At 55.5% G+C, this 1,120,281-nt stretch overlaps 15 protein-coding genes, 9 long non-coding RNA genes and 2 pseudogenes across 121 annotated transcripts in view; 9 read left to right on the top strand and 17 right to left on the bottom strand.

Annotated features, from left to right (window-relative positions):
* LOC123619683 (uncharacterized) overlaps nt 1–7,428 on the top strand; it is a 10,995-nt gene extending 3,567 nt beyond the window's left edge. The window contains exons 2-3 of the long non-coding RNA XR_006728338.2: nt 640–709; nt 4,720–7,428. This is a non-coding gene — a long non-coding RNA (uncharacterized LOC123619683). The remainder of the gene's footprint in view (nt 1–639; nt 710–4,719) is intronic.
* Nucleotides 7,429–8,527: 1,099 nt separating this feature from the next.
* ADIPOR2 (adiponectin receptor 2) lies at nt 8,528–51,331 on the top strand. 7 transcript variants are annotated; one of them, XM_074357587.1, is made up of 8 exons: nt 8,528–8,795; nt 27,528–27,805; nt 38,990–39,109; nt 42,524–42,695; nt 44,951–45,137; nt 45,308–45,495; nt 47,057–47,250; nt 48,761–51,331. In XM_074357587.1, exons 2-8 carry the CDS (start codon nt 27,614–27,616, stop codon nt 48,887–48,889), a joined length of 1,182 nt encoding a protein of 393 aa, XP_074213688.1. In that variant the 5' UTR covers nt 8,528–8,795; nt 27,528–27,613; the 3' UTR covers nt 48,890–51,331. The 7 variants fall into 7 exon arrangements, with proteins under 7 accessions (XP_074213688.1, XP_074213691.1, XP_074213692.1 ...); XM_074357590.1 differs by having other exon boundaries at nt 8,544–8,795; nt 27,528–27,784; XM_074357589.1 differs by lacking the exon at nt 8,528–8,795 and adding an exon at nt 8,989–9,005.
* LOC123619816 (protein SDA1 homolog) lies at nt 8,630–13,093 on the bottom strand (annotated as a pseudogene).
* A 3,498-nt stretch (nt 51,332–54,829) lies between the features above and the next one.
* On the bottom strand, nt 54,830–135,375 carry CACNA2D4 (calcium voltage-gated channel auxiliary subunit alpha2delta 4). The gene is made up of 37 exons (XM_074357604.1): nt 130,964–135,375; nt 127,867–127,948; nt 126,509–126,625; nt 122,108–122,167; nt 121,233–121,395; nt 120,769–120,900; nt 116,777–116,837; nt 116,038–116,188; nt 115,238–115,312; nt 114,877–114,966; nt 114,672–114,785; nt 114,252–114,330; nt 113,141–113,274; nt 112,055–112,117; nt 111,171–111,251; nt 110,470–110,544; nt 107,437–107,523; nt 106,875–106,946; nt 100,562–100,623; nt 99,518–99,585; nt 98,401–98,446; nt 98,224–98,321; nt 98,006–98,099; nt 91,343–91,438; nt 89,791–89,918; nt 86,574–86,654; nt 64,537–64,598; nt 63,661–63,705; nt 63,413–63,475; nt 59,845–59,915; nt 59,433–59,508; nt 59,031–59,083; nt 58,664–58,719; nt 58,356–58,376; nt 57,598–57,715; nt 55,768–56,245; nt 54,830–55,074 (listed from the first exon to the last, which is right to left on the bottom strand). The coding sequence occupies exons 1-37, from the start codon at nt 131,137–131,139 to the stop codon at nt 54,970–54,972; spliced, it is 3,633 nt and encodes a 1,210-aa protein (XP_074213705.1). The 5' UTR covers nt 131,140–135,375; the 3' UTR covers nt 54,830–54,969.
* On the top strand, nt 68,576–83,972 carry LRTM2 (leucine rich repeats and transmembrane domains 2). The gene is made up of 5 exons (XM_074357592.1): nt 68,576–73,523; nt 76,054–76,250; nt 76,655–76,797; nt 78,748–79,338; nt 81,830–83,972. The coding sequence occupies exons 3-5, from the start codon at nt 76,731–76,733 to the stop codon at nt 82,282–82,284; spliced, it is 1,113 nt and encodes a 370-aa protein (XP_074213693.1). The 5' UTR covers nt 68,576–73,523; nt 76,054–76,250; nt 76,655–76,730; the 3' UTR covers nt 82,285–83,972.
* A 13,995-nt stretch (nt 135,376–149,370) lies between the features above and the next one.
* DCP1B (decapping mRNA 1B) lies at nt 149,371–193,329 on the bottom strand. 3 transcript variants are annotated; one of them, XM_074357578.1, is made up of 9 exons: nt 192,997–193,329; nt 189,225–189,265; nt 185,732–185,859; nt 163,381–163,447; nt 161,345–161,480; nt 156,357–156,482; nt 154,091–154,789; nt 152,773–153,021; nt 149,371–150,982 (listed from the first exon to the last, which is right to left on the bottom strand). In XM_074357578.1, exons 1-9 carry the CDS (start codon nt 193,312–193,314, stop codon nt 150,902–150,904), a joined length of 1,845 nt encoding a protein of 614 aa, XP_074213679.1. In that variant the 5' UTR covers nt 193,315–193,329; the 3' UTR covers nt 149,371–150,901. The 3 variants fall into 3 exon arrangements, with proteins under 3 accessions (XP_074213679.1, XP_074213680.1, XP_074213681.1); XM_074357580.1 differs by lacking the exons at nt 149,371–150,982; nt 152,773–153,021 and adding an exon at nt 153,028–153,777; XM_074357579.1 differs by lacking the exons at nt 163,381–163,447; nt 189,225–189,265.
* On the bottom strand, nt 157,577–161,338 carry LOC123619662 (uncharacterized). Its single transcript, XR_006728332.2, has 2 exons — nt 160,177–161,338; nt 157,577–159,632 (listed from the first exon to the last, which is right to left on the bottom strand). It is a non-coding gene; the product is annotated as an uncharacterized LOC123619662 (long non-coding RNA).
* Nucleotides 165,981–601,135, top strand: CACNA1C (calcium voltage-gated channel subunit alpha1 C). Of its 19 annotated transcripts, XM_074357574.1 has the most exons (49): nt 165,981–166,116; nt 277,193–277,514; nt 280,980–281,085; nt 444,132–444,271; nt 447,583–447,722; nt 463,898–464,056; nt 469,883–470,079; nt 479,435–479,538; nt 483,069–483,241; nt 503,631–503,721; nt 507,074–507,100; nt 513,953–514,113; nt 514,980–515,205; nt 524,566–524,773; nt 525,648–525,768; nt 527,025–527,139; nt 527,751–527,871; nt 528,158–528,227; nt 532,598–532,730; nt 535,217–535,346; nt 536,342–536,401; nt 536,530–536,589; nt 540,202–540,308; nt 542,440–542,527; nt 543,000–543,107; nt 543,880–543,932; nt 544,228–544,374; nt 545,640–545,841; nt 547,153–547,311; nt 547,594–547,704; nt 555,784–555,867; nt 556,336–556,419; nt 565,831–565,863; nt 568,317–568,445; nt 569,883–569,948; nt 571,280–571,371; nt 578,546–578,711; nt 579,220–579,347; nt 579,930–580,026; nt 580,967–581,069; nt 585,342–585,443; nt 587,357–587,484; nt 587,752–587,886; nt 589,078–589,430; nt 589,831–589,959; nt 591,742–591,848; nt 592,113–592,216; nt 593,881–594,201; nt 594,942–601,135. In XM_074357574.1, exons 1-49 carry the CDS (start codon nt 165,981–165,983, stop codon nt 595,242–595,244), a joined length of 6,639 nt encoding a protein of 2,212 aa, XP_074213675.1. In that variant the 3' UTR covers nt 595,245–601,135. The 19 variants fall into 19 exon arrangements, with proteins under 19 accessions (XP_074213675.1, XP_074213658.1, XP_074213656.1 ...); XM_074357557.1 differs by lacking the exon at nt 536,530–536,589 and having other exon boundaries at nt 556,336–556,413; XM_074357555.1 differs by lacking the exon at nt 536,530–536,589.
* On the bottom strand, nt 242,631–263,596 carry LOC141575928 (uncharacterized). The gene is made up of 3 exons (XR_012504031.1): nt 259,258–263,596; nt 258,933–259,083; nt 242,631–243,844 (listed from the first exon to the last, which is right to left on the bottom strand). It is a non-coding gene; the product is annotated as an uncharacterized LOC141575928 (long non-coding RNA).
* On the bottom strand, nt 479,563–483,277 carry LOC141575926 (uncharacterized). Of its 2 annotated transcripts, XR_012504029.1 has the most exons (3): nt 483,163–483,277; nt 482,319–482,500; nt 479,563–482,079 (listed from the first exon to the last, which is right to left on the bottom strand). It is a non-coding gene; the product is annotated as an uncharacterized LOC141575926 (long non-coding RNA). The 2 variants fall into 2 exon arrangements; XR_012504028.1 differs by having other exon boundaries at nt 479,563–482,500.
* On the bottom strand, nt 486,182–488,936 carry LOC141575929 (uncharacterized). Its single transcript, XR_012504032.1, has 2 exons — nt 487,070–488,936; nt 486,182–486,814 (listed from the first exon to the last, which is right to left on the bottom strand). It is a non-coding gene; the product is annotated as an uncharacterized LOC141575929 (long non-coding RNA).
* Nucleotides 601,136–602,550: 1,415 nt separating the features above from the next.
* LOC141575924 (uncharacterized) lies at nt 602,551–610,588 on the bottom strand. Of its 11 annotated transcripts, none has more exons than XM_074357595.1 (3): nt 609,963–610,588; nt 609,222–609,422; nt 602,551–608,500 (listed from the first exon to the last, which is right to left on the bottom strand). In XM_074357595.1, exon 3 carries the CDS (start codon nt 603,380–603,382, stop codon nt 602,579–602,581), a length of 804 nt encoding a protein of 267 aa, XP_074213696.1. In that variant the 5' UTR covers nt 603,383–608,500; nt 609,222–609,422; nt 609,963–610,588; the 3' UTR covers nt 602,551–602,578. The 11 variants fall into 11 exon arrangements, with proteins under 11 accessions (XP_074213696.1, XP_074213698.1, XP_074213702.1 ...); XM_074357597.1 differs by lacking the exons at nt 609,222–609,422; nt 609,963–610,588 and having other exon boundaries at nt 602,551–603,418; nt 603,635–603,677; nt 605,275–608,567; XM_074357601.1 differs by lacking the exons at nt 609,222–609,422; nt 609,963–610,588 and having other exon boundaries at nt 602,551–603,418; nt 603,635–603,677; nt 608,130–608,567.
* Nucleotides 608,903–626,334, top strand: IL17RA (interleukin 17 receptor A). Of its 3 annotated transcripts, XM_074357575.1 has the most exons (13): nt 608,903–609,052; nt 616,058–616,082; nt 616,666–616,812; nt 617,504–617,616; nt 618,664–618,790; nt 619,930–619,977; nt 620,202–620,365; nt 620,947–621,030; nt 621,300–621,384; nt 622,159–622,170; nt 622,505–622,606; nt 623,178–623,219; nt 623,779–626,334. In XM_074357575.1, the coding sequence occupies exons 1-13, from the start codon at nt 608,903–608,905 to the stop codon at nt 625,272–625,274; spliced, it is 2,595 nt and encodes an 864-aa protein (XP_074213676.1). In that variant the 3' UTR covers nt 625,275–626,334. The 3 variants fall into 3 exon arrangements, with proteins under 3 accessions (XP_074213676.1, XP_074213678.1, XP_074213677.1); XM_074357577.1 differs by lacking the exon at nt 616,058–616,082 and having other exon boundaries at nt 608,928–609,052; XM_074357576.1 differs by lacking the exons at nt 608,903–609,052; nt 616,058–616,082 and adding an exon at nt 616,085–616,220.
* LOC141575925 (uncharacterized) lies at nt 616,214–628,812 on the bottom strand. 2 transcript variants are annotated; one of them, XR_012504027.1, is made up of 5 exons: nt 628,113–628,812; nt 619,444–619,602; nt 617,518–617,707; nt 616,988–617,058; nt 616,214–616,358 (listed from the first exon to the last, which is right to left on the bottom strand). It is a non-coding gene; the product is annotated as an uncharacterized LOC141575925 (long non-coding RNA). The 2 variants fall into 2 exon arrangements; XR_012504026.1 differs by lacking the exon at nt 628,113–628,812 and having other exon boundaries at nt 619,444–619,853.
* On the bottom strand, nt 622,820–624,041 carry LOC141575927 (uncharacterized). The gene is made up of 2 exons (XR_012504030.1): nt 623,903–624,041; nt 622,820–623,493 (listed from the first exon to the last, which is right to left on the bottom strand). It is a non-coding gene; the product is annotated as an uncharacterized LOC141575927 (long non-coding RNA).
* Nucleotides 628,813–629,723: 911 nt separating the features above from the next.
* On the bottom strand, nt 629,724–641,270 carry LOC123619623 (transmembrane protein 121B). Of its 3 annotated transcripts, none has more exons than XM_074357552.1 (4): nt 636,170–641,270; nt 635,058–636,065; nt 634,839–634,916; nt 629,724–634,433 (listed from the first exon to the last, which is right to left on the bottom strand). In XM_074357552.1, exon 4 carries the CDS (start codon nt 633,946–633,948, stop codon nt 632,422–632,424), a length of 1,527 nt encoding a protein of 508 aa, XP_074213653.1. In that variant the 5' UTR covers nt 633,949–634,433; nt 634,839–634,916; nt 635,058–636,065; nt 636,170–641,270; the 3' UTR covers nt 629,724–632,421. The 3 variants fall into 3 exon arrangements, with proteins under 3 accessions (XP_074213653.1, XP_074213651.1, XP_074213652.1); XM_074357550.1 differs by having other exon boundaries at nt 634,839–636,065; nt 636,170–636,315; nt 637,706–641,270; XM_074357551.1 differs by having other exon boundaries at nt 634,839–636,065; nt 636,170–636,315; nt 638,020–641,270.
* A 1,590-nt stretch (nt 641,271–642,860) lies between these two features.
* Nucleotides 642,861–658,108, bottom strand: HDHD5 (haloacid dehalogenase like hydrolase domain containing 5). 2 transcript variants are annotated; one of them, XM_074357554.1, is made up of 8 exons: nt 657,973–658,108; nt 654,905–655,108; nt 653,941–654,053; nt 652,543–652,636; nt 651,210–651,243; nt 649,542–649,716; nt 647,705–647,893; nt 642,861–646,885 (listed from the first exon to the last, which is right to left on the bottom strand). In XM_074357554.1, exons 1-8 carry the CDS (start codon nt 658,081–658,083, stop codon nt 646,780–646,782), a joined length of 1,026 nt encoding a protein of 341 aa, XP_074213655.1. In that variant the 5' UTR covers nt 658,084–658,108; the 3' UTR covers nt 642,861–646,779. The 2 variants fall into 2 exon arrangements, with proteins under 2 accessions (XP_074213655.1, XP_074213654.1); XM_074357553.1 differs by lacking the exon at nt 642,861–646,885 and adding an exon at nt 646,887–647,614.
* LOC141575922 (uncharacterized) lies at nt 652,206–653,934 on the top strand. Its single transcript, XR_012504023.1, has 3 exons — nt 652,206–652,340; nt 653,319–653,521; nt 653,800–653,934. It is a non-coding gene; the product is annotated as an uncharacterized LOC141575922 (long non-coding RNA).
* A 9,053-nt stretch (nt 658,109–667,161) lies between the features above and the next one.
* On the bottom strand, nt 667,162–708,578 carry ADA2 (adenosine deaminase 2). 7 transcript variants are annotated; one of them, XM_074357547.1, is made up of 11 exons: nt 708,286–708,578; nt 707,939–708,089; nt 685,013–685,363; nt 683,883–684,108; nt 682,558–682,771; nt 673,430–673,557; nt 672,917–673,007; nt 671,716–671,824; nt 671,451–671,608; nt 670,778–670,980; nt 667,162–670,596 (listed from the first exon to the last, which is right to left on the bottom strand). In XM_074357547.1, the coding sequence occupies exons 3-11, from the start codon at nt 685,317–685,319 to the stop codon at nt 670,497–670,499; spliced, it is 1,536 nt and encodes a 511-aa protein (XP_074213648.1). In that variant the 5' UTR covers nt 685,320–685,363; nt 707,939–708,089; nt 708,286–708,578; the 3' UTR covers nt 667,162–670,496. The 7 variants fall into 7 exon arrangements, with proteins under 7 accessions (XP_074213648.1, XP_045380049.2, XP_074213646.1 ...); XM_045524093.2 differs by lacking the exon at nt 708,286–708,578 and having other exon boundaries at nt 707,939–708,160; XM_074357545.1 differs by lacking the exons at nt 707,939–708,089; nt 708,286–708,578 and adding an exon at nt 687,535–693,270.
* Nucleotides 708,579–742,790: 34,212 nt separating this feature from the next.
* Nucleotides 742,791–846,250, top strand: CECR2 (CECR2 histone acetyl-lysine reader). Its single transcript, XM_074357900.1, has 18 exons — nt 742,791–743,025; nt 801,639–801,733; nt 816,916–817,099; nt 818,091–818,227; nt 818,793–818,897; nt 819,736–819,785; nt 820,440–820,609; nt 829,656–829,809; nt 834,719–834,848; nt 835,293–835,330; nt 835,411–835,502; nt 835,847–835,973; nt 836,572–836,912; nt 837,345–837,473; nt 837,618–838,446; nt 840,260–841,583; nt 842,274–842,385; nt 842,860–846,250. The coding sequence occupies exons 1-18, from the start codon at nt 742,900–742,902 to the stop codon at nt 842,863–842,865; spliced, it is 4,149 nt and encodes a 1,382-aa protein (XP_074214001.1). The 5' UTR covers nt 742,791–742,899; the 3' UTR covers nt 842,866–846,250.
* LOC123619836 (U2 spliceosomal RNA) lies at nt 820,988–821,087 on the bottom strand (annotated as a pseudogene).
* A 2,791-nt stretch (nt 846,251–849,041) lies between the features above and the next one.
* Nucleotides 849,042–860,206, top strand: LOC123619617 (uncharacterized). 2 transcript variants are annotated; one of them, XR_006728294.2, is made up of 5 exons: nt 849,042–851,681; nt 852,759–852,826; nt 853,057–853,441; nt 855,008–855,095; nt 858,799–860,206. It is a non-coding gene; the product is annotated as an uncharacterized LOC123619617 (long non-coding RNA). The 2 variants fall into 2 exon arrangements; XR_012504097.1 differs by having other exon boundaries at nt 849,042–852,021.
* Nucleotides 860,171–876,863, bottom strand: ATP6V1E1 (ATPase H+ transporting V1 subunit E1). The gene is made up of 9 exons (XM_074357908.1): nt 876,705–876,863; nt 872,848–872,913; nt 871,057–871,166; nt 870,601–870,667; nt 866,357–866,446; nt 865,720–865,788; nt 863,679–863,773; nt 861,571–861,658; nt 860,171–860,681 (listed from the first exon to the last, which is right to left on the bottom strand). The coding sequence occupies exons 1-9, from the start codon at nt 876,735–876,737 to the stop codon at nt 860,619–860,621; spliced, it is 681 nt and encodes a 226-aa protein (XP_074214009.1). The 5' UTR covers nt 876,738–876,863; the 3' UTR covers nt 860,171–860,618.
* A 5,209-nt stretch (nt 876,864–882,072) lies between these two features.
* BCL2L13 (BCL2 like 13) lies at nt 882,073–926,376 on the top strand. 5 transcript variants are annotated; one of them, XM_074357903.1, is made up of 7 exons: nt 882,073–882,765; nt 891,356–891,525; nt 909,440–909,547; nt 911,119–911,275; nt 914,600–914,669; nt 920,882–921,025; nt 922,051–924,283. In XM_074357903.1, exons 2-7 carry the CDS (start codon nt 891,405–891,407, stop codon nt 922,282–922,284), a joined length of 834 nt encoding a protein of 277 aa, XP_074214004.1. In that variant the 5' UTR covers nt 882,073–882,765; nt 891,356–891,404; the 3' UTR covers nt 922,285–924,283. The 5 variants fall into 5 exon arrangements, with proteins under 5 accessions (XP_074214004.1, XP_074214005.1, XP_074214006.1 ...); XM_074357901.1 differs by lacking the exon at nt 922,051–924,283 and adding an exon at nt 924,506–926,376 and having other exon boundaries at nt 882,088–882,765; XM_074357904.1 differs by lacking the exon at nt 922,051–924,283 and having other exon boundaries at nt 882,074–882,765; nt 915,042–921,018.
* A 3,053-nt stretch (nt 926,377–929,429) lies between these two features.
* BID (BH3 interacting domain death agonist) lies at nt 929,430–952,041 on the bottom strand. Of its 3 annotated transcripts, none has more exons than XM_074357907.1 (6): nt 951,899–952,041; nt 936,622–936,683; nt 933,377–933,578; nt 932,262–932,401; nt 931,274–931,486; nt 929,430–930,429 (listed from the first exon to the last, which is right to left on the bottom strand). In XM_074357907.1, the coding sequence occupies exons 2-6, from the start codon at nt 936,631–936,633 to the stop codon at nt 930,418–930,420; spliced, it is 579 nt and encodes a 192-aa protein (XP_074214008.1). In that variant the 5' UTR covers nt 936,634–936,683; nt 951,899–952,041; the 3' UTR covers nt 929,430–930,417. The 3 variants fall into 3 exon arrangements, with proteins under 3 accessions (XP_074214008.1, XP_074214007.1, XP_045380003.2); XM_074357906.1 differs by lacking the exon at nt 951,899–952,041 and adding an exon at nt 947,978–948,134; XM_045524047.2 differs by lacking the exons at nt 936,622–936,683; nt 951,899–952,041 and having other exon boundaries at nt 933,377–936,597.
* A 1,317-nt stretch (nt 952,042–953,358) lies between these two features.
* MICAL3 (microtubule associated monooxygenase, calponin and LIM domain containing 3) lies at nt 953,359–1,097,812 on the bottom strand. Of its 42 annotated transcripts, XR_012504091.1 has the most exons (41): nt 1,097,464–1,097,791; nt 1,034,979–1,035,312; nt 1,033,285–1,033,492; nt 1,031,480–1,031,596; nt 1,030,981–1,031,082; nt 1,030,321–1,030,476; nt 1,029,258–1,029,358; nt 1,026,904–1,027,161; nt 1,026,434–1,026,549; nt 1,025,339–1,025,465; nt 1,024,242–1,024,338; nt 1,021,962–1,022,109; nt 1,019,919–1,020,115; nt 1,018,422–1,018,534; nt 1,018,273–1,018,335; nt 1,017,683–1,017,856; nt 1,015,984–1,016,067; nt 1,013,194–1,013,292; nt 1,011,421–1,011,477; nt 1,009,270–1,009,377; nt 1,006,906–1,007,013; nt 1,006,226–1,006,412; nt 1,003,047–1,003,135; nt 1,002,316–1,002,403; nt 988,461–988,656; nt 985,085–985,323; nt 982,748–982,882; nt 981,248–981,310; nt 978,335–978,448; nt 977,840–977,914; nt 977,579–977,731; nt 977,355–977,437; nt 974,774–976,460; nt 974,418–974,512; nt 970,625–970,735; nt 969,563–969,656; nt 965,974–966,083; nt 965,425–965,475; nt 956,261–956,360; nt 956,006–956,079; nt 955,866–955,931 (listed from the first exon to the last, which is right to left on the bottom strand). XR_012504091.1 is itself a non-coding variant. In XM_074357863.1 (40 exons), the coding sequence occupies exons 2-40, from the start codon at nt 1,035,240–1,035,242 to the stop codon at nt 955,747–955,749; spliced, it is 6,528 nt and encodes a 2,175-aa protein (XP_074213964.1). In that variant the 5' UTR covers nt 1,035,243–1,035,312; nt 1,097,464–1,097,784; the 3' UTR covers nt 953,359–955,746. The 42 variants fall into 42 exon arrangements, 38 of the variants coding, with proteins under 38 accessions (XP_074213964.1, XP_074213963.1, XP_074213965.1 ...); XM_074357863.1 differs by lacking the exons at nt 965,425–965,475; nt 965,974–966,083 and adding an exon at nt 958,379–958,444 and having other exon boundaries at nt 953,359–955,931; nt 985,085–985,320; nt 1,097,464–1,097,784; XM_074357862.1 differs by lacking the exons at nt 965,425–965,475; nt 965,974–966,083 and adding an exon at nt 958,379–958,444 and having other exon boundaries at nt 953,359–955,931; nt 1,015,984–1,016,064; nt 1,097,464–1,097,784.
* Between the last annotated feature and the right edge of the window lie 22,469 nt (nt 1,097,813–1,120,281).

Raw genomic sequence — 1,120,281 nt, 5'->3', positions numbered from 1 at the left:
AATGTATAGGGAAGGTTGGGGGCTGACCTAGCGACGCGGCTGAGCAAGTGAACGGAAGGGAACACAAGACGTGCCAGCGTGCACCAGCCGACAGCACAAACGGCCTCAGCACCAGTGAGGCCATTTTGTTAGGGAGCTTCTGCTCTCTCAGTCAGATTCCTGCCCATCGTAGGCGCAGCGGAAGTCTTGTGTTTAATGTAGGTGACTCTAAAGACAGGCCTGCATCCGCAAAACCAGCAAACTGACACTTGTTTTCGTTCATTAGTCAATCCTAGAACATGTGAACCTGAAACCCACTTGGGATGGTTTCTTATTGTCGCTGAGTGTTTGTATCAGCATTTCATTTTCTTTAACTCAACTAAACAGGGCCCTTTCGCAAGTGAATGGTGGCAGTGCCGTGCAGCTACAACACACACGTGTAGACACAGACACAGGGGCGGAGACTGCGTTCCAAGCTTTCAGCCATGAATCCAGTAGCGGAAGGTAAAACCCACCAGTTGCAAAGGAGATTGGATGCAAACTGGGCTTCTGGCAGGTGGAACACGCCAGGGTCACCCGTCTGGATGGCTAAGTCCTTCTGTCTGACCCTTTCGTCAAGTTCCAGGTTACTTACTATCCCCCTTTTGTTTTTCCCTTTAGATAAGCCTTATCTTCCTAAAAGGAACATTCTGAAAGATGGCCTGAGATAAGACTTCCAGGAGAAGACCAGGTAGAGTATTTGCATCTCAAAGGCACGGGAGGAGAAACGCACCTCCCCCCAGGAGGACCTGTGGTCCCCAGAGGCCAGAATTGTTTTTAGAAACCTTACAGGATGAATAGGGGAGGGCTCGGCAGTGGTAAAAGAGTTGGTGGGCTTTGAATTGTTTCTGAAGCCACACCCCTGGTCCTGGAAAGACCAGATTTGTGAAACAAGGACAGCTCTTTGTAGTTCCTCACAGAGCTGGGTGGCCGCCTTAATGGTAAAGAAGCGACACACCCCGTTCACTCTGCTGGAGCGTTTCGCGTCCCCTCTTTAGCTTAGGGGAGAAGGCCCCCCCCCCCAAATTACTATCAGGCTCTGAATACCAGCTATAGCCAGTTTAGCCAGACGAGTGCCCCCCCCCCCATTTTGGTAATCCATCCCTGGATTTAAGAAATTCTTGGCCTTGGATCTGAAGACACTCACCTACAGCCTCCGGTGGCCCCATTTCTGAAGGGAACCATTGACTAATGTCCTCAGAGTGGAAAGGAAATTCAGACAGAGGATGAGGAGAATGAGGACTCGAAGGCGGACAACCATCAGTGGTTCCAGGGACCTTCTACGTCATCAGTCGTTCATTCGCCTCTGCAGCACACCCTTCACTGAGGCTGTCTGGGAATTTTGAAGACTTTTGGGCCTTCTGCATACCAATTAAAAAAGGCACAGAAGTATTAAGACGAGGGCGCTCTGAAATTTGAACAATTTAGAAGTATTTCCAAGCCAAAGGATCCATGGGGCTAGCCCTACAAATATTTTCTCCTGCTAGTCTAATTTTAGAGAAAAACTCTTACCACTCTTGTTCAGGGACCCAGGAGACTGACTGACATAGTAAGGACTTACCTTCTGCTGGCTCTCTCTGTGTGCACAAAAATTAGTTTTGGAGTGCCAGAAGACCCCTGCCTTGGCCATGTCAAATGATGTATTATTGACAGTTTACAAAATCCACATCTACAGGTACAGGCAAGTAGTGGGTCATGGGTCACCTGTGACCCCTTACAAGATTAAGAAGGAAGGTTACCTCTTGAGGAGGTCCAGAGACTGCCCTTCAGGCCAACGAGAAAACACACTCATCAAAATGGGCAGGAAAGGCTGAGACACACTGCTGATGCAGGGAAACGGGTGTGGGGCGTGAGGAGGGCCGAGTCCCAGGTCTCGGCTGAGCCCCTGGGACGTGCCCCGCCGGGTGTGGGTCCTTGGCTTCGCACAGGAAAGAATTCAGGTGCGGGCCACCGTTGAGGTAAGGTAGATTTATTTAGAGAGAGACGCGCTGCATAGAGTGTAAGGCAGGAGAAAGGCCAGGAAAGAGGTGTCGGGGCTGGGTGCTCAGGTCAGAGTGAAAGCAGGCGCACACTCCGCAGAGACACACAGAAGAGGGCGGGCGTCTCCGAAGGGGAGGGAGCGAGAAAGGCCTCTAGGCGTGGTGTTGCCAGTTCTTCTGGGCTCAGTAGCGTCACACGCCTACAGGTGGGATCAATCCAACCGCCCTGGGGAAGGGGCTGGGAATCCCAGGGACTGGGCCATGCCCGTTCCTTGGCCTTTTGCAGTCAGCCCTGGGGCTGTCGAGGCGCCTGCGGGCATGTTGTTTATCACGCTGTTACAGTGAGCATATAACAAGCTCAAGGTCTGCTAGAAGTTAAACCTCTCAATCCTCAAGGCCAACTGGGAGTTGAATCTTCCGCCATTTTGGTGTTAAATTGCTGTCCTTCCTTGAGTGGCTGTGCCCTGCCCCCTCCCCTCCTGTCTCACTCACCATGAGCCCCACCCCCGGCACGGTGCCTGCAGTGGTAGCGCACCCCGAATTCTCAGCTTCTCTCTGAGGAACAAAGGGTTGAGCCCGACATTTAGTACCCACCTTTCAAGCCTCCCCTTCAAGGGATGAGGCCCTGAAACACCTAGCCCTGAAAGCGGTAAGGCTTCCACCCACAAGACCCACAAGATTTTGGCAAACACAGAAGCAGTCATTGCCTGGTTCTCCCCCAGGGCCTAGAGCAGAGGAAGCCGGCGTCTCCCAGTCTTTCCCTGAAAGGGGTCCATTTGCACACTTTGAAGCTGCTGCTTACCTGAGGGTAAGGCTTCACATTTACACATTTTTAGATGTAAATTTTGATATCAATCATACGAAATATGAGGAGAAGTAAAAGTGCAGAGTTTTTGTATGTTTGAAGGTAAGTTGTTATCAGCTTAAAACAGCCGGTTATAGAAGTTTTATGTAAGCCACATGGTAACCACAAAACAAAAACGTATAGTAGACACACAAAAGATAAAGAGAAATAACTTATAATGAAAAAGAATATATACGTGTAACTGAATCACTATGCTGTACACTGGAAATCACCACAACATTGTAAATCAACAGTACTTCAATTAATAAACAAGAGAAATAGAAACTAAATCAAAACATACCACCAGAGAAAGTCATCAGATCACAAAGGAGGAGACAGGAGAGGAACAAAGAAATGACAAAACATCTGGAAACAGCACACAACATGGCAAACCCAAACCTTTCTGGGGATATTAAACAACTTGCTGATGAGCAGCCAAGGGGTCAAAGAAGAAATCAGAAATTAAAAAATATCTTGAGACAAATGAAAATGGAAACAAAACATATCAAAACTTACACAGTGCAGCAAAAGCAGTTCCAAGAGGGACGTTTATAGCAATAAACACCTACATTAAGAAAACAGAATTCGAATTAAGCAACCTAGCTTTGCACCTGAGGGAGCTGGAAAAAGAACAAACGAAGCCCAAAGTTAGTAGAAGGAAGAAAATAAGAAAGATCAGCATGAAAATAAATGAAATAAAGACTAAAAGTCAGCAGAAAAGATCAGTGAAACTAAGCACTGGTTTTTTGAAAAGATAAACAAAATAGACAAATTTTAGGTAGACTTTCCAAAAAAAAAAAAAGAGTGGACTCAAAATTATAAATTAAAGGGGAGACATTACTTCTGATTCCACACAAATACAAAGGCTCATGAAACTTCTACGAACAATGACACACCAACTTATTGGACAACCTAGAAGAAGTGGATAAATTCCTAGAAACGTACAGCCTGCCAAGACTGAATCATGAAGAAATACGAAAATCTGAGCATATCAATTATTAGCAAGGAGACTGAATCAGTAATCAAAAGCCTCTCAACAAACTAGATGGTTTCATTGGATCATTCTAACATTTAAAGAAGAATTAATACCGGTCCTTTTTAAACTCTTCTGAAGAAACAGAAGAAGAGGGAACACTTCCAAACTCATTTTACAAAGCCAGCATCACCAAGGACACTGCAGGGGAAAATTATAAGCCAGTATCCAGAATGAACATAGATGCAAAAATCCTCAACAAAATACAAGCAAACAAAATTCAGCTGTACATTAAAAGAGTTATTTATTCCAAGTATGCAAGGATGGTTTAACATTCACAGATTAACCAATGTGATAGACCACATTGACAGAATGAAGGGTAAAAACCGTATGATCATCTCAATAGATGCAGAAGCAGCAACGAACAAAATTCAGCATCCTTTCATGATAAAAACTCAACAAACTTGGTATGGGGGAAATATACTTCAGCCTAATAAAGGCCATAGGAGACTGGGTTCCAGGGGCTCGGGGTGGGGATGTAGGGAGAGAGACGTTCAGCTGTAAGAGGAGTAAGTGTGAGGATCTAATGTGAAACGTGGTGACGATGGTTGATAACATTGGATTGTATAAGTGAAATTTGCTAGGAGAGTAGAACTTAAATGTTCTCACCAAAAAAAAAAAAAAAAAGTTAATACAGAGGTGTGGATATGTTAATTAACTTGATGGGAGGAATTCGTTTATACACAAAACACTGGTGCATCTTATTGCATGTAAACGTCAACGGAGCCTATCTTTATGAACTGCAAAGCTGTTTAGAAAAGACGCTCACACACGTCCAGGTCCACATCGCCCAGGATTAATACACGTTTAGCATTTTGTGATTTGCTTTATCTTTTCTCTTACAGACGGAATGAACATATTACTGATCGAGGTGATGTCTTCTTAGTTCCCAGACCTCCTTTCTACCCCTTCCCACGGGCAGGGTGTTTCCTTTCTGTCCATTTGAAAAATGCATGGACGGGCATCTTCACTTCATTGATGAAGACGCCTGAGCGGGTGAGGGCTAACGCGCGGACCGCAGCTGGACGTGAGTCGGCAGCACAGCCGGGCAGGAAGCTCTCAGGCTCACTCCCCAGAGCCGCGTTACCTCCCCGGCGTCGGAGGAGTTGCCAGTGTAATTTATGCAGTTACAAGAAGGTTGGCCCTACTTTGTCCTGAGTTGTTTGTCCCACAACACGAGACAGATGGGAATTTAGTGTGTTGTGATGTTTCTCTAAGTGTTTAAACTGAACTCCATGGAAACTTTCCAATCCAAGATTAATGTGATTTTTAAAAATCAGTATAGCAATTTGATATCAGTTTCAATGCAGTTAAGCCAGAATACAGACATTTATGTAAGCCCCTCTAATTTTGCTGTAGAGATGACTAGATTAGTTTCAAAGCAGCTAATGCCCATCCAATCCCAATGCTTCAGAGTCCAATTAGCTGGCTGCATTTGACTATCTGTTTTACACTGAAAGGATTCAGATCACACAACCCCAAATATGCCACTTTGGCATCTGGATTATTTTGAGCCGAGGGTACTTGGGAACAGCAGATACAGGAAGGGCTCTCTGTCCTCCTCCTTTCTACCTAAAAGCAGGTCATAATACTTCCCACGGAAAAGGTAACTCCTTGTACCAGGAAGAGAACATTCTTTTTTTTCCCCCTCCCCACTTTACTGAGATATAACTGACATTGAACATTGTATAAATTTAAGTACAACATGATGATTTGGTAGAACATTCTTACCATCAGAGACTGGGAGTTGATCATGTGAAGGAAAAGCCGGGCTGAGCCTACTCCTAAATCTAAGTTAATAAGTATCGGTTTGCTGATTCCCTGCTCATGTTTTTTGCTAGCCAGCTGAATTTTCAGAGAGACATATCTGGGCTTGAAATGTTGGTTTGCTGCCTCCCTGCCTCTACTTTTGTGATAATGATGCTGCTAAAGCTGTTCCATGCCAATTGGCCAAATACCCCCAGCTTGTAATTAACCCTATGAAACCTCAGGCGCACGTCTTGGAGGTGCTCAGAGCTTCGGAGCAGAAGCCCCTCTGAGCCCGCCGGCGTAATACATCTGAGTGCTCCAACCCTCCGAGTGGTGCTTGTTTCTTGACTGGCCTGTCGTTTCCCTAACAATGCCAGCTTAATGCTTAGGCCAGCCACAGAACCTAAGAGGGTAGAAAGAAATTTTTTCTCTCCTACAACATACATATGAGACAAACACAGGGACTGATTTGTTATTTCTTGCTCTTTTTTTCTTGGCTTATCTTTTTTTACAGTTAATCTTCCACTTTGCCCAGATTTTCCCCCTTGGTTCTAATGTTTATATTTCAAAAGCTTATATTGGCAGAGAAAAGAGTTTAGGTTGGTTTTAAGCATTTTGTAATAATGAAGATGTTAATTTCCCTTTGTAATTTTTTTTGAACAGCTGTAGATGGAATAATTTGTCTTTTTTTCATTGTAAAAATAGAAATTGCTCTGATTAGAAAAACAATAAATGGGGGCGGGTATAGCTCAGTGACAGACTGTGTGCTTAGCATACATGAGGTCATGGGTTCAATCCCCAGCACCTCCATTTAAAAAAAAGTCTAATTACCTCTTCCCACAAATAATTAAATAAAAAATAATATTCATCTCAAAAAAGACTATCCAAGGAAAAAATTTAAAAAGAAAGAAAAATAAGAAATGAAATAACTTCTCTTTTCGTTATAGGAGAAGCAACAAAACCAATTGTGACCTAGAGCTTAAATTCACAATGGGGCCTAGAGGACTTTCTTTACTCTTTAGAATTTGAAAGCTGCACCTTTGCTTGCTTGTCGCTGGGGATACCTCTTCAGTTCCCATTGGCTGTTGACGTAACATCACAATGCAGGCTGAGTCTGTCCCCAGAGCAAGTCCAGCATCACCATCTCAGGCACATACTGCAGCATCACTGATGCCTCATTCTGGGATGTCCCCAACTGAGTTATGAAGATTCGTCACCCAGGGATGAGTTTCTTGTCAACAACCAGTGATAATTGTAGAGATGACCACGTAAGACTGGCTGTGCCACAGGCCACTGTTGGTGGTGACTAGTCTGGGGAGTAGTGGTGGACAGGACCCTTTTCTGGGTGCTGCCGGAGAGGAAGTACTCCACCCTCCTGTGGAGAAGTGTGACATCCTCGGAATAGGGAGAACAGAGATTTTAAACCTCCAAGCTGACACTGAGGATGCAGAATTTTACTGAATTGCCCTCCCTTGGTTGTTGGACGGCTAGTCAGAAGACAACATATAAAGGTTAGTAACTGAAGTACAGCTGGGGAGAGAGGCCTGAAAAATCTGCTTTGGAACATTTAATGGTGCCCTTAGGGTAAGAGAGATGGGGGAAGCCATCCATGGATGTGGCACTCAAGGGACTGTCCCTCAGGCCTGGTGTGGTGGCATCGTCTTCATTAGCTGAGAAGGTGTGAGCATTCTGAGGAAGTGATGTGGCTTGTTTCTCCATCGGGAGCACGAGGAACTGGTGGTAGTGATGTGGGAGTGGGTTTAGATGACAGGGAGTGGGAGGTGAAATCTCGGTGGGAAAAAGATTCTTTCACACGTATTTTAGCCCCCAAAGGACTGTTTCAGGGGAAGCGTCCAGGAGTACAGCACTTTGTTTTGTCAAAGCTTTTGTCAACCTTCACTGAAATGTTGCAGAAAAGGTTTGAGATCTTTGAACAGGCTGTGTTTATGTATCCCTGGTGTCTTTACTGGACCTCTTATTCAGCCTGTGGGTCCTGTGCTCATCTTTGCCCTGTGTGACTTGGTGTCCTGGGTCAGGTCGCTGTGCACACACGCTCGTGTTGTTTCTGCCGTGCTGCAGACGTGTGTGGTTGTCTGCCTTGATCTCATCTCTTTCGAGCTTAATTGGGTGGAGTTAGTTCTAAGATACCAGTATTAAGACCATCTTATTCATGCTCTTTCTGATTTTAGTGACCCCCACCCCCTCAGGCACCGGGGATTAAACCCAGGACCTCGTGCCCCCGTGCCCCCCACCCCCAGGTCTTTCGTTATGTGATATGTGACGCTTTCCAGCCTCCTTTTTCCCTCCTGCTGTGGTCCAAGGGAGGGACAAGCCTGGGGCGTAGGCGTCCTCGAAAGCTCGCGGGTTTCCTTTAGTCACTATAACCAGAGTTTGGTCAGTCCCTCTCAGAGCCGAAGGCGAAGACAGCACTTCCCACACCGGCCGACCCGACTTCTCTCTCATACGGTAAGTATGCGATCAAACCCGACCCTGGTTTCTAAGAAGTGAGAGCTCAACTGAACGTCGCAAGAAGAAGATCGCTCGTTCTGGGCAAGTGGACGCAGGATTTATCGCTGAATTCGTTTCTGCTACTCCATTAAACCACTTCAAAAGTCGCCCTGAGTTACACAGAGCAGCGGGCTCACATTCGTTTTGGGGAAGTCGTGGGGCACAGACCACAGGGTCTTAGTGAGGTTTTGGGCAAGAGCGGGGTGACGCTCGGGATTTCCGTCCGAAGACTCCACCCGCGACGCTGAGGCGTGTAAACCGTATCCATAGAGACCGGGAAGCGTCCCCGAGCCGGGAGGCCCCGCCTCTTCCGATGCACCGGTTCCCGCTTCCGGTGTGAGAGAGGCGAAAGGACTTCCGTGTCCCGGGGAGCGGGGCGCCGCCCGCTCGGGGTCCGGACCCACCCGCGGCTCCCAAGTTGCACCAGGCCCGGGAGCGGCGGGCCGGACGCTTCCGGCTTGGGCCAGTGCGGCTGCGCAAGAGGAGCGCGCTCATTGGCTAAAGCCGCCTCGTGCGATTCGCGTCACGGCGGCGGCGGCGCAAGTAGACTCCCGGACGCTGGGTCGCGGCATTGGCGGCGGCGGCGGCAGCGGGCGGCTCCTCCGCTCCCCTCAGCTCCTGACGGCCGCGGTTCCGAGGATCCCGAGACGCGTGGCGAGCTCTGGTGAGGCTCTGGAGTGACGGCGACGTCTTGGGGAGGGAGGGAGGCAGGGAAGGCGGGCGGGCCGGCGGGGGCGGGGGCGGGGGCTGGGGGCTGGGGGCTGAGGGCGGGCGTCCCGGCAGCGCCGCGGGCAGGGAGCGCGCTTGTTCGTCCCCCTCTCGGCCCTCCTGACCCCCGGGCCGGCGCCCACCGCCTGGCTCGCCCGCGGCTCCCGTAAGTCCCGGGTCTCCCGGCTCCAGGTCCCGCCAACCCCGGCTCCCCTCCGGCCCGGCTTCCCCCGGCCCCGCTCCCCTCAGTCCCGGGTCTCCCGGCTCTCCGCAGCGCCCCTCCGCGCTTCTCTCCGGCCGCACTGCGGGGTGGGCTCCGCTCGGGCCCCGGCCCAGCACCTTCGGCGGGGACGCCCCTCTCCGGCCGTTGCCCGCGTCCTGGGCCGGGTTTCTGGGGCCGCGCTGGGCTGCGTGTGTGGGTGTTCGCCTCTGGAGGCTGCTGCTCGCCGGCCTCAGCGGGTCTGGGCTTCTACGGAGAGCCCGCCCTGGGCACGGGTAGGTGCCTTTCCCTCTGGCTGTGGACCTTGTTTACGTCCGCATCTGGGCTTTGACAACTTGTGAGGTCGCTGAGCAGGAGGAGTCAGATGTCCAGCTGCGCTTGTGCTGACTTTGTTGCAGGTTGTAGGCACTTTTTTTTTTTTTTTGGTTAAATTGTCTTTTAATGTCCTTATATTTAGATTCTGAGTTTCTCAGCCTTAGGTTGTTCCCAAGTCTCTCTGCCCAAAAGAGCCCTTCCCCCTTCTCCAGAGAAACCATTGAAAACGCCAAGAAATCTGTCATAACGAACATTTCAAGTCATCTGACCTCTTCCCAGTGAAATGTTAAAAATAATTTCCTCCAACTCAAAAGCTTTATTTTGGGGACGGAGATCAGAAACTTGGTCAGTTTTGAATTTGGAAGTGTCCTCATATGAAAGGCCGCGTGCATGCCTTCTCTCGCCACCTTCTGACCCTAATTCTGTTAGAATTTCATACATTGATTTTTCATTAATTTTACTTCATAGAAATTTCACTTCTAATGCTTAGTTGTCCATAGTTGGTTTCATCTGTTCCCACAGATTTGTCAGAGTGCTGACTGTGATGATCTGAAACTAATATCATTTCATCAGTAGTTGGGACTTAAACATAGTAGCCGGTGGCAGCTACTTGGTGGTGAATTGTTATGAAAGTTGAAGAAATTCCAGATTGGTTTAAATATGAAAGTCATATTTCTTCTGGCTTCTATTTATAATTGCCTACACAGCAGTGTATGCTCCTATCTAGACTTTAGGCTCCTTAAAAGCAAATTTGCTCTTACTGGGGCACTAAAGATGAGAGGAGGATTTCCACAGCCTGTATATAAAGGTTTGTGTTTTTCTGTCCCTATTCTTGCATTATTCATAAATAATAGATTTTTTTCCCTCCATCTATAGTGTCGGTTTAGCTGATGTACTTTCTTTGGTATAAATCACATTTTGTTTTCCAAAAAGAAAACAATTTTGTTTCTTATTTTAGGGGTTGGCAAACTTTATAGCTTCCCGCCCTGCCAGCTGCCTGTTTGTTTGTTTCTTGTAAATTGTTTTTAGTGGGACATGGACACATGCTTTCGTTTGTATATTGTCTGTGGTTGCTTTTGTGGTGAACAGTGGAGTTGAGGAGTTGGGACAGAGACCCCTATGGATTGTAAAGCCTAAAATATTTACTGTCTGGCCTTTAATAGAAAAAGTTTGCAGACTTTACTTTATTAAGAATGATGCAGAGGCAGTATAGAAAATTTAAATGAATTAGCAAAGTATAAAAGAGAAAGTAAAAATTGTCCAGGATGACAGCACCTAGAGGCATTTGTTTTTGTGATTGTCCTAACAGAATCTTAGTGATTGTTATATGTAAATGGAATGATGATATTGCTAAATATTGGTTTGTAATCTGTTAAAAACCCTCAGATTATTTTTATTTGGCTGTTGAATAAATTGTAACTTTTGCATTGAAGATCTCACTAGAAAGGGGCTTGATGAACCAGGTTTTCTTGATTTATCTTACAGTCAGCATTAAAAAAAGATTATAGGAATAATAAATGCTTGGTGGTGGTAGCGGTGATGAGCATTACTTATTGATCGCTTACTACGTCCTAGATAGCTTTCTAGTACTTTACATGTAGTAAAGTCATTTAATACCTGCAGCAGCTCCAGGGTTAACCATACCATTATCCCTAGTTGCACATGAGAAAACTGAGGCACAGAGAGATTAACTGCCCAAGTTTGTCGGCTGGTTAATGGCATGGCTGGGATTTGAATCCATGCAGGATGGTTCCAGGACTTAGGCTCTCAGTGTGCTACAGAGCCTCTTAGAGTGCAGCTCAGTGTGGAAAGTTCTTAGGCTGTCCTGAGGTATATAATGTAAAATTTCTTCCTATGCTCTTCCCAGCCTCACTCTGTAGAAAACCACTGATAATAGTTGGAAATACAGCTTTCTCGCTCTCTTTGCCTGTTTATTTGCAAATGCTTATTTGCAAAATAAATGTTTATTTGCAAATCTGTCTACACATGCAGGTTTTTAAAAAAATTGATAGACTTTATTTTTTACAGCAGTTTTAGATTTGCAGAAATTTGTGGTGTTAGTACAGAAAGTTCCCATATCTAACCCACCCTCCATTTTCCCTTATTAATAATACCTTGCATTACATGGCATATTTGTTACAATTGCTAAACCAATATTGTTACATTGCAAATTAAAATCTATATGTTAGGGCTTTTTTTTTTTTTTTTTTTTTTTTGTCGTTGCAGAGCTTTTAAAGTGGGATCAAACCAGTCATTGTTCAGCAGTGTGCTTTTTTTGGGGTGGTTTTAAAAATACAGTGCTTCTGGACTTTTTAATGCAAATAAACAGTCTTAACTCACTAACATTCAGATTAATGACACAAATTTAGCATTTTTTTTGGAATGGAAGACTTGCTTGGAAGTTTCTTAGTTATTTTTCTTTTTTTTTCATAAGTTTATTTTGTAGCACCAGTGCTTTTCTCTGAAGAACACCTTTTCCCTATAACGGAGGCACTTGCGACAGTGAACCTAGGACCTTGTACCCGCCGAGCATGCCCTCTACCTTCAGCTTCTTGGAGACTTCTTACTGTTCTTCATCAGAAGAGTGGTGCATGTCAACCCACTTACCGACAGCTGCCTCCTCACTACGGCTGTCACTTCCTCACCTGTTTTTTTGTTTTTAATCGTTCTCAGCATTCTCTTCCTCACCTTCCAGAACATCTGTTCCTGGAATGCAGTGTTTGGCATCTAATTCTTCATACCCTTACACCCTTGATTTTATTGAAGCTTCTGTGGTATTACCCTGGAATTCCTCACATCATCCCATTCTTTGTGTTTTACTGGGTGAGGTTTTGAGGAAGTTTTTCAGTCATTGAGCTTTTATCTCTTCCAGAGTATTGCTTCCTACTGTCATGACTTCCCCAGAGTTCTTGTCATAACAAAATGGGTGGCCGTGGTCATGAGCAATGACTAAATGGTCTCTGGGACTGCCAGGTGGTGTGAAATGTGCACAGCGCAGCAGAATGATCTTGTTACTTATTTTTGGTGCTGCTGCGGAAACCTTTGCACCAGGGGCTAGAAGTGAGGGAGAAATAGCTTCATGCATTCCTGCCAGTCTGGAGACAAGGTTCATGAGTACCATCCTTACTTCAGATGTCTCCTTTATAGCTCTTTGGCTGCTATAGTAGTTCTTCTGAAATCTTGGGGCTCATGAATCAAATGGATAGCTGGGAAGTGACACACTTCCGATTTTTTCTGCTTTTGCTTCTGCAGTACTTCCATAGCCTTCGTGTGTTCGGAGCCCCTGCGCCGTGGTGCACTCATCAGCGTTCTGGGTCCCTGAGCCGTTCAGCTTGTTTTCTCTTTCCTTGGAAGAATGTCAGGGCAGCAGCTAGCACTTTGGTGACCTCAGAGAAGCATGCAGTCGTGGTATCATCGACAGCCTTGGCATCAGTTCAGGTGTTTCTTCTACAGTGCTCAGTCATCACTTCCAACGATATCTTGGCTGCAGTTTCCTTGCTATCCCTTAACGTGTGAAGTTCTGCAATACTGTGTTCAGTTTATTCTTGTTTTTTTGTACTTTTATTCTCATCAGTCACAAAATGAGCACATCAAGTCTTAGAAGCTTATATGGCAATGTAAAGGTTCAAAGGAGAGCTCTAGCGGCCTTGATTGAAGAAGCCTCTTCTCAGTGAGATCGAAGCATCTGAAAATGTTATTGGAAGCTTTGCACTCAAGAAGGTGAAACTGTAGGAGAACAGATCTTTCAGTTCTTGAGGAAAGTTATCTAGATGTTCTGGGTGGCCGTGACCAATCTGTGCCGTAGACATCACCAGCTTTGCCAGTTCCTTGCTGGGTTATTTGGTTGCAATTTGAAAATCTCCACATTGGATTTGTGGTGAATGTTCTGCTGTTGTGGAAACTCCTCGGTGTAGGCCAGAGGGTCCACTTAATTTTTTTAATTTTTTTTTAGTGGAGGTACTGGGGATCGAACCCAGGACCTCTTGCATGTCAGGCGTGCACTCTACCACTGAGCTCTTACCCGTGCCCCCTCCCCACCCCGGGTCCACTCTATTCTGTAACTGCTGCGCGCTGCTGGACAGCTAGTGTTTATTTCTGCTGGACATGTTGGGTGCAGCTGGCTCTCAGTGAGCAGTTCTCAGAAGACCCGCACCACTGACACCAGCCAGCCCTTCTCAGGCTGTGGCTTGGAATCTTGCTTCCAGGTATAACCAGAAATAGCACTTGGGAGCGTGGCAGATGGCGCCGTCTTGGCTCATAGTTGTGTGCTGTAAGAATCAGCATTCGTGGGTGGCTTTCCAGGTCAGTACATTTGCATCCACTCTGTTCTTCTAATAGTTTCTTCTTATTTTATCGACTTTGCGCACCGTAATTTAGTGCTATTCCTATTGCTGGATATTAAGATTGCTTAAATTTATTGTATATTGTACATGTGCGTTGTATGTACAGTTGTTGCCCGTTGATGACTCTTTGGGGTAACTTTCTAAGAGTCTAATTAATCACTGGGTGGGAGGAAATGCATGTTTTTCGTTTTGATGTGTGTATATTACCAGACTGCCGTCCAGAAAGGTCACTGCAGTATAAGCTCCCACCAGAAATGTGGAGGTCTAGCTTCTCCATGCCATTGTGAGCTTTTCTTTTTTTTTTCCAATCTTTACCTGATTAACAGTTAAACATTTCTTGCGTTTTTGGATAGCCTTCTTTTGAAGTTGGTTTAGAATTGCTTTTTAGGTAGGACGTAAATTCTATAGTTATTCTTTCTAGTACTTACTCCATTAGATAGAGCCACTCACATATTTAGATTCCCTACCTGGGCCTTGAAGGCAGTGTGATTTTTGCCACCCCTGTGGAAAGAATCCGGGTGACTGCCTAGAAGACTGTCTGTTTCCTGAGGGTAGGGAGTGCACAGCTTTCTTCATGTCTGTAGCAGTTCTGGTGGCGAGCAAATAAATGTTCTTTCTGAAACCTAAGTTGGATTATGTTCTTTCGAACCTACTGCTTAGTGAAGCGCTTTAACTTTGTTAAGAATAACCTTTTCAAAGTCTTTGTGAGATGTAAATTGGAAAAATTGCAGCATGAAATTGTCATCTTGGTGTGTGTTCTCCATGTTATCCTTTATTTCTAAAACGAGACAAATAAGACTGACTTTCTCAGGACCTGTTTGTTAGCAGTGACTAACCTACCCTATTTGCTAAGTGATTTGGTCTTCAGTTCTAGAAGTTAAAAAATGGATTGATTAGGGGATTCGTTTCTGTAGTCCACGGCTTTGAATTTTCTGTTGGAGCATACATACCATGTGTCAGGGGTGTGTGCTGGCGAGGTGCTGCGCTTAGCTGAGTTAGATGTCGGTGTCCAGACTCAAGGAGGCAGGAAGCTACGTTCACGAAGCTGCCAGGATATCTTCAGGCCTGGCGAAAACACCTGTGGGAAAGCACATTTCATGTGTTTTAACAAAAGTTCACAACAAGTATATAAAGTTTTCTTCATATCTGACTTATAATGTCGCATATTCTTAGTGTGCTTCTCTATTTTCCACAACATCCATGTGCTAGAAAACAAAGCATACAAAGTATAATGAGTGTGAAAACACAAAATTAATTGTTGAATTTTGGCCAACTTTGCATTTTCTCATTTTCTTTTGTAGGCATTTTTTGGTTAGTATATTAGGTATACTAATTGTTGTTTTTCACTGGTAGCATATTTACTTTAATCGTATAGGTTCTGAAATTTTAGTTTAGTGCACATGTATGCGTAGTTGTAACTGCCCACTCATTCCTTTGGTCAGGGAAGAGTGGTGGCAGTGCAGACGCCTTGGTGTGGTGGAACAGAAGGGTTATTTTTATTTTCTTGGAATTTATTTATATTTTATTTCATTTCAGAGAGAATTTCTGTAACTTTAAAGATTGAGAAGTATAATTATATATATATAAATATATATAAAAGAAAAACGAGGAAAAGGAGGAAGCATATATTCTGTTCCCAGGTGGCAACATAACTCAATGACTAAGAGTAAAATTTGGATTTGAATTTGCTTGGCAGCAGAGATAAAAATGGGAATATGGTAAAATACGTAATATTGAACTGGACGGAGGAACAAGACCAATTTTCCAGGGATAAATCTTCCCTTGACAAACTTTAAGGAACTGTTTAAATTGGGCATTACATAAAAGCTCCGCTCCCCCCTTTTTTTTTGCTAGAGGCCCAGATTAAAAAAAGGTGAAAATGATACATTAAAGTTTCAAGCCAATATTGGCTGAAATTTCTTATATTTACACCAGAGAATTTCACTTCAAACTTACTATGACCAGTGGCTGTAATGTGCTATTTGTGTCTTTAGTGAAGCCCTGTAGGACAGTGGTAAGGCATGGTCTTTGGAGGTAGACAGATACAGATTTGAATTTAAGTTTCTGTCCCTGATGTGACTTGATTGTGACGACATTGACTTGATCGCCTTTAGTCTGAGTTTCTTCATCCATAAAATGGGACCCCATTTCATAAAGATGCTAGAGGATTAAATGAGATGATGGGTAAAAGGCCAACTACTTAGCCTGGTTCAGAATTGGTTCCAGTAAGTATTAAGCAACAGTTCACCTGCCTTTAATGAGATAGCACCATGGCCAGGAAAAATAGAACCACTTACCTCTGTGCGAGGCAGTGTTGTATGATGGAGAGGGCCTAACCTGGGCGGTTCTGCTTGTCTGTTTTGTAACCTATGTAGTCTTGAACAGTCTCACTCTCAGCCCTCTCATTTGTAAGTGGGGAACACTGTGTAACAGGCAGAGTTAAATGAGAGTGTATATGAAAGCTCACCTCACCTGGCGCCTGATAGCCTCTAAGTTAGCGTCTAAATTTTGTAGTGATAGGCAGTGCTGTGCTTCTGAAGTAGGACTTGAGAAGGCTTTTGGTTGTAGAAGCCAGAATGGTTATGAATTAGTCTGTGTTTAACTTCGCTTTGAGGGAATCACAATTAGGGAATGTTTACTGAAGGAAGACTTTTTAGGAAGTTACTGTTACTTGGTAAGATGATGTTGTGGTTGCTTAGCTTGTACAGACCTGTGCGTTCCCCAGTAGTCTACACTTAGGTACATGAACTTCAACGGTGTCAGTTGTTTTAGCATTTAAGATGAACTTTACTGAAGTATGAGTTACACACAATAAAATATACTCACTTTAAGTACTCGGTTAGATGAGTCTTGACAGTTACATACCCAGATAATCATCACCCAGGTCAAAATGTAGAATTTCTGTCGTCTCCCTCACGCTCCTTTGCAGGTAGTCCACTCACCCCAACCCCCCACATCTGGCCCAAGGAAACCTCTGATCTGCATGGATTAATTTTGCCTCTTAGAATTTTGTGTAAGTGGAATCATATGTATTCTTTAGTGTCTGGCTTCTTTCACTCAGTGTAGTTTTTTTTTTTTAAGGGGGTGATTAGGCTTATTTATTTATTTATAGAGGAGGCACTGGATTTACGCTCTACTCTTTGAGCTGTGCCCCCCCCCCCCCCAACAGCGTTAAGCTTTTGAGATTCAGCTGTGTTGCTGTGTGCCGGTAGTTTGTTCCTTTTTTAATTGCGGGGTGGTATTCATCATAGTATTGCTGCACTGCAGTTTGTTAATTCATTTACCTTGATATTTGGGTTTCCAGTTTTTGGCTATTATGATTAAAACTGCTACGAACATTCATGTACAAGCCTTTTGAACATGATGTTTTTATTTCTCTTGGGTAAATTCTTTTTTTTTTTTTTAATTGAAGTATAGTCAGTTACAATGTGTCAATCTCTGGTGTACAGTATAATGTTCTTGGGTAAATTCTTAGGAGTAGCATAATTTAGTTCTATGGTATATGTTTGGCAGTTTTTTTGTTAAAAATATTTCATAGTATTTTTATCGGGTTATTCTCCCATCAGCAGTGTACTAGGTCTCATGAATACTGAGACCTAGTTGTGTTCTTAAGTACCCATTCTTTCACTGTGAAGTGGTATCTGGTGGTTGTTTTTTAGGAGAGGGCAGTTAAGTTTATATTTTTTTAATGGAGGTACTAGGGACTGAACCCAGGACCTTGTGCATGCTAAGCATGTGCTCTACCCCTGAGCTTTACCCTGACACCCCCTTTACATTTATTTAAAAAATTGTTTTTCCTTTTATTGAGTTGCAAAAGTTCTTTATATTCTGAGTACAAGTACTTTGTCAGGTGTGTGTATTTTGAGTATATTCTTTTATTCTGTGACTTGTCTTTCATTTTTTTAACAGAACCTTTTAAGAGCAGATATTTAAATTTTTTGATGAGCCGATTTTATCACTTTTTTTCTTATGGTTAGTGCTTTTTTGTATCCTATGAACTATTTATTTACTCCAAAGCAGTGAAGATTTGCTGCCGTGTTTTCTTTTGGAAGGCCTGTAGTCTTAGATGTTATACTTAGGTCTATGATTTGTTTCAATTTTATTTTGTGGTACAGCCCCCCCTCTCCCCGTATGGCTATCCAGTTGTTCTAGACTATTCTTTACTCATTGAATTACCTTGGCACCTTTGTTGAAGATAAACTGTCCATGAATGAATGAGAATCTTTTTCTGTACTGTTACATTGATGTCTGTCCGTCCTTACTCTAGTACTAATGCCAGTACTATACTTCCTTGATTACTGTAGCTCTGTTGTAAGTTTTGTTTATTCTAGATCCTTTGCATTTTCATAAATTTTAGTATTGGTGTCAGTTTCCACCGAAAAGCCTGCTGGAATTTTTGACATTATATTGAGTATATAGATCTTTCGGGGAAGAATCGCCACCTTAACAATATTGAGTCTTCCAGTCCAATAAAATGGTATATCTTTATGTTTATTTAGATGTTCTTTAATTTCTTTCAGCAGTGTTTTGTAGTTTTCAGTATAGAAATGTTGGGGGTATTCGTTAGACTTGCTCCTAATTTTAAGGGCTGCAGTAAATGAGGGAATATTTCTGTTTTCTTTTCAGGTGTTGCTAGTATGTAGAATTAAAATTGATTGATTGGATGTTGAGCATGCAGAAATTCTTTAATAAGTAGTCAGATGGAATTTAATTTATTCTCATCTGAATTTCTGGAGGAAAAACCATAGAGAGTAAGAAAAAATTATCTCTGATGGGTTACAAGTTTGGACGACTCTAAATTTGAAGCATAAAAGTACATTTGAATTTAATGGGAAAATGCACAATAATGAATACACAGAGATCTACTGTAGAGATTGTCCAGCAAATGAGACGGGATAGTTGTGTTACTCGAACAGCTGGCTTCACCTCTTGGTAGGTGTTGAGCCAAAAGACGCAGCTAAGCCAAAGATTGAGAGGAGGAGTTGTTAACGTAACTTGCAGCAAGTAAGGAGAACACAGGGCATCTTTTCCAGAGCAGTGTCAACCCCATAGTAAAACTGGGGAATTTTTAAGCTAAGGGTGCCTGCATACTCGTGAAGGGGCTTGGGTTGTCCACAGAGTCCACACTTTAGGTGACTGAAGCCACCAGGGCCAGAGAAGGCCAGCGTCACCATCCCTTAGGTTCCAGTTGATCTGGTGTTTTGAGTGCTTCAGGCTAACCTTTACCTTCCAAAGAGAACTGGGAGAGTCTACAACTGATATGGTATCTTTGCTATTTTTACTTCTCAAGAGATCACTGATTACTGAAACTTGTTCCAGGGCTAGCACTGTAGCCAGACTTAGATCACAAAATGGCTTAGGCTGAAAATGACTTCTCTTCTGTCAAGAAAGCCATGCCTGGTTCTCTTTCTCCTGGGGCCTCCCGCCCTATCTGCTTATTGTTGTAGAAAGACATGTAGAGTTGAGAAGTTTAAAATGTTAAAAATAATGCTAAATATTCAATGTATCTTTTTAGGTAGAAGACAGTGGAAACCACTTGACTAGTATAAATAAAAAGAATCTTGTTTTTATTGAGTGTATTTTGACCTACCAGCATGTCTGTTTTACCTTTGTGTGTGTATCGTCAGATGATTTACCGTTTCCTAGCCAAGCCCGATACCTGTCCCTAAGCACAGATGTCCTCTTTCAGACTGTGCTCTTGGTTTCTGCTCAGCCTGCCCAGAAGTTGATCTGTGTACTCACCGTTTTCTCTCGTGCGGCAATGAGGAGAATTGGACTTGACTGTGTACTTGTGTCATGTTGGCTATGGCGGTCTGAGACAGCAGTGTAATTTTGCTGATGGCATGTGTCAGTTAAAGTAGGATGAAATTGATGTTTGGCTTATTGCCCTTTGCATCATTCTTTGGATTTACGAAAACTAAAGATAAACTAAGAATGTTTATAGCTGTTAATGTGGCAGGTGACTGGAGCTGTTTCAGTTCGGCATGGGAAAGAATACTATTATTGCTGTTAGTCATTGTGTATGGGATGTTAATATGTTTAGGTTTAAACTTTGATTCTTCCTAATGTGGCATTCCTGAGAAAAAGCTATGAATAAAAATATTACAGTTATATTAGAACTACATTTCAGAACAATTTTGAAAATTCAAGGTTAGAATATTACTCTACTTTAAAATTTTTTCTTAACACTTTCAGTACTTCTAAATGTTACGGGGTCGATACATCTAAAAGATGAATCTTGCTTGGCCAAATGCAATACTGGACACTGTTGGTATTTATCAAGTCTTTGCTTCCTAAAGAATAATTTTCTTAAATGTCTCAGCAGTTTTTCTTGCAACCTTTTTCATTATTTGCATATGTGCTTTTGCTACAAATTGTATTCACCTAGCTAGTGTAAGTGGTGAACTTACTTGATTGTCTGCCAAATGGGAGAAGGCTAGAAGTCTCTTTCTTAATAGAGGATAGATGGGGAAAGTGCTCTTAACCAAATGCAGTAAGCAGACCTTAAGTAAGCAGGCAGCATGAGTTGATGAGGTGATAGCATTCTAAATATGGATACAAATACTTAAACATAAGCCCTGCTACTGGAAAATAAGGTAAAATTTTAATTTGAGACGAGTCAACTTGGTGATCATCTGCCTAACCGGTGGTTGTAAGACTTGGGATTTTTTTACTGTCCTAAGTTGATAAGTACTTGAATGGAAAGAAGAGCATTGTTTTCTTGTAGTTGTTCACTTTGGAGTTTTTGAACTGCTTAAAGTCTTTAAAAATTTTCTGAGTCACTTTTTCATTTTCTAGGCTGCCTGAATTTGGAGGAATATTGACTTTTTATCCCTTAAAATACATGCCTTCATTTTAGTGGTTGACCCTGCTTAGGTTATATTGCTCAGGAGATAGGTCCGAGTTTGGTTAAAATTTCACTTAGTTTCTGAAAGTACTAGGGAACTAATTTGACTGTGTAAGCTTTATTATTAGATTTTTGTGTTTATATTAGAAATACATGTTTATATTGATGAGTTCATTGCTGAACTGTGTCATCAGTCCCTAGAAGGGTGCCCAACACAGAAACTGTACATAAATGTTTGTTAAATGAAAAGCTTCGTTTTTTTACCTTATGGTGCTTGAAACTGCCTTTATAGTTTTTTTTTTTGGCAAAAATCAGAAATGTAGTTAATTTATGGACTATAAATAAGTTTTAAGAAATGTTTACTTACTTCAGTATAATAATAGGGTCCTTCTGCTGTACGCCTGCTCTTCAGGGAGTTGATTTGCAGCTCGTGTGGTTTAAATCTGGAGCGTTTGGTGTTGAATGAGAAAGTGTGGGCTTCTCTCAGTCCGCTTTGAGTTTCGGGCTGCCTTGTGACATGCAGCTCTTTGTAACGGTGCTGTGTGAGGGTACGGAGCGACAGCTGAGTGCAGCTGAGCTCCTTCACGTTCTTGAAAACAAGCCTGTTGTTCTCCAGGTGGCCACGTCGCACGTTTGAACTTGGAAACTCAGAGAAACTTCAGCGTCTGCCTCCGACCAGCTCTTTGTTTTCTTTCAACATCTTAGAACTTGACTTTGTACTTTTGGGGACGTGACAAAACAGTCTACTTATATATTTTTTAACTGAAGATTGAAACAATTGTTCTGGTCACATTTATGGTAATTGTCAGGTTTTTGAAAGGTCAAATTTGTTAAGCTATAGTTTACACTTAGTAAAATTTGCCGTTTCTCATGTGTACAGTTCTATGAATTTTGACAAACGTTGCTGAAGGGTTTTAAATGGCTAAAGTGGACTTGATATCCAGTGGAAAGGCCAGCGTAGCAGCTCAGCAGATAGCCCTTCATATCTTTTTATCACTTTGGAAGTCTTTATAGGAAGGTTCAAGTTGGACCTTTTCCACGGACACAGGAAGAACCGGTGTGGTAGGCTCTCCCTGGCTTTCCCCCAATTCTACTTTGCAAGGTAAGATTTGCCTGGTTTCTGTGGGTGGGATAGTTAGAAATTAGAAGAGGTTCCTGGTGATTTTACTTAAAAGTTGCCCTACTTAATGCTAGGAAAGAAAGCAGTGTCAATGATACAGCATGTTGCCTGGCTTTACAACTTCAGAATAATCTTCAAAAACTGTTGTTTGGTTTGAAATGTTCTTTGTGCTAATAGCAGTTAAGATTTTATGAACCTGAAAGCATGATAGTGCCTGTGTTAAAAATCGGTGTTGCTGCTTCTCACTTGTCAACTATGCCATTTTTTAAGGACTGTGTCAGTAACGTATGTTGGGAACTTTTCCCATTTAATCAGTTATTCTTTTCCTAATTATCAGGTTTTTTTGATTGACAGTTTTCTATTCAGATATGTTCTGGGTGGGAAGAATTTCAGTTTTAATCAGTCATTTTATTGCTTTTGGTATGTAGCAAGGCTACATGCTCCTCCCCATTTCTTGACTGTTTCTTAATATTTTCAATATTGTTGTAAAGCAGAGTCCGGTCAGTGTTAACTCCTGGTTTTGTCACTTAAGTGCTGTCATGCAATTATTCAAGAACAGCTTGTTCGTGGTGGCGTAGAAGGTGGTGGCTGAGAGCATTAACGGGGTGTTAGGCAGACTGGATTGATTAGATAGATCAGGCTGCCACTTACCTCAGGCCAGTTATTTATAACCTCTCTGGGTATGTTGTCATTTCCAAAACGGAGGAAATGCTTGCACCCATCTTCCAGGGTTGTTGTAAGGGTTTAAAGAGATAATCTGTGGGAAATGCTCTTTGCAAGAAGTTGACGCTCACTGCATGTTGGCTTTTCGTGTCACCGCCCGTCCCACCCCCCATCCAGCAAGGATTTTTAAAATCCTTCTGTGTATCCTGCAGAAGGATACAAAAATGGATTCCAAAAAAGGGCTCTCTGACCCTGAGGAGTTTTCTGTTCAGGAGGGAAGACAGGCATGTAAACAAGCACGTGGGAAATTCTGACGGGCTCTGTAATAGAAACTAAACAGGTGCTAAAATAGAATTAATAAGCAAGAAGAGTAAAGGGGTTGTGTCAGGAGATGGGGGAAGTCAGGGAACTTGGTGTCTGCCCACGAAATTTCTCTGAAGTGGGGGTGGTAATCCGCTCCTTACTTACGCGGCACGTGTTTCCTGGGTACGCCTGCTGTCCGCCAGTGGCTGCTCCAGGCGCTGGGCGTGCAGGAGTAGAGATGTATACTGCCTCTTCTCTCAGCAGTCTCCAGCCCCATGGGAGAGGACCGTTAGCAAGCAAAGAAATGGAAGTGTCAGAGACGGGCTGTGACCGAGAGGGACAGGTGAGGCGGTCAAGAGTGACTGAGATATGTGGTCAGAGGACGATTCTTTGAGGAGGTGACCTTTACGTTGGGATCGGCACGTGGGGATGGGGCCAGCCTGGGGAAGAGCTGGGCCGTGGGCTCCCCAGGCCTTGGCATCCAGGCTGCGTGGAGCCCTCGGAGCTGCGGCGGTCCTTGTGGCTGAAATGTAGTGGGCGAGGGCCACGTGGCTCAGAAGGAGGCCACAGAGAGGGGCTAAGTCAGTTAGGGTTTCATAAGCCGGGCAAGAGGTTTCCTAGGTGTAAAGGAAAGCCATTGGAGGGCCCCCAGCAAGGGCGTGCCTTTTGGTCAGGACCACTGTGCCTGCTGTGTGAGGGCTGGGTCTGAGGGGAGGGGGGTGGGACACAAGCTCAAGACAGGTGAGAGATGGCGTCACCTTGAACCAGGAAGTGGGAGTGGAGAGAAATAGATGCGGGCTGTTTTGAAGACCCCCGCTCTTCCCCCATCACTGTAAAACTTATTTATTTATTTAGCTTTTTATTGAGGTATAGTCAGTTTACAATGTTGTCTCAATTTCCAGCGTACTGCACAATGCTTCCATTATACATGAACGTACATGTATTCATTTTCATGTTCTTTTTCACCATAGGTTACTACAAGATACTGAGTATAGTTCCCTGTGTTATACAGTATAAACTTGTTTATCTACTTTGTATATTTGCAGTCAGTGTCTGCAAATCTCAAACTCCCACTTTATCCCTTACCTCCCACCTCCACCCTGGCAGCCACAAATCTGTATTCTATGTCTGTGAATCTGTTACTGTTTTATATGTAAGTTCATTTGTCTTTTTTTTTTTCCCCTAGATTCTGCATATGAGTGATACATGGTATTTTTCTCTTTCTGGCTTAATTCACTTAGAATGACCTTCTCCAGGTTCATCCATGTTGCTGCAAATGGCATTATTTTATCATTTTTTATGGCCGAATAATATTCCTTTGTATAAATATACCACAACTTCTTTATCCAGTCATCTGTCGATGGACATTTAGGTTGTTTCCATGTCTTGGCTATTGTACATAGTGCTGCTGTGAACATTGGGGTGCAGGTGTCTTTTTGAATTAAGGTTCCCTCTGGATATATGCCCAGGAGTGGGATTGCAGGGTCATATGGTAAGTCTTTTGAGGAATCTCCGTGATGTTTTCCGCAATGGCTACAACAGACTGCATTCCCACCAACAGTGTAGGAGGGTTCCCTTTTCTCCACACCCTCCCCAGCATTTATCATTTGTGGACTTTTGAATGATGGCCATTCTGACTGGTGTGAGGTGATACCTTATTGTAGTTTTGACTTGCATTTCTCTGATAATTAGTGATACTGAGCATTTTTTCATGTGCCTATCGGTCATTTGTAGTAAAGATTTTTAAGTGTTAATTTTAAGAGGTCCAACCCCTTTCCTTGCCAGTTAGTGTGACAGAAATTTTCCAGCAAGTTTCTCTAAAGACTTAAGCCAGTCAGGGTAACACATCTAGTACTTATTTTTAATAGTGATTTAAAAAGAGAAAAAATAGCTACTACTCAGAAGAAAACCTGGTACCTTTAGTAACCCTGCTGGTCTCATTGTTGAAATAAACTTTACCGTCCTAAAAAATAATCTCATTTCACTGTTAGTAGTTCAGATTTGCATGCACTGTGTTGACGGCACAGTGGAGGCTGAAAGCGGAGGTGACAAGGGGCAGCATAGCCACGCTTCCGTGTAGAACGTCTTGTGCCGCTCGCGGTTCCGGTTCCATCAGGCGAGAGCGTGAACTTGACACCAGGAATGTCAGTAGCGTGCGCCAGCTTGGGACGCGCACCTCAGCGTGGAGTGGCAGGCTGCACTGGGGTCATCTCAGTGCACAGCTTGCAGGTCACCTTGGGGTTGGCTGCTTTCCCTTCAGAGGACAAACCATGCGACATGTTTTGCAGCCTGTCCTCTACTGCTGAGCAATCTAATTATAGAGCTAGAAAGCGCTACCACCAGGCAGAAAGCCGCGCCCCACTCGCTCTGTCCCAGCTAGTACAAAGGGACGTTACTCCACTGGCCCTTAGAATCTGAAGACTCGATATCCTAATTTTTGAACAACCTTAAAGATCCATGGCAGATGGCGAGTCTTTAGAGAACCATGCTGGAAGGAAGATCTCTGTCACATTAACTGGAAAGTGGTTGGCAGTGTAGGAATTTGAAAAACTTACCGTAGTATTGTCTTTCTTTCCTCATCACCACTTCCTGGCCTCCCAGAGATTTTAATTTACAACCTTAGATCTGCTCTGCTTGCTGAAGGTGCAGGGGTCGGGTTGCGTAGGATTTCCGCATCTGCTCGTAGACTGAGTACCCCTCAGCCACTTGTCCTTCCTGCCAGCTGCTTTCTGTTCGTGTTGGGTTCCTCGCCCCGCCCTGCCGCAGCTCTGTGTAATACCACATGGTGGTCATAGAAGCTTGACCAGTGAGAATTTTCTGAGGAAGAGATGAACTCTTCTGATAACACATGATGGTACTCTGGAATACTTTCCATCTCTCACCTCACTCCTTTTTACTGTTAAGAATCTTAGAGCAAATTAAAGCCTAGCTCCACTTTCCCTAATTTTTACTCTTCATAGCAAGACAGTCACTTATCTATGTACAGCTGGACAGTTTATTTTTCCAGCTGCTCTTAGAGGCTAACGGCCTTGGTCACGTTACCTGATCTCTGAGCCTCAGTTTCCACATCTGTCAGATGGGGGGGGTAGAATACCTCAGACGACTAAATATAAGAATTATGTGAGAGAAACTACGTGTAAATTCTTTGTACAGAATTTAGCTTTATATATCTGCAATAAATTTTAGCTCCTTCTTTCTTCCATGAAACACAATGAAGTGGTGGGTGTGAAACAGCTTTGTGAGCTGTAAATAAATAAGTAAATATAAATCACTAGCATTGTTTCCTCTTTCAGAATTGGGTATTGATAGCATAGTTTATGATCTGAGTGCTTGCTTGGGCCCTTATGTGACAGGCACATACCCAGGTTTGCTTATCCTTAAAGATTTGTATTTGTTTTTGTTCTAAAAACTTTAGAGGGCTCTGGAGAAATCCACAGTGAACTAAAATGATTTATGAAACTAACAGTTGGCTAATTCTTACTCTAATTCGAACTCTTGAGCTAATTCTCAGTTTCACGTAGGTATATATATGAACACTCCTTTACCTTTTTTTTTAAATTGAAGTATAGTCAGTTACAATGTGTCACAAAAAGAGAAAGAAAAGTACCGAGTGATACCACTCATGAGGGATCCAAAGACAAAAAAGGAGGAAAGAGAACACTGCTCGTGAACTCATCTGCAAAACAAAGACTTGCCAGCAGAGTGAACAGCCTTGTGGTGGCGGGGGTGGGGGGTAAGTCTGGGAGTTTTGAGATTTGCAGATGTTAACCTTTTGCCGATTTTTAATGGCATCCAGGCCCTCCCACTTTGCCCTGCTCCTTCTCTCCCCCAGTAAGAATTTTGAATCTCATGGGGTTTATGTGCATAGCAAGTCCCCTGGCCTCTTCCTGTTTTAGTCTTTCCCGTTGGATTGGCTGTGATAATCACCTTATTTGGATATGTAACTTAAATCTCTGAAATTTTAAGCTTTTGTACTGTGAGTTAGGAGGTAGAGGGTGAAGGATTTTTATTAATTTAATTATTAAACTCCCAGGAAACTTACTGCAGTCCAATTTAGAGAAATAGCGATGGTTTCTGGAAGTGTTTTTTGCTACTTAACATTTGAATGTCACCTGTCGTATTCATTAAACATTTAGGTGCATCGTGCTTTCTGGGACTCACAGGGGTGTGAAAGGCCTGAGTACTGCCTTCCAGGGCAGTCTAGTTAGAGTTCAAAGCAGGTAAAAAATATTGGCGTTTCAGACATCAAACAACTTAAATCAAAATGTTACCAATAATATATGCCACTTCAGTCAGAGACGTCGTCTTACTTATTTCGTAGAAATATGGTGAATTTTGGTTTCCTCACCTGTGAAGTAGAAATAAAAACAACAGGATGGTTCATTGTGATGATTTAAATGAAACTGGATATGTAAAACCTAGTTGCAATACATATTCGTTCTGCAGTTAGGTATGTTTTTTAATTGAGAAAGTATGGCATATTGTAAAAAAAAACAAACAAACAGGCAGAACAAAATGAAAACTAAGCCTTCTCACTCCAGACCCTAGATTCGTCCCTGTCTGCTTCTGTACCAAGAACACAGTTTTGAGAATCTAAGTAGTTATTCTGTGTACATGTATACTTACTTGCAGTTAAATATTTTTATAACATATGAATGCGCAGATGTTAAACATGTCTTTTGTATTCTGCTTTTTTCATTTAAAAATAGATTCTGGCAGTCCTTCCTGTCAACAAATACAGGGTTTTTAAAAAATACATGATTATTTTATTGTTCTTAATGATTATAGAAAATTCAAGTTTTAATGTATAGTAATACAACCTGTGTCTTCCCCCAGCACTCAGTCAAATATATTAATTCAAAGCTTTCTCTCCTTAGGGTCACCTCACTATCCTAAAAGCCCATCCTCCCAAGAAGCAGGGACAGAAAGAAAGACCTCTTTGTAAGAAAGGCTTGGGTATCCCATGAACGAGACAGCAGAACACCGACTGGGGTACAGCAGGACTCCAGAGCCAGACATAAGGCTCAGGAAGGGGCACCAGCTTGATGGCACCAGCAGCGGTGAGGATGGCGCCCACCACGCAGACCTGGGGCCCGTGGTAGAGGCAGCTGCCCTTTCTTCCTCTCATAAGAAAGTAAGTTCAAGCGGAAGGATGGTAAGTAAAACAAGCTTGTGGGCATGTGGCTGGAGGGAGGATATTGAAAGAAGTGTGGGGACTTTGCTAGAATGAGGCCGGCCTGAAAAGCGGCCTTGAGCACGTTTGTGAGTTTTGTTCAGGACAGTTCGAGGTCTCTTACTCTTAAACCAGCTAGGTGCTAGTCACGCCTCTTCTGCTGCCACTCAAACCTGTGCTTACGCTGTCCTGTCCTGTCTACAACAGGACACGGGCTTTTGTCGCTACCGTATGACCCTTACAACGCTTTAGTGATGGCATTGTCACTTCTATTTTTGGAGAAAATAATTGCTTTCTGGAACTACGGATAGAGTTCATCTCCAGTGCATACCTTGGGAGTCAGTAGAATTGTGGGAAAAGAAGGCAGGTTTTAATCTTTCGCTTCGCACAGAAGAGAGCAGCTTCTCAGTTCCTCAGGCAGCTGCACCTGGAGCGCAGTGTGAGCGTCGTTTTGCCCTGTGCTTCGGAGCCTTGCAGTTAATGTAGCATGTTGTGCTGTGTTTCCAAAGCAGTTTTTCTCAGACTGGTGAGCCCTTTGGTACTTTGTGAGATGTATTTTGGTACTAGAGCAGTGTTAATTAGACAGCAGAGAGGGTAAGGAAATTGAGGCGCATGTAACATACGTTTAAACTATGTTCTTTGATGAAATTGTTTAGTTTTGTGTAGATAGATATGAATACTGCATACATTTCTTACTGAGGCTTGTAGTCAAAAGCATTGAAAGCCTCTACTTCGAACTGCATCTTTACCGTCCTAAGAAATAAGCTCATTGGGTGGGTAGTAGGGGTGTTGGTTTGAACTCCAGAGGGTTGTCTTGTCTTTCCAGGTCTTTAGTAAGAATTTCACAAGAGCACTGTAGAAATAACGGAGTATTGTGGCAGGAGATTTAAGGTTATTTCTTCTTTTATTCTTGGTAACACTCTGTAAGCTAACTTTATACTCTTGGCTAGATGGTGCTACATTGAAAGATGACTTGTGTCCTTGTGTGTACGTGTGTCCCTACTTGCACAGAACAGATTCCTAACTTAGAGGATTAATAAAAGGTTTGCTTACAGTAAGTTTAGTGTGATTTGGCCTTCATACTAGCATCACTGTTTTAAAAGAAGTTTCACAGATACTTGGGGCAAGGACTTCCTTCCACATTAAGGCTTTGCTTTCTTGTTGACCTTTTACAACATTGTGTTCTAGCAGCTGACACGTCCCCCTCCAGGCCGAGCAGCTTGAGTCTCCCTCAGGTGCTCCCAAGGCCAAGGCAGTTGCTCAGCCAGCAAGCACTACCGCTGGGGTTACCTTTTCTCTTCACTGCAGTGAACACACCGTGTGAAATCGCCTGCCCTGAATGTCAGTGTGTCCAGCCCGTCATTGCTGGCTGTGTGCACGTTGCTGTGTCGCAGACCCTCGAACCTTTTCACCTTGACAACCGAAACCCTGTCCCCATTTTCCGCACCTCCCAGCCCTGGGCAGCCACCGTCCTGCTTTCTGCTTCTGTGAGCTGGCAGCTGTAGGTGCCGCACACAGATGGAATCACGCAGTGTTTGTCCTCCTGCGACTGGCTTCTCTCACTGCGCAGTGTCCTCAGGTTGGTTCTGTGTTGTACCAGGTGACAGGACTTCTTTTTGAAGGCTGAATAGTAGTCGACTGATACGTGTATGTCCACCCACGGATGGTTGTCTAGGTTGTTTCCACCTCTTGGCTGTTGTGAATCCTGCTCGAGATTTCTCTTCAGATAACATGCTGTAGTTCTTTGGGATGAATACCCAGAAGTGGGATGACCGGGTCATATGGTAGTTCTACTTTAATTCTTTGAGAAGCTTCCATACTGCTTTCCGTGGCGGCTGCAGCATTTTACATTCCCATCCGCAGCGTGCGAGGGTGCTGACTTCCGCACGTCCTCATCAGCGCCTACACTGTTCGCTCTTTTGATGATGGCTGTCCTGGCAGGTGTGACCCGGGCATTTCACTGCCATTGTGATTTGCATTTCCCTGATGATTAGTAAAGGTTGAGCTTCCCACTCATACACCTGCTGGCCATCTGTGTGGCTTTTGGAGAAATGTCTATTTAAGTCCTTTGCACATTTTTAAGGCTTTTTTTGTGTGTGTGTGTTGAGTTACAGGAGTTTCTATATTTTGGATGTTTACCTCTTATCAGATGCATTTTTAAGGCTTTTTGTGTGTGTGTGTGTTGAGTTACAGGAGTTTATATATTTTGGATGTTTACCCCTTATCGGATGTGTGGTTTGCAGATGTCCTCTCCTGTCCCACAGGCTACCCTGTCACTGTCAGTTGTTTTTGCTGTGCAGGAGCTTTGCAGTGTGACGCAGTCCTACTTGTCCAGTGATATTGGTGTCATTCCAGAATTTTTATTTTTAAGACCTTTTTTAGAGGAGCATTTTTTTAGGTTCCCAAGCAAAGTCGGGAATGTACGAGATTTTGCACATAGGCCCAGTCCTCGCACTTGCCTCGCCTCCCCCACGATCAGCATCCCCACCGCAGTGGTACGTTTGCTGTGACTGAACCTGTATTGGCACATCATGATCAGTCAGAGTGCAGGGTTTACGCTGGGGTTCGCTCTGGGTGCTGCGCATCCTAGGGGTCTGGACGAGTGTATAATCGTGTGTGTCCATCCGTATGGCATCGCTGCTCTAGAAATCGTCTGTGCTCCCCCATCCATGCCCTGTCCCCTCCCTGATTCTTTAGATAGAGTGGTAGAAGGAAGCCTCTCAGGGGAGCATGTTTGAGATGAGTGAGGCCTGAATGATGAGGAACCAGCCACGCAGAGACCTGGGGGAAGAGGAAGCAAGCTGAACGTTCTCTACCTTGTTCACGAGCTGCAGCCACCCTGGCCTCACTTCAGTTCGTTAAGTGGGCTGGGCTGTGTCCAGCTTCAGAGCCTTCATGTGTGGCTCTTTCCCTGGCCTGGGTGTTCTCACATCCATACCTGTGGCTGCTGCTGCTGCTCCTCAGTGCTCAGGTTAAGTATCCCTTCCTCAGAGAAGCCCTTCTCAGGTCTCTGTCTCCACTGTGTCCTGGTGCACTGCTGTCTTTAATCCTGCCTTCATGTTCCCCCACAGTACGTACCTCTCTCTGTGTGTGTGATTAGATGGTTTAGTTCTTATTTTTGCTTGTAGACTGTATGTTCCATGGTGGAAAGAATCTTGCCTTTTGTTTGCCCCATCCTCAGATTCTTGCTCAGTTTTTGATTCTTGGTGGGCGTATAACATATGGTTGTTGAATGAACTTACCAGTAGCCAATTCAGAGCTCTTTGTCAGAATTGTCTCAGGCAGTTTTCATAAATAAAGGTACGGAGAATATAGGGTGTACTATTCTGATGTTCCGGGAAACTTAACTCGTGTGTGTAATCCAGATAGACTCAGTGCGCTGTGTCATTCATCAGAGGGGCAACGATAGCGCACGCTTACTGAGCCCTTGTGCTGTGCGAGGCAGTTTTCTAAGCAGTTTCGTGGGTGCCATCTCATTCCTTCCAGAGTAGCCTTCTGGAGTGGGTATCAGCTGCATCTTTGTTTTACAGGCCAGGACATGGAGACCCCATTGGCTTTATGTGAGTTACATGCTGGGACTTCTGTTGGAGGATCATGCATTTTTTTCCTTCATGGGGGCTGGATTTTCTGTTCATTGGTTTATTGTCAGAAGTGTGATTTGGTCATTCCAATGGTTATTTGCCTTTACTACATTTTAAAAGACTGTGTGCACAGATGGCCACAGCTGTGGAAGGAGACCCCGTGGTGCGTGGTAGTGATCATCCAGTTAGGTGCCTTTGCTCAAGCGGCCCTGTTTAATGGCTGCTTTTATCACTTGTACCATGTTTGCTTGTATCTGGCAAAGCCATTTCTGTCCGGTAGATAATCTCCAAGGAAGCAGTTTGGTAAAAGAAAAAAAGCAGGGTTTTTGGGTTCAGAGAGACTGGATTTGAATCCTTGGTCTCTTCTACATAATTATTTCCCACTGTTTTTGAGTGGGAGGGTCCTTAAAAGAAAAAACAATGACAACCTTGCTGAAGTATGTGCATGTAGAAAAGTGCGTATACTGTAAGTGGGTAGTGGGATAAACTTCTGGACACACCTGTGCCACCAGCACTCCCAGAGGCACCCGCAGTGCTCTCCTCACCCCCCACCCGGCCCAGTCTGCCTGCTCCCCTCCCACACAGGTGGTGTTATCTTGACTTCTAATGGCGTAGATAATTCTGCTTGTTTTTGTGCTTCATTCATTAGAACCATTCAGTATTTACTCTGGTGTCTGGCTTCTCTCACTCAGCATCGTGTTTGTGAAAGTCCATTTGTATTTACTTGGTGTAGCAGTAATTTTTATTGCTCTCTGGTATTCCTTTGACTATACCGCATTTTATTTATTCATTCTGTTGAAGGCGGTCTGGGGTGGTTTCTCGTTTGGGGCTGTAAAGATAGAGTCTCTGAATATTCTGGTGCTTGTCTTCTGCTGAATACAGGTGTGTTTCTGTTAGCTGTGCACCTGGGAGTGGAAAGCCTGGTTCAGGAAGTAGCCCCTTTCCTCCTTTAAATATCACAAGTATTTAACATTCCCCCTTCATGATAGTTGTGTTGTTAATATTAGTTTGAAAAAATAGATGATAGATACTGACTATGAGTTTAGGTCACCTTAAGTGAATGTGTGTCTAAGTCACTACAGCGTTACACACGAGATAATGTCGTTAGGTCGGGAGTCAAAGTATTACCTCGAGCCGTGCAGTTTGCCCTGGCTTCCGTTTCTGAATTCACCATGCTTGCCCTGGGTTTCCACATTAACAAGTGGGAACAGAAGTGCTCCTCCGAAGGTGGTTACGGGGGTGTGATCCCTGCGTGCAGCACTTAGCGCAGTGTGTGGCGTGGGGTTGGCGTGCAGCGAGCAGTAGTTCTGCTGCCGTGACCGTGCTTTGTGCTCACCTGATGTGACTGCAGTAAACCCTGATAAACACATGGGACTCAGCCATCTGTCTCAGCCATCCTTGACTGCAACAGCCTTTTCACAAAGGTGATCTCTAAGTCTGTTATCTAAATACTGACCTCTTTATCGGACCTTTAACTGTCCACATTGAACTGATTTAGCCTGTTTCCTCCCTCACCAGCTTTTCCTTCTGACTTCCTAATTTCTAATAAATAGCACAGACTTTCTTTCAAGTACCCAGACTTGGTTCCTAGAATGTGACAGTGCAAGGAACACCAAGAGTTGTCTAGTAGATGTATGCACGCATTTGTTCTTTCTAGAGATGCTTTTAGTTTCTTTACCACGCGGTGGCACTCTGGGAATAGAGACAAAACATGGTTTCTGCCCTAAAGCGGCTTATTATAGTCTAGAGAAATAATAAGTCAGTGCATTTGTGCTCCGTGCGGTGTGATAGTATGCACAGGGCGGTGTGATAGTATGCACAGGGCACTGTGGGAGCAGCACTGCCTGCAGCTGGGCACCTGGGAGGGAGAACTTGGGTTGCAGGGTTAGCTGAGAGGACCGAAGGGCCTTCCAGGCAAAGGGAACAGCAGATGTGAAGACCCAGAAGTAAGAGCAGCATGGAGGGGGGGCGCAGAGTACAGCTCAGCGTAGAGCGTGTGCTTAGCATCCACGCGCTCCTGTTCAGTCCCCAGCACCTCCATTAAGATAAATAGATAAATAAACGTAATTACTTCCCCCCACGAAGAATAGAGTAGCATGGTTCTTTTAGGAAACAGTAGTAACAGTAGCTGACGTGTGCGGAGTCTCACTGGTGTGCACTGGTGTGGGAGCCACAGGACGTTCGGTGCAGCTGGAGTGATGGGTGAAGGGTGCGAGGAGTCAGAGGTCTGGTAGCCAGGAAGCCCCGACTAGCGGGGCCAAAGATCCAGACCTTCAGAATCCTGGTCGTGTCCGTCCACCATCCAAAATCCTTTTTGAAATGTGTGCTGTTGTATGGTGCTGGGAGTGGCCAGAGCCACTGGGCCTCTGACTCTGAGCCTTGGCTCTTTTCGCTGTCTTGGCTGAAGTTTTTAGTTTGTGTTTTGTTAAGTTTCCACAGACAAAAACACAAAAAAGCCGCTTCAAACCAGGCTACCCCAGTCTTTAGTTTTATGGCTTCGTTTCATATCTGAATTTTCAGGGTATTAAGTTGAAAAAAAGAGAGCAGCCTTCATGGTTGTCCTCCTCTTCCTCTGCTCCAGATTCTTCATAAATGGGGATTAGGAGCCAACTTTTCTTCATTCAGCCCAGGAGTTACTCTCTCGAACTGAACTGCTTTCACCAAACTTACAAGAAAGCCGCCGTATATTAGTTTATCCTAAGAAAGCTAACTCGTAAATAGGCTCCTGTCTGCCGATTACTTCATTTTCTTGAGGAGGTCTGCTTAGGAAATGTAGTTGTGATCAGACAGAGATGCTTTGTAAGAATAAGAAAAAAAGTTGGGTGATTTTAAAGCTCTTTTCCATCAAGCTTTGATGGAGGTGACTAGTCGTCGCAGGCCGAGAGCGCACGTATTTCTAGGCTGGCCAAAATGAACGTTCCTGCAGACCCGACGCTGCACTCACTCTTGGGCAGTCTCAGAGACACACTCAGCGGTGCTCACTCCCTCGGCTGCCGTCTTTTGTGGAACTCTTGATTTCCACTAACCCGTTACGTTGTTAGTGAAGTCAGCTTTCTAATACCCTTACTTCACATTTCAGATTTCTAAACTTAAGGCTGGATTTAACCTGTCAGCTTTCCAAAAAGACCATCAGAATAACCTGTTGATCGGACTAAGCCAAGTGTACTGCTTCCTGCAGTAAGAGTGAGCACCACCCTGCAGAGTCCTGGTGTTTTAGAAAGGAGAGGCTGTGGGTGGCTGTTTGCAGGGTTTGGGGTCTGGCTTTCGGTGGTCTAAGGCAGCCCTTCCAATGCAGAGAGCACGTTGGCCTTGGGCAGTTTGTGCTGTGATAGTTCAGGGCTGGTGAAGCAACTCTTGGTGAGCAAATATTTGTTTGATAAGTGAGCAGGTTTGCCTAATTCAGCAAGTTATTATACCGAGGAGCTGATGGAGCAGTCTCAACTTGAGTGAATTTTTGAGAAGTTCCTAAAGCTGATAATAAAGGTATCTACTGGTTTGTATCCTTACCTTCCTGGGCAAGAGCTTCCTGAGTGTGTGATGAAGTCGCGCTGACGTAGGGGCCCCAGACCTTCGTCCTCGTGTGTGAGTGCGGGCGGGCCCAGTCCTCACTGACTTCCGTGCGGGCCGACCGCCCAGCCCTGGGTAGCCTGCATTCCTTGACTTTTGACTTCTAATTGTGGGTGGTACTGCGAATGTGGATCTCTGTGGCTCTTTGCCTACTGACTTCAGCTAGTGTTGAAGTATGTAATTTGTGTCTTGCGATGGTGCTCTTCAGTGCATCCTAAGTTTTGGCTGAACTGAGCTGGTCTTTTCCTCAAAATGGAATTTTTTTTTCCTTTTTCCTCTTTTATTTCATCTTTACAGGATTCTGCTCCTCATGCAGCCTTTCCTGGGCCCCATGCTCTCTGTCTTAAAACTGAATGTACCTTATTTCTGTTATGGTCATTTATGGGGCTCATTCAGCCCCCTGTTAAGGTGATAAGCTCATGCAAGACAGAGACTGTATTTTACTTACCTTTAAAAAAATCCCTTTTATAAGTATTTGTTAAACTGAAGTGCTCTGTTGAACTGAGTTGGGCTAGAGCAGATAAACGCCCAACAGATTGATGAATTATTTTCATGTTAGACTGATCTTCAAGGCCTTTCATCTTTATCACACTGGTTCTCTTTTTCAGAGGTAAAATATGCTGTGGCATGTACAGCTTCAGGTGTACAGACCCCCTCATGTCTTTAGATCCGAGCTTCTCAACCACTAGTGACACTCCGGCCCATAGTTCTTTGTTGTGAGGAGCTGTCCTTGTAGGATGTTTAACAGCATCTTGGTGCCTTCCTGCCACATGCCAGTAGCATTCCCACCACTTGTCACAAGTCAGAATGAACCCAGATAATATTGCCAGATGTCCGCTGGGAGGGCGTGGGGGTAAAGTTACCCCTAGTTGACACCAAACTGCTTTAGACTTTTAAAGTATTTTCTTAATTTCTTTCTTTCCTTTCTTGCTTCCCTTCTTCAGTCTGACCGTCCCTCTGTTGCCAGATAGTTTCCAAATGCAAATCTGGGAACACGCAGCTTGCTGCACCTTGCGTCCTCTATAAACGCTCAGCTTTGCCTGCAGGACAAAGTCTGAAGCCCCTCAGTATCCGAAGCTGCCTCCATTCCTCGCTCTTGTTTTTTTTTTTTTTTTAAAACATTTTATTGAATGATTTCAACAAACATTGTATTGAGGGGTAATTTAAAGACAGTAAAATAAAATAACTCAAATCATAACTCTGTAGCACAGGGACGTGTGTGTGACGACCGTGCAGGTCAGGATTCGGATTGTCTCTGTCATTCGGAACTTCCCTTCCGCCCCTTCCCGGCAGCGCCCCTCGCTCTACCCACCTCCCCTGGAAGCTCCCTCACACGGAGCTCGGCTCGGGTCTGTGCTCATTGCTGGCCTTGGCGGGAACAGATCTGTGTGACATAGTCTCTTCACAGTCAGTTCCTTTGACTTGGCGTGTTTCTGCTACTCGCTGGTGTGATTTTGTGTAGTTCTTTTTTTTTTTTAGTGAGGAGTAAAGTATTCGATTATGTAAATATCACACTTGTTTACCCAATTTTTTCCTGATAGATACTTGAGTTTTTTCTAGGTTTTGATATTATGAATAAAGCCGCTGTGGACCTCTTGACCTTCTTAAAAATGGATTGTAGCAAAAAGTATAACGTAAAATTTTCCATTCTAACCTCTTCAAACTGCACAATCTGGTGCCGTTAGTTATATTCACAGTGTTGTGCAACCGTTACCGTTATTTCCAGGATTTTTCATCGCCCCAAGAGGAGTTGAGGAATGACTCTTAATTCCCTCCTCCTCAGCCCAGTGCACGGCCACCTCATGTTCACTTTCTGTGCCCGTGGTTTCGGCTGTTCCACGTGTTTCACGGAAGGAGTTGCTGTGTGTGGCCCGTTTCACTGAGCGCGGTGTTCTCGGGCTTATCCACGACTGCACTCTTGTGACTGAGTGACAGCCTGTTGCTGGCTCTGCCACGTCCTGTGTCCTTCCTCTGTCCATCAGCACTTGGACTTGGATTGTGTCCATACTGACCTGGGTTTGCCTCCCATCACATTGACTTTTGCCGCTGCTGTGCTAAGCGCTGTGTTTTTGGATGCATGCTCTTAGCTTCCCCTGTTATGTCTGACTGGTGAATTCGAAACACGTTTTCGGATGGCACCTTTCTGTTAAACCTCCCAGCAGTGCCGGAGTTCACTTTTCTCTTTTCTGTTTGCGTCATCAGACCCTTCCATTCCGTTGACCAGTTCATTGCGGTGGTTCCTTGCTTACGGGTGTGTCCTCTCCACTGGGTTGTGGCACCTGCTCCAGTGTCCCCAGTACCTTGCGCATCGTCATAATAAAGAGCGCCGCTTACTGAGGGCCTTCTGAGTCCTAGGCCCTGAGAGAGTTTCCTGTCCATGATCCTTGATCCTTAAAACAGATCTGCAGTGTAGATTCAGTATCGAGAAAATCATTTTACACACGAGGAGGCTGATGCTCAGAGAGATGGTATTTAAGTTTGTCAAAGATTACAGCCTTTATCAGTAATCAGGTTTTATCTGGCTTCACTCACTCAGTCCATTATGGCAAGCCAGCTTGTTTCCTGTTCTCTGTTTGACATTCAGATGAGACCACACCTCTTAGGTTCTGAACGTACGTTTCCTTTTTGTAAGCATGGATTAGCACTGCTGAGACACAGCTGCCCCCCCTCCCCCGCCCCGCGCCCTGCCATTCATTGCTCTTCCCTGTAGACGTGGGGATGGGGGTGCCTGCCCCGGGAGCACCCTGTCCTCGCTTTCCTTCCCTAGGTCTGCAGGGTCACCAGTGAGGCTGGCTACCTGGCCCTGTCAGCGGTCCTCCACTGACCCAAGGGCACGTAGCCTCGCTCTCCATGCGAACTGGCTGTCAGTAACCACGTCGATGTTTCAGACTGTCTGCAGCTCAGTCAGGTTCACTTAGGATAGTACAGGACACACTCAACTGTGGTTCCCTGTGCTTACGTGTAGTTTTATGGATACTGCTGACGTGATTTATTTGTCTGGGAATCAAGATTGAATCCTTGTTTCTGTTCCTCTGTGTTCTCAGAATCGAGTACATGTTAAACATGCATAAGTATTTGAGCTATTTTATACATATATATGTTTATGTTTAATAATTTAAAATCTAATTTCATGCTGTTTTGTTTTCATATAATTGATGTTTTAATGGAATTTTTATTTTAGTTTTATATTTAATAAGACACGATCCCTTTAAATTTTTGTTTAATCTTTTAAAGCATTAATGAACCCAGACACTTTATAAGTATATAAAATATTGGCCCAGAGCTGTCTTGGGAGCCATGGGGAAGGAGAGACACACACTGAATCTAGTTTAGGAAATGACACACTAAAACGTAAAGTTCTGTAAACATGAAGTAAACAACATCAGTCAGTGGGACGGGAGCTGTGAGCAGCTTGTCAGATGAGCAGCCCAGACCGAGGTCTGAAGGGAGTCGGAGGAGGTGGGCTTGCTGTGGGTGGGGGCACATTCTCTGGTGACAGTGGCTTGGTTGCAGGAAGTGAAACGCTCTTAACTATTACAGCGGTTTGTAGCCCTCCAAAGGGCCGCAGTGCACATAGACAAACACTGCATCTGTTAATTGAAAGTTCACAGGGATGGGGAAGCAGTCTGAAACATGCTTGAGGGGTGGGGGCAAGGAGGGAAGGTGGAACCTTCGTGAAACAAAGGTTGAGAAACGCTGGATTCTTGGAGAGTTCCCCCTCCCAGTAACCTGTCACCTTTATACGTGTAATAGTGTTGTGTGGCCTGTGAATATAACTGAAAACAGAGGTGAGCTGTTGTCACAGTCCATCTGTCTGTCCGAGAAGAATCAGGCAGCCCTCGTTCATTTTCAGCGCTCATGCTTGTCTGATAAACTGACGTTACTTCCTGTGTTGTTACTCGTCTGAGTTCTTGTTTTGACCTTCAGAGAATTTCATTACAGTCCTCAGGGAGAGTGTGTTGTTGGCCTCCATTGGCTCCTGGTCCCGACCCTGATGGTTTCTGTGATTGCCTTGCAGAGCCTGGAGGAGCAGGAGTGCAGAGATGAGGCGTCCCAGGAGGACGAGGGGTTCATGGGCATGTCCCCCCTCCTGCAAGCCCACCACGCAATGGAGAGGATGGAGGAGTTTGTTTGTAAGGTAAGGTGCCCGCCCTGTGCATTCAGCCCTTCCCAGACAGAAACCTTTAAGGAGACCGGGCATACCTTCGCCCTTGGCATGCTCTGGGGAGGGGATAGCGTGTGGCGAAGCGGAGACTGAAGCCCTGTTGCAGGCACAGGATGCAGGCACAGGACATTGTGTGCCTGCAGCAGCCATGATGACGTGCTGACAGGCCTTGCTGACCACTTAGACAAGACACAGTGAAACAAAACTGGGGGAGTCTGATGCCTGGAGGTCCTAACGTGCCATCTGCAGGTCCCTTGAATCTGCTCGACGATGAGAGCGAGGGGCCTTCAGGTAGGGGGTCCCCAGGTCATCAGGCTCCACGCACGTCTAGTGCTCACTGCAGCTGGTGCATTCTCTGATTTGTTAGGACCTCTGCGGGGGTCTGGTAGCTGGAACTGGGGTTGTGTATGGTCAAGGACACTGGTACAGGTCACTTGATTCATCTGAGCTGCAGGAGTCCTGGCAGGTATGATCTAAAGTCAACGTCAGTCAGTCTCTGTGTGTACAGATTCACTTACTAAGTATTTCTGAAGAACTCTTAATCATTTGGAGAAAAATTTTTTGTGACACTTAGCTTTTTTGTGGGTGTTATGACACCAAGACATTTTATGCATGTGGTCTTAGTTCCTGAAAAGTCAATTTAGGTTTTCCTACATTCATGATGGCGCTGGAAGTAACTGAGGCCAGGTGCCTTAGAGTACTGTACTTGGGACCAGAACTCATAAGAGAGTGTTACAATCTGAATACAGGCATCCCTTCTAAGACAAAGAGGTGGGTGGGTGGGGAGGGATCTAAACATTTATGGGTCTGCTTGGGGCCCAGGAAGTTTTAATCAGTGTTTGAAAATTGGTGAAGACAAAGCCAAGCAAAACAGTAGACCCGTTCTGGTAATCACTGTCTCAGGAGAATTAGCAGAGGGATACAAAAGATACAGTTTGTTTTTCAAAAAGCAAGCTTGGTGTTAAATCTCCCAAAGCTGAGTATTTAGTGACTGACCATTAGGGGTTTTTATGTTTATGGACCAGTGGGTCCTGTATCTGATCCGACTGTCTTTTTGTTCTCCCTTCTAAACTAAAACAGAGAATAAAGCAAATAAAACTCTCTAATGTAACAGCTAATGGGAGAATAAATAAGGTATTTGTTTGCTACAGACTGTAATTTACTGAAGAAAAATGAGTGGGTCACAAAAATTATCACGATTCCCATAACCCTCCCTGGGCAGCTTGCGAGCGGAAGAGGCTCCTGGGCCGGCCCGCCCTGGTGCCTGCTCCACCTGACAGCACGGGAGCTTGCTCCTTGGACGGGAAGCAAGTAAACGGACAGTGTAAATGGTGTATCCCGCCACTTGGCTGGTGTGCGTCCCCTTTGGAAAAGCTTTTCTCGCGGACTAGGGGGAGTAAATCACTTAGGCGCTGTCGCTTGCCCAGGTGCGGCCTCGGCCCCTCCCCCAGCCTTCAGCTGCTGCTGTTCCGCCAGCCGTCAGGCCGTGCGTGTGGGGGAGGGGGTGTGCTGTAGGGAGTGGGTTTTTAAATTAAATTCTGTGGTCCAACACAAGCCCAGTGGACCATCGCTAAGGTGTTTGATTTAGGCATTGTCCTTGTCAGGCTTACAAACAGGCACATCTTTGACTGCGCTGTGACCCTGTCCTTCCCCCCGGGAAGGAGAAGACCTGTCCAGGCCTGGCTTGCAGGTTGACCGTGTGGGGGCGGTGTCCGGAGAGGACGCTGCTTGCAGAGTAGTTCTGAAAGCACAGCTCCGCGCTCGGTCTTTAGAGGGGTGGAATGCTTGTTCAGAATAACGGGGAAGACCGCTCCGGCCTTGTATGCGTACGTAACTAGTGAGGAACAGCGTTCTTTTTGACTGTTTTGGCTGTGATAACACAGTAGCGCTTTTCACAGGCTCACGGCAGAGCTGTGTGCATGTTGTGCATTGCTTGAGGGAGTAAAGATTGAGTTCTGTCTTTCCTTCCCTCTTAGAAAAGAAAATTCTCCCAGAGTGCAACAGTAGTGGCATCTTGTAGAGCTCATCTCAGCAGTAACTCAGGTTCAAAGTAGGTTTAAAAATTCAGTGTCTTGGTGTGACTTTTTCTCTCCAGAAAGTCCTGTGGAGGATCTTAAACAGCTGCTGTTGTAAGTGGTAGATCTGTTAGCTGTAGACATGGAAAAGCTACAGTAGTCTTTTGGCATTAATCTGTTTTCTTGTGAGTTAGGAACAAGCAGGGAATGGCCGGCTTAGCACAGGCCTGAGGTTTCAGGTTGGAAAGTGAGAGGGGAGGTGGGGAGGAGAGTGAGTGAGACTTGTAAGAGGGTCACGGGTCACTTCTGTTCTTCAGTTGCTAGTCCTCACTTTGAAGCCCTGCAGAGGGTCCATTCTCTGAAATGTCCATGAGGGAGGCCAAGGGGGAGCAGGGCAGGACAGCAGTGCGGAGCGGAGGCGGGTGCGGCCCAGCGGTGTCTGTCACAGCCGGGGCAGGGACGGTCATTTCCCCGGTGGAGCCTGCAGGCCCACCCGGCTCCTTGGATCTCCCTCCGCTCTCACTCCCAGAAGCAAGTTGCAAGTTTTGGCCTATGCGACCCTTGTGGAGTGTGTCCTGTGGGCAGAGAGACATCGGCAGGAGCAGGGCCAGGAGGCTGGCAGGCTCTCGGGAGGGCTTGCGGACCCCTGGTCCCTGTCCTTCAGAGTCTGGCAGGGAGGGGGCTGAAGGGCAATCTCCCCAGTGTTGGCCGTGAACTCTCAGGGGAGCGGACAGGTGGCTGCTGGGGCCCGCTCACTCCCTGACGGGCTTTGAGCCTCACACCTGCCCGGTGGAGCGATTGAAGTGCTTTTGTCCTCATCTTACCAAATGAGGAAACTGAGGCTTGACATTTGTACTTAATTACAGCTCATGCAACTAGTTAATGGCAGGGATCCAAGATTTTCTGTCTCCTGCGCTGTCTTCTCTATGCATTTGTATTGGCTGTGGCAGGAGGCCGGTCGAGGGGGAGGAGAGCAGGGCACACGAGTGACGCTGTGTCCCTTCCCTGCCCAGGGAACGTGGAGCAGGAGAGCTGCGGTCTGTCGTGGGGGCGAGGGTGGGCATCTGTGTGGGTGGGACTTCGGCTCCCACCCTCCCTCCAGCCAGACTGGAACAAAGCTTGAAATCACTCTTTTGGGTGTTTTCTCTAAGTTTATTTACTCTTTGCTTTTCCTAAGAATACCCCCCACCCCGCCCCAATATTTTTTTCCCTCAATCTGTTTTTTAAAAACTCAGAATATAGGACATGATACCTTTTGAATGTATTTGTCTTTCTAAAAATAAGTCATTTTTCTCATTATGAAGCAATGTGGTAAGAGGCAGCTGTCAGCGTTGCAGCACTGATGAATGCATGTTTGATAATACTCTCCCAGGTCTGGGAAGGGCGATGGCGAGTAATCCCTCACGACGTGCTCCCAGACTGGCTCAAGGACAACGACTTCCTTCTGCACGGACACCGGCCCCCCATGCCTTCCTTCCGGGCCTGCTTCAGGAGCATTTTCCGAATTCACACAGAGACGGGCAACATCTGGACGCATCTCTTAGGTACGTAAGGGCAGTGGTGTGACGTGGCTCACCCTTGCTCTCCCGGCGATGGGTGAGGACAGAACTTATTTTGGATCTGCCGGTTTTGTTTTCTAGATTCTAATGATGTGGTTTCTCTGGTTTACTCTGTGGTCATCCTGGTTTATGCGGTGATTTTAATTATAGCCAAGTTGTATGTTTCTCTACTGGATTTTCAGACATGTCTTTAAAACAGGCCAAGGAAAAGGCACTATACAAAAGGAGTTATCATATTTTAATGAGCATGGAGAGGAAGGTAGTTACTTAACAGAACTAAGCTGGTTTTCTAAAGTCATTACTCAGAATTTTCACAATTAAGTTTGTCATAAAGTAGAAAGTGATCATGACTGCTCATTGAAGAGACAGCACAGTGGGAGAGAGGAGAGTCTTTTCAACAGATGGGGTTGGGGACAACCGAGTCACCACATGCAGAATGAAGTTGGGCCCTAATTTGCACCACGTAGAAAAATTAACTCAAGGTGGACCAGAGACCTAAACACAAGAGCTCAAACTATAGACTCACTAGGAAAGAACACAGGTGTAGATCTCTGTGACCCTAGAGTAGGTGACACTTGGAATTTGCACCCAAGGCACGAGCAGCCAAAGGAAAACTAAATTAACCTCTATCAAAATTAAAACCTTTCGAATGTCAGAGGACGTTAACAAGGAAATAAGAAGATAACTGACAGAATGGGGGAGAATATATTTGCAAATCACTTATCTGGTAAGGGTTAACAAGTAAAGAACTCTTAAAACTAAACAGTAAAAAGACAATTCAGATTTAAAAGTGAGGGAGGCATCGGAATAGACACACAAATGGCCAGTGAGCACGTGAAAAGTCACTCACCATCACGGCTGTTTTAGGAAGGACAGCGAGAGACCACCGAGCGCCCACCAGAATGGCTATTCCGCCGGGGTGTGGGAGGATGAGCGCTCCCACGCGGTGCTGGTGGTTATGAAACGGTGCAGCCCCCACAGGAAATAGTTGGGCAGTTGCTCAGAAAGTTAAACAGTTTAATCCTATGTCTGTACCCAGGAGAACTGCAAACATTTTCACACAAAAATGTGTACATGAATTTTTTCCTAATAATGCTAAAAAGTGGAAACAACCTGAATATCTTACCAGCTGATGGATACATAAAATGTGATATATCCACACAGTGGAGTATTATATGACCATAAAGGGGCGAGCTGCTGGTAACGTGCTACAGCACGGGTCAGCCTTGAAACACGAACCGGAATGGGAGGGCCAGACACAGAGGCCACGCATCGTGTGATCGGCGCACATGGGCACCCCTGTGGGGCAGTCCACAGAGGCAGAGGGTAGACTAGTGGTCATCGGGGGGCGGTGGGAGATGACTGAACAGGGGAAGGCTTCTTTTTGGGCTGATGAAAGTGTTCTGGAGTTAAGTAGTGGTGATGGTTGCACAATCTTGTGAATATACCGCATCGTGTCTGGCCTCCCCCCACTTGACGTAGGGTTCTTATCACACGTTTGATTTCCACTTGTGCTCCTAGTCCCTGCCTGCTGACGGAGTGGGAGGAGGCTGCAGACGGAGGTGAGCTCTATTGCTGACTTTTAGCTCAAGGGCACGTGTTTTACTAAATGGACCAAATGGAGTCACTTAGTCAGTGTTCAGCATCTTAATTTCTGTGCCTGTCTTACGTTAATCAGGCTTCCCCTGAGCAATAAGAACATGACTCTTACTGTGAAGAACACCCAAGAACTGGTTCTGAAGTCGCCCAAATAGGCATTTCACTGTCCTTAACTCTAGGCTCTGCCGGGCCACCTGGCGAAGCCCCGAGAAGCACGGTGCTCCTGGACAGCTGTGGGTGGGGGAGAGCCGTCTTCTTCTGCAGAGAGCCAGCACTCTCTGCCGAAGAAGATGCAGGGCGGGCCTTTGAAACCTGGGCTACAGCACAAGATGCCAAAAGCTGTAGAGATGGAGTTTCCCCTGGGCCTAGAGGCAGAAGTGGGCTTGTTCAGTCTGCTGGGAGGCAGCAGCGCTGTCCGTTTTCTTTCTGGGTTCTGCTCTCAGATACATGCTACTCTGTACACTCGGCCTGAGAGGCTGCGGAGTACGTGGTACCGACAAGGTTTGAAGTAGACCAACGCTTTGGATAAGCTTCAGTTCCCTGGAAGTGCTTCCTCGTTCAGGTGTCGCTGTGGTTGTGAAGGACTGAAAGCATGACCAGTGTGTGACGCCGTCCCCTCTCCCTCCCCGCCCTGCCCCCAGGTTGCGTGCTCTTCCTGTGCCTGGGGGTCTTCTACATGTTCCGCCCAAACATCTCCTTCGTGGCCCCGCTGCAGGAGAAGGTGGTCTTCGGATTATTCTTCTTGGGCGCCATCCTCTGCCTCTCCTTTTCGTGGCTGTTCCACACAGTCTACTGCCACTCAGAAGGGGTCTCGCGGCTCTTCTCTAAGTGAGTACCTGTGACGTCGCTCACCAGCCTGTGGCTGAGCCCGTGGGCCGGGGCCGAACGCCCGGAGCGGCTGGCAGTCCTTGGTGCTGCCTGCCAGGGACTCCGGAGGGGCCCTGTGGTGGGTGGGCAGTCCTTTTAACGTGAAGGGGGGTTTCTTTTTTCTGCCCTAGACTGGATTACTCCGGCATTGCCCTCCTCATCATGGGCAGTTTTGTCCCTTGGCTTTATTACTCTTTCTACTGTAACCCGCAACCTTGCTTCATCTACCTGATCGTCATCTGCGTGCTGGGCATCGCAGCCATCATCGTCTCCCAGTGGGACATGTTCGCCACCCCTCAGTATCGGGGAGTCAGAGCAGGTAAGAGCAGGACCGGGCGTTCTGCTGGACACTCACTCCCCGGCCAGTCTTCATGAAAGGTGCACCGTTTGCCAAGCATCACGCCAGGCACCCGTGATGCAAAAATGAAGTTGGGGTTGGGGGAGGGTATAGCTCAGTGGTTAGAGTGTGTGTTTAGCATGCACAGGGTCCTGGGTTCAATTCCCAGTACCTCCATTAAAAATTAAAAGTAAAACTTAATTACCTCCTGTTTCAACAGTTTAAAAAAAAAAAAATCATCATTCCTGTTGTCAGGGGGCTTTGATGTGGTCGTAGTGCCCCCTCGTCAGCTCACAGCCTTATGGCGGAGGGGCTCTGGGCTGGGGGGCTCATGTTGACTGAGGTTAGGGCCACATGCTGTCCATGTGGCTGCGGCTCCAGAATCTTTGTAAAATGATGAGTCCTTCTCAGCTTGTGTATACTTTTTGTAGTGATCAGTTCTTTTTTTATTGTCATTTTTTGTTCTGTTACGTGTTTTCATGTTAAAGTGTGTGGAGAGAGCTGCAGTCCCACCTGATCGTGTTCCAGAGCGATGGGCACCATGTAGGGTTAAAGAGCCTTTTTATATTTGGGGTGATTAATGCCTGTTCAGAGGCGATCGGTGGAAAGTGAAAAGCCCCAGGGTGCCCTGGCTGGGCCTCCTGGCTGAGTCCTTCCTGACTGAGCACCTGGACTGGGGACTGGCTCCTTGGAGCCAGGGCCGTGTCTTCAGTTTTCTGCCCCAGTGTCAAACCTAGTGTTCGCTGAGGTTGAACAGGAAGTATTAAAAGGACTACTTTTCCTTTCAGCCTTCTTGTTTTAAACCATTTTGTATTAAAACCCAAGCCATGCTTTATCTGCAGTTACCTAGAAGTTAGAATTAACTTCATGTCAGCGACACTGTTGTAGCTCTCCTCTCCCCTTTCTGTGAGCACGTGAGCAGTGGTCAGGGGTGGCTCCCAGTGTCACGGAGCCAGGCTGGGTCCACTGGCCCAAGCGCAGCGCAGTGCAGTCGGTCCCCTGATGCCCGCGCCCAGGTCCCTCTTCGTTGGGATGGACGGGATAGGAGGAGGAGGAGGGAACAAGTGGGGGGCCGTGGGAGGTGGGAAACCCACGCCCAGGCCCCTCTCTGCAGGCCATAGGAACTTCCAGAAGCACTTCCCATCCTCCCACCCCCAGATGTCAGTGGTGTCAAGGGGAGGATTGCATTCGGAGCCCTTTTCCATGTTCGTTGTCGGAGGAAGCAGCACTTAGGGGTGACTGGAGCAGACTCCTAGAGCTGATTCCTAAAGGCTCAGCCACGTGACTCCAGACCCCGCCCCGGTGCAGACCGCTGCCCTGTGAGACAGCCTTTCTCAGCAGGAGGCGCTGTGCGTTTGTCACCAGGTCTCTTAGGGCCTCGCTGTACTGTCTGCAGGGCAGAATCCCAGAGCCGGAACCGTCTTTGTCCTCCCAGACAGGAAGCTGCTGTTGCAGTATACTGAGTTCCCAGGCACTGGTGCGGGGCTGCGGTCCCTCCTCTCTCTTCTGCGTCTTCACTGCGCGCTTCTCTAATGATCCGCAGGAGTGTTTCTGGGCCTGGGCCTGAGTGGAGTCATCCCTACCTTGCACTACGTCATCGCAGAGGGGGCCCTGAAAGCCGCTACCATCGGGCAGATCGGCTGGCTGATGCTCATGGCCGGCCTGTACATCACAGGGGCAGCCCTGTACGCTGCCCGCATCCCCGAGCGCTTCTTTCCTGGCAAGTGTGACATCTGGGTGAGTGTGGTCGGGCGCTTCCTGTGCGTCTGGCCTTCTCTTAGTGGGTCACTGGCAGACTGGAAGGTGAAACCATCGAAAATGTTTAGACTCAACATCACGCGATCTGTATCCCAGCCTCCCTCCTCCTCCTGAGTGTGTCTCCAGCCGCTCAGTGCAGTAGTGACTGACCTCACCAGTGCCTGGCAGTCTGAGGGGGCACCGTGCACGGGTCACCTAAACCGCCGCTCTTGGGGTTTCCCATTCTCGGGCAGATGCAGGGCCCACGTCCCAGCTGGTGGTGGCAGGAGTGGAATTTCAGAGTCTGGGCCCCTGTCCTGTGCTCACACAGCTAGTCCTTCTGTCTGGGCTTCCTCGTGGAGGAGCTGAAGGCAGCAGATTTTTAACACCGAAATTCAGTGATTTATAATGAGAGACTTCTCCCTGTGTTTGGTGGGAGAGCTAGATGGTGGCTCACGGTGAGGCAGGGAGGATAATCCTCAGGACCAGGACACAGACGTCCTGTACCTGCAGACGGCTGGACACGTGCAGTGTGGTTTGCGACGGGGCCTGTCCTGGACTCCGGTCCTCAGAGTTACTGCTGCTTACAGATGAAGCTGATTAGTCTGGCTACTTGAAGTAAAGAGAACACTCAGGCCATCTTTGAAACTGCAGACAGTCCCATTTATCTTCTGAGATTGCCTCATCAATTTTGACATTGATGAGGAGAAATTTCTCTCACACACACCCCCCCCCCCCTTTTTGGGAAAATAAATCCCCTCTGTTCTCCGAGGAAGCCTCTCTTGGGACGTGACTGTGGGTCCCTCTCGTCCACACTCTTAAAGTCAGTCTTGCCCTGAGTGGTTCGGCCACTGTGCTTTGCCATTTGGAGGCTGTAAGGGGAGGGCTGAAGAGCCGTTGGGTGCACTGAGCCCTGGTGCTCAGCAGAACGAGTCGGTTCAGAAGCACCACACACACCCCTGTTAGCCATGTGTGTCGGCCGGCCTCCGACTCGAGGAGGAAGCCGAGGCCCTGCTCTCCTGCTCTCCTGACGGCGTGTCTTGTTTATGGAACGCTGCGCCTTGGAGCGAAGGAAACTAGCTGCCTGATGTCTTGACCCTCCAGCCATCCTGGGGACCCCTCTGCTCCCCCCTAGGAGAGCGGCATGTCTGTGACGTGGATGGTCCTAGTGCTCTGGTCCACGACGGCCGAGAGGAGACACCCTGTGTCTGTCACCCCTGCAGGCATCATGGGTCCTTGGGGTTCCGGGCTGTGGGTTGCGCCAGCCCCGCTCCGCTGGGTCCTCCAGCATCCCGTGTGCACATGCGCATGTCTCAGGCTTCCGGCCACAGCATGGTTTCTGAGGGGACAGCAGTATGGGATATGCCTAACAGATGTTCCATGATCTGTGGGTTCCTCGAGTTTGAGCTCCATCACATCCGCTCGTGCCCCCTGCTCAGCATGAACCGCCTGGAGTCTTCAGCCGACCTTTAGTAATGTCTGTGTCCTCACCCCCCCTTTTTCCCTCCAGTTTCACTCTCATCAGCTGTTTCATATCTTCGTGGTTGCTGGCGCTTTCGTTCACTTCCACGGTGTCTCAAACCTCCAGGAGTTCCGTTTCATGATTGGCGGAGGCTGCAGTGATGAGGACGCACTGTGACACCTGCCAGTGGCCAGGGACTGTGACCCTGAACCAGTGCCGGCGGCGCCTGGAGGTCTCCCTCACCGGCCTTTGGTGCCAGAGCCAGAGGAGCCCCCAACTCAGCTGCCTCGTGGGCTTTGGGACGCCCCAGGGCTCCACGTGGGCCGCGACTGGGAAGAGAAAACAAAAATAAATCCCTCACAGGGTGGAGAAGAGGAGAGATGGCCCAGCCCTGACTTGTTCTTGGGGCCTGCCGCTCCAGGGCGCTGCTGGACCGGGCTCGCTGGCTTTGGAGTCGCAGCCTGCTCTTTGTGGACGGCGTGGCTGGAGGTCCGTTCTCCCCTCCCACCTTCAGACAATGATACAGACCAGTTTCGGTGAACATTTATATTCTGTTAAGGGGTGGGACTGTGATTTTAGACGTTCTTTTGGGGGAACTAAGAAATTAATGTAAATAAGATTTCTAACTTACTGTTTAAATAAAAATTTATATAAATGTCTAAGACATAGGGGTAGGGGAGGGAGGGAGGATTTTTGTATAGAATGTAACATGCAAGTACCACACACTGTTCCCATTTTGCACAAGTGACTGTAAGGTGATCAGGTGACAGCCCCAGAATGTACACCTCGTGCACCAAGGTGCCTTCCGAAGGCCGGCAGGCCTTGGGCCCGGGTTGGGCAGGGCGCGCAGCCCGGCGCTCACGGGGCCGCTCGCCCTGTGAAGGCTGGTGGGCTGTGCTAGGTCCGGGCCCTGGCGCTGGTGTCAGAGAGCCTGGCCTGCTTTCTACTCTGTGGCCCTTTCTGAGGAGCAGAGCCACCTGCTTAGGAAACTCACTCGTGCCGGCAGAGGGTGTTGGGGCCAGCGGAGAAAGGAGTGTGGGGCTGTCGGCATGGGCCCACCTCGTTCCCTCCTGCCATCCTCTTCAACTTTGTGGTGACTTTGCTGGTTGCAGGGGGCGGGCGGGGGCGACGGCTTTCCGTATCTTTGCTGTGGAACCCTAGAACCCTCTCTGCTTCCCTTTGTTCACGTCACTGCCCAACTCCCCTTGTGCCTCCTGGAAATAAAAATGGACCTTTCCTTGGCATCATGGTTCCCGGCAGGGAGCCAGCCACAGGAGGGGTTATGACAGGTCCAGGCGCTTCCCGACTCACTCACGCGGGCAGGAAGAACCTGGGTGACAGCCGGTGCCTCGGCACCCCACCCTTAGAAACGAGCCCAGCACCCACCCGGGAGTCGCCAGCACTCCCAGATCCCTTTTCACCCCTTGACGTTGTGGGAAGTTTTAAGAGGAGATGCTGTTACTGCCTGGGAGTCTGGTAGGACCCGTGAAGGTGCAGGTGCGTCTCTTAGGAGCTGATTGAAGTAAGAAAAAAAGGCTGCTCGAGGTGCAGAGGCATCCTGTTAAGAGGTCAGAGTGGCAGGGTAGGCCCTGGTTCACGGAACTCTGACCGTTCGCAGGTGGACCGCCAGAATCGCCCGATCAGGTCACTCACTCAGCCACGACTCCGGGCGACCAAGCCACAGCCCGGGGTGGTGGGTGCGAGACAGAAGCACTGAGGCCCTGAGTGTGGCGGGCGGCGTCCTCAGATGGCTGTTTGGGGACACGAGAAGGGTCTGATGGTTCGGTGTGGGGTTTTCCTGGGCGGTATTTCTCCTTTCTAGCCCCTTCCAAGTTCCATCAAAAGCTGGGAGCCAGGAAGAAAGAACCCGTTGTAGAACTTGGGAGGAGGTCCAGCATGTTTAGCCCTGAAGACGGTCACCGCCCTGGGTGCTGGGTGGGCCCAGTGAGAGGCTTCGTGGGCGAGCTGGTGCCCTGCCCGGGAGAGAGAACAGTATTACTTCAACCCTTTGCGGGAAACGGTCCAGCAGGACGGTGGCTGCGTGGAAGGACGTTCCGCGGGCGCAGCAGCACACATCAGAAAGAAGCCAGGCTCGCTCTTGAGTCTCAGTCTGGGACACAGGGTACATGACGAGGCCGCCCTCTGACGCCCGTGCCGCTGCCAAGCCAGTCGCCCCACACCCCAGAGCAGGAGCTGACCTGGTTCAACACAGCACAAACCCTTAGAAAAATGGAATTAACCCCGAGACGTAACCAGTGACCGGCTCCCCCGGGGAGTGCACGCACTGTGTGTCTGTGCCGCCTGCCCGCCGTGCCCGCTGAGGACCCCCAGGCCGGCGCCTGGATGCCTTACTCTCAGCAGCTTGCTCTGCAGAGTTAATTTTCTTCCTGGGCCCTCGGCTGGTTAGGACCTCTGCAGCTGCCTCCCTTCACCCTTGAGGAGTGGCCTTTTCAGTATTCCCCCTCCCCCTTTATAAATTGTTAAAGCCACAAAGCACATTTTGGGGATCACTGAAGGTTGGGGTTCCAGGAAGGCGTTTGTGTGACGGTCCCACGCGCCGTGGGCGTTCCCGCCTGCTGTGTTCTCAACTTCTAATAAAAAGACCCCAGTGGAACACGAGCCTGTGTGTGTTTCTGTCCTGCTTCAGCTTTCCTCGCTCCAGCTTTAATGTAGACACTGAAGCTTAAGCGATGCTTGGAAACATCCAGTCTGAGTGTGGAGACCGCTCTGTAAAAGCTCTCCGTGGACGGACTGACAGGGGAAGACCTGGGGAGTTGCTCCCAGAGCGCGCGCTCTGGGCACTGGGCTTGTTTCTATATTGAACCAGCTATCTGAGGCCCCTTGGGGTGGGGGTGGGGGCTCCGGGCTGCCAGGTTGTTGAAAGGTCTCTCGTGTACTCTTAGTTGAAAGTGTGTTCTGACACTTTTGATTGGTAAGATCGTCTAGCAAGGTAGTCTTAACCATTTGTCTACTTTGCGCTTCTGTTTAACCTTCCTGATGAGTTTTAATGGCTGGCAGGAGAACGCATGAAGATGGGCAGTTAAGTCAGTGCTCACGCCCACCTCACCTGCCCCCAGCTTCCTGCTCCCATCGTAACCAGGGTCCCAGGTGTAGAACGGGGAGGGGGGTGCAGCTGTAAGGGGCAGCGCTGAGGGCCACAGAAGTCACAGCTGGCCACACGGGGGCACGTCCAGGCTCCCGCTGCCTCGGGCCCTGCGGCGGGCGCCCCAGGGTTGGACCTGTGCTCCCACTGCTGTTTCCTAGGGGAGGAGACAGCCCGGGAGGTGGGCGCCCTGCGCTGCACTGCATCCTTGAGACAAAGACTCAGATTGGGTGGGCTCTGCGTACTGACTGGAAGGTTGTGGGAGGGGTGTGGACCCTTCCATGTAAGTGAAGAGGAGGCAGCCCCAGCCTTTGCCACAGGTGACCTAGTTTTTGCAGGGAAACTACCGACTTGTAGCTCTCTCATTTTACACACAACTGTGGGCTTTGCGTGTTACCTGGGGATGGGCCCCGGCTCGCCTTCCGTGGTTTCCCTGGTCTCTGCCAGGTGGGTCTCTGTGCCCCCTTCTCACGGGATGTCCTTGGATGTTCAGAGGGAAGCAGACAAGGGCGAGTTTGAACCCGGGCCTGGCTCTGGAATCCCGAGAAGAATTTGTGGTCCCCAGCACGTCCTGCCCAGTCGGAGCGCAGGCCACCCACACCACCGGGTCCTGCCAGCGAGGTGAGGGGAAGGCGAGCCCCTCACTGCCACCCGCCGGCCACCCCCGCTGCTCTGGCCAGGGGACAGTGCCCAGGCCTGCCAGGGGCAGGGGATGCGGGCGAGGGGCACTCGTGACCCAGCCCCCCGCCACCAGAAAACACCCTCAGCCTCCTTCAGGGAGATGCTGTGGCTGGCAGGTCACCTTCCTCAGACCTGCCCAGCCCCCGGCTCTGCTCCCTCCCTCCCTCCCCACCTCTACCCCCTGCCCTCGGAACCACAGCCCCACGTGGACGTCTACCTGACGGTGCTGCTGCTAAAACACCCAGGTGGCCAGGCAGCGGGCTCAGCAGTCCTCTGTCCTGTGCCGGGTGTTCTCGGTCGTCCGAAGGCGACAGCATTTACAGAAGGGGCTTCAGGACTCTGGCCCCCTTGACTCCACTGCGTCTCTGCAGTCAAGGTCACGGCTCTCCCGCTGGGGCCAGGCTGCCACCTGCTGTCTTTCCCCCGAAGTAGGAAGAGGGAGCCGGTCCTGACTCCGAAGGCAAAGCCCAGCACGCCCTGTTCTCCCAGGTGAGAGCAGTTCACCAGAAGCTGCCTCCCTCCCTGGCTCTGAGAGGGAGTCCAGCCTCAGCCCCCTCCCGGCCCCACAGAGATGGGGCAGAGGAGCCGGGAGAGGCTGGGGGCTGCCTCGGCACTTTCCAAGTGGTGGTCCAGTTACGGGGCCATGACAGTTGAGAAGTTGGAGAAGCGCTCCCTGGTTGGGTGGGGGACTGGGCTGCTGTCCCAAGGAGACCAGCAGTCGCCATCTGGACAATGACGCCCCAGAAGCGCGGGGTGGCGTGGGCCCAGCAGCGAGGGGCAGGGCAGCGGCCACAGCCAGGGGGCGGGAGAAAGGCTCCCGGTGCCGGGGGGCCCTGTGACCTCTGCCTGTTGTCTGGCATCCAAACGGGCTCCTCCGTCCCCTCCTCCAGAGGATGGGCGCTGGGACAGACGGCAGTGTGGTCATGCCTGCGGCTTGCAGCTGGGCAGCTGTAGGCTTGCGACATGAGCGTCACCTTCAAACCTCACGATGCTCATCCACCCACCAGGAGCCAGTTTAACGCCACGCTTTGGTCTCCTGGTCTGTGCCACGGGGCTGACAGCGCACCTGCTCCAGGCGGCTTCGCAACGTGCCTGCCGTCTCCACATCACACTGAGCTCCTGCCGGCGTCATCCCGCCCCCTCCACTGGCCCAGTGGGCTCCGGGCCTGCTCTTCTCCCCGAGGCTTGGGTTCAGCTGTGAACGGGGTTCCTCACAGACAGGAAACCAATGAAAGTAACCGTGACCTGGACACGGAAGGCTCGTGACAAAGATCACGACGTGTTCTAAGGAGGTGGGGAGGCCCCCCGAGGCCTTGTGCTGGCCACGCCCCTCGTGGGGCCGGGCTGGACCTCCTCCTGGGAGGTTAGCTCAACGCAGAGCTCAGAGGCCACCGAGCGTTTCTGCAGTTCTGCTTCTCACGTTGCTCTGCCCCGAGGCTGCAGCCTCTCAGGAGCCAGGTCTGCGGGGTCGGGTAGAGGGCGCTGCGGCCGGCCGAGACCCTGGGGGAGGAGTGCCGGGCGCAGCTCCCTTCCCAGTGGCCCCAGGGAAGAGTCAGGTGGTCTCTCCTGCAGACGAACAGCCAGAAGGCACCTCCCCCCAACCCCACCGTGGGGCCTGGGCCTGCAGGGGAGGGGTCTGGAGCCAGGCCTCAGGAGCCCCGAAGGCCTGCCTGCTCCCTCCCGGGGCCTTGCTGCGGGGCTGCAGCTGCTCCCACCGCCTCCCCTGAAACCGCACCCTCTTCCAATCGAACGCAGTCTGCATCTCACCCTACGGGCTTTCTACGATGCAACATTCCCTTAGGTTAGGACTTTGCAAAGATGTTTTTCAATTTTTTTTTTTTAATAGCAACAGTTTGTGGACATCATATGCAACCAGTTTAATACAAAAGACCCTGCCTTTTCTACCTCTCTTTCTCAACACACACACACACACACCCTTTTCTGAGCTGCAGCTAGGAGACTGAGCTGCCCCCACCCCGCACACCTCCCTCTGGGGAAACGGCTTCCAGTGGGCACATTGCTCCCCTCCTGCCCTTTCTGCTGGTGGCTTCACTCTGCTGCTCCTTCTCAGAACCTTTAAGTCCTGGAGTCTACTCAGGTCTACTCTAATGAACCAGATTCATTAGAAACAGCTGCTGCTTCCTTCGGCCAGGCCTGGACTTCTGGAGATTAAGTGCAAAATGGATGCAACTAAACCTTTTTGTTCATGCCAGGCTCCCAAAGAGGAGGTAGGACAAAGGGCAGGATGCCCACCGAGACTTGGGGTGATGGACCAGACACCCTGGAAGGTCTCTGGGAAGTGATGTCCAGTTCTGTCCAGCAATCCCCAGGAGGCAGGGACCATCAGCCCAAGACTGGGATGAGCAATGACCAGCGAGAACCCAACTGCCGAGAGCTGGAGCCCACACCCGCTGACTCTTTAGAATGTCTCTGAAAGGACCACCTTGGCACAACGGGTCAGACCGGGCAGATGTCACCGCAGCAGCCGGGGAGGCAGCAGCCAGGCACACAGAGGCAGCAGGAGCAGGGAGGGCGAGGCCGAGATGTCCGAGGTGCCACCGCAGTCCTGGGCATTCTCCTGCGAACCCGGGACATTCCAGATGAGGTGACCGCCCCAGGCAGGAGGAGGACAGTAGGGAGGGGGTCTCTGGGACACACAGGGGCCAAGACCTGGGAGAGAGGGGCGTTCCCACAGGTGGAGGAAACCCTGCAACCTCAGATCCCTGCTGTCCAGGGGAGCGTAGAGGCCACTCAGCCCCGGAGCTGGGCTCGAGCCTCGTCCGCGGGCCTGCAGCCCTGGAGTGGCTGTGGGGGCTTGTCTTAGCAAGACTTCCGGGAAGCTCTGGACTCAGAGCATCTCGCATGAATGTGAAGTGTGGCAGCTGCGTCCAGCGAGGACGCATCACGGAGGCAGCACCCAGCTACGCGGTGGGTACGTAGGGCTGGCCACCAGCAGGATCACGCGTGTGGCGGTTTCTTCCTTGCTCGGACCCAGGTGCAGTGAGGACAGTGGGGAAGCTGCATGTTAACTCCCCGAGGGCCCGGACCCCGGGGGACGTGGCTCCTCTTATACAAGCACCCTCGGGTCCTGCCGACTCACTGCATGAATGGCACGGAGCCCAACGTGAGTGCACACGGGTGGATGACACCACGGAGTCACCCACGGAGGTGCCCCGGACACCTGCACCCATCCATGTGCAGTCACACTCACGCCTGAAGGGCACAGGCTCAGGGCTGAGGGTCTGGGGGTGGAAGCCACCCCGGCCCCCACCTCTGGATGGAAGGCGTGGCAGGTATCCGGGCGCCGGCGGAGCTTCTGGGAGCGCATCCTCTCACACTTGACAGAGGCGTTATGTGCAGAGTTCACTGTTACGGTGAACACACTTGATGATGGAACCGATTCCGGAGGCTCTGGGGGACCCGGTCTGAAGACCTGACCCCTGGTGGGACCGGCTGCCTCGCTAAGCGGCTTCTGGGCAGGAGGCAGCGCCAGGGCCCAGGCGGATCGGGGAGCAGATGACCACCCTGCTTGGTGGGGAGGGCGGGGAGTTGGTGGCAAGGGAGGCTGGCCCCTCGGCGACATGTCCCACCCCTCTGCCCTCCTGTGCCCCTGTGTCCCCGAGGCTGGGAGGATATATTTGACTTCCGTGGCCTCCTGCAAGACGGGTGGGAAGACGCTGCAGGCGCAGGTGGGGTCCGTCACCAGGAGGAGGAGGTTGCTGCGGGGAATCTGCTGCAGCACGAACGCCCTGCAGCGAAGAGCGGCGGGAGGTGGACACCCTCCGTGCAGCCTGGCACCGGGCTGGCAGGAAGGGCACGTGCGGCGTGGAGCTGGGGGCCAGGTCGGCCCGGGGCAGCCGCTGGGCTTACTTTACCCACAAGCCTTTGCAGCTGCACAGCTGCTCTCCTAGCCGACCGGAGATGAGGAAGCCCCAATATCTGGGACAGGGGACAGTTTTGAGAGTGAAAGGAGTTGCTATTGACACATGCAGGGGCAACAAGCATGAATCAGGAGCCTCCGAGCAAGGCGGCCACCCCCGCTCTGGGCAGGCCCGGGGAGGGCAGGCCCGGGGAGGCGCAGAGCTAGGCTTGGCCACAAGGTGGCACCGCAGGCCTGCATGCTGTCCGGGAGGGAGGGCCGGGTGGGAGCCCGAGCGGTCACACCGCCTGGTGTGCTAGGGGACAGCCACTGCCCAGTATTGCCTACAGGGTGGAGGACTTGGCGCACATGCACACATACAACACGCATGCACGCACACATGCAGAACACGTGTACGCACACGTGTATAGATTTAACCTTCACCACACCGTCTGAGGTGGCTATCACCCCCATTTTGCAGAAGGGAAAACGGAGGCTGGAAGAGGGGGAGCCGCGTGCCTGAGGTCGCACAGCTGGGAAGCAGCGGAACCATGTCTCACCTCCAGCCTGTCTACTCTAAGGTCTTGGCTCTCCTGACACCATTTCTTACCTGCGCTCCCAGCCTCCGAGGCGAGTGTACAAGTGAGACCCGAGTGGTGGGGGAGACACCAGCGCCAGACAGAGCCGGGCTCTGATACCAAAGTCTTAGGTGTTACACCATCAGCTAGTTTGCTTGCCATCTGGGGTCTCTGGGACACCCTGGGGGGTGGCACGCTAGCCCAGGGGACAGCCTGGAGGAGGCCATTTCCTCCGGGTCCAGGACCTCCCAGTGTGGGGCAGCCTGAGGTCAGAGTGGGAGTCCACAGGACAGAGCTTTCAGCCAGGCCTCCTGGCCTCCCTGGCAGAGCAGGGGGACCAGAGTCCTCCCCTGGGAGGTGTCAGGTGTCCTAGCAGCACCTGGAAAAACCTCGGGCCCTCCCATCCCTCTGCAAGGACAGACTTCTGAGGGAGTGACTCTCCTTTCTCAAGTCTGCCTCTGCCTCCGGACCCCTGTTCCCACCCCCCAGACATCACACCGACCCTATCCCCGCTTCCCAGCCTCGGCCTCAGCCTGCAACTCCTCCCTGGGACCAAGGCCCTGGAGCTGGCCCTCCCCATGTGGACCCCCCTCTCCCCACCCCGCCCCGTGTGGACCCCCCTCTCCCCGCCCTCCCCATGCGGACCCCGCCCGCCCCCACTCACTTCTGGCAGGCCCCGCACTCGACGATGCCGTTGGCCTCCTGGATGGCCGTCTGGTGCACGAACACGGGGTAGGCGGTGTCACACGGCTGCAGCACTTCCTGCTTCTTGTGCTTGTGGGCTGTGGGGAGGCGGCAGGGCCGTGCGTTGGGGAGGGCCCCTCGGGCAGTGCAGTCACTATACCTGAGTGAAGCGGCCCGGTCCACAGGCACATGGCTCCCTGGTCAGAGTCAGGAATTGGGGGCGGGGGAGCAGAAACGCTGGGCCGGGCCACAGCCAGGCAGCTGTGGAGCGCGGGAGCCCGTGGGAGGTGGGGGGAGTCCAGGGCGGAGGGGGTCGGTTTCCCCCAGCGTCCCAGCTGCTGGCAGGGAGGACGTTTTTTCAATTTGTGTCAGGTCTTTGGAGGACCCTGGCCTCAGCCTCCAGGTCACGGGGCCTCCGCCTGCTGCCCCTGACTGAGCACCTGGGGGGCACGGTGGGCACCTGAGCTGGAGGCCCACCTTCTCCTGCTCCTTAAGGAGACCTGGGGGCCACGGCCTCTGGACCTCATCACCCTGTCCTCCTCAGGCCTTGAGGGCCCTCACCCAAGGAGAGCAAGGACTGCACTTGTGTGGGACGAGATCTGGGTGAAGTGCCCACCCCCTGGGAACGAGCTTTAAGCTGGGAGGGGCCTTCTGAGTCAGGAGCAAGCTCGCCTCCTGGGATGCACTCCTGGGACAGCTGCCGGCCCACCCCCGGGGCTGCCCCGCCACCCTCCTTACCGTGATGGAAGACGGTCTTGGCTGCCCAGGACCCACGGCCGGGCACGGGGTGGGCGTGATGTCACACGGGGTCAGGATGGCATGGGGTTGTGATGTCACACGGGGTCAGGATGATGTGGGGTGAACAATATCACACAAGATGATGTCACAGGGGCGGACGATGTCACACAAGATGTCAGAGGGCAGACATGCCCCCGATGGCGTGGTGTCAGAGGTGAGGGAAAGGTGATGAGAGAAGGCCGACAGGGTGGATGTGAGCAGTGGGCCCCCCAGATCCCCCATCCCCCCCCCACAGGGTAGGCACTCACCCTCGGCTCCGCTGTCTGCCCGCCGGGAGCCCCAGGCGCTCCACTCCAGCAGGAACCTGTCAGATAAAACGGAGCTCAGAGACCAGCTGGCCGCCCCCCCCCCCCCCGCCCCCTGCACTGGGCACAGAGCAGCTGGAACCCACGCTGCCCGCCCCTCCCTCAGGATACCCCTGTTGCTGCTGGAGGCCCTGGTGAGCAGAGAGGCCCCCCGCATCATCACGTGTAGGGAGGGTGCACCCGCACGCCCAGCCAGTTCCACCCAAGGACCTCGCCCTCCTCCTCCCGGGTCGCAGGGACCTCGGGCAGCTCCCCTCAAAGGGCTCCCTCATAAGCCAGCCCCGCATGAGGTCCCCAGCGGCTCACTCACAGCAGCAGCTCATTCACCAGCCACCTGGCAGCGGTCAGGAGGGCAGAGAGGGGCTGGCAGGGGAGGGGACACAGTGTTAACCCCAGGCCTGGGCTCCCGGGGACCCCTTTCCAGCAGCAGAGGCATCAGATTCCCACTGCGGGGCAGACCACGCCCGTCACCACACTGGGTGATGTCTCTGGGGTTGCTGATACCTGTGGACCAGGGGATGAGGTGGCGAAGCCAGAAAGGGGTCACAGCCTGCTTTCCCTGCCAGAGAAACTGTCCCAAAGCTCCCAAGACCAGGCCCCTGGGGTGGGAGCCGGCCAAGTGCGGACGTGGGGGGAGAGGACAGAGCGAGCCCAGCGTGAGAACAGGGACCGAGGGCTTGTGTTGGTGGGGACGGTCTGGGGCGACACTCACGCTGACCAGGGGCTGGGAGGCGCTGTGGTGGTGACTCGCGGGCCTGCACATGGCCTGGTAGTCATACATGGTCACTCTGAAACCAGACACGGGGCTTGGAGGCCAGACCCGCTCCCCACAGCCTGCCCTCCCCGGGGGACTCTGCACAGGGTCTCGTTCACCCGGCTCTGTGAGGCCATGTGACCAGCAGTCCAGGTGCAGAAATGGCCAAAAAAGAGCAACTCCAGTTTCCCTTTAAGGGGTCACATGACCTCAGCCTCCCTCCCACCCCAGGGAAGTTCCGGGCTGCACTTTTGGAGCCCTTTGGGGCTCACTGTGGGTCTGAGGTCAGGATCCAAGGTTGGCCTGGACCCCTGAGCATCCGATCCTGCCTCTTCTGGGTGTACTCAGCCCGGGGGGGCTGCCCACTTACTGGCTGAACACCCCCATGCCGAGCAGCTGCGTCACAAGGGCGCCGTCCACCTCCCCCAGGAATCTTCCCATCTGCGAGGGCGAGAGCGGGGACCGCGGATGAGGGCCCGGCCCCCAGCGCCAGGCTTCGCCTGGGTTTGGGTCTCCCCCGCAGGCGCCTGGGCTGCGGCCCTCGGGCTCCCTCTCCCGGACGGTTCCTGCCGCTGGCTCTCCGCGCCTTTCAACTCCAAGTTGCTGTGAAATCAATCTCGGTGTTGCCGTCGGAATTTGTGTTTCTTTAAAAGGTACAGAATTCCCTTGAACGCTCCCCGTGAATCGCTGGCGAGAAGGTGAGACTTGATTTGTCGTGTACACCGTGTGTGTGTGTGTGTGCGTGTGTGCGCGTGCGTGCGTGTGTGTGTGTGTGTGTGTGTGCGTGTGCGTGCATGCGCATTACCAGACAGCGAGACCCTGGCGTGCAGACGTCCACCTCCTGACTCCCTGTAGACCACGTAGTGACTGACTAGTTCACGGCGATCGTCTGCATATTTGCTGAAGGACCGTGAGTGGACGGACCAGGGGGAGAGGAGCATCTGAGCCTTCGCCCTGGGAGAGGGCGTCCTTGCAAGCCTGCCCCCCAGCTCCGACCTGACTTCAGGCTTCTTCGCCAACACCCAGCTGTCCAGACACCTGACTCTGGGGAGGCACGAGCTCCTGGACACTGGAGAGGGCCGCCCCTTCTACAGCATGACCTCCAGGACAGACCACGTGGCAGACACTATCTGCCCCCCCACAGCCCATGAGCCCAGGTGGGGAAGGGCAGTCAGACCAGCAGCCGCCGGCAGAGGCCTCGACGTGGTCCCTGACTTCATCACCACCGCCGGGGCACCAGGGAGGGCTTGCAGCACACACGGTGGGCCCACCTCACACCTCTTGGCCTGGGGTGGGGCCCGAGAACTCGCATTTCCATCCAGCCTCCAGATGCTGGTCCCCCGACCACACCTGGAGGCCAGGGATGAAGGGGGAGGAACGGGGTGGGAGGGGCCAGGCCACAGCCCTCGGGTGTGTCTGGGGAGGGGAGTTTGCGATGGGACGAGTCTGGGCAGGTCACAGCAGCCCGGCCTCCTGTCCTCACCCTCTTTGTAAGCCGGTGCCCCTGAGTGGAGGCTGGACCCCGCAACCTGCTTCTAGCAGACAGGACGTGGTTGAAGCAGTGGTGTCACCTGAGAGCCAGTCCCAGGGGACCGTGACCTCACACTGCTCACACCCAGGTGAGGGAGCTGCCACGGGGAAGCCCACAGGGCAGTGAGACCTGGCCGACACCCCCTTGGGCGAGTGGAGGAGGCCCCTTCGCGGCTCAGGCCCCCGACGTCGTGAGACCCCGAGCCCGGCGCCCCATCTCCTTACCACGGAGGCCGTGACATGACGGGTCTTGGGGTTTGAGCACTCCATTTTGGGGTGATTGGTTATGAAGCAGGTAACTGCCGTGGAACGAATGAGTTAAAAGCAGGACGGCTGGACGGCGGCTGCAGTGTCCGTGCCCGGCACCCTCTCCGTCCTGCGCTGGCCTGCAGTCCAGGCCTCACACGAGCATCAAGGGTCTGCCTGACGCAGCCGGCCGCACCCCAGCCGGGCCACCAGCCCCGCCCTACACGCGCCGCGCCGCGCCGGAGTCCACCCCAACAGAAGCTTGGCTTCCCCCCCAGGAGGCCTCTTCCAGGACCTCCCCTCCCCCAGCCACTGATCTTGCATTTCTAGGTTCAAAGCCTGGCTCTCCCACAGCCGTGAGCTTTCCGGTTAATAACCTCAACTCGCAGGGCCTGTTTCTTTCTCTGCTGCAAAGTGGGACCAATAACGTCACCAGAGGTGGTGGGGGGCCCGCGTCTGCTGGGCCTCGAGGTGGGTGGGGAGGGCGCGGCGGGCTGTGCTGCGGGCGAGGGCGACAGGACACGTGGGGGCTCCACCAGGTCCCAGCCTGACTGTGAAAATCAAATGTCATTTCACTCACGCCCTGTTTAACAAAGGATGTGAAACGACTTTTAAAACCACATAAAATGTAACAAGACACCAGTTGAGGAAACCAGGGTGAGTGCGCGAAGCATAAAACGACTTTTTGAAAAACACGTTCCCAGTTACTTTGCTACCAGGAATCAGCCAGCTGCGCCCAGGGACGTCAGGGCTCAGACCACAGACAGGTGTGGTCGGGGGGGCCCAGGGGTTACCCAGGGGCCTGGGCGGGGGTGGGCGCGGCCTGACATTGGGGCGCCTGCCTGGCCCTCCTGGGGCGGCCCCTCCCGGCAGGGTCAGCGCTGGGCCCACGGCCGAGCCGGCTCACCTACTCAACGCCAGTCCTCCAGCCAAGAGTACTTATTTTCAAACGATTGGGGAAAAGAGATTAATATTTCATGACACCCACCCAGAGGAAGCAGGCAAGCCCACCTTGCCTTCACCCCCACTGCCTGGACAGCCCCCGCACGGGCACCGAACCCCGCCCCAGGCCCCCAGCACTGCTGCCCGCTCCCGGCTGCCCTCCCCCGACGCCAGGTTCCCGCCCTGCTGCCCGCCTAGAGCCCCGACCTCAGCCTCAGCCCACACCTGGGTGCCCAGGCCCTTAGTCTGAGGGGAAAACAGAGGCCCAGGCAACCAATCCACGTGTCTGATCCGCGGCAAAGCTCGCCGGGCCACGTGCCTCACGCTCCTGGCTCATCCAAGGAGGCACTTGAGGGTTGAACAGGCTCCTTTTCAAAGCTGTGATTCCGGCTACGTAAACACAGGGCCTGCCTCCGGGCTCCGCAAACACAAAGCTGTGGTTGTACCTTCTCCTTGTGGGCCGGGGAGACGCTGCCTCCCACGGAGGCCTGGGTGCGCGGCCAGGCTGTGCGTTGGGAGCATCTCTGGACCTCTGCTCCCTCGGTTTCCACAAGGGAGTCCAGTCAGGGAGAGCGCACACAGCAGGAAGGCCCGGCCCCCGGCCCCACAGAGGTAGCAGGGGTCAGCGCTGTGGCCTGAGTCCCCGAGTTCACATGCTGGAACCTGCCCCTCCTCTGGGAGGTGATGAGGCCACGGAAGCAGAGTCCAGGCCACAGGACTGGTGCCTCAGTAAAGGGACCAAGGGGCTCCCTGTCCCTTCCGCGACAGGAGGGCCCAGCGGGCCCCCAGCTGCCTGCGCCTGGGTCTCGGCCCACTGGCCTCCAGGACAGTGAGATGCCCATCCCTGTGGTCCACAAGCTGCCTCGGCTCACAGACCTCGTTACAGCGGCCTGAGGACGGGAGGCAAGGGCGGGTCTGCGGTGGGCGGAAGGGGCTCAGGGCTCCAGGGGAGGCCCCCCCCAGGCTGCAGACAGACAACCCAGGCCTCAAGGTGCGGGCTGGTCTCTGCCAGCTGTGGAAGGAGACAAAACAGACCAACGTCCCCTCCGGGCACCTGAGTCTCAAAGCCCGGACTCTGTGGCCACGCGGGGCTGGCTCTGGCTTCAGGAAGAGACTCCGTTTTCGTCAGGCCTCTTACTCTGACTGGCTCTGGGCCGGGGCTGCCTCCAGCCTTCCTCTGACTGTTGAGGCCCTGGGCGACCCACCCCCGTCCCCCTCACCTCCTGGGGCCTCTCCGAGATCAGGATGAAGCCGTTGTTGTCCACGACGAAGCAGTCCAGGTCCTGCAGAGGTGCCCGGGTTGGGGGGTCAAGGCCAGGCCCCACCACAGTGCCCCGTCCACGCCCGGCTGCCCGTCTAGAGGGCGCCCTGTGTGGAGCCCAGCCCGCAGGGAAGGAAGGAGGCTGCCTGTGGGGGACGCGGTGGGGCCCCAGCCCGCTGCCCCGCTTCCTGCCGGGGAGGATCTTACACTGTCCTGGCAGCTCTCCAGGCACGGCCCCTCCGCAGCGCCACACTGGAGGAAGAGAGGGCAGCAGGTTGTGCATCGTTGAGGGGGGCGGGGGGGTTACGCAGTACACCTGTGGTGTGTGCACGGTGTGTGCACAGGGTGTGTGGTGTGACGTGTGGGCACGCAGAGCATGCACCTGTCGTGTGTGGCGTGCATGTGCTCAAGGGCTGTGCGCTGGAGGGTCAGGGCAGAGATGCAGGCAGGACCTTGCTAGTGACCTCAGCCAGAGCACACAGCCCAGCATCCTCCAGGGAAGCCAGGCCTGCAGCCTGGGCGACGGCAGAGGTCGGCCACATGGCTGGAAGCCGAGTGGGGCTCCTGTTCTTGGTCGTCCTGATGACGTGGTGGCTGAACTGAGGTCTGGGCTGGTGTGCCCTCCTCTCCCTCCCGGTCCCCCTACCCGACCACACTCGTGGTGAGACTTAGTGCTGTGGGGAAAGCACGGGGCTGGAGCAGCCGGTGGGGCACAGTGAGGACACCCTGGAGGCCGAGGGCTCTGCAGGAGCAGCAGGAAGGGAGGGGGGAGAGCAGGATGCCCGGGGGGACGATGGTCAAGGCTTGGACTGTGGTGGAGGGACAGGGGCCGCGGGGAGGATGCGCCTTCCTCTGCCCAGCGGGGCTGCGAGGGCAGCAGAGGTGGAGTGAGCGGCAGGCCCGGCCCGGAGCTTTGCCAGGGTCTGGGCAGTGGGAGCCCTGGAGCGAGGATGGCAGGGGCGAGGAGGGAGCCGACCAGGGCCCAGGAGGGGGCGGAAAGCCGGGCAGCTGGAGAAGTGGGTCTGAAGGTGCCAGCCCTCTTCAGGCGGAGATGTTGGGGACCCCGCCCGGCTTCATACGCACCTGCCGCGTGGCCGCCCAGAACGCGCGCTGCAGGAACTCCACCCTCAGCTGGACGCCCACGGCTGCAGGAAGCGGGAGAGGGGAGGGCAAGGCCACGCGCGTGTTTCGGGGAGGGGTTGGTCGTGGAGGGGGAAGAGACGGTGAGAGAAACCGTTAGAGATTCAATCAGAGGCGCATCAGCAGGTGTGTGGGGGGGGAGGCGGCACCGGGCAGCTTGTGAACTGAGGTTCCTGGCGGTGGGGGGGTACCCATGGCTCTGTCTCCAGAAAGTGCCCAGGACAAGATGAGGTCAGCGAGCCCAGCGTCCACTGGGAAGACCGTTCTCCCCTTTCCCGCAGAGACCGGCCTGCTGTTCAAGGTCACATAACCAGACTGTGGGCTGAGGCTGGAATTCAGGGCCGTGGTGGTGGTGGTGGTGGTGGGGCTTCCAAAGTTTCAGGCCTCACACAGCAAACTCTCCTCCCGGTCCCTGCGCGGGGTCCCCACACGGTAAGGAGGCACCTTCCCCGCTGCAGGTGGGGACCAGGTTGACCAGGCTCGCACGGAGGCTCCAGGAAACCGGAGACACCCCCAGCCCTGAGAGCCGCGCTCGGATGCCGCCATGCCTCCCTGGGCCCCAACAGGCTTGGAGAAAGCAAGCCGGAGCTCAGATGCTAAGAAAATCTGGGGCTGAGAACAGAAAGCAAGCCAGGTGACAGTGAAAGCAGCAGAACAAAGAAACAGGGCCGGCTTCCTACCGTCTGGGACAGTAATACCGAAAGGGTGCTGAGAGCCAGGCACCCCAGGTCGGAGAGCCTGCGTCCTGCACACGCAGACCAGCCCCAGTCTCACTGCGCTTCACAGCGAGGAAACCTCGCCCACACCTGGCCCCTAAATACAGAAGCAGCCCCACCCCCTCGTTGTCTCTAACGCACCTGATTCTCCTCTGGGCCTGCCTCCAGCCCCCGAGGCCCCGCGGGGAAGGGGCCGACAGGCCCGGGCCAGGCCCCCATCAGGGCTCTGGTCCCCTCATCTGCGGGACACCCTACGGCCAGCCCGACGCCCCAGCACAATCACTCCGACTTCCCGGGGCGCAGCCTGGGGTCCAGCCGGGCACATGGAATAATCCTAGGGAAATCTGAGGGAAAAAGAGGGAGACCAGGGAAGGGTCAAGGGGCCAGAGCACGGCCCCGGGCTCGCACAGCTGAGAGCGGCCTCGAGGACACCCACACCTGCGAGGCAGACGAGCGAGAGGCTGCCGAGGCGCGAGTGAGAGCGTGCGGGAGACGTCTCCAGAACCACGGGGGCCCTGGTCCTCGGAGTCAGTGTGCACCAGTCGTCTGAAGCTTGTTGAAGACCCGGCCCCAGGGTTTCTCGTTCAGCGGGGCTGGGCCGCCGGGGGCGCTGCGTTCCCGGCCCGGCCGTCAGCACAGGCGTCAGGCGTCCCTGTCTGGCTGGACCTTCGGAGCAGACGGGCGGCTCTGACCTGCCCCGCGCAGCAGCCTTGAGCCCCGTGTTGCTACTGAGTCCTTGAAATGAGGCTGGGCTTGATTTTAAAATTTACTTTTAATTAATCAAGATGTAAATACTGCTGGCCGCCCTCGGACAGCGCAGTCCCGGAGCTGCCCTGAGCTCACGGGTGAGGACGCCTGGCGCCTCCCGGCAGCTCTGGGGCTGGGGCTGGCCGGCCTGGGCTGGCCCCGGGATGCCGGAACCCCTGAGCTCCGGGGGCTTTGCGGCTTCCAGGGTCAGAGGCGGGTGAAAGGAGCGGCAGGAAGGGGACAGGCAGGCCCACTTCTCCCTTCAGGACGATGACAACAGGCCCTGGTGCGGCCTGTGAGGCGTGTGCAGGGGGAGGGGCACCTCCCCTCCCCCACTTCTCTCCAAGGCCGCAGGAGGCCCCTCGGAGCTCCCCTCCCCGTGTGCTTCCTGTGAAGACCACCCTCCAGCGGAACTTACACAGATTTCTCTCATCTGCAGAAAAAGGCTGCACAAAAGAGGAGGAACCGTCTAACAACTGTCGGGGTGGGGGGCCCACAGGGGCTTGGAATGTGCGACTCTCTGGTCACCCTACCCTTGGCCCTCAGCCCAGCTCTCAGGCTCCTTCTAGAGCAGACTCTGCCCTCCACGCACCGGCCCAGCACCACGGCTCCTGGAGTCGGCACTTCTGAGCTGGAAGAAATTCTGATTCTAACCCAAGGAGTCCTGGGGGGGCGGGGTTAACTCTTCCCAGATGAGACAGGTTTGTAAGGTTCTTGGGGAGAAATGGAAACGGCGAGGCCCCAAGCGGATGTTCCCAAGCCAGGCTCCACCTCACTGCGGGGCCACCAGCTGCTCCAGGCAAGGCGGGTCCTTGTGGGACTTAGGCCATCGGACTGACATCCCACCTGGGTCACTTGTAGGCATTTCACACTTCACGTGTTCAGACCTAACTGGGTTTTCCTCCCCAAACCTGACCCTCCAGAGACCCCCTCAACCCGGGGGGGACACATCTTCACCCGTCATCATTTTCCCGCACCCCACCCAAGTTCCGCTGCGACTCTCCACTCCCTCCACCCCCACCGCTACCCCTGGGGCCAAGCCAACACCTCTGTCACTTGCGTTACTGCCACAGACCCACCCCCCACCCCCAAGCGGATCGTTCACCACACAAGAGCGATCTCCCTGAAGATCAAACCGCGTCTCTCCCTCCCGCTGCTCTTAGAACAAGATCTAAACTCCTTTGCAATCTGTCCTCCAAGACCCCACGGGAGGCCTCCCCCCCCCGTCTCTCTGGTTTCTCCCTCAAACACACTGCTGTTCCCACCCCAGGGCCCTTGCACCAGCTGTCCTCGCTCCCTGGAGTGCTCTCCCCTAGAACGTTCCGTGGCGGCTTTCTCATGATCAGATCTCAGCCCAGCCACGGCCTCCCGGAGCGGTGACCGACCTCCCCGGACAGCCAGGTCTCCCCCTGGGCCTCCATCCTCTCCGTCACCTGTCTCCTTGTTTCCTAAGCAGCAAGACTCATTCATTTTATTCTCGTGTAGGGTCTGTCTTGCCCCTTAGAATGGGGGCTTACAGCAGACGGGGCTGAGTTCGGATCCCAGCACCCAGAATGGCACCTAGCATGCAGCAGGGCTCAATAAATACTTTCTGAGCTAAATACATAAATACTTGTGGCTTCCACTGAGTCAGCCACTTGACTGGGAAGCCAGTGCCCCGAGCTTCGGGCTGTGGCCCAAGCGCAGCTCTTCCCCCACGTGGAGGCCTGCCCTCCTGCAGAGGCCGGGCTGGACCGTCGAGCGCTGGCTGTGCTCTGGTGCCCCTGAAGACGCAGGAGGGGACCCCCCCCTAAAAACAATTGATTCAAGTGAGACACAAAGAAGAACTTTCTCCAGCAAGAACAGTTAGACGCTGACAGCACGGAATGGAACAGAGTGGAGGAATGGAACGGGGGAGGCAGGGGAGCACCCGGAATCCTTGCCAATCACTGCGCCTGCCCTCCCCAGTGGCTGTGCCTCGGGGCTTAGATAATTTCAAATCGTTCTGTTCAACGCCTGCCTCCTGCCTCGCAACCCAGATTGTGCTTTTCCACCCCAGACCTCTCCTGGGAGAACCCCAGGGCGCCCCTGGTCCCCATTCCACTGGCTCCGGCACCTCCTGGAAGCCTGCTGTGTGCAGGAGCGAACAACCCTTGGGACTGGGTTTGCAGACAGGACAGAGCTCATGGTGAAGACAGAGTCATGTCAGGCAGGCGAGGCCTTCTGTCCCTCCAGGCTGCTGTCCCCCATGCCCGGGCTTGGTGGGTCCTTGTGTTAGGGCCTGACCTGAGTCCCCAGTGGACCTGACAGGAGGAGAAGCCACCAGACCCCCTCCTCCTGCCCTAGCCTGTCCCCCCTCCCTGGGCCGCCTCCTGCCTTCCCTCTGCCTGCTTCCTGCAAAGCAGCTTTTCTTCAAGGTCTGCTGGGCTGGCAGACAAGCTAACAAAGCGCCCTGATAGGGCCACGGCGGCCGCCGGCTTATCAAGATGCACCTCTGTGCTCACGTCCTGGCTGTCACTGGGCCGCTTCGTCGTCGTCACAGACGGCAAGACAGAACAGCCTGCGCACACAGACGCCCTCCCTCCCTGCGGGGGCTGAGCCCACGGAGTCGGATGCTCTGTCCTCCCCCAGCAATTCTCCTGTGGGCTTTGTCCTCGACACCCAGCCGCAGACTGGGCTGACCTGGGTGGAGGGCTGCGGGGAAGCAGCGGCCCGTCTCTGGGGCACGAGCTGGGGAAGGCAGGCTGCTGCTCAGGGCGCCAGAGACCCCAGCCAGCCTGCCTCCTCCTTACAGGGCAGCCCAGGCTGGAGCCACCAACCGGCTACTGGCCGGTCAGTGAGCAGCCGTCCAGCCTCTGGGCCCGCTCCCCACTCGGCCAAGGGAGGAGGAGTCCCCACTGTGGGGAAGGGTGCGAACCACCCGCAGAAAGCTGCCACACGTCCTCTGTGGTCAGAGCCACAGGGTGGCCGGGGTCAGAGAAGACGCCCCGCTGCGCACTGGCCAGACGCAGCGTGCACAGGCCCCGCCTGCTGGTTGCGCTTTTACGGAGTGGGAGCCCCCCGGGCGAGGAGAGGGCTCCCGGCACAGGGAAGGCACCCTTCCTGCAGCTGGGGGAGAGGCCTTGTGTTTGGCGGCAGGAGGGCTGCGGGTGACCTGGGTGCTGGGCGGGAGGCGGGGAATCACGGGAGGTGGAGACACTCTCCCCCAGGCCCCTGCGGCGCTGCGTGCCTGGCGGAGCAGACGGAAGGAGAAGGCGGGATGCCCCGAGTCAGCGGCGCTTCCCAGCCCACCCCTGGTGCTGACGACAGAGGCAGACCCCTCGGGAAGCAGGCAACGTGGAAGAGGGGCACTGGGGCACCCCCCGCAGACCAGCCCCGAGCCCGCTCCGGGCAGGCGCGAAGAGGTGCCGGCAAGGCCGCCCAGGGCCCAGCTCCGGCGCGCCTCCCCTCGCTTGGTCCCTGGCTTCCTCTCCTTCAGATAAACACTGGCCTCCCCTTGGAATATTGATCTCTCCAGCTCCTTCGTCCTGATTGGCTGGTAAGGAGGCCTCCCCACTCTCCACACCTGTCTCTCCCCTCCGCGGCTACCCATCCAGACAAGAGCGGACAAGCCGGCCCAGGGAGGAGTGGCTGCGTCTGCTCACCCAGGGCCCTCCGCCCACAGGCCCCAGCGCAGACCCTGCGTTCCCCTCCCCAGCAGCCCTGGTCTAGGTCACTGAGGCTCGGTGACCTTTGCGTGACCATGTGACACTGGCTCTGTGCGATGGTGGGGGGCTTCCAGAGAACTGCCAGGCAGATGGGCCCCCAGGGCCCTTCCGGGTACCCTGTCTGGAATAAGTCCCCCTTTGGCGAGGGCAGGGTTCAGCTCTCCCCTGGTACAGAAGGGGTGGCAGACACTCCACCCCATCTCTGAACAGGACTCAGACCCAGTTTCCCAGGGCCTCTGTCCCCACAGGGAAGGGGAGGGAGAGAGCAGAGGAGGGCGGCAGCCAGGGGCAGGGGGAGCTTTCGGAGGTGGGGACGGCAGACACAGGGACCTGGTAAACAACTCCCCCACCCCGAGTTCAGGGGTGCTTCCCCCCAGAAGCAGGAGAGCGGCTCCGGTGTGTGCGCAGCCGTGTGCGCCCGCCTCCCTGTGTGCGCGCCTGTGTGTGTGCCTGTCGCTGTCATCAGGATGTTCCCCCGCTGTCACTCCCCTGCTCTCTGCTCCGCACACGCACTCCCCCTCCCCGCCTTCCCCTCTCTGCGGCTCCCTCGTCCCTCCCTCTCCTCCCCAGTGTGTCATTGACCCAGCAGCCCCGTCCCCTTGGCGGAGGCGGCCGCAGGCGTTCCTCTCGCTGCCGCCGGTACGCTGCGTGCCAGGTCCTGCTCGGGGGGCAGGCGATCAGGGACTCAGTGCCGCCCGCCACGCTCTGCTCACGGCGCTGCCTGCTTTCTCCAGGAGTCCCGGGAGGGGCTCACTGGACGGCGCAGAGCGACTGGATTCTAGGAGCTTGTTTGGATGAAGGTGAGTGCTCTGCGCTCGGCGGGGGGGCGCTGGGAGCGGGGGCTCGGGGACCGGGCCCATCTTCACTGGGTTCTCCACCTGCATGGGCAACTGCTGTTGCTTCCTGCCCGGGGGTGACTGCCAGGGCCGGGGCAGCGCTCAGGACTGGACATCTGGGCAGCCACAGGACACGGCGAACTCTGCTCTCCCGGTGCTGGGGACGGGAGCTGGGATTTTGCCGGGGAAGGGCGGGGGGCGGCAGTGCCAGTGCCAGATGTCGGCCCGGCGGCATAGAAACCGGTCCCTGCAGCAAGGGGAGCACCAGCCAAGAGCCCTGTGCTGCCTGCACGCCCAGCTCGGCACAGACAGCCCCGGACCTCGGGTGCTGCGGACGGGCTGGCCCAGAGGGCCCAGCGGGGGGGGGGTGGCAGGCTGGAGGACTGGCGTCTGAGGCGCGGGCACGGCCCTTGGGGTGCTGACCTCTCTACAGGACACCCTCAGCTTGGGGTAATGGCCTTCAGGAGGCTGTCCTTGGACAGGGGTGCAGAGAAGCCCCCCCCAGCTGGACCCGAGTCCCTCTGGCCGTGATGGAGCCTCTGGGAGGGGCGTGGCTGGGAGCGGACCAGGGCAAGGCGGTGCGCAGCCCTTCCTCCCGCCCTTCCCTGAGGCCCCCGGCCCGCCCAGGCCCGGTGGGGGTGGGGAGCCAGGCCGGGGCTGGGGTCCCCCAGCTGCACACCCCCTCTCCCTACAGAGGGGTCAGGAAGCCTTGGGGCTGGTGCACTCAGCTTAGGGGTGGGTGGTATGCAGCGGCCATGCTGGCTCGGCCCCCCAGGCTGGAGCAGGACACCGCAGGACCCAGGTAGTCTGACCGGGAGTCTGGACCTCCCCGCTCACTCCCAGGGAGCCCTCTGTCCTCTCCCTGAGCTGCGCTGTGCGCTGTCTGGGGTGGGTGGTGGGACGCTGCACCTGGCTGTCAGGGTGCGTTGGGCATCGCCTGGTCTGATTCAGATTGACACCCGGCAGCTTAGGTAACTCCATGGGCTTGGGGGAGGGGGGCAGACGGAGCACGTGGAGATGGCGGGGGAGTCAGCCGGGAGGGAAACCCGCAGCCACGTCCCCCTCCCCACCGGCACAGGCTCCACTCTGCCAAGAGAGGGAGACCAGGGAAGCCAGCCGGGGGTGGCAGAAGGCAGGGGTGGGGGTGGGGGGGAGGTTTCTTGAGCGACAGATCTGGTTCCTTTGGGGTTTGTCTGGAAGCAGCATCTGGGGCCAGGATGAGCGAGCCCTGCCCGCACTTCCAGGCCCCGACGCCGAGAGGCCCGGGGAGGGGTCGCAGGGGTGCCTGGGCCGCCCCGGGGTGGGGAGGGGAGGGAGGAGTTTGGGCCCAGGCCTCTCTGCACCCCTCCTGGGGCCTCCAGGGGCTCTTCCGTCCTGCTTCCCAGGGGTCTGACTGGCATTGGGAGCATCTGACAAGGAAACCAGGCTGCAGGAAGCCAGGGACGAGGATGGGGCATGCGTTTAAAACTGAACCAGGAGGTTTGCCTGCTCCAAGTACAAATACAGAGCTTTAAAAGCCTGCTCTGTGCTGCCTGGGCAGCGTGCTGTGGGGGCGTCGGCGGAGAAGAGATGGGAGGCCAGGGTCGGGCAGCAGGTGGAGGGAGCAGTCAGGACCCACTCCAGCCCCACCTGCCCCCCTGCCCCGTCCCCCGACCCAGGGCTCAGCTGTACCTCTGGGCCCTGCTGGGGTGGAGGGAAGACAGCACCCCTGAAGCCCCAGGCAGTGGCTCCACCCCAGCCCTGCCTCTCACCAGCCGGAGACCTTCCCCTCTCTGCAGAGTGAAGGGGTGCTGGCCTTGTCCTGGGTCAGGGACCCTTGACCAGCAGGAGATTCCAGGGGAGGGTGCACGCAGCTGGCCAGTGCCCTGTCCCAGGAGTCAGGAGCCCTAGGTCAAGGCGCAGGGGACGTTAATGGCTGAGGCTCAGACACCGACTTGGGGTGGGTGGACATGACAGCAGTACCAGAGGATGGACAGGGACAACAAACCCTTGTGGCTTTGCTGCAGGCTTCTGGCTGGAAACTGAGCCAACCCTGCTTGGAGGAGGAGTTGTGGGGGAGAAGCATGGAGAGCTCAGGGCCCCCACCCTAACCTGGGCCTCTGCAGGGCCAGGCCAGGCGCTCAGCAGGAAGCAGCCCCCACCCCCGAGTCTCCAGGGTGCTGCACCCCCACTCGCACTGGCAGGAGCACGTGGGCCCTTCTGCTCCCGCCACTGCCTCCCAAGCCCCTGGCTTCCCTGGTGCTCCCAGCCCACCTCCTCCCCTCAGCACACAAACCCCCTCCCTACACCCTGGGGAGACCCCCGACTGCATCTGTGACATCACTGGAGAGGGTGGTGGCTTGGATGGGGCCTGGCCCTCGGTGGGAGGGACGAGCTGCAGTGAGAAAGTGGACCAGGAAACGCCGGGGGCCTGTGAAGCACTGGACGGACGGATGGATGGACAGTCGGAAGGGTGCAGCCCCCACCCCCCTGCACAGGAGCCTCCACATGTGAGCAGGACCGGGCAGGGTGCGCCTAGAGGCCTGTAAATGCAGCTGAGTTAGTCACCAGGCTGCTCAGGCCCAAGGCTGCACTCTGCCCTCACCTGACATGAGGCAAGTTAGTGAATTTCCCAAGCCTCAGTTTCCCCATCTGCAAAATGATGTTAATAGCACTCGTAACCCAGGAGAGGCCTTAGGGAGACTGAGAACCACAGGCAGACACAGGTGTTCGTGGCTACGGTAACGGTTTCTCCCCAGAGTCTTCTTGCAGGAGGTGATGTGGTCAGCATCCGCCCCTACCCACACCGCCCAGGGCTCCGCCATTCCCTGGCTTAGCCTCTCGGGAGGTGCCAGGGTCTACGGGAGAGAAGTGGCCCAGCCAGGGCTTCTCCAACTTGACTGTGGACATGAACGGCCTGGGACCTTGTAAGAAGCAGAGTCGCATCCAGTCGGCCAGGCCTGGGGGTAGGAACTTCCTAGGTGGGATGGAGCACAGTGCCCACCCGTCTGTCCTGGGGGGCACCCAGCTCCCTTTAGCTCCCCAGCCTCCTGACCCAACTCAGCCCAGCAGTGGAGGCTGGGGACCCGCTGGGTCTGTCCTTCTGTGTCCCTGCCCCCCGGGACCACGATGGGAGTGCCCTCAAGGCTGTGGGGCCTAGAGACTGCAGACCCCCCACCTCAACTCTTTTCTGTCCCCCATTCTCCACCCTCAGTGGGGACTTCCCTCCCAGACAGTGTTAATTTATTCCAGCGCCTGCCAGCAGCTGCTCTCCTGGCCTCCTAATGTAGGTCACCCTTCTCCCAGTGAGGCTCGATGCTTCTGGGGGCAGGAAGGGGTCTTTGGGTCGGAGGTGGGCTGGGAGGCAGAGGGCCCAGGAGCTAGGACGTGCTGGGCCCCGTATCCCCCAAGGGGCACTTCCATGGTGACCAGAGAGCACAGACCTGAGGGGCCTTGTTTTCATCATGTTTCTCCAGAGATCCCAGGGCCACCCCCTCCAGATGATGCCTCTGGGCCTGGCTGGTTTTGTGCAGGTGACATCATTTGAGGCTAGGGATGGGGTGCCAGGACCCGCACTCAAGGCCACCTTCTCCACAGACTGGTGCTCACTCTGGAGGTGACATTGAGGCCAGGGGAAGGTTGGGGGGCAGGAAGGGGAGCCCACCCAGAAGTGGGGAGAGCTCGGGTGGAAAAGGGGCCTGGCAGAGAGGCCTGGGCTGCATGTGCAGCCCCAAGTAGGTCTGAGTGTGGAAAGGGTCCTGGGTCAGGGGTGGCCCCCGAGGGGCTTCTCTAGACCCCACTTCTGGACTGGAGGTGTCCCCGTGCACCGTCTGCTGGGGCCTCTCGGGAACTGCCTGAGTGGCGGCATCTGAGGAGCGCCGGAGGGCTGCCAGCGTGTGTGTGCACGCATGCGCGCACGCGTGTGCATCAGCACGTGCCTGGCTGCACAGCTCCCTGAGGTTAGGGGGGGTGTCTGCACCACGTGCTATGTCGGACGCACACGTGTGTCCCCCCCTGGGGGACACTGCTGGGGGACAGTCACCAGGGAGTGGGTCATGTCCCTGCCCAGTCGTGTGGCCCCGGCAGCTGGTCTCCATCTCTGAGCCTTGGGGGGCTGCAGACTGGCCTGGTGCCGGGTGGGTGCTGTGAGCCCCTGACACGCGGGTCCCTGCTGAAGGGAGGGTTGAGGGCATGGAGAGTGGACACTGTCCTGGGGATGGGGGTCTCTGAAGCTGTGTGTGAGTGCCCCATGATCAGGAGCAGAGACAGACCCAGGTGTGAGGCTGGGCTAGGAGAGAGGCTCCCAGTCACGCTGCCGCCTGCTGCCCCTCCCTGCGGAGGACGGGCACTGCCATCTCCTTGCGTCTCCCTGGGGCTCAAGCCCAGGCTTGGAGCAGTGGCCTAGACTGGCTTCCAAGGTGGCGTCCTGAATTCGGCAACTGCTACTCTTCCCTGATTAGACTGATCTCACGGAGGACAGGGTGTCACGGTCATCACTTGTAGAGACTGACCAGGACACCGAGGCCCAGAGCTTTCACGGCATTTGTGAAGGTTGCACAGGCAGGGGCAGCCGGCAGGGATTCGAGCCCAGAGACCACCCCGACCTGGGTGTCTGAGCCAGGAGGCTGTGGGGGCCTTACCCTGGGGGCAGGTAGAGAAGGCCCCTGGGCTGCTCTGGGCGGCTCCTCCGCCCCTAAAAGCGTGTGGAACTGGGTGCTTCCCTCACCTACCCGCTGTGGCCAGTACAACTCGCTCTGCAGCCCCCGCAAGGCTCTGAGCCTCCCCAAAGGGGCAGGGGTGAAGCCCAGAGCAACAGACAGCCCCTCCCCGGCGCGCCCCCCAGCGGAGCCCCTCCCTACCCGCCCCCACCCTGAGCAGGCGGCCTTGCTTGCACAGCTGAGGGCCCGCAGGGTGGCTGTAGCCCTGGGAGGCAGCAGCAGCTGTAAGCAGGGGCGGGGGGTGGAGGGGGGAGGCAGGAGAGGCCCCTCCATGCCCGACGGAAACCCTGCTGGATGCTGAGAGTCCAGGCTGAGCTCGGAGCCCCCAGCAGCTCCTCCCACCTCCTCAGCATCCGCTCTGCTCTGCCATTGGCTCCTGGGCTCCCAGAATTAAACCGGCTGTGGGAGGGGGAGCAGGGAGGGGGCCGGCTGCAACCAGGAGATGCCAGGGACCAATGTGGCAGCTAAGGAAGGGAGGCTGCTGTGCCCTTAGAAGCAGGAGGGGCCACCATGGCTGCCCCTCCATCCCAGTCTGTCCTTTCCCCACTGGGCCCTGGGCCAGTGGCAGGACAGCCCGCGGTCCCCAGTCCCACCCCTGTGATGGGGCCCTTGGCCATCAGGGGAGGACTTGTGCCACTGGGCTGGGGGGCAGGTCACCTGAGAAGGGGGAGCTCCCCTGTCCCGCAGGGAGAGGAACTGCCTTGTGCACCCCGACCTCCCCAGTCCTGCCCTGCGTCCTCATGCTCTGCTCTGCCCCCCTCCCTCATGCCATGGGCAGACTCTGCAGGAGCCCCTGAGCTGATGCGGTTCACAGACCTGCAGGTGGAAGACGGAGCTCGACTGCTCACCTCCCAGGGAACCGTGGTGGGGACGCAGGGGGCCGCCCGGAGGCCAGAGCGGGACCTGGGCCTCACCTGCCCCCCGACGGCCGCCCCCATGCACGGCCTGGTCTCTGCCTCCTCCTCGGGGGCCATGGTAAGGGAACAGTGGGCTGGGAGCCGGCAGAGACGGCCCTCAACTTCCGCACCTGGGACGTGGGGGAAGACCAGACACACTTAAGAGATGGACCAGGGAGACAAGAAGAGGCAGAGAAAGGCTGGGGGGGACAGTGACTGCACTGCCCAGCCCAGAGCTCAGCACACTGTCCTGCCTGAGGGCTCCTGGGATGCCCGCTTACCTCCGTGCATCCCCAGTCACTGAGGGACACTGCGGGTCCCTGGATTCTCGGCCCCCTCCTCCCCTTCTCCCCCCACCCAGGGAATCATAGCTGAGAAGAACCGGAGAGGGCTGTAAAGAGACACCAGGCCCCCGCCCTGACCCTGAGCTGGACTGGGCCTTGGACGCCTGCTTCTGCTCAGCTGTCTCTCCCTCTCTCCCAGGACTGACCCATCGGTCCGAGGGGCTCCTCTGTCCCCAGAGGTGCGGGGCCTGCGAGCCTGCGAGCCTGCAGCCACCATGCTGGCCCCGGACAGCGGCCCTGAGCGGAGGACCCGGCTCGCCCTGCAGTGGAGGCAGATCTCCTGTGAGTGCGGCGGGTCGGGCAGCGGGGCAAGCGGGGATGATGCTCCCCGTGTCCATGGCCTGGTTCTGGGAAGCAGGGCTCAGCCCCAACGGTCCTGCAGGTGGTACCTGGGGAAGGGGCAGGCCGGGAGCCGGAAGCCCCACGGGCAGCTCTGTGTCCCCAGGTAGGTCTGCTCCTGCCCTGCAGCCCCAGCGTGTCCTGCCCCTCCTGGATCAGTCTCCCCCACTCTGAGACAGAGGGACCGCGTGGGCTCGGGGACGCAGTGCTGGAAGGGACCCCAGGGACCGATCGGGTCCAACCCGTCCCCATGCACATGGGGAGACAGAGGATGTCCACTTCCTGCAAGTCGCCTGGGTGAAGGGAGCCCTGAGACGTCTCACAAAATACAAAGTGGAGGGGCCAGGGTCTGCCTGGGGCCACATGATGAGAGGGAGGGACAGTCCCGAGGGACGTTCCTCCACCTGACCTCTCCCCTCGCCTGGTCGGCCGCCTGAATTATTCACCGTGTGGAGCAGCTGGTCCCCGGCCACCTGGCTCCCCTTTCAACCTGCCCCTAGCATCCCTGAAAGCCTCACAGGACAGTTATGCTTTCTTGTCACTAGAGCGTTTACGCCAACCCACGTTCCTCGGGGGAGGTGAGGGAACAGTGGCCTCTGGTTACCTCAATCCTTTTGAGAGGGAGGCTGAATGGGTTGAATGTTTTTCTGGGGAAAGTGAGGTCTGAAGAATGTTGACTTGTGAATGGCGCAGGGGTCGCAGGGCAGAGGTTGTGCAAGCAGGTTGACCTGGCCCAGACACCTTAGGGGGTAAGAGGGTCAGCGGTCCAGCAGGTGACCCCAGGTGGCCGGAAGGGCCTCCAGTTGGCATCCACAGCCACCCCGTGCTCGTTTCCCCTTGAGAACAAAGGAGCTCAGGTGTCAGCCTTGCGGGGTGCCTCTCAGGTGTCACCAGCCCTCCAGGAAGGGGACACGGTCCTAGCTGTTCCTCCAGGCCCTGCCCTTTGGGAACCAGACACCAGACCCCATGCTGGACAGACCCAGGGCTGTCCCTTCCAGGCACCTGCCCCTCTGGGTGGAGCCAAGTGGCCCGAGATTCCTCTGGGACAGGTGGGCTCCTCCCTCCCCTTCCACAGTGACACCAGGACAGCCACGGGCGCTCTGTGGTCTCTGAGAAGGGGTGGACCACGAGGCGAGCTCCTCTGCGGGGACTGCTGTCTGAGCGCCTCCTCCCTCGCCCACTGCAGCCCCAGGCTTGCTCCTCAGGGGGGTCCCATGGGACAAAACAGACCAGTCCTGCAGGAAGTGGGAACGGGAGCCCAGTCTAAGGGGCATGGTGGGTTCAGAGTGAGAACAGATATGGGGCTTGTCCCCAGCCACGACTCGTGTGGCTTGTGTCTCCGTGTTCTCCACGTGGAAGGGGAGCTGGGCACCTCCTGCACCTCCCCCTCGCCATTTCCACAGCGGTCTCTGGGGTGAGGCGTGGGTGGGGCTCGCCTCCCGCCTCACCCTGAGTTGCTGGTGGGTGGGACTGGGAGGTTGTAAGGTCGGGGTTGTGTGCCCTTTTGGCCAGCCGCACGGCCCTGTCCCATGCCCGGCCATCAGCCCAGGGCAGCTCCAGGTGGGGGAGCAGTGGGGAGGGAAGCAGAGCCATTTTCTCTGGAAAGGACACCACTCCATGGCAGCGACCCCGGGAGCGGAATGTTGGGAGGCTCCTCTGACACCCCCAGACGCTGTCGTGTACATCGGTGGTGGCCGGGGAGATCCGCTGCTCACGTGGCAGAGCCGCAGGGTGGCCAGTTATGTTCCTGCGTGGCCGGGAAGCACTTGTGCGTCGGGTGGCTTGGCTGGAGGAAATGAGCCCAAGGCCGCCATGACGTGCCCCAGCCAGCAGGGGCGGCTGCAGGACACGTGACCCCACGGTGGCTTTCCTCCCCCCACCTGTCCCCTGCAGGGCTCACCTGCTGGGCCGCCCTGTGCGCGGCGGAGGCCCTCCCCGCCTGCCCTTTCTCCTGCACCTGCGACGGCCGCAGCCTGGAGGTGGACTGCAGCGGCCTGGGCCTCACCACAGTGCCCCCAGACGTGCCCGCCGCCACCCGGACCCTCCTGCTCCTGAACAACAGGCTGAGCTCCCTGCCCAGCTGGGCCTTCGCCAACCTGTCCAGCCTGCAGCGTCTGGACCTATCCAACAACTTCCTAGACCAGCTGCCGCGCTCGGTGTTCGGGGACCTGGCAAACCTGACGGAGCTGCAGCTGCGCAACAACAGCATCCGGGCGCTGGACCGGGACCTGCTGCAGCACTCGCCGCGGCTGCGCCACCTCGACCTGTCCATCAACGGCCTGGCCCAGCTGCCCCCCGGCCTCTTCGACGGGCTCCCGGCCCTGCGCTCCCTATCGCTGCGCGCCAACCGCCTGCAGAGCCTGGACCGCCTGACCTTCGAGCCCCTGGCCAGCCTGCAGCTGCTGCAGGTGGGGGACAACCCCTGGGAGTGTGACTGCAACTTGAGGGACTTCAAGCACTGGCTGGAGTGGTTCTCCTACCGAGGTGAGCACGGCCAGCCGGCCCTGCCGGGGAGGGGCGGGAAGATCGCCCCGCCCAGCAGGGGGAGGAGTGGGAGGTCGCCCCGCCCAGCAGGGTCCTGGGGCTGCCAGGACTCAGGGCCGGCTGGGGAAGGTGGCCCTACCTCTCCACCAGCCTCTCCACGGAGCTGGAGCCTCGGGCAAAGGGGCTGGTGATCCTCTCCCTCCTCCTCCCGCTGCCCGCTTCCTTCCCGGCCCCTCCGCTCCCGGCCTCCCTTCTCCTCAGACTCCCTCCAGGTAACTCCATCTCACTGTCGTAGGTCTCATGATGGACCTGAACACACAGTAACCACACAGAAACGAACTTTCCTCCACCTCTGGGCTTCCCTGGCACCGGAGGAGGAGGAATAAGACCACCCGTGCCCTCCTGAATAACGCAGCCCCCTAACATACCCAGTCTCGGGCGGTGGGGGACAGAATTGAAATCCACAGATGAAACCAGATTTTGATGATCTCAATTCCTTCTGCCAAGAAGCACTGTTATCAAAGCTTTTACTGAGAAGCCAAATGCCTGTGGCTTCCATTTCTTTCCCTTCCTCCTTTCATTATCCCGGGAGAGTCCTAAGATGACCCCTGAAATGATTCCGTGAAACGGACAAGGAGGGCAAGGAGTGAGCCCATGGGGCAAAAGAACCACATCTGGGTTGGCCTCGTGGCTCTGCCACTTACTAGCTGTGTAAGTGATCTTGAGAAGTCAATCAACCTCTCTGCGGCTGTGCCCTCATCTGTGAAATGGGGCAAAAAAGAGTATTTCAGAGAATTATCGTGCAGATAAGTTGGTTACGCACGGCAAGTGTCCGGAAAGGTACTCAGCATGAAGTCAGTTCCCGGTAAAACTGACACGCACGCTTGCTTGCGGGCTGTCCTCATGATACCAACCGGGCTTAATTAGACATCATTTGGTGCCCAGCCCCAAGCAGGCATTCCCTGAATATTTGCTGAACGGATGGATCGATGTGAAAAGGACGCGAATGCTCTCAGCAAAGCCCCCAGCTCCTTCAGCTTCACGTGGTTTCCCATCTAATTACTTGCAGGACAGTCTCATGTGTGAGTTAACGGAAAACACCTAACAAACGAGCAAGTGCTGGCAAGCGCTGTAAAGCTCTCGTCTCCGTGGCGAGTGTGCATTTCTGTGAGTGAGGAGACGATGGTGAGTGCAGGTGTAGCTCCCGGGCCACAGCCCCCTCTGCACAGCACCGCCTGGGTGAACCCTCAGAGCAGCTGCCTGAGGGGCCACTCGTCTACGGCCAAGAAGTTAAATGAGTCAGGTAGTTTGCACAAGGCGATGCAGTCGGGAGCCACCGCAGGTTTTGGGAGCAGGAAGGTAAGGGCCCTCCCATCTTGGCGCCCGGCTCCGGCAGGTACAGGGGCCCTACACACACTTCACCGGCATAAGCCGTGCGGCAGGCAGTGGGTGACGCAGTGTCCTGGAGGGCCAGGCCTGTGTGTCATCCGCAGGGGTCACAGGGACTAAGGGGCATGGAGGGGAGTGTACGTTTTAGGAAGTTTTCACTAGCAGAGTTATTTTCAACGCACTCCTCGGTGGGGGGAAGAACAAACCAAAACCAAAACCCAAGGCTGTTTTCCTCAACACCCAGGAAAGATTGATGTCTTTTGTGTGAGGAGCTGCGGCAGCCAGGCTGGGAGCAGCGCAGGCAGTGACAAGTGGCAGGAGCGGTCCCTTCAGCGGGAGGCTGGCGCCTGCTGCTGGAAGAGGCCAGAATTGTGACCTCCAGGGGGTCTGGGCAGCTCTTCTCCCCACCACCTGTGCTCGCTCTGCACCTGCCCCACCAGGTGGTGTCTGGCTTGGCCTGGAGGTGAGCCTGTGCTGTTGGCACTGGCCCCTCCTCCACCCGTGGGGGTCTTCACCTTCCCTCCAAAGAGGCCTCTGCCCTCCAGGTGCTGGGGAGGGGTGTCCGCTGATGGGGCCGGCCCTGCTCTTAAAGAGGCAGCTACTCTCTGTCCTCCGAGGAGGCACCTTAGGCAACCAAAGGTCCTGCGTGGAGGAGCAGAGGCCCTGACCTCTGTCCTCTGTGTGAGCGCGAAGAGCTCAGGGGGTCAGGACACTGTGCTGTCACAGCAGGGTCAGCAGGAATTCGGGGCAAGGAGCACCGGGCACTGCGATCCGGGTAGGGCACCTGGGGCTTTTGACTCTGGGGAACAGGTGAGACAGAACTGTTTGTGCTTCCTTGTAAAGTGGAAACAGGGACACTGTCCACCCTATGCAATGTCCGCACGGGGTAAATGACCTGATGTGCGTCCCTCCTTTCCGCGGCCCTTGCCCTGATAACTGCTAGTCTCCCCTCCCTTCCCCTCCCGTGGACACGACTCCAGGACTGACGGCGCTGTCAACAGAAACTAGCCCTTCTGGGCCCTCCAGTCAGGACCTGGGTCTGGGGGAGGAAGTGCTGGTTCCCGATACCTGGCCAGCCCCCTTTTCTCTCTCCTGGATGCAGGGGGGCGCCTGGACCAGCTGGCCTGCACCCTGCCCAAGGAGCTGCGGGGGAGGGACATGCGCGTGGTCCCCGTGGAGATGTTCGACTACTGCTCCCAGCTGGAGGACCAGAGCAGCTCGGCCGGGCTGGACGTCCCGGGGCCGCCCTGCACCAAGGCCAGCCCAGAGCCTGCCAAGCCCAAGCCGGGCCCTGAGCCCGAGCCAGAGCCCAGCACCGCCTGCCCACAGAAGCAGAGGCCGCGGCCGGTGAGCGTGCGGCGGGCGGTTGGCACAGTGATCATTGCGGGGGTGGTCTGCGGCATCGTCTGCATCATGATGGTAGTGGCCGCCGCCTACGGCTGCATCTACGCCTCCCTCATGGCCAAGTACCACCGGGAGCTCAAGAAGCACCAGCCCCTGATGGGCGACCCGGAGGGCGAGCACGAGGACCAGAAGCAGGTGTCCTCTGTGGCCTGAGCGCCCTGGCAGGAGGGGCCGGGGAGCAGGCCAGCCCTCCCTCCGCCTCCCTCCCTTTCCACTTTCCTCCCAGCCTGCCGGCACACGGGCCACGCCTGTCTCCGTGACCTCCCGAGTCTTTGGGAGCCACCACTGGGCTCACACCCCTCTCTTGGCCACTGAAGCACTGGACCACAGGGCAGAAAGGATGTGTGTGTGAGCAGAGGCTCCTGGACCCAGCGCCCCCATGCCCCTCTGGCCCCGGGTGTGATCACGCCTGGATATGCTCTGACCTGTGGCCCTACCCACCCTGTCTGCATTTAGGGGGTGGGGATGGAGTGGCGTGGAGGTTGGGCCGCTTCTGTAACTCTCTCCTAAGCCGGAAAGACGTTGGGTCCAGCCTCCATCTGCTGGGACTCACGTGCAGTCAGACCAGCCCTGCCATCTGGACCCAGCACTTGGAAACACTCCCTCGCCGAAGCCGTCTGTCCGTGTCCCCGACCACATGGCTCCGGGACCACTGATCACCCTCACACAAACTCAGCTCACCACACGCACAACCACAAGGGGACAGAGGTCTGGGGCCTCGGGGAGCAGAGCCAGGCAGCCCCTGGGTCTCTGTCCAGCCCTCAGACCACACAGCCTCCTGCTGGCTTGTGAATATTCTCCAGCCAACAGGGAGGAGCCCGAACCCACAGCACAAGAATTCCTTTCAAAGCCTCTCAGGAGGCCCCGGGGTGCCGCTGGAGGAGGCTGCCGTCACCATGGTAACCCGCTCACACGTCTCCTGCTGGGATTTCCAGGGACACCGGCCCAGGGGCCTCGAGGCTGCGGTGTATGTGGACAGCAGCCTCCCAAGGGCCCACCACATACCACACCTGTAGCCTGCAGCCCCAGAACCGCCGCTCTGCACTGCTCACCGCCCCCTACTCCAACCCCACATCCCTGAGCCTGTGACCTTGTGCAGGGACTGGGTCGTGCTCTGTGACTGGTGGCACCCTAGCGGAAGCTCACTGCCTGCCGACCTGTCCCAAACAGGCCCCAGGAGCAGGGAAAGGACCTCGAATTCTGCTCAGACGCATCAGTAATTGGGTCCCTTTCTCAGCGCTTTGTCAGCTCAGCCTGGCTTCCCAGAATCCTTCATGACACCTGGACTGGGGCCCAAACCAGAGCATAGGCCGGGGGGCCCACCTGCCCTTTATCTGTAACCCACACTAAAGGGACAGAGATACGTGCTTGCAGGGCTAGGGGGCGGGCGAGCTATGCAGTGGGGGGCGGTCACTAGTATCCTTTCCTAGCTCTGCCCCTTCTGGTGAGTGTGACCTCGAGTGAGCCCTGGGCTCCCTCTGCAGGGGACACCTGCCAGGGACACAAATTTCCCCCTGGCTGACAGAGGGTCGGGGGCATCAGGCTGGTTTCTGGCTCTGGGACGGAGGTCTTGAGGTGGGGGCCGGGGGAGGCCACCAGAACACACGTCTGAGGCAGGACAGGGAGGGGGAGCTGGGCACAGGCTGCCCACCAGGCTGGCCCATAGTCCCCCTTCTTTTGGGGTGCCGGCTGACACCAGATCTGGGTATTGTCTGAAGGGAGCTGGGGAAGGCTGGGCATTGTCAACAGTGGTGTCTCCAGCCTGGGACAGAGATTTTTAAAGGCAAAACTATATTTCTGGCTTGTTGTTTCAGAAGACCAATAAAGACTGTATTTTCCTACGTGCATCCTGCTTTCCTTGGGGGGTGGGCAGTGGGGGCCGAGGGCTGGTTGGGAGGGCTCTGCGGCTGAGCACAGAGCTGGCCGCGGGCAGAGGAGGGAGGTGGGAGGCCCCTTCCTGCTCCCCGCCCCGGGCCAGCGGGGCGTCCTGCAGCAGCGGCGTGGAGGGCTTGCCTTTGCCCAGGACCCTGGCCTGATGGGAGGCCGGCGGGCTCCCCGAGCACAGTGGAGGGGACTAGGTCTCACCTGCCTCAGGGAGGCTGCAGGGGTTGGCAGACGTGCAGGAGGGACCCGCTTAACGCTTTGCACTTTCAAGACGGGCTCTAGGGACAGGCCGACAGCACTCTGGGTTCATAAATATGATCCCTCCTAAGGGGTGCAGAATCAGAATTACGGACCCAAGGTTTGGGGATGGAGGCCAGGAGAGGAGGTGACCGAGAGGGCAAGGCCTCTGGGCTGCTTGTCCACCTGACACCCAAGTGACCCTCCTTGCCAGATCGGCGTCTGGCTGACCCGGTCTGGCTACATGGGTCATGTCTTCAGAGACCAAGACGGAACTCTCTCCTGCCCAGGAGCCCTGCCTTGGGTGACACCCCAGAGAGCCAGGAGCAAACCCCAGGGGGAAGGGGTCCCATTCAGCTCCCCGTTCCTACCCCCATTCCTGGTGGGGTAGCTGGGGAGAGGGTCCTCCCGTGGTCCCGCATGGACAACAGAGCTGGAGATTAGCCACAGCCTGCACGGCCAGGGAACGCGCTCCGGGGTCTAATGCTGGGCTGTGCGCACGCAGGCGGAACTCCGGGGAGAGGGGCCATCAGGCAGCCCCAGACAGCAGCCCCACCGCACAGGGCCTCTGTGCCAGGGAAACACGTGCAGACGGTGGTGGCACCACTGTCATGCTTGGCCACATTCCCCAACCCGGGCCTGGTTGGCACAGAGAACTGGAGGCGGATCCAGATCAAAACAGCAGGTTCCTAGAAAGGTTGTGGAAACTGTTGCTAAATCACCTGCTGAGAGGTTGACCGATCTGTCCTCATTCATCGCTCGCTCGCTGGCCCCGCAGCTGCCCTGCCACCCCTCCTCGGCCCCACCCCTGCACAACACGGATGTGCTCCCAGCCTGCCTGCCACACAGCAAGCTCATGTGCACAACAGGGACGGCCTGCCAGAGCCGCCAGCCCCTCCTCGAGCCGCGGGCCCAGCTGGCCCAGGGTCAGGGAGGCTGAGTCACAGGCCAAGAAGAGGAAATTGCCAGAGGAGACTGGAAAACAATCCAAGCAGAAAGGTGTCCTGCGCCTCATCCCTTTCCTAGCACACTCGCGCCGCCCGGAGCATCAGAGCCATTGTCTGCAGCGAGTTAAAGCGGCAGCACCAGGACACGGTTTCCATGGCAACCCCTCCCGGCTCTAATTCGGGCTGAGTTAAAATGATATCGAATAATTGGAGAGTGCAGGAGAGCGCAGAGGCAGCCTGACCTCGCATGCTCCTCTCCCCTGGCCTCGCAGGTGCACGGTGCTGAGGCGGCCAGTCGTGGAGGGAGCAGGTCGGGGACAGGCTCAACCAGGCCACGGAACGGTCTTTGGGGCCTGGGGTCAACAGGCCAGGGTGAGGACAGAAAGGCGGTGGGTGGCGTGAGCCCCTCCCAAGGGCCCAGCAGTGCAGCCTCTGGACTCTACTGACAAGTGCACGAGGGCGCCAAGCAATACGACCGAGTTACCCACTCCCGCCGTCGCCCCATGGACAGCAGCGCGAGGTGGCAGCCCGCCTGGCCGGCCTGCTCCTCCCAAGTCCTTCACTCAGTCTGGGGGGGAGTTGGGGGTCCTGTCCCCCCACCCCTGCAGCGGCGGTGGCCCCGCACAACACAGGCGCCCGGTCCCAGCACCCACGCTGACTGAGGGTCCGAGGATCTCGCAAGTTCTAAACACGGCAGGGTCAGAGACACGAGGTGGAGGCTGGAGGAGGTGGCTTCCTCACACAGACCTCACAAAGTCGAGGCGGCCTGCGAGGCTCAGTAGGCCCCCTCTTGGCTTTTTTGGCCCAATCGCAACACAGGGCCACGAACTGGGGCCTTCAAAAGAGGCGATCTGAGCTCTAATTCCAGCTTCATCAACTTAGCCGTGGGGCTTTGGGCAAACAACGTTTCTGGGTCTCAGTTTGTCCTCGGTAAAATGGAGCCAAACCAGATCACCCGAAGGCTAGCTGAGCACGTGCACGGAAACGCTGGACCGGCGCCGGGGCTCTGGCTCCGGGGTCTAGTCACCATTCCCAGCCCCCTTCAGTGGGATCCGGGGGCCCAAGGCGATGGAGGCGGAAGCGACGTACAAAGGGTGGGAAGGCAGCCTGGGGAGCAGCCTGGGTCCTGTGTGACCTTGAGCAGATCTCTTAACCTCTCTGGGCTCCGCTTTACGCCATGAACTCCGTTAGAGTTAAGGTTTCACGGTTTTATAACAAAATGGCTTGGAGGACTCTGCCCTCTGGCCCCATGCTTCACCAGGGAAGACACACAGCCAGAGGGCTGTGGCCCCCAGCCCCGCCTGCATCATCTGAGCCTCGTTCTTCACCCAGACTCACAGCTGCCCGGCCTCACGGCCCCAGGGCAGCGCCTACCTGCTGCGATGGCCGTCCTCCCGTCCACCGTCACCGCCACAGCGGTGCTCACCGTCACCACCACAGGCTGGCTCGGGCTCTCTGGGGAAGGAAATGGCCGGGTCACTTTCTCAGCGCCTGTGGGGCTGTGGCTGGGGCGGGCCGAGAGGACCGGTGAGGACCAGGTCAGGACGTTCCTCGAGCCAGTCAGGGGCCGCCTGGGAAACTGTCTGTTGCCCGTGACCTCTGGTCTTTGCCAAGGGCCTCCTGCATGCTGGGGGCCCCCAACTCTCCATGCAGCTCAGAAGCCACCAGGCCGCCTGGACAGTGTCACAGCCAAGTCACTGTGACACTGAGGGTTTGCTCTGCCCAGGGCAGCAAACCTGCCTGCTGCAGCTCGGGAACCCTGCTGGGACCCACCCAGAAGGCTCGTGTGACATCAAGTGGCCCTTTTGAGCAGGGGACAGGCTGCATTCCAGGACGCGGGGCTGGCTGACCCTGGGCTGGCTGACCCTGGGCTGACCTTCATCAGTCACAAGAGTCAAGAGTCAGGGCGACAGTGGCGGCCCCACAGGGAGGCCTGACACCAGGGCTGCGTCCTGCAGTCGGGCTGGCGTCCGAGGCGCCCACGGTCCTGGCAGCCCCCACGCCGCTGTCCCACCGTGCCTTTCCTTGCTGACGGCTGGTCACTGCGCTCCTGGGACGTCGCCCGGCTCCACAAGCCTGCCTGGAATCGCCTTTCCCGCCCCTTCTGAGGGAGTCAGGCCGTGGGGCAGAGTTGAGGCGGCAGTTCAGCTCTGCAATCACACGGCTTCGTGGCTCTGAGAGGTGCCGGCTGGCACGTGCCCTCTGCTGATTAATTGTACAGCCCGGACTAGCTTTTCAAAGCACCCTTGTCTGCGGGTCACGCTCATCACTGAGAACTCCACGGAAGGGGCACGACTTTTCCTGTGCTTTGTCTTCACATCGAACAGACAGGTCACAAGAGCCTCACAGTGTCCGACGTCACGAAACTTAAATCGACCACTCATTTCTCAAACCCAAGGTTTTGGCAAGGTTGCCCGTCACACCTTGCCGTAACCAGGAACCTCCGAGACCGAGAACGACTCTGGTTCTAGGAACTGGCACTATGAAAAGTTGTCCTTGACTCTAGGAGCTTGCCATGATGAAGACCCAGGCACCACAATACACAGAAGCCGGCTTCCCCAGGTGTTTCTGGGAGTGTCCAGGAGGTACTGATGGGGTGGCCCTGTGCTGTCCCCGGCCGCAGGCTGGCTGCTTTCCAGACAGAAAGGCACAGGCTTGGAGGAAACACCGGAGTGAAGGGGTGGGGCCCTAGCCATGCGGTCTCTGGGGACATCGGAGATCTCAGCACGGGGTGACCCGGAGGCCACCGGGTCCAGCGCCTGGGTGGACGAGCGGGCTGCTGGGGGTGGAGGGGCGGGCTGTGGACACGGGGGGACAGGCCTGATGCGCTGGGGCTCGGGGGAGGCTGCTCTGTGCTGGCCGGTTTCTCAGCACCGACTGCAAAAGGCAGCTCCACGTGGGCAGAGGGCCGCAGAGTCAGCCTGGGGAGGGGCCCCTCTGCCTCCTCGGGGCCCCCGTTAAATGAAGCTGTTTTCTCTCTTCAGGGGAGATGGGAGTGTGCAGGGTCCCCTCCTGGGCTCCTCCTTCTCCTCCTCTCCTGCCTCCACGTTCCCACCCACCGGCCGCCTCCTCCCGCCACAAAAAGCTCCCAGGTGCGTCCCTGGGCGGGAGGGAGCCCATCACCACAGAACCTCCCAGGACCCCGTGGGCCCCTCCTGCTCCCAAGGGTCCAGTGAGGGAAGGGGCCTCTTGTGGCCCTCCCTCCTCCCGCCTCAGTCACGTGAGCCCCCCACCAGCAGGGCCAGCCGAGCCGGGGGCCCCGGCCGAGCCTCAGACTCTCCCTGTGTGGGGAGAGGGAAGGACTGTCTTACAGGCTGGCAGGCTGGACGGGTTACTCGTGGGCAACGTGTCATCAAGGAGGCAGTGACACTGTGGGTGGAAGACAGGGAGGGCGGCCTCCAGGGGGCACGTGCTGCCCGTGGCCACTGAGAGGCCGGGGCGGGGCCTCCCCAGCTGTCAGCTGGGGCGTGGTCAGAAGCCCAAGGATGGCTCCAGTGGCGGTGGGGCGGGGGTGTGGGTGGAGGGGCCCTGCATCCCACGTGCACTCAGCCGCCCTCCTTCCGGCCTCTCCCCTCGTGCCCCCACCTCCGCTCCCTTTCCGGCTCAGGACCCCCAGAGGGGACTCTTGGGCCCTCTGTGGGCTGCAGCCGCTGCAAGTGTGAGTCGAGACCATGCGCCCTCTAAGGTCCTTCCCGTCCTAAGCATCTTGCCATCTTCTTGGTGCTCTGGTAAAGCTACCTAACTTTTCTTGTTTCGGCCATTTTTCATAGTGGGGGCTGCAGCTCCGAAAGGCCCTGGCCCGTGGACAGCAGGAATGCGCTGGCTTGGGGCCTTGGCGCCCAACCCAGGCCGCCCTCCTCACCCCCTTCCTGCCCCCACAGCCTGGCAGCCGGGAGGTGCCCCGCTATCAGGGGAGCTGGGGGAGCAGACGGGACTCAGCGCTGCCGCTCCTGGGAGACCCCGAGGGAGGGACCGCTGGGGAAGAGCCGGTAGCGGGCAGCGGACTCGGAGAGCCCAGCGCCCGCGTGGGTGAAGCCGCCCCTCTCAGCCGGCTGCTTTAAGCAGCTCTCAGAGACGCTCAGATGTTCAGAAACAGCGGACTCGGCGGTCAGCTTCCAACACGCTCCTGGGTGGAGCTGGGGTTGGAACCCAGCTCTCCTGACTTCTGGGGCAAGCCTCTTTCCTTAGTTCCAGCTGGATTTTCTTCAACTTTTTTACCTGAAGTGTAGCTGACTTACAGCACTGTGTTGGTTTCTGGTGTGCAGCAGTCATTCAGTTATGCATACGTATGTTCTTCTTCAGATTATTTTTCACTACGGACCCAGCAGGACCTTGTTGATCTATTTCATACAGTGTGTATCTGCTGATCCCAAACTCCTAATTTATCCCTCTGCCCCCATCTCCTTTCGCTGGCCAGAGAGTGAAACTCCCCGCCGGAGTGCAGGGTAAGGTGCGAGCTGAGGTGTGAGGAGGGGAGGCAGGGCCCCAAGGTCTGGACGTTCTGTCTGGTGTCCCCATCCTGTCTCCCATACACGTGCAGCGGGAGGAGGGAGGCCGCATCCCCCGGCCCAGAGCTCAGGGTGCGGATTACCTGGTCCCTCCGCCGAGCGGAGGTTGAAGACCATGCTGCCTGGGGGCTGCTCGGCCGCCTGGCGGTACCACAATGGGAAGTGGTCCAGGGTGAACATGCTGGCCTCGTCCGCGGGAGTCAGGAACCCCCTGCAAGGAGAAAGTTCTGGCACGTCCCCCAGATCCGGGAGCATGGTCTCCTCCTCGTTCTTACAAGGTCATCTAGGCTGGGCCCCGGAGCCCCTCGCCTCTGCCTTGGAGGAGTTGCCAGGAGAAGAGGTCAGCCTGTAAGCTGGTGCTGCCCCCACCACGCGCCCCAGCAATCCCGCCCTTTCCAGAATCTCATGCAGGTGCATCTGAGGGCACGCGGCCACGGGAAGCGGTAGAGCCCGCCTTACAGAGAGCTTTCCATTTTCTGCGAACTCCTCTGCCTGCAGGATTTCTTTCTTTTGGATAAAGCCTAATTTCTGCTTGTCAGGCTAAGCAGCATGTCTGGAGGAGGAGGCTGCACAGTCAGAGAGGGGCACGAATTCCCCCGAAACGCAGGCTCTCGCCTTGAGAGGCAGTGCGGGGTTTCTTTTCTGGAGTGGTTCTACCTTGCTAATTATGGCTCGGGCCCCCTGCGCTCGGCAGCCTGCAGGAGGGAGACGGCCCAGGAGCGGAGTGGGAGGCCGGTTATCAGTGACTGTAAATAACCCGTGGTGGGGGATATCTGCGGGTGGATTCTGGGGAGGCTGGGCTCCCGCGTCTCAGAGGCCGACTTGCCCGGCTGCACTGCCCGGGCTGCTAGCCAGGCCAGGGTCCGGCAGGGGAGCCCCCTGGAGGTGTGCATTCGGGGCGGCTGGGTTCACGACTTGGGGAGGTCTGTCCGAAGCCTTTTGGAGGGGATGCAGGGAACGCGAGACCCTCCCCTCACACTGCTGGGTGTGGTCCACCATCCGACCTCGGCCGCACAAAGACACGAACCTGCGATTTTCTGACTGGGGGAGTTCAAGGGGATGGGGAAGGACTGGGAATGGTGAGCCTGGGGAGGAAAGTTCCTTGTGGCTCAAGACCTCTGGGTGAACCTGCAGTTTCCCATCTGAGTCTCTTGCCGCACTGGTAATGGGCCCTGGAAGGAATGCTTCCTCGGGGAAGGCGGGAGATCCACTTAATTCCTCTTCCTCAAAACCCTCTGCTTCCTAGCAAGTGTGGGTCTGCCCCAGAGTCTCAGAAGATGCTCCGGATGGCGCCGCAGCTGAGTGCTTGGATTTACCAGAAGGGGCAGACAGTGCGTGGGACACAGGGCTGAGGGGCCAAGTCTGCCTGGGAGCCCGGCGGTTCTCCCCCAGGTGTCCGGCCGCCCCACCTCCTTTGCAGAGAGGCAGGCGCTCCGCACCCCACCCCCAGCTTGCTCCCTCCTCCCCTGGGGGACACGTCCAGGATGCGCCCAGGCCCGGGAGCACTTCTCTGCCTCTCCCGGCCTGTGAACCCCAACCCTTCCTCCCCTGCACCCCTAGAGGCCAGGGTCTGTCTGTCCACAAAGCACGGGGATACCCGAGGGACCCCGTCCCCTGGCTCCCAGCGGGACTCACTTGTCGGAGACCTTCTCGGAGCCCACGAACAGGCTGCTTCTGAGGAGGCCGGCCCGCGTGCCCAGGAAGGCCATGTCCACCACGCGCTCGGACTCCCTGCAGGCAGACAGGGCAGGTGGCGTCACCGCGGGTCCGGGGAGGGCACAGGGGGCCGGGAGGACCCGCGGGCCCCCCGTCTCTTCTGCTGTGAGCACCCCTGGGCCTCAGCCCCTCTGCGTTTACTCAGCTCTGGGGGGGTTGGCTCTGGAGGGCAGGAGGAACTGAGGGAGAGGTTTGTCCTGGAAGCAGAGAAGTTGCCCTTCATGAGCAGCACACAGTTCACAGCCTTTCACACACTCGCCTTGTCCCTGAAACGTGAGAGGAGCAGGCCGCCCTCATCGGACTTCACCACTCTGCCAGCGGGAGCCAGGAGCCTGGGGACGCCCCCGCGGAGCACCGTGAGGCCTGCGCCCCACGTGGGGGCCCTCACCTTTTTAAAACTTCAGCTTTACTGAGGTAGAGTCAACACACACCGTGGTAGCTCAAGCGTCCATCGCGGTGGCTTGACTCGCGGGCACGTTGTGAAAGGGGCCTTTCTTTCTTGTGTTTGCTGAGAACACTTATGTTCTGCTCTCACGGGAAGTCCTAACCACACAGCCCAGCGTTCCAACCAGAACCACCATGTTTTACAGCGAGCCCCCGACCCCCTCACCTCACCGCTGAGAGCCTGTGCCCCCTCTAGCACCCCGTCTCTCCCAGCCCCGGCACCCTGTCTCTTCCCGCCCCGGCACCCTGTCTCTCCCAGCCCCGGCACCCCGTCTCTTCCCGCCCCGGCACCCCATCTCTCCCAGCCCCGGCACCCCCTCTCCCCGTCCCGGCACCCCATCTCTTCCCGCCCCAGCACCCCATCTCTCCACCCCGGCACCCCGTCTCTCTCCGCCCCCACCAACCACTTCTCTATTCTGTTTCTATGATTACACTGGTTTTTTTAAGATTCTTCATACAAGTGACATCTGCCGTGCTTGTCTCTACCTGGTTTCTTTCACTTAGCATAGTGCCCTCTGGGTTCATCCATTTAGTTGCACGTGGCAAGATTTCCCCCTTTTTAGGGAGAGGAGGTAGCTCAGTGGTAGTGCCTGCCTAGCAGCACAAGGTCCAGGGTTCAATCCCCAGCGCCTCCACTTGAAAAATAAGTAGGTAAATAAACCTAGTTACCTCTCCCCCTAAAAAAAAAAGACTTCCTTCTTTTTAAAGCCTGGATACCATTCCGTCGGGTACACACACCGCATCCTCCTCGCCCTTCCATCCGTCAGTGCTCCCTTAGGAGGCTCCCTTGTCCTGGTTACAGTGAGTCACGCTGCAGGGCACAGGGACACCCCTTCAAGTGCCTGCCCTCCTTTCCTCTGGATAAACACCCAGAAGCGGACGGCCCGAGGAGCCTACGTGACCGTCAGTTTACACTCCCGCCCCCACGCGCACTTGCTACCGCCTGGCAGGTGCGAGGCGGTCTCTCACTGCGGTTTGGATCCGCGCTTCCCTGACCGCTGCTGCCAAACATCTTTCGTGCCTCTGTTGGCTATTTGTAGGTCTTCTCTGAGAAGAACGTCTACTTGGCTCCTCTGCCCTTTTTAAAAAAAAAAATCAGATCGTTTTGTTAAGGAGTTGTGTGAATCCTTTACATGTCCTGGGTATCAGCCCCCAAGACACAGTGTGCACAGACTTTCTCCCCTTCCGCAGGTGTCTTTTCACCTTGTGCCCTTTGCCGTGCGGAACCTTCATAGCTTGATGTGTCCCACTTGCTCATTTTTGCTTTGGGTGTCAAATCCAACAGATGGTCAACGTCAAGGAGCGAACCACCTTCGTTTTCTTCTAGCAGTTCTGTGTTTCAAGTCTTGCATTCACGTCTTTAATCCACTTTGAGCTGATTTTTGTTTGCGGCGTCAGATAGTGGCCCAGCTTCCCCAACACCATTTCCTGAAGAAACTCTCCTTTCCCCCAGTGTATATTCTTGGCTCCTCTGTTGTAAATTAATTAACCACACACGGGTGGGTTTCATTCTGGACTCTGTTCTGTTCCATTGATCTGTGTGCTTGCTTTTCCAGGAACATACTATTTTGATTATTGCAGCTTTTGGAATATGCTTTGAAATCGAGGCACATTATGCCTACAGCTTTGCTCTTTTTCTCAAGGTTGTTTCGGCTATTCAGGGTCTTCTGTGGTTCCACACGAGCTTTAGAACTGTTTTTTCTATTTCCATGGAAAATGCCACTGGAATTTTGACGGCGACTGCCTGGGACCCGTACGGTGGCGACATTTTAACAATGCTTACTCTTCCAGTCCACGGGCATTCAGCAGGGTTCTAAATGCCTTATAGTTCCCAGCGTATGAATCTCTCGCCTCCTTGGTTAAGCGCACCGCTCAGTGTTCGTCAAGAGGCGCTGCCCGCCCGAGCAGGGCTATTCCTTGGTTTCTTCTTATTTCGTTTACACTTGAGAAAAGCTCCCCCCTTCAATACCCCGTCACCCCGAGGCTCAGTCTGAGCAGGGGACGCGGGGTGAAGAGTCGTGTCTGTTCATTTACCGGTTTGTACAACTGTGAGCTGGTTCCCTGCCGTCTTCCAGTGATGACCAGTAAGCTTTTTTTCCGTATCACCGTGAACCCAGGATTTTAACACGTTTGCTGTGCTTTGATCCAGCGTGGCCGCGACCACTTCTGCTGCTCTGACTGCCCCACGGCGGGCCGGCGAGGGCCTCCTCCAGTGGCACGATCTCACTAGTCCTTAGTGACTCGCCCCTGGGATGAAAGGACGCCCCTGGATCAGTCTTCGCCCCGGACCTGCCCCAGTCCTGCACTCCGGGGGTCACAGGCTCGTTTTAACGAGGGCTTCGTGAAGTGGACATTGGAAGCCCCACCTGGGTCTGGGGTGCCCTGAGGTGGGCCTCTCAGCGATGAGATCTCCCTTCTGCTTCTTTCAGGGAGAATACGTCACGAGTTCACTGATGTTTCCGATCCGTATTTCGCATTAAGTCTAAACTTAACCTCTTTGATTTGTAATTAGAAGCTTTCCATCTCTTCTTGTTGGCTGAAAATCTTGTTCCTGTTGACTTTAACACAAGACTGTTTGCTCTGAACCGTGCAGTCTGAGAATAACCAACCAACAGTTTCCAGCAATGGGCTGACTGAACGCAGGTTTAAGATTTTCTTTGCTTAGGGCTTAGGTTCTGCTTCCAAGTCCTTGAATGAAGTCCCCATGTGTGTGTGGTGACTGCACGGACTTGAGACACACCAGGTTTATTTGTTTCACTTGCTTTCAAAGTTTTACTTTTTATTTTGTTTTTTGATTTGGGGGGGTAATAGGTTTATTTATTTGCCTACGTTTGGAGGGAGCGCTGGGACCGAACCCAGGACCTTGGGCGTGCTAGGCACATGCTCTGCCACTTGACCTATACCCTCCCCACCCCCACCCCCCACTTTAAAATTTTTAGACTTATTTTTAAAATTTTAATTTTCTTTGATAACAATGTAAAGCACTTACACGGTTCCAAAGTCAAACATGCGAAATATGGTGTAGTCAGAAGTCTGTCTGTCTCCATCCTGTTCCTTCACTCTTCCTGAAAGTAGCTTTTCTGTTTGCTGGTTTATTACTTTGTTAAAGATTTGTACACGTACACACGCACATATTGCGTGTAAGTTTATGCACGTGTGTGAAGATACATTTGCATTTCCTCCTTCAGATAAAACCGTGGACTATTACACACACTTCTCTCCGTAGCTGAGCTCTTCCGCAGCAGGAGAGTCAGTCCTCACTTTTCATGGCTACGTGGTATTCCCTTAGGTGCATCTGCCCAGGCTCCTACTGATGGACATTCAGGTTATTCCCAAACTGTTCCTGTTGTAAACGGTGCCGTGCTGATTAGGGCATGTGACGTCTCTGGGATGTGTTCCAGGAGCGGGGCTGCTGCTCGAAGCGGAAATGCATGTGCCACCTTGTTAGGTTGTCAGATGCCCCTCCAGAGGCTGAGAAACGTTTCATATTCCCACCGACTCCCAGTCCACGAAGGGCCAGGCTGCCCGCAGCCTGGTAACGGTGCCCGTCGACCGATGTAGGTGGTGGTCGGTCTAAGTGACAAGGACCACCTCGGTCCAGTTCCGATTTGCAGTCCTCTCACGACGAGCTGGACCAAGCATTCTTCCTGCAGCCCAGGGCCAGCCGCAGGCACCCCATGAAGCAGCGCGTCTCCTGGTCCTTTTCCTGCACGTGATCGGTCCTTTGCCTCTTAGCTTTGAGGCTCTTTGTCCATCACGAATGTGTGATTTAGGGACAGTCGCCCTTTCTTCGTTTATAAGTGGCTGCGTCTTTCCAGTTTGTCATTTCTCTGCTCACCTTGCGCACGCTCACTTTCTGCCACATAAACACTTCACGTTGCTAAGTTTATCAGTCGTCCCCTTAAAGCTTCTGAATCCTGAGTCACCATGGGGAGAGGGCCCCCCACGCCTCGGTTTCAGAGCAGCTGGCTCTTGTTTTCTCCGGGGGCCTACACGGCTTCACTTTTCACACTGAGATCGGACTCGTCTGGACGTCCTCCAGGTGTGCGTACGATGCCATCGCTCCCCTCGTGGCTCGCGGGCCAGCCGGTGCTCGGCATCCACCCCGCCCTCGATGGGCTGACATCACGTGTCCGTGCTACATCCACGGCGCCCAGACGAACTTCTGGGTCTTCCTTCCCATCGCCCTGGCCTGCCCGCCCACTCCCGGGTCGGCAGCACAGCTCACAACCGCAGAGCTTCTGTAACACGGGTCACTCTCTCGGTGGGACCAGCCTTCCTGTCGTCCCAGTGTCTTCCTGGCTGTTCTCGCCTGTTCTTCCAAATGAACTTCATAATCAGTTTCTCTGGATCCAGAAAAACCCTGGTGGCGTTTGCACGGGGACCGCTGTGAATTTACAGGTTACCTCAGGGAGGCGCTCTCTCCGCAGCGCTGGGTCTCCCTGACCGAAAACACCGAGCGTCTCCCGTTTGCTCGAGTCTGCTTCTGTGTTTTTCAGGAGTGTCCCACGAGTCTCCTGCGCACGCGTGGGGCACCTCTCATGCTTCATGCCTAGGTGTGTTGTCACACTTTTTTGTGCTTGCCTAAATATGCCTTCTCACATAATGTCTTACCTTGCTTTGGTTTGTACAGATAAAGGTTATCACCTTGAGGGGAAGGGCAAAGCTCAGCGGTAAAGCATATGCTGAGCATGCACGGGGTCCTGGCTTCCATCCCCGGTGCCTCCGTGAAAAAGTAAAACAAGATTTAATAATAAAACTCCTGGGAGAAAACACAGGCAGTAGGCCCTGTGACCCCAGCCTCAGCGACGTCTCCCTGCGCTTTCTCCAGTCCATGCTTTTCGCTCCTTTTTCAAGTATCTGCTGTCATGTACCCATGGATTCATTTCTGGGCTCTCAGTCAGCTCCATCCACCTCTGTGTCTGCTTTCCTGCCGGGACCGCGCCGTCTCGATTGGCCCCCGGATGAGAACACTTGCTCCTCGATGCTTCCCAACACGAAAGGCATCAGCCATGAAGACAAAGACCGCGCGCCTCCTCGCCACACCTGGCGGCCCGGTGGGCGGGGCGGCACGGGCGTGCGGGCCTGGACGCGGGAACCGGGCCGCCCGGCTCTGACTCCCGCTCGGCACTGACGGGCCGGCTGTCCCTCTCACTCCGCCCTGGTTTCCTCACCTCACGCGGATGATGACAGCAGCTGCGCTGCAGGGCCGCCGTCGGGACGCCCGGCCTAAAGTACACGGAGCACCTGGGGCAGCACCTGGCCCTCTGCATTCTTTTTCGTTCTTTAGTTTTATCTAATTTTGCATCCGTAACACGTTCACATGGTTCAAAATTGTACCCAAAAGTTAGACAGTGAAAAGTGCCCCTCCCTCCGTTTCAGTTACCCATTTTTCTCTAACCAGAAGCAACCAACGAGAACTGTCTCCTACACAGCCTTCCACAGATAGAACACACACGCGCACCCACGCGCGCACACACGAGCCCCCTTCAACAGAGACGGTTGGGCACGCTGCGTTCTCTGTAGGTGCTGGTTCCTATGAAGTTCTGGTGTCTTCACTGGGACAGCAGGCATCAATTTCCCGAGCGTCCAGGAGAGTTCTGCCGTCCTCATCAGTCAGAAGCTGAATCTCATTGCTCAGGAACAAGGTGTATTCTGTGTTCACCTCATTAATATCTTAATCAACACCCTCCCGACGTGCGTGTGCACACACTCACGCACACACACGCATGCCCACATCCCCCACCTCTTCCTCCTACCTTCCCGCCGGACGCCAGAGCACCAGCTGTAGGTGAGCAGAGGAAGAGAGGAAACCCTGAGGGCTAGGATTCGCCGAGGTCAAGCCTGTCCGTCACAGGGCCTCGACCTCACCTGCCGGAAACGGGCCCCCATCTGCTGCACCGCTCTCTCCAGGGCACTTTGGCTAACGGGCTGTCACAGCTGGAGCCACCCAGAGGGGTTCTTGGACCGGCTGCTGCGGTGTGGGGTGGGGAATTTGGACCTGTGCCCAGTGGACACTGTGCCAAGCCCTTGCCTGCTGGGGCCATGAAGGTCGCCGTCACCCCCACATCTTCCCACCCTCATCTCAAGCCAGAGGACGCGGCCCGGCGGTGGGAGGGGCCCCCGGGCGGGACGTACTCAGAGATGTTGAGGGCCAGCGCCGTCCAGTAGGCCTCCATGGGCGCCGTCACCACCGCATCAAACAGCACCTCCTGCAGCAGCTCCTCGTCACCTGGGGCAAGACGCGGAGGCCGGCCGTCCTCCCTGAGCCATCTGAGTTCCACAGACAGGACCCCCCGCCCCCGCCCAGCCCCTGCCCCCGCAAGTCCCGAGCTCAGGCCCGGAGGGAAACTCACACTCCAGGGCCAGGTCCTGCCCGGTCAGGAAGCGGACCACGGCCTCCAGCTGGCTGAGCTTCCGGTGGTCGGGGTCTATATCCGTGACGCAGTAGATCCTGGAACCCGGCGGAGCCCCGTCACTCAGAGCATCACCCCCGGCCACTCCCCGCCCTGTCAGCGCCCTGCCCCGCTCACCAGTCACCCGCCAGGCTCAGGTCCGGGTGGAGCAGGTCGTGCAGTCCTGAAACCAGAGTCCACGCTCGGTCGGTGCTCACCCACTGCTGAGCGATGGGCCCCCGAGCCGTGGTCCTGAGTCAGAGCAGGAGCTCAAGCCACAGGCGGGTGCCTGCTGCTCCTGGAGCGCCTCCCTTCCTGCTGCCCGCATCTGAGGTCCGAGCCCCACCGGCCAGGACCGCCCTCAGCAGAGACTTTGGCCTCACTGGCTTCATTGTACCCACTGACCACAGGGCCACGCGCAGCTGTGTAAGCTCCACGGCCACGTGCTCAGCACATGTTTGTCGACTGCATGAACAAACGCCCTCCCGCGCACCCATCAGGGCTCAAAGATAAGCAGGTGCTCAATTAAGGTTTGACAATTGGAGGAAAGGGGGCTGGGAGTGCCGAGGCCGCGTGGAGGCACCGCACGTGGTGCTGGACACACACAGACTCAGGCAGGTAGCTCAGGGGGCGCCCCTTCCCCGCAGGAAGCCCAGCGAGTCCAGGGCCCATCGCCCCTGGACCATGGGTGGGCCTCACCCGGAGGAGGGAGAGGGAGGCCCCTCTGCCCCTGTGGTGGTGGCGCCCGGGCACACCTGGGAAGGGGAGAAAACGCACAGGAAGGGAGAGGAGGCCCAGGGAGGTCAGCTGCCGGGGCACAGGGAGGGCAGTGCTCCAGCGGCATGGACACGGGGTGTGGGGGGTGAAGGCAGGGCCACGCGGGAGCAGGCCGCCGGGGAGACGGGGCTCCCTCAGATGCATCCAGATGGACTGGGCTGGGCAGTGGAGGTGAGCATTTCCGGGAGAGCACGCACGGGGCAGACCCTGATGCTGAATGCCAGGACAAGGAGGAGGTGTGGGAGGCCACAGAAGGCGCAGTGAGGATTTCCAGAAAGATCCCTCCACGGAAGATGAGAGCAAGGAGGACCAGCTGGCACGTCTCAGCCTCCACTGACCGGCAGGTGCTGCAGGCCCTGGGTACCCGGGGCACACAGACCCCTGGGGGCCGTGTGCTCTGCCCCGGGAGCCTGTCTGACCGGCCCGCCCAGTGTCCCAGGGGAACCCAGTTTCCCCAGCTGCCCACCAGCCGACCCACCTTCTTCCACAGACGTGTTTCCCAGGAGAATGTACTCCCCGTGGCCGCGGGACAGCACCACTCCCAGACTGCGGGCAGAGCAGGGGGCGGCTCTCACCAGCAGCGCCTGCCCGCCGCCGCCGGCCGCTTCCTCCCCGTGCCCAGGGCAGTGCGCCCCGGCCCTCCCGCCTGCTCCCAGGGTCCCTTCCAAGCTGACACAGCACCGCGTCTTGTCATGGGCCTTCTTCCTGAGGAGGAAGCCACAGACCAACCCCCTCCGCTTCCGGCGTAGTCAGATTCGCCCTGGACCTCTCAGGGCCCCAGGGACGGGAAAGCTCTCTCCCTCCGGGAAGAACGTCGCTGCCAACCCCTTGGCTGGATGTGGGCAACACCCAGGGTGCGCTGAGGGCACTGGTGCCTGGGCCCCTCTCCAGGGTCCTGAGTGACCCCCTGCAAGGGCCTGGGGCCAGGAGTTCTACAGCGACCTGCAGGCGCTCCAGTCAGCAGTCAGGGCGGGGAGCTGCCCTTCACTGAGACATGAGGAACTTCAGAGAGAAGGGCCATTTGTCCCCAGTTTGCAAGCTGCTGAAGCTGAGTATTTATAAGTCAGAGGGAACCCGAGAGATCTTCATATTAGGTCTTCCATCTTACAACGCATCGCTTTAAGATCTCTGAGTAAAATGTCATTTCACCCTCCCAATACCGCCAAGAAGCAGCCATTATGACTCCCATTTTACAGATGAGGACCGTAAGGCACAGAGAGGTTAAGTAACTTGCCTAAGGTCACACAGCCTGGAAGTGGTAGAGTTAGGATTCCAACCCAGTTAGTTTAGCTCCAGACCCGGAACATCCAGACCTGGAACAGGCCACACTGAACATCAGGCTACACTGGCAAAGCCGGTGTAGACCTCAAGTTTCCTGAATGCAAACCTGGGTCTTTTTCTGTTACCACAAAATTGCCAACTGCCTATGAGTCAATCCCCAAGGCCTGAAAGTCCCACCTAAGCTGCTGACATTCCCGTCCCATCCTCACCTCCCCCTGAAGGCGCGGCATGGGCCCCTCACCTGAAAGGCGTGTCGCGGATGTCCGTGAAGAAGTAGTCGTGGGTCAGGAAAAGGACTCGCTTCTGAAAGGGACACCAGGAAAGGGTGCCTGCTGGGGAGAGGGTCTCCAACCATCACCTCCCTCCCCATCTGACACCTGGTGCCCCCCCCCCTTACCCACCACCTGCCGCCCACACGCCTCCTCTCGGTGACGCCCCGGCGGAGCCACCTCCCGCCAGCACACGGCAGCCCTTGGGGTTGCCCGACTGAAAGGCCACGTCCCAGACCCACGCTGTCCCATACGGGGCCACCGGCCTCTGACGTGTGACTCAGGAACGGAAGTTTCAAGTTTTAGTTAATGGCAGTTAACGGAGACCGAAATCTAGAGAGTCTGGGTGGCTGATGGCCACAGTGCCGGGCAGCAAGGTGCGGGCCGTGACTGAGGTCCAGGTGGGCCCATGGGAGACTGCCGCTGGAGCGCACACCTGCACAACCCACCTTCCCCTCCCTCGCTCTGGAGCACAGACCCCTGCAGGGCCACCTGCCCGTTACAACGTCTGTTTCCTTTCAAAACTGCCGTGAGTTTTCATGTTTCAGTTGGATTCACACCAGTCAGTTGGAGCACACCAGGGCTGCGCTCAGTGGCCAAGTGCACACGCACAGACAGACCTGGGTCGAGGCCCTGCCGGCCACTTCCAGGCTGCGTGCCCTTGGGTACGTGGCTCCACCATCCTGGGCATCGCAGCTCTTGTCTGCACGTCGGGAGTAACAAGCACATCCCCGCACGGGCTGCTGGTGGGAGGGAGTGTGTTTTTAGCGGGTGGGTGCACACGGGAAGAGCAGGGCTTGCTCTGGGCTCTGGCGTCCTGTGGGCTGTGCTGTCCCCAGACGCGGTGGACGCCTTTGGGAAAGAAAGCCTGGCGTTGCACTTGGCTTGGGAGCTGCCTTATCCCCTTCACTTCTTTTCTGACTTTCCTTCTTCACTTTGGAAAGTGGAGTAAGATGCTAAGCAGGACGCAGGGGGAGGGCCTGGCAAAAAAGGTTTGTTTCTACCGGAAACCAGGTGTGGCCCGAACCAGACAGAACAGTCCCCAACGGGGCTGCACCCCCGAGGTGCCCTCCCGCCCCCTCTGCTTCAGGCAGATCCTCCGTCTCGGCCCTGAGAGCCTCTGGGGGGCGGCCGGGGGCCAGCACGGGCAGGGACGGGCTAGGGGGCCCTGTGCTCCAGGTGGGGCTGGCTTGAGTTTGGAACTGCAGAGCATCTTTGAAATTTTTCTTTCTCTCTCTTTTTTAATTGAAGAAAAAAGCGAAATGCACACATCTAACTGTACCATTCCATCAGTTTGGGTAAGTGTACGGTGATAAATTACACGTGGGTCTGATGGGCGTGTGCAGCTGTGGAGCTGCCCCTCCGCCGCGGAGACGCGGACGATCGCACCCTCCGGACGAGCCCGCTGGCCTCCCGTGGGCGCTCGGTTCTGAACTCGCCCGCAGACGAGGGTGCATGTTCCCACAGCGCGTGCCCCTTTGTTTCTGGATTCTTCCACTGCACGTCACATCTCTGAGACCCGTCCGCGCGGCTGAGCGCGCGAGGAGCTTGTTCCTTTCCACGGCCGGGCAGTAAGCACCCGGGCGGACACGCCGCGGCTTGTGTGCACGCTCCCCGCGGGCAGGCACCTCCCAGTTTGGGGCTTTTATGAATAAACTGCTGTCAACATTCTCCCCGTGGACGTGTGCTTTCATCTCTCTCGGCAAGCACCTGGGACCGGGTCTGCGGGGCCGTGCGGCTAACTGTGTTTGCCTTTACAAGTCACTGCCAATGCCCCCAAGTTATTTTACTTCCAGCAACACGCGTTCCAGTTTCTCCACGTCTGCGCCAGAACTTGGTGTTACCGGTCTTCTCAGCCGCGGCTGGCGGTGGGAAGTGGAGGCTGGCGCAGTTTTCGTCTGCATTTCCCTGGTGACAAAGGCTGCTGGGCGCCGCTTCCTGTGCTTGTAGGTCGCGTCTGTTTCTTCACTTGCGATGCGTCTGCGCAAGCATTTTGCCCGTCTGTCATCGGGCTGTTGGCCTCTTTGCTAATGACTTGCAGACGTTCTTTACAGTCTGGACAGGTCTACGCCCTGCTTGTCCATCTTCTTAATTGTGGCTTTTGATGAGCAGAACTGTTCACTTTTGATGAAGTTCAATTTACCAAATTCTATTTTACATTTAGTGCTTTTGGTGTTTGGTCTAAGAAATCTTGGCGCAACCTCAGGTTGTGAAGATTTTCACCTACATCTTGTAGAAGCCAACAGTTTTAGCTTTCACCTTGGGAGCTATGGTAACTCTGAAATTAATTGTCGTGTATGGTGTGAGATATGGCTTAATGTTCATTTTTTCACTCATTCATTCAGCTGTTCGAGCACCACTTGCTGAAAACACTCTCCTTTCTCCACTGGTTTGCCCGGCTGTCTTTGCTGAAGAGCCCACGGACACGGAGCTTGCTTCCGGCCCCTCTGTTCCCCGCCAGGGACCCATCTGCGCGTCTGTACGTCGGTATCACTCTGCTTGGTCACTGCAGCCTCGCGGTGAGGTTTGAAATCAGGCAGTGTGAATCATCCAAGTTGGTTCTTCTTTTTCAAGATAGTTTTGGCCATTTTAGGTCCTTTGCATATTCATATGAATTTTAGAACCACCTTCTTCTACGTCTAGAAGAAGTCTGCGCAAGTTCTGCTTGGGACAGTGCTGGATCTGTAGATCAATTTGGGGAGAACGGACCGCTTAGAATGTCGATCTTACGACCTATAAACACGGCTGTATCTTTCCATTCAAGTTTCTTCTTTGACGCTCTTTGTGCAGCGTTACGTAGTTTTAGTGCAGAGGTCTTGTATGTCTTTGTTAAATTTACTCCTAAGTATTTTATATTCTTTCATGCTATTGAAATTGGAACTTGAAAATATGTTTATTTCCCAAATGTTTGCTCCTATATATAAAAACACGATTTTTTTTTTTAATGGAGGTACTGGGGATTGAACCCAGGGCCTCGAGCGTGTTAGGCATGTGCTCTACCCCTGAGCTGTGCCCTCCCCCGAAGCTGACCTTTGTAACGCTGACTGTGCGCTCTGTGAACCTGCCACCTTCGCTCATTGGTTCTAGCAGCTGTTTTGCTGATTCTTGAGATTTTTCTATGTAAACAGTCATCTTGCTGTGAATGAGGACAGTCTTGCTTCTTCCTTCCTAATTTTTGTGCCTTGCATCTTGTTTCCTTGCGTTACGGCAAAGGTGGGTCACTGCGAGGTCCAGTGCCGTGGTGAACAGCTGTGATAGAACCAGACCCCCTTACCTTGCCCACAATCTTAGGAGAAAGTGTCGGATGTTTCACCATGAACGTGAGCTTCTTCCTACGTGCCTTCTAGCAGACCCAGGAAGCTCCCTTCTGTTCCCGGTTACGTCTTGTCAAATGCTCTTCCGCATCTGTCGGGACGACCACGTGGCGTTCTGCCTTCATCTGTTCACGTAACGGGATAACTAACCCCACGTGCGGTTGTCCTGTGCCTCTCACCTCCCACACTGCAACCCCCACCATCCAGCGTCAACACTGTTGAAGTACTCAGCTGTCTTTTTGGAAGTTAAAAAAATAAAGTTTTATCTCAACCCACATATTTACCATTTCCAGCGCTGTTCATTTCCTTGTGTTGCTCTGGGTTCCCATCTGTGTCATTTCTCTGCTGCCTGACGAACTTCCTTGAGCATTTCTCGCAGTGACAAGCTCTGCTCTGTTTTACCTTAAACTGTCTTCATTTCGCCTCTTTGGGGAAGGACAGCTTCTCTCTTTATATTTTCCCTCTTTATTTGGGTTGACAAATTTTCTCTTCCGGCATTTGAAAATTATCACGTTCCTGGCTTTGACGAGAACTCAGCCATCGTTCTTATTATCGTTTCCTTCCACTATTGCTTTTGCTTTTTAGAAAGATTGTCCCTTAACTCCAGTTCACAGCAGGTGGACCAGGGTGTGTTTAAGTGCAGGCTTTTTTGTTCATCCTGCTTGGGTTTGCTGAGAAGCTTGCATCTATTGGTTTTTGTTTTTCACTGAATTCTGGACATTTGGGGCATTATTTTTCGAATACGTCCCTCTGTTCCGTCCCTTCTCCTTCCCTCTGGGGCTCCCAGGACGTACGTAGTTAGAACGCTTGATGTTACCCCACAGGCTACGGAGGAGTGATTTTCTTTAAAGCCTTTTCAAAGTTTTCTTCCTGGTCTTCAGATTGGATAATTTCTATTGATCTGACTTCAAATTCACTGTCCTTTTTTCTCCTCCTCCAATCTGCTGTTGGTTCCATCCTGTAAGAATTTCACTTTAGATGTTTTGCTCTTCAATTCTAGAACTTCCTCTTGGTTCTTGCTCTGGTTTTAAACTGAGCCAAATCAGCTAAGCTGGAGCTACATGTTTGTGGATACTCACTTCCCTGCCTGGCTCCACATCAGGGCTGGCCAAACGAGCCGTCTGCATGGGAGCCGCAGGGAGACTGCAGCGGCGTGAGCGCAGCACGCGGGCAGGGCTGCAGCTTGCGCTGGTCAGCTGGCTTCCCTTCTCCGGAGCGGCCAGCAGCCGGAGCCAAGCCTCCCAGCTGCCCAGGGTCTCCTCCTGCAGTGTCTCTGAGACCTGAGCCAGCGGGTGTGCAGGTCGTGGGGCGAGCACTCTCTCCTTCTGCAGGTCCCCCACGTCGCTGTGGGTGGAGGGAGTGGGGGACAGATGTGGGCTCCTGTTCTTCCTCGTGTGTTCCAGCTTGTTCTTGCTTCCCCCACATCTCACCTGGCTTTCCTTCCCAGCTGCTGGTCCTGCCAGCCTGCGACGACGTCCTGCTCACCACCAGAAGCAGAGGCACACGCCTCCAAAGAATTCTTCACCAGCTCCCACCACTTCATTAGGTCTCCCCCCTCGGATTAAAGCTCTTCTCACATCACTTGTGGTTCTACGTCTTTGATCAAACCCTGTTCTCTGCTGAGATCCCCCATCTGTTCATTTATGATGACCATCTTCTCCTTTAATCCCCTGTGCATATTTATCACGTCTACTTTAAAGCCTTTCTTCTACCCAACAGCTAGGTCATCTCTAGGTCATTTAGAAAACTGCTGTTTCTCTTAACTGTGTGTCAAGAAAGGAAACATAATCCTGTTTCAGTTCAGACTGCCTGGCTCTGGTTAGCACCATCGCTTGGTGGCTCCGAGAAGGTGACAGCAGTGGGAGAACACGGACTGGGAGGGAAGGAGGGACGACCAGCCACACCCCTCAAGAGCTGGCTGGGTGAGATCCTGGCCGCACTCGGGTCTGCCCTGGAGCTGCCCTCCGCCCAGTGTGTGGCACTTCCATTACAGCCCGGCAGCTCGGGGCCAGATGAGAGCTTCCCGGGGCAAGTGAGGGGCATTTATCCAATTGGGGTAAAGGCGGAGACGCGTGGAAGAAACCTCTGCTTTTTTGGAGGATGAGAAGGAACAGCTGGGACCAGGGGCCCGACATCACTGAAGCTGTGCACCCGCCTGACGGAGGCCCCTCTTGGCCCAGAGCTTGTGGCAAGCAGGCGGATGCCTCAGAAAGGAGACAGGTCCCACTGAGAACCAGCCTTTCCTTCCCAGGGCCTTCTTGCTTGGCCTCCACGGAGGGCTGTGTCTGTGGAGGAACCTGGGTCTAGTTGTTGCCGACAGATGTCTGTGTTCTCTGTGCCGAGGCAGACGGGCAGCAGGAGGGGGCGGTGGGGGTGACTGTGAGGGAGGAGGTGACATTTGTAAATATTTCAAGGACAATGCAGAGTCAGTGCAGACGCAGTGGAACCTTTCAGAGGAGAGGAAACACTTTTCTAAATGGCGGGCGGGTCTGGGGAGACAGCATGGCGCCAGAGGGCGCACCCATGCCTGGTTATCTGTGGTTCCCGCGGGTGAAAATCAGCTGTAAGGAGCAGCAGTTATTTTCAGCCTCTTCCTATACAACGCGTTTTACAGAAGCTGCTAACAATTTGCAAAGTTAACTCATTTTTCCCCTTTCTACCATAAACCACAAAAGGGTCAAGCAGCAGGGCAGCCTCAGGGAGAAAGGAGAGCTGTCAAGACTGGCGTGTCCGGCTGCCTCGCGCAGCAGCCCTGAGAAACAGGCGTTGGTGAGGACAGCCCCTCTGGCCGGCGTCCCTCTGGGGCTGACACCCGGGAGCTGCGGTCCCCTCTCAGGACCCCCGGGCTCCAGCCAGCACTCAGGTCGCAAGCTCTAATTCAGCCCAGTCCCTCGTCACTACCCCACGCCTCAGCTGACCACAATGCTGCTTCCTGGGACCAGACCCCAGTTCCTTTTGGTGAGCGCCTCACCCCTCTGTCCAGCGGAACCTTCACGTCCATGGAGAGGGACCCCGTTTCCCTGTTGATCATGGCTGTCCTCAGCTGCAGGAGGAAAGACAACGCCGTCAGTCCCTTGTGCACGGGGCGGTGGAGGCCCACGCCCCAGACTGGGGGTGACCCCGGGAACTCTCTCGGTTCTCCTCCAACTCCTCGGAGTAGAGCACTGGGGGGAAGTTGGTTTGATCCTAGCTTCCCTTTAGCGGGAGTTCTGGAATTCGCCAAGATAGTGCTCCCAGGGGGCTGACACAGGAGAGCGCTCCCCTGAGACATCACGTCCTCCTGGCTGAGCTCCTGAGCCGTGAGCGCCTGAAACGTGGCTGGAACTCACACTCCGTGGCTCAGACGTGAGCCCTTTCAGCCTCCAAGGAAGATACTGTCATCCCTTCATACCCGTTGGGAGAACCTCCCGTCAGAGCCCTGCTTCTGCTCTGGGCTTGCAGAGGCTCCGCTGAGGGGTCGGGGGACCTCACAGCCTGTGGCCCCGGGGCCCACCGTCCGGCCCAGCCCCCCACCCCCGCCACCGCCCACTCACCGTCCCGGCCGGGTCCTCCCACTCCACCTCCGAGAGGTCCACACTGTTGTAGTTGGGTTTGGGCTTCAGTTTCTTCCCCTCTCTGTACTGAGGGCGCCGGTCCGGAGAAGAAACACAGGATCAACATGAGACCCCGCCCAGGTCCCAGCCCCTCCCTGAAGCCTGTCGGGGAGGCTCATAAAGCCAGGGAACCTGGGCGGCTCCTCATCGGAGTCTGGGCCCCTTTCCACCCAAGGCAGAGCATCCCGGCTGACATTCGTGACAGAGGGTCTCCTGGCCTGCGAGGGGCTTGTCCCTGGTCTGGACAGCATGACTAGGAAAGAGCTCTTCCTCGTCCAGAGCTGGACCCCGTCTCCCCGTGACTTGCACCCAAGGGTCCTAGTTCTCTCCCGCGAGCCGCACAGACGTCTCCCACCCGGTAACCCTGGAGACTGTCGAAGGAGCCTGTCACTCCTGAGACGTCCCTTCTCCGAGCTACACGTTCCCTGTTCGCAGGGGCCACAGCCTCCTCTGAACACGCTCTGCTCTGTCCACGTCACTCTCAAAAGGGAGTGCCCAGGACAAGTCAATATTTCAGACGGGGTCTGCCCAGTGTGTGACCTGTGTGGCCCTGTCTCGGCCTCCGCTACCTTCCAGGACGGCTCAAACCGAGTTTGCAGCCAATTAAATGCCCTCGACCTTCCCCTTGAAGCCCCGTCACATTCCAGCCCCGCAGCCCCGTGCTCGAGCACCGAGTGCTTGGCAGGCAGCTCCACGCGTCCCTCGTACATTCCGCCCTGCTCGCCTGCGCCCGTTGCTTTAGAGGAAAGCCTTCTGAACACACGATTCCTCGCTTCGGGTATTAGCCCCGGCTTCCAGCCTTCGTGGCATCTGCCTTCTGTTTCCATCTTGCTGACTGAAGTTTGAATGGGACGGAGCCAAGGACAGACAGACTCCGCGGAGCCCAGTGCAGACCTCCCTCCAGCCGGACGCAGAACCGCTACCACCACCCCCTGAAGGTTGTCGCTTCCCGGCCCTGACTTCTCCCTCTCTCTCTCTCTCTGATACTGTCGTCATCTGCTGTTCAGTCTGCAGCTCTTCCCCGGCTTCGTTCAGTGACAGAGTGAAAACGGAAAGAGGACAGTTTGTCCCCCGGGTAACGAGGGGGTAACCAGAGGGTCTCTTTTTCGCAGAACCAGGCCCCACAGTCCCCTTCACTGTGGATCTTGCTTTGGTCAGTCTTCGCTCTTTTCAAGAAAGCGTCACCCAGTGTCTCACCTGCCCGGAGACCTGTAGCACCCCTGCTGCCCGGCACCTGCCCGTCCCTCTCCTCCCACCCCGGCCTGGGCGGCGAGTCCTTCCCGGGCTCATGGCAAGTCCACACTCAGGGCCAACGTCACGGTCCTGCCATCTGGCGCACAGGCCCTGCCGCTGCTGAGTGAGGAGCGACACCCTTTTCACCGCCACTTTCTGACCCTGACGGTGTGGACGGTCATCTTTAGCTCCTCCCACGAAAGCCGCGATTCTGCTCGAACTACTCACACTTGGGCACTGACACAGCCTTCAGGCCAAAGGCCTGGCTTGTGACCATTTTCTGCATTATTACCAGGCAAATCCTCTGCTATGTTTATTTTTAAACTCAACGGTTGTCCTCCTCGACACCTACCATGAACGGACTGCACCTTCCGTGGGAACCTCGCCCTGCTGGCTTTTCCATCCCCGCTGCCATGTGATCGCGTTTCAGAGGTGTTACTCTCTGCTTCGTCTTTGTGATCTGCTTCCTCAGTTAAACTGTAAGTGTCTGTCCCTAGCCTTCTCGGAGCATGGTAGGGTCGGGCCCACAGCGGGACCACAGTGTGAATGGACTGGCTGAAGTCCTCTAACATCGACGTCGGCCCCTTCGTCCTGTGGGTCGGCTCCAGGATCAGCTTTTTTTTTTTAACGGAGGGACCGGAGCTTGAACCCAGGACCTCTTGTATGCTGATAACATGCCCTACGGCTGAGCTAGACCCTCCCTGCTCAGGGTCAGCGTTGCTGCTGTCTCCCTGGTGAGTCCCTTTGCGGGCTCTGGGGCTGCTCCCACAGCACCCTGGCCCAGGCCGGTGCCCCATTAAGGGTTCAGACACTGGCTCAGCAGAGTCTGAACTGGGAAGACGGGGTGGTTTCCAGGCTGCTCTGATCTCTCCACTCCAAACCTCTAGAGTTTGCCTTAAAGAGCTCAGCTGGGGCTTTTGGTCACTCTGTGTCTATCCGACCCAAACAGAAAGGCGTGGTGCCTAGAGCGGTCTCTCCAGTGACACCTGGGCGGGTGAGTGCTGGGGAGTGCCAGAAGAGGTGTCCTGCTAGCTGTCGTCCTGACGCCAACCTCGATTCAGGACAGGAGGGGCAGAGGAAGGGCCAAGATGCCACTAGGACCTCAGCTCCGCACCCTGCTCCCCTAGCCGCCTGAGAGGTGCGGCCGTTGCTGGCGTGGGCAGCGGCCAAGGCCAGGACCAGAGTCCTGGAGGCAGAACTTTAGATGGAAGGATGCAGCCTCCTCTCCTGGCCTCAGTCGCTCAGCTGAACTCAGGTGGAAATGCTCCAAACCCCACGTCGGGATGGAGGGAGCGCGCGCGGGGGGGGGGGGTCTCAGGGACACGTCCCAGGACCACCTCAGGGCAGCCTCAGCCCTGCTCCCCCTCTCAGGAGGCTCCTTCCTGCCGCTCCCAGGGCACCTCAGCACTCACTGCCCTGGGGCGGCCCCTGGGCTTCCGGAGCCACGCAGACTCCAAGAGGGAGCCCGGGGACGACTGAGGTGGTGACGGCAGCGGAAGTGGCCGTCCCACGGGCAAAACTGCACACTCGTTCCTGCTCCCTGGAGGCTGCTTGATACCTTATCTCTCCGGGTGGATCATAAACAATGTGAAAACAGGGACCATGACTCAAATTTTTCCCTCATATTACATTGGGTTCTTGAATGGAGCCAAATGTGTATTCACTGTTTTAACCGTTTTTATAAGCTACCCTCAAATCCCATATACTTAAGATCCCAAGGCAAGTAAGATCGGTACCTACCAGGGGTCGGAGGTCAGGATGCGAGAGGATGTAGCCATTGTTAGTGTTCAGGAAGGCGTATCCGTGCACCCCGAGCTATGGAGACAGAGATGGCGGGGTGTCACACGGCCTCTGTGCTGGGGGGGTCTGGGCCGCGGGCGGGAGGGCGGCAGCCAGGGGGTCTGGGCCGCGGGCGGGAGGGCAGCTGCTCCTCACAGCACCGAGTTTCTCAAGCGAGAACATGATTAAGCCAAGGCGGTGCTTCTCCGCTCAGTCTGAACTCCCCCCAAACTATGGTCTGAGCGACCGTGACAATGCACGTCACCCCTCACTCCTGCCTGCCACGTGCTCTCGGCACTGTGAGCACCTCAAATACCTCATTCTTCCCAAAACGGGGCTGCTGGTGGGAGGAGCAGACTGGGAAACCGAGGCACCAGGACGGGAAAGAACTGCTGAAGGTCCCAGAGCACGTCCTAACTGTGGTGACCCAGGTCCTGGGGGCCCCCACCTCTTTCCGGTGCTCGGTGTTTGTGGGGGAGGGGATGTGGGTGGGGGATGTCTGGGAGCAGGATATCCAGGGGCGGGATGCTGGGGAGCAGGGTGCAGTGGGAGGGTGTTCAGGGGGATGCGGGCCCCGCCCCAGCTGTGGGCTTGGCCGCGCTGCCTGCAGGGAGGCTCCTGAGCCTGCTGGGGCAGCCCCTGGGGGGCCTGGCCAGGCTCACCTTGTACCGGGGGGCCAGCTTCATCAGCTCCCTCAGGGCCACGTCAGAGCCCACCACGCCCAGGAGAATGCCGTGCGATCGCTGGAAGGAAGCCGTCAGCGTCAGGGGCCCTACGGCCCGCGTGCACGGCAGGACGGGGCCCGCGGCCTCTCCAGAGCCCACGAGGGGAGACCACTTGGACCTTGCGTGATCCTTCCTCTGAGTGTTATTACCGGTTTTTAAATTACTTTATTTTATTTTCAGCGGAGGCACCGGGGATTGAACCCAGGGCCTCATGCATGCTCGGGACGTGCCCTACCAGTGAGCCGCACTCTGCCCCCTGCAGTCAGGTTTGAGGCCGAGCTCCTTGGAATGGAAGTCTGGAACCACCCGAAGAGGCCCCAGGAGCCATCTCCACTGCTGGGAGGGTTAATGCCCAGTGTTAGGCTGTGTTATTTAAATGCAGCACAAAGTTGGACGAAGTGTTAATCCTCACAGCAGAGACTGAAGCACTGGGATCCGGGGGCCCCTGACCCGTGGGGGCCCTGAAGCCCGGGGCCTCCGAGGAGCGCTTTCCAGGTGGAGGGTGGAAAACCTGGAACTCCCCCAGCAGAGCCTTTACAAACAGGTTGGAGCCGGCCCAGACTGCTAGACGTCTGGCAGGTGACCCACTGAGCCCAGGGTTCTGGGAACAGAGCAGGGGGACAATCCCAGGCTGGCTGAGCAGAAGCCCTGGGGAGCCTCGGGAAGTGAGGGTCCAGCACCCACCCTCCTGACCAAGGGACTCTGTGGTCGCTACTGGGGCACAGGGCCCGGGATCTGCACTGAACCCTCTGGGGTGTCCTGGCGCCTGTCAGGACCACTGGACTGTAGACACCGCAGCTCCCCGGAAAGCAGCCACTCACAGTTTCGTTCTTCTTGCTGAAGACCGGCACGGCCACGGTGGTGAGGAGGCTCAGGCTCTGCGCCTGCAGGCGCGGGGGAAGGGGGGCGGCTATCAGCAGGGAAGGGCAGAGGGCAGAGGCCACAGGTGGCGCCCACGCCACGATGTCAGCCTCCCCACGGGAGGGAGAGCCCCCAAAGGAGGTTCCCTTCCCTACACAGAGGGAGCCGCGGGGGTGCTGGAGGGGAGAGGGCCAGGCTGACGTCGCCAGGGCGGGTCTCAGAGTCCCCGAGGCCACAGCCCAGCTCCCAAGCAAGCTCACCCAGCCTCCTGTCCCGGCCACGCCAAGGGCGAGGGCACGGCAGGGAAGGGCCGTCCCAGACAGCAGCAGGACACGGCCAGGAGTCACCCGGGCACTGAGCTCTGGTCACCGAGACGTCGGGTTGGACTCCCGGGAAGCTTCCCTCAAAGGTGGGGTGCGCCCCTCCCCTCCGCCACCTGAAGCTTGGAACTCGCTGCTGTGTCCAGGGCTCCACTGGCTGCTTGGACTAGGCCGACCCGAGGGATGGGAGGGACGGCGGAAGGGACCTGGGTCCCTGGTGGCCTGGGAGCTGATCAGCCACCTCTGGGCTTTTATGTGCGGAGAAGCACCCTTCTCTCTCACAGAATCCACCGTTTCCAGGTCTCTCTTAACCCTGGCTGACACAGCATTCTGAAGCGGGGTCTGCGTCTGGGATGAGATCTGAGCAGAGCCAGGCAGGCCCCTGTCCCCCTGCATTGCCTCTGACTGTCTCCCCTCAACGTCTGTTCCCGCGTGAGGCCTACAGGCAGTCTCTTTGAAAACTTGGGCCGGAAGGGAGGACGCCTGGTTACTGGAGTATCTTGAACCCCTGGTCGGTTCCTTCCTTCCCAGGCCTGGGATGGGGGGGACAGTGAGGGAGGTGGGGACCACGGGGAGGAGGAGCAATGAATCTGGAGCAGACAGCTCTGTCCCTGGAGGGCGGCCCTGGGCGGGCGGGCTCCGGGCCGAGCGTCACCCCTCTGTAGCGTCCCCGAGGAGGGCCAGCTCACCCCTCTCCCGACCCCCACTCCGGGGTGCGGGCCCCACCCTGCTGTCCATGTAGGCTTCCGTCCAGGTGACGTCGTGGTGGTGGTTGATGACCATGGGGCGGCTGAGCACGTGCAGGTACTCCATCACGTTCTCCTGGGCGTCGGCCAGTGTGGAGATCTGCGTGTAGTAGCCTGGGGGGGGGGTGCGGGCGCGTGGCTGAGGACTGTGGGCCCCCACTCCCCCACTGCCCCCGCCAGCCTGGGCCCCAGGCACCACTCCCCACGAGGTCACCCTCACCCTGCGGGGACAAGAAGGCCTAGCCCTGCCTGGACTTGGGAGAAACCCAAGGGGCCTTCCCAGCTCCAGAGCCGCCCCAGGAGCAGCACGGACTCCACGGGGGTGCAGCACCTCCCCCCCCGCCAGCTTCCCATAGGGCTGCCTTCCAGGGGCGCTCCCTCCCGCACACAGCTCTGTCTCCCAGGTCTGTCTCCGAGCACCCTGCCCCTCCTTCCTCTGACTCCCGTCCTCAGTTGTGGGGAGGGGCTGTCCCCTCCTTGCTGCAGCTGAGGTGGTATTTAGAAGAGTGAACACCTCACAAGGCTTTAATCCTGTGAATTATTCAGCAGGTGTCTGCTCTCCCCGCCCACAACACACTCACTCCAGCTCCAGAGGATGGGGCGGCTTTCGTTCCCAGAGTGTCTCTTGTCTCAGACCCTTTCAACATGCTGTTCCCTCGGCCTGAACACCCTTCCCTGCCTTCTGCGTCTGACTCACTCCCACCATTTCTTTATGTCTCACCTGAGACCCCCTTCCTTCAGGAAGTCCTCCCTGACACCCCACATCAAGGAGGACTCACCCCTCACCCAGCACCCAGCCTGGTCTGCGCCCCCACCCCCTGCAGCGCATTTCAGACAGTACCGTCGTGACGCCTCACTTGGGAGTCTCCCCTGCTGGACCGTCCTGTCCACATGGATTCCCAGGGCCGGGAGAGTCTGCCCACCCACTGTGAGCTCAACACACTCTGCTTAGATCAAGGGGCCCAAGTCAGCGGTGCCAGGTGGGCATCTCTCAGGCTCCGGGGGCAACTACGTCTGTCTCATGTGTCCCACGGGGCCTGGGCAACACCGTCCCACTTGTGCTCAGGAGATGTGCCAGGGGCCTGCCTCACCTTTGTTGTTGCATGCGATCCACTTCAAGCGGTCAGCAAAACTCACTTCCCTCCCAATCAGATAGGTGAAGACTCGGACCTGGGGATGAGGACGGTGGGCTCAGCCGGAGTCCAGGCCACGAGGGGCCTGACCATCCCTAAGTCTGGAGTCGGGTCTTGGGGTTCTGCGACCTCACCCCCTCCCATCAGAGAGGACCCGGGCCCAGGTGCAGCGGGGCTCACAGCCCGCACTCCCGAACTCCTGTCTCCACCAGACTCTGCGCTCTCTCCTGGCCCCTTGCACGGGGCCCCTGGGGTCACTGTGATGTAGGAGTGTCAGCTTGGACCTCACGGGCAGAGTGCGTGGATGGGGCAGCCCGGCCTCCGGGCAGGAGGAGAGCCCTCCCTCGGCCCCCGCCCCGCCCTCCCCGGGGGAGGAACCTTGCGGTCTGGCCAATTGTATTTCTCGAACACGGGCTCGTAGTCCTCCACGGCCCCGTCGGTGATCAGCATGATGGCCTGGTTGCACAGGCTTCCTTGCCTGGCGTCTTGGAACTGTGCGGGGAACGGGGGGCACAGTGCGGTGACCCGCCCACCTGCACCCGGCCTCCCACCACCGTGCTCCCGGCGCCGTCAGGCGCAGTACCTGCTTCAGGATCTGGAAGGCTTCACTGAGGGCTTGGTCCACGACCCCCACACCTTTGACCATCAGCTCATCCACCAGTTGTTTGAAGTGCTGCCGTGGGCGAGAAGCGAGAGGAGGGCCAGCTGGTCCGCGGGCCAGGGAACCTGCACCTTCGGTCCTGCTTTCAGGGGCTGTTGGAGCCATTCGCCCAGAAGAGCAGGGGTGCAGGACCCATCCCTCCACGAGCCCCTAAGTTCACGGCTGGCCCCCGCCACTCATGGTCTCCAGGGCCCCCAGGTTCGGCTGAGAGGGTGCGTGTGACCGGCTGCGAGGCTTTCTGTGCCCCTGCAAGGAGACGCCCACTGGTGCCGAGCTCACCCACCTCCCGGTTGTCTCGATCCGCCTGGACCAGGATCCCTTTAAAACAAGGCTCGACGTAGTGGATGTAGTCATTGTACTGCAGAGGGCAGAGGGCAGAGCACACGGGGTCAGTGTGGAAGGTCAGGGCCCAGGGACAAAGCTCACAGCTCACAGGGGTCAGGGGTGGGGTCACCTGGCACCTAGGTAACGCTCTTGGGGGGCCCTATGATTTTGGTAATTTTTTGAGCAGAGAGAAGGGAGTAGAGGGCACAGCAGGGCCTTAACTCTAAAAATTCTCCCTCAAATCCTGGCCCTGAGCATTTTCCCAGGTGCTGGCTGAGGGCGTCCATCTCCTGGAGCTCAGAGACCAGATGTCCCTGAACCTGCCTCTCCCGTCCTTTTCCATTTGTCCCTGCACTTTGTCACCTGTCTGGGGCGGGTGGGATAGTCCCGAGGGAGAGTTGCTGTGAAAGCAGGACTGGGGTCTGCTGCCCCCCACCCCCAACGTGTCTGAGTTTGGGGAGGGGGAAGAGAGAGGCGCCTCCAGGGGGCATGGGCATGTGGATGGGGCCGAGCTCGGGATCTGCTCAGACGCACCTTCACCTTCCTCAGAGCCCAGACTCAGCGGACAAACTGACTCAGGAAAGTGGATGTGACACATTCCACATTCCATCATTTCAGAATCTTTGGGGACCCCAGGAAGCCCACCCTAGTGGGGCCCAGCCTCAGAGGAGGGAGAGGCGTCCACGGCACGAAGCATCAGCGGCCGCAAGGACAGGCCCTCCTGGTGCGGGAGGAGGAAGGTCTGTCCAGAGTGTTTACCGCGATGATGTTCACGAAGTCATTCTCCCCCAGAGTGTCCAGGATGGTGGAGACCGTGTGCTTGGCGATGGTCAGCCGCAGCCCCTTCATGCTGCCGCTCGTGTCCATCAGGATCACCATGTCCTTGGGGGAGGTGGCCGCCTGGATGTACCTTCAGCAGGAAGGGAGGGACAGCGGACGGTGGGAGAGCCACCGCCAGACCGCCCTGACCCGGTCCCCCACAACCCCGGTTCCGGCTCCGGCCCTGGGGTGCGCGGAGCGCAGGTTGGGGCCCAGTTTTCTCACGTCCCATGGCCGCTCGGCAGTTCTGAAGCTGATTCGGGGGCAACCGTCGGGACTGTGCCCATCGAGTGGGCGTGTCAGGTGGGGGAAAGGTCAAGTTCTGACCCTTGTCCTCCTTGTTCCGGGCCAGCCCGGGTCCCAGGGGCTGGCTGCAGGGAGCGAGGGGGTCGGTTACAGATCTGCAGGGAGGGGAGGGCTGGCCGAGGGTGACGTGGGGCCAGCTCAGGGTCTGGAAGGAGCTGGGGCGGGAAGACACGGGAGGAGTCCTGAGTGGAGGCAGCGCTGGGGAGGCGGGGGTGGACGGGTGCAGCCAGCCACACCTCTCCTCTTGCGTCGGGTTAATGCTACACACTTCTGGCCCTTGGGTGGGCGCGGGGCAGGGACTGGAGGACAACCAGGCAAAACGCAAAGGCTGTGAAGAGAGGCCGGCACTGGGGGCCCCGCTGGGAGCGCTTACCAGCCGCGATTCCGACAGTCGAAGGCAATGACTCCGTTCTCGTCTGGCGTCCACTTGATGCCTGGGGAAACAGAGGCTGCTCCAGAGGCCCGGCTGGGGGCGAACACCCAGGACGGCCAGGACCCCCAGGGCAGGGCTGGCTGCGGACGAGGCAGTGCGCGTGGGACCGGCAGATCACAGCCCGCACACGGAGGCAGCGGGCAAGGGGGCAGGCCGGTACACGGAGCGGCACTCATCTCCCAGCTGACCTGCCCAGGTCCCGAGCTGGGCTAATTTCACAGGTGGGACCCCACCCCCTACGTGGCTCCTGGCGCTCCTGGGAGGCTAAACTTCACAGCAAGTGTGGAAGAGGAAGCTTCGGGGGTGTGACTCTGATTTAACATCACTGCCGTCTAGCAGCGCGAGGACAGAGTGGGACAGGGACAGGGCTCCGAGTTCCAGCCGCCAGCCTCCAGTCAGGATTGGCGGTCAGTGCCGCGTCCCTCCTGTTGGCTGCGGGGAGAGGTGATCTGGCTACAGGACCGTGGGCTCCTTGAGGTCATGGGCTCCTGGGACCCGCAGGGTCTGATAGCAGCTGGTGCCACACAGACGAGGGAGCCACCCACCCGAGGGCGGTGCTGGAGCAGGCTCTGTCCCAGCCATCTGATCCAAAACGCGCCCCCGGCGACGGTAAGACCCTTGTGATTCACAACAGGGTTTCTAGTTGAAAAGACTCTCAGGCGGGTAACAGTGGGTTCTAAACGAGGAGATTAAAAGCAGGGGGCGAGGCTGTATCATGCTGCGTTTGGCAGCGTCATGGAGGCCTGAAGGCTCTTGGCCTCCTGGTCCATGGCCCTAACTTCAGCTGAGATGCAATCTGAGGTGTGGCTGGTCTTGCAAAGGCAGGAGGGGCTGTCAGGGATTGTGCCCCCAGACAAACAAACAGAGCAGAGTCCCAAGGAGAGGTGGGAGCAGCGCCAGCATGGCAGGAGCTCGAGCAGCGGGGCTGTGACGGGGGCCACTGTCCCACCGCAGCTGGTGTCGGAGGTGGGGGATTTGATCCTTAGAACAGCGCCGAGGAGGAGACGCTGACTGTGAGGTTCCTGGCTCTGGACCAGAACCTGCGCGGGGGCCTTGGTGGTCCTGGGCGGGGTGCCCTCAACGCCAGGCAGGGAGCAGTCAGCCCCCTGGAGGGGACACTCTCCTAAGTCAGGCCCCACAAGCACGTTAGAAACAGGCCCGGCGTGTTTCCCCGGGGCCCGCAGGTGCTGGGAGACAGGACATGAGCATAGCCGTTGTGGAAAAGGACCGAGGGACGGCCTCGAGCACGTGGGCTCGACAGAGCCCCAAAGACAGAGCACCTGAAGCTCGGGCTTCTGATATGGTAACCAAAGAGCCACAGGAGTAAAAGGCGAGCCCTCTGTTCCGCTGATGTGTGTACCTGGTTCCCGAGGACAAAAGCGGGAATACAAATCTGCCCAGAGCAGAACCCCTGCGCTCCCAGGTCCCTGGCACACGGTCCTAGGTTGTTCTTGCAGGAAGCAGACCCCCCAGATGGAGACTGCTAACCGCCAGCACCTGGACCCCTGACTGGCTGAAACCAGAAGGTTGATGGTCCTAGAAATTTCACCCTGATGCCAACTAACCTGAGGACTGAGCCCAGGCTGATCGGGCTCCCTGCGGTCCCCTGCCTCTCACTGCCTTGAAAACGCTTTCCTTCCCTGAAGCCCTCGGGGAGCGGACACCCTCTCAACTCCTCTCCCTTGTGCACAAGCTCCCCTTTCAGCAGAAAGCTCTGCTTGCCTCAGAGCCTGTGGGAGCCGCGTTCATCTCTCCGGTCTTGCTGTCCAAGAATCTGGAGAGGGCCTGCAGGCACGAACAAGCAATGCTTGTGCCAAGTGACAGCCAGCACATCTCACTTGTGGGATAAAGACAGGGGCGCGTCAGACGAGGAGGGAGTGGAAGTCAGGGCCCAGGGTGTGAGCGGGGGCTCGAACGTGCTTTTTTGACTGGGAGGAGGGTAAAAATATCACTTAACTGTAACATCGCCTGTTAAACACGCCTGACAGAACAGCAGGGCTAGTGACTAAGGGACAGACACAGGGGAATACGTTCCAAACCGACAGACGAGAAGAGAAGCAAGGGCGGAGGGGGAGACTTATCGGAAAAGGTTAATCACTAAAAAAGACAAAATAAAAAAAAGGAAAAAGGACATAAAGATACAGGGACAAGTAGAAATTTTAACAATAAGGCAAAGGCACATTCAAATGCGTGAAAAAAGCGCATGGAAACGCACCTGGCGTGCCAAGGGTGGGAAGAGACACGGTCAGTTCAGATAAAAGATTAAAAACTACACACTGTGTTCAACGCATACGGCTAGGACAGTGGGGGAGGGCACAGCTCACGCCGTGGAGCGCACGCCTGGAGTGCACGAGGTCCTGGGTTCAACCCCCAGCACCTCCTCCAAAAAATAAATAAATACGTAAACCTAATTACCCCCCCCCCCAAAAGAGCTATGGCCGGAGCAAAACCACACAGAAGACCGGAAGGGACAGGACGGGAAAAATACGTCAGGCAAACCCCAACAAGAGCACACTGGTGTCACTACGAACATCAGACCGAACAGACAGAGTATAAAACGTCACGAGAGCTACCAAGGGCCAAGCAGGCAGAAAATCTGCAGAAATCTGCAGAGAATCTAAACCATACAACTGACAAACTTGACCTGATGACACGAGCAGAATTTTTCTTCCCACAGTTAAAGCACACACATCCTACGGAAGCACACGTGGAATGTTTACAAACTTGCCGACTCACGAGGCTATTAAACTAAATCCCAGCCAGTGTCATGTAATCCATGCCACATGCACCATGTTCTCCGGCTGCAAAGCAACTGAACTGGAAACTCGTAATTAAAAGGTGAGTACAAGATCCCTATTGTACTTGCAAATTAAGAAAACACACTTTTAAAAAACTCGAAAGATCAAAGAAATCACAGGGGAATTTAAAAGTACTTAGAAGCAAACAATAATGAAAACACTACGATGACACCAAAAAACACAAGCAGTAACAGCTGTGTATCAAAGGACACAGCCAACAGTGTCCCTCGGAAGTTGGGGGGGGTACCCACAACACGCAGAGAGCTCGCACCACGCAATGGCCAACGGCCCAATCCGCAAACGGGCAGGCTGCGTGTCCGCACACAAGCTGAGGGTCCTGGAAGCCCTGAGGTGGCAGGAACCCCCCCAGGGGAAGACGCGGGGGGGGGGTGCGGGAGTCGCCCTCAGGCACTAGAAGGGCTGCTGCTCGGAGGAGGGTGGACTCCTTCACCGAGGCTGGTTGTGGGCTTGGACAGCGAGGCAGGAGGTGCTGCCAGTGCGCCCTGGCGGGGCTCTGTGCCGTACAGAGGGAGGTGTGGCACCTCCAGGACCCGCCTGGCTGCTGTCTCAGAGGGCAGGACGGCTAAGACTTCCCGGCCAGGGTGCTGGAACATGAAGCCAGCTGGCAGTGAGACATGGCTGAATTATTGTAGAAGTGAAACCAGGCAGAACCCTTGGGAACTGCGGGAGGCGCTTTTGTCTTCTGTTTACTGGAGACCAGGGGCCTTCCCCAGGCTCTTAGGTTGGCCGCTGACCTGCGACATCGCCTCCCCTGCTGTTGAACACGTGGGTGAGTTTGCCGCATTTCTCCAGCAAGGATGCGGCCTTCTCAAGCTCCAGAATTGTTTTACCCCCCGTCCATCCTCCACGTCTCACAGGACAAGAGCTCGAGGCAGGGCGCTTCCCGGCTGGTTCCCGGGCGTCTGATGGTTTCTTTGTCCGCTCATCAGCTATTCACTGAAAGTGCTAACTGGCCAGCTGTGAACGGGGTGGAAGTGGGGGCAGAGGCGCTTGTGGACGGGAGGGCCCCCCGCTCTCTGGGTCTGCGCGCCAGGGTCCGGCTGCAGTGGCGCCGTGGCCTTATCCCCAGAGAAGGGGCCCAGAGCACCGTGGGGACGCTCCCAGCGTCCTCACCTGGATAGATCCGGAAGAATCCGGTTGCGCTGCCAAAATACTGCCAGGTCAGCGTCGGGTCTCTCTGGAAGTTCTCCACGAAAACGGGGTTCAAGGCTTCAGACATGTAGATCCCGTTCAAGATCTCGGGGTCTAGAGCGAGAGCGCGTAGAAGGAAGCGTGGGGGAAACGGAATCAGGCTCCGCCTACGTGAGCCAGTCCTCAGCTGCTGACCACACGCACGCGGACACGCGCACCCACGCGCACAGGCACATGTGCACACACGCGCACGCGGACATGTGCATGCACACACACTGCGTGCACGGCCTGCAGGGAGGCCCGCACAGCCTCCCCTCCTCTGCTGGCCCCTCCGCCCCGGCCGAGTTTCCTCCCAAACCAGCTCGTGCGGACTGGACCGGACCGGACCGGACCGGACGTCTCCCACCACTCCTGCCCCTCGCCCCGGTCCGGCGGTCCGGCGGCACCTTTGTTGTACACGTTGGTGGGCAGCTGCACGCTGCTGAGCGACGTGTTCACCATCAGGTTGCTGAAGTGCGCGTTGGACTCGAGGACGAACTCGGCGCCCAGCTCCACGTACGCGCCGCTCGCGTCCTTCTCGTTGATGAGAACGGAATTGTAGTAGTTAAACTGCGGGGGGGAGGACGGGGAGGGGGCGGAGTTGCAGTCAAACTGCGGGGGGGGGGGGGGACGGGAGGGGGCGGAGTTGCAGTCAAACTGCGGGGGGGGGACGGGAGGGGGCGGAGTTGCAGTCAAACTGCGGGGGGGGGGGGGACGGGAGGGGGCGGAGTTGCGGTCAAACTGCGGGGTTAGGGGGCGGGCAGAGGAGCAGATGCGGGGCGTCAGACAGGCTGAGCGCGGCCGCACCACTGGAGGGCTCCCCCAAGCATCTGATTCGGAGCAAACGCACTTCCGATAACTGGGGCCACGGTGGAGTCTCCCGGGTTTTGGTGTAAATTGTCTAGATTACACCAAATTGTCTGCTTCCGTCTCCCGAGTCTGGCGTGTGTTGAGGCGGCCAGATTCCGGGAGGGGCGCCTCACCAGCACCACCCCCTCCTGCAGGTGGACCCCCAGAACATGGGTCCCTGCAGGCAAGGCTTCCCTCCTGCAGAGGCAGCCTGCAGCCTGGCTTCCGGCCGGCCCCCAAATCCCTTCTCAAAGACTCAAGAGTGTTTCACAATCAGACCATTGTAGGTTCATACAGACCTGCGAGGGTTAAAAGAGCACAGGGCCTCCTGCCCCGCTCCTCCCACAACCTGCACTGGGGCGGCCCTGGCCCTCGGGCGGCTGGGACAGTGGCTATGATGCCCTCCCAGAGCTGTGGAGGCCGGAGGACTCACCACCAGAGACTCGTTGAATTCGTGGTTCAGGTCCGCCTCCTCTGCAGCCTCCACCAGATTCTGAGGGATGGGAACGTGAAGGGGAGCGTGACCGGGGGAGCAACGCCAGGGGCCCCCCACAGCCAGGTCCACTCCTAGGGCTGCCCCCGCGGGAACTGGGAACAGACCCTCAGACCAGAACCCACGCCTGCATGTTCACAGCAGCGGGAGTCACAGGAGCTTTTCAAAAGGTAAATGCGTTTACTGGGGGCAGGAAGCCGGTCTGAAAAGGCTACACACTGTGTGATTCCAACTACACGACGTCCTGGGAAAGGCACAACTTGGGGACAACGGCAGAAAGCTCAGTGGGTGCCCAGGGTCTGTGGGGAGGGAGGGGCGGACAGGTGGAAAACGGGATATTTCAGGGCAGTGAAACTCCACTGTACCATCTAGAGCGGCAGACAGGTGTCTCTGTACCTTTGTCCACCCCAGGCTGTGCATCACCGGGAGTGAACCCAGGGTCAGCTGTGCACGCTGGTGGCTAAGATGCGGTTCATCATTTGTACAAAGGTACCGCCTGGCGGGGGGTCGATGGTGAGGGAGGCTGTGTTCGTGGGATCGGGGGTAATGGGAACTCTCCCTGCTCTCCTCACAGTTTAGCTGTAAGCCTAAAACTGCTTTAAAAATAGTCTATTAAAATGTGTGTATGTGTATCTGTAGCGATATTCGAGCTGCATATAGTCAGTAGTCAGAGGTGGAAACAACCCAAATGTCCAACAACAGATAAACAGATAAAATGTGGGCTATCCACACAATGGAATATTATTCAGAAATTAAAAGAAATGAAGCGCTGACAGCTGTGAAAACACAGACGAACCCTGAGAACGTGATGTGAAGTGAGACTCCAGATACAAAAGGTCAAACTGGACGATTCTCTTTACATGAACTCTCCAGAACAGGAGAGTCCGTTGGCAGAAAGAAAGCGGCCTAGTGGTCCCCAGGAGCTGGGGTGTGGGGCTCTCAGTGGGTTCGAGTTTCACGGGGTTTCCGTTTGGGGCGATGAAAAGTGCAGAACCAGACAGGGATGGCAGCCGCACAACGCCGTGAATATACTTAATATCACTGACCTGAACACTTTAAAACGCTTTAAAATGGTAACTTTTCTGTGTATTTACCACAAATTAAAAAAAAAAAAAAAAAGGCCAGAGCGTAAGGGAAGAAAGAAAGTTAATGAAACACGGATGGTGGAAAGGCGCCTCACGCTCACGGGCTGGAAGGATATCGTTGAAATGTCCATCTACCCAGAGTGGCCTCCACATTCAGTGCAGTCCCTACCCAAGCCCCGAGGTCATTCTTTGCAGAAATAGAAAAAACAGTCCTAACATTTACATGGAACCTCAGAAGACCCTGAATAGTCAAAGCATCTCGGGCAAGAAGAACAGAGCTGGAGGCATCACACTCTGTCACTACGCTGCAGTCATCAAAACGGTTGGTCCTGGCACAAAAACAGACACTTAGACGAACGGAACAGAATACGGAGCCCAGAAATGAACCCCTGCATCTACGGCCAACTGACTCTGAGGGTACTAAGTATACACGATGGTGAGAAAATGCCTCTTCAATAAGCGGTGTTGGGGAAACCGGGTCTCCACCTGCCGACGAATGAGAAGAGACCCTCATCTCCCATCACATGAAAATCAGCTTAAAGTGGACTAACGCCTTCAGTGTGGGACCCAAATCCGTGAAATCACGAGAAGAAAACACAGGGGCAAGTCTTCTCGACACTGGTTTCTCGTTTGGGGAACAAAACACACAGGCCCCAACAGCAAAAACAGCAGTGGGTCTGCATCCAACTAAAAAGCATCTGCACAGCGAGGGAGCAACAGAGCGACAAGACAGGCCACAGAACGGGAGAGCATGCCTGCGGACCATGCACCTGGCAAGAGAGTAATATCTAAAAGGTACAGGAAACTCCTACAGCTCAATAGCAGAAACCAAATAATCCAATTTTAAAGTGGTCAAGGGTTGCGAACAGACATTTCTGCGAAGCCATACAAATGACCAACAGGTAGAGGGACAGGTGCTCAGCTTCACAGATCGTCAGGCACATGCAAGTCAGAACCACAGTGAGGCCCACCTCTCACCTGTCAGAACGGGCAAGAGAAGAGATGACAAGCGCTGGCGAGGGTGTGGAGAACAGGGAGCCCCCGGGCACCATTGGTGGGAACGTGAATTGGTGCAGCCACTATGGAAAACAGTCTGGGGGCTCCTCAAAAATTAAGACCAGAACTGCCATATGACCCAGCAATGCCACTCTGGGGTGTACATCCAAAGGACGTTAAACAGGATCTCAAAGAGACACCCGCACCCCATGTTCCTCGACGCGTTACTCACAACAGCTGAGGTGTGGAAACGGCTTAAGTGTTCGCGGACAGTTGACTGAATAAAGAAAATGTGCAAAATGTATGATGGAATATTATTCAGCCTTAAAAAAGGAATTGCTTCTTTGCAACAACCCAGATGAAACTGGAAAACATTATGCAGGTGAAACCAGCCTGATGCAGGAAGACAAATGTTGCAGAACGTCACTCACACGTGGAATCCAGTCAGACCACAGCAACTCACAGGAGGATGGAGGTCGCGGGGGCGGGGGCGGGGTGGGAAGCGGGGAGAGACTGGTCTGGGGAACAGCTTCAGTTACGCAGATGAAGAAATTGTGGAGAACTGACGCACAGCCTGCGACCGAGGTGACAGTGTTGCACGGCGTCCTCGACCTTTGCTAAGGGGTGTGCTCCCCACTCCTCTGGCACAAAAAGAAAGCAAGCCTGGGGGGCGGTGGAAGGAGGGGAAATAGTCACTGTGAGGTGATGGACGCAGAGACTGGCTGGGCTGGGTGCGTATTGCACAATGTACACGAATGTCGGATGATCAGGTTTTACCCCTTAAATACACGCAACTTTTGATTGTCAGTTATACCTCAGTAAACCTGGGGGTGGCGGGACAAAGGAGACCAAGCTCCCCTCTCAGCTTTGTCGGGGGAACCACTCCACCCTCCGGGGCTCTGTTTATCCACCTGTGAACTGGCCTCCCTACCCCACCCCCAACTCTGAGGATATGATGGAGAAGTTCCACTTGGCAAAGATTAGTTTGGCACCGCTTTGTGAGAAATTTCCCCACGGGCCCCCCACAGACAGGCCCGGGGCTATGGGCCGTGGGCCCCAGCAGGGAGCTGGGGTTCATGCTGGGGGAGGGACTGCAGAACAAAGGCCCACTTGGTTGGTTTTCCGCGTTGAGCCCACAGGAAGGACACGGCCCCCCGGGGCCCAGAGCCCTGGCCTCTGGAGGTGTCCCAAGACTGCTTGTGCTCTGGCCCCAGGAGGGCCAGCCCTGAAGGGGTGCGTCCCGGTGCCCCAGTGTCTGCGCTCTGCCCAGAGCGGCAGATGGAAGGGGGCAGGCATCCCCGCTGGGCAGAGCTCTGTGTGGGTCAGCATCCCCCTGCTGTGGGCAACCCTCAGGTATCTCCTCACTGGTTCCTGATGCTAAGAGCCCCTGCCCTAAGCCTGGAGAACAAAGGCTGCAAATTGTAACTGGTGGAAAAGAAAGCCCCAGCACCCATGACACTGGGTTCCTCCCAGACGCCGAGTTTTATTGGGAGAGACAGGCAGGCTCACTGGCCCTCAGTGCTGCCCCGGCCTCCCCTGCACCTCCCCCATCCCTACCCCACCTCCTCTCTTCTGGTTCTCCTGGCCCCCCAAAAGGACAGCGCTGGTCTGGGGTGGCCGGATTCCTGTCTGGGTGGAGACAGGGACCTGCCTCTCCAGCCACACTGTACCTGCTGGCTTACACCAGCCAGGCCCCCCAGGTGTCAGGGCGGGCACCTCATGCCAGGGAATCCCGTCCCTCCCAGGCCACGCCAGGGGGATGTGCAGTGACGAAATCCCCTGGGCTGGGCCACCATCACTGCAGCACCTGGGTGCCTTGAAGGACCAGTCCATGTGGCAGGAGGGGAGGGGGTGTTGAGGAGGAGGGGGAGGGGTGGAGGAGGAGGGAGGGGGGAGGAGGGAGGGGGGAGGAGGGGGGAAGGAGGCCTGCTCTCACCCTGCTGCCTGCCTGCCACCCATCCGCCCGCCACCCACTCAGCGGTGACTCCAGAGTCCTCTTCCACCCGCTCTGCCCCATCCCTGAACCTGAGGTCATGATGCAGAGTCCTTAACACTGTGGGTCACACCTACAGCCCCCGACGTTGCTCCCCAAGGCAGGGCGCACGCTCCAGCCCTCCCCTCTCTCCCCCTGCCCCGGCACCTCTTCTTTACAGGGTCTGTGGCTCAGGGATGACCGGGCAGGGGAGCGTGGTGTGGGGGGAGGGTTCAGGGAGCATGCCCAGGCCTCCGGGGCGAGGACCCCAGCGCACAGCCTGAGCACCTTGACGGCCTCCACCTTCCTGCGGAGCATGGTCTCCATGTCCTCCGAGAACTTCCTCACCAGCTCCAAGCCATCCACCTCCTTGATCTTCAGACTGGGCTCCACGTCCTTGTATTTCTGTTCAGGGGACATGACGCACCTGTCGTCCTGGGACTCGGGCCCTATGCGGGTGCCTCCCTCCCTCCCCACACGACCCCCCAGACAACAGGAGATGCCGCTCGTCAGCTCATCAGATGTCCTCTGGTTCACAGCCTTCAGAGGGCGGGCGCTGAGGCCAGAGATGTCGTGAATTCCACCGAGGTCACACTGCCAACGCCCAGGGCCTGGGGCTCCATGTGCTGCCCCCCACCCCGCCCCCGGGGCCGCTCTCAGGGGCCGTGAAGCTTGAGCTTGTCTCTCCCTGACTCCTGTGGCATCTGTGCCCCTCACATTCTCAGAGGGGCAGGTGTGGACACTTTCCCACCTCGGCTGGGGGGCTGGGGCAGGTGCCCTCTGGGGCCACAGAGGCGCTCTCTCACCACGAGCCCTGAGTGCCATCTGGCCGTGAGTGACCCGGTTCCCAAAACTGTAAGATGCGCCGTGCGTACGGCTTTTACCCGCCAAAGCCACATAATTGTGGCCCCAGCCCCCTCCTGGATCGGAGGGCGCAAAGAAGAAAGTTGGAGCAGGTGTGGGGGGGGCAGGCGGGGCTGGCATGGCCACCACGGCCCCGGGGCCAAGACAGCGGGCACCCAGCCTGGGGAGGGGACCAGCATGGCTAGAAAAGCCTGAGGCTCTCTTCCAGGTGCAGTTAGAACACGGCGCCAGCAGCCGTGCAGGGAATCAGACGGGGAAAAGGGCTCTGGACCCGGAGGGCAGTGAGGGGACAGCAGAGCCATCCTCAGTGCTGGCCTGGGAGCCGTAATGTCAGGGGGCCGGGAGGTGGCTGTAACTGGAGGGAGGACAGGGGATTGTCAGTCTGTGCACAGAGCAGTTCATTAATAAGGGGGCAGAGCCCAGCTTCCGGCCCAGGGGCGAGGCGGGGCCTCGGTGGTTCTCCAGCGCCTGGGGGCTCCCGCTTCCAGTATCAGGCCTGTGTGGGGTCTGCCCCCCCGCCCCGCTCCGCTTTATTCTCCCCCCACCCCCCACAGTCTCTTGCCCTCTAATTGCATCTTGGCGTCGGCTTCCCAGCACCTGAGCTGAGGCTGCTCTCGGTCGCCCCAGGACCGTGCCGCCCCCACCGACGTGCTCTGTGCTGGGCCTCAGTTCCCTGTCTGAAACGGGGACTGGACTGGGCAATCCCCGAGAGCCCCCACAGCAGGCACACGCCGCCCAACAGAGCCCCTGGCCGACGGCCCTACCGCCCCAGAGGCGCTGACCTTCTGCAGCAGAAGAGAGCCCGAGTATTTGGTGACAGTGTCATACAGGTCCGCACCGAAGGCGTCTGCCCACAGCTTCACTCTGCCGGACAGATGGTGGGAGTACACGTGTGCACACATGCACACACACATGCATGTAGGAAGCAAGTGTCTCCCCGCAGAGTGCACCCACTGATGCGCACACACACACACACACACACACACACGCAGACATACAACACAGACACACACATATACACGGACGCCGTGCACACGTGCACACACACAATCTCACACACACTGACGTACACCCAGGAAACACACAAGCAGCTACCGTCCCTCCCAGGCAGGGTGGGACCCAGAGGGCGGGCACAGCTGCAGCAGCTTGACGACCAGTCCCCCCGTGGCCCTGTGCAGGGTCACCGTGGGCCGAGGACTCCCTGCAGGAGCGCGAGGCAAGGGGGCAGAGGGGACGGCTCTGAGCCGCGTCTGCGAGGCCAGGGAGGGCAGGTGGGCAGGTGGGCAGCTGTGCAGAGAGACCCGTCCCCAGAAGTGCGAGACCCCGCCCTCTTGGGGGTGCGCAGGCCCCTGTCTGAACCTCTCCAGATGGAGCAAAAGGAGCTTGACCCCAGCATCCGCTCACCCCTCACCCAGTGATTACGGAAGCCCTACTGTGTGCCAGGACTGAGCAGACTGGAGCCCTGGATTTCGGTGCAGAGGTCTGGAAGAGAATGCTGGGTGGAGTCCCGAAGAGCACAGAGGAGTCAGACTGTAACAGGGAAGAACCAGTCCCACTGCACTGGGTGTTTCTTGTACTTTAACCTTTGTATCTATTTCTTTTGCTACAAGTTAAGAATGCTGCTTATGGCCCGAAATAGACAGGAGGGCCCATTCTCCAGGCTCTGGCCTTGATGAGTGTAACACTTCTCCATTCACATAGAGATCAAGAAGTTGCAGAACAGAGAATGACACTTGTCTTGCTGGAGGTTTATGGGAACGCCATGGCCTGACCTACACGCACAGCTGCAAGAACACAGGGTTCCAACACCAAGACGTTTGCACCAACCAACCACACCCCTCCCCTTTTTTAGTATAAAAGGAGCCTGAGTTCTGACTCTGGGAAGATGGTTCTCTGGGTCACTAGTCCACCATCTTCTCGAACTGCTGGCTTTCCCAATAAAGTTGCTAGTCCTTGCCCCAACACCTCATCTCCCGATTTACTGGCCTGTCATGCGGTGAGCAGTGTGAGCTTGGGCTCGGTGACAAAATGACTTCTGGGTCTCGAGCTTGGGTGGTTGGGCTGATGGTGGTGTTACTGAATAAAATTAAGAATATCAAGACGACCAGAGGAACAGGTTGGGGAGGGTGGAATTTGATGTGTGCAGCTTGGGAGACGTAAGGTGAGGTCCCCGCCACAGGGCTGCCAGGTGCCATTGGGCAGGTTGCAAACTGCCCAGCACTAGAAGGCACCAGTCACATTGCGTCTTGAGAGACACACACGTGAATCTAAAATCTCCCGTGATGTTCGGGAAGAGCTGTCCGTGGCAATGGCGTGTGGGTCTAGCAGGGAGAGGCACCGCTACGTGGGTGGGAGCTGAAATTCTGAGGGCAGGTGGGCCCACAGGGAGGGTGTTTTGCACGAGGTCTGTGAATGGACGGCAAACCCCAGGGACACCAGCCATCCCGGGGCAGACAGAGGGAACGGGGCATCTGGGGAAGACAGGGTTAACGTAGGCGCCACGCAAAGCAGACCGGGGAGAGAATTGCAATTCAGAGTAGGGAGAGGCTGATGCCCAGAACAGGAGTGCCGGGGAGGCACACAGCCAGGGATGTGTGCCAGGTTGGGCCAGGAGCTCTCTGGGGACTCGACGGGAACAGATCTGGAGGGCAGGAGATGCTGGGTAGGCGGTGGAGGCCGAGCGCTGAGAGGGAGGGGAAGGCGTGGGGAGATGCAGGTCTGGGAGGAGGACTGGGAAGGATTCAGCAGGAGGGCTGGTCAGGGGCCCGGCGGGGGCCTGGCTCCAAGGCCGTGGGCACGTGGGCCTCCACCGGGGCCGACGCTCGGGGCCCCTGTGCAGCTGGTCCCCTCTGCGCAGACCTGGCCTCCGGCCATCTTCACGCTCTGGGAGCTCGCCTCCTACTATTAGTTGGCGTGTGCTCGGGTGAAGGTGACTCTCAACACCTCCCTCCATGACAGTTTTCACGCTGGCAGTCGGTGTGGAGGGGAGGCACTGGCCAGGCCAACTCGAGTTCAGTCCAGTGCTGCCATGTACTGGGGCGGCCACCTGACCTCTCTGGGCTGGTTTCCCACCTCACTGTGTGGCTGCGCGGTCACCAGCGCAGCCCCAGCAGCGCCAGGCATGTAAAAAGCAGGGGTGGGACCACTTGATGGAGAGAAGCCACTCAAACCTCGTGCTCGGCACAGCTCCTCACAGACCCCTGGCGTCTGGGGGGCTCAGGGTCCCCCTCCTGTTAAGGCGCAAGGTGACAGAGGCCTGACTCCCCTGCCTGGCTCAGGCGTGCTGAGCAGGGAGCCCCTCTGGCCCAGGGTGCTCTGCCCTGACACAGACCGCAGATTTCCTTAGTGGAACCACCAGAGAGGCACACAGTCATTTAAATTTATACTGAAGTGTGAATGACTGATAGCAGGCAGGAAGTAGGGCTGGGGCCTGGAAGGGGAGCGGAGACACCCCCCAGCGCAGCTCCATCTGCTCCTGGGTGCAGGAGCCGTTGGTCGGTTTAGAACCGTTCTACCCTTTCAGAATCTCAGACAGGAACTTCCTACCAAATTCTTGGGGGAGCCGCAGTGGTCCCTTGGAGCCAGCACAGTTCCCACTCCAGCCGCCTACTCACCCCGCGGGTGCTGGGGCCCATGCCCACCCTGTCCCGGGAGTGTGGCCCATGATTGGTTCTGAGGCCATCAGGTGTCTGGGAGGGGCGGGTGGGGCTCCGAAAGGGCAGAGATTTGGGGAAGAGAAGAGGCTGGTGAAGAAAAGGTCTCACGGCAAGTAAGGGTGAGCGGGCAGGAAAGCCCCAGGGCAGGCTGGGGGCAGGGGAGGCAGAAGACTGGGGCGGGGGAGGAGAGGGGCTCGTGGGCAGGGCTGCCCTTGAAGCTTACGTTTCCAGAGGAATCTGGGCCTGGCCCCGCGTCGGGGGCAGGGACGCGCTGCACAGGAGGAACAGGAGGACCGCTGTCTTCTGCAGGGAGGCCCAGGCCACTGGCCACTGGCGGGAGGACGTCCTGCTGGGGGGCTGGGGGCTGGGGTCCAGGTGGACGCTGGGGGGTTCGGGCATGCTGCCCCAGCTGGGGTCGGGCCGCGGGGAGGAAGGCGCAGCCTCAGTCCAGGAGCTCCGTCCACCCAGACCCTTGGCACGTCCCCAGGCCTTCTGCCTCCCGGGTCCTGGCAAGCCTGGGGTCCTCGGCTTCCAGTGGGTCCTGGCAGCAACACCTGGTGGGGCGGGGCTTTGCTCTCAGCCCTGCAGAGAGGTCGCCCCACCTGAGCAGCAGGCTTCCAGGAGAGGGGCTGATGGGGAAGTTGTGACAAAATGAGCCGGTTAATCCACTGGCCTCTTCTCTAATCCCCGCCTGACGGCAGGAGGAGGGGCAGGCGACCTCAGTGGGATTACCCTGATTTCAGAAGGCAGGGCTGGCTCGCTCCGCTAGGGTCACAGCACACCCCCCTGCTTTAAAGGGGCAGACCTGCCCCTGGAGAGCACCCTTCCAGGCCCAAGTGGAGGACAGCAAAGTGACCCCGGCCCCGGATGCAGGCCCAGTGCCCTGCTTACCATGAGCGGGCACGTACCCTCCCTTAAACCTCAAGAGCGATCCTGGGGACCGAGGTCGTCATCCCAGATTGCATGGGGAGGCTAGGGGATGGGTGGGGCGGGAGGGCTCTGCCCTGGCTCCTGTGTCCAGGCTGCTGCCTTTGGCCAGGTCAGAGGTAACGCCTACACCTGTGGCCCCCACGTCCCCACATCTCACCTGCTCCGGTTCTAGGCTGGAAACCCATTTTCTGGGAAGTTGGTGAGGCTCCAGGAACCCCCCCCACCCCTGCACAGAATGTGTCCCTAATACGCATGAAAGGAAGGCAGTTCCACCAGTGCTGGTTGAGGCCCTGGCCTCTCTCCATTTCAGCTTCTCCTCTAGCTTCCCCCTAGCCAGGCGACGTCGGAGGTGCTGTGGGCATTCGGGGGTCCAGCTAGGAGGAAGTCGAGTGGGCAGACACTGAGTTTGGCCTGTGCAGCCCACAGTCCCTTCCGAGCCCGGTGCAGGACACCTCCTGGGAACGCTGACTCCGCAGCGACGCGGGCCCTGCACCAGGACCCCCAGGAGCAGCATGGCCGTCCCACAGCGCCCCCGCTGGCAGTGTGCAGGAAGAGAGGGCAGAACAACAAAATAACCCATGAACAATCAATAATCATCCTCAGCAAAATATTGGCAAACAGAATCCAGAAACACATAGAAAAGACCAGACACCACGACTCATCCCAGGATGGAAGGATGGTTCAACGTATGCAAATCAACTGACGAGATCCACCACATCCATGAAAGGCAGGACAAAAATCGCATGATCGCCTCGATAAATGCAGAAAAACAATGCATAATCAGAATAGGAAAGAGTTGCATTTAAGCCAAGTTGAGGACCAGCCCGGAAGCCCGCTCCGCACGTTGCCCTGCCATTGTATATCTTGTCAGAATAAAGAACACTAAACAAGCCAGGGAGACATTTCTTCAGGTTGAAAGGGAAAAACAAAGAAGAACAGCTCAGCACACACACCGTGAGTCAGCGTGGCCTCGGCACCTGGGACGGGGTTCTCGTCAAAGGAGGACCGGCGCTGCGTCCTGGGAAGGCAGGCATTTAATCTCTGTTTTTAACACAGACACTCTTTACTTCTGGTACCAACCTTTATTTTTTTTTTTTAATAATTAAAGCAGACGCACAGTGTATGTCTGAGGGGCTGCTTTAGCCAGAGTCGAATCCGGGTTGACTCTTGCATAAGCCAGAATGGCTTCCCTATAACTCAGCAGGTGAACATCGTTATCACCAGCCTGGGGAGGATTCTTCCAAACGTCAGACAAAGCTGCTGGCAGGAGGCGTGGTTCTCGCCTGGCCGGGCCGGACAGCAATCCTGCTAGGAAGCAGCCGATGTTGAATGTCCATAATTATAAACAAGCCACACGCTGTCGTCCCTCCCGACGTGATTGCACAGGACAGAATCTGATCAAAAGTCTCGTGTCTGTGGGGCCAGACTGGTGGCGGTACAACGTGAGGCCACAGTCCACGCCTTCATGTGTCCTGGTGCCTCTGGTTCTGACAGAACCTGCTGGTTCCAGCCAAACAGCCCGCCAGGCTGCCACCGACACAGAAGTGCCTGGAGAAGCAGGTGTTCAGTGACGGAACGCCTGTGCGTGTCCAGCGGGGAGTCCCTGTCGCCGGTCAAGGGTCTGCCCCGTGGCAGAGACCTCTATGGGCCCCTGTGCTCTTCCAGGGGATGCCGGGTTCTGATGAATTCTGCATCTTTTTTGGGATTAAGAATCACACCAAATTTATAAAAGGACCACAGAGGCGTGCTGGTCAATTAATAAACAGAAAGAACGTGTGATTTTTCTAGGTTTTGTGATTCTGAGGGTATTCATCAACTTCTTGAAATTTGTCGTTGGAGTGACTCTTCAGTTCTAAATAAACGTTCGCTTTTATTCTGACCTCTGGACTCGTCCGCATTCTGCCTGTCACGGAAGACCACTCCCACGCCACGGGAGCCCCCGACCCCAGGGCCGGCCCCTCCACGGTCGAGGGCCCGCTCACCGCCGCCGCCGCCAACTCGGATGTGCAGGGCCTGGTTGCAGCCAGAAAGCTCTGTCCACGTCTCACTGCTCATTTCACAGACACGGTGGCGGCCTGGGCGCCCCAGCCTCTCAGACCCGCTTGGGAAGCCCTCAAAGTCCTCGCAGAGAAACACGCTGGTCTCAGGGTGGCGGGTGAGGGCGAGGCACTGCCCCAGCCGCGCAGGGACAGACACCTCACCAGCGGCTCGAAAACGCGTCTCACTAGTACGCGTGGCCACTTGCCAACCCCAGCGCGTCAGCCCTGACCCTGGCAGCACCCTGTGAGCCCCCAGGGATGGTGGGGGGGTGCGGGGCCGCAGGGGAGGCAGAGGGCTTCAGCGCTGACTCCTTCAGAAGAAGGGTCTCGTAGCAGGAGTGAGTGAAGGGAGGGACCAGAGCGAAAGTGCAGGGGATCATCACGCGGGGAGCCCAGGGCTCAGCCCCCAGCGGTCAGCCAGGAAGGCACCTCGCTCACTCCGGGAGGGAGGCAGCTTACGTGCGGCTCTGTTCTTAAGGACCAGGAGGGAGAGTGTTCCAGCTTTCCCTCGGTCAGTCTCTTATTTCAGTCGGGACCTGGGAGAGCGGGTGGGGTGTAGTTTGAGTCCAAAGACCAGCAGGCTGGAGGCCCAGGAGAGCCCCAGTGTTTCAGTTCAAGTCTGAAGGAAGGAAAAGTGATGCCCCAGCTGGAAGGCTGTCTGGCAGGAGTTCCCTCCCACTCAGAGGAGGCATCAGGCTTTGTGCCCCTGAGGCCCTCAACTGATGGGACGAGGCCCACCCACAGAGGAGCGCAATCTGCTGTGCTCAGGTCTGACCATTTAAATCTTAATCTCATCCAGAGACAGAAATGATGTTTGACCAAACATCTGGGCTGTCAGGCCGATACATGGACTTGACCATCACACCCCTCCAGACTCCAGCAGTAACCGCCTCCCTCCCGCGACTGGGAAGCAGGGTACAGCTCAGCTGCTCCTCAGCGCAGGGTTACTGTTTCCTCTACATCCATACTTTCAAAAAGAAACTTTCTGCCACTTATCCTGTTATGAGTGAGCGTCCCACCTACTTCCTGCAGGGCCTCCAACAGCTGGTCTCCCAATTCTGCACCTGCCCCCTTCAGTCTAATCTTAACACAGCAACTGAGGGTCCTTTCACAATGCAAGTCAGACCACGTCACTCTGCTCGGAAACCCCAGTGGCTGGCCGTCTTGCTGAGAGTAAAAGCCAAAGTTTCCAGCCCAGCCCGGGCCCATCACCCCATCACCCCATCACGAGGGGCTCGTCTGCCTCCCTGCCCCCTCCTACCAGCTGCCCTCACTCCCGGGCCCGCAGCACTCCACCTGGGGGCCCGCCCGCCTGCTGTCCCGTCCGTGCTCGGCTTTCCCGCCTGCCAGTGTGGCTGGCTCCCCCATTGATGTCAGGGTCTGTCTGCCGGAAGGCGTGGCACATGTGAACAGACTTGGGAAAAGTTTAATAAAGGGGCTACTTACAGAAGCGTGGGAGGGCCCTGGGGAAACCGCAGGCACTGCAGTCTCTGGGCCAGAAACGGCGGAACCAAGTCCCGGGCCCGAGAGCCTGGACGGAGCGTCTGTCCCGCAGGCACAGGGCCCGGGATGCAACCAGCTGGTGGTGACCCACCCGGAGTCGCTGCAGAAGCCCACACCCTGCTCCCTGTCCTGCCCCCACGGGCTCCTGCTGCTGCTCCCCTGCCCCCCCGCCCCCCCCCCCCCCCGTTAGAGCCACTGAGCTGGAGAGAAGGAACCCCTGCTCCCAGCCCAGCAGCCCACCTCCTGGGCAGGGGAAGATGCACACGCCCCTCGCTCTGCAAAGCTGGGAGACCGCCCACAGGCCCTCTGGCTCTCTGCTCCAGCAACTGGAAGGACTGACAGGTGGAAGGAATCCCGGCTCCAGGCTGAATTCTACAACAAGGTAGAAGGCGGGCTCTGTCCCTGCTGGCTTCTGACGACCTCCCCCACCTGCCCCAGGGCACAGCAAGGAACCGAGGAGGCAACGCAGGGCGGGTCCGCGGGGCAGGTCCTGCAAAAGGTTAGGCGACCCCATCAGGGATGTCACAACGTGCTCTTCAGCAATTGAACCCTTTCTTCCAAAGAAGCTTTTGCAGAAGTCAAAGAAAGCTATTCCAGTGGCCACCCCATCCTCACAGCGTTGTGACAACTCTTTCTCGCCAGCTCGGTCCAGTCCATCAGCAAAACCTGCCTACTCTGCCTTAGGAGAACCTCCAGAACTGCCCGCCCCAAGCTCCCAGCCCATGGCCGCCCCCCACCCCCTTTTCCCCTGGGCAGCGGCTGTGTTCTCCCCACCGCTCACGCCTTCTGTTTGGTGTCCAGGCTCCACCACCAGGCCCGACTTCTGCCTGAAAGTCCAGGCCCACCAGAGCCGGGGGGTGGAGGTAACCGGCTAATCAGAGGCTGGCCAAGCAGGTGGCGCCGCCTAGAGAGGCCCCTTGGGGATCTTCTGGGTCTATAACTACCTCGAAGGCAGCTGCCAGAGGAAGTGTATGTGTGTTTGGGAGGACAGGGCAGTGGGGGATCCTGAGCAGGAAGTGGCAGCAGCCCAGGGGCCCCGGGGTGCTGGGGGCTCGGTAGTAAAGGACTTAACAAGTCTCCTCTCTGCATCCCCCTCAAGCTCACGTTCACGGCCCCGCGAGTGGGCTCGAGTGGCAGCTCGGGGGGGGGGGTGTCTCCGGGAGGAGCTGGGCAGGGGCCAGCATGGGTCCCTGCCCTGCCTGTGCCTGCAGGTGGGACTCCAGGCAGAGGCTCCCCACCGGCCCCAGCTCCTCCACGGGCTGGAGGCCTCGGGCTCGGCTGGGGTGACATCCTGGCAGGCTGCCCTGAGCCCCTGTCCCACTGTGCTGGCCTAGCACCTGAGGAGTCCCAGATCCTCCCGTGAGGGGCCATCCCAGTGACCACGGCCAGGGACAGACCAAGCAGCCCTGAGAACGGGGGCCACTGCGCTGGATTTAACAGGAAGGACCCTTCTGTACTCAGCCTGTGATTACCCTTTCAGGTAGGATAAACGTTTTCCTTGCAGTCTTATTTATATGAGTAATCTGTTTAACAAACTTTACAGACAGTAAGAGCTCGGGCTCTGGGTCTGAATGAGAAGGAAAAGCCGGGCCGGGCCTACTCGTAAATCTCAGCGTAACAAGTGCCGGATCACTGATCTGAGATCTGCTGGGCTGACTCGTAAATCTAAGTTAGTAAGTGTCGGTTTGCTGATTCCCTGCTCGTGTTTTTTGCTAGCCAGCTGGATTTTCAGAGACACATATCTGGCCTTGAAATGTTGGTTTGCTGCCTCCCTGCCTCCACTTTTGTGATAATGATGTTGCTAAAGCTGTTCCATGCCTATTGGCCGAATACCCCCAGCTTGTAATTAACCCTATAAAACCTCATGCGCACGTCTTGGAGGTGCTCAGAGCTTCGGAGCAGAAGCCCCTCTGAGCCCGCCGGCGTAATACACCTGAGTGTTCCAACCCTCCGAGTGGTGCTTGTTTCTTGGCTGGCCTGTCGTTTCCGTAACATGAACTCTAGCACCGTTGCTTCCTTATCCTGCCATCCAGGGCACCCCGCTTTTCCTATCTGTGCAATAGGGACAACACCCTGTGTCAGGCAGGAAGGGATTCAGTGCAAGTGACAGGAAGCCCAGCTGACAAGTGAGGACTTGTCAGCACAGAGCCAGGAGCCCGAGCCGGCGGTCGGTGGTCAGGCTGTGTTTCTCGAGGTGCAGGTGCTCCCTCTCTCCATCCCTCCCTCCTTAGCACGCTGCATTCATCCTCGTGCCTGTTGCCTCATTGGCACAAAACAGCTGCTGCCCTTCCAGACATCACGTCTGAGTTCAAGGCAGGCAAAAGGAGAAGGGCCTTGCCAGACTCTTCTGTTCTTTTTTTTAGCAGGAAGGCCAATGTTTCCCCCAGAATCTCACTGGCGCCTTCTGCTGGCAGACTTAAGCTCTGACCTACCGGCCAGAAGTGAGCCACACAGGCACCAAGAGCTGCAAGGTAGCTGGAGAGATGAGAGCGGGGCAGTCCCACCTGGTCTAACGAGTCACAGCGTGTTGCTCGGGGCTAGGCGTTGTTCCCAAGAAGGAGCAGGAGACTGGGGACTAGTGAGCAGCGTGTCTGCCTCATGCCCTCGAGTAGTGGACAAGATTCTGCACAAGCTCTCAGCACCTTATGCAAAATTTGAATGCGTGGACCTGGCACTCAGAAAAGTCCCTATTATTATTTACATTATTATTTACATGTAAGTTCTCTTCCTGCGCAAGGATTGATGGGTAACCCTTCCTCCCAGGACATCTTCGGGGAGGAGGCAGGCACCTCTTCAGGGGCGAAACCACAGGAGCACCAAGAAGGGCAGGGAGGAGGAGGCCTCCAGCGCGGGGCCCAGGGCCCGGGAGCCTGGGAGTTGGTGCCTGGCCTTAGCGGTCTGGTGCCCTGGAACGAGCCGCACCTGGCTGGGGTCAGAGGACCTGGTCTCCGTCTGCCCCTGCCCTGACACTAGTCACCTGCAGGACCAGGCCTTTGACCTCTTAATTTTGTCACCTCCATACAATAACACATACGATTCTCACACGACAGGGTCACACAGGAGGGTGAAGGGAAAACTCGATGTTGCACTGGATACAAGACATTAGCATCTCTGTGGGAGGAAGCAGGTGCCAACCCCAGAGGCGCAGGGGCCCCCCCCGCGAGGCCTGTGCCAGCGCGCGTCTGCAGCGCCTGTGACAGGAGGCCTGTGCGCTAAACACGTCGAACAGCCTGCCAAGCGGGGCGCAGGTGACGCAGGTGAGAGGACGGGGAGGTGGAGGTCAGAGCCCACATGCGGGGGCCTGGCGCCCCCCCCGTGCCAGGCCAGCAGGCGTTTCCAGGGTCCTCTCTCTGTGTGGATAAGTGCAAACCAAGTCGACCCCCTGGGAAGTCCCCACTGTCCTCCAGAGGTGGCCCCTCACTGGGACCACATTGCCAGAGGGTCCAGTGACCCCGCCTCTCTCAGGGCAGGAAGAGGCTGGGACTATGCAGGGAGGCCAGTCGAGGAGGGAAAGCGGGGTGAACTCTGGTGCCCCGCAGGTCGGAGTGGGTCCCCTAGAAACCCGCTGTCCACTTCACCCAGAGCTGCCCTCCGCAGCCCCAGAAGAGGCGGGGCAGCCCGCAGCCTGCACACACAGCATCCTCCGGGAGCTCCGGGTGCGAGCGAGCAGCTGGCCCGGCCTGAGATGGGACCTGCCACTGCCTCGTCCGCACAGTGGCAGGAGCTGGGATTTAGACTGGTCAGTGCACCCTGGGGAGGCAGCTCTCAACACCCGGCCCTGTCGGTGAGGACCAGCCGCGTTAATGTCAATAGGAGCCAGGTGGGAGCTGGGCCAGAGCAGTGCCCCCAGGCCCCAGCACCTGAGAGCAGGGGCGACAGTGATCAGGAGACAGAGAACCAGCCCCGTGGGGACCCTGGGTCAGGTGGCAGCTTGCTCAGAGGTGTGGCTCAGAGCACCCCTGGACAGCACTCTGGGAAGGCAGAAGGCTTGTCCGGGGCCCCCGTGCAGCTGACATCCAGGGCGATGTCCCCGGGCAGGGCCAGGTCTCCTTCTAGGGCGTCCTTGAAGCCTTTTTAACCTTATCACCACAGTGACAAGGTCAAAATGGACCCACTGACCTCAGGAAGTTCCCTCCGCATCACCCCGCGGGGGATACCCCAGCAGGACTGAGCCTTGTCTCTGGTGAGAAGTGGACTGAGGCATGCACACTGGTGGATGGTGCCCGGCCTCACCGATGGTTGGATGCTCACTCCACTGGCCACTGTCCTCCTGCCGGACGGCCCAGGTCTTGCCCTGGGTGGGCTAGTGTTCCAACCCACAGCACTGGGCCCCTCGGAAGACTGGGGAAGGGGCTCCTGGCTACCTCGGGGGACAAAGCTGCAGGAGGTCAGGCGGGAAACGAGAGATTTCCTGGACTCTCAGTTCCTCCCCGACAGAATGAGGCCGTGGTGCCTGCCTCACGGGGGCCAGGGGTGCGGGATGGAGGCGGTACACCCTTCTCACTGCCAGCACCTGGCAGCGCCAGCCTGCTCGCTCACTCACTCCCATGGCCATCCCACCTCTCCTCGTCCTGCCATGGTCCTCACCCGGCCGTCCGCGGGCCAGCCGCCTGCGAGGGGGAGGGCGGCTGCTGGGAAGAGCCTGCAGTGGCCCGGGCGCACCTGAGCAGGCCCCCCTCCCACCGCCTGCGTCAGCAGCTACTCCAGAGCCGAGACACAGAGGTGGAGGTGAGTGAACAAAAGGCAGCTGCCGGTCCTGGTGGAGCCTCACAGCCAGAGGTCCGTCCCTCTCAGCCTAAGCCGGGTCCTGGATCCCCCGTGAGCAGAGGTGGGAGAATGGAGGCAGGAGGCAGGAGGCAGAGGGCTGGAGGCCGGTGCCCGAGGGGCCTCTGATGCTCACTGGCCTCCATACTGGCTCACAGCCTAGATTTCCCCCACCCCGGGCACCTTCCCTGTGAGCTGTCTCGGAACCCTCCTCCCTCTCCCCAGCTTGCTACCCCTGCCCGCCCCTCCCCTCCCCTCCCCTCCCCGTCCTTCCTCTCCCCTGTCCTCAGCCTCTTCGTGTCTTCCCAGGGCCCAGCACACCTTTCTTGAGCACCCACCAGGCACCAGCTCTGGGCAGGCCAGGGGCTCTGAGCTGCCAGGATATGGTGGTTCCCTGCCCCCGGGGAGGGGGGAGCCCACAGGCTGCCCAAGAGGCAGACACACAAGGAACTTCCGCCCGCAGGGTGGCGTGGGGACTAAGAGCCTGCGCCCCGGCTCTGCCCTGCTGACAGTGTGTGTCCCAGCACCGCGGGCCTCAGGCCCAGGAGCAGGAAGTGGATTCTTCCTGGCCCACATCTTCAGGCAGCTGTCGGAAGAGGGTCCTAAATACGCCAGGGGTGTGGGGGTGGAATGGGTATCAGCTAGTGCTTTGGGCTGAAAGTAACAGAAAACCTCTACTCAGCTGACTTAGATAATGACCATTCAGAGTCCCACAAAGGAAGTCTAGGTGGCTCCAGGGTGATTAAGGCAGCAGCTGAATGACATCACCAAAGATCCGAGCTCCTCCATCTTTTTTTCCCTGGAATCTTCAGTATTTTGGGTTGACCTCAAGTTAGCTCCCCTCATGGTCACAGGGTGGCTGCCATTGTTCCAGGCGCTACACCAGGCCTGGTAAGGCCGTGGATCTCCCAGCTGTGAGGGGCACTCACTGCAGAGATCACCCAGCACCGCGGCCAGGCAGCACCCTGTGCTCATGCCTGCAGGACCTTCAGCCACGAGCCGGTCAAACAGATCACCAGTCCCCTCCTGTCTGGGGCTGGGCCCAGCTCCCCAAAGAACATGGTGGGAGAAAGGGTCCCCAGACCTGAGGATGGCAGTGGTGTGATCTTGGGGGACCGTGGGCCCGCCTGCAGCTAGTGAATGTCCCCGCCAAGGTTTTAGGACGGTCTGGGTACAGCAAGTGATGCTCCGGGTGAAGCCCCCACGCGACGAGGCAGCAGAGTGTCGGCAGGGGGAGGGGAGTGCGTGCCTGCGCCCGCCTGCGCCTCCCCGGCTCCCACGTGGACCCTCCCCAGCCCCCAGGTCTTCACTCAGGTGCTTCTCCCCCAGCGAGACCTTCCTTTGACCCCAACACGAGGCACAGCCCCGGGCGCCTGTGTCCTCCTTCCCACCTTAGTCTCCCTCCGTCATCCACCTGCCCTCCTGCTGGTCATCCACCCGCTCCTCCTCTGCCCACTATCCCAGTGCCTGGCAGACAGTGAGTGCTCAGTCAGTGCTTCCTGAGTAGAAGCAGCCTGGCTGTGGGCCAGAGCCCCCAGGGAGCCTGTGGGAAATGCAGGTTCCCAGGCTGGGCCCCAGACCTGCGGCCCAGGTCTCTGCGGCGGCCTGGGTCTGGGAGCCCCTCCACGGCTGTCCTGCACAGAGGCCGAGACGCTCAGCGGAGAGAAGGGAGAGGGCAGCCCGGGGACCGACGCTCTGCACAGCCACCTGCTTCGAGGACAAAGCTTCCCTGGACCGAGCGCCTTCGGCCCAGCAGCCCCATCCCACGTGACCAGGAGTGACCGCACAGGGAGGGCAGGATGAGCGGCCGTGTGGACACCGGTCACCTGGCGGAGGGTCACGAGCGATTAGAAGCAGCAGATGCGACGTGCAGATGGCGCAGGGTGAACAGTAAAAGCGGCAGCAATAGGAAAACGGGAGATTGATGACGTGACGCCGCTGACGTAAACTGGAAATGCACGCCGAGGGCTTGGCGGAGGCTCCTTAAAACACAGAAAGCCCTGATCGTGAGAAAAAACCAGCAACGGAGACATCGGTAAAGTTAAGGGCATTTGTAACTGTCAGAGCAGACCATTAAAAGGTTGAAGTGGCCACAGCAGAATGAGCGGCACCTCTACCCAGCGGGCGACTCCCGCAGGGACAGAGCGGATGAGACAGATCCCCGCGGACGCGCAGGTGGCCCCACTGAAAGCCGGGCCACAAAGAGCTCACGCACGTCCCCAAGGCCACCGTGAGCGGCCAGGACCTCGCGTGTGGCATCCGGGCTCCACACCCGGCGTTACCTGGGAAATGCAGTTTCACTGGACACTGCGCATCCCGCCAGAGGGGACCCGTTAGAATTGCTGGTGCTCCTGGGGGGGGTGTCAGGGGGCACGGCCCGCAGCCCTTCGGGGGTGCCTGCTTCCCCAAGACCCCTCTGCTCTTGGGTGAAGGCCAAGAGCAGACGTGCACCAAGGGCTGTGTACAGACAAGTTCCTGGCAGCGGGACCAGACCCCCCTCAGAGACCCCTCTGCGGGTCCAGCAGCTCAAACGCTCTCCAGACTGAGGCCACGGATAAAAGGTGAGTGTGGAGAGGGTGCCAGAGGCCAGGTGGAAGAGGCCACCGAGCCCCCACTCATGTGAAATTGGAGAAAGGGGTTTACCAAGACAGGAGTCGGAACCCTGGAAACTCTGGCATTCCAGGGCTGGGAGTTTTGATGGAGAAGGGGCGTGAGACCCTCTGGAGGGCAGGAAATGTTCTGTAGCTTAATGTGGGGTGGGTCGCCCCACACCCCCAGACACGCACGTGTGTGTTTTATAAAATCCACCGACTTTTCCAACCCAGACTCTGCCTGCTCGATGTGTGTGTTACACCTCCACGAAAATGAAGATGAATTCACGCACACCAAACAACACACGCTTCGTGAGAACACACCAACGGGGCACACGTGGGCCCAGAAGAAGGGCTGGGGTCGTGGGTGGGGAAGGGAGTGGACTGGGGTTTGCATACACCATGGAGAACGAGCAATTCAGTTCTGTGCTCTCCCGAGACTGAGGGACAGAGACCGAGAGGAACCGTGGAAATAAAGGAGGCGCCAGACAGCGGAGGCAGAGTCGGGGCCCCGAGCACAGGCTGGAGACGGGTGTGGACTCGGCGGCAGCCCTGCGCCTCCCTCCGGCCACTGCTGGTGGCCAAGCTCGTGACCAGCACCAAGAAGGGAGTCCACGACGGTGACAAAGAGCACAAGACAGAGGCCCCGGCTCTGGGCCGTGGGGCTAGGGCTCCCCACACCCAGGGAGGCGCGCCTGGCGATCTGCACGCGCACGCCCAAGCCAGGGAAGGGGCCACCCGGTTCTCCAGCTGAGAAGCCGCAGCCACCGGTCAGCGGCCCACACCCTGCTGTCTGAGAAGGAACGTTTCTTTGGTGAGTCACTCAGGCCACTGGTGACAACTGCTGGTCTGGGAGGGACCCCTGATTTGTGGAGTTTCAGGAACACAGTGGTTGGGAGGACTGTGCCTCCCAAATTTGCACACTGAAGCCCTCACACCAGGACCTGTGCACGTGACCTGATCTGCGTCTTACTGGAGCAGGGCGGGCCCTAATGCGACACGACAGGTGTCCTTATGGAAGAGAAATGTGGAGACAGCTGCCCACGGCGGGATGCTGTGGGAGGGTGAAGGCAGTGATGGGGCGCTGCTTCTGCAAGCAGACGGCCAGAAAGCACTCCGAGGCAAGTGAGGGGCCTGAAACAGAGCCGTCCTCAAGCTCTCGGGGTAACGAACTCCGCGGGGCGTCTTGGTCTGCCTTGTGGCCTCCAGCCTGAGCGGCAGTCAGTGTCTGCCGTCCAAGCCTGCGGCGCTGTGTCACTGGCCCAGGAAGCCAGGACAGCAGTCCTTTGGGTCCTGCCGCCTCCTCCACGCCCTCCTCCCTGAAGGAGGAGGCAAAGGATGGTCTCCCCCCGTGGGGGGGCGACTTGAGCTGAAGCGCGCGCGACACCCAGGAGAGGACTTTGGCCGGGGTGTGGGGTGACGGTAGGGCACCCCTGGTGGGGGTCAGACCACAGGGGACGCGGCCCCGGGAGGTGCAGGAGATGCCGTCACGGTGGAATTAGCAGAGGTCTGTCAGGAAGGAGGCAGGGGCACTGATGTGTGATGCCAGTGCGTGTGCACGTGTGTGTGCATGTGTATACCCACGTGCACGTGTCCTGAGCAGACTGACGCTAAGGGGAGAGACAGGAGAGGCAGCAGCAGGGAAGCTGATCCTCTGATGACCTCAGACCCCTCCCTTCTCCCTCCCCTCCCAGGCTTGCCGTGAACCTTCCTTAATTAATGCCTGTAAAACGCTTTCCGATGCTGGGAGAAGCAGCAGTTTTATAAATAAACAGACTTCTGAAGGTTGGAGCGCTGAGCCCCTTGGGGGAGAGCTGTGCTGTGCTGGGGAGGGAGGCAGAGGAGCTGTGCGGAGAGGCCGAGGCCGGGGTCCTGGTCCACCGTGAACGAGGTGCCCCGTCCCGGGCTGGTCAGGACTCCAGTCTGGGCCTGTCTGCGCCGTGAAAACAATAAGGTGGATCCTGACCTCATAGGTCCTCCCTCACCCTCCCCTTTGGCTACCAGTGCCCTCGGCCAAGGTCACAGGGAGGTCTCAGGCTCAGCTCCGAAGGCGTTTGGGGGAAGCAGGCAGGGGCCACGTGGCTGGCCTGAGCGCGCGACGGTGAGCTGGCCGTGGGGACAACGGGCTCCCCGAGGGGCGGGAAAGGCACACAGCTTGCTCAGCATCCCTGATTGCGCCAACGCAGAGGCCACGTGGGATGGCAAATCCCCGGGGTCCTTCAGAGAACCCTGCTCGGGGCGTGGAGGCAGAGATAGGGGTGGCCACATCACACCCAGCACCACAGCCACCTTTGGCAGTGACCGTCCCTGGACTTACACCTTAACCTAAAAGGAAGAGCCCCAGAGGAGAGGGGAGCTGGCTGCCGGGGCTGGAAGAGGCCACACTCAGTTCAAACCCTTCGCCTGACAGAGGCACTGTGGCCGTGCCTGCTCCGGTTCCCACGGCAGGGTCACAACACAGCGGGCCCAGGGCCTGCATCCCACGTCAGGGCCTGGCCGGCTCTGGGCAGGGGCGGCCCCAGCAGCCCCGGGCTCAAGGATGCTGGGTCTGGAGCAGCAAAGCCCCCGCGAGGCATTGCTTCTGTCACCAAGTCTGACCGCCGCGCTTGACCACCGGGGACCCTGACGTCCAGAGGCGGCAAAGCGCCCGCAGGAGCCCGGGCTCCTGTGCCCTGCTCGGCCTCCGCAGTGAGCCGCCTCCACCGGCCTGGTTCCTGGCACTCACGGCGGGCGGGGGCGGTCCCCGGCCCCCCGCTGCCCCAGCCTATCAAACCCGGGGAATACCTGTGGGTCCCAGAGTGAAGCGACTGCTGCTTCCCTCAGGAGTGACAGCGGGGCTGGGAAGCACGCAGAGACACGGCCCCTCCGCCCAGCGGCGCGGGAGCCTCCAGGAGAGACCTGGCGGGGGGCCACGCGCTCCCGGGAGGTCGGGATCAGGCCCCGAGGCCGTCCGTCTGGGCCCCGTGCTGCCGCCAGCACCCCCCGCGTGGGGGCGGGGCTCGGGAAGCACGGCTGTGGGGCCCCCCCCCCCAGAGAACAACCTTGCCTCTGAATGGGCTGCCCGACGGGCACAGTCAGGAGGACGTGCACTCAGGCTCCCCGGCCGCGCAGCCCCGCTGGGTGTCAGTGACGTGCCGGGGGGCGGCCCGAGTGCGGAGAGCGGCGTCTGGCACGCGAGGCCCCCCGCTGGTGCTCCTGCTGCTGTCAGCGCCATGGGGATTACTGTTGACTCTGGCCGCACTCCTCCCTGAGCCTGTCAGCAGCCCAGCCACGCCAGAAACCTCCCGCCCCCCCACGTGGGCTGCAGGTGAGCGGCAGCCAAGCCCTGCTGGCTTTGCTTCCTAAGTGTCCAACCTTTCCTAACGTCTCAGCTCCCGCTGCCTTGGGCCAGGCTGCCCAGCCTCCGCGGCCCGCCTCCCCCCGCCCCTCCCCTCGGCCGCAGTGGGGAGTGGGGGCTGAGGGTCCGCCGGTGCCTCCCCGTGTCCGTGCTTTGTCCAGCGTGCCTCCTGCCACCCCCTGCCTCTTCGACACACACGCTCACACCCCCACCGCCCTTCTGCCTCCCTGCCGTCTTTGTTTTGGAGAGAGGTAATTAGGGTCATTCATTTACTTTACTGGAGGTTCTGGGGAGTGAACCGAGGACCTGGTGCATGCCGAGCACACGCTCCACCAATGAGCTACGCCCTCCCCCTCCTCTGCCGCTTTTGATCTGCTGTGACCCCCTGCCACCCCCGCTCTGTCTTACCTTTAAAAACCAGGTCGGGCATCCTCTGGCTGGGAGCCTTCTCGAAGCCCCCGTTTGCTCCGGCTGTGCCATACCATCCCCGCCTCTCCCGGGCCGTCTTACAGTTCATCTCCCCTGAGCTGGGCTGTGAGACCTCGGGCAGGGCCAGGTCTCACTTACCGCGTGTCTCCGCACACGTGTGTCACACAGACTTGGCACATGGTAAACAGCAGCTCATTTCCGAAGGACAGGAGTACATCTGCCCCGGGGACGCGGTGCAGCCTCTGGCGTCTCCCAGTGGAGGGAGGTGGGGGTGGGAGGGGAAGGAAAGCACTGAGGGCGAAGCTTCTCCAGCTCCGGGGCTGAGGTCCCCCAGAGGGGACGGTGGCTCTGGCGGTAATGGACACCGCTCTAGGCCAGGCACGTGGATGGATTTTCAGTGGAGCCACAGCTCCTTCGTCTCTGGGCAGGCTGGGCGGACTAACAGGTACACGGTAGAGGACCAAACAGGGAGCTCGTACCCCTGGGAGTGCTGTGTGCAGAACACGGGAGGGCCAGTTCTGCACAGATTCCCGCAGAGCCCCGGAGGCAACCAGGACCAGCGGAGAGGCCCCACCCCGGCCGCTGGCGTAAGGGTCCAGCAAGAAACGCCGCCTGGAAGCCGGGGCTCCGTCCAGAGACACATCTACGTTCCCACAACAGACTTACAGGACAGGGCTTCTCGGCAGCGCTGGCTGGGTGGAGGAAGGACACAGGAGGCCGGAGGAGGCCCCGGCACTGGTCTCCACCCTGGCCCCCCAGCCCCTCCATGGACAGCGCTGCTCTCACTGTGCTGAGACGCCCAATGGCTGGCCAGCTGCAGGAAGTGAGAAACCTCCCCGGAGAAGCTAGAGCTTCCTCTCACTGGGCTGCGTCCTTCAGACTCTTGGGACACGGCTGGATGGGACGTTGGAGAACACCCAGGCTTCCAGACCCGGGTCTGACCGCCCCCAGCGCCCTGCGCCAGGAAGCTCCACCACCGCTCTGGGGCCTGGTTCTGCGCCCGCCCACCTCGGAGACGCTCCCCCACGCCTTCCCAACTAGACTCTGGCCCATAGCTGTCAGGTCTCCCGCCCTCCCTGCCCACCCAGGACACTCTCTACCTCCCCCTGCTGTGCCCGGCAGGGCTGTGCCGGCCGCTTGGAGCCCCAGTGCCTCCCGGCACCGCCAGCCCCAGGAGAACATGGCCAGCAGCGCTCAGCTCTCAAGCTCCCCCGGCATTTCAGGACCACAGCTGGCAGTTTTATCTGCGCCCTCTTCTCTGGGCTCCGTGCTGCTGCAGAGCGTTACTCGTGGCTCAGTTTGCTGAAGCCCTGCGTAGGTACACGAGGTTGAGTTAAACACACCGCGTGCTTGTAACCGCCCCTCCCCCCAAAACCGGAGGAGGGAGGGGGATGCCGATGGTTTGGAACCTGAAAATTAAGCAAAATGCTGGGGAGACGCACCAGTCTGCAGCCAGGCAACTGCCCACGACGCAGAGTGGCTCTGACCCGCCGCTGCAAACGGCGAGCTTTAAAGGTGGCTCCGTGCTCCACACCTGGGAAGCAGGCCGATCCCTCTGGAAAGAGAGAAGGCACGCGTCCAGGCAGAGCAGGCTCGGCGGAGAGGCAGGTGGCCTCTTTCTGGGTGGGAGTGAGCAGCCCTGTCACCTGCAGCCGGGGCTCCTGGCCCGCTGGACAAACAACAGTCTTCGCAGGTTGGCTCCAGGCCCCTCTCCCACCCTGCGTCCGCGTGACGTCCAGCCGGATCACGCGCAGCCTGGTGTTCAGAGGCCTGGACCTCATGTGGCACCTCCTGTCCCCGGTGCCACAAGCCAGGGACATGGGCCTTTGTGGGGTCAGCTGTTGGCTTCCTCCCTGGCGCTCAGCAGCTGGAACTGCCTTAAGGGGGGGCGGGGGGGGTGTCCTCTGGGAGGAGAAGCTCCTCCCAGAGGAAGAACTCAGAGTCGTGCCTGTCCCGGGCCAGGGTCCCGTGGGCGGTGACCAGCCTGGAGTCTCTGCCTGGGGCCTGCCTCGGGAAAGGGCTGGAAGCAGGCTGGTGGGAGGGTGTCCGTGGGGCACCTGGAGGTTCTTGAAGATGCTGATGAGGGTTTCTCTCCCTCCACAGTCATCTCCAAGCTGGCCTCTGCATGGGGAGACACCCAGGACCGTACATTCCAACAGCAGCTCCTTCTCTGGCTTTGCAACAAGACAGGGTGGTAGCAGCCACACCAGCTGGGCTACATCTCCGTCTGAAGGGCTCAGGGCGCCTCCTCCAGGAGGAAGGGTGAGCGGCACTGACGAAGGGGGGCGGGGAGAAGGGGCCATGCTCCGCTCGGAGGAGCCGGTCCCCTGTGACGCCCAGTTTAACCCCCATGAGGACTCCACGAGGCGCGGGTCACTCTCCTTCTACAAGTGAGGAGACAGCACCTCAGACAAGCTCCCTTGTCCCGGACAGAGGGCAAGTCCGCCTGACCATGGCCGTGTGTCCTGCCCCGCACCAGGCGGGATGGACGGGCGTCACCTCTCCAGGGCTGAAGGCGGTGCCGGGGTAGTGGGCCTGTGGGGACCGTCTCAGGCCTCCTTTCCACCTGGAAATTCAGGCTGCTGCCCAGAATTTGGGTCAGAGGAGGAAAGAGGAGAGTCAGCCTCTATGTGACATCTCACTCTGGTGCCTGAGATGACCCTGTGATGCATTTCCCGGACCCTCCAGAAGGGTCTCTGCACAGGGCAACGTGCACCTGCTCTCCCACGGGGGAGCCAGCACCCCGTCTCCAAGGGCACTTTGAAGGGTGCTGCAGTCTTTGGTCTGAATGAATTGGGCCTGTCACTTTCAAGGTGATTCATTCCAATAAAGGACGGAGGATTTGTTTTCAAAACAGATCACCGTGGTGTTGCCCTAAAAAGGCCCAGTGAAGCCTGCGGTGTGGGTCTGACCACACCGGGCAGGGGGGTGACCCTCCGGCCCCAGTGCACATCTGTCTGTTCACAGCAGGTGCTGCGACTGAGATTTCTTTCTATTTATACAAAACAAGTTAAAAAATAACGTTTCAGAAACGGGCCACTTGCTACCACAAATGTATTAAAAAAATTTTGAATGGAATTCATTTCTCCCCACTCAGGAAGCAACTCTGCACATGTATTAAGGTCAAGAATACACATATATTCTCAAAATACCTCAATTTTAAAGGGTGGCCAGCAGTGGAGGAGGCTGATGTTGCCCGGGGGTGAGCAGTCACCGACCGGGGAGGGCAGGTCCACGTGCGTCTGCCGCGCCCCACTCCTCGTGCCAATGCTCAAACGCTGCGTTTGCGGTCACGAGCGTCACGTGTCTGGAGGGTGTGCTGCCGGGTCTATCACGGGCGGGACCTTGTAGGAGACGTTTTAGGAACAGAGGAAGCCATCCCTTCGGAATCGGGAGGTCACAGCAGGCTCCCGGGCCATGTTGTGGCCGGTGGGCGCCAGGCCCCTTCCCACCCCGCTCTGCTCCTCAGGACAGAAGTGCCCGCGTCAGCTCGGAGCTTCCAGTGCACATCCGGGCTCAGAAGCTGTCAGGAAACCTTCCTCCCCGCCTCGTCCCCGCCCTGCCGGAGAGGACGAAGCTGTCTCCCATGCGGCTTCAGAGGCCTCATTATGGGCCTAGCACGAGCAGGGTGTAGAACTGAAAAGTGTGTCACCAGCGCTCGGCAGGGATGGGTGCCACGGCGACCCCCCGGAGGACAGCTCGGCGAGGGCTCCTCTGCGCGCTCCCAAGATGACGCCTGTCTCCGTGCACGCGGTCAGTCAGCTCCACGGCCTGCGTGTCCCGATCCTCGTGCCTGACTTGCACGGCTTCTCCCCGGAGGCCAAGAACTGGCTTTAAAATCCTCTGTGGCCTTGCTCTCAGCATGCTCTGCTGAAAATGACCAAAAGCTCATTTGGAAGCAGAGGCTGGTTGGGTCCAGAAGACACAGAGGAGCTAGTCTGGCTGGGATGGACGGAGCGTCACCGGGAACACGGGCCGTCTGTGGGCTCCCAGGACATCTACCTCCAGAAACTGGCGGGAAACACCTTTGCAGATAATTTCCCTTCTTTAAGGCCCAGGGAAAACGTGCCGACTGATTCTCACAAATGAAAGGTCTACTCTGTTGGGACATGGCTTCACTTGTTACTCGAGAGGTGGGTGAGGCCAGGGAGGCCGGCGGGGCGTGTCAGTGGTCACGAGGCGACACTGCCACCTGGCGGTTGGCACATTCCGAGTTCCAGGAATAACCGGAGCTGCTGACGAAAGAGCAGACAAGTCCCCAGAGCAGCCCTCCCCACAGGGAGTAACGTGTCTGCACACAGCCCGGCACACGTGAGGGGCGGCAGCCTGAGCCTGGCGTTCGCCGTGTGACACGAGCAAAGGGCTCTCCCCCCACCCCCAATTCTTAGCGCCAGGTGCACCGAAGGATGAAGCTGTTTACAAAAGTCCTTGATGAGAAAAGTCCGAAATGTTTTACTTCATGTAGCATATACTTCAAAAAAAGGCAGAAACATTTTGGGGAACAGCACTTGATGTGAAAGAACCTTGAACTGGTGGACCTTGAGGACGAGTTTAAAACCGCCCCGCTGTCACAGCGTCTTCTTCAAGGCCATCTGCGTCGTGCTGAAGAGATAAGCTTCGTAGATGATATTTAAGAAGCTGTCATCATTCTGGAAAACAAAATCAAAAGAGCCCCTGGGAAGGAGCGCTGGTGGGCAGCACAGAGGCTCCCTGCCCGGGAGCTGGACGGGCATCTCACCCCAAGGTGCTCACCTCCAGCCATCTGGGCTACAGCCGGGGCTGTGGAGGGGCACATGAGAACACAAGGGGGCCGCAGGCCGGCCGCACGCTCGGCTGCCGGTTCTCGGCGGCCAGCGGGCGAAGCAGCAGGTGCTGGCTGCCCGTGGCCCTGGCCTTGGCAAACGGGCAGCTGCTGGACTGGCGGTCTCTGGCCTCTCCTGCCTGACTAGGGGCTGAGGGAATCACGGGTCCAGTCAGAGGTTTTGCTTCTGATGCTAGAGGCATCTCCCTCCCACCCAAACCCTTGAACGCTCGGGCAGTTCGCCCAGGTCTCACGGGGCGTCCCCCACCCGGGGCCGGCGCCGTCCTCACGCAGGGAAAGGGAGCCGGGCTGCCCTGGTCTCCCTCCGCAGTCTCCGTGCAAGGGACGGCGTCCTAAGAGCAGGCAGACACGACAGCAGAGCGCCCCCCGCCCGGGAAGAGGGCATCTAAAGTGTGGCGTGGGGTGGGGGGGCACACGGGCCCAGGGAGAGGGACACACGACCTCTAACCACCAGGGCCAGGGGCTGCTCCCGGCTGTCAGAGTCGTGACTCTGCACGGAGATCTCTGAACAACGCAAGTGGAATGAGCCCGAAACACACGGAACTTTTAATTTACATTTCAGGCTTTTTTGTTTACTGCTCAGAGGCGTTCACAGATGTCCTAAGTCCTCATGAACTTATCATGAATGGCTTCAAAAAAGGTAGAAAAGACCTTCGTATTTATTTATGAAACAGCACGGGGTAGCCACCTGTGGTCGGCCCTCAGCGGCCTGCGCTCTGCTCCCACACTCGGGTGCAGATTGCTGGCCCTGTCCCTTCCTTCTCTCTGAGACACGTTCCCTTTGCAAAGACGGAGACTCCTGTCCTGTTGAGGAGAAAGTGTGCTGGCCGTGCTCTCAGTCACCTGACACTCAAGCGACAAAACCACAAAAACCTTGTTAAAGACTCTCTACCAACCAGACACCAGAAGAGCGAACCAAGGAGAAGCAGAAGCCCCCACTCTTCAAGGCCCTGCGCGGGCCCAGGGTGAGCCCTGCCTGCCCGCTCCATGGGCCCCGCCCGCACGACGTCCTGCCCGCATGCGGCCCCTGCTCTGCCGAGTGTTGGCTGAGGGACGTCAGGCCAGTCACTGCACCTCAGTCTCTTGGTCTCTAAGACAGAAAACCGCAGCAGGCTGCTGTGTAAGGGCTCACACCACCGGCAAAGCGCTGAAGACGGCGCCTGGCTCGGGGACCCGCACAAGCCTCACCCTCGCTCTCAGCTCACGGCGCGGTGGGGCGTGTGGCTGACACCCACCCTGGCCTTATCCTTTGTCACCACCACCGTTCCCTGCGGCCCCAAGGCTTCCTCCTGGGCAACAGTCCAGACGCTGCGGCCTGCTCTCACCTCTGCCCCCCGAGGCCCCACGGAGGATCCGCCTGGGCCTGCAGCACCCAGCACCCTCCCGTGGTGACCTGGTCACACGCTGCAGCCTCCTCTTCTGACAGGTAGCAGCTCGGAGGACTCAGTCAGTCCTCCAGGTGAGAAAACCCTCCCGGAGCTGAGACACTCGGAGCCAGTTTCTGAATCTCCTCCAGAACCGCGCACAGACACCGTGGGGTGCAGGGAGGGCGGCCCAGCAGACACCAGCGAGGGGCGCCTCGCGGGGCGGGGGTGGCCGGGGATGGGGGGCTCCTACCTGGACGAGGTGCAGCAGGGCTTCCTGAAGCTGCAGCTTGGTCAGGGGGCTGCCGGTGACCCCGGGCGGCTCCGAGGGCTGCAGGGGCAGGAGGAGGCCGGTGGGGGTGGCAGCTGGGTCTTGGCTTCTCAGGGGCAAGAGCCCGCTGGCCCTGTCCTGCGGCGGGGCCCAGGCGTGCTGGGTGAACACCATGGGGGACATGAGCAGAGAAGGGGCCGCTGCGGCTGGGACGCGCTGGGGCGAGAGGACCTGCGGGGGAGCCCGGAGATGGCTGGTTACTAAACAGAGACACGGGTGCGGGGGACGTGAAAGGAGCAGCAGAGCGGATGCAGGCGGTCCCGACGCAAACTGCTCGCAGCTGCAGGCGCGGGGCCGCTACCCGGAGGACCGACTCCACTGCCCTCGGTCTCACGTACACGCAGACTCTGCTCTGCACCTATGGTCTTTGTTTTCAAAAAAGGCAAGATTTCTGAGGAACGGCTGAAAGCCACTTGCCAAAACACAGCAGGAGGACCAATGAGGAAATATGTGATAAATAGAGAGAAATTTCTAATTTTAAACCCAATGCATTTGCAACGAATTTGTACCAATCCAAACGGAAAAAAAATCAGACCCGTCCCTAGATGTCCCCATAGGCAGTGGAAAACGGGAACGCGCCGGCTTTCTCCCTGCTCTGAGCTACTGGCGACCAGAGCGCCGCCTTCCTCGGGGGACAGGATACTTCTGAAGATGACAGTATCCCCTCTCGGGCAATCAGCGTGCATGCCATGGGGTCAGAGGGCACACCTCCCTTCTCCTGACTTCAGTCAGCTGCACCACTGAGACCCCCGCTTCCAGGGTCAGTGAAATGCTCCTCTGTTGACCCCAAGCACCCGGGCTGCGGCTTCTGCGGGGGAAGGGCCCCAGCTCCCCAGCTCTTCATGGCCACGTTCCCACGTGCAGCGCAGGCTCGGCAGGTGGGAGTGCTCAGAAGTGGGTACTGGATAATGAACACAGGATAACCAACTGTGGGCGGAAATAACCAGATGAGGTCAGACGTCTGGCAACCCAGAATGATTCAAAGCACCCTAAGTTTCCAAAGTCAAAGATTTGGGTTTCTGTCCACGTCCCTGTCAAGCCTTCAAACCTTATAAGATGAAGACTGAATTCCAGGAACGAAGCAGCTCTGAGTGGAGGGAGGCTCTGGGATTGCCAGGCAAAGACCCCCTGGACGTGCAGGCAGAAGGCGCACACGCGGCTCAGCTGGAGCGCACAGCATGGTGGGCTCTCAGTGCGCCAGGCCGCCCCAGCCCCGCCCCGCGCCCCCCGCAGAGCCTACCTGAAGCAGAGGAGCCTGCGTCTGCGTGCCGGGGGGCCGGTCCCTCCAGGGCTCCAGTGGGGTGGGCGCGCTGGCGCTGGGGGAGGCCACAGGGAACTTGGCGGCTAAGGCAGGGCGGCTGGGCGTGAGCGGAGGCTCCTGTGGCACCGTCTGAAGCCTCCGCAGCAGCTCCTGCGGGGTGGCCTGGCCGGGGCCCGCAGACGGACTGCCAGGCTGCTCCCTCCCGGGCGCCCGGGGCCCTGGCGTCTGCAGCGGGAGGGGATGTGCCAGCGGCGGTGGGACTGCAGGTGCAGGGATGCGGGAGCTGCCTCGCAGCTTCTCCAGCAGGTTCTGTGTCCTGGGAGCGCTGTGCACACCGGAGGAGGGCCCAGGGCTGCGGGGAGAGCCGGGCCGGGCGGGCACCCCAACGGCCCCCCTGTGGTCACAGGGCCGGCGCTCTGGCAGCTCCGACAGCGGGTGGAGGTCGGTGCCCCGGACCAGGAGCTTCTGGATGGCCGGGCAGAGCTGCTCCTCCAGCGAGGGTGAGGGTCTCCTGGCCTCCTCGTGGGACAGGGAGCGGACGGCCCCCGGCCTCACCGGGATCTTCTCCTGCGGCGGCGGGGGGTGCCGTGGAGGCCCCGCAGGCTCGTGACATGGAGCTCTGTCCTGCTTCCCAAAGAGAGCCGACAGAGACAGGTGCTGGGGCTCAAGGTCTGAGGTCTGGAAAAAATAAAGACACACACACAGTCTGGTTCTGCAGGGCAAGGGTGGGGGCAGTGAAGCAGAGCTTACTAGCCGATGATTTCTTCTGTTCACAAAGGGTCAGAGAGGATGAAAACACTTAATGATAAACTTTACAAATTTGAAAGCTTTTTTTTTTTTGAGAACTTTTTAATGCCACACATTTTCACAGCATTCTTCCCCCTTCCACCCACAAGGCAGCTGCTGATTTTAGTAACTGTCAACTGATAGCACAGGCATACGGCCCTTGATGGGCCCGGGGGTCACAGACTGGGGACCACCATGGCACAAAACCACAGACACTAAAGGGCGAAGAATCTCTTCAACAGGGCATCTATCTAACCCTACGAAGTACAAGACGACGCTGAGAATACGGAGAAATAGGAGGATTTCAGAATTCCTGGTAGCTTTTCACAGGATTATAGAAGTTTAGGGCTAGAAAGAAACCTATGCCATTGAGTCTAATTCCATCGTTTCAACTACGTAAGAGAAGCTTTAACGACCCCCATCAGAGAGTGACTCCAGCCTGGTCACCGCCCCGCCCCTTCCCGCCCCGCCCCTTCCCGCCCCCTCCCGCCCCGCCCCTTCCCGCCCCCTCCGCCCCGCCCCTTCCCGCCCCGCCCCCCGCGCCTCTTTCTGCTGCTGTCTATTGTTGGGCTAAGAAAACATGAGCTTCGTTCTCAAGTCAACACATTCTGGTTTCTCTATGAAAACAGAAAATTTCCATGGAATGCAAACTTTAAATCAAAGCTAAAAGATAATTAGAAAAGGCTTATTCTTTAAAAAAATTCAATGTAAGACTTGCATCAGTCTGACCTCCTCTGGTTATTTCCGCCACGTGATCCAGTACCCGCCTCTGAGCACCCCCCACCTCCCATCTTTATGTCTTTTGGCTCCATGTTCATTCTCAAAATTGGTTTAAACCAAGTGCTTCGGAAAAACCTCTAATGAGGAACAACTGTAAGAAACGGAAAGAGCCACCGTGCGCCTGCACTCAGCACTGGGACCAGCAGGTCAGCGAGTCTGCTAAGGCTGCACTGCTCTGAAAAACACACACACACACACACACACACACACACACACACACACACACGGAAGTGCGGTCGTGTTTGCATCCCAGATGCAAACCCAGCGACAAGTCACGGGGTCTACCGGGGGCTGTGATGCCAGTTCTCGGACCAGGGCTCCCACGGGCACACCGGCAGCCCCGGCCCCGGGGCGGGGGTGGGGGGAGGCTCTCCCAGGGCCTGGGAGACCAGCCACCGGCCTCGGAAGGCTATGTCAGCTCTGACGTGATACTTACTAGGTTATTGCTGTTTTAAGATACCTTTTTATCCTCTAAGGAGTTCAAATCCACAAGAGATTAGTACAGAATATGGGAAATGCCAAAAGCGAGAAAAAAAAAAAAAAACCCAACCCCTTTCTAGGAAGAGCAAATGATTAATAATGAAAAAAAATGTCTTCTCTGGGTTGACCCCCAAGCGGCTGAACAGCCCCGGGCCCTCCCCGTGCACCGGGCGCTGGCGGCGGAGAGGGGGCTTGGCACCTGGCTGGGCCGAGGGAGGCGCTGCGGCCGGCTGCCGGGCTTCAGCGGGACGGGCTTGATGAGGCTGGGGCTGTGGCAGACGGCAGGTGAGCTGGTGATCGGCTTGGGCTCGGAGCACGTCTTACACTGAAACGGAGAGAAGAACCTCACTTTGGTGTAAAAGCAGCTTTAATCCTCTTAAAAGAACATACCTCCTTGCTCTTTATTTTACCTAGTTGGTACTTTAAAAAAAATAGGTTTTCGTGTGCAAAGGGAAATCCCGCTGTCGCCTCTGATATGAGCTATACTTGAGTATAAATCAAATTCAAATTTAATTTTTCTTAGTTGCACAATTCAGTGCCCTAAAACATCACCCCCAGTGTCAGTCAGCCTGCAGGACCTCAGGCCCAAAGGCTGCAGGTTCTGCTTGAGAAGCAGCAGTTTAAACTCAGAGAGTGGAACAGTCCTCAGGGACGGACAGTGCTGGAGACGCCCCCGGCCCTGGCTTAACACCGGGGAGCTGCGTCATCCAGGTGACTAGCCCTTTTTGGTCTGTCACTGCACCCGTTCATCCACCACTGAAGACTCACCTCCACGGAGAAACTGCTCAAAACTGAACACCCATGAGCTCAGAAATCTGTAGCTCATTTTCCAGTTGTTTAACTGTCTATGCCTCTCCAGACCCAAATCACCTTTTTTTTTTAGGTCTCTGCATTCATTTCTTTTCTTTTTTTAAAAATGACTTCAAAATTGAAGTATAGTCCATTATAGTGTGTCAGTCTCCGGTGTGCAGCACGATTTCCCAGTCATGCATGTACATGTGTTCACTTTCACATTCTTCTGCATTAAAGATTATCACAAGATATTGAATACAGTTCCTTGTGCTCTACAGAAGAAATCTGTTTTTTAAATCTATTTTTACATATAGTACTTAATATTTGTGAATCTTTTTTTAACTTTTTTTTTTATTGAGTTACAGTTAATATTTGCAAATCTTGAACTCCCAAATTTATCCCTTCCACCCCCTTTCCCCCCGGTAACCATAAGATTGTTTACTACGTCTGTGAGTCTGTTTCTGTTTTGTAGATGAGTTCATTAGTGTCTTTTTTCTTTTAGATTTCATACATAATATCATATGGTATTTTTCTTTCTCCTTCTGGCTTACTCATCTCCAGGTCCATCCATGTTGCTGCAAATGGCATTATTTTATTATTTTTTACGGCTGAGTAGTATTCCACTGTGTGTGTGTGTGTGTGTGTGTGTGTGTGTGTGTGTGTGTGTGTGTGTGTGTGTGTGTGTGTGTGTGTGTAGACACCACAACTTCTTTATCCACTCATCTGTCCATGGACATTTGGGTTGTTTCCATGTCTTGGCTATTGTAAATAGTGCTGCTATGAACACTGGGTGCATGTATCTTTTCAAATTTGAGTTCCCTCTAGATATATGCCCAGGAGTGGGATTGCTGGATCATATGGTAAGTCTATTTTTAGTTTTTTAAGGAATCTCCATACTGTTTTCCATAGCGGCTGCACCAAACTGCATTCCCACCAACAGTGCAGGAGGGGTCCCTTTTCTCCACAGCCTCTCCAGCATTTATCCTTCCTAGACTTTGGAATGATGGCCATTCTGATGGGTGTGAGGTGATACCTCACTGTAGTTTTGATCTGCATTTCTCCGAAAATCAGTGATACTGAGCATTTCTTCATGTGCCTATTGACCATTTGTATGTCTTCACTGCAGAAGTGCTTGTTTAGGTCTTCTGCCCATTTTTGGATTGCGTTTTTTTTTCCAAACAACTTTCAAATACTTGGAAAGACACGCAGAGTTGGAAAGCGCACGTGGACTCTTCACAGAGAAGCTGAGGCACGACCAGCTCTGCCCCGCGCCCCCGCTGCATCACGCGAACACACGTGACGGGGGGAGGTGGTCGGGGGGGCAGTGCCCTGAAAACAGACGTCTCTGGGTGGCAGGGCCACAGGTAGTTTTATTTTCTTTCTTATACTCTTGAATTTTCTCACTGAACATCAAAAGACACTAATTTGTCTAATTTCACAAATTAGTCACAGCTGTATCCAGAAAACAGCTCTTCATTCTTGCTTTAAACCACACACACACAAGAGTCTTCAGTACAAAGCAGCCCCTCTGGAGGCGCAGCTCTGAGCCGGTGGCGCCCCGCTGGCGCCGCTGCTCCGCCGCCCAGGCCTTGGTCCCCGTGGCTCGTCTGCGCCCCAGGGCGCGTCCACCGGAGGCGGGGCAGGTGCCGGCCACCCAGCGGCCCTGCTCCTCCACAGCAGATTCACAGACAGCTGTTTCTTTGGGGGGCAAACATAAAATACTGGCCAGAATGAGGTTTCCCAATTACTTTATTAGCTTCACGTAAGAAGTCGTACCGGGAACGCTATCAACACCACATCCCTCCGGCCCAGAACGCGTCCTCCTCCTGCATTTCGGGGTCTTCGTGAGTTTAAGAAGCTCAGCGCAGGAGAGGGCCTCAGAGGTCAGTGAGTTTAATCCCCATCCAGAGACGCGACGTCTTTCTGTAAGAACAGCCCCAGTGTGCATCGCTCTGGCTCCCGACACTTCCGGTCATAGAAACCTGCTCCTCAGCAAGAGTTCCGAGGAGAAATCACGTTCCCTGGGCCTGGGAACCGCCTCCACGTCCTAACGCGCCTGCGTCGGGAGAGCTGATGGCACACACGTGCGGCAGCTAGAAGGCAGCGGGGCTTCGCGGCACAGACGCCCGCTGGGTGGATCAGAAGTGACGTGTTGAGCAAAGAAAAGGGACGTGAGCCTCCAAAGACTGAGCGTGTGTTGACAGGTGAAGGGGGACAGGGGCCAGCGGGGGAGGTGGAGGGCACCTTCAGGAGGCAGGGCTGTTACTCTGTCTGGGAGGAGCTGCAAACAGTTGTAGGGGCAGTGGCAGCAGAGGGCATGGGGCTGGCAGGACCATCTGAGGCCGCGTTGTGGGGTGCCTGGAGGCCAGGGTTCAGGGACCCGGTAGTGAGAGACCGAGGACGCGGGCCGGGGGAGGTGATGACGCAGGTGCGGCCAGGGGCTGCGGGACGCCACCTGGCCGGTGAAGGCAGAAGAGAGTTTCTTCGGTGTTCAGCTCACAGCCGCAGCCACTCACATTACGCACAGAACACGTGCTGATTTTACAGAATAGCAGGGTGCACACACTGACTCCACTTCCTGCACTGTCGCCTCCAGTCTGTGGGACGGTGATGAACAGAACGAACAGGTTCACGGTGAGGTGGGAGGAGCTGACGCCGCGTGACAGCGGAGGAACAGCGCGTTCTAGAGCAACAGACCGGTGAGTCGGGGAGGGAATAATCAGTCTGAGTGAAGAGACCTGGGAAAACCCCATGTGAAAAGCGGGCTTCAAAGGACGTGCAGACTCTGCAGGGCAAACAAAACGAGGCAAACGCTGCGTGTGGTGGGGACGGCACAAAGTGAGGCCCCCAGCAGGTCCCCGGGGCCGTGTGCACATCCGTGAGCCGGGTTCTGAGCGGGCGGACTGTCACCCGCCCGGGTCCCGGAGCAGAGACCGGGTGGGGGCCCCGGGGAGGGTGAGGGGTCGGGGCGGTGAGCAGGAGGGAGGGATGTGAGGCTGCAGCCAGCGCTGGGGGACCTGCACCTGGGGGTGGGCTGGTCTGAACACTTCGGGGGCTCCGACGTGCAGGAGTGGCCCGAGACGACTGAGGCGTGGGGCAGCTGGAGGGAGGCCCCGTGCCAGCCGCTGCGCCCAGACCTATGCCCCGTGTCCGAGAAGTGGCTGGCCAGGAGGTGCAGCGCCCCCCCAGCCAGAAGATTTTTAAGAAGGTAAAACACCATCAATTACACGGTTTTTGTGCATGTGTGTCTGTGTGGAGAGGAGGGAGGGAGAAGACAGGAAGCAGTGACTGCTCAGTGTCTGCGTGACTCAGCTGCTGGCCGTGCTACGCCGTCTTCACAGCACCCAGGTCCTCGTGGGCAAAAGTGTCGCTTTCCTGTGTCTGGCGTCGCACGGCGGGAAGCCCAGTGAGGTCACCGGGGTATTGTTCCAAAGTTCTGAAGAGCTACACATGACAGAAACCGGACCAGAGCGCGACGGTTCTGGGCGACAGCGTCTACTGGCTGCGGGCAGGAGGCACACAGCCCTTGGCGGGTTAGGCACGCACTGGGGCTCTGAGGGTGACTGGGGGGCGCACGGAAGCCCCCCGCCTCCAGCAGCGCCGGCCGGCTCCCCGCAGAGGCCGGGAGCTGCCGTTTCATTTCTCTCCTCCTGCCCCGCTGCCCCCTCCTGTCACCCTGTCAACGGGCAGTCAGCGCTCAGGACTCAGGTCCAGGCTCAGCCCTGGGGCAGGAGTGTTTCAAGGTGCTGTGTCCTTGGCGTCACGCTGCTGCAGGGTGCACAGTGGTCCAGGGTGGCGGCCCCATTCTTCCCAGGTCAGGTCTCCACCCACCTTCTCACCACTAACATTACTGAGGGCCCTTGCCTGCATCAGCGGCTGCACCGGGGGCCAGGGCTGCCATCCCGTCTACATTTAAAGCTGGCTTCTCTGGTAGAGAAGACAGTCCCTCATCCTGAATCCCTGGATAGTCTGGTTCCTGTGGCCAGGCAGCATGAATGCTTAATTCCTTCCCACTGACCACCAGTTTTCCGAGGAAGGGGCTGGACCTCCTTTCTACTCCTAGTGTCTAAGGACCTCCAAGGACAGCCAATAATTATTCACCATACAATCACTTCTTGGTGATTTTATCTCAAAGAACTTTCTATGGATTTGCGGCCACTGTAAATGGGGTTGTCTAGTACATTTTCTGACAAGAGACTATTTGTGTATAAGAGCTTCTGATTTCTTGGGCTGCCTTTTAATCCACTTAAAAGCAAACAGGCTTGAGCCACTAAAAGCAAGCGGAGATTTTGTTTTCCACACCACTCTGTGTGGTGGGAGGCAGAGTGGAGGCGTCTCCGTGGGCGGAACCCCCGGAGGGACTTCTGCGCGGCTCACCGGCAGGACAGCGCTCACCTTCGTGTACTCGTCTTTGGCTCTGGCCAGCATCCGTACGATGTCCACTTCCTTTTCCTCTCTGGAACTGAGGGTCATTGGTGGGGTTCCTGCTCCAGCTCCGTGGTGGGCTTTCAACTGTTCGTACTGAGTCAGGCTAGAAAAACAGAAGGGAAAGCCACACAAGAAAAGCCAGTTCAACACCACTCATCTTTCAAACCATCCAATTCTCACCCAGGCGTTTCTAGCTTGTTACAGTCACAACAGAGATCAGACTGCTTAGGGACTGAGAGGGAAAATGGGAGTTGAGGTCCTGAGTGCACTGAGCCCACGCACGAGGCCAGAGCGGGGTGGGCTGGCGGGGCTGTCTGCCCGCCCTGCCCCGTTTGGTACAGAAGGTTAACGACATCCTGAGCACAGGTGCGCACATTGTCTCGGCGGCTGTCACACACGCAGGACAGAGCTGGTGCCGTGGGGACGGAGGCCCTGTGGCCTCACAGAGCCGACTCTGCGCTTTTCCACAAAAAGCCTGCCCACTCCGCACTAAGAACATCTGAGAGGGCTCACAAGTTGCTGCGGAGCCCAGTTAAGGGTCCTGGAACACAGAGCCACCTGAGTGGCCAGTCGGGACCCTCCCCCTCATCCCAAGGGCCTGGGAGTCACAGCCAGGTGGGTCCCGGCGGCTTCGAAACACAGCCGCGACGCCCTCCCAGGGGAGGGGCTGATGGCACAGCGGCGGGTGTGTCTGCTGTCCTCCTGGAGGCCTGGGAGGGGGCGGAAGCTGCCGCAGGGACGCTGAGAGAACACTCCTCCTCTGAGCGCCGACTGCAGCCCCGGCCCGTCACCCCGGCCACCAAGCTGATGGTGAAGGGTCTGCAAACCTACCGGGGGCATCCTCCTGACCGAGACAGGCTCGGAATCCATGCAAACCAGGCTTCGAGCCTGCCACCAGCCGCTCTCCCGCCCCCGCTGGGAGGCGCCCACCGCAGGAGGATGCCGCCTGACTCAGCCCCACCGCAGGGTGCAGTCGGTCTCCACGAAACCCTGCTGTTGCTGCCATCGCGGTTCACAGCAACACGTGTGTCCCGGGGACGGGCTGTCGCGGAGGCAAGCACCAGTCTGAACACTCTCGATCACCACCCGCAGCTGGAGCTAGTTACCCAAAGTCAGCTACACAAGCAGGTCCTCAGGAACCAACCTTACTTTGGGACGTGCTCCCGCAGGCCCCACTGGTCACTCTGCCGTCACTCCACTGACCCGGGGTCTAAAGCAGAGCACTGGCCCTTCTGCAGGCGGGCCTGCTCTGCCAAACCCGTGTGGGCAGCAGGCGGACGACGGCTGCAGCAGGCGCAGGGCAGCATTCCGTCCCGAGGCTCCACGCCGCCGCGGGAAGCAGCGGCCTCCCAGGGCTCCAGAGCTGGCCATCCCGGAGACGGTGCTCACGCGGGCCGCGCTCTGGCCACGCCGGGGCCAAGAGGGGCGGGCGGCGCTGTCCAGAGCACAGACGAGGCAAACCACAAGGCATCGCAGGAGTGATGGAAAGAGACTGGCACGTGACAGAGCCTGTCTACTGAGCACCAAGCCAGCGTCGGCGCGGATATTTCCAAAGAAACGGAAAATGAAGGCTGTCCTAAGCCCCGCGGGGCCTGCGACGGGAGGACGCCGTGAGCTCCGGCTAGGCGCACGGTCTGAGGAGCCCCAGGGCAGGGAGGGCGCGGGAGACCCCAGAGAGTCCGGAGCAGCCACCGAACGTCCTCTCCGCTGACAGACTGTAACACGGCTGATTCACAAGTGAGGGTAACGCTGCCCTCTGGGAAGTGCCCACGGCAGACTCCTCACCCCCGCAGGAAGTGAGGTGAGCCATTCACAGGACAAATCTTACCTCGCAGAAACGTAAGAAGGTGTCATTTGTGTTTATTTTTCATTTACTAAGGGACAGCGGACGTGTTCCCGGCCACTGTGAAGAGGGGGGACGTGCTCTGCAGGGTCGCAGTGTGGCACGTGCGCTCCGACACACGGGGCACGGGGCCTGCCCAGTCCCGAGCCGTCGCACTTACTTTTTCATTAGTTCTGCGATCCTTTGGCACTCCTCCGTGTCATAGAACCAAATCCCGCAGATGGACGCTGCAAAGAACGCACCGAACAAGTCATGAGAGTCTTCAAAATCACAAAATGGAAAGAAATTCCCTCTCTGTCTTGAAGGAAATACTTTCTGAATAAATGAAACCAGTCTTTAGAGTTAAAGCTTGAAAACCCAACTCCGGAGTTTTCTAGGCCCACAGAGAAAGAAATCTGTGGAGGCGTTATGTGCGCGCACACGCATGCACGCACGCACGAGAGTACGCTGTCCTGGGAAACGCAGCACCCGAGCACAACGGGCACCTGGCGGGCGCCTCCTGCGTGAGCACACACAGGCTGGGCGTGCACCGGGCTCTAACCCGCGGTCGGAGGCGTTGCTGCCCCCACCCCCGCACACTCACACGCACTTCCACCCGCATCTTCCAGGATCCGGAAACCTGACACACTGATTAGGCCGAGAACCCTCTCCCCCTTCTCCCAGGAAGGTGCCGCCTGAAAGGCTGGCCTTCCCAGCCCCGAGTCAGAGTGGGCTGCGGGAAAGACGCAACTCCGTAATAAATCTCACTTCAGAACGTCTCACAGAGTATTTGCAACTGTTGACAGATTAACTGTGACTTGGCTTAATGACTTAGTAATGAGAGAACGACGTGGCCAAATACAGCTGCCATTAGTTCATTTAGCAATTTTCAAACAAACTGTGTGCGTCAGAGCGTGCCTGTCTGCGTCACTTTTACCGAAAGGCCGAACAGTCCCAGCACACGTGCGCAGGTATCGGGGTGAGGACCTGGGGGCATCAATCACGTAAAAGACAAAGAAACCACACACACACATCTTTAAAATCTATGGACGGGGCCATGAAAGCCAGCAAGACAGATTTTTAAAAGGCAGAAAAAACTTACAGTTTCAAAGTATTTAATTATATGAAATTACTTGGTCATTAAAACAGCTGCGATACTCTGACAGCCTTTTCCCCTGCTCACCGGACCAGTGGCTCCGCATGGCGTTTCTGCTTCTTGTCAGTGAAGACTCAGAGAGCAAAAGGAACAGGAGATGTCGTTTCAGTGCTGTTTCAAGCAGGCGTCTTTGGAAGGGTCCTATACGTCTGAATCACCAACTGCCAAAAGGTGGCCACGGGTGTCACTCTGTGTGATCAGTGCACCAAGAATCTTTATCTTACCTACTTGCGGGGGCCAGTGGGACAAAAGCCCAGCTTTCTCCCGGGGGCACTACTGCGTCCTCTTGGAAGTTCACCCACAGCCTCCTCTTTGAGTCACTGACACTCATGAGAAAACAGCGTCTGAGCTCTGAAGCCTGTGTGCTGAGAGCCTCACTGTCAAAAAGAAATTCCTTCTTTCCAAGATGGCTAAGCAAGCATCTCAGAACTGGGTCAGGGCTGTCCCAGGTCCCTCTTGCTGGTTCCCACGCTGGCTGCCCCCCAGGCGCCCGCCCTGCGTCCTCCCGAGTGAGAGTGGACCCATGGCTGACACTGAGCCACTAAGAGACCTGAATATATTGTGTGTTTTGGAGGCTTTAATCCTCGTTACAAAACCAAAATCTGGCTACACCGAAAACTTCCTTTCCTTGGAGACTGAATTTTCCAAAACTATCCCAGGAGAAAAGTGGCAGCCGGGAAGAAACCACATAATGAAGAAACTCACAGCCCAGCAGCAGGGAAAGCAGCCGCCTGAGCCTCGTCAGCGCAACACGGAAGGAGAAGTACTTTGGGTGCTGTTCTGGGGCACCTGGTGCATTTGTGGCATTTGACACAAGGAGCTAGGTTCTTGCAAGGACAGGGTGCCAGGGTCACCACGGACACGAGGAGGAAGCCCGTGGCACAGACCCCTCGGACGCCGGCGCGGGTGGAGGGAAGGCTGGGTGTGGGGTGGGCGTCCGAGGCACTGAGGGAGTTCCTCAGGGCCTGCCCACTGACCTCTAGAGCAGCATAACCCCCAGACTAAAATGGCTTATTTTGAAGCAGCTCTATTCACCCCAGTTAGTGCGGTTTGTCAAATTTAAATAGCCAGGGGGGGTGAAACACATTTACCAACAGTCCCGGCTACTGAAAGGCAGCACCAAGATAAACCACAGAACTGGCCTAACTTTTTCCTCCTTAAAATAGTTATACAACGTGAGCCACATTCCACAGGGAAGGGGCAGAGAGCTGTGCGTTCCGATGGCAGGTCCTGCTCTTGGGCCCCGTTTCCAGCCCTGACAGACCCATCACTTGTGTACAAGCAGCGGGTGGCGACCTACGAAGACCAGAGCCCGTCTGGGAGGTGATGAGCTGACGGGCTGACAGAAAGCATCACATCTCACTCCCAGTGCCCTGGGAAGCCGCAGGGTGAGGCCAGCCTGTGCCGGCAGCAGGAGCCGCAGGAGGAAGGGAGAAGACCAGGTTGAAAAGAGCCGAAGGAGAAGTGTGGCTCTGGGCTTCTGAAGCTTGAAGCCATCACTGTAACCAACACTTGCGCCTGGGATCCGGGGTGCAGACTCGTGGGGAGCTCGACATCACCGCGGGGACGGTGTCGGGGTCTGAAAAGGCTCCCGGGATAGCAGCCGGGAGCCCAGGGGCCCAGCCATGCTGCGAGCCTTCATCCCGCCTGCCATGCCCGCGTACCGGCCGCTGCCCAGCCGCCCGGCTGCCCCCGAGGCGGCCTCCCCGGGGACCCTGGTGCACGAGGCTCAGCTCAGCTGCTCCTACATCCATCCTGGAGGTAAGAAACCTGAACGCGGAGTGGCGAACAGGGAGAGCAGGTTGAGATTTACGCTAGAGCAGTCTAGTGACGCTAGAACGTGGCTCCCCACGCCAAGAACACAGCTTCTTGGCCGTCTTCTCCATGTCCTGAAATTGCACTTCCCTGGTCATGCCACGCTTTGGAAATTCTCGATCGAAAAAGCAGCCTCTGAGGCCGCAGGCGAGGTCACGCCGTCTGCTGCACGCCTGCCGCTCTGCTGTTGATCCTGCGGGGCGACTAGGGCAGGGGCGACCAAGGCAGCGGCATCGCCATGTTAGATTTCGTGTCTGAATACTGTCGGTCCAACAGACACGCAAGCTGAGGGAGCCGCATAATGCATTTTCTTCTTTGTAAACCTCTCCAGCTGAAAACTCTAAAGCTGATCAAAGTTTAAGAGGCCAGTTGAGAGGCCACAGAGGGACTATCAAATGTCCTTAAACACACATACATGGAAAGCCCTTGATCCTTACAGGCACGGTGCTTGAGTCCATTCTGGAAGTTCCTCGGGATCTACCTCGTCCAGTTTACGTCCCGACCGAATGTTTCTATAAATCTGTTGTTTTATGACATTTATCATTTGTTCCACATTTGACCCCAGATACCTTTCAACTCCAAATCATGAAGGTGGCTTGTGATGTCTTAACAAGGGTTCGGGCTAACACCCGAGCAGCGTCAGAGCACAAGGCGTATGTGCACACGGGTGGTCAGTGGTGACACTCGACTGCACCGGTGAGGCTGAAGTGGGGGGGGGGGTCAGGTGTCTGACTTGGTAACGCCCCTCCCCTGCCCTACTTGCTCTCTCACTCTCTTTAAAAATAATCTCGCCCATTTCTCCTGAAGGAATTGGAAATACATATTTTTCAGTCAGTATGCAGCAAAGAAGGCATTTAAGTTCTCTCTGTGCGCGAGGAAAGCCGTGGAAACCCGGCAGAGGGAACTACACAAACCTCTTCTGGGCACTTAGGGATAAGCCGCAAATTTTAAAACCCCTCAAACCCCATTTCCTTCATGAGTCTTTCTCAGATGAGTGCAATAATAATCCCAGTGGAAGGACCAAGAACGTCGAATCATGTATTTGGTGTAAACACTCGTTTTTTGAGGCTGTGCTCGAACACAGAATTCCTTGGCTGACCGTACCCCTCACCCAGTACAGGCCTTCATGGCTTCGCTCACTGGCGGTGCCCAGCGGCCGGCATCTGGTAGGGAGCCCGCACTCGGCTACTACCCTTCCGAAAGATCACGAGAGTGAAAAAACCGGAAGGCGAGAGCCATGAAATGGTGGAGCTGGAGGTCGGCCCAGCCACGCAGGTCAACGGCCTCGTCCGCCCGTGAAGGTGCCTCACCCGGTTCAGCCCCTCCCCGCCACACACGTGAAACACGTCGAGTGCCAGAACAGTTTTCCTGTTTGACTGATTTGCAGGCTTGGTTGTAAGAGACGGGAATCTGTGTTGTCTAAACTAAGGTTCACGGGAACTCTCAGGAGGACACAAGGAAGGATGGATGGAGGTGGGGGTAGGGAAGGAGGAAGCGGGGAGGAGAGTGTGGAAGCAGGTTCCGGCCTGGCCTGGCCTGGCCTGGCAGGGCGAGGGCAGGGCAAGGGCAGGGCGAAGGCAGGCTCTGGCCCCACAGCCAAAGGGAAGCAGGCTGTGCTTGGCCGCTCTAGGCCGAGTCGGTACTTCCACCCCATTTGGAAAGCTTTGCACTAGAAACGCGTTCCCTCCGTGTGTTCTGTAATGTCTTCAAAGTAACGTTCCCTCATGCACCTTCTGCCTTCGCTTTGCTGGCCAGATACGGACGCAATCTTGTAAAACAAAACCCTCACTGGCCCTGACAGTCCACAGAGCACTGTTATCTCTGGCCCTGGCCTGGCTCTCCTCACATGACAGCTTGGCGGCACCTCACCAATCAGGGGTCCTGTGGTCTCCAAACACTGCAAGGTTCACAGTAGGTGAGAGGCCGTTTCTCTTCTATGGGTGACTAATCCTCACGCACATTTTGGGGGAAACAGTAGAAAAACAAATACTAGGAAGTAAAAACAACCTCCCTTGTTCTAAATAAATTAACTTCATTCCAAAGGTGATGCCACAAACAACAGCCTCTCGGCGGAAGCATCACACTAACTTGGATTTAATTAATACGTGTGTCCAACTATAAGTGAGAATTCATGATCTTCAAAGAAAAAGATGGATTTCTCTTTTACAAAGTTTCCATTTGTAACAAATGCAAGTTGTCATCAGAGCTTCCAAGTCTTCAGAGTCTTCAGCCCCCGAAGTGGGGTCCTGAGGTCTGGCACTGCCCCCGGGTTCACAGGAGGTCATGTGGCATCTTCTCCATTATTTACTAACTTCCTCGTCTTACTCATTTTAGGGGGATGTTCTCTAGGAGATTTAACAGAGTAAATAAACATTAAAAAAATTAGGAAGAAGAAAAAGTCATAGGTAGTAATAATACATCTAAATAGGAAAAACGTGCTCTGTTTTGTTGGCCACTTAACTTCACATTTTCATTTGGTCCATAACCTTGTGGGTTAATCCCCGAATCTCCCTGGCCACAAATAACAAGCGTGGACTCCTGAGGTGTCTTCCCTCTCCACGTCCTCCAGGTGAAGCAGTCTCACCTGTTCCTCTGCTGCCACAGTTTCTGTACATCCCTGGACTGGAAAACACAGCATGTGCCGTGATTAAGTTCACACGACCACTCCCACAAGGGCCCTAAGCCCTGGAGGCGACCTGAGAGCACAAGGCCCAGCACGGCACAGCTGACAGACCCTCGCTGCGCTGAACTAAATCTAAGGCATCGGGGTCTGTCCCACCTTCCAGCAGCGTCACCGCTGCTCTGACCTGATATAACAGCGCAGTCCGCAGGCACGCCGTCCTGCCCACCGCCTGCGCCCGCCCTCCCCGGGGCTCACGGCCCGGGCTCTCCCCGCGTCCTCCCTCACCCTCCTGGCCTCACTCACAGTTACTCTGCTTCAGACGTCTGGGGGTCTTGGGCACACGCTCTGTTGATGGGACCCTGTCACCAGCTCCCCGGGACCGGGTGTCCCACTGGTCCAGCACCACACGGGTGTAGACATGCTGATTTCGTGTGTATTTACTTTGACAACAGTTCTACCAAAGGCCAGCCTCACAGACGACCTGTCAGGCACCGGCAACTCAGAGCTCAGAGAATGCAATCAATCTGCAAAACCACACACATCTCTTCAGAGTGTAACTAACAGTACTTTGATCCAGAACTCGTATTCCATCACGCCTGCTGACAGCACTCTGAGGGTCACACTCACAAGCCCCTCAACTATCTTAAAACAGAAGATTTAGACGCAATGTCAATTTTTCCAGCAACACGTTGAAAATGTGTCATATGAAGTGAATCTCAACGTAGCAAAGTATGTCTTGTCTCACGTAATTGCAGTTTTGTGAGAAATATATGTTTAAAACAATATTTCTACAGGTCAAAAACTTGTTCCATTGAAAAACAGACCTTCTCATATTTTAATCAGATCACTTAATCAAGTGTTTACTAACTATAGAAAGAGCTTCGTTGAAACGCCCTAACTACAAAAACACACGATCACTGAAAAAAGCCTCACAAGCAGAGCCCAGCGCTACTTCCTGACCGAAGGAAAGCGAGTCGCAGTTTCCGCACTTTCTCCGTCTCCACCTGCATCCGCAGTGGTGCGTACAGCAGACACCACTCTCCCCAAACCCCTTCTGCTGTAAGTGGTCGACTCATGGTTCGGTCCTGTGATTAAATAAGAGCCCCAGGGGTGTCTGTAGGAAAACGCTAACACCAGTTCTTGCTCAAGCCTGTTTTCTTTCCCCCAAATCCACGAGAACATGACAACATGGTAACTTTTCCTTCTGTGTGCTAAGTAATAACCCAATAGTCCCAAATGAAACTACTTTCTGAGTGATTTGGGGATGAAATCGAGTGATATAAAAGCAGACTGTAAGAGAACAGACACGAACCCTATGCAGACCCACTGAAGCTTCCACGCACACAGCCCTAGAGATAGCTGGAAGGCGCTCTGCTCTCCGCTCGCCTCAGACAATGTTCTGGAATCCAGTGCTCCTCTGCCAGATGTAGACTTCTCCCGTGTCAGTCTGGGCTCCCAAAACAAAAGGTGCCACACAGTGGCCTCCACGCCACACCCGCAGTCGCAGGGGCCCAGCAGCCGTGCTGAGCAGGGGGTTTTGACTCTAGGGGGCTCCAGGAGTTGGACACACCATCCCTGAGACTGAATGCGAACGCAGTGTACAGATGCAGGCGGTTCTGGAGGCGGGGAGCACAGGCCCCCAGGACAAGGCCGGGCACACGGCCGGGCACAGAGACCGTCGGGGAGGGGGAGGGGGAGGGGGTGCACGCGCAGGCAAGATGTCATCCATCAGATGCTCAAAGGGGGTTGTGACCCTGAAGGTTAAGAGCGGCTATTTGAGGCTATCAGCATACCAGTAAATGTCTCAAACTGGAAAAACACTCAATTATCTGTGGGCAAATAACGCACCTTTCATTTTCTTAGTAATACATTTACACAGGGTTCACTTTTAACCTTTCAAATTGCTTTTGTAATAACTGCCTGAACTGACTCCAAGGTTAAGGAAACAGATGATAAACTTGCAAGGTCCTGGACTCTGCTGGGCTGGCGGGCCTCTGGCCGCTCCCGGTGCAGGGTTCCGGGAGGGGCCCCCCAGCACAGGCGGACCCGAGCGCCCTCGGCCACGCAGCTCCGCCTCGGCTCCTGCGGGCACGGGCTCCATCTGCGTCACGGTGTCGGGAAGAGGGAGGAATTCTGGAAGCCGGGCAGCTCGGTGGCTCTCTCCCAGTCACCCCAAGCAGAACATCCCCAAAGCTGGACAGAAACATCAGGCATGTGCGCACGGAACAGCTAGGGATGAGCATGAGACTCTTGGGAATTACGTTCAGCACACTGCACCCACCCAGTCCTCGTCCACATCCATTCATTTCCTCTGTTTACTGGGAACCGCAGGATACAAGCAGAACACAACACGTGGCCTCTGCCCACAGGGCCTGCAGGTTACTGCTCTCGCCACTGTCTCCCCGTAGTCCAGGTGATCGATAACCAGTCAGTTCGTGGCGGTGTGGCAGGCGAGCAGCGTCTCACAGGATGCATTCTTTAGTGAGCAGCGCTGCTTCCAAGCTGTGACCTGTCCTTGTTTGCAGATGTGACTTCCTCACTGCTGTCATTTACTGTGGGTGTAGACAGGTACTCTTCAACGGGAGTTTGGGAAGAAACTAAAGTGCTCACCTCATAGTATGTGCTAGAAGAGCCATCGAGAAAAGACCTCATTACATTTTAAAATCACACCGTCCACCACGTACCTTGTTCTAGGGCCAGGACTGCAGAACAGGCGCTGAGACTTCTCTCTGCTAGAAAACTGACTTTAAAAAAACTGACTCTTAGGAAAAAAGGTGGAAAGTCTACACCTTTTATTCAGGAAAAGATTAACTTGTACAGGTTTTCATATCTGCAGCAAAAGGACACCCTTCCTCTCTGAAGCACGTGGAGAAAGCAGACGTCCCAAGCCAGACGAGAGGGGCAGGCCCTTCTAGTGATCTGGAAGTGAGACAAGCAAAGCAAACATTTCCATCCCCTCAAACCACTCAGAACTTTCAGCTGAGGTCACGTCACACGGCAGGCTTCGCAATGTCGGTTTACAGCCCTGAAGACGCATTTTAATGACAGTTGTATTTCCCGTCTGAGGAAGCCAAGACACGAACTGGGGAAGAGTTAGCATTAACATCTAATCAACTCAGGAGAGCAGATCAGGGTTGGATGAAAAGTAGTTAACAGATGCCAGGATAAAACCGGGGGGGGGGGGGGGGGGGGGCGGGGAACAAAACTGTACTTAAGTACTGATTTCTTTAAAGTCTCCTTTTATAAGGCTCCATTGTTTCCACTGAGAAGTAATCAATACATTGTTGCTTAAACAATAGATAAAGTATGTTGTATTTACCAGAACATAAAGTGTTCTGTTCAGCGAGTTTTGACAATATGCCCTCACGTCACCAACCAACCAGAACAAGACAGAAAACGCCTCCTTCACCCTCTCCAGTCGACAAGGGCGCCGCCTCCACCACCAGCCCCGGCGACACGGCCCCTTTCTGCCCTCCCCCGCGACATCGTCTTGCCTGTTCGCAGACTTCACACTAACGGGATCAGTCAGCGCACCCCGCTTCTGTGGGTGGCTGCTTTTTCTTGCCATCATGTTTTTGAGATCCGTCCATGTTGCTGAACATACCAGTAGCTCGTTCCTTTTTGTTGCTAAGTAGTGTTTATTCCATGATATGGATCTGCCAAATTTGTTTATCCATTTACTTATTATGGACATTTGGAATGTTACCAACCTTTTAAAATACCACCCTTTTAAAATGTTTAGATCAGCTCTATTTATAATAGCTCCAAGCTGGAAACAACACAAAATACCATCAACAGGTGGGTGGATAATCACCATGGAAAACTGCTCACTAATAAAAAGGAATGAACCACCGACTCAAACTGCTACATGAGCGACTCTCCAGGCTGTCGTGCTAAATGAAAGAAGACCAGACGCGAGCACTTACCGGGCGGTTTCCCCGTTTTAAACTGAGACAGAGCTCACTTACGGTGCTATATATGTTTCCTGTGCACACGTAAGAATCACGGCTCACGACTTCCAAAGCTTACAGTCCGTGTACAGTTGTTACGAAGCACCGGCACCTCCCCGAGCCGTGCGGAGACCCCTGCAGCTGCTCTGTTTTACACGGAGCAGCCTGTGCCTCTTCATCTCCCGCCCGGTACCGCCCCTCCTGCTTCCCTCCCCCCAGTAACCACTGGTTTGCTCTCCGTGAGTTTGCTTCTGTTTTGTTACACTCACTAGTTTATTTTTCAGACTCCACGTGTAAATGATAACATACAGTATGTGTCTCTCTCTGACTAGTTTGCTAAGCGTAGTACCCTCCAGGCCCACCCATGTTGGTGCAAACGGCAAACTTCCGCTCCTTTCTGTGGCTGAGCAGCGTTGCGTTGCGCACCTGCACCACATCTTCCTCACCCAGCCACCTGCCGACGAACACTGAGGTTGCCTCCGCGTCCTGGCTACTGTACACAGCGCTGCCATGAACTCTGGGGGGCACTGTCTTTTCAAATTAGTGTATTCGTTTCCTTTGGATATATACCCAGGAGTGGGACTGCTGGATCACATGGTAGTTCTGTTCTCAGTTTTCTGAGGAACCTCCACACTGTTCCACAGTGGCTGCACCGATTTACATCCTACCAGTACTGTAGGGGCTCCCTTCCCGCTGCATCCCCGCCAGCATTTCCTGTTTGCAGACGTCTGGGTGGTGGCTGTTCTGACTGGTGTGCGGGACACCTCACAGCAGTTCTGACTTGCATTTCTCTGATGATTAAGGACGCTGGGCACCTTTTCACGTGCCTGTCGGTCATCTGCATGACTTTGGAAAAATGTCTATTCAGGTCTTCTCATTTTTTATCTAGTTGCTTGTTTTCTTGATGTTGAACTGTATGAGCCGTTTATATGTTTTGGCTATTAACCCCTTATTGGCCACATCATTTGCAAATATTTTCTTCCATTCAGTAGGTTGTCTTTTTATTGTGCTGATGTGCAAAAGCTTTTAAGTTGAACTAGGTCCCATTTGTTTATTTTTTGTTTTTGTTTCCTTTGCCTTAGGAAACAGATGCTACAATTTATGTCAAAGAGTATTCCCTGGCTTATGTTTTCCTCTAGGAGTTTTGCTGTATCTGGTCTTACATATAAGTCTTTAATTTTGAGTTTATTTTACATATGGTGTTAGAGAATGTTCTAATTTCATTCTTTTACAAGACGCTGTCCAGTTTCCCCAGCACCACTTATTGAGGAGGGTGTCTTTTCTCCATTGTACGTTCTTGCCTCCTTTGTTGCAGATTAATTGACTGTAAGTGTGTGGGGATAGTTCTGGGCTTTCTGTCCTGTTTCACTGATGCCTGAGTCTGTTTTTGTGCCAGGACCACACTGTTCTGCTGACTGGCTTTGTGGTGTAGTCTGAAGTCAGGGAGTGTGATTCCCCCAGCTCCGTTCTTCCTTCTCAAGATTGTTTCAGCTATTTGGGGTCTTCTGTGTTTCCATACAAATTTTAAAATTTTTTGTTCTAGTTCTGTGAAAAATGCCATTGGTAATTTGATAGGGATTGCATTGCCTTGGGTCGTATGGTCATTTTAATAATATTAATTCTTCCCATCCAAGAACACAGTGTATCTTTCTATCTGTTGGCGTCATCTTCAGTGTCTCTCATCATTGTCTTACAGTTTTGGGGTACAGCTCCAACGTGCATAGGAAAGCAATAGGTTTCTGTATATTAATTTTGTACCCTGCAAATTTACCGAATCCACTGATGAGCTTGAGCAGTTTTCTCGGTGGCATCTTTAGGACGTTCTGTGTGTAGCATCATGTCATCTGCAAACAGCGACACTTTGACTTCTTCCTTTCCAGTCTGGATCCCTCTTACTGCTTTTTCTTGTCAGACTGCTGTGGCTAGGGCTTTCAAACTATGTGGGATAAAAATGGAAAGAGTGGACACCCGTGTCTTGCTCCTAATCTTAGGGAAAACGCTTTCAGCCTTCCACTGCTGCGTGCGATGTCAGCTGTGGGCGTGCCACACACAGTCTGCACCATGTCGAGGTGTGTCTCCTCTACACCCACTATCTGGGGAGCTTTTATCATAAACGGATGTTGAATTTTGCCCAAAGCTTTTCCTGCATCTACTGAGATAAACACACAATTTTTATTCTTCAGTTTGTTAGTGTGGCATATCACACTGACTTGTAGATACTAATTTTTGCTATTGTGAATAAAACTACTATGAAGATTTGTGTAAAAGTCTTTGTGTGAACATACGTTCTCACTTCTCTTAAGTAGATACCCACCAGTGGAACCTGCTGGGTCATATGATAATTCTATGTTTATATGTGTAAGAAATTACCAAGCAATTCTCTGAAGCAGCTGTACCACATTTCTCTCCCATCAGTAATGTATGAGAGTTTCAGTTGCTCCACATCCTTGTTAACACTTGGTAATGTCAATCTTTTTAATTTCAGCCATTGTAGTAAATGATGTGGTATTTTCACGCTTGTTTCAATTCACATACCCACCTGACGTCCAACAGACATAAAAAGTGCCCAACACAGTTACGGCAAAGTGTAAATTAAAACCACAACGAGCTCTCTCTTCAGAACTCCCAGAACAGCTCAAATTAAAAGGAGCAACATTATATCACGTGTTGACAAGGATGTGGAACAGTGGATTCTCATACATCACTGGAGGGAGGATGAATGGGCACAACTTCCAGAGGAATCCACAAAGCTAAACAAACCCCTGCAACACATGAGGGGCTGGTATAAACCCTAAACAAGTGAGTCATACACCCCGCTAAAGACACGAGCCAGAATGCTCACGGCAACTTGACTCATGACGGTTCAAGCCCAGAAATGACTCAGATCCCATCAGTGGAGAGTGGATGAGCAGACTACAACATGCTGATGCTGTGGCACACCGCACAGCAACGCAGAGGGGGAGGCGACTACAGGACACGACTCACAAGTGCTCAGGGATCAATGCTGAGCATCTCTTTGTTGGCTGTGCACGTGTCTTCTTTTGTAAAGTGTCTTAAATATTTTGCCAGTTTTTAAGCTGGACCATTTGTCTACCCATGACTGAGTTTAAGCGTTATTTATGTATTCTGGATATAAGTGCTACATCAGGTGCCTATGTGTGTGTGCGCGCGTGTGTACAGTGAACATTTTTCCCAGGCTGTGGCTTGCCTTTTAATTTTCCTAAAGGTAACACGTTTATGTGTATAATAGAGGAAGAGAAGTTTTTAATTTGGCAGAAGTTTACTTTTGATTGGGGTAAAATTGATCATTTTTTCTTTTATGGCATATGCTCACAAGATTCTATTTAAGTCTACTGTTGGTGATACCACCTGCTTTTAATCATTTTTAATAATAGTTCATTTAATAGTTATATTTTAGTTGCTTCTACAAAAAATGAAAAAGAGAAAGGATTTCTTGTTTAAGTCTCAGATAAAGTAACTATAGCAGAAGCCTTACTGTTTAAATCGCACAGCCCTGTTTAGCAGGGCCACTGCACAACAGGGACATGACTTCTTCCCGTGTATCAGAATCAAAGCACCAGCTTTGGAGCAGTGAACGAGCTGCTTAAACATCAAGCGTAGTGGCTTGGTAACGTGTTGAAAGCAGTACTCTGGAAAACGTTCTGCAGAACTTACAGCTTGATAAAGAACATTCACACGGATGAAAATTGATGTCTTCCCACGGTCTGTATCTCTTCCTAGAACTACTGAATTCCTCAAGATGAGGATGTGCGCTATTCTCACAACCTGCAGGTATTTCTAGAACTTTTAGGTAAATGGAAGTAGTATCTACATAAAATTAGCCAGGAGGAGCTGAGTAACTCCTATGTAAGCGGCTAACACTAGCTGGTATTTTGAATTTCTACGCAGGAGCCACCTACACTGAAGGTCTGCTCATTGTCTGTTGGCTAATGCTCCCAAAGAAAGACAACTGAAGGCACGGCTATGCCCGTCTGGGTTAAGCTTTGTTGGCCGCCTTGAATAAAGCTAAGCTTACTGGTTGCCTGATGGAAAACAAGGCACCGCAGACATTAATTGCACACACTTAACGCAAGGCATTAACTAAGCGCTGAAGGGAAGGAGAGGGGACCTTACCTTGAAGGAGCCTGCGCTCTGACAGAGAAACTAGGAAAGCATCACACGTAAGGGAACACAGAAGCACTAGGAAGCGCCTGCTGTGCAGTTCCAGACCAGCATCTAGCACGCTAGCCTGAACATATGTATTTATAAATCTGCCCTTTGTGCCAGGAGAGCAAGCTCTAAGAGGAAAGGGCTGGGTCTTGCTCATCGCTGGGCTCCCCGAACCCAGCACAGTCAGTGTCAACCAGGCAAGCATTCAGCGAACGCTCAGTAAAGCCAACACGGAGAGGGGCGAGCTGCAGCGAGAAACCGCGACTGGACAGAGGGCGGCAAAAGCACTGGGGAGATGTCGAGTCTTGGTTGCTTTTGAAATACGATCAAAATTTACCTGGTAGAGGTTGGTTAGGGTAAGGAAAAGAATTCAAGGGGAAAAAAAAGAAGAAACAAGCATGGAGATAAAAGTTAGAGCGTCCTGGGAAAGCATACACTCGTGTCGGGTCAGAAGGCGGGAAGTGCAGGTGCACCAGGGAATGGCAGACCCGCCGCCCAGCTCAGCTGCGGCCCGGCCACAGCGAGCTGCACACGGGGGAGGTGCGTGGTAGGCATTTAAGGTTCTGAGCAGGACAGCGACAATCAGACTTGTGCTCCAGGAAGCCAAATCTAGCGGCGGGTTTGCATGGAGGGAACAAGCCAGATGCAAATGACATGTGTCAATTTGTTAACATTTTTTATTGTGATAAAATGTAAATAACATGAAAGCTGCCATTTTAACTATTTTTAAGCGTACAGTTCAGTGACATTAAGAATATTCAGAATGTCGCACAACCATCACCGCCATCTGTCTCCAGAACTTTTTCATCTTCCCAAACTGAAACCCCGTCTGCCTTAAACACTCCCCGTTCCGTCCTCCCTCAGCCCCGGTAATCACTATTTTCCTTTCTGTCTATGAATCTGACTGTCCTAGCTTTGGCAGCTTGTATAAGTGCACCATACCACGTCTGTTCTTTCCTGAGTGGATTATTTCACCGAGCATAGTATCTTACAAGTTCATCTGTGTTGCAGCCTGTGTCAGAGTTTCCTTCCTCTTTAAGGCTGAGTAATATTCCAGGGTATGTACACGCCATGCTTTCTTTATCCAGTCATCCGCTGGTGGACATGTGGGTCGTCCCCACCTGTCGGCTCCTGTGAACAATGCTGCTACGAACGTTATTTTGCTAGCACTTTGTTGAGGACTTTTTATATCCACATTCAGGAGGGATATCAGTATTTAACTTCCTTTTTTGTATCATCTTTGCCTTGTCTTGGTATCAAAATGAGTTGGGAAGTATTCGTCCCTCCTCTGCTTTCTGCGTGAGATTGTGTAAAACTGGGATTATTTCTCCCCTGAGTGTCTGGCAGAATTCACTGCGGAGACTCCCTGGGCCTGGAGTTCACTTTGTTAGAAAGCTTCTAACTACAAATGCAGTTTCTTTAACAGACATGGGACTATTTGGGTGACTCACTCTTGGGCACAGCTCAGTGATTTGTGTTCTTCAGGGAACTGGTCCATCTCCTCCAAGCTGTCACCGTGCAGGCGCGGAGGAGCTCAGTGGTCCCCGTCCTTTCAGTGTCTGCACAGGCCCGGCCCTCGTTCCCGGCACTGCTCCCTTGTGCCCTCTCTCCTCCTCCCTCGATCAGTCTGGCCAGGGGTTTATCAGCTTTTCTGCCTCTTTTCAAAGAGCCGGTTTTGTGTTTCACTGATCTTTCTCTGTTGTTTCTGTTTTTCATTTCGTTGACTTCTGACCTTATTCCTTCCCTTCTGCCTGTTTCGGGTTTAATTTGCTCTTCTCTTTCTAGTGTCTTAAGATGGAACCTGAACTCGAGACCTTTCTTTCCTAAAATAAGGATTGGATGCTATAGATTCCCCTCTAAGCCCAGTTTCGGCTGCATCTGACGTGTATTTCCATCTCTATTCTGCCCAAGCGGTCTCTAATTTCCCTCCCTCTTTGACACGTGGGTTATTTAGAAATGTGTCGCTTATTGTCACAATATTTGGGAATGTTCCCGACATCTTTCTGTTACTGATCTCTAGATCAACTCCTCTGTGGTCAGAGAGCATACGTGGTATGATTTCAAGTTCTTTAAAACCCTGAGGTTTGTTTTATGACGCAGGATAGTTTACGCTGGGACTGTTTCGTAAGCCCTTCAGAAGAGCATGTATTCCGCTGCTGTTGCCTGGAATGTTAGATAAATGTCAATTATGCCAAGTTACCCGACGGTGTTGTTCAAGTCTTCCGTATCCTTGCTGTTTTCTATTTATTCCACCAATTACAGGAAAGTGGAGTGCCGAAGTCTCCAGGTGCAATCGCAGATTTTTAATTTCCCTTTTCGGTTTTACCACTTTTTGTGTCACACATGTTGCAGTTCTGCTGTTGGGTGCAAATACACTGGTGACCGTTACGCATTCTGAGCGAACCGATCCTTTTACGACTATGGGACACACCTCTTCACCCCCGGTAACTTCCTTGTTCTGTCGTCCACCTTGTCTGACAGTAACGCTGCCACTCTGGTTTCCTTTTAACTAGCATCTGCACGGCACGCCTCCCAAGTTTTTGCTTTGTTGGAACCTCCTTTCTTGCCTTCTTTCGGATGATCTGGAATTTTTTTATTATTCAATTTTAACTTACCGACTGGTTCTGTCCCTGCAGTTTTTGAAGTGGTTGTCCTGGGAATCACGGTACTACAGGTTTTCCTTTATCACTTCCGGCAAAATGTAAAAGTTTACAGCTCTCCCCCGCCCTTAACGCTAGTTGTCACGCACGTCACACCTGCAAACACTGGACCCCTCCCGACAACGCTGTGACTTCTGCCTTCGAGCGCTGTCTGTATTTTAAAGCATCTGAGGGTAGAAAACGAGTAAGTCTGCTCTATTTGCCTGAGTGTGTGCTATTTCTGTTGCTCCTCCTTCGTCCTGCGGCTCGACCTTGTCTCTGGTGTCACTTTCTTTCAGTCTGAAGAACTTCTTTAAGCGTTTATTTTAGAGCAGCTATGCCGACGAAAAAACACCTTAAATTTTCCTTTATTGTCTTTATTTTACCTTCATTCTTGAGAAGCGTTTTCACTGGAGAGCGAGCACTAGGTTGACAGTTCTTTCAGTTCAGCACTGCCTTCCAGACGCCACGGCTTCTTAAGAGAAATCTGCAGTTGTTCAGAACAGCAGCCTCGCATATGTGAAGTACTCCTTTCCTCTGGTCGCCTTCAAGGGTTTAAGTTTTGTTTTGTTTTAAATCTTCTGCTCCGATGCTTATGGGCATGGTCTTCTTTGGGTTCGCCCTGTTTGGGGTTCACCGAGTTTCTTGAATCCACTTATTTGTGTCTCGCCAAATTTTGAAAGTTTTCAGCCATTAGTTCTTCATTTTCTCCACACCAGTCTTTTTCTCCTTTTATGGGACTCCAGTGACACAAATCCAGACCTTCTGATGCTGCCCCACAGGTTTCTGAGTCCCTGATTTTGTTTTTTTAAATCTTTTCCTGTACGTTCTCAGGTTGGATAATGTCTGCCGATGTCGCTTCGCGTTTCCCGGGTCCGCCTTCCTCTGGCATCTCCACTCTGCTACTGAGGCCATTCCCCGAACACCGCATTATTCAGTTACAGTTTTTCCTTCTTTTAAAAGCTGAAGCATAGTTGACTTGCAGTGTTTCAGACGTACAGCAAAGTGATTCAGCTACAGATCCTTCTTTTCAGATTCTTTACCATTATGGGTTAATACAAGATACTGAATACAATTCCCCGTGCTGTACAGTAGGTCCTTGTTTTCCATCGGTTTTTTTCATATCACTTCTCTGCTGAGGATTTCCATGCTCCCACTCATGTCTGAGTACTCAGCTCCACCTCACAGAGCACAGCAACAGTCACTGTCCGAAAGCCGCTAACAACCCCAGCCCGCAGGGCCTCTCGGGGCGGCCATCTGCTGGCAGACCTTTCCTGAGAGCCGGTCAGAGTTTCCTGGTTCTCTGTGCAGTCAGTCACTTGTACCCTGGACACTCTGACGACGCTGTGAGGGCTGCAGCACGCTGCGCTCTCGCGTTAACTTTCCTGCAGAAGCAGCGTTTCACCCGGACACCGCTGTGGTGTTCGTGCGCTGGTTTTAGCTGACTTAGAAACCCAGCCACCAACAGAATACTGTTTTTATGAGTGTGTTCTGATATGCAATTGTATTTCTAAATTTATACTTTTATCAAAATAAAACTTACCATTTTAAATATCAAGTACAGCCAGGTTTTAAAACAAACAGCAGGACCACCCCCTGGACAGGACAGTCCTCATCACTGCTCCCCACAGCAGCCTCTGTCCACGAGCTCCTTCTGCCCTCCACTCACTTCCCACCCAGCTTTCCCTCTGGCACGTACTTCTCTTTCTCTACACATCACGTATACGCCGCTTCTTGACTTTCAAAAAAATCCACCGAGGAGGGCTCGGCTCTCACGCTCACATTCGCACACACAGGTCTCCCCATCCTTCCAGGGCAGGTCATTTCACGTTCGGTGTCCATCACTGAATTAGGATTGGCAGAGCCACATCAGGTACTATGATCCTATTTCCTTTCTTGAACAACATTAATTCCCAGGAATTAAGAATTGCCTCCTTCTCTCCCCCCTCTCAGTTTTTAATGTTCTTATATCATCACCAAACTCACTTAAAAAGGGCCTGTAATGTCCCAGTGGAGTCAAGCAATCCGCTACTATCAGCTGTAAATCCTTCCTCAGACGTGCTTCCCGAAGCCCCGCACCTTTCGACTGTAATTCCGACAGACTCCTCTTTAGCTGAGTTGCACAGGGGTCACGCTGGGACTGCTCTTCACCACTGCTCTCTGAGGTCCCTCACCTCCAACCTGTGCTGGGACCCCCTTTTCCTGGAAGGCCTGTGTACCAGCTGTAACAGCCCAAGTCATGCTCAGTAGCACATGAGCCCCACACCTCAGTGGCCTACACGGACAAAGGTTTATTTCTCACACACATTACCTGTCTGTCAGGGGTCATCTCTGTGCCACGTCATCTTCATTCCAGGACCCAGGCTGGCGGAGCAGCCTCCGCCTACACACCGTTAGTCATCACAGCAGAAGGAAGAGAGACATGGCCAATCGCGAGCTCGCTCTTCCAGCGTCTGCTCAGAAGTGACACCCATCACTCCCACCCACGTCCACTGGCCAGAGCAATCCACACAACCACACCCGAGTCCAGAGGGTGACTGTGTGCCACCACTGGCGGGGTCAGTGCGGGGGAGGGGCCGAGTCACACGGCCCAGTCCGACGTCAGCAGGGCAGAGACGCCGTCCTCTGCGGGGAGGCAAGGGCAGTAACCGTGAGACCAAAGCTGTCATAGCGTGTCTTCTTCCTTCTGGTTCAGTCCTTCATCTTTTTGTGAACTCTGTCCTCCACCCTTGTGGGTTTATATCTTTTTTTATCTCTTTACTATCATTTAAGTATGTCCCATCTGTCATGTTGAGCCAAAAGTCTACCAACCAATTGCTTTAAAAGGGAAATTCTAGGACAGTGTCTATTTCAAAGACGAGTAATTATCATTCTCATCCAGTGTACCATTTTCCATTGTTTACAGCAGTTTTTCTAGGTCCTACAAATGTCAATAGAGGATTTAAACTGTATTTCTTTATGAATACAAAACTACCCAATAAGGTAAATTCACTTTAAAATTGAGTTTTCTAAGACAGCTTTGATCCTAACTATCTTGATTTTTGCCTTTTCTGATTTGCTCTAAGCTCCAAGCTTGTGTTTGCAATGAAATCAAGCAGCTCAAAAGAATTTCATTTTAATCCTGTAACCACAGACAATAATACAATCAACACAGTGGCCCAGCTCTGAAACGACGGCTGCTGCCTGTAACTTACCCTCAGTGTTACGATACACCTGGGGAAGCACACTGCTAAGATGCATCTCACATACCAAAACCTTATTTAGTTTTGAAATGGCAAACACAGCAAACAGTTGCTAGAGGGTAATACTACACAAGAAACGGTCAGATTCAGCTTTTTGTTACATTAGTTTTTATTTGATATTCCTCTTTCTAATAACGGAGATACAGTAGAGTCTCAACTTAAAAAAGGAAACGTGCAGTTCAAAGGCTGTTTCCATCTCAAAACAGTCATGGACACTCATCAACTGTATAATCCCTTCGACCTCAGGTGTCTCAATTATACAACAAGAATAACAGGGTTTCCAGGAAAAAGGTTTAAGAATTAAATAACCCACGTACAGCCTTGACGGTGCCCGGCAGACAGTAAACGCTCACGGAACAAAAGAATTTCTGTCCTCATTTAACAGCTACCTCATCTACTTCTAAAGCTCGAACAGGTCAAATTCTATGACAACCAGGTTTAAACCCTAAACCCTACAAACCCTTTAATGTAAAGAATTATAAAACCATATGTTTTGTCTTTGGGCAAAATTCAAAGTTACTTATTTATTAAACACCTTTTTTCATTAAATGAAGGAAGTCTGAGGTTCTCACCTCTTTATTTTGCTCTTATAAACCCATCCAGGTCTAGAAAGGGATAGTTATCCCCGTAGGTACTAATTCTAACGCAGTGAATACAAAAACCTCACCACAAGCCTGTGTCCACTCTGCCTCCTGAAATGCCCAAATCTGGCCTAGGACATACTGGCCAAAGTGAAACGCCAGGCCCACACAGAGACCTTCACTCTACAGATCTTAGGGTGCAGGGTCTTAAAAGCCAGTCCTGAGTGAAGCTGGGGCCACTGTCCAAAGGATGACAAATGGATTTACGCAGCATCAGGGAATATGTAAACCGCGTGCAATTACTACATAAAGAATCAGGATTATTTAGAAATATTTGAGAGGTATTTGACACTCTGAAAACACCTGGGGTAAAACCTTCTAGGAACCTGTGATGTCAGAGACTGAAAAGGCTTTTGTAAATACACTCAACTAAGACCAAACGACTGTCTGCAAAGTCAAGCCACGCCAGTCGTCAAAGTGGAAAGAAAGCAAAATAAACTCAGAAAGGTGCAGATCTATTCTTTTCCACTCTTTGCTGCTCAACTGATTTCATTTCTTGCTCATGGAAATCCATCAGAAGCATGCCTCAACCTGCACCTGCACTGAAGAGGGGCGGGGCACAGCTGGTGGAGGGAAAACAGGGGCCTGCAGTCAGGGCGGCGGGTCTCCGCCAGGGCTGCCGCCTCCCTGAGACCCGGCCTCCTCACGTGCAGACCAGCAGGGAGACCGCCCTCCGAGGCTGTGACGGTGAAATGCAGTGAAGTAAAGGGAAGGGCCCGTAACAGCGCCGTCCAACAGAAGCAGACGAGAACCGCAAACAGGAGCCACATGCACAGTTTTAAATCAAAAGTAGAAAAATGCAGGTGAAATTAACTTTAATAATATATTTTATTTAAACCAATATATTCAAAATATTACATTTCACCTGGTAAATTAATAGAAAACTACAGAAACTTTTCACTTTTTTTATACCAAGTCTGTGACAGTCGGTGGGTCTCTGACACTCACAGCCCAGTCCAGCCCAGCCCAGCCCAGCCCAGCCCAGCCGTGCCGCGTGCTCCACGGCCGCACCCGCCGTGCTGCCACCCGGGCCCGCGGCCCGGGCCCCGGCGGGGCAAGCACCGCCTGCAGAGCCGGGCAGACAAAGCCCGAGGGCCTCGGGAAAGTTAGTGTTAAATCAGCCTCACTGAAGAGAGTGTGTCCCACACCACTTGGTGTGACACTTAACAGGCGGCACTGCAGGGAGAATTTTAAACACCCGTACCAGCCAGACTAAGCAATCCAAAGTAAGCGACCAGAAATTATTGTAACCACTAATCACCTATTTTATGCTTATTTTTGTGGTTATTTTGTTTTCCTTAGGATCTGAATTATATATTAATCTGACATAGAATCTAGTAATCTTAAAAACAGAACAAATAACCTGACGTAACAAGCAGCACACAAAAAATCCAAACAACTACGACCTACAAGTGCCCAAACTGCACTTTCCAGCTAAGAAACAGGAACAAACAAAATCTCTCTATGTTACTATATGCTGTGAAATGTGTTTTTCACTTCATAGCAAAGTCATACTATAGTTTCAACAGCTTTCATTTTTTTCTCGTAAAAAATGTAACTGTATTCTCTAAATAGGTGACACCTATCACGACAACCTGGTCACGTGTGAATAGAGTGGCAGGCGTGCACAGCATGAAAATGATGCCACACAGCTACTTCGCAACAGTCCAAGGGGCCGAACCCTTGAACACCACCTGCATCACGCTCATTGCTGAGGCAGCACTGAACGGCACGCAGCAGGCAGGCTCTGTGCCCTGAGCTCTGGGCGGGGGGCGGCACGGAAATGCTCTCGGCCTGGGTCTTTCTGGGAGTCAGCCCGGCACAGGGCCCGGCACCCGCGCCCTCACCCACCGTCTGTGGGCTGCCCGCCCGTCTGACAAGGACCATGCTGCTGCCTGATAGGACTTAAACTCAGTGACCTAGACTCTCTGGATTTGATTTTCCTTTTACTACATATCCACAAGACAGTAGCTGTGAAGACAGGCCGCTCCCTCCAGCCTCTCAGCGCATGCTCAGTCAGAAGGGACACACGGGCCGAAGCGCTGACCCAGGACCTGTGGTACCGCCTGGCTGGAGGCTCGCCCCCTCCAGCCCCCCAGCCCCACTCAGGTGCCGGCACACGGCGGCCGAGTCCCACCAGCACATGCACACCGTCTCTGCACAGACCCCCTAGGGAAGAAGCTAGCCCTCCCAAGGCATGCTTTTCCCAGCTAACCAGTGCCCCCCATGCCACCAGTCACAGACACAAGACAGCGACAGTCACACGCGGTCCCCAGCCGCGCTCAGACAGACTCACATCTGGCGTTTCTGTAGAGGAGGAAGGGGTCCTGGAGCAGGAAATCCAGGTCTTTCGTGATGGGCTCCGTCCTGTTCTCCATGCTCAGCCTGTTCATGATGGTGAAGCCGTGCTTGGGAGAAGCTGACCTAGCACCCGCCAGGGCGGGGACAGAGACAAGCCGTCAGGGCAGAGCGTCTCAGGGCTGCTGCACGCAGCCACCCCGTCCCCATGGCCACCTGTCTCCCAGGCTACGCCAGGGAGTGGGATGTGGGCGTGCGGCCACCACCGATGCTCTGGTAAAACCAAGCCGCACTTCTTTTGCGCGTGTGCACCGCCTGCCCCCTGCCTAGGCCGAAAGCGCCTTTAAGGCAGGGATGGTAACTATTTTGTACAAAATTACTGACAGACACTTTTAAAGACTCCTGACAGTTAATAGAGCGTTCATCACAATTACATAAAGAACTTTTTCATAGAGAATGTTAGTGTTGGTCTGAAATTGAAAGCTGCCCAATTTCTTAGAGAAATGATTTCACTCTGGTCAGTGAACTTGGAGAAGATATAAGTAAAAGTTTACACAACTTAGAGCAAAGAGCAGATATTTAGTTTTCTTCCATATAAAGCAAACAGCTTCACAGATAAACTACTATAAAAGCCTCCATCCATAAAAATGGGACATTTAGTGACTTTCCATTTTTCATTTCATTCAAGAAACTTTCAGTGCCTCCTCTGGCAGGCAGAGAGCCCAGGTTACACAGAAGCGAACGTGCCTAGGTGCGCCTGTCTACCGCCGGGGGCCTCTGCTGACACAGGAGCGCACGTGCTCACAGGCGGGACAAGCCGCAGGACCGTGACTCGGGCTTGGGCTCAGGGTGGCCACCCCACAGAAACGCAGGGCTCCGCAGGAAGGAAAGGGGGTCATGTCTCACTTGTATTTCACCTCTAACCATTTGATGCGATAAAGAAGTAAAATGCAGCTACATTACCACCTGCGGGCTTCTTCTGAGGCCTGCGATTTAAACCCTGACGGCAGGCGATCCTTGCCGACTTTGCTTTACTAAGAAGGCAGGCGGCGGCCATGTAATCAATACCAGAATAACCATGCCAATCATGTCAACTGAAATTCTGGGGGAGAAGGCTGCTTTCTGACGGCTGGCCCTCTGGAAATCACCAGTGGCTTAATCACATTACAGAAAGACAGACACGGGAGGAGACAAAGGAAACATGTAATTTTAAAATGGGATTAGGTGTTTTTACACCGAATCAGAGTCTGATTCTTCCAGGGCTTCATTATCACAACAGGACCGATGGTGGGGTCTCCCTGATGGTGGGGCTGCTCTCCATCTCACAGTGCACAGAGCAGGCTGGGGGACACATGTGCCAGCTCTTCTAAAGCAGCACTGACAAGTCAGAATGCACGCCGGCAGCCCCATTATCTGCACCCAGACCCCCTCCTGACTCCCACAGGCTTCCGCCGTCCCCCACCCAACAAAGGCCTCACACACCAGGCCCGGTACTGGATGGGGGGGCGGGGGGCCTCTTATTCCTACACAGGTAGTTTGGGGAAGCGATTAAGGGACTAGGGAAGGACTTGCTTCTCGGTTTAAAGGTCTGTGTACCCGACAGCTCCAGCAGGGACTCAAGAGTATATTCAGAAGTACTTGAACATGCAAACCTACGTTTGTTTCAGTACAAAAGAGAAGGTACCTGCATACCCTGCTAGTCTTCCGCACTCAGCCCCACTAACCCCTGCAGTAAGTCAGCAACGCGCGGTAATAACACACCTTCTCCCTCACCTCTCAGAAGAGCGACGCTTGTGGGAAGCAAATGAGAAGGCACACCCTGTGCCTGGCTTCCCTCCCACTCACCAGAACCCCAAGAGCAGTGCACACTCCACTGAGGATGCTCTCGGGGTGCATGTCCTGTGCCTCTGGATGTTCTGGAACAGACTGTAAACTACTCATCCGCTGGCTCCGGGGCACTCCCGCCATCTTGTGAGGAAGCCAAGCTCTTCGGGCTGCTCCTGCTCCCCAGCCTCACTCACCCACTGCTTCCCCTCCGCCCACCCGAGGCCCCTCTGTCCCTGCCCCGGGCCCGCAGCGGGTCTCTCTGAGCTGCTCTAGCTCTGCCTGTATCTCTGGGGCCGATTCCTCTCTGCATCCTTGCTGGCCCTAAAACCCAACCTTTACCCCCATCAGCGTCCTCTCCTTCAAAGAACACTTCTCTCCTGGTTCCAAAGACCAAATAAATGCAGATGACTCCACACCCTGTCTCTGTCCCTGCCCAGTCCCAGGGGCCTGGGCGCCTTCATCTCAATGCCCCACAGTCACTCCAAAATCATTATTTCAAACTAAAACTAAAACTTATCCTCAAAGCAGATCCTCAACCTCCTGTCTTTCTGCTCCGCCGGTGATCCTGTCATTCTCAGTTTTCCAGTCCAAAATCTCAGCGCCGCTGCGAATACCACCGTTTCCTCCACCTGCAGTCTTTCCATCAACCCTTCCACCTCCGCTTCTGTCATTCTGCTCCACGTTCTCAGCATCTCTTACCTGCTCCATCTTCCCAGTGTCCTGGTGACGCTAGCACCCTGCCTCTCCCCATACGTCCTGCCACCACGCCACGACCCCCCGACTAGGAGACCTCCCAGACTCCCCACTGCTGAGAAGACAGAGTGCAGAATCCTCAGTCTGCTAGTCCAAGTCACAACACCTCTCCTCCCTCACTGTCAACCTCTAACTCCTATCAACCAGTATAAACCCTGCACCAGAGTCCACACCGTGGCTTGTCTCAGAAGGCGGACAGGGTTGTGTGTGTGCGGGCACCCTTCCTGTCTCCTCAGTGAAGCCGCTGGCCTCGGGAAGGCGAGCACCAGGCCTCTGTATCTTGTCCCTGTAACCCATGGGCGGCGGTGGGCTTTAGCTGTGACACCTCAGATGTATAAAAGGTTTGGCTGTTAAGACAACATACACACTACAGATCTCTGTGCACGTGTGATACTAACAATTTCTGATAAAAATTACCCCCAAACATGAATTTATTAACCCTATCCTGAAACATCTTCTATTAACTATAAATGGAGGCCTCAGACATCTTTCAGTTCACGCTTCTTTAACGAGTCAAGGGGTGGGTGTGACCAATAAAACTCCCTTCCAAATACTGATTAAATAAGCCAGTATTCTTAATAATGTGCTTCAAGATCCTTGCCAATGCACTGTATGCAAACACTTCGTACCATTCATTTGAATTAAAGAATATTTAATACTGATTTTAAAAGAACACAAAGATTTAAGTTCACTTATACTGAAGGTTAAACTGTATTCTGAAATTAGTATTCATCACTATACAGATGACACTATCCAGCACTCCCTTCCTTATGTCTACTGATAACTTCAAACTAAGATCCCATTACTTCACTCCTCCGAAATAAAACTGCGCTTGAAGATGGGTGACACAACAGAGCTAAGACAGTATTTCGAAGACTGTCCATTTCTTTATAAAACTAAAACACTCTTACCTTGTGTAAACAAATAAGGTTCCTTCTACATCAGTCTTTTCCTAGAAAAATAAAAACAAAACAAAGAGCAAAATATGTCTATTCTCTTCAATAGGAAGCATTCACAGGAGAGAACATAAACTTCTCAGAGGACAGGAATTCCGTCCGGCTTCAGTGGGCCCAGTCTCTGTAACGGGAGGGCAACCCTCAGGGGAAGGAAGGAGGAAAGCAGCTTTCCCGCCAGGTGCGGCCCTGCTGAGCAGGCAGCAGGGACCCTCTCCTGTCGCCATTTACAAAGGAAACCATCACTATCTCCCTTTACCAAACACAGGGACAGCAGCACACCTCTGGCTGAACAATAAGAAAGTGAAAACGCCCCGGGGATTTCACTGGAAAGAATCACAGCGACTGTGCCGTCTTTCCCTCCACCCCTGACCTGCAGAAACCACTGGTGTCTGCCCTTCACCCGCCTCTTCATCTCTGGTTTCACTTTCTCCTGTCTATCCTGTCACCCGGAGGGCAGAGGCTCTGCCGGTAACTCTTTGACGACGACACACAGGGCGCAACGATGCCGTCGTTTTCTGACAAATGAATCACCTCCTGCGTGCAGAATATTTAGAGTCAAGTCTGATCTTTGAAATAAAGTTACTAAGCTCAGACTCAAGAAATCTGCCTGAGAGAAACTGGGAAAGGTGTAAGGCTAAAAAGATAAACTATCGCTTCACTGGGAAAGGCTCTTGTCCACCTCTACCAAGGCTGGAGCCCAGGCCCCGATGAAAATGTTCAGATACTAAAAAAAAAAAATCTAAGTACCCATTTGTCTGATTAACTAGTAATCAAATTACTGTAACTCAGGGTTTAAAATGTATTTTTGCTCTTCACATGGTTTAATTTCAGCATTTTATTTAACCTCTTAATATTTTGTTATTTACACATCCATTACCAAAGTTATTCAAAATTTAAGTACTCAGTAATTTTGGTGAAAATACTCTTTTGCAGAAGCAAAAGTGTGACATTAAAATGATAATTCTGAAAAGGCACACAAAACATTGGAAGCCTGCTCCTTCCTTTCTAGGCCCGAGTAATCCATTGTCCTTAAACTGGATTTACTAGTAAGTAAAGTGATCACTTCTACGAAGACAAAGCACTTCCCTGTCTTCCAGCATTTGACCCTGCACTGATCACCCCAGAGATCCAAACCAGGGCGTTCAGAGATCAGCACACAGAAAGGGGGTCGCTTCTGGCCTGTTTCCCTTCTTCCTTAATGAAGCAGGAATAGAAATTACCTTCTCCTTCAGGGGAAAAAAAAAAGACTTTAATGCCCAATTTTAGTTTTGAAAAATCCAGAATCAGAATTGTGAAAGGCATCATGCGTCTCCTGAAATTATCCTCTAACTCAAAATAAGCAATTCTTAGTTTACTATTCCACATCTCAGCTTCTCTACTGAAGAGTTAACCAGCTTACACCAATCAGATCTTTTGATGAAGAATGTACTTTTCATCAAAGGCTCTATGACACCTAGATAAAAAGGGCTTAGGAAATGTAAATTTGTGATTTATTAGGGCTGAAACAGCTCAAACTCACGCATTTTCTCTGTCCCTCCATAGTTACCAAAGGGTAAGCAGGTTTTTTTTTCCGTCTGGGCAAAGCCCAGGTTTGGGGGTCTGGGGAACAGTTAAAGCTAAATTTTATTAGATCCTCCTTAGGCCCTCCAACTAAAGAAGACTTTCATTTTAAAGTAGTAGTTCACAGTTCTGGGGGATTTCAGCTTAAATTTTAAAAGTACAATTCAATGACTTAATATTATACTCTATTATAAAATCTAACAAGTGCTAAAAAACTAAGTAGTTCAAAATTTAAAATAAAGTGGAATGGAAAATAGTGCTAGTTTGCAAATTACTGAGACTTGGCACACTATTTGACACTTCTGAAACAACATAACCTGTATCTGAGTATCCTGTTAAAATAGTGAAAAAGTAAATCTCCATTTACCCTCTAAGTCTGTCTCTCCCGATCACGGATGTAGCACCTGAGTCACCTAAGAAGCATTCAACAAAATCATACGCTTGGGCCTCGTATCCAGAGACTCCCACTCGGTGGGCTGCGCTTTTTAAAACTCCAGATGATCTTGACACACAGAGCTCACACCACTAGCTAGAAACAGCGGGACACTAGTCACTCCAGGGCAGTTCCTCAAGCTCAGCAGTTCTGACATTCGGGCCAGGCGAACCTTGGTGGCGGGGGCCTGTCCCAGGCATCGCAGGACACTAGCAGCAACCCTTTCCTCCACCTCCGGCTGCCCGTAACATGCTCCCTCTCAGAGTGACAACCAAAAATGTTCCCCAGACCCTGCCAATGTCGCCCCCGGGCAAAATCAACTCCAGCTGAGAACTCCTGCACTGGGGGCTGGGAGGGAAGAGTAACGCCAGGGTGAGACCCTTCAGCTGACACACAGGCACTGTGGGGGACTGGGCTTCCCTCTCAGTGGGATGTAGGTCTCATTCCAAAATTCCTACTCCAGTCCTGACATCGTCTTTCTTAATCCTTCCTTAAAACATTTCTTTCTCTGTCCACCCCTGATTCCTCCCTGATGAGGCCATCCTTCATCTATTTCAGTGTAATAAGAATTCCTCTCCTTCGGGTCCCATCGGCTGCATTTCTCCTCTGCCCTCAAGAATGTCCTGGATACTTTTACTAGGTCTATGTTCAACAGCTCCTGACTGGTGGCACATGGAGATGGGGTGGCAATTTGTTTTTCCCGAGCAACTGCTCTGCAGCCAAACTAGGTCTCTCTCTCTCTTTTCTTCGGGCTACCACAGCCTTGAAGATTAGCACTTTGAAAGAATGCCTTTTACTGAGTGAATTATGCGCTGTCTGAAGGCAACAAGTCCAGGAAGCAGGAAGGCTTAACTCCTGTAAACAAGGACCTGCGACCCTGGTGCCTTCTGCTGTGGCTGGAGCGGGAGGGCTTGGCCGGGCGTCTGATAACCTGCAGCTATTCTAACGCGCGTGTCTCGCGGATCCCGTCCAGAGTCTAGAGGGAACAACTGTTTGTTACTCGAGAGCAACGCGCTCCTGGGCGTGGTAACGTCTCAGACTCCCCCAGACTCTCTGGGGTCAAGTGAGCTCAGAGAACCACACACCGCGGCCCCTCGACTCTACTACAGGGTTTCCTCCATGAGTCGGGACTCTAAGCCTTTGGCGTATTTCTGCTGAGCAGCGTAACGGCCACGCGCAGAGGAGCTCTGCACCGTTTTAAGTTCCACCACGGCGTCGCTCCATGTCCCTCAGTCAAAGACCCGGGCGACAAGCTCCCCCGAAACCAGGGAGAGGCGGCCCCCTCGCCCCGTCTTGTTTCGTCGGCCTCCAGTCCCTGCCCCGTTTGGGGAAAACCTCCCGTGAACTTCCTCAGCTGCGGCCTGGGGCCGAAACCGCTCTCCTCCCTCCCGCCGTGGGGGCCGCTGCCCAGCGTCGTCACTGTCGGGAGGGCCCCTGGGTTGGGGGGGGGGGGCGGCATTACTGCCTGCAGGGGGCCCGTGGCCGCATAAGGGCCGGGGGCGGCGGGCTGAGGAGACGCGCGAGCGTGTCCAGCCGGGAAGCCTCCCGGCGGTGCGCGAGCCCGAGCGCCTGGCACCGCCCCCCGGGGCTGAGCTCTCCGCGCTCTGCGGCTTCCGCCAAAGCCGCGGAAGCGCGGCCCGAAGCGGGCGGGCCGGCGTCGCGGGGACTCCGGGGACGCGGGGGAGGGTCCCCGCGCCCCGGCCCGGCCCCGCCCGCACGCTCGCCCGCACGCACCCACTCGTTGGCCCGGTGGCCGAAGGTGTACAGGGCCACCTGGCTGGCCACGTCCACGATGCGGCTGATGTAGGGGTCGTGGCGCCGGAGGGCCGCCAGGCTGATGTCGCGCCCCTTCCCCGCCTGGCCGCCCGCCGCCGCCGCCGCCGCCATCTTCCCGTCGGCCCGCGGGGCGCGGCAGCCCTCTGGGCAGAGCGCAGAGCGCGCAGGCGTCGCTGGTCGATGGCCGCGCCGCGCCCCCGCGATCGTTGCTACGGCAACCGCACGCCGGCGCCCGCGCGGTCCTGCGGCGCCCGGGGCCGCGCGGAGCGCGAGCATCCCGCGGGCCCGAGCATCGCCGGACGCCGGGCGCGCGTAACTGATAACGATAATCACGAACACGCTTCAAGCGTGCGCACCGGACAGGGAGGGACTGCGATTTCCGGAGCGCGGACACCCGGTGGTTCTCAAAGTGCTGCCCTCCACGCCCTGGGGGCTCCGATTCCGTTTCAGGGGGTCTTCCGGGTCAGAACCGTTTTCACGGCAGCCCTAAGACGCACCTGATTCGTGCACCGTGCTGACTTTTGCACGGAAGCTGCAAAAACCAGGTGGGAGGAAGTGCAGGTGTCTTAGCATGCATCCAGGCGAGCACCGCGCTCTACAGGCCAGTGTCACTGGACAGGGTACGTGAAGGCAGAAAAATTACTAATTTTATTACATTTCAACCCTTGGTACACCCTTAAAATTCCGTGTGAAAAATAGGAGGAATGCATAAAGCACGTGTGCTGAATTCTGAGGTGCCCTGTTTGCCTCCAGGAAGACACTTGGGTGCTTGAGATGCAAGCTGAATTAGTGTTTCTATTTCTATTTTCACAGAACACTATTTTTACTTGAAAGAAAGATGGACAAACTGGTTATTCAGACAGGCATTTGACAGACATTTTTTAGAAAACAAATAACATGCACCTGTCACTTCCAGGAAAACAAGGGGTAATTATTGTTGCCAGTGATTGTTCTTGAGCTTTAAATTGAGAATTAGAAGTTTACAAAATGTGTATCCACTGCCGTTAGCCTGACAGCTTCTTAAAGTCTTTCCTCATGAGACTGGGCATTTGGAAAGCCTGCGAGGAGGGATTTGCTGGTTAGACCCTGGGAGAAAGGTGAATGTTTATCACTCTGGTATATGCATAACTGGATGTACATTTTTGTTAAAAATATTTCAATAGAGATTTAACATTTCCTTTATAAAGGAATTTATCTTTGAGTCTTGGAGTCTAGGGGCAAAGTCTACCTTCTGATAATTTCAGAGAGCGTAATACACCCTCGTGGTCTCCCTAGTTCTTGGCCCGATGCCTTGTGCTGAACAGAGATTTGTAAATGCTGATTCTGCTGAGCTCAACCACGAGTTAGCTGAATTTACACATTAAATGTCAGCTTTTTTTTTTTTTTTTTTTTTTTTTTTTTTTAAAGCTCACGATTTAGAGACTACTGAGATCCAGGTTGGTGTAAAAGGGCACACAATATCCAGTCCTGATCTTTCGGAGTTTACCTTCTAAGGAAGGTAGAAAAAAATGGAAAGGTTTGTTTAATTTTCCCTGTTACAAAGAAAAACAAGAAAGAAACTGGGAAACCCCTTGAAGATTAGCCATCACTCTCAGAAAAAGAAGATACATAATAGCTTCAACATTGCAATGTTGTTCCTGTCCTGGCCCTAGAGCTTTGTTCTCTTAAAATTCTCCCCCCACCCCCATTCTTAAAGAGCTAACCTTCTAGGATGAAGACAGACTTCTGCCTGATTTCCACTTGAAGACTCTGTGTTTGTAAAATCAGGCCACCATCATCACTTATCCAAATATACTAAGTTGCAGTCTCTGTATTAGTAAAAGTCCATTTAAAATAGGCAAATGCCTTTAAAATCCACTAAACTCCAACTACCACTGGCTTCCCCAGTGCGGTCATGCTTACACTGGGTTTCCAGAAGCTGCATCATGACACCTTGAACAAATATTGGGGACTTCGCGGTTTCATGATTATTTTATAGTTCTCATTATGAAATAAAATACATGCAAACACTTGGTAGCATAAAGTTGTATACCACTTCGAATTTAAAAGTTATAGTATGATTAAAAAAAATCTGGGTCCAGGATTTTTATACTGTTGCAATGACTAAGATAAAATTCACCACTTAAGGTAATTGTAAGAACACAGGATGTTCACATTGTTTGGAAATAGGGGTATAACTGAAAAATGTTTTGTTTTGTGGCCATGTATGGATGTTGATGTGCAAATATAAACTGACTTTTTTTACGGCATAAAAGTCTGGAAACATAATTACACAGTCTGTTTTGTTAGCAGTCTTTTCTTTTTTTTAAATATATATTTTTTCGTTGAAGTAGAGTCAGTTTACAATGTTGAGTCAATTTCTGGTGCACAGCACAGTGCTTCAGTCATACATGGACATACACATACTCATTTTCATATTCTTTTTCACCATAAGCTACTACAAGATATTCAACATAGTCCCCTGTGCTGTGCAGTACAAACTTGTTGTTTATCTATTTTATATCTAGTAGTTATATTAGTACTCATTTCTTTACTGTGTAAATTCCTTCCAAATTTTGCATTTGTCCAGTAGTAGGATATATTGAAATGGAGGGGAAAGAGGAGCTTCCAGGATGCCCCTAAGAGTTTGTGCCTCCAAAGTGACGTAGGCAGCCTCTGATGCCTTGTTTGTGCTGCCTGTATAAATTGTCCTTCATCCTCAGAGTTTTGTGCCGAGGGGTGACATGGGCGAGGCGCTCGTGCCCTCTGCCTCCCGGGGGGAGGGGACGGCTTGCCGCTGTGCGTTATCAGTTTTCTGCGTGCTTCATTTCTTTTTTAAGCGGCAGAGCCCAGCAGAAAGGGCAGCTCCCTGGAAAGGAAAACTAGTTTAACTTATTTTTATCTGTGTGACCTCACCTGCGACTTGGGGATAATAATATCACCTCTTGTAGGGTACATGAGCTCACGTGAGAAGAGAATGTACCCGGGAAGGCTCTGCGGCATGTAAAGTGTTCTGCAAGTGAGAAGGCTGTTACTGTTATAATTACCAGCATCATCCTTATCATTTCCAACAGACGCCCACTGACTAATTACCTCGTCCACGTTCAAATCATCACAACAGATTTCTGCTTAAGTGACAAGGAACAGGTTAGATCTCAAGGCAGTTCATTCTTTATACATATATTTTGTAATTTATTGAAGTATCGTTAACTTACTATGTTGTGTTAGGTTCAGGTGCACAGAGAGTGATTCAGTTACACACATACATATACACGTACACATCCTTTTTTGGCTTCTTTTCCATTATAGGTTATTACAAGACATTGAATATAGTTCCCTGTGCTGTACAGCAGGTCCTTGTTGTTTATCTATTTTATACATACTAGTGTGTATATGTTAACCCCAAACTCCTAATTTATCCCCCCACCCCTCGGCTTTCCACTTTGGTAGCCATAGTTTGTTTTCTATGTCTATGAGTCTATTTCGGGTTTGTAAATATGTTCACTTGTATTGTTTTTTTAAGATTCCACATATAAGTGATATTATATGATATTTGTCTTTCTCTGTCTGACATACTTGACTCAGTATGACCATCTCCAGGTCCAACAATGTGGCTGCAAATGACATTATTTCATTCTTTTTATGGCTGAGTAGTATTGCATTTTATATATATATATAAAATGTATATATTTATACACACACACTATATATATATATATATATATATACACACACACATCCCACCTCTTCTTTATCCAGTCATCTGTCCTTGGACGTTTAGGTTGCTTCCATGTCTTGGCTGCTGTAACTTGTGCTGCTGTGAACACTGCATTCCCAATATTGTTACTTGATAGAGGATGTGGGCTAAGACACGTTTGTCAGGAGGTCCACAAACAGAGGAAGGAATAATGTAGGAGATGCAGCCCAGTGTTACATGGGTTTGCAAAGGGGTTAAGATTTGAAGCAATCATCAGAGAAACTCTGAGCAGAATGGGAAGGGGCAGATGTGGGGAGGGAAGGGTCTGATGGGCAGGGCTTTGCAGAGCAGGATGTGGCCTGGAGGAAGGGCAGGAATTCCTCAGTCTGGGCCCCGCAGCTCTGGGCTATGCCTCTGCTCACCTGGCTGGGTGAGGGCCTGGGGAGGCCAGAGCTCTTCTCAGTGGCGACAATCCTTGGACACTCTCTCCTCATCGCTCTTTGTCTCTCTCTGCCCATAAAATCCCATAAAATCTCTTCCTTTTATGCTCAACAATAACACCTTTTCAGTTCTGCCCAGAGCATGCTCCGACACGAGGAAGAGCCTTTGATTCCAAACGAAGAGATAACAGGCAGGAGACACAGAGACCGGACTGCGATGTGTATGAGCCCAGCCCCTGGTGACAGCGAGGGCCTGGGACTGGGGTGGTGGGGGAGGGAGTGTCAGCGGCAGAAGACAAGCCTCCGATTCCCGACTGCCCCACGGGAGGGACGAGGACACTGCAGGGCCCGCCTGCCGTGTGTCTGGGAACACAGGCACCTCCGTGTCCTGGGACGGAGGGTGCTATTAATTAATGTGGCCGATTCACCTTGCGGAGTCTTGTCCTGGGGCCGGGAGGACTGCAGGCATTGTCAGTGCAATGCCTGCTGGAATCTGGGGCTGCCTCTCACGTTAGGTAGGCGTGTGGGGTCCTGAGGGAGCCAGCTGGAAGGATGCCTCCCGGCTCCAGGTTTGTGGAGCCGTGTTCGACCACCTCCAGCCACGTCAGGTGCTGCGATCTTTACGAACACGCAGAGCAGCCCAGAAACAGTCCTGAACAGTCTGCTGAATGTGTACTGAAATTAGGTCAAGGCAGCAGCCGGTTAAGGACTTTTAGACCCTATCTCAAAGCTGAGGGCTGAATGCTTTCAGCAGGAAAGAGAAAGGGTTTCCTCCTTTCCCTGGCTGTGTCTCTCTTCTCAGAGGAAGGCGAGCGCTGTCGGGAGGGAGGGCTATTTATCCCTGCTGTCCTTCAGACGACCTCCTGCAGGGCGATCAGATTTTTAATCCCGGTGAAACTGTCCATGATGACTTCCACGGGGCTCAGTGAGAAGCAGTCTGGAAAAGTGTCAGGTTCCCCAGGTGGAAGGCAGTTGAAGAATTTTCTAATTATTTATTATTGTTGCACCCTACTGGGTCGATCTTCACTTTGTGATTGATTTTTCTCTTTCTAAACTGATGTCTGAAGCTGCAGAGGAACATACTGTGTAAAGTCCAAGGTGAGCGGCTTTGGAAGAACACTTAGCTTGGTCAGGAGCCGGGACCCTGGAAAGGGGCCGGAGGCCTGAGGCGGCACAGGACCTGCCGCCGTGGCGCTGAGACTTGAGGGCGTTCCCAGACTCGTCTCGCCGGCCGGTTAGAGCTGGTCTCTGCTGGGCCAGGGCCCAGGGCCCAGGGCCCTCTGCCAGCTTCATCCATGAAGTTTCACTGGGGCACAGCCACACCCGTGGCGTTGTTGGTGGCTGCCTTCACCCTGCGGCAGCGGACGTCAGGGGCTGCGGCAGAACCAGACAGCCTCGAAGCCTGGAATGGTTGCTCTCCGGTCCTTGACAGACCAAGCTGGCTGATCCCTGGCCTGTACTGTCTAACAAATCAGCGCATAACTTGCATCAAGGGCCTCCCGCGTGCTCAGTAGGCACCCGTGTGTGTGCGCCGTAAGCACACGTTAGATTGGAAAGGGCTGCAAAGGATGAAGCCACATTACTGCCATCTGGTCAAGGAGGCAGAGCGGCATCTGTGGAAAATGGTGACGATAAAAGGTAAATGTAGTCAAGGGTTAAATCGCGGACAAGGGAGTGTCAGTGGGCACTCCAGCAGCTGGAGAAACATTCTTAACGCGATAAACTTCCAGGACAGGGGAGAGCTGCGATGCTCCCTCAGGGTCCACGTGGCTGGATCTGACCTGTGTCTCCACTCGCGTTGTTTGTCACCGTCGTTTGTCACCGGGACGCCTGGCCCAGTGCTTAGGGGATCCCTTCACGGCCAGAAATCTTTCTGAGCACCTTAGCTGACTGCTTTTTCTGGGATTTGGGGTTCCTTCAATCTCCCTAAACTACAGAGAATTTACTCTAGTCCCAGTGGTTTAACGTCTTTCTTTTTTGGAGACAAATACCATGTCATGAGCAAGTGCATGAGCTTTGGAGTCAGAGGCCCGGGTCTGTAGCCTCCTCCTCGCGATGGCGCCTCGGGGGCTCCGTTGACACGTCGGCCCTCACTGTCCTCATCTACAGAGTAGGAGCGATGGTCGGGTCGGCCTCTTGGGGGCGTCGTGTGAAGGGCTGAGACTACGAGGCAGGGCCCCGCGGTGATCCGCCAGTGACGCAGCACTTGGCAACAGCAGGGTTTGTATCCTGGTTGGGGGCGCTGTACTCACTTCCAGAGCAAACGCGGTGCTTTATTGTTCATGAAAACACCCCGGGCATGGACAAAGCACGGTAACGCAAGGTGCAGAATTAGCTCACTGATGGTTGTGATTCTTAATTTTCCACGTTATTACCACTGCCAGGCCCCTGACTCATTTCTGTGCTGCCTTGGAATCTCGGGCCCGGGATTCAGGTCCACACTGCAGGAACCACGGTGATCCCAGGGTCTGTACCCGGTCCCCCCAGAGGCCAGGCGGGCGGCGGCGTACAGCCTGCTTACGGAAGGGCCATGCTGCATTCCTGTGACTGTGGGCGAATCGAGCTGAAGGCAGACCAGCCTTCCTCACCCGTCACACGGAGGTGGCAGCACTTAGGCTTGCCGCCCTTGTGAGTGTTGCTGAGCGAGCTCTCTGAAGCACTGAGCTTCGAGGTGACAGTAGAACAGGAGGTTTCAGCCGGGGTCTGGGCGTCCAGAGGCGGTCTGCTTCCTCTGTGGACAAAGCCTGACGGTAGCCTGTTTCCCTGGAGCTAGTTCGAAGGTTAAAGGGCAGGGTGCTGTCTGCACTGCCTGTGGGTAACAAGTGGCCTGTTGGTGCTCCACCTTCGCTGCTGCTGTGAAGACCCGGGAGGCATGACCGTGACCCCGCCCGCCCGCCCACCCGCGGTGCCTCGGGGTGGGTGGCTGCCTCTGGCTCCTCTGGTATTTATACTTTTTTAAAGAACCACAAACACGGAAGTTGGTGTCTGGCTTCGTTCCCTCTTGTTAAGAATTAGAGGGGCCTGTAAGAAAACAGCGGCTATCAGAAAAGCAAACACCTTATTTAACCCAGACAAGCCGCGTTTAGCCTAAGCTGGGGGAGTTTTTGCAATACACGGAGCGGCTCGTGTCCCCTGTCCCTGAGGAGGAACGCGTGGCAAGTACGCTGCATTCGTCAGTCAGGGAGCCTGTAATCGCTTGTTCACTCGATGATCATTCGTTATGCTCTGTAGCCGGACAGGCGCCGACACTGCAGAGAACAAGACGGCCCGCGTGCCCTCTGGGCGTGCAGCCTCCCTGGAAACGGCCCTCCGCTGGGAGTGGAGAGCCCAGGGCGGTGGTCCTCCACCCCGGCCACGGCAGAGCGCTGGGGGCTCTTAAACAGGAACTTGTGCAGGGCTCCCCTAGACAGCTTCCGCCAGGTGAGGGGCTGGGCCGGGGGCTCTCAGGGTGATACTGACTGCAGCCTGGCGGTGACCTTTGTACCAAGAACGAGGCTTCTGGGTTCAAACCTGGCTCACCTTGGCCAGTTTGCTTATCCCGTGTAGACCTCAGTTTCCTTCCCTGTGAAATGAGGTTATTAATGATAGTGACTTTGTAGGATTCTTGCTGAGAACAAAACAGCAACCAAAAAATGCAAGTAAAGCACCTGAAACGTGTCAAGTACTTAATAAAAATAAATGACTGAGATGGTGATTTGTGAACAGCGGAGCGGGACAGGCCTCCGGGCCTCCTGACTTCCGGGCGATGCTCTTCCCAGCGTGGTCATTTGTCAAGGCCCATGGTGACCCATTCAGTGTGAAAGGTGCCTTGTCCTTTCAGATGACACCCGCGGCCTTGGTCCTCATTCCTGAGCTTGAAGGCCTCTCAAACGTCATTCTACTTCAGGGTCTCCTGTGTGGTATCATTCATTCATTCATCTGCACATTCATTTCTTCTTTCATTTGACAAACATCTGTTGGGTGTGTTGACTGAAAAAAAAATGCACAATCTGAAAGTTGAAAATGATGTTTTATTTGGCGGACTTTCTGCGGACTTCAAGCCTGGGAGGCAGCCCCTCAGACGGCTCTGAGGGACGGCTCCAAAGAGGTCAGGGAGGAGCCGGGATATTTTGGGGTTTTTGCAACAAAGACCAGGTGGTTGGAACACCTAAAGATTACCATGAATTAAAGAAAGCCGGGCATCTCAAGTTAAGGAAATTGGTGCTTTTCTTCCCACATGGGAAGCTCCAAGAGTCTGGGCTCATTGAAATCACCCTTCGATGTGCACCTGAGCTCTCCAGGGCCAGCGTCCTTTTCTTCCTTGTCCTGAGTCCCCTCTAGGGGCACCGCTGGGGGTGGCAGCAGAGGCTGGGCTGCCTGTTTGTCTGCGTCCTGAGTTCCCTCCCCTCACTGCCGTGGCCAGGGGGCGGGGGCGGGGGCGGGAGTGGCTGATGACTTGGTGGCCGCAGGGTCCTTTGTTTACTGATAAGGCCGGCGGTAATTTTCATTCACAGGTGTCCATGAGCTGCCAAATACTGTCTAAATATCACCCATAAAACAGAAACTTTAAACACAGACCCCGTCTTCCAGGAGCGTGAAGCTTACGGAGGAGATGCACTGAAACAAGCTATTGTCCCGTGGGTTTATTATGACAATAGGTTTGTGAAAGGAAAATGGCTCTAAGAACCGTTCCTAGTTCTCCAGGCAATCTGGATGACCGAGAAAATTATCACAGTTTTGGTGTTAACTAAGGGGCCAGACGCTGGCTTCACCCCGAGACTCTGGTCGACTTGATACGGGACGTGACCTGGATGCGAGGATTATTCAGGCTCCCCGGTGACTTCAGTCAAAGTGTGGGAGCCGCTGACTTAGACGCTGCCTGCTTGTCGAGGATGGAACTCGGGAAAGACAGACTGGAGCCCGGTGCTGGGGAGGCTGCCTGGACCCGGCTTGGACTTTGGGATTTCGAGTCTGTTCTCCAGGCAAGGGGCTGAGCTGGAGGGTTTTTAAAGGAGAAGCGACATCTGAGTTTCAGAAAATTGTCAGAAAGACAATTCTGGCTGCAGTGTGGAAACTGGGTAGGGCTGGAGACGGAGTAATTGTGAGGGGAGGAGGCGATATGAAGGCCTGGCTGGGGCTGGGACTCTGACGCTTGCGTAGACAGAAACGTGGGGCACGCTGGGGGTAGGAGGGGAAGAGGGGTCGGAGCAGCCGAGATGCTCGGAGACGTAATTACTGCCTTCTTTGCAAACATCTACAGAAGTTGGTTGATACTTACTGGGCTGGCCTTTAAATGAGGGCAGCGCCTTCAAGGCTCTCAAGCATTTGTGGCTTTCAGGATGACACAAGATGAATTAGCACCCTTAGAAAAATAAAAGGCCACAGTTAGATTTTGTAATTACTCGGTCAATTTTGGCAAGGCAGGTTGTGAGACTCCAAGCAGACTTTCAGAGGGAGGGGAGGGCCGGGGCGGTGTGGCTGGCTCCCTGGGTCTGGCGACCTGGATAACTGCCAGGTGTCCACTTAGCACTGGGATGCGAAGATGGGTGCTGTTTTTGTCTTTTTCCCCCTTCTCTGATGCTTCTTGTAATCAAAACATAATTTTACTGCCGTTGGGTGTGTGGGGCTGACACGGCTCTGGTGGCGAGACGATGGAGTCCATCTGCCTGTGGGCCATCCAAGTCGTTGTCCCTCGAGTCCTCCTGCCGACCGTCACTCTCAGCCAAGGGCAGACAGCAGCCAGAGGGATGGCGGAGGCGCACACGCTGGTGGAGGCTCAGCACCACAGGTGAGACAAGCCATCGGTCACCGTTCAAGCTGCCAAGACATTCGCGACTCCACCAAAGTGATGTTCGGAACGCTTTCACGGCCCTTTACAACATGAGCACCATTCTTCGCGCAGCGCCTGCCACTGGCCGGAATCCGCAGACCCCTAGTCTCAACAAGTGACAGAACACCCTCCGAGGGCCGGTGGGCTGCACGCGCTGACGTCCTGCTGACAGTGCCCTCCTGTGACTTGATTTCGGACTGCAGCCCCGGCACCGCTGGCTGGGGCTGGGAGGGGCGGCAGAGGGACCCCGAGGCGCGGGGGCTGCTTCCATCGCACAGATGACGGACGTGAATAACTTCCAAAACAAAGAGCACGGCTGGACGCAGTAGGATAGTCAGGAAGTGGTCAGCTTTTGAGTATTTCTTCCCTTTGTTTTTAACGTCCTCTATGTAATTGTAAGCGGACATAATTCAGCTTTACTGCTGGCTCTGTTTGACAATCGGTTTGCACGATTTCTGAAAGTATAACAGGCTCCTCTGAGAGCTGGCTCCAGCCGGCCCTGCACACCTCTTCTAGGAAAAGGGGAGTGGAGGTGCTGAGGGGCAGTTGGGGTTAAAGCAAGGGGCTGGGAACGATGACCTTCAAGGCTGCGGGCAAACACCTGCCCCCGCGCTCAGGCCGGAGCCCCGCCAGGCGTTGCACAGAGAGCGGTGATGTTGCAGAGTGAATGGGGCCCTTTATCTTAACAAGTGTGACTCAACTAACTTGGGAAGAAAACTCAGTTCAGTTTGACCAACACCTGGCAGGGGCTGATTTGAAACACACGGCGCTCAAACTTACCTGTGAGTAGAACCGCCAGGTAAAATGCCAGGGGAGCCGGCCCTCCCCGCCACGCTGGGGCTCTGCCTAACCTGGCTCTCTGAGGAACATGCAAGCAGCCGCCCCAAGTTCCTAATTTTAAAAAACATTAACCCTCCCTTAACCATCGCGTAAGGGGGGAGTGAGATCTACCCCCTTCTCCTGAGAGGCAGGGTCCCTGACTTCCGCGGATGCTCCTGAAGGGAAAACAGCCAAGGCCAGACTGTGACTCGCTGGGTCGCTGCTGTGGCTCCAGACTGTGTCTGTCTGCAGTGTCCCTGGGCTGGTGCGGAATGGAGGGGTCGGGGGGGTGAGGGAGGGGCAGGGGAGAAGCAGAGGGGAGCTGCTGGGGACGGAGGCAGGACGGGGTGGCCTCTGCGTGAGGGGACACCACTCACCGCTGCTTGACTGCTCTCAGACTGACTTCGTTTTTAGTGCGACGAGGGGCTGCTCTGGTGGGAGCCGTGGAGGGACTGGAATTAGGCCCTGTGGCTGCGGGAGAGACACCGAAACCCCTCGGATCCACAACACCCCGAGGGTGGAAGGGCCCCTGGGGGCCGTCTGCCTACAACACAAGTCGGCGCTTCACCTGCACGAGGTGCAGCCTCCTTGGGTGCCCGGGAAGGTGGGGGACCCGTGAGGCCGTCTCAACAGACGGTGTCTTGGGAAGTTTTTCCTCGTGCGAGACCTGTGTTTGCCCACTGGGATCTGACCTCTCAGGGCCATACCCAAGTCTCTCGCAGGACAGCGCCTCGAGTGAGCGCAGAGAGAGCCACACGCCGCACTCAGAGAAGGATGTCCCCGTATCCCCATATCACCAGATCACCAGCCACCGCTCCGCGCATCTGTGATCTCCCGGCTTCCTGCCAGGCAGCAATAATAATAGCCAACTGGGGACTCACTACCTACCAGGAGCTCCGCGTGCACCACTTCCTGTGTCGTGCTTTCTGGCTCACGGCTGGGGACCTGGGGCCGGGAGCTCGACCCCTTGCTCAGGGTTACCCAGGCTCCGGCCGGAGGCATTGGGGATTTGCATGCAGGTATTGTGGACCCAGAGCCAGAGGACCTAACAAACAGGACGCTCTGCGTGGTGAAGAGGACGCGACAGAGGGTGGGGCCCACGTGGGGCTGGCTTCGAGGACAGCCCCTGCCTGGAAGGCCTCCGAGCCCGGTTTAATGCTCTGCTGCCCCCGTCTTGAAATGCTCAACACATTTTGAGCGGGGAGCCCGTGTGTCCATCTCACACTGAGCCCCGAACTTTAGTAACCCGTTCCGGGTCTGGCGTTGAAAACAAACAACCCAGCTGGCAAACGACCCGTCCGTTTTGTTGGCGCAGGGCGTGCAGTGCGCTGTGCGTCCGACGGTTCGTGTGTTTGGGGGTGACCTGGAGAAGCTGCTCCCCGTCGGTGGCTCCGTCTCTCACCCCCTGGGAAGCCCAGCGGGCATCGGGGCTGAGGTGGGGGCGCCCTTCCTTCCCGGCATCCGCGCTGTGACCCGCGGAGTGCGTGCCGAGGCCTGGCAGGGAGGCTTGTGCGTTTCTGATTTTTGTTCCTCTGCCCCTTTGACACTGTGCTTGCTGTCAGATGAAATTTATGGGCACATGGTAGCGGTTGACAGGGACAACGAGCCTCCGGGAGTCCCCGGAGGGACTTCTTCCACCTGCTGAGCGAGAGCTTCCTCCGGAGCTGCCTCGCTCTCCTCGTCCCAGCCCGCGGCGGATGCAGAGGAGGTGGGCAGATGCAGCTGGATGCGGCCGGATGCGGGGGGGGTGCGGGCCGAGGGCGGGCCCCAGAGCTGCAGCTGGGCTCCGGCCCGTCCCCGGAGGAGCCGGCTGGGAGCGGGCAGGCGTGCTCCCCTGATGCCCGCGTTCGGTCCCTCAGGAAAGCCAGCTGAATGCAGATGCTCCCTTCTGAGTGGACATGGCCCAGCCCAGGGCGCCAGCGACGAAAAAGGCCAAACCACGTGAAGTGACCCAGCTCCCCAGCCCCTCCCGTGACCTTGGCGGCCTGACCTGGCGTTACCCTGCTCGCTGGCCTCCATTTACACTGAGGAGTCTCTCGGAGGGGTGGCAAGGCGTCTTGGAAAGAGGACAGGACTGAGAGGTGGGAAGCTGGCTTTCCAGGGGTTTCCTCTTCCCTGGAGCGGCATCTCCAAGTCCTCACTGCGCGTCCAGCCTGGGGACAGCACAAGGTGTCACGCCGAGGAACAGGCTGGTCTGGAGCTCGAGTCTCCTTCTCTCGGCCCGAAGTGCACAGGCTTTGATCAACGAAGAGGTGTTTTCTGAGGTCTTCACTCCACGGCGAGGCTGCTGCCCGAGTGCATGGAGCCTGCCCAGGCAAGCGGGGGTGCATTGGGAGGAAGTTCCAGAGGGCTGCTTTCCTGACTTCCCACTTAGGGCATGGCCAGAGGTAAATACGCAGTAAGCACTATCCTGTATGTAAAAGTTTGTGTCAGACAGACAGACGGAGTCGCAGACAGAAAACAAACTTGTGGTTACCGGGGGAATGCAGGGGTGGGGGTAAACTGGGAGCTCAGCATTTGTAGCCACCACCACATGTAAAAAGCATAAACAACACACGTGTACTCCTGCTGCACAGCACAGGGGGCTGGATGCAGTACCTCGCAGTGACCTAGAATGAACGGAGGAGAATACGCATGCAGGGCTGAGTCCCACTGCTGTGCAACAGACACTGACACGCTATAAACCAGCCATACCGCAAACAAAAAATGCGTACATAAATAAATGAAAATAAAACTGTGTATGTCAGGCGTTCCACAGCCTGGCTCTGTGGGACTCGCCCTTGGGCGCACTGTAGTCTGTGGGTTCTGTGAATGGCGGCCGAGGCCGACCCCGCATCTGGTAAAGCGGTTACCATGCGGTGGGAGGGGCAGGGTCCCAGCTGGGGGACGCCCTGCTCGGCCTTAGCGGATTTTCCAAACGGAGAGTGGGAATCTGACACGCCTCCCACAGCCCCGAGGGGCCACAGTCCATCCCGAAACCACTTCTGGTTCATGTTGCCTTTGAAGCATTTCTTCATTGAAGTGATATCAGCCAGTTTCAGCGTCCGGTTCTGCAGCCCTAAGGACACTCACCGTGCGGTGTGCCTGTCACTCCTCTCCAGACCCAAGGCACTCTGGCCCCTCCTGGAGGAGACCCTGTGCCCGCAGCAGCCACTCTCCACCCCCGATGCCCCAGCCTCCATCAGCCACCAGCCTGACCTCTTCCGGACTTTTCACACGGCAGACCCCTACGGAGGGAGAACTTCTGTGTCTGGCTTGTTCACTGAGCGCTGTGTCCATCCACACTGCAGCTCAGACCAGCTCTTTGGTTCTTTTCATGATCTTTTTGTTGCCTTTTGGTTAAAGAATCCATCCCTTGCCTCCCCTGGCTCCCTGCCCCCCCCCGAACTGGGGCCAACTGACCGTCACAGAGCTTCCTGCCTCCTTCCCTTCCACACACGGCTCAGGGATAACTGGCTCTGCTGTGGCCCTTTCCTTGCGACACACCCGTCCCCAGCTTCTCGGGACAGGAGACCAAGGGTAGGGGGAGCCCAGCCCAACAGGCCCCTGCTGGTGCCCGGGCCTCAGTGAACGCGGGGCGCTGGGCTGACAGCCACAGCAGGCGAAGGGAGGGGACAGTTCAGCCCCTGGGTGGCCCCGGGTTTTGCACAGGCCCACCTGGTAGTGGAGAGTCTCACCTGCGCCAGCACTGCCTCTGCCCCTGGGTGTCACCCGCCCTTGCTGGCAGGTCTTGGCCACACCCTCACCCGGCAGGTTACGGGGCCGCTGAGTCATATCAGGGCACGACGCTGGGGTGACCTGGTTGTTGACGGGAGAGCTCCTGGTCTGCGAGAATGAACGTCTGAGACGTGGAGGGCAGATTAGGAAAAATGCCATCCTCACACTCATCAGGCCCAGTGAGTCCTGCGTTAAGCTTGGATCTAGTGCTGGGGAGTCTCTGGCTTCCTTCCTCGGAATCAATTTCAGTCAATTTCTCCACATTTCACATCAGTTAAAGGAACATTGTCAAGATAAAATCTCGCCCAACATAGATTAAAAAAATTTCCTTACTCTCACAAACCAAGAGCTCCATAGATTATTTTGCCAAAAACGTATTTTTAGAGCCAAATTTACGGGTTCCGTCTTTATTTGGGCTGTGGTGAGGACAGTGGCGTCTTCCCTCCCTGACGCCACGTGGTTGGTTGTAAGCTCTGGCCCCCCGTGGCTCCCGGGCGTGCCCGGGGGTCTGCGTCTCGGCTACACGCAGGGGCCTGCGTCCTGGTTCCCGCGGTGCGGGTCAGGCTGCGTTGGTGAGGTCATCTGTGCTCATCTTCCCAGGGCGCGGGCCTGGGCTGCGGCGGCAGTGCTGCCTGGACGGGGCGAGGGCCGGGCAGGGCAGGCAGCCAGCGGTCTGACGGGAGCAGGTGTCCAGCACGTTCCACAAGGCCGAAGCTGTGGACAGGCAGTGCTGGACGTCCAGGCACCATGAGCCTGAACGAGCGTAGCCGCGGCAGGACGGGTGAGGCGAGGCACTTTGCACCAGCCGTGAGGTCAGTAGCAGCTGGACCAGCAGCAGAGGACAGCAGGGTGGGGACACTGCCCGGGACTCCAGGTCCCGAGGCGGAGGCAAGCTCTGTGCTGGCCTCTTTGACCTTCCCTGTGGGCCCCTGCGTCAGGCAAGGATCCGCAGGTCTGTGCTCGCTTCTGGAAGGCAAGTGGGTCTCCGAGGTGCATCCCATCCCTCGTTAGGGAGGGACGGAGGCGCAGACCTTTTGGAGGTCACCTAAGGTGAGCTGCTCACAGGGGATCTTGTTCTGCTGTGACACAGGGGTCTAGAGCCCTGCGGCTGACCCGCCCGCGGCCGTTCCGCCCGCGGCCGTCCTTCGTCCTCCCCCACCAGAGAGACCCTCTCTTCACCCTCGGAATTGGACTAGCCAAAGGGTCAGATGCTCCCCCGTCCTGGGGTCCAGCCTGGACTCCGTCCTCCTCACCAGGGTGGTCTTGGTCCAGGAAACCCAGGAGCTGGTGCTGCTCCCGCCCTGAGCCCCTGGCACGCAGGTGGGTTTGGGCTGCACAGAGCGGGGCCGGGCCCCTGGGCGCGGGGCGGGGGCCGTATGCGGAGGGGGCTCAGCACGCAGTCTCCCTGTCTGCTCCCCTGCCTGGTGCCCTGTCAAGCCCTAGAGAAAGTTTCTTTTTTATTCCCACCCTATTTCCTATGGAAGTGAGGTTCAAACGTCGGTCTGCTAGGGCCTCTGCCTCTCCCTCGCCTGCCTCGCCTTCTTCCACAGCCACGGTTCTGGATGCACGGGAACCCACGGGGGAGACAAGACCCCGATGCCGGGCTGTGCGCCCAGCTGGCTGGGTCAGCACCTCTGGGGCGGGTCCCGTGCACCCGCGGTTAAGCTCCCGCCGCGCAGCCCGGGTCAGGACCTCTGCCCTCGCGAAACTCAACGGCAATGGACCAGCCTCAGCAGGTGCCGGCCCCCTGCCCCCCTTCCTGGCTGGGGTTGCAGGAACCCAGGCCCAGGGCAGAGTCAGCTCTGTATCTGAGGCTGCACTCCGGCCGGCTGGGGTCGGACCCTGCCCCGCTCCCGCGTCCCTGTCCAGGGTGAGGAGGGGCAGAGGTTTAACCAAGTAGCAGCTGCCCATCGCGGGGCCTGCTGAGGACGGTTACTGCCTGGTTTCACACAGCCTTTGTGTTGGGATAAACTGGAGCTGGTTTCTCTTCCGTCTCAGTGTCAGTTTCCCCATCAAAGTGCTGCTGACCTGGTGCCCTCTTCTGCCCCCCAGGGCCCCGGGGACCGCGGAGGCGGACCCGTCCCTGCGGCGCACGGATCTCACACCGCCTTGCGTTTTCTCAGAGCACAGGGAGAGCTCAGCGGTTCTTGGGGCCTTTCGTTTCTGTTTCCCTGAAGAGCTTCGAGTCCTGCTCAGCCCTTCCTGGGACGTCCTGAACAATGACAGGCCCGGGGGAGGAGGCTCTCTGCCCATCTTACTGTGAGTGTCACCTTCCATCCTGAAGGCAAACGCTTGCTCCTTCTGCGTGTGCGTGTGCGCGCGCGTGTGTTTGGGGGCCAGAAGGGGGTCGCCCCAAGCTCCCATCTGAGCCCCCCCCGTGCTGCAGGGTTGACATGGATGTGAGTGGGGGGCACTGCCTGCTGGCGTCCGTGTGCCTGGAGACGGAGGACATGCTCTGGGGCACAGCTTGAACACTCTTGTGCCCCCACCCCCCACCCCCGAGTCCTTTCCCAGGTTTAGGTTTTGTCTGAGTGTTGCTGTCGCCGTGACCCTGCCGGCCTAAGGGTCACAGACAGTTCCCAGCAAGAGTACCAACCCGTCACTGGGCATGTTTTGGGGCTCCCCCAGCCCTGGGGCCCAGCCGTGCTTCTGGGGGGCACGCGCTGAGGACGGGCTCTGCTGCCCTGGAAGGGAATTTTAAAGAACGGAGTTGGCATCTTGTTTTCCTTCCTTTACCAACTAAACCTACTGATGCATCTTGACTGTAACGGCAGCCAGAGCTGGGACGGCTGACGTTTCACAACAGGTGACGGGCACCGAAGCCCGCTGGAAACAGCCGTGTCATTAGGGCGGCCGTGCGTGTGGCTGTTCAGATGTGAACCAGACCAGCCTTACGCGTGCTTGCTGTCCACTGGGGCTGCGACATTTTTATGCCGAACGCGTGAAAGGAGACACAGTTCAGCGGTGCTTGTTAGTGGCCTTCCTCGTCCTCTGCATCCTGGACCAAGCATTGGGGTGGTGCTGACAGCCGTGCCGTGTGTTCTCTGTGTCCGTGTCCACGAGATGCTGCTGTGTCTCAGGCTTAGATTTTGAAATCGAGAAAAGGAATGTGGTTTTTCAAATCAGAGGTATTTATAGAACTAGGTTCGGATTTCACAACTGCTAAAGCCCTCGCGCTGGAAATAATAACACGAATCAGGAGAGAGAGAAGCTTCCTCCCCATGAGCTCCCCCACAGTGTTGGCTTCTGGGGGCCGGCTTTGTGAAACACGAGGGGCTTGCCAACCAGACCAAGAGGGCTTGGAGCTGAGGAGGGGTTGCTGGAGGAGAATGCACCGGCAGATGCAGCCGAGGCATCCCTGGGGTGTCCTGCTGGCCTGGAGGGGTGCGTGGGCTCCCCCATCCTTGACTTACTGGGAACCCTGGGGACGGGTGGGGGAACCTCCCCCGCCGCGGAGCCGCATCGCCGCCTCCAGCTGGCCCCTCTTTCTGGCTCCCGACCAGCTGCCACATGATGCCCGTCCCAGTGGTCCTGGGCCCGTTCCCAGGTGCAGCATCCCTGGGGAAGTGCACGGGGGCTCGGGCCCCGCCCCTTCCCCTCCAGACCAGTCTGCTCTCACATCTTCAGAACACAAACTTCTAACTCTGTCTTCTCTCCTAGAAAACGGGCTTCACCCTCATCCTCCCGTGCTGCGTGTCTCCCAGGGTCTCACACTGCCCTTGTGGGGATGGGGACACTGTCTTCAGGGCCCTCAATATGACTCCTACTATAATCCCGAGGGCAAAGGTCTTCTGGGAATCTCACACAAAAACAGATGAGAAAAATGGCACCGAGGCCCAGCGCCTCCTCACAGAGCCACCCCAGCGTCGACTCTCCAGCGTCCCTCTCACCACGGAGATGAGAGGACCGGGCCGCACCACCCGGGACCTACGGCAGAGGCCGCTGCCGCTCAGGCTGGCACCACCTGGGGCTCCGTCAACGGAGGTAGAGCGTCCGAAACGAAGGTGGTGATGTGGCACTGAGCTGGTCACAGCAGCCTGGGCGATGGGCCAGTGCTGGTAGCGCGTCCTGAGAGGAACCCGGGCAGGGAGTGAGCGGGGGTGGCAGAGCGGGGGAAGGTAGCTCGTGTTCTAGTCTGGAGAGGAAGAGACGCAGGGAGCGGGAGGAGGATTTCAAGTGTATTATTTTAATAACGTTTCTTTAATAATGGCAGCATCTCTCCTCGACTACCTGCTGCGTCTCAGACACTGGAAGTTTACCACCTCACCATGGTCCTCCCAACAGCCCCGGCGGGTGGGGGTCCTCACTCCCATTACGCAGATGGCCAAACTGAAGCCTGGAGAGGTTAAGTGACACCCCCAAACTCACACTTAGCAAGTGGCCCAGCGAAGACTCACATCCCAGTCCTTCCAGGTCCACGGCCACACTCCCTCCCGAGTCTCCCCGGGACCTGGGAGAGGGTGCGCATCCGCCGTGTGAAGCCGCAGGACTGGGTTAGAACCACAGGGAGACATCGAGGGAGCAGCCTGACCTCAGCACATCGGAGACCTGGCTCCTGGCCAGGGTCCCGCCCCTCAGCGGCCTCCAGGCCCAGGTGCTGAGGTTGGGAGTGCCATGGGGTTGTTCACTGTGACAGGAGGGGCCACCAGATGCCCCCAGGGAGCTCCCTGTGTCACTGCTTGATGCAGAGTGAACCCCCACACGCAAGCTGAGAGGAGGTCAGCGGAAGCAGTGGGCCCATATCCAATCCCTTCGGAATCACTCCAGGGCGAGCTGCGCCGTCCAGCATGACCACAGCCCGTAGGCCCCGCTCACTCACTCAGCTGGCACCCTCCTGGGTGCCTGCTCTGAGCGGGCCCTGGGCAGACACTGGGAAGTGACCCACAGTCCTGCCCTCAAGGAGTCTGTGGACCTGCAAGGCCGAGCGATGTGTAAACAGGTGGTTTTAATTCTCTGCGTAAGAATTATTAGGGAGACATGGTGCCAGGGGACAGCCAGTCCAGCTTCGTGGAAAGGGGGTGAGAACTGGGAGCTGGATAGGGAAGGGGTGGAGGGGGACAGCATGAGGAAAAGCCCTGGGGGTGCCGATCAGAGGCTCCCCCAGCTGCCCAGTTGGGCCTCTGGGTGCCAGGGCTGCCCGCTGGCACGGGAAGATCTGGGCACCTCTGTGGGGTGGGGACCCCTGGCCCTGGCCCCGCTGGCGGTGTGTCCTCCGCCCAGAGGCTCCTGTCTCCCAGGGCAATGTGTCTGGATGCTCCCAAAACCCCCTCAAGGTCCTGGAAGGGAGCTGGAATCTCACAAGGCTGGAGCCGCTCTGAATGTTCGAAAAGAAACAGGGGACAGTTCTCTCCTCTGAGGGCGGGGCTGCACTTTGTCACTTGCTGCTGTGATTCTGCGTTTCTTGGAGTCCCCTGGTCCTGCTGGCATGGGCTGCAGCGCCCTGGGCTCCCGAGGCAGGGAGGGGCGGGCAGGGGAGGGCGCCCTGGGAAGCAGACACCTCTGCTCCGTGGGGCGCCGTCCCGTCCCACCCCATCCAAGCAGAGCTCCGTGGCCTCCCACTCTCTCAGCAGCCCTGGCGGCTGAGTCCCAGCGGGGGAGGCAGCCCAGACCCGCCTGGGGGCCCCGTGGTGCACCTACATCAGGTGTGATCGCAGAACCCCGAGATGTGGCAGCAGGGGGGGTCGTCCATGGCTGTCCTACCTCCGAGGCAGGACTGTACTTAGAGCATCTCAGACAGATGGCTAGCTGTCCTATTTTAAAAGATCTCCAGGGAGGACGATTTCACAATCCCCGTGGCTGTCTGCTCCAGTATTTAATCATCTTCATTAGCAGCGAGTTCTTCTCGCCGCCTCTGAACCTCTGTGGTTGTGATCGACGCCTCGTTCCTTGAGGGTAGCCGTCCTGGGTCTTCTGCTTGGGGGTGGGGGGTGGGCTGGTCCTACTTGTGCTGCCTTGGGAATCACCGATTTTGTCTCAACACCCTTCTCTGGGGTTTATTTTCCCCATGGGCAAACATGGGGGTTGAGTTAAGGATGGTTCCCAAAGACAACTCCAGCCCTGAAAGCCAGGGCTTCTCAAGTTGAGAGCGCCACCGGGGGAGGGTATAGCTCAGGCCGCAGAGCGCGTGCTTGGCCTGCACGAGGTCCCGAGTTCAAGAATAAACAAGTCAGTAACCTTAACTACCCCCCAAATAAAAAAGTAAAATAAAATACATTTTACAAAGAGTGTAAAAAAAGTGCTGCCCGGGTGTCCCCTGCAGCTCAGTACTCTGTGGGAATGATAATGCTCTGCTGTGTGGCAAGCCTGTCGCTGAGGTCTGCAGAGCTGCCCACAGACCCAGCCCGGGAGGCCCTTCCCCCGGGTGACCCAGGGCGGGGCCTGGGGAGGAGGGGGCAGCTGGGGGGCTGTGGCCACTCAAAGCTGCGCCTTTTGGAGCCGCTGCAGAGAAGGGACAGTCCCGTCTGTGGGTGCTGCCGCCGTTGGAGGGCCCTAGCCCACTGGGCACCCCACCCTTTGCTACGTTTAGGGCGGGCCCCCAGGAAGGGGACTGCCTCAGGCCACTTCCACGCCACTCCTCAGTGACCCGAGGAGGGAGCCTCTCGGTCTGCAGACAGGAGGGTGTGCGGTGAGGACACAGGGTCCCAGGAGCGGAGTCTGCCCGGAGCAGAGACAAAGGCCCCCATAGGAAGCGAGAGGATGCTGGAGACAGAGTTCGCTGCCTCTTCAGTTTTGAAAAAACACTCTCATCTGCTGCCTTTGGAATGCGTGCGTCCCGAGCCAGCGTGCGGGGCCGTGAGTCACCTCCCTCGGGGGGTGGGTTCCCCGCGGCCTCTCCTGGCCCCCCGCCCCGGGCCGCCCAGCTCCACCCCCCGGGCCCGGCCTGGTCTGCGCGCGGCTCCGGCCAGTGCCCAGGCCCCGTCGCGGGACAGGTTACCCTGCCGCTCACTCGATACCCGTGCCTCCTCCAGCTCTCAGGAGCCAGAGAGAAAGCATGCGTGCGTTGTTGGCTAGGCACGCGAGGAATCTTAATCCTCCGCGCACGTGGCTGCGCGCCTGTGGCGCTTCCCTTGCTTTTGTCACTCGGATCATCAGGCATTGCGCGGGGCCTGCTGTCTGCTGACCGGCATTCTTCTTTTATGGAGCTGGTTGTATATGGCTGATTTATAATATTGCGTTAGTTTCTGGTGTGCAGCAAAGTGATCAGTTACATATATATATATACACTTTTTCATGATAGGTTATTATAAGTTATCAAATATAGTTCCCTGTGCTGTAGAGCAGAACCTTGTTGTTAATCTGTTTTAAATACAGCAGTGTATATCTGCTAACCTCAAACTCCTAATTTATCCCTCCCACTTCCTTTCCCGCCATTTGCCATAAGTTTGTTTTCTATGTCTGAGTCTCTTTCTGTTTTGTAAGTTCCTCTGTATCATTCTTTTTAGACTCCACATATAAGTGATATCAAATGATAGTTATCTTTCTCTGTCTGATTTTATTTAATATGATTATCTCTGGGTCCATCCATGTTGCTACAAATGGCATTATTTTGTTCTTTTTTATGGCTGAGTAGTATTCCATTGTATAAATATACCACATCGTTTTTATCCAGTCATCTGTTGATAGACACTTATATTGTTTCCATATCTTGGCTATTGTACATAGTGCTGCTATGAACATTGGGGTGCAGGTGTCTTTTTGAATTAGAGTTCCTTCTGGATACATGCCCAGGAGTGGGATTGCTGGATTATAGGGTAACTCTGTTTTTTTAGTTTTTCGGGGAATCTCCATACTGTTTTTCACAGTGGCTGCACCAAATTACATTCCCACCAGCGGTGTTGGAGGGGTCCCTTTTCTCCACAGCCTCTCCAGCATTTATGGTTTGTGAACTTTTTAATGATGGCCATTCTGACTGGTGTGAGATGATGCCTCATTGTAGTTTTGATTTGCATTTCTCTGATAATTATCAATTTTAAGCATCTTTTCATGTGCCTGTTGGCCATTTGGATGCCTTTTTGGGAGAGACGTCTATTTAGATCTTCTGCCCATTTTTTGATTGGGTTGTTTGCTTTTTTGTTATTAAGTTGTATCAGCTTTTTGTATATTTTGAAAATTAAGCCCTTGTCAGTTGCATCATTTGCAAATATTTTCTCCCAGTCCGTATGTTGTCTTTTCATTTGTTTATGGTTTTTTTTTTTTTTTGCTGTGCAAAAGTGTTTAAGTTTGATTAGGTCCCATTTGTTTATTTTTGCTTTTATTTCTATTGTCTTGGGAGCCTGGCCTAAGATAACTTTGCTACAATTTATGTCAGAGAATGTTTTGCCTATGTTCTCCTCTAGGAGATTTATGGTGTCTTGTACTTAAGTCTTTAAGCCATTCTGAGTTTATTTTTGTGTATGGAGTGAGGGAGTGTTCTAGCTTCATTGATTTGCATGCTGCTGTCCAGCTTTCCCAGCACCACTTGCTGAAGAGACTGTCTTTTCTCCATAGTATATTCTTGCCTCCTTTGTCGAAGATTAATTGACTGTAAGTCTGTGGATTTATTTCTGGGCTCTCTATTCTGTTTCATTGATTGATAGGTCTGTTTTTGTGCCAGGACCACACTGTTTTGATGACTGTAGCTCTGTAGTGCTGTCTGAAGTCTGGGAGGCTTATGCCTCCAGCTTTGCTCTTTTCCTTCAGCATTGCTTTGGCAGTTCTGGGCCTTTTGTGGTTCCACATAAATTCTAGGATTATTTGTTCTAGCTCTGTGAAAAACGTCATGGGTAATTTGATAGAGATCACGTTAAATCTGTAGATTGCTTTGGGCAGTATGGCCATTTTAACAATATGGATTCTTCCAGTCCAAGAGCATGGGAAATCTTTGCATTTTTTTGAATCATCTTCAGTTTCCGTTGTCAGTGTTTGACAGTTCTCCGCTTACAAGTCTTTCACTTCCTTGCTCAGGTGCGTTCCTAAGTATTTTTTGGATGTGATTTCAAGAGGAATTGGTTTTTTACTTTCCTTTGCTGACATTTTATTGTTAGTGTAAAGAAATGCAACACATTTCTGTATGTTAATCTTGTATCCTGCTACCTTGCTGAATTCGTCCATCAGCTCTAGTGACTTTTGTGTGGAGTCTTCAGGGTTTTCCGCACACAGGATCATGTCATCTGCATATGGCAACAGTCTTGCCTCTCCGCTTCCAGTTTGGATCCCTTTCATTTCTTTTTCTTGCCTGATTGCTGCGGCTGGGACTTCCTGTGCTGTGCTGAATAGAAGTGGCGTAAGTGGCAGCCGAGTCTCGCTCCAGATTTCAGCAGAAGGCTTCCAGCTTTTCACCACTGAGTATTCCATTGGCTGTAGGTTTGTTGTAAATAGCTTTTATTATGTTGAGATATGTTTCCTCTACACCCAATGTGGTGAGGGTTTTCTTTCTTAATCATGAATGTGTGTTGAATTTTATCAGATGCTTTTTCTGCATCTATTGAGACGATCATGCAGTTTTTGTCCTTTCTTTAGTTGATATGGTGTATCACATTGATTGATTTGCATATGTTGAATCCTCCTTCTGACCCTAGGATGAATCCAAGTTGATCATGGTGTATGATCTTTTTTATGTGTTGTTGGATTCAGTTTGCTAATATTTTGTTGATAATTTTTTCATCTGTATTCATCAAAGATATCGGCCTGTAATTTTCTTTTTTGGTGGTGTCTTTGTCTGGTTTTGGTATCAGGGTGACGGTGGCTTCATAGAATGAGTTTGGGGGTGTCACCTCCTCTTCAATCTTTTGGAAGAGTTTGAGAAGGATCAGTATAAGTTCTTCTTTGTATGTTTGGTAGAATTCCCCAGTGAAGCCATCTGGTCTTGCAAAAAACTTTTGTTTGCAGGGAGTTTTTTGTTTTTGTTTTTGTTTTTGTTTTTTTTTAATAATAGACCTTCTTTCACTTCTAGTGATGGGTCTGTGGACTGGATGTTTCTAGAAACCTGTCCATTTCTTCTTGGTTGTCCAATTTGTTGGCATCTAATTGTTCACAGTATTGTCTTACGGGTTTTTTTGGTGTATCTGGGTTACCAGTTGTATTTCTCTTCAGTTCTCATTTTGTGTCTTTGGCTCCTCTCGCTTTCCTTCTTGGTGAGCCTCACCAGGGCTTTGTCATTTTTGTTCACCCTTTCAAAAAACCAGCTCTTGGTTTGTATTGATTTTTTTCTATTGTTTTCTTAATCTCTATTTATTTCCTCTCTGACCTTTATGATTCCTTTCTCTGTGCTGACTCTAGGTTTTGCTTGTTCTTCTTTTTCTAATTCTTTTCGGTGGTAGGTTAGGTTGTTTGAGACTCTCCTCATTTTCTGAGGAAGGCCTGTGTTGCTGTGAAGCTCCCTCCTAGGACTGCTTTCGCTGCGTCCCGTAGATTTTGTGTGGTTTTCATTGTCATTTGTCTCAAGGCATTTTAAATTTTCCTCTTTGATTTCATCACTGACCCATTGGTTTTGTAGTAGTATGTTGTTTAGTCTCCAGGCAATCTTTTTTCTCATTTCTCTTTATTCTTGAATTATTATACCAGAGTTAGCTGAGAGTTACAGCATATTAAGGACTCAACTCACTCTTGAAGTTGTTAAAATTGAAGGGTCCTAAGAAGGCTGCACACTGTATGATTCCGATTATATAGCACTCTGGAAAAGGTGAAACTCTGGAGACAGTGAAAAGATCAGTGGTTGACTGGGGGCAAGGTGGAGGGGGAGATGGAACAGAGATTTTTAGGGCAGTAAAAATACTCTGCTATACTATACTGATACTGGAATGATGGATACATGTTATTACACATTTGCCCAAACCCACTGAACGCACAGCCCTGAGATGAGCTCTTAGGTAAACCATGGACTTCGGGTGATTATGATGTGTCAATATAGGTTTATCCTCACTCGAGTGAGGGATGTTAGCAGTGGGGGAGGCTGTGCACCAATGCGGGGGGAGTAGACTGGAAATCTCTGCTGTTTCCTCTCAATTCTACTGTGAACCTAAAACTGTTCCAAAAAGCAAAGTCTTAAAAAAATATATATATATATGGGTGAGGGTATAGCTCCGGGGTAAAGCTCATGCTTAGCATGCACGAGGTCCTGGGTTCAATCCCCAGTCCCTCCATTAAACAAACAAACAAACCTAATTACCTACTGCCCCCTCCACCAAAAAATAAAATAAATTAAATTAAATAAAGCAAAGCAAAAGGAAACAACAAAAACAGTTGCCTTGGGCCTCTGAGGGGAGAGAAATGGCAGAGTGGGTCCCCTGTTGGGGTCTCCGGGGAGGGGCGCTGCCCCTGTTTCTCGCAGGTGGGGGGCGGGGGCTGCTCTCACCGGGCACCAGTCCGGAGCAAAGCTCGCCCCAGGCTCTGGCCGGGCCCCGCCGGGTGTGCTGAGCCCCCTCAGGAAGATTCTGGAGCCCTCCAGAGCCTCCCACTTCCTGAAGTTTGGGGACGGGCGGCATCCGCCTCACCTGGGAGCTTGTAGGAGAAATGCAGGGCCTCAGGCTGCACCCCAGGTCTGTGAATTCAGAGCCTGTGTCTTAACAAGACCCCCAGGAGGTCTGAATGCACGTTCAGGTCTGAGGCGCCTTGGGCCCGCCCCCTGGAGAGCGGGGTCCCCCCAGGGGACTCTGGGGGCGGGCTCTGCGCAGACCGGAGCTGCGGCCCGGCTCGTCTTGGGGAGCACTCGCTGCTTGCAGGTGCTCTTCCCTCTCATCCAAGCGCCCTTCGCCCCTACTGCCTTCCACTCTCATCCCCTGTGCTGTGTGCGCCCCCTGCCCCTGCCCCTGGAAAAATACCCCAGACAGACAGACAGACGACAGTAGCAAGGACTATGCACTTCACAGGCAGGAAAACAGAGACGGGAAGAAAATCATTCCTGTTGCCTTTCAGTGACTTAGAAGCTCACAGTTCTTTCTCACAGGGACCCCACACTCTACAACAGGGCCCTCAGGGGCTCACCGCCTCACCCAAAACTTACATTTCTGTTGGTAGGAGTTGAGCCAGCGTGGCACTCAGATGGAGACCGTCGCTGTCTGGGGGTAGGGGGACTTCCTCAAGCACTCCGCTCACACTGTGCGGGTGAGCACCAACCTGACGCCATGGCGGCTGGCCTTCCTGCAAGGACGCCCCTGATGGCCCGGCAGCCGTCAGTCCTCATCACTGTCACCGACACTGAACTCCCAGCACCACATCACAGAGACTTTTTTCTTATCTGTGTTATTTCGGAACTCCTGGCCACTTAAGACACAAAGTCCAGATTTAAAAATAAGCAATGGATTTTGGAGGGTTTTTGATAAGCCAGAGACACACCAGAGAAGGGCCCCTCTGAGACACGATTCCGGAGCTGTGGCTGGAGATACTCAGGCCCGTGCTCAACAGGCGGCTGGTGCCTTGACGGGTGAGAACTTCAAGTGCCATACATCTTCAAGTGGCCTTTTTCTTTCCAGTTATTGTGGGAACAGTCCTGACCTGCATAGACTTTCCCCTTTTCATTGTTCTAACTGATTTTTCTCTCATTCAGTTACTTCCCCGAGATCCGATCCAACATCACAGCCACTGCCGGACTGTCCCGGTTCCAGGTGTTTTCAGAGGTGAAGTCCCTAAGCGTGAATTTCGTCAATAAGAGCTTGTGAGAGACAGATGCTGGGAAGAAGGCATGGATAACCCAGGTGTTACGGATGGGAAACTGGCAAATGCAAGGATCACGAATGTTTTGTCAGTAAACACAGCTTTCATAGGTCGGAATTTGCAGAAGGCAGATGCAGTGAGTGAAGTCAGCCGCTTGCACATCACATAGGCCTCTCACTAGAGAAAGAAGAGCCAAAACTTTCACGAATGTCCCAGCCCCCCCGAAGAGGGTCTTTTTAGCGAGGCAGCCCAGCGAATACGGACGAGAGGGCAAAGGAAGCGACCCGCCTGTAAAGGCATCTCCCAGGCTAACCCGTCAGAGAGGAGGGCTTCCAGGAGCCAAGGCACCGGCTCAGGTCCCGCCTTTCCTGTACGCTCTTTGGTGAGATGACCGAGGGGTGTAGGGCAGGTCTCCCGGCCCCCAGCTCTCTCATCCGCCAGCCTGCAGCACGCGTGCAGCTGCGCTGTTAGTGATGTGTTCCTTCAGGTTAACCCCTGACCGCCTTCAGGGATCGCAGAATATCATCCATCTGTCAAATGTTTCTCAATGGGAGCCAAACACTGCCCCTGGGATAGGACATGTAAAGGCGAGTGGAACACGGTTCTTGCCTCTGAGATGCTCAGTCTAGTTGAAGAGACAGGAGGCAAACAGATACACAGATACATAGATACAATAAACACCGTAACGAGTGCTCCAACGCGGATAACTACCGGGCTCTCGGGGGGCTGGGTGGGCGTGGGGAGTCTCACCCACCTGGGCAGGTGGCCCCGGGACGTAGCTGGAGCTGAGACATACAGGATGCCAAGGAGGCCAGACAGGGGCCAAGGGTGGGGGCTGGCACCCCGGATGCGGGAAGGAAGAAATGAGGGGTGGTTCTGGATCCCGGGGCCTATGGGCAGGAGAGAGCATCCCTGTGCCAGGGCAGGGGGTACAGGCCTTGGGTTCCCGGGATGCCCTGTAGGTGTCGGATGCGTGTGTGTCGAGGTGCTTCTGGAGATGCAGGGCAGGGCTTATGCCACGAGCAGGAGGAAGGATGGCAGACACCAGCTGGCGGCTCGGCCACGTTGTTGAAGGCATGACAGCACCAGATTTTTCCTTCAAGTCGTCCCCTCTCCACTCACCTTTCTTCCTCCTCAGCGGGGCTCATCCCACGGCCTCGGCCGCGAGACAGTTAGCCAGCAGATTTTTGAGGCTGGACAGTAAAACTCCATCTGTTTTTTTTTTTTTAAACATTCATAATTTGGGCATTTTAAAAACTATTGAAGATGTCCCAAATGAGGTCATTGTGTACAGGAAATGCTTTAGCCCCACGCTGTCCCCACGCAGTCCCCACGCAGGTGACCTTGCTGAGGCTGGGGAAAGGGAGGGGGTTCTGCCCCAGCTGCCAAGGGTCCCTGCTGGCGGGGCCTCAGCTCTACGCAGGGACTTGACAGAAGTGACTTAGTGAGTCCCACTCCTCCCCTGGCAGGGTCTGCTCTCGGGGCTGTGAGGGAGATTTTCCGGCAGAAAGCGTCCACCTGAATAGAATTGTTGAAATTTAGTTGCCTTTCGTGAGAAATTGGGCAGAACTTGGTTATCGAGGTCTGGCGTAGGCTGAGTAACGTCGAGACGAGCGCGTGCTAGGCCTGTAGAGAGGGGTGCTGTTCTCCGTTTCCGAAGAGGGACAACAGAAGAAGAAAAGGGCTGGAATTATGGCCAACGGTGCTTAGGCTGGACCAGGCGTGATTCCCGGGAGCTCCCGTAGGCTGTCAAAGGTGCTGTGAGCCTGCGCCTGCCCGGGGGCAAGGTCCGCTCTCCCCGCCACACCCTTTGCTCCCAATGCCTGATCCTGCGCCCGAGCCCTCCCCTGGGGCTTCCCCACTTGATGGCTGAGGGAACCGACGCCCCAAGGGCTGAACATACGCAGCTGGGGGTGGCAGACACAAGCTTGGAAGCCAGAGTTCATCCCAACACCTAACCCTTGCGGCTTCTGGACAGTAAACCAAAACACGGCAGGTTCGGATCTGCCAGATGAACCCTCCGGGGGGCAGGATGGGGAGCAGTGCTTCTGAGGCTCAGTGCTTCTGAGGCTCTCAAATCACAGGCAGGGAAGTCCCAGCACCGGCTCTGTTCGGCCTTAACCGATAAAAACCATACTTGACAGTTGCGCGGGTCTCTCGTGGAGTAAAACACAAACAATCTCTGCAGTGTTTGCAGTGCCACCCCCGGAGCATCCTCTGCGTCCCCCGGAGTGATGGGACCACCGGCCACTGCATTTCCTTCTCCAAGGATCTCAGGGTGGAAACCTTGAGAAGGGAGGCAAATTGTTCAGGACCCTGTTGGGGATGGAAGACAGGGAGCATGGGAAGCAGGGCTGAACCTCTGCTGCACAGACATGCACTTACAGGGCACGCGCCTGTTGCCAGGAGCCCCCCGGCCCGTTCGGCACAAACGCGGGCTGGGCCGGGCCAGCTGGGGCCTCCGGGGGCCTGGGCTGTGCTGAACCCGGGCCTCTGCACCCCTGTGCTTGAGTTCCCCCACCAAGAGCCTTGAAAAAGCATGTGCCTCCTTGTGCGTTCCCAGTTGACATCCCCAAATTTTCCTGATAAGTTTAAGTGGTTGTAAATGATGCAATTTCTGGTGCTTTGTAGCTCTTGACAGTTTAAAGTAAAATAAAATTGTTGCATCACTCTTTAAAAAGTTTCCAACGACATATAAACCCCGAGCTATCTGAAACCTTCTATTATCCATTCAGAAATAGATAAAAGCTCTTTTTTTTTAAACAAAGATTTTGCATCATTTCTTTTTCTTCTCAGAAACATATTTCCATTCCATTTCCTCCATAAAATTTTATCTTGTACAACATATTTTTATGCTTGAAAGTCTTCCATGGATCACATTATTGCACTGCAACCAGAAGAGACGTACAAACAGAAATTTGAAAGGAGAAAAGTTCCTGCGACTGCAAAGCTTGGTGCTACAGATTTCTTCTGGTTGAACTAGCATCACAAATACTGTTCATGTACAACTGAGCAAAACGTAATTACATTATGAGCTTTCAGAGTAATTATTCATATAAACTTTAAATGGTATTAGAAATCCGTCTCTTAAAGAGATGGATGATTGGAGGGTGTGGGGCCCGATGGGAGGAGGCTTTCTAGACACCAGTGTTTCAAATGCCTCTCTCCTTGGTTCCCTGGAGGGGCTTCCATCACAGGGAAACGGACCATGGGAGGATGGGGAGTGGGGGTGGGTGACAGGTGTGGGAGAAGGATGGCTGAGAAAGGCCAGAAGAGAGAGGACAGTCTCTCCCCAGGTCACCCTCCAGTCGGGTCAAGATCAAGTGCGTGTGGAACTAGACGCTCTGGAAACGGGTTCCGTTAGAAACCACCCCTGCTCCACGCGGGCTGCTCGTACGACAGTGTGCAGACGCCGTAAGCTGCTCCGAACACGTTCTAAGCCCCCGTGAGAAGCTGTTCACCTGTTCTGATTCACCCACACAAGGCTGGTTTGCTTAAGCTACTCAGTACAAACAAAGACGTACATCCACCTCTCCTCTCAGCAGATTTAAAGAAGGAAATGTGTTCTGGGGCATTTCATCTGTAAAATCAGTTGAAATGGATACTGTCATTGATTTATCTAGAACAAATAAAAACAATCATGTGCTACACACATGATAAATGCTCTCGTGATTCCCCCACGACAAGATCCTTATGGCTTCAGCCTTCTCTCTCGTGAATGAGGATCGCTGACGGACTCCACGCTGATGGGTATGGAAGCCAGTTCAACGCCTCAGAACTTGGCAAACCCTCAGTCACAGGCGGGTCACACGCGGAGTTCAGCCTGTGCGTCAGGACAGGCGATGGTGCGTGTTGACAATGACTTCCAGATTCTTGGGGCTCAATTACAAGTTTGTTTCTGGCTCATACCACATGTCCAGGTGGGGTCAAAGGGAGAGGTTCTGCATCACGAAGCCACTCAGGGGTCCAGGCCGGTGGGTCCCTCTGTCTCCCAGCTGCTCCCTCCAGGTGACGTGGCAGGACAGAGACAGGAGCATCACACGGGGCCTCTCCTTGTCTCTACCTGAAAGCGACATGTGTCATTGGTCAGAACCAGCCCAACAGTGTGTCCACGCACAGGCTGAGAAGCGTATGCTCCCATGTGCCCAGAGGAGAAAAAATCACAATATTCTTGGAACTGAATTCCAATAGAAGTTTTTTGGTTTTGTTTTGTCTTCTTTTCAAACAACAGAAATGTATTTTTTCACCCCTCCCGAGGCTAGACGTGCGCATTCAAGGTGCCAGCAGGGCTGTTTCCTCTGCGGCCCCTCTCCTTGGCTTGCAGACCTTCCCTCTGTGTCCTCAGGCGGTCGTCCCTCTGTGACTGTCTCTGTCCTGACTTCCTCTTCTTAGAAGGTCACCAGGCACACTGGTCAGGGTCTACTCTAGTACTTCCTTTTATTGTCTTTGAAACGCCCTGTCTGCAAGTGCAGTCACATTCGGGGGTACTGGGCATGAGGACCTCCATCATACGAACTCTTTACAAGGAGAATTTCTTTCTTTATTTTTTAACGCCTCTGTTGTGGTGTGACTCCTGCACAGTGAACTGCACGTGTTTCAGACGTACACTTGGCTGAACCGTGACAGCTGTGCACACCCATGAAGCCACCGCCGCAGTCAGGACAGCTGGCTCACTGCTCCCCGGGAGGGGCTGCAGTGGATGTTCCTGTAGGTCTCACTTTATGAGCAGCACTCGTCAGTTTGGAAAAAGATGATCGATCACCAAGGTCTGGTGATTAATGGTAAAATAATGAGGTCGTATCATTGCAAACAATGATCATTGAAGTCGGGCTGAACGGAAGGGCAAAAAATTTGACCCTGGTGTGGAGCATGGCAGAACCAGTAAACTCTGAAAGAACGACACTTGTCTTCAAGTATGACCTTGACCTAAGACCTCTCTGGGGACAAAGCTAGTTCTGCAGGGTCATATGGAAAGACAGTTGGGCGTGTTCTGGCACGCTTGAAAACCACCACATTCTTGGTTCCACCAGGCTCCGCTCGGCTGTTGAACGGAAGCCATTTGGCCAGTTAGCGGTGGTCACCACCCCGGCGTCATCTTTTCTGTGGGCCATGCAAGTCCCGGGAGGTGGCTTTGTCTGAGTTGGCACCCAGATGTGTTACGAGGCACTGAACTCACTGCGAGGGTGGTGGTAATGAGGGTAACTCCTCCTCCCCGGGACTTGGAGGATGGCCTTCCAGCAGCTCGGAAGGCCGCGTGACCAGAAGCTCGAGCACCACGTGTGCTTAGGGGAGGGCACCTGGTTTCCTTTCTGAGGACGTAGGTGTTTGGGATTACTCCTCCCCGTGTGGCCTGTGTCAGAACCCTTTAGATTTCACACGAGGAAAGGACTGCTGTGGGCCGACCCAAGGGTGTCCCTGGAGGAGACACTGGAATTACAATCAGAATGGAGCATCATCGTTACAAGGGAATCTTAGGGACTAAATACCCTTTTGTGTTTACTAAGTTGCTCTTGCCCTAAATTATGTCAGGCAAGGGGTCCCCTGACCTACGTCAGCTTAGGAACCAGGCATTGCCCCTCGTCGAGCGTGATTCCTGACATGGTAGGAAGGCAGGTGGGAGGTTGATGCCGCAGACTCCTAAGAGGGACAGATGCACAGTGACCCTCCAGGAAGGAATCTTCCGGAATGTAAACACGCGCTGGGCCATCATCTGTCGCTCACCCGAGGGCAGGCGGGACAAGAACTGGGGCTCAGAGAGATGACAGCACAGGCGGGAAGCGGCTGAAAGATCGACGGGGAGGTGGCGTGAGCAGGAGTTGTGCTACCAGGGGGGCTGTGGGTTGCACAGGAGCGTTGACATCTGACTCCTGTAGGCCGGAGAAAGGGCTTTACTCTCAGGACCACGGTGAACTCAGATGCCTCCGGAAGGGGAAGAGGAGAGGACAGGACATTCGCAAGGCTGGTTAGAGGGGGAATGCTCTGGAGGCCCTACCGAAGGGGGCACCGCCCAGTTCACCTGAGAACACAGCTTCTCTCCAGCCCGCAGCAGTTAGAAGGGGAAGGGGTCAGGCAGGCTGCGAGCAGGGTGGACCCCAGGGTCTCAAGTCAGGTCCAGTCCCAGCCGCTGAGCTGTGTGGTCCAGTTACTTAACCTCCGGGGGTTCAGTTCCTCTAGTTTAAGAACTGGAGTGATGTTTACCCCACAGAGTTGTTGTGAGTGTGAGGCTGAACCCTGGGGGGAGGGGTGCCTCTGCTGGATTTACTCACCACTCACTGATGTCTTAGCACATGCCCGCCATCTCCAGTTCACCAACAAAGCAACCAAGACTCAGGGAGAGAGAGCGGGAGGGAGGTCGCCGAGCTTCCGTAACCGGTGAAGGTTGGACTTGAGATTCAGACGCGGGAGGTGAGTTAAGGCGGGGTGGTGGCTGAGTGGTGGCCCCTCAGACTGTGTGTCCCCACCCTAATCCCCAGCACCTGGGGCTGTGACCACACTCAGTCACCTGAAGGGTCTTGAGAGGAAGATGTCACCTTGCGTTATCCAGGAGCCCTGACAAGTGTCCCTGTGAGACGGGGCAGGAGAGGAGGCGGCGGCCACGGGACTGGAGGGACAGAGTGGGGGGGGATGTGGTCACAAGCCAAGGGGTGTCCGCAGCTACCCGGAGGTGGAAGAGGAATATGGACCCTGGACCTCCCCCGGGGCCCCCAAAGGGACCCCGCCTGATTTTCAACCTTTAGCCTCCAAAACTGAGAGACAAAAGATGTCTGGTGTCTGAGCCCTCCCAGCGCGTGGTCATTTTTGACACCCAGGACACAAACACAGTAGGAACAGCCTTTGCTCTTGGTGGCCTCTGAGCCCCTCAAAATTGGGTGCAGTATTGGGTTGAAGGGGTTCCTTTTGGGGTCAGCAGGTCACCCCTACAAAACCAAAACTGCCTTCCCCAGGGCCTTGGCGAGTAGTTAAGAAAATCATCTCAACCGTTTAGCTCTTTTCTTCCGTTGGCTTCTTTGCAAAGGGCTGCCGGCCATGCGGCCCCGGGGCCTGGCTGGGCAGATGAGGGGCCCGGCTGCTGTGGGACTCAGCCTGAACTGACCGGGGTCTCAGGAGGCAGAGACAGCTACAACTGGGGCTCACGCAGCCCGTCACTGGGGGCAGGGCTGTCGCAGGGGCAGGGCTGTCGCCGGGGGCAGGGCCGTCGCCAGGGGCAGGCCGGCCACCACCTTGCTTCCTGGCTCCGGCAGTCAAGTTGCTGGAAATCACAGGGTGGACCTGTCCCTACCTGTGCTCACCCCTGCAGTCTGAGGAGACGGCAGGATGAAGGCTGAAGTCCCCTTACCCCAGACACCCTGGCCTCCCCTTGGGAGGGAGATGGGGGCTTGCAGGGATCTCGCGTGTCCCGGGGGCTCCAGACAAGCGGGTGCGGAGGAGAGAGCTGAGTGGCACAGGGCAGGGCCGTCCTCGCAGCTCCGCTCTCTGACTTGTGAGCTGGGGTAGTTTTCCCGAGGCCTTTCTCTCCCCATTTCAGTTCCGGGGCTGAAATGTCTCGGGTGGCCCGTGGAACGGCTCCCGGCCTCTGGATTTTCACAGCCTTGGGCTCAGGTCCCAGCTCTGTCACTACTGACCTGGCAAGCTTGGGGAGAAAGCCGACCTCTTAGCTGGCGTTTTACACCCGTGAAGTGTGGTGGGGGCGATCAGGCTTTTTGGCAGGGCTGGAGTGAGGAGAGGGCCTGCAGAGTCCACTCAACTCGTCTTTCTTGTGGGGATGAGGATGGTGACAGCCCGGATGCGTGTTCCGGATGTGTGTTCCACGTGCCTCCCCAGGCTTATCTGATTTAATTCTCACCACCACCCCGCGGAGGGAGGAACCACTGTTGGCTCCACTGTGTGGAAACTGGGCCTTGGGAAGTGAAGTTGGGCGTCTGAGCCCCCGCAGCTTGCAGTGGGGAGAGCCTGCTTCCGGGCCTGGCCTGTCTCCGAAGACCAGGCTCTTAGCTGCAGGTGTTATTAAGTGATGGGCATTAGCATGAGTTTGACAAATATGCGCTCTGTGCTGGGCCCTGACCCCTGACTCAGGAAAACATCTAAGCAGGTGGCTGGGCAGAAGGTGGGACGCGTCCTTAGGTTCCACCCAGACAGCAGCTCACGGTGAGCTTTGGGGGCGGGGCCGGTGGTAGGCCTTTGACCTTGGCCTTGTGACAGGGCGGCTTGTCTGCGGAGGCCGTGCCTTGCTGTCCGGGGATCAGCAGGGCCAGCGTCTGGAGGCATAGTGAGCAGGGTGTGACCCAGGAGCGACCGAGGACACGCGAGACCGAGGACCAGTGGTGTTGCTGCTGTCTCTCCTCTTTAACCTTGACTTGGCGGCCATGCCCTTGACCTCAGACCCAGGCGTGCACTTAGCTCAGGACTCAGAGGAGGAAGAGCTGGGGGAGGGGGTGTCATAGGGCTGTTTTGAGGAGCAAATGACTGTAATAATCTCTTAATGTTATTATTTAACCAATCTTTTCTCTGATTGGATAGATTGTTTCCAAGTTTTTCACTCTTACCAAAGTAGTGCATTCAGTGTGCTCTTAATTGCTTCCAAAGGAAATATTTGTGGTCACATTAAAGAATCTTTTCCAGAGTGAATCATGCACTGAACATACAGTGAGTGTCCCAATACACAAAGTATTATGCTGCGCAGGAAGAAAAACGAACACAGTTCTCTCTCTGCAGACGCTGAGGACGTAGTGGGGAGGCAGGGAGGAAAGGCACACTGACGAGCAGATGTCACACGGGCGGGAGGAGGGCACAGGCAGAGCTACGGGAGGTGGAGGGGACAGCACCTTCACCAGAGTCAAATCATGGCAGGCAAGAGACAGAGAGGCTCCCTCCTCGGCCCCCACCGTCTCCCAAATCCCCAAAGCAGAATTCAGGGTGGTTTCTGTTTGTCGTGCTGAGAACCTGTCACCTGGAAAGGGTGCACCGAGGGCTGAGTTCCAAAGTCAGAAGCCGAGATATGGGTGCCCGTTGCAAGACCAAATATTTAGGAAATACCTTTTTCTGGAAGGGAAAGAACACATTTCACAGCTGAAAAGAGAAGTGAAAAATGGAACTACAGAGGCATGAAGGTAATATTTACTTGCTAGGTATACACAGTGCCTACCTTTAGAAAAGCCTGCCTGTAAACCCTGCACGAGCCCCCAGCACACGTGCACTCCGCTCTCCGGAATCCGAAGCCCAGTGAATTCCCCAAGGCGCTCTCCGCAACTGCTTCACCGTCCTACACGGCTCTACTCTGGCCCTCCCCAAGCCCGCCCTCTCCGCGAGCAGGGTCACGGTGCCGGCCGACTTGTGTGTGGAGTCAGACCCTCCTGCGCTAAGTCCAGGCTCCACCGTTTACCAGTGGATGAGTCTGGACGTGTAAATTAAGTCCCCAAGCATCAGTTTCCACGTCTGTGAAGTGGGGGTGATAATCAACAGTCACACCAGCCCCTCCTTGCAACGAGGATTCCGTGAGACAACACGGTCAGACACCCGCCCCAGCGTGGCCCGCTCAGACACCCGCCCCAGCACGGCCCGCTCAGCGGCGTTAGCCGCTGTTCATCCCGTATACCATGGGTGAAGGGGCGCCAGGCCAGGCGCAGCGTGAGTGTGGACGATCAGGCGCCCAGGGCTCTGGAGCACAGGCCTGTGGTGCACCCGAACGCGAAACGGAGCAGGTATCTGGGTTTGCATCATCCTGATGTTCTCTGTCAGCTTGAAAATCGAGTGCGAGCACACCAAAACGGCACGGAGGCTACGTTTCTCCTGTAACCAACAGCATCTAGACCGCTGCTCACAGCAGAACGAAGATGACGCTTAAGGCTTAATGCCCCTCGCAGGGCTTCTGTGTTTTGGCTGAGACGATGGAGCTGGAGCCGTGAGGTTCTAGACATCAACCGGGGCTGCAGAGGCATTTCGATGCAGTGAGTTGGGGGGCTCCTGAAACCATCTCAGGTGCGTGTTCTTTCATTCATTCTCTCCACTCCTGTTTATTGAGTACCCTCTGCCAGACGTTGTTCTGTACACTTGAGGTACACGGACGAGCAAAAAACGGCCAGCCATCCCTGCCCTCACGGGATTTACATCTCAGTGGGCGGCACAGGCCAGGAACAGTACAATCAATGAGTAAGCAGACTACATGGCACGCTAGGCAGGGGTTAATAACAGGGCAAAAGAAGGGAAGGGAGGCTGAGGGTGGTGGGGGCGCGGCCCGGGCGGGTTCAGGAGTAGCTGCCCCTCGATGCTCCTGGGGGTTGGTTGCAGGACCTCTGCGCACACCAAAATCCTTGGATGCTCAAGTCCCTTTATAAAATGGTGTCACTTTGTTGGCCCCTGTATCTGCCGTTCCGCATCCGCGGATTCAACCAACTGGTGATCCACCTGCGGTTTCACAACTCGCAGTTCCTGAGGGCCGACGGTACCAAGTATGGTGGTCAGGGTGAACCTCACTGAGAAAGTGAGGTTTGAGCAAAGTCTGGAGGAAAGTGAGGGAGTTCACTAGGTGCCTGTCTGAGGGAAGAACGTTGCAGGCAGTGGGGACAGTCAGAGCGAAGGGCTCCAGTGTTGGGGGGGTACTGGAGAGCCTGGGGCCAGCATGGAGCTGGTGTGACTGGAGCAAGCGGGTGAGAGTGGAGAGGACTCAAGGCGAGCTGCACATGCCATTTGCGTGGGTCCCTGGAGGCTGCTCAGAGGCCCCAGCTTTTACTTTGTGAACTGGGGAGCCCTGTGGGGTTGCTGTGACGTTATCCTTCAGGTGGGTCGTCTGACTGTTGTATGGAGATCAATTAAAGGAGCAGAGGGGAGGGGGACCGGGGATACCAGCCTCTGCGGAAACACAGCCGAAGACGCTGCTGCCTCAGGCCTGGGGCAGGGGGCAGGAGGGGAGCTGAGCAGTGGTCACTTCCAGGTTTTTTTCTGGGTTTCCCAAAGGCCCAGCAGTGAACATGAGAGAAAGGAGTCGTGAACGACCCAGGCTTTTGGCCCCACCTGCTGAGATGGGGAGGCTACTGAGGAGCAGGTTTTGCACAGAAAATAAGGAACCTGGCGTTTGGGCCTGGCAGGTGTGAGATGTCCCTGCAAGCCCAGGGTGCAGGCTGATCGCCTGCGCAGCCTGGTGATGAAGAAGGGAGGTCTGCGCTGGAGACACGAATCTGGTGTGGGCAGTTGCCCACTGCCGAGGGGATGGACGGGCTCGCCCAGGGCGTGAGTGCAGGGGCCGGTGCTGGGGGTCTGCGGGCAGGAAGGTGGAGGAGCTGCAAGGGTCCCTGCCAGGGCTCAGGCGGCCCCGCTGTCAGGAGCCCGGGCCTGCAGGGGGTGCCATGGACCTTCATCGGCGGCCCGAGTGATGGGGAGAAAGGCTCGCCGCTCCGGGAAGGAGCGGCGCTCAATAGATTCCCGCCGGAGTGGCAGGAATAATTAAGAGAAGGTAAGGATAGCCTAGCAGCACACGTGCTCGGCTGCCTCCGAGGAATTAAGAAGCCCCGGGTCTATTAATCTGCTCAGACATCTGGGCACCACTGCCTTGCCATGAGGCTCCGCCTCTCGGGCCCTCTCTCTCTGCCCTCGCTCCTGCCCACCCTCGCCTCTCCACGCCACTCGTGCAGCCGCTCTGTTCGTCATGGATCGATCAGACCCAGGCGCGGGGGCACGGCTCGTCCTGCCGTTTTGCTCGGCGGCCCGAGCTGCAGACACTCTAGGTGGGCGGATCGGAGCCCCTCCTGGCATTGCGCGCCCGAGGCCTCGCCGGCCGCCGTGGGGGCCGGGGCGGGGCGCGAGGGGTGTGTCTGGGCGGCATGTGGGCCGAGGCGCGGGCGGCGGGGCGAGTGGGGGCCCAGGCCAGGCCCAAGTCGGCGCCGCGCGCCCGGCTCCGTGCGCCCCGCGCCGTGCGCCCGGCCCCGCGCGCCGCCGCCACATCTGGAAGCGTTCAGCGCGTCCGCCTGGGGCGCGCCGGGCGGGCGGGCGGGCGGGGCGGCGGGCCGCGGGGTGAGCGCCGCGCTCCGCGCTCCTGCCCGCGGCTCCCTCTCGCCGCCTCTGCAGAAACAGCTCCTGCCAGAGCGGCGCGCGGCGCGGCCCGGAGCGGCGGCGCCTTCCTGCCTCCTCGCCCTCGGGACTCGCTGGACCTTTGGGCAGAAAACGCGGAGCAGGGCCGGGGAGGACGCGCCGAGAGCGGGCGGAGACGGTTCGGGCCGGCGGCCGGCGGGCTCCTCCCGTCCTGGGGTCGGTGCTCCCCTCTCCCCCTCCCGCCTCCCGCTCAGCCTCTCCATTTATTTTTTCAAATGCTGTGGCCGCCAGAGGTGCGGTGCTGAATTCTTGGAAGGGGCCCGGATGTGCTGAGGATGCATTACAATTTCTCTGAAGGAGGCAGTAGTGGAAAGGATCAGTTTTGGGTGTTTGATGCCATAATGGGAATCAGGTAATCATCAGAAGGGAGGAAGAGATACTGCAGATCCACGGCTCCCTCGAATTTTGCACGGAAGCCGCCGGCCTCGGAGGAGGGATTAGCGCAGACCCGCCTGGGGGTGTTTGACATTCCTCTTTGTGGCTTCGTCTCCTCCTAAAACAATTCTTGCTCCATGGTCAATGAGAACACGAGGATGTACATCCCAGAGGAAAACCACCAAGGTAAGGCTGGACCCCGCCGCCGCGCCTGCCAGCCTCGCTGGCTCGCCCGCGCGCCCCGCGGCCCCGGCTGTTCCCCGCCGCGCGTCCTTCTCCCCGAGCAGCCGGGAGCCCGCGGGACCCGGGCCGGACCGCGCGGAGCCCAAGCGGAAAATCCCCGCCCCTCCCCCGCCCGCGCCCACGGCCCCCGAGCCGTGCGTCCGGAGAAATGCCAGGCGAGGGGAAAAGTTCCCAAGTGCCTGCTCCGGCCTCGCTTGCTCGCGCTTGCCGGGAGAGCCCAGCGGCCCGGCGGGCCGGGGTCCTCGCCTCGCCCGGGGCGCGGCTGGGAGCGCGCGCGCGCACCCGCACCAGGACAGCCGGCGCCCCTGCTTGGCGCCCCTGCCCGGGCCGTGCGCTCCAGGTGGCGGGTGGGGGCCGGCGTGCCGCCGTGAGTCTGGGCGCCTCTCCTTTCCCGTCTCCCTCTCTCCTTCTCCCCGTGGCCGTCCCCCCATCTCTCTCTCTCTGTGCCCCTCTCCCCCGGCTCGCTACACCCACCCACCTCTCCGCTGCCACTGACCCCCCGCGCGCCCACGCCCCGTGTGTTCCTGTTCGCACCCACATGTGGGCTAGCACCTGAGGATGTCAGCGGTTAGGATTCGGGCGGTGTGTGGGCTCTGCTTTTTCAGGTTTTCAGGCAATAATAAAAGGGTGTGCCGAGCTCACGCAGCTCACAGTGTCGCCCAGTGTTTTCCCAGCACCTCCATCCTTGGCATCAAGTGTCTGCTGCTCCCCCTGCGAGGGGAAAAGGCTTTCCCGCAACTCCCCACTTCCTGGAAACTTTCTCCCTCACCGCCCCCCGCCCCCCCCCCCATGTTAACAAGTTATTATTTTTTGGCACTGCTGGGCAATTACGGTCAGGATGGAGTGTGGAGGGACAGTCCTGCTGGAGTGTGGCTGCCTCCGGCTTGGTCTCTGCCTCCCCCATGGCTTTCTCTGTCTCTGGCGCTTCCTTTTCTCCCTCCAGTTTCCCAGGCCTCCCTGTTTACACTCCTCCTTCCCACCTCTTCCTTCTCAATACCTGTCGCTGTGGGTCCTGCTGCTTCCTGGGCACTGCAGTGCTCCTGGGAGGACCGGCCTGGTGGAGGGGCAGCCCCCTGCCTCTTCTCTCCAGCCTCCTACTTCCTTTGCCCCCATCCCCACCGTTAGCAGACGAGCTCCTACCCTTTAGAGCCAGAGGCCGCCAGGCAGCCTCCCTGCCTGGTCTCCATCCGTCCTGAAACTGATTTCCAGCCTGGGTGGCAGTGAGGGGATTTTGGCCTCTTTTGGAGGAAAGAACTGTGTCAAGGGTCGTGGGTTCTAGAGTGAGTCGGGGCTTTGGAGTCACGGGGGCAGCTTCTGTCTCAGGATTTCTCCACCCTGTGCCCCACCCCTCACCTGCAGTAGTGGATGGATCAGGAGGGAAGCAAGGAGACACAAAAGAAAGGCTGATGTCTGTGAGGAGGGTGGGTCTCTCCCCTCCTGGCTCTTGGCTCAGTCCAGGCAGCCTTGAAGAGGGACCCCCGGGGGCTGCGTCCTCACTGCCACTGATGATGGCCGTGGACGGTGGTCACAATCATTATTCACATGGTGATAATTTTAAACAGTCCACAAGGCCTCTCCATGCAGGACAAACCCTTTTTCACTCCTTCCTTCCCTCCTTTTGCCCCTTTGTCCCCCAGCACCCCCTCCCCACACGTGAACCCAGGGAGCAGACGTTCAGAGTAGGAGCCTTGGTGGGCCCTGGCGAGTCTGTGAGGAAGATGGAGGGAAAGGCGGAGAGTGAGCGTGGCTGGGAGCTCTGCCTGCCTTCCCCGCGGCACGCCAGCAAACGCTATGGCAACCTGAATTCCAGCTCTCTCCCTTCTTTGAGCTGCAGTGATTATATAATTCACGGGAGCAGTTTTGCCTCCTTTCCTGGATGCATTTTTCGGTGAAGGAGCACCAGGATCCCGTCTCCGCCCCCCCCACCCCCCTGTGGGTGTTCTGGGGGCGGGAGGGGAGGAGGGGGATGGAGGTGGGGAAGGGAGGACCTAGAAGAGCGGGAACATGTACCAGGAAGGGGCTGCTGGGCCTCCATAACTAAAGGGGTGAGGAAACCTAGCTGGGGGTCAGGGTTTCAGGGACAGCGGGGCCGAGGAGCCAGTGATCAGCTTGGATGGTGCGGACGAGAGTGGAGAGGGGAAGAAGTTGGCAACGGCGGGGGTTACATTCTTCTCCAGACAGACTCTGAGGCATTCATGCCTCGGCCCTTTCCCCCCAGCTTTTTTGTGGGGCATGTGTGTTTGTGTGTGTGTGTGTGTGTGTGTGTGTAGGGTCAGGGCATGGAGACCGAGGGTTGGCCGGTTGGAGCAGCCCACAGTTTCCCAAGGGCTGGCTCCTGACATCGGGTTCAGGCTGGGAGTGGCTCTCTGGCCTCTCCAGCCTCTCCTCACCTCCAGCACCCTGTCTGCTCTGGTCCCACGCCAGCCTCCCACTTTTCGGGGCTGATTTTCCATTGCAGGCTCCAGCTAGCAAATGAGTTTCTTAATAGTCAACCATTTAACAAATAAAACATCAGAATGTCCCTTATCTGCTGGAGACAAGGCAGAGGGGGAAACGTGTTCCCAGACTGGAAGACACACTGTGCTTTTCTTTTCAAAGCACTACCAGCAATCATCGTAATAAAGTAACACAGTGATGGTCAGTGGTCAGAGGACACGGCTGCGTGCACCTCGCTGGTGCAGGCTGGAGGGAGTGTGACACTGGCCCCTCTTTCTTGGACTCCGCGTGGAGGAGGCCAGAGGAAGAGGGCTCCCGAGGCTCCAGATGCCATTCCTAGCGCTGTTCAGGTACTTTCCAGTGGGTCAGGACACTACACAATAGAATGCATTACAAGAATCAATTATTCATCATTTCCAGGGAGCACATGCTAACAGTATTTAAATGTGCACACACACCCCCAAATAAGGAAAAGCTATTTTAAATAGATTACACAGAGCCCCGTGCCCTTTGGGGACCCGGTGGCAGCAGACAGGAGCCCTGGTGGTGCCCCCGGAGGCCTCTGGACTCCGTCAGTGCCTCGCGCTGGGTGAATGGTTCTCCACAGGTCAATGCTGCGGGCACAGAGCTTTGCGAGGAGGTGGCGAGCCGCTGGTCCCTGGGTCTCGGTGATGACTTGGGACCCTTCCTTCAGTTTTCTCTGTGCCTTAAAGCTGCCCCAGGTGGGTTTTTCTGGGTGTAGGACGAATGTGGAAGGAGACCCAGGAGCAGCCTGGGTGGGGGTCTGAGACCCTGCTGATCTGTTTTCCCACCACCCAGCACTGGCCCTGCTGTCCCCAGGGCCCTGGCCCAGGGTGAGCGCAGCCCCCAGACCAGAGCAGGTGTGGTTCCTACCTCCTCCAGGAGGTGGCACCCCAGGGCCTGGGAGTCAGGACGGGCCCCGGCGGGGAGGGGACAGGGGCTCTGGAGGGCACGTCTTGCTGCTGTGATTCTTCCGTGTGCCTGTCCCAGGGCAGAGGCCCCCACAGACCAGAGCACCCCACGCACACATGCCTGGGGGCCCCGGCCACCTCCAGCCCTCTCTCCAGTAGTGCATCCACCTTGGACTGCCCCCCCCTCACCCCGGCCCTCCGCTGCCCTGCAGTGCGGGCAGCGTCCCGCCCAGCTGCACTTGTGACGGCCGTTCCTCCCTGGCGACCACCACTGGTGACCGGAGGGGCCGGAGGTCCCAGGCCAGGGTGGAGCTGGCCTGAAGCGTGGGGGCTGGAAGCCTGGTCTGTCACGTGGCAGACCTCGTCATCTCAGAGGCGAGAGGACGTGCCCCTAACTTTATTGAGGGGAGAGCACAGAGCAGCTGGGCGCGCATCACAGCCGGTCTCTGCTGACGAGCCTGGCGGGAGACCCAGGTGGGAGGGAGCTGAGGTTTGTTCTGAGTCGCAGTGGTTTCCCAGCTCCTGGTGTTTTCTGTCCTCTCTTTGCTCGGGGCTCTCCGTCGCTGGGATGAGTTCCCGGGGGTCTGAGGACCCTGGCCGCCATGCTGAGGGTGGTGGGGAGCTGCTGCAGGCCCTTCCTGCCGTGTCCAGCTGTCTGTCACACAGAGGTGACCTGTCCACCGGTGGGGCCCCCTGTTCCTCACAGGGACTCTGGAATCAGTGCCCGACATTCAAAATCAGGAGACAATTTTATTTTCCAATCTGGACCAGAGGGAGCTGATAGATTGGGGGAACACCTGGAGATGAACAAGACTCATGGGCGAGAGAGTCACGCTGGTTCAGTCTGTTTCTGGACCCGTCCTCACTGTCGCCTCAGCTGAGGGTGGGCTCTGAGGAGGAGGGCACGGGAATGGCTCTGCCAAGCATCAGGTGCTAAGTGTTCAGTGACATAAGTGCCGAACATCCTGATAATGAAACAGCACTCCAGCCATGGCTGTCATTGTTGAGATAATTCGGTAAACACCTGTTTACAGGAGCCTCGGGGTCAGATACCGTGCAAAGCAAGTTAAAGTGACCGGGTCCCTCTGGGACAACAGAGTGCTCGCAGCGCAGTTCCAAGGCCGGGTGCTGAGACACCCTGCCCCACCCTGCCCCAAGTCCATCGTGGGACAAGCTGAAGGAGGCTGGGGGGGTCCTGAGGCGAGTCTAGGGCTCGGGTCCCAGGGGTGGTGTCGGGGCTCAGAGCCGGACCTGGACCCGGGCAAACACGGCCGCCTGCATACACCCCGCCAGCCCTGGTCCCTCCCCTCCGCCGCCTTCTCTGAGGCAGCTGCTTTGGGCAGGAAGGGGCTGAGGGTGCCAGGAGCCGGGGGACCCTGGGGCCTCTCTGCCTTCTAGGTGTGGGCACCGTGGAGCGGGACCCAGGAAGGCAGAGCTGTGCGGGGGCCGGGCCTCTGGGGGCGGCCGCAGGAGAGCCCAGCTCCCTGGGGGTGTCCGGGGGAGGATCTGGGGCATAGTTACTGCTCGTAGAACTGAACTGATTGAAGTGGGGGTCTGAGGGTCAGAAGCAGCGCAGTTGGGCCTGCAGCTCAGGAGGCGAACACGTTGAACAGGCCTCGCCTCCCAGACCCCCAGGGAGCCAAGGGGACAGTTGATCTGGTTTGAATAGAGGCGACGCAGGGGCTGCGACCAGAACTCCAGACCCACAGGCCCTTCCCCCAGAGCCTGGCCAGCTCTCCGCAACACGGCCGCCTCACGACAGCCCTCTGGTGCTGTACCGCGCGCGTGTGTGTGTGTGACTGTGTGAGTGTGTGAGTGACTGTGTGTGTGTGAGTCTGTGAGTGTGTGTGTGTGACTGTGTGAGTGTGTGTACGAGTGTGAGTGAATGTGCGAGGGGAGGGGGGCGGCCCTCGACCACGCTCTCTGAAGGGCTGTCAAGCAGACAGAGGATAAATGCACGTCTCTTTGGGAGTTCACTTTCTAGGATCAGAACGTTTTGTGGGTGAAGGAACCTCAGGAACAAGCTATTTCTGAGACACTCGATTTGGAGACAGGGTTTGGGGTCTCTCTCACTGGAAAGGCTTAGACATTTCTTAGTCCTCAGAGTCAAAGTTCATACGTGTCCACAAGAAACTCCTACAAAACTCAGATCCCTGGTCCGTCCGCAGACGGACGCACCTCCAAGCCTCTTCATTTGCTGGCTTCCTTGCTGCGCCCTAGGGCGGAGGCCAGGCTGTGCCGTCGGGGTCCCTTGGCAAGGGCTTGGGGCTTGTTCGTGGACTGGCCGGCTTGGCTGCCGGCTGGCCTGGCGAGGGGCACAGGCCGGAACCACAGGGCGGGGTGGGAGCCACAGGGCAGGGTGGGAGCCGCGGCGGGCAGCCCGCTGAGCTGGAGGTCAGGGCCCCTGCTTCCCGGTTGGGGATGCAGTCCTAGGACCCCCGCTCTTCCTGGGAGACATTTAAGTAAGGAGGGGTTAAACTCTGCACGGGAGGGCATCCCCTCGGGCCTGCCTCTGACTCTTCCACCACCCCCAGGGCCGTCGTGGTCTGACGTGAGGCTCCCAGGACCCGGAATGCCTTTGAGGCTGACCTGGTCTCTAGCTTACAGACCGGGAATGAGCCCGACTCACCCTCAGAAGTGTGGCCTCTGAGGTCCCCTGAGGAAGCCACCATCTCAGAGCACGGTGTTGCTGTAATTTCATGAAATAGTCAAGCTCGCGTTTGCCAACAGGGTTTCCTTTCATTCACTCGGCCATGCCTGGTGCTGCCCGCTAGAACCTCGCTGAAAGGAAAAGAGAATAATCCTGTCTCCTGTCCTTTGGAGAAGCGAGCCAAAGCCCAGACAGTAAATGAATGTTCTTCTCTGCTTTGCCTGTGGGCAGGAATGTTGAGAAATGTTGACTTGATTACTCAATTAAGCTCTATTTACTTTGTAACCATTGTGTCATGTTCAGTCATTTATATATATTTTTTCCTTCCAAAATCATCCATGTTGGGCTAAAACCTTGCAAAGATGTCAGTTAGCAAAAGGAGAAGAAAGAGAAAAACACAAGTAAGGAAGGCTGCCCCCAGAAAAGTGACGTGGGCCACACCCTTTGACTCGGGGTCTTTCTCTGAGTCCTGCCGGCGTCAGCTCTGACGGTTTCATCTGTAAGAGGGAGACAGTAGCCCTCAGGCCGTTGGCCTCACTGGGCAGCCTGAGGCTCCGAGCAGGGGGACGGGACGTCACCACGCGTGAGGATGGCAGCTTTCTTAGTGGAGGACAGGATGCCGGAGTTTGGGAAAGTTATGCTCCGAAACAACTTCCAAAGCATCTAGACAGCTTTGTAGGTGGCGGTGGATAGATGGCATTATTCAAAATTGCGGGGATGGGGATGTTAAGTGGAGAGAGACAGAGTGGGTTTGGCTGATACTGAATAATCAGAAGAAGGAAAACCTGTCGGGAGAGGCCTGGTGTTTTGATTTTCCTTGATAAGCGTCGACCACCCCGAGCCGGTGGGATCCCGGGTCGGTGGTACCGTCTGGACCCAGGGGGGCGGGGCTTCCCCAGCCTGGCGGCGGCCCACCTGCCAGGGCCACTGTCCCACAGCCACGGCACCGGGCTCCTGCCTGCCGCCCACGCTCCACGGTTCTGCCTTCCAGCCCGGCCAGGAGTCCTCTGAGGGTCCGAATATTTGAAGATAGGGCCACGGAGAGCAGGAAGGTTACTGCCTGGACAGAAAAACATGTCTTCTCTTTCCAACATGAATTCCCCAAACCTAAACAGCGCTCCTCGGTACAGGACAGACTGCCTGGCAATGAAAACTTTGCTTCAGTGTAAACCTCGGCTTTGGAAAATAAACTCATTTAAAAAATATATATATATAGCAAAAGTGCTGGAGGTTTGTAGATGGAAGGAGCGGTTCCGTACAGAGTCTGGAGACACTTCTCAAAATAGGAGAGGGCTTGAATGTCACATCTTAAGTGACAGGCTAGCCTTTAGCTTCCCAAAGCAAAACTAATCTCGTCCTCAGAAAGGGTGCTGGGAGAGGAGAGGTTCAGTTGGCGCCTTGCTTCCCCCACCCCACCTGCACCCCCGCCTCTGGTCCTGTGATCTGCGGGGCCATCCATGTGCTCAGCTTTAGCTGTAAAAATAATCTGTATTGCGGCGGAGCACCCGCCGTCTGCTGTTTGTGGAACAGGGCAGGTTCAGAGCCGCCACTTACCGAGTGGGACATCACCCACTCGGTGTCGTTCTGTCCTGACACCCCTCCTGGGGGTGGGCATTAATGACATTGTTCACATGAGGAAACGCAGGACCTGAGGTCTTGAGGAACATGGCCAAGGTCACCTGGACGGCACTGGAGAGGGAATTACATGCAGGTCGGTTAGACTTTCCGAGCATGTGTTCTTGGTGACCTCTCTCTGCGTGGGGCCGAGGGAGAGCGACCTCGAGCCAGCCTCGCAGGACCGGCTTGGGTGGCTCTGTGGTGGCTCCACACCCGTCCCTCGCCGTCCGCTTCCCGAGCTGTTTGTTGGTTTGTTCCCGAGGTTCCTGCCTGGGCCTTCTGATCCCAGTGCAGACCTTCAAGGGGGACCTCGATCTGTCCAGCCTTGCCTTGGAGATGACCATGTCGGGGCGTGGCCGGCCCCACCACATTCTTGGAGAGTCTGCCCCGTAACCCCCTCCGGGAGGATGGGCACTCTCAGCCCTGCAAGACTCTGACGCGTCTGGGGACAGCTGAGCCCCTGGACTGCACTTGCTTATCTTTAGGGAACGTCTCTGTGGAGACATTATCCACTTACCGGAAAAGATACCTTGCCATACCTTTCAAGTGCACAGTTTGGTGATTTTCAGTGTGTTTGTGGGGTTGTGCCACCATCACCGCTGTCCGGTGCCTGCACACAGTCATCCCCCCTCACTGGCAGTCCACTGCCCCTCCGGTCCCTGCAGCCACGTCTGACTGTGGATTCTCAGGTGTCATTGACGGTGAGGGTAATTTCGTCGTTGGGCGCACCCGTGTCGTCCCCTGTGGGCCGCACATCCCCTGCATTCAGATCAAGGCTTGTCATGACGATCCACATGACCAGTGGACCACTGGTCACGTGGGCCACATGGTACAGGATGCAGCTTAAAGGAAGCCCATGAGGTCAGTTAGGGACCCGGGTGTTGTTTGGAGGCGAGATCAAGTGCTTTCAGTTACGTGAAAAGTGGTTTTAAGGTTTATTTCCTCTCACCGTCTCCCTGAAGCTAAGTCTGTCAGCCACACCTACGGACAGCTGAAGATGTGAGCTATGACTCTTTTTTAAATTGAAGTATGGTTGATTGGCAGTGTTGTGTTGGTTTCAGGGACGCAGCACAGTGATTCCGTCATGTCTGTGTGTGTATATGTTCTTCTCCATTACAGGTTATTACAAGGTACTGAATGTAGTTCCCTGCGCTCGACAGAAGACCTTGTTTATTTTATCTATAGTAGTTTGTATCTGCTAATCCCAAACTCCTGCTTTACCCCTCCCTCTCCTTTCCCCTTCAGTAACCACAGTTTTTTCCCTACATCTGTGAGTCTATTTCTAGTTTGTAAATAAGTTCATTTGTATCTTTTTTTGATTCCATGTATAAGTGATATCATATGATAATTGTCTTTGTCTGACTTACTTCGCTTTGTATGACAATCTCTAGCTCCATCCATGTTGCTGTAAATGGCATTATTTCATTCTTTTTTATGGCTGAGTAATATTCCACCCCACATATATACCATTGTATGTATATATACCATATCTGCTTTATCTTCTTTAATTATTACCTTTTTAAAAACTTTTATTATAAAATTATGTCATGAAATTTTCCATTTTAACCATTCTTAAGTATACAATTCAGTGGCATTAAGTATATTCACAGTGTTGACCAACCACCACCGCACTATTTCCAGACCTCTTTCTTTACTCCAAACAGAAACTCTGCAACCTCAAAGTAATGACTCCCCATTCCTCCCTCTCCCCAGCTTCCAGTAACACCTAATCTACTTTCCGTCTCTGAGTTTGCCCATTCTAGGTGTTTCATGTGAGTAGAATCATACAGTATTTGTCCTTCTGTGTCTGGCTTGTTTCGCTTTGCACAGTGTTTTCAGGTTTCCTCTGTGTTGTGTCATGGGTGTCAGAACTTCATTCCTTTTCTTTGTTGAATAGTATTCCATTGTGTGAACCAACCACATTCTGCTTATCTGTCCATCGACTGATGGACACGTGGGCTGTTTCCACTTTTCGGCTGCTGGGAATAACTCTCCTGTGGATATTAGCACACGGGTGTCTGTTTGAGCCCTTCTTTCCTGTTCTTTAGGGTGTATTCCTAGGAGTGGAATTGCTGGGTTTTTAGTTGCGTTGGAATCCCGTGTGGATGAGGATATGGTGTTAGGAAAATCCATGGTGGCAGTAATGAGGTCTTCTCTGAGCTCCTGGTGCCTGTAGCTGAATTTTAACTCTAATCAGGTGTTTAACAACCCAGCAGCTGCCGTCTGATGAGCAGTGGCTGACGCAGCCTCCGCTCCCAAGATACTGAAGGTCTCCACCTTCAGTCCTCCAAGTTCAGTCCTCACCTTCCTGCCGACATACTTAGTTTAATCCAACTGCTAGTAAAGCCCCTCTCTTGGGCTCCGCCTTCCCGTCCCCTCCCTGGTCCTGCTCACAGGTGTGTCTGGGCGTCTGTCCAGAGCTGAAACGTTGCCCTGCGTCTCTCCAAGGTCAAGCCTCTGTCACCACGCTGGGCTGCCCAGACCTCCCGGGGATCCAGGCTGCACCTCAGAGGGGATTACAGTGGCTCAGATGTCATGTTTGGTCTGCAGTGGATGAGATCCTGTGACTCTGGTTTTCAGTTATTTAAAAGGCAAACATTTTGACCTGTGTCCAGCTGTCTGAAAGACCAGGAGGTATGGAGCCTTTTTTCAGGATAAATTGACTGTGAAATGCCCTGAAAATGGGGACACTCATGCCAGTTTTGATGAAAACAACCCTAAGCTGGTCCTCCCCTCCCAGAATGGGGACGATGCTCACCCTCACCACGCTGTGAGCATCTGCCTGTGAGGCGGGCTGCTCACAAGGTCTCTGGACTCCAGGAGGCTTTCTGCGTTACAGCCCCTGAGTTATCCCTCCCTTTGGGGAGCGTGCAGTCTAGCAGGGGCTCAGACACACGGACACCCATGATGGTGGCAACAGGCAGAACGCGCCTGATGTTACAAGGAGGGCAGATGAAAGGCTGCAGGTTGAAGAAGGAGGCGATGTGGTCAGGCGAGCAAATGGAGACGGGCTATGGGACGGCGGCGACACAGCTGAACCTTGCCGGCTGGACCGAGGTCGGGGAGGAGGGGGCGCATCCCCAATAGAAATGATGGACTGACAGGCGTGTGCACTGGATTTTAGAGGCTAGTGAGTTGAGTCTGACTAGCGCACAGGTCGCACGGGAGAAGTGGAGACAAGGCAGGAAAGGGGAGCAGGTGTTCGCGTCATGTTCCGTTGTCAGCAGGATGCCGGCGGGAGTGTTTGATTAACGAATGGTGTGACCGCAGCTGCTCTTCCAGAAGGTCAGGGTGGACGGGGGTGCTAAGGCGACAGGTGGGGGCACTTCCGGTGCTGCCGTCACAGTCCAGGCGGGAGAGGGAAGGACTTCTCAACAAAAGCTAGAAGGCAAGGAAGCTCGCTGTCTAGGTGGGCGGGGCTGTCTGGGTGGGGAGGGCTGTCTGGGTGGGCGGGGCTGTCTGGGTGGGGAGGACTGGGTGGGCGGGGCTGTCTGGGTGGGGAGGACTGGATGGGCGGGGCTGTCTGGGTGGGCGGGGCTGTCTGGGTGGGGAGGACTGGGTGGGGAGGACTGTCGGTGGGCGGGGCTGTCTGGGTGGGTGGAGCTGTCTGGGTGGGGAGGACTGTCTGGGTGGGCGGGGCTGTCTGGGCGGGGCTGTCTGGGTGGGCGGGGCTGTCTGGGTGGGGAGGACTGTCTGGGTGGGCGGGGCTGTCTGGGCGGGGCTGTCTGGGTAGGGAGGGCTGTCTGGGTGGGGAGGGCTGTCTGGGTGGGCGGGGCTGTCTGGGTGGGGAGGACTGGGTGGGCGGGGCTGTCTGGGTGGGGAGGACTGGATGGGCGGGGCTGTCTGGGTGGGCGGGGCTGTCTGGGTGGGGAGGACTGTCTGGGTGGGCGGGGCTGTCTGGGCGGGGCTGTCTGGGTGGGCGGGGCTGTCTGGGTGGGGAGGACTGTCTGGGTGGGCGGGGCTGTCTGGGAGGAAGGGTGGGAGGTGGATTTGGAGAGCTGATGGAGGTTACTCAGCATACACACAGAATTAGAGCGCATTTAAGGTGATATTTGAAGCTGTGGAAATGGATGGAATTACTTGGGAGAGAGAACAGAGGGGAGGGGGATGACGTAGGACTGAGGAAGGAGCCTCGTGTTTAAAGGCCAGGAAGCAGGTGAAACAGCAGACAGAGCCGAGGGGTCAGGGAGGTGGAGGAGGGCCTTACTGCTGCGGGGTCCTGGAGGGCCAGGGTCCTCGCTGTCAGCACCATCGGATGGGGTGGTGGGAGGGGAGACGGGGCCTGGGAGCAGCCCCCTGGATTTGACGGCCTGGTTCGTCGGGGACCTCGCGGGACGGTTCAGGTGACTGCTGAGCATGCAGGGTGGACTGCTCTTCCAGCAATTTTGACAGTGAGTGAAAACAGAGGAGATGGATTTGTCGGCAGGGGAGAGACTGGAAATGGAGGGCCCCTATTGATGAAGACCTGGATGAAGGCAGCAGGCTGGGGGTCGGGACAGGAGGGGAAGGGTGACCCCTAGCTGAGGAGTGGGGTTCTGTCCCCGGAAACAGACCTGAGCAGGTGAGCGAGGATGAAGAGCCTTGGGTGGTACTGGGGGGAGGGGCCTGAGGCTGAAAGACCAGATACTGAGGTATTCGGGGCCTCAGGGAGGAGAGGCCCGCCTCTGGTGTTCCCGCCCCATCCCCCACACCCCGACCCCGCGAGCAGAGCTTCCCAGCCTGGGATGTGGGCTCTCTGCAGGACTGGCCAGCCTTCCCAAAGTGTTAAGCCCTGTGATTCTACTGCCTTATAATTATGTCAGAATATCACGTTTCTGAGAACAGAGCATTTTGATTTTTAAAAAATCTTCCCCTCCCTTGTAACCCCACTACAGAAATGTGACCAGTCACTGGGAAGTCTCACGTCTGATCCCATTTGAGCTTTGCCATGCCTGGATTTCTCTGCAATTGAGACAAATATCCTGAATGTTTAATGAAAAGACAGCCACCCTCTTTAAGTGCCGTGGGAACATCCCCTGCTGGTGGCACTGAGTTTACTGCTGGTCCAGGAGGAGTTAAGGACCAGGAGGTGCCCTTCGGCTTGCCCCGGCCCTGTCCTGCGTGCTGGGACTCTGGTTGTGAGGGCAGGTGCATGGGCTGGAAGGCCTTTCCCGGAGGCAGGAGGGGTGGGGTTGCAGAGCCAGGGAGGCTGGGCCCCTGCACTTCCACCCACCTGTCCCTGCTTGCCCGTTGGGTGAAATGCGAAGACAGACCCAGGCCCCAAGTCCGGAGTCTTTTCTCCAGCTGCTGTACCCAACCGCCACCTCTTCCACTTTAGATGGACCTGACTGTTGGGTGGGATAACTCGGGGAGGGCGAGGCCTTTGCCTGGAAGCCACTTTTGTTGCCGTTTTTGGCTGGAGAAACAGCCCAGGTGCTGTCGGCCTGCCCAGAAGTGACGTTCTGTGATGGCCCCCGGGGACTGGCTCCATGACACCTGGGGGTCATGGCCCCATCTGGATGCCTGCCTGCAGAGCTTGGCCTTATTCCCAGGAGCCTGGAGGGCACTTCTGACCTCCACCCCGTATCTTGCCAGGTCTGGCGGTGGGGCGCTCTGGTTCCCACCCCCCAACTCCGGGGAGACCTGGGCAGAGTGTCAGCTGTGTCTCTCCAGACGACGGGGCCCAGGCACGGACCTTTGGAGCTTGACTTGGCTCTGGTAGAGTGGAGGAGGAGGGAGGAAACTCTCCAAGAGAAAATGACCAGAACCAAGTGCCCTTGAGGTGGGGGAAGGGACAGAGCGGGCCTGCATCCCAAGAGACGGACACGGCTCTTCTCGGGAACGGGCACAGACACCCCGGCGTGGAGTCTTGTTCACGCGGACCTGGCCGTGGATGGGCCAGGCCTCGCCTCCTGCGTGGTTACAGTTGCGTCATGGTCCGTTTGAAAGGATAAAATGATCAAATGGCAGAGGACAGAATGGCAGTAAAGGTCTCTGCTCGTGTGTGCAGGCCCAGAAGTAACCGAACAGAAACTCTAAACCAGAGACACTTAGGGAGGGGTTCCTCCAACACTCGGGGCCGAATGCTTACAAATTCCCTGACAAGGCTCTGCCTGTGGTGTGCGCTCGTGTACGGGAGAAGCAGCAGGCAGCAGAGGGAGTGGCGGGCTCCCTGAGACCCCCGGCAGATGGCGGGCCGGCCGGCTGCAGGCGTCCGGGAGCTGGGTGCCCCGTGCGTAGGTGACCTCTGCCTCTTGCTCTGGCATTTTGTTGAATCACTCATCTTCCCCTTGTCTGAGGACCTGTTCTCAGTTCTCCCATCCCCCGATTAAGAATCTCTTTATCCTTTTCAACCCATTTGTCAATAATCACAACTTGAATATCGCAAGAGAATTACTCGAAAGACAGCAGGAGAAACCTGTGTGTACGGTCAGTGCACGGGGAGATGGCGGTGTAGATGCCAGCGCTTAAGAAGCCGGTCTGACCTCAGCTTTCCACCGGAAGGAATGTCCTGGGGGAGGGCAGGGAGTGTGGAACAGCCCTGCTCTGTGATTTTAAAAAAAGCAGTGAAGAGGCTTTTGGTGTTAAAGGCCTGGGGGCGCCCTGCGTCTCCTTAGCCGGTGTACGAGTGATGGGGGGCTCGGACTGGGGTGCTCTGTCTTCCATGCAGTGTGTGTGACTGAGAAGACACACCCCCATCTAGGAAATTTTTTGTGAAGAACGGTTATGGCGTCCTGCATCCCTTCCCTTCCCTCGGGATTTCTTTCCTTAGCACGGGAGCACGTGTTTGTGGTGGGGGGCAGCAGTCTGTGGTGGGGCCCTCCCCGTCCTTCAGCAATTTGAAGATACCCCACTGTTTTCTGGACTTCGTTGGTGCTGGTGAGAAGCCTGCCGTAAGCCCTGATCGTAGCTCTGATTTTTGAAACACACCCACTTCGTCTTCAGTCTCGGGCAGTTTCACAGTGTTGTGTTAATTCCCTGACTTTTAAAGAAAAAAACCTTGCTTGTGTCTTGGTGGGTACTTCAGTCTAAGGATTCATTTCATCGCAAGTTCTAGGAAATCCTCAGTCATTTTCGAATGTTGCTCTTCCCCCAGTCGTGCTGTTTTATTCTTCTGAAACTCTTACTGAAACGTGTATCGATCTTTCTCATTTTTCCCTTTCTCTTAAATGTTCTTTCATAGCCGTTATTTCATTATCACACGTACTCGGAAGGGCTTGTTGTAAACATATCTCTGCCCCACTTGTGAAATAATTCTCCCTGGAGCTGCTCGTTTAGTAAAACTGTACTTCCGAGGGGAGACTCTCAGGACCCAGTGTGACGTGATGAGGCTGGAGGGTCTCCCTCCTTTAACTGTCACCGAAGGGTCGCCAGTCTGTCCTCCGGGATTTGCTTGTTCAGAGTGTTTTAAACTTGCAGGATGTTAGTCCGCGGTTCCTTTGTTTTGAGGTCACAGGTAGAGAGGCTGTGCTGGGTGAGCGTTACAACGTGTACTTGTGCGTTCGGTGTCTGTTAGGTACAGTAGGTGCGTGAGGCACAGACCAGGTGAGTCAGGGTGGCTCGCTGTTCTGTCTTCACTGAGGGACGGACTGCCAGTCAGTCAGTCAGTCAGTCAGTGTGTGGTGAGTGCTTCCGTGCGCTGGCGCCGTGGCAGCCACCTGACAGCAGCACAAACACAGAACGGACACTGAGAGCCGAGTGCCACGTGTCCGCTGGGTCCCGGAGGCCCAGGAAGGAAGCGGCGGCGAGGATGGCCGTCCGCCCTGCCCGGGGCTCCAGGGGGCCTCTGGCCGGGTCACCTGGGCCTGCTCAGCGGCGGCCGCACACTCGCTCGAGGAGGGAGCAGGCTCCCTGGACTCTGGACGTCTCGCTCGGCTTCCCCAGAGCCCCACCGCGCGGACGGCGCGCCGGCCCCGTTGAGGACCTCCTTGAACAGAAGCTGGGCCGGGAGTGGAGCGGCCCGGGGATGGGGGCAAACCGGTGTGAACAAAGACGCGGGCGCCGAGTCGCTGTGTCCGGGTCACTGGGCTCCTCTCTGCCGGCCATCTTCCCCCCGTGCTCCTGCCGGCTGTGGGACCTGCCCAGACTCAGCGCTCCCTCCCTTGTAAGTCGTGCCCAGGACCCCACGGGGTTGGGCAGCGCAGTCCCCACACCAGCTGGCAGTCGTGGGGCAGAGAGGTGAGGGCTGCTGCCCCGGAGGCCGGGAGTCTCGAGGGCGCGGAGGAGGTTCCTTCAGAGATGCGGCGAAGACCTCCCACAGGAGGACCCTCTCGGAGGGAGGCTGGGATCAACTCTTTCCACTTCTGTGTAAATGTAAGTCATTCTGTGTTCTCTCTGACGTCTTTGCTGATCAGCCTTTTGTCTCATTGCAAAGTGAAAGGCTGTGTCTTTCTCTCCAGGAATTCCAGGCATCAGCAAGCAAGTTCAGGAGGAATTAGTAAGACTAAAATCATTGAGCCTGTGGCTTCCCTTTAAATCAGGCAAAGGATGATCCAACCGAAGGTGACAAGTAGGTCTGAGGTCCTGTGTGGCGCCTGCAGGGCTGCAGCCTGAGCGCAGGGCAGAGTGCGGGGATTGGCTGGTGATGTCTGCCCCGGGCTCGGGCTGGAGGGAAGGTGTGCGGCACACCTACTATCTTGGCCACACCTGGGAGAGACAGACAGGTGGTCAGGCCTAGTTAATACGGCCGGCCGATTCAGTCAGTTCTGTCAAACAGAGCCAATTCAGTGAAAAACAATCAGTTGAAGTTTGTGTTTGATATAATGTAGGGAAAAAAGGGGGAAAAAAGTACCCATTTTATAAATTCTGATTTTCACGTTTGTTCAGCTAGGCCACTGAGTCACAGGTGCAAGGTGGGTCACACCTGAGAGCGCGTGGCCTCCGGCCTGACTTTCCTCGTGGGGTCACCAGGAGGTTCTTCGTGTTTTCATTGTACCGTCTTTCTGAATGTTTTCAAAACATTTCACACCTCGTGCCTCGTTTTGTTCTCACTCGATCCCTGGGCAGAGGTGGTCTGACGGGTCGTCCCGAGCGGGCGAGGGGTTGGCCCCGTCCCCAGCCCCTTCCTTTGTTCCGTTGACCTTCTGAGTCTCCTCTGGGTCTGGAGGAGACTTGCATCCAGTCGATTCCCGCTGCTCTGCTCCCTCGGGGGCCGGAGCCTGGGAGGAAGTGCGAGACTCAGGATAGTGTCCACGCAGGCAGGAGAGGCTGCCTGTCCCCAGCAGGCCGCTGTGTGAGACCCCACTGCTTCGAGAAAATATTCGGGGTTATAGGCTGGAAAGTTTTGTCTGGAAGTGAACACAGCGCACAGGCACCCGCACCCTGGAGTCGTCAGCTGGTGTCTGAGTCACCCCTCACCACCTCCCGGCGCCCGCCGGCCTCCTGGTCCACCTACAGTGGTCTGAGCTTGGCCGTATTTGGCTTTCTCGAGCTGGTTGGCTTTGGAAGTGCCTTTCAACCTGCCAACACCCGAGGGGGGACCCAGATCAAGCTGTGTGTTTAAATGGCAGGCGGTGGGGGGAGCTGGCATGGAGACATCCAGGGACACGAGGCCGTGACTTAACATAAATCAGCTCCTGGCTGTGCATTCCTTTGGCTGTAAACAGTTCAGCGTCATGACGGCCGATGTCTTCTCTCCCCACCCCCCCGAGCCCGGGCCTCCGGGCCTCGTTTCTACAGCCAGGGGTCTCTCCCTCGCTCCCTGTGGCTCGCGGCGGAGTGCGTCCCACGCACTGTCGCATGGACTCCTCACCTCCAGCTCGTGACGTAGGAACTCCGCTCACCCCCATTTCACAGGAAAGTAAACGGAGGCTCAGAGGGCTTAAGGCATCGGCCTAAGGCCACACAGCCAGTAGGTGGAGGAGCTGGAGTTCTGAGCCCTTGCTCTGGGAAAGCTGGGCTGTGATCATGTTGTTTCTCTTCTGTTCTGGAGAGTTTGTTGTTGGGCTTTGAGATTCTTCCTGGTAGCTTATGCTTGTGGGTCTGCCCAGACCACCCCCAGCAGGAGGAGACTGTCACCTAAGGCCGTGCGTCAGCGCGAGGGCCTCATCCAGACCTCAGATTCCAGACGGCAGGACCCAGGGTCCGAGGGGCTGGGCTGTGCTCCGCCCAGGTGCCCCGGGGAGCGGGTGCGCGTGGGCCTGCGCCGGGGTCTGCCTGTGCCCTGCAGTGCTGGCGGGCAGGGCGTCCACTCCGGCGTAGACAGAGGTGGGCGTATGTAGAAATAATCTCCAAGGGCTCTGGTCTGTGTTTATCTGCTTGCTCAGAGATGAAAGTCGGGGAGGGGGTCGGTCAGAAACGCTGGGGTTGACGTCCGGTGACGTGGTGGCCCTTTCCCGGGGACACGGGGCGGCCTGCTCTGTAAGCGCCTATTCTGGGGTCTTCCCTTGTTGGGCTGGAAACGTCACTGCCTGCACTGCAGCCAGACGGGACCAGCCTGGATCTGCCTTTCCTGACTTGAAGAAGCACCGCCACCCGGCCGCCTCGCGTCCCCCCCCCCCCCCCCGCCCGCCGCGGACGTGGCCTCCTGCTCCACCGCCTAGTTTAGGGCAGAGCCTCGCAGGCAGCGTTGGGAGGGGCTGTGTTCACTCCTGGATGTTACACGTCCTTCACGTTCCGGCTTTGAACGCGCTCCAGGAGGACATAGTAAGTAAAGGGGTGCACTCAGCTCCCCCTCGGCCGCGCGCCTCACGTGGCTGCAGCTGCTCTGGGGGGCAAGCCGCATGTCTTTCCCCCTCCCTCCCTCCCTCCCTCCAAGTGTGTTTTTCATTCATTAGACAAAACGGTTTTCCGTGGGACGTGGACGGCGCAGTGATTACATCTCTCGCACCAGATACTTTGCCGTCGTAAAATGCTTGGTCTCTGGCTTTTCTTCTCAGTTTGATCCCCATTTATCCTGGAGTCAGACACACCAGTGTTGGGCTGTTGCTGACTTCCATGAGATGACTCAGTTCAAACGAGGCCTGCTTTATGTAACAGGTCTTCTTAAGTGGGCCGCCCGTCGGGAAGGCCTTGGTGCAGGAGGCTGTGTTGGAAGGACGTGGCTTCTGCTCTGCAGTTCTGTCCACTGAGAGGGAAACTGAGACGTGAGGCGTGGACCGTCCACCGTGGAACCCAGCAGCACCGGCCGGGGGTGTGTGTCCCGTGAACCATCTGAAGAGTCACGTTCAGCTGTGAGGCTGAACAACGTTCACCGTAACACCAACACGTTGCCCACTGGAGGGACAAATGACACTTGTGTCTGTACGGTCAGTGGGGAGTCTGATTTGGGTACGGCCGAGCGCTCTCTGTGTGTGGTAGGTTGGTGAGGGGTCCGTGCAGTCTGTATGCATCAAGCAGTAGCTGATTCCCCAGGCAGCGTTCCACGCTGGGGACGTGTCCTGTATGAATGGTACTGGGGTTCAGACTTTGCGCTTGGTTCTAGATGATTCTTCTGTTTCACTTTTTCTCCTCTTGTCTTTTTCAAGAGGACGGAGAGATATTTATGGGCGTTTCAAAGTACACCAGGTTATATATTATAGCTTTTTAATTTTTATTACTTTTTTTAAGAGAAAGGTTAGTGGTTTGGGCTTGGTTGGGCTGAGTTGAGTTTAGAAATAAACGTAGCCATGGTTCATGGAGTATGCAGGGAGTGCTAAGCGTGAGTCAGGAACTTCCCGGGAGTGGTGTAGTTTAAGCCTCAAACTACCCTGTGCCGTGGGTGCGCGTGTTCTGACTGGCCGCGGCGGGAGGAGGTTCGCGGGGCCGGGGCTGCGCGCTCGGCACCAGCTGGAGCCCGCGTGGAGCGCGGCGTCCGAGGGGAGGCCCGGGGCGTGGCCTCCGGCCTGGGCGGTTTGGCCGGGAGCAGGAGGGGAGCCCTGCTGTAAGGCCCAGAGCTTCCGGTTCAGCAAGGGGAGATGAGAGGAACTCTGTCTGCGGTCTGTCCTGGGGCTTCCTCTGCCACCTGTGAGGAGGAGGGACTGCCCTGCAGCACGCACAGGGTGGAGTCTGAGTCTGTGCGGCTTGCTTACTACGGGAACGTTAGGATCAAAACGTGGATGTGAAAACTGTGTGGGACGTTGGTGGCTGAATGGATTAAGAAGCCATGATGTGTACACACTGCTGGGACTAAATTGTCACCCCCAACCCAGGTTCGTGCGTTGAAGCCTTAACCTCCCCGTGGCGACGTCTGGGGGTGGAGCCTGCGGGGGTGGCCGCGGTTAGGTGGGCCGGGGGTGGAGCCCCGTGGTGGGGCCAGTGCCCTCGTAAGAGGAGGCCCAGAGAGCTGGTCCTGTTCTCTCCGCGCTTCTGAGGGCTCAGTGAGGAGGGGGCCGTCTCCAGGCCAGGAGGGGGGCCCTCGCCACGGGCTGGTCACCCTGGTCTTGGGTTTCCAGCCTCCAGAACTGGGGGCAAACGCAGTCCGCTGTTTAAGCCACTCAGGCTGCCGTATCTGGTTATGAGAACCGAGCAGGCTCAGGCCCGAGCGCTGGATGTCACTCAGCCTCAAGAAAGAGGGAAGCCCTGTCGTGAGTTACAACCCGGGTGAGTCTTGAGGGCTTTATGCTGAGTGAAATAAACCAGGCACAAAAGACAAGGACTGTGTGACTCCACTTAAACGAGGGGTCTAACATGGTCAAAGGCTCAGAAACAGAAACCGGCGCGGTGTCTGCCCAGGGCGGCGGGGAGAAGGTAAGAGGGGGTGGGGTTTACTCGGAACAGGATGTCCTGTTCGCAGGATGAGAAAGCCCTGGGCACACGGCAGCGTGCGTGTAGTTAACCGTCCCGAACCGTACCCGTGACGGTGGTTACCATGTACATTGGGTGTGTTGTGTTGTTACCACACACAGAACCAGGTCGCGGATAATCGACACCCACATGGTCCTTCAGAAATAACCACAAACAACTCGGAAGAAACTTCTGCGTCACAGGGCCCTCGACGCTGTCTTAGAACAAGCACTCGTGGCCTCAGCACAGAACACAAGCCTCCCAGCGAGATAAACGCCCGTGAGGAAGGGCCAGCAGAGGCAGGGAGATGGAGGCCTCGTGCCCCAAGAGAGGAAATCACAGGACGGCTGGGGGAGCCCGACAGCAAATCTGTTTACAGCAGTCGAAGAGGTAGAAGAAGAAGGAGATCTGATGGAAGAGCAGGTCTCTGTGAGAAAAGGGCCGGTCTGAGGAGAGGGCCCGGGAGGGCTCGGGGGGCTAAGGGGCAGCCGTCGAAGCAGAGCTCCGTGGAGCGGGCGGCGTGCCAGCACAGACGGCGCGGGAGATGCAACCTCTGCCCGGAAGTTAGGCCCCGGGAAGCGGGCCGAGGTCAGCACTGAGAGGCAAAGGATCGAATGCGTGAAGAGCCGCTGAAAGCCGGGAGACAGAAGGAAAAGGCTCGACGTGTGTCCGAGGGGCTGGGAGACAGCAGGGAACGGTGAGAAGGCGCCATTTTGGAAGACAATGCCGAGAACGTCCTAAAACTGAAGGAAGGTTCTGGCTCCTGGGTTGCAGCCGCGTGGTGAGTGTGCGCTACAGTGATTCGCAGCCCATCCGGGGTGCTCAGTGTGGAAAACTGCTGGGAAGTCGAAGAAGATGAGAAAATCCTGAAAGCGAGCAGTGGGGAAAGACAGATGATCCGCAGACAGCGGACGTCATCTGCGCCACCGTCGCGTTCGGGAGACAGTGAAGTGGTAGCTTCAGAGCGCTCGGTGCTCCCCAGCGAGACTCCTGTGCCAGGCTCGCTAGCATTCGGCAGTCGGGATGAAGAGACGTTTTCCCTGCAGACAAAGACTGAGGGCTCTTACCTCTAAAGTGATTGCGGCTCAGAGAGCCACCAAGACGCACGCTTAATAAAGAAGCATTTGCTGTTTCTTGTCTTTAAAAGAAGACTGAGGTTTAGGACCATTTGAAGACGAGGTGGCTCTAAGCACCGACCAGTATTGCGGTGGAAGATCAGTGACAGGTGGGGCGGGTGCAAAGATCAGGCCTGAACGCCTTCTACGGTGTTGTTATTGTTCAGAGGCATAATGAACTCCCTTTTAAAATCCTTCATAATGCAAAACAGAAAGAGAGATGTGCAGACATTGACTTTGGACACACATCCCGGCGGCTAGAACAACGTTCCGTACACTGAGTTCTTGATCTCGCGGCAGCCGCGGGGGAGCGGTTCCCGGGGGCGGGGATGGCCTCCCATTCTGTGAGGCGAGGAGGAGGGCCGTGTTCACCCTCGGACCCCTATCCCTCTCAAAGGAGCGTCCGGCACTAGGCTGTGGTGGGTGAACGTGCCCTAGCCGACCCTGCCGAGGCCAACAGCTGGCCCACGTCGTGGCATCGGGAAGGCGCCACCTGGATCCTCTTGCCTCGGTCCCCGCCTCCCGCAGGGCCCTGCCCTGGTTGGTTGCCTCCCCGGGCAGGTGACTTGCTGCACTTCCTGTAAACGGGCACCTGTCGGCCCCGTCACAATCTCTGGTCTCCCGGTGGCAGGCGCCCTGCAGGCCTGATGCCCGGGCCGTGTTTTCACCGCGGGCCCCAGGCCAGCAGAGTCCCGGCTCTCCGTCTTGGTTTCTCCAGCCGGGGCGCAGTCTTGCCCCAGCGTCTGCCCGGACGGCGTCCTGGCCCCGTGCTGCCAGGTGTGCAGTGAGGATGGTGGCATTCAGAGCGCCCGCCCCAGCACGCCCGCCCAGCCACCTGCGTGGGATGCCCACCACCAGCCACTGCGCCTGTTCCTGGGCCCGGACCCGCCTGCCCAGCTGCCCCGCCTGCTGCTCTGTGGTCTCGGAGCTCGGGCCTCTTTCCCGGGGAGGTGGCAGCCAGAAAACCAGCCCCCGGGGCCCTGTTCCAGCGACAGGCTCCAGAAGGGTGCCGGGATGCCCTTGTTCTCGGAGTCCTGGTGTCTGCACTCGAGGGGAGAGGCTCCGTCTTCTCAGGTCTGCATGAGCCCCCCCACCGCCTCTGCATGTGAATACCAAGTTAACTGCTTGTCTCTGTGAAGGGAGTTGCTGTTGTGTTTTGCCCCTTAGGTTGGTTCAGTCGTGGGCTTGCTGTTTGGTTCCCCAGATTGCCAGTTGCTTTGAGGCCATGACAGCCCCTCAGCCGCGGCACGCCACCCAGCTTGCTCACGGAAGGACAGGGGCCCTGGGTCATGTTAGGTTAATGTCTGTATAATATGCATTAGGTCCGTCCCTGGTTCCGGCTTCTCACACACTGCATCAACCTTATGAGGGTTTTGTTGTTCTGGTGCGTCTGGGTGGACCTGAGATCCAATCCGTCTCCCTCTCTGAGGGGCCTGCCCTGCCCTGCTCATGGGCCTGGGGGACGGATGGTGCCCTGGTGGCAGACAGCCTCATGCTTGCTGCCGATGGAAGCCAGGGACCCTCCCAGCCCTCTGCTCCCCCCAGGAGGCCCTGGCCGTGGGTTCCGGGGCAGCCGTGGTGCTGAGCCACGTCATGTGATTCTGTGGCTCAGACAGAGTGTCTCGATTTCACCAGGGCGGCGGCGGTGGGGGGGGGCAGGTTACCCTTCCCGAGGGCGCCGGCTGGAGGCAGGCGGGTGCCCCATCTCCTTGCGGGGCGGCCAGCTGGGCCCCTGTTCTCCCTCCCGCATCTCAGAGGCGGCTGTGGGACAGCCCGAGTCCTCAGTTTCTCCAGCTGTAGATTCAGGGCATCAGTCTCCACGTCGTCAGGAGAACTGAGTGAGGTGACAGCACGGGAAACTGTTCTGTAAACCTTAAAGCCCAGCGCGGCTATCGGGCACTGCTACTCTCGGCACTTGGAGAGTGGACGGGGCAGGCAGGGGCCCTTGCTGCCCCGCGTTTCAGTGCCAGGAGCCACGAGAGCTGTCAGTGCGCGCTGACTGACGGTGAGGTGGAGACGCTCTCGGGCCGCCGTGGGGGCCGGGCTGTGTCATAAGCGCGCGCGCTCACCCCGCCCCTCAGCCGGCAGGTGCTTGTCGGGCGCCGAGCGCTGGGCTGCCGGCGAACCGGCCAGCGGCGTCGTGATCGAGGGGGTCCCTCTGGCCCTCCCACAGTGAGAAAAACAAGGTGTATCTTCCGGACACTTAAGTTTATTCCGTGTAAAAGACTGTCCTTTATGCTGAGAAAATACCAGCCCTGCTCTTGGGGAATAAATTACTATATTTTTAATTGAAGTATAGTCAGTTATAACGTGCCGGCGTCCGGTGTTCTACAGCAAAGTGTCCCAGTCACGCATATACGTACATAGATTCTGTTTCATTATAGGCTCCTGCAAGGTATTGAATACAGCTCCCTGTGCTGTGCAGCAGAAATTTGTTTTTTACCTATTTTATACATAGTAGTATTTGCACATCTCGAACTCCCAGTTTATCCGTTCCCACTCCCTTTCCCCCCGATTACCATAAGTTTGTTTACGTCTATCAGTCTGTTTCTGTTTTGTAGATAAGTTCATTAGTGTCTCCTTTTTTTCTTTTCTTCTGTCTTTTCTTTTATGAAATGATGGTGATAGTAGATGGTAGCTGATTTTTGGAAAATGGCTCAGACAGCAAATTTTAAGAAGGCATCACTGGTCCTTGCAGTCCAGAAGCTTAGGAACCACCACCGATCCAGCCCAGCCGCCCGCCCACTGCAGGCATCTCTCTCTCTCTCTCCTGAGCAGGTGGTCATCTAATTTCTACCCTGGTGATTCCAGGAAAGGGGGCCCACGGACTTGCAAAGCAGTCATTCCGGTTTTGAATAGCCTTCATCCTTTGAGATAAAGGTGAAGTTGAAACCTGCCGCCCTGTGACTCGCCCGTGCCCCCGACTCTCCCACCTGGAGCGGACGAGGTGCATTTGCTCTGTTGTTCTGCCGCCTGGATTTCTGCCCGTATTCCTTCCTTCTAAGCATGTTTTCCGAGATTCTGGCCCTACTTTCTTCTCCCAGTTCTCCTGTGGTTTGTCGTCACCCTTCCCCTTCTTCTGGTCACCTGCACTCTGCCGGTGTCCCTCGTGGAGTGTGTTGCCCAGAGGGACACAGGCTTCAGCCGTGGGCTGCCTCGTGCCGAGGGCTCAGCCTGCTGCCCCCTCACGCTGGGCTCCAAGTGCAGATGAAGGAGGAAGGTTGCTTTTCCTTGGCGGCTGTGCTCCCTGCAGACTCACGTTGAGTTACAGCCTGCTCAACCCCGAGGGTCTTCGCCGTATAAACTGCTGATGAGCCAGGCCCCCCGCCCCGCCTTCTGTCGAGGCAGTGACGTTCTCTCATGTAAGCGCCATACTTTATAATAGTCATTCATATTGTATTTCATCCTGTCAGTGTGGACAGGTCTCCAAACAAGTTCCCGTAGTTTCAGTGGATTAAGGTCATTCGAATCCTGGTTCAGCCTTCCGGCTCGCCAGCAATTCCGCCCAGATTCGTGTCAGCAGCACGACTGACAGATTTGTCTTTGTCCATATTTTTAATTCAGTGTTTAAAAATCTAGAGCCAAAGACAGAGCCTGGGGTCACGTCAGTAGAGACCTTCCAAGCTTGAGCACATCTGTGAGTCGGCGCTCCAGACATCTGTGCAGGCAGCGAGCGCCTCTGTGCATCAGCCAGCTACCGAGCCACCCGTGCACCTTCCACACGGGTGACGTGAGTCCTGCTTCTGGCTCCGCCGCTTACCTTTCTTTAGGCCAAGAAAACCCACGCATCGCTGAACCCACCACTGACATGATCGCGACTTTCAGACCTACCTCTCCAGCCCACCTGCTGTCTCAAGTTCACATGTCACTTTGCTGCTGGACGGGCCTAGAGTGTTTCCAGTTTTTCAGAGTCAATTCGTTCTCTCTTGCCCCCCCAAACCTGTGTTCCTTTCTGTGATCACTGCTTCAGCGATGGTGCCGCCACGTTGGCTTCGCCGGGTCCTGGGACCCATCCTCTGCATCTCAGTTTTCTCCTCGCTCCACAGTGAAGTCAGTCGTTGGGTCTCAGGGATCCTCCTTCATGATATTTCATACCCACCCTCAGAGTCTCATCGGTCTCATATGTGCCTGTCAGAGCCTGTGGACTGGATTCTCCAGCCCCTCCTCGTTTGCCCTCCTGTGTCGCCGGGAAGCAGCAGCAGAACCGGTCCATGCCGTTTTACCGCCCTGAGCCCTCTGTGCTGGCTCCCCACTGGCCGCAAACGATGCTGGACGTCCCAGCCCGGCCTTCACTTGCTGCAGCGGCCTGCTCTCCTCCCGCTCCTGCTCCCAGCCCCGCGCTTCAGATGTGCCGCTTGCCGCGGGCTCCCAAAAGCAGTGTATTCATCTGCACTCGGCATGTGCGGCTCCTTGGACCAGGAATGCCTTTTCACGCTTTCTAGTCAATAGGCTCCTTCAAGCATCCCTGCCTGGGGGCCCTTCCCCAGCCGCTCCAGACGCGTTAGGAGCCCCTTTCCAGAGCTGCCCAGACGCTCCGGGCAGGCCCACTAGACACAGCGTCACGTGCTGGAGGGGCTGCTTGTCTGCGCCCACCACCCCCGGGTCGGGGCCCTTCTGGGCAGCGACTGGGTTCTCGTGACGGTTGCAGCTACACCCAGCTCCGGGCCACGTACCTAAAGGTGCTCCGGGCTTCTGAGCAGACGGGGAGGGGTGGCCGGACACGTCGCTCCCTGTTTCACCTGGACCGAGTGGATGTCCACCTCGTGCTTAGCATGCTCTGAGACTCTGTGTCTGTGGCGTCCCTGAGTCACTGGCCTTGTAATCCTATTAAAAAAGTAAAAAGAGTACTCAGACATTGAGTAGGTTTCTCTCCAAATCATCTGCTTTATCCTCCACCCTGGGCCAGTTTGACCCCATTTTTACTGCTTGGTCACGGGTTTCTTTCCCTGAGCCCGTGTTAGTGAGGGAGGCAGCCCCGAATCTCACTGCTGGACACACCAAGTCCTTTTCAGTGTGTCACGATGCAGGCATTCCGTGCCAGGTGGCCTTCCACAAGGGAGTCAGTGACCCAGGCCCCTCTCATCCTGTGCTCTGCCCTCGTGAAGGTTGTCAGAGTCCCCTCTGTTCAGCTGACGTGTGGGAAAGGGAGGACTGCAGATGGGAACACAGAGTGATGATGTGTGGGAGGTTCTCCCGGCCGGGACTGCGCGCAGTGCCCATCACTTCTGTTCACGTTTCATTGGCCAGAACTTAGTCACAAGGCCATGTCCAACTGCCAGGGAGGCTGGCAACTGTGGGCTGGCTGTGACCCAGGAGATGCTGGTGCATTAAGAGTTCCTGCCACACTCTCGGGTCCACTTCTGACCCCGTGTGTCCCAGGCCACACTCCCGAGCCCTGAGTGTCCAGGCCCTTTCTGTGCTCCAAGCCCCTTGCTCTTCTGTCTCCCAGCCCGGGGTTGGCTTCGTGCTCTTTGCCTTCCCTTCTCTAAACCCTCTGGTCCGTCGTGCCCGCCTCCTCTCTGCTTGCCGACTTGGCTGGACTTGACTCCCCGTCTCTGCGGTCTCCTAGCAACCCTCCCTGCCTTGCTCACGTGTCTGGGATGGGACCATCTGATCCTGGTACCTGCCTGCCATCACCATGTGTGCTCCTTGGAGGAGAGCCCGCCTTAGTCCAAGTCCCAACACGACAGAGAGTCCTTTCAAATGCCTAGTGCTTCGAAGTCCTTCCTCTGAGTCCTAGGTATGGATTGAAAGTGTTTTTAGAGATAATTAGAGAATGTGAAGAGAGCCACGAGAGCCGTAAGACAGGTAGGAAATTGGAAAACAGGGCTTCGGTGGTGCTGTGCGTCCGGAAGGAGACGAGCCTGCAGGGAAGGGCCAGTCTTTAGGTGAAAAGGTGAAAAAGTGTTTGAAGGTCATGACGCCAGAGGAGATGTTCGTTTGTTTCTCTGAAGAAGAAGGAAGTGGCTCACGTGTTACTGTGGGAGTTTTAGGTTAGAGCCGAAGGACGAATCCGGGAATTCCAGAGTTTAGGGATGGGGGATGGGTTCCTGAGGGAGGCGGAGTTGCGGGCTTTCCTGGGAAACGCGGGCAGTAGCAGAGCCTGTCTCTCCCAAGGGACCTGCTGGCGCAGGAGGTGGTGGGGCGGCAGCTCAGAATCTTTCCCTCTCTGTTCTGTGATTCTTTAAAAAAAAAAAAAAAAAAAAAAGCGAGCGCTGTGCTTTTGCCTCGCAGCCCTTCCGCGAGACGCTCGTAGTCAGAGCGCCTGCCTCTGGGCGGTGCTCCGCGATGGCTTCCTAAGCCAAAGGGGTCTCGTCTGGCAAGCGTTCGGGGCTGTGATGCCTGAATCCCATTTTCTGTTCTGTTGCGGGCTCAGCTGGGCTCTCCCCCGTCTCTGGGCCGCCTGCCTGTCTGCTGAGTGGAGGTGGGTTTTCAGGGGGTGTGGCCGAGACGGCATTCACGTTTCCAGCACGCCTTAGAAAACGTAAGTGTGTTACACTTCTGGGAGCGGTGTTTCTCTTGGTTCCCTGGTTCTTGCCTCGAGATGCGCAGCTCTTTGCAAACACTGCTTCTTGGAAACAGCTCCTTAAACTCGCGAGCCTCTCCCGGTGAGGCCTGCGGGGTGTCCTCTGCTGGGCTGGGGGGTCGGGGGGTGGGGGGAGGCTGGACACGAGCACCTTCAGGCCAGGGACCTAACGGGAGAGGCCTGAGCGAGGTGGTCGGCAGCCGGGCTGCTCGGTTGGAACTGGGGACCTTGCACGCGTTAGCGCCTCTGCGCCCCAGTCTGCTCACCTGGGAGGTGGGCGTAGTCATGGTGCTTGCTTGCCTGTGCATGGCATTCCTGAACGCCGGCAGAGGTGTGAGACCGGGGTCTGGCCCAGAGTGAACTCTCTGTGGGTATTAACTAGCTTTTTTAAGCAGGAATTTCCGAAGGTGCCCCGTCTGACTTTCTCTTCCGTGACAAGGGCCCGGGGCTGGCGTGGGCTTGCAGACGACGAGAAGCACCCCTGCTACCCTCACGTGGGCCGCAGCTGTGTCAGGGCTGCCGGCGGCGGCCGGGGGGCTGGATTTGGGCCTGCAGCGCTGGTTGAGGTGGTCGCTGCGTGGGGTTGCAGAGTCGGGGCCGCGTCGGCGGACCCCGATGTGTGGGCGGACCCGGGAGCGCGCCCTCGCCGTGCTATCGCGTGAGCCCAGGAGACGCCCCATGCGGGGACGTAGGGTGCCTGGGCCCCTGTACTCACCTCCGGGGGGGCCTGGGGCTCTGATACTCTGCACTTCAGAGTCTGACCGAACTGAAGTCCCCCCTCCCGCTGGCCCTTCTGCCTCCGGTTCTGGGCTCCCGAGCGGTTTAGCGGGCTTAATGCCAGCGGCGGGGGCAGAGAAGTGACGTATGAGCGCGTGGAGAGTAAGAACGTCTTCATCTTGAGAAATGGAAACTCTGCCCCATTAAATGACAGCTCCCCACCCCGGGCCCTGGGAACCGCCCCACTACCTCCCGTGTCCCTGAAGTTGGCGCTCCGGGAGGCGCACAGAAGGGGAATCGTACAGCTGTCGTCTTCCTGTGTCTGGCTTGTTTCGCTCAGCGCGATCCTCGCGGTTCGTCCGTGTTACAGCCTGGGTTTCCTCCCTTTTTAAGGCTGAGTCGTGTCCGCTGTGCGGCTACACTGCGTCCTGCTTGTGCGGTCATGCTCCGGACACTTGGGTGGCCTCCGCGTCTTGGCTGCCGTGAGCGGTGCTGCCCTGAACGTGGGGTGCAAGTGTCTCTTTGAGGCCCTGCTTTCGGTTCTTTCAGGTGCAGACCCAGAGCTGGGACCGCTCGGTCGCGTGATAGTTCCTCTTCTATTTTTTTTGAGGCCTCTCCGTGCCGTTTCCCACAGTGGTTGCGCCGTTTTGCAGTAACACCAGCACGAGGGTTCCAGTTCCTCCACGTCGTCTCCGACGCTCGACGTTTTCTGGGCTTTGACGGTGGCCGTCCTAACGGGTACGAGGTGGTGTCTCGCCGCGGTTTGGCTGGCATTTCTCTGACCACCAGTGAGGCTGAGCAGCTTTCCACGTCTGACTGGCCTCTCATGTGTCTTTTCGGAGAAATATCTACTCAAGTCATTTGTCCGTGTTTTCATCAAACCTGGAGATTTTTGTTTCTGTTCCGCCCACACCCCCGACGCCTGGCGTAGGCCTGCTTCTGCAGAGGTGGCCAGACGGTGCGGCGCAGCAGAGGCGAGGGCACCAGGGGCTCCCCCCACGGAGTCCCAGGTGTCGGGCTGACTCACCTCCGCTGGCCGCGTGACCAAGACTCTCGGCTCGGCCCTCTTCCTGCTTTTAGCCACGATGGTTTTCCAGGAGCGAGGTGCTGTTGCTGCTCTAAGAAGTGACCGTAAATTGAGCAGCTTAAACGTGACTCTGGAGGCCCGAGGTCTGAAATGGGCTCCGTCCCTCCTGGCGTCTGCAGGGGAAGAAGCAGCTTCTTGGCCTTTCCTGTGGCTCGTGGCCCGCCCCCCACGAGCAGAGCCGGCGGTCCTCCCCTCTCCGCTCCCCTCCTGTCTCGTGCGAGGGCCCCCCGTGATGATGACACCCCACCCACCTGACCCATAGGGGTAGCAACGCCCCGTCCCAGGAGCCGCCGCAGGAGTGAACGCCTGCAGGGTGTCCTTTACCCGCTGTGGTCACACATCTGCCGTTTCCGGGGACTAGGAGGTGGACATCCTGGGGGTTGTTACGGGGCCCACCGAGCGGAGCCTCTGCTGTGGGAAGGGCAGTGGTTAGAGCAGGTTCTTCCCTGTGATTTAGCCTGGCTCCGTGGAGACAGCCCACGGGAGCCTGGAGGCTTGGGCTCAAGTTCTGACTTGGGCTCGACCGGGCTGTGGGACCTCTGAGCCCGAGCCCTCACCTCTGAAAGGAGACTTGGGCCGGGGCGCCCGGGCTCCAGCCCTCACCCTGCATTCTCCGTCAGCTCCCGGACAGGTGCAGGAGGACAGGGTGTGTGCCCGTTAGTGAAAGGAGGACCGGATGGCAGGAACCAAGGGCACCAGGTGTGGCTTTATTTATTCTCAGGCTCCATGTAAAGTCTCCTTGAAACAAGCAGGTGAAAATGTCGCACAGCCTGTGAGCCTGACCGGGTCGCACGGAGCTTGGACGGTGATTTCCATCATCCTTCTTTTCCAGTTTAAGCCTGATGAGGTCAAATATTTGTAAGCTGCCAGCGGGATGGAGGCTGTGTCTCCCCGCGGCTGGGGTGTCGTGTGACCCCGTCAGTGAGGTGCCCGGCCTGGGCCGTTGTGTTCAAGGCGGTGGACGAGACACCGAGGGGCAGGATGTTACTAGGGTGAGGGGTTCTCTTCGGGACAGGCGGCCCAGCTGTGCTCTGGAGAGGGTGGGGGGCGGGTAGCCGGGGGGGACCAGGCATGGCCGCGGCTGGGGCAGAGGGTGTAGTGCCTGTCTGTCCCGGCACTGTCATCGCCACCGCAAGGGACAGGTTGACTTTTAGTAAGACGAATCCTATTTAGCCTTATCGTATTGCATCTTAATTCCTTATACTTACTGGTGAGGAAGCTGAGCTCAGAGAGGTTAAGCTGAGTGAAGATCACACAGCTCAGCAGTGGAGAGCTGAGACTCAAGCCGAGATCTGTCTAATTCCAAACTCCCTCTTTCTCTGGGTGCCCCCCGAGAGCCATGGCCCCCGGGAGAGGAGTGTGGGGGTGGCGATGGCGGGGAGGAGCGTCTGGATGGGGTGCAGCCCAAACCACGTGCTCCGGTGGAGGCACCGAGCATCCGAAAGCTGAGCCGTCGGGGTTCACCCCTGGGCCCGTCCCGTGTCACTGCTTTGGTTTCAGGTCCACGTTTGGTTACAGACCCGAGAGCAAGACCCCTGGCTGGGCGAGTGTTACTGGAGAGCGCGTGGGAGGCCGGGAGCAGCTCGGTCTGGCAGCAGGCACCCGGAGGCCGGGCGCTGCGGGGAGCAGGCCTTGCACATCCCGCTTGGAGTGGTGGCCGTGTTGGGGTGCTTTTCAGGTCCCAGCGTTTATTAGCGTTAACGGAGGGTATTTGGGGTGGGGTGGGGGCATGCGCTCCATCCGGAAAGCCCGTTTTTTCTGCCCGCCTGTTCCCAGTGATCAACTCCCACATGCAAGTTCTGGAATCAAGGTTGGAAAAACTGTACAGGGCCTTAGAGATCTTTGGTCGGCTCCCTCGTTTTGGAGACGAGGTGACTGAAGCTCAGAGAGCGGATGCACTTGTCCGGAGTCACACAGCCCCCACTCGGGGAGCAGGATGCATCCACCCCTCCCACCCCCTCCTCGGTCTCCTAGACCAAGAGGAGAGTCGGGGCGGGGAGGGGCTGGTGGGCCGTGAGGGCTGTCTCTCTGCACCAGGTCCGTGTCGGGTGAGCCGGGTGGCCCCCTTCCTTGCCGCAGGCCTGAGGAGGGACCCAGGTCACCTTAACAACAATGTCGACAATGTAAGAATACCACTGAGTGACAGCCAGTCCCTGAAACCCCGAGTACGGCTGGGCCACACCAGGTGCTTATGAAGGTTTTAAAGTCCTTGGCAGCTGCTCAGAGCCCTCAAGCCCCAGACACGCCCCACCCCCACCCCAGCCAGGCTCCTGGGGCTCAAACGTGCTGCAGAGGACGCGGACTCGGGCCCCATGGTGAGCGGCTGCTGACCTGTGTTCTCGCCACGAGACCCTCCCGCTTCCTCTCCGGCCCCGTGATGCCCTCCGTCCCCCGCAGTCTGACCCCACACCCCACCCTCCGCCCTCCCGCTGCCCCTGCGGTCTCCGTAGACCAGTGCCGGAGCCGACTTGTCGCAAAGGTGATCACCCTCCTGGTGACCAGACGGCCACGGTCAGAGGACAGTCGTGTGCATGGGGCAGCGTTGCGGGTTGCAGAGCTCTGCAGACTTTCCATCCCCGTTTCTGCTCCGTGAATGGAGCACCCTTCTGAGATGGAAAGTGGGGCCACGACGACCTCTGCCTCCCCCTTGGCTCTTGAAGACGGACGCCCCCAGCTCCCCTTGCGCTCCCTCCCTCCCGGCCGGGCCAGGGATGCGCTGGAGGCCGGGGAGGGGTCTGGGCAGCACCAGGACCCCACCTGGCGGCAGCCACTCCCCGGTCCCTGCCCCGCACCAGGACTCTCCCTCGCGTCTCCTCTGTCCTCCTCGGGGCCAGGAGAGGTCAGAGGCCACTGACTAGAAGGTGTCAGAAAAACCCAAGCAGAAATAAGAGAAAAGGCAGCTCGGGGCCCAAGAGGGAGGGAAGCCAACGCATGTGGAGGGAGAGAGCCCAGATCTAAGAGCCAGAGGGCCGAGGGCGGGGCGGAGAGGGCAGCCCCAGCCCGGGTCCCACTTGGCATCGTTAGCATTGGAAACTGGACGCCGGGGAGAAGTCGCGTGCCCGCGGCCAGCACGTCGTGTTATACCCGATGGTCCGGGCGAGGGCTGGGCAGGGGGCTGCAGGGACGACTGGTCCCCCCTGCCCTGGAGCTGCTCCAGGCTGCGGTGGGGGTGGGTGGGGGCACAGCTGGACGGGCCGGGGCTCTCCCAGCCGAGGGTCTGGTGCCCGATGTCCCGTGGCGCTTGGAACACCGTGGCCGTATTTGGACGTGCCTGGCTTCACTCAGTTGTGAAGGCATGTTTGTGTGTGTGCACGTGTGATTTATTTGATATTTGAAAACAGTTTATGACCAAGATTCTTTGGGTCCTTCTCTGGGCCCGTGTCACGTGCCGAGGCCGGGAGGAGGCCATGCCCGGGGGCACCTGCATGGGTAGAGGTCTCCCACCCTCCCACCCCTCCCCGAACCGCAGCTCGAGTGGCTCGCACTCCAGAGGCCTCCCTTCCCGCTTTCTTTTCCAGAGGAGGCGGCCTACCGCCCCTGGATTGCTGCCTCCTGGAAGGTTCTTCCAAGATCTTGAAGTCCAACACTCATCCCTCTTTCGCTTTTAAAACAAAATTGAATCAAATTAAAGTTTTTTTTTTAACTTTTTAATATTATGTAGAATTTACACAACACGAGATTTACCCTCTTAAGCTTTTTAAAGTACATAACGTAATGGCGTTGAATATGTTCACATTTTCGTGCCAGCCCCCCCACCAGAACTTTTCATCTTCCCGATGAAAGTCTGTCCCCATTAAACGCTATCTCCCCGTCCCCCCGCCTCCCCAGCCCCTGGTGACACCCGTCTACTTCCGGTCTCTCTGACTGACCCCTGTCGGGCCCTCACGTGAGTGGAGTCGTGTGTCTGGCTATTTCGCCGACACGTCCTCCAGGTTCCGTGTTGAACTGAAGCACATGCCAGAATTTCTTCCCTTTTCGAGACTAACGGTCCACTGGACGTGTAACACTTTGCCAAGTCACTCATTCGTCGAGGGGCCCTGGGTGGCTCTGGGCCATCCTAAGCGATGCGGCCGTGAGCGTGGGCCCCCCTGCTTTCAGTTCTTTTGGACACAGACCCAGAGGTGCAGCTGCTGGATCACACAGTGGCCCTGTGTTTAATGTTTTGAGGGACACTGTGCTGTTCTCCATCACACTTGCACCAACTTACGTTCCCGCCAGCCGCGCACAGGGGTCTGATTTCTCCACGTCCTTGCCAACACTTGTTATTTTCTGGCTTTTGGTAAACGATGAGTGTGCAGTGCTTTCTCTGGATTTGAGGGCTTCCCTTAAGCCATGTTGAGACCCCAATGTCCTGGGAAGACCCTGGGATAAACAACCAGAAGAGGTGGGGGCCGAGGGTCGTGCTCTGCTAGCCCTCCTGCTGCGTGGCCCCGGAGCTGAACCTGCCACGTGGGGCAGCGGGGCACACGCTCCCAGGCTGAGCGCCCGACCGGCGAGCGGAGGGCGTGGGTGTCGGGCTGCACCCCGCCAGCCCTGGTCCTCGGGGCCGGTGGGGAGGAGACCCAGGCACCCAGGGGCTGAGGGGGGTTCGACCAGCGGGGGAGGGGATGGCCCGGGCCACAGGGTCCTGAAGCCGAGCATCACGGCATCTGGTGCCGCCTTCTCACTCTGAAGACGAGGGAGTCAAGAGCGATTTGCCCGCGAGCCCAGGACAAGGGGCGATGGAGCCGGGAGCCCAGCCGTGTCCACTTCCAGTTCTTCCCCAGACTCGGGGGGTCACGGTGGCTTCGTGTCTGTCTGAAGCGCAGTCTGTCTGGGGAGCGGCAGCCTCAGGGCCGCGGGCTCACTTTTCATCGCCGGCCGTCTTCTCGCCTGCCGGCCGTCTGGTTTTGTGAGGATTCACGAGATAAATGGCACTGACTTTTCTAAATGAGAGAAGCACTGTGCTTTATACGAGCGTGCCTGTGGAGTGGCTTGTCTCATTCAGGGCCCACGTGCTGCTTTGTCCCACCGTGGTGACGATCCGCGTCCAGGAGGAGGCCGGAGAGGCTGGCGGGCGTGTGCTGGTGTGTGCGGTGCGTGCAGTGCGTGAACGTACGCGGGGCCCCCGCCCCCCAGCACACCCCACTGGCGATGGGAGAATTTCAGAGCCTTCCACCGACACAGCGCCTTGGGAAATGGAGCCTGGTTTGCAGGAATCTCTGGAATTCTCCGTGTCCTGAATTCTCTGGAGAGAGTCACTCTTCCACACAGCGACAAGCTTAATCTTTGTGTGTGAGACGCCGCGATTTTTAAGAGGTGGTTGCTTAACGAGGAGGTGTGCTTGTGGGGAAAAGATTTCTGTTTTCTGTAAAACAGGCTTCATGCTTTATTTCGCGTCGCAGAAGACGGGGACTTTCCCTTGGGCCCCGAGGAGCGTGGTCCTTATTAGGCAGTTCTTCATATTTGAGTTGCACTTCCACAGGCAGAATCTCACTCATCTCCACGGCTGGCCTGGGAGGGACGCGCTGTCCTCTGTTCTACAGACGAGCAGACCGAGCCCCGGGGAAGCTGTGGCACTCGGTGCTCGGCAGGGAGGCCGGTGCAGTGAATGCGGTCGTAGGGTCGGGGCCCGGGTTCTGATGGCGAGAGCTGTGTGGCTGGAGGAAGCCGCGTGCTCCCCCCGGGCCTGGCTCTGCTCCCACTTCTCCGAAGGGCTGGTGTCCGACGGCGGCACGACTCAGGCCTGGGGTCTCTGGGCAGTGCTGGATCGCTCTGCCGACCGGGTCTGTCGGCTCCTGCTCCCGCTGCCTGGACAGGGTTCCAGAGCTCAGCCGCCGCGTCCCCGGTGGGGCGCAGTCAGACCTTCTCTCTGGGGGATCGGGAGGGCCGTCAGCCGCGAGGGTCTGGGCCTGGGCTCTGGGCCTCAGCGGGGCGGCACCCGCTCTTCCACGGAGTCAGAGCCGTGGTCGTGGGGCTGGGCGCTGGCCCACACGGGACGGAGTCGGGGAGTTACTGCTGGTTCCCGAAGGTGCCCTGCCCCCCTCAGTGGGTGAAGTAGGCGGGCAGGTGGGTGTCCGTGAGGGGAGTGAGCTGTCCTCTGCCCCGCCCTCCCAGGTGGTGAGAAGGAAGGAGGTCACGGCCACTGAATCTGCTAAAAACTCTCCTCCCAAAGCAGCCCCGACTCCGGTGTTCAGTTCTGATGTTTGGAAACCTTGTGTCTCTGTTTTTCCAGCAATAAAATGGGGCCAGAGCAGCAAACCCCTCGGTATCACGGGGCCAGAGTCTAAGTGGTGAACGTGAAGGGGAAACAAGACCGTGGGACAGTTTCATTCTGCGACATCCGCTCATTCATCCACTCAACACGCCTCTCGTGTGCCCGCGTCCCACGCAGGCGTTGTGGGCTGGGGACCGAGTAGTGAGTTGGGTGGACGAGGTGGACGAAGGTGCCTGTTTCTTGGGGCTTCCTTTCCGGTGGGGACAGGCAGCAACCACTGAACGAGGACATAAACACGTTTACCAGTTGGCAGACACACTGATCCGAGTAATCGAATAACATCTTCTCTGTGAACTTCTGCTCAGAAATCTGTGAAGCCTGAACAGAAATTCTGCAGAACTTCCCTGCAGCCGCCATGCTTTGAGCACCTCCTGGGTGACAAGCATGTGCGAGGGTTTCTGAGCCAACAGAGCTGGTTCCTGCCCTCAAGGGGCTCCTGGGTCGTTGGGAGGGTCAGAGAAGGGCTCCGCGTGGGAGTGAGGTCCCGGGCGCTGGTCCACTGAAGGGCAGCGGGAGCTGGTGTTTGGGTCCCGTCGCTGCTGCTCGGGGCCTCTGTGACCCTCCTCCCGCTCTCTGCGCCGCACCTGTCCCCAGACCTCAGCGACCTGGGGGATTTCCCATTTTTCTAGCTGGATCTGACCTCATTCGGGGCCGGGTCTGCCCTTTGGCTACCGTGGCTGCTTGGCAGTGACCCTCAATGATCTAAAGGCTGACTCTCAGTCAACTTGAGCGAGTCCTCCGCTAGGCCCTGCAATTCAGGTTTGCCATCAGCGGGTGGCGACAGGCTCCCCCACCGCCACCCCTGCTGGGAAATCAGCGGAAGAAGACTTTCCTCCCTGTTGCACTTGACTGCTCGGGCTGGAGGGCGCGGAGCCGCGTGCGGGTCTGTGTTTGCTTCCCGGCTGTCCTCCTCCTCCTGCTCTCTGAGGTCAGTGTGACCTTGAGTACCACGAAGGGTCGGCTTTCGGGTGAGGGTCCTCTGCAGAAGGAGGCTGGTCTGCTTCTGTGGGAGTCCCTCCCAGGGTTCCTCCCCATGTTCTCTCCGTGAAGAGCGGGGGACAGGCTGAGTTCGCTGGGTCGCCAGGGTGTGACTGCTGGTCCCCTCGCCATTGGCCTGGGCTTCTGAGGTGCGCCGGGGTCTCTGCTTTGCCCTGCCCCAGAGAGGTGGGATGGAGCGTAGACAGGCGGGCTATTTAAGGCAGTGCCCGACCCCAGAGTTGAGGGGGTGGCAACAGCTGTCCGCAGTCCCTCACCCTGGTCTCTTTGTCTTGGAGATTTGACTTCCATGGCCGTTGACCCGTTCTGAGCGTCTCAGTCTCCCATCAGCTGTGTTTGTAGAGGGTTTGGGATGAGGAGGGCAGAGAGACCGAGGGGACGCTGTTGGCAATGATGCGGAAACAGCTCAGGTAAGAGAGGGGGCTGGTGGACTCTCTGGGTGCTTGGTCTGGGGAGGGGCCTCCATCCAGCTGGGATATCCTGGGGCTCCCGTGGGCCCCCTTGTCTGGGGGGAAATGTCAGCTTCCCCGTCTGCCCACTGGGGAATTAGTGCCCCATTCATTTGTCGAGAGTATTAGCCCTGAAAAGTGACTTTTCGCTTCTGCGTTGTTTGTTGGATCTTAGACTCTCCTGTGCTTTGAAATACGTCTTTCTGCCTGGGGTGGTTATTTCCCGATCAGAAAACCCGCCCACCCAGCAAGTTCTGAAGCAGGCCTCGATTGCTGTTTTCAGTTCCCTCGCAAGTGGGATCCAGCGCTCTCCCCCGTTTCTCACTGCTTCTCCCTCCTCGTCTGGACCTGCCGTTACGGCTCCCTCTGCACATAGACCTGGGCCGTCCGCAGCGGCGGCTCCTGGCCACGTGAGGCTGCTTACGTGTAAACTAACTGAAATTCAATGAGATTTAAAGTGCAGCTCCTCAGTTGGACTGGCTGCACCTCAGGGGCTTAAAAGCTCCTGACTGGTGGCCACCATACTGGACCCCCAGAACTGTTCTTTCCCCACCGTGGCAGGAGTTCCACGGGCTGGTGCGCGGCAGCCCGCCTGGGTCAGTTGGAGTTCAGACCTGCAGCAGACAGTGCTGTGGCCGTTTTAAGAGGAAAGACGCTTAGTATGAGAACTGGGGGCAAGGCCTCCAGGCGTGACCTCAGACCGCACCGGGGAGCGGACCTTTGTGAGCACGGGGACTCTGGTGTCAGCTGAGGCGTCAGGACTTGCTGTGCCGGCAGCTGGCTTCGCGACCACACCACCGTATCCACGGTCCAGGGACCAGGAAGCTGTGGCCAGAGCCTGTCTGTCCCTACAGAGGGAGAATATTGAAATCAGTGCCGCCCCCCCCCCCCCCCCGCCTGACTCAGTGTCAGCCGGGTCTTGAGTTGGCTGAGCCCACGGCCCCACCAGTCTGGGCACAGGGAGGCTGGACGGGGGTGTTCGGCTCCAAGCCCCCCGGGGACAGCAGGGCACGGAGGCGGCGGCCGGTGGCTGCTGAGCCAGTCCACCACCAGTCTGCACAGGGCTAAGCTGGACCCCCACCTCCCCGGGGTGAGCCCCACCGGGCTGGTGGTGGCAGGCCCTCACTATCTCCTGAGACCGAGACAGCGTCTAACCCGTCCGAGCGTTCCCGCCATCTGCCTCACGCACCAGATAGAGAAGATTAATGGCCTCCTGCTTTCTACTCATTTGGCCTTTAATGGGCAGAGAAAGCTCGGTTTCTGTTTCAGGTCGGCTGCTACGCTCTTAAAGGGAACATAGGCGCCTGGTCCCTGCAGCGAGACGAGCGCTTCTGAGAAGATCTCGGGTGGCCCCCGGCCGGAGAGAAAGCCCTTCCTTTGCGCCGCAGGACTGCTGAGCGCAAGGATGCGTGGGACCCGAGGAGGAAGTGCGTGCGTGGTCCTCGCCTTTGCACGTGTGAACTGCTGTTCCTCCACCCCGTAACCAGCGGGGGTGGTGGTGTGTGTACTGAGGCCGGTCCTGGGGAGTGACCCCCTCTGTGCACGGCTGAAGGTGCTGAGGCCAAAGAGGGAGGTCGTGCTGGCGAAGCAGGCCTGCGGCCCCGCACCTCTTCCACACACGTGGCTAACTGGGACCCCTTCCGGTGCCAGGGGTTGGGCTTCTCCAGTCAGAGATAACGGGGGGCAGGGAGATGGGTGGGGAGCCTGCTGGCCGCCAGGGTTTCCCGTCTGACTGGTTAGACAGGAGGTGGGGGTCGGGAGGAGATCTGAGAAGGAATCTGCAGCAGAGAGCAGAGGGAACAGCCTGCCGAGTGCGCGCAAAGGCACTGCGGCAGGTGAAAACAGCATGTCTGAGCGAAACGGGGCCAGGGCGGCAGGCGAGCGTTGGACTGGACTGAGGGAGGAGGCTCAGAGAAGTGGGAGGGCTGGTCCACGCGGGCTCACGGGCTGTGCCAGAGCCTGGACTTCGAAGAGATTTAACTGGGACAGTGACAGGGCCTGGTTCGTGATTCGTATTTCTTAAAGGTCATTCTGGCTGCTGCTGGAGGTTGGGCAAGAGAAGGGAGGCAGGTGCCAGGGGTGCCTGCAGCATCGCAGGCGACAGAGGGGTGGTGGCCTGGACCGGGGTGGTGCCTCGGAGGTGGAAATCGTTGCTCACAGCCTCTTCCCCAGAAGTGCTCCCCCACCATCACGGCCAGGAAGTAAGCAGGGGGGCCTGGAAAAGCACGTCCTTTGGGGCACGGGTGGATGGATTCCAGCGCCGTTTCCCAGGTCATCCTTATCACGACACGCTGTCACGACATTACGTTACAGTAGCAAACATACTGGGTAGGTTCAGGATGTGGCCCTGGACCAGGTGTGGCGATGGAGGTGGTCTAAAGAAAAACTCAGCCGTTCTTGGCTGAACGGCTCCAGGTCCCAGCATCACCCCCTCCCTCGCGGAGGTCCCGGGAGCAGGACCCTTGCAGAGCTGACATGCCTGGGGGCCTGGCCTCGTCCTGGGCCCTTGGAGCAGCAGCAGCAGCCATGTGTGCAGGAGGGGAACCTGCTCTGTCTTCAAGGGGGCTGGGCTGTGTGACAGGTGGCAGTCACTTTGTCCTGCACGAGGAGGAGCCCGGCCGGGAGCACCCACTAGTGTGTGCGCGTGTGGCCGGGCCGCTGAGCCTCTGCCCCGGGGCTGGTCCAGAGACTGGAGCCTCAGTGCGGAGAGTCTAGGGAGGCAGGAGCCAGCGCAGACTTAACTGGTGGCATCTTTTCAGCTGGCAGCCAGGAGACAGAGCTTTGAATCAGCTTTATAATTTGAAAATTGGTCTCTTTGCATCGGGTGGTTATTTCGTGCTAACAGAAGCCATCAGGGACACAGTGCTGCTTTCCTTCCTCCATGGCTCTGCTCCGGATCCACTAATGTGGGGCCTGAGATGGAGATTTTCCAGCCCTGGGATTCTTGGATCACTGCGCCCTCTTGTCATGGGGGGCCTGGGGGCCTGACGGAGCCCCGGGTCTGGGTGGGGAGTCATCCCAGTGGGTGGGGGACAGTGGCTTGAGGAAGGGAGGCTGAGCTGGGCCTCGAGGTGCAGCCTGGGTGAGGCCGGCTGAGGGCCACGCCTGTCTCTCCCATGTGCGCATACGTGTGCGCACATGCGTGCGTGTGCACGTGTACGTTTGTGCACGTGCGTGTGTGTACGTGTGCGTGTGTGCACGTGTGCGTGTGTCTCGAGGCCCTCCGCGGTGTCACGGGGCTGTGGCAGCGCTCGGGTGCCGGGACTGAAATACTGCCGGCTGTTTTCCTGTCCTCTGGCTGGGAGAGGCTGACATTCCACTTCTCCCCACGGGCTTGTTTGTATGTGCTTTCTCCAGATGGTGTGCTCCTGAGAGGTCCTGGGGCTCTGGGAACAGTTCATGGTATAAATGAGGTCACCCCCAGCGCAGAGTCCTCCGAAGTCAGCCCCCCAAGACGAGGCATTCAGACCCCCTCTCGGCTCCGCGGACCCTCGACCGCTTGCCCTTGGAAGCCCTGGTCCTGATGCCTCGGGGCGCCCGGGACCCTCCCACCCTGGCCTTTCCGGGGGGAAGGATGTGTCCGCTTGCCTACTGCTTCCTGCCTTCTTCCCAGACGTTGCCCAAAACCTCTGGCATTGCTTGGTTTGGGGAGGGGCCGGGCTGTGAGAGAGGGGATTAGGACAATGCCCGGGGGGCCGGCGAAGGTGAGAGTTTGAAGACCACGGCGTGCGGGAGGGCAGGAGGTGCTGGGGCCTCGTCGTCAGGAGAGGGTCAAGGTCTGGAGGATCCCACGGGGTGGAGACACGGCTGCTTTTATGTCCATGAGAGGAGAGGAGAAGTGGGTCCTGGAGCTCAGCGGAGGCCAGTCAGCATCGTCGATGCCAAACGGGGGTCAGGAGGAAAGGTTATTCACCGTAGATCCAACGGGAAGGTCAGAGTCGCAGCCCTCGCTGGTGAGCCCGGTGAGACTCGAGCCCGCTGGACCCGGGCAGTCCGGGGCGGCAGATGGAAAGAGATGCGTCCACCCTCCTCCGTCCTGGGGCGGGCGGCGTGGTGGGTGCCGTCCCGGGAAGACCACATCCGACATCCAGGGTGTTCTCGGGGAGGAAGTGCAGCCCCTTCAACCTCAGGCCGTGACCCCCAAGGAGCTGCTTTGCTCGTGGCCACATGTGAGTGCACATGTGTGCGTGTGGCACACATGCGAGGCCCCGGGAGGCGTGGACGCGGAGCCCTGGGAGGCCGCGGGCACCCCGCCCTCTCCCATCACGGACCCCCGCTCTCCCGCGCGGTGGAGATGCGCACGCTGCTCTCCGGCGGCAGGTGCCTTGGTGCGGCAAGTTCACTCCTCCAGCCTTTGCTTCCCGGGTCTCGTGGGAAAGGGGCAGGCCTGGCCTAGCGGGTCTTCCTCGATTTGTGCTTCAGACCCACCCGGTGAGCGCAGAGAGGACGGCGGCAAGCGTGCGAGAGACGAGACTCCTCCTGGGAAGCGCTGGCATCTCCGGGGTCCTGCCGTCCTGGCTGAACCCCTCCCCCCAGGGGCGGGGGTGCGGCACTGCCTGGCAGCTGGGGTGGGGGGGGGCCCGAGGAGGGAGTGATGCTGACGCGGAGTCCGTGCCAGGAGGAGGAGAGACGGTGAACTGAGGAGTGGGGACGGGGCTCTGATGCCACGGGGGCCAGGTGTGAAGGTTCAGGAGGCAGCTGTCAGGGGAAGGAGGGCAGCTGACCAGCTGGTACCAGAGCGGACCTGCGATGCTTACGTGGTGTCGTGGGGGGTACGTGTAGCCGTCATGCCGTTCTCGGCCTCTTGTGCCCCTGGTAGACATCACTAATCCATCACCGTACGCCTCCCTGCTGTGCTCAGGAAAGTCCCAGAACCCTTAGGTACAGCGTTTTGGACAGTCATGCCCATCAGCTGGCCAAAGGCCGGACACTTGCTGTCTGTCACTGGTGTGATTACCGGAAGGACAGAGACTTCGGAATCTGGTGGGAATGACAGCCCAGGGAGGTACAAGCTTTGTAGCGCTGAGCAAGCCTATTGGTTTCCGGGGACAGAAACCCAGTTTAGGTCGGCTTAAGTTTCTTGAGGAACAGAGCCGGAAGGCTCAGGGTAAGGCTGGCATCAGGTGTGGCTGGATGCAGGAGCCCAGTGGTTTTCAGTCTGTCTCTAGGGCAGAGTGGCTCCAGGCTCTGTGGCTAAGCCGGGTCACGTGCTCTGCTCTGAACTGGCCCCCATGCGGGACAGGGTGGCAGTGGGGGTGAGAGGGTCTAGACAGCCAGTCACACTGGGAGCAAAAGTTAGCTTGACGCTCAGACCTAGAGGGATGAGCCCAAGAAGAGAGCTGGGGAGAGGTGGCCGGGGAGGCAGAGTGTTCACCCGCACCCAGTGTGCTGCGGTGGGCGGGGAAGGGGCCGTGTGTCTGGGCCAGCAGCTTGCAGGTGATGTTTGCCTGCTGGTCTGGCTCCGGCCGCTGTCTCGTGGGTGACGGACGTGGCGTCCAGGTGCCGGGCTCTCTGCCCACAGGCTTATTACCCTGTTCTTTTGATTCCGTGGCACCTGGCCAGCCGACAAGTCCAAGGTCACAGTCTGTCCTGGGGCCCCGGCTGAGCCCATCCCTTAGTAAACCCTGTAGGATCTGGAATCCCTGGGGTGAGGCTCCAGCCGACCAGACGGAGGCCAGCCCACCAGGTGCGCGCGGTGTCGTAGGGACAGTCCTGAAGGTGTCAGTTGCCTTCAGACCTGAGATGCACAGACGCTTCTGCAGGATTTCACGGGTTCCTACCCAGGCTTCATTCCTGCCCGTGTCCCTGGCCCCCACCTGGTCACCTCCTGCTGCACACAGCGCCCTTCCCACATCCAAATGCTACGCAGTGAGTCAGCCAAACAGGTGGCTTTACTGCTGTAGACGCCGTGCTGTCTCCTGGTTTCTGCAGGCCAGGAATCCAGGATGGGCTTGCTGGGCGGTTCTGGCTTGGGTTCTGTCATGGGCTTGTGGTCAGTTGGTGACTGGAGCCCCTGGGGGCTGCCTGGGACCCCCCAGCATAGGCTGGCTGGGCTTCCTCACAGCATGGCGGCCTCGGGGCTGGGGCGGCGTTCTCCGACCTAGCCTTGGAGATCATGCCTGCTGTCACCGCTGCTGTGCGTTCTCGCTCACAGCAGTCACCAAGGGCCAGCCCCACTCCAGGAGGAGGGCGTGGAGATCCTGTTTCTCAATGGGATGATGTCAGATGATTTGCTGACGTGATTTAAAACCATCACAGCTCCGAACCCCTCCGTCCACCCAGCGCTCGTTGCCAGATGGGTTTGAAGCACCTGGCGGTGACCTTGCTTTGGCTCAACCCCTTCACCTTGTTTTTCTTTTGTTTTTGGAACTCGGGTGCAGAGATTCGAGTGAATTATACCCTTCGATTCACCGTCTGTCAGCCCTGATTCCTGCAGTGGCTCTCACGCATTCATTCCTCCTTCCTGTCTGTCCCCGTGTCCTGGTCTCGTCGTCCTCTCCTCCTTCCATAGACAGCCATTCTGCTCTCTTCGTATGTGTTCTTATAAATATGTATTTAATTGACACGTATTGCATTGCATCGTCATCTTTTTCTGCGTCCTTTTCTCCTCCCTGCGTTTCCAAGGCCCACACGAGCCGTAACGCGTCCATCTCCGGTCTTGTCCCCCTGACGTGACGCAGTGAGACTGAGGGGAGGGGAGTGACGTGTCCGAGGTCACACGGCTGAGCTGGGACCAGAGCGCGCTCCCTGCATCACACACTCATGTTTCCCTGTGGCCTCCCCGGCTCCTCCCGTAGTTGGAAATAAGATTTGTTTTACATTGTGAGCCTGGGATCCAGCACGTACCGCAGACTCTCCTGTTCTCCCCCCATAACCGCTGTCCCCTGTGCTCTGCCCTGCAGGTCCCAGCTATGGGAGCCCGCGCCCGGCTCATACCAACATGAACGCCAACGCGGCCGCGGGGCTGGCCCCCGAGCACATCCCCACGCCGGGGGCCGCGCTGTCCTGGCAGGCGGCCATCGACGCGGCCCGGCAGGCCAAGCTGATGGGCAGCGCCGGCAACGCCACCATCTCCACGGTCAGCTCCACGCAGCGCAAGCGGCAGCAGTACGGCAAACCCAAGAAGCAGGGCAGCACCACGGCCACCCGCCCGCCCCGCGCGCTGCTCTGCCTGACCCTGAAGAACCCCATCCGGAGGGCCTGCATCAGCATTGTGGAGTGGAAGTATCCTCTGTGCTGGGCGCCGCGGGGTGCCCGTCCCGGGGGCCGTCCGAGTGCGGAGCTCCAGGCCCCGCCCAGGCTCGGAGGGCAGTGCCTCTGGGGTCAGGCCTGGGAATCTGCGTGTGTCACAGGCCCCCCGGGGGGGGGTGCTTTATGCATGATAAGCAGTGTTTGAGAAGACGAGCCTCAGATGTAGTGAGCTTGCCCAGGACCCACTGTGTGCCGGGTTAACGGTGGCCCACACGCGGGCCCTGCCCCTCCTCCTGGGCTGTGACCTCCCAGCCCAGGGTGAAGGAGCCCCACGGAGGTGAGGGTGCTGGTCGGCGCCTGGCCCGTGGGGCAGGGCCTGGGAGCGTGCCGGCGTCACCTGGGAAGTTGTGCCGGCGCTCCGCCCAGGCCTGTGTGAACTCTGCAGCTGGGGTGGAGGACCCCGCCTGGGTTTCAGCACAGACCCACTTTATCTGGGCAGAACCCAGTGAGTGGGGCCTGCAGAGAAAATGGCTTTGAAGGGCTGGGCTCCCACCAGGCAATCATGGCCCTCAAAGATCAGCAGGTGCACCCCCGACTTTCCCCAGATGACATGCACCCACAGGGCCCCGCGGTTGGTGGCGGGCAGGACTAGAACCCTGGACTCAGTGCCCAGTGTTTCCATAGTCACGGTCCACACGTCTCCCAGGGCTCAGGACGGGGTGTTGGGTTTCATTTACGAGTTTCCGTGGAAAGATTTAAAAGTCTTGGGAGCGGATGAAAGGTAAAAGGTGACCCCAGAGAGTTCAGTGAGAAATGTTGGTAAATGCCAGAGCCCCCAGGCCCCAGGTCACGCGAGGAGGCGGCTGTGGAGCTGGCCCGTCTGTCCCGGGGCCAAGGTGTCCGCTTCCCTGATGGCCGGGTGAGAGCCCCGGCCGTGGGTGCCCTGGTCGTCGGGCTGCTGCCGTGGCTGCCCGGCAGAGCCGTGCGTGGGGGCAGCTGGGGCCCTGCGGCCAGGCTCCTCGAGATGGGCAGGAGACCTGGAGGAGCTGCACCGCCCAGGTCACACAGCTGGCGGCCGGCCGAGCAGGATTCAGGTCCAGGAGCCCGAATCTGAATCTGCGCTCCTGCCTCCCGCGATCCGAGAGTGCAGAGGAAAGGTGCCGGGGACGTTCAGAGGATGCTGAATGGGACACTGGGACCCGGGTCTGGGCCTGGACACCCAGCCCAGCAGCCCTGCCGCCTGTGCTCTGAGGGGTCAAGGCTCATCCGAACCGCCAGAGATGCAGTTTCCTCGTCTGTGGTGGGGAGTAACCTCGGTCACCTCCCCAGGATTTAGCAGGAGCTGTGGAGCCCGGGCCGCCGGGCGCACACTCAGAAACCAGACCTCAGGGGCCGTGTCCAGCGAGCACCCGAGACCTCCCGTCCTCTCTTCCCCTGCTGGGGTGGGCGGCTCCCGGGTGAGGAGTCCTGGGCGCTGAGTGAAGGCCAGGTGACCGCATGGCCTGGAAAGAAGGGGGGCAGCAGTGACACCCAGGGCAGCAGGGGAGCAGCGGGGAGCGTGACATGCCGTCCACGGGAGGCCGGACTCAGGCCCTGGACGGGGGAGCCGCCGTGTTAGCAAGGCCGCTACCCCGGTGCCCACGGTGGGCTCAGCCACCTCGTGTACCCCTCGGTGGGCAGGAGAGGAAGTGGACCAGCCTCAGTGGGGCTGGGTGGTGGCCTTCCCAGATTGCTGGGAAGGGTGGTGGGAGGTTAGGAGGTGGCCTGTAGTGCCAGCCCCTCAGTGCTCCCGGGACGCTGTCACAGGCGTGGAGGCAGCTTAAAGAGTGTCGGGTGGTCCAGGGAGACACACCACCTGCAGGGCATCCGGGGTTCTCCCCCAGTTTGCACCTTCTCTTCTAAGCAGGAGCCCCGCACTTTGACATAAGGACGCCCTGAACCGAGGGGGGCGGACTGACCACACAGGAGACACCCTGGGCTGGGCCGTCACCCACTTGGAGGAGACGGGTGATGCTTGAGGTCTGGGGGCGCTGACCTCGGCCTGCTCGAAGGGCAGCAGGGCCTATGGGAAAAGATGAGTCAGAGGCCTGGCTCTGGCCCTGGCCCTGCCGTTGGCCAGCTCGGGACCTGGGAGAGGTGGATTGATTTTCTGTGTCTGTCAAATTGGGGGCTGGGCAGGCCCGCTGCACGCCGTCTTCTTGGCGTCAGGGCACACGCAGGAAGTGCCAGTGTTTGTGAGGCCTGCTGGGTGTGTGGACGCCCAGCTCTACCCTCGGGGCACGCTGGCCAGGAGGCCCTGGGCTAAATATTCCCCTGGCGACACAGGTCCGAGGCGGCCCGTGGCAGAGGAGTGAACAGCGGACTCTGGGCGGGGGTCTGGGTTACGGTCCTGGCTTCAGCACCTGCTGTGGGCACTTGGGAAAGTTTCTCAGGCTCTCTGGGCCTCAGGGGTTTGGACTGGACGCTGTCTAGGGTCTCTTCCTGCCCCAAGACTCATCAGCTTTGTGAGTGCAGGTTCCCTGGAAGACGGAGGGGCCCCTTCTTCCAGGAAAGTCCACCCTCTTTTCTTCCCCCTCCTGTAGGACCCCGACGAGGCTGGAGGCTTGGCCGTGTTGGGGAGGTGGGGGTGGGGGGTGAAGTCCACGAACCGGGCGTTGCCCCTGAGGCTCCCTGCGCTGGCCTTCGGGTGAGGGTGCAGGGCGGGAGGGGTATTGTCCCAGCTGCTCATTTTCATCTTGAGAATGTGTCTGCCCTGATACTCTGATGCAGGAATCCGGGCACGGGGACCTCCCTGAGTGCTGGGGGGTGGACCTGGCTAATCCCTTTGGGCCTGGCACGTCCTCGGGAAAGTCAGGAGGCCCTGGGTCACAGGCCTGGCTCCCCGAGGGCCGGGCCCCCGCAGGCTGAAGAGGCCAGGCGTCTGCAGGGAGAGAGCACAGCCTGCCGTGCTCCTGGGGTCGGGACCCCGGCACCTTCAGGCTCGCTGGAAGCGGTCAGAGAGTCAGGGGGGAGGGAAAAACAGTCTAAGCTTCAGGTTAAAAGATTGAAGGTAGCATCTCCAGACTTCAGTGCGAAGTCTAAAGGTCAAGTCCCTGCCTTGCACCCCGCGGGGCCCGCCTCTCCCACCGTGAGCTCCCCGGAGCCCGGGTGTCGGCAAGCCCTGGCTGGAGACGGCGCCGCTCTTTCAAAGCCACCCTGGAGCCCACGTGAGGGAAAATGAAGTCCAGTGCAATCTAAATAAATACAAGACGGGGAAAAGTTTCAGAAATCTGTGTTTACTCTGGCACGCGACTGGCCTCCACTGCTTTGACATATTAGGAAAAATTTTGGCGGGGCCCCACTAGGAGCACTTAAAAAGGCACATGTTTCTTTTCAGAATACAGGGGCTTGGAATGTATTGTTCAAACAAAATTCCTATGAATCTTTGATTCGTTTTTAAAAATATATCTGTGCGTGTGTGTGTCACTGGCGTGTTAACTTCCTTAACCCCTTCCGCAGGCCATTTGAAATCATTATTTTACTGACGATTTTTGCCAATTGCGTGGCCTTAGCCATCTACATCCCCTTCCCAGAAGACGACTCCAACGCCACCAATTCCAACCTGGTAAGTGCACTGTCGCGAGCGTCTGCCTTTGCATCCAAGTCGGGGGAGGCCGAGCGCGGGTCACGCGGACTCGAGCGAGAGCGTGTCTGGCGCGTGCGGACATCTGCCCGGATGTCAGCTCTGCTGCTCTCTGTTCAGGTCAGCACCTGTCGTCTCTCGGCCTGTGTTCGGAAGGAACGTGGCCATCAGGTGGCAGTGAGCTGGGTGTGCGCCCGGGAGTGTGAGTTCTGGGCGGCACCCTCAAGGGCAGGTGTTTGCGGGATCAACGAGCGTTCTGGGTCATCTGTTGCGTCTGCTTCCGGGGCCTTTGTTCTGCAGGGAGGGGTCGCTTGGGTTATCTGTAGCATCGGTGCTTGATAAAAAATTTCTAGGAAGCTTTTAGGAAAGCGTGTCTCGCAGCCGAGACGTACTGTTTGCTTAGAAAGGTTTTATGTTCTTGGGGCCAGTGGCTTTCCGTCTGGTTGGTTGGGAGGCCAGGGCTGGCAGTTTGGGGCTAGAATGTGTCCATGGAAAACGTGTGGAGAGTGTTTACTTTGGGCTGAGCGTGAAGTCATCACGGAGGCCTCCGCGCCGCCGGGCATGGGGGAAGGAGCGCTGGAACGCGGCTGGGCGCTCCGGGTGCGGGGCCGCCGGCGCGGAGGGAAGCCCTGTCCCCTGCCGTCCGCTGCCAGGACACCACGGCTCTCACGGGAGCCCCACAGAGCGCCTCTCCTGCCGCCAGCACCTTCCTCTAGTAAGCGAGACCGGACCGTCCGATGAGATGGTTCCTGGAGGAGGCGGGCGGAGCTGAGAGCCGCCTGCTGCTTCCCTGGCTTCTCGCGATATCGCGGGGTCATTATCCTGCTCTTCGGCCGCTGCCCTTTTCCCTTGGCTCCACCAGCAGGTCCGTCTGATGCCCATTTGGGCTTCGTGGCCAGGTTCTCACACGAGCTGCAGCTCCACCTTGGACGATGTTTGGGGTGTGGGGTGGCAGCCGCCGCCCATGGGCCACGTGTGGGGTCAGGCCCGGAGCTGGCTCCTGCGCCAAGTGATGACACGGCCACCGGAGTCCACGTGGCCTTCGGAGGCGCAAACGTGTCCCTCAACAGTCAGGAAGCCTTCGCTGTGTCAAGAGAAATACAAGAGGAGTGTGTCACGTGGCCCCTGGGAAGGCCGCCTCTGTTGGTGTCTCTCCTTCCCCGAGCGTCGCCTCCCGCCCCACCCCGTCCTCCCCGAAGAAGCTTCACACTTAATCTGTGGTTTGGAGAAAGAATCCTCGTCTTCTCTGGAAGCCAGAGAAGCTTTGGGTCGACTCTGGGCCCGAGCACAGAGGGGTCTGCTGTCATCTTGGGCCTCAGAGCCCAGGAGGATTAGCAGGGCCTCTGGGGGAGCTGGGCGGGCTGGGGTCTGCGGGGCCCACCCCTCCGGGCTGGAGAGCACGGGGTCCCGGGGTGTCCTCTGGGGTGGGGGTTGCAGAGGGCACAGAGGGGCTCAGCGAGACGCGGCGAGACAGTGGTTTCTCAAGTCGCTCGGCCGAGTGACGCTTGCGCTCTAAAACTGGGCGGTGCTGTTGGTCGCACGGTTTGGACTTCCTTGTGCCGTGTGTTTACAACGGGCGAATCTCACTGTTTGTGAACTGTACCCCAGTGACACTGATTTGAAGAAAAGGGTGACAGCCACATGCCAGCCCACACCTCTCAAGGCTTCCCGGCCTGTCGCTCTGGCCTCCCAGGTGACCGGCGGGGTGGGGCGGGGCAGGGCCGTGGGTGGAGGGAGAGGTGGTCGGAATGGCCAGGGGGTTACAGTAGGAACTGGGGGTGCAGAGAAGAGCGTGGGGGCCTGGAGGGGGTTGCAGTTACTAAGGCAGTGGCTGCCTGTCTCGAGCCGTGGGTTGGGCAGTGACTTTGTCAATTAAGGAAGCGTGCTGGGAAGATGGGGGGTGTCCTCCATCCTAAATATATGCGTGTGCGCACACATACACACAGACACTTCCCAGCTCTGCTGGCTCCGTCCCTGAACTGCCTTTCGGGGATGTGTGCACACACACAGGGTCGTACTTTGAGTCTGATTTTTCTGAGGCAGGGTCTGCCTTCGCCTCCTCGGCCGGCTCCTCTCTGCTCCCCCCTCGGAGCCCCGGCCCCCGTCCGCGGGGTGCGGCAGACACGGGTCTCAGCTGGCAAACTCGGGAGGAGGAGAAACCTGACTTGTTTTTCTTTCTCTAACAGAACATAACGTCTGACCTGAGGCCCCGCCGGGCCCGGTGGTGTCAGCCTCGGCCCGTCCCCTGGGCTTGTGGCTCCGTCTGGGGTCTCCCGGGGTCACCGCGTTACTGGCCCGGGGGGCAGACACCCCTTGGTGTGCTCCACGCCCGCTGGACCCTCCTGGGAGGCCTTGGACTCTGCGCGCGCAGACGGCGTGGTCTCCTGTTCCCCACGTCAGGCTCTCTGGGCCGCTTCTGGGGCCGCGGGGGCGGGACGGGCTGAGGATTCCAGGATGCACCCGGGGTCTCACTCATGTTTGCTTCTCACTGGTGCTCCCGAGTCCGTCTTAGGATCTTTGTTGCGTCGCGGTCGCCCAGCAAACTCCTCTGGGGTCTTCCAGACTCGTCTGTGACCTGACCTTTGCCCTGGACCTCAGAAGCCACCGTCAGACTTCATTTTCTGCACCCTCTGGGCCATGCCTTCCCTGGGGCAGTGAGGGCCCCGACTGGATGGCCACAGTCTCTAGGAAAACCCCCGAAACGAACAGCCAAGCAGAAGCCACGCTGGCTGATGGGGCAGGAGAGCAGGGGCGCCAGCAGCATGGTCAGGACCTGGCCACTCCCCCCCCCCCCACAGCTGTTGTCCGGTGCCCCTTGGAAGACTTCCACGCCTTGGCTTGGGGCGCGGTCGGTTCCTGGTCTGCCCTCGTCTCTCTGACTCCCCTTCCTGCGTCTGCGGATCTGTGACTGGGCTCTGTCCTGCCCGTCTCCTTCTGGTTTTCCGTTCTCTCCCTTGGTGAGCTCAGCCGCTTTCACGATTTTTCATTCCCTTTCTACGTAAATTGTTCCTAGACTTCTGTCCCCAGCTCCAAGCTGGACCGGTATCCTCTGTACCAGCGAGGCCGTTGGGCAGGGCAGTGACTCCCGACCCTTCTTGGTTGTTATAAACGCCTGGAGAGCTTGAACTGCACAGACTCCAGCGTTTTGGAAGCTCTGGTTCAGGTTTGGAGTTCCAGGGCGTGGCCCAGGAGGCTGAGTTTTTAAAATTCCTCCTGCTGGGGGGGCAATGTGGGTCAGTAGGTGCCGTCAGCCAGGAGAAAGACTTGGGGAGAAAGGTCACATTTAAGGGGGAGGGGACGAGGGGGGCAGTTTGGGGTTAAGTGAGGAGCTCCTACAAAATGCAGGCGGATTCGTCCTACGGGGCAGGTGCAGGGCAGGAGCTCGGAGACAGCTGTGTTGGGGAGAGACGGGGTGGGGGGATGGAAAGAACCCCGGGTCTGGCGCCGAGCACCTGCGGCAGGTGCAGCGGGAGAGGTGGGGCAGGTGAGGGGAGGGGCGTGCCCGGCCCCAGGGACGCTTGGCCTGACAGTCGGAGGGAAATCGGGGAGAGCCGTGTCCGAGAAGCTAAGAGAACAGAGTTTAAGCTTAAAGGAGGCACTGGCTGGTGGTTCACACCTGTCTCTCTGGCAGCTCAAGGCCGGACAGTGAGGAGAGCTGAGCGTGGGCTCGGTGTGGGAGGAGGGGACACTGACCACGTCTGCAGCCTTGAGGGCCCTGAAACGGGAGGTGCAGACGGCTGTTTCCTGAGCCTTGACTGAAACTCCCCTCGTCACGTGAACGCGGTCCCCAGGTCATTTACGGGCCCCTGCAATGAAGCTTGAGAACCCCCCTCCCCGCCCCCGCGGCTTGCATAGCTTTTGTTTGAATAAGAAGGGGCCGTGTTTGAGATTTGCAAAGGTTAACCGCTGTATACAAAAACAGATGAAAGGCGGGTTTCTTCTGCACAGCACAGGGAGTTCTACTCAGTGTCTTGTAGCCTTTAAAGGAAAAGAATATGAAGACGAATGTATGTATGTGGACGCATGGCTGGGACGTTGCGCTGTGCACCGGAAACCGAGACATTGTAACTGACTGTCCTTCAATTAAAAAAAAAAAAGAAGAGAAAGGGCGTCTCTGGAGCCCTGCTCTGTGTAGTAGGCGCTGCTGCGCCTTCAGCGGTGGTTCCGCAGCCACGGTGGGTGCGTGAGGGTCAGCTGGGAGTCAGAGCGCAGAGCCCCAGGCCCCGCACATCCCGGTCTGTGCGTGCAGGTGGGCCCGGGAGTCGGTGTGTTCACACCCCCCACCCCCCGACGCCAGGGCTCACTGGATGGTCTCTGAGAAGAGAGACCAGGACCTCCGAGGTCCTGGGAGTGGGTCCCCGCCAGCGCGCCCTCTCCCCACGGCTGTCTTTAGGATCCAGACAGAAAGGGGAGCCGCGTCAACTGCCGACAGGGCCCCTCGTGGGGTCCGAGGACGACCTGTTTGTTCAGCAAAGGCGCTGGCACTCTGGAGGGAGCAGCCCCTCCCAGCCGCAGCCCTGCTCCCCGGCCTGACTCGCCCGTTCACTTTCCTCCCCCGTCCCCGTCCTCTCTTCCCAGGAGGTGGAACGTGTGCCCGGCTGAACCGTTACCGGCCTTTTCCTCATCATTTCAGTCCAAGCCTGTGTGTTTGGTGCTCCGTCTAGCATCCACGGTTGCACCCCAATCTGTCATATTTGTTTCCTTTCCTGGTGCCGGCGGAGCAGACGGAAACGTGAACTGGCCCCTTGACGCGACGTTTCTCTCCGCATCCGTCACAGTCCGGTTACGGGCAGTGCCACCTGCCACCCGCCACCCAGAACGTCCTGTATAATAGCGCTCTGACACCCACCCCCGCCCCAGCAGCCGCTCCCCTGCAGGTAAACCGCTCTGTTTCCACGGAGCAGACTCATTGTGCGTGGAAAACTCCCAGCTCTGCAAACCCAGAGGCCCACGCAGACTTGGCTTGGGCTGAACTGTTAAGAGAATATATTTGGCATCTGACCTTGTGCGGAGAACAGGGCTGTGTACTTTCTGGAGCCAGGGCCAGGCTGTCCCCGGAGGTGGAGGGAGGAGGGGTTACTGTGGGGCTGGGGTCAGGGGAGAGGGCGCTGAGTGCCGGGAAGAACGCCGGGGTGCCCAGTTTCCCATTTATGCTGTGAAATGGGGGTGACAGTGGCCACCTCAGCTGGCCGTGGGGGTGAAGTGAGTTAGGGCCGTGGACCCTCCGGGCAGTGTCCGCACGGTCCAGCGTGTGCTGCCTGGAGAGCTCTCAGCAGAGGCTGGGGGCTGCCTCTGTTTGGTCCCAGAGGTGAGCCGCACCAGTGTTCCTGCGGGAGAGCTTTGTTGGGGAGGAAACCCAGAAGGCCTGCTTCTGGCAGCTGCCCCCACCCTGGGACATGGGCATATCAGCCCCGCATCCCCTTCCTGGTCCCGCCGCACGGGGTGAGGAGCAGAGGGGCCTGGTGGCTGTGGGGCTGCCCCCGCCCCACAGTGACTGTGCCTGGGACAACCCTGTGCCCCTCCTGGTCACAGCTCGGGAGCCAGGCTGCTCCCGAGCTCTGTGAAGGTTCCCCCTTCCCAGGCCACACCTGGCCGGGGACACCCCCACGGCTGAGGGCCCCTCGAGCTCTGAGATGAGTCGGAGAACTGATCTCAGGCAGGCGTCCGAACGCGCCGGACACGCACACTTTGCACAGACCTGGGCTCGCGCAAGACGCTGACTGTGGTGAGGAGAATCCGGTCCGCGCCACGCACGGGCCGCGGGGTGGGAGGCACGGGGCTCAGTCTGCCTTCTGAGAGGAGAGTCAGCCTGATGTAGGGCCAGGGGAAGGGGTTTCGGTGGAGGGTGGGCCCCCCTCCCAGGGTCCAGCTGGGACCTGGGCAAGGGTGTGACCTGAAAGCCGTTCTGGGGCCGGGGCTGCAGGCGCTGACCGGGGAGGAGAGGCCTGGGCTGCGTGGCCCCCGTCCCTCTCTGAACCTTTCTGTTGTGTGTCTGCTGGCGGTGGGGCAGTGACGCCTGCTCAGTCATAGTGAGTCCCTCTGCGGAACGACCACCAGGCGCCAGCGCTTTGCAAACACGGCTTCTAATCTCCACGACAGTAAGTCACCGTATCTCTTTACTTGTTTACTTGAGGGCAGAGAATTTATCCCTCTGGACGGCTGCTCGGCCCCGGTGCCTCCTACAGGGACTGGCGCACGTCAGGCCCTCGATAAATATTTGTTGAGCGAGTGGATGGGGGGGGGATGGACCCCGCCAGATGGCGTCCCCTGAGGTCACAGAAGCACAGTGACTGGTGGCTGAGGGCCGAGCGTCACACGGACCCAGGGCTGTGTGGGGGGTGGAGGCTTCGCCCTGTTCTCCGGAAGTTTCGGGGTCCAGGAGACGCAGTGTGAAGGTGTCTCCGGGGTTAAACACCCCTAACGGCAGTCACTGGTGTTTTAAAGAATCAGCTTGGTTCTCTGGCAGGTGACCTGGGCGCAGCTGAGGCCGCCGAAGGCACCCGGGTCGCGCGCTGCAGGGCTTGGAGCTCTGACTCGGTGACCGTGGCTCACGTGTCGGCTCTGTGTGCGGACGCTGCCCAAGGGCCTGAAGTGTCTCAGTAACCCCGCGAGACCATCCTGTTGCCCTCCCGCTTCACGGGTGAGGACGGTGCCGCTCGGAGAAGGGAGACGCTCTGCCCTTGAAACGCAGACGACGCTGTGCTGTGGGTGCAGGCGTGTGTCCTTCACGTCACGGGACAGCGGCCTCCGGGTGCGGAGGTGTCCAGGGCTCCCTGGGCTGCGTGGGGGCTGTGACCCTCCCACCGCCACCCTCACAGACAGCACGAGGCTTAGAACCGCCCGCCCCCAGGCCCGCTGCCCTCAGGAGAGAGGACGGGGTGTGGGGAGGCCAGTGCGGCAGGGACCGGGCTCTCCGGTGGACGGAGGGTCCCGCACGGAGGCCGCTTCACCCTGCGGGCGCAGCTCTGAGTGCGGGGCGCCCCTCCCTCGAGGTTCCAGAGGAGGAGGCCTGGCCTGCTCTGCACTTGCCCGAGGACAGGGCGAGAGGGACGCGGCTTTGAAGTCTGAGTAGGTGACACCTTTTGCTCTATTTTTATCCATTTGTGTTCATTTTGGGCGAGAAATGTTCCATATATACTTTCACACTCCAGGTAATGGAACCCTTCTCATGTACCAGCTCCTTTTAACCTAAGTATATTTGAGGAAAGTCTTTCTAGAATATAAAATTCGAATCCTTGGATCCTTACAAGAAAATTGGGGGCACAGTCATCCTTTTTCCGGGACTGCACTGTCCTCGGGCATCTCAAGTGTGGGACCTGCTGTGAGGCTGTGACGCCTTTGTGGGGAGGGGAGCGGAGGACGTGTGGTCCCGGAGCTGGGGTCCGGGAGGGCCCGTGTGATGCTCAGGGCCCGCCGCTGCGGGCGTCAGCCGGCTCCGGCCCCGGCCTGCCCGTGGGGCACGCTGCCCGCGCCTGTGGGCCTGGAGCCAGGTCGCAGACCCTTGCAGCCGGTCGTGTGCTGAGTGGGAGCAGTGGGTCTGCACTGAGGAGCTCCCTTAGCGGTGAAGTGCACCGGCCCTAACGGTGGATTTGGGGACGCTGATTTTGGCTTCTCCGAAGCCTTTCTTCCCCTCCTTTCCCTTTGTTCTTACCGGTTTCTGCGTGATTGAAGCTGTCAGATCAGCCGTCCGACTAGCTGTAACAGTAACGTCCACGCTCGCCAGCCGCCCTGCGGCGGCAGCGTTCTGAGAGCGAGGCCGTGCTGACTCACCGGGAGACCCCTGGACTGTTGGAGGCCTTTCATTTCAGGGGGAGGAGAGTGAGGCACAGAGAAGTGAATTAGCTCGGCCAGGCCGCACAGCCCAGGTGTGCCTCCCAGTCCCTGCCTTAGTGCCCCGTGGCCCCCCAAGGCCTGCAAGGGGGGCATTTGCTTCAGTCACTGGGCCTCGCCCTGCGTGTGTGGGACAACCGCGTCGGTCCCTCCACCAGTAACCGCGGGGGCCGTTGTGTGTGTGAGACACTGGTGCCACCTAGAAGGCGTGGGGGCGGGTGCGCGGGGCCGTGATGCTCGAAGCACGGGGGATTCTGACAGTGGCGACGTCCCTGGGCTGGGCTCATTGTCCCGGGTTCCAGCTCCATCAGGACTGGCCTTGTCACCCCACCTCCTAGACTCGAGGCTCCTGGGCTGTGAAACAGGGGTGGTAACCCCGTCTGCAGCGTCGGGCCCAGAGGAGAGGGCGCTGCGGGAAGGCCAGCGGCTGTGAATGGAGCCCAGTTCTCACGGCGACGGTCACCGCTGTCGTCACTGGAGCAGACGCATACGCTGACCCCCTCCTGGCGTGTTCCCCTGTGAACTTTCCCTCGGCCTCCTCTCAAGATAACTTGGGGATGAGAGCACAGGCTGAAATCCAGATTTAGTTCCTGACCTTTCCAGGCCGGATGGGAGCCGTGTGGCTGCAGAGGCGGGTGGGGCGTCGGGCCAACTTACTTCCCGTGGGGGCCCGGCCCGTCCCCTCGCATGGGGGCCCCGGGGCAGCTGGTCCGGTCCTCCTCTCGGTCCCCCTCCCAGCATGGGGGTGGGGCAGGTGCGGTCCTACCACCTGCCTGGCCCGCCTCAAACATACGGGACTGTTGGAAACACAAGCCTGTCTGTCTGCGCTCTGGGCACCCTGTCAGGGCCGGAACCGGCCTGAGTCTCTGAGTCCGTGGAAACAGGGTGTGGCCTGGACAAGGAGGGCGGCTGTCGGGCTTTGCGGCTTCTGCACAGCCTTCCACCGGCCGGACTTCCACTGGGTCAGGCCCTCGCGGGCCCAGGTGCACAGACCGCAGAGCCGCGGGTGCCGGCAGAGGGCCGCGCGTGGACACGGCTCAGAGGACGCGTGTGCCGGGCGGGCTAGCCCCTCTCCCCACCCCCGGGACAGTGAGCAGTGACATGGGCCACGGGGAGGCCGCCAGGTCCGGAGCTGCAGGCGAGGAGGTTGGGAGGAGGGATCCAGGCACAGGCCGCGGGGGGTCGGGGTCTGCTCTGAGTAGGGTGGGGGGCAGTCCCCGCTGATCAGCCCGGGGAGCAGGACATGTCCCAGAGAGTGCTGGAAGGTGAACAGAGGGGGTGACGGTCATCGCTCCCACTCACCGTCCCAGGAGTGGCACCTGCTGGGCCTGGGCAGATCCTGTCGGAGAGGAAAGCCTGGCAGGTGTGGTCACAGCATCGCTTCTCGGGGTCCCGTGAGGACGCCTGGGGGACACGGAGGCCAGGCTCCTCGGGGCCGCAGTCCTGACCGCTCTGCACGCGTGGTCTTGGCGCCGCAGCCCCCCCACCATCACCTGGCAGCTTGTCCACACCCAGGTTCCTGAGGGAGCCGCCTGCCATCCCACGCGGGGCCTGAGTGTCCGTCCCCCCGCAGCGGCCTCTCCGGGCTGACGGCACCGGATCCCGCTTTCCAGAGGGAGGACCCGCGGGCGTGCTCAGCGCACAAGCTAGTTTCAGGGCTCGACGGACGAGGAGGAGGATCCGGAAAAGACCTGTGTCCCCCGTGCTCCCTTTCAGGTTGAGGGACTCTGTCGAGGGGCCTCGTGACGTGGGAGTTCCTGGCTCTTGCGAGCTGTGGGGGAGGTGATGCTTGTCCTGAAGCTCCCTGACTTCTCACCCACCCCACCCAGCGCCCAGCAGGACGTGCTGTCTACGTGGACGGCTGTGTCTTCAGTTTTGAAGCTGCTTGAGGACGTTTGACTATAAATTTGTAACCACTGCGTTTGACCCTTAGGGGCTGGTTCACTGTCTGCCCACATGCAGCTGAGCGGAGCCCCGCAGTCGCCTGTGGCCGGCACGGGGTGGGTGTACAGGGCAAATGCGCCCCTCCACCGGCGTGGAGAAAACGGGGCTGAGACACGGGAAGGGGAGGGGCTGAACGCAGGGCTCCGAGATCCCGACGTGGTTGGTGGAGCCTGGAAGGCAGCAGGTGAATCGTGTGAGCTGGGAAAGTAAATGAGGTTTTCCTCCGAGAAGTGGTTCTCAGGTGAAGCCGGCAGTCGAGAGAGTCTGGGTGAGAAAACAGGAGACATGGTTCCTGCAAAAGGTGCGATTCTGACACAGAGACGTGAGTCCTCAAGGTTCAGCCCAAGAACAATCTTGGAGCGACCTGCGCGCATTTATCAGCAAATCCCCACTGACACCTGCTGCGTGTGGGCCGCAGTGCTCACCGCGGACGCCCTCACGGGGCGTCCTTCTCAGGGGCAGAGGCACCAGCGCCCAGTTCAAAAAGTAATTATTCAATTGTGATTGGCCTCTAAATTACGCACACTTACGTTGGGCGTGACTGCGTTCGTTTTAAATGAGTGTTTCACGTGGGCTACCGAGAAAACCGCGAAGTAGAATCCCGTTGTTGGGGAAGGGAGGCTGTGTCATCCTGTCCCTTAGACTGTGACGAGAAGACGTCCTAGGGTAGATGGTGGAACTCTCGCTCCAGGTGAAGGGCCCCGGGTCGGGAAACTTGAGACTTGCCGAGTTCAAGGAGGGAGGGGAAGGGGTGGGTTGCAACTGCTCGAGGGCAGGCGCACCTGCCGCCAGGAGCAAGGACAGGGTCCCGGAGGCAGACTGGTCGCCTCTCTGCCACGCTGGGCCAGGAGGGCAGCACTGCTCTGGAGAGACTGGTCCGCGGGGAAGCGCGTGCCCGCAGCCACGTCTCTGCGCTCAGAAGCGCGTCCCTCTGCCGGGCCGACGTGCTGCCTCACCTCGCAGGGCGAGCTGAAACTCTGATTGCCGGAGTCGTTTTTGCTCCCCGCGTCTCCAGCCGTTTTTAGTAGAGCTTGTTTATTTTTGTAAAAACAATTTTTATGGTCGTTTTTATCCTTCTGGACTCAAGAGGGTTTTCTGCCTGAATAATGTTTTCTCTTCCTTTTCTCCAGAGTAGGAATCTTGGTCTTGGCCTCTTGGAGCAAAATCATAAAACTCTCTGTTTACTCTGGTGGCCCTTTGCTTATGTTAAAGCTGTTTTATCTCAAACATGTGCGATTCTGTAAGTCAGGTCAGCTTTTCGGAAACCAGTGGATTCCTGAGGTCGGACGTCTCGTGGTCAGGGCACACCTCGTCCTGCACTTGTCAGTCTGCTTCACTCACTTTTTTATCCTCCACTCGTTCGATGACCGTCTGTGGACGCAGCCGCGTGCCAGGCGGCGGGCCGGGGCACCGGGCCACGGGGACGTCGTGGGGAGCGCCGGGTGAGGGTCCACGACTGTAAATGTGGGGCGGGCGTGGGTTTCCCTGCGCTGGTGTTTCCCACCCGAATTCGCCCGAAGGCCCCCCTGGCGCTGCAGAGTCTGGGAGGCTGCGCTGCCTGGAGGAGGCGGTGCAGGCTGGGGCTGGCGGTCTCCCCAGCCTCGCCTCCACCTGTGACTTGGCGCGAGTCACACCGAACTGAACGCTGGGCTTTCCGGGATGGGTGTCAGCTCATCAGAGAGACTGTTTCTGAAAGCTCCCCGAAAATGTGCAGCATTTTTCAGACAGAAAGTACTGTTGCTTTTACGAGGGCCTCCGAATGCCTCCGCGGGCTGGGGCGGCGGGGGAGACACATCGTGACCACCTGAGGCTCCGCCGCTCCGCATCGTGGGCGCGTGGGGACCCGACACGGAGGCTTGGGGTCCCCGCCCTCGGGGGGGGTAGATCTGACTCGGCAGGACGAGGGAATCGTGCCAAGGTTGTGGGGGGGAGGGGCCGCCGAGGATCTCCCCCCTTTCTCGTCGTCGGAACCGGCAGAGTCACCTCCTCGCAATCACCCTTAATAAAATGTTCGCAGAGCAGCGTGCGAGGCAGAGGGCAGGCAGGTCGGCGGGGAGTCAGGGTGTCGCAGGGAAGGATGACAAAGGCGACCAGCTCCTTGCCCTGGCGGAGGATGCAGGAGGGCGGGGGTCAGAGGCTGTTGCCCTGGAGGAAGGGCAGGGTCCAGACAGAAGCAGAACCATCTGGAAAGCCAGTCCCTGGTTCTCCTCGCTGATGGGTTTAATAATCCTGTTTCCTGTGAAACTGGAAGAGATGCTCTCGACGCTGCGTCTGCCTGCTGGTGGGGAGGGCACGTGCCTCCCATCACGTCAGCCTTGTCAGCCTTCCCTCCTTCTCGGGCCTTTGGGTGACTCTCCTGAGGCTCTGCTGAGTCATTCAAGGTTAAGGTCTAGGGACTAATGTGACCCCCGTGGGGCCAGCGTCGGGCACGTGGGAGAGGGCAGCCGGAGTCCACCCAGACCTGGGCAGAGCGCGCGGGCCGACGTGCCCCCTGGGTCGGAGCACACTCACTTCCCTGGAGTCCTGTGTGCTCCGTGCCCTCCCGCTGCAGGCCTGCACAGTTCAGGACCAGGACGGCATCTGTGGAAGCGAACGTGGCTCCCGGAGACAGGGAGGCGACCCCGAGGCACTGAGGTGCCTTTGTTTGGGTTTCAGAAGCTCCAAAGGAACCGAGCCGTTTGGCTGAGTTTCAAGAGATCGGGCGGACCTGGGAGGAAATGGCAGTCAGAGTCGGGGCGCCGTCCAGCCCGGCCCCTCCCAGACAGCTGTATCCCCCTGACGTTCACACGACGCGAGCGTCGTCGACAGCTTCCTCAGACGACCAAATACGGACAGAGCAGATGCTCGGCTTGGCTGGTGTCGGGGATCCACCAATGCTGCGTGCCGTCAGCCCTTCCCGGCGGCCGCCGCTCTGTGCCGTGTTAGCTTCCTTCCACCGACCGGCTGTTGAGAGGAAGCCGGAGGCTGAGGCCGAGGGGGGGCCCGGACGCGCTGAGGGGCCCGGCAGGAGTGGGAGGAGGGGAGGGCGCGCCTCTCCCGGGACAGGGGTTCCGAAACCAAGCCCGCCGGCAGGGGGAGGGGGGGCCCGTGACCTACAAAGCGCGCGGGCCGTCCCCTTCCCAGGCCGTTCTGGGGCCATCTGTGGGCGATCAAACAGGCGGCAGGCTTTGTCCCAGGAGAGCCGTTCCGTGAGACTCGCCCTAACACCTGGGTTTCCGTGGCCTCAGTCCCCGACCCCCCGATTCTCGCTGTCACCGTGCGGGGCCCCTGGAAGGCGGCGTGCCGTCAGCACGTCTGGGAGAGCCGGGCGGCGCCGGGCGGGGCAGAGGTTTGTGCGACTTCTGGGGCTCTTTATTTACTATTACGGTCACACACACATATGTGCTCGTATGAAACCTGTCAGGCCTTTCGATACTTTCTGAAGGAATTGGCACCATAAAGTGTTAAAGAAATCGCAGTCTCTGCAGGGACTTCGGAGTGGAGGTAGAGGCGGGAGACGGCCCAAATGTGTCACGTCGCAGCAAGCCCGCCGTCCACACAGCCCCAGAAACCCCCGGTAAATCTCGTGACAGGCAGCCCTGCCCGCCTGACAGTCTCTTTGGGAGCGTCGGCTCTGCCCTCGTACTCAAACACTGCATTGAAAAGACCTGCACGGCGACACTGACCCACCGATGGGCAAGGCAGCATCGGAGCTTGTCTTCCGGCCCCGCGCGAAGCTTCCACGTGCTAAGCCCGCTGCCCACGTTTGCGTATTTAACCGGGCCGCGTGGCCAGGGCTCTGGTTTCCGGGACGCGTTGCAGTCCAGACGTTCTGACCCACCTCCTCCTTTAATCAGACTGATAACGGTCACCGCGGTTTTAATTCCGGAGCAGGCGTCCTGTGCCAGGAGTTCTTGTCTTTACGGGGACTCTGCGACTCTGGGGTGTTCAGCTCTCGTTTGCGGATGAGGAAGCAGGTTAGAGGCAGGGTGACCCAGCCAGGGCCACACAGCGAGGCCACGGCCTGGGGGAGTGGGGATTTGAACTGTGTTCCTGTGACTCTAAGTGCCCGTTCTTTCCTGCGTGTGAAATGTTTGCCACTGTGTCCACCCCAGATACGTTACCAAAGGGGCCCGAGGGGCGGGGAGAGGGGTCTGGTGTCCGAGACCACAAGAGGGGCTCCCTCCCCGGGGCTGGGGGCTGTACCCTGGGACGTGGGCGTCCTCAGCCCTGAGCGCGACTGGAAGCCCCCTCTGGGCAGGCTGGCGGGTGTCCGCGGGGCTCCCTGCTCGGCATCCCGTCTGGACCAGCCCTGAAACTGGCTCTCGGCCTTTCCAGCGGAGGCTCCGCGTGAGGCTTGGTGTTTCCCGGGGTCATCTGGGAAGATGTGGTCTTGGCGGCCTTGCAGGATGTCATTGGGGCTTGCGTGGCGTGAACTCAGACACTGACGAGTCTGCTGGGCCTGAGAGCCCACGGGTGGCGTTTGAAGGTCTGAGGCTGAGGCAGTCACGGCGGCTCCGACCCATCGTGGGATTGTGTGCTTTGTCCCGAGAGCCCTTGGGAACGCTCGGTAGACGCACGTGTCTGGCCCCCCGCCAGGCCGGTGCGAGGATTCAGGCTCAGGGAGCTTCCCTTCTGGGCCCAAAGCTCGGGGCGCGAGAGGGAGAAAGGGAGGGAGGGAGACGGAGGCCCAGCAAAGCGGCACGGGGCCGCCACCGTCCTCTCCCCGGACCGGCTTCAGAAGCCCGCGCCCCATTCACTGTTCTGATTTGGGAACATGGGGACTGTCCCCACTGACGGTGCCTGGAGAGCGGGAGTCTGGGCAGGTCCCACTGTAGGAATCTTCTAGAAGCAGAGGGCAGGCTGCTGTCTCCTCTGGTTTGCAGCCGCATCTTGATTTCCTGACTCTTTGTGACCGTCCAGCCCACCAGACAGTTTCTTTGGTCAGGGCTGCCCTTGACAAGGAGACAGTGGCCTGAGGTGCAGGGGAGAGGCTGGTGTCCACTGAGGGCCGCAGGGGGGGCCTCCCCACGGGGCCTGTGCGGGCCCCAGAGCAGGGGATGTGGGCCCAGCAGTGCCTCCAGGATCCAGACGAGTTTATGAGTCAAGACAGGACCATCGGCAGGAAGCAGGGAGCAGGACCCAGGTTGCAACAAGTGGCGATGGGATCTCGGGCACGGAGGCCACTTGGCCGGGGCCCAGCAGGGAGGGTGGGCAGCAGAGAGCGGGACGTGGGGACGGAATCTGGGTGGTGAGAGAGAAAGGGGCTGGCACCCCGACATCAGCCGAGGGCTTCCAGTGCTGCCGAGGAGCTGGCGTCCGGTCCCGGTCTGGCTGCCCAGAGTTCAGGGTGGACGCGAGTCAGGGTCTGGCTGGAATGTGACAGTGAAGAGGCAGAGAGGACGGGATCCTGGCCTTGGTCTCCAGGGGAGCCATTGCTTGGAAGATGTGCCCCTGACTGACTGACAACAGGACTCACGGAATGCGCGTTCCCCTCCCCCTGGGGACCTCGCAGAGCGAAGACGGAGCGGAAGACGAGTGCTCTCCCGTGGGGAGGGGGAGCCCGCCCATGTGGCGATGGCCATCCACGTGGTGACGTCCACGTGGGGCTTCCTGGCCACAAAGCAGCCTGATGACGGCCACGCAGCCCCCCTTCTAGAAAGTTAAGTGGATTTAAAACGGGTGGGGCTGATTTTGTCACGTCCGTGAGCCCTGACGCAGAGGGTGTCCGGGGGAACCGTGCGTGGCTGGCGTGCGGTGAGTGATTATTTAAGGTGGTGTTTTAAACACAGCGACACAGACTCAGAATTTCACTGGCAAGTTGGAGTTTTCAGTTTCCTTCTGCGTCCCTGCTTCTCGGCGGGGGGCCTCTCCACCCTCCTGTCTTCCTGATCTCTTAGCAGTGCCTCTCCAATGACATGGGACACACGGTGCTACGTTACCCCAGTGGTGCCCAGGGCCTGAGGCGGCTGGCGCCGTGGTGTCCTGCGTGCTTCCTCGCGTTGGCCTGGCTTTCACGGCTGCGTTCACTGTTGGTCTGCCTTTGACAGCCGTGCAGCGGGCGAGTGACAGTCACCCATCTCACTGGGTCCCCCGAACTCACCTGCTTTGTCGACAGCAGTGCTCTGGGCTTCCACGGGGAGGAAGGGCTGGGGTCTGCCTTCTCGGGAGCAGGCACTCGAGCCCGGGTCCTGCGTAGACGGCTGAATGTACTTGGCGGAACGTGAAGTGTTAACCCTCAGAGAAGCTGACTGGCCCGGGTCCCTCCAGGCCCCACCACCTAGTCTCCCGCACCTCCAGGTCCCCTCGCTCCTGCGTGCCCCTGCCCCCCCAGACGCTGGCCGCAGTCCTTTTAAACTCACGGAGGAAGGAAGGCACTGCCTGCTCCCAGGACGCCCCCGAGGCCCCCTCTCCGACCGGGAGGTTCCACGTAAGGCTTGCAGCCGCCCCCCTGGAGGGTCCCCGGGCTCCCCACTTGGAGTCTTGGGCTCTTCCTGCCCCCTGGGGGCTTAGCCACCTGCCCCAGGGACAGCCCCACTTAGCAAACAACGGCCAGGAGACCCTGCTCCCACCCCAGTTGTGTGGCCGGTGGCCGGCAGGCAGTGAGGTGGGTTCGCAGGAAGGGCAGCTCCGAGGCCCGGGATTCTGGCTGGAGACGGGGCGGGCGATGGGAGAAGGGGGTGCCAGACGGACGTGCCTTGGGTGAAGCAGGCTGCCCCTCCGCAGGCCAGGTGGCCGTGGTGGCTGCTGCTTCCAGCGTCCTGGTGGCCCCTCGCCCAGTCGGGGCAGTGGGGCATTAGAGGGAGGAAGGCCGAGGGAGGACGCCGGGTTCCCAGCCGGGAGCGTGGCTTTGGGTTTCCAGTTACGGCTCTGCCAAGGACGGGGCCCGGGGCAGGGTCATCGAGGGCCCCCCGCGGTTCACACCGTCTCCTCCCTCCCCGCCTAGGCCCAGGGTGTCCCCTCGGGAGTCCGACTCCCTCTGTGCTGTTCCCTCATGGCTCCCCGTGTCACCCTGGCCGCCAAGGAGACAGGATAGTGGGTGGGGTGCTTGTGGCCACTTGCGGTCCAGGTGACAAGGGCCCCGAGCCAGGCGGGGGCCCCAGGCTGCTTCCCGAGCGGCTCTGTGCTCTCCAAGGACCCGTCTTGCCTGCTCGGGAGCAGGTGCCGCCCCTGTTTACAGGTTGTGAGGAGAGGAGGGGACCTGGTGAGCCCCAGGCCGCTGGGGGAGATGCTGCTGCTGTGGACGGGGGTGGGGTGTCTGCTCCAGTCATGACCACGCCCGCGCAGAGACACACACACACACACACACACACAGTCACACCCTGGTGTGTGAACGGCCCGGTTCTGCGTGGAGAACACGGAGCAGGAAGCCATGTGCCATGGTGGCTGTCCCCTGGGCGGGGGGCTGGTGCCCGTGTGGACCACAGGGGTCAGCGTCTGCGTCTCCAGGATCTGAGAGGTCACGTGGCGCGCCTGCCCCCGCAGACGGAGGGCACAAAGGCCAACGAGCCTCGTGACTCAGACGAATCACCTCCCTCCCTTGGCCTTCAGTTCCCTTCCCGAGAAGGAAGACCGCCCCACGGGCTCCCTAAGGGCCCCTCAGGGGCTCTACCAAGTGGGGTTTAATCGCCGTTTTCTCCCCGTTTCTTGGCCTCCTCGGAACTGCCTGGAATGGCTGGCCTGTCTGCTGAGGCGAGTCTGCCCTCGGTCCATTTCCTCGTATTGAGAGTCACCAGAGGAGGACTCGCGGCTCCCGGGGCCTTGGCTGCCCGGGAGAACGTGCTGGGTTGTGAGCAGACACCGCTGCCTCTCGGGGGCATTACCGGTTCCGGTCCGAGTGTCTCATGATGGAAAATAGGCCCTGGGACAAGCGCTGACCCGCCCAGAGCTGGGAGGATGAGCTGGACTCCCTGCCAAGCCGTCTCGAGGCGCTTTCCACCCACTGGGAAAAGTCTGATTATGGTTCAGGCTTCCGAGAGAAATATTTGTGCACCTGAGGACTTTCCCTCTTAAACTTTGAGCAGATCACTGAACTTCTCTTCCCTCGCAGCCCCTCCATCAGCCCTGACAGCTCTTGTGTTTATCAGTAACGTTGCAGAGAGCTTTTCACGGAAGGGTAAAGATGTGGGGCCGAGGCTGCATCCGACAAGACAGAGGAGGCGTGCAGTGCGTTCTGTTCACGGGACGCTAAGCCCTGGCAGAGCCAGACTGCCCTTTAAGGCGGTACGTTCACGCACGGGGCCGCCATCAGGGAAAGTGGGGAAGTGGTGCTGATGGGGGCGGATGGGGTCGTGGCGGTGGCGGGGACACCGGGAGGCGTCTGGGTGCCGGCAGGGGTGTGTCTCTTGATCAGGACGCTAGTTACGTGAGAGTTTGCTTTACAATTATTCATTAATCTGTAAAAATGTGTTTTATTCACTGTTCCAAATATATGTTATATTTTATAAAAATAGAATAAAGTATGGTAATGAGGAAGAAAAGCCCACGGTAGTTTAGAAATTCCGATTGAATGCTCTCTTCCAAAACCACGCGAAAATTATGATAAAGTGATCTTTAAAAAAACGCATCAGCCACAGAGATAAAACGAGTGGAAAAGAAGACAGTAGAAGCCACACGTGTGCGTCCGTGCGCGCGTGTGTCCGAGGGCTGCGTTTCTTTGTTCATTTCGTGTGTTTGAAGTTTTCTCGGAGGCCCCGTTGGGCCTGGGAGTTTGCCTTGGCCCTTGATGACCACGCAGCTGCAGCCGACCGCTTGATGGGGCCGCGCTTCTCCGGGGCTTTGGTAGAGGCCTGCGTGTCCTGCGGGGTCTGCTCGGACCAGCGTCCCGGAGGTTGGTCAGGTGACCAGTGCCCAGTGCCTCCCCCAGGGTTCCCACGGAGACTCGGCACAGCGGACGTGGACGCACGCGCCCTGCTCCTGCCAGGCTCTGGGGGCAGAGGGCGCGCACCTCTTCTAAGGCAGTGTTGATGCCCACTTCACCCCAGAAGCCACGCCCTCCTTGACCGTGGTGCTGGGTCAAGGTTGAGCTGCATCCAGAGTTTGCCAGAGCGGCCCTGCCTCCGTGGTCCCAGCGGCAGCAGGCAGAGGGTCACCGGTGGCTTTGCAGGCTGCAGAGACGGACAGGCAGGAGCCGGCCTTGCCCGTGTGAGACAGTGGGCTCCTGAGCTGAGACGAGGAATGTGAGATGAGAGAACGTGTGGCTCACGACTCCCCAAAGGCGGAACCAGTGGTCAGAGAACTTCGGAAGTGGCGGCGAAAATGGGGCTGAAAAGTGGTGAACTGGTTTCAAGTCTGGTTAAGAAATACTTTGCTCCCTGCTGCCTTCCCCCGTGCCAGCAGCCAGCACTCCCCCCGCTTCAGCAGGAGGCCGGAGGGTTGCGCTCTCCCGCGGACCGGGAGGAGCCTGGCTTGGGCGTGGCTGGGACCCCCAGGGCAGGCTGCCGGCGGGGAGTGCGGGCTGAGACTTCCCGGCTGTGCCCTCGCTGGGCTCGCACAGGCAGGAGATGAGAGCCTCCTCCTGGCGGCCTTCAGGCTGGTGGACCCTGGTCTAGCCCGGAGAAAGGCCTAGACCCTGCGGACCGGTTCAGCTGCGGCCTCTCTGGCCGAGTCTAGCTGGCAAGCCCCACTCGCCACCCGTCAGTTCTCTGTGTCTCACTCTTATATATGATCAGTCAATTAAGAACACCTAAATATTTGAGGAAGTCCCTTAAAATGAAAATAGAAACCAAAGCAAACAAGCAAAGGATGCATATTTAAAACAGAATATGAAAGAAGAAACCTTAAAAAAACCCCAAACCGCCACCACCAACATTCTTTCTGTCTTCGGAGAGATGAGAGATGCTACTTGCCTGAAACAGCAACTGATTTCTATGCAGAAGGAACACTGAAGAAACGAAAAGGGACTCTTAGAAATTAAAAGTGTTGTCGCTGAGGGCTGTGAGTCATTGGAAGACCAAATTAATGAATCTCCAGGAAAGTAGGGTGAAAAAAAAATACCAGAGCTGGAAATTAGGAGAAAAATAAGACAGTGAGACCACCACGCCGAGAAGTCGCGCGTCTGAACGCCGGGCGTCCCAGGAGGAGGCGACACTGGGGGGGGGGGGGACCATCAGGGGGACACTCCAGGGTCTCTCCTGCAACGACAGGGCATTCGTTTGCAGGCTGAAGGGCCACACCAGACAGCACCGCGTGTGAAAGCGTCAGAGAAGCGGGACAGTCGGGCACTCTTGCGCGTTCTGGAGAGCTTTTCCTGCGTGGCGTTGCGTGACTACAATTCATCACAAAGGATCAGGGATCGGCCTGGCTCCTGATGCTCCAACCCGGGAGGCTAGAACTAGCGGCGCAGTGCCCTCGAGATTCTGAAGGGACGCGGTCGCCAGCTGGGAATTTTATACCCAACCAGACTGCCCCTCGGGCACCGAGTGGAACACACGTCGTCAGACGAGTAAGGTCTCAGCAGGAACAACCACAGAAGCAACGAAGGGAACCCCAGACCCAGACCAGGACCAAATGAGCTCCACGCGGAGAGGCACTAACGGGAGCTCTCCATCCCGGGGGGGGGGGGGGCCAAGGGAAACGGGGTTCGGGGAACGCCGGCCCCAGCACAGGAGACAGGCAGAGAGCCCTTGTGAGGGGCCTTTGTGGTCACCACGACGCAGAAGAAGGGGCAGGTCCTGAGGAGGGGGCCGGAGGGGCGTCGCAGAGGCCCGCCCTCGCTGCCCGTGGCGGGAGCCTGCAGCTTGGCAGGAAGCTCCGTAAGTCTATGGCCTAAAAGCGTCGGATTAACGCCTCAAAGAAGCAGCTAAGGAGCTGACACGGTGCTTGCTGCGGGGAGGAGGTGGGGCGGTCAGGACGAGAACTGCAGATTTGTTTGTGTTTCGTTCGTTTGTTTTACAATGAGCCTTTGAGAGCCGTTTGACGCTACGGTGAGTGGACGTAAAGCAGATAAAAATGAAAGCTGGACAAAGGTAATAGCTCGTTGCTGAGGGGGGCCTCCTCCTTCAGAGTCACTTCCCGTAGGACCAGAGTCCTGTGTCCACTTGCTTACTCAACGTGCCTCGTCTCGAGCCTCTGCCACGTGCCGGGCATGGGGAAGTTTCTCTTTTCAGAGCTTGTCCTCTGCGTTGCTCCTGTCTGGGCCTTCTTGCTGGTGGCCTGTCCTGTCCCCTCCGTCCCGTTTTTGGGGGTGTGGCTGTTGCTCTGACGCAGTGTCGCAAGGGCCAGGCGTGCGTCCTTCATGCTCTCTAATGGCGCGTTGTCTGGGGCGATGCGTTTTGCTTTTTCTCCTGAAGGGAAGAAGCAGGTCGCTGGCTGGGCCCAGGCTGGGTCATCCGCTGTGCACAGTGCCTGGCGCGTCGGGGGCCCTCGGCTCTGACGAGCACGGCAGCTCTGGCGTGAGCCCTCCGGCCTCTCCTCCTCCAGGTGGACCGAACCTGACCTGCCCGCCTCCCCAGCTCACCCTGCAGCTCAGGCACAGCAGGGCCGCGACGGCGGGCAGCTGCAGCCCCCGTGACCCCCCAGGACATACACGCCTGCTACCTGGCATCTAATTATTTGAGACTCAATTCTTTGAGTCTTAACGGATATCTGGAATTTCAGGAGCGCACGAAGGCCTCTAGGAGGGAAGATGCTGTGAGCCGCGCTCGTGGTCATTCCCGGCCTGGCGTCTCCAGGCTCTAATGTCTCATAAAGGCGTCGTGATGGCCACAGCGCTTTTTAATATTTCAAACCCCTAATGGAAACTGCCCACTTATTCGCGACCAGGCTCTGAAGAGTCACAGATGAGTCAGGGCTCTGTGCTCTCAGTGGACAGGGCGTGCACACTTGGCACCGCAGCCCGGCTGTTCCAGCTGACCAGGTGCCCTGGCTAGTGGTCCCCTGAGTTCGGGACGGGCAGGAAGTCCGTTGTCAACATGGTGTGTGTGGTCGGCAGAACCTTGGCCCGGGCGTCGCCAGCTGGTGGGGTGTGAAAGGGTCTTTGGGAGAGAGGAGCTGGGGACACTACACATCCCCACTTCCTGGGTTTGGGGCTGAGGGCCGAGGAGGGGCCCGGGGAGGTGAAGGCACTGCTGATTGGCCGCGTTGCGGGCTGAGAGGCCCGCTGAGTGTCACCCTCCCCGCCATCCAGACCCCATCACACTGCCCTGCGCAGCAGAGGTAAAGGCTCCAAGGAGGCGAGCGGGGCCAGAGAGGCTGGGAGCCCCACGACGTGAAAAGTGAGGGAGCCGGTGGCCCACTTCCCGTCTCGTCCCCGTCCTGGCACTTTCTGGGCCCAGCAGGCGCGGGGTGGGGCTGGACACGTGTGTGGAGGGGCGAGGATGCTGTGGACAAACGCAGGCCATGCTTGGGCCCCCGGCTGTTCTGGCCTCTGAGCGCAGCTGCAGACATTCCCCCGGAGACCTCGGGCAGCCTTGCTGGTCGGTTTCCTGGTTGGTGACTCAGGGGGTGGAAATTGCTTGGGGACTTTTGTTTTTGCTTTGTTTTGAAGGAGTGGCTGTCGGAGGCAGGTGCTGGGCAGACACACTCAGACTCTGGGGCCGTAGGGCTCTCTGTTCGCATCAGCATGGCCTGATTTTGTGTCTCCAGCTGGACTGTGAGGTCACTGACCTCACGCATTTACCAGTAAGCCTCAGTTTCTCATCTGTGAAATGGGGCCACTGATGGCTTCCTGCAGGTTTGCTGTGAGTTGCCAGCCCTCCCACCCACCTTTCCTGCTCTGGACTCTCACGGAGAGGACCTTACTTCCAGACTGAGACCTAGGCGAGAGGGTGACCTCTTTCTTCACAGCCCGGCAAGCCGCGGATAAGCCCCTTCCCACCGGGGCCCCCTTGTTTCCTCCCGCTGAGCCCAGACCAGCTGGCTCTGAGGAGCAGACTGAGAGCCCGTCTGTGCGGCCGAGATGAGGGTGCTCACGTGCCCTCCGCAGAGACGCTGGGAGCGTGAGAGAAAGTTGGCGGAAACGGACAAGGAGAGTTCGCGGCGTGGGGGGTGGTCCTCACAAAACAGAAACTGGAAGCAGAGAGCCTGAGCACAGCTGCCCGTCCTGTCGGGAGCCCAGGGAAGGGGTGGGAAGAGGGACGGAAGTGCCCTGCAGTGAGCAGAGGACGGACGGAGGGGACCAGCGGGACAGACGAGGCTGGAGGCCGGCTCACTGCGGGCCGCGCACGGGACCTCGGGGGGTGGGGGGGCGTTGTGCTCAGCAGGGCCGGGCCCCGAGCTGGTGTCCGTGCCAGATGGAACGTCCCTGTCCGGGTGCATCTGTGGGCAGCTTTCCTGAGAACTAGCACGAAGCTCGGCCTCCTCGAGCATCTCCCTTAAAACCAGGAAAACTTCTGTCCCTCACTTGCCCACGTGTCTGGAAGACCCGTGGACGTGTCTCCCTATTAGAAGTCTGACCGCTGACGTGTGCGATGCTTTAAACTTTGCAGAGAATCTCCTCGTGTGACACTTGAGCCTCAGAAGCGCCTGTAGCCGGCTTTGGTCCGAGTGTCCCCAGTGGAGGCGAGCAGCCTGATGCGGGGGGCCACGGCCGGGCGGGCGGGCGGGTCTGCAGAGCCACATCGGGCGCCGTCCGTAATCCGTGACGCCTCTGTGCCCGCGTTCTGGGCCTCTGTGTGGGGCGTCCTGTGCGGCCTCTTCTGTTTCCCAAGGGGGCAGAAAGGTGGCTTTCGGCTTTGGAGAAGGTTCACAGGAAAATGGGGTCAGAATCGGCTGTGAGTCTGGCCCAGGTGCCAGGAGAGGCTGGTGAGTGAGTTTCCCCGCTGAGTCAGGCCGCCCCGCCCCGACTTTGGACCGATGTCGCAACAGCTCTGGCGTCTCCCTGCGTTTCCCTTGACCTCGACGGCATTCCAGTGACGATGACGGCTTGTCGGGGTCATGGCCCTGGTACAGAGCAGGGCTAAGTATGGCTGATGGAAAACATACCTGGGGCCCCCTGCCTGCCAGGCGGGCCCCTCAGGCTCTGGGCCCGGAACCGGCTGGGGTGAAACGATCCTGTCTCTGCGCCCAGCAGACGCCAGGGGCACATCCTCCCTCAGGTTTGTCTGTTCGCCCAGGCCACTCGGTTCCTCCCTCCGTCCAGTGCCGGAGGTCCATCGCCTTCCCTTTGCCAGTCCCTGCAAGACCCTGCTGCCCCCCCCCGTCCCCACTCCAGGAGGCACGTGGCCCTGCCGTCCGTCAGTCACGTCGGTGCCTCATGAAGTCCCCCTACGGGTTTGGATGGCTTCATGCGCAGTCACCCTGACTGCATCCTTTGGGGCCAGACACGGGGTCTGCCTGTCGTCCCTCTGCCTCCGCACACCTGGACGTGGGGGCGCGAGTGCATGCTGGCCAGTCTGTCTGATGAGACGTGATGGAGGGTCATCAGAGGAGTGGAGGTCCGGGGACAAACCCTTCACCCTGGGTGCCATCCTTCCCCGTAGGCGCAGGGGTTGCGCTGATGGTCTCCAGGACCTGTGACAAACGTAAAGTTCTCGGACGAATGATCAGTTCGGCCAGAGAGTCTGCTTGCTGTGGCCACAGGCACGCCCCGTGCTGCAGTCTGCTGAGTGCCTCGGCTGACCCCGGCGTCTGTGACTTGGCCGTGTGTAACATACAGACCAGCACGTCCTATCTCGGAGGGAAGCCCCGGGGACAGCAGGGGATGCTGCGGAGACATGTGGGGTTAGACCCGCCTGGGCTGAAGTCCTAGTTGTGCCACGTACCAGATGTGTGACCTTGAGCAGGTGACCTCGTTAAACACCACTTTTCTCTTCAGAACTAGAGCCGGTAATGCCAGCTTCCCAAGGAGGTCGGCGCGCCCGTGAGACGAGGCAGGTGTGGCCCCTCGCAGTGTTCGGGCACAGGGAACACGGCCGGGGCGATGCACACGGTAACTGGGAAGCAAAGGGTGTGTCTCCTCATCCTTGGGTGAGCGCTTCCTGACCGGTAAACTGCCGGTTGTGTTTCAAGACGCGTCTTTATCATTGTACTAAGCAGTGTGGTGATTTGAGGGGGATCGCTGCAGCCTGAGAAGAGCACCAGCGGCACTGATTACGCACGGCGGCGTTTTAACGGAGCCCCGTCATTTGTGGGACTGGAGAGACTCACGCAGACACGGGTTGGCTCTCTGGAGTCTCAGGTTTCTGGTGAGTGATTCAGAGACTCCTCTTGCTTGCTGCCAGCGCAGATAAGTCAGCTGGGAATCTTTACTTTCAAACCACACTGTGGAAAGTGGAACAAGTTCAATGGTGGGAAACTGCTCGCATGAGACTCTTCATTCTTGAGCGGTTTTCCAAGGGGAGACTCCAGTTCGTCCCTGAGCTGCCAGACGCGACAGACCCCCAAGCGTGTGTTCTTTTCCCGCGGCTCCTCTGGGTTTACGTAACTGAACCTTCTCAGGTATTAAGTTGGAGGGAGGCTCGGTGATCCAAGCAGTGGGGACTGAAAAACAGACTGGGATGCAAATAAAATTTTCTGACGTTCTGCCCTGAGATTCTGGGAAAGGCACGCACAAACCTCGCTTGTCTCAGTCTTACCAACGCAGAATCGGCCCCCGGTGCGTGCAGCCTGGCTTCAGGGAGCATGAGTGAGGAAGTGCTGTCGGATGATCTTTTCCTGTTTAAGTGAAATAACCCACGTTGAGTGTTGCCTTTAAGTCCTGGTGGGTGTGTGTGCCCGGAGCGCGGGTGTCTGGACGGTTCCCAGCGCACGGGGACTCGAGGGGGCAGAGGGAGGAGCTGGGCCAGCGTGCTGCCTTGTCATCGCTGGTTCGTGAGCTAGACTTGGGCTTCCAGAGCCCCCATCTAGATGCATCTCGACAGTTTACGTTTAACTCAGTCTCAGCATTGGCTCTCAGAGCCAGAAAGAATTCCAGAACACAGAGGAGAACCAGAATGCCAAACGTCAGTAACTACTCAGCGAGCAAAGAGGACTCTTGGACTCAGTGCGCCCTGCAGAGGGCACGTGGCTCGTGAGGGCCGACTTCAGAGTGTCTTCTGCCCATTGATCCCGTTAGCACTCCAGCGAGGCCGCAGAGGCCGATTATCTCCGGGGAGCTGTGTTCCATCCGCCCTCAGACCGTGGTCCCGATCCCATTAGGCCCAGCAGACATTCCGTACGGCTGGGATAATGGGCTCTGGGGCCGTGTTTGCCCGTATGGCTCCCTCTCGTCGTCCCCTCTCGGCGGCCTTGACGGGAGCAGAGCGCCGCCTCCATGCTCGCCTTGGGACCGGCTCCCACTCACGCCCCTTTGGAAGGTGAGAGAAACCCGAAGAGGATGGGGGGCGGCCTGTGTGCAGGTCGGGTCGGTCAGCTGACCGGCTCCTCATGGCTCGGGGGTTTATTTCAGATTTCCACGGTGGGCGGACGCGCTGCCTCCTTCCAGCAAGCCTCTTTAAAGTCGAACTGAGACACCTAAGGCGTGTCAGGAATGAGAGGGAAAATTGCTTCTCTTGAAGTCTTTCTTTGTCTAGGACGATGGGCAGAGGAGGCTGCCAGTTGCTAACCTTATGAGAAAAGCCTTCTCAGCGTCATGATCCGTGAAATGGCGGTGACTGGGATCCTGCCTCCCTCGTGGGCTGGGAGAGTTGAACGGGCCAGTGCTGGGCACACGTGCCCACCTGGCATCGTGCGGCGCCCAGCGGGAGTTAACTCAGCGAGACTTGCAGCCCAAGGGAAGGGCCCGTGAGTGCGTTGGGAGCTGACGTCAAGCAGGAGTCAGACCTACCTTGGGAAGCGTGGGGCTCAGGGGGAAGCCCGCCGAGCAGGCTTCAGACGGAGGAGCGTGGGGGGGAGAGCGCATCTCCGCACTTCGGCGTCCACATCCTCCTCGCACAGAAGTGACCTGCACGAGACCCAGCAGGCGGAGGAGGCGCCACGTGGTTTCAAGACTGAACGTGGTGCGAGGGGCCGCCCGTGAGTCAGCGACGTGCGAGCGTCCACCGTTGTTCTCAGCCTCTTTGTCCATTCAGCCCACGCTGGTCCTGCAGCCTGTGCTCTGCGTTGATGTCGCTGATACACATGGTCCACCCCTGCTTCAAGAGAGATGGAGGAGGCAGGCAAGTAACCAGACAACTGGACAGCAAGCTCGTGAGCGATCAGGGCGAATGCGGAGCCCTGGGAAGATCCGATGAGCGAGTTACCGAGCAAGCGGGGAGAGCTTTCAGGCAGTGGTTGCTCTCCCAGCAGAGACGGGGACGGCAGAGCGCTGCGTGTGACGGACCCTGTCTGCTGATGCCGGCCCCTGGTCGTCTCAGGCCTTGTCTGCTTTGACCTCCTGTTCTCTTAAGCAGGGAGCATAGTTTTCTGTGTCTGGTAATCTTTGATTACATTCTGGACATCGTCAGTGATCAGCTGGAGAGCCTGTGGATTCTCTCACGTTCCTCTGAAGCGTGAGTCTGATTGAACTCCGGCCCCAAGCCCCCCGCCCCTGTGGGCAGACGCTGAAGTCTCTGATCTCGTGTCTTCATCTTAGCTGGGTGGCTTGGAATCTGTGCCATGTAACAGCTAGAGATTCATGTCCACAATCGATATTTCAACAACTCCAGGCAGTTCAGTATGGCTGGAAGGGAGTGTGTGAGTGTGTGTGTGTGTGTGTGTGTGTGGTGTTGCCGGGACTGGGAGGACATGCAGCTCAGACAAAGGCAGAGGCCAGATCAAGGGCCGCGTGTGTTACACTAACGAGTTTGAGGTTTATCCCGAAGACTCTGTTGGAGAGCTTTAATCAGAAGAGTAAAAATGAGCAGAATTGTGTCTCAGAAACATTTCTTGGCATCTATGTGAAGGACGAGCCAGAAGGGGTGGGAAGGCACTTAGGAGGCTCAAGGGTAGGACTGAGTTCAGCCTTCTCCTCTGTAAGACGGCGTTGAACTAGCTGATCATGAGCATCTCTCGTAGCTTCTGTGTTCTGCCCTTCCCCCGATGCCCTCGCTGGGCCTGCTGGAGCTGGGAGTCCCTGCGAGGCTGTGTCCTGCAGAGCACGGTGCACAGCCTCTGAGCCCAGGCTTCAGACGATGCCATTGGAAAAAATAAACTTGGGGGTGTTCTGTGGGTTATGAATAGATGAAGGTAAAGGGGGCATCACACGGTGCACCTGAACGTAGCACAGGTGGGAGACAGCCCTGGACGCCCTGGGCCCCCCTCAGATCTCCTGTATCACAACAGGGGTGTGGTTATTCCGTGTGACTTTTGGGGCCTGCGGTTAATCTGGCTTTGGGCTTTTCAGTCCTCAAGGAGAGGAGATGGGTCTAACAGGAACCCGGTGATCCAGACCCACTGCCATAGGGGTACCCACACTGGGAAGGCGGGAAGATATTCAGGGGGTATTGTCCCCTGAGAGCCTCGGGAGATGCTGACGGGCATGTGGGTTTCGTCCTCTCCTGGTTCTGGACCTGGAGGAAAGGGCGACCTCTCTGAGCCTTGGGATGCCCCGCCCCCCGCCCCGGGCTTCCCGGAAGCAAAGAGCCCCTTTGTGTCGGGTTGCGGATGGCATGCTGAAAAGCACCATCTGTCCTTGCTGCGGAGGGCAGGCCGGACTCCAGGGCCACCTTCAGCACGACGCGTTCCACGTGCTCTGCCCCAGTGGGACCGCAGGGTGTTCGGTGCTCAAAGCTGGCCGGGCGCCCCGCCCGTGGTGAGCGAGTCCGCAGGCGGCCGTGCTGGTGCTGGCCTGCAGCTGCGGGCCCAGCCGCCCTCCTCCCGCCGCGGGGGGCGTAGGGCTGCTGAACTGCCTCCCTGCTTTTTACTTTGAGGAATGTCACTGTATGCAGAGGTGCCTTCATGCTGTTGTTCTCTGTGGCTCTGAAATCCCTCTCTGGTCTGCTCCCGGCCTGGAGCGTGTGCGTCCAGCAGCCCGGATGCTTGCAAGACCCCTGAGCCTGGCCCGGGATGTGCGGTGACTCAGATACAGTCTCTGTCCCCAGGGAGGCCCTGCCTCTTAAGTGCCTGCTCGCGGCCCCTCCTGGGGCTGCTGGCTGGGGAGCTGGGCGCACCTCCCCGTGCGTGGTCATCCCTCTTCTGTCGCCTGCGGCCGCTGGGCCGGACCTGGTGACGGTACAGGACGGGTCTGAGGTGCTTGTGGCGGGGGGTGCTCAGGGCAGGTCACGCGTGTGCCGGCTGCCGCCTTGCTGTGTCTGGGTAGCCAGGCTGCGCGCGGACTCCCCGGGTCGCCACGCGCACGTGCTCTTCAGTCTCCACGTCCCTGCCACTGGGCCTGGGTTTCAGAACCTGGTCACGGGGCGGCCACCCTGGGTCGAGGCGCTGCCTCCAGGGTGCCCTGGGCAGGCCCGCTGTGCGGGGGGAGTTGACTGAGGAAGCCCCTGGACGCACATACCACGTTCCGTCTGGGAGCCGTGGACCCAGACGTGGGGGCTGGAGTGAATTTCTGGGGCCGAGCGAGAGCTACAGAGGGGCGTGGGGCAGGAGGGAGGCATCCTCTCTGGGGCCTCGGCAGGTTCTACGCCTGTTTGTTTTCTCACTCTTTTGTCCCCAGGGCTGACCCAGCGTTTGGCACACGGGAGATGCTCAGGAGATGACAATCCCGGGTCCAGCCTTGGCAGGCAGTTAGCCCTGGGACTCTCGGCCCCGATTTAAGCCTGGCCAGGGCTGAGTCACTAAAGGGTTCTTTGCACTTTCGGGCAGTGGAAGTTTTGCTCAGTCTCATCCTTTCTAACGTGGCCTCAGCATGAGCAGGACTCCCGGGAATGGGGTGTCCTTCCTGACACGGGGACGAGCCCTCTCTTCTGATTGACTTGGCGTTGTTTTCGGTCAGACACCTGTATTTAAAGGGAAAATTCCATCTCAGACCAGGGGAGACTGGGGGCTCAGCGTGGCCGCCGGGTAGGGGAGCCGCTCTCCTGGCATGTTGGCCGCGGGGCTGGGTCTCGGCCCGGATGGAGAGAGACCCTCGTGAGCCAGTGGCTTCAGGAGGATCAGAATCATTAGTCAGTGTTCACAGCTGCAGTGAGTCACCCTCTTCAAGACACCATGTTCCAACGTAAGCGTCGGGAGCTGGAGCAGAGATGCCTGGCCCCGGTCCGGGGGTGCTCGGGGCGCCGGGGGCAGAGGGGCGTCGGTTGTGCTCTCCCCCCTCCTGCCTCCAGTGGGCAGGAGCCCTCTGAGGCTGGGCTGGGTTGAACTGGGCGGATTGCACAGGGGCGAGTGGCCAGCAGGAGGGAATTCTAGGCCTGGCCACTGGGCCGGGGCCACCGTGCTCGAAAGCCTGGCTTTCCGGCAGGAGTGGGACTGACGCCTGCTGGAGGCTAGGGTTGGGGGGCCCGTGTGACTCAGGCCACGCGGGGCCCATTCACGGTGGTGGCATCGAGTTGGGGCCGGGTTTCTGAGCACGCCTCCCCCCAGAGTGGCCCCAGACGGGGGAGGTGTGATGCGGGTCTGGTGGCCGGGCCCGGGAAGCATGGCTGGCCAGGCCGAGGCGTCCTGTCACGTGTGGCCAGAGTCTGAGGGTGTGTGACAGGACGCAGCTTCCCCGGGAGCTGGCGGGTTGGCCCCGGAGGCTGGCCCTCGGTCCTCTGCGGCCCCCACTGCAGCCAGCTTGCAAAGGGGATGCTGAGGAGGACGGGGCCCTGGCCGCACAGCCCCAGCTCAGCTCCCGCGGGGCGGCGGGCGGCGGGGCGGCGTCAGGAGGGAGCGCCTGGCGGAGGCGCTCTGTGCAGGGCCCCCCCGACACCCGACCGGGGGGGCGTCACTCAGGGTCTTGGGTCCCTCTGCTGCCCCTCCTCCCGCCCCGTCCATCCTGCGCAGGCGTAATCTGAGCGCTTCTCGGGGGCTGTAAGTGGGAAATAGCACAGAGAAGCCGATGCTCGTGGAGGAGAGCGACCGGTGGGTGGACGACTCGATGAGGGCGGTTATTCCAGACACTGGGATGTGCGGGTGACCAGAGGGAGAGGCCCGGGATGTGGCCGTGCTCACGGGGGAGCGGCAAAGGCCTCCCTGGGGCCCCACATCCGGGCTGCGAGCCCCCTGTTGCAGGTCTGGGCAAAGGTCGTCTTCAGTGTTGGGGACACCGAGAGCCCTGGCCCTGGTGGGGGCCGGCGTGCACATCACATCACCAGGAGCTCCTGGTCCCCAAATTAAGCACTGATGTGCTTGTCCGCTAAATGCCATATGGCTGTGATGAGTCAGGAACGCATTATCTCAGCTTTAAAAATTAATGTTATTAATGAGGATAATGAGATCTCACAGCTTTATGCTTTTCTCCTCAAGGGCTCTAAGTGCAGCCATTAAAATCTGTGTCTACAGCGCCGACCACCTGCGCCTCAGGAAGACACGGAGGTTGGGGAGATGACTTCAGACTGAAGACAAGGCCCAAACCTCCTGTCCGTGTGCCCTGCCCCACGGGGCAGCTCGTGTTTCCTAAGGCAGACGAGGTGACAGAACCAGAGACAGGGTTGCTTCCCTGCTGCAGGCAGGAGAGGGGCACCAGCAGGACTGGAGTTGGGCGGACGCCACACCGCGCCAGGATGGGGGAAACCAGGCAGCCTGGCCGGTGCACCTTGTCTTGGAGGGAGCGTGTGGGGCGGGGCCAGGGCTGGGCAGGGGCCAGCTTGGCCGGAGCCCCCCGGCCCAGAAGTGCAGTGACAGCAGAGTGGATGGGGAGCTGGGCCTGCGGGAAGTACCCAGTTTAGGGGCTGGGATGCCGAGGACCGGGGGCCAGCCTCTGTCTGGGGGGTGAATGGGGGTCCTCACGGGCCCCGCGATGCTGTGGGAGGCCCCAGGCTGTCGGTGGGCAGAGCAGCTCTGAGGGGACTCGTAGGGAAGGGCCGTGAGTCACAGGATCCAAGCGTTGCCAAGGGAACCGCGGAGACCGTTACTCTGTCATTTCTCCGTTCCCTGGGAGGTCCGTCACCGTTAAAGAAAGTCATTACCCTTTTATTCAACAAGTATTAATTAATTGGCTGTCATGTGCTTTTCTTACCCCGGAGAAGCTTATAATTAAGGGACTGTATCATTTATCATCCAAACTAGGGCACATTTGAGAAAGAAGGGGGCCGTGTGAGTCACTATGTGTGGACGGCAGGCCTGGGCAAACCAGGACACACGGTGACCCTGCCGTGGGCCACCACTCCATCCACGGCCAGCTCAGGAGATGCCTCCACCCGTGGGCCCGTCCTCGGGCCCTGCTCCCACACGACTCCCACTCAGCCACTGACGAGCTTTGTGACCTCGGGAGGTGACTTAACCTTGCTGGGCCTCCGTGTCCCGGTCAGCAGAATGGGCCCAACCACAGCTCCCACCTTGCGGGGCGTGGGGAGGGTGGAAGGAGCCGATGCAGATTTATCTAGAACAGGGCCTGACACAGACCAAGTCAGCACCCTGTTCAAACCGCTGGTACCACGGTGAGCCTGGTGACACCCGGGAACGCCCCCAACCCCTCTGCACTCGGTGTCTTCGTCTGGGACACGGGGACAGTGCACCTGCCTTTTATGGGCCTGGAATTCAGCGAACGTGAGCCCCGCCCACCCCTGAGCCGCGGCATCAGACTTCAGAGGAGGAGTTTAGTGCTTCCCACACGAGGTCACGGATTTATGACATATTTAGATGTTGTTCGAGAACATCTCACGGAAGAGACCGAGGAGGTGCCCAAGGGGAGGGGGACAGACGGGCGGGGGGGACGCGGGGGGGACATGGGAAAGGTCCGCAGGGGCCAGGGGGACGGGTGGCCAGGCGGCCCCGCGTCCTCGGGGCGGGGAGAGACTCTCCACGTCTCAGGACTGTCGCCTTCGTCTGCAGACACAAACCAGCAGGCCTCTCTGTAAGCCAGGGCCAGGGCGCTGGGCACGCCGTGGTGGGAAAGCGGCCAGCTCCGCTGCTCCCCAGGCTTGACCTCCGTCCACAGCTCCAGCCAGAAGAGCACAGAACTATTCTGGGTACTTTTTTTTTTTTAAAAAAAAACTTCATTAAGTTCATCTACAAAACAGGAAGTTTATGTATTTTTAAAGAATGGTTTTAAATGAAACCTTGAAACATAATGCAAGTGAACAGCCTTGTGTAGTGAGTTCGCATGTACCCACCTCTCGGCTCCAACAACGTCAGCACTTGCCAGCTTGGTGCTACCGGTTTCCCTCGAGAGTCTTTATCCCTGAGGTGTTTGAAAGCAGACTCCAGTTCACCTGCATGTACGCTGGTGGTCTTCTCTGGCAGACAAGGACTGTTTAAAAGGAAAAACCAACCAGGTGTGTGTACCACCCCAGGCAGCAGAGGCCACAGCCCCCGTGAGTCCTCAATATCATCTGATGTCCTGTTTGTGTTTAAAGTGTTCCTACTGCCCCTTGTGACGAACGCGTTTCTTGGCGGCTGGCCGGCTTGAATCGGGCGCCTGGGGAGGCCCGGACCCCACGCCTGCGTGCGCCCCCAGATCTCTTGGCCACGCGCCCCGCCCATTGTGGACGTCCCTTGTTTGCGGGAGAACTGGGCCGGCCTCGCGTGTCGGCCTGGCGGACGCCGCCTTGCTCGGTCATTCCCCTCCCTGTGCCCTGCTCGCTTTCTGTCGGCCGGGGGCCAGGCCCAGGCCACGCTTGTTCCGGAGGGTCCGGGTGTTCCGGGTGGCCGTGCCCACCCCGTGGGAGGACGCCAGTGCGGCCGAGACAGGAACGGGCTCCGGGGCTGTCAGCCGACCCCTCGCTGCCGAGCCCCCGCCGACCTCTCACCTCGTGACTTTAGCGTCTGACGACGACCTTGTCCAGGCCCGTCACTTCAGCAGAGCCCGTGAAGCACCCGTTTTGGTCCCGCCGGCCCTTCCGCGGCCCGCAGCTGGGAGCCTTCTGTGGAGCACGGCCCGCCGCCGCCCGGTGGCCCGAGGCGCCACGGGGCGGGACGAGCAGGGCAGCTGCTTTCCTTCCGTGGGTCAGTTTTCGGAATAGGGACGCGGTGCCTGGCAGAGGAGGACAGGCCTTTGATTAGCTAATTAAACAGATACGACCACGTCCCCACTAGATGGTGGGCGTTTTTCCTATTCCTGGTGGTTCAGCAGAACACGGAAGTCCCTCTTTCTGGGGAACATACCCTCTCATGGGGGAGCTGGAGGTGAAAGGACCTGTTTCTGTGCTGGGATGGGGGTGGCAGCCAGAAGCAGGACCAGTGCGGTCCTGGGGGGTGGGGACCAGATCTGCAGCTTTAAAGAGGGTCAGGAAGGCTCCTGAGAAGGTGACATTTAAGGTGACTCCGTGAGCCGTCGGCATGCTGGCGGGGAGCATGCCGCTGAGGGGCGTGGTGCCTGCAGTGTGTTGGGAATAATGGCCAGCGGGGCCAGCATGGTCGGCGTGGGTGTGGCCTGGGCCAAGGGAGAGTGAGCAGGAGAGGAGGTCGCTGGTAGGGGTGGGAGGGCAGACAGTGGAGGGCCTTCTGGGCCATTTAAGGACACTGGCTCCTCCCCTTGAGTGAGATGGGCCACCGCTGAAGGACTTTGGGCAGAGATGTGATGTGACCTGACCCACGATGGGAAGGGCAGGACTGAGTTTAGACCCCAGAGTGGAAAGCGTCCCCTGCCTGGTAAGGGGGACCGGGGGGAGCTTTACCTGTCTGAAGGGGGCTGTGTGCATCTGGTTATTAGTCCACCCCCGAGCATCCCTGGGCGTAGTGTCTCCTGGGCCCTCCGAGTGCTTCACGCCCCAAGCCCCAGGGCAGAAAGCTTCCACCCCCAGAGTCCAGACAGAGCAGCTCCATGTCCCTCATCCCGGAGGAGTGGAATTCCACCTGCTATGAAAGTGTGACCCATGGAGAAATGCCGCCCCCAACCCATCTCCTTGTGTCCTTGGTTGTGAGTCTGTTGGAACACCTTCACCATCACTAAAGGGCTGGGGCTGGCTAGGGACATCCAGCAGGGTTTCTGATGAGTCCAGAGCTAAGCCAGCATTTGTAGTGCCGTGGGCCATCCATGTATCCATCCACCCAGCCATCCATCCATCTGTCCATCCATCCGTCCATCCAGTCACCTATTCATCCATCCGTCCGTCCAAACATCCATCCGTGCATCCACACATCCACCCATCCGTCCATCTGTCCATCTGTCCATCCATCCACCCATCCGTCCATCCGTCCATCTGTCCATCCAGTCACCTATTCATCCATCCGTCCACCCATCCGTCCATCCGTCCATCCATCCACCCATCTGTCCAGGGTCACCACTTTAGCCACAGCAAGGTTTGGCTTAACCAAGAGGCGCCTGACAGCTTAGGCTGGGCACCTTTTCCTTTCCACCCAGACTTTCCCAGGCAGCTTGGAGCACACCTTTTCCAGTGGGCTGCCTTCTCGGCATCCAGAGAGCCTTTTTGTGGACGAGCATCTGTCTCTGCCTGTGACTGCACCCATTACAGGCTGCTTATGAGTTTCTGGGTGCTTAGCAACCAGGAGAGGATAAGATGCAGGCAGCCTGCACGCCTATCAAGTAGCTGTTCCTCTCTCATCCTCTCCTCTGGGTTTGTGTCTGCAGTGAAGGCAGGCAGAGAGAGACTCAACCTCAGCTTAAATAGTGACTTTAAAAAAAAGAAAATTAAACTGACCCGAGTTCAAGCAGACCTTGCCTCAAAGAAAGCTTGCGTGCACCCCTTCTCATCATCCCGTGTGGTTAGTTCGGGGCTCCCTGTGACCTCTGAGATCTTTCCCTCGGCCTCTTGTGAAGGGAGATGCACCCGGCGGGTGAGGGGTGGGGGAGGCTGGGCCCCTGCGCATGGCAAGGTTCTCCTCCAGCTGTAGGTTTGCAGGGAAAAAAGGAATGAGGGAAGCAGAGTCTCCAGAGGGACATCATGGCTTAGAAAGAGGCTCCCTGCTTCTTACTAAGAGTGGCCGGCCTTTCAGATGGACGACCGTCCGAGGGGGCTGCTGAAACCCGAGGACGTAGCGGGTGGGAGACGGACCCGCGTCCCAGGCGGCGACTCGGGGAGCCAGGGCTGGTGGGGTGGGAAGGGATGGGGTGCTTCCACGCTTACTGGTCTCCGGGGATCACACACAGTCACTGTTTTTCTTCAAAATGCCTGTGGGAAGGTGTGAGCCTAATAGGGTTGATGCTGGGGGCGTGGGGTCTGCAGACGTCCCAGGTCCCGGAGACTCGATGAGGGTCTGAGTTAGAATGCACGCTGCAGCTGGCTCTGGTGCCAGGGCGCCGGGTCTGGGGGCTGGATGCTCGGGCCTGGGGTTCGGGCTGCTTCCAGGTTGTCACGAAAGGCTGCGAACGTGTCTCAGCTCCTGGAAACGCCCATTGACGCTGGGCTGCGGGCGGACCCCGCAGCTTCCTTCATGACCTGGCTCCCACCAGGGAGGGCTGGCTTGTGCCCGGTTCTCAGAAGGGCCTGGGGGTGTGCTCTGTTCCACATAGATTCCCGGGGTTCTGGGAGGAGACCGAGCACGTGGACACGAGGGGTCTTTTCTGTGGCTGGAACAGCCTAGTGCCCGCGTAATGGGTTAAACAAGCATGAGCGTGGATGTCCGAGGACTTGGAACCCGAAGTCTTTTCCTACAATCTGCCTGTTCTTGCGTCTCCCCGCCGTCCTGCCCCGACCGAGGGGTGCAGTACGGAAGCAAGGGGGTGGTGCGTTACCACGGACCCGCAGAGCACCCGGGCCTGCCGCTGGTTGGTTAGTGAACTGTTGGTTTTGGCCAGATTCTTGACCAAGTGAGTTGTCCGGTGAAGGGGAAAACCACAGACCTCTCAGGCAGTCGGCACCTCAGACCCACAGACCCTCGTAGGTCGGAAGGGCTTCTGAGGTCGTCGCCCCGCTGAGTGCTTGGTTCGGAGCTGGTGCGGGAGCTCTGGGCCGTGGGCTCCCGACGTCGACCCAGGCCCCTCTGGTTTGTGTACTGAATGGTTCTGCGGTGGGTGCGGTGCTGCTGGAATGCTGGCTCCAGCCTGGAATCCACAAACCAGAAGGGCTCCAGAGACAAGGACGGCCAGCGGGAGAGGCGGACGTCGCCGGGGGGGGGGGTCCACAAGGACAGAGCGTCACAATCACGGTCATGACGGGAGTCCCGTAGGGAACGGAGTGCCCTTGCTCCGCACTCTGACGCGAGCCCTCTGTCAGGGGAGCCCTGCCCTTCCTCCTGCGGCTCCTTCGCCCCCAGACCGCCTGCACCCGTGGCGGGCTCCCCTCCTGGGAGGTGCTGCACCTCACCCTCCTCTGCTCTAGTGGAACGTTCGTAGTTTCTCTTCGTCTGATGGGGAAGGGAGAGCCACTCACGCCGGGTCCTCAGGGCCCTCCCTTTCTCTGCCCTGTCGCCTGGGCTCTGAGTTTGGTCGGGGGTCCGCCCTGCCCCACGCAGACCTTCCTTGAGCCTGTGCTCATGTCTGCTGGGATGGGGCATGTCTTCCGTCCCCGTCACCTCCGGGAGATCTGCCACACGTGGAGCACGTGGTAAGGGATGGAGGAGTGGAGCCCACGCTGGGGACAAGGTGTGCCCCAGGGTGTGTGTGCGCGGAGACAGATGCCTTGCCCGGCACACCGGCACACTGGAGGGAGAGCGCCCCTCTCCTGGCAGAGCACGGGGGCGCTGGCGACAAGGCCGGGGCCGGGCAGGGCGCTGGGGCACCCAGGCCCGGAGCCGCATCTGCCAGGAAGGCCAGCAGGCCTGGCACGGAGCCCTCTCCCTTCTCGGGAAGCGAACTGTCCCAGGATGAGTCAGCGGGGGGAGGGGCCGCAGTGAGTCAGCAGGGGGAGGGCTGGGGAGCTTCTCTGCTCGGAGGAGTTTGGGGTCCCGTGGGTTTCCCCTTCTCTGGGCTAGACCTAGGCGCGGGGCGCGTGGCCACAGCGGGCGAGTTCTCGGAGGTGACGTGGCAGCGCTCCCCTGGCCACGTGCTGCATCCTGGGGTGTTTTGCTGAGAGGAAGGCGGTCAGGCGAGCTGAGAGGCTTTGGAGCGGGCGACCTGGGTCTTCCTCTCACGCTTCCCGGCCGTGGGCACCTCCAGAGGGTCGTCTGATCTTGTGCAGCCTGGTTTTACCATTTTCGAGATGGGGGTGGCTGTGTCTAGTGAGGTCGTGTGTTTTTTATTGTAGGAGGATTCACTGAGCACCTACTGTGTGCTGGGTCCCGTGCTGGGCGCCGGGTCACGGGGGTGAAGGGGTCTCGGGGCAGACAGCACGCACTGGCCCGAGCCCTGTGGGTCCCGTAGGCCGGCTCATCGCGGGCACCTCAGTTTCTTCATCTGTACAACGTGGAGCAGAATTAAAGCCATCCTGAGGGGACGCGCGGCAGCCTCCCGGCTCGGGGCTGACGTTTCTGAGCTCATGTGCGTGTCACTCAGAGAACCTCTAAGCACAAACGGAGAGACAGCTCGGAGGGGGCCCAGGGCCTTCCGTGGGGACAGAGTTAAGATCGACAGGTCACCCCAGACTTGTCTGAGACTTAGATTCCCAGACGGAGCCACCCAAACACGTGACGGGGGGGGGGGCAGACTCCAGGGTCTTCCCCACGGAGAACAGCCAGGTATTTTGTTCTTGTGTGACTCACGGCTGCTGGAAAGAGGACCCGATCCCAGGCTGCAGCCGCAGTGCGGAGGGAGGAGCGACCCGGCCGGGGCGACCGTGCTGGGGTTACCGGGGGCCTGGAGACCGACATGCAGGATGTCATTTAATTACAGCTTCTCGCCTCCTCCCACAGTCCACGCAGGGGGTTGGTGTGATTGTCCCCGTGTTACAGGAGAGGACACAGACGCTTAAGTGAAGCGGCGGGCGGTGAGGGCTGCTTGTCCGAGGCCCCTGGTGGACAGCTGTGGGGCCCGGAGGAGACGGGTCCGCGAGGGGGGCAGGCTGAGTGTGGGTTGTTAGTGTTGGATGCTGTGGGTTCAGGAAGGAGCTCTTTAGAGACAGGACATGTTGAGATGCGCGGGTTCTCCGACCCTGGAAGCCGAGGCCGGAGGACTGTCGGGGCGAGGAGGGAGCCGGCCAGGTGACCTGCGAGTTTCTGCCTGCACACGAGTGATGGCGGCACCTGCCTTGAGCCTGAGCAATCGCCCTCCGTCGGCCGCCAGCAGGAGCGGCGATGCCGTGGTGAGCAGACGAGGTGAACGGGTGGAGCACACGCAAGCCGGGGGACATGGTGGGAGTGTGGCCAGCGGGGCGTGTGGCTTTTCTACTTTGGGCCCCATCTGGTTTCGTTTTGTTTTTGATTTTTGAGTGTTTTTGTGGGACAGTGGAGAGGCCGTGGGGAACAGACGTCAGGCCTCTTGGCCCTCCGGGTAAAGTCACCGCTGTCCCTCTGCACCCCATCCCCAGAGAGGACACCGATGTTGGGTCCCTAGGTCTGCATGATACGGCTTGTCTTGTCTCCTCTCCAGTCTCGTTTCTATGGCCGTGGCGTGTAAGGCGTGTTCTCCGGGAAGCGTGGGACTTTCCCAAGTGTCCCGAGCAGATGGTACGTAGTCGGTCACCCGGGGCCCCTTGGGGGAGGGGAGCCTGGGCACCCTGGACGGGCACCCTGCCGGCTCTGCCTCGGGGGTGGGCATGGCGTGGGCAGGCCTGGCCTTCTCCAGCCCCCACTGGCCGCTTTGTGTGGCTCTGGCTTCAGGTGGACCCTGGATTTCTCCCTGGCTCCTAAATGAACGTGGGGCTGGTGCAGAGGTGCCTGGAGGGCTGTGTGTGCGGATGTCGAGTCTGGGGGTCTACCAAGGAGGGGGGGAGCGACCGAATCCACACAGAGAGAGGAAGGCTGGAGGGTCCGGTCCCCGGAAACGAGGGGGCCACTCCCTCACGCGGGGACGTCTTGGCTTCCCGGTTGGGGACTGAGCTGGGCTCTGGCTGTGCTGCCCAAGACGAGGGGGCAGGGCTGGCAACTTCACGAAGAGAGACGCTGACCGTCTGACAGCAAGCTGAGCGGGACCCGGGGGAGAGGACAGCAAGGGGCCCTCAGCCACGGCGACGAGAGGGCACCCAGTCAGGCCGTGGGGGGCGGGGACCATTCCGAGCCGCGCTGACCAGTGCTAATTAAGGAAGGGGGGGAGCACTCGTGGGACGACTGGGGAGCGCGCCTCCAGGTGGGGAATGCGCATCCTTTCCGATCCGTGCTCCCAGAGAGCACAGGGCGTCCGGCGCCACTGCCTTGATCAAGGTCAGAGTCGGAGTCCTCAAGGTCGGCCACCGGCACTTCCCAAGCCCAGGGGAAGCGTCTCCTGGGCCGTGCCCGGCGTTTCTCCGCTGAGGGACTAGCGCTCACCGTTCCTACACTAAAACGAGATTATGTGAAACCTTGAAGATGTGTTTGCAAAGGGGAGGGCTTTCCGTGTGTGGCGCATCAGCATGAAATGGCACTGCCTTGTCCCTGACGCCTAATCAGTGACGTCGTACTTCTGTGCGACGCGCTGTGTTTAAACATCGCCAGTCGATTTCAACAGAGGGTTTCACAACACTGTAGGAAGGGGCGCCGTGAGTCTGCCGCCACCGCGTCGCCGAGGGCGCGTCTCGTCACTCCCAGGTGTGTCGGCTCGGTGGGGCCGAGCGGAGGCGGGAAGGGCTCCCCCACCCCCTGCCACGCTGTGCGGCCTCCGTCCAGGGCTTGGCTGTCCCGAGGCCGTTGTTTTCAATTAATGTTTTGGCAGTGTTGCAGATGTTCGTTGGCCTCCGCTGGGCGCTTCATTCATTCCTTCGTTTATTCATCACACACCTGGGGGAGGCGTCCCTGGGTTTCCTGCCCTCCGGCAGCTGCGCGTCCGTCAGCGTCTAGCCCGCGTCCCACCTTGGGACACCTGAAAAGCCATCCCCTAGAAGGTGGGATGGCTTCCCAAATGAAGGTCCTGTGGGGACACTGGGACGCTTTGTTCCCAACGGCAGACTGACCGGATGTCTTTCTGGTGACAGTGGAACCTGGTAGAGAAGCTTTGAGTTACGGAACCTATGTTCTGACGCTGTCCTGTGAGTGTCCGTCCCTTCGTGGGAGGAGAGACGTGTGTGTCTGAACGCCCCTGGCCACGGCGGGGGTGGTGGCAGGGGCCGTGGCTCCGTGGCTGTGCCCACCAACGTCAGCTGGTCTGGGTGGCTGGTCACCAGGGGAGCTGCTGGTGTCCCAGAGCCTCGGTGGGGCTTCCCAGGCCGCCCTGACCGCACGGCCGGAGGGCAGAGGGCGGGCCAGACCCAGACCTGCCCCCTCCCTGGGCAGCAGGAAGCACCTGGGTTTGGGGCCGAGCCGCTGCCGCCGCCACTCGGGCGGATCTCGGGGGCCCCGTTTCTCCTGCGGAAAAGGTGGGATCAGACGTGCCGAAGGGCATTTCCAGCTCCCCCGTCCTGCAGCTTCAGAGCTCTGCTGTTTCAGAGACAGGGTCCTTTGGAAAACATTATTGTCACAAGAAAAAAAAATTGCTTTCTATCAAAATGCCTTCTGGTCGTGGGCACAGCGAGTGCGGTCGGTGCCGGAGGCAGGGGCCGGCTTCTGTGGGAAGCGTGGGGCGGGGGCCGTGTCCACCCCTCCGCTTTGGTCAGTGCCAGCGGCGCTCCCTGCGCCCGAGGGGAGAGACCTCTGAGGCCACGGGTCCAAGTTCCCAGGGACCTGGGGCAGAGGTTTCGGACTGGGGAGCCCCCACGCCACACCCCCAGGTGTGCCCTCCCCGGTAAGTGTGACTGGCAGAGCGGACCCGGGTGGAGCGGGGCCTTCTCTGGGCGTGCGGCTTCTCGCGGCGTCTGCGTCAGAGGTTGTGCGCTGCCCCGTGGCGGCTCCTGAGACTGGCTTGTGCACGTGCTGCTGGTGGCCCAGAAGCTGGTCCCAGGACGGGGCCCGGAGTCCTCCTGCTGGTCTGGGAAGCTCCTTGCGTGCATCCAGCTTCCTCCCTGTGCTTTGCCAGTTAACCACCTTGTCTGTGGGAATTAATGGGTCCAGGACCCTGTGTCCTTCTCGGGGATAAACTAATAAAGGACAACCTGGTCTTTCCGGCAGGACGCCCTCGGTGTAGCCTGAACAGAGTTCCAGCGGTGAGTTTTGAGGTGTGATTTGAGTTTTCACACAAAAGTAATTTATAGACGGTCTCCAACTTCCAAACCGCTCTTCTGTTCACTGTCAAGCTGGTGTTTCAGAGTCAGAGATCGTAAGTGGCATCGAGGTTCCCGGGCTGGCCTGTGAACCGTGACGCAGCCGACACGCTCCACAGCGGCCGGGAGTCACGAGGGAAAGTAACATCTTTGTGAGTGAGGAATGTGGGACTGTTGTTCCAGACCCCCTCTGGCTTGGACCACTTTTGGAAGGAAGGCCTTCGCAGCTCCAGCCGGGACGCACACACATTCACGGTGAAATGCAAGAGAAGGGGGCCCACGACCCCGGTGAGAGGGCGACGTGGAAGGGGCGGGGGCTGCCGGGGTGGGCAGCGCGGTCCTGGGAGGCAGCCACGGCGGCCGGTTTAGCATCCTGGAGGCCCAGGCTCCCTGCAGACAGCTCTTCCTGGATGTTTCAAACGTCACATGGGCCAACCCGACCAGAGCTGACAGGAGCAAGGTGGGTGGGGTGCGGGGAAGACCCAGGCACCTAGAGGTTCGAGCAGCACAGGACCCATCTGCAGTTGCCTTCTGGTTCACGGTGGATGGCTGGAGCTGCCTGGCAAAGCCTGTCTGGCCCTGTCTGGGTCGGCAGCCCCTGCCCGGCGCACTGTCCCGAGCCGCCTCCCCACCAGGTAGCGGCTGGCCCAATGCATCCTTCCTCCGGGAACCCCTGGCCCGAGGTGGGAGCTGTAGCTGCCGGGACGGGGAGGTGGACGTGTGAGTCCCCACAGGCGGCTGGCTGCTTCTGCTGGCAAGGCAGATTCCACACTCGGGGGGCGTGCGTTCTTCCTCGAGTGGACCCCCACCCGGCCTCCCTGCGTCTGTGTCCACTGAAGCCGCTCACTGACCACTGAAGATGCCCAGTTAAATCCTAAGTTTTGTGAAACTTAAGTTCAAACTGTGCCCCAGGAAATCGGACACAGTCTGTGTTTCCTATTGATTTAAAAAAATTTAAACAACAAGGTCCTACTGGGTAGCACAGGGAACTATAGTCAATGTCTTGTAACCTGTAACAATTTTAATAACATAATGAAAAAGAATACATGTACGCGTAACTGAATCAGCCTGCTGCACACCGGAAGCCAACACAGCATTGTAATCAACTCTACTTCAATTAAAAAAGCCAAAACTCTAAAAAAAATTATTAAATAAAAAAATTCAGACTCTGATATAAAGTAATTCATTATTATGTAATAAAAGCCTACTGTGGATTGTAACTTTTCGGTGACTAACTCAGCTTCACTCACGAGTGCTCGTTGAAACCGCAGCCTACGGTGTGCTCATTGCTACAAGCACTGGAACCGTCTTTCTTCAAAAGCCAGCCATTTGGAATTTTCTCATCCATTTAGACAAGACTCCTCTCTGTCTTCTTCCTCCAGAAACATTCAGATCAGTGAGGTTTTCCTACGTTTAAATCAGGGATTGACCGGCCCAAACTGGAGGATAATTGGTTTTTGAACCAGAAGCTCCAAACTAAAATGCATCTTGTTAATTTCAAAAAAAAAAAAAAAAAAAAAATCTGACATTGTGAGAGCCCTTTAGTAGGACCAGGGCTTCTGTAAATAACCTCCCCAGAATCAGTCCGGTGCAGAAGTGAACCCCATCTTGAAATGCAACATCCGAATCATTTGCAAACCAAGCCACAGGTTCACTGGGAAGGTGCCTGATTTGCATGTTCTCCGGTTTCGTAAATTTGATTCAAATTTATTTCCTCCTAAATGAGCTTTCACTGCCGGAAGGCCCTTGTATGGAAATGACCCTCTGTCACCGTGTGGTTGCCTGCCCCAGCGGGGAGAGGTGGCCTTGGGACTGGAGCCCAGGACAGGGCTCGGGGCTGGGGCAGCCGCCTGCCATTCCTCCGGCCTCTGCCTCCCCCAGGACGCAGCCCCGGGAGGCCCTTGGTTGTGTCCTGGCACAGGACGACCCGCGGATTAGCCATTCACTGCGGCTCCTGAGATGTGCGTGGTGGGGGAGGGGACAGCGCAGAGCTGCCCGATGCCCTGGCATCTCCACGTCCCCAGGTCCTGGGGACTTCATTATAAAACCCAGAAATGGAACCACATTCGAGACAAAGACAAAGACAAATTCCTGCAGTGTCCCTGGTAGAAAACCTCTTCATTTTCTCCCTGTGGCTGTCAGGCTGCACCGGGGAGGCTCAGGAGGGTGGGGATGGGGTGGGAGGGTCAGACGGGGGTCCTGGTTTCGAGGGACAAGGACCCGGAGCGGCAGGGCGCACAGCTGCCCAGGGCCGTCGGAGGTGATGCCCAGAGCGGCACCCTGATTTTGGGTGGTTTGAGTCTTCAGTGAGGGACGCACTGTGTGTGTCGCACTTGCTCTTAGTCCCGCGCTGTGGTCTGCTATCCGAAATCCCTTGTGACCCTCCCTGAAGCCTCTGTCGGTTAGGCACCGGCTGTGTGAACTCATCCCCCGACACTGGTGGCGAGTTTGTCCCTCTCGCCTGGCTCCAGGCTGTCCTGTGTCGTGCCCATGACGTCCTGATGGACTTTGAGGTGTGGTCCTCCTGGTGTCTGTGCTCTGCCATCTTCGGGGTGGCAGGGCCGTCCTCAGAGGGCCCCCCTGGAAGTCACAGGATGGCTGCCGCTGCTCCGGACATCACAGGTGGAGCAGCAGCGTCCAGGGCAGCTCTGCCCTGAGGATCAGGACTGAGTACACCTTTCCCAGAAGCGTCCAGCTAGCACTACCTTGTCTCGTTGGCCGGGAGGCAGTCAGATGTCCCTTTGGCAAGGAGAACCGGGGTGTCCTGACCAGTTTAGATGAATCTGGATTGGATTTGATCCCTGGGAGAGGGGTGCACACCCAGCATGGAAGAGGAGCCTTGCCTCTGGGGCAGCAATTCCAGCATATTAGTCTTCCTGGCGAGGACTCGGAGATTCCTGACCATTTATCTGTATATTTTTTAATCCTTCATCCTGTGCAAAAATATTTGTGTTTTTCCTTCTGAGTTGTGCTGATGAGGGAAATGTAATTTGATGACCTTGGACCCCTGCCCCCCTCATCTGAGCGGACCCAGGCAACACGCAGATGTTGCTTTGGATAAATTGACTTACAGCGTCTTAGGGTTGGAAAGCCTTGGGGCGCAATCTTTCGTTGTGCAAATAGGGAAACTGAGGCTCCAGCTGCCGGGGGGTGGGCAGCGGCCGGCCTGGGACCTTGGAGCTGCTTCAGCTGAAGTTTCATTGTCTCAAGGCTCTCGTTTTGTGTGTTTCCCCTCCTTGCCGGATGCCCGGTCCCCTTCCCTCCAGGCAGTCGATGCTGTTGTGCGCTCTCAAGTTCCCTCTCTGTTAAAACCCGCACAGGAACTAAGGAACCAGGTGGCAGCCATGACAGCCAGCGCGAGTGGTAATGGTTCATCTTTTCCGTCTTCTCTTGGGCCATTTAAAGACGTTTCCAGCTTTATTAACGGGCGTGGGGGTTACTGAGGGAGGGCAGGAGCCCCTGGCTTCTCTCCTGGGTCCTTCAGAATCACACCCTCTGGGAGACGTCTGTTCTGCCCTCTGCCTCCTGGGGGGCCGCCCCCGACCCCTGGCCGTCTCACCAGCTGCCACTCGGAGGAGGAAGGACCCGCTTCGCGGGGAAGCGCCTCCGGCCGACACCGCCTTGACCCGTCCTCCAGTTCGGACGGGTTGTGAGTGGACTCTGAGCTCTTCCGGCTCCTGCCTGAGCAGGCAGAGGGCCGCAGCCCCTCGGAACGCGCCAGGCCCTGCAGGAGACGCGTCCGCCTGACGCGTCCCCGTGTCCCCCACCCCAGGCAGACTTCTTTTCTCTGCAAAGAGAGGCTTTGTTTCTGGAGCGCTACGTGCGTGGTCACGGAAACCTAGCGAGCGGCTGTTTGCAGTCCACGGGTCTTCTGTTTCCTTGGCTGATAGAGTCCTGGCCGTCCTGTTAACGTCCCCTGGAGTGTTTAGGAAGTGACTTGATCTCCACTCTGAGGGCTGTCTGAAGTCGAGCGTGGGTGGTCTTCCCCACAGAGGGACGCGCCTCTGAACTGTTCAGAAAGCCAGCGACGTCGGGGTGGAGAAGGGACAGGCTGGTTGCCAAGAAGACGGAGTCGGTTGTCGCGTCTTCCTGTCCCATTTGTGCCCCCCGGTGCCACAGGACGCAGCGTCACAGCCCCGCCCCCTTCCTCTCCACGCGTCTCTCGCTCGGGTGCTGTTGGTATCTCGGCCAGGACTGCTCCCTGCTGGGGTGGGTCTCCCCCGTTGTGGGGGGCCTAGACACTTGGCTTCCACCCCTCCCAGGTCCCCCCCCAGGCTAGTTACAGCTAGGTGCCCCCCCACTGCAGCTGCCTCTGGGGGACATCCTGCTGCGGCGGAAGCGTCGTCAAACACTGAGCCTGTCCTGGGCTTCCTGCTTTTAGGGCCACTTTCTGAACCTCCTTTGTGCCCACCTGGCCTTGTCAGCAACCAAGGAGGAGAGCAAGGACAAACCCCCACCTCGCCCCCAGCTCCGGCGGCCCCCACCCAGGCACCGGGGAGCATCCTGACGGCAGAGGGATGGCTGAGCAGCGCTCGGGGTGGCCCGGGGGCTGTGGGCCGCAGGGCCCCCACCGCAGGCCGGCCCCTCGCCCATCTCGGGGCCAGGGCCCCTGGCTCTGCTCCCAGGGCACAGGCCACTGTGACATCCACACAGCGCACTTCAAAGGGGCGCGGGGTTGGGGAGGCCCGGATGCTTCTTGGACATCAAACGGCGCTTGCAAAACAACAAGTTGATGAGTTACGAATGACTCAGAACCAGACGGCTAACATGTTGCTCAGAATGCATATTGAAAACCTCTTACGCACAGCCCACCCCCCAGAGCCTCCCTCCCTCCCTCCCCAGGGACGGGGTCTCGGCCTCGTGTGCTGGGGGCTGGGGGAGCCAGCGAGTCTCCCGTCCCCTCCCTCTCTCCAGCCGCCACCCTCCCTCGGAGGCGTTCACTCCCCAGGGCCCTTTGAATGAAAGGTCTGGGTGACACCAGGCGACAGGCTCTGCAGTTGGACTGGGAAATCTGTGCATGTGGAGGCTGGAGTCCCTCCCGCCCCCCCGAGAGGCCGGCCTCACGTGTCCAGTCTGGAGACGGGCTGGCGGGTCTGGGAGGTGGCAGGTCACAGGGACGAGGCCCAGAACCTCCTTTTCCTTCTACTCAGGCCTCATCGAATGTCCCCAGGCCTCATGTTACAACCTTCCGGGCTGCCCCTCACGCTCCCGTCTCTTACAGAACTGGAAGCCGTGTGTAGTTGTGTGTGTGGCTGTCACCCCAAGGGGCGGGAAGCCTGGGATGTCAGGAACCTCTCCTCCTCTCTCCGTGTGAAGCCCCTGGCGCCGCGCCCGGAGCTGCGGGAAGGCAGGCGTTGAGGGGTGGGTAGCGGGTGAGGTGCCCCTCCCTGGTTGGTAATTGGGGGTGGGAGTGGTGCGTGGATGCCTCGGGCTGACCTGGGTTTGGGGGCGTTTAGGGAGGCAGGGGGCTGAGCTGGACAGTCATCATTTCCCACTTAGAACGATGGGAAGTGGGTTAGCATCTCCCACAGGACATGTGTCTTTCAGGCATGGATTTCTGATGTGTGCGTTTCCCTGGGGTCCTGGCCTTCAGGGACCGTCCCGTCTGGCGGGGTGAGGGGACACACGGTGAGACTCGGACGTTCACAAGACGGAAACAGTCCAATGAGGTGTCGGAGGTGCAGTGCGTCCCTGGGGTTAGGAAGAGCAGAAACCCCGGGGGAGGCGAGCCCAGAGCAGTTTCACAGAGGGGGCCGGGCCCCGTGGGGCTTGGGGAGGGTGGGGGTCCTCTCGGAGGCCGGTAGAGCTTCGGGTTTTAGACGTCTCTAGCCGCAGAGACGTGTGGTGCCCAGGCACGTGTTACATGTAAAGCGACGAGCCAAGTGTGAGACGTCAGAGGCTTCCAGTCTCAGAGGAATGACAGACACGCACGGGGACACGTCGCGCACACAGCGCGGTTCAGGCCCGAGAGTTACCAGGTGCTGAGCGGGGAGTAGAGACAGGAGTGGGGGGGGGCGCGTGGACCCGGGGCCGCCCCCGCTCGGCGAGGATGGCTGTGTGAGCTGAGACGCTCGCAAGGAGGACCTTGGCCAGGGCTGCCCGTCTCGTGAGCCGAGACCGTCTGTCTGAATTCGAGGGAGGATCTGGGGGCCTGAGGAAGGGCACTGCCGGGGGGCAGTGGCTGTTCACCATCCAGCAGAGCCGTGTCTTCATGTTTAATCATCGGTTGCACTTTCCGTCCCAGCAGCTGACGCTCGGCCCACGCCGGGACCCCTGGGAGGCTGAGCTAACCCAGCGAAGCCGGAGGCACAGTCATCCACGCCCACCCTCCCCAGCAAAGGCGTCTTGCCCATAACAAATGCTGTTTGTCTCTGAGGCGGTTCTTCCGGGCTTAACCTGAGGTCTGACTGAGGGCCTGGTATCCGACACGGAAACCGCCAAGATCCAGTGCCTTTCCACACACTTGAGCTTCCTAGAGACTCTAATCCAGGTGCCCCGGTCCCCGGGCCTCCCGCATCTGGTGACTGGGCGGTCCGTGCCGAGCAGACATGGGGCTCTCCTGGCTGGGTGTCTGTCCTTACTGGGGGCGAGTCTAAATGTCACCCTGGGCCCCACCATGGTCTTGGTTTTGCTGGACGTGTGTTATTACTGGAATTGCTTTCATAAGAACAATAATCAAACACCTTTAGAAAAATCTGTAAGCATCACTGTGTGTGTCGGTGGTCTGTCTGGTGGTTGTAACAAGAAGAAACTCGCCAGGAGGCCATCATGAGCCTGAAGTGTGATGGACTTCGAGACAGATGGTGCTCCGTGTGTGTGTGCACGGGTGTGAGAGACAGGCTGAGACAGAGATGGGGAGCGAGAGACAGAGAGACACAGAGATGGAGAGAGAGGTGGGCGTGCCTCGGGGCCGCTGTGGGTGTTTGGTGGGTTTCACTGGACCGCGTACACAGGGCCCTATTAGCAGTTGTTTGGCCAAGAATAAGGAATCCCTAATTATATCTTAGAAATACAATTTAAGGAACTGGAGTTTAAAATAACTGTCTTGAGCTTCAGAAAGCTCATCTCTGGAAACCACCTGGGGAAGGACATTTGGATCCTGAGAGGGTCTCATGGGGCCGAGGCAGCCAGATTTTCCTGCGTTTCAGGCAGAGATCTCCTGAAAGACTCTCATGCATTCAAGACCCCTCCAGTCCCCCAGTCCTGTTTGCAACCGAAGTCGGAAGGTTTGCGAGCCGGCCCTTCACGTGCCGGGCGCCCCGCAGCGAGCGCCGGGTGCTGCGAGCGCGGTGTGTGCCGCGTGCCCGGGAGGCGGCGGGGAGGCTGCTGGGCTCGCCTTCTCTCCAGTGGAGGCTTGGATTTTACTTTCAACCCCTTTCTAAAAATGGCAAATGCAAAGTAAGAAAACAAGTTGATCTGTTGCAGGAAGGCGGGCAGGGCGGGAGAGGCATCTAATCTTCTGCTTGGTGTGACTTTATTTTTATCTCTTGCTTCTGCAACAGAACATCTGGGGGCTAGTGCAGAGCTGCCTGTGTTTCCACAGCTTCGGTTGGGTCACGGTGAGGGATCGATGTCACCAGGGCCGGGATGGGGACGTGAACTCTGCGAGGTTGGGAGTTGAGGATGAGGCCAGGTGGAGTGGTGACAGGCAGCAGGGTGTCCGGGGGTGGTGACGGTGGTGCTGACGGCCATTTATGCACCCCCTTCAAGGCCTGCAGGAGCCTCCTTCCCTTTCTCATGAGGAAGCACCTGCTTGGTCACAGTGCCTCCATCCTGATGCCTGGGAACCTGCTCGAGGGTTGGGTGACTCAGGGGCACAGGGGGATTTCAACCCAGTTCCCACAGGGCTGATCCGGGCGTTTGGTGCTGGTGTGTGCCCTCGGAGTCTGTGACGAGGCAGATGTGATGACCATTGGGCTGGTGGCATCTCCAGAAAGTGGGCCCAGGTGTCTGAGTGAGGAATCGTCCCCCTGAGGTGAAAAGGTATCAGAAGACAAAGCAGGAAGTCACTCAGTCACCCACACGCACGTCTTGACCTGCTGCTGGGGACCCGAGCCTCTCCCGGGCCGGTTGAAGCCGGCAGCATCATCCCGCCGAAGTAATTCCTTCTGCTGGCGTCTGCGGCTGGAGCGGGACTGCAGCGCAGGGAAGGAAGAAGGCACACAGACGCAGGGAGGCCAGGCTGGAGCGGATGGAGCAGGACGGCTGTGCGGTGATGGCTGGGGCTGTCCCTTGGGGCTCATTTAGCAGGAAGGAACATGATGCTTTCAGAAGAGCCCTGCTTGCAGGCAGTGTCGGGACTGACTTTTCCCTTTGGTCTGCAGTCAAGGGCCCTGCTGGAGATCCCGGGGTCCAGGTTGGGTGGGCACGCAGGCACGTGGCTCCCACGCAGAGAGTGGTAATCAGGCGGGTCTTCCTGAATCGGGAGCTCGGGGCCCATGTAATCCGGGGTGCCACCCCACTTCCTGGCGCTGGTCGTGTCCGCTGACAACAGCAGCCCTGGCTTGGTTTGGGTGTCCTGGTCCCGGGAACGGTCCGTGCTGCCAACACACGGCCCCTCCAGTGATCTGGGGGGTCTGACTTTGCGTCCGTGACCTTGAACTTCTCCAGAGATGATGCTAAAAGCAGGCTTGAGCCTAAAGAAGGCTCTTGTTGCTGTATTTCTGTAAAACATGAACCTCTGTTGGAACACCGCAGTGGTGTGCATCTCTGGCTCAGTAGGACCCTGGCCGCTCTCCTCTCAGGAGCGTACATGGGTTCACGGGGCTTTGGTCTTGCTCGGAGGCTGGGATTCGGGGGGACCATCAGCCCAGCTCGCTCACCCCCACCCCAGTCTGCTTCTTATCTTCTTCTCTCTGCTGCTGCTGCTTACTTGCACAAGCTCGGGGACCAGGGGAACCGGCATTTGGATTAGTGGCTGGATAATCCAGGACAGCCGAAGAACCAGGAGATAATTTGCATTTTGTTCTGGGTTACTTCTGGGGTAATGGTGAGCAAGATAAGAGCTCTCGTTTCTCGAGGACGAACTTCTTGCGCTGACAGGAAAATTCGCTACTGTTTGCGTGTGCTGAACACACGTTAGCCGTGGTCGGGGGAGATCTCCAGGGTGAGCGTGGCCGTGAGGAGGGAAGCCAGGAGCCAGGTTGCTGCAGCTTCATGCAAAGCACAGATTCCGAGGACCACACACTATCTGAATTAAACAAGTCCGATTCGGAAGAAATCGGGCAGGTCTACATTCGACAAAACCCTGTTACGATTGCTCGTCAGGGAAATTATTGCCCATGAAGTTCTGGGTTTTAATTGACCTGATCTGCTCAAGGCGTGATGCCCCAGTACAACTGATAAACCACTTCTTGAGAACAGAGGCCTGGGCAGGGATAGGGCTTGGCTCTCGGGGTGCAGAGCTTAGAATCTGGAGAGAGCGAGGTTTTGTCCTGGTCAGAGGCTGCTACTGCTGACGTCTTTCCGTTCACCCAGAACGTGCCCTCTGCCGTCTCTGAGTGTGTTCATCGTGTGCAGACGGTGTGTCTGGGGTGGCGTGGATGCTGAGGTTATGGGGTGAGTTAGCTGGATCGCTCCCTTCGTGGGGAGTCGCGGCTGGCGGGGGAGACAGGCGGTTCCCCTGCGGTGCCAGAACCAGCCGGGAAGACCCTCCCCTGCCCCTTGGGGATGTTTACGATTTCCCCACGATTTTCAGTGTTAGGGTACCTTCCTTTTCGGAGCCAGGCCCACGACGGCCCTGCCAGTGTCAGTTGTGAAAGGAGCCATGAGCCACACACGCTGCTCGATCGGGGCTCCTACTCCCACGGATGCCTCTGGGGCTTGGGCCTCGGTGATGTTTTCCAAGAGGAAAGTGGTCCGAGGGAGAGGGTTCTCCCAGAGCCAAGGGGCTGGGAAAATTCTGGCAAATTCCGACGGCCTAGGGTGGCCCCTGCTTCCACGTGCAGTGGAGGTTGGCGCTGGACCGGGCACCTCCCAGAGGGAAGGAGGTGCCCTCAGGCTCTGCGAGGCGGCCGACCGGTGTGGCTTGCTCCCGGCCTCTGGACAGCAGCGTCCCGCCCGGCCCCTCCCCGCGGCCCTCTGCCACCCGTCTGAGCGGCTCGGGGCCGGAGCAGCCGTGGGGGCCGCTGGGGGGGAGGCGGCGAGCTCGCGGCCTGTTACATGCGGACTTGGAGACATAGCGGCTTTATTTTTAGGCCTCGCTGATTCTCACTCTCCTAGTTGGCGGCTCCCTGGCAACGGCTCGTTGTCATGGCAACGCCAATGTTAATGAGTGAGGCTCTCGGGGAGTCTGTTCCACCCGGCGGCCGGGACAGGGGCTCTCCCTGGAGCTGTGGGTCTGTCTGTCCGTCGGTGGGGGCCGCACGCTGGACTCCCTCTCCCAGGCCCCGGGGCCCTGACCGCAGGGACAGGGATGGGGGTGTGTAGTTTCGCTCCATGTTCCTGACTTCTCGGTTTGCAGACAGACGGCCCCTCCTCCCGCCAGGCCCTTAGTCTTCAGGGTCTGCTCCGCCTGATGGACGAGAACCAGGGCCCCCCCGTTCCTGGCCCCCAGGACGCGTGGGATCAGGGCACCTTCCCTGTGGGTGGTCAGCGGGGCTCCGAATCCCGAGTCCTGCTGGGGAGTGGGCCCACGCCAGGGGACATGCCTGGTCAGCTGGGCGGTGGTGCAGGGCGCCCGGCTCCGCTCACAGGCCTGCCTCCCTGGACCCCCTGGTCCTCAGGCTCCTCGCCTGTAAGGGAAGGGCCGTGATCGCAGGGCTGCGGCGCGTCAGGAGTGTGAAGTGACCGCTGGGTGCCCGGCAGCTGCTGCTCTGTCTGGTCATTCTTTACCCTCACACTCACCTTGTGAGACTGACTGCAGAACAGGAACCCGGGGCTTGGAGCCGTGGGGCCTCGCCCCGGCCGCTGGAAGGGGTGGGCAGGCCGGGGCCCTCGAGGGTGCCTCCTCCTCCCCTGGGAGGAGGGGCCCTGTGACCCTGCATCACAGTCACTGTCGCATGTCGCCTCCAGGGAGGGGCGCCTCGCGAGGGTGCACAGTGGTCGGAGCCCTCGTGGCCCCCGCGCCGCCCTGGACTGTTCTCAGGAGCCGGGCCCCGGTGACACCCCGGCGGTCGGGCCAGGTGGACATGGCCCCCCTTCCTCCCGCCAGCTCGCCCAGGGGTCAGCTCCTGAGCAGTCGCTTTGCCTTTTCTTCTTGTGTTTGTAAAAGGTGGCACATTCATGTGGCACGAAAGGACTGTGGTGACACCTTCCCTGCAAGGAGGCCGTGTGACTGACTCTGTTCACTGCTGGTGGGGACACTACGCCTGTCTGTCCTGGGAGTCGCCGGCGAGAGCCAGGGCGTCAGGGTGGAGGAGCGCAGGGCGGACCCGCCCTCTGTCTCCTCCAGGGAGTCCTGGGGCCCTTCCTGGCCCCCCGTCCTGGAGGACTCAGTGATGACGCCCTTGAGACTCAGCGGGCCTGGAGGTGCCTCCCCACCCACCTGCTCCCTCGGGTCGGCTCCTTCCAGGAACGGAGCAGGCTCTCTGTGCGCGGTTAGAAGAGAGGCTGAGACCCAGGAGGTGCGGCTTGGAGCGGGTGTTTCTCGGTTGAGATGTAATCAGCCCAACTACTGGGGTAACTGACCGGTTGTCAAAGCCTTTTTGTTCTTGATGGGAGAAAAGAGAGAAGTTACCCACGGACAGACACCTTGTCAATAAAGGGAAGGCCCCCGTGAGGAGAGTCTAGGGCAATGACTGTCTCCCCTGCAGACGCGTTTCACGGCGTACAGCTTCCTCTGCCTCGGCGCAGAGGCTGGGGCTGGACGTCGGTATCCTTTATAAAACACCCCTGGGCGATTCCAGGGTCCGGCCAGGCTGAGCCGCTGGTTTGAAGACAGAGGCAAACTTGCAGACCCCGGGGCAGAGTTCCCCATGTTCCAGGCCGGGATCAGTGGAAGACGGGTCCTGACGTTAATCCGCAGTAGCACCGGCTGCTGACAAAAATGACAGGAGTTAAGTTTAGGTGTTTAAAAAAAAGCTTTTGTGCACCCGTGTTCACAGCAGCAAAAATGGAAGCAAACAAGCGTCCTGGATGGCGGGCTAACACAGCGTGGCCCGTGCGTGCAAGAGGAGGGGGTTCTGTCACCTGCTCCAACGTGGATGGACCTTGATGTCACGATGCTCTCAGTGAAATAAGCCAGAGACACAGAGACAAACGCGAGAACGTCCAGCCCGTAGACGCAGAGAGCAGAGCGGAGGGCGCCAGGGGCTGGGGGAGGGGGAGCGAGGAGGTGCCGCCCGTGGGGGCGGGGGGTTAGCTCTGGAGAGGCGGTGGCGGGGCTGGCTGCCGGCAGTGCGAGTGCTCGGCGTCTCTGACCTGCGCACCTAGAGGTGGCTGAGACGGCGAATGTGTGTGTGTGCTGCCACAGCGAAAACGTCTAATTTCAGATTAGTAAGGATCATCTATTTTAATATTTGGGAAAAGCGAATTTATAAAGAAGAAAACTTAAAATCGCCACCGTGGATTTAGACGTGTTCTCTGCACGTGTGACGTCTGCTCACACTCACACTCGGACACGGTCTCACTTCACCTACGACCTGGCGCCCGGCTTTCCTTCTGGACTCGGCTGTGGTTTAGCGCTGTTGCTCAGCGGCGCCTTTGTGGGGAGGGGAGTGTTAGCTTGTCAGCGGGGCCGCACGGTGTGGTCGGGTTTGGGGTCAGAGAGACCGGGCTCCAGGTGCTGCTGTGACCCTCAGGGCCTGCGTGACCTGGGACAGCTTCCTCGCTCCGGGTTGTCTCGGGCGTGAAGGGAGCTGCCCTGCCCCACGCGGGCCCTCGGGAAGGGGGCTGCTGCTGCTGCGAGCCGGGTCCCGCCTGCTGGGCCTGCCGGCTGGAGGCACTCCATCCTCGCATTTGAGCCGGGGAGAGGGCTGCCGGACAGCCGGGCCTGCGTGTGGGAGGTCCCCAGGCTGCACCCAGGCCGGGGCCCTGGGGCCCCGTCCTTTCTGGGTCTCATTGCTGCTTCTGCTGTGAGCACAAGGCTTCCGGGTTTGGAGCGAGCTTGGGTATCCAGTGACGGTTACCGAGCACGGGGTTCCCGGCCTGCCAGCTCTCCCACTGCCTTGTCAGGTGAAGAGCAGTGACACACAGGAGCACGCAGGAACATGCAGGGACTCGCAGGGACACGCAGGAACATGCAGGGACTCGCAGGAGCATGCAGGGACACGCCCGAGCATGCAGGGACACGCAGGAGCATGCAGGGACACGCAGGGACACGCAGGAACATGCAGGGACACGCAGACACACGCAGGGACTCGCAGGGACACACGGCAGCATCCGGATGGGAGCCGCCCCTTCCCCTGGCTAGGGCGCCCGCACCGTGGCAGCTCACTCGTCTTTTGCAGGAAGTTGTGTTTCCGACGGTGCAGGACTGCTCGCCAGGGCCTTGGAGAGGCTCTGCAGGACGAGGAGGCAAAGGGGCGAGCTGGCCTCTCCACCCGCAAAGTGCCTGAACTGGGGCAGAGAGGCGGGGGGTTCTCAAGAGCCTGGAGAGAGGCTGTAAGTCCGGCTCGGAGCCCAGCATCGTTAGCCGCCAAGGGGCGGGTCTCCACGGGTCAGTGCTGGGGGAAATTGACTTAGGCGGCCTGTTCCAGATAAAATGCTGTATTTAATTTCACCCTGGGAGACGTTTGATGTCCGGGCTGCAGCGATACGTGAAATACGTTTAGGAAGATCTGTTTTGTTGGAACAATAGGAACGCGAGGGCTGGTCAGGAATCTGGTCATTCCGGCTGAGTTTAATCATGGCAGTGCTGACCGCGGGTGGACCGGCCCGAGTCTGGTGGCCTCCGCGTCGGGGTGGGGTGGCCCGTGTCGCCGGGCTGAGGACTGGGACATGCCTTCCAAGGACACGAGCCCCTGGGCCCGGAGTGTGTCGTGTGCTGTGGGCTTGTGCCGCGAGGGAAGGCCTGCGTCTACACCGTGCTGCACTCAGCGCCTCCGGTGAGCTCGTGTCTGATGATCCGCTTTATAAACCTGCCTGGCGGCGTCTCCTTTCCACAATCACCCTAAGCGCGCTGGATGCCCCCGCAGGCGAGGGCAGCCCCAGGCCTTGGTGGCCGAGCAGACCCCCGGGGCTGGAGCCGCGGAAACGCCCCCTTCCACCCACCGTCCTGCTGCTGCGGCTGGTCCGGGTGTGAGGTCAGGGATGTCCCCCTCCCGCCCTCTTCTCTGCTGGTCCAAGGGCCTCGCCAAAGCAGATGCCCGCAAGCAGGGCTGCCCAGCCCGCTCAGGACCGTCTGCCTGGACGGCTGGCACCCGCGTGTGCACTTGCTGTTCGCTTATTTGAAAAAACAGACCCGGGTGTTTTTGAGGAAGTGCAGCCCTCCTGGCCCCAGCCACGCGGGAGACCCTGGACTTGCCAAAGGCTTAAAAATACGCCCGTCCTGGGCCCGACGCAGGAACGGCCCCACCTGCTGCCGCCGCGGCTGGGTGTGCAGGAGGCCACGAGCGAGCGTTCCCTCCAAAACGCCGGGCCGACCACCATCTCCCTGGCCAGCCCCCCTCCTCTGCTCTGAGAGCCTTTCCTTACTTTGCGGAGACGTCCTGTCCTTCCACCCCCTCCTCCCACCAAGACCAGCTTCCTGGAGACGCGATCCTTGTGACTCTGACCTTGCGTCCAGGTCAGGGTTGCCAAGGACGGTAGCATTTCGAGACTTCGGTGCTCAGCGTGGAGTCTGCGTTGCTAGAGGGGTTTCCCGGATGGCGTGACTCACGCCGTGGGCTCTGTGGTCGGTTTGCAGCCCAGCTCCACCCTGGGTGGACCTTTGGCAGCTTCCCGACCCTTCCCGAGTCTGCAGGACGGCAGTCCTGATGCTGTCCTGGCGAGAGGCTCGCACACGGTCCCGGGACGCACCCGGACGTGCCGGCGTCTGGGGTCACCGCCCGCAGCTGCGTCTCCCTCCCTCCTGAAGACCCCCAGGCCTCTCCGTCTGAGGACCCTGGCCAGAGTGCTGACCAGGCGGGAGAGACCAGAGGTCCTTTTGCCGCCAGGGACCACCGGCACCTGCGAGGAAGTGCCAGACGGTTGGGGTTGACCTGCTGCGTTTCATTGACTCACTTGATTCTAAGACACACATTTCCCCCTAAATTTTAGTTTCTCTAAAATTGGAATGCATTTTACGATAGAGGGTGTGTTGCAAAACAGTTGGCAGCGTTTTTTTCTCTCATGAGCACGTACGATCATGAGTATGTGTGCCGTCTATGGCTTCTTTAATTGGACGGATTACAGCAGGAATTTTTAAAAATCTGAGTTTTAGTCCCATCCACTCAAGTATCAAACAGCTGCCTTGATCTGGTGATTCTTTTTTTCCTTTTTAATTGAAGCAGCTTAGACTTCCCGCGCTGTTAGTTTCGGGTGTGCAGCCGGGTGATCCAGTCGCACGTGTGTGCGTGTTCTTTTTCAGTGTCGGCCTGTTGGTCTGATGATTCCGGATGCGGGTGCTTCTGGGCTCCTGGCTCCGGGTCGTGTGTCCGGTGCCCCAGGAGGCAGGTTGCTGTCTGGGTCTGGGAGCCGCGGAGGGAGGGTTCCTGTGTGTCAGGGTTATGAGTGAACCGGTGTCGGGGACCCTCGGGGCTGCGTTTTGCGTCTGAGCTCAGGAGGCTGCAGCGGCTGGATCTGTCCGACCCCGAGGTGCCTTCCCAGCCCCTTCCGAAGGGAGAGGCCCCCGGGGACACGCTGCTTTCCTAGTTTAATTACGAGGAAACCGCGGTCAGAGGCAAGTGACCTGTCTGGGCTCACAAACACACTTCTGAGGGTTTGTTTTTGATTTTGTGTTTAAAGTCAGAGCAGAGAGTGGAACCATCAGCTCCTGGTTCCCCATTTTGTGAGCAAGGTCAGCGCACCCACCAGTCAGGTGTAAAACTGGGTCCCAGGACCCAGGATGCTCACCAGGCGGGAGCAGCAAGGGTTTTGATTCTGTTCTTTTTGGTAAATTGTGAAAATCTAGCACCGTGCTACTCAAAACGTGGTCCCCAACCAGGAGCCCAGTTACCAGTCCACGGCGAGGTCAAAGCTCATGATGGAATGTAGGGCAACCATAAACACTGCTCGGGTTGCCAGGCTTTTCTTTCTTTCTTTCTTTCTTTCTTTCTTTTTTTTTAAGAAATATTTTGAGATAATTTTAGACTCCCATGAAAGCTGAAAATGGTGCTGAGGGTTCCCAGGCCCTCCACCCAGCTCCCTCTAATTAACATCTCCGATAATCATAACACGATGATTAAAAGTGAGAAGTTCCCGTCGGTACAGTGCCTTCGGTTCTGCAGAGGCTTCATCTGGAGTTCACCAGTTTCCCCACCTACGTGCGTTTTCTGGCCCAGGATCTGATCGGGGATCCCACGTGGCGTTTAGTCATCCCGTCTGCCTGCCCCAGGCTTCCCCGGCGTGGCCTGCCTTGGGCACTTGCAGAGCACGGCCGTTACCTTGACGATGCCGCTTGCCGTGGGTCTGTAGGCCGTCGCTATTAGGCGGAGTCCTGCACCTTCGCTCATTGAATACACACATCGCTTCTGAGTGTCGCAGACGCCACGCACCCCTCGTGACCTATCCTGTCGGGACAAACGTCACCGCGCCTGCTTCCTGGCGCTGTTCGTTTTCATCCCTCAGTGAAGGTGGTGTCTGTTGAGTTTCTTGACTGTAAGGCTGCCATCTCCCCAGTGCTAATTAATAAGTAATCTGGGGGAGGTGTTTCGAGATGATGCAGACATCCTGCTTGTTAAGCTTTTGCTCCCAGCTGAGCACCCACCGGGGGAGACCCCTGCAGCAGCAGCCCTCGCGTGAGCCTCGTGGCATTTCCTCTGGGCCCCTTCCCTCCACGTCTGTTACCGGAGGTCTTCTGCCCCTCCGCCCCCAGTGCATCTTTGTTCAGCGACGAGTCTGTGTCCCTCGCCTGCTCAGCTCATCCTGTGGGCTGTGACCCAGGACCTCTGTGCCTGTCTGTCGTCGCCGTTCATTTGTGGCCGTTGGGGGAGTCTCTCAGGTCGGCTCCTGTGCTCTCCCACATGCCTCCTCCTCCCTCAAGCGTTTTCTTGCTTTCGGGCCGCAAGATGCTCCGGGATCATCTTGAATTTCCCCTGCTCGAGCCCTGAAATGAAACGCCTCTGCACGGGGTCTGGTTCCTTTTCTAGGAGAGAGGTGTTTAAAGCCCAGCGTCCGGGCGCAGGTGCGCGTACTGCTGTCCCCTGGCTCTCTGAGGTCGGTCTTCCCTTCCCGAAGGAGGCAGTGTGTCCGTCCGTGCTGTGTGTGGGTCAACCGGCTCCGTCTCTTGTCTGTAACACGTGGTGACCCTGCCGCTTTGAGCCCGAAGAACCTGTCGCCGTGTCCACGGGACCCGTCTGGTGGTGGCTTAAAATTCTGTTGCACTGTGGCCGTGAGTCCGTGTTACTCTCTCAGTCACCTGTGCCAGGCCTGGCGATGGGCCCGGGTTTGCCCTGGGGGGAGAGCTCTGCTCCCCCGTCAGACCTCGGAGACGGGACTCTTTTTGGTCGTTGCTGATGAGGAGGACTCATCTCAGATTTCTCAGCATTCTGCAGCCTTGCACATTCAGCCTGGGGGAGTTTTGATTTTGATTGTAGATTCAGGGGCTGGTAGCCTGTGAAGAAGCTGTTCCCGGCCCAGGGCCTCTTGGCGCCATTGAGACCTTTGCCCCCAGCCTGGCTCTGACGGGCAGGCGGGGGACTCCTGCAGGCCTCGTGCTGGGGAGCTGGAGGCCTTTTCTCTGGCCTGAAAAGACCTTTGGAGTCTAACTGCTCCCTCAAGCACGTGAAGGGAGGAAGGAGGAGTTTGCTGCAGGCTCAGGGCTCCACGTCCAGGGCGCCCCCTCACCGCGGGGTGGGCGCGGGGTGGGAGCGCCCCTCTCCACGCCGCGCTCGGGCCACAGAGGGATCCCTCAGCAGACGCGCGTTTTCTAGGCTCTGTTGCTGGGCTTCAGCCCGCCGGCATGCCGAGGCGGCCCTGGGTCCCGGTGGCAGCTGGTCGGCAGTGATGGGAGTCAAGCTCCCTGGCACGTGCCCTCCCCGTCCCCGCTCTCCTGTCTCCTGTCCGCCTTTGTTCCCGTGCTTCCCGCTCAGGCCGGTTGCTAGCATTTCCTGGAACTTTCCGAGCATAGGTGGACTGAGTGTCCTGGTCACAGCCCAGAAGCGTGTCCCCGTGACGAGGACTCTGCCCATTGGACAGTCTACCCTCCCGACAAGTCAGTCGTCAGGGAGCGTCTGTGGGGAAGGCGGGAACCCTGGGAAGTCCCGCAGGCGGGTCCCCCTTCCCGCTGGCGCCCTCTGGCACTTCCTGAATATCCGTCTTCCTTGTCACTGGCCACGTGCGAAGTGCGCTCCTGTGGCCGACTTGCTGCCCGTTCCTGGGAGGAGGGAGCCCGTGGGGCTGTGGGCAGCTTGGTGGCGTGCACTTGGGTGAGAAGTGAGGGCGGGGGCGTCACCTGTGTCCGCCTCGAACAGTCCCGAGGGGCCCAGGCACCTGAGAGTGTTGCCACGCGTGCCAGAGCCGGGCGGACGGTCCTCAGCCCCGGGGCCACTCACCGGGCGGTCGTCCAGCCTCGGGCCTGGGAGATGATCCGGGCTGCTGGATCCCAGGGCCTGAATCGGGGTTTCCTTGGTGCTTTTCACAGCAGTGCTCCGTGTGTGTTAACACGGTGAATCCAGTTTAGAGAGGAGCCTCGTGGGCCCCGCCCTGCGCGTGCGCAGAGATCTGCCCTTGAGAATTGTAACCGCGCTGACCTGCTGGCTCAAGTAGTCCAGTGAAAAGTGACGGAGAGCATGGCTTGGTGAGGGGGGCAGGGGGCCCCCTCGCAGGAGGGAGGCTGAGTGACGGGAGGGCCAGAAGGCTGTGGGTGGGGCTCGCTGACAGTCTGACACCTGCGGTGCCTGACGTCCCTGGAAGGTGGCCTCTCGGTGCCCTGCGCCGTGGGCCGCGGTCTGGGTGGGACTGGGGCCGCCTTCCTGTCTCCCGGGCAGGGTCCTGGCAGCGTGGTCCCGATGGTCCCTACGCTGGTTCCCCAGGCGGTGCTTGCCCCTCTCCAGCTGTTCCCGAGGGGGGGGGACACAGAGGAGACGCTGTTCGAGGCCCCAGGCCGTCGTCCTTGCTTCTTCTTTTCCTCCTTTCGCTACTGCTCGGAATTCTGATTCCCCAGAAACCCCTGATTCACTCTGCGCTGGACAAGGGGGCGCTGACCCTGGAGTTGCCCAGCAGGGGAAGTGGCTTGGCCCGGCTCCAGGCCGGTCTGCTCCGTCCTCACCGGCTCGGCAACTGGGCAGGGCACCAACCTGACGCCGCGCACTGCAGGGGCTGCCGAGGGCTGGAGCACCTCGGGCTAATTGTTCTGCCCAGGGCATCGTGGGTTAGGGGTTTTAAATTGCTGGCTTATTTCAAAGGCTTTTTTTTCTGGTAGGGGGTCAGGAGATGGTGCAGTTGCTGGCGGGCCGTCCCCCCACCCACTGCCTGTAGGATGCGCCTGTCTGGTGGGGGGCTATGCTCAGACTGGGACCAGGTGAAGCGTCGGACTCCCGGTTCTGTCTGCGGGGCTCCTTGGGCACCGGGCACGTGGCAGGGCCGTGGCAGGTGGGGCGGGGAGGGGACAGAGGAGGGGTGATTGACAAAGGCGTGTCTCTCAGGCTGAGCGGAGGCCGCTGGGTGCACAGCCGGTGCAGACGCCACCTCCGGCTCCGCTCCACCGTTCTGGTTCACACGCATCCTGACGCCCAGCCGCCTAGACCGTGCACAGTGCTCTCTGCGCGCCGGGCGCTGTCCTGAGAACTTCACGTTTATTTGGTCTTCGGGGCCCTCAGGACCCTTGAGGCAGGCACTGCTGTCACCCTGTCTTCCAGATGAGGACGCCGGGGCACTGCGCGGTGGGCTCAGCTGCTCACGACGTCTGCTTCCGCAGCGAGGGCACGAGTGGCCGCCGGCTCCACTGGGTCCCCCGTCCCGGCCCCGCGGGTTTGCAGAGCAGGATTCAGCGTCGCTAAGGACGTGCCTCTCAAGCTTGAATTTGCGTACGGGTCGCCGGGGACCTCGGTAAACGTGGATTCTGGCCCAGCTGGTCTAGGATGGGGCCTGAGACGCGTCTCCAACACGCTCCCGGATGGCGCGCGGCCGGAGTCTCAGCCAAGCGTCTTGCTCCGGTTCTTGGGCTGAACTCAGCGCTTCTGCGCTAGTTTCCATCCTCATTTTTTTGAGTCCCCTTTGTCTACACTTCTCCCAACCACACCCTGGCAGTCAGTGCACAGGGGTCAGACAGCAAGTCAGATTCCATCACAAAGGCCGTCGCCATGGTAACCGCACCTTCTGATTGGCGAGCGTGCCCGGCCTGAGCGGAGCCTGTCGTTGAAGTGACCCGAGTTGCTCTCCCAGAGATGGGGGGGCGTGGCGCCCTGCCCCCCTGGAGCTGTGCCATCCTCACCCCCGAGGAAGCGGCCTTCCCCTCGCTCTGAAGATGCCAGGCCCTCAGAAGCTGCTCCCTCCCTGGGACCTGGACGCTGGCCCCCGGGGTGTGTCCGCAGCGTCCAGCACCATGAGAACGCTGCAGTGCCTGGGGCTCCTCCTGTGCTTCTGCTTTGAGTTTTGGTGGATAACCACCTCCGAGTCGTGCTGCGTTAACGTGTCCATATTCTGGTTTGTCTGCGTACTGCTGGTCTGGGGCGTGTGGCAGATCCAGTAGGGAGGGGGCTGGCAGACCGGACCCCCCCCCCCCATGGTGGCCTTGGGGGGCCCTGATCCCAGTGTGTGGAATGTTCTGGATCTGGGGCTTATACCATAAGTTAAAGCAGAAAGCTGCTTCCTGTCGCTTGGACCAGTCCCCCTCCTCGCGGCGCCCCCACCCCTCCCCAGGTCGCTCAGGGACGATGGTGTGGGTCCACTTGGTCCTCCTCATCCGGATGACAACACCGGAGAAGGACCCTGCTGCTCCGCGTTGAGACCCAGGAGGTGACGGAATGATGAGCTGGGCTGAGAGCAACCAGACTGGGCCGTGGGGACCTGTGTGGCTCTGGGACTGCTGTTCGGTGGAAGGAGATGTGGGCTCGGGCGCTAGCTGGCCGCGTGACCCCTTGGAAGGCTCCTCCCCGCTTCAGCGGGCTGGTCCACCTCTTTTGAGACACTTCCAACTGGGAAGGGAAGACAGGCCTTCCTGCCTCCCGCAGAGTCTCATTTTCAGGGATGTTGCTCTGCCAAGACGTGACCGGAGGAAGCACCGGGTCCAGACGAGGGTTTCAGCCTCACCTCACTCCTTGTTTTCTGTCTGAGCTGCAGGAAACCCGTGTCAGCAAACAGCACGGTTCTCATGCTGGGCCGAGCTGCAGGAAACAGCACCCCTTGTGCAGCATGAGTGAGCAGGTTTGCCGTCGGTCCAAAGCAAGAGCCACACAGCGTCCCTCCGCCCTCCCAGCCTCTGCGTGGACCCCGTGCCCCGGATCGCGTGACCTGCAGGGGTGGGGCGGCGGTGGGTGTTAACGCTGAAGACGGACCGTTAATAAACGCAGTGCTGACGGCCGCTTCTGTGCACATGGCCGTTTGTGCAGCTCGATGTGGAAGCCCAGCGATTTGCTGCCTCCTTCCAGGGACTCCGTGTTCAGGCTTCACCCTCAAGGGCGACAGAGGCAGATTTGGGGGCGAGGCTCCTGCACGTGGCACGGTCCCCCCAGCGCCACCAGCGAGGGTAGTGAGCCTGAGCGCGTGCGAGCCAGGGAGCATCTCCCGGGAAGAAGCAGCTAGGCAGCCAGCTGGTCTGGATGTGCTCCTAATGCAGAAACACTGGCGTTGGACCACAGACAGACTGGTCCTGAATCAAGGAAGCACCGGAGCCCGGCCACGGACTGCCTCTCCCGCTCCTGCCTCGAGTGGGGTTTGGGGGCTGCAGACCCCGACGTTTCTCACGATCCGCTCTCTGGCTTCAGTGGTGAAGGGTGAAAGGTGTGGGGAGTGGGGAGGAACGGTGGGAATGCCACCCGGGTCACACTGAATGTTACGGGGAAATAGGGAGGGAACCGGTCCGTCTGGCCCCCTCGTGAGTCAGAATCAGCAGGGAGCTCTGATGGGACCTTGGAGGGCAAGGCAACACAGAGCAGGCTTGGGAGGGGCCCAAGAGGGGCTCGGTGCTCGGGAGGTGATCGGGAAGAGGAGGGGCCGGCCTGTCTCAGGGAGGGGAGGGGTCCAGGTTTCTCTGTCCTTCGGGTGGAAGGTCACTGTGCCCACCTTCCTCTTCTCTGAGAAGAGGATAGAAGGCTGGACTTGTAGGCGGTGGCGAAGGGGAGGTGAAGGCAGGAGAAAACCTCGCTGCAGTGGCCGGGATGCGGGAGCTGGAGGCGCAGAGAGGTTGTGAGGCCCTGACCGAGGTCTCGGAGGTGGAGTCTCGTCCTCACGGGCTTAGCCCTGCCCCTTGCTCGGTCTCTTTGCTCAATGGCATGACCACTCTGACCCTCAGTCTCTTCACCTGTGAGCTGGGGGTGCTCGTTCTGGAAGGCTGGTGAGGGGCCTGCGTGATGTGACACGTGGGGGCCACTTAGCTGGTGTCGCCCGTCACAGTGCCCTTCCTCACGTCCTACACGTCACTGCTGCCGCCTCTAGTTCCGCCCCAGCGTCCGGTGGGAAAGCGCTGTGGGGCCGGAGGGGCCGGTGGAGTCTGGTAGAGCCGTGTGGAGGGGCTCCCCCCGAGCGCCCCTCTTGGCCCCACCACCAGGGCTGCCGTGTGGGGATGCGTCTCCAGGGCGACATTGCACACGCATCCCCCGCAGCTCATTTCACCATGAGAGGGCTCTTGGGGGGCCCAGCTGGGCACGGGGGGGATGTGGGCTGGGAGTCAGCATCAGAAGAGGTACCACGGGGCCCGCGGAGGGCCCTGTCCTGTGGTCGCAGGGGCTGTGTCCGCCCAGGGACACTCCCAGCTCCGTGGGCTGCAGCCCCCTCGCTGGGAAGCACCCCCCACCCCGTTCCTGCCTGGCAGGAGGTTTCAGCCTCCTCCCCGTCTCTGACCGGCCCTCTTCTCGGCCGCCAGCCCCCGACTCTGCCCCTGCACACGCTGCCTGACTCCTACTTTAGTGGTGTTGCCGGGGCAGGTTTTCAGAGAGCCTCCCACAATGGTCTTGCCTGGGCCGGCTCCACAGCGGCCGCGTGCCGGCTCCACAGCGGCCGCGTGCCGGCTCCGTTTGCTGAGGCTCAGCGGCCGTGCCCATCTGCTCCTCTGGCCGCAGCCCCGAGCATCTGTGGGGGGCGGTGAGGCCCGAGGATGCCCAGACGGGGCAGGGAGGACCCAGCTGCGCCATGGGCGTGTGAGGGGGCTGGCGAGGGGTCCTCATGACCTCAGGGGATGGGAAGGAAGTGGAAAATGAGACAAGTGAGAATGAAAGTGTTTTGGAAAGTGACTGTGAAGAAAGGAGCCCGTTCCCTGCAAGCCGCTCTGTTGCTGGAGGAACTGAGTCCGTCGGCAGCGAGCGCTGAGCCGTGGATCCGTCGGGAAGTGTTGCTGCCGCTAATTGAGTCATTAGGGCGTCATTGCCCGAAACGCTAACAGCGTGGGGCGCTCTCTCCTGGCTCCGCTGGGTCTGGGGCCTCCAGGAGCGCCGGTCCCTGGACTCAGAGGTGGGCGGGGAGGAAATTTTCTTCTCTGAAGTCCATGCTGTGGAACGACCTTGACAGGCCCCTGCTTGGCCAGCCGACACGTACCTCCTGCCTCAGGACAGGGACGTGGAAGCAGAAAGCAGTCACTTCCCAGGGTCCCCAAGGTGGGGCTGGGGTTCAAGTCAGGTGATCAAGTCCAGATCGTCCATCATCCACGCGGTGTGTCTGTCTCTCCCTGCACATCACCCCCCCCCAGACACACACACAAGCACTCGCGCACACGTGTGCGCTCGCACGCGCACACACGTACACGCACGCACTTGCCCGGGGTGCCTGCTCAGCCTTTCCTCCAGCTCCCTTCCCCCGTCTGCAGGACCACCTCCTCCTTGCCCACATCCTGCCCCCTCCTCCTCTGGGCTGCTGTGTCCTCCTCGGCCCCCTCCGTCAGGGGGCCGCCTCGGCTGCTCTGCCCTTGGCCCCCTCCACCCCAGGTATCACTCTGGTGGCCCTGGTGGCCAGCCCAGCGCCAGGGACACGGTGAGTACTCATGACGCGCGTCAGTGGTAATGCGGCCGCGGCCTCCTCACTCGTGCCACCTGCCCTGTTCCCACCTGCCCTTCTAGCTCTGGGGCGAGTGCCCAAGGCTGGTGAGCAGAGCAGGTGCAGAGAGTTTGGCCAAGAAAGAACCCACGGAGGTCCCGTCCGTGGAGGTGGCCTGCCTCCCTGCGCGTCCCTGAGCCCCTCTCAGGGAGGAGCCTCCGCTCCACACGGAGCCGATCCCCCGGCACGAGTCCTCGTTTGCCCCGTCATCACCTTTTCTGTCTCCTCCTCGGGAGGAGCTGAGAGGGTTGTCATGAGGGGCCCTGAGCTGCGCTGGTGTGTTTCCCCCTTTCTCCACATGCAGAGCCCCCTCGCCTGAGACGTCTTCTTGTCAGCGTGACCTTCTGAGAAAGCTTGGGGGGGGTGCCTGTGAGCGTGCGTGTGTGGACCTGTCTGTGCACGCGTGTGCACGTCTCTGTGTGCGTGGACCTGTCCGTGTGTGTGCACGTGTGCGTGGGCATGCACGCACGCACACACGCACAGCTCGCGAGCGGGCAGGCAGAGCAGCCCGTGGGGGGAGTATGTGTGATCCATCACACAACATGAGAAGCCTGGAGAAGCAGGTCAAAGGCGCGACGGGACCCGCCGTCTGCTTGTGATTCTGAAGGTGGTCCAGTGTCTCGGGAGATTGATGAGCGGGGTTTGCAGCCGCTCTGTGCTTTCTTGGGCTGAGCTGTGTTGGGAGGAGAATCACCAGCCCGCTTGCCTCCCCGGTCCCTGCTCAGCAGCCCTTTGAGGGGGGACCGCCGGCCCTGCCCCCGCCTGCCTGCCCTTGCCGGAGGCGCCTCTCCAGGCCCTTGGCTAGCGGGGCAGAAGCATCTCCGGGGTCCGGGCGGGAGCCCTCCCCGCCCGGCCTATGTGCTGCGCAGCAGGGATTTCCGTCTGGTCCTGCCCCGTGCCTGGGACACGGCAGCGCTCAGTCCAGCGTCACTGGAGGCGTGAGCCTGCGGAGTGTTTCTCCTGGCCCTCAGCCGTCGGCATCTTCACTTCCTCTCCACCCTGAGGCTGTGTCTCCACACTCGGGCCCCGGGCCCCTACTGGTCACCATCTCCACTCGAGAGCCTGGCTCGCTGTGCAGCCTCATTCCGGACCCCAGCTTCTCCCCAGCCCTCCAGCTGCCGGTCCCCTTCCCCCACCCCGACTCCAGCCAGGCTGCTGCTCTGGCCGCCTCCCCGTGTCCCCAGCCCCACTCGGCTCTCGCTACGTCCTGCCTCCCGACCTCCTGGGACCTTCTCTGTGCTCAGGTTGGAGGCTGCAAACCCAAAGGCCTGCAGGAGGTGGCCAGGAGGGGAGCACGGGGAAGTGGGCCAGGTCCGGGTGGGGGGGGGGGTGGCTCACGTCCCGGGGAAGCGTGCTGGTTCCCACCTCCGTGCGAGGCGGCAGTGCAGGGAGAAGGACAGACAGCTGCCGGCACGGACGCTGGGCCTCGAGCAGGGCCGGGGTCTGCGACAAGCTCGTGTCCCTGGAGGGAGCAGCCACGGCCGACCGTCGCTGTGAGGGCTGTCTACCTGCCGTTATAAGCCCTTCTGACCTCTTGACACGAAATTTGGATTTTAGGTGAAATTCATTTCTTCTTAAACATGCTCAAAATTTTTTTATCTTAAAAACGATGTCAGCCAGGTACCACCCACCTGTGGGTCTCGGCCCGCTGGCCCCCGGGTGTGACCCCTGCTCCAGAGCCTCCGGACCCCGTGGCACCGTGGCCATCGGCTCAGGTGGCTGATGATCCCGCTTCTCTGATCGGAAGGTGCCTGGACGGGCGGGGCCCAGCGCACAGACGCCGGTGGGGCTTCGGGAAGGAGCTGCTCAGAAACTGAGCGGAAGGAAGAGGTGATGCCTCCTGAGTGAGAGCCACGGCCGGAAGTGAGGCCGCAGAGCCCGAGGCGGTGGGGGCCCAGCCCCGCGACGCCTCGCCCGGGCCACCCTCGGCCTCACGTGGCGCCCCCCCACCCCCCCGGGACGCTCAGAGGATTATCCGTTAATGCCGGTAAAGCGCTCAGGCCGTAAATGTCAAGTTTAATGTTAATAAACATTAGGATTAGGTTCACTTGCGCAAAAAGCAGCTGTCCTCACAGTGGACTTTGGGGGAAGATGACTTTTACCAACAAAAACAAACAGAGTAAACTGTAAGCCCAGCTTCGTGGCGTCCGAGGCCTGGGTCTGGTCCCGACCCCACGCGTGGGCCGTGAATGCAGTTCCGCTGCGCAGACGGGTGCCTGGCTGTGTCTGTGTGTTTGACGTCTTTGGAAACAGAAGTGTTGAGAGGGAGCGACCGGAAGAGACAGCAGCCCGAGCGTGCAGGCCACGCCGCGCCTGGGGTCAGAGGCCGCTGCTGCCCGGAGTTCTGCAGACAACTGGGTTGCTGGCTCGGTCACCGGTGCTCTGTTCCTGCTGTTTTGTGCACAACACGTCCGGAGCGTCAGGTTTGCTCCAAGTCCGTTCCCACCAAGAAGTTCCTTCGGGGAGGTCGTCTCAGCTCCGTCCCCTAGAGGCTCCCGGGACGTGTGCCCTCGGAAACAGGCGTGCGGGTTTCCACGGACGGGACGGTGCTGTGACCCCCCCGTACAGGCTCCCCCTGGGCCGGAAATTCGCCGGGTGCTCTGCAAGCCTCTCCTCTCCGCGTGAGTCACCTCTTCTCAGCCCGTTTCACAGGTGAGGAGCTGAGGCTCAGAGACGGGTCTGCGTCACGCCTGAGCTCGCGCTCTGCCCGCTGGGCCTCCTCCAGGCCGCGGGGCTGTCGTCTGCTTATTTTTATGTTAATTTTTTTGTCCCATCGCGCCTGATACAGACCCATAGCCCTGCTCTGTGATTCTGGAATCCAACCATCTCTGAAAAATGGAAGTTCAGTTTTTATCCATTTGGCAACAAAACCTGACGGAACTCATGTCGGGGCGCCTGGGCAGGTGCTGGAGGGGGTGGGCTCAGTCACGTTCAACCCGCTCAGAATGGCCCTTCCAGGGTCCCCGGCAGGAGCGTGCAGGCCTGTGGGGTCCTCAGCCTGCCACGGCATTACGTACAGTGAACGCACAGATTGCTCCTCTAGGACCCGGGACGTCTGGATTCTGAAATGCACTTGGCTGTGAGGGCTGAGTTCCTCTGTGAGGCCGCGGGTGAGGCTGGCGGGGCTGTGGCCACGTTGGCGGGAACCTCCCCACGTTTGCTCAGCAGTGAGTGGCCCAAGGAGCCTTGATGAGGCCCTGCCGTGCGCTGGAGAGAGGCCGGGCCAGCGAGGGAAGACCCGATGATGACCATGTCCAGGGCGGGGTGTGGGCGACAGTGAAGGCAGCTGCAGTGTGCAGGGAGGACAAGTGGGGACAGGGATGGGGACGAGCAGGGGCCCCGACTAGGCAAGAGGAGAAAAAGGGGGTGGGTGCCAGCAGGAGGGAAGTCAGGGTTCAGGAGCTGGGACCAGCACGGGGCATCCAGGGCCGGTGAGGGAGGCAGGCAGTGGGGACGATGCTGGGTCGGGGGGGGTCCTGGCCATCCACAGAGGAGTCTGTACCCCGTCGTGCAGGCACTGAGGCCCCGGCAGAATTCTGGGCAGAGAGGATGGGGCTCTGCTGAGGCTTTGGGGATGGCAGCTCCCAGAGTGAACTGGACCTTAAATCCAGGCTTCCCTTGTCCCGTGGGCCAGGTCTCTGTTCTGAAACACGTGGGTGAGAAGGGCTGACAGTCACCAGGGGTCTCTTGAGGTCGGCACTGCTTAGTGCTTAAGCTGCCTGGCCCTGACGACCCTGTGGACAGATGAAAGGTTCCCCCTTTTATAGACGAGGCCCCGAGGGCTTGGCAGGTGGGCTCTGCTGCCTTGGGTCCCTGTGTAGGGGGTGGGGCCCCCCTTATGTGGGGGGCTTGGGGGCCGTCCTGGAGCCCAGCCTGTGCCGCTGCCCTGGCCTCACTCCGTTCTTCCACGAGTCCCAGGAATGACTGTGCCCCTGACACAGCAAACCCCCGGCCCGGGGGCTGTCAGGAGGTGCTCCGTTCTTGCCCCGGAATCGTGGCGGTGGTGGGAGTGGTGACCACGCACGGCATGCAGCCTGGGGTGGGCGAGTCCTGAAGTCTGTGACCCTGCCGCCAGGAAATGCGATTTGATTTCTTCAAGGGTGTGTCCTCCTGGCAGCTTCCCTCCCTGTCCGCCCCCAGGCACCCGCTCATGGTGCCTGTGGGACGCGCCCTGGGTAACTCCCTGATGTAGGACCAAAATTCCCTCAAAATTAGGAAAATCTAGGGCTGTCAGTAAGAAAGGCTGCATCAGTTTCCTTCCTTCTGTCCTGACCCCTAAAAATCTCGGTCTAGTTCTGAGTTTGTCTTTTTGGGTTCTCACCCTGATTATTCCGGAAACAAATGGTACTCTTGTCTTAGAACTGCTGGGTGGTGGGCCGCTTTCCGAGCCCCGGCTTGCGTTCCCTGGAAGCCGGAGCGCCTCGTGGGTCCCCGGGAGGATGCGAGCACCCCTGCAGCCCCGTCCTGCCAGTACCGCAGGCCCTTCTCCCGTGAGTCTGAGGCTCTGTTGTCGCTGGGCTCCGTTCCCTGGTGGGTTCAATTAACTAAACCTGCAGGTGCCACAATCAGGCGTAACCTTTGTTGGGAAACTCGAGGGTGGGGGGAGCACATAGTGCCCCATTGTGGCGGACGGTCCCCAGAGACAGGCCCGTGACCACAGGCCTCGTCCTGCTGGCGGGCACTTTGTCCCCAAGGCTGGGCTCCGGGCTTCCTGGCCGTCCTGGGGCGCAGCCAGCATGGGCTCCGGACTCCTGGGTCCCTCAGTTCCCTGCGGAAGGTGGTGGCACGACTTTGCAAAGGGACAGCAGTCTTTGCTGAGACATTTTAGGTCTTCACGCGCCATCTCGCCCCTCCTCCGGCTCCGAGTTCCTGCCGAGCCTCTTCGTGCTTCTCCCCGTGCTTGTCCGTCACCTTCACATAACCCTTGCGCTGCTGCTGCTCCTCCCCGTCCCCGGGGGCGGGGACGACAACTTGGATTTTAGGAACAAAGCGAAAAACCTCGCGGGAAGGAGGAGGTGCTGTGACCCCAGTGGAAAGTGAGCAGATGGCGGAGGGACTTTGCAGGCCAGTGAAACACACGTCTTTTCTGTTTTCAAAAAATAGTTGTTTCCAAAAAATAGTTGTTTCCAAAATTGAGCTGGGTTATTTATCCGCTCAGGCTTTTTTAACTTAAAAGTTCTCTGCGTGTGTGTGTAAGTGTGTGTGTGTGTGTGTGTGTGTGTGTGTGTGTGTGTTTCTTCTATTGAGGGGGAAGCCAGGCAGAACACAGGTCCATGGGCAGGCTTAGCTTGCACGTTGTGTTAAGTAACGGAACGGCAGGTCTCTGCCCGGCCCAGCGCCTTGGCCCGCTCAGGCTGCGGTAACGAGACACTGTTGGCTGGGGCTTAACCCCGAGACCTGTGTCTCCCATGGTCTGGAGGCTGGACGTCCAAGTTCAAGGAGCCGGTGGCCTTGGTTCCTGGCATGTGGACGCCCCCCCGCCCCATCGCTGTGCACACACGGCCTCTCCTGGCGCGCATGTGTGGAGAGACGGGTGCTGCAGTGTCTCCTCCTTGGCTTTCAAGGTCACTGATCCCACCAGCGGCCCCTCCTGATTCATCTACACCTAGTCACCTCCCACGGCGGCATCTCCGGGGACCGTCGTGTCGGTGCTTTGGGAGGACACACATTCAGGCCATGGCACCTGGCTTCCCCTGCCGGGCTGAGCGACTGTTCACAGCGCAGCTGGTGAGCTGAGCCTCTCCCCGGCCCGACTCCTGACCAGCTAAGGGGGGGAGCACAGGAGCCCGCAGCCACGGCGGGCATGCTGGGCGTCGCCGTGCCGTCCTTCCCGGGGACGTTCCTCCACCGCTGGGCCCAGGCCCCAGGGGCGCGTCCCTCCTCGTGGTGAAGGCGAGGGTCCATCTCCACACAGTTTCAGCTAGCTGACTGCAAGGGAGATGCTAAGCCCATGGTGCCCTAGAAACTGACAGGTGCTGCGTGTTGCTGAGTGACGTCCAGAACCGGCCGGAGGCGAGGCTGGAGGGGGAACAAAGGCCCCTCCTTTCTGGGGGCTGGGCTGGTGCTCACACCTCCAAAGCCTCACTGGGTGTAGACAGACAGACAGCACCACCTCCACCGTCAAGACAGCGGAGAAGAGGACCAAGCGAGGGGCAGAGACAGCCCCCCGGCTGCGGCCTCCTGGGCGACCTGGGTCTGGACCGAGGGGCAGGCTGTCGCAGCCTGAGGGTCGCTGACCCTGCGACCCTGGACGGGTGCCTGCAGCTCTTGACCTCAGCGTCTCCGTCTGTGACAGGAGGCCCCGTGGTACCCGGCACAGGGCTGCCGTGCGCTCGGCCGCAGTGAGCTGGGCTTCTGCTGTCACCCTGGCTGGGCATCTCGCTTCATTCAAGGGTTAATACGCGCCCTGATGAGTGTGCTGGGGGGGGGGGGCGCCCTGATGAGTGTGCTGGGGGGGGGGCGCCAGCAGGGAGGCCAGGTGGGCAGACCGTGGGCCCAGTTTGCCTTTGTTGAATCCTGGCTCTGACCCTCACCAGCTGTTAAGGTGGGGCCAGGCCTGAGACCTGCTGCTGGCCCCACACAGAGATGACCGCCCAGCCTTCTGCAGATTCCTCGGGGACGGGCCACGTCTGTCCCTCTGTCCCCACCCTTCTCTCCTCCTCCCCGAGGCGCTGACGGTGCGTCTCCTGGAGCCTGGTGTCTGCCGAGGGCCCGTCTCATCCGTGTCTGGGGGGTGGAAGATCATCCCTGAGGCTTCTGAAGAGCAGAGGAGAGTCCAGGACAGTTTGCGGCATCACAGGGTCACGGGGGTGAAGAGCGAGGGGAGCATGCTTCCTCTGACCGTCCCTAGCACCGGAGGACAGGCGAGGGTGGGCTGCGAAACCACCCGGCCTCAGCGATGGGGAGGATGCAGCTGGGCCGGGGTGACAGCCCTCACAACGAGAGCAGGCGCCCTAAGTGGTGCCCCCTCCTGGGCGGCACCAGCAGGGAGGTCGAGGCAGCTCGGTGACACGGCCGGACGGTGGGTGTTGGCTCCCGTGGAGCGGCCGCAGCCCCGGAGCTCCCGCCGTGACCTTCCCGTCGCAGGGAGCCCAGCGGCTGGGCCATGTGAATGAACCCACACGACTTCTGGCAGGTGGAACGAGAAGTCGCTTTCCAACCAGAATACTCTGCTTATGTGTCTCTCTTGCACAAATAATCAGAAATGGCTGCCCTGCAGCTCGTCAGAGAACCGAGTCTTCCCAGCCCCTGTGAGGCGGGAACTCTCGGGAGAGCAGGCAGAATCGGAGCTGGGGTGAGAGCAGGGGCCTCCCGCTGGCCCTGGCCCCTTTCTCTGGCCTTCGGTCTCTGCGTCTGTGAAACAGGCTCAGGACACCGCTTGTCCCTGCGACCCCGCGGCGTGAGCATCCGTCCTCCGGTCCGGCCCGCAGCTGCTCAGCACGAAGCACGTGCATCCTTGTGCGGGATGGACGGGGGCGCTTAGCGACGGGAAGTGGCTGGCGGGATGGCCCACGCCACCTCCGTCCCCCTGCTGTGATGTCTGTCGTCGTTTGTGGGGTGTCCGCTGGGGTTCAGAAAGGCCCACTGCTCCCGCCGCAGCCAAGCAGGCGCTGCGGCCCCAGCAATGGTGATCTTTTTCCGCTGGAGCCGGCGGCTCACGGGGATGTGTCATGCGCCGGGAGCCCCTGTGGGGCTGCTCCCAGTGTGTAAACACTCGGGCCGCCTGGAAAAGAAAGTCCAAAAAAGGGCTGGTGTCGTTGGCGTGGCCTCCACGGTCTGGCCACAGTCAAGGGCCTCTCCGAGTCATCGGCGCTGGCTCCGTGCAGAGATGTCTGGGGCTCGGGGTGGGCCGAAGTGGGGAGGGGGGAGGAGGTGGGTGGGAGGTGGGAGGGCAGACGGAGGAGACGGGCGAGAGCCACGGGCGGGCGTGGGCTCCCGTGGGGTTGGTGCCCTGCCCTCCTTGTCCTGCGGATTACGCAGGGTCTCCCCGAGCAGCTCCAGGCCGGCTCCGGCGCTGGCCCGGGCAGCTGCGTGCAGTCTTCTTTCTGAGCCCCTGTTCTTCTCCGTTTGTTTTTTGCTTCCCAAGGCCTCCCGTGTCATCGTGGAGAGGGCGCCCCTGTCGCATCTGTGGGTTCCACTACTCCTACCGCCACGCCCCCATGTACATTTTGGTGACCCACCCAGAGGGGACACTTCTAACGCCTGGTGTCACCACGGGTGGGGGAGGGAGTGTCCCCTGCACCCCTGGAGGGTCTGCTCTGCCCTTGACCCCAGCCCAGGAGAACTGAGCTCTCTGACTTGGGAGTTTGGCTCAGCTCGTCCGGGGACTCTCTTGAATCTAAACGCAAAGCAGGTTCGCCAGGTGCCCGGCTGCCTCTGGCCTGTAGGGAGAGCCCAGAATGGTCCCACTTTCCGGTTGAGCAAGGAGGTTAATCCTGGGCTGTTAGGGGCCCTTTGTAACCACACACCTAGGCCGTGTCCTCCTGTTTAGAATTGGTGTGTAATAAAGCTTTTAGTTGGATTTCAGTCTGTGCCTCCTATGTTTTATTTTTCAATTGGTTCTGAACTTTAAGGGGAAGAAAGGACTGTTACCTTTCGGCGACCACCCAGGGCTGGGGGCTCCGTGATGGCTGATTTGTGCACGTGGAAGGCTCGCGAGCAGCTCCGGGCGCAGAGGAGACAAGGGGACGTCTGCAGACCCTTTCCTCCCCCAGAGCGCTATTTGAATTCACCAGCACCTGCGTCTGTGCCTCCTGCCTTTTGAGGACTTGTGCTGCAGAAAAGTTACCATCTCCCTCTTTCTTCGTCTCTGAAACAAAGACGCTTGCCCGGCCGCAGGGCGCTGAGGAGTCGAAGTGCCGCACGTGCGCACGCGGCGAACGCCAGCTCGCCAGCCTCGGCGGCCTGTGTCCTGCCGGAGCAACTGGTGTCAGAGGTTCCCGCTGACGTCTGACACGCGCCCCTCTTGCTGTGACTGAGGCCACTTTTATCTCGTTGAGAGAAGTTTACAAGCTTAAAAGATAATGGGAAAGTCTCATCCCTGATTCATAGGGAGGGAACCACTGGGGAGGGAAGACTTCAGACCAGCGGGGAGAAGTGAGAGGGCCTGGGCTGGGAAGGCGGGATGGGCTTGGTCGCTTAGATTGTCAAGCCGGCCGCGATGAGCCCTGGGGTGTCGGCCGCTGGCCTCCCCTGGGCAGTCCTGAGTTTGGCCGAGTTATTTAAAGCAAAGATCGAGCTGGTCCAGAGACAGTAGCCAGAGATTCCTGTATGAGCATACGGTTTTCTCTCCCAATTTGGAATGCACACCCGCTCACTTCCTGTGCGTGTCCAGCACAAGGCCAGCGCTGGAACCCAGAGGCAGTGGGGGAGTGGTCCCCGGAGACGGCTCGCCCTTCAGGCTCTTTAAATGAGGGGAGGCAGAGCCTAGCGGGATGCTGTTCCGACGGAGCGACAGCCGAATCAGAGCAGCCGCGACTCTGTGCCCCAGGCCGCTTGGATGCAGAGAGCTTGGCTGCACTCCGGCTGCACGGCCAGCCTGCTGTGTGACCTTGGGCAAGTCAGAGCCCCTCTCTGTTTGCCATCTGCAAATGGGTAAAGACACCCGCTACCTGCTGCTCTCCTGACTACCAAGAGCGCGAGTAAGCTTCGGGAACGCAGCGCTCAGAGTTGTGCCCAGAAACAAAGCAAGCACCCCCAGGTGCGGGGTTTGTGGGGAGCCACCCCAGGGTGTGACGGTGGGACCCCCCGAGGCTGGGTGTGCTCGCTGGCGCCTGCCCATCTGCACCAGCAGAGGGCCAGTCTGGGCTGTCGGGAGGCGCGGGGTGCAGATGGTCCCTGGCAGCGCGAGCCGGACGTGCCAATCCAAGGAGGCCGAGTAGGACTCGGAGCAGATGGGGCTGCGGCGCTGTGGCGGGGGGTCACTTCCCAGTTTGCCCGGGTGTGACAGCGAGCAGTGGCCTTCAGAGGACAGAGGGGTCACCTGGTCCATCCTGTTTCGGGAGGAAGGACAGTGTTTGGGGTTAGTCTGGCAGATGAGTGGCCTGGGGCAGAGCGCACTAGCTCCCCTGTGGGCCCAGCGGCGGCGCGGAGGCCTGGGAGGTACCCTCAGCGGGGGGACCTGGGCGTGGCCTCACCTCACACCGGGGTTTCCTGCCCCTTGTGTGGGAACTGGGGCGGGGGCAGGAGCAGCGTCCTAAATGCAGGTTCCGGGGCCCCACCCCAGAGCTACAGGATCAGAACGTGGGGGTTAAGCCCAGGAAGCCACATTGTCGGGAAGCTTGGTAGTTGGTTCCTGTGCGTTAAAGTTGGAGAGCTGGCCACGCCCCTCGTCGCAGAGAAGAGACCTGCTCGCTCCCCCACCAGCGTCTGCGCGTGAAGTGCGGGCACGCATGGAGCGGTTCTGCCAGGTGCAGCCTCCTGCGTCTCGCTGGGCAGGTGGCCCTCTCCCCACTTCCCGCGTCGTGTGGAAGACGACTTATCCAGGCAAATGGACTCGAGTGTTGATGGGGCTCATTACCTGCCCGACTCCACGCTGTCCGGAGAGGAAACCTAAATGCTTTCATCTCAGCCCCCACGAGCCTGCAGGGTTCTTGGGTTGATGAAACGCAGCAGCGAACCAGCTGGAGGTGAGGAGCAGATGGTGCAGGATCGGGGCCAGGACACAGAGCAGATGAAGGCCGCGCACCCTGCGAGGAGGATGCTGGGGGCGGGGTCGCAGCCCCATTCTTGATTCCGATTTGATGACCAGCGTCGTTGCCTACAAAGCAGCCAAAAACTACCCTGGGAAAATTCAAGAGACGGGGGCGGCGTGTAGGGGAGTCTGTCCAGGTGCCTGGGAGGTGTCACCAGCTTGGGAACCAGAACATTGTCTGTTTAAATAGCAAATGGCCGTCTCTCCCTGAGTCCAGCTCTCCCCCGAGCACAGGAGTCAGGTCCTCCGTCTGTTCCTCTCTTACACGAGCCGTGCTAACAGCTGAACCCTGAAATCACAGTGAGTTTTAAACCATTCACGTCGGTCCCCCCGGGGGCTCGGGTGGCCCTGCTCATTGTTTACCGAGGGGCCAGGGCTTTGCCGCCTTGGTCACGTGTGTCCCCACCTCCCTGAGAGCCAGCACCCAGCGGCCAGCTCGGGGTTCACCAGCCGGGACGCTGATGGTGGCTTTTCAGGGCCAGGCCTGGAAGTGGGGGCTCTCGCCACCACTAACCTCCCACTGGCCAGGGGTTGCCTGTGGCCACCCCGTCTGCAGAGCGTCTGGGAGCACAGGTACCCGGGGGCCTGGGAGGAGGGGCTGGTGTGGTGACTGGACCCCCAGCTCAGTCCCTTCTCCTCCAAAACGCGCCCAGGCTCTCGGGCCATGAGGGTCACCGCTGGTTAAGCCTCTGTCGCCCTCAGACTTCCACACTTGTCAGAACCGCAGAGAGGGCCTCGGAGCCGGGTGTCCTCCACCCTCGCTGTTCCTCTTCCTCCGCTGCATTCAGGCTTCCCCTTAGGCTCAACCGTAAGGGATCTGACCTGCAGAACCGGCATTGCCTTGTGGCCCAGTGGGACCTCATACTCTCGACTCTCTCCTGTGAGACCCCGGGATGGAGATGCCTCCTGGTCCTGGTGGGGACCTCCGAGAATCCGACCAGGGGACGAGAGGGCAGGGCAGGTGCAGCTGGGCTCTTTGCATGAAACCCCATCCCCCGATGAGTCTGGGGTCCCCCACCCCACCTGTGAGTGAGCGCACGCCTCCCCCGTGCCCTGAGCCGTAATGACGACGTCTTCTTTCTGGTCATTTACTAAAAGCTTTCACGTCTGTTATCTCATCTAATGGCTTCGAAGAATCAGTTTGTTCCCGTCTCTCAATTAACGAGATAATGAGAGTTTTATAATAATTTCCTTCGCGTAACTGCCAGGAAGCTTAGGCCGGCGTTTCTGACCGGTCGGGAGAATGCTGCTGTCCTGCTGTCGGCGCGCATGTTTATTTGATATCTTACTTATTGATTTTAGACAGTTGTCATTTTTGCTTCAGGTTTTGTGTTTTTTTAAGATGTGGGATTTAAAAACTCTCAAGTCCTTTTAAAAAAAATGATGTGGATAAAACAAGTTTTGAGGTTTTTAAAAATTAGTATTTTTTTTTGCAGAGAGGGGCAGGTAATTGGGTTTATTAATTAATTAGCTTGTTTAATGGAGGTACTGGGGATGGGACCAGGACCTCGTGCATGCTAAGCACGTGCTCTACCACTGAGCTATGGCCTCCCCCCGAACAAATAATTTTAATTCTATCATGATCATCTTTTGAGGAAGACACCACATCTTCATCTTACGTACTTGGAACTTGAGGTCCCTAGAAATTAAGAGATTTTTCCAAGCCTGTCATGCTGCTCAGCATGGTCCTGGGCCTCGTGTGGGCCCGGGTCCAGCCCCAGCCCATCTCCACTGGTGCAGGCTGCCTCCTCCTGACGGCCAGCCATCACTCTAGTCTCCTCCATCTCAATTCCACGGGATTCATGCTTTTAAGAGACTGAAGTTTTTCCATCTTACTTATTGTTGCAGATGCGTAAGCGCCATCTAATTAAGAGGAAGTCACCGTATTTTGTTTTGTTTTCAAATTCTATTTAGTTTTGTTTCATTGAAACGACTTTTTAAGTCTTCAGAGGAGAGGTAAAGAGGCAAAAAGCCCTTTGAAAAAGTAGATTTGAGAGCTGGATTAATAAAATAATGCCATGAATTCAATGTAAATCAACTTGTGGGTGCTTTTGAATCCCCCAACTCAGTGAGGGTCATGGGGAGACACCAGTGACAGAGCGTGATTACCCACCAGGGCGCCTCCTCCCTACACGTGCTTCACCCGAGCCTGCGGGAAGCCAGGTAGCTCAGTATTTCCTTCTTTGTTTTTTTCTTTTCCATCTGGAAAGAAAAATAAAAATGTCAGGGGCCACGGAGATGCCAGGAAAGGTAGCTTCGAGCAGCTGGTCTCAAGAATGTGGTCTTGAACCAGCAACCTCGAAAATCACACAGGAACCTATTAGAACTTCAGATTCTGGGGCCGTGCCCGAGATGACAGACCAGAGCCCCCAGGTGGGACCCGATCATTTCTGTTCTAACGAGCCCACCAGGTTTTCTGACACGGGCTAGAGCTGTGGCCACTTGGCTTAAAATGACCTCCAAGACCAGCTGGGAGCATGTCTTCATTTGGGGAGTTAAGACGTCTCTGAGCAAATTAAAGACACGATAAGGAAAACTAATACCCTTGTCCTAAACACACACACACACACACACCCCCTCAGGAGCTGCTCCGCGGCACTGGGTGAAGAACCGCGTCCGATCTGGGTGTGTATCTCTATAACTGAGAGCAAGTGCTGTACTCGTTAAACATTTTATCACTAACAATTAGTCAATTTATTTTTTTTTAATTGGTAGGAAAGTCGTAAGTAAAGGCATTAAGATTCAAGTTCTGGCTTTCTCGGGAGTTCTCACTGTCACACTCAGAGAAGCCCCCTCCCGCCGGCATCCCCAGGTCGCACACCGGTGTCTGGAGGGGAGAGGCATCCTCAGAGGCGCTGGCCCACAGCCGCACCTGCCAGAGGGGAGTGGGCGGCCTGCTTTCTGCGAGGTGGTCAGCCCTGCTGCGCTGGGCCTGCCTGCCTGCCTGCGTGGGGCCGGGCCGACCTGGTCTGGCGGGGGAGCGTGGATGGTCCAGCCCTGGGAGGGCAGGGCCGGTCCCAGGATCAGTGCCACGTACTGGCCAAGCGTGTGGACGTGGCTCGGGGGGAGCTGGGCTCCAGGGTGTTTCGACGGCCTGTGTGCTGTGATCCTGGCCGCACCGTCTCCTCCCAGTGTTCCCTTCACCGAGACGGGGCCGTAACCGCACACAGCTCGGGGGGCTGCTCTGAGAACTGGATGCGTTCATGCAGCGGTTCCCAGCGCTTTTGGTCTCAGGACAGGGACTCCAAAGGGTTTTCACGTCTGTGGGTTATGGCTACCAGCGTTTACAGAAATTAAAACCTTATTTGTAAAAAGAAAGCCCACGAGGGATTAACAGAAATAACACCTTTTTAATGGAAAAGCGTTTTCCAAAACAAAAGGAAAGCTTAGTGAGAAGCGTGACATTGCTTTACGTTTTTAAGACGTGTGTTTGGTGTCTGGCCTAACGGCAGTCGGGGAGCTTCCGACTCTGCGGTCACCGTCGCTGTGTCACGCGGTTGCCACGTGGCCTCTGGGAAACGCGTTCTGAGAGCATCAAAGAGGGAAAGTAACAACTTAACGTGATTATGAAAACAGCTTTGAGCTCAAAGACACGTGGGTTCTAGGGTTCCTTCTAGGGTTCCCGGGGACACGCTTTGGGAACCGCTGGGTTAAACCCTCACGACACGCTCCTGGCGGCTGCCCTGCCTGTGGTGAGCACGGAAGGATGAGCTCCGGTTGTGACGCCACTCTGGCGAGGGGACGGCCTCGGAGGCAGTCTGTGCACATGGATGGGCCCTCCAGGCGGTTGTGGGACGGCTCTTCTGGCTGTGGGACGCGGTCTGGGCTGCAGGGCCGGCTGTGGGCTCCGTGGGCATCAGAGACACCCTTCCTCCTGAGAGGCAAAGCCCTTGTGTCCATCAGCTCGCCTGTCTGTCTGTCTTCTTGGTGCCCCGTGGGGCGTCAGCCCTGCTAGGCCCAGGCCTCGGACTGGAGAGGGGTCGGTGTGGGGACAGGCAGCCTCTGTCCTCATCAGGAGGCTCCACGCCACATGGCGGTCAGCTGCCGCCCCAGCCCCTTCTCGTGGCCTTTCTCTGAGTCCAGAGCCGTGGTGCAGGTGGGGGGCTGAGCGGCCGCCAGCTGCTGGGTTGGCACACGGCTTGGAAACCCTTTCCACTGCCCATCTATTAAACACCTGGTGTGTTTTCAGTCCCCAATCTGTTCCTCCCACCAAGGGAAAAGCAGAGGAACGGCGACCCATCCAAGTGCCGGCTGCAGCCTGCGGTTGCAGGAGCACGTGGCTGGCACCTGCGTCTCTAGCACCTGCGGGGCGGGTGCAGACAGAGGATGAGGATGTGGCGGGGGCCGGGGCCGGGGACTGACCTGCACCACCGCCCGACCTCGGAGCAGGCCAGCATCCGTGTTGGTCAGGTCAGAGCAGGTCAGTCTGGTGCTGGAGGAGGCATCACATGTCGGGGTGGGGGGGGCGTCTGAAGTGGGGGACCAGACGTCAGGGGGGTGGGGGAGGGTGGCGGCTGTGGATGGATCTGCGAAGTGGCTTCTGGCTCTGCTTTTGGGGTGTTCTCGGGGCGCCTGCGGGTAGGGGGGCTACGTTCACTCAACAGAGCATTACTGAGCGCTTGGTCCGTGGGAGGCAGCGTTGTAGCTACACCAGTTGTTACGCTGGTGTTACGGGCGCCTCAGGAGGAGCCGTCAGCAGCTTGGACCAGGGTGATGGCGGGGGAGGGAGAGGCTTGCTGGATTGTTGGTGTCCTTCAGAAGCTCAGCCGAAACCACCTGCTGGCACCTGGGCCCCAGGTGTTGGGGACTCGATTTTCTGGGCCTGAGCAGCTGGAGGGCTGGAGAGAGCCCTTACCCGAGTGGGCAGGAGAGGGCCGGGAGCCCGGGCGGGTTCAGATGTGGGTTTGGACGTGTCAGGTTGAGGTGTCCAAGCAGAGGTGTCCGTATGAGGGACAGGTCCGGGCTGGAGCAGGGAGGACGGGACACGACCGAAGATGTGAGGGAGACACAGCAGCGGTGACTCTTTGAGGCCAAGTCCTGCCCGGGATCAGATGAGAAGTGAGTGGGTATCTCAGACCAGCCCCAAACCCTGGGCTTAAACCCCTGCCCGCCCTCGCTGTGCCCTCGTGGGCAGCAGAGGACGGGGCACAGAGCCTTTCTTCCGACAGGGAGTGGGCGGGAGGGTGCAGCCCTGGTGGGACTGGATGGACGTGCGGGCATCTGGTGTCCCCGGAGCTGGGGGCTGCCTGTGCTGGGCCCTGGGGCGGGGGTGCAGGCAGGCTCCTGGGGAGGGTCCGGGCTCCGTGTTTCCTGGACCAGCCCTCGGGCCCTGGGGCTCCCCGGGCCTGTCTTTGAAGCCTGCAGCTACCAGGGAGATGGACCTCGCAGATCCGGGTCCCTGAATAGCCCAGCGGAGCGTCAGAACCGACAGAGCGGGCGTCCAGTCCAGCCCCTCTTCTTACGGACGCGGGAAGCATTACTGAGCTCCAGAGGGTCACGGGACCCTCCCAGCAAAAGCTCCGGCCCAGGGCGAATCACTTAACCCTCGCAGCCGCGAGGCGCCTCCTGAACGCGCTGGCCCGGAGGCGGCCGCGTGCTCCTCCGTCTTCCTGTTCCCGACCGCCCTCCACGCGAACTTGCGCTGCCAGAGCAGTTTGGAGGGTGATAGGCAGCCCGAGGTCACCCAGCCCTTTTGGCAATCCGGCTCCCCCCGTCGGATGACACACGGATTCCTTGGCAGCCAGCGCTTCCCCGAGAAAGAACTTTCTTAAAACCGACCGTGCCTTTTTTGGCTTTGCTCTGCACCAAGGTGTTCTCCGTCTGCCAGAGTCCACCCTGTCCCGTCCCGAGACGTCTTCCCAAACCCACATCCGTCCCACTTGTTCTCGGCAGACCCCTCTGCCCTTCCAGCTGTCTGAGCTGCCTTTTTCTTGACTCCTGCTTAAGCCTCTGGATTTCTTCTTAAAGATCAGCTCCAGGACGCCTGCCTGACAGGCTGAGCTCATCCTCCCCTCGAGTGACCTGGTGGGTTGAGCAACAGTGCTAGGGATTTGGGGACAGTGAGTCTGAGGGTCGGCATCCTTGCTGCCTGCTGGGAGGCCCTTGGTCCTTCTGGATGCGGGCAGAGGGACCCCCATCATCCCCCGGCCTCCGAGACAGACTCATGAAGCCTGCCTTTGCAGGCGAGGCGCTGCGGCCTCCGCCCCGGCCGGCGGCTCAGAGCCTGCGGAGGCTTGTTCTCTTCGTGTGTCCTCCCCGAGCCCACAGGTGTGCGATGTGCATCCCAGCAAGGACCGTGCTGTGCCATGCCCCGCTCAGCTCCCTGCCGCCCGCGGGGACGTGGATGTCAGCAAGGGCCAGGACTCCTGTGTCCCTTCTCGGCAGGGACTCCAACCTGCTGCTTCTGCGGTTGCTCAAGGCACCCCCAGGCGACCACCCTCCCTGCGCTTCCCCCAGCACCCTTTCTCTGCTGGAGATTTCGGAGCTCAGGCCTGCGGGGCAGCGGGTGAGCCTGAAGTGAGGGCCCTGGACCCTCCACTGCGGCCTCTGTCCCATGACACGTCCCCTCTCTGCTCGGCCCCTGTCTCCTACTGAAAAGGAGTGCAGGTGGGCCCCTGGCTTCCTCATGGTCCTCTTGTCTCAGTGGATCTTGAAAAGGTCCTGTGTCATTTATGTCGGGGTCTCCACTCCTCTCCACACAGTAACACCATCAGACACCCCCTGCAGCCCCACAGCTGCTGACAGGAACATCTCGGCCTTGGACTCTGCGGACACGGAGGAGCCGCCCTCCTTCCTGCCGCCCGAGAGCCCGCAAGACACAGGCCCTTAGAGCTTCCTTGGCCGTTCGGGCACAGGCAGGACCGAGCAGGGAGGGGACAGCAGGGCACTGCTGGGGCCGCTCCCGCCACCCCAAAATCTGCTGTGTCCTGTGTCCCTCACAACAGCCCACAGAATCAGTGGTTTAGCACCCTTTTCAGAGATGAGAAACTGAGGCTCAGAGGGAGAACCTGGCGGCTGCAGTTCTGACTTGACAGAGCCCAAGTGAAGGAATAAATTCCCCCACTGCTTCATCTCTGAGGGGACCTGCCTCCCCGCCCGGGAGGAAGGCTTGGAATGCCTCTGCCCGGGGCACTGAGGGAGGGGCCAGGCCGAATTCCTTCCACCGCACATCTGGGAAGGGTGCCCGCCCCTCCTCCCCGAGGTTCTTGGGAAATTCTGGCGTCTGGCCGGCCTCCAGCCTGTTTCTCCGACTGTTCTTTTGTTCTCGGAGCGCCAGCCAAACATCTGACTCCACTCAGGACAGATTGCACGTAGAATGAAGAGTGGGGAAAGCAGAGACTTTTTTCCCCTGTTGTGGTCAAGACTCAGGTCTTCAGGGCTCTGATTCCCTCCCAGAGCCACGGCTTGTGGGGCTTCTGCTCCCACTGGGCAGCGCCTGCCTTATGCAAGAGGTCACTTTGTTTCTGTTTGTCCGTGGATCCTATTTGCTCAGGTGGTTCTGAAAGAGGGAAAGACTGGGGTGGGGGTGGTGACGCCTGGTCCCTCTGAGGAGAGCCCAGCCCTCAGGGCCTGGCGGGAGCGGGCAGGGGCCCAGGGGGCCAGGTCACCAGCAGGATCCAATCCCTGCTGGGGCTGGAACAAAGAGCACTGGGAGCCCACGAGGCCTGGCTCTCCGTGTTTGTTGATTGACTATCCGGGCCCCGGCTCAGCGGCTTTAGTTCAAGAGGATCTCATGGGTTAACTCCTTGGGCTTCGGGCAGTTGTTTCTTTTTAAGAAAGGGAGGTTTGGGGGTGGCAGGCTGGGGGCCGTGGGCAGTGTTGGCAGGGTGGGGACCCAGACTGGTCAGTGGGAGGCCAGGGGCTCCTAGGAGGGAGTGACGGGGCTTGTGGTGTCCACCCCCCTGTGCGGGCCCCTGCGAGGTCTCCTGTAAGCGCCCGGCCTGGTGGGGGGGCCTTGGGGGCCTGGTGCGGGAGTACCTGGGTGTCAAGCTGGAGCCCAGCCAGCCCTCACCGGCCTGGAGGCTGCTCGGCGCTGGGGCGGGTTTCCCAGGGAGATGGGGCTAGAATCACCATCTGCCAAGGATGAGCCAGTTCCAGGAGGGGTGGGGGAGAGGGAGAGCTGGCCCTCCCTGTCCCGGGTCACCTGGTTCTTTCCCTCGGCCAGTGTTCCTTCCCCGAGTGGGCGTGAAGGCCACCACGGCTCTGGGCTCACAGGCCTCGGGGCTCCCTGCTCTGTGCCCGCTGTCCTGTCCTGGCGGGGGCGGGGACGGAATGTCACGGGCAGAGGGTTAAGTACTCGCACTTGGTCAAAACACTGACAGTGACAAGGAGCCCTCATCTGTGCGGGGACTTGGGGGCCGTGGGCAGTGACCTCACGTGCAGAGGACAGTCCGTGGTGGCCGGGAGGGAGTAGGGTCCCGGAGCCAGGCGGAGGAAGAGGTTAGCGCGGATTCGTAGGCTGGCTGACGGAGGTCAGCAGGGCCAGGCCTGCCTGAGCTCTGCTCTCTCTCCACACGCGTGCCCAAGGAGCGGCGCCCCTCTGCTGGTGGAGAGCAAGGTGCCCGCCCAGGGTGGGGGCAGGAGTCAGCGGTCCTGGGGCCTGGGTTCAGGGCCACATGCAGGCCTGCAGGCAGTGGAAACGGGCTGTCATGGGGGCATTCGGTGGTTGTCTGTCGAGGACAGGTTTGGACACAACACAGTGGAGCCCAGGACTCGACTTCCAACCACGGAAGCGCTGTTTTGTCTATAAACCTTCCTCGATTATAAAGAATGGGCATCGCAGTGGGAAATGGAATTCTACACGGATGGTTCCGCTGAAAGGGCCTCATGGAAGGGCGTGTGTCCAGCGGGATAAGGGGACAGCAGGGGTGCTGGGGCGCAAGGGCCAGTGACGGGGGGGGCTGTCACCACCTTCTGATGGGATGAGGTAGTGTTCCCGGAGCCCAGTGGTTGCTGGAGCTGGGGAGGAGGGACCTTGGGCCTAAACTGGCTGCGCAGGGCTATGGCCACCGCCAGGACTGGGGACCACACCAGGTGGGCGTGGACAGAGGGCCCTCGCTTCTCTTTCCTTCCTCATCCACCAGACCGACGGGAAGCTGGAGAGCAGGGGCGCCTGGGAGACACTGTCGAGGGCTCGGCCTCCAGGCACGGACCCGGGAGGGCGGGGGTGTCAGCAAGGAACAAGAGCTTGCTTGTCATGTTGGCCTAGTTTAGCCAACTCTGAGAGGCCCTTCCTGAGGAGGGCACCTGTAAAGAGGTCACCTGCTTTCAGATTATCCCGTCCCCGAGACTGGCCCGCCCAGCTTGCACAAACCATAGCAGAATCAAATACCTCCTTCCTCAGTGAAGGTCAGCTCTCTGAGGGCAGGGACGGGACAGCCCCCGTGTGCAGACCCCGTGCTTTACGGAACACGGTGACGCCCGGAGCCCTCAGCACACTCACCGAGCAGCCTGAGCTCTCCAGTGAGGCCGCAAGCTCCCTCAAGGACGTGGTCCGTCCGTGGTGTGGGACCTGCCCTGCCACCCAGCCAGAGCCGGGTAGTCAGCGGTGTCCTGGCTGAGGGCTGGCTGTGCTGGCCCTCCTGAGGCCACACTGGTCAGACTGCTCCCGGGGGCCAGCCGGTCATCGCCATCCCTGGCCAGGCCCTGGCTGCATGGGGTGCAGGCGAGGTGAAGACGACAGGGGTGGGGCCGGGCGCCGGGCGCCGGGCGCCGGGTGCCAAGCGGCCTGCTTCCCAGAACCCTGAGAACCCGTGGGGACACGGCATCTCACTAGACACTGCTTGGCCTTTGTCACCTGCGACCCTGTGAGGTGGCCAGCTGGAAGGGCCCAGGCAGGCAGTGTGTGGAACCCAGTTGAGGCTTCTGACGCCGATTTGGGTGAAAAGCAAATTTTCCTCTGCTCTCATTTCTCTTCCCGAGTTCTCTCCCTAATGGACAAAACGCCTGTAGTTTGAAGTCCAAGGCGCAGCTCTGGAGCTGGTATGTCCCCTTTTGGCATAAAACAGAAACCCTTGTGAGAGGCCCTCAGAGAGGCCCCCGACCCCCCGCCAGGCCATGACCTTCGGGCCCCGAGCCAGCCTGAGTTCGAGGCCTGGTGGTGCCGCCAGCTGGCTGGGCGTCAGGTGCCCAGCGTGGCTGTGCGGGGGACGCTCTGGGCAGGCGTTCACGGCACAGGCTGGGTCTGGTCGGGCCAGAGGTGGGTGTGTGGCAAGGGGCCTGCTTCCCTGAGCGTCAGCGCCTACATCCCTGTATGCAGGCCCTGCCCTTGGCCCTGGGCAGCACTGCCATTGACCCAAGGGTCCTGTCCAGTGCAAGCAGTGGTTTCACGTGGAGCCTGGCCTCACACGGGCCCGCGCTTGGGTAGGTCGGTGCGGAGGAGGACGTGCTGCTCCATCCCTCACAACAGCAGGCCTGCCTCCCGTCCCCGCGCTTCTGACACCCAGCAGCCGTCTCCCAGGGCCCTGAGGAGCCCGGGGGTCCACCGGGGACCCTCCCAAGCAGTTTCATGAGAACGGCTCCTGTTTGCTTCGTTCATTCAGCTGTGAAGTAGCTGCTGATTCTTCCAAGCCGAGCGTCCCTTCAGGCAACAGGAGGAGGCTTGCTCTGGAAGAGGCTTCGCCTCGTTGAGAGGGTCCCAAGACAGGCCAGCCATCAGAGGCCCCACGTCCTCACCGGGTTGCTGTCAGAGGGTCCACAGGAGCCGTGGGTGATGTCTCGGTTCAGACTTGAGAAGGCTGTGGTCACAGTAAGGATGAACACGGCGATCCTTGCCAGGTGACGGCTGTCACGTGCATGACGCTTTTTCTTTTTCTTTTTAGTGAAGTGTAGTTGATTTGTGAGACTAAATTAGTTTCAGGGTATGGTGCAGTGATTTACCATTTTTATAGGTTAGACTCCGCTTAAAGTTTTTACAAAAGAGCAGGTACAATTCCCTGTGCTGTACGATGTGGCTTGTCCTCGCAGCTCATCTGCTGACACAGAGTCGTTTGTGTTGTAGTCCCTCCCCCTTCCCTGCCCCTGCCGGTAACCTCTAGTTCGTTCTCTGTATCTGTGAGCTGTTTTTGTTTTGTTATATTCATTTGTTTTATTTGTTAGATTCCACATATGAGTGATAAATATGGTATTTGTCTTTCTCTGTCTGACTTACTTCACTTAGTATGATCATCTCTAGATCCATCCATGTTGCTGCAAATGGCATTATTTCATTCTTTTTTATGGCCGAGTAGTATTCCACTGTATAAATAGACCACATCTTCTTTATCCAGTCGTCTGTCAGTGGACATTTAGGTTGCTTCCATGTCTTGGCTGTTGTAAATAGTGCTGCTGTGAACATTGGGGTGCATGTATCTTTCCAAATAAATGTTTCTGTTTTCTTTGGATACATACCCAGGAGTGGAATTGCCGGATCATATGGGAGTTCTATTTTTAGCTTTTGAGGAAACTCTGTACTGTTTTCTGCACCAGCGGCTGCACCAGCTTGCACCCCCCAAGCCGTGCAGGAGGGCTCCCTCGCCTCCACGCCCTCGCCGGCGTTTGTCATTTGTGTTCTTTTTGGTGGTCGCAATTCTGACAGGTGTGAGGTGGTACTTCGCTGCACTTTTGATTTGCGTTTCTCTGTTGATTAGTGATTACACGCGCGGTTTCTAATTCTCACGACTGCATGAGGTAGGCGTTCACATCCCCCTTTCCAAGAGGGGAAACCGAGGCTGTGGATTTCCAGGATGTTTCCACCACCTCACCGGGAGCTGGCGGGGCTGCAGGTTGAGCCCGGTCTGTCGGACCCCAAGGCCGGCACAGAGCGGGGTGTGGCCTGTCCGGAGCAAGAGGATGGGTTTGCTTTCAGGGAGCCCCAGATGGTGAGCTGGCTGGCACAGAGGCCCCCGGCTGGGAAGGGAAGCGGCTCCCTGGCCGCCCGGTGTCAGGCGTGGGACTGATGTCTCTGTCAGAAGGCACCGGTCCCCAGGCAGCCAGGATGCTGGCCGCTCTGCGGCCCCGGCTCGGTTCCTTCAGCCTGCTCGGGCCTCTTGACAGGGAGTGACAGCTGCGATTCAGCTCCTGCACCAGCGGCAGCAGAAACGCGGGTGAAACAAGGAGGAAAAGGCTGTAATTACCTCTTAATGTGTTGCCACATTCCTCTGCTGTCAGAATGGTTTTGTTCTCTGATTTATTTTGATCTGGTGGAAAATTAGCTGCTGTGGTGCTTTCGGAACATAGCCGTGGTCCTGCTAGCCAGCCGTCATCAGCAGTGCGAGCCCAGCAAACCCGATTTTTCTCTGCCCTCCCCAGTTGATATCAGTTTCTGTGTGCTGGGGGCAGGGGACAGGGCGCCTGGGCACCTAACCCTAACCCTGTCTTCGTGCCTGGCTCCTCCCCAGGACCCGAGGCGGCGGTGTCTAGCAGGCCATGCCCTCCTGGAAGGTTCATGCCCCACGACTGTCCCATGGACCGACAGCCCGGACGCTCCCGCCCCAGCTTCCCCCATCCCCCCACCCTCTCCTGCACCCCACCGGCAGCACCCTACCTGCTCCATCCCAGCTCCAAGCCCCTGCATCCCAGTTCCCACCCTTGACCTGCCACTTCCGTCTGTTTTCAGGCGCCTGCGCCCACTCACGGGGCTCTTATCCACGAAACGAGAGAACCCTGCCTGATGTCCCTCTGCCCGCAGAACCACCAGCCCTCCGCACTGCCCATGGGAAGCTGGCCATCTCAGTCCCTCTGCCCAGCGGCCCTTCTCTCCGGTCAGGCCGGGAGGGGAAAGGAGCCACCGTGTTGCCATGGAAGCTTGGGTGGGGGAGAGGGAGCCGGCACTGCAGACGCTGAGACGGTGGGGGAGCCGGCCCCTTGGACAGTGAGGTGCTCAGACCCTCCCTGTGCTGGGCTCACGGGCAGGCCCTCTCAGGAGAGAGTTGCCATCATGGACACTCCAGAAATAAGCGCATGGAGCCAGAAGGGATCTCTGAGGTCCTTGAGCCCAGCGACTTCCTCATTCAGCGAGAAAGCTGAGGCCCTGGGCCATGGGAGGCAGGGTCTGAGCAGACGCAGCTGGTGGGTAGTAGGTCTGGGACGGGAGCCCGGGTCTGTGTTGTTTTCCTTCCAAAAGGGGGGCTGGCTGGTGCGTGATGGGAGCAGAGGTTGCCCGTGTGCCGGGACACCTGGCTGCCTCCAGGCCTCCGGCAAGGCCGCCGCCCGTCCTCGCCACACTGCACCGCCCGGGCTGGACCCCAGAAGCTCTGTCCCTGCAGGGAAGTGTCTGCTCGTGGCTTGGGCCCGTTCTGCAGGGGGGCTGCTCTCCTAGCCCTGCACTTCGACGGCTCTTCACGTGCTTCAGACGCTGGTTCTTCACCAGACACGCGCTTTGCAAATGCCCTGTCCTGCTCCGCGGCTTGTCTCCGCTCTCACTGAGTCAGAAGTCAGCCTCCGCCTGCGCGTGGGCCTGTTTCTGGTGCCCTCTCCTGTCCTGTGGGCCCGCTGGTCTGTCTGCACACCGAGAGCACGCCGTTTTGGTCGCTGCAGCTCGACACTGTCTTGCAATCAGGGGTGGCAGCCGCCCCTGCAGCTCTGTTCTTCTTTCATCAGAGTTGTTCGGGCCGTCCCAGGTCTTCTGCGTTTCTGCGTGAATTTTAGAATCAGCTTGCCAGCTTCCACCAAGAACGGTCTCAGCTTCGTGTATTTTGAAGCTCTGTAAAAGGTGCATAAAATCAACCGTACTTCATTTAAAACCTTTTTTAAAGCTGCGTGGACGTTAGTGGGGCCATGAGCTCTGGAAGGACCGGTCCCCGTCGTTAGGAAAAGCCTCCTTTTTTCCCGGTGCTTGTTTTCGTGCTGAGCTCTGCTCGGCCTGCCGTTGACACGGCTGCTCCGGCTCCTCTGGACCCGTGTCGGTGTTGTGTCTCCTCCAGCTTTCCACCTTTGACCCGCGTGTGTCTTTATGTTTAAGACGGTCTTCTTGTAAGCAGCAGGTAGCTGGGTCTTGCTCTCAAGCCCAGCCTGACGGGCCCCGGCTTCTGGTCGGGGTGAGGACGTCGTGCGCGTCGAAGGCGATCGTGGACGTGTGGTCGGGCTTGAGTCGGTCATCTCGCCCCTGCTTCCTGTTAATCCGTATGTTCGTTGTTTCTTCTTTTCCTGCCTCCTTTTGGGAAAATAATACTCATTTTTAAGAGCTTTTTTCTTTGTTGCGGGGGAGGTAATTAGGTTTGTTTGTTTGTTTTTTAACAGAGGGACTGGGGATGGAACCCAGGACCTCGTGCACGCCAAGCGCGTGCTCCACGCTGCGCTGCACCCTCCCCCGACTCTGGCAGCTTTGCTGTTTCCTCTCTCTCACGGGCTTTGAGCGATTGGCTATGGGATGCCTTGGTGTGAAAGCTTCTTTCCATATTTCTCATGCTTACTATTCATTGAGCTTCTTGAACTGTGGGTTTGTATTTTAAACATTAAATCTGGTGAAGTTTTAGCTGTTCACCCTGTACGTTTCTGTGTCTCCGCGCTCCCTGCTCCTGTGGGGACTCTGTTGTTTGTTAAATTATTTGAAGTTCTCCTTGCACTTCACGTTTCATTTCATTTTTAAAATCTGTCTTTCATTTTGGGTCGTTTCTATTACTAGGTCTTCAAGTTTACTCTTTTTTTTTTTTTTTTTTGCCACATAAAATCTGACGTTAATTCTACCCAGTGTGTTTTTTAAATCACACGTTGTAGTTTTCATCTCTGTGACTCCTGGGGTCTTTTAAACGTCTTTCATGTCTTTGCTAAACTTTCTGGCCACATGCAGGACAGTTGTGATGGCAGCAGCAACGTCCCTGCCGCTAACTCTGACGCGCCTGCAGCTCTGACGCGCCTGTAGCTCTGACGTGTCTGTAGCTCTGACGCGCCTGTAGCTCCGGGTCGGTCTGGACTGACTCTCCCCCTCGCTGTGGGTTGCATTTTCCTGCTTTCGTGTCTTGGCTGCCAGGATTGCAGATTTTATCTTGGGTCATTTTGACTTCTTACAAGCTCAACTCATTCAAAATGGTCGGAAGACGTTCCTGAGCTCTGCTCGGGACTCAGCTCAGCTCCGGGAGGCGGCAGGCCTTTCCGTCCTGCGTGTGCGCTGCCAGCGCTCTGACCCCGAGCGGCGGGGCCTTTTTGCCTCTAGAACGCGTTGGGTGGAGCCAGTGCGGCCCTTAGTCTGGGGACAAGGCCCCCTGCGACCGAGGCAGACCCTTCGCGTCCGCTGCCAGTGCGCGGTGAGGCACGAGCTCCTCGAGCCTGGTTCCTGGGAGACGTCGTTCTGTGAGCGCTGGGCCCCGCTCCCTTTAACCCTCCTGGTGGCTCGTGGCAGAAGGGCCCTCAGGTGACCCTCAGTGACGCCTGCCTCTGCTTGGTCATGCCTTGTGTAGCCCCCTCCCCTCGAGTGTGAGCAGGACCTGGGGCTTGTGTCTAACCAGTGACACATGACAGAGTAACGGGATGTGACCGGGCTGTGTCACATGGGAGGGTGATGGGTCGCCAGTGCGTGTTCGGGCTGCACGCGTCTCCTCTGCACCAGCTGGAGCTCGAAGGCGCCCTGGGGGCCGGGGAAGCAGGCGGCCCCCCGGGGGGTCCTGGCTGGCCCGGCAGCCTCCGGAGCCCAGGCTGCGGGCTGGACGAGTCCTGCCTCCAGTCAGAACGGGCCCGGAGCAGGTGCTTCTCCAGGTGGTGCTCCGCCCAGGCCGACACCTCACGTGCAGCCCGTGAGAGCAGACGGGGCCCAGCCACGCCGGGCCTGGGCTCCTGACCCGCGGACGCCGTCCGGGAGTGCGCGTGGGCTGTTTTAACCACTGAGTTTGTGCTGCTTTGTTTCCCAGGAACCGCAGACCAACATGCCCTCCCTCGGCCTCAGGTGGCTCCCTCACACACGTGCGCCCCTCGCCCCGGGGCCCCTCTGCCGGGCCCTGGTGTCCTGGGACTCTCGGCCCCGGCTCCTCAGGCTCTCATGGCTCCACCCGGGTGCCCTTGGGTGCATGGTGGCCTGAGACCTCGGACAAGACAGCAGGTGGGCAGTGCTGGAGCCCACGGGCTGGGACCCCCCGTCTCAGGGCTCGAAAACTGTTATTTCACCCATTTTTTCCCTATGATGCTTTCGGTTTGGGTTGTTAACGGCAAGGGGCTAAGTCTGGTCCCCGTTAACCCATCTTGGCCAGAAGCAGAAGTCTCCGGTCCCAGGAACTTTGTCAAATTCGTGTAATCATATAACCACAATCACCATCAAGACGAAAGTGTTCCCTCGTGCCCAGAAGCATCCTCTGCAGTTGCTCCTCCCTCCCTGCTCCTGGTAACCGCCGCTCCGGTTTCCACCCCCATAGCTTTGCTTTTTCCAGAATATGATATAAATGATCGCTCAGTACGTAGCCTTTTGAGTCCGGCTTCTTTCAGTGCAGCACGACGCTGCCACTGGGCATCCGTGTGACTTCACGGACCCCATCCCTTCATACTCCTGAGAAGCGCCCTGTGTGGACGCACTGCCGTCCTTTCAGTGAATTGGGAGTAATCAGTCCACAGACCCACAGACCCACAGACGTCAGGGGGGAAGCTCAGAGCCGAGGTCTTTCTGCTTCCCTTCCTTCTTCCCTTCCCCCCTTCTCGCCCACCCCCTCCTCCCTCCCACCCACCCCTCTCCTCCCTCCTGCCCACCCCTCTCTTCCCTCCCTTCCTCCCGCCTTCCTTTCGAAGAACATAGGTAGCTTAACGTAATCATTTGACGATTGTTATTTGAAAACCAACCCAGAGCTCTGCAGCCTGTCCTCCGCTGGCTGAGACGTCACCGTCTAAGCAGACCACTCCTGAGATTGTGGAGGGAGGAGACCCAAGGTGGCGCTTCTGGAACGGCTGGACTTTGCATGGCATCGCTCTTTGGAGGTTGGGTTGGGATGCGTCCAGTTTCTCCTGCCTCCTCCTCCTCCTCCTTTCCCGCCCCCAAAGGAAGGACCATCCTGTGAGCCAAAAGGTACCAGCTGGCCTGGATGCGCCCTGCCTTGCAGAGCTCAGTGGCTGGATTTCGTCCCCAACAAGAAAGCTCAGGGATCCTGTGTGCGGAGCGAGGCGGGACGGGCACCGCAGAGGAAACAGTGTCCAGTAAACACCTGGGGGGACTCAGGTGCCCATGGAGGCCCTGGGGCAGCGACTTCAGGAGGAGGTCACCACGACTGCTGCTCCCCATGGCTGCGCAGGTGCTCAGGAGGACGAGAAACACGTGTGCGGCGTGCCTGTGCGCAGTGTCAGCCGGCCGTGTCCCCCGAGGAGCGGTCAGGAGCAGGGGACCTGCAGCCCGGCCAGGGCGCGTCTCCAGGGAGGTGCAGCTTCTGGGTGTGGCCACCTCCTCGGAGACCCTTTCTCGTGCTCGGCCTTAGAGCACGTGTTAATTAGCAATGTTTTCAGCTTCCAGTAACAGGACACTTAGGAAGTCTGGTCCAGCAGCTCAGGGTGCCACTGAGGACCCAGACTCTTTGTCACTTTTGCATCCTCTTCCCCAGCCTGCTTGTGCTCACTCACTTTTTCATTCTTGTGGATGGCTGATGCCGACCCTGGCATCATACTCACATTCAAGGCAGGGGGACGAGGCAGGCATGGTGGCAGCAACTCTGTCCCTTTAAGAGGAAAGAGACTTTCCCAGCAGCCCCTAGGATAACACTTCCTGAATTTAATATGCCAAAGTGTCACTGAGGATCTTAAGACAGATCTGAGTACTGTAGGTCTGGGGTGGAGCCTGGAATTCTGCATTTGGACCGAGCTCCCAGGGTGTGTCCGTGCATCTGGAAACTGTTGAGTGGCCAGGATTCGGTCAGCTGGTTACAGCTGCACGGGAGGCAGACGAGGTGGCTTCCTGGTGGGAGGGGACGGAGGAGAAGAGGGGCGGCGAGGGTCTGCGTAGCAAACTGTCAGCTAAGGCTCTGCTGGAAATGCAGGCGGGGGGACTTCGGGTGTCACAAGGTTGACCTGGGACGGTGAGAGCGATCACCTCCGCAGGCCTGCACACAACGTCCGTGGCTGCCCACGGGGACGGTCCGTGTGCGTGCGGGGCTGAGTGCGCCCGCTGGAGCGGGTCCCTCCGGCACGCCACAGGCAGCCAGCAGCGTCACCAGGGCACCTCTCACTAGTGTCCCTCCAGCTTCGTGCGGGCTCAGCTTGCCCCCTGAACCGGCGGGGGGTCCTGTTAAAGTGCGGTTTCTGATTCAGTTCCTCAGGAGGGGGGCCCAGGAGGCTGCCTTCCCCCAGATCCTCTTCCTTTTAGTTGACCTCTTTCTTACTCAGCTGTAGTTGGTTTACAGCATTCTGTTAGTTTCAGGGGCACAGCTTCAGATTCTTTCCTGAAGAAGCAGAGCTCTTACGATAAACTGCAGGTTGTCGCAGGGCCCCGAGCACGGCTCCCTGAGCTGTGCAGTCGGACCTTGTCTGTCTGTTTTGTTTATTGTTGTTTGTGTCTGTTCCTCCCACGCTCCTAACTTACCCGCCCTCCCCACTTCCCCTTTGGTGACCACACGGGTGTTTTCTATGCCTGTGAGTCTCCTTCCATTTCGTAAACGTTTGTTTGTATCATATTTTAGATTCCACAAGTGAGTGGTGTCATGTGAGATTTTTCTTTCTCTCTCTGACCTACTTCACTTAGTGTGATCATCTCTAGGCCCATCCCCGTTGCTGTAAATGGCGTTGTTTCGTTCTGTTTCATGGCTGAGTAGTGTTCCACTGCATAAATACACCACAGCTTCTTTATCCGGTCATCTGCCGATGGACACTTAGGTTTTTTCCATGTCTTGGCTGCTCTAAATGGTGCTGCCGTGAACATCAGGATGTGCGTAACTTTTCGAATTAGTTTCCTCCATTACGTGCCCAGGAGTGGGACTGCTGGGTCACAGGGTGGCTCTGGTTCAGTGTTCAGGGAGCCCCCCGCACTGCTTTCCACGGTGGCTGCCCCAGTTTACACTCCCACCAGCAGTGCAGGCAGGCCCCCTTTGCTGCTGCTTAAACAAGCTTCCAGGTGGCCCCACTTGAAGGAGAGGGTTCAGGACACGCAGAGTCAAGGCCATCTTCCTGACTCACCAGCGGTCACTTGACGGCCCAGGCGGGCAGGCAGCAGGTCAGGACACGGGCAGATCCTGGTTACAGGCCCGGGGAGGGGTCTGGGCATGGTCTCCGGTGCGCGGACAGCAGGCCTCACCACAGGCTCCCCATCCCGCCGGCCAGAAACAAAAGTGAGCAGCGAACCCGGGTGAGAGGGAGACCAGCCAAGCAGACCTTTCAACAGCCCTTAACTCTCTTGGCTGCAGCTACGGAGCAGGCCCCCATTGCCCGCCTCGCCCTGCCCTCAGCCCCGGGCCCGCCAGGCCGCAGCACGAGGGGCCAGGCCCCGCACGGAGTCGGGCCAGGCGGGAGGAGCCTACTCTCAGGGACCAGTCTGTGCTGGGGGGCGGGGAGCTGAGTTCTTCAGAGCAGGGCTGGGAATTTTTTTTTAAGTAGCGGGAACCAAGTTACTGGAATTTCTTCTGAATATAAAGCCAAACAAAAAGTTTCTTGAGGTTTCAGTTACACAAGAGGCGGCTGCCAAGACGGAATGCATAAGAGCTCCGGAAAGGGGGTGCCGGGGCGAGGGGACAGCTGCCACGGGATAGCTCCCCGCCACGCACGGCGCCCACTCCTGCGCCCTCAGCTTTTTAGGGGAAGAACTGCCTGTACCCGTCTTCCTCCCGGGATCAAAAGGGAAAAAAAAACGGCGCAGGGTTGGGGAGGGATTTGTGAAAGCGTGTGTCCCCCGTAGGACACGTCCACATGTAAGTGATTATCGCATCCGTGATTTACCGTAACTCGGGCCTCGGTCTCCGTGGGGTCTTGCTTTGTTCGGGTTCCGACTGATGGGCCCCCGGACCAGACGGATGTCCTGGCCCCGGGCCACTCTGTCCATCACCCTTGCTCCCTGTGAGGCTGCAGCCAACGCCTGCTACCCCAGGGGCCAGGATGAGTAACTTCGGCTGGTGATATTCCAACTTCGTTTTTCTCAGTGCCTCCAGGCCCCTCCCCACCACCTTCCTGGGAGTCACCCGGCGGCCTGGCCCGGGGGTTCCCTCTCCTTCCTCTGCCGCCCTCCCTGCGGTGAGAGAGGCCTGGGCAGGACGGCCTGCGGGTGGAGCTGGGGCCACTGAGGGCAGGCAGCAGCGTCTCAGACCGTGTCCCCGCCCTAGAAACGCCGCGTTTACCTAACAGGAGCTCCCTGCCTCGGACCAAGGGGTTGGAAGGCTCACAAGAGCCGACAGAACCCGGGGCTCTGACCTCTGCGTCCAGCGTCGTCAGACCGATAGTTCCAAGTGGGCGCTGGTGACAGCGTTTACACCACGGAAATCGGCAGATGCTGCAAACCAGGGCTCCTGTGTCGCGCTCCCCAAAGAGCACGTGGTCAGACTGGCTCAGGAAGGTGTGGCCGAGACGGGGGGACCCCGTTCCTTCCCCAGCCTGTGCTGGCCCCTTGAGCAGCTCTTGGAGCCCAGGAGCCCAGTTCTCTGGAACCCTCTCCGGATTCGTCCTGACCCCAGGGAGTTGACCCAGCTCTTCTACAGAGGACTCTGCTCTGCAGCGGAGCTGGCGTCACTCCAGGCGAAGCTGCAGCGAGATTACTTCCGCGCTCCGAGCCCCCTCCGTGCCCTTCCACTGCTCCCCGTTACCCAGACCCTGCCTTTGTCTGGCGTTTTTCCTGCTCTTTGTTCACAGCCTGCTGCCATCGTGCTTGTGCGGAGAGAGATTGCGGCCTGCCTGCCCAGGGCCTGTTCTGCGGGCACGGAGGGGGCTTTTATCAGGGATCAAAGTCAAAAGCCCAAGGAGAACCGCGCAGATGGTGGCGTTCCCTGCTGCCCACCGGAGGTGGGCAAGCACTTTCTAAAGTGCGCAGCCAGCTATTCAGGCTTGGTGACGCTTTCATTCATCGCCTTTTAGGGTTGGAAGTCCCCTTCGAGGTCCTCAGTCCAGCTGTCATTTCACAGGTGAGGGAGGTGAGGCCCAGAGAGGCTGCCGAGGGCTCCAGCGAGAGTTAGGCTCTCCTGGCCCCTTTGCGCCTTTTCCCGCCTGGCGCGTGGGACCCGGGGGAGCCGCTGGAGGCACTAAAATGGGCGGAGTTACCACTGCTGAGTGCCTGCCATTCGCACCCGGCCATTTCTGTCTTTACCTGTCCTTTTTCTTTGCAAAGAACCTTGAACCTGACTTTCCACTTAGAGCTAATGTCAAAACTCACTGGGAACAGGTTTGGTTGTTCACGTGACAAGGAATCAGGAAACCAGAACTTGCCCTCCCGGGATCTTCTTTAGTAAAGGAACTCGGGGAAAGCTAGGGGGCTGGAATTCCTAGGATGCAGTCTCTGGGGTGGAGCAGGCAAAGGAGAGTGTGCCCCAGCGGTGCCGGCTCTCTGGGGCCAGTGTCTGCCGCACGCGTCCCCGGGATCGGCCGTCGGCTCCAGGGAAGGACTTGGCGGGAAGGGGCCTGGTGACCCGGGCCCGGCGGCTCTGCTGCAGCCTGGCCTCGGGGCTCCTCTGGCCGGTGGATGAGCAGGCCGTGGGGTTCCTTCAGCGGCTCCCGTGGAGCGGACATGGGTGATGAGCGGGGCGCTGTGGTCACAGCAGTGTGGACAGTGCAGTCCCTGCCCCGATGGCCCGCTGGCTGCTGGGGGCGAGCGGAGAAGTGATAATGGTGCAGCTTGGGCCCAGGACGCTCTTCCCCGGGGGGCGGGGTTGGAGGCGGGGAATCCCTCTCACAACGTTGCTTTTATCGCCGAGTGGCGCTCTCCCAGGACAAGGGACTTCTTCCCTGTCCCAGGAAGCGTCTCGGGTGCTGATGTTGTGAGGGGTCACTGGTATCAGCCCCCGTGGACTCTTAAGCAGATTTTTATTCTAGTTTTTGAGAGAGAAAACCCAGAGTCCGCAGGTGGGGGCTCGTGTAAGAAGCGAGGATGTTGTGGGCCTGGGCTGGCCAGCTGGCCTCGAGCACCCCTGGGTGGTGGGTGTCCCGGGGCCCAGAGGTGCCTGCCCCCAGTGGCAGAGGGTCTGTGGGCCACACGGGGTGGACACGAGCGGCTCCTTGGGGAGGCGGGGTCAGCTGGATCAGGGCCCTGAAGTGTCCTTCTGCGCCTGCGCGGTCTGGACGTGACCTTGTCCTGTGGTTCTGCGTGGAGGAGCCTTTGGGTGTGGCCGTGTGCGTCTTTAATAATTCTCTTCTGCGGCCGCACGTCAGACTCTCCTGGAGGACCTGTGGAAACACCGACCCCCGGGCCACCCCGAGGTTCGGTGGCTGTGGGACGGGCTGCGGTTGGGCATTTCAGACAAGCCCCCAGGTGCTGCTGGTCTGGGACCACCTTCGGCGGGAGAGCCACGGTGTGGATGACCCAGCACAGCTCCGCCTCTGCTGGCAACCAGTGTCAGGGCCCCGCGGGCTGCCCGGCTGACTCTGCGGTGCGGCCCCGGCTGCGGGCTGCTTCACGTCCTGGGACTGCTCCATGACTGGTCAGCCCGCGCCAGGCTCCACGCTGAGGTGAGGGCCCCCGAGGGCCGCTGACCCCCCTGGGCTGTCAGAGGGAGCGCGGCCCCACCCAGGACACGGTGGCTGTCCTTGTCCTTCGGGGAAGTGAGGCGGGCCTCGTCCCCCGCCGGCCCCTCGAGCGAGAGCGGGCAGGGAACCGCGGGTGGCCCTGCCTCTGCCCCAGCCTCCTTCCCTCTCCAGCCAGCTTCTCCCGCAGGTTCGGTCATTTCTTTCCGCTTTCATGATGACGCTCTGCTTACCTCGCTCTGGAGGTTTGAGGCTCCTGTGCAGCTCTGTCCCCAGGCAGTTCAGGAACCAGTCACTCGGCTGGCCCTGGCGGCCCGGAAGCCCGGGAACCTGGCCGGCTGCTCTGGGGCAGGCTGGTTGCACCCAGCTCCGTCCCCGTCACACGTGTCTGCAGCTCTGTCCTCCTCGGGCCAGCCCGTCCTTGCCGGGCTGTGGTCCCCGACGGGCTGTGTTCACCGAGGCCTCAGGGTGGGCTTTCTGCCCCGTTTGGGTGCTGGGCTGAGCGCCCGCCCTCTGTTCTGTGTGCTGTGTCCTGGGTGGGCCTGAGCCCCCTGGCCTGGCCTGCGGGGCCACTCACTGCCCCGCTACGGTTCTGGGGTGCCGCCTCCCGGGCAGGGCCGTCGCTGCCAGCAGCCGAAGGCAGCACCCGTGTGCAGTGTGACCCGCGACCTGAGGACGACGACGTAACGTCGAGTCGAATTTCATCCCAAGTCTGTTCTGCTACTCAGCCCGCCCCCGAGGACGCGGAGCGCCACACTCCGGCTGCCAGGCAGGTGCAAAGGGCTCCTTCCTGCAAAGCAGACGGAGGGGAAGGACTGGGGCCTCACCGAAATCAGATGCCTTTGATTAAATATGCGCCAAGTGCCTCCCAGCTGGGGGCTGTGCCTCGGGTGGTGAGTGGAGCGGCAGGAGCCAGGGCCTCGGAGGAGGGTGGACTCCTCTCAGGCCGTGCTCGGGGTGCAGCGGTGTTGGGTGGCAGGTGGGCTCTGGAGTGGAGGAAGTGGGTGTCAGGAGAGCCCAGGGGTGTGGCTGTCAGGCACTGGGCCCAACGGCACCCTGTTTCCTGGAGCTCGGGGGGAAGGGCCAGGGGAGGGAATCCACCATCTGCAGAGGCCGCCCCCACCCCACCCAGGACACAGGCCCTGTTAGAGCACTTTCCTGTGGAAATCTCCAGAAAAATGGAGAAGAGGCGCAGAGTCCACAAGATGTGTGCTGGCTGCGCGGGCTCTGGTGTGTTCAGGTGTCAGCTCTGCACGGTGGAAGGTCATTCAGGCCATGGCGCTGACTGTCCGCAGGGAGCCGGGGCGGGGGTGCCGCAGGGGCAGAGAGACGGCGGCCCCGGAGATCCCTGTCCCGCCCGAGGGCTCGGACGTAAGCAGGACGTCACGGTACACGTGTCGGGGCCGCGCGGGCACCGCTCCGAGGGGCTCGTGTGTGCGAACCCGACAGCCAGGTCTGAAGTCTCTTTTGAGGGTCCTCGGTGATCAAACCCAGATACTCTATTGCTGTTTTTTCCCTTGGTTACAAAAGAGCGGCCTCCTTGCTTTGCTGCTTCCACACTCACACCTGCTCAGCTGCTGAGACGAGGTTTGTGTCAAGCCCCACAGAGCCCGGGTGCTGCGTTCTGAGGCTCACCTGGCCCACGCCTCCCACTTGGAGCGTGGGGATGCTGGAGCCAGAGAAGTTAGGGACGTTGTCCACAGCGATGCCGCTGGCCAGCAATAAAGCCTGGAGGGCGGCCTGCCCTCCCGACTCCTGACTCAGTTCCGCTCTGACTTGCCTCACTGTCACCTCTGCAAAGGTGAAGCCGCCACCGGGGCTGCTCTGGGGCTCTGACGCCAGCTGCTCTCACTCGGAAGAGGCGGCGTTTCAGCTGGAGCCGCGGAGCTGCCGTCTGCGGGTGGGTCAGTGTGGACAGGTGGGGCGTCAGCGTCAGCAGGGGGCTTCTGGTGGCTCCTGACCTCTCGGGGTTGGGCACCAGGAGGGGATGACGCTGAGACGCTGCCCTCGGCCCTGCCCCCGCCCTGGCTCATCGAGGCAAAGGCACGTCCCCGAGAGGGTGGTGCCGGCCCCCCAGGGCGGCAGCCCCGTGAGAGAGGGGCTGGAGGGTGTGCGTCGGAGGAGGAGAAGGCGCTGGTGGAGCAGGAGGACGCGCCCTCTGGGGGGAAGGAAACGCTCCGTGTCCAGGAACTTCCTTTCCCAGCTGTAGCTCTGGGCACGGAGGCCAGAGGCAGGGCGGGAGGGCTGTAGGGAGCCACGCTTCACTGTACCTTCCACGGCAGGTGACCGGAGGAGCTCGGCCGGGGCTTCATCATGGGCCGCTCTGGGGGCCGCTGCACCCGGGACCCCTCCTGCGGGCCCAGGGCTAGCCTGCTCTGTGCGGTGGAGGGTGACAGGTGACCTGTGTGCACGGAGGGAGTCAACTTTGTCTGGAGAAGACGTGCATTTCACGGGATTGACTGTGGGGGAGGGGGGGCATTCTGGGGCTGAAGTTTCCTGCGTCATCGGTGCTGGTACAGGTGTTTGGGGCCCGGGGACACACCAGCACCTCATCTCATCCTTGGCTTTCTCAGACGGGTCGTCGGAGTCACTAGCCTGCTGGGGAGAGGTACTGGTGGTCTTCAGCCTGGGTTTTGGAGTTCTGAGCCAGGATTTAAACCCTCAGTTCTACCAGCTGCTGACCACGTGGGCAGGTCACTTACACGCGCCGGTCCTGGGTCCTCTGCAGCGTGGGGTGGTAACGCGCACGGCCTAGGCTCATCGCAGGGGCCGACAGTGTCTAACACGCCTAGCAGTGCGTCTGGCTCGCAGGAAGCCCTTGAATGTAACCTTCATTAAAGTGAAACCATAAGAGGTCCTTCCTCCGAAGCTAAAAAAAAAAGTTACTGGAAATGGAGCAGACTCTTGCTGAGGGGCTCAAAATCCAGAAACCCCAGCCGAAGCGATCAAAGTGGAACCCGGGCGGGCGTCTGTCTGAGGGCTCTGCTCACCCACCCACGGCCCGGCCCGGAGCCGGGGGCGGAGGGCCCCCTGCACCGCCTCGCGGAGTCCCTGCAAACGACCGGCTCTCTCCCTGGATCTGGCTCCTTGGAGACCAGGACACCGGGGGAGGGCAGGACAGGAAGGGAGGGCGGCCAGCAGTTTTGCACTGTTTTGCTTGCTTCCAGTTGGGGTGTTTGTAAATAAGAGTCTGGAGATTCCGTTTGGCCTTGTGTTCGGCATAAACACAGTTCTATTAAAACTTGTCACAGCCCCATCCTGCCGCGGAGAAGGCAGGCTTTGGCAGTGACAGAGCTGGAGGCGACTCGGAGAGGCGGCCTCTGGAACGGTTGCTCTGGGCAGCACAGCCCGGTCCCCGAAGAGTCCCTGTCCGTCCCTTCCGGGAAGCAAGAGGAGAAGTGGCCACCAGCGCACTGAGGCCGGTCTGCCTGCCGTCAGCGTCACCGCTGCTTGCTGTGCGGGGCGGCGGCGGGCCCGCAGGGAGACCTCCTCCAGATGCCCTCGGTGAGACAGAGGGAGGGGTCCCGCTCGGGCAGCCCTGCACACCTTGCTCTGAGGTCGGCCTGGAAAGCGTTTCTCCAGCCGCGAAGACAAGGAAGGGCTGTCTCCCTTCTCGCTGCTCAGCGGGTTGAGTGAACGGCCTGGGTCCGGGAGGCGTGAGCCTCACTGTCAGTAAGCCCTGCAGGAGGGCGTCTCTGGGCTGGGACGTAAGGGGTGGCACTGTTGGCACCCAGAGTGCCAGGCCTCCTGCTGGCTCCTGGGCAGGACTGACCTCATCCTCAGAAGACGATGGATCGGGAGTGAGACCGGCTGGTGCTGGGTCAGTGGAGGGCAGGGGTCCCAGGAGACGGGCCCACCCTCTTCTGGGACGTCAGAGAAGGGAGACGTGGTCAGATGTGGTCAGACTTCGAGATGCTGTCTGGGATGATGGGTCACGGCGTACGTTTCTGTGTCCTCCCCCGTGTGGAGATCGCTGCTGCAGGTGCTCTGAGCTCTTTGGAGCACGGCGAGGTCGGGGACCCCTCTCGCCCCTGGGTGCCCCCAGCCCACGTCACATGGCCCAGGGTCAAGAGCACTGTTTCAGGAACCTCCAAGCTCTTCCCAGTGGCGTGACCTCAACCATGTTGTGAACCTCCCTGCACCTCACGTATCCAGTCACTAAATGGGCCACCTTTATCCACTGGGGGTGATGGTGCCAAGGCAGGCCGGCTGGAGGGAGGGGCCTGGAGGCTGTGGGATGTGTGGAGGAGGGGACGGGCCAGGGCGGGAACAGCACACCTGGACAAAGCTGCCTTCTCTGCCTGGCCCGGGGGGGCCCTGGCCTCAGCCAGATCTCTGCCCCAAACGGCCGACCGGGGGACGGGCCACGGGGACGTGTGATGGGCTCTGGGGCCCTCCCGCCCCCTCCCGCCCCCTCCCGCCCCCTCCCGCCCCCTCCCGCCTTACGAGTTCTCCAGTCTTATAAAAACGCTTTTAATGATCAGACTTTATGCCTTATGTCAGGAGTGCTGCAGCTTGATCCCCTTCCTGGGGGGTCACAAAGATGAGCATTTTCGAGGTTCAGAGACGTCTGGAAGTAAAGCGCCTCTCGATCCCCGAACCTGTGAACTTCTGGGACACTCACGTCCCCGGCTGATCAGCTTTGGGAAAAGCAGACAGGAAGGTCCTGCCAGGCAGGGCCCAAGGGAGCCATAGAGATGCCGCCTGCCCTTTGTTCTTCCACGGGAGCCGCACGAGGCCCGCGTGCACAGGGCTCCCCAGCCTGGCCACGGCAGAGGTGGAGCCCAGGCCCTGCTCCTGGCTCGGCCCCCCTTGGGTGCCGACCAGCCAGAAGGAAGGGTGAGAGGGGACCGGGCAGGGCTTGCGACTGAATGAGCTGTCAGTGTGGTCCGAGGCTGTTTTGAAGACTTTTAAGGGTCAGTAATTCTACAGGAGTGTAATCCAACCGATTTATTAGGAAAAAATTTGTAAACTTTTGGGTCACTTACAAGGAGCCGTGTGTGGGTTTCTGGAAAGGACACTGCTTTTGAGGCTGGATGGTTTTCGTGACCAGCAAGTGTTGTCTGGCCACCTCTGCTACTTGGTGAGCCCTGCTCAGCGGATTCCTACCCGCGGCCTCCGAGGCCTCTGGCCGGGGGCCTCTCCCACGACTGGGAAGTGAGCACGGAGGGGCCCGGCCTGCGTCTGGGTGGGGGAGGCAGAGGCCACGTCCACCTCCCGCAGGGGCAGGACGGGCCTGCAGGAGGTTGCCCGTTCCGGGAAGCCCGAGGGCGTCTCTGCTCTGCTGGGCGGGGCTCCCTGGTCTGTGGCCAGTCCCCCGATGGTCCCCAGCGAGCTGAGCAGGGGTGCAGGCGAGGAGGGTCACTCACCTTCCTGCACATGTGTGCCCCTTTTTTGGGGAGGTGTTCAGCCCATCGGCTGTTCACCAGAAAGTGCACAGACCTATTTTTAGTGCTTTGAACATGTTGACTCTTACATAAGACCCACTCAGTGTGTAAACCGCTCAGTAAACACTCCCTCGTGAGGAGAACGTGTTTGGTCTGCTTTGCGCCTGCCCTTGGCATCCCGATTCAGGCCCGGGAGCCGGCTTGCGGTCTTCAGCCGAGCGCTCCAGCTGGACCCGTGGCCCCTCCACGGGGAGGGGTCACCCGGAGCCTCGTGGACGCAGAACCCACGTCACAGAGCGAGATGCAAGAGGCCGCGCCCGCCGGAGCCGGGGGGCCACGTGCGGGACGTGGCTGGGCCCCTTCCTTCCCCTGACCCCGCCCGCCCCACCTAGGCCCGACGGCAGGCCGCGGGGGCTGCAGTGTGAGTGAGGGCCCTGCTCCCACCCACCAGTGTCCGACAGACCGAGAACCTGAGTCTTCAACACAGACATGCCCCTCCCCTCTGGAGGCCAGAAGCCCGAGGTCAGGGTGTCAGTGGGTTGGCTTCTCGAGGCCTCTCCTCGGCGTTAGACGCCATCTCCCCCGTGCCCAGACTTCCTCGTCTCGTGAGGACACCCGTCAGACTGGGTGAGGCTCCCCGAGTGACCTCATTTCAACTTCGCTTCCCTGTGAAGCCTCACCTGAAACACAGACCCGAGGGTGCAGGGGGTTTGGACTCCATCCTGTGAGGTCTGGGGCGCCCGCTCAGCAGTGACAGAGGCCGTCGGTGGGTGCGTCTGAGTGGCCGGGCCGCGTGCGGCTGTGCAGAGGGCCAGCCTTTGTCAGGTCCCATTGCAGCCCGGGGGCCCACGAGTGTGTGGACGGCCGCTGGGGACGGGGAGCCATCCTTGGGCTGACCCTGCCGCCTCCCCGGCGGGGGGTGTCCTTCCCCAGAAGAGCCCTGGCGTGGTCCGGGTAGGAGGCTCAGCCTCCCCCACCTGCCGGGAGCGGGCGGGGAGGAGGTGGCGTCTGTCACTGGTGCTGTCAGAGCTCTGGGAGTTCGGGCGAGGACAGACGGGGTGTCTGCAGGGCCTGACTCTGGGACGGGGCGTGTCAGAGGGCGCGTTCTGGCGAGGTACCGTCAGTCCAGATCGTGTGCATACGTGCGTGTGTGTACATGTGTACGCGTGTGTGTGCATGTGTGTCTCTGTTCCGGGGGAAGGCGCCTGGCTTCTCTGATCACATGAAATCACCTGGTGACAGGCTGTCCCTGAGCTGTCACTGCCCCTGCCCTGAGCAGGGCCACGAAGCTGGAAGAGTGAGTGCGCGTCCACCCCCAGAACGGTGGGGAGGCAGATTGTCACAGGCCCCCAGGCGTGTCCAGACCTGGGGACAAGCCCTCTCTGCAAGGCACAGGTGCCCTTTGCCTCCAAACACTGAGCTGGTGAGGTTCGCAGGCGTCAACAATGGGGTCTAGGAGAGGAGGCATGGGGCAGGCGGACCATGTGTGGTGGGAAGGCGTCCAGGGGCTTTCAACTTGGAGAGTTTTAACCCTGAACACGACGTCACGTTCTTGCCGGGCTGAACGTGGCTCTGAGGAGCTGATGGCAGCTGCTGCGTGTGTTTTTGGGCGACACTGTTCGGCCTGGGCGTCAGCCTCTCCCTGGCCGCTCAGGACCGCCTTGGGGCCCCTGGAGTCTCCTCACAGTTAGCTCACAGGGCGGAGGTGCAGGGCCTGGAGCTGGGGCTCTCAGGTGTTCCTGCGCGGCACAGCTAGGCCAGGCACGTTCTCACACCCATGGAGCCGTCAGTCTGGACGCATGAGGACCCTCCTGGGAACAGGCTCTGGACAGCGGTCCTCTCTGCGTGGCTGACCCTGGGATACCCCGGCCCAGATTCTCCACACGCTGGGGGTATCCATCCCTGTGGCTTAAACCCACGCATGTAACTAGCTGGCCGTCCGTCCTCTCCAAAGACCAGCACAAGCGCCCGAGGTCGCGGACCCTGAAAAGCCGGGACAGGAAGAGAGGCCCCCAGAGCCCAGAGGTGATGCTGGGGGTGGAGGGGGCTTGCGTGGAGGGGAGACCCCTGAGACCCCTGGAGTCCCCAGGGAGGACAGCCCGGGGTGGAGGCCAGGAATCTGCATTTTTAACCAGCACGCCCCCTCCCCACCGTGTGGTTTTGATGCAGTCATCTCGGACGCCACTGGTGAGATGCTGACGCACGCAGTAATGAACCAAAACTGCTTAATTACAGGAACCGTCCCAACGCCCACACGCTGGGCAGGGAAGCGAGGAACTCGGGTCACAACCGCCCGTGTGGGTGAGCGGGGCTGCGTGGGGCGCGTGTGACCGGCGATGTCCCCTTGCTGGTCTGAAAGCCCTTTTAGGTCCACTGTGCCGGTGGCGTTGTGAGCACCCCGCCTGGTGACCTGCACAGATGTGCCCCTGCCTTCTGGCGACTCATAGTCCGGGGAGGAGGGGACACCTGCACATCTCACTGCTGGGTCCCAGAGCCACGGGGCGGCCACGTCCAGCTGCAGGTCCGCAGGACCACAGGGCCCACTTCCCCTCCCTCCTGTCCCCACAGCCGGGAGCGTGGCCACACCGGCCCCCTCCCTCCGGGCCAGAGAGACGAGACTAGAATTCCAGAAGTGTCTCCAACAAAGCCGGCTCGGTTTTGGACGGGCGGGGGTGGAGTGACACTGACAGATGACAGGGCTTATGTGAGTGTTGATTTGTTTAGAGAAACACAGAAAGCCCCACAGCATGACTGACTCCTTGGGAAATTTGACTTCCAAAGGAGCAAACGGAAAGCAGTTTTCCTAACCCCGCCCTCCCGTCTTAGGTCTGAGGAGGGAGACAGTGACTGGAAGTGGGCAGCCCTGCCCGCAGGCCAGATGGCCAAGGAAATCTCCGCAGGGCAGGCAGGGCCTGCTACCCCCGGCCCTTTCTGTCCCTGGGTTCCGGCCCTCGTGCTTGAGGGGCCGTGCGTTCTGCATACTTCCTGCTACCAGCTCGTGGTGTCCTGTCAGGGACAGCGTCAGGAGAGCCAGCCGTGGCCCCCAGACGCCCTCCTTCATGCAGAGGGGTTTTCTGGGAGCCCTGGAAGGGGCGCAGTGGGAGGAGGACACGAGCAGGAGGAGGAGGACCCCGGTTTTGACAAAGCCAGGCCGGCGTCTGCAACAGCATGGAATAATTTCTAGAAACGTGATCCTGGTCGTGGGGCCGCATCCGCCTCCCCCCCCCCCCAGCTCCCCGGCTCCTGTCCCAGGCTTCCTCTCTGCAGGGGGTGCCGCTCCCCCTCCGCTCAGAGCGCATAGGACGTCACCCGGCTCCGGAGCCCGCCCGGGCCTTCTCTTAGGCCAGCAGCTTGGGGGGAAGCCAGTGCCACCTCATCTGTCTCCCAAAGCACAGCGAACCTTCCCAAACAGCAGACTCTGTCTCTTTTAGCAAATGGCTTCCAGATGCTGGAGGCACGGCAGTGGAATTTTATTGCCCCCAAACTGTGGTTCTGGGCCACATACTTCTGACCTGAAGGTAATTTGGAATGTAAACATTGCAAGGCGTGTTACTGGAATTAATTAAAGCCACCCTCGACTCTCCAAGGCCTGCAAGCCTGCAGTGAACTGTTTACACTGAGCCAGCGGATTGTGTCCTTGAACCCTTGAAGATTACTGTCCTCTGTTCCCTTCGGGAAAAGGTGGAACCAGACCCAGGCTGCCCCATTTCCCCAGGGGGGGTGGTCAGCCCCGGAGGGAGAAGAGGCCTCGCACGACGTCGCCTCTGCCCCAGCAAACAGAAGCCAGCTGCGCATGGGCAGCAGAGCCGGGCGTCCTGTGTCCACCTGGGACCCCCGACCCGGAGCCCACGACAGGCGTGACCTCCCACCTGGTGTGTCAGCGTCAGACGCTGGCTCCATGAGGAGCTCAAGGGTGCGCCCGCCGGGGTTGGGGGGCAGCCGTGTCCACGGCGGGCCTGCAGGGGAAGCCGCGCCATCTAGTCCGTGGCTGATCAAACTAGGATCAGCTTTGGGGAAGAATTTTTCAACTTCGTGATGACACCAAAAAGTAGGATGAACGTTCTGGAGACGAATCGTGGTGACGGTCACGTGACAACGTGAGTGCACCTAAGGCTGCTGACTCTTCACTTAAAAATGGTTAGAATGGTAACCTTTATGTCTGTGAGTGTTTTACCCCCGACTGAAAAGCAGGATGCCCAGGCTGCAAGGGCTCTTTGGGACCGTGTGAGCCCTGCGAGTCCTCGGCTGGTCCTCACCCACGACGTGACGCAGGCATCCGGGCGGCTCCACCCAGGCCGGCGTGTGTCTGGCGCGTGTGGGGAGCACCAGGGAGCCCTCCCCCCCGACCTCGTCTTCAGAGCCGGGACGCCTGGCGGGGAGCATATGTGCCTGCTTTGGTTGTCACTGGGGCCATTGGAAGGGGCTCTGGCGGTCACCTGGCTGCCCACTGCTGCAGGAGGAAAGAGACTTCGCCTTCCACGTGGGGGCGGGGCAGGTGTGCGGGGCGGGCTGCCCACCAGCTCTCCTTCGTCCAACTCTAATTGTTGGAAATTCCTCCTGATATTAAGGGGAGAACCCCTGTGCCCTGTGCTCTGACCCCATTCCGGCCTCTCCAGCCACACAGAGTAAAGGGCCCGCTCCTCTTGCCATCGCTCTGAGATTTTGGAAGCGATGTTTCTGTTCCTGCCTGAACCTCCTCCGAGCCGCCTCACTCCCCTCAGCCGCTCTGCATGGGACAGGACCGTCCCGTCCTGGGCGTCCTCCTGGGCTCACAGTGCTGCTTCCGAGCGACACCCAGAAGTTTGGTCTGGTCAGACAGGGCACCGGGATCTTACTGTCCACTCTGTTCTGTGTCCGACGACGTAGCCCAGTGTCACGTTTTGACCGTCCTGTCATGTTCTTGCCTTAAAAAGGCTTACGGTCACCAAAATCCTGCAGGTGTTTAGAGCAAGTGCTCCCCAGTCTTGGAGTTGGGTGACTCCGTCTACCTAAGCCCAGAAACGTGCCCTCAGCCATGCTGTAAATCATTATGTGGAACCAGCCCCCTGACACAGCCCGATTCGCCCACCAGCTCCCTGGCCCAGCTCTGGCCGCCTCGGTGCCACCGCCCCATCGTGCTCCCCGCATCCCCCCCCTCCGGAGCTGCAGTGGCCGCGCCATCCACCCACCATCCGGTTGAGGCCTGGCAAGGGTGTGAGAGGGGAGGAAACCTACTTACCAAGCAACGAGCATGTGCTGGGCATTATTCCGCATGTGGACACGGCTGATGAGCAAGTGAATGAATGAATGAATGAATGACTGACTCTCTGTAAGACAAGCAGACAGGCCTTTGCTGCTTCCACAGAACAGAGCCCCGAGACCGTGCTTAGACTGTCAAGTTAGGGATTCGTGGCTTTGGGCCGAAGTCTCAGTGTCCCCTGACCCTGGGTGCCCATTCCCATCAACAGAAAGATCGGGTCACAGCTCTTTGCACACAGACTCACTTGGCCTCCGGGAGCCGGTGCCCTGGGCCACTGCTCTCTCTGAGCCGCGCCCGGTCCCCCACACGAGGCCCCCGCAGCCTGCCGCGGGGACTCCGACACACACTTCCGAGCTGGGGGTGGCCACGCGGCGTGACCTGGAGTGGGCGGTCCCGGTGTTTCAGGCCCCGCAAGCCGGCATGTGGCCGTGTCCACCAACCTCAGCCCACCCAGCCAGCAGCCTGGTCTGGGCCCCAGGGTTTCGGTCTGGTTTCCTCAAGGGGCCCCAGTGATGTACGTCCTGTGACCTGGGGCTCTGCGCCCACAGGCCTGGAGCCTCCCACCTGTCAGAAGTCCCTGGGAATTAAAAACACCCGTAGAACAAGCAGCTGCAGTGCATCCTGTCGGGAGCCACCTCCTTCCCTGGAGCCAGCCTCCAGGGCAGCTTCCTGTGGGTCACCCACTCTGGGCTGAGCTTTCTCCGTGTGGGCAGCCTGTCCCGCAGCACAATGCCCCACGCTGGCTCCCCCCCCCCGTCCCCTGAGAGCAGGCCCCACGGTCCTTCCGTCCCCGAGATGTGTGTCCGTGCTCACGGCACGCGGGAGGGGGGTCCCGGGTCAGAGACCGGCTGCGTCACGGGCATGGGGCCTCCTGCCTCTGGGCGCGTCCTCCGGCGCCAGGGTCTTGCCCGCAGCCCAGAGTGAGGACACCTGCTCACCCTCCTGCCAGGGCATCGTGGGGTCGAAGGAGGCCGTGCAGGTGAAAACCGCCATCAGTCCTAGAGCACGGATCCAGAGTGAAGTGAGCTGTAGCAACTTCAACCCCAGAAGAGAGCACGGTGGTGCTGCAGGTGCCTTTCCCCAGAAAAGCACAGCTGAAACGAAATCAAGGCTGGTCTGGTCCCGGGGCCATTCACGTGCAAAGAGTGTGCGAGCAGTGGAAAGAGCTGTAGGCTTTTGACACGGAGAGACCTCAGAAGCCTCGAAAGGAAGCATGAGGCCATTCCAGAAAGCCCCAAGCATCCTCTCTGTTTCTCTCTGACAATTCGCCCAACTATTTTAAGCCACATTGGTTCTCAAGGGAGAAACCACCGTCAAAGCTGGGAGGGAGAAGTTCCATTTCCCCGCCGCTGCTGTGAAAAGTCCCCCGTGCCAATTTAAAGGTCTAGAATTTCCTAATAAAACAACCAGACGTGTCGGGCGTCGTCACCCCGGCCCCGCCCACCTGTCTTTCTGTCTGTGGTGTCCGTCCACACGGACCACGGATTTCCAGACGACGCAGGGTGCCCTTAGTAAACCGGAGGCCGTCTGAATGTGCACGGCTACGCCCATTTGATTTTTGCACTGCAGATGGGGCAGGAGTGTTTCAAGGAGCCGTGTTTGTCCCTGTCGTGTTCTGGGGCCCAGATACGTGATTCCTATTTTAGCAGCTCTGTGATATTGCGACTCTGGGATTTCAACCCCTTGTGAGTCGGAGGGCCTGGCTGCCTGGGGATGCGTGACTCAGACGGGCAGGAGTGGCCTGGTCACCAGGAGGTGGGGCTTACGGGGCGCTCTTGTGCTGAGTGAAAAACGGGAATGAAAGCATCATGTTTAGCTGGAAACCTGCTGCCCTCCGAAGGTGCTCATCCCACACCCGGGGGGAGTCGGGCTGGTCCCTGGGCCCCTCCCTCCCACCGTGCGCGGTCCTGGCCACATCGGCCTCGGAGCTAACAGCACGGCCTCCCCCGCCACAGGCAGACGTTGGGGGAGGAAGGAGCGGGCGGAGGGCAGGTAGAGGTTCCAGGGAGATTTTTCCCCGTTAAGAGGGAAAAACTGGAAAGAAAATTTCCTCTGAAAGACAGGAAGCGTGGTCTGTTCTCGATCAGACCAGAAGTGCCGTGGAATTCACTTATCCTCCACCAGCCACCCGTCCGTCCATCCACCTGTCTATCCGTCTGATGACGCGAGCTCCCAGTATACACGGCACACTGAGGGCCCTTTGCTGGACACGGGTGGAGGGCACAGGGGAAGGTGGTCCCGCCGCGAGGTCCCTTCCACAGCGGAGGTCGCGATTCCTGCCGTCGGAGCCGTGGTGCTAGACCGGTCTCCGGCGAGGTCTGCTCGTGGGGCACGTCCCGGGGTGAACAAGCCCAGAGGAAGCCCTTGGTTCCGGCCACGGGAGCACCCTTCCTTCCCGCTTTCCCAGACCCCGCCCTCCTGGCGCCAAGTGCCCGCGGGCCTCTGGGTGTGGGCCCGAGGGTCCCAGGGATGGGAGGCCCCGGCCCCACCGAGCGAGGGTGCTTCTCCTGGACGCTGGGACGGTTGTGCGCTGTTTGGATTTCCCAGTGTTCCGTGAAAGCGCCTGAATCTCTTGCCCAAATAACAACGTCCTGCTCGGAGCTTGGTGAAGCGTCTGGAGCACAGTGTCCAGCTGAGCAGAGCTAAGCTGCGACAAACGCTCTGGGCCTTTGATCGTCATGGCCAACACTCGCGCAGGGCTCTGCGGCGCCACGGGCTCCTCCCGGGCAGGGCCACGTGCGGTGCTCCCACAGAAAACGCTGCGGAGGCCGGTGGGGCCCTCTGGCCCCTCTGAAAGCCTCCGTGGCCGCGCCCTCCTCTCACCCATCTGCTCCGGGCCTCGGACTCAGCCTCTGCCCTGCCCCACCGGCTGCCGCCCCGTCCATCTTTTCCAGACTCTCCTGCGTGGGCCGTTCGCTGCTTCATCACTCCCCCAGGATGCAGGCCAGCTCTCAGGACTGGACTCCCCTCTGGGCACGGCCTGGTCCTCCCCCCGCCCCTCCCCGCCCGCCACCCGCTGCAGCCTCTGCGGACAGGCTGACCTTCCCCAGGCGCTCACCAGGCCGGACCAGGCTTGGCCGCAGGTCAGGTGGGAGAGCAGCAGCTCTGTTGTTTTTTCTGCTGCAGCCTCGTCTGTGTCTGTCAAGGGGCTCGTTAACCAGCGGTGACCCTTCTGAGTCAGTAGGTCAGAGAACCTGAGCGAAGTGGGCATCGCCACAGGGTCAGGAGCAGATGCGGCCGCAGGATGGGGGGCGAGGGGCTGCCTGAAACGGGTGTCAAGGGGGAGCGGGGCGTCTGTTCAAGGCCGGGGGCCCTGAGCCATCAGCAGGACCCCCTGTGTTGCACAGGAAGTCCTGGAGCCCAAGTTCCTTCAAAGCAGAGACACCCCTAAACTAGAGGCATCCTCATCTCAAACCAGAGACGCCCCCACCCCACATGGGCCACGGCTGCCCTCCAGTCAGTCTGCTGTGACCACAAACGGTCTGTGAGTCCCTGGAAGCTGGGTGAGGCCGGAGGGACGAGGAAGTGGAGCTGGAGTGGCTCTGGGGCAGAGCGGCCGGAGCGGGTGGAGGGGCTGGAGGGCAGTGAGTGGTGTGATGTCGGGGGGCAGGAGGCTGGACGCCAAGGGGGCCCTGGAGGTGGAAGGGGGCGTCCAGGGCCACAGAAGTGAGAGGGCCCCTCCTCCACACGCCTTCCTCCACCGGATCCTCCCCTTCCCCCAGCACCCCCAGACGAGCTCTCAGCCGACCGCCCAGCTGGGTTTAACTCGTCTCATGGTGAGTTACAATGTGTTTTATAGGGAAAATGCTGTCCTCTGTTTTCCAGGTTTCAGTAATAGCCTTTGTTTTGACTTCAGGAATAATTTGTAAATTATAATTACGCAAGTTATGCGTCATAATAGTAGAAAAGTTAAAGGACTGATTTAAAAAGTAGAAAAAACTCCTTCCGAATCCCAGACCTGGGACCCCAGGGTCTTTGACGTGTTGTCCTTCCAGCTTCAACCAAGCAAGTGCAGAAACATGACTTTACAGGAAGGACCCTGCTCCCCACCGCGCTACGTACCCTGGTTCTCCCTGCGCCGCACACCGTGGCCGTCCTGTGGCCTTGAGCATGAGCCCGCAGCATCATTTCAATGCTCCCCTAGCTTGAGTTACGTGGAGGTTCCGTGGTGCGCGCAGTCAGTTCCCCATCTGGGGTTCGCCGATGCTGACCTCACCGCCGTCCCGGCACGCCTTCGTCGTGCGTGTCGCGGTACCGGGCGTGTGCAACACAGAGCTTTGTTCTGTGCACGTCTGCGTCCGCGCATGCTTCTCCCCGTGATGAATTCCAGGTGGGATTCATGGGTAAAGGTGACGCTTCTTGTATACGTTGCCAAGGGACTTTCACGAAAACGTGTCCAAATCTAGGTTCTCAGCAGCAGAGGTAAGAGCTCCTGGCTCCTCAGACGGATGCCAGTGGGCCAAGCATTGCCTTTACTAACCCGAAAGGAAACGACAAACACAAGATGCCTCTGGGAAAGGTTTTCTGAACCAACCCTCACTCTTTGAAAGTGCAACCCAGCAGCCACTCGTGAAGCCTCTAACAGGACAGGGCGGGACCCAGCCGGGGCCCTTGCTTCCACCTGTCAGACAGGGAAATTCTGGGGCAACAGAGGAAACTGGATGGTTGTAGAAACGCAGTGAGATGGGGTAGGTCTGATCCATGTCTGAGATGTCCTTGAAAGCACAGATCGTAGGAAACGTTCAGCAGTTTAATTCACGCTGCGGGGCCCTTGTTTCCGGACCTACTTGGGACTTTAATGACGCGTCAGCAGGAAGGGGTGTGAAGGGGGGTGGGCACGAGGCTCCGTCAAGGGCCCCACGAGCCCGGCTGTGCCGCCCCGGGCCTGCGAGACTCTGGGAAGGGGTCTGTGCCGTCCGCCCACCCCCCGGAGTCACTGGGAGGCTCAGTAACACGCCCCGGGCTCCACACAAGACGTCATTTCTCTCTGCCCTTCCACTTTATCGTCTGTTCAAATGAGGCCTTGAGTGATCTGATCTCTAAAAACCCTTTTAGATCTGATTTCCTTAGGACCTCAAATCGGTGCGCGCGAGGTCCTGCCCCTTCACGCACGGATCTTGAGTGGCTGTCAGACTGGCGGGAGCTGGTGCCTTTGCTGGCTTCGGGTTTGCACAGGCGGCCTCGAGCCCTAGCCCGCGGGGCCTAACCCCGCACGGCCTGGCCCCGGAGCCGACGTCACGTGCACTGCAGCGGGTGTCTGTGGCTGCCCTCTTGCCTTCCCAGGCTTTGCCGTCCGGTTCAGAGGATGCGTTTGCTCTCCTTTGGCCGCTCCCCTCCCACCGCCTCCGCTCGCGCACACCTGCGGGCCAGACCGCAGCCAGGCACCGCCGGTTGGTTGGCAGGGGCCGCTTCACTGGAACCGGCTGCGATGCCCTGGCGCGTTGGCTTATTTCAGCCCGTGTGCGCAGCCGCGGGCCCCGTGCAGCCCGCAGCTGCGTGTGCCTCTCTCCGGAGTCAGCCCCGCGCTGCTCTGACTTTTCCCACCCGACCTGGTGGGTCAGAGCGACGGGGGTGATGGGGTCCCGGCCACTTGTTGGGAAGCCAGCACAGAACAGACTTCTTCCAAGTGCTCAAGACGCTCGACGCGTCGTGCGGTGTTATCTCTGGAAGCGTCTTCCCTGTAGGCCGCCCAGCAGGCGACTCCGGCAGACCCCCAGATGCCTGGTCGCTCAGCCACGGTCCCGGCTCTGCGTCCCCCTCCGGGCACGCACTGGTGCTTTTCCTTTTCCTGGCCTGTCACCTGTCACAAGGGGGTTAAGTCAGCCACTGGCGTGTCTGGGCCCCTCTTCTGTTTCCAGCTGTTTGTAGTTCGCCCGTCCGCTGCTTCCTTCGTCCGTCAGTGCTGAGTGGAGGGGTGCCAGCCAGTCGCTGTGAACAGACTCCCTCTGAGCTCACGGATGTGGCTGCGGCCCCGTGCCAGGCGCACAGTGGGGCTGGGATCACCTTTGGGAGCCTCTGGGCCGGGGCAGACTTGCCCGGAAGAGGCGCGTGGCTGCCTTCTTCAGCGGGACCCAGGGAGTGTAACTTAATCTCCTCCTGAGGCCCCAGAGCTGCCGCCTGGAGCGTCGTGCGTGAGGTGTCGCCTCTTGTATCGGGACCTACTGGGTTCTTGGCGTGAAGGAAGCTCGGAGGCTGTCTCTGCGGCTCTCGTGCTTGGTTTGTTTGGTCGGTTGCCTTCCTGGCAGTGGAAGCGTGGGGTGTTCGCTTCCTCTTCTGGGACGTGTGTCTCTGTGGTGCCAGGTGTCTTACGTCGACTTGGCGTTTCTCGTGTCATTATTTTGTTTGGTCCTCGTGTCGGTGCTGCAGGTTAGACAGGATCTTCTCCCACCTGCTGATTGAAAGAGAGGAAGAAAAACCCTGACGCTTTTAAGACTTAAGTCAAAGGCTGCGTGGGTGGAGGGGGCGGGGGCTGTCGGCCCAGCTCTCCCAGCGCCGGCTCCTGGCTCCCGGTAAGGGCTGGCGTGGCTCGGCCGTGCGGGCCTGCGTGAGGGCCCGTGGCCCCACCCTCCCCAGGCCTGGGGCAGCTCACGCCGCCGGGTCCTGGAGGATATGCTGTCACTGCCCCAGGGCTCCTCACAATGGGTTTGCTATTTCTGTCGTTTGTGACCCCAGGGGAGGGGCTGACACGTGTAGGGTGGTGGCTGAGCCCAGAGGCCCCAGCTGGCTGCCCCGAACGCCCTGCCCGTCCAGAGCCTGCCGCCGGCCTCGCCCCTTTGTCTTGGGACTCATGTCGGGAAACTGGCGAGTGGCCGCTTCCTCCCAGATACACCCTTTTTGGTGGCTCCTGAGGAGTTCCTCCTTGCTGCCCCGCCCTGAGCCAGCCAGAGACCCCCCCCACTTCACTTCTGCCGTTGAGGTGGGGAGTTGAGAGCCGGTGACCAGCCCGGGGTTTGAACCCGGCTCTGGAGTCTGCCGTGGCCACTGCGCACCCCGCCTTTCCCGTGGAAGTAGGGAAGGTGGAGCAGGGAGAACCGGACTGAGTTCCGCAAACGGGAGGATGCGGAGGAGGAAGTCCCCGCCTGGCGGCTGGTTGTTTCAGGGAACTGACCAGCCCAAGTGCCCAGATGGCTTGTTGGGTGGCTGGACATGCCCTTAAATGGGGACACACTCCCTGCAGACTCGGCTGCTGGACAGTGAGCGTCCCTGTCTTCAACCCTCCTCCTGTGTCCGCCGGGCTCTGCCCCTCCCCAGGCCCCCACCCAGCCGCGCTCCCCAGCCCTCAGCCTCCCGGTCCCTGGACACCGCCCGGCGCCCCTCCCTCCTTCCCTCCCTCCCTCCACAGTCGTCTCCTGGACGGCACCTGCAGAGCCTGCCAAAGATGGCGAGTCTCCTTCAAGTACCCAACTCCTGCACACTCAGGCCACGGGCTGCCCGGCCCGGCCCTCCGCTGCTCCTGCGGGCCTTTCTGGCCGCAGCTGCTAAAGGAACTCCAGGTCATCTGGTTCAAGGTTTCTCCGTGGCCCTCCTGACATTTTCACTGTGAGGCATGCGGCCGCTTGTCTGCTTCAACCCCTAGATGCCAGTAGCAGCCCCTCCCCCAGTGTGACAACCAAAGTGTCTCCAGACATGGCCCGTCATCCCCAGGGCTCTGGAGCACAGACTCACCCGTGGCTGAGAGTCTCTGCTGAGAAGCGGCCCCACCTCAGCCCCTGACACCCCTGATTCCTCCCCGTCCCTCTGCGTCCTGGGTCCTGAGTCCTGTGTCCTGGGTCCCGGGCCAGCACAGACAACCGGGTCCTCGTGGCCACGTCCGGGCCCCCAGGTGGTGTGGTTGGTGTGTGGGGCTGAGGGCTCACTCCCGGGCCTGGCCCTGCCTCCTCTGTTCCTTCCCTCCTCAGGGGTGGCTCGAGTGGCCAGGTGAGCAGCTGCTTTGTGGACTGAGTGAATATGATGTTGGGGGGCCAGGCTGGGGGGACCGGCCGATCCTGCTGCCTTGAGCCCCGCTCACCTTTGCTGAGAGCCGTCTGCGGTGACCGGCTCCTGTGCTGGTGCAGGATGGGGCACACTGGAGCTGGCCCCCAAGAGCACACGCTTCCTTGTAGGACCTGCAGTCCTGTGTTCCCTCGGAGGGTCCCTTTCCTGTCCCCAAACCCCAGCACACCACCCACCCCGCCTTTCCCACACTCCCAGGCCCAGAAGTCATCCAGCAGGGCAGCTGGGGCAGGAAGAGGCCTCCCCTCCCCAGGAAGGCTCGAGGACGGAGCGGCTTCCCTCCAGCCCCACCGGGCACCCGGTCCCCAGAGCCCGCCTGTGCGGCGCGGCCTCACCCGCAGCGTGTTGGCCGAAACGTCTGACTTTCACCCCGAAGGCAGCACGGCCTCCCAGTGAGAAGGTGGCCAGCGTGGAGAGCCCTCAGGTTAGACGCCCACCCGACACCCAGAGCCCCCTCCCGAGGCGCGCCCCCCGAGCGTGCGGCTGTCACCCTCTTGTCCTGCTCCCCCGCTCAGCTGCGAGGCCCCGGCTGCCTGGGGCCGTCAGGAGGCCTGTGTGGTGAGAACTCACTTGGCGAGCCCTCAGGGAACGCAGCTCCCCTGTAATTAGATTCTTAAGTTAAAAGAGGTCTTCATCAATCACAGGGAGACGGCCGCCTGCATCTGAGGCGCGTGGGCTGCGGGAGGGCTGGTGAAAGGGGAGCTGACGACTTTGCAGGGCTTGGGGACTCCCCGGCCTGCTGTGCCCACACCTTTGCCACCAGGAGCCCCCTTCCCTGTCCTGGGGGCACTTGTTACCCCAAAGGCCACCCAGCAGGCACCAGGCTGTCCGTTGGGGGGCGGGTTCCGTGGACACTTGAGCGATGGGGAAAGAGAACTCACGCGGGACCAGCCCCGGCCTGGCCTCGTTGTGATGGGGGGGGGGGGCTCTGACCCTCGGTGTAGCCCGTCGGTGAAGCTGGGCAACCACGTCCACACTGCCCGTCTCTGGGCAGCGGCCAGGGTCAGGTAAGGCTGTGACACGAGTGTCTTCAACACGTGAAGGGACTGAGGGCTCGTTCGGGGGGGGAGGGGGCGGAGCACTTGCTACGTACGAGGCAGTCAGGTGCCGAGGGTCCTACTGAGGTGGGCGGCGGGGAGAGCGAGGACCAGATCCTGCGGCCGGGACGCCGAGAGCTCAGGTCCCAGAGAAGATGGTAGCTGAGCCCTGGCAGGTGGGCGGGACCTCGGAGGGGCGTGGACGGTGGGCTCCTCAGCCTGAGTCAGCCTGGGCAGTGGCCCTGGTGTCTGGGGTGCCTCGGGGCAGGTGGGGGCCTGGGCCTCATTGGCTCTGGCCCTGCACCCACTCCTTGTCCAGGGACGTGTCTGCACCGCCGCCTTGATTACCCTCCCGGAAGTGGTCCTCACACTCGGTACCAGGCCCCGGAGCCCTGGGAATGGCCAGACTCCCCAGAGAACCAGGTGGAGATGGCCTGCTTTGAACACAGCAAAGCCCAAAGGGTCCCAGGGAGGAGGCGTCCGACCATCAGCAGCCCCCGGGGCGGCAGTCAGGGAGCACACGCGATACGGCCTGGAGGAAGTGGAGCGGGGTCTGCAGGCGGGGAGATGAAGCGGGTTTGGGGCCAGGACGACAGACCCGCCGGGGGTGACGATCAGCCCCACGTGGCCAGAGCAGAGCCGCGTGGAGGGAAGAAGGGAGCGGGGCCAGGGCGTTGGGGCCATGACCCCCGGACCTGAAGTGGGGTCACGGCGTCTCGGTGTCACAATGCAGGGTGTGGGGGGAAAGGACATATTGAACAATGCTGGTCGTGTCCTCGAGTGGTCAGTCTGCCTGTGTTCACAGGATCAGAGGAAGGAGACATGGGACCGCTGCAGGGCTCGGGAGCCGGTGAAGACGGTGGATTTGGGAGCTGCTTCTGAAACGTGGCCGTGGAGGGGGGAGGGGCTGTCAGGAAGGAATGGATGGAGCCTGTTTCCCAGAAGCTCCCGAATGGCGGAGCCCCCTTCCCGTCAGCTCTGTGTGGTTAAACCCCCGGACACCGCCCCGCATACCCCCAGGGCCGCAGCCCTGGCATCGCCGTTCCCCTCGCAGCCCTGGCATCGCCGTTCCCCTCGCCGAGGGCCTCCGAAGCCAGCACATCAGGGCCTGAAGAGCAGAACCTTCGTGCCTCCTGAGGCGTCTCGGGGAGGCTCTCCAGCCACCTGCCTGGGGTTTGATAATCCTTCTCCTCAAGAGCGGGCAAAGCCGCCAGCCAGGGACCTAGCGTGCCACGTGGTCCTCACCGCGCCGCCGGTGGGAGGGGCGTTCTGTTTCAAAGGGACTGAGAATCTAGCCAGAGCCTGGCAATTGTGCCCTGGGCCGCGCTTCTCCTGTGGCTGGGGCGGTGAGAAGTGTGTCCTGGGCGGACGAGACCAGGGCTGGGGCCCACTCCCTCCCCGCCCGGCGGGGACACAGGCGGAATGTCCTTCGGCACAGGACAGCCCACGTCGGAGGAGCGCCAGCCGTGTGGACCACACCGGGGCCAGGAAACCCTGTGCTCTCCGCGTCTGCCCCGCGCCTGCGGGTGAGGCCCTGAAGGCAGACCCACCCCAGCCTGACTTCTCCATGCTAGGAAATGTGGCCAGGGGAGAGTGTCGTCCCCGCCCTGCGTCCCCGCCTGGGAAGGACGTGCCCACGACCCTCGTGCCCCAGGCCCACAGCCTGGCTGCACCTGTCCGTGGGAGTGACGCGTCCCTGCTCTGGGCAGGGCTGGGATGGGGCACTCCTGTGCCTCCGGGAAACGGGCTGTGTCCTCCATGCAGCTTCAGCATCCCTGCCCGGCAGAGCCCCGAGGGACCACGTCCCGGCCCAGGGCCCCACGGCCAGAGTGGCTGCTTCCTGTCCCTCCTCTTCTCAGAGACACAGTGTCCACCCATCCTGCCGTCCTCCTCGTGGGGTCTTGGGAACACGAGACCGTTGGCCTGGGTGTTTTTGAACCACCTTGGAATGTGGTCTCTCACTGACCAGACGCAGAATCAGACACGGTGGGATCGGAGTGTCCCTCTCGTCAGCACTAGCTGGTCCGTTCCATCCGCCGTGACCTGCCGCTCCTCTCGTCTCCCTGGTTTCTGGCAGATCCAAAATGACAGGAGGAGCCCCTGGCTTGGCAGCAGCTGGCATTTCTGTCCCCTGTGAGGGCAGACGGGGGCGTGGAACTGCCCAGAAAGCCGTGGCGGCGTGGCGGCCACGTGGGAGGCAGACACAGCCCTCGTCTCCCCTCGGCCGCCTGAAGGACGGGCCTGATGTGGGGCGTTCAGGCCGGTTCTTTTGTCTCCGAGGGGCCCTTTCCTCCCTGAGTGGCGTCTCTCAGGCCCCAGGTGTCGTCACTAATCAGGGAACCGAGAAGCGAGCGAGCAGGTGAGCTGTGGGGCCCCGCTGGGGTCTGAGCCGCAGGGAGAGGGGTCGGCGTGTTTGGTGCTGGTGTTCTCCCTAACAAGGAAACACGACTCAACACCCCGCACTTCCCCGTGGACGTCACCACAGCCGCGTCTGAACTGCCCCAGCCAGCGCGCGTCACGGGAGAGGTTACGGGTGCAGGCCCCCCGGGGCCGCCGCTCTCCCAGGGGCCTGGGGCCCGCCCCGTGGGCCCTCCTCCCTCCTCCGTCCTCGGGCTCGGGCTCGCCCTCCGTGTGGCTGGTGCGGAGACACCAACGGCCGCGCTCAGCCACCGTTTCTTGGCAGGTGGTTACATCATGTCTTTCAAGTCTCATTACAGCCCCTTCCGTCCGTGGGACCCAGAGCTGGAGGCTGAGTGGCGCAGACTTGCTCAGGGACGCGGCTGAGGAGGGGGTGGGGCCGGGATCAGCTGTGGCCCCCCCCCCGACTCAGGGCCCCTAGTCCTGGGAATGAACAACTGACAAGCGCCAGTTTATCTGAAAGACCAAAATAGCACCTAAGAAAGGACTCAGAGAGAGAGAGAGATGTGCCAAATTTGGAGCTCCTTTCTGGAAGCTGCGCCGTCGGGCCGACCGCGGGCGGCGGTGGGCGGCAGGGGAGGGGGGGTGTGTGAGCGGCCCCTCAGCCTCCTGGCGGTGCTGTGCGGTCACCTCCGGGAACTGCTGGGAGCCCGGTGCCCACTTTCCAGCCTCCTCGGCGAAGCCCCACGGGCCCTCCTGGCTGGTGGAGCCCTGGCTGCCCAGCCCCTGCAGCTGCAGACAGTCTCCTCCCTCCTCTGCCGCCCTCTCCTCCCTGGGCTGCCGTCGGCCCTCTTCCTGCCCTCAGAGAAGCAGGTCAGCCCTGACGTCTGTCCCCTTCGTCCCCACACAGGTGACCTTTCTTAAGGGACTGTATCCCTTAAAGGTCTCCAAAGGGACTCCGTGTTGGTGATGGACAGTGTCACCGTGACGCAGGTCATGGAGACCACCCGCCGCCCGCACCCCTCCCTCCGCCTGCCGGGGTTCCCGCCCTGGTCTCTACTGGGAAGCTCGGTGGTCCGTCCCGGCGCGCTGGTGGGTCCCATCAAGTGGACCCCAGCCCCGAGCACTCGCCTTGCTTCCTTAGCAAGCACCCAGAAACTTCTGGGATGGCGTATTCCTTGCAGGTCCTTCCTGAGACTTTCCTGAGCAGCCTGCCCTCTTTCTGGGTTTCTGTGAGGCTGCGGGGAGGTTTCTTAAATTAATCCTGTCAAAATAGCCTTCGTATTCTTTTGAGCAGGGATTTTTTTTTTTTTCAGTCTCACAAGACACAAACTGTTCAAGGGGAGAACTGGGAACAAAGACACGTGGGGAGGACAGGAGAGGCTTGGAGACATTTGGAGGAAGACGTGAAAATGGCTGATGTGCTGGGAGAGGACGGCGGGTGACAGGGGTCCCCTGGGAGGGGAGCGGCTGGCAGGTGGCCCAGTACAGGTGTCACATCCGTGGAGGGTGAGGGTCTGGAGGCTGGAGATTAGCTGGCTCCCAGTTTGCAGCAGAGAAGGAAAGACGCTTGAGGTGGGCAGAGGGGTGGTGACCTTAGAAGTGGGTCACGGGAGCCCCCACCAGGGTCTCCCTGTGCGAGACGGCGCTGGGTGTGAAGGAGGCTTGTCTGTGAGCCAGCTGACACCGTCCCCTCACTGTCCCCACATCAGTGCTAGACCGCAGCACCTGCACCCCCGGCACGTTTCCTGGGTGTGCCCAGGTCTCCTGGTTTGGCACGTATGAACAGAGCCCCCCGGAGGGTCTCCTGCTTGGCTCACCAAGGACCGAGGGCCGGTACCCAGAGAAGCAGACGACACTGCCCCAAACTCCCTGTGTCCTCCCACCAGTGTGCACGGCTCTGCCACCACCCACCAGGCTTTCTGGGCGCCCGTCCAGCGTCCTGCCGGCTCCCGGCCCATGTGGACCAGCCGTGCTCAGGCTCTTGCCCCAGGGGGCCACGTCTGTCCTCAACGTCTCAGGGCAGTGACCGCATCCTGGGCAGCAGCCTTGGGGAGTGTTCAGCGCCGGCAGCCCCTCGAAACCCCGCTGCTGGTCTGGGGGCCGGAGTGGACAGAGCCTGGGAGTCGGGAGCCGGGGCCCCTGCCGCCCGCCCTGGGGTTCCTCCTCCTCCTCCCCTCACGTCTCTGCTCCCCAAGCTGCGGAGCTGGAGCTGCCCTGCCCTCCGTCCTGCCTCTGCTGGCCGCCTGAGGAATTGCAGGGCCGGGGAGACAATTTCATGGAGGAGCGTCTTACATTCCGTGATGCTTGACTTTGTGTCACCTGTCTCGGGGGTGGGACGGGCAGGAGTTTACACGGATGCGCCGGTCTCCGGTAACCCTGCCGCTCGCCACGGGGACCACAGACAGGCTTTCTTCCACTTGGTGGCAGCGTACTGACTACGGAGCCTGGGCTTTGGTCTTGGATTAAACGTGGAGCCTGGAACCACGGCGCGCTGTTCGCGGGGAGAGTGGGAATGTTGAGGGAGGGGCCATTGTTTCGTGGCCTTATGTGCTTTATCCCTGCGGAGTTCCAGACTGTAGTGGTGTTGGGAAGGAAGGAAGGAAGGAAGGAAGGAAGGAAGCAGGGAGGGAGAGAAGGAAGGAAGGAGTGGGGGAGGGAGAGAAGGCAGGTGGGCAGGCGGGCAGGTGGGCTCCAATGGAAATTACTAACTTTGCTTCTGAGCTGTGGGAGACCGTCCACACCCTGACACTTAAAAAATAATCATGGAATTGTATATGAAAACTTTCAAGTTGTCTCCCTGGCACCTGGCCTAGCCTTCCGCCTTAGTATCTGAACCCTGATCTCTATCTGGTCACGTTGCCACATAGGCTAACAAGACTAGAATTTTCCATGTCCTGTAAGGTTTAGTGACAATTTCCAGCCAATAAGAGAGAAAACTTGTGTGCTGTAATTTAATGAAGCTCCATAAGAGGATGGACGAGCCTTTTTTCTCCCTTCCTTCCTCCTTCATGTTTCCTGGAATGCAGCTGTAATGGCTGGAGTTCTGGCAGCCACGTTAGGCCATGCTTTGGAAGCCAGACCTTGAGGACGGGGAACCTGAGTCTCAGTGACCGTGCAGCTGCTGTCCCAGCCCACCCGCCTTTAGGCAGCTTTATCTGAGCGAAAAAATAAAGCCATAATCATTGTGGAGTTTATGCAGCTGAACCAAATCCTCATAGTCACACGTGAGTTCCAGGTGAGCTGGCTCAGATGGTCAGAACGAAGGTCAAAGGCCACGGGAAGCCCAAATAACGATGCCACTGCTGAATTGTCGGCGCAGTGGACCTCCAACCTAGCAGCACCGGGAGGGGCACAGATGGGTGTGACTCCAGCTCTGCCTCTGACCAGCTGGGCCCTGGACCAGGTCATCCTCCGGGGTCCCCGTGTCCTCACGTGTCAGTCAGAGTGACAATCTCCACCTCACAGACTGCTCTTAAGTATCGGATGTCCTACCTAGGAGGTGTCTGGTCGATGCCAAGCCCAGTCTGGGTGTTTAAAAGTGCTGTGTGTGTGTGCATGTCTGCCTGGCCCCGGCGCTGTGCTGGCTCTGGGGGAGGGGGAGGGGGATTGAGGGCAGGACGCCCTGCTGTCGCTCGAGGGCTGGGTGGGGGGTCTTAGTGTCAGAGCCAGGCCCAAAAGCAGAGCATGTGCCATGGTGCGAGCTCGGGGCGTCTCGTGTGCATCAGACATGGAAGGGGCACCCCCCACCCCATCCTTTGGACCCGACATTTGTCCCTGGCCCACGGACGTCCTTTCCCCTCCTTGGAGCCGTCCCCCCACTCCAGCCGTTCCTTGCCATCTTGCTGGGTTTACTTCAAGGTTGCCCCATTCAGGGCTTACTGTAGTCTCCTCCTGGGTGGGGGGGGGGGTTCCATCCTCCCCGAGGGGACCGTTACCTTCCTGAAGGCAGAGACCAGGTCTCATCGTGCTGTCACGTGGAGTGTGCAGTGGGTACGTGGCACTGTTATTGAGAAAGTGGACTTTTACAGGTTAAGCATGTTTGTTCCCACAAGACCCAGGGTGGGGCCTGTGCCCCTCTCTCTCCTGCCGCTGCAGGCGGGGTAGTGAGGCCGGGGGGGCGGGGGCGAGCGGGGCAAGTGGGCGAGGGGGCCCCCGGCGCACGTCACCGGCCCAGGCGGGCTGGGGGGCCTCCCCCTCCCTCCCCAGGTGTGAACCGGTTGGTGAGAGACGGTTTCTCACCCCCAGGGAACCTGCATAAAAGAAGTTCCTTCATGAAAACCCTCCCAGGGCTGCAAGAGGCTGTTAGTGGGAGGCGACACTGGCCTAGGGGAGCCGGTAGCAGGCAGCCGAGACGAGCTGGCTCCTTCCATCAGGAGTGAGATCTTGAAACCCCGCATGTTTGCACCTCGGCTCCCAGGGGGGCCGCCCCGGCCCCCCGCCCCTGGGCCGACTTGCGGCCCTGTGTGTCCCCGGGGGTTCCTGTGGGGCCGGGCGACAAGCACCTCGGAGGGCGTCCAGCTCTCCTGGAAATCCGCCCGGGCTGCTCCGACGATGCACGGGGAAGGTCGGGGAAAACCTGGAACGATCCTTTGCCCGCTGCATCATTTCTACATTCCTGGCTTTGTAAACCCCATGTTATTTTGAGCTGGTTCGCTGACACCACAGCCCAACCCGCAGAGCTTACCAGCCGGTGCTCACGGGGCCATCAGAGCTGTCGCGGGAGACGTCACCCCAGCTCCTCCCCCTTCTGGTGAGCTCGCCCCCGGGCGCCCGGCGTCCGGTCCTCTCCCCACTGCCCGCCCTGCTTCCCAGCCTGTCAGTCCGCCTTCCTTCTGGACACGACCGCTGGGTGGGGACGGCGTGATGTGGGAGCAAGCAGTTGTGGATTGTACCCTGGGGACTGTTTCAGCCCCGGGTCCTCATCCTCCTCGGTGAGGGAAGAGGCAGCAGTGGGGGTCGTGCGGATAAAGAGGGTCTGTATGTCTCTGTGAGCTGCTGCGGGCGCGGGCAGGGATGCTCAACAAGCAGTCAGGCCCACCCCGGCTCAGTGCCTGGCCACCATGGGACCCGGGGCTTTAAGAGCTGGGGTGGCAGAGAGGGTGGACAAGTCCTGGCCTCCTCCAAGGGCAGCCCTGGCCCTCAGCCCGCCGTGCCAGCCCCGGCCCCAGGGCCCCTGCTTCTGGGGGGCGTGCTCAGACCTCAGGCAGAGGTGAGATCAGAGTGAAGGTGGGTGGCTGCGCCCTTCAGCCCTTTTTCTTCCATAAGCAGTGGCTCTGAAGGTCTCTAGGTGAAGGCGTATACGGATAATGACAGGAGATACGTGCACAACAATGCAGGGAGGGCATTTAGTGCAGACGGGAAGCACAGTGTTTGCGGGGCTCTGAGCGTTGGTGGGCGACTCGAGCCTGGGCAGAGGGGGTGGGGGGAGCGGCTGGAGCGACTGTGGGCGTCAGCCAGCCCCGTTACCATGGGAACCCGGACGCCTGAGCGTGGGCCCCCCCCCAGCCCCTGCGCAGACTTCGCCAGGAGCCAGAGGAAGGAGTGTGAGCTGTGTGTGCAAACGCCCTGTGGTCGGGCAGGTAAACCGAGGTGTGAGTAACAAGTTCTTAGTACAGCTGGTAAAGTAGGCGGGGAGGCAGAGTCATCTCGCTTCTGCCAGAAGTGTCGTCCAGTTAAAAAGCAGAGCGCTCAAGACGCCCCGCGTGGACCAGCGGGGGTCCAGCTCTCAGAAAGGAGGGGCCCGGGCTGGACCGGCTCTGAGCACAGAGGAGGAGCTGCTGGGGTGGGGACGTCCCGGCCCAGAGTGGCCGGTCGCCTCGGGCTCCTGCTCACGCCACGTGGCCACCGACGTCTGGAGAGGGTGTCCCAGGAAGTGCCGAGAAGACACCGTCTTGTGGCTCCACGAGTCTGTGAAAGGGGAGCTGGTTCAAGACCAGGCCCTGCAGAAGGGCAGAGGCGGAGACCCGCGGGGGCCCTGCGGGGGCCAGGCCGGGGGGAGAGGGGCTCGGTCCCCAGCGGTGAGGCCGGCCTCGGGCCTGAGCACCGGCAAGGCCGTTACAGGGGAGACGGACAGACCCCCGCCCGGGACCTGCCTGTCTTAAGGGGTCAGAGTCCGACCCGGCCAGCTCAGCCCGCAGAGGTGGGTGTTTTCTTAGAGCTTCTGACGTGATCTCAGTGAGGTGACGGAGCAGGTCCGGGGACCAGAAGAGCAGGCGTTTTGTTTTCGCGAGTCCAGAGGCTCTCCAGGTGCGAGCTTCGTGCCTCTCCTGGGCGGACTGGGCGAGCAGATTCCCGGGAAGACGGCTCGTCTGTGCTTTAGGAGGAAACCGATACGTCAGATTAACTGGGTTTTCTTTTCTGTGTGGGGTTGCTCGGCTTAGCGCAGAGGGATTCTTAAGAGTGTGTTGGGCTCAACGAGGCCTTTAGGACCATCTATCATGACTTCTTTGGAGAAAAATAGAAATAGGTTTGTACCGGATTGTCTGGCTCTGGTCAGAGAATGTGGGTTAATAGATGGACGTCAGTCTGGGGAGAGGTCTCCGGTTTGGGGCCAGGGAGCTCACGCCTGGTCCCCACGCCTACACTGAAACTGCAAAAAGCTCACATCAAATTTGCTGAAGACGGACCGTTGGGAGAGAGGACTGCTGCCGTGAATCGAAAAAAAAAATATTTACGAGATCCACACTGACGTCTTACTCAACGTGCTGGAGACCAACATGCTTGCTGCTTCCTCAGAATTTCCAAATACCCATGTGTGCGATTTAACTTGGCAAAGACACTGCACTTTACAGAGCAGTAAGGGGCCTTCATCAGCGGACAAGGGGGGCTGTCACCACAGGGGCGGGCGGACTGAGAGGCACGTTGCTGGCCTGCACCCCGGCACGTGTGCCGGCCGACGGCCCCCGGGGAACTGGATGCTAAGTAAGGTGTAGTTCAGGTGGAAGGCGTTATAAAGACGGGAAGAAACGCACGGCCTCAGAAAGTAAGCCGTTCCTGTCTTCCTCCTGAGACGAGTCAACTAATCCTCAATGTTTCAGGTGCCTGAAATGAATCGAAATCAAGGGCTCTGGGATGGTGCAAAATGGACCAACGGTGAGCGTGAAACCATTTAAAATCGAGCACGCGCTCCCGGACCGAGACCCGCAGAGCGTCCCAGCCCCGCGCCCTGCTGATGGCCGGGCGGTCGGCCCTCACTTAGCGTTTCCGAGCCGCGCTGAACAAGCGGGCTGTCGGTAAAGATCAAGTAGGAGGTAGAGGGAAAAAGCTTGGTGTGGCTCCTGGCACAGAGCAGATGCCCGATAAACTATAGCTCTTATCAACCCCACTGATATTGTTAATGAAAATAACTGTTAACTGTGGTTACAAAATAGAAATTAGAATTTATCTTTATTTATTTGGAGAAATAATTGTATGATAAGAAACTGCAGCTATGATCTAAGACTGAGTGAGTAAGGGCCAGGAGACGGCGGGTCCTAGGAGAAAGCAGGAGTTACACGTATTTAAATACGTTACGTGTGCTCGTCTTGACGAGGGGCCCGTGAGGAGGGTTTTGTTCTTAAATTATAGACGTTCTGTGGGATGTGTGTGTAACAAACACAAAGGGTGAAAATCAAGCTTTCTACCTTCAGAACACCAAGAGGCTAAAATAAAGTCTATGAAACAAAAAATAAGAAAATAAACATGCACAAAACATCCAGAAACAAAATACAAAGGCGAAAGTAAGGGTCAGACACATCGACGGTGGTGAAGTCTGCGAGTGCGTTAGATGCTCTTATTACTAACAGTCTAAGACTCTCGGATTTAAGGTAAAACGTAAAACCCAGTCATGTTCTGCACAAGGGACACAGTAAAAGCAAAGTGAGGCAGGAAAGCTGGCATGAAATTAATGCTAATTAACTTAGGGACAGTGTCAGAGCGGACTTGATAAATATGTCAGGGAGCCAATGCTCTGAAACAAAAAGCTAGGTGGCCTCTGGAACGGATGGAGGTAAAAAAAGAGAAAATAAAGTGAATAATGAAACATGGCGTATACAACGGAGACTTCAAGGTTGAGAGTATAAGCACTCAGGAATTTGAAAATCTCAATGGCAACTTTCTGGGAAAATATGAATGTCAACTTTGGGTGATTTGTTCCAAAAAGCCAAAAAAAAAAAAAGATTAAAGTTAAAAATTCATTTTAAAATTTATTTAGCAAATGTAACAGTGTCCTGACAATGATGTCTCACACACAGAGAGACAAATTTACAACCATCTGACAAATACACTCAGATGAAAAACAGTTAAACACCATGGACTCACAATTCGGTGGGATCTAGCCAGTGAACTCAAGGACTGTTGGATGTTGGGAAACTTATTACTATAATGTGTCACATCAGTAAATCACCTGAGGAATAATGCAGCGTGTGATAAAATCCAATGTCCACCTCAAATAGAGCTCAGCACACGCTGACAATGGGATGACGTCTAAGGCGATGAAGAGCCCCTGTCTCAGGCCAGCAGCAAACGTCCAGTGGTGAAGCCCTGGGGCGTTTAAAGTCAAGAGCAAGGAAGGGCGTGTGGTTCTCACCGGGAAGAGTCAGCGGCTGCACCAAGGCAGGAAACGCAAAGGAAGACCGAATTGTCGGTGTTTGCAAACAACATGATTATGGTCCTAGAAAATCGAACTGAAAACGGTTAGGACCAATAGGACTACTCCGGAAAGTGGCTGGATGTGACATAAATATTTTTTTAACATCAATGGCTTGCTTTCTTATATGTCAAAAGTTAAATACAGGAGACTACACGACACAATCAAGTTTAACTCAAGGACGTGGAGGGACAGTTGGAATAAATGGAAACATGTCACATTTCTCTAGGAAAGACTGATCATGAAGACGCCAGACCTTCCCAAGTTAGTTCATTACTTTAAATAATTCTGTCAACAGCCGGGGTGGGGGTTTGCGGGGGGGGGGGGAAGGAGGGTACTTGGAAAATAATGATAGAGTTTATCCGGAAGGATAAACAGGCAGAATTTACCAGGAGAAGTGTCTGAAGAACTCCGGTGAGGCAAGGCTCCTCTCCTGGCTGAGACGACGTCTCACTGCAGTTAAACAGAAAACCATGGGCAGAGAAACCCATGGACGGAGCACGGAACGAAACATCTGGGAAACAGATTCTAGGACTGCCACTTGCTGGTGTACAGGAGGAAATGTTTGAAAAGCAGTGTGTCCGGATGACTCGTGTGCAGTCGGGCCGGCAGAAGCCGGGGCCCGCAAGCAGCGCGCCCGCTCAGCGGCGGAGGGGGTCCCGCCTCGCCCGGTCGTGTCCCCGACGCGCATCTCTGACACCCTGCGCCGGGAAACAAGACCTGTTTCCATCCACTAAATTAGCTTAAGGTCCCCTGTAACTCTCGTCGGTGAGAAGAACTTTAAAATGTTTCTCCAAAGAGATGAAAGTAGGGTGTGCCTTACTCAGGTGCAAATATGTCTCCTGAGAACCTGCTATGTGGCCAAGGAAGCGGCAGAGTCAGCGGAAGGCGGGTGAGGTCAAGGGGCTACGCGCTGGGGAGAAGAACAACTCGGCGTACCTCCCTCATGCGTTTAGACAGACAAATTACGGGTGGAGCGGGGTCGCACGCAGAGTCACAACCATCCATGACAATTGGGGGGAGAATGCCTGACTGCTCTCACCGTCGAGAGGACTTTTTAAACATAAAAGTAATGGGATAAAAGACAAAGGGAAAGAGTAAGAGATTTGACTCATAAAAATGTAAGACTGTTACATGCGGGAAAATGACAGAAAACTGAAGAAGACAAACACAAACTGGGAAAGCGTTTATTTTTAAAAAAAAAAAAAAAAAAAAGCAAGAAAACAGTGTGTCTGTTGCATAAGGGAGATCTTTAAAAATCAGCGAGAGAAACACTCCCGCCCCCGGTAGAAAACTGGGCAAAGGCACGAACCAGTTTATTCACAAACGTAAACTACACTGCGGTCCATCCGTGTGTTTGAAAAACCAGCCTCACTGGTAAAAGAGAAACGCAGGGCAGAGCAAGGCAGTGTTCTTCCACGTATGATGTTGACAAAGATTTACTTAAAAAATAACGTCGCAGAAGTTCTGGTGAAGTGGGCTCTCGTGTACTAGAAATAGGAAAATGTATAGCCTTTCTGGAAACAGTTTAATAGTGTGTTTCAAGGGCTTCTGAAATGTCCTTACATTTTTACCGATAGTTTCCTTCTCGGATTCTAGGCTAAAAAATAACCACGCGAAGGTTTTCATTTGGGTGCAGTAATGTGCGCTGAAGCGTTATGTGCGGCAGCAAAAAGAAGAAGAAAACAACCTAACATCAAAGGGGAATGTTTAAGCCAGTGGCGTTGTAATCACATGACGCGCTAATAAAAACTGTGCTTTTAAAGCACACGAGTCAAAGTGCTCGTTTTTACATTAATGGTGGGATATAAAACACATGGACAGCGTAGTAACAGAGTTTAACAGGAAAATGTAACTGCGTAACATCGCGTTTTCTATACGGCGTGAAAATAAATTCAGTCTAGTCTGAATAAAAGTACTGGACCAAAACTGATGAGACAAATTTATTATTAAAAACATAAGCGTCTGTGCTCAGGCTCAGGAGGTGGCCCTGGCAGGGGATGGACTTAACTGCCGCGCTTTTTAGAACAGACAGAGCGTCGGCCGCCCGTGGGCTGGGCTGCGTGCTGTCAGGAGCCGCCCCAGGTCGCCGGGCTGGCGTCTGTGGCGTCCGGGGGACGTGCTTGGTGAGGTCAGGGCCCGTCTTGGCCTCCCTCCACGCCGCCAGGGCCAAGGGGGCTCCTCATCTCACCCTGGCCGCCTGCGCGGAGGTGGGGACCGCCTGTTAGAGAAGCACCTGTGGCGGAACCCGGACGTCCCACCTCAACTGCAGGGCGGGCGGCTGTCACGGGAAGCGAGGGCAGGCCCCTCCCGAGGGGCTCAGACGGCACAGCGGGTCCCGGGCGGCGTGGAACCGGCTGAGAGCACGTGAGGTGCGGGCCTGACGGTCGACCGTGCTAACAACAGGCGCCTCTGGGAAGCGGGGAGCCCGCCGGCCCCTCGAGGGGTGACCGGCCGCGGAGGTGGGGCCGAACTCAGCCCTGGGGCATCAGAAGGCCCGTCCTGCTGTGAGTCCGCGGCTCCATCAGTGACCGACCGCAGGTCCCCTGAAGCCCAGGCTGAGCCAGAGGCTTGTGAGGGAAGTCAGGCCACTGGGGCTCCTATTCAGAAGGTCCGGGCGGGGCCTGAGGACCTGCTTGTCCGACAAGCCACAGGTGCTGCTGACGCTGCTCGTTCTGGATGTGCCGTGAGACCTGCTGGGTCCCCGACCACGGGTCTGGAGGCCTTGCTGCGCCTGGCGTGGCACCGTGAAGGCCAGCGCCGACGAGCGAGCGGCCTGTGGGAGGGAGAAGGCCCAGGGCGGACTCCCCCGCCTCCAGCGCGGCTGCGGTGTTGAGTTCGCAGAACTGAGTTGTGCTGCCGGGCGGCCTGCCGGCAGGACCGCACCATCACTGGGCCCGAGAGCTCGGAGCGGGTCCCTGAGTGTCTGGGGAAGCAGGGGCCGTGGTTTTCTTCTGTCCGTTTCCAGCTGCTGTCACTTGGTGTTGGGGAAGGGGGTCACTGTCAGAAGTTCATGAGGGACGCGCAGTGTTGGTCTCAGGCCCCAGAACGGCCCGCAGTGAGCTTTTCTGGGTTTTGCTTTGCTGGTTGGCTGGTGGTTCCCGTCGCCCCAGAAGGAGGCCTTCCTCCGGGAACACCTGGCTGTGATCACAGCAGACGGTGTGTGATGTAGAAAACCCAGGTGGCCCCCAGGTTTGGTGGTGTCCCCAGTGTCTCTGGGTAATTCTCAGGAAGACGCCCACCTTCTGTGCTCGTCTCAGTCCAAGGGGAGCCTCGTTTACTCACGTTTGTCGCCAACTGGTTTAGGAAGGACCGCCTGCCCCACCCGGTCCCCACCGGGGAAGTGCCGGCCGCCCTTCCCCATCTCTGTGTGCCGGACACACTCTGGGGTCGGTTGCCATGGCACTGGGAGAATTCCAGTTCCTACAGCAACATCGGGTTGATCTGTCACCTTCCACCACAGGCAGATCCCGGGCGGTGGCTTATGCGATCGCAGGGTAATCTGGGAGAGGCAGGCACACGCAGTCCTGAAAAATGGTCCGTCTCCCTGCCACCCACCCAGCTGCCCTCCTTCCCCCACGTCACCAAAATAAAGTAAAAATAAAAATAATTGCACACACTTTCTTTAACCTAAAAAATGCACCAACTCACTACTTCGATTTTTCATCAGATTAAGGTGTATTTGGAGGATAACTCCTATTTCCCCCCTTCTGAGCCCAGCCCCTCCATTGGCAGGCCATCCTTCTAGGCCTGTCCAGTGGGCCTGGCAGCTCTGAGCAGGTCCCCGAGGACGGTGTCACGATGGTGCCGCTCGGCCCCACCTTGCTGCCCTTCGGGGCTGGGCTTAGGGTGGGAATCCAGCGGCGAGTGGCTTTCCCAGTGCTGCCCGCCCCCCAGCGCAGGTCCCCACCTCCACCGTCTGTCCTCCCCTCCTCTGTCCCTCCAGTGTGGGCCCCCGGCCCATGACTGAGCAGCCAGAGAGCACGGGGGGCGGGTGGTAGCCATGGCTGCAGGGTGGCACCTGGCACTAGGTGACAAATAAACCACCCATCAAATCTGCCTCGCCGCCTCCAACCACGCTGCCGTGATGGCAAGCCGGGTGAGGGCGCTCCTTCCATCTCCAAGTCACGCTGCCGGTCAAAGCCAGGCTCGGAGCACCAGGTGGTTCCACGTCGAGTCTGTGGCAGGAGAGCCTCGCGTCTGGCACTGTGGTTTGGGAATCAGATGGTGTCAACGGTCAGGGGCTTTCAGTGACCGTCTACGCTTCTTCTGTGCAAAAATGGAGACAAGATTATTATCCTGTTGTTCAGATGGAGAAACTGAGAGAGGAAACGTGGTTCCTCCAAGGTCACCAGCTGAGGAAGGCTGGGTCCCAGGCTCGCCTGCCATACCTGCCCTTCCTTCCGGCCGCAGATATACCGAGCGGGCTGGGTCCATGGAGGGACTGGGCCAGTGACGGCAGGCTGACCCCCGGGTGCGGGCCCGGCCTGGGTCTGCTGGCCGCCAGCTCCCGTGGGACCTGCAGCAAGGCCCCCGCGAGCAGAGTGAGGCTGAGCTTCCTCGCTGCACGGTGAGGGCTTGGCTGGGAGTTCAAAGGCCACATTCACTGGTGCCGTTCCGTGGCTCAGGAAGCTCTTCCTCAGTGATCAGATGTTTTCTTCTCAAGGTATTTCCAGCTTCCGATTTACGGTCAGCATCAGTGGTCACCTGTGGTTGTCGAGGCCCTGGTGTCTCTGCACATGGCACTGCCGGCGGATGCTTGCGGTTGCTGCTGCTCCGTTGTCGCTGCCGTTACTCAGCCGAGTCCTTGTCTGGGTGCTTTGTTAGCGGCTTGAGCTGGGCCGGGGCCTGGTCGGTGCCCAGCCTGGAGAGCCCACCAGTAACTGCCTGGCTGGTGCACATCCGCACGGGAGGTGGTGCTGCGGCCACACAGATTGGGAGGTTTATGAAACGTTACTCCAACCCAGAGAGTGTCGGAGAAGAACCAAACCAGCAGCAGGAGGTGAGAAAGCCTGGGGTCGGTGGGCCAGGCCGGCCCCGCGCCGAGCAGGGGCCCAGCATGGACGGGCGTCGATGCAGGGTCGCGGAGCAGCTGAGCCCGAGGCCGCGTGCCCAGGAGTCCCAGCCTTGTGGGGAGCTGGGCCCCTTCCAGATCTCACTGGTCAGGAGCCCAGGCCGGAGCCCGGCTCTGGTCAGGCCACTGAACTCTGGCCTCAGCATGAGGACAGACCCCCTCCTTCCCAGACTTGCTGCCAAGTCCTTACAAGATGCGCCTGAGCTTGGGAACGGGGAGGTGAGCAGGGCAGGGTGGGGGTGGGGGGTCCTACCCACACGTGTATCCCCCACACCTACTAGCTTCTCAACCAGAAATGGTGGTTGGATAGAGGCCAAATGGAGCCAGGAGTGTTCTGGGACCTGCGGAGAGCACTTCCCTGACCAGCCGGGGCTGTCCCGCCGTCCACCTGGGGGAGACGTCTGCAGGGCTAGGCCGCCCCGAACGTTGGGGCGAGGATCCGGGGCTCACTGGCATTCTGCTGCTCTGGGCTAAGCGATTTCGGGACAGTGTGTCCCAGGCACGTGGTCCTGCAGAGCACCCCGGCCTCCCGCCGGCTGGGCAGAGGGGGCACCCTGGCGTCGGCACAGGCGTGGGCTCCCCCGGCCTGGGGAGCCGGGCGACAGCGGTCACAGGGACTGCGATCAGCCTCTTCCGCGGGGCCCACCTGCTGCCGCTGTCACACTCTGTCTGTGCCGCGGCCTCCGCGCAGGCGTCTTGGCAGCCCCAGGGTAGCAATTAGGGGAGGGGCAGCTCCCCAGCTGGTGTGATGTTCGAGGAGGGGCCTGGGGAGAAGGGGGGGCTGAGGCCCAGCCAACAAAAGGAGGAACCAGTCAGCACTGAACCCCAGCACGAGCTGGGGAGGGTCGTGCCCCCCCATGTCTGTGAGTCCACTTCATGCTGCCGACGCGGGAGGACTCTCAGCGGAGCCACTGAGATACGATGTGACCGCGCCCCGGGCTCCGGGAGCCAGGCCCAGGCCTTCCAGGGCTCAAGTGTGAGCCTGGGCCCCGGTGTGCGCGCTGCCACGGCCGGACCTGCGCACAGCCTCCGGATGGGCTCCGCGAGCAACCGGCCTGGCGCCCTCTGCCCCCGCTCCGCGGGCCCCGGCTCAGGGGGGCTAGGGGTTTTTGTCATTTGCCACGAGTATCGGTCACACTGCCATCCTGGTTGTGGGGAGACAGCCAGGAAATGCTAAAAAAAAACACGGCCAGCGTTGCTGGGCCCTGAGCACAGGCTGTGGTCCTGGTCTCACGGAACTGCCGCGAGACAGGCTGTTACCCCAGGTCACAGCTGAGCAGGGGGGAGTCCACACACGTCCCGGCCGACCCGGGCTCTCACGGCTCCTGTGCCAGAGGGAGGAGGCAGACGAGTGTGTCTGTCTCCTGCCTCTCCGCACGGCCCTGCAGGGCCAGGCCCGCAGGCAGAGCAGAGCCTCACGTCTCTCCTGGGGGGTGGGGAGCCGGGGAGAGGGCTCCTCGTCCTGAGGCCCCCAGACGAGGTCCCGACCTCAGGGGCTGAGGCGCTGGACCTGCCGAGGCGTCGGAGCCCGAGCCGAGACGCGGGTGTGCCGGGGCCGTCCTCAGCAGGGCTGAGCTGCACCCTCTGTGCGGCCAGGGCCCGGCCATCACCTGCCCCTGCTGGGACTTGAGCTCCTTCCAGCCTCAGTGATGACGGTAGGAATAACAGGTCTCCATCACAAGTGGGTTCGTGAGTCCGTGGAATGTGTGAAGCAGCGGGTCTGTGACGGACTCGAGAGGGAAAACACGCCAGGAAAGTAGAAAGAAGCTCGCGTGGAGGGCTCTGGGTGTCCCGGGGGCCCGGCCCGGGGTGGGGGTGCCCAGTGGACTGGGCACAGGCCGGGGAGATTCCAGCAAGTGCCTTTTGTTGCCATCCTGCCCTGCTGCTTGTAAATAATGTTGGTGGCGAAAACCCCTCCCCACGGGGCAGGACCCCTCCCACCCCTCCCCTCCCCGCCCCCGCTGCGAGAGCCCCAGAGGCTGCGTGTGGGTTATCGCATCTCGTCTGTTGGGCCCGTTTCTTCTCCAGCCCACGGGCCCCCGCAGTCAGTTCCGTGTCTCTTGTTGGTCAACCCCGCGTTTACTGCACGAATGTAGTTTCTCGTGGCTGCATTTTTCATCAACGACCTCTCGCGTGGTAGGAAACCACAGGAGGCCAAGTGAGGAAAATGCTGTTTTCCTCTTGGTTATTTACATAAAAATGTCACGGGAATATTCCTGTTTGTTTTGGGGTTTTGCAAAGTGCCTTTTTTAACCGAGACCCACATCCAGGGCCTCTCTTGGCAGTGTGCCTCTAAGCGGGTCTGAGGCCGGGACGGCCTGGCAGGGGTGCGCGGTGCCGCAGGGCTGCCCGCACTGTTCCGTCCTCCGGGGCCTGACTGGTGGATTACTGTGCGTTCTCCGCGTGCGCTGCCGTGCGGTGCAGTCTGCCCGTGCGGCGGTGCCGAGAGGCTGTCCTGGGCTAGTCATCCAAGCCTCTGTTTAGCGCCTGCAGCCTTTGGAGAAATCTCGGGGGGCTGTTCCCGGCCCTTTTTCGGTTTTCTCGTCCACATCTTCACATAAGCGGCAAAGGCTTCTGACCTTGAGAACTGCCCCAGCGCAGGGGCCAGGGCTGAGGCGCTGGCCAAGGGGAGGGGGTGGGAGGGTCTTGGCCAGAACAGCTCTTCCTCTGCCGGCCTCCCAGGGATGCGAGGTTGTGCGGGGCCTGGAGGTTGTCCGGCCGTCCCTCAGGTTCCGGGTGAGAAGGGCAAACCGGAAGGTGACCGCTCTCCCCGGTCACCTGAGGAGCCGCCCGGAGGGGAGGCTGGGCTCGGCCCACCGTGGAGCTTTCCCGGCCTTGTCCCCGACACCCCCACCCAGCGGTGCCCCGGTCAGTTCCAGCCCGTGCTCAGCCCTCCCCCCAGGTGCCACTTTCCTGTCGGAGCTGTCGGGTGAACCGCGTGCCGTCTCTGCTCTGCCGAGCGTCTGTGTGGCCGCCTGCCTTGTGCAGGACAGGCTGTCACACTTGCTGTCACCCTTGGACGTGGCTGTTGAAGCCCCCGTCTCTTCACAGGCACCAGGCAGGCAGAGCGGGGAGGGAACAGCCCTGCGTGGACCACGGTCTTGTGATTCAAACCTAGTTTCCAGGAGGTGGGAACATGGATGGGTGGGGCCATCACTAACTTGTCCTCTGTCTGCTTCTCCTTTGCCGAGCCCCCTCTGGGAGCCGTCTGCCTCCTCTGGTCCTCGGGCCACGAAGTAGGTGGGAGGGAACCCCAGTGTTCCCCTCCCCTAGCTCCCGGAGAACACGCGCAACCATCGGGCCGTTTCCACCACGTCCTCCTGTCCCCACAAGGCGCCGGGGCATCCGCTTCTGCGCCCCACCCATCCAGCTGCGACCTGGCGCCCGGAGCGGGGGTCTGTCTCCGGGGAGAGGCTGTTTCCAGCCACAGCCTCACTGGCAGACTCTGCAGCACCAAGGGAAGATGCGGCCCCGTTTCTTCCCAAGGAAAGCCCTCCCTGCAGAGGGACTTGCCCATGCGGGGGGCACGGAGGCTCGTTCTGGGCTGGGAGCTGGCGCGAAACCAAGATAGAATTCAAGCCTGATGGTACCAATTAAGTTGCCCGCGCCCGAGCTTCTGCGCTCATTATCTGTGTGGGGATAAAGTCTTAAATAACAGGGCTGCCTCTTTGGGAGCGCTGCTCGCTCAGGGGGAGGAAGGCAATGTCCCCATTACAGCAGAAAGATGGATGGTGTTGTGTGCCCGTCCGCGTCCCCCAAGGACACCAGGGAGGTCCAGAGCCAGGCCTGGACGTCTGGGGCAGTTCCCAGTGACTTGACCACCTGCCTCCCTAGGCCTGCGAGAGCGTCTCAGGCCCTCAGCCTGGCGGCCTGCGGCTGTGGGACGGCCCCTCTCCTCTGTGGCCTCAGTCTTGTCGTCTGTGACGGGGCGGGGGGTGGGGCTTAGATCAAAGTTTGTTAAAACCAGGACAGGCTGCAAAGGGCCTCTAAGCTCCTGAAACCATCTGCAGAATGTGGATGAGCTTCTGGGCGTTTCTCAGGGAGTCGAGCCCACTGCTTGCCTCTGATTCTCAAAGGGGTCCCTGGACCAAAGGGTGAGGCCGCAGGGGAGACGCTCCCCCAGCACCCATCCTGCTCCTCCGGTGGACGATTTCAGAGCTGCCGGCCGAGTGCATCAGGCTGTGGGACGGATGGTGGACACTTGGCTCAAATGTCCTGTAAACTAACTGCTTTAAAGCAATGACCTCCTGCCTCCCAGGAATGGTCCCCGTTGTATGGCCCTGGTGTCCCCACCTTGCCTGCCGTGACTCTGGGAAGCTGGCTCCCTCCCTCCCCAGGCTGTCTCGTCCGAGGCACTCGTGGCCCTGGGCCAGCCCTGAAGGCCACTCCCGCCTCTGCTGTTCAGAGCTGAGCCCGGCCCCCAGGCTGCTGCCTCTGACTCCCTCCCACCAGGGTCTGCATCCTGCAGCTCCCACTGCACGTTCCGCTCGGATCGGCTGATCTGCAGGGCGGTCAACAGTCTGCCTCGCTTGAAATTCCACTAATAAATTAGTAAAAATGAGGTTGGCTATTGAGAATGCTTGAGAAAATCTCCCAGAGTACCGGGGGTGTCCTGGGGGAGAACGGAAGCAGCCTTACTTGAGCCTGGGAGCATCTGGGAAGACTCTGGGAGACGCATTCCCAGGGCTGCCCGGGACCCGAGGGCCCTCTCCACGTGAGCTCTGCTCCAGCCGAGGGCCGCCGGGCTCTGTGTCTGCTGTTTTCCCAGCCCCACCCCCAAATCATCAGCTCCTACCTGGAGATGGCGTTCCAGAGGGCCCGTGGACTTGGACGGGAAGTAATTGGATCTTTATTTTCACAGGCTTCTTACTGAGAGGTGCCCCGTTATTCCTTTGTGGACGCCGGCAACGAACCACAACAGTTTGGCAGTTTCTGTGACTTGTCCACCATTTAAAACCACGGGCACTTCCTGCCCCACGAGGGTGGCCGCAGGTGTCTCGGAAGGGTGGTTTTCCCTCGTCACCGCTTCCGAACCCTGGTGGTCCACTGGGCTTTGTTACTTACACACAAACCACACAAACCAAGAATCACGTGTGTTTTCATCTTTCAAGTGTGACTTCTAACTGCTGTTGAAAACTGTACTTCAACATAATTGGTTTTCTTTGCAAGCCTTTCTTTCCACTTAAAAATGTTCCTCTGAGAAGGGGTCCGGGGCACAAGGAAGCCTACAAACCGCTGCTCTAAGGAGAGAACCCGCACCAGCGCGGTGCTGCTTGCAGTGGTCCACGTTCCGTGTGCGTGTCGGGTCCGGGGCCGGGGACGGCGTGTGCGCGACACATTCCCTGCATGGAAGGGTCCGCAGCCGGCAAACCCCAGGGTGACCTCCCTGCACGCTCTCTCATGTCCTCATTAAACAAGGAAACCACCCGCGAGTGTTGAAAAGGAACCTGCCTCGCTGGGCAGTGGCTCAGCGCAGAGCTCAGCAAACGTGCTCACTTAGCCCCTTGGGCCGTTCCGCGGGCCCCCGGGAGGCAGGGAAGCCAAGCCCTTGGTCTCAGTCCCTTGGGTCAGGGCTCGCCGCAGAAGTGGGAGGGGGCAGCGTTGCCAGCGGTCAGATGGTGAAGCCCAGAGTCCACTAGAACGGTGTCCCTCTGGGCACGAGTCCCAGCACCATCGCCCACTAGCTCTGACCCGGGCAGGTGGCTTAACTTCCTGCACCCCAGCCTCTCATCTGTAAGATGCACCCGGCGTGTCAGTGGCGAGTGAGCATCGCCTTTACATCCCACAGGCCCCCTGCACCCTCGGAGGGCCCGGAGAGAGGGTGGACGGGGAGCTGGGGCACCGAAGTGGGCAGCCTGGTGGCCACAGTAAACCTCCACCGAATGTCCCCGTCCTTCGGGACCCGGTGGCTCCTGCGCGATGCAGGGCAGGCCACGTGGCGGAAAGGCACCCTCTCTCCTCTGTTTCTACGTGCTGGTGTCTCCTGTCTGGGGGAGGGAGGGGTCAGCTGTGGTCTGGAGTAAACCCACACAGCTATAAACAGGAGGCCTGCATTCCCAGATGGAGGAAGGGGGTCGGGGGCCAGCAGGGTGAGCAGGGGGCGGTCGCCACCTCGTCTGTCGTGACAGTGTGAGTAGCAGGAACCATCAGCCCCAGAGAGGACTTCGCATCAGAGCCCGGGCAGGGGCCGGAGCCTTTTCCCAGGCCTTCCTGGGCAGAGCTCGACACTCAAACCACGTCACAACAGAAGGCACCAAAAATACCGCTGACTGCCCTTTGCCCCGAGGCCCCCAGAGGCCAGGACAGAGCCCAGCGCAGAGCAGCCGAGGGCGGGAGGCGGGAGGCAGTGGCCCATCCGTCCATCTCCTTCACTTCTCCTCCAGGAGTCTGACTCGCACTTCACCTCTGGCTCCCCCGCCAGGTGCTGGTGAGCACGAAATCACAGGCCCCTCGAGGTCCTGGGAGCTCACGGCTGCCCCCACCCGGGGCCCCAGCCACCGGACGAGGGTCTCTCGCACTTTGACACCTGCGGGCCCACCTTCTCGCCTCTCCTGACCACCGCCACCACCTGCCCCTCCTTCCTCCCGCCTGCGGCCCGTCTGCTGTCTTGGGACGGGAACCGCGGGTCTCTGTCTTTCTGCAAGGTTCTTCCTGGTCTCGAGGACGGGAGTTAAGCCTTCTTCCTAGTCTCTCCTCCGAGCCGCACAAGCGCACCTCTCACCTACCTCGGGACGTTGTGTCGGACTCAGAACTGGGCGTGGGGCCGTGAGCGGCCCAGCTGCACGGGGCGGGGGTGGGGGACAGGCTCCTCGTCCCCGGCCTCCTCCTCCTGCTGGGTCAGGGCCTGAGCTGTTTTCCTTTTCCTGGAGACCGGCCGGCCCTTTCCCTCATCTGAGCAGCAAGGGACGGGGAAGGGGGCTGAGGGAAAGAAGCAGCCAGGCCGGCCGACCCTGGGCTTCCTTCTCCTGCAGACCCCGGCCCCACCTCGCGTCTCCCAGGGGCCTGCTCTGCAGGGCCAAGAGGAGGGGGCTTCGTTCTCCGAGCCGTGCAGTGACACAGGCCACGTCTGGGGCTGCGAGGATGCACTCGTGCTGAAAATCCTGGCTCCTCGGTGGGTTTACTGAAGACAGGGCTGTAGGTCAGGGAGCAAGTGTGGAACTGACAGGACCTTGGGCCCAGGGGTCATCCTTGGGAAACGACTCGCCCCAAAGGAAGGGGACCCGTGAAAGTCCCTTCAGAAGGAACAGTTAGCAGGTGGGGGAGCCGAGGGGTCTGTCCAGGAAGCCGGGGGACAGGGACACCCTGGGGCACCACGGTGACCGAAGGGAGGCCGCTGGGTCTCAGGACCGGATGGCCGTTTGGGAAGGTGACCGAGCAGGAGCCAGGCTCGAGGGGCCGGGCGGTGGGGAGAGGAATGCTGCCCACTCCTTGAAGACATCGGAGTGGAGGCGAAGGAGGATGTCTGAGGTGTGAGGGGGAGCTGGTTTAGGGCAGAGCATCTCTCTCCAGGCCAGCGGAGGCCTGAGGAAGGCTCCCTCACAGTGAATTCCTGAGGGACAGCTGCGCATGCTGGGCTCTTCAGGACAAGGCAGGCCGACCTCCGCCCCGAGGACCTGCGCTAGCCGGCACCTTGGCCGCTAGCCAGATGTGGCCGTTTACATGAAAATCGATTAAAATTAAATAAAAATTCAGTTCTTCAATCCCACGAGCCACGTGGCTCGGGCCGCCACACTGGACGGCGTGGCCAGGGCGCGTCCCCGTCACCACGGGGCTGCTCCGGGCATCACCGCGCGGATCACCTCTTAGTCTGGCTCTTAGAATTTCACATGCTCCCAGTGTCCTCTGGCTCCAAACCCGATTCTGAAGTGAAGAGAGCCAGATACGCTTTCCGCGGATCTGCTGAAGAATTCTCACCGTTCTCGAGTCGACATCACCCCCAAACACAGACCTAGAATGAATTGTTCCGCAACGGTAAACGAGAAACAATGTAAGTAAGTGGCTATTCTGGGGAACCGTCTATTTACAGTCTCTTCATAGTTACCGTCAAACTATTTTCATCGGATAATTAGCCTTTGTTCACGCACAGGGTCTTCATTCTTCTCCAGTTCCGTGCTCGTTAGAAGGACTTGGCAACACAGCCTCTTCCCTCCAGGAAGCCGCGGGCCCTGCTGGCCGCCCACCTGTCTGGGCCCCTCCGAGCAGACCTCGTCGGCTGCGGGGAAGAGAAGGCACGTGATTTGCCGGCTGCTTGGGCGAATCCGCCGGGTGGTGGCGGATTTCTGGGAAAGCCCTGTGTCGGGGCACAGGGCACAGAGGGTGGCTCTAGGTCCTGAGGGTGCGCCTGTGTAAAGCAGTCTCTCCGCTGTCAGATGTGCGGAGGATGCGGACTTGGGCTGCGGGGGAGTTGCGACGCCCAGGTGGGAGGTGGCCGTCACCTGGGGGAGGGGAGTGCGGTCTGACTGCCCGGAGCCTGGGTGCCCAGCCCGTGGTCCGCCCCTGGCTTTGGACTTCAGTGTGGACGGCCCTGCTCAGATAAGGGGAGGAGCTGGCGTGGGACGGGCGCCTGCACGTGTGTTGTGTGCGGCCTTGCCGTCGAGTCCGCGCCCTGGTCGAATGGAGCGCTTCTGGGGAGGAGGGCGTCTCAGGGTCTGGGCTGCGCCACCTGTGTGTGTCCCAGGGACGCGCGTCCGCTCTCGAGCTCCTGAGGTGGGAGCAGCCGGCAGAGGGGACGGGAGGCGTGTGGGAGCACTTGCAGTCGGCTGCTCCTGAGTGTCTCCCTAGCAGAGCCGTTCCGGCTCCCTTTCCGGTCTCAGGACACGAGGTCTCCCCGAGAAGAGGGCTCTTCTCTCTGCCTGGGGTCGGGGGGCAGAAAGGCAGTCCAGTGGGACCGGTGGCTCGGGGCCAGCCCGATGGGGTCAGTGGCCTGGGGGCTGTGCTGAGCTTTGACCTCTGACCCAGCTGAGCAGCGGCCGGCTGCCCGGGCTGTGGTCCTCCACGACCCGGCTGAGACCTCGGGCCCTGAGAGCGGGTGAGTGGTTGTCACCAGGCCTTGCCCTGTCACCACCTATTAAATTTTCTGGGGACCGCAGAGCAGCCTCCTGTGGCCAAGAGCTCTGGCGTGAAGCGAGGCCTCTCCCGCTATTTGCTGTCTCGTTTGGTGGTTTTCCAGAGGCCTGGGTCCAAGCTTGGCTGGGCCTCACTGCTTGGAAGCACGTGAATGCTTAATAAAACCAAACGGCCGACAGATCCCAAACCCAGGAGTCTGGTCACGTGCAGGCTGGAGGCCCTTCCGTGCCATGCGCCCTTCTCTCTGGGGCCATCCAGCCTGTTCGCTGTTCTCAGCTGTTTAGGGTTTGCTCACCTCATTCTTGTCTGATGAAAACTTCAGACGCTGCCCAGAGCCGAGCACCCAGGCGCATGCACACGGTGTTCTGCTCCAGCCGCCTCCGAAGAGGGATCCCGCGGAGACGCCCGGCTGCCTGTCCACTGGCAGGGACACGGGCTGCCCCTTCCCTGGTGAGGTTCGACTTAGCAGAGCGACAGGCCTGTTTCCGTCTCTTCACATAAAGGCGTCGCACTGAATGAGCTTTTCCAAACCACCTGCCCCGTGTCTGGATGGGTGTTCCCCCGCTTTGAGCAGCCGAGGTGCTTTGCTGTAAACCGTGGGCCCGGGAGGAAGGCCGTGGCCTGGCCCAGGGGGCAAGCGTGGGGACCTGACTGTGTACCTCGGCGGAGGCCGGCCATGCCCCCCCGTCCCCATCCTGGGAGGCCGGCAGGGCGGGAAGTGCCCTCAGCTCACCGGCCACCGCCTGTCTGGGTGACGTCCCGCTGCGGCAGCCTCCTCCAGCCAGCAGAGGCTCACGAGTGTTTTGGCCGGCTGTCTGACTACTACTGACATGTTCTGAGGCACCTGTGAGTCGGTGACCATGCGGCCAGCCATCCTCGGCCCAGCTCCTAGGGCCTATTTTGGAAACGCGATCTGATGGTGCAGGTCCCTTTCAGAAGCCTCGTGGACTCCCAGGCCGGAGGAGCGGCCTGTGCTCCGAGCCCAGCACATGGGCACTCCCGTGGCCCTGCCCACCCAGGGCGCCCGGCAGCCATTCTGAACCCCGTTTCTCAGGCGTCCCCCCAAGCTTGGCACACTGTGCTCTGCCTGGAGCGCCCAGCACCACTGTCCTGGAAGGCAACTCAAATGTCACCCTTAGTGGCGCCTCCCCTGACCAGTCCCCATGTGGGAAGCTCCGTCCACAAGAACCCGCCGACCAGTGCTCCCCACCTGTGTGCCTGCCCCCCAGACAGAGCGTCCCCAGCCGGGCTCACGTCCCGTCTCTCACTGTTGCTTACTGAAGGGCTGGGAAAGCAGACCGGCTAGCTGGCCCTGGCTCGGTGCACCTCCCCCACGGGCTGGCGCCCTGGGCTGGTCTAACCCCTACTGTCCCAAACCTCTAGTCTTCTGAGGCCACCTGGCCACTGCCTCACGGGGACTCCTGGGGCGGGTGGGGTGGGCCCCACAGCCTGGCCCCAGACACCGCGCAGGGGCCGGCTGGCCAGCTGGGTGCCCACATCGCCGGTGCGTGTGGCTTGGACTCTTCTGCCCTTCCGGGGTGTCGGCCTCCTCGTGGGGCCTTGGGGTGGGGGTGGGCTCCGCCTCCCCGGGCCAGGGCCAGGCTGAACGGGCAGGCTCTCGGGGCACTGGGTCTGCGGGATGGGATGCCCAGCCCCGCGGCCCAGCTGTAAGGCAAGTCCCCTGGGTATGGGCCTCCGAGCTCTTTTCCTGTTTATCCAAAGCTTCACGATCAAGGTTGGAAGAGTGGGTTTTTGAAGAAAAAGCTAAAGTTGCCTTTTTATGCTCGTGCTCCATCAGCCACCCAGCCGCGCTCCCCCAGATCTTTATTTGGCATTTTTCGTACGGAGCCCCCTGGTAGCACTGACTCAGACGAGACAAACAGCCCTCCTGGCTAGCTGCAGATTCAAGGCCCAACAGCAGGCTCACCAAGGAGGACGGACCTGCACTTTCAAGGGGCCGGACGTAGCACGCGGGGGACTCGCGTTATGGACACGCTCGCGGTAACACACGTTCTCATGGCTACGGCCTCATCGGGTCGCCTGACAACCTACGAGGCGAGTAGGTAGGGCAGGGGTCCCCTCCAGGAACGGGGGACTGAGGTGGTGGCGTGAGGAAGGTTCCAGAGCCGGCCCACGGGGAGCGCCAGGGCTCTGCCCCGATCCTGCCTGGGCGGACGTGCGCTGCGGTGGTGAAGGACGGACAGGACGGACCCCGAGCCTGAGCGCGAGTCCCGGCTCCTGCTGCTTTCGCTTGGCTCCCCTGCCGACCTACTCACCCTCCTGCGCCTCCCCTTCCCACCGTTAAACACGTGTAATAAATGGCACTTACAGGATGACTGTGAGGATCGACTTAAGATCCGCAAGGCAAGCGCTGACAGTGTGTCTGCCACACGGAGAGCGCCGAGCCTCTGCCTAATAAAACCGCAAACCCGGCTGTGCGTCAGGGGCTTCTGTACCACGGCCTCCCTTTCTGCAAATTTCTGAATGTCTCCGTGATACAGAGGAAGGGAACGGGTGTCACCTGGTTTTCTGTTAATTAAAGGAGGCCCAGACGTGGCGTGAGCCTCCTGACAGCGGCTGGAAACCCTGGCCCAGAGCGTCGTGGCCGTGGTCCAGGCGTGAGCACTGCGCGTCCAGCCTCCGGGCAGAGCGGGAGCGTGAGCTGGTCACAGCGTCTCGGTAACCAGGTGGCAGTGCCAGCCCCAGGTGCTGGAACGTCCTGCTTGAGGAAACCGTGATTTCCGCCTGGAGCTGGGTCATCAGCCAGGCAGCACCTCACCTTCCTGACAGTCTCTCTCACTGGCTGGCAGCGCTCCAGGCCTCTCCTCTCTTTCCTGGCTCCTTGAGGATGCTCGTGAGGGGAGGGGAGGGTGCGTGCACGCAGCAGGGCTGGAAGGGAGCCCCGGCCCAAGGGCGCAGTTTGGAGCCCCGCCCTGCGCTCACTCCCTGGGGCCAGAGCCAGGTGGGGCGCTCCGCAGACAGGAGCCAACCAGCTGGAGGAGGCGGCGGGAGGTCGCCTGCGGGCCACGTGGATGCAGAAAACAGAGGCCCTGGTGTCCCAGGACTCACTCTGCCACGTCCTGCTGTGTGACCTTCAGCAGGGCACCGAGCCGTGCCGAGTCTCAGTGGCCCATCTGGGAAATGGGGATGCTGACACGGGCTCTGACTTCCTCGCACGTGGACTCCATTTATAAATCACACAGCACTGCACTGATGTTGCTGGGGACTGGAGGCGACCAGGTGCGCCCTGGCCGTGACGGTCCAGCCAGCCTTGGGGGTCCCGGTTTCGGGGGTCCTCCTGGGCCCGGTCTTGGGGCAACAGCGGGGCCCTGCAGCTCCCGCACTGTCAGCAGAACATTGCTCCCTTCAGGGTTTACTCTTTTTTTTTAATTGAAGTAGAGCTGGTTTACAGTGTCGTGTTAGTGTCGCGTCCAGCAGTGATTCAGTCAGACGTCTGTTGTTTGTTCTTTCTCCTTATAGGCTGTTGCAAGCTATTGAGTGTAGCTCCCTGTGCTGCACAGCGGGACCTTGTCGTTCACTTGTTTTATACACAGTAGCGCGTGTCTGCTAATCCCGGGCTCCCGTTTCATCCCTCCCGCTTCCTTCCCCTCCCCCTTCCCTCCCCCTCTCTTCCCCCTCCCGTAACCGCAAGTTTGTTTTCTGTGTCTGAGACTGTTTCTGCTTCTCAAGTAAGTTCATTTGTATCGCTTTTTTAGATTCCACGTGTGAGTGATAGAGGACTTACTGAGTCATGATTTGCACCGTTATCAGTTACAGTACGTAGTGAATGACGAGTGCACTAGGGTCTTCTCCTGCCCGCTTGACCTCTGCTAGGAGCGGGATTGTTCTGTTGTCTATGAGGGTGAGAGCTGAGAGGGCAGGCATGCGGTCTGGGAGCCGGGGAGTGGAGAGGCCTCGTCGGGGCCGGGGAGAGGACCTCGGGTGTTTAGGTGGCAGCACGCGCACGGCGCACGGACAGGGTGTGGGGCCGCTGTGATAGGAGATATGCTAGTTTTCTCAAAATTCTCAAGGTCAACCTGTGTTTTATGCCCTTAACCCTTTCTGACCGGGGTCGCAGCCCCCAAATCAAGCAGAAGCTGACCCAATTCAGCCGAAGATCCGTCTGGTGTTATGGACCCGGGTCCTGCCCGCAGCTGCCCAGCTGCGTGGGTTTCTGGTTCCTTATCTGTCAGGGGCAGGGGCTGCAGGTGGGGGTGTTCCCGAGGGCCCGGCCCCAGGGGGTGGGGGTCGGGGAACCCGGCACCGCGTGGCAGACAGCCCCGCGAGGCCGCAGCAGCCGCTCCCGGCGCTCTCCTCTCTTGTCCTTTTTTTCCCGTTTAATTAATTTAAACTTTTTTGATTAAATGACAGCTTTCATCACTCCTGGCAGCTGCAGAGAGACAAGATAATTTATAGCTGCGCTGACACTGTGTGATTAGGACTCGTACGGGAATAACAGACGAGCGGGGACTCTGAGCAGCCCGCCCCCCCACCTGCCGGCGAGCCCCGGGCGAGTGTCCTCTGTGTCACTGGGGGAGGCGTGGAGCCTGCAGCGCCTTCCCTGCCACCGACCCGTAAACCACAGCCCTGCCCGGACGTCCTGGGGGCTTCCTCAGAGCTGCCTGTCGCTCCTCGGGCAAACGCTTAATTCCTTAGAGGTCCTCCGGGCAGAACTGCCTCGCCGGTCACGGGGGCATCCCTGGACTTGGTCCAGCCAGTGGGCCGGTCCTTTCCTGGCCGTGAGCGGGTCCCTGTCCCCTTCCGGAGGCCATGTTAACACTGCCGCTGTCTGTGGGCCTCGCCAGAGAGGGCAGAGACCCTCCTCCCAGGCCCCCAGCAAAACCGTCATCGCAGCGCCGCAGGGAAGACGGGCGTCTGTCCGCCGCCCTCAAAACTGCCGGGGCCTAAGCCCCTCAGGCCACACCTGTTACCTCTCCCTCGTGTCCACCAGAGGGGTTCGCGGGCGGAGCTGAAATCTCTTTCGGGTGAAGTGAGTTTCCCTTGGCCTGCCCCCTCGGCCTGGCGCCCCAGGTGTTCCTCTCCTTCGCGTGGAGGACACTTGCCTAGGCCAGGGGGCCGCAGCGGGCCTTCTGCAGGCAGGGCCGCTCTGTGGGTTTACAACTAGCATTCACGGGCAAGATTAAATCAGGGACGTGCAACCACGTGCAGCCCTGAGCGATCAGGTGCTGAGCCGGGCAGCGAGACGCCCTCCGCTTGCAGTGCGGGGCCTCCCCACGTGGCTGGGGGCGAAGGGCACACTCCCCTCCGGACGGAGAGGGACCCCAGGTTCCAGAAGATGACGTGGGCAGACCACAGTAAGATAAACGAGGTACCTCACCTGCTGGCTGATTGCCTGTTAGGGGGGAAGAAACGAAGCAGCTGAGGTTCCCAGTGAAGGATCCCACGTTTGTGGCTGGTTTTTGGTGGCTGTTCTTTGCAAAGAATTGAACTTGTAAGAGATGGAGAGGAACCGAGAAACGTCGCGCTTTGGGATCTCGGGGAGGCGTGCGTGCCGGCCGCGCTCCCGGGGCCCCTCGGTCGCCTGGCGCAGTTCCTCGCAGCAGCAGGTGTCCCGAAGACACACAGTGAAGGGCTGGGGAGCACCCCCGCCTCCCCGTGCCCCCCTGACAGCCACTGCTGCTGGTCTGGACTCCCTGGAGGGGCGTCCACGCCCGGAGGGTGGTCAGGGGAGAGACGTGGACACCTTCTGCTGATCCGAGGCACCTCATGCGTTTAGGGTTTTTAAATAATTATGAATTCATAGGAGCTTTCCGAGGTAGAGGTCGCTGTGCCCCAGGGTGACATCTGGCACCATGATAGGGCAGCGTCAAACCCGGGACCTGGCTCGGTATGCGGGCTGTCCCTTGTGTGGATCTGGGCACAGTCAGGACGCAGGGCTGCCCGTCACCACGAAGGTCTCCGTCCTGCTGCCCCCCGAGTCACGCCACCCTCCCCCACCCATTTCTGTCAGTTTGTCGTTTGAGGCTGTTGTGTGAATGACTACGCTAGTGTCACGTTATGTGCACATGGTTGGCCCGTCTGCCAGGACTCGGGCGTGCTCGGCAGGCGCTCTGCCGCTGAGCGGTGGCCCCCCGCCCCCGGCACTGCCTTCCACCAGTTCTGACGGGCTGCGGCTCCTTTACCGCCGCCCCTCCCCGCCTGCGGTGTGGTGGCCGTGGGCACTCCCCCCAAGTGCAGAAGCCCGTTTGTGCTGTAACGTTGGTTCTAACCATCAAATGTAATTTGGAAACCCCCGGGGAGGACGGACATCTGCAGGATTGGCCCGTGCTTTTTCTCCTCCTGCTCCTTCCTGCTGACGATCTGCGGTTCCTTTCTTTTAAAAAAGTTTCCTTCCTTTCTGTTCAGAGAACCTGCTTTCGCTGTTGGGGAGGCAGGTCTGCTGGCAACACATCCTCTTAGTCTCTCTTCGTCTGTGAAAATGCACGGATTTCCCCTTCTCGCACGAAGGGTCTTGCTGCTGGTGTGGAATCCGGGCGGGCAGCTCCCTTCATTTAGGGCTCGAAAATGCAGTTTCCTGCCGGCTGCCGCCCGTGGTCTCTGACGAGAACCGTCCACCTGGACGGCCTGCTGCTCGTTTCTCTCCCTGCTGCTGAGGGGTTGCTTTGGCTTTGGCCTTCGGGAGGCGGACTGGGATGCATCTTGGAGTGGGTTTATCCTTTTCTGGACTCGCTCAGCTTCTTGAGTCTGTCAGTTTATATCTGTTGCCAAGTTTGGGGAACTCTCACTGTTACTTTTTTGAACACGGCTCCAGTCCCACCCTCCTTCTCTCCTCCTTCTGGACCTGACGACGTGGACGTGGGACCTGTGGCCGTGGCCCCGCGGGTCTGAGACGCTCCTCACGTCTGCTGTCCGTCTGTTGTTCACGCTGGGTGGTTTCTGTTCTGTCTTCAACTTCACTGATTGTTTCCTCTGTTGCTTCCATCCTGCTATTGAGCCCATCCATTAAGCTTTAAAATTTCTTTCCAAAATGGCCACGGGGTCCACGGGGAGAGCAGCTTCCTCAGCAAGGAGCCCTCTCCTTCCCCCACGACCCAGCACAGCCCCCACCCAACTCTCGGAGCGCCTCCCACCGCGGGGACGGCAACCCCATCGGGGAAAGTGAGCGGACAATGAAGACTCTGTCCCGCCCGCTGGCAGGTAGACACGCCCTGCATGCAGGTCCGACGGGGCCCCGGAGTGCGGCTGGGGTGTCTGGGGGTGGCCTTGGCCCACCCCCCCACCAACACCAACCTTACAGGGAGCCACGAACCCAAGCAGACACCTGCTACTGATGCTTTCAAGCCCACCCAACCCCACCCCCCTCCTGGGACCACCCCCCAGCCCCTACAGCCAGCTCTGCAGGGGGACAGGCTCCATGCACAGTGTGAGCTCGGGTCCTGGACAGGGTGCACCTGGGCAGCGGAGCAGCCGGCCCAGGTAACGTCCCAGCACCGCCACCGCCCACCCAGCCTACTGCAGTCCAGAGAAACACTGGGCACCAGCCAGGCCATCTCCGGGGCCTGGACCAGAGGAGAGAGGAAGTGCTGGCCGCTCCCACACAGCCCCCATCAGGGCCTGGCGCCGTGGGGACAGACGGACGTTGTGGAGTGAGTGCGACGAGGCAGCACTGAGAGAGGACTGAGGAACACGCAAATCTGACAAATTGGAATGTAGGTGCAGCTTCTGCGATAAGCTAAGGGGCCGGGAGAAAGGGACACTCGCATCGTCAGTCAGCGCTGGGGCCTGCCCGGCACTCCTTTGGGGAACCAGTGAGTGAGTGAGTGAATGAACACGACCTGATAGACTGTGGCCAAGTCCCGGCTCTCCTTCCGCCCGCCCTCCCGCACCCTTCCCCTCTGCTGCGTGACCTGCCGTGTGAGCGCACTGCCCTGTCCGAGGAGGCACCTGAGACGGAAATGTGGACTCACGGGCGAGGACGTGCGTCAGCCCGGCTCTGATAGATGCTCCCCCCTGCCGTCCCAGAGCCCGCGGCGTCGAAACCACTCACGGCAGGACCGCTCAGCTGCTGGGCCTGGGCTTCGATGCCGCCCTGGCCAAATCCAGCCCTGTCCAGCTGTCTCTCTCCCGTCCCACTGCCACAGGCTCCTGAACCAGCGTGCGGTGGCACCCGCCCCCGAGCAGGGCTCCTTCCTTCCTCTGCCCGAGCCGCGTCCCACCCGTCCCGCCTTGCTGTGAGTGTGTGATTTCCTCTCGCGCTAAATGTGAGCCCCTGAGGAGGAGAGACCGATGGACATTAAGTCACCCGCCTGCCCCGCTTCCAGGGCCCTGCCCTGCGTGAGGACCGTGCAGTGGGGCCTGGAGATCAGTCAGGACAGGTCGCTCGACTCCTCTGGGCCTCGGTTTCCTCATCTGCGGGGGGAACACCCGTCACCGTGGGACGGGAGCACGTGGATTTCCGGGGTCCACGCGTGGCAGGTGCTCCACCCCCTTTCTGTCCTCACCTCACCAGCTCCATCACGTCAGCATTTCCTTGAGAAGGACTAGCACGGCGCCCAGGTCCTTGATGATTCAGCACTCGGACTGGGCGTTTTACTGAGATGATCAGAGACTCAGGCACATGTAAACTCGGGGGGAGACACGGGCTTCCCGTGGCGACGATTTGGGTCCCTGTGCTGGGGTCATGTGGGGAGCCCCATGGCCACCGGGGAGGGAGGACCCTCACAGGGTCCTTTAAAGTCACTACAAAGTATTGGCTGTGTTCCCCGTGCTGTACAATGTATCCTTGTAACTTCTTTTATACGAATAGTTTGTACCTCTTAACCCCTGCCCCCATCTCACCCCTCCCTCTCCCCACTGGTAACCACTAGCTTGTTCGCTGTATCTGTGAGTCTGTCTCTTTTTTGTTATATTTACTAGTTTTATTTTTAGATCCCACATATAAGTGATAACATTCACGTTCCTCTGTCTGACTTAGCATAATACCCTCCAGGTGCATCCACGTTATTGCAGGTGGCAAATTTTCATAATTTTTCATGGCTGAGTAGTATTCCATTGTGTATGTATTCAACATCTTCTGTATCCATTCACCTTCCAATGGGCACTTAGGTTGCTTCCATGTCTTTCCATGTACAAACAGAACATTGGGGTGCACGTACCTTCTTGAATGAGTGTTTTCATTTTTTTCAGATTTATACCCAGGAGTGGAATTGTTGGGTCATATGATAGTTCTATTTTCAGTTTTTTGAGGAACTTCCATACTGTGTTCCACAGGGGCTGCATCAATTTACGTTCCCACCAACAGTGTAGGAGGGTTCCCTTTTCTCCACAGCCTCATCAGACTTTCTGACGATGGCCATTCTGACCGCTGTGAAGTGACACCTCGTTGTGGTTTTGATCTGCATTTCTCTAATAATTTGCAGTATTGATCATCTTCTCATGTGCCTGTTGGCCGTCCTTTTGTCTCCTTTGGAAAAATGTCTGTTTAGGTCTTCTGCCTATTTTTTTATTGGGTTGTTTGTGGGGTTTTAATACTGAGTTTTATGAGCTGTCTGTATATTTTGGATATTAGCCCCTTGTCAGTCACATCGTTTACAAGTATTTTCTCCCCTTCTGTAGACTGTCTTTTCATTTTGTTGATGGTTTCCTTTGCTGTGCAAAGGTTTTTAAGTTTGATTAGGTCCCATTTATTTTTGCCTTTATTTTTTTGCCTTGGGGAGACTGATTTAAGAAAACATTGCTACAGTTTATGTCTGAGAATGTTTTGCCTGTGTTCTCTACCAGGAGTTTTATGGTGTTGTTATTTTTAGGCCTTTAAGCCATTTTGAGTTTATTTTTGTGTATGGTGTTGGAGAACGTTCTCATTTCAGCCTTTCACAGGCAGCCGTCCAGTTTTCCCAGCACCACTTATTGAAGAGCCTGTCTTTTCTCCATCGTGTGTTCTTGCCTCCCTTGTCGTAGATTAATTGACTGTCAGTGTGTGGGTTTATTTCTGGACGTTCTATACTGTTCCATTGATCCATGTGTCTGTTTTTATGCCAGTGCCGTGCTGTTCTGACGGCTGTAGCTCTGTAGTGTCGTCTGAAGTCAGAGAGCACGATTCCTCCAGCTCTGTTCTTCTTTGTCTCAAGATTATTTTGACTATTCAGGGCCTTTGGTGTTTTCATATATATTTAAAAAAATTTTTGGTCTAGTTCTGTGAAAAATGACATTGGTGTTTTGATAAGGATTGCATTGAATCTGTAGACTGGGTAGTGTGGTCATTCTAACAATATTGATGCTTCCAGTCCAAGAACATGGTATATCTTTCCATCTGTTTGGGGCATCTTCAGTTTCTTTCACTGGCGTCTTATGGTTTTCTGAATACAAACCTTTTACCTCCTTAGGTAGGTTTATTCTTAGGTATATTATTCTTTTTGATCCTGTTTTAAGTGGGATTGTTTCCTTAATTTTTCTTTAGTTAGTGTATAGAAATACAACAGACTTCTGTATACTAACCCTGTATCCTGGACCTTTCCTGAACTCACTGATGAGCGCTAGTAGTTTTTGGTGGCATCTCGAGGATTTTCTGTGTATAGCATCGTGTCGTCTGCAAACAGGTGTTTGCTTTACTTCCTCCTCTCCAGTTTGGATTCTTTCTACTTCTTTTCTTGCCTTATTGCTGTGTCTAGGACTGCAATACTACTTTGCATAAGAGTAGTGAGATTCAGCATCCTTGCATCGTTCCTGATCTTAGAAGAAATACTGTCAGCTCTTCGCTGTTCTGTGGGATGTCAGCTGTGTGTTTATCGTATACGTAGTATGATGAGGTATGTTCCCTCTCTACCCACTTTGTGGAGAGTTTTGTTTTTATTATAAATGGATGTTGAATTTTGTGAAAAGCTTTTTCTGCATCTATTGAGATGATCGTGTGGTTTTTATGCCTCAGTTTGTTACTGTGGTGTATCACCTTGATTGATTTGTGGCTATTGGCCCATCCTTGCACTCCTGGGATAGATCCCTCTTGACGGGGGTTTATGATTCTTTGAATGTAGTGTTTGGTTCAGTTTGCTAACATTTTGTGGGTGCTCTTTGTGTCAGTGATATTGGCCTGTAATTCTTTCTCTGTGATGTCTTTGTCTGGTTTTGGCCTCCTAGAATGATTTTGGAAGCGTTCCTTCCTCTACAATTTTTTGGAATAGTTTCAGAAGCATAGGTGTTAACTCTTCTCTAAATGTTTGGTGGAATTCACCTGTGAAGCCATCTGGTCCTGCATTTTTGTTTCCTGGGAGTTTTTTTGAAGGACTGACTCAACTTCATTTCTGGCCATTGGCCTATTCATGTTTTCTGTTTCTTCCTGGTTCGGTCTTGGGACGCTGTACGTTGTTAGGAACTTGTCCGTGTCTTCTAGATTGTCCGTTTTATTGGTGTGTAATTATTAATCTCTTACGATCTTTTGTATTTCTGTGGTGTTGATTGTAACTTCGTTTTCTTTTCTGATTTTATTGGTTTGGGCCCTCTCTCTTTTTTTTCCTGATGAGTCTGGCTAACCTGGGGGCAGGTCTGTGAATTTTGTTTATCTTTTCAAAGAACCAGCTCTTAATTTCATTGATCTTTTCTACAGTTTTTTAAAAATTCTCTATTTCATTTATTTCTGCTTTATTTTGTTCCTTCTACTAACTTTGGATTTTGTTCTTCTTTTTCTAGTTCCTTTAGGTGTGAGATTTGGTTGTGTATCTGAGATTTTTCTTGTTTCTTGAGGTAGGCTTGCCTCACCATAAACTTCATAATGAGAAAATATAAAGGCAAAGAATAGAAAATAAGGTTTTCTCTCCATGGAGCCTCATGACTCCCTCCCCTCTCTCCGCGCTGGTCTCCGATGGCCCCTGGCGCTCTGTAACTGTCCACCCCTCATCGTGGCCGTGCTGAGACTTGGTGAACTGAGTAAGCAGAATACCTTCTCTGTTTCTCTACTTGGGGAAATCCATCAACAATTAGGCTGATTTTTCAGCTTTGCCATCTAGACACAGAAAATGCTCATAAATCGCCCCAAACAGAAATCAGATGTAGCCCATTTAACTACCAGCAAGGAAACAAGGTGACTCCTCCTCCGTCAGAGGCCCACGCGCATTTGGAATCGGCTTATTAAACTCCCACAGGAGTTTGATGTCGACGGTGAGGAGAAAGAGGGGAGGGGCAGGGGGTTCACAGACCTGGTGCTTCCGGTGGGAGGTGCTGGGCTGGTCCCACCAGGGGTCTGCAGGGAGAGTCACGGGGGAGCAGAAATAACCCAGTGTTGGTGTCACCCCTGCAGACAAGTCTGTGACCCAAAGGTGGGCCTCGTCCTTTCTCACCGAAAGAGTCTCTCTCCTTCCCCCAAGGCCCTCCCCCACCATCCTGCAGGAGGACCGCGCCAGGCCGTCCTCGGGTCAGTGTACCTGCAGGGAGCAGGGGCGTGGGGGGGTGCTCTGGGAGGCGGCCATAGTTCCTAGTTCACCTGAGATAATCCCAGCTTACACCTGTGTCTCCAGTAATTACTAGCAGTGCCCTCTTCACTCGCAAAACCTCCCTTGTTTGGATGAGAAACCGTATGGTCGCCCTGCGCGTCCACAGGGAGAGCCAGGGTTTTAAGTCAGCACTGATAGCTAGACAGTCATTGCCTGGAGTGCTGTGTCGAGAAGGATTCTGAGGTCATGTTGTGGGGTCGGCCAGGGACTTCACGGTGATGGCTGAGTGGCACCTGCCAGCGGGCCGGGAGGGGCGGGCGGCCCTCCCTGTGTGACGCAGCGCGCACCGGACGAGGGTCAGCAGGTGGGGTTTCACGCCCGGCGCTGCGTCATCCTGGGGGCCGCTGCTGTCTGACTCCGAGCCACGTCAGCCCCGAGGTCTCCTGCAGCCTCCTGAGTGTCTAGCCTTGTGTCGAGTGGGACACTGCGTGACGCTGACCCCCGAGGTCCCTTCCGCCCCTAGGATCGCGTGGCCCTGAGGTGATTTTATGAGCTGGTTCTCTGCCCTGAAGGGAAGCTACGCTTTGGGTGATCCAGTCGGCCTTTCCCCAGCAGTCGACGGTCTGCAGAGCGCGTTCACATCTGTGCGCGCACGCACACGACGCAGGCTGTGCTCACCCTCCTCGTTCTCTGGGCGGAAACGCCTCACGCCGACGAAGGCGCAGAGTCTGCGTGGTCTGGGCGAGCGATCCTCTCCCTCGTCCGTGGGGATGGGTGCTGTGACCACGTCCGGGCGCCGGTGTGACGTCGGAAGGACGTAACCCACACAAGGCGCTGGGGGTGGTGGTCAGGGTTTGGAGCACCCTGGGTAAAATCGGTCAGCGGAAGAGGTGGTGGCCAGGGTGGGGTGGTGGTCACCAGCTCGTGAACGCGCCTCCTCCCAGGCGCTGTGACCCAGGTGTGTCTGTGGCCCCGCCCGCGCTGTCCTGCCCGCCATGGGCTCTGTGCCCCCTCACAGGCAGCACACGTGATGCTTGGATGAAGGGCGTGTCTGAGGAGATGGCTGCCCGTCTGGCACTGGGAGGACGGGAGCTACACTGCCCCCTCAGCCCCAGAGCCTCCGGCAAAGGGGGCGCGGCCGTCCTCATGGGCTCGTGGGGGTTGGGTGAGGGGACCCCGCCCGCCCGCGCTCCCCCTTCCATGGACGTTGGCCCTTCCCTGTAACAGGCGCCCTCCGCGGGCCTCAGAGGTCAGAACACCCCCTCTACCCCAGGCACCGTCTTTGGCATCAGGGTCACCGTCAGTGTCGCAGGTGGATGCCCACAGCCTGTGTCTTTCCACTTTCAGTGGGTCTGCACACAAGTCAAGCAGTTTGCAAGAAACAGTCAATTAGCTGAATTCTGTGTGACTCTGTGAACGCAGCCACCGAATCTGAGAGGGGTGGTGGGGACAGGGTGGGGGGGACGCAGGCTGGAGGGCCCGAGGGGGGCCTAAGGAAAGGGGGGGAGGGGGGAGACGCAGGACAGGCTGTTTTCACCCTCGTGAGACAGATTCTCTTCTTCTTTCTTGGATATTTGGCGTCTTGGCTAAAAATATGTCAAGGGACTGGAGTCTTGGGGACAGGGAGATGGGGGGAAAGTGGCCCTTCGCAGGCAGCTGGGGCAGAGGTGGAGCTGGGGCCACGTGCAGTGGGCGTGAGTCCTGTGCTGAGCGGAGACACAGACCTGGGCCTGTGGGTGGAGCCGGAGCCCCAGCCCTGGGAGACCCGGGTGCTCCCACGGCGGAGAGGCTCCCCTTCCCCCTCCTGCAGAAGGAGAAAGGGCATCCCCGTGCAAGGGGTCTCCCAGCACCCCTGCAAGGAAACGGGCAGGATGACAGGGCCCTGAGGGAGGAGTGGGCACCAGGGGCCCCACGGGGTGCTCAGCGCGGGCCCCGCTGCTCCGGGACCCCTCCCGCCTCCTTGTCTGGTGGCCCCGAGAAGCCTCAGGTCTGCTTGGGGTCACCTCCTGCGGGCTGCAGGGGGGGCTGTGAAGGAGGGCTCCCCTGAGCAGGATCCAGGCCCCAACTTCTATCCCAGGTCGGCTGCCTCTAACTCCTTGGGAGACTGGGCTGGGGGTTCCCTCGTTTTCCTGATCCGTGAAGCAGGAGATGACTTGGTCAGATCGCTCCCAGCCCTGGTGCCTGGTCCTTCTTAGGGGTGCGTGGAGCCCGACAGGGCTGTCGGCCAGGGGCTCCTGTGTCCCTGGCTACCCACCACCAGGAGCCCCCCTGCACCCTCTGGCCGTGGCCAGACGACCGGCTGGAGGCGGGGGAGGCGTGCATGGGGCAGGGAGGGGGCCGAGCAGCCACCACCAGCAGCCCCCGGGGCCAGGCCGGCGTAGCGCTGGCGAGGAGGGAGATGGCTGTGCACAGACAGAAACAAACGCCGGCCGCCCATCCGCTGGCTGGAACCCACGGGGCTGTAGAAGGCGGTGCTGGACGCAGCGTGTAAGACGGCTGAAACCTGCTGTTCAGCAAAATAAAGGCGGCTCCAGGATAATGGGCACAGTGTGAAGACAGCTCTGGACGAGCAGGACAAGGACTGGCCGCAGTCCCAGGGGGCAGGGCACCTGCCTTCCACGTTCCTCATTTCACACCAGGGTTTTCTTAAATTTCTGAGTGAGATTTGTTATCTCTGCGATTAGAAAGTAAGATGATCAAGATATAAGAAAGGGGCCCGGCCGAGGGGACGGCAGGGGCAGTGGGGTGTGAGCTGTGAGCGGGCGGAGGACCCAAGAGAGGACAGAGTGGTGGGTGGGGGCAGAGGGGCACCAGGGGAGCGGCAGACCTTGACTTCGCCTCCGCCGTTAACCTTGACAGCCGAATCATTGCCGGCTCCCAGCCTGGGCTGGACTGCCCCGCTGGCACAACGCTCAGCTCTCTGTCCGTGTCATCCTGCCCCTCCTCCACCGCTGTTCTGTCCGCTGTGAAGACTTGGCAAAGGCTGAAAGCACAGGAAGCCGGGATTAGCCGAGGCCAGCGCGGGGCGGAGGAGGTCGCGGGAACGCGGAGGGAACGCTGCCAGGGGCGCGTTCAAGCCCCGGAGGCCTGGGAATCGAGGGGCCGTTGGCCAGAGGGGAGTTCTACCCGCTTCCAGCTGGATGTGCCTCTCTCGGGCTCGTGTTCTAGAAAGCGTTTGTTGTGGGGGCGGGAAGATGAGGTCAGGCCCAAGGAGTCGCCGGGGGACCCAGGACACGGCTCAGGGCTGGGGGCCAGGGCGCCGGGGAGAGTGGACCCGCGTGGCTATTTTCAGAAACTTGTTGAATTTTGAGTCTTGCCAATCAGTGAGCCTTGGAGACACAGCCTGTGAAGTTAGTGGGTCAGAAGCTGAGTCTAAATATAACAAACCTATAAAACGTGCCACGAGGCCGCAGATGAAAGTCCCAGGTGAACAGCCAGACGGCTGCCTGGGTGGCTGCCAGGAAGGGCAGGAGGGCCTGGAGATGCACCACAGCCCCGCGCTGGGATGGGGAGGCCCTGGCCCGCAGGAAGTAAGAACACAGAGGCCGGACGGAAGCGCCAGGCAGGGAGGGCGTGTTGGGAGGAGACCGGTGCGGAGGCGGGAAGGGAAGATGCAGGCAGGGGGGCCGGAACCTGATGAGCTGGGAGGGGGGAGTCCCCGTGAGCTCCTGGGGGAGGGCGTGGAGGGGAAGAGATTCCGGAAAGTGCCTTGCCCAGAAATGTCTTCATCCTCTGAGGGTCATAGGAGCACACAGTGGGAGAGATACGCCGGGTCTGCAGCCCAGGCTCCCGACGCTGGGTGCTGTGGGGCTGCCCCTGCCTCCCTGCTGGCCTCTCGTGGGGCTGTCCTGCCACCACATCCGCCCCCTGGCATTTGTCTCTGTGCCCGGCGCCATCCCAGGAGCCCCGCACAGAGCGAGGCGGGCTGCCCTCCGATGGGTCTGGGCTGGTCTCTGCAGACCTCGCCTGAGACGGTCATCTGAGGTCAGCGCCTCCTGCCTGGCCCAGAGCAGACTGGAGACTTTGTCCGGCGTTTGTCCCCGTGGGCAGGGGCGCCTGCTGTCCCGGCTGGGGCTGGGCGAGACCATGCTTGGTTTTAACGCTCAGTTTAGCGTGAGGGTTAAAATGGCCCCGCTCTGGTTCAAGGTCAGCTTCCCCCTAACTTGTACCCACTCCCAAAGCAGCTCGGGGAAACCTGGAGCTGCGGGTAGCACCATATTTACTTTAATGCTTAACTAGTTCCTCAACAGATGAGAAACAGACCCAGGGAGGTGATAAAAGAAATGTTCACGTTGAGATGTAGGAAGTCGTCCTGGCTTACACACGCGTTCACCTGAATTTGACGCTAAATAATGAAACAGCCTGTCTGTGGCCCGTCAAACACACATGTACGTCTGCTTTAATTATTAAATAAAGGGCACACTGACCGGAAGTAAAGAGCGTCCTTGTTAAAAATAAAGACGAAGCGCCCTCTGCCCGGGGTGCCCGCGCGGGTCCTCCCAACGACGATGCTCCCCTCCCAGGCGCCGGGGCTGCACCGGCGCGCCCTGCACGTGCCGGGCTGCTCTTTTTTTTTTCTGGGACATTGAAGAACTGTCTCCCTGATTGTTACTGTTTCTTTGTTCTGACAAGATATAAAGTGACTTTTCCAAAGACATGGAGCCGCTTGGTGTCAGAATCAGGATCATTACCATCGGAAATCATGGAGTCTGACGTGTAGACACTCCCAGTGCGGCTGGAGGGCAGGACAGGGAGGCGTGGAAGGGGAAGTGGGGGAGGCAGCCTGCGCCCCCGGGGCGAGGCCGCCCACAGTGCTGGGAGACGCCCTGGTCCCGGGAACGGGGGCTGTCCCTGCTGAATCTCCTGATGTTTCAGACTTGGGGGTGACCGTGGCCCAGGCGCCAGTGGTGGCCCCGAGAGATGAGCAGGGAGAGGGAAGGGAGGGGGTGACCAGGAAGGAAGTGTGAGGCAGAAGCATCAGGAGAAAGGGGAAGTGGTGGGACGAGGCAGGAGCCGTCGGAGGGCGGGCCCTCGCCCCAGCCCTAGGTCTGGAGTGGGGGCAGGGTCCTCCAGGAGCCCCGGCGTCCACCGCCCCCACCCGCAGGCGTGAGCGTCTGCATCTGGGCACATCTAGGCCGACGTTCGAGCCTTGTCCTCTCCTCTGTGTCTCTCATACCCCGTCCACCCTTCCCAACCTCAGCACAGAAGGGAGGACCGGGAGCCAGTCTGTCCCAGGTTGGCTTCCAGAGTCGCCCAGTTCCCGAGATCACAGAAATGGCGGGTCCCTGCTGAACACTGGTGCATCCCCAGGACTCAGGCACGAGGTGTTCGTGAGGACTGTGACTCCACAGGGCCGGGGCACCCGGACATCACCAGGCATCAGTGGGCAGCCTCCAGCTGACATGCCGGTCCCCATCCTTCAAGGTTTCTATGGCAACATGCGAGCTGAGAAAGGATGACCAAGCCGCTTCACTTGTTTACGTTTTTTTGTTTGTTTCTTGCTTTTGAAGAGGGAGTTGGAATTACTTCTGTAAGGGCCCCCACGCCTCTCCTGCCAGGGTCAACACAGTGCATTTCGCAAGAGCGGTGCCCCACTCACACTCACGCGCAGTCACGCTCACACACGCTCACAGGCTCACCTGCCGCGTAGAGGACTGTGTCCCAGACTTTCTGACCACAGGCACCTGCCCCTTCCCTGGATTCTTGTCTACACCCTCCCCCCTGGCTCCCTGGACCCTCTTGGCACCATCTCAGACCCTTAAACCGTGAGGCCAGGGGAGTCTGACCCGCTGTGTCTTAGGGGATAAGTGGGGCCGGGGAGAAATGTCTGCGGCACCTGGGGAGACGGAGCGAAGCGCACGGGCCTTGGACGTCGGGTCAGCAAGTCTGGCTCCCGTCCTGGGCGTGCCCCTCGCTGGCCTCCGTTTCTCACCAGAACCCGGTGAGAGGCGGGCAGGGGGCTCAGCACGGGGACAGTGTGGGAGAAAGCGCTCGTGGGAGGGAGCGGTGACTCAGCACCGAGTAGGTTTGCTCCGACTGAGCTGGTGAGTCTGTCCTGCCAAGTGTGGGCGCCTGGGACACGGCGACATCCCACGGCAGAGCCCCTCCTCGGAGGCAGAGCAGGGAGGAGGCCGGCCCCCGCCCCGTCCCAGTGCCCACCTCCATCCTGGAAACACGGGGTCCCTGCTGACCTGACCCCGTCTTTGGACAGAGAGTTTTGTTTTCTCAAAAAGAGCGTCATCTCTCACGTCGGGGACAGTGCCCGTGAGCAGCTGCCCCTGACTCAGTGGCTCTGAGAGACTTTTTGCTCTCTGCTTCTCAGCGGCTGTGGCTTCGGGGTTTGTGACTCAGTCTGTGGCCCTTTCCATCTCGGCCCCCTCTCAGCACTGTCTCCCGTGCCGTTCCCCGGTGGCTCAGGCGTCGTGCGCTCCCTCCTGAGAAGGTGCAGAGAAATGCTCGCTGATTAGTAAGGTGTTCTCAGAAGTGTGTAGCTTCTCCGCCACCCGAAGTTCTGCATTTTAAGAAGACACTTAAAGACCAAAACCCCCGTAGCGCCCTGTGGATGGGAGCTCTCGCGCGGAAGGGACTGTGGGGTCTGGGATGTGGCCCCGGGGCTCCCCCCGTGGCCCCCGGCTCCGACCACGGGGAGGCCGCCTTCTCCTCCACCGACCGGGAGACCTGCCGGCTCGGAACTTCCCAGACCCCCGGTCTCACGCCCGTTTCCCGCCCTCTCTGCCTTTGCTTCCCAGGAGCGAGTGGAGTACCTCTTCCTCATCGTTTTCACTGTGGAGGCGCTGTTAAAAGTCATTGCCTACGGACTCCTCTTCCACCCGAACGCTTACCTGCGCAACGGCTGGAATCTCCTCGACTTCATCATCGTGGTTGTCGGGTAAGGACCCCTCCCCTCCCCACCGTCAGCCAACGCCTGCCCGTCCGTCCGGATCTGCGTCTCCTCTGACTTGGTCACGGCAGCCCTGGGCTCCAGGCCAGACGAGGGCATCTATTAAAAATCACGTTGAATCCAGACATTCTCCAGAAGGACAAGGACTGTTACCTAAGAACACCCCTGCCGCCGCTCCTACCTGCATGGCCATGCCCACACACGCACACGTGCACACAGGCGCACGTGCACACATACCGACGTGCACACAGGCACACATGGGAACACACACACACACACACACACGCACATGAATCCGGGGCTTCTAGTGGAGCCTGGGAGCCGAGGAGATGCCTCTGCCTTAGGACTGATTGGTCCCCAGCCTCCTCTGGCCCGACAGCTCCTCGGGCAGCTCCCTGGCCCTGTGGCCGAGTGGGCTGGCTGGGCTGGAGGTGAGCCTGGACACCCACCACACCTCCGCAGGGCCTGTGTTCCGTGGCCTCCAGACACCAGGCTGCTCAGGACAGGGGGTGACAGGAAAACAGGGCAAGGAGGGGCCGGGGGTCTGGGGCCAAACACACTACCCCAAACATGCTTCTCCACTGCAGCGTGAGGTGCGGTAAAGTCAGCGTAGGCTCAAAAAAAAGGGCACAGAGGAATCCTGAGGCAGCCTTGGAAGCGATGTCCTCCTCATCAGGGTGTCAAGGAAGGCTCTCTGGGAGGTGTTTGTGCCGAGCGGGCCTGGCTCGCCACACCGTGTGAGACGCGCTTTGCTAGGTGCAGCCGCCCAGGTTCCGGTGCCGCGTCGTCTGCCGAGGGCGGGCGTCTTCCTGGCGGGACCCCGGCTGCTCCGAGCCCACCTGCCCTTCACTCCAGCGAAGTCCCCGCAGTCTCCGAGGCCCAGGTCAACGTGGCACTAGGCTCATCCCGGGAGCAGATTTCCAGGGGCCCCTCCCGGCCGCCGCCGCGTGGCCAGAAGCGAGCAGGGAGCGCCTCCGGCACGTGGACCAGGACGCTCCACGGGGCCCTTTCTGATAGTTTTCTTGGTTCCCGCAGATGGTCGAGGATGCCAGCTCTGCCCTGCACGGTCCCTGCACCTTCTCCCGCCCCCATCCCCGAAGCCTTGCACACGCCCACCGCTCCCTGCAGCTCCCCGCAGCCCACCCCCGTTCTGGCTCAGTAGACCTTTTCTGTGAGAGGCCACACACCATTCTCAGCCTGGTGAGTCAGGCAGTCTTGGTCCCAACTTCTCAAGTCCACGGAGGAAGCCTCGGGATGTAAGCAGTGTCACCAAATCCCCGTCAGACGTGCCCCAGAGCAGGTGGCCTGGGGCTGCCCTAAGACCGCGGCACCATCCTGGTGCTGCCTTCTCCCCCGGCTCTCCCCGAGGGTCCCACGGGCCTTACGGGGTTCTCTCTCCCCACTAAGCGGTCAGGGGAGGCGCCCCAGGTCCTCTTACTCTGTGTCAGACCAGCGTCCCTCCCCCCAGATCTTCCCGCCCTGGCGTCTGTGTCTTCAGACGCTCCACCCGCTGCTCCCCCGTCGCAGCCCTTGGTCACTCCTCCTCCGCCCCGCATGTCCCACCATCAGCCTCCTGCAGCCGCGTGCGTCCTCGGTGTCTCCTTCCCTGGGATGCTGACTCCGTCCTGTCTCAGCTGCCCACTCCCAGGGGCACGGCCAGGACCCCGCCAGGACTGTTCACCACACCCCGCCACCTCAGCCGGGCCTCCTACCCTCTGGACGGCACCGCCCGTCTTTCCAGCCCCCTCTGCCCCGGCCCCCGGCAGTCTGCTCCTCCTGCACCTCGTCCCGCTCCCCCAGCCCACGTGGACGCTGTGCCGCCCTTTTCACCTCTCTTGCCTCTGCCTCCAGCTGCCCTCATCCCCACTGGTTTCCTTGCTCACGTGGACAAGCACCTGCCCTAGTCTGGGCCGCCCAGCTGGACATCCGTCTGGTACCTGAGCTGGGCCACTGGAGGAGGTGGAGGAACTCACGGGGCTGGTGGCTGCACTTGCCCTCATGACCACCTCCTCCAGCGGCCGGGGTGACGCCGGCAGCCCCACTGCACGTCCCAGCCTCTTCTGTGCCTCTTACAGACCTTTGCTGACCCGTCAGGCTCCCAGGACCCCCTCCCCTTTCACAGCTCAGCTGACGCCTCGCTCCCTGTTTCACTGAGAAGACAGGTGCAGAGGACATTCCGTCTGCACCCACGACCGCGTCTGTGCCCAGGCCACGCGCCTTCCTCCCTGAACCCATCACCCGTCCCGCCGCCCGGGCGCCTGTCTCCCGGCGGGCATCGGGCCTTCTGCCCCCTGGGGGCCTGGCCCTTCCGGGAGCTGTCCCCTCGCTTCTGTGCCGCCCGCTGTCTCTGTCAGACGGTCGCATTTAAAGTCCAGCAGGCAGAGCTCAGCTCCGCGCCCTCTTCCGGGAACCACCTGTTTCTTCTACTGCCTTTTGAGCGAAATTCCTCGGGAGGGCTTGTTTCTGCAGGACCCTCCCCTGCAGCCACGGTGGCCGCTGGGCTCTGAACTGAGATGTGCTGTAGGTGCGGGTGTCAAAGACTTGGTGCAAAGCAGGGAGTGGCAAATAGCTCGCTAAAAATTCTGTATTACAGCTGAAGCGGTAATATTTTGGTTACGTTGGATTAAATAAAAGCTGTGATCACGGTTCATTCCACCTGCTCCATTTCCACCTTTCCAGTGAGGCTTCTGGAAGATTTAAGTTGCACAGGTGGCCGCGTCTGTGGCTTGCGCTGTTTCTGTTGGGCGGGGCCGTCTCACACTGTCCTCCGTCCTCTCTTGAATGCAAGTCTGTTAGACTTCTGTCCCCGCCCCCGTCACTTCTCCAAAGCAGGTGTCGCCAGGGTCCCCGAGGTCCTCAGGTTTCTAAGCCCGGCGGTCAGTTTCCCGTCCCTTTAGCTCCAAGTCGGTGTTTCTGGGACCATTGTTTGTGATCCAAGCAGGGGGAGCTCGTTAGGAGAGAGGAGAGGGAACGTGGTTCCTGGTCACACGAGGGGGGGGCCCGGATGCTGTGGGGGAGGGTACCGGAAAGAGGGCCCTGGCAGCAGCCCCCACCTGCCTCACTCTGCCCAGGCCGTCAGCTCCCACCGAGGGGTGCCCGCGGCCTCGCTCAGACCCTCCAGGCAGGGGGGCCCACCCTGAGGGACAGTCATCTTAGGAGGGTCTCGGACCCTGCCACACACCCAGACTGGGTCCTGGCTGGTGCACCTGCAAACTCTGCCACCCCCAGCGTCCCCCACAGACCTCAGCCCCGTCGGGCAAGCAGGAAGCTGACTCTCCTCTCCGCTTCCTCTCCTCCAGGCTCTTCTCTGCCATCTTAGAGCAAGCCACCAAAGCGGACGGGGCGAACGCACTCGGAGGGAAGGGGGCTGGATTCGACGTGAAGGCGCTGAGGGCGTTCCGCGTGCTGCGGCCCCTGCGGCTGGTGTCCGGCGTCCCAAGTGAGTAGGAGCGCTCCTGTCGCGTGTGACCCCATCCCCAACCCCGCTCTCCTGCGTCACTCGGGAACCTGATTTCACGTCGGCTCCTTAGCCGTGAAGGACCGGCTCTGCTGTGAGCCTGTGCACCGCAGCCCCCGGGCTGTCCTCACCGGGCCCTCCGCAGGCGCACGGCCGGAGGGAGGCAGCGGTGCAGGGAACGCAGCCCGGGGCCCTCTGGGCAGCCCCAGGCCCTGGGCAGGGGTTTAGGTGCGTCTGCAGCAGAAGAGCCGTGAGCTGATCCCCGAGGCTCGCAGGGTACGCGAGCCAGCGGGGTTTTCTGTCTGTATCTTTCCCGAGAGCAGCCAGAAGAGCGTCAGTGGAGGTCCAGAAGGTTCTCTCTGCCACCCCCCAGCCCTCTCCTCCTCTCGGGTCACGTGGGGCAGCTCCGGGCAGAAGCCCTATTTTTGGACTGGCCGCCTGTCAGCGTGACGACTGGTTTTGTCTGAGGGTGGAGGGCGCTGGGCCCTGAGCAGGGCAGGAGGGCGCGGGAAAGACTGTCTGTCTCTTGAGGCTGGAGGCAGCTCTGCGTTCCGGGCTTAATGGGGTCCCACGTGTCCCCTCGCTCCCGAGCCTGCGGGGAGGGAGCACCCGCCTGCATGTGGTTCTCGTGGCGGAGGGCGGAGCCCACAAAGGAGGCGCACGGCTAAACCGCACACCCGTGTCTTGGGCTGTTGCTCAGTGTGGCTCGTACCCCAGCTGCCCCCATCCCAGCGGCCAAGGGCTGTCATCGTCCCAAAGAGGCTGCGCAGGTAGCCGCAGAGAAGGTGGGGGCCCAGCACACTCTGCCCCGAAGCAGGAACGGTTGCGGGCATGAGGGGCAGAGACACGCTTTTCTCGCCTATGTACAGGTATATTTCTCTTGCTGAGGCAGTCGGTTTACAGCGCGGTGTCGGCTTCTGGGGTGCAGCACAGTGCCTCCGCCACACAGGAACACACACGTACCCGTTTTCACGTGCTTTTTAGCCATAAGTTACTGCAAGACGTTGACTGTAGCTCCCTGTGCTGCGCGGTGTGAGTGTGTTTTTCCGTTATGCAGGTACTCGCATCTGCACATCTCGAGGTCCTTAAGCAGAGAGGAGGAGGTGGGTGGCCGGAGTGACGGGGGCTCCACGCAGAAGGGAGCGCCCATCAGCAGAGCTGCGCTGTGGAGGCCACGGGCCCTCCACCCAGAGGGTGGAGCCGTGACGCTGCCCGCCCCTCAGGTGCAAGGCCCTGCCAGCCCCTGCCCCGAATTCAGGGAGATGTTTTGTCAGTAAGGGCGGTGGACGTGGGGCCGTGGGGCCGGGCGGGTAGCTAACACACAGCTCCCGGCGTGTCTCGTTTCCTCTGGGTCCTGGTAAAAAGGAGGTGGCTCTTGTGGAGCTTAAGCACAGGCTGGTCAGCCTTCCTCACTGGAGTAGTGTCTGCGCGCCTTTTTAAATAGCGAAGCGTGGAGACCCAGGGGCTCAGCGCCCTGTGCCAGCTTGGCTGGTCTCACCGAGGACGGCATCACCGTCTCCTACACCGCGAGCCCGGACAGGGGCCCCCTCCCCTCCGTGGTCATAGCATTTGGTCCTCCCTTAGATTTCAGCCAAACTCCCCAGGGCATCTCCCCTGTCCGCCACCTCCAGTCCCTGCCTTCTCCCTTCCCCCCACAGCTGAGCGGAAACCTCCAGCCCAGAGCACCAGCGGCCTCCACGCTGCTGAGTCCAGCGGTCCGTCGGGGCCGCGTCATCTGACTCCCTGCAGCCTTAGATCCAGCGGGAGGGGGTCCCCTGTCTTGGCGCCACTGTCCTCACCAGGCTTGGCGACCCTGTCCTGGCTTAGCTCTGCCCTCACTTCGCTGGGCCCCGGGCTCTCATCCTCTGACCAGTGGGAGGACCACAGTCCTTGGGCCTTGTCTGCCCACCCTGGGCCCCATCTCCTGGCTCTAAGTGCCGTCTGTGTGTCCTCTGACAGCCGCACACTGTGCGCCACCGGCTCAGACCTCCTCAGACTGCAGGCTGGCGCACCTCGCTGCCCATCGCGCCTCTCCTCGGCGCGTCCCCGCCCCTAACAGAGCTCCCCAAATCCACAGAGTCCTTCCCGTCTGGAAAAGGTCACCCTCATCCTTCCAGTTACTCAGACCCAAACTCTTCAACCTGTTTCTCCGCTCTGCTTTCTGTCCCTCCGAAAACCCCATCAGCTGTACCTTCAGACTCCACCCCGCCCCCGGCCCCGCCATGTGAGCCCCAGCCCTGCGCCATCTCTCACCCGGTCCCCACTGTGGCCCCTCCTGGGACTCGGCTCTCCCTCCTCCCTTGTCACGGCCTGGTCTCAACACAGCAGCCAGCACGGTCCTTCTACAACCCACGTCCCTGTTCTGAACCCCCCCCCCCCGCCCAGGCCTCCCCAGCCCACCGAGAGACAAAGACCCTTCCGTCTCCACGCGCCTTCTTGCACGTTTCCGAAGGGGCTTGTTCCTCTGTCTTCTCGCCCCCCTGCACGCCTCCTGTGGACACGGCCCCGCGTCCTGCCCCCTCCACGCGCCCTGGCTGGACCTCCCGCTGCAGGGCTCTGGCCCGCTGTGCTCCTGTTCTTGGAGGAGTGGCTCCTTGACTGTAAAATTCCTGTTGCAAAACTTACTGCCACTCCTGGGTGCCCAGCGGAGCCCCCGTCACCCTGAGAGACAGCTTCTCCCCAGGAGGGGCTCCCTCCAAGGGTTAGTGGCTGTGAAATCGGCCGCCCTGACTGGAAGCACTGCCAGTGAATCAGACCCACTGGGGGCAGGTGAGAGGCGCTAGAGGCAACTTCCCTGAGTGCTTTCATACTCGGCTGCTTCTCGCGGGGTCCCCTGAGGGAGCTGGGCCACCGTGGATTTGCATCCCCGCTCCTGGTCCCTAACAGTGTCCCGTGCCCGCGGCGGGGGCTGGAGGGGAGGAGGGCTCGGCACCGGAGAGGCCACTCACCGTTCCCGAGCTGACGAGCGCCAGGCTGCCTGGAGCTGATACGTGCAGATCAAGTAACCCAGCCCTGAAATGTACAGATTTTGGAAACCGGGTCCCAGAGAAGATCCCTGGTCGAGCAGGGCTCCCTCCCCACCCCCTGCCTTTTCTGCTGCTGGGACCTCCCCTTCCTCCTGCTTAATGTGGCTTAACCCCCTTCGGGGTGCAGGTGGGGCGGGCGTGCCAGCTGGAGGTGACGGACGACTTGGCCCACAGCCCACCTCCACCCTGGGCAGCCTGGCGACCCCGGGCAGCCGGCCCCGCTCCGGACCTCCGTTCGCCTGGAACCCGGAGGGCCGGAGTGTGGGGCCCGCGAGCCGCCTCCTTCTCCGTCCCAGCCGGTGCCTTCCTGCCTCCCCTCCACCCTTCCCCTCCCCTGTCCCCTTGGACTTGGTCCTCTGAGTCCCCTCACCTTCTCCCCTGCTTCCCCTGCCTTTTCTTTCCTTTTGTCCCAGAGGGGTCTTGGAGTCTCAATTCCAGACGGGCAGGTGTGCTGCCCCAGAGCCGTCGGAGGTGGGCTCAGACCCTTTTCTGGGAAGGGGGCACACCCCCTGCAGGCTGTGTCCTTGGAGGAGACACAGCCTTCCAGCAGGTGCCCTCCTGGTTCCTAAGATCCGGGCTGGGCGATACTTCACATGTGGGTTCATTTATATTGTGGTGGTCCCTGGACCCTGGCCACAGGGGCTGAAGAGAAATGAGGGTCTCATGGTGGGGTGGGAGGCACTCAGGGTCGCAGTGGGGGCACCAGGGATCTGAGTCTAGCTGGCAGTGTGACCTGTCATTTAACCTCTGACCCTCGGTTTTCTCGTCTGGGAAATGGGAGGGTGGAACTGTATCAGCCCTAAAGTTTTCTGCACAGCATCATTTTGGGCTTCGACGACAGAGAACAGCAGGGAGCTGGGAGCTCCATCTGCCATCACTGATCCAGATGGAGTCAATGACTGGGCGTGACCCCGGGCGGACCCCTCACGCTCGCAGCTCCCAGTACAACCGCCATCAGTCCAGAGCGGGCAGAATGCGTCATCTGGTTCAGACAACAGCGCTTCCCAAGCACCGACCTCGTGCCCGGGACGTGGCAGGTGGCGTAGCTCACACCAGGACAAAGGGCTCTTAGAAACTCAGGAGGCTTATCTCGAGTGCCTGCTCCTTCCTGGGGATCCCAAGCCTGCAGTTACAGCCAGCAGCAAGGTGACTGCCAGCTAGTTTAAAATAATGGTAACAATAAAGGCCACTTAGGCTTACGAGTGACCCACGATCTATAAACGCTGGAAAGAAAAATGAGGGAGAGGAAATGAAGATACAGTGCGGTCAGTGTCCCATGAAGTGATCGAACACAGAACACGAGCCCCAGCTATCTGTCACTCTTGATCCGTTCCCTCTCGCTGGTTAGTGACGGTGGTTGAGGACGCAAGCGGTGACGTCCCATCACCCAGCTCAGAGTCGCTGAGCTGCCAGGTGAGCTTAGTGCCCTGGCTTCCTGGTCTGTAAAGTGGGGGTTAAACCTGTACCTTCCGCACGGCACCGTTGTGAGGATGGAATGTTGCAGAAAAATGTGTTACAGCTCAGTTGTGAGAGCAACCTGGATCCCGGCGAGAGACCAAGCAGCACTCAGAGTTGGAGAACGCAGGTTTATTACGCCAGCAGGCTCAGAGGAGTTAACACTCCAAGCTCTGGACCCCGTCTGTAGGTTTACACAGGCCTTTATAGGCTGCCAGTTTTACACTCTGCAACATCATATGCAAATAAAGTCCAACAGAAGTTGACCAACCAGGAACAAACTTTGTAGAAATAGACCAATCAGGAGTGAGAGAAATAACCAATCAGGAGTGAGGGGAATGGACCAATCAGGAGTGAGAGAAATAAGCAATCAGAAGTGAGCTGCATGCAAATAAATTACTACAAACGGACCAATCAGAAGTTAGAGAAGTGAACCAATCAGAAATGAGAGTAATAACCAATCAGGAGTGAAGGAAATAACCAATCAGGAGTGAGCTCAGGGAACCAATAGAATTTTAGGGGTAAGTAAGCCCTTTCAGAGGCAAAAAGTGAGATAGAGCCTCTGGGCCAGGGAACCGGGTGGTGCTGGCAGGAGAGTAGTGGCCCTGCCTGGGGGCCCTGCCGGTCTTTTTATGGGGCTTCCCGCCTCATAAGTACGTAAGAGCACTTAGAATTGTGCTCGGCGTGTGAGACGCACTCAGCAGATTTTGGCTTCTGGTGTTTCTCCGAGCCCGGCTCCCCATCCGCCTGCCTCCAAGTCAGGCTGACTAGAGCAAGGGGGACTCTCACACTTGATTTCTTAAATCCGCTTTATTGAAGCACAGTTGATATTCAGTGAAACTCACGTATTTCAAGTGCACAGTCACAGGTGTGAGCCTTACGAGAGCACAGTTTTCCTTCACACCACCTTCCGTCCCGTGTGGTCTTCACACATCTTCTACGTAGACAGGTGTTGTAAACCCCACTCTGTGTTAATATTTTCTGCTTTAAACAGTCAGCTGTCTTTTAAATTACGAGAAAAAGTACAACATAGGCTTTTTTGCCGCTCGCTGACGTAAGTGAGCCGTTCGTGGGACTGTCAGGTCCTTTGTGTAGATCCAGGTTTCCTTCTGGTGTCATCTCCCATCACCTGAAAGACATCCCTAGCATTTCTTTTTCTTTTTTTAATTTAAACAAGTCTGGATTCAAATCTCTTTATTTTCTAATGGAGGTCCTGGGGATTGAACCCAGGACCTTGTGCGTGCCAAGCATGGGCTCTGCCCCTGAGCTGTGCCCTCCCACCTGCCACCAGCGTTCCTGTAACACAGGTCTGCTGTGATGAACTCGCTCAGCTTTCATTTGTATGATAATGTCTGTGTCCGTCCTCTTCCTGAAGAACATGTGTGGATGTGAAACTCTTGATTGGCAGTTCTTGCTCTCAGAGAGGCGTCCCACTTCTCCCGGCCCCACTGTCTCTGGGAGAGGTCTCCAGTCTTCTCATCGCAGTTCCCTGTGCGTCTGCTTCCTTTTCCTTGCCTGTTTCTAGACGTTCTCTCTGTCTTTGGTTTTCAGTGCTTGGCCGCGGTCGGCCTCACTGTGTATCTGTCCTGCTGAGAGTATGCCGAGCTGTTCTGGTCCATTCACAGACTGGCGGTTGTCCTCAGGTGTGGGGAGTTTGGGGCCATCATTTCTTCAAGTGTTTTTTTCTACTCCAGTCTCACTCTTCTCCGTCTGAGGCCCCAGTTGCCCTAATGTTCGGCCACTTGCTGTTATCTCATTGGTCCCTGAAGCTTTGTTCAGTTTTCTGGGGTCTTTCTTCCTCTGTGTCTATAGACTGAATAACTTCTATCCATTATTTTTTCAGTTCATTATTTTTTTCCTCTGCCGTCTCCTTCTTCATTAAGCCTGTTCAGTGAATTTTTTATTTCAGTTACTTTTCAGTCCTAGAATCTCCACTTGGCTCCTTTTTATAGCTTCCATTTATCTGTGGTGTTCCCTATCTGTTCTTTCTCTAAGACTATATACACCTTTTATTCTTTAAATATATCTTCCTCTAATTCTTTTTAAACATTCTCTTTTTTTTTTTTTGGCACTTGAAGGTGGTTGATTCTTTAAAATTGAACTAGCGTTGTTAGTTCCTGGTTTACAGCAGAGTGATTCATACATACAACATATGTTCTTTTTCATTATAGGCCATTACAAGGTATTGAATATAGCTCCCTGTGCTGTGCAGTAAGACCTTACTGTTTATCCATTCTGTACATAGTGGTTTGTGTCTGTTTAAACATCCTTTAAGCCATTTAAAGCCCTTGTCTGCTGAGTCCAACATTTGAGCAATCTTGTCAGTCCCCTCTGACTGTTTTTTCCTTGACTGTGTATCACGTTTCCCCGTGTCTTTATGTGTCTCGTGGTTTTGTTCCGGACACTGAAATCGTGAGTGGTCGGCATAGAGGCCATCCCCTTCCTGAGAGAGCCGACCCTTCGGCGGGCGGTTCAGCTGGGCTGCCCGCCGGGAACCTGCGTTTCAGTTCCCGCGGAGATTGTGGCCCTGTGCTGCTCTGTGTCCCCTTTCGGGAAATTATTGCCTCTTTTTTGTCCAGTTTTTTAATGTTTACGGTGAAAGGGCTCATCTGGTACCACTTTCTCCAAAGTGGCTGGAAATGGAAGCATGTTTGACTTTTAGATCACAAAATGAAGGACTGGTATGTTGGCGGATACAGGCTATGTAAGTTATACGTGGTATTTTTCTGGTGTGATATAAAAAGTGCTGTATTATGTGATAAAAATGATGCACTGGCCCCCTGGTCACACGTTTGCTGAGGACTTGCCGTGCATCGGGGGGACAGCAGCAGCTGGAGGAAGGAAAGGTACTTTCTGAGGATATTTGGAAAATAACAACCCAGCACCTCGTAGAGCCAGGTGGGCTGCCTCCTCCGCTGTCCTCACTGTGAAGATGGCCTGACTGCCAAGGTCACACCGCTGTGAGTGGAGGAGAGGAAACAGCCTGGTGTTTTTTCTAGTAAATCTGAAATCTCTTAAAAAAACTAATCATAATGTTTGGAGATCTTTCCCTCTAGAAAAAATTTGATCATTAGTAGGAATCTGAGCCAGAGGGGGAAATAAGTGAGTCTGGGGTCCTGGATCCTAGGACCATGCCTAGAAAGCTGAGCTCACGGTGCAGCGTCACCGTAAGTTGTTCAGCGATAAACACGCTTGGTTCTCTGTTAAATTCTACCTGAAGAACAGCCAGGAAGAGACGCGGTGAGTTGCCTGGTGTAATGGTGTTTGTTGGAAAAAGAATGACAGAGGCAGGCCCTGCAGGGCCATCTGAGGACGTCACCCAACCCAGTAACTCAGGGTGAGTGCATCTCATCGGCCACCAACCTCTCGGAGACACGTTTCGATGCTCCTAAAAGCAGCACCTTCTCCCTGCATCTGAGAGGAGGGACACTCAGCAGAGGCTGGAACCAAGCCATAGCTCCCTCCTGTCTAGTCTTATCATCAGCCTGTCGCTGCGCACGGCCAGTCCCCGGGAACTTCACCCTGAGAAGCCCTCTGCAGGGTCCGGCACCGAGAGAACTGACTGGCAGAGATTTCCCAGCCCTTCAGAGTGTGTCCACAAATTCAAAGACCCAGGCGGCCGGCTCTGGGGCGGGGAGTAGGGAAACTCTGACGAGGGGACTTCCCCAGGGACCGTCTTCCTCGGGAGGGGCAGTCACTATCACTTTCTGAGATGGCAGAGGAGGTCGTTTGGATCAGATCTCCTGCTGAGAACAAGGGATCACTGGGCAAAATACTCTAAACCTTCTCTTTTCAAAAACCTGGGGACGACGCGTGACAAGAACAGACAGGAGCCCTCTGCAGAAGGGTGTCGTCAAAGTTCTCCTGTTATTCTGAAAAACAGTTTTGCAAAAACAAGGCCTAACTCACATTACAAAATACCCAGGTGCCCAGAGAGACAAGGTGACATGAGTGACGTGGAGCGGAAACTGTCGACAGCAGAGACAGGCCCACGAGGGACGCAGATCCTGGAGGGACCAGATGCAGACGTGAAAGTAACCGTGTTTACTGTCTTCACAGGGCTCAGGCACAAGGCTGATCATCTTCCAGAGAACCAGCAGATAAGGGAAAAGAAACAAATGTAGATTTTAGAAACGTTGACTGCAATAGCAAATGTGAAGGGTGCAGGGACTTGACTTGCAGAAGATGTGACACAGCTGTAAGCAGAGTTTTCTAATTTTTTTATTGAAGTATAGTCGGTTTAGAATGTTATGTTTGTTTCTGGTGTGCAGCATAGTGGTTCAGTTACACATACATTTATATCTATTCTTTTTCATATTCTTTTTCATTATAGGTTATTGCAAGATATTGAATATAGCTCCCTGTGCTGTACAATAGGACTTTTTTGTTTGTCTGTTTTATGTGTGACAGTTTGTATCAGCAAATCTGGAACTCCCAATTTATCCCTTCCCTCCCGGTTTTCCCCCTGGTAACCGTAAGTTTGTTTTCTATGTCTGTCAGTCTGCTTCTGTTTTGTAAGTAAGTTCATTCATGTCATTTTTTAGATTCCACACGTAAGTAATATCATATGGTACTTTTCTCTTTCTGGCTTACTTCACTTAGTATGATCATCTCCAGGTCCATCCATGTTGCTGCAAATGTCATTGTTTCATTCTTTTTATGGCTGCATAGTATTCCATTGTATATACACACCACATCTTCTTTATCTAGTCATCTGTCAATGGACATTGAGGTTGTTTCCATGTCTTGGCTATTGTAAACAGTGCTGCTATGAACACTGGGGTATGTGTGTCTTTTCATGTGGGTCATATGGTAAGTCTATTTTCAGTTTTTTAAGGAATCTCCGTACTTTTTTCCACAGTGGCTGCACCAATTTACATTCCCACCAGCAGTGTAGGAGGGTCCCCTTATCCCCCCAGCCTCTCCTGCATTTATCGTTTGTGGACCTTTTAATGATGGCCATTCTGGCTGCTGTGAGGTGACACCTCAGTGTAGTTTTGATTTGCATTTCTCTGATAATTAGTGATGTTGAGCATTTCTTCGTGTGCCTGTCGGTCATTTGTGTGTCTCCATTGGAGAACTGCTCGTTTAGGTCTTCTGCCCGTTTTTTTATTGGATTGTCTGTTTTTCGTTGTTGAGCTGTGTGAGCCGTGTGAACAGAACGGTTGAACTGCAGAGAGGTCTGGGAAATGTGGAGAATCAAGCACAGAGAGTCAAAATAATGGAAAACGCAGAAGGAGCATAAGCGATTGGGGAATAAATGCCGAATTATATGAAATGGTTTTTTCTACATCTGCTGATAGACGTGGGGCTTGTTTACTGATGTGGTGGATCCCATTTTGGCTTGTTGTTGAAGTCCACCACCCTTGTTATCGCCACGGGGGGGGGGGGCGGGTCCTACCCGGAGAGGCCGTGAGTGGGGCTTCTGTGGGGCTGATGTGATAGTTAACGACAAAATACACATTGTTACATCTTTCTTTTTTACACTTCTCTGTATGCATGTTATTTCACAATTTTTTCCCAGAAATGTTTAAAACAGGTGAAAAAGCTTAGGCCCAGACATCTACGTCATTGGTAGGTCCTGTTTTTCCTGTGGCTGAAAGAGATGCTTTGTCGCCAGCGGGGAGGGAGCGTCTATGGACAGGGGTGAGGAGCCACGATCCAGGCGCTTCTCATGGATTAGAGCTGCCACGAGAGATGTGCTCTGGGGGAGACTGTGAGGCTCCCCCGGGGGCCAGCAGGGAAGAGGCTGTGATCGACACCGACGTGCGCCGTGGCGCTGGGTCAGAGAGTCACACTGCACGTTGGCCATTTCTGCCCGGACAGTGGCTGAGGGCGGAGGGTTTAGAGTCTGATTGGCCAGGGTCTTAACTCCAGCCCTAGGCGTGTCATCTTGGATGGGCCCTGGGTCTCAGCCGAGCCTCAGTTGACTCCTCTCTATCAGGACAGCTGGAGAAGTGAATGCAGTGACGGGTGTCGTGCAGCCAGCGGGTGCAGGGTCCCCAGCAAATGGGGGCCGACGTTTTCATTGTCATTGTTCACGTTGATCATCTTGTCTCCATTTTGCCATATTTATGTTCTTCTAATGTCAGAGTTTCTTTTATTTTATTTTTGCTTTTACTGAAGTATAGTCAGCCACAGTGTGTCAACCCCTGGTGCACAGCACAACATCCCAGCTGTGCACAGAGACGCATATTAGCTTTCATGTTCTTTGAGAGTTTCTTTTATGTTTTCCTCTGAGCTTCTTTTTCCAGCTCATGTTACTAATACAAAAAATGAGCTCACCATGAAGGCTGATGTTTTAATTGCTCTTTTAGTTTGTAATTTCTGAGCCAGTGGAGGATCCACCACCCGCCTCCCAGGCCAGAACTCTCCCTTAGTGCTTGCCAAAGCACTTGTGGGATGCAGAAATTTATCAATATGAGGAAGTTAAATTAAAGTTAAATGAAAACCTCTAATGAATAGGGACATTTTAATAAGAGCATGCGAAAAATAATAGAGCCTGCGACTGTAGGAAGCTGTCCAGGCAAGAGTTCTTCCTCCCTCCATCAGGCACCCTTGACCCTGCGTGTGACAAGTGTACTCCTTAACCTGAGACAGAGCTACTGCCTTCCTCCTAGTTCTAAACCTGTATTCTTTTGAAAGCCATTAACTCTGCGAGACCATTAAAGTGTCCATTGCTTCATTAGCCAAATGAAGCCACAAAACGTGATACATGAAACTCATCACGCCTTCAATTTCTAGCCAGTCCAAACCTGCTCCTGTAGATCAGAAGTGAGCATAGGCCAGTTGTCTCAAACCGGTGTTTATGATGATGATGGAGACGACGGTGATGATGGTGGTGGTGATGATGGTGGTGATGGTGGTGATGATGGTGGTGATGGTGGTGATGATGGTGGTGATGGTAGTGATGATGGTGGTGATGGTGATGATGGTGGTGGTGATGATGGTGATGATGGTGGTGATGGTGATGATGGTGATGATGATGGTGGTGATGATGATGGTGGTGATGGTGGTGATGATGGTGGTGATGATGGTGATGATGATGGTGGTGATGGTGGTGATGATGGTGGTGATGGTGGTGATGATGGTCCTGCTATTTGTAACCTGTTTTCATTCTTTCTGCAAATACATTTTGAGTGCCTACTGTGTTCAGCTCATGCAGAAGGGTTTGGAGTCTTCTGTTTATTGTGGAACCACTGCAGGTTTGTGAGCAGGGCCTTCTTGGGGTGAGTGAGTCATGGGCCACCAATCCAGGTGGAGACAGTAAGGACCACGGTGGCTGCAGTGGGAAGAGCAGGGATGACAGATGCTATGGATAAAGAATTGTCTGCATTTGGTGAAGAAGTAGGCCAGGTGACTGCCAAGTCTGGGGCCTTCTGGGGACTGGTTTTAGGAAGGAGATGATAAGTTCAGTTTGGATTTCTTGAGTGTGAGGAGATGGTAGGCCAGCCCAGTAGAAGTACCTCGTAGGTTTATGGGTTAACATGACCTGAACTCAAAAGAGAGGGCAAAGAAAGTGTAGTTGCAAGTTTGGACTCACCCAGTGAGGTGACTGTTGAGCCTTTAGGAGCTTGGGAAGTGAATTAATTTCCTGAGAGAGAGCGTTTAGAGAGAGCCACATGGAGTGTGAAAGACAAACTGGAAAAGGGGAAGAAGGAGCTCTGCCCCCGACTTGGCGCATGAGTCCTCTCCTCTGGGAACCACTGTCGTGCTCCCAAGGCCAAGGCAGCCTCTCCCTCCTGTGCTTCCATGGCTCTTTGGCCACAGTTCATAGAACCATTACCACCCGCTTCTGCAGTAGCTGTCTCCACATCTGCCTGTCTGTCGAGCGAAAAGCCCCTCTTGGGCAAGGACTGCATCTTTTTGTCGTCGCAGTAGTCCCCAGACTGACAGAGGTGCAGACGAGGCCCACCATAGCTTAGTGGCAGAGGAGCAAACTTTTAAAAGGGGGCTGAGTGTGGGATAGTTGTTGGCTCAAGCAAGAACCCTTTTGCCAAATCATCATTCAGCAAGCAGGCGTCTTTATTAGGTTCTTGCTGTCTGCCTGGCATCGTGCTGAAAAAGATGCTGTGTTGCAAAAGCAAATGGTTTGGGGATTTTTTCCCTCTATTAGTGCACATATATTGTTCAGAACTGATGTGACAGTTCTTATTTCATTTTATCGAAGCGCAGCTCATCGTAGGTGAGCCTGGTGCTCGTGTGCCCACAGGCACCTGACAGCAGCCACCTCCCCTGCGACCTGCTCATTCACCCTGGCCTGGCCTGTCTCAGGAGGGCGCTCGAGGGGAGACATGTTGCTGCGCTTTCCAAACTGGAACTGGAGCGGGGGAGCTGTTTCAGGGACAGTTCCGAGGAGTTGCTGCTGGGGCCCGGGCCCTGAGAGCCAGTTATGCACGCTGGGCCCCAGAGAGGGGCTCTGGCCCGGCACCTTCAGACCCCAGCCTGGGCTGGCTGTGAGGGTGGCAGGTAGAAGCTCTCCTGGACCAGCCTCCGGAACAGCTGGGCCCCCCGGAAGCAGGGATGGCCTGGCAGGTGCTGTGAACATGTGTCTCCACTTCACAGAAACAGATCGTGGGGGCTGAGCACCACGGTCCAGGGCGCACGGAAAGCATTTAGCACAGTCCTGCGGCCCAGGAACTGGAGCTGGGCCACCTGGCGCCGAATCCCCTGCTGCCACTCACCAGCCGTGAAGCCACAGGCAGGCCACTTAACCTCTCCAGAACCCGCTCTTCTCCTCCGTAAATACAGTTAATGACAGCTCCCACTGCAGCAGGCTGTGCCCGGGGAAACGGGGTGAGTCACTGACCCCCCTTAGTCCTCACAACGCGTTGATGGGGGCTGGGGACTGGGGGCCCTGGTTAGTGCTGCACCTGTGGGCTGAGTCCCTCTGAGGCACCTCCCCCGAGAGCTTGTTCAGCCGATGCTTGAATACCTCTGAAGACAGGGCGCCTACTGCCTGCCGAGCACCCGCTCCACGCAGGTCTGCTTCTTGGGCGGGTCCTGTTTGTGTTGAACCCGGATCTGCCTGGACACTTCCTGGTTGGTCCTGGCCCCACAAGGGGGGGATCACGTTCCGACCTGTGCTTTGGGGAGAGCATTCCAGCCACAGTGTGAAGACCGGCAGGACTCATGGCGGGAGACCTGCTGACCAACCAGGGACCAAAATGTCCAAAATACACCCCAAAAGGCTAACAGCGGTTCTCTCTGCGTGGTGGGGTGATGGAAAGTTCTTCCTGCTCCCTGGCGTCTAATTCCTCTGTAGTAAGTATTTCCCTTTTCCTCCACGATGCGTGTGTGTTATCAATACAGTAAAAGTTGTTCATACTTGTCTAGAATACTTCAAAGTCGAGCTGGCAGGACCTGGTGAGGAGTAGGAGGGAGGAGCCTGGAGAACCAGGGTTGGGTCCTGGCACTCCGGTGGGAGGTGCGGCTGCCGGACAGGGATGGAGGGAACGGAGCATCGCCTGGGAATTCTGACAGCTCCCCGATTGGTGGAAGGAGCCACAGGCGGCCTCGACCTCCTCTGGGCCTCTCTGCAGCCCCGCTGGTCATCTCTGCCTGGCCTGCAGGCCCTGGGCACTCACCTGTCCGTGTGCAGACCTGCCGCACTGAGACCACGAGCTGACTTTGTGCTGACTTCATGTCGGCGCATGCTCAGCATCGAGCGAGGCCTCAGGGATAAAATGGCCAGAAGAGCCCACAGTCTGTTTCCACAAGATGCAGCCGGACATGAGATGGATATACACATTTCAAACCCACTAATGCGTATGTAATTCCAAACTGAGACTCAAGCTCCAAAGGAGGGGAAGTGGTTCCAAGAAGACATGTAAGGAAGACTTCTCTGGTCTGGGAACATGCGGAAGGCTGCCCAGCAGAGAGATGCTGGGGCTGACAGAGGAAGTAGGGAATTATGGAAAAGCATTCCAGGCTGAGGGAATAGCACACACAATGGCCCTGTGGTGGGAAGAAGGATGGCATATTTGAGTCTAAAAGAAACGCTGGGTTTGGAAGTGGGCAGGAGGGGGTGGTGTGGACGCTACGACGGCCTTATAGGGCAGGAGGAAACCACCCCCCCGCCCCACTCTCCCTGAGAGTGTCCCTCTGGCTGCAGCACAGAGGGAGTTACGCATCCTGTCCTCCCCACCTCCACCCCAGTCCAGGTGAGGCTGTGGCACTGAGGCCTGAGAGTGTAGACCCTCCTGTCTGGGCACCTGGGCTCCCTGTCCCCTCCTGTGAGCAGCCCCCAGCAGACACCCCCAAAAGTTGCTTTGCAGCTCAGTTGTCACCCTCCCCGTGGCTCCACACACTTGAGCACAGTGTGTGTACAACTTGCTAGTTAATGGAGTCGTTTGAATCTGAAAGCATCTTACAATAATGGGAGGCTGCAAAGCGCTCTCATTAACTCACAGGTAAGGTTATTCTAGCCTTTCTCTTGGCCTGATAGCTGGGGAGAATTCCCCTAACGGGACTGTGGACACCGACCGCGCCTCTGATCACAGAGCCCCGGGGTCTGGGGAGGGGGTGCCCAGCCTTCCCTCATCCGGTGCAGGGGGTGGGGGGTGAGCACCCGGTGGAGCGCCTGGGGCAGGGGGAGGTGGAAGGGTGTCCGCAGCTGGTGGGTGAGTCAGAGACACTAAAAGTGCCCACGGCGTGGGATTCGGAGCTGGGTGTCCTGACAAACATGGGTCAGAGTGGCCTGCAGGACATCAGCCTGCCTGGGTGTGAGGAGGGGGCCAGCCCTTCCCCACTTCTCTCCTGGGACGTGGGGACAGTGCACCCCTGTTGGCTGAAGGCTTTCTGGGGACCGGGGTGATCTGGGGGGGCTTGCGGGTAACCACCTCTCCACCATTTGCAAATGAATACATGCAACATCTCCTTTAAACGAGGAACATCCTGGTGTGTTATTTACGGTCCAGCCTATAAAAGTCTGGGGTCCTTCTCCCCATAAACAACAGAATAACCTGCAGACCTCCAGGGTGTGCTGACAAACCTGCTGCTAAAGGACGGGTTGGATTTACTCTGTTTTTCCTGAGGGGATCTGCGTACTTAAAAAAATTTACTGTGGTAACACAGGCAAACCAGACGTCCCCGGTTTAACCGTTCTTAAGGGCACAGTTCCGTGCGATAAGCCAGCACCACGGCCGTCCATCTCCTGTTTCATCTCCCCAGCCAAGTGCCCCTCAGACACGAGAGCCTCCCGTGGGGTGTGTGAATGGGGGCTGTCGCCAGGCAGGTGCTCACCCAGAGGTGTCCAGCAGTGAGTCAGTTTCAGTAAAGCCAGCCCCACCCTCTGGGTCCCTCGAAACTAGGCTGCCCGTGTTTTCTAGCAGACAGCCAGCCTCGGGCTCCAAAGACCCCTCTCTGGGTGACCGGGGAGCCCCCCCCCACCCCAGTCTGCGTGGCTCCTGCGGCTCCAGGAGGAGGCTGGGTGGCCTCAGACGTGGGGCGTTAGGAGTTGGAGAGCCCGTGCCTCCCCTTGGAAGCACAGCAGCTGCCAGTCCTGCTGGGACGCGACCCCGAGGGATCCTGGCGGCAGCCAACCCGGGTTTCGATCCCCCGTGTGTCCCTCTGGCTCGGCAGCCCGGAGCCTCCGTTCTCTCCCTGGAGCTGGGGCGCGAGACACCCGGCCGCGGCGGTGTGGGGGCGGCGGCTCACCCGGCTGTGTCGCCGCAGGCCTGCAGGTGGTCCTGAACTCCATCATCAAAGCCATGGTGCCCCTGCTGCACATCGCGCTGCTGGTGCTGTTCGTCATCATCATCTACGCCATCATCGGCCTGGAGCTCTTCATGGGAAAGATGCACAAGACCTGCTACAGCGAGGAGGGCGCCGCAGGTGAGGGCGGGGCCGGGCGGCCCGGGGGGCGGGGCCGGGCGCCGCAGGTGAGGGCGGGGCCGGGCGGCTGCTTCCTCTCCCGGCTCTGATCCTTGTTCTCACGGAGCTGCGTCCCTGTTAACACAGCTGCTCGCAGGCCCCTCCAGCCCTGCTAAGCGCCGCCAGGCGCACGACGTCACTTAGCCGACTTTGAGTGTGTTAGGAACCAGAACTGCCCTGTTGGCTGTGCCTCTGTCCCCTTGTCCCCCGAGGGGCTGGTCGTCAAGTATCCTCTCAGGAGGAGGCACTTCCCCAGCCGGTGGGCTCTCCCACCAGCACCGTGGCTGCGTCTCCTTCCTGGGGCTGATCCTGGCCCCCGAGCCCCGTCCCAAGGCCCCACTCCCCGTCAGGCAGGACGGCCAGCAGCAGAGTCCTTTTCCTCAGGGAGGTTTGCTCTCTCTCCCGACTCCCGCAGCCCTGTCCTCCCCGAAACACCCCGCTCTGTGTTAAATCAGTGCATTTAACAAGCCACGCTGGTCACTGTCCCCCCCCCCACCCCCCGGCTAGGACCAGGGTTTGGACTTGTGGGGTGGGCCGTGCACCGTGGTCCCAGTTACTAAAATCTCAGCGTGACCACTAAAGAGTTAAGCACATTGACAAGGCTTTTAAACAGACATGTAAGGCAGGTTTACTCAAAACTGGTTGTAAAGATGCCCCTGGAGGGGTTGGCACCGTTACAGCTCTGTGACTTTTTTCCAGACAGCAAGGTCTTTCATCTTAGTTTTTGGCGTCTTGGTGAGAAAGGGGAGCATCCGCCCTGAGCGCTGTCGGGACACCTCACCCCCCGGTGTCCGCTGCCTCCCACCCCCACTCAGCCCAGGCCTTAAGTGGAAGCTGAGCCCTGCTGCCCTGGTGGGTGGGAGTTACACAGGAAGGATTATTCATACTCAGAAAACAAAGGGGGTCCCCTGACTTGTGTGACCTCGTTTGACTGGGCAGATTGGCTGGGATCTGTGACCACGGCCGCAGTCAAAACAAAAAAAATCACAGAGTATAAACCTGTAGTCACAGACTCGCACCGTTGTGTGTGCTTTTTGATGGAGGGTCTGTTTGGGAGGAGACTGTTTCTTCACTGCAGAGAGAATCTCCAAACTTCTTGAGTCATAATTATATGAAATAAACTGTTTTAAAAAAAAAAAAGCTCCTTAAAATGGAAGGAGTTAGGTCGTGCCTTGAGCTAAAGTTCTGAGATTCCCAGCCTTGCTTAGAGAAATACCCAGTACCCCAGTTGGCAACATTCTCCCCTTTAGTGCAAGTCCTCCTTTGGTTCGTCTCAAACTGTAGCTGCTCTGAACCAACAACTTTATGCTAATGTGTGCTTTGTTAGAGCTCCTTCCAAGACTTGCTAAGAACCACCTGTAGTGTGTCTGCAGCTCACACTGTTGTACTGAAATGAATGCTCAGCTGCCGGTTTGACCCAGGCTCCTCGGGCGGGCGGTCACAGGGTGTGGAGTCACAAGGCACCGTCAGCTCAGTGATGTGGTGCTGTGGCTCTGACTGGGGCACCCCGAGTGGGGAGGGGGCGACGGTGGGTTCTGCGCTGAGCAGCCGTCCCCCTCGCTGAGCTGGGAGAACCGCTCCCACACTGCCCGTGGTTTCCATCCCCCAACGGAGAAACGGCAGAAGTGGGTTTTCAGTGGGTGGTAGGACCCTCTGAGGGTCGGTGCCTGGCAGCCTCAACCAGCAAGAGAAAGAAGGGCATGACGCACAGGGACTGGGACCCTCGGAGAAAAGGCTGCCACAGGTCTCAGACACCTTCAGTGGCCTCCCTGCTCTCAGGGAACCGACCAGAGCTGGCCTCGCCAACTGGAGTGGGGACCTCACTGTTGTCCATCCCTGAAGATAGACGTGACCAGGAAATGTACCTGAGTCGCCACCTGCTTCCCCCTCAAGAAAAATAGCCAGATTGCTTATGTGGTGGGTTTAACCTCCCTGCCCAGTTTGGAAGAGAAGTTGGCCCCAGTCATGGAAATAACTGTCAGCCCAAGAGCCAGGGAGGCCAAGGACAAACACCGGGAGACACGTTCCCGAGAGAGGAGCCCCGCCAGCCCGGCCAGGAAGGTGACTCGCGCTGTGTGTGTGGAGCCGGCGTCCCCGCTGGGCAGGGGGCCGAGGACACTGGCTGCAGAAGCCCTTCAGCCCAGTGCCCTGCCCTTGGGAGGGAGCTCGCTCACCTCCTCCTGCCGGACCCGCGTCTGAGGCCAGTCCCGGAGCCTCTCCGTCCCTCCCCGCCCAACACGATTCTGCCCACGTGGACACCAGCGCTGAGGCAGATGGAGTGTCTGGGATCCGGGCGCACTCGGGGCCGCAGGGAAGAGACCGGGAACCTGCCGTCTTTGAAACTGGTCCCCTCGTGTTTGGGGGACTTTTGTACCATGTTTGGGACGGGTGGAGTTACTTGTTTGTTTCTTTGTTTCAATTTTAGACTTTAGATTGAATTACCACATTTTCTGCAAACTTAAATTATGCAAAAGTTGTGCGCTCTCGTCTTGACTTTTTCATGGAATCTACATCAGATTATTCTTACACCTTGAGATTAGGTTGTGTTCCTGTAGATCTTAGAATACGCTGGATTTGGACCCATGTTTCCTTTAAAAGCCACGCAAGAAAGCTGGGCCGCTAGGCTGCCCCCACCCCGGTCCCCTGCAGACGTCCGAAGAGGCAGTTTCCCCCAATCCCCGAGGCATCTGCAAGGCGCCTGCCTTGTTCCTCAACAGATACATCGCCATATGCCAGTGCTTTTTGTTTCTGGTTGTCCATCTGTTGGGTGGTGCTCCAAGCCAGGTCACTCTGAATAGCTCTCTCAAGCACAATGGTTACCCCTGAGACTGGCAAAGAATTGACTGGCAGAAACCCAGGAGTGAAGTCACTCTCATTCTGTCCAGGCCTTCAAGTTGGGGCCTAAAAAAGAAACTGATTTTTGTCTGCGGTGGTTCCTCCTTGGAAGCCCCGGATGGAGGCTCCCAGGCTTCCTGTTAGCGGCACTGCCGAAGCCGCTCCTAATCTCTGTCTCCGTGTTTTAGCACAAACTTAATTTGGACTTTCCAGGATGACGCTGCTTCTCTTCACTGTTTTGAGTCGGGGAGCCCACACCCCTTGGGTCCCCCTCCCACGTGGGGCCCCCACTCTCCCCCTGGAACGCACAGCCCTGCAGGAGAAGCCATCGCGAGCAGGCTCCTCCCCCCCTCACCGAGCGCGCGTCGCCAGGACCCGCTGCCCTGCGTGCTCACGTCTCCCAGTGTCGCTGCAGTGCTTTTTATAGGCTCCTATTTTAACCAGATCATTATTGCTTAATTGTTCTCAAATCTTTTTTTTTAATTATTGTTCAAGACAGACGGAAAACCCCGGAGGGGCCCCAAGCCTTCAGACCGTCTTTCTGAATCTCATCCTTTCTCATGTGTTAATGAGGTGGTGTCGCCCAGGGGCCATTTTCTTTCCCGTGCGTGTTAGTAACTCCCCCAGATGTGCTGCCCTCTCTTGAGGCCACTCAGGGCTCACTTGGGCCTCCTTCAGCTTTCCCTTGGGAACCGAGCACGCGGGGGAAGCTGTCAGATTAGCGGCCGTCAGCGGCGTCTTCCTCGCACCAGCAGCACAGAGGAGGGAAGAGCCGCAGGCTCCCCTCTCTTTTGTCACCTTCTCTGTGCCCACCTGCCACCGCGGCTCCGTCGAGTGCCTGGACACCACGCTCTGGAGAGCCGCCGCTCTGCCGGCGAGCACCCGCGGAATTTAGGATGTCTGGTTCCGGGTTTCCAGTCCGTCTACTCTCCACTTTTAGGTGCTTCGTGCCCACTTCCTTATGCAGCCCATAGGTTTGAGACGCACTTTTTAGTTTCCAGACTTTTCCAGTCTCTTGTTGTGTAAACTCACCTCCAAATCCCCAGAGATTTCAAAATTCCAAAAGTCACAAGAAACTGCGCCTGAGTTCAGCGACATGAAAGGCCCCCCCGGGGCAGACCCGGGAGTAGGGGGTAGGGGACGCTGTCGTCCCGGCGTTGGTTCAGGGACCAGGGACCCGCTCGGTCATCACACAGACTCACAGCTGGAAGCACCAGCCCCGGACGAGCCAGGACGCCATGCCGTTCACAGTGGCCCCAGCAGAGGCAGGCCCTCTGTCCCTCAGCGGGCGAACGAGCGGACAGACAGACTGCGGGGCTGGGGTGGGAGCAGGGCTGATGCAGACAGACCTGGGAGTCTGGGGCTACGTGGGCATTTTCGGTGGGTTGCAGTGATGGCCTGCGACTCTGTACATTTACTGAGAAGAGCTGAGCCGTCTGTGTTCTCTGATGAACTGTAAGGCCTGTAACTTCTATTTCTACAAAGAGAGAGGGGAAAAGCGGGCCTGTTTCTTCAACCACATGGCTCGAGTCCACGCCCCCAGCGTGACGTCTAAGTTAAGGATCAGTGTTTCTCCGCTGCCTTCCTTTTGGGAGGGGATGGTTTCAACTCAAAGCCACAAATCAAGAAACAGCCACCAAGCAATCGCCTCCCGGCAGAGGTGGCCCCCAGGAACCTTGAGGGGTCTGAGACCAGAGAGGACCCGGAGCCTGGAGTCTCTGAAGAAGGATGACCAGCAGGTTCTCTCTCAGGGACGCACGTTCGCTGTTGCTGGATGGAGACCATTGTCTGCTGTTCGAACCAAGGTTTATTCTGTTTATTACCGTTTCCTTCTGCAAACGCGAGATGTCCTTAGTTTCGCAAACTTCTGCGAATTGCACGCTGTTACCTCCCGCTGCTGGGACCGAGATTCTCTCGGTACTTCACCAGGATGGACATTCTTAGCTCAGCCAAGTTTTAGTTCAATCTACGCACAATCTCCATGCAAGAAGGTCTTACCTCGTGCGTCTCCTAGTGGCTCTCCCGCATGGGGGAACCAGCCACGGTGGATGTGGTGCTGCTTCCTGAAGAAGCCGAGAGTTCTGCGTCCCTGGGGGCCTCCTCCCTGTCACCCGCTGCCCCCTGTCTCCTCTCCCGAAAGGCACTAATGCTGGAGAGCAGAGGGCACGTGAAGGGGTCCCCACGACACGCACAAATGGCTGCAGTGGGGGTGTCTGTGCTCGGGGGCCGGGACGGAGACGGCGGGGCTCTCCCTCCGGCAGAACTTATCTTCCATCCTTCATCTGAGGGGGCGTCCACTCTAAGGTCACTTGCGTCCTGGTAAAGCATCATGTAATGGGTAAGGGACCCACGTGGAGTCAGAAAGTGTCACAGGGTGATTTCTGGCTGATTCTGTGGAAGACTCTCCCAGCCGACCCTCCCTCTGAACGCTGGCAACCAGAAGAAAGGAGACCAGGACTCACTTCCAGACTCCGGGGTGTTTTGTACTCAGAGTGGTTGCAACGTCGTGATTTTTTTGTTGGCCGTTGGCCGGGCAGCAGCCCTCCTGTCCCTGAAATCAGTGACCGAGGTTGCAATACAGCTTTACAACAAGTAGTTGTTACTACTTTTTTTTTTTTTTGGTGGGGCAGGTAATTAGCTTTACCTACTTGTTTATTCCTAGAGGAGGTGCTGGGGATTGAACCAGGACCTCGTGCAGGCTAAGCATGCGCTCCACCACTTGAGCTGTGCCCTCCCCCTACAACGATCAGTTGAAAGCACTGACCTCCGAAGTCCGTGGCGGCCTAAAATGCGTCCCTGGTGCCTCGTGTTTGGGGGCGTGAGTGGAAGTCTGCTCCGTGTTGCTGTCACGGTGGCCGTTTGCCGTCCCCCCGGCTCACCCACCACTTTCCTCTCTAACATCTCTTGTTTCTCCCTCCCCTCCGCTCCTTCTCTTTCCCCCGGCCACTCGAGATGTCCCGGCAGAAGACGACCCCTCCCCCTGCGCCCTGGAGACGGGCCACGGGCGCCAGTGCCAGAATGGCACGGTGTGCAAGCCAGGGTGGGACGGGCCCAAGCACGGCATCACCAACTTTGACAACTTCGCCTTCGCCATGCTCACCGTGTTCCAGTGCATCACCATGGAGGGCTGGACCGACGTGCTGTACTGGGTACGTGGCGGGCCGGCAGGGCCGGAGCCCGGGGCTCGCACTCTCCCCCACCCCCACCCTCTCCTCCACCCGCCCCCTGGAGGCGTGCTCCCATGCATACCTGGATGGAGTGGCTTTGACTTCTTCCAGGTCTTGCCCGAGAAACCACGCATGAGACTTTCACCTAGTGAGTCTCCGCCCACCAGCCCAAGACAAGCGACACCAGGGGTCTCCCCCAGCCCCTTTGGGGGCTCCTTCCCTTCTCTGTGTGTCCTGCCTCTGTCCCCAAAAGAGGCACTGTCCCCAGGAGGCACAGTTACCCCCTTCTGGGGCCAAGGAGGAAACTCTAAGAGGAAGCCCTTTGTGCTGGCGCGGGCAGCGTCCTGGCGTGTGCTGTTGTGTTTTTACGTCTCACGACAACCTTCCCTGAATTACAGCAGAGCAGCCCGTCCGACGAGCGCACGTGATCGTTCCCACTGCTGACAAACCACCCTGCTGGCTGTGAGATGCTCATTTAGAAATGCGGCTTCTCGAGGGTCAGCCGGTCAGCCGTCCGTCTCCTCTCACCTTAAAGGTGCCCCTTTCTGCCCCAGCAGCCAGCACGGCTTTGCCAACTCTCACGTTGCTGAAGTGCCAGCTTTTCGGACAGCCTGTCCCATAAGCAAACAGGCCATATTTGATCTGTCTCCGTCTGGCAGAGTCAAGTTCATTATTTGTGGGACCTCCAGAAAAATGCCATTCTTTGCAGTGTCTCCCACGTCAGTGCAAGGAGTGACTTGCCAGAGCCCAGCGCTGTTCCCAGCATTTGGGTGGAAAATGCTCGTTGCCAGGCTTGAAAATACCATCGCACCCAGAGTTCTGCAGATAGTCAAATTGACTTGGCCATCCCCAAAACCACCCAAGAGCCCACTCGGGGAGGGGGGGGTGGATGCCTTCCCAGGAGCGCAGCTGCCAGACCGGGAGGAGTTAGCGCCAGGAGAGGTGCGGCCCCCTCCTCGACCAGGAGGCGGAGTTCTGGAACCTCGCAGAGACGCTCTGTGAATTCAGAGCATTGCAGCTTCTAAGTTGTTTTTCAACGATTCCAAAGCCCTCTTCTCCCAATTTTGGGGTTAGAGTCATCAGGCTGAGACCCAGCACTGCCGTGAAGTGTGTACCTCTCTGCGAGGGACCAGCTGAGACTTGCCAGGGGGCCTGGGACCCAGCAAACAGGATGGCACGTTCCTTGCTTGCAGGGGTGCCCAGGTCTCGAGGATTCAGACATAACAACGTACAGTTCAGACGAAAACCTGGGTCTGGGGGAGCCAGCTACACTAGACTGAACCGTGGCCTCACAGTGGCCATGTTGTGACCCTTGCAAAGGGGACAGAGGTCTGACCACCCCTCCCTCAGACGAGATGCAGCGACAGGCTCACACGCAGGAAGAACTTGGTTCTGAATAATCTGAGCCCAAAGCGGAGGAGCTTCCTCTGTCTGGGCAGGCTGAATTCCCTTTTGCAAAGCAGGTCAAATCCCAAAGTGGCCCTAACTGGTCCTTCTTCCTTGGCACCTCCTGCAGCCCGGCGGCTCCTGCCTCTGGGCCCCAGCACACTGATTGCGGGGAACGGGGCTCAGGAGCCTCAAGCCTGTGCCTTGAGTTGCTATGGAAATGCCTCCCATGGCGTTAAATGGAGGGCAGGGTGGCGGTGGGTGGGGGGGTGGGGCTGGGGGGGATACGTATAATTTACTTTGCTGACAGCCCGAAGTATTTTTGTGCAACTCCCCCCCCTCTCCCCCCAGCAGCCAGAGGTGACCCAGGAGGCTGTCGTGATGACAGCCAGAGAGGGGGTGAGAGGGGCCCACATGGCAACCACCAATTTCCAGCAGCTGCGCTTGCCTCCCGCTCCCGCCCCCTGGGGCTGGGGATGTGGGGGGGTGCCGGGCTGGGGGTGGGGCAGAGGAGGGGCGGTGAGGGGCCGGCCCCAGGCCCACGGCCGCCTCGCTCTGACTTACCCAACATCTTTTGAAACAACTGTGCTGTGTGTGCATGTGTGTGCACATGTGTGTGCGTGCGTGTGTGTGTGCACACACACGCACACACACACATAGGGAACTGAAACAGGACCTCTCGTGAGCATCCCCGAGGGAAGCACCTCTCAGCCCAAAGCGCCTGCTTTCGGCCCAGGTCTCTGCTTGTCACTGTCCTGCGGCCACCTCTCCCTCTGCCTTCCTCCCTCTTTGGGACTCCTCCTCCTCGCCGCTCTGCCTGCATCTCCAAGCACACAGACTCTCACAACTCAGTGTGCTTTGGCATGACACCCACAGCCTGCCAGACAGGGAGAGGGCACCCTCCCCGCCCCGCCGTGGCCCCAGGAGCGCGCAGTCAGGCCCCGCACCTGCATCTTAAGGCCCCAGGAGACGGGCTCCGACAGCCCTGGAGTCTCACCGACTGAACCCATGTGGTGCTCTGGCTGGGCCCCGGCTGGGAGGCGGTTCTGCGGAAGGCGGGGTCTTCCCTTCGGGACTGCGTTTCCCTCCAGTCCAGGACGCAAGTCCGGAGGACGTGGGGAGGGCGGCTGCAATTTCGGGTGTAGCAGTGACTGGACACCGGAAGCTGGTCAGGTGCTCCTGGGGAGCGAAGAGGCCACTAAAGTCCCAGAGGAGCGGCTGTCGCCCAGTGAGGGGTGGGGGTGGTCACCCGGAGCGAGGGGTGGGCTCCGGCCTCCTCCTGGGGCGGCATCTCCTAACCTCCTACCTCTGGTTTTCATCCCACGTTTGTGATGTTGAAGAGATAGTGGATGAAGGGCACAGTCAGGCCTGGTCAGTAATCCTCGGACGTCTCCTCGGCTGGTAAAGCCACACGTTGGGACCGGCCTGAACCAGCACCCCCTTACCTCGCACCCCGCTCGTTCCAGGGGCCTGTGGACGACAGAGAAGGCGTGGGACGGGGCACTCGGAAACCAAGCCAGAGCTCGGGCTTGAGGGAGTGACTTCCTTGGGAAGTGGCTTCTTAAGCCAAAGCCTCTCCATTTACCGTCAGAGTGACCACACCCCTTAAAAGTAACAGGAGAGTGATCGTGTATAAGTGTCGGCTCCTGGGGAGCAGCAAGGCGCCGGGGAGGGGAGGCCCTTCGCAGCACCCCCGCAGTTTCCACATCTCCTTTCGGGCGTGTTGTGACCCAGTGCCGCGTGGTTCTGGGCTGCTCTCTCGTGTGCTGTGGGCTGTGCTCCTGAACCAGGACAATTGTAGGTCCTCAGACACCGTCTGGAGCTGGAGTCGCCTTGAAATCTGAGCAGTCCTCCCTCCGCGGTCACACCATCCATGCATCAGGGCTCAGCGCTGACTTCGTGCCCAGCCTGGGGATGGCCCTGCTCCCGGGGACGGAGCCGCGTGGCCCAGAACTGGGGTTGGGACCCCTGGCGAGGCCTGGGAAGGGGCTGCAGCCAGTGTGGGTGCCGTGCGGAAACCCAGGCATCCAGCTCCTCAAAATCTCAGTCCCTGGACAGCTGTCCATCCGGAGGCTGCTGTCCACCTCTGCCCACGGTGCCCTCTGATCCAAGCCCCGAGGTCGCTGGGCCCCCTCTGGCCCATGTCCCAGACTCACCTCCTCCACCGACACCCCGGCCCCTCCTTCCTGAGAAAACCTTTCATTTTCCCCCACTGGTTTCTCCATGAGCAGTCCTGATTTTTTAAAATTAGGAATTCAGCTTAAAAATAAGATCAGAAAGAATATTAATGAGTGTATAGAGGAGAGATGTGTCTATGGTGTTTCTGCTTCAGTTTGGGTTTAGCTGGAGGCCTTGGGAACGAAAGTGTAAGGTTTTAACTTTGCACAAGTCAGCTGTCAGCTCCACACACACACATGAGGACATGCTGGGAGACCTTCCTCCCAGACACAAGTACATGTACAGGTACGCACACACAGACACCCACACAGGTACACCCACACAGGTACACACACAGACGTACACACACGGACACACACACACAGGTACACACACAGACACACACAGGTACACACACAGACACACACACAGGTACGCACACGCACAGGCACACTCAGGTACACAAACGCGGGCACATGCACAACACACCATCTGTGGTCTCTGGTCTTGGCACTGCTGAAATCCCCCTTGTTAATGACGAAGGTCCTTTACATGCAAGCAGGTGGAATTCAGGCATTTTACCCTGTTTTCTGCCACTGCATTTCCACCTCATTTCACCACAAATACGGAAAATGAGCCTCTGAAGGCATCAGGCAAGCAGAGGTGGGGGAACTGAGTTCTGCTGATGGCCTGAGAGCCATTCGAAGCGCAGAGCTGAGGGAAGTCCTCCAGTAGCCCAGAAGCCGCGTCCTGGGCTCCCTGACGGGTGTCGGGGGCAGGCATGTTGGGCTCCCAGCTCCCTGTGGCCCTTAACCTTGACTCTGCCGCCCCAGGGAGAGGGGCACCCACTCAGCGCCCTGCCGCGTTGAGCAGAGAACCGGTTACCTACACGGCAAACTGGTGGTTTATAAACACGTTGAGAAGGAGAATTCATATCTATCAAAGCTATTGTCTGTTTACTTACGAGGCTTTGTTCCATTCCCTTCACTGGCGTTAGACGAGTCCTAATTACTCGATTATCAACTTAACAAACATTCAGTGAGCACTGACGGTGCCCCCAGGTGTGTGCTCGAGGGCCTGGGTCTGATTGGATAGATGGGGACACGCCGGGGAGCGTGGCTCACACGTGCACACACACGCACATGCACACGGCCGAGCTCAGTGAGCGCAGGGAGAGCTTCCCAGAGGAGGCGGGGTTTCGCTGGCCTTGAGCCGGTCAAGGAGCAGGCGAGAAGGAAAAGCAGCTTTGTAACACTTTGGGAGACTGGAGAGAACCGTGCTTTGGGGTCTCGACAGACAGGAACAGCCCGGCCGCCCCTGGGTCCTCACCAAGAGTCCGCGAGGCCCACCCTGGATAACCGGCATCCGCAGGCCTCCACCCCACTCCCCACGTCCGTGCAGGATCCCCGCTGAGTTTCTAGGAGGGAGGTTTTAAGTCGATGGAGGAGCTGGTTTTGTTGGCCTCCTTCGCGGCCGGCCTGCTGGCATCCCCGCCACGGTCTGGGCTTTCCTGGTCAGTCGGCAGGGCCGGGGCAGAAGGGGGTCGGGTAGGACCTACTCTCCGGCTCGCTGCTCCCCAGTGACCTCTGGGGGGACCGTGTCCCACAGGCAAGGTGACAAAGGCCATCGCCCGGGGCCCCGGCTTTTGGGGCAGAGCAGACCCCACCCTCTGACGACAAGGCTCTGGGCTCACACCTCCTGCCTCTGAGGGCAGGTGACAGCCTCCCGGCGCCCAGCCCGGGCTGCCCAGACTTCGGGGGCCGCCGGGGCTGCGCCTTAGCGGAAACTTGGCGGAGAAGGTGCTGAATGTGGAGGCTCCCAGGGGCCTGCCCGCTGGGACAGACGGAGGCCCTGAGGAAACAGGGCTTCTCCTGTTAGGGGAGGCGTGTGTGTCGAGGCTGAGGGTTTGAGGCGGTGGCTCCCCTCCAGAAATTGGACGTGGGCTTCAGAAGGTCTTCCGTGCTTCGCCTTCAGTGCTCCCTGAGCTCCGGGCGCGGGTCCTGGGAAGAGCTGGGTATGGGTTCCAGCAAATGCTCTGTCTCCCTGCTGGTCTCGGCCCAGGGGCCCCGTGGCTGCCAGTGGCGGACGCCAGGTGCCCCTCTGCGCGCCTCCCCTAGGAGGGACCTGCGGACCTTCCGGCGTCCGCGCTTCAAGAGGACCTGTCCTTTCTTCACCTCTAAATAAGGAGGCCAGCAATCTGGGTCATTTTTTAAAATACGGCTTTATTTATCCTTGTCTTCTAAGTGGCCCCGTCCCCGCCGACTGAAGTCATCCGTCTCACTGCCTTGGGCGCTGACCTACTTCCCGGCCACCGGGCGGAGGCTGGCTGCCCAGTCGGCCCCAAAGCAGGTGGAAGAGGCAACAGTGAGAGAGAAGCAGAGGCCGGAGCCAGGCAGGCCGAGAATCTCCTCTGGCTGCTGGGCACAGCTCGGGGGGCTGTGGAGGGGCCCCAGGACTCCCGTGGAAGCCCCCTCCCCATACCTGCCACCCCACCCTGACCCTCTGAGAGGGCCAGCCTGCAGCCGAGGCAGAGACCAGAGAGTAGGACGGGGCCTGTGAGGCCGTGCGTCTCCTGGGCGGGACCTTGGCTCTTCATGGGCTGTCTGGGGGGCCCGAGGTTCTACAGGAGTTGTGGGGTCACCCTGAGGCCGTCTGTGGGTCTGAGATCTGCAGCTCCAGCCATCTGAGGTCCCGGTGATGCTGCGTGTGGCCCAGAGAAAAGGACACTCAAACTGCACAGGGGCCCCAGGAAGCCTCCGAGGCGTGTGGGCGCCTGAGTCATCAGAGGTGTGTGGCCCAGAGGACTATGTTTTCTGTGAGCTTAAATGTTCACAAAATGTAGGGCACAAGGAGTAGTCCGGAGAGACCTCCCTCAAGGAGGCTGCTGTGGCACCAGCCCTCCCTCCCCGTCCCCGTCCGCCCAGCTCTGGGGGCAGTTCCACAAGGTGGCCCATGGCCAGCTGGCCGTGGCTTCCACAGGAAGGTGGGGTCTGCACCTGGGGAGGAGCCAGGACCTGCCCGGGACAGACCCCTCTGTGCTGCTCACGCCCACTCGCAAGCAGGGAAGTGCTTCCCAGTGGGGTGGAGCGGCTGCGTGACGGGGACACGGCCTGGTGCCCACGGTGCTGTGTGCCTTGCCCATCTCTGCCGAGCAAGGATCCAGCCTCACCAGCTCTTCCCGAAGGGCCCACCTCCCAGCAGAGGAGGAGGGAGCACTGCCCACCATCACAGGCAAGACTGAACCTTGGAGAGGAAACCGCGAGGACTGTGGATTGGATGCCACAGAAGCAGCCACGGGTGCCCTCCTCCTGCCTGGGCTGCTCCCCCCACGGCTGTCACGGCGGCAGGACAGTGTCCTGTACGCAGCAGGCACTTGTGAACCTGGTTGAACAGACGCAGACCCCATGTGATGGCTACTGAGAATAAAGGATCGGGTCACGTCCCGTCATAACCCGTGACACATGCCTGGCTCCCCGGCCCTCAGCACCGTCACCCCACGGCCCCTGGGTCCTGAGCCTTGTGTTCCCCTCCTGGGAGTGAGCGCATCTCTGGACACCTTGCACAGTGGTTTCCTTCACAGACTTGGCTCAGACGATGACCTTCTGATGAAGGAGGCACCCAGCTTGGACCCCCTCTTGGCCGCTGCTGTGCTGGGTGTCCAGTGCTCAGCCTCCGGGAGACCCTGGCCCAGAGGAGGATGGCCACACGCCACCGGCTCTGCTTCCAGCGATCGCCAGTTCCTGGAGCCCCTCCCGCCTCAGGACCCCTTGGCCTCCAGCGGCCTTGCTGCCCGGCCCCCTCTCCCCTCAGTGGCCCCTGATGCCAGGTCTACCCGGGCCCGCCCAGCCTTGCCCCCGCTGGCCCCGCAGCCTCACACTGCGGCCTTGCTCTGTGCCTGTGACCGTGAGCACCCGAAGCCCCACAGCTGCACCCCCACCTGGCATCTGCTCGCCTGTCCCCTGACTGGCAAGGGCTTCCCGTGTGCCGCGAGGCGCCCAGCACCTGTGAAGTCCGCCGTCCACACGGCAGACATCCCTGAGGCCCACCTGTACGAGGTGCTGCTCGAAGCACGTAGGGGCACGGGGCACGCCACACGGCCATTTCCCGGCAGCTTGCCCCCCAGCCCGGGAGACAAACGGTGCACAGTGGTGAGTGGACCACAGTGAGAAGGTGCCCAGAGCCGAGTGAAAACAGGGCGGGCCACATGGCCCCAGGAATGCGCCACAGCCTCGCCGTGAATTGGGTTGAATTGTGACCCGGAAAGTGGGCGCGTCAGGGACCCTTCTGTTCCCACTGCCTCCACTCAGACCAGCGACCCCAAGGCCAGGGCACAGGCAGGTGTCTGTACTGCGGCCACCTTGGGTAGATCCTGCCAACCAAGTTCTCGTAGCCCCAGATAAACACACATAGATTTGGAAAGGTCGTGCTGGGATGTGACGCCTCACCCTGTCGGCACTTCTCAAAGGAGACTCCAGCTGTCCCGCCGACCTGGGGCTGCAGCCCGTGTCCCAGCGCGCCTGACCCTCCTCAGGCACCTGTCAGGCCGGCTACTCCAGCGCACCTGGCATCACCTGGGGCGGCTGGGAGTCCACGCGACTCTGCTGCGGGTCCTCGGCCGGCGTGCGGTGCCCAGAGGTGTACAGGGAATCACAGCCTCCGTCACGTCGTTGCTTCTGAGCCTGGGGCCGCAGAGAGGATGACGAGAAGCAGGGGTCCCCGACCTCAGCTCACGTCAGACTCGCCGAGGGGCTTGTGAGAACTCGGGGTGAGGGTGTGCCGGTCCGGACTGGTCCCGGGCTCCCACTGAGGCTGACGTTGCTGTTCTGGGACCACACCTCAGGACCGCCGACGCGGACCATTCAGGAAGCTCGAGCACTTAGCCAGTGCGACATCTGTTTGGAAACTCAGGGGCACGAGACCTTCCACGGCGCCTCTGCGATCTGATGGGCTGTAGGGCAGGGACCGTCCCCCAGACACATGAACCCAAGCGCCCGTCCTCCCGGCCGTGGCCTGCGGTGCCGTGAGGCAGCTCGGTCCCCCCTCGAGGAAGTCTCCTTCCCACGCACACGTCCCCGGAGGTTCTGAGCCCCCAGCTTGTCCGTGAGAGCTGAGGCCGGGGTCCTGGGCACGGTGGGAGACCTAACGGCCACATGAACCCAAATGAGCAAACCACCTCTTGAGGTGACCCAGCTTCTTAGACACGTGACTAGAAAGCATTGGAGAAAAATTCCGCCCCACAAAACAGCGATAGTGAGGGCCTAGAGACTCCCCCCCACCCCCCCGAGGCAGGGCCCGCACGGTGCTCACGGCCCAGACGGGTCCCGAGCGCTGAGCTGGGCGAGCGGGGCAGCGGCCCTCCCAGCCTCACGCCCCCCGCTTGCCTCCCTGCCTCCTCGCTTCCGCCCTCCGCTTTTCTCTCTCCTAACTGTCCTTCGTCTTTCCAGATGCAGGACGCTATGGGCTACGAGTTACCCTGGGTGTATTTTGTCAGTCTGGTCATCTTCGGATCCTTTTTCGTTCTAAATCTGGTTCTTGGTGTGTTGAGCGGGTAAGCTGCCGGTTTCTGTGTCCTCTCTACGACGCAGCTGAGCAAGGCCCCAGGCCCTCTGTATCCGTCACCAGGCCCAGGAAGAACGCCAAAGGCTTCCACTCGGCCGCCGATTCCGAGCCTTGGCTGGGCAGGCCTCTTGGCCGCTGACTGACCGAGAGGACCCCGGTCCCGCCCGGGGCCGGGGGGCGCGGGGCCGTGCTCGGCTGCTCGCTGGGCTGCACTAACTGTGGTTCGTTCTTCTAGGTCAATGATGCCGTGGGAAGGGACTGGCCCTGGATCTATTTTGTTACACTAATCATCATAGGGTCATTTTTTGTACTTAACTTGGTTCTCGGTGTCCTTAGCGGGTAAGCAGGACCAAGGAAAAGGTCTTGAATTTTCCATTTATTTTATTTACTCTGTCTGCTCCTCTGGCTTCGTTCTTTTCTGACTCTGATGAACCTGGGACTCGGGTCCCCCTCGGGAGCCTCGAAGGGATGTCCTTGGCCTGGCTGGGCGGAGGGCAGACGTACGAGGGTGAGCCCACTGGTATGGGCTGCGGCGGGAGGTACCCAGGCCCACCTGCCTCCAGCCAGCCCTGCCCGCCCCAGCAGTCCAGGTGGGCAGGGCACTTCTCCTGGGCCCCCAGCAGCCGGGCCTCTTGGGCGGGAAGGGCTTGGCCACAGGATTGGAGATTTGGCCTGGGTGCTTTCCACCCGAGCAGCAGCCTGGCAGCTGGGCACCTGCCCGGGCTCTCCGGCCGCAGTCCCCGCAGGCTAGCAGTGACGACTCAGTCCCCCTCACCCTGTGTCCCCTGGGCCAGGGCATGACGAGCTTGAGCTGCAATGCAAAGAAACAGAACAGACTGAAATTCGATTTCTCTTTGGCTCTGGTCAGACTGAGCAGTCCCTGTCTTTCTCTGAAAGACGTTTACAGCCGTGGATCACTGGAGAACAGAGTATGCTTCCCTGTAACTTTGTCCCAGTGTAAGGCCCACCTAATTCCGGCCTTCACTCAGGTGAAGCTGAAAAGTGGCCGAGGCAGCATGTGACCGGGGCACCGAGCAGCCCTGGGTGGCCACCTCCGGATCCCCCAGCAGCCACGCCAGGGCCATCACCTGAAGGCTCCTGGTGACATTCGGCCACCTCGCCACGTGGGGGAGGGCAGCTGCTTCGAGGCTTTCCTGCACGTCCGGGGACGTGAGTGTCGGGGAGTCGGGCAGAGGAGGGAAGCGCCTCTTGAGCGCTCTCCCACCTCTGGCTGCAGCCACCGCCTCACAGAGGGGTCGGGATCAGTCTTAGATGTGGGAGAGGGCAGACCCCACCTCCAACCCTACCCCTTCCCACGGGCGGTGGTGAGAGGTCCCATCACACCGGACCTTTGCCACGTGCTCCTCTGTCTGGGTGAAAACGACACACAGGACCACAGACGCCCTGGTCAGCTGCCTGGAGGGTGGGAGGGTTTTCAGTCTGTGTCCAACACAAGAAAATGCCCTGTGTTCATGGTGAACCATCAGGAAAAGCACTGAGAAATCGACCCCATCACCCCACTCGAGGCAGAAGTTTGGAGGTTCCAGCTCTGTGCTTGCTGGATGCCCAGTGTTCTTACACGTTCGTCACCTGTCTGAGCAAACACGGGTCATAAATAGCACGACCTCTAGGTGGCTGTGATGGAGAGAGGCCACTTACGTCCAACACTTGGCCCACAGTGACGCTGTCATACAGGGGCGATGGTTCACCTGGGGGCTGTCAGAACGGATTCACTGAGTAGAATCGACACACGTGACAACCACAGCCCTCTCCTCTCAGAGGGGAGGGAGGGAGCCCAGAGGTGCCCAGCGGCCTGTGCAGTGTCCCCTCTGCTGGGCAGTGTCAGGACCAGGCACGGCCCAGCTCCCCTCTTCTTGACGCTGCCCAGTGGACGTACGTTGAATGATTTTGAACTGGGACAAACCCAGAGCTCTGAACCTTGAAGAGGTGTGTTTCCACATTCCTCCCCCGAGATCAGGAGCAAATCTGACACTACGTCCAGGTCACCCTTCCCTACTGCAGGCTGATCCCGGCTCGGGAGAAGCCATTTTATAACAAGAACTTGAACTCTCTGCAAAGTCGTCCAGAAGAGCCACAGTGAGCCCTCAGCTGTGTGGTCGCCCTGCAGCCCAAACCCGCTCATGGGAAGGAGCAGGGTCTGCAAATGTGCGTTGGCAGGAAGATGGTCGGGGGGCCTGGAGCTGCAGTGAGGGGTGATTTGCGGGGTGCTGTCTCCGGAGGGCAAGCCCACGGCCCCGGGAGGAGTGGCGGGCACAAGGGCAGGGGCCTCTCTGCACGCCCGCTGGTGCCTGACTGCAGAAGGAGGCAAGGCTTCCATCCACATCGTCAGCTGTCAGTCTGACTCATCCCTGGGAAGGAAAAGAGGGTCCTGCCAGTTGGCAGGAAGCCCAAGAAAGAGCAAGTTCAATCTGATTAGAACTGGATTAAATCAAAATGAAGAAGAAAATTGTATCCCAACGGGAGCGTCGTGAAGGCAGCCGTTGAAGGAACGTGTCCCCACCTCCCAGGGAAATGGACCCTGGACCACTGCCAGCCCTACCCCCCCCCCACCAAAAGGGGTGATGGTGAGACCCGTGCCCGCCGCAGCGAGCACAGACCCTGGATGGCGGGCGCGGGGCCTTGCTGTCCTGCGGCTTCTCGGTGTGTCCTCCTTCCCAAGGCGCCCGTCCCGTGGAGCCTTTGCCTCCTACAGGAGGTCCCTTCAGGGCGGACTGTGCAGCCTCCCGCCGCGAACGAGGCCTTAACTGCTAGGGAAGGAGTCGTGTCTCAGCGAGTGGCCACGGTGCCCAGTGCACCTCACACGCCCCCGAGGGCCCATTTCCCGGGGCTGCACGTCACAGGCAAACGGCTCCTATGCACCTGTTTTGGAAGAAAAGGCACAGACTTGCTTCGAGAGTGAGAGCCAGGCTCTGTGATTCCCCGCGGGGCTGCCAGCCCCTCCTCGCTCAGAAAGTGAATTCAAAGTCAGAGAGGAAATAAGGACGGAGTCAGAGAAAATAGGAACTAGCCACTCCCAGAAACCGTTCACTGGGCCCCGCTTCCCGCAAGTCCCAGGCCAATTCCAGTTTCCACTCGTTACCACTTTAAACTGAACGCACCATTTAACTCCTGTATCATCTGGATTTTGTGTGTTTTTCCATCCTGGTTAGTTTCCTTTTTTAACCGGAAGGGCAGCCCCAGGACATTTTCTTGTGTTTGGAACCTCTTGCTTCCCTGCACGTGGGGAAGCACTTTCTGTGGGTTAGAAGCCCGTCCAGGCATGCTCCGGGCAGGACGATCCCTGGGAACGAGACCCGGGTTGAGGAGAGGGGACCTCCTGGGTCTTCGTCGGCGGTGTGCTGGGAAACACTTAACCACTGGCCCTTTGGGGGGGAAAAGCCCTGATTTGTAGCAGCTGATCCCCACTATGCGGTCCTGAGCCGCCACGGAGGCGTCGGGGCTGCGCAGAGCCGTGCGGGGTGCGGGCCGCCGCCCAGCGCCAGCCGCAGGCCCCCGTCGCCCCGAGTCCCGTGAGGGCTGCCAGCCGCCGCCCGCTACTGGGGGACGGGAAGGCATGTTCCGTAGCTGGTGGGGGGCTCGCCTGCTGCTGGCAGAAGGCGTTTCCGGGTCGTTGGAGGACATTTGTCACGAGAGGCAGAGCCTGCGATCATGACCCCGAAGAAGGGGAACTGGACTTGGTCCACCCTGGACTCCTGTCCCGAGTCAAGAAGGTCCCCTTGGGTGGCTTCCCCCAGATCAGACCTGGGACGGGCAGAGCGCGGTCGTGCAAAGTGGGGGCCGGTGGGTGGGCTTCCCGTGCGAAGCCATTAACCCCTGTTCCCTCTTCTCCCCGTCCGCCCTCTCGCCAGAGAGTTTTCCAAAGAGAGGGAGAAGGCCAAGGCCCGGGGCGACTTCCAGAAGCTGCGGGAGAAGCAGCAGCTGGAGGAGGACCTGAAGGGCTACCTGGACTGGATCACGCAGGCGGAGGACATAGAGCCCGAGAACGAGGACGAGGGCCTGGACGAGGAGAGACCCCGCAACAGTGAGCAGGGCCTCCGCCGGGGGCGGGACGGGGGCGGGGCCGGATGAGGAGAGAGCCCCCCCCCCGCAACTGAGAGCAGTGCCTCCGCCGGGGGCGGGGCAGGGGCGAGGGCGGGGGCGGGGGACTGAGGCCGGGGGCGGGGCCGGGGCTGGGGCTGAGGCCGGGGGCGGGGCCGGGGCTGGCGCTGAGGCCGGGGGCGGGGCCGGGGGCTGGGGGCTGGGCAAGGAGAGCCGCGGGCGAGGGCCCCATCCTGGGTCCCGCCCCCGGCAGCACCTGTCCCGCGGGTGACCGTCCTCCCCATGATTGAAGCCAGTCACGCGAGTGAGGCGGAGGCTCTGGGCCTAAGACAGCAGGGGCTTTGCCAAGATGGGTCTTCGCCTGTCACTTGGACGTCCTCTTCCCGAGCAGGGGCGGGCGTCCTGCTCCGGGCTCCTCCGGAGGGCACAGCCTCCACCTGGAGCCCCTGGAAAGCGGGGTCCGGCCCCTTCCAGGCACCCCACGCTCTCACGGGGAAGACAGCCAGGGGTTTCTCTTGAGGAGGTTACAGTCGAAGGTCCGGGGACATGCTAAGGGGAGGGCTGGGGGCCGAGAGGAGCCAGACAGGACCTAGACATGCTATAGACATGTAGGCATGTTTTAGACATGTAGGCATGTTGCAGGCATGTTACAGACATCGGGTTATTCACGCTGAGCCCAGCCCCTCCCGCTGGGGCTTCCTGGGCTGGTGGTTGGAAAGGTTTTGCTGGGATGGTAGTGAGTGTGGTCGGCGCTGCCCACTCACAAGTGTGGGGATGGTGGTGGATCGTGCAGACTGGGGCTCCTGTTTGGAAGCCTGGCAGTTCTCAGAGGTGGGCCCTGGACCAGCACACCGGCCTCCCCTGGGAACCTGGGCTCCTCTTCAGAGCTGAGGACTGAGGGGGGCCCAGGGCCCTGTGCGCCGCAAGCCCCAGGTGCCGGGGGTGCAGGGTGACCGTGAGAGCCCGTGGGGTGGCTCTCACTGCTCTGTCTCCTCCGACCTCCCTCTCTGTGACTCTGACCACCCTGTCCTCCTCCTGCGGGGTCCTCCCCTTGCGTGGTGCACATTTGAATGGGGTGTCTCTGGGCAAGGAACCGAACAGGTTAAATAGCCAAGACACTTGCTGTGTGAGGTCAGGCTGGAAGGGCAGGAAGCCAGAGACGCTCTGGGGTGAGCTCAAGCCACTGCGGCCCAGAGGCTGACAGGAAGATGGGTGTCCAGTGATGTGTCCTCACGGAGGCCGGGAGGGCCAAGGGACGTGTGCACACACGTGTGTCCTGACCCGTGCATGTGAACGTGAGGTCTCCCCTCTCGGCACCCGTCACGCCCCACGTGCGCACGGTGCCCCGTCGGTCTCCGGGTGTCCCTGCTCATGAGTTTCCCAGCCCTGCCCGGGGCTGGGGAGGAGCAGGTGGAGGGGAGGGAAGAAGATGTCAGTGCTAACAGAGGGCAGTGTCTCCGTCCCTCTCAGACTCGGACTGAGTACCTCCACCGGCGAATCCCTTTCGGGTAACTGCTTAGGGCGCAGATACAAAATAAGACACATGACCGGGGACTGGCTACCATGCGGTTTAATAGCCTAAGGTGGGAGTCACACTCTGCTGAGGAGTGTTGCAGGTGGGAAGAGGGGCCTCTGACGGAGGCAGCGCCCCGAGGGCCTCCCTGGGAAGTGCTCTTACGCTGCTGAAGGGCGGTGGGCGGCTGGTGGCGGCGCTGAGAGGTGTGTAAACCAGCGAGCTGGCCCGGGAGCCGCGGGGGCACTGCTCTGACGCCCAGGAGCTGGCATTTCGGCCCTGGCCTGCACCCTGGTCAGGGCAGGGCCCCAGCCCACAGCTGATGGGCTGAGCGTGTTTCTTACGTATCAGTAGAAACATGCGTGTCCGCTGGCCGTGAGCATATGGTGGCTGTCCACAGAGACACAGCTGCTCGGCTGTACCCCGAGGACAGGCATGCTGCCTCCCTGCCCCGCCCAGAGGGAGGGCTCTTTGCCGCTGGACATATCACCTGGACTAGGCCCTCTACCCCCGCTTCTGGTCCAGCTTCAGGAAGCCCATAATGAGCCACCTGCCCTAATGGACCGAGTCTCAGCCTGGATGTCCCTAAGCCCAAATATGGATGAGATCTGGCCAGAGGCCTCCATTCCTCCCCGTGTCCTCTTTCCTTGTGGCTGGAGGCGCCTGGGGCGGGCTGTTTGTCCTCAGCCAGCCTGGTCCTCGGAGGACGGAGTGCAGCCTGCCTCGCCCACTGGGGAGATGATGTGGGACAGTTCTGGGGGCGGGAGGCAGGGGTTGAGTGTCTAAAGAAGCCAGAGAGAGTAAACTACAACCAGGCGGAGAGCCGAGTGTGCCGCTTGGGAGCGGGGCCGGGAGGCAAGTGCAGGGGCAGGGTCTGCGGGGAGGCCGGTCAGAGGCAGGGTTGACGTGATTAGATTCTTAGGGAACTGCAGCCCACTGGGTGTGCGGGAAAGGCAAGCCCATGGCTCAGAAACTACGTTGTTATCTTCAGAATCTCATAGTTTGCCCTCAAATACAAGGGGGAAATGCTGCTGGAAATTGTGTGTGTTTCCATCAAAGTAGCGTCTTCATCTTTGAAGTTGCTGAGAGACTGCAGCACAGGGTATCTGCCAGTTCTCTCCAGCTCCAAGACTAAGCAGCCTTTTAGGGAAAAGGGGGTTACCACTCTTCACCGTGGCTCTGGCAACGTCTGCCTGTGCCCCAGGCAGGACCCCAGGTGGCCCATGGTGCGCCTCATAAATGCCTGCGGTGTCGGGCGTTGGTGAGACAGGTGGCTCCACTCGGAAACAGCTCAGTGACACCCCATTAGGCGGGAGCCGAGCGCACCTGCGGGGACCCAGGAAAAGGCGACACCACTGCAGCCGTGGGAAGAGCAGGGTGGGAAGGTGGCAGGCAGGAAGGGCATTGAGGTGAGGTGGCCAGTGCATTATATAAAAATACATATAAATACATTCCAGTTCATTCATCCACCCATCCATCCGCCCATCCACCACCAAGGTCTGCTCCCCAGGCGCGTTCCTGGCCCTGGGAGCCAGCAGTGAACAGTCATCAGAAACCCCTCCTCACAGAACGGGAACCTCTTCTTTCTCCTCAAGGTCAAAGTGTGCGGGCCGAGTGTCTGTGCACATGGGAATCGCTCTCTCGTCGTGAAGACCATTCAGAGGCAGCCCAGCCCCTAAGGCACACGTTTGTGCGGATGGGCGTGGAAAAGACAGACAGGCGGGGAACTGAGACTCCACAGAGAGAGCAGATTAAATGTTTACCCGGCGTGTTCAGCTCTGTTCTTGGGAGCCACTTCTGAGTCGTCCTGCACCAGCAGAGCCGGCGGCAGCTCCCCGCCCTGCAGAGGCTGGGAGAGCGAGTTACGAGGGGCCCGTGGGCTTGAGAGCGCGATCTGACCATCACTGATCTGCACCGTGGGGGGGGGGGGGGCGTGCGTCGCCATCTGAGCTTTTTCACATTTTCACCCGTGCAGTTTTCCCCGGGCTTGCTCGCGGTCGCCGCTGCGCACATCGGGGTCCTGAGACAGAGTCCCGCCGGCATCTGCTCAGGAGGCGTGAGGACGCTAGCGAGCCTTGCTCCCCGACCCCCTTCCTGCGTTGCCCTCCAGGCGTCGTGTGTGAGAGGCCATCCCAACCCCGGCCCGTGGTCACGGCACCCGCCTCTCCTGCCCCCCACCCCACCCCACCCCACCCCCGTCACCTCCAGCTGGTCCTGATCCAGCCCTAAACCGTCAGGGCTGGAAAATCGCGGAGAGATCAGGGGAGGAAGCCGGCCCCAGGGTGGGAAACAGCTCACCTGGGCCAGTGATCCGAGCGGTCGGGGCTCAGGCCCACCTCCAGGTGAGTGGCCCGGCCGCTGCGCCTGGCTGTGCAGTGAGGCTGCTTCACGGATTCTCTGGCGCTGGTGGGACGTCCACCCCTGGGCAGGTCCCGTGGACCCGTACCGTGCGCAGTACCTCACTCGGGCCGGAATCGGGTCCGAAAGAGAACCCAGCTGGTGTCTCCCCGCAGGCAGTACGCCTGCCTCTGGAGCGCAGTCCGACCGCTCTGCCATCCGGCGTCTCGAGTTTGTGGGCACCTTTGTCCCAGCCTGGGGACAGCGGGGGCTCACTAAGGGGTGGACGTGTAAGGGGACATTCAGTCAGCTGCCAGGTCTTATCCGTGGTCTCCTGGAAAGTCCACGCGCGGATTTGATTTTAACCTAATGCTTTGCAGACGGACACACCTGGGAGAGTCGCTCAGCAGAGGGGTTGGGGGGACATGAGTCACCCTGAACTTCCCTCCAATCCACTTCCTCTGATAACCAGTGCTCAGCCCCCAGACGGAGCCGCCCACGCCCAGCTGCCCCGCCCCTCCCCCCACGTTCACACTGGGAGGTAAAAGCCCTTGTCACAGGTTCCCTGTTGGGGAGAGAGTCACAGCTCCGGTCTCTGTCCTGCTTGCTGCTGTGGGCAGCGTCTGCGGCGGCAGAGGGGCGGTCCTGGCTGTGCCCGCACAGTCGGGCGCATGGCGTGGGGGCTGTGGATAGAGCATGGAAACTGATCGCTGGCCTCACACGGTCTGGGGGAGACCTTCTGAGTGACACGCGGGCCAGACTGTCCTGCTCGTCTGAGAGACACCTGTGCGTCCGTTCAGCGCACGGGGGCACCCAGCATACCAGGAGGGGCCAACGGTCTGCGTCCCGAGGTGGCTGAGGGCCAGTTAGGGAGACGGGTGCACAAGGACCAGGTCCCAGTCGTGGACGGAGGGTCTGAGCAAGGGCCTAGAGAAAAGCAGAGAACAGAGAACACAGTTCCTTAGGGTGTAGACGTCCTGCCTGGGCGGCCTGCCTGTAGGACCTGCCTGGGGTGGCCGTGTTGGCCAGGTGGGCTGACTGTTGTAATGAGGACGTCTCAGCGCTCGGCAAGGTGAGGAGGCTCCTTGCTCCCGGCTTTCTGTGGGCCGGGTGTTGGCAGGAGGGGGTTCCCTCCCCCAGGGCCTCAGAGGTCCCTGCATCTGGGCAGCCAAGGAGGGATGGGGAGGGCGCAGGGGGCCCGCGGGAGGGCGGGAGGCCGGGCAGGGATTATGGACCTCGCCCGTCCGCCTGCCACTGGCCAGATCTCTTGTCCCAGAGCTCCGGGGGTGGGGACACAGTCTAAGTGCCAAGGGGGGGGACACACCCCGCGTCTCTGTCGCCCAGACTGGCAGCAGCTCTTGAGGCCACAGGAAGAGAGAGGACCTTGATGCTGAGAAGCTGCAGGTGTGAAGTTAGAACAAGCAAGGGGGGTGGGCGGGGAGAAGGGACTGCAGATTAGGGTGCAGGGAAGAGGCCGAGGGTCAGGCCAGCAGGGGAGGCTGAGACCTGGTCCCAAACGGCCTCAAATGTGGACTGTATCCTGTGGGTTCAGAGGAGCCACCGAAGAGATCCGAGCAGAGGGCCAGGTTCATGTCGGAAGGTCACGGGGCTCTCTCTCTGGACGGTTAGTTGAGGAAGGGGGTGGGGGTGCTGGAAGCAGAGAGACCAGGGGCTCGGGGGCTGCCACGGCCTGAAGGGGGAGGCACAGGGGAGCAGATGGGAAGACAGCCCTGCCCTGAGGCCGGCGTCCACAAAAAGGGCCTAGGGGGTGAGCAGCCTGCGCGGTTCCAGACCTTGGGTTGCGCAGAGCCTGCCCCCAAGTGGCTCCCCCTGGAGCTCGGCAGTGGGAGCCCTCTGCCCCCGCTGCCTCCCCTCCGGGGCCAAAAACTCCGACAAGCCATCCCTTTACCCTAAAAGGTGCACGTGTAGAATCCCGGCGGCTCCTCCTCATTCAGTCCCCGCCCTTATGATCCGGTGGTTGATGAGAGAGAAGAGCTGAGAAAACCCCAAACGCAGGCTGCACAGCCTGTCCCTCGGGGCCCCTGCGCCAGATGGATGCCCTTGCGCCTCTGCGGTGGCAGCTCTGTTCCCGGAGGAGGCTCCCCCTCCCGCAGAGGAGGGAAGAGTCCGTCCTCTTAAACAAGCATCGTACCTGCCGTGAGCCCCGGACTGGTCATCACTATGGCCGCTTTGCGTCTGGGCCTCATGGTCAGAGGGCAGGACTGGGGCTGCGTCAGCAGCAGCAGATGGGGCTCCCGAGGGCAGGAGGCCAGTGACAGTGTTAGGCTGGACAGAGGCGAGAGAAGAGGGGCCAGGAGAGGGGAGGCCGCCGCATTGGGGCCGCTCCTGTCCTAGCCGGGCCGTGGCCCTGTGCGGGCTCTGCGTTCCTTCCATAGCTGAGCGCATGGCTCCATCGAATCCTGCCACCCCGGGGTCACTGAGCGCCTCCCAGCCTGTGTGCAGAACCCTGCGGCCCAGCCTGCCGCCCTCCCTGAGCGCTGGGGGGCTGACTGCGTGGGCTGTCTCCTGTAAGAAGGGCAAGGGCAGGCTTTCTTCCTGTTCTCGGGCGTGTGCATCCCCTTCCTCCTAGAAATCCGCGCGGCTTCCGTACTGTCTCAGGACGAATCACAGAATGTGCTCAGAGACAGCACGGCCCAAACCCGGCAGGCCCTCCCAGGGCAGGACAAGCAGTTTTGTCCACTTCCAAACACCTGACTTCAAGCCTATGCTTGGACTTCGCAGAAAAGGCCGTAAACTTCCCTCCTGCCGCCCCCTCGTTTGGATCCATGCAAGGGGTGGCGTCAGCACACCCCTCCCCACAGGAGAGGACGAGCAAGAAAACCGTGTTCGCACCGAAGACTCTGCTCAGAACTCAGTCCCTGCTGGGCAGCCTCCCACGAGGGCCGTCAGGGATGAAGGAGGCAGAGCCCAGGACAAAGGAGGAAGCTCTTTACTCTTAAAAATGTACATTTTTGCTGTTCAGACTTAATTCACATTAGTTCCTCAGACTGACCGAAATTACCCCCGGCAAAGAGACCTGCAGGGAAATTCACCAGACGGGGCTTTGATGAAGACATTTAAAGGTGTATCCTTTCCAAAAATATACATTTGATTGTTTTTTTTGGTGGGGGGAGGTAACTAGGTTTACTCATTTATTTATTTTTAGAGGAGGTACTGGGGATTGAACCCAGGACCTTGTGCATGCTAAGCGTGTGCTGTACCCCTGAGCTACACCTCCCCCTGCATTTGAATTTCGGTAAGGTTCTTCAGTGCTAGGTGGTTTTTTTTTTTCTTACAAAAAGTAAGGATATTAAGGTATTTTCACACATTTGGACGGAGAACTCTTTGATGTTCCCTAAATTCACATTCTAAAAGGGATCTGCCACCCGTGACGCTGGTTTTGACTAACACCCCCTAAGTCCTATTCAGAGGGCTTCAGAGCTCACCTCGTGCAGGAGCACAGCGCGCCCCAAGATCAGAGGGCCAGGGAAAACAAAAACGCAGGCCAGAGGCTGTTCAAGAGAGATCAGAAGTGCCCTGGAGCCTGTCTGTGCCTCTGTCTGGGACTGAGGTAAAGGCCACAGCTTGCCGAAGAGGCTGGAAGCCCTGATCACGTGCTGGACGGCTGTCTGCAAGGGAGGAGCCTGTTTACCTTCCCAATTCCAGGCTTCAGATCTGCCCGTCCAACAGCAATATCTCATTTCAGCGACTCATGAGACATGGCCATAGTGCCCAACGTCAGGCCAGTTACTATGTCAAAAAAATTCTCTGAAAATAACACCGTGTACACACACACATGCACATACTGCGCACTCACACATACTGTGCTCACACGCAGCCCGCCATGCACACGCACCCACACCGTACACACGGGCAAGGAGACACTGAGCCCCGCCGTGCACACGCACCCACACCACGCACACAGGCAAGGAGACACTGAGGGCGCCTTTCTTGGCAGGGACGCTAGGAGCTGGAGCCTTGCTGCTTCCATCAGTGGGTCCAGCTCTGACTAGAAGCCTGGCCTGACGTCTGCCCTGCCCGGCAGAGGCAGAGCAAAGGCCAGTGCTGTCACCTGGGGGGAGAGCCTCTTCTTAGTGAGAGAAGCAAGGCCAGCGCTGGAGGGTCCCGGCCCGCCCGGCCCATGGCTCCCTGCGCCGTTCTGCGTCGCAGGGGAGCTGACGGACAGCTGCTGGCCAGTGGGAGAGGACCCGGGATCCCGCCAAGGGGACCCCAAGCCCCAGCAGGGATTGGAGAGCTTCTTCTGGAGCCTCTTAGGCGGTGTAAAGTCACTCCCACCCAGTATCATTTCCACAGCCCCTCAAAGGACTGACTGTTAATTCCCAGGTCTTGCCTGGGCTGGGAGGGGTTGCGCTCACGGCAGCAGGCGCTGGAGGGAGCCCGTCCTCCCTGCCGACAGGAGGCCGACAGCTCGTGGGAGCCCACCGGCCGCAGGCTGCTTGACCTCCAGGCCCTGCTCGCTGACCGGCCGGCGATTTGCCTGTCTCCTCGTCTGTAAAGGGAGGGGTTGTCGGACAGACAGTGGCAAAGACCCCTTCCTCTCTGTGCTTTGTTTCTAGAGTCCGAGATTGACCTGCGTTCGCTTTAGCCCTGGGAGTCTAGACCAAACCAGGCTCCTTCCCGCCCGTCGGGCCCCAGAGGCGTTAAGTTGATTCTAGAACCCTGCTGTCCCCAGACTCCTGGAATCCACACTGGGTCCTCTGCAGGATTCCCTGAGCCCTGGAAGCCAGCTGGTTCCTCCAAAGACCCTCCTGGCACCTACGTCCACTCTGCACCCACCCCCAGGAAGCTTGGCTCCACCATCTGCCTTAGAACCGCTGCTGCTCTGAGACCCCCTCAGGCCCCTCCCCGTGTCCCCCTCTCCCTGCTCCCCACCCGCCTCCTCTCCTCACACCCTCCTGTTTGCTCCCAGAATACCGACTCCACGCCTGCACGGTGCTACTTCTGTCCCTGATCCGTGGTATCTATTTATTTATCCATCTTCCCCAGCTGCTGGGCTGTACCCTGGGGAGGGAGGGGTTTGTATTCCACCACTCTCACAGGGCCTGGCAGAGAGGCAGTCAATGAACACTGGTTGGAAAGAGGGTAGAAATTAAGGGAGAAAAGTGGGGTCTCGGCCGGAAGTCGGGAATCCTGCCATTGGGAAGAGATGACCTGGCCCTGCCGCGTCCCAGTGTCAGGCTGAAACCAGGGAGGGCCAGCTCTGTGCCCGCAGAGGGTGCCCAGCGAGTCAGACACACACAGCAATTTTTCATCTTCCGTTTCTTGTCTGTCGACGTTTCTGTCTGGCTTCAGAGAGAGATCAGACTGTTCCTCGGTGTTTTTCTTCACGTGCTCACCCCGCCTCCCCTTTCTCCTTCAAGTCCACCCAGAGAAGCGTCGGAAATATCCTTGTTTCATTTCTCTCTCAGTGAGGCCGGCTAACAGCTGATCATGGCAGTCGGGACGGGGTTAAGAGAGTCTCCAGAAGGTGTTCCCAGCTGTTCCTTTAGGGCTGGAAAGCTGAATCCATTTAAGGCTTGAGAAGGTCAACCCCCTTCAAGGGGCGGGGGCTTGATTTCGTCCACTGTGTGGTCTTTGGCATAAGGCTCACTTCCCCCACGGGCAGAGATGGAGATTTATGGAGTAAATGTTATCGCAAGCTGAGACTTAACGAGGTTGCCTCTGTATCTCGCGGGTAGAGTGGAAAGCAACCATTTTGGTAATAAATAGGGAACAGCATCTACTTTGTAAATTCCTCTTTCCGTTGCTGAGTTTAATCAGATCAGTGAGACTGAAGGGACTTGCTGGTGACCAAGCCCTTCCTCCGGCCAGGAAGCCTCGCCCCTGGTGGAGGTGGCCTGTCGCTCTGGCACCGGTAGGGATGGCATTTCTGATTAGACTAACCCGATTGTCGAGTATTATAACCAAGCTGGAACGGAGGCCCCTCAGACCCCTCTACGAGTGCTGCTGGCTCGTAGATGCAAAAATTCTTTCTAAACAAGTGACAGACACCTGTGGCGGCGCCATCCTTACAGGGCCCCCGCCCACGTGAGCGCACCCTGACCGGGTCCGCGGTGCACGGCCACGGTGCACGGCCACGGTGCCCGGTGTGGGCTCCAGGCGGCAGAGGCAGGGTGAGAGGCCCGAACACAGGCATGCCCTTGCTCCGGTTTAGGGTCAGAAGGGAGCGTTAGAGGGGCACCGAAGGCCGGTTGGAGCTGCCCGTCCCCAGCTGCGCTTAGATCTCCCTTCTGTGGAGAGCCGCAGCTGAAGGCTTCCCCAGGCGTCTTCTCATGGCTGTCGAGCTCTCCCAGGGCCCGGGCCCTGTCAGGGTGGGTTACTGTGAGCGCGCAGTAGGCACTTCAGGAGTATTCATGAACGGGCTGACAACCGAGATGAAGCCCTTGGAACTGATGGTCCCCTAGGGACCGTGGTGACCGCGGCGTCCTTGGGGACCGGCCCAAGGACACATACCTCTTCAGTCAGAGCTCAGACTCCGGTGACCTTTCAGATGGAAAGCACGTGACCCGGAGGCCTCTCTTGGGCCTGTGTTTGCTTCCTCGTCCCCAGTAAAAGCGAGCAGTGTCCAGGCGTCCCCACGCAGAGAGCGAGCGCTGGCCCACTCACTAAGCCCCTCTTCTCGCCCGTTACCTTTAATCCTCACACAGCCTTCCAGGGTTAGCATTGTTCTCTCTCTTTTTTTAGATGAGAAAGATGAGGTCCAGATAATATCCCCAAGACCAGACAGCCAACAGGGGGCTTCGCCGGGCCCCACGCCTGGCCCGTCCGGCCACGAAAGACCCCCTCTTCTGTCAGGCAGGGAGGACGTGCCCTGACATTCCTGGTGGTAGGAAGAGGGAGTGGAGGGGAAGGGGACCCTGGCAGGGAAGTCTGGAGACGCACGCAGAGACCGCGCACAAATCCGTCCCCTCTGGGCCTCAGTTCCCTGAACTGTTTAAGTGGTGCTCAGACCACCCGGCTTTCTGTAGCCCCCCGAGCACCTGACCGCCCGGAGCCCCGGAGCCCTGCCGCCCCGTCTTTTTCCTTGAGTCCTGTGCTCCAGAGTGATGGGGGCCTGGGCCAGGGAGGGAAGCGGCTCTCTGCCTCTCGGCTGGGCAGCGGGGGGCCGAAGGGAGAAAGTTTCCTCTCCGTGAGAGCTCTGGGCGGCCTCTCCCAGCATGGCCTGCTCTCTCCCGGAGCCAGCACCCTGATAACGTCGTCATCTCTGCCTTCAAAGCATGAGCCATAGCAGCTCCGTGCAGGAAGCCGCCCCAGAGGCTCTCCCCTCCCCTCGCGTACCCCCCCCCACTCCAGTGCGCACCCTCTGCCGCCTCCCTCCCCCCACGCTCCTTCCTCACCGCCCAGACTGCGACTGTGACTCTGCGCTGGGTCCTTCTGACAGGATGCTCGCTCTCCTACGGTGCTGTTGGAATGAATCTTCCTGCTTCCGCAGACCAAGTGGACGCCGTGTCTTCACACCTTTTTAGGGAACCATCAGAGAAGAATTTCTCCTACAACGCAAGCCGCAGAAGGAATGGAGCTGCCTGAATTTGCCCACGGTCCTGCCACGGTACAGCCCCACGTGCACCTGCTCCGGGTGCAGACCACACCGCCAGCACGCCCCTTCCTTGGTGAAAAGCCTGCTTCATGTCCCACCTCCCACGCCCAGGACTCCAGCCTGAAACCAGAAGCTCCTTTTGGGTTTCCTGGGCCACTGAGCCCTCAGCATGGGCCTCACAGGACCCAGGACTCAGACAGGAACAGTGACCAGGGCAGCGCTGGGCCCCAGGCAGCAAGGCCCAGCTGACCCCAAGGCCGGCCTCCCTTTGAGGTCATTTCTGAGCGTGGGTGTCCGCGTCCTGCCGGCGCCTCCGGGCCTCTGGCTTGTTGACCACCGTGGTCCCTGTTCTCCAGGTTTCAAAGCATTTCTCTCTCCTAAAGGAGGAGCAGTCAGCCTCACGTCTCCTGAGAGGCTACAGGAGAGTTCTAAGAGTCCGGAGAAGAGGGAGGACACATCAGGGGGCGATGCCTTTGATTCTGGTTCAGTCCTGAGAGGAAGGACCGAGGGCAGGGCTGCTCAGTGGACGGAGAGACAGCAGCCGGCATTCAGTCCCCCTGCTCTCCCTGTGAGCATGGTCTGGGGTCGGTTCTCCTCTGCTCGGTCACCCGCCGCAGGCCTTCCCCGAGCCAGCCCATGACGAGGAAGGGCCTTGAGAAGGCCGGCTCTGGGGAGACTGTGAGTGGACGAGGCAGGCTGCCCGGCCCGCCAAGGATGTGCACACGCCCCTCTCCTAGGCGAGGCCAGCGGGTGTGTGGGGGGCACCTCCTGTCCCTCACCCCAGCGGAAGGTGCAAGTCTGCTCCCAACCCTGCAGGCTCCCGCTGTTTCCCTGGGAGTCGGACAGCACCACAGATGGCACCCTGCCTTCTGAAGCTTCGGTGGACAGGACCGGACAGGACCGGACAGGACCGGACAGGGGAGCGGAGTGCGCGGCAGGCCTGGCAGCCGGGCGGGGAGAGCCTCACTCTCCATCCCTCCAGAGCCACAGTGCGGGCCCTGGTCTTCCCCCGGCCCTGCTCCCTCAAGGGCAGCTGCCTCGCCTGCAGGTGGCGTGCACACTGGGCCCGGCCAACTCCCTGGCTGGTTGTGCGGATTCAGGAGGTCGGTCCGTGTGGCGCACACAGAAAAGCACCGTGTGAACTGGACGCCGAGCTGCGGGTCTGGAGGAAGAGCTCCACGAAGGCCAGACTGGAGGGCAGGGGTCCTGGGGAGGCCGGGCTCCCAGCAGGGCCGACCTCACAGCACCCGGCAGGCCCTGCACCAGGCGGGCCTCCATGGAACGCATGAGGCCAGACTGGCCACGCGGGCCGTCCTAGAGGCCAGGGCTGACCCAAGGGCACGGGAGGGAAATGGGCACAGAGGCTCCAGAAAGAGTGAGACCAGATTGCAGGCCAGGGGCGCCTGGGGGACAGGCTGACGGGCGGGGCAGCCGTGAGGATGAGACACAACAGGGTGCTGAGGGAACAGGGCCCCAGGGCCCCTCCCCCATGGACAATCAGGAAAGGAATCTTTGGAATCAGCTCTCTGATCCCACACGTGCTTGAAGGCCTCCAGCAATGAGCACCCTTGTCTCCGAGGGCAGCCAGGCCGGCCTGGGGAGGTTCCTTACGTGAGGGCAGAATCTTCGCCCTCCACCCCTCCTCCTCCTCTGGGGCCTGTTCCTTGCAGGACGACCTCGGTAGGCAGCACCCTCCTCCCGTGTTTGAAGATGATGACAAGATCCCCTGACCCACCTCTTCTGAATGAATCCTCCCCAGCGTCTTCCTAGAATGTGGGCTCGGCCCTTGCCCACCCCAGACCTCGACTGCGGGCCGCCCCCGTGAACGTGGTCCTGTCGGAGCTGGCCCACGCAGGACGGGGCACGGCCTCCTGGCCTTTGCCCAGAGCAGGGGCTCTGGAGCAACCCTGCGGTGCTGCTGGACTGTCTCGACGGAAGACGTGAGACAGGAGACCAGGGTGCACATCCTGACCGGGGCCCCGAGTCCTGGACGTCCAGCGGGCAGAGCCAGGAGAGTGATCAGTGTTGATGGACTTGGCGCAGAATTGGGCAGACAGATCGACGTTCTGACAGCTGCCCATGAACACGCTCGTGAAATTATGGGGCAGAAGAGGCCCCGTGCAGTGGGGAGCTGAAGTGACTCACTGCCCATAAACGCTGTGAGTGGAGGCAGCCTGGAAATTTAAGGCAGCAATTTCCTTCCTGCTGGAGGGGGGCGAGGCTGATAGCCTGGGGAAGGGGTACAGCTCCTGCTCAAGACGCCCCTCCATGGGCCCCGCGTCCTCCAGGGTGTGCTGAGCCCCTGCAGGGCCTCCTTGGGGAAGTCTGGCCAGGGTCAGAATTGTCCTGAGCAACAAAAAATGGTGAAGGGGAGACGGGGCCCAAAAAGAGAGGAAGTGAGTGTGAATCGTGAGCTCTGTCGGCCGCTGTGCACAGCACAGGCCTGGCACGGGTGTGATGCACCCACCAGAGGGAGGGAGCCCTGGGCCTGTGCTCAGCTAGGACCATCAAGGGTGGGCTTTTGGCCTCTCGGTGATGGGGGTGAAGGACGGGTCAGGAAAGGAGGCAGAACTGGCTGGTGGGTAGGGGGCCAGACCTCCACCACTGACTAGCTGTGTGACCCTGAGCAAGTCACTGACCCTCTCTGGGCCATATGTTCTCCACTGTAAAAGAAAGGTCTGGCCCATCCCTTTTAGCCCTGCAATGTGGGGGAAACTGAGCCACAGAGGAGGAAGGGTCACACCTCCCAGGTCACATAGCTCCAACGCAGCAGAGTCGGGACGCACACTCAGGCCACCTGGCTCCAGAGCCCAGGCTTCTGGTCCCCTGCTCCACGTCCCCCGGGCAGGGTGCTAAAATCCGTGGCCTCTCCCAGGACCCCACCTGCACTGTCTGCCCTCCACTCCTCTCTGGAATCCCAGCACGTCCGCAGGAGCCTGGCCTCTCTCCTGATCAGGAAAGGACTTCATGGGTTCATCGATTCACACGAGGGTAGACCCAGCATGACACCTGCTCAGGTTCACATCCCACCTCGTGTTAGCTGCTCGTTTTTGGTAAGCAGCTTCGTTCTCTGAGCCTCAGTTTCCTGATCTGTAAACTGGAAACATAACAGGGATTATCATCTCTCGTGGGGTGGTTTGGAGGCTTCAGTCAGATCACACGTGCAAGCTGTGTGGACGAGTAGCTGGCCTGTGGCGAGGGGTGGAAAGCCGAGCCGTGGTCGTCGCTGTGCAGATAGACACGACTGCCTTCTGCGTCCCGGGAGGATTTGCACTCTGGCAGGGAGCCAAGCCCTGAGAGGAGGGGGTGACCAGTAGACATGGCGGGCCTGGATCGGAGGCACTGGGGACACAGCCATTCCCTGTCCCTCTTGTGCCACACCGCACGGCTGACCCTCTGCTAAACCTGGCCTTGGGATCTAGACTAATGTGTCCCCAACCTAAAGTAGCATCATGCCTGAAACGACTGGGTTTCCAAAGGAATCCTGCCCAGAATGGCCACCGTCACCCACGTCTAGAAGATCTCGTCTCACCCCTGAGGTCGCAGTGAGCGGTTTCCCTCAGGGTGTCCAGCCCCTCCCGTGTGACCGTGGTCCCTGCAAATACCCCGTGCTGCCCCGTCAGCCTTGGGATGGTGGGGTGGGTGGGAGAGGACGGGGGACGGACGTGTGCCCGAGTGCAGACCTTTGTCCGGTGCACCGGCCCGGACTCCCCCATGCCCCCACCCCTGGCGTCCCCGAGGTGGCCCAATGCGGTGGTGCCGTCACAATGGAGAGAGCTCTGCTCGGGCGTGGGGTGTTCACGGCTGCTGGACCGCGGCGTCTGGGCTTCGTCTTGGAGTTGCGTCTGCACCGGGGCAGGCGCCCCTGCCCCCCCCCCCCCGGTTACAGCGGTGATGGTTATGTCCGCGACGCGTTGAGCTTCTGCTGGGCCTTTTTAATGAGGCCGCTTTGTTGGGCTTCTTAACATTCAATCCTGTTTTATATTTACTTTCCGATGGTTTACGATCAACCGGGCCTTGATGGCTTCTGCGGAGGCAGCCCTGCTGGGCCGGGGCGGCTCTGGGGGCCGCGCGACCTTCCGACCCAGGTGGGCCCCGGCCCCCGGCCCTGCCCTCCCGCCACCTCCCCTCGTTTGTCTGTGTCTGCTTTTCCTCCCCTGCTCACCCCCTTCCTTCCCTAGAGGAGACCTTCAGCGCATCCTGTGGTTCCATTTATCCACGAAAGGGACGGAGAACACGGCCCCCAAATCACCGTGTGGCTGGCGAGGGTTTGGGGCTATTTCATGGCAAGGCCGAGGCCGGACGGGCGCTTCCCAACTCGGGGTGCCAGGGAGACCTCTGAGCCCGAGGTGGGTGAGGACGTGGAGAGACCCCACCCACCCACCAGCCTCAGGCCCACGTGGCCACGGGCTGCCCCTCCCAACTGAGGAGGAGTCAGGAACCACCTTCTGGGTTATGTTCTCTGCGGGAGAAAATGAAATCGGAGGAAATGTGACCTAGTTCCTCCGAAGAGGGTCTCCCGGAGCAGGCCGGTCCCACCCAGCGTGTTTGATCCTACGCCCACCAGTGCGGGCAGGACCTCAGCCTGCAGGCCGTCCAGGCAAAGCCACGCGGGTTGCCTGGCGTCATCGGGAAAACCCAGGACTCCGGGCTGCTCCAGGCCAGCTGTCTCTGCCTCGACAAGCTCTCACCTGGGGCGGCTAACTTCAGCTTGGGGGACGGCCTCTCCCCATCCGCCGGACAAGGCTGTGTACTTTGCTCGCCCCCGAGAGGTGCGTGGATCGGGGTCCTGACAGCAAACCAAGACTCGAGAACTGGGCAGATTAAGGAGAGGCTCAGAAAGATGCAGACACGAGGGTGACAGCCCCAAACACGGCTGTGGTGGCTCCGTTCTGCTGGCATCTCCCACAGGCCGGCCGCGGGAAGCCCTGGGCAGTTTGCAAAGGTCAGCCTCCCGGAGCCCCGGGCACAGCAGAGAGGCGCAGAGGGCATCTGAAGGACGAAGCCCCAGACGCCGAGCACAGCGGAGCAGCCCTGAGCTCCACGAAGACATCAAGTGTCTTAATCCAGCGCCGCTCAGCCCAGAACGGGGCGCAGAGAATTCTCGTGTAGAGTCTCTCGCCTTGAGAAGGTTACAGTTAGCATTAAAACCCGGTGCTTGCTAATTGACAGCAAACTAGAAGAAAAGCAGGTTGAAATTGGTCGGCAATATTGGCCAGTATGTATGGCTGTTTCCGTTTTACAGTTTTACAAATGCGAGTTTGTTTAATCCGTATCAGAAGCCCTTGAAATAAATACCATCATCTTCTCTTTGGGGGACGAGGAAACCCAAGCTCAGAAAGGCTAAGTAACTTCCCCGGAGGTGCACAGCTCGAGGGGTGGAAACACAGCTCGCATCTGGGTCTTAAGGAAAATTCTCGTGGGTCCCAGTGTTACGGGGACTCAGAAGAGGGACGCAGCCCCAGCGTCCGCAGTGGGTGGATGGCGTGTCAGTCAGCAAGGGCAGTGCGACCAAGTCCCCCCCGGCCGGGCGGCTGGAGGCTGCAAGTCCGAGATCGAGGTGTCTGCAGGGCTGGTTCCCCCCGAGGCCGTGAGGCCAGGACAGCTCCAGGCCCCTCTCTTCGGCATGAAGATGGCCGTCTCCCCTCGTGTCTCCTGACCGTGCTCCCTCTGTGTCTGAGTCCACACTTCTTCCTCCGAGAGGGACGCCATCGGAAGGCATTAGGGCCCGCCCTGTGACCTCATCCTAATGTAATTACCTCTTTATAAAGACCCCACCTCCAGGCACAGCCACACTGCAGGGTACCGGGGGTCAGGATTTCAGCCTGTGAACTTTCTTTTTTCACTTTCATTGAACTGTAATTGGTTGGCAGCATTGTGTTCGCCTCAGGTGTGCAGCTTAGCGAGGCAGTGCTTCTACAGGCTGCACGCCCCTGGAAGTGGCCACACGGTAACGGCCGGCTCCCTGCGCCGTGCGGTGTCCTGGGTGCCTGTCTGATTACCCACGGTGGTTTGTTGTCTCTTGATGAATTCTGAGGGCGCGCGTGCAGCCCTCAGAGGTGGAGTGGAGCCGGCTGTGGGCGTGGGGGCCCCGGGTTAGAGTCGGCGAGCCCTTTGCTTGTGAACGTTCCTGATTAGTACTTTCAGGAGGGGACCTCAAACTACACCACTCACGTGAAAACGGTGACACAGCGGGCGTCCGGCCGAGTTAACGGCAGCATAACGTCTCCAGGTCCATCCAAGAGCTGGCGGAGGCAAGGACAGCGGGGTCCCGCCACGGGGCCGACCCAGGACCACCCGCTGGGCCCCAGGGGAGTCGGGCTGGGGGAGAAATGGCCCGCAGCTGCCCGGGAGGTCCGGCCTGATGCCCCAGCCCTCTCCGACAAGAGGAGGTGAGAGACTGACCTCGCTGCTGGGCCCTCCGACCCGCTCACTAGGCTGCCAGCTCAGCTCTCATTAACCTCCGGAGAGGCCGGCCGTTCCTACTGACGGCCTCAGGGGGCCCACAGAGCCCCGCCCAGGACAACAGTGAAGCCGTCCCACCCAGCAGGCCCATCCACCTCCCCCAGTTTCGTCCCTCGCTCCCTCACATGCCCACTCACGGACGCACAGAAAGGTCTGAGGCAGAGGGCAGGGCCGTACCTTCAGTGACAGAGGGTCCCCAGGTGTGGAGCAAACCCTCAGAGGGCTTGCCAGCCCCGACGCTCTGGGGTCGCCAGGCTCCGTGACCGCTCGGACCCTCCGCACCCCGCAGCATGGTTCATGCGATTTCCAGTTTGATTATCTCGTGGTGGAAGTGGTTCCTCCAGCCACCCAGGCCCCACACGACTGTTCTCAAAGCCAAGCAGGGACGGCATCGGCTCCTGCAACATGACCACCACGCACCTCCCTGAAGACACAGAAGTCCAGTCCTACTAGGCCCCAAGCAAGCGCATCGCCACCAGAGTAGACATTCTGGGGAGAGAAGATGTTAATCCAAGGGGGTGATCGTTCTCGGCAAGATAGAGTCAACGTTGCTCGTCACAGCCAACAGTGACATTTCTAAAGATGTAATTATGTTTCCAGCTGTTAATTACTCTCTCACAGAAATCTCATTTTCTTTTGGAATCTGCTCAGCAGAAGCCTGGGTCAGGACAGCCCAGAGACCCACGTTTGAGCCCCGACACCTGGTGGCGAAGGTGGTAAGTCAGACAGCCAGCCTCCTCTCAGCATCCTTCCAGGACGGACCACGTCGCTCTGCACACGCTCTGCACTCGCGGCCCCGCCTGCAGGGGAGCAGACGGCCCGCTTCCCTCCTCGGGGCAGGAGGGGTTGTCTTTAGCGGAAAGGTGCCCTCGGGCCCCGGGTCCTCTGCCCTGTTTCCGCCTCAGTTTCCAAACCATCCATCATCTGAGTGTCTGGTGGGGGAGTCAGGCTGGCCGCCTCCCCCAGAACGGGGTCCAGCTTTAGTAATCCCACCCGGGGCCGACCTGGACTCTCAGTCTCCAAGAGGACTCCAAGGCGACCTCTGGCCTCTGGGTCCCAAGCCCGGGGAGCAGTCGTGACCCTTGCGCTCCAGCCCCAGCCCCGAGTCCCTTTGTCGCCCGGGCACCTGGATCTGACTTCCCTGTCCTGTGACCAGAGGGGACCGGGTGGGGCTGGGCGCGAAGCTTCCTTGAAGTGATGTCTGGATTTGCTTTTACCCAACTTCGTGGGAGAGGAGTCGCGGTGGACACATGAGTCAGACGTGTGCCAAGCCGTGGGCTTTCCAGTGTCCCCTCGCCTCTGAGTGAGGCTCCCCACCTGCCTGTCCTGACGTCATCCAAAAGGGAAAAAGCCGGGGAAAACCCACGTCCGGCAACGCGGCCGTTACCCACGTAACCAGCCCCTTCCGGACGGCGGCGGCCCTGGGGGGGGCTTGTCACTGGTGCCACGTCCCTGGACGCCACACCTCACTAGTTGCAGGTTCTGAGGGCTGAGGGCCCCTGACCTTGCTTCAAGCAGAGCTGACCCAGGACCGAGGCTGCGACGGCCGTTCTAAGGAACAAGGCTGCGAAATAAGGAAGTTGCGTCGAATTGAATAAGGGTCATAGAGGTGAAAAGAAGAGGAAAGGTTCTTTGGGGCCAAACTTTTATTTGGAGTAAAAAATAATCATGAAAGAAGTGGCTTCTTCTGAGCCACCAAACTGGGTTCCAAGTGAGAAAACGGCTGCCGCTCTGGGAGCTCAGCCCTGCGCCGCTGTCGGGGCTCAGGTGGGGTTGGGTCCCGCGTTGGCCCCTTGAGGTCCCCCCGGGACGCGGACGGGGCGCTCTTGCCGACTGTCTTCAGGCCACGCTTGAACGAAGTTTGGCGTCTCCCCCACATCTGCGCCTCCGCCCTGTGTCTGCGGAGCCGGCTCGCGTCCCGGACGCGATGCTCCCTTCAGGAGGTAGCTGACCCCGGACCCGGCGTGCGGGACTCGCGAGTCAGGACCAGGGCCGGTCCTCCCGGTCCACCTCGTAGCTCACACCCGTGGCAGAGTGCCCTTTCTGCAGACAGGCTGGACTCTAAGGGTGGGGAGGACGCCCCTGAGGACTGGTGGGTGGAAAGAAATAAGAAAAGTAAAATGTTTTCATGAAACCTCGTTTTTATGGCGAGGAATGGGCACAAATGGAAGGGCGTGCGCAGCTTCTGCGAGGGCGTGGCATCGAGGGCAGGGTGGGGGTCAGTGGTGCCCAGGGTCTCCCCTGAGTGAACGATTGTACCACCTAGTGTCCCCCCACAGTCCCTCTGAGAGCGTCCCTGGAAGCAGAAGTCACCCCCGACAAGCAGCAGGCGGCCAGCCCAGGACATCAGACCCCGGCCGGGCGCTGCCAGGGCCTCACGCCCCGCGGCACCCCGCCTGCCCCCTCCCGGCTGCGCAGACTGGGCGGTGGCTCACAGACTAACCCTTCTCTCCCTTTCCCCGCCACACCCCGCCCGGCGTCCTTCGACTGACCCTGCAGTGAGCATGCCCACCAGTGAGACCGAGTCGGTCAACACCGAAAACGTGGCTGGAGGCGACATCGAGGGAGAAAACTGCGGGGCCCGACTGGCGTGAGTAGGACCGGGGCTGGGCCCTTGCTGGGGCGGGTAGGGGTCAGAGCCCGCAGCCCACCAACCAGTGCCTGTGCGGGGAGGGCGCCTGGGGGCTGTGGCCCTGGGCTGGGGGCGGCTCTGTTGTCCTGCACTCCCGGGGCCGTCAGAAACAGAGCGTCCGGGAGGGTGAGGTGGGCGTGGGTGTGGGACTCTGAGGGCCCTTTCTCCCCAGCCCTCACCCCCTCTCGCCAGAGGCAGCTTTGTCGGGGTCCCCAGGTGCTTCCCATTCTGATAAACGTACCTGGAAGACACGCCGACAGGCAAGAAGCTAACTGGGAGCCGGTAAAGGGGCCTCCCCCGCAGCTCTGGGTGGTCCAGCCGCTGAAGGGAGGCGCAGGCGTCTGGAGTGCAGACCCGAGCTGATAAACCCCTCCTGCGCGGCCTGGGGTGCACCGCCTCCTCCCACACGTCCCCTCCCTGGCGGGGAGCCCGGCCCCGGCCGCCTGGGCTGCCCTGAGCCCAGGACTGGGCTGGGGGTGCGAGGAACAGCTCACAGGAATCATCAGTCACCCGTCTTGGTCTTAAAAGTGAACGGTGCCGTCCCGAGGGACTGCCTCCCACCAGGAAGTGAAGGGAAAGGATGTGACCGCTGGTCTCATTCCTGGTGTCTCAGAAGGCAGAGGCCACAGACTGAAGGCGTGCAGGTGGGGGTCACGCTGACCTTGAGCCCGAGGCCCCTGCAGCGTTCAGGCCCCTCTGTGGGAGGTGGGGGCCGCTCACCTGGTCCCCAGAGGGCTGTGCGTGGAGCTAGCCCCGAGCAAGCTGAGTCCAAATGGCTCCATCTGTGGAAGGGCAGCGGAGTTCGCCTCTTCCCCCTGAAATAACCCACTTCTGGGTGAACCCAGCCCTTTGGGCGAGGTCAGCTGCGGGCTGTCTAAGCAGGAGCGGAGGAGACGGGAGGGAGCAGGCCGCGTTCCCAGCACACGGCCGCCGTCACTCAGCCGACACCGGGAGTCTGCACGGCTCGGAAGCAATTATTGTCAAAGTGCTGTTAAAATACGGTGCTAATTACATTTTTAAGCAGCAGCTTGAGCTTTTTCCAAGTCTTCTCCCCTTTTGGAAGCACACAAACCAGCGCGTGAGACGCTGGATGTGCGTCCCTGGGGGCCACGCTCGGGAAGGCGGGTGGCATGGCTTCTGGAAGGTTCGTCTCGGAGGCCGAGAGCACCTGCAGTTGAACGTACGCCGGGGCCCAGCGCGGGGCTGTGCGCATGGTCTTCTGCGAGTTACCCGCTTTCTCCACCTCCGTGTGCGTCGAGAACTCCTGTGCAACACGGGGCGAGGTTATGCCTCCTGGACAACAAGTGGGGAGCGAGGACTCCGATGGGTCTCAGACCAGGAGGAAGCACCAGCCCCGCGGCCGAGGCGCAGGGTGAGGGTGCAGCTACGGTGCCACATGCTCCCAGCTCTCGAGGCCACCCCGTGGGGCGACCAGCTCTCCAGACCCTGAGCCGGGCTCACGTCGCGGGAGGTGAAGGCTGCGGAGACCGGGTCTCCCGTCTCCACCAGGTGGGCCCTGCGCTGACCCCTCCTGCACGGGGAGTGCCAGGCCCCGGGCGGAGACTCCGACCTCGGTCTCCAAGGGCTGGGTCGTCTGGCTCCAGACACAGGCCCCGCGAGCAGCGCCCCTTCCTACGTGACGGCATCAGTAACACGGTGCTTAAAGGCAGTGAGTGCTTCCGGCCCAGCGAGGGTGAAGTGCACTGCCAGGCTGAGACGAGCTACCACGGCGAAGCTCAGGCCCCAGTGTGGCGCCGGGGCAGCGCACTGGGGCACGCAGCTACGGACGGGGCAGGCTCGCTCCATCCCCTCCTGTTCAGAGCATCCCAGAGTGCCCAGGGAGGACGTGTAGCCAGTGACCTTGCCCAGCAGGGACCTCATTCCAAACAGGAGCCCTGGTCCACCCATGCCCGCGTTTCAGACGAGGACACTCAGACCTTGGAGGCCCCACGCGGGACTTTTGAAGAACCCACTTTTGCTCAGGACCCACTTGATCTGAGAGGGAGCCTTGCAGGAGGGGTCTGCATCGAAGGCCCCGGAGAGGACCGCTGAGAATCTCTGGGAGAAGTCGGGGGCCGGGCCAGCCCTGTATCGGAGCCGCCGGGCTGAAAGCCACACCGTCCACTGTGGCTTGTGTCCCACAGTGAGGAGAATCTGCTGCCCAGCAAGCAGGGGGCAGCCCCGCTGGCCCCACTCAGCCTGGCCCGGCTGGAGGAGGGAGCCCCCGCCTGCACCACCCAGGAGCAGCTGGAGCATGTTTGTTTCCCGTGAAACTGTGGCTCCGAGTGAAAACGTTGCCCGCGGCCCCAGGTCTCCCCCGACACGCCACGTTAGCGTGAAACTAAACCCTGCAGCCCTCGCGGGCGTCTTCGGGTGGGAAAGGTTATTAGCTGGCGGTTCAGAGCAGGGACATTCTCCGTGCCCCAGAGACACAATCATCTCATGCACGATGGCTCTGCCACCTGGCGCACCTTCTGGTTCAATTTCTTTTAATAAAAAACAGGCAAGGGTGGTTCCTCGCGTTGCAGCAGAGCCGACTGTGCTGAGCTGGGACAGCCCGTCTCTGTCCCCTCTTCATTGCTGCCTGGCGCCTGGGGCTCCCATCCAGGCCCCGCCACCCCACCACAGCCGGCCGGCGCTCCCTCCCCAGACACCAGGGCCCTCCTGACACGCGCCCTGCACGCGCTGCTCCCAGCCCACCCCCACCCAGCCTCCCAGGCCTCAGGGCCTCCTCGGAGGGTCCACCTTTCAGTGGGCCCCCACCAGGACCCTGAGCCAGCCACCAGCACACCTGCCGGTGCTTCTGCCCACAAGTCCCAGGTTCCCAGGGCCGCGCGTGCCTGCCAGCGCCCGGGGTGTGTGCTGGCCCGGGCCGCGGTGGCTCCAGCCCCTCCCCAGCTCATGCTGGCGCTGGCCGGGCTCCTGTCCAGACAGTGCTGGGGTCTCTGCCAGGTGGTCCTGCCCACGTTTCCAGCTGGCGAGGCCCCGCGGCTGCAGGGGGGGCCTTCCTGTGCTTGGGGAACTGCTCTTGACATGCTGCCCAGCCGTCACTGATCGTCCGAGGACGCGGCGCCCCTCTCTAGGGACCAGGTCTCCACATAGAACATGCTAGGTCTGAAGGCTTGTCGGCTGGGCCGGCCTCGTCCCCACGCCCACACACAAACACGCTGGGAGGTGCCGACGAGCGGGGTTCTCTCTCCAAAGTGCAGGTCACGCCCCGTCCACCCAGCCCCCACGTGGCGCCCCGGGAACGTCTGAGACACGGAGGGAGATGTGTGTTGTTTGGTGACGTGTCCTTTTTCCCTTTCAGCCACCGGATCTCCAAGTCCAAGTTCAGGTGAGTGAGATGCACGCCGCCCTCCCTTCCTGCCGCCACCGGCTCCACATCCAGCCCAGGGCTCGGGGTCCCGACCAGGCGGGGGGCCGAGCGAGGGGTCCTTCGGAGGCGCTGCTTCTGTTCCTCACGGCTGTCAGAAAGCGGCTCGGGGATCAGACCAGGCGAATTGTTGAGTCTCTGAGCGTCAAGACGTGAGCAGCCCCGGGCCTCAGAGGCTGTGGGACGTCATGTGTGTCCCTCCCTTACAAGGTGACGTCCAGTGTGGGCACTGGCTGCTCTCGGCCACTCCACGTTTGTGGAGCATGTGAGGTGGGGGCACGTGGGGTCTGACACCGCTGCTCTGGAACCTTCTGGGGACCCAGCTCTCCCGCCCCGTCTGCCCTGCCAGCCCCGCCGCCCACACTTCCCGTGGTTCCAACCAGACGGACTCCCCGCAGCCCCGGGACGTGCCCTGGTCTCTCGCACTTTGAGGCATTGCATGGGCCCTTCTCTGCCTCCATCCCTGGGTCCCCACGCCTCCCTCTGGAGAACTCAGGCTCCTGTCAAGGACCTGAGATGTTACCGCATCTCAGCACCTTCTGCCAGTCCCCGTCCGTCCCCGCCTGGCTTGTACCTCTGTCGCCGTCCTCGCCGGGCGTCCCTGTGTCTCCGCTGGGCTCTGTGTGCCTCGAGGGACAGCTTGCAGGGAGCCCAGCTCAGTGCCCGGCCAGGGACAGGCTGTCCGCCCGCGTGCGTGGGATGGATGAGTGCGGAGTGGGCTGTGAACGGACGCCCACAGAGCCCGCGTGTGCCCAGGAATGGTGGCTGTTTCTGCTTCGTGGCTGATCTTGCTTCCCCAGCCTCACTTCCTGCACAGCAGGAGCGTAAATAACACTGATTTTAGTCCAGCTGATCCTCTCCAGGGCGGGGGTGCAGGGCTGGGACTTCAAGACCCTGAAAGTACACGGAGCTCAGTGAGGACTGGCCCTGGGGTCCCCGCGTCCTCTGCTTGCACCTCTGATCGGGGGCCTGAGAGGGGCCTTCCAGTCGGGGCTCTGCCAGCAGAGTCCTGGGCCCCTCTGTTTGCCTCTGATCTTGAAATGGTCACCTCTGGTCCCTGGCCCCCGGCTCTCTGAGGGCACGGACACCCAGTCCTCCACGGATGGGCCCAGGGACCCAGGAGCCCGCCTGCCCACCTGCCACCCATCACTTCTGCACTAGCCTGAGTAAGCTCTTGGCCGAAGGCTGGTGTCCCCCAGGGTCGCAGACCCCGTGCTACTCCCAGGAGAGGCAACACCCCCGCCCCCGCTGTCCAGGCATTTCCGAAGCTTGGCTCCCGGCCTGGGAGTAAATGAGGACACTGGTGTCCGTCTTTCTCCTCTCCTGCTGTCACCTCTGCCCCCGTGTTCCACTGGGACTGGAAGATGCGGGTTCCCCCTTCCTCTTCCTCTCCCTTCCTCTCCAGCCGAGAAAGCCTGGGGTGGAGTCTCCCCGGCCTAGCTGTCGTTATGGGGGGAGGGCCCGAGAAACAGCCGTCCCTCTCACTGCCCTGTCTCTGGCGTCTGGAGAAGTGGCGGGTACCCAGTAGGGGCCTAATAAATACTCAGTGAACGGAGGACTGGACGATCGTCCTGCCCCCGGGAGACAGCAGGCCAAACACGGCCTCAGACGAAGTTTCCGCCTTACAGCCAAAGCCAAGAAAGCACGTCGCGCCGCCGACAGTTCCAGAGCCCCCACCCCCACCCAGTGAGAGAGTCAAGGGGGGTAAAACTACCTTGAGAACGCCCCCAAAGCATCCTGCTCGTCCCGCGACCGTGAGTGCGGCGTGAAGGAACATGCGGGCGAGTGAGCCGGCGCTCGGAGGTCAGGGGGGCCGCCGTGGGCTCATGCGGCGTCCGCAGTGTGGGATGGCCCGGGAGACCGGGGTGTCGTGTGTCCTGTGCTCTAGGCTGTAAACTGTGCTCGTGAAGAGGAGGGGGCGGGGGTTCCCCAGGCCCGGGACTCCGCTGTGCCCCGCCCACGTGTACCAGATCGGCCTCTGGGAAGGGCGTCCTCCGCTGTGGCTCCTTCTCGGGACACAGAAGTGTGGAGGGCGGGCCCTGTGCTCGTCCCCAAAGGCTAGTGCTGCTCGGCGGGCACTGTCAGTAAACCCGTTTCCAGAGGAGGATGCTGGGCTGCGAGCGGTCTGGGGCCACGTGGCCCACGCGCGGCCGCGGAGCCGTGTGTCTGGGGTGTGGAGTAGAAACAAAACTGGCCACATGCACTCTTCTTAAAACTTTCTAGCAGCCACGTTCAAAACGTAAAAAGGAACAGGTGAAATTAATCTTAATATATCTTGTTTAACCCAACGAGTCTAAACATTTTAACATATATGGTTAATATTTAAAAAATGAACGAGACAGTCTATGCTCATTTTTTGACTGAGTCTTTGCAAGGCAGTGTGCATTTTACACTGACTGCACGTCTCAGCTTGGACTGGCCGCATCCCAGTGCTCCATAGCCCCGTGTGGCCGGTGGCTCCTGTGCTGGACAGTGTGACCGTAGAGGGTCAGATGGCAGCCACCTTGTCCACACCCCGTGGTTCACTGACGGTGTCTGTTTAGGGAGAATCAAAGGCTGGGATGGATTGGAAATGCCATCAAAATGATCAAGGTCGACCCTGGGCACTCTCACCCCTCTGCCTGTCTGATGATGGAACAGGAGAAAACCCAGTAACACGGGGGAAAGGGAGGGAGAAGTTTTGCAGCTCATAAGTCCCCTTGTAAGGGGGAGGGTGTAGCTCAGGGGCAGAGCACACGCTTGGCGCCCACGAGGTCCTGGGTTCAGTCCCCAGCACCTCCTCTGAAAATGAATAGATACATAAGCCTAATTACCTCCCCTGCCAAAAAAAAAAAAAAGTATCCTTGTAAACAGTGAAGAACCTGTTTTACTCCCACAAATAATCTAACATGGGAGTTGGAGAAAACACAAACTGAAATAGTAGTTGAAATGATAGAATCTGAGCTTCAAACTGGCCTGTTCCGTTGGCAAGACTGAACGCTGCAAAGTCACAGGGCTTTTAAAAGAAGTATTAGAAGAGAGGTTTCAGGGAAACTTGGGCCATCAACGGGCTTAGTGTGCGGGTGTCCCCCTGGTCAGCCAAGCCTCCGTTTTGAGGAATTAGAGACAGCAAGGAATTTCGCAGCATTTGGGGCTCAGAAAAGGCTCTGAACAGCCACGGAGCAAGCGGTCCTGCCGTCTTCTGCAGCTTGAAGGGACTGGTCAGACAGGCGTCGGGGTTCGGACCTGGACTCTGCGGAGTTCCAGTGTGAGCCCACGGGGGTCTGCAGCTGGGAGGCCTGCCCTCAGTAAGGCACACACCCAGATTTGCCCCAGCCTCTAACACCCCATTTGTTAAGTTACTTTTGCATAAAACAATTCAGTGTGATGGTTTCCAGGTTGCTTACTCTCAGCCTTGTGAGAGGGGAGACAGGCAGCTGCTCTAACGGCTGGAGGAGCCCGGCGGCCACCCTGCCGTGCTGTCCGCTGTTCCAGCGGCGCGTCAGGGGTCCGGGGCCAGGCAGGCTCTCTCAGGCACTGCGCTCGCCTCACCCGACCCCATCCCTGGCCACTGGCCGGCTGGGGCTCCTGAGCCTCGTCCGCAGCCGGGAGTGAGTGGGTCTGTGTAGGGCCTGTCTCTGGTGCCCTCCCAGCTCGCCCGCCCAGTGTCCCCTCTGTGTGCTGCGGGTGACGGATCCCTCACAAAGGGTGGGACGCAGCCCCTCTCCCTCAGGACCTTGTGAGCTCAGTGGTGAGGCAAGAGCCCTGCAACAGGGATGCTGACACAGGAAGCGGGATGTCCCTTCCTCGGGGAGCCGTGCTGGCTAGGAGCCCTGCCCTGCGCCCCGAGGCACGTCCACTAAGCCTGCTGGCGCTAAGCACCCCCCGGAACTCCCTCCAGTGTCCGTATCACCCTTGTGAGTGTCACACAAACAGAGACTCAGTGGTACCTGGCCCCTGGTAGACCCTTAATACATATTTCTTGAACGTGTAGCTAAGGTAGTGATGCAGACAGTGAGTGTGCCGAGACGGAGGCGGCTGGAACAGTGCAGCATGGGGAAGCTGGCCTCCAGCTGAGCCCGAGGCCCTAAAGGACCTGGGCGGGGAGGTCCTGATGGCGGGGACAGTCGTGTTGGTGGACAGGTGGCAGGAGCAGGCCCAGTGCGGGGAAGAGGCCAGGTGCACCTGGGGTGAGGGAGCAGGGCGCTCCCGGGGCAGCGCAGGGGACATGTCCCGCCCTCCCTCCTCGCCCAGGGCCACGTCCGGGAAGCTCTGTTTCCAGAGTGAGTGGGTCCCCGGCGAGTGCGGAGGGAGCATGAACATCAAGCAGAGTTCCCTCCCTGTTTTATCATTTAACTTCTGTATCTTCCGTAAACACACAAGTAAACGTACACGTTCTAAGAAACCATCACAGTCGTCGTGCGGTAGGAAGTGTTGCTGGGGAGCCGGCTGTCAAGCGAGGCTGCGTTGTAAAGGGCAGGAGGTGTGTAGTTACCTCTGAATACTTTCTCCGGGTTGTAATTACTCCACACCCACCCCAGCCCGAGTCCACATGGCTCCCCGGGGCGGCTGGTTTCCGGGCTGCTGTCCTGTCTGCCACGGCCGCCCTGCGGGGGGCCCAGCCATGCAGACCCCCGGCCAGGCCTGAGCCCCGAGCCCCCACACCCAGTGTCCCCAGGCTCGGGGGAAGCAGAGTAGGATCGGGCTCTGGGTCCCAAAGGGAGCTGGAGTCAGTGCCTCCGAACCACGGAAGAAGGCAACCTCGGCCCCTTTGGGCTGAGTCACAGTTACCAGCAATTTCTGTAAAGGACGGTCTCTAGTGAAAACACATTCCTCGCAACTACAATGTAAGCTATTTAAGACCAGATGTAAGTTTGTCCTGAAAATTCATTTTTCTGCGGGAAAAAAGTCTTCCCAAATGTCTCTACGTCATCACTAACCGCCGTCGCCCGGGCGAGGGCAGGTTCCCAGACCCGAGGCCCAGCCCCTCCGGAGGCTGCCCACACGGACGGCCCTGGCCCTGGTCCCGCTCCCCCACCCCCGTCCTCACTCTCGCACCCGGTGGTGTGTCTGGAGGACGGGGCCCCCACAGTGCGTTTGGAAACCATAATTTTCTGACCCCAAGGCGTTTCTTCCCTGTGCAGTGGATTTCCCCCAGGTGGCAGCAAGGGTCCCCTGCAAGGTTCGGGGCTCTCTGGGGGTGCCTCCCCGCTGCACCAACAACGGGGGGGTCAGGTTGACCCGCTGGTCCCTTCTTCCCTCCCGCAGCTCCGGGGAGGACCTGGATGTGCTCCTCAGCTCCTCATCCCAGGACAGGCGTCAGCAAAGTTGTGGCAGCTCGATTTCCCACGGGCCGTAGGGAGGGAATAAAGCCAAGCCCTCCTGAAGGCCGTCGGGGCGGGTGGAGGACGCGCAAGGCCAGGGTCTGCAGCCCCGGAACCTGGAGCGGCATGCGCGCGTGGAGGCAGGCACGCGGGACTGTGCCGTCGTCTCCCCTCCCACCTCCTGTCCCCAAGCCGTGGTTCTGTCCCTGGCAGCCCAGTGGGGGTCCCTAAGGCCCAACCTATGAGGACTCAGGGCATCTCCCAGGCCAAGCCCCCCACCCTGCGCAGGGCGCCCTCTCGGCCCCAGCACCGCCCCCCTTTCCAGTCTACACCCCTGTCTGTCAAGGGGGCCCCTCCCAGCCGGGACCCTTGGCGGCCCCGCCACACCTTCCTCCCTCACTCTGCACTCGCGGTCGGGGTCAAGGCCTGCTGATGCTGCCTCCAAAATCGGGGTCAGTATGTGTCCTCTCTGTCACTAAAGCCGTGCCTTTGTCACCTTCTCCCCGACGGCTGACCGAACGTTCCCCGTACGGTCCCTGCCTGGACGCTGACAAAGCGGCTGTTTCTGTTGGTGGTTTGGCTTTCTAGAACCAGGTACCCTCCTGAGTGCCCAGCGGGGCCCTGGTGTCTCCCTGGCACCCTGTCCTTCCCTCATCCTTCCCCCCTTGCACCGCGTTGGTCAGAGGACAAGCCACAGACCCCTCCGTCGCAGAGTTGTAGAATACAGGTGCTCCTTGGGACCGTCCAGCTTAACGCTGGGCGCCCTCAGGGACACTGGAAAGCCGCCGGGGGGTGTGGCTGAGCACCGAGGGCATTTCCCGGGTTTTAGGCGTGGCCCGACCCCCAGAGAGTCAGATTTAACTGGTTTGGGTCAGGGCCTGAGTACTGGTGGGTGTTTTGTTATTTTTTTAACGTCTCCCCAGGAAATTCTCTGCACAGCCAGGCTGGACAATCACTCAGGGAAGCCTCTAACCCAGAGCAGCTGGAGGAGGGTGCGGGCCGGGCTGGGAGCCCCCCTGGGCTCGGCCCCAGGCTGGGGCCTGTCCAGGTGCCCAACCCCCAGGGCCCTCCGTTTCCTCCTCAAAGTCAGGACAACCCCGGCTTTGCAGAGCTCTTTAGAGAATCAGGGAGAAGGCCTGAGAGGTGCCTTCACACACGGCCGCTGTCCCTCGTCCTGACGTCGCAGCCACACTGTGATGCTCCTGACACGCGCAGCGCTCCCTCAAGGGAGGCCGTCCTTGTGAAACGCAGATACCTCCCTTCAGCTCTAGGCCAGACTCCGACGAGGCTGGGGGCTGGTCCCAGATGAGAGGGCCAAGGTCCCGGCGGAGCAGGGACACCCCGCGTCCACACAGCCGAGCGGTGAGCTGGCGACCCTGGTGAAGGCTCATCTGCCCACCACAGGCTGCGTGGGGAGCCTGTGATGCAGGCTCAGGGGAGAGAGGCAGCCAGTGCGGTGCGTTCCGGGCTGGGGGCCTGAATCTCACGCTGCCTCCCTGCCCCTCTCCAGCCGCTACTGGCGCCGATGGAACCGGTTCTGCAGGAGGAAGTGCCGTGCGGCCGTGAAGTCGAGCATCTTCTACTGGCTGGTCATCTTCCTGGTGTTCCTCAACACGCTCACCATCGCCTCCGAGCACTACAACCAGCCCCACTGGCTCACGGAGGTCCAAGGTGAGGGGCAGCCCCGGCCGGCCCCAGTCCCAGGGCCGGAGACACCAAGGGCCTGGCAGCTCTCGAGCTGCTAAAACACACGCTCGCTGTAGACAGACGGGGTCCCCTGGCCGGGCCCACACCATCTGCCTGCCCCGACGGTCACTGCTGGGTCCCGGGACACGGACATGTGCTGCAGCGTTTGGCCCCATGAGATCCGTGGCTGCAAGCTGCCCCGATGGGACGTTCAGTCCCTGCGGCCGGGGCACAGTCTCTGGTGTGCTTGGCCGAACTTGGACCGGGGTGGGGGGCGAGCACGAGGGCAGGGAGTGGGTGGCGGGGCCGACACGTGCTCGGGAGGAAGCGAGGTGTCATTACCCAGGAGCTGGGGAGGGGCATCTCCCAAGCCCCCCAGCCCCCACCCTCCCCTCAGTCCCCTACCTTTCCCAGTTTTAGTTTCATGCAGTAAAAAGGCTAAACTTTGTATTCCATCTTAAAAACAAAAAAGGCACCAGGAAGTCCTGGACAGTGGTCGGTCCCACCACCCTTCCCTGGGCCCCAGAAGGGATCCCACTGGTCAGAGCCTTGGCTCGGACGGCCACGGCCCGGATGTGGAGGTGTCTCCCAGAACCTGGGCAGACTCAGGCCCTGGCTCCCTCCCACTCTGGGCTGATCAGTTTGGGCAGACGGCTCAGCCCTCAGACCTCTCTTCTCTGCAAAACGGGGGCCACGCCAGCCAGCTGGCAGAGCCACTGTGAGGAGTGGGCTGAGGTGGGGGCCGGGGGACGCTGCCACACGCCCTCTCCCGCCAGCTCTGCAGGAGGGAAGCGTGTGGCAGCAAGCCCGACCCTCACGGCACCCCCTGCCCTCGCGTGCGGTCCCCACAGACACAGCCAATAAGGCCCTGCTGGCCCTCTTCACGGCCGAGATGCTGCTCAAGATGTACAGCCTGGGGCTGCAGGCCTACTTCGTGTCGCTCTTCAACCGCTTCGACTGCTTCATCGTGTGCGGCGGCATCCTGGAGACCATCCTGGTGGAGACCAAGGTCATGTCCCCGCTGGGCATCTCCGTGCTGAGATGCGTCCGCCTCCTGCGCATATTTAAGATCACGAGGTACGTGGGCCACTTGGCGGGGCGGGTGGGGGGGTCTGTCCTGGGCTCCCGCGTGCCTCGAGGCGGCCCACGCAGGCAGCCCCAGGCGTGAGCGGCCTTGGGGTTTGCTCCTGGTGTGAAGGAAGCCCAGGCGTGGCCGCCTCTGTCCTCTGCTTCGCCAGCCCCTCTCCCACAAGGTCACAGGTGGCTTCCGGAGGCCAAGCCCCCACATTTGAGTTCACCGCAGGAGAAGGGAGGGGACGGGGCAAGGGGCTGTCAGCTCTTCCAGGCACTCCTGGAAGTTCAGCAGTGACTCCTCTCTCCGGCCGCCCGGCTGCTAGAGACAGAACCGTGACAAACGCAGGCACGATTCCTCGACGGTGCCCTCCACCCGCCCCCGTCCCCCCAAGGCCACGGTCTCCCCGAGTCTCCCGGGCACACGGCGATCCTCAGGACGAGGACTGGCGGGGCGGGGAGCGGACACACCCTCCAGGACCGGCACCTCTGACTGCTGCGCCCCGCTCTGGGCGGTGAAGTCGGTGTGCTGTGTCACAGTCGTCATTCCTCAGCAGCTTTGTTGAGATGCAGTTCACACATTCTATAACCCACTCTTTTAAAAAGCGCAATTCAGTGACTTTTTTCACATATTCACGGGTTGCAGCCATCACCGCGATCTAGTTTTAGAACATTTCCATCCCCCACAGGAGACACCCCCCCCCCCGTGCAGCCGCTGGCCCCCCGCAGGCCCGCCCACCCTGGACAGTCCCGTCAGCGGAGGCGCGCCCTCTGCCGTGTCTCGGGACTGATTCCTCTCGCCTGGCATGCTGGTTTCACGTTCCCCCCACGTCCTGCGCGGATCAGCACCACATCCCTTTTTGTGGCCGAGCCGTGTTCCATTATACGGGTCTGGACAGTGTCTTGTTTACTCATCCGTCCGCTGGTGGGCGCTGGGTGGACTTCTGCCTTCGGCTCCCGTGAGCGACGCCGCCAGGAGGCGTCTGTGCTCAGGGTTTGTGGGGACGTGTGTTTCCACGTCTCTCTGATACCTGCCTCGGAGCAGGTTTCTAGGTCTTTCGAGATTTCTAGAGTTAGGATTCTGAGGAAGCGTCACCGCTTTCCAAAGAGACCAGACCGTTTTGCATCCCCTCGGGTGATGCCGGAGCCTTCCAGTTTCTCCACGTTCTCAGTTCTAATGGAAGAGTGACATAGACCAGAAAGCACCAGAGCGCCTCACCTGAACGTAGGCAGTAGAAGCCTTTGAGACGTGCGTCTGAGTCGCAGGACAATGTGTGTCTCTCCCTGTGGCGTGTGGTCATCTTGGGGGGACACGGCAGAAACACCTGGGGGAGGGGTTCAAACTGTGCCCCGGAGGACCAGCCTCCTCGCCTGAGTCTCAGAGTGGGGACTGGGCCCCTCGGTGGTCCCTGAGTGGGGAAGGGGGTGGGCTGGTGTCGTCCGTCCCCGGCCCTGGAGTTCACCGTCCTGCTCAGGGTGCTGTCAGCTTGACTGGGGGCTTCGGGGTGCAGGGGACCCGGCTGTTCCTGTCCTCCTCCCAGCTCCCCCAGCACACCCTGCCCCAACACACGCCTGTTCCCAGGGTGTGGTCAAGGGTCAGGCGAGAAAAGGCGTTTGGAGAGTCCAGTTCAGCTCCAGGCCGGGGGACCCTCGGCCGCGGAGCGTCTGCGGTGACTGAGTGTAACTGCTGTCATCACCAGGAGACGGAAGAGGCTGGGAGGCGCTCACAGTCGACACGCACTCCCTCAGCCTGTATTTGCTCGTCTGCCGCGTGCACACTGCCGTTTGCCACGTGCAAACAGGCTGCATGGAGCAGCCTGAACCCCGGAGAAGCGGACGGTCTGGCGGGGGAGACGGAGTCCCTTCATGGGAGACAATTAAAGGAAACTCTAAGAGAGAATGAAATGAGCTGGCGACATGGGCAGGGGGACACCTGTGGTGGGAAACTGGGGACCGGAGAGCTTCCCTGGGGAAGGCTTAATGTCAGCAGGCAGACTCAAAGGACACGCAGGATTTAAACCCCCAGTTTGACACTCTGGGGTGACAACTCCTCCCCCAGAGAAGAGCTCTTCCTGGGTGTCCTGGGCATCTTGACCCACGGAAAACCCTCCGCCCACAATAAAAGTCGGAGAAGGAGGAGCGTGAGCTCCGCGCCAGGGCGTGACCCCAGCACCGCCTCGCCCGCTCCGTTGGCCCTGCGGTGACCTGCAGGAGAGGTGAGGACGGCGTGATGCCACCACCACTCCCACTTGCAGAGGAGCGAACTGTGGCTGAGAGAGTTAAGTCGCTCGCCTGGGGTCGCAAGACTGCTCGGGGGTAACGCTGCGCTTGCGAGGTTCCCTGCCCCTCACCGTGACCGGGACGGCAGGGCGGGCAGCTGGACCTCAAGGCAGGACGCGGGGTTTTTACTGATTCTCGTCATCAGAGGATTCAGCAGCCCCACTCTCTCCTCCTGGAGTCCTGCAAAATTTAATTTAGAGTTTCTAGTGCCTCTTAAGTCGTCCTCAAAAGCCCCTGTGTTTGGGGCTTTGTTTTTGTTTCTTAAATTCTTACAGAAAAGAATTCTTGCTCCTGGACACTGTCATCACATCTTGAAGAGGTTTAACACTCATTCTGTTTTTCATCAACAATTTGTCTATTTCTACCCTGAAACTACTGCCAAGAAGCCGTTTTTAAATCTGTCTTTGTCGGAGAGCTTCCCACAGCCCCTCCGCGAGAAGGGTTAGTGGTCTTTCCAGAGCTCTACAAAGCCTATAAACAGAATAATTTCATTATCTAATTGGAAGTTACTTTGGCAAAGGCCGTCTTCCTGTTTTCCAGTCTCTGTCCGAACCCTCTGGGGGCTTTTGGAAAAGAACAGAGACTGGCGGTGGGGGGATCCGTGCCCCCTCCGAACCTGGTCTCCAGTACATTCCAGTGACCAAGAAAGTGCCTAAAATAGGCTGGGAACGGCCGCGGTGGTCCCCTGAGACGGGCCGTCTGCTCCTGGCCCTTCCGTCAGAGGAGTCTGTCCCTCCTTCTCGTAAAACCTCTCGGAGAGAACGGTGCGACGTCCGGCTGCTGCTGGTTTCGCCGTGCTTCCTGGACCAGCGACTGTGATTCTCGAACCCCGATGAACCCCTTGCAGCGTGCGTTGGGGACCCACACCCTCGAGATTTCCCCGGACACCGCCGGGGAGCTCCGTCCGAGCTGGTGGCCCAATGGCCTCCCTTGGAGAAACTCGGGCCTAATTTTTGCTCTGCCCTTGGCCCACTGTCTTGTCTAAAACCACGAACGTTCACATAAAAGTAGAAACTTCGATTCTTTCATTTTCTCTCTCCTCCGTCCTGGAGCCCCCACCACGTGAAGACTGGACTTCTGGTGGCTCTTGCCTGAGAAAACTCATGCGGATAAAGAGCTGATAGGAACCCAGCAAGGTTCAGAACTAATTTTCGTTTTATGAGTTCCTGCACGCCTGGGACACCTGAAGAGCGGTCCCGTCAACGCCAGACAGAGACCGAGGACACTGGACACGGGGCCTCCTGCAGCCCGGCCGCCCTCCCCTCGCTCGGGCCTGGGATGGAAGAGCCGAGGCGCACCGGCCCAGATCAGTGGTCTCAGCTGTGGCCTCACGGCACTTCCGCGCACCCAGACCCGCTGAACGCTGCGTGGCGGGTAATTGCCAAGAGCTAAAATACCAGAATTGACAAATGGTTTCTTTTTAAAAAACTAAATGCAAGGAAATGCATTGTCGTTGTCATGACGCCCTCACGCCGGGTCCCAGTGCTCTGTGACAGGCAGGAGCCGGCGGGCAGAAGTCTGCGGTGTATGAGGACAATGAGCCTTCTTACGGTTTCTGGCATTTTATCAAAATCTGAGCATATGGGGGGAGCACAGTGTATATGAGGATCACCCGTCCTGTGGGTCTCATTTTTTAAAAAAAGACTGGGAGCCCCGCACCAGACGGTGCGGGTTGATGGCTGAGCGCTCACAGGGCTGTGGGCGGGGGTCGCAGGGCAGGAAGGCTGGGAGCCTCACGAGAACGCAGGGGCGCGTGCGGCCACAGCTTTGTCCTCTGTGGGTAGGTGGCCCCGGGCCTTGCAGCCGTGGTGAACGGGCCCCTCCTCATGCTCTGAGGCTCGTGGGCCCTCGTGTTGTCTGGTCTCGGTGCCTGGTGTGCCCTCGGTCAGCCGCCCTGACGCGCACTCCGTGGGGAGCGGAAGTCCCATTCTCACAGGGCTGGCTTGCGAGCGCGCCGAGTCCCTGCGGCCCTGCTGCGTCCCCTCTTAAACCTTCCGTCCTTCTCTTTCTCCAGCACTCCTCCGCCGCGGCTCCCTCCCCAGGCCCTGAGGTGGGGGCCCCCAACTCTGCACAGACCGACCCCTGGTGAGCGTGAGCACCTGGGCCCCACACCCCGAGGCCCCGGCCTTTTGCAAGCCCTGCAGACTCTGAACGTCTGTCTCCCTGCTAGAGTCTGGGGCGAGCCTCAGAGCCACCCCCGCCTGCCACCCCCACCCTCTCAGGGCCCCAGGGAGGCTCCGAGCTCACTTGGGGATGTTATTAACAAGGTCCCCGTGGCTCAGACCCCAGAGCCGGCAGGCCGGCTGTGGGTCAGGAGGCTGCCTGTTCTCGGGGATTAGGAAGACAGGTGGGGACCACCTCGTGCTCCCCGACACAACCACCGGCCGACTAGGGGGCTCTGAGCAGCCATGTCACCCCAAAGCTCAGGGACATGCCTCCCAAGTGCCCAGGCCAAGGCCAGGCCGCCTGCCAGCGCGACTGGGTCGTGTCCCGTGCGGGTTCTGTTTCCCGTGTGACTGAGGCCTCTGAGCAGACTGGGAAGACCGGCCCTTGGATTTGTTATCTGGCGGGGTTTGACTCTAGAGTAGGAAACGTGAAGTGTGGGTCCCGGCCCTAGAATGGAGCCGGGACTAAGCTGGCAGGTCCCCGGACCCTGACTCCAGAGTCCGCAGCCCAGCTAATGGCCAGTGCGGCCTCCCGGCGTCCCTCCAGGCTCTGCTGAATCCGACAGGACCGGGGCCTGACTTTACTGAACTGGTCCTCAGGCTCCCACCCAAGAGAGGCTGGCCTCCCCCATGAGTGAACTGCCTGCTTCCCCAGGTCACCTCACCTGACCCGAGGCGCCCACCTCTTCCGCCCTTGGCCCCGCCACAGACTCCCCGCACGACGTCTGCTGTGAGGTAGTCCAGCACGGTAACAGATCAGCTCCCCCAGGCCGGGCGGGCTTCTTCCTGCTCCGCAGGCAGCACCGTTGGGACAGGTATAAATTTAGTGATGACCTCTCTGGAGCTGAGAGGCGGTGGGACGGAGCATTTGCAAAGCGCCCCAGAGCTGTGGGTGCCGGTACTTTGAAGATCTTTTATTTATAGCAGGCTCAGGGCTCTGCTCTGTACCCAGAGCGCAGAGGGCGGCCCTGAGCTCTTAGAAGCAAAAGTTCACAAGATGAAAGTTCTGGTTCACGCAAGGCCGGGGCCTTTTCCACACTCAGGAGAAGGCGGAGAGCCCGAGGCGGACAGAGCAGGGAGCAGGATGCAGATAAAGGTCCCTGAGCAACGGTGGTACCTGGACCCCGAGGCGGAGCGGAGGGGGCCATAGTGAGGCCGGAGAGTTTAGGGAACAAAGAACTGGGCAGGGAAAGCCGCCGCGCGCACCGGCCACAGGAGGAGGGGCCGCGGGGTGGGGGACACTTGGGCGAGAGGGGGCCGGAGACGTGGAGAACTGACCGAGGCCTTGACCCGGCACGACCGGCGGGGGAGGGCCGTCTCAGAGCCGGCTGTGCTTGGGGGCTGAGACCCGCGACGCTGGAGGACTCGTCTGTGTCCTGGGACGCACGCGGGCGTCCCTGCGAGGAGGGGGGCTCAGTGCTCCTCGGTTTCTCTACGAGGTCGGAGACACTAACTCCTTTGTTCTGCTGGTGCTCGCTTCTCTTCAAAGCGCTTGCTTTCTTGGTGAGTGAGTGTGTGTTTCAGTTTGAGTCATTTAGGACAAAAGCCTCTGCTGACGGTGACTCTGCCGTTAACCCCTGCAGCTCACCCCCGGCTGAGCTTTCTAAAAGGAGAGAGGTTCTGGGACACGGGGCTTCGTCCGACACGAGGCCAAGCCGTCAGGACTCAGACTGGCGTCAGGGAGGAGAGTCTGAGGGTGCGCAGGAACACCGGCCGCTTTGTTTAAACGGTTCTTCCCGTCACCCTGCCCGGAGGCTGCACCTGGCACCTCCAACCCCCCCGGACCAGTGCCGATGAGGCCCCCGGACCCGGGCCGCCTCCTCTGGGCCCCTCCGTGTCTTTGCCTCAGCATCCCAGCACCATCCCCACCCGGCCCTTCAGGGAGAACATACAGCCCCCCACCCAGGTGCACGTGAGGGATGGACCGTCCAGCGAGCTGGGTCCCTTCTGACGCCAGGCCACTGGCACCAGCTCTGCTCTGTTAGCCCAGCTCCGCAGGGACGAAGCGCGCATGGCAGGCCAGCAGCGGGGACCTCCACGTCGTCCTGCTGGACGAGCAGCAGCAGGAGGCTGAGCTGAGCGCACACAGCGCCACGACTGTGGCTTCCATTTGTCCGAAGCGCAGCTGGTCTGGGGGCAGCACCTCCTCAGCCCAGGTGCGTCCGTGGCCGGCGGGCTGGGGTCAGGCTGCTGGCTGGCGCCCACCCTCACTCCTGGTTCTGAGCCCAGGGCGGACGCACGCGCACACGGCTCTTCTGGAGGCCCTGCCCGGGCGTCTCACAGGCACGGCAGCCCTGCCTTCTGTGGGGTAAACTGACGAGTCGTAGATGTTTTTCCCTTTTCCCTTTTTTAAAACTGAGGCATACGTGGTCCTTGAACGACTCGGGTTTGAACTGCGCGGCCCCACTTCCCTGCAGACTCTTCCACACTGGAGACTACACGGTCCGCGGTCAGCTGGATTTGCAGACACACAACCTCAGATTAGAGGGGCCGACTGTCGAGTTACACTCGGGTTTTCAAACACCGGAGGTGGGGTGTGGGCGCCTAACCCCCAAGTTGTTCAAGGGCCAACTGCCTCTGACGTGTGACATTACGTTAGTTTCAGAGGAACAGCACGCTGATTCCATGTTCCTGTTTGTTATGGAGTGGTCGCCGCAGTCAGCAGTTAGCATCCGTCACATCACGCAGTTACGGTGCTTTTCCAGTGAGGAGAGCTTTGTAAGATCGGTTCCCCTAACAGCTCCCGTGCGCGTTGCAGTCGTGTCGGCCGTGGTCGCCGTGCTGGGCTTCGCATTTCATAACTATGGGCTTGAACCTTTGACCCCTCACCCAGTTGGCCCACCCCCAGCCCCGTCCGCACACACTGCGGGAGCCACCAGTGTGTAATCCTGGGACGTAACGGTTTGCACGTAGTCTGGCGATGGAGGGTCGGGAACCTCAGACCCTGCCCCCCAGACCCAGGGAAGCCACAGGGTTAGAAATGATGTCGGCGGGTGAGGGGCGAACAAGACCCATTCCTCACCTTTGGGCGGGCGGGTTGGACTCAGGCCAGTGTGCGCGCCCCCGGCCTGCTCCGCACACACACAGGAGTCTGTGTCACCCCGTCCCCCTCCCCTTGCCTCCTTGCCCCAGTAAGCACCAGAGCGTCACACTTAAGTAACTTTCGTTCCTTCATCCAACGAGACACTCCCAGTCACCTCCTTCAGGAGGGGTGATCAGAGCAGACCAGCAGTGCTCCCTGAACCCCCGTCCCGGCGTGATGAGCACATAAAAAGCAGGCTGGGGACAGCGTGGCGGCCAGGACACTGTGGCGAGGGGACCTTGAGTGAGGCCTGAGGGGACGAAGAGGGGAGCCCAGCAGACAGCAGAGCTGGGCCGGCCAGCAGTGGGGACACAGGGGGACAGTGAGGAGGCCGGCTGGAGCCACGTGACTGAGAGTCATCGGGGGGGGCCAGCCCCCAGGGTCTGCGGGACCTTGGACGGGGCCGTTGGAGGGGGTGACTCCACTTCCCAGGGCCTCGTCCTGCGGGGCTGAGGAGACAGACACAGAGAGGTCAGGTGCCCCCGCCGTATGACACCAGGAAGTTCGCGGCGTCGTGTGTCCTGTTACTAGTGACTCCAAGTGTAGGAACGTGGCCAAGGGGCGTCTGCCAGAGTCCCCCACTGTTAGGGCTCCCTTCCCTCTGTGATTACTGAGGAGTCCGTGCAAAGGTATCGGGGTTCTGTGGGCACCCTGCTCCCCAGCACCTTTCACCCGGGGTGGTCTGGACCTGAATTACTTACTGCTGCAAAGTGGCGCTTGCCTAGGTCCAGCGCTCATTCATTCGCTCCCTGGTTCGCTCATTCCTGTTGCCCATCTGACACCCTCCATAAAGCACACCCCTCTCTCCTCTTTTTCAGTGTCAGTGGATTACGTTTTTCTCAGTGTGTTAAAGTTCGTGACTATGGCTAAATGCCATCCCATCGTAGATATGTGCACCACGTTTTCTTTATCCACTTATCCGTCCACGGACGGTCAGGTTGCTCCCACGTCTCGGTGATTATGAATAAAGCCACAGTGGGCACGTCCTCTGGGCGTCTTCTCCGAAGTGGAATTGCTGGGTCTCGTGGCGGCTCGATTTGCAGTTTTCTGGGAACCTCCATCCTGGTTTCCACGGTGGCTGCCCCAGTTTGCGTCCCCAGCAGCCGTGCGCGGACTCGCTCCTCCCCACGTCCTCGCCCACACCTGCTGCCCTTTGCCTTTTCTGTGATGGCCGTTCTGACAGGTGTGAGGGGAAGTCTCGCTGTGGTTTTGATTTGCGGCCCCCTGGTGAGCGAGGATGTTGAGCGCTTTACACGTACCTGTTGCCATTTGTGTGTTTTGTTTGGAGAAGAGTCTGTTTAGGTCTTCAGCCTGTTTTAACGGCTTATTTGGGCCGTCTTCTGTGTGTGTTTTGCTGTTGGCTTACAGGACATCAGCCCTTCGCAGCTGCGGGGTTTGCACACTTCCCCGCACTTCGTAGGCTGTCTTTTCACTGTGTTGACAGCTTCCTTTCTTCAGGCTGACGCGGTACCACTGTTTTTTCATTTCGTTGCTGGCGGGCTCTTTAAAGACTGTCATCCCATGGAATCCTCCCAGTAACGTCACAAAGCCTGTGTCACTGCTGTCTCTTTTTTCAGATGGGGGGTGTTCAGAAGGAAGGGAGGTTTAGCGACTCGCCCAAAGGCAGGTGCAGGCGGGGTCGGAACTCAGGCTCCTGACCCCGGGCTCCTCTCTCCTCATTCCCGGTCCTGGGACCCCAGGTTAACTCACACTCGCGTTGGGAGCTTGCCAGCCCAGCTCGCACCACCGCACCGCCCCCAGGGCAGGGGGCAGCAGGAGGGGGTGGCGGCTGCGTCCAGGAGGGGGAGGCGTGCACGCTGACCGCCCACTGGCCCCCAGGTACTGGAACTCCCTGAGCAACCTGGTGGCGTCCCTGCTGAACTCGGTGCGCTCCATCGCCTCCCTGCTGCTGCTGCTCTTCCTCTTCATCATCATCTTCTCCCTCCTGGGGATGCAGCTCTTCGGAGGGAAGTTCAACTTCGACGAGATGCAGACCCGCAGGAGCACGTTCGACAACTTTCCGCAGTCCCTGCTCACCGTGTTTCAGGTACGGCGCCCCTCTGCCGGGGCTGTGGCTGGAGCGAGGGCAGGCGGCAGGGGAGGGGCAGGGAGCGGGGACTGCCACTCCCCCGGGCAGCCAGAGCCAGGCCAGGGCAGCCGTGAGGCTCCAAGCCCAGGAGGGTCTGTGGCTCGCCTTCCCCTAACCCCCGCGGAATTCCGCTGTCAGGTGGGCCACCAGGAAAAAGACCCAATTAAGCGGTTTAAGAACTCTTTCTTGGCTGTGGAACCCTGTATTCAAATACATTTTACATGAAAGCTCAAAACACAAGCAGAAGACAGCGGCCCGCTCTTGCTGGGGAGGGGAGGGTGGCAGGGGTCTCCCCTCCCCATCACGCTGGCCCCTAGGAAACACAACCGCCACAGACTTGCGACTTTGTAGGCATTTTGGCTTCAGGCCAAGCTAAAGTAGCACTCAACTTTAAAAGCAGATTGATTTACAGAGTAAAAGGAATAATATGTGGATGTTGCCAAAACCTTAAAGGTGGTGCCCAGACTCCCCGGGCTCAGGGAGCTCTGCGGGCCGGCGTCCCCTCGGGGAGCACACTCGCCCTGATGCCTTAGCCCGAGGGTCAGCCAACAGCGGCCGTCATGCGTGTATCTGGGCGGTGGGAGCATGTTGCCCAGGAGCCCTTTTAGCCACTCAGATAATTACGCTGGGGCCGCCCACGCTGGCCAAGGAGAGGGTCGGACCTGGAGCCCACGGCCCAGAGCCCCGGCGGGGAGAGCCGGGGGCAGGAGGGGAGAGGGAGGCCCGCGCCGCCGTGAGGCCGCGGGGCGGGCGGGCAGGCAGGCAGGCAGGGCAGGAGCTCCGGGTCTGCTGCTGGTCTAACGTGTGTCCCTTGCGGGGCTGTGTCATTCAGATCCTGACCGGGGAGGACTGGAACTCGGTGATGCATGATGGCATCATGGCTTATGGCGGCCCCTCTTTTCCAGGGATGCTAGTCTGTATTTACTTCATCATCCTCTTCATCTGTGGGAACTGTATCCTTTGCTCCTGCCCCCGCCCCGCCCCTCACCTGCCCTTCGATGCCAGGGCGCCCAGCAGGGCTGACCGCGGGGCCGCAGGGAGAGGCAGGCTGGCAGCACGAGCCGGCCAGACCTCCTGAGCCATGCGGGCGGCTCTGGGTGGGGGCCCGGCGCCTGGGCCTGGGGCTGCGGATACAAGTGTATCCCCAGCCGACGCCAAGCGAGCAGCGCCCCCTGGTGTTGTGCTGGGCAGCCACTCGCTGGGACTCGGACGTCAGGCCCCCGCTGCCCTGGCCCAGTGCCCCTGTAGAGGGAGGATGGGGTCTCGGCCCCTAAAGTGACCTTCACTTCTCGCCCTGCTCTCTGGCCAGTGTCCCTGCACTCTGAAGCCACTCTGCTGGACGTTGGTCACAGGCAGGATTGGACAGGCCACGGGCAGGTTTCTGGTCCCAGGCCGCAGGCGCCCTTCTCCCCACCCTACCCCCTGAGGCTGCGTGCAGGGCCGTCTAAAGTAAGATCCCAGAAGCCTGGACACGGGTGCCAGTGAGCGGCCTCAGGCCAGCCCAAGGCTGTCCACCTCGGTGTCCAGGAAGCAGGGTGCAGATAGCAGTGCCTCCGACCTGACGGGTCAGGTGAGGCTTAACCGGGCAGCCCACGCCAAGCCCGGCCCTTGTGGGCCAAGGGGGAGGCGTCCGGGAGCCTCCTGGGACAAGACTCTGGCCTCCCGGTGGGAAATGGTGCCACCCGGGGCCTGGGAGGAGGGGGCGCCTGACAAGCGTTCACCTCTCAGCTGGACCGTCTCTGGCTTGGTTCTCTGACCCACAGTGGGTCCCTCAAGACTGGGGCAGGCGGAGAGGAAACGGGTTGGGGCTGGCTGGGCCCCTGAGGGTCTCTGTCTGAGGGGCTCACAGCAGGAGTGCGCAGGGCCCGCAGCCACCCCCTCAGCAGGTGCAGCCCCCCGCCCTCAGCTGGGTCCGTGGGAGGCAGTGCTGCTTATGGTGTCAGCCACGGCCAGCCGTGTCTGCAGGAGGCAGTAACAAAAGCCAGCAATTAAATGGCGAGGCCTGGCTGCCTGCCTCCCTCTTCGGCTCCAGCCTGCGCTCAAGCCCAAGGAACACTGGGGATGCTAGTGAAGTGGGGGGGAGGGGAAGGGGGGCTCCAAGCCCCTCGGGGGGGAGCCCCACCCTTGCACGTCTGCACCCTCCTGCCCCCTGTGCCCGCAGAAAACCCCAAGGCCAAGGGTCATTTTCTTTAAGAATGGACACAAACAGATATCCTACTGAATGTGTTCTTGGCCATTGCTGTGGACAACCTGGCAGATGCTGAGAGCCTCACCTCTGCCCAGAAGGAGGAGGAAGAAGAGAAGGAGAGAAAGAAGCTGGCCAGGTAACCCTCCAAGTCTCCCCGGGCCTGGGCCTGGTTCTGGAATGCCGCTCCCATGGGTGCTGAGGAGAGGCCGTCACTCCTGGAAGGGGGCTGCACGGGGGCTCCCTGGAGCAAGCGGGGCCTCTCCCCGTCCCCAGGCGTTGCTCTAAGGGGGGGCCATTGTGAATCACAGTCTCTGGGAAGGTGCTGTGTTTCCCCACCTGTCCGGGAAGTTGGGGACTCTGTTCTGAGAAGACAGGCCATGACCTGTGGTGGGAGTAAAGGATGGAGGGGGAAGCAGCCACTCAGAGGAGAAACAGTTCCAGCGGAAAGAGTGGGTCCTTCTCACTGCTCTGTTCCTCGTCCCCGGGGTGGAGAATACAAGCCAGGGCCCCACACTGTCTCCATCACTGTCCTGGGCCACGCACCTGCTGGGCACTGAGCAGAGTTCCCCAGGAACCTTCTGGCGAGGCCAGAGCCAGGCGAGGCCCAGTGGCGTTTGTGACTGAGCTGCATGGGCCCTGCAAGGCAGGTGGACACAGGCCCAGGCAGCCGGCCCCCAGCAGACCCCAGGGTGGGTCCCCGGCCCTCCAGCCAACACCCCTTTCTGTTCTCTCCTGCTGACGGGCCAGGACTGCCAGCCCAGAGAAGAAACAAGAGATGGTGGAGAAGCCAGCAGTGGAGGAGACCAAGGAGGAAAAAATTGAGCTGAAATCCATCACAGCCGCCGGAGAGTCCCCGCCGGCCACCAAGGTGAGGGCGCCTCCAGGGTCTGGGCCGCTGCCGCGCCGTGGGGATGGGGGAGGGGGCTCGGTGGGTGCAGCGGGGAGGGCGGACGGCAGAGCCGGGGGCGTGGGGAGGAGGAGGCGGCCAGCCTCCTGTGGGCTCCTGAGGGCCGAGTGCAGAGCAACGCAGGCGTGCTTCTGTGTTGGCAGCCCGGCCGGGACGGGAGGGGCTGAGGGGCCTCGCAGCCCCTCTGAGGCCCTAAAACCGTGGGCCCTGCCTAACTGGGCTCTGCTTCTCTCCCTTGACCACCTAGATCAACATGGATGACCTCCAGCCCAACGAAAGTGAGGACAAGGCTTCCTACCCCCGCCCGGAAGCGACAGGTAGCAGCCCCACTGCCCCGCCTGGAGAGGGTCGGGGGGTGGGGGGGACCCGCTCTCAAGCCGCGCGCTGTCTCCAGGCGCCCCGCCTCTGTGCGCACTGCCCGCTGCCATCAGGGGCAGAACTCTCCTGGGTTCCTCGTAATAATAGCAGGAGACTGAGTAAACCGTGTCTGAGCAGCGCCTTTGAGGCTTCGGGATCTGGGTCGCTTAGACGTGAAGGTGTTACCACAGCCCGTGCTGGAAAAGCACCATTCGGTTGCAGAACTTACTCGTGGAACGTACGCTGCGGCATCCTGCTCACTTGCGGTCGTGGTAAACCCCGACTCTGTCCTGCCCGCACCAGGAGGTGCTCTGAGCACACGCACGGCCGTCAGCACCGACGTCCCCTCGGGCCCTGCTCCGTGGGATGCTCTGAGGCCTCTCACGTAGAAAGAGCTCTTCCCGACTCAGTGTCCGGTCCGCCATCTGACCCGTGACTCGGCCGGCAGGTCTCCTGGAGAGGGTTTCATGTCAGCAGCCTGTCGGCCTCCCTCAGGCTTGCTTCCCCAAGTAGGAAACCCGCACCCTGTGTGAGCCCTGGTCTGCCTTCGCTTTCCCTAGAATTGCAGGTGTTGTCACCGGCTTCGAGCTCGAAGTCACCCCCCACCGTCAAGGCCCTGCTGGTCTTGCCGACCCCCCTCGGTGCAGGCTGGGCTGCGCTGGTCATAACCTCGTCGGGCAGTTGGAACCTTCCGTACTCACGCCCAAGCCTGACCCTCTCGCCCGCCCAGTTCCCTCTGCGGGGGAGGGGATAGGGCTTCCTGGGGCTCAGAGGGGCGGACGGAGGGAAGACCGGGAGGGTGTCCGTGTGCCAGGCAGAAAGCCCTTCTGGGCGGAAACTACTGCAGTTTCCAGGACACACCGGAAGCATCGACCAAAGGCAGCGGGATGGTCTGTCTCGATCCCGAATGAACAGACCTCACAGTGACGTTTTCAGGTCGCGGGGGAAAGCTGAATACGGACTGGGATCCAACCAATTTCAAGTTTCTGCTAATCGTGTTAGGACGATACTGTTATTATCGTAGTTCTGCTTTATAAACGCTGACACGTTCACAGCTGGAGTCTAAGATGTTTAGAAGTCGCTCTAAAATGTTCCAGCAACGAAGAATGGAGGCAGAGACAGTAACGTGAAACGAGATGGGCAAGTTGTCAGTGGGTGTTGAGGCTGGTATAGAAGTTCTCGTCAAGTCTCTCTCCTCGTGTGTGTCTTTAAAGTTTAAACAGGAAGACAGCAAGAGAGGGACTGAGCAATGTGGAGGGACCACCGGAGGTTCTCAGCCCGCGTCCGACCTCCCTTGTGAAAGACATGCTCTGGCTGCTGCGTGGGGCGGGCAGATTAGAACCAGGACGGAGAGGACCGTCATGCAGCTGGCCAGGCGGGGCGATGGCAGTGTGGGCGGGGGGCCCGCTGAGACGCGGAGGGGCCGCCTGCGAGCATCCAGAGGCCGGGCCAGCCGTACGGAGACGTGGGAGAGGGATGGGGGTGGCCTGAACAAGAAGACACCCAGTGCAGGAAGTGCGTCCCCGGCCTGGCTCTGGGTGTTGGCCTTTTAGGGCCGCTAGACTTGGGCCACACGGAGAGCTGGACTCTCCTTGAGGGCGAGGCTGTGGCTTCATAGGCCCTAGCTGTCAGAGCAGCCTGAGCAGAGCCCCAGCAGTGAGAACGGGCACCCAGTGGGGAGGGGCAGGGCCACAAGGGCCGAGGGTGGGCACCGAGCCACGCCACGGTCTCCGCTGAGTCTGCAACCGCCATCTGGACGTGGCAGGACCCGGCTCACTGCGCTTCTCAAAGCTCCAGGAACGGCGTTGACAAGACAAAGAGCCCCATGAGCCTCCGCTGGCACCTGGGCATCCGCACGGTCAGCTGCCCCCCTGGAAGGAGCTCTGCCTGACTCCCCGAACCCGCACCTCGGTCCTCACACCTGGTGCCTGCGAAGCATCACTCGCTGTCCACCTTCTGTCCCTTTAAAAGTTTGGGTTCGTCCTTCAGAGGTAGTTTCCACTTACACGCGGTGCTGGAAACCCGACTGCTGTGTGCTGGACGGACGCTGACCCCCTCTCCCTGAGAACCAAGCCAGCCCAGCCCTCCTGGCCGCGCGGCGGGACCAGCGCATGCACGATTCATCCAGAGACATTCAGACCAGCACGAAGCTGCCGGTGTGTTCTTCTGTAAACACAGATGATGGAAATAGCGTTCAATGACCTGTCCTCAAATGTTCACGAGTAAGAAAGTGTTAGGTCATTTACAGCAAACTGGAAAGGAGGACAAAGGTCCAGGCGGGGACCTGAGCCCCTCCAGCCCGATTCTGCGAGTCAGCGCCGTGATTTCGCCCACTCTGGTCCTACCGGCTTTGCTTTAATAGGAGGCCTCTCCAGGGCTGGTTAGCAAGCTTCAGCCCTTGGCCTGGACGCAGCCCTCACTGCGTGCCACTCTTCGGCTGAATATTAATTGCCTCGCCGGTCAGCTCCCCTCGAGGGAGGGGATCCGTGCCTGTGGTCTGCCAGTCCTCCAAAAGGCCCCGGGTCCCTAGACACCTCCTGCTGGATAAAGAGCTGCTCTCTGCGCCAGACGGGTTTTCGTAGTAGCCAGGAGAGGGGCGCCCAGAGGCAGGGCCAGTCCGCAAGGTGGGCTTCCCAGAGCCACCTCCCAGCCAGCTCGGTCTCCGCCTGAGCTCCTGTGGGGCCCCTTCCTGTGAAGTGAGCGTCGCTGTGGAGGGGGAGTCATCACCAGGAGGTCAGCTCCCATGTGCCCAGCGTGGTTTCTGTCTGCAGGGCTCTCAGCACATGAAGAGCTGGAACAGGTACACGTAAGGCCAGGCATCTGAGCTGCTTTGTCCCAAAGGCCAGGTGAAGGCGGAAGGCCGGCGGGGTTCACGGGAAGGCGGCTTCTAGGCGCAGGGACTCAGGAGAGCCGGGGGAAGGTGCTGTCTTGGGGAGTGCCCGCGGCTCTGGGGAGACCTTCCTGGCAGGGAGAGGGCGGAGCCAGGGCCGCCTTAACCATCCTGCGGTGGGGGCGGGGCCTGAACAACAGGAATCTGTCCTCTCACTGTTCTGGAGCCTGGAAGCCAGACATCAGGGTGTTGGCAGGACCAGGCTCCCACCAACGGCTCGGGAGTCACCCCTCGCACTGCCGTCAATGCAGCCCTTGGGGCCCCAGCTGTCACTGCCCCCCACCCGTCTCTGCCTCCCCTTCTGCCCCGTGTGAGTCTCCTTGTAAGGTCAACAGGCCTTGAAACTAGGGCCCCCCACCCCAGTCCAGGATGACAGCATCACAGGTCACATCTGCGAAGACACTGTTTCCAAAATAAGGTCACGCTCTGCAGATCCACGTGCACGTGAACTTGGGGGGGACGCTATCCACCCATGTCAGTGGGCGTTCAGAGAGTACTTGGGCAAAGTGGAAAGCCTGTGGGGGATTAACAGGCAGAGACCCGACTGAGGGAGAAGCTAAGCCCAGCTACAGGCTAGGAGCACCTCGCGTGGTCGGAGACAGACGGCACCATCCTGAGGAACGTACGTGCCGTGACCCCATCTTACAGGCAGGGAGACTGAGGCTCAGAGGGACTAAATCAAATGCCCGTGGCCAGAAAGAAACAGAGCCGAGATGGGATCCAGGCGTTGGCTGGGGAGTCCATGCTCTTAACTTCCATCGCCTTCTAAACATTCTAGCAGAACAGGATATTCGGGGCACAAGCCGTTTGCCTGTGGTTCACGTTCGGTGTGGCCACCAGCCCAGGGAGCAAGGTGCTTCTGTGACTGGTGTCAGGGCCTAGACCTTCGGACGAAGAGCCTGTGACAGCAGCATTACTGTCCCCGCAGCACAGTGTTCTTTCGTGTTTTCAGGACTAGGGAGAGCGTCGATTTTAAGCTCCTGGAATCTTCAAGGCTGGGGTTGCTTGTCAGGAGCAGGTCAAGCAAGCCATGCCCCTTCCCCTGCCTGCAGCCTAGACGGACGAGGACACCTGGCAATGTCCCAGTCTCACGTGGCCACCTTGTCTAGTGCCTGACGCTGGGGTCACCAGCCATCCCAGTTCATGGGGGGCCGAGGGGTTTCCTGGAGTGTGGGAATTTCAGTTTAAAACCAGGCCAGGCTGGGCAAACCAGGATGAGGTGTCCCCTAGCTCACAGCCTGCCTCGTGTCTGCCAGGGGAGTCAGCCTCCAGCAGACATGAGCCCCCGCCAGGCCCGCGGGGAGAGAGCTGGGGTCCTGCTGGGCCCTCTTCATCCCCCGAGACACAGAAGCTATCTGATTCCTGTCCGTCGGAAGGTGTCTGCAAGTAGGCAGCACGGTGGTAAAAGTAAGTGTCGAGAACGGGGCTTTCTTCTTGCAGGAGAGGAGGACGAGGAGGAGCCGGAGATGCCGGTGGGCCCGCGCCCGCGCCCTCTCTCTGAGCTGCACCTGAAGGAGAAGGCCGTGCCCATGCCAGAAGCCAGCGCTTTCTTCATCTTCAGCGCCAACAACAGGTGAGTAGCCGGCGGGGCAAGCCCGGCGCCCTCCAGCCCGTGGGTGGGTCCCCCCCCCTTGTGTAAACAGATGCTGATTTAGGGGAAAGGCCTGGGTTCTGAATCAGAGGACCTGTGTTTGTCTTTCTTCTCCATCGTTTGAAATGTGTGGACTCTGTCCCTGGCCTGTTGGTGGTTACATTTGATGTAACAAAACCTGAGGTTAAACAAAATCGTCATCCTTCTCCTGCAAAATGGAAGGAGTTAAAATAGCCAGGTGAATTTAGCTCCTCCCAGCCTCCCGCCCTGCGTGTTGCGGTGGGCGAACACTTTAGCCCTGGCCTTTGCTTCTGACCCAGGGTTAGCGTGATCGGCATCATTATGCAGGCAGGTGTGTTTGGATTTGCATGCCACTTGCCTTTCTGTTGGTTCACCATTTTTCATGTGTCTCAGTCCATCCTTCTGTCCTGGGTTCCACCCCCAGCACCTCCACTAAACAAACACACACATAAATTTCTAGAATCTAATTACCTCCCCGGACAAAAAACAAAACAAAACAGAAAGAAGTTCCTTTGTGGTAAATTCACTCGGCCTCTGTCGACCTGTCACTGTTTCCATTTCCTGTTCTTGAAAGACAGGCTTGCTGTGCGTGTGCTTTCGGGCTGACAGGCTTGGCCCTCAGCGCGCTGGGGGTCTTACCCCACGGTGACGTCGCGGTTCCTGCTGTCACTCCTTACGAGGCACCTGCCCCTTGTCTCTAGGAGCTTTCACCATCGCCCGCGGGCCCCGGTGCCGGGCACGTTTACTGCCGCGAGTCTGGACGTAGACTTCTTTCCATTATTCTGCTTAGAGTATGGCAGGCTTCCTGAGCCTGTGGATTTATACTTTTGTCACGTTTGAGCGACATTACAGGTTAGATTAACAACCACGAGTTCTCAGAACGCTGCAGCTGCCGTGCCTGTACGTGCTGCCTGGTCGTCTTCCCCGCCGCCTGGCGCCCTGCCCGCCAAGCAGACGTGGGTTGGACCCCGTTCTGTGCCCCCACCTCACACACTCGCGTCTCCGAGCCTTCCACCTCCTAGTCCCTCTGTCGGAAGTCTGGGCATTTCTCCAGGTCTGTCTTCCGGTTTCTCAGTTCTCTCTTCAGCTCCATCTATGTTGCTGTGTGAACCAGTTTTTAGATCAACTTACATGTTTTCATTTCAGACAGTTCCATCTGTTGCTTGGTTTTCCCAGCTCTGTCTGCCACGTCTGAGTTTCTGGCTGTCCGTCACCTTCGTGAGCAAGTCCCTCGTTCCATTAACTGTCTCAAGCACAGCTGTCCTGTGGTTTGATACTTCCAGTGTCTGCCGTCTTGGGGGGGTCTCAGTCACTTGTTTGTAGTGTCTTCTGCTTTCCCATCTCAGTGGCTTATCTTCTTGGGTGTTCAGTGATTTTGGTTGTGACCTCAGCACGTCATCATAATGGGCGAGTTCCCGTGATGGGGAGCTTTCTTCCCGACGCTCCTTGAGGGATCCGGCTCAGCCCGGCAGTCCTGGGCGCCTCTGATTCGAAGTGCCGTTTCCTGGCGGCAGTGCTGCCCCTGGCCTCTGTCCTCAGGCACCTCTGATGTCCGGCTGCCTGTCACGCGGGCACCAGCTCGGTGGATTGGCTTGTTAGCTGCTTTGTTTGTTTCTTTGAAGGGGAATCAGTGTAGACCTTCCCCAACTCTGATGGTGGAACCAGGATTGTCTTAAAGAGAAAATTCCTTTCCAGGATTTGGTGCTTCTGCATCAGTAAGGTCCCTCAGAGCGTTTAGTCACCCACATGCCGGGGGCAGGGGTCTGAAGGCCTGGGCTCAAGCCCCGACCCCGCCTCTGCCAACACACACAGACACGCACAGACACGCACAGACACACACACACACACACTCTGCAGCCTGTGTGTCTGGGCCAGTCTCTCCTTCCTGGTTCCAGCGGTTTTGTCTGTAAAGGAAGATGGTAACCACACCCGCCTCCCTTTCTACTATCAAGAAGAGACCGTATGTGAGATGCCCCTGGCATTCCAGGGTCTACCCGTGAGTGCCCAGGGGTCAGCTGTGTCGCTCTTTGTAACTGTGCTGAGGTGTGGGGTTGGATTTCTGCTACAGGCAAACCTCCTTGGAGTCTGGGTCTAACCAGCCCGGCGGCCTCCACGTCTCTGGGCGGCCCTGTCATTGCCTGTACTTAGAATGCGAGGTAGATCGTACAAAGCGATCACCTTCCGTGATGGGGCAGGGAGGTCCCGAGGCGAAAGCCAGCCGAGGAGGTCACGGCCGTATCTGAAGGTGCAGAGACTCCCAGGGTGCCGGGCGCGCACTGCCTGTGGGGCCGTAGGGCCACGAAGCCGGGCCGGTGGGCGCTCAGCGGGCAGCTGTGTCTGCGGCTGTGCGTTGGTGGCCCTGCCGCAGGGCTGCCCCATGGAGAAGGAGAGGGGCTCGCAGCCAGAGCCGCCCGCCCCTCCGCCGGTGACCAGCCCCTCGCCCGCAGGTTCCGCCTTCGGTGCCACCGCGTCGTCAACGACTCCGTCTTCACCAACCTGATCCTCTTCTTCATCCTGCTCAGCAGCGTCTCCCTGGCCGCCGAGGACCCGGTGCGGCACACCTCCTTCAGGAACCACGTACGCTCCCCAGCCTGCGCCCCTCGGCCCCAAACCTGAGCCCTCAGCTCTGGGGGTGGCAGGCCCCCCCCGCTCAGCCCAGAGACCATGCCAGACGTCTAAGGGACGAGGGCGTGGACAGAAACCCTTCTCAGGACCACTAGCAAGTGTGAGAGTGGAGCCAGGGCCCGAGGCCGGGAGGTCAGGACCTCCTCCGCCCGGGGCTCCGCGTCCCCAGAACTCAGAGGTTTACGCCTCGCCCCGTCACTGGGAGAGCACGGGCGGATGAGACCGACTTCACACGGGAGAGCTCAGTGACCCTCCGCGAAGTAAAAACTCAGTTTGGAGACCCAGCCCTGGCTCCGGTGACCTATGTCAAAGGCCAAAATAAGTTCTGTATCGCAAAATCTCGAAACTGTGTCACTCCCGACAAGGGGGGTGTGAGGTGAGGAGCCCCCAGACCCCTGCCCAGCCAGCAGATGGTCCTGCAAACTGCCCGGCCAGGGCTTTCCTGCTGAGAAAGGCGCTGGCCTACGCTGATCCACCACCTGAGACAGAGCAGAGCAGGAACCCTGGAGCCCGGCCCAGCCCGGGGCGCCCCCTCCCTGCCTGAAGGCCCCACCACCAGTGTAGGTCCCACCCACGCCAGCGGCTGGCTGAGTCACCCCAGTGTGAGTTAAGCACTTTGCATCTTCACACACACACAAGAAAAGAAAAAAAGCAAGCCCCACCCTGTCGTGTTGACAAGCACCCAGGGATCTGATCTGGGTCTGTAAGTAAACTGAGTTAAGGAGCAAGGCTGCCGACCAGACCAGACCCAGGGCCAGCCAAGTAGGCCCGAGAGCTCTCCTGACAGGTCTGGGGGCCTCAGCATGCAGCCTTTGTAGCCGCCTCTGGCCCTGACCCCGCTCCCACCCCGACCTGGCTCCACGGGGAAAGTGCCCACCTGCCCTCCCTCCCACCGTCCTGCTCCCCCCAGCCCCGCCCAGCCCCACCCGTCTCTCTTTGTTTTACAGATTCTGTTTTATTTTGACATTGTTTTCACTACCATTTTCACCATTGAAATTGCTCTGAAGGTAAAGCCTGCCGGCCCTCCTGTGCTGCCGGCCCCTCTCTCTCCTGTGGCTGGTCCCTCTGTCGCTAACACACACGCCTCTGCTGCGTCTGGTCACCGTGCTCTAACCCGGTTCTGCTTTTCTTTCAGATCCTAGGCAATGCAGACTATGTCTTCACTAGTATCTTTACGTTAGAAATTATCCTCAAGGTAACGCACTTAGCGAAGCACTCTGCCTCCTCTCGCTTCTCTGGTTTCTTTCACTTGCGTTTTTACTCTCAGACCTGGAATGGGAAGAATTGGTGCCCCTCACGCTCTGTCCTGCGCTTTGCTCGGGCTCAGAAGCCAGAAGCTCCTCCCCCCGCCGCATCCCACCCCGTCCCAGATCCTGCTCTCGGCCGGGGCGGTGTGGACCCTGATGCCCGCCTGGCACCAGGCACCAAGCGCCCCCCACCTCCCCCACCTCTTCTGGGAACTGACTGACCCCGCTAGGCCCCCTGCCCTCCTCCTGCCAGAGGAAGTGCCACACAAGCCCCAGAAGTGGGGAAGCTCAGGGGCACGAAAGGACCACCCGCCCGTCCCCAGGGGATGCCCGTCATCCACACCTTCTGGGCGCGCGGGCCGGACTGGGCGGGTGTGACAGTGACCATGGGCCTAACGCCAGCCTCCCAGCCGAGGGCTTTGGAAGGACCACTGAGCCTCTGAGCCCTGGGTTACCTGCCGAAGGCTAAGCTGCCACGCGCTGGCCTGGCGCAGAGGGGGAGGCAGGCCCTCAAGCCCCCAGGCCCGCCCGCCTGCCACCCACTTAGGGTGTGGGCAGCCCGGCTGCAGACCTGCTCTGGCCCCGTCACCCCAGCACAGCAGACCCCCTCTGAGCAGCTTGGGGATGAGGGGGCCTTTCCTCAGCCTGGCTGTGTTATTTCTGCTATTTCTGTGAAGATACAATATCTCACTTTGATTTACTCTGTTATGATTTCTAAGTTCCCCAGTCCACCCTCAGGTTGGGAGAGTGTGGGACCACTGTCCCCTTTCAGAGCCTGGGGGGGGCCGCAGGCTCTGCTGCAGGTGCCCCCCCCCCCCGCCCATGTCCGCGTCCCGTCCCCCTGCTGGTGCACAGCCAGACCTTCCTCTCGGGGGCCTGAGCCATGCCCAGCCCTGCAGGCGAGGACAGCCTGTCATGGCCAGATACAGCCTGAGTGGACACGTCTGTGTGTCCATTTTTTCCTTTGTCCAGACCCCCTGGTTCCAGCAAACCAGGCGTGAACCAAGAGTAAACCGGGAGGGTTTCTCAGCTTTCTCCCCGACTCCGGGCGGGTGGGTCTGACCCCCCGACTCACTCCCGGGGCTGCGTGGACACCCTTTCCTGACCTCAGACGCAGGGAGCTCACTCACCCAAAACCCCGCCCGGCTCTCAGACTCCCCAGAGCTCCGAGTGTCTCCACAAGTCCCGCCCTGGCGAGACCTTCGGGCCCGCCCTCCCTCCCTCGTCACCTGCTTTGCTGACTGTGCTTCTAAGGAGAGCCCAGCCCCGGGGGCCCCTGCACCTCCTCCCTCCAGGTCCCAACTCCTGCCATGGCGGGTGACCACTGTCCAGGGGGCGCTTGGGGGCAGGGACAGCCAAGAGACCTGGGCATGTTTTGCTGTCAGAGGAAAGGCTTGTGGGGCCACGGCGGTTGTCCTGAACGGTGCCAGAGGCTGTGTCCCATGGAGGTCGGAGCAGTGGGGCCAGGACCCAGGAGTAGAAATTACAGAAGATAAGACACATTTAGTGAGCAGAAGTGCTGCCTGGAGAGATGGTGGCTGGATGGAGGGGATTCCTGCCCTGCCCACTCCTTCTCCCTCCCAGTGAGGCTTTCCCCGGGCAAAGGTTAGAACTTTAGGAGCAGGATGAGGGGTGGCAACCAGCAGACAGGGTGCGGGGGGCACTGCACTGGGTCCGAGCCCAGCCTCTGCTGACGGCCTGGATGCCACAGGTAACTTTCCAATAAATGCCCCGTCTTCCTGGGGTCCACTTGCCGTCTGTCCTATAGCCAGTCTTCCTCTGGCCCTGCCTGGGCAGGCGCCCCTACACACACACACACGCAACACGCACAGACACACACACACACACTCAGGACTGTTGACCCCTAAGTCAGGGCAGAGGGCCTCTCTGAGCCCCTCTGAGCCGATGTCCCAGGACACTTTCCCTCTGCGGACGGCCCTGCTGGAGATCAGTGTCCTCACCGTGCCCACGCGAGCCGCGTTGAGGCACCAGGCCCAGCGCTCCTCCAAGTCTGAGCGCTGGGTGGCGGGCAGGCTCCAGCCTTCAGGTTAACGCGAACCGTGGGGCCACCCAGGTCCGCTCACTGAGACATAGGGCAGCGGCCCTCCAGATGGCAGGCCTTCGGAAGAGCTCTCCAACGCTGTTCCCCGTGGCCCTTTATATAATCCACCCACTTCTGGAAACTGTTGCAGGACACAGGTGCCCGAGCCCCCGGGACCCCTCCTGCAGGAGCTAAGTGGGCAGAATTAGGTTGCAAAAGCTATTTTTGCCGGTTTCCCCCTGTGTTTGCTTTTGAATCGCTGTGCGGACAAGCTGCCCCAGGCATGCTCTGATTCCAAAGAGATAAACTGGGCCCCAGGTGGCCAGGAAGCCGCTCTCAGCTGTTGACTCCGAATTTTCCCCTTGGCTGTTGCTTCCCAGCCTGTGGCCTTCCATCCCTTCCCCTGGAAACCCACTGGCCCTCGGTTCACGCCAGCGAGACCAGAAAGGTGTCCGTGCGGCATCCACAGCAGCTCTAGGCCAAGCCCTGAGGGGCTGGTGACAGCAAGTCCAGGACAGTCAGCCCCCACCCCGGCGAGGTCCCCTCTTGGTCTCCAGGGGGCTTTCTCGCGGTTCCCACGTCCGCAGGGAAGAGGACGCTGCTTCATATGTAGAGCACGCGGCACCCCAGGCTCACGCCCAAGCCCCCGGCCACGCACAGCTCTCCGCAGTGAAGCCCGCCTTGTGTGGGGCTCGCCCTGGGCAGGGTGTTGTCCACAGGGCCTCACAGCGGGCGCTCGCCGCCCTCCCGGGGAGAAGCTGTCAGGACCCCGTTCCTCAGATAAGTCGCAGGAAGCTGGCTCACTTGCTCTAGGCACACAAACAAAACCCGGTGGGGTGGGATTCGGACTCAGGCAGCCTGGCTCAGAGCTGTGCCCTCCCGTGGCGCCCACGGCCCCTCTGGACACACAGCTCTGGGTGCTTGGCCGTGCGCGGGGCTGGGACATGGACAGGCGCTAACTGCCAGGCTTTTTGGAGGAGCTTCTCACTGGGCAGCAGCGTAGCCGACTGTCCGAGTTTGCCCGGGGCTGGCGGGCTGCCTGGGGCTTTCAGTGCTAAACCAGGAGAGTCCTAGGGAACCAGCTGGCTGGTCCCCGCACTGGTCACGCCCCTCCTTCCCCCAGACGCCCGGTCCTAGGTGGGCCTGGAGCGGGGAGGGAATCTGGAAAGGAGGTGGGGACATGAGCTTCCGGGGACACCTGGTTGAGACAGCGTCAGTAAAGTGCCTCTCGGGCTGGAGCCACGGACGTGTGACCAGGGACGGTGGGAAATCAGGGGACGGGGGGCCTTGAGAGGGCTGCAGGTACAGGACGGAGGAGTCTGGCAGCTGTGAGGAGGACAGTCTTTGGCAGAGCCTTCTCCTGGCACTGCGTCCCCCTCCTCTGGCCTGCCTGCCCCCAGCCCTCCACCACCTCCCTGCTCTTCACCCAGGCCCTGGTGGGGGTGCTGCGGGAGGGAGGGCGGGGCGAGGGCCCCAGGGACGGGGGCTGCTCACGCTGCGCCTCCCTGTGCCTCCCCAGATGACCGCCTACGGGGCCTTCCTGCACAAGGGCTCCTTCTGCCGGAACTACTTCAACATCCTTGACCTGCTGGTGGTCAGCGTGTCCCTCATCTCCTTCGGCATCCAGTGAGTGGGGCTCCTAGGCCCACGAGGGGGCGTGAACTAGGAGCAGGTGTCAGAGGAGGCGGCCGGGGGCCTGGGGGGCCTGCCTGCACAGTGGCAGGGTGACTGAGTACAACGGATGGGGCCTCCCCGGGGGCTTTGACTTCCGGTGTCCATGTCCTCCGTGGTGTGACGCTTGGCAGGGGTCTGACAGTGTCTCAGTCCTGCCGGGGTACGGTGGGAGCAGCGTCTCCTCCGGCTCCGCGTGCCCAGGGCCCTGGCTGCCCTCAGCTCCGAGGGCCTGTCATGGGCCTGGCCAGCCTGGGCTCCACCCGCCGCCTGCCCCCGTCCCGTCTCCAGCCCCAGCACCTGCTGGGAGAGGGAAGGAGAGGGAATCGCTGGTTCTCAGTCGGCTGCACCGGGGACCTCCTGAGCAGCTTTGAAAAAAGGCCATTGGCCGGGATCCCTGCCCCAGAGTTGTGACGCAGCTGGTCTGGGCGCAGCAGGGTCTTAGGGTCCTGAGGGCTCTCTGGGTGATGCCACCCACAGCCAAGGCTGTCAGCTTGCTCAGGCTCAAAAGGGTCTGAAAGCTAGTTTCTTCCGAATTCCAGCAGCTGCTAACGTGAACCCTCCACTTTAATGTGAAACGACTTTCTGTGCACTGTCTTCTCTGACCCGCACGGAACCACCAGGCTGGCAGGGCCGGCACTGTTAACCCCCGTTTAGTCCCAGACAGGAAAACTGGGACTTGGCCCCGGTCACACAGGGCTCCATCCCAAGGCTGCTTCCAGTGTCGGCCTGGAAGGAGCAGAGAGGGGACGTTAGGAGTGAGACCCTTTCCTGTGATCACCGATTGCTTGACCCCAAACTCCTCCTGGGAGCCTGCAGTCTGGATTCTAAGCCCAGCATTGCCACCCCATCACTTTTCCTTTATGCTTTATTTTTTACTGAAGTTGCTTTGCAATGTTGCGTTAGTTGCTGGTATGCAGCAGAGAGATTCAGTTTTATAGGCAAAAGGCAGGGGAGGGATAAATTAAGCATTTGGGATTAGCAGATACAAACTATTACATAAAAGACAGGTAAACAACAAGGTCCTTCTGCACAGCACAGGGAGCTGTATTCACTGTCTTGTAATGCCCTGTAATGAAAGAGAATGTGAAAAACACACTAAACCTCTCCTAACCTGAACCAAGGACCCCCTCAGCCTGACCTTTGCCTCCCTCCCACTGTCCCTGAGATGCTGGGAGGGACCCGAAGGCCCCGCGTCCTTTGCAATAAGAGAGCCACAAACCAGAGGAATCGGGACCTCCCCCCGGCCCCTCGCGCGCACATCACGCTGACCTCGGGAGGAGTGAAGTCCGCTCTTGCTGACGCCCCTCGTGTTTTAGGGCCCAAGGAAGGGAAGGGCCCTCTGCAGGCTTGAGAGGACGTCTCTGTCAGATGGCTAGGGGGTGGGTGCAGCCTCCTTGCCCCTGGACGCCGGCAGTGGCCAGTGCTCCCTGCAGGGCGGGCGGAGCCCCGGCACCAGCCTGTGGGCCTGTCCTGTTGGAGGCACTGCTGCCGGTGTGGGTGTGCAGAGTGGGTGTGACGCGTGCATGTGATGGGCAGCTGCCTGGGACTATGTGGAGGTGAGCACCCCAGACCTTCCCCGCCTGGAGCCCCGCCATTTCTGTAGTGTTGCTTCAAGTCCACGATGAGAAAGCCACCCGGATTCAGTTCACAACACACTGCTCGACCGGTCGTGTGCGTCTTCTCAGTTAATCCTGCCACCAACCTCATGGGGTGATAACTGTCCCATTTTACAGATGTGGACATTAGGGCTCAGCAAGGCAGGACATGCGTCCTCAGCAGCCGGCTCGCCTCCCCCAGATCTCCTGGGCGCTACACGTGCCCTCGAGGGGCACGTCAAACTGCTAGCACACGTGGGAAACGCCTTTCACGTGATTTGCTCACCAGCAAGGAAGTCCCGGGGCCCCAGCCGGCTCCAGGTTCCGACGGGCGGGAGGTGGGAGTTGAAAATGGTCCCAGGGCTGCAAAGTCCAGAGCAGATGTCCCGTTTCCCCAGTCTGCCTGGGTTCCTGCCAGGACCCCTCACCACTCCCTCGCTCACTGCACCGGACGCAGGAGAGGCTCACACTGCCCGCCCTCTCCCCAGGTCCAGCGCCATCAATGTGGTGAAGATCCTGCGGGTCCTCAGGGTGCTCAGGCCCCTCCGGGCCATCAACAGGGCCAAGGGGCTGAAGGTGAGCTGGGCGGGCGGGGCCCACCTGACGGGCAAGCGGTGAACGCGGCCGGGGCTGCGGGCCAGTGGGAGCTGCCTGAGCAAGGGGTGGGTGGGAGGCGGAAATGGCCGGGACCCTCCTGCCTGCACCGTGGCCCCACGTCAGGTCCTGGCTCCGTGATGCACGGACCACCGGCAGAGGCAGCCGCCCACAGTCACAGCAAAGCCTCTGCCAGAGGGGACCCACACACACCCCAGGCCCCACGTGGTGACGAGGCTCCTGCACTCCTGCCCCCGGGACACGGGGAGTTGGCAGGCTTTTGTCCCTGTGGTCACCTAGAGCCCAGAGGGCCGTGGGTTCCCACGGGCTCCCTCGCCCTGTGGCCCTGGGAAGGCGCGTGGCCTCTGAGGGACTCCCCCGCTGGGGCAGAGAGGCTCGTGGCCAAGGGGCTCAGCCCGGCGAGGCCCCCTGAACCGCGGCTGTCCGCCCTCAGCACGTGGTGCAGTGCGTGTTCGTGGCCATCCGCACCATCGGGAACATCGTGATCGTCACCACGCTGCTCCAGTTCATGTTCGCCTGCATCGGGGTCCAGCTCTTCAAGGTAGGGCTCACCTCCCACCTGAGGCCCTTCCCTCCCGGAGCATCCCCGGAGCCGGATGCAGAGGGGACGCAGAGGGGACAGTGTGTGGCCTGTACCACGGCCGCCTCCCGGCCCCCAGACCAGAGGAGGACTGGTTCCCGGACCAAAACCAGTTCTGACCAGAGAACTAGTTCCCAGACCAGAGTCCTGGTTCTCAGACAGGAGGAGGCCCAGCGTGGAGGCAGCAGCCTCTGGTCCACGGAGACCCCGGCCCTCCCTGCTAGTGAGAAAGGGAGAGGGGTTCTCCTCCCCCAGAACCCCCGGGTCAGTCACCTGCCCAAACCCCCACCCCCCGCCCCGCGGCTCCCGGTGACCAGCAGCACCGAGTTGACTGCCCACCACGCTCAGAGCCTGGTCTGCCCCGGTCCCGCCCCGCTCCCGCCCCGCTCCTTTCCTTCTGCCCTCTCTCCTCCATTTGGAGCACCACCCCAACCCCCACCACATAAACCTGCCCTGATTTCTCCCCCAAATTCAGCCCCAAGCCCTGCCGCTCCCTCTCCCTCCGCAGCCTTTTCTGGGGGCCCAGCCTCCGGGGTATTGAGCCCCCGCGGCCCCAGGGGTGTTTCTGACTGGCTGCATTGTGGGTCCTGACTCCCCACCTGGGCGCTGCTCTCCCTTCACTTTTGTCCCGAGACCCCAGCACAGAGCCGGGCTGCAGGGACGATCACTGAGCAGTCCTGACCGGCGCCTTGATCGCAGAGCATCTCCGTCACTTTGTGCCTCCTCCTTCCAGGGCAAGCTCTACACCTGTTCCGACAGCTCCAAGCAGACGGAGGCGGAGTGCAGGTGAGAGCGGCTGGGGACAGCCAGCGCGGACGTGGGACTCTGGGCGGTTGGTGGCTCGGCCTGAGGGGAGGGCTGGACAGCACTGGCGGCTGGACTTCACCCGTGGGTTACGTGGTCCCACTGATGGAACACGTGAGGTCATGCCTGGACGTGCTGCTCTGACACTCCTCCCGGTGGCCAGCACTGTGGGCTGAAGCTTAGCCAGTCCCACCCCACCCCCAAGCCAGGAGTCACATTTGGGTCAGACGGGGGGCAGACAGGAGACCCCAGACTCATCCCTGCCTCCCTCTCTCAGGGGGAACTACATCACGTACAAGGACGGGGAGGTTGACCACCCCATCGTCCAGCCCCGCAGCTGGGAGAACAGCAAGTTTGACTTCGACAACGTTCTGGCCGCCATGATGGCCCTGTTCACCGTCTCCACCTTTGAGGGGTGGCCAGAGTGAGTATGCAGGTCACGGCCACGGCGCTGGCCTCCCCGCGTCCCCTCAGCGGTACTGACGCCCCACCGTCCTTCCCAGGAAACGCACTTCTCTGTGCCCCCCCAGGCAGTGTGTGGGCAGGTCACCACTGAAACACAACTTCTTTTTCTGAAAAATGTTAACTTTTTGGAACTTCAGCCAAAAAGGAGCTCATTTTAGCTCCTCTTCCCAACTGAGGGTCAGCTGCCGTGATGGGGCATCTGGCATCACCCTTGTGGCATCCGGCAGTGGGGGTGAGGGCTTCTCCAGGTGTGGGCCCCTGGGTCACCACAGGACTCAAGGCCGCTGCTCCCAGCGTGCACTGAGGGGGTCAGGGTGCTGTTGGACGCTGCCCCGTGTCCTCAGAGGAAGCCTAGTCTGTGTTTACGGTGGTGGGAAGTCCGAGAGGGAAGGAAGCCTGGGTCCAAGTTGCAGCAGAGGCAGTGCCGGCAGGCCTGGACCAGCCCGGGTGGCCTTTCCACTGCGTCACCTCCACCTGGCTTGTCCATCTGGGCTCCCGATGTCTCTGTACAGACACCTGCTTGCCCCACACCCCCACGTCTCCCAGTGACACAATTGTCTCAAAGTCAGAAAATCCCAGGCATTCCTAAGCCAACGATGGCATGTGGCTCCTGGGCGGGAGGCACGGTTATTGAGGGGTGAAATGCCGAGAGCACCCGGAGAACAGCCAGACGCCGTGCAGAGCAGCAGGCGGTGGGGAGGGGGGGGTCCGTCCACTGGAGAAGCCAGCACCACGGGCACGTGGCCCAGGCCCAGGTGCAGGGTGCACGCGAGCCCCCGCCTGTAAACCAAGCCCTTGGGGATGAACTGAGTGAGCCTGGGCCGTTTTCACCAAGTGTTTGTATCCAAATTGATATTTGCTCTCAGATTTATTTCACATTCACGTAACATCCTCTGAGTCTGCAGATTTGCGGAGCTGTTTCAATATTTGCCAAAATTTCCAGTATTTGAAACCAGTGCCGAAATGACTCGTGTTGCATTTAGATGGTTCTTGACGGTTTCCAAACACCCTCGTAGACGTTACACCAACTGCCCTGCCAGGTGGGGAAGTCCGGGATTACCGTCTCCGTCTTACAGATGGGGAGTCTGAGGCTCAGAGAGGTGGAGTGGTTTGCCTGGGCCACACAGGCAGTAAGTGGCAGAGCTGGGACTTGACCCAGGTCTCCTGGCCCTCAGCTCAGAGCTGTTCTCAGCCCCCCGCCCTCCGCGGGCCTGTCTCCCCCAGGCTGCTGTACCGCTCCATCGACTCCCACACGGAGGACAAGGGCCCCATCTACAACTACCGCGTGGAGATCTCCGTCTTCTTCATCATCTACATCATCATCATCGCCTTCTTCATGATGAACATATTCGTGGGCTTCGTCATCGTCACCTTCCAGGAGCAGGGGGAGCAGGAGTACAAGAACTGCGAGCTGGACAAGAACCAGGTAGCCCCCCCCCCCGGGGGGGGGGTCGAGGGGCCGAGGGCAGAGCTGCGGCCGGGCCCCCGAGAGAGAGGATGGGGCTCCGTCTCCCGGAGACGCCGGGGCAGAGGGACTGCAGCCCCGCCGGCCCCAGTGCCGCAGACGCCACCGTGCTAGTCCGACAGGCACTTAAGGAGGCTCCCGAATCCCGAGTCGCACGTGGAAGCCCGCGAGCCAGGACAGGCCTGGGCGGGCGGGCACCTCTGATGAGAGGAAGGAAACCAGACTGAGGCTGGGAGGTTCTGGAGGTTTTGGGGGAGGGGGAGAACACTTTGGAAACCACTGTTCGTGTCTTAAATGAGACACAGAGGCCTGTGCACGAGGTGGGGCAGGAAAGGCTTCAGGAGGAAGCCAGCAGTGGGCCGAGTTCTGCTCGGGGAGCGAGGACCGAGGTGTAGGGCCTGAGGCCTGCAGATGCCAGGACCAGACCCCTCACCAGGCTCCCGCCCGCCGAGGTCCGTGGGAAACACATCCCGCCCTGGGGGGACCAAGCTCTGCTTAGGGAGGAGCGGACCCCTCGTGGGCTTTGTGTCAGCCCCTTGGGTTAGGCCCACCCTCCTGGCCACTGTGTGGACTGTGGACTGTAAGGAAGGCAGGGAGGAAGGAGGCCAGTTAAGAAGAGTAGACGAGAGGCAGTTAGACCCCGATCCACTACCAGGTTGATGGGAGTGGAAACGGAGTGGGCAGGAGGAGGTAGAGTCGGTCGGGCTTAGAGACCAGATGCAGAGGCCGAGTGCAAGGCAGGGGCTGGAGCGACGCCAGCTCCCGGTCTGGGAATCTGGGCCCCACAGGAGAAAGGATGTGGGATGGGCTTAGCGCAGATCCCCCCCCCCCAACCGAGAGCTCTGTCTCCTCATCTGTGGGCGCTGGTGAGTGGGGGAAGGCCGGCTTAGGACAGAGAGGAAAGCTGAGGACAGAGGTGCCCCTGGAAGTAATCCGTGAGAAGGCCGACCAGCAGTCAGTCAGCAAGCAGCTGTCAAATGCCGCCGTGAGTCCTCGGCGCAGCGGGCATCACCAAGTCAGAGAAAAAGAGACACAGACCCCTTGACTGCGTCTTGAGAGGGAGGCTGACTGGAGACAGCCTCTCCTCGGTCACGGGGTGACAGAAAAGCCAAATAAAGCCCACGCAACATCTCAGCCCTGTAGGGGAGCTGAAGCCGTAGGTGACTCCTCCGACCCGCAGAGACCCCCGCACGTGCAGCTCCTCCTACGTGCACCTCCCATCCCCGCCCCCTCCCCCCACCGCCCAGGCCCCTAACCCCCCTTTCTCCCCAGCGGCAGTGCGTGGAGTACGCCCTGAAGGCCCGGCCCCTGCGGAGGTACATCCCCAAGAACCAGCACCAGTACAAGGTGTGGTACGTGGTCAACTCCACCTACTTCGAGTACCTGATGTTCGTCCTCATCCTGCTCAACACCATCTGCCTGGCCATGCAGGTCAGTCCCGGAGGGAGGCGGAGGGCAGAGGCGCACCTGCGGGGCCGGACCGTCTCAGGGAGGCTGGGAGACCCCGTGAAGCTGTCCCCTGAGCAGAGCGGGAGAGCGGCCCTCCGCTCGCCTACAATTTCGGGGACAGTCGAGGGACGGCAGGCGGGTTCCCTGTGTCCACCTGACCGCCCGGGGGTGTGGACAGCCTCCAGGCCTGGTTGGAGGCCGGTCTGTGGGAGGGGGGCGAGGAGCAGGGCGGCCCTGCCCACCTCTCTGTCCCCCCTCCCCCAGCACTACGGGCAGAGCTGCCTGTTCAAAATCGCCATGAACGTCCTGAACATGCTCTTCACCGGCCTCTTCACAGTGGAGATGCTTCTCAAGCTCATCGCCTTCAAGCCCAAGGTAGGCCCGGGTCCGGCCCCAGGCTGCCGCACAGCCGGTCAGGGGAGGTGGGGCCGCAGGGCGGGGGCATCTTCCCGGGCGACAGACGTCCAGATCCTCGCCCTGTGGGAGGTGAACCAGGCCGACTCCTTGAAGTCGAATCTCAGCCCGTGGTCCGGACCACGGCTGGTACACAGGGAACAGTTCCCGCCTGAGCAAAGCCGCCTCCCAGGGAGGTTCAGTGCCCCCCCCCCACTCTCACCCTGTCCTTGTCCTGGCCCCGCACACCGTCTAGAAGGAACTGGAAACCAAACCTCTCAGGCCCGGTCCCCAGACCCCCCAGGCCGCACAGACTAGTGGTCTTGCTGTAAAAGCTCAGCCAGGGTGCATCTGCTCCAGGCTGGGTGTTCCTGCCTCTGGAGGCCTCCGGGCCGCCCTCAGGGCCCATCGTGGCCCCCTCGCACCTTCCAGTGCAGGGCAGACCCGCAGGCATCTGTCTGCACGCGTCTGTTTGCTCCTTGTCAGCAGTTCTAGGAAGAGTTTGGGAGAAGGTGAGAGCCGCTGGCTGAGTGAGGCCGGGAGGCAGCTGATTCCCGGTCACTTGGATTATCTGTGCCCCCAACCCCGGCCATGCTTCCCGATGACGGGGGAGGAACCGGTGTGAGCAGCACTGTCCGTCTTGGCCCCTGAAGATGGGCGGGAGCCACGGCCCCCGCTGGGAACTGGGCAGCTGCCCTGAGGGAGGGTCACACGGCGCTGCGGCCGCTGCAGCTTCAAGGCGACGAGGAGGAAGGCTCTGGTTCCAGGAGGGTGAGCTCTCCCTGCCGACGCGGGTTCTTCCCCGGGGCCGCACAGTCAGCAGGTCCCTGACAGCAAGGGTCCCTGACCATCCGTTCCGCTCCCTCCGGATGGTGATGCCCTGACCAGCTGGGGCAGGACGAGGCTCCGTGGCGGCTGCAGCCCTGCTCACTGAAGAGATCCTCTCCGTCCTCCTCGAGCTCACGTTCAACCCACACGTCTCAGAACACGGGGCACTGCCCGCTCACTGCAGGCAGCCCGCAGACGCCGTGGAGCCCTGTGCTGGCCTCCGCGTCTCAGGGAAGAGGGAGCAGAGCTCAGCGCAGTCACGTATCGTGTTAGCCACGCCGTCTTTCAGAGGCAGAGCCGGGGGCGGCATCCAGGGCATCGGGCGCTGTGGTCGCTGCATTTGCCGCCCCACCAGGCTGTCGGCAGGCGTCTCTCCACCGAGTGTTCTGTTTGGCTTTCCAGAAAGAGGGAAGCAGCCTTCGAGGGACTCAAAGCCAAGACAGGCCGAATCACAGCGCAGAGTCTTCCTCTCACGTCAAGATCCTGGCTCGTCTTCAGAGACTGAGACGCCTAATGCGCGTCATCGGGTGACAGTGGCTGTGGATTCCGACCGCCTCCAGGGCAGCAAACACACCCTTTCTCACGTCGCCTTCCAAGCCTGGTCCCGTTTAGGGGCAGGGAAGACTTCCAAATGTCCCTGGCCACCTTCCGTGGGGCCCTGCAGTCCTGTTCTGCCCATGGCAGCGTGGCCGGCCAGGCGGGGGAGGCGGGGCCGTCGCTGGGCTGGGCTCCAGTCTCAGACGTCCGCCTGCAGGAGGGAACCAGCATCGTTGTCACTCAGCCTCGTGAGACACATGGTTCAGATCCCTCTGCAGTTGACGCCGCTGTGTCTCTGGTGATGCCTGGTGCAGCCTGCAAGGCCCTGCAGGGGCTTCTGGAGTCAGGCCTCCTGAGCACAGGAGCTGCACTAGGCGAACGGCAAAGCTGCCTTACGAAGCGAAAGGGAGTGACACCTGCTGGGGCCTCCACCTGGAAAGCACCCCCAAAACCCTGCAGACCCGGGAACCCTGACACCCTGCACGGTGCCCCGACTTCTCCATCCCTAGCTTCCTATTGCAAGAAGACGGGGTAAAACAGAGACTTTTCCTGGAGAAGCAAGCAAGCCGCCCTGGGGCCACGTACCTTTCACACCTGCCGCCTGCGGGGCCTGTGGCGTGAAGAGAAGGGAAATGGACCTTTTCTGGGAATACCCTGAAGTGCGGAAGTCACTGGCCTGGCTGCCTAAGGACGGTGACCAGTAGGGAGAGAGCCGTGTTCCGGGATCCTCATTAAGGACGAGACTCCAGGAAAGGCATCCCCAAAACCTCTGGGTGGAACACCACACCGGAAACCGCCTGGAGCTCTGGTGGGAGAATCCAGCTGATCTGTCCTCAAATGGCAGCTCCTCACGGTGGCCTGCGGTGCGGAACGGCGTCTGCGTGTCACCACCCGCCGGGGTCCTGCTCTGCACCCCTCCGGTCCCCGGCGGGTTGGTGCATTTGTGCTGGGGGTGTGTTTGCACCTGCAGGCGTGCTGAGCGAGGACAGGCAGGCAGTGAGGACACAGAAGGCTGACACTGCCCCTAAGCAGGGACTGAGGTTGCCCCTGCGTGGCCTCCTCCATCCCTCGGTCTCCGTGGTTGGGTGGTCAGTCAGTCAGTTTGTGGTTCTTTCGTTGGCTTCGTAGGGATTGACGTTCACTGGGTCTTTTCGTTCCCGCTTTCCTCGCCGTGGGATAGGTTTACTCCAGCAAATCCCTGCCCTGAATCCAACCGCCCTGCGTTTCCCCAGCCCGGGTCCCCCCCGGTGTCCTGGCCCTGCCCTCCTAACTGCCAGGGGCGGTGGCCCCTGCCACCTGCCCCAGACAGAGGACTTCACACTGCCAGCTGATGGTGAGCAGAAGTTCTGCCAACACCATGTCTTCCCTGTTTGGGGCGCTTTTTGGAGCCCCTGTTATCTTTAGGAAAGAGGGCACGTAGCCTTGGCTGCTTCCGAGCGAGCAGAGAGGCCGAAAGGCAGTGAGGTGGGCAGGACGGCCGCCACTGACAGAGGACCAGCTGCCCCTCCCTCGGCCTGACGTCCGAGGAGTCCACCACAGCCCCCGGCACCGCACTGGGCCGGGAGCGAGGGATGAGCCTGGTGTCAGATGCCACCAGGTCATCAGAGGCATCAGGCCGGCCCTGCTCAGGCTTCGCCCCAGGAGGGGCAGCCCCGCTGGTCAGCACTGGGCTGGGGGCTGGGCCAGGCCCGTGGGCTCTGCGCCTTGGAGGTCTGAGCTGAGCGCCGGCCTCAGACCTGCCGAGCACCAGGGCACGTCGCTCTTGTTTCCAGCTCTGTTTGTCCAGCGCAGGGCCCCCTGGCCCCCAGCCCCCAGAGCAAAGTCTTCTCTGCAGTCCCAGGGACGGTTTTCTCTCTTGAGAAGGACTCTTGGCCCTGACACGGGTGGGGATTGCTGGAGGGCACGGTCAGGCAGAAGGAGTCGTCACAGCTGACTTCTTCCCACGGGGCTGGTGGCAAAGGGACAGACGAGGGCTGGGTGGGTGGAGGGGGAGCTGGGTGAGGAGGTGGGGGTATGGGAGCCTCCCGGGAGAGCACAGTCTCCAGCCAAGAAACCCTGCAGCTGATTGCTCCGCCCGCCCCATCAGCTCTTCCAGAACCTTCTTTCCTTGCTGATCCAGCATCTGGCTTCCCTCTGGCAAACCGCCCTCCTCACACGACCACATCCTCCAGCCACCCTGGGGCACTGACCGCCTCCCTCCAGCTTCACCTGCAGAGTCTCTCGGAGGCCCCCTGCCCTCCCTTCTCCCCACCTCCCGACTCCCGCCCTGCGTGTGGTCCCTCCTCTCTGCTCTCCACCTTCAGGGGCTTTTCCCACCCAGCCCTGCCCACCTGTTCCTCCCCGCGTCTCTGAAGTTCCTCTCCGTCTCCCCTCCCTCCCCGCCCTCTGTCTCCTTCCAGCAGCTCCGCGTCCAGTCTCAGCCAGTCCCCCACGTCCCTCCCGGGGGCCCATGTGTCCCTGGAAGGAAACATCTTGGGGCAGAGACCCCGACAAAGTCAGAGTCGGCCTCTCTCCCGGGGGCCAGGAAAAACTTCCGGATCAGCTCCCCGTGCCCCTTTGCTTCCTCTACTGGATCCGTCAGGGGCAGATCAGGAAGACGGGCGGGAGGGACAGGGAAGAAAGCAAGTGATGGCAGCAGAGTGACTGCCGCCTCCAAAGGCCTGAGAACAGGCAGCCCAGCCCTGGGCGCCGGCGTCCGTGGACCCTTCTCCACACCTTCCTGTTTTGAAGCTTACGTTGCCTCTGAGAAGACCTGGGAGACCTCGCTCAGGGCAGCGAAGGGGCTGAGGGTCCCGAATTCAGGCGCCAGGGTGGGTGCCTGGAGCCTCCCCTCTGCAGTCCTGCTCTTGGGCCCTCCAGGCAGCCCGCTGCTCCCTTCCCAGCCCTCCGCCCGAGGAAGAGGGACCTGGGTCTCCCCCGGGAGGGGGTGGCTTCCAAGAACCTGGCAGTTAACTGTCAGGGTGAACCTGAGTTTGGCAAGATCGAGGCAGGAACACTTGCTCGAAACGAAGCCGGATTTCCTTCAAGAGCCTGAGGACAGCAGCAGTCCCCCCACCAGTACTCAGGATGAGACAGGGTTCTGGAGCCGTGACCTCCCGCCCTCCTCGTTCCACACACACGGGCTGTGCCTTCCCCAGAACTGCGCCTCTGGACCTGCTTCCCCAGGAGAGGGGCAGATCGGCTCTAGGCAACCGTGCGTCGCTGGGGCTCCCTGGCACCTTCCTGCGGATCCAGGCACTGCACCTGTGTCGCCCCGTTTAATTCTCACCGCTACCCCCTGTTCTGGGTGGGGAAACTGAGGCACAGAGAAGGGGGTTACTTGCCCAAGGTTACTCAGCCATTAAGTGCCAGAGGTAGGACTTGAACCCAGACACCCTGCCTCTGGGGATCACGGCCTCAACCACTGCACCACCCCCTCCAGCTTGCAATAGCTCCAGGGATGGAGCGAATCAGGGCTCAGATAATCCACAAGGGAGGAAAGGCCAAAATCCCCGTGCATGTGAGATGCACCCCACGACGCCCGGGCAGCGTCTGTCCTTCCCGACAACGATGTGCTGAGGCCGGTACCAGCTTGGCCCACATCTTCTCTGCCACGGCGGCCAGTGAGCCGAGGGGCCGCGTCCTTGGGAGACGGGATTATTCCCAAGGAGGGAGCAGCTCCCACCAGCCCACATGGACGCACACGAGACCTCCGGAGGCTGGCATCCGCGCATCCTGCGGGGTTAAGGATGGCGAGGGAAAGGCCTCCAGCCCCGAAACTCCGTCCCCCCGGCTGGTCAGCCCTGCCTGGCTCTGAGGAGCTGGACACTGAGAGGTTTGGTTTGCCACTTCGGAGAGAGCCTCGAGATCCCTTTCCCTGACCTGGCTCCTCCCCTCCCATCTGGGAAAGAAGGAGAGACAGGTATAGCCTGGCTCCAGGTCAGACTGATTTCTTAAGAGGAAAAGTGTATGATTTTTCCCTGCTGTCCTTCCTCCATCACACCCCTCGAAACCAGTATCACCAGTGGGTTCCAGCACACGAGGAGATGGGCAGAGACAGGTGTGTGTGTGTGTGTGAGAGAGAGAGAGAGAGAGAGAGAGAGAGAGAGGGGACACTGGGCTCTCGCACTCCAGAGAGTGTAGGAAACATCTTCCTCCCAGGCCCCGTCCACTTGGGGACCCGACAACCTGTGACCTACGTGGAGGATGTCAGCTTTTTCTGGGAGAGGGTGTGGACCGGGCGGGAGGAAGGGACTTGGGGAGGTCATGGTCCAGCTGGGAGGATGGGCGGACTCATGGGACAGAGGGGCAGGAAGGGGGTGGACCGGTCAGGGGGAGCTGCCTCTTAAAGGGACCCTGTCAGCCCCGCCCTGTTTGGCCACGTGTAAACCTCCTCTGGCCCGGCCCATGGAGGCCCTGGCCCTGGGCCCGCAGGCCGCGTCCCACTGTCAGGGAGCTCCGCCAGACGCCTCCAGCAGCACAGCCTGCGTGGGGCACGGTGAGGCCTGGGCCTCGTCCCAGCTGCAGGGCCAGCCAGCCCGACAGAGGCCGGCCCTGGAGGGTGGGGAGGCGGCGGTCCCAGAGGAGCTGGCTGTCCTGTTTCTCGAGCACAGAGGAGCCCGAGGGCAGGGGACCAGTAAAGCAGGGTGGGGCTGCAAGCGTCCCTCGAGGTCCGGCTCCTCCCTGGGCTCGCCGGCTGGCTAACCTCTGTGTCTGTCCTGCCCCTTCCTCCCTGCCTCCCCCCCAGCCACGTCGCAGACCGAGGCCAACTCAACATTTATTTCAGGGTTCTGGTGGGCGAACAAAGTCCAACGCCGCCTCCTCCCTGGAGCACCGAGACCATCCGTCCTCTCTCTCCCAACCCTAGACCCAAATAACGTTCCATTACCGCGTTTTCTAGGCTATGCTGAGCGCTCCTGGACTCCACTCCGGCTCCTGTTTCTCTCCTTTCTCTTCCTTGGCCCACGGCCTTCCCTTCCGAAATAGCTCTACCCACAAAGGCGGCATTCCTACGGCGAGGCAGCCCCCCAGGGTTCTCCACACCCTGGCTTTAAAACACACGCATGTTGTAGTTCATTTGAGGTCTTCACTCTCTGCCCCCATCCCACCCTCAGAATTGGCACCCCGTGTGCCCTGTGGTGCGGAGGGAGGACCTCGGAGGGGGCCAGATGTTTCCCGCTCTCAGCCCGTGACCTGACTGGGAGAGTGGGCTCCCTCAGCCGCAAAGGCTCTGGGATGTTCAGAGAAGCACTCTGGAAGCCAGCAGGAAGCCGTGATTTCAAGTGACCCTCACCTCAGCCCCACCCTGGCCAACCTCTGCTCCCCTGTCTGGCTACCCGGAGTCTCCATGGTGGGGTTTCTCCTTTCTCTTGGCAGAAATTCCTGGGAGCTGAGTCCCTGTCCCTGTGACCTGGCCTCCCACACTAGGCTACAGCCCCAGGACCATGTCTCGTGACCCCTCTGAGGGGGCCAGGCTGGGAGACCTGGGGGCACACGGGCTCCCGAGAGCCAGAAATTAAAAGGCAGGGCTGGGGAGAGACCCTGAGTGCTTTGTCACCCCCCCGCCAACCTCAGAATTCCTCCTCCTGGGAGCCCAGCCCTGTCTTGCCCGCTCTGCAGAATATTCCTCGAAAAGCCGAAGGGGCAGATGTCCTTTCTTAAAGAAGACAAATGCTCCGGGGCTGGGCCCTCGCCGGCCACCCACAGGGAGTGTGGAGGCCTGGCTCCTGGGGCCCCTGCACCAAGTGTGTGTCCGTGTGGTCACAGCGTGGGGCTCTCTGACCCCTGCACATGGTCCACACCCAGGAACCCCCCCTCCTCCGCAGGGAGTCCACCCGCCCAGGACTCCGGGAACCCTCGTGGGAATGGGACAATTGGTCAACCAGTTGTCCAAGCACTTCAGACAGCCTTCCAAAATACTCATCTGTTCCCTTCCCCAAATAGGGTGTAAAATAAACCAAGTCTGCGTGGGCAGGATAAAGGGGTGGAATCAGAACCCTGGTGCCAGGATCCCTCCTCCACACCCTTCCTGGGGTGCCTGTCGCCGAGACCCCCACCCAGCCCGCAGGAAGGCTGTGAGAACTCATTCTCTTGGGTGGCATTTCAGCAGGCCCCTGAGTCAGCGTGGTGGTGCGGGGGGAGGACCTGGGGGAGGGGCTTCCGAGACACTGTCTAGGGTCACCTCCCACGCAACCAGGCCTTAGGACTGGCCTGACCTCTGCCTCCTTTCCGTCAGGAAAGCCCTTGCCGGAAGCATGGGGCACACCCGGGGCTGGGTGCCCGTCCAGGCGCAGGCGTGGCCCTGACGCCCTCTGCATCGAGCCCGCCTGGTCGTAGACACTGTGCTAATGACCCGGCCCCGAGTTATTGCAGGCGTAGCGTAGCGTGAGTCACCCCTGAGCGCAGGGGCCTGGCCACCCTCCGAGACCACCCCTCTAAGCGCCACGCCCTGTGTTCCCTCCCTCCCTCCTGACGGAGATGCTGGAGGACACGGTGGTCCAGCCCTGTGAAGCAGGAAGGGCCACTCGCAGGAGGGCGGTGAGGGGGATGGGTTTGGAGGGAGGGTCCGGATGGCAGGGCCGGGTTGGACGTCTCCCCTCCCGCTTGGAGCTCCAGCGGCCGCGGTGGCGCCTGACGGCGGTTCTTTGGTGCCGAGCTCTGTTCCTGTCCCTCTAACGCTGCTTTTCAATCCCCGCCCTGCCACCCCTCCCTGTGCAGGGTTACTTTAGTGACCCCTGGAATGTCTTTGACTTCCTCATCGTAATTGGCAGCGTAATTGACGTCATTCTCAGTGAGACGAATGTGAGTATGACTCTGCCCAGGACCCTCCTCTCCACCTCCTCTGTGACCCCCTCTCTTTCCTCCTTTGGTTTATGTTTTGGTTTCCTGTTTTACCCCCTCCAGTCATGCTTCCTCTCGAACCTGCGCCGTCCTAGGGAAAAGTGAGCCCCCCCGTCCCCGGTCTGCCCGCCGCGGGGCCGGGCCAGGGTGTGGCCGGGGCCCCCTCCTCCAGGGCGCCCGCCCGCGGCCCCCACTAACCCAGCTTTTGTCAGGCCTCCGCCAGCGCCAGGTGCCCAGGTCTGTGCCTCCAGAGCTGTGAGTGGTAAGAAGGAGTCCAGTACGCCCACATAACCTCTTTCTTTTCTCATTTTTTTCTCTCCTCTCCTTTCTTCCATGCTTTTTTTTTTTTCATCTCCCTCCTCCTCTTGTTTTGTTTCTCTCCGTTGTCGGTCCTCCTCCGCTCCCCACCCCGGCTCCTCGCCCATGCAGCACTATTTCTGTGATGCATGGAACACATTTGACGCCTTGATTGTTGTGGGTAGCATTGTTGATATAGCGATCACCGAGGTAAACGTAAGTACCGGCGTCCCCCGCGACGCCGTGCCTGCTCCGCCGCTCGCTGCCCCCGCTTCCTCCGCCCCCCTCCCAGCTCCTGACCTCCACCGAGTTACTCTTGTTTGTTTACATTGGTTTAAAGAAGTTATTTTCTTGTTGCTTTATTTTGAATTTTTTTATGTAATGTTTTTACCTTTTGGAACGAGCTAGGACCCTCTCCTTTTGAGTTCTGACTGCTGAACCCTTTTCTCTCCCCCTTTACGATCTGCCTGGCATGACTCACCCTGTATAGGAGGACGCAGCCCTGGGACCCTGGAGGAAGACGCTGGAGGGGCATTTACAGCTCCTGGGCAGACGCTGGGGCGGGGGCCCAGCCCTTCTCACCACCTCCATCCCCAGCAGGAGGCCTCACACGCAGCGCAGGGTCGGAGCAGGCCCACGCGCTCAGCCCGGGTACTGATGCCGCCGAAAGGGCCGCTGCCGCCCGGCCCCTCCTCCGAGGAGGCCCCAGAGCGGGTGGTGGGGTGGCCCCCCAAGGGCCTTTCCAGGCTGTCCCCACTCCCACCTGTACCTGCCCAGAGAAGCGGCCTCGCCCCTGCCTGGCCCTCCTGTCCCCAGCCCTCTCCACACTGCCCCGGCTCCTGGTCTCAGGCAGAGCCCCATACCCACTCCGAGGCCTCCTGCACTGGCCCGGGAGCTGCCTCCTCCTATACAGCCCCTCCCAGCCCTGCACTCGACTCTGTTACCTGGCATGTTAACCCTTCTCTCTTTACCTGTAGGCAAACCCTCTCGCGGTTGGTCCTTAACATGTGTTGTTGAGTTTTTTGCCGCCATTTTTCTTGGTTAAGAGACTTGGTGATGTTTGCACACTCTGATGCACTGAACCATTGAATAACAGATCTGAGGCGTTGGTTCACAGCTGCCCCGACCCCTGCCATCTCCCCAGCGTCCTCACCCACCCCTCCCCCTTCACCTGTATTTTGCTGTCGATTAGTTGAACTGACGGTATTTTCTCCCTTGATTCCCCTGATCAGAAGCCCCGTCTGCTCCCCTCCAGCAGACGGACACTGGGAGGAGGCTCCCCGTCCCAGCTCACCCTGTAGCTCAGATCCGATTGCCCCCTGCCTCCAGGTGGTCTCTGTCTTGTGGGGTGTGTGTGTATTTGTGTGTGTGTGTGTGTGTGTGTGTGTGTGTACACTCTCCCTTGACATCTCAGTAAATCATCAGAGCGCAAAAAAAAACAAGCTTCGGCCTCGTGCTCCATGTCTCCCTGCCCTCACCCTACTCCGCCCCCTGCTGTGTGGCTGCACGAGCCCCAGGCTGTTTCCCAGGCACTGTCAGGCCCCTGAGCTACACGCACGTATCCTTCCGGCCTGAGGAGCACCCGCGAGAGAGGCAGGGTCGGGCAGGGGTGAGCCCCACGTCCAGGGGGAGCGCAGCGAGGGTCCCCAAGAGCATCAACGCCAGAGAGATGATGGCAGGGAGGTGGAGGAGGGTGACGGCAGCTGCTCCCCAGGGCGGGGGACCTCTCAGTCGGGGGGCCTTCGGGGCTCTCACTGTCGGCCAGGCCCGTGCCATCACTCAACCTGCTGTTTACTTGCAAACTGTCTTTAAAGAAGAACCAAGACAAGGAAACAATTTCTAGAGGATGAAGTTTCTACCCCAGAACGTGGCTGTTGGTAGGGGCGGGGTGCAGGACAAGAGAAGCCCGGGGACTCGTCTCGCAGACTTGTCTCGCCGTTTGTACAGCGGCTTCTGTTCAGCTCGCCTGGGCTGAATCTGGCTCATGTGGCCCCTAATTACCCTGTGAGTTGCACAGACCAGAATTCTCAACCCGTTTGCCGAAGCCGCAGGTGAGGCTGGGGTGGCAGTGCCTCTCCCCGCCTCCCAGCTGGACCCCAGGCCCCCTGGTGTGGTCCAGCCCCCCCTGGGCCGCTGTCCAGCCTCTTCTGTCCCCGATGCTGTCTTACTGACACGTCTCCCGTGTCCCCCTCCCGTGGCTCCCACCGGCCAGGATTTGTTCAGCCCTCGCATTCGGCAGTTTGTATTTTAAATAACCGCAGGAGGCTTCTTAATTTTCTAAACAAAAAGCTACCAGCCCCCTGACGGTTTGAAGCCCCTCCAGCTCCCCCCACCCTCCCTCGCCCACGCCGGGATGCTCTTCAGTGTCCAGACTAAGGAGCTGGAGCAGAGTCGCGCCGACGGGCTGTGTGTGAGAACACGGGGACAGTGAGTGTGACAGAGCGCAGAGGACGTGCCCTGAGACCGCCTCTCAGCTCCGCTGGCCCTCCCTCCCTCCCACACAGGCAACGGCTTCTGGGCGGAGGGGACACACGTGTCGCCACCCAAGGCAGGAGAGGAGGACAGGCTGGACAGGCCTGTGGACGTGCTCGAGGCCTGCTGCCCTCCTCGGTCTGGGGAGCGTGGAGGGCGACAGCGCCGGGGGCCTCTGTTCACAAACCCCATGCCAGCTGTAAAGCACCCGAGCAAAGGGCGTTCCTTCCAAACCCCTGCTGACGACAGTGGAGCAGCTGGTCTCCAGCCAGTCACACCGCCTTACCGCTGACGCCCGCAGACGGCCCAGCCCTCGTCCGGGGTGCACCTGGACTCTTAGCCGACGGATCCAACCAGATTGAAGCAGGCCCGCTGACCACTGCCCGGAACTCAGGCTCTACGGGCCTGCCCACAAGAGTGGACGTGGCCCTGCGCCCGAGGGCAGCCAGATGGTGCGGACAAGTTGTGTGAGCAGCGATGCTTCAGCTGAGGCAGGACCCTCCGCCGTGCGGCTCTGACTTCAGGCCGCCCGCAACGTGGGGGTCTGGACGCTCCCTGGCGCAAGGACAAGGTCAGGCCCAGGGCGCTCCCAGGCCTCCCCGCGCTCTCCAGTCCTACTGTCGTTGCAAGGCCTCCTCTCGCAAGCAGCCGCGCTGTCCCGGCCTCAGAGGGAGCCGCGAGGCCTTTCCCTCACCTCTGATGCTGTCACACCTGCCGAATGCGCCTGCCCTGCAAACGTTTGCCACCTTCAAACGCCTCTCCCCTGAAACGCCTCCCTCGCTCCCGCCTTTGCCAGGCTCTGGTGCCCCCCAGGAAGTGGACTCCCCAGGGGTTCCCGGAACATTGTGTGTTCCTCCAGCGCAGTCAGACCCCCGCTCTGTGAGCCGGGCACTGGGACCCATCATGGAGGGGACAAGCCCATCCCGGAGCGCCAGCTGGCAAACTCAGGCAGGGGGACAGCCTGACAGGAGCACAGACAACAGGGAGGTCCTGCCGCCCGGGAGGAGCCGCTGAGCGCTTCGGGGAAAACGCCGTCAAGTAGGGGGTGTCGGAGCAGCTGGGAGCAGAGCCGGCGGGTGCTGAGCATCTGTGAAGGTGACTTTGAACAAAGCAGAGGCGTGGAGGAAGGGAGGCGTTGCCCTGGAAGACACCCCGGGAGGAGCTCTGGGGGGACGAACAGGGCAGAGGGGAGATGGGGGACCAGGGAGGGCACCCGATTTGGGCCTTAACCTGAGCAGGAAGGGGAGACACCGGCCTTTTCAGAAGAGGTGCCCCGTGACCAGGGGACCACTTTGCCGTCCACTTGAGTCAAGGGCGGAAGCCGGGACACCACGTGGAAGGGGAACATAGTCCTCCGGGTGGGAGGGCGGGCGCTGCTGCAGAAGTGGTGGAAACGGTCAGGTTCCCAGCCTGAAGTGACAGGAGGCCTGACAGCGCCTCCCGACAGACTGGACGTGGGCTCGCGAGAAGGGTGCCCGGGGTGCCGTGCGGTTAGGCCGAGAGGCAGGAGGACGGAGTTGGTGTCAGCTGGGGGGGGGGGGGGCACGTTTGTGTGAGGAGGTCCGGGCGCAGGTGGGCGCGTCTACCTGACTGTCCGGGGGGGACGTCTGAGGTCGGGGGAACCCTGGTTGGGCAGCTGGGCCCTCCCTTGTTCCCAGCTGAGCGAGATGCCGGGGAGGTTTGCAGAGGGCATCTGAGCCGAGGGACCTCGGACGTCCCCTGAGTCGTGGGGGAGGTGGGAGCACTGGTCTCAGCGGGCTCAGACCCGCCAGCAAGGCCCCAGAAAGCGTTCGCTCTTCCCCGAGAGCCGTCTGCTTTTGTTTGTCCGTTCCCTTGAGTCTCTGTCTTGCTGTCTCCTTTTCTCCGTCCTTCAGGCTCACTTGTCCCCCCGTCTCCCCCCGTGTGGAGTGATTCTCTGATGCTGTTAGCACGCCTGACGAGCTGATTCCATTCATTTATTCTTCACGAGTTTCTTTGTTTGTTATTTGTTTGAATGACTGTCCTTCCCAAGGAAGATTGTCCCAAGGAACCACCCTGGCGATTTTGTTATCCATCCTGGTAATCCGTCCTGTTGGGTGCGAGCTTCTGGCAGGTCACAGCACCCGGGGGCCACCGAGCTACAGGGGAATCACGTAGTGACTCCTGAGATGGAAGCCGGGCTGCCCACGTCTCAGCTCAGCCACAGGCACGGAGAGAGCCCCCCCTGCTCGGCACCTGCCCTCCCGACCCCTTCCAGGGACCTTCTGAAGGGACGTTTCACCGGGGTGCCTGTGACCACAAAGGTTCTCCTTCCTGGCTAGAGCCTCCTTCCGCTTCTGGCTTGAGTTTTGCTTTGGAAGCACAGGTGCATGCCGGGGCTTCCAACACGGGGGCCTGGGGAGGGGCTGCACTCCCACCTTCCAGCTTCGCACCTTTGGGGTGACCTCGCCTGGCCCTCGGCCCTTTTCTGCCCCATCTCCCCCCTCCTCACCCCCACCTTCCTCGTCCAGCTCTCCCCCCCACCCCCATGTTCCTCGTCCAGCTCCCCCCTCCTCACCCCCACCTTCCTCGTCCAGCTCTCCCCCTCCCCCTCCTCACCCCCTCCTTCCTCGTCCAGCTCTCCCCCTCCCCCTCCTCACCCCCACCTTCCTCGTCCAGCTCTCCCCCCTCCTCACCCCCACCTTCCTCGTCCAGCTCCCCCCTCCTCACCCCCACCTTCCTCGTCCAGCTCTCCCCCTCCCCCTCCTCACCCCCACCTTCCTCGTCCAGCTCTCCCCCCTCCTCACCCCCACCTTCCTCGTCCAGCTCTCCCCCCTCCTCACCCCCACCTTCCTCGTCCAGCTCTCCCCCCTCCTCACCCCCACCTTCCTCGTCCAGCTCTCCCCCCTCCTCACCCCCACCTTCCTCGTCCAGCTCCCCCCTCCTCACCCCCCCTTCCTCGTCCAGCTCTCCCCCCTCCTCACCCCCACCTTCCTCTCCAGCCCTCCTCCTGCACAGACTCAGGCCCCCCTCCCCGTTCATACCAGGCCAACATGGTCAGTGAAGAAGTTTGCACTTGACCCCCCCCCCAACTTGCCCCGGAATCTGAAGGCCAGGGGCCCCGCCCTCTGAGCGAATGGATCCCAGTTGACTGTGCTTATTGCAACCTTGCGTCTCTCGCGCGAGGAAGCGCTTCCTGCGACCTTAAAACCCACGCCATTTAAAGCAGATTTTACTTTGGGCTCCTTAAAGCCCCTTTCCCACAGCCACCCCTGGGGTGCTGAGATGTGGCATCTCCCAGCCCCTGCGCAGCCACAGGACCGCACTCCTGTCCCCGGGGCACCCGTTTCTCCTGCTGGGAAGGAGAGCTAAGAGGAAAAGTGCACATGCTGGCTGCCGGCCGTGCTGCCAGGCGTCTCTGGACGCCGCCGACTCGGCCATTCCCAGCTCTCCACGGGCACCTGCCGGTGCTTACCCTCCACCCCAGGTCCGCCGGGGTCTCCCCACGGTACCAGGACGTGCTCACCGCTGGACTCGCCATCCTGTCTTGCAGATCAAATTGAGATGAGCTTAGAGACAGTCAAAGCAGAGAAGCAGAGCTTGGGTGGGGGGTAGTCCGGGGGGGCGTCGGCTGGACTCAGATCTTCAGGTGATTTGGAATGGAATTTAAATCAGATCCACTCCCTAGGTTCTGGACAAGATTTTTCTTTTAAAAAAAAAAGGGAAGTTTCTGTAGGAGGGCAGCCAAGACTCACTCCCGTGATGTTGATCTTGACTCGTGGTTCAGAGGGAGACGGAGTTTCAGCGTCCTGACGTTGCCGCCACTGTCTCAGGGCAGCCGTGGGGCCGGGCGCCCTAGTCTGTGGAGCTGTGCACCACTCGGCCTTCCCTGGAGGGAGTCGGGGACATCTGCTCCACAAAGCCAGCGCGTCTAGGAGGCACAGCAGTGGCTTATGTTGCTCCAGAATTCTCTCTGACCTCCTGACCACGGGAGAAGGTCCTGGAAGACAACTCGCTGGGGTATTCCAGCCTCGACGTCCACCTCTCGAGGGCTACCTGGCCCTCCATCCCCAGTGGTCCTAGCCTCCTGGCTACACAAGAAGGACGAGGAGGAGGAGGGGGAAGAAGAGGAGGAGGAGGAAGAGGGAGAAGCGAAGGAGGACGTAGGCCCTTCTTCACGTGGTGAGGAGCTGCTTTCCAACAACTTCAGTTCTCCAGAGAGACCCCGTCGTGTTAACCGCTGGGAAATCCCACCGGTTCTCACATCTGTCCTCCTGGGAAGACCCACTCCATCTTGGAGGACCCTCTCTCCGGCTGCCGGTGTCCCCTCCTCCACGAGGTCTGGGGAGGGGACCCCAGTGAAGAGGAGCCGTGAGTAAGTTCTGGAAGCAAAGCCTCTATCCACTGAGGGGAGGCTTCTCCTCAGGTCCTGAGCTGGGTTCAGGGAGGCAGTTCTGCAGACAACGTCCGCTGGCTGCCCGGAGCCGCGCTGGTCTTCGCCGGTTGTACCGCAGGGTGCGCTGCGGCCGTGCGCCCAGTGCGGGAGGAGGGCCGTCCCCGCAGCTGCCCATGGCCTGTCAGCCGGAGCCACCAGCGTGGACTCTGAAAACGCTCCCCGCTGCCTCTCAGAGGCAGAGCAGCCTCGTTCCGTTTCTACCAACTGCATGGACAAATTAGCTGTCTGCACATCCTCAACCCCTCAAAGTGACCAGATCCTTAGAAAACAAGGGTGAAAGGGTTGGCAGCACAGAATGGGCTCCACGCTCACCGTATCGGACACGGCGCTGGATCTACCTCCACCGAGCGCCACGATGGGGGCACGGCAACGTCCCTCGCTCGCTGCGGGGGGTGCGGGAGGGTGCCCGCGTGCACAGGGGTCCTTACGCCCCTTCCTCCCCAGGAAGACGGCAGGTGAGAAACCGTAAGCTGCTCGGGGGCCCTGGGAGCAGGTCCGAGAAAGGGTCGGAGGTGGACGGCACGTGAATTCCCCAGGCTCCCGACTGAGCCTGGATTTGGCTCCAAAAGTAGAACTGACTAATGCTCAGGGGTTCCTCAAACCCCGGTTCTGGGGGTCCCAGAACCGTCTCTGGGCCAAAGGTGCAGCTGCCCTGTCTCCCTCCTAGCTCAGGGGACGCCAAGCAGCAGGCAAGGACGCCAACGACGGACGGCCACCCAGGGTACCTGGGGGTGTCAGCAGACGGGGTTCTCCGAGGGCAGGGCTGTGGGGCGGGCCTCTTCACGTTGGCCCACTTAGAAATCACTCCGGGTTGCTGTCTGGCTTTTTCTGGTGCTGAGTTACTTCGGGGACCGTGGATCTTCTAAGTGTAGCTCCTCACGTAAGAACAGATTCCTGCAAGAGGCTGACAGGCAGCCCTGCACGGGCACCCTCTGAAGAGGGGGCTTAAGGCCCAAGAAGAAAACCAACCCAGGAGTGTCCAGATTCTCCCAAAGTGAGGCTCTCTGGAGAGCCACTGAGCCCTGGGCTGGGGGACACCACACAGGAACCCCAGAGGCCCCCATCCTCCCTCCCACCACGGCCTGCAGGGCGCCTCCTGACTCCCTGTCCAACTGAGACATTTAAAAATCCCAAAGGAAGGCTTCTGAGTGTTTAAGAAGTAAAATAAAATAAGCAGTTTTCATTGTTTAATGGCCGGGGGTTAATTTAGCTAGGCCAGATGACCCAAGTGGGTCCTCTAATCACCTCTATCCTGGTCTCATTCAGGATGGGGTTGATCCAGAAGACCTTGGAGCATGTGCCCAGGGCTCATGGCAGTAATGGCAGCGTTGATGGTTTCCAGGGTGGATCTAAGAGGGGTGAGGGACCAAGCCCTTGGGGCCCGCTGCCCTGCGCCCCAGCACCAAAGCTGGTGTAGACGCACCTCTGGCCACCCTCATGCCCCTCCCGGCTGATGTCCCAGAAACCTGGAGCTCCTCACGTGTCTGCACGGGGCACAAGCACTCTCCCAGCCTGGAACTTCCTCCGTGTGCATGCGTGCGTGTGTGTGTGTCTCCGTGTTCTATCTCGGCCTGCTAGCCAAACCCCAGAGACCCCACACCCTCCAGGCACGAGGGTCCACCTGGCAGCTGGTGACCCCCAGGAGGCAGAGACAGATCTAGAACGTATTCCATAAGTGGCCAGAGAGGTGTCCCGACCCTCCCCTTGCCTCACCCTGCATCTCCACCATTCCCAAGAGAGGACACCTGCAACCTGCTGCGGGAAAACAGAGGAAGTTGCTGAGAAATCTGTTACCAAAGGTGTATTTTCAGTCTGCTGGCAAATGTCTACTGTGCACATTTCCGTCCTTCAAAAACCCCATGACCTGTTCTCCTTGTTTGTTCCTTAAACACAGAAACACAAGAGCAACCCTCTGAGAGTGGAGGGGAGAGTGAAGTCCTGACCTAGAACGAGTTAGCACTCGGGGCCGGGGCCATCCGGGGCCGAGCTCTGTGCGGGGCCAGCGGGCAGGGCCGCTTCCCGGGCACAGGCTCGGGGCTGCAGGGCGTCCCCCTGCACCCGGCTCCTCGACGCCTGCCCCCAAGCCACCCAGCACTCAGGTCCGTGAGAACAGCTTCTCCGGGTGTTAATCATAACATCCTAAATTGTGTGCAGGTCTTTCAAATTTCAAAAACAGTCCACACTTGCTATCTCGTGCTGTGGCTGGAGCTCTCCCCACTGTGGGCTGGGAGCCCAGCAGGCCTGGCTCCCCCGGGCCTCAGCGTGGGGACTGGACCCACCCTCAGGTGGCCTGAGGACCACCTCTGTGGCTCGTCCTCGGTGGTAACTAAACCACTGTCTTCCCCTGAATGTGTCAGAGGGGGCCACTGCCAAAAAGACCAGCCCTGGGCGGAGGCCAGGCCCCTCTCCCTGAGCTGGCAAGGCTGGGCCAGTGCAGGCCATGCCGCCCCCCAGGGGCTATCTCAGGACACGCGGCTGGTTAAAAACCAACAAAACCTCCGTCCTCAGGGTTCAGAAGCCCTCATTTGTCATGGCTGTGAGGTAGTTAGTCCGTGGCCAGAGGTGGTCCCGGTAGGAGAAGGCCCCGAAGCCCTGCGGGTGGGAGGCCCGCTGTGCGCAGCCCCTGCCGCCTGCTCCGCCTCTCCCGCCACCATGTTGCTCCTGTGTTTCCCAGACCTCGGGGGCCGGGCGTCTTCGTCGGAGACTCATTACAGCTTATCTCTGTCTGCCTTTCTTTAAAGCCAGCTGAACATACCCAATGTTCTCCCTTTATGGTAAGACCGGGCTCCAAACCACGCTCTCGGCTTGTGACCGCCTCTGACACCCCACTCGCACCCGACCCAGCCCAGCTCCCCGTGCATGCCGCCCCGGGTCCGCCTGTGCCTTGCCTGCCTGGTCTGTGAGCTGTCGGTGCTGGTGTGACTCTTCCGTCCCTGAGCTTTCCTGTGGGGGGCGATTCACTGTGACTTTGACTGTCTGGTGAGCCGCGGGAGAGAACCGGACCGAGGGCCCCTTCCTGTTAAACGTCCTGAGGGTGCCGTCTCCAGCCTCAATCTGAGTGGGGTTTGCACAGGGCACCCCAGGCGCCTTGGTGAGGCCTCAGGGAAAGGAGGGGCTGGGAGGGCAGTGCCCCCCATCACCAGGCGTCTGTGGCTGCTGGCCAGCCTTGAGCTTGAGTTCACGGCCCCAGTAAGAGGTTCGGCTGGGTTCCCTACTGACAGTTGGCTTTCCCATCACTCGGCAGGGCTACCTGTGAGGTGCTTTAGAAGTAGGCCACAACCGCTTCCCTGCAGCAGGTTGTGTGGCCGGTGGCCACGCCTGCCACCAGAGTCCGGGACTCGCCCGCTCTGGCTAAGGTGATGGAGTGGCGACCACTGTGACTTGGCGGCCTCCTTGGAGCAGCCTTTCGAAACGGCTGCCACTACGCATTTCAGAAGTGGGCCACGTGCGGGTTTTCAGAAGGACCAGAGAGTGGGTGAAGTCCCTGCGCCCCGGAAGTCCGGGGGGCGGTGGGTGGCGCTTCCTGAGGAAGCCCACCCTGGGCTGTGCTGCCCCCGCCCTGGTCACTGATCACTGGAGCTTTAGCAGCTGCAGCAGCCGGGACGGCCCTGAACCCAGGCCGGAGCTCAGACTGCAAGCTCAGTCTTTGCTTTTTATGTCAGAGGCAGGTGCCCCTGCGGCACCAGCTTCCCAGCGCTGGATGCGCAGCTGAGCTTCCGTGTGAGCTGTTTCTTCTTTCTTCCCCCTTCCCAAGCTCGGTGGAACCGACAGCCTAGTTACAAAGCCCGAGCACCCCCACCCACTCTGCACCCTCCTCTGGGGGAGCACAGCCTCCTTCTAAGGAGAGAAAACAGAATTTCAAGTAGGTACACAGGCGACAGAAGCACAGAGATGAAGGGCATCAAAGACTTCCAGACACACAGGCAGGTCGACCGGGCGGGGGTACTGCTGTGGGCTCCCTCCCCGGCCCCCGCGGCTCCTCAGCCTGGTTTCTGTGGCCCCCCCAGGGCGGAGCCAGAGGTGCTGGCTGTGGGCTCCCGGTTCTGATCAGGAGAGTGGAGAGGCTGCTGGAGCCCTGGACACCGGTTGGAACCAAGGCCGTGGGATTTTCGTGGGTGTTGTCGGGGTGGATCTGACCTGGTTAGAAATCCAGCGAGGGGAACAGGGAACTGAGGACCGAGAGACGCTCCCTTGCGGGGGCTGCGGCAGGACAGTAACAGGAAGCCCAGAGGTCCGTTCTCTCCCGGGGCCCGTGGGGCTGGGGTGCTGCGCCAGCGCTGGGGAACCGGCCTGCCCCGGGGGCCCCACCCGCCGCTCTCTGGCCGGTGTGGGCAGGAGGGTCGGGGGTCCATCTGTGCTGACTGTCCTCAGATCTGGAGGCAGAGGGCGGTGGGGCCGCCTGTCCTGCCCCCGAGCCCTGCCCGGGTGCACGCCAGCCCCTGGCTCCCCCAGGCCCAGCAGCCCCAGCCCCGTGCCTCCTCTGCTGGCCCTGGCCTCGAGTGCACCCCTCTTGGCCCCCCCCGGCCTCCCTTCAGGACCCCACTGGGGAGACCACCTGCCCTGAGCAGGACCCTCGATCCTGTCACACCGAGACCGGACTTGTCACCCTGCCTGTGCCCCCACCCCTCCCAGGTCTTGCAGCCTGAGGCTCCGGAGCAGAGGGGGAGGTGCGGGGAGCAGCCTGAGGACAGCAGGGACTGTGGCCCAGGCACTGTCCACACCGAGCGTCACCCCAGACCCACCCCAGCCACGGGGGCCTGTGGGAGGTGGGGGGAGGTGACACAGAATCCCAGTGGCTACGGGGCAAGACCCCTCCGTGGGCAGCCTACCCTGCCCACCAGGACCCCCGGTGCCATCACTCCTCAGGGATGGAGGCCAAGCCGGCCCAGCCCCCTCGCAGGGAGCCAGTCCCACTCAGGATGCAGGACCCTCAGCCAAGCCGGGCAGGAAGAAGGCAGGGGGGCTCCGGGGCGGCGCTCAGCCTAGATTTCAAAGCCTAGGGGATTCCTTAGGGAATCTTCTGCTTCCCCACCCAGGGGGTAAGACTAGGAGGGTGGGGATGGGGCTCAGGGCCTGGGCACAGCCGGGCTCTGCCTGGGGCTGGACCACCGCAGGCGGCCCAGGGAGTGGGAGTGCCAGTGACCCGCCAGGCCACGTGGCTGGGCAGGCCCTCCCTGTGGGCCCCTCTGCTGTGTTAACTGCCACCTCCTGTTGCCAACGGCTCCAGAACGCGGAGGAGAACTCCCGCATCTCCATCACCTTCTTCCGCCTCTTCCGGGTCATGCGCCTGGTCAAACTGCTGAGCCGCGGGGAGGGCATCCGGACCCTGCTGTGGACCTTCATCAAGTCCTTTCAGGTAGCACCCGCCCCCCCCCACCCGGGAGAGGGCCCCGCACGCTCCCAGAGCCAAGGGGAGGTGGAACCGGTTCTGCCTTCTCTCTCTTCTGTGTTTTCTCCAAGAATTTCCCTCGCCAAGGGGCTTTGTGGTGGGAGAGGCCTGAGAGTGGGCGGAGGCCCTCTGCCCAGGAGCACTGCGTGAGGGTCTGCCCATGGCTTTAGCCAGACCCCCTGGCCTCGGGGAGAGGCGGTCCCCAATGTGGGCGCGGGCTGCCAACTGCAGGATTAATTCTCTCCACCCGGCAGTCGTTTCCTTCTGTAGAAGAGGAATGACGCTGCCCAGCATCTCTAGGGAGTGTTATGTAAGCTGGAGTTAAAAGAGGCAGGCCGCTGGGTCATGGGAATTTCCTGAGGGCAGTGGTGCGCGGACCCTGGCCCGAGGCTGCTGCTCAGGGACAAGGATGGGTCCTGATCCAAGCAGGTTGCAGGCAGAGGAAGGGGCTCTGCCGGGAGGGCTCATGTGCTCCCGGCAGCCCCCCAGGGCAGCCCCCAGCCTCTGCCCTCTTCGCAGCACCCCACCAGCCGGCCAGGCCAGGGGTCTTCCCAGTAACGGGCTCCCTCCCCACCTGCTGGTCCCTGGGGATCTGAGGAGTCTGATGGGGGTGGGCCCGGGTCCCACAGCCGGGGGCAACTGTACAGACCCCGTGTACTCACCCACCCCCGACATTCTCTGGGCTCAGAAGGGGCCCGGAACGCCCACCAGGCAGGGTGCACGCCCGGTCCCGTGGCGCCACCTAGTGGTGTGCGGGCTGGGTGCACAGCCTCTGTGAGCCCGTGAGGCCTCCCCCAGGCCGATTGGCTGAGTGAATAAAACACCTGAGACCAGCAGCGGGCAGGGCACTGCCCGGAGCGTTTAGTGAGCCGTAAACCCTGAAACGCAACAAACCCCCTGAAGTCATCACTCTTCTTCCCATTTTCCAGGTGAGGCGACCGGGGCTCAGAGAGGTTAGGCACGTGCCCAAGCTCCCACAGCAAGGAAGTGGCAGAAACGGGACTGAGCCCAGGGTCTCGCTGTCATTACATTTCCCTTTGTAACGCCTTTATCACACCCGGTAGGACAGCTTAAAGCTGTGTGAGGGGAGGGAAAGCCTGGTGTGTGTCCCCCGAGCCCCCAGCCCAGCCACACGAGGACAGGTGTGCGGCGGGAGTGACGTATTGAGGAATGTGACCCCACACCCGCTTTCCTGGGCCCATCCCACTGCTTCTCAGGTGCTTGAAACCCAGGTGAGGCGAGGGGTCAGCGCCAGGGCTCAGCGTTCGCCCTGGTGCCCAGGTCGCCTGTGGGGCTCCCGGAAAGGCCCCCAGCCAGGCAGCAGCCGTGGCTGGGGGACGCGATCTGGGGTGGGGGTGTGGCCAGCCCGCCCCGCCCGGCCCCACGGTGTCTGTGCTCTTCCAGGCCCTGCCCTACGTGGCCCTCCTGATCGTGATGCTCTTCTTCATCTACGCCGTCATCGGGATGCAGGTAGGACCCGCCGCGCCCCCGCTCCTCCTCCTTCCTCCTCCCAGGCCCAGCCCACACCCTCCTCCCCGCACCTCCACGAGCTCCTTCTGGCTCCAGAAGGTCGCAGGAGTCGGAGCGTCCCCTGTGGACCCTGCCGAGGCCAAGCTCAGAGGCCTTCCCCCTTCACCCTGGCCTGGGTTCTGCTGTGGATGGGGCAGGACTCCCCCAAGTCACACGAAGGGCCTGAGGAGGGCCAGGCCCCTGTCAGGAGACAGCGGGAAGCGCGTGTCAGACGGCACCTCCTTCCCAGGTCTGACGGCCCGAGACCCACCGGGCCAGCGGCATTCAGGAGACCTAAAGATGGGGGGGGGGGGCGGGGGCAGCCCTCCCAGTCGAACGGGCCCCCTGCACCTGGCCCTGCCCCACACCTAGAGTCTGCAGCCGGCCCTGGCCGGCGGGGCTCAGCGCAGCGCCCCGCCCGGGGGAGGCTCCTGCCCGCGGCAGCAGCGCCTCAGCTGCACTTCCTCCGCTTGCTGGTCACAGGACCCCAAGGTTCACAGGGTTCACCCTTTCCAGATGAGAGAGCAGCCTGGCCCCCGACCAAGGGTGGCCATTCCTGAGATAATCGTAGCTTTAAACGGCCAGAAAAAAGACAAAAGGAGGCCTCTGAGGTCAAGGGCGACTTGAGCTTCCGCGTCCCCCCCCAACCCCGACTCCACGGACGGAACTTGGGAGAGTGCTTGGGTGCACAGAGCTGAACGCCTCCAGCGGAGCCTGGAGCTAACACGCAGGGCTGGGCCCTGAAAGCTCCGGAGTGGGGCCCGGCTTTCTCACCACAGAAAGGGGGTCACCATGGTGACTGTGGGGTGGCGACTGGGTGACACCCCCATCTCGGGGACGAGACCACAGTGCACATCGAGTCACCACCGCGCTGCGCACTTTAAATACGTGCAGTTATCCTTGTTAATTAGTCCTCAATAAAGCTTTTTGAAAAAGAAGACAAGAAAAATGTTCTCAAGAATCTGCAATCAAAAACAAAAAGAAAAAAGAAAGAAAGAAAAAAGAAAGAGGAAGGCCAGCAAGGCCTCTGTCCTCGCAGAAGCAGAGCTGAGGTCTTGGCTCTCAGCCCCGCTCCCGGGGGGTAAAGGGCACTCAATTGCTGCTGCCTGTCCAGTGTGGAGGCCGGGGTTCGGGGCTGGACAGGGGTCAGGCGCCTCCCCTGTGAGGCCCTCCAGGTGGAGCTTGTGGGCCAGCCTGTCTGGGGTCAGCTGTGAGCCCCGAAGAGCCCTTGGAACGCCAGGTGGGACAGGACCCCTCCGTCCACACTCACCGAGCCCGTCCTCTCCCCCTAGGTGTTTGGGAAAATCGCCCTGAACGACACGACGGAGATCAACCGGAACAACAACTTCCAGACCTTCCCCCAGGCCGTGCTGCTGCTCTTCAGGTGGGTCTGCACAGCAGGTGCGTGGGGGGCAGGTGCGCGGGGACAGGTGCACAGGGCACCTGTGGGGGGGCGGGGCAGGGTGACACGGTGGCCGCCCTCACTGCTGTTACCACGACTGGACGGGCGCACCCGCCGGTGACATGGGACATCAGTAGGGGATGAGAAGTCACACTCTGAAGCGCCCTGGTTGGAGGCCGAGCCAGTCCAGAGCCGGGCCCGCAGCGCCCTCGCTCTGTGACCTTGAGTGACCTTGAGCAAGACTCAGCTTCCTCCTGCAAGCTGCTTGGGCTCCAGAGTCGGTGTGCTGGCCGTCTCGGGGGTCCGGTCACCCACACTCAGTGCCCCTCGTCTGGGCCAGCACGAGCCCCCCCTCCTGGGGAGCCACCCCGCAGGTCCGGCTGCCCCCAAGGGAGCAAATCAATGCTGTAGCTGCATCTCCCCCTCGTCTGGGCCCCAGTCACCCCTGCTCATCGCAGCCTGGGACGCTGGGCCCCGTCTGGGGTTCCTCCACTCCTGGACCACATCACTTCTCGAGTCCATTCTCGCACGTGAGTTCCACAGCCTGTGATGCCGGCAGAGGCAGTGAGCCCTGGCCCCTCCATGGGGGCCTTTCCAGAAGGCCCGGGGGCCGTCTCTGTCAGCTCACCCCCTTCACCGTGTCCTGCAGAGTCCTGTCCCCACATCCACGCCCAAGTGTCGCTGTTTCTCAAATGTGTTAAATCGCTCTTGAATGTCAGCCTGACGGCGCGCCTCCCTCAGACCACGGCCGTGAGAACACAGGGGCTGCTGTGAGCCCCCGCTCAGCAACAGCACTTAAGCCTGAGCTGCACTTAGATATGGGATTGGACACAGTTACGCACCCGAGCTCCGGGTCTCCCCCTCCTTTCCAAGGAGACAGACTGACAGGGGACAGTCCATGAACGAATGAGGAAGGACAAAACCCCAAAGCGTGCTGCCGGCGAGCCAGCCACGCGAGGAGGCCCTAAGTGAAAGCGGGCGGGTGGGGTCCAGCAGGAAAAGGCCCGAGTCGGGGAAACACATGCCCACCCAGGGTGCCGGCCGCGGAGGGCGCGGTCCCCGGGGCTCCCCCGAGCTCAGGACCCGCGGGACGAGGCGCCAGGGGCCTGGGGCCACGACCGGGCTGCTTGCTCGGGGGACTGCATTTGGAGAGCATTTGCCGACGACGCCCACAGGCTGAGAGCGGAGCCCTGGCGTCGCAGCCCAGGGCTTTGGGTCTGAGAGGCAGAGCAGGGCCCCGGGGAGCCCGCTCTCCGAGAGAGGCGACCCCTCGGCCGCACGACTTGGCTTTCTCGCCTGGTCCCCAGAGAGGCTCCTGCAACGAGACCTCGATCCACAGAGATGTGGGCCGGGCTCTGCACCTCCCCAGAGTGTCGCGGAACAACCTGCGTCAAGGAAGAAAGACCCGCAGCTACCGGTGAGCGAACACGCGGGCGCGCAGAGAATACGGAGGCCCCAGGTATCTGGAGATAAATGCAGCTTGTGTCTTTAGAGGAATTTCAGAGCATGAGACGTCTGTCAGCCTGAAAAGGAGCAGGAGGAGAAGAGGTCGTTGTGAACGAGAGCAAGTCAGAGAGGGCGCTGGCAGACACACTGCTGAGACGGTTTAGAGTGGACGCAGCTGAAGAGGGGATTCACGATCTGCAAGGCCGAGGCAGGGGCTGTGTCCTTACACGGCAAAAGAGACAAAGGTTGAAAATATGAGACTTGACACGTGGATGGAGGTCAGAGCCAGGAAGCCCCATCTTCATGACACAAACTCAGACAGAACGAGCCAGAGGCGTGGAAAGAAGGGACCACAGACCAGGGAAAGGGCAAGTGAAGACAGGAGCCTTCGGACAGGAGGGCCTGCGAGGGCGGGCAGGCGCAGCGGAAAGGGGCCTCCACCAGACCCGCGGCGAGGCTGCAGAAAACCAAGAGTAAGGCAGAAATCCCGAAGGCTTCCCAAGAGGGCGAAGCGAACCGCTTGCCAGGGACCAGGTGCCGCTGGGCCGCGGGCCACCGTCCCGGGCGTGCTGGGAGGCGGGTAGCGGACTCGGTGTTAGGAGGAGAGTGGGCTTTGGGACCCAGCCTCCTGGGATGCAGCCCGATCAGCATCCAAGTAACAAAATGTAGGCCTTTCCAGAGCGTGAGGAGGCTTTCCGCGTGAACCATCTCTGACAAGATTACACGGGGACGTTCTTCCACAGAAAAGAAAATCACTCGAAGCAGCAGTGAGCAGAGTAACGCCGAGTAGAGCAATGCTGAGGTTTACGGTTACGACGTGTCATGGTGCTTGAGTCACCGTTCTAAGTACCTCACGGCTGAAGCTACAGACTGCTTAGAGAGGAGGAAGTAAAGGAAATTCAGAGCCAAAACTAACTTGCGTTTTAAAATTTACTAAAAGTAAACTAATAGATGGAAGAAGAATGACAAAATAACCCTAAAGCAAGAAGGAATGCACTTATTAAAATAAAAGCAGAAGGTAATAAAATATGAAACAAAAATATTTATCAATAAACCTGAAAACAGATGGTTTGAAAAGACCAATAAATAGACAAACTTTCATCAAATCCAATTTAAAAAAGAAAGACGCAGCATCAGGAGTAAGAAAAAGCAACGTAACCGCAGATGTGGGGGTGATTTTAGAACGAAGAGAACATCACCAGCTTAGGCCGACATATCCGAGAACCTAGACGAAGAAGATGCTTTCGTGCAAGAAAGTACAAATTCAGTATAAATTGTAAGAATTGTCTCAAGAAGAAGTTTTTTGGTTAACCGCAACAGAAACTGATACGGTCGTCAAAGGTTAGTCCTCCAGTGGGCCCAGGAGCCAGCATTTTCACGTGTGATTTCCACCAAAACGTCAGCGTTCCTGTGTCACACAACCTTCCGGGAGCGGAAACGGGTAGAAACCTCCCCCGTCCTCCTGTGAGACAACGTAAGGCGAAAAGCAACAAGAAAGGGGAAGACTCAAGAAGGGTCAAAATGCAAGTGTGTGGACAGAAGTCTTGCTGTTTACCGACAACTCTGGCTGATGCAAGTGGAAAACCCAAGGACGTCAACTCCAGAACCTTGTAGCAATTAACAGGATGGGCACAGGGATGATGAACAGTCACGCTCCTTCCTGAGAATGTGCAAGTCTGCTCGCTGTGCTGCAACAAACACCGCAGACGGGGTGGTAAACAGCAGGCTTTTCTTCCTCGAACTTCTGGAGGCTGGAAGTCTGAAAGTCAAGGTCAAGGTTCTGGGCGATCCTGTTCCTGGGGAGAGCCCTCTTCCGGGCCCCGCTGGGTCCTCGCAGGGTGGAGAGGGGCGAGCGCTAGTCTCTCCTCCTGCTCTTATAAGGACACTAATCTCCTCACGCGGGCCCCTGCCTCATGACCTGGCCTAAACCGAAGCGCCTGCCAGCACCGTCACGCTGAAGTCTAGGGCTTCAGCATAGAAATTCTGAGGACACGGACACTGGGTCCGAAACAGGTGACAGCCGGCCCGTCCCTGTGACAGAGGAGCTCATACGCGCTCACTTCTCCTAGTCTACGTGACACCGCAAGTTGTATCCAATGCAGTGAGATGAGAAAATCAAATCAAAGGGCAAGAACTGAAGAAGGAACAAAATTGATTGCCCAAAAAACCGACTGTCAAACTCAGTGACAAAGAAAAAAGCAAACAACCCCATTTAAAAGTAGGCAAAGAAAATAAACAAACAAACAAACAAAAACAGCGTAAATACAGGACAGAAATAGACTCATAGACAGAGAATACAGACTTGTGGTTGCCAGGGGGTTGGAGGGTGGGAAGGGATAGACTGGGATTTCAAAATTGTAGAATAGATAAACAAGATTACACTGTATAGCACAGGGAAATATACACAAAATGTTATGATAACTCACAGAGAAAAAAATGTGACAATGAGTGTGTATATATCCATGAATGACTGAAAAATTGTGCTGAACACTGGAATTTGACACAAAATTGTAAAATGATTATAAATCAATAAAAAATGTTAAAAAAAAATAAAGTGGGCAAAGGACTCAAATAGACATTTCTCCAGAGATGGCGTGCACCCATGAACAGATGTTCAGCATCGCTCATCGTTAGGCAAATGCAAATCCAAACCGCAACGAGATGCCACTCCACACCCACCGGGACGGCGACCATCAGAGGAGGACAAGGGCCGGTGACAACGTGCAGAAACTGGAATCTTTGTGCGTTTTGGTGAGAATGTGAAACGGTAACAGCCACTGCGGGAAGCAGTACGACTGTTCCTCAGAAATTTAACAACAGAACTAACGTACGATCCAGCAATTCCACTTCGGGGTCTGTACCTAAAAGAGCCGAAAACAAGAACTCAAAGAGACATTTGTACGCCGTGCTCACGGGAACGTTATTCACAGGAGCTTAAGCACGGAAGCATTGTGTCCATCGACAGATGAGTGGATAAGCAAGATGCGGTCTGTACACGCAGCGGAATATTATTCAGCCTCAGGAGAAGGCGGTTCTGACACCTGCTACGACACGGAGGAAGCCTGAGAACACTGTGCCCGGTGAAGCAAGTCCGTCACACAAGGACAAGTGTTCTGCGTGATCCCACTTGCGTGCGCTACTTAGAACAGTCGCAGGTGCAGGCGCGGGAGTAGGAGGCGGCCGCCGGCGCCTGGGGGGCTGGAGGACAGGGAGTTGCTGCGTAACCGGCGTGGGGCTTCTGCGTCACACGGCGAGGAGAGTCAGGGAGGTGCATGGTTGTCTCACTGAGCTGCACACTGAAGATGGTTAAGGTGGTCAGTTCTATGCTATGTGTCTTTTACCGCAATAAAAAAAAGAAAATACGTAAATAAAACATCTTTTCAAAAATTGATTGCCCACGTAGACTCTAGGAGAGAAACCTCAGAACAGAGAGTTCAGCACATCTGTCTGTAAAGTCAGCGGTTTCTCTCCACGTCTGCTGCAAATGGAAAAATACAACTTTGTAAAAGTACCATTTATAACAGTGACATTTTATTTGTTTATTTTAAAGAAGGTATCTAGAAATAATCTAATGACAGATGGATATGGAGGAACTATAAGCTTTTATTAAAAGACATTTTAAAAGGCCCAAGTAAATGGAGAGCAGACTCAAAGATGCCACGTTCCCCGAGTTCACCTGTGTTTGGACGCAGTTCCAGTCAGATGCTCAGTGGTTTGCGGGGCTTGATGAGCTGATTCTGATGTGTCTGTGGACTCAAAGAGCAGCAGAGCTGGGCGGGCTCACTCTCTGTGGGATCACGACGTCCGTCAACCTGGAGTTACTGAGACAACGTGGGGAGGGGGTATATAGCTCAGTGGTGGAGCATGTGCACAGCATGAGAAAGGTCCTGGGTTCAGTCCCCAGCGCCTCCGTGTAAATAAATAAATAAATAAATCGAATCACCCCCCCCCAAAAAAAGAATTTAATTAAAAAAAAGAAGCCACTTAAAAAAAAGGAAAAGGCAACGTGGAACCCCAGAGCCACAGTGACAAACCGATAGAGGAGAGTGAACAGACTTGCACAAGACCCACACGTCCACGGAAACATGACCCACGTCAGGAGGGTTATTTCACATCTGCAGGCACAGGTGGACTGTTCAGTAAATTGTATTAAGAAAGTTGGTGATCTAGACAGAAAAACATAAAGCATTTTTCTTCCTCATATCGAGTGCAAAAATAAACTCCAGGTTAATGGGTTCTTATGAAATCATTATGGAAAACAAAATTTTAGATCTTTTAGAACATATAGGAGAAGCGTTTTTTATAACCTAGAATAGGGCTGGATTTTTTTTTAGACAAGCCGCAAAAAGCACAAAACAGAGGGAAAATTCTCATTTGATCACATTGAAATTTAAACTTAGATTCATCACAAGACACCATAAATAAAACTGGGAACAAGCCGCAGACTGGAAGACTTTCCTTGCAATGCACATAGCTGACGGAGGACCAATATAAAGAACGTACGGAAGAACCCTTCAAATGAGCTAGACAGACAGCCCGTGGGCAGACAGGCGATTCAGCAGCAGATGAAGTAACATTTCTTGGCCTATTCATCGTTTTAAAACCAAATTAGAAATTGACACAACGTTGTAAACTGACTATACTTCAGTTAAAAAGTATACACCAGAAAAAGGAGGTGGGTAGGGCGTAGCTCAATGATGGAGTGCGTGCCTAGCGTGTACGAGGCCCTGGGTTCAGTCCCGGCACCTCCACCAAAAGTAGTAAGTAGATAAACCTAATTACCTACCCCCCAAAAAAAAACCAAATTAAAACAGCAATGAAATATCATTTCACACGCATCCCATGAGCAACATTTTTTACTAATACCAAGAGCCGACAAGTCTAAACTCAAAAACAGAAAAGAAAAGTGGTTGCCGGGGGCCGGTGGGGGAGGGGGGAGCAGACAGGGAGAGGCTGGCGTCGGGGCGCGAGCTCCCAGCCGTAAGATGAGCGAGGTCTGAGGCCTCAGGTTTGACGGGGTGACTGCAGTTACAACACTGATCGTGTGACAGCAGACTTGAAAGTCCTCGCGCGCACACAGAGATAGCTGTGTCCGGTGGTGGATGTGCTAAGCAGCCAGGTGGGAGGATGTGCACGTACATCAAACCATCACGGCTACGCTCTGAACAGCTTAGTTTTACTTGTCAATTATGCCTCAGTCGTGCTGAGAAAAGGCTTGGCAGTTCTGTGGAGCTCTGACGCCAGGAGCAGACCCTCGGAGAATAAGCAAGGCCCGGCAGTGAGGCCACGCCCACCGGCCCCTGGCAACTCCACCTCCAGGCAGGCACGGACCCGGCCCCCGTGGTGACTGCAGGCTTCTCTGCAACAGCAAGACGGAAAAGCAAAGACGAGCCTCAGCAGGGCAGTGGGGGCTTTATCCAGAGAGCACCTGCTCTCCGGGGTTAAGAGGAATGAACTAGCGATACATCCAAACGGCTGACTCTCAGAACGTAACATGGTTGTGAAAAGAGGGACTTGGCAACAAGGTGCAGTTTGTTACTTTCGCATAAAGCCTTGAACGTTCCAAACAACACTGTAAGTTTCCATGTTCGGTGGGTGTATGAGCGTTCGCTCTTCCGGGGGCTGACAGACCCCAGGCTCAACCTGGTGGCTCCCGGGGCTGGGGGGCCGGGGCCGTGGGCGGCGGCTCCAGGGCGTGCTCTCTCGCCAGGTGCGCCACGGGTGAGGCCTGGCAGGACATCATGCTGGCCTGCATGCCTGGGAAGAAGTGCGCCCCCGAGTCGGAGCCAGGCAACAGCACGGAGGGGGAGACGCCCTGCGGCAGCAGCTTCGCCGTCTTCTATTTCATCAGCTTCTACATGCTGTGTGCCTTCCTGGTGAGCAGGCGGCCGCCCGGGGGCCAGCGTGCGGCCCGAGCCACCCCGTGGCTCCAGCTCAGGGCCGCCCGCGGAGAGGCCGGCTCGGAAAGGCTGAGTCGGTGGGGCTGTTGGCCACCCTCAGAGACAGGCAGCAAGGGGGCCAGAGGGCGCTCAGCCGGCATCTTTCTTGTCTCCCCTTGGCTGTTGTCCTGCTGGCTTCGTCCCCAAGGAGCGTTTCTGGAACCTTGATGGGGAGCGAGGGAAAGGTGGAGGGTCGTCCCCTGTCCCCAGCAGCTCCACCCAGCCCCTGGGTGTGAGGGAAGCTGTCCCGCCCCCCGGTGGGGTTCACCCCGCACAGCCCTGGGGGAGCTGGGTCAAGTCCACATCCAAGAGACCCATGTTCCAGGGGCTGGTGATCGACACGGTGCCTCATGGCTGGCCTTTAGGAACGCTGGCTTCTGCCCTGCGTGGCACCACTGGCCACGTGGGCAGGCAGGCAACTCTGGCTGCTCTCCGTTCCCTGCAGATCATCAACCTCTTTGTGGCCGTCATCATGGACAACTTTGACTACCTGACCCGGGACTGGTCCATCCTGGGTCCCCACCACTTGGACGAGTTTAAGAGAATCTGGGCGGAGTACGACCCTGAAGCCAAGTAAGTCCCCAGGGGGAAAGGCCAAAGCCGCGAGGGGACAGTGCGACCACACCTGCAGGAGAGGCGGATCAGCACGGGGGGCCACTGCCGGCACTGGGCTGCGCAGGACACCAGGGTCAGGATCGAGGGTCGAAGGCCAGCAGTCGGAGGCGTTTGGTGAAGAACGTCCCTGCTATTCAGTTGAGCAGAAGGACAGGTCTCAGTGTTAGGACAGCGAGTTAAGTGCTCGCCGTAGCACTTCCGGGGCCGGGCCGACCTTGACTCCACCCCTGCAGCAGGCCCATCTATCCATCAAGCACGTCTGGGCGACACTCGGGAAGTGCCTTTCGGTCAGTGATTAGTTGACGGAAGTGGCAGTAAATATCGAGAATTCCATCATCCTCCCCGAGCACAGCACGATGGCAGCCTGAAAGTCTAACCTCATGAGTGCTGGATCGGGCGTCTAACCTGGCGCCAGTCTGCTCGGCCGGGTGCAGGGGGGGAGCCCGTCCTGCAGGGTCCCCACCCCAGGTGCGTGAGTCCCGGGCTGCTGGCCGAGACCCTCGCCCTCGCTGATCGTTCCTCCGCTCCCGCCTCTTCCAGGGGCCGCATCAAACACCTGGATGTGGTGACGCTGCTGCGGCGCATCCAGCCCCCGCTGGGTTTCGGGAAGCTGTGCCCTCACCGCGTGGCCTGCAAAGTAAGGGACAGCTGGGACCGCGGGAGAGAGGCCAGGTGGGAGGCGAGATGCCCATTTGTCTGCGACCTCGGGCACAATGCTGACCCTTTAAGGGGATGAGGACAGATTTTATGGGCTAAAGAAAGGAGCCTGTGCCAGAGGGAAGCTCCTTCCAGCAGCGAGTCCCCAGGCGCTGGACGAGGACAGGGGGGAGACCCTGCTGCCACGGGGCCAGGTCAGGGTCCACTCCAGGCTGCACCCCGTGCATCTGGAGGACCCTCGTCTGGGATGGACAGGTTTGGGCTCCCTCCCGGGATTAGAGGCCCGTTAGAGGGTCACACGCTGGCTTCAGGGGTCTGTGGACGCTAGAATTGTGCACAGAAGCACCACTTGTCCAGGGAGAGGATCAGGTGTTCACCACATTTCCAGTGAGTCACGACCCAGAGGAGGTTGCGTCCTGGCCCCTCCTGAGAGCAGGCTTCGTGCTGCTGTCATCACGGTGACCCCAGTGCCGAGCCCCCGCCCGAGCTTGTGGGTGGTGGGACGGGAGGGAGGAGGCGGTGCAGCGTCGAGAGCTCTGATCGGTTTGGGGCAGAGGCGTGTTTTCTCGATACACAGGAGACAGGCGCCCCCGCGTCTCCCGCAAGCCTCCTCCCATCACCGCCTCTCTTACGGGGGTTGCTGAGCCCTGGGCACCGGTGCCTGGGAGCCCCTGAGCCCCCGTGTGCCACGGCAGGCACTCGGGTGGGGACGAGGCCAGGGGACTTAGCACTCTTCGGTGGAAGCAAGGGTCTGCTGAGGACAAAGCCCACTCGCCCCTACTCTGTGTGGAGGGCTTTGCACACAGCTCAGGGACAGGCACACGCATTTCGAGGCCCCTCGCAGCATCCGCCTGCGGGCGTCCTGTGGGTCCTCTGAGGACTGACCGCTGTGACGAGCAGCTCCGCCTCCTCCTCTGCAGCGCCTGGTCTCCATGAACATGCCTCTCAACAGCGACGGGACGGTCATGTTCAACGCCACGCTGTTCGCCCTGGTCCGGACAGCCCTGAGGATCAAAACGGAAGGTAAGGGTCGTCGCGGGCCCTGGGGGAGCCACTCGGGGGTCCCACAGACCCACCAGAGCCGGGCTCCATGGCCTGCAAGGTGCTCGGGACCTGCCCACCCCGCGTGATGTCCCAGCAGCAGCCCAGCAACTCCCTCCCCTCCGGGACGTCAGCAAAGCTGGCCTGGTCCTGTCTGCTCTGCTCTGGAACGGCCTCCTTGTCTCTCGCTTATTTATCGCAGACCCCAGAAATGATCCTGGGTGCTGTCTGGAGGTGCTCGGGTGTGTCAGGAGATGAGTGTCACCTGCCGTGGGCCGAGCCCATCCCAGGGGGTGTTACTGGGTCCAAGTGGGGTCAAATGTTCAGCTCGCTTTACAAGTTAAAGTGAAGGGGTCCCAGTGCCCGTGGTGGAGGTGGGTACAGACCGCGTGCTGGCCACACCGGCTCCAGTGCTCCGCCAGCCGACAGGTGGGCCAAGCGCTCCCCGGTGTCGCCGGGAGGGAGGGACGGTCTTCCCGTCCGCCCGGCAGAGCCTGGCTGTGAAGACCCGCCGTCCTCCTGACTGGTCAGTACTTCCGAGCTGCTCTGGAAAGGCTGTGAATGTCCCTGAGGCGACGCCGCCGCACCCCAAGATCTTTCAGCCCCTCCAGAGTCTGCAGGTTCGAGCTTGTTCAAGGCACCGAGTCCCAAGCACCAGCCCCATCTCAGAACCCGCATCGCAAACCCGCCGCGTGGGTGGTTCACGTGGGAGCAACGCTGGAGACCCAGCGGCACAGGAACTCGAGAAGACAGACGGGGCAGACCGCAGGTCCCCTCACCCTTCCGACGTTTCCACCTCGGAGTCGCAGGCCGCCCCCAACAGGAGCCCTGGTGGGGAGCCAGGGCCTTGACCCTGACAACACATGTGGCCATCACTGACTCTCTCTCTGCCTCCGTTTCTTCATTTGTAAAACAAGACAGGTGGTGACACGTGGAAATGCAGCTCCGTGGCTAACCCAGACAGGTGCCTCCTCTCAGCTAAATCCTTCCACGAAGCGATAGAAACACCTGGAGTGAAGGAGCAGACTCACAGGGCCGCAAGACACGTGTCAGAATAACGAGCTCACCTTAAAGCATCATAAACAGTCCAAGCTTGGCAGCTGAAGAACGTGCTCTCGGCAGCCGCACTGTGAGTCAGTCCACACGGGTGTGACCAGGCCCGTCGCCGGCCGCGCGAGAACTGAGCACACGCTCACCGTGCGCGTGGGCGCGACTGGAAGGAAACCTAGAAGGCCGTTCGCTGACGTGTCAACCTCGACTGTCGCTGAGCAGTGGGATCAGCAGTGACTTCCACCTTCTTCCTTTAACTGCGTTACTTTCCAGCTTTTCCACGATGGCTTTGGTTACAGTTCTGTCCAGGGAGAAAGGCTTTCCTGGAAGGAAAGGTCTGCAGTTCTTCAGGCTCGATGTAAAGCAAAGGTGTAAGTCCTCATCCTGGAGTGACGGGGAGCCGTGGTGCCTGGCGCTGGAACCCAGACCCATCAAGACACACTGTCCACGAGAGCCCAGCCCCAGCTGAGTCCCCACCAGGGAGCCAGACGCTCGCAGCCTGTCCCAGGGAAGCGTGGGTTCCCGAGACCAGGGAGGAGCCAGCCAGGCAGGAAGTCAGGCCAAGAATCAAAGAGAATCTCAAACACAGATGTTTGTCCGCTGATGAGCACCATCCCCGTAGCTCCCGATCCTGCACTGTTCACTCAAAGCCCTGCTGGGCGGGCAGGTCTCATACGCGGTATTTTCCTACCGTGAGATAAAATTTAAAAGTGAAAAAGGACCAGCTCGCAAAGGGCCCACGGTGCCAGCTCAGGGCAAACCTCCGTCGGAGACCGCGCCCCCCACCCCAACCCCACCTGCAAAGGTGCTAAACCCTTCAGTCCAGGAGGCAAAGGCAAGTCCTGGAGGTAACTAGAAGGAACGAGAGGGAGCGTCTGGATCCGGGAGGACGAGCCTCACGCAGCCCGAGGCTGGAGGACTCGGTGAGAACCCGGGCTCGCCCTGCGGCCAGCCCCAGCCCGCCAACCTGCAGATGCAGAAGGCAGAGGCTCTAAGACACGAAGCTGCTGTGAAGCAACCGTTACGACGTCCCACAGTCACACAGGCCGTCCTGAGAAGAGTTTAAGGCTGCAGGAAGGTGTGCCGGGTCCTTCTGGGAGCTGGACCACAGCCAGGTCTGCCGTGCAAGCCATCACAGACTGGGCGGCTTACAACGACAGGGTGTACTCTCTCACGGGTCAGGCCAGACGTCCAAGACCACGGTGTCGGCAGTCGGGGGTGGGTCCCCGGAGTCTCCGAGGGAGCGTCTGTCCCGGCCCCTCCTTGGCCTGTGGCTGGGTCCCTGCAGGCTCTGCCTCCATCTTCACACGGCCGCCTTCCCCGAGTGTCCCCTCTGCTGATAAGGACACAGCCCCCTGGACTTAGTGCCCACCTGTATTGAGTATGACCTGGTCTTCAGTAACCACATCTGCCAAGATCCTGTTTCCAGCTCAGGTCCCATCTAAGGTTCCATGTGGCCGTGCACTGGGGTGCGCCATTAGCCAGCTGGAGGAGACGAGTGTATCTGAGCCTCACTGCTCGTGTCCGACCACTCACGACCTCCCCCTGGAAGGCTGCCCCCGTGGCTGCGATGCCCAGGATTGCCTCCCGGCCCAGGAGCTGTGGGTCCCACGTTCCCTCTCCCTGCTGCCTCCTCTGGGGCCTTCCTCCCTACCAGCCTCTCCGGTGTGGCCACAGGGTGGATTTCAACCCGGCGGTCCAACCGCAGAGCTGTGCACGGAGCCACCTCCCCTGCGTACCAGCCACAGTCCCCTGTGGTGCTGTCCCGCTGCCCGGTCCCCAGTGACCCCACCAGCCATCGGCTCAAGTCTGAGGGTCTGGAGTCCGGCCATGGGTGGCCCCGGGCCAACAGGCCAAAATCAGCCGCTGACCACGGCGTGTCCTGTCCCGGGCGCGGGGAGCGTTCCGCCGCCTGCTCGCTCAGGCTGTTGGCAGACTCGCCCCCGGGCTGCGGGCCTGGCCCTCAGCCAGGGCCCCCCCAGCCCCAGAGGCGGCCTCTCTGCTCGGACCGCGGCCCCCACCCCCGGCTCCCAGCCGAGAGCCCTCTGTCCTTGTATCTTTCAGCCCCTTCCTGTTAACGTTTTTTCGTTTGTTGTTTTGTGTCATTTTTTTTTACTGAGGCGTGACTGAGGTTTCGCGTTAGTTTCACGTGAACAACGTAACGATTCCATATGTGCACACGTTGTGAAGCGGTGCCAGTAGGTCCAGTTAACGTCTGTCCTCTCACAGTTACAAGCTCTTTCTTGAGATGAGAACTTTTAAGATCCACTCTCAGGTGGGTGGGGTATAGCTGAGGGGCAGAGGGTGTGCTTAGCAGACACAAGGTCCTGGGTTCAATCCCCAGTAGCCCCATTTAAATAAATAATTTTTTTAAAGATCCGCTCTGTTAGCAGCTTTCAGATGAGGCAGTACAGCCCTGTTCACCGTGGTCACCATACTGCACGTCCCTTCCCCGGGACGTGTCTGTTTTGTGGCTGGGAGTTTGCACCTGAGAGTGCTCTACTTTTGAAGAGCTGTCGGGACTGTCTCAGGCCCACCTGGATAATCTCCCATCTTCAGGGTGTGTGTGTCAGACGGCATGACGTGATCGCGGGGGAGCCCGCCGTGTGCACGGTCCTGGGACTCTGCAGGCCGGTGGGAGAGCTTGGGGCAGCTTAGATCCCACCTGCCACGCCCTCTCTCAGCCATCCTTTTCCAGGGCTGTAAGGCCAGGATCCCAGAGGCTGCATGGAGAGAAATCTAATGAAGTCTTTTGCCAGCAGAGAAAGCAGACTCACAGAAGCCTGTCTTCTGGGTCCCCCTTCTACCCTGAGATTTGCCGCCTCCTCCCAGCAGGAGACTCAGCAAAGGGCTTTGACCCAGAGGTCCCCCGAGCATGGACGCTCTGCATGGGTCTGTGAGGGGACCACGCTTCCTCCAGTCACCCAGGGGAGCTCCTGTGCCCTCCTGCCCAGCTCAGCCCGGCCCACAGCCCCGGCCCCAGGTGCTCCCTCGAGGAGGAGCAGTTAGCGGGGTGCCGGCCCCCAGCCCAGCCAAGCAGCCGCGGGGAGGAAGGGGAGACTCTGCTGAGGGGACGGAGGAGGATGTGGGGCCCCGGGAAGGGAGAGATGAGACCGCAGGGCCGGGGAACTGGGGCAGGGTCCTCCGGCTGGTGCAGGTGCCCTTGGGCTGCTGGCCGGTCAGCCTCGCCTTCCGTCCCCGCAGGGAACCTGGAGCAGGCCAACGAGGAGCTGCGGGCCATCATCAAGAAGATCTGGAAGCGGACGAGCATGAAGCTGCTGGACCAGGTGGTGCCGCCCGCAGGAGGTGAGTGCTGGCCGGGTGGGAGGGGGCCCAAGCCCGCGGCCACAGAGGGCGCCGGGCCAGGCCCCTGGGTGCTTGGAGGGCCTCCGGGACAGCCAAGGAAGCGCAGCAAGGTAGAGGTTTCCCCACAGCCTGCTGGGCCGGTCGCCGTGGGGCTGGGGGCCCTGCCCGGAGGAAGGCTCCCTGGGCCCCCGCTTGGTTGCAATTCCTGTTGTTCCTCCCAGAGCATTGTTTCTCAGACCTTCGAACGGTTCTGCGTGTGTCATCACCAAAATATGAGTATAACACTTCCACACTCACATACAATATCTTAACATCAAATGCTTTTCAATAAATAAATGCTCGGGCACAGCTCTGCTGGAAGTCCTAGTTAACCGACCGAGCGCTCGCCTGTGATGAGCGGCTTGTGCTTAAAGGAAACAAGGCGGTGCAAGGTTCCGCGCCTGTCGTTTGGAAGTAAGGGCTAAGGAAGTGTATTCACACAAGTACATACACACGTGCACGTGCACACACGGGGGAGAGTGCAGACTGACGCGGGCCGGGCGCCATGGGTGACCACATGCAAGGCAGGGCCGTCGGGGATACAGCTTTCTGGAATGTGAACCCTTCTTGGTCAAGTTGAGGCAAAACAAAGCAGCCTTCCGTCCACTTACACAGCAGTTATATTCCCGGAAACGCCGGAATATCATAACCGCGTGGCTCCCGTGTAGAGAAGTTCTGCCCTCAGCCCGGATGACTGCAGCAGGCAGCTCCCCGCACGGACGTCTGGCGCGACGGGCAGGGTGCAAAGCTAGTGCTTGCTGTGCTTTGCGGGACAACCCCCAGAGCCCGGTGACAATCTGTGACAACTGAGAAAGTCCCAGACAGTCCCAAAACACGCCTCAACAGGTGGCACCAGCCCTGTTGAGACCGACTCCCGGAAGGGGGGCAGGACCGGCCTGGCGCTTCACACACGTTAGGTCACTTCAGCCTCATCCCGCGTCTGTGACCTTGGCCGTGGGAGCTGACCCCAGGCCCACGGCGAGTGCCCCGCAGGTGCAGGACCACACCCAGGTCCGAGGGACACCAGGACCCGACCGCACGTCCCCGCAGCTCCCCCTCCCTGACTCCGGCAGACAGGGGCTCGAGTGCCCCCTCCACGTGGGGCTGGGGCCCCTGCCAGGTGGGAGGCGGCGGGCAGCTGTGGGTTTGGCTGTTCTTACTCGGAGCAGGAGAACCGGCCCAAGCCTCCAGACCCAACCCTGCAGCCTTCTCCCGGGCCCGCCACCCTGTCCTCCAGCGAGAGCCAGGAGAGGGAGCAGGAGACTGCCCGTGGGGCGGGAGTGCTCCTCTGGGAGACTCGCCAGCTCCTCCTCCACCTGGTTCACTCCAGACAGGAGCTAGTTTGTCTCATGGAAGGTGGGGCCAACCCGGCCACAGGCTAAGAACACCTGAGCTGAGACAGGGGCCCGAACCCTTCCACTGACCCCTCCCACCAGCCTTTGAAGCAGAACTGCCTGCCCTGAGGGGGCTGGTCAATTTATGGGGGGGCCCTGAAGCTTCGGAGTCAAATAAGAGTTAGCTAACCATGTCAGTTAAGTGAAAAAAGCAAGGTGGGAAGTAATTTTGACAATATGCCACTTTTTCTGTGAAAAGAGGGGGGATGAGAATACATTTGCTTATTTGCAGGAAGTATGTGCATAAAGAACCTCTGGGGAAATGCTCAGGAAGCCAGTGGGAACGGTTATCCGTTCCAAGCGGTCACCGGGCAGACGGGGGCTTTCCACTGCGCGTGCGCCCTGCTGTGTAATTTTGTCTTTTTGCACCACGCGCGTGGAGTGCCTCTTCCAAGAGAGTAAATGTAGAAAACTTCGGAAAGTGTGGCTGCTGAGGGAGGCTGAGCGGGGCCGGCTGACCCTCCTCTCTGCCCATCTCAGACGACGAGGTCACGGTCGGCAAGTTTTACGCCACCTTCCTGATCCAGGAGTACTTCCGGAAGTTTAAGAAGCGCAAAGAGCAGGGCCTCGTGGGCAAGCCCTGCCAGAGGAGCGCCCTGTCCCTGCAGGTGAGGGGGGGCCCGGCCACCTCCCTCCGGCCTCTGCCAGCAGGGGGCTGCAGGCCACGTCCCTTTCTGGGAGCCCCGCACCTCCCCGAAGGTGGACGCCTGGGGGGGGGGGCCTGCTCCTCCCCCGCCCGCCCCACGCTCGCTCCCGGCCGTGTCCCGCAGCCTCACAGGCCCCAGCGCCCCTCCCATCGAGCCTCCACCCCCCCCACCCTGGGAGGGCCTTGGAAGGTGGGGCGCCAGGCCCTCACGCGTCCCCCTGGGTTCCAGGCTGGCCTGCGCACCCTGCATGACCTGGGGCCCGAGATCCGCAGGGCCATCTCCGGGGACCTGACGGCCGAGGAGGAGCTGGACAAAGCCATGAAGGAGGCGGTGTCCGCAGCCTCGGAGGACGACATTTTCAGGGTAGGTCTTCATTCTCCACAAAGCTAGGTGCGGCCAAGAGAATCCGGGAGGAGCCCCAAGTCTACAGCAGAATCCTCGCCGTCCCCACGCAGCCCTCTCCCTTCCAGACCCCGTCCAGGCTCTTCTCAGGCTGGGGCTCCCAGGACCTGAGCTCCCAGAGCGTCCCTGGCCCTCGGAGGAGAGAGGAGCCAGTTCCCTGAGGAAAGGTTTTCCCAGGAGACCCTTCCAGGCAGAGGTTGCACAGTGGCGGTCCCCAGGCCACATCTAACCCACAGACCTATTTTGTTTGCCAACATTTGAAAATCTGGCTCCTTCAAATAAAAATCTAGACTTCTGGCTTCTCTTGAAAAAATCAGAAGGTCTGCAAGGTTGGGCAGCAGAGGCCGGAACCCAGTGGCGACCTTGAGACCGAGCAGGAGGTCTCCAGGCCCCCGGAGCACCCCCCCCACCCTGTTCTTACTGGTGGGGCCAGTCTTACCGGTGGACACTGGACGTGACTCCTGAGATACGGGGGCTCCCACACCCAGCTCTCTTCACGAGCCCCCAAGGCTTCTGTAGCGAGTGAGAAGCTGCCGACTGCGACTGGGCCAGGGCCCCACTCACCCCGTCCCCACAGTCACCACCCTCACCCCTGTCACTGGGAAGTGGCCTCGAGGGTGCGGCACCATGCCAAAGTGACCCCGCGAGACCCCGCGGGCCAGCCCTGCAAAGGCTTGCTTGCCCGGGACGGGAGGGGACGTGGGGGAAACACTGGTTCCCGACTTGGGAGCTCTAAGACCCTCCCAGGGGCAGGAGGCCGTAGCCTGACCCGCACGGTCGCTGCGTTCTGACACTCAGAACCGTCTGGCCGGCACAGCTTCCAGCTCACTGAGCCAGTCGGGTTCCATTTTTTAAGTCTCCTTAGAACCTTCTGGCCCCTTTCCCCACCTCCCAGCTCTCACTGTGCCTCGAGGCTGCAGTGAAGGGCCGCTGTTCCAAACGCGTGCTGGAAACTCCGTCCCAGGGTTCGGGGTCTGACAGAAACATCCGGGGCAGCGGCCTCCCTGCCTGACCAGTCCCCCCGCACCCCGGCCCCCAGCCCTTTCAGGGCATCGTGCGGGCCCCTCCCTCTCGGGCTTCCAGGCCAGGGGGCACAGAGGCCCGTTTGCAGCCCGGCGCCCTCCTCCACCCTCCCCTGCCGTCTCGCTGCAGAGGGCCGGAGGCCTGTTCGGCAACCACGTCGGCTACTACCCCAGCGACAGCCGGAGCGCCTTCCCGCAGACCTTCACCACGCAGCGGCCCCTGCACATCAGCAAGGCGGGCAGCAGCCAGGCCGACCCCGAGTCGCCCTCCCATGAGAAGCTAGTGGACTCCACCTTCACACCCAGCAGCTACTCATCCACGGGCTCCAACGCCAACATCAACAATGCCAACAACACGGCCCTGGGCCGCTGCCCCCGCCCCGCCGGCGACCCGGGGGCTGTCAGCACGCTGGAGGGCTGCGGGACCCCCTTGTCCCCCGCCGTCCGGCTGCAGGAGGCCGCGTGGAGGCACAGCTCCAAGAGGTAGGCAGAGGGAGCCCAGGGCCTCACGCACTCCGGCCGGGAGGGGTGGGGAGGAGATCTGGCCCCAGATCCCAGCAGGAGGGCAGCTGGGTCCTTCAAGACCATCTCATCTGCTCCCTCCTTTGTCACAAACTCTGAGTCAGGCAGGGCGGATGGCTTTCCAGTTTTACTGGTGGGGACGCTGAGGCCTGGGTGCCTAAGTGACTTACACCAGAGGGTAACGGAACCCAGGTCAGAACCAGGGGTCCTGACCCGGAGGCCCTGTCCCACGTGGACACCTAACCCTAACCCTGGGCTCTGCAGCTCCGTCAGGGGCTGTGTCTCTGGTGCTCCACTTGCCGGGGGGGAGGGCGGGGGGGGCTGGCGGTCTCTGACTTTGTCCCCACCCTGGACACTCCAGGTGCCCCTCCCGGGAGAGTCCGATAGCCATGATGTGCCCAGAGGAGGCCTCTCGGGGCGAGGCCCGTGACATGCAGACGCGTGAGGACGCGGAGTTCGGCAGCGAGCCCAGCCTGATCCCCACCGAGATGTGAGCTCTGCCCGCCCGGGTGCCGCATAGGGGAGCGTCTGGGGGTGCGGGCGAGTCCCCCGATTCCCATTCCGGGCGTGGTATGGAGGAGGAGGGGGCATATCAGAGGAGCGGCTGCGAAGGCAGGAAGCCCCCTGACCCTTGTACCCACAGTCCCCGTTAGCTTCCTCACAATGTGATGCTTTCGGGAGAACTTCTAAACGTCATTTCCTTCAGTCTTGTGATCACGGCCAACTTCATAAATATAGTTCATGGTGAGACTCGGTCCCCACCTGCACAGAGCGACAGTTTAATGTTAGTGAACCGGCTGGAACAAAGCGCCCAGCAGAGGGCGCTGTTGGCAGCAGTGGCTGCAACTTCCGTCCGAGCCAGAATCTTCTTCGGGAAAGGGCTTTACTCAGCAGAGGCTGTGACATTGCTTGGTCGGTTGCAGTCAGCACTTTTAGAAGGAAGCAGAGAAAGGAGGGAAAGGGACGACAGCGTGTCCAGTGGTGTTTTGTGCCCCGCCGACGGAGCAGCCAGCACGTGCCTGCACGTACCGAGGCCCGTGCAGTGTATCGACGGCTGGGGCTGCGCTCTCAAGCTTGGAGCTGTGTTAGCTTTCCTGAGAGAAGCCCTTTGTCACAGAGAGGACCAGCCCCTTCGGCCTCTGGTTCTTAGAGGATGCCGCAGGCCCGAGAGGTCAGGAGAAGCGCAGGCCCCCGTCCTGGGCTCTGGCTGCGTGCTCAGTGCTTCCCGGGCCTCTGCTGGATGGTGGATGAACCAGCCCGGCAGCGGGGGGGAGTTACTCCCTAGGAAGCGAGGAGGATCTCAGAGGAGTTCCCTAAGTAACTGCTCAGTGATGCAAACAAGAGGGTCACAGGCCACAGAAGGTCATGGTCACAGTGACACAGTGGCACCCGCACAAGGTCAGACAGAAGCTGGGCGTGATCTGAATCAGACGAAAATACAATAGGGAGAGCAACCAAGCTGAAAACGGGAGGAAGGCTGTGGGTTTCGTTCAAACCGTCCCCGCGCATCTGGGGGTCAGCGCGCCAGGCCCAGGCCCTGCCGCCAAATACGCGGGGTCACACCAGCACAGTCAGCGGCCTCACCTGCAGCACGAAGGGCTGGGCACGCCAGCGGGCTGCTCCACTCGGAGGGTGGAGTCAGTGCAGTGGCCGCAGCTGCTTCTTGCTGAGACAGAGCAGCCGGGGCAGAGCGGAGGCCAGGGAGCGCGGCCAACGCAGTCCCGGAAATTGTGTGCAGGCAGCCTGGGGCCACAAGACACCACTTCTCGCTGAGTCCCTTCAGAAAGGTAGAGCGGCTGACAGACTAGATGCCCCCAGGCCCCTCACCAATGACCGTGGTTTGCTGCTGGGAACCGCGTGTGCGCTCCAGTGGCCAAGGTGGGCAGCCTGGGAGAAGTGAGGGGTGGGCACTGTTTGGGCCCCCGCTGGAGCGGCCGTGGTGACAATATCTGCACGTGCAGACGGAGGGCCTGGGCCACTCGGGCAGGAAGCTCATGGGCCCAGAATTATTTTCCAGCTTTCTCAGCAGCGGGGACCTGCGTTGTCCCCACTGCCTGGACTCAGAAACGCAAGAGCACACACAGCACACAGGCTGTGGGAAACACCTGCGCAGGCCGAGTGTCCGGGGAGGCTGCCCTGCTGCCCCCACCTTCCTGAAAGCCAGGGCGGGGTTCCCTCCCCTGCGGAAGAAGACTGCTTTTGGGGGCAGCGGCTGCCCTGTGGGGTGCAGCCTCGGCCTCCAGGGATGAGTCCCCAGCGCTCTCTGTTCCAGGCTCTCCTATCAGAATGACGAGAGCCGACAGCTGACACCCCCCGAGGAGGACAGGAGGGACGTCCGGCTATCTCCAAAGAGAGGCTTCCTGCGCTCCGCCTCCCTAGGTAAGCACTACGCTGCGCTCCTCAGATGCGGCCACCAGTGGTCACCTCCCCCCAGGTGCCCGGCCAGGCCCACAGGGGTGAGGGTGCAGGGCAGGGGAGGGGGTTGGGGAAAGGGGCGTGGGACAGAGAGGAGGGTGAGGAGAAGGGGCTGAGGGGCGGGGCGAAGGAGGGCACAGGTGAAGCGTGTGTCCTTGCCCCTCCCTGGGTGTGGCCGTGGTGGCCGTGCCCTCCCCTGCTGCGCTGACCCCATCGCTGGCTTTGCAGGTCGAAGGGCCTCCTTCCACCTGGAGTGTCTGAAGCGGCAGAGGAATCACTGGGGAGACGTCTCTCAGAAGACGGTCCTGCCCTTGCACCTGGTTCACCAGCAGGTACCCACACTTTGGGACGGCCGCTGGCCACCACCTGGCAGGCTAGACCACCCCCATGAGCACCCGCAAGTCCCCGAGATGCCCGTCAGCCAGCCTTTCCTGTCTCAGACCCCTGCTGCGGCCCCACCCCTGGCCCTAGGAGTGCCCAGGTGAGGGGCTCTTCCCACGCAGAAGAGCCTGAGCAAGGGCTGTGCTCCCGCGGCTGGAGGCCAGGGGTCCTGGGGAGCAGGACCCCTCCGAGGCTGGAAGGACCAGCAGCTCAGGATCAGCCCAAGCTGTCTCCTTCCAGGGGCTGGATGTTCCCTCCCCGACACCGGCTACTCTGCAGGCAGATGGGGTTGTCCCTAGACATGCAGGACAACCGGACAAAAATCCACCCACTGAGATGCAGAAATGACCAGAGGGTCCTCCAGCAATCTGGCCGGGGCGGGAGGAGGCCGGGAGAGCAGGTCTGGGCGGTCCAGCAGCTGAGCCGTCCTGCGGCCTGGCTGACGCACCTGAGATGGCGAAATCCAAGACTCTGGCTTCAAGTGTATTCTGGTGCCTCAGACCCGCCAGGAACTTGGAACAACTGAACCACTGTCTGAGGCCGACCTCTCACAATTAGGCAAATTAGAGTCTCCACGAGACTTTCCCAAACTTTTCCCTCCTTTATTACACATCTCTTACCATTGGCCTTTCCTTTAAATGACCTTTTTTATCCCCAAAGGCATTCAGTGCCAATCAAAGCTTATAAACAGCTTACCGGCATGATGTTACGGCAGCTCACGCCAGCACGCTGTTTGCTCCGCCTGCAGCCCCGCCTGCATGCGCCTGGGCTCCCCAGGGCTCTCTGGGGCGTCGAGCATGTCCCCGGGCCCCTGGTTGGGGACCCACAGCAGCAGTGGGCGGGGGAGGCGGGCAGGCTGGGGGTCCCGCGTGTGCTCTTCTGAGAGATTTCTAGAAGTTGGCTTCACCCAGCTCCTCCTGTCATGCTGGGAGGAAGACGCTCCCCTCCGTGTCCGCCTTCCATCCGGCCCTTGTGCTTCCCCCTCCCCGCACAGCCACGCCCCCTCCTTCTGCCTCTTGGGCTGGGTGTCCCCACCTCCCAGTGTCACCCCCGTGGACACGTCCCATCAGAGCAGTCCTCAGGTCGGGCGGAGGACGCGAGCACATGAACAGTTTAATCACAACACAGCAAACCAGTGAGGTTTGAGCAGGAGTTTGGAGGCGGGCCGAGCGAGACAGTCCCGACCGGTGCCGTGAGAACGGAAACCCGGAGCGGTGGGCCTGTCCGGCTCTTTGCAATACACAGAATACTTCCCAGACCTTAGTTCACGTGACCCTCACGTCGACCCCGGGAGGGAGGTGGACAGAGGGCAGTGTTCTGGTTTCATGGCGACGCAGGCGTGACTTTCTCCAGTCTAACCAAAAGCGGGAGAATCCGCACTGACGGGGATGAGGCCAGGTGAGCTGGAGGCTGCTGGGCCCCAGCTTTCTGAACGTAGGGGAGGAAGATCACCGCAGACGGAGACGATCCCAAAGTCCACCTGAGGGGTAGAGACTTGCCCTGGGTCTCGATGGGGGCGCGATGGTGGGTGAGCGCCAGGCGCAGGGACCCGCTGGGGCGGCAGACTCCGGGAAGGCCAAGGCCTGCCCCCTGACCGGCGCTCCTCTGTCCACAGGCATTGGCAGTGGCGGGCCTGAGCCCCCTCCTCCAGAGAAGCCATCCCCCCAGCACCCTCCCCCTGCCGTGCACAACACCCCCTGCCACGCCGGGCGCCCGCGGCCGGCCCCAGCAGCCCGTGCCCACCCTGCAGCTGGAGGGGGCCGAGGCCGTGGAGAAGCTCGACAGCAGCTTCCCGTCCATCCACTGCAGCCACCGGCCGGGGGAGCCCACGCCAGGTGCCCCCCGGAGAGCCCGGCCTGTGTCCCTGATGGTGCCCAGCCCAGCGGTGGCCCGGGGCCGCCAGCTCCACGGCAGCGCCAGCAGCTTGGTGGAAGCGGTGAGTGACTTGGAGCCTTGCGGGGACCTGCAGGCAGAGCTGAGAGGGGCTCTGGTTCTCTCCCAAGCAGATGGGCTATCAGGTCTCTCGGCTAGAAAGGCCCCTGTCCAGGTCTCGGATCCCCATGAGCGCCCAGCACGCTGCGTGGGGGGACACCTGGCGTTCAGGCTCACACTGCTGAGGGGAGTCGGGCATTGAGGAGCCTGGGGACCTGTGCAAGGTGGGGGACCATGAGGACAAGAGGGGTGAGGGGGTGTGCATGGGGAGCGGGCCAGGCTCACCCCCTGCCTCCCCGAGGCTATTGCTAGAGCAGCTACCCGGACGGGGAGCCACTTCGGGGCCCTGCAGGCCCTTCTGAGTGGGCCCAGCAGGTGCCCGGGTGCTCTGCATGCCTCCTCCGGGGCCCTCAGCCCCAGCAGGCTGCCAGTGGCCGGGTCGAGGGAGGAGAATGAAGGTGTCCTGGAAGGAGTAACCAGAGGCTCTGGGCACCGGGGAGGGAGCACCAGGGTGGGCTCACCAACCTTGGGAGCCAGGCATTCCCAAGTTGATGACCGTGTCCCCCCTGGGGGTCTGTCCTCTGACCACACAGCCCAGTGCCCTGGGGGGGCTCTACCCCACTCCACACCTTCCTGGCCCTCGAGCGTGCACACACACGTGTGCGCACACTCTCTTCCTGACGTCACCAGAAGAGCTGAGCTCAGCAGTAACGTCCTCCTCGCTTCCTCCCCGCCCGGCCCCAGGTCTTGATCTCGGAAGGACTGGGAAAGTTTGCTCAGGACCCCAAGTTCCTGGAGGCCACCACGCAAGAGCTGGCAGACGCCTGCGACATGACGATAGAGGAGATGGAGAGTGCGGCCGACAACATTCTCAGCGGGGGCGCCGGGCAGAGCCCCAACGGCACCCTGCTTCCTTTTGCAAACTGCAGGGACCCGGGGCCGGACAGAGCGGGGGGCACGGAGGATGCGGCCTGGGCGCCCAGCCCCGAGCCCCCTGAGAGCGAGGAGGAGCTCCTGGACCATGGGGCCTTGGTCAGCAGCCTGTAGCAGCCGGGCGGGACGTGCCGGGGTTTTTTATTTGTTTCAATGTTCCTAATGGGTTCGTTTCAGAAGTGCCTCACTGTCCTCGTGACCTGGAGTAAACCGGAACAGCGTCTTCATTCATTGCGTGGGGACAAGACCGGGTGGGGTGGCGTGGAGAGAAACGGCCGCAGTCTGTGTCCACGTTGGGGCAGCCCTGGGGGAGGAGGCGCGAGAACCAGGGAGGGGACCCCAGCTGCCTGCCCTCCCCATGGCCGCCCCGGCTCGCCGGCCGGCCCTTACCCAAAGGACCCAGGCTAAACGGGTGTCTTTCAACTTTGCTTGTAAAAAATCATTTTGCACATATTCTGTATGAGCCTCACTGTCTCCGTAGAGCCAGGGCCCTGTGGATTCGCAGAAGGAAGCCAGGCCCTAGCCCCAGCCCAAGGGAGGAGGGAGCAGCAGGGGGCGGGGTGAGGGGGTGGCATGAGCGTCACACCAAGGCTACCCGCGGCCGGACCCCCCTCCGGCCCGGCCACGGCCACGGCCACGTGTGCGCCCGGCGGGTAGTGGGCGAGACCGAGTGGTGCTGAGCTGCCAGCCCGCGCTCTTTTGGTTTGGGATTTGACGTTTTCCTCAACAGCATGTTTCATTTGGGGGCTTTTGTTTTGTTTTTTTCTTTTGTTCTCCCAGTGGGCGGGGAGGAAGAGGAGCATTTTCCAAGCTTTGCAGCCCCCCACCTTATTGTTTTCACTCTTGCAAATGGAAATTGGGTTTGGTTTTGTTGTGCTACTTAATAAGATCATGGGTTCCTTTTCTACGGAGGAGTCTACTGAGCCGCCGTGAAGAGTTTTACCAGCCACTGTGTACGCCCACTAATGTGTTATAGTTTCTGTAGGTAGTGACAAGATGTTTTCGGTTTGGTTTCATAAGTTAAAGGTAGCCAGCAATGCACTCGGTACTGTTGTGCACAGATGTGCGTCATAGCGGGTGCCCGAGAGGGGAAGCACGAGCGGGGGCCTCCGGAGAGCGCGTGATGTGTGCGCGGGGGTCGTCGGTGTGTGGCCGGGGTCTTCTCTGCACCTGCCAGTCAGCCCGCCGCTCCCACTTCTGGGCTTAACTGTGGGGAGATTTGAATCTGGGGCCATGAAAGCAAAAACAAACACTGTCTCTGCTTCTGAAACGGGATTCAGTAACTCTCTGCATTTTCTGTCCCACAAGATATGCAAAAACAATGCAATAATATTCATTTTCAAAATACAATTGTGAGTTGTGTTGGCATTACAACTGTATTTAAAAAACACACGGAAGTGTGAGGGAGAACCTCAGAGGCGCTTTGCTTCGGTTTGTCCGTGCGACGCTCACCGCGTTGGTGGTGTTTCTGCTGGAGAGAGGTTACACTTGAATTCAGGTCAGTCTCGGTATTTTACAAATATTTTTTTAAAACTGAATTGCAATTGTGCCAAGCGAATATAATGAGTTGAACTAAGTTTGTTTTTGAATTCACTCCTTGTATATTTGCTGCATGTAAGTAAACCATTTTGTATTTGGAGTGTGACAAGCTTTACCTTTGACCTCTGAAATGCTTTTCTGTGTGTGGTTGGGGTCAGAAAACAGCTCTTCTTTTCATCTGTGTGATGAGTGCAGCCCCCCGCCCCCCAGGGCAGGTCCCGATGCCAAGTCAGCGTCCACACGCGGGTGGACCTCACTGTTTTGCATATCTTGTGTTCGCTTCCGTTTCCCTGGGTTTTCCCAAAACTGGGTGATCGTGTGTCTGCATCTTGCTTTGAGAGACCAGGACACTTCTTATCCCAACCTTACTCCGTCTGCTCTGCCCCCGTTCTCTGATCTGGGGTCTGGAATTCCTCCAGGAACAGCCCCTCCCCGGGAGGGGCCGTGAAGCGCCCCAACCAGTCTCTCTGTCACCGGGCTGGTGTCCGCGTCCCCCACGAGAGAGGCAGCCGACCTTGCCATCTACCCCACGGAACAGGCGTTCCTCAGGGAAGCGTTCCCTGGCCAGGAGAGTGGACTGTCGGAGGGCAGGGCGCACTCTGCCACACCCGGACCGCAGGGGCTGGAGCCCGACAGCAGTAAAATCCTGTCCATCCAAAGCCAGGTCCATCTCACTCACTGCTCTACCTGGGCTCCCCCTGGAGCAGGACTTCCTCCAGCTGACTGTCGTGGAGTGGAGGCCACAGGGGGCCAGGACCAGTGCGGAGAGTCAGGAGCGCGCAGTAACCATGGGGCCAGAGGCGTTGCGGGGCATCTCTGCCTGTCTGCATCCACCTGGACATCACCTGGGGTGCTGCTTCCTTCAGACAGATTTCAACAGCGATGGCTGACAAGGGACGGATGTGGGGGAAACCACACGCAACCGTCCACCCACAGCGTCCTTCGCAGTCCCAGGGCTCTCAGCCCTTCCAGGCACGCGCTCACAGGAGCAGCTCGGAAATGATGCAGGGCATGTCCCCTCCGCGGTGGAGATGAGCGTCACTCTGAAGCCCCTGTGCTCTCGCCCCGGGTGGCTTACAGTCTGGAAACTCCCGGTCCCCCGACTTCCTAGGCTCCTTCTCCATGCCATCGAGGTCTCCTAGAAATTAAGTTCCAGTGTCGTCCGTCCTCCGTCCAGTGTCCCAAATGTCTACCACTGGCCATGGCGATGTTTGATGGGATGGGGTGGGGGCCCTCGGGTCGATCCCTGGGTCCCGCTGTGCCTTTGGCCCCGGATAGGAATTTGGAATCTTAACTGACCTCACACACCCACCACAAGCTCAGCCTCCTTGAGCTGCCTTCTGCTTCCCCTTGGACTTTTCATCCGTGTCACCGAATCTCACCAGCCAGCTACTTCCAGGGCTCTGCCGTGGGCGTCCCCTCGCCTGCTTGCCCTTGGCCGTCCGCCGGCTCCCCGTCCTGCGCCTGCAGGACCCGGGTCCGCAAGGCGAGGGCTGGTGGGCTGCTGGGAAGGGGCGCGGCTCAGACGGGAGCGCCGTTGGGGAGGGCTCTTCCCGAACCTGAGCTCACGACCGGCGTGGTCGGGGTGGACGTGTGACACCTGCCACCCTCTTCCACAGTGTGGCGCTGCCTCTCCATCCAAAACAGAACTTTCCTGTGGCCTTCACAGCAGAATCGACAGGCCTTGTGAAAACCCGGAGTGACAGGAGAAGCTAAGACAGCTCAGGCCCCAGAGCCCAGGCCCCAGGTCAGGTCGGCCTGGTTTGCGTTCGGCCCGTCTGGTGGCCTCTCTCGTTTCCACCTTGGTCGTAACAGATGCTCACTGTCTCCTTCCCACCCGCCCCTAGGAGGTTCTGTCTGGTCTTAGGGTGGAAGGGAAGGCTTTCTCTCCACGTCGTGGCTTCATTCATGAACGTTCTCTGCTTTGCTTCCGAAGCTCTTCCTTCTAGTCTCTTCCCGCATCTCCCAAGTCGGACTGTGAGCCCAGGGGTCTTTCTCACCAGGTCTTTGCCCTCCTCCGTGCCCCCGCTTCCGAGTCCCCAGGGCTGGGCTGGAGTGGAGCGGCCCCCGCGTTCCCTGCCAGAACATCTGGTCCCTCGGCCGAGGGAGCCGCAGCCAAGCACACCCACCGGGGCTGAGAAAGGAGGGCACCGGAAAGGCAGGAGTCCGGAGGTCGTCGAGGGGGCCAGGTGGTTCTCCAGGGGCCAGCAGGTGCCCACCCCCACCCCCAAAGGCCAGGAGTGATAGCGAGGACTCAGACCGGGCCCAGGGAAGAGGCGGGGTGGTCAGGGCTCCAAGGGTTGCTACGGAGGGTGAGGACATCCCACCTTGGATGGAGGCCTGGAACAGCGGACAGGCCACTGAGAGTCAGAAACAGTTCAGCAAAGTCGCCAAGGAAAGGGCCATCTTGTATCGACCCTCGGAGACCCTGGTTGGTCAAAAACTTGCTGCCAGAGTCCAAGCCAGTGCCGTTTTTGTACAGATGTGACTGTGTTCTGGGGAAGAGTCGGCACAGAACCGGAGGGGAATGGGGTTCCGGGAGGGCACGTTCTGACTCCCTGTTTTGGTTCCGTGTTCCGGAAGGAAGGGTCGGGTTCAACCCCCTACCGTGGCCAGGACAGTGGAGAGGCTGTGGCCTCAAGGATGTGCTTTGGAAGAAGAGAAAAATAAAACGGGTCTCGCTTTGTTTTCCCAGCCAGACCATCCCATTTGTCTGGGTGTGGGCTGTCTGCCACCCTGTCCCCCTCTGCCGACGTCCCTTCTGCATGTTCGCCGCCTCCCACCCGGAACGCCAAGGCCCAAGGGGGACGAAGGGAGGGCAAGGCTGTCCGGATGGAGCCTCCCCACCTTTCCCAGCGGCCCCCTCCTCCCCGGTCCAGTGAGACGGGTCCTGGGAGCAGATTCCTATAGTTTCTTGGTGGATGCATTTCTGGGGTTAACTTTATTTATTTATGTATTTATTTTTGTTTCAAAGCAAGGAAACATTGCTTTGTGGGGCCAGATTCCAAACTGGTGAATGGGTTTCTGCCAGGTTTCCACATTGTACACGCACACACACACACTCAGGCTCCCACCCTTAAGAGGCAGGTGCTGGCACTCCGGCTGAGCGAGACACAAAGGGCTTTGTCCTCCTCTCAGGAGGCTGCGCACTGAGCAGAGAGGAACTTCTCTGGGTGGAAACGTGCGTCTGGACCTATGAGTACTGTGAACTGAGCATCATGTGTCGACAACGAGAAACTACGGCCACACCTAAAGTCCGTTCTCCTGATGTGGCTTTAGGACACTTGGTCACAGCAGATGGTGGGGAAGCCCCACGGGCTCCCCGCAGCTTTAAGGAAGCCTCCTCATGGTGTCTGAAGGGGAGGCAGGGCCGCAGCGGGTGTCCCGTCAGCCTGAGTCGCGCAGAGTCCATGAATTCCCTTTCTCCACGCACCTGGGGGAGACCAGACAGAGGAGAGCCTACGTGTTACGTGAGCCGAGTCACAGCCCCCTCCAGGTGTCACAGGGGTCTCCCCTTTGAGGGGCGTCCGGGAACCCCGGTTTCCAGAATCAGTCATCTTGGGAACGTGGCACGACATTTAATCCCCAGGAATCAGTTACAGCCAGTTTGTCCCCTGCGATTACACTGCGTCAGAAACTGGCCAGAGCAGCTCTGGGAGGAGACACGGAGGGGGCCCGGGGGCTGTGGGCCGGGAAGAGGACGGGTCACTGGGCGCCAAGCCCCCTCCCCTCAGACTTCCCAACACAGGAAAACTACACAGAGGCTTGAAAAGGGAAAAGCAACACTTGAGACTCGGGGGCAGACGGTTTATGGCGGCCTCCTTCAGAGAGGCAGGCTCCCACCGCCCCACCACATGCACCCCTCCCCGACGTGTCGCCTCACACCCCCGGCGCTGGTCTCTGGAGCCTCATGGGAACGAGGTTCCCCCCAGGGAGGAAGGTCCTGGAGGCCCAAAGTTCTCAGCGACGGGAGCCGCTGAGACCCCCCACCATGGAAAAACACACACGTTCACCAAGAATCAGGTGGCAGGTCCTGGTGGTGACCATCCCTCATGCTCGCACATCCCTGCTTCATCCTCGCACCCAGGGCTGCCCAGTGGACAGGCCCTGCCCACCCTCCCCTCTGCAGCGCCCGCCTTCACCCCACCCGACTGAGTCATGCCCCTTCCAGGAGACACCCAAGGGCCCGTCACCCCCATGCCCCCGCGCCTTCCCTCGGGGCCCCCGGCCTCACTGTTGTAAATACTGTTGTACAGTTTGTAATCAGCAAACAGCCCGTTGACGGCCTGGCCTGCGACCCTCCCCTGGAGAAGGGCCGGGGGTGGAGGAGAGTGGCAGGCCGTCTCTGTGTGAGACGCTGTGTATATTCCTGTAAGATTGCATTTTTACCTAAGGAATGATGTTATTTAAAAAACAAACAAAAAACCCAAAAAACAAGAATTGCAAATAAATTTCTTAACAACGTCTATGTTGCTGCAGTGGCATTTCTCTCTCGCCTTCTCTTGTCCTGTTCCCTAGAGGTCACAAAAACATACTTGACCCCGTGGGCCGGTCTCAGCCTCGGGAGGGGAGGAAGGCACGGGAGTCGCGGGGAAATACGGAAGCTGCCTCCAGCTCGCAGTAGCCGGAAGGGCACGAAATTGGTTTTGAACGAATGAAGAAAAAGGGAGGGGGCAGGAAGGAGAGAGAAGCAGGGCTGGGGGTGGGAGGAGTAGGATCACATTTAGTAAAAATTAAAAGTAGCTCTTCCCAGAAGTAACGTGTCAGCGGGACACAGTGATGGCATCATCCCATGGAAGACGGGGTCCATTTGGGGAATTATGGGTCATGGCTGCCCTTCCTCCTCCTTTGCTGAGGACGCACCCCACCCCACCTCCCCACTGCCCCGACCTGGACCCTGAGCTCTGCAGTCCAGGCTCGAAGGAGAAGAAAACAGGGGAAGGGCTTGCCCAGCTCCCGGAGTGGGAACAGGGTAGGTGCTGCCCCAGGACCTGCCCCTGAAAGTCCCTGCCATGCTCCTCCCCCGTAGCCCCTCCCTTCAAAGCCCGCGAGGGAGAATCTTCTACATAAAAAGACACGATCATGGGAGTGACATCTGATCTGTTAGAATCAAGTCATGGTTCCTGCCAGCACTCAAAAGCGAGGGTTACTCAAAGGCATGGACACGGGTTGGGGGGTGGGGACAGAAATCACTGAGGGCCACGCTGGGGTCTGTCTGCACAGTCAGCTTCGGGACCAAGGGGAAACAGGACCACGTTCACCTGAGTGGTTTGGAAGCATCACGCTGGCTTGGGCAGGTCAGGTGGGGCCCCAGCTCTGCCCTCTGCCCCACGTCTCACACCGAGGCCCGGAGGGAGCCCAGGCCTCAGGCACAGGATGAGGGAGCAGCCTGACTCTCTGGGTAACGTCTGGATCCCCAGCTCTGCCCCTCCCCAAGGGTCTGGTCAAGCTTCCATGGGTGGGCAGACAGCAGACCTGGGCAAGGGGAGCCCCGGGCTGGGCTTGGACATCTCTGGGATGCAGCGTGGCTCTGTGCACAGTGAGCCTCAACCCCACCCTCCAACTCCTCCTCCCCAGGGGCTCCCCTAGACTGGGTCGGTCCTTGCTGGGCCATACATGCAAGCATGGAGAAGCTCCCCTGCCCGTCCGGCCAGGAGTGGTCCCGTGGAGAACTGTCTGCTCTGGGTTTACAGCCCAAACTGGGGAGGCCAGAGCGCGAGCTGCCCAACCTCCTCTGAACCTTCACAGCTCTCAGCCCCTCCTGACTGGAAGACATAGGAAGGATGAGGTGGGACGCTCAGTGTCACAGGCCTCCGGGGAGGGGCTCGGCCACATCACCACATGCGTCCCTCCAGCCCAGAGTCAGACAAGCAAGCCTGGCTGTGGCCAGAGAAAGTGAGAACAAGGGTTTATTCTGTGAAGGAGGAAGGCGGGGACTGGCAGACAGAGTTCAGGGACCTGAGCTGCCCACCGTCAGTTAGGCCAATACTTGGCACTCGGAGGCCCTTCAGCAGGTAGTGGTGGACGCTGTACATGAAGAAGCCAGAGCAGAAGAGGATGATCATGAAGGACAGGGTGACCAGGGTGTAGATGGACATCCGCTTCTCGATGGAGCCGCGGACCAGGCAGAAGTAGGGCCCCGGGCAGCTGCCAGTGCTGCAGCGGATGGTGGCCTGGCTCACCAGGGGCAGGTGGCGGTAGTGGAGGAGGAACAGGAACACGCCCTGGGAGCCGACCTGCAGGAGGAAGTGCAGGAGATACAGCAGCAGGAGCGCCTTCTCCTGGTGGAAGTTGGGGGCTGCCTTCTTGGGGGAGGGCACCTGCTCCTGGACCCCCACCATGGAGCCCTCCTCCACGTCCGCCGCCTCCGACTCCACCAGCTTGGCCTTGATCTGCTTGTGCCGGACCTGAGCCATGAAGAATTCCATGAGGAAGAAGAAGGCCAGGAAGAGGAAGAAGAAGAAGTACCAGAGGCCCACCACGGGGCTGCTGAAGCTGCTCTCGAAGCACTCGATCAGGCAGGGGTAGGTGATGCTGCCGTGGCACCAGAAGTCCTGGTGGAGGTCGGCCCAGGGCATGCGGACCACGTACACCACCACTCCGTACACCGCGATGAAGCCGAACCACAGCTGCCGCCCAACGTAGTAGCTGGACTTGTCGCCGGCCACCGAGTGCAGCACCGGGATCAGCCCAGCCACCGCCGCCGCGGCCATCTCCTCAGACGCTCAGGGACGGGGGTGCGGACCGGCCTGGGGAAGGGAAGACAAGAGGAGCTCAGTCAGAACATGAGAGCCGAGCTGGACTCCCCAGCACATCTGAGGACACTGCTCGAGTCGGACTGCCGTCAGCAGTGGGCTTCACATCCTGACCACAAGTGTCCGCTCCCCCGGCCGGGGTCCCTCCTCTCTCCACATTTCAGCCCAGGACGACCGCTGTCCCCCTCAGGACACACCCCACTGTTACACCGTTACATTTGTGTCTGTCATCTCTCCGACTGGTCATCAGCGTCTGGGGGTTAGGAATCAAACTGGTCACGTTTGTGACGCCCACGCCACCCGGAACAGGCCTATAGACTTGACAAATGCACAGGTAAAGAGCCAATTCAACAGTTCTGGGAGCGTCTGGCTGTGCTGGAAGCCCCACAGCAGGCTCTGACTTGGCGTCTCTGCCAGGAAATGTCCTACAACTGGGTGGCGAAGCAGAGCATTTTCTTTTCTTTCTCGCATGCGACCTTGCTCCGCTCACAGCTTTTCTGAGGGCACCTGTCTCCATATTTTACCTATCATAATAACAAAAGGCCTGACCACCTCTCAGCCGCCGACCCGCGGCGGGCCTGTATATGTGCTGGAGCTTCGTAACAGAAAAGTAAACCTTTTCAAATCTTTATCAGCTTAATCTTGGCAGTTGTCAGGGCTTGGCCTCTTGCCTGTGTTATAAATGACAGTGACCACTTAATTTAACTTGAGATTTAGAGCATTTAATGAATGTTTTGGGTGCTTTTTCTTTGTGGTAAAATACACATAACACAAACTTCACTCTGACCATATTTAAGTGGCATTAAGTGCATTCACATGATTGTGCAGCCATCACCACCATCCATCTTCAACCTTTCGCACCTTCCCTAACGGAAACTCTGTCCCCATTATCCCTCACTCCCCACCCCCTCCCCCAGCCCCCGGCAAGCGCTGTTCTACTTTCTGTCTCTGTGAATTTGACTCCTCTAAGAACATGCGGTATCTGTCCTTCTGTGTCTGGCTTATTTCACTGAGCACAGTGTCCTCAAGGTTCACCCACGTTGTAGCCTATGTCAGAATTTCCTTCTTTTTTAAAGACTGAATAATCTTCCACTGTGTGTGTAGCTCACGTTGAGTTTATCCGTCCACCTGTCCATGGACACTTGTTTTGTTTTCCGCTTTGGGCCCCGTGAGTAACGCCGCCGGGACCAAGGGTGTGCAGCTATGTCTGGGCCGGAGCGATCGCCCCTCGTGAGCATAGACCCGGACGCGGGAGTGCTGGGTCACTGGTAATTCTACGTCCGGTCTTTTGCGGATCCACCACACTGTTTTCCACGGCAGCGGCACCATTTCCCAGTCCCACCAACAGGGAACAAGGATGCCAATTTCCCCACATCCTCTCCCACCCTTGTGATTTTCTGAGTTTTTAAAAATGCTTTGGGTTTTTATAGAAAAAAATGGTCACAGAGTGCTGGTAAGTCTCTTTAAAAGGTATCTGGGACTTGGCCGTATTTCTAAATCGCCCCTAGGTATCAAGTCACGTGTGAGCAGTCCACACGCAGGAGTCAGAGCGGGTCCGAGGGGGCCGGTGGAGGCCGGTCCGTGTGTCCAGCACTCGGGGGGCACCCGGCACGCGGCTGTGCGCCGACGGTCCTGCACTCGCCGGCCCCCCGATGCTCGGAGCAACCTCAAGAGATGAAGTCTCAACTTCCAGGTAAGAACACTGAGATTGGAGACTTCGAGTCCCACCTGCCACCTGCCACGCGGCCAAGCACAGGGGGGCGCCAGGGTGGGAAAGCGGGACCGTCACCCTGGCAGCCCGGCCTCGGGACGGCGAGGAAATGGGGACCCCACGCGCGCCCCGCGCTCACCTGCGGCTCCCGCGGGGGGTGGAACAGTTGGGGTTCGGGCCCGCAGCTCCCTGCTCCTCTTCCTTCGGGGACAGCGCTGCGGCCCGGCTGAGCGGTGACCGGGAGGCCGGGTCCTCGCGTCTGCGGCGGGCCTCTCCGGGGTGGACCCACCGCGCCCCCGCGTCTGCGCCGCCCTCTGAAGCCCCACTCGGCCTCCCTCCACGCCCTCCAGCCCCTCGGGAACCCACCTTCCTCCCCAACCGCTGTCCGAGGACCCGCCCCGCCAGCCGCCCCATTGGCCAGGCCGCCTGTCTGTCTGGGCCGTCTCTGCCAATCGCCACGCTCGGAAAAGCAGGTGGAGGGGGGGCCTCCGCGCCAGGACTCCGTGGTTCAGAGGGGAGGCTGTGTGCGGGCCAGGAGCCTCTGGAGGCTGAGCAGGCCCCGCTGGCCTTCTGTCGCCATCTGACGTTTCCCTCTGTCTCTCTGGATCCAGACGCCCCAGTGGTCTGAATCTGGAACAGGCTTCCATTTCGGCAGGTTCTACCAGGAGAGTCCAGTGCCCACCCACTCTCTTCAACCTCCAACCCCCTCTCCTACACGCTCGTCTCATTTAAACTGAACCCTGGAACCGCTGGCCAGGAAACTCGTCATTCTCCCGAGTCCAAATCTCCAGCCCAGGGCCTGCCCCATCGGTCAGCCCTTTTGTCCCCGCACCCTCCGGCCACAGCCCTTCCCACCAGCCTCCTGCCGCCCTCCCAGCCCCAGCACGCTCTGCTCTTCCCACGGCCCAGGTCCTTGCAAGCCCTGCTGTCCACCCATGCTGTCTCCGCTGCTCACCTCTGGTCCCCTGTCCCCCCCACCCCCCAGCAGGGGAGTCAGAATCTGCTTCTGTGCTGGAGCGGTGACCTGCCTGCTTTCACCGAGCCATGAAAATGACCCGCCCGCGGCCTCCTTCCGCCGGGGTCCCAGAGCTGCTCGCTCACTTGAGGCAATGCCATTAAACTCAGTTCATTGTGTACTTATTTTTCTGTCCTGATACTTTCCATTTTAATTTTATTTTCATGGTTTGATACCATAGGTCATATTGTAAGGTACCATAAGTTCTTTGGAGCTAAAATGTACAAATACGCAAGAAAAGGACACCTGGATCAATCTGTTCAAGTCAAAGAGCGATTTCCAAGGAATGATTATGTAAATTCTGGTTTGAAAAATGGAGAAAATAGAAGGCAGACACTCAGCTCTAAACCCTCAGAGTCTGGCCTGACGTGGATCTCAATCAACGCTTGTCAAACATGCGAATAAGAAACACAATGCTAAGAACATGCTCGACACACACAACATCGCTCCACTGCGCACGCTGCTGGAGGTGCTGGGAAGGGCTGCGGGAAGAGCTCGGGACGGTGAAGGGTAGATGTTACCACAGGAAGGGAAGCTGGAGGCAGAATTAATTACTACAGCTGCACACTTAGTGTTTAATTCAGTAGACGATGTACCTTTGGTTATCCACTGCTGCAGACCAAACCGTTTCAAAACTTAGTGACACAAAACAGCAATGACATTTATTTCCAGGGACTCTGTGCATCAGAAGTCTGGGCAGGATGCGCCAGGTACCAGGTCTGAGCACGTCCACCGGAACCTTGATGTCACACGTCCTTTCCACACCTTGTTTTCTGGCTCCAAACTGAAAAAGGAAAAAGGAAAAGGAAGGGGAGAGGGAGGAGGGGGTTGAGGAAGGACGGAGGGGCCACAGCCAGGACCTCCCTCACGGTTCTCACTCTGGTGCTGCTGGGACACCTTTGGGCAGATTCCTGTGCTCCGGGAACTGAGCACCAGGTCAGCCCTGACCTTGGGTGACTCCAAGTGCCAGAGTAACGGCCTTCAACCAGGTCGGTGAAGATGGTCTGTCTGGCTCACAGCCAGTGAACAGCCACGTGACCAGCCTGGAATCAAGGCTGAGCAGAGGAGGAAGAGAGGCCACAAGGGCCGTGAGACCCAGGGGAGGAGGTTCTGGGACTGAAGGAAGTTCTTGACCCAAGAGGCCAAGAACGGGGGTGGTGACAGTGACTCGGAGCAGAGAGAACTTTGTCGTCTTCCTCAAACCTGATATTCAGAAATGCAAATCCAAACCACAGTGATGGATCGCCCCACACCTGTCAGAATAGCCATCATCAAAATGACAGATAACAAGCATTGTAGAGGGTGTGAAGAAAAGGGAGCCCTCATGAACTGTTGGTGGGAATGTAAATTGGCGCAGCCTCTGTGGAAAGCAGCATGGAGGTTCCTCAAAAAATTAAAAATAGAGTTACCATACGATCCAGCAATCCCACTCCTGGGTGTTTACCCCAAGAAAATGAAAACACTAATTCAAAAAGACACATGCACCCCAGTGTTCACAGCAGCACTATTTACAATAGCCAAGACATGGAAGCAACCTAAGTGTCCATCAACAGATGACTGGATAAAGACAATGTGGTATATTTATACAATGGAATACTACTCAGCCATGAAAACAGAATGAAACAATGCCATTTGCAGCAGCAAGGTTGGACTTAGAGATTATCATACCAAGTAAGTCAGACAGAGAAAGACGAATGTCACATGATATCACTTATATGTGGAATCTAAAAAAATAAATGAATGAATATAACAAAACATGAAGCCAAGAAGGTCCCTGAGGGACCTTCCCAGGGACAGACCCCCCCCTCCCCAACCTGTATCCCTGCCTTTGTTTGTAGACAAGCCTTAGCCGCCTAGGTCTTCCTCGAGTTCCAAAGAACAAATTTAATCAGAGACGGGAGAAAATGCAGAAACAAAGGAGAACAGTGGAGCAAGACAAAATAATAATAATAGTTTAACCGTAAAACAAAGTCAAGGACCTTTAGTTCCTCCTTGAGGGCTGTCGGTAACACCCTGAGCTGTATCCTTGAGATGTTCTGCAGACGCTAAAACCCCCACCAGGAGGAAGAAGTCAACTGCTGACCGCCAGCATGCAGAGCCCGGAAGGCTGACGATGTTGACTCCCGATTCCCTCAGCACCAACCAGTCAGAAGAATGTCCAGAGCCGGCCAGGCGCCCTGCAACCCTCACCAGCAGTCCGCGCAGGTACGTGAGGCCCAGGGCTCCCCGCTCCTGCCGGATGCAGCGAAGGCGCGTCGGAGCGCAGAGCTGCCTCTGCCTCGAGACAAGCCGAGCAAAATCGAGGGAAGAGGGTGTGGATACAGAGACGAGGACTGGGAAAACGGACTTCCTTGACCGAGGAGAAAAAGAAGAGAGTGGGACCAGGGGCGAGAGCAAGGGGGGAAGCAGTAAAAGAGAGTTTCAGGTCCCGCGGTGAAGCTCAGGGAGTAAGAGCAGACCGAGACGGAGCGCAGCACTCGCAGGCCCGGGGTTAGCGGCGCAGCGTGGGCGGGAGGAGCCCGGAGAGGAGCGCGGGGAGGAGCGCGTACCTGGGACGCACGTCGGGGAGGGACCCGCGGGCGGACCGGCCTGGCGCGAGCCCTCCCCTTCGGCGCGGCCCGCCCCTGGCCGGGCTGGAAGCCGGAAGCAGGCTCCCGAGAGCCGACTCGGGACTCAGCCAACAAGGAAGCCCAGGGCGCGCCCTCGCTGTCCCCCCAGCTCGGGCGCGAGCCCTCCGCAGAGGACGGGGGCCATGAAGGCTCAGCGCTGCCGGCCGAGCGTGTCCCCTGGGTCCCCGGCGCGGCCGCCGCTCCTTCTCCTCCTCCTTCTTTTGCGCGCTCTGGGCCTGGGTCGCTCCTCCCCGAGGCTCTTGGACTACCCACCGCCCGTGTGCGCCCAGCAGGTGAGACCACGCGCCGCCTCGGGGAGCCGGCGCCAAAGATGCTGCGGGCGGGCAGCCCGGGGTGGGAGGCCCGGGGACGCGGGGCCGCTGAGTGGGCAGGAGGTCCGCGAGGAGATCGCGGGGATCCGAGGCTTGGGCATAAGAGCGGGCAGCCCTGGGGAGGACTCACGGAGCGGCGGGAGTTGCGCTTCGAACACTGGAGGAGACGGAGTTAGCGGAGAAAGGTCGCGTAGCGCGGGTTGCACAACCTGGGCCGGCGTCCTGGCGGGAGGGGTGACACCTCCGCGGGGGCCCCACGTTTTGGGGAAGGACTGGGAGGCGCGGCCGGCCGGAGGCTGGGCGGGCTGGTTAGAAGCGGGTAGGGAGGGGCCTGCGGAGGGCGAGGTGGGGCTGGACCCGGTTCCAACCCCGGTCCTCGGACCCTCCTCCACCGGACCCCGCGCCCTGGGTATCCGGCGGCCGCGGAGCCTGGCGCACGGGCCCGGGGGACCGTTGGGCGCACTTTCCGGGGAGAGTTGTGCGGGTAGAGCGATGACCCCTCCCGGGGCGACTCCTGGGGGGCCGCGCAGACCCTTAGGACATTGCCCCTCCAGCCCTCACCACCCAGGCCTGGGGTCCCTCCTGCCTGTATCAGCCGGGCGGTTGCCCCGCTGCGCCCACAGGAAGCGACACACCCACCGCCGGGTAGTGTCCTGGGGGTGGAGGGCCGTCGCGAGGAAGAAACAACAGCCAGACCGTGCCCGCCCGCACGGCCTCTCGCCTCTACGCCCCCACCCCGCCCCTCTCGGTTTCCTTGGCCCCCTCCCCTCCACCACCGCTGACCCTAAGGAGTAATGCTCAGAATCTGAGTCAGAGGATGTGAAACAACCAAAGTGGTATTTCTCCTTATCCAGTTTGGTGGTGGACTCACCACAAGAGGGTGGAAGGTCGGTGACTGTTTAGCAGAAACTTTTTTAACGAGAATGATGTTGGGAAGTGCCCTGATGACTCCCACTCCTGGGGAAAGCAGGGGACTCGTGCTGGGCAGGTCCTTCCCGGGCACTGGGTGAAGAAGACGCGTTCTGCCGCCAGGGCGCCTGCTCAGCTTTTGTTGGCCCTTTGCCAGGAGCCTGCAAAATGCAAGGTACTGAACCGGCCAAGAAACCTCCCGGGTACCCGGTGACGGGGGTAGAGCACCCGGGGAGGCAGACACCACGTCAGGCAGCCTGTAGCAAGTGCCCTTTGCGCAACCAGTGAGCGTACAGAATTCCAAGGAAAAGAGAAATTATTGCCAGCTGGGGTGGACTAAAGTTTTTCGGGTTTGACCTCAATTGCTCAGCGGGAAGCCGCTGAGAGTCTGGGCGGCGGGACGGGGCGGGGCCTGATCGGGGCGGGGCTGGAGAAGGACTCGGCCGGATTTGTTTGCATCTCCCGGACCCTCCCTCTTCCCACCCGTCTCCACGCACACCTAGCCGCAGACAGGCGTCTCCACGGCCAGACAGCTTCCCTGCTCGGTGACTAGTCCCTTTGTCCCTTTGAAAAGAACGAAGCTACACCCTGCCTGGTGTTTCAGTGGATGCAAGCCCACGTGGCGACTGATGGGAGGGGAGCCGCACACTTGAGGCGGAGGATCTGGGTATGCATCCTGACGTCACCACCTGCAGCCTCCACAACCTGGGTAGTTTAGGCAGCCTGCCCCTGGGTCTCCGTGTCCTCGCGGAAGGGCTGGGTGAGCCTTCGCAGGGTGGGCCGGTACCACTGCGCGGTGCCTCTCCCCTAAGACAGCGAAGGACCCGGCACATGCCTGTGCGGTTCCCAGCCCAGTGCTGCAAACACAGGATGTGGGCCTGACAGATGTTTGTGGAACAAAAGGATGGAGGAGCCGGTGACCGGGGGAGCGATGGCTCGCGCTGCTTGAGGCAGCGACAGACGGAGAGCAGGTGCAGCGCTGACTCTGGCTGCTTGGATTTAGCACCTTAAGACCCGGTGACTGAGTCCCCCCAGATGCAGATCCTTGCTGGAGAAACCATTCCCTGCGTGGACTCGCCCCCAAACCCTCCCCGGGGCTTTCTAAGCCCAGAGGAAAGCCTGAGTTGGTCAGCGGGAGTTCCCTAGACACCCAAGCTTCTAGACAGGGTGTGTGTTCGTTCATAACACATCCTTTTTTTCCTGGGCACTTATGGTTTGACTGGAGGTGGAACAGCTGTTGGGTTTCACCCAATCTTCCGGTTCCCAGAAGCTCTCGGCCATGCCCCCCACCCAAGGGTCAAGTTGTGTTCTCTGGGCTCTCCGGCGTGGTGGGTGCACTGGGCCAGCAGGGCTGGGGTCCCTGCTGGTGGCATTAGAGCAGTCACAGGCTCCTTGGTGGTCCAGCCCAACAGCTGGCTGCCAGCCTGGGTGCAGAGACTGGGACAGCACCCAGCATCCAGCAGCCCAAGAAGCCTGGGCTGGCTCGGGCCTGGGCTCTGGGTGGAGCTTCCCCTCCCAGCCCCTCTGCTGCTGTGAGCTGGTGTTCCATCCACGCAGGGGGTGCCCCTCGCCTCCCAAGGTCGCTGCGAGAGCACATAACACGCTGGGTCAGACGAGGGGCGTCGTGGGGCTGGGTGTGCCCCGGCACCAGCAGTCACCTGCGGCTTTGTGCCAGCCACTGTGCGGGGGTAGCGGTCCACCTTCACTCGGAGCTCGACTACCTGCCAGGCCAGCACCGTTGACCCGTTGTAGAGATGGGGTGACTGGCCAAGGTGGAGCAGAGCAGAGATGAGTGTGCGACTTCAGAGCCCACATCTCTCTGCGAGGCCTGTGGTGGCTCAGTCTCAGTCCTTCCTTTCCATCTTCACCGTCCTGATGGAGAACGTGGGCCCACATGTTGTTACTCAGAGAGGCCGTGTAGCGGTGGTTAAGAGTGTGGTCCTGGAGCAGAACTACATGGCTTTGGGCTTCGGGTCTGTGGGGCCTTGGACCACTCAGCTGACCTTCCTGTGCCTCAGTTTTTTCAAGGGTAAAAATGGGTAAGGGACCTACATCATAGGACTGTTGTAAAGGCTAAATGAGGCGGTTTACTGGTGTGATGAAAGGTCTTACAACTTAGCTGGTCACAGAGATGTACTCATTTATAAAAATTCTTCAGACTTTTTAAAACCTGCTCATTTTATTATGTACATATAATATTCAATAAAAAAGCAACAAAATATACTGTAAAAAAAAAAAAAAAAGGTTAAATGAGGTGGGTGTGTGGTGTTAGCATGACGCCCGGCACGGTGAGATCTCAGCGGGTACCGGCCCGCTGTGTCCTCTTGGTCGAGAACGTTCCCTTGGATTTCTGCCAGGCGCCCAACCTAGTGCTGTTCCCCGGCTCCCAGCTGGCACTCTGACCCTACCACTTTTTAAAATGGGCATTTGAAATAAAGGAATTAGGGCTGATTTGTTGGAAGGGAGGAAGACGAGATCCTAGTGGAGCCAAAGAAGACCCTGAGTGCATGTTTTACACTATTAAAAACATTACGTTACTGTAAATTCCACATACACGTTAAATAATTGATCATTCCTTCCCTTTTCACTTTTATCTCCCAATATCCTCTCTTATTTCCTTAAAACTGTTCTAATTTTATTTGTCTGTTTTAATTTTATTCTGTTCCCAGCATTGTCTTATTTCCTCCAAGAGCACTTTTTAAATTCAGGGGGTTTTAACCTATTTTTCATACAGGAAACTCTTCTCAAATACCTGGTGCTCTTTGGCTGTCAGAGGACATTCCAAGAACAAGGACATCGGACGCCCGGTGTGGAGGGGGCATTCCCATCACTGGGCTTCACTGGTGGCCCCAGGCTGGTGGTGAACGTGCCCTGTCTGCTGGGTGACTCTCAGTGTTGAGACTGGCAGGACTCTTCTCTGGGCGTGGCTGCCAGCAGGATGAGATCGGGCAGGGAAGTGGAGGCTCGGGTGCCCCAAATCGCAGGTGCAGCCCTCCCCTGCCCCCCAACTCTCACCCTTGGCTTTGTCCTCCCTCCCCAGGTACCCGATACCTGGTTCTGAGACGCGTCCTCTGAGCCCGCCCCGCTCGCCAGGTGCCCGCTCCTCCTTGTTGTGTCTTTTAAAAATCTGTCCTCATCTCTTGTCCAGTGATGTTACCTCTCTGTCCCTGAACATTTATAAAAATTCCCTCCTTCCTATAACTTTGATGTGGTTTGGGGTGGGGAGGAGATGGGCGTACGCCGTCACCACGCCAGGACTCAAAGGGAGTGTCAGGCTCTGTCTCACACGCATGCGTACTCCTCTGCGTCCGTCCCTTGACCCCCAGTAACCAGTGTGTGAACAGCCTGATGTGCACCTGCCACGTGTTTGTGTATGTTCAGTGTATTCACACATGCGTACACATACGCGGAGGGGTTTTTCATCATTTATTTCCAGACAAAGTTGGATCATGTAATAAAGGATTCTTTGCAACTTACTCTTCTCTCTCATATGCTGGGCATCGCTCCAGGTTGGCAGACCGCTGCGTAACCAAGTCTCTTAGCGTGTGCGTAGTACTCCTGGCGTGGGCAGCAGTCTGTTCAGCTGGCTCGGTCTTGGTGGATGGACACTGAGACTTAAACTCGGGCTCACGTTATTCGGGAATTCCCCGTTTTGTTCACGTACAGCTGATTTACAACATTGCATTAGGTTCAGGTGTACAGCACAGTGATCAGGTGGCGGTTTTTTGCAGATTACATTTCAGTATAGGTTATTACAAGATACTGGCTATAATTCCTTGTGCTATGCAATAAATCCTTGTTGCTTATCTGTTTTAGGTATAGCAGTTTGTGTCTGTTAATTCTGTTCAGTCCTTCCCTCTTGATGGGCATTTAATACCACAGAAAAACAGGGAAAGTTACCCACTTTAGAGCTAGCGTAAGTTTAATTCTAAAGCTTGAAAATGTACACAGAAGGAGAAAACGGTGGACCAATCTAACTTATGAACACAGATGCAAACAATTCTATATTAAAATTAGCAAATTGAACCTATGAACATGCTAGGAAATGCACTGTAGCCAAGCAGGACTGAGTCCAAGAGTGCGGAGTTAGTCCATCATCAGCAAATCGATCGACGCAGTTCATTACATCAGGAAATTAAAGGAGAAAATCTGCAAAGCTTTGTAAATAGACACGAGATATTTGACGAAGTTCAGAGGCTGTTTTAATTAAAAAGATAAGCAAAATGGTAATAGAAGGAAAATACGTGTGTACAGCGATGGGTCTCGAAGACCAAGACCTCAAACAGTGCCAAGTGGGGAGCCAGACGGGGAGCCGTCTGCGTCGGTCACAGGAGTTAGAGGACAGGCGCCCCCTGCTGCCTGCGTCCCAGACCCTCCCAGCTCCCCTTGGTCACGCGAAGACCAGAGCCTTCTGTCCTGCTCGCCATTCTGCGGTGGTCCTGGAGGAGCTACTGGTGGGTAACAGGGAGTTGCCCAAAGCGGGCATCAGTTTCCTTTTCTGCAAGAGCTCCCATCTCAGGGCGAAAGAACCGGTTTCTGTCCCCCGCGCGCCGGTCCACTCTGTCCTCTCCAGGAGGGGGAGGAACGAGGTGTTGGTGGGAGCTCATCCCCCCTCCTCCCAGGAAACAGTGGCCCTCGTAGAGAGAGCAGAGCAGCTGGACGGGTTGTTGGACGTGTGCCCGGCGGGGCCGAGACAGGGAGTGAGAATCATCACCAGGAGCTGGACGGGGTGCAGAAGGTCTGGACCCCGGGGGCTCATGAATGACGTCCCAGAAAGGCAGGGTAGGGTGGCCCGGCATGGCTGGGCCAGCCCTGGAGCGAGCACGAGGATGCCACCAGCACCCGGCCTGTGAGTGAGGCCTGGCGGCATCCCGTCTCCTCCTCTGCCTCCTGCTCCGTGGGGCGCTGTCCGCACACACACTGAGCCCCACTGCCGTCCTCGGAACCGTCACTCTGGCTGCCTTGACTTGGCCCCACGGGAGGTGCTTGGTCCCTGTGCCCCCGAGTTGTCGCCTTGCTCCCCACCAAACCTGAGTGTGTGGGGGCCCCCTACAACGAGCGCTCCCTTCACGAGGTGCTCCCTGCACCCCAGCCGCAAAGCAGGGAGCCGGGGGTTACAGAGCAGCCTCCGTGTCAGACGCTGGGCGAGGCCGTCTCTGGTCCCGGCAGTGAGCTGGCCCCCCAGGCGCCGGGGCCTGCGGGATTCCTGGTCCTTTTCCTGGGCTTCTGGCGGGCTGCCTGTCTGACAGGGCAGCAGCTCACTCGGGTGCATCACTAACACACGTTCCATTGCTCGGGATCCGGGTGGTACGGCTGCGCCGGACGCGAACGCGAGGCTCCGTGGCTGGGGTCTCTGCTCGTGTCTCTGTCGGTTGATTCCCAGCGGTGCTCTGGGGCTGGCGTCAGGGCTGTGACTCTGCACCTGCAGACGTCCAGGCTGGGCAGGGTCAGGTGTGTTGCCTGGCGTCCCGTGGCTGTTAAGTGGTGAGGAGGCGACCCGCCCCGGGGGCACTGTTCTCCAGCGTAGAGTTCCCTGGCCAAAGGTGTCCCTGTGCTCGTAACGGGGACTTCTGAACGCGGCCCAGATCTCCCCCGGGGGTCAGAGAGCCAGGGGGACTGCCGGAGTGCGAGGCAGCCCCAGGGGAGTCCGTAATCACGGGTGAGATGTTATCTGTAAAGTCTGTGCCCACGGGGTGAGTTTTCTGTGACTGATCCTGTGACGGAGGGGTGGGGGGAAGTGGCAGGTTTTGTCCCCGTCTTGTTGCCCAGAAGCCTCAAGAGATTTGGGGGTGTTTCTGGGGCGCCCAGGGGAAACCTCAGTGTCTGGAGGTAGACAGTCCCTGACTCCCAACATCTCCTCCAGTCCCACTCTGCCTGTGCTGTGCCCACTTCTCACCCACTTCCCCTCAGTCAGCAGAAAGCATGAGGAGGGTGTGGTCCCTCCGAGAGGGGCCCCCAAAGGCGAGAGGGAGGGGGTGACCCTGGGGACGCCGGAGCCCGGCCCGCGCGCACGGAAGCTCTTTGCCGACGGTGACCGCCCGCGTCTTCCCCCCACAGGAGCTCAGCTGCGCCGTCAAGAACAGTAAGTCCTCTGTGCTCACGCTCCTCGGCTGCCTGGGTGATGAAGTGCTGACCCCGCGCTGAGCGGCCCCCAGCAGGAGGACCCCAGGGGCTTGGCAACGAGCCCCCACGCCCCCGCCCAGAACGCTCGCCATCGGTGGTCAGGACGGGAGGAGCCGGGCTGTCACTTGGGTTGGGGGGAGTCTCCTGGGGTGCCGCCCTGGTGAATCTGTCAAACAACTCTGCCGGAGCTGTCGCTGTGACGGGGGAGACGGCCGTGCTGGCGGCTTTGTTTGGCCTTTTAATCAAGAAAGATGTGCGGGTCAGGTGTCTGGGCCAGTTAGGGGTCCAGCCTGTAAAAACAGAGCCACTCTCCGGCTGCCTCCCGCCTCCCAGCGAGGGTGCGCTCGGCCATCTCCCCTTGAGCTTCCTTGTGACCCAGACCAGCATCGGGAAAGCAGGCGGGGGTGAGGCTGAGAGGCCGGCGCGCCTGGCCCCGGCCTGCCTGGGGAAGCCTGGCTCCCCGGCCGGGGCATCTTGCTTGTGCACCGCATCCCATTCCTCCTGAGCCTGCGAGTCTGATTTGTGCTCTTCCTGGCTCCCAGGTACCTGCCTGGATGACAGCTGGATCCAACCCCGAAGCCTGACCCCCTCGTCCCCCAAAGACATGCAGACCCAACTGCGCTTTGTCCACACGCAGCACGGACACCTCCTCCCCGTGGTCCACATTGAGTGGACGCTGCAGACAGATGGTGAGTGGGCATCCCTGGGCCCTGGGGGTGCTGCGCTGCCCAGCACCAGGGCCTCCACAGGCGAGACCCTCTGGCCCCACACCAGGCTCAGGACTGGGCTCAGACGTAAGGGTCCACGCTTAGTGACAGGAGCCACCTCCTCACACGAACCCTTTGTCAGTGGTTTTGACTTTACCCCGTGATGACATCTTCTCATCCCACGATCCTTCAAGAAAGGCCTTCCTTTGGCCTAAAATCTTTATCTCCCTGGAAAAAGAAGTCAGATAGTGAATTGTCTGACCGCAGGGCCGGCCCTTCTGAGAACAGCACCCCCAAACCTCTCCAGGGATAGACTTTATGCAAAACTGGGGGACCAGACCACCCCAGATCTGTGGATGGGCGGAGGGTGGTGTTCTCTGAGGCTCCAGCGCCACCAACTGCTGCACCCCCTTCAAGGACAGTGATGCCTGCTGGATGCCCACACCACGCTGCCAGCACCCTAGCCACACATTTGCAAAGCTTTTGCTTCTAGCCCAGAGTAAATTACGCTGCGCGAGTCCAGCTGGGGTCACTGTGTGCAGGCCATAGTGAAGCCAGCCCAGGAGGGAGGTGGAGGGAACAGGCCGGGGCTGAGGTCAGAGGGGCGGCGTGGCAGACAGACAAGTGACACCCCCTCACCCCGTGTGCCTCCTCTCCTCCCTCTGACCGTCAGCCAGTGTCCTCTACCTGGAGGGGGCGGAGCTGTCTGTCCTGCAGCTGAACACCAATGAACGTCTGTGTGTCAAGTTCGAGTTTCTGTCCAAACTGAGGCACCATCACAAGCGGGTGAGGCTCCGGCCGCGGGGAGGACGGTGATGCGGGAGGAGCAGAGTGGCCCCAACGGCTCCTGCGCTGCCTTCGGGCCGCAGGTAGCTGTCTGTTGTAGGGAAAGCTGGATGGGAAGGCGGCTCCCAGGACCTACCTTTGCCACCCTTGTGTGTAGCTGGGTTAGTCTGGGGCCCCTCTAGGGGAAGGGCTCGGCCCCTGTCAGGGCTGCGGTGTTTCTGCCGTGGTTTCCCTCTCATTTAGTCTGAGTGGAGCCCCGGTTCTTGCAGGGTGGTCCCGGCACCAGCAGCACCACCTGGGGGCTCATTTGAGGTGCTGGTTCTAGGGCCCCGCCCAGACCTCGGGGATCAGAGCCTGAGGGTGTGTATACACAGCAGCTGGCGTTAACCAGCCTTCCTCGGGGTCCTGACACTGGCCGTCTGAATGCTGGCAGTTTAGGTCTGGAAAGTGGCCGTTTGCAGCACCCGCACAAACAAACAGCAAAGACAGACCCCTGCCCCCTGTTTCACTGGGACTCCCCAGACTTGACCGCTGGGAGGAGGGCGAGGACCAGGGGCCTCCCATCCACCAGAGTAACTGGAGCGGGGGTTGGCGTCGATGCAGGTCACCTGCATCACCTAGAACATATCTGAGCAAGAGATGCCTTCAGGCCCAGGGTGGGCGGGGACCCCTTCGCCCTCCCACTGCACTTCTGTGCTCCAGGACAGCCTCAAGAGACCCCTGGCCTTCCCACTTAAGGAGGAGGGGTCACCCGACAAATAGCATGCTGCCCCGCGTGTGCCAGCCCCGCAGGCCCCAGTCCCTCGGGCTGAGGGGGAGGACCCCTCCGACTTCCCCAGACCTGCGTGCTTTCAGCCCTGCTGTCTCTGCACGAGGCCAGTGGTCAGTCCTTTTTTAAATAGGCAGGAAAGACCAGCGGAAACAGAGAAACGATGCCTCTGATTTTGGATCTCATGGTGGTGGTTTTCTCCTCATTTTGACTGACCTTTGGGCCCAGGTGGGTGAGAGGCCTGGCCTGTCTGACCCCTCTTCCCTCCGTGTCCTCAGTGGCGTTTTGCCTTCAGCCACTTTGTGGTGGAGCCAGGCCAGGAGTACGAGGTGACCGTCCACCACCTGCCTAAGCCCATCCCTGACGGGGACCCGAACCACCAGTCCAGACACTTCCTGGTGCCCGGTAAGCGCGTCCCCTCCACCATGAGCTGGGGAGGAAGCCACCAGGGGTTGCAGACGTCGCCTCCCCGCTCTGGCATGTGGTCCCCACGGGGCCAGGGCTGTCTGGGGAGTGGCTGCAGCCTCTGCTCCCCGAGGGCTGAACCAGTTCTCCATTGCACAAACAGTGGGTATTGGCCCAAGACCTCAGGAGTTTTCCAGGAGCCAGGGTCCCCCCCCTGGCTGAAGACAACCCGGGCCTGCCCAGGAAGTACCAGGAAGAGCTGTAACCCGCTCTGGTCACCTCATCCTCACCCCACACCCCACCTGCATCATCTGACACCACCCCTCTTCCCACTAACCCGCCCTGCTGTAAGGACCCCCAGGTTCACCTCCCAAAACTTCATTTGGTGTGTGTACTCCGACTACTTCTCCATCCTCTCTGGAATCCTGGCCACAACGTGTCCCATGGTTCAGAGCCACCCACTCCTGGGACCTTGGCCCCTGGAGGACAGGGTCTGCGCCTTCCACCTGGCCAGCCCCCAGACCCTCCCAGATTGCCTTGCACATAGTAGGTAATGGAAGTGCTTACTGGGGACAGTGACAGTCTTCATCCCCAGAGCGCCCCGCTGCATGCACACACACACACACACACACACACACACGCCGTCTACTCACCCGGCTTTCCCTGGAGGAGTGGTCAGTGGCACCAAACCACTGGGAACTTGTCAGAAATGCAGCTTCCCAGGACCGGCCCCAGATACGCTGAATCAGAAGCTCCTCATGAGGACACAGGAAGTTGCAGGAAAGCTGCTATGGGGCCCAGAGCCCATCTCCCTGGAAAGGCAGAGGCAGCTCTGGAGCGGCAGCCCAGCAGGGAGAGGAGCTGGGGTGGACCGAGACTCCTCAGTCCCAAAGCACGTGGGGGGGCGGGGGAGTGGGGGTTTACACCTGGATCTGGAAGGTTCCAGGAGAGAGGAGGGGTGAGACAGCTGGGTCAGTCCCAGGCCTGTGGGGCCCCTGGCCCGTGGCAGCGTCCAGTCCTGGGGCTTTGAACAGGCTCCCCAGAAGGGAGAAGGTGGTTACCCCTGGTGTCAGAGTTTCTGCACCAGCAGGCTTTCTAAGGTAGGAGCATAATGGTTTCACTTTTTTCTGGGTGGGCAGACTGCGAGGACCCCAGGATGAAGATCACCACGCCATGCGTGAGCTCAGGTAAGTGTGGCTGGAGGCCCCGTGGGGGTCTTGACTTGGGTGCATGCACGCAGACACACACATGCACGTGCACACACGGGCATAGGCACGCACGCACATGCATGCGCATGCACACAGGCACGCACGCACATGCCCGTGTACACATGGGCACAGGCACACACGTGCGTGCACACGCGTGCACTGTGCACCCCACCCTCACTCCCAGACCCTGCCGTGCCCGACAGGCAGCCTGTGGGACCCCGACATCGCCGTGGAGGCCCTGGAGGCCCGGCAGCTGCGGGTGAGCTTCACCCTGTGGAACGAGTCCACTGGTTACCAGGTCCTACTGAGCAGCTTTCCGCGCGCAGATGACCAGAGCTGCTTCCAAAGTGTCCTGGACGTGCCTGCGGTAACCGTGTTCTTTCTCTGCCGTTTCCTATCCTCCCGCCCAGCTCAGAACCAGCTCTCCAGGCCTCGAGCCCCCCCACCCCGCGCTCGGACTGTGTTGGGGGTCCCACCGGGCTGCCGCCCCCCGCCCCGCCCCACATCCGGGGCTGTAGCTGGTGCTGAGTTGCTCCTACTGCTGATGGGACACAGCTGCCTCTGTCCCTCCCCATCCTGCGTCCCCCTCCCACACGTTCTCCCGGTTCTCTTTTTGTTTCGCTTTGTCAATTCCACTATTGCAAAAAGGGTTTGAAGATTTAAAACTGGAAATGAAGACAAAGGGGAAGTAAAGATGAGGAAATGAGATGAAGCCTGGGCGGGACAGTGCGGGACACCCAGGTCTGTCTCCGTGATGCCCGGCAGGCAAAGCAGAGAGGGACGTCGGGGCGTTAGATGTGTCCCCAAGTTAACAAACCGTGGCCCTGGGGATCGTTCCTCCTGGACAGCCTTTCCCCGTGGCCTTCCAGGCGGTGGCAGCCATGGGGGCTTCCCGAGGCGGATCCCTCCCAGCTGAGGCAAGAGCCTTACCTGCCCCTCTCCCCTCAGCCCCCTCAAGAGGCATTCCACCAGCGCTCCAACATCACAGTCACCCTACAGAACTTGAACTGGTGCTGCCACCACCATGTGCAGGTGGGGAGCGGGTGTAGACGGGTTCGGGGAGCGGGTGAAGAGTGTGGAGAGGGGGCACAGGTGGCAGCTTGTGGGCTCGTGCTCTCCCCCAGGACCCAGCGCCACTGCCACCCAGGGTTCCCTGCCGGGCCCCCAGCCTCACCTGAGCAGGGTCCCCTGACCCCCCACCACTGATGGGCCACCTGCCCAGCGGCCACCGGGGTCCCAGACGGGCGGGCCAGGATCTGCTCCCTCAAGTGCATCCCCCGCCCTCCCCTCCGCCCCCATAGGTCCAGCCCTTCTTCAGCAGCTGCCTCAATGACTGCCTCCGACACTCAGTGACCGTCCCCTGCCCAGAGGGGCTGCACACCCCAGGTAGGGTGGAGGTCAACAGCTCGAGCCCTGACCTGGTCCTGGGGGTGGGTGGAGGCTTCAGAGAGTCTCCTGGGTTGGACTCCCGACTGCCTGTCATTAGCTGTGCAGCCTTGGGCAAAGTGCTTACCCTTTCTGACCCTCAGCTTCCATGACTGAAAAAATAGGGGTTCTTACTGTCACAGTTACAGTTAAGGACCATGTTCTGAACTAAGTGCTTTAACGTGTCCGTTTTTAATCCTCACAAACTGTGAGTCATAGTACTGTGTACTAAGCACTGTGTACTAGGTACCATGCACTTAGCACTGTGTGCTATATGCTGTGTACTAAGTACTATGTACTGTGTACTATGTAACAAGTACCATGAAGTGGAGACTCCCTCCGCCGGGTTCATAGGTGAGGAAACTGAGGCACAGAGACGTCAGGTACCGTGTCCAAGATCACCCACTGGGGAAGTGACAGAGCCCGGGTTCTGGCCCGAGCCTGCGGTGCTGGCAACAACTCCCCATTCAGAAGCCATCGGCAGCCCACGTGCGGCTACAGCCAAATGCTGGTCAGAAAGCACAGGCGCTGCCCTGGCCTGCACGAGCCTCCCGGGGGCACAGGCCTCTCTCTGCAGACCACCAGCTCAGGGGTTCCCTTAGATCGTTTCACTAAGTTTAACCCGTACCAAAGGGCCGGGTATCAGGCCAGGGTCACAGCAGGCTCTGTGCGTGTCAGTGGTGGGTTGTGATTACTGCTGATAACTGAGGCTGTTCCCCTTGGTTCTCATTGCAGACACGATTGAAGGTACGCCCACCTCCTTCCCAGGCTGTGCTGCAGGGGCCCCCAGGGACGTGCCCTCAGGGGCCACAGAGAAGTCCCTGCCTGGCCTGATGTGGATCCAGGCAGAAGGCTGCAGCAAGAGGCAGCCCAGGGTGGTGGGATCATTGCCTGTCCTGGTGCCAGAGAGGACACCCGGAGCTGGGCAGTGGGGTGGGGCCCCCAGGGCTGGCGTGACAGAGAGGACACCTGGGGCTGGGCAGTGGGGTGGGGCCCCCAGGGCTGGTGTGACAGAGAGGACACCCAGGGCTGGGCAGCTGGCCTCCCTGCCACGCCGCTGACGCCATTCTCCCCGCCACAGACTACCTGCCCCTGTGGGTGTACGGCTTCATCACGGGCCTCTCCATCCTGCTGGTGGGTTCCGTCATCCTGCTGATTGTCTGCATGACCTGGCGGCTACCCGGTAAGGGGCCGGGGCTTCCCCTCTGCCCCTCTCCTCCTTCCTGTGCCCCTTCTCCCCACTCCAGCGCTAAGGCTGTGCTCAGGGCTCCCCACGTTGAGCACAGACGCTGTCCCCCGTGGGCAACACCTCAGCTTGGCAGGCGAGGGCTCGGAGGCTCCAGAGGGGTCGACCTGGGCCCAGGCCCCAGCTCGCCATCTGCACCTGGGCAAATGATTCCTGGGCCTTGCATCCTCTTTTATAAAATGGAAATCATCACAACACCCACACAGTAAATCGACTGTAAGGATCGTGGGAAGTCTTAGCGTAGAGCCTGGCCTGTTAACTCTCCCGGGTCACAGAGCAGTCGCGGGAGACGCGGCTTCACGGCTGAGTACAGTCTCCCTGCAAAGGCCCAGGGCATCCGGTGACCGGGGCCTCGGCGCCTCCTTTGTCAGGAACGGGGCAGCACTCCCACCAGACGCCCCTGCAAGCTGGTCCCTATTTCTCAGAAGAGCCGTTCTGAGACATCTTGTAGGATTTCTGCCCCCTGCAAGGACACTTCTGGAGTATTCTGGTATCGTCTTTCTTTCAGGCTCCCCCCACGGCAAGTATGAAGATGGCAGCAAATGCACAGGTGGGCGGCTCCAGGCTGGGCGGGCTGGGCGTGGGGGGAGTCCGTTCCCTGAGGCCTGGGGGTGGCGCTTGTGGGATGCACGCTGGGCCAGCTCCTGTTCCTGGGGAGACGTCACCTGCAGACAGTCCACCACTAGCCCCGAACAGAGGACAGAGGGCCCACCCAGCAGGGCTGCGCTTGCAGTCGCTCATCGCTGAGCCAGGAGAGGAAGGTGAGGGCACCATGTGGCCCCTCCTGCAGCAGCTACTTCTATTCCATAGGTGGGCCCTCGCGCCTTTTAAGGAAAAAAAGAAATTTAATTAACTTGTAGGCTGAGGAGCAGATGGGAAAGCACAAGGTTCTTTTCCCCGAGGCACAGCTGTTTTCCAGGCACCACAGGTGAACAGCCACCCTAGGCTCATCCCGAGGCTTCAGCTGCGTTTCTTGGGCTCAGGAGCCCAGCTCTGCCTGGTCCTAGCCTCCCTGGCGGGCCAGCTGAGGCCACCCCTGGCCTGAGTCGTGCAGGCCAGTGTGGTGGACGTGCCTGGACCCATGACCCGGCTTCCTCTGTTTCCCCCAGATGTCCTCCCCGCTGCCAGCCTGAGCCCCCCACCCCTGAAGCCCAGGAAGGTCTGGATCGTGTACTCGGCCGACCACCCCCTATACGTGGACGTGGTCCTGAAGTTCGCCCAGTTCCTGCTCACCGTCTGTGGCACCGACGTGGCCCTCGACCTGCTGGAGGAACAGGTCATCTCCGAGGTGGGGGTCATGACCTGGGTGGGCCGCCAGAAGCAGGAAATGGTGGAGAGCAACTCCAAGATCATCGTCCTGTGCTCCCGGGGTACCCGAGCCAAGTGGCAGGCCATCCTCGGCTGGGAGGACGCGGCCGTCCAGCTCCGCTGTGACTGCGGGAAGCCCTCGGGGGACCTGTTCACGGCGGCCATGAACATGATCCTGCCGGACTTCAAGCAGCCCGCCTGCTTCGGCACCTACATCGTCTGCTACTTCAGTGACATCAGCAGTGAGAGCGACGTCCCCGACCTCTTCAACATCACCTCCAGGTACCCGCTCATGGACAAGTTCGAGGAGGTCTACTTCCGTATCCAGGACCTGGAGATGTTCGAGCCGGGCCGCATGCACCGCGTGGGGGCGCTCACGGGAGACAACTACCTGCGGAGCCCCAGCGGCCAGCAGCTCAGGGACGCCGTGCAGCGCTTCCACCGGTGGCAGGCTCGCTGCCCAGACTGGTTTGAGCTTGAGAACCTCCGCTGGGCAGACGACCAAGACCTGCCGTCCCTGGACGAGGAGGAGCTGGAGGAGCCGCTGCTGCCACCGCCTGGAGTGGGGATCGTCCGGCAAAAGCCGCAGGTGCGGGAACCCACCTGCGAGGGCCCCCTGGCTGTGGAGCCGCTCCTCTCCAGGGAAGGGGGCAGCCTGTCAAGGCTGGAACCCCGGCCTCGGTCCCCGGGGGAGCCGGCGGCCCAGATGCTGCAGACAACAGTGGTCCCGGTAGAGAGGGCCCCTCCCGCTCAGGTTGTGGAGCCAATCCCCCGGGCCGTCGGGAGCAGTGCCGCAGGCTGGGTGTCCCTGGTCGGGGGAGGCAAGCCCGGCCCGCTGCCGGGGCCCTGTGGTGCCCGGCGCAACAGCATCGTCTTCCTCCCCGTGCACCCTGAGGACCTGCCTGTCTGCAGCACCCCCGTGGCATCGCCCGACCACCCCCTCGAGGACGTGATGGGGCAGCTTGAAGGCGCGGTGCTCCCCCTCCTCCGGCAGAGCCTGAGCTGCCAGGCCCAGGATCCACTCACGCCCCACGGGGAGGAGCAGCGGCAGTCCGTGCAGTCAGACCAGGGCTACGTCTCCCGGGGCTCCCCGCAGCTCCCCGACGGGCCTGGGGAGGATGACGACGAGGGGGAGGACGAGGGGGAGGCTGGGGAGGAGAGGCCTCAGCAGCTCTCCCCCGAGGGCCTGGAGAGCCTGAGGAGCCTCCAGCTGCAGCTCTTCTTCCAGGAGCTCAGCAAGAACCCCGGTCTGGAGCCCGAGAGGCCGCGTCGGGGCCGCCCAGACCCAGGGCGGTGACAGCGTGTGTGTGTCCCTGGGGGCGTCTGGGCGTGTACGCATGTGGACGTGGATATGTGCCTGTGTGAGGTGTGTACCTTTGAAACAGACTACTTGAAAATGTCCCCTTCACTTTTCATTGTGACCATCTGGTCACCCTCGTCCCCACAGGAAGCCACAGCCCACTCCCAGGAGCTCGTGGCAGAGTGTCCTCGATTCTCCATCACTCATTCATTCCTTCGGCCTTTGTTTTGGGCCTGCCATGGCCCTGGTCACCAAGGAGCTGACCGTCCAGTGAGAGGGACAGAGTAGCAAACAGGATGGCCGTGCAAGATGCAAAGGCCGGACAGAGGCCTGCCCAGGGCTAGGAGGTACCCAGAAGGGCGCCTGGCCCTGGGGAGAAATTCTGGAGGAGACAATTATGAGCTGAAGGAGAAGCTAGTTTCCTGGACCAAGAGACTGTGGTTGGAGAGATGGCAGCTGCAGGGGTGAGGGCTGGAGGGGAGCGGGGCAGGGGAAGTGGAGGCAGTGGGCCAGGCTGGGGCCATCAGCCCAAAGGCCGAGGCTCCTTCACCCTGCGGGGCTGCTGCCCCAGACACACCCGGAGGCCAGCTTGGGTCATTTTTGAGGAAAGTCCCAAGTCCTGAGCCCATGTGCGGCCTCAGCCAGTGGGAGAAACCTGGCAGAGGATTCTTCTGGGGCGGCTGGCCGGGCCCTGGGCTGTAGCCAAGGGCTCGCACCGGGGTGGGGAGTGAGGATCCGGACAGGCCCTTCAGAGGGGGAAGGTTTGTCACTCTCTAGTTGAAGGCTTGAGGTCCAAAGACAACATTTAAGGCCCAGCATTTAAAGAAGCTTTTTCCCAAAGCAGCTCCTTGGGAGAGACTGCGGCTTCTGTCTGGTGGGATGCCGTCCGCCCTGGGTTTGTGGGTTCTCTGTTGCTTCTACCTGAGCCCCCAGCTCCCGCAAGCAGGGGAGGATTCTGACATGTGATGGGAAACTAGATATCATGGGTGTACGTGTGTCTGCATGTGTGTGAAAGAGAGCTTAACAATAAAAGAATGAATACGTTTATTAACTCTGATGAGAATTCCTGGCAGTCATTTTGAGTCACGTGTTGCTGAAGGTCACGGAGGCCCTGGTTTAGAGGCCTTTCTCGTAGTGAGAGTGCCTGGCAGCGGGCCATCAAGGCCCAGGTCCCAGACAGTGCATGGCCCACACCCAGCCCGACAGCACCATAGGACCAAGTGCAAGGGTGCTATAGACCACGTCCCCCAAATCCTGAGGCTGACACCGAACCCCTAGAAGGGTGGTATTGGGAGGGCCTCTGGGGGGTGATGAGGTCATGGGGGTGGAGCCCCATGAGTGGGATTCATTCCCCTGTGAGAGACCCCACAGTGCTCCCTCCACCTTCCTGTCGGGTGGGAACACGGCCAGGTGATGGTCTGTGAACCAGGAATCTCCCAGAACCCTAACCATGGACTCCCAGCCTCCAGGACTGTTCCTGACAAGCTGCCTCGTCTCCAGGGTCTGTTACAGCAGGCCGAGCACCCAACTAAGACAGGACGGAGGACTGAGCCCACCCAGCCACCGGCCGCAGAGGCGCCGTCCCTCTCGAACAACCCTGGAGGTGGGCATAGTTGCATCCAGATGCCTCCCACACTTTCTGAGACGTTTCACCAGCTTCCAGTAAGCACGGGTTGACCTGCAGAGCATGGGGTTCCACGGCGGACTTGTTCCGTGACGGAGCCAGGGCTCAGCCCTGCAGCAGGACGGCCCGGCCAGTGTGGTCCTGGTGCTGGAAGCACACGCTCCACCTGGACTACATTACCCACAGACCTCGAATTCTCGCTTTCCTGGCCTTTGAGGCCCGACGTCCAGTTGGCAGGGTCCCCTACGTTCCCTTTATCACCAGGGCTGCTCTTTTCTCTCCTAACAGCTTCACTGAGACACAGTTCACAGCCCATATCACCCACAACTGACAGTGCACAAGTCCAGGCTCTGAGGACCTCAGCAGCCATCAGCATAAGCAATTTTAGAACATTTCTCTTACCCTCAAGGAAACCCAGCACCCCCTTAATCATCACCCCAAGACCCCTAACCTCCTCGTCCCTGGGCAAGCGCTAACCTTCCCGTCTGTGGGTTTGCCTGTGTGGACGTGCCAGGTATAAACAGAGTCAGGAAGGTCCCCAAGGCCTCTTGACCCTTGTTCCACCCCCGCCCCGCCCCCCACCCTAGAGCCCCCCAGTCTTCACTGGTCTCAGCTCCGCTAAGTGCTGGAGATCTGTCAGCCCGATGTGGGGTCTGCTGTGAAGCAAACACCAAGGTCATCATGTAGGAGGAAGACCACACCTCTCTTCTCATGTTGCGCTGAACCGCTGCCCATAAAACCCTGCCTCACCCAGAAAGGCCCTCTAAGAGCAGGGGTCCTCCACGCTGTGGCCCCCACCTCTCGGGCTCCCCTCCTGAACAGAGTGCACAGGAGGGGCTCAAGGGGCCGGGAGGACCCCCAGCCACCCGACCGGCCATGCAGGGACGCCTGCCTGTGATGGGTGCCCGACCCAGCCTGCGATTCCACCCCGATTTGCGCAGCTTTTCCTGCTCTCAGTCCCAGTGGGAGGAGGAGGAAAGGTTGGACGGTGATCCTAACATTGCTGGAGACGTTGGTGCTAAACCAGTTTCTCCTTCCTGCTTCGGAAGGGCCTCAGAGGGGCTTAGGTTCTGAAGGGGTTGGTTCAGCCACTCAAGCATCCACGCAGGGCTTCGGCGGGGCTCTCTGGGCGCAAGGTGTGATGGATCGCACCGGTTTCCCGCTGACCTTGGAATATGAACGGGGCGGGAGGGAGAGGATGAGGCGCTTACCGGCAAGGGCGGGTTTCCTCCCACAGCCGTCGGACCCCGGACTCGGGGTGGGGGGGTGTCTGCCGGCCGCCGGACACATGAGAGCGGGGCCCTCCCGGGAGGACCTCGGACACACGCTGCTCCAGGCCTCGCAGGAAAGTAAGGGCCCAAGGGCGCGAGCCCCGGGAAGCGCCGAGCTGCTACCCGGCCGCGTGGGCCTGAGCCGGAGGCTGGGCCCCGGCTCCGCTACCTGCCGGCCCAGGCACGCAAGCCGGCTCGTCGCCCCTGCTCCCGGGCGGCCCGGCTCTGAAACGGGCCGCGCCTGCGAGGAGTGGGCGGTGCCGAGGGGCCACGCCCCGGAAGCCAGTTGCCGAGGCCACGCCCCGGAAGCCAGGGGCGGGGCGGCCCCCCCGGAGCTGCCGCTCCCCGCCCCCGGAGCTGCCGCCCCCGCCTCCGCGCCGCCCCGGGCGGGTCCCGAGGTCCCAGGCCCCTGCCCCTCGGCGGGGAGCTCTGCGGATTCACACCTGCGTGTCCCTCAGTGTCCCGGCTCCTCCCTCCCAGTGGCCTGAGAGGAGAGCGGGGCCCAGCTGGCCGCAGCCTGACCAGGGCGGGAAACCGGCCCCGCTCTTTAGCCAGAGCCGGACAGCGAAGGGGGCCGACAGCCGTGGCTCAGACCCGGAGCCCCTTCCTGGCCGCAGGGTGAGCTCCCGGAGCTGCTCCGCCCTCTGCGCTCAGGAAACGGAGACGAAGGTCCGTTCCCACCCTCCCAACCCCGACCTGCTGTGAGGACGGGAGAAGCAGCGATCCGGAGCGGGCCCGGGACACCTGGAGCTCCGCCCTGGGCGGGCTGCAGGGCCAGCCTCCCCCCCCGCCCCGGGCACGACCCCCCTCCAGAGGGGGTGAGAGGCGGCTCAGCTGTGAGAAACGGGTGGCGGTCATCTAACTGTCGCCTAGGTGTAGGGAGACTGGTCCTCGTGCTCTGCAATTACTGTGCGTGTACATGTCCCCATTTGAAGGAAAGGACCATTTCTGTGTATGTCTCCCCATTTAACTCTTACACAGCCTGTGAGGGAGGTGACAGGGCTCCTGTTTTACAAGTGAGGGGTCCCCGGGGCCAGGTGAGCGCCAGGGCGCAGCTGGGAGGCTGAGCAAGCTCCTGGCCTCTGGCAGGCCACCTGGCGCAGCGCTGGCCGTCTCTGCGCGGAAGGAGCGCAGCAGCGAGCGTGTCTGTCCCTGTGCCGACTCCACAGTCCCCCGTGGGTTAAAAACACACAAACGGGGCGTGTGTCCCTCCTTCACGGTAAGAGTTCGTGCTCCAGGCTGGGAAGAGTAACAGAGGAAGGCAGAGTCTTCAAGAAGTTGTTTCGCAGCCTTTCCCGCTTTGGCAAATTGTTCTTGGCAAGAAGCAGGAGTGAGGCCCAGGTGACTTAGCTCTGCCTGAGAAAGCCTGGCCGGCCCCACCCCAAGCTGGGAAAAGGCCAACACCCTTCCTCAAGATCCCACCACCGGGAAGGAAGTAGCCGAGGTGTACCCGCAATGTTAACACGAACCCACAAAATGATGACAAATGTCACAGTGATATTTAAGAGTTTAGTAAGGGAAACCAGGACAGGAAAGATCTTAAAACAAACCACACAGGAAGCTTGTGACAAGTCTCAAGTTTTTTATTTTCAGAACAGAGGCTGGTTATATTTTTAAAAAGAGAAGGAAGAAAAAAACGTGATAAATGCTAGCATGGTGCACTTCCCATCTTCCAGGCTCTGCCTACCAGCTCACTCTCTTCCACAAAAACATGTGCAGTAGGCACCGGGGCACGTCTGTCGAAACTGTCCTGAGAGAGGCTCCAGTCCAAGCCCTCTTTAAACCAGATCAGGAGTCAGGGGCTGAGACACAGGCCCTGCCCGATGTTAGAGGCAGGCGGCCCCTGATCCGACCCCAGGTTCTTCTCCGTGACCCGCACTGTGGACGCAGGCCCGGGGACAGTGCACATCCTGTCTGCTGGACCCACAGGCAGCATCTCCGGTCTGACCCGCACTACAGATGCCCCTAGAAAGCCAGAAAAATGAAGCTTTCGGGGCATTTCTTGTTGTGAATGGGGCAAGGGAAGTAAGTAAAAGGGCTCAAGAAAAACACCAGAAGGGAGGGGCTGACCCCTGAGGACAAGTGCTGGCACCAAGTGTCAGAAGGACGTGCATCCAGGGGCCAGTGGCCTGGCCTCTGCCAGATTCAGCCGGTGCCATCAGTCTCTCGATGTACTGGGGAAGTGGCAGCTCATCAGAACCTGTGCCAGCCCCCAAGAAAGCTCGACAGCCTCGAGATTTCACAGCCGGTCACTCAGTAGGGAGACCACCACCCAAACAGTAGAAAGGGCGAGGGGCGAGGGCCGGGCAGGGGCCAGCCATGGCTCAGACACAGTCCTTCTCAGTCACTGAGATCAGGTAGCAGAGAAACAGCAAAGCTGGAGAGAGGACATGGGAACAGAGGGAGCGGCTCCTGCCCCCCAGGGTCTGGGCCCCAGAGCTTTGACCACATGGAATTCAAAGGGAAAGAAGAGGAGTCCTGGGGGGAGGAGAGAAGGCAGAAAACACACAATTAGTTGCAAAATCCCACCAGCTAACATTGGGCCTGTCGGTATGGAGAGGAGGGCTGGGAGCAGGGACAGCACTGAGGGCAGCTTTGTCCTCCTTGCCCTCAGCCCTCCTGTGTCTCCTCTTCTGTCAACAAGCCCCCAGAAGGTGGGAGAGCCGGGCCCCAAGCGAAAAACTGAGGCCCAGAAAGCAAAAGTGGTGTGTCACTCACAGCTTGTGGGTGACATAGTCAAAGCCACAACCCAGGACATCTGGCTCTTTGTCCACGGTTTACCGCACCACACAAAGCTGCCCAGGCACAGAACGGGGGAGAAACATGGATTCTGACGACCCCCACCCCTGCCTGTTTCGGGGCGGTGGGGAAGAGAGTGAGTACCCCTAGCCTTGCTCCCAGCTCTCCTCCCACACTCCCACCGCCCCGCCGCCGAGATGCCAAGACTGAGGTCCCACATCAAGACTCTACATGGCTACCCCTGGATGTCACCTGTCATCAGCCTTGACGGGAGGCACACCAGGGAGGGGGCTGGGCCGGGGAGGGCTTGCCCACCCCACCCCACGCAGCCTGCTTTTTCCCTAGAAACTCTCAAGACCAGAGCAGAGGACAAGGTCACCCTTTCTGATCTACACCAAGCTCCCCAGGGGAAGAACAGACAGATGGGGAGCTGAATTTCCTTCTCTCAGGCCCATGGGAGACCCAGCGTCACATCTGTCCAGGAACCCCTCCAAAACTATTCTTCTGAGCCAAGATCTGGCCCAGCCAGCAACAAGCTTCAGGTCGGACAGGAGCTGTGGGTGCAGAGGGAGGGAGCGAGGGAGGCAGCTGACGGCTGACCCTCCAGACCCTGTAATAAGTAACACTGGCACCAAACCCAGCTGGATCCAGTGGCCACGGTGAATGCAACTTCTGAGTATTTATCATTTTTGCAAGTGGCATCAGTGCGTGATGCAGCTAAAGTGGAAAGCATGGAGGTAGAAATGCTCACTCACCCAAGAATGGGTGCAGTTTGGTCCTTAGAGTGTGGCCCCTCCCCTCCCCCAGCTGAGAGGAGAGGAGCCGGACTGAGGAAGGTCCTGGGAGGAGGGCAGCCAGGCAGCCCCCAGGAGCCCAGCTCTTTCTGGGAATTCATGGCCTCAGATTCAGATAGGAATGTGTGTGGTGGGGAGAACAAGGACTCCCCAGATCTCCTACTGATTGTGAGGGACACAGGGACACAGGAAACAACACACACCCACACCCACACCCACACACACGCAGACTTCGCATCTGCCATCTGGAAGAAACGACACACACACATTGGGGGCACTGTGGATCCTGGGTCAGTTTCAAGGCGTGGGGCAACGGCCACTACCCATAGCCTAAAAGCAGCTGGCAAGTCCAAGCATGTGGGAGGGAGAGCCCTGGCCCAGCACCCCCTGCCTGGACACCCCTTTCCTCCACCCTCCCCCACAGTGGATAGGAATCAAGGTGGAGGTGGGGCATGCAAGAAGCAGGGGCACCCAGCCCCTTGGAGGCCAGGGTGAGTGGAGGGCTTGGAGACGAGGACACAGTCAGGGAACCTTCCTCGTCACCGCAGCGCCATCTCCCTCCAGGCAGGTCTGACACAAGGGGTTCAGAAGGGCACACTGGCCCTTGGTCCTATTAACAGTTGCCGCCCCAGACAGAGGCTGATCCAACCTGGTGGGAGAAGGTCAGAAGACGGGGAGTGGGGGTCTCCCATCCCCAAGGAGAGCCCCCCAACCCCTCAATTCTGGGCGGCCACAGCCAGGGTGTTCACATAGCCGTGGGTTCCCCCCTCGTCCTCTGAGACGCAGTGGGCCAGCTGGGGGCCTCCCGGCACCTGCGAGGCAGAGGGCGGAGCGCCGTAGCCCGCCCTGGCCCGACTCGGGGACGCCGGGATCCCCGGATCCCAGCAGCCCTCCAGGGCCTCCAGGCCGCGGCAGCCGAGGAAGAAGAGGTTTTTGAGCATGAAGACAGAGAGAGGCTGCTGGTAGCTCACCGCCAGCAGGCAGCGCAGCGCCAGCAGCGGCGCGTCCACCAGGCAGCCGCCCAGCAGGCGCAGGAGGCGGCCGCAGCGGCCCGGCCGCGAAGCCCGGCCCCGGGGGGCGGCGGCGGCGGCGTGGATCTCGTGGAGCCAGAGCACCGGCGAGGCGAGCGCGAGGAAGTAGACGGCGATCAGCAGGTAGCGCAGGTGCGCGGGAAGCGGCGCGCGGCCGTCCAGCATCAGCTCCACCAGGGCGAAGCTGTCCAGCAGGTCCAGGCACGTGCCCAGGAAGCAGCCGGCGGCGCGGTGCTGCTGGGGCTGCAGGAGCAGGGGTCCCGCGGAGCCGGGGGCGGCGCCCGCCTCGCCGATGGCCCGCACCAGGCTGTAGAGCAGCGGCGCGGACAGCGCCATGGTGAGGCGAAAGCCCGTGGTGCCGAAGGGCGCGCGCAGCTCGATGAGGTCCAGGATGGACGTGCCGAGGATGAGCACCACCTTGGGTGTGAAGGCGATGGAGTAGATGAGCCAGGCCAGGTAGGCGAAGGCGAACTCGCCGGCTGCCCCCGCCGCCCCCGCCGGCCCCGGGCCGCCTGCGCCCCCGCGGCCGCCGCGCGCCTTGGCGCCCGCAGCCCCGGCGGCGGCGGAGGCGGCGGCCGGCAGGTGCAGGGGCGCGGCGTGCGGGTGGTGCGGGTGGTGGGCGTGCCCGCCGCCCCGACGGCCCCGGCTGTTCTTGGCGAAGAAGATGGCCCAGCCCGCCGCCACCACCAGGTCCGTGGCGACCCAGGAGCACCAGTACAGGTCGGTGACGGCAATGAGGTACACGTCCAGCAGGCCGCCCTGCGCCAGCAGCAGCGCCACGGACAGCGCCTGGTAGCCCCAGCGGCAGCCCGGGCCGGGGGCGCAGCCGCGGCGCCCACCACCGCGGCCCGGCCGGGCCCGGCGGCCGCAGCAGCCGCAACACGAACGGCAGGAGGGGCCGGGGCCGGGGCCTGGGCCGCCCGCGCCCCCGACGGCCCCGGCCGCCGCGCTAGCGCCCAGGTCGGCGGCGGTCATGCTGCACGGGGAGGTGGGCGTGGAGGCGCGGGAGGCGGCGGGGGTCCCCGGGGGCGCGGCGGGCACCAGCGGCCTGCTGATGCTGGCGCTCTCGTCGTCGTCTTCGCGCTCTGCGCCCGCGCTGCTGCCGCTGCCGCTGCCGCTGCTGCTGCCCGAGCCGCTCCGGCCGCGCAGGAACCGGGGCTGCAGCCGGGCGGGGGGCGGGGCCGCGCGGGGGGCGCCGCGCGCGGGGCGCATTGTCCTCGGCTCCCTCCCGCCTACCCGGCCGGAGCCGCGCGCCGCGAGCCAAGCCCCGTGGCCGGGCGCGCGCGGGCTGCTGCCGACGCGCGGTGACGGTGGCAGTGACGGCGCGCGGGGCGGCCCAGCCGAGAACTGGGGGCGGGGCGGGGAAACCGGGATTGGATTGAGGGCCGGGAGGGGGAAAGCCTGGGTCGGCAGGAGGACGGGTGGGGGGACTCGAGGCGCGGAGTTGGGGTGGGGCGGAGGGCGCCGCGGTCAGAACCAGGAGGGTCGCTGGGGGCGGGATGGGAAGTAGCCGGTGATGTCCCACCAGCTGAGTCCCCGGGGTGTTAGGGACCTGACAGCCTTGGTCTCAGTGTAGACCGTGCCCCAAGCGCGAGATTCAAAAGACAGGCTCAGACCTCCGCAGGCACCAGAGCAGCATTGGCCTCTCCTCTGTCAAGTGGCGTTTTCATTGGGACATCCTGTTTCTCCCTGGGGCCCTTAAAAACCAGTGGAGGAGTCAGGCCATACTGATTACAAGGACCAGGAACGGGAGACTCTTTGCACATATTCGTGTGCCCTGCACTGGGCTCAGTTGGGGGAGGTACCCGTTTCCAGTGAATGGAGCAGTTCTTTGACTATGAATGCTTGAGATGAAAGGAGGGGTGGGGGGTGGTCCCTGTGGCCCCAGCCAAGTGGGCCTTCAGTATTCTCTGAGGTCCTTAAAGCAGCAAGAGTGGGGCGACAGGAAGATGCACAGCAGAGGAAAGTAAAGGGACACCCAGAGAACCGGCACCCTGATAGAAACACAGGCCCAAAGGTGGTCATGGGGAGCACTGCAGCCTGGCCAGTGGGCGGGAACTGGGCAGCCCTGCGTCTCTAGGTCCCAGCTCGTCCTGACTCACCTCCTGGACTTAGTGCCCGACGGGGCTGGAATCCAGAAGCAGCTCAGGAAGGCAGCAGGCGGAGCCAAGACTGCGGGGCTTAGGAAGCAGGTCTATGTGATGCAAACGCCCAGCCTATGACGCAGGGCAGGAAGCCTGCCCACCCCTTCCTCCTCCTCGCCACACTGAGGCTGCTTGTTCCCTGCCTTCGTTTCTCAGGCCGCCGCGGCTGGGGCTCACCTTCCCAGACGACACCAAACAGGCCGATTGAGGGAGTGGGGCTCAGTGGTGGTAGCGGCTGGTTGCCCAGGACTTGCCCCTGAATCTGCTTCTTGAATAGGGTCGTTTTGAGCTGAACCTGCTTTTCCCAGCCTCTTGGAGTTGTCTGCACAACTAATCCGTAGTAGATGTGGGATTTCGAACCCACAAGCTGCCCCCAGCACACACACGCGTTTGGAAAATTCTGTGGCCGGTCGGCTCTCGTGAGGAGCAGTGCAAGGCAGAGCGGGTTGGCGGGGTGCGCTGAGCTCTGGGGCGGAGGTCTCAGCTCTGCCACTCAGCCCGTGTGATCTCGGACTGGTTACTTCACCTCTTTGAGCCTCAGGTTATCCAGCTGTGAAAAGGGGCCGCTATCTATCTCACCAGGCTGTTGTATTGAGGGAGGTCATGAGTCCCAAGGGTTTGGCCCAGTGGCTGGCATGGAGAATGTTCTCGGTTAACCTTGACTGTTGTTACCATCACTGTTCCATTTAGCTCGTGTCTTACCCTCCCGTGAACATCTACTCCTAGCGCAGGCGGCTGCTAATGACAGTTTTCTGGGCTGGATTCCTTCCTGAGGCCACGTTCAGAGTTCCGCTCCCAACAGCTCTGCACTTGGGTAAACTCCAGGGAGCTAAGCGGCTCTCGTGAGGAGCAGCGGTTCCTGGAGCCGCTCACAGGCTTCACCACGTGCTTCCCTCACGAGCTTCGGCGCTGCCAGCTGGTGCATGGCCTGCCCACCCGGGCAAGGTGGGGAAGAAGCAGCAGGGGAAGCCTGCACTCCTGTGAGCACCACAGCAGCTCCAACAGATGTCAGGGCTGAGCCCGTCCAGGTTAAAAAGCGGATGGGGGAGCTGCCAACTGCTACCGGGAGTGACAGCAGCTGGGCTCCCAGCTCTCCCCTTGAGGAAACACCAGCCAGCAGCTCACCTGAAAGCTGGCCCAGGACTCCTGCTCGAGTTAACGAAGCAGCTGAAGAAGCAGGAGCAGCTGATGAAGGCAGAGAACGGGGTTCCGGAGGGAACGCTGAGAACCCGCCCCGCCCGGCCCCCGCTCACCACCCCACCACTCCAACGCCCCCCGCCTGCTCTCACCCGCCAGTGCCTCCTGAGACAGGTGTCCTCCCTGGTAACTCCGGGGTAACAGCCCTTTGAAGTCATCTTTGCATTTCTGGGAAGCAGGCTTCAATCGCTCAGATTAACTTTTGTATGAGTCTTTAGCCCAATTTTCCTTTTTATTCCTGAGCAAAGAGACCACAGATAATAAGGATGAGAAATCAGGGCGCAAAACACGGTACCTGGTAGTCAGAATGCCGGAGGGGTATCCACTTTGCACTGGGTTGCGTCTGATCTGCCACGTGCACACACACACGTGCATACCATGCACACACGTGTGCGCACACACAGAGCCTTCGCTTCAGCCTGGAGGGCTTGACATAGATGTGGCTAAGATGAGAAGAAGGAAGTTAAAAAGACTTTGTCGTACAGTAAGTGAGTACAGACATGCCATGAGGAACTGGAAAGGGGAAGACACAGTCACTGAGCAGCTCATAAGCACCCGGGTCTGGAAACAGGTGGAGCAGCTGACTTCCAGTCACACAGCCAGTACAGGGCAGAGTTAGGCTGAGATTTGACTCTCAGCCCAGTGCTCTCACCCACCCACAACCTTCCTTTCCATTCTGGGGGACAGGGACAAACTAAGCAGGTTTTCATCCAAAAATTATTTCTCTAAGCACCTGTTAAATGGGGGTGGGGGCACTGGGTAAGGCTTGTTTGGAGACCTGATACCCTGGTCCTCCTGGAGGGGAAAGGCCAAGGTCACTGCCCTCCTGGAGCAGCCGTAGGCAGGCCAGGGGGCGGGCAGACGTCCCAGATCAGCCCAGCAGCACAGGAAAGTTCAGCGGGCAGGGCGGCCCCTCAGCACTGAGCCAAGGCCCGCTGTCCGTGCATCACCGCTGCCCTCTGCCTTCACAGCAGGTACCACCGGGAGCTGTCGGAGGCTGTGTGGAGCCTTCTGGGGGCCCCTGTGGAAAGGCACAGCACCAGGCCGACTCCCAGAAAATGACCGGGGAGCTGGTGAGGAGCCACCCTGGAGCAGGATGAGTCTGCGAAGCTTCAGCCTGTGAGGATGTGAAGCTTCAGGACTCCTCTGAGAGCGCTCTGAAGACAACGCTCTCTGCCCACCACTCAGAGCCCCCAGTCCCCAGAGCCAGGCTGCGCCCACAGGCGTGCAGGACCCTCTGGTGAAGGAGTCCCGGCGTTAGCCCAGACACACTGGCAGAGGCCAAACACCGAAGAACAGAGAGAAGGGAATTCAGAAGAAAACGAACAGAAGCTGGGAGAGAGGTGGGGCACCACCGACCTCGTGAACAGGCACCCGGTGGGAGTACCTGGAGGAGAGGAGAGAGAGAGGGCGAAGAAAAAGAAATTCAAAGAAATAATGCCTGAAAATGCCTCAGATTGGATTTAAAAAAAAAAAAAAACAATGAATCTACACATCCAAGAAGCTCAACAAACTCCACACAGGGTACGCACAGAGACTCGCATCCAGACACGTCGTAGACAGCGTGTCAAAAGCTAAAGACACAGAGAAAATCTTGAAAACAGCAAGGGAAAAACTATGTCACATACCAGGGAATCCCAGCAAGACTAACAGCAAACTTCTCATCAGAAAGAGTGGAGACCAGAAAGCGGGGGAGACGCTCTGCAAGTGCCGAAGGAAGAAGTGAAACAAGATCCTTACATCCAGCGAAACTGCCTTTCAGCAGTGAAGGTGACGTGAAGACATTTCCAGATAAACAATACCGGAGAAGCTTGTCGCTGGCACACCTGCCTTGGAAAGAAACTATACTGAGGGAGGCGCTTCAGGCTGAAAGCAATCATTCAGATCCATACACACCAAGAACACAAAGATTGCCAGGAAAGGTCACTAGGTAGGTACTTACGGAAAACAACGTAACTGCATATTTCTTCTCCTTTCTTATCACCTACTTAAAAAGTAATTGCATCTTTTCATCAAATGGTGCAGGAACAACTGGGCATCCACATGAAGAAAGAAGAAGAATCTACACACAGATCTACACCCTTCACAAAAATTAACTCAAAGTGGATCCCAGGCCTAAATGTAAAGCAGATCACGCAGGAGGAGGCCTCGGTGATCCTGGGTTTGGCAATGACTTCTAGATGCAACACCAAAGCTGTGATCTGAGAAAGGAAGAACTGGGAAGCTGGACGTAAAAATGTTAAATGTCTGCTCTGCAAAAGACACTGTCAAGAGAACGGGAAGGTAAACCACAGACTGCGAGAAAATATTTGCAAAGGACACACCTGATAAAGGGCTGTTAGCCAAAGTACACACGAGGCTCAACCACAGGAGGCAAGCGACCCATATAAAAAAAAGGCTCAAAGGAACTTAATAGGCACCTCCCCAAAGAAGACATGCAGATGGCAAATAAGCACAGGAAAAGATGCTCCAGGTCTTACGTCATCAGGGAGATGCAATTAAAACAACAGCGAGGTACCACCACACACCTGACCAGAACCGCCAGGGTCGGGTAAGGACGCAGAACAGGAACCCTCCTCCGTGGCTGGCGGCCATGCAGGATGGCACGGCTGCTTCGGAAGATAGTTGGCATTTTTACAAAACTAAACAATTCTAATGCAGCAGTCGTGCTCCCTGATGTTTACCCAAAGGAGCTGAAAACTCACCTCCACATAAAACCTGCACGTGGATATTTATAGCAGCCTTACTCACAACTGCCAGAACTTGGAAGCAACAGAGATGCCATGCAGTAGGTACATGGAGAAATACACTGGGGAACAGCCAGACAGTGTAAGACTATTCAGCACTAAAAATAAATGAGCTTCAAGTCATGAAAAGACATGGGGGGAATTTAAATGCAGATTACTAAATGAAAGAAGCCAATCTGAAAAGGTCACATGTTGTAGGATTCCAACTGCATGACACTCTGGGAAAGACAAAACCACAGAGACAGTAAAAAGATCAGTGCTTGCCAGGGGTGGCGGGGGGAGCGATGAACAGGTGGCGCATGGGCGACTTTCAGGGCCACTAAAATACTCGGCCTGACACTGTACTGGACACGCACCCCTGTAACTCGTCCAGAGCCACAGACCGCGGCGCCGAGAGCGAACCCTGATGTAAACTGCGCTTTGGGCGGTGCGTGTCCACGCGTCTCCTCAGGTGTAACAAACGTGCCGTCTGGCGGGGCTGCTGATGACGGGGGAGGCTGTGCATCACGCACCGGGGGTGCGGCTTTATGGGAAACCTCTGTACTTCCCTCTCGATTTTTGCTGTGAACCTAAAACTGCTATTTTAAAACCTGTCTTTTGAAAAAGGAATTGCATAAAACCATATAATTAGCATCGTGCTGTTGGGCCTTTAACACATAAAAATGTAGTATCTTTAACAATAACAGCACAGAGGAGGGGTGTGGGCACAGCTGTGATAAAATGACAAATTTCTGGTGGTGACTTGAATCCTCTCAGTGAAGAGAACTAGAAATGGTAAACAAGAATTTTGATATAACAAGCTTTATAAATATATTTTCTCTCTGGTAGAGGGAGAGTAGATCTCAGCTTCTTTAAAAGACATAAAACTTTTCTCCTGGTCATATATCCAGAAGGAACCCTACTTCAGGATGACACCTGCACCCCAATGTTCATAGCAGCACTATTTACAACAGCCAAGACATGGAAACAGCCTAAATGTCCATCAACAGATGACTGGATAAAGAAGATGTGGTATATTTATACAATGGAATACTATTCAGCCATAAAAACCGACAACATAACGCCATTTGCAGCAACATGGATGCTCCTGGAGAATGCCATTCTAAGTGAAGTAAGCCAGAAAGAGAAAGAAAAATACCATGTGAGATCGCTCATATGTGGAATCTAAAAAAAAAAAAAACCCAAAGCAAACAAACAAAGCATAAATACAAAACAGAAACAGACTCATAGACATAGAATACAAACTTGTGGTTGCCAAGGGGATGGGGGGGTGGGAAGGGATAAACTGGGATTTCAAAATGTAGAATAGATAAGCAAGATTATGCTGTACAGCACAGGGAAATATACACAAGATCTTATGGTAGCTCACAGAGAAACAATGTGACAATGAATATATATATATGTTCATTTACAACTGAAAAATTGTTCTCTACACTGGAATTTGACACAACATTGTAAAATGATTATAAATCAATAAAAAATGTTTTAATAAAGTTAGTTCATGAAAAGATTAAAAAATAAGACATAAAACTTTTATGTAAAGTAATAATTAGAAAATGTATATTGCAACATATAGAGATATAATATATGTGATGATAATGCAGGTAAAAGGGGGGAGGTGCAGCTCAAGGGGTCCGGACCCCAGTGCCTCCTCCAGGAATAAATAAACAAGCCTAATTATCTCCCCCCACAAAAAAAAAAAAAAACGCAGCACTGAAAAGGGAAGGAGGGAGTGGAAACATATGGGAGCTGCTTTTACATCTTGCTGAAGTGAAGGTGGTATAAACTGGTGTAAATCATAAGCTAAGACGTATATTATTAGCTCTGGAGCAACCACTGATAACTCAAAAAACAGTTTGAAAGTCATTAAAGGAATTAAATGTTACACAAGAAAATGATCAGTCAATGCCAAAAAAAGGAAGATTTTTTTTTAAAAAAAGAACTTCAGATTTCAAGGCATTGAAAAAAATTAATAGCTGGATTAAGCAGCACATGAGACGTAACTAAAGAGACAATAAATTTAATGACATAGCAAGTTCTGTCGAAGGCAGCAGACAGAGCTGGGGGCTGTGATGTGTGAGAGAGAGATCGACTGACAAGGTGGAGGGACTGGGGAGGTCCAAAGTGGGCCCAACAGAAGTTCCAGGAGAGACATGAAAGGGTGAGGACAACACAAGAAAAGAAATTTTGGCTGAAAAAGTTCTAAAACTGTGAAAGAAATTCTCCGATCCACAGATTCAGGAGTCGCAGCGAATCCTGCAGGATGAGTGAAAATAAACACGCTCCTAGATGCTTGGACGGGAACCTGGAGAGCGTCTGAAGCAAACGATCTTCAGAGAAACCAGGTGGCAAAACGAAGGACAGCAGGCAGACCGACAGCGGATTCTCGTCAGAAGTAGCAGAAGCCAGAGAGCAATGGATGGTTAAAAAAAAGAAGCTAAACAGATCAGTGATCACTGTAAATGTCCTTTTAATAACTGAGATCATTGGCTTAGATTTTTTAAAATTCCCAGCTATATGCTTTTATAAGAAATATCTCTAAAACATAAAGACAAGGAAAGATCGAAAGTGAAAGGCTGAAGAAAAAAAAATGTGTATTTTTAATGCATTTATGTAAACAAACCAAGCAAATAGTAACTTTAAAAAGCTGGCATGGCTATACTAACATTAGAAAAAATAAACCTTATACCCAAGAAAATGATCAGAGATAAAGAACTTCCCCAAATAACAAGGGACAGTGCAGCCTAGTAGTTACGAGCACACAGCTGGAGCCAGACTAACCGGCTCCAAGTCCCGATGCCGCCACTCAGAAGCTGGTGACCTTGGTCAAGTTACTTAATGTCTCTGTGCTCAGTTTTCCCATCTGCAAAATGGGGGCAGTAATAGCCCCTACTTCATAGAATTGTTATGAAGGGTCAGTAAGTTAACACAGTGAGAGCACTTAGAAAACACTGGCATGTTGTACTGTCTAAACACTTGCTGCTGTCAAAGGGCCAGGTTCCAGAAAGACATCGTAATTCTGAACTTGTGCCTACACAATAACACAGCTTAAAAACAAGGAAAGCAAAGTGAGCAGTATTATCATGAGAAACTGGCAAATACCTAATTACAGTGGGGGATACAAACACATGTCTCAGTAATCGACAAATCAAACCGGTAAGATTTTGGTAAATACATACACAAGTTTAAACACATCATTAACAAGCCTGACCTAATGGCTGAATATAGAACTGTATGCCTGAAAAATCAGATACTATACACAGTTTACAAGTACATGCGCAACATTTATAAAACCTGACCATGTACAGGCCTCATTCCTTGACTTCAAAGCAATTAAATTAGGACACAGTAACAGAAAGGTCACCAACCACTCCCCAAATATTTGGAAACTTTAAAACATACTTCCAAGTAACTCACACAAAGATTAGAAAATATTTAGAACTAAATGATCATGAAAATACTGTTGTCAGAATGAACGGGGCACAGCCAAAGCAAACCTCAGAGGGAAATTTTTAGCCATAAATGTTTCTGTCACCTCCCCCCAATTTTTTTTATGTTACAAAAGCAGAAAGACTAAAAATTACAAGCTAAGCATCCAAACTAATAAGCTGGAGGAAGAATAATGGAGTAAATACAGTAAAAACATAAAGAAGGAAATACTAAAGATAAAACAAATAATAAAACCTGATAGTTAAATACACGAAGATCTGACATGATTTATTAAGAAAAACGAAAGCATAAATAAGCAATAACAGGAATGAAAAAGAGAGCTAACCACAGGAACAGATTTTTAATGATGAGACTACTATGAACAACGTTACACTATTTGAAAACTTAAAGAAAAGTGGAAAATTTCCTAGAAAAATATGACTTCCCTAAACTAAGCAGCAAAATCTGAATGTACATTTAATTATTAAAGAAGTTGAATCGGTAATTGAGTCTTCCCCTGAAAACTTACTAGGTCCAGATGGTTTTGTGTGTTCCACCGACATTCAAGGCGCCAATAATCTCACTGTAAACAAACTGACCCACAAAATTGGAAAAGACAGAATGTGCCACCATTTATTTACAAGGCTCACAGAACTGATATCAAAACCAGACAAAGGCAGTAGAAAAAAGCTTAAATATATAGGCCAGTCTCATTTATGAACACAGACAAAAAACTCCTAAACAAAATTCCAGCTCATAGTGACAGCAACATACAGCAAAACCAGCTAGGTTTTATATCAGGAATGAAAGGCAGAGTTAAAGACGGAAAAAGAAAAATCTATAAATGCAGTTTACCAAATGAACAGATTACAGGAGAAAAACATTCATGGTCAACTCAACAAACATACAGAAATAAATTTCAATATTATTCATGAATTTAAATAAAACTAAGCAAATCAGATTTCCTTTGTCCTAGTGAACAGTGGTATGGCAGCAGGGACAGGCTGGATGCTGCCGACTGACCCGGTTTCCTTTCCCCAGGGACAGAGGAAGACATTTCCATCCTGTTGGGAGTGGCACTGGACGCGGGCCTGGCCAGGGGACAGGGACAGGGACAGGGCGCTGACATCCAGGCCAGGTCTCGCCTGACTCCCTCCATGGTTATCCCTCCCCCTCCCTCTTCCACTGTGACCTTGGGGACCATGTGTTCAAGGTGACAGCATCACAGATGGAAGGTGCCTGGACCCCAGAGTCACCACCTGGAGGGGAAGAAGCCAGGAGCAGCCCCTAGCAGGAGCAGGAGCAGGAGCCAGCAATACACGTGCGATCCGTGCAGCCGTATTTTCACACGTGTGCCGTGTTTCTCTGTGCTGCTTTGTCCCATTGGCGTGTGCCCTTCCCTCTGCCAGCAGAGCACTGTCTTCATTCCCGTAACCTTACAAAAATGTCTGAAGTCTGACAGGGCCAAGTCCAGGGCCAAGTCAGGGACAACGTCCTCCAAGACGAGGCAGGTTTTCATTCCGCACCCTGGGGCCTCGTGGAGGCCCAGCGGGCATTTGCTGGGGGAGTCAGTGAAGCCGAAGCAGGACGTTAGAAAGAGCAAAGGGGAAAGCAGACAAGAAGGGCCCCCCCCCCCCCCGGCCAAGAGCCGTCCGGGACTGCTTAGGCTGTCCTGGCAGGAGCGCGGGCCACAGCGGGAGGAGTGGGGGAGTTTCAAGCGAGACCCCTCTTCTCTGCCTCCCAAAAAAGAGAAAATGACAGAAGGCTTTTGGAACCAAGAGCTGGAGGCGGCGGGAAGCAGAAGTTGAGCCCTGACAGCCGCAGCAGTTCACAGCCGGAGACAGCCCTCCCCCTCCACCCCCGGAGAAGCTGCCAGGAGCCCAGGCAGAGAGCAGGCGTCCCGCACGCCGGCCTCGCGCACGCGCTCAGCACCAGGGAGGCGACAGAGAGAGTGGGGTAAAGCTCTTCCAGCTGAGCTATTTTAAAATTCCGCCCTCAGGGCAGCATCCTGTTGCTACGGCAACCCCAGCTCCGCTGGGAGTCCTGCTCCCCGCCTGCTCCCCTCCCGCCTCAGCCCAGAGGCGTCCTCAGGAGGCCAGAAGCCTCCCCCACCACGGGGAACACGGAGGAACTGCCCTGTGTGGGGTGAGGACTCAAGACCCAAGGGAACACCTGACGGTTCAGTCCTGTCCCAGGCCAGTCGCGGGCTTACTTCCTATTCAGAGTGACTCACAAAGTCTTGTTTGTATTCACTTGGCTCCATCAAAACACAAAAGGCAACATTTTCACTCAGTCAGGGCTGAGCCATGAGGCAGCTGGTGGTGGGCTGTGTGGTCCAGGGTCCAGACAAAGCCCCTGAGGAAGAGCCTGGTCCTGCCCTCGGCCCTGCACCTGCTTTCCAGCCCCGTCCGGGATGGCTCCTGCCACGTCCAGGAAACCAACGAGTGAGAAAGGAGACAAAGGGCCGCCAAGAGAGCGACTGCCAGGTGGGGGCAGAGCCGGAGGCGGACGCTGTCCCCACCCCTGTCACTTCAGCCTGGAGCTCTGGCACACCCCTCCCTCCCACTCCTCCCTTCACTGTCACTCCGCCTGGCGCGCTCGGCCTCCTGGGCCCACGCAGGGCTTACCTGGGCTGAAGCCGTGCTTGGAGGAAGGGCAGTGGGGTCCCTAGGGCGCGTCCCAGGAGAACATGGCTGAGCAGGAGGCCTGGCCATCGGCCCAGCCCCTCCACTTCCTAACTGACCCTGGACCCATGGTCACCACCAGGCGAACTCCATGGGGGCAGGCATGGCTGCTGATAGCTGGGGGCTGCAGGGGAACTGGGCGCCAATGGGTCTTCAGTTGGTGTCTCTGAGATGAGAAGGAAGGTGGGCCCTGGCGCCCTCACTTGTAAGATAGGGCAGGTGAGAACTGTGTCCCTCCTGAGGGCCTCTGATGAGGCATGGACCAATGCTGTTCCTCCTAAAGTGCCCTGGAAACTCAGGCTCCCCAACCCAGCAGCCCAGGTGCCTGTCGGACGCGTCCTGGGGGCACTTGGACAGAGACCAAGCTCAGTGCTCAGGTCCTGGGGGCCTGACGTCTGTTCCACTCACCTTCCTCACAAACACGCCCTGATTTTGCCAGAGCAACAAGGTGCCCCCACCCCACCTCCGTGACCCAACCGCGGCCATCCGGACAGGTCAGGACTTCCCCAGCGAGGTGGACCTCCCAGGAAAGTTCTCTAAGGGGCGTCCAGTGCCGCCGGCCTCGCCCTCGCCCTCTCCCTGTGAACGTGCGCGGGGCCGAGCTGCAGGAAAAGCCCACGCGCCAGGACAGGGGAGCAGCATCCTCGTGACGCCCGAGATGCCGGCTCTGAACATCCTGATGCTTAGAAAGTGCTCGTGCCACCGCACTCAGCCTTCTGTAACAGGCAGCTGAACAAAATCCTAAATGACACGCCATACCTAAAATGGCCTGTTCATGAGATCCATGTGGCCAACGCCAGTCCACACGAGGAGCCGGGGGGGGGTGGCAGGCTGCCCCAGGCCACATGGCTGTGAGAAGGGAGGTGGGCCCAGCCCACCAAGGACAGGGAAGGAGAGGAGCCACATCTGCCCATGGGACCCTGTGGGAGGACGTGCAGGGTCCACAGTCCTGCCAAGTGCCAGGCACGTGGGTGTGGGGACACGAGAGGGACCAATGCGGACCAAGCCCACAGAGCTTGTGTTTTAGTAGAAGACGTAGAACGAGAAGGAAATACAGGTCACGGGATGTGAGGGCCGTGGAGAAAACGACGGACACGTGGACAGAGTGCTGCTTTTCACAGGAGGTCGAGGGAGCCTCTGAGGCAAGGATCCCAGGTCCTTGAGGAGGATGGTGCCCCAAGGGAACCGCCAGGGTGAGGCTGGAGTGAGACAGTGGGGCAGGGCGGTGGGAGGGACCGGGATGGGATGCAGGGCACCTGTGCTTCGGTGAGGAAGTCCCAGGAGGGCCCTGATCAGACAGCAGATCTGATCTGACTCCGAGCGGCACAGGCTCGACGGCGCGGCCCCCGCCCGGGTTATTCTGCGGGCAGGTTGCAGGGCCCGGGTCTCAGGGTGCTGGGGGCGGAGGGCTGGCTGTGTGGACGTGGTCGAGCTCTGGTGCTCAGGGAGTCAGCACAGCTCTCCCTCCTTCAGGAAGCACGTTCGCTCCGTCTTGGTCTCCTTAGCTCCCTCTCCCCCAAAACCTGCTGTTGTTGGGGGTGTAGCCCAGTGAAGAGTGTTTCAAGGAGAGAGGGAGTGACCAGCGTGTGTCAGCTGGATCAGGACGGGGACAATAACTGACCGGGATGGTAGGTGACAGACCAACCTGGAAGCATGGGACTGGGTGGCTGCTGGAGGGGGTGAGAAACATACTTCCTGGACTCACGGAAGGAACAGCTGCCCCAACACACACATCAGGAAGCCGGACGTCGACGGCGGGGCTGGGCCTGACTCGTTCTTCCAACGCGGCCTCGCAGCCCCGACTGGGGTGGGCTGGGGCCGGCGGCAGAGGTGGGAGAGATGTCAGCAGCTTACAGGGGTGAGATGCCACCGTTCTCTCAGCCTCAAGGTCACCCACACCGCTTGCCCACAATCCTTCTCCCATGGAACTTTCACATTCCAGATAGAACTTCACAAGAAACAGAAAATGAATATTTATTACGATCATTTTGACTTGAAAAAATAAGTCTGAAATCTCTGGGCAATAAGCTGAAACACCATAAAAAGCAGTATCTGAGTGTTAGCTACACATGGAGCCAGCAGCAGGCAGAGGCCACGCGGCGCCCCATTTCCCCGAATACTCCGAGCGAGGGGACTGAGGCTCAGAGGTAGAGGGGCAGGAACTGGGCCCAGAAAGCCCTGGTGCTTCTCTCCAAAGTGCTACCAGGGTTCCATCCTGGGGCCCCTGCCCAATGGGAGAGAGAGCCAGTGTCCTCTTCCAGGCGGGCAGTGTGACCACGTCCACAGGCGGCAGGCCTGCCTCGATCCCCGTGACCCGGGCCAGCAGCAGCCAGTGTGGCCCGCCCCAGCCCAGCACACGGCTCACTCCAGGGCCCAGCCCTCCTTCTGGAAAACCAGCCTCACGGCCTCGTGCACGTCACTCACAACATGCGAGGCCTCCATGAGCCCTGGGCTGAGGCCGAAGTCCCGGTGCCCGTGGAACGGAGGCTCCTCCCCGCCCTGGGCAGGCCCCAGGGACCCCGGACCCGGGGGTCGGTACACACCGGTGCACACCAGGATGGAGACGCAGCTCTGGGCTGCCAAGGGCCGCGGCTTGCCCTCCTCTGCCCCCTCCTGCCCCCTCTGTAGGTACCGGTGGAACAGGTTGGCCCCATAGACGTCAGACATGGGGTTGTCGCTGGGGAAAGAGGAGAAAACCCAGCTCAGCAGGCGGGAGAGAGCAGAGACCAGTGCAGGCGAGGCGCGCGGGTGCAGGGCCGGGGCTTACCCCACGGCGTAGAGGTTCCGGATGGGGGCCGCCCAGCCCCGCTGCGCCGCCTGCCGCCGGAGCAGGTCCTCTGCGTACCGGTAGGTGAGGATGCTGGGCTTGCCCGTCAGGCCCTCGTACCTCAGCTCTCTGCCCGTCACCTTCCGGTAAATGGCTTCCAGGCACAGCAGGAAGGTGCCATGGCCAAACCTGCAGAGGAAGAGCCAGCCGCTCGGTGCCCCCAGGCCCAGCAGTCTGAGCAGCGCCCTGAGAGCCAGCCCCACTCCAGGCCTCGTGGCAACAGAGTGGTAAGAAATACCTGCATTTGTCACCCGCATTTATCACCTGCTACACCTGGTAACACCCGGAGACGGCAGGCCACACTTAAACTCTCAGAAAAATCCTACGGGACAGGTTTCATCACCCTCAGTTCACAGGTGAGGAAACTGAGGCACGGGGAGGTTGAGTGACCTGCCCACAGGGTAGAGCTGGGATGACCACCCAGAGACCTAAGCTTAGACTCCACCCTCGATCTGGGCAGACTACTGGCTGACCCCTGCCCTTCCCAGGGACAGTCTTCTGGGTGCACCCTGCCTCCCCTGCAGCTCCGTGAGTGGCCACGTGACTGAACCACAGCCCAGCAATCAACGAAATCAGAAGTGCTGGATTCACCTTCTAGAAGTGTCCTTGAAACTGGGGACAAGTGCTCTTCTCCACCCTCCCCTGCCCCCTCCTACAGACTGGAATGCTGATATGATGGCTGGAATTCAGGCAACCCTTTTGCACTATGGGGTGAAGGCTAAAGACTGTGCAGCTGGAAGACAGAAGGTGCCTGTGACCCTGGCAGGTGGGCTTTCTCACGAGAAAGCCAGCAACTTCCGTCTCACTCAAGATTCTTTTGTTTTGGGTTTTCACCCCGTGCTGCTAAGCCAAACCCCAGCTGATACTGTTCAGTATCTTGAAGTTACATTTCAGTGTCACTTATTTATGTACAGAATTCTATTTTCAATTTTTAAATTGTCAAATGAAAAAGCAGTATCAAATCTGGTTTATAAATAGTAACTTGCCTCTTGCTACCACTCTACAGCCTACAGAACCAAGCTCCCTTCACCTAGTGTCTGCATGCCCAAACTCTAGGAAGAATATTCTGGAAAGAACAACTGACCTCAAGCTGCAGAAATGCACTTTAAAGGTAACGAAAGAGAACAGTGTGACCCCCATCTCCTTGGGCTGCTGACCTGGGGCAGTGCTGGGCCCTGCCTCCCACAATGACCATCCATCACACAGCAAACTGGGAGGCGGGGCACGGGGAAAAACTCCAGACTTTGGCCTTGCAGACAAGAGCAGCCAATCAGCTGTCCCTCCAGGACCGCACCTCGAGGGCCAGCAGAACGCGCCTGCGCTGCCTCAGCCCCGGGGAGGGGGGTCACTGGTTCAGGGGCCTCGTCCTCTGGTCCTGCTCACCCCTCCCCCACGTCTTCCCGGAAGGAGACAAAGAAGTGAAAGGACCAGGGCCTCGGGGGAAGGCACAGAGGGAAAGGGGTTCATGCACTGACGCAGCTCAGGGCTGACCCTCGCTGGGCTTCCACCAGCCAAAAAGAGCACATCCTGGGAGGACTCTGGAGGGCTGCCAGGGGCCATCACAGTGCATCTTCAGGGCACAGTAAATGGCAGTTTTGAGTAATCAGTGGTGAAGTGACCCTGCAGACCCCTCTGAGGCTGGGTTACCAGGGCAACTCCAGGGCCTACGGGAGGGCCTGAGCCCGGAGCCCAGGATGGCGCCAGGAGCCACAGCAGGGCAGCCCAGGCGGCAGCTGGAGGTGGCCCGAGGGCCACGGCTGGGGACCTGAGTCCTCACCTGGGCATCTTGGCTTCAGCCATCCAGAGGAGGTCCACGTTGCTGGCCAGGACAGGGAGGTGGGGATACGGGGCCGAGGCCAGACTGGTGCCAGGGTTCCCGTCACTGAGAAGTACGTCCATGATCAGCTGCAGGCTCGTCTCCCAGCGCACCGGCTCCCCAAGGAGGAGCACCCCTGCAGAGCACATGGGCATGTCAGGGCCTGGGGCCACAGGGCACTCAGCCAGCTACCTCTGTGCCCCAGTCGCAAGCCCTGCCCCTGGGGGCACTGACCCATCAGGGCACTGAGGCTAAGGTGTGGTTCCAGACCAGCCCTGGGGGACCCACCCTCCTGCCCACTGGTAGACAAAGCCAGGGCCCAGGAGGAGCACTGTGTCCACTGGGACGTCCCAGGAGGAGGAGCAGCAGCAGCGAGTCTCAGGCACACTGGCCCTGCTCACGGATGCTCCCCCACCTTCCCTGCTGGACACAGGGGCCACTCAGTGGAAGCCGGGGACACAGACCTGGGCTCCCAGCCTGGCTGTCCACGTCCCTCTGTGACTGGGAGCTGCTCCTACTGTCTCTAAGCCTCAGCTTCCTCAACTACGTCATGACGGCACCTCACTGCGAGGAGTGAGAAAACCAGACGCAGCAAACCACATCAGCCGGGCCGGACGACACCCTCACCGGGGAGCTGCCGGGACCAGGAACGGGCCCCACGAGGCCCCGGTGGGCGGTGCCCCCCAGGGAGGTGATCAGAAACTGCAGCAGGGGCTTGGTCGTCACAGCGAGGACACAGTGATGAGGACCTGGGGGGCCCCAAGGCGGTCCTGCACAATCAAAGCCTCCCTGAGTCAATTGACAGCTGACCCTCACGCAGGTGAACAAGCCACTTACAACTGAGCCTAAACCCCAGCTCACGCCACACGGAAACATGACGTATTTTTTAGTAGCGTTCTAACAAACACTGACTCTTCCAAAAATGCAGCTATCACGTAAGTCAAGAGAAGGCTGTATTTTTCCAAAACTTTACCAAGAGTTCTTCCCCATTTTGGAAAACCGTATCACCAGGGACAACGCTGCCCCTAATTTCTGAGTCACCAGCGAACACGCCTGCACACCCTGTGAACACACTTGTGTGGCTCTGCATTTGCAGCTGTAACGGTCGTGGGGATCCCACTTTTGGTATCATTACTTTACTGCTTAAGCATGTCCTGCTGGATACTCATTACACACTGAAACACAGATCACCTCGCGAAAAGAGCACTCCCTTTGTTTCTCCTTACTATAGTTAGGACTTTAATCTGAACTAATTAATTTTCAGTATTTGTGTATAGGCAAGTTACATTACCTATGATTTCATTTCAGGGTAGTAGAGGGGACATTACAGCATTTGTTACACAAGGGAGATCGGGCTGAGCAACACTGGACCAGGTTACACTGGACCAGGTTACACTGGACCAGGTCACCTTAGGTATGATTCTCTCGAAGATTTTTATGCTTATGATTTCTCTGGAATAATGAGGCAAGTGACAGGGGAAGGAAAGATTAGCAGCTAATGTCTCCGAGGTCTGAGTGGCGGTTCTGAGGCCAGAACCCCGGTGACCCGACGTCCAGTGCCCCGGCCACACTGCCAGCCTGCAGCACCCGCGGGGAGAGCCAGCCCCCGCCACCCAAGGACCTCGTTACCTTCAATGGCAGGGAAGTCGTTCCTTGGAAGGGGCTGCAAGACAAAGAGAAGGCTCATCGATGCCGTGGCCACCTTCCACTCCCGGACAGCCACTCACCGGGTCCCGGGGGGGGGAGGACGCCGTGGCCACCTTCCGCTCCCGGACAGCCACCCACCGGGTCCCGGGGGTGGGAGGACGCCGTGGCCACCTTCCATTCCCGGACAGCCACCCACCGGGTCCCGGGGGTGGGAGGACGCCGTGGCCACCTTCCATTCCCGGACAGCCACCCACCGGGTCCCGGGGGTGGGAGGAGAGACGCGTGCCCGACAGATGGAAGACCCCTCGGGCCAGCCCCGGCCCAGGAGAAGTGACAGGACTGAGGGAGGAGGTCCATGGGGACACAAGGGGAGAGAGCACCCAGGCTGGTCACAGCCCAGGCCGAGGACACCACATGTGAAGGTTGGCCAGGAGGCAGCTGGCCAGCTGCCCTCCTCCAGCAAGGGTGCGAGGTGAGGGCCTGGAATCGGGCGGCCAAGGACAAGGAGAGCCCACGGAGAAGGAGCCTGACGTTGCTCAGCAGGCGGGGCCTTCACTGGACCACTGTCTTGGGTCTATTCCTTCCAGGAACGGCTACCATGGTCTGGGCCCCGCCACTAACCAGCCCTGAGACCCCAGCAGAGCCGCGTCCCCGCGGGGCGGTCTCTGAGCTGCCCTGACACCTGGTTCTCCACACAATGCGCATGGCTCTGGGAGAAGAGTCTGGGGGTCGACGGAGTGCTCTGTTCAGTGGGAAAGCTCGGGAGGAGGGGGGCTGGAGCTGCACAGTGAACCGAAGCGAAGCCTGTGCCTCTGCTCATAACCATGCTTCCTCACGCTGCCAGAGCTCTGGCTGAAAGCAGGCAGGTGACAGGCACAGAGTTCACGGAGGAAGCAGAGGGCGAAGGGCCGTCAGGAGACGGGCAGTCACACCTTGAGGGTCAATGAGAGGCCACGGACCACTGGTCAGAAGGGTAAGGTTCAAGTATGAGTCAAACCCAAAAGGAACCCGGGCAGATACTCAGGATTTCAGTCCTTTCACACAAAGCTGTTTCTCACAAGGACAACGCTCTGCAGCAGGACTGCGGTGCCTCCCCGGTGACTCTGAAAGCAGGTAACGTACAAAACCACCAGCCGGAGGGGGTGCTACGGCTTGGAAAGGGCACTCGGCCAGGTGCGAACAATGCAGAAAGGAAAGTCCGGGAGCTGCTCCCCGGCCACCCTGTGTGTCTGGGGACAAAGTCCTGCCCAGGTGTGCCCTTCCAGGAGGCAGCTCTGAGCGGAAGGGGCCCGGAGCGGGAGTGAGCTCCACTTACCGTAGTCTTCGGCCGCCGCTCGAGGTCCACCATGTCCAGCACAGGGAAAGCTGCCCGCAGCTCGTCCACAGTGACCACGTGCTTGAAGCCCAGGCTAGAGCGAGATCAGGGATGCAAAGCTGGGCAGTTCTGGAGGAGGGGCCTTTGAAGTGAGGGACCCAACCCAGCCCACCCCATCCCCAGTCAGAACCCAGCGAGGCGAGCACCGATCCCCACCACCCTGAAGGCAGGTGTGGGCACAGGGGGGTGGGGCACACCCTGGGGGGCCTGCCCTACAACAGGCACCCACTGCACACAAGACCCCCAAGAAGCCCTGTCCTGCAGCTCACGCTGGCCCAGAGCCATCCGAACTGGTGCTCTGTGAGCAGCTCAGGGTAGGAGACCCCTTAGCGGGGAGGGAGCTGAGCAGAGGGTCTGCAGGCGTCAGACCACAGCTAAATGTGGACAGAAGGGTGGGATTCAGCCAGGCGGGGAGGCCCTGGGAGGGCACACCCACCCCAGCCTTACCCTCCAAGACCTGCCACCTGTTCCTGTCCTCAGTGCCACCTGCAGTCCCAACTGGACAGGGCTGCAGACCACCCTCCACACCAACCTCCCCAAAATGCCGCTGCCACCAGCAATAAACCTGCACAGCCCACTGCCCTCACAAGCACATTCACCCCCTCCCGGAGTCCCCGTCCAGGTTCTGAGCCCGGCGCCGTCCTCCCTGCCCTCCTTCCTTCCCGATCCCACTGGCGTCTCCAGCTCCAGGACTCTCCCATCCCTCCTCTTTCCAGCCCCTCAGCTCCTTCCCACGAGGAAAACTCGGCCGTCTCTGGTGGCACAGACAGCCCTGATGAGGCCACGGGGCTCCTGCTCCAGGGACAGCCCCTCCCAACAGCTGAGAAAAGACTCAACCCTATTCTGCTCTTTCTAGTCCCAACCACACGCCGTCTGAAACACTCCTTCACTGCTCCTGAGTGTTATTCCTGCCACTCAGGTACGAAACCTGATCAAGCGCACCCACGGGCCTTCTGGGCTCCCGCCCCCGGCGGTGGAGAAGGGAGGGGGACCCAGGCCTCACTTCTGGAGAGCACACACCCCCCAGAGGCGGACCTCACGGGGACTCACTCCCGAGGCCCAGGCAGCCGTGGTTCCCAAATCTGACCACAGCGTCGCCTGGGTTCTCAGACCCGGGGAGTCAAGACTCCAGGGAAGGGCCCGGGGGTCTGCTCTGTGAGGTCCCAGCAGGTTCTGATGTGGTGGGCTGGCTTTCAGACACCCCGGGCGCAGGACTGTCTGCCCTGGGAGCCGCTCTCCCTCCCTCCCACGAGATCCTGGCACCTGGCACCCAGCGAGCCCGCCTACGGTCCCCTTGGCCGGGGGAGGACCTCACAGCAGGAAGCACCCGAAGGATACGCTCGGGCATTTTCCACCAGGGGCCCCTGTCCAGACACCAGCAGCCGTCTCTCATGGTGCTGTGAGAAGAGCTTCATGGGGCTGTGGGCCAGGATGACCTGGTCGGGCTCCACCTGCAGTGGCCGAGAGAGGAGAGCAGAGGAAGCCAGCAGGTGAGGGGAGCCAGCAGCAAGCTCCTCCACACGGGGAGGGAACCTGCCCAGAACTAGGAGGGGAGCCCAGCACTTCCACAGCGGTCTCAAGGTCCCAACAGGCCTGACCAGCAGGAGATGCCGCCAGCCCCAGCCCCGCCCTGCTCAGCCCCACGGGGGCCCCGGGCTAGTGCAGGGCTCCGATCTGCCTCTGCCTGCTCTCAGTTCTACTCACACTTGGCTTTCAACACCTCTGCCAACCGCAGCCACACAGCCCTCCCTCTCCAGACCCCGCAGGAGAAGCCCGTTTGTCCCTCTGGCCCGTGCCCATTCCCCAGCTGTGTCGCCCGGGGTTACTTTGGGTTCCAGAGGACTCCTTTGAAGCCCACGCCCGCTGCTAACAGAGGTCAAGTGGACCTGCAGCGGGTGAAGAGGGACGGTGCACTGAGCAGTGTCACTGTCTTTATGAGAAACGAGAGCTCTCACTTCAGAGTCGCACCTGGTGTGCAGAGATTTAGAAAAATGTGGCCCTGGCTCCCCAGGAGCTGAGAATCCAAAAGACAGCACCCCAACACCCAGGAGAAAAGAAACAGGTACAAAGACAGTGGACGGACACGGGGGGACTTCTGTGCGTCACTCGTGTGTTTACATGAGTGGTGACCCTGCAGAGAGGCGCCATGTCTCAGCGTGGCCTTGAATGTCAAGTATTTTCCCAACAGGGCCGAAAGAGCTGTACTGACAAGTGGCCACGGCCTAGAGTTTATCAACACCGCCCTGACCCAGGGCAGGGGACCAGTCCTGGAGGGGGCTCCCCGTCTCCGCCGCCCCCTCACCTGGAAGCCCAGCAGGGCCGACAGCTCCCGGGCTCGGCTGTGCTGCAGCATGTTCCCCGCGTTGGTGACAAAGACCACGGGCACCCGCAGCTGCCCCTGGGGGCTCACCAGCCTGCGGAAAGCCTCCCGCGCAGCAGGGATGATGCTGTGGCCCCGAACCAGCACCCCATCGATGTCCAACAGGAACCCAAAGGTGGGCGGGCCCTGCACACGGGGAGAGGAGAACAGAGCGGCCCTGAGTCGGAGGCGGGGGGTGCTCAGACAGACAGGAGGACCTGGGGTTGCCCGCAGCATGGCCCCACAGGGCAAATCCATCCGTAACCAAGAGTCAGGCCTTTCCAGATATTTTTAAGCATATACTTACTTTGCTAAAATTATTTCTGCCTAATTCACATACAGAAATTTTTCTCTGAAACAATCCCAGCACTTCAACACCTCTGGTCAGTACTTCCTTCCCTTGCTTCCTTATCCTTACGCTGGTCATGTGGCTATGACCGCCCCTCACGTGTAGTTTTCTGCTGGACATAAAGCGCTTTTATGTGACAACAGCCTCATAACCATCTTTTAAAATTTTGCTTTATCAGAACAACACACACAAGGTTAAAAGAAAAAAACAATTGCTACCGACAATAAAGGACAAATCTGAGTTTCTCGTCTCCTCTTGCACCCAGCGCTGTTTCCTCTCCTGTGTACCTTCCAGGAACTTCCCAGGGCTGGCACTGGCCCCACTCCTCTGCTCGCACACAGGGACTCTGTGCTGTGCCCTCTGCTCCGTTCCCCTCCTCTTGGTGGCTTTCCTTCCGTATCACCCCTACGCTCCCACCACGTTGTTTCTGGCCACACATTCTGAGTGAATAACCCACTAACATTAGGGATCCCCTATTTTGGACATTTGGGTTTTTCCACATTTTTGCTACTACAGATGATGCAATAAGGAATCTCTTCATGCTTGCTGACTTTTCCATATTATGGATTTTTCCTAAAGCTAGATTCTTGAACGCTGGAGTAACAAGCCAAAGGAGTGCGGACATGGTAAAGACATGACAGCTTGCATGGACCCTCGTATCCTTGCCAGGAATGATTTTCACACGGATCAAAGAGTTTGTTAAGTAACAAACATCTTGTACGTTCCAAGTTAAAAGGAAAAAAAAGGCTATCTCATCTCACCTGCATTTCTTGGATTTATAAAATTGAACACTGCCCTCTTTTTAAAAAATCACCCCATTTCTTGTTATGAGCTGTCAACATACAAGACGGTTTTCAACTGTTAGAAAAATCCAACCCAATCTGTTTACCATTTTCCTTCTGTTGCTGCCAGCTAGGTCAGGTCACTGTCACTGCCCACTCATCGTGGTTATGCTCAGAATGCCCTGATTTTCTTGGCGGTACACACAGAGAACTTAGGGTTGAAATGACAAGAAACCAGGGATTTGTTTTAAAATCTTAGAACCATTAAAAAAAAAAAAAGGTGGGCAGGGTGATAAGTAAAGCAATTGCGGGAAAACATTAACAGTGGCTGAGCCTGGAAGAAGGGTCTGTGGGTTCATGCTGTTCAGTTGTTGGGTTTCTGAAAACTCACATAGTTAAAAAAAAATATTAAACAGCTGATCTGTGCTAATGACTGCAAAATTCAACCACGCAGTCTTAGCTAGTGGCCACACTCTAAAGAGGCACAAGGTCTGCTCTCATAGACATGAGACCCCACAGACTGTGCTGCTTAGAACAAGTTTCAGGGCAGTTCAGCAATGTTCTCAAGGCCCCCTTGTCCACTGCTGGGCAGTGCGCCATCACCAGCTCCGACCCCCAGGCACGCACACACAGAGAACCAGGCACCCAGCGACCCAGCAAGTAAAGGTCCCTGACAGTTGTAACAAACATGCCACCATGAGATGTTGAGAGGGGAAACCAGGAGAGAGGGTGTGTATGCGCGGCTTCTCTTCCTTTCTGCTCAGTTTCTCTGAAGAAGTAAAACTGCTCTAACAAATAGTCTATTAATTTGTTTTTTAAAGTGAAGTTTCTAGAGAAAAGGAGAAAGGGTTAGATTTCTTTCCATGCTTTTTTCTTTTTTCTATTCTCTTCTGTATCTATATTCTGATTTTTCTTTATCGTCTCATTTAAAAAGAAAAAACTAATCCTGGGTATTAGGCCAGATTGCCTAATTAAAGTTCCTGTCTGTGGCAGTAAAAAATGTGTGGTTTTAAGATTAGTTTAAAATGAAGGGACCACTAAGATGTTCCTCTGCCTTAACTGCGACTGATCTGGAATTGGTTTGGTATGTTTTCATCAACAGCATTACGACTACCGTCCAGGACACTGTCTACTCCAACCAGCTCCACGTTTCAGAGAGCCTACTATGTGCAGTCACACAGTGCAAAGTCCTGTGTCTGTATCACACAAAGTGCCCCCTGGATAGTCTCACAACAACACTGCCTGGGAAGGAACATGCCTGGCACACACGTGGGGGAAGCGAGCTTAGAGAGTGAAGTACGTGACGCTTGAACAGAGGCTTGAGCTGCCCAGGTCCACCGAGAGGCGGGTTTTTCCCCGTAACTGTACAGTCGGGCCCTGGGATCCGGGGCGTCCGCATAGTGGGTTCTCCCACTGCCGACCACAAACTTCACACGCCATCCGGCATTAGTGAATCCGCGGATGCCGAGGGGCGACTGTAATTTGCCCCACGTCAAACAGGCACAAACGGCGGGGCCGGACTCGCGTCTGAAGCCGGTGCCGCTCTCTCCCCTCCTCCCACTCTCCGTCCGGAAAGCCGGAGCCGGGCGCACACCTCACGCTTCCGTCCTCGCGGGCGGCAGGCCTCACGGAGCCCGGGCCCCCGGCTGCACCTGCGGAGGACGGGCGACCCGCGGCCCGCGTCCTCCCCGAGCGGCCGTGCCCCGCGCGCTCCCGGGCTGCGGGGACGGCGGCCGGAGCCGGGGCGCCGCGCGGGCGCGTGACGTCACCACACGCGGACGCGGGGCGCAGGGACGTCCCGGCGGCCGGACACCGGCTCCGAGCCCGGCCCGCGGGGCCGCCCGGCAGCCAGCCCGCCGCCTCCGCCCCGCCGCCCTCACCTGAGCGCCGCCGCTCCCGAAACGGCGGCCCCCGAGCCCCGCGGCCGCGCGCGCCGCCCGCCGCCACAGCCCCGGCGCCCACCGCGCCGCGGCCTCGCAAAGCGCAGCCATGGGCCGCCCCAGCGCGCCCGCGCACGCCCGGCCCCGCGCACGCCCCGCCCGGCGCCCGCCGCGCAGCCAATCAGCGGCCGGCAGCCCCGGGGCACCCCGGGAGCTGTAGTCCGTGTCCGTGGCTGGGGCGGGCGGCGCGCGCATCTGGGGAGCCGCAGTCCTGCGTCTCTGGGGAGCGGGTCCCGGCCGGGTCTTGTTTATCAGATATCTGGAAGCTTGTGCTTTTTGACATACACCCATTTGGCCCACGCCACTCCCACCTCTGGCAACCAGCATCCTTCTTTTGTTCTCTGGATCTATGATCTTGGCTATTTTGTCTCTTAGAGTCCACATATGAGATCATATAGTAATTGTTTTTATCTGATTTATTTCATTAAGCATGACTCCCTCAGGGTCTAACCATGTTATTGCAAGTGGCACACTTCCTTCTTTTTGTGGCTGAATACTATCGCGTCGTATATACATACCGCATCTTCTTTATCCACTCACCTATGGATGGGCACTTAAGCTGCTTCTGCGTCTTGGTAGTTGCGGATTGCGCTGCAGCGACCGTGGCGTACGCATATCTTTTCCAGTAAAGTGTTTACGTTTTCTGTGGGTAGACACGCAGAAGTGGAATTGCTGGGTCATAACGGTGGTTCTGTGTTTGAGGAGCCTCTGTGCTGGTTTCCATGGCAGCTGCACCAATTCACATTCCCCCCGGTAGCGCACAAGGGATCCCTTTTCTCCACATCCTCAAAGACACTTGTCTCTCGTCTTTTTGATAGTAGCCGCTCTGACAGGTGTGAGGTAATATCTCATTATGGTTTTTTGTTTTGTTTTGTTTCATTTTATTTTTTTAATGGAGGTACTGGGGATTGCACCCAGGACTTCCTGCGTGCTAAGCACGTGCTCTAACAATGAGCTATGCCCTCCCCGCTCACTGTGGTTTGATTTGATTTGCGTTTTCCTGATGACTAGTGATGTGGGGCATCTTTTCATGTGTCTGTTGGTCATCTGTATGTCTTCTCTGGAAGAATGTCTATTCAGATCTTCTGCCCATTTTTTAATTGGGTTGTTTGCTTTTTTGCTATGAGTTGTATGACTTCTTTGTATATTTTGGAATTAGCCCCTTTTCAGATATATGATTTGCAAATATCTTCCCCCACTCGGTAGGTTGCCTCTTCACTTTGTTGATGGTTTCCTTTGCTGTGTAGAAGCTTTTTAGTTTAATGTCGTCCCACTTCTTTATTTGCGGTGGGATGGCATCTGTGGCCCTTATTCTGTTGAGGTCCAATCCCTCTATGCCCACTTTGTTGAGAGTTTTTACCATAAATTGATGTTGAATTTTGTCAGAAGGTTTTTCTGCATCTATTCAGGTGACCGTATGATTTTTACCCTTCAGTTTGTTCATGTGGTGCGTCACACTGATTGATTAGTGGACGTTGAACCATCCTTGCGTCCCTGGGGTAAACCCCCTTGACCATGGTGCATGCTCCTTTTGACGTGCAGCTGAATTTGGTTTGCTAATATTTTGTTGAGAATTTTTGCTTCTATGTTCATTAGGGATATTGGCCTGTAATTTTCTTTTCCTGTGGTGTCCGTGTCTGGTTTTGGTATCAGGGTAATGCTGGTCTGAAAAATAAGTTTGGGAGTGTTTCCTCCTCTTCTGTTTTTTGGGAGAGTTTCAGATGGAGTGGTATTAATTCTTTGAACGTTTGGTAGAATTCACCAGGCAGGCCATTTGTCCTGGACTTTTGTCTGCTGGAAGATTTTTTAATTACTGATTCAATCTCCTTACTAGTATTCAGTCTGTTCAGATTTTCTATTTCTTCATGATTCAGTCTTTAAAGGTTGTATGTTTCTAGGAATTTATCCATTTCTTCTAGGTTGTCCAGTTTGATGGTGTATAAGCATTCGTGGTAGTCTGTTATGATCCTTTGCATTTGAGAAGTGTCAGCTGCAACATCTTCTCTTTCACTTCTGATGTTATTTGGTTGAGTCCTCTTTTTCTCTTGGTGAGTCGAGCTAAAGGTTTGTCAGTTTCCTTTATCTTTTCAAAGAGTCAGCTTTTGGTTTTATTGATGCATTCTATTGTCTTTTTAGTCTCTCTTTCATTTACTTCTGCTCTGACCTCTCTATTTCCCTTCCTTCTCCTAACTTTGGTCTTTGTTTGTTGTTGTTTTTCTAGTTCCTTGAGGTGTATAGTTTGGCAGCACACACAGAAGCATGAGCCTGCCTACACCCATGCACATGCTTTGTATTAGTTGGGCTTAAGTTCGGCTGCAATTAATAGAAACCTCCAAAGGCAAGGAGCTTAAGTAAGAAACAAATTTGTTTCTCTCATGTGAAGAAGCTTGGGAGAGAAGAGTACAAGCTTGATATTGTGACTCCACAAACTTATTAGGTACCCAGGCTCCTATTTTGCTCCTGTGCCACCTTTACTGCATAGCTTCCACTTCACAATCCAAGAGAGCTGCTCATTCTCCAGCCATCATGTTCACATTCCAGCCATCATGAAAGAAAAGACAAAAAGAGTCATACTATCCCCTTACAGGTACAATTCCAAGAAGTCTTACATACCAGTTCCACGTGCACCTCATCGGCCAAAACTTAAGCACATGGCCACACTGACCTCCAGTGTCTCCCACCTCTGCCATGTTCTCCTGCCCCCTCCTGTGTCCACCATCTCCCCAGGGACTCTAGAGAGGCGAGTGGCCCAGGCCATCTGAGTGCCATGCTGTCCAGGCCCAGGTCTAGGCAGTGAGGACAGGATGCCTCAGAGATCCAGGAAGTGGGCAGGCAGCTCAGCCTGGGGACCTGGCCTGCTGCCCTGTCCCTGTGTCCACACTGAGGGTAGGTTGACTTCTGAGGGGAGAGGACCAAAACAGGAAAGGAGAGGAGTAATGCAGGAGAGCGAAGGGACAGGAGAGAGGGGAGACAAGACTGAGCAGGAGATCTTCAGACCCCAGCAGAGGGACGCGTGGAAAGAGGGAAGGGGGGGAGACAACAGAAGAAAAGGGGACTAAGCATTTGGGGAGCAGGTGGTGCCCCCAGGAGACCTGGGCAGGGTTCTTATCCAGGCTGAGGGCTCCACCCTCTCTGCTGAAAGCCGGGGGGCCCTTCCCCGTGACCCCTGCTCCCTGCTCTTCCAGGCATTTCAAGATCCCCAGGCTAGGTCCCCAGACCAGGTCCCCAGGCCACACTCACTGCATGTCCAGGTCAGGGCAGCACCAGGATCCCCAATGTGGGGTTCCCTCTCCTGCAGGGCCCTGAGGAGACACAGGGAGCAGTTGTCCACAGCAGCTCAGCCCTGTGCCTCCTGCCAGCCGCCCCCAGGGAGCCTCTGATCCTGGCCAACTGACCGGCTTCTCTGGCCTCCAGGCCCTCACAAGGAGGAGACAGCATTCATTCAGGAGATGAGGCATGGAGGAGGCTCCAGGGAAGTCTGACTGCCCCCTAGAGCCCAGCCCCACTCAGGGAGCAAAGGGGGGCTACCCCTCCCCAAGCCCTGACTGCAGCCCTGAACAGGGCACAGGCCTACTTCTCAGCAGTGTGTTGAGATAGTTGATACTACGTGTGAGATAGTTCTGCCAAAAGGACCGGATTAAACCTTATCGAGACTCTAGGTCCAGAGGGGGAGGGTATACTCAGGTAGAGCACGTGCTTAGCATGCACGAATTCCTAGGTTCAATCCCCGGTCCCTCCATTAAAAATAAATAAACCTAATTACCTGCCCCCCACCCAAAAAAAGACTCTAGGTCCAACCACCACTTTACAGAAAATACGGGGACAGAAGACCAGGTTAAGGAGCCCCAGGGAAGCATGGTCACTGAGTTCCAGACCGACCGGGAACGCTCTATAGGACAAATGACTTGTTTCTTCACCAAATACACTTTAAGAAAGAAAAGCAAAGAGAGAAGAGCAGTGACCGAGGCCTCAGAGGTGCTCAGACATCGCTGTTCTGAGTCAGAACCATCACCTGCCTGGAGACACTCACGGCCCTGTCATCTCAGGCCCCCGGCCGCGGGGCCTCCCGATTGTCCTCACGGATGCTTTCCTTCCAAGATTCACTCAGGACTGGTTTTATTCAGGGGACGACCTCTGCTCCCCTCCGTCCATTGTTCCCCCTGCCTTCCCGGGGACCATGGTTTATCCTTGCCGTGTTAATGCTTCCTTCCCGAAAGGCCTCTGAGAAAACACCCAGCCCAGCACCTCCGGCGATGAAACGAGGCCTTCAGCCCGGAGGCCTCGTGAGCCGCTGGACAAGGGTCAGCGCACAGACACACCGGGACCCAAGAGGCGCAGAACGAGGCCTGCGCTCAGGCCTCGGGCGGGGACCAGCATGCTTTCCCCTTTCCCACACTGACCTCCCCACCCGACCCCTCACCTCCTGTGGGTCTCCAGTCCACTGAGTGGAAATCCATCCAGAATCAGAGCTCACAGCCCTGGGCTCCAACCCCCTCTCCTTTACTCTGGGCGGCTTGGTTGCTGGCCTTGAGTGAGTTATTCAGGGTAAAGAAGGGTGGACTTTTCTGGAAGAGGTCTGGGACCGAGCTCTCAGCATCAGGGGGTGGTTGGGGGAAGTGGGGCCCAAGGTGTGCAGGGTAAGGCCGTTGCCCCACCTTCCAGCAGACAGGGCAGCAGGAATCCCTTATCTGTACAGAAAATTATGTGTCCTTATGTTTTCCCCTCAAAATGTTCATATATTTTCTTTTTTCCATTTCCACTTCTAACTGGCCTAGATCAGGCCTTTGACCTGTAAAGCAAGACCCTGCTCCCCTGTGTGAGGCCCAGATCACTATCCTCCCCTGGGCTGGTGTCCGGGAGGAAGGGGGCTGTCTGTAAACCCTGGGAAGTGACAGGGCGCTTGTCACCTGGCCCTCATTCATTTGTTGCATAAATTAGGTACCTATTACGTGACGACGGGGTTTATAACAGCAGAGATTTGGAAACAATCCAGGTGCCCTAGTGGCCTTGTTAACTAAACTCTGGCGTGTTCCCATGGAAACACGGAGACGCTGCAGAGTGAGGGGGAAGGACAAAGACCCTCAGGGCACATCGTTAAAAGCAAAGCTCGGGACAGGTGGGCGATGGCCGCCTTATATAACAGAAAGCGGAAACGGGGTATTTAGAGGCGCCTTTGTTTATTTTGCACAAACAAACACACGCAGCCGGTAAACATGGCGGGAGGGGGTCGGGGGAAACGGCGGGGCAGAGGTGGGCATAAGCCTTTCAATCCACCCCTTTTCGTATTTTTTGATTTTTGAAATGTGTTTGTATACCTATCCAAGCTTCTTTTTTTTTTTTTTTTTTTCTTTAATTTAACAAAACTTAAACATCGCGAGGCGGCGCGCTCCACATTTGTACCAAGCGGGTGGCCCCCGTCAGAAGCGGGCCTGCCTCCCCCGGGCGGCCGGAGCAAAGCACGGGAGAGAGGCAGTGGCCAGAGACACGGCGGGAGCCGAGGGGCAGGGAGCCCCAGGCCTGTCCACTGTGGGAGGGGAGCGGACCAAAACATAACGGAAGCGGGATTCGGGACCAAGTGTTTCCACCTGTTCCGTCGGAAGCGGGTCCAAGCCGGACAGGGCGCCGGCGCTACCGCGGGCGGCCACCAGGAGCCAGCAGCGCGCCGCCCGCCGCAGGTGCCGCCGGTGCCGCAGGTGTCCCAGTGCCGGCCGCACGCATCGCCGTTTGCTTTCAGCGTGCTTCTCCCTCAGGCCACTTCCCACCAAACGGCGGTCCCCGGGATCGCTGGCTGGGCGGCGGGGGACCCTGGACAAAGGCTCTAGGCAAGAACCCGTTCCTCCGGGGCCACAGGAAGCGGAGGCCATTTCTGGGCTGGGACGCCACCAAAGAGCCAGGGGTCACAGGAGAGGTCAGAGGAGAGGTCACAAGAAGGGTCAGCCTGTCCCCCGAGGGCTGATGCCTCATCGAGCCAGGACAGGGATGGAGGGACTGTCATCGGCCTGTTAGGGGCTGAGCTGCCCAAACTCCACCCTCAGGGCCAGAGAAGTGACCCAGGCCCACCAGGGGTTGATGGGGCCTATCGTGGCTGAGGCCCCGGACAGGAGGGAAAACAGCCCTGTGTTGTAGGGTGAGCACTGAGCCCGGACTCAGAAACCTGCTGTGACCTGCTGTGTGACCCAGAGCGGTACTGACCCTCTCTGGGCCCCAGGATAGTTCTCTGTGACACAGAGACTTCAGATAAGATGATCTTTAGGCCTCTCCCAGCTCTGATATTCTGTGAGTCTAAAACTTCCAGTCCTCTCAGCCTCGCTCCAGAGGGGGCTTGTCCCCAGGGAGGTCTGGCTGGACCAGGCAGACCTTGTCCCCCTAACATGTGGTCTCTGGACAGACCCCAGGGAAAGGCCCTTTGGAAACTTGGATCTGGGCCACTCTCAAGAGGAGGAGGAAGAGACTATTGGCTGAAAGGCTGGAGAGTGAAGCCCAGCACCTCTGCCCCGGCCGCACCATTGCGGGTGAGAATTGGGAGCCACGGATGCTTCTCAGGGCAAAGCCCGTCCAGAAGTGCTCCCCACCCCCGCCGTGTTCCCAGACACCACGCACGGCAGCAATCGCAGACCCTATGCCTTCATGTACACCCTCGGGAGAAAGGACAAAGAAGGCTCTGTTACTCTAGGATGACTGCCACTTAAAGTAACACAAATTATGGATGTGAAAGTAGTGTTTGTAATCTAGCAGGTAACCGAATTTCGGCCTATAAATGCACCCACATGTAGCTGAAACTCAAGGGATCAAATTTTGTAGGTGGCCTAGGTCACATCAGTCGGTCAAGCCCCCGACCTGGGGAAAGGGACATTTTGGGACCTGGACTGAGTGGTGGAGGCAGGTTATAGAATTGCATTCTGATGACCTTTGACTGGCTCACCTTCCTGAGGCAGGAGATGGTTTTGAGAACCTCGGGCTCCCTCCCAGACCATGGTGTTCACCTCACTTTAGCTGGACTTCTTGGCCCCGCACACCTCCCGTTTTCCTGGGTCCAGTGAATGCTGGCCTGCAGCTGGGCAGACCCAGATTTGGGGCCCCTGAGGCTTCCACGTGTTTGAAGCGCCTCTTAAAGAAAAAAGAATCCAAAATCACTCATTTCCCTTAGAAGGGGTCCACGCCTGCTCACCCTGACCCCGAGCCTCACCTGAACACCAGTCGTGTTCTAGAAGTCGCCTCTAGTTCTGAAAACCCGTGGGCTTCTCTTCTTCCAGAACTTTACCTCTTCCCCTCCCTTCCCCTGAGGTGTCTGGGCCCCGCGGGAGAGCCAGGCAGACCCCATACAGGGAAACCAGCAAATATGAAAATGCACTGGGGACAGTGGGAGCCAGGTTCTCACTGCCGGGGAACAGTTTCAGATGTGGGGAGGGCGGAGGCTGGAAGAAACCTCGTGGTGTTTAAAGGAATTGGAGGCATGGGTGCAAACTCATGGTTTTTAATATACATAGAGAAAGCTGGAAACAGATATAATTATATGTGTATAAACATATACTTATATTTTAATATATAAATTCTATTCGTGTGTGTGTGGACAGACACACACCAGCAGCAACTAGCACATCTAGTTCCCAGATCAAGGCTTCTAGATGTTACTCTGTCCTAAAGGGGACCCGGGCTCTGTGGAGAAACGGTTCAACCCCAGTAACAGACATGCAAAGTGTACAATGAACCTAAAACGTTTTTTAGAGTCAGAAAGTAAGTGCTCAGAAAATTACAGGAATTTATCAAAGAGTCGCAGGAGCCAGCATAACAGGGTTCCCATGGCCAAATCTGCACCAGTGTGAGCATCAAAATAAATCATTACAGTGATAGATTATAGTCCACTGAATCGTCAGAATCCAGGAGCCAGACTGATAATCAGTCATTCAACCGATTAGAGAAATTTCTTCCTTACAGCAGAATGGCAGCTAATAGAGAAGATCCGTCAACAGATGACTGGATGGAGAAGTTGTGGTATACACACACACACACACACACACACACACACACAATGGAATACTACTCAGCCATAAAAAAGAATAAAATAATGCCATTTGCAACAACATGGAAGAGCCTAGAGATTATCACACTAAGTGAAGTAAGTCAGACAGAAAAATACAAATATCATATGATATCACTTATATGTGGAATATAAAAAAAATGATACAAATGAACCTATTTATAAACCATAAATAGACTCACAGACATAGAAAACAAACTGTGGTTACCGAAGGGGAAAGGAGGGGGAGGGATAAACTAGGAGTTTGGGACTAACATATACACACTACTATGTATAAAACAGATTAAAAAAGTACAGCACAGGGAACTACATTCAGTATCTCGCGATGACCTACAATGGAAAAGAATCTGAAAAGGAATGTATCTACGTAAATGTGTATTATGACTGAATCACTGCTGTGCGCCTGAAACTAACACAACATTGTAAGCCAACTATACTTCAATAACTTTTTTTTTTACAAAAATACAGAAGAAATGGTAGAACTAGAAAATCACCAGGAGGAGGGTGTAGCTCAAGAGGTGGAGTGTGTGCTTAGCAGGCATGAGGTCCTGGCTTCAATCCCCAGTGCCTCCTGTAAAAATGGATGAACCTAATCACCCCACCCCACCAAAACTAACTAAATAAAATAATATAGTAATGAATCAATAAATAAAATTTAAAAAAAAGAAAATCTCCACTTGGTGAGTGTACTTTCCAAGTATTTTCTAGCAGTGTCCCTCATCTGCTATGTCCTTCTTACAATGTGACCTCGACCCTCTTGCACCAAAAGGTGGGGTCTCCATCCCTTCCGCTTGAAGCTGGGAGGGTTTAGACCAGAGAGATGTGACCCACAGAGCATGGCAGACGTGAGACCACGTGACTTCCAAGGTTACGTAAGAAAAGGCAAGAGAACTGCTTTGTTCCCTGGACACTCAGTCTTGAAGCCTTCAACCCCGTACTGTGGGGAAGCCCACCCTGGCCTGTGCAGAGACCCCTGCTGAGGCCCGGCCAGCCCCCAGCGGCTCCTGCTCCACCACCGCTTTGACTACAACCTCACGAGAGACCCCCAGCAGACCTCCCCAGCTGGACCCAGATCCCTGACCCACAGAAGCTGAGAGACAGCACATTTTTATTGGTTTTTGAAGCCACTAAGCTTTGGGATAATTTATTACACTTAAAACAGCAGCTATGGTGGTAACAGTCGATTCAGACAATAATCCTGGATGGAAGCAAAAACTAGCGGGTAAAGCTGTGATGAGGAATAATATTTCCACATAGAGCTGAAGTGTCTCCCACCAACTATTCACTAGTCACCAAGGGAACAACTCTACAACGGCGAATCCCGGCAGGCATCACCTAACACAGTGCTCAGAGTTAACCTCCTGGTAATGGGACAAACTGACGTCCTAAGCTTGGGGAGGGTGTTAATGTTTAACACCTTCCGGGCGAGGCACAGATTTGTAACATTCGCTGATTTCTGCGGTGCAAAATCTCCCACGATGACCGGTTTCAGGCTGGTCTAACCCCAGGCTGAAGCGCTAAGGGCTGCTCTTGCTTGTGGGAGAGACAGACTCTGGCAGGCCCTGGCCCTGGCCCCCGGTCGAAAGCACTGAGGACAAACACCACCTTAGGCGTCCCTCTCAAAGCGCACAGCTGGAATCACAAACCCCAGGATGACCGGCCTGTGCTCTCCAGAGACGGCAAGGGCACAAAGGACGAGGAGAGACTGAGGCACTGTCCCCGACTGACATGTGACCCAGGAGCCCCGACCGGGGTCTGGGCCAGGAAGAGGGAGCGCGTGGAAGGGCTGGGGCCGGACGGCAGGTGGCGTCCCCTCGGTGCTCCCTTCCTGCTTTGGGCGGTGGTGCTGTGGCTGCACGGAGAACAGCGCTGTCTTTATGAGACAACATGGGCATGTTCAGGAGTGACATCTGCAGACTGAGTCTCAACCGGTCAGAAAACGTAGGGCGTCTAGTTAGGGACACCGAGGGAGGGGAGGGCGGGCAAGGGATGCAGTGAGTGTGTAGCGCGTTGGTCACGGAACCTGGGCGGGGAGGGCATTTGGAGTTCTTCGTGCTATCCTTACCACTTTTCTGAAGTTTCACACGATTTCAAGGTACTGAGATCAAAGTCCCATGGTTTTCCCTGTGGTGGGACCCCGACTTCCAACCTGCTGGCAAAGAGGATGCCTTGCATGTCCTGCGATTCCCTCCATCTGACCTTCCGGAAGGCCCCCTGTTGTCCCCCCCTCCCCCCACAGCTGTCCTGGACGAAGCAAAACTCCAGGACCCTGGAGGAGGCCGGATCAGGGCACCCGCCACAGGCCGGGCGACGTGGACCCTGTGGTTCTTCCTGCCCGGACAATTCACCTGACAAAGAAGGACAAAGGATTTGACCTCACTCTGAAAAGTAAATAAACAGACTGCAGATCACAGAAAGATGTTCTGCAGACTGAACGCTCTGCTGCAGAGAAAGCAAGCCCCGCACCCCCGCTCCAGGTACACCGTGATTTGGTTTACAAAGCTTCAGCTAACACACAAGTCTTCCCAAAAGACATCTACGTCAGGGCACTCTGGGAAGTCCCACAGGAGGAGTGAGTGCAGCCAGCTTCACCCCGTGCCCCTGGCAGAGACGTCGCTCAGGCCCAAGGGAGGGCAGCCGCGCCCTCCTCGCGAGTCAGGACCTGGCCGTTGGGTGTTTCTGGCTGTCAGCTCGGACTCAGCCTATTGAACCGGCATGAATGCACCAGAGCTGGTTTGTTTCCCAAATCAGGGACCTTATGCTCCCGGGAGACCCCCGTGGCCATGGCAACCTGCTGCAGAAGCCCATTCTACTAAGTTCTGTTCTCACATTTATTGAATCTAAATCAGCTGAGCTGGGACCGTGCATCCTCTGCTGGGACAGGGAAGGCGATGACTCAAAGGCCCTTCTAGGGCATCCGGCTCCCTCCGGGTACCAGCCTGTGGTTGAGGACCCTTTCCCAGTCCCAGGGGCCAGCGGTCCCCTTGGGGAGAGGGCTGGCTTCTGCCTGAGGGCTCGGCACAGGGATGGGGTGGGGAGAAGACATTCCACTTTGGAGGAATTCTTTGGTCTCCTTCACACCCTGGGGTCGGGTGAGGCCAGGGCTGGCCCCTCGCCTCCCTCGCCCACAGCCCCGGCTGGGGCCAGGACCTGACCCCACGGGTCTTTTGTTTGGGGCAACTCCGCTCTGCTCCTGCCTCAGCCAGCCCAGCACGCCCAGGTCAGGTCCGTCCTGTCCGCGTCCCCCCACTGCGGACTGACCGGCGGGGCTGGGAGCCGGCTCGGGCTTCGCAGTGTGCGTGACGGGTCATCAGTGCCTGTCCGCCTGGAGCTTCTGGTCTGGTGGGACGGAGGCCCCAGAAATACATTCCTAATGGCGGGTCGCAGTAGAGTCAGGAAGGAAAAGCCCAGGGTGCCCCGAGGGAGAACGGGGCCTGGAAACCTTTCTGAGACAGGGACAGGAAAGCTGCAACCTCTGAACGGAAGAAAGGGCATTCCCGGCAGAGAGCGTGAGACAGGAGCCGGGTGCAGGGCAGAGCCTGGGACCCTGGGGGCAGCCTGGTGCACTAGGGCACTGGGGGCGGGATGCTGCTGGGGGGCCCGGGCTGACAGGAGGCGACCCCCTGTGGAGACTTCCGGGCTTTGCTAAGGGCACCGCGTTGTAAAGCAGAGCACCCTGGCTTAATTTAGTGCTAAACAGCCGTTGCTCTTTGAAAATCGAGCTGGGGGCGCAGAGAGAAGAAAGGAGAGGTGGGTTAGGAGGCTGTCGTAACTCAGAGAAGAGGCGACAGTGGCTGGAACTGAGCCCAGAGCGGGGGGAGGCGGGGGGGACGGATCCAAGGGCCCTTCTGATGGGGGGGCAAGAATTTACTGACCATCTCTGCTCTGAGCAGTGGGTGGAGCAGGAGGAGGGGACTTCTCCCAAGACAGGAATGACCAGGGAGAGGCTGGAAGGGCAGCGCTGCACACAGTAGGTCTCCGAGAGTCTGGGAGCCATCCACATGCATCTGAAGCTTGGGAATCATCAACAATACGTGGCTTTAAAAGGGAAGGAGCAGACAAGACCACCTAGGAGGCTCGTGCAGCGTGAGAGGAGGGAAGAGCAGGAGAGACGCCAGGAGGGGCGAGCCAGCGGACCGCAGAGACCAGGCGGAGCCGGAGCCAGTGCAGGGGCCGGAGCCACGGCCAGCGAGGAAGCAGGGGGCCTGTCACTGAGGCTGCGACAGAGGGCATCCAAAGGCGAGTGTGGTCCACGGATGGGGTGTTTCTGGGAGATCCGCAACGTGGCGGCCCTGGGTGACCTTCACAGGTCGGTTCTGATAAAGACACAGAGGTGGAGATCACGCTGGGTTCCGAACGGCCGAGGTGGAGAACGTGAAGACAGTGTGGGGGGAAGCGGAGGCAGAGGGCAGCGGACGGCCTCTTCTCACTCTGGGCCCCTGGCCAGCTCGGCCACAAACTTATGCCATCTCTCCTCCCAGGCTTCCATGGCAACCTTCTTCTCACCCTCCGACAGGGCGCTGTACCTGCAGGAGGAGGGGTGCGCGGGTCAGCCCAGGGTGGGTGGCCAGAGGGGTCTCAGATGCTGGCAGAGCAGAGCACGTCGGTCCCAGCCCGAGAGCAGTGGAGTAAGAGACAACCAGAGGAACCACGGAAACCCTCCAGGCTCCTGCCCCAAACCGAAGACGAAGCACCCAGGGCTCTCACTTGAGCGAGTTCATGGCCAGCTGTTTGAGTGTCCTCAGGTCGGCCGTCACCCCACCGATGCCCATGAAGGCCTCGTAGAAATCGTGGGACAAGCCTTTGGCCCCAAAGGCAGCAGGGTCATCAGAGCTGATCACCATGGGGTACCCAGTGGCCATGAGTACAGCAGCGGGGTGGTTTCTCATGTCGGACACCAGCTTCAGAACCTGCCCAGTTGGAGGCAAAGGAGAGACAAGCGGATCTATGAAGGGTCGTCACGAGGGAGGTGAGACCCAGGGTGTGACCAGCGCCTTTCTGGGTCCGCTTGGGGACAACTTGCAGGCCTCCCCAGGTCCCCGCACCCAAGTTTTCACCAGGGATGTTTGGTGCTGCTCTGAGCAGCTCTCCTGAGCACACAGCCCCAAGCGGCCGTGCAACAGCAGGACCTGAGTTTCCCCCGACCCCGTGGTGCCCCCAGTGTCCTTTAGCTCGTCCACAGCTTCGCCACAGGTCCACCCCTGGGGGCCCTCATGACCACGAGTGGTCTAGGCAAAGCTTTTCCTCCGTGACTCTGGATGTGAGGTGGGGGGAGGGGTACAGAAAGCAGCGAGAGATGACCCAGGAGAAAATCTGGGAGCCACGCAGGGGCCGTGGCTGCGGGGGCGATCGCCCTGCGCTGGTCCCTGGGCCTGCACACCTGGTTGGAGATGGGGCAGACCTCCACGGGGATGTCTTTCTTCCAGGAGTCAGCCCAGACGGCTGGGTGTTTGCTCAGGGCAAACCCATGGCCGATCCTGGTGGAGTTCAGTAGCAGGGCGTCCAGAAGGTTTCCGTCTGCGGCAGTTCCCTGCCAGTCTGGGAACAGAAGGGTGGTCTTGAGCAGGATGGATGTGACCCACAGAGGGACGCCGAGGGCCCTGTCCGTCACCCCCCCCCCACCCCCGACGGTGCCCCAGGCTCACCTGTCTCTCCGGCGTGGAAGAAGTAAGGCAGTTTCACGCCATGCAAGGCTGGGATCATCAAAGCCTCCCTGTAGTAATACAGCGAGTGGCCCGTGTCCTCACGCCCCACCTGCAGGACAGGGGAGGGGTCACTGGGGTGCCGGCTGTGCCGCTGGGCCCACAGCCCTCTACCCACCACCACCGCTCCAGGCCTCAGTCACACAGCCTTTTAAGGGTGACCAGTAGCAGGCCTGGGGAAGAAGAGAGGGTGCAGTGTGTTGTTGCCCCGAAACAACTCGCCCCGACTCAGAGGCTGCGCCGCAGATCCCCAGAAGGACTCCAGCCTCCATCACCTTGGGCCCCCAGCCCTGGCAGCTCCGGGCAGAGTCCCTCAGCTGTCACTTCCGTGAAGAACAACTACACCAAAATCATGCTTTCCGAAGCAGGCTGCACACCCGGGGCTGGGCAGGAGGGAGCCTTGCGACACAGAGGTTCCATTCCCCAGTTTTCAAGGGAGGGAGTGGGGCCAGTGATGCCCTTGCAGGACCAAGGGAGCGTGGGTGTTGAGTGCAGCGGACGGAGGGCAGATGGGAAGGAACGCAGGGGCCTGCGAGTGGACCTCTGAGCACTCCAGCCCCCGCTCCCCGCAACTGGTGCGCCCGAGTCCCTGTATGGACCGGTCCACCACCGTCCGCCCTCCTTCTCGGCCCACTGTCAGAACCACAGACGGAGGGAAAGGGGGTGGGAGCAACTCCTGTCTCTTTTCTGGAGAGGTGGATCCTTTGAGCAACCCCCAAGGAGCCCAGAAGGACATCCTGGTCCAAAGAAAACAGTTCCTTGAGATGCTGTCTCCTGGGAGCCAGGTGGGTCCAAGAGCAGGAGCTGAAGCACAGTCTGCGGGAACGTGTGCAGATTCTGTGAGAGGGCTCAGGCGTGCCCTTTGGCCAGGCAGCTGGATTCATTGGTGAGGTTACTGAATTGTCAGCCAGGGCAGTGTGGCCTGGCTGTGACTGGAGGTGGGGGGGGCAACCCCACCCCGCGATGTGCAGCTTCAGAAGTCTGGGTGATGGGGAGGGGCCACTCTCCAACGCTGGTGGGTTTAGGCCTGGCCCCCTCCTCTGCTTCCAGACACCCCTGCAGCCCCTAGTGAGGGTCTCAGTGGAGCTGCCCAGCCCGCCCCAGGGAGCTGCCCTCAGGGCCCCTGCAGGACAGAGTCTGCTACCAGATCAAACCCAGCCACCATCCTGGGGAACTGGGCACGAAGTTTCATGGCTGTTTGGACGGATTTTTTGATGCAGGACACATTTTTGAATCTGCGGGAGAGACAGGGAGACATGGGCCGATGAGGGTGTGTCTGCTGTGATCCAAGGAACCAGCCGCCACTCCCCCAGACCCTCAGTGCAGCCAGAGGCAGAACCCAGCCGCAGACTGAAATGAAGAAGTTGTCCGAACATTCAGGCAAAAGCATTAAGCTCATAACTGATCACCAGGCTGAGGCCGATGTGGGGCCACGGTCTGAAGTACCTGGAAAATTGCCAAGCCCTTCATTCCAGCCCGGCTGTGAAGACCTGAAGCAGCAGTGATTTCAGGATGGAGTCTGCACTCCCACCACTGCACACAGAGCCGTGGCAATGGGGCGTCCGGGGGTCTCAGCCCCGGGCCCCTTCTCCTCCTCTGTCCCCGCCCAGCCCAGCGGCTCTGCCCACGACCCAGCCTCACCCATGCTCTGCCTTACCGGTGATCCGAATAAATGAGTTTGATTCCGATGAACCCAGGATGCTTTTCTGCAAACGCTCGAGCCACTTCCTCATATGTCCTCACCGACCACTCTAGGCTGTGAACCGTCCCATTCAGTTCGTACACCTGGGAGAGAAGTGTGACTCAGAGCTGAGCTGAGCAGAGCAGACCTCCGTCCCCAGCTGCCGACCATCTCCCAAACCAGGATGGACTTTGCAATTGCTTCCATCAATGCCTTCCACCGCCTCTGAGGTTGATCAGAAGGCCCAGCCCTGCCTGGGGTGATGCTCTCTGGTGCCAAGAGGCTTGGACGTCTCCCTCTCATTCATGGCTGGGTTGCTTGCATCTGGAGTGGTGCCTGGCATGTGGTCAGTGCTCAGTAAATGTGTGTGCAGCAGACGAGGAACAGGCCAGCGGAGGAGAGGATGCAAGCCAGAAAGAGTGGTCCAAGAGTCCACTTCCTGTCCCCACTCCTCCGCCCCCAAGGCAGGCCCCTGAGGTGGCCAGAGCCACTAGGAGGGACGCCAAGAATGACGTGGTCAGGGCAGAGCGGGAAGAGCCAGGGATGTACAGCAGGAGAGACAGAGGAAACACACGGTGGGTGGTGGGGACAGCCATTTTGCTTGTCCATCTCTGGGGTCCTGACAGGGGGTCAGAATGTGCTACCCCAAATCTGCCACTTTTGCATAAGGATTATTTCAAGCTGAAGGCAATTAAGAAGCGCAAATGCAGACAGAACTCCGTGCCCTCCTCCTGTCTGCCTGAAAGCAGGACATGTATTTCTGTTTGTGAGAGTGTCCGCCTTCCAGGAGAACAGCCCTGATCACTGGAGACAGAAGCTGGGCACCAAGACAGGTCTGAACAGACAAACCTCCTTAAAGTAACCCTCATCTTCTATTAGTTTCCCCCACATACTCATCTTCCCCCAATTTACTGCTCCTGGAAGCACAAACCCATTTTCCTGTGTACTGTCAATTCTCCACTGTTTATCACCATTTGTTAAAACAGTACATAAAAACCTGGTCTACCCACTTCTTTGGGTCTTCTTTTCCATGAAGGCCTCCACACACACAATTAAACGTCAACAGCAAATAAAATTTATATGCCTTTTCTCCTGTTACTGTGGCTATTGTCGGTTTAATTTGCAGGCTCCAAGAACAGAACCTAAGAGGGTAAAGGAAAAGTTACTTCTTTCCTTTCCTACTTAACCCAGGATTTTATAAAAGAGCTTTTCCTGTCACTAATCAAGGCACTCTAAGAATGTTCAAATCTTTGATGCTGTACCACAGCAGTTCTCGAAGTATGGCCAGGGAACCCCCGAGGGTCCCCTAGACTTTTGCAGGCTATCTACAAATTCAAAACTCTCTTCTTAAAAATTTTGAGATGTTATTTGTTTTTTTCACTCTCCCTCTCTCATGAGTATACAGAATTTTCCAGAATCTGCATCATATGTGACAATATTGCTCTGACAAATAAGTTTGTGTGCTTGTGTAGTCTTGTGTTTTAAACATTTCTCGGTTTTAATTTCTAGCACCGGTTATATTATACAGGATACAGTAGATAAAATCCACATAAACAAAAGCTCTTTGGGATCCTCAAAATTTTTTGAGTGTAAAAGTTTGAGAACCATTGTATTAACTCAATCCAAAATTATTCCTTGAAGTCATCTTGGCATTACCCGGACGACTTGCAGAAGGGAAGAACAGAAGTCTGCCCAGCGCCCTGACTGCTCTGTCACTACTGAGTCACCTGCCCAGACTCCTCAACCTCCGAGGGTGTGTCCGCGCAGTTTGATCGTCCCACCTCCCCTCTCACAGGACCAGAGTGGGAGCTCCATAAATAAGCCTCAAGACAGGTGCCGTCCACCTGCAGTCTTAAACGTGCTAAGCCCCAGGCGGCGTGTTTCAGGGCACAGAGGGGTGTCGGAGGGGGCAGTGGAGCAGTGCTCACAGAACAGAAGGGAGACAAAAGAGGAACCTTAAAAATATATCAACAACTGACAGTTCTGGCTAAAAGAAGACCCCCGGCAGATTAATCGAGAGCATGCACAGACATGCAAAAGATGCAACCGCAACCAAGGTCTGAGGGGCTGGCCCGCGGCAGCGGTTCCCTCCATGGATGCTGTCACTGGAGAAGCTGGGGCCCTGCTTTCGGGGTTCCCATCCCACTGCCAGTTCCCAGGGCTAGGAGGACAGAACCTCCTGGGGCTGAAGCCACCTCCAGAGGTTTTCCTGGTCTCCAGGCAACCAGTGAGTCACCACTGGGGCTGCCCAGGCCCTGAGCTCCTGGCTAGGACACTGCATTCCTAAGGGAAGCACCTAGGATGGAATCTGAATGCTCAAGAGTCCCCCACTTGCAGGAGCCCAGGAGCAGGAGACCTGCCCTGAGGTGAGACCCGCACCCCTCACAGCCTCACAGCCCATGTGGGAGAACAGGCTCCGAAGTCAGGTGTCAGAGGAAAGTTCTCAGCTGGTCTGGGGTTCCAGTCAGCCGTGGGGGTTCAGGCGCCAGTGAGATACAATGTATCTCAAAGCAATCATACCTCATAGGGTCGTTGCAAGGATCAAACTGAGTTAACATCTGTAAAGCACTTAGAAATGGTGACTAGTAATAATAGTGTTGTCATTGCCAACCTATCACCAGACGCGGGAAGACAACTCAGATCTGCAGCCCTCCTGGGAAGACGAGTCAGTAAGTAAGACCGGGGCCAGCTGTAAGCACCGACGGGGGCCTGGGGGTCATGGAAGACTCGGGGCACACACGCTGCTCTGTCCCTGCAACAAGCTCCCTCGAATTAAAAACACAGCAGACTCAACTTGGGTCGCCTCAGTCTTCACGTGTAGTGTGAGTAACCGTAAATTTGTGGACAAGTTACTCAAACTGCATGCCCCTTTCACAAACCAATGTAACTCCTGTTGTCTAAGAGATCATGGAATTACAGAGTTTTGAAGCTGGAAGGAACGGAAGGGAAGTGTGGGGGCACAGCGGCTGAAGGTCACACAGTTAGAAACTGGGACTCAGAAGTTCTGACTCCCGGTGCAATTAGCTCTCACCACTCAGGCTTTAGTCACTTAATAAGCGAACGCTTTCTATCAATCTCATTTAATCCTCAAAACTGCACTACTAGGTGGGTCTCATTTTACAAAGGAGGATTTTAGGCTTCAAAGGGGTACGAACCTCAGCCCTGCTCCCTGGCTGGAGTGGGGGGTGGAGGTGCGCTGAGCTTACACCTGGGCAGACTAATTAAGTCAGCATCCCTGGGGTGGGGCCCGGTTTTTCGACTTTCCCAGGTGATTCTCACGTACAATGCACCACTGGGCTGAAGAGCGCCTTTTTTGTCGATTTCACAGACTTGTCAACGACACAATTACAGCCTAACGTAGTTGGGCAAGTGCTGCTGTCAGGACGCTGCAGAGTGACACCAGTGACATGAAACACGGCCGCTACTGCAAACAGCCAGGTGGAATTTTTAATGAAGAATCCAGGAAAAAACCGTAGGGGTGGGCAGGGGGAGCAGGAGGACTGCTTGTCACACCAGTGACAGCAACCAAGGGACGGGAAGCAGCATCACGGGCTCCCTTTGCCCCCGATGTGTCCACACCCCCGCCCCCCAGGCCGCCCACGGGGGAGTGCCAGATGGGGAGCCCCTGCGGATAATCCTCCGGGGTCTCGGAGCAGCTTCACCCTGCAGGCTGGCCCGACCCAGTCCCGGCCTCCGATTCCGGCTGGGGGAAGGGATGGGGCCCAGGAGATAAGACCCGCCTAGCAACTGTTGCTAAGGGCGAGTGGCCTTTGTGATGGAGCGTTAGTGACACAATAGGAGGCAGGGCAGCCAGGATAGTCCATCAACACCATCCCAGGCCCTGAATTAGCCCCGCAAGCAGGGCGGGGAGGCCGCGGGCTCAGAAAAGAATTCCAGGGCAGACGTTTTAGTTGTTAATGTGCCGGTGGCTCCCCGGCTCCGGCTCTTGGGGGCGCGCGGCAAAGACTCTCTGCGGCTGGAGGCCTTTGTTCCAGGGTCAGCCCAGAACAAACGGGCAAGTCCCATCCCCCTCCCCCTTCCAGGAAGGCGGGCTGGGGGCCGGCGGGGAGGGGAGAGGCGGGCCGGGCAGTCCCGGGGTGGACCCCGGGGCCGCGCCCCCGCGAGGCGCGGCGAGCAGGGCCGGGGGAGGCTCTCCGCCCCTCCATCCTCGCCGCCCCCAAAGCTCCCCGCCCCTCCCCGCAAGGAGCCCCAGGGCCGAGACCGCGGGCACAAAGTGGCGGCAGGAAGCGACCCCCAGGCCCGGGAGCCCGGCAGGGAGCGCCTCTGAGCCCGCACGCGGCCGGCAGCCACGCCGTGCTGCCCGCGTGGCCCCGGCCAGGCTCCTCAGCCTCCCGCGCGCCTGTTCCCTCGTCTGTAAAACGCAGGTCGTGAGGCTCAAACGCGACAAAGCGCTTTGAAAAGGCCTTTCTCACAGCGTGGTCTGGGGCAGACCGTCCGCATCAGAACCGCGGCCGGCAGCGGTGGGGAGCGGGTGTAACTTGGCAGCTTCCGGGCCCAACCCGGGACCCCAGACTGGGAGTCCCGGGCAGTCGGGTCCCGACCGCACCTCCCAGTTGTTCACCTGTGCACCCACCATCCACAGGCGTGACTGTCACTACTGGAGCCCTGGAGGACACTGGCCACTCTGAAAGGGCTCACTGTCTAGCCGGGGCTGTCCCCTGCCCTGTGGGGACAACGCAACGGTGCTAGAAAGACCGGGATTCAGGAGGAGGAACGCGGTCCCAGGAAGGGGGTGAGGCGGGCCTGAGCCCGACCTGGGGGAGGATGGGGCGGAGCCCAGGCTGGGGGAGAGAAGGGGCTTCCAGGCCAAACCCGGGAACAGTGGCTCCGGGAAACGCCCTGTCCTCCGCCCTCCACAGGCCGGGCCGGCGCCAGCTCGCCTCTAACTGAGAGTCTTTCCTTAATAGAAGGTGGATGGACCCTGTCTTTGCTTTTAATTTGTGCCCTTAGTCACTCTGCTCACAAAACTGATGAAGTACTGAGGGGCAAAGGTCAGACCCGCTCCCTCTTCCCAAGAACTCAGAAATGCACGTCTGTGCTCTGTGTTAAGCCCGCAAAGGGCATCGGATCCTGGGGGAGAGGCACACCCTCCCCTGGGCCCACTTCCCAAGAACTCAGAAATGCACGTCTGTGCTCTGTGTTAAGCCCGCAAAGGGCATCGGATCCTGGGGGAGAGGCACACCCTCCCCTGGGCCCACCTTGAGGAGGTGTTAGCACGTCCAAGGACAAGGGCGTCAGTCCAGGGTGCACAGCAAGGAGAGGCAGAACCCGGGACCCCGGCAGCGTCGTCTGAGGTGGAGGGAGAGGCCCTGACTCAAGCCAGGAATGGCTGGTTCTCGGGGAGGGGAGGGGAGCGTCCTCCAGGACAGGGCCCTCCAACCTTGTAAGTCACACTAGAGTTGGTCTAGGATCTCAACCAGGATTTTAAAACGTATGAGACTCCAAATCCAAACATATTGGAGTTGCTGTACATGGCATGGTTTGCAGAAGCATTTCCTAGATGTGTAATCTTTGATCATCAATTTATTCTGGTACTTCTTTCCCCTGGGGAAAGGGTGGTAGCCTTTAGCAGATTTTCCAAGGTTAAGGACTCCTGTAGAACCTCGGCAGGGCTCTGGTTCCCCAAAGCCTCTCTGGCTATAATCTGGCTTCAGGAGAAGATAGGCTTTGCCTTCAAGAGAGAATTTACTCATCAGGAAGCACAGGTGCCTGGTCTGACTGATAATTTTATCTGAAAACTGCATTCTGACTTTCTTGTTTGTACAACTGTCTCTCATAAATCTGGTCAATGTGTGTCAGTCCTCTGGAGCCCTGTTACTTTTGGATGTACAGACAGTAAAATTTCTCAGCTTGTAAAGACTACAGAATATGATAACAACCAAATACTGCCACCCTGTGGGCCCTGCCACGGACTCAAAGTCAGTCACCAAGGCCTTGGAGCACTCGAGAATTTGGACCAATAGTCAGACCAATGTGGGTAGCGCAGGGGGAGTATTCTCAGCTGGACATAACATCCACTCCCATGAAACATGCAGGCAACACTGCGTAGCCTCTTCAAATAACACCCGCTCAAACAGTCCAGCCTCTGTAATCCAATCAAGTCTTTCTCAACTGTAGCCCAAGGTCAGCTCCATCTGTGTATGGGTTTTGGTGCCACAGCTCATGGGGCTCCTGCACCAAGGGGTCCACCCCAGCCATTTGACCCAGTCCTCTGCAAAAGGCCTTGGGTCCCCAGCGAGGGGTCCAGCCAAGGAACCCAGGCCTTTCCATCAATCTTTAACTCGTTAATCAGCCTGACTGTTGCCCCAGGCAGTTGCTGGTGGGGTCACTCAGTGTAACCCCTACCTTCTGGCCTTTAAATTTCTCCGAACTGGAATAAATAGAAGGGACTTGTTTGGGGCCCTTTTATGCTGCCGGGAGCCAGTAGGGGTCCCTGGGGCCCACCCAACCTTAGGCAGTGCTGTATCAGAACCTTTGTTTTAACGCCATCAATGTCCGTTTTATTCAAACCATTTAATAGCCATCTCAAGATTCCCACCTGCTGGGACAAGTCCTGCAACTTTACTGACTCCTGAGAAATGTTCCCCCTGTTGGAAAAGGTTCCCTGACTTTTCCCTTCCTCCGGCTCCCTTGTTAATTAACTGAATGCTTTCCATTAGCGTCTGTAAGACCCAGGAGGGGAAGACAGATCACAAATTCCGTAAGGCCCCCCAGCCATTGTGTGTGTTTGAGTTAAGGTTCCCTTGCTTTGAATCCACCTTTAGTTTGACTTTAACATTGGCACCAATAAAACAGGTGATTACAATGAGAGCTGTCTGAAAAATTTACCAATTTTGAAGTCTTTCCGGTTCAGAGGATCCATCCTCTGGCCCTTGATCTCAATAGCGACTCAAACCAACAAGGCTTTGTTTATGGCTGAAACACGGACAAAGGAGGTGTCCCGGAGAGTGCAAAGGACGCAGCCTCACCAGATCCAGAATGTTCCCTCTCAAGGATGGTCTAAGAAAGGGCATTCGCTCACAGGTGAAGGCTGGGATGACAGTTCCCTGGTGGATGGGGACCCCTGGTGACTAACTCTCCTGAGAGCCGGCGCAGCTGGACAGAGTGCCAGGTGCAAGTCCAGGCTGTCACCTGTGCCTCTGACCAGCCGGCCACAGCCCGGAGCCCCAGTCTAACCGGGTCTAGTCTAGACTGGCTGCGAAAGCACTGGTACTTGCACCTCCCAGATGGCAGAGACCAGAGCGAGTGTCCTCACTGGTCGATGGCCAAGCTCTCAAGACACAGAACAAGACGGAAGGAGAAGCAATGAGGCCGCTGGTTTTCGTCCTTATGACACAAAGAACAGTGGCATCTCTGGGAGGCAAGGCCCAGCGGGCCAAGCATTCTCTATCCGGTTTACCAACTGTGGACCCTAAGACCACAGAACCAGCTCCACAAATATTCTGTCCTGCTAATCCAATTTTAGAAAAGAGAAAAAGGACTCTCAGCCCTCCAGTTTCCAGCAGACCCAGCAGGCAGAGATCAGGGAGACTGACTGATGCAGTAAGCAAGGACTCTCGCCTTCCGCTGTCCCAGGACCCCTGAGCTGCAGCGGCCTCGGGGCCAGGAGGACCAGCCAGTAAAGCTGGATCCAGCCGCCTGCCCCAGCTGTTGGGGAGGCAGAAATCTTCCTCTCCCTTCTAGTTCTAGGTCCTTCTGGCTGGTCTAAGAATTAAATTGACCTGAGACATGAACAGGAGAAAACCAAGCAAGCAAACGTTTAATAACACCTCTGTGCGGGAGAGACCCAGGAAAACTGAGACTGACCGAGGCGGCTGCAGCCCCCACCTTCAACACCATCTTCAGCTAAAGACAAAAGGGGACGTTGAGGCGGGAGGTTTGAGACTTCAAAGGGGAGGAAGGCAATTCACAAGGAGATAAAAAGCAAATGTTTGGCCAACAAATGTTCACTGGGACAGCGGGGCTCAGGGAGGACTCAGGTCTCCAGGCCCAGGCCCTGCTGCCTCCTCACCCCAGGCCATGTTTGGAGGACAGTTCTGCTGAAGGCACCCCTCAGGGAGCAGGCCCCGGCCTCAGTTCTTCTGGGCACTTGTGGCGAAGGTCAAGGCTCTTCCTGGTCTCTCAGGCCCTGACTGTTTTGGCTCGAAATAATCCACGAACCACAGATATGCTGGGTGGGAGGCTGCGCTCCCCTGCATGCAGGGTGAGGAGAGCTCTACCCAAAGGACGCTGAAAACCTTTAACCCAGGGGAGGGTATAGCTTTAACAGTAGAGAGCATGCTTAGCACGCACAAGGTCTTGGGTTCAATCCCTGAAACCTCCGTGAAAAAAAAAGGTCTGGTCTGCGTAGTGAACAGAAATAAATCTAATATTTCTAAAGAACAAAACAAAACAAAAAACTAACACATCACACTCTTGTGAGCCCCCCGAAGCTGCCTCTCACACAACAGCCCATCCCCTGGCTCCCCCAGACTCCTCTGGGAAGTCCTCAGAGACTGGAGGGTCTGGAAGGACCCAACCTGAGCAGCGCCTGACCCGCCGGCCCCTCACGGGACGCCTCCGCCAGCTGGAGCCCACGCCCCTCCAGCTGAAGTCTGCAAAGACCCCGTCGCCCTTTGCTTCGGGTGAAAATGCAAGGTCCTAGTCAGTGACTTTTTTCATATTTTGACATTTGGGGTATTTTTGCACTCTGCCTGATCTTTTCCCATTTCTTTCTCCTTGACCTTTCTTCCTCAAAATCAAATCAGCAAAGCCGTCTCTTACCTCCCTGGATGCTTTCAGGGCCCCTTTCTCAGCTTACTCTGGAAGAGGCCCCCCTCCTGCCCCCATCCCCCCTCATCCAGGGACACCCCTCCAGTGGCCTCACCTCAAGCTTCTCTCCCAAGCAGCTCTGCTTCTGGTGAATCGCCCCGTCTTCCCTGGGCAGCCACCTCAGGCCCCCTGCCTCTACCCCCACCCCCGAGCCCTCCAGCTCAGGTTTCCTTGCTCCTGTGGCCCCCGGGAAGCCCAGGGCCCCTCAGGGTGAAGCCATACTGGCTGGGGGGCCCCTGGCCCTGCCGGAGCAAGGGGACAGGGCAGCTCACCGGGAACAGCGTGGTCCTGAGCTCCAGGTAGAGCACGTTGTCCTGGTAGAACTCCTCCAGGCCACGGAAGATATAGTCTCTGAACACTGGTGCATGGTTCACGAGGCCGGAGAGCGACAAGAAGATGGTTTGAAACTTGGCCCAGACCATGTCTTGGTTTGCGTAGGTCACCTGGGGGCTCTCGGTCACAAGGGTGAAACTTCTCAGCAGGCTGCTGGGACACAAAGAGGGCGGGGGCGTGCTGCAGGCCATGCCTCCAGGCCCCGCAGGACTCGGGCCCCCTGACTTCTCCCACCCGGAAGCCAGCAGGGAGGAGAGGCCAAGGGAAGCTTCTGGGCTCCTGGATGGAGGCCCCCTGCCCCAGGACCCGCCGTGTGCTCCCCAGGAGACAGCTCATGGGATGTGCACCCGCTCTCCTGCTCCCTGGGCCTCTTAGCCAGGCCGACTCCCCGGAAGTGACGTCCCAGACCAAGCTCTCCTTGGAGAGTGTTACACACTGAGTTGTGTCCCCAGAGTTCGTATGTTGAACCCTAACTCCCAGTGTGACTGAGTGTGGAAGTGGGGCCTTTAAGGAAGTAACTGAGGTCAAATGAGGTCAGTAAGAGTGGAGCCTGAGACCCCAGGAGTGCACCCAGCCAAGGAGGGAGGCCTGGGAGGGCCTGCCTGCACCCTGGCCTTGGACGTCAGCTCCCAGAGCTGTGACCAAGCGGATTCCTATCGTTTAAGCTGCCAGTCTGTGGTGTTCCATCTCGGTCGCCCCAGCCGACTAGCACGGGGCTCAGATGGAGACCACTCCGGACTTGGCAGGGAGGGACCCAGGTTCACATCCCTGCTGAGCTGCTCTCGAGCTGCACGGCCTCGGTAACCTCCTTAACCATGCTGAGCTGCGTGTTCTCCTTCATAAAGGAAATACTTCGTGAAAGCCCGCTGTGGCTGCTTCTCCAACTGCAATAAACATTACGTGTAATGTTACTATGCATTTTGTTAGGAAGCTGCCCATCGTGTTTTCAAGCTGTTTCATTCACCACTGGGCTCTCAGGGCTCCAGGAAAGGGGACCCTCTTCTTCCTGGTCCTACTGAGGGTCTGGACAAATCCCATTCAAAGCAGCAGCTGTGTTGCTGATCAAATCGGATTTTAAACATACCAGGAGCTCGCTATGGACAGGAAAGGTGTTGAGTGCCTTGGTGAAGCAAATCTCATAAAGTTAACAGAAAGCCTCGTGATATTTTTAAGGCCAGATGTTTATGTAAGGGTCTATCCCTGGGAGACGCCACACGCCTCCCCTACCTGCAACAGGTGCTCGAAGTCCTCCTCCCGAACCCACCTCTGGTCAAACTCAGTGACGTTCTGCAGCCCCTTTCGAACTTTCTCCAGCAAAACCCACTCGGAACATTCTGCTGGCTCCGGTTTCGGGGGGCTTGGGTGAGCAAATCTGAACAGCATGGTCCCCTTCCGGGTGTGGCAGAAGTAGCAGTGGGGCCTGTAGGTGACATTTTTCACCAGCCAGTCCATACTCACGATGCCAAAGTCATGGACGTGTAAGGCCGCCCCTGAAAGAGAGGAGGGCGGGGGGTGGAGTGAGCTGGTGGGGCCCAGACTTAGGGGCCGGGGGGCTGAGAGGGCAGTGGAGACAAGAAAGGGGACACACAGGGTTTGCAGTTTCTTGGGAACCCAGGACCCTGTCCTCTGCAGCTCGGAGCTCGCCCATCTGCCTGTGTCCTCCAGGGCGCCCGCTAACTTCTGGCTCAGGGTTAAGAGTTAGAAGCCCTGGGTGGTCTCAATCCAGAAAGGCCACACCACCGGAGGCTTGGAATCCAGTGCGTCTGGCTCTGCACTGGGAACCCCACCTCCAGAGGCTGCGAGGAAGGGAGTGACAAGGGCCCCGCCCGCCCTCCCACAGCGGGTCCCACCATGTCCTGGTTCTCTCACCCCGCTCCCCCAGGCCCCACCCGCCGCCTCCTGCTTCCTGCAGGCTTCGCCATTTGAGGCCCCTTGTGGTCTAAATCTTACGTTCTCCATCAACTCCTCACAGCTTTTACACTCTCTGATATCTGTAATACTAAAAACAAAAGTAGGAAAGTCCTTAGAGCGGCAAACTGCTGTTTCTGTGTGCAGGACAGTAATCACTCCACTGTTCACAGCAATGTGTTGATGCTACAGCCATAAACTACAGGAAGCGCATTCCTCCAGCACGTGTCCTGTTAGGTAGCTTAGCCCCTGGAGAAGGCTAGAACGGTTCTCGGGGTAACGGTTCCCAGCCCCTACGGGAGTGACCACCGGTGCCCGGGCCCGTTCCCTGCCGTCTCTGAGGCCGAGGCCCCCGGAGTTCAGGGCTGGCGTCCTCCGGGGCGCGCAGCAGCCGGTGGAGTCTCTGCCCCACGTCAGCCGGGCCCGCCGGGCCCACGTTCAGTGCCCCCACCTTCCGCGCCCTGAGACACCCCCCCCCACCGCTACCTTTCGGCATCTTCTGCAGGACCCGGAACACCGCACTCCGCTCCACGAGGCGCTTGGCCTGGAAGAAGTGCATGCTGGGCGGGAAGGTCCCGGTCTGCGCCGCTTCCAGCATCTCAGCCTCCTTGAGGGCCCGGAGCCTCTGGTCCGCCAGTTGCTCCTCCTCCTCCAGCACCAGCAGGCCCCCTACCCGCATCGCCTTCTCTCGTGTCAGCAGCTGGTCCCGCGCTGGGTCTCTGGACGCGGCCGAGCCGAGGGCAGACACGGCCAGGGCCAGCAGCAGGGAGGGCAGGGCACGTGGCGCTGGCATCCGGATGCCTGAGAGGGGGCCTCTCAGACGGAGACCTGGGCAGGCTGGGTGCGAAATGTGCAGGGTTAGGCGCGGAACCGAGCCCCTCCTTGCACCCTGCTAGACTACGCTTCTCCGAGACCCCAGAGAGGGAGCCTCTGGGTACAGACAAGGGGGGTCCCGCAGCAAAGGTCACTGTGAGGCCTCCCAGCCAGGAGCTTGTCCTCAGCAAGGCCTGCTCATCATAGAGGAAGACACTGCAACCAGGTTGTTAGTGTTTCACTTTTAAATATAACCAGAGCAGAGGGTATAGCTCACCGGAGAGGGCGCGCTTAGCAGGAGGCCCTGGGTTCCATCCCCAGTACTTTCATTAAAGCAAATATATAAATAAGTAAATAAATAAACCTAATTACCCCCCCAAAAAAGACCAACAAACTTTAAAATTTTTAACATATATATATATATATGTAGCCAGAGAGCAGAGGATCGAGGCTCATGGAGAAACATGACAAAAAACAAAAAACAAAAACAAAACTAACACAGAAGGAACTAGTACAGGAAATGAAAGTTCAGTAGAAGTGTAACAAATAGCCTCACAGAGACGAGAAAAGACGTGTCCATGAAACAGGAACAAGGCGGTGTAGAAAAGTAAGCAGAATGAGAGAGCGCTTTTACAAACTACAAACACGAGCGCTGGAAGTTTTTAAGTGTACCAGCAACTTTAAGAGATGGAACTGAAGAAACCGTTTTAGAAAGTAGGTCAAAGTAGGAGAGAAGGAGATGAGATAGTTATTGGTTCAGGAAATCCAACCCCCAGATGTCAGACATTTCAGAAGGAAAAAGAAAAGCTGCGGGGAAGAGAAGGAAATAAGTCATACAAGAACCTGTCCCAGAACGGAGACCTGCAGCCCTGCAGGAGAAGACTGGCTGTGGACGCGGCACAGCCGCTTACTCAGCAGTGACGTGTGTCGTGGTGTTCCAGAGAATCAGCATCAGGGGTTCTCGAAGCTTCCCGAGGGCGGCTGCCCAGGCTGGCCGCGCGCAGGGATTCAGGGAGGAGGGAGGGACCCCCCTGCATGTGGCACCTGAACTGTCTGAATCACACTTGGGGTTGTCTTCTGCACACGGGACAGTGTGACACTTTCCACCAGAAAGAATCTGGACGGTTCATGAGGAGGCCCCAGGCACAGCCCCATATTACCACGTCTTTGTGAGACTTTGGGCAAATCACCGCATGTCTCATCTGCAAAACAACGTGAACTGGACAAGATCAGGAGTTCTCGAAATGTGATACGTATGGAAAAAAATCTAAAAGAAAGTTAACTTTTTGTTTGCTTTTTTTGGGAGGTGGTAATTAGATTTATTTATTTTTAATGGAGGTACTGGAGATTGAACCCAGGACCTCGTGCAGGCTAAGCACACAATCTACCACCGAGCTATACCCTCCTCCCCAAAGCAAGTTAATTTAAAGAATAATATTAAGTAAACAGAGATACAGGGACATAACAAAAATGGAATGTGTGGTAATCTCTGGGGCATGTCATATCCAGGGTTAGCATTCAGTTATTCTGTGTATCTTTTTTATTCAAGTATTTCATCAGACTCCAGGAGGGAGTTTTAAGGAACCAGATGGCCGTTCCCTGGGCCGGCGGTGTGGCAGCCTGAATCTGAGGGTCCCTGTGACCTCACCCGGTCCTTGAACCTCTCCTCAGAGGACAGTGTCTGCCGAAAGTGAAATCTCTGGGCAGGAAGACGTCACGGTGCCATCTCCCCTGCCCCCATGGCGTCCTCCAGCAAGGGCCCTGCCCCTTGTCCCCTCTCCCCAGTGACCTGTAACACGGGCCACCAGCCTCCAAAACCTCGCACTCCATCCCCTCTGAGGGCCCCCGAGCATCGTGTGGCCGGCAGCTGGGGCTCCTCCTGGCTGCCAGACAGAAGTGTGTCTGGAGCTGGTTGGCCCGGCCCAGCCACGCAGGAGGGAACACCAATCGTCCCTGCCACCTGCCTGAGGTGTCAATTCACCTCCTCTTGCTCCCAGGCCTCGCTTTTGCTTCTAAAAGAAGGTGCATGATAACTCGACAAATATACTCGTCTATTTCCAGATGGAGGAAGGAACTTGCACGTCTGTGCCTTTGAGGGAAGTCCCCAGGCCCAGAGCCCCTTGTCACACCTACCGGAAGGGCCCCCCGGTGAGCGACAGCGCCCCCCCCCGCCCCCGCCCCGCCCGGGCCGTTACCTCGAGCGGCTCCGGAGGCTGTGACTGCTGGCCGGTCCCCCCGCCGCTCTGCTGGGGGCGGCCGGCGGGCCCTTCACTTTCCCGTGTGGTTTCACTTCCCCTGGCCCGGCGGCCTCCGAGCGCGGGCACGTGCTCGCCCTTCCGCGGGTCCGTGTGCGCGCGGTGCGCGCGCGCGCCTGTGTCTGGGGTTACCCGCGTCGTCAGGTCCTGCGAGTCTGTGGGCTGCGCTCCCTCGCAGGGAGGTTGGAAGTGGCTGTGTCGTGGGTTTTGTAGGATCCAGAACACAGTTCTGGGCCTCACGGACCACCAGGAGGCACTCCAGAACCGGCTCGTGAACTGTGGGAAGCGCCCCCGCAAAAGCAATGGTGAATCGTGGGCCAACCCACTGGATGGAGAGGGACAAGCAGAGGTAATGACAGGTAAACATTTCCGGGGGACTCGGGGACGTGGGGACAGGACAGCGGAGGGGCGGGAGGTGGGGACCTCAGGGGCTGTGGGGAGCAGCGGGAAGGCGGGGGACAGCGGCGCCAGCAGGGAGAGTGGAGTGGATGCAGCACTGGTGCCGGCGTCGAGGTCAGGCCTGGCCACGCAGAGCTGTGTGGCCGCGGCCATGGCACTGAAACTCTCTGTACTGCCGTCTCCTGGGCTGAAAATGAAGATGGCAAAGCAGGGCTGCCGGGCTGCCCTGGGCTCGGTGCGGAGGGCCTGCCTGGAGCAGAACACGGTCTCAGTACTCAGTGACACTGCTACTGGAAGTCAATACTGTGACACACCCGTGGTCACCGGTACAGCCTCCGTGCCATGCAGACGGTCCACGAACTGCCCTGCCGCCCACCTTCCCAGCCCTCCCACTGCCTTCTGCCCCAGGTCACACACAAAGCCACGTCTCCTAGTCCGTGGGAACCCCGGGACCCTTGTCACCACTCCAAGAAGTAAGAGGGCCATCGGCGTACAGAGCAAGAAGAAATTCAAAAGTGAAAACAGACTGGAATTAGAAACTCCCCGATCAAGAGTAATTTTTTTTTAATTAGAGGAATCAGAAGGACAAGCAAGTAGTAAAGAAAAACTAGGATTAAAGCTGGCGGTCAGAGGGCAGGCCGCCAACTCTGAGCAGCACTCGTCTGAAGGTTGAAGAAACACCAGGGCAGGGCTGAAGACGAAGCTTTTCTGTCCAAAAGCTCTGGTTAAAAGTAGGGCCTAGTTTTCACATCTCAAAAGCTTGGCTCTGGGGCCTGCACTCGGCCTGCCGTGGGGCTGCAGAACCCACATGCACTGGGGGAGCGGGGACTGGCCGCGGGCCTGACAGAGCCGGGAACGGGGCAGCTGGGCAGGGTCAGACGCGGGGGTCCCCGCTGAGGTGCCCGCGGCCCTGCCTGCACTCACTCCTCACACGGCTCTTCCGTCCCCCCTGCCCGCGGCTAACCTGCTCCTTCCAGCAGGTCTTTCCTCCAGAGGTCCCCTCCTCTAAAGTGTCCCTTCTTATTGACTGAGGACTGAGGAACCAGTGACCAAACTTGCAAGGAATGGGGTCCTCAGAGAGCTGGTCGAGCGTCCTCTGGGTTGGGGCGCATTTGTAAGTGCACGGACTGATTTCCAGCATGGTGGCAGGCCACGCCCGTGGACTACCCCGGCTCCCCTCCTGAAGCCACTGAACGACAGCGAGAGAAGTTGTCGTGGTTTTAAGCATGTGTTCACCAGGATGAAGAAAACTGGAATGGGGAAAACAGCGAAATGTTTTGGAAGCTGGTACACAGATGAACAAGTGCTGAAAACCTGGAAGTCTCAGAACAGCCGGATCTGTTTTCTCAGCAGCGAGGCCAACAAATAACCCGGCTGCCTCCAAAAGTAGGGGTGGAAATGGGTCCCAGACCGGGGGGGGGGGGGGGGGGGCAACGCAGAGCCTTTCAAAGGAGAACAGCCAAGCAAGTCAGACCATTAAAAGCAAAACATTCCAGAGCCTCGGACAGCCTCCCACCGTCCCTTCCGCAGAGCACCCCAGGCCCGTTTTCAGAAAAGGTAGCTGTTTCTGGCCTCCTTAAGGACGGGGGTGCCACACTACAAACGAAGGTGTTACTGAGATTTTGCACGTTGCGCACTGAGTCTCCTGACCGTGCTCCCCAGAAACAGGCAGCGCCCGCAGCCTGGAAAAGAAAAGCCGGGGAAAAGACCTGCGACCCCGCCAGCGATTTGCTAGACGCCGCGCAGACCCGTGTGCACAGCAGCCTCCCTCCTGTGAGCGCCGGCCTGTGGGCAGCCTGGCCTTTGTCCTAGCGCACCTTCCGTGGACACTGACCGTCACTCGGGCCCCGGCATCCTGCCTCCAGTCACCGACACACACTTGGCAGGCCCCACGTTACCTCTGCACTCTCCGTAATGGTTTTGCTCCATTCTTATTTTTCCTTTCCCGTTTTCTGGGGAGAGGGGCCCTTTTTCTTATTAACCTGCCTGGGGTCTCCCCTCTGGCTGGTTCAGGGATTCATCACCCATCACTCTGCCTTCAGTGTGGCTTCTGAATCCAAAGACAAGAAGCAGCCCTTGGTGACTTGTGTACACGTTGGCTGGCATTTTCTCTTTGCAGACGTGGGGCCTGAGCCTTCCTGGAGTGAAGAACTTTCATCACCATCTGCTGACAGGGCATCGGGTGGGGGACCCGGCTGTTCTGGAGAGGAGCTGTCCCCTGCAGGAGGGGAGGAACAGGGCCAGCCGCCCAGAAACCTAGACCTCCCTGGCTGAGCGCTTCTGGCACCGAGGAGTCCACTTTATCTGAGGCCCAAGCTTCTCCAGGACTGTCCCCTCCCTGGGGGAGAGGCTTTCAGGAAGCAAGGCAGCGCACGTCCCTTCTTGTTTAAAAACCCTCCAGAAGTCCCCCCGTGGCACCCCACCATTCTCACCCTTCACTCCACAGTGTCCCGAGAGTCCTGAATTCCAGCCGTTTCCCAGACGGGCCCAGATCCCCGACCCCAGGCCTCTGCACGAGTCCCCTGAGCCTGGAAAGTTCTTCCTCCCCTTCCCACCAACTCCCACTTTCCAATCTCAGCCTAGACTTCCTTTTCTCTAGAAGTCCCCACCCCTCCTGAGGGACAAAGACCAGCTCAGGGGCTGGTCAGGGGCCCCTCCTGGGCTCAGCACCCCCGGTACCTGTGTTTATAGAAGGATGCATCTCCTCTGAGGACAGAGACTGTTCCGGGCCCCTCCGTCAGCTTGTTCACTGGACAACGGACCAGTGAATCCAGCTGCAGGGGGTCCTTACCCCTCCCAGTTCTTGTCACCGAGGGGCCTCAGGAGGAGGGCACAGGACCCTGCGTGGACAGGCCTTGTTCCCTGACTTAAGCAGGTCTTTTAGCCCCAAAGTGCATTTCCTGACCCTGTTCTAAACCTCTCTGCCTCCTCTGTATCCCCAAGCCCCCAATCTGTGCCCACTCAGGAGGGAGAGGTGTCCGAGCGGGGAGAGGGGGGCTCCCCGGCAGGCGAAAGGGACAGCAGTGGGGGCAGAGGGGGCCCCCTTTGTGCTGTGTTCTGTGCCCCCGTGCACCTCGCACTGCTGTGCAGGCCCCATCACTGTCGCTGTTGTCCAAGAAGCTGACACGGAGGTCCCAGGGGTTCAATAACCAGCCCAGGCGGCTCGTCCTGCAGCTTCCAAGAGGTGGGACCAGGTGAAAACAGCAGTGAGGGCCCTCACGGTGAGCACAGCCCGCGACGGGCACCACCACCTGTCACCCGCACGGTGGGCGGGCAGTCCGTCCGGTCCGTGTGACAGGTGAGGGCCTCAACGCGGAGATGTTCGTAGACTCCATCCGGATTCCACGGCAAGTGGTGAGCCTGAGGGTGCAGTACCCTTCCCTCCCTTGACTCTCCCTGGGGAGCAAGCAGGCGTGTGGAACGGGGATAAAGTGCCTGAGGGCCCACGCGCGTGGGGGCAGGCAATGTGCAGGGCGGAGGGTCCTGGACCAGGACCCCACTCGGGCCTCGGTCTCACTCATCCGGAGGCCAGGATCGCGTCACACTCCTCCTCACTCTGCAGAGTGGACTGGCGGGCGGTGCCCACACACGCGTGCCCTCCCCTCCTCCCTGGACACTGCCCCACGCCCTCCCGCCCCGGCTGCCCAGGGGCCAGCATCAGCTTTCCAACCCTCCACCCACACACCCAGACAGCCCTCTTGCCCGCTGGTCCCGGCCCTCGGGCTCTCAGCCTGGACCGCAGGTAAGGTCACCTGGGAGGTTTCAGGAACCACAGCCCTCTAGGCCACACCCCAGACCAGTTAAATCTGCTTCTCTGGGCTGGGGACATGGCTGCTGGTGGGGTTTATTTTTTAACTTCTCTAATGGTTCTTAAGTGCAATCAGGGGTGAAAACTACTGCATTTCAGGAGCTGGGTCCCTGTGAAAAAGAAATAGCAGTTTATGGCATTATCTGCACACACGAAAAGACCCAAATTCCTGGGAGGGGAGCTGCCAGGACCCTGGTGAGAAAAGAGGGGGCCCCGGCCCACCCACCAAGGCAGCCCACGCTGCATGGTGCAGCTTCTGTCCCGACGCCCACACCCTGTCCTGACTCCTCCCCGAGTTTCAAAGAGAGAAGCTGAGGTCTGCAGGAAGAAAACAGTCGGGGCCGCGGTGCTTGGGAAGTTCCCAGCTGAGACTACGCTTCTCCAGGCCTGTCCACACGAAGGAGGGCAGAGGCGGGGGACAAAACGGACAGGGCTCAGAATAAATCTGCCACTAGCAGCCACTTCCCGAGTCCTACCAAAGACCTTGTAACGCTGGCCCAGCCTGTCGGTCAGACCGGCGACCACGTGGGCTCCGGGTCAGGGCGTGAGGGTCGGGCTGCCTGCAGGCGCCCACTAACCCCCCACTAACCAAGACCCTGCATTTGCACCTGGAATTGTTCTATAGGTATGCCAGGCCAACCTCCCAGGCAACTCTCCTCTTCCCCCAGCGCAGATGTAGAGATTTGGGGTGACTCCACCCCCAAACATAGAACCTGGCGAGGCCCGTGTTAAAATGTAAATGCGAGGGCCTTAAATATTTTTAAAGTCGTAATGCAAGAAACAGATGGCCCAGGGGCCAAAGGGGTTGCCTTTTAAATGCAAACGACAATAATGAATTTTTAAGTGCGATCATTGTCAGGGTGATGGGCTGACTCAGGCTGGAGGGAAGGGACCAACTGGGTGGGCCACTGCTTTACTGAAAAAAAAACGAAAACAAAGACCCACACGGGCAGAGAAAAAAAAACGAAAGGGGACGCAAGAGCCCAGGAGAGTTGATAGAAAGTTCCAGGGGCCGGCCAGGGAGTCAGAGGGCCAGGTTCCTGGGGTCTGTGGCCAGAAAACCAGGGGTCGTCCGGGAGAGAAGTAGGCCCAGAACCACCAGCTCAGAAGCCTGAACTCAAAGCCGATGGGAGAGCAGCGGGCGTCTCCCTCCAGGGCCCCCTGCGCCCACACCCCAGCTCCTCCTGAGACAGGAGGGGAGGGGGCAGGGCACAGCCACTCAAGGAAGGACAGCAATTTAACACCAAAATGGCGGAAGATTCACCAAAATGGCGGAAGACTCAACTCCCAGTTGGCCTTGAGGATTGAGAGGTTTAACTTCTAGCAGACCTTGAGCTTGTTATACGCTCACTGTAACAGTGTGATAAACAACATGCCCGCAGGCGCCGCGACAGCCCCAGGGCTGACCGCAAAAGGCCAAGGAACGGGCGTGGCCCAGTCCCTGGGATTCCCAGCCCCTTCCCCAGGGCGGTTGGATTGATCCCACCTGTAGGCGTGTGACGCTACTGAGCCCAGAGGAACTGGCAACACCACGCCTAGAGGCCTTTCTCGCTCCCTCCCCTTCGGAGACGCCTGCCCTCTTCTGTGTGTCTCTGTGGAGTGTGCGCCTGCTTTCACTCTGACCTGAGCACCCAGCCCCCACACCTCTTTCCTGGCCTTTCTCCTGCCTTACACTCTATGCAGCGCGTCTCTCTCTAAATAAATCTACCTTACCTCAACGGTGGCCTGCACTTGAATTCTTTCCTGTGCGAAGCCAAGGACCCACACCCGGCAGGGCACGTCCCAGGGGCTCAGCCGAGACCTGGGACTCGGCCCTCCTCACGCCCCACACCCGTTTTCCTGCATCACTCTTCCCTACAATGTGTTCCAGGGCAGCTTCCTGACGGCGGGCGACGGTCCCAGCGTCCAGCACGTCCTGAATCCGTGCCCCTTCCCTCTGCTGTCCTGGACTCCTTGGTTCGTTCATGCACACTGCAGGCCACGCGTCCTTGGAAGTGGTGTTCCGTGGTTGAAGGTCTACTCAGGAGATACTGCTCCAGGCTGCAGACAAGGCTGTAATCCAAGGAGGCTTGTGATTGTCAACTGCAGAAGGTTTTTAAAAATGCGAGAGGAGTTTGGGTGCTTAGTTCAGATCTTCTGTGGTCGGGCAGATGCTGGCCACGTAAGACACAGATGCCCCTGGGAAACTGGGACCAGTGAGAGAGCAGCCTTCCCAGGTGATGCTCAGACAGGGCTTGGGGGCTGCAAAGCCACGGCCTGGGGCCCAGGCCTCTGCTGATCTCGTAAACGAGCAAGCAATTGTCCCACCAGCCTGAGCCCCCCAAGCCCCCGCGGGCTAGTTGCCTTTTGTTCTCTGCCCATTTGCGTCTCCCTGTCTTTCCCCAGGAACTGCTCAGACCCCCGTGTCCAGGGCCCACCCCTAGGTCAGCTTCTTGGCTGCTGCGCCATGCTGGGCTGCCTGGTGCCGGCCACCTGTGCTGGGGCCGCCTGGACCACAAGCAGGGTGAGCCTGCCCTTCCTCACAGCGTGAGGCCACGCCAGTGTCACCTGGGTGCGATAGGGGGCAGAGTGCGAGTCGGGGGCGTGGGGGCCAGGATCCCGAGAGGATTCTCGATGGGGATCCACACCCCCCCCGCCACCCCCACGCACGTGGGTGCGTGACCCAGCGGGGGATTTCCAGAACCCTGGACCTTAACCTGCAGCACAAGACACTTCCCTCCTGGGGTCTCAACCTCTCTGTCTGCATTAGTTCACGGGCCCTGCCACAGCACGGGGTGGGCGGGCGGCTTAAATGATAGACATTCATTTTTTCGGTTTTGGAGGCTGAAAGTCCCAGATGAAGGTGTCTGCTGGTTTGGCTCCTCCTGTGGCCTCCCTCCTCGGCTTAGAGAGGCTGCCTTCTTGCTGTACCCCCACGTGGCCCTCCTCTGTGCGTGCACCTTGGTCTCTCTGTCCAAATGTCCCCTCCTTATGAGGACCCACTCTGACAGCCTCGTGTACCCTAGTCACGACTGCAAAGGCCCACCTCCAAGGCCAGCCCCACCCCAAGGTCCAGGGTTCAGAGCTTCAGCACATGAATCTGGGGACCCGACTCTGCCCGCAGCCCTCTGGGTGACGAGCTCGTAACTTCAGGCCGCTTCACTGGGTGAAGCAAGTGCCTGGACGGGAAGGCGGCGGTGGCTCAGAACCAGCAGGTGGAGCCTGGAGTTACGGAGCCCCTGCAAAGTCCCAGGCTGGTCTGTCTTGTCCTTTGTTGACAGGGAAAGACCCCTCCTTCAAGGCAGGGCCCCGCAGACAGCGTCTGGTCTAAGCAGGAGGTCCCTGGAGGCGGAGGGACAGACACACTCCATCCCGGCCCTGAGGGAGCTCGCAGTTCTTGCTGGGGGCCGGACAGACCCCTGTGAAACAACAGGAACATGGCCAGGCCACGTGGAACCGAGTTCTCTGGGTGGTCAGTCTCCAGGGGCTGCTGGAAATCCGAGAGAGGGGAGAGGAGGGCCCCGCGGGGGCTGAGGCACGCGCTGGCCTCAGCTGAGTGAGAGCCAGTCAGCAAGCCTTCCTCACACGGACGACTCGAGGTCTCCAGAGTTTCACTTCCAGTTTCTAAAACCTCAAGACAACTGTGGACCTCGCTTGTTCGCCATAGGCCCCCGCCGCACCCCCTTTGAACGGACACTTTCCCCCGAGGCTGGGCCAGGAAAGGCAGCCCCGCCCTCTGCAGACACCCCAGGCTCACACCCGCCCGCCCGGCCCGCCCCGAGCCTGGCTGCAGGTCGCAAGGGCCGGCTTGTTTGGGGGCCCGGGGTCGCTTCCTGGCTGCACTGGCCTCAGCCCACAGGATGTGGGCAGGGAGGGAAGGGGGGCCCTGGAGAACCCGGAAAATCAGAGGGGAGAACAGAGCACACACGGAACTGAGGACCTGACGCACGTCTCTCCGCCCTGAATTTTAGGGTCCAGGGTCCCAACTGGCCTGGGCCTGCAGGCAGGCCCCCACCCCTCCTCGACCCCACAGGCCCCACTCCGCCCTCGGGCGGCCCGTTAGCCTGGGGAAGGCTGCAGCCCCTCCTAGGGGTCCAGGTGTGCTGTGGGCCCTCAAGCGGGGCCTCCGCAGGGCAGCGCCCGGCCCTAGCGGTGGCCAAAGTGCCTTCAGTTCAGGTGCTGCGTCTGGAGTGTCCTGCAGACCTGCCTGAACCAGGTGACTTAAGAAGGTGACTGAGGGCCCCAGGGCCCTTCCAGGGATGGAGCGGGGATGCGCCAGGAGAGTGACTGAGCCCGAGCTTCTGGAGCCTGGGGCTCCTTGAGGGCCACAGGCGCCAGGGCGATGCCCACTGCCAGGGGCAGACGAGCCGACCGCAGCCGGGGGCTGGAGGGCCACAGCACCCTCACCCGACTTCCCCTGTGTCTCCCGCTGTGACTCCCACGGGCACCAGCGCGAATCTGGCTCAAGAGACACGGAGGATGTAATCAGCCCTCCCTGGATTCCCAAGAAAAAGGAGCCCACGTCTGAGCTCCCCAGGAAGCTGCAGTCCACACCCTCCGCCAGCAGGGCCGGCCCACAGAGCCAGGCCCCCGGACGCGCCCCCCACACCTCGCTGCACTCAAACCTGAGCATTTCAGGGCCCCCGGCCCTCGGGGGTGTGGGGACCCCCTTCCTTGGGCCCCCTGGGTGTTGGTGATGGCCCTCCTCCCCCGGCGGTGGGCAACGGGAGGATGCTCCCACGGCCCCCGTGCCTGCGTGGCCAGAACTCCTAGCGACAAGCGTGACCACCTGGGACCTTAACCACACTCCTCATACACGCCTCGCCCATCTCCCAGGTGCTGTCTCCGCCCTTCCCGACCAGGGGGGCTGGCCACCAGGAGGGGGAGGTGAGCCCCAGTGCCCCCGTGGGAACCCTGCACTGCCCCCCACCCCCCACGATGATGTGGGTTCTGAGGAGCCGGTGGACGACCAGCAACACCTCCTCAGAGCTGGGGAAGTCATCCCCTGGCCACGATCAAGGGCCCCGGGGGCAGGGCTGGTGCCTTTACAAAACCAAAACCAGGACGTGAGCGGCCTGAGGCGGGAGATGCATCCACAGAGCTGACCGTGGCCGCAGGCCGCCGTCCTCATCCTTCACCACGGAGCATGTTACATGTCACGTGCCTCGTGAGTTCCGAGTGCACAGGTCAACGCTGTGCAGCAGATTCACAAAGCCCAGCTGTGCGGCCACTGGAGTGAACACACGTTAGGACATCCTCGTCACCCCAGTGACCTCCCCGGAGCCCGTTCACCTGTGGGTCAGGATCTGACCCACAGGTGTTGGAGCCTGTCCACCATGCTTTAAATATTTTTTAAAATGTTGCTAGCTTTTTAAAATGAGACAATTTCACATAAAACTTTAAAATTTTAACTTCTCTGGAAAGATCAGAAGATTGGGCAAAACCGTACCCTCCTTCACACAAGGCGAAACCAGGAGCTGCCCCTGCCAGACAGGCAGGAGCTCCCAGTCCCTCTGAAACCAGTGGGGAGCTGGGAGGGTCCCGGACCACGGCCCGACGCCTGGCTCCAGGCTCCAGGCAGAGGGCCTTGGGCCACTCTGTTCTCACAAAGTTAATTCATGGTTTTCACCAAAAAGGAGCCAATCTCTTCACTTGGGCGACCCTCCCTGAAAGCAAAGCCACACGTCCTGTTTAGAAGCTTCGTAATTAGGGTTTGTCCCGGACGCGGGCTCACTTCTTCGCTCTCCTTGGGGTTCTCCTCTCTGCACACGGGGGGCCCTTCTCAAACCTTCCTTCTGGTTTCTGTGTGTTTGCTGGACTCAGACGCCTCTCTCCCTGGGCGCTCTTGACAGCTGATCAGAGGACGACTTAGTTACCGAGGATGCGGGTTGTCCACCACTTCCCGCTTTGCCCCTTATGCTTTTGTTCAGAGTGTAATGCCTCCAGGGGAGGTGGACCCAGCCCCGGGGACCCGGCTTCTTGGACAGTGATTGGCTCGGAGCAGGCGAGTGACCTGCCTAGACAGAGACACAAGAGGATGGATGGTGACATTGGCTGGGGGCTTTTGGAGCAGACCCCTCCCTTCCCCGCCATCTTTGCTCATTATCACAGTGGTATGTGACACTCGGCGCGGCTGCAGCCACCTGGGGATCACGCGGGCAAAGCCAGGAGGACCACAGAGAGGCTGGACAGAGCCCCGAGCCTGCTGCGCTGCCTGGTGGCCCAGACGCCTCCTTCCGGACCTCCTGTCCTGAGATCAGATGCCCTGTTGTTTGGGCCACTTTAGTTACTCATTCTGTTATTTGGAACCAAAACCCCGAGTCCTGTGGCCAACACCAGGACAGCCCCCTGTCTTCCACCACCTACTCAATTCGTTACCATATTTTGGGGGTGCATTTCTCATGTTCAAAGCTACAGTCAACCACCTGATGTTTAAATGTTTGTTTTTAAATCTCAAGAGATGAGTTTTTCCTTATCTTAACTCCAGAGATTTTGTGTAAATGATATGCCCTAAAAACTGGTTCATGAAGGGCTGCGGGGCAAACCAAGGACACAGCCAAGGGCAGACCCACCTCAGCAGGTCCGAGCACCAGCAACCTGGGTCACACCCACAAGCAGGCGGCCTGCGTCACACGTCACACGTCACACGTCACACGCTGGCTTTGCAGACCCGTGAAGTGTCTTTGCGTGCTGCCAGCCTCCAACCCACCACTTCTAATTAGAGAATTAAAAGCCCCTTTGTCGGGAAGGCTCCAGCTGCTCCAGGCCTCACCTCGCCCAGCACCTGGGGGGAACGGGGTTCAGTGTCCCCAGTGCTGGGGTGATAAGGGCCAGCCCCGAAGCACACCCACCGTCGCCGGGCCCAGAGCTTTAGCCAGCGGAGCATGAGCTTCCATCCGCGGAGCAGCCCGGTGTCCCTGGGGTGTCCTGTCCATCGGTGCTGATCCCCAAGGCCCCTCCGCTAAGTGGGCAACAACAGTCCCCATTTCACAGACAGGGACCCTGCCCGAGACCGAGAGGCCGACGGCCTGCAGCGCTGGTCTCTGTCCTCCTGCCGCCTTGCTCCCGGGCAGGTCCTTAAGCTGTAACTCGCAGCTCTCCAGCTGGCTGCTCTCTGGCAGTGGGGCTTTTGCACCAGAGTCCTCAGTCTGAGCCCACCTCTCAAGCCCCCAGCTGGTAAGGGAAGACCCTTCTGCGTGGCACACAAGCTGAGATTCATCCCAGTAACCTGCTAGGGGAAGGCCAGCCCCCCTCGCCCACCCTGGAGACAGCCTCCCAATGGCACCCCCACTATAAGATGGAACCAGAGCCTGCACCTGGGGTGTGTTCTTGCCAAGACGTTTTAATCGGAATCTAATCAGGCCTTTTAGGTTTGATGCGCAGTTTAGAAACGTACAGATAAAGGAACAAGTGAAATGACCCAACAGGGACATAATTAGACAAATTTACAGTATGGAATACTACACAAGAGAACAGAGCTGTATCTTCCAGAGTCAAAGACACACTAAAAGGAGAATCGATTATTTTGGATTGAAATAGATTCAAGATCAACAGAATGCAACGCACGAGCCTTGATTTCAAGAAACCAGCTTCAAAAGATATTTGGGGGCAAATGGGAAATGTGAGTATGGCCTTGTTGTTAGATTGAATCAAAAATTATTCTCATTTTGTTAGGTGTGACAATGGCATTGTGCTTATAAGGCCAACATCCTCACTTTCTGGGGAAATATTTGAAGGATTGAAGCCACTGTGTGTGTAATTTACTTTAAGAGGATTCAGATACACAGACATGAAGACAGGTAGGTAAACAGGTGGATGATGGATGGAGCAAATACAGCAAAATATCAAGTATCAATAGACTGTGTTTCAAATACAGTAAAAGTGGGGGGAAAACCTTTCATCGTGCAAAGTTTATAAACTGAATGAAGGTGACCGTGGGGTGGAGACTTGAAGCCAGGGCCCCTGTTGGTCCTGTTTTGCCCACCTGGTCCCCTCTCTTGCTGTTTCAGCCTGGACTCTTTGAGGCTAGAATGAGCTTAGAGACTGGGAGACCCCGATACCCAGACCAGGCAGCACTGGTTCTGAGGCCGGACGGCCACGGCAGGCTCCTCACTGCGTCCTGGAGATGAAGACACAGGCAGACCCTACACAGAAGAGCAGAAGCCCCTCCCGGGCATCCGTCCCAGCAGGCGGAGGAGCAGAGGTAAAAGCACAGTAAGGGAAACACGCACCACTCAACACTCGGTGCAATGTGCCGATTGTGTCCCAGCAAAGCTGGAAAAAATGGTAACCAGCAGCGAGACTGGAGCCTGAGGTTAGCGACATTCACCAGAGTAGAAAGTCCTCCCTGACCATGAGGGTCAAAGCTGAGGGTGGTCCTGCTGGTGGGAATGTAAACTGATGCAGCCACTATGGAAAACGGCATGGAGACTCCTCAAAACACTAAGAATAGGCTTACCCTGTGACCCAGCAGTCCCGCTCCTGGGCGTATACCTGGAGTGAACTCTAATTCCAAAAGCACCCCAGTGTTCATAGCAGCACTATTTACAACAGCCAAGACATGGAAACAACTTGAATGTCCATCAACAGATGACTGGGTAAAGAAGCTGTGGTGTATTTATACAATGGAATACTACTCAGCCATAAAAAATAATAAAATAATGCCATTTGCAGCAACATGGATGGACCTGGAGACCATCATTCTAAGTGAAGTAAATCAGACAGAGAAGGAAAAATATCATGTTTTATCGCTTATATGTGGAATCTAAAAAAACGACACATGTGAACTTATTTACAGAACAGAGAGAGACTCCCAGACACAGTAAACAAACTTATGGTTACCAAGGGGGGGAAAGAGTGGGAAGGGATAAACTGGGAGTTCGAGATTTGCATATACTGACTGGTATGTATAAAATAGATAAACAAGTTTATACTGTACAGCACAGGGAACTACATTCAATACCTTGTAGTAACTATAATAAAAAGAACATGAAAAGGAATATACATATGTGCATGCAAGACTGAAACGTGACGCTGTGCACCAGAAATGGACATAACATTGTGGACTGACCATACCTCAACTAAAAAAACTGGGAAAAAAATTTTTAAAAATTAAAATAATAAAAAAACAGCAAGTCAATATGATTTTCTAGGAATTTTAAAGTTAAAAGAAAAAAACCCTGAGGGTGATGCTTCCCGGGACAACTAACAGATTTAGCACAAACTTCATAAAATACCAGTGAACTACTTTATGGAATGAGACCAAATTATCACTCAGCTCCTATGGGAAAAGAAGTGGCCAAAAGTGCAGCCTTGACGGACACATTCGGAGGCGGTAAGCTCCCTGAGGAAGGCGGTCATGCTGGCTCCTGTGCCGCCCAAGCCCCCATCACTGCCACGGGGCCTCGCACACAATAGGTGTTCGATTAAAGAATAAATCAGGGTTGAGGGTACAGCTCAAGTGGCAGAGTGCATGATTAGCATGCCCGAGGTCGTGGGTTCAAGCCCCAGCACCTCCTCTAAAATAAATAAATACATGAACCTAATTACCCTAAGAAAGAAAAAAACCAATGGACATGAGCAAACAACAAAGTCAACCCCAGAAGGCTGGCTGCCTGCACTGACCAGAAAGCCCCACGCTGGCACTGCGGGGGCAGAGTGTCATCTGGGCTGACGCCACCAGCAGCACAGAGAGCGGAGGCTGGACCCCAGCCAGCTTTGGAGCATCGGGGGCAGGTGCTGGATTTCCTCGTGGAGAAAGTCTGGGGCAGGAACTGCAGGGCTGGGCCTTCGGGCATCGCCGCCCAGGGATCGGCCTGGACTGCCTGGCATTTCTCCAGTCGGCCCGGCCTTGGGGGTAAAGCAGACACGACCTCAAAGACCGACTCCCCCCAAAACTGGAAACATGAGTGTAAATTACCCCACCCCCGTGAAGATGGAGGTTGTAACAGCACCTCTCTCATAAAGGAAGCCAGTAAGACAGTGTATGTAACGTATCGGCCAGAACGTGCGGTGGGGTGGGCGCAGCGGGGACTCAGGAGACAAGAGCAGCCACTGCTGCTGTTACGATGCCAAACGCAGCTGACAAAACGCGTGTAAGGACCACCTGCTTAAATACACTTCTCGTTGCCAGTTTTCTTAAATGTAAGGAAGAAGTTCCACTGTCACCTTTGAAGGCATTCGTCAGTCAACGGGATGATTTCCCTTCCTGCGTCCTCTCAGGCTGCAGGGAGGATGGGGAGGTGTGGGGTAGAGCTGTCCTCTAATGGCTTCCAGCCCACCTGCAGCTCAGTTGGCTCCACGGGGACCAGCGTGTGCTTGTGTTTCTGTTCTCCTTTGGGTCCAGCAACACCACTCACAGAGTAAGTGCTCTAAACCCATCTGGTAAACCGAATGGAACTCCATCTGGTGCCCAGGAGCCCTGGCCTTGCTTCTGGAAAGAGGAGCTCAGGGAGCCTCTGCTGGGGAAGGAGGACGTGGGGGAGGGGACTGGTGACATCCACACAGGAAATGCTCAGGAAGGTGGTCCTCTGGCACCTCTGCCTTTGGAGCCCCTGACCCAGAGGGAGCGAAACTTCCAGAGCTCCCTCACCTGGGAGTTCTGCCTGGGGCTTCGGGGGAGCACCTGGGTTCAGGAAAGGGCTGTGTCACTGACACCACTGGGCGGTGATTTTACTGGGCTACCTGGTCTTTGGAGAAGGAAATGGGCTGTAGACAAAGATATTAGCATCCTAAAAGGAGAAAAACCTGGGGGGGGAGGGTAGCACTCAATGGTAGAGTGTGTGCTTAGCATGCAGGAGGTCCCGGGTCCAATCCCCAGCGCCGCCTCTGAGAATAAATAAACCTAGTTACCTACACCCCCCAAAAAAACCCAATAATTAAAAGGAGAATATCCGTCAGCAGAAAAGGACCCAGAAACGGAGGCTGGGACCCACTCAGAGGGGCTTGTCTGCCCGGACCACCCGACTTGTTAGCAGCAGAGCAAGGACCACCGAGAGGCCAGGCCTTCCGCTCCCGCAGCCTCTCCCGCGACAGTCCCTTTGCCCTCAACCCGCAGACGGGCATCTGACTGCGTTCCCTCTGTCCTGGATCGCTCAGTCTTTTCGTCCTTCCCGCCCGTGGGCACCTCGCAGCTCTGAGGGGCCTCGTGCCCAGAGCAGAAGCTGGGACTGTGGGGCTTCTGAGATGTCGTTCCGGCTGCTTCAAGTGCCAGTGGCCACTGACGGCGTCGGAGACGGTGACAGTCCCCGCCACTGGCCCGTGCCCGAGAAGCAGACCCTTTGTCAGCAGAGGTGCCAGCTTTGTGCTGAGAGCGGGGAGGAGGGAAAGGGACTGGCTGGTGGAAGTTCCAGCACACGCTCTCAACGAGAAAATAGTGAGGCAGAGGAAGAGCCAAAGGGGAAACAAGCAAACCCTGGGAACCGCGCTGTGAGGGAGCCCAGCTGCTCTGCAGGCTGGGCCGAGGGTGGGAGCTGCCGTCCAGCCCAGCCCCCAGCAGTGCGGCAGGTAAATGAGACCCAAGGCAGGCCTGAAGGGGGCTGGTGGGCGAGGCTGCCCGGTTCTTGGGCAGTTGAAGTCGGCCCTGGGAAAAGCGAGGGGGCTTGGTGTCTATCACGGGTTTGGTCGGGCGGTGCCAAGCCTGGAGGTAGCTGGTTTGGCCCCCGAGAACCGGGCCAGCTCACACAGGGGACGCAGCAGACCCAGGGCCAGGAAGACTGAGTTTGTGCCACTCCACCGTGGGGCAGGAAGGAGGAAGCGAGGAATTTGCACAACAGAAACTAGCATATGGGCCCCAAAGAGACCCTTCCGAGCAGGGGGTGGGAGGGCAGCCCCATAGGGTCACTCTGGTGGTTTTGCTTGGGTTTCAGATCCTGTGGCTGGGGCGGGACCACAAGGGCCAGTCTGCTCCCAGCTGCCTCTGTCTCTCTCAGGCTCCTGGACACAGAACAGCTGAGCAGATAAACAAGTCACCAGCTGCTCCCTCCTCCCCCACGACACCTCGGTCCCCAAGTCCCACTCCTTCTCGCTTCACTCCTCCCTGAAGCCAACCTCCCTCAGCAGCAGCTGCAGCCTGCCGGTCCCCTCCCGCGGTCCCCTCTCGGGGTCCCCTCCCGTGCCCGCTGCCCACGATGGGGCCAGTGCAGCACGTGGAGGAGCCCGGCCCCTCCCCCGGAGCCACTGCAAACAAAATAGTGGCGCTTTCTGAGAGTGATCACGGAGCCCGGGGGCCCCCCCGAGGAAACGGCACTGAGTTCATGGCCCCACCACAGCCCTGGAGACAGTGTCCGGCCACTTGGCCCGGAGTCCCGTGCCAGGCCCAGGAAAACCGTGAGGAGGGGTTTATCTGAGCAGAGCCTGGGGGGGCCCCTCTGTCCAGACTGCAGGGAGGAGGCCTAGGCCCAGCTCCAACCTTGAATAAAGGCCACATCCCCTGCCTTGTGACCAGGAGAGCAGGCCAAGCTCTGAGGAAACGTACAAGCCTGCAGGCAAAGACAGGCTGGTGTATCCTAGTCGCACCCACACACACGCACACACCCACACACTCATTAACAAAATTAAGGCCATCACGACAGACTCCGGGGCTGGCAGTCAGAGCTCCGGGTCGGTCTGTCTAACAAGCCCCCAGCGCCCGTGTCGGCACCAGCACAGGCCTTGTCCTGGAGGGCCTGGGGGGTGCCCTGCGCTGGGTGGGGAGATCCCCAGAGGTTTCCTCTGCACTTAAGACGTTCAGCTCGTGTGCTGCTGGCTCACCTGTGTTCTGAGAAGCGGAAGGCCCTGCGACTAGGATACACCAGCCTGTCTTTGCCTGCAGGCTTGTACGTTTCCTCGGAGCTTGGCCTGCTCTCCTGGTCACAAGGCAGGGGATGGTCTTTTCTGAGGAAAACAAACTGCCTTCCACTTGCCGACTGTGTCATATTCGTCTGCACAGCCCCGTGCTGTTTCGTGGGAGCAGCAGGAGAGCTGGGCTGGAGGCTGGCATGGCTGTGTGACCTTGGACCTGTTACACAACCTCTCTGAGCCTCGGTGGCCTCACTGGTAAAATGTAACCCCTCTTTATCTTCCAGGTGAGGTTAAGTGAGGAGGCAGCGTTAAAGTAAGGTAGGACATGAAACATCAGCATTCCACCGCGGCCCCTCTGGTGCTCAATAAAATCATTTCGGGTTTTGAATTCTGTGGGAGGCCAGAGGGAAACATCAGATGGGAAGTGGACGGTGCAGGTGGCGGAGTAAAGGTGCTGAGGCCAGGCCTGAGGCCTGAATGCCCCTCCCAGTGAGGCCTGGGGGGTGGGGGGACAGTTCGGGTCTTCCCTCCCCCTCTGAGTTGGGCAGGTTCTCAGCCTCAGCACTTCTGATGCTTGAGGCCAGGTGATTCCTTGGTGTGGGCCCCAGGATGACAATCAGGATGTCTCTAGAGCTGGCTCCGTGTCCCCGAGGTGAGGAGGGCACCGTCCCGCTGGTTGAGAGTGGCCACTATGGGCTGGGAGTCTTGGCTGCCCCGGGGAGTCCGAACCAAGGCCGTGCTCACGGCGGAGTCAGGAGGAAGGATGTCCCCAGGCCTTCCTTCCAGGGCAGCAGCTCTGATGACCCCAGGCACTGTCCTGGGGAAAAGCTCCCGCTCTGGGCCTTGGTAACCCCTTGTTTGCAGAACCGAGGTGACTCTCTTTAATGAACAGGGAAATGGCGGGTGTAGGAGTCCGCTCTGCACCTGCCCTTGCCCTGCGGCCGAGCAGCCCCCAAGTCTGTGCAGCTGCTTCCTTGGCTGTGGAAGTGGGAGCGAGAGTCCCGTGGCCGCGGGTCCCACCGTGTGATCAAACCAACCACCAATGAGGGCGTCGCAAAGCTCCATCTACCACTGCCAGAAATCGTCCCCAAGGTCCCCTGCAGGGAAAGCACTGTGGGAGCTGGGAAGACCTCCCTGTTCCTTCCAGGGCTCACAATCTGGTTATGGAGAAAGATGATTTCAAGAAAAGGCCACACACAGAAAATGCCTCCCACCCTCCAGGGGCCTGAGCTGGAAGCTGGCTCCACCTCCAGGGGCCTTGGGGCAGGATCCAGGACCTCAGCTTCTTCATCTATAAAATGGGCATAATAACAGCACGAGTCGCAGGGTAAATGTGAGACTTAAATGAGAGAACACGTCAGATGGTTAACGTGGTCCCGGCACATAGTTAAGTGCAATATAATTGTTAGCAGCGAACACTTGGTGGGGGCGCTGCACCAGCCCCCGGGGACTCGGGGATGAGGTCGGGGCCTCCCTCTGGAGGGGCTCATGGGCGCTCTGAGGGTGCAGGAGAGGCATCTGGCCCCAACTGTGGACGCTGGCTGTGGTGGGGGGAGGGTGACCATGCTGGACCTTGGAGCAGGGCCAGTAGTCCTCAGCCCAGAAGGAGGCAGAGCACTCCTGATGCGGGAAAGCTGAGCACACCTGAGCAAGGCTGCGCGTGGGGACAGGGCAGGGAGGGGAGCCGCCACCACGCAGCTCGGAGCTGCTCGCCTGCTCTGGTTTCTGGTGCTGCTCCACCACCCACCGACTGCCGCGAACCCCACTTGAGCACAGATGGCGCGTAAGTGCATAGATAAGTGAGCTGTAACAGACAGAAGCGTGTGGGTGAGAATGCAGCCGGCCCGTGGGGATGGGTGAGTTTGTCCTCTTCAGAGAGAGCAGCGTCCCCGGTTCCGGCAGGGGCCGACACCTGCAGGAGCGCGGCAAACCCAGGACCAGTGGACACTCGCTGGCCCAGCACATGTCTGGGTCTGTGTCAAGACTCCTGGCGCCACACGGCTCTAGCTTTGCTGCTCCCAACGGCACCCTGACTCCCTGCAGGTCCTCTCCAGACTCTGTGTCTCCCATAACTGCCTGGCCCAGAGCAGCCACCCTGACGTCTGCGGCTTCAGTTCCCTGAGCTGGACCAGGACGCCCAGCCCTGAGGCTCCACGTTGAGCTGACCACATGGAAGAGCCTCCTTTCACTCCTCCATCAGGAGCACCTGCTGAGTGAGAAGGAAAGAACTGCTTCTGATCTGTCCATGCTGAGATCTGTGCACAGCCCTCTGTGGTCTTTCTCCCTGGAGGCAGAAGGCCGGGGGTGGGGGTGGGGAGTAGGGGGGTGCGCGCCTGGGGCCAGGGACGCGGGCTCCTGAGGGGCAGAGGGCAAACGCGGAGCGAGAGGCGGTACCTGGTCCTCACGTGCACCGTGTTGTACACCTTAAACTCATGTGAGGTTGTACGTCAGGCTTATGTTAATAAAACTAGGAGAAGAAAAAGAAAGAGAAACAGGAGGCCCAGAGAATAGATGGGGTTTTGCGGACTGCAGAGGGAAGAGTGAGGGGGCAGGGGCGATGAGCAGGCAGGGCTCTGAGCACCAGGCGCCAACTGGTTGTATTTAGAAAAGCAGAAAAGATGCAAGTCTTGACCGCAGGGCAGGAGTCTGGGCCCCGACCTCCAGTGATGCCCAGTGGACACAGCGCTGCCCTCAGCACAGTCGGGCAGGTGCAGGCGTCCTCCTTGGAAAGGCCTGGGGCGTGGGGCCGGCTCTGGGCCCCCCAGCCTGTGGACAGTGCCGGCCGTGGGCTCAGAGCGCCTGGACACTGCATCCCCAAGCCTCACCCTGCAGGTGGACAGACGATGGCCCCTCCCCACCGGACACTGATGAAAAGTACAAAGTGAGGAAACAGACAGATAGGTAGACCCTTGGCCCTGAGTGTCCCCGAAGGGCAGACCTCGGTCAGCCTCACATCTCCTCTGGCCCCTGCTGGGTGCCTGGCATTTTCCAGGACACTGAGGGGCAGTCAGGGTGGCGCCTGGCGCAGATTTCCTCATGCTGTCACTCAGTATTAGGAGCTGCCCCCTGCCTGGTCCCACATTCAAACGAAACTGGGTCCCACGTGGTCACCGAGGACACCCCAGCCTGGGTGAAACCAGGGCCTGGGTGGGGCCTGGGACCAGCCCTTCCCCCAGACGCAGGCCCCCCAGGCCCCAGCCAAGCCCTGGCCGGGCCCCCAGACGCAAGGCTCCTGTGCTCACCTTGGGACCCGCTCTGCTGTGGGCGCAGCAGGCAACTTCCCCAAGAGTGTCCCCAGCTGCAGCCGCCCGGCCGTCATAAACCCGCCACTCCAAGCGCCCAGGGCTTTTATCCCCAACCCCCCCAGCTACTCCTTACCCAGTTAATTAGGCCAGGAAGTGCTGGCAAAGGACACTCTCGGCAGGAGGCGAGGCTGGAGGGGAGATCGCAGGGCCCCACTTCCTGAGGCCTGTGGTGGGGGGGCGTCTCGGGGCGGCTGGAGGTGGCCAGGCGCGACCTCCGCCAGCAGCTGCAGGGAAGAGGCTGAGCTGTGCCTTTGCTCCCAGGCCCTCCAGGGAGCTGGGCTGCTTGTTTACGGGAACGGCACCGGATCTGAGAGCTCAGAAGGGCTGCCCGCCCAGCCCAGCCCACCCCCACCCTCCCCTCAGGAGCCCCAGCCCAGCCCTAGATCACCTCCCCCATTCCCGCTGGCCCCCGACCCTCACCCTGAGCCTCTGGGCCCATGCAGCTGACCCTCCGCCCCCAGGAGAGCACAGATTTCTCCTGAGTTGAGCCAGGAGCTGCTCTGCCTGCTCTAAAGCTGCGGGTGCCTGGTTCTGCTGCTGGGCGAAGTCGGGGGTTAATAGTGCAGGATTTGGAGCCCAGCTCTGTCCTGGACGAGTTCTGTGACCTTGCATGAGCTGTTTTCTCAGCTGAAAGAACAGAGACATAAATCCAGCCCTCTGGGGAGGTGCCCCACAGCAGAAGCGGGCAAACGCTGGTGCCAGTGTCAGGGTGCTGCCGGGGGGCTTTGCCGCTGAGCGGTGAGGAGGTCTGAGTCGTCCTGCACCCCCACTTCTCCTTGGGGGCAGCTGGAGGAAGGGGACCAGCATCAGCGAGCTCCGCTCTCTACGGGGGCCTCATTCTTGCCTTGTTTCACTAAACCCTGAAATGATCCTTTGAAGCTCCTGGACATGAAGGAGTAAACTGAGGCCCAGAGAGGGTGGGCAATGGCCAGAGAGCACGCACCAGACCCTGGGCTGGGGCGGCTTCGCGGCCTGGAGGTGTCAGAACCACCCCAGGAGGGTGACCTGAATCTCAGCAGCGGGATCATCTCCTTCCGAGAGGGGATCTCACGGCTTAGCGGGGGAGCATCGTCCCAGGATGACCGTCTGGGGTGCCCACCTCCGCTGACTGGAAGCTCTGGAGCTGGCGGGCCCCACTGTCCTGCTTTGTGGTTTATGCTGCCTGCTTCCATCGTATCAACATTTTCTGAGAAATGTGCATTTCTTGAGAAGTGGCCTTGTTTTCCTCGCCTGCAGCAAGACAGAAGTGATAGTCGGTCCTCTGATGTCTGTCCGCGCCGTCCCCGAGCGGAAGTTCCCCGAGTAACTTTGGAAAGCGCACTGCCTCCAAGGAGCAGTGGGGAGGCCCCACGGTGGGGGCACGGGGTCCCTCCAATCCCACCCCAGGGAACACCTGGGGCCCCAAACCAGTGTCCCCCCGGGTTTCCCCCGATGGGGTGCCCCAGCTGGCCCCTAAAGTCTTCTGTCCATTGGTTTTGGGGGCCCGCTGGTCGTGCTGCTCTGGGACTTATTTGTCTGGTAAGGTGGCTCTCACCTGAAACCCATAAATTCCAAGGACGTTCCTAGGTGAGCAGCCAGAGTGTGAAACCCACAACTAAAGGCCTCTGGCTTCATCGCTGTCTGCTGTGACCTGAGAGAAGGGAGGCCAGCAGAGCTCCCGCAGCTCCAGGGGAAACAGCCTGGGACGAGGCACAGGGAGGCCGGTATGCTTAGCGCACCGGGCACCTGGAGGAGGCCATGGGGCTCAGGCACCGCACACGCTCATGGGGGCTGCGAGTGCACAGAATGTGGGACCCTCGGGCCCATGGTTCTGTGACAGAGGTGCTGTGGGTGCAGCTGGGAGGAGGGAGCCGCCGGAACACAGAACCAGGCCACCGGCCCCCACATGGGCATTTCTCCCAGCTCCACCTGGGCACCCTCCTCCATCCGGCCTGGTCTACACCCCACATCCTCCCCTCCCTCCCTCCCTCAGGCTGATGCCCACGCAGAGGCGGGAGCAGCCTGGGGGCGAACACCTGCAGCTGCCATTGTCCCAGTCCCACCCTCTCCGAGAGGGAGGGACCCAGGGAGCCTGGCGGGATTGCATGCCCACGCAGCTCTGTGTGCCTCCTCCCAGGTACCCAGGAAGGGCTCTGAGAGGGATCTGCAGGGGTCCTTCCCACGGGCGGGGCAGAGGACCAGGGGTGACATTCACCCTCCTTGGCAACACCCTTGTTTGTTCTCTGACTCCCTGAGCCTGGCAAGGCCACGCAGCCGACGGGCACAGCCCCTGTGTCCTCCCCGGCCTCAGGTTGGCCCTGTGCACCAGGTTGCAGCCTGCAGTCCAGTATGTCTCGCCAAACAAGGGGCGCCTGTCCACACACAGCGCCGGGGCTTCCTCGGTGGGTTCAAACGGTCACCTGCTGGCCTGTTTGGGACTTGTTGGGTTTTGTCCCACTGCCTTCCTGGTACCCTCTACCTAACCCCGAGGTTCTAATGCCCAGTTTGGAACAGAGGGGATCACAGCGAACACTGGACTGTCCATTCTGGAAATGGGGGTGTTGGGGTGCAGAGGTGGACAAGGAGGTGGGGCAGGCTCTGCTCAGGGGGTGCAGAGCGGAGGTGTGACACTGCGGGTAACAGACCCAGCACAGACACAGCGCCCGTGGGGAACAGCAGGAGAAAGTGAATGAGCTCGGAGGGCGTCAGGGAGATGTCTCAGGAAAGGACAGTTCGGCTCACACAGCAGAGATGAGGCGGGACTGGGTTTCTGAGCAAAAGACCTAAGACAATATGAGGCCACAGAGGTGCCAGAGCCTGGAGCTGGTTGCGGTCTTCCTGGTGATTCATGTGTGTCCAATGGCAGCCCTCAGTCTCCCTGTGGACGCGCCGTCAGCTGGGCAGGCTCCCAGGGACGTGGAGATGGCCCCCGGTCTGAAAGTGCTTTGCGAGCCCCAGACAAGCCCCAGCACACCGCTGCGTCAGTTGCAGCGCGTTGTTTCTAGTTCCCACCTGCTCCCGTGGCAACACCGGTGCCTCCCCAGACCCCGCCAGGAACATCCCCCCTCCTCCCCCAGACTCCCTGGACCCTGCATCCCTGCCCTGGATAATCTTGGAAATTTAGACAGCGTTCCTGTCACTGTCATCCTTCCCACACTGTGGCGCACGGCTGCTGCCGCCCACGGCTTGGGGTGCACTGAGCACAGGCCACCTCACTCAGCCTGCACGTCTGCTGGAACCACACCTTCATCCTGGGCTCACCTTCCCCGCTGAGTTCACCGCTTGTTTTTAGCTGCTTCACAGTATGACTTAGGCAGGGTCCGAGTTGTCTAATTTTCCCCTTGTTGGTGGATATTGGGGGCCCCCCCTTTTTTTTTTTTTGCTGTTGAACATCGGGTGAATTCTTCACAAGGTAGGTGTTTATTCCCTAGGAAACCTTCTTCAACACAGGACAGGATGAAGACTCCACCATGAACTGTGCTGTTTTTGTTTTTTTTTGTTTGTTTGGTGCTGTCTGAATCGTGGCCTGCCTGCTTGGGCTGGACAACCTTGTGCCGCAGTGACCTCCGCCCCCTCTCCTCGCCCAGCCCCCTACCCCAGGACCCATCCTGACCATCCTGAGTCCTGAGTGGGGACACGTCATTCCCCTCTGTTTCCACCTGGGATGGGCCGGGCTCAAGTTTCTGCCAGCGCATGCACCCCCCTCCCTCCCGTTTTTCTCCAGAGCCCTTTGGACAAAGAGCTGCTGGGACGTGAGTCATCCTCACCTCGCCCTCCAGCCAGGCTGCTCCGCAGGGTCTGTCCTGATCCTGCTCTTCCACTGGCCCCTCACTGTCTCCTCCGGACCCTGGTTTCTGAGGGAGTTTCCAGGGACGCCTCCAGGGAGCCCCTCCGAGCCCTCCACTCTGCTGCAGGTCTCCCCTTCATGGGTCTTTTAGTTTGCACCCCCCACTCCCCCGTCCCCACAGTGGTGCCTGTACCCTGTACCTCTCCCCTCTGTGCTCCAGCCCAGCAGCCCCTCCTCCAGTCCTGTCTTCTGAAGCTGGGTCTGCGTTACACGGTGAAGGAGGCAACAATTATCTAATGAGCCGGCACAATGCCAACCACCAATTAAACAGCCTTGACATGGAATCTCCCTCACTCAGGAGAACTGTCTAAGGCTGAACCCGGGTGAGGCCGAGATGATTTGGAGACAATAACTGACACTTACCTCACTAGCAGGTGAGGATTTCGGCACCCTCCCTGTCTGGTGGCCATCTCCCAAAAGAAAGGGTATTTAAATACACCTGCAAACAAATACACAAAAACAAAAACACACGGAAAACTGCTGTCTCAGATTTGCAGCTGAAATCCCTCCTCAAAATGGGGATCTGGGGGGATAGTGCTGTTTGCTCGGTGACTCAAAGTCCCAGCGTTGGAGACCAGCCGGGCACACCGCACAGGAGGCAGAGGAGCAGGCCTCCCCATGGCTGGACTGGCCCTCGGTGTCAGTCCAGGCTCAGGCTGCCCACGCGGGCAGAGCACAGCCTCCGCTTCCTGAACCCGCCGGGAGACAGCCGCGGCCATCGCGTGGGAAGTGCGTGACGACCACATGAGGACACGTAACAGAGCCACCGTACAAGTTACAGAGCCACGTGTAGTTCAACCATCGTCACGTCACAGAGTGACACCACCAGCAGCCTCCTCTGCCGCTGCGTCCCTGTGTCCCTGCGTCCCTGTCAAGCCCAGCCCCAGGCAGTCCCCGACGCGCGCCCTCCGTGTGGACCCCCGGTGTCACGTGCAGGGTGTCACAGGCAGGGTCGTCACGTGCAGGGTGTCACAGGCAGGGTCGGGAGGAAGCGCCCTCTCCGAAACCCTCGCGACCCTGTCCGAGGTCCTGGGCTGCTGACGGGCTCACCTCCTCCCTCTTCTCGCTGGTCCCGGAGGATTCTTCTGAGGTGAGCGTCCCTTACTCTCCAGCGATTTTCCTAATTGGCCCCCTGCACAGCTTCCTAAGCCCTCGCTCCTTCGCAAGCCAGTCTCTCTGAGCAGCTTCCTTCTCCTTCGGAGTTCCTGTGGAAGCGGTCTCCCTCTCCCCCTGCCCCTCCTGCACCTGGGTGTCTCTCCCGCCCCCTCCTCCTCCCCCGGGCGTCTGTCTTCGGTGACACCATCCAGCTTCCTTGTGCCTGCCTTTGCTCATGGGCTCCACGGAGACAGGAGGAGCCTTCCAACGCCCACGCGGGCCACATCGGGGCGCGTGCCCCGTCCTGCCATGGGGCTCCCTCTCCGGAAGGGCCGTGTCTGCGGGAGCTGGCGCCACCACTGCTCACTGAGCCCTCTGGGCACTGGGGTCTCTGAGAAGACCGCTGACTCTTGAATGGCCGTTCACTCTGGTCCCTCCAGTGGGGAACTCTGTTTGCAGCATCAGCACTGCCTTGAACAAATGCAACGATTTATTTCTTTGCCCGACAGAAACGAAATGAGCGCCTGCTCTGTGAGTGGAGGGGGACAGGGACAGCGGGAAACCAGCCAGGAGAGAACGTGAGGACACCAGCTGCTCTGCGGAAGCCGGCCAGAGCCACACGTGCAATCTGACTTTGCAGCAGCCACACTGCAAAAAGAGCCAGGTGAAGTTAATTTTAGTGTTTTCTTAAACGATGTGTCCAACGTTTCAACAGGCAATAAATGTTTCAAAATTATTACTGGTCTTTTTCTGCTCTTTTTTCCCCGTAGTAAGCCCCCAAATGCCGTGTGTTTTCCATACACAGCATGTCCCGGTTCGGACCCTCCAGGCGGTAGGTGGCTCCTGGCAGCTCTGTGGGAGCCCAGATTCAGTGTGAAGGTGAATGTGCTACGGGGGCTTCTGGTCCCCCACCCACGCCCTCCTCGGTGCCTGTTGGGGGTGGCTGGACGACGCAGGGTGTGCCGGCAGGCGGAAGGGGGCGTGTGGGTCTGTTCTGGGGCTGCTCTTCGCCACCCGTAGTCACCCCGATTCCTGCCGGGGGCAGAGCCAAGAACCAAACACAAAACCAAACCTCCTCCCCAGCAGACAAGAGCAAGGATAGCTGTGGTCTTTCTTCCTCCCTGGGGCCCTTGTTCCCTGGAGGGTGGGTTACTGAGGACTCAGGCTGAGAGTTGTTCCCAGGTCTCCTCTGGGCTCACTGGCCTCCTCCCAGCCCTCGCGCTCGCCCTCGCCCTCACTCCTAGGGGACGGCTGGATTTTCCTTTTACTTGCCCAGCACCCTTTCTTTGGGGGCCCTGCCCCACCCCGCTACCCCTATTTCATCTAATTTAGGTGGGGTGTCAGTCCCAGGGGCCCCCCCACTCCCACCATGCAGGGCACTTGAACATCACAAGCCTGTCAGACGCTCCCTCCTTGAAACTGGAACCAGCGCCCAAGAGCCACCTAAGTGCTGGGGCTCATTTCGAAGCTGGGTGCTTTGATTTCCTTTTCTTTTCTTTCCTTTCCGGGGAGGTAATTAGGTTCATGTATACTTACTTATTTTGATGGAGGTACTGGGGATCGAACCCAGGACCCCATGTGTGCTGAGCTATACCCCGCATTTGCCTTTGGTTCCCTGAGCTGTTCTCCCAGCAACCCTTCTCCCCACCACTCTCCCCACCTCCGGTTCACTGGAATTTCTGTTGCTTGTAAACAGAGCAACCTGGTGCAAAATGTTAACCTCAGCTTTGCAAAGGAAAAAGCAAAGACTCTAAATATATACATATATATTCTTGACTTCTGTCACACGTGTGCACACACGGGTACGTATGTACACTTTCCCTTTTAAACTCTGTGACTATAGACTGTGTACGGTTAGCAACGAGGTCTGTTCGGTATTACTTTTTGAAGCAAGGGTCACTGGAAGTTTCCTGTGTCTCAGCGCACTCCAAAACCTGGGTCACACCACCTGCCACTTCCAGGCCCAGTAGCCAGGTGGCCGCTGGGGGCCTGGAAGGAAGTGGCGCCTTGGCTCTGTTCGCCGTGGAGAGGCTGCCTTCCCGCTGCAGCCTGCTGCCCGTGTCTGCTCTCCCTCCTGTGGAGGGACTGGGTTTTAGTATCCTTCACCCAGCTTCAGCAAAAACACACGCCTGATGAGGTGAATAACATCCTCTTAGGATAAAGATACCACAAAAGAATATTCTCTGTGCTTCAGACCGCGGTGTGACGCGATCCCTGGGAAGCCGTGGGTTCACTTGCTTCAGCGCGCTTCTGAGCTGGGAAAAGGTAAACTCTCTCCTTTATTTTAAGTGTCATGTTTCACAGAGAGCATGAAGGATTATACAGATTGAAATTCTGTCTGTTCACTTAACATACTCCCCCAAAATACATGACACTTGGACAGGGCAGAGGAAAGAGGGGAACATTAATGGCCAGATGCTGCCCATTACTCTGTAGAAATCTGTCCAAATAAATGTTGGTCTTGATATTTTGGCCAATTTATGGCAAACTGGGGGTCAGAGGCCTAATTTTTTTTTTTTTTTTTCCGTTTCATGTGCTGCTGCCCACCAGCTGCGAGTCCTTGGTGCCCAAGCAGAAGACAGAAGCGGAGTGTGGGTTCGGGCTGGGGCTCAGGGTGCAGGGTAAGCAGATAAGCAGATAAGACGTCAGACCTTCTGCCAGCCCACGTGCTGGCCCTGGGCCCCACCTCCTTCTCATCTCCCGGGCTTGTGTCTCAGCCGCCAGGTGGGGGCCGGTGTCTCCCAGCGTCACTGGGTTCACTAAGTAGAGGCACCGAGCACGGTGCACACCTCATACATGCTCCTCCCTTCCCTTTCTGTCTTTCTGGTTAAAACTTGAAATGCGTGTATTTAACTTTACCGAGCCCCATTTACAAGTAACAAAATTGTATGAAAGACAAGGGGACGTAGACTACAGGCCTGGACATGGACTAGAGGCAGGGAATATAATCCAGACCTGGCGCTCAGAGCATCCCTGCTGGTGGCCCACCTCCAGAGGGGGAATGGCTCCCACCACGTCCAGCAGAGCCCAGGCGATGTGCACAGACAGTTAAACAGCAGAGACAGTTTGTTGCAAAAAGACAGCCTTTGGCCGTGGCTGCTGCATCTGGAGGGGCTGGGGGATCCCGGGCTGCGGGGAGCTCCCGGGAGCCCGGAGGCCTGCAGACCCCTGCGCTTGGCAGCTTTGCCGCAGAGAGCTCTGAAGCATTTCCACAATAGAAACGAGGAACAGGGGCAGCAAGACGTGCAGAATAACTGACGGAGGCAGAAAGTCCACAAACAATTACATGTCTGCAATGACTACCCACACCGAGAAGTAAGCAGCGCGGTGGGGCGGGGCTGGCACAAAACCACGGAGGTGAAGGCCGGAGACCCGCCCTGTTCGGCTCCGGTCCAGGGTTGAGAAGGTAACACTGTCTTTTTGACTTTGTACCACTTTCTTTCTTTTTTAAATTGATTTTTTAAGCTTTAGGTTTTTAGTTTTTGGTTTACAATGTTGTATTCATTTCTGGTGTGCAGCACAGTGCTTCAGCTACACAACTTTGTGCTTGTTTCTGTGCGGCTTACTTTCCCCTCAAGGTGGATTTGGCCAGCTTCCTAGCAGTGGCGTAGCCTCCGCTGATGCTGTCAGGCTGCGGCCAAGTGAGCTGCTGGATAGTTGCGGAGGGAGCCCGGTCCCACAGCGGGGAGCTGGTGGGAGGGCCAGCTTTGCAGGACACACGGCCTTCATAGGAGCGACGCTCTGGCCTCTTCCTTCCTCCCACCCCCTGTTTTCTCTGGGCAGGGGTGCCTGGGGGACCTTCCACACACGGGTGCAGAGAGGGGCCCGTATGAGAGCCAGCGGTGGCACATGGCCAGCAGGTGGACTGAGGGCAGAATGCAGGCAGTGCGGGCTGAGGGGCTTCCTTGCATTTTCCTGGTCCTGCAGCCCGTGGAAAGGGGGGTATTTCGCCTTCCGTGGATGAAGTGCATCCTCGGGCTCCTCCACTTTGACCCGAGAACTCTCTGGAAGCCTTGCGGATGCGTGGTCCACCTGTGACCTCAGGTGGTTCCTCGGGCCGTGCTGTCCCAGCCCCTGGGGAGTCAGAGCACAGAGGCCCCTTTGTGATGTGGGGCCCCGACCGTTGACTGTCAGTCATCCGACGCCTCGGGCTGTGGAAAGGGCACCTGAGACTCCTGACGTCTCCAGGCTCCCCTGGGGGCTGCGCTCCTCTGGCTCTGCTCTGCGGACACTGTCTGAATCACACGCACCCTTTCCCAGGAGCGCGAGCCTGTCCTCCTCGGCACACGGTTTCCCTCTGCTGGCACTACCCCATCCTTCTGTTGGGAGAAGGGGCTGCTGTCAGGCCTGCTCTGTGACGGAGGTTTGCACCCCTGAAGACTCTGCGGTGCCTGGAGCCGTGCACCAGTCCACAGCCAGCATCCACTGAAGTAAAATGACTGTAAGGGGCAGACTTTGTGTCCCTCCAAGTTTCCTGTGTTGAAATTCTAACCCCGAATGTGATGGCCGCACCTTGGGAGATGACGAGGTCCTGGGGGCGGAGCCTCATGCATGGGATTCGTGTGCTGGTGAGAGAGGCCGGAGCTCTCCCTCCTCTCTCCCACGAGGGGACAGGACTGCAGGACAGACTCTGAACCAGGAGGGGGACCCTCGCCTGACACGGAAACTGCCAGCGCCTCGACCCTGGACCCCCAGCCCTCAGAACCGTGAGAGGCACGCTCGCGTCGTGGGCAGTGCGCCCGCTCCACGTGCTTTGCTGCAGCAGCCCCGAAGGACCAGGCGGGTCTGTGCCCCAAACTCCAGCGCCGCCCGAGAGCAAAGTGCACTGCTGCGTGCACGTGGCCGCAGGCCTCACAGTAACCCGCCAGTCACCATGGGGTTACTTTCAACCCGAAGCAGATCGATCGTCTGTGTTTTCGGTTCTCTTTCTCCTCCCTGCTTCCATGCCAGCAAATTCGAAGTCTGCCGTCTGCACGGCAGACATACCACTGTCTTCCAGCTCTGGGACAGGAAATGAAGGTCCAGTCTGCTGAAGCCCTCAGGCCATTGTAGCCGGAGACAGAGTAATTTAGCCAGAGAACCCCCGGGACGCCGGACCCGGCCTCCTGCTCCCGGCCTGCTGGGCGGCTGCCAGCCGCCCCTTCACCTGTTTTCCCAGTTCTGTAAGGTGAAGGGTGGGAGCCAGACGCCTCAGAAATCAGGTTCCAACCTACACCTTCTGGTTCTGTAATCAGTCAGGTCTGCAGCACTCTGTTCCCAGCTGTATGGAGGTGTAATTCACAGAACTCGTGCGTCCTTAGGGGGAACCGCGTGCTGGTCGGAGGCACGGGTGGAATCCGTCCACCGCCTCCCCATCACCTCGCGTATGCGGCGAGGACTCCCCGGAGCTGTATTTTACCCGTGGTCACCACACTGTGTGGGACACCCTCGTGCAGAGCTCTGCGCTCACTGAAGCCAGGCTCGATCATGGTCCTGGTTAGGTGATTGTTAGGTTTGCTAAGTGCGATGCACAGGAAAGCTCTTGCTGAGCCAACAGCACAACTTGGTCTCCTCCCTAATGCCTGACTTGAATCCCAGCTTTCAAGGTCACGGCTCACCTGCTGTCCCCAAACCTCCCTGCAGGTGCCCAGGTGCCCCCTCCAGAGACAAGCGGGAGGAGTTGGCGGGGGGCGTCTCTTTACTCTGATCTGAGTCACCCACAGCCTCCCCGGCTCACCTCTCGCCTGTTCCTAGCATTTGATCATCTCTTTGGAACCAGCTTAATTGCCTTTTTTTTCTTTTCCGCTTGTTCAGGTAACAGTCTGGTATCATCTTCAAAGGCTAAATGTCTGGAAGAGAAACAGAATAACATCTAATAACTGACTGGCCTCTGCCTCTGATTGAGAATTCTGGACACTCACCTATGGGGTCTGTTATTAGGGAGCTCAGACTTTTAATTAGAAAAGACAGAGATTTGTGCATTAAGAAGTCACTCTTAATTTTCTCTGTGAACACACTAATGCGTAAGGAAAGGAGAAGTATCTGTCCAAGTGAGTACTTTGTTTGGTGCATTTTAAGTTGTTTTATTCTTAATCAGCAATTCCTGGGTGACAGGCCCATCGCACCCTCTTACGAGTTTCCTCAAACAGCAAAGGAAGCGGCAAACTCACCCAGCGCGGGGAGCAGGTTTGAGATAAATTGTCTCTTTTCGTTGATCTAGAAAACATATCCGGAAACTTAGCTGGAGAGATGCTGTCTGTGTGGTGTCCCGAACCCGGTGCAGGGAGTCACTGCCCAGGGCTCAGTGACCTCCCCACGCCCGGCTCTACCTTAAGAACCTGGCCAGACCCCACGTGAACACCAGCTGCGTTCACCACCCAGGTTTGACCTGATTCAGCCTGTGTTTCCTGAGTGACTGACTGTTCTGGGCCAGGACCTGTGAGAGCAGAGGTCATAAAGCTGAACAAAATACACAGCTTCTGTCTTTCTAGGGAAAAAATGTCCAAAAAGTGGCATTTGAGCTGGGACTGGAAGGAGGGTTGAGATTTTTCTAGGGGAGGTGGGCAAGGTAGACTGTAGAGGGTCCATTTGGTCGGATTCATTTTTAGTTGATTTTTTCAGGAATCCCCCTTTCCCTAGGGTCGCCCTCAGGAAAGGGACAGCTGTGCTGTGCGATGGACCCTGCCCTCCCGGCCATGGTGACACGACACAAGCTGCTGGACAGCTTTCTTACTCATGAATTTGAAATTGGGGTTTGTAGGTGCCGGTGAGTCTCTGGGCCTGAGGCCAAAGGCTTTGAACTTGGGAAGAAAGCAACCCCCTCAGCCCAACGTGAAGGAGAAAAGACATCAAACACCAAGAGAAGACGGAGGGACCTGGGGCCGCGGAGGGACCAGCGCCTCCCAGCTCCGGGCTCCAGTGCCTTCTGAGGCTTGACCGCACATTCTGTCTGCGGGGTTGTGGGATTTCTTCACACCCTTATAATAAGCTTTTTTGCTTGTGTGTTTCAGTTACTTACAATCAAATGCATTTCACTAAGACACAGATGCTTAAAGCATGGGATTTATAAAAGGAGGCGGTGTCTGGGATGTCCCCTTCGCCCAGAGTCCAAGGAGGGAGGGCCTGGCCGTCAGGAGGGGTGGGCAGCTTGTTGGAGACACACCGTGGAGGCCATGAGCGCGGCATGAGGAGGCCGGGATCACACTGCCCCAGGAGTAAGGAACTCCTGGAGTTTTATGCCAAAGAATAATTCACAGTTTCAGAGGGGGCTTCAGAAAGCTGGGTCTGGATTGAAGCAGGAACATGCATCTGAAACCCAGCTGGTAAATGACAATGTTTTCTAGCTGTATTTCTAGGCCTTGGGAAAGTTACCCAGCCTCTTAACCTTGGTTTCTGCATTTGTAACATGAGAATAGTAACAGTTAGCTCATAAGATTCTGGGGGAAATTATATGGAATAATGACAATGAATTGGCAAATGCTCAAACGGTCAGTCTTCTCCCTTCCCTTGCTCGGAACTCCTGGGATACCTATACCAACACCGCGCACCTTGTTTATTTTTAAATTATTCCGAGGATGCTGATCTTGTCTCACAATCAGATCAAAAGCCCCCATGCGGCGAGGACACCCTAAGCAGGTTATTTATTTCTCGTAAGTCCTGCCGGAGCCGCTGGGCCTGCACGTGAAGATGGTGCCACGTGAGTGGCTGGCTGTTGGCAGCGAGACCTTGCTGCTTCGGCGTTTAGTGGCTGATAAACACTTCCACATGTTGACTCTTCATGAACTGATGGTCTGGGTTTGGGGCTGAGCAGGAAAATGACCACAGCACTGGAGCCACTTCCCAAATTATAAGATTTAATGAGCCAAGGAAATTAAATTATTCTCTAAAGTGTACTTTCTGGTTTAGATTATGACTGGGTGGCAGACGCCATCACCACCAAGTCTTTTGGGAAAGTTACACACAGATACAAATAGACCTGAGCTCGCAGTACTATGGCTCTACTCACTCACTCAAGGTTGTTAGGAATCTGCTGCTTGAGAGGTTTGGAACCAGAGGGACACAGAAAGGCCCTGCTCACGGAGAGTCTGTGATCTGTCAGCAGAGCCGGTCGTGGAAATGAACATTACAACACAAAGCACTATGTGATACACAGGAAAAGAATGGTAGAAAGTGTAAAAGAGCTTAAGAGGAGCGAGAAGTCAGGAGAGGCTCCTGGAAGGTGTCACGGACCCGGGCTTGGGAGGGGGAGCAGGACCCGGGCTTTCCGCAGCTGGAGTTGGCAGAGCCACCCTGCGCTGTGTAACGACGCAGCTGGAAGACGTGGAGGGGGCAGAGGAACAGGGGACGGGTGTCGTCAGGGGCCAGAGCCAGGAGAGCCTCAAGGCTAAGTTACCAGCGTGACAAGGTTTGCGTGCCTGTGATTGTTCCGGAAATGAGGTGGCTAAAGATATTAGTCACCAGCCTTCTCTGACGTCACCTGAGATCCAGGAAACCCACTCAACCAGCCGCTCTGGTGCCTGAAAAGGGCGCACACCAAACCCCGACGGGAGCCTGTGATGTGATCCGAGGAAAGCTTCAGCCGGCCTCTGTAGCTGAGGCCAAAAAGGTGGGGAAGGGGCTGCCACAATCAAGGAATTTAAATAGGACTGAAGTGGCGCTGAGAGTCCATCCCCACTTGCAAGGGTCCCAGAACATCACCACCAAGGCCTGTGAGGGCCACTGAGCTTTCACAGGCGCTCTGGCTTGGGTTTTGGCCTCTACTTGATTTTCTCTGTGAGGAATTTGGGTCCACCTCCTTCATGGGGACTATTTCTGCCGACACGAGGCACATGTGAGAACCCTGACCTGCACTTCTCCGTGGCAGCCCCTGAGCCTTCCCCGTCGCGGACTCAGCTGTAAGACCCCCGACTCTCTCGACCTGATTTGACCCCGGCTGCCGTCTGCACCGTCCTCTGCAACCGGGATGCTCGACCAGTCCTTTCTTAACTCATTTGTTTGTTCGTCCAACAGACCATCACTGAGGGTCTCTGCGGGGCAGGAGCTGGTCTCAAAGGGGAAGTGGAACAGCAGTCGAACGGGTACACGGTCGTCAGCTGGTCACTCTCTGCACTGCCCGTTGATGTGAGGAGTCAGTGCGTGAGGGACTGGGGGCGAGGAGGTGGCGGGGCTCGGGGTACGAGGTGACACTTGAGTGAAGTCTCAAGCCAAGTGCAGGACCCGGGCAGGGGGAGCACACACTCTGATTAGGTTATAAACGGCCGAGAAGCAGGTGTGTCCTGCCCAGCTCATAGCCCTCAAGGCTTCTTCCACTGTGTCTAACACCGGGCGGCCCCTCGGTAAACGCCAGGGCAGTGGCCCCTTGAAGGTAAAGCTGGGGGGGAAAGCTGCTGACCGGTGCCCTGGACTAGAGAAAACCCCGCGCAGAGCCTTTTTTTAGGGGGCACTTTGCTACAGCGAGAAAGACCAGTATTTCTATGTGGGACAGGAATGGGCTCACGTTTGAAAAAGGTTTTATTGTATTTTAATATAGAACTCTTCTTTACAGAAATAACTTATAAGAAAATTTATTGAATTAACCAATTATTAGCTAGAATTGTGCGCCTTTTATTACACATAAATTCCATGACAATTTTCTGCCTTATAAAAATAATGATACCAGGTAGGCAGTACATTTGTAAGATTTTAAAGTCAGAAAGTATAAACAGGAACACAGGAACGCAGGAACTTCCTCCCACGTTTGCCCTCCCACCACCCAGTCTGGCGTCGTCCCTGATGCACGCACGCACGCACACACACACACCCTGCTATGATTAGCACCCTGTGTACCCCTCCAGAGTTTCTTTAAACACGTACCATTAAGTACAAATAGCCCACTCTGCACTCTGCTGTTTAAAATTTCACCATGCGTCTCGAGGGTCCTTCCACATCAGAGCATAGAGGGTTTCTCATTCTTTCCACACTGCCCAGCACCCCTCGGCATGAAGGGACACGATTCATCGAAAGTGTCCCACAGGTGGGCAATGAGACGTCTCGTCTTTCGTTGTGAAAGCAAAGCTTCAGTAGATAACCTGAGACGGTGGCCACTTCGCACGTGCACGGGCACAGCTGCGGAAGAAATTCCCACAAGAAGGATGGGATCAGAGGTGCGTTCATTTGTGATTCTCACAGCTGCTGCTAATCGACGTCCCCAGTGGCTGCACTGTCTGACTGTCCTGCCGCAAATCCATGAGAATAGTGGCTCCTTTTCCCCTCCTTTTTTGCATAAATATTTATCGACCACCTAGTGCCTCTCAGGCACCGTGGGAAGCACTGGGGATGGAAATCAGACAAGGCATGGTTTCTGCCCCAAAGGAGCTGGCCCTCTGGAGCAGTGGTTCTCAACGCGGACCGTTTCACTCCCCAGGGGACGTTTGGGGGTGTCTGGGAACAAGGAAGACTTAACCAGTGCTAAGTGTGAGAAGAAGCCCTGCCTCGTAGACACCTGTGCTCCTGGAACCTGCAGGAGCGGCTTCTGAACCCTTCCAGAGGGGTGGGTGGAGCCAGTCAAGGAGGGCAGGACTGGGCTAGGGGGGCAGGGAGGGCAAAACAGCCAGAAACACGCCAGGAAGGTGGGCAGTCTGAGAGGCCAGAGCTGACACTGTGGGAATGAGGCCTGTGGGTGAGGCCAGAGGGGTGGCCAAGGGCCTGAGGCACAGGGGCCCTGGTTTCTCACCTGAGGACAGGGCAGTGAAGTGCTGGGGTGTGGCTGCAGGGTTGGGGGCAGACAGGCCAGGCAGGGCTGGAAATGGCAAGAGCCACCAGCAGGTGGGAAAGTGGGGGACGGGTTCAGGAGACACAAGGAAGGTGGAACCAGAGGTCCAGGCCAGGAAGGAGACGAGGGTTCTGACTGTGAGCAGCACAGAGCCCATTCTGGAAGGCAGAGGGAAGCAGGGAGCAGGGCTGGGGAGGAGAGGTCCTGAGCTGGTCAGTGAGCAGTGGAGCCCAGGCTGGAGCTCCCACTGGGAGGATGGGTCACCCTGGGGAGCGGGGGACCCAGACTGGGACGTGGGTGGAGACCAGCCCGGGAGCAGTGGCTGAATGGCCTCTGAGGAAGTCGTAGGAGGAGCCGACAGCCCCCTCTGCAGAGTTCCTCTCCTCCCTCCCTCTAGGCCGGCACCCCCACTGCGCTTCCTTCCAGGCAGGGACCCCGTTTCTGACCCCTCTCTAAAAGGCCATGCAAATCCAGCTTCTTCTTGATGCTGTCCTGTTTGTCACCCCAGGTGCCCGCCTGGCACCTGGAGGCTCTACACGCTAGCCAGAACCCCCAGTGTCCTCGTTCCCATTTCTTTGTTCTTTTCCTAACCTACGCTGCCTCCTTGCCAGGCGTTCAGGTCTAGTCACGTTGGCAGCAATCCATTCAGAAAACAGCCTAACAGCAAACGTGCAGGGGACGTACATGGCAGGGTGCGCCCAGAAAACCTCTGCAGAGCCCAGGACACCAGTAAGCAAGCGATTCAGAGCCGAGAACAGTCCCCAGCTTCATGAAGGCCAGGGAGCCGGGAACACGCAGAGGAAGGACCATGTGGCCTCCCGGGGAGCTGGCGGGCGCAGGATCCACAGCTGACAGGTCATTTCGAACCACGTGACAGAGCCGGGGTGCCTGGACAGGGGTCCACTAGGTTCTGTGCTCATCTGACCTGCCCTCCCTGGTCCTCACGCCTCACTTCCTCAACAGTCCCTTCAGTGTTGTCCTCGAGTCAGACTTACCCAGCTGTCTGCACAGGAGCCAGGTGTGATCCAGTTCCAGGGACCCTGGGTCAGCTGCTGTGGAGGGAACAGGCTGGCGGACGGAGGGACCCGTCCACGAAGCTCGGCTTTCGGCCTCGTCCTGCAGCGCCAGGCGGCAGGGGCAGCGGGCACAAACGGGGCGTCTTCGGGCAGCACGGAGGGTGGAGGCTGGACTGCACACAGCTCTCCAGATTTATCTGGGCTGGATCCAGAGCCCACGGGGCGGCCAGTCTTCACTGGTCCCTGGCCTCAAAACCATGGTCAGGCTTCCTTGGTACTGCTCACACGTCCAGACTGCGTCGACCTGGATCGCCAAGGACAGCCCGGCGACATGCAGCCACCATCTAATACATGCTTAACCCTTACTTCATCTTCATAAACTCAAATGTATGAAAGACTTGAGTTTGGGGTGATTTTAAAAATATTGTATTATAAGAATAATACATGCTTATATTTTAAAAATTGAAAAGTAGAATCCTGAAAAAAAGAAAGAATTCTTTCAACTTTTTGAGTTTATAAATAACACTTCCCCTTGCAAAAGGCATTTATGCTTACTGTGAGTAATTTGGAAAGCAGAAAAGGGTGAAGGAGAAAAGTTCTAAGCGGTGACTATTCTCACTCAAACAACTCATCGCAGCATTCCTTCACATTTCAAACACCTGCTTTTCCCAAATGTTTGAAGTGTGACCGGCTCGTACACAACTCTTTCAAGCCTCTGTCGTCGCCTTTTCTCAGAGAGGCAGGGAAATAGAGGAAATCAGATACTGACGAACAGCGTTTGAAGCGCCAGGAGTTTTAGTTCTGGTTTCTGGGTAGCACGCACTTCCAAGTTCCACCTTCTCAATCAAATAAACTGAGAGATACCCGACCTGGCCTCTCTGTCTTGCACTGAGGGGAGGGCCCCGCGGAGGCAGCCGAGGGACCCCAGCCCAGCTGCTCTCCCCGCCCCGCCGCAGGCCGAGCTGGGGCCACGTCACAGAGCAGGTCACCTCTCTCGGCCCTCTCTTGGTCGTGCCCCCGAGGGGCTGTGTCCCGAAGGCGCTGATGCTGGTGGCCCGTCGTCCTCCAGGGCTCGGGTCTCCCTGTCACATCCCTCTGGCCCAAGTGTGGAAAACCTCGACGTCTCTTCCTTTCTCTCCCAGCACAGGTGGGGACGAGTGGGAATTTGCCAAAGGATCTCTCCCAAAAGTTCAGGAAGCCGGTGGGAAAACAAGGGAAACAGACAGGACAGAGTCCACAGGTAGCATGGGGCTGGCTTCCAACAGCGAGCTCAGCAGTGAGGGCCCCTGGGGTCCTGCCCTCACACCCGGCAGGCCGACCCCCCAGGGAGGGGCCCCTGAGAAGCCGGCAGGGCCGGGGACTCACCCCCGCACCTCCTTGGGCACCTAAGCGTCCTCCTCCGTCTCCACCTCTAGAGTCAAGGGACACACGGGTCTCTGCTGCGGGAACTGTCCACTCTCCCGGCTCCGAGGACCAAGCTCAAAGGGCCAGTGGTGACGCCACCCTCTGACCGGAGTCCGACTCAGCCTCAGTGCTTCCACGCCGCACACTGTTTTTCAAACATTTTATTGAGACATAATTTATGTGCCATAAAATTCAGCCACATAGAGCGTACAGTTAAATGGTTTTTACGACATTCACAGAGTTGTGTAGCCATGACCGTAATCACTTCTGGAACATTCCCGCCACCCTGGAGAGAAGCCCCACACCCGTCGGCCGTCGCCCCCCTTTTCCCCAAACCCTGCTCCCCCCAACCTCGGGCCACTACTAGCCTTTCTGTCTCTGCAGCTTTGCCTGCTCTGCTGGCCACGTGCTCTTGAAAAAGTAATGTCAGCTCTTTTAGCCTCGACGTCTTCTCACGTAAAATGGAACTAATGAGACCGTCCACGCATGCAGCACCCAGGAGGCGTTAAAAACATTAGTTCTCTCCTTCCCTTTCTGCTGGGCCTTAGATACTGAAGTTCTGGGTTTGTGCTAGTTGTGTGTGTTTGTTTCAGTGCCACCTAAGCTGAAGCACAGCCCAGCATCAGCCCATAACGTCATTAAAACAGGGCTGAAGTCACGGAGAGGGTGACACATTTTCCCTCCTTTGGCCCGTGGGTGAACGTGCCCCCACCACCAACTGGACCGGTCACCATGGCAGTAACTGCCACTCGACAAACGCTCACTCTGTGCTAAGCTTCGTCCCACTGTCTTACACGTAGTGACCTGTAGTTTCCGCACAAAACCCAGTGAGGTCCTCGCTACTGCGGTCCCCGCGTACAGCTGTGGAACTTGAAGCACAGAGAGGTTCGGTGACTTGCCCCAATTACACAGCCAGAGCCTGCAGGCTGGACCGGGCCCGGTGCATCAGCCCAGGGGACACCGACAGCCAGGGGCTGTTCTTTGATAAAGCATTTGTCTTCCGCAGCCACAGAGCCCAGGTCACCCGAAGACCATGTCTCTAGGCGCCGCGGCAGGAGGGTTGAGGCTGCGGGAACGCGGACGCCCAGCAGGGAGGCTGGAAGGTGCCGGTCTCCACGTCACGTCTCTAACCACACAGCCACTCCGGGGTGGAAAGACCCCGTATTTCCAAGTAGCCCACGGCTGCACCGAGCTGGCAGGGAGCCCTGATGGGAAGAAGGCGCTGATCCCCTCCAGACGCAGCTCGGGGGACTGTCACACCCTCCACTTGGCACCCAGACCCTTTACAGCTCTTCGGACTTCGTATCTGTCTTCTCCTGACTTCCCAGCTGGGTGAAGTCAGCGTCCATGTCTGCTTACCTGTGCGCTCCTCAGAGTGAGCACAGGTCCTGGCACGCAGCAGGTGCTTATGCGTCTTTGCAGGAGAATTAAACTGAACTGAGCTGAGCTGGGCTGACCTGACCCACACTGCCCCCGGTCTGACAGTCCGAGCCGGGGTCCGCTGAAGGAGGGCCCCGAACGCTTCCCGTAATTTCAGTTCTGCCCCGAGTCTCACATCCTGCCGCAGCAGCGCCCTGGGGACCGGCAGGCCGGGTTTCAGCCTGTGGTTCTGAGTCCCATGGGAACAGAAAATCAGTTGAACTGAACAATCTCTCCTTCCCTTTTGGCCCTGGCTTTGGTAAGAGATACGGGCAGGCGGGAGGACGGAGGGGAGCCCCCTGCACACTGGGAGCAAAGTGAGCACCCCCCACCCCGCGCGGTGACCTCTGCCCCACATCACAGACCTCCCGCCGGGTGTCCCCCCGGGACGCGGGGCCACGGGCTGACTGCATCCTCCCTCCTCTCCTCCCGAATGATGCTCCCCCACCTTCGCCTGCACCCCTTCAGTTTCTGGCATCTTCCGATTTTAATTTACGCAACAGGCCTGGGGAAGCCCCGTCTCACCGACTTTCTATTACGTGGAACATCAAGCCGGGCCTGCCTTCCCGTGATGCCCTCTTCACTCTCGGCGTGTGAACTCTGTGTGTGTCTGTGCCTGTGTGTCTCTGTGTTGTGTGTGTGTGTGTGTGTCTGTGTGTGTGCACGAGTGTGTGCACGCAGACTCTCTGTATTAGAAACCCACTACTGTAAAGTTATCTATCCTAAAGTTGTCTAAAACCACATAACACTACTGGCTCCTTGAGGAAAGAGGACTGACCTCGTAGGTGCGGCCTGTCGTCCCACGTTGATTACGTTAGCTCACGCTTCCAGATATAACTGAGACAGGAAAACCGTAGTGCCACGTGGATATACAGAAAGCTTCCTGTGTTCTAATAAAAAAGGCGCTCACCTAAATTAGCACAGCTACCCCCTCCCGCGCTGTCTCGCTGGGCCCACCGCCCCTCTGCCGCCCGGGCTGGGGGGCCGGCTCTCCCATCGTAGGTTCCCGAGAGCCAGCGTGCAGGCCCGTTCCCCGAGCCTCACCCACCCCCTACAAAGAGCCCTTTGTTTCATTCTCTCCTGGGACCCTCTGCCTGGGCCTCTGTGCCCCGCGGTCCCCAGGACCAGCGAAATGACAGCAGAGTGGCGGGCCCACTTCCGTCCCCCTCCTGGGCTGGAAGTCTCCTGAGGGTCGGGAACCGTATCTTTCTTCTCGTAACGTGGGTAGCTGAAGAACGAATTCATGCTGACTGACGCACGTAAGAAGCCCAGCGTACCTCCTTCAGGGCGCTGGAAGAGCTCAGAGGTCCTTATTTTAGGTGTTTGATTCGGGATAAATCGTACGTCTTCCTTTCTCTCTGTGAGCCACCCAGACCCCTTCCTGAGGGAAACCATGTTTGAAACAGCATTTTAATACTCTACGTGTAGAACCAGGGTTCATCTCTCTCCAGATCTGTTTGGACACCATTGATTTAATATACTTTTTAATTTCTCAGGAGATGGGAGGAAAATGTATGAGTTTTTTTTTTAATTTCACTTTTTAAAAATTAAAAAAAAATGTTTGGGGGGGAGGTAATTAGAATTTTATTTATTTATTTGGGTGGAGGTGCTGGGGATTGCACCCAGGACCCTGGGCATGCTAGGTAGGCACAGACTCTACCACTGAGCTATACCCTCCCCCTGAATTTCTGGACTAAGATAAAACTTGGACGTTTCAAGCTCAAAAGGACTTCAAAGCCCATTAACAGTTCTTACTAAGAAAGAGAACGTGCTCTCGGCCGGTCGGGGGAGCGGGTGTGTGGAAGAGCGGGGGGCCACCCTCTCTGGGAGCCGGGGAGCCTGGGCCCAGCCCGGTCTGCCCACTGTCTGCTTCACAGCTCCCAGGGTGTCTTTGACTCGTCCCTCTCCGTCGGCTGGAGAGTGGAGCGGGTGGCCCGACTCTATCTGGCTGTGCCTTCCCACGGCTGCAAAGCTCACCCTGGACCCTGTCACCTCCGTCCTGCCTTTTGCAAGCGTCCTAAAATAGCTCCGCGTACTCCTGCTTCTCTCTGAAGTCCTTCCTGGCCCGAGGCAGCCTCCCCTGGCGACTCCCAACCCTCCCTCACAGACCTCGGTGGGGCCGGCCCGGCCTGTCCACCTCCGCGGCGGCCTCTCGACCTGCCTCTGCCTGCCCCGCGGTTTGTCTTGCTCCCATATCTGAAATGCCTCTCGGCCTCTCCTCTGCTCTCCAGGTCTCACTCACAGTTCACATTCAACTCTGTCACCCTCACCCTGAGCTTCCCTCCAACAACGCTGAACTACCAAAACTGCTCCCTTGCCGGGCGTCCCACAGCACCGAGAGGCAGAACAGAAGAGCAGGAAGGACCCTTAGCGATCAGAGGAATCAACGCCTCGATTTCACAGGACAAGAGGACAGACAGATCCGGGCGGAAAGCTCCCCAAGGCTGTACAGCTAACAGAGCAGGAGGACCCGCCGAGACCCCCAGCTCTCACTCTGGGGCTGTTTCAGTGGCGCGACGCCATTTCTCTTCCATTTTCCACATTTAATAGGAATTTGCTGGCACTATTCATACTTGTCTCATGGAACAAAGTTGCGTCTCCGCATGAAGGCTGAAAGTCTGCACGCCGTTTTCTTAGGCATTTTCACAGTGATGGCAGCATTCAAAATACCTTTGTTGTATGAAACAAAATCATTAAGGTCTTGTGACAACTCCACGGTGCCTTGCATGTGGCGGGAAACTGAGTGAAAGACAAACACGCAGGCAGGCGTCGCTCCTTCAGCTCAAGTGACATTACCCATCAGACGCCATCTGAGCACTGGAGGAACGCGGATCAGGACAATGTTTGCGGGAAGATGACCACACACCCAAACGGGGCCCTCAAAGAGGTGTGCACAGCAGGGGGTTATGGGAGGAAGCCCAGAGAGGTCACTTGTAAAAGATGGATCTTGAAGGAGGAAGAGTTTCACGGAGCGCAGAAGCAGAAGAGGAACTCTGGGACACACGCAGCAGGCAGGCGGGAGTTGCTAAGAGATGGGTGGGTGTCAGGACCGGGCTTGCTGGAGAAGGGGAACATCTGGACAGGTAGGTTGGCATCAGATGTGGAGAACCTTGCAAGCGGCACTAACGAGTTTGGACTTTCCTGTAGGCGGTGGGGAGTCAGGGAAGGGACAGGTCCTTGGAAAACAGCAGGGAGGGTGGCCTGGAAGGAGGAGGAACCAGTGGGGACCCAACTCCAGGTGGGGGGCTGAGGGCAGGCAGGAGTGGGGTGGAGAAGAGACGGAGTCCTGGGAAGAGACCCTTCCTCCCAATTAGGGAAGTTACGCGTGAGAAGCTAGCCGAGCAGGACAGGTAGAGAGATGTGAGCGGTGACCCGTGGGAGGCGGTGGCACAGCTTTCTTTTTCACACAGTCCTTTTGTGTGTGCATTCCTTTTGGGGGTATGTAATTGGGTTTGTTTGTTTGTTTGTTTACATTATGGAGGGACTGGGGATTGAACCCATGACCTCGTCCATGCTAAGCATGTGATCTACCACTGAGCTATACCCTCCCCCTTGTGTGTATTTCTCAAGTTTTACACACGAGCATATACACTGTTATATCATTATTCATTATATTGTACATATTACCATTATCAGAAGCAGTGAACACTACTTTAAAAATAACATGTGCTCGGTATAGAAGACTTCAGAAATACAAAAACAGGAAAAATTTACAAACCACCCATAGGAATGCTTTCGTTATAACATGAAGGGGAAAAGGATATAAAATTATACACATAATATGTGATCTCATTCTTATTAAAATATTTATGTGGAAAGTCCGGAAGGGACCGTACCAACATGGTGACAGCAGGTAATTCTCCTGGTGGGGTCACAGGCAGGTTTATTTTAAATTTTGCTTAGTTTATTTCTCATTCTCCACAGTTAGGATGTAGTTCTTTTTCTATTAAAATTTAACGTTACTGTCCTTCTCCTTATAAAGGAAACACATAACCATCACAGAACGTGTGGGCAGAGCACAAAAGCAGAAGAAAGGTTGGGGGTCAGTCACGTACAACCCGAAGGAGACTCATGACATCTTTTATTGTATTTCCTTAATAGTTAGGGCTACTTAAAAGCTTACCACCTGTCAGGAATAGGTCCATTAGGTCAACGTGAACCAACCCAAAGCTAACGCTGCCCCGGCTGCCCCGGCACAAACACGCTCCTCGGATCACAAAAGCAGCCCTACTGTCCTGTGCGCTCGCAAAACCACTTCTGTGTTCACTGTTTCTACGCACCATCCCCAGAACCCCAGCAAGGAGCTTCAGCAGGGCTTTCAGAAGCCCAACGTCCGCATCAGTGAGCCAGGAGAGGGGAAGGACCTCAGCTCTGCCCCGGCCCTCTCCCCGCCCCTCCCGTGCACCCCCACCCTGGGAGCCACCCCAGTCTTGCACACATGCTGAGGGCTCCCCCCAGACCTCCCCGCTGCCTGCTGGGTGTCCTCCCAGTGCCCCAGGGCCTCAAGGTCATCGTGTGGACACTGCTTGCAACAACTTTCTCTTGAAAGTGACTTTCCTCATTTCAGGCAGCTCACGTGGAGGAAACCTGGCCGGAGGACCGGCACCGACTCCCGCCTCGCAGCACCATCTGCCTTCCCCGAGCTCCACCCTTGCCCCTGCTTGTGGCCGAGTGACCAAGGCCCAGCGACCGACTCCGCGTCTGTGAAGCAGTCTGGGTGACTCCTCAGAACAGCCTCCACATCAGGCTCTGCGTCCTCCCTGTACGGCCTCACTGTGGCTCCAGCCCGTCCCAACCTCTCGGTGACTCGACGCCGTGGCCTCTGTGTCCAGCCGCCGCCTTCCCGTCCACGAAGCATCTCCCGATCAGGGAGGAACTCACAGCGTCCGACTTCAGCCTGGACGTTCTTCGTTTGCCCCGCGGCACACTGTGCCTCACCGCAGGCCGGGACTCCCGTCTACTTGTCCGCTTTCCTCTCCAGACTGTCTTCGCCAAAGGGCTCGGACCAGGGGTTACTCACTTTGCAAACCTCACTTTAGAGCTGAATCCTGTGCCTGGAGCCACAAAGGCCTTTGGCTTGTGCCTGATTTTGTTTGGTTTGGTTTTACTCACCACACCTGGCGCTGCTCCCTGTGCTGGGAAGACAATACCGAACGACCTACATCTGGGTCCTGCTTAAACACAGGAGCGAATAAACACCGGCCACAGGAACGGGCGTGCTCGCTTGAAGAGAGAAACCCCAGCACAGCAGCGCCCGGACGTTCCCAGGACTATCGGGTAGAAGAGAAAGTAACACATCCTTGTCTTGCTCGTCGATTAAGAATCATTGCATGAAAGTTATGGAGAGGCAGCTTTCACTTCTTTGAATAATTTCAATTGATAAAAGCCAGAGCTGCCTGGCGGATGATGGAGTGACTCCCCATCCCCTGAACAGACAGTGACAAGGAAAGACTGTGACCTGCCCGGGGTAGGGGTGGACCCCGAGCGCCTCCGTCCTTTCACGCTCCACATCCTGACCGTGTTGTAAGCCCAGTCATTACCTCACTGACACCTTGACGTGGATGATGTAAGGTGCACTGTTCCCCCCTCACGTTTCTTTCTTTCCTAAGTGTCCCTAATATGCGCGAGCCTACCCCAGCCCATCTGACTCTCACGGACAATCCAGGCAGAGCCCTCCCTTCGGACGCTGGTGCTGAAGGACCTGAAAGCAGGGATGCTCAACCCCACTGGCGTCCTCGGGGCTGCCAGCAGGTGGAACCAGCCTTTCACCCCAAATGGTCCAGTGGGTTGAAAGCCACCTAGGATGTGTCCCTGGGTCTCATTCTCACGGCTCCTACGGGAGCACCCAGGGCAACTGCCCCTCAGTTGCCTGCAACCTGCAGGCCTGCCCGCCTACGCCCACCTGTGCCCACCTACGCCCTCCTGTGCTGTCGCCCGGACGTCAGGGCCTGAGGTTCCGTCCCGCCTGCTGGAGGTGAGGAGCTTGTGCACATGAAGAAACGGATGGGGGACACGGAGACACCGAGACCCAGCCCTCCTTGTTCAGGAGAGAGGCAGGACACGCTGGTCACCTGCCTGCCACCAGGCTCCAGTCCCAGGAGTAACAACAATGCTCAGAGGCAGACTTAGCTCACACAAGGTCATGGGTTCAGTCCCAAAAGTCTCCATTAAAAACGAAACAAAATGAAAGGCAATGGTGCTTCTCACTTTTGTACGATCTTCCGCTCTCCCTGCACCCTGACCGTCACCACTGGCCTCGGATCGTGTGTCCTGTCCGTTTTGGCCTCAGTCAGACCCGATGAGAAGTAACCTGGTTTGAGGCCCAGACGCCTGTGCCCCTGCCTGAGGACCGGTGATTCCATTTCGTTCTCACGGTTCACCCAGCCTTCAGCTAGAAAGCTTGGTTGGAAGTTGGGTTTCCAACGGGCACGTGGCACATGCTCTGAAGGCCCGGAGACCAAGGTGGGATGCAGAACAGCTGGAGATGTTTTCAGAAGTCCAGGCCTGAGCCGAGAGTCAGGTCAGGCTTATCTTTTCCGCGTTAACTGGGAAGCTCGCTCACTCCTCCTGTTAGTCCGGCAGGGACGAGCTGTAGGTTAGGGTATTTTTTGCGGCCATTGTATTAGCTGGTGTTTGGTGGTGCAGGACCGAACTAAAGCCACTTTCTGCCCTGGCTGTGTTTTACCAGGAATGTCTCATTCTGTGGCATAATTAAACCTAACGGTGTAACCAACCTGCAAATCTACACAATAATAATTGCAGTTAGCACAGGGTTCGCCCATACCCTCAAGGGATGTTCACCAGCAGGCCTCATCCCCCTCACCCCAGGGTCCTGCTCCTTTTAGATGTTCAGCCACAAAAAGGCAACAACCTCACAGGCTCCATTTCAGGTGGCTGAGCGAGGCAGGAGGTGATAGGGGAGGCCTGGTTCACTTAAAAACCAATGTGGTGGGAAACAGAATTCTAAGATGGTCCCCAAGATTCCCACCCCATGGTGTACATGCCTTGTATGAATGCCAACTTGAGTTTAAGCAGACCTGGGAATATGACGGTGTATCATTTCCATGACTGTGTTACCAATCAATCGACTTTGATTTAGTCAAAAGGGAGCCGATCTGGGTGGGCCTGACCTAATCAGATGAGCTCTTTAAAAGAACTGAGCCCTTCCCGATGTTAGAGGGGGTCCACGCAAGGAAGACTGTTCACTGCTGACTCTGAAGCTGGAAGGGTCTCTGAGAGGCGCCCCCAGGGCTAAAGCAACCCCCAAGTGACACTCAGAAAGGAGACGGAGACCTAAGTTCTCCTCAAGACAGTTAATTCTGCCAACAACCAGTGGTTTCTGGAAGTGGACTCTGGCTCTCAGACAGGACCACGGTGCCAGCCAATACCCAATCTCAGCCCTGAGACCTGGGCAGAGGAGTCAACTCTGGAACTGTGACAACAAATGTTGTTTCAACCTACAGGAAGGTAGGAGGCACAAACATAATAGACTTGAAGCTCATAGGTGTTTCCAGGTCCTCAAATCTTACAACAGTGCTTAGCACATAGTAGCTGCTTTATAAATATTTATTGGATGAGTGCTTGAGCAGTCAAATTAGAAAACTGTGTTAATCTCAGTTTTATTCATGAAAAGTAGATTTTTTTTTGTAAAAGCATAAGATGAGTTTAAACAAGGTGACAGTATGACCTTACATTATGATCACATGAATAGTGTTTACTGTAACTGTTGTAGGTTACTCTAGACTATATAAAGGTTTATTCCTACAGAACAAATGTAATAAGCAAGGATAATAAATTTCCATATTCATCTTTTAAAAATACACTCAGATCAAGAAACCCAGAGCATACCAATAAACAGTTTTTACAGACACTCTCCACCCTTTCTTATTCAAGGTGAGAGGTCCTCGAAAGACGCCACAGGAACTAAATGTCTGGGCTCAGGGGCGTCTGTCAGAAGGGGTCTCACTGCTGTCACACCACCCCCTTCAGCCTCTTTACTTTTCTGTGCCCAACCGTGTAGCCTTATGTGACGTGTAACAACCAAACCAATGAAGCCGTAAGTAGATCCTTGGTGCAGAATGAGAGATCAGGGAAGGCAGAGATTCCCCCATCTGCACAAAAATTATATTTGTTCAAATTTAGTATATATATATTTCTTTTTTTGTTGTTTTTTGTTTGTTTTGGGCGGGGGAATTGGGTTCATTTATTTATTTATTTTAATGGAGGCGCTGGGGATTGAACCCAGGACCTCATGCATGCTAGACATGCGCTCTACCACTGAGCTACACCCTCCCCTCAATCTGCAAAAAAATTATATTTGCTCAAATTTAGCGTATATGTTTCTCACAGTCCTTCCCACCTCCACGTTAAATATGTGGACATGAAATAGAAATCAAGAGACAACTCAGTTGGCAGTGTGCTAGGGAAATCGGAAGGTTCAGGTTTTCAAGGAAGTGCATCACTTTTGAGCTGAGTAGGTTAAAAATAATGAAATTAATCATTCTTCGTTGTCTGGGGTGGTTTACAGCTCACATAATTTCTCCCTTGCTCCACATTCCGATCCCGGGGGTGGATGCAGCAGGAGTCCGCGTTGTCCTCATCTGGCATCGGAGTCACTGCAGGGCAACAGCCAGGCTCACGAGGCTGCCAGGGGCTGAGGCCTTCTGGCTCCCAAAGCTCGGCTCTTGACTTTCCGCTCTACTGAATATTTCTTTAAGTTAAAAGATTGTTCTAATTTACTTGGTTTTGAAGTCAATAGAATTATATTCAAGATTTTCAGCTCTGAATGAAGATAGCCAACTGTGTTTCTCACCAATTCAAGGCCCGCCGCCCTCCAGCAGCCTCTGCAAACACTCCAGCTCACACTGAGTGCTCCACCCTGAACTCCTCCCTAAAATGACCAGGTGGACCAGAAGACTTCTCACACCCCTAATAACTTTAACACTATTTAGCACACTTACATTCTATGCCATACGGAGAATCTTATCCATTGCAGTAGCAACTCCTTGAGGCCAGAGACCGTTTACTACCTAAATGTATAATTCTACGTCAAATGGATCACATTAAAGCAACAGCTCTGGCCCAGCTAAGGAGTTTGAGGCCAGATGTACACAACCCTGGGCACTTTGTCAACCAAAATAATGTTACCTTTAAACTGAGCAGGGAAGGTTTGAGGCCCAAGGAATGACACAAGGAGCTAAAATAATTTAAAAAGGAAAGTTAGAGAAATTAAGGATGGTAGCCCCTTTGAAAAGAGATTAAGGGAAGAACTCATTAAGATTCACCAGCTTCTGAATGGCTTGGAGAATTGAGATGCTACAAAGCTATTTGACCCGGCGTCAAGAACAAGGGGAGATACCACAATAAGATAGGCTGGAGATGGACATGCCAGGAATTCGGAAAGGAATTTCAGAACAGAACAGCATCAACGTGGACTGAGGGACCCAGAGGCAGTTGGAGAGCTGATTCTTAGGCAGTTTCCAGAAGGGAATTGAATGAGAGCCTCAGCAGGCAATAAAGTCCGGTGAGGTTCTGAGTCCTGACTCAGAGAGGGGACCCGAGGCAGAAGGGATCCCCCAGCCCCTTTTACTCTCACCCGCTGAGTGCTAGGTTAACTAGCATTTGCCATACGCATGTGATATTAAGGTGGCAATGGTGAGGATGCAGCCTCAGCTCCGGCTGGTTTCCGGAGCAGGCAGAAGCCACCATTCTCCAGAGAACAGCACCCTGTCCTGTGAGCGCAGAGCCCTGCCCCCCCCATGCCCCCACGCACCCCCCCCCCCCCGGCCAGGGATGCGGGTTTCAAGCCCCACTCTTTGGCTTCATGGCGATAACCAGTTGTCTTTTTGGGGGGGGGGTAATTAGGCTTATTTATTTTAATGGAGGTACTGGGGATTGAACCCCGGACCTTGTGCATGCTAGGCAGGTGCTCTACCACTGAGCTACACCCTCCCCAGCACCACAAACTGTCAGTCGTAAGGTCAAAACCAGAGAGAGCTGAAAAAAACCCAGAGCGAGCTGCTGGCGTAGCCCTGGTCTAGGCGGCCCAGCAGTGGCCGTGAAGGCACCACAGTCAGGGGGGGATGGGCTCCCAGGATGCTTGAGGAGAGGTGTGCACAGGTAGATAGGAACCCACGTTGCCGTCAGCACATTTCCACTGCGGTCTGGGTCTTAGGAAGGGGAACTGACTGGAGGACACTGGAAATTGGGGGACACATACTTACACAGGGCATGACACGGTCAGCCAACGAGTTTCTGACCCCGATTCTCTCCTCACAGGGAACCCCTGTGTGCCTGTGGCTCTTTGTCCAGACACAGCTTTTTTTTTAAATTTAGACTTTCGGCCATGTCCTCTCTCAGTCGACTGTCTCCTACTGCCTCTGTCCGCCTCTTCTCCTACCAGTGGTCTGCCCACACTTTTGGACGACACCCAACTGGGGCATCACTTCTGAAACCTGCTTTGCAGGGTGTTCAAAACCGACAAGCTTCCCCCAGGAGGTGGAGGGACAGAACGTGGGGACCACAGGCTCCAGGCACCTGGGAGGAGAGCTGGGGCCGAAGCTGGGAGGCTCCGGAGCGAGGAGACAGAAGCCAAGTGCCCCGGCCGAGGAAGGGAAGTGTGATCTAATCTCCCAGTAACTCACCTTCTGCTGTCTACGGCGGGGCTGCCCTCTGCTCCAGGGCAGTGTTGCTGCCTTAAACCGAAAATGTGTGGTTTCATCACACAGCACTCAGCTTGGTGGCATGTGACGCGAGCTTGGTGGTGTGCGACGTGAACTTGATACTACAAGGAAATTTTCAGAAACCAAAAACCTGACACAGTAAAAGGAAAAAATCAGGACTGGGAAAAACAATCTCAAAAAATAGTATCAAGGAGAAATGAAGGAAAAATAGAAAGTCAGGTTTATAGCAGTCTTAAGAGTAATCGTTAAAATTAGATGGTTAACCAGGTGACAGAGTAATAGCAACAGCATGCTGACACGTCAGAAATTAGAACTGCATTCCATCCGACCTTCTTTAAGGTTAAAAAGGTGTGTTTTAATGAGCTATAAGGATATACTGTACAACACAGGCAATGTAGCAAATACTTTGTAATGACTATAAACGGAGTATAAGCCTTAAAAATTGTGAACCACTATGTTGTGTACCTGTACATCAACTATATCTCAATTTTTAAAAATCTACATCATCAAAAATATGTTGAGAGTAACTAGTGTTTTCTGTGAATGTCTTAGTAATCCACAATACATGTATTTCACAGTCATTTATGACCAGTTATTTGCAGACTGCTCTAAGGAGGACGGCCGGTGGGCTGTTCCCTATGGAGGAGCCAGGATTTTCTCTGGGAAGTCCAGCACACAATGAAGAGGCAGGTTGGGAGAGGCTGCAGTAAGCCAGAGTGGGCAGGGAGGCCTGCCTGCAGCGTGGACAGGCCCAGACCAGCCATTCAGAGGTTCAGAGCACTTGGGGTGAGCAGGGGGCGTTTTGGTGACTGCAGACCTGTGCTGCCTAATACAGCGTCCCCAAGCCACCAGGGGCCGACCCAGCACTGAGACGTGGCTGGTCCAGATGGAGGTGTGTGTTCAGGTGTAAAACACACACCAGATTTCAAAGACCTGGTACGAAAAAATGGAATGTAGAATACCTCATTGACATTTTTATACTGGTTATATTTGGTGAAATTGTAGTGTTTTGGATATACTGGGTTTAAGAAAACATCAATGTGAAATTCACCGTCTCAGAACCAACGCGGAGTCTACGACAAACCGGGATAAACCGGGCCAGGCGGGCAACATAGGGTTGGTCGGGGAGGAACCGGAGGAAACAGAACCGGTTGGGAAGCTTCTCAAATGGCGAGAGGAAAGGACCTGGCTTGAGGGGGAGGCCGAGGTATCAAAGGAAGGGGACTACAACTCTTCCCCGAGGCAGAACCGAGATGACAGTGCTCACCAGCCGGAGAAGAGCGGAGAGTCACTGCCAAACTGGCAGTCTGGGAACACAGCTGTTCCATTAAAGGAAACCCAGTAAAGGTGCGTGAGAAAAACGCAGTTTCCCCATCCTTTTCATACGCTAAGTTTAGGGTGACAGGAAGCATGGACTTAGCATTTTCAGGAAAAGTCCACGGAGCTCAGGAGAAAGGCTAAGCTGCAAATAGATCCATCCGCACTTGGGTAAACCCGCGAATGTGGAATCGTGAGTACAGGGCCAGCCATCTTATAAAAGGGTCTTTGGTGACTTTTGTTACCCGCGGGGGCCCTGGAGCCAATTCCCTGCGGATGCGACTGTAGGCATGACCTTTAAGACTGCTTGAATGAGTTCCAGGAGGGAGAAAGCAGACGGGGAGGAAGGAAGGTAAGCAAACCACCACTAGGCATTTAAAGGAGTTCTGAATTTCTCAGGGTTTTATGCAGTCACTTACCTCATCATTATATAATCAAATTAACAATTTAATTGCTTTGTATTAGGGAGGATCCCCCAAAGTCTAATCTGGTTGAGAAGAAAAGCAACCCCAATTACAGTAAAAGATTTAAGTAGCACTTCAAAATAAATAATAGAAAGATGACCCAAGGAAGCGGTTGATGAGCGAATCACACAAACTGTAATTTCTTGAGCAAGCGTCCCAGGAGAGATACCCCCAAGCTAGGGTGTTTCAGGGAAGCTTTAGGAAGGAAGTGGGTTTTGAACCAGTCATGATCTGAGAGGTTAAGTCATTGCAGGCAATTGAAAGGGCATGATCAACAGGGAGGAGCAAGGAGATCCCACAGGTGAGGGAACCAGTTTGGCAGGAGGGAGGGAGTCGCTGGTTGGATGAGGTGGGGGTGGGGGTGGTGGATGGAAGCCAGATTGCGGCATGTCTTGAAAAAGAGTTGAATGGACTTTCACGCTCAAGGGAGAGGCATAGAATTTTGAGCAGGTGAGTGACGTGATTGAATTTAACACTTAGAACGTTAATCTGGCTCTAAAGGTGAAAACCATGGGGCTCAGGGACCATTAGCTCAAGCCCTTCCTCACAGATGCAACCTGGAGAGCTCAAGCCTTTTCTAAGAGAAAGAGCCAAATTTCCTGGTTATACTTCAGCCCGGCTCCAGCTGGATTCCTGGACTGAAACAAGGAGCACCCACATGGGAGTGGTTAGGCAAAGAGATGGAAAGGGCGGTTTGAGGAGAAGACAGAAAGAGCGTAACCCAACAGAGAAAACTGGATGAACAGTCAGAGATCTGAATTCTGGTCCTGGTTAGCAGTGCTTGTGGAAGAAGCCACACTTTTGGCACATCCATTCTGAGATTCAAAGTAACTGATTTTAGCTGACCAGTTAGAATTTACAACGTACTTCCCAGAGAAACAGGGTTTTTAAATGGTGGTGAGTTCCCCAGATCGTCCTCCAGGAATCCATAAACATCCCCTCATAACTGAAATTACTATGTATTTTGCAAAGAGAAATATAAATTTTTTGCAACATTGATTAATAAGCAAAACAGATTAGCCAAGCTACTTACTGTGTTTGTGTGTGTTTTTTATGGAAAAGGCTTAATTAGAAGATGATCTGGAACTGAAGGTTTTGGGGAATATGGAAGAGAATTACTTTCGGCATCTTCAAGTTCATGCGAGTTTAATGGCACTGGCTCACAAGCAGAAAAGAGGCAAGAGAGGCAGAGAAAGAAAGTATGAGCAGTGTGTGTTTTAGGAACACGATACACCTGATGATCAGAGGGTGAGCGAATGGGCCAGGCTGCAAAAGGCTGGAGGGAGACACGGGCCCCAGGAATCCCGGGCAGAAGGAAGGAGACGGGTGTCTGGTTTGGCCGTACAGCGGTCAGTAATCCAGATCCCAGAAGGCTAGGCCCAAACTAGTCCAGAAAATAGAGTTGAGGCCGTTAGGTCCCAGGAAAAAGGTGGGACAAATGTTCAACATTCAGGGTATCAAATCTAACATAGGCAGAGACAGGGGTGGGTGCAAATGGGAGGCCCCAGCTGGAGCCCAAATGCAGGGAACCCAGAGGCCACAGTTCAGCCAGAAGAGACACAAAAGACCTTGAGCTTGTGGGGCAGGACCGCCTCATGCTGGGCAAGAGCTGGCCAGGACAGAGTTAGGGAAGGACGGAAAGAGGTAGGTCTAAGAAAAAGAGCGTCAGTCCAGGGACACTGACAAGTGACCTCAGCCCAGGGCAAGCCAGGCAGAGGAAAGGGTGCGGAGGGAGAGGTAGGACCCCAGCTCCAGGACAACTGGGCTGGTTTACTGGACTGGGCAGTGGCGTGGGAGGAAAGAGGACAACAGGGAAGCTCTCACTCAGACACGCCAGAGTGACCAGATCGCGTCACCTATCTGCTTCCCCGGCTCTCGGGGCTGCAGGTAGCAGGCCGGGTGGTCAGGATCGGTGAGAGGACACGTAAGAAGGTAAGGACGGCAGAGGGGAAGGGAACGCAGAGACCGGCCAACAGGAAAAGGTGGGGACGGAAGACCCCGGCTGTAACTGATGAGAAGCCAGCGGGAGGGGAAGCGAGATCCCTGACACCGGAGAGGGGAAGGCAGGCAGACCGGACCGGGAAGAATGTCCCCAGAGCGGCGAGTTCGGGTCACGTGGTTAACTCGTGTCTGCAGGGTTTCTCACGTCGCTTAGTAGGAGCTGCGTTCTGAACACAAAAACGCAGCCTCTGCTCTTTGGGGGCGTTTAGATATGTGCTCATTTTTGCCAAGGATTAAGCACGGTAGAATTTGAGGATGAATTTTAAACCATCAAGTTTCAGGTAACAAAAGAGTAGAACCGCGTAAGTTCTGAGCTGCTTCTGTGCCGCGGCGGGGGAGAAGGTAGGAGGGAGCCGTGTTGGACGGAGTGTTTTGCTTCATAAAAGATACACTTAAATATACATTTTCCCTAAGGATTTGGGGTTTTTAAGGCTGCCTTGTAAACACAGGTTACTGAAACGACGGGAATCAAGTGGGGAGCGCTCGCAAACGTCCCAGCGAGTGCGGCAGCGGTGCAGCTCGTCGGCCGGCTTCCCGCGCCCCGAGGTCCCCGCGCGGGTCTCCGGGTCCGGGGAGGGCTGGCGGGACGGGCCGCAGCGCGGGGGTGAAGCCGCCCCCGGGCGTCTCACATGTGCCCGCGGGCGGGTGTCGCGGGCTCCGCCAGGGTCCAGGGGTCGCGCGGCCGCCGCCCCCGCCCCGCGTCCCACGTGCGCGCAGCCCAGCGAGGCGCCGCCCGCCGGCCTTTAGGGGCGCGCCCACCGGCCATGTGGAGGCGGGGCCGGCGGGGCGGGGGCGGTGCTCGCCCCGCAGCCCCTCCCCTCGGGCCTCGGGCGCCCCTCCCCCGCCCTTGCGCGGCCCGCGGGCGGGCAGGCGGGCGGGCGGGGGCGGGGTTGTTGTTGTGCCGAGGCCCCGCCCCCGCCCGCCCCCGGCCCATCTGTTCCCCGCGGGCCGCGGCGACATTGTGCGGGCTGGGCGGCCGGGCCGCGGCGCGATGGGCCCGGGGCAGCCGCCGCGGTAGCTCGGCCGGAGCGGCGCCGGGAGCGGGCGGGCGGCGGGCGCGGAGGCGGCGGCGCGGCCGGAGATGCGCCCCGAGGAGGGCGGCGCGGCCGGGCTGGGCGAGCTGCGCTCGTGGTGGGAAGTGCCGGCCATCGCGCACTTCTGCTCGCTCTTCCGCACGGCGTTCCGCCTGCCGGACTTCGAGATCGAGGTGCGCGGGCCGGGCGGGGCCGGGGCCGGGCTCCGAGGGCCAAGGGCGAGGGGCCGCGCGCGGGCCGGGCCGAGGGCCCCAGGCGGCGGGGAAAGTTGGGCCGTTACTCGCGGCGCCGACCCCACGAGCCCGGCTTTGTGGGGCCGGCGCCGCGACCCCTCCCCCGGCCGCCTCGGGGCGAGCGCGCGGCCCGCCGGCCGGTCCCCGCGGCCCCGGACAAAGGTGCGGGCCCGGCGCGGACGGGCCGGCCGGGCGGAGCGCGTGGGTCCCGCCGCCCGAGGGAGGCGCGCCCGGCGGCGGGAGGGGTGCGGGCGGCCGGGCGGCAACAATGCGGTCGCCTCCGGGTGCGGGAGGCCGGGCGCCGCACGCTGCTGCTCAAAGTTGGGACGTGACTCCAGCGAGCACGGTTTTCACTGAAAATGTGAGTGGGGCGACGGTTTCGCTGGACTGAGGACCAGAAGCCGGGCCGCAGAGACGAAAGATTCGGGAATGCTAGAAGTCAAGGCTTGTTTAACAACTATTCCGAAAATCCTGTGTTTTCTCTTAGTTGGTAAAAACCCTAAGCACTTTAATTCTGCGGCTCAAAATGGTGGCTGTGGTGGGAGGTGTTGCTGGTGACAATGCCGTCGTGGTGCTGCTAAACTTGCCCCTACCCCATTTTCTCCCTGCGGTGTAGTAAAACTGAGGTGGTGCTGAATTACAAGTTTGGAGCTTAAGGACCCCGTCTAAATATACTGTGGAAGAACTCATCTTTCAAATACCATGTATTCAGATTTTTTTGGTGGAAAAATAGAGGTAACTAATTTTGCCTTAAGTTGTTACAGAAATCTACAGCAATCTATAAATAACTTATCGTGTTCTAGGAAATAAACGTGTGGTTTCTAAGTATTAGCTGCTTTAATTCCTAAAGGAAATGTAACCTGATCTGAGAGGTCCAATTTGTATGTGTAACAGAAATGAAAAATCGTTGCTACAGGTGACAAATCAGAGCTGCTTGAGGTGACTGTCTTCTTTTGATCCCGGTATTTCTTGGAAGTGACACTTTTTTTGTTGTTAAAGTGTATGCTATTTGAAGTATATGCAACATGAATATTTGGAATCCAATGTGTACATATTTTGATGATTATCCATATCTTTATATTTGAAGATGTTCAGTAGATGGGTAACTAATGATAGTGATTTTTATCTCTGCAGTTCTTGTATAAACTTTCTTATATAAGATGTCATTTGATAAATTTGATGAATGAAAATTTTAACTTCAAATTTTCAGTAATCAGAAATTAAAATTTTAAAATTAATTTTTAGCCTTCTAACAGATTTCATTCAGTGACAATGTGGACTCACTGAGAATATTATCAGTTTTGATTCTCTGAGTATAAATAACTATATTTTTATTTTGCTTAGATGAGTTTTTAGTCTAATAGTTTTATGTCCTATTTTGCTTGAGAAACAATCCCTTGGTTAGAGTTTATGATGCACTGGAAGAGCCTTCTTAGAAGCAAATAAAAAACAATTCTAATGCTGGGTTGTGCTGGTTAGGACAGCTGGAAAGGCTCTAAAATCTTAATTTATTTTTAAAATTTACAACTTTAAAAGATAGAAATGGTGAATAATACCAAGTGGTGGAAGTTGGATATCAGCTTTTTTAGGGAACCAGTTTTCAGCTGGGGGAAAGAGCTCATTTTACCCTTACCCTGCGTTTATAGAAAATTTAGGAAGCAGAAATCCTCAAGGACTTGGCTTCTGTTTCTCTAAAGCAAGGCAGTCCCTTAGATAGCTGAAGGGCTGGGAGGATTCATGCTGCAATTCTGCAAGCGGTCAAGACTTCCTACTGAAAGAACTGGTCCCCAAAACATAGATTTTTAAATTTTTGCTTGTAATCATCGTTGTTAATAATGTTGAATGTACAGGATTTCTTTAGAAAGTCAATATACCTGACTCTTGTTTTTTAGGATGTGTTTAGGACTGGTATGTTACTGCCGCCCAAATAGGGATCCTGTAATCATCAGACCAAAAATCTGAGTGTATGGATAATGCTTTAAGTTGTTCAAAATTCCTGGTTTTGAAAGCAATACATAATCATTATATAAAGCTTGAGAATTATGGCAAAATATAGGTAAGAGAATTAAATCACCCGTAATCCCACCACTCAGAGATAAAAGCTGTTAACTGTTAACATGTATCCATCACTCAAGATAAAAGCTGGTAGCTGTTAACATATTTAGAAATTCCCGAATGTGCTCACAGTATATTTGTGCCCTGGATTAGGTGGTGTTTAATTTTGCAGGTGAGATTGAGTTGTAGCTGGACAACAGTAGATTAATGACGCTGAATTATATAACTAGGTGCTTGACGTGCAACTGCATTACCAAAGAAGCTCATGGCTCACCTCCTTTGCCTCAGAAGATTATCAAATTCAGAACCACTTCATTTATATCAAGTGTTGTGTAACTGTCTAGCATTCCAGTGGGTTAGGCTGGTTAGGTTTTGTCCTGATTTGAGAATGAAGAAGTGTGACTTGACCCTCCCCAAAGGTTTAATGCTGATTTTTCCGCAGCCAAGTGCTCTTTACAGTGAATGGAGTCTCTTACTTGACCAAAGTAAGGTAAGAGAGGATAGACCCATATTCAGTAATCTGGTTGGGGCTTAATCATGATGGGTGTGAGGTGGTGGGCAGAAATCCTGTCATGAAAACTTCGTGTGACTGGAATTGCTTAATAGGGCACCTTATACAGATACTGGAATGATGGGGATATGTTTGACGACATACTGTATGGAAATGCGAAGCTTCAGCTTCTTACTCAGATTTCAGATTCATGGGTCCAGATCCCAAATAAATGACCAGTCTACATTGGTTGCTCAAATTCAAGGCCATTATCGATTTTATGTTTATCAGTTATTGTACATTTCTGTGACTATAAAGGCCTGCCCCAAAAGGATGCCAGAAAACTAATATTTTAACTTACCATAAACATCTACGAATGCTTTCTCACTGCCATCTATTTGTTACAAATAAAACATTGTAGTTTTCAAAGTCATTAAACAAAAAAAGATTTTGTGTGTATTTTCTCTAGAGAAGAAACTACGTGCCTCCGTGATGACTTGAAAATGGTCATGTAGAATCACCCTGTTTGCATCTTAGCAGCAGGATGGAAAGAATCTGATCGTCCTGTCTGCTTCTTTTCCTGAGCTTCCTGCTTTGAGTACTGAATCCTTTGCCTGCCTTGTGCTTGTATGTGGGGTAAAGTCACTCAGCTCATCAACACGATGATCTGGGGGCAGTGTCTTTAAATCAGATTCCTGAATTCTACTCTTGCTGTTTCCTTGGATCCAGCTCTTAATCAAGAGCTCTAGGCATGAATTATTAAGCATGAAAATAAGTAATAAAAATTGCTGAGAGGGACTTAGGACGGGCTATAGGAGATTTTGTGTTGGTGTACACATGTGTACTTTGCGGTCACTTTCATGGAATTTTGAGAGATCCCAACTATACAAAGATTAAGAGCACTTGAACTAGATGAAGGATTGAGTTGGCCTTGAATAGGGAACCAGAAGGCTAGTTTCATGACACAAGATGCATTGGACCAGGAAGGAGTTGGCAAACTTGAATTCTTATACTAATTTTGCCACTAACTAGTTCTGTGACCTTGGGCAGGTCAAATAGCCTAATGATGGGAAACATTTGTATAGTAGTACTTTGTACATTTTCCAAATGTTACTTCATTTTATTCATAGCTGTTGTTAACCATCACCCGGAGGTAGGAGATAACCTAATTTTGCAGATGAGGAAGTTGGAAGTTTACAAAGGCTAAGTTGCTTGCAGACTTTCACTTGGATCTCAGGTTCTTTGATACCAAATTCTGTGCTTTTGCTGCTACATCACACTGCTTCTACTTCAGTTTTCATTTATCCATAAAATGAAGAACTAAACCTACAAGTAATGGCTTAGGTCCCACAGTGCATATCTAGAGTTCTTTGGGGTTCTTTTGGGGGGGGGGGGTTGAGGGAGGTAATCAGGTTGATTTATTTATTCTTAGAGGAGGTACTGGGGATTGAAACCAGGACCTCATGCATGCTAAGCATACACACTGTCCCCACTAGAGTTCTTTGGTTCTTAATAATGTAGGGTACAGAATATCCTTTTTAAAACTTCTGCTGAGCATACAGCAGGACCAGTTCATTACTGCATTTGTTTCTTTCAGCATGTATTTATTGAGCGAGTGCTGTGTGCTAGATGCAGTGTACTACTAGGTGCTGGAGGTACAGATGTGAACGTAACGGAAAAATACCAGCTCTCTTTTTAGTGGAAGGAGACAGTAAACAAATTGGTAAGTACAGTATGACAGAGAGTGACAAGAAGTAAAATGGGCTGGAGGAGTAGGGAGGGCCAGATGGGGGGGTTGTTGCAATTTAAAACAAGGTGATTAGGTGTGGGCTCATTGAAAAGATGGCATTTAAGCAGGACTGAAGGAGACTGGGGATTTAAAATGATTTAAAAATTAGTAGTTTGTCAAGTAAAATATCAGGTGATAAATGTCTTCTGAAGATACAGGATCTGTTCCTTCTCTGAGGAGGAAAGCACAGGAAAAGGATGTGGATTACAGAAGGGCAGACCTTGATGCAGGTGGACACCCTCAAAGGAGGACTGCTCTGTCAGTGTAAGACCCCAGAAGTGAACACTGGATTCTTTTTTGCTTATAGCAGCATCTTGAAAGGAAAGTCGTCATCTTCATCTTCTTTTGCCTGCATGTGAAGCTTCAAAGGGGTAGTTGTAGAAAAGGCAATAACCTCTCATCTCTGAAGGACAGCCCATGTTAGCATCTGGCTTGCTGTACCATGGAAGTTCAGTTCGGTCTTGCTTAATTTTCTGGAACATGGTGAGGAAGCCTAAAATACAACTTGGCAACATTCCGTACAACCGACCGTCTGCCCTTTGATCAGGATAGGCCAAGTACTGGATTCTTTTCTTGGGGGTGGGGTGAGGGAGGGGAGGTTGTTGCTGGATTCTTGTGTGTTGGGTTGTTGGCAAGAATGAGGAGCACTGCCAGAGTGCTGGAAAATGGCCAGTGCATAGGGTGGTTCAGGTAAAAAGTGGGTGTGGACAGAGCCCAGGGGCACACCTCCTAACTAGATGGTCTTAGATCTAGTTGATGGGATTGAATACACTTTCAGAAGGGATCAAGCAGAGAGCCTGGAACCTGGTCTGTGGACCTACCTGTCATTAACGCCCAGTTGTGATCTCAGGCAGATCACTTGGTTTCAGTATCCTATCCATAAAAAGGGAATTGTGAACTAGGGGTGCTTCCTAGGTTTTCCTAGGTCCAAAGTGTTACGATTTCATTCAGGTGTTTCTTAGAATGCATGACACTGATAACCAATCCAGAAAGTCACCCACCTCACTGGTTAGGACCAAGATTATGAACTATGTTGGGGTCTGTGTCTTACAAGTTAATTTTGTACTAAAAGATGTAAATCCATACCTGAATTCTTTGTGGATTGTGTGAATTTGGCTTTTCTGTGGAAATTTTGTCAGCAAATACATTACTTTGAAAGTAGCTTAAGTGACATTTCCACTATCTCTGAGGTCTTCAAACTAAGATTTTGTATTTTGAGATTATGAGGAGCCCTGGAAGATGAAGGTCTTGAATTGTGTTGTTTTCCCTTCACTTCTGTTTGTTCACTTAATTGAACATCGTTCATACTTAGAATTTGAATGGCTGGTTGAACGTTCTGGCCTGGGGCTCACCTCTCGGTTGGTGCTGATACTTTCCAGGGAGCTGTGCCCCTGCCCTCGTGTTTCGTTTCATGGGGCGCTGTTCCTTGGATGCTTTTATCATCTCTCCTCTACAGGATCCTCTAACAAATACTGGTTTATACTGGAGAACTTGGGCAGGTTTATTTCCCCAGTTCTTAGATTGAGACAGGAGTTGTCGGACGATGGTACCGAGCTCAGGATTCTCCCAGCCTCGCCCAGTGACTTCGGGCCAGATGGCAGACGGAGGCGTGGTGGCGGCTCCCCCCACCCCTCCTCCACGCCGTGAGCCCTGAGCCCTGAGCCCGGGGGCTCCTCCCCACAGGGATTCCTTGTCCTAAAGGCAAACCTGTAATGTTTTTGTTTGTAGTGCTGAAGGGAGTTAGAGCTGTGTCCAGGTGTGCGGGCCATCGGCACGTGGGAGACCTGGGTAACAGACGTTTCGTTAATTCTTTTCTTGGAGTCATTTAGGGGAAGAAGAGTGTCCTGGGCGCCGTGGAAAAGGAGCCGCCGCTGCCGCCGAGTGAAGGGGAGCCTCTCTCATGCCACGTGGGACTGGAGGGCCCTCACGACCGGGCGGGGGCCCTCGGGACCGAGGACGGGGCAGCGTGCGCGTGCGCGCGTGCCCCCGCGTGCGCGTGCTGTGCGTGCGCGCCCGCGGGCCGGGTAGGCCCCTCAGGGCCCTCCGTCCCCGTGCTGGAGCGGCGTCCACGGCTTCCGCGCGGCGATTCCTCTGAGGCGAGTGCGGCGGGGCGGTTGGGTGGGCGTCGGGGCAGCCCCCTCAGCGGGCGCGCTGTGGCGGGTGCCCCGTGACGACCCCACGGAGGGGAGGCGAGGGCGCGAGCGCGAGCGGGGCCGGGCTGCTCTGACCGCCTGCGGCCCGCGCGGCGGCCTGTGTCGGGGGCGCGTGGGCAGCGCGCGGCGGGCTGTCGCTGAGGGTTTCCTCCAGGCGCGTTGCCGTCGGTGGACAGCCCTCCCTGTGTTCGCTGTTTCAGCAGCCGCGGCACCGAGGACGGTGGATGTGCTTGACAGAAAACGTGTTGAAGTGACAGATCTCGCGCTTTAGCAAATCTTTCCTCACCGCTCTCCGTCCCGCCTCGTGTCTCCCCTCTTTCCCTGGAAGGTTGTGTTTGCGGAGTCTTTCCGGTGTGGGGGACAATTTTTGTGATCGGTGTTCTGGAGTTCTTGTATGGGGAAAGGTGGTTTAAAGAAATGTCGCTTGTGCCGTAGTTAAGGGATTTAATTTTGTGTCCCCCCTCCCCCACCTTGGACGGTATTAATTTGGGCTAGTATCCTGCACATGGTTTCTGAGACTTCTCCGTGTTCCAGGGGCTTGTTAAAGCAGGCCCCCAGCCCTCCTTACAGGATGCTGGGTTTGGGGAGGGGGACGTTCTGACGACGTTGAGGATACCTGTGTCCTCATTAACACTAGATTTTCATCACTTTCGGTCTTCATTATCAATAACAGCAGTAGGATTTCTGTGATACGCAGCTCTTTAAAGCAACAGTGGAAATAAAAAGAACAGGAGAACCTGACATCCCTGCCCGCCTCCCTTCTGTCTGTTACTGCCTCCTTGTTACTGTTCACTGCCCTGGTTGCTGTTCGCCTGCTGCCCTGGGAATTGGGGGATGTTGGGCGAGTGAAAGGGTGGGTGGCTGGGTGGCAGTGACCGCTGCCGGCGTTCGGGGGCTGCAGGGTTATGAGTGAAGTGCTTCCAGGAGAAGGCAGGGCTCGGAGGGGTCACGGTAAGTCTGCGCAGCAAGATTAGAGTTCTTTCCTGTGGAGGGCTAGTGACAAGTGATCTTGAGAGACAGGAGGTGGCACACTGCAGCCGGCCTGGGCTGCCAGGCTCTCTAGTGCTGGTCTTTTTCTTTCAGACACTGAAGTTTTAGACTAAGGATGTCCTGAGTGCTAAGTGTTTCAGGTTAAGTCTGGTGTTGGTAGCTGGGCGTCACTCTCAGGGTCGAGTGGGTGTGAGATGGTGGAGGCAGTGGCAACAGGAAGTACACTGGTCACTGACGTTCCTGAAGAAGAGTGGGCCTGGGTGACCAGCAGTGTCTCGTGCATAAAGGAGGTGGTGTCAGGTAAGAATGGTTTTGGCTGCAAGTAATGGAATGCTGCACTAACAGTGACTTCAGAAACACTGTGGGCTGTCCTGTAACGTGGTCTGGAGGATGCTGGCAGGTATGGTTGCTCAGTGACCTGCCCTGAGTGCCCAGGCAGTGCCTGCACATGGTTGCAGGGTGGGCTCTAGCTCCCAGGCCTGCATTGCTGAGTGGTGAAGAAAAGTACAGGAAGGTTACAGTTGAAAAGAGCCACTGAGTTGCTGATTTGAAGAGGACAAAGGTGACTTCAGGGAAGGATGTTTGAAAGTGGAAGCAGGAGAGGCTAAAACTTACTCTCCTGGAATGACAGAGGGAAAGAGCTCTCTGGGAGCTTAAGACAGTATCGGAAAAGGATGAACTTAAAAAAAAAAACTTTTCACGAATAATACATAACTGTTATAAAAAGAAATACCAATTCCAATACGGTTACATATTAGTGCTGTACTGAAGAGGTCAGTTGTAGGACAACCCATCCCCCACTTTTTAAAGAAAAGTCAGCTTTTCCAGATTGTATGATTTTTAATACTAACAGTCCTCTTCTGTCTTCTGTTGCCTTTTGTTTTGGGGAGACCCCACCCTTAGGATTGTCAGTTTTAGCTTCCTGGTTAGTAAAATGAAAATAAAAATCTGGACAAGAAATGTACCTTTTTTATCATTAGAATCTTAGACTTACTCTTGCTTAACTATCGGTTGTTTGGAATACTTCAGTTTTTAGTTTCTCTCTGTTAAGTATTTAATGATCTGTAAGACTACTTAATGGGACTCTGATCCTTTTGTAATGGGAGTTTATGTACAAATAAGATAGTCAGGCATTAACGTTACTATTCTTTCTAATCACAGTTCCCCATGCCTGGGGAAGTGACAGCTCAACAGGAGGGAGTAGTTCCTTTGTTTATTTGTTTGTCTTATCTCCCCACTGGCTCTAAAAAAATTTTCAGAGGTTATCTGGCCAGCCTACCTGCCCTTTACCCCTTCTCCCTCCTCCTGGGTGAAGTAAATCTGTATCCTGGCTAGTAATCTGACACATCTTGCAGGAAAAGATGAACTGGGTCAATCAAATTCCCTTTCTTGGGATTGTAACCTAGGAAATACGAGGGTTATTGAGTTAGTGTGGAAAGAAGTTAAAAGGTCACGGTGAGAAGCCACAGTGCAAACCAGAATCTTGCATTTGAGGGAGCAGAAACAGACCCAGCATTAGAGGGGTTAATAGGAAGCTTCCAGCCCATTGGTGTACCTCCTGTACTCCCCCCCCCCAAAGAGCCTAATAGTACCTCACTTTTCTTTATGTCCGCATACTAAGTGTTTTATGCACATAGGCTCATACTTCTACACAGTCTTCTGAGTTGTGTTTTGCTCGATTAACAGTATTACATGACACAGACTGCCTTTCATCGCATACATTATGACTTTAATAGCTGTGGAGTATTCATGCTCTGATTTATTTAACCAATCCTCACTGGAGCATTGAGGTTATTTTTAGTTGTTTACTATCATAACAGCCATTAACAAAAAGATTCCCCCCCAAGATAGGATTAGTGTTTTTATTCCGTTAGACTTCTGTTATTACCTTCTATAACTGAAGTCTTAAGTTTTCAATTTTTTCATAGGAAGTGTTTGTCTTATATCTCATAACAGAAGCTTAAATGGATTTGGTGCCCACTGTGGGTACTCCAGGCACTGTCTGATGTTTCTCATGCATCAGCTTATCTATTCTTTTTTAAACATTGAGATATCATTGACGTATGACATTAATATTAGTTTCAGGTGAACAATGTAATGATTCCATAGTTGTGTATATTAAAAGAAACGATCACTGCAACAAGTCTAACACCACACATAGTTAAATTTTTTTTTCTTGTCATGAGAACTTTTTAAGATCTACCCTCTTAGCAGTTTTCGCATACACAATACAGTCTTATTAACGGTAGTCACCATGCTGTACGTCCCATTCCCAGGACATATTTATTTTATAGCTGGAGGTTTGTACCTTTTGACCCGCTTCATCTATTTCACCAACCCCGGCCTCTGCCTCTCAGAACTACCAGTCTGTTCCCTGTGGGTAATGTGCAGACACAGTACCCCTTTACTCCTAAACATTTCAGTGTTTTTATGCCTTAAAAACATGAACATTCTCTTACACAACTGTAGTACAATTATCAAAATGAGGAAATTAATACTAAATAAGATCAATACATAATATATCAACTATTGCCAACTGACCTAATAATACTAATGTATATAATTTGTATATTTTTGTAATTTTAAAAACAGTATTATTTTAGAAATTATTTTTGTGGGTCAGGTTTTCAGTCTAGGATCATGCATTGCATTGAGCTGTTGGATCTCTATTGTCACACTTCGCCCAGCGTGGTTTTTCAGTCTTTGTCTTTCATGACGTTTTGGAATTGAGACTGTCCCTCTGTTTGGGTTTGTTATATGTACCCTCATGATGAGATTCAGGTCCTGTGTTTTGGCAGTGGTGCGTCCTTAGTGCATCACCTCAGGAGTCATGTGATGTCGCTTGGTCCCATGGTGATGGTTATTGTTAACTTTAATCGCTTAGTTTAGGTGTTGTCTGCCAGATCTCTCCACTGTGAAGTTGCTGTTTTTCCTTTATAATTAATACATACCTGGTGGGGAGATGCTATATAAACCTCCTGTTTCTCCTCAGAATTTAACCCATTAGTAATTTTAGTCCTTGCATGATTCTTTGCCTGAGTCAATCATTACATCATAGTTGCCAAATAGTTATCTTCAAATTACATCATTCTTGTTGTTTTTGTAAGTTGGCATTCATAGTTTTCATTCATAGGTTTTAAGTGTTTTATTCTAAGCTGTTTTTTAGTATCTGATAGGAGTGTAATTTTATAAAGTTGTTTTTTTCTTGAATATTTCACCTAAAGTGGGTAAACACTGATGTAACAATTTTCACAAAATGAAATAATTTTTTAAACTTCAGATCTTACTTTTTCTTTATACTTGAAAAAAGTTCAAATCTACAGTGAAGTTCAAAGACAAATATAGGGAAACTTGTATACCCTTTACTTTAGATTCATCAGTTGTTAACATTTACCACATCAGCTTCATGTTTCCTTTTTTGTTGAACCATTAGAAAGTAAACTGGCAACGTGTTGATACTTCCCCAGCAAAGAACTGGTGTGTACTTCCTAAGAGTAGGGACTGTCTCCTGTATGACCATGATAGGATGTTCACATTTAAGAAAAATCACAGTAATTCTGTAGTGACGTCTGGTAAACACCTGTATCTGGACACCTTCACTTGTCTCCACAATGGCTTTCATAGTTGTTGTGCCTCATGTATCCTGGATCACACATCTGTTTGGTTGTTAGGGGGATAGTTTTTAAGCAGGTTGAAGCCAATCCATTTACCCTGGTAATAGGGAAAAATTGGTAAAATTTACATTTTGAGCTGCAGGTATGTTAGGTGAGATAAGAGTTCACTGGAATAACACAGGTGGCAGTCCAGGCTTTATCAAGATGGGACAAGCTACCTGACCTCCCTGAGCCTCAGCTTCTTCACTGGCGGGTTTCTCGCTCACTCCACAGGGTTATGCTGAGATTCAGATGACCCAGGAGGACCTGCCACACGCAGATTTCTACAGAAAATAACTATCAAGTTATTTTCTCATTTTAGATTTTTGAATTATGATGTTATAACTGACAATCATTTGTAAGAAAGGAATTAAAGATATGTCTGTGTGATCTCTCATATTTACTTATTTTGAAGTCAATAAGTTGTAAAAAGAAAATCAGTCTAGTGCCTATGTACATTAAAGTGATTGCCGAATACAATTTTTAATAGCTTTATTGAGATAGAATTCGTATCTCAGTATGAATTACTGTTTACGCACTTACAGAGTATAACTTAGTGGGTTTTAGTATATTCACAGATAGGTACAGCCATCACCGCAGTCAATTAGAACATTTTTTTGACCTCAAAAAGAACCCATACCTTTTTTGTTATCACCACCTCAGCCTCCCATCCCCTTCCCCAGCCATGAGCAACCACTAGTCTATTTTCTGTTTCTGGAGATACCCATTTTCTAAGGGTTTTGTTTTTTTTTTTTTAATTTGAAAATTTTTATTGCACTCTTAATGGATAAAGACTCTTAATATAAGGTCTCTTAATGGTCCCACTTTCTAAGTTTTCATAATACGTGGGCTCACATAGTATGTGGTCTTCTGTGACTGGCTTTTTTCACTTAGCATCATTTTTCAAGGCTCATCCATGTTGTAGCAAGTATCAGTACTTCGTTCCTTTTTATAGCTAAGAAATAATATCCCGTTGTATGATTATACTGTATTTGCCTGTTGATGGACACTTAGGTTGTTTCCACCTTTGACTTTATGAACAGATATTTACTTAGAAAGAACTTTCTCCCATTCTAGAGCTTGTCCTTTCATTCTTTTAAGAGTATCTCTTGGCTAGCAGAAAATTTTAAATTTTGTAAGTCCAAATTATCCAGTTTTTCATTTTTTGGATCATGCTTTTTCCATCATATTTAAGAAATAAATCTTTGGCTAATCTAAGATCACCAGGAATTTCTTCTGTGTTTTCTTCTAGAGGTTTTGTAGTTGCTTTTTACATGTTTTGTTGATAGTGTGTAAGAAGTGTTTTTTATTGCTCTTCATTTACTCTCAAAGAGCTGAGCGGTATTTCCTTTATTTGCATGGAACCCTTTTGTCTAGGACAGCCTGATTTCTTTCTCCAGCTCAGTTCTGGAGCATGAAGAGTCATTCGGTGTTGGAAAAGACAAGTCATCCTTTTAGGTTGATGAAAGGGGGTTTTCCTGACAAGTTGGCTGCAGTAGTGCTGCAGAAGCAGTGGTGTTAAGTGTGTTAGATTTGCATCCATTTGCTCTGAGATCCCAACTGGAATTTGATGATGAAAATAAAGTGTAGATTATTGAAATAGTTGGTACAAGATAATTTAAAAAGCGAACAGTCAGTTTTTTGTTTATTTTACATTTGATTCCTCAAGTACTTAATGGCTCATCTTATAGATTGAGATAAAAAGTTGTGACTGCACGTTCATATGCAAATTACTAAAGTAAAACTGGGGAAATCTGGGTAAGATCAGGGATGGTATCCATGTCGGTACAGTATCCCAGCTGTAATATTACTAATATTAATATTAAGAAGAGTGAGCCAGTTATCTTAGGGTATTTCATAAGTTTTAGAAACTGTTAGCATCGGAGAAAACTGAGCAAAGTATACGAGTTTCTCTGTATTATTTCTCAGAACTGCATATGAATCTATAGTTCATGAAAACTTAACTAAGAAAGTAATTCACTTAAGAAAGTAAGACTGAATCCAAGATCTCAGAGCTGGAAAGTACTTTGGTGGTCATCCCTCAACTGGGTGATGCAGACTTGAAAATGTGGACGACGTATCTTGCCCAGAGTTACTTGGTTAGTTAATGGCAGCACTGGACGAACGGACTAGTTCTTCTGACTGACTGTCCAGGTTGTTGACATGCTGCTTTCTTGCCACTGCGTGAACGGCTGTACACAACCAGGATGTGATAGCGAAGTAGGAGCGTGAAGCCGACAAACACGAGAAGCAGAGATCCTGCAGCCTTGGAGTGCTGAGTGCAGGGTACAGAGAGTGCAGGCTGTGGGCCTTCCTGGCCTCGTGGTGCCTTGCCTGCACTTCATTGTGTAGCTCTGGTCCTTTTTGGTGTGTAGATTAAACACTTCACGTCAAGTCATTTAGGTTAGAAAGTTCCTGAATTATATCAGAAAGTCTGTTCAGTGGAGAAGAGGAACTAATATATCTGTTATTTTGATGTTGCATAGACAAATCATTTGATTATATTAATTTTTTTTTAAATTTAGTTTTTATTTCAGTGCAGGCATATAGAAAATTTGAAAGAATGGTACAGGGAGCACCCACGTGCTCCTCATTTAGGACTAACAGTTGTACCATTTTGCCACATTTGTTTCTTCACTCTGTGTGTGTGTGTGTGCGCGCACATGTGTGTATACACACTCATATATGAACTATTTTTACTTAACTGAATCATTTTTTGTCATGCATACATGACATTACACTCTTAGATACTTCAGCTTACATTGTTCTTATTTTTAGGAATTCTCCTATGCAACCACAAAACCATTAATACTTCTAAGGAAAATTAAAAACAGTTTCATAATATTACTTAATATTTACTCGTAATATTCATAATACTATCTAATCTAATATATAGTTCTTCGCTCTTCCCCCATCACAGAAATACCTCTCATTGTTGGTTCTGCTTTGACCAAGGATCTGATAAAGGTTTCCTGCTTTGTACCTGGATGTTATTTAATTTCTTTCCATCTGGAGTAGTCCCCTTGACTTTTTGCTTTTTATAACCATTTGAAAAGTCTGGGCCAGTTATCTTATGGTATTTCATGTTTTGGATTTTTCTGGTTGTTAACTCAAGAGTAGAATCAAGTTACAAATAATAAATGCTGGAGAGGGTGTGGAGAAAAAGGAATCCTCCTACACTGTTGGTGGGAATGTAAATTGGTGCAGCCCCTGTGGAGAACAATATAGAAGTTCCTTAAAAAACTAAAAATAGACTTACCATATGATCTAGCAGTCCCACTCCTGGGCATTTATCCATAGAAAATGCTAATTCAAAAAGATATATGCACCCCAATGTTCATAGCAGCACTGCTTACAATATAGCATGGAAGCAACTTAAATGTCCATCAACAGATGATTGGATAAAGAAGATGCGGTATACGCGTGCACACACACACACACACACAAATAGAACACTACTCAGTCATGAAATAGAATCAAATAATGCCATTTGCAGCAACATGGATGGATGTAGAGATTAATATATACTAAGTGAAGTCAGATAGAGACAGACAAATATCATATATCACTTACATGTGGAATCTAAAAAAAAAATTATACAAATGAACTGATTTACAGACCAGAGATAGGCTCACAGACAGAAAAGAAATTTATGGTTACCAAAGGGGAAGATGGTGGGGAGATAAATTAGGAGTTTGGGATTAACATATATACACACTACTGTATATAAAATAGGTAAACAACAAGGTCCTACTGTATAGTGCAGGGAGCTGTATTCAGTATCTTGTAATAACCTATAATGGAAAAGAATCTGAAAAAAAATATATATATATATGTATAACTTGAATGATTTTGCTGTGTACCTGAAACTAACACATTATAAATTAGCTATACTAAAATTTAAAAATTTTTTTTCAAAGTAGAATCAAGTTGAACATTTTTGGTAATATTACTTCATGCATGTTGTTGGGTGCTTACTGTTTCACATCAAAAGCTGCATAATTTCAAGCAGTTTACTGTTAGTGATGCTTACTTTGATCACTTAGTTAAGGAAATTTTTTTGATTGAGAAGAGAAACCTACTAATATCATTCAATCACGTTACCCTTGAGAGGATAGCTCTGTACTGACAGGTGCCAGAAAGTGAGGCAAAAGACGCAGTCAGTGCCCACAACATTCAGGAGAGGGATGGAGATGTTATAGAGACATATGTGCAAACAGACCATTGCAGTACAATGAGACATTTATTAAAATGGAAGCTTGCGAAATACAGCAGCAGCTAATAGCTTAAAAAAAAAAAAAAAAAGCTAACAGCTGAGTCTTTCTAAGGGAATTGGGAAGATTTCACAGCTTCACCAGAGCCTGGAAGGCTGGGTTTGGAATCATCAGCGGGTGGTTAGGTGGAGAGACAGCGTCCCTTGGCAGGGGTAACAGCCCTCATGGAGGAGAGAGTGGGCCGGAGAGAGGCGTGAATATTGGTATTGTTGGACTATCTTTGCGAGGTGGATGGGAGTGGCAGGGGATGAGGCTCTGTGGTGGTGAGATGATGGTCACATAGGAAGACTGATTTAGATTTTATCCTGAAGGTTGGGGTTTTCAAACTTTTAAAGCTGCGAATCACTTTGTTAAAAGGAAATCTTATGCAGAAACTCAATGCGTGAAGCAAATAAAAGTGAGCACTGATTGAAAATGGCTGTGGGTGATGAGCTGTTACAGTCTGAGCAGGGCATGGGGTGAGTTGGTGTTTAGAGCAGGCCTGGCACATGATCTGTGTAGCAAATGCTTGTTGATGGAGTGGATAAGCAGTCTTTGCACAGTAGGAAGTTCACTCCAGTTCACTCTAAGTGTAGAAGGAGCAGGCTGGCGCTGGAGGGCTGTGGCCGCATCCAGGTGAGCTGACGGCCTGGGTGCAGGCTGCCGTCCAGAGTGAGAGGCGGTTCACAGGTCGTGGTTTGAGCGGTGGCTGTAATAGTCTAGCATGGTGGTCCCGTTCCATCCACAGGGCCGTGTTGTCCCCAGGGAGTGGCCTGGGATTTGCGGAGACTTTTCTGGTCACAGGAATCGAAGTCGGTATTAGCATTTCCTGGGTGGGACCAGCATGCCAGATGTCACACAGGACTCAGGACAGTCCCCACAAGGAAGGGTTCACTCCCGGAACTTCATTTTACATATAAACACAAAGTAATTTTTGCAGTATTTCAACAGAGACCAAAATTTTTAGGAATGCGACCTTCTGTAAATCAAGAGATTGTCCTGTTTTGTTTGAAACATTGCTAAGAGTCTTTCACCAGTTTGGAAAATCCTGTATTGTATCTTACTTGTCACTGGTCGTATCTGAATTGCTAACACTGCAGTGTGTCAGTCTGTGTTCTTACTGTGGGTTCTGTGTTTGATAAATGAATGTTACGCCTTCTAGTGACTCCATGCTTGTGCATTTACATTTTGAAATGTATTTCATTACATATTTCATTTTATGTCTCCTTTTGATTACAGTTGTAATGAATCAATTACGTTTATATTTATGGATGTAGGAAGGTTTCATTATCTATGAATTTTACATCAGGATAGTAAAGGGGGCTGTTAAAAATCTGTGTTGTAATGAGAGGAATGCTGGGTCTGGCAGGTGAAGCGTCACCATCTGCCGTGGGTCCTGGGATTCTGGCTTGAGGACTGCTTGGATGTTGTTACTCTCTCTGGAGACAAGGCTTGGGTCTGGGGTGAAGGTAGTGAGTATGGGGCACGTTGGGGTTGGCTTCCATGTGATCTTAAAGTTAGGGATGTGGGGTGGGAGTTGTGAGCGGGGTTTTGGAGTCCGGGGGAAAGTAACTGCTAACGTCTGTTGAGAGTGAGGTGGCCGAGAATACAGGGCCAGACGGGCTCTGTTTCTGTTGCCATACTTAGTACCTGTGTGCCATTGCGCAGGCTGCTTACCTGCTCTCACAACCAGTTTTCTCATCTTTAAAAATGCGGATAACAGTTTCTATCCATTGTGTTAGTGTGACAATTAAATGCCTTAAAATGTGTAAAACACTTGAATAGTGCCAACTTAAAATAGTACTCAAATTAGCCGTTATTACTCACCAGACATTCAGTATGTGCTAATAATTATGAATTAATATGTGAATTATATCAATTGGTCCTTACAAAACAGTATTTTTATGAGAAAACTGAGATGTAGGAGATGTACTGCAGAGCTGGGAGTCATAAATTGCACAGTAAGTAGTAAGTCTGAATTGGCTAGAACTGAATCGTGCTGTAGACCCTCCTCTTCCACTGTGGTCCTCGGACCAGCAGCTTCAGCGTCATGTGGGAGCTCGGTAGAAGTGCAGACTCTCAGGCCTCACCCTGGGTCTACCACCGTTGACTCTGAATTTAAATGAAGTTTCCAGGCAACTCCCGTGCACACTAGAGCTTGGGAAGTGCTGGGCCCCGCGACCTGAGCCGGTCCAGCTGAGCAGGGGCGGAAGCATGAAGAGCTCGTGAAGCGGGGGTGACAGCCCAGGCCCGGCCTGGCCCTTGCTCCAGGGTTAGCCTTGGGGCCTTGGCCGCTCTCCTTCATTCTCTGGACCTCAGTTTTCTTACCTTGAGGCGAGGCACGTTGTCTTCCAGCTCTTACGTTCTCTGGGTCTGAGTCCCGGGTCTTGCGGTGGGAAGATGGCTTGGGGTTTGGTTGGTGCAGGAGGAATGGTGATTGGGGTGAGAGGGTCAGCGTAAGTACACTCAGGAATGAGTATACTATGAATGGAAAATTGTGGACTTTACTGAAGTAAATATATTTTAGTATAATTTCATCCTATGAATTTTGTCCGGAAATTTTAAGATTCGAGAGAGATTTTTTTCAGCGTGTCTTCCAACTTAATGCTGGCATGCTGATGCTGATATGGTGATTACAGTTTCATTGTTAGGCTTATTGTAATACTCAAGTTAATATGACATAGTTGGAGATAAAGTAAGTTCTAAAACAGTATTACTTTTTAAAAAATCTAAAATTCAGATTTAGCTTCCACATTTGTCTTTGCTTCCTCATTTTCCTGTAAACTTCCTGAGGCCATTGACAATGTCTACTTCTTCTTTGTACCTGCAGGGATGATGTCTAAAATAAACACATTTTAGTATGTCCAAAGTATCTGAAAATGTTTTGTTTGTACGTGTTTTATTTACATATTTTTCTTAAAAATACATTATTTGAAGTTGAAAAATCCACATCTTTCCCCCTTGAATGTAGTTTCAATGTAATCTTTAGGATTACCGTCAATTTTTATGCCAAACTCGGGTTAAGTGACTGAGGAAAAGGGGTTTGTAGTATAAAAACCAGAAAGGTACGTGGGAAGTGGAGAGCTCAATGCCAGGTGAACACTGAGGTGTGCTGGAGTGGGCGAGTAGTGGTGTTCTCCGGTGGGTGGTGAGGCAGAAAGGAACTGAATGTTGAAGGCGATTGTGGGGCTGAAGAGGGTTGGAGAAGCCGGAGACCACCACCTCCCAGGCCTTCTTCCGTTCCACCTTCTGGAATGCCCTTTGGAATGTCCTTTTCCTTGCGGGTCACCTCATTTTGAAATTCTTGTCTTAAAGAGGGGCTGTATTCTGACTCCTGTGCTGGCTGCCATCTGCGTTTTTCTCCCAGGTTTGGAAGCAGAAGGAAAGACACCGAGCCTGAGAGGGCAGGAGACAGGAGAGAGGCTAGGGGAGAGGACGTTTTGTTCTCTGGGTACTGGCTGCTCATCTGGTAATTGTAGGCTAATCTGCCTTTGTAGTTTGTGGGCAGGGCCCCAGGAGAGCCTTGTCCTTGCAGGACCCTCCTTTGCTGTGATTTGGAATCTCTTCTTCCCCAGAGAAAAAGTGTTCTGGGGAGAGGAAGGGGTAAGTGGCAGACACTGGCAGCTGAAGAGGTTTTGTTGATGGGTTAGTCCGTTTCTCTACACCACTGCTTGATATTGGGAGAGGAGAAGAGTGTTTTATCAATTTGATAATATTTTTAAAAACAGCATCATTGAGGTATAATTGACATAAAATAAACTACATGTATGTATAGTCTGATCAGTTCTGACGTGTTCATACTTGTATGTCATTACCACATAGAAAGTGTCCATGCCCATGACGCCCAAGAGTCTCCCCTCTGTGACCCTCGCCTCTTGTCCCTCCCCACCTCCTTTCCCAGGCAGCACCAGATCTGCTTTCTGTCACTGTACATAGTTTGCATTCCTCAGAATTTCATAGAAATGGAATCACAGTATGGACTCCTTTTTTTTTTTTTTTTTTGGCAGAGTGGCGGGGAGGGCTGTGCTTTGTCCACTCAGCATAATTTTAGCTTGAGACTCATCCACACTGTGTCACGTGTGAGCAGTTAATTTCTTTTCATTGCCAAGTACTTTCCCCTTTAAGGGTGTACCATGATTTGTTTGTCCAGATCACCTATCGATGAATATTTGTGTACATCCTTTGGACATAAGCTTTCATTTCTCTTGGATGAAGACCTAGAATTAGAATGTCTGGATAATATGGTAGGTGGACGTTAAACTGAAAAAAATCTTTTTATTTTAAATTATTTTAGATTTACAGAAACGTCATAGTGACAAGTACAGATAGTTCATATGTATTAGTGGTCAGCAAGCTTTTCTGTAAAGGGCCAGACAGTAAATTAGGCTTTGTGGACAAGTGGTTTTTCTTAGACCTGCTCAGTTCTGCCTGTGTAAAGCAAAAGCAGACTTAGATGATGAGTAAATACATGAATGGACGTGGCTGTGTTCCAATAAAACTTTATTTATAAAAACAGACGGCAAGTTGGATTTGGCCCATGTTTAATCTTACAGAGCCATGGTACACTTGTCAAAACTAAGACATTAACTTTGGTACAGTGCTGTTGACTAAACTCAGACTTTATTCGAATACCAACAGTTTCCCTCCACGTCTTTCTCCGATGAAGGTTTCAGCCCCGCATACCACTTCACGCTTAGTTATCATGTGTCCTTGGTCTGCTGCTGTCATCAGCAGACTCGGGGATACTCATTCTATGCTGTCAGGCTGGGTCTCATGCCGTCTTTATTTCGTTGCTAAGTTGTTCCAGCTTTGGCCACTGGGCGTTCTTTTGGGTGAGCGTGTGTCTGTTAGGCATGTCTTCATTTGTTCTTGGATACCGTCCGACCGAATATGTTCTGTTGTATGGCTGTACTTACCCCTTTTTGTTTATCCTTCATGAGATGGTGGACATCTGAATTTTTTCTACTCTGGCTGTTATGAATAATAGCTGGGTGTATTTGCTTATGGGTGTTTGTGTGCACAAGTGAGATTGGAGTTGTGTTTAACTTCTTAATAAACAGCCAAACTTACTTACCAAAGTGGCTGTACTAATTTATATTTTCAGCAGCAACATTTAAGAATTCTGCATTATCATTAGTACTCATTGTCTTTGTGATTGTGGTATTCTGGTAGGTGTGGAGTGGCACCTCGTTGTGGTTTTGATTTGTATCTCCCTAATGCTAATAATGGTCAGCACCTTTTCATGTTTTTATTAGTGATGCACATACCTTCGATGAAATTTCTGTTAAGATCTTTTGCTCATTTGAAAAATTAGTTTGTCTATTAAATTTGTGTATTCTGGGTACAAGTCCTTTATCAGAAATATTATTTTACATATATTTTCTCAGTCTGTGGGTTGTCTTTTCCAAAGCAGAAAATTTTGATGAATTTACCAACTTATTCTTTAATGGTTGTGCTTTTATTATTATCATATCTAAGAAATCTTCCTCACTCAGGGTCACAAAGATTTCCTCTTATGTTTTCTTTTAGAAGTTTTATTGTTTCAGATTTTATATTTAGGCCTATGATCCATTTTGAGTTGGTTTTGCTTATGGTGTGAGGCATTAATCAAATTTTTGTTACTTTTTGCATTTGTTCCAGTACCACTTACTGAAAAGGCCATCCTTTTTTCACTGAGTTGCCTTTGTATTTTTGTTACTGACTCTGTATGTGTAGGCTCATTTCTGGACTCATTCTGTTTTATTACTCAGTTTGTTTTTAGGGCTGTATCACACGGTCTTTGATTACTGTACTTTTGTAATAGATCTTAAAATTAAATTAAATGTTAGTAATCTTTGCTCTGTTGTTCATTTTCTGTTTTGGCTATTTTATATCCTTCGCATTTCCATATGAATTTTAGAATTATGCTGAGATATTTGTTAGGATTGTATTGAATACATAGATCACTTTGTGGATAATTGACCTTTTAGTAGTATTTAGTCTTGTGAACCATGACAATGGCTTATCTCTCTGTTAGTTTAGATTTTCTTTAATTTCTTAAATAAAATTTTTATATTTTTCAGTTTAGGTCCTACCTTTTATCAGAGTTATCCTGAAGCATTTTATGTTTTTTTATGCTGTTGTACATTTTTTAAAGTACCAGTTGTTCTTTGCTAGTTTATAGAAATACCATTGAGTTGTGCATGTTGATCTTACAACTTTCCTAAACTCACTTCTTTTAGCAGCTTTTTTGTAGATTCCACTGAATTCTCATCATCGGTGGATGATAACGTCATCTGCGAATTAGACAGGTTTGCTTCTTTCTTTGTGATCTGGGGGCCTCTTATTTTTCTTGCCTTATTGCGCTGTCTGGAACTTCCCATAAAATGTCAAATAGAAGTAGCCAGAGCCAGAGCGGACATCCTTGTTCTTCGTCTTCTTCCTAAACCTGTGCGTTATTTCTAAGTATGTTAATTTGGTTTCAGATACTTGGGAATTTCTCAGAGAGCTTTCTATTACTGATTTCCAATTTAATTCCACTTTGGTCGGACAGGATACTTTATATGACTTGTATCCTTTAAAATTTACTGAGACTTGTTTTATGACCCAGAATGTGGTCACTCTTGCTGAACGTGCTGTGTGTACTTGAAAAGAATGTGTATTCTGCTATTGTTGGCTGGGGTGTTCTATAAATGTCAATTCAGGAACTTTTATATCTTTTAACACAAAAAGGCTGAAATATGAAATGGATTCATTTCCCTGTCCCCAGATTCATAGCGTGAGTCCGTGTAAATCCTGCCATCTCTGCTAGCTGAAGAGCGTTCTCCTGGTTGGAATGACATCTCTGAACTGGGAGACACTATTTCATTAGTACACTAACCAGCCACAGAGATTACCCGGTTGGCTACTTAATAATTAAATGAAGTTGCTTGTAATTCTTTGAGCACACACAGAATTAACTAAATTAACCTTTTATTGCCCTGTACGCCTGGGGTATTTTTGTGTGAAAATAGAGGAGCCTAGACTCCTTAAAAACTCTGAGGGAAAGTAGATGTTTCAGTCAACTTCAGGAGAAGTACCCTAAATAAGAGGCATCTTAAAAAAATACAGGCTCAGAAACTGCAGTGTTCTGATGACACGAACATTCCTTTGTTCACTGTTTTTGGAGTCTCAATGGAGGAGCTTCTGTAGCAGCACCTGTGGATAGCCAGTTTTCCTGTCTTGAGGAGATTTCACTGTAAGTGCATTTCCGTGGGTATTTCATCACATCCGTGCAGCAGCCTGGTGAGACGTGAGCAAGGCTGGTGAAGGAGAAGGCCGTGCTGGACTGTAAATCACTGGCGGTGAACACAGCGTGGGCTCAGATTTCAGAAGTGGAAGAGACCATGGGTTAGGGGATGGGCATCTGGTAGCTGAGGAGTTAAGATACAGAAAAGTTAGAGCTTGTCTAACAGCTGTTCTCAGCGGAGCGTGATGTGCCCCCCAGAGGACATTGGCAGTGTCTGGAGACGTTTTTGGTGAACTCAGCTTGGGTCAAGGGGGCTGCTAGTATCCAGTAGGTAGAGGCCAGGGAAATTGCTAGATATCCTACAGTCCCCTGGACAAAACAGTTCTCTGGCTCAAAATGTCAATACTGCTGCGCTTAAGAAACCCTGGTTTAATTATGCTTTTTCTGAGTTTTGATTAGAACATGAATCTCCAGAACTCTACCTTAGTGACTCGCATAACCCCAATATTGGCTGCTGGTGATCACCTCCAAACCAGTGTTATTTTTAATTCTTTTCAGCCTCATTAAAAAAAAATTGAGGTAAAATTTACATAGTGTGAAGTAAACATTAACCATTTTAAAGTGTGCAATTTGATGGCGTTTAGTAAATTCAGTATGTTGTGCAGCTGCCATCTCTGTGCAGTTCCAGGGCATTTTGTCACCCCAGAAGGAGACATCACAGGACGGTCACTCTCCGTCTTATGCCCCAGCTCTGGCAGCTACTAGTCAGCCTCTGTCTCTGTGGATTCTGAATTATTTTTATCTTGGCTTTTTTTGTGGTACTTTGGAAAGAACACTGGACTAGATGTCAACAGAGTGGACTTGACATCTGGTTCTCTGTTCTTCTACTGTCTGGTTGGGGTAAATCATTCATCTGACCTAAGCCCCAGTTTTCCCTTTATTTATGTGGCTCCTGTCCTAGGAGCCAGATATTATTCTGCTTTAAATGAAATTTAAAAAAAGTCTGAAATTCTAGCCCACATTCTATTTGCTCAGAATGTTTGTTGGAGATGTAACAATCTTTCTCACCCAGGATGCTTCTGAGCCACCTTCCCAGATATTGAGTTAAATGTCCTTGGGTTGATGTGTTTGGAATTAGAAACTAATTTAAGTTTTCAGCTCAAATAAAATGATTTGGGAGGTAAAGATACCTGCAGAATACAAATTCATCCTGTTACTAGACATAAATTGAATTTGGGGTTACCTAATTTAGCATCTGACTTATTTTGTAATTAACAAAAACAAAATATAAAAACCAAGTATATCCCTACATTCTCATTCCTGCTTAAAACCTTCCAATGGCTTTTTGCGTTTAGAATAAATTCTGAATTCCTTACCATTGTGTAGTAGGGTCCCCCCCAAACCTTCCTGCTTTCATGGCCTGGCTTGTGCCATTCCCTCCCTTGCTCTTGCTGTAGCCATGTGAGCCTTTCTTTCCTCACAAAGGCTCCAGGCTCCTTAAGGCCTTTGCACCAGCTGTTGCCTCTGTCTGGAAGGCCTGGGGGAACCATGCCTTGTTACTAGCTTTCAAATCTCAGTTCAGATGTCATCTCAGTGAAACCGTCCCTGACCATCCTATCTATGGCTTGTTTTAGAAATTCAAAATGAATGTTGTAGGGCAAAGACTGCAGTGAATTCCCATTACTGAGCTTCCACAGTTGTTTACATCCCATTGTTAGTGGTCCCTCAATTTATAGCAGTAGCCCCACCTTCCTTCCCGACTCTGTCACTTTCTGTCACACTACTCTGGTTGGTTTTCTCTTTCTGTAGGTATCTTTTTTGTTTATATTGTCTGTCTCTCAGAACTTTTTCTTTGAGCAGGTGTCTTATCTGTCTTGTTCACTCTTGATCCCCAGTACCTGGAACATGTACCTGTGTCTTTGTATGTGGTAGGTGCTCAGTTAGTATTTGCTGAATGAATGAATGAAATAAAGTAAACTTCCCCAAATCAGGGGCTGTTTAATACATATTTGGGTTCTTAGCTGCCTAGTAAAGAGCTACTTCACACATGGTAGACACTCAGTAAATATTAGACCAGATATTTTAATTTTTCTACATCACTGTCTTCTCTGCTGGCAATAGATTTGTTTGCATAACCCTCTTGCAGGATCTTTAATGGAGAAAGGAAGGGTATACTTTCCCTTCATTTGCTTTCAGCTCACCCTGCTTGTGTAATAAAAACAGGCTTCTTACTGATTGGAGATTTTTTCCCTTGCCAGATTCACTTGGTTTTTAATCTCAGTTGCTGTCCACTCACAGGTAGTCTGTAGCGCGTTCCAGAAGCCCCCATTCACCCTTCTGTCCTCTGGTCAGTTGTTTCTAGAGCTGTGGAGGGGAAGAGCTAGAAAGGCGCTGGAAATGACGGAGGTGGACTCAGTGCTGCGGATGAGGACTTTGCCCAGGGTCACACAGTCGGACAGGGGGTTCTCCTGGGACCCTGGACAGGAGAGCCTCGTCTCGCAGTTAGTTGTTTTCTCATTGTTTCACGTTGATGAGTTCTGTTTTACTCGTTGGACTCCTAAGTTCTTAGTAATTGGGGACTGTACTGTACTCTTTTTAGTACCTTCCATAGCTTTTAACACTAAGCACAGTAATGTTTTTGGATTAGGAGAATAATGTGAAGGCATTGCTTTATTTGAGAATTTATTTAATATTGTATTTTTGTGTGCCTTATGGGAAGAGACTCCTGAAGGGCAAATCTTGATTACTTGTGCTTGTGCAATGGGTATATAAAAAGAACTGGGACCAGGACAGACGAGATGGGGCGGATTAACAGAAGGCTGCAGATGGTGGCTTAGCACTTTGGAACGAGTCCATCAGTTCCTGCTGTCCCGTCCAGTGTGAAAGACCATCTGGGCCTCCCCTGAGTACAAGAATGTGATGTAATGGCCGGAAGATGTGAAGGCTGGGTTTTACTGAAAGCAGTTGTCAGGTTAGATAGATTTGGAAATGTTCTATTTTGAAGACAAGATACCCAGAACTGAAGACTTGGACCAAGTAGTTCTAACGTATAACATCTCTTTCCACTTACGTAGTAAAGTTCAGAACATTGGCACCCTGGTTCTGATTTTAATTTTTTATCAAAGAGCAAACTCAGCTAAATGTTAAAATTTAAAACAGTGCCTTTTCTCAGAAAAAGTCAATTGTAAAAATTTTAGGAAGTTGAAATAAGCAGAAAAATTACAATTCATTATTTTGAACCTATATAGGTCTGTTTATATACATGCAGACACGTACTTTTAAAATGTGCTGTCATTAAAGTGTGTCATTGCATGATACCATTTTTCAGGTTCATCTGCAGATTTGTGCTGCTGCAGTCAGATCTGGCTGTGCTGTCACCCGCCTAGCCTCTCCCCTGCAGCTGGACCCCTCGGTTCCCCCAAGCCTCATGGAAACTGACGTGCTAAGACGGCATCTTTGTATGTGTGTGTGTACGACTCTTTCCTTAGGGAAAAATTGAGAGTGGAATTTCTGTGCTCAAGGTTATGTACCAGTTTTTTTAGGGATGTTTTTGATTGTCACGGCTGGGGTTCTGTAACTTGCCTCATCTCTTCTGTGTGTCAGTTAAGTGATGGTTACAGCTGTGACTGCGGTCCTGGTGTCCTTGTCACTGGGAGTGATTGGGGAAGGATAATTTCTGTTTATTCAGTCCAGTTCCCCAAATAAGGCAATAGGAGTTGTCACCATTGAGTTTTAATAATGTGATTAAGTCTAGTTAATAAAGTCATTCTATTATTTTTTATTCTACAGTTCACTTTCTGTTTCTCGCTTTTCTTTCCACTTTAATGCCCTGCCCACCCCCATGCTCTGCAGCCACTTTTGTTTTTTATTTGTGCCGAAAGCAGGCCTGGGTTTGGCTTAACTCCCATTCTGAGGGCTGAAGAAGCCTTTGGCTCCCAGGACAGAATTCTGTAGCATTTGCTAATTTTCACATTGAGGGAATCTCTGCTTTCTGCAGAGGTACCTAATGGTGGGGTCAGCTGAGAGGTGAAGAACCCTTTTTTTCAGAAGTCTCTGCCAAAGGCAAATGAGGACTTCTGAAATTGGGAAATTGTGTCTTGAAGTCCCTCCCTATCCCTCCAGGCTCTGAAGTAATTTGAGATGCTTACACAGGACTTGAGTGTCCTCTGGTGGGTGTTTTGTCTCTGTGGGGACCAGTGGTGGGTTTGCTTGGTGAAAAGGGGTAGAGCGGGGCTGCTTCCTGGAGACTTGTCATCAGAGCGGCTTCCTTTCTCAGGGCCTTCCGGGCACAGCAGGCTGCACTCGGTCCCTCGAGGAGGAGGACATTCTTGTTTTGCTGATAGGATGCAGACTGACTTTTGATTGGCCACCGTTAACAGGTTTCTCAGGAGGTGCCTGGCACCCCTCTTTAACACTGCTCTGGGGAGCATCTGGCCCCCCTCGGGCGCACAGCCCTTTCTTTGACCTTGGTGGGAAGACAGCTTTGCGGAACCTGCAGTTGTTGTGAGGCTGGTGTCAGATGAGGGACGCCCGTGGTGGTTGTGGACCTCCTGTAAAGGGGTCAGGAGCAGAACATTATTCTTGTGGAAGATCAAAGAAAGCAAGTTTACAGTCCAGCCTTGGAAGCTGGAGTGTGGAGAAGAGCCAGGGACAAGTTGTGGGCTCGCAGCCCCTGAGGGTATGGCATATTCCTTCAGAGATTTCTTTTTTCCAGGCCATTACCCTTTGAGATCTAGAGTCACATTGGGGGCTGTAGTGTCTGCTTTTGCTTACATTTTGCTTATGATTGTTCCTAAGTGTGTTCTTAATGTGTTTCTTCTGTCTTGGCTGTGATGCCCGTGTGGTCAGACTCGCGCCTGCCGTAGCTTGGCCTCCTTACTCCTTTTTAGCACTCTTCATGTCTGCGGGTCTGCACGGCAGAACGCAGCGTTTGATCTCAGGGACCCACCTCTGTTGCAGGACCTTGGGTCCAGGTTTTTTTTCACTTGGTATTCAGTCTATCATTTTGGATACATCCTCTTCTCCAGGTGACTGTATGAGCTAGACGAGCAGTTTAAAGCTAGTCTGAGTTTGACGTGCCCTTGGAGGATGAAGTCCAGAATCACCGTCGATCTCCAAAAGACAGAGGTTCTCCATAATGATGACAGTTTCAAATTGTGTTGCAAGTACTTTGTTACTGAGTGTGGGTTCCTTTAGTTGGCAAATGATATACCAAAAAAATGAATTGGAGCAGATGCAGATGTAATCTCACTCGCTCTCTGGGATGGGAGAAAAGTTGCTGGAGCGAGGGGTTGGAGTGGATCACAGCTAGCACTGGCCAGCGTCTCTCCATGACTTAGCCTTTCTTGGTGATCTTTCTTCTTGGGACATGCTTACATGTTTAAAGCGTCTGTTTGGAACCAGTTGCTGCAGTGTGGTTTAAAAAGTGAGAATTGCCTATACACAATGTTAAGATACGTTTCATTAAACTGTCTCTTATTTAGAGGGTAGAAGGCAAGTAATGTGGTGATGCTGTTCACTTAGAGGCCATTTATATTGGTCCCTTCCATGCCTGGCAGTGGGCACCTAAGTGTTTGCGTGAATGAATGAATGAATGAAAGAAATGACTTTCTTTTTGCTGTTGAACTTTCCCTGCTGACCGGCCCTAGACTGTCAGTCCAGGTCACAGACTTCAGCATCACTTTCTTTCCTTCTCAGAGGGCTCAGCACTTGGCCCGGCCCGGCTGGCCAGTGTTTTCATTCAGTGTGCTGCTGCTTGTTAGCTGGACTGCTTTCCTGCTATGTGTTTCAGACAAAGCATTTCACAGCTTACAGAGAAGTTCAGGTGTGAGTTGGGACATGGCTGCGTTTGGGGTATCATTCATTAGAGCACAGGCAGTATGACATGGCCCCTGGTTCCTTCGTATTTCATGTTGTTCCCACCCACAGACTAGCAACGTTTCCTGGATGATTCCAGGGTAGTGACTTACAGTCCCCAATTTCACTAAATTCTAGGTTTCTCCAGTTATTTCGTGGTATTGTAAAACTCAGGCATTCAAGATAAAATTTTGATTCACTTACAGAGATAATCCTGTATAAAAGGGCACAAGGTACAAACTAAAGTACTGAATAGCATGTGAAATCACTCCTTTTGCTGTGAACCAGAGAGGGGGAGAGTGAAGTGTTTGTACATTATGATAGAGGAGTCACAGCATCTCATCCTCTCTCCCAAATGTGCTTGTTACAGTAGTACTGTCTGCTGGCACCATGTGTGAAATATCTGGGGCTGCCATTGAAACGAGGTAGCTCAGTGGCCAGGGGCATCTGAACTCTTGGAAACAGTGTGAACATAATAGAATACATCAAAGTACAATGAAAATCCGGAAATCCAGTGTTTTGTTTTCCAGCAAATCCTGGTGGTATGTAGCATCTATGTGCTGACCACTAGGCGTGCAAGAGTTTTACTGTAATGTGTTTGGCTTTGGATAGGTGGAGTGCGTTTATTAGAACTGTTTGGCTTGCTAGTGGCGCTAGTAAAGTATGGTGTCTCTTAACTGAATGGGAGAGGATATTTGACCATTCTTGATAAGTTTGCCATTTTATGTAATGCAATTTGGAAGTCAGATACTATATTCAGTGGTGATTATCTCGGAGTCTCTTGGGTTTTTATTTCATGCACAATTTATGATGGCCTCAAGCCAATAGCCCAGGTATAGTAATAGTGAGATGGGTTAGCCTTGGTGAGTGCACCAGGAAATAGCACTAACACAATGACTAGAGTAAGGTGAGAACAGAAATGTGACCATGGAGGATTTCAGTTTAGGTTATCTACATTGCACATTAACTTTTATACGCAAGTTAAAGTTTATTTACTTTAAGTAGGCAAAGGAACTTGTGGTGTGCTCCAGATTTGTGAGATTGCTTTTCCTTCAGTCGCAGCCATTAGTTTGCAGCACAGCTTCTACACGAATCCTGTCAGCAAATTCTCTTCTACAAGTTTCCGCAGTGCTGAGGAATTGATAGCTCTATTTGTATTTGTGGGTATTTCTTAATATAGGACTTAGTCAACTATATTTTCAATAAAGTTGTGCCTGCACATACTGTTCTTTTATAGTTCATTTAAATTCCTACGCCCTTCACAGTTGACACACACACCGTACGCAGGATAAAATGAGATGTTTGAGGTGGTGCAGCATAGCCTCCAGCAGCCGGGCCAGTGGGTTGGCAGTTATTCTAAGTTATTCTAGTTTGCTTTAGGCCTGCCTTGTTGTCAGGGAGGAAAGATGCCAGGTAGTTTATACCTTCCTGAGATGATGGTTTGCTTGTACAAGAGAGTCAGAATTTGAAGTTGAAAGATGTTGATTTTAGCAGTTTCGTTTTATCTGTATACTTGCTTTATCTGCAGGGGATTTGAAGCTTTTTATCTACCAGTCATCCATCCATCCATCCGTCCGTCCATCTGTGGCACCCACTGGGAACAGACTTTCTTCCATTTTTAATTTTTTGTTCTCTGAAGTTTTGAGGCCTCACCAGTGCTTCCTGAGGCCCAAGTTTCCCAGTGTATTGATGATTTCTGGGAAGAAGCTTTTTAGGAATGTTTTTAGTGTTTCCCAACCTTTCCCATTCTGTGATGGGGAGATTGAAATGGTGAAATTACGAAGCCAGCAGTTAGTGCTAAGGGAGTTGAGTGTCCTGTTTACTGAAATACTTTTGAACACGGCTCCCTTAATAGTGATGAATTTCTTGTAAAATATTTGAACCTAGGCAGCTAAGTGTAGTGTAGAGTCAGAGGTAAGCTAGAGACACAAAGAAAGGAGTAGTGATTTTTCTTTTTGTTAGTGCTTCAAAACGATTACTAAAAAAACCCCCAGAAACAGACTCATAGACATAGAATACAAACTTGTGGTTGCCAGAGGGGAGGAGGGTGGGAAGGGACAGACTGGGATTTCAAAATATAGAATAGATAGACAAGATTATACTGTATAGCACAGGGAAATATATACAAGATCTTGTGGTAGCTCACAGCAAAAAAAAAATGTGACAGTGGGTATATGTGTGTTCATGTATAACTGAAAAATTATGCTCTACACTGGAATTTGACGCAACATTGTAAAATGACTGTAAAAAATAATAATGTAAACATTTCAAAAAGAAAAAAAGATTACTAATACTGAGCTTAGGATTTAATTTTGTGAGTCAAGAAGGTGGAATATATTTTCTTTTTAATTGTTTTCTTTCTTAGGTTGTGATTGTCCCTTACTAGTTTTTCTGTTTGTTTACTTGACTGTCAAATATTGATAAACCCCGTCGGTCATTAGTGAATGAAAGACTGAGTGGGCGAGGCAGTGGAGGGTGCTGAGGGCCTGGGCTCTAATCTAAGCTGCCTGGATTCAGGTCCTAGTCCTGCTGTGAACAGACCTTGACTATCTAATTACTTCTCCACTTTGGACCCTTAGATGGTTTCAGAGCCTGGCTTTTAAAAAATAAATAAATAAAGTACCGACGGGTTTCAGCTGTGCACACCTGCGATTATTTCCGTGTGGTCAGTTTCTGAAAGAGCTGGTCTTTCTAAAGTCTCTCGATAAGTGTCACATTGAAGTCGTCAGATGTTTTCTCTCACAACAGGGACTTCTTTCTCTTTTAAGACTTTAAAATGGCTTCATCACATAGCGAGCGGTTTGGTGAATGTTCTGCCCTTGCTGATTCTTGAGGAGGAGACTTCTTCCTGAGTGGCTTTGCTGCGTAAACTCAGCCAGTTTCTGCTGTGTGAGCTGTCACAGAGATTGCATTCAGATGACTGTCTATATTGGCCGGCAGCAGCTGTTGGTTGGCATTGTGGTTTCCTTGAGGGTCACCACTTGGTAATTCAGCTTCACTTTATAAAGTGGGAAATTTTCTGTACTGTACTTCTTGGGGAAGCAATCATTTTAGTTCTATGGAATGAAAAATTTTAATAGCAATTTAATAAGTTGTAGTTAGTGAAAATATCACTGATGAGTTCACTGGAGAAGTTTGCAGAAAGTGAGGGGGAAAATGTTAGGAATCAAGTGTTTTTGCGACGATCTCTGCTTAGGGTGAAAGGTAAAATAAGTACGCAGTTGAGTCAGCAACTGTATACACCCCTGTAACCACATCCCCAGACAAAATAGAGGTCACTTCGTTCCCCTAGAAGTTCCTCATGTCCCTCGAGTCGTACCCACCTCAGCCCCGCAGACACACACGCACCCTTCCCCGTGCAGTCCCCGGTCTGAGTTCTGCCAGTCCAGATTAGACTTGCCTGTTTTAGGAAGTGAATAGAGCCACGCGGCACGCGCTCTGTCTGTCCTTCAGCCCACTGCAGTGTGCGGGACACACCTGTGCCTGCTCGGCTCTGTTCTGCAGCCTGGGACGCGCTTCGTCTCTGAGCAGTGTGTGCCGCTGCCTGAGCGCAGGCACTTCGCACTCAGTTGTTGTGGGGGAGGCTGGTGCTAGCTTTTTAGGTTATTTCTGGCTCTTCACTTCGCATCAGACAGCTCAGTACTGGGGGCTGCTGCCATTTTATCTGTGTCGTCTCTTACCCAGGTCAGGCCTGTTAACGTGGTTAGGCTCCCAGGAGGGTGCTTGTGATCTTGTGATCAAGGCGCGATCACGTGTGCTCACGTTTGTTTAGCACGCGGTGAGCACGCGTCCTGCTCCCTGTCCCTGACCCTCTCCCCGTCTGTCCTTCAGCCATCGTTCCATCTGTCACTCTTATTTTACCTCCTCATTCTCCAGGATGGTCTGTTGGCCCCTTTGTCCTCCGTGAGTTCATCACTCAGTGATCTCTGACCCTCTTCCGCTTAGCCCTCAGCATACCCAGTGCTCTTCTGTCTCAGGCTGGGATTGGTTTCCTTTCCTCTCTTGCCAGCTTCTCTTCAGGTGAGGCTGCCCCAGAGGATTCGTCTGATTTTAACGCAGGGGAAGGAAGTGTTTCACCCTAAGCTTGCATCGCACTTTGTGTGGCTGGACTTGTGTCTTCAGCATCCAGCGAGGAGCACAAGAGCAGGCTTGCTGTTCCTGCAGGTCTGGTGTGTGGCTGCCCTGTCTCTGCTGGCTTTCAAAAGATGGCCCTGGAAGCAGTTACTCTGGTTGTATCAGTCTTAGTAGCTGTAGATGATCACTGCCACTGTTTCTGTTTAATGGTGATGTGGCACAATTGTGGTAACGCATATCATCAAATAAATGCCAGATTAACTGTTCGTAACCTCTGTTTGTGAATGCTGTGTTTCCTAGTTTGTTACTCAGAGCAATTTAGGAAACTCTGGTGAACGTGACTGTATTGATGATCTTTGAATATTGATCATAAGCCTGATCATTTATGTGTGTTTTGCTAGCTTTCTGAAGGCTACACCTCTTCTTCCTGAACCAGGTGTAAGACAGAACCGTGAGTGACTGTTAAATGTCACCTTATTTCATGGAGCTCTTGCAGCTCCTCTGATGGCGGGAGCATTGTCACCTCTTCATAGAGCAGGAGGCTGAAACTTAAATCACGGAGCTGAGCTGCTCTCCTGTGGGAGGATGTGTGGTTCCGAGCTGTTGAGGGACACCACCGGCCTTGAGGGTCGCTGGGAGGATCACAGCCGGTGCTCGTGTCGCCCATCAGTGCAGCGCCTGCCCCGAGATAACTGTGCAGACGCGGTTCCTGTCCTCAGGGGGTCAGCGGTCTGGAGCGCCTTGCAGAGACACCTGGCCTCTGCTCAGATTTGTTTATCTCTAAAGGGAGCCCCCTCCATCTTAAGCCACAGTATGAAATGATTTGTATGTAGACTTTGAATAACTGCTGTCCGTACTTTGCTTTCAGACACTGCTGTTCAACCTGAATTCAGTACATTAAAATAGGAGCATTAAAAACCCCGTATTTCCATTTTGAATGGTATCGTTTGACCATTACTTTAAAATGGAAAACAACCACAACCACAGCCACAACCAAAATCCCCAGACTGTGTTTCCTGGTATTTTTTCAAAAACGTTTTTCTTTCCAGTAACAGTTCATTGAGATATTCACAAGCCATACAATTCACCCATTTAAAGTATGCAATTCAGTGGTTTTGGTGTATTTACAGAGCTGTGTGCATCCATTACCACTGTCCGTTTTAGAACATTTTCATCACCGCTGAAAGAATCCCCCAACCTTTTGGCAGTCACCCTGTGCTCTGCATTCCGACTCCTCCATCGTGCTGGGCATTGTCCACGTGCAGGCTAGGTTGCCACTCACTGAAGTTGTAGAGCTGGGTGTCAGAACTCGGACAGCCACGGACCAGGCAGCTGCTGGAACGAGGGCTGGGCCTGAGGTGCAGTTGGTGGACTGGAGGGTACGTGTCCCTTCTAAAAGGGAGCTGCTCTACCCATTCGCTTCACGAAGAACCATGAATTAGAATCCGATCTTCTGAGTTTTCAAGAGATGTGAGAGATCCAGATTTTTATGTAAACTCTTCCAGATTAAAAAAAAAAAAGTGATACAACCAATTAAACAGAAACGGTAAAAACAAAACTACAGACCAAAACCGATATTTCTGCATGCTGTTCGCTTGTAATCTTTTCTGTATCAGGTAGAACTTTGGCTAGTTGACCCAGGAACCATTTCAGATCCTGCGGTTAAGGTGGACAGCCTACAGGTGGGAGCGCATTTATTCACAGACCCAGACCTTGGCATCAAGACTGCGAAGCAAGGTAGAGCGTGGAGACAGAGTTCAGCTTGGTGAGTTGTTGGTTAAAATTAGTTTGTCTCAAACTGAGATTACTGGTGTGGTGCCTCTTCTCTCATCTCTAAATTTAAGAAGCCTGGGGCCCCTTTTGAGCTATGTGTAGCCTAAAAAGGCAGGTTTCTGGGGAATTAGCAAGTGAGATTGGTCAGAGCACACCCATTTTGTTTAATCCAAGGAAAATTTTGGGTGGGCCATAAATACATTTCGTCTGGAATAGACTCACTGGATTGCCTTTTACAAAACCCTGAGAAAAAGGAAACTGCTGGGAGCAACTTCAGTGGTGGTGGTTTTCTCGTGGTTGTCCCGTCCTCCTGGACTGTACAGTGTCTCTCTGACCATTCGTTAGTGTATCAGATGTTCTGAAATACACGGTTTTCAGATTTGGAGCCACTGAATATGAAGTATCAGTAATCCTGCAGGGGTACTGGGTGGGTATCAGCACAGGTAAACCCCCAACTTCTTCACTTTCTTGGCATACAGTTTGCTGTTACTTTTAATTGTGCTTAATTACAGTCAAAGCTGAACTTGATGAACTTCAGATAAAGGTCATATACAATAGTACAGTGTATAAACACAGCGTGCTTCTGGTTCAGCGAAGAAAATTGGAGTGCTTGAAAAGACCTGAGCCAATTAAGAGTTCTTCACATGCTGCTGGTTTACTCCTACCTTTGACTCGGGCTTTAGTGAACCTGCTCGACAGTCTTCCATCAGGTGCTTAGGCTATGCCCCTTTTGAATAATTAATATCCCTTTTGAATTAATTAATTACTCTTTGGATAACTGATTTTGAAAACCCTGTATTTGTACCACCTCTGATTCTGACGACTCTTTTGTCAAGTGGAGATGCCTTCTGTGCCTTCTTCTCAGTGTTGACTGGGTCTGTCACCACTGAGTTTTCCCCAGACAGAGAAGTCCTGTGGGACCAGTGTGCGTCCTGCGTCAGGAGGAGGATGTGTGAGTAGCTGTGCACAGCCTGCAGGAGGGGGAAAGGGGCTTGGGGCCCCAGATGTGAACGCCTCCTGCTTCTGTTTCAGGGTAATTAATGTTTCCTCGGACTGAGCTGAACTGTAGGCCTGCGGTTCCGGCCTTTGGCCACCTTTAGGCACAGGCACGGTGGGGGTGGAGTTTGTATTTCAGGTCGTCCCAAATGAATGAAGTAACTTGAGAGCAGTGCTTTTTTAAGCTTGGCCTTGAGGCTGGAAAAGGGGTTACGGAAGGTGAAAACTTTGCCGATGGAATCCTAGTGACTGGAGCAGGCTCCTGCTGTGCTCTGAGGACTTCAGTTCCTGGAGATCCTGGTGGGGTTTGAGTGTTTGCTTCCCGGTTCTCCGGCTGGTTGTCTGTGTTGTAAGGTGGTCTTGCTCTTGTCTGCCACTCCGCCCCCTTCTGTCTCCCCTCCCCCCTTGGCCTTCTAAATTAGATACATCCCCTCTGCTCCCAGACGCCTCCCTCTCTTGGTCCCCTGACAGAGCAGTCATTTATCAAGTTGTTTCACGCGTTGTCGGGAGGGGGCCCCAGGGACTCGAGTTTGTTTCGTCCCTTTGTTGGAGCTCTGCAGGATGGGCCAGCTTAGTCTCCAGACAACTGCTGAGAGTTGCTGGACTCCAGGAGCCAGCGTTAAAGGGACCGCCTTTCATCTGTGCGCGGCTGCCCCGGTCTTCATTGTAAATTCCAGCTTCTGGGACTGCAGTCGCCCTGGCCTGGCACACACACACTTTCCACCTCTTGTCTTTCCTCCACCGCAGTCGTTGAGAACCTGGACGTAGATTTTTGTGCTCTTTCTTTCCCTTGGTTATTCCTTGTCCGTTTTCTGTTCTTCCTCCTTTGCCATCCCACCCTTTTCTGAGTGGTAGATTATTGACAGATTTAGTCAGAGGGTTCCTGCTTTTACCAGACATCATCTTTTTAGATATGTTTCAATTTATCAAGGTGTCCTTTTTCCTTATGTCACACTGTTCACTATCAGCAAAAATACCTAAGTAGAATGGGGATAAAAAAAGATTTTAAAGTCTGTCACACTTTAAAGTGCAAGGTGACTGTTACTGCATGTTGCTAGGGATTATGCAGGTTTTCCCGAAGCATCTGAAAAAGAGTCTCAGTGCAGGACAGCTGGGCTTAGACTCAAGGATGCCTTGTGAGAGTTCACTATTGACCATGAAGTTGAAAGATGGATGCTGTTTATTGTAACTTAATAGTTTAAAAGAACAATGTTTATTTTGCAGGGTAAGAGAAATCAGACTGTAATGTTACAAGGATTATGAGAATTTTTTTCTGTGATCCTGGAATATTTCTCCCCAATATTTTACTAAGGAAACTTTCACCGGAACACAATGGTTGAAAGGATTGTACATTATAAATTGGGCTTAAGACAGTTTTTTTCTTTACCATGTTGAGTAAAACACAGAGTCTCACAATGCATTGTAAAGTTATGCTTAGAAACAAAATACCGAGGGGAAAAAAGTACCCCAATTAACACATGTCACAGAGTGTCACAAACATCTGAATTCAAGTGAGCCTGCATCTTGTGTTTATTGTAGACGCGCTGAGCCCAGAACGTACAGCTGTGGGGTTTTACTGTTCATCAGGGTCAGCGGGGAAGATGTTCCCCTCCTCACCAGATCCTTTAGGTTGAAAATACTGAGACATCTTGATCAGACTTGTCAACCCCCAAAATAATTTGTAAGCAGTAAATTGTTTTGAGCGCCGTGTGCTGTTGCCTGGTTATGAAGAGTCTCTTAAACAGTTTATTGATTTTTAATGTCAAAGTGAGCCCGTAATTCTTTCCCCATACGGTATGTCCTTATTATTGGGGTGCTTTTCAGATATAAAACTGTTCTCATTGATTTTCACATTAAAGCTTAAAAGAAATTGTACGTTGCTAATAAAAAAGATTTTTCTTTTATAATGGTACAATTCAAATACCACTAATCCTTAGCTACACTTCAAGTTAAGAATATAAAAGCAAGGGAACCTTGCATTAATTCTGAAAATTGAATATGTTCCTGTGCTGGATACTGTTTTGCACAGTATATCGATGGATAAAACATACAAAAGTCCTGCTGGAGTTTAAATTCTGTTGGTGGAGGTCGGGAGGAGACGCATCAGGCACTCTGTTTTCTTGACATTCCATGGCAAGGGTTGGTGACTATTTTCTGTGAAGGGCCAGACGCTGTTGCAGTTGCATGACCGTGCTATGTAATGATTGGGCAACACTGTGTTTCGATAAAACTTTATCTGTCGTAACAAGTGGCAGACCATAGTTTGCTGACAGTTTTTCTAAGGTGTAAAAGACAACATTAGACCATAGAAGAGCTTTAGAAATTTGTGAAATATAAGGTACCATTAAGTCAATGAACAAACAAGAATTTTAAGAATAAAGCATTGGCAAAACACATGACAAAGAGTCAACATCCCAGTGGAACAGTGGGCAAAGAATATGAGGAAGTCACAGATGCACACATTTAAATGACCAACAGATATCTGAGATGCCCTTCCGACTGACAGAAATGACAAGGATAGCAGTCTGTTATCGAAAGAGAAGAGGGTGCTCTTACACATTGCTAATGAGAAATGTGATAGATGATGCCTTTTTGAAAAATAATCTGACATCTATTAAAATTAAAACTGCACACACTTTGTCCAAGAAATGTTACTCCTTGGATTTGGGGGTTGGGGGGACGGTAGTGATGATTCATTGTGGTATTATTTATTTCCTTATTGTGGTAATATACACATAACATAAAAATTTACTGTCTTAGCCATTTTTAAGCATACAGTTCATTGGCATTAACTGCATTCATAACGTTGTGCACCCATCACCACCATCCACCTCCAGAACTCATTTCATCCTATGAAATTGAAATTGAAACTGTTCCTGTTAAACAGCAGCTCTGCACTCCACCTCCCCCAGCCCTTGGCAGCCACCATTCTGCTTTCTTTCTCTGACTTTGACTGCTTCAGGTGCCTCAAGTGGAATCTTCTTGTCACTAGCTTACTTCACTGAGCATAATGTTGTCAGGGTCCATCCATGCGTAATGCATGATACTGTAGCTAGTGTCATAATTTCCCTTTTCTTTAAGGCTGAATGTGTGTATAGAGCACAGTTTGCTTATCCATCCATCCGTGGACCCTTGATTTGCTTCCACATTTTAGCTGTTGTGGACAGTGCTGCTGTTAGCATAGGTGTACAAATAATTCTTTTCTTTTGGGTATAGACCCGAAAGTGGAAGTGCTGGATCATGTGATAATTTTACTTTTAATATTTTGAGGACCCACCACACTGTTCTCTGCAGTGGCTTTTCCATTGCACATTCTCATCAACATTGATGAGGGCTCCAGTTTCCCTGCATCCTGGCCAGTACTTGTTCTTTCTGTTCTTTTTTTCTTTTTGGTAGTAGCCATCCTCATGTACATGGGTGATACCGCATGGTAGTTTTGATTTGCATTTCCCAAATGATTAGTGCTATCGAGCATTTTCCCCTTGTGCTTGTTGGCCATTTGTGTATCTTCTTTAGAGAAAAGTCTGTTCAGGTCTTTTGCCCATCTTTTAATTGGGTTGTTAGGGAGTTTTTGTTGTTGAGTTTCAGGGATTCTCTATATATTCTGGATAGTAATCCTTTAATAGATACAGATTTACAAGTATTTTTCTCCCATTTTGTGAGTTGCCTCTTTACTCTGCTGATGTCTTTTGATGTTCAAAATTGAAAAATTTTCATGAAATCTAGTTTTCTCTTTTGCTGCCTGTGACCTCCCCCCAGGTAGCCTTTAAAAGAATGAATGAGAGCTGCCCCTGGACTTGGAGGAATTTGCACAAGGTGGTGAGAAGAGCAGTGTGCAGAGAAGTATGGGTACTGTTCATCTGTTAAGAAAAGGCAACCCTCATGTTTTTGTGTCTGCATTCGTGTTTGTATGAATCAGGGATGTGATTTTATGCGCCTTGAGAGGAACAAGGAAGGACATATACTTGATTAACATGACTGTTACTGATGCAGACCTTGGGAGGGGGGATGATTGCATCTGTAAAAGCCCAGGAGGAACAGTATGACTGTCTTCTGAATTTGTATAAACTGTATGTGTCTGTCTGTATGTATATAGTCACTTACAGCGTTTTTTCAAAAAGGAAAAACACCATCACTCAGGGTTTGAAACTAGTGGTTTGTCCAAGGGCTTCCTCACACCCGAACCTGCTGTCCTCAGATAAATCGACCTGTATGTACATCTCTGATTACTTGTCCTGTTTGCCCTGTTGACTGAAAAATCGAACTCCTTTTCTCTATGGCACAAACACTTTAAAGAAGAGACTGAAAATGCCTCAGAGAAGTGCTGACTCCTGGTCACACATCTAGTAACTGAAGCACCTGGCATTTGAGTTGAATCCAAGTCTGTCCTGTCCTTCCCACCGTACACCGTGCTGTCTGCTGTGTCTCCTGACTCCCTGGGGCCCCTCTGGATGACCGATCTGGTACGTGATCCTCCACAGAGTGTAGGTTTCCTTGGGAAGAAATGAAAGACAATGTATGTAGCAAAGCACTGTAAGAAAAAATTTTCACTTCAGTTTCTGTCAACAGATTTATTAGGAATGGAATAGTGCCACTGCTGCCCCACCTCCACCCCTCTCAGTCTGGGACTGAGAAGCCATGGCTGACTGTAGCTCCTCGTATTCCTTCAACATTAATTTCCAAGGCTAGAAGGTTTAGCCAGGTAGGTTTTCACATACTGGTAGTCTTCCTTGGCCACTCTGCCACGTTTGTATCTTGGATAAGCTGCGAAAAAACAGGTACTCAGCTTGACAAGCAGTCAGTCACGGGAGCTTACCCTGTGTTTTCTGGCGTATTTATTTAGTAAACTGGCATCCAGGAAATCGGTGTATCTCTAGGGTGATTGTATCTAACCCTGCAGTTATTCAGAGGATTACCAGGTCTCACTAACACAGGGAAATGGTGTGTGTGGAAGTAGCAAGTCCTAGTTGTTGTCAGGAGTCTGGGCTGTTGCTGGCAGAAGACTGAGGAATATGGTGGCAGACTCAAGTATGAGAGTGTGCTTATCAGATGATCATCTTCACACGTGGCCCCTTAGTTTTATTCCGGTTTCTTAAATGGTATCTGTGCTGCTGTATGGTTTTTGAAAACCAGTTACCGCTGTGTGTATAGAATCATGCATCATGTATTCAAACTCGATGAAAGCCTTTTATACAAGAGTTGCCTGGGGAGATGGACCGAGGGCTTAATGGTTTCCCTGTGTCTTACTCTGTGATCTGCACACCACCCGCCCAGCCCCATTCCCCCCCGCCTCTTCTTTGAAAGAGTGAATGTTGTTCTTTTTGAGGATATTGCCAGAGTTACAAGCTATCTAGGTACCGCAGTCCTGGACCTGTGACTGGGTTATTTTTCAGTCTTGATAGATGTCTGTTTCTAGGTTGAAGAATTTTACATAGAAACAACATTAGGATAGATGATATGTAATTGTTTGGTTAAAGAGCTTGATGGAAAAAAATTTTACAGAGGTGTGATTGACATATTATGTATAACTCACCTTGAGGTGAGAATTTTATGGAATATATTTGAGTATAAAATAAAAGTTCTAGAAGGAGATCACACCAGGCCATCTGTTGTGACCAAACATAGTTTGTCTTTCAAAAGGAAAGGAAAGATTTGGGTCTAAACCTGTGTCTCTGCAGAAAGGGATGGCAGGCTCATTGACCTTATTTTGAGTGAATATCTATGTAGAATGAAACTTGTATCTCTCTAAAATCATACAAATTCAGGAAGTGAATTGAATTCAGAAGATGATGCAAAGAGAGAAGGGCAAGTAGAAAAAGAACTCCCAAGCAGGCATGCGGTGCTTGAAGATGCTGTGTAGGACTTCAGAGCGTCCCCTATGTTCACTTTGGTGGTGGTGTGAACCCTGGTGGGGCGGTTGGAGCGTGGAGCCTGGCCCTGCCTGAGATACGCTGGTCCAGTTTGCATTTAACAAGCGCCCACGAGAGATGATTCAGGTCCAGGGACCACACCTCTCTAAAAACACTGCTTACATTAACGCCTTCATGTTTTATTATGAGCATTCTGAAGAGAAGGGTGGCATGATGGTGATGTGGTCTGGGCTGTAGCCCGGAGGCAGAGGTGACTGACGAAGCCACAGAACTGGTCAGTCTGTGGCTCCTGGGCTGGCACCAGCCTTGCTGTATCACCTCCAGTGCTCTTGTTCGTGCAGTGGTGAACTCTGCTAGCTTGTTTCTAACAAGCAAGCAAACCTCTGACTCAGACGTCCTGCAGACACTGACATTTGCAGTGGGTAGAGAGTTGTACGTTCAGGTCAGCTGGTGTGCTTTTAGGTTAGTTGTACTTGTTAGTTTTGCCACTTGGTGATACTCCGCGGGGTAATTTCCGTGTTAAAACTCTGCTTGGCTTGCTAGTTGTAATTGTATAGTAAGTGGTTTTATTATCTTTGAAATTAATCCTGGAAGATTCAGAAAGGAGGAAAGGGTAAAGTCCCTTTAAGCAGTGAGAATCCTGTGCAGACTCCCGGGAGCCCAGGGCGGTGGTGGGAAGGCACCAGTGCGGGGAGAAGGGTCATATTCACTCCTAAGTGTTAACTCATGTCTAATTTTGTCTCAGAAGAAGAGAGGAAAAAAGTCATAGTGAAGAGACTTTTCAGCAGCTTTGTTTCCTGGCTAAACAGCTTAAATTTGCTGAACTAAGTAATGAAGGTCGTGACAGCCCCCTCCCCGGGCAGTTCTGCACCTCTGTTCTCTTCGGGGACTCTGACGGACTCCCCACTCCTCCCAGTCTCCTTCCTGGGTTAGCCAGCTTCACCTTTTAGGGCCCTGCCCACCCCCTGCAGGTATTTAGGTATGTGACCCCTCGATAGCAGGCTGTTGGCTGACAAGCTGTCTTCAGGAGCAAATGTATGAAAGTTGATAGGGAACAAAGATTCAGGCTAGGAAAGCAGTTTGAAATGTGGGCAGAAGAGGACAAAGGTGGTAGAGCCGTACCGAAGGAAAGCAGACTGATGGTGACAGACCGCTTGTTTGCGTAGCTGATCTGCTTCTCTTTAGACCTACTGAAAGGTCGGCTAAACCCTTCAGGCTTCAGAGCCGCCTAGTAGGACTTGCATGTACCAGCACACACGCCTGCAGCTGCGGGGGCTCCTGCAAGGACTGACAAGGCACCCCTGCCTCCGGGACAGGTGGTCTCCCAAGGAGCAGAGTTTTCTCCTCCCTTCTTACCACTCTCCCCTGCAGGGCCCTGGTGGTGGGTTCTGTCACAGCCAGCTTCCCTGGTTGAGTGCAGAGAGAAGTCGCTGATGGCTAATACAGATAGTGACTCTTCAGCTGGCGTCTGAAGCACCAGGTGATGCACGAATAAGCAGCTTCGAGGATGTCAGGGTGGTAAAAGTACCTAATAGCTTTGAACTGCCACTGTCACTATCATGCTGTTTCCCACAGGAGAAGGTGTATAAAATGAGAAAGAGTGAAAGTGTTCTTGGGGGAGGGTGTAGCTCAGTGGTAGAGCACGTGCTTAGCATGCATGAGGTCCTAGGTTCAATCCCCAGTGCCTCCATTAAATAAACAAATAAGTAAACCTAATCCCCCCAAAAAAGAAAAAAAAGTGTTCTCTAAACCCTGCCTTACAACTGCAAGAGTTCAACCAGAAGGAGGGGGTGTTTTCCTTTTATGTAGAATCAAAGAGCTGGTGAGAACTTTGAGTAAGAGGGCACTTGAATTTACTGTGTTAGTTGCATGTCGGGTAGAAGCAGTACTTTCTGGGAAGCTGATGCAGGCAGTAACTGATAGCTCCTTAAAAAGAACGGTCAACAAAAGACACCAAGTGTCTACTTAAGATGAAAAAGAATTTCATGATTTCTTGTGGAAAAAGCGATTTCATGTTTAATTTCTCAAATAAGTAAAAATTTTTCTTTTGCTACTTTGAAGTCCTCAAATGCTTTTGAATTCTACATTCAAACTGTTAATTCTGCATATTAACAGTTTGGGTTAACAGACTCTTCATGTACCTAATATTTAGTTACGTCCTAAATGTCCCATATGAAAACTTTAAATTGGTGCCAGAGCCACATTTCAAGTGTTTAATAGCTACATGCAGGGGCTCTAGACAGTGCCGATAGAGGACAGTCACTGATCCAACATCAGAGAAAGTTCTGTCTTGATACTCGGATAGCTTTCTGGGTAATTTTTGATTTTTAGGGATTTAATTTTAGGGAATGGGTTTATACTGTTCTTATTAATTGTATTGAAGTTTGATCTTGTTCTCTTTGGCCCTTTCTGTACTAGTAGGGTCTTGGAATCTAGTCCAGTTCTGTGCTTTTGTAAAAAAAATGTTTTTTTAGCCACAGCTTTTTTTTTTTTTTTTAACCAGGACGTACTCACTGAAGTATAAGCTCTGTGAGAGATGTCTCTATTTTGTTCACAGTGTCCCCAGCACCTCTGCACGTAAGTGTTCAACAGACATGTGTTTACCTGATGACCCAGGAATTGCACTCTTGGGCATCTATCCTAGAAAACGACCTGCGCATGTGCACACACAGCAGTTTTGTTGGAAATACCTCAGATGTTCTTCACTGGGTTAATGGTTAAGTAAACAGTGGTGCGGCCAGTACTGTGGGTATGCTCAGCAATAAGAAGAGTGAACTGTGTGTGTACACACGTGTGCAAATCAGTGTGCGCAGAACTGCTGGAATCAAGGTGACAGGTCAGATGTCAGTTTTCTGATTCTTTTAAGCATTAGAATGTTTAGGCAGGATGTTAGCACTGGGGGAAACTGGATGAAGAGGAGAACACAGGCCCTCCCTGTGGAGTTTATTATAACTTCCTGTAAGTCTGTAGTTATTTCAAAATAAAAAGGCTTTAAAGAGCTCATGCAACTTACTAATAAAAAAAAAAACCCCAATCCAAAAATGGGCAGAAGACCTAAACAGGCAATTCTCCAATGAAGACATACAAATGGCCAAGAGGCACATGAAAAAAATGCTCAATATCACTAATTATCAGAGAAATTCAAATCAAAACTACAGTGAGGTATCACCTCACACCAGTCAGAGTGGCCATCATTAAAAAGTCCACAAACGATAAATGCTGGAGAGGGTGTGGAGATAAAGAGAACTCTACTACACTGCTGGTGGGAATGCAGTTTGGTGCAGCCATTGTGAAAAACAGTACGGGGATTCCTCAAAAGACTTAAAATAGAGTTACCTTATGATCCAGCAATCCCACTCCTGGGCATATATCCAGAGGGACTGCTAATTTGAAAAGACACCTGCACCCCAGTGTTCATAGCAGCATTATTTACAAAAAGACAAAACATGGAAACAACCTAAATGTCCATTGACAGCTGACTGGATAAAGAAGTTATGGTATATTTATACAATGGAATACTACTCAGCCATAAAAAGACTAAAATAATGCCATTTGTAGCAACATGGATGGACCCAGAGATTGTCATTTTAAGTGAAGTAAGCCAGAAAGAGAAAGAAAAATGCCATATGATGTCACTTATATGTGGAATCTTAAAAAAAAAAAACAGACAGATGAACTAATATGCAAAACAAACAGACATAGAAAACAAACTTATGGTTACAGACTGGGGGGAAGAGGGTGGGAAGGGATAAATTGGGAGTTTGAGATCTGCAGATACTAACTACTATAAAATAGATATACAACAAGTTTATACTGTACAGCACAGGGAACTGTATATATTTGATATCCTGTAGTAACCTTTAATGAAAAAGAATATGAAAACAAATATATGGCTGAAAAGACTTCATAGGTCCTAGAAAAGATTGCTTTGGCAATTTGGGGTCTTTTGTGGTTCCATATAAATTTTGGAATTGTGTTCTAGTTCTGTGAAAAATGTCGTGAGTATTTTGACAGGGGTTGCATTGGACCTGTAAATTGCTTTGGGTAGTAGAGCCTTTTTGATAATGTTGATTCTTCTAATCCAAAAGCACAAGATATCTTTCCATTTCTTTGTACCATCTTCAGTTTCCTTCATTAGTGTTTTACAGTTTTCAAAGTATAGGTAACCTCCTTAGTTAAGTTTATTTCTAGGTATTTTGTTGTTTTTGATGCAATGGAAATGTTTATGCCAGTTATAAAATCCTGGTTTTTGAAGTGGAAAAAAAAAGTGAATAAAGGGCTGCAAATGGTAAAATACCCTTTTTTATGGGTGAGTTGTGTTCCATTGCATACATTTATGCTGCATCTTCTTTATCCACTCATCTATTGATGTGCATGTAGGATGCTTCCATTTCTTGGCAATTATAAATGTTGCTGTTAATAGTGGGGTTTATGTATCTTTTTGAATTAACGTTTTTCTTTTCCTTGGGTATATATGCCCAGGAGTGGAACTGCTGGGCCATATATGGTGGTTCTACTTTTGGGTTTTTGAGAAACCTCCATATTGCTTTCCATAGTGGCCGCACCAATTTACATTCCCACCAACAGCGTACAAGGGTTCCTTTTTCTCCACATCCTTGCCAACATTTGTTACTTGTGTTCTTTTTGATGATGGTCATTCTGACAGGTGTGAGATGATGTCTCATTGTGGCTTTGATTTGCATTTCCCTGTTATTAGTGATGCTGAGCAACTTTTCATGTTCCTGTTGGTCGTCTGCATTTCCTCTTTTGGAAAAATGTCTGTTCAGTTCTTTTGCCCATATTTTAAATTGGTTGGTTGGTTGCTTTTTAACTGAAGTACAGTTGATTTAAAATGTATTAGTTTCTGGTGTATCATGGATGGACTTGGAGGGCATTATACTAAATGAAGTAAGTCAGAGAGAGAAAGACAGATACTGTAAGATACCACTTACATGTGAAATCTAAAAAAATACAATACACTAGTGAATATAACAGAAAAGAAACAGACTCACAGATGTAGAGAAGGAACTAGTGGTGACCAGTGGGGCGAGGAGAGGGAGAGGGGCAAGATGGAGGTGGAGGACTAAGAGGCACAAACTACCAGGTGTAAAACAAGCTACCAGGATGTATGTACAACATGGGGAATATGGCCAGTATTTTATGAAGACTAAAAATAGAGTATAGCCTTTAAAAATGTGTGAGTCACTGTATTATATACCTGTAACATGTGATACTATACATCATCTATACTTCAGTTTTAAAAATATGATATTGTGAAATAAATACATAAATTTTAAAAATGTATACGACAAAAAAAAGAAACCTGGAGAAAAGTAAAAGAGAACCACCCTCTTCACCCTGAAGTGTTGGGTTACACACAGATACTTAAAGAGACTGCCAAGGATGCTGTCTAGATTCAGACATTTTATTTATCCTTGCCAGATGACAGGGTATAATTTTATTTGTATCAGTGAAGAACAGATTCTAAAAGATTCTGGTTTTCTGTTGGAGATTGCCAGCTGTGATCGCGCAGGGTGGTATGACTCAGATCCCTAAGAGTCGCCAGTGTCATCTGGGATTTTTCTGTTAGAGAAAGGATTCAGAAGAAGGATGCAGTTCCTCACGACGAGAAATACTGAAGAAAGAAGGAAGGTGGAAGAAGGAAGAAGGAGAGCCACATGCAGTCAAAACAAGTTCAGCTGCCTCTTGGAGGCAGCTCTTCGCATCCTTGAACTTCCTCTGACAAGTCCACCGTGCGCCCTCCGCCCGCCCTCCAGGAGACAGCTCAGGGTGGAGACCTGGCTGCTCGCATGGGCTTTCCCGACGCACAGCCCAGGGCCCTGGGCGGTGCAGCAGGTCAGCCCCCCCAGTGGAGCGCGGCTCTGCACGTTGTGTGTGTGGTGGCCCCGTGTTCACACCGGCAGCGTCCTGGTGTGTCGTGCCCGAGTTTCTCAGGCACAGTGAACTGAGACAGGCGGGGACCAGATTTCCCCAACCGAACTCTCGTACCTTCTCTGTGAAGCACCTGGTGTGTTGATGCCCGCCTCTCCGCAGCTTATCCGCACCTGTGGGGTCCACGGGCCAGCTGAGCAGAGCCCCGTCCCTGAGCCTTGCCGGGGGCCATGCTGCCTCCTGCTGCCTGCACTCTGCTGCCCGCACTCTGCTGCTTTCTCTATTTCAGTTCAGACCTCTCTGTGCTGAAGTGTTACACTCCATTAAAACACAAGTTAGGCCCTAGCAATACAGTTTTTTTATTGGACTCATTTATTCTTTTTAAGGTTCATCAGTATGGATGCGTAAGTATTTATTGTTTCACTGTTTTGTATTTCACTGTTTTATATCATGTATTTTTATGCTTTCATAATCCAATAGTTTATTTATTTTGTTATTTAAGCTGTGCCAGCTTTGGCCGTTGGGAGCCCTTCCAGTTGCTCTGAGGTGCTTTGTTTTGTTTTGTTCTGGAGTGCTTCCTTACTCTCAGACACTAGAAGGTCCTCGGTACATCTTGTGTATTTCCTGCCCCTCTCCTGGAATCAGTCATTTCTCCCAGGAGCTCTGCTTCCTTTTGTTGGAGAACGATGTTAAAAACTGAGATTTGGGTGGTAGGTGCGCTCTTTGCTGCTGGGTTACTTTTGCTTCTCTGCCCTCTCAGCTGACGGAGCGAGGAGCTAAATGTGTGCACTGGTGTGTATGTGTACACGTCTATAAATACTTCTGTGTGCAGCCATCTCTGCAGTGAGACTAAACGTGAGTTCATGCTGATGTCTCCATCGCCAGTTGCCTGCTCTGTGGTCCATTCTTGCCTCCTCTCTTGCTTATCTGTAAACGTGACTGCAGCAGAGAGAGAACCAGCCCCACACCGGCCACCCACCCAGGTGACTGTCCCATTCTGGTGCCACGTCCAGTGGTGTCCCCATGGGAAACAGCCTTACCAACGAGAGTACAGTGCTTCTGGACGGGGCCTGCTGTCCTTTAATCTCGCAGATTACCTCGTTTCCAGAGGTACTTGGGTCAGCCCTCGTATTTCACAGGAGCCCTCCCCTCTCTTCCAGCCCAGAAGGCAGTGCAGTGCCCCTCACCTATGACACCTGTCTGTTTACCCTCATAACTTGGAGTCTCATTTTGGACCCTTGAGAGGGGTCCTGATTTAGGGCTCAGTTTTCTTGCCCCTCATGTCGGTGCGAAGCTTCAGGTGGACACTCCTGGACAGAGGCAGTCTGGGACGCTGTGGAGATTCTCTGTCATTTGTCGGTTGCTCTGTGCCCTAACAGTTAAGCTGCATTCTACATTTCATATCCCGTGTTTCTCTTCCACAGACCCACACTGCCTTTTTGGGGAAAAGCCTCTCACATTTGCACCAAACACTTTTCTTTTCCTGCGTAGGCCATCACCCCCTGGGTCTCTCCAGGTGTCAGCAGTCTTTCCTCTCCACCCAGACTAACAGGAAGTGGTCGACAGGTTTGCCTTAGTCTTCACTGGCCATCTGTCCCGGCCTGGAGGCCTTTTTGGGGAAAGCGTCCCCCCTCCGTCACGTGGCTGCTCCCCTAATGCCCAGCATCTGGGAAACAGGGTTTTCCCACTGGTGTGTGACTGAGGTGCTGTGCTGGGAGCCGTTGTTACGTGTCAGCAGAAGCAGAAAATTGCATTTATGCAGAAGTCTTAGTTAACCCTACATGAGGAACTTGTCTCTTCTTCTCTGTTGGTTCAGAGTTTATTCTTTTCCTCCAAAGCAACTTACTCTGCTGGACAACCTACTGACATTATTTTTGATTCCCACCAGTCTCCTAAAATGATGAGATTTTTAAAAAATGGTATTTCCTTGATCCTCTTTTCAATTGTCTGTTGAGATACTATTTTTCGAGCCCCTTTCCAAGTATTCATAGCTGATGGGTGGGTGCATCAGGCAGAAAGAGAAGTAAGCACCCTCTGTGTCCTCTCACCTTCCATGCTTGGAGTCCGGGGTTAGGGGCCTCATTAGAAATTACCATCATTTCTGAGACTTATCCTCTTTCTTGAAATGTCTGGATGTGGAGGGTGGGGGTCTTTTATTAATAGACGGGTTTGTCCAGGTGAGAGCAGTCATCAGAGGTCTGTCAGGGGCTCAGGCAGATATATGACTCCCGCGAGCTTCTGCCCCAGAAGTCGCAGAAAATCAGCCTTCCCCCAGGCGTTTGCCATGCTTGTCCTCTGTGACTGCATGGGTGGAAGTGAAGGAAGGACCTTTATTCAAAGAAACAACAGGAACAAAAATTCGGAAATACCTGTTGTTTGGAGGAGAAAATACAGCTGGTTCGTTCTCCACAAGGCTTCTGTTTAAATGGAGACGACCCTGAAAAGGTGGGTTGAGGTCGCTTGGAAGGTCTTGAACGACAGCCTGGGAGCTGGACTGTGTCTCAGTGTGGCGAGCTGTGGGGAGGCGTCTGAACGAGCCGCGCAGCAGTGGTGAACAGCTAACGGCAGCAGCTCAGACTGGTCCGTGCTGGAGGGGAGACCAGTCTGGGGTCCAGGCGAGCAGTGGTGCTCAGCAGTACCTGTCCAGGTGGAGCGGCGGCAGCTGAGGCAGAAGGGCTGGAGCTCAGTTCCCTGGCGGGACGCTCAGCAGTGCTTCATCTGGGGAAATGCTAATCTGTGGCTTGTGTCTTCAGCCCGTGGGTGAGGCTCGTCTTCCTCAAACCAGCCCTTGTATCTGCTATGTTACTAAATACTTCCAGATTTAATTTTTGGAGGAAAAGATATTCGCAGGTGTAGGTTAATTGTTAAATGACTTTGGACCGAACTTCAGAGTGGCCGTAAAATGTTCTAGATGCTTTATTTTCATAATATGCTTCTCAGCATCCATATTTTTAATTAGTGTTCCTTATAATAGCTAGAATTTAGGGCTTCTCATACTGTGATGTAGTCTTATATTTAGAATCTTGGCTTATGGATCTGTGGGCATTTTAGGGAAACAGCTATGAACAAAAACCAGAAGGCTTGTCAGCAGAGATACACACACACACACACACACACACACACACACACACACACAAGTATGTATGTATATGTGTACGTGTATACATAAATGTTACATAGCAACAGTAGAAGAACGAGGATAAATGAATATGTAATAAATAGCTGAGGAGCTGGAAAAAGGAAGTCCAGAGGATGAATAGGAGAAGGATGGGCCTGAGGCGGGAGGCGGGAGCACTGTGGGACCTGGGGAAGGAGGGGTCAGCAGGAGGCCACACGGGCCGAGGGCTTAAATGTGCAGTGGGGACTTTGGGCTGTGTTCTGACTGGAGCCTGTTACTGTGCACAGATGGACAGAAGCAGGGGTCCAGGGAGGAGGCTCTGAGAGAGCTGTTGCTGCGACCCCGGGGAGAGGGCCGTTTCCGACTTGCTGGTGGGTGGTTGTGACCTGAGAGGAGGAGTTTCAAGGGTGACTGAGTGTTGGAGGGAGGTGCCTCTCCCAGGGTCATTTGCTCTGCCTGCTGGAGGCTCCGTGGTGAAGTCTGCTGTGGGATCGGCTTACTTTGGAGTTCGGAGGAAAGTTATGGAGTGTCAGTGGGAGTGTCTCGGGGTGGAGGAGCTTGCCGGGATGGCAGGTGTGGCCCATGGGCACAGAGGAGAGAGGAGGCCGCAGACTGACCCCTTGGGTCTTCTCCAGCACACGTCATTAGAGGAGGTGGAGGGGAAGTGGCAATGAGGTAGACAAGGAGTACCAAGGTGAGGAAGGCGCTGAAGCCAAGAAAGGGCTCTTGAGATGGAGGAAAGAACCAGCTGCTTTAAATGCTGCTTTCAGGTCCAGCTCGATGAGGGCAAGGACCGTTCACAATACTCGACCTGGTTACAGTGTGCTGGTCGGAGTGAGGATCTGTTCGCATCACTAGTACTGGCAACAGTAGTTTGGACAGACTATTTTTTTCACATCCTCGAGGTAGTCATTTCATTTAGGGCAGATTCACTGTATTTCGTGAACAACTGGTTCATCAGTTTGAGGCAGTTAATCCTGAGTCTTTTTAAAGCTCCCGGTTCTTCCATTGTCAGGGAAGCGGCCTTGGCCTGCAGGCCTGTGCTGCGCCTGCCCGGGCCGGGGAGGCCTGCTCAGAGGTTCCTTTGCACCATAGCCCGATTTTAGTTAATTTGGGCAGCTCTCAACATTTATGTTCATTACACTTTTGAGGGACGAAGGTCTTAAGTGTATTATGAACCAGTCCTTTCCCGTTTTGGCTTGTTTTACGTTGTTTTCTGGTGTCCTGGCCGGCCCTGGTGATCTCGCGCTCTCGCACAGACACATGTCGTCAGAACACGGACGTCACATGCACACGTGCCCGCGCTCTGTCACGCCTGCCCGTAGCCCTGTCTCGGCCCTGTCCTTTCCGTGCCCGTAACCTGCCTTCTCACCTGTGTCACTCCTCCATCCTCCAAGTTGTTTGCATTAAAACCTTTGATTAATCCAAAGTCTCCCACCTAATACTTGAGGACCTCTCAATTTTTTTCCTTGTTAAAATCTTTCACCTCCTTCCTGTTGTGAAGTTTACATTTCCTGCTACAGATGTTTGTGAAACCTGATTGGAAAATACTGATTTATTTGTTTTATTAATCAACGTGATTAAAAAAAATACAGTTTGTATGCGGGGGATGGAAGGGAAAGCTAAGAGGAGAGGCTACAAAGATGCCTCCGGAGTGAGGCCCGCAACCTGGAGGGCGTGTGTGAATGACTTGGGTGGGGGGTGACTGATCTGTTTGAGAGTTGAATAAGGAATATAATGAACCCAGGTACGCTGCGTTTTGGAACTAATGGGGTCATTGTCAAACATTATTCTCCATACCTTTTCCCCTTTCCAGACTTTCATGATCTTTTCCTTTTTGGTAAAGTGGACAGAGCATGAGTTACGAGTTCTGACTCTCCTGTGGCAGTGCTAACACGTGTGACTCACCATGTATGCTTGAAGCTAGGCAGCGTCCTGTCTTTCCAGTGAGATGATTCAGTAAGGCTTTTTGGGAATATCAACATACCATGGTATATGTAAAATTTTTTAAATTGAAGTATAGTTGATTTACAGTGTTGTGTTAGTTTTTGGTGTGCAGCATAATGATTCATATATATATAATATATATATATATATTCTGTTTCACTATATGTTACTACAAGATACTGAGTATAGTTCCCTGTGCTGTACAGTAGGACCTTTTGTTTGTCTATTTTATATATAGTAGTGTGGATCTGTTAATCCCAGACTCCCAATTTATCCCTCCCCTGCCTTTCCCCCTTGGTAACCATAACTTTGTTTTCCGTCTGTGAGTCTGTTTCTGTTTTGTAAATAAGTTTATTTGTATCATTTTTTTTTTAGATTCCACATATAAGTGATATCATGTGATATTTGTCTTTCTCTGTCCGACTTCACTTAGTGTGGTAATATCTGGGTCCATCCATGCTGCTGCAGATGGCATTATTTCGTTCCTTTTTATGGCTGAGTAATATTCCATTGTATAAACACACCACATCTTCCTTATCCAGTCATCGGTCAATGGACATTGAGGTTGCTTCCATGTCTTGGCTGTTGTAAATAGTGCTGCTATGAACACTGGGGTGCATGTACCTTTTCCAATTAGAGTTCCATCTGGATATATGCCCAGGAATGGGATTACTGGATCATAGGATAACTCTATTTTCAGTTTTTTGAGGAATCTCCATACTGTTCTCTGTAGTGGCTGCACCAGACTTTCAATGACAGAGACTGAAGGAGTCAAATTTCTGTTTGGAAATTTTACTTTAGGAATTTTACATAAACATTTGAATTTTTAAGTTTAGAAATAATTGCTTTTCCCCTATCCTTATTTCCAGAAGTAATTTCTTCGTCATCATTAGAACCACCTTTGAAGATCTCAAGTACAGTTTTTAGAATACTTCAACCTCACTTCTGTCTGAAGTTTCTGAATCTGCTTTTGATGCTGATTTCTGAAAATTTCCCCCAAATACCTGTTCATTTAATAGGAAAAGAGTTTGTTTTTTCAGTGCTCCACATGTGTGTATATTCATGGTTATTATGACGTAAGTGCTTACGTGTTTCTATTCAAGGCACCTTCCAGCACTTGTACGTGACAGCACACTGCTGAGCAGCTACATACTCACTGCACAGTGGTCCAGTCTGACGGCCTTGGTGGGCACCCACGGCTGTGCTGGCCGCGGCCGTCTCGAGTTGCTGTCTCCTCCTGGATTTCTTGTCCAGAAACCAAACCACTGACTGTCTTGTAACAGAAGACACTTGGTCAGTGTGAGCGTTCTAGATAACTGCTTTGTGAGAGTTTTGCTGGAAAGTCTGCCTAAACCCAACAAAGTCGCACTTGCTTGTTTGCAGTTGTGCTCCCAAGGTGCTCCTTCTCTGAGGGTCCTGCTCAGCCGTGTCTGGCTCTGTTGTGAGCACTTTCCGATGACCAAGTCTGGTCCCCAGCTTTGTAGATTTAGAAACCTGGCGAGATCACAGGCCCAGAGTCTCGGAAGGACAGTTAGTTTACCTACGCTTGGATTGAGACTTGCCCTCAACACACACCTCCTTCCTCACACCCAGGCTACTTACCGTCAGGAGATGAGAGAAGAGGAGGCGAGGTATCGACTTCTGCCAGTTCTCACCGCGGATTTCCTTAGCTGTCCTGCAGACTGCCCACTATGGGCGGGGCATCCCCCCTACCCTTCCCCCAGGGAGCAGGGGGTACTGTCTTCTTGGTTGTGATCTCACCCTGATCATTCCTACTTGGCCTTTCCAGATTTCTTCGTGACTCGATTTCAGGCATTCTGGAAACCTTCAGTTCATCCCTTTAGACTGCTTGTTCCCAGCGGCTACTGTTTGGTTTTCTCTGGAACATTCCGGGCACTTCCCTGTGGAGGCACTGGGCGGTAGCCGGGGGCTCTGCAAGCTCCTCGTTAAGCTTCCGTTCAGAGCGGTGACCTGCATTGTTTGAGACCCTTGCTAGCTGAGTGCTGCTGTCTCGCAACCGGGACTGGGGTTGCTGCTGATTCCACCTGCCCCTCCAAGAGATGAAATATCACTGGAGGGGGCCTCGTGCCCGCACTGCGCCCCAGCACTGTGCACAGAGTCCGGCTTGCAGTGTGTCTGCAGATGCAGGGTGCCGCCCCTTGTGCGGTGAGCTGATGGATCGCTGCAGCCAGAAGGGCCCCTCATGCACGCAGCAGAGTCATGTGTGAAATGTATACGACTTTGCTGTTCCCACACAGGACCGGGGCGCAGTCACAGGCTGACAAGCAGGATTTAGGGCGGCGCAAGATTATCTCCCACTGACTTCTTTATTGTCTCTGCCCCACATCACCATCCCTCATCCATTAGTTTTTTTATCAGTTAAAGATTCCATGATCTTTGGGGAGGGGCAGGATTCAAACTTGTTACCCCAAAATTCCTTGTCCTTTCCCTCCATGTGCTGTTAGTTGCAAAATCTAACTGACTCTACTTCTGAAACTCTCCCCTTTCACCCCGAACTTTCGTTTGCCTCATGGTATGGGCCCCATCGCACCTTCCCTGGACCAGGCCTGGTCTCTCTCCCTATGTCCTGCAGACACACCTAGGTTAACCTTCCGTGTTTCACTATTCTCTCCTGTCTTTACTGGCTCCTCGATACCTGAGTGATTTCCAGTGGGCCCAGTGGAGCGCGGAGAGTGAGATGGCATAGCCCCAGGTCTGGAGCTGCAGTCTTTGTTTGCCTCATGAAGTCCTGTTTTATTTTTTAAATTCATACAAATGTTTAAGTTAAAAATACCTTTCCAAACAACAACAAGCAACAGCGATGAAAACGAACAAGCGAAAACTCAGAACCGCCTCTCTAGGAAGCTGTGTGCTGTCTTTTCTTGGTCTCCTGTGTTCTGGCCGCACACCGTGTGGGCGGAGGGATACAGCCCTCACTGTGAAGGCTAGGCCGCCCGCCCCGTGTGAGGCTGGTGCGGGCTGTGAGACCCTGCGTGCCCACACTGCCCCTCGCGCGCTGCCCGCCCAGCGCCAGCCCTGGGGAGTGCTGGGGAGCCTCCGGCTCTGTCAGTACCTAGGGGTTACCTGTGTATCGCAGGCATCTTCTTGGGGGGGAGGGTCTGTGAGACTTGTGAGCCTTTGCTTAATTTCTGGAGCCAGCTTTGGTAATTTACTCCTTTTCTGGAAAATCGTGTTCTAGATCTCCACACTGACTGATGTGACTGTTGTTTTCCTGTTGACCTAATGCTCTGGGCAGCAGCCACGTTTGAAGGGAAGAGCCACTTTGGTCTCCCTTCTGTTGTTTACTCAGCACCGCAGCCAGTGACAGCTATTCTGTGGACTGCTGACAGGACGCAGGGGCACCTGCTGGCCAGCGGGCAGTCTGGGAACAGCGGTTTCGGGGTCCTCGCCGTTCCACCCACTTGGGCTGATTTATACTTCACGGTCTGAATTGGCACAGGCAAGTCTTTGGGGTTAAATTAAGTCATACCAAGTTATAAAGCATCAGCTGCAGAGTCAGGGGTGCCTTCTGGAGGCTGAGCCCACTCTCAGGCCGCCCCTTGGCAAGCAGCAGGGGAGCCCTGCAGGAAGGCCTGCTTTGCATCGCCTTTGTGCGAGCACAGCTCTGGGTCCCACAGGGAGGCCCCTGTCTCCAACTGCGACCCCCCCCCCCAACACCTTACAGTTGGTCTATGTGCAAATGAGAAAGATTTGTAGCCTTCTAAAATCAGATACAGCATGTGTGACCCCTTTTTCCCTCCTTAAGGAAACTCAGAGGGATTATTGTGCCTGAGTGGTAGCTGTGCACGTTCCTTCTCTCGCAGGAGATTAGAGAAAACCTGTCCAGGGCTCGGGAGCCTGTGAAGCACTGTGAGCACCTGCAGGGGTACTTAGTGCCGACCGTGCTCGGGGTTGGTGACGCTCTGCCCACGCTGCTCTGGGCTGTTGCTTCTGGCACAGCGAAGGCTCCCCCGATGTGGACTGAGAGCTTCTTTATCTCCCTGCTCATTCCGGGGTTCTCTTCCTAGCAGCCCCACTTGCTCCTGAGGGCGTGGGAGGTGTGACAGTGTTAAACAGACTTGTCCCTAATGAACTGTGACGCCAGCTGCAAGGAGGGCAGTCCTGGTCCTCCCCCCAGCCCCTCTGAAGTGCAGGAGCTGCAGGAGCCCGTGTCCCTGCCCCCACCCTTCCCTCTTCTGTCCCAGAGCATCTTGGCAAAGTTTGGATTTCTGTGCTCACAGCTCAGTGCCCACGGTGAAAAGGACATACAAAGGGGGAGAAGAGTGGGGGAGAGGAGGGGGTGGTTTTGAAGGGTGTTTATTCCTTGTTGCCTTCATCTGAGCCTTAGACTCTGGGTTGAAGGCATACGGGGTAAAGCTTTGAATAACCTGGATTTGGAAGTAGTTTTATTGGCTTGCGAACACAGTAGGCCATGTATTAAAATTGTTCTATTGTTCAGAAACCTGAATTTTGAAAAGACCGCTTTCTGGCCTTTCAGTCTGCTTTCCCCTGCACACGATCATTCAAGGAAGACAAGATAATCACGGTGCTCACATGTGGTGGGGCACTTGCTGTGTGCTGTGCTGGTCTGCTCTTATACGCATCGCCTCATTGCCATCATCACAGAAGCACTTGCACGGGGTGCTTTTACCGTGAGAAACGTTTTCTCTAAGTTGTGTTAAAAGAGGCACAGACTTTCCCGTCATAAACACGTTAAGTGCACAGCTGGGCAGGGTTAAGTATATGCGTGTCGTGGTGAAACGGCTCCACAACGTCTTCATCTTGCAGACCTGAAACTCTGTACCCACTGAAGTGGAAAAAGTTTAACTGGTACCAGCACTTTTTTTCAGCAGGGTTAAAATTGCTTCCCTGCTTCTCCTTTGCCGCCTCTCCATGGTCTTCCTCTGGTCAGCGCTGGGCGGTGAGACCTGCTGTGCTCTGCACCTGGGTCACCGTGAGGCGCCAGCTGCAGGGGAGGAAGGCTTTGCTCTCCGGGGCTTGTCGCTGTCCCCCCGACCCTTCTCCTTACCTCCTCTCCTTGCCGGTCCCACAGTATTCTGGCCCCAGGGGTGCTGATGTCGATGTCTGCCTGTCTTTGTTGTGCTGTCTTCTCTCCTAACTAAACCAAGCTCCCCAGTGCTTGGGATGTCCCGTATTGTTCCACACAGGCAGGTGCCCAGAAAGTGTTTGTTGAGTGAATGAATTTGGACTAAACATAGCTCAAACCCTGTAATCCTGGGCTGGTAGAATGTAGGAAAGAGCTCTGCCCAAAGGAGCTGGCAGGCTGATAGAAGACTGAGAGCCATGGTGGTGGGCGGTGGTGATGGTGATGGTCACCAGGTTTGTGTTCCCGGCGAGCAGAGTGTTTTCAGGCTGGGCTTCATGTCTGAATTTTGAGGTCTGTTCACCTGGGCGTCAGGGCAGCATGGGATCCCTTCCTTTTCAGTTCAGCCGCCTCAGAGTAGTTTGTACTGTGTTTACATCCGTCACTTACAATGCTCAGCAGTTTTTCGTGCTGTGAAGTTTTCAGAGTGAGTGTTACTGACCAGGAACTTCTACGACTGCCCACCTTGTGGACACTGCCCTGCACTTGGTGTTAAGGCCAGAAACTGCATCTTGGCACACCTCGTGCTTACACATCCACTCACAAGACTTGAGAGAGTTTGCTTATGAGCTAGTCACACCATGAGCCTTGCAGCCCTTAGGGATGGCTGGCGGGAAGGGGTTGGGCGTTGGGTTGGCGGCAGCCTGCGAGCCGGTGATGGAGCGCGTTCCATCATCCCAGAAAACACAGGCTTGCTGTGGGATGCTGAGAAGGGAAGTAGACTCTCTCGAGTTCCGCACTGTCTCTGTCCCTGTAGCTCCTCAGCAAGTCTTTGTTTACAGCACTGTGCCTTCTGATCCTTTGGCCTTCTCTGCCTGAACCCCAGGGACAGCAAGTCCATCTCCCTGCAAGTAGACCGTTAGTGGGGACGTTGCCTCACTCCTTGGGGTGAAGTAAGATCAGGCTCAATCCTGTAGGTGCTGCTTCTCAAAGCGGGATGGCTCTGGAAAGCTGTCGCGGACCTTTGACCCATGGGAACTGAAATAAATGAACACTTCCTAATCGATCGCGTATTTGCTCCTTTATTCTCTTGCCATTAAAACAGAAAGCCAAACAGTCACGTTTGTGTGAGTTGAGCTCTTCTGCATCTCTCTGCTGGCTTGGTTTTACGTGCAGAGATGTGAGTGTGTTCTCTACAGTGAGCGGAGAGGAGGGACGGAGTTTGGTGGGGGCAGTGGGAGTAAACCTGAGGAGAACTGGAGCACCCGCGGCTCTTCTGGCCCAACTGCGGGCTGTCTGTGACCAGGGTGGTGGGGACAGTGATGGTGGCGTGGAAGGGAGGAGCCGCTGTCTATGCAACCTCTCACTCCCTCTCCCTGCTTCTCCTCCTCAGGAGCTAGAAGCAGCTCTTCACAGGGACGACGCAGAGTTTATCAGCGACCTGATCGCCTGCCTGCTTCAGGGCTGCTACCAACGAAGGGATATCACGTGAGTAACCCGGAACTTGCTGTGTCCTGCAGAGGGAACTAATTAACCAGTCACAGTGGCGTCTGGTGTCTCCTGGAACAGCCGGCGCAGATCAAGGGCTGAGACACATGGTGCGGCCCAGTATTTGCATATGGTTCCCCGGCCCCTTGTTGGCTCCTTCTGCAGCAGCTGAGTTTCGTTTTTATTACAATTCTTGACTTTATTTTGCTCTCATAAATCTGTATCCCTTACTCTTGGCCCCACCAGCTACCACATTCAAGTGCAGTTTCTTCCTCTCAGCACGTGTCTTTCTTTCTCATTTTTGTTTTCAGTATTGGTAAAATGATGCCTAAAAAGTAGAACTAGATTTTACTGTATTTCTGCCCCTTGACCATCTTTTGTTCACATAAACAGTAGCATAATTTTTAACGTGGAGGATCTCGGTCCCCCTCACACCATAACTACCAAGTAAGCAGCTCTCCAGGACATCTGAGATGTATGGGAATTGGGAGCAAAATCTCATCTGTATCAGCAAATAATGGATCTTCCTGTGTCCCTTGTTTTGATACACTCGATATGCATTTTCTGACTTGATAAACGTTTTCTTGCTACTGTGTTTCCACACAAAACTGAACGGTGGGGCCAGTTCCCAGAAATTTGAGACAGGACCTTCATCCGTGCAAGGAGTTTGGGATGTTATGATTCACATTTTTTCAGGCAGTTGAAGACAGTGTCTGAAATATTTTTGTTCTGATAGATCCACTCTTAGGTGCCTGGTGTGGCTGGGAAGTAAACTTGTGGTTATAAGGTGAGGAGGAGATTGACTAAATGCTGCTTTTTTCTGGTGTAGAAATCTGTGTTTCTGAAGGGAGAGTCTCTGCTCCTGGACTCACTGTTGATACAATGACTTTTCCATCTGTCACAATGTCCTGCAAACATGATTATGAAGTCTTCAGTGCATTTTTTCCCATTCTCTTTTTGAGATGTAACTTGGGAGTTTGTGTGGTTTTTAAGCACAGCTGTATTCATATGTAATTTCACTTTTTCATATCTTGCATTTTTTAATCATGATTACTTTTCTTTTAACCACCCTTTTTTTGGATTTTTTTTTTTTGCATTTTTTTTTATTGAAGCATAGTCAATTCACAATGTTGTGCAGTTTCTGGTGTTCAGCATAATGTTTCAGTCATACGTATACATGCATATATTCATTTTCATGTTTTCATTATAGGTTACGACAAGATATTGAATATAGTTCCCTGTGCTATACAGTATACACTTGTTATTTATCTGTTTATATATATGGTAGTTAGTATCTGCAAATCTTGAACTCCCAATTTATCCCTTCCCACCCCTATTCCCCCGGTAACCATAAGTTTTGTTCTATATATCTGTGAGTCTGTTTCTGTTTTGTAACTAAGTTCATTTGTGTCTTTCTTTTTTTTTTTTTAAGATTCCACATATAAATGATATCATATGGTACTTTTCTTTCTCTTTTTGGCTTACTTCATTTAGAATGACAGTCTCCAGATCCATCCATGTTGCTGCAGATGACATTATTTCATTCTTTTTTATGGCTGAGTAGTATTCCATTGTATAAGTAGAGCACAACTTCTTTATCCAGTCGTCTGTTGATGGACATTTAGGTTGCTTCCATGCCCTGGCTATTGTAAACAGTGCTGCTATGAGCATTGGAGTGCATGTGTCTTTTCAAATTAGAATTTCCTCCAGATAAATGCTCAGGAGGGGGATGGCTGGATCATATGGTAATTATTTTTAGTTTTTTAGGGAATCTGCATACTGTTTTCCACAGTGGCTGCACCAATTCACAGTCCCACCAGCAGTGTAGGAAGGGTCCCTTTTCTCCACAACCTCTCCAGTATTTATCATTTGTGGATGCTTTAATGATGGCCATTCTGACTGCTGTGAGGTGATACCTTGTTGTAGTTTTGATTTGCATTTCTCTAACAGTTAGTGATGTTGAACATCTTTTCATGTGCTTGTTGGTCGTCTATGTGTCTTCTTTGGAGAGATGTCTGTTTAGATCTTCTGCCCATTTTTTGATTGGGCTGCTTGTTTTTTTGACATTAAGCTGTATGAGCTATTTGTGTATTTTGGAAATTAGTCCTTTGTCAGTTGCATCATGTGCAAATATTTACTCCCATTCTGTAGGCTGTCATTCCGTTTTGTTGATGGTATCCTCAGCTGTGCAAAAGATTTTAAGTTAAATTTTAGGTCCCATTTGTTTATTTTTGCTTTTATTTTCTTTGCTTTAGGAGACTAATCCAAAAAATATTGCTACAATTTATGTCAGAGAGGGTTCTGCCTGTGTTCTCCTCTATAAGTTTTATAGTATACAGTCTTACATTTAGGTCTTTAAACCATTTTGAGTTTATTTTTGTATATGGTATTAGAGAATGTTCTCATTTCATTCTTTCGCAGGTAGCTGTCCAGTTTTCCCAGCACCACTTATTGAAGAGCCTGTCTTTTCTCCATAGTATATTCTTGCCTCTTCTGCCGTAGATTAATTGACCCTAAGTGTATGGGTTTATCCTGTTCCGTTGATCCAGGTGTCTGTTTTCGTGCCAGTACCACACTGTTCTGATGACTGTAGCTCTGTAGCATAGTCTCAAGTCAAGGAGCCTGGTTCCTCCAGCTCTGTTCTTCTTTGTCAAGATTGTTTTCACTGTTCGGGTCTTCTGTGTTTCCATATAAATCGTAGCATTTTTTGTTCCGGCTCTGTGGAGTTGTTGCTGGTAGTCTGATACAGATGGCTCTGAATTTCTGTATTGCCCTGGGGAGTGTGGCCACTCAGCAATGCTGATTCACTGGACGCTTGTGTCGTCTTCAGTGGCCTTCAGTGGTGCACTGTAGTTTTCAGAGGCTTCCCTACAGGCTGTTGGGTGGGGCTAGGTCTTGGTGCTAATGATCCAATTACGATGTCAACCTCTAGGAAAGTTCAGTAGATGAACACTCCTGGAATGTCTGCCACCAGCTTTTATGCCCCCTTGGTGAGCGCAGCTGTCCCCCATGTCCCCAGGAGATCCTCCAAATCCAGCAGGCGGGCCTGGCCCAGGCTCCTATGAAATCACTGCCTCTGGCCGTGGACCTGGTGCGCGTGAGTTTCCGTGTGCGCTTCTCAAGCGAATAGGGTCTCCGTTTCCCCCAGTCCCGTGAGGCTCCCAGAGCCAAGCCCCCTCGGCCTTCAAAACCAGATGTCCTGGGGTCTCCTCCTCCTCCCAATTCCAGAACCCGGGCTGGGGAGGTTGACGCGGGGCTTAGAGCTCTTACTCCTGTGAGAGGGCCTCTCTTGTTCAGCTTGTGGGTCGCCCACCCAGGAGGTATGGGGCCCAATTATGTCTTCAGCACGCCCCTCCTGCCGTCCTGCTGTGGTTCCCTCTTTATGTTTCCAGTTGAAGGAGATCTTCTTTGCTAGGTTCCGGTCTGTTTCGATGGTGGTTTAGTAGTCAGTTGTGGTTGTAGTTGTGAGGAAAGGCAAGCCTGTGGTCCTACCACTCACTATCCTGACCGGAAATCCACCTTTAAATGTGATAGTCAGATACTCCAGTTTAGTAGATGCACATTTGTATCCAGCTGTTTAAACTGTTGTAAACATGCTGTATTGCATCACCTTGGACATAAACGTTGGCGCACCTCGTGAATTATATCCCTAATTTAAATTTCTGAAAGTGTACTCACTCAGTCAAAAGAAATGCCCATTTAAGATTTTTAAAATAAACCTCCAAGCCGCCCATCCCAGAGTTTCTTCCGTTTCACCCTTGACCCATGAGTGCCTCATCTGCACTCTGGCCAGCAGGTGCTGGTAGGACAGACACTTTCGGGGCCCTCAGTCCTGTCTTGTGACAGTTTCAGCAGTGGTCCCAGCACTGCAGAGTGTGTACACTACTGTGACACGAGACGTGACCTGGTGTGAGAAAGGCTCGTGAACTGAGCCTTCAGTGGCAGCCGCCCAGGCCGGCATCCTCCTGTCACAGAGCCCGGGGGTGGGTGAGTGGAGAAAGGACTGGGCCCACCCAGGAACTGCAGGGGGAGTGGTAATGGTCTAGGGAGCAGAGTCTAGAGGCTGCAGGGCAGAAGGTCTCATGTGGTTCAGAGTCTTGGCTCCCGAGTGTTAAATTTTGATTTCTTACCAACATCTAAGATAAGACTTCATATTTAAACCCCCAGTTTGTGGCTCTGAACGTCTAAGTTGCCCATCAGCTGGAGGGAAGGCAGGGTCTGCGTGCTCCCTCCTGCCTGCCTTATGGCTCCCACACTGAGTCTGGGGCTTCCCTCGTTGTCCGTGGGGTTCACCTGGCCCACCTCACATACCTTCCTTACCTGCTTGTCTCCTGCGTGCACATCAGTTTTAGGAATCTGGTGTTTGGCTTCAGCACATGGGAGTGGGAGCCTTGAAGGCTGTGTTGGCTGGGTTAAGAATTCGGGGTGTGATCCCAGAAGCGGGGAGAGCAGGGGACTTGTGAGACTGTAGTTGTGAGTCAGCATCCTAGGGCAGATGGGTGGGTCAGGCCAGGGAGGGGCAAGGTGCGCAGTGACCTGTCATCTTCAGCCCAGCAGGCCCTCCGTGCTTAGCCTCTTCCCATGTTACAGGCATGCATGCAGTTTTGTGTACTTGCGTGTCCTCTTGTGTGCTTGGGTCATTTCTTCCGTCAGTATGTCACTGGTCAAGCACAAGAAATGCCTGTTTAGATTTGCTGGCTGATCTCCCACAGGAGACTGTCCCCCACCCTCGGCAGCTCTGGACACGGCCGTCGTATGGCCGCCCCAGGTGCTGGGGTCACAGTGTCCCCCGCCCCTGCGGGAATCGTCTTCTTCGTGACTCGGGTACCTGTCAGCCTGGTTTGGCTCTGATACCGTTAGTCTTAATTAGCCAGCTTGTCAATTCTTCCCCCAAATGATATAATCTCATCATGACCTTTAAGAAATTACCTTGTTTTGATTAAAGTCCTGTATATTGCTCAGTAAAAAGTTGTAGCCTTGTTCATTTAGGTCAGATTCGTTCCTGGCTTATTTTGATTTGCGATGCTGCTAAGAGTAGGGTTCCACTCCTGCTACGCACGAGCGCTTTGAGGTATAGAGTATAATGTATCCCTGTGTTGTCTTGAGTCCACCTGGTTTTCCGGACCTTGATTTTGTAGGGTCACCGTCCCCCGTTGCTTTCAGTGCTTGTGCTCTGGCTGCTCCGTGCTGTTCCGGGCTGTGTCCTGCTGTACTTACCTACTGCTGGGTGAGAAGTTCCCCTAAACCTTAGCAAGCTTAAAGCATTGCCAGTGTTTACGTAGCAGCTTCTGAGGGTCAGGGATCTGGACACCACGTGGCCAGGGTGCTGGGCCCGTGGTTTCTCCCTGGCTGTGTCCTAGGCGCCAGCTGGGACTGTGATCAACCTGAGATGTGCCTCCAGGAGGACCCGTTTGTTTTCTGTGGCTGTGTAGCAGAGCTCACAGATGGAGTAGTTTAGAGCCGTGTTTGTTACCCCACAGTCTGTGGGTCTGCCTGTGGCCCTTGGGGCCCTGCTCAAGGCCTCGCAGGGCTGCGGTTGGGTTTCCTGGAGGCTTCACCGGGGAGCACCAGAGCTCCTTCAGGCTGATGGCAGAGTTGCCCCTGCGGGTGCAGGGCCCAGGTGGCTGGTGCACAGGAGCTGCCGTCTGCTCACAGCCTAGCTGGCTGCGTCTTCTCCGCCAGCAGGACAGGGCCGGCCACCCCCCCCCCACTTCCGCCGCCCGTGCCCTGTTCTGTTGGCCAGAAGGGAGCCTCAGATGGGCCCCCTCACTCAGGAGAGAGGATCGTACACAGGTGTGAGTACCCGGGGGTGCCCGTAACTCAGGCTTCTGTTCCATCCACCACATCTTCCAGAACAAAGCTGAATAATGCTGGTCAGGTGTATGCTGGCGTAATCACATTTACTTAGTTATCAATGTGTCATAAAATCTGCGTGGATTTTGATAGACTATTGGGCAAGAACCAGTTGATTTTTGGATAATCACATGTGGTTGTATACATAAATAAAGGAATTATCAAAAGAGGTTTTGATTTTCCATTTGGATAGTTAAAAACCAACTTGTCCCATGTTTGCCATAACCTCCACCGTAAAGCGTAGAAAAGTACACACTTACTTTGGTAATATTCCCTATAAAAACAGTTAGTTTGAAAACAGTGGATTGCTTCAGAATACTTTCGGCTTCGATGCAGCCTTTCCCTTCACTCATACTTCACTGCGGTGCATCTCATTGTTTTCAGGCTTCTTGCGAGGTGAGGGCGACGAGGTGGTAAGAGGTCACCTATGAGGATAACAGGCCGTGCTTATGGGAAGGAAACACGTGCAGAGTCTGGGTCGCTCGCAGGCCACACAGCGATTAGAGGAGGAGAGATCCCCACAAAGGATTCAGAGAGCCGGGGCTCAGGTCTTCCCCGTCTCAGAATCCCAGGCCCGCTCCTCTGGCTTCGACCCTGCATGTTCTGTCTTTACATAAAATTAGTGATTTTGGCCGCATAAAAGAGTAAGTTTTAAAGCATCGCCCAATGTAGTATAGGGCGGAAACCCTGCCCTCGCAAAGACGGGGTGCAGGGCATGCTGTCCTGGCCTGCTCTCCCTTCCCGTGTGCATCTGCAGGTGCAAATAGCATGTAAGTGTTTCGGAATGCGTCTGTCTCATCAGAAGTGTTTGCCACCAAGTGTAGACGCCCTGTGTCATCCTGTCCTCTGTCCCCTGCACACCTGCTTCTGCAGCCACACAGGGCCAGGGTTTGGAGAGGTGCCGGCACTGCCCACAGGCCTCATGAGTACTAGTGTCCTCCTTGAGGCAGCACCGTGTCAGGTACTCCTAAGTGACTCCTTTTGAAATGAGGGGTTCATTTCTTTCAAAAAATGGCAAAAAATGACCCTAGTCACATGTCATAAAATTTCAGATATTGCTTGTAACGGGGAGGAGACGGGAGTTTTTCCTTTCCTTTTACCAGCAGCTGCTTCGGTGCCCTCTCTGCTGTTGGGCGAAGTTGTAAGTCTCTGATGGACAGAAGTAGAAGCGGGAACGTCGGGGGAGGGGGGCGTGCCCAGGGCGGGAGGGGGGGGTCCCCGCTGTTCTGTGCTGCACCAGGAAGTCAAGTGGTGACTCTACCATTTCTCAGAGCATTGCAGAATACATAATCTGTAATTTTCATTTGTGTGGGGAAAAAAAAATAAAGTACATGAGATAAAAATACTTCTGAATGATCAAGTAAGTCTGAGTACTGTTTGATCCAAGATTTTCAATTAATAGGTCTGGGTTGAGGCTCAGGCTTCAGCCTTTTAAAACTTGTTTTTGTTGTGGGGAGGCTGTAGCTCAGTGGTCGAGTGTGTGCTTGGATCCAAGCATGAGGTCCTGGGTTCAATCTCCAGCACCCCCATTAAAAAAATAACTTGTTACTGTTGATATGTAATAGTACACACAGGAAAGGACACATTGCTTAATTATACAGCTTAGTGAATTTGTACAAACTGAATATACCTCTACAGTGATCACCCAGACAAGAAAGCACCATAATTGATTTTGCTTTTTCCATTGAGAGAAATTACCCAAAGTGATAATTATTTTGTCCCTCCAGTGCTGTCCACATGCACACAGAGTGAATGCATGCTCAGGACTCTCTGAAGTTTTGTTTTCATCCCAACTTAAAAGAAAGAGAATTTTGGACAAATGAATGCTTGCCTTTCCTGGTTCTAAGACTTAAGCTGTGATGTGGAGCCAAGAAAGGTATGTAATGTCTTTGTGCATTACTTGCCTCATCTGTAAAATGGGGGTGATAAACATTCCTACTACTAAAGCTACTGTGAGGAGTAAATGGAACAACTTATGAAAGCCTCAGAACAGTCCTAAGCTTTTAATAAATATCATTTGTTACGTCGGCATGTATGGAAACATCGACGGTGCGGGTAGAGTCGACGCTGACCCCGGCTACCCTCCGTGTCTTACCTATTGTGACTTGCGCGTTTCAGAACTGGGGTCAGCACACGTTTCCTGTGAGGGGCCGGAGAGTGAGTACTTGATGCTTTGTACGTGTTACGTGACCTGCAGCTCCCCACTCTGCCGTCTTGTGCTTCATACTACTGATCGTGGCTGCATCTTGTTAGACGTTTGTGGACACTGGGAGTTGAATTTTATATCATTTTCATGTTTATTCTTTTGATTTCTTTTTTCCCCAACCTTTAAAAAGGAATGATTCTTTTACAGTCTTAGCTTACAAGCTGTAAAAAAAAGATAAGACATTCGGGCTGGACTCGGCCCACAGGCCATAGTTTGCTTGCACCTGTTTTTAGAAAATTAAATAGGTTACTTACTATGTCTAATTCCATGAGCTCAGTCACCATCCTACTCAAGATAATATGAAATTTCCATCTCCCCAAAAAGAGCCCTTTGCCCTAAATCTGACCCCCCCCCCAAAATCCCCCTGCACCCTATGTAACCACTGATCTGATTTTCATCAGATTTATCAGATGTAGATTGTTTTGCCTTACTCTGAATTTCGTATGGAGGGGTCATGCAGAATGTACTCTGTATGTGTGTGGTACCCACTGACACTGCTGTTTGTGTCGTTAGTCTGTTCCTTTGGAGGAGAGGGGTTCTAAGTTGCATCCCAGTGTGAAAACGTATCGGTTTATGTGTCCACTAATTGGTGGGCTTGTATGTTGCCTCCAGTTTGCGGCTGTTAGGAATAAAGCAGCTGTGAACATTTGCACAAATGGTTTTGTGGACATTTTTTCACTTCTCTTGGGAATTGTTGGGTCATATGGTGAGAGTGTGTTTAATGTTAAGAAACTTGTTTTCTAAGCAGTTGCAACCTTTATCCTCCTGCCGGCAACATATGAACAGTCTGGTTGCTCCGTGTCTTTGCCAACATTCTTTGTTTTTAATTTTACCCAGTTTTTACTTTCACTGATTCTCTTGTGTATAACATGGTAACTCAGTGTGTCTTTGATTTGCATTTCCCCGGTGACTGGATCTAGATCTAGACATAGATATAGATACAGATACAGATAAATAAAAATAATAGGCCGTGACTGTTTCCTCCTCATGTGTAGCTTGCCTTTCCACTTGTTTGACACTGGATTGTAAAGAATGGCAAGTTTTAATTCTGTTGAAGACCAGTTTATCAGTTGTTTTAGTTTGTGTCATCATTTTATTTCCTAAGAAATCAGGACGTATGTCAATGTCGAGGAGGTTTTTCTCTTAGCCTTTTGCAGTTGTCATCGTGACGCATCTTAAGTTAGTGTGTGTGGTGTGAAGTGGAAGGCAGTGTCCACTTGTTCCTTAGAGATTCCTCGTGTGTCCAGCGCGTCCCTTTGATCTGTTGATCTTACATTTACACAAGTGCCAGATTGTCTTGACTTTGGAGAGTTCTCCAAACTTTTAGTTTAGTTTAGTTTTTAAAATATTTTTACTGTTTTATGTTCTTTGCATACAAATTTAAAAATCAGCTCGTGGGTCCCCTCCCAGCCCTGCCAGAGCCTGCTGGAGAACATGGACATTCTGAGAGGTGCTGGGTTTCTCAGTCCCTGGCCTGATACTTACTTCTCTGTTTGTTTACCTTTAATTGCAGTGACATTTTGTAGTTTCAATGCAAAGATGTTGGACATCTTTCCATTTGTTCTAAGTATTTTATATTTTTCAGCTACTGGTTGCCAGTATGTGTAAAATACAGTTGACATTTTTATTGACTGTGGTACTGTAGTCTTTCTGAATCCGTCTCTTAGTTTTTGTGGTCTTGTAGATGACTGAGGGCTTTTTGTAGTCTGCAGTTGGTTACAATTCTGCTTCTTTCACTCCCTTCTGCGCCCCAGATGCTTGTCTTGCGCTGGCCCAGCCCCTGAGTGTGGTGTTCCTGGGCTGGGGAAAGTACTCAGCCTTCTACCTTTAAGTATGATGAAGACTTGGCCCTTTTGTCTGTTGTGGAACTCAGCTTGCTGATACTTGGTTGAGGATTTCTCCACATATGTTTGTGAGGAATATTGGTCTGTTATTTTATTTTCTTATAAATCTTTGTCAGTTTTTGGCACGAGGGTTGAGAAATGTTCCCTCCTCCGGTTACTGAGTTTGTGTGATTTCTTTCAAATGTTTCCTTGAATATTTGAAACAATTCACCACTGAAAGTCTTTGGGTTTGTAGTCTTCTTTATGCAGGTTTCATTCTTACTGTTACTGATTCAGGCTCTAATTGAGACTATTTGGGGGTTTCTGTTTCTCAGGTGGTGACTCCACTTTCATTCCTGTTGCATTTGTTCTCTCTCCCTCTTTATTTCTACAGGTTTATCAATATTTCAAATGTTTACTAAGGAACCAGTTTTTGGCTTTACCTACTGTTCACCTGTTTTCTTTCTCTTGTTTTATTGATTTCTTTTTCTTTACTTTCTTCTATTTACTTTGGCTTTAGCCTGCTAAGTGACAGTACTGGTTGTGAGCCTTTTTTATTTTCAACACAGGCATTTTAAAGCTATAAATTTCCTCCTCAGCTGTGTTTGCTTGCATCCCACAAGTTTTCATGGGCTGTGGTTTCATTATCATTCAAAACGTGTTCTAATTCATGTTGTTACTTCTTCTGTGATCCGTGGGTTATCAAAATGTGTTACTTAACTTCTGGTTATGGTAGTGATTTGGGTGTAATTCCATATGCTCAGACTAGTGTACTCTGTGAGATTTCAGTCTGTTGAAGCTTAGTGAGCCTGTTTTATGTCCGGATGAGCATCTCACATGCACTTGGTAAAGATATGTGTCCTGCAATGTTTGTTGTAGCCTTGTGTAAATGTCAGTCAGGTTGGAGGTGTTTTTGAGATCTTGTCCTAATTGAGTCTTTTTTAACTAATTTATTTTTTGCAGGGAGGAGGCGATTTTTAAAATTTATTTATTTATTTATTATTCATTCATCCGTTCGTTGGTTCGGTGGAGGCACTGGGGGCGGAACCTAGGACCTCTTGCCTAAGCACGTGCTCTACCTCCGAGCTCCACCCCCACCACACACCCGTCCTCACTGATCTTTTGTCTGGTTGGTATATTAATTAATGAGAAAGATGTTTAACAATCTCTGGCTACGCCTGAGAACTTGTCTGTTTCTCCCTTTAGTTCTGCAAGCTTTTGTTCAGTGAGTTTCATTCTCGGGCCGGAACGTAGCGCTTTGCTATGTATTCCTGGCGAGCTGCCTTTTCGTCTTCAGACCACAGTGACGGGTCTCAAGAGAGCCAGTCGGCTTTGTCACGCTCATCATCTGGTATGTCACCTTCCGTCTTTTTGCTGTTTGTATTTTTATATTTGAAGTGTATGTTGTAGATGATATCCTACAGTTGAGTCTTGCGTTTTCTCACGCAGTCTGACCGTTTCTGCTTTGAGTTGGGATGTTTAGTCCGTTTACATTTAGTGCAGTTACTGATGTGGTTGGTTTTCCACTTGTCCCTCTTTTTTTCTTTCTCAGGTGTCCAATTCATTGGTTTCTCGTGTATTCACAGGATTGTGTAGTGTAGTCATCACCACTGTTTGATTCCAGGACGTTTTTATCGCCCCCAAGAGATAGCGCATACGCGCTAGCCGTCACTGCTCACCCCCGTCGGCATCCGCTTCCTGTGTCTGCTCTTGACTGTCCTGGGCGCCTCTGGAGGTGGGTGCGTGTGGATGGGAGGCCGGCTGCATTCACTCAGCATGGTGTTTTCAGAGTTCACCCGCGATGTAGCGTGAGTCAAGGATGCATTCCTTTTTATGGCTGAAAAGTATTCTGTGGTACACATGCGTACTTTATTTACCTCTTCATTAGTTGGTGCTGTTGGAACTTTTTGGCTGTTATGAATCATGTTGCTGAGTGTGAGTGCTGTGTACTTGTTTTTATATGGATGTGTTTTTCATTTCTCTCGGGTACATACCTCGGTGTAGATGACTTTGGTCATATGGTTCTTCTGTTTAACTTTAGAGCAACTTGCCAAACTTTTTCAAAGCAGCTTACGCCATTTTACATTCCCGCTGGCCGTATACAAGGGCTCCAGTTTCTCCACATCCTCGTTAACAAGTGGTCAGCACGTGCTATTACCTGTGTTTTTAATTTTAGCCATCCTGCTGTGTGTGAAGTGGTATCTTATTGTGGTTTTGATTCGCATTTTCCAAATGACTAATAAGCATCTTTTCATGTGTTTCCTTCTTAGGTTTGTTTGTCTCTTTGTCCTTCAGTGACTCCTTTCAGGTTATTTTTATTGTGTTCCACTTAATCTCTTCTATAGGTTTGTTGTGTGTGTGTATGTGCGTTCATAGTGCTAGGGTGGCGATGTGTGCCTCCTTAAATTATCAGGAGCTATTCAGAATTCTGACTGTACCTTTCACACCTGAAACCTGACACTGCAGACTTCCTGATTCATACAGTTGGTATTTAGGGTCCCATCTGGCTTCCATTTAAAAAATCCTTTATCTTTTCAAAGATTATTACAGCGTTGATTTCCAGATTACTTTTTCATACTTTTCTTTGTTACCCAACATAAACAGTCGTATATACAAGTGAAAGTCTGGATTAGACACTTTCCCTACTAAAAGGTATATTTTGTGTCTTAGTTGTTTTTCTATCTTTTGAAATTGTCATGAGCCTTTCCTTACCCTGGCCATCGTGTTGACTGTAGGACATGTGGACGTGGCAGCCATTGCATAGCCCTGCAGAAGAGGCATTGTTTGAATTACTTTGGCCTGTTCATGATCTTTAAGAACAAGCACTTGACCCAGTGTTCTCATAGAGCCTTTCACTTGTTGCTTCACCTGGAACCAGAATCTTTATTTCAGCTCAGGGCTCTTGTTAAGTGTGTGTTTCATCCGCTTCACACGTCGCTGTGGCTGGTGGGAGTGCAGGCTTCTCCCACTGGTCTCCTCGGGGCCCTTGTGGTGCCGTGTCGTCCCTGCTCCCTGCGCATGGACGACAGGTGCTCTTTCCTGTCTCGGGGCTCACGCAGGAGCCTTCCTTTTACCTGTGGTCTCCTGAAACAGGTCTCAGACAGTCCGTTTCCCTGCACGTCGGGAGCGCTTCCATCTCTGCTGCCTGGGGCTTTGCGCGTCGTGCCCGTCCCTGTGGACAGGGTCTCCCCAGTAGAAGCTTGTTCTGCCCAAAGCAAACCAAGAAATTCTCTGCTGGGTTTCTCAGAAACGCTAACTCTGGGAGTGGTCGGCCACTGTCTCTCGGGCAAACCGTTTTAAGGAAAGGAGGGGTAATTAGGACCATTTGGAACTTTTTTCAGACGAGAATGAATACAGACCCGGTTGTACTCGGAACCTCCGGTTCGTTTGATCCTTATGTTACTATCCTGTTGCGGGGATTATTAGAACTTCGGGAAGATGAGAGGTTCGCACTGAGCCGAGTGGATCAGTGAGGCGGGGACTGTCCGAGGCGGTCTGAGACGTTCGGGAGGGTAGATGAGTTTGCAGCGGCTGGGGCTGGGGCTCTTCGTCCTGCCAGCAGCACAGAACCGTGTGCTCGTTCTTCTCAGAGAGTCTGTCGTCCTAATTGCGTTCTGAAAGAGTTCACGTCCCGTAGGAGGTCAAGAACCACTGAGTGGAAAGCATTGGCTCATTCTGGCTTACTGCGTCTTTTCTGTTTCAGGTATTCTTGGTCACATTGCCTTCAGATTTCTAACCTTTAAAAGAAAGGTTTATACGAGATTTATCTATATACAAGGAAAGTAGTGACCTTGAATTGTACGCCCTCTGGACTCTCTTGGTAAGGTGCTGAGGAAATGACGAGAGAAACTTTAGGCAAAAGTGATGTCACAGGGCTGCTGGAGGGGCATCCCAGATGTGTGGTTCTTGAGGTGGGGGGGGGGTCCTGCCCAGGCAGCACCTGTGGGCGGGGCGGGGGCTTCCACTGCCTCCTGGAGGATCTGCATGAGGTGACCTAGTTTTACTGCAGGAAGAACACGCCTTGTTGCTTAGGGCTAGGCGTGTATTAGCAACCCTGAAAGCATGTGGCAGACAGAGGGACTTACTACCAAAGAGAGGCTGTCCTGTCTGTGCTCCTCGCTGCTTTATTGTCAACGCTGCCCACCCCCCTCTGCTGCCCCCCCCCCCCCCCCCCCCCCCGGTGAACTGCTCTTTGCGCGAAGGCAGAGGAGACCCACCCTGCCCTGGGCTGAGCAGGTGCTCACAAGCAGGGCTGGCTCTGAAGGTGGGACGTGCCCTCGGGTCCCGTGTGAGAGCAGAGGTGTTTGCAGGTATGAGCGGCGGACCACGATCACAGTTTCCCACTTGAGTATCAAGAGTAAGGGAGTCAAGTTTCTCCTCTCTTTGAAAAAGCAAAATGTTTAACCTCTTATTTGCCCAAGGCCCTTTGATTTTTTTCCGTAAATATTTCTCCTGACTTTTTCTGTGAGTATAAGTACCGTAGATTATAAATCAACATGGTACATGCCTCTTTTTAAATTATATTGACATGTAACTCCTTTGGAGTTCTTTGTTTAGTGAGAAAAATATTTTTAAATCAAGACTAGGTGAAATTATATCCAGGTTCTTTTAACAGTTGAGATATAGAATAACCTAACAATTAAATAGCACTTTGTTATATTATATAAAAGGCACGTTTAGGTGCGAATCAAAGATTTAAGCTTCCAGACCGTCTTAAATGTTTCCTGCAGAAAAGCCACCTCAAGTCTAGAAAATAGCATCTTGTAGCACGCCCGGAAGTTCACGGGGAGCAGCACACCTGAGTGTAGCTGCAGGTCGGAGCGGTCCCTTGTGTTCTCGAGCAGGCCTTCCCACCTTCACATCTTAACCCAAGACACCCGTGGGCTTGGCTGGGCGGACCGTGGGCTTCTTTCTGTTCACCACCTGAGTGGTGGACCTGATTTTGAGCTGGATGTCCGTCCCCCCAGCCTCCGTAGTCTCTAACTCACGAGTGAAACTGAGGTGTGGGCTTGGTTCTGTCTCTGCCGTTGCTTATTGAAACCTTTACGTATTTCACCAGCATGTGCAGTTTGTGGTTTAAAGTAAAACCACCTGTTCTGTGAGGCCTTCTTAAATGTTGGTGATCTTTGGGGTCTGACAGCACAAGGGCCAAGGAGGTGGTTGAGCACAAGGCCCTTCCTGAGCCTTTCCTCTCCTGCTGAAGTTGAGGACTGGTCAGCCGTCCCGCCAGCACACCCACCCCAGCCCCACACGTCCTCTGTTCCACATTCACGCATCTCTGTTTGGGGCCGCTGCGTCAGGCCTCAGACGTTCCACAGCTACCTGGAGGACATCATCAACTACCGCTGGGAGCTGGAGGAGGGGAAGCCCAACCCCCTGCGGGAGGCCAGTTTCCAGGACCTGCCCCTTCGCACCCGTGTGGAGATCCTCCACCGCCTCTGCGACTACCGGCTGGACGCGGACGATGTCTTTGACCTTCTCAAGGTGCGTCCCCGACCCGCACCCCTCCCCGCCTGGAGCACGAGTCAGGGGAAGCCGGCGTCAGGGAGGTGAGCTGGTCTCAGCGCTCATCACCGACAGAAGCGGCGTGTGCACAGCCGTGACCGCTGTCACCAGGCGAGTCCAAGCACATGCTCGCTCACACGACCGTTCGTGACCTTATTTTGGTGAAATTTCTACCTTGATTTGTCTTCCTGGGCTGCTCTTCCTGTCATCGGCCAAAACGCAGCCTCGGCCGCCACTGAATTTTATTTCCCAAGGTCTGAGATGTGGCTTAGCATAATTGAAGTATTTATTGAAAACTCCTGAGGAGTTTGAGCTGTTCCCACTGGCCACATGCACGCACTTTAGAGGTGTGCTGGGGGAGGCTATGGCGCCACCTGCCCTTGTCCTGCCCTCACAGTCGGTTTAGAAGTTGGCCTCGGGGCTCAGTCACCTATGATGGTGCCCATGTGCCTTAGTTCGCTTGCTGTGGGCACAGGTGAGACACTGGGCAGCTGAGCACGGTCATTCTGGGACTTGAGACTTCAGTCTCTCCGGGAGGCCAGCATGGGTCAGACCCGGGCCCATCGGGGCCCTGCTGCTGGATCTGGCCGCAGCGAGAGGTTGCTGTGGGCTGTGTGGGCCATGGCCCCGCGACGTCAGGTTCTCTTCTGTCACTGTCCCTCCTCGTGGGGGTGCACACGTGGAGTCCACGTCCAAACTCCGTGTCGAGTGTGCTCATCACAATTCCTTTGGTCTCTCTCTCTTTCTCTCTCTTTGTTTTTTTTTGGGGGGTTTTTTTTGTGAAATGGGAGCAGTGCTGGGGGTGAGCTGCACTGAAATATTCCCGTCGTCTGTTCTGCAAAGAAGGCCCTGCCTGTGTTTCCTGTGCCCTGGCTGTGAATTAAGGTGCTTGGCCATTTTTAAACGTGCAGAATATCTAAGGGTCCTCACCGCAGTTTCTCCTGTTTTGCTCTGTCCCCTGTTCTCGCAGGGCCTGGATGCAGACAGTCTCCGCGTGGAGCCGCTGGGTGAAGACAGTTCCGGGGCCCTCTACTGGTATTTCTATGGGACCCGGATGTACAAGGAGGCCCCTGCACAAGGGAAGCCCAGCGGCCGGCCTCTGGGCAGGTGTGTGCTTAAGGCAGGGCTGCGGGAGCCCCTGCCTGCGCAGGGGTCTCGCTAGAGCTAAACGTGGGGGATGGTGCACCACGCCGCAGCTCTTCCACACACAGGTGAAAAGGGGTCCGCCTGCAGGCCCTGCTGCCAGCGTGGTGCGGCATGTCTACTGGGGTCCTGAGGACCGCTGCCCCCGCGGCACAGGCACCGCTCCCCCCAGAGCTTGCCCTCCACCAGGGTCAGTTCTGAGATTCCTGCGGGTGAATGTAGGGCACGTCCAGACCCAGTGCTTCCTAGACAAGGAGGGGTCGCCTTCCCACAGCAGCAGGCATCTGTTTGCCGGGGGAGCGCGCACCACTGGGAAGTGTTAGGTCCTCCTCTGCCGTTAATAATGGGGGTGTGGGCTTTCCTGGGTCCTCGTGATAGTAGGGAACACAGTCACCCTTCTCCGCCCGTGACTGCCTTATTTAATTGTTGTTGGTAACCATGTGGCCAGAAAAACTCGCAACTCGTTTACAAGTCATATGTAACTCATCAGTTCTACAACAGCATTTCGATTTAATGTACTATTTCTTAGGGAAAGTGAAGGACAGAAAAATGTCTCAAGTGTTCCTGGGAAAACAGGAAAAAGAAGAGGCAGACCCCCAAAACGGAAAAAAGTGCAGGAGGAAACCACAGCGAGGTGAGATCTATCTAGTCCATGGTGGTCACAGGCCCTTATGCTGGACAGGGCTCACTCCACTTCATCCTTGCTTTTTTCTGCAATGGGAAGGACGCAGGCCTAGGCTGTGGTACCCACGTCCAGATCCTTGCCAGGCTGCCCGGTGCCCCGGGCACCTCGCTGGGTGGCGGAGCTCGTTTGGGGTGAGGACTGGGTTGGACAGGATGGTGGGCGAGACAATGAAGGGGGAGCTGGAGACTGCGCCCAGAGTGGGGCTGAAAACAAGCCAGAAAACCCAGAGGGCATCCCCTGTGACTCGGGGACTTCGCACCGTGGAGCTGAGCACTTTGTGTTCATGGTTTGACCCCACCATCCCTGCGAGGTGGGCGTTATTCGTAGACCTGTTCTGCAGGGAAGTCAGTTGACTTTCCTCAGGCCGCATGGTCAGTGTCAAGCCTCGAACAGGCTGGTCTGACCTCAGACCTGTGGTGTTCTTAGCCTCGCCTTTGGTGAGGTTGGGTTAAGGGCGCCTCACCTTCAGTGCAGCCCTCGGCCAGGGAGCAGGGGTGCAGTCCTTACCGTTCCTTTCTTCTTGGCATTTAACCGTGAACACCGAACACCTATTTTCTTGTGCAGTGATGTTACCGCAGCACTGGGTTCCCGGGTGTCCGTCCTGCCCTCTGCAGGAACACCTGCATCCTGTGGTCACTCTTCCAGTAGCCAGCCTTCCTCCAGACCTTGCTCCCTTGACATGCGCTCTCTCCTGATGTCGAGTCAGTGTGTCTGCCTTATGGGCGAGCACAGCACAGTTCTGGACAAGTTTTTGTTTTAACTGATGCCTCCTTTTCCTGTGTTTCAGTGAAAAGCAGGAAGAGAACTCCTTGACATCTGAGCCGCACACAAGAAACGGTAACGGCCTTTGCTGGAGTCAGCAGGGGTTGCTCGCTCGTGACTGACTCGCGCGGGGCAGTAGGACCACGGCCGCGGCCTTCAGACTAGCGCTTCCCACGTCCCCCGGTGCCCACCCCCGTCTGACAGATAACCTGAGATCAGGACCAGGTCTTTTCATCTGGGCCCCACCAGGCCCAGCATAATAGACACCTGAACATGTGGACGAATGGGCAGCTTCTCCCAGAGACACAAGGAAGTTTACTGGGTTTCAGCCTAGACTTCAGCTCTTGCGTGATCCACACTGCACAAATTTGGGGAGAAATATCAGTTTACAGTATTTCACTGAAACGAGGACTGCAAAAGCTCAAATCAGAGCCATTTATGCAGAAAGTAAGTATGTTTAAGCATTTCTAGGGTATTAAAATCTGTCCTACGGAAGTCTCGGCAGTTACATTTGTATTGCCTTTAGGCATTCTGACCTTTTAGTTGTAAACAGTGAGAGAAACTGGAAAATCAAAAGTACACAGTATCAACCTTAAAAAGTAATGGTTCTCCCTTTTTTTCTGATTCCCCAGTTTTGATCATAACCCAGAGTACACATGAAACAGAGGAGAGAAAGGAGAAAGGTCCTGGGGGGGGTCTGGTCACCGAGCCCATTCCTTTCTCTCCTAGGGTCGCAGGGGCCGGGGCAGGGCTCCTGGTGGCTCCTGTGTCAGACGGAAGAGGAGTGGAGACAGGTCACTGAGAGCTTTCGAGAGAGGACCTCCCTTCGGGAGCGGCAGCTTTACAAGCTCCTCAGTGAGGACTTCCTGCCCGAGATCTGCAACATGATTGCCCAGAAGGTGACAGCGGGTGGCCCTCCCTCCCTCTGTGTTCCCTGTACAGTGGCTCTATTTAAGGGTCTCTTTGCTCCAGTTTTGAATACAACCCACTGTCTCCTGCAGGTGGCACAGCCTGCTCCTTTTCTCACCTGGAGCATCAAGGTGGGACCTCATCACCCACTCTCCCTTGCTGTGGGGCTTGTCACTCAGTTCTCAGGACCGCAGGCGTCCTCAGTGCCCCCACCCCAGCCCTTACAGTGGCTTTTCACAGCCTGGAACCACCTGTCCTGCTCCTGAACATCCCTGCAGACACTTCCCTGAGCCCCCAAGAGTGTCTCCGCCCTGTCGTGCCTCTCCTTGTGTGTTTGTGCTGCCTTTGTTGTTTGTTTGTTTGTTTGTTTTGGTTGGAATAAATATTTCATCTGTCTGGACGGACCAGATACTAAACTGATAAGGACAGCTACTACACTTGATCTTAGACAGAAGGCCTAGAAGCCTTGTTTTTTAATACTACCTTCTGGTCTGTCTCCAAGCAGCAGGCTCTGGAGAGCACTTGTCCTCAGAGCCGCAGTGCCGGCCCCTTCCCAGCCCCACCTGGGCCCTGCGCGCCATCCTCTCCCTCTGCTTCCCTGCCCGCCCGCCCCTCTCTCAGAAGCTCCACGTGAAGGTCGTCACCTCTGTGAGCCGTCCTGTTTCTCTCAGCCGAGGATTTCTTCTCTAGTGTGTTCCTCATCCCTGACTCCATTTCAGCAACTTGGGATGTGGGACATGTCCTCCTCCTCGTTTTAAGCCCCACAGCTGACCTAATGCGATGCCCTCTCCGTGGTGGATGCTCAGTAGTCGTTCAGTTTCCTTATTTCATTTCAGTAAATCTGACACTTCTGGTGGTTAGTGCTTGTTAAGAGAATACAGAAAATGTGAGCACTGCCTTGACATCTGAGGAGAAGCTGTTTATAAATTCCTGCTGCAGCACCTCCAGGGAGGGACAAAAATGACAGACAGTGTTACTCGATTTGTTCTGAATTCAATGATATTTCTAACCATTCTGTGGGTGGGTGCTCTGGGGTGAGTTCTAGGAAGTCACCTTCTCTGATAGCCGGAACTTACAAACAGTGCTCCAGCAATTACATTTTCATGGACAGGCAGGAGAGAGAAAAACCCAACTGCATTTCCCCATCAGTATACTTAATTCCACATATTATAATTGCACTATGTTTTTGTGATCTATAACCCACTGTGACCATTTTTCCAGGATTTGAACTCCATAATCTAATTTTCTTAAAGTAACTATGAAATAGAGATGGTTTTTATAACTTTATAGAACCTTGTTATGACTTAATTCTTATGACTAATGATGCCACCTAAATCATCTGTAAGGCATATGCTTAATCTGCTTAAACCTTCTTTTATAATTTCTGCCTTTTTACCACTGAGCTATACCCTCCTCCTGATTTCTGCCTTTTTAATGCAACATTCAACCTAAGACTTTTGGATCGGGGAACTCAGGGAAAAAACGTACAAGCATAAAACTGATGGTTTTGATACAAAAAATTTCAAGAGTTGGTTCTTGGCAAGAGAAGGAAAAATTAAAATACAGTAAACCTTAAATATAAATTTCAAGAACCATGAAATTAAAAACAAAAAATAAATAATAGACTTGATATTTTGAAAGCTATACAGAGCTGTAAATTTGGGGATCTTAGTGAAATGGGGTATTGACTCCTGAAAAACACCCAGAATCTAAGTTATGCAATAGAAAACCTTGGCAGACCAGTAATTAGGGAAGAAGAGTTATCACAAAAGGATCCGCTCAAAAGCTCTAGAATTATTTCGATTTATTTACAGGTAAAACTTTCTAAAACTTCAAGAAAAGATAACTTCCCAACATTTCATAAATGAAGAAAGACAGGGTTTGGCTTCCGTGTCCACAGAGGTATAGGTGTCTTGGAGCCCTGTTCCTGGTTAACTTAAATGCACTCTTCCTTCAGTGATGGGAATGTCAGGCCTCTGAGAGTACACTAACAAGTAAATACTGTTCTTCACCAAAGAAAACAGCTCATAATTCGTCAGGGTTAACCTAGAGTCTGTGATGGTGGACTTGGTTTTGGAAGTCTTGTGCAGCTGTGGCGTAACAGAAAAGAACAGTGAAAGGCAAAATTTCAGAACATTTTGCCTGGAGGACTAGAAATCCGCTTACAAAGCATTAACTTGCGTTGTGCTGGTGCTGCCAGCCAGGCCCCCCCGTCGGAACCCCAGCTTGCTGATCAGCCCCGGCGCTCCAGGGGCCTCGCCCTTGGAGTGGGCGCCTGTCATCCTGCAGCTGCCTGCAGCAGCGCTTAGCGCTTCGGACGGCTCCCGTGTGCCCTGCAGGTCGCACCTGCTACCTGTCAGCCGCCGGCTGCAGTGCGGAACCTTCGGGGCTGGTTCCGCAGAAGCTCCAAGCCTTGTGTTGGCCCCACAGGCGCCGCGCGGCTCCGGGCTCCGAGCCCCTCAGTGGTTTCCTGTAGCAGCCGCTTCAGAGCCTCCGCACTCTTCTCTCAGGATCCTGAGTGCTCATATTGGGCGCCTGTTGTCTATAGTTGGAGATGTTCGTGGACCAGAGAGGTGTCCGTGAATGCGCACGGCGGGACGTGGTGGGCTCCAGGAGGAGGAAGGGCCCAGGAGGCAGGCCTCTCTGTGCAGTAGAGGTGACGCCGCAGATCCAGGTTAGGAGTCGGCTTGGGGTGCGGGTCTGGCTGCGAGTGGCGGTCGGCATCAGGTGGAACATGTGGACCCTGTTCGGGGTAGCCCCCCGGAGCCACGCTGCTCGGGGTTGTGTTCTGTGAGGTGGTTTAGGGCAGTTAAGTAACTTAGCACCACGCTCTAGGAAGGGACAGCTTTGCTGTTCTTATTACTGAGATTTAAAAATTGGCAGAGTGGGAGTGGAATGAGGTCCGAGGGATCCAGACTGCAAGCAGGGCTGTGTTTGATGCCGGAGGTTAGGGTTAGGGAGTCCCCGCACCCATCCTTCCCTTGCCCAGCCCAGCCTGTGCTGCCCAGTTCTCACTTTTTAACCCTTTATCGCCTCTTATCCTATGATTCACGTACGTTTAAGCAGTTTCATGGCCAGAGGAGGCTGCAGCTGAGGCCTGGCTGGCGGCTTGTTTTGGTGTGGAGCTTCTGTTGCCTCGCAGTAACTGGGTGACAGCACCCGAGTCATGCTACTGGGAGCCCTGAAAACCTCATTTATAAACTTCCATTTACATTAGTGTATTTGGAGTTACCCTTTATCTCTTTTTCCCCAGCTCATAAACACGCGTGCCTGGAGATAAGAAGCCCAGCGTTTCAGGTGCCTTGGGGTGGCGGTTCTGGACTGGCTGCTTCGCTATCTCCCCGGTCTCTTCTTCCCTCTAGCGTTGGTATCAGGAGGCCTGTGGTCAGTGGCGTCCAGCCCCAGTGCTCAGCTCGCCGTGGTGGGCTCTCACTGTGACCTGACGGCGAATACCACTGTGAACGTGCTCTGCCCCCGTCCAGTCCACTGCCCCGGCCGAGCCCTCCGGGCTCTGTTCTAGGTCCCGGGTCGCGTGGTCTCTGAGGTCCTGCTGGTAGGAAGCTCTCCGTGACTGTTCTTTGCAGTGCTTTCTGTCAGCTCCCTTATTCTGATCTTTGGTCTTAGGTACGAGAAACTATGGAATTGTCATTTTTTTTCTAATTTTATTTTTTGAGGGGAAAGGTAATTAGGTTTTTACTTATTTATTTATTCACTTGATGGAGGTACAGGGGCTTGAACCCAGGACCTCGTGCACACTGAGCGTTCACTCTACCACTGGGCTGTACCCTCCCCCAAGATTCTTTTTTCTTTTATTTTTTTAAAATGTATTTTTATTGAAGTAGTCAGTTTACAATGTTGTGTCAATTTCTGGTGTACAGCAGCACCGTGCTTCAGTGACTTAGGAACTTACGTACATTCGTTCTCATATTCTTCTTCACCATAGGTTACAAGATATGAATATGGTTCCCTGTGCTGTACAGTATGAACTTGTTGTTTATCTATTTTATGTATAGTAGTTAGTATCTGCAAATCTCGAACTCCCAGTTTATCCCTTCCCACCCCCTGCCCCTCTCTGATAACCATAAGTTTGTTTTCTATGTCTGTCAGTCTGTTTCTGTTTTGTAAATCAGTTCATTTGTCTTTTTGAGATTCTTAATATCTGTAACGTTACCAAGAGTCCTGGGGAAAACCTCAGTTGTGGCATGAGTTTTGTGCTTTTGTTTAAACAGCAGAAAATCTGCGGGTCTTTAAAGGCTACAGTGCAGGCGGGTTTCCGACCTAGACTGGTCCCCCAGGAATCCAATCTCACTGCCTCAGAAAGTCCTTTAATTAGGGCCCTGGGGGAAGCGTCAGTGGAGGGGGCTCTTTGGGCCCCAGGGCCAGGGCTCTGTGGCTGTTTTGTCAGGAGACTGGGCATTGCTGTCCAGCCACCGGGGAGCTCTGTCTCAGGTGTGGTGACCTGCCCTTGGGGTGGGAGCTCGGCCCGGGTCTAGGCGCTGCCTCGGCCAGATCCTGTTGCTGAGTGTGGGGAAGGTTTCAGGTGTCTCTTCTTAGCTTCTCTTTAAAATCGCTTCCTGATCCCCCGCGGGCCTCTCCACGGTCCGGCATCAGATCCGGCATCAGATCCGGCTCCTGCTCCTTTTGCCACTGACCGCTTCTAAAGAGAAGACTGCAGTGTGAAACACGGGGGGATTTTTTGACTGTTGGCTTTGTGTTCGCTTTGTGTTCTCTTGGCCATACGTGTCCTTTACACCGAACCGTTAAGCTGTTAAAGCCTGAAAGAGGCGTCTGACTGAGCAGAAGTGTTTCCAGGCTGCAGGGCAGGGTGGGGTGGGGACAGGCAGCGGTGGAGGCACCCGGAGAAGGGCTGCGGCAGGCAGGGGCTGTCGGGACGACACAGGGCCAGCTGCTGGGGCCGGCTCTCAGCACCTGTCACACCCAGCACGTCCTCCTGACTGGTCACCAGCCCTGCCTCTTCCCCAGGGCTTCCTGACATCACAGCTGGAGGTTTGTACTTTCTGACGCCTTTCCTGCCTCCGGCACCCACCAGTCTGTTCCGTGTCTGTGAGTTCAGCCTTTTCAGATTGCACCTGCAGGTGAGGTCACACAGTGTTTGTCTTTGTCTGGGTTGTTTCACTAAGCACAGGTCATCCACGCCATCACAAGTGACATGACAGCGTTCCGTTCCTTTTGTGGCTGAGTGGTGTTCCCTTGTATACATACACCACGTTGCCTGTACGCGTCCACCCGTGCGGCCTCGGCGTCTCGGCTGCTGTGCGTGGTGAGTGCAGGGAACGTGGAGTCCCCACACCTTTCACAGCAGTGCTGCATCTTCTCTGGAAGGAGACCCAGGGACGGAACTGCTGGATCATACAGTTTGTTGAGGACCCTCCCTACTGTCTTCCTCAGGGGCTGCACCAATTTACATTCCCACCAGCAGTGCACGGGGGCCCCTCTTCCCCACACCCGTGCCAGCACTTGTCCTTTCCTGGCATTTTGGGGAGTCATTCTGACAGGTGTGAGGGGGCACCTCATTGTGGTTTTGATGCATTTCCCTGATGATTAGTGACGTTACCTGTTGGACATTCGTATGTCATTAAAAAAAATCTGTTCAGATCCTTTGTCCATTTTTCAGTCAGATTGTTTCTTTGATGTTGAATTTTATTAGTTTGCATTTTAAAAGATGCTGTAAATTCCTATTACTCAATTATTACATCTTACATGCTTAGTTTAAATACTAATGTATTTTTTTTTTTAAACTAACCAGACAAAAAACTGCATGATTCAATTTATGTGAAATGTCTAGAGTAAGTAAATTCGTAAAGACAGAGTAGGTAGGTTTGTGGTTGCCAGGGGTTGGGGGTGGGGACTGTGGGCCGACTGCTTAGCGGGTACGAGCTTTCTTCTGGGTGGTGAGAATGTTCTGCAGCTTAATACGGATGGGGCTGTACATTGCCACGTGTGCTAAATGGCCCTCAGTTGTATGCTGTAGAGCTGTTAGATTCCTGTGCATTTTTACATGTATTTGACAATGATGCAGTCTCTGCTTTAGCAGCAGTTCTTGGCATTTATAATTTTCCTGGCTTTCAAAACTCGTGCTTCATTGTTATCAAAATACCTTGAACTAGTTAAAAGTTACTTTTAATACTTCATCTTAAAATTTACAAGTGCTAGTAACCTTTTGATACTTGAACATTTTAATTTAGACTTTTAATGGGGACCACATAGTAGTGGGAGTAAAAAGTTAATAAAAATTAAATAATCAGGACACGTAACAGTAGGTAATTTCCCCGGATTAGCTCGGAAGGGGTTGTTCTGGGTCCAGAGGAGTTTCCGTGCTCCCAGAAGGACCTGGGTGACCGGGCACCGTGCTGCTGCCATCCACGTGCCCTCTCTGGCCTTCTCTGTGCGCTCATTCCAGAGCTGGGGTCGCCTTGACCTCTGTCTTGTGACCCAAGTTCTTCACTTAATATTGTGAGCCTTTTATTGTTTCATTAAATATTCCCCAGGAGAAAACAGTTTTTAATAATTACGTAGTAATTATGTAATTTCACCTATTTTTAAACATTTGTGATACTTAGTTTTTCTCTGTTTTACGTAATGTTTTGTTCATCCTGCTCATGGGAAGATTCTTCCTGGCTGTCTCGTTTTTAGGATGAAGTCACAGCATAGTGTAGTGACTGCTGAGGGTTTCTGATTCGTGCATCCAAGTCGTCTTCCAGGAGGTCTGTGCACCCAGCGCGTCGAGGGCGTCCCTCTTACCCCGTCGTGGCGAGGGAATCGCTTTATGATCTCTTAACGGTTTTGTAGGTGAAAAGGCTCTTCCTTTTTGTAGGTGTTTTGCTCTTCCTTGTGATCGTGGGGTTTATCTTCTGTGAATATTGTATTCATGTTCCATGTGTTTTGGGTTGTGAGACATTTCACACATTAAGAACAGTAAATTGTTCTGTTTGAAAGGAATTAAATACAGATATTCTTAGGACTTGTGTAGTGTCATTTTTTCCCTTTCTCCTGCCTTCCGTTGACTTTGTACGTGAAACGCCTGCTGTTTGTTTACCAGAAGATTCTTCAGTGACTTAATATCTATGTTGGTAAGTCACGGCGTGCGTTTCCTTAGTCCGCGCTGAAATGCAGGCTGTGTTTGGCAGCCCTCGGTCCTGGCTGGAGGGAGGACACTTTGTGTGTTCTCACCTGCTGTCCTTTGTTGGGCAGGAGCAAGACACACGTTAGCGCTGTCACGTTTACGTGCGTAACCTGTGGGTGTTACGTACACTTGTTTCCTCTCCCTTCTCACTGGGGCTTGTACAGAAGGCGCTGTGGTTCTCCCCGGACGACATAATTCCTCTGATAAGGCGTGTTTCCCTCTGTCCCCCCTTTCTGCCAGCCTGTGCCTGGAGTCGCTATGCAGCTGGAAAGAACGAGGGCACCTTGTTTTGGTCTCTCTGGTTTGTTAACTGTAGCTGCATTATAGCTTCTCCACTGGGGAGGATGCTGCCAGGGAGGTGAACAAATCTTGGCCTGTGGAGCCGGGCAGGGGGCGGCAGGCTGCTTGCCCAGCACTAGGCGGCGGTGGTGGAGACACTTCTCCAGAAGATCCGTTCTTGGGTGCTGCCAGCGCAGTGGCGTCCCAGGTTCAGACAGGACCGCTGCCCACTCGGGTCGCAGGAGAAAGAGCTTACAGAACTTTAACTCTGTCTGGGTGACTGAGTACAGGGTTGCGTGTGCAGTAATAACGGTCAAATTTTTTCCTTCACTTTTCTTTCTCTTCTCCTACTCATTTCCGACCTTTACCTTGTAGGGAGCAGATTCCGTTAAAGTCAGGCTCGTAGAATGTGGACAGTAAACATGACTTTGAGAAGGTCTGCTGTCTGGGCAACACCACTTCCAAATTCGGAGTCAAATGAGAATTTAAACTCTTTTTAAGGACCGTGAGGAAAATAGCTTAAAATTTCCTCCGAGCGGTTTCAGTGTTTAATGTTGACTTTGTATAAATGACATCTGCCTTCGTCTGTCTTCTCTCTGCATTCAGACCACTTGTGTAATTTCCGCAGAATGAAGATAATCTGGCATAGCAGAGTCTTAGGACTTCTGCTTACCGAAAGGATCTGTTAAGAAATCTTCACATTCCTGATTTAGTTTCACGTAAAATGGGGTAGCTAGTGTTATATTTTGTGTAGGGGATGTGAACCCCCCTTTTGCAGACCCCAATTCATTTTTCTGTGTCTGTGCAGCTCACAGACACTCTCTGTTGCAGGCCACAGCCTCTGCCTCTTCAGTGACAGCCTTAACAGGGCTCTTCCTTGCACGTCAGCACAGAAGTCAAGGGAGGAAGCTGAAAATAAAAACACTTCTGGTTTTAGCTTGAGTGTTGGGCCTGCAGGACGGCTCAGGACTCATCACACTGGGAATACAGAGGGGAACTTGCAGGTTACGATGGAGGAGGTCCTGTGTCCTTTTCTTCCATTTAACGTCTGAGGCAGTCACGTTCCCGCTCACCACCTGACATCATTATGTTAATGTTGTCTGGGTTGAAAAACAAGGGGAAAGCCAGCCAGTCCCTGTACTGCCCTCATCTCCTTGCTGTATTTTCAGGCAAAATGGTGGCCCTTCCCACCGAACTCCCGGTTTTATTCACCTTTTTGTTAGTAGGGAAATGCACAGAAGTTAAGGGCTCCAAGGTTGTGCGTGTGACTGACGCTGTGAGTCTGACAGCTTGCCCTGTTCTCAGTTACGGAGACGAGAGTGCTTCTGAAGGACTAAATCTGAGAGGGGGCTCTCCAGCCTCTTCAGAAGAGGACCTCCCAGAGACTGCAGATATGCAGCTCGCTGGGCCCCAGACTTTTACCCTGTTCTAATCACCGTGTGTTTTAACGTTAGCATGTGTGTGTCCGTTGATTTTACAGATAAGGTTAAGTTGTGGCTAGGATACAAGTCACCCGGCTGTCTGGCACTGTGTGTGGAACAGAACACACAGAAGAGCTCGGGGCCGAGACCACACCACTGTGTACTGACTGTGCGCTTCTTGGCCCCTCACAGGAGACCCCCGTGCTCACCAAAGCAGAGAAGCAGGAGCGCAGGCAGGAGGAGGAGGAGCGGCAGCTGCTCCTGGCCGTGCAGAAGAGGGAGCAGGAGCGGATGCTGAGGGAGGAGCGGAAGCGAGAGCTGGAGGAGAGGGTCAAGGCGGTGGAAGGTAGGGCGGTGCGCACAGGCCCCGCAGCGGCTGCGGGCGCCATCCCGCCCCAAGCAGCCCGGGCTTTCTGCTTCCTGTCTGGGTGGGCCTCGTACCTGTGCTCCTGGGCCCCTGCATTCTCTGGTCTCTCGTCCCCTCTGCGTTCCCCGTGTGGGGTGGAAGAAGGTTCGTTTCACAGAAGTTGCTTTAAGCACAAGGGAGTTGTTTTTAAAGCATCAGGTCTGTCCTGGCCTGCATTACGAGGTCTGGAGTGTGGCCGGCCTCTGCTCTGGGTCTTGGGGCCCCGAGGGCGTCCCCCTGCGTGTGCTGGAGGCACAGGGCAGCAGCTGTCTCCCCGTGAGCTGGGTGGCAGTTGTATTTATAAATGGAACCTGACAAACCGTGGGATGACAGATCGTCTGGCTTCGTTACTAACGGCCAGGGTTGGGGCTCGTCAGACCTGCACATTGGGGGCTCACGGAGCTGAGCCTCGGGCGCCCCCCTCCCGCCCACCTCAGGGCTCCTGGTGGCCAAACACAGAGCAGCAGAGAAGGGGAAAGGAGCACAGGACAGAAGTACCCTCACAGCGGACCGCAGGGATGCAGCACGGGAGGCTGGCATGTGTCTGCTGTCTCTCGTGAAAGAGGGTCCCGTGAACGGGGCAGAGAAAATATTCAGACGTTAATGGTGAAGAATCTTCTTGACTTGATGGAAAAATACAAATCTTAGAATTAGAAAGCAAGATGAGCCGTGAACTGGATGTAACAGACTCGGGAGAACGCCTTACAGAACGTACGCCCGCAGACATTTGAAGTAACCAGTTTGGAAGAGGGCACTTAGAGGATGCTCCGTAACAGAGGTGGACGTCTCGGGAGCCCATGGGACTGGGCTTGTGTTGGTCTCCTGGGTCCTGGCACAAGGACCAGGACTGGGTGTTCGGGGATAGCACAGCTGGCTCCACAGCCCCAGAGGCCGGCTGTCTCAGATCTGGGCGTCGGCAGAGCCCGGGGGTGTGCCCTCCTCTGCCTCCTCCAGCTGCTGGTGGCTCCTGGCATTCCTTCTTTTCTGGTTTCCTCTGAAAACTCAGAATCGAAGGGAACTTCCTTAACCAACATCTGTTTCTAAAGATCTCAACAAACACTGTTGAATTGGGAAGCACTAGAAGGGCTCCCTTTTGAGTCAGGGAGAAGGCAGATTTCCTCTTCCATTGCTTCTGTTCTGAATCGTATTGCTTTGTAGGGGTTTCTTTTCTCAAGTGGGAAATAATGTACCCCTCCCTCAACCCACACACACACACACAGACAATCTAGGGAATGTGTTCGAAACTCCAAGAAAATAGCCAAGAAATTATTGTAACTAATAATAGTTAAGCCAGGGAAGGGCTTCAGGACGGCAGAGTAGAAGGATGTGGCGGCGCCCCCCAGTACACCAGAAAGGCACCTGCACGTGGTGCAGGTCCCACAGTACCTACTAAACTGAAGGTCTTACACAAGTAAAGCTGCAAGAAAATCTCCATGTAACCAGGTTGGCTGGGAGGGGAAAAAATGAGGGGCCCTGCACCCCCGGGAGGAGGCAGGGAAAGAAGAAAGGTTCTCTTGCTCTGGGAGTCCCTTCACCAGTGGGGAGATGAGCTGGGGCAGAGGGGAAGCTTCAGAGGCTCAGAAGAGAGAGCTGGAGCATGTTGTGGCAAGCCAAACGGAGGGAAGCCGGCTCAGAGGATCCCTGTGGTCCCCAGGCTGAGACACAAGCCTGCTGGTGTGTGCCGAGACTGGGTGCTGGAGCTCGGGCTTCGGAGGACGGCCCCAAGGAGAGGACTAGGGCTGGCTGCTGCGAGACAGCCTGAAGGGCCTGGAGTATGGTACGAGCCGAACCTGAGGGCAGCAGAGCCTGGGTCCCCCCTTAAAAAGCCCTGTTGTTAGTGCAGAGAGGCTTGACCAGGCCATAGCAGCTTCCTCCTGTGGCCCAGCCATGGAAGCCCCATTGTTAACGCCTGGGAGCTGTCTCCTTGCTTGTGGCTCTGGGAGGGCTCGCTTGCTCAGGGTTGCCCTCAGGCGGAGGCAGGACTGAAATCTGAGCCCATTCCTAGGGGCCACATGGCTGGGGATGCAGGGCAGAAATTTGAGTCCTGCCCCAGGTGGATTCGGAGGACGCTGGTGCCTTGGTCAGGTCAGTGCCTGCAGGACGTCTGAGCAGAACACTGGTGCACAGCGGGGGCAGGTCAGCGTTAATGACTGTGTGCACATGTGGAGGCGGGCCTGGGGTCTGGGCTCACCTGTAGTCCACGGTGGATCCAGGTGCATGACTACACGCAGCTCTGGTGGGTCCTGGTGCCTGGCTTCAGTGCACCTGCCCTGGTGACTGTAAACACAGGGCCTGAGGGACACCAGGGCTGACTGCCTACATTCTCACATCTGAGGCAGGGCCGAGAGCAGCGCCAACAACGGTGCACTTTGTGAGCCCGCATGACGGGTGACAGGTGACACTACAGAGGGCAACTCCGCGGCCCCTCCCTTGGGTCAGTCTCTCTCGGGTCAGTCTACCCAGGCAATAGAAATAAAAGCAAAAATAAACAAATGGGACCTAATTAAACTTGTAAGCTTCTGCACAGCAGAAGGAAACAATAAACAAAATGAAAAGACAACCCACAGAATGGGAGAAGATATTTGCAAACATTGCAGCTGAGAAGGACTTCATTTCCAGAGTATCCAAACAGCTCATACAGCTCAATTTCAAAAAAACAAGGATCCCAGTGAAAAAATGGGCAGGAGACCTGAACAGACATCTCTCCAGTGAAGACATACGAACGGCCAGCAGGCACACGAAAAGATGCCGGTGGTATCAGAGAAACGCAAATTAAAACTACAGTGAGGTTTCACCTCACATAGGTCAGAGTGGCCATCATTAAGTCCACAAACTAAATGCTGGAGAAGGTGTGGAGAAAAGGGAACCAACCCTCCTATACTGTTGGTGGAAATGCAGTTTGGTGCAGCCGTTGTGGAAAACAGTATGGAGATTCCTCAGAAGACTAAAAATAGACTTACCCTATGATCCAGCAATCCCACTCCTGGGCATATGTAGCCAGAGGGAACTCCAATTGAAAAAGACACATGCACCCCAATGTTCATAGCAGCACTGTTTACAATAGCCAAGACATGGAAGTACCTAAGTGTCCATCGACAGATGACTGGATGAAGAAGCTGTGGTATGTTTATACAATGGAATACTACTCAGCCATAAAAAAGAATAATGCCATTTGCAGCAACATGGATGGACCTAGAGATTATCACACTAAGTGAACTAAGTCAGAGAGAGAAAGACAAATTTTTGATATCACTTATATGTGGAATCTAAAAAAATGACACAAATGAACTTATTTGCGAAACGGAAAAAGACTCACAGACATAGAAAATTTATGGTTACCGGGTTGGGGGAAAAGGGGAGCGATAAATTGGGAATTTGGAATTAGTGGATACACATGCTACTGTAAATAAACAAGGACCTACTATGTGCAGCACGGTAAGTACATTTAGTGTCTCGTAGTAACCTGGGGTAGAAAATGTATCTGTAAGCAGAAATCCAGGTAGCTGGATTGGTTATCATTATACAAATACCAACGTAAATAATCTTTAAAAAGGCAGCATGGCCCCATAGCAGGAAGACCCCTAACGCTCGCAAGGAGGCAGGCTGACCCCAGGCTGGGGCAGGAGCGCGAGGTGAGCCTGGACCCCTGGGGAAAGGAGTCAGGCTGACCCCAGGACGGGGCAGGAGTGCAAGGTGAGCCTGGACTCCCAGGGAGGGGCTCACTTCTTGTGGTGGTGCCTCGGCCTGCGGGCGGCCTGTTGTCAGGACAGACTGGAGGGCACCGGTTTGGGGGACTGCTGCTCAGGGGTCCTGGTGGCCAGCGGAGTGCGTGCTTGTGAGTGCCACGGGACCAGAACCAGCCCCCACCCCAGGCATGGCAGGAGGCAGCAGACCACACTTGTCTTCTGGAGGAGGCTTCCTAGCTGATCGCTGTGGCTGCGGCTGAGGGCCAGGTTTCTAACTAAACCTGCATCTCAGGCCCCCAGCCTCTCCAGAGGCCCCAGAGTGCCAGGGGGCACCCCTGGGTGGCCTGACTGTGGTAGCGGGAGGGACTTCAGTTCCTGGGTCCCCGGGGCCTGAGGAGTGTGGAGGGCTGGTTTAGGGCCGTCCTGCGAGCTTGGGCCAAGGGCAGGGCTCAGGTTGGGCCTGTGGAGTTGCTCTCCCCGGACAGGGGCTGTGGGCATCTTCTCACACTCCCCAGGCCAGGCTCCGTCTGTGACCACCACTCGGGCTCGTGCCGGGGCAGGGGTGGGCCGCAGAGGCAGCTGGTGAGAGTTCAGATGCGCCTGCAAAACCTCGCACGTGTCTGGATTGAGATCTGGTCCTAAACCGGGGATGTGGCCTTTTGTTTGTTTTGTGAGGGGGAGGTAATTGGGTTTGTTTGTTTATGTTTGGAGGAGGTGCCGAGGATTGAACCCGAGACCTTGTGCATGCTAAAGCACGCGCTCGACGCTGAGCCATACTCTCCTGCTGGATGTTGTGTTCTTGAGGAAAAGATAGGAAAGGCCTCTCGTCCTCAGACAAGGGTGATCCCCAGTCTTCCGTTTTCCTTTCCGCCGATTCCACTTTTCTTCTCTCTTGCTCCTCCCTCTCCCCATCCAGAGTCCACCTGCTTACCTCCTGCCCCAACTTGAACTTCATATGACTGAGAGGAAATGGGTCCCACTTGTTTATCATTTTCTTAAAGCATTCCACTATAGAATCGTCCTAATTATCAAAAAGAGGGATGCAGAGGAGGCAGGAGCACGTCATGACATCACTCTGGAGGTCTGTTTCCTTCCGCTCGCGGAGTGTCGGCAAGCATCTGACCTCTAGAGCCCCTGACGCACTATGCCTGTGTCCACCGCAGACCGAGCCAAGAGGAGGAAGCTGAGGGAGGAGAGGGCCTGGCTGCTGGCCCAGGGGAAGGCGCTGCCGCCGGAGCTGTCCCACCTGGACCCCCCGTCCCCGCTGCGGGAGGAGAAGAAGGCTGAAGACCTGTGAGTGTGTGTCCTAGCCCAGGCCCCACGGCAGTCCCCGCGGGCGCTGCCCTGTGCTCGTTCTGCCTCTGCTCTTTCGGGATTGTATTCTTCACCCTTTTTAGGTCTTATATTTCTTTAGATTCTGTTAGATTTAAAAATACTGATTTGAGTGAAATAAAACCTGGGGAAAGGATGTGCTAGTGAGTAACTAACTTTCTAGAGTCGTTAATCAGTTCGAATCATCATGGTCAAGCATCATTCTGTAGATGAGGAAAATGATTTCCCCTTCGTGCTAAAGCATGTGCACCCTCCCCTTTGTAACCACTTCCTGGAGTGTCCTCAGTGCTGCAGACTTGCCTTAGAAGATCTACGGGGGCTGTTCTGGTCTCAGTGCAGTGAGCCATGTGTGCTTGAGCTGAGAGGTGGTCTCGGGTCTGCTAAGCCCTTGTTCTCTGATTACAGCTTTGAGCTGGACGACGCGTTCACGGCCATGTACAAAGGTCAGTTCCTGCGCTCTGGTGCTGTGCTTCTGGTGCTGTGCTCCCGGGAGTGTGAACTAAGCTTTCCTCTTGGCCCTTAGTCCTAGACGTGGTGAAGGCACACAAGGATTCCTGGCCCTTTTTGGAACCTGTGGATGAGTCGTACGCCCCGAACTATTACCAGATTATTAAGGTAGAGGCTGTACTTCAGTCGTGCCTGCTGTGGAGCGCATGTCTCTGGTGGTTGCTGCTGTGTTTGTATCACTCAGGGATCAGAGCTGCTGGATATATTTGAGCAGCCTTTTTTTTTTTTTAAACTTCTGAAAAAATTTTTAAATTTTTTGGGAGAAGGAGGTAGTTAGGTTCGTCTGTTCATTTATTACTTTTGGTGGAGGTGCTGGAGATTGAGGCAGGGACCTGTGCGTGCTAGGCACACACTCTACCCCTGAGCAGCTCTTACCGGTGTGGTTTCTCTGTCTCACGAGGACTCCGAGATGTTTTTTCCAGCGTGTGATTAAGAAATGTGTCCTGTTTTAGGTCCCCATGGATATTTCAAGCATGGAGAAGAAACTGAATGGAGGTTTATACTGTACCAAGGAGGAATTTGTAAATGACATGAAAACTATGTTCAGGAACTGCCGAAAATACAACGGGGACAGTAGTGGTGAGTGGAAGGGGGTTTGCTCCAGACCTTGCACCATTAGGACCAAGAATAAAATGCCTTCTTTTGTAGAAGTACACGCTTCAGGGATTCAGACTTTTCTTTGGGACCACAGAGAGCATGTGTACTGAAGCCCTGGGGGCGGCCGGACCAGACCCTCTCCTGCCTCCATGACAAGAGACGGCTCCCAGGGCCCAGGTTCTCGTGTCCTTGAGATGGCCTGGCTCTGGTGGTTCTGTCTCCATCTTCTGTCGTGTTCAGAACCGCAGAGCAGCTGTCTGATGACAGCCTGTGCTGCCCCAGGGGCAGGACTGGGTGCTGTCACACACTAGCCCCTGGTGCCCTCGTTTCTTTCCTGGGCAGATTCCGTGATTGTGCCTAGTGTCCGCAGGTGAGCCTTGCAGAGAGGTAAATTTGTGCTGGTTTGGGGTGAGAGTCCTGGAGCCAGTGTCCTGGCCACACGGCCTGGAGCCTCTTACACAGAAACCGTGTCCCCGGCTGGTGTCTGGCTCCGCCACATGTTTCCCCAGGGGCTTCCTGTCATTTGCTGGCAGGTGGGCTGTCTCTGGGGGCTGCAAGCTGTGTCCTTGCGTCCCCGTAGAGTACACCAAGATGTCGGATAACCTGGAGCGGTGCTTCCACCGGGCGATGGCGAAGCATTTTCCTGGCGACGACGGGGACACAGACGAGGAGTTCTGGATCAGGGAGGATGAGAAGCGAGAGAAGAGGCGGGGCCGGGCGGGGCGGGGCGGCGGCCACGCCTGCACCCGCTCCCGGGACCCAGAGGGGCCCAGCAGGAGACAGCAGCCCGTGGAGAATGGGGGCAAGTCGCTGCCCCCCGGCCGCCGAGCCCCTTCTGCGCAGCCCCCTCGGGAGGGGGGCGTGTCCCGGCCCCTGCACTGCAGTGGGGGGCCTGGCCAGGCCCCCGCTCTGAACCAGACGGTAAACAGCAGCTCCTGGGAGGTCAGGGTTGGGGGCGGAACAGCCTTCCCCGCTGGCCCCTCTTCCAAAATGGTTTTCCTGCATGTCAGTGATCTCTTCTCCCCCATCTGTCCCTCACTGGTTCTCCTTTATTTTAAACCCTTCTTTCTCTCACTCGTTTGAACCTCACATTCTCAATGTGGGCAAAAATTTGAATTAAAAAACTCACTCCTTTTGAAAGTAAAAGGCACATAGGTGCACACAGTACATGAAGTTTCCTGGTGGGAGCGGCTGGGGAAGCACTGTGTGAGGAGGCTCTGGGGTGAGGGGCAGTGGAGGGATGCACTGCCCTGCGAGCACCTGCTCCAGGCCGCTGGGTGTGGGTGCCTTCTTCCTCTGGATGTGAGGGACCTGCTTTCTCTCTTCTCCTTGCCCTTCCTCAACGCCCTCCAGAGGCCGGCAGTGCAGGGGGCTTTTTGTCCTCTGCGAGGGTCGGAGCTTCCTGCCACGCGTGTCTCCTCTGGAGCCCCAGAGCTGCGTCCCGGAGGGCCTGGGCAGCAGCATCCGCCTTTAGCAGTGCAGGTAAGCAGGCTGCTGAGAGGCGCAGCTGCCGGGGTGAGTTCCAGAACTCATCATTTCCTCTTGCCTTGGGGTCAGCACGTCACGGGATCTGCCTTGTTCTGTGGGTCTGGTGAGCTCTGCTGTCTTCTCTCTCCTCATTCCCAGCCTCCAGCTGGAATTAACCACCAACGAGGACCCGGGCGAGGCATCCCAGATGAGAAGCCCATGTGTGGGGCGCTGGGGCACCTCGCCGACGTGGGACCACCTCCTGGACCCCTGCAGCTCAGGCAGATGAGCGGCCCCAGTCAGGATGGAAACGTGTATCCCGCCGCTCATTTCCAGCCAGGATTTATTCCTCCCAGGCACGGTGGGGCCCCGGCCCGGCCCCCAGACTTTCCTGAGAGCTCGGAAATGCCTCCTAGCCACATGTACCAGTCGTACAAGTACCTCAATCGAGTGCACTCTGCTGTCTGGAACGGGAACCACGGTGCTACAAACCCAGGACCCCTGGGGCCAGATGAGAAGCCCCCCGTGGGGCCAGGACCCTCTCACCCGCCTCGCACTCTTGGGCACATGATGGACACCCCCGTGATGAGACCGCCCCTCCCACCAAACCAGTGGCCTGACCACTCGGGCTTCCTACCTCATGGAGTCCCTTCTCCGGGGTTCCTGCGACCACCCTGTAAAGCTGGCGGACATCGGTTGCAGCCACCTCCATCCCCAGCGCCAGGGTCTCTGTTTGGAGCCCCCGCCCAGGCCATGCGGGGGGTGCAGGGCGGGGACTCCATGATGGACAGCCCGGAGATGCTTGCCATGCAGCAGCTGTCCTCCCGTGTGTGCCCGCCAGGCGTGCCTTACCGCTCCCGCCAGCCTGGCCCCCCACCTCTGCCTGGCCCTTTCACACAGCTTGCTCATTCGGCCCCCAGGCCTGCCCTGGGGGGCCCTGGGAGGATGCAGGACAGCAGTGGAACACAGGAGCCTGAGGACGGCCGAGGTAATCCCCAGCCCCCTCCATCCGACCCCTGGCTCCCCAAGCTGTCAGTTCACACACAACGCCAGGTGGCATGTGGGCTGGCCTCCAGCCTCGCTGTCCTCAACTCCGTGGGGCTGAGCCAGTCATGGCGCAGAAGGCTTTCTGGCGACGATCACGTGGGTGGTGCTCAGGCACTCTGTGAGACTTTAACCTGTAACTCGCTTAATTCTCAGAACAAGCCTTTGCGGGAACAATTTTTATTATCCTTATTTTTACAGATGGAAAATCGAAGGCACAAAGGCAGTAGGTTATTTGCCTTCATCTAGCTCCAAACTGGTGGAGCTGAGGTTTGAACCAGACACTCGGGCCCTGGCGTCCTTGCCGCAGCCATGTGTCATCCAGCGGCACCTAAAATTACTGTCCTGAGCGTTCCCGCTGTGAGAGGTGTGCACAGTGCTCTCCGTGCGGTCCAGTTCTTGCATCTCGTCCACCCCACGGGGGCGTGTCTGTGCCCACTGAGTCAGGACAGTGAGCGCTGGCACATCTCGCGGGAATGTGTTGGAGGTGCCGTCGAGGGGGGCGGACCTCAGGCTGCGGGAGGAGGATGACAGGGCCTCTCTGTGGTGGAGGCTTATTTCTGAGATAGACGTCCAGCCTGTGTTGCCTGTATCAGTGAAGGGGGGTGGCTGGGCCTTCTGCAGGACACGGTGACGGCTCCCTGTGAGATTTCAGCGCTGCTTCCGAGCAGAGGCCCCCTCTGGACTTTCCAGTAATGATTTCAGGCAAGTCTGGGGTTTAGAGCTTCAGAGGAAGAGCCCCACGGTGAAGCCTTGGCGCGCTCACGTTGACGGAGGAAAAGCACACACTTAACTTTCAGTGGACAGCTTGTGCCTTTGACCTTTAAGCAGCTTTAGCCCATCAGCACCTGGGACTCTGGTTGATCTTCAGTGTCGTGAATGTTCTTTTTTTTTGGGTATTATTCATTCTATAGATTTTTTGTTTTAAATTGAAGCATAGTTAGTTTACAGTATTGTTAGTTTTTGGTATAGAGCATAGTGGTTCAGTTGTATTATACATATGTGCTCTGTCACGCTCTGTCATTGTAGGCTATTACAAGGTACTGCGTGTCGCTCCCCGTGCTGTATACGCGTGGGGTTTTGTCTGCACGATGACTGTAGTGCTGCGTGTTGTGGTTAATAGTTGGTATCCCATTGTGCATTCTTGATTTTCCCCTTAAGCTTTGACCAGGGTCGTTTTTGACCCTACCTGGCCAACAGCTCCCTCCTACTTGAGACCATACTTACGGGTGAATGCAGTAGCACAGTGCAGAATTCCGAGCTTGTCATCAAGCCCTTGAGCCTAGTAATTTGTGCACTGAGTTCTTGTAATATGTGGGAGGTGCCTTTTGAGTTCTTGCTGTAGGCATCCAAAGTGAGTATTTTCATTCACTCAGCACTGACTGAGTCCCCATTTTGTGCAAGCACTAGGCATGATGGAAATCAGAACTAGGTCCCTGCTCCCTTGGGGCTGGTGTCCTGACTGGCAGAGCCGGGGACTGGCCTTCCCCGCGTGTCCGCCGTGCCCTGGTCCTTCTCAGTGTGGCAGGCCTGTGCTTCCAGCACCCTGTGTCACATGCACCCCCTTGGGGCCATGGGCTCGGGTCCAGGAAGGATGTTGCCGCTCCTTGGCAGACCTTATGGGGGCTGCAGGCGTCCCCCTCGTCCTGTGAGGGAGTGTGTCAGGGTCACCCTGCGTGCACAACATCTGACCACCTGTCTGTCGTCTGCTGTCATTTCGGCTCCTGAATTGCGGTTTTGTCTGGTTTTTCTTGCAGCAGACCCCTTGCCTGGGCTGGAGGAGAAACCAGCGAGCGTCGGTGCTTTGGAGGGGGTGTTCCTCAAACAGCTACCTCACCCCACAGCCCCCCTGCAGACCGACTGTGCCCGGCGGAGCTCGCCCCGGGGAAGGGACTCGGAGGCCCCCGAGCTCAGAGGCGAGCTGGGAGAGCCTGGAGGCAGCTGTAAAGGGAGCACGGGCAGGAACGCCTGGCCGTCGGGGGGCAGCTTCGCCAGCCCCGCTGCCCCAGGCTGCACCCTGGCCGACCGGGGGTCGCTGCCCGAAAACGGAGTGAGGGTGGAAGCCTCGCCGTGCGGGTCAGAGGGCAAGGGCCTTCGTGGAGGTGGTTCAGAAGAGCCGCTCTGCCCCAGGGGCCGGGCACTGAAGGAGGCTGTGCCGCCCGGTGCAGACCCCGCCTGCTCCCCGCTGTACGTGCCCGGCCTGGAGTACCCCAGCTCAGCCGCACGATACCACATCAGCCCCGGCCTGCAGGCTTTGGGCACTGTGATGGGGGGCAAGCCCCCCGCCCCGCCCCCTCAGCCTTTCCCCCCTCGCGCGTTCCAGTCTCACGACCCTCATTCTGGAGTCTTTCCCCGGTACCGCCCCCACCAGGCACTGAGGTTCCCCTACCAGCCTGCGCCACAGCCCTCCTACCGCCACTACCCGCGGACCTACTACTCCTGCCCGCAGGGCCTCCACGACTGGCAGAGACCCCTCCCCGCCCCAGGAAGCCCCAGCGGGGCCCTCTTCTCGGATAAGAGCGCCGCGGCCGGTCTGCAGGGCTGTGAGGCGCTGAGCTCTGCCTTAACCCCCCCGACCCGAGTGCACGCGGTGGCTGCCAAGACGGCCACGGCTGAGGGGCAGAACCCTGGCCCCGAGGAGGAGAAGCCGGATGAGTCTGTGGAGAGGCCCGAGAGTCCCAAAGAGTTCTTAGACCTGGACAACCACAACGCGGCTGCCAAGCGACAGGGTTCACTGTCAGCCAGCGAGTATCTTTACGGAACGCCCGCTCCAGCACTGAGCTCGGGCGTGGGGTTCGGTTCGTCCGCTTTCCCACCGCAGGGCGTGATGCTCCAGACGGCACCTCCTTACCTTCCCCCGCGGCCGGCCGGCCATTTCCAGCCTGGCGCCTACTCCTCCCCCGTGGCGGCTCCCCCGCCTCACCACCCGGCAGCTGCCCAGCCCAACGGCCTCTCCCCGGAGTGCCCTGTCTACCGCTGCCCGGAAGAGGGCCTGGGTCATTTTCAGGCTGTGATGATGGAGCAGATCAGCTCGGGAAGTGGAATGAGGGCGCCTTTCCAGGAAATGTACAGACCATCTGGGTAAGGGGCCTCAGTGCTGTCTCCCGAAAAAAGAGCAGATGTTTTCAAATCAGTGACATACAAAAGTTGGTCAGATGGAGTTGTTTTACGCTAACGTTCTGAAGCCTAATCATGGGCTTGAGAGCCTTGGCGCCCCTCCCTGAGCCTCAACCTTCCCCCAGGCCCTCCACGTTTAGCGCTGGCTGCGTGTGTGTGTACGTCTCTGAACATGCTCCGTTTCGTGTCTTGGCCTTGTATTTGAAGCCAGTAGAGAGTGGGTTGCAGACAAGCTGGGTCCCAGGGGTCAGGTGTTCCGCTCCCCTGGAGCATGGCCAGGGCAGCAACCTCGGCTGCCCCTGTTGGGAGTCTTCCTGACATGTCCTCACAGCTGCTGCCTCCTGGGTCCCCATCCAGGGTCACGGATCACACGTGGTTGTGGCATCTGAGTAGTCTCTTAATTTACACTCTTGGTTTTCCTTTGGCTTCTCAAAGACTCGAGCCAGTTCTCCGGTGAGAGTGCCCCAGGCCCTGGGTTCTTTTCACTTCCTGTAGAGTCAGGCTAACCTGGGTTGGATGCTGCTGCGCCACACCTGGAGCATATGTGTCTGCCCCAGTCCTGGTGGTTCCCGGTGCGGGGTGATTAAGGCAGCGTCTGCGGGAGGTTGTCGTGATCCAGGACTTCTCCTTCCTAATCAGCACTTGTCCCTCTAGGATGCAGGTGCACCCGGCGCAGCCACGGCCCTCCTTCCCAAAGACGCCGGCAGCCGCGGCATCGCAGGAGGAGCTGCCCCCACACAAGCCGCCCGCACTCCCTCTTGATCAGGTCAGGGTGATCCATGCTGAGGGCTTCTCTGCATCCTCCGCGTGCTTGAGTTCGTGGCTGTTGGTGCAGGAGCTTCCACTGGGTGGTGCTTTAGTCTTGGGGCCCGGGCGGGCGGCGCCCTGGGGAGGGGCATCCTCAATCCCCACCTGTCCCCTCCTCCCTTCCTTGTGGTACCAGCTGTGTGGGGCTGGCCGCACCCTCCTTCTCCCAAGCTGGCTGCCGGTATTTCTTTGGATTTTGGGTTTGAGTCCCTTGTGCTGTGTCTTCTCTCACCCCCTGCCTGCCCTTGGCATCTTCTTCGCTCCCTGGGGGAGCTGGGGGGCTGGTCCAGGGGCCAGAACACAAGAGCCCAGGCTCGTGTGACTGATGAACTGGTTCTCCCAGACGGAGGGGGTACAGACAGCTCCTTGGTTTCATTCTTAACAGTTAACACATGTTAATTTTTTTTAATTGCCTCTATTTTGCTTGCCTCAGAGCTAGTCCAAGGAGGAAGTAACCCCCAAGAAAGGAAACTGCACACGACCAGCATGGAGATCCGGGTCGCGGCCCCCCACCTCCGCTCCTCTCCCAGCGCCTGGACGTGCCCTCCTCACTGATGCACCAGCTCTTGAGGACCTGGGCCCATCGTGGAGAACAGATGAGCTGGACCCAGGGTGGCGTTTCCAGGCCCTGAGACTCTGGTTCAGGGAAAACCATTAAACTTGGGGGCGGTGCTTGGGGGCTGCCTGGGCAGCCACTCTCAGGTATACACTGGGGAAGGGACGCTCGTAGTGGTGACGTGTGTGGAGCTGGGTCCAGTTTACAGAGTTTTCATGTTGCCTTTAAGATGATTTCTGTTGGTGGTGAATGTATTGTACATAAAGCAGGTGGGGCGGGGTGGGGGGGACATGCAGTCTGACCTGCGAGCACACAGCGCTGCAGGACCCTCCTGTTTACAGTCCTGTCACTCTCACTCTGGGGAGCTGGAGCGGAGGCAGGGAAGGCCGCTGTGTCAGCTGAGTGGGTGGCTGCAGGGCCCACACCTCCCAGGAGCTCAGCCCAGAGACGGCGGCCCTCTCGCCTGCCCAGGGCCTGGTCTGAGAGCAGAGCTCCTCCTGGCTGGCCGGCTGCCCTGCAGGTAGTTGCAAACCAGCATCAGGGACTGGGATCACTGGAGTGCTTGCTTGTTGGAAGGTGCAATGATGCGTCCCCGTCACAGCCCTGCCCGGCCTGTGGTCTGGAAGGCGTCACCGCTTTCTGGCACGAATCACATTTTGTGGAAGTGACTACTCAGGTTTGTATATGTTTAGTATCAATAAAGAAACTGCACAGTTTTTAATAGGAAAAATTATTCTGTAGATTTAGGAATATTTCGGTATATATAGTTCTTATTCATTTTATGTGAATCATAGTAAAATAAGTCATAGTGATTTAAATAGCTGTCAGGAACAGGTCTTGGAAGTCACTTGTCTGTCTGTGATAGGAGACAGTCTCACAGTATTACTTTATTACAGTTTTAGACACGAAATACACTGGATTCTCCCTGCTTAGCATTCTTTGATTTTAGCTATGATACCACCAAAGTTAGGCCTCGTATGTTTAAAACTTCCGAATATCCCACAAAGGAAAAAAAGGAACCGAGGAAGGTGCCCTGAAATTACAGGTTTTGTAAAGATGAGCATGTTCTAAAGCATGCCGTGGGTAGCAGAAAAGCCTCCATAAACCTTGATCTGTGCTTGCTTCTTGTGTGTTCAGCCGTGGGAGGGGCCAGTAGCACCGCACCGTCCAGGCCCAGCGTCCTGGGTGGAGTGGGAGTGGACTGTGCTTTCAGTAGGAAAAGAAACAAGCCAGGTGCGTGCACTGTGTCCGGGCAGAGCCCAGGCCCCGGGCTGTGAGGTGAGGCTGAGGCCGGGCTGAAGGCTGGGACGCCCCACACACACACGAGCGTGGCTTGTCCTCGAGTTAGGTGTGCAGTTGAGTGGAGCGTGCTTGGGGCCGTGCGCTCAGCTGCCCCTAGTCTCATTAGAGCTGTGTCACCACCGCGACGTGGTTCAGGAGGCTGGGGTGCCAGGCCAGTCCTTGAGCTGCAGGCGTGCGCATTCTGCTGCCCGTGCGTCTGGCTAGCGGGCCCGAGCCCTGCTCTGGGCCCGAGTGCTCGCCTCGCTTGCAACTGGTTTGGGCGCGGGGCTGCGGGCTCCTCGCTGTGTGGAGCCCAGAGGCCTGGGGCAGGGGTGGGAGGGGACCACAGTGGTTTCGCCCTTTCCTTCCACCCTGGTGGTGTCTGGCCGCGGTGCGCACACCCTGAGGTGGCCTCGCCCCCAGCCCCCCCCCCCCCCCCCCCCCGTTGCCAGAGAGAAGCTGTGAACGGTGTAGGAGTTGGTGAGCCCTTGGCCTCCTCCCTCCCACGTGTGCGCAGAGGTGAGCACAGTGCCTCCCATCACTGAGCCCGGCTGCGTCCACGTGGGGTCTGGGCACCAAGGCCTCGTCCTGTGGCCGCAGGGCCGGGCCCCTGCTGGTCTGTGAAGGGCAGGCTGTGGCCGCTGTCCCCCGGCAGGGCCCCTCTTCTCCCGTGTCCCGCGCAGACGCCCAAGCCGCCTTCCCCCAGGGAGTGACGCTGCTGTGATTTGCTGTGACGAGAAAGTCATGTGTGGGGAGGGCTGGGAAGCCCCCTCAGCTGGAAGGACCCTCCTGTTGGGACCACTGCCCTTGTCAGGTGTCCAGGAGGGTTACGTTCACGGCTCACCTTTGTAGAGTGTTGAGTTAGAAACCGTTTCCCCAAGACCCAGAAGTAAAAATCCAGAGACAAGCAGAGCCTTTGGGAAGATTTTTGTCCAGGGCTTTTTCCCCCTCAGAGCCTGTCCATTTGAAAAGTAGCTGTTGGCGGAAGTTCATCGAGATAGATACATTTGGAGAATAAATCAGGACAGAATATGCAGGTTCCCCTTCGTTTAACTTTTCCCGTCCCTCCTTTGAAGAGTGAAATTAACGCCGCTGCGTCCGTCTCCCCTTGTGGGGGGGGTGTGCCTGTTGTCGGCAGGACCTCATTTCCCAGGAGCCCCGGTCCACCCTCTCAGAAGGCAGACTTCCACTCGCGTTTATTGAAAGCCTTCAGACCTCAGCCATCCGGCCCCCAGGCCTGGGCTGTGGGCCTGCCGCCTCGTCGCTCCTGTCAGTTCCTCTGGGTCCAGGACACCCAGCCTCACCCTGGCCCAGCATTTTTCTTACTTTTTTTAAGTGGTAGCTCTGATCTACATTTACACAATGCGCTCAAGTCCTGATTGGAAATTCCTCAGAAAACATAACCCAGCAGCCCCGAGAAGAGGACAGAGCCTGGTCCACCTCCAGCCTGGTCCAGAGAGTCCGGCCTGCTCAGGGGCCGGGATGCTGGGACCACTCTGTCCCTGGGGCCTGGGCCCTCCCTGCTGTGCCCCGAGTGGGGCTGGCCCCGCCTGTCCCCCGGCTGCTCCTCCCCGCGGGGCTTCCCAGGCCTGGGCCCGCAGATGGTGAGCGGGCGTCTCCCCCGTCTCCCTGGGGACTGAAGGAGAATTGCCTCAAGCCAGCTAATTGTCTGTGTCCTCGCTGAAGAGGGCGGGTGGGTCCAGGAGTGCGTCGCTGGGCGCTGGGCCCCCTGCTGCAGGGGCCCGTGAGCTTCCCTGGCCTGCACTGGGAGGGGGGTGCTATTTATTTTTATAGCGTGTATGTTTTGTCTGGTCTGCTGTTTCCCTGTTTCACTGAGAGCCACACTTACCTCAGGAGTTAGTTCGATACTGTGTGTTGGATAATTTTTTTAAAGAACTTTTTAAGAAGCTTTTCGATCCCTGGAGGTCTGTAGATTTATTTCCATATGAACTGGTTATTTTGTATAAAGCACATTCTTATAACAGCACAGCTCTGACACGCGTGGTTGTGTGTGTCTGTGTCACTTCATCCTCGGGGCGGACTCCCATCAGGACCCAGGGGTGAGCTGGGCCCCGGTACCGTCACCTTGGTTTGGGGGATGGGGGCTGTAGGGAACGGCCCAGCCAGGCCTGTCTCACCCTCCTCGAGTGTCCAGCCCTTGGCGCCGGCACCGTCTTGGACCCCCGGGTTACGCTGGTTGTGGTCTCCCTCCAGACGCTGGACCCGGGCCGCAGGCGAACTGCAGTTGGTGGGAAAATGGTGGAGCCCCTGTGACCACGAGAGGCCAGGAGAGGGGGCTTCCAGCCTTCCAGTGCTCTCCTTCCTGCCCAGTTTAGTCTTCACTCTGGGTTCCTGGGAGGGCATCTGTCGTTGGGGGAGGGGCGTCAACAGAAAGGAGCTGTACCATCAGTCGGCTTTCTTCTGAGACCAAGACTCCTGGGTGGTTTTATCTTCAAATAACTGGCCTTGTCAGTAATGTCTCCCAGTAAAACGTCTACCACGAGCGTCCCAGCTCCAAATCTGTTCTCCACGCAGCTTTATACCTTCAAGCATCACAGCCTGGAAAACGTGAACAACTTGACTCCAGACTGGAATTCCCAGCGGCACCCTCCTGCTGTGGCGAGAATGCCTCACCACACGCTGCCGTGCAGCTCTGTCCCATGGTCGCTCTGTCCCCAGCAGGAACCTAGCTGAGTGCCCTTAGGGTGCCTCCCTCAGTATCTCAACAGGACCAAAACAAGCTCCTCCCAGAGGCCCGTGTCCCAAGCCCCGGTCAGCGGCTGGTGCTGACCCAGCCCTGTTTTCAGAGCCGCTGTTAAGCCCCCCACCGTGGTTTCCGCCCTGACACCAACATTATCCTACCCCCGGGCTGCTTGCTTCAACTTGGAGCGTGCAGAAGCTGCAGGGCAAGGTTTAGGGGAAAGGAAGGGAGCCGGTCACAAGTTGTCGATGAAGATTACTCTTGGAAGTTCCGCAGGAGCCTTCCGTCCTCACGCTTGGAAACAAACCAGAGGCCGTCTTGTGAACATCGTGTGTCTCCAGACAGTCCCTGTGGTTGGGAGGTCCCCTTGGGGCTTGGGGTCCTCGTGTCATAGTCAGCATACTCACCGCACTCACTGAAATGAGGTGCTTTTCACCGCATTGAGCAGTTACCCAGTGCCAGGCTCCTGGAGGCGACTTCACCCCAAAGTCTGGAGAGGAGAATGGCCTGCGGCAGACATCCAGGTGTCCACTCTGCCCCGGCCCCCGGGCGGTCTCCCCCCAGCCGCATGGTCTTCCCTTGCGCTTTGAAAGGGGGAGCCTGTGCATCTGTTTTGGTGCCCCCTCTTCCAAGGCTCACTCCTGGTTTCCTTCGGCGGTTCCGGCAGGAGTCTTCAGTGCGGGTGGACTACATGGTGCTAGCTGAGAGGGCAGCTGGGGAGCCCTGGACCTGGCTGCGTGTGGCAACCGAAACCCCTGCATCCGGGGTACGGGTGTAAGTTCAGGTGCCTTGGGGAGGCCTTCTTGCTTCTAGAACAGCATTGCCTGCTGCTGGAATCTTGGAATTGAACCTCGTTCTGGACAGCTAGTGGCAAGGACGAAATAATCAGTCCAGCCAGTTAGAGCTGGATGTTAATTTTAAAAGCTCTGGAATCGGTCCCTTGGGTTATACTCAAGTCTTTTGCTTTGGGAAGGAGTTGAGTTGGCAGGAAAGCAAGGATCCGTCCCAGCCCCCAGAACTAAGATGAAGCCCGGATCACCATCCCGTTCTCAGTGTTTATTAAATACCCTGTGTGCCTGGCACTCAGCAGTTACCAGCGGTACAGAAGGAAAAATACAGCTTCGTCAGCAGACTGCGCAATAAAGGGAGCAGAACCGAGCCGAACGGATGCAGTGCTGGGCTGACAGCTGTCTTCCCTCCTGGTGGTGGACTCCGGGCGGAGGGGGTTGACGGCTGGTTCCCTTCGGTCTCTGCCTAGTTTTCTCTGAGTCCTTATTCTAGCTTGAATCCCTCCCTCCCCTTTCACCCTGCTCCTCACGGACTGAACTAAAGTGACGAGAACGCAGAAAATTCCACCTCCAGAAACCCGTGTGACGTGAAAGGCCATTACCTAGAGACGGCACTGGAGTGCAGGGATGGAACTGGCTTGGAGGGGCCCTGCGTGAGCCCGCCTCTGCACTCCCCGGGAGTCGGGGGTCCTTGTGGTCCCGCGACCCAGTGATGGTTCTGGGCGTCCCCTGAGGGTCGTTAGAAATGCAGATTCTGAATCTGAATCAAAGAGAGATGGGGTCTCGGCGGCCTATATATACCTGGTGGTTCTGATGCAAACGAGTCTGGGGGCTGCAGGCCTCAGGTTGGCTGGTCTGACCCGATGACGGTGTCACTGATAAGCTGGGAAGTTCGCCCCACGCTCTGCTGTTGGCTGTGAAGGTCGCTCTGTTCCAGGCCCGGGAAGGACTGGGAGTGGGCCGGCCCCGCCCCTGACGCCTGCCTCTGCTTCCCCGTCCCATCATCAGACCGCTGGGCACTCCGGCGTCTTGCTGTCCTGTTGTTTCTGCTGTCTGTCCACCCGTTTACTCCCTGTGATCTCCCAGAACTGCTGTTGTGATTATTCAGCAGACTCTAGTGGCCCTGTGTTTGGCTTTGCAATGCCCTAAGCCTACGGTTGCCAGTCTAGGCTGCTGGGGCCGACCCCCAGGAGGTTTTCTTTGGTCTGGGGTGCAGCCTGGGCGTCAGGACTTTCCAGAGTTTCCCTGGTAACTGCCGTGCAGTTGGCATTGACAGCCGCTGCCCAGAACCAGCGCACTGAGGGGGACTCGTTAGGGTCAGACCCTGGGGCCCCCGTTGGGGTGGGTCCTGAGACCGTCCTCACCGCCCACCCCGCCTGCTCCTCAGAGAGGGGGCGCCTTCCATGGTCCTCTGGCTTCCGTGTGCTTTTCCCAGTCTTTGCCTGTTTTTCTTTTCTGCTGGTAATGTCCCCTCCCCAAGCCCACCACACCTCCCGCCTCCTGCTCCTCCTTCCCGTGACTGGTGGTCAGTTTGCTGCTCAGATGAGACCCTCTCTGTCTGCATCCGGACTCTGCAGCAGACTGGCGTCTTTACTGCCGTCCTGCCGTCTGGCCCCTGCCTTCCCGGACCTGCTGCCTGGGCCACTCCCCTTCACAGCCCTCAGGGCCTCCTGGGGCTGCTCTCCCTGGAGGGCTTCCCGGCTCCCTCCCTTCTCCTCCGGCCCGTTTCATTCTCACCTGTAACCTCAGCTGTCACTCTGCGGCTGGCAACACGTCCCCCTTCAGCTCTGACACCCTTTCCAAACTGTCAACGCTGACACCCATATGACCTGCTGCTGTCTTGTGATTTTGTTTTTAATCCTTCAATTAGCAAACAATTTGCAATTTTATTTCCTACACCTTGTCTGTATATAAAACGCTTTCTTAACCATTTGATTATAATTCACATTAATGCCATCACCTTCCCCTGCCCTCCAGTGCCTCCCATTCACGTTTAAATGTGATAGACTAGCCTCAGTGCTCACCTCTTTTCCTTTTTGTGGTGGTAAAGCACACACATTTGGCCACTTCAGCCATTTTTTCAGGTGTGCAATTTGGGTGCATTAAGTCTATTCACATTGTTAGCAGCCACTGCCACCATCCACCTCCAGAAGGTTTTATCCCAGACTGAAACTGTCCCCATCAAACACTTAACTCGCCACCCTCCCCGCCCCTGGTGGCCACCGCTCTCCGTTCTGTCTGGTCCCCACCGCCGCGGGTAGCTCTCGTGGGTGGAACCTACAAGACTGGTCCTTTTGTGTCTGGGTCATGTCACTGAGCAGTGTCCTCACAGTGCACCTGTGTTGTAACGGGTCAGAACCTCCTTCCTTTTGAGTCTGAGTGCCCTCCTTTGTGTTCACCCATCATCCCGTGGGTGGGTCCTTCTTGGTTACGTGAGCATGGGTGCACGGGCCCTGCTTTCAGACCCAGGAGTGGGGCTGTTGTGTCGTAAGGTGACTCCGTTTAACTTTTTGAGGGATGCCATGTCTTCCACAGTGGCTGCACCGCCTCAGCCCGACCACCAGAGCCCCAGGGTCGTTCCCCGAATCCCTGCACCGGCTCTGACTGTGGTGCGGGCACCCCAGCAGGGGGAGGGAGCTCCTTTCTTGCAGACTCCCACGCCCGCTTTGTTGGCTGCACTTTAAACACAGGTCATCAGCTGAGCTTGTCTTCCCTCCTGTCTCTTACCTGCCACCCCTGATGCTCCAACTTGGAGTAAACCTAGTACCTGCTGCCCGCCCCCCAGCTTTAATCAGCAACCAGCCCTGTTGCTTCTCCACAGAAGTCACTTCCGTCCCTTTCCCTCCGCATGCAGGCTCTCCTTTAACCTCTTGCCTGGATTGTTGTAATGCCTCCACCCGTCCCTCGGTGCTGCTGGAAACCTGAACTGTGACCCCCAAGCCCAACCCCACCCCCCACCCAGCAGTCCATTGCCCACCGGGAAAGGGAGGTATCAAGTTCTCTACATCGAAGTGTAAGTCTCATCTCATAGAGGAGGAAGCAGGACCAGGGAAGTTAGATGACTTTTTTAAGGTCACACAGCCAGTGGGTGGTAACGAGTTCACCCAGTTCAAAAAGCAGCTGAGTGCAAATGGCAAAACCCGCTCTGCGCTGCCTCCTGTGACCCTAGCAACCCCGGGGTATGGTGCCCAGCTTTTCTGCAGACGAAAAGCACTGAGTTAAATAACTTGTCTAAAGTCCCAGTAACTTGGGAGCTGGAATTTAACCTGGGTCCCCGATGCCAAAGCCTGTGCCACGCTGACCCTTGTGGCAAGGTCCTCCCCCGTCGGGACCCACATGGCTGACCGCTCCCCGCCCTCCATGGCCTTCATGATGAGCCACTAGGGAAGCCCAACATCACCCATGACTCCTCCCTGGAGCCTTTCCACCTCCAAGTTTGCAGCTCAGGTGTAACGACTTTCAAAGGGCAAGGAAGGTGCCAAACCAGCCTGCAGCACCCCCACCCCCTGCCCAGAAGCGCTTGCTAAATGGACAAAGTGTATCCATCCGTGCAGAGGGAAGCTGCACTCCTGAAAGACAAACCTGCAGCTGGAGGAGTCGGAGCGGGGCGCTGGTTTTCATTTGTCCTCCTCCCTGACCTCCGTGCCTCTGCGCGGGTGTTGAGTCTCCCCTTGCCCCCTAAGTCGCCTTGAGCAAATCCCTCCCAGTTTGACTTCAGGTCCCAAGTAAACGACCGCCTGGGGAGGGGGGCCAGGCTCCGTTCAAACCCACCTGTTCCCTGTTCGCAGGTGCAGGAGGGGGAGGCTGGGGACTGAGGACCAGAGCCCACCTCAGGGAAAGGGCTGCTGTGGGCAGAAGGGGGGACCGCAGACCAGCCCCCGAGCCAGCACGTCGGGCCGTCGAGACAGGCGGAAGCGCTGGCCGAGCAGGTGAGAGCGTCAAGCCCGGAGTGCGGAGGAAGAGCCTCTTCCGGCAAATAAGCAGCAGGGGGAGGGCCCTCTGCTTCTCAGAGGAGGGTGGGCGGGAGGAAGGGCAGCCCCTCCGGCAGCCAGTTTGGGCACTGCTGGTGTCAGGCTCAGTCCTGGAGGCCTGCAGGAGGCAGTGAGGAAGCGCAGATTTGGGCCCTGCGATGCAGCGTCCAGGCGGGGCGCGGATTTCAGCTGCAGCCCAGGGCTGGGCTGTAACTGGGTGTCACGCAGGACCACGAAAGACAAGGTTGCAGGGGCCCATGAGGGGAGGCTGGAGCTAGAGAACGACCATCCTCGGCAGGTGGGACGGGAAAGGGTGGCCGTCCGTCCGGGTTGGTTCGGGGCTCAGAGGGGGGTGGGGGGCGGGACCGACTCGGCAGGGCGCAGAAAGGATCCCAGAGACTCAGACCGCGTCTCCACCGTAAGGGGGGGTCCCCCCAGTCCACTGTGGACAAAGGACTTTGTAAAATACAATAAAAATAATTACTAGAAAAATAGGATTTTTAGAAAGATAAAAGCCCACATCTGTAAGATTCTAAAACATGGAATCACTCAAGTTGCCCTAAAGATTCTAAACATGGACTCAACTTCTGTAGGGGTCTAGCCCAGCCCAGCAGCGCCAGCTGTAGAAGAAGGCCACCCAGTCGGCGGTGGGGTGGCATGGGGACGGAGGGAAAGAGAGGGTGGGGGCTGGGGGCTGGGGCAGAGGCTGAGCTGGGGGCACTCAGGGGTCCTGAGCCAGCGGATGGGAGCCCCCAGTGCCGGCCTGTTCAGGATGGGTGTGTGGAAGGAAGGGGCACTGCCGAGAGGATTCTAGGGGCACCAGGGACCCAGGGAAGCCGGTTAGAGGAGGCTGGGGGCCCCAGGAGTCGAGGCGCCACGAGACAGTGGAGGCATCACCCCCGGCAGCCCCCCAGGCTGCGGCTCTGAGACACTGAGACCCGGGGCCTCTTTCAAAACGTGATCCTGGGAAGCAGCGCGTTGGGAAAATTGGTGTCGTTTCCCCGTGGTTCCTGGACGTTTCTCCTTCTATTTAAGAACCTAAGGGGGAATTGATCCGTGTCTGAGCACTGAGTGTCTGGCTGTCTCCTGGGGAAGCAGACAGGGTGAGTGCCCCCAACCCCGGCTCTGATGCTGGGGGACAGTCTGCAGTCGTGGGGGGGGGGGGCAGCTCCCGGCTGGTGCCTCGGTGTGTCCCTCAGCCCTGGACGGTCACCGCGCAGGCCCCCTTCCTTTAGAAAGTTGCCTCCCCGTCAAGCCCTGCTGTGCTCCCCCGCCCCTCCCTCCAGTTCCCTGACTCCTAACTGGCCTTTCACCCGAAATTTCCTTTTCTCAGCCCTTTCTTCCAGAGTTCTTGTCCTCGGGCCACATTCAACATGGCGTTTTCCTCCTTTAAGGCACCCAGTGTGTTCTCCCCGCCGGACATCACTGTGGTCTGATACTTCGGGGGCACCCACCCCGGCCCCGCTCCACCCTCCCCGAGCCCCGTGTCCCCGCCCCTTTCTTCTGGCCTGGACCCCAGAGCCCAGGAGGTCTCGGAAGGGCCGAGCGGGCTGGTCCTCCCACCCGGATGCCCAGCGGGCCGTGAGCTACCAACGGGCTTCCGTCCAGCTGCGCGGCTGGGGCCGGGGGCGCCGCGTGCTCGGACGGTCTGTGCGCACGGGCTTGCCGGCTGGTCGACGTTGGGTCGTGAGAAAACCCGTCATCTCTCACGATGCGAGGTGAGGCGAAGCCGGGCGGGGGGTGGGGGGCGGCGAGCGTGGAGGCCAACAGGCTCTCCCAACCCTGCCCAGTGGCCCCGTCCCAGCCAGGCCAGCGGCCCCCTGTGGGGACGGGGTCGGGGGTCACCAGGCCCTGGAGCCGGGAGGCCGAGGAGAGGGGCGCCCGGTCACCGGGGGACCGGCCGTGGCTCCCCGGCCCCCATCCCCCCGCGATGCGCCCTCCTCCCCGCCGCCTGGAGTCACAGCGAAGCTCATCCACGGGGCGTGGCCGGGGCTCGCGGGGTGACCGCCGTCTCCGCATCCACTTGGCCGAGACGCGACTGCAGAAGCAGCGCGGCAGGAAACCTCCGGACGGGCGCCCGTGGGCGGGAGGGGCGCGGCCCGCAGGTTTAGGGCGCTGCCGGGGGCGGGGCGGGGGGAAGGGGCGGGGCTGGGGGCGCGCAGGCACTAGGGGTTGGGACGCGGGGGCCTCCCTCCGCTTCCAGGGCGCGGCAGAGGGCTTCGCGGGCCTGGACGGAGTTGGGAGGGCACGAGGAGGGGTTTTGGCGCAAAACCAGCAACTCGCGGGGTCGTGGAAATTCGCTTTCCTCCGTGCGGGGCGCCCAGGGCCTGGCCTGGGGCACCTGGACTCCGTTTCTGTTTCGCGAGCCCCTGTCCTCTGGTCCCTTAGGTGAGGACTGGAGGCACCATCGAGACCCAGAGCAGCCCTGGGCCCCATCCCAGGACGTCTGCGGCCTCACAGTGGGTGCGGGAAGCAAGTGAGCCCCCATCCCACCCCCGACCTTAAGGGCTGCAAGTGTCCTGCTCCAACAGGGGCAAAGAGGGGCAGTGCTGTCCCTGTCCCCTTAAGTGGCCCCACCAATCAGCACCGATCAGCACGACCATGATTATTATGCCTTAAAAAGTGGACACAAAGCCAGAGTAGTTGGGAGAGAACAGAGATGCTGTTGCCCCTGCAAAGTCATCACCTGTGTGACCCTCAGAGCTGCCAGCAGGACTGGGCTCGCCCTATGGACACCAATCCCTGTCCCTCATTATTCTTGAGCTTAATCTGGAGAACTGCTCATTTGTGGACAGAGGTGGGCGGCAGGAGTGAGACAGAACCACCTGCAGCTGCTGCAGGAAGGAGCCTGTAAAGGAAGCCAGGCACAGTCCGGCGGGAGGGGAAAGGACATTTCAACACAACAGGCAGAGGAGGCCTCCTTGACACCCCCCCCCCAGGGGCCCCTTATCCCAGAAACGCACTGGCCGTTTACTTGCGGGGGCAGTGGTGAACCTGACCTTCCCCACCCTGGAGAAGACATCAAGCCAGCAGCCAATGCCTGGATGGCAGGTGCGCCATGTCTGTTCTGGAAAGCAGCAGGGATGGGATGGCAGGTGGGCCTCCGCCCACCCGTCTGACGTGTGGACGTGGACACAAATGGCCGAGGGCTAGCGTGTGTTTGGCAGATGGAAGTGAAGGGAGAAAGTGAGCTACTGTAATTTGGAAGTTCTAGACAGACAAAGACAGGTAGTAGAGAAGACGCAGACACACAGTCATCAACCGCTGATGACTTTTCCTTTCAGTGTCATTGAGCCCTAGCGGACACACGGCGCTCTGTAAGCTTAAGGTGGACAGCCTTACGCCCGGGATCCATACGCTGCAGCAACCACAGTAAGTCTGGCTGACATCCATCATCTCATATGGTTAAACAGTGTTTTCCTTGTGATGAGAACTTTTAGAAGCTACTCTCGCAACTTTCAAATATTCAGCATTTTTTTTCAGTAGAGTATGATTCACTGTCGTCACCATGCTGTACATCACATCGCTGGGACTTACATACCTTTTAGAAGTTTGTACCCTTTGACCCCCTGCACCCAATTCACTCACTCCCTGCCTCCTGCCTCTGGGAACCACAAATGGGTCTCTTTTTCTGAGTTTGGGTTTTAAGATTCCACATGTAAGTGAAATGACACAGCATTTGTCTCTGAATTATCTCACTTAGTATAAGGCCCATCCAAGTGGTTGCAAATGACAGCATTTCCTTCTTTTTTATGGCTGAGTAATGTTCCCTTGTATGTATGTACCACATCTCCTTTATCCCTTCATCCATCCACAGACACATCGGTTGCTTGGCTATACTGGCTATTATAAATAATGCTGCGATGAACACAGGTGCACGAAAATCTTTTTGAATTACCATTTTTGTTTTCTTTGGAAAAACACCCAGTTTACATTCCCTAGAACTGTGCACAAGGGCTCCCTTTTCTCCATGTCCTCACCAACACTTATTTGTTGTCTTTCTTCTGGCAGGTGTGAGGTGGTACCTCACTGTGGTTTTCATTTGATTTCCCCAGTGATTATTTTGAGCATCTTTTTGTGTGTCTGTTGGCCATTTGAGTATCTAATCTGAAAAATGTCTACTCAGGTCCTTTGCCCACTTTTAAATTGGATTATTTGGGGGATTTTTTGCTATTGAGTTGCCTGAGTTCTTTGCATATTTTGGATACTTGCTCCTCATCAGACAGGTGCAATTATGTCCCCCCCCCCAACATAGCTGCCTTTTCATTTTGTCGAGGTTTATGTGGGATGACGCCCCCACGTGTTTCTTTGTGCTTCTGTTGCCTGTGCTTTCGGTGACCAATGTTAAGGAAATTTTCTCCGTTTTCTTCTAGAAGTTTTATGATTTCAGGTCTTGCATTTAAGTCTTTAATCCATTTTGAGTTAGTTTCGTGCATGGTGCAAGATAGGGGTCGTTTCATTCTTTTACACGTGAATGTGCAGTTTTCCCAGCACTGTTTATTGGAGGGACTGTCATTTCTCCAGTAAGTATCCTGACTCCCTTGACTGCAAATGCAGCGGTTGGTTGGTTTCTGGGCTCTGGATTCTGTTTTGTTGATCTGTGTCTGTTCTTATGCTGATGATTTTAAAGCCATCACCTCTGGACCCTCTCTGGTTCTCTCCCTGCTTCCCACTGCCCTCCTGACATTTCTCAAGGGATCAGGAAGGACTGAATCCCTGCAGTGGGTTATTTCATCATCCTGGTCTCAAACTCCCTGGCAGCTTGTTCTAAATTTAGTCTCCTATCTTCAAGGAGACTGAGCCTGAGGGCCAGGGGATCACCCATCTAGCTGGGTGGGTGGCAGCCAAAGCCCCAACTCCCAAGGGCGGGTAGCCAGTCCAGGGCGGGGGCAGCAAGGTGGGCGTGTGACTGAAGGAGCCACCATTGCCCACAGGACACGGAAGCTGAAGCTGGAGACACTGGTGGGATGTGGAGCTGGGATGTGCCAGGTGGGGTCACCTGTCTCATGGAAATGCTTGATTCAGCTGCAGGATGCTGGGTCCCTGCGTGAGGCCGATCCCCCCTGCACGTGGGGTCAGGATACGTTTCCCAGTGTTCACACCCATTTGCTAGCCTGTGCCCCAGCCTCCCAGGTCAGTAGAGACTTCCTGGTTCCCATTCTGGATTTTAACAAGTAGCAGGAGTCTCATTTAGGAGGGACAGAGGGTCCCCAGTACCTCTACCCCTCCCTTGGCATTTAGTCTCGGTTTTCTCATGATTGTGAGAAATGCCAACACCTGCTCAAGATCACATCCGTCGACAGGAGTTACATTTTGCTACCAAAGCCGGCCTTTTGTGGGAAGGCCCTCAAAGGGAGAAAAGTTTGGCCCTTTTCTAAATCCGGGTCCTCTCAAAGACACAGTGGTCTATCCCGTGGAAGGAGGCCTGCCTGGTGGGGGCACAGGGGATGTCTCCCCAGGGAGAGGCACAGGCCGGTGAGATGGGCTTGACACAGGACCTGGCAGGGTCCCCAGTAAGTGTGTGTCTCCCCGCAAACCAGCTGAGACACACGAGGTTCTGGAATTCCCCGGAGTTCCACGCCGGGTCAGACCAGCCTGAAGCAGACAAAACTGCAGGAAGAATGAAGTTCTGTAACGTTGTGTCCGCTCCTGGACAGAAACCTCAGTTTTCCTAAACACTCAGAAAGAAGTAAAAGGCCATGGATGAACGAGTAAATCACGGCCACACAGAGCTGACCATGGGGAAGGTAACGTTTGGTGACTGACTACATCCTTGAGGCTGATCGTTTGAGACCGGCACCTCAATTTCTAAAGATGGGAAAAGAAGTAGTAACCAGCTTCTCAGTATGAAATGCTGCTCTGCTGGATACCAGACAAAACTGGGGCAGGAAACAGCTTCCTTTTAGGACCCATGACCTAGGCAAAGCACCTCAAACACTGAGAATGAAGAAACCAGGCACACAACTCCAGTGCAGTGAGGCCGCAGTCACCAAGGGGCCGGCAGCATTTGAGACGCTTGTGCTCAATCCTCAGGAAAAAATTCCGTTCTGCTTCTTAGATGTTTAACTCACCAAACCATGGGCTCTGAGTTACTCCACTAAAAAAGACTGACACTGAAAGAATGGAAGTCTATAAAATGGGACGTGTTCCCCTAATCTTAGAATCCAAGAGAAAGGAGGCCCCCACTTAAGTCAGAAGAGTTTTTGAAAAACAAGTTGTAAATTAGCCTGGTTTATAAATTAGGCAGAAGGTATATGGGACGTGGGAGTCCCATGTCCCGAAGTGCAGACAGGTTTAGAGGTGGCTGAGGACTGGGAGACAGGTAGAAACACAGCTTTAACAGGACAGGGAATTGGGGTGGGGGTACCCGGAGCTCCCTGGAGAGACTGAGCGGCAGGCAGAGCTGTCCCTGGGAAGCACCCTGCGCAACAGGACAACTTCCTCGGATGATCCTCGCAGTTTCTGGGAGAGGTGCCAGCCCGGCCCGAGCTTCCCCCCGAGGGTCTGGGGGTCTGCCTGCCACCTCCCCAGCCCTGGCCTCCAGGTCCTACAGTACCGGCTCTGCTCCCTCCTGCAAGTGCTGTGAGGAGGGCCTGGCAGGGCTCCACGAGGGCTTGGGAGCCACGCTCCTCAGGTCTCCTGCCCAGCTCAGAGGCAGAGGCCCAGTGGACAGGGAGAGGGAACCAGGGCCCAGGGAGTTGGTGCTCACCCACGTGCGCACTGGGTGTCCTGTGGCCCAGATGCACCCAGGAAGCCCACTGACAAAGGCCCAAGGACCATTTATAAGTAAAGAGCTGGCAGACACTCAGCTTTCTTTGCTACTTGGCCAAAACCCTTGGTTGGTCAGAAGCGCCCAGGCCAGGGGCTGGTTTTCTCCCGTAAGTGGGGCAGCCTGCCCGTCCATTGGGGCATAGCATTTCCTGGTCTGAGTCTGTGTTCAGCTCCCCGGGGTGCTGCAGGCAGAGTGCTGGGCAGAGGAGGGCAGACAAGCCCTTCTCCCTCCTGCCTCGACCCACAGGGGAGCTGCCCTCCCGCACATACTCCTTTCCCATTGTGACTTCCCACTGTTCCCCAGCCCGAGCCACCTGGAAGGCTGTCCTTGGCTCATGCCTTTGCGCCCGGCTGTATCACGAGCTCCACAGCAGCTGTCGCAGTGACACCTCTGACGGTAAGTGCACTGGAGACAGAGGGGCTTTGGGGTGGGCTTGCCTTGCAAGTGAGGTATGTGTGTAGCTGTCTACAGGGTGAATAGTGATTCTGCACTTTGGACCTGAAGACCAGGTAGGGTCACAACCTGCGGCCCCTGCACAAACTCAGCCAAGGGCGACTGTTACCCCTGACAAGCGCTCTGGCTTCTCGGTGCCTCCTGTCCCCCAGCAGGGTCTGGGCTCAGCTGTAAGCGACTGCTGCCATCTTAGACTCTGCAGCAGGAGGCACGAGCTACTCGACCTGAGCAGACAGCCTGTCTCGGGCAGCACCTCCTCTGGCCACATGCACCTGGGCCCCGGCCAGCGCCTGTCACCTGAGGGGCCGCCACGGTATACAGGGGCCAGAGAGGAAAAGGCCTCCCGTTGCAAGTCCCCCCGTGCAGAGCCAGCCTCAGGCCTCAGAAGGACACGAAAAGCAAGGTGTTCAATTTAGTTTTGAAAACTCGAATCCAAACGCTCAAGAAAGGCCTGGGTGAGGACAGCCTCTGTGCCCAGGGAGACCCGTGTGCCCGTGTGGACCGCGGCTCCCTCCATGCTGTTGTCCACCCCCGCCTTCAGGGCCGCTCCTGCAGACCAGGCCCGGAGCACCCGCTGCAGCCTCGTCCTGGGATTAGCAAGAGAGGCTGCCCACCTCTCTGTTTCAGAACCGAACTGCACTGAAACGGCGCTCGCTCCTCTGCGTTACTCACCAGGGTGGAGAGCAGACACAGGGAGGCTGTACTTTCAAGACACGTTCAGTTTCAAGTCTTGATTCTGTCTCTTCATGACTGCATCCTGTGACAGTTTCCACCCCCCACCCCGAGAAAATGTTGTGCACCAAGACCTCGCACGTGAGACCCCAACCCTGCCGTCTGCTCACTGGATGCCTTTGGGGAGCTCTGAGTCGTCGGAGAGAAAAATAAATGAGTGGGAGGAGCCAAGGGACCTCTGTGAAAGGGTCTGGCCCAGCACACAGCACCTCTTCTCACCCCAAAACAGTAGTTTCCTTTCTGACTCTGCGAAAACTAGTAAACTGTCTCCTTAACTAGGCTGTCAAACCCTCCAGGGGACCCTTCTGGGTAAGGGTCTGGTGAAATGAGGATAGGCCGGGACAGGGAGGGTTCATGGTTCGGGTACTGACAGTGTCAACCAGCAAATGCCACAGGGACTTGAGAAAGGCTTCTTTTCTAGACACCTCAGCGAGAACTTCACCTCTCAAACCACAATGGTTAGTGCCTCGCGTGATAAATCACAAGGACACCCACGTACATTTTGTTTAATAAATAATGAAGCATATCCATGGCTTGACTTTAACTCACATCTACAGATGAACAGGTGACAGAGAAGCTGCTGCGCTGGGAGGGGCGCGGCCCCACATGCCCGTGAAGCACAAGGAGCAGAGATGCAGCGCCAGGGCCCCGCACCGCCGCCCTTGAGGCTGGACGCCGGAGCAGAGCGAGCGGAGGACTCGGGGGCGAACTGGCACCACAGCTGAGCCCCCGCCCTCATGCTGCGGGACCAGCGGGGGGGTCGTTACTTTCAGATGCGCTAGAGGAAGGGCTCCGGGTACAGAAGTGAAGCTCACCCACGCTGACATGAGCCGGGAGTCGGCCACAGGGGGCATCAGTGGACAGAGAGGACAGTACAGGAGCAGAGAGGAAGCCTCGCACGGCAGAACGGTCAGTGGACGAACGCCGCCTCAGCGGGCTCAGTCCAAGAACTTCCTGTTGGCATTTGGACCAAACAAGGCTCCCCGCACCTCTGGCATCATCTGTGAAGACACAGGCTCCTTGTCACCCACAGCGGGCAGGCCACCAACCCACCGTGGCCGGAGGACACCAGCAGGCCAAGTACTCACCCCACGCACGTGGCGGGGGCCTAGGCCAGAAACTACGTCTGGGGCCCAGACTGACTGCTTAAAGGGCGCAGACAGATGGACCACTGAGGTCGCGCCGTCTGAGGCTGTGGTGCAACGCAGGCAGAAGAGGTGCCTCAAGCTACAGCCGTGACACCCACACCACCTATGCTTTCTCTCAGCAGGTGTCGAGGGCCTGCTGTGCACCCGCAAGTCTATGCTGCGGCACCTGCCAAGTCAGCTGGAGAATCCTGGGGGTTTAACCTCAAAACTCCTGAGGCTGTGCCATCTGACAGCCACCAGCCGCACGCGGTTGTGCGACCGAGGAAATGAACTTAACTCTTCCTTTTACCTTGTTTAATGAGTTTATCTGCATGTGGCTCTGAGGTGAGTTACCAGAGGACACTCCAGGTCAGAGCAGAGGACCACACATTGGAAGAGGCCCCGCACCGAAGTTTCCTGGCTTCTCTCCTGCCCTCTGGGAACAAAGAGCTGAGCGCCCTATGCTGGTTCCTTTAACAAGCAGTTACTCAGTTCCTGTCATTCCTGCCCAGAAAGAACTCTGGTAAACCATCTTTACATGGAGTCAAGTCCTAGACAATGAAACCCTGGTCTGACTCCAAATCCCCCCCTTGTAAATGGTGTCACCTCAGCAAATGCCTCCATGGGCCCGGATCCCCGTACCTTTTAAGAAAATGGCAAAAAACACAGAACAAGAGCAACAACTCCAACACCAGTGAAGGGACAGGTTCTTGCACCAGCTCAAAGCAACCGGAGACCACCCAGTGAGAAGTCCCACACGCACCTGCTGGGCTATGAGGTCCAGCCGGCTCTCGAGGGTGTTGGAAACCTTGATTTTGCGATCCCCGTTACAGATCTCAACGCCACCAGCACTGCAGGAACACAGGGAACAGCAACACAGATGTGAGAAGCACAGACACACATGGCAGCATCGCCTCACTCCCTGGGAGGAGAGCAGACGTGTGTGTGGAGGGTGAGCACTGCTAGGGGCCCATAAACACAAGCAGTAAGCCTGAAATTAATTAAAACGCTTCTGATGGCTTGAGGGACGGATGCTGACAGTAGCTGTCGTTTACTGAGTGACTAAGTGCCGATCTGGCTCGATGTAATTCTAACCACCAGCACCCCCGGCCCCCGCGATAAACGAGAAGAGGGAAGATTTGGTCCCAGTGTGAAAATCAATACAGAGTCCTCATCTGTTTCTTAAAGGCCCAATCCTGCTAATTGCCGGGGAGTGAGTACCACTCGGACAGAAGGAACTATCCCAACTAGGGGCCAGACTAAATCCCACTCCAGCCAGACACCTCCCTTCCTCCAAGCTTCCAGCTCTTGAAGGTGGTAAACAGGCCACATTCTATTACAAGGAGCCCCAGGGAATGACTTTTCTACATTAGAATTTTATGGTATCAAGTATTTCTGGAAATAAGCAGGCTATGAAACAAAGGCCGGGAAGGGTTTTTTGCAAATTTTCTCAGGAGGATGTTCATGGGCTGTGAGGTGAGCACCTTCCCTCCCCACCTCACCTGTCTTCCCTTCTCTGAACAGTCGGACGCTGTCCCCACGAGCGAGGGCAGGGAGGGCAGAGGAAGGTCTGCTGTGCGCCTGGTGCTGCCCAGACGCACGGCCCAGGGGTCTCCACAACTCTCATCCGGGAGCAGGGAGTCGCGTACCCTCACCACTTTACAAACCAGGAAGGGCTCACAAAGGGTGGATAGACAAAAGGACCAATTTACTGAATGAAATGACAATACTGAAAACTCCACTTTAAGTCTGCACAGTCCTTCATCTGCAATTCTGAATTTCAAAGAGCTCTGAAAACAGAAACATCCAATTCACGCGGCTCCCAAGCTGGGCTGACCGCCAGTCACTTGTCAGCAAAGGACCAGCGAGCCCTTACCTGCCTCAGACCCTGCCAGGAGGGGCCGTGGCACACAGAACGTGCCGTCCCCTTCCCAACGCGCAAACTCAAAGCATCTGCCTCAGGTTTCAGTAACCGTGGTCCTGACTGGAACCTACCGATTACCAGACCCTGACCTGCTCAGTCTCCACCCGCTGAGTCAGTGTTGGGCCCGGAGCCTGTTCCAGGTGCGGTGTCAGGTGCTGCACATCACCCTCTCACCTCTGCGTCTGAATTCCGTGAGGTGGGCGCTAGTGTCCCAATTTAGAGACGAGGAAATCAAGCCTCAGTGAGACCGACTACCTAGTGCCACCTACCCAGCTAACACACGGCACAGCGGAGAATCAGACCTCAACCTGCCAGGAGGCTCAAGCTCACCCAGCTCCTCAGTTTACAACGCGTTTCCACACAGACGACTCCTCTCCTCCACACTCGATGAACCAAGACTGATCCTACTTCTCAGATGGCGGAACTCGGTCTCCAGGTCCCACAGCGGAAGTGGGCCTTAGAGTCCAGAAGTCCGGTGCCCAAGCTGGCCCAGGTGCGCACAGGCAGCGCCAGATGGGCGGGCGTGAGGGAGAGCACCCTGGGCCCCACCCCTGCCAGGACCCGCGCCGCCCATCCCGGCCACACCTCGTCGGCAGACTCCTCACAGTCACTGTCTGTAATTCTGTCCAAGGAATCTAGTCCTCACACACGAGCACTCGTCCTGTGCACCAGAATGACCGAGAGACAGTGGGCACGCCCCTCAGCATCTAACAGAGATGTGGGCCCGGCCTGAGTCCTGGGGACAAAGGTCGTGCTGCTTCTCTGCAGGATGAACTGAGGGACCCTGAGAAACTGGACTGTCAGAATATGTCTAGCTGGCCAAGCAGGGAGACCAACAGCCGGGCCTCTACCCTGAGGTGCAGGGAGTCCTGGAGGACGGGCAGGCCTGGTGGAAAAGCCGTCCTCAGAGCGAGAGGCTCCAGTGTTTAAGCAGAAATGCTCCTTACATTTCCTCAGGCAGGTAGGCTTCCTGGTCAATCTGGACGTCAGCGTCTCTTTTGGTGGCGATTCTGTACATAGGGATTGCTTTTTGCACTGCAGCCTGGAACAACAAACAAAAACACAATGAGAGGTTTTACCAGGAACTATGGAGCAGGTATTCAAAACAGCCAACCAAGCAAAGACGTTCCTATTTATTTTTCAAGTAAAAGAACAGATGCACTGCTGGTGGGTGTGTAAAATGGTGCACCTGCTGTGGAAACTAGTGTGGCGGCTCCTCAAGAAATTAAATACAGAACCACCACAAGGTCCAGTGATTCCATCTCTGGGTGTGTATCAAACAGACCAAATATCAAAAAAGTATCTGCACACCCATGATCACGGCAGCAGTGTTCACAACCATCAATGGGTAGAAACAACCTCAACAGGTGAATGAATAAACACAATGTGGTCTATGCAATCTGCCCTTAAGAAGGAAGTTCTGGCACTTGCTGCAATACAAATGAATCCTGGAGACACTGTGTCACATGAAACAAGTCAGTCCCAAAAGGACAAACACCGTACGACTCCACTTACAGGAGGCACCCAGAGTAGCCAAGATCATCGAGTCAGAAACTAGACCGGTGGGTGCAGGGGCCGGAGAAAGAGTGTTTAACTGGAGACAGTTTCGGTTCAGGGGGACAGACAGTGTAAGGATGGCTTCACAACAATGAATGAACTTAAAGCCACAAACCTGTCCACTTAAAAATGGTTACAACGGTGAATTTTATGTTATGTGCACTTTGCCACAATTTTAGAAAGAAATGAGCCCAGTGGGGGAGAAAACACACGGAGGTGGGTGTCTAGGCTCCCTGGGAGTTACTGCATGTGCAAACTCCCATCTCTGAGCAATACTCCAGCAGACACGCGAACCACACTTTCTCGCAGGAATGTTAGTATTTTCCTGACAACATGACTAGCTGAACAGACTCTCTCTCTCTCTCACACACACACACACACACACACACACACACACACACTCCTCTCCCTGTTCTCAGACACAGGGCAGCATCGTGGGGAGTCAGCACCAAGCTGGTTGCAGGAAAAATCGTCTTGGCACAAGGCAACACCGCAGGGCCATCTACAACAGGCTCGTCGGCAACTCAGACCTGCCCCCCAGGATGGCAATCATCTTGGTGATGTCTGGTACGTCCAGCTGTTCTACAGGTTCACACGCGAGGCTGTCAGCACAGACCTGGGTGCAGGCTACTGGTGTGGTCTGTAGACTTGAACCACAATTTACTGATAGCGGAGCCCAGGGGAACGCACACCTGTTCTCTGGAGGCAGTTTTTTTTCCAGGGAGACAAGTTACTTGGGGAGACGACCTCTATTACAGAACGTATTGTACATGTATTAATTTATGATAAATGTAATTGCTAAGGGGCTAGGTACTCACATCCCTGCCTGAAAGCAAGCTACACGGAATAAGAATTTTAACTGAAGAGCAACCTGACGACACAGAATCTGAGCTGGGGGTGGGGGGGTCCTTCTATGACCTGAGGCTCCTTCCACTGCCACAGCCTGTGTGGACCTGCCACAGGGCGTGGGCCTCCTGGGGCAAGGGCCCCTCCCTCAGACAGACATGGAGGAGCCCGAACGCTGGCCTCTGGGACTGCAGGTGTGTTTTCTCGTTCTGCTGGGACCCACCTTCACCCTCCAGGTACAGGAAGACGCCGAGGCAGAGCCGACCCTGGCTAGCCTTGGAGGGCTCCGCCCTTGCAGGTGGTGCTGCCTGTCTTTTTTCTGATCTGGTATGTGTTGTTTTTATTGAATTTTTCCGAAGATGATTATTAACACAAAGTCTTCAGAAGATTAGTATCACAAAGAGAAAGGCAGCCTGATTTAAGACAACATGTAAGAGCCTCAGGTGCGCTTAGGTTAACACCTAAGACAAGCTGAGACCCCGCTCACCCCCACGGGCCAGCTGAGCCGTCACCTGCTTGAGCGCGCACTTCATCCCTGACATTTTGATCTTTAAAAACAAAAGATTTCTTCTTTAAGTTCTTTACCTTGACCAGAGGGAAATCCTGTTTCCTGCAACGAACGATCATTCGGGGCTCCAACAACTGGTACAAACCCTATTAAAGCACAACCAAATGCAATTAATAAAAAATGCAAACTATAAAATAAAGCAACAGCAAATAAAATGTCTTTATAATTCTTTCATCTAGTTTCAAGGGGAAACGGTCCCCTTGAGAGTTCCCCAAAAGACAGCATGCAGAGTGTGAGAACACGGAAAGAACTTGGTACCACTAGCCAGATAAATATACCCAGTGTTCTGGTGGAAACAAGATTCATAAGGGGGTCTGTCTTCCCTTCATCAACCAGGGTGAGGACAACTATTGTTATTCACAGCTGAGCAGCAGACAGTATAAATTTATACAGCCTGTGGTACGAACCACAGAATCTAAAGCAAGTATTTCAGTGGTGAAATCAAATTAGGAAAGTTTACAGCTGGAAGTTGTAAAAGACCAATGAGAGCATCCAAAGTCTCACTCAACCAGCTGGACACCACCGTCCCCCCAGGCATCTCCCTACTAGACAAGGAAAGGGGCGCAGGGGAGAACACGGAGGAATGGCGCGGGTTTCTGCTGCAGCTCGTCAGTTTTGCAGGAACTGTCAGAGGCAGGTCTGACCTACAGTTACCTGGAGGACTAGTCCATCCAGCAGCACTTGGTACCTGGTTGTATCTTTTACCACGTTGCTGAGTCTCTGTTTTGCTTCATTTAGTAGGTCCTATAGAGAACGGAAAAGAAAACGGTTATCTACCTACCTGGGCAGTTAGCCCAGAACCCACGTGAGGCCAGCTCATGCCCAATCACTTCTCAGTTGATTGGTGTTTTCATTCAGTGCATTCGTGCACGTGCGCTAAACCAGATGCCGTGCTAAGTGCACCGGTATGAGGGCACTAGACGCACCATCGTGGCTCCCAGGGAGCTCAGGAAGTGCGTGACCAACGCAGCAAGGGCCACCTGATGTGGATCTGAAAGGCAAACTGTTGAGACAGTTATGCAAGATGGTTCCACTTTTTACTAGAGAAAAGACAGAGTATCTGGATAGAGAAAAGTGGCCCCAGTATCTGCCTGTGGGGGCGGGGCTGTCAATGACTTCAGTTTTCTCTATGTGAGTGGGTATTTTCTAATTGTCTGTAACACGTGGCTTCTATAATAAAAGTAACTGAAACAAACATTACAAAGGACTATCCGGAAACAAACCTCATGTGGTTGGAAATTCCTCACTAAGTAATAAGCACACACCAGCTCACTGGCAGAAAGAGGCTCAGGCCGCAGAGGGATGTGGAGTCCTGAACAGCCTTCCATATGTCTAGTGTCTGCTTAACATGCTCTTCAGAGTAATTTTTGGGATTTAATCGGAGGGAGAAGATACATAGAGGCCAATCAGAACTTGGGGCAAAGAGAGGGCGGAGAGAAGGAAGTGGCCCTTTATTTGGTTCTGAGAGTCCCCCCTGACCCTCACCTCCCAGGAACCCCTGCTAAGCAGCACAAATACACCAAGATTAAAAAAAAAAAAAAAAAATCAGGAGGACTCACTTTAAGAGCCAATTAAAAAAAAATTCAATAAAAAGTAAAATAGACTCAAAGACTTGAACAGCACCACTCAGAATTTTATCACGGTAAACAGTAAGAAAGGTGGCCTTTCACATCCTCTAGAGACAAACCTTGCAAGGAAACAGAGTTCTGTATATGACAACTAAAAACGTCCCCCCACACACACCTTCATGTGAAGCCTGTTTCTAATGCACTAACAGCAAACTGAACATAACAATGCTGTTCACTGGTAATGAATAGTAATTTTCATTGGTATTTTAAGTATAAGATTAAGTATAAGACTACACCACTTGTTAAATGGAGAAAAAGTAGGAGTATTATAATTGAACTTTAAAACACAGTTTTAATATACTAATTAAATTTTTTCCCTAAAAATCACTTACTACATTCCACACTAAATGATTAAAATTCCGAGGGAAGTTTGCAAAATTCTAGTTTGCTTAAAAAAAAAAAAAGATACAAAGTGCACGTTCACGGCTTCCCCGTTAAGACCCAAAGCAGAAGCCGTTTCTAACAAGGACTACCCAAGAGAAGAGCCCAGGCAGCAGCAAGACACTGTCACCCGAAGCCCAGCGCCAGCCGGCGGGCAAGTTTCCCTAAACTTACCAAGCAAAACCAGGTACTTTCAAAGTCAACAACAAAATGTCCAAAAGGACGTTTTCCTCCTCTGGACATGCAATCACTAGATGACCGTCACCTTCTGTTTCCCACGGGCAGGACCGTCTCAGTGGTTATGTCAGGCCGGCGCTGTCTGAAGGCGCTCCCATGGTAACTGCTACCCTTTTCTACAGAGTGTAAACAGCTTTCAGAATTTCCTAGTTCCTGGGAGTCTCAAGAGAACTCAAGAGCCTCTAAATCCCTCAGACAGCAACAGCCACCCTCAAACATTCTGCACAAACCAGACTAAGGCACCACAGCAAGAAACATTTAAACAGCAACTCACTGCCCCACGGAGACCCGGATTCTGTAGATGGGACTGTAATTCTGAGTCAGGCCAGAAACTAAAAAAAGTGGTGACAGCAAAGACTGTTTTCTGAACTTCAAAGAAGACTATTAAAAAAAAAAAAAGTTCCTGATTAGAATATAGAAATCTCTATAATCAGAAATTGACACATTGTAACTGACTATACTTCAATTAAAAAAATTTAAACATTTTGATTTAAATATACCTCAAAAATTAAAATAAAGCTGCATAAAAGAAAAACAAAAGGAAATCTCGGGAAATGGGGCTGGGAGTATGAGCTGTAACAAGGTCCCAGTGAGTCTTGTGCCCTTACCGTGAGACAGGCCACCCAAGGGCCACCTGACACTCCACTCCCTGCACAGTTGCTCATCCCAGGCCTCGGTTTTCTGTTCACCCTGCTCCCTCCACCCCGTCTCCAAGGTAATGAATGAGTCTTTAAGGTCACACTCAAAAGGCTACAATGCAGACACACTCTCTTGTCTGGAGAGCCAGCAGGACACAGGACAAGTGCAGGCATGCTCTGCACCTGGAGCAGCTGACGGCCTCAGGGAGGCCAGCCGACTAGGAAACCAAGTACAAGCATGAAAACTAAGAAGATCAAGTTAGTACTGAAAACAGATGTTTGCGACAATTTTGGAGGGAAGCAGATAATCCTGGCTCCTCTGGGGTCCACAAAATTTGGGGAAGATACGTGTGGTATGACTGGAACTGCTGCTTTGGGTTTCAAAGTCAGGAAAAGTAATCCTTTTCTTCTAGCCCACATCTTGAAGAAAATGATGGCAGCGCTGGGCACTGGCACCAACAGTGGGGAGGGTGCTCTGACCACCCAGGCCTCTCATGAGAAGGCAGGGTCACCCCGGAGGGGTTGGGGTGGGGCGAGGGAACTAACACTTCTTACACCAATACCAGAAGCCAAGCATGAAGACAGGGGACTTGGATGTGCTCTCATTATATCCTCACAAGGACACTCTGAACCAAGCACCATAATTAATATACCAAGGAGGAAAGTTAAGGTCAGAAACAATTCACCCAAACGCGGCAGAGCCGAATTAAAACCCAAAGCTCTTTCATGACAACCACCAGCATGTCCCTCAAGCACAGACTGTTATTCTAAGAGCAGCTTATAAACCAGGGCAATCAATTTAAGGTGCTAAAGGAATCTGAAAGCCCTGTGAGGAAATCGACCACTGCTTACTGAGACTCCACACTGGTGAGGAGGTGGGCAACAGCTGTCCTGAGCTACTGTTCGCAGGCAGCACTGCCACAGAAAGTGCTCTAGGCCTCCTGTGTGTCTGCAGAGGACGGGCACCCCCTGCCGTGCCCAGCAAGGCAAAGCAGCAACAGAGGCTCCACTTCCTGCACTCAGGTGTGTACAGGGTTCATGCGCATCGGTCCACACACTTAACATCCTCATGTCACTTCCAGCTGCAGGCCTCCTGGCCCCTCAGAGCACTTCTAGGAGTGATCTAGTCTAGTTCTGCTCGGAAGAGCCTGTCCTCCTGACCTCCCGCTTTGTTAATGGACACATCACTCTCCTAGGCAGCCAGGCCAGGATTTGGAGGCAGCCTTGGAAGAGGCGGAGAAGGAGGAGTCAATCAGTAGCCAACGTCTGCAGAGTCTTCCTATAAAACGCATCACCACTGACACCCCATTCAGCTCTCAGTGCCACCATCCCAGAGTCATGTAACAGGAAATGGCAATTTACAATATGAGTTTGTGCTTCCACAGTCACCTAAGAAAACAGTATGTCTCTCGTTCAGTCAAGTTTTATATTTTTAGTTTTTTGGCTTTTCCACATAGGTCCTTTTCATTAACATTTATTCCTAATTGGTTATTTTCAGCACATAGGGAAACTATCAATTTCTCCATATTCTTTGGAGGTTTCTGCCCTCTTCCTTGGATGACAATATTTCCCAAGTGGTTTCCTTGTGTCTAACCTCTCCCCTGTTAAATTGAGACTACACATTCCTATCAGGAACCTTATTCACGGTATTTTTCAGAAAATACAACGGAAACTTCAACAACTTTCTGCTGGAAGCAGGCAAAGGTCTTCACTCACACTCAGGCCGACCTTTCCATCTCACTAGTTCCACTGCCCCCAGACCCTGTGCAGTGCACCCATCATGTGCTGTGTGACAGGGGTATGCATGCTGCTACGTCAGTGGGTCCTCGAAGATGGGGCACAAGTCTTACTCATTTCTGTATTTATTACAATACCAATTACAATGATTTGCTGACCAAATGTTTCCTCTCTAAAAGTCACTTACCAACTCCTTAATGTTAACTAGTGAGTTCTCTGTAACAGTCAGATGAATAAAAATTTTATAATTCTTTAACTACAGGGATTAATTACTCACTGTGATAAGGTCATCTCGCGCTCTGAGGACTTTGAGTCTCGCCTGATTCATCAAATTGGACATCTGACTGCAAAAGGCAGAGACAAGCAGCATCAGCACAGCTTAAGCCGTCCCCGTAAAGAAGTGCGCTGCCTCCCACACATGTGCAAAGTCTTCTCTTCGTACAGACCCCAAGGAGAACCCCTGAAGTACACCCAGCGGTCCCCACCCACTCACTCTCAGAGACAAGCAAGCATTCACTGAGTGCTCACCCAGCGGCAAGCACTTTCACATCTGCTATTCCAGCTTTGTCTTCCCATAATCCCGTGAGGCTTCCATTTCCACAAATGAGGAAAGATAAGTTAAGCAACTTGATCAAGGGTAGATAAGCAGTGAGGGGTCCAGTTAGGACCAGGACCATATCTGCCCGACTCCAAAACACTCTGTCCTCTGGCCCCACTGATGTTCAAAGCTCACATTTTCTTCTGCTGCTCAATCTGCTTCTCCTTCTTCTCGTAGTACTCCATAATCTTCAGCCTCTGGGTCTGCACAAGGCGGCCTTTCTCAATGTTGAACTCCTCTTCTGCCTACCAGGGAATTGATTATTATTAATTCATTATACAGCTTCTGACAAATAGTTTTATTTTAAGCAGCTGGTGACCAGGGGTACTTGCTTATATTCACCCCATTTTTTTAATCTAAAACAGGAAACGTACTATGACTTGTCTTCAAAGATTACTTCTAATTTATTCAAAAAGAAAAGCCAGTGATTTTCACAAGTGAACTGGAAGACTAAAAATTTAATCAAGGGTAATAGTACCTAGCACCAAAGTCACAAAGAATATAATCAGAAAGAAGATTCTGTATGTGAAAAAAAATTATTATGTATTTTAAATGTAATCCATTTGTTTAATAGAAGGCTAATGAAAAGGACACAGAATTAGAAGAAGATCTGGTCAAGTAAATTGGGCCAAGTAATCTCAGTCTTAGAGTCGTCATAAAATAAAAAAATAAAAACAGTATTCTTTCCTCATAGGTCAAAATCTAAGTCTTTTTAAAATTATAAATGTATCAGTTTTATTACTGCTAATTATTAAGCCATCACTTTTAAAAAAAGCTATCAGTGCATCAATTGTCTATGATTTTTTTTTCCTACGATTTTCAAGCAGTAAGAAATTATGACTTTGGTAGCTAGTAAAGTTGTTGATTTGTATGTTTAATGCTTGGCACAGGTATTTGAGCTTTCATATTTTACAATAAATTCCATAAAACAAAAATAAAATAAAATACAATAAATGCCTAGTGGCTTACTTCTATAGCTATCACAGGAAATAAGTCCAGATGATGGTGTTATAAGGTAAGACTACTTTAAACAGGAATGCATTTACCAACTGAAACAGAAGTTCTATATTTGTCCCAGACAGAAATACGGGAACCAGTCAAACAAGAAACTGTAGCACTCCTAGGGCCAGCAAAGCAATAGTCTTTTCCGAAGGGTGGGTTATAGCTCAGTGGTTGAGCGTGTGCTTGGCATGCACGAGGTCCTGAGTTCAATCCCTGGTCCCTCCATTAAAAAATAAATAAACCTAATTACCTCCTAGCCACCCCCACATCCCCAAAAAAGTCTTTTCTTCCTTAAATGATAAATTACTCAAATAGTTCAAAAGTTCAGAGTTTTAGTCCTAGACACCAGACACATACCTTTTTAAGGCTGTATTGTAACAAATGTAACTACTATAGAATAAATCAAAAGGACAATGAAAATAAAGGGTTAGATGACATATTCTGGCCTCTGATTACGCCTAGAGAAAAGAACAGCTTGATATGCTGCATATACACAACGTGCAACTCAAAACACCTATACAACTTCTAAATGCTGTCACTTTTGTGATGAACAGGGGCTTTCGTTTTAGACCTCATATACTTCCAAACTATTTTTTTTGCAACAATCACAAATTAATAAAAAAGCAACATAACAACAACAAAAAACTACACCCTCCCCTGACCAACTGTCATAATTAGCCGTAGATGCTCCACGTCTGAATATGGATCCCATGAGAAAAATCAACCCACCCTTTACTCTTCCACTCCCTATCATAAACTTTCAGGACACTTACTGACAATCAGAATGTTCAGAAAGGAAAATTTACCTTTAATGGTAAAGAAAGATTCTTAGTCCCATGCAATACAACTTTACTAATTACTATGTAGTAAAGCAAAACAATACGAAATGGGGTAACTTCTTAAACCTAGAAAATGTAATCTTACCTTCGCGTCTATTTCTTCTGCCTTCTCATTGGCTTCTTGTTCAATAAAAGCCATCATGTGCTTAATCTATAAGAAGGAAAGGTTATTCTATTTTTGAAGATAAGAAAGTGTCTGTCTTTTCTGATTCATTCAACAATCTTTTTTTTTTAAATCTTTTTTTAAAAATTGAGGTGTAGTAATCATTTATTGAATGCATTTTAGGTGCCAGGCACTGTGTACAAGGATAAATGAGATAATTTCTGTTCTCGAGTAATTTTCAATCTGGAATTTACTCTGGGAAATGGATCCGATGCAATATTCAACAACAACCAGTACACAGAACATGATCCTGCTCTCAGGGAACTTCCTCCTCTGAGGGGGAGGAGGGACTGGGCACACAGCCTCCTCTACTCCCTGCCTCCTTCATCCAGCACCTTCTTCTCTTCTCCATCTCTATCAAAACCTATCAGAGTTGTCCATGTTCCTTCAACTCTCTTACCTCCTACTCTCAACGTACGCACGGCAATCTGACTTCCGCCCTCTCCATGCCGCTCAAGTCACTCTCGTAAAATGACAACGATCTCTTTGTCCTCATCCTACCGGCTCTTCAGTGTCTGCATATGTTGACTGCCGTCCCTTCTGAACACTCTCTCCTTTGCTTCCATGACTTCCTTCCTCTCTTTCTCAGTCTCCTTCAGGGTCATGCTCTCCTTCCTCTGCCTCCTAGAGGGTTCTTCTGGAGATCTTACTCATGGGAACTGAAGTTCAGCGCACCCAGTAAAGAACCTGGTCCTCTCCTCCCACCCTGATGCTACTGGAGGATTAGCACCAACACCCAAGTCCGTCTCCTCCCTGACTGCAGTGCTCACCTCCAGTCACCAGTCTTGTCACTTCTCTAACAGTGCTTTAACTTGTCTGCGTCACTCCATCTTCCTCTTGCTCCCTATCTAGTCTGCTCGACCCTGCAACCAGAAAGGTCCTGTACAGATGCCTCTCATCACAGCACGCTCCTCATGATAAAGGGTGAAGGTTTCAGAAGCTACATGATCTGGCCACTGCTCACCTTTCCGGCATCACACAGACATTACCTTCACCACCGACCACTCTTCACACTCTTAGTTCCTATCACACTAAATTTATTTTGGTTTTTCAGTTCCTTGAGCTCACTGTTCTTTTCAAACACACCGTTCTTTCCACTTTGAACACTCTTCCCCCACCTCTTCACCTACCCAACTTCCAGACCTCAGCCTGTTTATGTCACCTCATTTGGAAAATCTTTCCTAAGCCTCTCACTGACATGCACCTGGGACGCTCTGTGCTCCTCCACCTAAACATGTAATCCTAACTGCTTGCTTATGTGTCCCTTTCTCAACTAAACTATAAGGCCAGGACCTACTAAAGGATTTTAGATCTCTGGCTGTAACTGGAGAATAAACTCCCCCAAAGACTTCTGGGTGGGGCTTGGGGCGACTGATCCAATTTATACTTGTAAGTGGCATACTGTCTCTAGTGACAGACGTAAAATATCCCCAAATGAATATGCTACACAAACAACACAGCTAACCAAGCTCACTGGTAATTTACTTCACAGCAGCTTCTACCAGAAAAGAATGATGACAATTAAAAAGAAAAGGCAGATGAAAAAAATTTCACGTAGGACCTCCAGGTTATTAATTCATTTTGCTTATGAATTCTCCCCATAAAGGGAAACTCCACGGGTACTTCTGCAGCTCTGTAAACCCCGGACACAGACCACTGCCACCACAATGGGTGCTCAATAAACATTCAGGAGCCAGTGAGAATCTGCCGGGAGTGTCAAGCCTTTTTAGGCGTCCCAAGTACTCTTTAGAGTTTAACAATCTGAAAACAGTTCCCAGATTCCTCCTTTAACACAAAAATACCATAAATCTAAGGTACACATAAGTGTACAGAAGTGAGTTAAGATTTGTTTCACAAGAAAGTGAATATACTTAAGACCACTGAATCTGTCACTTCAAAGTGGTTACGAAGACAAATTTTCTTGTGTGTTCTATACGATTTTAAAAAGTGGGTTAATGTTACTAGTCCTGTTTCCACCCAGAGAAGCTGCTTTTGTAACTTTCTTTTATTCAAAAATAAAAGGTAAATACCAAAAACCAAAAAAATAAAGAATAAAATAAAATAAAAGTGAATTAAGAATACAACCTCACAGCATCAAAGTCTTAAGGAAAACACGTTGATTTCAGAAGGGAAGTTTTGTGGGTTTTTTTGGTCAAAATTCTTAGGAGTTATCCTACCCTTGTGGAGCCAAAACAATTATGACCATCAGAGCCTATTTTATAGGGGATATAGTATTTATAAACTCTCAAGCCTTGAAGAACTGGAGTACCTAACCCAGACCTACCCTGTATAGAAAAATCACTGTGACCTTGCTAAAAGGACCCAAACCCCCCATACCTGTGCAGTGTGTCTGTGTTTGCAGTGAGGAATGCTACCCCCATAGGTTTAGTTTGAAGTCAACACCAAACTCAGTCTGGAATTTTAAAAGTAGTTTGAATACAGTAATCAACACAGGAGCTTACAAATGCTACCAGACACATCTGGCCTCTAGAGGTGAACCCCGATTCAAGCCTGCACTGTCTGCCCTTATCACCCGCACTGGGCCCTCTGCTACCAGATTTTACTAGATCAGCACAGCCCAGAGCAAAGCACACTAATTCCAACCCCGGTCAGAGAAGCCCGTTTACAGTCAACAAGAGCACATTCTGCCTTTAGAGTCCAGAGAAAGTCACCCCCTTCAGGACATTTAACTCCACCCCTAAGGCAGAAATACCTGCCTTTTCCATAAGTACTTTTCTTCTTCCTGCTGAAGCTACTGGATTTCACGGGTTTTTCGGAGTCAGATTCTTTTGAAAATTTGATGTAATAAGTGACCGTACTGTACTCCTCAGACAAAAAAGCAACATATATAAATACTTTAATACAGCGACGAAGAAATGAGAAGATTCATGAGCGCCTACTGTGTGCTTGGCAGGTGGCGGTCAGCGCTGAGAATCCAGGACACACGCACCGCCCCGAGGGCGCCTACACGGAGGGTGCAGGGTGCGGAAAGGAGACTTCACGCTTCCACTTTAACGGAAGGAGAACGTAGTTTGGGTCTAGATTCACTGCTTTACTTTCACAACGTGTTCTTCCTGGGGAAGCCTTAGTTTTCAACATACCATAACAAGAGTAGGACGAAGGAACAGAGCAAGGAGAGCGCTGGAACCATAACTGTGTCCAGCAGACCGCGGAGGGCAGCGCGTCGAGTTTTTCCTACAGCACAAGTCAGAAGCAGCAGTGACTAACGCTCAAAACCCCCACCTGTAAGAAGGGGGTGAGATTTCCTAAACTTCCCCACAGGTGCTATTTTTGTTCCCCTTTGTCATGAGCCACCAAGATGAAGAAACGCCACCCTTCCTAAGCGCGTATCAGGTTGCGAATAAAACGCAAGTGTATTTTCAAGGAAATGGAAACATCCAAGGAAAAAACATCGTACTGCTCATTCTAGAAGATTCACGAGGCAGTGACTGTGCGTTAGTCAGAGTTTTCCTAGAACTTCGGGGAGAGGGGGCGCCTTCCCCAAGGCGGGTCCGGGCGCCTGCCGCAGGACGGAGGACGCGCTCCTGCTCCCGCCACCGGCGCCCGGGGCCTCGCGCCGACGCCTGCCTCCCGAGAGCCGCGAGGCTGGAGGCTGGCCACACGCCCGCAGTCCGATCAGGGCCCCGACTCGCACAGCCCCGGCGGCTGAGGCGCGCGTTTCCCGAAGACGGGGAGGCCCAGCCCGCAACGCCGCCGCGGGGCCCCTCCATACCCAGGGCGGCGCCCGCCCGCCTCCCGGGGCCCAGCCCGGCCCTCACCTGCTTCTGCACGTCGGCATCGCTGAGGGCCATGGTGCAAGCGACGCGAGGCGGCGGGCGGCCAGAAGGAGATCAGACGTGACGCGAGCGGCAGGCGAAGATGAGCAGCCACCCCGCGCAGCTTCCGACCTCCTCCGTTTTGTGGGCGCAGCTTCCGGTTCCTGCCGGGGACGCCGCTCGGCTCGGCCAATGGGGAGAGAGCGGCCCGGAAGTCCCGCCCCTCCCGCCCTGCCCACTGTCCCCGGCCTGAGATTTCTCGTGACCTCTCGCGGCCGTTTCCCGGAGCAGCCGGCTCTCTTGCGGGAAGGAAGTTCGCTGAGCTTTGCAGCCCTTGCGTTCTTAGAACAGTTTCGTGCTGCGCCAGCCAGACTTATTGTTTGACCCTCCTGACCGTCATGGAAGCAAGTGCACTTTACTTGTGAAGTTTTATTTTGGGAGCAGTTTAGGCTTAGAGAAGAGTGGACCTTCTTCTGCCCTGCCTCACTGCGGCCCGCGGGCGGGTGACCACATCCCCGCCAGCGTCCCCGGTGTCCGGAGCCCCCTGTCCCTCTCTGTTCAGAACCCCATCTCCCACGCCCGCGGGCTAGTTGTGTCTCCCAAGTGACAGTTTCTCAGCCTTTCCTTTTCGGTGACCTTGGCAGTTTGAGGGACCCCTGGGGATCTTCGCCGGGTTGGCCGGGGTGGTGGGTTTGCGGGAGGAAGAGCGCAGAGGGCAAGCGCCTTTTGCAGGAGACCACGACGAGGGTTCACGCTGGGCCCAGGGCGTCCCCCTGCCCATGCTGACCTTGCTCTCCTGTTGGAGCAGTACTCAGGTGAAGCTACTCCCCCACCCGTGCGTACTTCACTCCGGAAAGGCGTGCCGTGGGCAGCCCACACCCGAGAGTGAGCACTTGTGCTCCACCTTCTTTAGGGTAGACTACATAATTTATTCGGAATTGTTCTGAAGGTGCCTGTGCATTTTTCAACATCATTCCTAGGATCCACTTAGAGGAACTTACTCAGAAAACTAGGGCAGGGGTGGGTAGGGTGTAGCTTAAGTGGTAGAGCACCTGGGTTCAACCCTCGGTGCCTCCACAAAAATAAAGTAAGCTACCTTCCCCCCAAAAAATAAAAAATAAAGAAAATTAGGGCAGAAACTCCCCGACCTGTTTGCTTTGCTTCCCCATTTTATAAAGGCAAAAACCTTTAAAAACGTATTTTTAGGATAGATTCCTAGTAGTAGAATTCTGGGCCAAAGGTTAGACACATTTTTATTACTACCTTTTTATTTTGAAGAAATTTTTAATATAAGTTGTAAGAATAGTGCAATGAACTTCCTTCACCTAGGTTCACCAACTGTTAACATTTTGCTATGTTTGCTTTTATCACTTTTATCATATACGTATATATATGATTCATGACTCTAAATAGTTTAGCATGTGTTTCATAAGACCAAGCGTGTACATCAATCAAATTCAGGGAATTTAACAAGTCCACGTTCAAATTTTGCCATATGTTCTACTAATATCCCTTGTAATATTTTTTTTCTCCTTTGGGCTCGTCAAGGTCACCTGTTGTATTAATTATCTTGTCTTTTTAGTCCCGTTTAATATGGAATAGTTTGTCAGACTTTGTCTTTCCTGGCAGTGAGATTTCTGAAGAATACTAGACATTTGAACTGGCCATTTATAGAAAGTCCCTCTATTTGGTTTTGTCTGATAGTTTCCTCAGAATTACAGTCAGGCTGTGCATCCCGGAAGGAGTACTGCACGTGAGATAGTGTGTCCTCAGTGCACCGCATCAAAAAGCACATGTCAGTCTGCCCTTTTTAATAGGAATGGTACAAACATTTTTAAGGCTCTTAATACATGTTGCCAAACTGTTGTCCAACTGTGACAGTGGACAGTGTTCTTTAGTGTATGACAAATTGGTACACATATTTGAGGAAACTGGAAATGTTGCGTAAGGGAAGGATTTAGCCAGAGGACAATAAAACTTAACAGGACAATGCAATCCATGCAGTTGACCTCAATTTGATCAGGATTCTAATCACCTGGGCTCAACCAGATGCTAGGCTTGTTTCTCTCATCTTGTTAGTTTTCGCTTTAATGACGTCACTCGTTACCATCCCAGGAGACAAATCTCCAGTAATGCGTGTCCCTCTAGCATCCCTGGGTCAGGAAGAGGTGGATCACCGTCCCTCCTCCCTTGTATTTTTACAATGTTCTGCAAATAACTGGGCCTGGGGAGTGGGAGCAGCAATCTAGTAAGTCTCATCATTTATGAAATCAGTGTCTGGAACAGATGTTGCACTATCCAGGTCAACCTGCTTTTGTTTTTTGGGAAACAGTGTGTTGATTTTTACTATTTATTTGTTATTATGTTCAGACACTGGAAAGTACAGAAAAGTAAGAAGAATAATTCAAATGTTCATGTATCAGGTACTACCACCCAGAGTTGACAATTAACATTCCTCACACTTGCCCTCATTTTTTAAATAAAAGACATAGCCTTACAGGTACAGTTAACATCCCTTTTGTGCAGGTTTCCTGTCCCCCAGGTGAATGCTCTTTACAGCTAGTTTCTGCAGTATTTTGCTGAGTCACCAAGGAACAGGCCAGGTGCTACCTGGTAGGAAAGTGGTAAACTTCACAGAGTGAAGCTGGAGTGAAAAAGTTATTATGAGTACATGCAAAGATTAACTTAACTAGTTAGAGTTTTCCAAATCCAGTTTCCTCCTATACTAGCTTAGGACTTGTAAAGAAGTTTTATTAAAACTTTTCAGATAAATCCCAAAAATGCCACTCCCAGATAAGCCTATTTTCTTATGGCTTCACCAGAATTGCTGACCTAAATTCCTGCCAGGTTAGTCACAGGGAGATGTTTTGTGTACCTGCTCCCAAGCTAAGGCTTGTCTGTGGTTTACTTAGAAACTGAGTCAGCAGAACAGATAAGCCTTCAGTTTGTTTGCTGGAGAGGACACAGAGAGACCAGAGGTAAATGCAAATCATCTGTCTTTGAATTAACTTCAAAAAGAAAAACAAACAGTAGCAGAAAGTCGTGAAAGCCCAACTTAGTTGTCTGCACTTTTTACCCCTTTCCAACCAATTTCACACACAGCAGAAAGCGATTTAAAACCTAGGTGGCATCTAGTCACTCCCCAATTTGTAGCCTACCCACCAGGAGCTCCCAGGGCTCTGAACACCTTCGGCAGGGCCCCAGGGGAATCGCCCAGCCCCGCCCCATTGCTCCTCTGCCCTTTCTCACCGGCTCAAAGGTTTACTGATTTCCTTTCAAGCTTTTTACAGAGGTTCTTTTCCTCCACTTGCCCCTTAGCTTGTTTTTTATTCTTTGGGTCGCAACTTACAACACCTCGTCCTGGAAGAGAGCTTTCCATCAACACCTTCCCCTTCAGTTTTCTATTCCTGTACCTTGTTTGCTTACTTCTTGCCACAATTTTCATCTATTCTTTTTTCATCTTTTTGATCTGGTTTCCCAATAAAAATGTCAACATCACAGCAGGGACCACATCATTTTTGCCAACATCCAACACACTGCCTAGTATGGTAGCAATATGGGAAATGGGGCGAGAGGACAGGTGTGTCCCCGGTCTTGGGCGAGGCCCTGGGATGTGTCCAGCTAATTGAGGGAAAAGAAAGAATTCAAGGGAGAGCCAGAGCTGAGTAAAACACTTATTCAGAGAGATGCACCCTCCATAGAGACTGCAGGCCAGCTCAGGTGAGAGAGGCAGGCCTAGGAGATACACACTCCCTAGGCAGAATGCGGGCCACCTCAAGAAGTGAGAGGTGGTGGCCTCAGAGTTAGTGAGATCCACCACAAGGTGTGGGGGTGTTTAGCTTTTATGGGCTCAGTAACTTCATATGCTAACAAGTGGGAGGATTATTACACTACTTGGGGGAGTGGGCGGGGATTCCCAGGAATTGGGGCACCGCCTACTTCTTGACCTTTTATGGTCGCCTGGAAACTATCATGGCCCCGGCAGGAGTGCCATTTCCCATGCTCCTTCATACAGTGAGCCTGCAATGAAACTCAGGGTCTGCTGGAAGTCGAATCTTCACTTGCTGTGTCATTCTTTTAATGGTTGTGCCCTGCCCCCTTCCCTGGTGTCTCAGCAAGCATTCAATAAATAACTGATGAATGAGAATGAATAAAACGAGTGGAATCTAGAGTTTAGAATTTATAACATCAGGCTGCAGTCTAGGACTCTGTCACTCATAAGATGTGTTGGGAAAAAAAAAAGAAAACCCAAACCCTCCAAAACCATGAACTGCTTGTGATTAAAGTTAAATAATTTCTGTAAAAGGACTATATTATCTTGATTTCTTTCTTTTTCAGATGGAGGTACTGGGAATTGAACCAAGTACCCAGTGCATGCTCAGCATGCACTCCACCAACTGGGCTATAACCCCACTCCCAAGGACTACGTTATTTTACACCACTTGCTGAAGAGACCATCGCTTTCTCCTCCATTCAATGTCTCTGTTGGAAATCAATTGACCATCTTGGACTTTCTGTTCTGTTCCACTGACCTTTAGGCTATCGTTGTGGTACACCTTCAAAAAATTAATAAAGGGAAAAAAGCAAACCTTGAAACTGAAAGCAATCTGAAATTTGTCTAACCATGTACCAAACTGGTAACCTAATTACACAGAATTATTTCACTTGACTGTTCTTGAAATTCACATACAATAAACTGCATAGTCCTACAGAGGACAACTAGATGATTCCTGATACCTGTGTGATCACCACAATATACAGACTATTTCCACCACCCTAGAAAGTAAGTTCTTTTCTAGTCATTCCCACAGTCCCTGGCAAAAGTTATATTCCTGGGCAACAGTGCTGATTTTCATAACCATGGATTAATTTTGCCTGTTGGTGAAATTCATATAAACGGAATCACACAGAATGTACATCTTTGTGCCTGGCTTCTTTCAGTCAACACGATGCTTTTGAGATTAATCTTGTTACATATACCAATGGTTCATTTTTGTTTTATTTCTGAGTAATTTCCGTTGTATGACCCTACTGCAAAAAGTCAACGTCTGATAAAAGATGTAACAAACAAATGCAATGTATGATCCCGGTTTAAAAAAAAAAACTATGAAAGCCATTACGTGGGCAATGGGGGAAATTTAAATGGCCTGGCTACTAGGTACGACTAGGGAATTGATCGCTTTCTTAGCGCAGCTTCTTGTCGGCAAATCTCGGTCTGGTTTCACTCTTAGCCGCAGCGCCCGTTTTCTCACTCAGGCCCAAAGCCACCCCCACCCCCACCCCCACACAGCAGTTCGCGTTTCCACCGCTTCTTCCTCAGGCAGCTTCATTTCCCTCTCCGTCCTGCTCCCTCTCCCTCTCGCCGCCACCGTGTCGCGCGCGTGGACAGCCGGCTCCCTGGACTTGGCCGCGACACCCCAGCTTCTCACATTCCGCGGCAAGGGCGGCTCCTAGTGCGGGGGGCGCGGGGCCCAAGCGTCGGCGCAGAGGCGCCCCACCCGCTCCCACCCCCGGGGCCCAGCTCCCTCGTCGCCGCCGCTCCCGAGACTCCACGCCCGCCAGCCGGCTCGCCTGAACACACTTAAGCAGCGGCTGCAGCTGCTCCCGCGGCTGTCGGCCCACTCGGCACCCACACGGCGAGCCCTTCCGAGTCCGCCTCTTTCCCAGCGGTCCACGGTCGCCACCACCCGGAACCATAGAGCAGCTCCCCGAGAAGAGAGCGGACCAGGAGGGACGCTCTTCCGGGTCACGCCTGCGCCGAGAGACTTCCAAGCCTCCGTCGTCCGGGCTTTCGCTCGGGAGATCGGATCAGCTCTTTTGCACCGCGCCCGGCGCCCCGCCCGTCCTGACGCCGGCGGTGACGGAAGCACGTCGCGTGACCTCACCCGCCAACATGGCGGCGGCGGTAGATTAGGGCCGCGGGTCTGAGCTGCTGCCGCCGCCGCCGCCGCTGCCGCCGCCGCCGCCGCCGCCGCCGCCGCCTGGGGAGCCTTTTGGGAGCAGCCGCCGTCGCCGCCGCCGCCGCCGCGTCTTTCACCTCCTCTGGGGCTGGGGCCTGGGCCAGGTGAGGGGAGCGGGGTTGCGGGCAGGCCCCGCCGGTCCTCTCCCAGCTCCGCCCGGGGCGTCCCGAGGCTGAGGGCGCGAGGCCGTCTCGAGGCGGTGGCTTGGCCTCGGCGTCCCCGCGGCCCCGCAGACCGGGTCCGGGCTCAGGGCGCGCCGCGGGAGAGGGCACGGCGCTGGGCTGCGGCCGGCCGCTGCCCCCCTGGCCGTTCCTGGTCCTGTCCTCCCGCCGGTGCGACGCCGCTGTCGTCGTTCCTGCTGTCGTTTCATTTACTTGTTTTTCCACAGAAGTCCGCCTTCCCACCCTCGGAGGCATTCGGCTCACACTCGGCCGTTTTCTTCTGTGCTTTTTAATCCCCACCATCCCAAGGAGACCCCAAGTTTCCTTCCTTCGTGACTGACTGTGAAGGAAACTCCGGACTTTGAGTCGAGGCTTTAGCCCCGGTGGAACCCGGCCGCTTCTGGCCCGCGGCGCCGGGCTCGGCCCGGCTGTAACCGGTCCCCGCGCGGCGTGTTTCCCCGGAGCCGGCCCACCGTCTGCACGTGCGAGTGCTACACCCAGCTGACAGGGCTCCCCCGCTGCCTGCTTTCCTGCATGATGTGGAGCAGAACGAACGAGTCTTTTCTGCGAAGCTGTACGGTTTCGCCGGGAGGTTGGGTGCAACCAGAGCGGTGATCTCTGCCCTGACTTGTGTGACCTTGGATGAGTTGCCACACCCTTCTAGTACCTTCTTTTTTAATCCCCTAGAAAATCAAGCAAACGTTTGTGTAGGTAGTGAGCGGTTTAGACCTCACATACATTGTTGGGTAAGTAAACGTACACTGTAGGCACTCAGTACTCAATTTTGGGAAACAACTACAAAATAATGAAATATTTCAACCATTATGAAATAGCCTCTCTGGTCAGGTACATTCTCAAGTTTTGCCTTTTTTTCCCCCCAAATGATTCATTTTCTTGTGGAGGACTGTACCTCAGTAGTTGAATTCACTTGAAGGGTACGTAAGGTTGAGTCCACCTGGTTTTGTAGAGAAAAGTTGTGTGTTGCTACATCAGTCACTGTTTTCTACATACTTTACACGGTAAGATTTTAAGTGATTTGCAGCAGTAATAATTATTGTTTTAAGAATATATTTCGTCTATGAAATATTTTAGACAAACAAAACAGAAGTCTTAAGCAATCAGTATCACCATCCTGCTTTTTCCCCTGTTTTTCAAACATAATTTTGATACGTATCTTATTCCAAATAGATGGTCTGCATGAGTTCTTAATATATATTACAGAGTTGAAGGGAGGGGGCTGTTTTCAGAGTAGCTGGTATTTTAACAGCTTTATCGAGCTATAATTAACAGGTTAACGTGTACAGTCAGAGTGTGCAACTGTCAACATAATTTTCATTATCCGCAGAAGAAACCTGGTACTCACTAGCTGTCATTCTTTATTCCCACTCTCCCCTACCTAGGCAGCCACCGTTTTATTTCCTGTCTCTATAGATCTGCCAGTTCTAAATATTTCACTTAAACAGGGTTTTCCACATGCAGCGTTTTGTGGCTGGCTCTTCTGCATCCATGTTGTAGCAGGCATCGACACTTCATTCCTCTCTATGGCCACATAACATTGCATTGTATGGGTAGGTCACATTTTTAAGTTCATCGGTTGTTGGGCAGTTACTTCCACTGTTCAGCTGTTAACCTGTGATGCTGCTGTGACCATTCACGTGCATATTTTTGTGTGGACGGTGTTTTCATTTCTCTCTGGCATATACTTAGGAGTGGAGCAGAGCAACTGACTTTTATGTCTCTCTTTTATGAAAGCTACATACATATGAGAAAGCTGATTAACTTACGGTGAAAGTCAGACTATGTTTGTGGGAAGTGAGAGTGAGGCAGTCCTCTGTAAGGACATTATCTGGGAGTGCCAGCTGCTGAGTGGAAATGTTTTTGGGCAGCTCTTAACACAAGATTGAACTAGCGTTTTCAATTAGGTGTGTTTCAGTTTTAAAGGGGTAGTGTACAGTAAAATACTTAGTGTCTGCTGAGTTGTAAAATGACACCTTGCTCAGTTTCATTTCTCAGGTAGACCTGGTGAATATTTTGCAATTTCACAATTTTTATTAGGGTTATGTAGCTTCTGTTCTTCTGGCAAAAGTCCTAGAATTCTGTAAGAGCTAATAAAGTATGGATTGAAAAAATAAAGTTATTGGACTTCATGTTAATTTGTGGAATTAAAAAAAACTTCTTAAACTGCCAGGGGGTTTGGAGACTGGACTCTGGGAATCAAAATCTTTGGTAATGTTTAAAACTCCAAATTTTTCATTTGTGACTGAATTATCTGTGGATTTTCACTTTTCTCTTTGTAAACTGGAATTATAGATCTACTCAACTCCATATTGCTAGAGTATTTAACAATCTTACTACATTACAGTTTTATTTTAGTAGAAGGAAATAGTCTTAAAAACACAGCTTCCTGAAGTAATTTGATTACAGCATGTTAAACTGTAATATGTTTCTGTTATGGTTTTATGGAGCTAAAGAATACAATATAGGTATGCTATTCTAAGTGTTTCTGAGTGGGTGTTAAAAGTTTCTGTTTTAAAAGCATCCGTGGTGATTATGATCAGACAATTTTGGGAAACAACTACAAAAACTCATGCCTGCAGATTTACTTTTCTTAAGAATTTAAAGTAGAATTTGATAGTTGCTGCATACTTTCTGGTTGCAGTTCATAAAGTGTGCTTAGTTCCTGCAGTACTATTTATGCTTGCATCCTGGCATTTGCACTGCTACTTAGAACAGAAATCTGCTTTTTAAAAAAAGCAAACCGCTCCTTATAAAAGTGGGTATTACATTTGTCACTGAAGGATCATGGATGTTTTGGAGATGCACCAAATGTACGCGTAAACACAGGATTAAGTAACCCTAAGCTTCCTCAGGCTGTCCATCTGGCTGACAGCTGCTCGTAATTTGAGAGGGGAACAAGCTAAAGGTATAAGGCAGAGAAGAAACAGCTGGGTAACAGCTATACTCAGCAGCTTGTTAGAACTGTGCAAAAAAGTAGTAGTTTCTGCATTTAAAATTGGTTTTGTGTACAATCACTTCTTGATACCAAGAACACTTAATACCTAATTTGAATTCTGAAAGGTTCTACTACATAAAATTTAAAGAGTGAAAGTAGCTATGTCCTTCTCATCATTAACCAGAAGCTCGAGCTGTCTTAGGTGTGAAATGTCCTCTGTGTTGGTGAGGTGGTGGTGGGGTGGACCTGAGCACGGTCCCCTGCTTCCAGGAAAGCACTAGGAGTGGCCTCAGATCACATTTTCGTTTCTGTTAACCTGTCTTTTCCTTTTCTTCCCCTGCCCCGTTTTCAGAGTTGACAAGTTTGCTTCTTTCAGTGGTGTGGGTCTGATGCTTGGAAAACTACCATTTCTCTAATTGGTATTTTCACCTCTGCATTCCTTTCACCCTGCACATTGCCTGGCTTGCAGTAAATATGTGTCGAATGAATTAATGAATGAATGCAGTTAAGGGCCAGGAGTTCAGAACGGAAAAGGATGTATTAAACCAAGTGGCTGCACTGTTAACTGGCTGTATGATTTGATTTAGATAAATTGTCTCTTGTTTCTCCGTCAAAGTTGAAACTGCTACCTTTACCCTCTGGTATAGAGGAGACTGTGACCACACATGGAAAAGTGCTTCAGAAATAGAGGTCTCATATGGGTGTAACTTATTTATGTTTATTAGAAATGCAAGGGCCCATTGCGCAGTGTGCCGAGTAGTCCCTGCTGCAAAAGAAGTTGGATGCCCTCTTCCCAGAATGCCCTGTACAAGTGCTGTGGAGTTTATTTACATTTGCAGTGTTCTCAGTGCCTTTGCGAAAATGTAGTTTAATGCAAAGGCACTAGACACATAAGAGTATTTATTTTATTTGTTCATTGACGTATAGTTGGTGTATGACATACGTTATGGTGTGCAATATAGTGAGTCACAGTTTTTAAAGGTTGTACTCCATTTATAGTTATTATAAAATGTTGGCTACATTTCCCATGTTGTAGCCATGCAGCAGTACTTCTCAGGTCTGCCTGTCCCGTCGGCTGAACACAGGCCTGAGGGGCTGCTTTGTTGCTCTCCTGGGAGCTCAGACAATGGGAGAGGAGTCGGATGGGTATTTCATATTGAGAGTCCAGTATGTTCATAGAACTAGAATGTCGCAGACACTCCAGACATGTACAGCCTGGAGATGTGCATTAAACTTACATGATTGAAGTTTGTGTGATCATCTCCATTAGCGTGAATTGTTGAGAACTGCCAGAGCTGAGGACTTGACTGCGAATAAGATGGAGATTATGAAATCCATGATTAAGGTTGCATTTATGGTTAGGCAGTTGGGATTTGTAAGAAAATTTGAAGAGCGTTGGGTTAAAAATCAAATTTGGAAACTCGATGAACGATGCTTTGTCTGTAGCATCTGGATTGGAGTGTGACTAAACATGTCTTCAGAGATACGGATTTTTTATAAATCAAGAAATTTGAATATAACAAACTCTAGAGCATCAGCTTTTTAAAATTTAAAGCATTATTCAAAATATGAGTAATACTTTGTTACCAAAAATTCTGGGACTTTTGTTTTTTTCCTTTTTCTAAGTTTTTTTTTTTCTTTTCCTGAGACTTTCTAAAGCTTAAATTTTATTACTGATTTGTTCCATTTTCCTCCTCTCTTTTGGAACTTTACTTAATAATCTACTCCTTATTCTGTTTGTTTATATCTCTTTGGCTTCTCCACTGAGTGTAAGCATGCTTAAGTAAGTGTCTTTCATTGTGTCCAAAACAAATGAACTCTCAGACCCTTCGTCTCCCTCCCCAGCCTCCTTTCTCTTCTTCCCTTCCAACCATGCTTTCCTTGAAAGAGCTGACTAAAACCCACTTCTCTGACTCTCCATTCGCTCTTCACGCCCCTGCCCTACCAGTCGAGTAAACCGTCATCACCGTGAAGGTGTTCTCTGTGATGTGCCGTTACCTCTGTGCTGCCTTCTTTCTGAAGCACCTCCCCTGACTTTTGTGAACAAGCTTCCTGCCTTTCTGGCTGTTCAGTGCAGACCTTCGAGGTCTCCTCTGCCGGCTTCTCATCTTTTGGCCACTCCCGAAAGGTTGGTTTTGCCTTGAATTCTAATTGTGTTTCGATTTCAGATTAAACCAGTATTTCTCAACATTGTTTTTAAACCATGTCTCTTTTTGATAAATAAAAATCTCTGGCTTCTATTCCAGTTGAGGTGGGGTACGCTGTTCTTCCCTCTGCCCCCTTCACGGAGAGCCATTGCTGCGTGAAGATTGGAGGTTTACTCAGCCTTGTTGGTGTATTTTGTCTACTTTGTAATCTGAGAATGATGGGTGATGTTTCCTTTTCCAAGTACGAACGTGCTATTTCAAACTAACTCATCCCTTCTCCCTCCTGCTGTTAAGTTTTGACGCTTCTCCCATTGGAAGTCACTGCTCTCCATCCATCCACTCTCCTTGGGTGACGCTCTAGACCTGTGTCTGTGCAGACTACAGCTTTCTACCCCAGACCTCTCTCTGGGTTCAAGACCTGTATGTCTAACTACTGGTTGGACATGTCCACCTGGACAGCCCGCAGGCATTTTGAATTCAGGATGCCCCAAAGCGAGCGTGTTCTCCTCCAAGCCCGCTCTTTCTGTATTATCTGATTTGAGAAATAGGAATGGTGCTACTTTCTGTACCGCTGCCTGGATTACTCCTTCACTGAGCTGGTTAGCACGTTTTTGAAGTCTTAACACTTTCCTGGTCCACCCCTTCTTTCCAGTGTTCCTGCTTTCGCACGTGCCTTCATACATCTCTTGTTTAGATTTTTCCAGTGTCCGTCTAAGTTAGTTTCCTTGTCTCCAGTCTCCATTCTGTCTTCCACACTGCCTCCAGGATGATGTTTCTAAAATGTAATCTCTGAATGTGCTTCTCTTGCTTAAAATCCTTAGGTGATTCCTAATGGTGTTTTACAGTAGTTGTAGCCTTTTTTTTGCATCATGATCTAATCTGAGAACCTACTGAAAGGAATTGAGTGATTTTTCTCTCCAGAAAAAATGCTTGTGTGCACAGTTTGCATAGTTTTAGGGGGTTCATTCATGGACATGGTTAAAATAATTCCTGGCTTACAGGATAAAACCCAAGCTTCCTAGCAGCCCATAGCACACAAGGCGTGCCAAATGCTGACCACTGCAGCCGTGCTGAGCCCCGTCTTCCTTTGTCTTAGGGGTTTGCCCTGTCGGATTCCTCGATTTTTGTAGTATTCCATGCTGTTTCAGAATACTTCTGTGCCTTTTGTGGTGTACTTTACATCTGAAGTTGACCCCAATCCATTGCCCAGCTGGTTCAATTAGTGAATACCTACTCATGTTCCAAGATGGGCTAGATTTTACTTTATAAAGCCTTTCCTGATTTCCACATCCTTTTTCCCTTCCTCAGAAAGACTTGCCTGTTTCCTCTTGGTTTGCCTCTCCTACTCATGGGTACTGACTTATGTCATAGAACTTTTTTTTATTATTGTTTATATATTTTTGTATATTTTTCCTCTACTTGGTTGAAAACTCCTGAGGGCAGGTACCTAATGCCTGTAGAGTACCTTGTAACTTAAGAAATGTGTGTTGAGTGAACACACAAATATCAGGAGGCATTGTCTTTCTATTTTTGTAGATGTAATTACTAGGTCTGGATGTGGACCTTGCAGAATAGGAATATTTTTCTAAACTGTAAATTTAGTTTAGTAATCCTTGCATAGTGGGTTATAATTGTTGAGGAACTGCCTTAGAAATTTTAGGAAAATTAGATTCCAGTTATGTCTTGGTTACAAATAACACGAAGTGATTCTAGCTTACTTGAGCAGGAAAGAAACTTACGGAAAGGGCATTGAGTAACTCACAGAATGGATGGGAAGGCTGTAAAATTAGACTTGGGAAATAGGTAAGAACCAAGTGAGACTTTGCTGCAAACTTAGCCAGGGTCAGGCCACAGGCATCGGGTAGTTAGGACACTGCAGCCAGGTCTGCCCTGCCCCTGCTGGACTCACGCATACCCCACCTTTTCTGTGATATTGTTTCATTTATTGCATATTTTGAGACAGTTTTGTAGCATTGTCCCCTGAAGGTGAAACAATAGGGACTTTTAAGTATAGAACCAAGATGTCTTTTGATAACCTAAATAAATACTGATGCTAATAGTAACCATAAGTGCATTTTTTAAAAAGATAGTTTTTAACCATTCAAAGCAGATTTTCATGTTATCTTTTTTTAAAATTTTTTTTTGGGGGGTTAATTGGTTTATTTATTTCTTAATGGAGGTGCTGGGGATTGAACCCAGGACCTTGTGATGCTAAGCACACACTCTACCACTGAGCTATACCCTCCCCCTCATGTTATCTTTCTTTTTATTTCTTTATAGTCACCCTTTTATTTTGTGTATTTCAAATTCTGCATGAAATTTTTCATTGTTTTTAATTCCAGGACATTTCTCTTAATTTATTACAGATCTTAAATTTTGCCAGCATTCTGTGTCTCTTTGCTATTGTTAGTTCTCTGAACCTCTTTTTCTTTTACAGGTATTTCTTAAGATCTTAAAACAGTCTGTATTGTTGCTTTAAGTAGAAAACAGTTATTTAAAACCTCTTAATAAAACATTTTGGCTCGAAACAACTATCAAGGTTCGTAGTAGGGGGTCAAAAGGTATAAACTTACAGTTATGAAGTAAGTTAAGTCCCGGCGATGTAATGTCGCCTGGTGACTAAAGTATATAATATTATACTGCACATTTGAAAGTTCCCGAGAGAGTAGATCTTAAAGATAAAAGAGGGTTACATGGTAGGTAAAACAGTTAAGTCCAGGTAGAGACGCGAGAGTTGTGGTTGCATCGATTAGGGCACAGGCTGGAGTGCCTGGTGGAGAGATTCAAGTGAAGTGGCTTCAGTCACAGCCCAGAGGCAGCGGTCCAGTCTGGCAGGGCAGCTCTGCCCCCCAGGGTCGTTAGGGGCCCTGGTCCCTGCTGTCTTGGGCTGACCCCTGGAGTGGTCCTTGTGTGTGTGTCAGAACGGAGTGTCTGCCATGTTCACTTCCTGCCTGGGAAGGGGGCGGGGGGAGTCTTCACGGAGAGACCCGCAAGTTGACATGTAACCCCTGCTCGTGTCCTCTGGCTCAGGCTGATCACATGGCACGTTAGGCTGCAAAGGAAATGGGGAAATGTTGTCTGCAGCTGTGTGGCCATGGAGCTAGCTGGACTTCAGGAGGCTTTATTAGTAGAAGTAAGAGAACACATACCGCCAGGGTGGAGGGTGGAGTTCGAGTAGGGGCAGGCACAGTGAGTATCTTCCCCACGAAGGTGAAAAACAGACGAGGGAGAGCTTGGAAGGGACATTTGCTTTTGATCGGAAATCTGAGTAAGTAATCCCTACTTGTAAGTAAAGTAAAGTTATGTTTTTAAAGATTGCTGAGAAGAATATTCTGAGAAATATTTATTTTGTATTTAGTTGAGTAATTTTAGTCACTGGGAAAATGTGCTGTATGTAGTATACTTTAAACTGAAAAAATACTTTTGTTTTTAGGTCTTCCACATCTGTAAGCAGACTTTTTGGAGCTCCACCGGCCAACCCCATGGCGTCCTCTGCTACAGTGCCTCTGGGATTTCACTATGAAACCAAGTACGTTGTTCTCAGCTACTTGGGACTCCTCTCTCAGGAGAAGCTGCAGGAGCAGCAGCTTTCCTCACCCCAAGGTATTGTCTTTGACTTGTGTTGGTTGTATTAAGCAGTAGTAGTGACTTCATGTGCCAGAGTGTATGTGTCTAAGGAGTTTGTATCCATGGTTGTAAGACTGAATAACACTGCTTAGACTTTTAAAGAGTAACTCCACCCCTCCCTTGCTGCCCTCTGACCCACTTCCAGAAGCAGGGCTCACAGTGCCCTTTAGGGCTTGATGTTTTAAATGGCCACCGTTGGTGCAGGTGAGATGTGCTAAGCATGTGTAAACAAATCCATCTGTCCTTAGAGCTTCCATACTTGACAAGATGTAGATTAGAATTATATACGGGGGGAGAGTAGAGCTCAAGTGGTAAAGTGCATGCTTAGCATGCCTGAGGTCCTGGGTTCAATCCCCAGTGCCTCCTCTAAAAAAATCTAACTACCTCCCCCCACGTCGCCAAAACAAAATAAGTAATACAGTAATAAAATTTTTAAAAAATTTTAAATGAAAAAAAATTATATAATTATTTTTAAATTTATAACACAGTTCTTTGAATTACCTTTTTTCAAGGATATTAGATTTAAACACTAATCTATCTGATGGAGTTTTAACACAATTCTTTGTATTATGAAGTTGTATTTTCCCCTCTTTATTTTTTTACTTTTTTGTTTTTTGTTTTTCTTTTTTATTTTTTTGCAGGGGGAAGGAGGTAATAAGGTTTATTTATTTATTTTTTAGAGGACGTACTGGGGATTGGACCCAGGACCTTGTGCGTGCTAAGCACACGCTCTACCCCTGAGCTGTACCCTCCCCCCGTATATACCCTTCTTTAGATAATTTGCCAAACAAAGCTTAAAACATTTACTGGAGTCTGTAACCTTATTCTCATCCATAGGTGTTTACTGTAGCCATGGAGGTGGTTCTGATTTATCTGCTGCTCTTCTAGCTCAAGAAAGGAAATTCAGAAATGACAGAGACCAGTAGCCACTCTGACAGTTAGGAGGGATGACAGAAGGTGTCCTAAAAACCGAATTTAAATACTGACATATAACTAATGGGTGTGTTCTATTTTTAAATATTGAATCATATTTTAAGTACCCCAAGGTAGGTTACTGTTTAAACAAAAATCACATCAAAATGACTTTAAAAACTCATAAAAGAAAATGTGATCCCAAATGTTTGTTATTTGAAGGCGTTGGTGGTGTAGTGGTGAGCATAGCTGCCTTCCAAATGTTTATTATTTGATGAAACTCACACAGCAAAAAAAGTAAAACTATTTTACTTTTTATTGTCTTCTGATATTTATTGATATATACATAGTTTTCATATAGTTGTAATCAATTATTTGTGGGTTTTTTCACTGTTTTATCTTAAAACATACATGTTTCCATGTTTCATCTCCATTATTACATGTCTGAATGTTTCTGTTTTTTTCAAAACGTTAGTAGTGCTGCTGCACAATTTTTGGTTTACCATAGAACACTTTTTACTTAGGTTACTAGCATTGGTAGAAGGGCTTTAATTGAAAAAGTCACAGGGGGTCATAAATAAAGAGGTTATAAGAAATTTTAATTTAAAATGTTAATAAATGTACTTTTATTTGGCAATTTTAGTGTAGGGCCAAGGCTTTTTTCTTTTTGAATATGGATCTGTTGATTGGAATTGCATGTCACCTTCCTGCTATAAACCCTCTCTCTCCCCATAGTTTTGAATTTGTGCCTGTTTGTAGTGGGGTGGGAGCGTAAAGGCACCTCTAAGGCAGTGCCGTCGAGTGTCGTTCTGGGTTTCTGTGCTGGTCCCCAGCTTTCACAGGTGTTTCTTCCACACCCGATTTGTGATTTTTTTTTTTAATTGAAGTATAGTCAGTTACAATGTGTCAGTTTCTGGTGGAGAGCGCAGTGTCCCAGTCATGCATACACATGTGTATTCATTTTCATATTTTTCATTGAAAGTTATTATAACATATTGACCATAGTTCCCTGTGCTATATGTAAGAATTGTGATGGTATTTTTAAAGCAACTTCCCAAAACATTTAGCTTTCATAGAAATACCAAGTCTCTTTGTACAGTCGTATTTCGATGATACCTGTGATTTTGAATAAATTATGTGATTTCAGTGACCATTATAACGTTCATAAAAAGACTGGGAGAAAAATAACTGACTGTTGTTAGGCCAACACCTACACAGGTGTGCTGGAAGTGGCAGCCCCTGCAGTGTCCAGCCTGCTGGGGCAGAGTCCAGCGGGGTTTGTAGAGACACAGGAGCAGGTCTTGTAGTTCGCTTGAGTGGAGCTCAGTTAAGATTGCTTCTGTATGTTGCTTTTTTTCCTGGTTATTTACTTTTCTAAATTATCTAGAGTCAAATTCCTGAATCAAAGAGTAAAAGTATTTTCATGAGGAGTTTGCCATTCAAAATAAATCTGTCCTATAGGTTGTCATATTGTGTAGCGTATCTTTTTAAGATTTTGCATATTGTCTTAAGGACTAGTTAAAACTTGTGCTAATGAGGATCCTGTTGTTCTAAGACTCAGGTGTTTAGACGTAACGAGCGTCTGCCGTGCAGACTTGCTGGGGGTCCAGCTGAGTTGTTGTGCTGATTGTGTTTAATGCACGTGTGGTTAGCTCCTCCCGTAGTCCCTATGTCTTCGACATTTCTGTGTAGGTGGAAGATTCTGGGAATTAATTCTGTGGAACACATGTGGCTTTTATCCTTCAGCCCCCTAACTCTATAGGTGCAAAGTAGACAAGAGGCTCAATGGGTGAGAGCAGGACGGCGTGTGACTCAGCCCAGCAAACCCAGGGGTGTCGCTGCACCAGCCCTGGTCCCCCTGCTCCCAGGTTCCACAGGGCAACGCAGTGAACCTGGTCGGGAGTATTTCGTGTTGTGCTGCAGCTGGGGACCCCAGCGCTGAAGGCGTAGTGCTCCTGCAGCAAGCCGTAGCAAGCTGAGTCCCCTCCCCCAGGGACTGAGCTGCCACGGGGTCCCTGGACCCACGAGCGTAGAGGGTCAGGCAGATGACAGTGGGGCCTTCAGTTTGTTACCCTCAGCAAGGACACACAGGGATGCTTGAGGCTCATCCAGACTACCGCTCCCAGCAGTTCACCCCTCAGGATGACATGTGGTAACGTTCGGTGAAATCTTGCTTGTCTCAGGTAGCACCTGCTTAAGGCCATTGAGCAGAGTTTGAATTAGCACAGTGGGGACATTAATTCTGCAATGTTGATCTTGCCAAGCACCTCAGAACCCCAGTTTCAGCCAAATGAGTAGGTCCCAGAGGGACAAGGTTTTTTTTTCAGGTAATCACTTAGCTTCCTTCCTTAGCACATGTGGATTGTTCCACCAAACCAGTCGTGATAATCCAGCTTAGCGGGAGGTGCTGGCAGCCGTATGCTCTCCTCCCCGTCCATCCGGATGTGGGCCAGGATGTGTGCACCAGCTGAGGGCACCCAGATCGCTGCGCCGTCTTGTAGTGCAGCCATCTCTTGGCTGTGGCGCCTGAAGTTAAGGACAGGTCCTGGGTGGTCTGTGGGGCGTGAACCCCAACACCAGGGAACGGCACTTGCTCTGCTGTCTGGGCCCAGGAGTCAGTGTGCCCCCTGGGGGGCGGCCTCCTTCACTTGGGGACTCAACGAGGGGAACGCAGCCCGAGGGGCCATCACCAGGGCGGGACTAGCAAACAGCAGGCCTCGTGATTTTTGGTTTAGTTCACTAAGAAGCATTTTCAAATCTGCAGTGAGAGCTAGTTTCCAGAGCTATTCATTACTTGATAATAGTGGGTGAGTACAGTTCTCTTTTGGAAAAATTTCAGTCTCATTTTTGAGCTCAGAAAATTGCAGCGGAATGGTGCCACTCTCCAGAGTTGGGCTGCTGTGTGATGAGGTGTGTCAGGATACGCAGCTCAACTCTTGAAGCCTGCAGGGATTAAGTCCATGACAGCAAGTGAGGTCGCTGTTGAAACTCGTGGTTCATTAACACTGGATAGATTTAAATATTTTCCAGAGTGCCTGCTGATACTACAGTGAATAACCAGAGGTTTTAAATACCTTACCTTTTCAGTCTTTGCAAGTTTATGCAACTAATAAGCCTTTTTCTGCTCCAGACATATTTTTGCCACTATCAGTAACACATCTCAGCAGATTCCATGTTGGGTTGTAGAGAATTAGAGTTTCTTCAGTTTCTGTGAAACTGTTCTGGTCTGTGACTGCTGTGCACAGACCAGGTGGGTTCCCCAGAACTCTCATGGCATCACCTCTTGAATGGGTAGTGACCGCGTTTCAGACACCAGTCAGCACGTCCGGAGCGAGGACCGCCACTCAGAGCTGCTTGCCTTGTGTTTTGTTTGACGACTGTGGTTGTGCTCATTGTCTTCAACTCATCGAGCAGCTGTTCTCTCCAAAAGACTAATAATATTAAACGTCCGTATTTCTTGGACACATTTCTTCAGCTGCTGCAGTTGAATCTAACTTCATTGACTCAACATCCTTGAGTGGCTCTCCTTGCTTGGCTAACAGCTGAGCCATTTGCGAACTTGGGTTGTGGCTTCATTTTCATTTCTTATTTCACAAATAAATTCTATGATGAGATGGTCCATTTTAAATTCGCTAATTTTTCTGACAGTTGTTCCCTTGTGCGTTGGGGACACTGAGCGCACTGGAGTCTGTTAGGAGCAACGTGAACTGTGTTCTTCCAGCACAGCTGTGATGCCACTGTGTCAACAGTACTTTGCCTCTAATTTGATGACAAATTAGTCTAGTCCACATTAAAAGCATGATGTTCCAAGTCCACTTTCCTTTCCTTGGTTTCGCACGGTGGGTGGGCCCAGCTACAGTGAAAGTTGTGCTGCGGCGTGCACGTGGTCGTGGCGTGTGCTGGGCTCACTGCAGTGTGTGGTGAGTGCGGCCGCCCGCCTCTCCCAGTGTGGCCCAGGACAGCCGTGACAGCACGTGACTGAGTGACTGTGGCCGTATTCCAGGTAAATTTTATTTTTGGGCACTGAATTTCCTAAAATTTTTACATGTCATGAAGTATTAACCTTGATTTTTTTTCAGCCATTAAAAAATGTAAAAACCATTCTTAGCTCGTGGGCTGTGTAAAAATACGCAGAAGGCAGATTTAGCTGACGGGCCCTAGTTTGCTGACACCTGTTATGTTACATCAGTGTGAAAAGAACATTATTTTCCTCATAATTTAAGAGTTTAGTCCATTTATGCACAGGACTAAATGCTGTTTTTATAGTAGGCTCACATCTGTCTCCTGTCATTTCCATTCTTTAATCGTATTTCTTTTTTATTATTTAAATAATACATATGAAAGTATTTAGAAGAGTAAAAAAAAAAAATCCTGTAATCCAGTAACAAATTAAGAAGTGTTAACGTTTTTCTGAACATTTTTATAGATACATGTAAACTGGAATTTACAGCTTGTAAAAATGTGGTCATATCCCTGACACTTTGTAACATTTTTTTAGGGGGGAGGTAATTAGGTTTATTAATTATTATTATTTGTGTAATGGAGGTACTGGGGATCGAACCCATGACCTTGTGCATCCTAAGCATGTGCTCTACCACTGAGCTGTACTCTCCTCCCATTTTAAAAGCTAACAGTATAATCGAACACTTTTCCATGTAAATAAGTAAATATCGACAGTCTCCTACTGTAGGACGTTTAGGGTGTTCACCAGTTTTTACTGGTAAAAGGTAATCGATTAGCCTGCAAATTCCTTAAAACTTTTTCTTTCCAGTTTCCAGTCTCATTTACATTTCCAAAACCTTCCCCTGACTGGTTATAGCTTGGTAGGTCTAGAAAAACACTATTTATTAGGACTTTGTGCGGTGATGAAAATGTTCTAGATCAGCTCTGCCCAGTACTACAGTCACAAGTCACATGTGACAGTTGGATGCTTGAAATGTGACCAGTGCAAATGAGGAGCTGAATTTTTAATTTTATTTAATTTTTTTAACTTAAAAAGCTGCGTGTGGCCAGTGGCTGCAATATTATTAGACACACAGGTCTAGAACTTGGTTTTTTATATTCCCCTCTAAGCTTGCCCCTGTTCTTACAGTAATTTGTTAGGGAGACCTCCTGCTGCCCAGGCTTGAAACACCAGAGTCATCCTGCAGCTCTTATCTCTGCTTCTTGCCCTCTGTCTGTGTCACCGTTACCAGCTGTCCCGATTTTATGGTGATTCTCATTATCCTTCAGGCTCTGCTTCAGATTATTGCAGATGTCTCCTGATTTTCCTCCTTCGTTTCACGCCTCTACGTCACGTGTTTTCCTATAAGCAGGTTGAGCTTCCTGGCACTGCCTCTTACTTACATCAGGAGCCCAGGTCGCTCCCTCCCCCTGGGGCTGCGCTACAAGATGCCGCTGGTCTCCGTGACCCGTGGCCTGCTGTGTCTCAGGTCTGTCCTCGCCTGGTACTCTGAACCAGCCATGCTTACTCCTGCCTGTTTCTCTCCGGAGCCGAGCTGCTCTGGAGCAGTGGACTCCGGTGCTGCTTCCTGCCACTTCCCTGCGTCTTTCCTTCTCCCCTTCCTGGGCCCGTGGGAGATGCACCTGGGCAGGGCCCAGGCCGGTGAAGTACGGGTGGCTGTGACTGTGTCCCTCCTAGGCTGTGGCATTTAGAAGCAGTGTACCTCCTCCCCGTTCTTTCCCTTTGTCTCCTGTGTGTGTGGATTTGAGGGGGACGTGTGTTCCTAAGGGCACAGTTGCACAGTGGGGCAGGCCCAGCGTCAGGCAGGCTGTAAGTGACTCCAGGAAGCCGTTTCCTGGCTCCCCAGCTTAGATCTGTAACACAAGGGCGACGTGGGCCTTTGGGTTAGGTCGCTGAAACCTCGGGCTTTATTTGTTTCCACAACGGAGACTCGCCTGTCCTAATCGACACATCCCCCATGCATGCGTGTTAGGGTGACCAGCTGTCTGGTGTGCCCAGGACTGAGTAAAACTTGGTCGCCCTAGTGCATACATACTTGCCCATCTACCCAGATTCCACCGGTGATGTTTCTTAACTGTAACAAGACTCCATGTGCCACAAAAACTACGCCTTTTCAACAGCTGTGACTAAATTTGTAAGGACTTTAAGCATTTACACAAGCCTGCGCTGATCAGTTTTTTCCTCGCTTGAACACAGAATTTTTTCCTACCTGAACTTTGTAGAATCTCCTTTTTAAATCTGAGGCGTTCGCCTGCTTTGATGTTTTTGGTTTGTTTCATTTTTGAGATCTGGTTGCTGTCCTCATGCTGTCGTCTTAGGACAGAATACAGAGTGTTTGTGCGCAAGCGCAGGCATGTGTTGTGCTGACCTCTTAGAAGGAAGGAGGCCCTGGTTGCTGTCGGCAGCGTTGCTGTCCTGTTTGCGTCTCAGACGTGATGGGGGACTCACTTCTGCGCTGTGCTGTTACTAGCAGGGTCTGCCATAGCATTTGCTGCTGTAGGCTGGACAGGGTTTGGTTTCAAGTTGATGAAGCAGTAGGTGTGAGAGGAAGAGGCCAACAGAGGTGATCCTATTCATGACTCAAGATTTCTGCCGCATTAAATGTCTTTCATTTTTCCCAAGTGAGTCCTGTGCTAGGAACAGACTCTCCCATAAATAGTTAACTCTTCTGTTAACTTTTCCAGAAGTTGTCAGCTCTTCCAGACTGTTCGTTTGTGCTGAAATAGTTCGTTTATGTATCCTGGCTAGTAGAAGTCCTGTCGACTTGCACGTTTGATGCTAAGTAATAGCTTGTTCTGTTCAGCCTTGCGCCTGGTAACGCACAGCACCTTGGTGTTGTCGTTAACAAGGATTTAACAAGAAGACACTTCTTAGGAAGGAGAGCAAGTTCATGTTTGTTGACTAGGAACGTTGCGGTGCCGCTGGCTTGTTGTTCATCTGATAAACACTAGCCCCCCTTCCTCCCTAGGGAAACGCTAGTTGACTTTCTGTCTGTACGAATTTGACTGTTCTAGACATCTCGTTTGAGTGGGATCATACAGTGTTTGTCCTTTTGTGTCTGGCTTCCTTTGCTTAGCGTAGTGTCGTTGAGGCTCATCCGCCTGGTGGTGTGTATCAGAACTTCATTCCTTTTTAAGGCTGAGTCGTGTTTCAGTGTGTGCACAAAGCACGTTTTGTTTATCCGTTCGTCTGCTCATGGACGCTGGGTTATTTCTGCCTTTTGGCTGTTGTGAATAATGCTGCTGTAAACATCGGTATACAAATAATCTGTGTGAGTTTCTGCTTTCAGTTCTTCTGGGTGCATACCCAGGTGCAGAACTGCTGGGTCAGTCCATGTTTGATTTTTCTGAGGAAGTGCCATGCTTTTTCCACGGTGGCTGCGTCATTGGACGTTCCCATCAGCAATGCTCGGGGTTCTGGTTTCTCCACATCCTCACCAGCACTGCTGTTTTCTGCTTTTTAAAGTAATGGTCACCCTGATGAGGGTTGAGAAGTGTCTTCTTGTGGTGGCTGATTTCTTCTTGCTGAATAGCTTCCACTGTTTGGAGGCACCGTAGTTTGTTTTATTCATTCACCTGTTGAGGAACAACATCTTGGTTGCTTCCAGGTTTTGACAGTTACATGTAAAGCTGTTGTAAGTACTGATGTGCAGGTTTTTGGGTAGATGTAAGTTTTAAACTCATTTGGGTAGATACTGAGGAGCATGATTGCTGGGTCACATGGTGAGAGTGTAGAAGCTATCTTCCGAAGTGGCTGTACCATTCCCACCAGCAGTGTAGGAGGGTTCCAGTTTCCCTGCATCTTTGCCAAACTTGCTGACTTTGAGTTACAGCTGTCCTGGTGGGTGTGCAGTGGTAGCTTATTGGGTTTTAATGTGCGTCTCCCTAATGGCTGTTGATGTCGAACACCTTTTCATGTGTTTGTTGGCCATTTGTATAACTTTGGAGAAATGTCTGTTCATATCCTTTGTCCATTTTAAAATTGGGTTATTTGTCTTTCTGTTGTTGAGTTGTAAGAGTTCTTTATAAATTCTGGATACCAGGCCCTTATCAGATATGTGAGTTCCGGGTATTGTCTTCCGTTCTGTGGTTTGTGTTTTCGCTGTATTTGTAGTGTCCTTTGACGTAGAAAAGTTTTAAATTTTTGTGAAGTCCACTTTATTTATGTTTTCTTCAGTTTCTTGTGTTTTGGGGTCATATCTAGGAAACCATTGCCTAATTCAGGGTCATGCACATTTTCAACTATGTTGTTTCCTTGTAAGAGTTTTAAAGTTTTAGCTTTTAAATATTGCTGTTTGATCAGTGTTGAATTGATTTTTTTATATGATGTGAGGTGAGGGTCTGGATTCACCCTTTTGCTTGGTAATGCCCAGTTGTCCCAGCATCATTTGTTGAAGAGACTATATTTTTCTTCAGTAAATGGCCTCGGTACCCTTATCAGGAATCAGTTAACCTTAGATACATGGGTTGATTTCTGGCCCCTCAGAAATTCCATTGGTCTGTGTGTCTGTTCTTATATTATTACCACACTGTTTTGATTACTTACAGCTTTGTAGTAAGTTTTGAAATTGTGAGGTATGAGTCTTTCAACCCTGTTCTTTTTTAAAATCGCTTTGACTCTTTTGAGTCTTGCAGTTCTGTGTGGATTTCAGGGTAGTCTTGTCCGTATCTGGAGAAAGGGGAGCTGGGAGTTCTGGCAGGAGTTGCCCTGGCTCCATAGATCAGTGTGGGGAGCATGGTCGTCTCAGGTCGACTTTTCCAGACAGAGTCACACACCCAGTCCCAGACTCTGCTTCCAGCCCGCTGTTTCTGGAGGGCGTACTGTCTCATTCTGTCTCAGTGTTTCTGCAGGAAGAGGAGACGTTTGGTCACGGTTGGATTTTCTTTGTATTCTCTTCCAAACCTGTCCTCCTGCAGATTTGTCGCCTGATCTGCAGGATAGCTGGGGAGTTTGGTAACACTGAGCCTGAGAACCATCGTTGTGACCGGCTCTTCTGCAATTTGGTGGGTTTCATCCGTCTGATTTCTCACCTACTGGTCCAGTATGGTGTCATCCGGGGTATCTGGTTTTGCTGTTGAGTGAACAGGTGAACTGTGTTGTCTGTGCTGTTCAGTAGCTGCTCTCAGTTTGGTTATAATCATTTGGGTTGTCTCGAATAGTGTTTGTCAAGTCTAACAGCCTGAACACTTACTAAAACAAAGGCCGCGGAGCCCTGCCCTAGACCGTGAACCAGGTGCTTCATGCTGGGTCCTGAGAATCTGTGTTTTTAATTATTATTTAATTATCATTTAATGTTCTCTTGGTAGTTTTGATGTGCCCTTAGTTTGGGGAACCGTCGATTTAGAAAGTATTTTGCTCTGGAAGGTCTAGCCCATACACGGTTCTAAACTTTTCGGTCCGACACTCACTCTGAGTGCATTTCAGGGCTGGAATGTGATGGCTGCTGCCTCACCTGACCCTTTACTTGACACTGAAGTGGGTGGGGTTTAGGGTGCTAAAGCCTGTTTATCTTTGAATTATTTTTCTGGGTTTATGCTGCAGGATTTATGCTGCACTGGTGCTCCCGTGTGGCTCTGTGCTTCTGAAAGTCTGGGTGGGGAGGGGTTGATTAAATGAAAATCACTGAATCTGTCTGTGTCATTGGTTAGCTGAAGAAACAGCCTTTTGTGTCCTGACAGCAGGAGACTTTCTGATTCGGGGTTTCCACGTGGCTTATTATCGAGTGTGACAGCTTGTCGTGTGTAATTAGCGTCATGTCGGCCTCATGCGAACAGGTGCTCCTTCAGTCAGCTGCTTCTCTTTAGTCTGGGGGGTGAGGCATATGGTGACCGAGACATCATTGTCATTGGTGGTGGTGGTGGTGGTGGTGGCGTGATTGGGTGTGTGGGTGTGTATATGTTTGCAGAGTTTCCAAAAAGAAGCAGGCGGCAGGTAAAACGTTGATGTATTCCTTATTGTTCATTGTGCATCAGAAATTAGACTCGTGTGTTCTTGGGTTCAGTCGTAAGTTTACTTATCAGAATATCTTGTTTCTGTGTGATTTACTTGCGCCTGGGCAAGTCATTTCAGTTCTGTAAGTGGGGTGGGTGGACCAGGCCTAACCCTGACCATTCCACGTCTGACATCCCGATTCAGACACTGATGAACGCCCGCCAAGCGTGGAGATGGTGGATGAGACCCCGCTCTCTCCCTTCCCCTCGTCCTCAGTGCTCTCCGCCACAGCTCCGCCAGCACGACTGAGTGTTCTCAGTGCTGCCCTGGTTGTGGCCGGTCTGTGTTCTTGTTCTCTGACCTACACTGACTCCTCGTTTTCTCCGTTTCTTTCAACTTTCGTCATTTCACATAGCCTCAAAATATACTGACACCTTTTTAAAGCTTCTCTGAATGTATTTGTGACTTTGATTTTATCGTCTTTCCCTCGGCACCCTCTCTCCCCAGCGGGGCTGGACGTGTGTGCCGTGTGTGTGACTTTGTCACAGGCAGTGGTGGCCTTGGCTGTCGAGTACTTGAGTGCGTTTTTAGTCCTTACTTGACACAAGTCTGGGACAAAGGGACTATCTCAAGTAGTTTGCAATCTGGTCAGATTAATGATAATAAACTGTGAAATTATTAAGTGATATAACACAGTGTATATTTAAATGTTAAACTGTGTGTCACAGACTAAGTGGTATAAATATTCAAATGTCGGTGATACTTAAGTAGCCGTGAAGATACTGTGGAAAAGTAGAGAGACTCAAATTGGTCCTTGCAGGGTGGGCAGAGCTGAATAATCAGGAAAAGGAAGGGCAGCCCAGGTTGGGTTAAAATGTAGCATAAACAGCCTTTTTTATTGGTGAAGAAATTGGCAATGAGTTCATACTGGTTAGGAACAGCAATGAATTTTTAAAAATTTCTTACCATACAGAATTTAATGTGACTTACAATAATATGTAATGGGAAAATCTAAATAAACAGCACTCTAATGAAATCAGAATAAGATGACTGTACATTTGCACAGTGGGAGTACTAAGGCACAGACAGGGAGCTTGTGAGCCCCTCCACAGTGGCCTGGCTCTGAGCGGTCAGTCTGAATTCGGCTCTGAGTTCTGAGGCAGAGCCACAGCAGAATGGCAGGGTACAGAAGTCCCTCCTCATCTGCAGGGAGCACGGCCCAGGATTCCCAGTGGCTGTCTGAAGTCGGGCCGACAGTGCAAACCCTGTGAGCACTGCATGTTCTCCTCTGAGAGTGAGCAGGTTGTGTCTGCCGCCTGGACGTGCCGAGCAGAGGGGGTCGAGCAGGACAGCGGGGACTGCGTCGCAACCGAGGGACCTGCTGTGTCTGGACTTTGCCCTGCAGTGTCTGGTCCCTGGAACCACAGGCTGGGTGCTGTGTTTCGTTCTCGAGTTTCGCCCCAAGGTTTTCCCGTAACTGGAAGCTGTACTGTTTCCTTTTCAGTGGAATGTTATTCTTTAAGAGATTTTTTTTTTTTTTTGACTTAGGGCTTTATTACTTAGGGCACGAGGAAAAGCAGTGGAAAATGTCAATACCAGGTACAGTATGAGGTTTCAAGACACTGTCTCTTCCTGTACTTCTAGATGAAAGCAGGGAAATGGCACTGAAGTGCAGCTCAGTTACAGCAGGTGGTTCACACTGTCGAGGGCCTCTTCGGACGGTCCTCCTTGACCTGACGATAAAATCCACAATGCAGGGGGTGGGGGGGCCCCTCTCGTACAGGAAGCCTTATACACAGTCAGATCCAGCAGGCTGGCAAGACCCTGAAATGTTCAGGTGCTCTCTGTTTCTGATTAAGAACAGGTCAGGGGCAAACTTAGCGGGTACTGGGTTTGAGGTGATTCTGTGGAACCTGCAGGGCTAACCCAGACTTCTCAGCACAGGCGTTGCCCTGCTTCTGTTCTTGAAGTAGTCTGAGGGAGTGTCGGTAGGTAAAAGGAAGGTTTTTTTTAAAAGCACTGGCTCACTTTTGCTCATGGCAGTGACTGATCAGAGTTCTTGCACTGCCGAGTACGGCACATACGGTTTGAGCCTGGAAGAAATCTGAAGACAAGTTTCTTTCTTTTTTTATTTTTTATTTTTTTATTTTTTGGGGGTAGGTAATTAGGTTTATGTATTTATTTATATTTAGAGGAGGTACTGGGGAATGAACCTAGGACCTAATGCATGCTAAGCATGCACTCTACCACTTAAGCTATACCCTCCCCTGAAGGCAGGTTTCTTAGACGCAAGTCACATCTGGAAACGTAGAAAACCAGGGACCTTCTGGTGTTCAGGGTTGTAGCTTCCTGGTAAAACTTCCCAGATGAATTTATTGTGAAATGTGCCTTTCAGTTAAAAAAAAAAAACCAACTTTCCTTCTGTATTTTTGAATATAAATTAAACTCTGTTGGACATGTGTTCAAGCAAAACACGTATTTTTGATCAGTTGATACTAAGCCATCCTCTCTTGCGGCAGTTGGAGAGCGAGAGTAACTGTAGGAGCTCTCCTGGTGGGCGTTGCAACGGCCCTGCTTTATTACTGCTTGGGTTATCTAAGCTGTCAGAGGGTTGTCCTGCTGGTCCAGACTCTTAAGCAGATTCTGGGTGAGCATGACTGATGAGGAGCCTGTGAGCTGGTTCTGTTTTCAGAGACAAGGTTGGGTTTGGGGAAGGATCATCTTAGACAGTCACAGGGATGGTGAGTGGGGGCCACTCTCTGCTGAGCACGTTTGGTGTGTGGAGCTTAACTTGCTTATCTCCTTACCCTTGCCTCGGTGGTAGGTGTTATTTTCCTATTTACATAAGAGGAGAGGCTCCAAAAGATTATGTGCCTTGCCCAAGGTCACGTGTGTGTGATGAGCTGGAGTGCTTGGCTCCAAAGCTTACCTCCCACTTCTCTGAGATGCCTTCCAGGAAGCCAGAAGGGAGAGAGAATTTTTTTGAAAGAAATAAGACTGACTTTAAGTTAATTTCCCAGTTTGTGTTTGCCTTGTTTTAATGCCACAGATACTCTAGCGGTCACTTTGCCCAGTGCAGGTACCTGGTCAGTGCTGGCGCAGAGCCTCGCTTCTAAAAGGAAAAGCCGCTCTGATTTTAAGCATCACTTGAGAGTTGTTACAAGTCTGTCTGTAAGTGAAATAAGCCAGTCCCAGAAAGACGAATGCTGTATGACCCCCCCATAAATGAGGTACTTAGAGTCATTGAAATTAGAGGCAGACGGTAGACGGTGGCAGCCAGGGGCTGCAGAGCGGGGCTGTGGAGAGTTTAGTGGGTGCGGTTTCAGTTTCACAGGAAGAAGAGTGTTCGGGCGGCGGACGGTGGGCACGGTAGCAGGGCGTCATGAGTGTACGCAGTGGGCTGAGCCTGTGCGCTTAAAACGGTTGGGACCGGAGTGTCACGTCAGGTGCATTACCACCCAATGAAAAATTGGAAAAACAAAGCCTGGGAGTTGCGGGTGTAGCTCAGTGGTAGAGAGCATGCCTAGCACGCCCAAGGGCGTGGGTACAGTCCCCAGCAACTTCACTAAATGAAGAACCCTCATCACCTCCCCCGAAAACAAAACAGAAAAAACAAAAAAAAGGAGAAGAAAAGGAAAGCCTGTATATATAGATTTTTATGCTTTATGAAAACTTATGAAGATCACCTTTTTCATAGTTTAAATTGTTTCAAATTTTGTGTAATGTTTTATGTAATTAAAAAATCAGCTTTACTAGGTATAATTATCAGAAGTTGCACTTCAGGGTGTGCAGTGTGATGTTTCATATAAATGCATGTTGTGAAATGAGCGCCACAAGCAAGCTGGTTAGTTGCCGGGTTGCCATTGTTTCCTTCTCACCCCCCACCTCTCTCCCCTCAGGCAACCACCCTTTGTTCTCTGTACCTGTGGGTCTTGTTTCTGTTTTGTTATGTTTGTTCATTTGTTTGGTTCTTTAGGTTCCACATATAAGTGAGATCACATGGTATCTGTCTGTCTTTGTTTTATTTCTCAGCATAACACTCTCTAGGTCCATCCATGCTGTCCCAAATGGAGTTCATCCCTTTTACGGCTGAGTGGTACTGTGCTCTGTGTGTGTGTGTGTGTGTGTGTGTGTGCGCGCGCGCACATGCATCTGTACACACGCCACATCCTTATCCATTTATACATCAGTGGGCACTTAGGTTGGCTACTGTAAATGATGCTGCAATGAACTTAGGTGTGCATATATTGTTTTGAATTAGTGTTTTTTGTGCTCTTCAGAATAATACCCGAAAGTGGATTTACTGGATCGTATGGTAGTCCATTTTTAATTTTTTGAGGAACTTTTATGTTGTTTTCCATAGTGGCTGTATCCTTTACATTCCTACCAACAGTGCGCAGCCTTGCCAACGCTTGTTTTTTATTGTCTTTTTTTCCCTTGCTTCTATAGTTAATTTGTATTTATTTTTAAAAACTGAAGTATAGTTGATTTACATATTGTGTTAGGGTCTGGTTCTTGTCTTCATAACGGCCATTCTGACAGGTGTGAGGTGACATCTCGTTGTGGTTTTGATTTGCATTCCCTGATGGTTAGTGATGCATCTTTTCATGTGCCTGTTGGCCTCTGTGTGTCTTCTTTGGAAAAATGTCTATTCAGACCCTGTGCCTATTTTTAATTGAGTTTTTGTTTTTATGTCGAGTTGTATGAGTTTGTATATTTTGGATATTACCATTTGCAGATACCTTCTCCCATTCAGCAGGCTGCCTTTTCATTTTGTGGTTAGTTTCCTTTTCTGTGCAAAAGCTTTTTAGTTTGATTTGGAGTCCCATTTGTTTATTTTTGCTTTTGTTTCCCTTGTCTGAGGAGACACATCCAAAAAAATACTGCTAAGATTGATGTCAAAGAGCTTACTGCCTGTGTGTTCTTCTAGAAGTTTTATGGTTTTGGGTCTTGCGTTTAAATCTTTGATCCATTTTGAGTTTATTTTTGTGTATGGTGTGAGGAGGTGTTCCATTTTGATTCTTTTGCAGATAAGTTGTTCCAACGTGTGCTGAAGAGTCTGTCTTTTCCTCTTTGCTTCCTTTGTTGTAGATTAACAGACCGTATAAGCATGGTTTTGGGGGGGGTCTGTGTTCTGTTCCACCGTTTCATGTGTCTGTTTTTGTCCCAGTACCACACTGCTTTGACTCCTGTAGCTCTGTAGTGTAATTTGAAACAGGAGTGCGATTCCTCCAGCTCTGTTCTTTCTCAGGGCGGTTTTGGCTGTCTGTTGTCCTGGTCTTTGTTCTAGCAGTGGACTTGTCATATACGGCCTTTATTGTGTTGAGGTGTGTTTTCTCTGTACCCACTTTGTTGAGAGTTTTTATCATAAACGGATGTTGAATTTGTCAGAAGCTTTTCCTGCATCTGTTGAGATGACTATGTGGTTTTTAATCCTTCAGTTTGTGTCACATTGATGGGTTCGCAGGCACTGAGCCATCCTTGCACCCCAGAATCAGTCCCACCTGTTCCTGGTGTGTGATCCTTCTAATGCTTTGTTAAATTCCGTTTGCTAGTACTTTGCTTGGGGTTTGTCCATCTGTGTTCATCACTGATACTGGCCTGTGGTTTTCTTCTTTTGTGCTGTCTTTGGTTTGGAATCAGGGTGATGCTGGCCTCATGGACAGAGATTGGGAGCATTCCTTCCTCTGCAGGTTCTGGAGTAGTTTCAGAAGGATGTGTTAACTGTTCTTTAAATGTTTGGTGGAATTCACAGGTGAAGCTGTCTGATCCAGGACTTTTGGGGGAGGTGTTGTTTTTTTTTAATTTTAATTTTTTTTTTTTTTACTGCTTCAATTTTATTACTGGTAATTGGTCTGTTTATATTTTCTGTTTCTTCCTGATTCAGTCTTGGGAGATTATACATTTCTAGGAATTTGTCCATTTCCTCCAGGTTGTCCATTTTATTTTATTAGTGTGTAATTATAATCTCCTATGATCCTTTGTATTTCTGTGATATTGGTTGTAACTTTTTTCTTTTTTTTTTTTTAACTTAAAACTTTTTTCTTTTACTCGTCCCTTTTTCATGTCTGATTCCACTTACATGGGTTACCTCTCTTTCCTGCTGGATGGGTCTGGCTGAAGGGCTATCAACCTTGTTTCTCTTTTCAGAGTTAGGTCTTAGTGTCATTGGTGCTCTCTCTTGTTTTTGTTTTAGTCTGTGTTTCATTCATTTCTGCTCTGATCTGTATGATTTCTTCTGCTGACTTTGGGCTTCGTCTGTTCTTCTGGTAGTTTCTTTAGGTGTGGAGTTAGGTGATTTGAAATTGTTCTTGTTTCCCGAGATGAGCTTGTGTAACTATAAACCTCCCTCTTAGAACTGCTTTTGCTGTGTCCAGTGATCCGAACAGCTGTGCTGGTGCTGGCAGTGTCTGTGAATGGGCTGCGAGGGGGAGGGTGGGGTCGTGCTCAGACTCAGTGCTGCGGGTGGGGTGATGGCGCTGTGCTCTGGGTGCCTGGGGCAGCAGCCAGTGAGCTGTCACGTGTCTGGTCTTCTCTTCTCCTTCAGACTCTTCTCCATTCTCTGCTGCAGACCAAGACCTTCCTTTTCCTTTTCCTGCGTGAATAGGTTGTGCCCTGTACTTTTGGTATATTCGTAGTTTTCTTGAGTTGTGGGATATAAATCTTGTGCTGATAACAGACCTTCCCTTTGCTGCAGTTTGCATGCATTGTGAAGGTGGGGGACCACGTGTGCCAGCGTCAGGAGACGTTGTCGCCGATCTGGACGACCCTTCAGGTTTCCTTCTCTGTCGTGTTAAAATGTTTCTGAGATACTTCCTTTATAGCTGCCCAACCAGAAGATGGAGAGGACACAGTCTGAATTAGTGGTTTTGTCCCCACAGTGGCCTGAGTTCCATAGCTCCTCCTCAGAAGTGGAGAAGTGGTACCACCAACCCAGTCTTGGCTTCCGTGTCTTCAGGTGTCTGCCAGCCCCCAGTCCCAATAATGAATTTTGATGTTGTGTTTTCTGACTTAATGCTTAAAATATTACCCATTTTCTAATGGTTTCTTTCTCCCTCTTTCAACCTTTCTTGTTGGTTTCAGGGGTTCAACAAGATATAGCTTCACAATCTCTGGATCAAGAAGTTTTATTAAAAGTTAAAACTGAAATTGAAGAAGAGCTAAAATCCTTGGACAAAGAAATTTCTGAAGGTCTCTTTTTTCTTATTTTCCTAGTTGATTAGGGGATTCTGTTGGTGTGGTTTAATTTTTTTTTTTTTTACAGTAGAGGTCATGAGCATAGTGTTACAAGGGTGAAACTGGAAGGTACCCTTTTTCTTCCCTGGGGGATATGTTTATTAAAGTCTCCAACTAACCTCAGCAGATTAGATGTAGCCTTTTCTGGTATCAGGTAATGGACTAAACAGGCGTGTTTAGCTACTTTCCCTTCAGTGTGGTTTGATGTGCTTTTGGTACCTTACGTTGGTAACAACACAGAGGGGAGACGTGGAGGTGAGCTGCTTTTGTTAACTTTTGTGCGTGTGCACCATAGTTGTAGCAGCAAAGTACACGTGATGTTATAGCCACGCCCTTTATACTGAACATTTAAATCGTAAACTTTAAAACCAGTTACATTGTATTGTGTGTGAAGTTACATGTGTTGAATGAATCTTTACTCAGTCATTTCCTCATTATTGAGGGGAGCATTTGAGTTACTTCTTGTTTTGCTTTCCATAAATAATTTTTTTCAGCTTTATTGAGATATGTTCACATACCGTAAAGTGTATGCATTTAAAGTGTATGATTCAGTGGTTTTTAGTATAGTCACAGAATTGTACAACTATCACCACAATCAAAATTTAGAACATTTTTAATATCCGCCAGAGAAACACTATATACTTTAACAGTAACTTTTTGTTTCTGCTCCCACCAGCCCCCGCCCCACCCCAACCGTGGCAACCACTGACCTGCTTTTTGTCTCTGGGTATTTGCCTGTGATGGGTTACACGCATAAATAAGTACACGGAACCAAACGCTCTGCTTCCACTGGCCCGTCCCCAGGGGAGCACGTGCCGGCATCCGTCCCGTCCCGTGTGGGGCCGTGCCCCGCTGTGTGATGCCACCTTCTGTGTGTGGGGCCACCAGCTGGCAGGTCGTCAGGCCGTTGGCACCTTCGGGCTGTGCTGTATCGTAACCCTGGGAAGACGCATGTTCATGCTTTTGTGTGGGTTTCTGTGCTGCCCAGTAATTTTTAACAAGAAAAATATAAATTGTGTTTATAAATCAGCTTCCTGTTAGTAAAAGAGAGTATGAGTAGAAGTTCATAGAAATCCAGAACCTAACGGTAATCTTCGCTTTTAGTGCCCTTTACTGACACTTCTAACTGACTGACGTAACTGGAGTCTGGTTTCAGAAATGCCACCTTTGTAGAAGGAAAAGCCAAATGCTAAGAGAGGGAGGGTCGAGCCAGGAGAGGCCTCACGTTTGTCATTCTCAGACTGAACTGGCCTGTGTATTTTTAACATGCCAGTTTAGTCTTTTCTTCTCTTAAAAAGTAAGGTTTTTCCATAAAAATCTTTCCTTTAAAAAAAAGATCTCTAAATTTAGGGCCTCTCAAGTTTTGTGTTCCAGGAAAGATAACGTCCCATGACGATGACCTGACTTTCCGGTGGCTTTTAACTGTTAGCTGGTACCTGGGCGTAGCTTCGTGATCCCCCGAGCGCTGACAGGGCTCCCGTGGGCAGCGTTCAGCACACTGGGGTTTTCTCTTGCCCTGTCTTCAGCCTTCACCAGCACGGGCTTCGACCGACACACCTCTCCAGTGTTCAGCCCTGCGAATCCCGAGAGCTCCGTGGAGGACTGCCTGGCTCACCTGGGGGAGAAGGCGCGGCAGGAGCTCGGGGCGTCTCTGCAGGGCGCGGTGCAGCTGCTCCTCAGCCGGTGAGTGGCCTCCACGCCGAGGCTCTGTTCTGGCTGAGCAGGGTCACATCTTTTCTCCACGCTTTGTATTTTTGCTTTCCCAAGTCATCTGTGTTTGTGTTTTGAGTGACAGCTTTTCACCATAGCAGTGATTTAACTGTTCCAGGATGAATTTGATCGTTTGTATTTACTTGTTGAGCTGTCAGGTTTCAGCAGATATTTCTCCCTGTTGTAAACACAAGCTGTTTCTTTCACGTGTCCTGACCCCTTTTACTGCCACTCTTTCTGGGGACCAGCGTAAACGGAATGGCTAGGGTTCGATGTGTTGTGCTGTGGGATTAATGTCACGTCAGTGTTTTTGGGGTCCCAGGTGTTGCTGAACTCTCTGGCTGCACATCCACTCCTGGACCCACTGCCTCATCCATAGTGGGAACTCTGCTCCCATCTGTGGTTCTGACAGTTAAAGCTAAAGGCAAAAGAGAAGGGATCATGAGAATATATTAAAATAGAACCACGTCCTTTATTAGAAGTCTTAATAATCCTTTTCCCTTAATTCTTTGCTGAGGCTCATTAAGAAACTGGTATGAATTAGAAAAAAAAGTTTGTTTTAGTGAAGATTGGCAACTATCTAAAGCAAGGAAGACTGTTCTTGACTAGAAAGGCCGGTATGCAGGTGCCAGGTCACTGTTGCAGTGAAGTGACTCCTCACGTTCACCTGGGCAGAGTCTGTGCGTTACCATCTGCTAGAAGGAAGCAGTTTGAGTTTAAGGAGCGTTCGGTTTGTTTTTGCGAGCTCTGGTGACAAGCAAAGGTGAAAATCCAGGTTATACATGGGAAACAGTGAAGTGAAAATCGTATTTGGATTTTCTTAATTTTATATATAGAAGTGTGAAAAGAAATGTGGAGAGAAGATTCTGGGTGTGGGGAAGTGGAGCCTGAGCCGGAGGCCGGGGGACAGCACTGCTGTGGAGCGCAGCACAGAGGCCAGGCTGGCAGGCGCTCCGCACGGGCCCTCAGCACAGCCGTGCTCTGTGTGGTCTGCATATCGAGGTTTCTTGTTAGATTTGAAGAAACAAGACAGACGTAGCAAAGCGCTTGTGAGAGCCGCTGGGGCTGAGAGCGAAGTAGCCGAGAAGCCTGAGGCAGAACGTGCTGCTTCCAGCCTTGATACGAACCGTCCGTGTTGCATCATTACACTCTGTGCCGTAGCTTCTCCGTCAGGTTTGCCTTTACTGAGATGCTGTGATCTGTCCGAAGAACAGTATTACTTACGTCTTTGGAGTCCTCTTCATAATCTACAGGAAATGTTAGTATCTTTTCACTGCAAAGTAAATTACATTTTTTAAAGTGTTGTCTTGAGTGAGTATTTGTTTTGTTTTCCCCAGAAGGTAACAGCTTTTTTTAAGTCCGGGTTAGGTTGAGTCATGAAGCTCTGTTAGCAGTGACTGGAGCACAGCGATGATGGACGGGAGGTGCTGCACAGGTGACGACGGTGTCTTTCTTTGAAGGTGGAAAACACCACCTGTTCCTCTGAGCAGTTTGGTGAGAGTGGGAGATGGATCCTGAGCTCTTCCTGTAGCCTGGTGCCAGCAGTCTGACAGGTGCTCCCCACTTTGTTTTTGCTGGGTTCATGTAGCTCATTAGACAGGGCTCATTTTTAAGTGCTTTTCTATGTGTAGGATTTCCTCGGAATGTTTGAATTGGATGGATCTTCTTCGTGCATGCCTGTGTGTACCTGTAGTGCTTCAGTGTGTTTCAGTCTGAAGGGTGCCAGCGTGCTTTAGCCCCATAGACAGGCTCCCCGTAAAGGCTCCTGGGACGTGCAGCAGCAGCAGCAGACGGCTCAGGACAGGAGGCGGAGGGGCCGGACAACACGTGAAGCTTCCGGGACAGCATGGGCAGGTGGACCGCACAGTGTCCCTCAGGTTCTGGTTTTACAGCTGCCTAGTGCTCAGCCCGAGTCTTCAGAACAGTTCTAAGCTTACTTTAGTCAGGAAGGTGCCCCATGACATCTGATTAAGAAGGTCACCCCTGGTGTCTCGCCTCCGTTCAGTGTCCCTGTAGGTTGGTGTTACGTTGACTCACATGAAGGAATGAGCCGTGTCATCAGAACTGTTGCCTGAAACATCCAGGCCACAGTAGGTGACATGCAGGTCCCATGTGTGTAATTTAAAATTTTCTTGTGGCCACATAAAAAATTTAGATTTTAAATATGTTTTATTTACTTCAGTATATTGAATACACAGTTTTAGCATGTATTCGATACAAAAATTATTGGTGAGCTGTCACACGTATTTGTTCTGAGTCTGCATGGAGGGTGTGGGCTGCACGCTGAGCGCCTCGCTAGCCTTGCCCAGAGGCTTGTTGGCAGCGTGGGCGTCGGTGTCATCGTGGCCTGTGTCGAAGCCCTGGCACGTGACAGGCGCGGTGTGGCCCTGGGTGTGAGGCCCTGCTGTCGGCTCTGAGCTTCCGTGCCCTAGTGTGTAACAGGGGTTGCCAGTCCTAAATATTCGTAGTCGAGGTCACAGACTAGAGTGCTTGGGGCAGAAAACACCTTTGGAATGGATTTTAAAATCCTATAAAAGTGAGACTCCTCTCCTTTTTTACATTTTTGTTAATTCTTTGCCCACAAAAGTTGAGGAGTGAATTTTTATTAAATCTGTTATCCAAACTCCCCGGGCCTTCACGTGTAACTCAGTATTTTTGTCATTATTGTTGTTAATTAGCACACAAAGCCAGGCTTAGAACGTAGCCACGTGTCTCTCAGTAGATGAGTGCGCCAGGAATAGTCGGAAGGCACTGTCCACCCCGGGGCTGGTGTCAGGACAACTCAAGTTAAAAACAGAGGTCTGTTTATGACCTTGGCTTTTACTTTATTCCAACTCCTTAGATCCTCAGTTTGAAAAGTCTTCCAGTGACATGTCTCTTTAATTTTTGAATATTTTCCTTTTTTGCTTTTAAAAAAAGTATAAATTGTTCTTTTAAATTTATTAACGAGGTGACTTTTGCTATTTGTTATTATTTGATTCTATATTAATGACCCACATGTTTGTTTATCTGCAGTGTGGAAATCTTGTTGGATAGGTTTCAAGCAATTGTGAATAATTTGTTACTATTTATTATTCTCGTTTTACAAGCTGGGAGCATAGGTCTCAGCCTGTAGAGAACATTTGAAGAAAAGCACGTACCAAATGGTAAAGCGGGTCCCCACCAAACAGTGTGTTGACTCTACTGTGTTACGTCAGCAAAGAGTTCAGCAGCAGAGTAGTGACTGTGTATTTGTTCATCTGGAAATGCAGAATTTTCCTCCTTTGTGACACAGACTTTTAAAAAAAATCTCTACAGGCCAGTGACATATCAGGCATTTCGGGAGTGTACAGTGGAGACCGCAGTTCATGCCAGCGGCTGGAACAAGGTATTCACCCAGTTACCTTTTCTCTTACAAGATTTCCGTGTGTTAGTGGTAAGGGTCAGGAGGAGTCGGTGGCGCGGAGAAGAGAAAACTGTCGAGCTCACTCTTTAACGCATAATCAGCTGTGTTAAGTGGGTGCTTCTGGTTGATGTGCTGTTGTGATGAATGCTGCGCGGTTCCGGTTGGCCCAGAACCGCGTGTGCCGGGGGGTGCCATCTTCCCTCCCATCTGCCCTGAGCCCCCGTCATTTCTTCATGTCTCTGCCCCAGACGTGACGTTTCTCTGCAGGTGGTTACTTGTCACCAGGTAAGTGTGTCTTTGGGGAAAGCACAGGCTTCTTGGTTGTTATGTGAGTAACCCCGTTTGTGCTTACAGTTTTCAGAGCACCTCATGTCACATCTCACTGGATCAGACAGCCATCCTTCGCAGACAGCAGAATGGATTTTATCAGCTTTCGTTTTGTTAGTTAGTTAGTTAGGTCAGATGAATAATCAGAAGAAAAAAGGTAAAGTACTTGCTTTGCTCCCTTGACTAGTAAGTACTGGAGCCAGCGCTGGAGCTGAGGTCTTCTGACTTCAGCCTCGGCATCTGCCACGGCCCCACACCGCGTGTGCGTCGTCTCGGGCCGGCAGGGAGGGGTCTTGGGGGTGCAGTGTGGGGGCCCAGCTCACCGAGGAGGCAGCCTGGGACGAGGAAGTGCAGTGGGGTCATGTCTGAACAGCCATTCCCACTCAGAATTGTCACCACTGTGGGCCGGACTGTGTGACCTTACAGACCTAATTGATGTCTATTATTTTTACTCACCTTAATACAGGCTTTGGAAGCATTATAGCATAATAATTAGCATCACAGGCCTGTAATCGGACTTGTTTCGGTTATCAGCTTTGCCACAGACTAGATGCATGTCTTTGGGCAGGTTAATTAAGCTCTCTAAACCTACATTTTCACGGATGTGAAGTGGAGGTGATACCACTAGCCTAACTTGTGACAATTCCACGACACGTGTCCCGAGCTTATTTCAGCGTGTCGTCTGGCACTGTAAGAAGTGCTCAGGAAACAGTGGCTCTTACGTTAGATTTAACACCCGGGACCACATTCCCAAACTATCACTATTACGGAGTTTTACTATGTTACTTAGCTGTAAAAAATTTCTTAAAATATGTTTCATTTGCTTTCCTGAAATAAAAAAAACCAAACCTCTCTCATATGGACATTTGAAAGAGATTTTATAAATAAAAATGAGCTTGGTCATGATACGTTTCTTGGTGCATCACAAGACAGACAGCTGGGCGCTTGAGTGACGGGCTCTTCCCGTCACTCCTGTCTGGTGACTTGACCTCAACTCCTCATGCTCTCCTCCCACCGCCCCCGAACCTGCGGCTCTCCTGAAGAACCTAAGTAAACCCTGGTCTTCACTCTCTCTCCACCCGTCCTTTCCCCCTGTTCCCTGCTTCGTTTTACCCGCTCGTGTGGACCGGGGTCCACTGTCGGTCTTCGAGGCCGTGGCTTGAATGTGTCGTAAGTGAGGCATTTCAGTTAGAACGGTGCTAGCTCAGCTGGCTCCCCGTTACCCTCGTCAGCCCTCCAGGGTGAGAAGAGCCTGGTTCATTAGGAAGGGCAGCGGAGATGTCTGCCTCCCCGGGCCCGAGGGGCTAATTCGAAGCACTTGGCTCATGTTTTACGTTTCATACTTTGCGTGAATCTTTGCGAAGTTCTGACACAGCACTGTTGTGTGAACACGGCTGTCTGGCAGATAAAAGGCTCAAGTGGGAGGAAGGTTCACAAAGCCAGGACGGGGCCGGCCGAACGTCGCTTCATCTGTATGGGGGTTTTAAAAGCATCGTGGTATAAAGCTCTTTAGATAGGTTGAAAGAAATGGAGGGAAAAAGCTGCTCACAAACCTGTGTTAATAGTATGATTTTTTAAAAAAAAATACATGTGTAAACGAAGGCTGTACAGTATGTGTATGACAAGAATCCTAATTGGAACTTGTGCGGGATCATACAGGGTGGTCATCTCAGACGTGCAGGTATTTTCCTTTAATTTTCCTATTTTTCCCTTCATGGGTATTGGTTTTTCCTGTGAACTTACCTGCTTATAGAAAGAAGAAAAAAAAAGGCCATCAAAGAGAAAAGGCAGCAGAGTGGTGGTGCATGGTGTGCGCACCGTGATGGGCTTCAGAAAGATGATAGCAAAGATAAGCGGATTCTTTGCCTTGGTTAATTAAATCACTGATCTTTTCAAACCCTTCACTATTAAAATCTCAGGTGTGCACAGAGCGGGACTGGCAGCGTGACAGACCTCGTGTGCCCGTCACTCCGCTTCCACAGTTGCAGCCTGGCTGGTCCAGTCCGTCCCTCTCTTCCCGCTTTCCCCTGGGTCGTTCTGGAGGGGACTCTGGCCATCGTGCCATTTCACCCGTGAACACACTAGTACCTGTGTCCGAGGACACTACCCCTTTTTTAAACAACTGATAATACCATTATGACACCTCAGATACTGACAGTGATTCTTTTTTATAATTTAATTTTTTTCCCGTTGTGTCAGTTTCTGGTGCACAGCACAGTGTCCCAGTCACGTACATTCGTTTTCATACTCTTTTTCATTATAGGTCATTACGAGATACTGAATATAGCTCCCTGTACTATACAGAAGAAATTGGTTTTTTAGCTATTTTATATGTAGTAGTTAATACTCACACATCTCAAACTCCCAATTTATCTCTTCCTGCCCCCCCACCCCGTGACCATAAGTTTGTTTTCTGTGTCTGTTAACAGTAATTCTGGTGTTATCACATAGTCTGTTCAGCTTTCAGATTGCTCCAGTTGCTTACAAAGGCTGATTTGTTTGACTTGAGACCTGAGCAAGGCTCACGCGTTGTATGTCGTTGATATGTCTTAAGCCTTTCCTATAAAAAAAAATGGAAGTGTCGTTCCTGTACCGTGAAGTTTGCCCTTCTGAAGTATGCAGTTCAGTAGTTTTTAGAACGTTCACAGAAGTGTGCGACCGTCTACACTGTTTCCAGAACACCTTCATCTCCCCCAAAGAAACGCTGTGGCAGCCCCTCCCCACTCCCCCCCCCCCCCCCCAGCAGCAGCTCTGCTCTGCCTTAGAGTTTGCCTGTTCTGGACATTCATACACGTGCCACCGTGGAATCTGTCACCTCGGTCTCTTTTACTACGCAGATTACTCTCTCTCTCTTGGTTTTTTTCCTGTTCTAATTGGCTTACTGATTATTTGTCCTGTAGAATTTTCCTGCCTTCTGGATTTTGACTGCACTGCTGAGGTGCCACGTAACCTATTCCTCTGTGTCTGCACAGCCGACCCTTGAACACCGTGGGGGTTGGGAGCGTCGGCCCTCCCTGCAGACGAAGTCTGGGTCTGAGTTCGCGCTGGCCCAGCTGTTCTCCATGCACGTGGTCCCGCGTCTGCGGAATCGGCCACGTGTGGGCTGGCCAGGCGGCTGCAGTCCTTACGGCTGGGGAAACCAGTGTCTCACGTGCGGCGGGACCTCCGCACCCTCGAGTCCCGCAGTTCAGACCATGTTGTCCAGGGGCAGCTGCGTCTCCTTTCCACTGTTAGGTCAGTCTGCAGGCTGGTCACAGTCCGGCTTCACCTTTGTGGCAAGACAGTGTCAGTGTTCTCTGTTTCCTGTCGCACCACACTGGGTGATACGAGTGCCCAGTTGTCTCTTAAGTTTTATTTTGGAGGAGGTGTGTCAGAGGCATTCAGACGTCATCGGCGAGTCGGATCCAGATACCAGCTGTGGGACTGACACACACTAGAATTGCTGAGGCATAGAAGGCTTAGGCGGTAACGGTGGAGCGGAATTTGTCGTTGCCATTACACGGTCTGCTCCCCTGGGAGGACTCCTGGCGCGCTGTAGGCTGGCCTGCTCTGTTCCTGCTGCAACTGGCTCCCGTGCTCTTTAACAAAAGGGTAACGTTAGCCAAGTGTGACCTGCTGGAAGAGGACGCCGCGTGGGACACACGAGGAGCTGGCCAGTGGGGGGAGTCCTGCCTGTGGTCAGAAACGCCTCAGCGTGCCTCAGCGTTCCTCTGCAGAAGTTATCGGAGGGGAAAATAATTCGTATGTGTTGTGGGGTTACCGGCATCCAGCAAGGGAGTGACCTACAGAAAGAAGTTCACAGTTAAGAATTACTTGCTTGCTTTTTATTCCCAGAGCTGTAAATAGTGGGGCCTTCTCGGAGTGGACACTTGGGGACCCAGTTTTGCTTTCCCCTTTTTAAGTTCCATGGGAGGGGACAGATAAAAAAATACCAGGCGTACCGATGATACAGAACTCCTGTGGGCAGTAGAATGTGAAGCTGATGCGATCAGTCGTAGGAGTAACTCATGAACTGTGTGTGTGATCCCAGCAGTTGAGGGCAAGTGTGTGTAACTGAATAAAGGCAGTCTGCAGTGTCCGCTGCAGTGGGTCCTTGAGGACAGCGTGTCGGAAGAGGTGACCCAGGACATGCAGACCAGGAGTGTGACGGCCGGATGGAAGGAGTTAGTCTCGTGCAGGGAAGGTCCTGCCCTCGCTGCGCTTCACGAGAGGGAGACGTGGTCGGGAGGGAGGAGACCCAGGAGAGGGTCCTCAGGTGGTCACGGCAGCGGAGGAGCTGCTGTGTGAAGGACGGACTACAAGATCAGTGGATTTCAGCATAAAAAGCATGGTGAATCAGGGAATATGATTAAGGACTAAAGTTAAGACAGCAGTGAAAGAGGATTACAGGGCCCTCTCGAGGTTTGATGCACTAGAAGTAGGGCGGCTGCGTTGGCCGCACGAAAGAGGTGAATTTGGGACAAATAAGGGCGAGTTTTGTTTTGCAGGTACGACGTGTTTGCCACTCACTTTTCTAAGAGGTGGTGGAGCTTAAACATGAATAACGGAAACACACCGCACGCTAGTCGATCGTTACGGGAAGTGCGAATGTTCCGAGTCTGAGTCGCAGGCGCCCCTGCTCCTGCTGGGACAGAGCCCGGGCTGGCGAGCACCGTGTGTGCTCTGTCCCCAGCGGTGACGCGGGGCTTCTGCTGGGGGAGCGTGGCTCATTCTTCTTTAAGGCCCTGCGCCCCTCTGTTGGTGCTGGGAAGGGCTTGTTACCGCTCTTCGGGCTGGAGGACTGGTAGAATTTCAAGACGGGTGTGTGTTGCTTTTTCTTCCCCCAGACTTTGAAACCCCTCAGGGCTGCTTTTACTTAAAAAACCAGAGAATACTAGTGAGGGTATGGACTTGTGGCCTGCTGTCTGTCCTCCTGCAGAGTGTGCGGTGACCCACAGCGGGGCCCTGGCGGCTGGTAGCAGAACGGAGATTGGTTTCATTTCCTTTGCATTCCTTTTCCAGTCACGCGGGACCCTGGTGTTCCAGGCAGGAGAGGTTGCGTGCAGGTGGTGACCTGGAAGGCTTTTCTGGGAAAACAAGGAAAGGGACTCTAGTTAGTCCCTGTCATAAATTCTGATGATTTTTAAGTATTGAGCCATGAGGTTACTGGGAGATAACAACAACTTCTCTGGTTTCTGATGACTTTCATGAGACAGCTCGTAATTTTGAAAGCCCTTGTTTTCAAATATGATAAACGTACATGGTACAAACTGCAGAAAGACAGACACTGAGGAGTGCCCCCCCCCCCGTAAACCGCTCACCTGGCTTTCCTCCTCCTAGGTCAGCGCTGTCGCCCGCGTGTGTTCCGGGGCCCTGCAGGGTCACAGAGGCGTGTGTGGGTAGAGGTTTGGTTTTGTTCACACGACCAGGACTGTTACTGTACACACTCTTCTTTATATTACTTTTTTCGCTGAAAATAAATCTTGGCAGTTGGGCAGTGAACAGTCGGATTCTTTTTAACAACTACACGTTCCTGGATTACCACATTCGTTTAGCAGTCCGTGTTGGGCGGTTTGCATTCTTGCTGTTACAGACAGAGCGTCAGTGGATTTGCTGTGTGTGCTGCTCACACACACCCACACGGGCATGTGCGCTCGCGAGCTCAGCAGTTTTTGTGACATTATTGCTACTGCCTGGTGGGATAAAATGTGAAACATACAGTACTCCTAAAACTCGAGTAGGGGTCGCTGTTTGCTTCCTTTTATTTATTTATTGTAAAAATGAAATTCTGTAACGATTCACCAGAGTGTAGATTCTAGTAGTTGAACATACAAAATCAATTGTAAGAATTTCAGTTTGTTTTTTACTCTCTCGTCTTTGCGTTGAAGATTTTGGTGCCTCTGATTCTGCTGCGACAAATGCTTTTGGAGTTGACGAGACGTGGTCAGGAGCCTCTGAGTGCGTTGCTGCAGTTCGGTGTGACGTACCTGGAGGACTACGCAGCGGAGTACGTCGTCCAGCAGGGCGGCTGGGTATGCGCTTTCCAATGTTTCTGTGTAATCTTCCCTCAAAAAAAAAAAAGAAAATTAAGCTCCCCAATGTTGTTTTTAACAGCAAAGGTCAAATGCCGTTATTTAACATTGATTGGATGACGATCAGTGGAAAGCCTGTTTGCGCAGTGTACGTTAAACCACTAAGGTTTTACTGCTAGTAAGTTGATACGTGGTGTTTTTCGGTCGTTCTAATTATGAAACGTTTCATGCTAGCAAAAGACACGTGAACGACTAAGGGATGGGGGTGGTGGAGCAAACACCTGTGCGTTTGCCATCCCCGCCCAGGGAAGGAACCCTGCCGGCGTGCGAGCCTCCTGGTCAGTCCCTCCTGGCTCTCCACGCGCTCCTGCCTACCCCACAGGCGAACACTCAGTTCTGACTTGTCACAGTTTAAGTGCATGTCTCTATTTCTAGACGATACGTGCGTTTTGTGTTTGGAACTTTATGTGAATCGTCCCCTCTCTGTCTTCTGTAGCTGTTTTCACTCTGTCACATTCCTGATGTTCACCTAGCTCATTGAGTCTCAGCCTTTTTTGTTATCACTCCCCTAAGGATCCTTTTTAGACGTTTTTATCTTAATCATTTCCCTCTTCCCCCCATGAAATTTTAAAAGCACAGACAGTGGGGGAGGGCACAACTCAGTGGTAGGGCTCGTGCGTAGCATGCATGAGGTCCTGGGTTCAATCCCCAGTGCCTCCATTAAAAAGAAAAAGACAAAGACAGTAAAAAATAATGAGTAAATAAAAATTAAAAAAATAAAAGCACAGACTTAAGTCCGTTTATGTGCTGTGGCCTTTTGGAGGGTCACAGGCCTTTGCCACATGTACGATTCCTCCCGTCTCCCTGACCGGTGTTCACCCCTGGAATCATCCCCGTTGGCAGTGCCTGATCTCGGGTGATCTGTTGACTGGCATTTGGTGTCCGTGTGCGAATATGTCAGTTTACCTGTAGTTTATTTACCTGTAGTCTTACCAGTGGGTATTTTCTCCTTTTTGCTCTTACAGACGCTGCTGTTACGAACACTCACACGTGTGTGCAGGGGTTTCTCTGAGTGTACACCTCGGAGTAGAGTTTCTGGTTCCGAGAGGGTGCGCAGGTTCTCCTCTACAGGACAGTGCCGGAGTGGCTTCCAGAGCGGTTTCCCAGCTTGCACGCTGTCAGCGGGATATAAGAATTTCTGCTGCTCTACCTCTTCCCCAGTCAGACTTACTAATTTTTTAAATCACTTGCTCAAATAAGGTTATATCGGGGTGAGCTTAGATTTAACAGAGGTTCCAGAGCGAGAGCGCCCGCGCTCACCCTCACCGCCCCCCCCCCCCCCCGTGCTGACGTCTCAGGCACCTGTGTCCCTTTGTCAGACTGGCGTTTGCACGTTGGCTTTACCTCCCGCAAGTTGGCCCGCCTCTTACTGCTCTGAGTATTTCCCTCTAGATCCCTTTGGGCTTTCCACACAGGAAGTCACACCGGCATCACTGTGCACAGTGACAGGGCTTTTCTTGCTGGGTGCAGCCCCAGTCAGGGTCCCCAGCACAGTTACCGCAGCTGTCGCTGGAAGGCAGCCCTGTCTTCCTGACGCTAACGTGAGTGCCCGGTTGTGCGAGTCTCAGTGAGCAAGGCTGGCCCGCAGCTCTCGCCTGGCCTCAGTTCTCAGGGCATGCCGGCTCTGGGGCAGAGCTCACAGCTGGGAAGAGTGTTTCCTTCCTCTTTTCCTGTGGTCTGGAGTGGTCTTCATGAGACCCTTACTCGTGCCTGGCTTCCTGCAACATTCCTGTAGACCTGCCTGGTATTTCTTTTGAGGGAAGATTTCTGGTTTTTCCTGTTGACTTTTGATAATCTTTCCTGGATACCATCCCTAAATTCTCAGATTTGTTGGCACAGAATTGTTGAGGCTTTTCTTTGTGGAGGAAGGTGCAGTGGGTTATTGTTCACTTCTCTTACACTGCTTTAACTTAAATTTTCTCTGTGGAGAATTTTGATCACGTACGAAAACAGGCGGGACAGTGTGGCGAGCCCCTGTTGCCTGCGCAGTGGCAGTTAACTTACTGCCAGCTGCTTACAGCGCCTCACTTCCCCCTTAATACTGTTTCGAAGCAAAATCCAGACATTGTATAATTTTATTTCCAAAAATGTCAGTATGTATCTCTGAAAACTAAAGGTTCTCTTTTTACTTTAAATCACATCACAGAGAATTAGAAGCTGTCTCTCCATGCTGTAGGCGCCTGTTGGCGCCCGCACCCCCAGGCCTCAGGAGCCCCCTGTTTCGCAGCCTGCGCTCCCTTCCATTCCTATTGTTCTCTCTTGGCTCCGCCTTTCTTTCGTTTGGGTTTTTAATTATTTTTTCCATTTAAAGTAATTTTCATTGCCCGGGGCATTCTCCCTTGTGTCTCATTGTGTTCTCCCTTTCCGTGAGCATGAACTCAGGCTGAGCGGCCCTCGCCTCTGTCTTGCACTTACTAACCTGACCTCGTTCTAAGAAAGGGATGGTAGTTACCTTGCAAGAAAAAAGCTTATGCCACTGCTGGTTAAGCTCGAAGGCTGGTGGCACTTAAAGGAGGCAGTAGTGTTGTTGACGAGTTATATTCGGTTGGTGGCATTTGTGGTAATTCCTGAACAACGTTTTAAACTGTTAGGAAATTCTGACGTGGGAACGAGGGGAGTAAAACGCCTCCTTTGAGTCTGGACGAAACCCTGGACTCGAGGTGCCTGCAGCTTGGATGTCAGAGGAAGGTGGTGGTCGGCCTTGCTGACAACGGTCTCAAGTTCACATAGACTTTGTGACAAGCCCCCGTCCCAGGCCCCTGCTTTCCTGGGGGCTCTGCTTCCCCTCAGTGGGTGCTGCGGAAGGTGTGCCGTGTCGGCGCGCAGCCCCAAAGCCAGATCCGGAGGGAAGAGTCAGCGTGAGCTCCCCGGGAGATTCTGTGGAGAAAACGCCCCCTTCTTCGTGCCCCACTGCTCCTCAAGCATAAAGGTGAAGAGCATCTGGGGTGCCTTGAGTGGGACCCTGTAGGTGGGCTGTTTTGGGGTCTTCTGGACCCGACACCCAGCCTGCACTTTTCTTCAAGCATCAATCTGCCTTGTCTCCTTGCGCGACTTCTGCCCCCACCCGCTCCCGCCTCCCCCAGAGAAGGAAAGCGCCCGCCCTGCTGAGTCATAGGGTCCCGGAGGAGGACACGTTTCCCGCCTTGGTTTTCTCTGCTGTTCCGCATTCATTATTGCATTAAATATATTTAAATTGAACATGAACTAACTTTCTAGCTTTCTAGCTTCAAGGAAACTAGTCAGAGGAGGACTGCCTGGTTAGAAAGTCTTCCTCTGCCTTGTTCTGGAAGTGAACACCTTCAGTCCAGAAGCTCTGAGGTCTTTATTCCTGGAACTTCAGTTTAGGGAAGAATTTTCCCAGATTTACACTCATTTTAAATGTATTTAGCTGCCTTGGACTTGTCTGTCCTCCTTCCCTAGGGCACCGTCTTTAACCTGGAGTCGGAGGAGGAGGAGGAGCCACCGGCAAGTGTGGCGGAAGACAGCAACGACATTTACATCCTGCCCAGCGACGGCTCCGCGCACGTCAGTCCTCCCGAGTCCCCGGCGGCCACCGCCTCGTGGCAGGCGGAGAGCCTGCCGGTATCCCTGTCGGCCAGCCAGAGCTGGCACACGGAGAGCCTGCCGGTATCGCTGGGGCCTGAGTCCTGGCAGCAGGTCACAGTGGACCCTGAAGAAGTGAAAAGCTTAGACAGCAACGGGGTCGGCGAGCGGAGCGAGAACAACTCCTCCAACTCTGACATCGTGCACGTGGAGAAGGAGGAGGTGCCCGAGGCCGGGGAGGGGGCTGGGGGGCCTGGCGGGGAGGGGGCGGCAGGAGGGGGCGCCAGCCCCGCGACGTCGCTGTTCGTGGAACTCGGTGAAGAAGAGGTGGACGCAGCCGCGGGACCTGCTGCCCCAGAGCAGGAGGGGGTCCCCGCGCCGCACGGAGAGAAGGGGCTGCCCCTGGGAGAGGCAGGGCCCGGCCCTGCCAGCAAGGAGAAGGCTGGCCTGCTGCCCGTGGGCAAGTCCCTCCTGCTCTTCGGAGGGGCAGCTGCGGTTGCCTTTCTGGCGGTGGCCGTCGGGGTGGTACTGGCTCTGAGAAAGAAATAGACTTTTCAGAGAAAAAGGACAAAAGGAGTGAGGTTTTAGTTGCGTTGATTGAATTTGAACTGCCAGCAGCTGGCTGGACGTTTGTGGGACACTGGGGGCTTCTGGTCAGCACGGTCTGGGCCGGCCACACACACTGGGGCTGGAGGTGGAAAGTGTCTGTCATCTGTCTGGCTGGAGGCTCCCAGGCCCGGGCCCTTGCTCATCCAGGTCTTTTGTGAAGAGCTCCCCCACCTCGATGTTGGCACCCCACCCTCTGCCTCTGCCCCTGAGCGCCAGGAGCACCTTCCCCGACGTTGCCAAATGTCCCCTGGGGGAGAGCCATCCCGCTGACTGAGGAGGGTCTAGGGTAGGAGCTCCCAGGCAAGCGGGCCCAGCTGTGGGCTCCTGGGCCCGTGACCCTGGCGTCTCCTCTCCTGATGCACACGCTGTGCTTTGCAGCCGGGCGTCCTCCGCCCCAGTCCCCTCCCCCTCCCCAGCCCGCAGCGCAAGGTGCCCTGCGGGGTCTCAGGTACGGCCGCCCCTCCCCCTCCCGGAGAGGGCTTCCCGAGGCCTCATCCCTGCTGCTTCCTGCAGTTCCCCTTGTAAAGACGCTGCCTTTAGTCATGTTTAAAACCATACATAAGAAATGAAAGAGACATGGCTGCGGGGAAGTCTGCCCGGTTCGGAAGCGGGAGGGTGGCTTAGCTGACCTGCTGAAGTTCTTCTGGCCCTGTCTCTGTGGCCACGGACAGTTACTGCCCGTCACTGTGACCAGGACCTGGCCTGAGTCTTCTTCCCAGTCAGCCAGCAGCTCTGCGGCCTCTTGGCCACGTGCTGAGGATTCCTGTACTTGGGCTTACGGATCAGTTGAATCATAACTCTTACTAAACACACAGTCTCCTAAACATTGAAATGAGAAGCAGGGAGAGGCTGCCCTCAGGGTCGGGTCTGGCGCTCATTTCAGGGCAGAGGCCCCTCTGCTGACAGCACAGTCCGGGCACCGGGCACTGAACCAGACGTCTGGTCACCAGCAGGCTCGCCTGCTGACTGCTGCTGACCGCGTCCCCAGGGGGCTGTCTACTCGTGCCGAGGGTCAGTGTCACTGACGGGACACACATGTTCGAGACAGGCCATCTCAGATTCATCTTAGTAAATGTAACGTTACTTTTTAGATCCTGAAATTTGTAATAAAATTACTTTACCTATCCTGATCACCAAAACTTGATGTTTTACATGTGCTTTCTTTTTAAAATTTATTTTTAAAATTAAATCTCTCTAAAGCAGTACTATTTAAAAGTTGGTCAGAAAGGTCTGGAGTGTGTTTGTTACTGTGCAGGTGTCTCGACACTTGGAGTCTTGGTGTCCTGTAGGCAGGGACGTTTTCGAGGACAGGCTGGTGCTGTGGGTGAGGGGAGGGGGACGAGCGAGGCAGAGCACTTCCTCGCCCCCCCCCACCCCCCGACCCTGTCTGCTGCACTGGTGTTGGCGTCGGGTGACTTGTCTTGATTCTTCCCCTTTGTAATCTGCTTACCTTCCCGCATTCACGCCTGCAAACTTCGGATCCTGACCCCTTGGTGAACACTTGAGCGCTAGGAGAAGCCAGGTCATGTCTGGGCGGCTCACAGGTCAGTGCTTGTTCTCCAGGGCACGCAGGGGTGACATGGTCTGCTGGACAGTAACCGGGTGGTGTGGCCACGGCCTTCCCTGGGGCCTGGCCTTCCCGGGCCGCCTCACGGTCAGCTTCTAAGTATTAGGATGTCAGTGTTGCCTCTGGCAGGCCGGGGAGAAAGGAGTGCCTGGTAAGGATTTTTCTTAAAGCGGCTCCTGTTTTTTGCTGCTACATTAAAAAAATCATTTCTCCACCTCCCGCCCCGTTTTTGGTGGGGCTGGCCCCTCGTGTGTGTGACTCGTCAAACCCCTGAACCTGAGGGGCAGGCAGAGAATGAATGCAGCTCGTTCAGGGGATGCAGGTGCAGAACCAGGACTGTCGCCCTTCATGCTCCTCGTCCTCTGAACTGTTGAGAAGTTTTGCTTGAAAGTTCCCCAGCGCTCTTAACTGCTCTACTGAATGTAATGATTTCTGATATCAGAGTTGAAGAACACTGGTTTGTTCTCTCTGTGGTGAAGTGGCAGCAGCTCTGGGCCCACAGTGTGCCTGCGGGCTCCCACGACGGCCGCTGCCGGGAAAGCCTTCTGGGGGAGAGCCACCTGCTGACCCTCTGGTTCCCAAAGGCCTCCAGTCACACGCAGCCCCCGCCTGCTTATGGCCTGGGGGACGTCACCAGGGACTGGAGTTCTGTGAGCCACGGCTACCGTTAGTTTCCCGTGGAAATCGCTTTCCTCAGCCTCTTGACGATCCCGACACAAAGGCCACGTTTGCTCTGCCTGTTTCCCTGAAGGAAACGTGGAGAGATGCCAAACCCACGGAGTTTTAAGGTTATTTTCAGAGATGTTTTACAGAAATAAAAGGTACCCGTAGGTAAGGTTTTTCCCCTCCCCCTTAACTTCTTGACTGTTTACACAGACTTATCTTACAGACAATCTGAGGGGTGGTCCTACTTCATCCAGAGGGGCTGTGGGCTGTGTGGTCACTTCCCAGAAACAGCTCCTGGCCTCTGGGTCAGCTCCCCCCCAGGCACTGTCTCGTGTCCGTCTCGGCGGCGCACTTGATGCTGGATCTCCTGTTCTCCGGAGGACCACGACCTGCGCTGTGCGAAGCCTCCGCGTCCCCGAGGGTCGGCTGTGAGGTGGGCACGTTTTTCCGTATTAGAATAATACCCTTTTGTCAAAGGTGTGGTGGTTGTACTTCTAGCAAAGTAGCTGAACGTTTAGCGTGCTCTTGGTCCCTGAATTACAGCCGGCCTGTCTGTGCCGCTGTGGCTCAGGGTGCTGTTCTCAGGGGTGTGAAGTCCACTTCCCCGTCTCCTCCGAGTGACCTCCCCACCAGGTGCTCGCTGGCACTAGACGTTGGCTAGTTAACGTGCTGTTCAGACAAGTCTTAAGTTGACTGGCTTGTTGCCTCCTTCCCCGGGAGTTACAGGGAGCTGGGGTCCTGTCTCCTGTCAGTCTGGACTGACTCGACCGCTCCCGGGGGGCTCCAGAGCTGTGTTAAGTGGGGGTCACTGGCCAGCAGCAGAGGAAAGGGGGGGCATCTGCTTTTCCCTAGACCTGTGTTCCTCCTGCTGGCACAGTTTCTTTCTTCAGATTAAAAGTGCCTCTTTCTACTAACTCATTCTGAGTTCAGTTTATCATAGATTCTAATGTTCTTGGCCCCTCAGAAGTACTGGGGGTTAAACGGTGATGTGGCAACTGTGAGGCTCCTCCGCTGTCCCCGCACGGCTCTGGTTTGCAGGTCACTGTCCCCTCCTGTCACCTGCCTTTCGGCAGCATGCTCTTCAGCAGGGGAAGGGACACAGCTCCAGTCTGTGAGTTTCAGTTAGAAGCAGTGTGGGGGGAACACCTTGGCAGGTGTCATAGAATGAGATCTGAAGGGACTGGTGGACCCCTTTCCACTCCTGTGGTAACCGCGTGCCCTTGACGTATGGGGGATGGTTCCGGGTAAGCAGTCCTGCGTCCTGAGTACACAGGCCTGTGGCCTGAGATGGCCCTGAGAACATGGCCACAGCGTCCAAAGTCCCGGTCTGCACAGCTGGCGAGGCTGTCAGGGGAGAGTGGCGTCTGGTGCCGTGACCCCGAAAGGCAGCCCGCGCAGCCCCCGGCTCGAGGTCGGAGTGACCTGACCCTCCGAAGATGCCAGGTGCCCCGCCGGGCTCTCCGCGCTGCCGGGCACCTTCTGGGAGGAAGCTTGTTGTCTTTATCTGTCACTTAAATAATTAAAAAGCAGGATGAAACCGTCTTAATCAAACACTTTCCAGTTCTGCCCACAAGGATTGTGTTATGTGAAATGCACCAAATTCCAGGATGTGCTCAAGACTGGAAACTTTGTGATGGGGAGACAAGCCGATAATCCTGCCGTATGAACAAGGAAGTATCTGACTCGGCCTGGAAAATGTTTCACTAAAACATGTATAAAGTGGCAGGTGAGGACGCTGTGGAAAATGAGTCTCCCCCGAGCGAGACAGAGGTATGAGGGGTGGTTCGTGTGGCTCCACCTGTTTCCACCGGGACATGAATCCTTCGAAGTCCAGGACCCCTAGCGAGAGCGTCCCTGGAAGATGTGTCCCGACGGCGGCCTGGCCCCAGGGCGGTCGTGTTCAGTGCTGAACCACGTGGAGTCATCCTTCTGATAAATTTAGACTCAGGGACACAAGGGTTTTGGTGACAAGAACATGTTTATTACTTCACCGCCCTGTTCACGTGCCTCCCAAAGCACCACGCTCGCAGTCACGACGGCCCCACGTCCACTGCCTGCCTCTGCCTCGGCAGGACAGACTGGGCTGCGCTGTTTCAAAACGTAAGTGCCCCTGGTTTACTCTGGTGCTGAGTGATGTGTGCTGCCTCTGCTCTGGCTTGTGTCCCCACCACAGGGAGTCTCTCAGATGCTGGATTTCTAGAAGACTAAATGTTCTTTCACGTTTATGCCCAGAGAGCTGCTCTCCACACGCAGCCCTCAGGCAGGGGTGAGCTGAGGGGCCGGCTGGGGAGAGGGGAGTTTCCAGATACCCCCCACGGGCGCAGCTCGGTGAGAAGAGGGTGCGTGGTGACTTTGTAAACTGCTTGACTTGAAGTCGTCTCCACACCTTGTAAGTGCCTTTGGTTCTTGACTCAAATAAAAGGAAAAAGTCAAAAACATGTTTTTGAGGCCTGATGTTACCACTGAGCCCAGACCTCTTGTGCCCTTTGGTTTTTAAATAGGAAGACTGGACTTCCTTGGTATTAGGCTGTCCCTCCTTCCAGGGGTACTTTTTCACTCGTAAGGGGCACGCCCCCTCCCCCCCCCTCCAGCGCTTGGTCCTCAAACACAGAGCCCTGCTGCCCTGAGACCACCCCCAGGGCTGAACTTTCAGGAGCAGTCGAGTGGGTACTTTTTTAAAACAAAAAGACCTGAACACCTTTACAGTAGGTGGGGCCCTCACAGCTGACGTCGGGTAAAGGCCTGGCGTGGGGACGGGTTCAGGTGACAGTGTGGAACAGTCACGTGTGCACACGCTCACTCGGCGGGGGAAGGGAGGTTGCTGAGTGGTCCCAGTTAAACACCGGCTCTGGGATGGTCCTCTCAGCTGCTTAAATACCCACGAAGGCAGCTGCACTGCTGTCACCAGCTCAAGTTTCTCCAGCCCTGTTTTCATCGAGTGGTCCACTCAGTCCAGCTCCTGTGGCAGGGACAGAAAACAGAGTCAGCCTGTCTGCCCCGCAGGCCAGGCTCCCGTGCTCAGACCTCCAGTCAGTGGAAGTGGACCGGGGCTTTGCAAACGCAGGCTTTCCCCGAATCACGCACGGTGCCGAGGACTGAACCAAGGCTGTCTCAGCCCCGCACGTCGGGTGAGCTGGTAACAGACAGACTTGTGTTCTCGGGCTTCTCTCCTCCCCACGATTCAGCATGCTTTCACACTGGATTGGGGTTTATGTTCACCCCAGTTGTAAGATGCCTGTTAAGCTGGAGACCATGCAGAGCACGCGCTTTTAAGGCTCATCAGGGAACCTGAAGAGGGTCAGAGGCCTGAGCCGTGCTTCTGACAAGTAAAAGCCCATTCACTAATGTTTTCAAACCTTCAGACAAGACGCCCACCTCCCTTCCAGCTAGTTTGTGAATAAACCCAAGCCAGAGGCCTAAGGCCTGCCTGGCCTCTTCCTTGGGCCACAAAGAACTGTGGCCTCAAACTCCCTGCTTAGAAGACAGACTGCAGTCCCCTCTTGACCGCTGATCCTCCTTGGTAATCACGTAAGTTACACTCATTTTGGGACAAGGTGAAGTCGCAAGGAGATGGGAGGCAGCCTGGGCCCCTCCCACCATCTTCCCTCCATCCTGTCACGAGCGCCAAGTCGGCCTTCACCACCTCCGACCAGCGCCTTTCCTGCTCACGAAAGCAGAACCTGGCTTTTCTTCCTGAGCAGGAAGACTGCCTTCCCTGGGGTCTGGTCACCAGCAGGCAGCCCTGCAGAGACAGTCTCAGACCTTAGGGGAGATGCCTAGGAGCTGGTGTCGCTGGCTCTTACATTTTGGACTAAGTTCCTCACATAGGTGAGAAGATTCTGGTTGATGAAGTTCACCGTTGTGCGGAAGACGTCCTGGAGCAAGGCTGGCGTGTGACTGGCCACCTCTTTGGCCAGGAGCATGGTCAGCACGAGCAAAGTCTTCTCCTGGTCCACATCTGCGGGGCAGGCCTGGAGGAGCTGCCCCAGAGTCGTGGCGAAGCCCCGCCTTCTGTCCTGCATGGAGGAGACGGAGCCTCGCTGACCAGCCTCCTCCCGCTGGAGGAAGGCCGCCCTACAGTGACAGCCATGAAGGGGCCTTCCTCTCGAGGAGTGCTGTCAGCAGCAGATGCTGGAGGGGAGTGAGGACAACTCTGGTCTGAGAGGGCAGATGGAGACAAACCTCCCCCACCAAAAGCACCTGAGCTGAGGGTCAGTGCCCACTGAGGGCATCCGGGCCTCATGCAAGGGTGCAGGGAGAGGAGGAACCCCTCCCGCCCGTCCAGGGGAGGCCTCCATGGACCATAGGCCCCCAAAGGACCTTCCCTGAGGGGGAGAGAACGTCACAGCTGCTTGTGCGCCACGACACCTTCAAACCTCAAAAGGGAGCTCCCTGGACGGGCCAGACCCTGGACTACATTTCTGAGTGTTGGGGGCCCCTGCGTCCTTAGCCATCAGTAGTGGACCCCCACCCCCACCCCGGCTCCTACACATGCCTGACGGCCTTTGGGGCCAGCCCTGGTGGGGACTTAGCTCTGTAGGCTCCCTCGGTCAACTCTCTGAACTGGAGGAAAGAGCTGCACACATGGTGTTCGCCTTCTGGGGGCTCTGTCCCCAAACGCTGGATCTGACTGAAGGTTTGGGTTTTTCCTGTCAAGTTACTTAGTTCTTACCTGAAGGGTCGTCAGGCTGGTCCTATTTCCAGCTCTTTTGTGGACAGTCAGGACCCGAGGTGCAGGACAGACCCTGAGCAGCCCCCGCTTCCTGACCGCCCGTGGGTGTGCGCGCTCACCTCCTCCGAGAGGCTGCCATTTGTGAACTGCGCGGCCAGGCCGTGGATCAGCCCTGGGTGGATGCTGCGGCCCATTGTGTCCCCAATCTGTGCGAGCTGCCTGGCGATGTCCCAGATGGCCTCCTCTTGACTCGCAGAAACTAAACGTCAGAGAGGGTGGCTCCAGACGACACTTCGCTGACCCCTCCTCCCAGAACACGGCGGTTCTGCTTTGGAGCAAAGCCGGCCTCTCCCCACCCCTGCTCCCGAAAACGGTCCGTGATGCTGAGGCAGCTGTGACTGCAGCTAGCTGGGCTCTGGCCCCTGCATCTGACAGCCATCTCCCCAGGAAGTGGCCCAGAGGGCTCTGCAGCCCAGCCATGCTGGCATCACAGGTCCTGGATGCAGCCCCCCCTCCCCCTGGCCCCCCAGTGCCCCCTCAGGCTTGTCTTGCTGGCCTCCCCACAGCCTGGACCGTGGCATGCAACTCGAGCTTGATTTCTCTCCTCAAAACCTTCCACGCACCTGCCTCACTTTCAGGGACAAGTCACCCGGATCTGACGTGATCTTGGACCTGAACGTCCACTGTTCCCATCGGAGGTCCAGCCACACCGACTGTGCTCAGTACCGCTCCGGGCCCTGGCCTTCCCACCCCGGGTTCTTGCTGAAGCTACTGCCAGCTCCACCGCACCCGATTCCTGCAGCCCTGACTGCCTCGCCTCTCCCGCCTCCTTCCAGCAACTCAGGAGCCACGGCAAGTCCAGCCGAGGGAACGAGTTAGCATCACGAGGTGGCCACCAGAGCCTCTACCTGCCTTTTGCTTCCAAACCTCATTAGGTCCCCGTCCACACGCCCATTTCCTACTGTCATCACTTTGGCCACTGCGTCCAGCGAGGCTTTGGGGCCCCAAAGCAGGGACGGTGTGGGAGAGCCACCCAGGGACAGCCTCTGCTTGTTGCTCCTGCCCCCAGGCCTTCTCATCCTTCCCCAGGGGACCAGCCAGGAGACACAGCAGCTGGATCCCTGGGCCACACCCCTGTCCACTGAGTTGAGGCAGCCTGAGGCTGGAGTGGCCCAGAGGGCAGCGTGCAGCAGGAACCAGGCGGAGATGAGCCCACAGCCCTCCCAATGCCTACCTGTGTCCGCTGCGCCCCCGAGGGGGTGGCTCCACTGGCTGCCATCTGTCTGCAGCTCATCGTCAAGGGCCGTGCACGTGGAGAGCTGGTGGCCCAGTGCCTCCAGCTCTCTGCGGAAACTGGAGGGGGAGCAGCTCTGGAGGAAGCTGAACACCAGCAGGCTGGTGATGCGCTCATCCTGGGGGCCTGCACCGTTGCTGACCTGAGATGAAAGCCACCTGAGACGGCCTCGCCAGCCCGGGGACCCGCGTGCCCGCCCGCGGGTGAGGGCAAAGTGCTGCTGCTGCTGCTGCTGCTGCTGCAGAAGTGGCTCCCCTGGGGGACGGAAGCCAGGCAGACGCAGACTTAGCGGCCAGCCCTGCATCAACGCGCTTTGCCAGGCCCCCCCGTCCTCCTTCACTGGCCACGCATCCAGCAGGTTTTCAGTACAGACTGGACAGTTGTGACCGCAGACAGCGTCTGCCTTTGGCCAGCTGTGGCCGGCTCAGGTGGGTAAGCCCCTTGACCGAGCCTACAGAGAGAACTACCAGGACAGGATGGCTCCTGTCGAAGCCGAGGCGGCCCCAAGGGAACCAGGAGGGACTCCCGGGGCGCTGACTGCAGGCGCACACGCACAGCGGCTGGATGACGGCAGACCCACCCAAGAGCTGGGACGACGGGCACCGCCTGGGACCTGCCCAGAGCAGGACCCACGGACACACGTCCTGGGCTGGAAGTGGCCACGAGAGGAAAACACAGGTGCAGGTAGCAGTTGCTTCCAGGTCCCTAATGTTTTTCATTAGAAAAATCAGAAAACTGGGGGAGGGTACAGCTCAAGTGGTAGAGCGTGTGCTTAGCATGCATGAGGTCCTAGGTTCAATCCCCAGTATCTCCATTAAAAAAAATTATAATAATTAAATACAATTAATTCCCTCCACCACCACCAAAATAAAAAAAAAACTGCAAAAGAAAAAGAAAAATCAGAAAACTTTTAGAGGACAAGTTGTTTTAAATAAATAACATGCATAGTCAGGTGCTCATATGTTGCCATTAAGCCTTATCCAGAATTACTCCTGAAAAAGGTAAAAATGTACATAAAGCTCTACGTATCAAACCTTTACGGTGAGGCCAGGTGGCACAAGGCAACTTAGAAACTCAAAGTGCTTCCCTTCTGCCTCAGGGAGGTTCCTGGTGGGGAAGGAGGAACCGGGGCCGAGGCCATGCAGCTGACGGTGCCCCCAGAGCCATCCTAGCCATGACCCCAGGACCTTCTTCGGACATGGGGTCTTTGCAGATGGCACTGAGCTAAGGTCGGGCCACAGTGGACTAGGGAGGACCCTACATCCAAAGACTGGTGTCTCTACAAGAGAAAGGAGGGGCAGATGCGATGGGAAGACAGGGCGGGGGCCAGAGTGATGTGTCTGCCCAGACAGCCGGGCACCAGGAGAGCCTCCAGGAGGAACCCACCCTTTGACACCTGGACCTCAGACCTCTGGACACGGAGGGAAAACACCCAGTTTGTGGGGCTTCGTGGCTGCGGCCCCAGGAAACTAAATCAGGCCATTTCTGCCTGGACTCCCTTCACCTAGAGGCTGGCAAATGGGGTCCCAAAGCCTGGCTGCAGCACACTGGTTGCCACGAACTTGGCCAGGTCGAGTGTCTTAGACGGTGGGAGGGAAGCGTTTCATGTTAGGGGCGCGGGTCCCAAAGCTGCGAGCGGGCAGCCCATGGATGGGGTCCGTTCTCACAGTGTGACAGCAACAGGCTGGACTGGACCCCAGGATGGGCAGTCATCCCAGCACCAAGAACCAGCTGGGCCAGGGACAAGCCGGGGACGGGCCAAGGAAGGACCAGTGACCACCGTTGACAAGAACGTCTCAGAGGCGGGTGCTCTGATGGCTGTCCCTTTAGGTCACAGGGAAACTGAGTTACGAGAAATGATGAAGACTTAGGAAACCTTGCTGGACCAAAGTACCTCTCGCTATAAAGTCAGTTCCAATGCAGAAAAAAAGATGGACAGGTAGCCAGTGTGTCTGATACACTGGAAAAGTGCTGGTGTCCAAACCTAGAGAAGGCAACATCAAACATGCAAGCCCTAAAACCAATCTCATTTCTTGCTCTTCTAAATACCAAAAAAAAAAAAAAAAAAAAAAAAAAATCACAGAAGAACACTACAGTGTGGCTAAACAGCACCACACAAACACACAAAACCCCCAACCCGAGACACTGTGCTCGGTGAGGTCAGACACAAGAGGTCACGCTGCGTGAGTCCTCCACCCGTGTGGCCCCCGAAGCAGCCAGACTGTTCCAGGAAGCACAGGACGAGGGGCCGGGCGGTGGCGGCCACAGAACAGGGTGAGCAAAAGTACTGCCACTGAGCTTACGCCTTAAAAACCTTACAGTGGTTAATTTTACGCTATGTACATTTTACTGTAATTTTTTTTAAACTGGACATGCAAATTCTGGTGGGGGAAGAGGAGGCGCCTGGGAGTCTCCTCACGAACTAACGCTGGGGGACTCCTGAGTCTCTGCTGGAAGGAAAAAGTAAAAAGGGGAGGGTTCCGCACCCCCCCTCCCCGGTACAGGTGTCGGAGATGCAGGACCAGTGGCGGGCGCCCTGGGCGCAAGTCAGAGGGGGCACCATAGGGCAATTTGGACCCTGATAACAGGCCTTCGCCAGCACAAGGGCAGCTCCCCAAACCCCTTCTGTTCAAGCAGCTGACATTTCTCCTGCAGCACCCGGCAGGTAACAGCGTGGCTGCCATCCCTTTAGAAGGACGTTTGCAAGGTTCACGCTGAGACCCTTCAGGTGCCAGATGCTGCTCAGGAACCCGGGCACCGAGCTCACAGTCCCATCTCCTCAGACGCCTCCTACAGGGGCTGGTGGGACTGGGGGTACCTGGTGCTGGGCCCTGACATGACAGAAGAGGAAGGAAGACCAAGCAGATATGACCGGCCACGCTGTGATTCCTTCTCGCGCCCATGTTCATTCAAGGCACCCGGCAGCATTTAGGCACCGAGAAGGCAGGCACCAAGGGGGCTGGCCCATATGGCCCGAGGTAACCACTCCCAGGAGCTCCCAGCCTTTCAGAGGCCTTCAATCAGAAAGCCTCCTTGTCCTTCGGTGAGGACAAGAGGGGCGAGGGGACGAGAGGCCCGTTTTCTCCCCCTGTGCTCCAGGGAGTTGTGAGTGAGAGGCTCCTTCCGCAGGGCTGCCCCCCACTACGTCCCCCCAAGCCTCCCCCAGGACAACCGCAGCATCTGACCTTAGAATCCATGGCCTAGGCAGCCTGGCAGGCTCCGGCTCTCAGGGGTCAAAGTTGGTGGCCTGGAAGAGAACACACACAGGGTGGGTGCTGGTTCCTGCAGGGACACCCACTCCAGGACCCCTCAGGGAAGAGAGGAGCCGTCCTTCCCAACTGTGCGCACCCTGGGCTGCCACTTCCTCTGCAGCTTGAAACTTGGGGAGCGCGGAACCCCGTTATGGAGACTGAGGCCCCACCCCAAGTTCATGGCTCAGGCAAATAGGGCAGACAGACTCCCCACAGCACCGAGCTGCCTCCATGAATAGGACCCAGCGTTCCTGGGGGTCTGCTGCATCACTGCCACCACCTGAGCACAGGCCTCCCCTCAGCCACCACCCAGGGCACACCGCACGGACCCTGACTCCGTGGTACACACTCGAGCGGTGGCCAGGCAGGCCAGCTCCCCATGAGCCACGTGGCTTCAAGGGCAGAGAAGAGAAATTTCCCATAGAAAGAAGGAGAAAGAATATGTATCTGACAATTACACAGAAGGTTAAAGCTTCCATTCAGCGTATCTTACAGACTAAATAATCCAGCGTCAAGAAGGGACCAGATGAGCCCACTGGAGACTGGACTAAACCAAGTGAACTGGCATTTGGGAGAGCGAAACACCGAACCTGGTCATTCCACACGGTTCCTAAACACCCAGGAGGAAAAGACAGACAAAACGGATAGCCAGCTCCTCTTCAGGGAGGAAGGGCAGAGCGGCCTCCACCTCCCTGTCCCGGGTGCCCTGGCCTCATGCATCCCCAGCCGATGCACCCTATGGGGCGGGGCGGGGCGGGGCGGGCTGAGTGTCTGGGAGGAAAGGGGCCAAGAGCAAAGACGCAGGTGGAGGCAGACAGGCAAGGGGCAGAGCGGGAGCCACTGTCAGCATCAGGACACAGCAGACAGAACAGCCCCCAGGGAAGAGGCCAAACCACGGCCATAGTCACAGGCCCCCCCGCCACCCCGCTCTGAGGAGCCAGCATCAGGATGCTCTCCACAGAAGCACCTCACCGGCCGCCCCCGCCTGGTCCATGACCATGTCACTCACACTGGCCGCATTCCTGTCTTCACAAAATATCCTAACCCTCTGAACAACCCTTGAACCAAGCAGGGGTTAATCTGCGCAGAATTCATCCAGACCTGCGCTCTGCACTCTCAGACAACAGCCCGGGGCCGTGTGGCATTTTTTAATGAAAACCATGGGCATGAGTGGACCTGCTGTTCCAGGGCCAGCTCTGCTGATGTGTCTGTAGCCACAGATGCACAAAAAGACCCAGACCCGCCGGGGAGTGACTTTTCCTTCTTAAATGAACACATACTAGATTTTACTGAACTCACTATTTAATGGGGTAAAGAGTAAGACGATAAAACCACTCCACACCCACAGGAAAGGAGGAAGGGTGGCTCATGTCTGGGCACGTCGCTGGCAATGGCACCAGTCTTCTGCCACTTACAGAGGCCTTCAGTAGCCCCAAATCAAGGAACCCAGAGAGGGCCAGCTGGCCAGAACACGCGGGGGTTTTGTGCATGTGGGTCTTTCGCAGTTTCTCCAGACAGTCTCCAGCCTGGGCTGAGATGACTCTCACACACAGGTGGTCTCACTAGGCTGCCTCACGGGCCCATCCTGGCGGCAGCAGCGTTAGTTAACCAGCGAGGCCTCCTCTGTTTCTTTTGCAAATTTAGATCCGTGGCATTAAACAGCTACCAAAGGCACAGAATCGACTCAGGTCTGGAAATTTTCATAAGGAAGCTTGAAAGCAGCTCTTTCCCCCCTTTCCTGTTCACGCGTTTCTGTTCCCCTCTAACCCTTAAGAGAACCTAATTACAGGAATGAAAGCAACTGAAACCAACTCCTGACTTAGGCTCCCTGAATGCACACCACGCCTAGTCTGACCGGATGACGGCCGTGCTAGCTCTCCGCCCCCACAGCCCCCTGGCAACCCCGCGGGCAGATCGTGGGCAGAGTACATCTGAAGAGTCCATCAGTCCGTGCAGGGAGGACTGTCCCCCTTCTCCCTTTGAAAACACCCCAGCGGAACAGGGCCCTCGGCGTGGTCTCTGAGCAAGAGTCCACTTTCTCCCCAGGCTGCCGGCTTTTCTGATTAAAGCACCTTCCTCTCTACTGACACCTGCCTCGACAATGGCTTCTGAGTGGCGAGCAGGTGAGCCTGAGCTCAGCAGTGAGCTCGGACTGGGCTTTCTGCTGCCTGAGAGTAGGAGCCAGGCCTAAAACTCCAGGCTTCACCCGCAGTCCCCACAGAGGTGCAAGAATTCCTCTGGAAAGGAGGGGAGCCCAGCCCTGGGGAGCAAGGGCCACTGATCCGGACACTGGCGCCTGGCAGCAGAGGGTGGGGGAGCTCTGCGATGAGAGAGGCCCCTGGAGGGCAGAGTCCAACGCAGACCCAGGTTGGAAGCAGGAACAAAAACCAGGGAAGCTGTCAGTTACTGACCAAGTCCTGAGGTAATCTGTAGCTTCCAGGACGTCGCCAGAGGGCAGTCTGACTTGACTTACCAGGCTGGCCCCCTGGGCAGGGGCCTCCTCTGTCAGCTTACAGTCGGCCCACTGTCTGTCCGTATATTCGGTCTCCTGCCGCCCTTCCGGGCCCCCAGGAAGTGACCCTCCTCCCACTACCACCAGGGACCCCTGGCCAGACTGGCTTCCCTGCGGCTCTGCAGGTCTGCCCCCAAGACAGCTCAGTTCTGTGACAAGTGGCTTGTCACACCCAAGCACATGAGCATCACTCAGGAACAAGGGCTCTCAGTTCGTCCAGTGTTATTAAATCCAGGTTAAAAAAGCAAAAGGACGGTATGGCAGTTTTCAAAAAAAATTATATACAGAATCATGGTCTGCTCCAGCAGCTCTGCCCCCGGGTATACAGGAAGTGAACAGGAAGTGAGAGCAGGACAGACGGGCTGCACCCCGGCCTTCCCGGCCGCATTACTCACAGCAGCTCCAAGGTGCAAACAGTGTCCCTCAACAGGTGAGCGGACGAGCAAAATGTGCCCATCCACACGGTAGATACAATCAGCCGCAAAAAGGAAATTCCAGCACCTGGTGCCACACGCAGGGACCTGGAGGACATTGTGAGAGTGACATAAGCCAGACACAAAACGGCAGATGCTCTGCGATTCTCTGAGGTCCCTGGGGGTCGAACTCACAGACGGTGGACTGAGGTCTGCCGGGGCCGGGGGGATGGGGCCACAGCCACGTGCGTGGGCTTCACGCCTCTGCTTGTACGTTTGCAAACAGTTAAAACGGAAAAACTTGTGTATATTTTACCACATGTACAAAAGAGAAGGCAATTCTGACACCTGTGACAACGCGGACATCAAGTGACAGTGTGAGCATTATGTGACCGTGGACGTCATGGGATGGCGAGGATATGCTGTGAATGAAACAAGCCAGACACAGGAACACATGTTGTCTGATCCCACTTGCGTGAGAAGCCGTCTGCTTTTTAGAGAATTAATTCCTTATCAATGCCACTAAACTGTACACTTAGAATAGTTAAAAAGGTAAATTCTGTATCTACCACAATAAAAAAAAGTTTGGAAAAAACCCTGTATCACCACACAAAACGAGGAGGCTTAACAAGAATTCTGCAGGTAAGAGCCAGATGTCAGTTGTCTGCCAGATTTTTATGGCTGACAGTTTAAGAAAGTTTCCTTGTGTATCTAGAAAGTGGAAATTAAAATGTCGGCAGCATTCCAGGCAAACCCCGGTGTCCAGTGTATGCTGCCTGCAGGGCGGGGCCGCACCCGGGTTGAGGCTCGGCTGCTAAAGCCAGATGAGAGGAAGCCTGGTCTGGAAAGGTCAGGTGCAGACGCCACCCTTCCCCGCTGTGGACGCCCCAATCGCTGACCACTTGGCCACTGGGAGTGATTCACAGATTTCTCTAACCAACGAAGTCACAACAGAAGGGGGTCGCCTCTCTTGGGTACCGCACAGAACAAACCCCATTAGTGTTTTCCCGGGAATAAAACCGGATCGTGGACAGCGAAAGCGCTCCCACAAAGCACAGTCTGAGTTACTTACATTAGTGACATTTTACCCAGACACGTAACCAAGGGGCTGCACCTCTTCTGACCACTCTTCCCACAAAGCTCTTACAACACTTCAAACAGATGTAATTAATTTTATAATATGTCTTTTTATAAGGTGAACAACCTTTGGGACTCTCCAGGGGCACTCTGGGAAGTCTCTCTTTAGGTGTAAAAGATATCGTGGGAAGTTTTTTTTCCTAAACTTAGGGTCCAGTCTTCGGAAGTGCTGCCAGAGTCCACTTGGGCACTGACAGATGGGACCATGGATGCTGAGAAACAGGATCTGGTCAAGAGTGAACGAAACTCAAGACCTTAGCTCATCATGAGTGGTGTGCCTTTGTCTTCCGTGGGGTTGTTTCCCCCAAAGACACAAAATAGCAAACATTCTGTTTTACAGACTCTCTGCCACCCACTTGGCAGATAATAATCTCTTTCTGACAGCAAAGGCAAGACCATCGAGACAAACTCTGATAAATTGGGAGTTTTGCAGCTTCTTTTTAGACTCAAGACATTTAAGAGACTTGCAAAAATACGCAACAATGTCATTCTCACTAAAAATGTTGTTTTGGAAAATACACGTAATTATGTTCACAAGCAGCAAGCATGCTGGTGTTTTCAAACAGATCAACAATATTTTAAATTTTCTCCAGTTTTAATTTCTAACAAAAAACAGATAAAACTTAAAAGCTTTCCAGGCTCCTCAGTAGTTTTTATATGTAAAAGCATCCAGAGGCCAAAAAAGCTTGAGAAACGCTGCTTTGAGAGGAAAATAACAGCTACTCCTTTTCCTTGAAAATAAAAGCTTATACACAAGTGTTTCTGTGACTTTTAAGCCAAGTGACTGAGGTCACTTCACAGAGAAGCAGGTGAGTGGTGACGGAGGACCGGCCCCCGACACAGCACACCTTAGAGGTGCAGTGCGGGGCCTTACAACCAGGTTTGCTGGCCAGAGGCAGAGCCTCTGCTTAGTTTATTGAAAACCGTTAAAATTATACCTGGTAACCAATGTTTCAGCATCCTGCCTTATTTCCAGGTTATCTAGGTACACAGTGATTGCCCATTAATTAACTCAATTTACTGTGCAGCATCCAAAGCTGGAATGCTATTAAAAACAATCAGAATTCAAGTCAATTTAGTTGAAAACAAATTTATGTTTTTCATAACCTTAAACATTATGTAAGAGTAACATCAGCTCATTTGATAAGTAAATCTGTAGAAATCTGGAGGGGACCAAGTAGAATAAAATTTTATTACACTATGTTGGTATATTGAATGTTGAGTATTACATATACTCAGTACAAAGTATAATACTGATAAATCAGAGAAAACTTTTTTAACCAAAAATTATTAATTTATTCTCATTTGCCAAATATTTATCTTAATCATGGGAACCTGAACTCTTTTTTAAATTTAAATATAGTTGTTACACATGTAGTTACAGGTGTGCAACACAGTGATTCACAATTTTAAAGGTTACTTCTATTTACAGTTATTATAAAATACTGACATTCCTGTGTTGCACAGCGCATCCTTGTAGCTGACTCATTTTATACCTAACAGCTTGCACCTCTCAATCCCCTGCCCTTGTCTTGCCTCTCCCTCCTCCCCTCCCCACTGGTCACCACTGGTTTGTTCTATCTTTGAGTCTGCTTATGAACCTGTAGTCTTAAAAACATTTCTGAGTTTATTTCTGTGCATTTTAAGTCTTTTAAAAGTCTAATACATATAAGTTATTAGAAGAACAATTTCCTGATTTTCTGGAAATTTTAGAAGTATTTGACTTATATAAGCATTTATTTAGGCCCACAAGTCAATCAGAATAGAGTTCCTTCCATTTAAGACATTTCACAACCTAACTCCCCAACAGTGAAAAAAAATATTTCCACATTGACCCAGAGGGGGAAAGAGAGGCCTCTGTGAATTACGGAACACAGGAGGCACACAGCATCCGTCCTAGGACTCCAGCCCCAGGTCCAGAGAAAACACAGAGACACGGGCCTGTTCTCCCTGGTGGGCACAAAATTCTGAACCGAGCTCAAGATAGATCACTGACACACAGACACGTCCAACCGTCCGACTCTCTATCCAGTCTTGCCCAGCAGAGAACAGACCCTGTCTTCTGCCCACGAGGACCACAGGCCCAGACCCTCAGTCAGCGAGACCACAAACGGGGTAACTGGTCCACGTGCACAAACCAGAAACCAAACGACCCCAGTCAGGATAGAGAGAGGTTCCACCCGCCCCAAGAAGTCACCCCAGGAGCTGAGAGGAGACGCACGGACCCACCAGCCTTGCTTTCAGGGGTGACTCCAAGTACTCCAATTAAAGAAAAAAGGTGAAACCACGATTTTTATACAAACACAAAATGATATGCCTGAGGTTTTACTGGGAGGAGGGAACCAGATTTCTAAGGTGGCTGCCAGCTCTAGTGGTATCACTGTTAGAGCTGTAAGAAGGCAGTCCTTCCCTTTCAGCGGTGTTCAGGATCAAGGCAGAGCTCAGGGAAACTGCCTGATTTACACGTGGGCTCCTTCTACATGTCCCCCGGACACACTGTGACCTCCCTTCCACCCACTCGGTCCACCCGGGTTCATCCGGACAGAAGGACACTGGAGTTTGGGACACTGGTCCCTCGGCCTCCTTGGAACCCAGCTTCCCGCCTCTCAGCCTTCTCCACAGACACTGGGGAAACTCCTTCCCCTCCCATCCCAAGGGCTCGGGGACCACTGATCCAGCCCACAGGTTTTCAACCCTGGCTGCACACACTGGAACCAACTGAGAAGCTTTAAAATATACTGACTTGACAGCCCTGGAGGTAATAAACGAGTTCACCAAGGCTTCAGGACAGTCTCCGCAAGATCTGCCGTCCTTCCATATGTCCGCAATGAACAGCCCGCAAGTGAGACTGAGAAACAGAGCAGCACTGAGAATGTGTTACACTGGACAGCACAGGGAACTGTATGTTACTCCTTGTAGTAGCTCACGGTGAAAAAGAATATGAAAACGAATATATGTATGTTCATGTACGACTGAAGCACCATGCTGTACACTAGAAATTGACACAACATTGTAAACTGACTATACTTCAATTAAAAAAGTAAAAAAAAGATAAGCACTTGGGAATACACTTAATGAAAGAGGTGTAAAGGCTTGTACACTGGAAACTATGAACGTCACTGAAGGAAAGTGAAGGTCTAAATAAATGAGATCGTTCCCGTTCTAACCGAAAGACGTATTTTGTTCTGATGGTGACACTCCCCAAACTGATCCACAGACTCAACACCGGTCTTCGCAGACTCCCAGCTGGCTTTTCTGGGGGGGAAGTGACAAAAGGTGCCCTTGCATAAAGAAATGCAAGGGCACAGGATAGAGCAGACGTGGTGGACTCAGCACTTCCCAACTTGGCAACGAGCTGCAGTGATCGCAGTCCTGTCAAAGGATAAACACGCACACCGACAGACCAGAAATGACGGCCCACAAACGCACCTTCACGTTCATGGTTAACTCATCTCTGCCAGCGGGGCCAGGACCTGGGTACAAGAGCAGGCTTTCCAGCAAATGCGCTGGGACTGCTGGACACCACAGGGAACGGAAGTATGCATTTGGGCCCCGACCTTGTATCATACACAAAAATTAAGTCAAAATAGATGCCACACCTAAACATAAGGGCTAAAACTGTAACACTCTTGTAAAAGAACAAAGGAATGAAACTTTATGGCCTTAGGATGGGCAGTGATTTCTTAGATATGACAACAAAAGAACAAGCAATATAAGAGAAACAGATAAACTGGACTTCTTGAAAATTAAAACTTTTGTGCCTCAAAGGACAGGATCAGTGAAAAGACAACCCACAGAATCAGAAAAAATATTTGCAAATCATTCATCAGACAAGGGACCTGTATCCAGAATGTATAAAGAACTCTTAGAACTTGATAATTTTAATAGATATTTCTCCAAAGAAGATGTACAAATGGTCAGTAAGCACACAAAAAAGATGCTCAATATCATTAATCATGGAAATGCTAATCAAAATCACAATGAGACACCCCTTCACACCCACCAGGATGGCTAGAATCAGAAAGATCGACGATAACCAGAACTGGTAAAATGTGGAGAAGCCGGAACCCCACACCGTGCTGGTGGGAATGTAAAATAGTGCAGCCACTTTGGGAAAGTTTTGCAGTTCCTCGAAACGTTTAACAGTTTTCATATGACCCAGCAATTCCACTCCTATGTATGTATACATATGAGAGAGATGAAAACACGTCCACCCAGAAGCTTGTATGTGAATGTTCACAGCGACATTATTCAAAACAGCCAAAAGCGGAATGTCTATCAACCGTTGAATGGATAAAGAAAATGCAGTTTATCCATAAAATGGCGTATTACTTAGCCATAAAAGGAATGAAGTTGTGATACATGCTACGACATGGATGCACTCTGAAACATCATGCTGAGTGCAAGGAGCCAGACACAAAAGGCCACATGTATGATTCCATTTACACAAACTTCCCAGACGAGGCAAATCCAGAGAAAAAAGTAGATGAGCCAGGTCTAGGGCTGGGGGAGAAGGACGGGATAATGGTGTGTTTGGAGTTTCCTCTGGGAGTGCTCAGAAGCTTTGAAATAAGATTGTGGTGATGGTCGCACAACGCTGTGAATATACTAAAAACCACTTTAAATGGGCAAATTTTATGGCATGTGGGACATCTCAATAAAGAGGTTTAAAAAAAAGGCAGCTGGAATCAGGAGGGGGGAACCCCTCACAGGCCTAGGGCTACACCCCAACCTCGGAAGTGCACCTCCTGGTGCCAAAAGCCTCAGCGACCTAGTCTCTTGCTGCTCCCACCTGCCCAGGCCCTGGGCTTCTGAGACCTAAGCAGGGGCCGCGTGTCCCAGGGGCTACCGCAGGGCGCCTAGGTTGGCCTTGGTCTCAACACTCCACCACCACCCTGCCCTTAGAGTCACAGAGGAGAGAGGTGTCTCCAAGACCCTCTGGTGACGCTGAGCCCCAGACCCCAAAGAGGCCTCTCCTCAAGTGCTGGCAGCCGCACCCCCGGCCACATGTCCTGCCACCAGAGCAGAAGGTCCAGAGGCCCCATGCACTTGTGTGCCTGAAGGTAACCAGTTCCTCTTACACCTACTCTATTGTTTCCCTTTCAGACTACCTTGGCTCCCACCTCCCCCACCACCACGCTGACAGGATTACTGAGGGCAGAGGGTAATTTACAACAAACCACTTCCTCATTTTCTGAGCTGATGGCTTCTAGGACCCTGGCTGGATACAAGAACCCAAAAGCCAACCTAGAACTCAGTTTGCAGCAGAACCTCCAGAAACGGCAGCTCAGCGGTTCATCCAGATGCTCGTCTGCCTTTCATCCTTTCATCAGAAACTTCCTCATTTTGACCAAAGAGGCAGTAAGGGGAGGAGAGGAGTGGCGAAAGGGGCTGGGAGCCTGCCTGGGAGGGGTCTTGGGGAAAAGCCCCACTGAGGGTCCGAGGGTCCACGGGTCCGACGCCCGGCGACCTGCAATGGAGGTGGCCTGCAGAAAGACCGCGTCCTCCTCTGCCCCTCGCCCCATGTGTAACAGTTGCGGACGGGGGAGATGGGGTAGAGGCTGGGAAACCCAGGCAGTGCCGGCGGCCAATTAGTCTCCCTTCGCTGTGAACCTGGGCAAGTTACTTACCCTCCCCCCACCCCGAGCCTCAGTTTCCCCATCCGAAAAGTAGGGACAGACGATAACTGATTACCCTCTGTCCAAACACAAAGTGCTCTGCCCGTGTGTCCCATGCAGTGAGCTGTGTCACCATCCTCAATTAGCTGTCTTTTGCAGACCCGTCAGTGGTCTCTGGGGAGCCAGCCAAGGGTGGCAGCCAAGATGAAAGGGAGGCCCACTTGGGTGGGGGGCTTGCCTGGGGGGCACACCAGGCTGCCACATCCCCAGCCTGACAAATGGTCACCAGAAGTGCCGCCACAGAAGCACTTACAGTGGCCACGGCGAGAGGCAGAGTCCCTGGATACCCCCAGCAAGATGCGCACAGTCCACCATCAGGACACAGGCCCGTCTCTCCCCTTGCACAAGACAGAAACAGAACAGCTAGAGTACCACTCACTGCCCTCTACCTGGTCAGGACTGCTGCCCTGGGAGGCCCCATCACCCCGTGCCCTCACCCTTCCTTCTCAGGGCTGGGACAGGCCATTTTCACCAGCAAATGCGTGGACTTCTGTTCCTCCAATTAGTCTCGCCAGGGCAGCTAAGGCTGTGAGCCTCCCCCTGCAAGACCAGGGAGCAGGGCACCTCCCCCAGCGGGCCCTGCACTGCTGGCAAGCTCCTATTCATCTTTCAGAGTCCACCCCAGACAGCGCACACGAACCAGAGCATGTTCCCGCAGCTCTTCGCTCCAAAGCCTGTAACCCAGTGTATCACAGTTGCCATTCCTGCCACACAGCACCCGGTCCCTCAGAGCCCCCTACCCGGCCCGGGCAGCCCGGCACCGAGCGCAGGGAAGCTGGCCCTTGAACCCCCGCCGAAACGCTGCCCCTCTCCCCGCCGCTCCTCCCTCCGGCAGGAGCGCAGCCCCAGCCCCGGCGCTCCCTCCTCTTCCCAGCAGCGCCTTCCTGGAGCCACCTCAGCTTTTAAAGCCAGAGGACCCCCTCCCACCCTCCGCCCAGCTCGAGCACAGACCCGTCCCAGGATTCGGGGGCCCTGGCTCAGGGTCTGCCCCAAGAAGGCAGGGACCCAGGCCCAGGAGAGGCCCCCACGCCAGCGTGTCTGCGCCCCCGAGGGTGGCGACGGAGTGGAAACCACATGCCCCGGCACAGAGGCCGCCGAGGGAGGCCCGCTGGAAGGGCAGGGCCGGGGGGTAGTCGCCTGAAAGGGGCTCAGGCGTGAGGACCACCCCCCCGAGTGAGGACTTCCCAGTGAAGACCACCGCCCGGGTGAGGGCCATCTGGGCCCCGTGAGGACCCAGGGAGGGCCATCCGGCCCCCGGCCCCACCCCTCGCCGCCACCGCCGCGACCCGGGCAGCGCCGCACGACTGGTTCGTTGGATCAAAGAACCGAGCCCCGCACGCGGCCTGGTGGCCGAGGGTCTCCGGCCTCCCAGGGTCCCTGGCCACTAAGTCACTCAACAACCCACTTCCGCCTCTGGCAGCGTAATCAGGGCCGTGAGAGCCGGGGGGGGGGGGTGCCTGGGCCCGGGACCGAGGCCGCCTCACGCGGACGGGGCGGCGGGAAGGAGCACGCGCGGGGACCCGGGGCGCTGGGCGCGGGGCGGCACTCACCTCCGAACTCACACGCGAGGCAGCGGGACTGAGACGCGCTCAGCGCCGGGCGCGGGCGGGAAAAGCCGGCGTCTCCAAGGCGTCGAGCGCGCAGCCGCCGCGCGCCTACTTTCTCCAGTTCCGCCCCGTCCTGGGCCCGCCCCTTCCGGTCACAGCCCCCGCCCCGGGCCCTGCCACGCCCATTCACGATCGGGCCACGCCCCCTAGCAGGTGCCCGGAGGCAGAGGCGCTGGGAGAGGACACCCGGGGACCAGGGCGGAGGTTGCACGCGAACTCGAACTCGAAAATAGAAACTGAATTTTAAAAAGAAGAAGAACAAGACCGGGAGGAAATATAACCAGAAACTATCGCCTGTTTACTGTAAAATAATAAAATCACAGGGATTTTCCACTTTTTTGTACTTTCCAACTTTTCTTAAATGACTGTCGCACCAATTTTACGATGACTAAAACTATTGCAATAAAGATCACATAATGGAACAGTTTTTAAACCTAGGCAGTGTTATCTATGCTCCAACTTGATTTCTTATCAGAGCTGCATATCCAAGTGATTAAACAGCGAGTAATACTTTTAAATGGGGTTCCTGGCAGCCAAAATAAAAGAGAAAGGGAGTGACTGATTTCACCACTCTGCAAAGAAAGGACGGAGCTTGCCAATTTCCACTTCGAGGAGTCCAACCTTATCTCACACCTAACTTTAAATGAAATATCTGGGTTTTATGTGCAGCTTAAATTGGCTCTGAAGGAAGTGTCAAAAGGGACAATCTAGATATTCCAAACAAGAGCAGGTTCATTCCAATAAATGCGTGACTGGTGAAAGGGCAACACTCTTAGGATGTCTGAGATCACAGAACAAACCACCCATCGGGGGAGCTCAGCACTCTATCCCCGCAAAGGAAGACGCAGGCCAGGCCAGCACTGAGGCAAAGACCTCCTCACTTGGCAGCTGAGGCCGTCCGCAAAGCCACCAGCCCCACTAAGGCAACCACACTCTAGAGCAGTAAGTTCATTTCTGGAACCACAAATGCATTGCTAGTGCTGTATATGGACCAGCCAGGCCAAACCATGCTCCCCAGAAAGCTGCTCCCAGGCTCTCACTGCAGTCTTGTCAGGAGGAGCTTAACTTCCAACCAATGCATATAAATAACCAGTAATCCTTCCAACCTCAGTACCACCCAGCTTTCCTCTCACTCTCACCACTCCTGATTGCTAAAATTTGGACGACAGATGACACGCTTCTCTGCCTTCTTGCACAGGACTCTGACCATAATTTCACTTTCCATGCCCAGAGGCCTCCTGGACTGTGAAGGGCTGCTGTGTCTACGGCAGCACTAGCACATTCCCTGCTCCACAGTGCACGTCTGCCCACCAATCCATGCAGCCCCACGTATCACAGTAGTGATGCTAGGAACATTGTCAACAAATGGAACTACGGCAAACTAAAAAGCTTCTACAAAGCAAATGAAATCATCAACAGAATAAAAAGGCCACCTATGGAAGGGGAGAACATATTTGCAAATCACATACCTGACAAGGGATTAAAACCCAAAATATGTAAAGAGCAGGACCGGTTCCTGCTGAAGGCCCAGCGGAGGGCAGGTCCAGCAGAGCCCCATGCGTGCAGCAGGGACATGCCCTCCTCCCACGACTCTAGACCAACAGATGCCAGGAGAGCTTATTTCCAGCACTTCAGGGCCCTCCAATCCCCTCCACCCCTAGTAGGTGCCTCCTTGGGAATTCAGTGGGGTTGAGGTGCTGCGGTCAGAGGGGCCTGCCTGGGAAGCCAAGGAGGGCTGACGTGGAGTGGCGATCCCAGCCCTGGAGACGTGTCTGCGAGAATGAAAGGATCCACCTGGCAGGGTGGACCAGCTTGCCCCTCCAAGGTGCTTTCCCACCAAGACACAGTCGAGGCTCTGGGCCTTGAAGGACAGAAGGGAGAATCTAGACAGGGAGAAAGAACAAGTCCTGAGGGAGAAGCAGAGAAAGAGGGCTGGACCCGGGACCAGGGGCAAAGCTTGTGCCCTTCCCAGGTGAGCTCAGAGCAGGTGAGAGGCTGGGATTTCCCATGTCCCCCTCAGCTTTTCCCCTGGACTTCCCTCTGGCCAAGAGCCAACATTAGGCAGGAAAGCCCCCACCCAGGAAACCAGAGCAGAGTGACTTGGACAAGGCTGACCGGCTCCTGAGAAAACTGGCTCTAGTCAGCATGGGCTCTGGGGGAAGAGCAGAGGGACTCCGGATGGTGCGGCAGTGGGGGCGGCTTTCACATATAAATCAGTATCCAGAATTCTGCAGAGACACACAGGTGGACTATGAGCCTGGAGGGGCAGGACTCTCACGTAGGACACTGGCAGGGAAGGAAGAACTAATGTCTGAGTTTGAATCCTGAAGGCTTCGTCCATGGCCCCAGGCCCATTTCCCCACATCCAGTCCCGTCTGTGGCGCCCTCCCTCTCCCACAAACACTGTGTACTTCCTGGCACCCCAGCTGTGGGCAGGGCCCAGAGTCACCCTCAGGGGGAGCCCATTTTTGGCTCCAGTGGCCACAGAGGGACAGGCACACAATCTGTGAACAATTTTCAGCCCCACAACCCCTTCATGGGGCAGAGAGTGAGTTATTTTCCATTGCAAGGGTAGAAACAGGTGTGGAAAGCCATGTCCAAGATCGGCCAGACAGGCAGTAGCCAAGCTGGGGCCAGAGGCCAGATCAGATTCCTGGTCCAGCACTCACTGCATGGTCAAGTGGCTTCTCCTAGGGTTAGGGTGGGGGAGGGGACAGGACCCATGGGATCATCTTTCGGGGAGCCTTAGGGGAAAGGGAGGGGTGGAGAGACCACTCTAGTGGCTAGGGCGGGGGGAGATGGGAAGTGTTTTAGGCTGTGGCCCTACCCTGGGGGGGGGGGTCACACACACCCCACCGTTCCTGCTGGCTGAAATCACACTCAGCAATTAGGCACCTGGAGACCCAGGCCCAGGGTCCAAGGCTGAGTCCCCTCCAGGCAGTCCTCCTGCTTTGTCCCAGCCTGTTCCACAGCTGTCTGTGCCTCTCAGTCTTCCCCTGGGGCCAGGGAGGAGAGTGTGGGGTTGGGGTGGAGAGGCCTGGGGGAACTTGCTTTGAAAATTACCAAATTTATCACCCTCCTCCAGCTCTGGACCTGGTGGGAGCAGAAGGCCCACTTCCCAGGTGGCCTTGGGGGCTGCACCCCACGCGGTGCCACCAGGTGCCTCTGCTAGCAGACTTGCAGAGACCTCATCCCAGGTCAACCCCCGTGTCCTCCTCATCCCGCGTCAACCCCCATGTCCTCCCCCTGCTCCTTGAAATTGGCCGCCCCGCTCACATGGCTGGGTTCTGAGTCCAGACATCTTTTCACCCCTCACACCCTCCCACCTGCCTCTCCACGGCAGAGGCACCCTCTCCTTCCAGCATCCACTTCCTGAGACGAGGCACTGGCGGAGGGGCGGCCCTCAGCCTGGGCAGAGCTGACAGCACAAGACAGTGTTTCTGCTGCCCGTCCCTTTCCATATGTAGCTGCTCTGGCTGGAGGCTTCTTCCCGCCAAAGCAAGGGGGCCGTGGGAGGGGCAGACGCGGCAGCCTTGCCCCGCTGGACACCAAATGGCTGGGGGCACATCCCTGCCTTGAGGCTGTGAATTTGCATATTCAGGGGAAAATGACCGTCTTCCACACCACAGAGAAGAAAAATCTAGCAACTGACTTGACTTTGGCCACGTGGGGAGACACCTCTCTGCCTCCCTCCCTCCCTGGCTCCCACCTGTGGCAATGCAGTCAGGACGGTCATGTCCTGCATCTACTCCTGGGCTGCTGCCCGGCCCCCTCCCCAGGCAGTGTCAGGAACTGTCTTCTCCCAAGGCTTCTTTGAACCTCTCCCCATGGAGGACCTGGCAGGGCCCAGGCTGCTCTCCACACCTTCCAGGAATGGGGCCCGGCCTTCCGGGTGTCCACTCAGGTGAGGGCCCTTTGTCCTCAGGGAGGCCCATCTGAAAGTCACGGGAACGCTGCCTGCGGAGAGCGGCCAGTACCCGGCAAATTAAGTTCCTGGGAGGAAACAGAGGATTCAGCTCAGTATTTAAGACGAGTACCAACAAGTTCAGCCCTGTCACCAGACGCACCCGAGTCGCCCTGGGCACAAGGGAGCCAGCCCGCCGTCCTCTGGTCTCTGACTTCTCGGGAGAGTCAGGAACCACCTCACTCCCCAGCGCGGCGGCTCCTGTGTGGACACAGACATGGCCCGGGCCTGGCGGGTGCTCTCTCTGCCCGATGCAGAGACTGCTCGGTCCAACTGTCCTCTGTTGCAGGAAGATCCTCAGCTAGGATCCTGCCTGGCCCTGGGCCTCGGCCACCACCACAGCCGTCCCAGCAGATCCAAAGGCTGGAACCCAACCTACTTCAGAGCGAGGTGCGCGCCCTGTTCCAAAAGGCAGTGCTGGGCACGGAGCAGCGTGCATGCTCCTGTCCCCCCAGGGCGTCTCCCTCACATCTGTCCCGGTAACGGGTGCCTTCTCAGGCCCACAGGAGCTCCGCTTCAAGCCGCAGCTGCAGGACCACCTCAGGGAGGGGACGGGGCAGGACGCAGCCCAACTAAGAGGACATCTCTTCCCTCCTCACTGCATCACCCAGGGAGGGTCTCCTGAGCAGTGAAGTGAAATGTAACGGCAGCCTCTGTCCCTCCCAGTTTCCACTCTGGCTCCGGGCGGGACCCTGAGGGCAGGTTCTGGAGGGATTTGGAGCCCTTGACAGGCGTGGCCTACAGGCATGGCCCTGACCATCCGTCAGGAACTGGGACCAGAAGCTCTAGGAACTGGCTTCCACGCCAGCTCACCCCCACCTGTCACCGTCCGACCTCCTCCTGCTGCCCCAGAGGGGACCAGCTCTGTGGGTGATAGCCAGGTCAGCCACACTCCTAACGGTCAGCACAGCGGGGAGGGCAGAGGAGCCAGAACAGTAGCCCAGGACTGTCCCTGCAGCCTCTCGGGGACGAGTCCACTCTCTCCAAGACCCTGTGCTCTGAACGTACTAGGGGAGGCGGACACATCTCAACCACGGCACTGCACTCCCAGGTTGGTGGGCCTGAGGACAGAGCAGCGCTGGCAGGGAAGGCTGCCAGGGCTGCTGGACCCCCAGCGAGGAGGAGGAGCCATGTCAAAGACCAGAGGGTCTTGGCGCCACTTTGGAGAGCAGCCTCTGCCCACCTGGGTCGCTCCAGACACTCTCTCGAGTGATGGTCACAGGTGGCCAGGCCAGGACAACATGGACAAGGTAAAGGTGGCTAAAAATCATACACACAAATGTGTGCTGAGGTGCCACTGTGTGGGGACACCTCCCACCGGAGAGCTCACTGCCAAGTCCAGAAAAATGACTTTTAAGAATTACGCTTTCTTTCAAAAACTTTTATTGTGCACAAAATGGCCCATTTCCCTTTGTAGATTAGTTGTTACCACCTTTAATCTTTTTCTTTAAACTCTCCATGTTCTGCCCCACTAAAAAAAAATCCTGCTCTTTTGAAAAGATAGTGTCTCGTTGCTGGTCAAGGACAGCTGGAGGACGGCTCCGGGGGCAGAGGCCAGAGGACGCCATCTGAGCAGGGCTGCCCCTCAGCCGGACCTGAACCTGGTGGCCCTGCCCTGGCCTGGGGCTTGGGCTCACACACTGGCGTTTCACAGAGAGCCTGCCGCCCAGCCTTCAAGGGGGCCTGGCTCTCGGGAAGGGCTGCGTGCATGTCCAGAGTCAGACACACCGATGCAGCACGTCAGCAGGGCACAAAAAGGACCTGCAAGTAGTGGTTACAAAATGGGAGCTTGGGAAAAGTGCTTCCTAGACCCTGCGGTTGCCACGCTGCCGGGGGCTGGGCCGGCTGAGCTCGTCAGGCCCCACACGCTTCTCTGGCTGGGGCACTGGCTGGCAGCAAGGGCGGGCCCAGCACCTGGTGCTCCTGCTGCGTCAGGCCTCACAGCTGGATCCAGCGTCTTTTCCAGCCACTCTGTAAATCCGTCCTCATCCCGGGTGGGCAGGGACTGAGAGGGATGGGCCCAGCAGGCACGGAGCACCTGCTAGGTGGGCGGAAGGTCAGGCAAAGGCCACACGGGCGATCAATCGGGGCTTAAAGATGGAATCTAGACCACCCTCCGGTCCCCCTTTAAGAACAGAGACTGAAACTGGAGACCTATCCCCTCACTCAGAGAGTGGGCAGTGGGGAGGCCAGGTCAACACTGTGGTGGCTGGGGCAGCACATCTCCTGGATTCCACAGGAGAGCGCAGTGGCTTTGGACAAAGCAAAGAAGACAGCTTTCTGTTCCTCTGCGGTGAGAATGACTTTAAGCTGAGGCACGCGGTGGTTCCTGTGGATGCCCCACCTGTCTGGCCATGAGGCCTCTCTTCCCCACCAGGACTTGGCCGGAGGGCCTCACGCTGGCCTGGCACTGATGGGAACGCTCCCGGCTGGACGTGCGCTCCTGCTCTGCGGCAAGCACAGCCCCGTGGATTCTGAAAGTGGCTGTGAGCTGGACACAGCTGGTCCCTGGCTGACCCACGGCAGAAGCCGGCTCCATGGTGCCCCCAGGATGTGTGTGCAGGGCTCAGGCCAGAGCCCTTCCCATGCCGTGACAGCGCATCTCCGCTAGGTGGGTCCGAGCAGGGTCCCACACCTGCTGGTACAGCCAGCCTAGAACTTTCTTTAGTAAGAGTTGTGGGAGGTGAAACCTTGGCACCAAAACTGAGGAGAAAAAGTGGGTTTTGCAGAGCCAGGATTTCAACAGGGAGGGCCGACGGCACCTAAGCTGTGTGGCCTGGCTCCCACGGTGCTGAAACGTGTCCTTGACGAGCAAGCGGTGCAGACGCAGACGTCAGGCGCCGGGTGGAGGGCAGGCACCACGCGCCGGGACCCACGTGGGGGTCTCAGCTGACCCGGGGCCTCCGGGGCAGCAACCTTACGGAGGAGGGGAATAAATAGAGCGACCAGCTCGGTTGGTGGGGACACACCTCTGTACCACCACCCCGGGTGCCAGGCCATCAGTGTCTCTGGTAAAGATACAAAAATGAAGTTGCTTCAAGTACTGAAAAAATAAGTTAATTGACAGAGAGGATATGAAGCTACCGTGCGTCTCGCCAGGCTGTCAGCTTCATTCGGTGCAAACACAGGAACAACGAAGGGAGGAGCAGAGCCTTCACCCAAAGTGAGGCGCCCAGGACAAGCCTGTCCAACCGCAGGGCCGGGACGCAGGGCCCTATCTCGCCCCCAAAGGCCTTATTTTCCAGTGTTGTGAACTAACAGCGAATTGCAGCAGCCTCAGGCCTCAGGCCACGGGGCCTCCTGACCGCGTGACGAGTCTGGAGCCGGAGCAAGCCCAGCCTCGGCTTCCCCGCCACGGCCACTCCCCCGGGGCCCCGTCACGCCTCGCTTCTGGTTAGTGCCTTGGGAGCGGGAGGAGCCACGTCCTGCCGCTAGACACGCCTGTGGGGTCCCCGTATCCTCACCGGCACCCTGCTGAGGACTCAGGTTTCCCTCCCCACACCCATGTCGCACGCTCCCTGCTCCTCTCTCCAGAGCGCGAGGTCTAGGTGGCCTCTCCCAAGGAGGCTGAGCCACCCAGACAACCGTCTTCACCTGGGGCGCCCCACAGCATGGACGCTTGACCGCTTCTCAGAGGCACACAGACACTTGAGTGCAAACTCCCAGGAGGCGCCAGGCCTTCTCGGACCTTGGGAGAACCCAGCCTGGGTCGGGTGGATGCACAGACCAGCCAGGGCCTGGGCGGCACTCAGGACCAGTTCAGGCTGAAGCCCTTGGACAGCATGGCGGCCTCCAGGTCCTTGTCCTCCTCCTTCTCCCGGAGCCGCTGCTCCTCCAGCAGGGCCACGAGGGCATCTCTCTGCTCCACCACCTCCAGCATCTCGTTCAGGATCCTCTTCTCCTCCGACAGCTCCTCCTCTGTCTTCAGATGATCTGGGTGGAACCAAACACGTTAGGCCTGTAGGGCCAAAGGCAGCGGCCCACCCCGGCCTCCCATCCCCTCCTACCTTCCACGGCCATCCGCTCGCGGAGTTCCTGCTGCAGGCGGCTCTGCCGGTCCTCCAGCTCCAGCTCCCGGGCACTGGGGTTTCGGGGGGTGGGGGGACAAGCAAGTGACTAGGGGGACACACCTCCTCATCCCCTGAACTAGGAAGGGTCTGCACTCCTGCTGGAACCGGCCCTGAGCTGACGGCCCCCCAGCACCCTCCACCCAAGGCCCTTGTCCCTGAACTAGGAAGCTCCTGCTGGGACTGGCCACTCACAAGATCATCAGCTCCGACTCATAGCGCACCAGCGCGTTCTTCTCCTGCACCAGCGTGAACCACTCCTGCATGAGCTTGGGATCGTCCTTCTTGCCCATGCCTGCCAAGAGAGGGCGTGCTGGGCCAGCGGTGCCTGCCGTCCCCCCGCCCAGGAACCCTCACACTGGGGCACACGTGCAGAGGGCCCAGCGGGATCAGTCAGACACTCCCAGGCCAGGCCCACAGTTTGCCGACGGCCACCAGGGAACCATGTCCCCAGGGCCAGACACGCCTGCGCCTTCCTCTGTCCTCCCGGCCCAGCCCTCACCCCTCGGCAATTGGCCGCAGCTCGCCTGGACCCCTCTCCTGCTTGACCGCTTCCTCGGGGTCCGTTTTAAGTGCTCTGCTCCCCTTCTCACTCGTCTGGTGTGTACTTGGTACTTGCTGGGCACCAGGTCTGCTTTGAGGAGACCAGTCTAACGAAGAGGAAACAAACTTGCGTTCCTCCTGGGGACACTTGCCAGCCTGTGCTGGGCTCTGACTGCTCAGGGCCACTGCGCCGAGGCCTCCTCACCTCATACTCTGACCAGAGGCTACCTCTCTCCACCAGTGCCATTCTGGCCTCCTGACAATGCTCCCAGCGACCCCTGCAGGGCAGACGCAGTCCATCCCAGGGAGCCGTCACCAGGGACTCTCACCAGGGCGGGGAGACCACGGGCTCCCTGCTCTGATCCAGGCCCAGCAGCAGCTTCTGGGGTCGGTGCCACCCGTGGTCGGCTGATACCCAAGCCTCCACCTGGAGCAGCCTGACCCTGCTGGGCTCAGCTGCAGCCGGAGGAGGGAAGGGAGAACCTTCCATGGAGCCACACCCCACAGAGGGGACACGGAAGCCTATGGCTGTAGTGCAGTCTTGCCCAAAGGCGGAAGCCAGGCTGCCAGGGGCTTCTTGCTATTTTAGGGTTACAAGCCACCTGACACTCTCAGGAAACCTGGGGACTCTCTTCCTAGAAAATGCACATGAACACATCCAACAAGTGTACACAGGGGTTCGCAGGCCTCCCCACGGCCAGGCTGAGAGCTCTCCCCAGCTGCCTATGTTCTGTGGGTCACTGGTCAGAAGTTCTCTCCCAGGAAAGCCAAACCCAGAAACACAAAGGCAACTCTCAGGGACCCCGACCTCCTACCGACTTCCTGCGTGCTGTGTGCCTGGCACATGCGGCCACGCTCAGGGATGCAGGACTGAACAGCATTCGCATGAGCAGGGGCTGTGCCTGCACTGAGCTGCCCGGAGCCCTGGCCCATCGGGCCCACCCCTGCGGGGTGTCAGGCCCAGCAGGCTCAGCTCTCTGGCTTCAGAGCAGCTGTGTTCAGCTTCACATACTCCTTTCTGAGCGTCTCTGCACAGCGAGCCACGGGGCATGGAGGCCGGAGCTCCGAGGCATGCAAGCTCTCCAGGCCCTGGGAAGCCTCCCTCCCTCCTGCTGCCCCAGCACAAGGACACCCCCACGGCTCCAGGGCAGCAGGCTCTGAAGAGGCGGTTGCATGGATGCAGGGGAGTGGGGGGAGAGTCAGAGGTGAGCGCCGGGGAGAGCAGAGGAAGGTTAGCAGTGTAGCTGGGGCACACTCCCATCCCCGGGCCACATGCCTTGTCAACCAATGACAATCTTGTCACCACAACAGACTGCAAACCAGACAAACTTAAAGAAAACACACACTCGGCAAGACACAGGGCAGAGAAGTTGCTTTCAGTGGTTGTTTTGGAGAGAACTGGGGCGTCTGTGCAGACCAGTCTCTGTAAGGACAGTATTCCTTGACTCCACCAGCACAAACCACTGCCGCACGGCTGGGGGCTGGTCACGTGGGCTCAAAGCCCGACCACGAGTGGTGGCCCGGTGTCGTGGGATGCCTGCTGCGGCCCAAGAGGCCCTCAGAGCAGGAGCTGGTTTGCCCCGTACTCCGTCCTCCCAGGACAGTCATAGGGATACTGTACCTCGTGAGGAACGGCCACATGCTCTGGAGCTTCCTAACAGGGCTACCAAGTGTCAGAGGAGGGAGGGCAGAGAGCTGGTTTTGGTTCCCTTTGGACGAGTGTTGCTACGAGCCCTGGGAGCCAGTAGTGGGGGAGCGGGGTTACGTTACCTTCCTGGACACAGCAAGGGCAGAAGGAGAGAGGTCGACGCCGTGGAGTCCCGCCACTGGGCTCAACTTCAAAAAGGGCCAAACAAGGAGGAGGAGGAGACAAGACAGACAGAGGAGGAGTGTGGAGCAGAGAGGGTCAGGGGAGGTGAAGTAAGAACAAGCAGAGGACAAAAAGCATAAAAAGTGAGAAAGGAACAGGAGGAAAAGAAAAAATACAAGAAATGGAAAAGCAGAAGCAAGGGAAACACAGTCTACAAATGAATCAAGTCCTTTTTCCAGCAGGAAACTGAACAGGCCCAGGCCCGGGGCCGGTGGGCTGCTCCCGCCTGCTCTGGTCCTTCCTTGAGCGGGGGGTGACATCTGGGAATCACTATTCAGTGGCCTTTTGGGTTTTGGGTTCCCTTCTCAAAAACACCCAAAACCTGCAGGTCAGAAGTCAGCGCGCATGGATGAGTCCAAGGGCTGGGGGTCTGCGGCTGGGTCAGCGTGCCCACGGGGAGGAGCTCCTGGCCCTGGAGGCGGCTGCCATGGAGGCAGCTCTCCATCTCTGCAGAGAGGTGAAGCCACAGGCGGGGGACACTGTCACACTGTGGACCGCATGACAGGACAGGCCAGAGACTCAGTGAAATGGAGCTGGGAAGAGTGGCGGACGGGGACCCCAGGAGCACACAGTGTGCAGAGAACTTGCTGGTGCTAGGGGGCCTAGGGGCTCTCAAGGAAGCGGGAAGCCGCTCAGCAAGGGACCATCACAGAACCACAGGGCCCACGCGGGAGCCACAGGCCCACATGGGCTGGTGAGTAGGGGCTCCATGGTCAAAATTAACCCTGTTTAGGGGAACAGGAGGGCCGAGCAGACACACTGCTGGTTAAGAGGCCATTCACTTTGCAACAGGGTGAGAGCAGATGCCTCTTTCTTGTCAGCACTTCTCCATTCTCTACGGGGCACTGCAATGAGTCTGACATCGGGTGAAACTTCAGGACTAAGGCCAGAGGCTGCGTGTGTGGTTTGTGTGCAGACTGCCTGTGTGGTGCATGTGCAGAGTCGGCATGCGTGTGGTGCATGTGTAGTGATTATGTCCAGTGTTTGCAGAGGCATGGCTGTGACCACATGCACTGGGGAGGCGAGGTTTCTCTCTTACAAGCACCCTCTGTAGCTCATCTGCATCCAACCTCTCTTGTTTCCACGCTGGTGCCCGGGACCCCTGGACAAACCCACGAACTACAGGGCCACACCTCTGACGTCACACACACAGGCTGCGGTGAGGACAGCAGCTGTGCTCATTAGCAAGGGACAGCGACATGACACACAGCCAGATGCATCCAAAAGAAGCAAGTACGTGCCTGTAGGTACAGTCAAGACTGTTCACCTTCCAGACATCACAAAGCACAGCTTCTAGACCCGATTACGCAGACCACGTCCTTGGACGCTCCCTCCAGGACAGAAGACGCATGAGATGACAGAACAGTACTCAGGACGTGAAGTCCTCTTGCCGACCGGCAGAGCAGACATGAAATTTCAGAGGCCGGGGTTGGGGGCCGACACCAGCGTGGCTGCGAGCCCTCCTCCACCCTCCCCACAGCCCCGCTGTTGCCACAGCACGTCGTCTTTTATAATCAGAAAAAGCACCCAATAAGTACTGTTTGAAAAGAAGAAACTGAGGGGGGAAACCAGCCAGACAAAAGGAGCTCCAGGAACCCGAGCCCGAAGTGAGCATGCGAGGGGAAGCTCAGAGCCGCTGACACGGAGCTCATCTCCTGCCTGCCTGGGGACGTGAGGTTCACAGGACTCGGTCCACTAGCTGTAGGGAAGAGACTTCGTCACACTTTTCATGTCTGCTTCTGGGTAACGTCCGGGTGATGGCAGCAGCCATGGCCCTGAGCGCCCTGCACACTCGCCCGCAGACATGATGCCATTGGCACCCACCCTCCGCGACACCGGCGGGTGACACGGGTCCCTGAACTTGGGAAAGCTACAGGGTCTCACCTACAGCAGGGTCGGCTCCACGAGTTCCCGAGGGAGCAGGGAGTGAGCGTGCTGCTGGGGAGCCCCGGCCCCCACGGCTGTTGTCTCCTGGGCCTGCACTGGCCCCGTGGCCCCACACCTGCAGCTCCTGTCTTCAAATGAGGGGCCTGAGTCTCAGAGGGGCTGAAGGTGGTGCAGCCTGAACAGAACCCGGCCTTCTGTCCTCTCTGATGGACGGGGGTCCTTCCTCCAGGAGTCACGCACACAGCCCACTCCCAGTGCAGACCCGGAAGGGCACCATGTCACCCTCCCCTGTCTCTGCAGAGGCCCAGAGAGGGTGAGTGAACTGGCTGCGGACACAGTGGAGCCAGGTCTCACTGCCCTATGACGGGGGCTCCCACAGGACCGCGTGGCCCAGGGCTGGTCCCGGGCCCAGCGGCAGAAGCGGCAGTCTTGGGGCAAGCCCCCGCCCTCTTTGGAACACCTGTGCCTCCTGTGTTTCCCGCTTCCTCTGGCTTCCTCATAAAGGCTTTGTCCAAAGCCCTGCATCCTCCCCTCCACCCCATCGCCTAACAGAAAGAAACATCAGGATAGCTGGAAAAGACAGACAAACCCTCAAGACATTGCATCTGGTGTCCAAGTGAGACACAGACAAACCCCACCCCCTTCCTTCTGGGAGCTGAAACCCCCAGACCCTCCGAGACTGAGGGAGAGAAGGCTTGGGGCCTCGGTCGGATGTGTTGTAAAGCCTGGAGGGGCCAGGACCAGGCCAGCTCCTCCGGGGACGAGCAGCTGGCACGGGGTCGCCTGGGGTTCCGGGCCTCCAGGTCGGTCACCTAGCGCTGCCTGGGGCCACGCAGCCACTGGCTTCCACACTGGTGCTACGTCAGAAACAATCAGAAACACCTCATAAGGATCGTGGGCTCGTTTTAAGGACCATGTAAGAAACTACCAAATTACACAAGAAATGTTCAGTGAGCACGTCTGATGCCCTGGCCATGGTGCAAATTCAAACGCATCAGGCCATTTTCTTTAAGAGCCAAAACAGGAAAAATGTCCTGGTTGGAAGCAAAAGACAGAGCAGCTGCAGCAGAAGCCAGGCCGGTGGCCCTGCCTCAAGGGTTCCTGGACAAAAGGAGGGCATGGCGGGGGCCAGCCTGCAGCCAAGGGGTTCCGCCTCACCCAGGGCCTCCCTTTTCCCCTCCTGGGCAGCCCCTGTCCCTCTACTGGACAGAAGAGATTCCCCACAGCCTCAAGCCGGAGGGGTCTCCACAGCCAGTGCCTGCAGACCTGGGAGGGGCCTGCTCGGGAGATAGCTGGGCTCCAGAAGTCCCCAGGGACACTGGCTGTGCCCTAGAGGTGCGGACACTAGAGACAGCGGGAGGGAAACGGGCTTTTCTAAGGGCTGAGCCACCCTTTATGACTGTACTTCCACGTGAAAAGTCAGAATTCCAAGGCACCCGCTCACAGAAACCACAGGATATCACCTTCCGGGGGCTCAGAGCCGCAAGGCACCCGCTCACAGAAATCACAGGATATCACCTTCCAGGGGCTCAGAGCCGCGCCCATGTATCTTGACACTGCAGCTCGTCCTCCGGCCACACTTTCAGGAAGCTCCGCTCATGCCCCGGCCTCCAGGCCCCAGGCTCCTGCCCCCCACCCCCGACTCCGCCACCAGCTCTGGTCTGTCCCTGCCCAGTCCTCTTCCGGGGCAGCTCTTCCGTCCTGACACCTTTTATCCGAGTCACATTATAGAAATGGCCAGAGCCTGGGAAACACCAGGGGCACCTCTTGTGCCCAAGCTCAGTCTAGCAGATTAAACTTGCAGGAGAATTTATTGGTGTTTCAGGCATGAAAAACGGGGCCTCTCACTGACTTTCTCCCCTGTGGTGTCCAGGTTACGTGGCCTGGAGCAGGAGGACTGACCAGGGTCACACACGCCTGCTCAGTACCAACACCCGCCCCAAGGGCAGCCTGCATGCCCGGTCCACACCTGGGGCCACACCAAAGTCCACAGCTGGTCTGCAGGGCTGCGGGAAGCTGCGACGCGGTGTGTGGCAGGGTGCAAGGCTTCTGGCCCCATGGGCCTCGCCTACATACATATGACAGGGCCGGGGAGATGTCTTGTTAGAAAAACTCAGTACAGAATGAACCTCTAGACTGAGGGAAAAACGAAGGTGAGAAAAAACAATGTGAAAATTGAGATACAACACACACACACACACACACACACACACACACACACACACACACACACGCGCAGGAAAGCTGGGGCTCCTCAAGGATTTAAAGTTCCTAAAGCAAAAACAAAGCCAGGCTATCACTCAGACCAAACAGACCAGCCAAAAAGCAGGCAGCATCAACTGTGAAGCGAATACAAAGGGGAGGCTCAGGAGTGGGGAGCAGGCAGTGGGGGCCTCCCTGCCCTTCCCCCTCCAACAGCAACAGCGAAAGCCCCTTCTCCGGTGCTTGGAGCTGCATTTCTAAACCACTCACGTGCTCTCCATTTCCTCTTGACACATACAAGTCAAGAAGTGAGGTCTTTGAAAACGGGAATGAGGCATGTGCACTTTCAGTAGAAAGCTCTTCGGAGGGTAACCGTTTCATCTGACGAGTCCCTGCCGCCTACCTGGTCCGGGGCGACAAGACTAGCGGCTGGGCGGCCAGACCCGACCTCTGTCCTTCAGTGGGTCCTTTGAAACCACAAGGTTCAGCCTTGTGCCAAAGGGACGTTTACACTCTGCGGCTCAAGAAGATACTTCTAACAGGCTTAGTGCCTTTAACTGTGAGCTGAGAGCCACGGAGACCCCGCAGGAGCCAGACGGGGGACGGGCAGAGCCAGAGGCTGGCGGGTCTCCTTTTGTCCACACACGCAGCACAGGGGTGCTGGGTTTCTGTGTGGCCCTTTGGGGGTACAATGCAGAGAAGCAATCAGGGTCTACATTTCAGGCTCCACATTTCAGGAGGGTAAATTTTCCCCCAAATACCAAATATTACTGAGTGCTCTAAGAATGAAACATCAGCGGAAACTGAAAAAGGGTCTGATTCTGGCATCTACGCTTTCCTCCCGGAGCTTCTGGGGGAGGGCCCAGGACTGTGCTCTCTTGGGAAGGGCAGCAGCCTCTGTGCAGTGAGCAGAGCCCGCGGAAGTCTGGACTTTACACGGGAGTCACCAAGGGCTGACACAGAGGAAGAGAACCATCACAGGGGTTATAAAGTGTCTGATGTGGGTGCCCGCAGTTCAGAGACACGCTGAGCTTCTTTTTCTATTTATGTCATTTTCCCCAGGAACCTGTTGAAATTCTAAACCTGGAAGGCCGGTAGCTAGAGTCCAGGGACAGAAAATGGAAACAGCCAACTACTCAAGTAACAGGGGCAAAAAACCCCGAACTAGACACCTGATGTAATCAGTGTGACTACAGTATTCGAGCTGTGAGGGAAGGATGATACAATTTTAAAGAAATGGGTTTTGACAGTTCTTCCCAGATTTAAAAAAAAAATTTTGGGGGGGGGAGGGAGATAACTAGGTTTATTTATTTACTTATTTTTAGAGGAGGCACTGGGGATTGAACATGTTAAGCATGCGCTCTACCACTGAGCTACACCCTCCTCCTAAGATTTTGAATTAAACAAAAAAGTCCTCACATATTCAGATTCGTCTGGAATTGATACAAACGTTCCCCAGAGAGAGTCAGGAGGAGTTGGGAAGGGAGCCCAGGACGCAGAGAGTGAGGGTGGGGAAGCCCAGGATGTTAGCTGGGGGGAGGTGGCTGTTAGCTGGGGCACAAGCATCAGCCCTTTTACAGCATCGGTGGCCACGAGGTGGCGGCCCCTGGTCCAGAAGCCCCAGGGCTCTGAAGGGACACGGGTGGCGGCGGAGCCCTGGACCAGAGCAGAGGCCAGCGACAGCCCGCCCGTGGAGGAGGAAGCTCGGGGCCGGCTTCTGTATCGGTGGAACTCCTCTAAGCACGTGGCCCTGTCTGAGAGTCGGAATCACAGAATCATGCTTTGGTTATTAAATGAATGGGCCAAGAAGTGACTCTAAAAAAAATTGTGGTAAAAACTGAGAGAGAATGACCTTTGCCAGCTGTTCTGTTTTAAGAAAACTTCCAGGCAAGCAGCCTGCACAGGTGGATAAGGAGGCCCGGACAACGGGACTTCAGGAAGGCGCCAGGCCCCTGGGAGCCGCTGCCTGCCTGGCACAGCTCCCGACAGGAGGGCAACTGCCCACGGTCTGGAGGTGAGCCTCTGTGCTGGTGTTTCTTTCACGCAGCACCAGCGGTGAGCTTCATACAGCTGGACACCAAGAACACTGAGCTCCGCTCCCACTCTGGAAGGCGTGAACCTAACACAGCAGGCTCTCCTACTTAAGAATCGCCTGGAAGCTCTGTTGAAACAGTAACCAGGCCCCTGCTCCAGAGCTCCCGATTTGGAAGGTCTCAGGTGGGGCCTGAGACTCTGCATTCCCCACGCTTTTCCAGGTGATACTGGCACTGCTGGCCGGGGACCACATGCTGAGAACCACTACCCCGGACATTCCCTGTCTGTGTTTAAAGGCGCTGCAAAGCAGTCCCCGGGCAGAGCAAGGAGAGCGGGAATTCTTACAGGTATCTGTCAACATAGCCCCTGGTCAGTCGAGGCAGAGCACAGGCGACCTTTCTCACGCATGTGCTGTTTCAGGGGAAATGTGGGCATGACTCCTCACGTGCGTGGTTCTTGCATGTGGTGGGCAGTGAGCTTCCTAGTGGATGTGACACAAGTCATGAGGGATGGGATCAGAGCGCGTGTGTGCGACTGCCTGTCGCCACTGCTGTCAAACAACTCGGAGACATCAGAGGGAACAGGACGCAGGTGCGAGGGTGATGGGCTGGGGTGGGTGAACTTTGATTTCAAGAAATCAAATAACCCCGGGCAGCAAAGCTACGTCAAGCCTGCCTGCAGCGCACACGCTGCCCTGTCTGAGCTGGAAAAGGGCCTGTGCTTTGCCATGGGTTATGGGCTGAGCCCTGCGTGTTGGAGCGGGGGGGGGGGGGGGGGGGCGCGCCAGCAGGGTTAGTGTCACCAGCAGATGCTGCATACATACCACCCAGGTGCAAGTCGACGAGCTCACTGTAACAAGACTCTCCCCAATAGTCTACAAGGAATCGGTGAGAGAGTTACTGATCAGACACCCTCCTGTCCCCCAGCCCCAAGCAATCAGTGGCCTGCAGCGTAAGAAGCACCCAAAGATGCAGCAGGTGGATGAAGGGCAGCAGGCAGAGCACGCATCTCCCTCCGAGGGCCTCGTGCACACTCGGGGTGCACACACACATGCTGCAGCTGTAGGCCTCCTGGAGGGACAGGTGGCACAAAACCACAGGGCACAGCCAATTACCGTGCAATTCCTGGTTACACCTCCAATCAGGACGGAGGTTTTGGCTCTGTGGGAATCCCGCTGGGACTCAACCTCATCCAATTAAGAAAACTTTAAAAGATTCAAGGGCAGATTAGGGCTACTGACTTCCTTAGTTTCCGCATTTCAGGAGCCCCAAGCTGAGGGGCTGAAGGCAAGATGTGAACACTCTAAAGAAGCTGTGCCGGGACCCCAGCCCTCGTCTCACCCACAGCACGGGAACCCCAGCCCTCAGCTCACCCACGGCATGGGGACCCCAGCAGGCAGCAGAACCACTTTTGTTGGATGGGTTTGAGATGAAGGAGACCATGTTTCTTCTGAGCCCAGGCTCCTCATGTTGCCAGCCTCCTCTAAGGGCAGGAAGCCAGTGGTGACTATCCAGGCAGCCAGCATTTAGCTCCGCGGCGGCCTAGCCAGAAGCACATTCTTCGCTCACCCGGGACCCCAACACAGGCGCTGCTGAGGGCATCCCCCGGGACCATAAACAAGCCCAAAACACAGAGTGTTCGCCACCCTCCCTCCAAACCACAGTCTGACAGCTGGCCCTGTAGCACCTGGTCCCACTCGAGTGCTCCCCTTCGAGGGCACACGCACCAGAAAGCAGGAGGTAACCCTCTGGTGGCCCTTTAGCTCATGCTTGAGGCTGACCCTGAGTCAGGGTTCCAGAAACAAAGAAGGCTTCCCCGGTGCCCCCAGCCAGAATCTGTGTGTCTCAGTCTTGCCAAGACTTGAAGGCTCGGAACCTAACCTTGCAGTCCAGACATGCAGGAGCCTCAAACATGTTGAGGTCAACAGGCTGGCACGTCCACCTCAGAGTTCTTCTCTGTAAGGGCCGTGTGGCTATCAGCCTGACCCCTCAGAGAGCCTTCAGGTGAGACCGAGCGGCCAGCTCAGGGAAGGAGCTGACCAGCACTGCAGAGGACTCCAGACCGCCCGCTCGGGGAGAGCCAGGCGCAAAGTGCAAAGTTGAGCCTCAGAGATGAGCTCCGCAGGGCAGGGACAGAGCCACTGAGGCTTCTGACAAAATGGAGACTAGGAAGCGATGTGCTTAAAACAAAAAAAAAGCAAAGTAAAGCGTTTGGAAATACATTCCTGGGGTCGAAATGCTCCACCTGGAGCATTTCCCAAGTGTATCATGGGAATCTCCCAAAGGAGGCACCACAGCCCATCTCTGAATCAGGAGACGTGTTTCTGGGTAGAGGTTGGGAAGCCTTGCTTAGCAAACTCTAGACCAGAACAGTGGCTTGCATCCTGCTCTGTGGAACCCTCAGGTCCTTCAAGGGGTGCTCCAGCACTCTCCCAAATATCCGATTCACAAATACTTTTAACTCATCATTGAAAAGCCTGAATAAGACACACCACGTTCGAATCTTTGATCCGCCAACTTGTGACTCTCTGAAGCCCACTGACACGTGAATCTGTGCTGCCGGGTAAACTCGCTTCTGTGAGGCCCTCAGGACCAGGCTTCTTCCACCCTCGGGGTGTGTGTCTGTCCTGCCTGTGACGTGTGGGACGAGGACACGTGAATTGTCGATTTCAATCCCGGCCTGCAAGCAGAGTCTCGCGGGGAGCCTGCCTGGGGCGTCCTGCCAGGGGTCCCAGGAGCCACAGCACACAGCACAGCAGTTCTGTTCTCTGACGGTCTGGGAGCTTTTATCTGAGATCCGTTCTTCGTAAGGAATTTGAACTGCTGTTGGATTTGTTAGTGATTCCGCTGTGAGAACAACTCCCGCTGCTCCACTTACAGCTTCGAGCACCCAGACTTCACGCTGCTCACGTCCTAAGGTTCCAGAGCCGCAGACAACCTGCCCCGCTTACAGCAATGACCTGTGTGTGTCACCTGCATCCAGTGAGGTACTGGATGCTGAGGTTATTAACCTGCATTTTCAAATTCATGTTTACTAACACATAATTTTTTTTTACTTTGAACTTGAACTTATAACTTGGCTTGTAGAAAACCGTCCTGCTGCTGACAAGTTTGAAAACCACTGACTTAGATGAAAATCTGGTTGCGTATCTTTATGAAAGGGTAATTATCTAAATAACTAGAAAGGAGGATTTTGGCAAAATCCCAGGCCAATCTTCAGCGGTTTGTCTTCTCCGACCCCTGGGCAGGCAGCAGTCTAAGCATCTCGGCCTGTCATGCAAATACTGTGGGGCCACCAAGGACAAAGTGCAGGGCAGCCGACAGGGGCACCAGCGCCTCACGGAGCCATCGACCTGGGCGCCCGCCAGGAACGCGGAGCCTGTGAGGAGCAGGCAGGGTGTCTTCCTCGAGGACCTTCTCTGACTGTGACTGTGACTCAGTGTGGGGAGACCTACCCGCACCTTCCACCTGGGCAGGAGTGATCTGCAGGGAAGGTGACCGGGAACGCCACCAGGCCAGGTCCCTCTCGGCATCTCTGTAAGAGCGAGCAGCAAGCGCAGGGCCTGTGGGTCCTGTTACCGCCGGGGCCGGGCGTCTCTGGTGGGGTCTGGCCAACTTCCTCCAGGGCTCAGAGCATGCAGGGCAGGGAGCAGAAGCAAGGGTGGGGGGCCTGCCAGGTGCACGCCCGCTCCCGGCACAGGGGCCGCTTGCCTTGTGCGCACACACCCCCGGCTGCCGGCCTCTTGGCTGCTGAGTGGGTCAAGTTTCCACATCTCGTCTGGCGGCCTGGGCTTCAGCAGTGAGTCAAGTGCCAGGTAAGGCACAAACCCAGGACACCACAGCCTCATCTTTCTGCCTGGTCCCACTTCTTCACCCGAAAATCATCCCTGAGTCAACTGTCAGCTGCATTTCATGGCCGTGAGGGGCCTGGAAAGGACACCCACTTCTGGGCCTGACCCGACTGTGCCCAGGAGCAGCGGTCCCCACGAACGCATCTGATACTAGCACTCACTTGGCGGCCAGCCACCAGTCAGTATTCCAGCAAGAGCACAGGCAGCAACAGGCTGCATTCATGGTCCTCCTGGTCCTCCTTCAGTCTATGGACAGCCTGCCCACCTGGAGACCCCGCCCCTCCGTCATACCAGAGTGAGGGAGCAGGAGGGGCTGCCACAAATCAGGTCACTGCCTGTCTGCATCCCAGCCCCCCGGCTGAGGCCCTGCTCTCCACAGAGGGATGGAGGCTCCCTATCCAGACCCCGGACTGAGACCCAGGGCCTCTGGAGAAAGCAGAGAGTCTCCCCATGCCTGGGCTGGGGCCACAGCTGGGGCCGGCCCAGTGGTTTCAAGGGCCTGAACCAAGAAGGCTTCCTTGCTTTACTGGAGCCCGACTTTGCTGGGCCCACTCATCAGCTCTGGGGACAGCAGCGTGACAGCACCCCCGTGGCTCTGCCCTGGGAAGCACAGTCACCAGCATATGGCCCTTACAGCCACTTCCCAGGGTCTCCTCTGTAAGGGCTTTGCCCTGAGTGACTGGCTCCAGGACAGAGCCTGGGTCCACACTGGGAAGTCTGTGTTCTTGGCCACAGGAGAGGCCCTGTTGGGTCAGGAGGGGCCCTGTGCGTGCAGTTCTGTGATGGTTCCTTGTGCACAGCCTCCCTCGTTCCCAGTCAATCTCCTTGAGAAGCTGATGGGAAGGGGTGGGAGTAGGGAGGTGGCCCAGGGTGCCAGCAGCAGAGGACGGGGAATGAGGGGAGGGCGAGGCCTGAGACGGGCGGAGGGTAGCCACACACAGGTGCCTTCCTGCTCCTCCAAGGATCAGAAGCCCCAGGTCTCAGTAACGAGGGGACCCAGAGAACCTGCTGGAAAAGCAGCTGACTTCCAGGGAGGCGACATGACACTAGCCTCCCATGGGGTGGGTGGCTCCCCATAGGAGAGACCTCTTCTCCAGGACCCAGGCTGTACCTGCTTCCCCTCGGAGCGCCTTCTCCACGGCGACCCCTCTCTCCTCCAGCTGCCGCTGTTTCTCCTCCACCTGCTCCAGCTGCCGCTGGATGATCTGCGGGTAACACAGCAGGGTCAGGGAGGGAGGCGAACAGATGCGGTGGACCACTGGGGACCGCTCGGATCGCTGCATGGAGACTGCGCATCGCACCCGGCGGCCTGCCAGGCCCTTCGCTGGTGAGCACCGCAGGCATGGCCTGGCCGACGTGGGAGGGCCAGCCCCTCTCGGGCAGGTCCTGGGAAGGAAGCAGTGGACGCCTGGGGGCAGGTCCTGAAGGGGAGAATCCTACAGCGCCAGTGTGGCTCCTCAGTCTTGTAGAAATCCTGTCCCTGCGTCCCGTGGATGACAAGCCAGGACCTGTGTGGAAGTGCGTAGAGGACCCCCAGGAGATGGTCCACCCCAAAGCAGCAGCTGACGACTTATTTTCACACAGAAAACGAAATACAATGCAGGCACCCAGTCAAGCAGGGTACGCGGACCCAGAGTGAGGTCCGAGGAAAGGACTAAGAAGGACTAATCGACAAGGGGTCCGGGGGGAATTGTGGCCCCAGAGGGACGTCTTCATCAGTGCTGGACTTGCTGTTGGTGTTTCTCATCGTTGTGGACTTGATTACTGTGCTAATCTTTATGAACAGAATCATGTACATGTGCTTTGACCTAAAAATCCACATCGTATTTAGGTATCTTTTAACACTTTGCATTAAGAAATTATTTTTTGCAAAAAAAAAAAAACAAAAAACAAAACTGGAATGGCCTGGGTACCACAGGATCGCTCTGATCTCTAAATCCCAGCCCCATCAGAGGCCAGTCGGTCACTGCTGCCTGTGGACAGCAGCTCTTGCAGAGCTGGGGGTCCAGGAAACTCAAGCTCAGCTCCTCCCTCTGCCAACAAATACCCCTAGACTAGGCTGCTGTGGTCCCATCAAGGCAGGGGCCCAGGTGAGGGACAGCCTGCCTGCTTTTGCTCTGCCCTCATCTGCACGGGTACCAGCTAGGGGGAGGAGGTGGCTTTCCCTGCTCACCTGGGCGCGGTGTAGACGCTTCAGCTCCTCCTGCTTGGCCTGCCTCCGAGCTGCCTTCTGCACCCGCCGGGTCAGCTTGGCGTTCAGCTCCTCCTCTGTGTAAGTTCTTGGCTGGAGGGAGAGAGAAGGGCTTCCTCAGTTAGGTGCGTGCTGGTTGGCAGGGCGTGGGGACCAGAGGGCAGGCGAGGGCGAGGCGTGTGCAGACACCCAGGCCCTTGTCCCTGTGGGAGCCCCACATACCACAGGGCACCCGGAAACCTGCCTGGAGACACTCCCCAGGGTGCAAGGACAGGAGGCTGAGTGCACACTGACTGCCAGCAAGTTAGAAGGACAAAGACCAGCATCTTTATCGCTGGGCTCACTCATTCCCATGGAAGGAGGTCTGCTCTATTCAAGACTGCAGGGGTAAAAACGCTGGTCAGTTTCCCCAAGCCTCCTGCTCATAGGAGGCATACAGGGAAAGGAAAAAGAAAAACAAGGATCCTTCTGTTTGTGTGGTGTCGAAAGTCACTTTCTTCAGATGAGCACTGTTTACAAGGTTCTCTTCAGACGTGACATCGGAAGTAAACAGGGATGCTTCTATGTTAAGTCAGAGTGAACCCAAACTAACTAATGCAGGCAGAAGAAGGGGTGAGGTGATCCTGGACAGACTCTGGGGCCTGCACACTGAGAGGAGGGAGGACGTGGTCTGGCAGGGCTGTGCGCCGTCAGGAACCGAGGGGGCATCTGGCCAAACACAGTGCAACTGCGAATGACTGGGGTGACCGCTGGGAGGCAGATGCCTCCAGGAAGATAAAAAAAAGGAGCATTTACGGACTTTAAAGGAACTTGCAAATTCAACCCCGAGTGTATCCTGACAACCTGTGCTCGTGGAGGGCCGGCACGGACAGCTGACTCGGGGCTCCAGCGTCCCAGGTGTCTGCTCTGCAGCTCACGGAGCCCAGGACTCGTGAACTCCCAGTTCCTGCAGCGTCCAGTCCCCAGGACAGCCCTGCTCCCCATGGCCTCTGGGTGGAAGCAACACACACACTCCAGCCTGCGGAGAGCAGGGTGTCACACCCTCTGTCCTGCGGGGCTGGATGACATGGTTGGTGAGGGTGGGGCTGGCGGGCCCCCCGGGGGGGAGTGGGATACTGCCTTTGGTACCCACCGTCTCCTGAACCAAGGCATGTGGAACATAAACCAACATTCAAGGGGATGTGACGGGAAACAAAACAGAACAGCAATGGGAACGATTAAAAATTAGGAACAGAACACAGAATGGGGCAAAATCAGTTAGAAGTTTAAAATAAACAACACTAGGACACACAATTACTTCTCACAGTGTCACCCAGGACAGCCGAGTGTGGGCTGGGGGTGAGACCCCAGCAGTGGCACCTCAGTGAACCCATCTGAACAAGGCCTGGGGGTCACTTTGCTGATGAGAGAAGCTCCTTCCTCACTTGCCCCAAATCTCCTCTGCTCGCTCCTCAGTCTCCCTTGCATGTAAAGTGACCATTTCTCCCTCAGCAACCCGTCTTGCTTGTGCAAGTTCAGACTCCTTCCTCTAGCCGAACGTCGCAGGGCACCGGCTGGGGGTCAGGCGGCGGGAGACAGAGGCCAACGCGAATCAACTCTGCGTCTCTCTCCCGGTGGTGTCCCCGGGGGCGGCACCTCCTGCCTGGACACGGACGGCTCGGATAACCGACACCCACTGCGAACACTGCGGTGTGGCACCTCTTCTCACCCACTGAGCCTCGAGCAGAGCAGCCTCGTGGGAGGTTAAAGGGCAGGGTGGGGCTGCTTCTCCAGGCCGGAGGGGCACAGCTGCTGAGAAGAATCCTGTGCCTCCCAGCGGCCTCAGCTGGCCAAGGGCACATCCTGCCTCAAGCCAGAGTGAGAGAAGGGTTTCATTGTCATCAGAAGGCAGCTAAAAGAGGAGACAGGCAGTTTCTCCCAAGGCAAAAGAAAAACTCCACAGGAACTGACAACAGCAGCCCGAGACCAGCACTTAAGTATTAACAAAAGGGGCCAGTGATTCACTGACTCCAGGGGCAAAGGGATGACACCTCCACCTGCCTGGCGGGACGCTGCCTCTGGTAACAAAGCCTCTCTTCCTGGGACAGAAGTACTTTATCCTAACAGCTCACGGGGAACCAGGCACCGGTGACACCACGGAGACCCGTGAGATCACGGTCAGACATCCCAACCCGTGGTTATTTCTATTGTTTCTCTGCCCCAGCACCTGGCCCTCGCCCGCCCAGCACCACACCATGACACCACGGCCCACGCGCAGCCCCACTCTCCTGCGTGGCCTCCAGCTGAGGGCTCTGCTGTGCAGGACACACGTGGGATCCAGGGGAAGGGCACCTCATCCTGGAGGCCCGGGAAGGCTGTGGTCAGAGTGATCCTGAGATGGGCCCTGACCACCAGAGCAGCACAGATGGACACATCTAACCAGCATGAGATGACGCCTGTGGGCTTGCCCTGCAGCAATGGACCTCGTACACACTCAGCCCTATCATGACCCCCAGGGCCCCCTAGGCAGGGCCGCCCCCAATGCCAGGACAAGATGGGAGACCCACATGTCCCCAGAAGTGATTCTCACATTGGTACCAGTATTACTGCTGGAAAGCATGGCAGGGAGTCCCTGGAGGGGAGCACCCTTCCCGCCCCGGCCTGTGTACTGGCTGGGCCCAAAGCTCGGGGCTCATGCAGCCAGGCCCCTGGGGAGGCCCCTGTCCAACCCAAACTGCATGCTGGCCTGGCTCTCAGATGGGTGGGGTGGACGAGAGGCCTGGGAACCCCCAGGACAGTGGGTGGGCAGAGCGCTGCGTGGCTGAGGGGGGCGAGCAAACAAAAAACAGGCCGGGAACAAAAGGCTTTGTCCAGTTCCCACGTTACTGGAGAGGAAACTGGGCCTGAAGGAGTTGCCCTCCCTGAACGGGCACTGCAGGGCTGTGATGCGTGGCTGCCCTGGAGGGCAGTGCACAGGGAAGGCTCCAGCACAAACCCTGGGAACCCTTAAGGGAGATGCTTGATGTTCCAGGGGAGTTAACTCAAGAAAGGGAGCTGGAGGAGCTGGGCTGTGACCTCGGCCTGGAGGGCAGGTGTGGGCCCCAGGGCTGGACCATGGAGACAGCCCCCTGCTGCGTGCTGCCAGCCTTCCTGGACCGCAGCCCCCGCCCCATTGCTGTGTCTGAGACATGGGTGCCTGGTGAGAACTTCCTCTGACCCCTCCCCGCCAGCTCCACTGTGTCCGGAAAAAGCTATGGGAGCCCCTAGAGGTCACACGTTGGAACAGACGCCTGAGTGACTAGCGATGGGGGTGCCCCGCACACAGACAGCTCACTGTGCAGGACAGCTGAGGGGCCACGCTGTCCCCAGAGCCTGGGCCACGAGAGGGGCCAAGGCAGACCCACAGTGTCTGACTCGACACAGAAGCAGGGCGGGTCTCCTGGGCCCGTGCCTCAGGAGCAGAACCTCCTCTCAAGTCCACAAATGGATGTAGAGGACAGGCTGACAGGATCTCTCCTCAGAGACCAGCCCATCCCAGCCCCCTGGGCACCGGTAGGCTCTGCCCTGCAAGGGAGTTCCCGGGACAGATGAAGGAACGACAGAGCCCACAGTGAATCTCTGGACACGAACATCTGCCTGCTTTACAGGGAGAACACAGAGCTCTCGCCACGGGGAGAGCACCCTTCCTGCCCTGGCCTGGACACTGGCTGGGCCTGGGGCTCAGCTGCGCGTGGGTTGGGGTCAGACAAGGAAGGGGCTGAGCAGCACACAGAGTCGAGGCCTGCGGCCCACGCACCTCTCGCCTGGACTTCTGGGAGGCCCTCTCAAGGATGTCATCGCTGGAGAGGTCCGAGTCCTCTGAGCAGCTCCGCTGGTGCCGCGACTGCAGCTCTAGGGAAGCAGAGGCAGAACAAGGATAGTGACCACCAGCTGCCGGTGCCCCTAGGGGAGTGGGCGGAAGGGTGGTCTCTTCCCAGTCCGAGTCCGCCCCAGGCTGGGAGCCACGAGCTCGGACGCTAACGCTTCCGGGCAGCGCAGAACCCAACTGCACAGATGTGCCCCAGCCCAGGCTGCACACGGGGGCATGGGAAGTGGGTCTTTCAAGAGGAACTGCAGGGGCTCTGCCTGGGAGGGGCCCAGGAGCTGCCCTACCTGCTCTCACGACAGGGGACGCCCTGGGCTGGCTGGTGTCCACGGTGGCCCCGCTGGAAGGGGTGCTGGAGCAGGACCGGTCGTCCCCCTTCTTCTTCCTGTCCCGCCGGTACCCGGAGAAGACAGACTTCCACAGGGACCTGGGCTTGGCGGCTACCTCCTCCAGGGGGCTGGGGCTGGGCCTCTCTGGGGGCTGGCCCTCACCCTTGGGCTTCTTCTCCTTCTTGTTTCTGCGGGGAGAGAAGAGTGACGACCGCTTCTTGCTCTTCCCGCTGGAGCCCTCAGACGAGGTGACCGAGCCGTCTGGGCCCCCTGAGTCCGAGGGAGGGCACAGGACCTCCTCGCTCATGGCCTCGTGCCTCAGGGTGGGCTCCGCAGGGCCCTGGGGGCCAGGCCCCCTGCCCTGAGAGGGGCCAGCGGCAGTTCCGAGGGACGCAGGGGTCCGGGGGTTCTTGGGGGTCGTGGCCACCGTGTCCTCCTTCATCCGGCTCAGCTGCCTGGCCATGGCATCCCTCAGGGCCTGGCTCCTCACAGACTTCTCCCGGGCCCGCATGCGCTGGGTGGCCAGCTCCTTGGCTTCTGCGGAGACCAGTGGCAGCCCCCGCTTCTGCGGCTGGGCCCCACTCTCCACTGGCGGCCCCCTACCATTCTCCTTGGCCTGGGGCAGCTGGGGTGGCTTCTCGGGTAGGGCCCAGCAGGAGGGGGGTGTGAAGAATGTCTCCTGCAGACTTGAGTCCTCTGTCCGGTCGTCATACGTGTCCTCCACATCGTCCGCAAAGGGGATCTCGTCCACGCTCTCCACGAATGACTTCCGCACCTCCTCACGGTGGGGCTGGGTGGGTTCCCGGTGGGGCCGAGTGAGGGTGACTGGTGGGGGTGGCAGGGCTTGGGGCTCCCCAACGAGGGCTGGCTTCCTGCTCCTATGAAGGGTCGCGGGCTCTTCGTCGGGGGGTGGGGGTGGCGGGCTGGAGGGGGGTGTGAGCATGGTGGAGTCCGAGGTGTTGAGGCTCTGGCTGCCTGGCGTCCTGGTGTGGGAGGAGCTGCCCTGCAGGCCCAGCCCGGAGCTGCTGGATGGATCTCTGTGCTCCTCCCGCGAACTCGTCAGCTCCCTCTCGGGTGGGGACCCAGGGGTGGGGATAGGTGGGGGCTTCAGGAGATGGAGCCCTTCACCCTGTGGGGACTTCTCAGCTGTGTAGACCTTTGGGGACACGGGCTGGAGGGTGGGTGTGGGGCCCCGACACACGGGCGTGAGCCCCAGGCTGCGGCGGATCTCAGCGCTCTTCATCCAGAACTCCGCCACCAGGTCGCTGCGCCTCAGGGCCTCATCCCCAGCAAGGGGGCTGCCCAGTGTGTCCTCGGTGTCCCCTTGCCTCTTTGCGGGGAGGGGGGCCAGTGGGGTGGATGTTCTGGCTGGCACGGGCTGGAAGCGTATAGGGGACACAGTGGGGGATGGCACAGTGGCCTCGGAGGAGGGCTGGGGCTGAGAGCAGATGGGGAGGGAGGCCAGCGGGGACCGGTGCTGTGGGCTGGCAGGCGAGGGTGGCGTCCTGGCTTCCGGCTGCAACTGGACAGGTGGTCCGGCTGTGGGCTCCCCATGGGGGGCTGGGGGCTCAGGCACGGGGCTGTCCGTGGGTAGCCCCACCCCAGTGGTAGCAGAAACAGCAGAGACCAGAAGGGCTTGGGCGCTCTGTGGGAAAGCAGGGTGACAGGAGCTGCTGAGAAGGCTGGGATCTGTCGGCCCTCAGAGACCCTAGCGTCATTCTCGCCAAGGGCCTGAGCTGCTGTCCTGGGGCTACGGTCAGGCGCCAAGAGGCCCCCCTTTCTGCTCTGTTTGCCAAGCTTCAGAACCCTCTGTCCAGCGAGCACACTCAGCCTTCAGGTTCGGTTCATCCCAAATGCACTCTGTGTCCTTTGGGCACTGAATGATAGCCCTAGACACTCACCAACCCCAAGAGCTCCAAGATCTCCGACGTATGAACACAGGGCCCACCATCGTGAGGGATTCGGAACAGCGTTCATTACAGTCTGTCTCACAAGTGTCCCTCTTGCCCCTTCCCAGCCTCATCTCAGATGAAATCACCTAAACCACTTTGCTCCTTGGGGCCCCAAAGACCAAGCCAGCAGGAGCTCTGTCCTCCCTGCTCTGTCCTCCACATGGTGTCTCCTAAAACGTGCCCACAGAACGCAGTGCATTTATGTGGCATCCTGCAATGTGTGGTTTAAAAACCACTGATCGTCTGGGTAAGGATTTTTAATTTAAAAATCATACATTCATTTTGACACAGCATTAAAGAGAAATGCATGTCTTACCAGACCAGTGATTCCATGAATGTTATTGCTTTAACTTAAAAATAAATTTATTTTTAACGTGGCATGATCTGTGGACACACAAAGAGGAACAGTGGTGTGGGATGGGTGCACAGCAGGCTCAGGGAGGTGCTGCCCAGACTGAGCTGGAAGCCCAAGGCCACTCCTGTTCTAACAGCTCCCTCAGCACCAGAAGCAAAAAAAAATGGGTTCCCACCCAGGGCCCCAAGGGGTTCCCTCAGCTCTGCCTCCTTAGGGAGCCCCGAACCCTCACCTGTGCCCCGGGGCTGTGGGCTGGGGATGGCAGGGCCGCTTGCTCCTCAGGGGGCCAGATGGGGCTGGAGACATGAGAGGGACCTGAAAAAGCAGATGCAGGATTTGCAAGAGGAAACACCTCCGCCTGCTGGGGGTACAATCTGAGTCCAAAGATTTGGGGTAAAAGGGGCAGGGCTGTCAGCCAGGCAGGGGAGGAAGGCTTCCCCAGCACAGCACACGTACCTCTCTCTCCGCGCCCTGCTGTGGCGGGAGGTGTCTCCTCCCCGCCTTCCGACACCCTCAGCTCCAGCCCCGCTCCCGCCGCCACCTGGTGCTGCACCTGCAGCTCCGTGCCGGCCTCTGACAGGGACGGGGCGTCGTCAGACCAGTGCTGATCTGGCAGAGGGAAGCAAGCACAGACCTGGAGTGAGTCGTGCTCCTTCCCAGGCTCCCGGCGCCATGGAGACAGCCCTTCAGGCCATCAGCTGCAGCCTGAGGTCCAACCTGCATCGGCACCCCGGCCGGGTCCTGCACTCTGGTCTCCCAGCCTCTGAGACTCAGCTGACAGCGTGGCGTCCTCTGTAACATGGAGCCCCCAGGATGCCAGTGGCGCCTCCACCGCCAGTGCCAGGCTCCTCACCATGGGCCTGGACTGTTCTCACCCCTGCAGTCCCGTCCCTGCCCGCCCTCCTCACGGCCTATCTCCTGGCACTAGCTTTCCGAGGGCACCTGCTGGAGTAAAGGCCCTGTAGAAAGCCCCTAATCTGCTCGGTTTCTCCCCACGACCTGATGAATGCAGGCCACGTCCAACATGGGTGAAAGGACATGCATTCAAGTTAGTGGCAGAACAAGAAACAAACGCGAAGGCTTAATGGCCACCAGCTCCGGGTACCTTACTTTTGCTTTACTGTGCCTTCTCTCCCTTCCTGAGCTCAGAGCACTTGGCTCCGTCCCGGGGGGTGGGGGTAGGGAGGGGGGAAAGGCTCTGGGGTCTCATACCATCGTCCAGCTCAGCACCGGTGTCCCCCGTGTCCCCGTTCTCCACAGCCTCCCCTTCTCTCTCTGCCGGTTCTGAGTCCGCATCTTCCTCCAGCTCCTCCTCGTCAAAAGGAGCTGCAAGGCAGAAACGTTCAAGAGGAGGAAGAGAGGGAGAGGGACAGACGGACACCTGGCAGGTGGGGAAGCGGCAGTGGTTCCCCAGGGCTCCAGGTGAGGAGCCTGAGGAGAAGTGGGAGGTGCCAGGACCGGGAGCATTCTGAAAGCGGCAGGGCTGGCAGGGGGGCCCTCCCTCACAGCAGGGCAGAGCCCAGGCCGCCAGCTTTCCTCTTCCTCCAGCTGCTGGAAGAGCCTCCGCCTAAGAAGCACGGAGGGAAGTGCTGCTTCTCAAGCTCAGGACCAAGCCCTGCGCTGACAGCCTCGTGTACACAAGTCCCCGAACCTGCACAGGAATACACCTGGAGGGGCCGTTTCTAACTCTGCCTTCCAGGGAGGGACCAAGGGTGGCTCGGTTGTGGCCCCATGCTCAGCCCGGCATCACAGTGCGCACCTCCCAGGTCAAAGGGCAGGTGCTGCAGCTTCCGTGGGCTAATTCAGACACCAAGGGAGAGGGACAAGGGTAGGTAAAGTCCGCGTTCTGGACTCCAGAGCAGCCCTTCAGCACCACAGTCAGGCAGGGCACTAGCCAGCTTCACTGCTCCTGAGAAGGAGGCAGCCCCGACACTCACACGCACACACACGCTCTCATCCCGCTCCCGAGCCCTGCGCACGCGGGACTCAGACTAACGGTTCGGAGTAGGAGAAGCATCAGGAAGCAGCGAGCAGGGCTCTGGGGGAGCCGTGAAGCACCTGTGCTGCAGCGCCATCTCAGCCCAGGAGAAGGGGCTGGCCGTCCGCCAGCACACACGGCTGAGGGTCAAGCCCAGCAGGCCGGGCGGCACAGGGGCCCGCTGGGATGCGAGGCCAGGCCACAAGCCCAGCAGACCCGCTACGGTCATCTCCCAGCCCTGCGAAGCTGTGCCCTGGCATCCAGGGATGTGCGGGGACCACAAGCAGCCTTGGGGTCAGAGCCCAAGGACAACCGGGGATGGGACGGCTGTGATGGCCACTGGAGGCAGGCACGTCTAGATGCTGGGAATGTCTTTCCTGACCCAGGGGCAGCTAGGTGAGTTCTGGAGTCGGTCAGCATCAGCGCAAGCTGTGGGAGTCCCACAGTCAGCACCTCCTTCTGAGACCCGGCGCCACCCGAGGAGCTGGCCACGCCCAGACGCCCCCTCTGACGGCGCTGCTGCCGGTGGAAGTACTGGGGGGGCTCTCGCTCATCTCCACGGACTCAAGCCTTTGTGAGACAGCCCTGCTGCTGGTCACTCAAGGAGGCTGGCCCGTCAAACACCCAGGAACGGGACTCCTGGGGCACAGACAGATGTCTCAGTGCCCCTCCACCCCGAGCTCTGCTGGACAGCGAGCTCACTGCTGCACAAGGCCTCTACAGTGGGAGGAGGATCCGGTTCAAACAGAACCTGGGCCCCTCCCGCGGAAGGCATCCACTGTGCCTGCACGCATGCTCTGATCAATCCATGATGGTAAATTTACACTTTTGTTGGCAAGTGCGCTGGAAGCAAGCACGACATGGGACCCCTGCCTGGCGTGGTTCAAGGCGCTACACTGGAGTGGCCTGATCCCAGTCCTGGCCCCGCGGCCCCCTTGCGGCTCTCCTACTCAGAGAAACGTCTTCCGCAGACTCAGAGAGTTAGGGGTCTGTGGTCCCCAGGGGTACCTTAAAAGGAACGACTGTCACACATGTCAGAAAACGAACAGTGAGAAGCATTAGTGCAGCAGCAGCAGACACAGCCTGAGGGGTGGAACCAGGGTTAATCAGGTCCAGGCCGAGATGCAGCGCAGGCTGGGAGCGGCCGCACACTGCGGAAGCCAGGAGTTGCCGACACACTTAGCTCTTGGTCTGTTTCAGCTGCCAGGTGAGAGGCCCTGCCACCTCAGCCTTGCCCAGCCGTCTTGGGGACACAAACTAACCAGGAGAGAGTGACCAGCAGTTTCTGTTCACAGAGCCAAGGGCCTCAGGTCAGGCTCTCCTTTGGCTGTGTGTGAGGGCACCTCTCGTCGTGTGACCCTGAGGGCAAAGGACCGGCCGGGAGGCCTGGGGGTGCAGACCCACGAGCTCCAATCCTGGTCACCCTAGAAGTAACCAGGGTGATGCTGCCCTCGTGCACGTGGTGCCTGACACTGCGGGGTGTTTCTGGTCGTCCTCATGACCGGTCGATGTTCAGAGGGTGGAGTTACACATCCTACTGGATGCCAGCGGCCCCCTTGCTAAGAAATGCCTCCCAGAAAGGTTTACCAAGGACACTGGAGGGTTCTGAGCGCCCTCCTGGCCTGAGTGCTGAGAGATGCCTGTACCTAGGTCTGGAGCCCCGCCTGGCCCCCACTTCTAGCTGAACACTGTCCACCAATCCAATCCTCCGCTCTCCCTCGCACCAGCAAGTTCTGCACCAGTTTCCCGAGCACTCCCCCTGACACTCTGGCGGGTCTGCAGGGCAGTAAGTGGCACCTCCATGTCGTGCCCAGCTGCCACCCAGCTTCATTTCTGCGGACTTTAAATCTCAGGGCTAGGACTTAAAATGGTCCTTCAGTGTTGGTCTCTACTCCATCTCTGCTAGTAAAACAAAGTTTTCTCCACCCTGTCCACACACTTCTCTCCTCTGGATCTCCCCTGGAGGGCGTGGGATGTGTGTCTGGTCCATGCAGGGAGGGGCTGCCTGAGTGAGGCGTGCGCGTGCCCCCACCCTCCGCCCTCGGCATGCACTAGCGGCAGGAACAGAACTCCAGTGTTAAGGTATCAGCAGAGCTGCTGAGAGAGTGGTTACGGTGAGTGGGCAGAGAACAACATCACCAGACTACCTCCGGAGACCGCCTCCAGCCAGGCCTGCACCGCTGCACGGCGTACGCAGGGAAGGTCGGGCACTGAATTTAAAACAGACGACAAATAAAAAGTTACACAGGAATAGGCGTCCTTAGTGAGGAGAGGTGAGGTGAGGTCGTCCTGAAGTCCACAGCAGAAGAGAGACGGACGACGCCACAGCCCGAGGCCCGGCCAGCACCGCCACATCCCGTGTGTGCTGGGCATCAGGACAGGGACAGGAGACAAGAGCACAGGGAGGGTCAGCATCAGCTCGAGGCCGCAGAGTGTCCCCAGCTCCAGGCCATTGCTGACGCCCCTGGTCAGCATGGTCTCCTGGCTCCTGCAGGGCTGTTGGGGTCTATGTGGTTGCAAAATGCTGCCCGGAGGTGAAGGTGGCAAGGCCCATGAAGGCAGGGACCACCCCGGGCCCTGCAGGGAGTGTCCCCAACACGCACTGAACGCAAACACGAAGGTAAGTGAGCAGAAGACAAGGTGGAGACAGCACGCTGGGCAGCTGAGGTCAGGGGCACAGAGAGCGACGTGACAGCCACGTATCCCCCAGCTGTGCCATCTCTCATTACTTGTTACTCCCTTAAAGAAGCCAGAACAAGGTTCACCTTTGTCCTGCCATGGAATACAGCTCATCTGACCTAAAACCTAGAGCTGGAAGTTATGCTAGCTACTTCAGAGGCCTCCGTGACACACGTTTCTTCTTAAAACTGCCTTTCAGTGCAAATGTGGTCCCTCAATGCCATCCTGTCAGTGCACTCACACCCAGACACACTCCGTGAGGAAAAGACCAAGTGGAGAAAGAGGAACCTTGCCTAGTGACACAGGGGAAGAAAGCAAACTCTCGGTTTTCCCAAGGTCAAGTTCACTTCGCTGTTTCGCATCAGTGGAGACGAGCCACAGCTCTTAGCTCACAGAGAGCTGTGTCCTCAGGTGAAAGCCGAGTGCTCTGCTGGCTCTTACTTCTGGTCAACCTGGTGGCTCTGCCCCAACAGGAGAGCCCTCTGCAGCCCGGGGTGGAGAGGGGCAGGGACAGGGGGGCCACAGGGATGGGCTCTGCAGGGACGGGGGTTCTGCAGGGATGGGGGTCTGCAGGGAGGGGGTCTGGAGAGACGGGGGGAGCCACAGGGATGGGATCTGCAGGGACGGGGGAGCCACAGGGATGGGGTCTGCAGGGACGGGGGAGCCACAAGAATGGGGAAGTGTGCAGGGATGGGGCACCTGCAGAGGTGGGGGTCCACAGGGAGGGGGTCTGGAGGGACAGGGGAGCCACAAGGATGGGGAAGTGTGCAGGGATGGGGCACCTGCAGGGATGGGGCACCTGCAGGGACGGGGGAGCCGCAGGGATGGGGCACCTGCAGAGGTGGGGGTCTGCAGGGAGGGGGTCTGGAGGGATGGGGAGAGCCACAGGGAGGGGGTCTGCAGGGACGCGGGAGCCGCAGGGACGGGGGGGTCGCAGGGACGAGGGCCCTGGGTCCTGAGGCAGTTACCTCCAGAAGGAGAGGACTCAGAGGCTGGGACCACTTGCTCCTCCTTGTTCTCGCGAATATGTGTCCAGTGCACATCAGCCTGGATCTCCAAGGGATCGGCTGGACTTGTGTTCTGCTGTAGCCGCTGGCTGCCGGCTAGTGTGCCAGGTTCAAGGGGTGAAGGAGACGAGGAAGGGGGAGATGATGGGGAGGAAGGAAGCAGAAAATAAACAGTGAAGGGAGGAGAGAACAGAACCCACAGCAGAGGAAATAAAGAATCACCGCATTTGCCAGAATCAGTTTGAATCAGAAAGAAACAAAAACTGAGAGTAAGTGCATGCTCACACGCGCTCACACACGCGCTCACAAGTGCACACTTGTGCCTCCTACTCGGGCGCCTTGACCCAGTTGCTTCAAGCCTCACGTAACTGGACTTGGATGAAGAGGGCCCCCGCCCCACGCCAGGTGGAATGTGCTTTCCTTTCTGAAGCTCTTTTCACCTTAACTGTGTGGAGGGACCCCTTTTTCAGGAGAGAAGAGCTGGCTACAGTGAAGGCCAGAAAAGAGCCGAGGCTGTGAGCATGTGGCTCTGGGCCACCTGCCATGTGACTACAGAGGTGGGGCGGATGTTGTCACCCTGCCATGAACCAGCCAACTCACACATGACAGCAAGTCCCTCTGTGGGCACCCGAGTTCTCATCTTTGGCAGCTAGAGAGAGAAAAGCCCCTTCTGTACCAGGCTTCATGCAGCACGCTGTGTGAGGGGGCGAAGGCAGGGGGCGGGGGAGCAGAGCTCTGTCCCATAGGTCCCCAAAGTTCCAGGGAAGTTTTCCTCAAAACTCCCCTGAGTCCCCTCTGGACACAAGACCTGGGTTCTTAGCCAGATGAGAAGTCGCTCGTGGCCCCTTCAGACTGTTCCTGCCCACGGAATCTGCATGCAGCCCTGCCCCGTGGCCCCCCACCATCAGTGCTGGGCCACGCCGTTCAGGTGGGCTAAAATAAGACACAGCCAGCAACTTACGGGAGAGCACATGACGGGAGGAAAGATGCTTTCCAGCAGCAAGAGCTGCGTCCCCTAACCCCAAGGCCCTGGGTTCCTGGACAGCCTGCTCTCGACAGTCCAGCTGGACTGGCTTCAGCCTCATCACTAGAACAACCACCTCCTCACTTCCAGGCAACAGGGAATGTGACACGGACAGAAATACCAACAAGACCACCGAACGTGGACGGGGACGCTGCTCTGTCGGATGCGGGGCTGCAGTCCCGAGTGTGCTCTTGTGGGAGCTGCTGGGACCTATGGGACTGTATCTAAGGTCGGGGGCCCTGACAGTGCTGGAAGACAGCACAGTCACAGAGAGCCTGAGTGTCTTTGGACAAAGAAGGTAACTAAAAGAGGAAACACAGGCTCTTTCTTCATCTTCCAAGCAACCAAGGAAGAGAGTGAGCCTTCTCCCTGGGGATGTCTGCTGCGGCCTGCTCTGCACGTGGCCTTGGGTTCGGGGCTCACCAGCCAGCATCTCCTCCTTTCCCGGAGACACATCAAGAGGCACAGGGAGGGGCTCTGGGCGGTTGTGCTGGCTCTGCCACTGTGAGCTCTGACTGATGGGAGGTTTTCTGCTCACGACAGAGGAGAAGCTGGGTCTTAACTGGATGTGGGACTCGCAGAGGGGCTGCTCAAGCTGGAGCTGGGGGGTGGGGCAGTACTGCTCTTTGAAACCCTGTCTTTCGCATGGGACCTGCTCTTGGGGGCAGACGGGGTGCCGGCGAGGGAGCCGGGGGGCCAGAGGTCAGGGGTGCCTTCACGTGCACCCGTGTCGTCGTCCCCTGACAGACGCCGGGGCTGCCGGCCCCGCAGGAGTTCTCTGCCCGAGGGCCAGTGAGTCCCTTCTACAGCGGGGGCCTGACCCCACAGACAAGGCGCACCCGCATCGGGGCAAAAAGGGGAGAACAGAGAGCAGAGTCGCCTCCGGGCACCAGAAGTCACTGCCCAGACACGCTCCTCGGCGGGACCAAGCTCTCCCTGTCAGCTCAGGGCCACACACAGCCGACATGGCCAGAATCGAACACCTTGAGTGGGAGATGAGAGGGGGTTCAGAGCCAGCCCGACCAACTTAACAGGACCCAAGTCTGAGCATGTCGCCGCCCGGCAGGCCCCTCGCTCACACGCCTCCTTAACGCTCCACAGCCTCCTATATCCAGCACTAAGGGCCAGAGAACCCCACAGAAGGCTAAGTTCCAGGAGGGAACGATTAACCTGACCTGGGGGGCCCTCGTCCGCCTCGGCCTCCAGCTCTGCTCAGACGGGCCCTGTCCCGGGGGCCCCAGGGGCCATGGCAGGAGGGGAGATGAGTCTCTGACCTTCACTGGACTCCTCCTCCTCCTCGTCTTCCTCGTCCTCGTCCTCCTCCTCGTCCTCCTCCTCCTCCTCGTCCCCGGGCTCGAAGCTCCCGGAAGCCTCCAGCTCCTCCTCACTCTTCCCCTTCAGCAGAGCGTGGATCCTCACCGCCTCCTTCCAGGGGACGCCACCCAGGTCCGAGGTGGGCAGCGGGGCCTCCTCCTCCTCTTCCTCCTCCTCCTCCATCTCAGACTCAGAGCTGCTGCAGGAACAACCATGGGACCAAAGTGAGACTGACAGGCCCCGAGGAGGGGATGACAGCTAAAGGCCAAGGTCAGAGGCAGATGGTCTCTGTGTGGCACCTGCGGGTGGGGAGGAAGACAGGTCCCCGAGGGCCCGCGTGCCCCCTGCCCAGGGGAGGCATGCGGGGCGGAGAGAGTGAACAGCAGTCCCGCTGAGCTCAGGCTCCGGGCCCTCAGGACCCTGGAGACCCAGAGTGAACAGCCCTTCCTTTCATTCCACCCACTGTCTGGCGGGAGGCCCTCGAGTGGGAAGGAAGGGCTGCCAGCAGGAGTGGGGCTGGCAGGGCGTGTGCGTGGGGCGCCGCTCTTGGGAGCGCTGCAGGGCTGTGCAAGCTCACCGCCTGGTGGAGAGGCAGCGGCTGCATGAGGACGCGGCCCGGCTCCAGGGCCAGGAGTGCCGGCCTTGCTCAGAGAGCCTGGCCTTGCCCCGCCAGGGGGATGAGGCCCTCAGCCCTGGAGTGCCCTGACTGAAGGAACAGTCTGTCTCCCTGTGCGGCCAGGTGGAGAGTCTAATAAGGAGGTGTGGGGTGACGGTTTCGGGTCCTGCCGCATCAGCCACTTGGGACCACTTGCCTGGCACATGTGGGCGCAGCAAGAATGGACGAGGGACTAGGTCAGGAGGGCCGGGCACACTGCCACCTGGGTTCTGGGAGTGCGAGACAGCCCCTCTGAAGCCCCCGGCAATCGTCCACAGCAGAGCCAACCCATCAGTTAGAATATGGCGCAGAAACTCCTCACTGCGCCTGCCCGGAGCTGCCTGGGCGCTGACTCATCACCAAGCCCCCGACAAGCCGGCAGGAGGATCCAAAGCCCCACGACCCAGCTTCTAAAAGGAGAAGGCTTGCTCCAGGCTTAAAAGAGCTCCGCAGAGGGGCAGACCCAAGGGAGCAGACGCAGCACAAGGCCCTGCCCACAGACTAGCTCCGCCAACCCCACAGGGGCCCCAGAGCACGGCCACCCTGGGCAACAGTCTGTGGGGGAGGCTGGGATCCCCACCACACCACCACCCTCAGCAGGAAGCCCTCAGCCAGGCTCCCAGCTGCGGGGTGGGCGGGGCTTCAGGCAGGCCCATGAGGAGGGCGGCTGGCGGCTGCAGGGACCAGCCCGAAGCCCCGGATCCCCTCTTCCACTCCCACGCACTTGTCTCTGTGCAGCCTTCTGTCCTGCGGGGCATCCCGGGCCCACCCACCCTGACACCCCTGTAAACACCAGGTGGACGGTGGAGGAGATGTGCCTGGTCCTGCTTGGCAATGGCTCTGCCCCTGCTGGAGAAGGGTGAGCAGAGAGGCGAACAGCTAGGAATTTCTTATTTCAGACCTGCCTCAAAGGAGGGGCTGCTCCGTCTTCGACTTTCAGGGAGCCCTCTGCCACCTTGGCTGCACTATCTGTTTGCTCCAGCCCTTCTGACTAAAGGATGAGCCAGGAACGTGTAAACACTGAAGGACTTCGGCAGACGGGCAAAGCCTGCCAGAAAGGCAGTCAGAAGAACACAACAACAATCACAGAGCCAGTCTTTCCCGGCCTGGGGACACCAGATCCTCCTGCAGAGAAGACCAAAGTGCCATTTTCACAGTAATTTGGAAGATGCTCCCTCCCCACTCCAAGGAAGGGTCACGGAGCTTGGCCCCTGCCAAGGCTCCCTGCTTGTGCGACCTAAACCACGAAGCCGATGCTAAAAATCACCTAGGGTGTCCTCTAAAAACAGATGTTCCTGGTCTCCACCCCAACCCACTGAATGAGACCCTCGGGTACGGGGAGAGCGGCGGCAGCAGGAATTTTCCACCGAGTGTCGTGGGATGTGTTCACCATCAAGGAAACTGGGAAATTTAGAGCAGGGGTTCTCAGGGCGTGGCCTCCAGACTGCAGCACCACCAGGAACCTCTCCCCAAACTGACAGAGTCCAAAACAGCTCAGCCATCTGCACTCTAACAAACCCCTGGGTGACTTGGATGCAGGCCAAGCCTGGTCACTGCTGCCCCAGGGCAAGTTGAGCAGAGCCTAGTTCCGGCATTTACACCACCTGTGTAAGGAACCAAACCCAGAGTGCCAGTCCTGCCCCAGGTGGCAGTAATTACGGTGACCACTGGGGTGATTCAGCACCTGACACCGTGTCCACTGCTTGCAGCAAACCTAGGAGGTGCAGGGCCCTTTGCTGGTGAGGAAGTGGAGGCAAGAGAGGTTAAGAAACTTGCCCACAACTCGCAGGTGGCAGAGAGGAGCGGGAGTCTGGGCTGTGCAGTCTCGGGGAAGCCACCTCACCTCTCCGGGCCTCAGTGGAGGTCCTCGCCCCCAACACACTGTAACCCCACCCCAGGGCAGATTCTTTCTGTTCCTTTTCAATGAAGAGCAGTGTCAAGGCCTCAGCAGGTGCTCAGTCAGCACTGAGTCTCTGAATTAGGTCAAGGGGGTCCCTACGGGCTTATGAGATGAAGAGATAAGGATCCTAACGCTTGAGCAGGTGGATCAGCAGGGGGAACCGACCAGGGAACCTGAGTTTGAATCTTTGTCAATCCTCGATCCCCGCTGTGCTCACCCCCAGTCTCCTCACCAGAAGGTGACAACATGTACCTTTGGCTGTGCCGCCTCACAGGGTCCCAGAGGATGGACAAGGGAGAGGTGGACACGGAGTCCTCTACAAATGGCCAGGCATCGCACTGAAGCAGCAACAGCAGCGCCATCTACAAGCACGTATGCATGCCCAGCGCAGTCCCAGTGCTGCCTCCACTTGCAACCTCACACGACTCCAGAGAAGGTCGGGTACTGCCCCATTTCACAGGAGGAAACGGAGGCACACAAGTCACAGCCCGCCTGGTGTCACAGCCAATACTCCATCCCAGTCAGTCAGCTGCCACATCCTGACCAGGGCTGTGCTGCTCCTCCAGCGGGAGGTACACCGACCACAGGCCGACCTGCTGGCCCTGTCCCCTCATCCCCTGGTTCCCGAGTCCGGCGGGTGGTGCACCAACCACAAGCGAACCTACTGGCCTCATTCCCCTGTCCCTGTGTCTAGCAGGCAGTGCCCCGATCACAGGCCAACCTGCTGGACCCATCACCCCATCCCCGGGTCCGGCAGGCAGTGCCCCGACCCCAGGCTGACCTGCTGGCCACATCCTCCTCTGTCCCTGTGTCCAGCACGCTGCTCAGGTTGTGCTCGGCCTGCGTCTCCTCGGGCACCTCCTGCAGCCCCTCTGCCTGCCTCACCGACAGGCGGTAGTTCTCCAACTCAATCCTCTCCGGGGTGCCCCGCAGTCTCTTGGCAACGCTGGGCTCCTCCAGGCCATTCACACTCGAACCTGCAAGACAAGCAAGAAGCAAAGTTCTAGAACCAGTGATGGGAACGACAGAGGAATTTCTCAGGGAGAGGAGGGACAGCCATCCCCCGAGGCCCAGGAGGCAGACATGGGCAACGGCCAACAAGGTCGGGGTCTGGTGGAGCCCGGAGGATGCTGGTATGAGAGCAGAGGCAAAACACCCCATGCCTGTTCTACTGGAAGAGACAGCCGGGGGAGTGGTGGACATTGGCTGTGCTGGACCTCTAGGGAGAGCCTCCTGGAGAAGGGAGTCCTCCCTCTCGGGCCCTTCCTCCCTGACAACAGTCCAGGACCCAACCAGGGCTCCAGCACTGCATCTGGCTGGCCCACTGAGGTGCCCAGGCGAATGGCTCCACAGAGGTTTCCACATCACGGACTGGGCCGTCTCCTTGTGTTAGATTCACAGCACATGCTCTCTGTCCCTTGGGAACACCGTGTTGGCAATGCTGGGCTGTCCCACCACACCTGTGCAGGAGCAGAGGGGTCCAGACCACCTCTTTCCTGGTCACAGGAGCCAGACCACCTGGTTGAGCTGGTGCCCACTCACTGCTCTGCCCCCTTTGTAGACAGTAAGTCATCTGTGGGGTGACGCGTGGAGACCACGGGCTCCCTGCTCCCAGCACCCTGCACCCAGGGTGTGGTTCCGCTGATGGTCTGTAGCCAAGTCTGTTCTCATACTGGATGACCTCCAGATTCCATCACGCTTCATAAAAAACTCTTCCCACTTCTCTTTATTTCTCTGAGGACTGCTAGGGAGGGTGGACTTGGAGACCTCAGATGCCCTGTCCTTCCACCCTCCCCATCACCATCGTTACTTCTGCTGACGCACCCTGTGGTCCCATGTTCGGGCAGAAGAGGCCCCGGTGCACGCCTTCCTGGGCTCATGTCACAGGACATCGCGGGTGGGTGCAGAGTCAGACACCGAAGCCCACTGGCGGCAGCCGAGAAACTGTAGGAAGTTACAGAGCCACCGCAACACTGTTTGCTCATCTGTCGTGGGGCTATCCCTGTGTCCCAGGGTTAACACGCACATGGAATGAATCACAGGTGTGAGCCACCTCAGTGCCCCGTACACGTTGCCCTCCTCTTCTGCTCCAGCCCAGCACACACTGGGCTCAGCAACACAAGTTAGGTGGCCCACCTGAGTCCTAGTAACATCTCCCCACCCACCCGCACAGGTTTGTTGTTTCCACTTGCTCTGGATGGCAAACTGCAGTCCCTGGAGGGAGACAGCGGGAAGAGCGCTCTGGGTAGAGGGAGCAGCAGGGCTCAGACACCGCCCTGCACAGCGGCCATCTGCTGTCAGAGGTCTGCGAGGGGGAGGGACTTGCAGGTGGAGAGGAGGCAGACACTGCGGTGGGAGCAGGTGACCGGGCTTTGGGGATATTCTCAGCTGTAAGGGGCGAAGTCATGGCAACCCAAGGTCGGGTGACAGGTGGTCTGTCGGGCGAAGCCCAGGAGCCCCGTGATAAACGACGAAAGGAACAGGTGGGAGCACCAATTTTGTAACTTCTGTGATGAGAGGCTGTGCAGAAAATGTTCTGGAAGGTTGGCAATTTTGTGTACAATGTTCTCAACTTCTTCATAATATCGTTAGTGAGAACTCTATCTGAACCCAGGCAGTCACAGAATAAAGTTTCAGTGTACCTGCTGGAATGATCAGGGTCTCCCACCAAACAGCATCCTTCAAATTTACGAGAGAACCTCTAATGAAAATCAAGACCCGGGGCACATTCACTCACAGATCTGGGTCAATGGACAACCACGGGCCTGAGAACGAACCCTTGTGCCGTGCGTACACACCCTCCCGTCCTCTTCTCCGCACCCTTCTGACCATCCCGGACCGCTCTCTGACACCGAGCTCAGGGCCTGAAGTGTGAGCTGTGATGCTGGCCAAGGGCACCTGCAAGATGAGGGACCACGTGGACCCCACGTAACAGCACAAAGGAGGCAGGGACACAGCAGGCAGACATGGCCTTGACACTTTCCAAACCCGCCCCCGGGCCCTTGGAAGGCACAGGCTCTAACCGTGGGCCCACCCTTTCCAACACCAGCCTTCTGGCCTCTTTCTCCTCATCAAAACCCACCTTGATAAAGACACAGCTAAGGCTACCCGGCTACAATGTCCCAACTTACCACGTATTTCTGACAACTGTCCTTACGTGGAAAGGGAAATAAATGGGGAGCAAGGGCCCAAGCACAAAGTTTGTGGCAACTCCACAAATACGGAGTGAAATCCAGTACTTCTTCTAGATGGGGAAGAAGAACAGAGCAAGAACTTCACCCCAGGGAAATCCACGAACATCAGCAGTTCAGACCGAGTAACTTCGCCGCAGAGGGAACAGTCACCCCGTTCCTGGGCAGGCACTCGGGGTGATGGTAAGGAGACTCCGGCCCTGAACAGCAAACCCCCCCACAGGGAGAAGGGTGACAGCGCCTCCCTTCCCAAAGTCATGCGACAGGAGGACTCAGGAGTCTGCTCAGGAGGCAAGTGATGAAGTCACTGCCTGCTGCCCAAAGGCTCAGGCGGGCAGGTCCAACACTGCTCCCAGGGCTCCCTCCTCCCAGACATGCGGGATGGGACCGTGACCTCCCTGCACACACCTCCCGTCTACTCTTCGTCTGCGGTATTTTCACGTGGGGCACGGAGAAAAGGAGGTCACGTGGACACAAGCTGTGGGGACACTCAGTTAGCAGAGAGGCCAGGAGAGGAAAGCCGACAGGGAGAAATCAGAACTAGACCAGGAAGCCCACCCAGACGGGACGGGACAGCCCATAGCCGGAGTGTCATCTCAGGAAGGCTGGGGGCCCTCCCCTCCGCAGGAGCCCACGGAACTTCTGCTGTAAGTTGGTTTTCTGACGTGAAATTCCTTCCGCTTTTGTTACTACAACATCTCCCAGGGTCCCTCCTGGCAGACGGGAATCCCGGTGGGGCACACGCCACTACATGACAAGGCAAAAGGGTGCTTTTAGGGCACAGAAACGTTACAGGCCTTGTGCAGCTCTCTTGATAATGGATTTTTCACGTGCTGAAATACCTCACATGTGAATCTCAACTTGACCGTTTACAGTCGGCTGGGTCACCCCCACAGAACAGCCACCTCTTAGGTGCTGGGAAGCTGTGGGCTCGACTGAAGCACTGAGGTTTGGCCATGTTTTCTCTTAACTCCTGTGACGGCTGAGCTCCAGCTAGGATGTGAGTGAGTCACCTAGGCCACAGGTGCAGGTCTCACACAGGGAAGATCTCCAGTTACGTGTAAGTGACCTGTCAACCAACCCACCCGTGGGACTGAGCTCTGAAATCTTAAGAGGCAGGTAAAGAGGACGGCTCAACAGGTAAGCCAAGCCCTCCCTTCTCTCCGGCTTCTTCCTGTTGCTCCCCCCACACCCCTGCCAGGTCCAAGGGCCCCTACATGTGTCTTTATAGCACCATCTACCTCCTCAACAACCCCCAAACCAGCGGCTCTGCTGGGAGGGGCCGCCCCAGTCACCTGGGCCTCTGGAGCCCGTCAGTGCGTCGGAGCAGGTGTTCAGGAGATTGTTCTGGATAAACACTCAGGATAATCTCATCCTGCAGCTAAACAAGAACGATTCTTCACTATAATTTGAAGAAATTGGCTGCACATATTCTGGCCTCACTTTCCTCCTCCTGACACAGAACAGTGAAGGACTCTGTGTCTCTCAAGGGGCTCCTGCTGCTCCAGGCCCCAGGAACAGGGGCAAATGCCCCGTCTGTGCAAAGACTGTAGCTGCTGCCTTAGCGCCAGAGAAGAGGCACTCCTACAGGCTGCCGGCGCCTCAGAAGACTCCAGGCAGCGAGGCTCTGACAAGAAACCACCTCAAATGATCTGCTGTCTTAAAACGGGGGCTTCACCTCACGGTGGAGAGCAGCCGAGCTTGGGGAGCACAGTGCCGACCGGCAGACCAGACCCAGTAAGAGTGAGCAGTGGGGAGGGGTGTGAGGCAGAAGCCCGCGCATCTGCACGCCAGGCTGCACACGCTGCGCTTTCCCCAAGACGCTGGCTTCAAACCTCGTCCCTCCCATCTGCTGGCACTTCGATCCAGAGTGTCCAGAGCTGGGTCCAGGGCTCTCTCCGGGCCAACCGCATAGCCCCAGAGCAGGCTTGGTCTCTGAGCTGTGGAAAGTGATGGCCAACATCCTGGGTCTTTGCCCGGAATCTATCAACAGAGACAAACCCACATCCCAGGAAGGGCTCCCTACCACAGGGTCTTCTTACAGACACACAGTCTCATACGCAGGTCCCCTCAGCTGGCCCAGGAGCTGAGGTCACCTCCAGCAACGACCACAACTCCTGTCTGTGAGCGCGTCCTGAGACTGGCCTGGGAAAGAACCTTGAGAGCCTGGGGACAGGGCCTGGGGACGAGGAAGGGAGCACGTCACGTTACTGCACCTCCCCACTGACCCACAAGCACTGTTCTCCCTCCTCTGGAGACCAAACGTCCTCTCCCACTAATGGTCCGTGAGGGAGCACAGAAGCCCCGGGGACCGGGGTGCAGGTCAAACCAGACTGTCTCCAGACCATGTGCAACCCTCGTCAGCCTAAGCTAAGCTAAGCTATAGTCCCGCCCAGTCCTCTGACTCTCCCTGAGGTGCTGAAAATTCAGCTTGACGTGAGCCCTACCTGTGACTGAAGAGCCCCAGGACATCACGGAGTGAGGTGACCTCACAGCCCATCCATGCAGGCAGAGGAGAAAGCAAGACCAAATTCAGCCAAGCCCTGCGGAGATTCAACGTGCTGTGCGGGCCAACTCCCGGCCCGGCGTCCCCGGCCCAGCAAGCCCTTCTTGGTTCCTCCCATTGCTCCCAAATCTCTGCCGGCTGGGAACACATCCCAGCGGGCTGTCCTGTCTGACCCCTGGGAAGCCCAGGCCCGAGGGGCCCACCAGCCAGTTCGCAGAAGTAATCCTCACTCACTCTCTCTCTCCGGTTATTCCAGAGCTTCTGGCATCCCCACCAATGGTGGTCATGGGTGATATTCCTGTAACCCTTTCAAATAAACAAGTTTCCAAACATTTTGGCTTATTTGCTCTTTACAACCTTATGAGGTGAGAGGAGCAGGAAGCATTTCTTCCATTTTATGATTTTATTAGAGGGGGAAGCTGAGGCTCAGAGAGATCCAGGACCCAAGACGGCATGGCCAGCAGTCTGCAGAGCACCAGCTTAACTCGGCATCTCCCTTCGAGAGCCACACCTGTTCCACCCAGACCCAGCTCTGGTCCCCGAAGCCATGATCCATCCCCACAGAAGGAAGAGCATATTCCGGGGGTGCAGGGGCAACTCCCCGCGGGACAGGGAAAGCACTAGTGCTTCCGTTTTGAACCGTCCGGTGGAGGTCGGCCAGCACACACACCCGTCAGCAAACACCACGTGCGGGCAGGCTTGCGCCCACAGCTGTGACAGGGGCCCTGCCTGCATCCCTTTCCTTAGCCTCACTCCCTCTTTCCTGATCTCTGAGGGGAACAATAAAATCGAGGCCATTTTTACATCTATGTCACATCCTTCTCCAACTTTAGTCTAGATCAGTGAGCAACCAGGTGAGTCTTTCCCTCAGGGGTCACCTGGCAGTGTCAGGGAACATTTCTGGTTGTCACAACCTGGGAAGGGGTGTACTGACATCTGGCGGGAAGAGGTCAGAGACATCGGGGGATACAGACAACAGTGTGCAGCAAAGACTTGTCCTGCCTGAAGGTCAAGAGTGCTGAGCCCGAGGACCCTTCCTGGAGTCACATCAAACTACTTCCATCTCACTCAACAGGCCACAACCAACCCACCCGACTGAGCCGGGGCCCGACAGACAAGGTCATCACGACAGAGTCCCCACCTCTGCTGCCAGACCCCGGAGCGCAGCACATGGAGGACCCCTGGGAACGGCTGGTGCAGAGAGGACGCCCAGGGGAGGGGCCCGGCTCTCACCACCCCCTGCAAGACCCCACTCACAGGGGACTGCTCGCTGTCTGAGCCCCGCCTGCTGTGCTGTGTGTATGTGTGTGAGCCAGACGACCAGGCTGGGCCAGGGCCTGCGGGAGACAAAAGCTGGTGACCGGCCATGCTCCTCGCTGGGTGCTGGAAGCTGACAGGTACCATCAGAAGGTCCTTTTGCTAAACCCAGGGAGGAAACTAGACTTGAAGACACAATGTGGGAAAAGCGTCTTTCCCTCTGTCCTCAGCTCCTCTTCTCTCCACTTTCCAAAAAACGTCCTCGGCAAGCTCATGGGCTCCCTGTCCCGACATCTTCCCTGCTGTGCTTGCAGGTGCTCAGACCCGAGGGCACTTCTGTGCCCAACCACACTCTCCAAACACTGCAAAGCCAAACTGCTCATCACAATGCCGTGTCTGGTTAGCCCAGATTTAAGCGTCATTTTACGTGTGAGTGGAGTCCAAGGCGGCCCAAACTTCGATAGGTAAGAATTTCCACGTCTCTCTCCTTTCACAGGTGATTTTGCTCCAGTAGTCAGAATGAAGATGCAGATCCCACCCCCTCTCTTTCCTTCTGCCAACTCCACCCAGTCCAGGGCAGGCAAATACTCATGGGGACTGCGAGTGGCAGCTGTGACAGCAGTAAGAGAATGAAGACGTCAGCTCAACCACCACTGGTCCCTTTTACAGAAATAAAATGAGTGCATACAAGGAGAAATAAGCAACGGATTTACGCATCAGAAGGAGCTACACTGGGGCCCAGAGAACAACCTGAATGCCCCTGCGAACATAAACCACCCCTGGACGGCTGGCAGGCACGGCTCCACGTTGGGGGACACAGGAAGGCAATGTTCTCGGCTTATTCTTAGTAATACAACTTCAGAGCTGATTTTATTTGTGATGATCAAAAGAAGTGTTGATGTGGAGAAAATGAAAAGTTCAGCGTATTATATAGTCAATTCAACGTTTTTATTTTCTTCCTCAATTTCTTTTGATTTTTCCCCTTTCACGTATCGGTGATGAAACCCTTTGTTCTTTAATCTACTGTTTCCAAAGTCATGTTCCTTGCCCTGGGATCATTGCTCGAAAACTGGGGCCACGTATATCCCAGGAATAATCAAACGCTCACGCATTGATTAGACAGATGCCCACGAGTGGTTCTGACAAGCCGTGCCTGTGAGCTGAGCCCCTCTCTCCCAGGGTGGACGCCCGAAGCTGGAGTCGGATGGAGGGCATGGCGCTGCGGGCGTGCAGGCTCTGGGGTAGCCTCCACCCCGACTGCTGGTCAGTTCTGTGGCCTCGATCAGTCTGCCTGCCTTCCACGTGCTTGTCTCCCTGCAAGATGACACCCTCCTCACAGCCCACTGGGAGCCTGGTGAGAGGTGAGGGCACACAGCACCTGACAACACCCCACGTGCCACAGGTGCTGCAGGTCAGTTGCCCGCCATCCTGCGTCTTCCGGAATGCTCTCCCGGAGTTAGTGACAACGGCTGCTATGGCAAAGTAACCAGCGCAATCACTTGGGAGGAACAACAGGAGTCAGTGCACTTCAAGTGTTACTCCCTGCTTTCATTTGAGGGGGACGTCAGCAGAGAAGGGGCTCTCACTGCGTGGAGCACAGGCAGCGAGACCTGGCGCCCTGCAGCCGGTTGGTCCCCGCCCCCGGTTACCCTAGGGCCCAGCACTGCCTGCTTCTCGGAGGCTCAGAGCCTCCACGCGCCTCCGGGGCTGCCTTCCCTGCACCCCAGGTCCCAGCGTTACTGGGCCTCCAGCAATCCTGACACCCCAAGAAAGGTGGGCCCCGCTAAAGGCATGCAGGGAGCTGGTTTCAAGTAATTCACATTAGACTGAACTCTAGGGCAGAACATTTACTTTTAAAGGAAGAACCTACTAACCCAGTAAGTCTGTCACTGGTAAGACGGTGGGGCAGAAATTCTATAGCTGGTCTCTCAAACCTGGTCTTTCTAATCCTTACTCAGTTCTAGAAAACAGGGAAACAAGAACGGACAGGCTGCCGTAACTGCTCCTTCGGCACCAGGCTGAGCTCAGGCCAGGCTTGGTGCCTCACAGACACTCTTCCCTCAGGTCCCAGGGAGAGGCCACCCACCACACCTTCCAGGCTGGACCTCTGCCATTTACCAAGCGCAGGGGGCCTCTGCTTCCCTGGAGTTCACATTCACATAGGCCCGGTTTCGTTACCTTGAAAGAACACGAATGCTGAATGAAAACGTATTTACTGAGACCTTTGCAGTGAAACAGCCCCAATTCTGTCGTGTCCGTTTAAGGCCCAGGTCCATCTGGTGTCCCCGCTCCACACTTGGCAGAGGGTCTCCAGGGACACTCAGGGGGGCCGACCTTTCCGGGGGGTTGGCTCTGGAGGAGGCCCAGTGACACCAGGACCCAGGGTGCAGGGAAGGTGGCTTTGGCACCTCAGGGAAGCAGGCTTCTCTGGTGACCTGGGCTCCTCAGCATAAACAACTATCAAAGACCTACAATTCTGGGCAAGGACACCATGGAACAGCAGCGATGCACTGGAAATCATCCTGACACTCTACAGAAATGCAGAACAGGGACTCCATCACTGAAGACACACACTAGGGACAGTTTCATGCGATTAACATACAATCACAGTGAGCTGACAAGTACAGAAACAGAGGTAAATTAGAACACACAAGAGGCGACAGAAATCCGACTCTGCGGTGAGGATTTTTCCAGTAATCATTAGCATGGCCCCAGGCGCCTGCTCTCAGCCTGTTCCCCTGCCGGGAGGTGTCCCCAAAGTGCCAAAGAGGGGCCTCTGTCAGTGGTGAGCCTTCTTCACACTTTGGGGACCTCTGGCCACACCTGTGTATGCTCGTGGAGAGGGAAGGACATCATCAGAGGCAAGGTGGAGTTTGCTCGGCTTGAGTCAGGGGCTGGGTGTGGGCAGCGGCTCAACTTCTCACCCACTGTCCTTGCAGATCCATAAGGTGCCTCAGGAATATTCAGGGAACGATCGTAATGTCTGCAGAGCTGTGCAGAAGCCACGCCACAGGAAGTCAACACGAGACGGTGCTCGTGCACTGGAGAAACCTGGAAACACCTGAAGTGACCCTGCCTCCCCTCCCAGGCGCTGGAAGGTTTCCTGAGCAAACCCAACCCCACCCCCTGTACAAGTGGTGAAGAGGCACGCCCAGCACACGGCTGCAGGGGCCTGACCTGGCTGCCTCCCCTGCCCACAGCGCTTGTGACTCGTCTACTTGCGGGCACTTGCTAGGTGCTGGGCTGGGTGTGAGCTGCAAGGTAAGGGCTAACTTCAGAATCTTGAGGAGGAGTCCTCCTCCTGAACCCCTGCCTGGCTGCTACATGTGGGAAAGCCTCAAGGCAGAGCAGAGACACCTAACTACTCCCGGCCCCCAGGGCAGTGGCCAGAGTCAGAAACAGGAGCAGCGCTGGGCTCCTTGCCCCAGGCAGACGCAGGCTCAGTGTGGTCTCCTGCCCCTCCGCCACCGGCTCCAGCCCTCGGTCCCTCGCACTGGCTGACTGAATGTGGGGCCGGGGGGGGGGGCACCTTCCTCACTCTCTTCTACCTGCAGCTGCTACCAAGCAGAATGTCTCCCACCATGCCACCCTTTTGTTAACGGGAACCTACGTTTTAGGTATATACATGCCATTTCCCCATTTTAACACACGTACACTCTCTCCTGACCCTGGCCCAGGATTGAGAGTCCGGAGGCACAACGGTTTCAGGCCCACTCCCTGAGCGACCCTTTCCCACCCTCCAATCAGGAAAAAGCGGAGGAAAAGAAATACTCAGAAACCTGAAGAGTGTTTGGAATTTATTCTCTTAAATAAGAAGGATAACATTTGTTAAAAAAAAATTAAAAGCACAACACCTTAGTTTCACAGTAACGGAGAAACAAAGTTACACAATTAAAAAAAAACAACTCACAAAGATACACACCGAAACTAAGAGGAACACAGGTTAGCAACAAAGGCAGACACGAGGCCGGAGGTGGACGGGTGCGGCCTTACAGGCAAAGCCCTGGCCTCTCTGAACCGCCTGCTCTCTTCCCTACCTCAACAGCCCAGGAAAGGGGTACGGAACCCCTTAATTCACTGGTCAGGCCTTCAAGGCCAAGCTGATGCTCCTTTCAGGAGGGTCTAAAAATGTCCCACTGTCCTACAGACACAGTGCACACCAAGAGACAGCAGCAAGCTGAGGAACGGCCCGGGAGGCCACACACTGAACGCCAAGTGGCTCTTGGGGTTCATCTAAGTCACTTTCGGGGGCTGGGCATGTGCACTGCTCATTTTCCGAGACGCTCACCCTGAAGTCCCCTGTGCACCAGTGTGCCTGGCTGCTCCGGCCCTCCGAAAGACTACGCCAGGTCAGGCACAGCTCCCCAGGGGAAATGCCCCCTTGCCTTCCAGAACCAGGGAACAAGACGCTTAGAAAAAGCGTCATCAGTACTGTTATTGTTACTTAGGACACAACATATAAACATCTACTGCAGGTGAAATTCAACCTGCATAAACACACACGTGTATGTATATAAATGTTCACAGATCACCATTTACCGTGACTCGGGGTAGGGCTGGGGGTTTAAGCTGGGTACCGAATTCTTTGCTCTACTAATAGGTCTTCCAGAAATGCCTATAAGGGAAGAGGGCTTGAGAAGCAGTGGGAAGATCTCGTAATGTCCTCCTGACGGCCGGAACCCAGAAATGGAATTCCTCATAGCAAGTGGCTGTTCTAGCTGGTGTGGCGAATGCCTGCATTTCTTAATGGCTCATTCAGCATCCAAACTATGGAACCCAGGGGTGACCGTGCAGGGGTGTCTGGGGACGGGGCAGGCACCTGCCACAGCAAGGCAGTCTTCTGTCAACTTTCCAGAAGATGGCAGACAAGGGACTGCTTCTCCCACCCCATCTCTGTCCCTGTGCTGAGAAGCTCCCATCCCTTCCTGTGGTGCCCGGGGCTGTCTGCTTCATTTATGGTTCCCACCATTTCAGATGTCGAGGGGGTGCCTCTGCCTGAAACAAGGACCTAAAACCTGCAACTGAGGGTCTTGTATTCACGGGGATAAGACCCAACTTGGGGGTTTTCTTTCTCTGACTGTTGTTGTCCAAAGGCTTCCTAAAGTCAGGGCAGGACTGTGAGGCCAGGGTAAGAAAGTCCTGGCCAGGCCCACTGATCTGCAGTAGTCCGTATCAGCAGCTTGGAAACGAAGCATTACAGATACCGAGGACAAAAGAGAGGTTTCTATATTTAAAGCACATTACAAAGACACTGAAGCAGGCAGCAGCTGTAGGCAAGGCTGCCAGAGACAGACAATGCGGGACTAGGTTCCTCTAACTTGTGGGCTATGTTTGTTTTTTTGCAATGGCAGTAATTTTGGTGCATGAGAAAAAGAATGTACGAGAGAAGAGGGAAACGGGGGCACAGAACAACCAGTGCCACCCAGTCACAGGGCTTCCAGCTCCACCCGGGGGGCAGGAGTCACACCCCTACACGCGCAGCTGAGAATGTGGGCCGGGGACCTGGGGCGACGACCACTGCCCAAGACACGGCCTGGAGTCGTAGAACACCTGAGTTCTCCTGAAGCTTTTCAAAAGGAAGTTCTAGCTAACCAGACAAAGCTTTAATTTGGGATTTAAAAAAAGAAATCCCCATTAAAGAAGAAAAAGAAGTCGATTTCATGCCAAGGATAGAACACACCTGTGACCCTGCTCCTCCTCTGCGGAGGCCGGGCAGGTCAGACGCCCACCCAGGTCCAGCACAGGTCTCCAGAGGCTGAAGCCTCTGAAACAACTGAACCTCTCAGGCCCTCGGCGCTGGCCTTCCCACAGCCCAGAGGGCACCTCTAACTGGGGCTCAGGCTGCGGCGGCCGTAGGGCCGTATCTCGACACCCCTGCGCTGTCAGAGGCACGTCACCTTCAGAATCAAGAACGTCCTCGGGCTGCTTCTGCCTTAGTTGTCGTGACTTTACCACATCACCAGCTCTCATCATCTCTCCCTGCTTCACACTGTCTTCTCCTCTACAGAGCCCTGAATTCTCCACGACTCCTAAAAACCTGAAGCCCCACGCTCTCAAAGCAGATAGTAAGGCTGGCAAACTGAGCTGGGTGGTGGGTACTCAGCTTACTTGGCCTGACCTTCGCGGGCCTCGCTCTTTAGAAGGCGCTCTGCACCAAAGCCCACAAGGAGGGCTTAGCGCCTTGCGTCGCCTGCTGAGTACCCAGTGGTGCTCAGCTGCTCAAAGGCACACAACGGCGTCTCTGTCTAGACCCCTTTCCTTATGTCATCTGCCAGCTCCCCTGCTGCAAGGCCTGTCAGCGCTTTTTGAGAAAGACAGATTACAAAGGGGTTCAAGGCTGTAGAGGTACCAAGTCACTCGTGGCTTAAACATGGCTACAAAATGCTGGTCCCACCTGCAGGACACATGGAGCAGCAGAAGCCGAGTTCACCGAGCCCCACTGGCTCTGCTTCGTCTCAGCCTCCTGGCACTGCAGCCGGGGGCACCACCTAGCCTCAGGGCACATCCCCCTGCCCCAGAACAGCACCGCGAGGATTCCGTTAGTTCTTAAGCATGAGGAAAGGAGTGACTCCGGGAGCCTCCCATCTGAAGGTGGAGTGGATAATTCCTCTTTTTTCCCACTGTGGAAATTCCACCCCAACTCCCTCTCCAGTTTCTGGCCTTAGCTGATCATCTTTACATGGTTTTTATAGGGTGATTTCTAAGAGCCTATAAATGACTGCTTGAGATAGGTTTGCTTTGACACTTGTGATAAGCAGAAATGTGACCTTGATGACTGCTCCCCACTGGCTGCAGTGACCCTGGGCCGTGAGCAGTCTGGGGCCGTGCAGGTTGTCAGGGCCACCCATGTCTGTGGAACAGTGGCCCCACCTCACAGGCTGGTTTGACAGGGAGTTGAGAGAGGTGATCTTAAGGAAAAAAACACAATTCACAACAAGCCTGGTGCCCCCGAGCCATTCCGTCTCCTGCCCTTCAAGGCCAGAATAAACGTGTTTTTAGGGCTGCGGGTGGTGGCACTCCCCTCCTGACATAAGAAGTGGTAGTGAAAGTGGGACAAATTAGGGCCTGACCCTCGTGAGGAGCGTGAACACCCTCAGACAGCCAGGACAGGCATGTCCTTCAGGGGCTGCAGGGGAGAGGGGAGAGCAGGGCCAGCTCGTCTAGACGCCTGAGCAAGAAAGAGGCCAGAGGACGGAGGAAAGAGGAAGTGGACACACTTCCGGATCACGGGCCTTGTCCCAATTCCACGCTCTGTGTCTGAGGAGCCTGCTACCTCGCCGGGGTCAGCGCTAAAAGCAGCCTGTTCTGAACTCCTGTTTACCTGACAGGGCCTGGGCCAGCCCCCAAGGTGTCTGATGGGTGTGGGCGAGTCCCAGGGCTGCAGCGGTCTAACCTGGAGATTCTGCATGGGCGAGGCCGAGCCTGGCGGTGCCACCCCTACTGGCTCACAGTCTGCCAGTGAAACTCCCCTCTGATTTGTAACAGCACCTCTGACAGGCCATAGAGAAAAGGGACTCCAAATGCAAGCAGCTGGCACATGAAAAAGGAGTCCAGAGGGTTTTGGGCCACCTGATGCCCAATCGAGGAGATGTTGTTTTGGAAGTGCTGGCTCATCCCCTTGGCCTTATCACAGAGGCCGAGAGAGTGACGCGCCACCCAGCCAAACAAGGAAGTGAGGCTACCTGGAGTTCTCTCGGCAGGGCTGGCACCGGCGCTGGGGCGTCCACTGGTGTCTGTGGCGGGGCCGTCCTGCAGGGGCGCCCTGGCCTCCTAAGAGAGTCCGCGAGAGAGGAAGAGGGACTGAGTGGAGCACCCCCATTTCAGGAGGCTGGCTCCACCAGGCAGCTGGAGTCACGTCGGGACACAGTCTTCACCACCCGGGACCCCTTTCCCACAGGCCCTGTGCAGTCAGCGGAAGCCCGCAGGCCAACACGGCAACACCACACGGTGAAGAGGACACCCAGCTTCCCTGACAAAGATGGGGCAGGAGCTGATTACTCTCATTAAACAAAAAGAAGATAAATAATTCCCAAAGTAAAGTTAAAGGAACTGGCCGCAGAGCATTTATTTATAGCCAAGTCCTTTTTCAGTGTCCTCCTCTCAGAAAGGTACTTATTTCTGGAGGCAGAGGCTTCTTTTGTACACAGTGAGCATAAAGGAGGGCCTGACACGGTTTCCAAATCCAACTTACGTGGTGATGGAACATTACTTTAGTGAGATATAACATGAGATTATGCTTGAAACATTGTTCCCTCCCCAAACAGGACTGTGACCATCTCTCAGACCGTCCCCATTCACAGGAAAGGCAATTCAGCGGCCATTCAGGGCCTGCCTGCAGGCCACACCCTGACCTGTTACTGCACTGGAATGGCACCTGCTACCCCCCACCGCCACCAAGATGAATCACTATTACCTTTCCAGACAGAGGAGCCACTGCTGGTCTCTTCCTCTGTGCAGAGCCGGACAGTCGGTAACAGTAGTGTGGTTTGCAGTAGAATTTACCTGCAGGCACCAAGAGGCGGAGTAAGAGGGAGCGAGCAGGTTCTGAAAATCTGAACTTGATGCCCTAGTCCCCAACCCCAGCCCCAGCCTTTCCCAGGCCAAGGGTTCCTGTTCAGGGAGGCCAGGCCCTTCTCTCCTGGATGTGTGGAGGCCACGGAGCCATACCCTAATCAGGGCTGAGAGAAAAGACAAGCCTGTGTGGGAGGGCCAGCAGACAAAGTGGCAGTGTGTGGAGAACAAAGTGTGGTCACATGCAAGGCCAGAGGGGCATTTCTGGAGAAACCAAGAATGAACACAAGTGGTGGAGGCGTGAAGGCTGCTGGGGGTGGGGTGGCACTGACCGTTAACTCTGCCAGAGCCCCTCCTGTTCCCCCCACAAGCCATCACCAAGCTGCAGCTTTGACCCCTAGTGGGCCAGGATCAGCATTAAAAAACAATACAGAACCAACCAAAAAAAAAATCCTACAACGGACTGTGACTAGAATGAAACAGAATAAAACTGAGTGAGAAGCATCAGAGTGCACAGCGGCACCGTCAGTCAAGTGTTACTTCCCACAGGTCTCAGCTGTGCGGCCCAAGACCTCCAGGTCCCGGTGTAACACGCATGCCTCTCCGTGGGTGTGGTCAAGAGTGTGAAAAACATTTTCCCATGAAGCTGGTAGTGGGATTCAGTCACAAAGGGTCATTTTCCCCCCAACTCTTTCTTTACTCCCAGTTAGAGCCAAGGCTTTTGAAAATTAAAGGATAGACCCTACTACAGAAACTGTTGAAACAGGAGTAACCCCACTCCTCCTTCTCATCTGGGGAGCAGTTCCTTTGACAAATGAACTTTCCTGTTCTCAAAACTAGAGAACCTAACCAAAAATACAATAAAAAAGATCAATGAAACTAAGAGTTGTTTTTTTTTTGAAAAGATAAACGAAATTGACAAACCATTATTATACTAATTCAGAAAAAGAGACAGAAGACTCAAAATTGGAAATGAAAGAGAAGACATTACAACTGACACCACAGAAACACAAAGGATCACGAGAAACTATTATAAACAATCATGGGCCAAAAGCTGGGTCACCTAGAAACACACAACCCATCAGGTCTGTCATAAAGAAGCAGAAAATCTGAACAGACCAATATTGACTAAGAAGAGTGAATTAGTGATCAAAAAATAGGGGGGGGGGGAAAGACCTACAAAAGATTGCTTTGGCAACTCGGGGTCCTTCGTGGTTCTGTACAAATTTTGGAATTGTTTATTCTAGTTCTGTGAAAAAATGTCACAAGTATTCTGACAGGGGCTGCACTGGATCTGTAGATTGCTTTGGGTAGTAGAGACTTTTTGGTAATATTGATTCTTCCAATCCAAGAGCACAAGATATCTTTCCATTTCTTTGTATCATCTTCAATTTCCTTCATCAATGTTTCACAGTTGTCAGACTACGGGTAACCCCGTCGGTTAAGTTTATTTCTAGGTATTTTGTTGTTTTTGATGCAATGGAAATGTTTATGCCCCAGTTATAAAATTCTGGTTTTTGAAGTAAAAAGAAGAAAAATTGAATGAAGGACCACAAATGGCAAAATATCCTTCTTTTTTATGGGTGAGTTGTACTCTGTTACACACATATGCTGCTGACCCACTGTCGGGAATGCCGCACTCAACAGGTGAGTCCCTCCTTGGCTGCGCCCCCATCTCGTCCTTTCCCACCAGCTCAGACTCCCATAAGGACAGGGACGGTGCTCCTGGAACTGCTGAGCCCCACGAGCTCCCCCGCTGAACCCTGTTACACTCTGCACTGCACCCTCAGCCCCGGTCACTCTCACACCATCTCACCTGCGTTCCCTGATGGGAGTGCAAGCTCCCATGACCCTTCATCTGCGTCCTCAAGGGAACATGGGGCATGACCTACGGGCAGAGTGCTCAAGGATCAGGTAGCTGGAGCATGAGGGACTGTCCAGGCAGACGTCAGAGAGGGGACCAAAGAGAATGACCCAAGCATGGAGGACATTTAAAAGCACTGGATGGGCTCCCTCCGTCAACTCCTACCTTTGGAGATCAAAGATGTTACCCAAAACCAGGTGTTGGGGACGGGGGCAAAGTCTGACCCCCAGCAGTGCGGACAACTGTCCCAACTCTCCCCTTGCGGGGCAGAACGGAGGGCTGGCTGCCAGAGTGGTGAGTCCGCCTGCTTCCAGTCACCACCGGCTCCTTCCTGCCTCCCTGGGACAGACCTGCCTGGAGATTAACTATTCTGACAGCCAGGATGGCGCGTGGTGCCCCTCCTGCAGGATGTCACCCTGCAGCCTCCACAGTCATGAAGTAGCTCATCAGTGTGGTGACCTGACACCACCCCATGGGGATCCACTCCCCTCCCTCCTAGTCTAGTTCTTTCTACTGCTTCTGACTCAGTGGGGTTGCCTCTCATGAAGTTCCTTCCACTTCCTGCAGGAATGGGACTAGGAACCATCAGAGCCTCTGTGACCTTTTTCAATTAACCTCAAAGGGTCTTCAGGTGGCAGACCTGCCTCTGTCTGCCTCTCTTTCAGGTTTCATTACCTATCTGCATGATTCTCCACCTTCTGCTTTATCAAGGTCACTCCACTCTAAAACCAACAAACATCACAAAAGGCCTGGGCTTGAACAGCATAGTAAATCAGATTAGGCCCTGAGCAATTCATCAGAGAGAGGCTGATGCTGGAGAGGGCAGTCGTCTTCAGGAAGCTCAAGTAGGAGGACAGGGAAAGGGAACACTGGACCACAGGCAAGAAATGTGACTCCTATAAGCCTGGGAATCTTCTCCAAAGTAAAGACAGAAAGAACCTATTCTCACTGGGTCCCTGTATCTTAAGGCCTCTAGAGGAGTCTGTGAAGCCGAGAAATGACTGAGGTAAACGCACATCCTTCTCACCATCGTTACAAGTAATCTGATACAGACTGGTGACTGCGCAGAAGCTAAGGAGGAGTCTTAGAGAAAATGCAAAGAATAGAGGGGGGAGGATGGATAGGCTCAGAAGGCACCGAACGAAAAGATGTGCACGTGAGAATGCAGTGAGAGACCCTAAGATGCACCCGAACGGAGAAAGGAACCCCAGACTCACCGCCCTCAAGGTCGTAGGCGTAGGCTGAGAGGCGCAGGGTGGTGGCGCAGTACTCGCACTTGAAGCAGCTCCGGTGGAAGAACTTGCCCTCGGCACTCAGCCTCTCCATCACGTAGACCCGCTTCTGGCAGAAATAGCACGTGTCGCTGCCCCCCAGGTTCTGTGGGAACTCCTTCTTTATCGAGCCCTGGGGGGAGGCGCACACATCAGGCCAGTGCCTCCTAGGCCCACCTCCCGAGGGCACACTACCCTCCCCGTAAGTGAGGCTGACCCTCACAAAGCGATCTGTGTCTGGGGCATCCAACCAGCGCAGTGATGGTGCCACACAGGCCCGCACGGCACTCGGCACTGACATCAGCCGACAGCCGGGAGGAGCCCTGAGTCTGTTTTACACAATTTCATGACCATCCAACCAAAGAACTTGGACAGATTCTGATTTGAAGGTACTCCTGTGGTTCTCCACGGACACAGGCCTCTGTACTCTAGAGCAACCACTTGAGATGTATTGAGTACGCTTTTCACACAACATTCTAAACAGCGACCTAGAAACTCAGTAACAAAATTCAGACAACCTCAAAAAGAAGTTACCCTGTGGCACATACTGGCTGTGTCCATTACCGAGACACTCAGAACAAACCAGGTTTTATCTACACAGACAGGGCTCTGAGCATATCTCTTACCAGTTCCTTCTTGTCTAGAAGGGTTTTGGGCTGTTCTTTCCTTTGAAGCTGATTGGCTATCTGCTCAGCCAATGAGCTCACTCCGCCCGTGTACATCTTTATGTACTTCTATTGGTTGGAGATTATAAAATGACCAGAATGAAGGGAAATGAGAAGGAAAAAAATAAGTTAAGAAGACAGGAAAAAAACCTTTGACAGGTACAAAATGAATGCAAGGTGCAGCAGCAAGTCATGCCAACACAGTGCCCACAAGCAGGAGCCCTGGTGTCGGTGTCCACACACTGGTGTCAGCAGAGGCAGGAGCATCAGCTACAGCAACAACTCAACTCAGGAAGGAGACCTTGGTCTCTCATGTCTTTCTGGACTACGCAGCACAGGGCAGGGGGAGGCAGGACGGCGGGGTGGGCGCACACAGAGACGAGAGTGGGAGGGGCCTCTCTCCAGGACTCAAATCGCACAGAGAGCCCAAAAGGAACACATCCCTCCAGACAGCTGGGCCCAGACTGTGGCGTGTTTCAGGGCCCCGGAGAGGGCGTCGGAGGTTATTTCCTCATTTAGAAAGGGACCGGAGGCCCACCTTTGCCCTCGTGACAGACACCAGTTGCCCAGTGTCCCTGGGGAGGCACCCCTCCTCCCTGATAAGGCTTTGGTCGGAGACGTCCTGTGCGGCAGATGCCCCTGGGTTTTATTGGGAAGAACCCTCCTCCCCATGGACAGCCACGTGTTCCACCTGCCCTGAGACCAAGGCCTCCCGGACTGGCTGGGGCACAGCAGGCGGCTACAAGCAGCCTGGCAGGCACATCACTCAGCATAGTCCTAGGAAGTCAGAATGTGTTTCTAGTCCAGGAGCAATTATTTCTTTATAGGTTGAAAAAAGAAAAAAAATCCAACCACCTCAATCCTCTCTCTAGCAATGCTGAAGAAGGAACAGGAGAAAACTACAGATTTCAGCTGCGAGCCTTCCTGTGGCGGCCCAGCAAACCTCGCGTCCAGGTCACCCTTCCGGGCGGGGGTGACCCCGCCCCCTAGTGTGTGTGATGTGACACACCTCTCGGGAGCTGTGTGCCTGCCAGGTGCGAGGAGCCTGACGCTAATTCTGAATCAGAAACACGCCAGGAGCAGCTGTCTCGGGGATGCCAACAACCTCATTAGGAAGTGGCTGAACACAGGAATCACCAGCCTGAGCAACAGCATGTCCTGGGCCAGGCCAAGGACAAACAGGAGAAAGGCTCTGGGAGAAACTAACTCTACGTAAGTATGAGAACCAGCAGAACAGATGAGCAAACAACTCAAGGTTCGGCTGGGATGGAAGAGGCAATTATATTTTTCAATTTAAAATAAAGAGATTCCAGAGTTTGGTGCCATTTGCTCATTAACTCCGCAGCTTACATCCCTCGGTGGTCGAGAAAAGCAAGTGGCTCTTAGACCTAAACCTTCTTTGAATTAGAAACATCAGGGAAGCTTAAGCCTGCAACAGACAGAGAGCAGGCAGAGCCAGGCAGGCCAGCTGACAGCTGACACCAGGGAGTAGAAAACTGCACTCCCCTCGTTCTACGGCAGACAGCGAGGGCGTGGACCAGCAGCCAAGTGTGAGGCCGGGACCCTGAGCAAGCCCTGCGCCCTCACTGCTCAGCCAGGACCCTTCTCTCCCACCAGAAACCAGCGCCCTCAGGAATCACAGCCCCAGGCCGTCTGCGTGAGAAGGTATCCGTCAGTTCCGCTCTCAGAGCTGTGGTCATAGTGACAAGCACACCCCCAGGAGGGTGGAGACTCAGGTCTATCTGTTTCTGGCAAGAAAAGTAGATGGCTTCCTTCTCCCACTTGTAAGAAACAGTCGAAACGCAGCAACCTCTGGACTCACACTGCTGTCACCATACCTGTACAGGCCTCCACACACAGGCTCCAAGCTCAGGAGCACGGCACAGACAGAAAGGGCAAGAAGATCCTCCAACCTCGCTGTGCACTACTCTCCAGTGGGACCAGTTCCACTGCAGGAAGCAGCAGGGTTCATTCCTTAAATGATTACAAATCAAGAGGCTCCTGGAATACTGCATATTCACCACTCTGTTTAAGAGATTTAACTGCACTACGGTCTGTGTTTTGTAACACATTAACGCGAAGACATCTGGAGTTTAAAAAAAGCTAACACCTGAAAACCGTTTTATCGTTACTTGGTTCAGCTGCACTGTGATGGAAGTGGGTTTACTCGGGCAGAGCCTGCTGTGACGACAGCTGGCAGTCTCCTAACCGGGGCCCGACTACCGACCTCTCACGCACGACAGGCACACATGTGGGACTCCTAAGGAGACAGGTGGGCACTGTGCAGGTGAGGTGAGCGGAGGCTGCCAATCCCAGGCATGCTACCTGTCGGAGGGAGTCAGAGGAGGGAGAGGCAGGGCGGCTGGAGGAGCGGAGGCTAAGAGAAAGCTCCCACTGGTCGACAAGAAATCGACGAGAAGGCTCAGGCTCTGGCTATAAAATACAAGGCGGAAAAGACAAATCAAAGGAAACATTAAATTACAAGTTGCACACTAACCTGACATAAGGAACTTGGCAGTTTCAGACCCTTTATCTAAATGGCAGATGCAGCAAGGAAACACTCAGTCCCAGAAGCACCAATGGCTCGCTGCAGGTTCCCACTGGCCCTCAGCTCACCAACCCTCATGCTCACATCCACGCTCGTGCTACAACACGGTCCCATGGCCATGAGCCCCTCGGAAGCCGTGTTTTCTCTTACTCCATGCCCCATCCGCCCACCCGGGTGCATAGCACAGCCAGCCAGGAGGCGGTGTCCTGCTCACATAGGCACTTCGTGCTCAGGCCTGAGCTGGGGTTTCTCTTTGGCAGAAGGAGATTCTACCACCTCATCACTCTGCCAGCCTTACAATGAGCGGACAGTAGAGATAGCACATCTGGAGTGAAGCCTGAACTTTCTACACAAAACCCAGGAATGTGGCTTCTCCTACTCCTGCTGGTGCTGAGAAACTGCCTGCCTCAGAGCCCGCCCCTAGTCTTCTGCAGACCACAAGCAGTATGTGGAGCAAAGGTGGCTCGAGCAGCCAGGACCTCTCTGGTCCCCAGAGAGAAAAAGCAGCTGAGAGCCCGGCAAGCAATAACTGCCTGGTTTCCCACACGTTCAGGGGGAGAGACCTGCAGAGCACAGGGAGGGGTGCTGTCACAGTGATGAGAAGCCCTGGCCCCTCAGCTCTCTACTTCAGCTCAGAGCGGCTCAGAGAAAACAGGGAGGGACCGAGCTCCCTGAACGGCAGAGCTGTGGGGCGGAGAGCAGGTGCGTGCGCAGGCTGGTTATGAGCCATGGAGGGAAGGCCCTAGATGGAACATAAACCCTCAAGAGTATCTGGACAGGAGCCCTGCACTGAAGAATCTGGAAACCAGCCCACCGGGAAAATGAGAGAAAACTGCCTGCAAACTTTCCTGAGTTCAAAATCCCACCTTTCCTGCTGTGCCCTGCAGCCCCAAACTTCTGACAGCTTCTCCCTCTAATCTCTTCTTTCATTCAACACACTTCTCTCCACTGAGGCACTGCTTCATTACACACCTCAGGACCTCATTCAGTATGCAATCCCCAAAACGCAGGCCGTTGCCCTGTTCAGTGAAAATGCCTAGTTTTCTTTTTGAGAGGAACCAGCTTGGGAAGAAGGAAGAAACGGGCTGGCTCATGCAGTGCCTGTGGGAGGACGTGGTGCGAGGCACCGCAGCCCCTCCGGTCTCCTGGGCGGCCTACCCCCAGCTCAGTGACGCGGGAAGATGGCTCTGCACTCCCTGAGGAGCAGCAGCAAAAGCGGAGGCAAAAATAAGAGAAAAAGGCTCATGTGAAACTAACAGACATGATTCTTCACTGTCACCACAGAGCTAGACCCACTCAGGGGTCAATTAAGGGTAACAGTAACAACCAAAAGTTTCACAAAATTTGCAGGCTTTTAAAAATGGGCGTCTCTGCTACTCATCAGACCACACGCTGGCTGGGTGAGCAGTCACTTCCTCCTTCAGTTCCTCAGGAAGGGCTATAGCTGAAGCTTCACACACCCACCTGGTCTTGCCCCAGCCCTGTCCTCTTCACAGCTGAAAAGCCCCCAGACTGGCACGAGCTTGGTATTTCTCTCTCAAGATCCTGGACTTGCAAAAGAGCCAAGCAAACGCCCCCTGCTTACTGATCTAGACCCCTCCCCAGTGGCCAAAGGCTGTCCCTCCACTGGCGCACACTTGGGAACGGGAAGGTGAGTAGGCAGTGCAATCCAACCAGGCTGTCCACAGAAGCACAAACTCTCAGGATTCGCATCCAGTCTGAATGCTGAGTGGACAAATGCTCTACCGTAAATGTGATCTGTATGGGTCATCACTGTTAGAAAAGAGTTCTGGCTCTTGGCTGGGTGGCAAGAGTGTGCAAAAAGCAAAGGGCGAGGGGCCGCACCAACTTTCCCTCTACCCTCCTCACCCCCGCGTGCCCCATCTGTCTGGCTGCCAGCTTCCCAGGCCACGGTCATGCTCCTTTACCCTTTCTTGGTGGGGACTCTGCTCGCCACGGCTGTCAGCATCAAGATCCCTGTACGTCTGTTGGCAACAAAGTAGAAACTTAGGCTCCGACCAAATGCTCTATTTGGACCTACCACGTGACAGTGCCAGAAATTCAGAGTTCATTCCAATGCATACCCCCTGCCCCCTGCTAGTGCCCACCCAGTAACCACAATCCCATCTGCACCAAATCGTGTGACTCCAGGACAACTTTCTGCACAGCTGTCCTGCCTGCCTGGCCACCAATGAGGTCAGGAACATAGATAAAGAACTATGGTTAGTACTAAGGTGGACGAACACATCTCTTTCACACAGTGGCACTCGGTTAGAGGCAGTCAGTGGGGGTGTACAAGGAGAGGCAGGTTAGAGGGTGAAGCTCTCCACAACATGACACTGGAAAGGAGAAGTGGGAAGACCGAAGGTGCCTGGAATAGCCCAGAGGAGAGTCCAGGCGGGAAGTGGGCCCTGAACAGGAGCACGGGACCAAAGCACAACCCACTAAAGGGAGAGGTGGACAAAGACTGGGTACCTACACAAGAGGGTGGGGCCTGTGAGAAAGGCACATGGCTGCCTCCGCTGACCTGAAGATACCACTAACTCAGTCATCCCAGGATCAGGAAGGCCACTCTAATTGCTCCCTGGACAACCGAGGATTCACCTGACAGCCCTGCGTTGGTGGAAAACACTGACCCAAGGCTCCTGAGGTGGCTACTCTTATCCAGAGCCTGTGAGCACGTGGTCTCTGCAGACACGATGAAGCCAAGGTCACACAAGGATTCTGTTCCTGGCTCCACTGCTTCCCGTGTGACCTTGGCCTCCCTACCCTGTGCCTTGGTCTCATCTGTAAGAGGGTGGTGACAACAGCTCCCACCTCATAGGTTTATTGGGAGAAGCAACTAAGATAACACAGGAACAGAACCCAGAATCCTGCCTGACTCACAGCATGCCCCTGTGCTGGGTCTCATGCGGAGATGAGGCACAGGATGGTCACTGACTCTGCACGGGCTCAGCTCTCAGACCCAGGGATGCAGGCTGGGCCCTCAAACATCAGACATATTTCAGGGTCACCTTCTAAATAGGCTGCCTTAGCTGAGAATATGTCTTTCCAGAGACCCTGCCTTTAAAAATCAGTATTTTATTTTCTACGGACACACGACAGAAATCAAAGAAGTTGTTCTCAAATTGCACTTCCCGTGAGTGTGTGGTCAGACACACATCCAAGGTTAACTCCGCCATAAGAAAGCTCTCCAACAACCTGCCTGGAGTGTGAGTGGGGTGGGCAGAAGGGCAGGTTTGCTGGAAGAAGCTGGATAAGCAAGCGGAAAGGCTCTCAAGTCAGAGGGAACCAAACGCACAGAGTGAAGCCCTATAAAAAGCTCCAGAAAGTTCACCTCAGCTGCATCTCCCTGGGCAGCAAGACACAAATGGCTGATGTAACAGGGCCACATAAAAACATGCCGCCCCCAGGCCCCTGGACCTCGCGCTGTGTCAAGCACAGCTGAAGTCTGTGCTGCGCGGCCGTGCTCCTGTGGGCAGGACCAGCTTCAGCCACCTGGATCTGGCAGTGCTGTGCACTCTCTGGAGGTCCACTCAGGACTCGCTTGCTTGTAGCAAGAAAGGCTGCTTCTACTACAAACAGTCTCCTTGTTTTTTAACAGTTATCAGTGAAAGTAAGGGATCCTGATTTGGTCTCTCCCCTGGCCCCCGAGGCAGGCAGGCAGGCAGGCAGGACAACGAAGCATGCAGAGGGGTCACCTGCTGGCCGCCACGTGCCCGGGAGGGAGGTGGAGTAGGGGAAGGAGAGAGTGTGATCACTTTTTTGGGGCAGGTCCGAGGATGCTCCTTTTCCCGCCGCTTTTACACCAACAGACATAAACAGAGAGAATACTGGTGAAGGGTGGCTGGCCACACTGAGGCTGGTTCTGGAAGGACCAAAAGCACTTGCCAAAAGCATTCCGGAGGCCCTTTCCCACCCTCCACGTTCAGGGAGGTGGCCCATCCCAGGCTGTTGCTGGCCTGGGGTCAGACACACCATCTGCAGATCAGAGTCAGCTCTGCACCAGTCTGGAGTCTGGACCTGCAGTAACTGCCAGGGACCAAGGGCACAGCCCTCCTCGTTGGTTTTATCAGGGAAGCTGGGGTCAGAAGACATGGGCTTAGTCACAAACAGAGAGAAAAGAGGACAGACCGCCCCCGGCAAAGGGACATGGAGACGGCCTCCCCACATCAGGCACCCCACGTCCCACCTCCAACAACACCCTGCACCGTGCCCTCCTCTCAGCCCCTCACTCAGTTAAAAGGCTCTGGGAAACTACTGAGGAAATGCAAGAACAGGAAACAGGATGTGAACACTGAACCTCTTACACTAACTGACACAGCACAATAGCCGTGGTCACTTCCCCACTTACCCTTCCCCATGGCATCCCCTTCATGTGAGTCTGTCTCTGATGGACAGAACCCCTCAGTATGTAAAAATCACCAGAATCCCAGGTCGGAGGAGTCCTCAACTTCCTCACTCCTAGAACCACCATGTAGGCAGCACACAGCACAGCCAGGGAGGGAGAGGCCAGGGAAACCGCTCCTCCGTCTGTCCTGACCCCACTGACAGTCCACTGCCAAAGCAAGGCTGCTTCACTGCAGACTGCCTGCAGGACGCATTTCTGAGATCAAAGGGGGAGGGGTGGGGAGGGAAGGGCTGCGGGGACTTCACAGGAAGGTGACAAGGAGGGTCCTGGAGCAGAGCCATTACTCACCCCTCCCTCTTCCGCACTACCACTTCGGGTCACTGCTGCAGCGCCACCCCTACTGCCCGCCTCAATCAGAGCCACTTCCAGGAAAACAACGAGGGAGTCGTGGAAGGTGCGCCCGCCCACCCCCCCCCACAACAAAGGGGGCAGAAGGGCCGGCCCCAGGGTGCACCCCGGAGCTCCTGTGTGTCCCTACACTTCCAGGGCATCTGGCTCGGCCCCCAGTGTTCTGTCCTCCCTGGCTTGGTGCTGGGAATAAATTATCCATGAACACAAAGTCAGAACTGGCACACTTCTCTCACAGCTGAGTCCACGTATAACTCCAGCTCCACACAACACGAAGCCCACAGGACGCAAGAGGCCCTGCACTGCTCCTGGCTTCTCACCTACCCACCCGGATGGTCCTTCTAACTGCCGTCTCCGGGGCCCCTTCCACAGACCAGCCTTGACCTGAAGGGCCTGTTCTGCTGCCTGGGGAGCCTGGCAGCACAGACACCACTCCACTGACATGGTCACGGGTTGCCCAGTACGTCCATGTGGCATCCGCACAGGCTGGAGGCTACCAGCAGCTGCAGCGACAGGAAGAGCACAGCCCCGGATGCCCCTTCTGCCCAGCGCACCCGGCTGAGGAGCCCATCCTCGGGGCCGCCTCCCCAACAGTGGGAGAACCGAGAGTCTGGGGACCCCGCCAGAGCGCACCTTCCCCTTCAGCCGGCCCTCAGCTAAAGATTAACTCTTAAGTCATACCTTCCACCGAGACTTCAAAGGTCTACTCTAGGCGAAGGGTAAGTAAATAAGACAGAAGTGAATTTCCAGTGAGTTTTTTCCAGAAGCCCTCCCCTCCCCTCACCTAAGCACTGGGAAGAAGCAGCTTGGCTTTGTGCTGAGTCTGGACATTGCTCCTGGGCGTCCATCTCAGTCTCACGGGCCCTGCCTTCAACGGGGCATATTATTAAAAGAAAGATTAGAAAGAAACTCTGCCCTAAATACAGTTCAAATAAAACGTAACCTGTTACTCCCCAGCATCTCCCAGCAGCAGCTGTCACCCCACAGCATAGGCGGGATCACGGGTCAGCTTATCTGACCGCTAAGAACCTCCGTCCTCAATGATGCCAAACCACAACTGGGGCAGAGGCCTTCCACTCCCTACCAGGCATCCTTTACCCTCCGGGCCCTTCGTCCCCTTTCTCCCTGCCCTGCCCTGCCCTGCCCTGCCCTGCCCTGCGCTGCTTAGAAGCAGCAGCCTTGTAGGAGATCCTGCAAAAACTTCAGTGAGAATTTCCAAAAAGAGTATTTCAGACAAAACACCAAGAAGAAGCCCATGATCATCTGTGTCCAGGGCTTGAAACAAATGGAAAACCCAAAGATGACGCTACTTTTTGGATAACATTTCCGTGTTTAACACAAAAGGCCCACTGCGCTGAGTCTCAGGCTGGATGAATTCAGGCCTCCCCTCCAGTGGTCAGGAGAATATGCCAGCAAAACGTCCACTTGGGACAAAGGTTGTAACAGCAAAACCCCAAAGACTAAGGTACCTGAATAACTTACCATGTAGCTTCAGCTAGTTTCAGCACTAAATTAACAGCCCACCCTTAAAACTGGTTTCCCAAATCCCAGGGAATTAAACAGGTCAGCACCATCTGTTCAACTTTCCCCTACAGTTGCCTCTCAAGTGAGCACAGAGACCCCTCCCGGGAGCGAGGGCTTGGCAGCTCAGGCCCCCACCGGCTGGCTCCAGGGAGGGGTGGGAGGGAGGCCAGGAGGCAGCACCGTTCTGGTCCCTGGGCAGTTCCTTTACCTGTTTCCACCGGGGGGCGGGAGCAGAGCAACCCTGCTCGGGCAGGAAGCAGGACGGCTGGCCGACCCCACGCTCCTGTGTCTGCTGTGACCCGTGGGCCACGAATGAGCAGGGGCAGGACATGGAGACAAAAAAATAAGACACATTAAGCAGCAGACACAAAAATGGTTCTCAGGGAGGACAGACGCACACCTGTGAACTGAAGTGGGGAGCACAGAATTAACTCATAGGAAGTTACACTCACAGAGGGAACGAAACGCTCACCCGCCTCCAAGCTCAGGAAAAGCAAACCAGAAGCTGTGGTTCTGACAAACCGTTTCCCTAGCTCAGTGCTCTGAGCCTCAACTACTGATTCTGGCTTGGAACACGAATCTCTCCACTCGAAATGAGGAAAGCAACCTTCCGCTGGGGGCAGACTCCCTCCAATGGGGAGCATTCCATTCCCCAACATGGGATGGAACCTGGGCTGCCAGAGCCACCAGGCCGCCAGAGCCACCTGGCAGCCTCGCAGGTTTGCAGCCATGTCAGCACCAGCACCTGGAGCATGAAATCTAACCCAGGACTGGGTAGTATGCAAAGACGTGGAGAGGGGGTGAGCACAGGCTCCCTTGCCTCCAGACGCCAGCTCAGCTCCAGTTTTGTGGGAAACCTTCAGTGTGGACTTCAAAATCCGAGCACCTCCCCATGAAAGGAGGCCTCGTGACTTAAACAAGCAAGAGGAGAGACAAGACCTCACAGATGTCGCCGCCCAGCTCTCTCAGGCAGGACCCCTGGGAACGCAAGTCAGCGTCCATGGACAATCTTTAAAACGTTCACATTCCTTATATGTGTACGGATAACTGAATCACTGTGCTGTACGTCAGAAACTAACACAACACTGAAAATCAACTATATCTCATTTCTAAAAAGTTCATGTTCTTGACCTAGTACAAGGACAGTCTAGGAAAACCATCTGCAACACACGAAAGAAGCTTTATCATGAGAATGTTCACCTCTGTACTCGTCACGAAAGATGAGAAACAACTTACACACCCAGCACTGGAGAACAGATTAAGAAAGGCATGGCACACACATTCTGGAAGAGGCTGATGAACAGTTTGGGACACAGAGATACGCCCAAAGTTACAGGAAGAAAGCAGAACAGAAAAGTCTGTATTAAGAATGCCCTCAACTGGGGGGGGGGGGGGGGGTGTAGCTCAGTGGTACAGCACATGCTTAGTAGGCACGAGGTCATGGGTTCCATCCCCAGAACCTCCATTAAAAAATAATAATAGTAATAATAAATAAACCTAATAACACCCCCAAAAAGAATGACCTCAACTATGAAAACAGGAATGCACTGAAAAGAGCAGAAACACAGCAGAACAGTAACAGAGCTATAGGCACCTCAGTCACCTTCACTGTACTCCTCAGCACTTTCTTCCACAAGCAGGTATTTCTTTTATTACTTATGCACGTGTGGGCATGTGTGTGAAAGTGCGCCTGTGAACACAGATTCAGACACGACGTGTTAAAGATCCTGGATGGACTCCTGTCACAGACACCTAGGGCCCGACAGGTGAGGGCACAGCAGCCCTGAGAGGAACGCACTGCTCTGCTGCTCGCAGACACCACCCTCGAGCTCCATTCGACTGGCAACGCCTCTCCCTCCTCTGTGGCCAGACCAGCACTGGACGGGCGAGCTGGGAGCTGGGTTTACCTGTCTCCTCACGCCTGTGGACTGTGCGGGCGCATTCTCTTCAAACTTGGCCAGCAGCTGGGTTGCCATGTACTTCACTTTGTTCTGGTTGCCAAGGGCCATGTCCATCCGCCGGTCAGTCAGCGTGCTCACCAGCATGGGCCTTCCTCCTCTGTGGCCCCGGGGTGCGTCCTCCTGGAGAACACGGACCCCTGAGAGGCAGCCCATGTTAGGGGAGCCCTCCCACGACACCACCCCCAGGTCAGAGCTGGGGCCTGGCACAGGTTCTCATCTCCAGGTGGACCCAGGCACAGAGGCAGTATAAGCAGTTACGCAGGCTTTTGCTGGTGTGGTCACACCCCAGGAAAGCCACTGCCCTTCACCAAATGACTGACTCCAAAGAGACAGGAAGGCCCAGTAAGGGCCACACATGTCCCTGGATGCTCTTCAAAAGATTGGACAGAGGCAAAAAGCCACAGAAAGCACTTGTGTGCACAATTCTCACGAAGGATGAATTGAAATGCTTCAGCAATGCCAATTTGAAAATTAAGGGCTTAAGCCAAGAAGAGCAATTCAGTGCAATCAACCTGGCAGCTCCCGGTATTTCTCACCTCCTCTGACTGGCTGGTCTTTCTCCTTTTCCCAGCACCGTCCACATCCTTTTCCTTCTTGTCCTGCAGGGAACAGAGGGAACTGCACTACTCCAGCCCCTGCACCTTGCCATCAGTTTTGCAGCTGGAGGAAAAACCCTTCCACTTACCTTGGGAGAGCGCTTCCGAGAAATGGTCTGCCCAAGTTTGCTTAGGAAAGAGATGGGGGATTTGGTGCTGGCGATCAGGACAGCTTTCTCCTCAGCATTCAGGTCCAAGGCGTCTGTGGACAGGAATCAGCAACGTTCGGGGACAGCCCCGGAGGACACCTCAGAGTCCTGGACAGGACCACCCTCCCTGCAGGAGGCTCACGGCAGCCCAGCACCCCCACAGAGGAAGTGCCCACTGGGGCTTCGCTTCTCCGTCCACACCAACAAACCCAACTCTTCCCCATTCCAAGTCAGTCACAAAAACGTCCACTTTTGCTTTCCAACACTGAAGTCTGCCTGTGACTGCTAGTTATGGCAGCATGCTGAAGCCTCCCTTGTGATGAACAGTTCAGGCACAGAGAGAAAGGTAGGGAAGGGGGAGAAGAGAAGTGCCTCAGGATCAGGTCCGGGGACGTGCAGACACCTGCGCTCAACTGCACACAAAGAGGGGTCCCTGGAATGGGTACACTGGTGTTAAGTTGTGGATTAGTTGTAAGAACTGTGTATCTCATCGGAAAAAGCCACAGATGTCTACAAGTGTGTGGGCAAGAAAACACTGGAGAATAGTACCTAAACCCTGTGGATTCCAATGTTTCATTAGTTATTTTAAAAATAGTAATTGAAAGTCATAATACATTGCTAACATTTCTTTAAGTGGTTCTGTTTGCCAAATACTCTTAGCACAGCACAACATAATCACATGCATATCATCTGTTTTACAGATGGGGGAACTGGGGCACAGGGAAACAGTAACCTGCCCAGAATGGAACAGGTAGCAGCACTGAGGGGTTGACCCAGGTCAGGCTCCACGGCCAGCACTTGTGAGCACACGCTGCACTCACTCTGAGGGACAATGAAGGACAACAAGAGTGTTTCTGTGGTGTGCTGGCAGACTGAGGTAGTAGGCTGAGGGCCAAGAGAAGGTTTCTGTTAACACTAAAAGGTAGGAGAAGCCAGAGAAGGAACAGTTACAGAAGAAACAGAATGAGGCCAGTGCTGTCCAAGATCACAGATGTCAAGAGGAAGAGAGAATGTCAAGAGAAAGGTCTGAACAGCGCTGAAAAGATGAGGGAGGAGGGGAGGAGGGGAGAACGTGGCTGTGGGGGCTTCTTGCAACCACAGAGAACAGCCTGGCGGAGCAGCGTTGCAGAGGCTGCGCTGCAGTGAGACCAAGACGAGGCAGTTTCACAGAGGCTGGTTCCGAGAGAAAGGGAAAGAGGGTGGTGGAGTCAAGGAAAAGATCCCGGACAGGAATGCTCACAGCCGCACATCTGCAGGGTTCACGGCAAAGACCTGGGTCAGAGGAAAGGCTGAACAATCGTGGAGCAGGGCCCCAGGGACTCGCCCTGCCCGCTGGCCAGGGAGCAGGGAGAGTGCGCGTCTGCTCAGCGGCACAGGCGGGGCCAGGAGGAGAGACAGGGAAGCCACAAGAAGGGTGTGGAGGGCAAGCGCCCTTACCTCGGGATGGGAGTGCGTCCCTGAACATCTCATAGAACTGGGTCAGGTACATCACCATGGACAGCTTGTCCGGCTCCCCCACCGAGGCCATCTCCTTGCCTGTCATGATGGGAGAAATGCCCAGCTCCTTCTCAGCCACATCAAAGGCCAGCTGGTTATTCTTCTCCACATTTTGCTCATCCAAAGAATCAAAGTCTCTGAGAAACAGGACGAGGAGAGCACGTCAGGATGGGCCGTTCGACCCAGGGCACAGGGCCTCCCTGCACTCCAAGAGCAAACCTGTCTGCCTCACCGGTCTGTCTCCTTCCTTTACTGACAGGATGCAAATTATCCTCGAGGAGAAGGACTGAAGGTCTCCCCATGAAAGAAAAGGGGAGAAATGGGAAAACGCCCCTCGTTTTCCCAATGCCCCTCATTTTCCCAATAACATAAATTTCTTACTAAAACATAAGCTCAAGATAAGGAGGTTTTTTATTAGGTGCCCTCTTGCAGCCAGTGTGTGATATGCATGTCTTAGACTTGCATTCAATCATGAGGAAAAGCCCACTTGATCAAACTGCTCCTGAAGCCGGGAACCATCACCGTGTCTCTGGAGCTGACGAGCCGCTGGTGTGCTCATCAGCTCTGGTAAATCGCACTCAGCCTTCCACTCAAAGGGAAATTCCACAACTTTCCTCTAAAGATTTTTCCGTTGCTAAATTTCCTGAATTTTCCCAAGAATTCAGACTAACAAACATTTCCCACAGGGCTTCAAGCTTCTTGCTATTCAGTCAAGTAAAGATTGGCAGCGTTCTTCCTGAGCTGGATAATTCAGACGTCAGGTAACCAGGTAGGCCTTATTCCAAGTTCACTTACTGACTCTATAACAGTTTTCTAGGTTTTAAAACTGCTTTACTCTGTATATTAATCCTATTAAACCATAGCGGCCTCATCCTGAATGGAGTCACTGCAGCCAGAACGGTGCCAAGTTGGCCGCTCACAGCTCCGAGGCGGGGCCTGTCCGGCAGTCTTGGGTACGTTCCAGCAGGAAAGTGCCCTCATCCCACTGCAGGCTCCATTCAGTGCTCTGTGCCATCCCCCTTCTGTCCTGCCTTCCCTCCTGAGCAGAAGGGCCTCACTGGCGTCTCCTAACCCCTTTGTGGGGTGACTGAGCCCTACTCTTTACTCACCTCTGACTGAGCTAAGGGACAGGGCACAAGAGGTCACTTACCTTCATTCAAGGCACTCAAGAGTCCCCATTCCTAAGCACAAGGCTGTTTTCACTAGCTTTTGCCTCATTAACTTAACACCTAATGTAAATAGGAACCGTGTCTTTTAGGATTCTTCAAGCAATCATTAAAACAAAATGAACACAGAAATTGGGCCCGTAAGCAGACCTAAAGCCGAAACAGTCGCACACACTCAGCTGCTACTTCTGAATCTTCCAAGGTAGCAGACGCCTATGGGAAAGTCTGAGTGCACTGGTCACCACGGTGGCCCAGGGCTGTCCTGCCCTAAATATGGAATGGCCAAAGGAGAAAATGGTACTGGAGGGGGAAAAGGCAATCTGAGTGTCATGGGCCCAACAGAGTACGCCTGCAGAAAGTGCAGTCCTCAACAAGGGACAAGACCAAGAGACCATAGGAAAGCGAGTAAGTGTGCACCTCTAGCTGCTCTGACACACGTGCCTGCAGCCACACACTGGGCCAGGCTCCCCTCACGACCAGCAGCGCAGGACAAAGCAGCTGGATGAAGAGCTCAACCTGAGGCCGATGGGCAGTTTTCCTCCGTGTGAAGGTCACAGGTTTGGCCAGGTGTCACAATCAGGTTTTGACTTCCTGAGCGCTGTTTTTAAAACACTCAGCTAGTCATTCCTGGGTTGAGCTACATAAGGCCTGGAAGACACCGTTTTAAGTATAACTAAACCAAAAGGAATCACTGATGTTTAAAGAAAATACCTCACCATGTATCTCAAACTAGAAAAAGCACAAAATGTGGCTGTTTGACAGCAGAGCACGCAGAGACCCGTAGGGAACGTCGACGAAGCACAGAGTCTGGACTCACATCAGGTCGGGGCGGTATCTGTGGATAAGGGCACACAGGGCCAGGCCGCTCTTCCACGATGTGGTGAGGTCCGTCACGTCCACCCCAGCATAGCCGTCCGTCTGCCTCTGGCACCAGCTCAGCAGTTTGCTCGAGCGGGCCACAGACTCTAAATGACAACAACATGATTACTGGAAGTGTGGTCATCTGGTAGATCCAATATAGAATACACTCTGTGGACACATACCCAGTTTGAAAAATTACTGAAGGCAGAGACTAAACAGTAGTCATTGGTTTTTAAAAGTAAGAAGCTATGTAACTGGTATGATAGTGGAATTTAAGGTAGGCAAGAAACTACCAATTTATCCAGACTCTGAGGTCAATGCTCCCACCCCCACGGGAATGACAATTCACAACCTGGTGACCTGGACGCTCTCAGGCTGAAGCCCAGGGTCCCTGCGGCTCTCTTGGACACTGACTTGGATGGAAGGGTGTCACCTAGTGAGCTGTCACCCTCACGTGTGGCAGCTCCAAGATCTCCCTGGAATGTTGCCTGGCAGCTGGCAGAGCAAAGGCCTTCCTTTCAGAGCAACACTGGGAGGACACAGGAGAAAGGGTCCCCTCTAGCTAGCAGCACGTTACTCTTGACCTACACCTTCCAAGGCACCGAGCTGTCTGAGAGGTAAAGAAGCTCCAGGATCACGCTGGCAAGGCCAAGGACCCAAACCAGAAGGATCCCCCAGGCCAGCGTGGCAGTCAGTGTCTGGATAGAATACTTAGTGTCCCTGAACTTGGGTTTCCGTCTCACTTTCTGAGACACGCATCCATGTCCGTGTCCATGTATGACTAAATCAACATGTCTTGAAAAACTCAACGCATACACACACAAACTTGAACGTTTTCCAGTCACTCATGTCTTGTAAACCATGAAGTGCCTGTGTAAAAATCTGTTTTTCTTAACTGCATCCAAGACCTCTGATACAGGGCATTCAGAAGAATCTGTGAACACCTCTTTGTGTCCAAGAAAGTCTGTTCCTTACTTTTAGGCAGCTGAAAATATTTAACCTTGTACTAAGTCTTCAGTAATTTGTGAACATAACAAGATAAAAACCACGTATCATAAAAATCACGTTTCATTTAAGTCTTTCAGGGAAAATGTGTTCTGAAACGACACAGAACCACTGCTGGTATCATCACCATCAACCTCTTGGCTTCAGAAAGTAACTTCACTTGGATGTTTCCCAAGTCTGTGTATCCATGGATCCAGTATGTGCTGGACGACTTCAATACTCCAGGCTCCAGAATAACAGTGAACAAAGACACATTCTCTGCTCTCAAGGAGATGACACCCCAGTGGAGGAAGATGAAGATGTTTCCAGCTACCTGCTGGTGGTCACACTCACCTTGACACCCCAACAGTATATCAAATTCAAAATGCCCCAAACAGAACTCAAACCTTCTCAACCCCACGTCCTTGTTCAGACTGCCAACGCCTGTCGACTCCGCCTCCTTAATACACTTGCTCTCAGAAGTAAAACTGGCAATGACCCCCCTGCTAGATGCCAGGCACTGAAATAAACACCCCAATAGGTCAGAGTCCTCAGGACCACAGAGTGAGGGAAGCACTGTGACCCCATTTCACAGACATGGAAACCCAAGTGCGGAGAGGAGAAGCAGCCTGCTGAGCCACCTGCCTCACAGCCAGTGCGGCTGGGACTGGCCACGTCTTCTCCCTGCTCCCCTCCAGTGTCAGCACCAGACTGGTCAGCCTGACCTCAGCAACGTGCCTCCAACTCATCTCCTGCCCCCAGGTTCCCTCTCCTATCCCACCTGACATACAGCTGACCAGGTCACTCTCATTATAGAACACAAAGTGCAGCATGGCCTCCACCATCACTGGGTCCTGTGATGTCATGGTCCCTGGGCTTCTTCCCACAAAACTTCGGATGGCGTGTGTGTGCTCATCAGCACCCTCTCTCTGCACCTTTCAACAGCACCTGTAACTGATTTCTCTTTGTACTCTTGTGACACCTTAGACCAGGTTTCCCAGCCTCAACACTACTGGTATTTTTGGAGGATAATTCTTCATTGTGGGGCTGACTTATGCACGACAGGGAGCAAAGCAGTAGCACCTGCTCCAGTCCTGACAACCAAAATGCCTCCAGACACCACCCAACGTCCCCCGGGGGCACAGTCACCCCTGGTGGGGAACCACCGCCATGTGTATGCTCACAGCTCAGTGAATCAGACAGATTCTCTGGACGGTTACCTGCATCTGAAAAGGTCATTACCAGGACTCACCATTGCGAGCCACCTTGGGTGTAGTTCGGGAATTCACCAGATTCTCCATTTCCAGGTGAATGTCTTTCGTTTCTCCAGTGTCATATAAGTGACGCACCTGGCAGAAAATTCATGAGTCACGAGTCATAAAGGAGGAAAATCAAACACCAAGTAACAAATTCCCACCTGAGAGCAGAATGGCCGAGATGAAAAGCTGGGACAGCGAGTGGGCAACGTTTAGACAGAAGTCGTAATGGTGACCTTTAAATCTGTCCTGGAAGGTAGTGGCTTACACAAAAATAAATGCACAGTAACTGTAAGATCTTGTGTTAAGAACGAGATACTCAGCCACGGAGGCCCCTCTGAAGTCCCTGTGGGACCACTGCTGCCCCCATCAACAGCGGGTTTCCTAGACACTTTAACGACTGACCACCCACAAGCACGGAAGGCGCAGGTACCAACTTCAGGTAGAAAGTGAACAGAGGCAAAAAGGTTGAATGGGCTGCTTTCTAAAAATTGTTGGGTTCTTTGGGATTACTGTGCTTTGCAAACTGTTATTCTCAATGCAGTAAAACAAGGCTTTAGACATCCTGAGAAAGTACCCAGTAGCACAAAAAAATCAGCCAACGGTATCTTCTACTTGCAAAGACTGTCCTATCTTCCAAAGTTTTTTCCAGTGAACAGCACTGTTTGCCCTCAAAATGATCCTGTGAGTAGCAGGGATTATTATCTCCATTTCACAGACGAAAAAACAGATGTTCAGTCAAAGTGCAGTGACCTCCTGTAGCAGTGACTGGAGGCAGCAGTGCAGGTGTACAGTGCATGTCCTGACGGGCGACAAGTGCACTTTCTTACAAGCCGCAGCATCGGGAGACGTGTACCAGGCCCTGCAGTCAACGTTTCTGCCACATCTGATCTTCTGCCAACTCAATGACCCTCTGCCTGAGTTGCAGTGTCTGCTGACAGAAAAATCCCTACTCCAGCCAACTCAGGAAGACACCTACTTGGACTGTGAAGGGATGCTGTGTGCTGGTATTAACAGACATGTTTCAGCACGTCAGGGTTGGTCAGTCCCGACCACAGGCCCGGACGCAGATGACCAACCTGAAGGCTCTTACCTGGCTTGGCCGGAGGAAGTTGACGTTAACGTTGGGGTATCTGGTGACAGGGTCTATGCTGTACTGGCTGAAGTTCTTACTCACATTCTCAGGGGTGGTCTGAGGCAGCAACCTATAAATGCTTTCCCTGCAACAACATACAACCCTACACTCAGAGCAGTGACAGCACCATAAACATCCCCTCTCCTGTGATGGTATTTCTATGTTTGACTGTCCCCCAAATATCTGAAGGACAGGACAGATCCTCCTCCTGGACCGTCTCCTGCAGCTCTCTGTCAGCCCTGGCTTCCCAGTCCCACCTCCTCAGCGATCCCACAGGCACCAGACAAGAAGGGCACGGACTCTGCTCGGGCAGGGTTGTCTAAGCCTGACTCTAACACAACTAATTTACTGTTTCGTTTTTTCAAGTGTGCCAGTATTAAATTTTTTAATAAAAAAAATCACTGATGGAAAAAGAACCTGCCATCGAATTTACCCTGAGTAACTTAAATAACAGACTTAAACCTCAGTCACTAATTCCATCTAGGACATGCTGGTTGTCTAGTTCTTCTGGTCAAGGTATTTGTTCTTCGTCAGCAAGCAAATCCTGGGTCTTACCTCATTTGCAATTATCTGCTTCAAAATATCTCACTCTTGGGAGTTTGAGAACTGTACAAGCAGTTTGGTGTTCTCCTTTGAATTCAAAATCAGTTTTAAGTTCTTCTCTTATGTTAGTACACCTCCTGCTACCACACCGATTTTATTAGTGTTAAGTCTTTCTAGTTTAAGGACAAGAGGATTTAATGCAAAAATTCTAAGTTATTTGCTCATGTAACCATCACAAAGGAGTCAGACAGCATCCTTCAGTGGTATACAAAGATTCAGATAACACTTGTCAGTAACACATCTGATGTGGAAAGGGCTAAGAGAACATCACTTGGATTAGATCATCTTTTAGTTTCTGATTTTATGAATAAATATCTTGCCTCTCCTCTCTCAAATACGAAAACTCTTTAATGAAGAAAGGAAGGGAGAGAAGGAAGAGGGAACTTGAACTCTGCCTGAAGAGCAAACACTCACACCCCCCTTTCATCTGGGAAGGACCTCTCCCATTACCTCTCTGCCAGGACTTCCAAGGGGCTCCTTCCTAGAGACCAACTTCGCACCATCCAGGCCGAGTCCATAGCAGCTAGGAAGCCCCGGGCTATTCCTGTTCCCATCGGCCAAAAAGGCTACGAAAGAGCAAACAAAGAATTAACATAAACTGCCTTTTAAAAGAGGGAAATAAACTAAGGAGCAAAGAGTTTGCTGTTGAGAGTAGGTTTTGGCTACTGCGCAGATACTTGGCCCTCTACTTCACACACTGGCAGAGGGGCAAGTCACAAAAGCTGCAGGATTTCCACCTGCACTGAGCAAGTCGGACTGCCGGGGCCTGGAACACTCCCCCGCCGCCGGGTACACCTGCACTACACAAGATGCAGGTGCTCCCTCCACAGTCCCGGATCCCAGATTCCTTCCTAATCATCATGCCTCCTTACTACTTCCTCTCAAATAAATCACTGCCATCCTTTGCTCTCAATACGCACCTCTAGTAGGCTGTCCCCAACTAGAGCCACTAACAACGGGTGTCCATTGTGCTCCCGCACCAGAGCTGCGTTCTCAGAGGCGTACATGCACGTGAAGTCGAACATGGCCACGTCGGGCTGTCCATAGTGATTGATGGCAAAGTCCAGGGACGGCAGTTGCTGCTGGGTGGAGAAGTCCGCGGCCTCCCTGGCGTAGTTCAGCAGAGCCTCTTGGTCCACGTTCTCCCGGGAGAGCAAGAGCTCAGTGTCGGCGTAGTCCTGTCTCCAGAGAGAGAAGCAGCTGGATGGAAAAGCCCAGGTGGGGACGTACAAGCCTACCAGCCATGGCCACATTGCACATCAGACACCCTCTAGTCCCAAAGCCTTCCCTTCCCCCTAAAGTGACTTCACATTTCAAAAGAAGTCTTTTATGCAAATTAAAAAGAAAAGGGGGAGGCTGTTTCTAAAGGAACACAGGTTTCACGGCCTAAAAACAGTCCCAGCTTTTCCCTTTACTTGGAGCACGTCACTGCTTATTCAGTCCAGTCCAATCCGCCTCACGGCGTTGTTCTGAATACCAAATAAAACGATTTACGTGATGGTGCTTTGTAAACTGAAAAGCATTTCATAGTTGATGTTGCTATTGGCAACAGTCATCTTCTGGGCAGCAACTGGACCCCCACAAGGCACTCAGCCTTGCATAACTCATCAAACCCAAAGGAAGAACCCAAAAGCTTCAGTGCTACAGAGATGTGTAGGTGGGAGCAGTAGCAGCCCAGGGGCGAGGAAGACACACACTGAAAATGGAACAGAGGTTTTCAAAATACACATAAGGTTCTGGAAGACACTGCAGTAACCCACCAACAAAGAAAAACAATGAGAGAAAGGGCTTTCCATGGGAGGGACTGAGAAGTCCTTTTCTGTTCTGGAGGTTCCTGGCACTCTGAGCCAGGTCTTTCTCCTCTTCAAGTGGGGCCTAAGCTCTCCAAGTGTCCCTGATGGTACTTCAGTGGCCACTACAAGATGTAAAAGCCAAACACAAATACTCAGGTTGGTCCTGGAAACTGTTTGTTCAACACTGAGTAGGTGGCCACCATGGGTTCAGGATTTAGCAGCACACACAGAAGGCATGGCCCCTGCCCTCTAAAAAAATAAATAAAAAGGAAAAGTGAATCAGGTCTCAGCATTCCAGATTGTTCCTACATAGTGACAACTGATAACCACAGTTCTGGCTGAGATAGCAGATTTAAGACTGACTTAGTCCTGAGGCACACGCACTAGCTATTTCTTACTGATAAAGCATCCAACTAAATACATCCTGACCGTGCTTCAGGCAGAATGGGCTGTACAGACTACTCTGTCCCATCTTCCTCACGTGCATCAAGGAGCAAGAGGCCGAGAGACAGCTTCGAGGCTCAAGAGTGAGAGGACACTGCGCCCCTAGCACTGCTCTCAGACAGGGCAACAGTGTAATTCAGGACGCCCTGAAACTCAGCTGTGTGTCTCCGGTGGAACTGCACAGGCCTGAATCAGCACATCCAAGGCCTCTTCCATCCACTCATCGCAGGGGACAGTAATTTGCAAATCCAGACCAACAAGACCAAATAAGACTCAAGAAACTCTCCTTGAGGAACCATCCACCTGTGGTTCTGACCTCACATTCAGATCATCATCTCAAGGAATGTCATACAGTCAGTCTTCTGTGAAAGCGGCTTAGTTGGACCTGACCATGGGTGAACCAGGGCCCTGTAAGGCCAGAAGGAGATCTGAATCTAGCCCTATCCAGGCAGTGGTCCCTGGACCTCAGTAACCGTATCTGCAGGAAAACCAGACCATTCTCAGGCTCCCATAAACACCAATTATTGCTTCTCGGTCAAACTCCCTTCTTTCACCCCTTTCTAAAAGATAACCTAAAAACCAACCAATAATCGGTCATATATGTAATTTACCATAACCACAAACCAAATCACCCCAAATTAAACTGAGTATTTACACACAAAATGATTTCTGAGATTTGATTTGGGACAATCCAACAGTGGGGATGTGGAGTGGGCGGGGGTACCACTGAAACAATACTGGCCTCACGTGTTGGTGACTGCTAACTGTTAAAGCTGGATAAAAGGCCCATGGGGGTTCATTATATGATTTTCTCGATTTTTGTTCACACTTGAAAATTCCCATAATGAAAGATTTTTTTTTTTAAGTTAAACTAAAAATGTCTGAGGAATGCGGAGTACATGGTCCCAGGAGATGAGTAGGACACTCATTTTCATTCCCTCGCAGGAAAAACTCATCAGGCAATAAAATTCTTTCTCTTGGTAATCACGTGACCCAGCACAGCATAAAAAGAGGATTAAAAGAAATCCATGACTCACGTGCAGTATCACTCCTTTGTCCAGTAAACTCTGCTTTTTGGCTGTCATAACAAAATAGTGCGTGTCATCTTTATAGTAGACGATGTTTTCCAAATCGATCCCTGCAAAACAGACGTGCACATAAGGGTTTGCTGAGAAGAGGGTCAGTTAGGGCAGCCAGAAAGCCTGTCCTGGTCCACAGACAGCAGAGCTGTGGGCCCCCAGGGAGGCAAGGAGGAAACAGAAAAGTGTGTGAGCCCGATCGCACTGCCAGCACGCTCGTTCACGATCAGAGGTGGACTCTGGTTGCCCTTGCGCTGCTCTGTGCTCACCTGACACCTGTGACCCTAATGATGACGAGCAATCGTGAGCAGAAACAGGAGGGTAGGGAGAAGGGGAGGTCACCCTCCAGTAAGATGGTCTGGGTCCGCTCTCGGGGGAACCTCCCTGAGAGCCATCAAGGTGACTACAGAGCCCTCAAGACTCCTACGAGCAGGACAGACAGATGCCTGGCAGCAGAGGGGCCACTACAGACTTTTTAATTCAATTAATCTAAAAAACAGATGTAAGGGGAAGAAGTCAGGTTCTAAAGAACAGAGAACTGAAATTTGCCACACATTTTTGTTGCAGCAAAATATCTAAGTTAATCTATTCACAAGCTGTCTTATAACAATCTCACCCCTTTGAGACTGTCCACTTCAAAATCAAACAAACTCAGGAAAAAGACACTCAACAGCTAAAGTCAGGTTCTCAATAATCCAGAGCTCCCAACCAAGAGCTCACGGCGTCAAGCAGCACCACGTGGGGCCACGCGCGGAGAAGGGCTGAAGGAGGGCGGGCGGGAGGCAAGAGGGCTGCCCAGTAACTGAAACAAGGACAGAAGGCCCTGGGGCAGGACACAGCGATGTGGGAGCACTGTGCCCAGACCAAGTCCCGGAGTGAAGAGCGAGCACAGGGGCAAAGCCCATGGTGATGCACTGTTTTGTTATCACCCAATGACCACCCCCACCAAACCCACAGAGAGACAGATCTCAGGCAGTTATTAAATGTCTATCCTTACTGCTTTGGAGGCATCTACACCAACCTGTGGCTTCCCTCAGTTCCTGGAAAAATTTTTGATTGAATATAAAAGCCACACCACTGATCTCTTCCACTTTGGCTTCTGCTGTTGTATTTCGGTTAATAAAATTTGCTGTAATGGCAATGGCCAGCTTGCCACGGAATTCTTTCCGACGAAATCCTACAGGGAAAGAAATTTTCAGAGGCGGCAAGAGCTGGCTAGGAAAGAAGGAAGATGGTGTCGAACAGGAGGGTGTTGATGAAGACATCAGGGAATGCGGGGATGGGAGCCAATGGGAAAATCTTACAACAGCTCTCCTCTACCTGAAAATTAGGTGTCTACCTCCCAAAGAATGTAACAACCAGAAGAGACGCCCAAGCCCCCCAAACTAACACATGCTTGGAAATCTGACGATCAGAACACTACTCAGTAGCAGGGGTTCTGTTTCATAAGAGGGACGCCACCTGCTCATTAAATGTGGATTTAATCCTGCAGTGCCAACAGCTCAAGAGCAGCCTGGTGTCCTGGACCAAGAGGCTGGGCGAAGCCGGGCCCACAGTTCAAGCAGAGCAGGCAGCACACACAGGAGGATTCCTAGGCATGTGGACTCTCACCCAGGGTTGGGACTGGTAACCCCTCCTCCACTATGAAGCAGGCAAAGGGGAGAGGGGCACAGCCCAGTACCTTCCAAGGTGTTCCTGCGGCCATCCCCGCCGATGATCACTTCAAATTCATATTCTGACACTGGATGGGTTTTGGGGTGCACCAGTGCCCGCCAACCTATCCCTGTGGATTAAAGTCAAGATGAAGGTCATCACCCAGACCACGTTCATATATCTAAGATGTCTCTAGACACCGAGGTGCACAAATTAAATAAAACCCCAGGCGCAAAAGCATGGGCTACACACCAAAGGAAGAACCGCCTTGAGGAAGACTCACAAAGGAGCGTTCCTGGCCATGCGGCTTCTATAGTGAATCCAAGTACCTGTAATGCCTAACACCATGTCAGAGGCCTCCTCATTAAGCAAAAGTTCCTCAAAAGACACAGGCCGTACCAGAGGAGAAGCCCCTTAACCTGGCACTGAAAACCACCTGCAGCTCCCTATGGTCTTCCCCTCCATCTCATCCGTTCTCACCCACTCAGGGCCCTGTATCCCTCCTTCATTTGTCCAACCCAACTCACGTTCATTTTCTTGGTCCTCTGGAGGCTGTACGAGTCCTTGGAACTCCACGTTGACATGGATTTCAATGCCTAGGATCAAGGCTACCTTCAAAAGTATTAGCTGAAGCTGGCGTATACCTGGGTGAACAAGATTACACAAGTGAGGGCACATGGACAAGAAAGGACTGGTCAGCAACACCGCTTGGGGCCACCTGCCTGCCTCGCAGAGTTTATCCAGCTGTTCAACACCTCTGGCAACAGGTGCCCTTTTTGAGCCATGCTCCATAGCTTCTTTCCTTCTTCTTTGGGGGCAAAAACAATTCAGTGCAAAAGACGTTCTAGAGAGACACACCAGACCACATCCACCTCTTGGGTTAGGTGCTCAAAACAAAGGTTCTGAGACAACTCAAGCCTGTGGGCCACGGGCGACCCTCCTTTCCGTCTTCCCTGGCCCAGTCAGAGCCATGATTACGTAGCAGAAGCCACAGGAGGCAGAAGAGGTGCAGCAGTTTGATACACAGGCTGCACGACTTGCTGAGTTTCCCACAGCACCTCCCTGTCATCCTGCTCCCTCCCAGACCTGCACATGCTCTCACACGCTGGGAGGGAACCATCAGTCCAACCTTAGTCTCTCGCCACTCCGCCTCCCACCAACTGTCCATAGCTGCAGAAACTAAGGCTCAAAATGACTGAAAATCTTGCTCATTATCTAGTTAGATTTATTTATTTGTTCAACATCCAGTGAGTAGCTACCAGGTGCCAGTCATGGCAACAGCCCAGGTCCACTGTGATAAAAGACTTGTCCCTCATGTGGGACCCTCTCAGCTACAGACAAACCCTGCCACAAGTAAGGCAGACAAAGCCACTGAATTAATGGCCCTTGGTCCTCTCTTAAGCCCAATACTACCTGGCGTGTGACTAATCTGCTAGTGCACATTCTATACCCACAGACGACTGCGTTACAAGATGCTTCACACATCACAGTCCATTGGATGGACCAGTGCAACAAACTGTGTTCAATGAACCGGGCACAACCGCCTCAAACAGCAGAAGGTCCAGTAGGTGAATGTATTTACAGGACACATCTGGAGGTGCTCAGAACACAAGATCCTTGGTCAGCCTTACCTGGAGTCCTGAACGATGATCAATAAACCAGACTTCACCTTCACAATGGAGACACCGAGTGTTCTGAACCACTTTTTGGATAGCCACTCAACAGGTATGAAGCATCAACTTCTATTTACTCTCCAGGCCCAAGCTGAGAACGCAGGTGACAGGAGTGCAGCAACAGCTACCCAGGCTGCAGACCTCGCGAGCATGACCTGAGCAAAGGGAGCCTGCCAGCGACTCGCCAGGCACAAGCAGACTAGAAGTCTGCGGCTTCTGCCCCAGGGCTGTCCCCAGAGCATTTTGTTCTTACGGTAGGAGAGCAGCACTTTGCAGAGCTGCACACCTGTGCTTCTTCCACTGGACTAAGAGCCACCAGAGGGTTAAAGCCTGAACTGGTAGACTATTTCCTAGCCTGGCCCCCGTGCCTATCCAACCACTGCAAGTGTTCGGTAAGAATTCAAGAACTGACTTAGAATTCCTTAAGCTAAACTCATTTTGTGGGAGACACACTGGAAGTTAAGAATCCTAGGTTATAGAACCACTGCAAGCGGGCATTCTGACTCCAAGCAGAGTGTGTTTTCTGGGCAATAGATGCTGACGATATCAGAACACACTGGGCTTTTGAGCATGAATCCCTCAGACAATCTGTCTGTCTCTCTACTGACAAGGGGGGAGAGGGGGAGAGGGGATCCTCTAGGAGAACTGCTTTTACTTACTGATGTGGTCAATGGCTCCAGCACAGAACTTGCCATAGAACTTCTTGGCCCCTAGACCTCGCAGGTCATGTATGGTGAATGGCCAGAGATGCAAGACGTTGTTGCGGGAGAAGGCATCTCGTTTCTCAATAACGACTACCTTCGCGCCCAATAAGGACAGATCAATGGCCGTGCGGAGACCACAGGGGCCGGCTCCGATGATGAGACACTGAAAAACACAGCTGCTGTCAGGGCAAAGGCAGCACCTCCTGAGCTCACAGCTACCATCCCCAAAAGCACTACCAGGAAACCTTCCCACTCGTCTGGGTCACAGCCGAGCACCTGTAATCTGCTTAAGAGAAAAGCTGGTGAGTGCTCTACATGGAGAAGACTAACTGAGTGCGGGACACGAACTCATCTTGCTCACCCTGCAGGTCCGCAACACGTTTAAATGGGTCATCATTTCAACAGACGGTATGAAAACCACACCTCACCTTTCATCAACAGAAGAAAACCTTTTGGGAGGTTTTTGGAAGGAAGTGAAGCAGACTTCTGACACAGAGACACAGATCATTAAATACACAGCCAGGCAGGCTCAGCATCCTGGAAGGGACTTAGCGCTTAACTGATTCCAGGAGGCGATTTTCAAGAGCCAAAGTTTTATGTGCTCAAAGAGTTCCAAAATCACCATCCTTAGACTGAAAGTCCAGGGAAATGACCTTGAAGATCCACATTCCAGAGAGGTGCTCACGGAGAGACTGGATACTTCTATCCTGACTAGTTCGCATGCATGTGCAAAAGAAAGACATGCACTGTTTTCGGCTTTGAATTCCTTTTATTCTTAATAAAACTACAGAACTCACTCATAAAAGTCATGCCTTTGATTACTTGAATTCTGTGGATGAATATTACCCAAATGCAAACCCATGATGGCAGGGCAGGTGCAGGGCTGAGGAGGTCTCTAGGTACCCACACAGGGCAAATTAAGGCTCCTGAAAGGACATTAACAGTACAGTCACGAAGTCATCTGCAACCTCATTCCCCAAACTTCTCACAGGAAGTGCTCTCACACAGGAGGATAGGAGGACGCCTCCCCTGCATGGGCGACTCTTCGTCTCAGGTGTCTGCCCAGGCCTACCTGCTTCATGGAAACTCTATTTCTCTAGATTGTGAAGAAAGCAAAAGAAATACTTTGGTTTACAAAGCCCTTGCTTATCAAAATAGACCTCTGGAATATGAAAAGAGGTCTGAAGCCTACAGCAAACCCCCAAGGTGGCAAACTCTCTACACCTTACCAGATGCCGAGTGTGGACAGGGACTTTGTGAAGATGGCTTGGCAAGCACCATGCAGCCACGTTCAGACAGGATGCTGACAGGCCTGACTGCCTCTTGGCTCAGTAACCTGCATCCTCCCAACAGTGTGAGATTCAAAACAGGGCCTTGGCAAAATAAAACAGTTGCCGTACCACCCAACTCCAGGCTTGCTCTCCAGCAGTTGAAATCCTGAGTGTTGTACGTGAGCCCACGGAATGAGAACAGGGCCTGGCACACGGAGCCGCCTGATGGACAAAGGTTCACCGCGGAGCAAGCCTGACTTTCCACCCAGGCTGTGGCCTGGCTGCCTGGTTCTCACCCAGCTACCTGCACCCAATCCTAGCTTCCCCTCTCCAGTTAAGCCCTCAGGTGAGTGACCAGGCCGGAGCAGCCGAACCTACCTTGGTGTTTGTACACGCCTTCCCCTTCTTGTAGTCCTTGTGGCTGCCCCGCTTGTCCAACTTTGCCCAGAGGGCCTTGGCTCTCCAGTAGTTCAGCTTGGACTTGAGTTTGTGGTAAAAGGAGCGGTGGTCCTTAGGCTTCAGTTCCAGGTGGTCACAGAGCTCCTGGAAGGCCCGGAGGGTCCCCTTGCAGGTGGTGGCCTGTACAAACCGGTCAAAGAGGACGTGAGCGCGGTTCGTCGTCTGGGTCTTCGTCTCCTCCATGCTCCCCAAGCGCACACCGGCAAACAGGCCAGCAGGCAGCCGCTGGTCCAGCTGACACGGTTACGGTAACCTAGTAAAGAAGGAAAAAGGGGTGGTTGGCAAATCCAAATCTGTACTTACACATCTTCTAGGTGACACAAGTAACTCCCTCTCAGAGAGGAGTTCCCAAGTGGCAACATCATTCATTAAACTAGTGGAATCAAGCACGTGCCTCCTGTGCTCCAGGTGCCACCTGAGACACTGGGGGGGACAGATGCCTGGACCACACTGCTTACGGGGTCTTACAGTTCAGTGGGTGAGACAGACTCATGAACAGAAAGTTAAACATGCTCTGCTAGGTACAAGAGAGAGGCACAGGGATTCAGGAACATAAGGGAAGAGCACCTGAGGAGGGGTCGTCACTGAAGATGAACCTCTGTGAGATGACAGAGGAGTCCATCGGGAATGGGTAAGTGTCAGCCAGGCAGGGAAAAAATGTAGGACATGGGAGAGGAAGTAGAACAGGAAGGCTTGCAAAGGACTCTTACAGACGAAGGAGGCAAGAATGATGTCCAATGGGTAAACGCTGATAGCAGGCCAATGGATTACAAGCAGAAGCAAACATTTGTGAGGGTGGGGTGGCAAGCTCCTCTCTGAACCTGTCACGTTGGAGCTGCCTTAGTCAAGGCGCTCACTAGGCAGTCGGACGTGTCTGAGGCTCAGGGGATCACAACACACAGTGACCTATGAAAGCTGCTAAGATCACCCAAGGCAAGTCCATGGGAGGAAAAGGGCCTTGCGCTCTGGGTGAGGTCTGGACTCACCAATGGAAGGGACTGGCTGCCAAAGACGAGCTCTCTGAAAAGATAATGAGGCACAGGACAGTGTCAGAGGCCGAGACAGACTCCAGGTCAGCAGGACTGTCCTGCCTCGTGGCAGCGGGCGGCAAGATTTTACATCCCTTCCATTTTTACAGCAGTAACGATGCTGCCCACTCACCAAAAAGCTCTGAGACAGAAGGCGGAAGGTAGTCTGTTTCCTAGCCTGGCCCCAATGCCTATCCAATCACTGCAAGCGTTGCTTTCCACCCTTCAGTTCCCCCTAAATCAAAGTTTGTTCCAGGTAGCAGTAAGCAGCAAGAGAAACAGTTTAAAGTTCCTAAAAAGAGCTCATTCTTTTCCTCACAAGCCAATACTTATCTTACAATGGCAGACAGTCAAAAGATGGCTCATAAGCAGCACGAAAGACCAGATGTGTTTATCCAGAGACAGTCGAAAGGGGGACATGTAACCCAAGGACAAGAAACAAAGGTCCCAGCGTGTGTGCCCCGTCGGGGGCCCTCTGGCCTCCTCTGCAGGGATTCCAACCACTTTACTCGCTCTGCCCTTCGGCCAGCATGGTGTTTATGATTTGGACCCCACAGACCCTGCTGTGTTCATCGACGACTTTAACTCAACCCCCCGAGTTACAGCATTTGGAAGCTATGAACGCACCTGCTCTGGTCTCTCTGCCTCTTGTCAAGAATGAAGCTGATTCTTCTTTGTTCCTAAGCAGCAGCAGCCACCTTCCACCCCCCTGCCCAGGACTCAGAGCACCATGTTCCCACTGAAACCCACAAGCATTTGTGAAGGCCTTTCCCCTGCCATACACCATGATCACCCTTCCCCAAGAGTCTCGGCATTTACTTTCAAAGAAGAGTTCTGATGTGCAGGCTGACACTCCCTTGGTTGGCCATAGCCCACTCTGCTTGAAATGAATATTTACTTCCAAAGAGCTGAGCATTTCCAAATCAAACCCCACCACAGACCTTTGTTAATAACTGGCCCCAGTCCCTCTGCTGATGTAAAACACTTTCAAATTAACAGGTTTCAGCCACTCCCAGACAGCAGCAGAGTGTCTGCTTCCAGGCGCAGGCAAGTATTAAGTGCCCAGTCTAAGGGATTTTGACCTGCAGATCACTAATGACAACAGATAAGCAGAGGCAGGCTGGTTCCTGGACCGATGTACCCGAGGAAAGACTACACCAGGTCAAGTCCCCTGGGCTGCCTCTGCAGGCCAAGTGCCCGCAGCAGGGTGTGCTCTGCAGCTCTGCTGGTTAACACTGCCTCCTGTAGCCAGGGCTCCACTCTGAGAGCAGCCAGGGAGAACTGCAGAAGGGCCACTGCTGCTGGCGCTCTCATTCCTGCAGGTCAAAGCCAGGTCGTGCTCCTCCTGGTCGCCCCCCGGACCACCCCCATGTGCTGTACGTCCTAGTAGCCTGGGAAAAATCTACACTCATAATCACAGAAAGCTGCAGGCCAGGATATCCTAGGGGCTGAAAAGGTATTGAAGGAGGGGCCAAGGGTAGTGAGGGGCCTGGGAGGGAAGAGGGGGAGGTGCTGCTGGGCCTCCGGGCTTTGGTGCCATCTCTGCCAGCTGATGGCAGCCACGGAGCCGTCCCACAGCAGCTGACTGCTGACTCAGAAGCACACTCCTTGGCTGTGAAGGAAAGTGCTGGAGAGACAGCCCACGCAGTGCATGGAAGAACACAGTTTACGTTTCTATTTATAAGAGTAAAAGGTTGTCACTGACTCATGGCCGGTCTGAGAACACTCAATCTCCAGCTCTTAGAATAGACAGGTGGGTGGGGGAGATTTCTCCTTAAAAATAGAAAACGGAAGGAGAATCAAAACAACAAAATAAGAATTACACTTCAAGGTTAAGAAATCAGAGTCAAGCGTGGTTAATTTTCTCCTCAGCCCACTCGGTTGGAGGTGTGACTTGTCTAAGCAGCTCTCAGAAGTGGGGCCTGCGGGAAGGCATGGTTTAGAACGTCGTCAGGAGGAAACTCAGATGACAAGTTCACTTCAGATTATAGAGATTCCTTCATGTTTTGCAGAAACAAGGACCAAAGTGTCCAAACGCCTTGAGTTCCTGGTCAGTCTTTCTGCAAAAGGGCCGCTTCAGCCACCATCATTTGTGGAGAGACTGAGTCCCTTGCCTGGGGTAGCAGATGGAACCAGACTACCTGGGAATAAAACTCTTTGTCACCTGTAGCTGCTCCCCGCTCCTGTGATCCCTCACGGCCCTGAGATGAGGTTCTCTGGGTCCCCAGGAAGTGAGTTCCAAGTACAAGGACAGTGGTCTTTCTTGTGCATTGTTTCTGCCTCCATCCCATCCTCACTTCTTCTCTGACTTCCCATTCCATTCAGCTACAGATGGACACTCAGCACCCTGCCGAGCAAACAGGAAACCGGTGTGCAATCCTCATCCTGGGGGCCTGCACTTCTGTCCCATTCACCATTCCTTATCTGCACCTGCAAGTCTGCAAGGACGTTATTTCAATGGCTCTCTCCTTCACCAGCTGAGAGCTTCCTTAGGGCAGGGACCAGGTCTCTGCAGCTACAGCCTGACTGGTAGTAGAAACATACCAGTTTCTGTGGAGTTGACACAGGGAAAGAATTTCTCACAGGAGTCCATCTGGGGGTCCAGTAGGTCCACACTGGAAGGACAAGTCCTGGGGGAGAGCGTTAGCCATGCCCTGCATGGCTGGAGGAGCTGGAGAACAGGGCAGATGTTACAGAGGAGTGCCACCAAAAAGTGGTATCTAAGAATGTGGTCAGAGTGGGCAGGGAAAAATACTCCACGAAGAGCAACTAACAAGAATGTAGCACTTTTCTTACGGAGTCTCACACCGCCTCACTTTGGCGGAATGGCCCTCCCTAGAGGGGTCTGAGAAGAGCCTGGACCATGACCTCTGGGTTCTCTTCAAGTCTCCAGTTCTGAAAGACATTAACCTTCAGTGTTGTATCTTCTCAAACTGTTTATTTTACTTTCTTTTACACAATTGACAAATGAAGTGAGTCAGACATGGGCTGACCCTGCCTTGTGGTTGTCACCCCAAACAAACACGAAGAAGTTCAAGTCAGACCAAACACCCAGTAAACATAATGGCTAATGCCAATGCAAATGACACCACCAGCCCAGAAAATCAAGGAGTCAAAAAGAACCATGCCCTGCCCCAGTGTCTCAGAAAAAGTGTTCTCAACTGTAAACTGAAAGTAATGCCCAATTAACCACAAGGTTTTGCAGAACTGAGGTAATGAATGCAAAACGTTTAGCAGTGCCAGGTGCACAGCAAAACCCAGTAAGTGGTATTATTATTATCATCATCATCATCTAGTAGTTTCTAATCCCAGTAACAAAAAGTTATACTCAGCTAAATAAATGGCTACCTATATAACAGCATGAGAGAGCTCAGATATTTTGTTTTTTGAAAGGAAGAAAAATGCCTGGAAAACTTCCTTGTTGCACTCTCACTCTTCACTCTCTCTATTCCATCTGTTCCAGGTGTGACAACAGCCTTGGGCGGGAGGGGCTGAAGGAATAAGATCTGCGTCAGCAAGTTCCTGCCAAACTCAGATGTTAAAACAAGAAAGACTCAAGGACTGTCAGTAACAGTGAAAACAGCTATCACACCGACTAATCACCAGCGGTCGGACCCACGCCTCATCTCAATCCTCACCACAAACTACTACCTACATTTTGCAGATGGGAATCTTCTGCTTAAAGAAGCTGAAAGGTCACACAGCAAGAAGCACTGCAGCAGGCAGTGTACCCGGAGCCCAGAGCCTGAGCCCCTGCGAAGAAAGAACCGCCTGAGAAGTGAGCACTCTTTAGAATGATGCCCCAAAACCTGCCAGGAAGAGAACTTCAGGTGCACTTCACAAGGACACACAATGCAAGATCCTTCTCCTCTCAGTCAAGCGCTGCATCTGCTCCTTTGAAGTGGGCCCTTATCCCAAACATGAGCATGGGCGGCGGCGGCCCGGTAAGTCTGGGACCGGCTGCTGAAAGGCTGAGCTGCACCAGCCGCGTTCCTCAGCGGGCTCCATACACCTGACACCTGACACACCCCCGAGGAGGTGACCACAGAGCATTTCTGAGTCACCAGTGATATTGCACTCGTTGTGGGAACTCAGGGCAGGACAGGAAGTGAGCCTTAGCCCACCATCCGCCAGGAGTACAGAGCTGGGTTACAGAGACCAAAGGACCAGCACCTCCCCGCCCACCAAGTTGACAGCTCTGCTAGGGTGCCGCGGCGAGGGTGGGAGAGGGCCTCTGGCTGGAGAGAAGGGATCACTGAGGCGACGGGAAAGCACAACCAAAAGCTGGTCTTCTTCACAAGGACAGGTCCCAATCCTCTCTGCTCGGCACCATGTACCTGGCTCCAGGCACACAGCAGGTATTCAACAAGGGTCTGCTGATTAAAGATGCCTGCACTTGTGCAGACTCAGACAGGGGTCTGGCTGGCAGCTCTGCAGGGTGACCTTGCGGGCCACTGCAGCACAGGGGCTCCAAGAACACTGAAACTGCCTGCAGCAGGCCAAAGGGATACAAATACCCCCAGAAAAATGGCTGCAGAGCTGCAGGGAAACCCCTCGGTCACCTCCTAGCCTGGGGTAGAACCTGCAGCAGAAGCTTTGTAATGTTTGCCCAAACACACAGACCACTGGCGAGAGATTAACGTGGCACAGAATCCGGGGTTCCTCGCTTGTCCAGTCTGCCTACTACCAACTGCCAAGAGTCACAAAACACACAACAGTCAAGGCTGGGCGGGATCCGAAGGGTTATCTAGTCCGACCAGCACCCCACGTGTGCATCTTTAATTACCGTCCGAAACACAAACAGCTCCAAGGACAGGTAACTTGCTACCTTAGGAAGCAGTCTTCGAAATCTCTGAGCAGCTTTAAGTGTCAGTTTCCCAAGGACTCAATTTCCAAGCAGAAGACCAAAGTCATTCTGCTCAGTTTTCACTCCATGTCCACAACACAGCTGTTGGAGGCACCCAGAACAAAACCAGCTCCTCTACATGCCAGCCTTCCAAATATTTGCTCTGTGTGTCCTCCTTAGCTCCTTCCACCAGTTCTCTTCTGGCAGAGTTTTCAACTTCTTCACCTTCCCAGCGTTCTTCCATAAGCTCCTACCATTAATATCAACACCCATCTCACCCGCCTTCCCTCCCACGTGCCCACCTGAAGCAGCCCTCTGCCTGGGTACCAATCCCACCTCCCTCTCTTACTCAACCACACACATGGCCTCCTGCATTGGTCCTTTCCTCCGGCATCAACCCCTCCCCCCAAACTTGAGTATCCCCATTGACATAAAAACTCTCATCTTGAAAAACCCGCCTTGCCCCTATCCCCTCTGACTAGTTTACTCCACTCCCCAAAAGAACTGTCTGTGCTTGTGTCCGGCCTTCCTCTTCTCCCACTGGCTCTGGAACCTACAGCGATCAGGCTTCATCCCCACGACTTCACGGAAACACCTCATCAAGGACGTGCATGATTTCCACACCGTCTAACCCAACGGCAGTCCTCAGTCCTAGCCTCCTCCACCATCCACAGCCCAAGTCAGGCCCACCCCGCTCTTCCTGGCCCCAAGAACACAGCCCCCCCCCCCCCAATGCCTTCCAAGCTGCTTTCCTGTGTCCCTGCTGGTCCCTCACAGACCTCCCACTCTCCACAGGCTGAACTGCCCATGGGATCACATGGTGTCTGGGGCTCTTCTCAATCTACATCCACTCCCTAAACATCGGTGGAATTCAAACCTTTAAAATCACACACATAGTTCTCTATGTTTATATAAATGTAATGTTAAAAAATCTGCACAGGACAAAATTTACCTCTACTACTGACATAATCTGATGTTTTCTATTCTATCTCATTTTTTTTAAAACTTGCTGCTCCCCACTGTATTGATTTCATGATCCATTAATGAGATACAACCAACTTGGAAAAAGTCTGCCCTGATCTCCTCCAGGCCCATGGGCTGAAGTACCATTTTATAGTAGGGAGAGTTGATTGTACACAAATAACTTATTTTCTCTCTCCTGAACCTGTGTGGCCAGTTGGTTTTCTGATATTTTTATGTGGACATCTCACAAGCATCTCAAACTCAACCTGCACAAACACGTGCTTCCCATTCCCACCCACAGTCTGCTGCTTCCCTAAGCTCTCCATCTTCGCAGATGGCACCACCACTCTCCCAGCTGCTCCATCTAAAACCCTCAGCATTACCCTAATCCCTACCACATCCCAGAGTCAACTCTTCAGTGACTTCTGTCTGTCTGTCTGTCTTCACAGCACAGCCCAGATCCAAGTGCCCTCCCCATCTCACCCAGGTCACCATCACCCTCACGCAGATTACTGCGATAGTGCTCCCATGTCCACTGCCCAAATCCCACCTGACCCCAAATATTTTCCAACAGCAGCCTGAGCACTCACTCAATGTTAGTCAAACCACGTCATGTCTTCCATCTCAGAGCTAAATCCAAAGTCCTTACAGTGGCCTAAGAGGCCTGGGTGACCCGCCGCACCCTTGTCCCTGTGCTCATGTCCTCCCACCCTCCCTGCTGCTCCTCAGGCTCCAGCCACACTGGCCTCCCTCCTGGTCATCAAGTGCCCCCAGCAGCGGCCACCCGGGGTCTCTGCCCTTCTGAGTCTCTCTGCTGACACTCCCCACCAGGTGGCCATATGGCTCCTTCCACCCTTTCTTCAGGTCTTTGCTCAAATGCCTCCTTACTAGAGAACCCGCTCCCTGACCACCCACATGAACACTACCCACCTGCTGTTTCTCTTTATGCCCCTCACCTTGCTTTACTTTTCCCCTGTCATTTGTTACCACCTGACACAGTATATACGGCTCACCTGTTTACTGTTCCTCTGCTCCAGTAGAACACAAGCCCCAACTGCAAAGAGCTCGCCTGGAATGTGCCCGTAGTTGTTGACACACGCTGGACAGAATGACTCCAAAGTCGTCATTATTAATGTGTTTCTTCCAAAGGGTTCCCCCTACTCTATATTTATGTGCTTTGTTTTCAAGACCCATTGGGACCTTTTAATTATCTTCACTGAATCTCATCTTGTGGGGTTCAGCCAAAGCCATGGCTCTACAGCTCCTATCTTAACATAAAGGAAAACATTTTTACAATGGCTGACAGGGCCCTGTAATAGTGGTTCACAAAATTTTGGTCTTAGGACTCCTTTATACTTTTAAAAATACCAAGCACCCAAAGAGCTATCAATGTTACTACATTTGAAGTTAAAACTGAGAAAAATTTCAATATTCATTAAATCATTTTAAAACAACAATCCATTACATAATAACATAGTTAAACTTTCTTCCATAAACTATTTTCCAATATAAAAATTCAGTGATCAGAGGTATAATTTTTACATTGTTGCAAACTCCTCAAAGTCTGGCTTAAGACAGCTAGATCCTCAGACTGCTTTCTGCATGTCACCTGCAGCAGTATCTCACATCCCGTGGCCTCTAGAAACTCCACTGCACACTCGTGAGAGTGTAGACTCGTGAGCACACAAGAGTGGAAAAGACAAGTATCTCCATCGTAAGTATTACTGTGAAAGTTGCTTTAACCTCACAGACCCCCTGAAAAGGTCTCAGAAGCCCCTCCAAGATCTGCACCCAATGCCCACCTGACCTCTTTCACCTCCGCCTCCTGCCACCCCCTCGGCCTCACCAGCCTCCTTGCCGTCCCTTATACACGCCAGACCCACTCTCACCTCCGCCCTGGCACCTGCGGCTCCACTTGTCTGAAATACTCTCCCCTACCTCCATTCATGCATTCAAGAAGTACTACTGAGCATCAATTAAGTGATGAGCACTTTTCCAGGTTATGAACAGAGGAGAAAACCTCCCCTGCCTCCCAGGCACCAGCCCCCCTGACAGAGTCGACAGGTGTGTTGACGCATGCTCCCACCTGCCACGGCTGTTCATCCAAGTGTCACCTTCTCAGCATGGCCTTCCCTGACCACCCATTTAAAACTGATTCCCACTCAGCTTACCCTCGTGCTCCATTCTCCCCTGAAGGACTTACCACAACTGGATGTACTACACACGCTATTTACCTGTTTGTCTTCCTCTCTAGAATGTGAAATCTGTGAGGGTCAGGGCTTTGCCACTGTGCTCACTGCTGTAGCATCACACCCAGAACAGGTGCACTGTGACGATCTCCCCCTCCCTCGCAGCCTGGCTTCTGCCTCCAGCACTCCACTGAGGTCGATGATGGCTTTCTCACTGTGAAAGGTTCAGACACTTCAGTCCTCACCTTGCTTGTCCCTTTGGAGCTATTCCTGGAAACTCTCCTCTCCTAGGCTCTGCCTCCTGCTTTTCAGCTCTGAGGGTCTCAGCTTAGTCCCCTCAAATGGTTACAGCTGCTTCATCTGCAACCCCTCTTTCATAAAACTGGGTGATCCCTAAACTTGTATCTTTCCTGACCTTGCTCCTGAGATCCAATGCTATTAAACATCTTTACCCAGACATCCCACAGGTACCTCAAACCAAGGAGCGCACAACGGAGTACTTCTGCTCTCTTCCCCAGGTCACCCCCTCAGGTGGTCAAATGTCACCACCACTCACCCATCAATTAGAAACTGGGGGTCACTTCAGATCCTGCTGTGTTCACTCCTCAACCCAACCAAAAGCAAAGACCTGTTGGTTGTGACTCTCTAGGACCTCTGCTTCATAAAGTCCACTTCCTTGCCGTTATCTCGGCGGAAGCACCACTCAGTGGAAACAGCCTCTTCATCCTAGCCCCCTTCTATCCATCCTCCACATGAGTGCTGGAGTGTTCTTTTTAAAGAGCAAATGTAATCCCTCGCCTCAAATGTGATCCGCTACACCCCTCCACTGTTTTTAGGAAATAATCCAAACCCTTGGCAACACTCAAAATGCCCAAAAAGATCTAGTACCAGCCTTACTTCCTGCACTTCCAAACACAAGCCATTTTCTGCAGTCACACTTGCAGTCTCTGCGACACACACACTCTGGTGAGCCTCAAGTGTGGTCACACTGTTCCCCTTGGCCCAACATGTCCTTCTTCCGTCCTGCATCCCAGACCCCAGGCCTCTGCGCTCCTTCTTACCCTGGCACACTCTCCTCCCTTTCAACACCTGCCACTTGCTCCGGAATGCTGTCCCTGTCTGTCTACCCATTAGTTCGCATGGCACTAGTTAGCAGGGTGTTCACTTTTGCACTTGCACTCAGTACACGTGACAGTGGAAAGAAGGAGAGAAGAATGAGAGGCTCACAGCACAGAAACATAGAAAGGAGAAAAGAATGTGTGATGAACAGTTTATTATTAACCAGCTCCTGGTTTAGGCGGTGAGAGAAGGAGAAGGACAAGGACAGGGCCAGAGCTGAGCTCCCTGAGGCCTCTCTGGATAGTTTCTGATGGAGAAAAGGACCACTGTCTTCAATTCATGTTCTGGGATAATATTTATCTCTTTCAGACTCCTAAGTCACTGATACTATGATTTCAAAGCTCCCAAGGGTGAGCCAGTTTAAAGGAAAAGATCCACCAGATGCCCACAGGGTTCCTGGAGATGGAAACACGGAAGGAAGGAGGAGATAAAGTAAGTACAAGTAGGCTTCTTCTGAGAAGGTGGGCTGTAAACAGGGGTGGTAAGACACAGCTGTCTCAGGAGGCTGGCAGCTAACAAAGGAAAAAGATCTTACCTGTCAAGGCAGATGAGCCCCTCAACCTCCATCCCACACACCAAACAAAATGACCAGGTCTGCTTGGCTCCAGGCCACAGAAGAGGGGGCTAGCTGGCTCCAAGACCACAATTCTTTTTCCAACTATTTTCTTGGAGAAACTTAGATGCAAACCAAGAAGGCTGATCTTAAACCAGCTCCACAGAACATACTTCCCCTTTCAAATTTCCCTTATGGGATTTAGGCACAACCTCCCCAATGAGGCAGACATTTTCTCTGGATCAAAGTCCTCAAGGCCAGCCCTCCCGCTCTGCTCTGACTCCTGCTGAGCTCTGACTCCGTCTGGTCACTCCCGCAGCTACGGCCCTAATCCTTCATGTGGGAAAGAGTCCATCTGGGTAGAAATAAAACAAAGAAAGGGAATAACAGCAAGCTTTGTTTCCTTAAGCTTAAGGAATACTGCAAATTCCCCAAGCTATACCCTGGTAGGCTCTTTAAAGGGTACAGCCCACAACTTCTCCCTACTTCGCCACCCTGCCCTGGGGGTGATCCCCACCCTCTCGGGGCGGGGGGGGGGGGGGGGGGCGCAGCGCTGAAGTACAGCCGAAACTTCAGTTTCTTTTCTCTCAAAGACCAATTGCCAACAACCAACTGCCATGAGATCTTTGGGCTCCAAAATTCCAACTATTCTGGGCTCAAAGCCAGCAACCTACCAAAGTTTTTCTACAGAAGACTAATTAGTCTTTACTCAGTTCATGGCCAATTAGGCAGTAAAGCCCCCACAAGGCCTAAAGGCTCTGTCTCACGTCCACCTGTGTCCTAAAACAGTAACACCCAATGGCCGAGAGGTGCAGGGCCACGCTCAGGTAGCACGTTGCTCCCCGCCCACGTGCTCCAGGTGCAGGCCCACTGCCACTTGAGCTGCTGGCTCTGCTGCACAGAAGGCACACGCTGTGGCTTGCTCAACAGCCTGAGAGAACCTTTGTGCTCCCCAGGAGATAATATTACTTGACCCTCCCATCCACTGTGGCTCAGGCAGATCTAACTCCAGGGAAGCCATCCTCATGAGAAAAGCAGCCAAAGGATGCCCTCTGCCCTCTCGTGAACTGGAGGACTTCTGTAGCCATGACTCAGGACCACTCAACACCAAGCATGACCAAGTGAGCTGGGTGTATCTCACCCTCTCAGGGTCCCCTTTCCGAAACAGACTGAGTATATCACCTTTAGAAATATCACCCAGTTTGGGACAGGGAAAAGTGAATGTATTCTTAACTTAAATACACAGACCTTAGACATAAAGACTTTGTTAAAGGGCCTTAACTAAGCAACCTTCTCTTTCAGAAGACATTGTAACCAGAAGCTCCCAGATTATCTCAAATCATAGTGTAAGCACAGTGGGAACTCAATAAATATCATGATAGGGTGACGTCAAAATGCCTACCTCCTATGGGCAATTTAACCCACCTGCTCATATTAAAGTCTCAATCCCTGTTAGCAGCAAGTTTGTTTTTTAACAAGCTAGTACGTGACAAGCGTTGACATACAACAGTGACAGTGGACACGTTCTTTGCCATTATGCGGCATACGGCTCCTGAGAGGAGGTTAACAATAATCAAACTTGTTTTCTATCACTGCAATTCAGTTATTCTGGGAAGAAAGCAGAAGAGGATAAGGAGGCAGGAGGATGTACAGACCGCTGGAAACTTTACTTAACCTCCCCGCCCTGAACCTTCTAATGCAACTTTTGAGAGTGGCCACACTGTAAGATTTTAGTTTCACCCAAATCCCTACTCACCCTGTGACCTGAATTTTAACAGAGCAATAAAACAGCCAAACAGCAAGGGGGAGAAAAGAGTCATGGGATCCAAATAAAGGACAAACAGGGTAACTGGCCTCTGGGCCCTAGAGAACCTGAGGGCCTCACCCTCTAGCCTTGCACCAGAGCCAGGTGGGCTTGGCTTATTCCTGGTCAATATTCCAACCAGGTCAGGTGCTGGACGCCCCGGCAGAGGGAGTGTGGAGGAGCCAGGTGAGAGCCACAAGCTGTGCCAAGCCCCTGATAGCAGGACCTCGGGGCCTGGCGGAGAAGCGCATGGGCCTGGAACAGGGATCCTGACGGCCCCACAGAAGCAGCGGCCAGACGGGAGACTTGGTACAACATTGAGGGCTGGAGGGGTGTTTTTCCAAACCACTATGTTAAGGTATAACTTACATACCATGATTCATCTGTTTTAAGTGTACAATTCAATAACTTTTAGTAAATTTACTAAGCTATGCAACCGACCAAGGCTACAATACAGTTTTAGAACGCTTCTATCCATCTAGAGGGGGCTTTTAATAACTCCCCAATCTGAAGATGGTTTTGGTTTAGTCAGGTTTTAGAGGCTGATGAACAGCAAGTAGAACCCACCGCTGCTGCTGTCAGTTCAGGAATGTGAAGGAACTCAGAGCAAGTTATGGCAGTCTTGTCTCCACATGAATAGCTGGGCCTGGCTAGGGGACCTGGAAAAGTGTACAATTTTCTTAAAAAGTAACTAACGCTGAAAATAGTGATTCCCAAACTAAAAGGAAGAACCCCTTAATCTGTTTACATTTCCTGTTCCTCCCCACAACATCTCAGCAGTGCTAGAGTACAACTCTCTTCACCGGGACAGACTTTGAGTCCTAGAGCCAAGGACTCAGAAACATTTCAGCTAAATCTTGAAAGAGGCATTGTCCCTTTGTCCTGACAGCTGTTCTGCTTTCAAAAGCACAGTGTAAAGAAATGGGTCATGAATCCCAAATCTAATAATTTTCCAAGTCCCTGATCAAACAAAAGAAATCAAATTTACGAAAAAACTGCTCCACCAGAATGTGTCAGGGAACCTTCAAGTCACGTTAAGCAGAAAAGAAGTCTTCATCTTCTCTTCCCAACTTGTCCCCTTGACTGAATTGCAGCCCTAATAAAACTGCCACCCACCCAAGCCAGAATTCCACATGTCGGCCTCCACATGTGCCTTACTTCCCACGTTCTTCTCATTGCCCCAGAACCAGGAGGTCAGGGACCATCCTGTGCTAAGTACTGCAGCGAACGCAGAACAGCACAGGACACACTGCCAGCTGTTCTCCCCAAATTTCTCTCCCACACATCCCCTCCTTTCCAGCCTCATTGCCTGGAACTTCATTATCTCTGACGGAGCTCTTGCAACAGTCAAGATCTACATTTAGGAGATCCTGCCTCAATCACCATTCTCCATCTCCAGACCTTTTCCATCACATATTAAGTAGTAATTCCCCATGTCCCCCTTTCCTCCACCCACTGTTTATCTCTATTCCACTTTCTGTCTCTATGATTTGCCCATTCTAGGTAACTTACACAAGTGAAATCGTACATTTGTTCTTTTGTGTCTGGCTTCTCTCACTCAGCACAATGTTTTCAATGTTTACTGATGTTGTAACATGTACCAGAACTTCATTGCTTCTCATGGCTGAAAAATATCCCACCGTGTGTACATGTTCACCCATCAATGGACACTGGGTTGTTTCCACCTTTTGGTTCTTGTCAATGATGCTGCCATGAACACGGGTGTACAAGTTTGTAGACCCTGTCTCAAGTCTGAAATCCAACTAATATGCTGCATTTCTTCCAAAGTGATCTTTCTAAACATCTAATGCCACTCCTCTCTCTGTTTGCACATTTTGAAAGACACCATTTCGTTGACAGGCCAAATTCACCTCCATCCTCATCACCTTCTGACTGCCGGCACACGCTCACGTCCACTTGCGGTTGCAGGATGCCGCCTCGCGCTTCCCTGCGTGTCTTGTTCTCACTGTCCACAACCTGCTTCCCTGCCGATGTGCGCACTCAACCTCCCTCAGTCTCCTCTCCCTCAAACAACGTAGACCATGGCTGTGAACCTGCTCATCCATCCATCGGGCTTCGTTTCACATCTCCTCTCTTGTGCTTCCTTCTCTAGGAACAGACTTTTCCACTGTCCCCCAAGCACCACCCCGGGGCTCTGCCCCTAGAGGGCAGCGAGTTTCTTGGGGTCAGGCTTCTATCCCCAGCCCTCAGCAGTGTCAGATTCACAACAAGCATTCGTATCTATGGAATGAATTTTGGCTTATGAGTATATACTTTCAGTGTTCAAGACAAACTGTTTTTAAAAAGCAGTAGAAATACTGGGGGTCTAACATTTTATTTTTAAAGCCACATGTAAGTTGAGTTGCTAACTTCCACTCCAACAATGTATTAATTCCTCAAGAAAAGTGTAATAAATAACCACATTTTTTTTCAAAGGCTTTCCTCTTCAAACATGCCTGAATCCCCATCTGTTCCCTGTTTAAGAAGGAACACATCTCCTTAAAACCAAAGAGCTACCTGTAACCAACAGAAGTCTTACACCCAGAATACGTAAAGGATTTATACAAAACAATAAGAAATAAAGACACCCATAGAAAAATGAGCAAAAGATCTGACCAGATAATTTCACAAAATCAGACATTCAAATTGCCTAAATCAGGTGCCAAATATCATTAGTCATCAATAAAATATCAATCAGAACACAATGAGATACCATTACACGCCCATTAGAACGGCTAAAATTAAAGACTGACAACACTGGAAGGACACAGAACAACTGGAGCTACTGGACACTCGGGGCATAAACTGCACAACCGCTCTGGAAAACTGTTCAGCAGTAGTTTTGAAGTTGAACATACATCAACCATAAAACTCAGAAATCCTACTCTTGGGGACATATCCAAAAGAAATGAATGTCTACACTGACCAAAGACAAGTACAAAAATGTTTACAGCAATATACACGTTATATAACATTGTGGTTCACTTTACTCCCAAACTGGAAACAACCCAAATAACCAAAAATAGCACAATGAGAGTAAGCTGCAGCAGTGGAACTGTACACAGAGGTGGGAAGGGATGAATAACTGCAACCTGCAGCAACCCTGGTGAAGAGCACGGATAAGGCGCGCTGACACACACGCGAACATGTGGCCTGGCCCACTTGTGTACAGATCAAGAACAAACACAATTCACATCTCAGGTGTGGAAGAGGTCCGTCAAGAGCAATGCTTGGGGGTTGTGGGTGGTGTTATTGTCTGGCAAGGGGCAGGAGAGAGCCTCTGGGGTCATGATCTGGATGCTGGCTACACGGTGTGCCCGGCAGGGCTGTGTCAGCTTGGCTAAGCTGGGAACTATGCTTCCCAGAATCCCCGATGGCCAAAACCAGCACTCACATGAGGTTTGGAAGATGGACTTGAAGCAGCGGCCATTTCTCTCTGAAGGCCTCAGCTATCAGATGTGGTGACAGACAGAGAAAGAGGTGCCTGCGGTCCCAGCCTGTTCGCACTCCTCTACCCTCTGTCCAGCATCCCTTCTCACTGTGACCCTGCTGACCCACAATAGCCTGCGCCTGCCGCCAGACACGTGATGGGCCCAACTGGACAGCAGCTCTCCAGGAGCTCCCCTCTGGTGGCCCCACTGTGGCAATGGACATGCCTAGCTTCTCAGTTTTCCACCCTCACCCATGCTTCAGGCAGACTGGTTAGTGACTCCTCCTGCTCGCTGACCTCCAGCCCCTGACCCCCTTCTGGACCTTCACCACCCAACACCTCCCACAATTGGGTAAGGTCTAATTTCTGTAATAAATCTCGTCCCCCAAATTTCATAGTGGCTCAACTCCCAAATGAACTCTGGTGGACATACAGATATGTATGTATACACACACAAACACACACACACATACTCAAGTTGTGTACTTGAGATTTGTGCACTTTAGGCTCACACGTTACACGACCGTCAAAGAAAAAGTAAAAAAATAAACAACAACAAAAAAAGCATCTTCTCCATGTCCTAAGAGAACAGCAATCAGGGCCACCCAGCAGCACAGGTCACGCCCCTCCCACCAAGGGGAGAGCCCCCACAGCACCACTGGGTCAGGCCCACAGACCAGCAGCTGGGAGTCCATGGGTGCACCTCTGACCAGAACAGGGGTGTGTGCTTTACAGAAAACAGCAGGACACATGCTCCCTGCCCAGCAAGCAGTCAGCCCCCTGGAACCAAATTCCGTAGTCCAGTGTCAGTTACCCTCTTCAAGGGACAAGCTCACCACTGTCCATGTGCACCTGAACACAGGTGAGTTTTAGAGTCTCCAATGGGCAGAAGGGGACCTGGGGGAAGAGCAAAGAGGAGGCAGATGTCCAGCCTGTGGATCCAGAACCACATGCTGGTGGTGCTGCAGCAGTCTCAGGGTCATACTCCTCTGCACCTGATACCCACACAAGGGTCCAGTGCACATCTGGCCATCCCCAAAGCAGCTGTTTTCCAGAAGACCTACAAGTCTTGTCACCTTTTACTCCATCCAGCAAATCATTTACGGAATGTGTGGTATATGTCAGGCCATACACTGGGCACTGAATTTACCCTGGTGAGTAAAACCCAGGGCCCAGGATGCAGACAATAAACAAGCAAGCAAGCAAACACAGACAGCTGACCCTGAAACAGTGCAGATCTGAACTGCATGGGCCCACTTACATGCAGATGCTTTTCAACAGTAAATACTACAGGACTACACGGTCTGTGGTCGGTTGGAGCCACAGATTCAGAGGGCGGAATACAAATTATACACAGATTAACCCCCATGATGTTAAAGGGTCAACTGTGATTACAAAATACGAGTGCCAGGAAGGAAATGCACAGGTGACAGTGGCTCAGAATAATAGGAGGGGACAGAAGATAAATTGGTCACGGAAACTTTTCTGAGCAGGTAATTTACAGTAGAGGTCTGAGGGACAGGAGTGAACAGCACGTGTGCTGAGGATCCTTAACGCCATCTTCCTCTGCAGAGGGGAGTGACGCCTGCCCATGCCTCTCCCCACCACTGCGTGCTCCTCAAAGCACCGTCTCACAGATCATCCATGAGGACGGAGAGCAGCCGCTTAAGTCCCCTCTTGATACAAGGAAAACAAGTGCGGAGAGGAATGAAATGACCTATCCTGAGTCACACAGCAATCACCATGGTAAAGTGGGTAAATTATTTCCTTCACATTCCTTGGCTTCCTTTCATCATTACTTTTAAGTAAGTCAGAGAAAGACTCCCTAACTCTTCTACTAAAGGTCCTCCCAAGGGCCCATCAATCCTCTAAGGATACTATTTAAAGTTGGATAATGCCAAAGTCTAGCTTTCCCACATCTACTTCAGCCCATACTTAATGTAAAAAGGTAAGTTCAGTCCAAAGCAGGGGAGAAAAGAACAGATGACTGCTATCAAAGACAGACGGCTTACTGTACCATATCCCACAGTGACACCTACCACGGTACCCATAAAGTGTACCTAATACTCCAGCAACCAGCTTATTATGTGACTGTCTCCAGGTCTGGGAGTTCCTAGGGGGCAAGGGCCACACCATATCCTATTCCCGGTGTTAAAGCAGTCCAGACATGAATGAAGCAAACAAACCACTTTTAAAAACCGCTACTCTCCTCTCCCTCTTGTAAACGTTACAGCAATCCGATTTCAAGCTAAGTTTAAGACTTTACAATTACTCCCTGCTTTGGCAGGAGGAGGTTTAAGAGGTTTTCCGGTCACCTCTTGTTGATTATAATACAAACTACTACCATTTACTGAACTTTCCATGTGCCAAGCATCGTGCTGGCATGCTACAGAAATCTTTTCATTTGGTCCTCACAACGACCCTAAAGAGCTCTCATGATACCCATCGTGCAGATGAGAAAACTGAGCATCAGAGGGCAATTAACCTGCCCAGCTGGTGAGCTGAAAATGACAACATTCAAACCAGGAGTGCCTCACTCTAAAGCTCAAAGTACCCCCACCTTCTCCCAAAGAACTCTAATGTGTCAAAAACAATAAATACTCACACCTCCACAGGGAGACCAGAGCACCCAATGGGAAAAGACATAGTTCCGGAGTTCTGAGCCTTAGATGCTCAGTGTCTTGATTTATTACACCACCAAGATCAGCTGGGCCAGCTAGGAACACTACTAGCTCCACACACTTCTGAGGAACAGATATGGGGGGTGAGGTGGGGTTCCTTACAATGTCACCCTCACCAACATCCAATTAAACTTGGTAGATATTGTGCTATACTCTGGTGCCAAATACAATTCTGGACAAAAGATCTGTGTGTCGAGATGAATTAGGAGTCCCATGGCCTAAGATGGTGCATTGATAACTGGAGTCTGAAAGGACTAAACAGAAGCCGGGCAGAGGGCGAGGCTACCTCTCACTTGTAAGGCGAGTAAGTGTCCTACTCTCCCCACCAGTGCTCCAGGCTCTGGATGAAAGCTCAAGGACATTCAGCAGCTGTAGCAGACACCACCTGGGTAACAAGCAATGCAGGATAAAGACACACCTCCACAGGCACAGGAGCCCATGACTCTGAAAGAATACCTGCTCCTGCCCCAACCCCTGGCCACCATGAACAGGAGTGCTGGCTCCCAGTTAAGGGGAAGGGAAACAGAGGTTGAAATCCAGCTGCATCCCCTCTCAGCCAGCCACACACCTGGTGAGGAGCAGTGTCCACACAGGAGAAGGGGTGCACACAAAGGAGCCCCAGGAGAGAACGACGGCCATGCGTCCCTGCTCCCCAACGCCCGTCCAGACCTCAGCCAGTGATTCAGCCCGGCGAAGGGCTCCGAGTCATCTGTGCACCCTGTGAAGAACCAAGCCAAATCTAAAGAACTAACCCGACTGTCTGTCTCTGCAACTCTGAAGGGTGGCATCTGACAGTCATTTCCAAATGCTTCTTTCCACCCTTAGAAATGAAAGGCCCTTCCTGACTGGAGGGGACTCAGACACTCCGCATTACATCAGAGCAACTACCCTCCTCTAAAGCAAACAGCACCTCCACTGCCTGTCTGCTGCCAGAGACAGGCACCTCACTCAAGGCAATGTGGAGACAACGGACCCCCGTTCAAAAGACACCTGGAACCATGGCCCCCACTACACACACTAATGATCTGACCCCTTCAGGCAGACATAGGCGTATGTGCTGTATTTACTGAAGGACTATGACTCCTCCAAGTAGCCCGACAAGGCACGTCACCACAGCCAGCAGTCCTGCCCAGCTCCTGGGAGGACCATGCCTTCACACCAGTGGAGAGGCCCCTGGACTCCACAACCCGAGGCCAACAAAAACCTGGTCAAGAAAGTGCCACTGTCTGGGTTTTGTTTTCTGCTTTTTGTTTCCAAACACAGAGCAATTTTTCTTCCTTTACTAGGAAAATGAAATAATCAAATTATGAGTAATTTATTTGCTAAATCCTTCAAAGATTTTCACCTTTACCTTTTAAATAAAGGTATACATATGTGCTGTATTTTCAAGACAAACAAAATGAGTAATATTCATTTCATCACAAGTTATAAAAAATACAAAAACAAGATTGGGACTGTGGTGACTGACTTGCCCTAGTTAAGCTGATCTGCATAATTTATTCAACGAGAACATAATGTCATAATTGATGATTAACCAAAGGTAATCTAAAATTAATTACATCATTTTTATAATATAAAAAAAATCTCAAATTCTGTACGTATCTAATCAATAAGGGACTGTTACTATTGACCACCCAGCTTGCTATGGATGGGTCTGAATAAAAGTGATAGAGATTTAGCAACTATAATGGGTCATAAGTGATAAAGAATACCACTAGGACTAGTGCCCACTCTTCTCAAAGAGTACTGACCCCAAATTTACCAACTCCTTATCTTTATTTTCAGTAGTCAACACCAAAGGTTTAAGATCCCCTGACTTCTTACGTTGCCATAGTGTTGTTCCCACAAGGCTCTGAACTTCCAGCTCTTTTCCCTCTCTTACCTTCAGTCCTCAAATCCAACCATGGCGCCTTTTCTAACTCTGGCTCCACACGCAGCCAGCCCCCAAACACTCACCCAGAGCGCTCCCATAGCTTTGCTTCCACTGAACTCTCCCCTAAGGCACATCCTCTGTAGTTTTTCCTTGCAGGAGCTTTCTATTAGAAGCTGACGTGCTTGGTGTCCACTGACCCACTGTCCAGACATGGCCACTCCACCATCCCGTATGATACCACGACTTTTGAGGACCAAGGTCAATCAGCTGCCATTTTAATATCCTTTCTGAGCCAGTTGAACACAACTTCAAAAACAAGACTTCCTATGGCTGAAAAGTATTTGTGAGTCAGCCTGCAGAGAGGAGAGCTGATCCTGATGAAGGCCTTTAAACCGACACAGCACAACTTTAGAAAAGCCAAACCCAGAGATCAGAAGGAACAGGGGAGGACTAGTCCCATGAAATATTCAAGTGCAGTGGCAGAATACACGGAAGAATACATTCTTGGGAGGAAAAGAATTTTTAAAAAACTTTATCACAAGGAAAGAGGCGAAAGTAACATAAACCCAAAGGCTGTGTAAGTACAACAGCCATGGCAGCCTCAGCAGGGAGGAAAGGGAAACCAGGCTGAGGAGGGGGCAGAAACTGGGCAGAGAAGACTCAAGCAGTTCAAGAACATTTTCTACATCTATGGACTTATTTCTCAGGAAAAGCTGTAAACTCTGACTTTGCCAGACCAGTGTCAAATAGTCACCTGATCAGGGTGAATTACACAAAACAAGCCAAAAGCCATGCAGACTCTCATGTTGTCAGATCCTGGCAGAAGGATGGTTAATCCACTCCTCCCCTCACCCACTGAAAATGTCCAGGACACCAGCTGTGCCCAAAGGCCACAGGACAAATGGACCAGGTGGAGTGCATCTTCCACCACGTTGTCAAGGGCGGGGCAGCTGCTCACGAGCACTGACCGCCCCACGATTCCTGTTCTCTTAGACAAGTCTTCATTTTGGTGACTGGTAAAAATGAGGCTAGAGCTGTCCCACACCATTTTTCCTCTGTCCTGCCACTGCCCTAACAGACCCAGAAGATTCCTGCCTAGAGATTCTATCATTAGAGACAAGAGCAAAACCACAAATGTCACTGTCACCAAGCAGGAAACCAGGCACCCTCAAGAGTAAAGATGAAGCCTTCCAAACGGTGGGGCTGGGGCAGCAGGATGGCCTGAGCACTCCACGCACATTCCTATTCTCAGGTTTTCTGGGGAAAATTGCCCAGAGCTTGGAGAAAGCCCCCGGTGAGTTATGAAGGCCCCAGGAGACCCTACAACTGGGTTCATCCCAGCAGTCAAGGGCTCCCCTGCAAAGATGAAGGTAGAAGAGGGAAAGCATAGATAAGTGGAGCTTCAGATGCCACAATGGTTGTCACCATTCATAAAAATTAGGCAATTCTCCATTTACAGAACATAAACTTCCATGATGGGAAGGAGTTGCCATGGGCTTCACCTGTGCCTCTTTGGGGGCATGTGAACTAAGAGAGGGAGAAGAAGGAAAACATGTTACTACACTCTATTAGCTACTTGTTTACGAGAATCATCAAGGAATCTGAAAAAGCATACCAATGTTCAGGCCTACCCCAGATCAATCAGAACCTCTGTGGTGGCCGGGGTGTGTCACTCCCCACATAGTGACTACAACGTGTTACCACGGCAGAGAGAGGGAGACAGGAGGCGAACCTGGGAAGGCAGCACATGCTGGCTGAGTAATCAGAGTTCAGTCTACCTTCAGAGGACCTTTCTCTCTACACACATGTGGCCACCTGGCTGGCCACCTCTCCTACCCTAACCTTAAAACAACAGTAAGAAAAGAAGTGAGTCATGCTCCATCAAGCTCACAGCAATGATGTGCGTAATCTCTGAGTGTGTATATTTCATCTAGAAAATGTAAACCAGCTGTAATGTTCTGTCTCTCCTGGGGTGAGGTTACACCACAGCATGTCTAAAGATAGTCCAGTGATTGCATGTTTGCAGGGAAGCACAAAATTAAGCACAGTCCAAGTGGGTGAAGGTAGACCATACATGAGTGACTGTGGCTGCCAGGCCAGCTGGAGCTTCCCTTCACCCGACAAATCAAAGTCCCGAGTGCCCCACCAAGGACAGCTCTGTGGGCTGGAAGAGATGCCTGTCCAGCTCTCTGTCCCACCAACAATGCCTCCTGTCACACATAGCTCACCTCCTCCACTTACCGGAGAGGTGTGCCTTTTCTGGTCAAGCTTTTTGGAAATGGTCATTAAGGTCAGTGCTAACCTATGTATGACCATGAGTCTGAGGAACCAAAGGTGGGTTAAAAAAAAAATGTGTCCCAAGGTAACTTTTGGGGTCCTTCAGCCCTGATCATATGAAAATGAGACAGACTTTCAGATGCTCAGAGGCCCCACCAAGTCTGAAAACAGTCACGTATGGACAGACCCCTGATGAAAAAGAGTGTTTCCTTTAGATGCTCCGCTCACTGGTGCCATCTGCTGCAGAAACGCCTGGGGGAGCCTGGCCTCTCCATCAGGCCTCCAGATGGTCTGAGCAGCTAGAAATGACAAGTGTCCTAGAATTCTCCTGGGCGGGACAAAGTGAGTTCAACCCACAGTGCCAACCAAGGCAGTCCTGCAGGGTTCAAGTCTGAGGGGTCCTACCCTACAACACGGAGGCCAGGCCAGGCCTGCTCTGCTGGAACCCGAGGGGCCCAACTGTTGTGCCTGCACCACAGCAGGCCCAGAAGGTTCAAGGAGACAGCAGACCTCATCAAGCCCACTCAAGAGCAAGCTTACAGGTAGCTTCTGCTCCCTGGGCTCTTTAGATCAAAGGCAAAACTCTGAACGCCACACCATTCCCTTAATTCACATATCTGAGTTGTGACTCTACAGCTAAACTTTACCTCTATGATGAAAGCATGCTGACAGCAAGAGTTTCCAAGCTCTGTGAGTAACCAAATCAGATTTCTCCAATTATTTTTTATTTTCTTGAAATTAACTCCTCTTCCTACCCTTTCTTGGGCCACTAGAATGTGGTTTCTTTGAAATGCTTCTATCCTTCCCTTAACAGAGACGATTAAGGCAGAAAGAACAGAGACCCTTCAGGGCAAAAAGGACCGCGAGCTCTCGTGAAAAACAAAAGCTCTTTCCCTGTAAGAGAATTCTCCCCATTCTAGGTGCCTGGATGGAGCTTTATGAATAAATCAAAGCTGTCTGCAGCCACGGCTCTGTTCCCATCTTTTTCTATCCCCCTGACAGCATGAACTAGAGGCCGCAAAGAGGCCTGTCCCACAGAGGAAACAGTCTGAGTGTTATGCCATGACATCACCAGCCACCAATCAATGCAGAGGAGGTGGAGCAGGTTTTGCCTACGAAACCAATCACTGCGATTGTCAAACTGCAAAGCGCAGTGCAGGTGTGAGGCAGGGTTTTCTTTCACCCTGTTTTTGTTAAACTATAGAAGATAGTGAGAAGCAGGGGAAAACACTTTTCTATGGAAAAAATAACCCCACAAATTCCCTAGGTGTTAGCGACAGACCATCCAGGACCCTATACCTGTGCCAAGACTGACTGACAGTGGAAGCCTTTGTTCTGTGAGGCACTGAATGGAATCTTCCCAGGGCCCCCTGCCAAAGAAAGAGAGTTTAAGGAAATTTTTTTAATCTGAGAGTGAGTGTGTGTGTGTGTGTGTGTGTGTGTGTGTGTGTGTGTGTGTGTGTGTGTGTTCAAATATGGTTCCAAAGTAGTGAAGGGATGGGGAATAAAAGGAAAATAAAAAGAAAATACATTTATTAAAATCTCTATCCAGCAACTAAATAGTTTTTACTTGTGCATCACAGCTCGAAGCTCTTGGTTATTTTCAGTCCATTTTCATCCCAGAAAACACGGACCATCTTATGAATGAAGCTGTTTAGCCAAGGTTAGAATATGCAAGGAGAGAGGGGGTGGCAGAGGGCGCAGGGTTCCGAGAGAGTAGGGGGTGAAGGAGCAAACTCACAGAGCAAATATTGTTTACAACTGCAGAGCCAAGCTAATGTGGTCTATCCGCCTGTTCAGGCAAATTATTACATTAAGTCCGGAACAATCAGGTCGGGGCAGGGAGAGCGGGCCGACCCAGCCTCCGCTCCACAAATGGCATGAGGGCAACATTCCATGTAAAGTTCATCCCAGCAACGGTCTGGGGAAGCTCTCCTGGGACTCGACCAGCCAAGACTCTGGGCACAGCCAGGCAGCAAGGAGGACAAGCACTCAGCTCTGATTAAAGACTGAAGTGACCAGGCTTCAGGAGGTCGGCACTACACCAGTGCATGTACAGCTAGCCAAGAAAGCATGGAGGAGACATTTAAAAATTCATCTTTTTTACCGTATGACCCAGGAATCCCACTCCTGGGCATATATCCAGAAGGAACCCTACTTCAAAATGACACCTGCACCCGAATGTTCATAGCAGCACTATTTACAATAGCCAAGACATGGAAACAGCCTAAATGTCCATCAACAGATGACTGGATAAAGAAGATGTGGTATATTTATACAATGGAATACTATTCAGCCATAAAAATCGACAACATAACGCCTTTTGCAGCAACATGGATGCTCCTGGAGAATGCCATTCTAAGTGAAGTAAGCCAGAAAGAGAAAGAAAAATATCATATGAGATTGCTCATATGTGGAATCTAAAAAAACAAACAAACAAACAAAGCATAAATACAAAACAGAAATAGACTCATAGACATAGAATACAAACTTGTGGTTGCCAAGGGGACGGGGGGTGGGAAGGGATAGACTGGGATTTCAAAACTGTAGAATAGATAAACAAGATTATACTGTATAGCACAGGGAAATATATGCAAGATCTTATGGTAGCTCACAGAAAAAAATATGATAATGAATATATATATGTTCATGTATAACTGAAAAATTGGGCTCTACACTGTAATTTGACACAACATTGTAAAATGATTATAAATCAATAAAAAATGTTAAAATAAGTAAATAAATATGCATCTTTTAGAAAAACGGGGTGCAACCTAACATGTTAAGAGAAGCATAGGTGGCTGGGTCCTCAAGCAGCCGTGTGAGGATGGCGCAGCCATGCTGATGGGAGGGAAGCAGTTACGAGAAACCACTGTTCTGTTTACTTGATAGTATCACTATCGCCCTCTGAGCTCTTAGAAGGTCCTATAAATGATAAACGTCTCATTCAGGAGCAATGGGACTATTTGTTTCTTTTAACAGTACGACTTGATGTAAAATTAAGATTAAGCCTGTCAGTGTATGCCCTGACACTAACTCCAGGCCCAACTGCACCTGGCCTTCTCGCAGGCTGCCACTTTGGCCCCCACCCTCCCCCAGGAGCAGTCTCCCTGGTGCAAGTCTGTGCGCTGCGTGCCTGGTTCAGCTGGGCCTGAACTGGGGTGAGGAGACTCGGGCTGACAGCCTACATCATAAAGCCACCCAGGGCCCATGGTCCGCCTTCCCTCACCCACAGCTGTACAGGAAAACCTGCTCTCAGAGAGGACACCTGGGCTCCAGGGGCTCACCCTACAGCACACAGTGCCAACACCTGCCAGAGCTCATGAGCAGGACAGGGACCTGTGACAGGAAAGGGAGCCTCAATCATTCGCACCCCCACAGGTTCCCCAAATAGAACAGCAGCAGGATTAGCACGGGAAATGGCTCTTCTCCACCAGAGGAGCTACTCCTTGAGACTCAGACATAGAAAGGCAATGTGGACCTCAATGCCCGGGGGAAAGAGGGGCTCTGAGAGAGCAGCGGGCCCTCCACACAAGCCAGCCGGCAGCATCAGTGCCCCAATGCCACCACGTGCTCCCCATCCAAGCAAGAATGCCTCTCTAGCCAAGCCCACTCCACCACAGACCAAGTTTCTCCTCTGCCCAGAGGTGGAAGAAAGAAGGGAAGAAACAAAAGGCTGTACTTAGCCTGCAGACCAAGACCACGGAGTGACATGGGTCATGAAGGCCATATAGGCCACGGAGCACACAGCACCTCACTGTCACTCAGTCCACGGGAGGTCTAGCCACGAGCCCCGTCAGGGCAGGACCCGGGCCGGGGCAGTTCACAAAAGAGCACAGCCATGTCCTCAGGTTACAGGAAAGGACAGAAACCAGTCCAGACGAGCCATAACACAAGCAGTAACTCCTTAAGTCGTCCAAAATCTAGTCTGAAAGCAAGACAGAAAGTCCTCTCTGATGAAAACAAGGTTCTAAACACAAGGAGGAGGGGAGCAGGCAGAAGGACCCACAGCAGGCAGCACCTCAGTGCCCTGTCTTCTCCCTGGAGGCCCCTCCGGCCACCCTGGGCAGTGCAGAGGGGATGCGCACCAGCTTTTATCACAGTAGCTCCCTTCCATCTGCTTCATGGTCTGGAAGGCCAGGGAAGACTTCCCTCTCCATGTGTTTGCGGGGGATGCCTGTTTTTTAAAAGAACAGAAAAACGGGGAATGAAGCAGCCTGTACATCGTATTAGAAGAGCTGGCATTGCTTGCTTCCTGACCCTCAGCCCCCTGGCTGGTTCGCCTCCTGTGTGAGACAGTGGTCCAGGCTGAGTGCTTACTGTACAAACAAGACCTAGGGGAGTTTCTTCCATTTTGATGTCAGGAGAGTTGCCTTGTAAATGGGACACATCCTCTTTTTTGTTAATTTGAAGACTAGCTGATTTACAATGTTGTATTAGTTTCTGGTATACAGCAAACTGATTCTGTTAAACAAACATGTATCTATTCTTTTTCATATTCTTTTCCATTATGGTTTATTACAAGATATTGAGTATAGTTCCCTGTAAGATACAGTAGGACCTTGTTGTTTATCTATTTTATTTATAGTAATTTGTATCTGCAAATCCCAAGCTCCTAATTTACCCCTCCCCCCTTCCCCTCTGTTAACCATAAGTGTGTTTTCTATGTCTGTGAGTCTCCTTCTGTTTTGTAAATAAGTTCATCTGTATCATATTTTAGATTCCACATATAAGTGATATCATATGAGATTTGTCTTTCTCTGACTTAATTCACTTAGGGAGATAATCTCTAGGCCCATCCATGTTGCTGCAAATGGCATTATTTCATTCTTTTTCATGACTGAGTAGTGTTCCTACACACACACACACACACACACACACACACACACACACACACACACACACACACAAAATCGTCTTTATCTAGCCATCTGTCAAATGGACACTTAAGTTGCTTCTATGTCTTGGCTATTGTAAACAGTGTTTCTGTGAACATTGGGGTGCATGTATCTTTTTAAATTAGACTTTCCTCCGGATACATGCCTAGGAGTGGGATTGCTGGATCATACAGTAAGTTTACTTTTAGTTTTTTAAAGAATCTCCATACTGTTGTCCACAGTGGCTGTACCAGTTTACACTCCCACAAACAGAGGACACATCCTTTTTGATACGTGTCAAGGATCTCTCAAGAAGAGCCTCTATGAGAACACCTACCCACAGTCCCAGAATATCTCAGCACCTGAAGCATGGAACTAACCTAGTGCCACACACATGCACACATACATTCACAAACACACACACACACACAACCCCAAATTACCAGGGGACACACATCCAAAACCACCAGGCAATTGGGAAAGTTTCTCTTATATGGAACATATACTAAAAGCCTATATTTTGTGGTGATGTTTCTTTCTTCCTTTTAATGAGAGTTGATTTATTTTCTCTTCTTTGCTCCAAAAACACACTATACGTGGAGCCCAGTTATCAAAGGAGGACATCTGACCTGAGGGAGCAGAAGGCTGATTCTTAGAAGCTGCCTATTTTTAGTCTCTGGTCCTACCTGCCCTCTTCCCAGGGGACTGCCCCTCCCTCTGCTCTCCAGAAAACAGCTCTGCAAGAGCCCAGGACCCTCACACCAAGCGGGAAAGTGGGGCTGTAAGAGCCTTGACACCACACCACCACACTTCAGACCTTAAAGCACATGGACTGAGGCGCTCGGAGGGGAAATGGGGAGGGAAGAAATTTTTTAAGTCATGAAGAAAGTAGGAGTGTAACTTGAGAAGAGAAAATTGTATGAAGCTGTCCGTCCTCCATCCAGGATCAGAGCACAGCTCTGTGCCACGTGGCTGGGCCAGTGTACCTGTCCACCTGGTTCTTACAGGCCAGCCACGGCTCCAGCACACACTAACCTCGCAGCCACGTCCCTGTCAGCCGGGCTGAGCCAGCCAAGACAGCCACTCAACCTGAAGAGACCAAGGCTGCCCAGCCGCACAGCTCCAACCCCAACGAGACGACCAGACCTCTCCCTTCACAAAGCAGGACATTCAGAGGGAAGAGATCCTTTAAGGAAAGAGGAAAACACTCAGATACCTACCTCACTCTAAACTCCAAGCTATGCCCTCCTTTCACTAAACCTCATAGTATTTTATACATGCAGCTGTTACACAACTGAAAAGTGAATTCTGCCAATTCTGGTTTCCACTGACTTGTCATTGTAAAACTGTAAGTACAGGAAGAAGTCTCAATCCCTTCGGGAGTTAAACATTTTTTAACATGACTTATAACAAGATTCAAAAATAGCAGGTGAAAAAGATCCAATGCATAAAACAAGGTATACTTTCTATTTTATTTTAAATCAAGAGTAAAGGAAATGATAGCTCAGCTGATAAATTTAATGATTTTCATTTTCAAAGAGCTTTAAACACCTGTGAATTCACCCATAAATGTACACCCTGCCTTCCACGGACAGACAGCACGTGTTTACCAGCAGACAGTCATCCAGGACATCAACTCCAGGTTTCCAGGTTCTCAAGCCTCCGACAAAGTAAAGGCACAATATCTTAGCAAGTCCCAAAGCTGACCTACCCAATGCCAGTACCATCCACCTCACCTCCCACAGCCGGCCGCTGAAGAAATCATTTTGTAATCTGACAAGTCCCCACTCCCCTTCCCTGCCCCGAGGAAGTACAAGAACTTCACAGGGAAGACCTATCCACTCTGTTGCCACAACCTTGCAGAAGTTCTGGCTGCATTTCTGAGAGCTCCCTGGACAGTTCTACAGGTCAGACTCCACCTTTCAGTAGTCCTGTGCAGCAGCGTAAACACTGGGTTGGAGGGGCGATGGGTGGGGACAGTGTTCCAAGGCAGCCGTGTCCTGCCCCTCCCACATCAGCCAAGCAGCACATGATACCAGGCACCCTGCCTAAGGCTAGCATTCTTGGGGACACAGAATACAGAAGACAGGGACCTTGTGCCCTAGAGCTTAGGGCCCATCCTGGAAATCATGAGACAAGGGGGCAGATGAACTATAAACCTCAGAAAATGTCTCTATTTCATCCCTTTCATAAAGCAGTAGATATTTCAAAGATGAACAAGAATCCAACTAAAGTAACTTAAATTCTATCTATTGTTGATTTCATGACTGCATTCATTTTGTACCATCCAGCTATCACTTACTGAGTACTCATGTGCTGAACACTGGTACATGCTTTACCTACGTTATCTTATTTTATCTTTAGAACAACATCGTGAGTTATGATGTCACCCCCATTTCAGAGAGCGGACCATTAAATTAAGGTTCAAGAGGATAATCAAATCCCCCACAGTTCACACACACACACACAGAGAGAAGGGCTGGGAGAATTTGTATCTACTGAGAGCTGGCTTTTTCCAGTGCCTAAACCCCTTCCACAGACGCCTGAGCTGGTGGACTCAAATTTACTGTGTCCCCTCTTAACTGCCTTGCTCTCTTAGCAGTAAATTTTTATTAGCATGCATGTCACATCTCTCATACAATTCCCTACATGCCCTGATAACTTCTTAAATAAATGGTGACTGCCAGTCACCCTACACATACTGATTAGTGCCTGCTCTGCACCAAGGTTGTGTTAGGTACTGCATAGATCAAAAAGGAGGGGAAAAAAGACAAGTTTGTAAAGGGGAAGAAGAGAAAGTGAACCAGCTAACTCATGAGAAAGGATGATAAATAAATAAATACAACATGACCCAGGAGCAAGTGCTTCTCTGTGCACATGCAAATCACCTGGGAACCCGGTTACAATGCAGATTCAGATGCCACAGGTCTGGGTGGGGCCTGACACACTACATCTCTAGCAAGCGCCCATCAGTCAGGAGGGAAGTACTGCAGGGGTCAAGCAGTCAATGAGAACCAGCCTTTAGATTGAGAGGATTGAGTAGAATTGGAGAAGTGTGAGATGCAGTGTCCAGAAGAGAGAAAACAGTATTTCAGATGGAGCAAAAAAAAAAACAAAAAAACAAAAAAAAAACTCGGGCAAAGGAGAAGCATGAACAGGTCATTCAGGGAATAGTTGTCTGGGTTAAAAAAAAAAGGTAAAAATATCCCTACACTGTATCACCACTTAATTGCCAGGAATTAGGAGACAGTTTTCTTGAGCTCCCTGAGAGGTCTGAGAGTAAGTTTGAGGTAAGGAGCAACTTCAGTATGTTGATCTAGTAAAGGGCAACACCCACGATAAACACCCTGTAGAAGGCAGCCTCCACCACTCATCTACTTGGTGATGCTCCGAGGTTTAAGGCCATGAACTTGAGCACACACCCAGCCACCAGCCAAAAAATGTTTCATGAGACATTTTTAAATACTTGCCATCCCATAATGAACAGGAAAGGAAACCCACTGCCAGCCCCACCCTATGTCGGCCTCCTAACCCAGGGCTCCCAGGAGAAGGGCGGGAACAGTGGTCTCCGACAGTGCCGTCTGGTGATGTGGCCCAACATCCCAGCAGGCCACTCCCTCCGCTGTCTCAGACCAAGCGGCACTGCCGTGCCTAGTAAGCTCCTCAGTAGACAGAAAGAACATCCAGACTCAAGGAAAGGCCACTCTTACCGCCCACAGGGTGCACACTTTGTGGGAAGGCCGGTGAGGGGCAGGAGCGCTGAGTTCACGGTCAGGAACGGGGGATGTGAATCAGGGCTCAGTTCATAAGCTACAGAACCTCTCTCACTCCATTTACATCTACAAAATGGAAACGGCAACAGAGCTCTACCTCCCTTCCTCCTGCAAATCAAATGTGGCAGTGTGTGTGAAATGCTTCACAAACTGTAAAGTACTACAAGAACACAACTCCTTCCTCTTAAAAGGGTCTGAGACGCCAGAGGGGCCCTTGATGACACTCCTCCTTTCAGGTCAGTGCTCCACTGTCTGTGCCTGGTGTTTATTACCTTCCACGAAAGGAAAACTCAAAGCACAACAAAGAAACCATGGACTTGTTCAAAGTCAAACATCAAAAACGTGACTTTTGAGACATGAAAGCCATGGTTCAAGCTTGCCACAAGGTCAAACATTTTCCTGCTATGGGAAAATAAGACAGCAATCTCCTAATTTGCCTCTAGAGATTCAACATTTTTATACTAGCTAGAAGTGCCCTGCAGAGTCAAATCACTGGAACGACACTGGCGTGATCCAACATGAGAGCTGGGTGGAGCTGACCAGAGGGTGGACAGAACTGCAGCCCTAACCCGGTAGCTCCTTGGACCACACCACCCTGGATACAGCACTTGTGTGGGCAAGGATTCAGATTCCTTTTCTGTAAAAAGACAGGACTGGACTAGCTAAGTGGTTAGACCTGCTGTTAGCAGCCAGCCCCCAACACTCTGAAACAGAGCTGGGGGCCCCCGGCCTCCCCAGCACCCTGTTCACCTCTCTCCAGATCCTGTTGACAACCATGTATTTTCACTTCCTTGGGGCACCACCAAGGAAGTCCCAGCTCCAGACAAGAAACCTCTGTAGTCAGTGGCCAGCTGTGACAGGCAAAGGCAGCCCCCTCCCAAGTCTCCCAACACATCCTACACTCCTAGCATTTTAAAGTCTGCACAGTTCAGGAGTTGAGAAGGCAGAACTAAGCCCACCTGGGTACATTAAGGGGGAAGGGAAGGAGAAATGGGAGCAGAAAGAGGAAAAAAATCAAGCATGAAGAAGAGGCTCAGCAACCAATCAACCACATGCTGAAAAAACCCCTGAGCCTTCCCGATTTAACCCTGCGGTGAAGGAGCTGCGGAGAGAAGCCCACACACAAGTGGGCAGGCCTTGTGTGGCCGAGAAGCACGGTCCAGGCAGGGCACCTGAAAGCAGAGGAGTCACCCGTGTGAGGCATGAGAGACACAGGAAACCTCAGGGAACTCCAGCTCTGTCCCCTCCCTCTCCAAGTGACTCTAGGGGAGTTTCTTGACATGTGTTTCCTTTCCTGGCTTCAGGGGAGGCTAGAGCAGAGGTAAATGCTTCTTATGGTGCCAGACACACAGACGGTGCTCCATAAAGACTGGGGACAATGACGGGGAGGACAACAGTGCTGGCGGGGACTCTGCCTCCAGCTCTCATGTCAGGAAAGTGATAGCAACGTCGGAGTCAAAAACCTTTATTCAAGAGACCTCACGAACCCAAGATGAACACACCCACTCTAAGCCCCGTAAGTGCGTTGTCCGTTGTGGAAAGCAGTCTTCTGACATCTTCCCTCCTCCTTTCTGCGAATCAAAAGGAAGTCATTTATCTCCAGGTAACTGAATCTGATCTGAAGGCAGACAAAAACATTCTATTAACCTTCCCTTATGTGCATGAGGCCTGAACCAGACTCCAGCTGAAAAAAATAAGAAACTGACCAGCTAAAATAAACTGAATACAAAAACCTCTCTGAAACAAACCCCCAGAAACAACTGGGGGAGAGAGGATGTAAAGCAACTCCAGGTAGACAGATACCATCCCTAGGAAAGATGGGAAATAATCTGACAGGCGAGGCCAGATCCCAGGTATGGGTGACCTCCCCAGCCCCTCAGGCCTCCCTGTACCTTAGCTGCACCATGACTGGTTATGATGCTGGAGAGTGGAGGTAGGGGGCGGTAGGGACCACTATTTCAATATCCAGTGAACAAGAAACCCCTCGTTCAGTGTTTGAGAAAAAGACGAGTCATTTAAGGAACACTCTGGGGAAGAAGTGTGCTATTCATACAGAACATGGTGCTAGGAAACTGGCTGTGAGAGGAAGTGGGAGGTGCCCTTTGCCATAATGTAAGTGCCATCAGGGTAAGGATTTTTTTAATGCATTCTTTTTTGGTTTTTTGATGGGGGAGGTAATTAGGTTTATTCATTTATTTATTTTTAGAAGAGGTACTAGGGATTGAACCCAGGACCTTGTGCATGCTAAGCATGCGCTCCACCACTTGACCTATACCCTCCCCCCAAGAGTAAGGACTTCTATCCAGCCGTATGGCTCACTGTTATCACCTCCAGCACCTAGACCCATGCTTGGAACACAGAGGCACTCAGACACTTGCTGAATGAATGAAATAAAGAGGAAGCAGCAGATATGTGACATGGTTCAGGGCATAGGCTGAGAGTCAAACACAACTAGATTCAAATCCTGGTTTTGCTACTTAATCAAGTCTCAAGCTCTCTGAAACTCAATACCCACATCAGAGAATTCTTGTAAAGGATTAAATGACAATGCATTTACCCACTCAGAATATCTAGCATGCAGTAAGCTCACAATAAATGGCAGCTATTAGCTACCATCATCTCCTTTCCTCCTGTCCCACTCCTCAAAATACCTCTGGTTTGAGGTAGAAAAGAGAGGCAGAAAATCAAAGACCTGGACTAGGAGTGGCAGTTGTGGCCCTGTCCCACACTAACTCAAGTCACAGGTGTGTCTGCCCGGCCCCCAAACACCCCCTCTATCCTTCTGTTCCTGTGAAATCCATGCCCGCCCATCCCCACTCTCCCACTCTGCAGGGAGCCCTCCTTCCGTCCTGCTCAGGATGCGTGCAGGGTTAGCAGGCAGGCTGGTAATGGAAGAAGCTGGGAGCGGCAGGGGAAACGGACAGGGTCTAAAAAGGCTCCCATCTGAGAACCAGCTGAAACCTGAGAGCCAAGACAGTCTCCCTATACTCTCTGCGAATATATTCCCACCCAACGCCACCCTGTAACACGCTTATTTGACTTTTACAAACTAACACTTTCTCAAGCCGCTGCTGAGAACATTTTCTGGGATGATCACCAATTTATCTTGACAGCCCAATGCAAATCTGCTACCCTCTCAGTGTGTCAGGAACAATTTCCTGGACACCTTCAGCCAGCCGTGAGTGCATCTCCTGCCTGAAAAGCCCCAAGCTGACATCACAGAGCTGCTGAGGATTCAGATTACAAAAAATTTGAGAGAGCTCTAATTAACCCACTGAGCTGAGTACAGGATCCAGGTTTCCCAAGGACTAGGGTCCGGAGAGTTGAGGAATTTCAGATTTTTCATCATAAGCCAAAATCTTGAACCATTAAGCAGTATTTGTGAATGTGTATGTGCACAAGCTGGGGAAATGAGCAGGAAGAGGGACTTCTGAGTGTATTCTCTGTAATTCTTGGTCTCCTGGGAGATGCAGCAAGCAGCAGAGAGGGGATACATACTACTTAAATCTGCACTGGTTTAATCCTCCATGTTCCGAGGGGCTGCGTGCGCACTCTGCACCCACTCCGCGAGGTCCTGCAATCATTGGGTCAAGCAGTGAAGCCAAGAGGGGTCACACATCAAAATCACAGTATCTAAACAAAACAGGGCTCAGGGATGGGAGGGGAGGAAGAGCCTAGAGATGTAAGAACAGCAACCGCCCAGGTATGCCCAGGCCTAGACCGTCACTGCTGTTGACTCAGACGTCACCTACAGGACTGTGTCCTCTCTCACCACCCCTGGCTTTTAACTGACTCCTGCAACCAAATTTTCATGCAGCTGAAAGGAGAGATGCAAGCCCAGCCAGTCAGCATTTGGAGGAAGGATGGTTATGTGTATGGGAGACAGGGCAGGAGGGAGCACAAGGTATTTACTTAAGACACACTACCTACAGCGTGGACTTCCTTCTTAGTAACAGAACCCCAAATTCATTAGGGCTGCAATGTTACAAAACCACATTTCCCAGCCCTCCCTGAAGCTAGCTGTGACCATGGTTTCTAAATGCTAGTTAATGAGATGTAAACAGAAGTGTGTGAGCCTTCCAGAAAGATGCCTTTAAAGGAGTTGTCTCACATGGGAGACCAACTTTTGTCTTTATTACATATCCTCCCTTTTGTGTTTTTCTTGGAAACCAAAATAGACTGGCTGGAGCTCCAGCGCCATGTCTGACCACCAGGTAACCTAAAGGATGGAAATCACGTGCCAGGGTGGTGGAGTTAGGTTAGTTAAACTCTCAGCTGTCAACCCATGCTTTGGACCACATGCTGCAGCTGACAGGGCCAGAACTTCCATCTGAGACAGAAGGAACCGAAGCCTGATGATTATGGAACGTGCATCCCAGCCTGGGCTTCCCATCTCTAGGCTTCTTTACATAAAGGATAAAATCTCCTTGAAGATGGAACAGACTCCACCATAGCAGCTTGAAACTGGTGCTTGCTTACACAGAACAGCTTTGGCTGGAGTTTCCTAAGTGGTAAGCCCTGCTGCTAACAAAAGAGCAGAGCTCTTCTCAGGGAGTTAAGCAGAAGGAAGATTCATCCTCAAGAAACTAAATATTCCACGTTACCCATAACTTAACTCTCAGGATAAACTGATCCAGTGAGGTGGCACGATTTGGTCTCGTAAGTGACCCCTGGATGACATGAACCTAGAGATTTTCCTCGCCAATTACAGTAACGCAAACCCCATTACAAGCAACTTCCATCATGTTTAGGCCATCTTCTCCCACCAGCTCCTGCACAAAAGCCCTGCCAGTGCAAAGCTCAGCAGATCACTAAACCTTCAGTTCATTAACCCACCAACACACATCCTTACTAACCTCAGTCCACGTTGTTATGTTCCCCAAAATGCAAATGCCTTTAACAAAGACGGAGCTGAGTGAACACTCCTCGTGGTGATGACAACAAATGTCTGGAGGCAGTTATGGGAGAAAGAAAGGAAAGTGTCCTCCTTTGGAAGGGGCCTCCTCTGCTGGCCCAACCTCATCCTCCTCTCCTGTTAAAGCTGAAGCAGATGCACCTCTCTACCCCAAAGCCAAGGGCAAGTTGAACTGTCCATCGTGGAGTGGACCTACCATCACTTCGCTGCAGCCTGCCAGGCCAGAACAGATAACAGGCCAGGGGCTCAGGCAGTAGTGGCCCTGGCTCTAAGGCCTGTTTTCCACCACGGGTGATTTACAACAATTGCCTACCGTTTGGAGAAGGAAGAAGGAACAGGATGGTTCTTGCTAGTAAAGTATTAGGTAGGTTAAGGAAATAAATTCCCCTCTGGTAGGGAGGGAATCCTTCTAGGAGAGAAAAACAAACATAAACCAATAAGGGGGAAAAAACTGGAAAGGGTACAGAAAAAAAAAAATTTAAATTCATGGAAGACAGACCTTATAAGGAAAGGTTACATGAAATGGACTCATTTGGCACAAAGACAATGCAGCTTATACACCTTCCCTGTCTTCAAGAGTGTTCTAGTGCCTAGAAGTGCACCTTGTGTGCAAAAAAAGCATTTAATATATGTAGACTGATTGATTAGCAAAAGGCCGCTGATAATTCTCTCGGAGCCTCATGGGAAGAGATGAAGAGAAGCCGGGCACAAAGAACAGCAGGGTGGCTTTAGGTAGGTGCCCTCACATCCAGGGTCAAGGTGGTCTGGGCAGCTTCAGGCCCTCCTTATCACACGCCTGGGTCAGTACCATCCTTACTCCCACAGACGCAGTCCTATTACCTGTCCTTCCACCCTCCCCTGTGCTGTCATTACTTCATTATCTGCTCCTCCCTGGGCAGTGAGCCCACTGAGGGGCCAGCAGTTCGCGTCTCATTCCGTGTGTGTGTGGTGCGCATGCACGTGTGCACATCGTGGGCCCCAGAGCCTAGCTCCTAGTACTTCCTGGATGCAGACTAAATGAATGTGAAGAAGCCAACAAATATTTCCTGTTCACCTCCCGTGAGCCTGGCACTGGAGACAGAAGAAGGAACAAACCAGACAAACAGTACTGTTCTCCCGGAGATTTCACTCTAGTTGGGGAGGCAGACGGCTCGCAGGCCAGCGCCGGTATATTAGAGGGAAATGCGCACTGTGGAGGAGAAAGGACGGGTGTGAGGAGGAAGGGGAACACAGTTGTCCCACACATGTTCTGAAGCATGTGCGGAGCAGGCCATAGGGTCACCTGCCAGGGAGCAGCACACAAGACTGGAGTGGGGTAGGGCTGTTGTACCCCTCCAACAGACTGTGTGGGGCCTGATGGCCACTCTGTGGCTTTTATCTGGGTACAGTGGGGAGGAACGGCAGGACTGTGACCCAGGCTTCAAAAGGCCCAAGGGGTCCTCTAGGGGTCCAAGGGTGGAAGCAGGTAAACTGGTTTGGAGGTTACTGCAGAAATCCAGGGGACAGGTGATCGTGGCTTGGCTAAAGAAGTATCACCGTAGGCTGTGGTCAGATTCTGGGTCAAAATAGAAAATGGAGCTGACAGAATTTGCTAGTGGATAAAATATTAGATCTGAGAATAACAGAAGATAACCCAAAGACTTTTTGCCAGAGGAACTAAAAAGATAAATGAAGACAAACTAATAAAAGAACAAACATATAACGTTCCTTCCCGCTGGGCCCCATGGGAGGCAGAGGAACAGATGAAGTCACCCCACGGCAAATCTCACTGTAAAGGACCACCAGCCCCAGGAAGATGGTCCTTGGGCAGAGATCCTCTCGCATGCTCAAGATTTGACCATGAGGGTATCCACATCCAGGTCCCTCAACACACCCCCTACTTTGCTTCCTACACTTTTGGCCCCACAACCCTTCCCTAAGTGGATGGGCACATGGTCTCATACCCACAGAATCTGCTCCCTTATCAATCCTGAGGGTTCACAACAGCTTAGCGGTGCTGATAAAGAGAAAGCCCACATTCTCGGCACATTAACCAACTGCTAGAATTTCCTCCCCACACTTTGGGGCACCTGAGGCAGTAATATCTCCAACATGGCAGGAGGTGGCCCAGACTTGGGGGTGGAGGTGGGAGAACAGGAGATAAGAAAGGGAAAACAAGGGAGGCTGGAAGGTCTGCACCCCAAACCCACGCCAGGCTGTGCCCGCCCTCAGCCACTGAGCATCCAGAGCATCTCCTGGTCAGAGGAAGGCCTCCCGTCTCCATGTCACACCTACCACTGCCTCCACCACATCACCCACTGGACCCACTCTTCTCCTTCCAGAGAGCAAAGGATACTTCACCTTTTCATGAGCTTCGTCTTTAAAAACACACGGTTTGGGGTTTCTTTTCCTAGCCAAATCCATACAACCTACGTCCTGAACATTCAGCCTGAGACAGATAGTAAGACCTACAGAAAAAAGAATTCAAAGTGGGGCAGGGTTGGAAAGTGCTTCTGACTGATTATTTTCTAGGTCAACGACTATAAAGAGCGTGGTAAGTGTGTCCATCAAGTGTTTGCTGACTGCTCACAAAGTGATCAGCATACGATGACCCTTGGAAGAGGCATGCAGAAAAGACAGTAGTTCCACCCTCAAGAAGCTTACAATCCAACTAAGGAGAAAACTATCACAGGCACAATGGCAAACAAGCAGACACTTCCTACACTGCGTGGCCATTGGGGTATGGATGGTTAGGACGAGGGTGAGCAGAGAGGGTAATGGGAACCGGAGTTTAAAAAGGGAAAGTTCTTTAACAAACACTGAGTACCAATTACAGCAGGTGTAGTTTTAGATGCTGGAGATAAGCAATTGTCAAAGACATTCTGAAGAGGGAAATAACAAAGCAGACTACAGAGGGTATACCAACCAACTGCTGGCTTTGTCGCTAACTGCATCCCGTTCAAGGGTGGGAAGGCTAACAACTACTTTATACCCCAATCGATGGCTTACTTTTACCCACAACTTTCCCAGACACAGAATGTTAAAAGGAGACTCTGTTTCGGACACATACGTATGAGACGAAATGACAGCCAATGTTATTCCTTCATGGCAATTACTTTGCTCCCCTGTGTTTTACATAAACATGGATGAAAAGATCTGAAAATTTCTAATCATCTCCCAAGCAATAAAGCAAGACAGTTGCTAACGTGCGATGGGCCTACACCCCCATTCCTGACCCGTCTCAGCCAAGCACCATCTTCCCCTGTGGGAACTTGAGGAGAAGAGGACGATGCGCTGGGGCCGGAAGAGCACCTCTGACACCCCTTTGGTGCTGAGGAAGACATTCACTCGCCCGAGCCCTCTCTCACCCTCAAAGTGCCCCGCAAGCCTCAGGGTCACCACAAACCTGGCACACGAGCCCTGAGGAGGACGTGGCCGTGCACTGGGGGAGCCATGAAAGTTTCTTCTGCCATTTCCCATCCTAACCCACACTCCAAAATGCCGGACTGAATATCAGCCTTTCAGTAAGTGGCTCCTAGCTTCAGACAAGTAGCCTCTTCACCCATCGGGCAACCGGCTGAGGGTCAAACACGTACGAGGTCCTAGGGATACATTTAAGGACATGGGCCCCTCTCTCACTGCATTTACAACATATGGCAGAATCTGACCCTCACTGATTCTTCCACACAATGGCAGTAACGACCAAGGTACTAACAGAGACTTCATTCTGTGTGTTCCCCAAGGCAGATGGAGGTCTATTTCCTTTCTGATCCCAATCCACAGACATCTTAACAGAGTATATTCAAGACGGTATCACCACTGGAACTGGAATTCTGTATCCTAACAAGAATGAAGAGAGAAGCCAATTGTTTCCCTAAATGTCCGCCTCTCCTCCTCAGCTCCCGTGCAAGATGCGAGGACGAAGCTGGAGGAAGGCCAATTTGTGGTTGCCACTCTGCCACTGTGTTCTTCAGCCCCCAGCCCTCCCTCAACAGGCTAGCCTCCATCGCATCATTCTGACTGCACTCTTATATAGCACAGCTGAGGCCAAATATGCACAAGCCCAGTCTTCTGGCCACTCACAAAGTAACTGCAAACCGAGGATGTTGCTCCACAGAGGACAACAGCGCCCCCAAAGGAGCACCTTTATTTTTGTTCAGTCATCTGCCTGTGTGGCTAACGTGTGCATATAGGTTTTGCTCACCATCTCTGCACGTGGCACACGTCCATACGTATTACCGACCATAATGGAGGCGGGGGTGGGGGCGGGAGTCAGAGGGATTAGCTCCACAAGGCCTGGACCCTACCTGAGACTAAAGTCTTAAAACCAAACTCACACACCCACATCAACACTGTCACAGGCCACACCAGAATCCTACAGACCACCAGGTTCTGTGGGTTGGGAATCTGATCCACAAACAAACTGTCCCTTTAAAGACCTGCAGCAACTTAAAAGCAGCTGGTTCTGGTATGAGCCAGTCCTCAGAAAGCAACTCTCACTTCATCTACAAAGGACAAGGTCCAACGATTTAAGTTCTGTTTTTAAAAAAAAAAAAAAGAAAGAAAGAAAAGAAAGGAAAGAATTGCCCCACACAGATAAATTCAAGACTCAGATACAACTGCTAGTTCAAGAACAGAGCTTGGGGGTTTTCCAAAGCAGCCAGAAGGCTGCTGAATGTAACTACTCTGCTAAAGCTAAACGTGGCTGGTCTCGGTCTGGGTGGAGAGGGACGTTTCTGAACACAAACAGCACGGCCCAGTCCCGGGGCAGATCCAGCAGAGCTGACCTCGCCCTGCGCAGCCAGGTGTCTCCTGCCCGCAGAAGGAAGTCCTCTGACAGAGGCAACTGTGAGGCCAAAGGAAATCCAGGCATCCTCCTCTCTCCCTTCCCTCCCTCTGCCTTTTTATTTACAAAAGAAGGGGAATATTTCTGTGCCTAACAAAGGCTGTGAATGCAAGAGCTGTAGATCGGAAAACAATGACTGACTTTCTTAAGGATTTCAGTTAATACCAGGATCTCTAAAAGATCTTGAAATTGGCACAAGATAGTTGTAATTTCAGTGCTTAAGAGCAGCTCTGAAGTCACATCATTTCCACACAGTGATCAAAGGTAGTTTCTTACCATATATTTGGGAGGCTTTATTCTTTAATCTCCTGCCTCAAAGAAAGTACCTACTCCAAGCCAAGTACTGTGATGATGGTAATGATACTAATAATAGCAACTATGATTTATTAATCACATTACCACATGCTAGGCATGTTTAAGAGCCAGCTACCTACCTACTTTTCCTCCTCTAGTTCTCCTTGTGAGGCAGGTGAAGTTATCAGGCTGATTTTTATAGATTAAAAAAGGAGATACAGAGAGCTTAAGTAACTTGCTCAAAGTCACACAGAAAGTAATATAGCTGGTACTCAAACCCAGGAAGTCTGGAACCACTAGACTAAACAGCCTCTGTACTTGTATCTGCAAGTACTTTAACCCTGAAACAACCCTGAGTCACCACTATCCTGCAAATTACAGATGGGATAAAGAAAAGAATGGAGAAAGGTCAGATAATTTGTCCAGCTAGTGGACTACAGGCCCAGGAGTCAGACCCAGTTCTCCGACCTCCATGTCCTGCACTCTTCACTGCTCCACTGCGGTTTGATCAACCATGGGAGCTCATACAGAAGGCTGTTCCCAGGACCAGGAGGGGTGACACTAGACCCCACAAAGGGCACACAGGGAGGGAAGAATTAAGAAATAAGAGCCATCCTGCCGTCAGGAATCTGCCATCTGCTGCTCACCTCATGGCCCTTTAACAGAAATTTACCCTGCCACGTCTTGCTCAAAAAGCAACAGATGTGTTTACCATCCTCCTATGGGATTTCAAGTCCCCCTGGCTCGAGCTAGCCAATTTCATCTCCCACTCTCCCCAAGAAACCCAAGCCTTCCTATTTGGCCACCCACCCCCACCCCCACAAGCACACCCTTCTCACTCAGACCTGTTCGCGCTGTTTCCTGCACCCAAATTCCCGCTTCCTATCCAGACCCCAGCAGAAGAAGCCTGTTTCCCTCACAAAGCCCCCTCGCCTCCTCTGGTCCTGCCCGAGTTCCTCTGCCTTTGAGCTCCTTCGCAGTTCCAAACAATTTTAATACTTACTCCCATCCAAGTGGTATTGTTGCCATTGTTTCTGCTTCCCCAACAGAAAATTCCTTAGGGGAACAATCATGCCGGACCCTTAGGAGACGCAGACAACAGAAGGCTCTGAGCACAGGCCTGGAGTCGGACTGAGACTGGATCCTGACTACGCAGCTGTCCAGTCCCTACTTAACACACCTGTAAACAGAGGTAAAAACATTACCTCCTTCACAGGGTATTTCTCAGAAGTAAGTTCTCTGAGAGAGAACATCTCCAAAACGTTTTCCACAATGCCTGGCAAAAATGCTCCATAAATAACTAATTCACCAATAATACGTCTTCCCACAACCTAGCCTAATGCTTGCTGAATGTGCAGATGGAGCACAAGTAGTTGCAATTTAATGATGGAAAATTATTGGAGGTTTATCTGAAAAAAAAATTAGACAAAGGAAGAATAGCAAGAGGGAAGTCAAGAAAGTAAAATATTAGAGTGGAATAGGGAAAACAGGATCCAAGGACTGAATCAAAGCCGTAAACACTTCCTGAGCACTGCTTGTGTGCAGGTACTGCCTGTGTGCAAGCACTGCCTGTGTGCATGTAAGCGCTGCCTGTGTGCGTACAAGCACTGCCTGTGTGTAGGTACTGCCTGTGTGCAAGCACTGCCTTTGTGTGTGCACTGCAAAGCCATAAAGGGCATGATGATAAAGACCCCTTACTTACGGGGCTTACAGTCTAGCTAAGCAGTTAAGACAATAACTAAAATTACCAAAAAGTACATAAATGCCAAATGAGTGGTACAACACGGGGGGCGGGGGGGGTGGTGTCCCAGTTTTCTCAACATGACGACTCCTTTTACCATCAACTATTTTTTTATTATTATGTGATATAAGGTATTCCTTATAATCTGTCAATTGAAAAAAAAGCCTAACAATTAAAAAACTACTATGAATTCAACATTTCCCAATGAATTTGTATTTTGTTAATCATGACATAGCCTACTGTACTGCAAAAAAAGTAGAACATGTACATTCAAGATGTCATTAATTCAACCTATTATATTTAATGAATCTACTCAAGGGATTCACAAGCCTGGCCAATGGGCAGCACACACACATACACACACATGCATACACACTCATATGCACACAAATATTCACTGCCCAAAGCATGGGGACCATGGGCATAGACTCCTACTGACAACAGGAGTTCAGAAGCAGAGATTAGATGACAAACTTCTAACAGATTCAATAAACATTTAGCTAACTTAGTTAAAATAAACATTTAAAATCAATAATGAAAAGTAATGCTTGTAAAAATAGTAAGCAGATCCAGAAAAGTTTCACAGAAGAAAAGGGAGATCTGAGGAGAGGCTAGAGGATGGGTAAGATGAAGGTGGGCAGAGGGAGGAACAGAAGAGAATCAGTGTGAGCAAACTGAGCCTGAAGCCTGCCTTTTAGGCATGCCGGGGGAAGGGGGAAAATGGCAGTGACCTGGGCACAAAGTTAGACCACAGTCCTGAAGGGACACAGCTGCTCAAAGACAAGTGGTGCAGATGGCCAGGAGCTCCTAGGCAAAGGGCGCAGGCTCCAGAGTCCACGATCTGGACCTGAACCTGGGACCCAGCCCTTACTGGGCCCTGGTGACTAGAGGGAGACTTCCTCAGCCTGACCTCCCCTGCTGTAAAACAGAGCCCAGGACTGTTTACCTCTCAGGGAGACAGCAATTTTGAGGTGAGGCTCAAGGTAAGTAACCATTCTGAAGGGCGGAGCTCAGAGTCCAAGGCAGAGTAAGTCAGTCAGTGGTCACCACGACTACTCAGCGTTACAGGGAGTCTCAAGGTAAAACTGGGGCCATGCCAGCCCAGCATTCCTCAAACAGATCTAAGCACAAAGCAGTTTTTTTAAGTTAAAATTTATGAAAAGAATAGTAAAGGAGCTCGAGGTATGAGGTGTATTTAGATTAGCATGGGACGACAAATACGAATTCAGTATTTGGATAAATTTGTATTTTATTAATCATAAATCAAAAGGTCTCGTGCATGGATAAATGAACTGCTGCAAAAATGGTTAGTTTTTTCTAAAGCTTTATAAACAAACCCCCTCTACAAAAAAATTGAGTAAAGTTCAATCACTTTATTAAGAACATATTTTAATTTTCTCCAGAATACTTTTAACAGTCCATGAAACACAGCTTAGGAAGCACTGCCTCCAGGTGAGGTGCAGTGGACACACAGGACAAGACAAACAGGAACAACGGAACACAGGAAATAAAACGTTTTTCTACATTTTTTATGAATCCTATTAAATTATATGGCCTAGACAGTTGGGCGTGGTGCCTCTTCCCACCATCCCCCAATTTAAGGACAGGCATTAGGAAACAGGACTTCTCAGGAGGCAGAAGGAGACACAAAGAAAAAAAACAGTGAAAAAAACATCAAATTCTGCTTCTGAATTTACACTTTTTAAAAATGTATGCCCAGTATTACTGCTAAAATAAGATGCTTTTTTTGGAAGTGAAAACTAAAGCTTAAAAACAAGTCTGCCACTGTGATGAACAGGCCCAGCTCTCACTGCAGAGGCTCCTGCATCTGTCTCCCAAAGGGGGCTCTGACCAGTGTGGCCTGGGGTGGAGAATGGAGACCTTGGTGTCTGGCTAACTGCTCCTCAAGGACTTAGAGGAACTTGGCCCAACTCTTTTCGGTGAGCAGAAGACTGAACCTCCTTCTCCTGGAAGGCCGTGGGGAGAGACCCCGAGTCCCAGTGCCACTCCGCACACCAAGGACAGTCCCCTAGAGTTTGCTTCTGGGTAGTCAGTGGCCACTGGGCCAGGAGGGTGAAGGAGGCAGTCCAGAGACTTTTCGTGTGCAAATCCTGGCAGCCCAAGCAGCAGCAGAAGGCAAAGCCAGGACAGACAAGACGACCAAAGGAAAGTCTGATTAATGATACACCCTGAGTTTACACTGCACCTTTCTTCCCTGATGAGCCTGAAGTGTTCTGGAGACATGACTTCAACAGGCCCCTCAGGTTCTCTACTTAAATATTTCACAGCAAGTCATAGACAGTATTTGGCACACGGGAAAGCTGATATTAGGTCCACTTTAAAACATGAGGAAAAGCACACATACCCACACCAATTTGCCCAAGGGGAATCAGCAAAGAGGTAAGACTCAAAGCTCCCCTCTTCTAGCTGGTCTGGCCAGTAACACAGGCTGCTTCTCAAAAATGATTGAGAGTTTAGGAAAAACTGAGTATCCAATGGGTCCCAAAATAAGTCTCTAGAATTACACAGGCTTCTATCCCGTGTAGAATAATAGTCCTGCTTGACCCACAACACAGATCAAGAGCCCAAGTTGCCTTAAATCATTTCTAAGACAAGCCAAAGAAGGAAAAACAGAGAGAGGGAAATGGGAGGAAGGAAAAAGGAAAGGAAAAAAGCTCATGTTTTTTGCCTAGATCAAGAGTTTCCATTTTTATCTCCAGAGAGGAACACTGGGTGGTTCCATAAGACCTATCTGTTGCAAACCAACTGAAGCAGTATAATCTATAGGATAAATCACTAGTCATTTTATGTTTCTTTCTTGTCCCTCAAAAAAAGTACAGCACTTACTATGAGCCCACTAAACACAAGTCATCACGCTGGGTTTGAGTACAGACATGAACACAACATTTCCCACGCCTCAGAGATGGAATTACAGGGTACACGTCATCACCAGCATAGACATCAACTCGCAGACAAACCAGTTCACACTTACAGACTGTGAAGAGGGCTGTGGGAGAGAGACCAGGACAAGGTAAGAGGAAATAACAGAAGCAACCCCTTGGCTAAGGCGGTCAGGAAAGGCCTTGGTAATGAAATGCTGTCTTGCCTGGGCCCAGAGGATGAAGCTGAGTAAAGGCAGGCGCTGTCTCTAGGGGCAGAAGGAAGCATGAGCCATCAGGTGAGAGCACACTTGGGCCTTCCAGGAGCTCTGGGTTCAGGGAGAGGAAGAGGATGGCAGGGCAGGTGAGGCCGCAGCATGGAAAGCCAGGCTTGGTAATCTCAGGAATATGGATTTAAGGACCTTGTTTCTTACTATGTCCTTCATAGCTCTCAGCCCAGTGCCTTCCTCATGCAGACAAATTCATACATAAACCAGTGACCATTTAACAAGCAAAGCAATGACTTAAAATCTTGGCCTTCAAGAATGCTGTAGGGGAAAAAAAAAAAAACAAAACAGACCACTCCTCCACCCCAAATGACACATGTTCCTGAGACAACCACAAAAATATCCTGAGATAATATCTGATTAAATGCCAAATGAAATGTTCAGGTCATATATCCTTCACTGGAGGGGTGGGGGTGGTAATTTTAGGCCTCAACAGTGACAACAGGTTTCCCAGAGAGGGCAGGACTCCAAGTGGAAACTTCAATCTGAGGACAATTTAGCTAAGCCCCTGGGAAGGATGCTCCAGGCACACAGAACAGGTAAACGCAAGTGCACAAGTATAAACAAGCAAGGCCCGAATGAAAGAAATAAACACACGGGGACACCCGGGCACACCCTAAAACGTACATCCCAGAGGCTTCTCCAGGTGGCTCGCCCGACCTCAGGGCCTTGCTGGAGACAAGCAAAAGATTCCCACAGGCCAAGGCCAGGGCAGGTCTCCTGTCTGGCACACTCTGGGCGAGCAGCCTGGAAAAGCAACGTGAGTGAGACTGCCTGCCCCAGGAGGAGACAGAGAGCAGAGAGCTATGGATCTCATTCACTGGAATAAAAAATTAAATGCCAAAAAGGAGAGTGAGAAGAGGAAAAAAATCCAAGTTGTTGCAGAATTATGCAACTGAAATTCCATGCATACGCCAGGAAATTCAAAGGTCACAGTTCCCACAGCAACTGTAACCTGAACCACAGTATGTAGTTTTTGGCGCTGCCAGACCCAAAGCAACCTACCCTGCTGGGTGCTCACAGACCACACGCCCACCAGCACGTACCTGCTGCTCAGATGCCCCAGGTCCCACCCCTGAAGTGCCCGCGCCTGTGCTGCTCTGAGCTCAGCCGGGCTGCCCGCATCAGGCTGCACTGGGCCCTTGGTCATTCTCTGCAGCCCCCAATTCTTTTAGGCAGAGCTCCACCCTGACGCCATGCCTACTTAACTACAGGTCTTTAATCTTAACTCTTCTGTGAGTTGAGTCATCTTAAGAGGGAGAAGGGAGGATGTGCATGGGGAGCGGCGGTGGGGGGTGCTACCACCCTCTTCTCTTAAGTCTTGTGGCATCCCACACTTGCAAAGCCTCACCATATGGGAAACAGGGCAGGGCAAGGGTGGGAAAGGAATGTTGGGCTTCAAAGGACACCTTCCAAAAAGTGAAAAGGGGGGCAGGGTATAGCTCAGGGGTCGCACGAGTACTTAGTATGCGCAGGTCCTGGGTTCAGTCCCCAGTCCCTCCTTTAATAAATAAATTAAAAATTAAATAAACCTAATTAACTCCTCACCACACACACACACACACACACACACACAAGGGTGAAAAGAAAACCCACAGAAGAGGGTATTTAGTAGAAGGGACTTGTTTCTAGAGAACATGTAACTGAGCATATGCTTCTTCCAAGAGACCAGGACACGCATCCTGAGGCTGCCTGTATTATGACAGTGGAGGATGGGACACAAGCCTAACTTGACCCTCATCCCCCAGCCTGGAGTCACAGTTAAGGCTGCGGGTATCTGCCTGTGGGTGGAAGGAAGACCAACATGCACCTGGTGATAATGGACCTTCTTAAAAGACAAGGCCCCCGAGATCCTCCTCTTTACTGTTCAATCGTCACAACAGAAAAGACTCACCCAAAAAAAAGGTTTAGGTCCTGGAAATCTTAGCCTCCTCCAGGCCATGGCTTATGTGAGTAGCTGAAATTACAGGTTCTGGGCAAAAGATGACTTTCCTGTTACTTTGGCTGCCAAGGTGACCACAGACAAGGAAAGCAAGTGGTCAAGAGAAGAGAAGGGCCTGCTCCACACAGAGCAGCTGTCTGACCTGAGCACAGCCCTCAGGGTCATGATACCACTGTGTGACGTCATGAGATGTAAATGGACCGACACATGTAAGAGCTACACCACGGGGCCTTACACACAGGAGGTGCTCAGTAACTGGGAGTCACAAGATTGTTATTTCTTTTCATACTTGACATTTGACCAAAAATTTTGCTACCCAACCTGATGACCCACTACTTCATTTACAAGAGCTGGGCCCAAGTGGATGTTCTGGTTTCTTCACAGCAGTAATAGGAGCAGCAATAATCATAGCTAGCATTTAATACATGCTCACTGTGCGATGAACACTAGTTCTCTGAACTCCACACAGATCCCATTTAATCCTCACAATAACCCTGTCATAACTCACACCTACTTGACTCCCACATAAACCCACACCATCCAGCATTTGGGCAGGCAGGACTTTTTATCTTCTCCGCTGTCCTCACCCAGGGCTCCTCTCTCATTTGTTCCTGTGCTCCAGAGACTCCCAGCCCCTGGCTATCTGGTTTATATCCACTTGTTCAGATTACATGCAAAGAAAAACAAAAATTCAACACATCCATTTACCCCAACTTAGAAATGGAAATACCTGATAGAGCTAAAAGGGATACAGAGCAAATGAGGCCCTGAAATACAGCGTTTACAAGTGATCCCAAGTATGTCCCACCTACTAGTAGGAATGAAATCTTGGACAAGAAACAGCCCATCTCTGGAGGCTGCTCCCTCGTCCACGGGACATACTACTTACTGTTATAGAGGCGGCAGGCGGCTCAAAGCGGGTAGCAGGTAAGACTGCCAACAGAACACTACTATGTAAGTGAAGTGTCTTACTTCTTTTTAGTCTTGTCTCAACAATACAGGGAGAAGTAGATCGCTAAAAATTTTTGTAGGCATCAGGGAGAGAGTTCATGTTTTTCATCATGGTAACTTATCTACATAACCCAGATACACTTCTCGTTACTAAATTCCATGCCATACACTAGAGTAAACAGAGCTGAAAATCTCATTAGATAACACAAGAGAGTTAAGATTACAACAGGAAATGACACTGCTCCATTCTCCTGGGTTATGCTTAAATACAACTTCAACATACTTGTGTCCCACTTCCAGCTGTTCCCAGACACCTGACCCCTAATCAGTGTGTTTAACAGTCATCAGATTATGGTTGTTTTTACCAGCAACAGGGTGAGTAAAACGCTATAAAGAGCCCATATGCCTTAGTCTCTGCTTTCATAGGATTTTAAGTTTCTAAAAGCTAAAACAAAGACACTAACATAAGAAGGTCTGAGTATTAGAGGTTAAGAGACTAGTTATAGACTATTCAACTCTAGAGACTTGTTAAATATATTGGAAACACCTGAAAGCATAAAAATTCATTGTGTAAATCTGGGTTTATTCAAGAACTGAGGGCACACCTGACTTACCAAAATTAAAAACTTTTATACTTCAAAGCTTAAAGGACACTGTCAAGAAAGTGAAAGGACAACCCACAGAGTGGGATAAAATATTTGCAAATCATACATCTGAGAAGAACTCATAACCAGATATATAAAGAACTCCTACAACTTGATAATAAAAAAGTAAACCAAATTTTTAAGTGGGCAAAGGATTTTAATAGATATTTCTCCAAAGAAGATGTACAAATGGTCAGTAAGCACACAAAAAAGATGCTCAATATCATTAATCATGGAAATGCTAATCAAAATCACAATGAGACACCCCTTCACACCCACCAGGATGGCTAGAATCAGAAAGATCGACGATAACCAGAACTGGTAAAATGTGGAGAAGCCAGAACCTCATACCGTGCTGGTGGGAATGTAAAATAGTGTGGCCACTTTGAAAGTTTTGCAGTTCCTCGAAACGTTTAACAGTTTTCATATGACCCAGCAATTCCACTCCTATGTATGTATACATATGAGAGAAATGAAAACATGCCCACACAGAAGCTTGTATATGAATGTTCACAGCGACATTATTCAAAACAGCTAAAAGAGGAATGTCTATCAACCATTGAATGGATAAAGAAAATGCAGTTTATCCATAAAATGGAATATTATTTAGCCATTAAAAAGGAATGAAGTTGTGATACATGCTACGACATGGATGCACTCTGAAACATTATGCTGAGTGAAAAAAATCTAATCACAGATTGTATGGTTCCATTTATATGAAAAGTCCAGAATAACAAATCTACAGGCACAGAAAGTAGGCTGGTGGCTGCCTGTGGCTGTGAGGATGGGGCCTGGGGGAAGTGGAGAGTTACTGCTGTGGATACAGAAATAATCATGAAATAATCAGAGACGTCAGGGCATTTATTCCCCCAGATCATGGGGATAAATCAGGAAATAAAAACAGAAAGGGCTTTTGGTCAAAAAGATACTGTTCTGGGGCCTCCAAGGAAACTATAGCAAACTACTATTCTGCCTTATCTATAAGCCTTCCCCACCCCACAATCAGAATGAACTCCTTTCTCCACAGCGTTGTGTTCACAGCCATCTTGTATTGCAGTTCCCTGCACATAGGTCTGGCCCTCCCACCACATCATACACTCTTAGTAGAAAAGGGCAATGTTAACAATTCATGTCTCCTTGAAAACCATCAGCACAGAGTCCTGCACACAGGAAGTGGATAATTCAGATTTGTCAAATTTAAGTATTCACTTCACAAAAAAACATCATTAACACCTCTTTTCTAAAACCACATCTAGTTGGCCAAATGGGGAACCACCTTTACATGCCAATGGCAACTGCATGGCCAAGCTGCTTAAAAGCAGAATCCCAGACTGTTAATACAAACTTCGCATGACCTACACCAAGCACCCGCCAACCTGGTGCACCCCCACTGCTCTTTCCAAAACCCCCACCTGCTTCCTCACCTTTAGACATCAGTCGCAGGAACCACTGGTTTGCTCCTCAAGCCTGCATACCTCCTCCCTGACTCCCCCAGAAGCTGCTCCATCTGCCTGGCTCCTCTACTCCCTGTCCTCCGGCAGGCCAGGTGAATACCACCCCCGCCCACCTTCACCAGACCCTGAACTGGGCCTTCCTCCAGGCGCTCCACACACTTAGGTATGTCCGTGATTATGTGTCTGCCTACCACTAGCTGTGAACTCCGTGAAGCAGCTTATTTAACTGACTGCGGCGGTGTGCTGGTAAATGCTTAACCTATTCTCTGAAACACCCTTGTGTATATATATGCACATACATTTATTATAAATTTTATTGATAGGAAAGATGCATAGCCTGTAATACCAATAAATATGCAATAGTAATAAACATATAGAGTAATAAGTATGTAGTAAAAAATAATAACATATGAAACATAATGCTCTTCACAGTAAATCCCATGTAGCCAATTGATTCTCACACAAAGTTGTTATAGATTTTTTGGTCTAACTCATCCATGGCCAACGCGTGGATTCAACTGACTTAACGAGTGAATGCTGGTTGGTATTTTCATTTACCTTAAGGAATAAAACAAAACTAGACAAAAAAGATGTATATTAAACATGACATAAGCAACTTCTTTGCTGAATTAAGAGTTTTTAAATACTAAAAGAATATTTCCTCAAACTTTTGTGCTATTCACCATGTAATGGATAAGGATACAAAACACTTTAAGTTTAAACTGCAAATGTTAACATTTTCTCCATCACTTTCTTAGACAATGAACAAAACAATAAATCAAGCCTGTTGTGTAGTGTTTGTTGGTTTCCGTGGTGTAAATACTTCCACTGTGGCCAAGTTCACGCTACAGACTTGGTATCTCTGAGCACAGACAGAGCTGGGAGGGGACGCACCACAGTTCACCATTACACAGCACTCCCACCTTAGGGGCAAGAGACCCAGGAGCACAGCTAATGCTAAAATAAAGAGGAAGTAATGAATTTTGAGTATTTATTACTCTTATTTTCAACACAATCTATTTAATTTTAAGTTTATAGAATGAATATTTAATACTGGTTGTATTTAACAACCAACTTGCAAAACTCCTGAAAATTTAACCACAAGGTATGAGCGGGCTCTGGCAGGCCACGTCACTCCCACACTACCAGTGTTTAGTACACAAAAGGAGACAGCATGATCCTGTAGCTACTTCACCCCTCAGACTCCAGAGAGAATCAAGACCTTCCTTCAAGATTTCCCTAGAGCTGGCATTTTGAAAGCTAGAGGGACTAGCACAGAAACACACTGCCTGCACAAAAGGCGGGGCTGGTCTTTTAATACTCAGTACAAGCTCAAAAGTAAGACACCATCTTTGATATATTCTCCCTTAGGTATTTCTTCCACAAACACTTAGACACTGGGAAGTTAATTTTAAATCCCTCAAGAATCCGATCTGTTTAGCACTCTGTGTAGCATTATTCACAGGGCAGTCCTAACCGCTCTCTCAAAGTTCTGGCTCTCACATTGGAAAAAAACAAGAGCCCAACAGGCACCTCCAGGCCCCAGAGGGCACCAGGCTGGTACTGAGGACGACTGGGAGCTCAGTTTGCATGCTCCCTCTCAATTCCGTCTCTGGTCTGCACACCTCTCCTTGGTGCCCTGGGGATCCAGCCAGCCCCCTTCCCAGGTACCACCTGTCTTTGTCACTAACAACTCCTAGATCGACATGGAAGGACCAGGATGCTCATCTCACTGACTATCTTCATGACAAGCCTGCATTACTTCCCCCGTATCAGAAACTGCAGCGTCCTCAGGTCACACATGCAGCTCTATGCCGTTGACAACACGAGCCCGTCAGGGCTGCTCCTCTAGGAGTGCACAAGATGGGCTCTATCTGCATCAGCCAGGAGTTGGTGGACCTTTATCTTCCAGTGACTGTAACATGAATAAAAGGGGGAGTGATGTTTCATTCTCCCAAGTACAAAATAAAGCTGAATTTGCTTTTTCACTTACACATGCTGCTCTCCTCCCCAGAAAGCAGCTCGGTGACATTTTAGGGGGGCTGCTCCCTCTCCCTCATCTTCACCTGGTCCCAAGACTCACTAGACGTCTCCTGAGCCTGCGCCCCTCCCAATTCTGGTCACAGTTTGCCATCATCACCATCCAATGGAAATTATTCCCAACTGCCCGCCCCCAGGACCCCTGGCCTTCAGCCCACCTCCCCAAGTACTTTCATACCACACCATTTCCCTATTTAAGAACTTAAGGCTCCCTAGCAGACTCTGAGAGAATATTCCTGCTCCTAGCAAATAAACACTGAAGTATTTAGGGGTCAACGTCTCTTAATTCATAGAGAAAAGGGAAAAAAATATGAAAAAAGCAAATGGGGCAAAATGAAAACAACGGGTGATTCTGAAACAACAGCTCCTTGTACTAATCTTGCCTGTTCTGTTCTGAAATTGTATCAGAATAAATCTACAAAAAAGAAAAAACAAAACCCTAAACCCCTCATCTTAGCGTTAACGTTTGATAATAAACAGCTCCTTCTTACGGTCACATCGCCATCAGACGTCCTGTTTTTGTCCCTCTCTCTACACCTAGACTCAGGATTTCCCCTGCTCCTCCCTGCCACCCGCTTCCTTCACTGACTCACTTCTTCCAGGGGTGCTGAGGAAGGAAAAGAACTAACATCTACTGACCGTCTGCACCAGCCAGGCCAATATCACCTTGGCACTTATTGTATATTATTTCATCAAATTCTGCTAAGAACTCTACGAGGGAGGTGACAACCCGAGACCTGAAGAGATTAAGACGCTAGTCCAGGATTCCACAGCCACTAATGGCAGAGCTGGAATGGGAACCCAGGGTGGTGGGGGGAGAATGATAAAGCAAATGGGGAAAAATGTAAATAATTATTAAAGTCTAATTAACAAATTTTGGTAGCAGGTACAAGGAAGCTCCCAGTACTGCTCTTACAACTTCTCTGTAAATATGAAATTACATCTAAATAATTATCCAAAAATAAGCTCTCCCACCCCGACAAACAAGTGGGCACAGCTACAGTACCTGGAGGCCAAGGCAGCAAAGGCGTCTGCAACAGTGACCCGCATCGGGAGACAAACGTACAATTAACAGTGTTACAGAAGTCTGGGAGCACCTAAGGCATCGGCTATCTCCAGGTTTTTCCCTAGAGTCAAGTCATGTTCTCTGGGGTTTTCTCTAGAAACAAGTCAGAGGCTTGGCACATGGAAAATAAGGCCAGTTTTACCAAACGGGGGCTGGGAAGGCACCAAACTTGAAACCTGGGTGTTATCTGGGTCTCTCCTCTCTCCTTATCTCCTCTATCTAATCAGTGTCTTCTTTCCAAAATATCTCTAGCATCCAGTCCCTCCTTTCTTTCTCCATCGCCAACACCCTGTTCTAGTCTCCTGGTATGTTACACCCGAACAGAAGTGGTAATAACCATGACCTGTGGGCCAGATCCAACCTGCAAGTGAAAAAGGGTTCTTACATTTTTTAATTATTGGGAGGAAAGAAATCAAAAGAAGACTATTTCGTGACACGTAAGAATTAGGTGAAATTCAAGTTGGGGTAGGGGGATAAATAAAAGCTTGTTGGCACAGTCACTCATTCACCGATGATCTGCTTCCCTACCACAATAGCAGTCTAGCAGTTGCATCAGAGACCATATGGCCCACTGAAACCTAAACTATCTACCTTCTGGCCTTTACAGAGGAAAGTTTGCCAACTCCTCCCAGGGCCGGTCTTGCAGGACTCTCAACTCTCCCACCACCAACAGATTCACCGACGTAGAATACCACTTCCATGCTGCTGCTCTGTGTTCAGACACCTCTGGTGAACTCCCTGTTGCTTATAAACATCGCACTGTGTCCTGGCATCCACCAGATCAGGTGCACAAACTTGCTTTTAGGAAGAAAAGCCCACAAGGCCGTGACTTTGTTCACGCTATCCTCTGGCTTTCAGAAAATTCTTTCTTCTTGCCCTCGACTGCTAAGCTCACCACTTAATGACCTTTCAAGACTCTGGGAACAATTCCTGTTTCCCTCTCCCCTGCTTCCACAGCACCCTTCGCTTACCCTCATCACAGCTCCTACCACACCACACTGAAATCATCTATTTGTGTGTCTGTCTCCCCGGCTACAGTAAAATCCCAGAGGGCAAGGAACCCGTCTTACTCATCTCCCAGCACCCAGACAGAAAGTGGCTCAGGCACCCACCCAGCCAGGCCAGCCTCCTCACTCACGAGCCCCAATGACCAACACACTCTCACACCAACAGCCCTTCACCTCACCAAGACAACCCCAACCACGACCAGGGACACAGTCTACACAAGCCCACGAGAGTCAGCAGACTAGGGTTCAAACCCAGGCTCCCCCCACTCATGTGTCTTTGGACACGACACTTGGCTCCCTGGTCCTCAGCTGTAAAGGTACATCCCAGAAGTATCAACAGACTGCAGAGCTGACAGTGCATGTGAAGCATCTAGGCCTGTGCTGGGCATATTTAAAGAAATCCTCAAAAGCTAAGTTACTATCCTTGTTCTCGCCAAACACTGGAGTTACCTGGCTGTGCCACTTGGTACTTCATTGCTTTTCTTCTTGTTTACCTGACCATTCTGTGCATTCATATTGTATGTTCTGAAGCAGGGACAGGTCATATCCTTGCAGGAACCAGTGCCCTGCCCTGATACCCAGTACATGAGGAAAAGGGGCCCAACAGATGATAAATTAATGAACAAATTATTCCAGGAAGTCTAAAGAGTTGCTAATAAGAAAAACAATGCAGAGGCAGGGATGAGGCAGATAGTAACTGAAGAGTAAACAGGAGTCGAGGGTGCATTTGAGGATGCTTCCATACTGGTGAGCACCGCCGGAGACTGGCCCTGGAGGAGAGGAAACCCAGAGTTCCAGTGTCCCACTCTGAGTTCCATAAGCTTGACAGAAGTACTAGCTAACACTTGCTGCTTATCAGGTGCCTGGCAGAACCCTCGGTGCTCACAACCACACAAAGTAAACAGGGTGTCAGCGCCCAGATGAGGAAACTGAGAACCTGGGAGGTTAAAGAACACACTCAAGCAAATGGTGCAGAAGTCTAGTTCCAGAGTTCATGCTCCTAACCACCACACATTTTAGGGGTGTGTGTGGCAGGGGGAGTGTTAAGTTTCACTCAGGGACCTTACTGAAGACCACAGCCAGGGAGACAGCCTTTCAGGTGGCTCTGAGGAGCTGCTCCAAAGAGGAAAGGGAGGAGCCAGGATACACACAAACTTTTTTGTTGGTAAAAACATGCAGCCAAGCACAAAAAGATTACTGCTAATCACAAAGAACAAACATCTCAAGTTAAAGATTTTCGGGCTTTTCTATTTATGGGAAGATGCCAGAACCTGGGGTCGCTGAAATTCTTCCTGAGAGACACATCTGAACTACCCACGGCCAGACTACCCACTTCTTGCTCTCTCCATCCTGAATTCCTCTCCAGGCGCACTGTCAGTAGGCAGCTGCCATGGCTGATGGCCTGACCCTTGTAGGACTGGAATAGCAGGCAACATTTTTTCTTTACAGTGAGATGGAATCTGGGAAAGTGCCATTCCTTCTTTCTTTCCTCTTACTCTGGACTTTTCTCAGGTAAGATTATTCAGGGGACCCTGGAAACCCAGGTGTGGAGAAGTGCTGAGAGAAAGCCCCAGTGTGAAGCCAAGCTCTCAGGTTCCGGCCCTCCATTCCCCGGCTTCCTGAGGGTGGCTGACACCTGTGGAGTCTCTGGGCCCTGCTCGGGCCCCAGACTAGGCACGCGGTATCCAGTAAGTCCTAGGGGCCTAGTCATGTTGCCATCTCACAAGTTTCTCTCCCCAGCCCCAGACTGTCTTTTTCTTCCTCGCTGCCTCTTCTTTTTGCTCCCTCAACACACCACCTCATAGCGAGATGATTAAACACACAGAATTTGGAGTCATCCAGCCTCTGCAACTTATTTCAGGTTATGGACCTTAACCTCTGGAACAGTTTCCCGAGTGTAAAACAGGAGTGACAGGCCCCACTTGGAGACTAGAATGGAGTGTGCACAGACGCCTGGCACAGTATCTGGCCCACGGAACACTGGGTAAGGGACAGCTCTTCCCACGTAACTGTCCACAGTACCCATTTGCCTACGGCGTTTAAAATGCCAAATGTTGACTTTTTTTTTTCTCCCTACCTATAGAAGTCTAATTTTGAAAAAAGCCTCTCTGTTTTGGAAACAAACTGAAACATGCCCATGTCACTAGTTAAAATACTTCCCTTTCCTTTTTCACAGGGAAACAAATGGCTGACCAGTCATGACCAAACTGGGTAAAAGGTTCTGTTCCAAACAGTAATTAGGATCCCACACTAGCTTGTTTAAAAAAACAAAATAAAAATCATCCAAAAGTAGATGAGCTAAGGCAATGACAGGCTTGCATGAGTTCTAGGTTTGGGAATCAGAAACCTGAGCCAGGCAAAAAGGTAGAGGAGGGAAGGGCAAGGGTTTCCTCACCTTTTCAGGAAGCAGAGCTATAATCCACGCTCTTTCCAGATCCCAGGGCACCAGCCCCTAGGTCCCTGAGGACCCTTACACTGTTTCAGGTGTCCCTCCTGGGAAGCCCACCTGTGTTCTCCTCTAAATGCCTCAGAGTTAACTCCTCTGACTCTGCCCTGGCACTAAAGGACTATGCCAGTTAACCTAAATGCATCTCTCCAAAACCAAATGCCCAAGTCTGAAGCCAGACTCCACTGTTTCCAAAGGAGCGATCACTGAGCTCTCCACACCTCAGCCCTCTCGTGTGGGAAACAGGGACCATTACGGTGCCCACCCCCTCAGGCTGCTGTGAGGACTGGGCGGCTCACTCGTGCAAACACCCAGAACAGGGCCTGCATTACTGCTGATGTCATCACCGTGGTATGACTCTCCTTTTCTACTCACAAACCCAACAAGTCTCAGTTGCAAGGGCAGCTTGATGGTGCAGGTGGACGAAGTGAGAGGAAGACAGGAGGAGTATAGCTGAGTGTAGCTGGGACCTCTGTAAGTTGTAGGCCAGGGACAGTCTGCACTGAAGGCCTGTTGTCATTACCCAGGGAGGGGAGCGACAGGGGCGAGAGATAATGATCTATCCTCTGGACTGCCCTGCCCCTCCTCTTTTCCCAGCTCCAACCTGACATCGGGAAGGCCTCCCCGGACTCAAGCCCTCTCCATACTTTGCTTAAATCAGCAACAGAAAAGAAGCAGGGCAGGTGACAGGACAAAGCTGGGACCAACCAAAGCTTCACTTTGCCTTTTTCACAGTTATTGATGTTAACACGGTACGGAAAAATCAATAAAAGCTACTAGTTAACCACTTGACCGAGCGCTGTTCCTCCCCTTCCAGAGTTAGTTAGACCGGATCCTTTCCTGGCCCTCTGTAGACCTATATGATGCAGAAAGACTCCTCTCCAGGCTTTCAATCACACACCCACACAAACTGCTCCTTCCTCTGCTGAGGAAGCACTGCAGAGGGACACAGGGCGATGCAGCTGTTCCTACTAAGGAACTGACTACTTAGCAGAAGCTCCTGTTCTTCCTCTTCCACCTTTCACCAAGGTACAGACCAACAATCCTGTGTCTCCCTTCTTTAATCTGATTGTCACCACTTTTTTTTTTTTTGAAGTTGTGGCAATTTTTCTCTCCTCTGTGAAACTTGCCACTGACAAAAAAGTCAATGAATTGCAGGGTTTACTGGCATAGTTTCCCTGTTCTCCCTCCTTAGTTTCTTGATAACGATGAATATAATTCTTTATACCTAAAGACGGCCGAAGCCAACACCAAGAAAACGGCAAGTCACGTGCAGCTGAGCCCCACGTGGCCAGGACGTTGCCCCGTCCACTGGTGCATCCCAAGCACCTCAGAGCCCACGTGCTCCACCACTCCACCCCACTCCATAGGATCAGAGCTGAATTCTGAAAAAGGGAACCAAAGATGACAGAGGGGTGGCTGGAAGAAAGGGGGAAGTCCACAAAGACTTTAGGTAAATTTCCAAACAATATCCCCACCATTATCACATTATTTGTGAAAGCTAAAGACCAAAAAGGAATCAGATTTTTAACCCTGCCATCTAAAACAGAAACTGAGAGCCTTATTTACTGCACAGATTTTAGCCCAAGTGCCATGCCTCCAGGTTTACAATTTCAACCCCCAGCTTAAGTTACAAAGCCTGGGTACTCAATGTGTCCCCTGGGTTAGAATACTACAAATTTCCTATCCACAAACCATTTCAATTCTCTGTCCATTCTTCCCATCTGGTCTCATTAAATACTTCACACTCTACAAATACAGATTTTTTCTTCAGCTCTATTTTTTCTAAAGCAATGACCCTCCACCTGGCTAAAGGAATGCTTCTGGCACAGGAAAAGTCCGGAGTCTTTTCTACTTCCAAGAAAAATAAAGCCCTCATTCAACCAGAGCCCATCAGACTCAGGGAAGCAGCAGCAGCAGCAGGTGTCAGGGACTCTGACATCTGCTCCCCAGGCTCCATAAAGTATGCAGGGAAGGAACACACCTCAGAGTCAGCCCAGGTCTGAGTGCCAGCCCTGCTTTCTGTCATTCCGTTGACCTGGGTCTCACAAAACCCCAGCCCACCATCAGTAAAACCAGGAAATAGTTAAGTCCTACCTTGCACACTGTCAGGAATAAACAAGGTGATGTACATGATGCACTTGGCACAGTCTCCCACACAGAACTACTCAATAAATGTTAAATATTCTTCACTGTCTAGTAATCTAAGAACCACAATGTCTGGTATCTTTCAGTCCTTCACATTCCAAAAAAAGAGGGTTTTTCCCTACAAAAGTATCAGCGAAATCCCACAAGAAGGAAAACTCAGTTGAAGTCCAGCTCAGGCACCAAATCACTTGCAACTTAGAACAAGTCATGTCACCTCCATTTCTTCACTTATAAAGTGAGAATAACATACTGTACTAAACTTTGATGACCTCAGAAACAAGTAAGAATGAGACAACAGGAGATGAAAAAGCTTTCACTTCTTCAAAGAAAAAGCACAAAGTAAATCCAGAGCATAATTATTATTAAAACATCATGCCCAATGTCATGGGATATAAATAAACCAGCCACGTTTCTCACTCTTGCAAGAATATTACATTTGATAGCCTCTGTTTATTTTGTTTTGGGGGAAGGTAGTTAGATCTGCTTATCTATTTATTTATTTCTTAAAGGAGGTGCTGAGGATTGAACCCAGAACCTCTTACATGCTAGGCATGCGCTCCACCGCTGAGCTATACCCACCTACCTTGGCAGCCTTTCCATCTGCTCCTGCGGAGCCTGCTACAAGCAGGAGGCGGCACCTGGCTGCTCCTTGCAGAGCCCAGTTCAGAGGCAGAGCCCATCAAATCTAGGACGTGCCCTGCCTTCTGGTCAGGTCTCACCCACCCTGGCCATTTCTTAGATGCCAACATGAGAAATGAGAAAAGGTTTATGGTTCCACTTGGACATGTGAAACCAACACACCAAAATCCTTACCCATGGGACTACTCGACAGACCCAAAAAAGGGTCAGTTTTGACCATTTATTCTCCTGGACTGAGCGGTATAAGACCTCTTCCAAGGCACACACCATCCTTTCCAGAAAAATGTGACATGTGAGCTGGAAGGAAGAGCTCAATTTTCCCTTGTTTGATTTTTACTTCTAGGTCCAGATTTCATCTTCAACCTACCATAAACATTTAGGTGTGAGCGCTAGAGGCTGGGACAGGCAGACGAGTAGGGTGGAGGGACTAATCTTCTAACTTGGGAAGGTAGCCTGCGCTCAAAATTGCATCCAATGTCACCAACCATAGGTCTCCCAAACCCAAACAGGAAAGAAAAAATTAATGATACTTACTAAGCATCTACTGCGTGCCCAGCACTGCACTAAGTACTTTGTATACATTACTCCAAACCCATTTTCTCTCCCACACCTACAAGCACCATGAAACCACCCTCACCTGAACCATCCCACGTCTGGGGGAAAAACTCACAATCTGATTAGCAGTCAAGTTCCAGACATTTCAAAGCTTAGTGTTGTGAATACAGAAAGAAGGCTTGGCTAGGAACCAGGTCCAAGTTCCTAAAGATTCTTTTCAAGAGGAACACCTCAACCATACTTTTCCTGTAATTCTGGAACTAACTCATGGTATTTAAAATACTCTCAAAAAAGGTTAAAAAAAAAAAAAGTTTAAACCTGAGCACAAAAACTCACTGTAGGGCTAAAAACAACCGGAGCCAAATTTCTGACCAAGCCCATTTGACAATCAAATGCGAAATTTAGAACATCCTCTTGAGGGCCCTTTACAGGTGTGCTCACAGGAGAACCGCCAGCACAAGGAACCAGCATCCGTACTGAGCCAAGTAGCCGAAGGGCTACAGAACTCATCTCATCCTCCCCGGGCACAATCCAAACGACGGTCTCCCAGCAAACTGTCAGACAGGACTTGCACAGTTTAAACACCACCTCTCCATCCACATCCCAGAAAAAGACAACGTGCTAAGGCTCGAAAAGGGACTGTTCACAACGCGCCTCCGTTTCTCCGCACTGAGCGTAAGTGACGCCAGTAAACAGCCACCTTAAACCTCAGGATGCGGTTTGTACCGCAGGAGCTGCTTTCCTTTAACCGAGTCTGGAGGGAGGTCACGGGCTGTACGTGCGCCTCAGGGGACGGGGGACACGGGGGGTGACAGGGGGCACAGGGGAACGAGGGAGAACACTGGAGGGGTGGGGGACGGGGGACACGAGGGTTCACAGGGAAGGGCGGGGGACACCGGAGACACGAGGGGGGTCACAGAGCAGGACGGGGGGGTCGAGGCCCCGCCGCGCCCGCCTTCCCCCGCGCGGCTCTTCCGCGGCGCGTCCACTCGCGGACGCGCGGCAGCCTACGGGGTACCCCTCACGCCCAGCCTCGACGGCGACCCCGGCGAGCGCGCCGAGCCTCCCGCCCGCCGCCCTGGACCCGGGCCCGCCGACCGCTCTGGGGCCGCGGCGGCCAGAGGGAGGCGCCCGGCCCGGTCCCGGAGCCCGTCTCACCTCCGCCTCATGCCGCGGCGCCGCGTCCCAGCCGCAGCCCGCAGTCCCGCGCCTCAGCCCCTCGGCCCCTCCGCCGCGGCGTCCGCCGACCCCGCTCTGGCTGCGCCTCAGCCCTGCGGCTGCCCCTCTGCGCTCAGCGTCCCGCGCGCGCAGCACGGCGGCAGCTGAGGCGGCGGCTGAGGTAGCGGCGCGGCCGCCGGGCGGGGCGGGCACATGGGAAGGCGGGGCTGCGGCCCCCGAGGCGCGACCACAGGACCCCAGCCTTGGGGCGGCTGACCTCGGCGCGCCTCCAGACCCACTCGCCTCCCGCCGCCACGGACGCCCTCGCTACCCGCAGGCTCAGACTTTGCCAGACGCTCACGGTTCTGTGCAGAAGGTAAAGAAAGGAGCCGCCGCCACGCCCTCCCTCCTCTCTACCCACCCCGCGGGCTCGGTGGTACATTCCTCAAAGCCCGCCCCGAGGGGCAGGGAGCAGCTGATTGGCTGGGAACCTTGGAAGGGGGCGAGGAGCCGCACGAAATGGCCAATGGAAAAGCCCGGTGGGCACAGCAAAGCCGGCCCGACGAGGAGGCGGGGGTGCGATTAAAGGGCACGTGTTCGTTGCCATCAGTACTTGCCACACAAAACAACTATAGAGTTTTCTTTCTGAAACAAAGAGATTAGGGGATCCTTAAATTTGGGGATTAGAAAGCTAAAAGAAAATATGGAGAGAATTGAACCAGATATATGTGTGTGCCTTTGGGTAGGTTACTCCATCTCAGCCGCGATTATCTCATCTAATCCAAAGAGGATATTGGACTAGAATTGATCTCTGATGGTCCTTCTCATATTTTGGGAGCCTATGATCCTTTGCATGGGGTTAGCAATATTTACCTATGTTCTTCAATTTGGGGCATGTTCCACCGTCTTAAAGAACTTTGGTTTAAAGTAGGCAGGCTTTCCTTCAATGGAAGTATAAATCTGACAGCAGTTCCTTTACAGACATTATCGGCCCCACCTTTTGTCAAGACAAATTCAGTATTCTTTCTGGGTCCCCGTCTTGAAGCAGAGCCACACCCTCCCCAATAATTTCTACTCTTTCAAGAGTCACCTCTTCCTCTTCTCTCTTCCTCCACATACTCAGACAAAGCTTCCATTAGTAATTCATCCACCTGTTGAATCGTCCAGAATCCCTGCCTTCAGCAACAGGTCTTGCTGGTCCCGGCCTCAATAGTTGCCAAAGTGCTGGTCACTACCTCAAGTCTGCAGCAGCCATTCAATTCTGCAAGGCCAGTCAGGCTCTCAGCCAAACTGCACGTCAAACTCAGGACCTCAAAGTGTCAGGTAGGGATCCCATCTGCTCCATTTTCAAGCTTTGCAAGGCAGCAGGCCTCCACTGCTGCACCAAGCTTCAGACCAACTCTACCTTCTTTTCTCAGAACTTTTCATCCCCCTCATCATCTGCTCACCCTGCACCCACTCAGTCCTCTTCCAAATTGCATCATGTGTTTGGGGCACCCTTACTAACAGCTCCACTCCCCAGCCAGACAACTCATCTTCCAACTATTATTCAAAGAGTTCTAGAAAGTCCAGTTCTTCCATGAAGCCTTCCCAGACTGATGAACAAAAACTGCTGGCTTATAGACCTCCCACTTTTCCTCTGTGCCCCACAAACCCTGATTGTCTGCCCTACTGTGCAGTTTTTATTGACCTATTTACATCCTTCATTCACTTACACCAGCAGCAGCAGCAGTTTACATTTATTCAATTTTACCATGTGCTCCGTACTGTTTGGAAGTGCTCTGCATGTATCTTTTCATTTCAACCTCAGGTCAACTCCATGAAGCACTATCGCTGTAGGGAGAGAAAGGAGGCTTAGTGCTGACTGGCCCAAGTGCCCACAGTGCAGGTCTGGCTCCAGCGCCTACCGTCACAGCCCAAAACTGCAATGCTATCTCCCATTTCTTAAGAATCAACTGCATTCCGTGCAAAAAATAATGTGATACACCTCGATCGTGTTTTCATTGATCTCTCTACCTATACTACCATTTCAGCCTCAAAACAATCATGTCAGGAGGGCTAGGAGCAGTTTTTTTCCAGGCAAAGCTCAAAAAGGCTGATGTATTTGGCTGCTGTTAACAATGCTGGTGAGTAACAGTCTAGTTTTCCAAGTCCTGAATTTTCCCCTGCAACCCTAGCTCTGAGTAAACAGCCTTTTTATATGTAACAAGCAGAGAACCATAAGCAACAAAGGAACAAATACAAAGTAGCAAAACCCCCACTGTGGAATCCAGGGAGCCTGGTAGAGCAGGTGCTCACAGTGGGCCAGACCACTCAAGGAGCAGAGTGAGAAGCACTGTGTATTCATTTCACTGGTGTATTGTTTATGTTCTGGGGGTGATATTACATCTTTGACACATCTGGCAAATTCAATAGCAAAGAGCAAGGAAAACTCCTGGGGTGCCTGGAGGCAGGATCAGCCCCACCCCTAGCCCCCTGCCCCAAGGAGGGGCTTCTCTGCACAGGGTTGCTGCCTGATACTTCTGCCTGCCACTTAGTGAAATTTTCTGCTCCACTGACAGTTGTGTGTGACACAGCCTTGAAAAAATAAGCTGGACTAATGATTTCATTCTTTTTAAACTGCTGAAATCCTCGCAGGGATGGTCTCTCTAACAAAATGGCGTGGGAGCCAGTAAACTTTTGATATGGATTAAGAGGTCTGAGCATGGTCATTTCTGAAGCCAGTGCTTCTTGAGTGGCTCTTTGCCTGGCCCAGTCCTCCTGTCAGTTTTCACTCCCATAGCTCTCCTGTCTTGTCTTATCCCCAGAGAGCTCTAAAACATCTCTGCTCATCTGGGTGCTTTATTTATGCATTCAGGCGTTTCTTGGGCACCTACTGTGAGCAAAGAGCTGTGAAGTGATATGAGGTTATCCTGATGGTTCGCACAGGAAGCCTGTACTTACTGACTGGATGAGGGTGAAAAACATCAGACCCCTCTGATGAGGCGTGGATCAAATCATCAAAGGTACATGACAGGGTTCCATCCCTAGTCAAATGTACCAGCTCTCAGTGGACCGTCCCTGCCCTGGAGCAGGAGAGGAGTGGGGCTGGGTTCTGGGAGAAGGCTGGGAATGGGGAGATGGACGTGTGTATTGGAGAGGAAGGTGGAGAGATGGAAGGTACCCAGAAATAACTGGGCGTGTACCAAACAGTAGGGAGAACAGTGTCGATCCATAACTTGACCATTGGAAGAATTGTGGTGCTGTCTTATTTTTAAAGAAAAAGTGTTCTGATTTCTAAAGTAATACATGCCCATTGTAAAAGCTCAAAAAAAAAAAAAAAAAAAACCCAAGTAAAATTTAGCCATTACTTTTACCAGCATATCACTGCCACAATTTTGATACATTTTTTTCCTATACTTTTTTGTGTCTACATGTGTATATATCTTCTTTTTTTGAATGTATCTTTTTAACAAAATTTGATCAAAATGATTTGCAATTTACTTTCCTCCTTAACAGGACTAGGAGTTTTCCTATGCCATTATAGATTATTCTAAAACATGATTATATTTACTGCATCATATGCATCAGTAACTTTAAGTTATTTAAGCAAGTTATTAAGTTATTCTGTTTTTAGTCATTGAGATTACTTCCAATTTTTCATTATTATATGTAATGTCTATGATTATCCATATATGTCAATGTTTATATATTTTAATGATTATTTCCTCATATTTCTAGAAATAGAATTGCTTGGTCAAAGGGTATGCACTTTTTAAAATGTCTCCTATATATTGCAAAATAGTCTTTCAGGAAGTTCACACCAGTTACATTCCCACAAGCAGTATATAATAATGTGGCAGTTTCTCTGAACCTTCACCAGTCCTGGACATTCCTTTTGTAATCCTTGCCATTTGACAGATGAAAAACATTGTCTTCTTGTTTTAATTATCATAGTGTATTTTTACCTATCAAGGTGATAAATATGTGCCTCTCCTTCCAAGCCCCCTGGAATTTAATAGCAAAATGAATGTTTCCTTTTTTCCACCATTCAATCACTCTTCTCCCAAATCCCTGAGAAATGATATAGAAATCAGAGTAGAATCTGCTCAAATGATCTGTGACCAGACAAACTCAGTGCCATTGCACCTGAACCAGTAAAGACAGTAGTGGAACAGATGGTTCAAAATAGCACATAATCCGTAAATTACAACTTTGAAGTGGGTAACAAATATACACAGAAACTTTTTTAGCTATAAAAGGAGATCAGTCCTCTGAGTTATATTTAGCACTGGCTAATATTAAAATGGTTTGCGTTTCTTCAACAATACCCAATTCTGTGATGGGGTTAGTCCCAGATGGGCCATCCTCCATACTGAGGGATTAATCTACCCAGTACTACCCTCAACCCCTGCCCAACTTTCTTGTCCTGTGGCTTTTTGTTTCGTGGTTGCCTCCACAGGAGCTACTCCTCTCCAGCCAACAGTAACCTAATTTCCTACTGAAGAACTTACCACCCCCCCACCCCATTCCCAGTGGCTTTGGGTCAGGATCAATCACAACCCCTTTCTGGACCTGACATGGGATGCAGTTAGCTCTGGGAGCTGCTGGCAGCCACCTGGGGCCATGAGGTAGAGCCTGCACCAGCAGGGGTGGAGTTGAGAAACAGGGAGAGGGGAGCTGTGTCTGGTCACATCTGTAAGCCCTAGATCAAGCCTCAGGGGAAGCCAGTTATGTGAAACAGTACATTCTCTCCTTTTCTTTTTTCTTTTTTTTTTTAACTTAAAGCAGTTCTGGTCAGCTTTTTGTCACAAACAAAGAATGCTGACTAAAACCCTGCCCGTAGATGGATTCTGTAGTCCAACAGGAATTCAGTCCATTCAATCCAAGCATTCCAAACATCACATCCATTACTGCCCCTAGTTCTGCTCATCATGACCCCAGGCATGTTCAGCTCCAAGGTACCTGCAAGAAAAACCAAGCTATGTGGTGCCTAAAGGTTCCAGGATGCCTTGGGTGAGCTCAGAAGCCCATCCTCTCTGTCTATAGGGTAAGAGAGTCAAGAGGGAGGAACAGGATGTTTTGGTACTAATTTGATTCTGGGCTACAGCCATTGTCATATGGACCTACTGAAGAAAAAGGGTATGAAAAACTTGATCCCACTGCTCCCCGTCTACGTTGAAGACTGATTTGAAACCAACCAAGTCTTCTGGAGAAAAGCTAAGAGGATCATGGACTGAGATGTCCTGGAGCTGGAAGACATCCTGGGTCTGGGGTTTATCCCAGGGCTAAAATCTCATAGGGAGTGAAAAATTAGAAATCTTTAAACTAATTAAATCTTTCTAACTAATTCCTGATTGGTTTGCAAGTTTTGAAGTGGGAGGAAAGGGGACAGGGCACAACCATTGCAGGAATGACACAGCAGTTGAGGACAGGACAGACTGTTTAGAACCAAGATGGTGGAAGATTTGACTTCCAGTGGACCTTGAACCTCATGGTGCACCCACAGGCGCCATGACAGTTCCCAGGCTGACCATAAAAGGTCAAAAAAGTGGGTAGGTGGGGGTTCCTGGAAATCCTCACCCCTTCCCCAAAATAGTCTGAATAATCCTCCTACCCATTAGCATGTGAAATTGCCGAGCCCATAAAACCTAACAATCTCGCACCTCGTGGTTGCTCTCGCTCTGACTCTGTTGCTCTAGCTCTGTAACACTCACCTTCTGAGATGGCCCACTCTCTGTCTATGGAGTGTATTAACTTTTGCTTTAAACACCCCACACCTCTCCGTCTCTCTCCCTCTCACCTTTCTGAGATGGCCCACATTCTGCCTATGGAGTGTGTATCTCCTAAGCCATTTTCCCTTCTGAGGGAGACAGACCGCACTCTGTCCATGGAGTGTGTATCTCTCTAAATAAACTTACGTTCACTTTACTATGCCTTGCTCTTAAATTCTTTCCTGGGTGAGGCAAGAATTTATTCTCCCCACAACAGTTTCACCCTGCCAGGAAAAAGGAAATTTAAATGCAGTTTGACAAAACTGCAAATTTACTTCTGCGTCAGTTTTCATAATACAAAGAATTGAGAGGTGTGCCTCCTAACTCACTGGTGCTGTACTAGCCAGAAATTCTGTGTAAGTACAAGCAAGAAAAATCAAGAGGGAGTCTGTGGAAGACACCTCTAGTCACCAAAGCCAAAAGTAAAAGCTAGAATCACCACATTGTAATTATCATCTAAATAGAGTTTCCTAGAGTCCCGATGTAACTTGCAAGAAGACTCTTCCCTAAGCCAAACCCAGAACAAGGTCTTGAAAGTCTCTAGGAAACACAGAAAATTTTGTCAACAGGGTTTTCCTGGACTTATATCTTCATGTACAGTCACAACTAAGAAGAATTCACACACACACAAATATATATATTTCTGTATAGGTGTCATGTGTACAGAAATATACATATTTTTCTGTTCTGTAGGACTTAGCTCTGTTGAACACAAGCCTTGGGGATCTGCCTACTATCAGATGGGACTAGAGGCTACTTGTCTGCAGAACTAAAACTCACCTAGTGACTGGTTCCTTTTTTGGTGAGGCAGGAAAGAAGCTCTCTGTCTATCCTTCCTCTGCTGCTTAGACACATGCTCATAAGAATAAAAACATCAGCTTCAAAACTGCATGGGGCAAAGGTCAGGTTTAGCCCAATTGGGTTCTATTTGCATATGACTTACTTCACACGGCTCTGTTTTCAGTTGTGAAGGAGAAAAGAAGAAAAGAATGGAGGGAAGGGATGGGGTGCACCAGACGCTGCTGATTTAGGAGGTGGGACAATAACAGAAGAGGCTCTGACAGAGCCTCAGAAAGGAACTAGCAAACCTGAAACCTCTGGCACACAAATCAGCATTTTTAGACTTAAGAGGAGAACACAGCCAAGTGGATCAGTCTTTTAGGGGAAAGGAAAAGACGTCACATCTTCCTTTGCCCAGTGTCTAGTAAGGGCATATGCAGTATCTCAAACCCCCTTTGCTCCCATTCGAGATCACTCAACTTCTGTTTGGTTTCAGCCTCTGATTCCTTGTCATTCACTCATCATTGGTGTCTGCGATGGACAAGGCACTTGTCTGGGCACTGAGAGTATCCCAAGATCAATAGGACATAGGGTCTGCCCTTGAGGAGCTGACAATGGGGCAGGGAAAGTGAGACAAGGATAGGGGAGAGTCTTTGCCAGGTGGAAGGTGCTCTCTTGTGAGACTGAGAAGTCTCCCATCCAAGAGATCAGGGAAAGTTTTATGGAGAAGGGGCTATTTGACCGGTCCTCAAAAGACAGACAGAACAGGGAGTTCCAAGAATTGAACCTCTTTAATTCATCCCAGTTCCCACCTGCAAAGAGCAAGCAGAGTTCTCCCCCCAACCCCCACCCCTTTACCAGGGCTTTTCAGGACGCCCTCACTGCCCCAGGAGGAGCAAGGCTGGAGGGTTTAGAAAGAAAGAGAACTTGGAAGGGTAAATACTAACAGGTTAACACCTAGTGCAGAGAGGGACGAGTGGGGTTTGAGATTATCTTCCTTTTGTGTATTTGTGCTCTTTTACTTTGGGAAAGAATGGACTATGGAACATACTTCGTAACGGAAAAAAAATGTACAATTTTAACACAATACCCTGCCCCTCCCCCCACCAAAAAAAGGAAAAGGGAATGAGAAGAACATCCATGTCTCTTCTAGATTCATGATCTTTGGATCCTGGTCACCCCCACACCACAGGTACTTCGCCAAAGTTTCACCTGCCTGGAAACCCAGTCTATACCATCAGCGTGGCACACCCTCAAGAGTGTGTCACAGCAACACCGCAGAAAGATGAAACCGCTGAAATATTCTAGGCCCCTTGGGCCAGGTGTCCCTAACCTTACCCAGAAGAGAATTACGTTTATGTCCTGAAGATCTGGAATTCCTTACAAGCAGAGCCAGCAGAAGGGGACAGAAGATGACTGACTGTCCCCACAATTGCCTCCACTCCCCTGCCTGCTACCTGGAGGGGAGGAGATGCAGGCCAAGCGGGACCAGGCAGGGGCAGAGCTTCCCTAGGGCAGGCCCAGATGCCTGCCAGGGTGGCGGGGCTTCCCCCTGTAGGAGCACCTCAGGGTTCACTGGTGCTGTTCAAATATCATCTTCCACGCATATCACGACCTGACACGCATGGAGACACTGAGGTCTGGAGCTGCTGTCATGCAGGAGGGGATGAGAGACCACCCCCAGCAACAAGCACTCACAGGCTACTCCTCCATGCAGGTCCTGGGCTGGCAGGCTTGATGTGTTAGCTCCTGGGTGGACATCCGTGGCTTTTGCCAGCCCAGCATCCAGGCCCTCTCATGAGGTAACAGTACCTACATCTTCTTTTGTGGGAACTGTCTTCCCACCACTGTGTGGGGGCCTGGGGGCATGTCACCATGGTGCCCTGCTCTGGAGACAGTGCATGGCCCTGAGGCCAGGCTGACTGCTCTCCCTGGAATCTGAGTGTTAAGCAGAGACACAGGAACTGACAATAATTGGAGCTGATTCCTCCAGTTGTGAATTCCCAAAAGAAGGAGCCATCTCCCAGCTCTCTAGACCCCCCAGCTGCCCTGGTTCTCATCCTCCCAAACCCTTCATTTCCATTAAATGAGCTCATTCATATTCTCCCAGTAACTTCCCTCCACCCTTCCCCAGAGTTAGCCCTAGAGTCCACTTCCATCATTTACAACCAAAAAACTGCCATCAGTGTACGTTCCAACCCTCTTAATAACCTCCTCTTGTGTCATTATTATCCCTATTTTAATACAAGGTAATTGAGCTTCAGAGAAGTTAAAAAACTTGCCCAAGGACTCACAGCTAAACAACACCACCGTCAAAATTTGAACTCAAATCGTCTGACACAGAGGCATGACAAGAGTGTGTGTTTTGTCATGAGTCAGAGGAGCCCAAATCCCCACTTCCCTGGTTTCTGCAGAAATCTCCTGATCACATGAGTGTCTCTGACTTGTAGGAATCCTCTCCAAGTTAGAAAAATGGAGAAAAATACCACTCACTTCACAGGTGTATTGAGGACTGATGGAGATGATGTATGTGAAAGCACCTGGCCTGGAGTATGTGCTTAATGCATTTTAGTGTCCCCTTCCTAAAAATGAGAGTTATTATCTCTGCAGAGTAAAGTCCGCAAAGTAATTGACACATTGTGTAGTCCAAAGATTAGAGCTTCTGAGTTGAGCCAAGCACAATGTTCTCTCTCTCTGTGTGTCACACACGTAAACACACACACACACACACACACACACACACACAGCTTTGTTTACGGGGTTTCCCTCATGTCTCTGTCCCCATCTGTGTCCTAGTGTCCTGTCTGTGGAGGGCCGATCAGAAACCCTTGGGGAAGGAGCATTAGGGGAACATAAATAAGCATAACACCTGTGTCTTCCACTGAACATGCCTTTGGAGAAGGGACAGAACAAGAATTTTCATTCCTCTCGAGAATGATGGAAACACAGAGACACTAAATGTTTACCTTGAGGTTACACAGCAAATGCAAAAGCTAAGGAGAACCCAGGAATTACATACCAGGCCAGTTGGTCTGAAAATTTCAGAGCCCGGAAGATAGAGAACAGGTTTTCCAAGTTGCTGATTTTGAACCTGACGCCCACCCCTTACTCTCATTTCCAATTCAAATAAAACAGCTCCATCATTTAAGTATCCATATCAGGCAAATTTCTAACGAAGTTTCCCCAGACCTCCATACACTGCACACCTGATCCCTTTCCCTTCAGGGATGTGACCTACTTAGAATGTTCTCATAATTCTTTTCATGGGGGGAAATTTCCCAAAGATGTGTTCCCTATGCTAGAAAAATTACAAGTCTCCTTATAATACACAATTAAAGAGAAAGCGTTAATTGTACTAAGATTTGTGATGCTTCTTCAGAGATAAATTCAAGTTTTCCCAGGATTGAGACTGTGAATGGAACAGCTAAAAGATCTAGATATTTTGTCAGTCAATAGATATTCACAAACTATCCACCCTAAACAAGAAATTTACCAAAGTTGACATTAGCTTACAACAAGAGTGAAAAAATCCACAAGCATGAAGTTATTCAACATAATTGTGACTCTCATGATTTTTCTGGTTTCTAGGGCCAAGAAAACAATAGCTGTAAAATGATAATTTCCGGGATTTCTTTCTTTTTCTGCACATTCATTTCTTCCAGTCTTGAAGGTTTTATATACAACAGCAAACGAATTTTTAAATCTTAAAAACCACCTGTAACCCATCACTTTAGCAACTTGCACCTGTGCATCTGTCTTCCACAGGTACACACAGTTACAAACGTGGTGTGCTTGCTATTTTGTATTCTGTTATTCATGTTATCATAAATCTTTCTTTGTTTCCTTCTGTATGTCTCTGGATGTAAGCTTTCATCATAAATGCAAAATATTCCATCGTATCGAAGTGCTAAAAATTTTTAAACTGTTCCTCTAATGTTGGACATTTCAGCTGTTTCTATTTTTTTTCTATTATAACTAACAAAGTAGAGGATAACTTTCATGCATTTGAAACTTTAAAAATCTTTATTAAACAACTTCATTGGGAAAAATTCCTGAGTATAGTACTTATATGGCTTTTCCTATTATGTTGCATTGCCTCCAAATTTTACTAGTTTACAGTGCAATCCACAATAAAAAATGCAATTTTACGGCACCCTCAATTGCATTAGCTGTTATTTTTTGTTAATCCCATTAACAAGAAGTAAAACAATGTCACAGTGTTGCTATGGTCTGCACTTTTGAGCACCATCAATGATGAACAATAGCTATGTATTTTTTGCTTATTCATTTCCTCATCTGACTAAAGCTTTTCTGTTGTTTCTTTTTAAAATGCTGGTCATGACCCACCAAACTGATTTCATGACCCACTGATGAGTCACAATCCAGTCTAAACAAGTGTAAATAGGGTTTTATTGACGCCCCGCAACCTCTCTAGTATTCCCAGGATGAACTGGTACCCATGGAGTAAGCCAGATCAAGTGGACGTGGGTGGTCACGGGGCGAGGGCAGGGTGAGGGAGGGGGTGCTGGGCAGCAATGAGAACTAAGACACGGTTCACTGTGTCTAGCTCAGCTGCCTAGTCGACTGGCCGCCTTGGCAGGGTTGGCCTGGCCTGCCCCAGAGGTGGGTCGGCTCTGAGGTGCCGTGTTGGGAAAGGGCATTTGGGCCTGAGAGGTATCCTTGACGTGGAATTAGTGGAAAGCAGCTCCAGTTCACCGGAGATGCTGTAGCAGGGAGCTGAGGTATGCCCACAGCCTGGCTTTGCCAAGTGGATGTGGAGAAACCTGAAGGAGGCCCAGGCTGGTTAGTGAAGCACTGTCTCAGGAGACTGGATCAGCCCAGGAAGAGACAAACAGTGCTGTGTGAAGTGAGCAGGCCCTGGGGAAGGGCTCACCCAGGTCAGCACCCTTGAGTGCCGTGGAGGATGACCTGGGTAGCATCGGGGAGAGTGGTGGGCATCCTCGGACCCCTCCCAGCCACTACCCCCAGTGGCCCTGGCACAGGAAGCTCTGTTAAATAGCATCTTAATTCTCTTCCCTGTTTATCAGGTGAATGACCAAGCCTTGCCAGGGGTCTCAGAAGAGACAGCACTTTTATACCTACCCCTCAAGGAGACCATAACTGACTCTTTATTTAACCAAAATTAAAGCAAGCAGAAGCTGTGGAAGCTGTGACTGGTGAAGTTCTGGCCTCAGGTTGGTAGATCACACATTCTAGTGTGTTTAAATTTCGAACCTCTCATGCTCAAAAATCTTATGGCCTTAACTAATTTCCTTGAACATGTTAGGCATTGCAAGCTCAGACTTGCTGGGTAGTTTCTGCCTCCCACCTGCTTCACAGCACTTATGAATATTCATGAGATTACCTCAGAATGCAAGCCTTGGAAGAACCTTTCCCAACAGGTGTGCCCTCCAGTGGGCAGTCATGCCTGCAGGGAGGAGCTGACTCTGGTCCTTGGCTCTTCAGGGAAACCCCTCAAACTTAGGAGGAGTTCAAGCCATGCTAAAGGGTTTCAGGCCTGAGAAGGATAACGTTTATAACTCTTAGATGTTCTTACTTCTCCCTTCTTCAGAGTGACCACTGCATTCCTAACCCTCTCTTCTTTCTAAGTGTTCATTCTCCTCGCAGTGGGTGGGAGATTTGCACTTGACTCTGGTCACTGCTAACATGAAGTCTGTAATCTACAGGGGCCACCATTTCACCCGACAGGCTTGCAAAAGCATCTCTCCCCCTTTCCCTGGAATACAAATCAGAACATTTCATTTAGTGAGGGGACCTATTCTGAGAGAGATGTGCCCTCCTTCCTCTGAAACATGCCCTCATCCTGAGCCTCTTTGAGCAGCCCCAACCCTGCCAGCTTCTCAGCACTCATGACAGTTACACACCCTGCCCTACAGCGGGCCCCCCATTTGAGAGAATGAGCTATTACTAAGCTGACCTGGAAAAATGTCATCCTGGTTGATAAGAATGGTGGACCGCAAATTTAGCTCATTAGAACCACCTAGGAGCTTAAAAAATCCCAATGTTTAGGCTGTATCCCAGACCAATTAAGCCAGAATCCCTGGAGGTGGGACCCGGGCAACAGTACTTTTTTTAATTTTTAATTGAAACGTAATTGACCTACAACACTGTGTTGGCTCCTCGTGCACAACATAGTGAGTCGGTATTTCTATACACTACGAAATCATTACGCCCAGGCGTCAGTATTTTTTAAAGCTTCCCAGGTGTTCCCACGCAGGCAGGGCTGAGAACCACTGAATGGTAACTGCAGGGGCTCACCGGTTCTGCCTCCTGTTAATCTTTCATTTAACAAGATTTTGCCCTTCCCTTGAAAGGAATCTTTATAACAGTGAAACCTCTAAATAGTTAATCACAGTAACAGACCAACAAGAAAGCCTTTTTCTTTCGTGGGGGTGGGTGGGAAGATGAGGGGGGATGGTCAGAGAAGACGACTTTATACACAGAGTATTTTACATGGAATCATAATCATTAGATTCGAAACAAGGCCAGTCCCCTAGAAGGCATTAGGCCCCTGCTGCAGGAAGGGCTGAACGTCTCGGTGCTCTGCCGGAGCTCTGCAAGAGAAGCACCTGCGCTGCATCCACCGCAGCCCCCAGTGCGGTCACACGCGCGCATGTCCATCTTTGGGCTTTGGGCTGAGCGCTCAACCTCCCGCCGGAGGGAAGGAGGACCTGCTCTCCACCCCCGACTCCCACCCCTCGGGGAACCTCGCTGCGAAGGTGATAGATGCGTTTCTTTGGCCTCGCCAGCAAGGACGCGGGGCTTCGCCCCGACACCACCTTGCAGTGCTCTTTGCCCGGGACGTTATTTCTTTGATTACAGGATAGGAACACAAAGCGAACGGGATGGGGGTGGCTGGGAATCTGAGCCCTGGGGCTTCTCGGATAGGTTTGGGCTGTGTTTGTGATGCAGGGACCCGCACAGTGGGGCGTTGTCGGTAATGGAGGCACCAAGGCGGGCGTAGCTCCAGTGGTGTAAAAGGGGACGAAATAATAATTTCAAGAACCTAAAGATGTCAGAAAAGGAAAGCCTTCCCGGCCACAAGCAATTTAAAGGTGTGATTTTTTTTTAAAGGTATCAATCCAGACACACGCATGACCTTGTGGTTAGGAGATCCGCTCCGGAGGAAGACTGTGTGGTACTCACCGGCGGGCTCTCCTGGCCGGCGGTCCTCGGCGCGGGTGCTCCGGCCGCTCGCGTGCAGAGCGCGGCCCCGCCGACCCCGAAGCCCCTGCCACCCGCCCGGCTCCCGGGCCGGAGGTGCGCGTCCGGTGGCGGGAGGACTAGGCCCGGTCCTGCCGCAGCAGCCTCCGCTCTCTGCTCTGCGGTCGCTATGGAAACCAGGCGCGGCCGGAGAGGTGGCACAGCGATGCGCCCCGGCCGCGCGAGGCCTGGGACGTGGGCTTCCCGGGCGGCACCATCAGAACCTCCTCTCCAGCCTCAACCAGACCGGAATCGAACCCCCCCCTCCCCGCCCTTCCCGTCCCCTCTCCCTTCCTCTGCTCCCCTCCCCCCTCCTCTCCCCCTCCTCCCAGCCTCCCTCGTCCCTCGCCTCCTCCCCAGCCCTACCTCGGCCCGCACGTCCGAGGGGCAGAGCCAACCCTACCAGGACCCCTCCCACACGGACTCTCAGAGAGGGGAGCTCCGGGCGGTGAGGAGCCGAGGCCTGCACTCCGGCTGGAGCTGGGGCTGCCGGTGAGCCCCGGGGGGTACCGCTGCCCGCGGGCTGGAAATGGCTGAGGAAGTCAGACGGAAGACGGGTCATCTGAATAAATTCCTAACAGCACTTGCATATTATAATCAGAGCAGAAATAAGCCTTAGAGATTATTTAGCCTTCAAGGATCATTGGCTTCAGTACGACATCCATCAAGCTGTGTGGTCAAAAGCAGACATACTCTGGCCAGCACCCTCGGAAGAGGGCGACCTACGGGCTCTCCTGGTGTCTCCGTTACCCTGTGGCCGTCCACCTGTCCACCTCGTCACTCTCGCTCCGCTCCTCTCCGCGCCCATTAACGCGAGGGGTGGGACTGCAGGGTTACGGCCGGCCGAGGCTCGGAGTGGTCCCTGCTTATCACCCGGCGTCCCCCTCACCACCACTCTGCATCCACGCCTTTCTACCTAAATCTGCAGGTGTTCTGCTCCAGTTCCAAAAATAAGGGCAGGGAACACATTTTTATGGAGCTCTGACAGTGTGCCTAGACTATTCATGGGTCACTTCATTTAATCCTCCTATCAACGTGTGAGATTTCACATCACTGTTCTATGATTTAAGAACATAAGAACACAAAGAACGTTACTTGTGTAAGGCCACCCAACTAGATAAATGGTAAAGATGGAAATCCCACGCAGATCTGTTTGACAAAGTAGCTTCTCCAGAAGGCAGAAGGCATCTGGGGTTGGCCCCAATGGATATCAGGGAAAATTTCTTAGGATGCCCAGAGTCACTAATAATTTCTCCCACCTCTCGTTTACTGACTTGATTTCCATTGTTTTTTTAAAGACATACATGTTTATTTTAGAAAACTTGAAATATATATAGGAACAAAGGAATGAAAATCATCCGTAATCCTACCACTCAAAGAAAATCGTGATTAATATCCCTATTTCCTTCTAGTCTTTCTCCTGTCTTTGTCTTTAAACTAAGTTAAGACTGCTGCATACTGAGTGATTGTGTCCCCTCCAAATCCATATTTTGAAATCTAATCCCCAGTTGATGGGATTTGGAGATGGGGCCTTTGGGAGGTGATTAGGTCATAAGGTCTGAGTCTTTATGAATGCGATTAGTGCCCTTATTAAAGAGACTCAGAGATCTCCCTTGCCCCTTCTGCCTGTGAGGACCCAAGGAGAGACAGGTGTCCAAGATGCCTCACCAGGCACCAGATCTGCTGGTGCCGTGACCCTGGACTCCCCAGCCTTCAACACTGTGAGAGAGAAATTTCTGTTGTGTACGAGTCACCTGGTCTGTGTGTTCTGTTACAGCAGCCTGAATAGACTAAGGTGGAGAAAAATGGATAACTATATCCTACTTTTCATTTAAAATAGCCTTCTGTAAATCTTCCCCTCCATTAAGTTTCTTTAAAGAAATTATTTTAAATGTCACACAATAGTTCATCATATGAATGAGTCATCATTTCTCTTCACTGACTATTTGAGTAATTTTCAATTTTTATTGATTGCATATAACTATAATAAAATTTTTTCCACATAAAAGTTGCCTGCGTTTGTAAATGTTTCCTTGAAACTGAGTCCTAGAAGTGGAATATTGGATCAAAGATACAAACATTTTTATTCGTATTGACATTACTGATATCCCTACAATGTCCCCACCAGAGCAGTTCAGGTGTTAAAACTGATGACTGTACATGGACACATCATTATCACCCCAAATCCATGGCTTATATTATGTCTTGTTGCACATTCTATGGATTTGGACAGACGTATAGTGACATGTACCCATCATAATGGTTTTTTTGGCAGGGAGGGAGATAATTAGGCTTACTTATTTATTTATTCTTAGAGGAGGTACTGGGGATTGAACCCAGGACCTTGTGCATGCTAAGCACACACTCTACCACTTGAGCTATACCCTCTCCCCTCATAATGGTATCATAGAGTATTTTCACTGCCCTAAAATCCTAAATGCTCTACCTATTGTGGAGCATTTAATATGCGTTTAACTTTCCTCGTGTCTTTTCATGACTTGATAACTCATTTCTTTTTAGCTCTGAATAATATTTCATTGTCTGGCTGCACCATGAATCTCTTCACCTACTAAGGACATCTTGGTTGCTTCCAAGTTTTGACAGTTATGAATTGAGCTGCTGTAAACATCTGTGTTCGGGTTTTTGTGTAATCATAAGTTTTCAATTTCTTCAGGTAAATACCAAGGAGCACAATTGTTGGATTGTGTGGTCAGAGTATGTTTAGTTTTGTAAGAAACTAGCAAACTATCTTCCCCAGTGGCTGCACCGTTTTGCCCTTCCCCAGCAGTGATGAAGCTTCCTGTTCCGCACCCTTACCAGAGCATGATGTCAGCGTTCCAGATTTCGGCCTTTCTGATGGTGTGTAATGGTGTCGTTTTAATTTGCATTTGCCTGGCGACACAATGTGCAGCATCTTTTCACGTGCTTATTTGCCACCTGTGTATCTTCTGTGTCTGCGAAGGTCTTTGGCTCATTTTAAAAAGTGGGTTGTTCAGACAGTGGTTACCAGAGGGGAAGACGGGTGGGGGAAGGTAAAATCGGTGAAGGGGATGAGCTGTATGGTGAAGAATGAAAACTAAACTTTTGGTGTTTAGGCTGCAGTATATACAGAAGTTGAAACATAATGTTTTACACGTGGTATTTACATAATGTTTTAAACCAATGTATCTCAATAATAAAAAGATATGAAAAGAAAAAAAAGTGTTTTTTTTTTCTTTCACTTGGAGGGGGATTTGTTTTTAATGGAGGTGCTGGGAATTGAACCCAGGACATCATGCATGCTGAGCATGCACTTTCCCACTGAGCTATACCCTCCTCATCATTTTCTTATTGTTGAGTTTTAAGAGATCCTTGTTATATTTATATTTTATGTATTATATTTTGGATAACTGTCCTTTATCAGATGTGTCTTTTGCAAATATTTTCTGCCAGTCTGTGGCTCGTCTTCTCATTCTCTCGCTGTTGTCTTTCACAAGTAGAAAACTTTAATTTTAATGAAGTCAAGGTTATCAGTGATTTCTTTCGTGGACCATGCCTTTGGTGTCGTATCTAAAAAGTCATTGCCATGCCCAAGGTCATCTAGGTTTCCTCCTGTGCTACCTGTGTTTCCCTCCCACCGCTGACTGGGAAGGCTGCTCGCCAGCCCTGCTACCAGCTCTGCTTGGCTCAGGGCTTTGGAATGAAAGACACAGGACTGAGCTCCTCAGAGTGACTCATGTCTGCTTGGAGGGATTACAGCCTGGTTTTGTACCACTTAGCAATTCTTCCTCTCCAAGCCCAACCCATGTCCATTTTCCTAAAAATGCCAGTCTCTATTTTATTTTACAATCAAGGGAATTTTAATATACTTAGCTCTGTGACCTTATCAACACTTCCCCATCCCTTCTCCTCCATCTCCCCTCACTGCCCCGGGGTAATCAGAGCTACCCCTTGGCAGGTTTTGCAGAACCCGGAGGCCTGGGTCTCTGCTCAGGGCAAGTGTTGCAGAAATCACTGTCTGTCTGTGACCTGCAGGCAGACTCCTGACAGGAACTTTCTAGTGGTGACATCTCAGGTCCAGGGAGATGGGGCCAGGACCAAGCCCTGCCTGTGACCTCGCCTGGTGCCCGGGGTTGGGGGCAGGTCTGTGCCAACATCTCCTGCTTCTGTTCCTGTTAGACACAGCTAAGCCCTCAGATGAGAAGAAACACAAAGCGTGCCCATCCATGGCTTTCGAGGATTCCCACAACGTCGGGAGTCAACTCCTTCCTCAGTTCTAACCCTTGAGTCTCAGGCTTGAACACGCTGTCCGAACCCCCACGCCCTCCTGTTCTCTGTCGAGGAGGCTCTGGCGGGGAAAGGCTCCTGGGCTTGAGCAACAAGTGAACGATGCTCTTCTCTCACTGGATTTGTCGCGCCCGCTCCTCTGTGGACTTAGTCAAATCTGCTGAGACAAAGGCCAGATGGAAGCCAGACTTAAGGGGTCACACAGAGAGCATCTGGGTCTCTCGCTCCTGGTCTGCCCTGTTGCAGCGTGGCAGGAAGTTCAAGGACAAATGAGCACCAAGGACACTTCAAAAATGCCTTCAGATCCAATATAAGAGGGTCTGGGTTTGAGTTCCAGCCGTACCATCTATTAACTGCATGACCTTCAGCAAATCAATGAGCTTCTCTAAAGCTCAGATTTCCTTCTGTCAGGAAACAGTCTCCCTCACACGCCAAATAACAACACACAGGAAAACACTCTGTGAACCACAGTGCGCTGTGAAACTGTAAAGGGTCACTCCAGAGTGCCATTTACTGCAGTTAATAGCAGTGGTTTCAGCAGCTTGTTCCTGTGCTCAGTTTGTGACCAGAGCCCTACAAGCAGTAGGCTGGAGAGCTTTGCTCTGCTCTCACTTTCTAGTTCCTGTTCTGCCCCCAGGAGGCAGGCAGGCAGGCAGGCAGGCAGGCAGGCAGGCAGGTGGAGGGTGGGGGGCGGTCACTGGGGCTGGGAGGTTCGGGGCAGACCCGCAGGTAGCTTGGGAGGTGTGGAAGAGCAGGCTCCTGTGTGCTGGTTGCAGTGAGGGACTGGATCCCGGCAGAACTCAGGGTCGACTGGAGGAGGCCCTCCTGGGTGGCAGCAGTGGGACCGCCCTGGGCAGAGGGAGTACCCCCATCTCACCAGCAGGGTGAGGGGCTGTGAAGAAGGCTGGGGAGCCACAAGATCACAGCTGAGGTCACGAGGCAGGTGGGGGCCCACAGGCAAGAGTGTGGTCACTGAACTCACTTCTCTTCCTGCTCAGATCGTGCAGCCCTGCTTCAAGCCCGCCCTCTGGCCCACCTCCCTGCCTCTCTGTCACGCACGCACACACCACACACACACACATACATGGGCACACACACACAGGTGCATACACACACGCACACACACAGGTGCATACACCCCTACCTCTGTAGATGCATGGTCCCCTGTGTGACTTTATCAGTCAATCATACACATGAGCAGTTATATAAACTAAACAAGCTGACTTAGCCACACACATACGTGTACAAAGCATATACATAGAAAAGCCTATATATATGTTTGCTTAGATCTTTGTTCAGGTACTGAAAGGCCGAAGCTCGGTGTCACAGAAGGAAGGTGGAAGGTGCAGCCTTTAATAAATCTGAGGTCCCCCTGGTATTTCGTCTGTTCTGCAGGGGCCCCTGTGCCAGCTTATCCTGGGGTTCCCAGGATGCTACTTCCTGCTTTTCGCCCCTCCTTGCTCTGCAGCTCCCATCTGGCTTTAACTTTGGGGGCACACCACTCAGATGGCCCCTTTGTGACCCAGAGGATGAAGAACTGAGCTAGGTCCCCAGCAAGGTTCGCTCACAAGTCTGCCTCCTGTCTGCTTCCTGGGACATACTTTAGTGGCTGGATCTGTGGGGCGCCCCTTCACTCTGAAGCATGACCCCTCTTCTAATTCCACCCTGAGCTCTCCTGTGACCTGAAGAAAGCCTGAGGGCTCCAGGAGGCAGGCCAGAGACCCCTCCCACTCTACAGAGAAGACACCAATTTCCCCCAAACTCCGCTACGGTGACAAAGTTGGCAAATCACTTCATTTGTAAGAAAAAGGCATTAAACCTTGTCTCCAGGTGTCAGTCAAGACACGGTATTTCTGCAGTGACTGTCCTAGATGTGATGTATCCATACGTACGGTGTCTCTATTGTGGACACAGTATGAGAGTATGAAAGGAGAACGTGGGCTCATTCCTTCTGGGAGCTCCAGTGTTTGCTGGGGAGACAGGTCACCTGAAGCAAACACTAGGAATGAAATCGGGTGAAAGCAGTCTGACTTGGGGAGACTTCTTTGGCTAAAGCCTAAGTCAGTTATAAAGCCAAAGGGAGTGGATTAAAGGGAGCTATTTATGAAATCCCATCAGATTTGGATTTTGCTACTGATTTTTTTCTTCTGGCTGTATTTTAGGTTTTCTGTCCGACTGAAAACCAATCACTGTCAAAGTGCCTTTCCTGCGACTGCCCTGCTGTGAGAGGGCTGACCCTTGGCTCACCCGTGACGGAAGAATGGGGTTCCCACATCCCGTCCCGGCTGCCTGTGTGTGTTGCCCCTTGTGGTGCCACCTCCACCCCAGCCCCCTTGGGCTCTCTTCGGGCCCTGGGCAGACCACTCTCTCAAATTTCTCTCTGTTCTTCTCAAAGCCCACGTCACGTCTCTGCTAGCGCCACAGCAGAAGTGAACCTCAGAAATGAACTGACACCGAGAGGTAAGCGTCTAATGGTTTGGGCCCAGTGCTGTGGGGCTTTTCCCCAGTGGTTCCCCCTCAGAGTTTTAGAGTTTCTGGTCCTACAGTTAGGTATTTAAATCCACCATGAGTTAATTTTTGTGCATTGTGTAAGGTCCAGGTCCAACTGTGGAGTCTTGGCATCTCTGCTGGCGATCCCTGGGCCACACAGGCAAGGGCGCGGTCTCGGATGCTGCTGTTCCATCGGTCCAGTCTGGCCTTATGCCAGCACTGCTCTATTTTGATTGTTGCAGCTTTCTAATATAGTTTGAAATCAGGACATAGGATCCTGATTCCAGCTTTGCTTTTCTTTCTCAAGATTGTTTTTGCTATTTAAAGTCCTTTGAGATCATTTAAATTATTTTTAAGTGTACAATTCAGTGGCATTAAGTACATTCACCATGTTGTACAACTGTCACCACTACTCATTTTTAGAATTTTTTCGTCATTTCAAACTGAAACACTATACCCCTTAAACAATACCCCCCAGTTCCCTGTCCCTTCCCCCACCCCAGCCCCTGGTAACCACTAGTCCACTTTCTGTCTCCATGAAGTCGACTACTCTGGGGACCTCACATAAGCGGGACCAGGCATTCTGTGCCAGCTTGTTTTACTCAGCGCGGTGCTCTCAGGGCTCACTCGCATTGCAGAGTGTGTCAGAAGTCCTTCCTTTTTTAAGGCTGAATTTCGGTCCATTGTATGACTATACCACATTTTGTTTATCCATTTATCTACTGATGGACAAGAGTGATACTTTACAAACACAGATCATTGTTCCCCTGTACTTTAAGGTGCTTCCTAACGCTCTTGGGATGAGGTAAAAATCCTTCTGGCCCTGCTTGCTGGGACCTCCGCCAACTTGAGCAGTCCTGTCTCTGCCACTGTCCCCACACCAGCTCTCGTTTACTTCACCCATAAGCCTCACGCCTCTCTGCTCAGACCTCCACACACATTGTGTTCCCTCTGCATGAACCCACTTCCTCCCCTCCACTCACCCCAGCCTTGGCCTCTCAGCCCCAGATCTTAGCTGAGACCTCCCTCCCCAGGGAATCTGACCTTGTTGAGAAGGTTGTCAGGTGTACCTGCACCTGCGGGAGGAGCAGTGACCACAGTGGTAGTTAATTGGTTTAGCATCCACCTTCTTTGCTCATATTGTGAGAATTCATCTTTTTTCCTCAAGACCATTGGGAGAGTTATTACTCCTTAATCACCAAGTGATGGGTGGAAGGAAGAAGGCAGTTTGGAACTACGGTGGTTTTAGTGTGCACATGGACTGCCTGTCTGGGGACGAAGTCTCTGCACCAGAAGCGGCCACTGGAAACGTCTGCTGTCTCATCCACAGCCGGTCCAGTTCGGGGCGGAGCAACTCCTCCTGCTGCACCCCTCTCCCACCCTCCCTTTTCATCGATGCTTCTTGGGGTTCTTTATTCCCTGCCCACTGGCCTCCTCCAGGGCAGGGTTTGGTCTCACCTTCAACAAGTTCAAGTCACCCTTTCAAGAAAGTGTCTTTAGAGCCACAGCTCACTATTTCCAGAAACCTCATTCCTCTCTCAGCCTTAACAAAGGGATTGTAACCTCAGCTCAGAGGCAGGTCAGTGGTTCAAATCAGTCCTTGTCAGGAAGTATTTACATAGCTTCTGCTACATGCTAGACATGGTGCTGGGCTCTGGGGGCACACAAATCAGCCAAAGACACTAGTCTTTGCTTTGAGGCAGCTGCATGATGGAAATGCACCAAACAGAGATACTCTCAGTCTAACATGATTAAGACTGTGCTACAGGTTCTGTGTCCCGGCTGGGAGTAAAGCAGAGCCTCCCGGATGAGAAACACCTACACTGTCTTGAAGGCTAAGAAGCTGTAATCAAGGTGAAGAAAGCTGGGAGGGGCACTCCAGAGGCCGAGTCATGACACAGCACAGTGAGCGTGGCTGCAAGCTGGGAGGTTACTGGACCCCAAGGAATCAGAGAGTGATGGGACTGAAGTACAAAGATCCAGGAGGGGCCAGGCTGGAGAGGACCTTGGGGCAAGCTAAGGAGAAAAACCTCACTCTGTGTGAGAATGGGGGGCCACCAAAGAATTGTAAGCAGTATTATAACATGGTCAGATTTGAGTTCTAGACAGATCCGGCTACAGGGATGAACTTTATGATACACTGTTAAGCGAGAGAAGTAAGATGCAGAACAGTGTATATAATACACTACCTCTTGAGCTAGTAAAACATTATCCAGACATGTCTCCCATGGACACACAGAATGAACAGCTAGAGCAGCTCCCTCTGACAGTAATTCAGAACCAGTCGTTGACTCCTGCACTTCAG

This window comes from Camelus bactrianus, chromosome 34 (assembly GCF_048773025.1).
Source record: "Camelus bactrianus isolate YW-2024 breed Bactrian camel chromosome 34, ASM4877302v1, whole genome shotgun sequence".
Classification (NCBI taxonomy): Eukaryota; Metazoa; Chordata; class Mammalia; order Artiodactyla; family Camelidae; genus Camelus; species Camelus bactrianus.
Note: the sequence above shows the minus strand (reverse complement) of the source record. Positions and strands in the feature narration are given on the sequence as shown.

Excerpts from the sequence above, each read along its gene's own strand:
- ADIPOR2 (XM_074357587.1), top strand. The coding sequence starts at position 27,614 with ATGAACGAGACAGCAGAACACCGACTGGGGTACAGCAGGACTCCAGAG. Across the intron at positions 39,110-42,523 it reads TGGAGGAGTTTGTTTGTAAG|GTCTGGGAAGGGCGATGGCG; the intron begins GTAAGGTGCCCG and ends ATACTCTCCCAG. Across the intron at positions 45,496-47,056 it reads GTATCGGGGAGTCAGAGCAG|GAGTGTTTCTGGGCCTGGGC; the intron begins GTAAGAGCAGGA and ends AATGATCCGCAG.
- LRTM2 (XM_074357592.1), top strand. The coding sequence starts at position 76,731 with ATGCTGGCCCCGGACAGCGGCCCTGAGCGGAGGACCCGGCTCGCCCTG. Across the intron at positions 76,798-78,747 it reads GCAGTGGAGGCAGATCTCCT|GGCTCACCTGCTGGGCCGCC; the intron begins GTGAGTGCGGCG and ends TGTCCCCTGCAG. Across the intron at positions 79,339-81,829 it reads GGAGTGGTTCTCCTACCGAG|GGGGGCGCCTGGACCAGCTG; the intron begins GTGAGCACGGCC and ends TCCTGGATGCAG.
- CACNA2D4 (XM_074357604.1), bottom strand. The coding sequence starts at position 131,139 with ATGCCCGAACCCCCCAGCGTCCACCTGGACCCCAGCCCCCAGCCCCCC. Across the intron at positions 89,919-91,342 it reads TCCGAGAAGGTCTCCGACAA|GGGGTTCCTGACTCCCGCGG; the intron begins GTGAGTCCCGCT and ends TTCTCCTTGCAG. Across the intron at positions 55,075-55,767 it reads GCCACGCCTTCCATCCAGAG|GAGAATGCCCAGGACTGCGG; the intron begins GTGGGGGCCGGG and ends CCGGGTTCGCAG.
- CACNA1C (XM_074357574.1), top strand. The coding sequence starts at position 165,981 with ATGCTGCGAGCCTTCATCCCGCCTGCCATGCCCGCGTACCGGCCGCTG. Across the intron at positions 281,086-444,131 it reads ACGCCACCAATTCCAACCTG|GAGCGAGTGGAGTACCTCTT; the intron begins GTAAGTGCACTG and ends TTTGCTTCCCAG. Across the intron at positions 556,420-565,830 it reads TAGCGATCACCGAGGTAAAC|CCAGCTGAACATACCCAATG; the intron begins GTAAGTACCGGC and ends CTTTCTTTAAAG.
- DCP1B (XM_074357578.1), bottom strand. The coding sequence starts at position 193,314 with ATGCTCGCGCTCCGCGCGGCCCCGGGCGCCGCAGGACCGCGCGGGCGC. Across the intron at positions 156,483-161,344 it reads CCAAAGACGAGTACACGAAG|TGTAAGACGTGCTCCGAGCC; the intron begins GTGAGCGCTGTC and ends TCTCCGTTTCAG. Across the intron at positions 154,790-156,356 it reads GCCTCCCTCGGCCCAGCCAG|ACCTCAGACCTTGAGCCCCA; the intron begins GTGCCAAGCCCC and ends TATTTTTTCCAG.
- LOC141575924 (XM_074357598.1), bottom strand. The coding sequence starts at position 603,382 with ATGGCCGCGGCGGCGGTGGCTGGGCTGATCCCGGTGCTGCACTCGGTG.
- IL17RA (XM_074357575.1), top strand. The coding sequence starts at position 608,903 with ATGAAGGCTCAGCGCTGCCGGCCGAGCGTGTCCCCTGGGTCCCCGGCG. Across the intron at positions 622,607-623,177 it reads CATGACCTGGCGGCTACCCG|GCTCCCCCCACGGCAAGTAT; the intron begins GTAAGGGGCCGG and ends TCTTTCTTTCAG. Across the intron at positions 623,220-623,778 it reads AGATGGCAGCAAATGCACAG|ATGTCCTCCCCGCTGCCAGC; the intron begins GTGGGCGGCTCC and ends TGTTTCCCCCAG.
- LOC123619623 (XM_074357552.1), bottom strand. The coding sequence starts at position 633,948 with ATGCGCCCCGCGCGCGGCGCCCCCCGCGCGGCCCCGCCCCCCGCCCGG.
- HDHD5 (XM_074357553.1), bottom strand. The coding sequence starts at position 658,083 with ATGGCTGCGCTTTGCGAGGCCGCGGCGCGGTGGGCGCCGGGGCTGTGG. Across the intron at positions 654,054-654,904 it reads CGGCCCTGCTGGGCTTCCAG|GTGGAGCCCGACCAGGTCAT; the intron begins GTGAGGGGGCGG and ends CGGCCACTGCAG. Across the intron at positions 647,615-647,704 it reads CGGAACCTCTACGCCGTGGG|CGACAACCCCATGTCTGACG; the intron begins GTAAGCCCCGGC and ends CTCTTTCCCCAG.
- ADA2 (XM_074357547.1), bottom strand. The coding sequence starts at position 685,319 with ATGCCAGCGCCACGTGCCCTGCCCTCCCTGCTGCTGGCCCTGGCCGTG. Across the intron at positions 673,558-682,557 it reads TCAGGACCACGCTGTTCCCG|GTGTACGAACTGAATGGGAC; the intron begins GTGAGCTGCCCT and ends CTTCTCTCCCAG. Across the intron at positions 670,597-670,777 it reads CTGGCCATGAACTCGCTCAA|GTACAGCGCCCTGTCGGAGG; the intron begins GTGAGAGCCCTG and ends CTCCTCCTGCAG.
- CECR2 (XM_074357900.1), top strand. The coding sequence starts at position 742,900 with ATGCGCCCCGAGGAGGGCGGCGCGGCCGGGCTGGGCGAGCTGCGCTCG. Across the intron at positions 819,786-820,439 it reads TGAGCCGCACACAAGAAACG|GGTCGCAGGGGCCGGGGCAG; the intron begins GTAACGGCCTTT and ends TTTCTCTCCTAG. Across the intron at positions 829,810-834,718 it reads GAGGGTCAAGGCGGTGGAAG|ACCGAGCCAAGAGGAGGAAG; the intron begins GTAGGGCGGTGC and ends TGTCCACCGCAG.
- ATP6V1E1 (XM_074357908.1), bottom strand. The coding sequence starts at position 876,737 with ATGGCCCTCAGCGATGCCGACGTGCAGAAGCAG. Across the intron at positions 872,914-876,704 it reads ATGCCGACGTGCAGAAGCAG|ATTAAGCACATGATGGCTTT; the intron begins GTGAGGGCCGGG and ends TCCTTCTTATAG. Across the intron at positions 871,167-872,847 it reads CAGAAGAAATAGACGCGAAG|GCAGAAGAGGAGTTCAACAT; the intron begins GTAAGATTACAT and ends ATTCCCTGGTAG.
- BCL2L13 (XM_074357901.1), top strand. The coding sequence starts at position 891,405 with ATGGCGTCCTCTGCTACAGTGCCTCTGGGATTTCACTATGAAACCAAG. Across the intron at positions 891,526-909,439 it reads GCAGCTTTCCTCACCCCAAG|GGGTTCAACAAGATATAGCT; the intron begins GTATTGTCTTTG and ends TGTTGGTTTCAG. Across the intron at positions 914,670-920,881 it reads ATGCCAGCGGCTGGAACAAG|ATTTTGGTGCCTCTGATTCT; the intron begins GTATTCACCCAG and ends TTTGCGTTGAAG.
- BID (XM_045524047.2), bottom strand. The coding sequence starts at position 933,740 with ATGCAGGGCTGGCCGCTAAGTCTGCGTCTGCCTGGCTTCCGTCCCCCA. Across the intron at positions 932,402-933,376 it reads CGGGGGCGCAGCGGACACAG|TTTCTGCGAGTCAAGAGGAG; the intron begins GTAGGCATTGGG and ends TCTGACGTTTAG. Across the intron at positions 931,487-932,261 it reads ATGGCAGCCTCTCGGAGGAG|GACAGAAGGCGGGGCTTCGC; the intron begins GTGAGCGCGCAC and ends TCCTCCATGCAG.
- MICAL3 (XM_074357861.1), bottom strand. The coding sequence starts at position 1,035,242 with ATGGAGGAGACGAAGACCCAGACGACGAACCGCGCTCACGTCCTCTTT. Across the intron at positions 982,883-985,084 it reads GGAGGAGGAGTCCAGTGAAG|CCGGCAGCCAGCGGCTACAG; the intron begins GTCAGAGACTCA and ends CTGGCACACTAG. Across the intron at positions 981,311-982,747 it reads TGAGTCCTCTCCTTCTGGAG|TGCCCGACCTTCCCTGCGTA; the intron begins GTAACTGCCTCA and ends TTTTAAATTCAG.